The following is a 1,125,431-nucleotide window of genomic DNA, read 5'->3' as shown; positions in this document are numbered from 1 at the left end:
TTTGGTTTGAAGTGTGCCAGAGACTCCCTTTAGGATAACAAGCCTAGTACATATCAATTTCTTTGTTAAATTGATGAACTCATATAAGCTTGCAGTGTCCAGCGGGCATAACTGGACACTGAAAGATGGAGGTTACGAGGGTTGTGTCTGGGACTGGAGATATTGGCTAGGATCATTCGGTTGCACAGTCCAAAGAGCAGTTTACATAGATTCATAGATATTTAGGTCAGAAGGGACCATTATGATCATCTAGTCTGACCTCCTGCACGATGCAGGCCACAGAATTTCACCCACCACTCCTGCAAAAAACCTCACACCTATATCTGTGCTATTGAAGTCCTCAAATCGTAGTTTAAAGACTTCAAGGAGCAGAGAATCCTCCAGCAAGTGAACCGTGCCCCATGCTACAGAAGAAGGCAAAAAACCTCCAGGGCCTCTTCCAATCTGCCTTGGAGGAAAATTCCTTCCCGACCCCAAATATGGTGATCAGCTAAACCCTGAGCATATGGGCAAGATTCATCAGCCAGATACTACAGAAAATTCTTTCCTGGGTAACTCGGATCCCACCCCATCTAATATCCCATCACAGGCCATTGGGCCTATTTACCATGAATATTTAATTACCAAAACCATGTTATCCCATCATACCATCTCCTCCATAAACTTATCGAGTTTAATCTTAAAGCCAGATAGATCTTTTGCCCCCACTGCTTCCCTTGGAAGGCTATTCCAAAACTTCACTCCTCTGATGGTTAGAAACCTTCATCTAATTTCTAGTCTAAATTTCCTGGTGGCCAGTTTATATCCATTTGTTCTTGTGTCCACATTGGTACTGAGCTTAAATAATTCCTCTCCCTCTCTGGTATTTATCCCTCTGATATATTTATAGAGAGCAATCATATCTCCCCTCAACCTTCTTTTAGTTAGGCTAAACAAGCCAAGCTCCTTGAGTCTACTTTCATAAGACAAGTTTTCCATTCCTCGGATCATCCTAGTAGCCCTTCTCTGTACCTGTTCCAGTTTGAATTCATCCTTCTTAAACACGGGAGACCAGAACTGCACACAGTATTCCAGGTGAGGTCTCACCAGTGCCTTATATAATGGTACTAAAACCCCCTTATCCCTGCTGGAAATACCTCTCGTGATGCATCCCAAGACCGCATTAGCTTTTTTCATGGCCATATCACATTGGCAGCTCATAGTCATCCTATGATCAACCAATACTCCGAGGTCCTTTTCCTCCTCCGTTACTTCTAATTGATGCATCCCTAGCTTATAACTAAAATTCTTCTTATTAATCCCTAAATGCATGACCTTACACTTCTCACTATTAAATTTCATCCTATTACTCCAGTTTACAACGTCATCCAGATCCTCCTGTAGAATATCCCTGTCCTTCTCTAAATTGGCAATACCTCCCAGCTTTGTATCATCCGCAAACTTTATTAGCACACTCCCACTTTTTGTGCCAAGGTCAGTAATAAAAAGATTAAATAAGATTGGTCCCAAAACCAATCCTTGAGGAACTCCACTGGTAGCCTCCCTCCAGCCTGACAGTTCACCTTTCAGTAGGACCCATTGTAGTCTCCCCTTTAACCAATTCCTTATCCACATTTCAATTTTCCTATTGATCCCCATCTTATCCAATTTAACTAAACAATTCCCCATGTGGAACGTTATTAAATGCCTTACTGAAATCTAAGTAAATTAGATCCACTGCCAGAGACTGTGCGTGAACAGCCCAGGAGTGGGTGTTCTCACAGCAGAGCAGGGTAAGGCTGGCTCCCGGAGTCAAGGATTAGAGTGACCTAGCAGATCACCAGTCCAGATAACACCAGGGGAATGTTACACCCACAATGTGGGGAAGAGAGCTTCACCCCAGGAAGGGGTGCTCTGGGAGGCATTCTGCTTCCCAGTTCTCCCGGTGGGACAGTGTGGCAGTGTACTCCTCCTCACTATGTTCCATTAATACAGTTCAGTCCTCATCGATTGATCACCACTTTGCTAATGAAAAATAAATATTCCAAGTTGTATATTCTCCTTGTAAAACACATTACTTAGATAAATGCAACCTAATGATTGAAACCACCAAGTTTCAATTTTTCACAGAGGTACAGATCTTTGGGCATTCCTGATCTCAAGGGAGTGAATTTAGTTGTTTTGCTTCTTAATTTTGTTATTTTCAAGAAGTCCAAGTGTAGATGCAGTACAATTTAGCGCTCATAAACACTGGTTCTCTTCCTGACATTTTTCTCATAACAAAATATATATAGCATTAAAGTGACATGCTACATCTTAGAAAGGAGGACCCAGAATAGCAGAGCAGCTTTGTGTGAAACTTTCACCTTTCCACCAAAAAGCCTGACAGCACTGCTTTTCCATCACAGGCAACAAGAGATTTCAAATAAGCTTATGCTTGGAGCGTCAAAGTCCTTTAATAAACTCAGTTTTAAGGTGGTGGGGTTCCTTTCATGTGGTTTCTCAGGTGACTTTGCATTTTTACATTTCAGAATGTCAGACACAGCTAGGTAGAACTCACATTTTATGCTCCAGCTGTCAAAGTAAAATGAAATAATAATTTATGAGTTTCTGCAGCTGCTCCCATGTGTCCACATTTTCAAACCAAACCAGAAGTAGTACAGTACTGTAGTTCAACAAGTCGTTTTTTTCAGGTAAAAAATCAGCAACACAAATGGTCATTGTTAGAATATAATCTAAAAATAATAACCCTGTCATCAAATATTCAGCAGGTGTATTATACCCTTGAGTATAACAGTTAATTCAAAAGAACGTGTTTTGCATAATTTTCTCTCTGATGGTTTGCATAACTTTCTGTTCTGTTCACAATTTTAGCAAATCTTCTCTATGTGAAAATATTATGGGCTAAAAGCAATTTAGTATCTTATTAGTCTCCCAGTTAACTTTTCCTAAAAATTAAACATCTACTGTATATTACATTATATAAACTCAATGAAGTCATACATACCCAACAAATTTACTGTAGGTCGGGAGGTGTATGTGTGCATGTGTGAAAAAGAGAGAGAGAGAGAGATGGAAGATGCCCATATTGTTTTATGAATATATCTGTTTGTGGTGCTGTTGGACACTGTATGATTAAAATGGGACCATGGTACCAACAGGAAAAGACAGCAGGCAGGCCAGGAAGGGATACAATAAATTTCATATAGCACCATTCCCCAATATTTAACAGGACAATACAGGTCACAATCCCTTTGAAGTTTACTTCACGCCACATTGAGTTCAACAGGTGGCTTGGTACAGGGGTGCGGGAAATCCAGGGAGGAAACTAAAACAAATGTCATGGCAGTGTTTAAAAATGGAGGTCCTGGACACAGAGGAGAAAGTAAGGCAGGGACTGCATGGGGGCAGACTGACCCCAACCAAACCCAGATGTCAGCGTATTAGGGATAAGCTAGGTCTTCCTACAGTTTAGGTGAGACACGCATGTAGACTGTTGGTTTTGTTGGTTTTCATGCTTTGAGTCCTACTTTGATATGTGACATTTGTCATTATAACTGTATCTACACTTGGACCTTCTGTGTCGGTCACCAATCACACCCTGGACTGACATAGCTGAGCTGGAAAAAAGTTGGGACCATATCATCAAATGCTACAGGAAAATCTTTCCCCCAATAATGGGGTTGTGAGGGAGGAAAATATTATTAATGATTCCTCCTATTCTTAAAGTATTACAAGATTTTCCTGTGGAGGCAAGCCAACCCTGTATCTTTCCTGTTTCTCTCGCCTCTTCCTCTCCCCTCATACCTACTCTCCTTTAAACGTGTTGGACGAAACCCTGGCCCCACTGAAGTCCATGTACCTTTAAATTAATTTCATATTTCAAACAGCAATTGAGATAACTAAATATTTCCCAAGTAGGTTTTTTTTGTTTGTTTTTGTTTTTTTACAATAAAGAGGGGAATAAATTTTTTTTAATCCCATAAACTGCATTGCAAACTTCAGGCTTTTGTGTTGGTGGATACAGGAAGAAAGAGATCAAATAAACCAGGAACCCTGTTGAAACAGGGAGAGAAAAATGTTAGAAAAACTATATAGAAAATGTATATTCACAATAGTAGTAAAAATAGGCCTATAAAATTGCCCATACTACATTCTCTATGGATTATTTTTCATGGTGCAAGGATAAATTCTTAAAAAATACTTTGAGCTATTTGTTTTTATGGTCAACATATCACCTGTATTTTCTATCTTGTGACAGGGAATACAGACCCTACACTGACCAAGAAGGGGTTAATGAGAACCTGTGGATCCAATTAGCCCTACCCCATTAAGTCTGTGCAAGGTGTCAAGTCTGGTGGGAGGAGCGGAAAAGTCCAGCTCACTTCTGGCTGATTGGGAGAGAGACTGGACCTCTTGAGCTAGTCCTGTGAAGGAAAGCCAGGCCTGGTTGAGGCCAGAATTGAGTGTAGGCCTAGTTTCCTCTACCAGCCCATTTAAGGCAGTGGTATGAAGACCCTGGAGCCAAAGGCTGGAAGACCTACAAAGCCCAAAGATGGGCTAAAAAAAGCTCTGGCAAGATGTTGCCAGGCTACTATTTTGTTGGACTTGTTTTATCCTGAAAGAGGTAGAACTAAAAGTGACCTGGCTGAAGGGCTGAGTCACAGGATAAGGCAAATCACTGCAGAGCAGGGGTGGCTGTCAGCTGGAGGCATCAAAGGAGAAAAGTCACAATGTCATACCCAGCCACAAGGAGATGTACTGGTTGTGAGTACACTCTTCTACACTTGTACATATCAGCATATTTTCATATAGCTTACTGTTGGTCTGAAAGCATCTTGGCCAGGTGAATAGGATTGTGATGAGTCTGGTCCTTCTGGTTCCATTATTTAGCAACTGCTTCAGCACATAGCAACATGCATGTTTTCAGCAAATATAAAACCCTAAGAAAACACAACACTAAACACAAAACTCTCCCCATGGAGGGAAGGTGAGAGAACAATTCCTGCAGGACAGACATTAGTCCCATCACTCAGCGCAACATGTTTTCCACTGCTCCTACCATTTCAGGTTACCTAGGTGCTGCAGAATTTTGTATTGAAAATTTGTGACTACATTATACAAATTGTCATTAGGAAGCTGGAGACTTTGATAACTGGCTAGATGGGGACAGATATATCTTTTTGGCACCTATGACAACATGGATGAAGATTAGTCATCTTCATATTTCTAATCCTGATCTACACACAATTTTTGTAACAGTATAAACTAGGGGTGTGACTTTTTTTAAACTGATACAGATACGGTTTCAACTGGTACAATCACAAATATTTTCATCAGGTGACCTTATTTCTCTTCATCTTGATCTACACCACAAAGTTTTACTGACATAACTATGTTGACTAGACAAGTGAAAAAAATTACACCTCTAAATGACATCACTATATTGGTGAAAGGACGAATATAGATGCATATGTGAGCAAAAACAGTCTCTTGCTAATATAGCTTATTCTATTTGGACAACTAATTTAAGCTATATTCCCAAAAGAACTCTTTTGTTAGTATAAGCTGTATCTCCCCTAACAGGATTTGTCAATATATGTCTAGCAACAAATGGTTTGAAGTGTAGACATGCCTAGGACTGTGTTATGCTAGTATAAACATACTTATAACTGCATCCACTCTACAGAAGCTTACAACTTTAACTTTAGTGGTATAATGAAAGTGGGAGTTCAGTTCAGACCTTTCCAATGTTTTTAGACTGTCTGGAGATTGAGGAAAATTGCACAGGCATTGATTTACACTCTTCACTTTTGGCTTTTTTGTTTGTTTTGCAAACATACCGGCTAGAAATTTGACTTTAGTTTCTTTTAACAAAAGCTTAGATTTTAATGCATTTCTATACTGTAGCAAGAGGTGGACTTTGCAGCATGATGTTAATTTTTTATTGCAACAGTATTGCATTGTTGACTCATATTTAGTTTGTGATACACTATAACCCCGCAGATCCTTTTGATTAAACCACTGCATTTTGCTCTATCACCTTATTTTATTATTTATTTATATTGATGCCCTTTGGCTATACTGAAATCAAAAAATCAGGACCCCGTTGTGGTAGGCACCCTATAGACAACAGTAAAAAGACAATCCTTGTCCTAAAAATTTTTGCAGCAATGCTGTGTCCACTTCCAACTCCACATATTAAATATGAAGGGCATTATCAAAACACACATGACTAGATAATACAAAATTAATTTAATAAGTATTCATTCAAAATAACCTCATGGAGGAATCTTAAACTTTCCTGGTACTGTTTTCTAAATAAAGGAAAATGAGCAGGATTTTAGACCCAGATTTAGCAAATCACTTAAACGTATGGGTAATTCCAAACACATGCCTAAATTCCATTGATCTAAGTGTTTTACTGAACACAGGCTGGCCCAAAGTTATTGCACCACATATAAAATTGGGATAAGGAGCCAGGGACTTCTTGGGGATAATTTCATCTGTGACTTAAATCAGGTAAAAGTTACATGTGGGGTGTAAGTAAATACAAATTGTAAAGTAGTGTAACTTTCACCACTTTGGCACTCAGTGGGTGTGCAAAACAAGTGTTTCTTTTTTATTTTTACAATCACTCCATAAAAGAGGTTGAGGCCATCCTGTATTTTACATAGCAAGGAATTAGGGTACTGTTCAAATATGAGAGTATTGACCAGGGTGGATAAAAACCGATGACTAAAAAATGTGTTTTTTTAAAATTAAATGTTTTCTTTTCAAAAATCTATTTGATTTTAATAAGTTTCATAATTTCATATCTTAAGACCTACACTTACTACAATCTCTTAATTATTTAATTTAAATAGAAATATTCAAGAAGTACATGTTTGCTGAACTTTAATGAAAGTCAAACCACTGAACAGGTGGAGGTTGCTAGCTTAGCATCTAGAATAAATTTCTTAAAGTGTTAAAACAACTTCTCACAGAAGTAGCCTCTTCTACAGGTGCAGAGAGAATACTTTCTTCATTTCAGTTTATTCATCCAATTCAGTTCAGCCACTAGTTCAGTCAAAATAATGACAAAAAGGAGTTGAAAAAGGTAGGAAAGCTATGAATGAAAACAAAGTGTTGGAAAATGAGATCATCTAGTTCTAACATCTTGAAGGACATGGTGATCAGAAACAATCTGTTCAATTAATAACAGATAATACTTTTCATAGTAAATTATTTAGTTTTAAATGCAAACATATTTTGAGAAACTTATCTTTCTCTACATCCTGCACATTTGAGGCAATTTTATTCAATTAATAAACAACTTTAAAATGCTGTTTGTTTTTAATTACAATTTCCATCTTTGTACCGTTTGATGCAAATCATGTGTTGGTTTTAAAAAAAACACCTTAATCTAGTAAATAAGTGTCATTCATAATTTTTCTAACAAAGTAAAATAAGAATTTGAATAAATGAATGTTAAGCTATAATAATTGCTTAAATGCATGTGTATAGCTTTGTTGTATCCCCCTGGTTAAGAAAAAAGTGCCAGATTATATGAATCCAAAAAGTATATAACAAAGTACAAATGCAAAACCAGATTAAATCACGATTCCTGCTTGCTGATTTTAAATCATGATTTAAATCTGTAATTTAAATCAATCTACCTTGTTGTTAACATAGGATATGCAACCACAGATGTGGTGAGGAGGACATGTTTAATGGAGTATTAATCACGATCAAAAAAGGCCAAGCTGCCTTTTGGAACTTGATGCCAATGAAGTTATACCACCGACAAAAAGGAGTAGCGGAGTAGAGAGCCAGGCCCTTTAACCTTAGTGATTGAGCCCTTATATATAAATTGTCAGCTTTATCCTTCCTAGTCACACTGGTTGTTGTTTTCTCAGGGTTTGGTAGAACTGGAATGAAGTAAAATACCAGTGAACTGTAGATCTTGCTTATATTATACACACAGACATTCTTGTTTGTGCCCATTTTGAAGTTGTGAGAGTGTGTGACAGAGTGCTAGGAGCCTAGAGCTGACCTTAATATGTCAGGTTAATATGCCCAGGTTTTAACACTCTGGTCACAAGCATATTAGCTATGGCCCCTGGAATGGATTTCACTGGTGTGGATGGGAACTGAATTGCTTAACTAGGCAGGATGCAGACAAGCTAATGAGAGCAATAAACCCATCCTCTGGAAATAGTTCACAGGCAGGAAGGAAGTGTAAGGGGAGAATCTAGCAAGGGCCAGGGGATACAGAATCTCAGGATGACGAGATCTTGTCTTCTCCTTCCCTAGAGAGGGGACCAAGGGGGGAGTTTACTTCCCATTTATGTTGGTGCACAAGGCTGTATTGGTGAACTGGTTGAGGGGACCCAATAGACAACACAGTGGTGTTTATAAACTTGGAAGCATCCAGTGGTCCAAGAGGTGGAGAAAAGAGTGCTAAACTGGCAGGGTGTGTGGAATGAGGTCTCTTTTCTTTATGCCCATGTTTTGTCACTAACAAACAATCTAACTCCCTCCCACAGGTAAACCCACCCTAGTTCAGCATCAAACAGTCTGGGAGCAAATATATTCAATGAGCATCCAATTGCCCAGGAGCTATGCCAATATACTCCTGTCATTCCTTAGACAACTGCATGGAACTTGGCAGAGATTGCACCAATTTCAATCTCCCATTTGACTAAAATAGTTTGGGACACTTCGTTGACTGAAATCCAATAAATAGAATTGGTGACTTCAGTGACTTTCACTTCTCTGAACTGGAGGCTTCACACCCAACACAACCTCCTCAAATTAATGTTGTTTTTGTAACTTGTTCTACCTAACACATTTGTAAAGGAAATTTGATTTTCAAATGGTTGACCTTTTGGTGAAGACTAATGGATGTGCTAAGTTTCAAGTGTAAGGGTGAGATTTTCAGCGAGACGAGGGTAGTTAGCCACATACTCCTTATTTCAATGGGAGCTGTGAGGCTAAATCTGAGTCAGCTTTCAAATTCTTAAACTGGGATTTCTACTCATCAACCTATACCAAAGTATACCAAATTTCAAGGTTTTAGATTAATAGCAATATGAAAATTTTCAATTATTGTTACATGTTCCAGGTTTCTGTATTATACTAATGCATATATATTCCATTAGATTTGGGTTTTTTTTTTTATGATGGAAGCTTTGTAATTAAATTGTACTTAATTGTACCCTATAAAGTATAAAGATTCTTCACAAATTTATACTAGCTGTAGATTAAAAATGGAATGAATAGTTTAACAGAGGAGTAGACAGGTTGCACATGGAGCAAAGGGTTCACACATGGAGTTTGAATAACCCTATATCAGCAAACTGAAATGCTTATGAATTATTACGTTCTAATCTCTTCCCCAAGAGAAACTAAAAAAAACAGGCAACCATTCACTGAATATAATCAGATTTTTAATTGTAAACCTACAATGTTCAGTTTTTCCTTGACTCAGAAGTTTTTTTTCTGAAATCCCTGCTTCTGTGAAATGTTTAGACAAACACGGAAGTGTCTTAATTTACTCTAATAAAGATTTTTTTTTACCCTGATGTACTTAGCATTGTTTGAAAATTACATATGGTAGAGAACTGTTCTTGAAGATTGCAAGCTGAATAAGATATTTCTTTAACCTTGTAATTTTACATTACAATGGTTCCTCATTTAAAAAAAAAATCACTTGGCAGGTCCCCAGCAATCAACAGAACAAAGATTAAAGTATTTTGCTATGTACACAAAGAATTATTTCTGTAGTTTTTTTCTCCTGCCTTTTTTTCCTTTGTGGAACCTTTAGACAGGGACCATCATTTTCAGATTTTGGGTGCTTAAAGCAAGACACTCAAATACATATCTAAACACTTAAATTACTGGCCTGAGTTTCTGAGCACCTGCAATATCTATTGAAGTAAATGGGAGTCGCAGGTATGTAGCACCTCTGGAAAACCTCACCACTTTTGTTTAGGTTCTTAAATATAGGTTTGAGGCATCTAATTTGAAAATTTTGGCCATGGGTTTTCTGATCATATTTGTAAAGACATATGTGAGCAGATCTACAGAAAATATTGAAGCTATACTATGCAGTCACAGCTGTGGGATTATATGTGAATTTGCTTTAATGTTTGCATTATGACAGATACGTAACTAGTTATGGTAATGTTTAAATGAAGAAACAAATGATGGTTGTCCCCTTTCACAGATTGCATAAACAACCCACTAGCCAATACTTGGCTAGACATATTCAAATTGCAAATTTTGAGCAGAGTGTAATATTCTAAATAATTACAACAGAACAGAAAAACACTAATGCTGGTTAACTCACCTTACTATTTTCTTCACTTCTGTTCTGTCAGTAAACATTTTCTTATTGTTTATAATGTAGTCCCCTGGGCATCCACTAAAAATGACCTTTACATAATTGTACATCCGGCAGAGAATATTAGATTTCTTATTTACTCCCCTCCCCACCCCTTCTCCTGGCATATTACCTGCTGAATTTTGTCTTCTCAAAATGCAGTAAACAAGGAATGCAGAGACAGTAAGTTCAGAATAGGCACTGCAATAATTTTAGAGATGTGCTCGGAACCACTTTTTTATACATCTTAAAGTAACAGGAAGATATTAGAAATGGATCAGGACTGAACTATCTAGAACAATGCCTTTGGCTAGAACATAGTAACATGGGATATCTCACTTAGGAGATACAACTTAGCTCAATAGCACACAAACCTGCAAATTGGCATAATATTGGAAAGCACAGTTCATCCTAAATGTGGCAATTACAATTTATAAAAAGGAGTATTATTGATGAACTGCTTGTCTTATTATACCCTTCAAATAATCAGTAAATCTCTGCACATTTTCAGTGGTATATTTCACCTTCTCCCTCCTTCAGCAGGATAAATCCTGATGTCCCGGTTCGCTTATTTTTTGCTCAGGCAAACACCTATTGACCTCAATGCATTTTACTCTATAATTTGCCTGAGGACAGTATGAAATGTGAGTAAGGACCCCCATCAGGGTTAGGTCAATGAGAACTTCTGTGCTGCCGAAAGGAAATATGTGCATTATATAATATTCCTGATTTTCTATCTTTCTAATAATGAACTGAAGTGTGTAACATAGTGCAAGGCTTTGCAAATCTTAAAACATACTTTTTTTTTTATATGTGTGATTTGCATTCTTTGTTATTCCTGTCTCTGGAATTCCCAGAACTGAGTTATGATGTGAAGAATTCATCCATAGAGAGATGAGATCTTCTTCTCCAAATACAGAAGTCTCCTGAACTGAACATACTTACTGTACATAGAGCATTGCTCCACTTCCTTGCAATGGTCTTGAACAATACAATACAGTATGCCACAATGGCTGCTTAATTTTATAACAAAGGTTTGTAGCCAAATAAATATAAGAACGGTCATACTGGGTCAGACCAAAGGTCTGTCTAGCCCAATATCCTGTCTTCTGACAGTTGCCAATGCCGGGTGCCCCAGAGGGAATGAACAGAACAGGTAATCATCACGTGATCCGTTCCCTGCTGCCTATTCCCAGCTTTTGGCAAACAGAGGCTAGGGACACTATCCCTGCACATCCTGGTTAATAGCCATTGATGGACCTATCCTCCATGAACTTATCTAGTTCTTTTTTGAACCCTGTTATAGTCTTGGTCTTCATAACATCCTCTGTCAAGGAGTTCCACAGGTTGATTGCATGTTGTGTGGGGAAAAAAAATACTGTTTGTTTTAAACCTGCTGCCTATTAATTTCATTTGGTGGCTACTAGTACTTGTGTTATGAGAAGGATAACATTTCCTTATTTAGTTTCTCCACACCAGTCATGATTTTACAGACCTCTATCATATCCCCCCTTAGTCATCTCTTTTCCAAGCTGAAAAGTCCCAGTCTTATTTATCTTGCTTCATGTGTCAGCCATTCCATACCCCTAATTATTTTTGTTGCCCTTTTCTGAACCTTTTCCAAGTCCAATATATCTTTTTTGAGATGGGGTAACCACATCTGCACACAGTATTTGAGATGTGGGCGTACAATGGATTTATATAGAGGCAATATGATATTTTCTGTCTTATTATTTTTCCCTTTCTTAATGATTTCTAACATTCTGTTGTCTTTTTTGGCTGCCACGGCACATTGAGTTGATGTCTTCCGAGAACTATCCACAATGACTCCAAGATCTTTCTTGAGTGGTAACATCTAATTTACATCCCATCATTGTATATGTATAGTTAGGATTATGTTTTGCAATGTGCATTACTTTGCATTTATCAGCATTGAATTTCATCTGCCATTTTGTTGCCCAGTCACCCAGTTTTGAGAGAATGCCTCAAATGCCTTTGAATTACAGCCATATAAGTAATTTTCTAAAATTCATAAGCACTCTAATGTTTAGAAGGATAGTGTGGTGGCTAAAGAAATGGTATTCATGAGAATGTATCATAATGTAATCATTTACATGCTAATCCTCAATTGCCTGGGCACATACCCTTTATAAGAGCCTTATTTATATTTCAGGAGCACCTGGAGGCTACAACTGACACCAGTGCCCCATTGTACTCAACACTGTACCAGTTCATGAGAGAAAATCGCTCCCGCAAAGAGATTAGCACCGAAATAGACAAGGCTGACAAAGAATTGGAGGGAAAACAGCAGTGACTTGCCCAAGGTCATTGTAAGAGCTGGGACTAAAACTCAGTGCTTTTGACTTCTAGTACATTGCCTTATCCTTTAGATCACTCTGCCTCTCTTGAGGAAGCTTCTACCATCCCACTTATAGTCAGACAATTTCCCTTTGTGGAACCACCAATAAAGGGCAGTAGTGATGTCACAGGTTTGTGTGGGTTAGGGTCCTATTGTGCTAGATATTATGTAAACATATATGATATCATGACCCAGTCACTCAGCGTCTTCTAAGAAGGTGTGTAACTTATGATGGCTGCCAGGAAAGGATACAATCAAATGTATACAATTTTATATACATTTGTTTTATTATAATTATTAAATAAAATGGCAGCTATCCCCATCTGCCCACTAGCCATTGTTAACCTATCTGTTGGCAGTTTATCAATAGTCATTGTAGCAGCATTGGGTCTCAAGGAGGGGATCTGAAGGACTAGAGGGATTTATATTTTGTTGAGTTTTAGATCTAGCCTTTTTGAAATAATAATCACAGCCCCTGTGAGCATAAATATTATCTCCCTTTTTCAAAGTGTAAGTCTGTGCCAGAAGGGTAAAGTGACTTAACCAAGGCCACAAATAGAATCAGAACCGGAATGAGACTGCAGGCATGCCTCATTCTTAGTCCATAGACTGTGTTGCCTCATGCACTGACTCACTGCTTTTGGCAAATGGTCTCATGCTTAGCAAGCAGTTGCGGGGAGGGGGGTACACACCTCACGGTGGCCATACTGCCATCAGAGGCAGTTTGCCTTCACAGCAGTGAAACAAGGTCCTCCCAAAAATCGTGGGATTTGTGGCTATGGGTTTTGAAGGGCCAGCACCGGGCAGCTATTTGGCAAGGACTGTGTGGTGTTCAGGAAAATCAGGAACAGTCTTTCATTCCTAGAGATCAGTTTGCAATGTCAAGACTATTTCTCTCAGGAAAAGGTCTCGAAACATCTTAAAGCATGTTCTGAGAATTAGCCCTGACATTGCTAGTTATCCTAAATCAGATGAGTTTTTTTTGCAGATCCCAGCCTGTCCGTGTCAACAGGAGCTGCTAGCTAGTTGCTGGAACCTACAGGGATTTGATCATTTTAAAAAAAGAATTCTAAACCTAACCAGGCTGGGGAAAGCCCTTATTTACAGAGTGATGGAAAGCTTTTTAATTCTAAAGAACAGTCTCCTGTGTTTTGCAAGACTATGAAACCAGCCCTGTTATGCTAACTGCAGGAAAGCTTTCTGGGGCCATTCATTTTTAACCTTTTAAAATAAATGTTCTTGAGCATTCATGAAAGCACTTTTTTTTCCATCTCTCTCTCTCAATGTCTGCTACCTGGATGGACTTGCTTGAAAGAGCCTGCTATCTGAAAAATGTCACATGCGGCATTGACAGGCAGCTATTCAGAGAATGGCAAACAGCCAATAAATCACTCAGTGGAGTTTCCTGTCCTTCCAGCCGTGTTGTAAAAATCTACTTGTCTTCAAACAGTATACATCAATGTCAAAGAGTTTATGTTCTGTTTAAACTTTTATACCTTCCTGTGACAAAAAAACAAAATAAAACACATTGTGTTGCTAATTGATTTCTTCTCTCTTTTTATAATTCAGGTCCACAAATCTCAGCACATGTTAACAAGTCTCTTACAGTGCTCCAAAACAGCTGGAATGCATGCAGCCAAAACAAGGTGTGTGGGTTCCCCCACCCCCCCGATCTCAGGAAAAAATCATGCTACAACCCAGGCCCCTGGATCATGCAAATTTCTAATTGAATTAATGGAAGGTTTTTATAAATCTTCAGACCTGAAACTTCCATTTCAGTGCTAGTAAGTGCTATAAAATCAATATAAAGGATTACATACCTTCTTTCTATTTATTTCAATACATATTCATAAACCCACATTGAATGGCTTTTTTAAATAAGCTTTAAGCGTCAGTCTAACCGCTCTCACTGAAATTGGTGTATATGGGTGAATCTGGTACTATGATTTATGGTAAAGCAATTCAAGGGAATTTATGACAATACTGTATACCTTAATCTTGATGGCCCAACTTTGGAAAAGTGAGCAGTGATATTTTGGGCATCAAACATGAGATGCCATAGTGGGACTTGTTTTAGAACTTGCTGAGCACCCATCCTATGAAATATCAAGCCTTTTTAAGGTGTCTCCAACTGGACACTCAAAACTGGATATATCCCAAATCGCTAGTCACTTCTGAAAATTGAAAACATTGTCTTCATGTCTTTATCACATGCCCCCCTATATACATTACACACACAGATTATATATAATATTCATAAATCAGGGATACAAAAGATGTATTTTCATAGATTTCCGATATATATCATATAGAAGTTTGAACTGCTTAGGTTTCAGGTTTGAGTCTGACATCTGTCTAATTTTCCACCTATTATCTGATTGAATCTCAATACATATTGCTTCCTATCCTTTTCCCAAACAGATTTTATGTATTTCATCAAAATACCATGTAAGGAAGATGCTTGAAGTACAACACCCCTACATTTAATTAGAATGTGTGACATTGTGCTCTCTGATAGAATTCTTCTAAACTGGTATCTAATTTTTCTGGTTTGTTTTGCCTCAATTATAGATAGCATCTTCATCTTACTGAATCCCATTGTTTTATGTGAATCCAAAATATATATAAGAATAAGGGCCAAGTTTACAAGTGCCCTTTGACTGCTCTGTGACACCTGAATAACACAAAGGAGCCATAAACTCTGTTAACTGGCTGGTTAAACCAGGTTTATAGCTTCTTTGCATCATTATAATGTACTTCTGAAGCTGGCCCTAAGACCTGTGTAACCTCTTAAATTGAAACAAATAAACAATATAAGCATTTACCAGCAACAACAATATAAGCATAGTTCAAACTCATCATAATTCTATGCAACTTTATTTTTACACTCAGCTTTCAGTGCACCAGAACTTGGAAAACAGTATTATTCTTGAGCAATGCCGGAAAAACAAAGGTCATGTTTGTGATTCTAGCCATGTTAAGCAGCTATCTGTATTCATTCAATTTGTTTATATTATTGGAAGCCCTGAAACATTTTCTTTCCTTCATTTTGTCACCTACATGAGAAGTATTGAAAGATTGTTTTCTGGAACAACTCAATGAATGTGGGGTCAATTGAGAAAGTAAGAAGGGCATGGGATTATTGGGCCCAACATGAAAGTCTTTTAGGCACAAGACAGAATATTGACTTTGAAACCTAGAGTTTTGTGTGTCTTCTGGATTCTGTACCTTAAACTGGATTCCAGGGGAGTCTGCAGTGTCTTCTACTCTCTCAAAGAGCCAGGTCCTCAGACGATGTAAATCAATGGAGATTTACAGCAACTCAGGACCTGGCCCAAAGTCCTTATTCAGTGTAATCCAGAGTTTATTTTCTATGAATTACTTGCAACATAATCTAATCACTAGAAAGTTTTAAAAGCCTTTAGCCCGGTTTTTGGAGGAGTTGAGCACCCAGCACTCCCAATGAGCTCCACAGGAGCTGTCCACCATAAAAAGTAGATTTGAAATATGTAGCCTATCAGAAAAGGCCTGTCAGACATCCACTGGGAATGGTGAAATATCTGTGAGTTCACTCAAAAAGCATTCACTCAAAAAGATCTTCTACTACAAACATGCATATTAAATTCTCCAGCTAAGCATCTGAAAAAAAACTCTTTCATTTGTTAACTGTCTGTTGTGTTTAATGAACAAGGAGATGCAAAATAAATGTCTTGCTCTCACGAGTGCATTTGACTTGACTGGAAGGATACTTGGATTCCTTAAGAATTATGAAGAACTGATCACTGTAGCTGATGTTTACTTAACCAAGGAGATTGTTGAAGAAGTTACTTGTAATCCAATCTTTATCACAGATGATATCAGTGACGGAAAGAAGTGGCAATTTCGTTCCAAGACCCAAGCAAGACATGGTGGATCATTGAGACACACGGAACTCTACCACACACTTGCATGACTTTATGAATCCTTTTTCTTATCCTGTTAACATGCAATTCAGTGATAGCTGAGGTTGCACCTTTTTTAAAATTGTAATTGATGATGACTAAATGAGAATTTGTAATAGATGTGGTTCTTTGTGTTTTGTGGATGTATATTTCACTATGAGACACCAAATTGAGGGGCATTTTAGTTTAATTTTCCCGCCTTCACTGGAATTCAACCTCTTTTTGAACAGTTGTTCTTATTATAAGGTTTTCTTTTGCTTATTTCTGTTTAAAATATTTGATTAAACAAATAAGCAGGCCAGACAGCAATATGTAGATTTACACCAGTTTAGATTCTGACTTGACAAGCTTATATTGGTAGGACAGCATTATGTATGAGTACTCATTGATTTTACTCCATATTTGAGAAATAGCATGTTTGTATATCAACTGAAGTAATTAAATCTGCAACATTTAACTATGTATATGAGACTTTGGCTTCCTAATCTAGCTTCTCTTTCATGTAACAATAGTGGTGAGTATATCAGTTGCCACCATTTGCCAAGCACGGTCATCATGGTACCCACCTAGGCATTTCTTGTATTTCCTTGGAAATTGTTCTGATCACCTCTGGAAACTACTGATCCAGATATATGTTGCATAGGCAAAATACCCCAATATGTGGGATCCTTTTGCTTCAAACACCATCAATTGGGAAATATTTTAAGATTTATTCAACAAGCTTAAGCTGTGTCTGTATAGGACTCCTGTTTAACAAAGATAGAATACGTAAAACAAATCCCTTCTAAAAAAGATACTGTAGAAATTAGAAACTACTCCATACATTTGTTTACTCTAGGCTACCTTACCACAATATAGGACCCAATCCTGCAAAGAATTAAGCACATGATTAACTTTATGTAGTGTATGCAATCTAATTGAATAGTTAATGAAACTACTCACAGACCACAAAGATAAGCAATGCCATAATTCATTCAGGATTGGGGCCATAATGAATATTTGACATACTATTTCTAGAGGCTATACATCTGCAGAAGAGAGTAATAAATACAAATGTCTGATTTTTCCCAAAATTAAGACCCAAGGCTTTTTGTATAATCTGTGTGGAACTACATGCAGTAGTTGCAAATGAAAATTAGACAATTGCACACACAATCAGAAATTTACATATGCTTATACCCAGTTATGTGACAAAATACCATCTGTTGCATAAATATCTGATTTAAGCCTATTTGTGGCAGCTCTGTGCACAACTGTGATAATTGCACAGGTGGACTGCCACACACGAGTATGCATACAATAGCATAGTATACTATTTCTGCTCCACCATAGATTTCTTGTGGGACCTTGGGCAAATCACTTAGGCCCAGAGCCTCAAAGTTTTCAGACACCTTTTTGAGAATCTGGGCCTTTTGTCTCTTTGTGCCTCAGATTTCCATCTTTAAAACTGGGATAACAGCACTTCCCCTCTTGACAGGAATACTGAGGATAAACATGTTAAAGATTATGGAGCACTCAGATACTACAGTAATGTGGGCTATATAAGTAACTAAGATAGATAATAAAAAGAATAGGGTTACAGAACTTTTATCTTCATTTAATACTATTAGATACAGTACAATTGAAATTAGAATAATATAGGAAAAAGGGCTAACATTTTAAATTGAGTATTTTACTATTCAGACAGTTGTAGCCAGTAGGCAATTTCATATTGAATTTAATTTATTACTTTCATATTCAAATCGTAGAAAGCAGATATATACCTTGGGATAAATACAGAGAATAAACACTCCTAATTAGCTTTGCCAACAATTATCGTCATAGTTATTTGAAACACCTGGTTGAGACTCAGATAAAATAATGTTGAAACAAGAGGGACTGTAATAAAGCAGATATTTAGAGATATCATTTTTTATGATGAAACTTTGTGGTAATTCAACTTATCTGAAATGTTGTTGTTGCACTTCTTTTAAGAGAACTGTTTGACTGTCTCGCTTTGAAGTTTGCTTCTGAGAAATATTATGCATGAGGTGTGTGCACGTGCACAACAAAACATAAGTAAAAATAATAATCAAATGTAATGTACATAATTTGATACCCTTCTTAATGTGAGTAGTACTTGTGTCCTGACACCAGTCCTTTTTCGTGGCAGATGGGATTAAGAGATGTTCTCCTGCCCACATAGCATGGAGGTGGAGTAATTATGCCGTCGGAAAGTACTCTCCCATCGGCATAGCGCGTCTTCACCATAGTGTGTTAGTCTATGTTAAATCTCTCTTGCTGCAATTTAAACCCATTACTTCTTGTCTTGCCCTCCATGGATAAAGAGAACAACTGATCCCCTCCTTTTTTAATATAACCTTTTATATACTTGAAGACTGTTATGTGCCCCTAACCCACATCTTCTCTTCTCCAGACTGAACAAACCCATATAAATATCCAGTCTCTTTGGAATCTTGTTAACTTCTTAGCTTCAACAATTGCCTGTGGTAAAGTACAGTCAAAGCACACACTGTATGAAAAAGTATTTCCTTTTTCAGAAACTTTGTGGTTGAGTTCCCCCAGCTGAGCCTGGGGCTAACTGGTTCAGCCCTCAGTCATGTTAATGAGTCCAGCTGAGCTGTAATAGAATCACCTGATTGGCTGGCTTGTCTGATTGGCTGAAAGTAGCCAACAGGTCTGTATGTAAGCTCAGAAACAGCATATCACTGACTGCTCAACAGTTATGCCTGCAGTTGTGATATCTCTGGCTGTAACCACTGGGTCTAGTTACTGACTTCCAGTTCTGACCACTAGCTCCAGTTACTGGCTTCTGACTCAGGCTCTGACCTCTGTCTCTGATTATTCACTCTCGCTCTGACCTTTGGTTTGATTCCTGGTTCCTGACTCTGGCTTTGACCTGTGGCTGTGGTGTCTGTCCTCTTGTTCTAACCACTAGGTAAGGACATCCACATCCTGGACCTGATATTGTCACAACCCAATGGCCCCTTCCCTCGGGGTACCCTGGGGAGGCAGATCAGCATTGTATGTAGCTAACGCTGTGGCAGGCATCGCAAAGCATTTTTGGAAGGGTTGAAGGTGTGAGTGTGGAGTGAAAGATTCCTTTGCATGGTGTGAGAGGCCGAAGGGGGAGGAGGGAGAAAGGAATGGGTTAACTTGACACTCCAGCTAGGTCTGAAGATAAGACGCTGACTCCAGACCAAGGCTTATTCAAATTCTTTTAAAAGATGCTGGATTTTCCACTATTTAATGAACAGTGCAACCCTCCCAGGTTTTAACATAAGCTTTAAATTAAAATAATGGCAATCAGTGGAATAAATCTCTAAATTATGAGAGTATTATATTTAATATTTTTTACTTTTGAGCATTATTACCCTTACGTCACAGATAATTAGATGCATATAATCCTTTGAAGACAAGGACTGAGAGTTCGGATATGGAGTGATCACTTTGTGAAAAGTATTTTCCCATGGGTGATAAAATGGTAAGACAAAAAGCACCTTATCTAACCTAGTGGTTAGAGCCAGAGGCTAGAGCCAGAGGCCATAGTTAGAGTCAGGAACCAGGAATCAAGCCCAGGGTTAGATCAGGAGTCAATAAGCAGAGACGGGCCACATCCTGAGTAAGAAGACAGTAACTGGAGCCAATGGTCAGAGCCAGAAGCTGGACAAGGGAGCAGGGCCAGGGCAGACTGGAGAAAGACCGGAATGGGGCAGGAACAGACTGGAGAAGGACAGGAGCAAGATTAGAGTAAGGCAGGACCAAGGTGGGGAACAAGGCAGCCACAAGAGTGATCGCAGCTGTGGGCATAAGTACTCAACAGGCTTATTTATGTATTGTCAATGGGGCAACCCCCCAGTTTGCCTTTCAGAATGCTTTGGTTAATTGTCTTTAAAGTTTGTTTTAATTTCAGGAAGGTTCAGACCCCAGGATTGGTATGTTTTCTTCATATTATCATTTATTATTTGAGCTGGACAAAAAATGCAGGGTAATTTTTGAAAAACAGGTGAAAATGTTCACATACATTTTTCATAAAAATTTAGAGTTTTTGACATCTTTTTACCATTCTGTAAAATGGCTGGCAAAACAAACGAAGAAACTGGATTGTACTGCAATGATTATTATTTGTATTGTGGCAGCTAAAGGGCTCTAAAGACGCATAAGGGCCCCATTGTGCTAGGCACTGTACAAACACATATCAAAAGATGGCCTCTTCCCTGAAGAACTTAAAACCTAAATATTTCAGAGAGAAATGAAATGCATGTATGGTATGTATCTGCCCCCCACCATTAATGTAGTATTTGACTTACCCCAACTAACCCCCTGTGAGGTAGGAAAGCACAGATATCCCCATTTCACAGATAGGGATCATATGCACAAAGGCCCTGATCCACAAATAAATGTAGGCAATGAGACACTGAGCCAAAACAGCTAACATTTAGGCACTTGGAAAATCGCAGGGACAACACTGAAATTCATGAAGTCTGAGTTAGGGACTTAGGCTTCCTGTACAATGAATGGGGAGAGACTGGCACCTTAGATTCACAAAAGCCAGCACAGTAGATGGGGAGGCACCTAAACTAACAAGTAGGAGTTGCAGACCAGAGGGGTGTGTGCCAAGCCATGCCCCTCTCTTGGAGATTGGCCCCTAAGTCTGGTCTGCAGAGAGGTGGACACAGGCACCACCATCACTTTCTTTTCCTACTCCTCTGGCCAGATTTTGAATAGGACCCAAATGTGTTAGGGGCCTCTGAGCACAGCTACCACAACGGTGAAGCCCCTATATTTCCCTAGTTTGTGGATCACTCTGGGGCTTGGTCAGGAGAGAGGTATCTGGATGCCTAGAGGGACAAGATAGCGTGCATGCCCGGAAGCAGAAACTTAAGCACCTAAAGAACTTTTTACTGTGAAAATGTAGCACCAAATGCATATAGGCATCTGCAGGGTTATATGGCAGCTGAGCAGGACTGGAGTTTAGGTGCCTAAATCCTTGGTGGATCTGAGTCACAGTGACTTGCCCAAGGTCACATAGGAAGTCTGTGGTCAAATAGAGAATTGCCCTGTGGCTCCTTAGTCCCAGTCTGTTGCCCTAACAAGTGGACCATCCCATTGTGATTTATCATCGAGGAACCAGTTGTGTCCCCAGTGGTAAGTTTGACTTGACAATGGGTACAGTTTTAAACAGATATGGAAAAAAACAAAGCATACCTACAAGTTCCATTGATTTCAATTGGAGCTGCAAATTCCCAGCAAGAGCATGTGCAAAGTCCACGAAGTTAATGGGAGAGTTTGTTTTTGTTTTGAGTTGGATCACGTCACAGAACATCTCAGGATTTTGCCATTTGTTCCTGTAGTCCAATGGCTTGACACTCTGGTGGTGTAAATAAGCATAGATCCATTGATTTTAATGGAGCTATGCCAATTTACCCCGGCTGAGGAACTGGTTCTAAACTTTCTTGGCAAAATGTGATTTGCAATGTTTCAAGAAGCATCTTTAATTGAATCTAAAATACATTTTGTTCATATTAACTGTAACCTTTAGACAATCAATGGCTATACAATTTCAGTAACAGTTCCTTAAAATTAGAATTATTGAAAAGCCTTATGAGTGGTGATGAACCGAATAAAGTAATATTGATCAGCCAATGAGAGACATTGACTTGGTAAACCAATCTAACGCTGGAAGAAATATATCATTGTGCTCCTTTCCGCTACTCTGTTCCTGAGTCAACTATAATTAGATTCACAGATTTTATTTTACAAAGTAAATAGTATTTTAATAACTTAAGCAAATTTATGACTGCAGAAACTTCAGGATCTCAAATACAGCTTGTCAATTGAACAAGGGGTGTAAATATACTCTTATTTTGTATTGCATATATTTTTGCTGCTTATCTTTTACTGAGCAAATATATCTACTGATATAAGTCATTGTCATTCTTGGTTTCCAATATTCCAAGCTTGTGGAAATCTGAGCTTGTTCAGTCTTAAATAAGAAAGAAGAGTAATATGTAATTTTACACTTATATAATTATTTGTCATTTTTACATTAAATTAAATCCAATTTAGAGAGGATATTTTCCCTGGAACTTATGAGGCATGTGCATTATGAACGTCTAAATAGAGATAAGATGATCTGGGAGAGGATTATGTCAGGAGATGCCAAACTGGAGGACTTCCAAATAAACTATGCCATTAGAAATATTCAGATTTTATTCAGGGAAGTATAAACTAAAATAGAGATTTACACAGTTTAGCACACTTATGGCTAGCTCATGGTCTATGGCCTGCAAATGAAACATAGGAAAGTTTCACTGCAGGTACTTCAGAGAGAGATTTATTTTCCTATTTTAAATATGCGGAATCTAATTGTATTTATGCTAGCATCCAGCACATCACCTACCAATTAAATTCTTCCCTTCTCTGGTACACCTAATCCCAGTCTCATCTGAGAGAGTATTTGGTGAACTTCATACTCTGTTACTCCTGGAATCATCCAAAAAATTAACTGGTATGAAGAGTGTTGCATTTGAGCTGGGCCCCAACTGTAACAGAACCTCATCCATGGTTAAAGGTAAGATGGGATAATGCAGAAGGAGATGGAGAATCATGGTATGTGGTAGAAAGGCCTTCTGGAAGCTGTGGGTGGGTGGAGAAGAAAACTGGCATGCAGAGAGAAAGAAGGTCAGAGGAACGTAAATTTACACGGACCAGCAACCAGCACCCCCAGATACCAAAATGTTTCAGCATTCCACTACATATTCTTCCAGTATAACTCCATTGCAGGTGCCAAGCCTTCTGCTTGAACAGTGCACACAACTGCCTTCCCCCAACTGCCAAAATCTTCATCCAGCACTATATTAACCAGCATACGCACGAAATCCAAGGCTAAGGCACAAAGATTAACACCATAATCACTACAGTTGCTTGTTGGCATATTTTATAATAATTTACTAGAAAATCTTAAAAATATGTTTTTACTATTTGACCAGCTTTACAAACCATTATGCATATTTTATAACTTAGACCTGCCAAAAATAGTGAGAGCTGAGTTAATGAAAATCTCATTGCATGAGCATAGTAAGTTCCCAGACACTCAGGCATATGCAGTACTGCACACCTCATCTCACACATGAGAACAGGTGGGATTTTCCAAAGCTAATCAGTGTTGGCCCAACTTTGCTCCCATTGAAATCAGTACCAAAGCTTCCATTGGCTTCAGTGGGAACAGAGTTAGGCCAATGCCAAGCATTTCTTGAAAATCTCAGTGTGGCTTTGGGCCTCTATTCAAATGCTGCAGCAGGAGAGTAAGAGAATGGGGAAAAAAATCCTTGCCCTTTGTGCTGGTGCCTAAAGTTAGCTCTATGTTTACTCAGAACAAAGACACTCTTAATTACAATGTTATCGTAGTCTAACCATCACATCTTCAGAAGAAATGGGTCCCAGAATTCTGTACAGTGCTGAGGCATTAGCCAGCCCTTGAAACTAACCGGTGACTCCTTCAGGACATAGACTGTACTGCCACAAGCAGGGATCACTACCCACTTAAGCCATGAACAGTGCCAAACATTGACTGAGACAGATGTCTCTGGAGAAAAGGACACAGTCCCTTGGAATCCTGCTGAGAGGAACAGGAAAATATTAAGCTTGGCTGTTAATTGAATACACGGGATTTAAGTTACCTGAGCAAACACATTAAAAGTGCATCAGAAATGCTTAGTGTCATAAAGGGGGAAAAAAGTAAATAATAGCAATAATAAAAGACTAGTACAACTGATATTTGTGCAAAATCAAATCAAATAAAAAAAAAGCAACACGTCAGCTGTTCTGTAGGCCTATCCTCATTGGCAGTGACCACACATTAATTTCTGGCCACCTGGCAGCCTAAGTAAAATTGGTTGATCTCAGCCTAGGTCCTAGTGGATAGATGTCCACATCACAAAAACTACAATCACAATTAGACATGTCCAGAGAGACAAAATCTACAATTTCTTGGACAATATTTTATTTCTTCTATGGACAGAGGGCTTTGGCTGTGTCCCTATCATCACCAATACTGTCACTTGGACTATACTTAGATTCCGCCACCCACCCATGTGCTGAAGTCCCACTTCCCTCACTACCTTCCTGCTTCTGCATTAATAGTACTTTTTAACAAGCCTCTAATGAACTGTCCTTACTATAATAATGGCCCAAATGTTCTCCCTGCTGTATTTCCATAACAACCATTGCTAGAGAGAAGATTACACGTTTAGATCTGTGGTGTGGAATGTTTCGGCTCCTTCCTCCATCAGTGCTAAAATAATTTTTTTTTCTGTGATCAACATTATGGACATCTTATCAGCATGGATCTATATTGCAAACTCTGTACTTGCTCTATGTGCAAATCTCCTATTGATGTCAGTGGAAATGTCAAGCATTAAATGAGTTCAGTGTATGCGAAAGGCCTGCACTGTGGCTCAGCAGAGATTTGTGCTCCAAGTTTGTCTGCATTTGTAAATCCTGTTATATAAAAGAGATCCAGTCTTCGTAAACTCACTTGCAAGGGTGTGTATTTGTATGTAAGTATAAGTTATGTTTACTGAGGGGTGGGAGGGGGGGAGATTCAGCTTGCACTGGTTTTAGACCAGTTAACTTCTATTGAATGAAATGTAATTACACTGGACTTGCACACTGGTTCCTGAGTGTCTATGGTTTGGCAGGAGGATATATGAAAAAGACCACATGACAGAGTTTGAGAATGCTGAAACATTTTTTATTGTTCTCAGTGGGAACTTTTAGGTGCTGAACACTTTTCAGAGTTCACTCATTTCATTTAGATGCCTAAATGGAAGCTGAGCTCTTTAGAAAATCCAGGCACTTATTTAAACTAAATGTGATATATTGGGTGTTGAGCTGTTTTGAAAATCTCACCCCAGAATATATGTATTAAATTCTGGGGTGAGATTTTCGAAACAGCTCAACACCCAATGGATCAAATATTATATGTATTCCTTTTCTGGTTTAGATTTTGTTCCCCTTAGTTACATCTACTCTGAAAGAGACAGAACCTTTTTCTTCTTCTGTGTACTTTGGATTTACACCAGTGTAATACATTGCAATTCCGTAGTATTAATCCAGGTTTATACCAGTCTGAGAAGAAAATCACACCCTCAGTATAGGATTTCCTTCCATAGTATTTTAAAAAACAGTATTGTTTGGGTTTTTAAGTTTCCCTGTAATTATTTTCCTGACCTGACAAATGTGGTGGAGAGGCTGTTGAGGTTATCGGATTAATTGAACGGGAACACATTATTGATTCTAGGCTTTTGCGCATGTGCTCAATAGGATGCTGTTGGGATCAGTTCAATGGGCCAGAAAGAAGCCACACTAGAAGGAAGGTGAGAATATCACCCTTTCATGTGACATAGTGACATGGTTTTCTCAGGCTTTGCAGGTTTCACATGAAGACTACATGCAAGTATAATTTTCAGTAAGGGCTAAAGACTATATAACCTCAGTTGTATTGTTTATTTGCAACTACCCTGAGAAAGAGAAAGAAACACAGAGAAGAATGAAAGGGGATACTAGAGAATCTGGAGAATTTGAGCTTTTTTATATTTTTTTTTTGTGGGAGGCAGGCAGACAGCAGAGGGAAGAGCAACCTTATAAAAACCTAGATAAATAAATATGCACCAAAAACATGCTAAATAATGACAGGTTTCAGAGTAGCAGCCATGTTAGCTCTAAATGTATTTGAGCATAAGCTTTCATGAGCAACAGCTCACTTCATTGGATGCTGTAGCTCACGAAAGCTTAAGCTCAAATAAATTTGTTAGTCTCTAAGGTGCCACAAGTCCTCCTTTTCTTTATGCTAAATAATAAATCACCTCTGAATTCTTTTGTTCTGATATGCACTAGTGGTCACTGGGAGATTTGTGTCATTCTCTTAAATCTAGCCCTTACTCATGTAAGCATGGGAAACAACATGCACTGAAACCACAGGCGATTAACAAATCCTGAGTTATATGAACTGAGGACAACCAAACAAATCATATGAAACCCATGCAGGTTCACCTTCAATGAATCATAGCAGTCTGGAAGTCTGAAGGCTTTAAATAACTCTATCTGAAGCTACCCCTCTCATGACTGGTTAGGCTACCAATAGAGCTATGGTTGAAAAGTATGAAAAGAGATTCTCAAATATTTTCATTCCTCCTCACCATGAATTTGTTATGCTGTTATTTCTGGCGTCAGAGCTGCCATTGTTTGGGAGGTTTAATTGTTAAAAGGTTCATGAATCCCCAAACTTTCCTAAATAGTATAATGAATGATTATGCATGTGAATATTTACACTGGAAGTACATTTTACTGTTATTCATCCATAATTATACTCCTGTTTTAAAAAATTTAAAATCCTGTCAAGGCTCAGAAGCTATACCAAGTGATTTAGGTTACCAAGCACACACTACACAGATCTGGCATCCCAGGTAGACTAATGTCTCTGTAATCAAAATAATCTTGCCCAACTCTACCACGTCATGCACAGGAACTGAAGTTGGAATTTCAGGCCAGAAACTCTGCAAAAGAATTTGAAGTTTATCTTTTTTCAACCTTTTTAAACTCAGTTTTGTGTTCAAGACCTGATGTATTCTAGTTCCAACGGCTACATTTTTTTGCCAGTGAACCCACCCCTTGCCAAAGAATGATACATCAGACTCTAACTTTTATTTAAAAACAGACTATGTCTATATTATTATTGCAGTGACACCCTAGAGACCACAGCCGATATTAGGGTCTCTTTGTGTCAGGTGCAATTATTGAGGCTGCCCCATACATCAGACCGTAAGGGTGCCTGTAGCATGCCAGGTGTACTGCGATTTGGACGCAAGCACTTCAGGTGATTCATCAACTAGGCCTTGGAGGCTCTAACCGTTGTGGATCATGATCGCCAGTCACATTCATGGCTGAGTGAGAGGGTATTTTACTAGGGCTGGCAGGAAAGGGAAAGATTCCAGATGTCCTAGGTACAAAGGCTTAAACAGTTACAGTAAAAAGTGAGCTATTGTGGTTCCATGGGGGCCATGTGAAAATGTAGGGAGTTTACATAAAATAAATGTAGTTCAACATCAAATTAAATAACTCAAGGAATGTTGTATTATTCATTTTCATATCTGACTTAATAAGAAAACCTCAATTTTTAATTTGCCGGAGGCTGCTACAGAATTTCCATGCTAAGTCTTTCATATGTGTGTCTAAAGCTGAGCTCCTAAATAAGTGGATGGCATTTCAAAAAGTGAGTGGAAGCTGCTGGATACTCAGTTCTTTTGAAAATCAAGTCATTTAGTTAGGCAACTAAATAAGGATTCAAATCTTCAGTAGTACCTAAGAGCTAGATTCACAAACGTACTTAGGCATTGCAACATTGAATGTTGAAATGCCTGACCCCTAGTCATCCTCTGCCTAGTGGACTTCTCAAGTCTGAATTAGGCATCCAGGCTCCCCATACTAGCCATTGGGAGGGTTAGGTGCCTAAGAATGAGATTCTCAGGAGTCAGCATGCTAAATGAGGAGCTGCCTATGCTAGCCAGCAGTGAAATGCAAAAGAAAGGGGAGGAGTTTAAGCCCAGATCTTCGAAAGTATTTTGACCCTATGTCCAGTGATCTGAACCTTAGCTGCCTCACTAATGGGCCAGAGAGAATCACCTCCTTCTGCTCAGAGTTCTCAGCTATGAGCCCTCTCTGAGAGTTAGGTTCCTAAATCAGGTCAGCCCTTTCTTATGAAAAAAGAGAGAGAGCCACCTCACGCCCCACCCCTGAATAGCCAGTGTCCCAGTGGTGAGGGCACTCACCTGAGATGTGGAAGACCTGTCTTTAAGCAGATGGGCCCAGAGCATGACTACAGTCTTGGGCCCCATTGGTGAGGTAAGTGGTGGAACACACAGGTTCAGAATCTCACTTTGGAGCTGCTGGATCTTTAGTTTGCTTATGGCTCCAAGCAGCTCATTAGCTCTGGGGTGGCATCAGGACTTAGGCAGCTTTGTACATGGCAAGCAGCAGAAAATTAGGCAGCAGATGAGCAGTGTATTTTGGGAATATCAGTGGTGACTAAATGTTGGACTTCATGCCTAAAGTTCAGTTAGGATCCTATGTAACTTTGTGAATCTGGACTTCTCAGGTGAGTGCCTAGCCACTTGACTATACAGTGATTCTCATTCTTTCTCTGGCCCCTAATTCAGAGAGACCCACATAAGAATACTCTTCCCTCGGCCTTCCCTCCCCTGGCCATTTTGTGTAGGTTAGGCATTCCCAGAGCACATCTTACTCCTGAGGGCATTCTGAGCCTCCCCACCCCCCAAAATATGCGCACAATATTTTAACATTCTGCAAATAGTATTTGTCAAATAAATGCGGAGGCTCCTTAATGGTCCTGGGGAGCGTAGGCTACTGGCTGCACAGAAGTAGGAGATTACTGTGCAGCTTCCTCGGGGACATGGACTCAGTAGTGAGGCTGCACTCAACCCTGACACAGCGCAAGGACCGGGCCTGCCCCACAAACACCCCAGGGTCATGTTCCTCTGTGCCAGGTACACCAGGTGTGGGCAGACAGGCTCAGAAACGCAGGATCCAAGTGTGGAGGGGCTAAGTGTGTGTGTGTGTGTGTGGGGGGGTATCCAGGTGTGGTTAGGGCAATCTGGTTGTGGGTGACTCAGTGTGGAATCTGGATGCACATGGGCTTGTTGGGGGGTTCTGGGTGTAACGGTAATGGGCTCTGAAGGGTGGGGGTCCAGGTGAAGGTGGTTGGGACTCAGCGGGGGAGTCTGGTTGTGCGGGGGATAGAGTTTGGCAAGGGGGTATGGGTGTGGGGGACCCAGATGCAGCTGGTTGGGGCATGGCGGAGTGGGGATCTGAATGCAAGTGGCTCGTTGTGGTGGTCCAGGTGCAGGTGGAGTGGGGCTCATTGCACAGGATTCTGAGTGCAGAGGATGAGGCTTGACATGAGGGTCTAGGTATGAGGGGATCTGGATGTACAGGGTTGGGCAGATGGGGGAGCAGCTCCCTGAGCAGGGATCCCTCCCCCTGCAGCTGAGGAGCAATGCATGCCAGAGGCCGGGGAGACTGCAGGGCTTCTTTCAGCCAGGGGAGAAATCTGGGGCTGGGTCTGACCCGGCCCTGGATGGAGTGCAAGGGAAGAGGAAGCCCTGTCCTCCTCAGCCCAACCAGGACTAGCAGCTGAGTCTGGTGCAGGGTAGGAGCCACCAGCTAGGTCTTCCCCAGTCCCGCCTCCCTGCCCCATAGTGATTTACCTCTCTGACGGCTGCCCTTGCCCCCTTACCCCCGCCAAAAACATACTGCTGGGTAGGGTTACATGAATGCTCTTGTGGCTTCCCTTTGCTTCCCCATCAGAAAGTAATTTTTCTGCAGGGAAGCAAAGAAATATGCATGGGACATAAATTCTGTGCATGTACAGTGGCACAGAATTCCCGAAGGAGTAACACCTATCAGATTGGGACCTGCAGACAAGATAGATTGAGGAATGCCCACCTTCCCATGGTTTGTGGATCACATTGAAGCTTAGGTAGATGTCTAGATGCCTAGAGTGAGGTAGCAGTGAGCATGGCCAGAAGAAGAAACATAGACACCCAGAGATTTTTTTCAGTGAGAATTTAAGGTGTTGAGTAAATTTAAGTACCTACACCACTATATGGCAGCGAAGAAGAGTTTTATGGATTGCAGTGGTGCCTTAAAATGGGACTTAGGTGCCTAAATCTGGGCTTTAGGCACCTAAATCATTTTTTTGCATATGGGCCTAAGTCTCATTGACTTGCACTAGTAATCACTGTTCAGTGTGGTGTTTGTCTCACCTTTGGGGGAAACTTGGTCCCAGTCCATTGATGTGGAATGCTGCAGAATTTAGGGGCATGGATGGAGAATTTAGTTCATGATTTCAGTAGAGTAAATGGGGGCCTTGTATATGTTTAATATATCGGTTAGGGGTATTTTAACATTATGTGGGTTAACCAGAATGCAATTTTGTTTGTTTTTTAATTCAAGTGTTTTAAATATTACCTACAGATTTATTCTTGCTCATTAGGAATTTAAGACTTCACCATGTTTACAAGAAACAAACTGATAGCTGAGGCCTTATCTTTGCAATATCTTAAATGCTAAAGCTGAGCATGAGGTAATTTAACCATGTGTCACTAAAATAATAATTATAACTGATTTCCCTTGGCGTAAAACTTATTTTGAAATTATATTACAACAGTTTCATGTATGAGACATTTCAGTGTGATGATTTCCATCTTAATAGCTTAATCAAACTATTTTTGAGCTCTGTGTCATCTCACATTTGAATGCACTACCTATTGAATGTGAAATAGCTATGCAAGTTACTGTTGCTTTTGTGATTCTGGAGAAAGACGGTTGTTTTCAGGCAATGGATATTTCTTTTCATTGAAGAGGAACAGGATTCTATTTCTGGATTCTAGATACAGTAGTTAAACTTCAAAGCCTGTTCTTCTTTTTATCCTTTGGTCCTTTAATAAGAGACTATTTGTACAACTATCTGTACAAGAACAAACTTCAGAGATCACAGAAAAAGATTTTAACAGTATCTGAAGGGGAGGTAGAGTCTCCAAAAGCAATTTTTTTTTATTAGAGCAAAAGACGAGGAGGAGAGGGGAGGATTTTGATTCATCTTTGTTCCCACATTGAACTCAGGCTCATCTATCAGGGACAATAAAATGTTTCTCATCTTTCTCCTTTAACCTGCACCTCACCACACATACAAACAGGTGTGGATTCATACTCCTAATAAAATAAAAGACAGGAGATCTCAAGCCTGTCCATGAGAATTTTTTTCTCAATTAAGTAACTTAATGGTATCTGCCATTTGGAAGGGCTACCATTCCGTTGCAGAGTTCTCTGTGTCATAAACAACAGGGACCTGTGTAGGCACAGTATTCTAAACATTATTAGTATTATTTTATTATTATTTTGTAATAACACCTGCAAGTCCAAAACAAGATCAGGAGCCTATTGGACTAAGTGCTGCACATAGTGAGAGGCAATCTTTGCACCAAATGGGACTGATCACAAAATTAAAGTTATGCACATTCATAAGTATTTGCAAGTTTAGCGCCTAAACAGACAGAGTATTATTATTATCTTCATTTTACAGATGGAGAACTGAAATTCAAAGGCACCATTCAGTAAAGTGTTTAAGCACCTGAATAGTCCCATTGATTTGAATAGAATTACTCAGATGATAAATTTAGGCCCATTGCTAAGTACCTTGCTGAATCAAGAGATTTGTATGGGATAGTCTATGTGGGGCTCTCCTTTTGAAGCTCTTCCCCTACAGGTGTTGAATCTGTACCACTTCCCAGGTGGGTGCCTTAACCATTGAACTACAGACTCCTTCTCTCTTGTACCCTCTCTCCAGCCTAATGAGTATTTAAGTATTTGTCCAAAATGTAACAGTCTTTGGGTGAGAGAGAGACTGTAATCCAGTGTTTGGGACACCCACCTGGGAGATAGAAGACCCCAGGACCACTCCTCTTGCTCCAATCACTCTTTCATTATTTATCCACAGGGGAACAGCTTCAATGGCAGACACTGCACATAATCAGAATATTCCATAACTCAGTGGTTAGACCATGCTCCTGAGTAAGTGGGAGCTCCTTGTTTAAGTCTTTTCTTAAGGGGAGAACTGGTACCACCATTTCCTCCTTCTCCTTCTGGATTTTGAATGGGACCTGATCTGATAGAGAGCCTCTGAACAAGCCTACTGGATCAGGTCCTGCACAGGACTTAAGCAGCCAAGTGCCTATCTTCTCCCAGTTGTGAATCACTCTGGTGAATTTAGGCAGGAGATAAGTGTCTGGGCTCCTAGAGGGTGGTAGCAGTGTGCATGTTCAGAAGCTGAAACGTTGGTGCCTAGGGAACTTTTACCCTGAAAATTTAGGCCCTGAATGAGTTTAGGCACTTACCAGGTTTAGCAGGGATTTTGTGGATTGCAGTGAAACTAAAACTGGGACTTGGGTGCTTAAATCTGAGACTTAGGTTCCTAAGTCTGGGGTTTGGGCACATAAGTACCTTTGTGGAGGTTGGCCCAGGTGGTTGCTCCGATGTAGCAAAGGAGAGACAGTGAATGTGCCTGAATGTAGCAGAGAAGGGACAGAGATGAGTTTATACTGTTTCTACCATACTAAGACAAAGCTAATACTACCAAGTTGTTTTTGAGGACCCCTCTGTTAGAAAAACGCCATTACAGCTGCTGGCTCAGACAGAGCAGGTTGAAATCTTTTTGTCAAACATATGGGGTTTGATTTATCAAAATGAAAATATTTGTGAATGGTTTTCATTTTGGATGAAATTTGTTTGACAAATAATTAGAAAAAAAAAATTTAAATCAAAGTGTCTCATGTTTTGCTAGGGAAAAAGTCTACTCACCTTTTTTACTCTCTCCTTCTTTATTCCCACTGGAAAAGAAGGGGAGAGAGAGAGAGGGAATGAAAGACAGTGTTGGTTTTTTCCCTGCTCAAAAATTAAATTGTCCAGAATAAGAAACACTTTTAAATTTTTTTTTTAAAAAATACCTGAAAAACTATGGATGACAAATTTTGTTTCTTTTAAAAGTTTCCATAATACCTTTATTTGTTTTTAACCAACCCTACTCATAGAAATTTCATGGGCTTCCTGAATATCTGCAGCTAATGATGCTAATACCCTGTTTGGCAGGGGGAGTACTTCCTAGCTGGGTCATTCATATGTTCATATTTTTATGCTTCCTGGGCAATCCCTAGATACTGAACTTGATTATTTGATGGGACAGGTGAAATAAGAAGGAGGTGCATGCTGTGTCAAGCCATGTTTTTCCTTGATGAGTTCAGTCTCTTATGGAACTCTTAGAGAGCTTATTCCTTCACTCTCCCACTTCCCTGGTCTTTCTCGCATGAACAGAGAGCAACAATACCTGAAGTCCGAAGGTGCAAACAATTTGATGTTTATTGGGGTTACCTTCCAGCAAGCTTAAATCCAAGTTCCTTTTTCCTTATTTTCAAATCCCTACTTACTTCCTGTTTGCCCCTAATTTATATAGTAGTAATCTTAGCTATACCTTAACCAATCATTCTACTGAATTTTACCTAACCAATCCTAACATATTGTAACATGATTAGCTAACCAATTATATCCCACCACCTTAATTAGTTTACACCCAGCAAAATTAATTATACAGCAGACAGAAACAACCACAGAACCAGACAGAGACCATGCAAATAAATAATAGCAGAGGGGGAACTATGATGACAAAACAATAAAGAAGTGAGGATTTCACAACTACATCTATAAAGACATATGGGTTTCCCAGCTATGACTATTGATAAGTGAGTTTTTACCAAACAGAAAACTATCAAACTAAATTTCCTTTTACATCTTCTAGGCTCTTCCCTTTCTTTGGAGGTGATAAATCAGATCACCTTCCTAACAGCCCCAGATTGCCTTATTTCAATGTGACTGGTTTGGAATGTGAGGATGTGACCGTTCGCTTCCCAGCTATGGCTGCCTCTGCTGCTTAGCCAAAGGCCTTAGCCTAAGAACAGGGCCTCAGACTGTCACAGTGAGAGAAAGCCCTTACACAAATTCTTTCTTTTATACCTCTATAACTAGCTAAATGATAAACATATACCTAAATTCTTAAAGTATAGGCCTTTACAGACAGGCCTGAATATTTATATCCTAACAGGAACTATCATGCATGGTTTTCCATTGCTAAATGATTTGGAAAAGCATAGACCTCTTCAACTGAATCAGGCACCACATTTTCCTATCCATCATGTTTAGTTTGGTTCAATTTCTATGAAGTCGGAAATATGAGTGAGGTGTATATATGTATTTTACTCAAAAATAAACCAAGTATAACCCAGGGTGAAGTCCTAAATTCACTTTGCCACTGACTGTGCTAATGCAACAATTCTCATCTTTGCCAACATGGAGGGACCTCAGGGAGTTAAATACACAAGTCTCTACAGATTTTTCTAAAAAGCTAGGCCAGGGTGGTACTAGATCCACAAAGGGATTTAGGCATTGCAATGCTCAGTGTTGCAGTGTTTAGTTACCCAATTGAGTCCAAAGGTGTGAGTTAGGCACCCAGGCTCCCTACACAATGCAGATGGAGACTCAGGTGCCTAAGAACAAGTTCCACAAAAAACAGTATGCTGAGCAAGGAGATGCCTAAATTAAGCAGTAAGAAATGCCAAGGAAAGGGGTGTATCCTAAGCCCAGCATCTGAGAAAGAGTTCAGTGAATAAGTCTGGGCCAGAGGGAGACCCTTCCCTCTGCTTGGAATTCACAGCTAGTCCTCTTTCTCTCTCTAAGAAAAGACACCCTCCCCCTTTACTTTTGACTTAGTGGTTAGAAAAATCATCCACGCTGTAGGAGACCTAAGTTCATTTCTTCCCTGCTGTGGAGAAAGGAATTGAGTTTCCCACATGAGTGCCCTAATCACTGGATTCATTTGCTGTCTGGCTAGCCTAGTGAATATTTAATTAGTTATACAGTGGAACAGCTACAACAGGTGAGACTGAAAGCCCTGTGCCAGAATGTCCCAGAGCCCAGTGCACTCTCCTGTGAGGTAGGAGGCTCAAATACAAATCCTTTTTCCACATCAGACAGAGCAGAGGATTGAATCTGCCTCTTCTACATCCCAGGTGAGTGCACTAATCAGGACGCTACAAGTTGGTCTTCTTGGCTGCAGGGTTAGGTGTGTGCTGAGAATGCCTATTGGCTTTGACCCCACAGTCAAGGTAGGCAGGGAATGCCTAATGTGAGGATCCTGCTAAGGTTTGGGCACCTGGGTTGTAGCAACAGTGCACATCCACACTGATAGATTTTTAGGTGCCTAGGGGACTTTACCAGCAGAAATGTTGGGATCTCTAGAGTTGGGCAGCAGGTGAACCAGGGTTTTAAGAATCTCAAAGGTGCCTAAATGTTGAATTTAAATGCCAAAAATTGCAATTAGGCTAAATCCCGCATGTGAATCTAGCCCTTTGTAATCAGAGACTATAACTCACCCATCCGCACAGAGGAGAAGACATAGAACATACTATGCAGTGTGTTATAATATAATAATACTTTACACAACACAGAAGTGGCCTTTTCTTTACCAGTTTCTTAGTTCCTATTAACTCTTTTTAGAACCTTCTTTTAAAGGGGTTTCCTTTTATACTTGTTTTCCCAGCACACCTTGCTGCACTAGCCCTTTAAATTGGATGGAGCCAAGCAACTTTAGCCCTAAAGGAGCCATTTCGTACCTGAAAGATGCCTCTCTACTTTTCTTGTTTGTAAGTACTCAATTAATGTTTTGTACTTAAGGGTGATACACTTACACTAGGATCAACAAATACTGTTCTAAGTGACATAAAATGGAATAAATATGAACTCCCATCTGGCAAACACTGATCGTGTGTTATCTGTGAGTGTTCCTATTGAAATCAATGGGGTATGAATGGTAGCAAAACCTATGGGTTAGTGTTTACAGTACAAGAGCTTTGGTTTCTTCTCTCTGTTCTTTATTTGCTGATGTAAGAATCAGGAGAGTGTCCTCAGCATATTTTGGGTGGCAATTCCATAACAAAGGATATAATCCTATATTTAATGGTCTTTTCTGCTAGAACTGATTAAACTGTGTGTGTACCAATGTGTTAGAAGGGAGCCACCACCCTATCACTGAGAGAAATTATTGGAAGAATCAAAAGTTTTGAAGCCTCACCTTTGCAATTATGTCTCTAAGCTGCAGTCTTAATTAAGGCAAAATGCCCACTGAAGTCAATGGGAGCTTTGCAGGATTGGTCATTATTTAAAAGTTTTCAAAGAGGAAAGACAATGGTACTAATTCATTACCCTTCTGTATTAACTCATTAAAGGGAATATCCCTAAGTGATAGGGAGTCCATATAAATATTTTAGTAATGAAAATCTTTGAAAGACCATCCCTCCTGTCCATGAAGTTACATATGCATTATTTATTTCTTTGATCTAAACATTATCTTCATCTGGAAACCTGCTATCAAATCCTAGAGAAAAGAAGGAAACAAACGTTTATTCATTTTAGGCAATGAGCTCTCCATGAGGGCACCTCATTGATTTCAATAGGGATCTACATAAAAACAGGAATCTGCATATATGGGGCTCCTTGTAGGATCAAGAATTTAGGGTGTAAATGTAGATTACATCATGCAAACATTTAGGCATGCACTTAACTTTTAATTAGACTTCATGGTAGTCAAGTTTAGCACATGTGTAAGTGTTTGCAAGATTGGATTATATTAATTAGGGTATTGCAAAAAAAAATGTCCAGAGTACAACACACTTCTGAGGGATACAAAAGTATTAGTCATCAATTTGAATATTGGGGGGGGGGGGAAGAGCCATAAACAGTTATTAATTAAGACATTTCCAATTGTGATTTGTAATAAACTTCCCTTAACTAAAAAAAGACTTTAAACCCTGATCCTGTAATAATTTATGCACAAGCTTATCTTTGCACACTGTTAATTCCACTGAAGTTAATGGACTACTCACTGTGTGTGTAAAGTTAAACATATACATAGGTGTTTGCAGTGTTGGAGCCTTAGAAAACAAAATTATTGTTTATTTTTCTTTTCTTTTCTTTTTCTTAATTGTAGTTTACTTCACTTTCAGTAATCCATATCCCCGCCCCCCCCCCCCCCCACTGGCTTAAATATTAGAAGTGACATATCAAGTGCATGCTATTGAAAAAAGACAACATCTACTTTAAAAATGACTTGTTAAAGTAGTAATGGTCTCTGTTAAAACTGGATTTCTCCTTTTTGAAATAATATATTTTTTACTCTGGCAATGTAGGAGCACTCATTAGCTATGAAAAGAACAGGGCACCCTCATTTCTTGTATTACCAGCAAGTTGTCAAGTCTCTTTCTTTGGAGTTTGTACCTGAATCTTTTTAGGGATAATTTGGCTTATCATACTATATCTTCATTTATGATGATGCTTACTGCACAGATGATAGAATAAAGTGCATTGGAAGCTATGTTCCACTAGAAGAATTCCTATCTTAGCTTCCAAATTACTCTTCAAAATATTTTATAGCACATTCCAGTATTGCTGTTACAAGCCTTTACCTGATCATTTTAAAGTGCTTTATAGATTCTTGGTAGTACAAAACATTAATAAATTCCTTCCTTGCATATAAAAGGGAAAACAAAGCTTTGTGTTAAAGGATGATGGGAAGCTACTGCAGTTCAGCTCCCAATTAAGGATAAATTCATTCTAAACATCCCTCTCTCTGCTTCAGTGATACTTCCTGACAAAAGACGCTCTTGGGTACATCGTGTTTGAAAATGTAGCAGTGGTAAATTAAGACATGCGAAGCAGTACCAAGGAAAACTATCTGTCCAAGGACACATCTTTTATTTTTCACCTTCTATCAAACCATGAAAACATACAGGCCAGCAATAGATAACTTCTCTTGAAAATACAAAAATAATTGGTCCTATCCTGAGTGTCAGTACAGTAGACAGAGTTTCTCTGGCTGCAGTCTTGATTGTCTTCCTTATTTATAGTGGAAGCTTTAAGGAGGCTTTGAATTTATTGTCAGAAAAGAAAATAATTTGTAAAGTTCACCTTTTTAGACACATAAAAATGAATCTTTAACTATAGCTCATCCACTGTACTCTACAGTTAAAGTTGATTTCACTATTTCTATTATAACCACCTGTTTCCTGGAATTTTTAACAGGCTTACAAATTGGCTGAACTTCAGCACACAGAAGTCTCAGGCTGGAAAGGAATGTTGTTGTGTTTAGGAGTTATAAAACTCAAATTACATTTCAAGAATAGAAAATAATATGGATAAGACTTCATTAATATTTTCTTGGTTTGGACATCCAAGATGTTATCAAAAAGACTCAATTCTTCCAACCTTATGTTGAGTGGTATCCAACTTAGTGAACGGTTCCATGGACCCATATGTTGAATATGATACTAATCGGTAGAGTGTGTCAAAAATAATTTAGTGAAATTATTTTCCATTGAAAAATGCTGTGTCATTGAAACTGAAATGTTTCACAGAAATGTGTCATGTCCATGGAAATATATTCTCAGGCCAAGGGTGGAATTTCACAGAGAAATATGGGGACATTCACCACCCCAGAATAGCTAATAGCATGATGGTAAGGGTACTAGCCTGCTTAATTCAGAACAGGAACTTGAATTGGGGTCTTCCAAATCCTATGTGAGGGCCTTAACCACTGGACCATTGGTTATTCTAAGATGGGTTTCTTGTCTTTTTTTCATGAATAAAATTTCCAAAGTTCTTATTTGTGTTCTGCATCAGAAAGAAAACAAATTTTGAAACCTCAATATTATTCATTGAATGGGATTGTTGCTTTTTGGACAGCTCTGCTAGTTAATGTGAGTAAGATGACAAAATTAGACTGTAGATTAACACATCTACCTTTCAAATATATTAATAAACATATCTTAATCACACTTTCTGTTAAGTTTCGATTTGTATTTTCATTAAAATTTCATTTATAAATCAGTTAGATTAATAGCATTTTAATGAACAGTTCATCAGTTGTTATAGATTGATGCAGAATCCAGCTGTTCAATTGGCTACTTATATATGGGCCGCAATTATCTACACCTTCCACTGATGTGCCTATAAGCATCCATAACACATTACTCAAGTCTGTAACATATTTATAACATATTTTAATAATTTATAAATGCTTTATAACCCATTTACAAATGTAATTTTACTATAAAGTATGGCCCTCTTTCTATTAATGATTAATTTGAGGCTGATTATTAATTGATATACTTTGCAATGTGCATTTATAGTTTATCAGAAGAAGCTTTTTCACTAGCTTCACTAACTCGGACATCCAATTGTCTCTCCTGTTATCCCCAGCTGGCCAATGGGAGGCATAGAAAATCCCACCACTACCTCTATGCACATTCCTAAGTGCATTAGAGATATGAGAAGAGGCCTGGCTCTGGAATTTCTGGGCAGAGAGTATCCCCCTCTTTGGGGAGTTTGGATATTGTTCCTGCTAGTCCAACCCCAAACATCCCCCCCACTGATAAGGCATTTAGTAATCATTTTTAAACAAGACCCAGTTGATGGAAGTCTTGTTCCTTTGATCTTAGAATTGACTTGCATGTAATGTACTCCACAAGTTCTGTCTTGATTCTTTTACAGATAAAAAACAAACCCAGTAACCCAGCTGCACTTCTTGTTACGATAACATTTTAGGTGTATTATATCTAAACTTCAAAACATAATATTTTTAAAATATATGTCCCCCTATTTCAGCCCCTGGGGTGAATTCTGGGAATTCTGCCTTCCTTAGTAGCAGAATCTCAAAGAAATCTCTCTATTTATCTGATAGCCTGGACGTCAGAGCTAACAGCAGTTGCAATATTCAGTCTGACTAGCAATACCATGAAATCCATTCCAACCCTTTAACAGGTGAAGTAATGACAATAGTATTCATATAGCTCTGAAGGTGTTAGTGAGAACTTATGCACTGATCAGTTGTCCCTGAGTCCCAATGTGTGGCTCTTTAATTTGAGAGATGTGCTTATTCTGAGATGTCATTTTCAGAAAAACTCAGTTTCTAGACATGAAGGGGAACTGATATTACTTAATTAAAACTTAGAACTAAAGCTGTCATAACTTAGTATATACTCTAGTGGAAATGAGGTCCTCAAAATTTACTAAGAATATGAACTTTAAAATTTTGATATATACATTTATATACTGAAATATATCTTATACGCATGCTTCGGCTATGGTTCATAATGTGATTTAGAGTACTTTTAGAGGCAAAGTAGTATGAAACAGTTACATAATTTTGGTGAAAAAATATAAAATAATTCAATTATTATTTGTATTACCCAACCACCAGTTTCCACATACAGGTGTTGGATGAGTAGAGTTGTTAAAAAAATAGCAGTTACAAAAATCATTTTATCTCCTTTTTTAACCTTTGAAATAAAATTGTTTACAATTGTAAAGAGTTTTCTAAAAAAAATAAATGTTTAAACTCTATAGGCGGCTAAAAGAGTGAAATACAAATTTGTGACAAAGTTAATCAAAATACTTAAATTGTATCCAGCTCTCATAAAACAAAAAAAAATATGATGGACTATGTCTGGGTTACCAGTTGTTCAAAGACAAAGGCCCCAAACTTGCAATTACTTATTCATTTGTTTAACTTTACTGCTGTGGGTTGTCTCATTGAAATCAACGGGGCTACTCACAATGGTAATGATGAGCACATACATGAATATTTTCAGGATCTGTGACCAAAGTTTGTAAATCTGCAAATGAGATCTTCCTTCTAAAGCACTGCTGCTTTAATTCAGTGCACAGAGTCTTATTGACACAAATGAGCTCCACACAGGTGCAAGTGAATTAAAAGATCAAGGCCTGAGATCGAAAAAGAGCTAAGTACCCATTTTTCTTATTTTATTTCATGTACATTTTAACACAAATGTAATGCAGGACAGAGATTTTGCTTTTTAACTGGAACATAAATTGGTTTACCTTGAAAAACTTTGCTTATGTTTTGCACCCATGTTTTTAATGATTTATAGCACAGTACAACCTCAGAGTTATGAACATCTTGGGTATGGAGGTTATTCATAACTCTGAAATGTTCGTAACTGAACAAAACATTATGGTTGTTCTTTCAAAAGTTTACAGCTGAACATTGACTTAATACAGCTTTGAAACTTTACTGTGCAGACAAAAATGCTGCTTTCCCTTTCTTTTTATTTGTTGGTAGTTTGTTTAACACAGTACAGTACTGTATTTGCTATTTTTCTTTTGTCTCTGCTGCTGCCTGACTGCATACTTGCAGTTCCAAAAGAGGTGTGGGTTGGTTGATTGGTCCGTTTGTCATTCCAGTGCTCATGACTCTGAGATTCGACTGTAAAGAGATATTTCTCATTTTAATAATTGAAAATGGGATGCACTGTGCCATTTTTGTCCTTTCAATATTAAGATATACTGACTAATGCGTTACAAAATATCTTTCTGATATTATTGCTAAAAAATTGGTTTAGAGCACTGCTTTGTATTAACAAATGCTTGGATAAAATCAGGATCCTTTTAAATCAGTTTTGTTTGAATTTTGACAATTTTGTTTTTAAAGAGTCACAAGTGAAGGAGAAACATAGTGGGTTGATATATTTAGTTTTAAATACCAAATAATGACATGCATGTGCTAATTATTAATAATGTGTGTGATTACCAAATATGTTACGAGGTTAGAGGGAAACAACTTAAATGTTGACCATACGTTTTGGCGTAAAACTGAATTTTGTACAAGCCTGGCCACACCAAATTAATATAGAAAGGAAGTTCTTCAACACAGAACAAATAAAAATCTTCAGGAAGTTGGAAATAGATACGCTTAAAGAATTAAAAATTATATAAGATGGTGATATATGAAGAACTTCATGCAGCTTTAATGGTAATAAAGTTATTTTTAAAGATATATTAGGAAAATATTAGGCAACAAGATTCCTGAGCTACCAGCATTGTTTGAACAAAGGCCACCTATTGGAAAACTTGATAAACATCTGTTTCATAATACAATTAATCAAAGTCTTATCAACTTTATTTTTATATGAGATGTTTCAAAAAGTGTGCAGGCAAAAGATGCAGGTATTCTTCAAGTAACTCAATCTAAAAGAGCTTATTTACAGTTTTAATAGAAATCAGTGAAAGGCAGATGTAATACAAAAGGACTATTTTGCATCTGCACACTGAGTTCCAGTTAACATCAGAAACCTCCCACTATGGAAGAAGAAGAATCTTGAGGAATAGTGAAAGAATTCTCCATGTGGAAAACATCATACCACAGCTTCAGCAGTTGAGACACTGGGACAAGTTTGTGGGTGAGACCAAATGTGGACAAAGTAGTTATCTATTGTTATCTGTAAGTCAGCCACCTATATAGATAGCAGGCATTCTGATACGATGGAAATAAGAAATAGTATTAATTATAATTTCTAGTCACAGAATTATTCCTCAAGTGAGTTTGGTGGGCCTAGAGATACCTATATTGGACTTAAAGTGTACAGATACTTTAGTAATTTCCTTTGCTGAACATTTACAAATATGTACTTTGGGATCTAACTGCAAAAAAAAGGAATTTGTTTGTGTCTGGTATAAAGGACTGCAATTTAAAGGAACAGAAGTTTAGTCTAAGCATTCAGTTATGAATAGGGTAGACTAAAACACACAGACAAGGTTTACTGAAACTTCTGTTGAACATTGAATTGTGAAGGAGAAATATATGTGTTGTATTAGAGATCATGTATTGGTAGTTATTATTGAAGTTCATTTTGTTTGTGTGATAATGATTAGGTAATTAATTTAGGATCAAAGAATTCACATAAATCAGCTTCTGAACGTGCAGAAATGACCATGGGAACGAGTTAAGACTATGGTGGATGTTTTTTATTGGTAATAATTAATTGTTAATGTTTTCTGAGTATTAAACTCTGTCAAGGGCAAGCCAGAAAACATAGTTGTTTTGATCAATTGTCTGTGAGGTGCTTCTTGAATTGTACTTGAATATAATTGATATCTGAAGGGACTCATCCCTATTTTCTCTGTTTTGTTTTGTTTTTCATGTAAAGTCACAACTGTTCAATTAATAGCTCAGAAAATTTATTCTCCCTAAAATACCTTTCCAGGAAGAGTTTATTCTCATTAATTACCCCAGTTAGAAAGTTTAAAATGGAGAGAGGGGGATAATAAGAGCAAGAGAGCTGAAACTTAAATACATTACGAAGTCTTGATTTTTATATTATGTCCTGATATCCTGGAGAGCGTCTTTCAGGAATCTTTTTCATTTTAATCAATCAAACCATTTTTTTATATAACTACAAAATCTGTGTTCAAAAAGTATTGCTGTACCAAGTAGAATTTTCTCTGTGTTTACCAAGAATTTACAATCCCAGGGAATGAGCACTCTGTGATTAACAGTGTTTGCCAGGGTCAGCACTCATTTAACGTTTCTTTCCATTCCAGTGCTGCTGTTTGGCTCAAAGCGAAGTTAACCCTGGCTCAGTGTTTCATAAGACACTAATTCAAAACTCTCTGTTACTGAAAAATATCCTGCACCCAAAGACATAAGGACATGCTGCTTCTGTGTCAATAGATGGTCGTAGCTACAACAGCATACACTTTAAAAAGTATAATTTTGTATTGTATACTACTATTTCACAACCCCCAAAATTTGCTACAATTTTCCCAGCTTCTGACTTTGAAAATATAATTATCTAATCCTTAAAACAGGTTTTTAATAACTCACTATATTTATAAGATTATAAACAAATAGGCCTTACTTAATGTAAGTCTAAACTCTTAAGTGATCTAGATGGGAAACATTATAATTGCATTTTCAAGTATAAATTGCATTAGGTTAAAGTTGCACGTCAGTATATGGCACAAAAACATTGTTATGAACCCATGGTAACCAAACAGTGTTGACAAAAACAACATCCAAAGACATGCTAAAAAGAAATCTCTACCAGATCATAATTTATTAGATCATTAAAACATAGCAATGGTTAAAAAATAAAATGTGTTTTGTTAAGTGCACCAACTGCACAATTAAGGGAATATACTTTTAAAAATGAAAATAGTTGTAATTTCAAATATTAAGTTAATCTTTCTAGAAGTTGTGTTCCCCAAAGTATGCTGCAAACAAATTTAGTTTGATTAGTGTTAACATACCAGTAGCAATAGTGTTTAACTTTTATATGGTTAGGTAGCAGCTTGTACCTCAGAGCATTCTGAAGGGCTGTAGATACTATTTTGGCCCATGATCCAAAGTAGCTCTGCTGAAATGAGTCCTGGTGTAACTGAGACAAAATATCAGGTTTCAGAGTAACAGCCGTGTTAGTCTGTATTCGCAAAAAGAAAAGGAGTACTTGTGGCACCTTAGAGACTAACCAATTTATTTGAGCATGAGACAAAATATAACCCTCTGTCTTTGAATGTGAACTAATGACTCCCACTGACTTAAGTGGAAACTGCAAATGTATCACAGAGTAGAATATAGTCCATAGTTAGTAAAGTGACTTGGAGACATGATTTTTATTCATGAGTATATTCTTCGTCCTGTGCTATCTGTGACTACTTTTCTGTGTTAAAATAGAACATAATGTGAAAATTCCTTTTTGTTCAGTTAACATTTAACTTGGCCTGCTTCATTACTTCTGTCTTCAAAATATTATGTCCTTCAGACTATAATATGACTCAAGAAAGTAGAGCTTGTTCTGTTAACTATATTTCTGTCACATTGTATTATTTTATGATTTCTTATCCTATACTAATCTATAACTGTATTCTTGAGTATGAGCATTGTTCTTGTATTTGATAAGTTTTCCCATGAATTTCTTGTGTTGAGCTTTCACTTGTATCAAATTCCATTTGAAAAGCTGATTTAAAAAAAATGAAATGGCTTGTGCCATTTAATGGCTCTGTTAAAAAAAAATAGTCTTCATACTTACCTTGATCAGGAACATACAAAGGTCATGCAAGTACTATAATGGTTTGTATAAAATAATCTAGTTCATTATACTCATTCCTTTTATTGTGAGTAAGTCTCTCTACTTGTGTGTGGATTTCATTTCCTACTGATGCCATCATCACCCTAACACAGTTTAGCAGCATCTTTAAATAACTGTGTACATCAAAGCTGATTTGACTGAAATCTGTCCCCTTTATAGTGCTCAGCATTCATACCTACTACATTAATGAATGGTTCATGCAAAGGTTATGCACAGTGACATTGCAAGCACCCTTAAACATCATTATTCCCACAGCAATAAATATTCCACTTGCAATTGAAGAGGATAATTAAAACCATTTCTGTGACTAGAATTTTGGTGCTTAGTGGAGTCCAAGAACAACATTGCTGAAGGATTTATGAATTAAATTTGCCTGATGAGCTGCAACAAAGGTGACAGCAACTCCAGTTTACAGCCCGGTTTTTAATTTCAACATGTTATGCATGGCCAGAAACAACAACAGTGATTTCCTTTTAACAAGCATTATTATTTATAAATCATGTCAGTGGGATAACTGCATTAATGTGAATGTATGAACAGATAGCGGTGCTGTAACTGCTTGATCTGTTTTCTAGTCTTCATCCACAAAAAAACCCAAGACAGTCATAGGGTGGGACTTCGGATTTAATTGCTTTTATGCATTAAAAAGTAGCTACTCCTGAGGTGTAGGTTTACAGGGAAGGATAAAGGTCTAAGGCTCTGATTCAGGAAAGAACAAACTAATGCCTCTCTGAATTAAAACCTAAGTCACCCACCTCACAAATACAGTGTCAGAGTACTACCTGTGAGGAAAAATTAGAACCATATCAGAAAAAGGTGGAGTTTCCAAACTGCCATTTTTTTGGTAATATATTATTAGAACTTCGTTTTAATGGGTAAAGTTCAGTCCTTAACTTTATTAATTTTTATTTTAATATTAAATCTTCTCAGTTGGATTCTTACTGGGACTCTTCCCTGAGTAGTATCCTGGTGATTGAAATGTGATTAGGAATTTTTTGATTAAACTGTTTTTTGTCAGAAAATGCCAATTTATTGAAACTGAAACTTTGCAAGAAAATATTGGTTTTGACAAAAGTTTTGTCAGAAAGGCTTCTCAGCTCCAGCTTGGGAGGAAAGGGAAGAGTGAGAGAATGAGAGAGACAACTGCACACATGTGCCCCAGAATTTGGAAGCAGGGATTACATAAAAACACTGATAGCAAATTCCTGTATTTTAATGGAGGGCTCAAAAGATAATATTCATATTATTGGCAATATTGTCACCTCTGTTGAGTAATAGTGGGTGTCAGGCACTTGCAGATTGGCTTCTTGTTAGAGGAGAGATCTAGTCTATGTATTCTTAGGGTGATTTGTTTCATTAACATACATGCACCAGTCCTGGAACAGTGGTGGTCTCAAGTAGTAGCCTGGTAATCACCTCTTTCACAAATCTCAACCAAGTACTAGTTACTATAATCCAAAAATTAGCAGTTCTAGCTGAGATTGTGACACTAGAATGCTACGAATGGCAAAACTGGCTTTAATTACCTCCACAACTGAGTAATGCACACCTATTTGGAAAAGAAACTCACACACGGACCTTGTTAATACCCAGCTAAATTTGGCTAAGAGAATTATGCTGCCTTACGCTGCCTCACAAACATCCCTCTTTCAACCATCAGGAGAGAGTTGCTTCATTACTTAAAGAATTGGAAAGCTCTTTGTAACCAAAAGCTCCATCTGTGTGACAATTTTGTTCACCCTCCTTACAATCACCTTAAGTCCCACTGACCATTCTGGGTGGCTGGAGAAGCTCTTTGGTTATCCAGCTTCAACGCAGAAGACAGCTGGAGCATGCAATGGGCAGACTCTGATGTAAAAATAGCAAGCACCTCATAAATGATCCCACCACCAAACCACCTGGTTTCTTGCTCTGACAAACATAGTGAACAATCATTAACCACATCAGGACATCACATGGAACATGAGTACACCTGATACACAAACAGAGAACCAAGGATTTTCCATAATATGAATGCGGAGACCTACAAACCATTGACCATAGTGTGAACAAGTGTCCCATTTTTTTCATTTCCAGGAGGCATAGCAAAGATGCATTCTGAATCTCCTGAAGCTCTCAAATGGATTTCAAACCTTTCTATTAATTTGTAAATGTTGCTATTTTCATATGAAAGGAGTGTCAATAGCCAGTTCTTAGGGAGCATCTCTGTCTCAAGAATGGACCCCTCATAGAGAGATTATGACAAAATCCAAATTCCCTTGCTACCTGCAACAGTTCCAGCAAAGAAATGATAACAGAAAACTAAAAACAACACGTTTCTTCCAAAGTTAAAGTTTTATCACAATCAAAGAAAAAAAAATGTAAGAGTATGTATAATAGCACCATCTGATTATCCCTTGCCATAATAATATTTAATATTTATATTTTGGTAATATCTGGAGGACTCAACAGATTAGTGGGTCCCATTGTATGAAACACTATACAACCATTGTAAATGATAGTTCTTGCTCCCAAAAGCTTACCATCATGATAGATTAGGTGGATAAACAATTAAATTGTAAATACTGCCTTTAATGATTTTAAGGATCATTAGCCAACAAGGGTATCAAATAGACACAGCAGCTAATGAGGGGGGGAAATGATTGTTAAACAGAGGTGCTTAAGACACAGACAGATGCAAGGGTCAGATCCTATCTTCCCTGGGTGTAGCTTTGCCATCATGCTCTGAGCATTTGCAGAAACATGATTGTGAGTTCTTAAATTCCACATCATGTGACCATTTTTGCAAATCAAACACAGCTGCTCAAATGTTAACTAACTCTTCAGACAAAACTGAAAAGAGAGAAGTCTGAGCAAATATTTGGGTAAATACTTTTTGCAGTATTCTCCTGACTCTACTTCAGAGTAAACTGATAAATGCACTGTAGTATATTTTGCAAAAATAATTAAATCCTGAAATGAGAAGTCTTTGCAGCAGCTGTTATGAAATCTTTACTGATACATGGGGAGAGATGGATTTTTTTTTTCCTGAAGATTATAAAGTATGTGGTTTAGCAAAGCAATGATTGGAATACAGTTGTAGATTTTAATTCAATAGCTACATATTAAAATGTGTACATTTGACTGACCCCATCCAATATCCTGATTTGATTGGAAAGACAACAATGAAATATGCACAGTGGTGGGAGTTCTAACACTCACTAGTTTCATAGTATTGTTCTGATAGCTTTTCCTAGCACAAAACAAAGGGGTAGGTGAAATACTAAAGGGACAGTATGGACATGGTGCCTGTCACGAAAAAATTGTATTTGTGGCTCATTGTCAGAAAATATAGCACAGTGCTCCTAGTCCCCAAACATTATCTCATGATGATCTCCCTTTCTGTTGTTGCCTTACAAGTTATGAAAAGTCTATATTCTGAAGGGAAGTGAATGTATGCATGTTCTGCTACCCCTCATCTTGAAGATGGAATTGACAGTTTAGAATATCAGAGTCATGTGACTCTGATTAACTTGAAATGGCTCATATTCATAGCATATTCAGTAATTAATGCTGTTTTTTTCCACCAATCTTTTGTACCAGTGTTTAATTGCCCATATTAAATCAGAACAATTAAGCCTCAAACCATTCTCTGTCTAAAGTGTCAGTACAGTGAAATTGAAGACATTTCAACATGCACACAACTTGAAAGGTGAAAAGATTATCTTGGTAAATGATTAAGATTATAAACTTTAGACTCTAACATGCAGCTCCACAGAACCATGAGTTTTTCATAGAACCCTATGGAAAGACAAAGTAGAGACTGTACGGCTAATGATGAGACAGGAATGGAAAGTACTGTGAGGGGATGAGAGAAATAACCATATGGGCCAAATTTTCAAAGGGAGATTCAATTTGGTCTCAATTTGTGCATATGGAAACTAACAGCTCTGTTCAGTAAGTAACTTACAGAATTTACATATATAAAATCAATCTGGCCAAAAGGGACAGACATACAGAGATCTTCCTTTAGAGCTTCCATGGAAGTCAATAGCAGTCCATTGTGGCATGCATGTAGAATCAGTACTTTCAATGCGAGCCAAAGTGCTGACCTGTCGACCAGATCAGAAGCTGCTGTGATGTCGATATGTGCTGTGGGAAGCAGGTCATTATATTCCTGGTGCAGTTCAGCCAGAAGCCAAAGGATGAGGACAGTGTTTATTGTTGATAGTGGAATCTGAATGCTATGGATGACAATGTCTGTTAAGGAGTGGCTGCATCTTGCAGAATGTGACTGAAGACTTTTTTCCAGGAACTGATAACAATGAGACAAACTGCTGAGAAATAGGGCAGACACACCCTAAAACTGGTGGTTGTTCTTCAATAAGATATACCCAACCAGCAATAAAGGTAAACTTCTGTCTCACCACACTGGCTAACCAGAAGTCAGAAATGTTGTCTCCTTAGGGTACATCTACAGTATGAAATTATTTTGAAATTATTCTATTTGAATTTTCGGAAGCTATTTTATACATTCGGTCTTCTGTGTCTCCACTGAAGCATGTGAATTTGGCGGATTGCGTCCACAGTACCAAGGCTAGCATCGGATGTTGGAAAGGTGCACTCTGGGTAGCTATACGGTGTCCATTGGAATTCTGGGTTAAGCTCCCAGTGCAAAATGGGACAAAAACATTCTCGCGGGTGTTTCTGGGTGTGTGTCGTCAGAAAGCTATGGCAGACAGTCGTTTCATGCCTTTTTGGTGTGCAGACACCATACTGCTTTCAGCAGATGGGTGCACCACTGCTCTCCTGCTACTATGAATCCACCTCTCCAACTCAACCCTGCTCGGCCATCGTGAACCAAGCAGCACAGCTTCTGCTGCCAACTCTGCTCTCCCAGTATTACCACGCTTCTGAGCTTCTCCATGTTGTCTGTCCCGGGCTCCCACCTCTGTGAAAGCCACAGAAGACAACCATTTTCAGCCTTTGTTTGGCTAGCGTGAATCAAACAGCACAGCTTCCACTGCCACTCTGATCTCCTACGTTTCACGCCCTTTTTCCAGGATTACCCATGCAGGCGCCATAGCCATGGAGCCTGATCAGATCTCCACTGCAGTTTTGACCATTGTAAATACCTCGCATATTATCCAGCAGTATGTGCAGTACCTGCAAAACCGGGTGAGGAAGCGACAACAGCACAATTACTATACTGATGAGGACATGTACACAGATGGCACAGCATGTGGCAATTAGGAGATCATGGTGCTTTTGGGCCAGGTTCATGCCATGGAATGCCGATTCTGGGCCTGGGAAACAAGTACAGAATGGTGGGACCACATAGTGTTGCAGGTATGGATGATTCCCAGCGGCTGAGAAACTTTCGTAAGCATAGGGCCACTTTCTTGGAACTTTGTGACTTGCTGTCCCATGCCCTGAAGCACAAAGACACCAAAATGAGAGCAGGCCTCACAGTTGAGAAGCGAGTGGCCATAGCCCTGTGGAAGCTTGCAACGCCTGACAGCTATTGGTCAGTCAGGAATCAGTTTGGAGTGGGGAAATCTACTGTGGGGGATGCTGTGCTGCAAGTAGCCAATGCAATCATTGACCAGCTGCTATCAAGGGTAGTGACTTTGGGAAATGTGCAGACCATTGTGGATGGCTTTAATGCACTGGTTCCGTAACTGCGGTGGGGCGATAGACGGAACGCATATCCCTATCTTGGCCCTGGAACACCGGGGCGGCCAGTACATAAACTGCAAGGGGTACTTTTCCATGGTGCTGCAAGCACTGGTGGATCACAAGGGACGTTTCACCTACATCAACGTGGGATGGCCGGGAAAGGTGCATGACACTCTCATCTTCAAGAACTCTGGTCTGTTTGAACAGCTGCAGGAAGGAACTTACTTCCCAGACCAGAAAATTACTGTTGAGGATGTTGAAATGCCTATAGTTATCCTCAGGGACCCGGCCTACCCCTTAATGCCATGGCTCATGAAGCCATACACAGGCACCCTGGACAGTAGTAAGAAGCAGTTCAACTACAGGCTGAGCAAGTGCAGAATGGTGGTAGAATGTGCGTTTTGACGTTTGAAAGCATGCTGGTGCAGTTTACTGACTCGGTTACATCTCAGCACAACCAATATTGTAATTGCTGCTTGTTGTGTGCTCCAAAATATCTGTGAGAGTAAGGGGGCGCTGTTCATGGTGGGTTGGGAGGTTGAGGCAACTCATCTGGGGGCCAGTTTCACACTGCCAGACAACAGGGTGATTAGAAGAGTGCAGCATGGTGCGCTGCACATCAGAGAAGCTTTGAAAGCCAGTTTCATGACTGGCCAGGTTACGGTGTGAGAGTTGTTTGTTTCTCTTAAAGTTACCTTCCCCCATATGTAGATATGAAAGGAAATAAAGTCACAATTGTTTAAAAACTATTCTTTTTTATTTGTTGCACAAACATTGAGAGAAATCAGAAGCTAGATGGGGGAGGGTGGGTATTTGGTTGCGGGGGAGGAGGAGGGAAGGACAAGTCCAGAAACCAAATCAAAATTTAGGATATGCCAGCTTTCTGCTGCTTGTGCAATCCTCTGGGTTGACTGCGTGGGTCCCCGTAGCCTCTCCCTCCCTTCCCTCCCCGTGTTCTTGGGCATCTGGGTGAGGAGGCTATGGAAGTTGGGGAGGAAGGAGGGCAGTTATTTAGGGGCTGCAGCAGCAGTCTGTGGTCTTGCTGTCTTCTCTGCATTAGATCCACCATACAGCAGAGCATGTCAGTTTGCTCCCCCATATGAGCTTGACCATAGCATCCTGCCTTCTCTCATCGTGCACGTCCCTCCTCTCTTAGTATTCACGTAACGCTTTATGCGACTCTGCAATTGTTTGCCTCCACACATTCAACTGGGCCCTATCAGTGTGGGAGGACTGCATGAACTTGGCAAACATGTCATCCCAAGTTTGTTTTTTCCACTTCTAATCTGGACCAGCCTCTGGGACGGAGTAGATAGGGGCCACATTGAAACATTTGCACCTGCTGCAGGAGGAGAAAAAGGGAGGGTAGTACTTTAAAAGATACATTTTAGAGAACAATAGGGACACGATTTCTCAGTGAAACAGGTTTCAGAGTAACAGCCGTGTTAGTCTGTATTCGCAAAAAGAAAAGGAGTACTTGTGGCACCTTAGAGACTAACCAATTTATTTGAGCATGAGCTTTCGTGAGCTACAGCGAGTACTTGTGGCACCTTAGAGACTAACCAATTTATTTGAGCATGAGCTTTCGCGAGCTACAGCTCAGTGAGCTGTAGCTCGCGAAAGCTCATGCTCAAATAAATTGGTTAGTCTCTAAGGTGCCACAAGTACTCCTTTTCTTTCAGTGAAACAGGCAATTCATAGTACACAGCACATGTTCTTTCTGTACAAGGTCTCATTTTGCCTCTTATACTGAAGTGCCTGCCACTTTGGTGTGAGTAAGCCATCACATGCAGCCAGGCAACAGAATTCAGCTTGCAGGCCGCGGCCAGGCAACAGAATTCAGCTTGCAGGCAGCCTGCGGGCTCTCTTGGATGATCACTTCACACAACATCCTCCCATCCACCCACACACATACACACACCGCGGGGCTCTGATGAGGCTCTGAGCAGGGGTGAGCCCTTTAAACTAAACACGAACAGCCCAGCGATGCTCGGTTTCTCCCCACCCCCCACCGCGTGGCTCCAATCAAGCTCTCACTCACCAGAAGTGCCTTCTCCAGGGTCATGGTCCGGGAGTATGCTTTGGGAGTAGGTGGAGGCTATTGGCTCCAGCGTTAAGAATAGTTTCTGGCTAGGGGGGGAAACAGATTCCCCACTTGCGACCTGTGCACTGTCCTTCTCCTCCTCTTCGTCCTCCAAAAACTCATCCTCCTCACTCCATGCTACTCCCTCCTTGCAGGTGTCCGTGGACAGTGGTGGGGTAGTGGTGTTGTCACCCACCCATAATTGCATGCAGCTCACGGTAGAAGCGGCATGTATGGGGCTGTGACCTAGAACGCCCATTCTCCTCCCTGGCTTTTTGGTATGCTTGCCTGAGCTCCTTGATTTTTGTACGACACCATTCTGTGTTCCTGGAGTAGCCTCTTTCTGTCATGGTCCTGGAGACTTTAGCATTCCTTTATTTGGAACATAGTTCTGCCATAACAGATTTGTCTCCCCAACATGCAATGAGATCCAGTACCTCCCATTTGGACGATGCTGGAGCTGGTCTGTGAATCCGGTACTGTGTGGTCTCTTGTGATAGGGACTCTTCATGGTCAGCTGTGCTGATGGACTCTGCATGGTCACCTGTGCTGATGGTGACCAAACAGGAAATTCAAAAGTTCCCGGGGCTTTTACTGCCTACCTAGCTAGTGCATCGGAGTTCAGAGTGTTGCCCAGAGCCGTTACAAGGGATCATTCTGGGATAGCTCCCGGAGGCCAATATTGTTGAATTGCATCCACAGTACCTGTAACCTGGAACGGCGATCTCGATTTTAGCACTACTCCACTTGCCAAGGTGGAATACAGAAATCAGAGTAAAGAGCCCTTTAAATCGGAAAAAAAAACTGGTTTGGTCATGTGGACAGAGCCAGTTTTATTTCGACATAACTCGGCTAATTCTGAAATAACTGCGTACTGTAGACCAGGCCTTAGGTATTCCAGCTCTTGTTCCAGCACCCAGACACTAGACTTAATGGTGAATGGTTATTTAAAACCAGTTTAATCAAACAAAGGTTTCTTCTGATTCCCAAGGACTAGCCAAATACCCAGGTCAATATACAACTCAGATCTCCTCCCTATGATCACATTGTTGTTAATCTTTTAGTATCTAATATCTTAAGGTCCAGAGATCAGAGCAGGAAAGAGGCAAAATGGAGATGTTTCCATGGCCTTGTATAGCTTCTGCCATGTGAAGGGAACTTCATTGTCCCAAACAAAGCCCTCAGCACAGTCTGAGGAAAAGTACAGGCACAAAATGTAGTTCAGTACCACATGACCTAGTCACATGCCCTTGCCTACTTCAGTGAGTCATAGCAGGGGCCATCACCCATATTCTAGCTAGAACATCCACAGTAAAGTCCATTAGGTGGGAATGGCTTCTTCTATGACCTGTTGTTTTTGTTGATGGGCCATCAACTTGAATACTCCATTCACAATATGCTAGCTAGTCTGGATGTAAATTACTATGTGGGTGTTACCACAGGAGCAAACATACTTGAAATGCAGGTACATAGTAAATATTCATAACTTCACATACAAAAATGATATACACATAAAAAGAAGATAATCATAGTCAGCAAATCATAACTTTTCCATTGATACCTTACATGACATACTTTGCGCAAGCTTTGTTGCAATTTTATAACAGTAGTAGCAACAATTATCTGCATGGCCATACTTTAATCATATAATTCACAACTTGTAGTTGCCACACACCATGCAAAATCCTTTACATTGTATAGGGACTCTTTCCATTCTGCTGGTACTTTGCCTGATGGCCACACTTCTAAGAACAGCTGAAGCAACCTGATGCCCACTGGTTCGAAGGCATCTTTGAGCAGCTTAGGTGGAATACAATCAGGTCAAACACTATGTCCATTCCTTAACTTTTGGATGTCCTTTCATACTTCCTCAAGTGACAGAGGATCAGTGTTTGTCCCTGGGTCTTTAGCCCTGTGGTTTGCCCAGTTACTTAGTTCTGGACAGTCACCAGCAGGTGCATAGTTCAGCACCTTTTCATAATGTGTTTTATATCTATCCAGAATCTCTTCCATTCATGAGCAGGGAGAGCCATCTGGTTTCATGATGGGGATGTTAGAAGGCTGTTTATGGCTGCCAACCAGGTGAGTGATGGCTCTGGCGACAGGATTCAGATTATTGTACTTTAGACCATCCTCTGCTTCATTGGCCAGGGAGTTGATGAGGATCTCATGGTCACATTTTGCCATGGCCTGGAAAATGCCTTTCAGCCATTTATGCCACATTTTTACACAATCTCAGATGTGCATCAGGGATGCGTTTTTGCCTTGGCACTATTCTCTCAAGCTATTGACTGCGTATTAGGACTTATCATGGCATATGTCTGAATCAAGCTTGGTCAAGAAGTGTTCGTCGACCAAGACTACACCAACGACACTGCCTTGCTTTTGGAGAAGTCAGAGAAGTGCCCTCCAGTGTCTCCAAGATGCTGCCCACACTATGGGGATGAATGTTTCCATGACGGACGACCAGAGTTTGGAACCTGAGAGCTGGCCCACTGACCCCTCCAGTGCAGGTGGGGGCAAGTCCTATAGAGAACATTGATAAGCTGATCTTTGTAGGCTGCAATCAAAGTTAAAACGTCGCAGCAAATTGGGCATTTGTCGATGACTGTGTCTTGCTGCCTCCTGGATAATATCCATGTCTCATTTGTGGATGCAAAAATATCTTTTTGAACTGAGACAAAGATCGTCGTCTATCAAACCTATGTACAACCTGCATTGGTATGGGTCAGAAACCTGGTCCTTTTTACAGGCAGATTTGGAACAGCTAGAGGCATTCTACGTGCGCTGTCAGCCCCAAATCCTAAGGATTAAGTGCAAAGTGCAAAATTTCATAATCTTGCAGAGATCTGGCCTTTCTTCAATCACTCCTTATATTAAAAAGCAACATTGCGTGCTCTTTGACCATGTCATCAAGATGGACAAAAATGCCCAAGTAGGTCATGTTCTCAAACTGTCTATTGACTTTTGAAGGAGTATATGCCATGGCCCTACCAGGAGCCACAGATCTGCAGGATTGAGCCAGATCTGGAAACTTCACTATATGATGCTTGGTGTGATGCCATCAACCATGGTCACTCAGCTGGTGGAATGATCTTCAGAAGAATATAGAATATCAGGATTGGAAGGGACCTCAGGAGTCATCTAGTCCAACCCCCTCGTCAAAGAAGGACCAATCCCCAACTAAATCAACTATGTGATTTGGTAATACATACACTCTGCCCTTCCACAGACTCCATTTTAACATAGTTTTTGTCTGGGAATTTTACTTTTATGATTCATTCAAACAGAGCTGGATCTTGCAAATCTTTGTTCATGGAAGCAGTTACTAATCATCTGTTCCCCTGACTAGCCATTTGAGTAAGGTTAAGGTTTGCATGATTTACCCCATATTAACAAATTTACATAAAGTAGTTTGATATTTGTTGTTATATGAATATATTATGAGAGTGTCAAAGATTCTTATGTAACTATGAAAATACACACATCAGATAAAACTCTTGTATGCTCTTAACCTAGCCTTTCTAAAGGAGATTTTCAGAAAAGATGTATGAATTTAACACATTATGTTGATCTTAATGCTGTCTTGAAAAGAGGGATTGGCAGTGGGCACTTGTTGATGAATAGCATATTTAAAATATGTTTACATTTTTAACTACCTATTACACTCCTTGATAGCTACATTCATGCACTGTTACATTGTATAACTGCATTTATAAGAATTACAGGTACTCTCTGTTAAGGAAGGACTACAAGTATCATGAATCTGCATAATAATATGGCCTCCAAATACAAAAGCCAGATTAGTGCTAGCTGGAGTTATGTTTTGAAAGAAGTATATATGTTTAGAAGGCTCTATTTTAAAGTGGACTTCGCGGCTTGTGACTATCTTAGATTTTAGGTGAACATAATGAATATGATGCATAAGGACTTTCTAAATATCTGGAATATCTGAATTCCTATTCACTGTGTGCCACTGTGACTAAACTGCATCATTCTAGCAAGTAATTTTCTGCTTCATAATTGATTGCTCCCTATTACTTTGGATACATACTTTGCTGGGTCTAACCTTCCTCTTGATGTTGCTATAGGAGTCAGGGGTTTTTTTCCCACTTATGCAGAACTGCAGCAACCTTTCTACATGTAGTGTGACAGTGACATCTACAGTAGTAACCTGTTAAGCTCATATTGCAGGTGACTATGGTCTCTTTAGACTGTCAGGACAGATCACTTCAGAAATATGTTTGGTTATCAATTCTTGGGGCCAGCTCTTCACCCTATTAATTTGCTTGTGTGTTATATCACCGTCCTTTATCCTTCTTCTATTTTATGTCTATTAAATAGTGAACCATCCGGAGCAGGAATTGTCTTTTTATCTATATTTGTATAGCTCCCAGCACATTAAGGGCCCATTCTTGGGGCTCTTGGTTGCTACTACAATAACATAAATATTTATTAGTAGTGATGTTGTCTCTTGATCTCTTAGGGTCCTGCAGATTTACTGATGAAAAGCACTACATAAGAGCTAGGTGGTGGTATTATTATTTCAGGTCAGCTTCCCATTACAGCAGAAATCACTGACTTGATATCTGGGTGTAATCTTAGTATGACTTGTTTTATTTACACACATATCCCAATCCTTAAATAGAGGTGGTGACAGACAGTACCCAGGCAATCTCCCCTTTCAGGAATCTCAGCACAAACAGTAATGTCTGGTTCCCAGGGAATAGCTCTGCAACAAGAACTGATTTTGGTTAAAGAGATTTAGGCAGTGAACATAAACTCTCTTACTATTTGTATTATTTTTGTCAAAGAACCTGCATAAGAAAACCCACAACCGTATCATATTTACTTCCGAGACTGAAAACTTGCTCACATGCTAAGAAAAAGGACTTGTAAGACTATGTGTAACAGTGCAATCTGGTGACCCTGCTGTAACAATAACTAACTCAGCTACACTGAGGGACAGTTACTTCATGTCGAATGCATCACTCCTGTGCTGTATGGAGGAGATGGCTGATCCATTTATTGGAGAGGTGATCCAAAATTTTAGGCTGTCTTTGTCTCACTTTTTACTTACTGGCCTTTTTTAATTTGGAGCAGATTGATAGACTACTTCCCAATCCAACAATGTTAGAACAAGTTTTGCACATACACGTACATATGCACTCATATCTAAACTGAATTAGTGACTCTCATCATTAGCTGAAAATGGCATTTGGTTTGATACCCAAAGAGGCTGCTCACAGCTTGAACCATGAGCAAAAGAAGAGTGCACAACTACAGTGAAGAGGAGCTCATTGATTGAATAATGTAATTGGTTTTTAGTGAACATATATGCACAATATAGTTAGAGAGAACTATATCAAGAACACATCTTTCTTTCTATCTTGTGATTTTGTTCAGGTTTGCAAAAGGAATCAGAACATTTAAGTGCTGATGCTCTTTGTGGCCTTATGGTTTTATTATGGATTCACATGATTATATAGTACACCCATAATACCAAAGATAGTATAAATGAGCTGCTCATGTTTAGTCACCTTAAGGGAGCAGTTTAATAGATTAAAATCCTTGTTGCATTTTCATATCAAACATTGTACTTACTGAAAATTTGTTTAACTATGTGCAATGAAAGACCATCTTACCATCTAACTTCTAGACACTAGCATCATCCTAGGCATCTGGAGGTCTGAATTTGTTCATATTTAGTCCAGTTCACTACACCATACACAAGTTGCACAGTGCATGGACCTTACTGGAACAGCCATTCACAGCTCCCCATTTGGGTCCAATTCACCCTACCCACTCTGAGGGCATTTGACTGGTTATGATGTTGCCAGATGCCAGACTGGTAGATGTGCTGCATGTATATGGCACAGGAGCCTCCCTGACTGTGGTGTATAGTAGGATGCAGAGGGAGCAATCACCTTGTCCTTAGGGACCTGGTTTCTGTCCACCATGGAATGTCTTTTTACTTGAGGTCTATTCCTTGGAAATATATTTTAAGATATTTCCTATTTTGGAATGAGATAGAAAGGACAAGAACTTGTCACAAACCAGCAACACACATCTAATTTCTTTGTTTCACAGCACAGACCATTACAAATAGTGGTGAAAAAAGGTCTAATTCAAAGCCTGTTGAAGTCAATAGGAATCTTTCCTTTGGCAGCAATGAGCTTTGGATAAGGCCTATAAGGGGTGTAAAATTAATGGGGGGGAGAGGAGGAAGGGAAATCAGATGCTTGCATAAATCTTAGAGAAAAAGCTCTGTTTGCCTATTCCTTTTCCGGTTATTTCTTATTATTGTTTCCTTTTCTCTTCTGTTCTATGTAGATTCTTATACTCTGCTCATCACCATACTCTCTGAGCACCTTCCAGTAGTGCATTAAGCAATGAGACTAATATTCGTAACATCTTGTTTGTTCTCTCTTCTTCTCCAGAAGGGAAGAAGTATGTACCCTGGAGTGTATTGTTTTGTAGGGTGGTTTTAGGGCTTGAAGATGTTGGGTTTTGTTTTTTGTTATGTTTTTGTTATCTTTTTTTAAAATTCACATGTTATGTATTTATGCTAGATAAAACAAAATCAAAGAAATGCACCTAGCACTTGGAGTGGAAGATGGTGATGTCTGTGTTGGTCCCTAGATCCTGTGGGAGATCATTCCAAAGTCTCCGCCCCCAAGAATGTTCTGTCTCCTGCACAGATGAGCTTTACTCTTACTTCAGAGAGATTTGTTGTGCCAGAGGAGTGGAGTTGATTACTATTGTCTTCATTCCCAGTGAGTTAGGCAGACTTTTAGATATCGCCAGGCCATAGAATGTTTGAAGATAGGGACTGAGACCTTGAACTTGTGGGGGTGATGATGAGGAGGGGGCCGTCTGGGGGAAGTATGTCAATGGTTGAAGTAATGGACAATAATGGCAATTCACCAGGTCCTTGACTATCAGCCTGTGGGTGGAGTGCTGTTGTCCTTTTAGCAGGCTCTGGAATTTGTTGGAGTTCTTAAATCTTCACTGTGAAATCAGGTTCACTGGTCTGTTTTGTTTCCTGGTGGAGGAAAGATCTCGGACTACTGCCTTAATGAAGTGATGGTCTGTCCAAGATAGTGGCTGTGTTGTGAAGTCCTCCATACTGTTATTTAAGCCAAAGGTCAGCTGAGGGTTGGACCAGGGATGACCTGCAAAAGTCCTTGGAAGGAGATGAATTTTAGACTTTAGCATCTGTGTTGAAATCTCCCAGGGTGACAAGTCTAGAATATTTCATCACCTTCACCAATAGGTATCATGATCTTCTTTTTTTAATTCTTTAGTCTGTGCTAGTTAGAGTATAAAATCTGTTAGGTTTGGCTCCTGTATATCTCTTTCATTTGATGTTTGCAGAGAAGCTTAATGCAGTTCTGCTTGCCTTCTAATCCTGTCTGGGTTTGTGATGTACCGAGCCACACAGGGTTCACTGCGTCATTCCACCAGGTCCTGGAGATGCGGGCTATTTTGGGTGCTTCATCACTGATGAGGTTGCATACTCTTTGTGTGTTTGTGCTGTCTGCTCCTGGCCTGTGTTGAGGTAGAGTTCCTTTGCAGTAAATAAGTGCTAGATGACTGGAATATGGATCCTTATCTGTTTTTTCTGTTTCCTTGGACACGTCCTCACAATCTGAACTGTGATGGATGATGACACTGATTGTACCATGGGATAATCCAAGCAGAGGAATGTTTCTCTGATGTGCCAGATGCCCTGGGAAAGGCAGGTCTGTTGGCTACCTTTTGGCATGGTAATATGGTTGAGTCCTGGGAATGGGTGGAGCTGAAGCAGTGTGTTCCTGGAGTATTGCTGTGTGTGCTGGAAGTGCATGGCAGCATAACTGCAATGGAAATAGAAATAATAATTGAGATATAACAGGTAGGATCAAGCCCAACAGAAGGAGTAAGCATGCATGGCATCAGATATCCATTTCTTGAAATAAGCTGTCTGTGTTGTCATGACACCCCTGGATACTCTTACGCTGCTTTGGCAGAGGTGGAGGGGAGAGAGGAAGGGAAATTGCCTTTACCATTTAGTGCTGTGAAGATAGGAAGTGAAGAAGCCAGGCCAGGAGATGGCAGTGAAGCCAAGACTTGTCTGCAATGAATGTAAACGAAGTACAGAGGGAGGCTTTGGGCACAGAAGTGGATGATCTGGAGTGGCAGACTTGCAGTTTCTTTGCTTAGAAATCCCCCAGCTGTCGTTTGTTTCTCTGGTGGTCAGGGACACGGGAATTTCTCTACATTTTTTTTTGTAAATAAATAAGAATACACCAAAGAATTGACCTGACTTGAATCATCGATTTTTCATCATAATGGAAACAACCTGAATATCAAGCTGAATATCAGCTGACTGCTCAGGACAGAGGCAACAATTTAAATATTTAACAGGGCAAGAATGTGAATTCATTTGGAGCTGCATACTAGAGAAGGAAAGGAAAGTAATCCGATGCTACTGCTCCCTTAGTGGATGATTTGTATAATAAATGTCTGGGAGTGAGAAGTCAGAAATCCCTTATGAAGAGAAAATGGCATAAAGCTCTACAAAATGATGTGAGGCAGGGTCTGTTACATGCTGAGTCTGTAGCCTTCATCTTGGAGAGCAATGCTCATGGTATGAGTGGCTTCCCTTCTGTGCAGGGAATTGATAAATCCTTTCAATGGAAACAGTGATTATGCCCTTTAATAAAAGTGCATTAATAATAAGCAATAGTGAAGTCATATAATTACTAAAATGGATTTCATCTGAATGCTGTAGGATGTGGAGATTAAAAGAGAGAGAATGTTCCTGTCGTGTTGCTGAGTAAGGAATAAGTATTAGCAGAATCCATGATTAAAGGGAAATGATTGCATCAGGCTTCTTAGAAGGAGATATCTGCTCAATAAGAAGCAATGAAAGTTCACTGTCTTATTTCACCCCTGCTTTATCAGTGTCCTCAAAAATATACTGCTGTAGAGGGAAGTTAACTCATTGATCTGAATGGAGATTACTCCAAGTTGCGTATAAACAAAACCAGTTGGTGGCTTCAGACTTGTTGCCATTTTTACAAACCAAAAGATCAAACCAGAGTTTAGCACAAGTTTGTTTCCATTCAAAAGAGATCCAGGACTGGAACAGCAAGGATGCGACGGGTCAGAAATAAGATGCCCATTGGTAGTTTGTGGGGAAGGCTGCACAATGCTGTAGCATTTCTGGTTCTAACCAGTGCTACTAGTTCCTTACTTTTACCATGCAGTAAATAAGAGTAAATATTTTAATTTGAATGATGGCGAAGTGATGATGGGCCAAACTCCATCTCAGGACTACATCTTTCATGATGCACCATGGCCTCTTCTCTGATGAAGCCTTGCGCTCCATCATGGCAGTCTCATAATTGCAGATGCAACGTCAGATATATAGTCTGGTCAGGTAGCCTTTCCAAATAGGCAAAGAATGAGGACAAAAAGCACCTGAAATACAACTCTCATGACTCACATAGGCAGATGCAGTTTAATGCTGAACTGGCACAAATAGAAACCTTTTGACATTTGGAAATGGATTTTTATATGCAAAAAAATGAGATATTTTAACAAATATCTCAATTTCCCACAGGACGGTAAAATTTTCAAAAGCAACTAAGTCCCTAAACCAAAGAATATACAAGAAGTCTGGGCCAGCTGGAATTGAACCCAGATCTTCTAAATCGAGTCCAGTGCCTTAACCGCAAGATCTTCCTTGTTGTCAATAATACTTACTTCACAGTCATGGTCCCAGGACTCCATTGTGCTAGTTGCACCACAAATACAGAACAAAATAAGAGTCCCTACCCCAAAGAGCTTACAATTCAAGTAAAACAAGAGACAACTGATGGATATAGACAGACCATGGGGGAGTATAAGGAAATACGGAGACAGAATTGGTCAGCATGAGAGCTTGTGGTCTCAGCACACCAGCATCCTAACTGTTGTTGAGATTTTTGTAAGCATCGCAACAAAGGAAGGATTAGGGAAGCTTTAAGGAAGGATTTGAAGGAGGGTAAGGAGTTCGTTTTGCAGATGTTTGCTGGGAGCATCTCCCAAAAGTGAAGGGGAACATGGGAGGAAGCATGAAAGTGCTTGTTTGAAAGTTTAACAATGCTTGAATCTTCAATATTATTTTCTAGTGCAGCTCTAATGTTATCTGGTATGCTTTATGTATGTGCCACCTACATTTACACACTATGGCTCTCTGTTCCCTCTAATGGCTGGACCGTATAGGGGTTTGAGTCTGCTACAGCCCTTGTCCTAACAGAACTATGATTTCTAGTCCAGGCACTAGAGGATTGTGCTTTTAGATCAAGAGGTACCACATATAATCCTCATTGTTGGCAGCCCACCAGGGATGTCGTGCTATATATTCATTCAGATATGGGCAAATTCTGCAGCCTGCTAGAACTTTGGGCAGTCGCACCCTGTGAGGTTTTGCTGCATGGGGACAGGACAGGATTTAGAAAGAACTCCCTTTATGGCAAAGCATGGAGTTAGATAGTGTATACAGGCAAGGGAGAGGGCTGGACTTTTTGCTGCTATGCGGTTCCTTCCGTCCTCCACCACTTTAGCCTGGGATGGTGGGAGGGATGGTTACTTGTCCCTCCTTTTCCCTATTTGTCTGCACAGTGTGGTTACTTGGGCTGGACACTGAGCTCTAGATTTCACCTAAAACTACTTAATAATTATATTTCTATAGAGTTTTCTTCCATGCTGAACATTAGTACTGTGCATTAGTCAGATGGGTATACGGTTTTGGTAAATGGCCTCTTTAAATGTAAGGTGAGAGAACTGACACAGCAAACTAATTCTCAATTAGTCCCTTAATTGCTTACAGCTAATAAGATCAGGATAGGTCAGCAATGAAATGGTCCTGGCAAATTAATGGCCAAGAAGATTTGGAAAGAAAGTCTGCTAACACAGTGGATAGTGAAGTAGTTTGCTCAGTTAAACTCCTCTTCAGAATTACAAGGTGGATTTTTTGTCTTGTAGGTTTAATAGGTTATTTCATCAGAATTTTGTTATGCAAAAGAGCAATGACTTACAATATACAAGGGCTCAAATATCTGTCTGGGTCTGTCATAAATATAAAGGGAAGGGTAAACCCCTTTAAAATCCTTCCTGGCCAGAGGAAAAATCCTCTCACCTGTAAAGGGTTAAGAAGCTAAAGGTAACCTCGCTGGCACCTGACCAAAATGACCAATGAGGACACAAGATACTTTCAAAAGCTGGGAGGAGGGAGAGAAACAAAGGGTCTGTGTCTGTCGGTACGCTGCTTTTGCCAGGGATAGACCAGGAATGGAGTCTTAGAACTTTTAGTAAGTAATCTAGCTAGAGATGTGTTAGATTATGATTTCTTTAAATGGCTGAGAAAAGAATTGTGCTGAATAGAATAACTATTTCTGTCTGTGTATCTTTTTTGTAACCTAAGGTTTTGCCTAGAGGGATTCTCTATGTTTTGAATCTAATTACCCTGTAAGGTATCTACCATCCTGATTTTACAAAGGTGATTCCTTTACTTCTACTTACTTCTATTTCTATTAAAAGTCTTCTTGTAAGAAAACGGAATGCTTTTTCATTCTCAGATCCAAGGGTTTGGGTCTGTGGACACCTATGCAAATTGGTGAGGATTTTTACCAAACCTTTCCCAGGAAGTGGGGTGCAAGGGTTGGGAGGATTTTGGGGGGAAAGACGTGTCCAAACTACGTTTCCCAGTAAGCCCAGTTAGAGTTTGGTGGTGGCAGTGGATATTCCAAGGACAAAGGATAAAATTAATTTGTACCTTGGGGAAGTTTTAACCTAAGCTGGTAAAAGTAAGCTTAGGAGGTTTTCATGCAGGTCCCCACATCTGTACCCTAGAGTTCAGAGTCGGGGAGGAACCTTGACATTAGACGCAAAGTCATCTCAGACAGAGCCCAGATTCTCTGCTATGTCAAGATCCACACAATGTAGCTGAGAAGGGGGATTCACTAAACTCTGCCAGCCCCCAATGGATTGTATGCCAGATGGGGGTTGGTGGAGCACAACATTCTCTGCTCCTGCACTGCCTTTGACACACACAGTGTGAGGCTGATTCAGGAGCTGGGTATGTTAGTTTTAGCATTTCCTCACGAGGGGAATTATAAAATGGCCAGATCCAGCTGCTTTCTGGCATCCTTACTCTGCCTGAGTGGCACAAAGGGGCAGAATGCACAAAAGGATCAGTCTAACACTCTGTATTGCTTTTTAAAATAAGCAGGGATGAAATCTATTTAAGCATGAGGAAACTGGTTCTGGAAAGATGAAAAAAGGACCAGATTTCTGACCAAATGTTGACACAAGTCAACAGGAAACTTTTGTTAAGTTTGAGCTATTTGAAAAGTTTCCATCAATGCTGTTTGAGCAAATAGAAAATGTGTTTGCCTTATTTCATTTATTTATTGTCCTAAACATTGCTTTAGGCAATGTCCATTTTTTATTAAACTTTTCAGTATTAATCAAAACACTTATTTTTTCCACGTGTATAATTTCAACAACAAGAAAAAAGAATTCCCCGGGAGCTCTAAGAAATGATTCCTTTCCTTCTCCACATGATCCAAAATTGGGATTACTGTAATGGGAAGCTGTCAATGGGTCTCAGAAGGGTCTGACAATCTCTTGCTACTGTCTTCAGATCTTATGAGCTATGGAGCTACCTAATCTTGGGTATTTGACAAGAGTCTTGGACTTTTTGATGGAACCTCCAGAGCTTTAAGGACTGTTCCCTAAATTTCAGGTTTTTAGGCTTTGCTCTGGTTGTATCTATTGGCATGAATGCAAGAGCTACAGCTGTGAAAATGAAAGCTGAATTCATTGTTTCATGGTTCTCAACCAGGGGTACATGTACCCTGAGGGGTATGCAGAGGTCTTCCGGGGGTACATCAACTCATCTAGATATTTGCCTAGCTTTACAATAGGCTACGTAAAAATCGCTAGCAAAGTCAGCACAAATTAAAATTTAATAGACTGGTTCATACTGCTCTATATACTATACACTGAAATATAAATACAGTATTTATACTCCAATTGATTTATAATTATATGGTAAAAATGAGAAAGTGAGCAATTTTTCGGTGCTGTGATACTTTTTTATTTTTATATGTGATTTTGTGAGAAAGTAGTTTTCAAGTAGTTTTTAAGTGAGGTGAAACTTGGGGGTATGCAAGACAAATCAAGCTCCTAAAAGGGGTACAGTAGTCTGGAAAGGTTGAGCGCCGCTGCTTTAGACCATGTCACAGCAATGTGTCCTTACAGTCACCGACCATTATGAGAATATTGCTTTTAGTGCAAGATTACAATAAAAATTGAACCCTAGAACTTTTCAGAGTACAATAAAGTTCTAGGGAATATTTATATGAGAACAGTAGATCCCTACATCAGAGTGGGAAAAGATTTAGGACATTAAGCATAATAAATGCACTTCACAAACCAAAAGGTTCAAGCATAATGATCATACTAATTGGATTATCACACTAAATTAGAGAAACAGTGCAGTGTGTTTGGAAATGTTGCCTAAATGGAAGAAGTGTTGATCTTGTTTGTGTTTATAAGAAACTTTTTTAACAATGAGTAATATCTTACTCAATAAGCAGTCCCATTGACTTCAATGGAACTGCTTGTAGGGTAAGATAATACACAGCATTAGTAAGGGTGGCAAAATCTGCCCCAAAGACATTATGCATAAAACTCTAACTTGATGGCTTTGACAGGTCATGGATGGTTTAGCCTGGGATTTTAAAACAAGGCTAATGGAATTAGATGTTCAACTCCTGTTCAATTTCTTTGCGAGAGGAGCATCTAACTCCATCAGGATTCTGAAAATCCCACCCTTCCACAAAAGCAGGATTTTCTATTAAACTTAGTTAGTGCCTGGAGGGAGGAAGAGGTTTAATGGTAAAATAAACTAGTATAATAATCAGCATCATTATTAAAGATCTTCCCTAAAAGAAAAATAGACCAAATGATAACAGGCAAATGTAGGTTACTTCAAAAAGACCCAGAACATTGTTTTTAACAATAACATTCTGATGTATATTCTTTGACTGAACTGTGTTTAGGAAAGGTTGACCATGGTTTTAGTGGACATGCAGTAATACAATACTAGAAAAAATATTGATATTTAAATATAGGTATTGATACATATAAGAACTTTAAGATCCCTTTAATGCTATTGCCTTACAGACAAAATAGAAAACACATTAAACTCAAACCAGTTTGAATCTTGTATAAAACATTAAAGTACTGAAATCAACATGCTCTCTGGCTGTCTTTACAACTGAGATAAAATAATATGAATATAAAGGTATATTGCAGACATAAAAAGTAAAAAAAAAAAAAAAAAAACTAAATTGGACAAGAATGAACATAATGTTAAAAAGGTATTATGCATTCAAAATGAAATGTCACTGTCGAAAAGTCACAGTGATTGTAAAATATATCAATTAATTCATGTGCACAGTAAGGAATCAACACAGAAACAAAAGCAATAAGGAGTGGACAGAATATTGAACTTGGCAAGGAAAAGTAAATAAACTTTTACATCAAAAGCTTTTGTCAAGGCTGAATCCCAACTCTGTCACTCTGAGTGCAGAAGTTTGGCCCGCAAGGATTTTAAAAATTAATACTTGCCACTCCAGGCTTGTATTAAACCGCCAAGGTTACAGCTTTTCTCTGACCATGGCTTGGTAAATGCTGCCACCACTTAAATGCAAAATAAACCCCTTAGAACCCAGGAAGGAGTACTGGGGGTACTCCTTCCTGTAGGGTACCCTCAAGCCTTTTCACCCCCCTCCCCCTCTCCGGGGAAGAGCTGAGAAAGAAAACAAAGGAAATGAACTGTGGCTACCAGCTAATCAAACAACATGCACAAATCTCTTAGGACACCAAAAGTCCAATCCTGTTCTTTAAAAAAGTTAAATTTCATTAAAAACAAAAAGAAAGAAAATACATCTGGAACTTTTGCTAGATTTCAAAAGAGCAATTCCAAAAGTCAAGCACCCAAAATAGCGTTCTTGGGGGTTCAGCTTAAAGGTTACAAGCAAACAAAAGCACCTGGGATTAGCACAGAGAAGATCCACAAGCCTTGAAAAATAAACAGAAATATACCTGATCATGTCTAGCTAAACATTCTGATCTACTTACACCTTTGGGCTGTTAAAAGTAGGTCTAGATATGATCTGATGATTTTCATATCTGGTTCAAACTTTACACAGCATTCCTGCTGCCCTGTCTCTTCAGCCCAGAGAGCAACAGACAAAAGGAAAGTTTATTTCCCAATTTTAAAAAGTTCTACCTTCCCAATGGCTTTCGGTCAGGTGCCCACTTAATTTTCTTTACCCCGGGGGACTTTTTAACTCTTTACAGGTAAAGCAAGTAAAGAACAGTTACCAAGAGGGATTTGACAGCTAACTGGCTGGCTGGGTGTCCATCAAAGGGAGCTATCCCCCCACCCTTTATTTATCGCAGCTTTATATGCAATTTAATAGTTTTAAAATGTGCCAGATAGTTAGGGCAAAATGTACCTCTAGCAGTGCCCAATGTACAAGGCATGTCATCGTGTGATTAAGCATTGTGTTCAAAGCTAGTTCTTGGGGAAGGTGAGTGGGGCAGTTGCCCTGGACGCCAACTTTTTCTCAATTCCACAGCTAGCAATGTCTTTATTCAGTGCCTTGAGTTATTCAGTGCCACTGTGTTATTCAGTGCCTTGGGTTAAATGTTCAGTACATTTCATTGAGAAATACACATACCCATCTCATTAACAATAATTCCCTTCATATATTTGAAACAAAGAAATTGTCGTACACTGGATGAGAACATTTGTCAAGTTAGAATAGCATCCTGTTCAGGGCAAATGTCTGATGCTTTATAGTAATAGGAACTACACATAGCGAACACCTTGTGAGATTTTTATTCAATTGTCTTGGAGGAATTATTCTTGGGAGGAAACATTTTTCTTGATACAGATAGATGATCTCTTTGCAAGCTCTAGAATGAGATTTGATTGCCCATATCATTAATCTCACTTGCATAATGTTATGAATATTGATAAAAATATCCAATCTTTCTTTTTTTTTTTTCTTTTTTAGTCCAGCCATAGTGTTGGAGTCAATGAATCCTCTGCAGGAAAGCTAACCCAAGTATGTTGAAGTGAAACCAGTTGTAACTTTACAGACACAGAGGTGAAAAGACTGAATCAAAGCTATGTTTATTTGGTCAAATGATAAAATTAAAATAGTACTAATCCTAGCTAAAGGGTTTGAAAAATCCACTCAGTAAAATTAGGCTTACATACATACTAGATGGCTTAATTCTTCACCCCCTGTTCAGTTTTCTACTCACCAATAATAATTGTGTGGATTTTTGAAGCCCTTCAGATGGGATTAACTCTATTTTAATTTGTCACATATAGAGTCATTATTGTAGTGAAAAAAAACTTCCAAATGTGAATCTGTGCAGCTCTGTGACTGAGTCTGCAGACAGACAGCTCCTGTGTCTCTCATATGGTTCATAGATTTCCCAGAGTGAAATTAACTAGTCCCAAATCAGATACATTGACTAAACTAAATCTGAAACTGACAGGGCCTGTACTTTTTTATTTGCTGATGACCAAAGCAGCATCCCAGGCAGGCACTTGGGGTAGTCACAAGGAGGAAGTGTCTAAAAATAGATTCTTGGGGAGAAGAGGTATAGTAGTTGCTTAACTCAGAGGTTCCCATCAGGAGGCTCTGGGTCAGGAGGGCTCAAAGAGAGAAAGAGACCTCCTTTTTCCTTCTAGTAAGCCAGAAGCAAATGGAGAACAGCTTGAGATTTCAAACACCTAGTAACCAGGAGCTGACCTGAACTATGAAACCCTGAAGAAATTATTGTGTGAAGCACTTACTGTTGCTGTTATTTTCCTCTTTTTTTCAGAATTTTATTTTAAAGCTGGATGAATACTGAAGAATTTCTCATTAGTGTTCATTTAAATTTCAAAATGAATTTGCTAGGCTGTGCTTGCAACCTTTGTGTTCATTGTCTGAGGACATTTGAGTAATCAAATTTTATATGTGTGTGTATGTATATTCATACAATATAAATTTACAGCCACACACTTGAGTCAGTGTACTTGAAGTGATACGTTTTATTTTATATTAAGAGCAAGTGCTGTAATTTTGGGAAGGTTACATAATGAAATAGCTGAAACATCTGCTTTAAATGAAAAAGTCAGCTCAATCTTAACTATGGAAGTGAGGCTGGAGCTTTCAAATTATTCAAGGGTTTGATATTTTGCTTGACCCCACCACTGGCAAAGGTACAAATTACTTGATTTCTTAACTTTCTGGTGGTGAAGACATGCACAACAAGAAACATGTATACAATATCTGTATTTTGGATTGAAAAACTGAAAAATCTCTTTTGGCAAATATAAAAGTTTAATTCATTCTAGAAAGCTAATTGATATCGTGAGCCAAAAGGAACTGAGATCACAGAATGCCAAATACAGATTAGGACTGTCCCCAGATTTTTTCCTATTCTCATTAAAACAACAACAGCTAATTCAGTTCTGAAAAAGACTTAGTTTGCCTATTATGTACCACTTACTCAGCTATTGTTCTTTCTGGTGCCTGACAATTGGCATCATGCTCTGTGCACAGCAAGGGTTCAAGTGGGAGGTAAAGAGAATATTTTTTTTTCTTCCCAAATTGCCTGTGCTATTTAGAATTAACACTAGTATATCTAGCTTCTTTAAGGTGACAGATGTGTTTCCATGTTCAAAAAATACAAACGTGACACCATTGTTAGGAATGCATGTTCACTATTTACACGAAAACTTTGAGAAGGAAACTATATTTTTATTTTCATCCACAAGAATTAACTTGAGGTTTATTTTTTAATCTAACTCATTTAGCTGTGGTAGGTTTTTATACTGTGGATGTCATTATGTTACCTAACAAACTCAGAATGAAACCCAGTAAAATCACAAGGCTCTATGTGGTTTCCCATAAAAGTGAGACCAAGCTGCAAATTTCACATTATTTTGGGTAAAGATAGGCTAAAACAAGGAAACTTTTGTTTAACCCCTCCACCCCATGCCCCCAGACCTTGTGGTATTCAGATAGAATGGGACTAGAGAGTGCATCACTTGTACTTTTGATTTTCAGTTCATAAAACTAAAACCTGAGAGCCTTTGCAGAATTGAAATAATCCCTCTTCTCCCCCCTCCCCCCCTTCATTTTTGTGCACATTTAATTTTGGAGTGAAATCATAAACTCCCCATATTGACTTGAAAGATTTGTGAAAGCCTGGTTTGAATGTGTGACAAAAGCTAAAACCGGGTGAAAGTCAAAATTTTGCACATCTCTAATCATTATGAAAAGAAATATCATTGCCTGTGGAAAAGTACTGGAGAGTGCCTACATAATTCAGAATGAGATTCACACAGATTTTCAGCAGACATAGCTCTCTGCAAAATGGTCTTGGTTTTGATCTCGTATGTAAATACTTTATTAGTAAGTATTTGTTTTTCCAATAGCACACAAATGTCCTGAGTGCAGGGTGCTGTACAAACACAGAAAAGACACACCTTGCACCCAGATTCTATAATAATCACTACAAAATTACTTTTCACCACATTGTTCATTTGCTAATTCACTTTCTCCAAGGTGATTAATATCCTTTTGATTGCACATTAGAATATCTTGCTTACGCTGTTTTATGAGAAGTTTAGTTTTTCATGTTTTGAATACTAACCATGTAGAATAACATTCTAGGCCATTTAATTGTGCAGTACAAATACAATGTAACATAATCTCAGTGTTCTTTTTATGCATGAGAAATCAATTTTCCCCCTCTCCTTTTCTGAAACAGAAATGCTACATTTTTTCACCTCCTGCTGACCCTGATTTTCTTATTGATCTATTTTATAACAATTACTATAATAATGGAAATGATCTGCAGTAATCTTTTATTAGGGTTCACTTTCTAATTAACCATAGCATGGACAAGTTTTTATGAGAAAATGGGGCGAGATGTTTTCCAAATATTCTTCCATGCAAATGGGCAAAAGAAACACTTAAAACCTCTGAATTATTTATTGCTGATGTATTAAAATAAAATATTCAATTTTTGCAGGACAGTTGTTAGGTGCTGCATAATTTTCCAGTAGCACCAGCAAATGTTCCTTTGTCTTATTTCATACGTTCTCCAGCTTCTCAGTGAGCAAAAATATTCATTAAGTGAGATTTGTGTCCTAGGCCAGTTCAGGCTTCAGCAAGCAGAACTTGTTGCATCTTTACACATGTACAGCTTGTTCAGTCACCTTGTAGCCAGGGGTGTGTGCAGGAATTTAAATCTGACCACTTTTGGCTTGGCATCTTAGAGCAGTGACCAGGGGCTGGGTCAGTGGCCAAGGGCTGGGTGAGCCGCTGGGGCTGGAGCAGTGGCCAGGGTTGGATCTGGGGCTGAAGAAGCAGCTGGGGCTGGGTGCAGGACTGGAGCAGAAATACATATTTTTAAATGAATATTGGGGGGCGAGGGATGTCCCTGCTTGATCCCCCTTTGTGCACTCCCCTGCTTCTGCCAAAACAGTGAAAGGCTAATAATGGAATGGAATGTAGAGCCAACATTACTTTCTGGTTTCAGAGTAGCAGCCGTGTTAGTCTGTATTCGCAAAAAGAAAAGGAAGACTTGTGGCACCTTAGAGACTAAACAAATTTATTTGAGCATAAGCTTTCGTGAGCTACAGCTCACAAAAGCTTATGCTCAAATAAATTTGTTAGTCTCTAAGGTGCCACAAGTCCTCCTTTTCTTATTACTTTCTGGGTAACTTTATACTACTTACATAATCAAATACCCTATTTATACATTTAGTTTCATCCTATGTAACCTCTGTGTTCCTCTTTGGTCATTCTTTATCATTAGGGCTATTTAAAGTTAAGCAATATATTTTATTTCTTAAGGATTCAGTTGAACCCAGGCCCTACACAGTTGCACAATGCAGGGGGAAGGAGAGGGCAAAAGATGTCTTCTCCCCATCCCTTGTCTCATTCCCAGGTGCAGGGCAAGGCATCATTCAATTCTTTACTCTCAAGTTACAGAAGGGCTACAGAAGTCCAGAGCAACTAATGGTATAATGACTTGTCATCTCTGTTATTACCAGGGATTGAAACCAGGACCCTCCAGAATTAAACTACAGGTGTCTATGGCTTCAGTATAAAGGATTTAGGGCCAAGATTTTCCAAATCTGGTGCTTAAATTGAGGCTGCTAAATAAGGGACCTGAGTTTTCAAAAGTGCTGAGCCACCCTATAGCTCTTTCTGACTGATGCTGAGTTTTTCAGGTGCAAATTCTGGCTCTTGTATGTAGGTGTTAAATTGCTTGTACCTGCAAAGTTCTGGGTGCATGTATGTGAGTATGCAATTTTGCACTCATTTTAAAGCTGGGGGACTGATCATTTACACCATAGAGTCAACCGAAGCAACACAACTCTCATAGATGCTCACACCTAGGTAATGCACGTGCAAAATGTTCTCAAAAACTAGCACAATCAGAACAAGAACAGAAATGACTCTTGTATGTCTCAATTTCTTGATGATTGAGTATAATTGCCCAGGAAGCTATACAATTTCATAGTTGCAGAACAAAAAATGTGTCTGAAGGTTCTGCAGTGAAAGGGATCACTGCTAAATTTTGCTGCCTTTATCTACAAGGAATCCTTCAAAGCATCTTCCAAAGTCCTTAACCAGTTCATCAAAGTTCTGTAACACTGTGTTTTTAGGCTAGGCACTTTTTAAGGGATTTTGCTAGATAGCAAGTAGTGTCATTAATCAAGTCATTCAATGAAGAGAAAAATAGATAGAGCTTGTCATTGTCTAAGTGACTGTGAAGTAGCAAAGGCTTTATTTCAAAGACAGATATGGAACCAAACATCTGTTACGTGTTTCTCACAGATAACAGGTTCAACATGTCCAGTGATCTGTGGTGTGTCACAGGACAGTCAAGTCTAACACCTTTCAGGACTAATAGGTTCTGGGGAAAAAAATAATTCTTTTTCTTTAGGAATATCACCAGAGCTGAAGAGATTTGGGAAGGGGGGGCATGGAGAGAGAAGCACAAACCCTGCTTCTGCTTAGTCTTGTGATATATGAATATCACAAGGAGGGAATATCACAAGGACATCACAAGGAGGGGGGAGGGATAGGTCAGTGGTTTGAGCATTGGCCTGCTAACCCCAGGGTTGTGAGTCCAATCCTTGATGGGGCCATTTAGGGATCTGGGGAAAAAAAAGGCGGTGGGGGGGGGGATTGGTCCTGCTTTGAGCAGGGGGTGGACTAGATGATCTCCTGAGGTTCCTGCAAACTCTGATATTCTATGAATACCAGGTCCTGATTTTACATAGCAATAAGTTTATTTTGTGTGTGTTAATACTTGTGGATGTGGTGCCCTGAAGTCTCAATTCTTGGGCCAGATATTCAGCTGGTATAACTTGTTGTAACTGCATTAATTGGCATAGCTCCATGAAGTCTACACTGGTTGAACATCTTGGCTTTCTCTGTTTAGCCACTCCTTCCACATAGTGCATGCAGTGGCAATGCCAATCTTCCCCACCAATGTCTCACCATTAACTGGAAGGCACATTTCTAAGAGTGAGTAAATAATCCAATGTCAGTCAGTACTGACAAACTCAAACATCCAAAAAATCATGAGTCAAACCTAAAAAATCAAATTGCTAATAGAACATGATTATAAAAAATCCCCATGCATATATTTTGGGTTCTTTTTATTTGCCTGCTGATTTCTGAGTCTTTTGGGGTTCATGTTTTCAAACTGTTCTCTACAACCATGAGGACTAGAAACTTGTTTTTTCTCTCTCCTATAATCACATGACTCCAAGAGTTGAGGGCTTTAAGAAAATCATCCAACATCTCTAGACTTCTGACAGTTGGCATTACTGATTCATAATAACATTCCCCAGTCTCTTGACTGAGGGACCCACTCCAGAAATCCTTAATCATTCAAGCACTGACATTGTCATCTGTATCCTGCTGGTGACGGAAGGCTTTCTGGAATGAAGCAGAATACCCCTGTGCTCCGGTTTGTGTGATTTAATTAAGCTTGTTGATGTTATAGCTTAGTTTTTTCTAATTCACCTCCAAAATTTTTAATGTTACAGCGTTGCAAATGGCGATATTGTAGTTCTTGTGAACATTTGGTATTTTTCTTAAAGGCCCAGATCCTGGAGCTATGTGAGAATCCTATCTTTCATTTAAAAAAAAAAAAGTTTCCAGCTCTTCCATTTGTGGAGGAAAGCTTGAAAATATGAACTTAAAAGGCTCAAAAGTCAGAAGGCAAATAAAGAACCCAGCATTTATTATAGATTTAAAATATCATGGCTTTTTTAAGTCAATCTGATGATTTTCTTGCACACCTGACATGATTTTTGAGCACTTACTATTAGCAATACTGATGCTATTGCTGCAAATGAAACAGTATGGACACATGTCTGCTAGTAACTGAACTGAAGTGACCAAACTCATTTTCTATAAGCCACTAAATTGTACCTCTTTTCAGTTATGTGGGTGGGATTTGAACTGTTGTTTTTAGACCCTGATCCTGCAATTCACTGTGCACAGGAATACCACCTGCCTCTGCACAGAGTCTCACTGAAGTTAATGGGGCTCCGGGAAAGCCCTGGGATCCCATTATTGCCAACCCCCAATGTTCATCGCAAATGGTAATAGGACACATGGTGCAATCACAAATGTGATCCCAGTGACAAGATGTTAGTGTTGAAAACGTATAATTAGATTTTACATTAAAATTATGGGCAGCTCATTTGTAAATGAAAGGGATTTTCACCTAAAAAATGAATCATTCATCTTATCAGTTGTGTCAGAAGTGTCATACAAGTTGAGCAACCTTTTTTTCAAAAAGGAAGACCCTAAAGTTGGCCTTCTAAATCAATGGCCTGACTTTCAAAACTTCTGAGCACCCAGCAGCTCCCACTGATTTCTAGTGAGAAGGAGTTACAAAGGTGCAGAAGTTAATCAGATACAACACTGACAAAATCAGCTCTTACTTCAGAGTACCACATGCAGCTCTTCCTGCATGGGATTTATTGCCAAGAAGGTGATTTTTCTGTGGTGTACGCTACACCTGCATTTGTTAAAAGGGAAAAAAATACAGTCCCCACAGTAACTAGAAAGTTATCTTCATTATATCTCCACCTGAGAAAGCTTTGTTGTTGTTTTTTCTCAGAGAAAAAAGGAAAATAAGGAAGGATGATGATATATGATTCACTACTTTACTGAAGGCCTTTGAAGAAATGTCTGCTGATGGAACAAAAAATTCATCTCTTTCTGTGTTTGTCTACACAGATCATTATCGTTTGTAATGCCAGCGGGCAGGATTTTTTTTTTTTTTTTTTTTTTACAAAGATGTGTTTCTATGTTCCAGGTGGTAAAGATGGAGGTAGCACCAAGCACAATCAGAAGGAAGTTGGTGATTAAGGCCCTGGGCTGGGACTCAGGAAATATGGGTTCAATTCCTGCTCTGCTGCAGACTGCCTGTGCCATCCAAACAAGTCACTTAGGCTACATTTGCAGACACATTATTGGCAGTGGCATGTAGTGTACATGTAGCTACACATTGTGCTGAAAATTTTGCTACATGTGTCAGTGAAAGGCTCTGGCGGGGGGAGACAACTGGGAAAGGCTGAGCCTTTATCAAAAGCCATGTTGACTCTTTCCCAGCATATCATGTTCATCTATGTTTCCGATAATTCTGTTCTTGACTATAGTTTCAACCAGTCTGGCTAGTACTGAAGCTAGGCTTACTGGTCTGTAATTGGCAGGATTGCCACTGGAGCCTTTTTTAAAAAAAAATCAGCATCACATTAGCTATCCTCCAGTCATCTGGTTCAGAGGCTGATTTAAGTGATTGTTACATACCACAGTAAGTAGTTCTTCAATTTCATACTTGAGTTCCTTCAGAACTCTTGGGCGAATGCCATCTAGTCTTAGTGTCTTATTATTGTTTAATTACCAATTTGTTCTAAAACCCCTTCTGTTGACACATCAGTGTGGAACAGTACTTCACATTTGACACTGAAAGAGAATAGCTCTGATGTGGGTATCTCTCCTACATCCTCTGCAGTGAAGACCAATGCAAAACATTCATTTTGCTTCTCTGTTATGGCCTTGTCTTCCTTGTATGCTCCTTTAGCACCTTAAACGTCCAGTGGCCTCTCTGATTTGACAAACTTCCTGCTTCTGATGTACTTCAAAAAAGTATTGTTAATTTTTATGTCTTTTACTAGTTTGCATTTCAAATGATTTTTTGTCTTCCTAATTATACTCTTACGTTTGACGTGACCGAGTTTATGCTCCTTTCTATTTTCAAAAGTAGGATTTTTAAAGGATGCCTTTTTGCCTCTAACTTCCTCTTTTACTCTGCTGTTCAGACAAGGTGATGTTTTTGGCCTTGTCATAAATATAAAGGGAAGGGTAAACACCTTTAAATCCCCCCTGGCCAGAGGAAAAACCCTTTTACCTGTAAAGGGTTAAGAAGCTAGGATAACCTCACTGGCACCTGACCAAAATGACCAATGAGGAGACAAGATACTTTCAAAGCTGGGGGGAGGGAGAAACAAAGGTTCTCTCTGTCTGTGTGATGCTTTTGCCAGGAACAGAAAAGGAATGGAGTCTTAGAACTTATTAAGTAATCTAGCTGGATATGTGTTAGATTCTGTTTTGTTTAAATGGCTGAGAAAATAAGCTGTGCTGAATGGAATGTATATTCCTGTTTTTGTGTCTTTTTGTAACTTAAGGTTTTGCCTAGGGGGATTCTCTATGTTTTGAATCTGATTACCCTGTAAGGTATTTACCATCCTGATTTTACAGAGGTGATTCTTTTACTTTTTCTTCTATTAAAATTCTTCTTTTAAGAACCTGATTGCTTTTTCATTGTTCTTAAGATCCAAGGGTTTGGGTCTGTGTTCACATATGCAAATTGGTGAGGATTTTTATCAAGCCTTCCCCAGGAAAGGGGGTGTAGGGTTTGGGGAGGATTTTGGGGGGAAAGACATTTCCAAGCGGTCTCTTTCCCTGTTATATATCTGTTAGATGCTTGGTGGTGGCAGCAATAAAGTCCAAGGACAAAAGGTGAAATAGTTTTTACCTTGGGGAAGTTTTAACCTAAGCTGGTAAAAATAAGTTTAGGGGGTTTTCATGCAGGTCCCCACATCTGTACGCTAGAGTTCAGAGTGGGGAAGGAACCTTGACAGGCCTCTTACTTTTTTTTTTTTTTTTATTTGGGGTCTACATTTTGTCTTATAAAAATGAAGAAGTTGAAATCTATACATAATCTGTCAGTTTTGTCAGAAATTAAACATTGGACCATCCCAAAATGAGATTTAAAAAAAAAAAAAATTGTCACAGGGAATTTTGAAAATTCGAGGTTTGATTTCTAAGCAGAATGAAAACTAATTCTGAAATCTCAAAGTGCTCTGCAGAATGAAATTACCATTCTCTGAACAGCTCTAGTAATATATTTGTAATCAGGGTAATAAATAGGTGTCACTGTGTATTGTCATATTCTTGCACTTTGTTTGAAACTCTTTATATTCATGTGCTAATAATTACTAGGTCCTCCTTCAATATGTTCATGGCCCATGAAAAAATGTTTTGAATATGGGAATACCAAGACAGTATTTCTGATCAGCTTCCTCCAACCCCTGTAGTTTCACCACCCAGCCCTACAAACTACGACCCTTACCCACTGCACTCAACCCCCATCACCATGCATTTTAGCTAGCCTGAAGTGTGGCACTCATTGTGCGGCATTCCAGACAGGAAGGCTGAATATGACAACAGGACATATGCAAATCTGTGATTGTCCCATTCCCCACCCCACCCCCTTCCCTCCTCCCTCATAGCACAGATGTGTCATGCCCTTTCTGTTTCCCCAGCAGTTATGTTTCTTTTCAATAAATCTAATTTTTGGCTTTGAAAACACTTTATTGCATTAAGTTAAAGATACCGTAGCCCAGGAAAGCAACAGGCACCGCAAGTCAGTGCATCGTACGTAGCAAACACAGATGCCTACTAGCATTGGAGCCACTGCACTTCACCTCCTGTGTAGGGTACCAAACATTACTGGTGGCTTTCAGAATTGAATTGCTCCCTCAAGGCATCCTTAATTCTTACACACCTGTGCTGGGCCTCTCTAATAGCCCTGGTCTCTGACTGTTCAAATTCAGCCTCCAGGTGTTGAACCTCTGTGGTCCATGCCTGAGTGAAGCTTTCACCCTTCCCTTCACAAATGTTACGGAGGGTACAGCACGCAGCTATAAACATGGGGATGTTGTCATTGGCCAGGTCCAGCTTCCCATACAGACAGCTCCAGCGCCCCTTTAAACGGCCAAAAGCACACTCAACAGTATTTCTGCACTGACTCAGCCTTTTGTTGAACCACTCGCTGCTGCTGTCAAGGCTCCCTGTGTATGGTTTCATGAGCCATGGCATTAAAGGGTAATCAGGGTCTCCAAGGATCACAGTGGACATTTTGACTTCCCCATCAGTGATCTTCTGGTCTGGCTTGCAGCTTCCTAAACAGGCCTGTGCTCTGAAAGATGTGTGCGTCATGCATCTTTCCAGACCAACCTGCGTTAATGTCTATGAAATGCCCACTGTAATCCAAAAGCGCTAGGAGAACCATAGAGAAATACCCCTTCTGATTTATGTACTTGGAGGCTAGGTGGGCTGGTGACAGAATTGGAATATGCGTCCCATCTATTGCCCTCCGTAGTTAGGGGAACCCATTTGTGAAAAACCAGCCACAATGTCATTCACGTTGCCCAGAGTCACAGTTCTTCTGAGCAGACTGCGATTAATGGCCCTGCAAACTTGCATCAACACTATTCCAATGGTCGATTTTCCCACTCCAAACTTGTTAGCAACTGATCAGTAGCTGTCTGGACTGCCAGCTTCCAGATTGCAATAGCCACCCACTTCTCCACCGGCAGGGCAGCTCTCAATCTCGTGTCCTTGCACCGCAGGGTGGGGGTGAGCTCAGCACACAGTCCCATGAAAGTGGCTTTCCTCATCCGAAAGTTCTGCAGCCACTGCTCATCATGACTTGCATGACGATATGATCCCTCCACTCAGTGCTTGTTTCCCGAGCCCAAAAGCGGTGTTCCACTCTGGGGAGCATGTCCGTGAATGCCACAAGCAATCGCATGTCGTATGCATTATGCAGTCAACATCATTGTCGGACTCCTCACTGTCAGTTTCTAGGTTAAGGAGTAACTCGACTGCAATTCGTGACGTGTTGGTGAGACCCATCAGAATATTCTTCATAAGTTCAGGATCCATTCCCATAGACTGAAAGGGAAGACAGAGCACGTAGTACAAAAAACGTTGAAAGATGGCGCCAAATGTGGACAGAATCACAGGGATTGCTGGGATGCGAAGCATTGCATCACGGGGTATTGGGACAGGACCCAGAATGCCCGGCCCCCTCCTGCCCCCTTCCCACAAGCCACAGCACCAGAATGGGTAGAGGTGATCTGTGGGATAGCTGCCCATAATGCACTGAACCCAATCCCGCTGCAAGTGCTGCAAATGTGGTCACGCCACTGTGCTTGCAGCTGACAGGGTGAACACATGGCAACGCTTTCCCTGAGGTCTTCGAGGGCTGGTTTAACTCAAAGCGCTCTACATCTGCAAGTGTAGCCATGCCCTTAGATTCAGCTACTTGTGCCTGATGAAGTGAAGCTGTCCTTGTTTTTATAAAATGATAGGGTATTTTCAAGAGAGGTTTGCTTCCTGTTGTCTGTCAACTTGGGAGTTTAATATATATTGCTGCCATTGACTCCATGTGTGTCTCAAACTGGTAGAGTAAGCAGCTCTGCCACTCATGTCTGATTCAATGAAATCAATAATCCTGTCTTTGTTTGTCTTAAGCAAGGTACTCATGCCAAGCTTTCCGCTACACTAATTAGTCTGAACCTCTTTCTTTGTTTTGGTATACTGTAGCAACTTTATACTACCAGAATCTGGATTTTTCTGGTCTCATACAGTGTAGCTGCAGGTTTGTATTCTTCCCTCAAGAAAGTATGATTAAATAATTGTTATGCAGATAACCAGTGGGAGATCATGTTTTATTATGTGATACATTGACTGTATCATTAAAAGAAACAGATTGTTTTAGATATATTCACATGTGATGATGATATTCATGTGATAAATTGCAGAGCTATAATGTTATTGGTGTGTGTACAAGTTTTGTTTAACTGAGTGCACAGGCAGTTATATTTCAGGGAAATGTTAGTTGTGGAATAGTGCCATTTTAGAAGTTGTTAACTATACATTAGACAAGTTGATTCACGATGTGCATCGCTGACAGAACCATTTTTTTTTTCGTGGCAGAGCTGCTATCTGCAGGATATATACACTGTTATATATGTTACACTATGTGTAAACCTTGTAGAAAAACTTGGGACCCACCATTAGTTGACACCATCAACCCTTCTGTATGAGAAAGCACCTTGCCAGCAGTTTATAGATGGGCAATTTATGGTCCTTGGACAAGAAATCATCTCTTGATGAGCCTTACTAATACCACCTTCTCCCATTTTGGGGAAAAAGATTATTGAGAGGGTTATGGCAAAGTAGTTCTGACAATATCTGTATCCCAAAGATTTTCTAGGTCTTTTAATCTGATTTTTGTCCAGATACCAGTTGGCCTAATTGGGCAGTCATCTTTCCCCACAAGGAGCTGTACCCTTTGCTAATCTCCCCTTTTGGTTTCCTTTATATTATTACTTTATTGCACACTCATATTTACTTTAATACTCTCAAGGATTGAGTTAAGTGAAACATTTCAGTGGCAAAGAGTTATTTTTTTCTGGCACTGCCAAACTGCTTCAGTATCCTGATACCCGTAAAGCTCAGAGATAAAAAGTGATCAAATTCTCATAATAAGAAAAACAAACAAAAATCAATTCAAGCCTGTATATGAAATACCTTGTCACAGTTAATCAGAATCAATTTATCAAACCACATATTTGTTTACTTTCTGGAAAATAAGTTCTGATGATCTATAGCTTGAGGCAGTTAATTTTAAATTGGAAAATAGGTAACATTGCATACAGAACTTCTGAATTCTCTGTACACTAAGTGCAAAAGCAAATATTCTAATCCAGTGAGCTATGGTTTCACTCTTATGCTGGATCTTCTAAAAGGTTCTCTTTAGAGTTCTCTCATGCTGGCATCTAGTGACTATTAACTAAGTATGAGCATTTGAGGAAGGATGCGGATGACACAGAACACAGATTGCTCCGGAGCCGCAGGGAAGTGTGGGTATTTTGTTTCTTGCTCTGTTATTTTGTTATTTATTCCTGAATTATCCCCCCTCCCTCCCGCCGCCAAAACAAACAAACTGTTAGAGAAAAGCAAACAAAAATTAGAAATAATGATGGACTGATTCTTTCTGCAATCTTATTCACAGATTCTGATACTTCCAGGGACACAATGAGAATTCAAATTCATCTTTACTGCAATTCAGCTGATGTCAGTAGAGTTACTAGGAGTGAGTTTTGCTCCATGATGTCTCTGAATAATGTTTTAAAAGAGATGCAAGGGTTCTGGATATCTCTGATCAGTGGTGCTGGAATGTTTATAGTGGGGGTGCTGTAGTAGGAAACCATGTATTCGGATGATTATCACTTCAAGCCAGGGGGTGTGGCAGCACCCCCAGCATGCCTAGTTCCAGCACCTATGTCTTTGATTCTAATTATCTCTCATATTCAAAACACAAGGCTGAATTCTACACTCATTTGCTCACTTTGTATACCACCATCATTGGTCCTGTTGTGGCTGCTTCAAACCTAGTACACTCTGGGCTGAGATGTTGATTTTTGTGAGCCATGGTATATTGTTATATCTTCTGCTAGAGAGATGCTTAACAGTGCTCCTTATTGGGGTCTACAGAACAATTATTCAAATTGCATGAATAGTGGCTGTAATTATTCAGATATACTAAGATATCCACATATAGTCAATATTTATTCTATTCAGGATGCTAGTTATTCATTTCATCTACCTACAAAACTATACAATGTATTTTACAAACTATTTAGAGTACCTTTGAAGTATTAGTAATATATCATATCTCCATAATTAGTCAATGAAAATTAGTTGTTCTATGCCAAGGCTTTTCTCATGGCAGCTTAAATTTGTTTGTTTCTAATAAAACTACTGAAAATCATTAATATTGTTGTGAATGAAAACAGTTAATTCAGTTGACTGTTGTTCATGCCAGCCATGTGAATAGGCAATAATCAGAGAAGTATTTTTTTTTCTGAACCCAGGCAAATTTACAAATGGTAGCATGAATAATTATGCATCTTAATATTCATATTAGACGTGTATTATGTATTATTTGCTATCCATTATTCATCATTCTCTGTTCATTCTTCTTCTCTCTCTCTTTTTTTTTTCTATCTTATAAACAGGGAGCAGAAACAATAACCTGTGACTTAGGTAGCTAATCATTCTCCAGGAATAATGAGTAGTTAATAGACAAATTGGTCAGTTCATGAAAAACACGTTGGATGAAAATTGTTCAGCAGATTAGTTAGATATTCACAAATAAAATAAATTTGCTGAAATCAGGATTAGTTTACAAATAATTAGGGACCATAAAATGGACTAAATTGGTAATGAATATTGTACTCAGCACATAATTCAGTCATCTCTAGGCCAAATTCTCTGTTGGTGTAAATGAGTGAAATTGCATTGAGGTCATGTGAGCTGGGCCCATTTACAGCAGGAGAGAATTTGGCCTGTGGTCTCCACATTCATAATGAATTGCTGTTAACTGCTTGATTATTACCATCAGATATTGCATTGTCCTTAAAATCAATTAGAATCTGAGTTATTCACAGGCACTGTATTTAAATACCATCAGTGTGTTACTAAAGGGGGAAAAGACACATTTTTATTAAAAAAGAATTCACTCACAAAATCACATACAATTGCACTTTAAACTTAATAGTTATTAGGATTTATTACTACCCTGATGACTTGAATATCTTGCAGGGGTCAGTACAATTTACCTTTGTATAATAATCTATTGAGTGATCAAGCCCTTTCATTAAGTAGTTTAAAACCAACAAAGTAAATCTGAAAAAGCAATTCAGTGGAAATGTGCTATGTCACATGCTAGAAAAATGGTACTGAATCTATGGATGCTTCTTTACCTGCATGTTACACAGCACACCTGCCTTCCTCTCCTTCATCCACAATGGAATGATAATGACAAAAACATTGAAAAGACTGAGAGAAAGGGAGGAGGCTGGGACACACACAAAGTACAAAATATGCACTCTCCTCCCCAGTCTTACTGAACAGGATATTTGTAATTTGGACCTATGCTGTTTGGCTAATTTAGGTTCATCGTAAAACCTGAAGGCAGATGCTTATCTAGTGTAAACCAACCTAACTTCACTGAAGTCAATGAATTAGGCTTCAAACACTTAACCGGTGCTTAGGTGTCTGTTCATTATGGTATTTCTAGATTAACCATCACTCTAGTGTCTGGTGGCAGAATATTTTCAGTAAAGAGTTATTGAACTGGAACTAACGGGCTGTCAAAACTTACAAGCTTTGCTGGATTTGCCCACAGTTTGTTCTTGAAGCATTTATCAGCTGTCTCCAAAGGAAAAGAAATCTGTGAAGGTGACACACTCCAGAAAAACATCCTCACTTACAGAGCTGTGTACGGCTTCATGAGACACAGGAGCAAGGGGTAGGCTGGGTCACCAAGGATAACTATTGGCATTTCAACGTTACCAACAGTAATTTTCCATTCTGGGAAGAAAGTTTCTTCTTGCAACTTTCTGAAAAGACCGGAGTTCCTAAAAGATGCACGCGTCATGTACCTTTCCCGACCATCCCACATTGATGTTCGTGAAACGACCCCTGTGATCCACTAGTGCTTGCAACACCATTGAGAAGTAGCCCTTCCAGTTTTTGTACTCTTTGGCAAGGTGGTTTGGTGCCAAGATAGAGATGTGCATTCCATCTATCGCCCCAGTTAGGGAACCCCATCACAGCAAAGCCATCCACTATGTCCTGCATGATTCCAAGAGTCACTACCCTTCTTAGCAGAAGTGAATTGATTGCCCTGGCTACTTAGATCACATAATCCCCCACTGTAGATTTACCGACTCCAAACTGATTCCCGACTGACCGGTAGCTGTCTGGCATTGCAAGCTTCCACAGGGCAATCACCACTTGCTTCTCAACTGTCAGAGCAGGTCTCATTTTGGTATTTCTGCACTTCATGGCTGGGGAAAGCAATTTGCAAAGTTCCATAAAAGTGGCCTTACACATTCGAAAGGTATGCAGCCACTGCTCCTCATCCCATACCTTCATCACGATACAGTCAGTGCTTGTTTCCCTGGCCCAGAAGTGGCATTCCACTGTGTCAACAAGCCCGGCTGCCGCTGCCAGTATGTGTGAATTGCTCCGTTCCATGGCTTCCAGCACAACTGTTTGGTGGCATCACATTCTTCCGTGCAGCTGCTCCTGGCTAGGCTCTGCAAATACCGCAGGATGATGTGCGAGGTGTTTGTGACGCTCACAACAACAGCGTACAGCTGAGCGGGGTCCATGCTTACTGTGCTATGGCGTCTGCACAAGTAACCCAGGCTTAGGCGCACTGTTGCTTTCAAGGAGGGAAGAGCCAAGTGCATCATGGGAGGCTGACAATATGTACCCAAAACACCTCACAAAAATGTTTTTGTCCCCTCGGGCATTGGGAGACTAACCCAGAATTCCAGTCGGCAGCAGAAACTGTGGGAGCTGACCACAGTGCATCGCTCTGTGAGTCGATGCTACCCATCGTAGTGGAAATGCGCTCCGCCAACGGAATTTACATAGTGGAGACATACACCATTGATTTTGTAAAATTGGAGGCTACAGGTTGACTTTAATAAATTCAAACTAATTTTGTAGTGTAGACAAGCCCTGGGTCATGCCTGGGAGTTCTGGGAGGCATTGTCCCTCTTAAGGCTAAAGTAACCATGGATAATGTTTTCTAAATGATTTATGAACCCGAAGTCCCATTTGACTTTCAGTGAAACTAGCCACCCGAGTCTAAGGCTGCTTGAGCCTCTGGATCAGAATTCAGATGGTAGCCTGAGCTGCCATTAGTGCCACAATGTCCACGCTGCTGTTTTTCGTGCACTAGCTCAAGCTGATCTAGTGTGAGTCTGTCTGTCTATGCTGGGAATCGCAGCTCCCATCTAGAAAAGGAGTACTTGTGGCACCTTAGAGACTAACCAATTTATTTGAGCATGAGCTTTCGTGAGCTACAGCTCACTTCATCGGATGCATACCGTGGAAACTGCAGCAGACTTTATATATACACAGAGAATATGAAACAATACCTCCTCCCACCCCACTGTCCTGCTGGTAATAGCTTATCTGTTACATAGACATAGCCTTAGGGTTCTAGTGGCTCAGTTACTTCTGAAAATAATATTTAGGTTCCTAAGTCATTTAGGTACTTTTGGAAATGTTGCCTATGTCATGGATTTTTATATGATATTTTGGTGTCCTGCAAATAACTGTCAGGACATGTGAAATGTCCATTTTTTTGTTTTAGTAGTAAAAATATTTAGATATTTTATGATTGAAAAATGCTTGTTCTAGATGGATTACTATAGTGAGTCAAATTTGTTCTGGATTTGCCAGAAACAAACAGTCCAACGCAACGAGTGTTCAGGGTGATGAACAGCATGGCATGAAGGACATTATCATGAAGAACAGACAAAGTGAAGAATCCAGTTAGGAATGTTCTGAGTTGGGGGTGGGGAGATTATTAAAATGAGAAAAAATGTATTTTGTTCAGCATTACAAACTACAGAAGTATCTGAAAGGATTTTATTCAATCATCCCATTACATGAAGACCAAACAGTATTACAATTAACTGTGCCAATAAGTATTCACATTTAGGAGCCTAACTTTTGATTACACAAAAAATCCAATAGCTTTGGGTCTAAACAGGCATTTGTCCACACTTAATTTGTGCATACAATTTGTGGCCACACTATTGAGGCTCAGGTAAGAACCAGGTCATCTATGCATCTGATTTGCATGTGAAATCTAGTATTTTAACTTCAAAATGACCTGAAGTGCAGTAACCAGACTGCAAACCCCAGAACAGAAGCCACTTCTACTGGTATTCCTCAGTTTAAATACAGGGAATCTCTCTAAAACTGGTAGAATATTTAAAAATAGAAGAAACCTTTTAAATTGTCTGTGTGTGACTTTCAGTTATTGCTTTGCACATGCTCCTCTCTATCTCTTGAATAAATTTGTGTAATAAATTAACAAAAAAAAATGACTAGTGTTACTTGTCTTTGTCCATGCCCACAGGCCAAACCCATTCTGAAAAATGCATGGACATATATATCAAAACATATGTTGAGAGATCACAATACCTTATTTTTCAATAGCTCTACTAGCTCCTTTGCTTGGACATTTTTGGGATTTCTATTGGATTGAATTTAGTGAGTTTAAGATTTGGACTTTGTACATCCATTGGACACATTCTGACTTGAGCTGAGAGAATCAACCAGGAGGTACCTTGCATGCTCCAAGCAGCTTGTTTAGTAGTGTTTGTCAGACTGGTGAACAGTTCACTAAAGCTTTACTCTGTGTCATCACTAAGTGACAGGCACAGCTCAGTTTAGCAAACAAAGCACTTTACTTCCAAGATTTTGCATTGTGATTAATCCAATTATCTCCCCTTCTGTAGGAGAACAGTGATTATATTGGATGGTTTTGTTTCCTGCAGCAGAATAATTTTCTGCATGATCAGCAATAACGTAATATGGGAGATTTTAATAAATGGCAATTATTTTTTTTAAATTAAACTTTTAACAGAATGCAGATTGTAATTATATGGCAGATATGTGCACAAAATTATGAGCCACTCTTAAAACTGTTAACCGTGAACTGTGTTCCAATACAGGATAGCTATGACAAAAGGAACAGATTTTACCCTGCCCACAAAAAAACAAAACAAAACAAAAACAACTTAATACAAGCAGAGGGGTTGCATCCTGCTCCTATTGGAGTTTGGCTATTGGCATCAATGACAAGACAGTCTATGCATTATTACACCCAAAGACCTGTGTTAAAAAGATTGTTTTTAAGGTTGCAAAGTCAAGCGCTCAAAAATTAGGAAATGCCAGAATTAAAGTTGCCCATGCAATTCTGGTATTTCCAAACTTTTGAGTGCTTGATCTTGCAACATTTAAAGAACATTATTAATACAGTTTGTGGGTAATTTCCTAGGTTTTTTAAACACCAGACTGGGGGGTCAGAGAGCAGGGAAGGGAAAGAAATTATGTCACGTGACATCTTGTTGAAATGCATATTATTCAGCAGCAAGGTTGGAACCTTTAGATGCACATCATAGACCTCTGCCGCTCGAGCTAATGGAGTAACTGATAGTAGTAACTTGTCTGTCTCTGTGTCTCGACAGTAGAGGGGGATGAGACATGCCTTTGCCAGTGGATTTTACATTGCTGACATTAGAGGAATGTGCTCTAGTGTGTAGATGCATACTCTTCTACCTGTTCTCCACAATCTTGACCCCTTCTGTCCTGTTTCAGTTCAGTCTCTTCTCTGCTCTTGCTCATTGTCCCAATCCCATGTTCCTTGCCAACCTAGTCCCATGGTCTACTCAGGGTTTGTCTTCACTACTGTACTACATCTGCACAACTGTATCAATGCAGCTGAGCTGATATAGCATGTGTAGTGAAGACATGCTAGGCCAACTGGAGAGCACTCTCACATTGATATAATTACTCCACCTCAATGAGAGGCAGAAGCTATGTTGTCAAGAGAGCATCACCTGCCGACATAGTGCAGTGTAAACACCCTTTTAAATCGATGTAACTTACATTGATTTTCAAACCCCTAAGTGACGTAAGATACATCGACATAAGCAGTACTGTAGTATATACAAGCCCTCAGACTTCTCATCCCAGTCCTAGACTCTTTGACCAGCTGGTTCTCATCTCTTCCTGGGAGCTTTCTATCACAGTCCTAGTCTGTACTCCCAATCTCTACCTGTCCCCACACCACAGTCCTAGTCTCCTTGCCCAGCCAGTCCCATTTTTCCCCAGCTCATCATCCAATCAGTCTCTCCCCTGCCCCCCTCTCCCCAGCTCTGAGTCCTGGTACCCTTCCCAGGATAACAGTCCAATCTAAGTCTCTCCAGGCACCCCATTCCTGGTCCCTTGCCCTACACACTGCTCACATTCCCTCTACAGTGGTTCTTAACAGAGCTGACTGGAGGATGAAAATTCTGTTTCCCAGCATCATCTTCAAAGGCTTCAAAATTTTCCCAGTGAGGAACAAATCCAAAACTTTTTCAAATGTTTTTGCTAAAATGGAATTGTCAAAATGTCTAGTTTTGAATAAAAAAACCTGGAGGAATCCACCTTTATGTCACAGTCCTCACCAGGAATAGTTGAAATTTCAGAAGAAATTGCAGTGCACTGGGTTTAAAAAAAAGTGTTAATTAGCAAGATTTGACATTAGAAAGCCATTAAGTCCCTCCATTAGACTCCTTTTACTGATCTTTATAGTTTTGACTGGTTTCTACTGGTCTCCATTGTTTCTACTCGTGGGTCAGTAACTCCAGGAAACAATAGATCAGAGGATCCATTGTTCTGTTCCAAAACCCATGTGAGAACTGAAACCAGCTGAAAATGTATCTGTACAAGGAGCAGCAAAAGGAAAACTTATCAGAACGTTTTTTTCCTGACTGAAGTAGATAAGGACAGACAATAATGAACAGAACATTAGCAGATGAGGAAGGTTCCTTAACCCTTGAGTATCTCAGCAGAAGTCTAAGGAGTGTACAGGCTTTCTGGCAGTGGAAATTTAAGTTGTACATGATGGCCAATTGGAGAGAGGGGAATGTCTGCATCTTCAAAGCTGATATTACCTCAATATGGTAATATCTCTGTTAGATCATTATCTTTATCACTGCAGAAGGTTGCAGAAACCAGATTCAATTCAGCTTACTTTATGTGGAGTACAAGCTAAAGTTTTAAATGTGCAAAAATATTTTACAGTTTTACTTGAAAAGGAGGAGGAAACCTGAGGTTTGCTTCGTTTTATGGAATCACAATTTGAGTCATTAATTCCAGACAATGTATCTTCAAAGAATGGAAAACATGTAGAAGTTTTACAAATATTCAAAACATACTACTTGTAAACTCTCTGATTTATGGACCTGATCCAAAGCCCACTGAAGTCATTTGAAAGACTCCCATTGAAGTTGAGGGACTTCATATCAGCCTCTATATCGCCAGGGAATTCTAATAACCAGTTGCCTCTTCAGGTTTTTAAAATAGTTCTCAAATAGGTGCTTGAAATTAAAAAGTAATGTGTCCCTCCAATAAACAAAGCCCTTTTTAGTCAGCTTACTCTCTTCACCAACATCAAATAGTCTCGGAGGGGGAGATTTTCAAAGACCCAAATGATAATGAGGCACCTAATTCCCACTGAAAGCCAATATGCACCTAACTGCCGGTTGTGCTGTTGAAAATCTCTCACAGTACCCCTATTGCTGACCCTGGTTTTGCTCAACCACCTGATGTCTTCCCAAGGAACACCTCTATTGTGACATTTGTCTTTACGGTGTATCAAACTGGGAATGGATTTTATGACGAGTGAGATGGTATAATGGAAATATTATTCAGTGATTAGACAGATTTTTTTCTTTCCTGGCATGATGGGAAGAAAAAGAATGTTAACCTTTTTTTGACAGAGATTAAACATGAACTATGAAGAGAAATTTTAAACTCAGATTCCCCTGTTGTTGCTAGATGAGATGAAATGGCAAAGTGCGTTTGTTTTATGATCCTAACTAGAGGCCAGATTTGTGTTTCTTAAGAATAAAGCTTTCAACAACCAAAAAAAGTCTCTCCTCAACCCTAGATACTCAAACATTCAATCCAAGAGAGGAAAGATTTTTGAGGAAATTGTAACAATAACATTTCTGTCCCTTATAATTATTTTTAGTGTTTTCTTTCTTCTTCTTGAATGTAGAAATATATATCTTCAGTCTGAGACTGACAGTTTTATCATACAGAATTAAAAGTTGAGCTACAGCATGAGTGGAAGATTGTATATTTATAGCTTTGCTTTATTCCAACTTTTTAAGTTTCTGTACTATTAGCCACAGTTCATGAAACTACATAAGCCCGGGTCTTGCAAAGAGTTATACACATGCTTAACTTTACATCCTGTAAGCAGACCTTCCATGAGAATATTCACAGTGCTGAAAGTTAAGTGCTTTCAAGTCTCTGCAGGATTTGTGTCCTTTTTTGTTAACATTTTTGCTATTATATATTTCTGCTGGTGCATTTTAGGGAGATTTTAAGTATTGTGAATGGCTATGAAAGATTCTTGTATAAGAAAACAATGAGGGGAAAGAATGTTTTGTGTAAGACTTTCAAAAGTGCCTAAGTCCCGTTGAAAGTCATTGAAACTTAGATGTGCTTGAAAATTTTAAGGTACAGGACTGGGAGGCTGGAATCCTTGTCCAAATCTTAAAAAGCCAAAGATCTTCAGAATATCTGAAGTAGCACTTACTGAGTGTAATTATTCAAATTTGGCCAGACAAGATCATGCAGTTTTACTATTATGAAGAATTACAATGGTGAGTCCAGGTTACTTATATTCATTTTTGCAATGTTTACCGTGAGATTTTGTATGTTTTTGTATGCAGTTTTCCAATGATGATGATTTTTTTTGCAAGCACTTATGTGTATTTTCCCAATATTAGGGACAGATATGCCCATTTTGTTTACACTCCTGTTTTATAGCCATAGAAGCAGGGGAAGAAATATTTAAAGGGGAGAGGAGATATTAGTTCAGTTATCACGTCAAAAGTGCACAGTGGAAACCTGAAAGGTGTAAAATAGTGCAGATTCCAACTGGCAGAGAATGCAAAGATTGGAATAGTTTGAGGCTAGCAAAACTACTAAAGCACAATAACTGGGCTTTCACTTAAGTATCATGCCTGGCAAATAAAGAAACATACTTTATTATCAGTATAATCAAGATCTTGTGCCTGGTCTAAGTAATGTTTGCAGCAATTTTGCAAGGCCATACTACATACATTAGATAGTCTTTATGTCAGTCAAGAATGTATCACCTCTAAAAATCCTTCTAACTTCCTTGCTTAAATATAGTCTCATATTCCCGAAAAAGTGGTGTTTTCGCTTATCCATTTTTATGTCTGTTTCTGGAGATGCCCACGGAATGCAAAAACAATGTTCATGAATATTTGTTTGCTTTTCCAAACAACAGCTCAGTTCAATCATATTGTGAGCACCTTTTTCCTGCTTTATGCAATCATTCATGTGAGTACATTTTGTGATGTAACAATATTTGCAAAATGGCTGTTCTAAGAACAAATAATTTACCAATATTGACATGCATTCAAAGGTATATGCACATGAACAAGACTCTTCTGTTCACTTTTCATTATTCACAAATGCTATTCATTATTTGCCACTTGTTATTATTCTCCTATTTAAAATATTTCCGACAATCAGGGAATCAGCAACATTTCCACACGACTTAAGGGGCTCTACAAGTAAAGAATAGCCAATAATGAATAGTTGAAGTGAACCCTTTGCAAATAATGTGAATATTATTTGTCAGAGTTACTCAGTAAAATCTTATTAAGGACAAATAAATTTACATAAATACAGTAATTGCAGCACTGGATCAGACTTGAGCTCCAGTTAGCCCAGTATCTTCTCCCTGACCATGTCCAGCACCAGCTGCTTCAGAGGAAGATGTAAAAACCCCACAGAAGGCAGTTGTGGGATAATCTATCCTCCACATTAGATCTCATTTTGATATCTAATAGTTAAAGATTAAGCCCTGGAGCATGAGGTTTAATATGCCTTCCAATATTTTTAGTAGCAATAAGAATTGCAACTCCAGAGCATCTTTTTATCCACATAAATATACATGAAATTAACGTGGATACACAAACAATTAATGAACTGAGAATGGGCTTAAATTGGTCATATAGTTTATTTGCAATAAATAAGGCCACGTTTTTCTCTTATGATTATTTTATTTATTTGTGTTTCAGTAGGGCCAAGAAACCGATGCCCATTGTACTGGGCACTGTAGAAACATAAAAACAGAGGACTGCTTCTGCACTCAAAAATTTACAGTCTAAGTATCAGCCTGGAGACAAAGGATGTAACCAACATCCACAGTGAGATTATTTGTTTTACTTTGATGTTCTCTACACATGCAGAAAGTCTATTTGAAAGTTTAATGGAAGTGTTAGTGCTTAAGTGATAACTTGCAGCAGCAATATGCAGAAAGGAAATGTGGAAATCACTTAAGTGTCAAAAATATAATTTGTTCCTTCCCCTAATACACTGCACATAGTTTATCTACTCCACTGCTGTTATGTAGCATACTGAACTAAAGTTCAGGATGATAATAGATTAATGAGACATTTCTCACAATATAAATGAGGAAGTTAGCAGATTTACATTACTGTAAGCCAGAAGATGGATGAATGTAATTTCTATTTTGGTGCCTTGAATTTAATTAATCAGTGTTGCCAGGAGAAAACGCATTATTGGGAACATGCTTCAAGGGAATTTGGATTATGGTTGTACTAGGGCCGTGTAACTGGAGGTGTTATTTACTATGGATCATCGCAACAAAAAATGAGGGCCCAATTCTGTGATATGCTAGGTACTTTGACAGGATCAAGCTCTTACTTTGTAGGAAGATGGAATAATTTCTGTTATATTTCCATGTGCTGAAAAGCAGGTATAGGAAAAGTATGAAGTTATGGGGAAAAAACTGCATTTTGTTTCTTTGGTCTTAAATTTCTTTAATTTTTTGTTTTGTTAAAAAAATGTAAAAACTTTGTTTTTATTTAGACTTTAAAAATACAGTCATAATCTTAGAATACTGATAATTCCCTAATTCAGGAAAATAAACTTGATTGCTTTCATGGGTAGGACGGAACTTAAACACGTGGTAAACTGCTTTTCTCAATAGAGGCCATTCTTTTTGTCCATAGATCTTTTTGTTTATAAGAATAGAGTAATATTCCTTTAACTAGTCTCTGAGCCTTCTAGTGGCGCTCACTGTGTTCTGTGGTTAGAACTGGACAGAAGCAAGCCAGGGCAGCAATATGTACTTGTATCTAAGCCTTGCATGTTGTGATTATTTAGTAAACACATTTATTTGAACATCACTGTGCCCACATGAGTCCTCTATATTATGTTCATTTTGTTAAGAGCAAAAGATACAACAGAGCGTGAAATGCTTTACAAAGGTATTATCCCCATTTTAGATGTAACCCTCCTGGGGATATGTCTTAATTCTGAAAGAGGCCTTGAGCACAGCCTTGTCTAAGACCTTGTCTACAGCTGATATTATACCACTTTGGCTACACTAGTATAGTTAAAGCAGTGCAATTACCCCTAGTGTGAACACAGTTACACCAGTATAAAAGTCAGGAAGGGGAATAAATGATACCAGTATAAACAATTGTACACTGTTATAACTGTATCTACACTAGGGGTTGTAATGATATATTTGGGTTTTTAAAAGAATCACTCCCCTAACCAACAAGTTTACTGGTACAATACCTGTGTGTAGACCAGGGCAAAGAACTTACATCCTGTGTACCTGAACAGTGTTCAATAAAAGTGGCAATATTTGATCTTGCAGCCTGTTGCCACTTCTGTTTTCCCAGGCAAAGTAATGAGGAGTGAGAGAGAGGGAGGGGTGAATAAGACTTTAAAAATAAAAGCATAATAAAACACTTTGTGAAGGGATAGAGAAAGACAGAGCCCTGGTCTACAATACAAATTAGGTCGATGCAAAGCAGCTTATGTCAACCTAACTCTGTAAGTGTCTACACTAAAATGTCGCTCCCGTGGATGTAGTTGCCCGCTACACTGACTGACTAACTCCACCTCCACAAGAGGCATAGTGCCTGGGTCAACTTAGTTAACTCAACGCAGTGGCAAAGTAGACACTGTATTGCTTACATCGACTGTTGCTGCCTTTCAGATGTTGGCCCACAATGCCCCCCCACTAACAGTTGAATTGGTGCAAGTGCTCCTGGTAAGGACGTGCACCACAAATACAAGGAGCGTAGTGTGGATGTCCAAAATCAATTTAATTACTGCTGTGGCTGTATGTCAACGTAACATAGGTTGCCATAATTTTTTAATGTTGACATACCCAGAGTTCTTTGCAACTCCTCGCTTCATCCAGTTGTTCTTCCAGTCAGCAGAGAGAAGGAAAATAAATGAGAAAATTTGTTCTTTGTGTTACCGTGAATTTCAAATGAACCAACAGTGAGTGTTCCCTAATTTCGAGGTGGATGTATATTGACTTCTGGAAGTAGGAACAGACTTTTACTGAGCAATCCAAATGAATCCATCTGTTCCAGTTAGCCTTTCAAAAATGCCAAGAAACAACCTTTCAGGTATTCTAAGTATCCTTCATCACTTTCTGACATGTAAAAAATTGTTTGGGTCAAGAGCAAAGCACCATATGAGATTTATAGATAGATAGATATAATATAGATATATACTATATACTAGAAAAAAAGATCACTAGTTCTAATGTTCATGAAAATGCTGCACCATGATTACTCTTTGATTGTCTTACTAGTTGGATGATTAAAATATTTTCTTTAAAGATCACCCTCAAAGAAACCTAACTAAAATGCTTTTAGTTTATTATATTTTACATTCTTACAATCTTTTTGTTTGTTGTATTTGTTTCCACCCCCCATTTCCTCCTCACTTGGTTACTAAAGCAAAAATGCAATTGTGCGAACATAGTGATTTCCCTATTCTAGTGCTATGTTGCAGGTCAAGAAATGTCTAAATCAAAGATGTACTTACTGAAATGTTCTTTGTGGATTATTTTTATTCCATTTATTTCAACTGAATAGGGAACTGTGCAATCCGAAATGTCTGTTTTATAGCTTGCTACCATAGAGAAGGGAAAAACACACACACAGTTGTAATCAGAGATAGTTGAACAATGGAAATATAGTGAGTTAAAATTCTGCTGGCCCTTGTAGAGACAGAAAAATGGAATCTCACAAAAAGAGTGGTAGGGGTGAAGCATAAGTTACAATAAGAATGAGTTTCCAAAGAAGCAGAGTGAAGGAGCTCAGACCCTATTATATACCTTAAATACCTTCCCAAAGGTTATCCCAACAATGGTTAAAAAATTCTTTAAAGAGTGAAAGGCTCAAGGACATCATAATTCTTGAAGGGAGACAGCCTCTTTGATTATAAATTCTTCAAAAGGAACAGGTTTCAGAGTAGCAGCCGTGCTAGTGTGTATCTGCAAAAAGAAAAGGAGTGAGGTTCCATTTTTCTGTCTCTCCAAAGGCCAGCAGAATTTTAACTCACTATATTTCCATTGTTCAACTATCTCTGATTACAACTGTGTGTGTGTTTTCCCCTTCTCTATGGTAACAAGCTATAAAACAGACATTTCAGATTGCACAGTTCCCCATCCCATTAAAATAAATGGAATAAAAATAATCCACAAAGAACATTTCGGTAAGTCTCTAAAGTGCCACAAGTACTCCTTTTCTTTCTTCAAAAGGAACAGTTCATTATCACTACAGAAATCTTCCTTCACTTCTCTTACCTTTCACTTTCAAAATGAACATAAATAGGTATTGGTAATGTCTTTGACAGGTGTTGTGTTTTACTATTTCTGCAATATTCATTCCAGCTGTGATTGAACCCTCTGCTTACATAAGGGCTACTGACTGAAAGGGAGAAAGAGAAATGATTGACTGAAATTCTTGAATCCCACAACAAGCATAACTAATCAGGCATTATGAGGCTGTCTGGTGTGAGAACTGAGGGAAAGAAATCCAACTCCCAACCTTGCACAGATCTTGGGTCTGCAGCTGCTGTGTCCCTCAATATCCCTTTTCCAGCCATGGGATAATTGTAAGGACAGATCCAGTGGTCCTCCTCCAGCCCATCCGCAGTGTCCCTCTCTGCACTGGCAAATTCAGAATTAACATGGAGCTCTCTTCAACAGCACACAGGGAGTATGGAATTCCCCCAGCACAACTGCTCCACCCGTCCTGCCTTCCCCATTGCAGGGGTGCTATAGGTATTCTATGGAGAGAAGAGGCTCCAAACAATGGGCAAATTTCATCAGTTAAAAATAAAGTGAAGCTCTTTCAGCATTAAAATCCTTCAACTGAATTGTGCTCAGCTCCAATTCAAGGGACACAGACTCCTGGTTACTCACAGCCACCTTCATCTTTCTGGATTATGTATGCATTTCTGTAAGGTGCTCCATTAAAAAAATATATTTATTTTCATGCAGTCACGAGAACACCACTTTTCACTGCTTTTGCTAGCAGTCATATCCCCCGCCCCGCAGAAAACCCAACTCCCCAGCAAAAAAACAAAGCCATATTAGCTGTATCTCGTCTGGTGTTACATCTTGGAGACCTTTTTAAAAATAAATAAATAAATGAAAATGTATTTAGGGATTTCATCAGCACTCCTGGGACCCTGTAAATAGTTATTAATCATCATCTAAAGCAGTGGAGTTTTTGCAGTTATGCTTGATCTTTCTTTTTATAGAAAAGGAGCTTGTGTTATAATAGGGCTTTACAGCTTTTTGCAGCGTACCATTAAATTTACCTTAAGCAATGTTCGTATCTATAAGTGGTGTACAGAATGAAATATCTTTTTAATTACATGTTGAATGATCTGACATAAGAAGAGATTTGAATGAGCTATGTGACTCTAATTATATTCACAGCATAAAATTATACTGTAAACCCTCTGTATTACTTTGCAGTGGTGCTACCCATCTCTATAAGATATTTTAGTAATGTATTCTATCATAGTGGCCCCAAATGCTATGGAGACGATTTTTGGATCTGCTCCTGTCCTTTTCAGACACTCAGACAGCATAGAGAGAGAAGAGACTGCTACTAACTTTTCTGCCAGGGAATTTCTAGCAATCATAGAGCTGGTGCATTGGACCTGGACAAGTATAATAGGTGGAAAGAAGGGTGAGCAGAGGTAGTGGATGGTACACTATATTCTGGCAATCACCAGCAGGCATGTGGTGGTTTGAAGACAATAGCTAGCTGGCTCAGTGCACAGTAACCAGCTGTTTGGTAGTCTCCTCATCTCTGTTGTGCCCAGCGGAATCAGGATACAGCAGGGGGGGTTTCACCATTTCCTTTTCTCCCCCCTCTCACCCCGTGCTGCATTTTTCCTCTTTGCAACTTTTCCAAATGGAGAAACTGCTGAAATGTTGCAGTAGGGGGGGAAAAGAAAAATAGAAGCCTGTTCTTTCTATTTCAGATAGTGGCAAAAACAGGAAAAAAAAGGGAGGAAAAGAGAGAAACCAAAATAAAAAATGTAATTTAAAAAAAATCAAAAGAAAATATTCACTTTGAAATGAAGATGCTCTTTTCTCCAGTTTTCAAAATTTTCAAAAGAAAATTTACATCAAACAAAATTTTCCTGGGGGAAAAAATTAGTTTTCACTCGGGTTGAGTGACCATGTGGGAAATTTTCCTGGCCTATGGAAAAGTGCATTATTTCAGTATTTGGTTTTGACTCGGTCTGGACAAAACTGCATTGTGAAAACTTTGAGCAGAATGAAAAGTTAAAAAAAAAGATTAGAAATATTGAAATGTTTCATTTTACTTTTTTGATTAAAACAATGTTTCAACAATCACGAATTGAAACATTTTGTATTGGTGTGTTGAATCAAATTGAAACATTTCACTTAGACTCATTTCAATATTAAATTTCATCTGCCAATGAAGTTCGGATGGAATTTGAAACAGATGAGGCTTGTCTACACTACTGCTTAAGTCGATGTAACTCACGTCGCTCAGGGGTGTAAAAAGCAACCTACTGAGCAATGTAAGTTACATTGATTTAAAGCGGCATTTACACCGTGCTATGTTGACAGGAGATGCTCTCCTGCTGACGTAGCTTTCGCCTCTCATTGAGGTGGAGTAATGCCAATGGGCGAACACACTCCTGTCGGCATAGTGCATCTTCCCCAGACTGTAGCATGGTAGTGTAGACTACCCCTTAGACTAAATCAAAATTTTCCATAGTGTTTTGTAGCAATTGCATTTTATCAATTCTCACCTAGCTTTCATTTTGACTAAACCTGTTTTTGCTAGATAAGATATTCAGTTGAAAAACTTCAGCTTAAAAACTAATGATAAAAGACTTGATTTAAAGTTGATCCCTCCCAGTAAGTCTCTGCTGCTTTGTGGTTGTTGGATTGTAAGCTCTTAGCATTGATTGTATGCCTCTCCCACCAAAACAACAACAATAAAACCATTTCTTCACTTGTGTCCATTTTGTCTACACTTGAGGCTCCACCTTGACTATGGAATCAGCATAGTCATTATATCTTTTTAGGCAAAGCAATTGATAAATATATTTTAAAAGGAACTTCAGTGACAAGTATGCTAATACTTCCAAAGGGCCTTTTTTCTTTTGTATATCTCAGCCATTTACACTAATGGGCATAATGAAGCATGTTTCTTTAAGATTTTTGTGTGTCCTAAGCCACTTAAGCAAAGCTAATTATATCTAAGTGAGCCTGCATATTTTGTCTGGACACAGTCACTGCCTTCCCAGCCAGTGTGACACTTTGATCAATTATTAATTATACACAAAGTAGAGTTTGCTGGCATCCAGTAAAGATTGGCCTGCCTGTTTTCTTTTCAGCTCTGATTGAGCTCCAACGCTTTTGCTGGCATTTATATAATTTGATTGCTTAATGAGATTGCTAGTTTTTTAAAATTCTTTTCTTTCTTTGTTTCTAAATTATTTCCACTTTTATTTTCTTCCAAAAGATCCCTTTGGCTGGAATTTTATTTTGCTGAATGATGGTGCACATCTTTTGAAATCCAACTGGCTATCTTGACGAGAAAGATGACGACAATGATGATAAAAATCAGTCATACATTTGGCAAGATCTAGAGCTGTTTGACATTTCTCAAATGAATAGAGCTAGGCAGTATTTTTTTTTCCATTCTATGGACAAAAATTAAAATTTCAAATAATTTTCCCATCCTGAATCAGGATAAAAAGACAAAATATCAAAAATGTTCACAAACTGAAAATAAATAAACAAATAATTTCAGGCCAATAATTAAAAATAATTATTTCATTTCAATAATTCCAAAATGTTTCTTTTTTCTTTTTACATTTTATTTATTTGTCATAATTAGTTTAATTTCAAAACAACAAAAATATTTCCAAACTAGAAAACTGGAATTTTTAATTTTCAAATTGTCGTTTTTTAAAATTTTGTCTTATAACTCTTATTTTTTCAAGACATTTCTCTAAGAAGACCCTTTCCAGACCAAAAAAAAAAATATTAAACCGATATTTTCCAACATTTTGTCAAAAAATTCCTACCCAGCTTTACAAATGAAAAGATTTTTGTATTGAAACATGATTTTTTTCAATGAAAAAGATTGGCTACAACTGTTCTTTTTTCCCCTCAATATTTTGTCCCTCTTTTGAGGTTTTGAATAAAGATTTTATTGAAACCACAATTGATATATCAAATTTTCAATTTCCAGCAGTCAATATATAAAAGGTCTGGCAGTTATGAAAAGTCAAAAAAGAAATGTATTGGTCTAAGCAAAGCCAACATGTTTCAGAACTTTCATTAAATTGAATAAGTTGTGAAAATTGTATTTCAGGTCAAACCAGACATTTCATTCAACACAGAATGAAATTTGTTGGGAGTATTTTTAATAAAACTAAAGGAAATGAATGATCATAAATGTCTAGAAAAAGGGGTAAATAGTGAGGTGGCAAAATTTTCAGATGATACAAAATTCCTAAAAAAGAGTTAAGACCCAGGCAGCCTGTGAAGAGCTACAAAAGGATCTCTCAAAACTGGGTGACTGGGCAACAAAATGGCAGATGAAATTTAATGCTGATAAATGCAAAGTAATGCACAAACATATAAAATGAGGGGGTCTAAATTAGGGTCTAATGAGGGGGTCTAAATCACTCAAGAAAGAGATCTTGGAGTCATTGTGGATAGTTCTCTGAAAACATTCACTCAATGTGCAATGGCAGTCAAATGTAAACAGAATGCTGGGAATAATTAAGAAAGAAATAGATAATAGGACAGAAAATATCATGTTGCCGCTATATAAATCCATGGTACACCCACATCTTGAATACTGTGTGCAGATGTGGTTGCACCGTCTTAAAAAAGATATATTGGAATTGGAAAAGGTTCAGAAAAGGGGGAAAAATTATTCAAGGTAGAGAAAGTAGATAAGGAAGTGTTGTTTACTAGTTCTCATAACACAAGAACTAGGGGTTGTCAAATGAAGTTAATAGGCAGGTTTAAAACAAATAAAAGGAATTATTTCTTCACACAATGCACAGTCAATGTGAAGGACTATGAGAAGGAGAAGGACAAGTCCCCAGATGCAGGGGAAGCCACCCTAATACTGAATGGCTCCTGCCCTCTCAATTATCTGAACTCTGGATTATCAGAATAAAATCTGTGTCCCCCATGCTATTTGAATAATCAGGAGTACACTATATTCCTAAAGAGATGGGCTAGGTAATGTAATAGGTCTGTATTCCACAGGACAAATTAATACTTGCATAGCTTGCAGGGCTGTGAAGAGAAGATGGAGGTGCTGTGTGAGATCCTTCCCTTCCTTTGCACTAAGGGAACAAAGTTCTGCCTATCTCCTGTAAGGGAGGGAATGTTTTTGAGAAGAAGTTCTCTCCATCCTCTCCCCAGCACACTTTAATTAGGCCAGCCATAAGCTGGCTCTAAACATCTAGGATATAGATGTTGGAAGGTAATGCCTTTGAACCTGGTGCTCTGATAAGGCAATTAGAGCCACTGAAGTTTATCTACTCCAGTGCAATGAGAAAATCTTTTAAAACTTTGAGCCTGTCCCTGAGAAAAAGGCAAGTAAACCTCTCCAATGTTACCTTTCATTTATTTTATGAAAGTTCAAAATGAAGAAATCATAAAGCTATTTCTCTGTATATGAAGGCTTGTTAGCAACCACCAAGTTTAATCAAAGCTGAAAAGTAAATAACTCAACTAAGTTGACTCTATAAATTGTAGCAAATTATCTGTTATGGGTCTGATGTTGATTTCACTTTTGTGGGTTTTAAATAAGTGTAACCACAATGACTTCATTAAAGCTACTCCTGATTTAGACTCTTGGATTTGAGGTCAGATCTATCATATATAGGTTCCTAAAATGTCTGCATCACTGTAGAATGTGAGTGCCTTCTAGTAGTGCATTAAATGACATAACTAACATCTGTCACATTTGGTTTATTCTCTCTCTGATTCTTTCTACAGGAGGAGAATTGTGTGTGCAGTGTTCAGTTTTGGTTTTTTTTTTTAATTAATATGTATATGCTGTCATGTGTTTATATTACAGAAGGCAAGGTCAAAGAAATGTGCCTTGTGCTTGGAGCAGGAGGTGGTGAGGTTTGTGATGGTCCTTAGTTCCTGTGAGGGAGTTCATTCCACAGTCTTGGACAGGCACCAAGAAAAGCCCACACAGAGCTTTACCCTTATGATGTAAATTTCCATTTTGCCTGAGGAGTAGAGTTCACCACCACTGTATTCATCCCAAAGCTTTAGGAGATATTTTAGGTATCCTGGGCCATGGCCATTGATGCTAAGGACTAAGACCTTGAATTTAACTCAATATTCTATGGGAAGCCAAATTCAAGAGCAGCAGATGGGTTTGATGTGTTTGTGGTAGCCCCAGCAGGAGAGTGCTGCACTCAAGAATTGCTGGAATGCATGCACTGTAAAATGCAGTTCTGGCTCCCTAAAAAAAAATGTTGAACCAATGTCCTACAGCATCCTGGCACGACTCAATCATCTGGTAGCCAGATTTTTGAGAAGCATTCAGTGCTAGCTGGAGTTTAAGTGTTAATGTCTTCATGCCCAGGTATCTTACATTGCTGTGGTAGGTGAAGAGGTCATGGTCATTGTCTGTCAGCTTGAGATGGAGTATCCTATTAGTCTCTGAGTCAACTCTACTGTGTCCACTTATTTTCTCCCACATATGGAATTATGGGTACAAATCAGAGCATTTGTTCTTCCAATTACATAGAGCACACTCACTGTCAGATACTTTGAGGCACAAGCCTGCTTGCAACAGAACAGTTAGTGGTCCCAGAATACCAGTATACTGGCAAGTTCGCCCAGAAAGTAAGCTCTGCCTAGCTGAGACACTAGGATTAAGTGGTACTCCCAGATTGTGCAGATCTTCATAATAGGATTCTTCTTCTCCTTTCTTAGATGTTATGATTAGCGGTCTAACAAGCTAAAAATGTTGACATTTAAATTATCACGATTGGCCAGTTGAGTTAACAGCTCACTGAGATGAATGGATAGTTAATGGATTGCAGAGCAATTCTTAATTGCTGTCTGCTAGACCGGGCCCAGAATATCTAAAAAAGCTCCTAAAGATCTGGTAGGAATACATGGTGGTGAACTCAGGCAGAAGTCACTGCACTAGTTGCGCTCACTTCAGGTTTTGAAGGTTAGCTTTGCATCCATAAATGCTAGAGACTATTTTTAAAAAAATGAAAACTATTATTATGGCGCACTGGACACTTTGGAGGAGCCGAGAAAATACAATGTCCCCACACAGTCCCAATTAAAACCGCACTCACAATTCAATTGTGGATGCAAAATCTCAGCCATACATTTTGTGGGCATAAGTTGTTTCAGAAAAAGGCAGGTTGTATTTTGAATATTTGTCCGAGTCTGTATTTTACAGTGAATTAATACTTAAATAATTAAACTTTGTATGGCACAATAAGTGTCCACCAGGCCTGAGTCACCACTGATTTATTTCAGTTTTATGGCAGTGACATAGGATATTATCCATTCTGTGCTGCACTTGGCATTGTACAGAACCAGCATTTAACAGTGTAATGATTGTGTCCATAAAACTTCTTATTCAACTGTGCAACAAAGAACTACAAAACTGCAGACTATAATTTCCAGAACAGATTCATGCAGTTTACTTATGTGTAATATTGAGTTTCTCCCAAACAAATATGGTTATGCTGTCCCTTCACAACTGCATGTGCAGACTGGTTAGGTAGACATATAACTGGATGTTTGTATGCCCAATTGCTACACTTACATACAAATGATGTGTGTAACCACACCTGAACTTTTCTGAAAATCTGGCCCTTTATGTCTAATTGTAAACTGCACAGACTTTGAATTAAAATTGTGAGCCAATTTTCACAACATGATCTGTCCCTGGTTGTCTAATTTACATATGTAAGTAAATCATATTTTTACTGTAGTAATATCAACACCGACAATGGATTTGAACAATGCAAAGAGGGTAGGATGGGTGGGAACTGGTTGATTAAATGTGTCAACCATAACTTTTAAAAAAGATAAGTCAATTCATTAGACACTACAGTATTTATCATCAGATAAATTTGGGAGATAACTGTTTAATAACACATAACTGTTTTACACTGAAATGATCAGTCATGTGAACTAATTAACACTCTTAGTACCACCCACTTTCAGAGCATGACCAAGAGAATTATATCCACTTGCTAATCTGTATTCATGCTATTACTGTGCATATAAATAAGAGCCTTGTACGTTCAGTTCTCAAATTAATATCTAGAAATCCTTCATGGTCAATAGGTGGACAGAGGTACAGAACAATACTTACACCTTGTCCACACTACACAGTTTTGTCAACAAAAGTTAGGTTTCATTGACAAAACAGTGGATGTCTACACACAACAATGGTCCTTCCACTGATTTAACTCTCCTGCTACACCGACGTAATAAACCCACTTTAATGTGTGGCATAGAGCTGTTGGTGACGCAGTTAGAGTGAGGCAGTGTCAGTGTAGACATGGCACTAGCTTATGTTGTCCTATGTGGCCTCAAGGAGGAGTCCCACAATGCTGATCATGACCACTCTGGTAAGCAGTTTCTACTCCACTGCCCTGCAGCCAGGTACACAGGCATGGACCCCGCCCCCCTGAAAGCCCTGAGAATTTTTGAAATTCCATTTCCTGTTTTCTCAGCGTGGACAGCTCACACTGCATCTTCCCAGATGACCATGCTTGCTTTCCACAGCAAACAGGTTCCCACATGGCGTACAGCAGAGTTGTTGGATCTGTTGGGTCTGTGGGGAGGGTAAGCTGTGCAGCCACAGCTCTTATCCAGACATAGAAACTTTGACACCTATGAGTAGATTACTTGTGGCATGGATGAGAAGGGGCAAAAAATGACATGCAGCAGTGCCGTGCTAAGATCAAGGAACTAAAGCAGGCGTACCAGAAGGCAAGGGAGGTCAACCATCATTCTGGTGCAGTGCTAAAAACATGCTGCTTCTACAAGGAGCACTACGCCATCCTCAGCGCCGACCCCACCTCCACTGCCAAGAACCCCATGGATACTTTGGGAAGAATGGAAGCAGCAGCCGGTGGAGTCAACCCCGAGAATGAAGTGGTGGATGAGGACGTTGAGTAGGAAGAGGTTGTAGGACAGGCAACAAGTTCATCCAGTGGCGTGGTGAGCCATGACTTCTTTTTCGGAGGAGATTAGCCAGTCCCAGCAGTCTGGCTCTGGCATGCCTGAAGCAGGGACCGGAAGCTCTCGTAAGGACTCATTTTTCTTTTATAGTGCATGGTTACATGCGGTAGAGGAGTCCTTTATTTTGTTACATGGTGCACATGGGGTAAGGGATCAAAATTAATCCCAATTGTAGGAACTTCGGCCTGGTAAAATGACAATTTATGTTCTCCACCACCCTCCTTCACCCCCTGCCAGCCTTCTGCTTCTAGCATCTCCATTATTTGACAAAATATAAGTACTGTTATTGCAGCAATCCTGTCCTGATGCAATGCTGTGCTCATATGTGCTTCCTTGTGTATCAGGTAGATTGAGTTACTATACAAATGTGAGAGAAAAAATCTACTTCTTTTTCCCTATCAAACTGCTATACTTTGCCCTGTCTCCTTGGAAACATAACCACTGCTTTATGTGTATTATATATTATATGTTTAAAGCTCTGGACTGGCAAATTTAATATCTTTCTATCACTGTTTTTATACTGTGCTCGTCACTATGGTACCTGAGTGCCTATGAAATAAGAGTAGAAAATAAAAAGCACTTTCTTTAACATGTTTTAATGTAATGTTTCCCTTATTTGTCTCCATAGATTATCCACATCCAAGTCTCTTCACAAGATATAATTGAAAGCAAGGATTATATACATCTTTTTGTTAAGTCTTTACTGTCTTCATTTTAAGATTTTCCATTTCAATACATTCTGGTTTTAAATTTGCTACAATAATTACTTGGGGCTGTGTTGGAATCAATTAAGTTGTTCCCTGGGATCAAGGAAAAAACTGTTATGCAAAAAGAAAAGACATAATAATATGTAGCTGGTATGCATTTTTCAATCTCTCTTTTGTCAGTGTACAGGACTAGGCCCCAAAACTGCAAGGAGTTGTGCATGTTTAATTTTATGGGACTCCTCATGTGTAAGTTAAGCAAGAGACTTAAAATGTAATCACCAGTTCCACCTTACAGTTAAGGCTAGGTGAATAATGAATTGTTTGGTTTGCTGGCAATTCTGAAAAAAATAAATAGTTTTGGCTCTAACTGAAAACAACATTTTTTTTTTTTAATGTTTTGGTAAAGTGGAAAGTTACAAAAAGTGAGTCAAAACAAATCAAAATGTTTCAATATTACTGTAAATAAAAATTTTGAGTGGAAACATTTTAATGTCAAAACAAAATGTTTTGTTTCAACTTGAAATATTTCATTTTGATTTTCAGGCATTTTGACAAAAATAATGGAAAGAGAGACAGGGTGGATGAGAATCTTTTATTGGACCAGCTTATGTTGGTGAGAGAGACCAGTTTTCAAGTAGTGGAAGTGATTCACAAAATGGCTGGAGGAGAAGGAGATGATAATGGATAGTGATTAGGCCAGGGAAAGAGTGAGATGACTCTAAAGTCTGGTACTTGGGTCTACCATGTCCTAGATGAGTGTCCTAAATTCAAATTTATGCCCCAATGACTAGTTATTTATAAAACATAAAACAGTTTCAAGAAGAAAGATTGAGAAACTAGAATATTCGATAGCCACAATCCTCCTCTACATCAGGCAGAAGGTGGGGCTGAGCTTCGGTCTCCCACATATCAGGAGAGTACCCTAATCACTGGGATAAAGTTTATAAAGGAGGCATTACCACCGCCACCTTGTCTTCCTACTCCTCCTGTTTTGTAAATGCTTTCCTTTGCTTTTGTCAAAATGCTTGAAAATTGAAACAAAACTTTTCATTTAGCTGCACTCACTTTCCATCCACTAAAAACATTGTTACCCTGTGGATAGCCACTGTGTGTCTTATCTGGCATTAAAAGTAATAGCATTGCCTTAAAGTAATACAGGAGTGCTTAAATAGCCAAACATGATTGCCTGAACTACTCTGCTCCTCAGCTGCTGCCAGAAAAAAAACTGCTGTTTAAGTGCTCATGTGTTTTCAGACAGCTGATGGTATGGTTCCTTGAAGTGAGGGTGAGGGATTACAAAGCACAAAAATGCCTGCAGCCAGCACCAAGAAGTCATCTTAGATTTCCCATGAGAAGAAATCATGACCTGTAAATTCTCTTGTGTCTCATTAATTTTACCTGCAGGAGGTACAGAGGCACTCATGTTGAAAAGGTTTTTGACTTCACTGCAATAAAGGAAACAAATTCTAAAATTGCATTATTGGCCCAGATTACCCTCTCCCCTATTAAAAGTCACAGGAGGGAGATTTTCGGAATACCGCTGTGAGTGTGGGTTTTTCACTGGAGTTATTTTTTATGGTAGTTAAATAATTTCCTGTTGAGATAAAGTGATATAAATGACTATAAAGCATTGAGAAATTAATATAGACAAAGTTGGGTTTTTTTGAAGGACTTATAGTAAGAAAGTGCTCCTTATTAAGATTTCCTTTCTAGTCTATCCAGATTCTTATACTGTGCCCATCACCATGATATCTGAGTGCATTAGGAATCTCTTTGGGGATGCTCAGATTTTAGTCAGATTGGAGAAGAAGCCAACTGCTGTGTATTTGAGTATTTGACAACTTGTAGGCCTTGGTCATCTCAGAACTTCTGGAGACCTAAGTGATATTTGGGATGAGGACCTCCAATCAGGCATCAAAAAGAAACGGTGCTCTCAGCACTCATTTCTGAAACTTTCCCTCCTTTACAAGTCACCAGTGGTTAGTGCTCTGACCGTGCAGATACCAGAAGGGACATTATCATGAGGGCTGGGTAAATAATCAATTTTTTTTTTTGGTTCAGTGGTTGAAATGAAAAATAAAATAAAAGAAATAATAATTTCCGGTCAAACTGAAACAAAAAAAAATATTTTTCTTGGTAAAATGAAAAACAAAAAAAATTGGTTTAGGTTAAAGAAAAAAATCAGTTTATTTTGGGTTTTTTAACTGGTTTTAATGGTTTTTAATTAAATTTAGGTAAATTCTGAAAACAAGTCTTCCTGTAATGAAAAGCCATTTTTAAAATGGCAAAATGAAATGTTTTGATATTTCTGAAATTAAAAAAACAGTCAAAACGATTTGCTGATTTGCTGAATTCTACCCCAAATCATAAATGCTTTTGGTCTGCCTGAATCTCTATTTTTTTTGCAACCCCCGCCCCCATTTGCATGAAAAAAATCATCCAGCTGTACTTACCATTGTGGATGCCTTTTAGCTCTGCTTAGAATGACGATAGGTTATTACTGCCTATATGTGGCAGTAAGGCAGAGTACTGTTCTGGGATTGTGTGTTGTATGAAGTGGAAGATGGAGATGTCCTGTAAGATATGTCACATGTGTGAAATTTGTAAATGTGTGTGATTAAAAAAAAGCCCAAAATGGGGGGTGGGGGGTCTTGGTTCCATGTGCTGTGTTGCAATGAGCAATGTTGCTATTTGTACATGTTCCCCAAAGTTTGTGCACAGCACTGACCCCGGCTTTAGGCACAATGACCTCTTCGTTACCTGACTTTCCGTGATCAGTTTTTGCATTCCAACTTTCACAGAATCTTTGGATTCCAACATTCCATTTGGTTCTCACAGGCACAGTGATCTCTGAACCTGGTCGTATTAGAAACAAATAGATCTCTCAGCTATGCTTGCAGCTGTTTTCATCACTTTACACTGACTCAACGCATATTCTGGGTTTCAAAGTGACAAGCAGAAAGGCAATCCTGGAAGATTTGTGTTGACTTGTGCATGTGGCAAATGAGGAGAGTGTGCTGCAGTGAGGGACTATGTTTGTTTGGGATGATTGTGTATGCTGGTTGTGTTGTTGTTTGGGTGGTTGTGTTAGTTTGTGTCTAGGCAGGATTGTGATGGGAGATTTGTGCTGATTTGTGTGGGTGGCAGTTGGACCAAATAATCCACCATCCATGCAGTCTTACTGTTACAACCCAGGAACTGTTGCATGTAAATTAGCTGTAGAATAAGGATGGTGATTGGTTGAGTTACCTCTGATATCACAAAAGTCTCAGATTCTTGGTGTGGCATAGAAACATGCCTTACTGTGTCTGTTTACATCACTTCATGCTGATTCAGTGGACATAACTGTCTTCAGAGTGACATACAGCTTATTATCCTTGAAGCTTATTATTTAGATATCAGTGGTCCCTGTCAGGTTTCAGGTCCTAAGGCAGGAAAGGTATTTGCTTCTTTAATGGTCCATGCTGTTAAGATAAACTATTTGAAGTTTGATAATATACAGCGACTTAGGGTATCAAACACTGTTATCCCTTTGAGAAAGATTTGACCACATGACTGAACATATGAGGAAGGGTATGCTAATTTTAATTAACTGAGTTGTCCCTGTTGTTTTTTTAATGAACAACATACATTAGTGAAGAGTTTAACATTAATTTAAGATTAAACCATAATGTTCAGGGAACTTTTGATTTGCTAAGTGATGTACAATTGACTTTTAGGATAATGACTCTTAAATTAATGAATGTATGCTAATTTGCTCTCACTAACTTTGAGATTGACCAAAAGAGCTCAACATCTGGAATCTGCAATAAACAGAAGTAATACTTTTTTTGTTTCAGTTACTTCCTCTGTATTTATTGACTGGTGATTCCCTACCACATGTGTATCAGCTCCCCTGTGTACTTTTCTTCTCCTCAAACCCTTTTATTTCTTTTTTTGTAACTTAACTGCCATTTGTTCTGTGTGTGTTTCTGATCAGTATGGTGACCTTGTCCTTGTGAATCTTAGTAATCTTGATGTTACTTGGAGAGGGGGAGAGGAGGTGGTGTGTGTGTGTGCACTAGAGAGAGAGATGGAAGTAGAGATGGTATACAAGATGGCAAGCTCCTTCTCCCATTAACATTTTTTTTAAACCAGAAGCAATGGGAAGATTTGATCTGTCATACTGACCTAAATGCACACACTTCAAGCATTGGATACAGAAAACTGGGACCAAACATACAAATTATGCAGAGAATCCTGAAAATAGTCATTGTGTTTCATATGGCTTAAAAAAATTCCCTTCACTTGTAAAGAGTATGTTCTGTGTTTCATTGCACCATCCAGCCAATTCCATTCCTAAATATTTAAGGACAAAAGGAACTAGAACTGGGCAATTTTTTTTTTGACAAATAATAAAACTGCAAAAAAGGCATTTTCTGGGGTAACAGAACTATTCATCAATTTGGGTTGAATTCAGCAAATAGTTTTTGCAGAAAAAAAATCCCTGGGGGAAAAAACAATATTTCATAAATGTTGAAATGTTTAATTTTGAGATTTTCAAAAGGACCATTTTGACATTTTGTTTTGAAACAATGTTTTTCTAAAAGAAGATGTCAATTCAAAATTAACACCTTTGAAAAATGTGTTTCAAATCAACATTTTGTTTAGAAAATGTTGTTTCAAATCAACCCAAACAAAACTCTTTGGTTTTTCATTTCCATGAGAAAAACTGCGGCGGGGGGGGGGGAGAGTTTCTATTAGAAACTTTTCTTTTTGTTTTTTTTTGTTTTTGTTTGATCACCAAGGTGAAAAAACAGGTTATTCACTTAGCTTGAAAAGCAACTGTTATGATCATCTAATATTTATCCTCCTGCATAGGGCATAGAATTCACCCACCTTATATGTTAATTTTTGTGAATTGTACATCTCTGCATCTCCAGCAAATTTCAACTTAGGGTATGTATATACTACGGAATAAGGTCGAATTTATAGCAGTCGTTTTTTTAGAAATCGGTTTTATATATTCAAGTGTGTGTGTCCCCACAGAAAATGCTGTAAGTGCATTAAGTGCATTAACTCGGCGGAGTGCTTTCACAATACCGAGGCTAGAGTCGACTTCCAGAGCGTTGTACTGTGGGTAGCTATCCCACAGTTCCCGCAGTCTCCGCTGCCCATTGGAATTCTGGGTTGAGATCCCAATGCCTGATGGGTCTAAAACATTGTCGCAGGTGGTTCTGGGTACATATTGTCAGGCCCCCATTCCCTCCCTCCCTCCTTCTGTGAAAGCAACGGCAAACAATCGTTTTGCGCCTTTTTTCCTGAGTTACCTGTGCAGATGCCATACCACAGCAAGCATGGAGCCCGCTCAGGTAACCGTCACCGTATGTCTCCTGGGTGCTGGCAGACGTGGTACGGCATTGCTACACAGTAGCAGCAACCCATTGCCTTCTAGCAGCAGACGGTACAATACGACTGGTAGCCGTCATCGTCATGTCCGAGGTGCTCCTGGCCACGTTGGCTGGGAGCGCCTGGGCAGACATGGACACAGGGACTAAATTTGGAGTGACTTGACCAGGTCATTCTCTTTAGTCCTGCAGTCAGTCCTATTGAACCATCTTATGGTGAGCAGGCAGGCAATACGGATTCCTAGCAATCGTACTGTACCATCTTCTGCCGGGCAGGCAAGAGATGAGGATGGCTAGCAGTCGTACTGTACCATCTTCTGCCGAGCAGCCATGAGATGTGGATGGCATGCAGTCCTTCTGCACCGTCTGCTGCCAGCCAAAGATGTAAAAGATAGATGGAGTGGATCTAAACAAGAAATAGACCAGATTTGTTTTGTACTCATTTGCTTCCCCCCTCCTCTATCTAGGGGACTCATTCCTCTAGGTCACACTGCAGTCACTCACAGAGAAGGTGCAGCGAGGTAAATCTAGCCATGTATCAATCAGAGGCCAGGCTAACCTCCTTGTTACAATAAGAACAATAACTTAGGTGCACCATTTCTTATTGGAACTCTCCGTGAAGTCCTGCCTGAAATACTCCTTGATATAAAGCCACCCCCTTTGTTGATTTTAGCTCCCTGAAGCCAACCCTCTAAGCCATGTCATCAGTTGCCCCTCCCTCCGTCAGAGCAACGGCAGACAATCGTTCCGCACCTTTTTTCTGTGCGGACGCCATACCAAGGCAAGCATGGAGGCCGCTCAGCTCACTTTGGCAATTAGGAGCTCATTAAACACCACACGCATTATCCAGCAGTATATGCATCACCAGAACCTGGCAAAGCGATACCGGGCGAGGAGGTGACGTCAGCGCGGTCATGTGAGTGATCAGGACATGGACACAGATTTCTCTGAAAGCATGGGCCCTGCCAATGCGTGCATCATGGTGCTAATGGGGCAGGTTCATACTGTGGAACGCCGATTCTGGGCTTGGGAAACAAGCACAGACTGGTGGGACCGCATAGTGTTGCAGGTCTGGGACGATTCCCAGTGGCTGCGAAACTTTCGCATGCGTAAGGGCACTTTCATGGAACTTTGTGACTTGCTTTCCCCTGCCCTGAAGCGCATGAATACCAAGATGAGAGCAGCCCTCACAGTTGAGAAGCGAGTGGCGATAGCCCTGTGGAAGCTTGCAACGCCAGACAGCTACCGGTCAGTTGGGAATCAATTTGGAGTGGGCAAATCTACTGTTGGGGCTGCTGTGATGCAAGTAGCCCACGCAATCAAAGATCTGCTGATATCAAGGATAGTGACCCTGGGAAATGTGCAGGTCATAGTGGATGGCTTTGCTGAAATGGGATTCCCTAACTGTGGTGGGGCCATAGACGGAACCCATATTCCTATCTTGGCACCGGAGCACCAAGCCGCCGAGTACATAAACCGCGAGGGGTACTTTTCAATAGTGCTGCAAGCTCTGGTGGATCACAAGGGACGTTTCACCAACATGAACGTGGGATGGCCGGGAAAGGTACATGACGCTCGCATCTTCAGGAACTCTGGTCTGTTTCAAAAGCTGCAGGAAGGGACTTTATTCCCAGACCAGAAAATAACTGTTGGGGATGTTGAAATGCCTATATGTATCCTTGGGGACCCAGCCTACCCCTTAATGCCATGGCTCATGAAGCCGTACACAGGCAGCCTGGACAGTAGTCAGGAGCTGTTCAACTACAGGCTGAGCAAGTGCAGAATGGTGGTAGAATGTGCATTTGGACGTTTAAAGGCGCGCTGGCGCAGTTTACTGACTCGCTTAGACCCCAGCGAAACCAATATTCCCACTGTTATTACTGCTTGCTGTGTGCTCCACAATATCTGTGAGAGTAAGGGGGAGATGTTTATGGTGGGGTGGGAGGTTGAGGCAAATCACCTGGCTGCTGGTTACGCGCAGCCAGATACCAGAGCGGTTAGAAGAGCACAGGAGGGCGCGGTACACATCAGAGAAGCTTTGAAAACGAGTTTCATGACTGGCCAGGCTACGGTGTGAAAGTTCTGTTTGTTTCTCCTTGATGAAACCCCCCGCCCCTTGGTTCACTCTACTTCCCTGTAAGCTAACTACCCACCCCTCCTCCCTTCGATCACCGCTTGCAGAGGCAATAAAGTCCTTGTTGCTTCACATTCATGCATTCTTTATTCATTCATCACACAAATAGGGGGATGACTACCAAGGTAGCCCAGGAGGGGTGGTGGAGGAGGGAAGGAAAATGCCACACAGCACTTTAAAAGTTTACAACTTTAAAATTTATTGAATGCCAGCCTTCTTTTTTTTTGGGCAATCCTCTGTGGCGGAGTGGCTGGTTGGCCGGTGCCCCCCCCCCCCACCGCGTTCTTGGGCGTCTGGGTGTGGAGGCTATGGAACTTGGGGAGGAGGGTGGTTGGTTACACAGGGGCTGTAGTGGCAGTCTGTGCTCCAGCTGCCTTTGCTGCAGCTCAACCATACACTGGAGCATACTGGTTTGGTCCTCCAGCAGCCTCAGCATTGAATCCTGCCTCCTCTCATCACGCTTCCGCCACATTTGAGCTTCAGCCCTCTCTTCAGCCCACCACTTACTCTCTTCAGCCCTCCACTTACTCTCTTCAGCCCGCCACCTCTCCTCCCGGTCGTTTTGTGCTTTCCTGCATTCTGACATTATTTGCCTCCACGCATTCGTCTGTACTCTGTCAGTGTGGGAGGACAGCATGAGCTCGGAGAACATTTCATCTTGAGTGCGTTTTTTTTTTCTTTCTAATCTTCACTAGCCTCTGGGAAGGAGAAGACCCTGTGATCATTGAAACACATGCAGCTGGTGGAGAAAAAAAAAGGGACAGCGGTATTTAAAAGGACACATTTTATAAAACAGTGGCTACAATCTTTCAGGGTAAACCTTGCTGTTAACATTACATACATAGCACATGTGCTTTCGTTACAAGGTTGCATTTTGCCTCCCCCCACCGCGTGGATACCCCCTCAACCCTCCCCCCTCCCTGTGGCTAACAGCGGGGAACATTTCTGTTTAGCCACAGGCAAACAGCCCAGCAGGAATGGGCTCCTCTGAGTGTCCCCTGAAGAAAAGCACTCTATTTCAACCAGGTGACCATGAATTATATCTCAGTCTCCTGAGGATAACACAGAGAGATAAAGAACAGATATTGTTTGAACGCCAGCAAACATACACTGCAATGCTTTGTTGTACAATGATTCCTGAGTACGTGTTACTGGCCTGGCAAAGTGTCCTCCCATGAATGAGGCAATAAGGCTGCCCTCCCCCGAAACCTTTTGCAAAGTCTTTGGGAGTATATCCAGGAGAGCCGCGAATGCCAGGGCAAAGTAATCCTTTCACATGCTTGCTTTTAAACCATGTATAGTATTTTAAAAGGTACACTCACCGGAGGTCCCTTCTCCGCCTGCTGGGTCCAGGAGGCAGCCTTGGGTGGTTCGGGGGGTACTGGCTCCAGGTCCAGGGTGAGAAACAGTTCCTGGCTGTCAGGAAAACCGGTTTCTCCGCTTGCTTGCTGTGAGCTATCTACAACCTCCTCCTCATCATCATCTTCTTCATCCCCAAAACCTGCTTCCATATTGCCTCCATCTCCATTGAGGGAGTCAAACAACACGCCTGGGGTAGTGGTGGCTGAACCCCCTAAAATGGCATGCAGCTCATCATAGAAGCGGCGTGTTTGGGGCTCTGACCCGGAGCGGCTCTCTGGTTTTCTGGTAGGCTTGCCTCAGCTCCTTCAGTTTCACGCGGCACTGCTTCGGGTCCCTGTTATGGCCTCTGTCCTTCATGCCCTGGGAGATTTTGACAAAGGTTTTGGCATTTCGAAAACTGGAACGGAGTTCTGATAGCACAGATTCCTCTCCCCATACAGTGATCAGATCTCGTACCTCCCGTTTGGTCCATGCTGGAGCTCTTTTGTGATTCTGGGACTCCGTCATGGTCACCTGTGCTGATGAGCTCTGCATGGTCACCTGCAGCTTGCCACGCTGGCCAAACAGGAAATGAGATTCAAAAGTTCGCGGTTCTTTTCCTGTCTACCTGGCCAGTGCATCTGAGTTGAGAGCGCTGTCCAGAGCGGTCAAAATGGAGCACTCTGGGATAGCTCCCAGAGGCCAATACCATAGAATTGTGTCCACAGTACCCCAAATTCGAGCCGGCAACGTCGATTTAAGCGCTAATCCACTTGTCAGGGGTGGAGTAAGGAAATTGATTTTAAGAGCCCTTTAAGTCAAAATAAAGGGCTTCATCGTGTGGACGGGTGCAGGTTTACATCGATTTAATGCTGCTAAATTCGACCTAAAGTCCTAGTGTAGATCAGGGGTTAATGTGTCATCATTCCTCCCAAGCCACCCACTCTGCTGGCAACTTAACTACTCTCTTTGCCCCTCAAGCTTCCAATCTCATTTCTCTCCACCTCCTTCCACAATGATGCCCTCACTAAGTCCAGTGTGTATTTCCTTTGACATCTTCTCCAAAATCCATCCACTCCTTTCCTTTCTCACTCTGAAAATCTTTTTAAAGGCTGTGATCATTTCTCATCTTGACTATTCTGAAATTGTTCATTCACTGTTATGGTTCTGTCATTTGGGGTACAATGGGGTTCCATCTTATCACCCCTCTTGCTCCCAGTATATATGAAGCTTTAATGGGTTAAGGAGGAGGCATACTTTGAAGTGCTCTCAGTATGTTGACTGCACACAGATTAATATTTCTATCTCAGTTAGTCCAGTGGGAGTGGTTAAGCACACTACCCTGTCTGGTAGAGATTGGGGCATGGGTGAGAGCCTGCTTGTTGAAGTTTAATTCAGATTTGAGGGAAGTGATTATTGTAGGTTGTGTAAAAAAAATCAAAAGATATGGTCCAGATAATATCTGCACTTTTGATTGTGGGTATACATCTGCCACTCACTGCCTGATTTCATAATCTGGGGTGTGGTTAGAAGGGCAACCGGTTTTATACAAGTAAGAAGCAACAGCAGATATATAATTTTTCCATTTATAATCGGTCCAAAGAGTCCAGTTTTTTCTTTTAGCTGTAGAATTTAGTACTGTAATCCATTTTGTTATTACTGAGATTAGACTGTTCTTTATACCTTAATTCTCATCAGAAACGTAAACTGGTGAGGAATACAGCCACCAATTTATGAGATGAAGTATCACACTGGGAGTCTGTAGCATCTTTGCTCTGTGAGCTGCACTGGCTTTCAGGTAAAATTTAAAGTGTTGACTTTGACCCATATAGCCTGAGACCCCCTTTTTGATATAGTGCATCTCTCTCCTTACATCACTGCCACAGCTCCATTCAGCAGATATGTTTGAGTTGAACATACCTTGGTTTTACCTTTAGAGCATGCTACAAGGACCATCTATTGTCACAGGCATTTGTGAAGGGGATACAGAGAGGATGAGGTGGAGCTTTGAGGTGGATTGTTTTGTTTATTTTGTTACTTTGATAATGGATCAATTTCGTTAAAGGGTCAGGATGATTGATTTGGCTTTTCAGTATTACATAAATAGGTATGTGATACTTTAATGTAAGTGTAACCCACACACCTTCTGGCTGTGGTGTTCTGTCCCATCTAGTGGCACCGAGACCACTGAGAGAGAGTTAAATGAGTCTGTTCTACAGCCTTTGATTAGAGCCAACCGTTTTTTAGCTCATGCAGTAGAGGCTCATGCAGTAAGCTCCAGGAGGTCCCCAGTTTGATCCCGTCCACCGCCGACTGGGGTCTGTTGGTGTCACATGTGGATAGGTCCTTTTTTAGATATCAGAAGAAAGTCACTTTAAAAATTAAAAAATACTGCAACCTACTCATTTCTGATCTTCTAGATTTAACCTTGCTCCCCTCATCCCATCCAAAATGCAGCCACGTAGATTATCTACCTTCTTAGATATGCTGTTGTATCCAGCCTTTTTTTCATTTCCTTTCATTGGCTTCCCATCTTCTCTTCATCAACTTTCGATTCCCTCTCTTTGCCTTCAAAGGCCCTCCTTAACCTGCTTCCTTTGCCTACCTCTTTGCTGTCATTTCTTTCTGGTGCCTTCCTTGCCCCAAACTCCCTGATGAATCGCCATTCTTAATCTTGTCTCCTCAGGACTTTTTTCCACATGCTCTTCTTGTATTCAGAATCTTCTTCCTTAACCAGGTCACTCTGTCTCAGGCAAAGGAGAAGGGGAGTAGGCACAATATATATGTTTATCTCCTTATTTCCCTGGATGTGTTTCCTATACATTTTTACTTAATGACTAGGGCTAGGTAAATAACAGATTTTTTTTGGGGGGGGGGGTGTTTTTTGGTTCACTGGCAGTTCTGAATAAATTTGGGAAAAAATCCTTTTAGGTCAAACTAAATCCAAACATTCTAAACAATCTCAGTGTTTTAGGTCAAATGAAAAAATGTCATAAAATAGTGGCTTTGAATAGCCATTGGGCCAAGATAATGAAAATGACTTTACAGGTTGGTGGTTAAGGCACTTTCCTGATATCAAGAAGACGTAGTTTCAAATCCTTTCTCTGAAGAATTTTTATTTATTCAAATATAGCTTCAACTGGAGATATTGATAGAGACCCATGCCAGAATAACCAACAGCCTGGTAATTACAGAACTCATGGGGGTGGCAAGGCACCTAGCTTTAAGTCCTTGGTCCAGAATGTGAATTTGAACCAGGGACTGCCATATTCCAGAGTGCCCTAAACACTGGGCTAAAAGCTATACAGTGGCCACCACCACCACCTCCTCTGCCCTCTTTGTGAATCTACCCTGAAAAACAAATATGGACAAAACTATTTGGTGAATAGGTCAGGTTGACCAAAACTGCATTTTTCAGAAAATAAACCACTTGTTTGAAATATTTCACGCAGCTCTAATTATGACCCTTTTCCGCATCTATTTCCCAACACCTCTTCCCAACAGTCAAGTCATCTCCTTATTCCATATAGACCCTCTTTCCTTGGCAGATATGGACAGTTCCCTAACCTAGGTCTGGCTGATGCCAGAGGGTGGAGTGAGCTTCTGGAGTTTTGAAGATGAGTCTCTGAGGGTCCTTTTATAGGCTGGCCCATGGGAAGTGCTGGTGAAGGTTGTTGGGTCTGGGAAGAAGGCCTCAAGGGGGCTAGGTGGCCTAGCATCCAGGTATCAAGGGGGAGTCAACTAGCTCGCTCCCTCCCCTTGCCTTGGTCTTTCCCTACTGCTCTCTGTTATGATCCTCCTCAAAGAACCTTTGTACAGTTTCTACCCCACTTGGAATGTGTGGGTGGGTGTGGGTGTGTGCTTTGAACAGCACCAGTAGACCAATATCTCTACAATATAAATTCTTTGGGGTGGGGATATTGTCTTTATACCTGTCTGTAAAGCCCCTAACACACTGCTGTTGATATACTCAGATATACTAGTATTTTAAATCATTGTCCTAGTATTTGTAGTAAGGGCTTGTTCCCTGATGGGCAGCAGCACTGTTGGCACCACTGTATGTGCTTCCTCGGTTGTAGCAAGCAGAGAAGTAGCCCCCTCCCCATCCCGACCCTTGTAAAAGGCAGAGTACCAATAGGGTAGTACCACTACAGGGCCCTGTGACAGAGGTTCTGAGAGACTCTGTGGGAGCCAAGGCTGTGAGAGCAAGATATAGAAACTGTCACTCAATTGGGAGTGACTGGATCTGATCATGAGGTGAGACAGCTGACATCAGAAGCTTCAGAAGAGAGTATTTGGATATAATTGCCTCCCTATAGCTTAGCTGTCCTACTGGTAGCACTTTTCAAGATGACCTCGGGCATCCAGCTGTAGCCCCAAAGCCCCAAAGTGCTTGTTGCAGCCTTTTTTTTTCCACGTAAGGGCCCTCAGAGCCATTAACTCCTGTTAGAGCCAGGTTAATGATAGAGGGGAAAGTTGTGAGGAAGTAAATAAGGAAATCCTGTTGAGAAATACAGATCCATTCTCTCTCATGCCAGTGTCTGTTGCTTGTTTAAATAGAAGGCTAAAATTGAAGGCCTGCAAGTCAGTTTACTCAGCAGTGTCTGGATAGACTAAAATGGACACTGTAGCCTTTATTGCCGAGCTGGAATTTTAGGAAGAGGCTGACAAAAGCCAGAATAATTCTTGCTGCTGGTTGTAAAAGAGTGAACAGTTCTGATGTTGGTCTATGTTGGTGTGTTATTTATAGAACTAACTAGTGTGAGCTGTTGTGCATTTGCAAATCTCAGGGTTTGGCCTATAGAGATTTTCGCCTTCAAAATACTGTATATGTATCAATGAATTAATCATTACAACACCCCTGTGAGAGAGGTAATGATAATTACTCACTTGTACTTCTGCTTCTCTTAAGGAACCATTTGACTGGATCCTACTCATAGGTCTCAGATATCTAATGTGAGCTAGAACCTCCATTCCCCCCCCCCCACACCCTGCAAATTCATAAAGTAATGGGGTCAAAATTAGCTGTTACCACTCAAGAAAGAGATCTTGGAGTCATTGTGGATAGTTCTCTGAAAACATCCACTCAATGTGCAGCAGCAGTCAAAAAAGCAAACAGAATGTTGGGAATCATTAAGAAAGGGATAGATAATAAGACAGAAAATATCATATTGCCTCTATATAAATGCATGGTACGCCCACATTTTGAATACTGCATGCAGATGTGGTTGCCCCATCTTAAAAAAGATATATTGGAATTGGAAAAGGTTCAGAAAAGGGCAACAAAAATTATTCAGGGTACAGAACGGCTTCTGTATGAGGCGAGATTAATAAGACTGGGACTTTTCAGCCTGGAAAAGAGACTACAAAAGGGGGAAATGATAGAGGTCTGTAAAATCATGACTGGTGTGGAGAAAGTAAATAAGAAAGTGTTATTTACACCTTCTCATAACACAAGAACTAGGGGTCACCAAATGAAATTAATAGGCAGCAGGTTTAAAACAAACAAAAGAAAGTATTTCTTTGCACAATGCACAGTCAACCTGTGAAACTCCTTTCCAGAGGATGTTGTGAAGGCCAAGACTGTAACATGGTTCAAGAAAGAACTAGATAATTTCATGGAGGATAGGCCCATCAATGTCTATTAGCCAGGATGTGCAGGGATGATGTCCCTAGCCTCTGTTTGCCAAAGGCTGGGAATGGGCAACAGGGGATTGGTCACTGGGTGGTTACCTGTTCTGTTCATTCTCTCTGGGGCACCTGGCATTGGCCACTGTTGGAAGACAGGATACTGGGCTATATTGACCTTTGTTCTGACACAGTATGGCCATTCTTATGTTCTTTAAGAACTGTTAGCCCTGCATGAAACACTAGTTGTGAGATCCATTCTGAGACCAGCTGCAAGCACCGCAGTGTGTATTTCTTTACCGTCACAAAAAATCGAGGATTGGATCTCAGTCTTGCAAAGTGAAGTCTTGACTATACCAGAGATTAAAAAAACAGTCATCTTGATGATGCGTCTGTAATAACATTCTCCCTCAAAAATGTTAATGGAAAAAATTTCTCCAGTAGGACAATCAACTTCATCTAGCATGTACCATTGAAATTCCTTCTTCCTCAGCTTCTGCTATGGTCATTTGACCATGTCTGTTTGTCTCTCTCTCTCTCTCTCTCTCTCTCTCTCTCTATCTATCTATCTAGATATTACACAATACACACATTTCATCTTTAAGTGAACTGGAGGAGCTTACCCTCTAATTGAAATGTGAGGCTCTGTACATGCCTTCAGACATCTAACCATTCCCTGAACAATGAAAGCAATCATAAATAAGGCTGTGAGTCTGTTATGGAGGTCACAGAATCATGGATTCCATGACTTTCCATGACCTCCATGACGTTTTCAGCGGCTGGTGCTGCCTGAACTTATTGGTGCAGAGCTGCAGAGTTTTAAAGATTACAAAACAAAAATGGGTTGGTAATATAAACTTATGACTAAGTCTACATTTTAGTCACAAGTATTTTTAGTAAAAGTCATGGACAGGTCATAGGCAGTAAACAAAAACTCACAGCCTGTGACCTGTCCATAATTTTACTAAAAATACCTGCGACTAAAACCTGGGCAGGGGTCCATGAGTGATCTGGAGGGAGGAAGTCCGGGGGCACTACAGGTGCTGGAGGAGGGAGCCGGGGGGGTGAGGGGGGCAGGCTATGGTGCATGTCCCAGGACCCCTGCTGGTGCGGGGAGGGAGGGGTCGTGTCACAGTTGGTGGGGGTGCGGGGAGGGAGGGGTCGTGTCACGGTTGGTGGGGCTGGCAGGGGCTCCCTACCTGGCTCTGCATCCCTGCAGCTCCTGGGCAGAGGAGGGCACAAGCACCAGCTGCCACAGCTTCTATTGGCCGGGAACCGCAGGGCCTCCGGGCGCGGGCAGCACATGGCGCGGAGCTCCTGCCCCCGGCCCCTCCACAACTGCCAGTGGAAGACACCACCCTGTGGCAAGCACCCCCACAAACCCTTCGACCCCCTGCCCCTAGCCCTGAGTCCCCTCCCACACACCCAAATGTCCATGGCTTTTACTAAAAATACCCGTGACTAAAATGTAGCCTTAGTCATAAGTTTATATTACCAACCCAATTTGTGTGGGGGCGTGGAGGGCGAGAAAACCTGGATTTGTGCTGGAAATGGCCCAACTTGATGATCACTTTAGATAAGCTATTACCAGCAGGACAGTGGGGTGGGAGGAGGTATTGTTTCATATTCTCTGTGTGTATATAAAGTCTGCTGCAGTTTCCACGGTATGCATCCGATGAAGTGAGCTGTAGCTCACGAAAGCTCATGCTCAAATAAATTGGTTAGTCTCTAAGGTGCCACAAGTACTCCTTTTCTTTTTGCGAATACAGACTAACACGGCTGTTACTCTGAAACCATTTTTGTTGTGTAATCTTTAACACTCTGCAGCTCTGCACCAATAAAACCTATTAACTTTTCTGATTATCTAATGCATGTAAATATTGTCCTCTGATATCAGGCTTGGGGGAAAATGCATGGTTATCAGCTCCAGTATAGTAAATTTCAGTGTTTTCTCTTAGGTTTTATCTGGGATCATGTTAGTTCGTAGAGGAAATTAACTTCAGCCATTGCATATCATAGCATTTCCTTCTTAGAAATACTAAATCCTTTGAAATGTACCGAATGGTATTGCTTCAAAAAGTTGCAAAGCAGTATTTGAAATGATAAAAAGTATCTACAGACTCTACACAGACAACTTGTCAATCCATTTATCAAATTGTGTGTGATTCCTGTCTTTAGGCAGATTGACACAGCACTAAATATTGAGCTAAGAAAGTTCATCTTTCTCCAGAGCTTCCTAATAAACATGTTGTTTTAAAAAATCAGTACAGAACCATTGATTTTTACAAACTGTTTGGATTTGTGTTTTGTTTTAATCTCCCAGTAGAATAGATAAATTTATTCTTAATACTGAAGTGGCGGGCAATCCAAAGCAAGGTTTTGTCAAATTATATGTAACCCTTTGAGGGAAATCCTGGCAGCTACACCGATAAAGATAAGCTTTATCAACCATATGTCAGGCTGTAGTACAACTGTCCATGGGGCTATGGAATGCATTAATTGAACTACATTTTACATCCAGAGGAACCCGAAGGGATCAAAAGGTTTATGCCATTGTAAGAGATTTTTCTTTTTATTCTAGATTAGAGATGAGTCAGACTGCTTCAGCAATGTGGAGTATCCCCAAACTCTGGGCATTTGGAACCCAACGATAACTTAAATAATTGCCTGCTGCTACTGGTCCACTTGAACTCAGATTTTTTGTCCAGACTATTGGAAATGTACAAGGCATGGAAGATTTAACCAGAAAGAGGGAGCTCTGCTACTATATCTAAGTGTTCTCCAAAACCTTTTTGTTATTTCAAAATGAGTTCAGATCATCCTTGACTGTAAGGCAATTTCTAGCTTTAAATTATAAATTTCTGGTCAGCTGAAAAAATACAAAGTTAAACAATCTACCCCTATTGCCCCTATTACTGAGTATTTCCCAAATGTTTAAAAATAGAAATAGGTTTCTCTCTCTTTCTTTCTTCCCAGCCTTATTGGAGAAGTGGTTTGATTATTTACTTGTGTATGTATATGTATGAATAGAGCTGACTGAGGGAAAGGCAGGTCAAAGAGATGAATTTTGCATTAAGTTCTGAACATGGCACAGCCTGTCGTCTAGATGGAGTAATGCATATGACAGTCTTTCTGATCAGTCTGTAATGTACATCCCACACTGCTTGGTATCTTCATACTTGTGATAAAAATTATCTTAACTTATCACTGAGCTGTAAAGTTAGTCTCTCTGTCTGTCCCTTCCCCTTCCTCCAACTGAAAAATTTCAAAATGTCTGTTTGACCCTAATTTAAAATGGGACAAATTTATGAACTCTTGAAAATATTTGTGGAATGTGAAAACTGTTTCCTGCTCAGCTCTACTTCATACCTCTGTAATGTTTCTCCTTTTATAACAGCAACAAAGATTAATCCATAAGGGCCATATCAAGTATCAGAGAGGTAGCCGTGTTAGTCTATATCAACAAAAACAACAAGGAGTCTGGTGGCACCTAAAAGACTAACAGATTTATTTGGGCATCAGCTTTTGTGGGTAAAAAACCCACTTCTTCAGATGCATGGATTGAAATTGAAGATATAAGCATAAATATGTATTGACACATGAAGAGAAGGGAGTTACCTTACAAGTGGAGAACCAATGTTGAAGGCCAATTTGGGACATATCAGTTCCCTAACCCCAGCAAGTCCTTAAAAGTAATTATTCAGGGTAAAAATGGGTCCTTAAATAGGGCCTTTCATTGGTGCAAAAGTCTGTGTTAGCACTCTATTCAAAGTGGGAGGTTTCACTTATAATGAATACTTAGCTTAAAACTTTGTTTTTGTTTTTGTCATAACATGAAACTCTGTAACCTGCAGACTTTACGGATGCTTTGTGTGCTTGGGGCCTGATCATAATAGTTGCTGAGCACCAACAATGCTCAATAGGTTAGCTGGATATTCTACATGCCCAAAAAGTATGTAGCAACTCTTAGGGGCAGGCCAAAGGCCCCAGTACTGCTTTAACTGTGATCCAGGGCAGTTTTTTCCATTTACTTTATTAAGACTAAGTTTAGGCCTTATTCTGTGCTCGTTTAAGTCAGTGGGAGCTTTGCCACTGATTTCAATAAGTGCAGGATAAAACATTGTATGAGCAGAAGGTTTTCTAACATCTGTGTCCCTGTTGTTGTTTTATACTCTCTGTGGGAGTACAGTTATGATTTTTATTTGAAAAGATAACTGCATCTATTTTCCACAGTTCAGCTATCTGAAAGTTGAAAAGTTCACATGGGGGCAAAACACTTGTCACCATGAATAAACTGTTAAGTATATTTGAAAATATTTATTTTAAATTACAACTGACATTTCTAAGCCTTCTGCTAGTTGAGGCCATCTCATTATAGTCACCTGATTTGTGACACTGGCAGCGTGGGAGAAGATAGGATGCTTACGATATTATTTTTTTAAAAACAATCTGTTAAACAGGAATAAATTACCTTTTGAATTCTCTCTCCTGCTATTATTCCCAAAGCTTAAAACAAATATCATCTGGTGTGAACTGTAGAGAGTGACCAGCTATCATGGCAATTGAAGTAAAAGATCAATGAAGAAGCCAAAAGCCTTTTGTTCATAAATCAGGGCAAATTTTTTCATCCAAAACTTCTTTCACCAAAACTTTGCAGATTTGGGTCAACCAAAACATTTTGTGAACTTATTGAATTCATCATATTATTATGGTAGAAAAAAACCCACCCAAATTCCAAATGAAATCAAAATGTTTTGTTTTGAACTTTCCAAATGAAATATATATCAATTTTTCAATTCAAAACTACTTCATTTCCAATTTTCATTCAATTTTATTTCACAATATAGAAGGGGACAAAAGCCCTTAAAATAAAAATAAAATTCTGTTTGACTAAAACCAATTTTGTATGATGTTTTGGTATGCTCAGCAAACTGAAAAATCAGTTATTCTTGCTGCTCTATTTCTTATGATTTGACATATTGTTGCACTAAAGTACGGTACATTACCATATCAAACATGAGGTCATTGGGCAATGAATTAAGAGACGTTATCAAATTGTATAGTGATTGTGGATAACCTGGTAGATACAAGCAGAGTAAAACTTGAGTGCTTGTGGTATCTGGGAATTAGTGAAAAAACACTAATTATTTTTGGTGGCATGAAGAAACACATTTAAGAGAAACTGTACATACTTTTTTTCTCAGGGCACACAATGCTGTACTCAGTCATTTTGAGATAAATATGCAAAATAAAGGACAAATAGAAAGCACACAGTTTTGAATGATGCCTTCTAATCTGGGTTGCTTTGCAGCTCTCCATTTATGGAGCTTTCTGTAAACCCCAAAAGTGTGGGTATATATTGCCCACTCACCAAGTCAAACTATTCTGGGGAGGGTCTCTCTGATGTGGTAAGTGGGAGAAAGTGATATTTACCCACAATAGTCACATTACTCATAAGATGCCAAGTTATTCCATTATTTGGTTCCACCCTGATTATTGTTTTAAAGATTTAATTTCCAATTCAGCAAAACATTTAATCACATGCATAAATCCTATTGAAGTCAATGGAACAGATGCATGTGGTTAAATATAAGTACATGCTTAAGTACTTGGCAGGACTTAACCTTGTGCTTTCATAGATTAATAGAATTTTTAAGATAGAAGGAGTTGTCATGATCATCTAATCTGACCTCCTGCATAACACAGACACAGTAATCTTCATTAAGGTGATAGACTATAGCTCATACAGAAGTTATCTTTTAGAGAGACCTCCAATCCTGATTTAAAGATTTGAAGTGCTGGAAAACCCACCACATCCTTCGGTAAGTTTGTCCAATTGTTAATTGCCCTCACTGTTAAAAATATTACATTTTATTTCTTGTCTGAATTTGTCTGTATTCAGCTTTCAGCTATTGGAGCTGATCATGCTTTTTTCCTGCTATATTAAAAATTCATGTACTATTAGATCCTTTCTTGTGTTAGGTACTTGTAGACTGTGACCAAGTCAACTCTTAACCATCTATTGGATAAACTAAATACATTGAGCTGCTTAAATCGCTGGCTATGAAGTATGTTTTCCAGACCTTGAATATTCATATGTGTCTTCTCTGAACCCGTTTCTGTTCTCGAATATCATTTTTGAAGCATTGACACCACAGTTGGAAACTGTATTACAATAACAGTTGTGCCTTTAAGCTAAGCCCATGCTTCAGTGGTTTGATAAAATTGCTGCCTCTGTGGGTGTTGAGGGAAAATCATCCAAAAACAAACTTTTAAAAACAACAAAGTTATCAGTGGGTTCCAAATGCCCAGAGTTTGGGGATACTCCACATTGCTGAAGCAGTCTGACTCATCTCTAATCTAGAATAAAAAGAAAAATCTCTTACAATGGCATAAACCTTTTGATCCCTTCGGGTTCCTCTGGATGTAAAATGTAGTTCAATTAATGCATTCCATAGCCCCATGGACAGTTGTACTGCAGCCTGACATATGGTTGATAAAGCTTATCTTTATCGGTGTAGCTGCCAGGATTTCCCTCAAGGGGTTACATATAATTTGACAAAATCTTGCTTTGGATTGCCCGCCACTTCAGTATTAAGAATAATTTTATTTATTCTACTGGGAGATTAAAACAAAACACAAATCCAAACAGTGGTTCTGCACTGATTTTTTAAAACAACATATTTATTAGGAAGCTCTGGAGAAAGATGAACTTCCTTATCTTAATATTTAGTGCTGTGTCAATCTGCCTAAAGACAGGAATCACACACAATTTGATAAATGGATTGACAAGTTGTCTGTGTAGAGTCTTTAGGTACTTTTTATCATTTCAAATACTGCTTTGCAACTTTTTGAAGCAATACCATTCGGTACATTTCAAAGGATTTAGTATTTCTAAGAAGGAAATGTTATGATTATGCAATGGCTGAAGTTAATCTCCTAAACGAACTAACATGCTTCCAGATAAAACCTGAGAGAAAACATTGAAATTTACTATACTGGAGCTGATAACCATGTATTTTCCCCCAAGCCTGATATCAGAGGACAATATTTACATATATTAGACTATTTAAAAATAGTACTTCTTTCCACCGAAAAAGGTGTGTGTGAGTTATTGTGTCTAGTTCAGAAAGTCAAGCATACTAATCCTAAATGGTAGAGATTCAGAACAGACTTAAAGAACTAACTCTGGTATTAGTTACAGCTAGAGAACTGTTTCAGAGTGGTAGCTGTGTTAGTCTGTATTAGCAAAAAAAAAAACCGAGAAGTACTTGTGGCACCTTAGAGACTAACACATTTATTTGGGCATAAGCTTTCGTGGACTAAAACCCACTTCATCGGATGCATCCACTGAAGTGGGTTTTAGCCCACTAAAGCTTATGCCCAAATAAATATGTGAGTCTCTAAGGTGCCACAAGTACTCCTCGTTTTTTTTAGCTAGTGAACTGTGATTTGACTTAAATTGTGAAGTATACATAGTTATATGAATATATGATAGAATTATAAATGATATGTAGAGAGATCTTTTGATGAATGACTTGGTAAGAATTTGAGGTCTAAACTGATTAATTGTATCTACCTGCCAATCATTATACCTACAGAAACCTCTTATTTACACTCGTCACACTCACCAGTCACAGTAACTGAATTCTGATTTTCCTGTCCATTGTTCTTGGCTATAAGTATTAAATATGGCCTTCCTTCAGTTTGGTTGTATTCCATTTGTACAGTGGTCTCGTAAGTAGAGAAAACAGATTTTTCCTGAGTATGAATCCCTTTTATAATCATCTTCCCTGGTTATGCAATATAAATTATTGAAAGCCCTCTGTCCTTTTGGCACAATGGCAATTAATATTGATTGATTGATTTTACAGTTCACAGAAATGTGTTATGTGCCATATAGAACAAATTTGTAATTTAATTTAGTCCATATTACTTCATTTTTACTTTATATACAAGTTCTCTACCGTTATAGCAATAGGTTAGATTGATTTATGGTAATAGCTGATTAAAAGTCTTCAGCTGGAAGATTCTCTTTACTTGTCAGAAGTCTGAAATCCTAAAGAAAGGTGAAATCTATGGAACAGATCACTGGCTCATGTAAATCAGCATAGCTCTGTTAATTTCAATGGAACTATGCTGATGTACACCTGCTGAGAATCTGGCTTTGCATATTTATAGCTGGATAAAGAATTACTACTTTGAGCCATGTTTAATGGCTAATATAACATGTAAATTTATTTAGCACCTCTCATCTTCAGATGCCAAACAATTATTAGGCAGTGATAACACCTCTGTGTAGGGAAGGCATTATTTCCTTTTTACAGCTGAATAAATTGGGGGCACAGAGGGGTTGTATAATTTGCCCATTTGCTACAGAGTGAGTCAGAGAGACACTTGAGAACAGAAACCTTGCATCCTGACTCCCAGTCTTATTCTCTAACTACTAAAAAATGCTTCAAATGGAAATAGAAAAGTGTCATGGGAGGCCCACCGATATATTGGAACAAATATTTCTTGCACTAGTCATGACATTTGGAAAGGTTACTTTCACAATGGATGATGATAGTATGTCGATCAGTGAAGGGGAAATTTGGGGTATACATTGTGGATAGTGAAGGTTGCAACCAGCCAAGAGTGAGACAGCTTTCAATACCATCAACAGCTGTTGACAAACAATATCACTCTGCCCTAATCCTACACCAACCACTTTAATGCAGATTTTTTAAAAATCGAATATTCAACTGCTTTGAGGTGGTAAAAGAATCCAAGTTCTTCACGTGTTAATGACCATGGAAATTAATACATAGCAGTGAGTAAAAATTACTTCATATCAAGGTCTTTTTTCCCCTTAGGATCATTTTGCCAGTCTTTGAAATAATGAGTGAGCTATTAATAATAGTGATACATTCCACTACAATAATAGGAAAATGTAGGGGTACATACTGTAGCCACCAGAGTCCTTTCACAGTGATAAGAACAAAGAGTGGCATATACATTATTAAAACGTATTACCAGGAATGAGGGTGGGAAAGGGGGGCTGCGGGAAGCAGATGAAATATTGAAAATGAAAGCAAGGGTTGAAAAAGAAATGAAACTGAACTATGTATATAAAATGGAGACCAAAGTCCATGCAAGGAAAAAGAGTTTGAATGACTCTCATTAAATATAACATGTACAAGAAAGTGAATGCTGGTAGGTTTTAGAAGGTCTTAGAAGCACACACCAGAGAAAATTTCCCATGAGTAAGAGGTATGAGCTATGGGAGCAGGCTAGTGAACTATGGGAGCGCTATTGTCTTAATTAAGAAAAATGGGATAAACTAATGTTTAACCATAAGGAAATGTTCACCAGGGTTTTCAGAACCCAAAACAGTGGTAACTTAACTGTTTCACTCCAGGCAGTGTCAGGAATAAATCAATGGAAACACAGCACTCCGGCTGATAAAAGATTAATACAAGTAAGTGTGCTCTTATCTAAAACTACAATTTATTAGATTTAAGCACACACAAGTGAGAGGTTTAGAATATCCCAAATATTTACTTAAAATCTGGGATAGTATTGGGTAAGTTGTGGCAGTTCAGCAATGGTTGGTTTTCCTGAGTTTTCCTGCCAGGGAATAAGGTGTCAGGAAAAAACTTCAGAGGACTACCCCAAAGTATACATTATTATCTAGTCCTTTTTTATAACTAACTTTTACAAAATACATAGATCATAGCATAGGCACTGACTTTTAGTTTTGCTGGTGAGTGCCTCACCCTGGCCCCAGCCCCTCCTGAGGTCCTGCCCCCACTCCACCTATCTCTGCTCCCCACCTCCTGGTGGCTCTGTCTAGTGACTGTCCCCACCGATGCACTCAAAGTGGCACGGAAGGTTCCCCTCCTCACGGTAGGAAGGGTTTCCTAGTGGTTAAAGGACAGGCCTGAGACTCAGGTGTTCTGGGTTTGATTCTCTGTTATGCCACAGACTCCATGCTTATCCCTCAGGAAAGTCACTTCACCTCTGTGTGCCCTAGATCCTCCCTTACAAATGGGGCTAATACTTCCCTGCCTCCTAGGCTAAATCCATTCATGCCTGTGTGGTGATGGAGGCAATGGAGGTTTTGGCCTTCGCAGCATCTCCTGGTAATGAATTGACAGGTTGACTGACTGTGATTTGTGTGAAGAAATACTTCTTTTTGTTTGTTTCCGATAAGCTCTAAGATATCTGAAGGTGTATTTCCAGTAGATGCAAATGTTATCACCTTTTTCCAATGGCAATATATTTTCTTTTCCTTTTAAGATACTCAGTAATTAGAAATAGAGTCTTAAACATTGTAATCTACTTATACAATGCATTTGATATTTCTCCAGCACAAATGAAAACACACTCCTGTTCAAGGTACTAAGGGTGTAAAGATTCAAAACATAAAAACAAATTAAAAAATTGAACTTGCATTTCCAAATGACTGATCTAAAAGCCCCTGGAAACAGTTCATCCTGAGCATGTATCTACAGTGACCCAACTAGATGATTTTTAACCATGCCTTAATAAAAATATAATATTGCACTATACGTCTTAAATGTTATTAAGAAAATTTGCCCTCTAAACAATGTCATTTTCAAGGGCATACTCAAATATTAAGGAATTAATAAAGAGACCTGTTCTAAGGTTGTAACACCTGGTAGAATAAAGAGCACTCCATGAGTTGTTAAAAAAAGAAGAAAAAAGACCCTGGTGCTGATTTGTGGCTGCCCACAGCTGATCATCCCAGTGGGTGATCTTTTCCATGAGTGCTTCAGCCCCGGAGCACCCACGGAGTCAGCACCTACAGATTATAGTGACCCCTACTGGGTCCTAACATCGATAAACAATTTCTCAGCAAACATTCCTAAAAAGCTTAGTCCTAATAAGCTTCTATATCAAAGGTGCCCAAAACTCAAGGTTCCCATTTGCTTATTTTCTTTCAGTCTCAAATTGTTGATTCTTTTTCTCCCCTCCTCCCATTCTGATTAGCAGAAACTACAGATAGTTTTGGCCTTGTGGCGAGAAGCCATGCTTGTTCAAATTAACCCTTAATTAGGTGGTCCTCTATTTTATACAATCATGGTGGCTGAATGAACATAATATAGTTGCAATTGATCAAAATCTGGGGTGCACACATCCCCCAATTCCAGGCAAGAGCAGAGCTAAACTCTAAAGGTAAGTCTACCCAGCAAGAGCTGTGAACCAGCTAGCCTACCTGAGCTAGATTGAATCCAGCTAGGGTGCGTAACAACAGCAGTGTGAGCTTCAGTAAAATCCTGACATGGACCCTGGGTATATATTCAACTCACTAGCCCACACTGCATTGTCTTCACTGCTGTTGTTACCTACCGTAGCTGGATTCAAGCTAGCAAGCGTACAGCTTCTGCTGTATAGGTATACCCTTAGGGAAGTCATTGTGCATATATGCATAAGCTTCCTTTAAAGAACAGATGAAACCTTGACCCTAATTTTGTTTAAAAGTGAGTGTCAGTGATAGACTGTCAAGATATTTTAATGATTTAAGCATGTGAATAGTTATTAACAGGGTCAGCGTCTGTATTATGAAGAAAAGGAATTAAGGAAGAATCACTGTAAGTTTCTATGAACACCAGTTTGATGGGAATCGAAAGATTAATACCACACAGTTACTTAAGCAGGTATCAAGAGAGCATATCTGAATTTACAGTCAAGGACTAAGAGAATATAGATGATTTTTTTATCTTAGATTACCAACATTAGTAAGAGGAAGAACTAATGAAAACACTTTTTAAAAGAAGTTAAATCTGTGAACATAACTTTTTTTAAAAAGACATTTTTAATTAATTTATAATATTATACAAGTGTACAGAAAAAAGCGGACTGGACAATGACTAAACAAACAACAATGACAAAACCCCTCTCTATGGGCTTGATGCAACACTGATTAAAATCAGCAGGGTTTTTTCATGGGCTTGGATCAGATCCCATATGAGCAAACAAAAATAGGTGGAGATTAACATCACAGTTAAGTGCAACTGCATCTGTATTCCCTCTCTGTAGTCCAGTAAGGCACCCGCTCTCAGGCTTCTGGGTCTTCAGCCTCTCTTTGGCAGAGGCATACAACATCTCTTTCCTTCCTGACTGGGGTAATTCCCGGCTGCACAGTTCCCTGCTTACACTGTGAATTCCCCAGCAAGTCATACTGCCTCAGCAGGCCTGCTTTGCCTTTCTTCCTCAGATGCTATAAAAAGCATAATTGCCAGAATTAAGTTACCACATAGCTCTTTCTAAGCAGACACATTCTTTTTAAGGTGAAAACATTAAGGAGAAAACATTAAAAACAATGAAAGAACCTAGCTGCATGCTAATAAATGTACCAGAGATCACTCCAGCTCCATCAAGGGCTCTGTTAATCAAGTTCATCACAAGTGTTAGCTCAGAAAAAGCACCCCAAGAATGAGAGTCACTTCTTTATATCATTTGGGTCTTTGAGCTGTCCTCATGTAACAGGTGATCAGCAGACAAAAGGTCCTCTCCTCCAGGTGAAGCTTCAAAAGGCTGAGTCTGGGGCTGGGAAATTAGTATTCCCTCCCACCAGGTAGTTCCTAGAAAACTCACTTTACTTTAAAAATTCACATTATTTCAAATCTTCCTTTGAAGCTCATAACACTTCCAAGGATTTGCATTAGTCAGGTCTCTTCCTTAGAGATGTTACATACAATCACAGCATGATACATAAACATTTGAATTTTAATACATGGAGCTCCTAAGATACTTTAACTTAACTCAATAAAGTTTCACTTAATTCAATCAGCTTTTGTCCAGAATACTGCAGGAAATTGCCATGTCTGTCACAATTAGAGCTGGTTGGAAATTAGTCTTCACACTCAAAATATTTTGTGAAAACATTCACTGCCAAGAAATTGTTATTGAATCGCAGGCATGGTTCTAATGGGTTCCACTGTGAATGACTACAAATGACAACATATAGTCACAGAAAGAAAATGAGTGATTCTATAGCCTGCACCCCATTAGGGCACTCACATAGGATGTTTCACGTTCTCGTTTGCCTATTTGAATATCTATTTATGCAGAATGGGAACAGTTTCAACAGGAGAGAGTGGGAAAAACCTGCCTTCGAATACTGTAGAGCCCTGTGTTTGGGGCACCCACCTACAATGTTAGAAGGCCCAGATTCAAATCCCTTTTCTATATCAAGCAGAGGGGATAATTGAACCTGAGTCTCTGACCTCTCCAGTGAATGCTCTGATCATTGGCCTAAAAGTTATAAGGGAGATCCACTAATGAGAAAATACATTTCAGATTGATTCATTAGACCCAACATGGATTGTTTCAGTTCACCAAAAGCTTTCACAATTTCTGGACTTTGGGTCAAATCAATTTTTTTTTGAACTGCCAGTGAACCCCCTAAAAATCAGTTAGTTGTAACAAATATCCAGGGACTAGAATGGTGGGAGGCAGATGCTTACAACAGTTAACTAGTGTGGTGGGTACGATTATTTGTGGGATCATTTTGAAAGAAACAATTTCAGATAATGTTACTTTGAAGGGAAGGCACTGTTTAGTAGGGTTCGCAGGAGATGTTTTAAAGAGTGGCTTGAAAGTATGGTGGATTCAGACAGTAAAAGAGATCCGGACGCATGGAGGGAGGAACTGAGAGGGAATTAGAAGAAGGAAACAAAGAGGCTGGTTAACTTGTGCAGTTTGCGGCAGAAGGAGAGATGAACAGTGTAACTGTAGTACATTATTGCTGTAATATTGTGGAGCAGAACTAGTAAATGGAAGGAGGTGATGGAAATACTGTGGATGGGCTTTCAAACCTGCTCGTCCCCTAGATCTTTATGTATCTAACATGATGTCCCTCTGATGCTGAATCATGAAAAAGCTGTATAATAATAATAAAAATATTGTGTTATGCACTGATGCAGGGAGATACTAGTTAGGGGTAATTAATTAAAATATATAACTACTTTAATTACTAAGAAAATAAATGTATGAATCAAATGATTGATTTCCATGGAAACTGCCTGGAAGTTGCAAGTACTAAATTAAAATCAGAAATGCAGTTTTTTGGTTGTTGTTGTTTTAATCCAAGTTAATGGACCAGTTACTCAAAGCCATTAACAGATACTGTATCTTTTCTCTGAGTCACTCCCCCTTGTAAGTAATACTCATTTACACCTTAATGTTCTTAAAATTACATGCTTTAGGTTGATATTGTAATATACTCCTTATTATTTACTAAAGGTCTATTTCTGACACACAAAAAAGCAGCCATCTGTGAAACAATTGCCGTAGCACTTTTGCCTGTTAGGGGACATAAACCCCAGCTTGTGTCTCAGAAGGAGACCAAACCACTGCTGATAAAAAGGTAGCCATAAGCCGTTCTGCTTATTTACTTGTTTAGTTATAGTTAAGATATGGTGTCAACCCTGAAAATGGAATCAGAAACAGTTTAATTAAATCTATTCTGTAAGTGTTGTCAAGTTACGCAGCTCTCCTCTACTCTCCCAAATGATAATTAAAAACACAGCTGAGTTCCAAACATGCTAAAAGCCCCCCCTGCTGGCAAAGACCATTACGAGAAGAATCAGTCTTCATTTTTTGTTTTGTAATGGAAAGCAAAACTTCAGAGCTATAAACCTGCTAGTAACTAGAAAAACACTCCTTTAAGTAAGGGCATCTGCAACCGATGAAAATAGGAAGGAAATATGCTTGGTGGAGATTTTAAATTACTGTAAGAATCATAGGATAAGAAAGAATTGCAAGGAGGGAAAAAAAACCTACTCTAATTAAACAAATAACAAGAGGAAAACAAAGCTACTGTATAATTCTGCAACAGCACTATTATTTTAGACTTGTGGAATTAATGTATACTGTGAATAAATCAAGTTTTTGCCAATGTATATTTCACAGTTATGCTCTAGTTTGAGATACTTTGTTCAAAGGAATTCTGTGATAGGCTAGTATTAACTTCTGAGCCTGATTTACAAACGTGCTGCCACTTACAACTCTAGTTAGTCTGTGGCATATAAAGGTGAATCATCACCTCTGAAAATCAGTCCCTTCATTATTATTCATAATAACTCAAATTACTTTATAATAAGGTTAATAGATTAGTAGATTATAAGGCCAGACAGAACTACTTTGATCACCTCCTGAAAAACACAGATCGTAAGACTTTCCTGAATTAATTCCTGTCTAAACAGGTAGTGCAATATATGGTGTTCAGTACTCCCAAGTGCAACTGTGGCCAAAGGGCCTATGAATCATAGAATCATAGAATATCAGGGTTGGAAGGGACCTCAGGAGATCATCTAGTCCAACCCCCTGCTCAAAAGCAGGACCATCCCCAATTAAATCATCCCAGCCAGGGCTTTGTCAAGCCTGACCTTAAAAACTTCTAAGGAAGGAGATTCCACCACCTCCCTAGGCAACGCATTCCAGTGTTTCACCACCCTCCTAGTGAAAAAGTTTTTCCTAATATCCAACCTAAACCTCCCCCACTGCAACTTGAGACCATTACTCCTTGTCCTGTCCTCTTCCACCACTGAGAATAGTCTAGAACCATCCTCTCTGGAACCACCTCTCAGGTAGTTGAAAGCAGCTATCAAATCCCCCCTCATTCTTCTCTTCCGCAGACTAAACAATCCCAGTTCCCTTAGCCTGTGGCAGTGAATTAGCCTCATAAGTCATGTGTTCCAGACCCCTAATCATTTTTGTTGCCCTTTGCTGGACTCTTTCCAATTTATCCACATCCTTCTTGTAGTGTGGGGCCCAAAACTGGACACAGTACTCCAGATGAGGCCTCACCAATGTCGAATAGAGAGGGACGATCACGTCCCTCGATCTGCTCGCTGTGCCCCTACTTATACATCCCAAAATGCCATTGGCCTTCTTGGCAACAAGGGCACACTGCTGACTCATATCCAGCGTCTCGTCCACTGTCACCCCTAGGTCCTTTTCCGCAGAACTGCTGCCGAGCCATTCGGTCCCTAGACTGTAGCTGTGCATTGGGTTCTTCCGTCCTAAGTGCAGGACCCTGCACTTATCCTCATTGAACCTCATCAGATTTCTTTTGGCCCAATCCTCCAAATTGTCTAGGTCCCTCTGTATCCTATCCCTGCCCTCCAGCGTATCTACCACTCCTCCCAGTTTAGTATCATCCGCAAATTTGCTGAGAGTGCAATCCACACCATCCTCCAGATCATTTATGAAGATATTGAACAAAACCAGCCCCAGGACCGACCCCTGGGGCACTCCACTTGACACCGGCTGCCAACTAGACATGGAGCCATTGATCACTACCCGTTGAGCCCGACAATCTAGCCAACTTTCTACCCACCTTATAGTGCATTCATCCAGCCCGTACTTCTTTAACTTGCTGACAAGAATACTGTGGGAGACAGTGTCAAAAGCTTTGCTAAAGTCAAGATACAATACATCCACTGCTTTCCCTTCATCCACAGAACCAGTAATCTCATCATAGAAGGCGATTAGATTAGTCAGGCATGACCTTCCCTTGGTGAATCCATGCTGACTGTTCCTAATCACTTTCCTCTCATGTAAGTGCTTCAGGATTGATTCTTTGAGGACCTGCTCCATGATTTTTCCGAGGACTGAGTATGTATACTAAGGAGTGCATGCTGGTGAATAGAATGCACCATGCCTTGACAATAATAATGAATTATGTTGGCGTAAAGGAAATAAGCAGATATGAAGAGGCCCAGAATGCTTAGGATACTGAAATAAATGGGCTCTTTGGTAAATGGACTGATTTGTTTGCCTGTCCTGACCAGATAGCCTCTTCTGTTTCCTCAAAGAAGTGCCTTCCTGCCAGCAGCATAAAAAGCAGACTTTTAGGGATGCCCCGAATGCAGGTCTAGCATTGGGAAACCCACTAGAATCATAACCAGCCAGGCACCAGCATTAAGATGGCAGTGAAGACAGATGTCTGTCACTACAGGTGAGGTGTGCCGGGGTTGGGGGGGGGAGCTGTACTGGTGAGGGTTGTGGAATGATGGGATGAGAAGGAACCACAAACATATAAAATATTGTGGTAGCTCATGAACCAAATAAGAGAACAAGGAAAATTGATCTGGAGTAGAAAGATCTCAATGGGGGATGCATGTGTGCTGCATCCTATGTCTATAGCACAGCATCTTGGCCTGTGATCCAACTTGTCTGCTTCAGGCTGTAAAACTGAATATCATTCACAGCTGGATCGGTGACAGCTAAGCTGTACTCTAGGGTATAGCCCAGCTCTGCCACTGAGTTTCTGGGTGACGCTGACCAAATCAATTCAGCTCTCTCTGCTTCCCCTCAGTTTATTCATGTATAAAATGGGTTGATGATGCTTTCCTTCTTTGAGATTGAAAGATGAAAATTGTTATATAAGGGCTAAGTATAGAAAAGAGGTTATTGTATAAACTGGTCTGGAATTTTTCATCAAAATGGGTTTTAGTGGAAAATGCAGCCTTTGGCAAAAAAAAAAAAAATCTATCTGGGGACAATCTGAACAAAATATTTCATGAAAAAAAATCAGTCTGTCAAACCAAATCAAAACTTGAATTTTGGGTCAGTGTTCGTCTGTCCTGTGGCAGTGCATTGGGGGTGTAATTTGGGTGCCTCATGCCTAAAATGGGCTTCCTGGCTGGACTACATCTCCGATCATGCTACATTGCAGTTTAAGTTGACGTAACTTATGTCACTCAGAGGTGTGAATTAGCCACCCTCCTGAGTGATATAACTTATGCCAACTTAAGCCCTGCTGTGGCCAGCACTATTTTGGCAGGAGAGCTGCTCCCGCTGACATAGCTACCACTGCTTGCGGGGAGCTGGAGTAATTAAGCCAACAGGAGAGCTCTCTCCTATCCGCTTAGAGCAGCTACACTGCACCACTGAAAGCTCTCTAGTGTAGCCAGAACCTCTAGCTAGATCTTCCGTTGGTTGAATTGATACGGTGTATCATGGGAGATGTAGTCCAGCTGAGGCGCAGGGAAAACAGGCTCTTAAAAATGCAGAGTGTTTTTTGTATTGAAAGGAAACAAACTCTCTGCACATGCAGTATATTACTTTATACCACTAATACGTTTTCTCTATCAAGCTGGAATGCTGAAGCAAATTGTCTAGCAATAGTCAGTTGGAAGGATTCATGCAACTCAATATTTTAAAAGGGTCAAATAAAGTATTATGCAGAGTGTGCAGCATAAGACCAAATTCTCAGTTAAATCCATGCAATACCATTAGAATTAATGTGGGGGTACAGATATAGCTGAAGGGAGAACTAGGTCTCTAGTGTTCAGCTGGAAAAACTAAATGGAGGCCCCATTTCACTGTCATAATTTTTTGTGAACAGAAACACAGCATGTCTTGTTTTCCAGGATGGCAAGCATAAAACCAGGTATTAATTGCCACTAAAGTTGTTGTGAGATCAGTTGGCATAAAAGCAAAACTGAGTTCAGTGATTCAAAAGAGTTCTTTGGTATACAGTTCTCATCTGCATGATTATCTAGACATCTGTCTGTTTCTGAACCAATTGTCCACTCACTTCTTATCTGGGCAGCCTCTGTAACTCTGAGATCAAACGGCATATTTTAAAACTGGCTGGGGTAGTAGCCTTATGTAAACATCTACCTATAAAGCATCTCATCATCAAGATATCTGGAGTTTCACACACATCTTTACTTGCATTCCTTTCCAGTGTGACTGGGTGATCAGGGAACATGTGACAGTGGTTTCTCTTTTCATGGTTATTTCTCAATATTTTAACTGGCAATACCCATTTTATGTATTAGACTTCTGTTACCCTTTTCATATTGGGCAGCATCATGGTGCTAGCTTTTTACCCTTTTTCTTAGAGAACTTGTAGCACTTTATACTGTTTTTTTTATATATACCAACCACATATCTGACAGTACATTTGTGTACTAGTTTATTCCCAAACTATAGATTATACAAGTGTCTATGTCTGTGTCTTATTTATGGTAAGAGCTCCAAAGCATCCAGTATATTTTACTGCTCATCTATGTCACTTGATTCTGGATCAATTCCATTGGTGAAACCTTTCCTGTTGTGACAGCCTTTATCAGTGTTTATGATCTAGTTGGGGTTGGTCCTACTTTGAGCAGGGGGGTTGACTAGATGACCTCCTGAGGTCTCTTCCAACCCTAATCTTCTATGATTGTATGATCATCTTAGTGTGTGAGTAGCACAGCGGATTTACAGATTTGTTACGCGAGGGTGCTATAAGAGGCCTTTACTGACTTTAATGATGAGAAATAATCTTCCAAAAATCTAGCTTTTCTCTTTGATCTGATACTTCTTCATTCCTTTGATCCTCAAGTTCTGCTTCCCCATACATCAAGAAAGGAAGCTGTTTTCATTCCACCAGCATTATCGTCAACAGCTGTTCGGTTTATATAAATAATACCGATTAAGTTCTTCCCTTTCTGCATGTGCATTGTTGCAAATTAAGGGACTTAATTAACAAGGTGCTGAGCACCTCTTGCAAAGTGATCTTGAGATACACTGACTAGGAGTTGAATGTCAGCACTTCAGAGTTGGTGCACAGTACCTTATAGAATTGGGTCTTAGATCTGTAACATCTTTCTAAAGCAAAAATATTACTTTGGCTCTTATGGTTCACCTGTCAGCACATTGCATTTGATTTCAACACTTTATTAGATGACAGCTGTCACCTTAGAACATCAAATTTGTATATGCAGAGTAATTTTTTCTTTTCTTTTGCTATTTGTTCTGAAAATGCTGCTGCATTCTTTTGAGAATGTGTCAAATATTCCTAAATGAGTCAGCCTAGGAATCAGCAGTTGGTTCTTTTGTATAAAGCAAAATTGAATTGAGCTGAACCAGATTTGCGTGTAAAATATTTTCCTTTATGCACATCTGACAAATACAGAACCCAGAACCCAGTGACAAACAAATTCGGCCCAGTTTTTTGTATCCCACAGGCACAATACCTTTCTCAGCACCCTGTAGAGCAGTGCTTCTTCAGACTATCCCCATTCTTATTTGACTTTACAACGATTGGTATAAGAATGCTGAAATATCTTGAATTCCTGATTTTTTCCCGTACTGTTTACAGTCCTTATTCATGCTGCTGAGCATTTAGACATTGTCTACTTTTGGATTTTTACTACAGTGTAGCTGCATTGATGCAAAAACCTAGTGTAGATGCAATGTGGTGATAAAATCCATTACTTGTCTTGGTGCACCATTTCTATGGTATGGCTTTGCACTGGTGCAGGTAAGCTGGTGTAGAAATGTTAGTGTCTGAAAGCCCAATGTAGACAAGGCCTTACACAAATGTCAGTGGAAACTCCTTGTGTGAGTAAATACTCATTATCCTGAGTAAAGGCTGTACAATCTAGTTATATACCTATATAGCCCTCATCACCATAGCATCTAAGCACCTCATAATCATCAATGGATATTATCCTCACAACACCCCCATAAGATAGGGAAGTGTTATTGTCACTTTATAGATGGGGAGCTGAGGCACAGAGTAGATTAAGGGGGAGATTTTCAGGAGCAGATATGACAACTGCTTAACTCCCAGGTAGTATCAATGGAAGTAAAACATTTAACTGCCATTTATGCCTTTGAAAATTTCCCAGTAAGTGACTTGTCCAAGGTCACACAGGAAATCTGTGACTGAAACAGGAATGGAACCCAGCTTTCCTGAGTTCCAGTCCAGTGCATGATCCACGAGACAATCCTTCCTATTTCAATTTGAGTAAGGTTGAAAAAAGTCAGTACTATTATACTATAAAGTAGTCCTTTTGTTTATAAAAAATCATATAAATTGCAAATTATATAACATTAGTGTTTAAATTAAATGTGTAAAAAAATTAGATTTAGCCTAATAGATACTGATGGTATAATAAACTGTTGAAAAGAGTTTACTTTCCTTCATGATGAATGAAATCAAAAGCAATGAATGTAAATGAATACATTAATTCAAATTTTAGGGAAGTACAATATTCCACAATATATAGTACTCTCTAATGCTTTTATTGGTAGTGGTGATCATAGTTTAACACCCAGGGCTCATAATAACAACCTTTCACATGGTGGGAATGTGGCAATAGGAAACACAGGAAGAGGAGAGAAAACACAATAAAAGGACCGTAGGATTTTCAGCACTCGGATAGTTTGTTAAATGTTTCTATGCTAGATGTCATTTGGCTTTCTTATTAAGCTGTAACTTATGGAAAGATGATTTGTTGGTAAGAACACTTTTTTTATAAAGATCCCTTGATTGTACATTACAACATAAGTATAAACATATGAGAAGCAGTGACCTATGCAGTGAAAAGATGCCATACCGTGAGCAATTGGTCTTGGATGAAGACATTTGAAATCTGTTAGTGAACACAGTTGTTGGCAATAAGAGAAAGATTAAAGGAACCCACGAATCTGCATTACTAAGTGTTTCCTCCAACTTTGGATAGCTGTCTTAATTTCCCCCTACTTTGTTTAGCTGCTGTTAGATAAAATGTAAAGTTTCAGTTATTTATGTATCTATTCACTTGGCCATTATGCACTGCCAATGTAGCAAGTGGGTCTGCATTGGGAGTGAGGTCAAAGCTCTTTGGTTACTTGAGATATTCACTAGACATTATCTAGTATGTCACAAGTATTTTGGAGTTGTTCTTTTAAACTCAGTTTGGATTTCCTTGACATTTCCTTGAGATTATGGGCTGGGGTGAGAAATAATCAGAGAAGTTTGTGAAATTGCCGACAATTACTGTGGTACATAAAGAATTATTAGAGATACTCAGCCAACAGGCAAGCATGAAGTGATGACAGATGCCTTAGGAAGCTGAGAAAAAAGATGTTGATGTTGATGAGAGGGAGAATTATAGAAGGAGAGCCGCAATGACTAAGAATGAGTATGGGGATGCTAATTCTGAATTCCTGTGGGGAAAAGAGCTGAAAAAGTTCCATTAGTGGCATAGAGAGAGCAGGGACATGGTGTGGAAGAGGCCTGGAAGAATTATGGAAGTTAATGACTTCCATAATGACTGAAGTGGTACAATAAAGAGCAAGCAAGATTTAAAGGACCTGATGACAGCTGCAGCGGCACAGGAGCTAGCAAACAGAGCTGTAAACAGGGGAGTTTGAGTGGGAGTTCTGTTGGAGGAGAAGGTATTTGTGTTTGTTTGGTTTTGTATTGGTAGTATCTGTATGTGTAGAGGCTTGTAGGGGCTTTGTGCTGGGAGAGAAGCTGAGCCCTGATTAGGGGGCGGGGCTTCACTGACTAGGGGTCCTATAAAGGCAGCAGCCAGTCAGGCAGCGGCACAGGAGCTAGCAAACAGAGCTGTAAACAGGGGAGTTTGAGTGGGAGTTCTGTTGGAGGAGAAGGTATTTGTGTTTGTTTGGTTTTGTATTGGTAGTATCTGTATGTGTAGAGGCTTGTAGGGGCTTTGTGCTGGGAGAGAAGCTGAGCCCTGATTAGGGGGCGGGGCTTCACTGACTAGGGGTCCTATAAAGGCAGCAGCCAGTCAGGCAGCGGCACAGGAGCTAGCAAACAGAGCTGTAAACAGGGGAGTTTGAGTGGGAGTTCTGTTGGAGGAGAAGGTATTTGTGTTTGTTTGGTTTTGTATTGGTAGTATCTGTATGTGTAGAGGCTTGTAGGGGCTTTGTGCTGGGAGAGAAGCTGAGCCCTGATTAGGGGGCGGGGCTTCACTGACTAGGGGTCCTATAAAGGCAGCAGCCAGTCAGGCAGCGGCACAGGAGCTAGCAAACAGAGCTGTAAACAGGGGAGTTTGAGTGGGAGTTTGACAGGGGAGTTTATCTTGTGGTGCTTGTGTGGGGTTTGTTTTTGCTGTGGGTGGTGGTGTTTGGGTGTGGTTTGTGTTTCCCTGATTAACAGGATTTAGGTGGAAAGGCTATGACAGATTCAGAGGTGGCAGTGGGAGTGACCCATGTAGCAGATGACACAATGAAGATGACTGGATGTGGAAGCTGTGGTATGTACATGATCCTGGAGGGGGCACCTGGTAAGAGTTTTGTCTGCATGAAATGCCGTCTGATAGAGCTGATGGAGGAAAAGATCAGAGGTTTGGAGATGCAGGTGGAAAGTCTGGTAGAGTTTAGGAAGGGGTTTGAGCAGATTATGGAGCAAAGACATGAGGTATCTGAAGGGAAAAGCTCAGACTTGCAGATGGAAGCAGGACTAGGGAATTCTGAGGGGAGACTGGGTGAGGAAAGTGGTCAGTGGAAGCATGTGACTAAAAGAACTAGGCAGAGGAAAAGACGGGCTAGTGAAGGAGAAATAGAGCTTCAGAATAGGTTTGCAGAGTTGGAAAATGACGAAGGGGCTCAGCAGGTAGTCACTGAAGGTGACAGGGCAAGGAAGAAGAGAAGAGCGGTTAGTCCTATAGGAAAAGGGGAAGAGTTAATGGAGATTACACCAAATATGAGCCCTAGGAGGATACAGGATGGGTTAAAAAGGATTACAAGGGAGAATGGGAATGGAAAGAACTTGCAGCCAGAGGGAACAGGGGATAGACTGGAGAATAGCACCGTCACTAGGAAAAGGCAGGTCTATGTGATTGGGGACTCTTTACTGAGAAGAATAGATAGGCCTGTAACCAGAGCTGATCCAGAAAATAGGAGGGTGTGCTGTCTTCCAGGTGCTAAGATACGGGATGTAGACCTGAGGTTGAAAAGGATTCTAAAGGGAGCGGGAAAGAATCCCCTAATTATCCTTCATGTGGGAACAAATGATACGGCTAGATTCTCGCTGGAAAGTATTAAGGGAGACTATGCTAGGTTGGGGAGGACGCTTAAGGAAATTGAGGCTCAGGTGATCTTTAGTGGGATTCTGCCTGTTCCTAGAGAAGGGCAACAAAGGTGTGACAAGATTATGACTATCAATAGATGGCTTAGGCAGTGGTGCTATAAGGAGGGCTTTGGGATGTATGGTCATTGGGAGGCATTCATGGATAGAGGACAGTTCTCTCGGGATGGACTTCATCTGAGTAGGGAAGGAAATAGACTTCTAGGATGGAGGTTGGCACAACTGATTAAGAGAGCTTTAAACTAGGAATTTGGGGGAGATGGTTGGGAGATGTCCAGGTAATCTCCACGCCAGAATTTAGCATAGAGTGGAAAGAAAATGAAGTAAGAGTGGATACAGCTGTAGGTAGGAGGAAGGGCAGTGTAGATACAAGTCTAATAGGTTATACTGGTAGTAAAATAACCGTGCCTAATAGGGTACAGAATGTGAGTGAGGCCAAACAGCAAAAATTAAGATGTTTGTACACCAATGCAAGGAGCCTAGGTAATAAAATGGAGGAACTAGAGTTACTGGTGCAGGAAGTGAAACCAGATATTATAGGTATAACAGAGACCTGGTGGAATAGTAGTCATGACTGGGCTACAGGTATTGAAGGGTATGTGCTGTTTAGGAAAGACCGAAATAAAGGTAAAGGTGGTGGAGTAGCACTGTATATCAATGATGAGATAGAATGTAAAGAAATAAGAAGTGATGAAATGGATATGACCGAGTCTGTCTGGGCAACAATTAAATTGGGGAAGAAAACTATTAGAGCCTCCCCTGGGATAGTGCTTGGGGTGTGCTATAGACCGCCGGGATCTAATTTGGATATGGATAGAGCCCTTTTTAATGTTTTTAATAAAGTAAATACTAATGGAAACTGTGTGATCATGGGAGACTTTAACTTCCCAGATATAGACTGGAGGACGAGTGCTAGTAATAATAATAGGGCTCAGATTTTCCTAGATGCGATAGCTGATGGATTCCTTCAGCAAGTAGTTGCTGAACCGACTAGAGGGGATGCCATTTTAGATTTGGTCTTGGTGAGTAATGAGGACCTCATAGAGGAAATGGTTGTAGGGGATAATCTTGGCTCAAGTGATCATGAGCTAATTCAGTTCAAACTGAATGGAAGGATTAACAAAAATAAATCTGCAACTAGGGTTTTTGATTTCAAAAGGGCTGACTTTCAAAAATTAAGGAAATTAGTTAGGGAAGTGGATTGGACTGAAGAATTTATGGGTTTAAAGGTAGAGGAGGCCTGGGATTATTTTAAATTAAAGCTGCAGAAGCTATCGGAAGCCTGCATCCCAAGAAAGGGGAAAAAATTCATAGGCAGGAGTTGTAGACCAAGCTGGATGAGCAAGCATCTTAGAGAGGTAATTAAGAAAAAGCAGAAAGCATATAGGGAGTGGAAGAAGGGAGGGATCAGTAAGGAAAGCTACCTTATTGAGGTCAGAATATGTAGGGATAAAGTGAGACAGGCTAAAAGTCAAGTAGAGTTGGACCTTGCAAAGGGAATTAAAACTAATAGTAAAAGGTTCTATAGTCATATAAATAGGAAGAAAACAAAGAAAGAAGAAGTGGGACCGCTAAAAACTGAGGATGGAGTGGAGGTCAAGGATAATCTAGGCATGGCCCAATATCTAAACAAATACTTTGCCTCAGTCTTTAATAAGACTAAAGAGGATCTTAGGGATAATGGTAGCATGATAAATGGGAATGAGGATATGGAGGTAGACATCACCATATCTGAGGTAGAAGCGAAACTCAAACAGCTTAATGGGACTAAATCGGGGGGCCCAGATAATCTTCATCCAAGAATATTAAAAGAATTGGCACAAGAAATTGCAAGCCCATTAGCAAGAATTTTTAATGAATCTGTAAACTCAGGGGTTGTACCGTATGATTGGAGAATTGCTAACATAGTTCCTATTTTTAAGAAAGGGAAAAAAAGTGATCCAAGTAATTATAGGCCTGTTAGTTTGACATCTGTAGTATGCAAGGTCTTGGAAAAAATTTTGAAGGAGAAGGTAGTTAAGGACATTGAAGTCAATGGTAAATGGGACAAATTACAACATGGTTTTACAAAAGGTAGATCGTGCCAAACCAACCTGATCTCCTTCTTTGAGAGAGTAACAGATTTTTTAGATAAAGGAAACGCAGTGGATCTAATTTACTTAGATTTTAGTAAGGCGTTTGATACTGTGCCACATGGGGAATTATTAGTTAAATTGGATAAGATGGGCATCAATAGGAAAATTGAAAGGTGGATAGGGAATTGGTTAAAGGGGAGACTACAACGGGTCCTACTGAAAGGTGAACTGTCAAGTTGGAGGGAGGTTACCAGTGGAGTTCCTCAAGGATCGGTTTTGGGACCAATCTTATTTAATCTTTTTATTACTGACCTGGGCATAAAAAGTGGGAATGTGCTAATAAAGTTTGCAGATGATACAAAGCTGGGAGGTATTGCTAATTTAGAGAAGGACAGGGATACCCTACAGGAGGATCTGGATGACCTTGTAAACTGGAGTAATAGGAATAGGATGAAATTTAATAGTGAGAAGTGTAAGGTCATGCATTTAGGGATTAATAACAAGAATTTTAGTTATAAGCTAGGGACGCATCAACTAGAAGTAACGGAGGAGGAAAAGGACCTTGGAGTATTGGTTGATCATAGGATGACTATGAGCTGCCAATGTGATATGGCTGTGAAAAAAGCTAATGTCATCTTGGGATGCATCAGGAGAGGTATTTCCAGTAGGGATAAGGAGGTTTTAGTACCATTATATAAGGCACTGGTGAGACCTCACCTGGAATACTGTGTGCAGTTCTGGTCTCCCATGTTTAAGAAGGATGAATTCAAACTGGAACAGGTACAGAGAAGGGCTACTAGGATGATCCGAGGAATGGAAAACTTGTCTTATGAAAGGAGACTCAGGGAGCTTGGCTTGTTTAGCCTAACTAAAAGAAGGTTGAGGGGAGATATGATTGCTCTCTATAAATATATCAGAGGGATAAATACCAGAGAGGGAGAGGAATTATTTAAACTCAGTACCAATGTGGACACAAGAACAAATGGATATAAACTGGCCACTAGGAAATTTAGATTAGAAATTAGACGAAGGTTTCTAACCATCAGAGGAGTGAAGTTTTGGAATAGCCTTCCGAGGGAAGTAGTGGGGACAAAAGATCTATCTTGCTTTAAGATTAAACTCGATAAGTTTATGGAGGAGATGGTATGATGGGATAACATGGTTTTGGTAATTAAATATTCATGGTAAATAGGCCCAATGGCCTGTGATGGGTTTTTAGATGGGGTAAGATCCAAGTTACCCGGGAAGGAATTTTCTGTAGTATCTGGCTGATGAATCTTGCCCATATGCTCAGGGTTTAGCTGATCGCCATATTTGGGGTCGGGAAGGAATTTTCCTCCAGGGCAGATTGGAAGGCCCTGGAGGTTTTTCGCCTTCCTCTGTAGCATGGGGCACGGGTCACTTGCTGGAGGATTCTCTGCTCCTTGAGGTCTTCAAACTACAATTTGGGGACTTCAATAGCACAGATATAGATGTGAGGTCTTTTTTAGGAGTGGTGGGTGAAATTCTGTGGCCTGCATTGTGCAGGAGGTCAGACTAGATGATCATAATGGTCCCTTCTGGCCTAAATATCTATGAATCTATGAATCTATGAATGAAGTACCATTGAAATTAATGGGAGAGAACTGGCATCTGCATGATATCCCAGGTATCTTTTGGATGAAGCTGAATGGTTTCTAAACTTCATTTTGGAGCTGGAAACCATAATGGAATGGGTATGACTTGGTGAGATGGTGATACAAGAGAAATGGAAATGATAATATAACCATGAGTTACCTAAAGCAGAGTGGAGACTTCAGTTAACACATTCTAAATATACCTGAGACTAAAGGGGTAAGCATTTTCCTAAGTAACTGTCTCCCTGAGCAAGCTGGGTTCTGGGGGCTGCTCCAACACCCACTGAAGTAAATGGAAATACATCAGTGGCAATTGCATCAGGCTTCTGGTAATATTCCACTTAGCAATAAGTACAGATAAAGATTAATAATTGTTTTTATATATATCTGACTTATTTGAACACCTATTTGTTATAGCTCAACATGGCAATTAACCCCTTCGCCGCAAATTGTATGCCACCACATGCAAAACTTGTCACTTATATGGCTTTTAAGATCTGAGTGACACTGATCAGAGAAGGGGGCAAATAGAGGGTCAGATCATGATTGGTCTTTGTGTGCATGCACAAGGGAGAAAAGAACAAGGAGACTTATTTCCCACCAAATGACTTAAACCAGGAACCACTGCAGTCCATATGTTTTGTTCAGCACAGGAACTGCTTCCTGCTAGCAATCCCTGGAGTGCAAAGACTGGGTAGAGAGAATATGACCCCAGGCCCCTTGTGTCTGCAGAGGAAGTAATATTCTGCACTATCTTGGTGGGACATTCAGCAACCATGTTTCCTCCATGCTCTATGGAGATCTGGAAGGCACTGAGTTCTTTGCATACTGGGTGGTGTGAAGCTGCACTACACCAAAACTAACCTGTGCTTTCATAGCACAATTTGGCTCTCAGGAATTTATAAAAGCCATTTGAAACCAGCATAGCTGGGGGAGCTGAGTACTTATTGTAAATGTTTGGTGTTCCTTAGCACCTCAAAGGCAAAAATCAGTGAAGGAGGAAATAAGATAATTACAAAATACGATACAAAATGAAGCACTATAAAATGGGGGAAATAGTTTAATTAATATCTATATGTATAAGAGAGGGTGCTTAAATATACCATCTGACAGCTGGAATGCACATCATTACCTTTGATTTCTTGATCAATAGGAAGTGATACTAGAATAACTAGAGCATATCTTAATCAGTTCAGATTCAGAACTAATTAGTGTTGCCTTCAAGTTTTGAAAGGTAAACAGGGCAACTACCAGTAAGATGCTAACAAAAATCTCTGAAATCATATGGAGTTGCCAAATAGACACAGAATTTTAAAGACAATGGATTAAATCTGCATGGATCCACTCATGTCATTGAAACTAAGTTGATTTTCATCATCTGAGGTTCTGGCCTTATGTATGTTTCAACAGCGCATTTATATTCAAAGTCAGAAAGCTTTTTAAGGAGATTGGGCCCAGTTTGTCTGATAGAACCCTGTTCAAGTCAATGGAAATAGATCAGGGATACATTTGGGCCACTTAGTTTAAATTAATGTCTTCCTGACCAAGACGTAGTGCTATTGTATGTTCCATCATTATGCAGAATGAATATCTGAAGAGAAGGGCAAAAGTGGAAGTTGTAATGGTTTTTGCAAGACCTCATTGGTCATGTGGTCACAAAACCAATACAAGGATTTCAGTCCCATTCTCGCTTTAAGCAGCTGAGTTAATTAAAACTTGCCCAAAGCCACTGATGTTGTTAGAAGTGGTATGGGGACTCAGGAAGAATTAGTTCGTCCTCTGCTCAGAACTCTGAACCACCGATTAGTCCAGAATGCCAGACCTTACATGAAAATATATGGGAAGTAGTGTGGCATAGTGGACAGGGTGCATTGGGATTCAGGAACTCGGGGTTCTGTTCCAGGTCTGCCACTGACCAGCTGTGTGACCTTGGACATTGATCTGCTTCTATTTCCACTCCCACACTTTTTCTTGCCTATCTAGACTATAAGTACTTTGGGTGTTTGTGGCAGGAACTCTCTCTCACTAAGTGTTCGTATGGCACCTAGAACAGTGGGGCCCCAATCAGTTGAAGTCTCTAGGAGCTATTGTAATACAAATAATAAGCAGAGAAACCCCACATATATTTTATGATAATAAGCACAAACTGAATATTGTTTAAGATCCCATTGACATTTTGTGGAACAATTTGGAGGAAGGAAGCATTTTGTTTAGCAAATTGTCATTCCCTAGCAAACCTAAAACTGAGGTCCGAAAACATATTTCATGCAGTGCGAACATCACTGGGAAAAAAAATTACCCTCCCTCCCATCATTTAGAGTTAAATACAGGAAAGGGTCTTTTTTGGTTGGTGTTTTTCTTTCTTCTGCATAATCAACTATACCAAGATTCAAGGAAGAAAATGCAGTTACCCTGGATGCCAATGGTAACTGGAGGTAGTGATTATTCATTAATTTACTCTTTTACTCTTTATTTCAGTTATGTATGAGTTATTCTCACTCACATGTACAAGTTGAGCTGATCAACAGATCATAGAGGTCAGATATTTTCCTCCAGGACATGTTGTCAAGGCTCTTAAAGGGTTTTCCCCCTTCATCTGTAGCACTGAGCACGGCTTATCTGTTAGGATCAGTTAAGGCCCTATCCTACCCAATTAATATGCTGATATTGCAAGGGGACAGGAATTGGTGGCTCTCAGGCTTTCTGTCTTACTTTTCCATAGAGGTGGTCATTGAAGCTGTGTGAATATTGATTGCAAAACCCAAGGACTTTCTACTTTCTGATTTTGTAGCAAACTGAGATCACATTTGTTTCGAAATATTTGCTAAGTTTTGCAGATCCTCTTAGCAAACCTGTACCTGGGTCAAAGTGAAACGGAGACATTTTATAGTTTGTGAGAGATTTATGATTTTGCATCTGACAGGTGAAATGCAGTAGTTTTAACTTTTGATTTCTGTTTTGGGGTTCATTCATTTCAAAACAAAACATGGGACTTGCAAACCAGCACAGATGGAAAGCAAAGAAAATTCTAACTTTCCCCTGTGAAGTGACCCTAGATGTGTGCTGGCTTTATTGCAAGATGGTAAATATATTCTAATCAACAAAAATTCCCCATACAAATTTGGCTAAGCAGAGTATTAACAATTCCATCCAAAAATCTTTTCTCTATTGTTGCTGGTTCAGAGTGGTTCACTAACAGTTCATGGTCAACCTTATTTTACCTCAGATCCTTCATCTGCTGAAGCTGCTTTGCACTACAATGGTTGGTCTCTCACATACCTGACTATAGTAGCCCCTCAGGCTCAGAGAGAGGACAGTCTGTCTTGTTGTGTCAGGCAACAAACAATTATCAATCTCGGGTAAGATCAAACCTCCTGGTTAGGGCAGACAGCAGACACAGTTTGGGATCTGACCCTCTGGGTGGGACAGAGCAATAAGCAAGATCACAGGCCTTCAGACCTAAGGAAAGTGTGCAGCGCATCCCCATCTGTGGGATTGGCAGCGAAGGGGGTAGGAGGACCCAGGGCCACCCTACTCCAGCAGGTCCCACCCAGGGCCCAGCTAGTGGTGGATGGTCCTGCCACTTGGTCAGTGGGAAAGGCAAACTCCACTGCCCTGCTTCCCAGCAGCACAACTTGACCAAAGTCTAGTTCCTGTGGACTACCTCCTATCGCCTTCCATCAGCAGGGCTACATCATCAGCGAGTACTCAGTCACTTCGGTCTAGACTGCTGATGGCAGTCCCAGTAACTCCTCTACTCTTGGTCTCCTTAGTGGCAGGGCGTGGTAGAGTTCAGTGACTGGCCAGAGTCCATGTGGAGGGCTCAAGATATCTGTCTCCTTCCGCAGCATAATCCCAGTTGAGCTGTAGGGCTCTCTCTTTATACTTCCTGTCCTGCCCCTGCACTTCCAGGATGGGGGGGGCTAGTTCGGCTCAGCCCACGAGGGGAAGTGATGTGGTCCCTCAATCTCAGGCTTGGAGGGAGGCTACTCTGCCTTACTACACTGACCATAGGAGGATAATCAAAGTACCAGTGGATCCTCTTTTACAAAAAAGAGCATACTAACTCATGCACGATTCTGCTCTCTGTGGCAAGTGTGGAGTGAAGGTGGCTGGGGGGGGGAAAGACTGTGTCCACAGCTTCACTACAATCCTCAGCTACTATATCTGCTTTTTGGCAACATTAGCAGCTGATGTAAGCCCTCACACTATATTTACTTATGGTTGGGGAGTTGCACAATGAACAGCTGGCCCAGGGGTATAGGAGAGCATGGGAATGCACATACCATAAGCTTACCCACTTCATAGAGAATGGACAGATTGGACAAAAAGTGAAGAGTCTGAGTTGTAAAGTTAATTACACATCTTGTTAGTTCCATACATTTTGCCTGAATTTCAGCTATAATATATAATTTCTTCTACACTACCAAAACTTTCTCTGAAGGGTAAAGTGCCAGTTGGGCTGACATATGTTGTAATTGAATCTCTGTTCAGGAAACTCTCTTGACATTGAGGAACTAGCCTTCTATTTAGAGAAAAATAATCAAGAAACTTGTGACTAAGTGGCTCCAGGGCTTTCTGGACAATGTATGATTTTATCACATCTTTCAACTTGGTGTGGGTTTTTAATTCTTGTTATCGTTGTCAGTTGCTCCATATTAAGTAGAAGGCAGGGATCAGAAATTAGGATATTCAAAGCAGAACCCACTAACCACCTCTATCAGCACTGGTTTAGGTTTGGTGGCTTTCTTTGGTGGTATCGACATATTAGAATGGAAGACCAAGAAATTCTGAAGCATGTTTACCAAGAAATGCTGCTACATGGCCACCAATCACATGGATGAGAAAAATAAGATTGCCAATGTCAAACATAACTGAATACGAACGTAACAGCTAGACTACCTTAAAGATCTAGCCAGAGATAAGTCTGGGTGGTGGTCAATTTTCAAAGAGACTACATCCTTCTGGGTTTTGCCATGATGATGTTGATGGTAAGGAGGAGGACGACGAGGAGGATCCTGGTGTGGGGATGTGGCATGTTTTGTCATTCGTGTGCATTATGGATATTGGGGTGAATGCCAGACAGCTTTCCAATGTTATTTTCAACCAACTGTTTTTAATAAAATTGATTGCAAGTTGTTCCTCAGTCAACTGCATGATCTAACAAAAGTGAATGGGACCGATCACCTCAGTGATTAATTTCTCATATATATATATGAGAAAATATATATGTTTCAGAGAGTGGTAATGAATAATACTCACCTAGTCCAATGACCATTGCATATGGTGTCCTACAGGGTTCTGTTTAGTCATCATACTGTTCAATGTGTATATGAAGCCACCTCAAGAATTGGCACCAAGGTCTATGCAGTGAGAATAACCAGGTCTTATATAGCCACCATGTCCAATCTGGGCAATTCTGTCTTGGCCAGAATTGCAGGGTGGTGGTGAGTAATTTGTTTGAAACTCCTAATGGACAAGATGTAGGTATTTTTATGATGTACAGAAAACATATTGAGCATTCTTTCTGTGCAGTGGAGGCCCTAGAAATAATTAAACTTATTCCAAACAGATTAATAAAGTTTAAAGTTTGGTGAGGATCTATTTTTGACTTGGAATTAAACATGAAAGTTAATATTTCACCAGTAGTCAAGAATGCCTATTTTAATGACCAGAAATCACAGTATTTTCTTCCTGCTGCATGCACCTTGTCAGAGAGTGATCATTGTGTTTGTGATTTCTAGGTTAGTTTGTAGTGTGAACTTTTGTTGGACTACATTTCAAAAGCACTCTTAGATTGTAGCTAATTCTCTTGAGAAGCAGAGACGAATGATCTCAGCTCTATGTCTTCTAAAATGTCTGTGTAGAGTGAAAAACTTGATGTGAAACTATGGAGCTGCTATGGCACTTCCATAGTAGAATTCACAAGCTGTCTTATCCACTAAGTTTTCAAAATCTGTATTGCCTTTGAGTCCTTTCATAAGTCATTTTGGACTCCAGTAGGCCGGGGTCTTTTTAAGCAAATGTGTTGAATTTTTTTCTAGATACTTCATCCTTGCATCACTCACTCTGAGTGGTACAATATGTAGCTTCTTTTAATACTTAATTCACAAGGTATTAACTTCCTGTTTTCACAAGCAAAGCAGAAAAGTAACCTGATCTGTTGCTTTCCATGTCCTTGTAATTTACACTTCAGCTGCAGCATTGTTTATTGTGCTGAATTTTCTGACTGATTATTGTGACATGTTCCAATCTCATATTTGCTATCATGGACATTGTAACTTATAATACAATGGGAAATGTTTTCTTTGCTTACAAAAGATGTTTCCATTAACACTGTCCGTGTAGTTTGATTTCTTTTAAATATAATCGTAGCAACTATTCAGATAGATGAAACTGTGGACTCATGTAGCCCTGAAGTATGAGTAGTTCTATTTAAGTCAATGGGAGTTGAAGGTGCTTACACCCAGGGGCTGAATTTGATTCTTTGTATGATGTCTTGCTATACAACATGGTTGGGTACAGTGCCTTTACTTTTGTTCAGGACTCATTGGAAAATGTGTAACTGGAAATGTGATGAATCAAAGTATTGTGCTGAAAAGCTTTTAGTTCTAGTGCCATATTTAAAATGTTGGGAAGTGCCTAATAGTCACCAAAGAAATAAAAAATAACAATAGACATTGTCTATTAGTCAGCACTTTAAAAACAAGGTAAATTACATTCCTCCCTGTTGAGCACGCTCAATTAGGTATTGTATCTTTCCGATAGTGTCAGTTATCAGCTTTCAGATCCCATCACACAGACAATATGCAATGTGAAACTGCAGCTTCAGTGATAAGGTGAAAGACTTTGGTGCTGATAGTACTAATACCATTACAGAACTGTTCAACAGAAGGAAATTAATGTTCTGCAAGATACAGGAGAGGCAATTAACATGGTTTTTCACTCTGTACTGAATATAACAGACATAATGGCATTGAAATGGCTGACTGCTTGTCAATATCTGTACAAGTCATTGTGAATAAGATACATAGTTGATGAATTGTTATAGAAGAGCAATGGAAGAGTTAAAGATATCTCTCTCTCTCTATAGATATAGATATATTTAAAGTTTAGCACCAACTTGCATTGTAGTACATCTTTAGTTTCCATCCTTATGGTTGGGTTTTGCATTTTTGATAAGCATTTAATTCACATTCCTGTTGGAAACAAAACATCCCATAATAGTCACTGGGTTGTTGTGCTGTGTTTTGTTTTGTTGTTTTTATTTCCCATGGTTCTCTTGCCAAGCTCAAACATTGCAGTTTACACGGCTGACTAACTTCAGCCATTTAGTCAGTCACCCTGAAGGTAAAGAGAGTCTTCCTGCCAGAAGAGAAATAGAAAGTTAGTTAAAAAGAACTGATGAAATAGCAATTATATTGAACAGAAAACAGACCAGGTAGATAAACTTTAACAATCTGTAGTCACATACACACATAGATACCACAAGCATCAGCTAAATGGCGAATATGCAGCATGGAGGAAAAAAAAACGCTTGGCCTTGTATTTCAAACATGAGCTCTGGAGATAGGCCTGGATCAAAACCCTGGATCCAAATACTCCTGAATTTGGGGCAAGTTTGGCTCTAGACTGACAATCCTGACCTGAGTTTCTTCTTAGTTGGCCCACATTTAGGTCAGTGTAACACCACTAACCTCAGAAGTTACTCCTGATTTACACTGGTGATAACAGAATTAAGCCTAAACTCGGTGGCCTGTCCCTATTTAGTGCAACTACCTACCTTGATGTGCTTTTAAGGGCGAGATCTTGCTTCCCAGCATCATCTATATTGTTTGGCATTTGTAACAATCTTTAGGTTTGAGGAAATAATGTGGCCACTGAAATAAATCCGTAAATTAGCCAAATCACAAATACGAAAAATTTCTTGCAAAGAGGAATGGAACAGGACTGCATTATCATTATCCCTCGCTCTCAAGTCCAGAGGGAGGCCGCTCCATCTCACTAAACTTGCGCTTAGGCTAGTTCTCATCAGAATTTGTTGTTTTATCTCCCATAGTATTTATGAAGAAACTGACTTGGAATTCCCCACTTTAGTTATTAAGTGCAGATGCCAAAAGCAACTGCTAAAAATGGGCAATCCATTAACACCAGTGTGATTAAAAAGCAAAGCTAAAAGCATATGGGGCATTATGGAGAAAATTATTTCCATTATCTTTTTGTTCCTTTGCAAACCCTGTTTTATTACACCCCCTCCTTTACTGCTTCTGGACCTTTAAGTTTGGGGTGTCGTTTTTCTTCTCTGAGGATTGGCACATTCTTTTCTAGGCCTTCTTGCTAGAGCTGGGTGGAAAGTTTTGGCCAATACTCTTTTATGATGAAAAATGTAGATTCAGGTTGATCGCAACATTTTGCAAATGCGTATTAAATTCATCAGATTGTTTTTGTTAAAAACAATCTAAAAATTTGAAATATTTTGAGATGAAATGTTTTGATTTTTTATTAGAAATGTCTTTTCATTTCAAAATATATTTAAATATTATTTTTTTTAAATAAGCAATTTAAAAACCTCAAAAATGAAATAAAATATTTAGTTCAACTTGAGAAAAGCTTTTTTCTCCTTTTTTTTTACTACAGCCAGTGAACTGAAAAATCAGTTCTTCACACAGCTCTATTCCTCACTGCAGCTGCTTTGCTATAGAGCCAGAGGATCTTTTCTCTGTAGATTCTTCCTAATGGAGTTTATTTTTTCTTTGCCCCTATGCTGGTCTAGGGCTTTTCTTGTCCTCTCAGCCCTTCTCTCCTTTCTATGGATTCCTCTTTTGGGGCCTTCTCCAGGGCTTGGGATGAAGAAAACAATTCCTCCTCTGTGAAGGTGGAATCCAGTCACTTCTAACATCGTGTTTGTCATAAATATAAAGGGAAGGGTAAACCCCTTTGAAATCCCTCCTGGCCAGAGGAAAAATCCTCTCACCTGTAAAGGGTTAAGAAGCTAAAGGTAACCTCACTGGCACCTGACCAAAATGACCAATGAGGAGACAAGATACTTAAAAAAGCTGGGAGGAGGGAGAGAAACAAGGGGTCTGTGTCTGTCTGTATGCTGCTTTTGCCGGGGATAGACCAGGAATGGAGTCTTAGAATTTTAGTAAGTAATCTAGCTAGGTATGTGTTAGATTATGATTTCTTTAAATGGCTGAGAAAAGAATTGTGCTGAATAGAATGACTATTCCTGTCTGTGTGTCTTTTTTGTAACTTAAGGTTTTGCCTAGAGGGATTCTCTATGTTTTGAATCTAATTACCCTGTAAGGTATCTACCATCCTGATTTTACAGAGGTGATTCCTTTATTTCTATTTACTTCTATCAAAAGTCTTTTTGTAAGAAAACTGAATACTTTTCATTGTTCTCAGATCCAAGGGTTTGGGTCTGTGGTCACCTATGCAAATTGGTGAGGATTTTTACCAAACCTTTCCCAGGAAGTGGGGTGCAAGGGTTGGGAGGATTTTGGGGGGAAAGACGTGTCCAAACTACATTTCCCAATAAACCCAGTTAGAGTTTGGTGGTGGCAGTGGAGATCCAGGGACCAAGGATGAAATTGATTTGTACCTTGGGGAAGTTTTAACCTAAGCTGGTGAAAGTAAGCTTAGGAGGTTTTCATGCAGGTCCCCACGTCTGTACCCTAGAGTTCAGAGTGGGGGAGGAACCTTGACAGTGTTGTATTGTGATGCATGTAAGAGCAAGGAGTGTATGTGTTTCCAACATAGGTAAGAGCTTTATTCCAAACAAGTGAGTGAACATTATTTTCAGGTATAATGAGGCCATCTAAATTAACCCCTTAAGTACCTACCTCTAAAGCGAGGCTGGCGAAGTAGGTGGCCCTATGTGTGATGTTTAATAAGCAAGCAGGAGTCAAGTTTTTTTCAGGAAAGATGGCTCAGTACTACTTCTTGTATTAGGATTTCATTATGATTGAATCTGTTCAGGTTTCTAGAAAATCAAATTGGTTTTGCATTTCTCTAGTATGGAGGGGAGAATATAGTATTTAGTTCTAGGTGGTGGAATGGAGGGTACGTGATGTTACTCAGTGACAACTTTTCTAGCAAATGAAGTACTCTTCGAAGAACTGTAATAGGGTGAGACACATTCAGTATTGTCAACCTGGGGCATTAAAAAATGTCAGTCAGTTCTATCATGACTTAAAAATCATTACAGAAAGGTCTGTGTGTCATGGGGGAAGAGGAGCATTCTTTATTTCCCTTTTGCTTTTTGAGCCTTCAGGGGACACTGAGGTTTTTCCCTGCAAGTATGAGGGCTAAAAACTTGCTTTAATTTGAAAAATGAAAGCTGATATAATATCTAGTGCTTATATGTCACTTTTCATCAGTAGAGCTCAAAGCTATTTACAAAGGGAAGTGAGTATCATACTCTCCATTTTACAGATGGGGAAACTGAGGCACGGATAGGTGAAATGACTTTCCCAAGGTTACCCAGCAGGCCAGTTGCAGAAGCAGGAATAGAACCCAGATTTCCTAAGTTCCAGTTCAGTGCCCTATCCTCTAGGCAATATTGACTCCATTGATTTAAGGTGCAGCATCTTTAAGAAAATCACCAAATACCATGAGATTTATAATAAAATTGTGAGTTGGCAACACTAATTACCACTTTCCTTTAGAGAAGCCACTTTCACTTTCGTGCAGCTGTTTCTGATTTAGAGATGGATTGGAGCCAAACTTCTTCAAAGTTGCTGGGGTTTCAGTGCTGATGCTCCAGTTCACATGCTTCTTATGGAAGGAACGGGTCATAAAGTTTGGATTGGATCCAATCTAACTTCCAGAAAGTTCAAAGGGGTCCAGATTAAGTGTCCTGATTTGGGTCCATCTGTAATCTAATTCTAGGCATAAGTGCATCTGTTGTGAATATATTTATAAAGAAAGAGGACATCTGGATGGTGAACAAAGCCAAGTTTGAGTTTCACGAATTAGAGCACAATACAGTAGTATTAATTCAGGACAAATAAAGTGAGCTTTAATGAGCAACTGGGCACAGAAAAATAGATTCTTCGAAATGTATTTATCTCAAAAATGCTTACAAACAGATTAAACATTTGTAGGGAAACTACACACATTTTTAAGATGACAATAAACTTTGAATATGCTCGTTAACATTGTTTTGAACTCTTTTAATCTGTAGGGAAAATAGCTACTCAGGAAGCCATTTTTGGATTTATTTGGGATAACTGATCAAAATATTGTGCAGGTAGGAAAAAAAGATGGAAAAGGAACTGTTAATTTCTTTAAAGATTAGATCCAAATTGTGCTCTCTTATTCTACCATGAATAATTATTGTCTTTAGTGTAGTTATTCCAGATTTCCTCCAGGGTAACTACAACCAGAATTTGGTTCAAAATATTTATTTAAATATGCCTCATTTGAAGGAAGTCTTCTATATAGTCAAATTAAGAAAGTAAATTAGAATGTACTTGTTTCCCTTTCTAGGGCTAATAAACCCATAAAGCAGCTCTGAAATGGAGACAGGCAAGATGCCATCTAATGCTGCTTTCCTACTTGACTGTAGTACACTACTGAGACAGTTATTCAGTTACATTGTTGTAAACCTGTAGTGACACAAGGGTAGTGAAGTAACACCTATGTAACTGAGATCAGATTCTCCCTACCCAAAGCATCTATATTTGCAGTGTGCAACTCTCAGTAACACCAATGACTACCACCTAGCCTCAGGTACCACTTTGAAAATGTAAGCCCTTTTCAGAATCAGAGTTACAAACATGGTGTAAGTAAAAACATTTCTCACACCAGATTACATGTAGGTGCCAGATACCGCAGTAGTTACATGTACCACAATATTTTTCACTCTGTGTATCAAGAATACTGTGAAGACAATGGTAAAGATAAATACCATGGTGGGGTAAACTTCCAGATTTAATATTGCCCACTGTACTTGTAGTTACATGCCTATATTTACCCTGCAGGTATCATGCTATTTTTAAAACAGGACACATGGGGAATACAGAATCAACATAAAGTAGCAAAAAGAACATGCATTAATGGTACCTACTGTACATCATTGTTCTGTACACCACAGTGTAGAATTGTAGTTTCTCCTGTTGACATATACATCAATAAGGATGTTTTTAAATCTTTTGTCTCAAGTAGGATTTAAATGATTTCCCATTCGTTCTTTCCAAATGCTTACACATCCAGGAGATGGAAGGAGATGGAACATCTTTAGTTATCATCTACATAATTAAAACTCATGTAAAATGTCTTTTTGTATTTACAGAATGAGGGCTATGGATCCTTGCTGTGGCAAGCAGAGCAGTGATTCATGAAAAGAGGCTGAATTTTGCTGGCCTTTGCTAAACAAAATTATCCCATTCTTCAGAATGCACACTCTTGGGGGGGGGGGGGGGGGGAAAGCCTAAGGGAATATTTGTTTGTTGATGTACTTTGGGCTCATAACATCACTCACTTTATTAGACAGCTGACTCTGCATGGTGCATAAATAAGCTCTGTGCAAGGCACAAAATCTTCCTTGTAATCATTTTAGCTTAAAGTTCAAGGGCTACACATAATGGATCACATTAAATCTGTATAGAAACTGGTATTGGCATTTTGAGGAAGCATGAACTTTTTGAGGCTTGGTGCTCAAAGAGAAGTTCAATGTGATTGGGTTCAAAATGAGACACAGTGTATGGTGAAAAAATATCTGGATGTGTGGCTTGAAGATTGACGTATGTTGGAATGTGAGTTATTCTTTCCAATTTAACCAGACTCCATCAGAAACTTCACTGTTGACCACACACACTTCATCTGGAATAAAAATAACACATTTCTTCTTTAAGTGATGCCCATGTGCATGCCATTCTTGGTGTCTGTGCACCCAGAGTATGATGGTCAGAAGCTTTTCCCTTCAGCAGTACCTGTTGGGTGACCCGAGTACCCTCTGCTGCTTCACACCACAGCATGCGGGTATAAAAGGTAGAGCTGCCTCTAGCCCCCCTCAGTTTCTTCTTACCTACCGTGATGGTCACTGGAAAGCTTGTTCATTGCCAGAACAGTTTCTTTTGGCTCTTCATATAATATAGGTAGTTTAGTAGTTTATTACAGTTAGTACGTTTTAGTTGTTCGGTTTAAAAGAATTGATTTTTCCGTTTTTTCCCATTTTGGGGTTCTGCTGCTTACACTGAGGCATGCCCTGTCACTGAGCTTTAAGCCGTGTGTTTCTTGCTCAAAGCCTGTGCTGGTGAGCAACCCTTACAATAGTTGTCTTAAGTGCCTGGGTGAAGTGTATGTGAAACCAGGATTTGCCTGGAACTCAAGTCTAGATCAAAGAAGGAGAAGCAGGAGAGGTTGAAATTCCTGCTGATGGAGGCAGCACTGAGATCCCCATTAGGACCAACTCTCTGACTGCTGCAACTTCAGGGAGAAGCCCATGCCTCCAGCATTGTCAGAGTCCCAGCACCGATCTCCTTCACCCGTCCCAAGGAAGAAATGAGGCTCTGACCAGGGGAATATCTCCACCTTCCACGTCTGGTAAGAGGGTGAGAAGTAGTCAAGTAGAGTGCATCTGAAATCTAAACACTCCTCCTCCAAATCAGTGCCTCAGTTGGCTCCAGTACCAGAGAGGGCACCATTATGCCTGGTGCCAGAAGTGGCACTGTCAACATCATTGGCACAGCAGCAAGATAAAATCTTCATGCTGAGGATCCTGAAGGTGTTTACAGCAACAAGGAATTTCTCGTCTTTTTGGTGCTAATGTCACCAGCAGAGCAGGGTTCAGATTCCTCGGCACCATTTCCCCACCCGGCATCAACACTAACAGTGGAACTAGTGGTACCACTCCAGCTGCCTTCTTCCCGGACGGTCAGTCTGATGGTACCGCCTGAGGGGAAGCCAGCAATGATGGCGACACACCACGCATCACCAGGTTCTTGGTGCTGGCCCCAACACCAACTGGAGCATTTCCTCCATAGTTGGAGGAAGGGGAACCTTCATCATCAGACTTGGAGGTGGGATCTTATATCTCAACCCCAGACCAGAATCAGCCAGTCCCTTTGCAGAGTTTTCTTCTCCACTTACCATCACAAACTCACAATGGGAGCTGCCATTGGAATGTAGCCAGGAATTACTGGGATCCAGCCACATATCTCTGGCCTTTTTGGAACTTGTGGAGTTTTTCCCCAGCTTCTATATTTTCCCTTTGCCATGACTGCTAAGCACAGTATTCTAGGTGGGGGTGGGGGGAATCTACACACCAAGCTGCCGTGTCTCTTGTGTCCAGTACTAGGCCCAGTGCCAAGCATCAAGAACAGGTTCTGGAAGCAGAGGAATAGCCTGTGACAGAGAGTCAACCATTTCCAGTCTTGGCTTCCTCCTTTTCCTTTTAGGATGAGGTGTTTTCCTTTCAGGCAACTTCACTATCTCCTGCTGATTGTAAAGCTTATCAGGAATTGTTAAAGAGGGTGGATTCAGACATGGGCATTCAGGTCCAGGAGGCCAGGGAGTGCTAACATTGCCCAATTGACATTTATTAATGGAAAGTCCCTCTAGCATGGCACTACCAATTACTGAGGCAATATAAGAGCCTACAGAGACACTATGGCAGACGCCGTTTTCATTGCCTCACATCTCAAAGCAAACAGAGGGAAAGTACTATGGGCCCTCCCAGGGCTTTGAATATCTTTACTCCCATCCACCTCCAAGGTTGTTAGTTGTTCCATCAGCTAATGAGAGATAGTGAGAGGGCATCAGGCTGCCACTCCCAAATCAGAAGACAAAAAGAGATTGGAGATTGGCAGAAAGATTTATTCAGTTGAGGGACTGCAACTTTGAATTGCCACCATCAGGCTCTGCTGGGACAGTATGATTTTAAATTATGGGAGTCCATAGAAAAGTTCAAAGAACTACTTCCTGAGAATCCTAGGCAAGAGTTCTCTTCTCTGATGAACAAGGGCAGACAAGTAGCAAGAACATCACTGCATGCTGTGCTGAATGTAGAAGACTCAGCAGCTAGAGCCATGGCTTCCACTATGGCCATGCACAGATCCTCATGGTTACAGTCTTCTGGTTTCCCCTATGAAGTCCAGAATACTATACAGAACTTTCCTTTTTGAGTGTCCTTCTCTGTTCTCAGACCAGAAGGACAGTAAGTGTGATGTGCTTAATGATACAAGAGCCACTTTAAAGTCCTTGGGTTTGCACATGCCTGCCCCAGTCAGAAAGCACTATTGACCTCAGAAGATGCACCATTTTCTGCTCTACCTCTTTGTCATAACATTTCAGTAAAGAAGTCAATGCATTGTAGGCTCAGGACTTCCCCTTCTGCTACTTCAGTTCCAACTTTGGGACCTTCAAGACACCTAGGAAGTGCCAAACAGTCACTCTGATGGGCCTGTTGAGGACACCATACCAGTGTCTCTCTCTCCAGACACAAATTCCCCCATCTTTACAAAGAGTCTGTCCCATTTCCCTGGTGCTGGGTCACGAATTACTTCAGACCAAGGGCCCTGAGCACTCTGGTGTAGGGATAAACTCTACAGTTTGTTTCTACACCTTCCTCCCACTCTTCCTTTCCATCCCTTTCAGGGACCACTCTTAAAGGGAGCTCCTCATCCAAAAGGTACAGTCTCTCTTCTCTTTACAGGAGGGTCCATGCTGTCTCAGAGAGAAAGGGTTTTATTTCCACTATTTCCTAATTCCAAAAGCAAAGGGGGGGTTCAGACCAATTTTAGACTTGTGTCAACTCAACAACTTCTTAAAAAAAGATAGTTTTGAATGGTCACCCTAGTTTCCACTATCCCTCTTTGGATCCTGGGGGATTGGGATGCTGCCCTTGATATAAAATATGCCTACTTCCATGTGGTAATCAACCAAGCTCACAGGAAGTAGCTCAGATTTCTGGGTAAGTCAAAATCAGTACCAATTCAATATACTACCATTTAGCCTGCCAGCGATTCTCGGGGGTTTTCCAAAAGTTGTGGCAGTAGTAGGTCAATTCCTCAGAAGATCAGAGGTTCAAGGTTACCTCTATCTGTACAACTGGCTTGTCGAGGGCTGATGCAAGAGGCAGGTACTCTGGATTGGGTATCCCTAAAGTAGTCAACATTCAATGCTTTGGGACTGCTAGACAGTGCAGAGACGTCTCTCCTCTCCCTGGTCCAGAAGATAGAGTTTATTGGGGCTTACTCGACTCAACTCAAGCTAGAGCTTTGCTTCTGGACTTGAGATTTTAGGCAATTCAATCAATTGGGAGATAGGAAAGCTCACCCAGCACAACAGTATGAAAGTATTTGAGGCTCTTTGGATGTATGCCTACTGCACTTATGTGGTTCAAGTTGCCAAACTGTGCCTTAGGGTTCTAAAGGATTGGCTGGCATCAGTTTACTCACCAAGCTGGCATCATCTAGACGTGGTGGGGCATGCCTTCTTGTGTCCATGACTCCCTAGAATGATGGATAATGTATGTATGGGAGTTCCCTTTGCCCACACGCAACAGATGCTCATGTTAGTGATGGACGCATCTGCCTTTAGCTGTGGGGCCCATCTGGGTTCTCTACAGACTCAGATCTAAGTCCTTGGAGGACTTAGCTTTATACATCAGTGTCAGAGAGCTGAAATCCATTTGACATGCCAAGTGTTTCTAGTGCAAATCAAATTCTATCTCAACAAGCAGGGAGGACCCTGATTTTTTCTACTCAGTCCAAACACAAGTCTGCTCTGGGAGCTCTGCATTGCCAACTTATATCTAGAAGCTTCTTACCTACTTAGATTCCAAAATGATCTAGCAGAAGTACCAGATTCACAATGACACCAATGGTACCATGCACCGGGCCCACACTCAGAAGGGGCCCCAGTGCCTGGACTGTGGCTCCATCCCCAGTGCCCAGACTGACTCCGCCCTGAGGCCCTACCCCCACTTGGCCTCTTCCCCCCCCAAGGCCACACACACTACTCACTCCTTTCCATCCCCTTTCCCTGTGAGAGAGATGGGAGGGTCCTCGGGGGGAAGATGCTGGGTGGGGCAGGGAATTGGGGAGCAGTGAGAATGAGGCCATAGTGGGAAGAGGCTGAGTGGGGATGGGACCCCAGAGTGGAGCAGGGTACAGGGCCATGGTCTGGGCACTGGGGCCCACAAAAGATGTCCCTGTCTAGCAGACCACCTGAGCAAATCATTTACAAGTTACCAGGAGTGGTCTTTTTTCCAGATATGGATAGATACAGCCACCACAGGTGGGGGTTTCCCCAAGTAGGCCTATTTGTGACAAGGACCAACAGAAAGTATCAGTAGTTCTGTTCCCTACGAGGTCACATCCTGAGTTCTCTGACAGATGGTCAGGCAGTCTCCTCTAAGCTTTTCCCCCAGTTCTTTTCATTCACAAAGTATTATTAAAGATAAGATGGCACTAGACCAGAGTCATAATATTAGTCCCTGTGTAGGCCCATCAGCACTGGTTGTTCACATTCCTGGCACAGTCAGTGAAACCTCCAATCTCACTTCTGCTGAACTTGGACCTAATCTTGCAAGATCATGGTTGCCTACTCCACCCAAGCCTACAATCACTTCACTTAACTGCATGGATGCTCCATGGCTAGATAATAGAGAGTGGTCTTGCTCAAAAGAAGTTAACAGGGGTTAAATAGTAGAAAGCTTCCTACAAGAGCTACTTACGTCTCAAAGTGGAGATGTTTTTCCATCTGGTCTAGCCAGTATGGAGTATCACCAACCTGTTCTTCAATTCAGCATATCCTGGACTACTTGTTGCCCCTGAAACATTAAGGTTTGGCTGTTAGCTGTCAGAATATGTGATTAAACTATTTCAGTGTTCCATCCTAAAGTCGATAATCACTCTATTTTTTCTCACAAGTCCATAAGGTTTTTGAAAGGTCTATTCAAATTGTATTCTCAGGTGCAAGACCACATTCCCCTGTTGAATCTAAACTCAGTGTTATCATGACTTAAGGGTTCTACATTTGACCTTTTGGCTACTTACTGTCTGCTGCATCTGTCAATGAAAGCAGCACTTTTAGGTGGCCATCACCTCAGCAAGAAGGGTAGGAATGCTGGGGCTCCCTATATGATATTCTTTAAGGACAAAGTTTACTTGTGCCTTCCTCCAAGGTTTGTTCCAAAGAAAAGTGGTTTTCTCTTTCCATATTAACCAGCCAATTTATTTGCCTGCATTCTACCAGAAGCCACATTTGAGGAGAGAAGAAAAGTGTTTACATACCCAGTACATGAGAAGATCTCTGGCATTCCACATGGACAGAATCAGGCACTCCTGTAAGTCCTCCCACCTCTTTGTAGTGGTGGCAGACAGAATAGGACAATCAGTCTCCACCCCAAAAAAATCATCCTGGATAGCCTCCTATATATGCATACACTAGGGCCTGACTAATGTCATCCTGCCAAGCAGAGTCACAGCTCATTCAATGTGATGGCATTGGCCTCAATGCCTTTTTTGGCACGTGCACCAACTGTGGATATTTGTAGAGCAGCAGCCTGGTTTTCAATCCATACATTTACCTCCCATTATACTGTTGCTCAAGATTCCAGAGTTGAGGCTGGAGTTGGACAAGTTGATCTTCAATCTTTATTTAAATGGACTGATCCCACCTCCTGTTTTCATGGCTTGTGAGTCACCAAGACTGGGATGCATGTGTACAATTACTCAAAGAAGAACAAACGGTGACTAACCTGTTCTGTAACTGTTGTTCTTTGAAATGTGTTGCACATGTCCTTTCTACAAGCTGCCCTTCTACATCAGAGTTCTGGAAAGAAGGAATTGAGGGTGGCTATGGGGGGCTCTGCCCTTTATATCTGCATGCAGTGGCACGCAGCAGCAGAGGGCGCGTGAGCCTCCCAACAGGTACTTCTGAGGGAATAATTTTCTGACTGCTGTGTACTGGGTGTACAGACACCATGAGTGGAGCGGACATGTGCAAGACATCTTGAAGAACAACAGTTACTAAATAGGTTAGTAACTTTTTTCCTACTAATGGTGTGAAATTCATGCCAGAGCACAGTGCACCATAAAAGCGCCACTTTCATGACAAGGTTCTGGGTCTATTACAAGTAAAGGGTAAAGATTCCTTAAATACCTGTGTAGAATCACTGCACTGGACTGCATATCATCAAAAATAATAACCTATTAGCTAATATAAGGATATTAAGAGTAAGTTTGTAATTTTTAATTTAATTACAATTTCAAAGGAGCATATGTATTAAGTCCATTCCGTTAGCCAAGTAAAACACTTTAACATATCGTTTTCTAAAAGACTACAAGGCTGAAAAGGTTCTGTTTATATTTGTAATACATTAAATATATTTGTGGCATGCTATTACTTCTGTGATTTTTCAATATTTTTGTCAGGATCTAACCCTGCAAATTCTTATCACCATGAGTAGTCCCATTGATTACTCACTATAGTAAGCAGTATCTTTGGTAATAAATGAATGTATGACTGGACACTAATTTTTCATCAAGCACTTTTATGGACCCATGTAGTATGTTGGGTCCAGCCCAGTACAGTACAGTGAGAAAGCTTTTGTTTTGGGGCCCAACAATTAAACTGTATTTATTTCTTCCTCCCATACACAAAAAAGAGAAAAATAATTCCTTTCAATGAATTCAGGTTTTGTAAATGATCACAGCTGAAGGCAGTCGTAATTTGTACTCTATAGATAACACAGGTTTTAGACTCTTAATTAAATAATAATTAAAATTAATGTATTCAGTAAAAAGGTAGATAATGGCTATAGTAATCCCTATAATATACGTTTCTATTAGAATTTTAAAGAGCCAAATTGCTGTTTCAAAATACAAGGAGCCATATGATTTCTCACTGTGAAAACCATTTCAGTTTAATGGAAAGGCACAGAATATTGTGTTCAGTGGTTTCCACAATGGGAAACCTGTGCTTGTTCACAAAAAGGCCCAACATTTGTAGACAGATGGAATGATTCCTAAGGGACCACACTAAAGGGGGAGAGTGTTTTGGAAAATATTTTTTTTTTCCTTTGCCAGTTTCCTCATAGGAGTTTATCTTAGATTCCTTTTGGTCTTTTAATTCTTAATCCATGGTAGAAAAAAGAGCAAATTACTGGATAAACTCAAGGAATTTTGCTCCAGACAAGCACAAATGGCGTAAACTTTAATTTTTAGTTTTGCTGAAAGAATTATGGCAAATTGCAGACTTCTACAGATAATTGAAAAAAGCCATATGTCTCTTTTGTGGAAATTTTCAAATCTAATACATCTTTGCACAAGAAGCTTACTTACAGGTATTTTATCATTAAGTCAATGGGAGAGGAAGTTTGCAGCTGGGTAAATTAATTAACATTAAATATAAAGAATGCCAAATTTTGTGTCTATTTTTTTTTTTTTGCAACCCTGCTGTAAAAAATCTTAAACACATTTGGAAGCTAAGTGTGCTAGACATTGTTGGGTGAAGCTTAACACATGTGAGGCAGAGATACTCAGGTTTCTTAATTCAAACCTTTATTTGAATCAAAACCATAACTTGCACTTACAATTACTATAAACGTGATGGATAACAACAGATACACAGCAGTTACTTTCTGTTGGGGTGTAGTCAGGTCATGATAGATTTCTCCTATAATGCTCCAACTACTCCATTACATTCTAGCATATTTATACCTTTCCAAATTATAGAACCATAACTTTCCAACCATTGACATTAAGCATTATATTGTATGTAACTCACATAATATGCATGTGCAATTTTCAGTTTAAGTAACTTTTGCTGTCCATGCTATTTTCATGTTATATTTCTTTTCTAATTGTTTTTTTTTTTTCCATATTGATCATGCTGACCAGGTCATGTACCTTTTACTCAATTAAGGGACTTTCCTGTTTTTCCTTAAGTGCTTTATGTCAGTACATTCTGTATATCTGTTGTACTGACAACTTTCTTTTTTCTATACAATATCCCCCAACTTAGATACATTCCATGTTCAAAATATCACCTGTGCTCTACACAACAGCTATAAGCATTATTGAGCAAGTTTACATAGGGACAAGTCAGCAGAGTAACATCCACATCAAGTATTATCCCAGCCTGTCCAAACTTACTGAATGTACATGATCCATACTTCTGACATTCCCAACAACATATAAGTACTGCAAATGCTTTGTCATTATATAACTAGAAGACATTATTATGGCAGTGTGTTTCACCTCACTATCTATAACTAAGATTGAACAGAAATTCATCATTTTCACCAACTTATAACTAGAAATGGTAGAGTGGGAATCCTGTAAATATTAGAAGTGTTTGAAACTTTTGTATAGTACCTGAAGTTAGGTGAATCTCAAAGGTAGTGGTGTGTGTAAACGGTAAATATTTATGCACTAAATTTCACATGGAAATATTCACCATTTTATTTTGTGATACATTCTCCTGACATTGAATTTTCCCATAATACTTTGGCATCATATGGCTATTTTAGATTTACTTGCCAGGATCCATCTCTGAGACCATTATTAAGCCAAAGTTACCTGTTGGTTCATATAATCAGTGACATTGTTACCCATAAGCACTCCTCTGTCAAATTAATGGTAATTGACAACCTATATGTGAAAGCTTGCCTCCTCCACCAGGTAACACAGGTACTGAGCCCTCCTTATCTTAAGCATGTAAGTTGTCCCATTGAAATAAATTTGACTACTCATGTGCTTAAAGTTAAGCAGGTGTTTCGCTGGATCAGGGTCAGAATGCTCAGCAATTTGCAAGATTGAGTCCATAATGTCTAGATACCTAGGAATAAAAGCTCCTTTTAACTCATCCCTTGAACTTCATTCTCAAGAACGTTGAAGGAACTAGCTGGAAAATCATTAAAATATTGAATCCAGTCTTTTTTAAAGCTCCAGTTCAGATCCACATGGGCAGAGCCTTGTGCCTGGATGGAGCTCCATTGTCTACAATTGGACTCCATGTGCAGGTGGAAGACTTTGCCCTTGCAGATTCTATTGCCTAAGTGGGACCTAACTGAAAATCCCTAACATAAGAATTAACAACATTTAGAGAAACCTTTCTTTGTCACCCCTTTACAGGTATCCTAAACTGGTTATGTAATCAGAAAACTCTCATCAGCTGTTCCCATGTCATTCACACCTTTGGTGGTAGCAGTAATTGACCTATAACCAGACTGCACAGGAATTAATATACTATACAGAGTAAATATTAAGATCAGTTTAGTTGTTCAGTAAATGGCTCAGTTTGTTGAAAGGAATTCTAAAGTGTTTGCAAGAAATGAGATTTTAAATTGTACTGATAATTATTGATATCTCACAGACTGAACATAAATAAACAGTAGATATTACTTTGAAATTAAAGGCATATTGAAAAAAATATATATTAATATAAGTGCTATGGTATAATTTTTGCCTGATAGGGTCTGAGATATTAAGGCCTGATGATTTTTAGGTATCTTTTATTTTCTGTAATTTAAATATTACTTGTACTTCAAATAATCTAAAAGAAATAATAGAATTACTTTTGATTGACTTAAGTCAGCCTATTTATTTATTTGTCCTGAGTTTTGTATAGATTCATGGATGCTAAGATCAGAAGGGACCATTAGGATTTATCTAGTCTGATGTCTTGCATACCAAAGACCACAGAACAGTGGTGGGCAACCTGTGGGCCGCCTGCGGCCCATCAGGGTAATCCACTGATGGGCCATGAGACAGTTTGTTTACATTGACTGTCCTCAGGCACGGCCGCTCGCAGCTCCCAGTGGCCAGGAACAGCGAACCGTGGCCACTGGGAGCTGCGGGCGGCCGTGCCTGCAGACGGTCAATGTAAACAAACTGTCTGGAGACCTACCAGTGGAATACCGTGATGAGCCAAGTGTGGCCCATGGGCCGCAGGTTGCCCACCACTGCCATAGAATCTCATCCAGTAATTTCGGCTTCAAGTCCATAACTTCCATTTGAAAGTTATCCAGTCTGATTTCATGACTTCAAGTGATGGAGAATCCACCAAGTTGTTCCAATTGTTAGTTAACCTCACTGTCAAAAATGTGTGCCTTCTTTCTAGACAGAATCTATTCATTAGACAGCATCCAACCACTGGATCTCCTTATGCCTTTTTGTACTAGATTGTCTGCTTTCAGAAATCTCATGATCAAATCACTTATTAATCTTCTCTTGCATAAACTAAATGGATTGAGCTTCTTAAGTCTATCACTATAAATCAGATTTTCCAGACCTTGAATCATTCTTCTGGCTCTTTTCTTAAGGGATACAAACCCTACTTTTCACATTTTATGCAAGTTTCCATTCAATAAATTTCAAGTTGCTACGAGGTACATTATCAACCCTAGAAAGGTTTCAGAGTAGCAGCCATGTTAGTCTGTGTCCGCAAAAAGAAAAGGTACGTGTGGCACCTTAGAGACTAACAAATTTTTGAGCATAAGCTTTCGTGAGCTACAGCTCACTTCTAGAAAGGGGATCTAGTAGTACAATTATTACAATTATTTTTATGTAGCACCTAAAATTATGCTTACTACTTTACAGATATATCAAGAGAAGTTATTGCCCTAAGAAGTTTGTGCTCTAAGGCCCCAATTACATCAATTAGACTATTTCTGGGTGTCAAGCTAAGCATGTGCATAATTGTATGCAGGATTAAGGACTAAATAGATAAAAGTTAAGACAGGCGAAGGAATCAACACAGGATTTTTTCTCACTTTCAAAATCCATATTATACCTCTGATATGGGTTCTTCTAGCTGAATTGATGTCAGCTTTTTATTTGAAAAATGAAGTATGTTTTATTACGATGCACAGTTTTGCCTGAACTCTCTATTTCATATGACTTCTCAGTTTTCTAACTTGGAATAACAAGTGATTGTGTGCAACAGACCTGTTTTTTACACAGAGAAAGCTGTATAAGAGAGTACCCTGACTTGGCAAGATTCTCTTTGAAGAGATCACCCCAAATACACACACCTGGATTCTGTTCAGTTCTGCACCACCTTCTTTTAGAGAACAGATTTGTGTGTGTCACTTTAAAATAGGTTTCACTCTATGTATTCAGCACATTCCTGCATGCACTCTTGAAAGATCGAAATGAGACACACACCAGGTTTTATGCATGAAAATTCAAATCCCTAATAATGAGTTTCTATCACAGGCTTATTTGTGATTTATTATCTTACTGCCTCATAAGCAGTAATTACAATGTTATTTATTGTACTGTGCATAATCTCTGTTGATCTGTTAAAATTGAATTATTTTCTTTTCCCATAAATTTAGCTCTGATTTCAGGCTGTCCATGCTGCTGACTCTTGGGCTCCTTTGCTCACCAGTGCTGCAATACAGTGGGGAATAAATGTGTAGAAAAAGGACTGGGGAGACCTCTGACAATTAAAAGATAGCCACAAGGAAATTTCTCTCTCACCCCTAGTGGACTCAAATTTTGCATCCTTTTGAACAGTGGTCAGTCTAAAATACATGCAGTTTGGAAGGTACAAAATGGCTGATCAGAAACAGTTCAAACTCAGGGATTTGCTCCTTGATTGCATACTACTTTCACCAAGTAAGGTCAGATTCTTCTCTTAATCACACCAAGTCAGAAATAATTCCCCTGATGTCAGTGGTGTTACTCCAGACATGCATCACTGTAACGAGATCAGGATTTAGGCGTGTATTAAACACTTGACTTGACTTACACTGACTTGTGTAAGCAGAGTTATTCAACACTACAAGCTTCCTATTCCTGCTTCTGAAACTGGAATAGTGTGTGACCTTGGACAATGATTGTTACATGCCTCTGTTTATTCATTTGCAAAATAATGACATTCACTGGGGTGCTGTGGGTTTATTTAATTAATATTTGTGAAGCACTCTAAGACCTTAATCACTTGAATTGTCATTTTGATTTTTCCTTTTATCATTGCATTATTACTAAAACCATCTCTCTCCACTCTCCATGCCCATCTTTATACCCTGCTCCAATTCATAGAACTATGGCCATCCTACAGGAACAGCACAAGGTACCATGAACAATTGCAGGGTTGGAGTTGGGGGTGGAAAAATCAGTGAGTGAGCTGTCACATAATTTCTGACCAGAATGAAACTGAATTACAGATTCATTCTCTATGCCCATGCACCATAGAGATAAAATAAAACAGCATTCATACGTCTGCATATAAATTGTTATACTCCATGATTACACATCCAGTAAAAGATTAAAAATTGGCTTGTTGTTCTATGAAACATAAACAATAAGTAAAGCATTGTGCAATATGTCATCTGTACTGAGAGTAAAATTAGGCTTGTTTTTCATATTTACATATTTGGAAATGACTTTAGCATTGCACATGCAACACAATTAACACATTTATATGATATGATGCAAATCATATTGCCATGTTATTGATGCTCTTTGTGAGGATGCTCTTTGCAATAAATATGACATTAGCTGTGCTTGAGTATGTGTGTGTTTTTCCCTTCTTAGTGCAAATCAGTGTTTTCATAAGAATATGCCATATTGGGACAGACTAATCATCCATCTAGCCCAGTATCCTGTCTGTGACAGTGGCCAGTACCACAGCTTCAGGTGGAGTGTGCAGAACAGGGCAGTTTTGGAGAGATCCACCCCTATCTTCCCCTCCTGGCTTCTGGAAGTCATGGGTTTACAGTTGCCCCAATCAGGGAGTTGCATCCCTGACCATTTTGGCTAATAGAGATTGATGGGTCTATCCTCTGTAAACTTACCTAGTTTTTTTTTTTTTTTTTAAATCCAGTTATACTTTTGGCCATCACAACATCCCGTGGCAATGAGTTCCATGGGTTAATTGTGCATTGTGTGAAAAAAAGTATTTCCTCCTGTTTGTATTAAACCTGCTGCCTATTAATTTCAGCAGGTGACCTCTTTTTTTGTATTGTGGGAAAGAATAAATAACACTTCTCTATTCCTTTTTTTCCATACCATTCATGATTCTATAGACCTCTCTCACATCCTCCTATAATCATCTGTTTTCTAAGATGAACAACTCTAATATTTTTTCTCTCTGGTCATATGGAAGCTGTTCCATATCCTTTATCATCTTTGTTGTTCTTCTCTGGACCTTTTCCAGTTCCACTATATCATTTTTGAGATGAGGTAATCAGAACTGCACAAAGTATTCAAGTGTTGATGCACCATGGATTTATATAGTGGTGTTATATTATTTTCTGTCCTTTCACCTGGTGTTATGTTCTTTTCTGTCCCTTTCACAATAGTTTCCTATATTCTGTTAGCCTTTTTTTACTTCTTCTGTGCATTGAACTGAAGTTTTCAGAGAACTATCCATGATGACTCCAAGATCTCTTTCTTGAGTGGTAACAGCTAATTTTGATCCCATTACTTTATGAATTTGCGGGGTGTGTGGGAAAAAAACCCTTTAAGAAGCTAAAGATAACCTCACTGGCACCTGACCAAAATGACCAATGAGGAGATAAGATACTTTCAAAGCTGGGGGGAGGGAGAAACAAAGGTTCTTTCTGTCTGTGTGTTGCTTTTGCCGGGACCAGAGCAGGAATGCAGGTCAGAACTCCTGTAAAGGGTTAATAAGCAATCTAGTTAGATACGTGTTAGATTCTGTTTTGTTTAAATGGTTGATAAAATAAGCTGTGCTGAATGGAATGGATATTCCGGTTTTTGTGTCTTTTTGTAACTTAATGTTTTGCCTAGAGGGATTCTCTGTTTTGAATCTGATTACCCTGTAAGATATTTTCCATCCTGATTTTTACAGAGGTGATTCTTTTACTTTTTTCTTCAATTAAAATTCTTCTTTTAAGAACCTGATTGCTTTTTACTTGTCCTTAAGATCCAAGGGTTTGGGTCTGTGTTCACCTATGCAAATTGGTGAGGATTTTTATCAAGCCTTCCCCAGGAAAGGGGGTGTAGTTCTTGGGGGGATATTTTGAGGGGAAACGTTTCCAAGTAGGCACTTCCCCTGTTATTATTGTTAGACAATTTGGTGGTGGTAGCGTTTAACCTAAGCTGGTAAGAATAAGCTTAGGGGGTCTTTCATGCAGGTCCCCACATCTGTACCCTAGAGTTCAAAGTGGGAAAGGAAGTTTGACAAAAGAAGACATTTCTTGCCAGTATTTGCTTACATTTCTAGGAGTAGTAAAGAGTTCAGCAGGACTCTAGGATGACATATCCAAGGAAAAAGTGACTTGTAGAATGGGAAAACAATGTCCCATGTATCTCCATGAGTGTGCTCTCTCTAGTAGTATAAATTATATTTTAGTTGTACTAGACTGAGCCAGTTGTTTTGCATCCATATGCTTATTGCTTATTTTTCATTTTGACGTTGTTCATGTCTCCTTGGAAAGAAATTCCAATAATCTATTTTAATAGTCTAATCTCAGTGACCCTAATGGCTATTGGTACATGGATATCTAAGCACATATGGAAATCTAAGTCCATGTCTAGACTACAGAGTTAAGAAGACTTAAGTTTTGTTGATGATCATAAATTGCTTTAATAACATCAATGCAGCACATCCAGACAACACTCCTTGTGTTGACTGAGTCCATCCGCAGTCATTGCTCTTGCATCAACAGACAGAGCATTGCATCGTGAGTAGCCATCCCACTGTGCAACTCATCACCATATTTCATCCTCTGCTGCTGGGAGCTCTGGGAATGGATCAAAATGTATCATGGGGATGTGCTCTCTGTCCCGTGATGCAGTTAATTCCATTCCATCATTCCATGGGGTTCCTAATTCATTTTGTGCTGTTTTTCAACAGCCCTTGTAAACTGTGCTCCCACCATCTCTGCCTGACAGGTTGGATCCTGAACTGCTGACCATTCTGCTGACAAGTGTTATGAACACAACATGACTGGTCCTGCAGTATTTCATGAGCTGTGAAACTGAGTGAATCAGCGATGCCTGCCCTGCTGTCTGTCATGGGAACAAATAATTCAAGATTGCTGCTGGAATTCATGAATCAGCTCGCCACAGTGGACTGTCAGTATGGGCTTAGGAAGCCAGCACTTAGTGGTGGGATGATGAGCAGTAGCTGCAGAACTTTTGGATGCACCTTCCTGGAACTGTGTGCGGAGTTCACCCCTGCACTGCGGCGCAAGGACACCAGACTGAAAGCTGCCCTCTCCGTGGAAAAGTGAGTGGTGATCGCTGTATGGAAGCTGGCAACTCCAGACTGCTACTGGTCAGTCGTGAATCAGTTTGGAGTTGGAAACTCCACCTTGGGTGCTGCGGTGGTACAAGTGTGCAAGGCCATTAATCGCTTCCTGATACAAAGGATTGTTAATCTCAGTAATATCCAGGAAATATTTGATGGCTTTGAGGCACTGGGATTCCCTAATTGAGGTGGGGTGGTAGATGGAATTCGTATCCCAATTTTGTCCCCTGACCATTTTGAGATGGAATACATCAACCATAAGGGATACTTCTCCATGATTTTGCAGGTGCTGTGGATCACCAGGGCTGTTTCACTGACATCCATGTGGGCTGGTCAGGGAAGGTGCATGATGGTGAAGATGCATCTTTCGGAACACTGGACTGTATAGAAATCTGCACACTGGGACTTTCTTTCCAGACAAAAAGATTCCAACGGGGGATGTGCAAATGCCCATAGTGATCCTTGGAGACCTCCCATACCCCCTTGTTACTGGTGTAAGGCTGCATGAACCATGGGACTTCAACAGGCTCAGCAGGTGCCAAATGACCATTGATTGTGCCTTAAAATATTTTTAAATTTTCTCTTGGAAACTTCTCAACAAACTAGAACTAACATTTTCAATTGAAGTTTTTGTTTTATTTTTGAAAACCTACTTTAAAAAATATATCAGATTTGTTTTTTCCCTTATAATTTGTAATGCAAAGGTATGAATAATGACAAGGGGTTTATTTTCACTCCCCTCCCCCTTTCAATTTCTTTAAACTTCCTCAACTTTTGAAAAGTTTTGGAGTGGCCAAAGATAAAAATGAAACTCCATAACATTGCCACTTTGTAATTTTTGAAAAGTTTTCAGAAGCTATTGTGGCAGCATTACTTTTGCCAGTCTAACTCCTTCCAAACTGCAGAAATTTTCAAAGGTATAGTCCAATGGAAAGAAAATGGGGATGGTGGGTATGTGAGGAAATGGACATTAGCCACTTTAGTTTACACTGAGTGGAAAACCAGGAAGAAATGAAAATTCAAAATTTTCAAAAAAAAAAATCACAAATTTGAAAAAGACAAAACCATTTTTTTCCATAAAATGAGAAATAAAATATTGAAATCTTGAATTTTTTCATGGAATAGATTTTCCATTTTTCAACCAGCTCTATTTTGAATTAATCCATTTCTGGAGCAAAATTGTCAAAACTGCTTCAGGTATAATGTGTATAATCTGCACAAAATATAACCAGCTTCTTTGCCCTTTTTATTTCTTTCTTTGCATAGTTCTCCACTGCTGTGAACATTAATATCGTGCCTGATCTACTTCCAAATTTTACCAAAGCATTAGTGGCAAAAGTTATAACCAATTAAAATGTATATTTCTTATTTTAGTTATATGACACTGTTGCCTGACTCAAACAGATAATGAGCCCTTACACAGTCTCTGCCCTGAAGAGCTTTCAGTCTAAAGAAACAAGCATCTAGAAAAGGGAGGGAGAAAGAGAAACAACATACATGGGATAAAAATGGGAAACTGGGATGCACAGAGATTAAAAACCTGATCCAAAGATTAACAAAAATAGGCTTGACTTTAGTGACCTTTGAATCAGACCACAATTAACTTGCTCAAGATCCCAGCTGGAGTCTGTGGCAGAACCAGGAACTGAACCCAAATCTTCCAAGCCCCAATCTAGCAGTTGTGCAAAACAACAACCCATGCTGGAGCTAAAATGCATCTGATAAAAATCCTACACAATTAATATTTATATGATACCAACACAATACTGTGAGAGCCGTTTACTCTTTTGCTCCTTTTCTTTCTATGGCTTATCAACTCTCGATCACTTTTCAAATCCAATTTGCAAAATTTTGCTGTCCCACCTCTTTCCTATACCTATTCATTTCTCTCTTCCTTTATTTTTTTAAAAATTTTGTAGCCAAGCTATTTTAGGGCTATATTGTGGCTTTGCCAGAAGCCCTATATAATGAGATCATATTTTTTTCCTTTTCCAAGGGGTTATTCATTTGTTGCTGTTCCATGTCAGCAGCAAATTATTGCTCCCGAACACCCTCTAGGGTATCTTATGGGGGTGCTGGGGAAGTAGATCAAAGACTAGATGTCAATGGCATTTGTTGTTTAGCACCTTTCCAGATTAAGCCCTTACATAGCCATTGCACAAGGCATGTTGGCCTATTTTTTGATCTCTTTGCATATTTTAATGTCACACCACCATTACTGAAGAAGTAATGGCTCCTTGATGTAGGCCTGGTTTGACACAAGTAATTTGCCTCATTTTTTACTAGGCATGATTGGGACAGTGAATTGAAGGGTAAATTGTCATGACAAGCAGTATGCTGGAGTCAGGATGGCTAGCTAAAATTACCAGGAACATCCGGGTGTTAGTAAACAAAGATCAATGTAAGATAAATTAGCAGTCAGATTATCTATGGAAAGAGCATGCAGCACAGGAATTGTTTTCTACAAAATACCCATGCCAATCCCCAGATGTGTGATGCAATGTAATGGGTAAATATGTAGAAAGGGAAAGGTTTTCTCTAAGTTTGGTTGTGTACATGCCCTTTACCCACCCCCTATGCTCAACTCTGTGTAGATTTGCTGTATGCAGTGGTGAGCTGGAGCCGGTTCCCATCGGTTTGCTAGAACCGGTTGATAAATTTAGAAGCCCTTTTAGAACCGGTTGTTCCGTGAGGGACAACCGTTTCTAAAAGGGCTTCTAAATTTAACCAGCTAAAAGTGGCACCTTAGGTGCCGACTCCATGGGTGCTCCAGCCCTGGAGCACCCAAGGGGAAAATTTGGTGGGTGCAGAGCACCCACCGGCAGCTCCCCACCCCGTGCCCGGCCTCAGCTCACCTCCGCTCCGCCTCCACCCCTGAACGCGCCGCAATGCTCTGCTTCTCCACCCACCCCACACACACACACACACACACACAGGCTCCCTGCGAATCAGCTGTTCACGTGGGAAGCCAGGGCGGGCTGAGAAGCAGGTGGTGGCTTCACACTCAGGCCCAGGGAAGCAGAGGTGAGCTGGGGCAGGGGGGATGTGAGGAGGGCTGCCCGTGCCCGGGAGGGAGGGGGGGCGCAGGGGAACCACTCCTCACCCCAGCTCACTGCCGCCACCCTCAGCCTGAGTGTGAAGCCACCGCCTGCTTCTTAGCCCTCCCAGGCTTCCTGCTGAACAGCTGATTCGCAGGAAGCGGCGGGAGGCGGGGAGGAAAAGCAGAGCAGGGCAGCGCGTTCAGGGGAGGAGGACGAGGTGAGGTGAGCTGGGGCCGGGCGTGGGGCAGGGAGCTGTTGGTGGGTGCAGAGCACCCACCAAATTTTCCCCATGGGTATTCCAGCCCCAGAGCACCACAGAGTCGGCGCCTAAGGTGCCACTTTTGATGTGATCAGTGGGGGGAGCGGCCCCTACTCCCCTCCCCCAGCTACGCTACTCCACCCCTAGGAGTGAGAGGGACCTGCTGGATGCTCCCTGGAAGCTGCCCCAGGTAAGCACCTCCGGGACTCCCCACCTCGCCCTCCTGCAGGTCCCTCTGGCTCTTAGGGGCGGGGTGGGCACCCACTACAGTGGCCCACGAGACCCTTCTGCCCGGTTCTGGGGGCAGTCAGAGGACAGGGGAGAGGGGTGGATGGGGCAAGGGTCCTGGGGGGGGCGTCAAGGAACACGGGAGGTTGGATGGGGCAGGAGTCCCGGGGGGCGGGGGTGGGCAACGACCCCCTCGTGGGATGAGGAGGAAACCAGTTGTTAAGATTTTGGCAGCTCATCACTGGCTGTATGCCAAATAAAGGATAAACAAATGACAAAATCTGAAGTTGAACTGAGCTCTTGGGAAGCTGAGTGGAAAGAGGTCTGAGAGGGAATCCCAATAATTGATACTCTCCTTTGCATGGTTAAGTTACCCTTGCAAGTGAAGTCTTTTTAACGATCATAATAGAGGTTCTTTTTGACCATACATTAACATTTTTAATGAGCTTTTTCACTTAACCCAATCCAATATTCAAAAAGCATATGGAAAAAAAGCATCAAAGGAGACTTGTATCTTTCATTCTTTAAACTGAAACATTTTTGACTGTGATAAAAGGAAATAAAAAGATAGGGCGAAAGGAATATATGGATAATTGAATTGCTCTTAAAAAGAAAACGGTGAGTCTAAAAGCCTGCTATGACTCTATTGTACATTTTTTTTCCATTGTAAAACCTTGTTAAGAGGTGCTAAAAAGGAAATAAAAAGCAGGGAAGATCTGATGTCCCCTTTGAAGTAGGGAGTTAAAAATAAAAAAGCCAATGCTATGGTTTAGAAAGATCATATTTTATAACTACTACTAAAGCATAGTCACTCATTCTGTAGTGAAACTGGTGGAGACCCCGCAGAGTAGTAATTGTGGACTAGACAATAAAGACATTTTAGCACCTCTACCCTCTTTACGCTGTTAATTTGATTTGCCATTATTAAATTTCCAAATCATTCTTAAATGTTGCTGTTGCAAGATTGTGCTGTTGATTTTTCTTTGCCTTGTGTTCAGTCAAAAAATCATTATAAACTGATGTGTTAAGATTTTCATGATGCCTCGGGCTAAGAAGTGAGTACTTAGCAATTCAGTGCCTTTCCTTAGGGAAACTGATGTGATGGTGTTAAAGTAGCAATTTCAGTCAGTTAGAGGTTTTTCTAAAATAATAAAAAAAAAGATTCACATTACTCTTCCTTGTAGAGCTCCTATATCTTAAGGGTTTCAGGATATGTCTACACTATGGAATTAGGTCGAATTTATAGAAGTTGTTTTTTTAGAAATTGTTTTTATATAGTCGATTGTGTGTCCCCACATAAAATGCTCTAAGTGCATTAAGTGCATTAACTTGACGGAGTGCTTCCACAGTACGAAGGCTGGCGTCGACTTCCGGAGTGTCACACTGTGAGTAGCTATCCCATAGTTCCCACAGTATCCACCACCAATTGGAATTCTGGGTTGAGATCCCAATGCCTAATGGGGCAAAAACATTGTCATGGGTGGTTCTGGGTACATGTCGTCAGGCCCTCCCTCCCTCCATGAAAGCAATGGCAGACAATCGTTTCACACCTTTTTTCCTAGGATGGCTCTAGACTGTTCTCAATGGTAGCAGATGACAGAACGAGGAGTAATGGTCTCAAGTTGCAGTGGGGGAGGTTTAGATTGGATATTAGGAAAAACTTTTTCACTATGAGGGTGGTGAAACGCTGGAATGCGTTACCTAGGGAGGTGGTAAAATCTCCTTCCTTAGAGGTTTTTAAGGTCAGGCTTGACAAAGCCCTGGCTGGGATGATTTAACTGGGAATTGGTCCTGCTTCGAGCAGGGGTTGGACTAGATGACCTTCTGGGGTCCCTTCCAACCCTGATATTCTATGATTCTATGATTCTATGATTCCTGGGTTACCTGTGCAGACGCCATACCATGGTAAGCATGGAGCCCGCTCAGCTCACCGCTGCTGTTGTGAGCAGTGTAAACACCTCGCACATTATCCAGCAGTATGTGCAGAACCGGGCTAAGATGCCAGCATGAGGACAATTGTGATGAGGACATGGGCACAGATGTTCCTGAAAGCACGGTTTGTGGCAATTGGGACAGCATGGTGGCAGTGGGGCTGGTTGATACAGTGGAATGCTGATTCTGGGCCTGGCAAACAAGCACAAACTGTGGGGACCGCATAGTGTTGCAGGTATGGGATGATTCACAGTGGCTGCAAAACTTTTGCATGCATAAGGCCACTTTCCTTGAACTTTGTGAGTTGATTTCTGCCCTAACGTGAAGAAATACCAAGATGAGAGCTGCCCTGACACTTGAGAAGCGAGTGGCAATCGCCCTGTGGAAGCTTGCAATGCCTGCTACCGGTCAGTCAGGAATCAATTTGGAGTGGGCAAGTCTACTGTGGGGACTGCTGTGATCCAAGTAGCCAATGCAATCACTGACCTTCTGCTATCAAGGGTAGTGACTCTGTGAAATGTGCAGGTCATACTGGATGGCTTTTCTGCAATGGGGTTCCCTAACTGTGGTGGGGCAATAGATGGAGCACATCCCTATCTTGGCACCGGACCACCTTGCCAACCAGTTTATAAACTGAAAGGGGTAATTCTCAATGGTGCTGCAAGCACTGGTGTTTCACAAGGGACCTTTCACCAACATCAACATGGGATGGCCGGGAAAGGTTCATGATGTTTGCATCTTTAGGAACTCAGGGCTGTTCGAACAGTTGCAAGAAGGGACTTACTTCTCAGACCTGAAAATTACCTTTGGGGATGTTGAAATGCCAATAGTTATCCTTGGGGACCCAGCCTACCCCTTGCTCCCATGGCTCATGAAGCTGTACACAGGCATCCTGGACAGTAGTAAGGAGCAATTAACTATAGACTGAGCAAGTGCAGAATGGTGGAAGAATATGCCTTTGGATGTTTAAAAGCTCACTGGTGCTGTTTGCTGACTAGGTTAGACCTCAGTACAACCAACATTCCCATTGTTATGGCTGCTTGCTGTGTGTTCCATAATATCTGAGAGAGTAAGGGGGAGATATTTATGGCAGGGTGGGAGGTTGAGGCAAATCGCCTGGTGGCCGATTTTGAGCAGCCAGACACCAGCGTGATTAGAAAAGCACAGCTAGGTGTACTGCACATCAGAGAGGCTTTGAAAACCAGTTTCATGACTGTCAGGCTACGGTGTGACAGCTATATGTTTTTCTCCTTGCTGCAAACCTGCCCCCTTTGTTGATTTTAATTCCCTGTAAGCCAACCACCTACCCCCCTTCGATCACAGTTGGCAAAGGAAATAAAGTAACTGTTGTTTTGAAATCTTTCTTTCTTTCTGTCTTAATTATTTTTTTTTTAAAAGTGAGATAACTGACAAGGTAACCTGGGTGGTGTGGGGTTCAGGAGGAGGGAAGGACAAGGCCACATTGCTTATTCCAGCCACACTACAAATCAAAACTTTTTGAATGACAGCCTTCTGTTGCTTGGGCCATCCTCTAGAGTGGAGTGGTTGAGTGCCCGGAGCCTCCCGCCCTTCTGCCCCCTGCATTCTTGGGTGTCTGGATGAGGAGGATATGGAACTTGGGGAGGAGGGCAGGTGGTTATACAATGGATGTAGCGGGGTCTGTGCTCTTGTTGACTTTTCTGCAGCTCCAACAGATGCTTCATCATGTCCGGTTGCTCCCCCATTAGCCTCAGCATCACCTCCTGCCTCTGCTCTTAATGCTTAACGCTCACTTAATGCTTTCCTGGCCTTTGCCACTTAATGCCTCCATGCATTAAGCTGTGCCCTATCAGTGCGGGAGGACTGCATGAGCTCAGAAAACATGTCATCGTGAGTGCAGTTTTTTTCACCTTCTAATCTGTTACAACCTCAGGGACAGAGGTGATAGGGGAAGAATAGAAACATTTGCACTTGGGAGTAGATAAAAAGGGAGAGTAAAATTTAAGATGATACATTTCTGAGAACAAAAGGGAGACTCTTCCACAGTGAATCAAGCAATTCACAGCAGACAGCACATGTGCTTTAGGTACAAGGTCGCATTCTGCCTTTTATATTGAGCGCCTGCCAGTATGGTGACACATCACACACAGCTGGGCAACAGAATTTGGTTTCCAGGCAGCCAAGGTAAGCCTTTTGGTATGTGGGATTGGCTTCTTCTGCCTTCATAACATGTGGGAATGGTTTCAAACTGCAGTGCCATCCTTTCCCACAGCAAGCAATGCTGGCTGGGTTTCACATTTAAAAGGAGGAGCTGCAGTTTTCGGGTGGATGTGCAGCACACACCTCTCCCCACCCCACTGCATGGCTATTCTCTGGCATGATCCCTTCACCTCTTCCTCTGCCGTGTGGCTATTCTCCAGGATGATCCCTTTTAGCCAAGCACAAACAATCCAGCATGAACGGGGTCCTTTTACTGTTCCCATACAAAAATTCCCCTATTTCAACCAGGTGGCCATGAATGATATCACTCTCCTGAGGCTAACACAGAAATATAAAGACCAAATGTTGCTTGAATGCGACCAAAACCCAGGACCATTCACTGCCATGCTTTGTGCTGCAATGATTCCAGGCTACGGGCTTGGTGTGGTAAAGTGTCCTACTATGGAGAATTAAATAAGGCAGCCCTCCCCAGAAACCTTCTGCAAAGGCTTTCAGAGTACCTCCAGGAGAGCTTCATGCAGATGTCCAGGAGAGCTTCAAGGATTCCCGCTCCATCCCCAGACACGTTAATAGACTTTTCCAGTAGCTGTACTGGCCGTGAATGCACCCAATTCTTCAGGGCAATCAAACATTAAACACTATTGTTTTTAAACCCTGTACTGTAGTTACAAATGTACACTCACCAGAGCTGCCTTCTCTGGCTTCAGGGTCCGGGATCCCGCCTTGGGAGGGTATTGGCTCCAGGGTGAAGAAAAGGCCCTGGCTGCCAGGGAGAACAGATTATCCTCTTGCCTGCTGTGCATTCTCCTTCTCCTCATTCCTCATCCACAAAATCCTCCTCCCTGGTGCATGAGACTCCTCCCTTTGCAGACAGTGGTGGGGTACTTGTAGGGTCCCCTCCTAGAATGCCATGCAGCTGATCACAGAAGTGGCATGTATGGGGCTCTGACCTGGAGTGACCATTTGCCTCCTTTGTCTCTTGGTAGGCTTGCCTGAGCTCCTTAACTTTCACTCGACACTGCTGTGTGTCCCTGTTGTAGCCTCTGTCCACCATTCCCTGTGCGATTTTGGCATATATATATATATATATATTAGCATTTCTTCTTTTTTATCGGAGTTCTGCCTGCACAGATTCTTCTCCACATACAGCAATCAGATCCAGTGTCTCCCTTTTGGTCCATGCTGGAGCTTGTTTGCGATTCTGGGGGGACTGCCTGGTCACCTGTGCTGCTGAGCTCGCCACACTGACCAAACAGGAAATGAAATTCAAAATTTCCCTGGGCTTTTACTGTGTACCTGGCTAATGCATCAGAGTTCAAAGTGCTGCCCAGAGTGGTCACATTGGAGTACTCTGGGGTAGCTCCCGGAGGCCAATACCATCAAATTGTGTCTGCACTACCCCAATTTTGACCTAGCGAGGTCGATTTTAGCGCTACTCCCCTTGCCTGGGAGGAGTTCAGAGGTCGATTTTAAGAGGCCTGTAGGTTGATGGAATGGGGTTGGTTGTATAGACGCATTCATTTTAAAATCAACCTAACACAGCTAAATTCGACCTAACCCCATAGTGTATACCAGGGCTAAGACAATCTCCCTTACTTTCAAAAATAGTGCGTAAATGTAATGTTGCTATGATTTTTGGGATGTCTTTTGCTGCTGCTTCCACCATATTCCACAAACAGCATCATCTCTCTTTCAGATGGCACATTTTGAATGGCTTCATTAACGAGGAAAGCAGAAGATAATCTGGGACAATCAAAGGAATGTCCACATTGTACCTGTATACAAACAATCCTTTCTCCCTTAATTTAAACAGATTTCAGTTACAAAAGATCCTTTGTACAGATTTGATACTTGTTTGATATTTAAATGTAGGAAAAATGAAGTTTGTATTAAGACAAAGAAGAGTTCTCATGATTGATAAATTCATAGAAAAGCAGGATTAAGTGTTTTACATTTGCTGACACTGTGTTTTCCTAGGCATCTGCTTTGGAAAAAAAATCATTTAAAAAATGTCCATTTTTAATAAACATTAGCCCAAATGTTCAAAAGTGCACATGTGGAAATCCTTCAAGTGTTCGCAAAAAGAAAAGGAGTACTTGTGGCACCTTAGAGACTAACCAATTTATTTGAGCATAAGCTTTCATGAACTACAGCTCACTTCATCGGATGCAAAAAGTGGAAAATACAGTGAGGAGATTTATATATACACAGACCATGAAAAAATGGGTGTTTATCATACACATTGTAAGGAGAGTGATCACTTAAGATGAGCTATTACCAGCAGGAGCGTGGGGTGGGGGGAGAGAAAACCTTTTAAAGTGATAATCAAGGTGGGCCATTTCCAGCACATTTCCAGGAGTTAACAAGAAAGTCTGAGGAACAGTGGGGGGGAAGGAGGGGGAAGTGAACCCTTCCAAGCCACCCTGCATTTATGGGGATACAGCCCTTTCTGTTTTTGAATTCTGGTCCTGGATTGGGGGGTAGAGGAGCCAATAACAGGCACATGTGTCCCATCAATTCCCCTAAAAAAGTTTGGGAACCCTGTGTCTCCAAAGTCACCAGTAATCTCAGTATAAAGCATTACCAAGCTTTATAACATGGTGCAACAGTATACTTTATTCATGACATCACACATGTGCATGAAATGGGCCAACAATCAATTTCCCTGTAGCCAGTCAGTTTGGCATGGGATGGTGGCATTCAGGGGTGGCCAGTTTCCTTATGGCAGTGGTGACCCACTTGTCCCTGGGTATGGGACACCACATGTTGGTACATTGCAGCTCCGGGGTAGGTTCAACACCTATCTTCAAAAAGGTTGCCTTCCACTTTCTGAAATTCTCTTTCCACTGATGGTCATCCCAAGTCCGCAGAGAACTCTTTTCCCACCAATCTGTGCTGGTTTCCTTAACCCAGAAAGGATGTTGCACGCTGTGAAGCTACTCCAAGGACCAGTTTTCTGCTGTCAGTTCTTCGGCATCTTCCTTTTCTGCATCCTGGTTTAATGGTAGCTGAAGCTGCTGCTGCTTCCACCTTAACTGCTTGGTGGTACAGAAAGCAAAATCCCAAACTGACTTCATCTAGCTTTGAGTGCTGAAATACAATCAAAATCAGCCTCTGTGAATTCTTGGTTGCCACCATAGTGGCATGCAGCATTGGTGGATCCAGGCTGGCTGACAGCAATTGAAAAAGGGCACTAGCCCACCTGTAAAGGAAGTACAGCAGGATTTGTTTCAAAATTTGACTAGCCTGGCTTTTGCTATGCATCCCATAATGCACAGTGAGAAGAGTCCCAAAATACACACAGTGTAAATAACAAGATGTCTTTAAAATTCTTGCACATTGCTCCCCTTCCACTATACCTAAATTGTTTGCTGTCCATTTAGGGCTGGGATTTCAAAGGAGTCTAAGGTGCGCAGTTCCCACCCATTGAATTTCAATAGGATCTGGGTGTCTTAAGTCCTTTGACACTCAACCTAAAAAAGATGATGTTCTTTTCGGCAGATACCTTATATTTTTATCTCTATGTGACTCACCCAGCATATTATGGATGCCCATATATGATAAATATAGAAGATTCCTGGAACTATTACCTTGTGCATCAGCATCAGTGTATATCGTGAGTGAGAAATGGGGCCAATAATTCTTCATTGTTTCATGGCAGGGATTCTCTTTTCCTTCAGTGTCATGAGTTTTGGATAAATATTGAGGATTTTGCTTTCTTATCCTCCAGAAAAGCCACGTAAGGCTAGATTGTGGAGTTACCACAAGGCCGGAGGAAGCTTGGTTGAGGAGCTTGATTGTCTCATGGTGCATACCCAGGGAAAATGATCCATGAATATTAAATTCACACTTCTCTTTTTTTATAGCTTTAATCGCCATTTTGTGATTATTTTTATGGCATCTCTTGTTCATCTTTTAGTAGTGAACTTGGAAAATGTTGAAATATAAATGAAAATAATTTAAATTCACTTAAGATGTTGCAACTAGACTCTACACTCCTATTTTGAAAGCTATTCTAAGTGGAGGGATCCATTGACCTTGGGGAAAGTGAATGAAAAATCATTTCCGCACAAATTGAACTTGCATTTTCCAGGTGCCTTTACCTTATGAGCTTTTTAGAAGTTATTGGATGTACAAGGGTTTCTCAGTCTCAAGCTCTATCACCTAGTTGAAGCACTTTGAAGTAGCCCGGCAAAATTTGTGTGGCAGAGAAAAGTCAATTACAGTCTAAAATTATTAGCTGTTAGTAAGTGATAAAGTGTCTGATAAAGCAGAAGATCTCCAAATTAACTCTTTATTGAATAGCATGAGTACACAGAAGATATATATATATTAGCAGTTCGTTGTTTTCTGATGATCGATCTCATGGTATGAGCATAAAGAAAGATTATCTGAAGATGGCTCCAATGTGCACATGTTGTAGGAAAGCAGTGCAGTTTTTCAAAAGAGGTAAAGTTTTTTTTCTTTTTCTTTTATATATATATATATATATATATCAAGGCAAGTAAGGCCTGCAGGAATGACATAGCCTGAAATGGTAGAACTACCATTAACCTGAATGGGCTCTGGATCAAACCCTTTACACAAAGAGTTCTTTGTTTCTTGGCAGCACTCCCACATTATTGTTGTTGATCCCTCGGAAGGGAAAAATGGTTAATCAGGGAAAAGTTTTGCATAAAGTCAATATTTCAAGGATTTCCTCTTGAAGCTAAGAATTGATCAGATCCCCATCTGGGGAAGTCGGTGTAACTCTATTGCTTGCAATGGAGCTTTGTCTGTCTATAATGACTTGTCATTTCAAGAGTAACATGTTTCATGTGGTGCTGTTTTAAATTCAGTGTTTACAAACATTTTTCATTTTACATGACAAGAGTGAGACAGTCTTAGACACACACCAAATGAACTAATTGATCATTATTATTACGTCTTATAAACCGCAATCAGTACAAACGATAACACTGGATGAACAAAAGTCATCTATTCTATTCATTTTCAATAGAAGATTGGTACCCACTTTATTCCCATGCACACTGCAGCCATCAGTCTATCTTCCTCCCAATGGGTCCATGCCATAGCCCTGAATGTAGAGTGCATCTAACAGACTACTTTACTGTATTTTGAAGCTAAGCCTCCCTCCAAACGTCTTGTGCAGGGATGCTGTCAGACAATCAGGTGGCTAGCGTACCCACTTTCCCAGATCCAAGTTACTCCGTTACTCATCATGCCCTCTGATTTCTCTCTGCCCCAGTTTCTGTCATGATTTCCAAGGCAATAATGAGAAATTTCTATATGTTACCTTTTAAATATTATCTCTATTGGCTTTGAGAAGGTGTAACATGATTGGGACAGTACACTCCTGTTTCAGTCTCTCTCACTGAAAAGACTAGGAGTGTCACCTCCTGGGAACTCACCACCTTCTGGGGGAGTGCTCAGTGGCCTTAGACCCTGGTCCTACATTCCCCATCTGCATCAGATTCAAAGGCATTTGATCTGTAACATGCTGTTGGCTGGAAGGATCCACACCCTTTTGGCTACTGTCACTTCCCCAATTCTGCACAAAGGCATGGCTGCAAAGGGACAAACACCAAATTCTACCACAGGGGGTATGCTTTGTCCACCCCCTAAAAATTGGGCCATATGATCCATAAAATCCACAATCCCATTCTGACCTCGCAGTCCAGCTACTGGCAGTAGGTGGAGCCTACTCTACAGACTACTGCTAGTCCCTGGAAAATCCAAGGGACCAGAAAACTCCTCTAACACCCAATCCTTGGGTAAAGGATCCTCTAACTTCCTCCCTTAACAAAACCTTACAGGCACCACAGCTTCAGGCATATCACCTACATTCCTTGAGAAGAGACCTCCTAACTCCCCACCACAGATCAGTGATTTCAGCCCTGGGGAAACCCCCCAACTCAACTCCCCTTTCCTTCCAGTCCTGCTCATAGCTCTGGTGGGAAAGGCCAGGAGTTGGATTCAGCAAATGTATCCCACCATCCTGCCCCTCCAGGGCCCACTCCCACACCCCTTGTCCAAGGGCAATCCTCCCCACAAGGGCACTGTGCAGGGAACCTCTGAATCATAGATCACTGATTCCAGTCCTGGGAAACTCCCTGCCTCTCCCCCACTTCTTCTTTCCCCTATAGCTTGGTAGGGGGAAGAACATAGCCAGGATATCAACGGCCCTATGCTCACTCACCCACCGCTGGCCAAGAAAACACCTATGGTCACTGCCATCCTTCTCTGTTTCTGCTTGGGGCAAGCCAGGGTCATGCTGTCCCCATAAGGGAAAAGCCTAGTGGTGTTACTATATTATTTAAAGGGACTGGCCCCTAGGCTGCAGCTAATGGGGTTGCCCACCACTGTGCTCCTAGGGATGTTCTCCATCTGGTCCCTATGGCACCCTGCTGGTCAGCTGGAGGCTCAATCCAGTAATGGGCATGTGTGTAACAGCAGGCTCCTTGCAGCCTTTCTAAGGCAGAATGGTCACCCCAAGTACAGGGAAGGGCTTATAAACCCTTCCCTTGGGTATGCATGAGCAAAGTAGGCCTATCCTGTACCCCTCTGTCCAACCAATCAACCATAGAGCATCATTCCTCAGTTGCATGAGGAAAAAAGTATACAGCAATCCTGAAGGGTGTCAAGGGTTTTCTTTCTCCTGCTGTTCCAGACAACTGCATATGGGGCATGTTCTATGCATATGGCATCGAAGAAGGTGCAAAGATGCTCATGGGAGAATCAGACCACTGGGCCATGCAGGGTGGAAAAGAGGAGGTGGTGGGAAAAATGATAAGTTATAGTGGCAGACAAGTAGGGAGGGCATAGGGTGGGAAGGGCCTTCAAGGTGAGGACAAGAATCTTGTAGTTGATGAAGTGGAGCTAGAGGAGCCAGTGAGAGGATTCAAATTTTTGGAGGGGGAGAGGAGGATAAGATATGGACAGAACAAGAAAATAATCTTAACAGCAGTGTTTTGAATGGACTTGAGTTGGTCAAGGGAGTTGTTAGGGAGGTTGGTGAGGAGGAGGGCCTGGCTGAGAAGTTTACCTATGTGAACAGATTAAAAAGGCTAGATTTTAGGGCTTGTCTACACAGGAAAGTTAGTGTGGAGCTAGCTAGGTATAAGGCAATGAGTCATCCCTGAATGATAGCCTGATTAAGCTGCATGAGATAAGTCATTTTTATGCTAGGCTTCAGCCAATGAACAAGTGAGAAGCTGGTCTGGTGACTCTCAGGGCAGCTACATTAGCCTCACAGGATAAACAGCAGCTCAGTGTCACTTCATGGCTTGAACTCTTCCCTGCCTGACAGCAATGGGCTTAGCCTGCTCCAGCCTTATTATTGCTCCAGTCCTATTCCTAGCCCTGCTTTAGCCTTCCTTGACCTCTGACCCAGGGCTCCCACCAGTAAGTCCAACTGCCGCCAGGCCAACCCATCGGCCCAGCCACCCCCATCATGGTTTCTGATGCTAGGCTGTGAATGTACTATGCACTAGCTACTCTCCACTAACTCCCTGTGTAGACACTGTGACCTAAAAATGCATTTGTGCACTTTAGCTTAATACACTCCAAAGTCGACTAAGCTAAGCTGCCCAAAGGCATTTTTCATTCACAGGAAAGAGTGTCAAAATGGGGAGTTAGTGCAGAGCAGCTAGTGTGATGTAAATTCACTCCCTAGTTTGCTGAGCGCTAACTTCCTGCGTAGAAAAGCATTTACAATTGTTCAGGAAGAAGACAGTTTTTGGAACTATTTTGAGCACACATCTGTAATTCTTCATACACTGCCTCTACATACATCAAACAATAATATTAATGACCAGTGTGTTCCCAGTTTTCATATGACACCTTACACGACTCACTTTAGATACACTCATGTCCATGGTTCAGTGTTGTCATAACCTGTGACAATTGTGGTATGATGTGCACTCTGCCAATTTGCACTGAGGGGCTAACTGAGTCATAGCTTTGTGTGGGGTATTGCACTTGCTTCTACCTAAGGAGTGATCCTCACACATTTTGTCTCCTCAATGCTAGTGTCTGCACTCACTGATAATAACATATAATTAGTGGTTAGACCAATGGTCCATCAAGCCCAATATCCTGTATTTTGACAGTGGTCAGTGGCAGATTGTTCACAGGGAATGAACAGAACATGTCAATTGTTGAGGGATCCATCCCTTGTTGTGCAGCCCCACCTTCTGACAGTCAAAGGCTTGGGGATACCCAGATCATGGGATTGCATCCCTGACCTTCTTGGCTAAGACCCATTGATGGAGCTATCTTCCATCAATTTATCTAATTATTTTTTTAACCCAGCTATACTGTTGGCTTTCATAACATCCCTGGCAATGCATTCCACAGGTTGATTGTGCGATATGTGACAAAGTACTTCCATTTGCTTATTTTAAACCTGTGGCCTATTAATTTCATTGAAGGGGTAAATAACACTTTTTCATTCACTTTCTCTACACCATTCATGATTTTTATACATTTCTATCATATCCCCTCTTATTGATTCTTTTCCAAGCTGAACAGACCCAGTCTTTTTAATCTCTGCTCATATGGAAGCTGTTGCATATCCCTAATCATTATTTCCCTTCTCTGTAACTTTTTCCAGTTCTAATATATCTTTTTTAAGATGGGGCGACCAGAATGGCATGCAGTATTAAAGGTGTGGGAGTACCATATATGTATATAGTGGCATTATTATATATACTGTCTTATTGTCTTTTCCTTTCCTAACGGTTCCTAACATTCTCTTAGCTTTTTTTGACTAGCACAGCACAATAAGAAAATGTTTTCTGACAACTATCCATGATGACTGCAAGATATTTCTTGAGTGATATCAGCTAATTTAGACCTCATCATTTTGCAGGTATACTTGGGATTATGTTTTCCAAGTGCATTACTTTGCATTTATCAACATTGAATTTCCGCTCCCATTTTCTTGCCCAATCAGCTAGTTTTGTGAGATACCGTTGTTACTCTTTGCAGTCAGATTTGGACTTAACTAGCTTGAGTAATTTTGTATCATCTGCAAACTTTGCCACCTCACTCTTTACTCAGATAATTTATGAATATGTTGAATAGCACAGGTCCAGTGCAGTGCAGGTGACTGACTTATCTCTCTCCATTGTAAAACTTATAATTTATTCATATCCTTTGTTTCCTGTCTTTTAACCAGTTACTGATCCTTGAGAGGACCTTCCATCTTATCCCATGACTGTTTACTTTGCTAAAGAGGTTATGGTGAGGACCTAAAAATCCAAGTACACTATGTCAACTTGATCACCCTTGTCCACATGTCTGTTGACCTCCTCAAAGAATTCTAATAGACTGTTAAGGCGTGATTTACCAGTACAAAAGCCATGTTGACTCTTCCTCAATATACCTAGTTCATCTATGTGTCTGATCATTCTATTCTTTAATGTAATTCAACCAATTTACCTGATACTGAAGTTAGGATTACTAGTCTGTAATGCTGTGATTGCCTCTGGAGTTTTTTTGTGGGTTTTTTTGGTTTAAAAGAGTTACATTAGCTATCTTCCAGTCATCTAGCACACAGCCTGATTTAAGCAATAGGTTACAGACCACAGCGAGGACTTATACAATTTCATATGTGAGTTCCTTCAGATCTCTTCTGTGAATGCCATCTGGTCCTGGTGACTTATTGCCATTTAATGTATCCATTTGTTCCAAAGAAAGAATTGCTCAGTTGTGGGAATCTCCCTAACATCCTCTGCAGTAAAAAATGATGCAAAGAATTCATTTAGCTTCTCTGCAATGATCTTCTTTTCCTTGAGTGCTCTTTTAGCTTCTCAATTGTCCAGTGGTCCCACTGATTATTTGGTGGGCTTCCTGTGTACTTTTAAAAAATTATGTTAGTTATTTGTGTCTTATAGATTCATAGATACTAAGGTCAGAAGGGACCATTATGATCATCTAGTCTGACTTCCTGCACAACGCAGGCCACAGAATCTCACCCACGCACTCCTGCTAAAAACCTCACCTATGTCTGAGTTATTGAAGTCCTCAAATCATGGTTTAAAGACTTCAAGGAGCAGCGAATCCTCCAGCAAGTGACCCGTGCCCCATGCGAAAAACCTCCAGGGCCTCTTCCAATCTGCCCTGGAGGAAAATTCCTTCCTGACACCAAATATGGCGATCAGCTAAACCCTGAGCATATGGGCAAGGTTCACCAGCCAGATACTACAGAAAATTCTTTCCTGGGTAATTCAGATCCCACCCCATCTAATATCCCATCACAGGCCATTGGGCCTTGTCATAAATATAAAGGGAAGGGTAAACCCCTTTAAAATCCCTCCTGGCCAGAGGAAAAATCCTCTCACCTGTAAAGGGTTAAGAAGCTAAAGGTAACCTCGCTGGCACCTGACCAAAATGACCAATGAGGACACAAGATACTTTCAAAAGCTGGGAGGAGGGAGAGAAACAAAGGGTCTGTGGCTGTCTGTATGCTGCTTTTTGCCAAGGACAGAACAGGAATGGAGTCTTAGAACTTTTAGTAAGTAATCTAGCTAGGTATGTGTTAGATTATGATTTCTTTAAATGGCTGAGAAAAGAACTGTGCTGAATAGAATGACTATCCCTGTCTGTGTGTCTTTTAGGTAACTTAAGGTTTTGCCTAGAGAGATTCTCTATGTTTTGAATCTAATTACCCTGTAAGGTATCTACCATTCTAATTTGACAGAGATGATTCCTTTACTTCTATTAAAAGTCTTCTTGTAAGAAAACTGAATGCTTTTTCATTGTTCTAAGATCCAAGGGTTTGGGTCTGTGGTCACCTATGCAAATTGGTGAGGATTTTTACCAAACCTTCCCCAGGAAGTGGAGTGCAAGGGTTGGGAGGATGTGGGGGGGAAAGATGTGTCCAAACTACGTTTCCCAGTAAACCCAGTTAAAGTTTGGTGGTAGCAGTGGAAATTCCAAGGGCAAAGGGTAAAATTAATTTATACCTTGGGGAAGTTTTAACCTAAGCTGGTAAAAGTAAGCATAGGAGGTTTTCATGCAGGTCCCCACATCTGTACCCTAGAGTTCAGAGTGGGGGAGGAACCTTGACATGGTGACAGCGTGGTGGGATTTACCTGAAATCCTTTTGAGATCAATTTGAGATTTTTTGAACCAGAAAAACAGATTTTAAAAAGGATTATTTTTTTTTCCTTTGGGGTTGCTGGAAAGGGGGTCCAACTGAAAGCAGCTAGTTTTTTCTCTGCTTTGGGGCCAGAGCAGAGACAAAAGGGGATTATCTTTGTGAATTGCAGGTTTTCTTTGCCTAGAGGCAGACTAATTAACTCCTGCAAGGAAATTCACAGTCTTCGCAAACCAGAGGCTTTTTTCCCCCTAAAAGTAAATGGGGGGGGGGGTGTTCTACCCATTTGCCTGGAGACAAAAGTGGCAGGGTTGTTTTTTTTTTTTTAGGATTTTGATTTTTTTTTTACAAGGAGCACAGGTTTGAAAGGATTTTTTTTTTTCCTTTGGGCTGCTGGTAAGGAGGTTTCCAAGTAGTTGGAGGTTTTTTGCTTTGATTTGGGGCCAGAGCAGAGACAAAGGGAATTGTCTTTTTCTGTAGGCTGACAATCACTATCAGAGAATAGGCATCCTATTCCAGCACAGCAAAATTTTACAGCCAAGTTTTGTTTGTTTATTTCTAAACCTCGGGTGTAAAGTTAGTTAAAAACAGAGAGGTTAGGATGACAGAATCCACGGCTCAACAAAAGCTGGAATTAGCCAGATTTCAGGCTGAGGAAAAACAAAAGGAACATGAAAGACAGATAGAACTCATGCAGCTGGAGAAGGAGGTACAGGAGGCTGCCCACAGGAGGGAAATGGAGGCAAGAGCCAAAGAACTGGAGGAGAAGGAAAAAGAGAGGAAGCATGTGGAGGAGATGGAGAAGATAAAGGCTCAGCAAAATATACCAACAAACCCTAGCAATCCTTCTCCAGGTACCACTTCCCATCCCAGAAAGTTCCCCACCTACAAGGCAGGCGATGATACTGAAGCCTTCTTGGAAAACTTTGAAAGGGCCTGCCTCGGGTACAGCATCTCTACTGACCAATACATGGTAGAGCTGAGGCCGCAGCTCAGTGGACCCTTAGCTGAGGTGGCGACTGAAATGCCTAAAGAACACATGAACAAGTATGAACTGTTTAAATCCAAGGCGAGAGTCAGAATGGGGATAACACCCGAGCAGTCTCGTCAGAGGTTCAGAGCCCTAAGGTGGAAACCAGACGTGTCATTTACTCGACATGCCTACCACATTGTGAAACATTGGGATGCCTGGATATCAGGAGCAAGTGTTGAATCTCCAGTAAATTTGCCCTTCCTAATACAAATGGAACAATTCTTAGAGGGTGTTCCTGAGGAAATAGAAAGATACATCCTAGATGGGAAGCCCAAAACTGTCATTGAGGCAGGAGAGATTGGAGCCAGATGGGTGGAGGTGGCAGAGAAGAAAAAACTGGTCGCAGTTGGAGCGGAGACCAGAAGAGACAACCCCAGACCACACCCTATTACCGGGGGCCACCCAAGGCCCGACCTACCTCCCAAAGAACCCTCCAGACCTCTTATCGTCCCACCACCCCGTTCTCCAGCAACCCACCTTGCCCCAGTGACCCATCAGTTGGACGATGTTTTAAATGTAACGAGCTGGGGCATGTAAAGGCCAACTGCCCCAAGAACCCCAACAGATTACAGTTTATCGCACCGGAATCACACCAGAGGTCCTCAGGCCCAGATACCCTTGGAGCAGAGGGAAACTGTGAGTGTGGGCGGGAAGAAGGTCACCGCGTGGAGGGACACCGGAGCACAAGTGTCAGCTATCCATGCTTCCTTAGTGGACCCCAATTTAATCAATCCAGAGATCCAAGTGACGATTCAACCCTTCAAGTCCAACTCTTTCGATTTGCCTACAGCCAAGTTGCCTGTCCAGTACCAGGGCTGGTCAGGAACGTGGACTTTTGCAGTCTATGAAGATTATCCCATCCCCATACTGTTGAGGGAAGACTTGGACAATCATGTGAAGCAGGCCAAGAGGGTGGGAACGGTCACCCGCAGCCAGGCTAAACAAGCCGTGAGGCCTAGCTCTGTTCCGGAAACGTCTATCAGGACCCGGTCAGAGGTGATGGACCTGGACCCCAGGCCAATGTCTGCAACAGCAGTAGTGGATCCAGTCCCAGAGACTCAGATGGAACCAGTCCCAGAACCAGAACCAGCGGAACAACCAGCACCAGACCCATTGCCAGCACTGAATCCAGTACTTGCAACCTCAACACCAGAGGGCCCCACCGAACCTGAACCGGCAGCAGCCCATAACCCTAAACAAGAGGCTCAGCCAGAGCCTGAACCCCAACATAGTGTCCCAGCGGAAAGCGGTTCACAGTCAATGGAAACAGCCCCATCCCCTACATCGCTTCCAGAGGGACCAAGCATAGGTCCACAATCCAATGAGGAACTGATGTCTCCAGCATCAAGGGAACAGTTCCAGACTGAACAGGAAGCAGATGAAAGCCTCCAGAGAGCTTGGACGGCGGCATGGAGCAACCCACCGCCTCTCAGCTCTTCTAATCAATCCAGGTTTGTTGTAGAAAGAGGACTTTTATACAAGGAAACTCTTTCTGGTGGGCATGAGGAAGACTGGCATCCTCAGAGACAGTTGGTAGTTCCAACTAAATACCGGGCCAAGCTCTTGAGCTTAGCCCACGATCACCCTAGTGGCCATGCTGGGGTGAACAAGACCAAAGACCGTTTGGGGGGGTCATTCCACTGGGAGGGAATGGGCAAGGATGTTTCTACCTATGTCCGGTCTTGTGAAGTATGCCAAAGAGTGGGAAAACCCCAAGACCAGGTCAAAGCCCCTCTCCAGCCACTCCCCATCATTGAAGTTCCATTTCAGCGAGTAGCTGTGGATATTCTGGGTCCTTTTCCGAAAAAGACACCCAGAGGAAAGCAGTACATACTGACTTTCATGGATTTTGCCACCCGATGGCCGGAAGCAGTAGCTCTAAGCAACACCAGGGCTAAAAGTGTGTGCCAGGCACTAGCAGACATTTTTGCCACGGTAGGTTGGCCCTCCAACATCCTCACAGATGCAGGGACTAATTTCCTGGCAGGAACTATGGAAAACCTCTGGGAAGCTCATGGGGTAAATCACTTGTTTGCCACTCCTTACCACCATCAAACAAATGGCATGGTGGAGAAGTTTAATGGAACTTTGGGGGCCATGATCCGTAAATTCGTAAATGAGCACTCCAATGATTGGGACCTAGTGTTGCAGCAGTTGCTCTTTGCCTACAGAGGTGTACCACATCCCAGTTTACGGTTTTCCCCATTTGAACTTGTATATGGCTGTGAGGTTAAGGGGCCATTACAGTTGGTGAAGCAACAATGGGAGGGATTTACACCTTCTCCAGGAACTAACATTCTGGACTTTGTAACCAACCTACAAAACACCCTCCGAACCTCTTTATCCCTTGCTAAAGAAAACTTACAGGATGCTCAAAAAGAGCAAAAAGCCTGGTATGATAAACATGCCAGAGAGCGTTCCTTCAAAGTAGGGGACCAGGTCATGGTCTTAAAGGCACTCCAAGCCCATAAAATGGAAGCATTGTGGGAAGGGCCATTCACGGTCCAGGAATGCCTGGGAGCTGTTAATTATCTCATAGCATTCCCCACCTCCAACCGAGGTAGTTAGGTTCTTCCTTCCACCTTGTGCTGTGTGCATGGGGATTTAGGTTGGTTTAACTACGCTGCTCAGAGGTTTGGATTTTTCACACCCCTGACCAGCATGGTTATTTCAACTAAATTTTCTATTGTAGACCAGGGTTAACACTGCAAATGGTGCTTCCACTGTGATTGCATACCTTACCCCCAAAAACCCAAACCCAACAAGAAAAATAATTTCTGAGCAAATATTTCAGAGGCAGAAAAATCACTGGGTTATTTATTTATTTTGAATAATTAGAGAGTGAATAATTCTTTTTAATTTTGAGAAGTCCAAGCCAGTTCATATTTAAATTGGAAAGCAGACTGTTATGAGGCAGCACTTCACAGGAAGAAAGCTAAATAAACTGCAGTTTAGAAAAAAAAAAACCCACAATTTACTACAATGTCAGATTCTTCTCTCAGATAAACAGGTGTAAATCCAGAGCATTACCATCACTGAAATAAGATGATTCCAGATTCGAATTGGTAAAACTGAGACCTAAATCTGGCCCTTTGGGTTTTTTCATTATTGTGTGACCTTGGTGACAGTATTCTGTAAAATACTTTGAGAGCAGCCTTGGGCTCAGCATGTTCTGCTTGTGTTTAAGGAACCTATATATTTTCTAGAAGTGGATGTTCAGAATTCAATCGTTTGTGATTATGTGTATTTCTTTGGTCAATTTCATCTAGCAAATGTTTGACACAGCCTGTGCTTTGGCTCCATATTTTGTATCTATGTACATAAGATAAATAACTGGAGAAGAGAAGTTTGCCTTCTGTAGTTCATTAACACATGTACTGTAAGTCACGCTGTCCGGTATAGCTTACAACTCAACGTGCCAAGCTCAGGTCAGACTGTCAGAAAACAAGGAAGACACCCCAAACAGGTGGTGTGTTTTATAATTAGATTTCACCAAGCCAGTAACAAATGTGCACTCCTGGATTACTATATCAGTTTTACCATGGAGCCACACAAAGTCACGTTAGGCTCTCTAGCATGTCTTTACACCCAGAAAAACTGGACTTTGTGATGAAAGGTTATTAAAACAAAAAAACACCTTATATTAGGTTACTCCCAGCCTCAAGGGGTCAGTCACTTAGCCCAGGTCAATAGATACTCTGGATCTCACACCAAAGATCTTACAGCCAATTATTCTAGTAAACTAACTAAAGATTTATAAACTAGGAAAAATACATTTAAGTTTATTAAGTTTAAAATTAAGTTTAATAAAAGTAAGTTATTGAGAGTTTAAAACAAGTCAAATACATTAATAGGTGAGTCAAAATGTGTAAGTCCAAAATGATAGCAGAGATATAGCAATCTGCTAGTTTTCCATAAATCTCTCAGGGTTGTGCAGAATATCTTTAGAGACCTTTGTCTTTGCATCTTAAACACTCCCTGTATGTGTCCAAGACAAGTCAGAGATACAGGATTGCTCCCTGGATCCATTCTTATAGCTGTCTTCCCTGGAAAGCAATCTGCAAAGTGTCTCCATCACAGCATGGACTTTTTCTCTGTTGACTAAACACAGACTGGGTCTGTTGATTTTCCACAGTCAAACACAATGACCCATGCTTTGAAGTTAGCGTGCTTCTTCATTTACAGTTCCAAGGCTCCAAACCCATTTGATGGGCAATCCAATTATAGATACATAGATAATGCATTTAGTTACAATCAATCTTTCATTAGTTTTCATGAAGTTTAAACATCAAGAAAATACACCTTTGATATAGGATTATCTGATTACAGCGTATACATAATGTAACTACATGTAATGTAATAGACAACAAAATACAGATAGGAGAAAACAATACTGTTTACAGTATATTGTTTAAAGTTCTAAATGGCCTTAATTACTTGAAAGCCTTCCTGTGTATGTATGGGCGAGCCCATGGGGAATGGAAACTAGGGGTCTTACAGTGACCTATGACCATGTCACCTGATTATGAAATCCATCTTAAATTTGGTACTTTTCCATTTAGAAGGAGGGGTGGGGACCCAGAGAGACAAAAGATTCCTGCCTTATGCCAAAGCTATAAAGGAGCTGGAGAAGGACAAAAGGGGCTGCCAGTCCTGAGAAAACCCATGCTTACCACCTAAGATGTCTCCTGGAACTAACAAGGACTGTGCCATGGGAAAGGATTGGGCCCAGACTAGGAAGGAGTGTAGTCTGTGAAAGAAGCTTATTAGAACATCTCTGAGGGTGAGAAATTACCTGTAATCAGTTTCTTAATGTATTAGGCTTAGATTTTGCATATTTTTGTTTATTGTGCTTGGTGACTGACTTTGTTCTTTCTGTTATTAATGAAACCACTTATATCCTACTTTTTATACTTAACATCACTTTTGTTTATTAGTAAACCCAGAGTAAGTTATTGATACCTGGGGGAGCAAACAGCTGTGGATATCTCTCTATCAGTGATATAGAGGGTGAACAATTTATGAATTTACCCTGTATAAGCTTTGTACAGAGTAAAATGGATTTATTTGGGGTTTGGATCCCATTGGGAACTCTGCGTCTGGGTGCTGGAGACAGGCAACCTGCAGAGCTGTTTTAGTTAAAGTCTGCAGCTTTGGGGGCATGGACCAGACCCCGAGTCTGTGTTGCAGCAGGCTAGCATGGCAGGGTTCTGGAGTCCCAAGCTGGCAGGGAAAATGGGCTCAGAGGTAATTTCAGCACATGAGGTGACAGTCCCAAGGGGATCTCTGTGACTGAACCTGTCACAAATACTATTAACTTTTCCTTTGATCTGATCTAACAAGTGAATTGGCTTGAACATGCTATGACCTTTGAACATTTCCTTGATATTCATGCACAAGTGAATTGCCCTATTTCTCTATCCTGAGCAGGCAATCTGTTAGACAGCATCACACTATATACCAATGTTAAATGATGATAAATAGTGATTATAATAATTATCAACATAATAATTATTAATTAACTGAAGCACCAAGAGATCTAAATAAGCCCATTTCAGCCAGGGTTCATGATTAGTCCCCTTCAGCAAATCCCCTTGACTCCTACTCAGGAACAAAGTGATGTTCCCCTGCCATCACCAAGGTATACTTTATAAAAAGCCATCCCTCTAATGAGCATCTACAAACCTCTCAGCTCATGCTCCTAACTAATTCACCAATTACATAATCTCACAGTTAGATTTCACCTTCCTGCTACAGTGACAAAGCTAGAATAAACACAAACACTTAAGCATACTCTCCACTATAAAATTAATTTAGCTTCATTGTGTTGCTCAGGGATGTTAAAAATCCACACCTCTAAGTGGTGTAGTTAAGCGACCTACCCACTCCTCTCCCTGTGTAGACAGCGCTAGGCCAATGAAAGCATTGGTCAGTTGACATAACTACTGCCTCTCAGGGAAGTGGAATACCTACACCGATATGGGAGGGTGTATGTGTTCTCCAGTTGGCGTAAATAGTGTCTACACTGAAATGCTACAGCAGCACAGCTGCAACCGTGCATCTGTGCCAATGTAGTTTTTCAGCTGTAGACAAGACCTTAGTAAGTGTTGGCTCTCAAATAAAATAAAACCAAAAGGAGATGAGGGGAAAAAAATCTCAAAATCCTGCTTTTCCTCTGTCAGGATCTGGCCTTCAATCATGGTCTTGAACACAGGTGCTTGAGATGAAGTGTTGGACATCACACCGTATCAACTCCTACATATACTAGGGAATTCACAAACTAGAGTGGGAGGGAGCAGCTTCCGGAGTTCTGCAGCCTGATTCCTGATTGGTTGGTGACCCTGATTGGTTGGTTCCTGCTTCCTTTCTGCCCTTGTCTGAGACATAAGCTATTGCCTGATAGTTTGAACCCTGCTTGACCCTGCCTTGCTTCCCCTCATGATGCTGCCTTTCCTAACACTGCGTTGCTGCTCCACCCAATCCTGCCTTTCTGCTTTGCCTGACTCTTCCAGCTGCCTTGCTGTGCATTCACCTTGGATTGAATCTCCTGCCTACTGGACCTCTTGTTCAAATACTGACCACCAATCCAGATTGCCCTTCAACCTGCCTGACATTACATTGCCGGGCCTTCCATCCTCCTTAGGACAAGTCACCTTTCCCATCCCCAAACCCACTTAATCTGTGCCCTCAAACTCCACCAGAGAACAAATAGGGAGATTACCTTCCCCACCAACTTTTCTTCTTTAATAAATAAATCAAAGACAAACCATAAACCCAGACACAAATTAAGGTGTGCAGATGCGAGGAACTAATGTGAACTTGGCCCTTTAGTTAAATGGACTTAATATTTGTGTCTATTAAGAAATGATATAAATTCTCCAAAGAAAGACTCTATATACAGCTGCCAACATTAAATCCCTCCAAATAAAACAATAGCATGATGATAATCTTGAAACAGCATGTCCTTTTCTATCACACAGATTTGCTTATGAGCTCAGCTGCTTTAAAGCACAGTATGCACATTATTGAAATCACTGCCTGGGTTGAGTCATATACAGCTTTTCTGGTGTCAAAAAGCAGTTGCTAGATTCATTCATTTTCCATATTAAGCGTGGATCCTGTGATGAATGCTTTAAGAGGCTTTTCTTTGTATTTCATAGCTGGGAACTGCTTAAGGGAGAGCTATATTTTTGGTTATAGTTGACTTTCCTTTTCAATACTGTGACCCTTGCTCACCAAAACTTTTCTTTTTGTCTGACGCAGTCTAGGCTTTTATTATCATATCTTGAAGATGACACAGCACACATAAGCACAACAGTTCAGAGAGAGAGAGAGAGGAAGAGAAGTTGAAATATGTCATCCTAACGATACCTAGTGCTTTCTTTTGCTATCTGTTACCATCCATGTAGGAGGATTTTTATTTATTTTATTTTTGGATATGCTTATGTGAGAAACCCATCAGCATTTACATCTGACGCCTGTAAATATAATTTGTCAAAAACTGCTCTCCCAGACACCTCAATAGGATATCCACCAATATGACTATCTGATGTACCTTATTATGGAGTGTAGTTGTAGCCATGCCAGTCACAGGATATTAGAGAGACAAGATGGGTGAGGTAATATATTTTATCGGACCAACTTCTGTTGGTGAGGGAGGCAAGTTTGTGTCTCTGATGCACTTTAGATCTTTAATGGACAGCTCCAAGATGGATTGCATGGAGACAACTCCCTGGCTTGTCACGGAAAGAGGAAATTCCTTCCCAAGGGCCTGGGGCTGTGATTCAAAAAGGCAGTTCTGTTCAAAATGACACAATGTATCTGAAAAATACCCCTTTAAAGATGGGGGGAGGGAGGAAGTTGTGTCTTTTATTGCCTCTATCATGTATAAAGAAAGAAACACGTTGTTGAGGGTTTTTTAAAACATTTTTCTGCTTGGCTTTTTTAATACTAGAAACATTGGGTCTCAGCTTTGTTTTTGCTGAAAGTCTTTTCAGAATACTGGAGAACATGAGTCTTAAATTGTGTCCGCAAACTCCCTTCCCTTCCTCTCTCTCCTAGGCAGGGGGTTGGGAAAGCTATATTGTGTTTTCTACATGAGCCTTTACTTTCAGGGGGAATAAATTATATTTTATACTAAAAGAAAAAAACAACAAAAACAATAAAGGGAAAGAACAAGACTGTGTCACCATGAGAGAGGACAGTGTGTCTCTTCTTTAAGATGCTGCAGCAACTGAGGAGGCAGACTCAGAAATGTATCATTACAGTACATCTGCTAACAGATCATGACATTTACATAGGTGCACATATAATGAGGGGTAGGGAATGCTCAGGCAAAATTCTGTATAACTATAGACTCCCCTTCTTCCTGCACCTTAGCTTAACTCTTTGCAAAAGCACAGGCCAGTGTTGTGTGTTTTCAGGAACTTATGGAAAGCATTACGCAGAGGTAAATCTCAGGGCTATTGTATGTAAAATCCTGGTAAATGGATGTGAATAGCCCCCAGTCAAGTTCAAAGAGAGTGCACCATACACTTTCTTAGTAAAATGAACATCTATAGAACATTGTAAATAATTGGAATACTATGAATAACTTTTGAACAAAAGCTGCTATACAGTAAATTACTGGAGTTCCGTATGCAAACTTTCCTCCTTTTGTTTTAGTTACAAACATTCAAGTATAAGGTTTCAATATAACATTTTCTATACTTCAGCACACACATCAAAACACATTCCCATCTGATCTTTTCTCAGAAATTTTTCAGTCTTCATAATGTGACAGTAGTATGTAGTGGCTGTCATCTGGACTCTGCAGAACTTGATCAAATGGCCCCATTTCCATCCTTTCATAGAATATCAGGGTTGGAAGGGACCTCCGGAGGTCATCTAGTCCAACCCCCTGCTCAAAGCAGGACCAATCCCCAACTAAATCATTCCAGCCTGACCTTAAAAATCTCTAAGGAAAGAGATTCCACCACCTCCCTAGCTAACCCATTCCAGTGCTTCACTACCCTCCAAGTCAAAAAGTTTTTCCTAATATCCAACCTAAACCTCCCCCACTGCAACTTGAGACCATTATTCTTTGTTCTGTCATCTGGTACCACACAGATGAAATAATCCCAATTCCCTCAGCGTCTCCTCATAAATCATGTGCTCCAGCCCCCTAATCATTTGTGTTGCCTCTGCTGGACTCTTTCCGATTTTTCCACATCCTTCTTGTAGTGTGGGGCCCAAAACTGGACACAGTACTCCAGATGAGGCCTCACCAATGCCGAATAGAGGGGAATGATCATGTCCCTCAATCTGCTGACAATGCTCCTACTTATACAGCCCAAAATGCCATTAGCCTTCTTGACAACAAAGGCACATTGTTGACTCATATCCAGCTTCTTGTCCACTGTAACCCCTAGGTCCTTCTCTGCAGAACTGCTGCCTAGCCATTTGGTCCCTAGTCTGTAGCAGTGCATGGGATTCTTCCATCCTAAATGCAGGACTCTGCACTTGTCCTTGTTGAACCTCATCTCAAACACTTCAGAACCCCGTAAGCAAACAAACAGTCTGGAGATCTCCACAGACATCAGCATTCCAGCCCTTAGGTTAGTAACTCTCATTTGCTGGTGAAACAGAAGTCTGTAGCCTGTATTCAAAGTAGTATAGGGATTGGGATCAGCATACAAAAGCACCATTTCTTGGATTTCTATAAGACTCCCACTCTATAGAGCACCATCTTTGCCCCAGCCATCACAGCAGACACATGTCTTGGTCTTTTTCTAATCAATTGCCACATTCATACTGCTGTCTTTAACTCCTGTATTTATGACTTTCCCTCCCTTGGACTCTGATTGGCTCAGCTTTCAGAGGGTGACTAGGGAGTGCTCTGCCAGCTGGGTTGCCAACAGTGAAAACTTCCTACACAGCCCCAAAAATAGCTACTGAGCATGTCTAATTAACTGTAACACCCCTTCTGAGTCCTTCTAATTCAGTTGCCCTGCCTAGCTCCTCTATATGTGTGCAGAGACACAGAATATCCAACTAAGATCTATGTCTTCTCCCCACGGCTTCTCTCCCTCTCCTCGTGAGAAACAAAGTTAAATTCTGTGGTATAAATCATATGGGTTCCACATACAGTAGAAGATGCAACTAAGGTTTCCACCTCTTGGGATGTCATTGTTCCATTTCATTACTCTTCCAAAAGAGACCTCCAAAATTTGATATGTTTAATGGGAGGGGAAAATAGTGGGAGTAGGGAGGAATAGAACAGAAAAATAAATTCTTCTGGGAGCTAACCAGAGACTTTACACTTCAATAGTGACATTCACCTAGGTTCAGGGGGTCACAAAAAGTCAGACTTTAGTGATATTTAGGTCTTGTACTGGCCTTCAGTAAAGAAGTGAATTTAATTCCAAGAGGACAATGAAGACCATGATAGTTTCTTTTCCTTTTGCAGTGCACCTTTATATGTGATGACTCTGAAGAGAATGACATTAATGTGACTTAAGCACATCATATAAAAAATGAAAAAGCACAGCTAAAACTAAGCACTAGATGCATCAATGCTATTAGAATTTGTTACAGGGAAAAATAAAACAAAACACCCAGGCTCGGAGATCTTACTGCGTGCTCAGGCACCAAGATTTTCATGGGGGTGGCTAGCAAAAGTATGCTTAAAAAGACTGAACATTGTGTGAAAAATCAGAATAGCCCAGCACAAATAGGTACAGTAGACTGAAATCAATCAATCAATAAAAATGCCACGTGTTAGCCAATGGAGGAAGCATGGTTCAGTAGAGTTAGAGGACTGGGAATCAGGGCCTAGATTTTATTTTCAGCTTTGCCCAGGATGGCTGTGTGGCCTTGTTCAATGCAGTATTGCAGTGGCCAGGTCAGTCCCCCCAGGATATTAGAGAGAAAAAAGGGGTGAGACATTTGGGGATGATGTTTATTACCTCAGCTACCTTATCTCACAAATGACCTTGTGCAAGACATTTAGAACAAAACGTTTGTATTTGGCTACTTAAACATTAAGATCCTTAATCCATATCTAGACTCCTAAGTATATTATTTGATTTCCAGAAGTTCTGAGCACTTGCAACTCTCATTGACTTCAGGGAATTTTATTTATTGAGAAATATATTTTATTTAAAAGGTCACACTCAGATCTGAAAACCTATCTGATTTTAAAAAATTGCATATTTTCATGAGGACTATGTGGACTTGTTTCAGTAAAGCAAGAATTGACCCAAGCCTTCATCCAGTGGTTGAACTGAATTTGAATAGAATCTGTTTCAATCTTTTAAATTACTTTCCTATTAAGATAAATATAGAAGAATTAACATCTTAGAATTACTAAGCTGGAGGTGTAACCCCCCCCACCCCCGTGACTTTTGCCTACAGTAACAGAGAGAACAAACAAACTAAACCAAGACTCTAGCTGCACACTGCAGAAACAAGAATATACATTTTTGGGTACTTTAATTTCAGTTTATTTTTTTTACTTAGGTGGCACATAGGTGATAGATTTTCTACCAAGATAAGTTCATACAATACCTGGCAAGACATACTGCAGTCTCACTAGAATAACGGTGGTGAGTGATCCATCCTTAATATAGTTCATATTTTCATCAGCGCAAATGTAGAGGATGAGTTCCTGGGAAAGAATGAACTGCAGGTGCAGTTCTATAAGGACAATTTAAAGAAACCTCATTCTAGAAGAACAAAAATGTGGAGTCCAATTGCTGACAGGAGACAGATGGTAGTTGAATTTCTGGTGGGAGGAAAATATGTTACAGATCTTTGATGGTGCATATATAATGCTCAGAGTGGAGAGGGGTGCACATAAGAGCTGAATTCCTGTCACCATAGTCTTATAATGTGCCAGGTAAAACAGTTGCAGTCTTGGCAAGTGAAAACTCAAGGATTTATTATTTGTTAGGGAATAATCAGAAGTTGAATGACTGATGGAAAAAAACCCTAAGTTAGAAGGTTATTTAACAGTTTGACAGGACTACTGGTGAATTACAAACTAAAACTGTATGAAAAGGGGGGAGTCACTAAACTGTCAAGTATATGGTTAAAGTAATTGATTATCAATTTGCATTCCACAGATGTAATGTCATTAAAGTAGTGTCATGCTTATTATTACTGTGCATATGATTGTGTAATACAATAAATCAGGATTTGCTTTGCTGGGAGGACCATGAGATAGATTTAAGGCTTTTTGCCCTAAGTATCCTGGTATGGTTAATCTAAAATCACTGAAGTGATGATTTCATGAGAAGGCTGTATTATAACTAAGTCTTATTAAGAGAATTGTCTTCGTTTTATGTTGTAAACTTTGTTTGAAGTTGTGAGTGGGCAACAAAAATATTAACCAAAAGCAATCTCTGGGACAAATTACATTAACTCTACACATCAGAGGGTATTGCTGTGTTCAGATGTCCTGTACCAGAAAATGTGTGACCATATCTGTGATGTCTTCAATCAGGACTAACCATTTGGACTGGTCTCATACTCTGATGTAATATATAACAAGAAGTGTGATGTAAATTTCTATGAAGTCCTACAGTAGTTCTTGCTGCAATATTGGTCTGATGTACACAATTGAATGCTGGGGGTGAGGACTCTGTGAAAAGCCAAATGGGACAATGAGGCTTCTGAGATATAGGAATGACAAGTGTAAATAACATTAGGTGATAACATACAGTACTGAAATAACTCAAATTGAATTTTAAATAGTGGAAGTGTAAATAGAGGAGATGAAGTTCACCTCTATGAACCTTAATCCTTCCACTACCCAGAATATTCCTTGACCTCTGCATGAGTTTTTAATGATTTAATTGCTCATAGGCTTATTTGTACTTTGTTCCTTTTCCTAAAGTGCATTGAGCCTTATCAGATGAACCCTGGGAAGGGTGGAGGCGGTCAGGAGAGTGCCTATTACAGCACAGCAAAAAACATTTGTTTCTGCTCAGAATTTAGAAATGAAAGTTGAAAGAGATTCAAATGTCCTCCTAGGAAATTCTCTTTGCAGTGATTTGTGGGAAAGGTCACAAAGCAATATATTCTTACCGCAATGCTCAATAATGAGGAAAATGAAAGATGACTGCAGACATATTTAGTCCAACTGAAAGGGGAAAACAAATGTCATGTGCCCAGGAGAGTCAAGACAGAGCACTAAAAACAGTATTGGATGTACATGGATGATTCAAAGCAGCAGTGGGTTTAATGTCACAGTCATAACTATCACAGCAAAGCAATAACAAACAGGGATTTGGGGGAAGGAAAGTATCCTGAATTATTTTTAGGCGTTTGCTTCAATTTGACCAAACTCATAATAATGGACTGAATTTTGCCCTGGCCTAACTTGGCCAGATAGAGGATAGGAGGTGTAAAGACATTCCGCTATCTTTGTGCACGCAAGCAGTTTGCAAATACAGCAAGAGCTTGGGAGAACACAGAGAGAACACATCCCCTTCCTTCCTTCTAGGGGCGAATTGATGGGGGTGGGAAGGGAGAATATGGTGCCATTCCGCTGCACCAACACATGCTAACCAGCACAGCTAGCTGTTTGCACAGTAGTGTGTTTGCTGCATCTCAGACAGATCCCCCCTCCTTCCAATGGGGACTACTGGGAGGTATTGTGAAAATTCCTCCAGCATTTGCCCTATGAAGGTCTTACCTCCCTCCACACTGTCACTTAGCTTGGGTTGTGCCTAATGACCAATGAGAAGAAGAACTTTAAACATAGCCTCTGGGTATTTTGTTCATGTTTTATATACTTTATTAAAGTTTTAATGATGTAACAGCCATTAATGATGTATTCTTAATGTTCGGAAAATGTTAAAGGGTGCATCAAACTATTTCATGAAAAGCCCTTCTATTATATATTACAGTGCTCGGGGTGGGAGAGGTCTTAAACTGGCTATATTTTAAGTGTTGCGTCTCAAGTTTCCAGTGTGATAGTCTGAAACAATATATGCTGTACAATTTCACAAATGCAGCGTATGTCTACATTTGAGATGCCCAGCTCATGAAGCCATACCCACATTAGCTGAGCATGAGCTAGTGCCCGAAACTTACTGTGCCTACAGCTTCGCAGGTGACTGCTTGGTCTAGATGCACAGAGTACAATCCTGCCCGATCCCCGGCTACTTACTAAGGAGGCTAGCCTGAGCTTCCGCCTATGCTACCCCAGACACACTGCTGTTTTTAGGTGCTAGCTCCACAGATCTAGCACAGGTATGTCTACGTCACATCTCCATGTTCAAATGTATCTGTACCCTAGTAGTTATTTGACACCTACAGTTCTGCTTTTATATTCTTGTTTTTAGAGCAGGTCTCATACTTGGGATTTTTATGGCATAAAGAACACTTCATCACTGTTATATACAGCTGTGTTCCTGCCTGCATCTCAATTCTCATTTGCTCCTCCTCTTGCACCCTAATCTGTCAACTTTGTTCCAGCTTTGTTTCCTTCTAGTGGGACTACTGAGGGACTAAGGTTCTGCTCAGTCTGAATGGCAGAATCTTGTCTATTGACTATAGTGGAATAATTGTAGAGTGATATGCTAATTCTCAACATGAGTAAGAATGGCAGAATCTGGAGTGGATTTTGAGCATTTTAATGCAACTGTGTCCTGAGAATCCAATTCTGTATTATTTACGGTGAGTAGCACTTACTTGCCTGAATAGTCGCACTTAAGTCAATGGGTCGGATGTTCAGCTGGTGTAAATCTGAGTAGCTACATTTGATTTTAATAGACCTTTATCAGTTTACTCCAGCTGAAGATGTTGTGTAATGAAACTACTGGGGGAGTGAATACTACTGCATTCAAATAAAGTAAAGAATTATAGAGAAACAGTAGTTTATTAAAGTGCACTTAATTAGGCTGCACAAAGTAAAGCTGTCCTGGGCAGCAGAATCAAATAAGTGACATTATTTTCAAAATAACCTGACCAAGGCCCATGCTATGATGAACAACTGAAATGATCATTCTGAATGATTACGAAACGTGAACTAAAGATTTATACTGTTGCTCAAATGCTAGCGTTAATTCACTGTGAGAGCATATGAGAAATGTCATCCTGCCAACTTCTTTATAAAACAAAATTAAAGGTAATTCTTTTTCAGTAGTAGTGTAGTAGATTTCTGATCCAGTTATTTGTGTGTAATCCGATGATAAATGAAAAATTCAACTTGAAGCTTGAAGCACAAAGTGGGGGAAAGCCACTATATGGCTTCAGGCTGTCATCACTATAATGGCTGAAACAACAAAGTTAGAGTGATATAAATATATGTGAATATGAACCCTGTGAAGTTCTAGGCAGCAAATCGGCACAGCTGAGAAGTACTATTTGAGACAATTGACTTAAGATGCTTTCTGCACAGAGTGAACTGTGCTAACTCAAACAGTTTAAATGCTCTTGGATGTGGATAGAACACATCTGGAACCTGTGGCAAAGCATCCAAATTGCATAGTAGGCACACACAGAACAATTTATGTCTTTAATTAAATAGCAAAGAATTTGTTAGCACAGTATTAAGGTTCCCAGTGATAGCTGGTTCTCTTCCAGAATGTTGAGTTCAGCAAAACTCAGACTGCTGAAAAGCAGGCAATACAGAGTAAGTGCCCATGCAACCTTAACTCTGCTTCCCTAGTGCTCCACAGAGCACTCTCCAATTGACTCTGGTACTCCACCGAAATGAGAGCAGTAAGGTAAATCTATGGGATACTCTCTCCCATTGACTCCAGTTACGTTATTCATGTAGCTGGAGTCGCGCAACTTAGGCTGACTTACCCTGGTAGTGCAGCCAAGGCCTTCATGTGCCTAACTGGAGAAGCTGACTCTTTTTCAAATGATATTTTAATTTGATTTTCCCCACTGTCTGAGTATGAATTGATGGGGGTATGCACAGCTGCACTACCCCCAGAGCAAACTCACTACCTTCTGTTGCTTCCAACAATGCAGAGTGACTGCCAACCACTATGCAAGCTCCTCTGGCCATTGTGAACAAGAGTCAGAGCCATGACATTGTCCCTCCCCATCCCTTTTGTAGTAGCTTACAATCAATGGGGCACTAAAATGCAATAGATATTGTCTCCATATATATAATTATGAATTATAAACTGGAGCAATTTAGACTACTTTGGCACTTGGACCCATCTTCTTACATGCAATTTATACCAGATATTTAAATCACATATGAATGTAATCCAACATCTCTAATCCATCAGATGAAAACCATGCAGTGTAGAATATCTTGAAACAAAAGTTCCCCATTTTTAATTTATCAATGTCATAGTGACTAGATTATTACATTAAAAAAAAACCCCAAACAATACAACAACAACTACAAAAGCTTGCATTGGGCATGAAAGCCATGCAGATATTACATTTGTCACTGGTCAGATTTGCTTAATGCCTCTTTGTAAACTTCTTCACTGTGGAGCACCTTTTGAAATGTAGCTGTGTCATTTCTGGGACAAGGCTGATTAATCACCAATCAACAGCACAACACATCCCAGCAGTCAAATTAATAACCATTAGCTGAAGGTTAGCTTGTAAATGGCATCAGGACTTCTGTGATGAGGCTATAGATCTTGAAACCTCTGAGATGTTAGTCTTCTCAGCATCTCTTCCTTGGAAAGCCTATTTATTGCTACCAGAGGTGAATGATTTTTGCTTTTATTACCAAGAATAATTGAGTACTACATTCTCCATTTTTCTTTGGCTTAAACACTTAGTCCTGGGCTATTAGTTAAACAAACATCCGGTTATCTTCATCCTGGGTGCTAGATGTCAGGGCAGTAAATTGAATAATGATTTGCTTTAATAGAAAGCAGAAATGAGTACAAAATCTCTTTGAGGATACAAGTTTCCATCTATACACAATAAATAGTAATATCTTAGCTTTTGGTCCTTTGTATGTCTAGATTTCTTTTTAAAATGTAAATTATTTTGAGTTGATGAGTCACTGTACCTGAAAGTGAATCACCTATGTTGCACTGTGTTCACTTGGGACTATACACAGTATCCCCTTGGAATCTAGTGGCCCAATCCTGCTTTCCATGCAGCTCTCCATGACATTACGGGAACTGACTATACATTTCTGAGGACCGTGGTCTGAAAGTATGTCTGGGCTTTCAAACCTTGACTTCTAAAAAAAAAAAAGTGTATGTTCTACCAGGAAAATTATGTTTTAAAACAAACAAAACAACAGGACCAGTGACATGGTGGTTCTCAGCTGTGATTAGGATGTGCTAAATGCAGCTGTAAGGAGCGTGTGTGTGCAAAAGTAGCTTTCCAGTCTTGGACCCCTCTTGCACTAAGTCAATCTCCATCATAAATTAAAGCAACCCAAAGGCTGTTATTGTAACGCCAACAGATCCTGGTCGTCGGCAGGTGGGATCGAATCAAACCAGGGACCTCTGAAGCTTAGTACATGAGCCTCTACCGCATGCAGTAAAAGCCAACTGCCCGTTAAGTAAGGCTGTAGAACTGACTCATGTAACTCTCTCTCTAAGTGGTCTCAGTGCCACTAGAAGGGACAGAACACCACACCCAGGAGGTGTGTGGGTTACACAGTAATCTGTCATCTGCCAGATGCCTCCATGGGCTATTCAAGCAGTCATAGATTGTTGGGAAGTAGGGACAACCTGGTCACACACTCTAGGCATCTCAGAGGGAGGTTTATGAGGGAGGAACTAAGGAGGCTATACGCCAGGTGTGGCCTCACTTACTGACCGTCCAAGCCACATATGACAATCTTTGGAAGTTCAAGAGCTGGGTGCGCCTGCCAGGCCTTGGGGCTTCTGCCTCTGCAAGCATGCCCTGTGGGGCTGAAGCCCCAAGACCCCCTCCTCCCCTCTGGGAAGAAGCCAGCAGTGACACATGACGGGACATGCCACATGTCCCCCAGATATTTGCCAGCCTTTTCTGGCCCTGCTCAGTCACATGGTGGTGCCAGACCCCTTTCCTGCAGGGTAGCTCTTGGAGCCAGCAAGCTGGGAGCTGGGGCCATGGGAGGAGGCAGCAGCAAACAGCTGGGAGCTTCAGGGAGAGAGGCTGCTTTTGCTGCTGCCTCTTCCCAGGAAGCGAAGGCAGTGGCCCCTCCCTGCAGCTTCCAGCTGTTTGCCACTGCCTCTCCACGCGGAGCTAACACCTGGGAGTGGCAAGAAGAGGCTGCTGAGAGGGCGGGCATACTTGGAGATGTGTGACTCAGGTGGGGGGTGGGTTCTTCAAATTGTGCCCTTCTCCCTCTCAGGAGGTACCAGTCACCTCTGAAAGCCCTTAGCCCCCCCACCCCACTGCAGGACAGAAGCCCTGAGCTCCTCTTCCCTGCCCTCAGTCTGGTAGGTAGTCAGTTTACTTTAACTGTAAAAGAGCCGCACAGTTTGGCCACCCCTGTTATATGCAATCCTTGGATCCCTCTGTGAACGGGGACTCCTAAAGCAGCTGTATTCATGGTAAAATTCATTAAAAAGAACCCAGTAAGTAGGATAATGATAGTTCAATAATTTACCCCCCCCACAAAAAAAAAAAAAAAAAAGGAAAAACAAGTTTGCTTAATTGTGTGGTGTTTTAGTTTACAAATAGGTAAATGACAGACTATATACAGAGGATTATATTCATTCATGGTCAGAATGTGTCACCCATAAACTTTGTCTTTTTTTGTGAGTTCTCAATAACCTTATATATTAATCAATAAACACCCACTAGGAATAGTTTAATGATAATGAAATCAAGCCTACCAACATGTAGATGGACTGTTCTCATCCAAATTGTCCTAGCCTTGTTGATCCACCACTATATTTTGTCATTTCTGGTGTGGTTCTTCATCAAGTGTCATTAACAAACAATGACAAATAATCAATATTGCTTGGGCTGCAATTATTTACAGAGTGTCAAAATGAGCTGGGGCTGAGAAACTTAACTTGGATTTTTTTTTGATGCTTCCCATGTATCTGTGTAAGTACATTGTTAATTGCAGATGATCATATTTCCCCTAGCACCTGGCCTGAATTGAGGATCCCAGCCTGCTACTTACTCATAGCTAAAGGAGTTATTCCCTTAACTCAAGTGCTAGGGAGTTTTGGAGATGAAGGGCTTAGGTTCTATTCCTGCAGATGAGTGGTTGCTGTAGGTATGTGGTGATGGGTTCATTACATTTGCTTCCTTTGGCTGCTATGGAGATTACAGGGGAAAGGAGTTACAAAAAATAAAAAAAAGTTGTCCTGCAATAAGCTCCAGGCAACTGTTTATAGACTGTGTTGACCTCATCTGACATTTGTATCTACTTAGAGATGATACAGATACCTGCTGTTGGCGGTAGAGTCATTGACCCTTTGCAGAACAATAGTTGGAGCATACAGAGTCTCCTGCTGGTGCCACTACCATGGCTGCTCCTTCAAATCACTACTATTTGTTATCTTCAAAGATTCTTACCAATGAAGGAAATTCTTGAATGAAATAAAGTATTTGCAACCCTGAATTGCAATCTACAGGTAAGGACATGACAGGGATGCCTATGATGGCACTATATTTAAATGTTTGCCTGTGATTCCGTGAGAAACTAAAGTGCAGGACAGGGAATCAGGAGATCTAGGTTATGTTTCTGGCCTATCATAGGCTTCCTTGCATTGCAAACGTCATTTAGGCCCAACTTTTCCAATTTGGGTGCCTAATTAGGCACCTGATTAAGTGGCATGATTTCAGAGATACTGAGCACTTGCAGTTCTCCCCCAAGTCAATGGGAACTGCAGTTGCTCAGCACCTCTGATAAACAGGCAACTTTCCTTGAGTCTAAATATTGTAATACAATCCAGGCTGAGGGGGCTGGGAAATAACAAATAATCTGGGAATAAGAAGATCTAGTGCCTGGAATTTGGAATGAAAAAAGAATTGAAGCAGAAAATAAAACACCATTTTTCCCTCCAACAGTGAAGGAAATTAACCCTTGGACCAGGTTGCAAGCAATTGGGGTAAATTCTACATCATTTAGAGTCTTTAAATTAACATTATATGTTCTTCTAAAGGATATCCACTTCATTAAAAGTTATTTGGCATAATACAGGAAATACTGGGTAAAGTCCTATGGCCCCTATTATGCAGGAGGCTAGGTGAGATGACCAGAAATGTTTTCTTCTTACCTTAAAAGTTATTAATTTTAGATTTCCCAGCTTTGCATTTGTGACATTATTAGGGGAATCTGTTTATATACAACTTTTTAATTATGATGTTATAAAATTTTTGACTCATGGAATACCTCAGTGCATGTGAAGTCTTTCATCTGCTGTCAGGGCTGTAACATGTCCCTCCCAGGCCATGTGCAATGGTAGGTTGTTAGACCTTAACTGTTGCCTATTCAGGTGCAAATGCTTTAGGACAATAAGCTGGTTGAGGTTTGGAAAGTCAGTTTTCTCCAGCTTCTCTACAGAGGCCTGGCATTTGGAGAGCAGAAAAGCCCCAAAACACAGGACAAGGAAAGAGAAAGGTGTTTGCTAACCTTTAAAATTACAAGGACACACAGGATGCTTTAGGCCATAGAGAGGAAGAAGAGGCATGAGTTTGTGGTGGGGAGCTTAACAGAGGGTAAAGAAAGCAAGGTGTGACCTAGAATAGAGGGAGAGAGACACCATAACTTGGAAGAGAATCCATGTGCAGGAGGGGGATCCTGAACTCCGGTCTGAGCCCAAAGAACTCCCAGAGGGATGATGAAACTGAGGTATGGGAATATGGACCGGTTTATTATTTCGTCTAGATTTGTGTATCTCATGTGATATCTGAGTAGGTACGTGCTGTAAGGGTTTCTAAAAACACAATAACTATCTGTCTGTTTGCTTCACTATCATATGCCCCCCTGACAAATTACTCTGTAAACCCACATGGTTGGAGCTCAGGGAGAGTGTGTCCTTATGGTACTGAGGAGCCTGGGTGGTTAGCAGCACTGGTGTTGGGGCCTAAAGCAGTTGGGCCACAGGGACCAATTTCTGAGAAGAGATAAACAGAGCCTGGGCTCAGGCAATGTCCCAGAGAGGACAATGGGAGAGAGAGTACTGTGGCCTACTGAGACCCAGAGAAGTTAGAGCGTGAGAGTCCAGGGGATTGGGATTCAACACATCAGCCAAGTGAATGTCCAGCAGAGGGATTTTGAACAGGGCTGTGTGTGACAATCAGCAATTGAGACACTTACATATCTACACAGATAAAACCAAAAAGTAAGTATCAGAGCTTTATGGATAGTCATATTTCTTCTAAAGAAGAAATAGCCCAGTTTTGTTGCTACTGAAGTCAGTCGGATTTGTCTTGAATTCATCCACTGTTTTACAGATCAGAGGTAAAATCTTGTCAACCCTACTTGTCTGATTCATGCTGGAATTCGGTGGGATTGTGTGTCAACATTCTGACACAAGAAATGAGAGGAGGAATACTTTAACACCTGCTCACTTGAATAAAGCATGCACAATTTACTGGTTTTGAGAAGTAGTTTCATCCCAAACATTACACCATTGTTCCAGTTCATAATAACTAGAAAATTAACAATGCCCAGAAATGGAGCAGTTCCCTTTCACTTATGGAAACAGAAAAGGAAGCAAGGCTCTGTGAATAATGAAAAATAAATAGAACTGCAGCAACTTTTAAATTCCCAATCTAGAATGTTATCAGTAACATAGGTAAGGATTTATTTTAAAGTATGGTAGGTTAAGCCTGATTCACCTTTGCAACATTATTTCAATTAAGGTGCTTGTACTAGTATAACTGGAGTAGAATATGAGCCATAACATTTATTTTGATGATCCTCCCTTTAATTTCTAAAATATTATGTGTATTATATATATATATATATATATATATATATATACGTGTGTGTATGTATATGTATATATCTGCTATAGCAGGCATTTCTACACTTTTTGGCATTTTGAATAAAAGCTGCCTTTTTGGGTATTTTTAGGCTTGAAAAGAAACTGCTGAGGTGAGTCACCTTTGAGTCTACAAAATGAATTCAGCTGCAGCACTTCCTGAAGAGTGTTGGTACTAGTTTTGTTCAGTAGGGAATAACTTCAATCAAGCCTTCATTAGTTTTCTCAGTCAGAATGGCTAAATGAAATGAAGAGACATTTTACATTCTGCACAATGGTTTGTGTCTAAAGAAATAAGACTGGTTTTGAATTTTTTCCTGTCCATCTAGTTTTATTGCACTTGACTTTGACACCTTACTGAAATATTAATAGTCGTGGTAGTCATCTGAAAACATCTCTGTGCGTGAGAGAGTAGTGAAGGGAGTTTGCATTCCCAGACTCCACAAGCCGCTTTAAAATTGCGGACACAACTGCCCACTTTTAAATAAGCTTTTCTGGTCTTTTTGAAAAGAGATGAAAGAGTACCTGGCATCCATATGAGTCAGGGCCTTGCATAAATAGTCTTTCTGGCTGTGAGTGAAGGAATCATGCAGGCAGAAACTCCCATTTCCTCATGGGAAGATTTCTTGCTGTAATTATACCAGAAGAAAAGAACTCATAACCTAGGAGCATTACACTTTAGCTACCTGTGTTATTAAAGGGAAAACTTTGTGCTTTTAATCTTCCCACATTTCTGAATGACTAATCTACCACTTCTCTCTGATTACTGAGCCAACGCCTCCCATGAGCTTTGCTGCTTCTTTTTGGCTTCATAAATGCAAGGTTTTCAAAGATGTCTAGCAACTGGAGGACAATTCAAGGAGCTGATTTTTTTGAGACAATTTAAAGGCCACTTTCTGAAAATCAGGTCTGTTTAAAGTGTCTTGAGTTGGCACCCCAAAACGGAGGTATCTAAATTCACATCACTTCTGAACATTTTGGCCAAAGCACTTCATCTTTGAACTACATACTACAGTGTAAACTTTACTCACATTGGCTGAGGAGGACCACTTGTCTGACTAATGCTCACCAATGTGAGGGCTGCGAAATCAGATTTATGGCTTGATCCATGCTACAGAGTTAGGTTGATGTAAGGCGGCTTACACTGACGTTATTATGTCAGTGTACACACTACAGTCTTGTTGCTGCTAATATAAGTGCCATACTACACTTTCTAGGGCTTATGTCAGTGTTGTTAGGGCAATGCAATATCAGTGTAGACAGCACCTTTGAGTTTGCAGGTGGAATGGATTTAGAAGATGGGGTGGTAGACTGAGAAATAGGTGGGACAAAGAGTTGTTGGGGGGAAAACTAGAATATGTTTGTCTTTGGAAGGAAAGGAGCTAGAAGAGAGCGAAAGGTTAAGATTGAGAGGAAGGGAGTAAAAAGTGTGGATGGGCAACATGGAGAAAGAAGTTGCTTAATGACCCTTAACCATTGCCAGAATTTATATCCTCTGCAGTGTGGTACTGTTAAATGGTTTACTTCCCAGACAGGAAGCGTGAGGAAGGGGCTGCCATAGTCCATGTTTTGTTATGCAAAAGGCAGTAGGCGCAGCATCAGGGTCAAGGCTGATTCCCCACTCTGGCACTTCGAGTGCAGAAGGTGGAAGCCCACAAGTATTCTAAACATTAATACTGGCCAGTCCAGGCTTGTACTAAACTCCCAAGGTTACAGCTTCTCTCTGACCTGGAATGGGTAGATTCTGCCACCTCCCAAATGCAAAACCCCTTAGAACCCAGAAAGGCACACTTGGAATTCCTTCCTGTGTGGTACCCTCAAGCCCTTTCACTTCCCCTCCGGAGAAGAGCTAAGAAAGAAAACAAAGGGAATTAGCTGTTGCCTCCCGAACCCCTACCCCAGGTCAGAACCCCCTCCCACACCCTAACTCCCATCCAGCGCCTGCCTCCCTCACCCTCAACCCCTTGGTCCCATCCCGGAGCCCTCTCCCAAACCCCTCATCCCTTGCCCCAGCCCAGAGTCCACCCCCCTCAGCCAGAGACCGCCCCCCTACGACAATGCAACCCTCTGCCCCAGCCCAGAGACGCCTCCTACACCCTGAACCCCTCATGTCTGCTGCCACCCTGGAGCCAGCACCCCCTGCTGGAGCACTCACCCCCTCCCACACCCCAACCCCTTGCCCTAGCCTGGTGAAAGTGAGAGAGGGTGGAGGATAGTAAGTGACAAAGGGAGGGGGATGAAGTGAGTGGGGGCAGGACCTCGGGGAAAGGACAGGGCAGGGGGTGGAGCAAGGGTGTTCGGTTTTGTGCGATTAGAAAGTCAGCAACCCTATCCCCAAGTCATCCTAAAAAAGTAATAAGGAGAAAAAGGTTGGTTTTGAACAGTGTAGTAACACTCTGGGTTACCCAGAATATTTCTTTATTTACTACTTATGTGCATACAATATTCTCTTGGACCTGCATTTTGGCATATTGATGGGTTTTTGGTTTTTCTCTTTGGAGAGCAGCTGTCTCAGTGCTGCATTATTTCTGAAGTTAAGAGTCATAAATGTTCCATTATCATTTTTAAATGCCTACTGTGGTGCAACAAATGCAGTATGCTTCAAATACAATGTTCCTTCCCACGCAGTCATTTCTGGAGTATACAATTTGGCCTTTTTTATAATTACATGTACAACAGCAGTAATTCCACCTAGCTTGTGTAACTGAGATTTGTCTGCACTGAGAGTAGTCCCCTTTCTATTGTGCTAGAGCAACTAAACTTGGGGGAGAAGCCACTCCTGTGGCGGGCCCTCACTCGCTCTGGGTGTCTTCAGCAGCACTGAAGGTCCCGGAGCGAGTGAAGGTCCCGCTGCCGAGGTGCCGTCGAAGACCCGGAGCACCACCGGATGAGTAAAAACGCAGCAGCGGGTGGCGCCTTTTTTGGGGATCGCTCCCCTTGTTCCCCCAACAGGGGAAAATTTAAAAGGCACCAAGACATTGACAAGGCGCCGCTTGTGCTCAGTGGGGGAGCGGCCACAGCCCCGCTCCCCCCCTAGCTACGCTGGAGGGGAGGAATGGGGATTTTTCAAAAATCCTAAGGGTTAATTAGATGTTTAAATTCTCTTTCTATCTTTAACAACCTCCTCCAAATGAATAAGGAATATCATAAGCCTTCTGGGCCAAATTCACAATAATGTAAGAGGGGAAAAGATTCCAGGAAAATCAAATGAGTTTTGCAGACTTACACTAGTAGTTATTTTTGTGCTATGTCTAGATGATATAGGCCCTAATTCAGAAGGTATTGAAACATATGCCCAACTTTAAGCATATGAAAGGGTTACATCAAAATCAAAGGAACTACTAACATTAGGCACATACACTTTCTGAATCAGGACTTTACAGATGTTTTTTGTTGTTGTCACACTCCCTTGTAGTCCAGCTGCTATTATAAAGGAGGAAGCAATCATGGCTAGTTTCCTTCTTCCCCCTTTCCCCGCCATCTTTAACAAAGAAAAAGGGGTTGTGGAGGCTTTCTTTTCCATGTGGACCTAGTCCCAGCCATCTATGCACCTTGAGACTAACCTTGAATAGGTTACAGTGTGCTCTGTAGAGGACTACATCTAAAAACCATCTGGAAATTTCAATGGATGCTGAATTAATTCTTTTGATTGGTAAGAGGAGGGTTTATTAGGCCTGTGCTCTTTGACCTGTAGTTGGCTATCTAGTAGTTGCCGGGCTGATTTTAAGATGTTGGGCTTTCTAGGTCAAAAACCTAAATGACTGGGAACCTCCCTAAGAAACCTTTTTCTCCCCATAAAGCCTTGTCTGCAGTACAGAGTTAACTCAACTTAAGTTACGTTGATGACCATATGCCATTTAAATTGCATCAGTTGTGCATTTCCACACAATGCTCCTTGTGTTGGCAGAGCGCGTCCACAGTTGGTGCTCTTGCATTGAAAGAGAGAGTGTTGCATTGTGGTTAGCTATCCCACTGTGCAGCTCGCCACCTCTGTTTCTGGGAGATCTGGGAACAGATCGCACTGCATCATGGAGGTGTGCTCACCATCCCATGATGCAGTTCCTTCCATCTCATCATTACATGGGCCTCCAACTTCATTTTCGTGCAGTTTTTTTAACAGCCCCTATAAACCGTGCACCTGCCATCTCTGCCTGAAAACATGGATCCTGAACTGCTGACAGGTTTGGTGATGAGCGTTCTGAACACAACATGGTTGGTCCTGCAGTATTTCGTGAGCTGGGAAACAGAAAGTGAATCTGTGGTGCCTTCACTGCTGTGTGCAATGGAAAGAAACAATTCAAGATTGCTGCTGGCATTCATGGAGCTGCTGCACATGGTGGACCTTTGGTACTGGGCTCGGGAAACAAGCACTGAGTGGTGGGCTCACATCATGATGCATGTATGGGGTGATAAGCAGTGGCTGCATAACTTTTGGATATGCAAAGCCATCTTCCTGGAACTGTGTGCTTAAAGACACCAGACGAAGAGCTGTCCTCACTGTGGAACAGCGAGTGGTGATTGCTGTGTGGAAGCTGGCAACTCCAGACTGTTACCGGTCAGTCGCAAATCAGTTTGAAGTTGGAAACGCCACCGTGGGGCCTGTAGTGATGCAAGTGTGCAGGGCCGTTAATCACCTCCTGCTACAAAGGACTGTGACTCTCGGTAACGTGCAGGAAATAATTTATGGATTTGCAGCAATGGGCGATGGATATGCATTCCGTCTCAATTTTTGCACCAGACCATCCTGTGACATTGCATCAACAGAAAGATTTTCTTCTCCGTGGTCTTGCAAACATTGGTGGATCACTGGGGCAGTTTCACTGACATCAATGCAGGATGGTCAGGGAAAGTTCATGATGCACACACCTTTAGGAACAATGGACTGTATAGAAAGCTGCAAGCTGGGACTTTCTTTCCAGATGAGATGATTCTAATGGGGGATGTGTAAATGCCCATAGTGATCCTTGGTGACCCCACCTACCAGTTGCTCCCATGGGTCATGAAACCTTACACTGGGAACCTAGATAGCAGCAAGGAGCGCTTCAACAACAGGCTCAGTAGGTGCTGAATGACTGTTGAATGTGCCTTTGGCAGGTTAGACCTCACTGAAGAAAATATTTGATGGTCATAGCATCCTGCTGTGCTCTCCATAACATTTGTGAATCAAAGGGGAAAACGTTTCCTCAGGGTGGAGCGCTGAGGTGGATTATCTGGCTTCTGATTTTGAGCAGCCAGATATGAGAGCAATTAGAGGGGCTCAGCGGGGAGCTAATAGAATCAGGGAGGCTCTGAAGGAGCAATTTGACACCGAGCACCAGTAATGTTTCTTTATATGATGCATTTGTCAGGCAATATTTACATGCCACCTCAAATGATCCCACTAATGCTTGCTTCCTGAGCTTTAATTGTATTGAGCAAACGTTCCTGCCTATTGCCACTGTGTTTGTTTGAATTTAAGCAGCAACTACTGTGTGCATGACACACAGAGAGACATATTTTGTTTCAAATACTAGAAGTTAATTAACTAGAAGCTGGGTGAATAACGGATTTTTTCTTTTTCTTTTTTGGGGATGGAGGTAGGGGGGTTCACTGGCCATTTTGAAATGTTGTATGTGGGCAGTGGAGAAGTGGGGGTGAGAATTCCTTTTTTGCTGGACCAAACCTAAAAATTTAAAACAAGTGCTGATAAATCAAACCCTCCTCCCCCCACCACCCCAAAAGGCTTTTGTTTCAAGAGAATTTAAATGTCTTATTTTGGCTCTTACAATTTTTAAACTTTAATTTTTTTTAAAAAAAAAGAAACTCAAACTGATTTTCAATTTTTTAAAACTGCCAGTGAAACAAATGATCAGTTATTCACTTAGCTGTACTCATAACATCATCCTGCCTTACTTCTCTCATCCATTTGTGTAAAAAAAAAACCTGGGAAATAGCCTTAATTAAAATGACTTAAAATGAGTTCAGAAAACAGCCATGACCATCCTCTCTGTTGAAACCAATGACTTCTTACATTCAAAATCACTAGAAATATTGTCCTTGTTGCTCCTGGAGATATTGTGAAAACTGTGATGAAATTATTTGCAATGGTCCACTCTCTTTAATGATTTAAAAAAAAACAAAACACGGAGTTTAAAGTATGAGGTATGATATAAAATTGCTCATCCATGGAAGTTCTTTTTTATTGGCAATATTATTACTGTTAATAATCTTTCTTGTTTCTTTTGGGGCATTTTCATGTTAATCTTTCTCATCCTAGGGAAATCACAGTGTTTTCGGAATAAGTTCATCAAGAAACACACCATCTGTGCTCTGTCAATGTCCATTTCAGAGTTCAGTAAAGGGTCATTATTTGAGTGTGGCAAAGTAACAATTTGAAAACATTTTAGACTTCATACGTTCACAGGGCTTTGGCTATTTTAACAAAATATGCCGGAGGACACTTTTGCAACCACAAGACTATTTCAGGAGAGTATACCTCTAAAGTTTTTTTGTTTGTCTGTTTTTTACTCTAAATTAGGGTATGTCTACACTGCAATTAAACACACATAGTTGGCCCATGTCAGCTGACTTAGGCTCACAGGGTCAGCGTAGGCGCCAACTCCGTGGGTGCTCCTGGGCTGGAGCACCCACGGGGAAAAATTGGTGGGTGCTCTGCACCCACTGGCAGCTCCCCGCCCCAGCTCACCTCTGCCCCTGAGTGCGCCGCCACGTTCTGCTTCTCCCCCCTCACTCCCAGCGCTTGCTCCATGAAACAGCTGTTTCGTGCAGCAAGCCTGGGGAGGAGGGGGAACGTGGTGCGCTTGGGGGAGGAGGCGGGGCCAAGGCGGAGATTTGGGGAAGGGTCCAATAGGGGCAGGGAGGGGTGGAGTTAGGGTGGGGACTTTAGGCCAGGGGTGGAGTACGGGTTGGGGGAGGGGAGCACCCACAGGCACAGAAAAATGTTGGCGCCTCTGGTGGTCAGGCTAAGGGTCTGTTTTAATTGTGGTGTAGCTGTTCGAGCTTGTGGTGCAGCCCAAAATCAACACTGGGAACCTCCGGTCCCAGAGCTTGGTTCCAGCCCAAGCCTGAACATCTACACCATAATTAAACAGCTACTTAGCACAAGGCCAGTAGCCTGAGTTAACTGACAAAGGACAGCCATGGGTGTTTGTGACCAGAATCCCAGGTGAGCCAGCAGAGGTCACTCAATTAGGGCAAACTACAAAGAATGGGGCAGGCAATCCCCAACGCTGGTGGATATTCCAACACTTAGATTTACCAAGCCAGCACAAAGCATCTTCTATTATACCTCACTGGTTACTCAGAAGTCAGCAACACAGTTCACTTAAAGTGACCCAGCCTCAGCCCTCCACCTAGGCATCCAAGTCAGATATGATGAGGATTAATGAAAATGTTATTCATCATATAACAAAGGTTCTACCAATGAATATTCCAAATCTTACCCAAATACATGCTTATAACCAATTCTTATTAACTAAACTAAAATCTATTTAAAAAGAAAAGGGAGAGAGAATTGGTTAAAAGAACAGTTTACATACAGACATGAATCAATCTTGAGATTCAGATTCATTGCAGAGAAGGGGAGCTTTGCAGATGCAAAGAGTTCTTTCAGAAATAATTGAAAGGTTACAGTACAATGTTTATATTTCAGGGCGGTCCAGTCAGAATTGTGATCTCAGTCCTTGTGGCTTAGGCTTTCCCTGCATGAAACCTCAAGCAGATATGAGATGACAAGATTGGGATCCAAGGGTCATTTATACAATTCCAGGCCTTGTTTGACAGGTCAGAGTCCTTAGTCAAAAAATAGGCACTCCTATGGACTTTGAAGTGGACCCATTTCCTAAGCATAGCCGGTAATTATCCACACAGATTAAAACAAGACAATTGCCAGTTTTTCTACCATTCATAGATGATTTGCCATATACTTCAAAGAGAGATGAATACAGGGATATCCTATGTTTATAGCTCATTTAAATGTTAAGGTGTTCTTTTGATCTCTGAGTTAACAGAATTCAGCATAGGCAGGGACTGTTTGATTACGTTGTTGATTTCTACCAATATATATATGTAAATACACAAAAACACAAACATTACCTCCCCATATGCTTTTAAGGGTTGAATTTGAGTCATTTATCCTGCAGGATGCTTAACCCTTTCTGGTCATGCTTGTCACTGTTTAACTGCAGTGTAGAGAGACCCTTACTGTATTGTGCTGGTTTCAGAATTACCATAAGACTGGCTTCCCCCTTCCCACAACATAACCTATAGAGATCTTTCTTTTCAGAATGAAGCATTACAAGGCTGTCCATCAATCACATTACAGCATACCATGAAAAGCCTTTCCTACACCTCAAAGGAAAATCCATTTCAATCCAGTGCACCTCAGTTCTAGCTGATAGAATTATACATTACATCATGTGGCATGAGCAACAGAAAGCGGAAAAAATAACCCTTATATACATTTTTGTTAAATTAAGTAATGATAAACGACATGTCAGGTTAGAGTCACACACACACATCCCTCTGCAGCGTTAGAATAAGCTACAGTAAGAGCCTTTCATCTTAGTACACTTGAAGGCAGGTCTGTTTCTGGACACTTTATTATGCTGTTTTATGATGTGGCATGAAGACTCCATTGCACTAAAATCTAGTGAATGGCCAAGCTAAAGAGATCGTCATTGCTTTTATTTTATATGATGTGATCTTAGCAAAATTATGTCATCCTTCAGATATTGCATTCTTCCTCCCTTCCTATGATACCTATGAAATAATTGACTGCCTTCTTCCCCCCTGCAAACCTCCCCCCCCCCCCAAAAAAAAAGAGGGAAAGATTGCTGGCAATGATAAAGGAAAACCTCATCAACTTTATACAATACTTATTACGGAAGGACTAAAAATCTGTCTTTCTCATGAGATATTTGCTTTTATTAACAAAAGCCATGATATTAAGTTTAGCATTTTATCTGGGAGCATCATACTATGGCACCTATTAGGTGAGTTAGCAGAGATGCTCATTTATAGCCTGATCTTGCAAACTTTAATGGACATATTGTGCAAAGACGTCCGATGGAATAGTACATGTTCCAGGCTTGCAGGATTCTGCCCATTACTTGTGTAATACTACTTGTGATTGTGGTTTTAAATTTGACAGGGCACCGTGCATTCTGTTTCCTCTTTTTATTGTTATTAAAGTGTTCTTCTCCATATAAGAGCTTCCTGAGAGTCAGTAGGTTAAATTCAGCTTTGAGGTAAGCAAAAACAACTCTCACTGACTTCAAGGGATTATAACCTACCCATGTCTGGGCTGAATTTGGTCCATTGCTTTTAATTAAGTTGTGAGCATCAGATTCCCCACTTAATAGGGGTAATGTTATGCTGAAGATCTATACTGAGACAACACTATAAGTTACATGCTGTTAATTCATCACTGCAAAGTGCATAGAATCCTCCACAAGGCTAATATGCAAAGTGCCATAACACTCTCCATTAGGATTCAATTCTCTCTTGCTGCAGTCAGCAGCAATTCTGAAAACAGCAGAGAGCTGTCGGTTTCTTATGAGCAGGGATTTGATTGCCCAGCTTTCTCCCTGCTGTTTATTTGAAGTATGTTCAAACAATAAAAAAGAAAACTTTGTTTTAATAAATGTTCATGATCAGTGTTGTCAATATAACATCACAGATTAATACAATTATTGTTTTAATTCAACAAATCACGTGCCTTTTTAAAATGCTAATTTCTGACGATTACTGATGTTTTCATGGTTATAAATGCTAGAAATACCAAATATAAATGAGTGAAATAACCACTCATGAAGAGTTAATGTTGACAAAAACCTACTTGAGTAAGTGGAAACAGCTAATAGATGGGATGATTCAATGAATTGTTGTGTGGGTGTTTTTTTTAAAGTACTCACTATGCAATAGAACTCAATGCACTGAACTGTACAGCATAAGAAATTATATGTACAACTAGCTTTGTGCTATGAGCATAGCATTGGATTTTAATAGGTCAATTTCCAAACTATAAACAAGACATATACAGTGGGTGAAATTTTGACCCTATTGAACACAAAGGGAGTTTTTTGCCATTGCTGTCAACATGGGCAGGATGTCCGCCTTTAACCATACCCTGTTAACAGATAGATAGGAAGATGTGTGTGTATCTCTTACCATTTTGATGTATGATGTCTTAACACGTGTAGAGTTGATTGAGTATAGCACATGGTGAATCAAATTAATTTAGAATTAACTGAAAGCATAGGAGGTTTTTGGTAAGTGTGTGTTTTTATATTAAATGTACAGTAACAGTGAAATTAAGAAAAGGAGAAAAAAATAGGTTGAATAGGAAAAACCCTTCAACGATGAAAACTATTAGATTACATTATACCTTTCAAGAAAGTCAGTCAGCCTACAGTATTTAGGGTCTTAAGCAGTACTGATGGTGTCTGAATGTCACTGGCTAGGCAAACTGTAGAGTTTGATCCTGTGCTCTATGGTGTTAAAAGCACTGTTCAAGCAGCTAAAGGACGAAATCCCTGAAGGGGCATGTGTAGAAAACTCATAAATCTATTAGCCTTGGGAGGGGAGCAAAGACTTATGCTCTTATTGCAGGTTACAAGAGCATCTAAAAAATTCACCACTTCAGATAGCTTTAGATTTTTCTTTCTCCCTCCTATATCTATAGCTAATTAATTTGTGTGAATATGCTAGAAGCTCCATTGCTGGAGTCATTTTAAGACTACAATGCATTTTTGAGTGCTTTTCCCATGTAGAGAACAGTCTTTACAGCTTTGAGATGGATTAATTGGCCTAATAGGTGTTTAATTTCTGTGTTACTTTAACAAAGCTGTAGACTTCATGGTGGTTGTTATGGAGTACACCATGGATATTGTGATCCTGGGAGCCCCTCAATGGCAACTGTAGAGAGCACACCATACCATAACTCACATCAGGCCTAACACACTCATTGCCCCTACATACTGCTGTCAGAATCTGTGTCTATGAAGGTGTCAGGTAAGGTATGATATGCAAACTGGTAACCTGATGGTCATTAATAATATTGTGTGATGTATGTGTGGGCAGTGTATAAAGAATTATAGATGTGTCCTGCAAATGTGTACTTAAATGGTGTTTTGCAAGCAGTGCATAAGCCCAGACTGTCCAAGACAAAGGCATGTTGTTTTGCTGGTTTTCCTGTGTCTCCAATTTAAATTGAACCAGGTAATACCTGTGAAGACAATGAAAAGTACATCTGCATGGAAGCTAAACAAAGCCATCAAGCTAAACAAATGGGGGCTGGGGACACAGATGGGAAGACTGCTTAATGATCACAATGGATGATGGAGCCTCCATCTCCAGTTCCTAGCTCTTGAAACAGAGACAATAGACTTTGGGAAATATAAGCAAAGGCAGAAAGACATTTTGGCATCCACCATAGAGAAAATTGTTTGTCACTGGAAAGCATGTTTGTTTTACTTATTGTTTGCAGTGTTGTTGTAGCCAAGTGGATCTATTCTCTTTTCTTGCTTATCACTTCACTACCAGTTCTTTCTCAATAAACTTAATTTTGTTTTATTGCAAAGCTGAAGGGTGAAATCCTCAGCTGAACTACCAGGCAGGTGTATGTTCTGTCTCTTTGGAAGCAGTGAACTGAATAACACCAATGAGGGGGACTGGGGACTGGACACTGCAAGGGAGATGGTTTTGGGGAGACTTTAGACATGAACGTCTGTTGGTGTCACCTTGCAAGGAGCAGCCAAGCTGGGGGAAGCCAGATTGAGGCCATTGTGTTGTGAAAATGCTGCTGGTGTCAGGACTTTGAGCCAAAGCTGCACACTACAGAAGCACCCAGGGTTACAGGGCTGGCGGTGACACAGACCCTTCCTGGTCTGGGAGAAACCCCAAAGCATCACAGCCAATAGGAATGTCACAGTGAGAGACGGGACCACATTTACATCCTCTGTTCCCAAATTGCCTTGCAGTTGGAGAATTCTTGTAGAGGGGTTAATGTTTAAAAGTACTCATGCCAGCCAATAGAGGGCAGGGGTAGGCATTCTCTCCAGGCCATTGCAAGCTATTGAAATAAGGACTCATACTGAATAACTTAACCTCATAAGATATAATTATATGTAATGATCTATTAGCAGGGAAAAATCAGATATGCCTTTCCAGAATAACACATCCCAAATAGCAGCAGCATAAATACTAGTTTTGTAGTAACTTAGGAAAGACTCTTCATGGCTAATTGAGGGTAAATTTAAAAAAAAGATTAAACTGAGAACTTGTGATGGAAACGAACTCAAAGACAAATAAACAACAGGTATTGCCTTCAGGCGTCTCATCTTGTGCTATAACATCTCACAAACTAAGTAGAATCATAGAACTGGAAGGGACCTCAGGAGGTTATCTAGTCCAGTCCCCTACACTCATGGCAGAACAAGTATTATCTAGACCATTCCTGAAAGGTGTTTGTCTAACCTGCTCTTAAAAATATCCAATGATGGAGATTCCACAACCTCCCTAGGCAATTTATTCCAGTGTTCAACCACTCTGACAGTTACATAGTTTTTCCTAATGTCCAACCTTAACCTCCTTTGCTGCAATTTGAGCCCATTCCTTCTTGTCCTATCCTCAGAGATTAAGAAAAACAATTTTCCTTCTTCCTCCTTGTAACATCCTTTTACATAATTGAAAATTTTGTCCGCTCTCAGTCTTCTCTTCTCCAGACTAAACAAACTCAATTTTTTCAATCTTCCCTCATAGGTCATGTTTTCTAGACCTTTAATCATTTTTGTCCCTCTTCTCTGGACTCTCTCCAGTTTGTCCACATCCTTCCTGAAGTGTGGCTCCCAGAATTGGACACAATACTCCAGTTGAGGCCTAATCAGAGCAGAGTAGAGTGGAAGAATTACTTCTCATTTCTTGTTGACAACACACCTGCTAATAAATCCCAGAAGGATGGTCGCTTTTTTTGCAACCGCATTACACTGTTGATTCATATTTAGCTTGTGGTCCACTTTGACCCCCAGATCCCTTTCACAGTCCTCCTTCCTATGCAGTCATTTCCCATTTTGTATGGGTAAAATGGATTGTTCCTTCCGAAATGGAGTACTTTTGCACTTGTCCTTATTGAATTTCATCCTATTTGCTTCAGATCATTTCTCCAGTTTGTCCAGATCATTTTGAATTTTAATCCTATCCTCCAAAGCACTTGCAATCCCTCCCAGCTTGGTATCATCCACAAACTTTATAAGTGTACTCTGTATGCCATTATCTAAATCATTGATGAAGATATTGAAGAGAGCTAAACACAGAACTGATCCCTGCGGGAACCCACTCATTATGCCCTTCCAGCATGACTGTGAACCACTTATAACTACTCTCTGGGAATGGTTTTCCAACCAGTTTTGCACCAACTTTATAGTAGCTCCATCTAGGTTACATTTCCCTAGTTTGTTTATGAGAGGGTAATTGAAAACTGTATCAAAAGCTTTACTAAAGTCAAGATATACTACATATACCTCTTCCTCCCCATCCACAAGGCTTGTTACCCTGTCAAAGAAAGCTATCAGGTTGGTTTCACATGATTTGTTTTTTGACAAATCCATGCTCACTGTTATTTATCACCTTATTATCTTCTAGATGTTTGCAAATTGATTGCTTAATTATTTGCTCCATTATCTTTCCGGGTACAGAAATTCAGCTAACTGGTTTGTAATTCTCTGGCTTGTCCTAATTCCCCTTTTTATGGACTGGGACTATATTCGCCCTTTTCCAGTCATCTGGAATCTCTCCAGTCAGGACTTGTGAATTGAAGGTCAAGCTCGACTGGGCCAAATTCAGCTATAATTTCCTATACTGATTTGGCATCAGTGTCACACAGGCCTTATTAGAGATCTGATGAAATTCCTATTTCTCATGGTATGTCTCCAGGCATTTCAGGAGCTGGTACATAACCTTTGTCACTTGCTGCAACTTCCATGCTGACCAAGATGGACATTACAACAATTATTCCATGATTGAGGCAGCAGGATGTTTTCAGGAATGCAGAAATAAACTAGTTCACGTGTATATAGTAGAACATGATGCTGGGACTGAAGCCACCCTTCTGGTGCTATCATCATGGTACAGATAATTTGGCCACTAACACTTTTTTGCATGGACTTACATTGAGTGAATGGAATTATAAGGCAGAGAGATTGTCCCCTTGTATTTTCCTTACCAATATTCAGACTGTAAAAAGAAGTAGAATTCATTATGCTACTCAAGCATCCAAGATTACATGTTAAAAATCCAAAAAAACAGCACTCCCGAGTACTGTCAGAACTAGCCAATGTCATGTTAGTTCAGGACACGCTTAGTTGGTAGTTTTTACAGGAGTGATGACATCTGGCAGCGGCTGTTTGGTTCATCAGGTTTTGGTACACAAATTATCCAGTGTCTGCTACCCATAAAAGATAAAATTACTCTGAAGTGGAGGGCTTGAATAGGGTGGTGTGGCGCCCCAGAGGCTGGAGGAATGGCGGAGGAACTAAACCTGTATCCTATCCCTGAGTTCAAGGATGGATTTCACTCCTCCAAACCCTTTGAACTTCATCAAAGTCCAGTCTTTATAAAGTTATATGGAGATCAGTTTTGCTGGGAGCAGTGGAGCAGGGTGACACAAGTGGCTCATTAAGTTCCACCACAATCAAACAAAATAGACTCAAAGGGGAAGCTTTAGCTTATGATGCTGGTGAAGGCCTTTCAACAGCATGGAATGTGGTATCATAACCTTGTTCTGTCACGTTACCTTCTCTTCCCTCCTGTCCCCTTACACTGAGAAAAGCCGCTTTACACTGATTGGAGCATCCTACACATGCTGATTTAAGTTTAGTTTGCATTTTGTAAGCAGTGCAAAGTGAACTACGTAGACTATTGCTTGGTCTACGCCAAAAACGTAGGTAGACTGAGGTATATCACTCAGGGCTGTGAAAAATATTGTGCCTTGTGTGTCGTATTTAGGTCAACCTAACCTCCACTGTAGATGTGGCTTGGTGATAGATGAATTCCTCCATCTACTTAGCTACTGCTTCTCATGGGGGTTGATTTAGTTCAGTGTCAGGAAGAACCCCTTCCGTTGTGGTAGCAAGAGTCTACACTACAGCAGCATAGCTGCAGTGCCTCTGTAGTGCATGCACAGCCTGAAGAATCCGGCTCTGATCATCCTAAGCAAATTTGCTTCTGCATTGACAAAAAGGTGTAACTAACATATACAGTTAGTTACATGACTTCTTATGCTCCCTGAGATGGTTTGGATGGGGCGGGGGGAGAGAGATCTTTATTTAAAAAACAAAAACAAAAAACCCAACCCAGCCAAAATACAAACTAATTAATGGTGTTAGCCATCCCAAATCCAGATATGTTCTGATATTTCCACTATGCAATGGTTTTGTAGATAGTTGCATTTGGGGTATAGTAAATATCTAACCACAAAAGGAATAGAAAATATACCACATATAAGGGTGATAATTGAAAATAGGGCTCGGGAAAATGTGTTTTAGTCCCTGGATGTGCAGGATTTTTTTTTTTTTTAATGTTTACTGGCTTTTTCCACCAGCTATTCTTTCATTTGAAAAATGTATGTCTTTTGTTAAAGAAAATATAGCAGCAGTTTGCACTTTCATAGCTAAACTAAGCTGCATTAATATCCATTAGTTTTCATTAACTCTGCTCACTTCTGTCTAGCCTATGAACCATGGTAAACCTTTACAGTGGTGGTTTTTTTTAAGCTCTATTTGAATTTTTTTTTAAAATACCTTGTTTGTTAATGGATTACATTTCACTGCACCACAATTAAATATGTGCAGAATATCTATATTCTCTCGTAAAGGTAGAAACCTGTTTAAAAAAAAATACCCTGAAGCTTCAGGGTAATCTACCAATTGAGAATATTTGAAAATTAACCCATAATTATTTTTTTTAATTAAACTTGTTCTGTGACCTAATCCTCAGTATACTTCATGAGCATGAATACATATAGTTGAATATGTCAGCTTTGTTTCCTCTTCTTAGTTATGCCATTGTAAATCAGGAGTAACTACACTAAAGTTAATGAAGTTGCACCAATGTAAAACCCGTATGAGGAGAATCTGTTCTATACACTTTAAAAGGTCAGACTGTCACAGCAGCAAGTTTTCTATTTAACAAACAGATTTTAACAAGTTTCTACTGTAGAAAAAATAAAATAGCATTAGTGCAGTATTTATATCTATGTGGAGTAATGCTTTACATCATTAAACTGAAAAATATTACAGAGCTTTTCACTTGAACTCAATACCAATAGTTTAATGACCATGTGTATATACATGCAAAATTGTCAACAATTATGCATCTAGCACTTTCTTGGGAGACATAGCAAGTAACTATGGAAAGTCATGTAGGAAATAGGCATAAACAATAACATTGGGCTTTGTTAGTTGCAGAATGAAAATGACAGTGCAAGGGGACAGGCATGGAGCTGAGTAAATAAGAGGGAGAAATTACCCAAGAGAAAAGGGCTGAGCTTGAGAATAAATTCATTGGACAGAGTATCTCTTCTGGTAAGAAGGAAAACCTATGGAACTGATCTTTTCTTCACAAAGGATAGGCACAGTTTCTATAGCTGCAAGAGAGAGGTGCAGAATCAGGAAAGTACTTAAGCACATGCTTAAAGTTAAACATGCACTCTTTGTCTGTATTGGGGCCACTTGCCTGATACTGTAGCCCTTTTTGTATCCTTTGTGAGGAAAAGCTCAGTTCCAGAAGATGGAGATCCTCAGCTGGTATAAATTATCATAGCACCATTGAAGTCAAGCCAGCTGAGGATCTGCCTTTAGGTTTTGCTTCTGACCTGAATCACAGCCAAAAGGATGAAGAGACACTAGAATTTATTCTGATCTCATTTACCTGGAGTAAATCAGGAGTCATTCCATTAATCCCAGTGTAATTGCAGCAGTTTAAAATGGATGTGAAATGGGAATGAGGGCCACAGAAATAAACAGCTCCCCTGTAAACTTGGGCCGTTAAATGCAGTGCTGAATTCAGCAGCAGAACTAAAAAATAAAAATAAAAATATTTTTTCCCCAATAATTCCTCTCCCACTAAAAATTCAGGAATACCTACTTATCTTAATGTTAGCAGCCTTGGATTTTTTTCCATTATTTCCATTTTCCTGTGTACTACTATATTGTATTTAATGCATGTTCCACTATTTTGCATTTGTCCCATTAATTTTATTGCCAGACATTTTCAGTGTATTTTTCCATAGACAGAACATGTTATTCCAAATCTAATATTCTTGTGGGAACTAGATCTAATTAAAAAGTTTGTGAGCCTAATTTATTGTTGGTGTATATACATACTTATGCTGTTCATAAAGAGTGTGAAGGGCTCCTGAAGGGATGACCAAGGGAGCTATGACGGAGAGAAGCCTGAGGAGCAGGAGGCTCTTATTGGGAAACGGGGACAGCATTTGGACCTAGAAGTTTGAGGGCCTAGAGCTAGTGTCAGAAGGCTAAGTGCCAGCTAGCAAGAGCTGAGAGGACAGACTGGGACAGAAGAAAAACTCTTGCTGTGAGAGAATACCAGAGCTAAATATGGATGGGTGCATGGCGAGGGACTTCATTTAGGGATCCTGAGGATTTTTTTTTAAGTTTGTTATTTAAACAAACCCAAGGCAAGAGTGTTCATTATCCACGTGAAAGGCTGTATGCAGTTCATATGGGGCCCTCAAGAGGGGGCTAGAAGAGGCAGCGTGCATGCAAAGTGACCCGTGGCCATGAGGAGGCTCTCTGTAAATGGCCACCCTGCTGCACACCAACATACACAGAACACTGAAGACCATACAGAATAAATTACTCTCTCACACACAAAATCTATAAGCCTAACAGACAGGCAGGAAGGAAAGCAAATATATGACCTACACAGCAATGAAAAAAGTCAGAATGTTGAAAGTGTTCACCGTTTGACCCAACTCTGCTCCCAACTGAAGTCTCTTGTAAAACTCTTACTGATGTCAGTAGAAGTAGAGTTAGGCCAATTCTAACAGCTTTTCAAAATCCCCTTCTAAGTAAATAAACCAACTGTACAATTTCTCTCTGCAGATGTGCTTTGTGCAGTGCTTTGTTTCCACAGTGAAAATTTAGCTGTAATCAAATTTCCAGCCAGCACCAAAGGTGGACTACACGGGGGGATAGAATCAGACTTCAAAGTGATCTGGAAAGAGGAGAGAAGTGAGAGCTAAAGGCAGCAAGGTCATTTTGAGTACAATTAAATGTATAGTCTGACACCCACTGATAGAAAATAAACATCACAGATAGAAAATGTGGGTGCATAACCAGAGGGTAGAAAGCATTCTATTAAGGCAAATTTATTGTTACTCTCCTCTAATATAATTTTTTATTTTCATGAAATTTAGCACTCTGTTATCTGCCCGTGAAGGATTGGGAATCTGAAGCTAGAATGGGAGGTCTCTAAAGAGAGATGCTCTGTATTTGAAGACTGTGCACTTATATGTTTTAGAACTACAGTTCTAAGACACAAACAATGCCTGTTGCAAAATAACTTGTATCTAGTGCAGCAGTATTCTCAGTCATAGCAACATCCTGAGTTCAGGACTGACACAGTGGTGGGGCTTCTCTTAGAACATTACTAGAGAGGTGACTCCTATTTCCCCTTGACCTCCTCAATATATTCTTAGGCAAGAGAGGAATAACCAGAGCAGCTGTTTACCCTTTTCCCCCATAATAAAATAATCGATAAAATAGAGACTAAGCAAAACCCAACATCACTAGTCCATAGCCACCTGTGTATTTTCCATGTTAAGGACAAAATAGTATAGATACAATGTAAAGATATTCATACCCATAGGGTGTATGTCACATTTTATGATTCAAGGGAAATCACAAATTATGTACATGCACATGTATACGAACAATCAAAATGGGCCTAAGACAATGGATCTAACTGCTGATATTGCACCATGATATGGGGAGGAGTGTTGCAACAAGTAATTTGAAAAATCAATGAAATTCATATCTAGGGATCATGAATAAGTTGTATTCTGGATCTGTGAAACACACACACACACACACACTTTTGACCTTCAGACTGATATGACTGGGACTTCACAAGGTAATGTGTGCTTGCGGGTTGTGAAAAGGAACTCCCGCAAGAGCACTTTAGCTTTATAATAATTATAAAATCAAGATAGCAGAGTCTTCTGCAACTCAAGTAGAAAGGACACCCAAATAATTTCCCTCTGCAAAAAGAACACGCCTAGCTTTAAAGATGAAAGTGGATTGGGAACACATCCATTTTTGCAAAGGATTCACACCATCAATTGTGCTGTCATCAAAAAGTGGTGCTTCTCACTTTCATGGATTATTAATGCTCATTTTATAAATGGTTGTTTCTCACATTAATTACTTGATTCACATTTCTTCCTCTACAGGTCTAGTAGCAGAAAAGCTAGCAATAAGCGCTTGTTACACATGAGGGTTGCAAGTGACAGTGCATGGAAACTCAGTTTTGATCTCAACCTCCCCTTACACCCAACTTCATCAAGAAATTATCTCATGTTCTTAGAAAAGATGTCAGTTATACATTGTACTTTCTTTTGAGACACTCAAAGCACTTTATCATGAATTAAGGCTAACAAAAACCATGTGAGGTAGAGAAATATTACTGTACCTCTCTGTGTATATGTATGTTGGGGAGCGTGCTAGCTGCCCTACATTCAGGATAAATATAAGAACCAGTTAAGCCCATTTACAGAGTAAGATAGATGGAACAGTAGGAGTCACCATCCAAAACACATGCCACACCAGTCAGGCACTGATCTATGTAAGTGACAAGATTTGGCTGGGGCGGGGGTGATTGCAAAATCAGGGGCTGTGTCAGCAGGAGTCAGTAGCAATCAAGAAGAAGAAAAAGAGGACCAGAAAAGGGATGGGACAGCCAGAGATGCACTTGGAGAATGGCCTAGGAGGAAATCAAGCTTGAGCATTTTGGGCAGAGTGCTGGCTGGAAAAAGGCTTGGAATTGTGAGAGAAGAAACTGTCTCCTGTTTGATTCCTACTATGTTCAGAGAAGCAAGACTTCATTTACAAAGAATGTATATGAACAAGATTGCTTTGAGGAAACACCTGACTCTGTCGTCAGTTTCTCCTCCTAATGGAAACAACCTGGAAGACCTCGAATATTGGCAACCCACTTGGGAAAAAAAGGGGTAACACTGGTGTCATTGGTGTGATCCAGTTTCCAAGGTGAGAAATTGTGAGCTGGTATTCCTGTTGAATTGTAATGGAGAAAATGAGATAAGTTCTTGAAGAAGTCAAAGATGGCCAAAATAATTTTAGAAAAAGAGCTAAACACTTTGATAAAAGGAATGACAACAACATCTGGAAGTGTCCCAGAAACGATTGAGACATGAAATGCAGGAAGAGATGAAAATTTTGTTATGACAGCAGCTACAAAGTGCCTGGGTGGATTGGGAAGCCCAGATGCAACACTCTTAATCTGGAATGGCAAAATTAATTGAAGAGGTGGCCAGCAACCTGATTGCCATGGATCAGAAGGTTTTCCATGACCTACGGAAGATGAGGAAAGCCTGGCAAACTTGGAATTCACTAACAGAGAAGCTGTCACATGGACTGAAAGACTGAAAAATCATGTGGAGAAGTATATCAAATCTTGGAGGATCAACCCCACAGATGTTGTTAAGGTCTCAGCAGTTGAACAACAATGATGGCTACTGAATGGGTAATAGGATCTGTGAAATGTGTGGGGATAATGGGCACTGGATCAAACGAAACAGTTATTGATCAAATATTGTAAACAGGCTGGAGAATAGGGTATCTAAAGTGAACCATCTAATTGGTCCAGGATGAAAACAGAGACTGGGGAATGTGGACCAGTCCAAAAAAGGGAAAAATGGATTTGAAAATTGGACCTAGGAAATTCAAGAAAGAAATCCAGATTGCTGAGGCAATGGACAGGATTTTGGTTTGGTTTTGGTTTTATAATTGGTTTGGATTTCATTATAGCTAACTGTAATAAATGCAGGGAGAGGGGTCCTACAAATTCATTTTGTGGGAATGCCCTCTAAAAATATGACCCAGGTGAGAGAAATTATTTATATACAAATCGTTTGCGGTGAACAAGTTGTCCTGCCTCCTCAGGCAGAAACCATAGTAATAGCTATCTGCTGAGGTAGCTTTCTAGCAAAGGACAGTGCAAGAGTAAGAGCAGCTTTGCAACCCAGGGTATTGGAGAAATTTTAGCTGCTAAAATTCGTGTGGATCTGAAGCAGGAATGCATTCCTATTTCTTTGATGAATGTTGCTGACAAGCAGCAAATAGTAAAAAGGGACTTACAGCTTCAAAATGTGAACCAGTGGATCTAGTAAATGGTCGGGTAGAAGAAAACTGAAAGGAGTAAAAGTGAGCTCCCAGAGTTTCTACTGGACTTGTTCCAGTACAGTGCTGTTCATTTAAATAAGCAACAGAACGGTCAGACTTTCTGATTAGGAATTGGAAGTAGTTCTTCCGTTCCAACAAAGATATATGTTGCATAGGCTATGTTGGGTAGGTCTAGCACAACAGTGATAATGGGGGATGCCAGCCCATTAAACAGTCACCTCAGTGTGTATCGGTAGCAAAGAAGGAAGAGGTTTTAAAGGCTATTCATGACACCTATCAGGAAGGCATAATTGAGTTTTCATCCTGTCCTTGGGTTCATCAATAGTGCTGGTTAAGAAAAAGGATGGCAGTGCCAGATTGTGTAGGGTCTATAGAAAACTACATGAAGTCACTTTAAATTAGGGTGACCAGATATCAAGTGTGAAAAATCGGGACAGGGCGTGGGGGGTAATAGGTGCCTATGTAAGAAAAAGCTCCAAAATCAGGACTGTCCCTCTAAAATCAGGACATCTGGTCACCCTACTTTAAATGATTCACATTCATTATGGTGAATAGATAATGTAGCAGGTTCAGTCCGGCTTCCCACACTGGATCTTAAAAATGGGTGTTCACAGCATGGTAAAGGCTGTGGCAATTTAAAGTGATGGTTTTTGGCTTGTATAATGCACCAGCCACATTGAAGAGGTTATTACAAGGCAGGACTTGTTTGTTAGACCTAGATGTGGTCCTGAGGCATACTAAAAACATTGAATAGGAAATGAAACATTTACAAGTGGTCTATGATAAGTTAAACGCTGCCAATCTGAAACTGAACCCAAAGAAATGTAAGTTGTTTCAAGAAGAGGTAAAAGACCCTGAGTACACAACCAGCGAAAGGGGGGTTTCCAGTGAGAACTATAAAAATAAGTCTGTTCAGATTGGGCCAGCTCCCCAGATACTTGCAGATGTGCAGAGTTTTGTAGGACTTTACAGAAGGTTTATTTAAATGTTTTCCAGTATTGCAAAAACACTGTCTCAGCTGGGAGAGGAAGGGGAATCACTTCAGTGGTCAGCAGAGTTTTAAAAGGTCTCTAGTGACTGCTTCTGTCTTAACTTACCTGTGTTTCAAAACCCCTTTCTAACTGGACACAGATACTAGTGTCTACAGCATGGGATCAGTATTGATCCAAGGACACAACTGGTACTGACTTATTACAGTAAAAATCTAAGCTGTTGAGAGAGAAATGATTGCACCATCCAAAAAGAATGCATCGCTCTGGTTACATCTATAGAACATTCTCACCACTATAGAATGGGAAGAAGTTTGTAGTCAGTAGAGACCATGCATCTCTGCGGTGGGTCTTTAGATTCACGAATCCTCAGAGACAACTTGCCAGGTGGCTGGAAAAACTGCAGGGTTGTTTTAGTCACATGCTGCCCACAAGTACAGTTGAGCAATTATTTTTTAATAGTAAATTCACCAAAAATGCTCCTTTTTTTTTTCTCCCTCAGGACACCAAAATTATTTGAGAACATGGGTCAAACTTGGTGAATAGTTGCAGACACAATGCCCTGAAAATTAAAATTTTTGACATGTCAAAATGCTTTATTTTTGAAAAATAATTGAAACAAACCATTTGAAATAAAAAAAAATCAAATCAGTATTTTCAAAATGCTTCATTTTGACCCTAACAATTTTCTTTTGCTTTCATTTTGGCAAGAAGAACAAAAATCAACTCCGTTCTGATTCTAATTTTATTAGTAAGTATTATTATTTTTTAGTTTGGCTGCTGAACTGAAAAAATGAATTATTCATTCTACTCACAAGCTTGTCCAAACAGCCTTGTAGTGAGGCTAATTGCAAACAATGTCCTTCTGACTCTACAGAAAAAAAATAGATACTCTCCGGGGGCCTTTGGAAAGATCACCATCCAAGATTGAAAGGAAATTAGGCAGGGGGAGAGAGAAGCTCCAGGTACACATGGACGGATGTGAAATTGTTTTGGATTAGTGATGTGTGAATATCCCCCCAGAAAGACACTTTGTAAATAGCTAAGATTGTGTAGTTTACAATTTTTGTTTTTTTTTTCTTTCTTTCTGGGATAGGTGGTTAGAGTGTCAGTATGTTAAGCTGCATTGGGGACAAAGGGCAAAACTAAGATGGGGTGTTAGACTAGCGGGCACGCTAGCTGCCCTTCATTAAGCATAAATGTAAGAAGCAATTAAGCCCCTTTCATGAAGTAAGATAGTTGTAATAATGGGAGTCACCTTCCAAAACAGAGGCAACATGCAAAGCTGGCCAGAAGCTGGACTATGTGGGTAGAGGGGGTTGCCTGGAGATTGGTTGCACATGCAGGGACTGTGTGCTGTGTTGTAGGTGCATCAGAAGCAGCCAAAATGTAGGCAGAGAGGACCAGAAAATGGAAGAAACAGCCGGAGAAGTGTTTGGCATGTGGGCCTGAGAGAAAGAGACCTTTTTGAGCACAGTGATGGCTGGAAAAGTAGGCTTTGAATTATGAGCAAGAAAACTTTCCCCAATGTTTGATGTTTGATTCCTATTGCCTTCAGGGAAACAGAACAGTGTACATTCTTTGTAAATAAACAGGATTTCTTCAACTAAATATCTTATTCCATCATCAGTTTTTCCCTCCTAATAGAAACAACCCAAAAGGCTCTGAATATCAGCTACCTACTTTGCTCAAAAAGGAGTAATATATACCCATTTTACACATGAAAAAGTGAGGGCACCGAGAGGCAAAATAGCTTTCCCAAGGTCACACAGTGGATTGGTGGCAGGAATAGAATCCAGGAATCTTGACTCAGAGACCCTAGCTGTGACCATTTGAAAATGACCCCTCACTAAAACAGTCTCTGTCTCAATCTCAATGTACAAACTGTAAAAGCATTTTTTCTCCTATGAGGCCCATTCAACCTTTTATTTAGTTGAAAGAATGAAGCCCCATGAGACATCTCACATCAGTCTTGGTGTCTTTTTGTGGTTGAAAGAGACATAGTACTGGTATTGTTTGGTCAAAACTCAAAATTTCCATCTTGTGTAAAATTTTGAAATTTTTTTTTGGTCTGAGTCAGAATCAAATGCAGTCTCTTAGAAGAGAGAGATCCATTATAACAGAAAGTTACATAGGTTTTGCATTGCTATTGTTTTGTTTAGATAATTTATTCTGTTCTTGATTTAAATAAAAATGAACTAGGCTATTATTGAACCTGATTTTGCATTAGCAGAAGGCTAGGTAATGGTGTAATGCATTTTGATTTTTCAGGCACACTTAAATGTCACCCCCATTAGGGTTATGATTAAGGGTCATTTCATTATTTGTTTTCATCAGTGTTCTATATCTCAAAACACTCTCACTATTCAGGAGATGTGGAGTGGAATAGCTTTGCTAATGGCATTTTAAAAAAAAATAATTGCAAGGAACTTACACAAACAGAAGTTACCAAACTAAAACCAGACATACCATGTGAAGAAATGATGAACTATACTTTAATGGATTAGTAGACCCTCTTTCTTTAGCTCTATTGTATACAGGGTCACAGTTTACCATGCTATGTCAGACACAGTTTTAAGAACTCCTTTATCTTCATAGATGCAATCAATGCTAACATAAATACAATGCTTGCAGCGCTGTGGGATAAGGCTTTGATAAGCCTTCAAAGACAGGTTTTTTTTCTTCCACTTTTAGATGTGGATACTCTTAACATAAGAATATTTTCAATGAGGCCTCTGTAGCATAATAACTCAGTCAGTTGTCCTTGGATGCAGTTAAATACCCTCTGGTCTATAATATACTCTGAGAGACAAAGGCTTGGTCTACACTGCATAAGTACTTCAGTATAACTGCGTTGCTCAGGAGTGTGAAAAATCCACGCTCTTCCGCCGACATAGCTACAGCCTCTCGTGGAGGAGGATTTATGAACCCGACGGGAGAGCTGTCTCCCATCGGCTTAAGGTGTCTTCACCACATGTGCTAGAACAGAGCAGCTGCATCAGTGCGGCTGTGCCAATGTAAATTTGCAATGTCGACCTGTCCAAAATCTGCTCTCAGGTTCTCCAGTGTAAACCCAAACTAATTCCGTTGTCTTCAGGGGAGAGTAACCCTGGATTTGTACTGAGTAGCACAGAACAATTTAGGCCAGAGTTCATTTGCATCCTATGCAAACTGATCTCTGTGTGTGAATAGCCTTTTTCCATCTCTCCCCAAATTCTTGCAGTTTGAATTTTTGGCTTTGTTGCAAATTTACATTTTAAGAGCCATGTTCAAGGATCTCAGGTTTACAAAGGAGAATGTTCTTGAGTCTAGATTTCAATGCATATTTTAATTCTGATAATGTAGTTAAGCCATCTGAACTTTTCTTACTACTAACCTTTTCAGTACAGAGACATTTTTTTAAAAGTCCTCTTTTTCTATACTATAAAACTCCCTCTTCAGGCTATGACACAAAAAGGTCTGTAGTCTTATATAGTCATAATTTGAACCCATCAATTTTATTTTTTTTGTTCTAACTCAGATCTCCTTACACCTCTATCTTTATAGGAATTTCTTATCTGTAGCACTTCCTTTCTCTAGCACTGATGTAACAGGGTGGCCAGGTGAGCAGCACTGTACCAATACACACAAGTGCTGATTGCAAAAAACAGATGCATGCAGATGGCCCCCTGTGCCAATATGGAGGAATCTTATTGAAGTCAGTGGGGTTCCTCCACAGCACAGAGATCTTTACATGCACATGACTATGCAGGTGTCATAAATATAAAGGGAAGAGTAAACCCCTTTAAAATCCCTCCTGGCCAGAGGAAAAATCCTCTCACCTGTAAAGGGTTAAGAAGCTAAAGGTAACCTCGCTGGCACCTGACCAAAATGACCAATGAGGAGACAAGATACTTTCAAAAGCTGGGAGGAGGGAGAAAAAAAAGGGTCTGTGTCTGTTTGCTGTTTTTGCCAGGGACAGAACAGGAATGGAGTCCTAGAACTTTTAGTAAGTAATCTATCTAGGTATGTGTTAGATTATGATTTCTTTAAATGGCTGAGAAAAGAACTGTGCTGAATAGAATGACTATTCCTGTCTGTGTGTCTTTTTTGTAACTTAAGGTTTTGCCTAGAGAGATTCTCTATGTTTTGAATCTAATTACCCTGTAAGGTATCTACCATCCTGATTTTACAGAGGTGATTCCTTTACTTCTATTAAAAGTCTTCTTGTAAGAAAACTGAATGCTTTTTCATTGCCCTAAGATCCAAGGGTTTGGGTCTGTGGTCACCTATGCAAATTGGTGAGGATTTTTACCAAACCTTCCCCAGGAAGTGGGGTGCAAAGGTTGGGAGGATTTGGGGGGGAAAGACGTGTCCAAACTACGTTTCCCAGTAAACCCAGTTAAAGTTTGGTGGTGGCAGTGGAAATTCCAAGGGCAAAGGGTAAAATTAATTTATACCTTGGGGAAGTTTTAACCTAAGCTGGTAAAAGTAAGCATAGGAGGTTTTCATGCAGGTCCCCACATCTGTACCCTAGAGTTCAGAGTGGGCAAGGAACCTTGACAGCAGGATTGGAGCCTTTTAAAAAAAATAAATAAATAACTACTGGGTGTTTTGGATGTCCAGTTTGTGACCCCTAAATAGGGCCTGTTTTTGAAAAGTGTCAGACACCCAAAATCATCAGTCATGCTCGGATCTGTAGACCTAGATATCTATCTATATTCTTTCATGGCCCTCATCATCATCATGATATCCAACATCCTCATACCAATCAATGTCTTTACCCGCAAGACACCACTGAGAAGCAGGAAGGACGGAGAATTGAAGCACAGAGCAATTAGGGGCCTGATCCATCTCCCTATCCAATGGAAAGACTCCGTGGACTTCAATGAGAGCTGGATTTGACACTAAGGGCCTGATTTTCAAAGGTATTTAGGTGCCTAAAGACACAAATAGGCAATGCATAAATGATCTTCAAAAAGTGTGTGTGTGTGAGGGGTGGGGTTTCCTATCCTAATCTGGAAGCAGCAGCTTTGGTACAGCTGTGCTTACAGGGCACCCTGCAACCACCTCGCCTTTTTTTTTTTCTGTGCCTGTGACCTATTGTACCTCCCCACTCCCCGCGTGTGTGTGTGTGAGTGCACATATTTTTTAATCACTGCAGATAGGCACCTAGCACAATCTTCAGAAGCACTTAGGTACCAAATGCCACTGATTTCAATGGGAGTTCAGCACCAAGGCACTTCTCAAAATAACACCTGCTGCCTAGCTGCATCTTCAAGCATCTAAATACTTTTGAAAATCTGGCTCTAGAAAGTCACAAAACGTCCCACAACAGGTGTGTGGTAAAGACATGAATTGAATGGAGTGCCCAAACACACATTAACTACAACCCTGTCTTTCTCCCTTGTTCCAGATATCCATGTCCAACAGTAACTTCAGCAGGCTGAACTAAAACTGTTTGATTGCTCTTCAGATTAGGTGGCTGAAAGAAAAGATTTTAATTGAGATTGACAATTAAATTAATAATTGCATATCAATTCATTTCAGAAACAAAATCTTGCTGGAAGTTGATTAGCTAGATGATAGGAACATCTCAATTGGAAACCTCTTAAATGTCAAAAATATGCATCAATTTTGTATTTATTTAGCATACAATAACTCTCTTGTTAAATATGTATTGTGAGCAATGACATGGCAAGGATCATATTATCTGGCTACTCACCTTTGGAGTCCAGGCTGCACTATCCAGAGTAAATGCCAGTCTGCTCCAGAGCCCTACTATCCTGTTCTCCAGCCCCAGGATCCAGTGGAATTAGAACTTTTAGTGACATTCATGCTTTGTAAAGTCAGACGGTCAGAATCTGCTCTCTGTTACACTACTGTAGGAATTATTAGTGAAATATATGTAAAGAACTTGGAGTAATGTTACCAGGAACTGAATCTAGCCCTGTGACTTCAGTGGTGGGAATGGACAGTGTGGGATTCCTAATTTAGCATTTTGCTGTTGCAGAAGAGGAGTGATGAAATTCCTGTCTACAACAGAGATGAATCATCACATATACAACACGCAGAAAAGGGTGCCTCCACAAATGTGAATTTTGGCTGGATTAAGCCTCTCTAGCAAATGCTAGCAAATCATTCACATGAAGTTTTGTTTTACAACTGCACAATTTTCATTTATGCTACAGTCCCGTTACACCTCTTTAGCAGTGTAATTTACACCTACTATAAGAGCAGTGTAAAGTGACCTTCATGTAAACAATCATCAAGCCCTAAATTTGATTAAATTGTGTTAAGTGTGCTTGACATTTACAAGTTCTTTAGATGGCAAAGGATAAGATATTGTCCTTTGGTGAATGAAAGACTGTGATTCACGCAAGGCTCACACTCACCCTGCCAATGCCATAAACCTCAAGTGCAGCGCAAGCAGATTATGGAGCACTGTAGAAGTCTGAGAGAGAAAAAATAATTGTATATTCACTTTGGGCCATAACTGCTGCTTCTAGAAAAAAAAATTACCATACTTTAGATCAGCAGACAATTCAACATTAATATTAATACTGATGTGGCATCATCCAGGCCAATCAGTATCAGAATGGTCAATACTTGCATGGATTGGTTGGTTGGTTGTTTTTTGAAAGTGTAAGAAAAAATGCAATAAAAAAATCAGATGGAAAAAAAAAACGTCAAAAATGTAATACAAGGAAATGCCAGCTGGAGCTTCCAGTTTCTTGAACTTTGTTTATGTCACAATAAATCTTCAGTGGAATGATGTCTGGGTACCACATGATTTGAAATGATATCCACACTTCTAAGTATATGAGTATGTATATATAACATTTTACATGTATAATTTAATCTGACGCTGAATATTTTCTTGAAGACTACTGTAGGCTTAATTTTCAGAGTGCTCTAAGACATTTGAAACATCTGACACCATAGTGGCACTGATACCAAAGTATGACATATCCTGAATTTTAGAGTATGACCAGTTCCGCAGGTTCCAGCAGGAGTTTAACATATATGTCCTCTCTGTCATGTATGTCTACAATATTGACAGAATGACAAACTAATTTCAAAGAAAAGCAATGTGAGGTCCTTTATATATATTTCATTATTCATACTTACACTGAAAAAAAAACAACACTGATACTAAAAAATACATTAGCCCTCTAAAAACCACCACTGATGTACCAATAACTTGTCTGTACATGATGAGTTGGAGTCAAGGGAAGTTTCCTTCCTATAAAGGAATAGATGTTTTTTATAATTTTCTCTTTCATCCTGGAAAAAGTGTAACTGATTATTTTTTTTAAATATTCCTTTGTGTATGTGAAGATCAGTGTGTGGTATGTTTTTAATTTTGGGCTTTACATCTTGAAATTGAGTAATAGCACTTTTTATTCAATTTGTCAGTGAAATGCGGACAGAAGAAATGTGATATCTTGGCATACAATTATTATTATTATTCCTTAAAATAAAATAAAAATCCAAAACAATACCCCTTGAGTTTTAGTCACTGGATATATTCCAGAAAGTTATCTTCATTTTTGTTTTATAAGAACTAGAAGTCAGCATGTTGCTATTGCTTCTTGACATAAAGATAAAGTCCTTTATGTCCAGTTTACAGCTCAGTTCTGTAACACCATCATAGCAGAGTCTTTACCACTTTAAATGATAAAAGTTTCAATAGGCACTTTAGTGGAATTAAGAAAAATCTACCACTCTTCCACCGTGATGCCAGAAAGCTAGCTTCTGTCTAAGTTGTCATATCAGTACATTGTAGCTAATAGGCCTGAGCTTGTCTCAGTGTTATTCCCAAGTAACAAAAAACAACAAAAAAAAAGTATATCTTACAGGGTTTATCCTCCCTTTGCAGACCAAATCAAAACTGACAGTATGATAAATATAGTAACTTGCTGGAGACAGGTGCTGTCTTTAATAATCAAAGGAATCTTGTCCTATAAAGCTCGGGTTTTATTTTTAATTTGTTGTTGTTCTAGTTTTCTTATTCTTGCCTTTTGGGTTTCCCTCCCTTAAGTGACTTTAGCAGTGTTATAATTTTCTTCCTCTCCGAACATCTCTGCCAAGACTTTAAAGCGGGGTCCCCAGTCACTCAGGTAATCATAATCCTGGTCTGTCTCTGTAGTAAGTGAATCTATAGAGCTCAGAGACTCTGCTACAGATCCATTTCCTTCATAGGCATAGGTTGCCAGTGAATCATAAGGGGGTGCAGTGGGATCCACATCGTTTTCCTGCAGCCTTTGATTAATGAAATCTCTTATGTCTGTGTTGTCTTCCACTGGTGGTCTCTGACGTGGTAAACATAGAGTGTCCGGTTTTATATCCCTGCGTATTTTGTTATCTTCAATCACTTTTGGATTCCTCAGGGCACCAATGTCAAAAGCCTGGGTGTCTTCCTCCCCACCTCCTTCATCATCATAATGGATGACATTGTCTCTGATGTCTTCTTTAGAGGTCATCAGGGTGTCTTTTTTCTTCTGCCTTCGCAGTGCTACGTACAGCACAACAATGACTGGAACAAGGGAAGAATTGTAAATTAAGACAAGTATGGAAATACCTTGGCTGTCTGCAGACACACTAATATATCCTTCTATGATAGCTAAGGGCAATCAAAAGGATCTTTTCTTTAGAAGACATGTTCCTGCTACCTTTTTTTTTTTTTTAAAACAGTGCTGTAACCAGTAAGATAATATTTGCGGCTTGATGCACCTAACTCCCATCATGCTAGCTATGCACTGAATAATGAATAAGCCCCAAAGGGCTTGCCTTTACTAGTAAATAGAGCCATGTAGGAATCAGATTTTTTTGTTTTGAGGGTAGTTTCACAATGTGAAAATTTCTTCCATTCTAGAATGGCTGGAAGAACATTGAAAAATGTTAACATTTCCTGCAAGCTGAAATTATGTGTGTGTGTGGGGGGTCATTTTGGATTGATCAAAACTTTTCATTCACATTTTGCCTTTTTTATTTCATATTGTATTTTATAAAACACATTTTAAAATAACAAACAAAAATAATTTTGAAACAGAAAACCAATGTTCTGTATCAAAGAGGTCAAAATGTTCCTTATCACTTTTTTTTCCTCCAGTTTGGAAATTAATTTTCATCAATGGTGACATATTTCTGCTATATGTTTTGCTTTTTAAACAAACCAGCATATTCTGATGAAAAAATAATTCATAATATTCCTGACAATGTCAAATAGAAAATTACATTTGAACATGACCTTGAGTAGTTACACTAACTGACATGATGCTGATAGTGACTTTGCAGTCAGGGACAAATCATGTCAATATGGTATCAATTAGTTGGGGTTAAACACTGGTCCTAATAATTTACCAAGGAACCAGTGACACAGTACTGAACATGACTTCTCCCTGTCTATACTGACTGCAGGATCATGGCCAATAATATTGTGTTAATTAACATGGCTCTTCAAGGTGGTGTTCTAACTCAGTGTAACTTTCTAGTGAAAATTAACCTTTAGGGTACAGCAGGCTGACTTTTGAAATATCTGATTTTAAAATCTCTGTATCAGGTAGGTTTCTTAGATAACAATTATGGGGGAGGCTTCTAAGTTACAAGTACAACAATAAGTAGTAGGAAGTGGGTTTGAGAGATAGAAGATCACCTTAAGCCACAGGGAGTACTGAAGATTGTCATTGACAAATTAATGACAGGTTTCAGAGGAACAGCCGTGTTAGTCTGTATTCGCAAAAAGAAAAGGAGTACTTGTGGCACCTTAGAGACTAACCAATTTATTTGAGCATGAGCTTTCGTGAGCCACAGCTCACTTCATCAGATGTGTACCGTGGAAACTGCAGCAGACTTTATATACACACAGAGAATATGAAACAATACCTCCTCCCACCCCACTGTCCTGCTGGTAATAGCTTATCTAAAGTGATCAGCAGGTGGGCCATTTCCAGCACAAATCCAGGTTTTCTCACCCTCCACCCCCCCACACAAATTCACTCTCCTGCTGGTGCTAGCCCATCCAAAGTGACAACTCTTTACATAATCAAGTCGGGCTATTTCCTGCATAGATCCAGGTTTTCTCACTTCCCCCCCACCCCCAAACACACACAAACTCACTCTCCTGCTGGTAATAGCTCATCTAAACTGACCACTCTCCAAGTTTAAATCCAAGTTAAACCAGAATATCTGGGGGGGGGGGGTAGGAAAAAACAAGAGGAAACAGGCTACCTTGCATAATGACTTAGCCACTCCCAGTCTCTATTTAAGCCTAAATTAATAGTATCCAATTTGCAAATGAATTCCAATTCAGCAGTTTCTCGCTGGAGTCTGGATTTGAAGTTTTTTTGTTTTAAGATAGCGACCTTCATGTCTGTGATTGCGTGACCAGAGAGATTGAAGTGTTCTCCGACTGGTTTATGAATGTTATAATTCTTGACATCTGATTTGTGTCCATTTATTCTTTTACGTAGAGACTGTCCAGTTTGACCAATGTACATGGCAGAGGGGCATTGCTGGCACATGATGGCATATATCACATTGGTGGATGTGCAGGTGAACGAGCCTCTGATAGTGTGGCTGATGTTATTAGGCCCTGTGATGGTGTCCCCTGAATAGATATGTGGGCACAATTGGCTTATCCTTGCAACAAAGCCCGTTGCCAATTGTGCCCACATATCTATTCAGGGGACACCATCACAGGGCCTAATAACATCAGCCACACTATCAGAGGCTCGTTCACCTGCACATCCACCAATGTGATATATGCCATCATGTGCCAGCAATGCCCCTCTGCCATGTACATTGGTCAAACTGGACAGTCTCTACGTAAAAGAATAAATGGACACAAATCAGATGTCAAGAATTATAACATTCATAAACCAGTCGGAGAACACTTCAATCTCTCTGGTCACGCAATCACAGACATGAAGGTCGCTATCTTAAAACAAAAAAACTTCAAATCCAGACTCCAGCGAGAAACTGCTGAATTGGAATTCATTTGCAAATTGGATACTATTAATTTAGGCTTAAATAGAGACTGGGAGTGGCTAAGTCATTATGCAAGGTAGCCTGTTTCCTCTTGTTTTTTCCTACCCCCCCCCCCCCCCCAGATATTCTGGTTTAACTTGGATTTAAACTTGGAGAGTGGTCAGTTTAGATGAGCTATTACCAGCAGGAGAGTGAGTTTGTGTGTGTTTGGGGGTGGGGGGGGAAGTGAGAAAACCTGGATCTATGCAGGAAATAGCCCGACTTGATTATGTAAAGAGTTGTCACTTTGGATGGGCTAGCACCAGCAGGAGAGTGAATTTGTGTGGGGGGGTGGAGGGTGAGAAAACCTGGATTTGTGCTGGAAATGGCCCACCTGCTGATCACTTTAGATAAGCTATTACCAGCAGGACAGTGGGGTGGGAGGAGGTATTGTTTCATATTCTCTGTGTGTATATAAAGTCTGCTGCAGTTTCCACGGTACACATCTGATGAAGTGAGCTGTGGCTCACGAAAGCTCATGCTCAAATAAATTGGTTAGTCTCTAAGGTGCCACAAGTACTCCTTTTCTTTTTATTGACAAATTAATGTTCCTTGGTTAAGTGTAACATAGCACACTGTTACCACACTGAATGGAATACAGAGAACCACTAATAGTCCCAAATCCTCTACTCTGAACAAAACCAAAGTAAATGGGCCTCGGAGTTCTGTGGGAATCAGTGATGGAACCGACGCCTCAGACTCCAGAGTCACGTAGCAGCTGTTGCTATAGCTCACACTCTTCAGTAATTTATTCAGTTGCTCTGTCACATCATAGAATCATAGACATGCAAGACTGGAGGGGACCTTGATAGGTCATCTGTCTAGTGTTTCTCAATCTTGTTGGGCTCAGGACCCATTTGTAAAAGTTTACGACCTGTCTCAACCCAGTAAATAGTCTGAGGGTGGAGGCCGTGGGGTGGTTTTGGTCAGGACCCATGCCCCACAGGGGACAAGATCTGTCAGGCACTCGCCCCTCAGTGGCATCTCCTGCAGCTCTGTATTGTGGGGTTTGTTAGGCTTGGCTCTCCCCTCTGGTCATTGCAACCTCTAGGGTTGAAGCATCGCTCAGGTTTGGCCCATCCCCCTGACTGGGCTAAACTTTTGTGAGTGAAGTTGTTACCTGGCTCATTGGGCTTCAGTGCCACCCACTCTCTCACATTTGGCCTATCCACACTCCCATCATTAGGGCAGCCCATCAAGCCCCGTGTGACAGGAACCATTAGAGCTGCCAAGCGACCCTTTGAAACAGTCTTGCAACCCAATTTGACGTCCCGACCCTGGGGTTGAGAAACCCCAACCTCACCAGTCCCCTGCACTGAGGCAGGACTATTAGTAGTAGTCGTATCTAGAACCTGGGTTTTCAACCTGTGGTCCCCAGATCTTTGGGGGTCCACAGGCCATGTCTAAGATTTCCAAGGGGGTCCACACCTCCATTTGAAATTTTTTAGGGTTTGCAAATGAAAAAATATTGTAAATCAGTGATCTAGGCCATTCCTGACAGGATTTTGCCTAACCTGTTCTTAAAAACATCCAAGGACAGAGATTCCACAATCTCCCTAGGTAATTTGTCCCAGTCCATAACTATCTTATATGCAGGGATTGAGTGTGTTCATTTGTGTGTCCTCCACCAGTAGTTCTGTGTAAGGAGCACAGATCTGGTCTGAAAAGCTTGGATTCAGGGCATTTAATACTTTGAAGTGCTATTTTAGGCATAGGCTAACACCTATCAGAATCTGAGTTACCTAGTCTACTGTGTAAGCAATAAAGCAGGTTTGATTACACTACTAGTGTAGTGGGGCTTTATTTTGGGGAAGATAGGCAGTAGCATGGGCTGCCAATGACACTGTATAAGTAAGACCTCATGTAAAGAGCACTTGTGCTCAAACAGCAATGTCATGCTATGGAATCCATTTCTGTACAAATATTGTATTATTTTTCAATGGTCCAGTCAGCCACAGGCTACATTATAATTAGGTCTTCCTGTCTCATTTCTTCATTCTTCTTACTTAATCCCTCATAATAATTGAAGAAAGGTCCTTACCAGGTAGCTGCTGGTGCGGATTTAGTAATTTTATATATATATGGAAATCAGTTCCTCATGAAAGGTATTTAATCAACACTGTTTCAGAGCAAAATTTGCATTTCAAACCAAACTGTAAGATATTTTTCCCCACTCCATAAGAAATATGTAGTAGTTAGCAGATTGCATGCTCGGATTCAAATTAATGGTCAGTGCTTTGGGATATTTTTCTACAAAGGTAGAAGCATAAAAGTTCTCTTTGTAAACAGCTGTACATTTTCAATGGCCTTTGTTAAACAATAAATGGAATTATGGTGACTCAAATTAATTCACAAGTAGAATCAGAGACATACTTTGTTACAGGATGAAAACTAACCTAGAAGTATAACAATACACAGCAATATTGCGATCAAAGCCCCTGTGCTGAGTCCAACTGGTAGGAAGATTGCTTCAACATTGCAGGATAGAATGGTACCATCGGAATCGCATCTACAAACGTGGATAGTCATTGTGTTTGTGCTGCTCTGTACAGGATAGCTGCTGTCTTCTATCACAACTGGGAGGAAATACAAGTCTTGCTGCCTACGGCTGTAGCCACTTCTCCTGGTTTCAATTCCAGCTGTGTTGTCTGCAAAACATGACAGCCCTCATAGGATTGTTTCTATGGTGCTTCACTTAACATTTAAAAGTTTGTATTTTGTTGAACAGCAGAAAGATAATCTGGCTTCCTGAATCAGTAGATTATATATGCTCTGTAAATCCCTTGGTTCATTAATACTGAAGCTGTCAAATTCAAATCAGATGCAGCCAAGGTTTTTTATCAAGGCAACAACTAATCTTTGTTGTTTGTATTCATTTATCCTGCTGAGCTTGACAGCTAACATTTCAAAGCAGAAATGAAAAGAATATATATTTTCCTTTTTTTTTTTTTCCTGTTACAGGTATTCCATTAGCAGGGGATTTCAATCTTTCCTTTCCTTTTCTTGCCATGGAGTTTGGATCAGGTCCCCATTATGAATGTGTCTCACTTTAACCCTTTGGATTTGATAATGAGGCAGCTGGAGGAAGCACAATAGCCCCTCGACTTCTCCACCCCACTGAAAACAGACAATTAAAAAAAAATTACAGGAATCAACTGAGCCCTTCGTGCCGTTAGTACATTTGCCACTAATCAGTGCCGAAACTGCACAGAGCTCCCGGGAGCTGAGTTTTGCTACTTCTTCCCAGCAGAAGCTGACTTACCACTGCTTTACGTGAATCAAACAAACTTGAGTAGAAAGGCAATGATGTGAAGATTAAAAGGATTAAATAGAGGCGAAAGGAAAAGCATGATTGGAAAGCAATTTACTATCAGGTCTGATTGGGGATAGCCTGCAGTGCTTATTCCCCTTTACCATCTCTCCCATGTGAATTACTGTCTAGTTCAGATCATTTGCTGCAACATTACAAGAGTTCACTTACTGGATGTTTTTTCCCTTCCCCCTTTGAATCCTGCCACTGAATATAAAGATTAAGAGCCACATCCAGCTCTCAGATACCTATGTTCAACAATCATTAAAGCTGGTAGGAGTTGAGTGCAAGTATCTATAGACCGGTTTCAGAGGAACAGCCGTGTTAGTCTGTATTCGCAAAAAGAAAAGGAGTACTTGTGGCACCTTAGAGACTAACCAATTTATTTGAGCATGAGCGAGCTGTAGCTCACGAAAGCTCATGCTCAAATAAATTGGTTAGTCTCTAAGGTGCCACAAGTACTCCTTTTCTTTTATCTATAGACCAGATTTCTTAAGCACCTAGATACTATTCTGATTAAAGCTGGTTGAACATTTTCCAACTGAACATCTTTCTGTCAGACAATGGTGTTTCATTGAAACTGAAACTTCCCACAGGAATGTGTCAGTTTGGACAACATTTTGTCATGGGGCGGTGGGGGGCAGGAGCTTTTTTGATAAGGTTTAAAAATTCCATTTTTTGACCAGAACATTTTGATTTCCTTAGTATCAACATGACAATCCATTAAGAAAATAATTTTATGTTGTATAGTAATGTCAAAATTGAAAAAAAAAAATTCAATACTCCCAAAATACTTCCCGTCCCCCCTCAAAAAAAATAATCTTCATGGGTAATTTTTGAAGTTTTTTTTTTTTTTTCTAAATCAGAATGAAGACAAAGAATATAAAAATTCCGGAATTTACCACAAAACAGAAACTGTGGTTCCCACACAGATCGAATTCTGATGAGGTGCCTTGCAGCTGGTCTGCACTTAAAAATGCCACAGCTGCACCACTGCAGTCGCGCTGCTGTAGCACTTCTGTGTAGAAACTACATACCCTGATGGGAGGGATTCTCCTGTCAGTGTAGGTAATCCACCTCCAAGGGGTGATAGCTAGGTCAACGGAAGAATTCTTACATTGACTTAGCGCTGTCTACAAGGGGACTTAAGTTGGCTCAACTATGTTGCTCAGGGGGTGTGGATTTTTCCCCCTACTAACCCCCGACTAACGTCATTAAACCAAATAATTTTTTTAATTGCAGACCAGGCCTTGTAAGAACAATAACAGACAGGTAGGATTTGGTCCTAAATTCAAATACCAATAGTTATGGGAAATTAGCATTAAAATGGGCCTGAAAAGGCTCTTTGGATGCATATGTATGCCTCTGGCACAGTGTTGACTATTCTAGTAACTTTTATTTTACTGTGAGTCCTGCAGTGCTTGGTGTTTGTTTGTTTGTTTGTTTGTTTGTTTTCCTTTCTTTTAAACCCAAACTCCTGGAATCAGGAGAATCCCAGCTTTCATTTTAAAATGTTTTAAAATCTCATAGTTGCAGAGAGAAGCTTAAAAACATGAAGTCACTTAAAATATTGGGTTTTTGTTTCTTTTAAAGTCTCATGATTTTATGCTATTTGTGATTTTTGGGAGCCTTAACTCCTAAGGTTTGAATGGTTGGGGCTGGCAAAACTGCTGCCATTGCAGTTGCTAGGAGCAGTACACGTCTTTAAGAGCAGAATCTTGTAGACTACTTTGGTGTGGTTTTTCCTCAGCCTCTGGTCCCCCTGATTTCTTCCCCCAGCCCCCCAAAGGAGAAAATCAATGTTATGAAACAAACTCTTTCATGCTTCCTTTCCCTTCTGTGCCTTCCTTTTTCTTGTCATGGCTGAACTTGAGGTAGAACTGGATGCAGTTTTTTTTCATGACAAAGTGCTGATTTCTTGAAAGCAAAGCTTCTTGTGGGAATGTAACAGTATTAATAAAATAGGTTTCTCAAACCCAGGATGGAATTTCTGGAGAGAGAGAGAGAGAGAGCCATCCCAGAACAGCCAATAGCCCAGTGGTAAAGGCACTCACCTGGGATGTGAGAGATACTGATTCAGGCTATTTTGGGGTACCTCCCTCTTTTTTTTTTTGTATGGAAAAAAATTTAAAGGTCTCAGTTTTGTCATGATGTACAATGGGAAAAATTCTGACATCTTGAAAAAATGTTCAGGGCAGTAAATAGAGCTGGTAAATAGAATAAATTAACTTGAGGTATTCCTCCTACATTCTACTTCACCTCATTCCTTCAACCCCCTACCTTCCTATTTCTGGGCTTCTCTCACTCTATCATCAGCTTCTTATTTTTCACCTTCTATCAGCAAAAAGAACTCACTGGCCAACTATGTAGGGGAAACAGTGAACGTGATTGTGTAACAAGTACTATCAAATGCACTAAGTAAATTAAATGAAAAAAGAAGAAATGTGAAAATCTTTGTGTAAAACTTCACTGTGCATGAGTCATTAATCATAATACACTCATAAAAATGGGCTATTGCATGTAAACGCTGATTCTGTGTAGTTCTCTTTGGCTTTGACAACAAAATACAAACCCTGGTACAGATTAGTTGGCCCTTTTTTGATTCATTGATTGTTCGTGAACAATCAAGGCAATAGATTATGTAAATATAAAACTGTCAGGGATTATTTACATACTGTATTACATTTAAGTATTCAATAATATTAAAATATTCCGTTTACAAAATATGTAAATTATTTACACAGATTAACAAATTTTAAGGCCTAAAGGGACTATTAGATCATCTAGTCTGACCTCCTGTATACCACAGATCCTTACATTTCACCCAGTCACCTCATTGAGCTCAGTAGCTCATATTTGGCTAAAGTATATCTTCTGGAAAGGCACCCAGTCTTGATCTGAAGTCATCAAGAGCTGATGTATCTACCACTTCCCTTGGTAATGTGAGTAAACAACTTACTCCTGTAGTCTTGGACTGTGAAATTTGGTTTGGTGGACGCCTCAGGTGACAGTCTAAAGGAAAACCTTTGCCCAGCAGGGGACAAATCTTTGTCCGCAGCACTGACAGTCTGAATTACCTGAAATGAGATTGAAATAGAATTTGAGGTCAGTTCACTCTTTTAAAAGAAACAGCTTTGCAAGAACCTTAATGTAGTCATCAAATGAAACAACAGAAATGGACATTTAAGCAATAAGACACAACAGAGTCTGTTTCCTGCTGGAATAAAGTGCCATTCCTCTGTGCTGTAAGGTAAGAGGATGAACGCAGAATGCCACATTCTCTTGTGTAGTGGTGTATCCAAGCAACTCACACTGTGAACTGTCTGAATGAGATTATAAAATCATCCCATGAAAATACTAATGGAAACAAATAAATATTTTGTAACTTGTACCTAAAAAGCATCGTGATGGGCACAGGAGAGATATAGATATTCTCTTGCCAAGTAGTAACACCATACTATATAGTTCACATTAAGGAAAAAACATGTGATAATTAGGATGAAATAAATAAGAATTTAAAAATAGAGACAGGTTTAAATCAAAACTCCAGATCTAAATGCCTTTCACAAACTCTGTGGAACTTTGGCTCCCCATAGGCTCTTGCTATAATTGGTTTAGAAGGAATGGTCAAGAGTCTGTCTCAGAAGACCTCTTTTGTATACAAATGGAGAAAGGGAAGCATCAGAGCAAAAGCGCAGTTCAAAAGCCAGAGATGCAATAGTTTGGGAGTATGTGTGGGACTCTGACTTTATCTACATGTACATCTTGCACTGTTTTTAAAGCTGATTTAGTAAAACTGGTACAAACCCCTTTGTGGATGCTCTTAAGTCAGTTTGCACCAGCTTCGTTGATTACCAACTTAATACCAAACTTATGTAAAATGCTTTTTATCAGCAGCTTTTGTAGCTCTTTACAAAGGAGGTTAGTACCATGGCCCCATTTTAAATATGGGGAAATTGGGGCACGGACAGGTGACATGACCTGCCCAAGGTCACAAAGCAGGCCAGTGGAAGGAGCCGAGACTAGAACCTAGGTCTCCTGAGTCCCTGGTCCAGTGCTTTATCCACTAAGCTCCATAAAAGCATCATGTACACTGATGTATGTATGCCTTTATAGGGGATTCCGTTGGTTTTAAAAAAGAAAACTCTTTAGTGAAAGAACTACAATTTTCATATGTAGACACTGTCTTAATATTGGTACCTGTTCAAGCTTTGCAATGCTCACCTGAACCAAAATTTGTAAGATTTTCCCATCCCTAGTATCACTGATTAGATAACACACTGATAGGTGCTTTATAAATATCATATATTAATTATATCAGTAAAATAAGACAGATTAGTAGACAGAGGTACATGCAGACCATAGATGGACACTGATTACTACAGCACCTCACTGAATCTGGTTGATGCACAATACTCCTTTAGTGGTAAATTTTGAGCCCTCCCAGCTTTCCTCCCAAAATAAAAACAAATGGTCTGGCACTGAAGTTGAGATGAAGTAGTACAACTGAAAAACTGCCACCACCTAAATATAGATGTGGGTTAGCTCCCTGCCTTCTCAATGGAGCCAACAATTTTTTGTCAATCAATTTTTATATATTCATGTGTTTTGAAATCGCAGGCAAAACTGTCACTTAAAAAAATGAGTATGATGCTTACATAGACAGGTGTGTTTTGCTTTTCGTTAGTCACTGATTATAGAGCAGGCAAAATCATTCTAATTCTATAGCTGATAATCAATGTTCCCTCTAATTTTTTCCACCCATGTGCGGAATTAATTTTGTTATGTGCACCAGTATGGAGGTAATGTGTGGATGTGTGCCACCAGTAGAAACAAAAAACCTAGATACAATATATATTTTTTAAAAGTTAACATAGGGATAATTACTCCAGCCAGGACAGGTTAGGCATTTTTGAACTCACTACTCAAAGAATTAAATTTAAGCATAAGAGAGAAATCAAAATTATGAAATGCGTAGACCAGCCAAAAAATAAAATAGCATTTTGAAAGAATAAAATTACAGAGACTATATGACAGGTTTCAGAGTATCAGCCGTGTTAGTCTTTATCTGCAAAAAGAAAAGGAGGACTTGTGGCACCTTAGAGACTAACAAATTTATTTGAGCATAAGCTTTTGTGAGCTACAGCTATATGTGCATTGCAGGAAGTATCAAGAAGTAACAACAAGTTATAATAATACAAGTATGTGTTGGGAGGTGAGTGTGAAAGTGTGTGAGAGAGAGAGAGAGACATACACACACACACACATACCTCTCTCCCCTCCGCAGCCCCCAGGCTGGGGGAGAGGAGTCTCTCCCCGGCCGCCACAGCCCCAGGACTGGGACCGGGGGAGAGAGGTGTCTCTCCTGTCCCAGCCACAGCCCCGGCCAGGCCTGGGGAGAGCTCCATGTCTCCCATCCCTGTCGCAGCCCCGGCTAGAACTGGGGCTGCAGGAGAGAGGCGTCCTCCCTCCCCCTAGCCCAGCATGCCCCAAGCTCATCCAAACTCCCATCACCTCACCCCACTGCCCCCACCCTCCACATTCTTCATGCTCACCTCTGTGTGTGCCTGCGCGGCTGGTTTGCAGCCCTTGATGGGCTCATGTGCGGTCACAAAGGTGCACACCATAGAGGGAACACAGCTGATAACTGAAGTAATCAAACTGTTATAGCTGCAAGCCCTGTTTCCTTGAGGCAAAATTTTGCTACAGTACAAAAGATGTTATGGCCTAGGGTTTTGCAGACCTTTGACCATTCAGCACTTAAACAGGATCACATAGCAAAGAATTGTGGACCAAATTCTGATGCTTCAGTCAGTTGAGAAACATCTTACCCTGTGTATTCTACTATTGACTTAAATGGATCACTTGTGGAGTAAGGTGCTGTTCAGCTGTGTGAGGGTATCACAATTGGATCCTGAGTGTAAAGTATATATTTCAGCCTGCTGATTTGGGGTGAAAATATCTCTGCTTTGTTGAGACTTCTTCCCAGGGAAGGAACATATGGATAAAGACACCTGACCAAGTATCATCTAATTGTTTCCTTGAGCCCACCTCCTCTGTTTTATCCACCTGTTGTCTATAGTCTTATGCTTAACCCTAAGCTCCTTGGTGTAGGAACGGTCTCTGTTATATGCTTGTACAGTGCCTACAATGAGGCACTGGCCCCTTGGTGCTACCATACAACAAATAAATAGTACCAGTAACGGAAAATGTGATGGGCAATAATAAGAATTTTCAAAGGCCATTGCTTGTTTTCATTGGGAACACATAGCTAATTTTCATAAGGATTCCAAGCTGATACTATCAACGCTTTCTAGGGGATTTGGATGCTGAATCTTTGGTGCTCAAATCCTTTATGCAGCTTTGAAAAATCTCATCCACAATTTTTTATTTTTAAGTGTGTCCCATGAACAATACATTTTTGTTTTTCGAAACTGGCTTTTACTTTTATAAAATAATAATAACGTTAAAAGGAAATCAAAATATCAAAATACCTGTCCTGGTTTTGCGTTTTCACATACAGATGTCTCATATGGCACTGAAATTTCTGGAGGAAATTCGTTGACATCTAAGACATTTATTATAACATTGACCTTGCTGGTTAGTAATGGATTACCTATTAAAAAAAATTGACAGGAAAAATTAGGAAATACTATTTCTGTATGTCCCCCACAACAACACTCATTATCTTCCAGATACACAGCTTTTACACTCGTACAACTCCTTGACTTCAATGGACTTAGTTTTCATTCTCACCAGTGTGAGTTCAGACTCGATTCAAGGGCTTTATTGTTTTGGGCCAGATCCTGATTACCTTATTTACACTGAGTAGCATCTTCCTATTCATGGAGTAAGGTAACTACTCAATACAAGTAAGGGTATCTAAAATTGACCCTTCAGATGGAAATTATAAGTGCATACTTTTCTTAGATCACTTTAAAAGAATTCTCCTGCTAATCCTTTCCCATGATTTAAAACTGTATTCATTTTTTCTAATGATGAAACATAAAAAATCCATAAACTTAATACTTACAATCCGCTATACATCTTCAAGATGCTGTACAAATGGTAATTAATTAGGAAAGTAAATAGATACACGCATAGTATGGATGGGGAATATGAGCGAGAAGGGTTCAGTGACTTGCTAAAAAGCTACAGAGTGAGCCCGTGACAGAGTCAGTAGTGGAACGCAGGTGTCTCTGGATTATAACATTGGTTAGTCCACTAAACTATGCTGCAACAATTATCCATTTTCTGTACAGGTAACACATACATATGTGCACAAAATAAATATTTAAAAAGAGTATGCTTAATGTTAATAGGCAAGGACCTTCCAGCTCTCCCAAATTGCTGTGTTATAGAGATATTACTGGTATGTTGTTTATAGAATTATGTGCAAATTCAGCAGGAACAATTCCACTATGCAAAATTCTCCACATTGGGCTAACCCTAGGGATTTAAAAGCAATTGTGTTAGAAAATCAAAGGATAATTTCATCCCTCAGGATTGAAAATATGTGGGCTTCTATGCAGTTATAGTTAACCATAAAAAAAAAAAAAAAAAGGTTATGCGCTGTGAGTCATGCCTGGCAGAGCCACAACAACGTGGGATAAGAAATATAAGAACTGTCCTAAGCCTTCACCCATTTTTAGAACCAAGTTTACACGGAACCTTTCAGAAGTGCTGAATTGTTTGGATTTCTTGCTTATTTTATATTTTTTGCACAAGCCACTGCAAGCCTGGGATCTGTGACCAGCACGGCCAACAGTGGGGGTGGAGAATATAATAATTTGCTGTGTGTATAGGCTAGCAATATACAAGTCCCCACCTCCAGACCAACATAGAAGCATGGTGGGAATTATACCTCTGAGAGGCACAATTTTTTTCCTGTCCAGTGGCACATCTGGATGCTACCTCTTACAAAGCCACAATCTAGACTTGAATGATTTCCAAATCAAATTTGTTAAGTTGCAAAACCAAGCAACAAAAGAATATAAACTGTGTTATTTCTTCTTGTGAATCAACACTAATACAAATATTTTATCAAGTCAAATTCTGTTCCTTTGCAACCCCATTTCCTTCAAATTCATCCTCAGCTACACCTGTGCAACCTCGCTGAAGCCAAATGGGTTTAACAGAGGACAGAATTTGGCCCTGCAGTTGGAAATTAAGTGACAATTCTGTTGATAGACAATCTAAAATAAATTCTACACCACTCTCTCAAGGTTGAATTGTCTCTGTAGTGCTAAAAAAGTAAAAATGTAGCAAAAGTTTATTTTAGTCACTAAAGAAAGTAACAGTGATTCTGAATACACAGCAGCAAAGAGTCCTGTGGCACCTTATAGACTAACAGATGTATTGGAGCATAAGCTTTCGTGGGTGAATACCCACTTCGTCGGATGCATGTAGTGGAAATTTCCAGAGGCAGGTATAAATATGCAAGCAAGAATCAGGCTAGGGATAACAAGGTTAGTTCAATCAGGGAGCATGAGGCCCTCTTCTAGCAGTTGAGGTATGAACACCAAGGGAGGAGAAACTGCTTTTGTGGTTGGCTAGCCGTTCACAGTCTTTCTTTAATCCTGAGCTGATGGTGTCAAATTTGCAAATGAACTGAAGCTCAGCAGTTTCTCTTTGAAGTCTGGTCCTGAAGTTTTTTTGCTGCAGGATGGCTACCTTTAAATCTGCTAGTGTGTGTCCAGGGAGGTTGAAGTGTTCTCCTACAGGTTTTTGTATATTGCCATTCCTAATATCTGATTTGTGTCCATTTATCTTTTTACGTAGGGACTGTCCAGTTTGGCCGATGTACACAGCAGAGGGGCATTGCTGGCAGATGATGGCGTACATTACATTGGTGGACATGCAGGTGAATGAACCGGTGACGGTGGTCAAGTAAGGAGGTGTTGTTTTCACAGCTTCTCTTTCAACAGCACCTCATTTTAAAAATCTTGCCCATGCAGCAGTCCTGTCTGGAAGGAAAATTGTATATTCATACAGAATAACTCAGTCATACATGATTCTTTGAGTCTATTATTAGTTCATTTTAGGGAAAGCAATGAAGATCATTCTGGATTGTATTAGCAGGAGTGTTATAAGCAAGACATGAGAAGTAATTCTTCTGCTCTACTCCACACTGATTAGGCCTCAACTGGAGTATTGTGTCCAGTTCTGTGAGCTACTTTTCAGGAAGGACGTGGAGAAATTGGAGAGAGTCCAGGGAAGAGCAACAAAAATGATTAAAGGTCTAGAAAACATGACCTATGAGGGAAGATTGAAAAAATTGGGTTTCTTTAGTCTGGAAAAGAGAAGACTGGGGAGGGACATAACAGTTTTCAAGTATGTAAAAGGTTGTTACAAGGAGGAGAGAGAAAATTTGTTTTTTCTTAACCTCTAAGGATAGGACAAGAAGCAATGGGCTTAAATTGCAGCAAGGGAGGTTTAGGTTGGACATAAGGAATAAGTTCCTGTAAGGGTGGTTAAGCACTGGAATAAATTGCCTAGGGAGGTTGTGGAATCTCCATCATTGGATATTTTTAAGAGCAGGTTAAACAAGCACCTATCAGGAATGATCTAGATAATACTTAGTCTTGCCATGAGTACAGGGGACTGGACTAGATGACCTCTCAAGGTTCCTTCCAGTTGTCTGATTCTATGAAAGACAGCTGCAGAAGAAGTTCTGAACCTAAATTGTAGATGAAGATGACAGTATGAGGGCACAGTCATCACTGTCAGTTCCTTTGTATCATTAAAAAATATAATAAAATATTTTGCTAATAATACATTAGTTGTGAATGATGTATGTTCTTGCAAGTGTCTTGTAAATGAAAGCAGCTGACTAGTTAAATTGTTTAAAATCTTGGTAGTTCCTATTAAAGTAGTAATCTCTCTATATATCATATCGATTTGAATTTTCTTTTGGAAGTGTTTCATATGAAAGCTTATTTTCGTTTTGTTTTCAGCTTCTGTAGCACAGTGTAGAAATTACGGGGGGGAAATTTTTAAAAAAGAAAAGTTAAGAAGGGATTCAAGTGACTGCCATAAAAATCAATGGGAGTGGTCTGGTTGTGGTTTTTTATTAATTCCTGTGCACCACTTTGAAAACATACCCATTTTGGCCTGTCACTGATAATCATGAAAGATAATACAAGGGGCCAGATTCCTCTATCCTTACTCATGTAGGCTAATACCTTACAATAGCGCTGCCTCAACCTAGCTATAATCATAAGAATAATAGTGGGGCTCCCAGACTTTGTTACTATAAACAATAATAATAAATAGAAATTTCTCTAGAATTTTCTCTTGCTCTGGTCTTTCAATCTATTTCCTTTTAAAAATTATAACCTGAGGTGTTCTTGTGCTAATAATAGAATTATATGAGTCATAGCCAGCATTATCAACTTGTAAGGAAAGTCTGCATTATTCATCCATATCTGCATTTGGGTTTATATATTGCTTGCCACTATCTTTAGCAATTTGAGTTGCATTGTACTTGTGCTATTACTAGAAAGTAACTTGATCTCTTGAGGCCTACACCATCACTCCTAGTCAAGCTTAGTTGTGGTGGAAGAAAGGTAAGATAAGCATCATCACTGATTTTAAATACAGCCCTTCTTGAAGCCACAGATGCGCAATGGAAAACAATAAGGACTGTGTCCCAGGGATGAGACAGGCGTAGTTGATCCACAGAAACTTGTTCATGACTTGACATTATTTTCCATGCAAAGTAGCATGGTGGCAAAGCTCTTTGAGCTGCTGGGGGCTAAGATGGTGGGCAGTATTTAAGTGGTAAACACAAGAAGCACATCACTTAGTCAATTGAAAAAAGGCCTTAGGAGCCAGCCAGAAGTGGGATTTTCTCTAAATTGAGGGGAACAATCTTAATATTTGTTTTTGTTCATTTCACAAATGTAGATTATTGTACGAGAGGAGAAAACTCTAGACAGCAGAGAAAAGTATTAACTTTTGTGATCCATTGTGCCTATGCTGATTTGGGGACCTAAATATAAGTGATGTGACGTTTTCTGAAGAGCTGAGCACAATCAAATCCCAGTGAAGTCAGTAGGAACTGCAGGTGTTTGGACAATGGTGGTACAAACCCCTGGATCTTGTCTATAATCTCTACTCTTGGAGCTGCACTTATTGGGTAACTATGGGTTGGAAACTTCCTAATGAAGACAAGAGAAGGATGGTTTGTGCTTACGGCACTGGGTGGGGAGCTGGGACATCTGAGTTTACTTCCTGGCTATAGAACTCTTCTGTGACCTTGGGCAATTCACTTCACCTGTGCCTTAGACCATAATCTGTAAAATAAAACGTGGAGAATTGGGGCCCTAGAGATTGCTTTTGGAAATTCGGGCCGTTAGCTATTAAATTCATACCTTGTATACTCGAATTGTATGTATATTACTTCATAAATACACACATGGTTAGGCTTTTTTTTTTAATAGGCTAGAACTGAGGGCTATATACAATTACTTGAATGGATGAGACAGTTAACCAAATCATTCTCCCTCATCTTGGGAGAATTAAAATTAAAATGTCAATTTTTGTATGTGCTAATTTTCAAAAGTTATTTAAATTTTGTTTTGCTGGGGTGGCTTGGAATGGGGAACATATGAGATTATTTCATCGAAATTGCAAAAGGCAATTGGAAAAAAAAGATAAGTGAACATTTTTTGCTCATGGCTATGATAATTCACAAGGAATATAAAACCTCATGCTTCAGGACATAGGACAACCTCCAATTGACAGGGTTAAGAAAGAAACTTTCTTGATGGGCTGGTTATTCTATAATTGTCCATTATGAGGTATTTTTCACCTTCCTCTGAAGCAGCTGGTAATGGCTACTTTCAAAGACAGGACACTGGGTTAAATGGACCATTAATCTGATCAGGTGTAGCCATTCCACTGTTCCTACATCAGTACTGAGTAACTGCCATAATGTTCAGTTTTAAAGCAGGAACTCGTCTAAATAATTAAATTATCTTTCTCTGTCTTTTTCAATGGTCCCCTCACTCCTTCTCCCTGACAAAGGCAATGAATATGATAAAGTATTTAAAATGTTTCCATGGCAGGGAAATTCAGAAATTTGCCCTTTTCCCCTCCTCTACTACTACTTAGCATTTCTGAAATCCCAGCATTTCCCTCTGTTACCTCTGAGTCAGACAGACCTGTATGAAGCTTTGACAGGTAATATGTCTTCATTCTCCAAAGTATCGCCAACTATAGGTGTATTGTATGTATAACATTTATTTTTTATGAGATGAATAACATTTAAATCACAAATATTAAGGTATATGGGAATATGAATTTCAAGTGTATGGGAGGTATAGGTTTACTAAGTTGGCTAATGGTCAGAATTGGGAATTTCATAATGTGGGCTACATGCAACAACTCTACCATAAGCACAATGTTACTATAACTGTATTTCCCTTTATATTTTTTTTGGCTTGTTTTTTTTAATTACTCTGGAGTCTGGGAGAATAATAAATGGATTCACAATGAGTTTGCTAGACCAAATGCCTTATTTCAGGACAAGTTTGCAAATCGAATATGCTCATTACTTACCAATACATCTAAATATTTAAGCTTTGCTTAAGCACAGCCTATTAAGAGACCTCCATTTCTTCAACACCATTTCTTTAAAATTATCTGAAATCAGATTACAATTCTGCTGGCCTATTTCTTCTAAGTCACTCAAGAAAATGTGCTTCCCCCCTACAAAGGTAAGGTCAGAAGTCACAGGTTTAGTGTATACACATAATGAGATGACTCCTTCAGTTTAAGTGCATAGGCACTTTATTTTATTTACTGTTCTATCTTCAGCCTTTAGGGATATTCCTCTGGCTCAGTTTGGGATAACTACAACTGAGATTTTTTTTTCAGGTGGAGTAAGTTTTCATAATATATGTATTTCTCTCTAAAGTCCTCCCTTCTACGTTATTAGTATGTATTGTTTATTGAGAACTAATTGCTGAATAATGCATAAGGGAAAACATGGTCCCTGCCTCCATAACTTACATTCTAAAACAGATAAATGATACAGTACTATCATAAAGTGCACCAGGAGTCCAGATCCACAGCCTATTGAAGTCAATGGAAAGACTTCTGTGGATCAGATGCGGATGATTGAACAACAGGTTTTTTTCCAAAGGATGAAACAAACCTAGGAGAATTAACTTTGACAGGGAAAGATGTGTGCTATACAGAAGGATGTAAATGAAGAGGGGGATGATTGCTTGATGCCCCATGAGAAGGAGGGATTTCCCAACATGGGGGCAGACTGAAAGAAGGCACAGAGAGGAGCAGGGGAGAAGACAACCAGGGAAGTGACAAGGCAGGGGGGCTTGGGCAGATTGAGAGGAGAGATGGATCAGGCAGGTGAATTCATACAGAGCCTTCCATTACTGGTATCACCTCAACCTTAACTCCATTCTAATATAGTTTTTGTCTGGGAATTAAAATAACCATTATACTCTTCCACACAAAGAGGAAAGGTATGCTTTCTCCTTGACCGTCCTCAACTCAATCTTATTAAGTAAACAACAAAACAAAGAACAAGACAAAGGTCTCCAAGTGAGAACACCAACTCTCTCTCTCCGCTGTAGCGCCCAAAGACAAAATGTTAGCTATCTCTGCATCAAGGAGGTACTTTTCTCCATTTAAAAGTTCAGTACACATACGAGACACAAACTACAGTAGTTACAGCACAGTTATCAATCGTTTAATCAGAGTAGTCCCAGTAAAATGGAGGTTCTAATATCATCCTTTAAACCCAACCACTTTCTGATAACAGAATTTCCATTGAATTCAGTGGGAACTGTGCTTACATAAGGAGTACAGGATCAAACCTGATTATATGTGAGTATTTGAATACGATACTTAGCCTTGCCAAACCGATACATGGTATGCATCCTTAAATCATTTCATTCTAATAAACATTTTATTTTTGATCATTGTATTCTGAGAGACACTACTTTAGCATCTTAATTCAATTCATGCCATACTTACTAACTTTACTTGCAATTATAGAGAAATTGTACTGTGCGGTGCTTTCTCTGTCCAGTATTTCATTAGTTGCAATGGTTCCTTCAGATCTATCTATTGTAAAGTAGCTGTCTGCATCACTCTTCCGATCTATGAAGTACCTGCATATGAAAAAAGTAGATGCAAATGTGCAGTGATCATACATATATCATACTGGCATCCAGGCTAGCTTGACATATTTTGTTTTTTTTCCCTCTCTCTCTCTGTAAACAATGATTTATTTATTTCAAAGTAAAGGGGAAATGGGAAATAATGAAAGATTTAGTTCTACTAAAGTTCATATCATTTTAAGCCCTTGATACCTACAAACTTATCACATGCTACCCAGCTTCAATGACCATTGATCACTACCACAAATCACCTGAAAGTACTAGAGAGACTTGTAGGGGAAAAGAAAGAAGGGATGCGAAACAGCATCAAAAGGCTGGATTCTCTAATCAGATATTGTCACTTTGCATCATCTGGAGGCACAAAAATGCCAGAAACGGGCAGCAACTGGCCTGGAGTGAACTCCCCTGCTGGAGGTGAACTCCTTGAAGGCATGAGTGTACTGACTCCAGACTTGGTGCCTATCAGTACCCTCGTTCCTGGCTTAGTTGGCATGTCAGGGGCAGAAGGGGGTTATGTTGGGGGGAGACAGTGGTGAGAAGTGGGTGTGATATAACTCTACTGCACTACATCTGTCCTCCACTGGTGTAGAGCCCATCATGGACCCCGTATCAATATATCAAATTAGAGTGGCCCATAAGCAGCCCTGACTTTTGTCAGGTCTGTGGGAATCAGGGAGCTGTAACTGTCTCCCTGTCACTTGCTTTGGGCCCTTCTGTGCCAAGCAAAGCTCTGGCACAGCAGAGAATCGAGCTCTGTGTGTTTTTGTTCTAGGAAGGACTTAATAGAAGAAGGAGATGTTCTTGTAAACAGAGCAGTTCACAGACAATCTGATAATTTGTTCCAAAACCATTTCCCTTGAATGCAAATTAATTTCTAGTCTAATTTCTCATCTGATGGTACTGTTTGCAATCATAACAGAATAATAATTTTTCCGATGCCGTGCCCTGAGCTACTAATTCCTTTTTTCTTTTTCATTATCAGACAACAACAGATGCACACCTAGCTTCCATTGCTTGAATAGTAGGCAGGGTAGAATGGACACAGTCATTTGCGAAAAGTAGACAATAAGGATAAAACTGATTGTCGGTGAATTTAATAGAATGTAAATATTGGAGGACTGCGGACTTCACACATCTTGTGATTTTCACGCTCCCTCTACTCTCTTATGAACCAGTGAGAGTAAATGTAAAGTAGCATCCCATTTGCTAAGGCTCTCACTCATTGTGTGTGATTTATAGGAAGAAAATATATGTACTGTAAAGGCAAGCAGTAGAATACCAGACTTTTCCTCACTGCTGACTGAAGTGATGAGTAAAAGCGGTATTTGACATATCCCAGAGTAATCCAATTTGAGCTAAAACTCAAGAACTTCAATTGGAGAAGAGTTAAATTAAAGTTCATGACTGAGATGAAGTATTCCTTGGGGAACATTTGCTTTCATTAAAAATGCACATGCCCTCCGAGAAAATTCTATATATAGATGAAATATATTATTGATTTTCAGTCAGCTTTGCCAGTCCTCATTTTAATTGTAAAAAGGCATGGTGTATAGTTGTATACAACAGGACTACAATGGTCTGATGTAGGCCAACCATTTTTGAAAATGTGGGTGTCAGTGTTCAAAGTAGGTTGTTACATAAAATTTATTAGAAAGAAACACTGATAAAGTTTATGTGCTGTTTGCAGTGTTGTTGGTCCCAGGATATGAGAGACAAAAGGAGGATGAGGTAATATCTTTTATTAGACTAACGAATGGTAGTGAAAGAGACAAACTTTCAAGCTTCACAGTGACTTGAAGATGAGCTCTGTGGAGTTCCAACACTTATTTCACTCTCAAACAGAAGTTGGTCTAGTAAAAAGTCACCCACCTTGTCTTTCTCATAGGTAAAATATGGCAATATGCTTTCAGAAGTGTCTTGTTTAATAAAGTGTGTCTGCTACATGTTTTAATTTGCGATCAATGCTGAAATATACTGGAGACAACCATGAGATGGCAGTTTCATTTATCTTCCCCTCTTTGGTGCCTATGTAAGTTATGTTTGGTGAAATATCTTTGCATGAACCAGAGAAGATGACTCAGGATCTGACTCATAGCCCTTTGAAATCAGTGGGAGTTTTCTATTGATTTCAGGTCCTTGGACCCAGGAGGCTATAGTTTAAGGCAAGGGTTCTCAAAGCCGGTCTGCCGCTTGTTCAGGGAAAGCCCCTGGCATGCCAGACCGGTTTGTTTACCTGCCGCGTCTGCATGTTCGGCCGATTGTGGGTCCCACTGGCCGCGGTTCGCCACTCCAGGCCAATGGGGGCTGCGGGAAGTGACGCGGGCCAAGGGACGTGCTAGCTGCCCTTCCCATAGTCCACATTGGCCTGGAGCAGCAAACCGCAGCCAGTGGGACCCATGATCGGCGAACCTGCGGATGTGGCAGGTAAACAAACTGGTCTGGTGCACCAGGGGCTTTCCCTGAACAAGTGGTGGACTGGTTTTGAAAACCACTGGTTTAAGGTACCAATCCTACAAACACTTATGCGTGTGATTAATTTTAAGCAAGTGAATTTGTTCTGCTGAAGTCAATCGGATTAATCTTTTGTTTATAGTTAAGCACATGCATAAATGTTTGCAGGCCTTGGGACTCTAGCCTGCAAACCCTAATGCATGTCATTAACTTGATGAATGTGAGTCCAATAACACTACTCATGTGCATATGTGATTACAGGATCCAGACTTAAATTAAGCATTTTATGTCCCACACAGTGGACCTAACACTGTTCCCTCTGAGACCATGACAAAACTGCTACTGACTTCACTGGGATTGGGATGGGATGAGAACAATTGGCCATACTTATGAAAACAGCATGGGCTATTTATGCTGGTAGCACTTGCAATGGTCTGAGAAAGGGGTGGAATCACCATCATCAAATTCAATGAACAATTGTGTCCAGTGGTTGCAGCATTTAATCACTTTCTCTATTGCTGTTACTTTACTAACAGCATATTGAACCATACTTATAAGGAAGAAAAATATTCCAATACCTTTTAGATTTAATTCAGCCTAGTCCTACATCATCCATTTCATTGATCAATCCCAGTGTTATTTTCTGCATTTCATTTTTTAACTGTGGCTTAAACAGACCCAGATGTTACAATAATTCTTAATCTAGGAGAACAGATTTTGTATGTGCAACTGATGCATCTGGCTAACATGCTCAATTTGGAACCAGTCTGCTTATTTAGAGTTACATGTGCAAAACCTAAGCACCTGATAAAGCATTTTGTACATAAGTAAATTCCTGGTGTGATTGGATATTAATGAAGCATAATTTCTATGAAACTTAGTCTTGCTTTCAAAGCCAAGGTAAGATGACATTTTTCTACATCAGCATCTTTCTTAATCACCTGTCAACCTGCAATCTTATTTTACAGCTGTGCCATGCTGGAAGAAACCAAAATCCTGCTCTTTCATTTTCCTGTGGGACTTTGAGTTGTGACTTGTCTTTGGAGTTGCTGCAGAGCTTTGTGACTGATTGTCCTATTTTGCTGCATTGAAGGCATAGTGTTTTTGATCTGCCAGTCTTGTTGGTTTCTGTGGCCTTCTCCACCTAGAACTGAGTTGCATGACTTGGCGTCCACTAGAAACCCCAGGATGTTTCAGAACAATCTGAACCATAGCTCCTGCTTGGAGCCTGGGTAGTGTTCTGGGGCTACTTTCATCTGCTCTTTTTAAAATCTGTCTTAAACTAGAAAAAAAAAAGAAATATTTTGCCACTTGGTTAGGAGGAAATACCTATTGGAATTACTGTTGACGAGGAACATATACAAATTAGCCAGTCTGAATAATTAATTCTAAGGTACTAGGCGAATTAACAAAAAGACTGACTGAAACCCTGATAACTTACTTTTGAAAAATCAACTGGGAAAGGAATCAGAAGACTAAAGAGTAACCAATGTAATATTCATTTAGAAGGGAAGAAATGTGATCCTGGCAGTTATGTAACTGAATCCTAACTTCTATGTCTAGAAAAAAATATAGATGGCTAGTAATTGTTTTTTCTTTTCATATTCATTCAAAGACCTGATTTCTCAGGGAGAATCCACAACTACAATAGAAGTCAATAAGAGCTCCATGAGCTCAGCACCTCTGAAAATTAGGCATTGAATTATCCTGGATTTGCAAATGATAATTCTTGCCAGAAAACTTGATGATTGTTGATGTGGGGAGTTGGGGGGAGAAGAGGAGGGTTAGAGAAATGTGGATTACAGAAACAGAGTAGATATAAAATATATTTTTAAAATATAGAATATGATAACATCTCTCTCAAACTCTGCATTGAAAAATTAACTCAAATGTGCTTGGAGAAACACATATCCCCTGCTCCTGCTCCCACTAGCTGCACTGGGAGCAGTTCAGGTACACTGACCAGTGGAACAAAAATACTGAAAAAATGGGAAATGATAGACAACATTGTATTAATATGTGGAGAGGGGATATTAATGAGGTGTGTCTGGTCTCATTGTCGGGAGTGGTCTTATATAAAGCCTTCATTTATTATATAGTAAACAGCAAGCTAATGACTTCTGAAATTATACTGAATTAGGATGGGTAATTCACCCAAGAGTTGGTATTCACCAGATGGTATTCACCCAAGAGGTCTGAAGGAACTCAAATGTGAAATTGCAGAACTACTAACTGTGGTATGTAACCTATAATTTAATCAGCTTCTATACCAAATGACTGGAGGATAGCTAATGTGACACCAATTTTTAAAAAGGGCTCCAGAGGTGATCCTGGCAATTACAGGCTGGTAAGCCTGATTTCAGTACTGGGCAAACTGATTGAAATTATAGTAAAGAAGAAAATTGTCAGACACATAGATTAACATAATTTGTTGGGGAAGAGCCAACACGGTTTTTGTAAAGGGAAATCATGCCTCACCAATCTACTAGAATTCTTTGAGGGGGGTCAACATGCATGTGGACAAGAAGTATCCAGTGAATATAGTCTACTTAGATTTTCAGAAAGCCTTTGACAAGGTTCCTCACCAAAGGCTCTTAAACAAAGTAAGCTGTCATGGGATAAGAGGGAAGGTGCTTTCGTGGATTGGTAACTGGTTAAAAGACAGGAAGCAAAGGATAGGAATAAATTATTAGTTTTTAGAATTGAGAGAGGTAAATAATGGTGTCCCCTAGGGGTCTGTTCTGGGACCAGTCCTATTCAACATATTCCATAAATGACCTGGAAAAAGCAGTAAACAGTGAGGTGGCAAAATTTGCAGCTGATACAAAATTACTTAAGATAGTTGAGTCCCAAGCAGACTGTGAAGAGCTACAAAAGGATCTCACCAAACTGGGTGATTGGGCAACAAAATGGCAGAAGAAATTCAATGTTGATAAATGCAAAACAATGTTCATTGGAAAACATAATCCCAACTATACATATAAAATGATGGGGTCTAAATTAGCTGTTACCACTCAAGAAAGATCTTGGAGTTAGTTTTCTTAAAACATCCACTCAATGTGCAGTGGCAGTCAAAAAAGCAAACAGAACATTGGGAATCATTAAGAAAGGGATAGATAATAAATCCGTGGTATGCCCACATCTTGAATACTACATGCAGATGTGGTCACCCCATCTCTAAAAAGATATATTGGAATTGGAAAAGGTTCAGAAAAGGGCAACAAAAATTATTAGGGGTCTGGAACAGCTGCCATATGAGTAGAGATTAATAAGACCGGGACTTTTCAGCTTAGATAAGAGATGACTAAGAGGGAATATGATAAATATCTATAAAATCATGTCTGGTGTGGAGAAAGTAAATAAGGAAGTGTTATTTACTCCTTCTCATAACACAAGAACTAGGGGTCGTCAAATGAAATTAATAGGCAGCAGGTTTAAAACAAACAAAAGGAAGTATTTTTTTCACATAGCAGACAGTCAATATGAGGAACTCCTTGCCAGAGGATGCTGTGAAGGCCAAGACTATAACAGGATTCTAAAAAGAAGTAGAAAAGTTCATGGAGGATAGGTCCATCAATGGCTATTAGCCAGGATGGGCAGGGATGGTGTCCCTACTCTCTATTGGCCAGAAGCTGGGAATGGGCAACAGTGGATGGATCACTTGATGATTACTTGTTCTGTTCATTCCCTCTGGGGTACCTGGCACTGTCCACTGTCAGAAGACAGAATACTGGGCTAGATGGACCTTTGGTCTGACCCAGTATGGCAGTTCTTATGTTCTAATGAACACCATTCAGGTTAGGGAAATAATACAGAGGGACCTAAAGAGCCTGGAAGATGATAAAATGAGATTGAATTTTTAAATATGCCAACTAAGGACACTATATTTTTATACATGCAGTTCCCAGGGGGGATGAACCAGGGAAGCAACAATGAGAACAGGTGGTGTAGACTGGAAGAAAGCAAATTAGTCTAGAGTTTGAGATATGGTTGCACAAAAGTGTGCAAAAAGGCATTATGTAATGTAGTAGGGAGATAATAGACCCTGTTTCTGGTAAACGATAACAAAAAAAACTGAAGTTTCTCTTGGGCACCACATGACAAATAAGATATCAGCAAATTGGAGGGAGTTCAGAGAACAGCATTAAAAATAATTCTGGGTCTTGAAACAGTCAATTATGAGGAGAGATTAAAAGAGCTAAAATATGTTTAGCTTGTATATGAGATGACAGGAGAGACATGATAATGGTCTACAAATAGTGGAAGGGTTTAAATACCAAAAAGGGACGAGTATTATTTAGTATTACACAGGGAGATATAACAAGAGTATGGGATGAAATTAAGAAAGAAATTTAGGTTGATGAACAAAATCTTCCTGGCAGTGATACATATTAAGCTGCAGAGTAGTTTCCTGAGAGAAATGACAAAAGTCCTATCACTGGACATTTTAAAAAATAATTTGGGCAAAATCATAATACATTTATTGTATGGAAGAATACTGCATTGGCAGGAAGATGTATTGGGTGATCTCATAGGTCTTTACCATCTCTAATGTCTGATTATAAACAGATATTTCATGCTAAGAATCTAATTACATATAGTAATACTCACAGACAAAGTTTTCATTAAAATGGAATTAAAGTTGAGTATATAACAACAAATTAAAGATTAAAAGCTTAGAAAAATGTTGCAGTTATTTAAAAAAACAAAAACACAAGAAGAAATTGACATTTGGCTCTAAAGTTATGCCCAAAAGAAAACCAATATTTTAAAGTAATGAAGTTGAAATGTCTGTCCTCTTAGCCTCCTATCTCAATTTCTTGTTTCTTTTATATCTGCTTTATAGGATGAGTTATTCTTGGATTACAAATTTTTTAAAAGGCATAAAGAACATAAATTTTGGGGAAAACACCTTGTGTCTAGAGCATCAAAAATGTGCACCACAGAGCACTGGTTCATATGTACATATCTTACTCAGTGAGATGCTTTGTTATCATACTAACCTTTGTCCTTCTTGTAGGAATTGCATAATTTCTTGATGCGGACATAGGAGATTTATACAGGTAGGTAAACTAGGGTCTGTGCCTAATAACATCTGGATAATTGGCAACACATGGAATTCTATCTAATCAAGAGTGATGAATGATTGCCTTCAGTTTGCTATTTATTCAATCACAAGCTTGTATTACAAGTATGTCTTCCACAGAGAGCTCTTCATGGCTGTTAAGGGCAGCTGGGACTAGTACAACCAACACTGATCAGAAATAAGGGGTTTTGTTTTGTGTGGTCAGTGATGCTGTTAAACTTCTTATTATTGCTAGACAGGGTAGTCAGAGAGTGGGTTCTTTTTCTCAGGGACTTCATATTTGAGACAACGTTAAGATTATTTGGGTTCCTTAACTACTTACAAAGGTTTGGGTTTAGTTGAATCTTCTTTTGTGTTCTAAGGTCTTGCGGGAGGATGGATTCTAATAGGCCATTTCTGTTTTTTAACTAATATGATCCTATGAAATAGCTGTATTAAAGATGGAATATGTTTTCATAAGCACAGAAGACCACATAAAATTCAAGTTGTTCTATGTTAACAGTCCACAAATCCTTTCTGCAGGATTTTTCAACTCCTCAGTACTCTGTACTATCCAGTGCCCATAGCATTGTGTACATCCATTGGGCTGACTATCCTGTATCAGGTAACTTTCCATAAAATCAAACAACACTACTATTTAGTTAGATAAATCATATTTATTTTGAAGTTAGGTGAAGATTAACATATTTGAAACTATTAAAAACCTATAGGGAAAATCACACCACTGATTTATTCCAGTTCTAATATTGGGATATTTTCATAATGAAGCATTCCTACTTAAATGATAAATATCCTGTCAATATCAACAGAAATCACGTTAGTAGGTTTAACCACCACAATGCAGGAAATGTGGTCTGATATAGCAATGTCTAATAATGGGTTATTGGGGGGAGAGATTTAATACTGTTTCCCATAATATCCAGCCAACATTGATTTTTCTCTCTATCTTTTATTTATTCTGAGCCAAGAAACAGGAAGGACTGGTAATAGAGCTAAAAAAGGCTAATATATCCCCACACGTTTTTTTCCTCTTTAAATAATTTAGTAAGGCTAGCTCATCTTCTCTTAATGGGGGCATGAACTCCCTATACCTATGCTGAGGATTTTCAAAGCCTTGTTATTTCATTAAAGGTCAAACCAAATAAAATCCTAATGGAGTTGCAATCAGCTCTTATCTTACCCTCCATGTAACCCTATGGGTACCAGCTTGATCCCAAAAGAAGCCAATCTATGCAAATATGTCCCAAACAATTTATAACATCAGTGAATAAATACTTGCAGGAAGATATTAACCGAAGCAAAATACAAACAAGATGGCAGAAATGTCAAAAATAACAGAGACTTCTTAGGCAGTGTGGCTTACGAACTCACTTTACTAAACCCTTACTTATCATCCAGTATTTTCCCCATATGCTACCTTAAATGTCTCTACTAGCACACAAAGCATACAATATGTGTACAAGAACAGTGAGGTATGGTATGATCTAGAGGACTTATTAGCATGAATTTGGAATGGTTGCATTATTCACCAGTAGCAAAGTCAAGAGTGAGTTGGGTAGGTCATGTCTAACAAATGACCAAAAAAACCCTTTCATTTTGCACTTCACTGGATAAGCATTATAAATGTGCCATATATTTTCCATAAAATCCATTTTTACAGATATTGTAAAGTGTTTATAAGATGTTCAGTAGCATTACTTTTTTTTGTACCCTTCCACCTATAAAACCAAGTATCTTTGTTAGTGTGAGGTTTCCAGAAGTATTGGCCTAACTCTTCTCCTACGCAAGTCAACTCTCATTGACTTCACAGTCATAGTTGTGACTTCACAGTCACAAAAATCCCACCTATAAATGAAACTGTATAAACACCTGCGAGAGAGTAACACTAACATACCTAACCCCCCTATATAAATGACCTGCAATGGCTTTTCTAGTTTTAGAAATGTTTTGACTTTAAAGTGTTATAAAGCTTTGATGTTTTGTGAGACCGCAGACCCTAAACTTTTCACTGGTGCTAGACAGAATTTTGCACATTGTGGGCATTTAACCCCTTTAATACAAGCTTACCATACACAACATCTCTCCAGGGCTGGTACAACGCCCACAATGTGCAAGTTGTGACTTCAGGAGGGTGGAGGGAGAACTCTACATTTGGAGAGAAGAAGAAGAAAACATTCTATTCACCGTATCATATGGCCAGCTCTTTCACGTGAGAATTAGATATAAAACATATGTAGAAATTCAACACCTCCACTGACTAGAATTCTTTGCACTCTATAAATACATGACTTGCAGTCTTTTCACAGTGAGCTACAATCTCACTCCATTTCTAAATAATGAAGGTGAAAGATTAATGTTTTTCACCAGCTAGCAGGCCACCTGATGTGGTACGGATAATGTCAATACAAACAAATAACACTTTGCTCTTAGCTTCTGATGAGAACAGTGAATGTTTATTTGGCATGATGCAGAACTAATTTACATGAAGGCAATGGCTGTGGGAACACTCACTGATTCTGATGACTACATCAGATTTGACTGAAAGAAGCTGTTGAACTTTTCATAAGACCTATAAATTTGACATACGCATTTTAGTAAAACACACTAGACAAAATGGGGAATAAAATCTGCTTCACTTCAATTATCAACGGTTCCAAACTGCCAATTGTTCCTGTCTACAAATTTCATCACTTCCTCACCCTCCCCATCTAAAATGCTGTTCAGATGCTCATCAAAATCTTCAGTCAGCTCTGTTGTCTGCTTTGCATTTCTCATGATGGGATGTATATCTTAGCAAAAGCTGTTGTCATTTGGAAAATGCATTGTTTTTATTTTTACTAGTGCACTGAGAAGGCAGTGCTGCAAGACCCAGAGAGAATGAAAAGCTGTAACTTGTATTGCCGGCTTAGACGTATGGGGTAAAATGTATGTATTCAGAAATCTTGCATTTAACCCCTTTAATACAAGCTTACCATACACAACATCTCTCCAGGGCTGGTACAACTGTGGTGCACCTACAGGACAAAATTAGGTTAAGGACAAAGCCTCAGAACCCCATTCTCTTTGCTGCTGTAATGGATCTTTAGGTATTGCTGAGGTTTGGGGCAGACTTGAACAGTGGAGGCCATTCTGCATGTGCACTCTCTCTCTCTCTCTAACCTGTCCATAATGAGGGAAGGATGGTACCATCTGAGTCTACTGGTCCAGCATTAGTAGGAGATCTGTTTGCTACCAGCTGATTTATTTCCATTGCCTGCAGATGGGAGATCAGACTATGTGAAAGTGTTCCTACTCTGCCAGCTTTCCACGGGGGGAGGCCATGATGGCGTGGACATTAAAGAGCATCCTAGAATCTCTGGTGATGGGAGGGGCATTTGAGGATGGTTTGGGGTGGACTGTGGGCAGACAGAGAGCTGGTTGTGGCTCCCTCGTTCTCAGCTGCCTGTCTCTAGGCAGCTTTAACTTACACTCTGGCATAATGTCCTCAGGGTCTTAACACCAACCAAGAATCAGGGGGAGCAGAGCCTCACTATACCACACCCTTTTCAATTTCCATCCATCTCCTGACACACCCAGCCCCTCTCCTTAAACCAGGAAGCAAATTTCCAGTTCAGGAAATGGTGGTGTAAGCATATGTGACAGCAGATCTGGTAGAGGAGGCCACAGAGCTTCAAACTATTAATGTTTCTCTCACCCAGCGGGAATTGGCTGCTTTGAGTCCACTTTTCAGTGTGCAAATATTTGGCGTTCAGTATCCTATCTTAGTCTTTGAGATGCGTTAACTCAGTACCTATTCTCATTGCATAAATCAAAACCGTAATGAAGCTGAGGAAGCCCAAGAGAGAAAAGATGTCACACTGAAGACCAGTGGTGCCAAAATTACACTAGTGGGAGCTGTGGACACATAGTGGGATGATTCTGTCACCTACTCTGGCCTGTACGGGGGCCTCACAAACCCTGCAGCGAGGGGTTTGGTACAGGTAGATTTGGGGATTTGAAAGGGAATGGCTATAGTGTTAAGCACTTTGGGGAATACTGTGGTGCTGGGCAGCCCATAGCCAGCCTTGAGAAGGTGGCCATAAATTAGAATAGTCCCAAGGCTGCTCCAGTTTACATTGAAGGTTGTTCAAACCCCAGAGAAACCCAGAATCCAGAAGGTGGTCGTTGGTACCCCTTGACTTCCTCTTGGGCTGTGACCTATCAGGAAATATCTTTGGAGATTAAGGCCTAAATGAGTTCATTAATATCAAACTGCAGATTGTTAATGTGAGATCCATATGGATGCCATCAGCGCCATCCCATTTTATGTCTGCTTTTTCAGTTCATCCACATACAAAGATGTGGCCCCAGCCATGTATTTGCTACTCTCCTGTGTGTTGATCCATTTCTCTTAGAGGTCTAAGGACGCCCCAGGCTGAAATTGTACTCCAAGCATGTGACCATCCCCTACCCCAAATATATGTGACTGTCAATAAATCCTAGCTTAAAATTACATTAATGATGCTGCAAGGAAACAATGGCTCAAAATATAAGAACCTCTCTAGATGAAATGCAACAACTGTTTAGACATATACAACAACAAACTATACAACAGGTTAAGAGAGGAAGTTAGCACTAACATATCCAATTTAATTAAAAGGGACATTTAGATCAAATATATTTGGAGTTTAGCCAGAATACAAGAGCTAACGCCACTATTCTTGTGAAAAGTGCAGTAGACTCTTTAATTACCACCAGTCCTCAGGGCTGTAGTTTTATGTGGTGGGGAGCTATTTCAATTTTGACTAAGGGAAGAGAACCACTTTAAAGAATGACCAACACTGTTCCTTATAGCACCTAGGTTTCTTTAGAGGTTCGTCCAAGTAATGACCTAAGCAAGATTAAGATGGGTTTTGAGCCATGACAAGATCACTGTTTGAGATGATATGGCTGTAGCACACAAAATCACTGCTTTTAATCCAGTGATTGCATTTCATAGTGTTTGAGGAATCCATTGCTGCAGAGACTTGGAGTGAGGACCTTTCATGCAAAAGCAGCAGTTCTACTACATGAGCTAAAGTACAATTGCAACAGAATGCATATTTTTGCAGAATCTAGCCATTAGGGGGCAAAAGCATAATATGCTGCTGCTCCATTAAACTACAAGTGGGTGGTTAGATCATTATGTACTGCCGAGCGCTTACCTCCCTCATTCCTGCTTCCTGACTGGTCCTAATCAAATGGAGGAGCCTTCTATGACAATTCTTCCTCTCTCCCTCAGTGCTAAACACTGTCCTGAGCTACCAGCACACACTTTCTGACCAAACTGTTCATTCAGACTGAGCTTGATAAGCTGATGGAGGGGCTGGTATGATGAGGTTGCCTACAATGGTATATGGCCCATCCATGACTGCTATTAGCAATATGGTCAATGGCTGGAGGTAGGATACTTGATGGGAGAGCTCTGAGTTTCTATAGAGAATCCTTTTACAGGTGTCTGGAGGGTGGGTCTCTCCCCTTGGCTCAGGGCCTAACTGATCATATTTGGAGTTGGGAAGGAATCTTCCCTAGGGTAGATTGGCCAATCCCCTTGGGGTCTTTCACTTTCCTCTGCAGCATGGGACACAGGTCACTTATTGGTTTGAACTCGAGTAAATGGTGGATTCTCTGTAACTTGAAATCTTTAAATCAAGATTTGAGGACTTCAGTAACTCAGCCAGAGGTTAAGGGCATATTACAGGATGAGTGGGTGAGGTTCTGTGGCCTGTGATATGTAGGAGGTCAGACAAGATGATCACAATGGTCTCTTCTGGCCTTAAAGAGTGAATCTAAGAGTTATGGATCTACAGCCCACCTACTGAGAGAAGTGTACAAATACTTTGTTTTCTTCAAGTAAAATATCAAAAGTAGTATTTGACATTCTAGCAGTCAATTTTTATAACCTAGTGGATAGATCACTGGACTGGAACTAAGGAGTTCTGAGTTCTTTACCAAATTCTGCCATTGACCTGCTGAGTGACCTTGGGCAAGTCACTTCACCTCCGTTTCCCTATCTGTAAAATAGAGAGAATGATACTGACTTCCTTTTAGAGCACTTAGAGATCTACTGTGGAAAAATGCTATGTAAGAACTAGGTATTGCTATTAAAGATTGAGGGTCCTCTCCTTCCTGCTTGAGCTGTGAATTCTAAACAATCTCAACAGCTGTGTGGTGAATGCCCATTGCCCACACATCTTAAAACAAAGGATCTGACCGTTGTACATGGATGTTCAGAAATCCATCTTTTCTCCATGTTCACCATTAGAACAAAGACATTTTTGCCAGAGTAGGGTGTCCCTCCAACATCCTTACAGATGCAGGAACTAATTTCCTGGCAGGAACTATGGAAAGCCTTTGGGAAGTTCATGAGGTAAATCACTTGGTTGCCACCCCTTATCACCATCAAACAAATGGCCTGGTGGAGAAGTTTAATGAAACTTTGGGGGCCATGATACGTAAATTCGTAAATGAGCACTGCAATGATTGGTCTTTGCCTACAGAGCTGTACCACATCCCAGTTTAGGGTTTTCACCATTTGAACTTGTATATGGCCGCGAGGTTAAGGGGCCATTACAGTTGCTGAAGCAGCAATGGGAGGGGTTTACACCTTCTCCAGGAACTAACATTCTGGACTTTGTAACCAACCTACAAAACACCCTCTGAAACTCTTTAGCCCTTGCTAAAGAAAACCTAAAAGATGCTCAAAAAGACAAAAAAGCCTGGTATGATAAACATGCCAGAGAGCGGCCCTTCAAAGTAGGGGACCAGGTCATGGTCTTAAAGGAGCTCCAGGCCCATTAAAATGGAAGCATCGTGGGAAGGGCCATTCACGGTCCAAGAGCACCTGGCAGCTGTCAATTATCTCATAGCATTCCCCACCTCCAACTGAAAGCCTAAGGTGTACCATATTAATTCTCTAAAGCCCTTTTCTTCCAGAGAATTAAAGGTTTGTCAGTTTACAGCCCAGGGAGAAGATAACACTGAGTGGCCTGAAGGTGTCTACTGCGAAGGGAAAAGTGCTGGTGGTGTGGAAGAGATGAACCTCTCCATGACTCTTGGGCGTATGCAGAGACAGCAGATCAAGGAGCTGTGCGCTAGGTACATGCCAACGTTCTCAGCCACCCCAGGACTGACTGAACGGGCATACCACTCCATTGACGCAGGTAATGCTCACCCAATTAGGGTCCAACCTTACCGGGTGTCTCCTCAAGCTAAAACTGCTATAGAAAAGGAGATTCAAGATATGCTACAGATGGGTGTAATCCACCCCTCCGGCAGTGCACAGGCATCTCCAGTGGTTCTAGTTCCCAAACCAGATGGGGAGATACGTTTTTGCGTGGACTACCATAAGCTAAAGGCTGTAACTCGCCCAGACAACTATCCAATGCCACGCACAGATGAACTACTGGAGAAACTGGGACAGACCCAGTTTATCTCTACCTTGGACTTAACCAAGAGGTACTGGCAAGTATCGCTAGATGAATCCGCTAAGGATAGGTCAGTCTTCATCACACATGTCGGGCCGTATGAATTTAATGTGCTCCCTTTCAGGCTGCGAAATGCACCCGCCACCTTCCAAAGACTTGTAGATGGTCTCCTAGTGGGATTAGGAGAATATGCAGTCGCCTACCTTGACGATGTGGCCATATTTTCGGATTCCTGGGCAGAAGAACTGGAACATCTACAAAAAGTCTTTGAGTGCATCAGGGAGGCAGGACTAACTGTTAAGGCTAAGAAGTGTCAAATAGGCTAAACAGAGTAATTTACCTTGGACACCAGGTGGGTCAAGGAACTATCAATCCCTTACAGGCCAAAGTGGATGCTATCCAAAAGTGGCCTGTCCCAAAGTCAAAGAAACAGGTTCAATCCTTCTTAGGCTTGGCCGGATATTACAGGTGATTTGTACCTCAATACAGCAAATTGCCGCTCCACTGACAGACCTAACCAACAAGAAACAGCCAAATGCCGTTCAGTGGACCAAAGAGTGTCAGAAGGCCTTTAACCAGCTTAAAGCAACACTCATGTCTGACCCTGTGCTAAGGGCCCCAGACTTTGACAAACCGTTCCTAGTAACCACAGATGCGTCCAAGCGTGGTGTGGGAGCAGTCTAAATGCAGAAAGGACCGAATCAAGAATTCCATCCTGTGTTTCTCAGCAAGAAGCTGTCTGAGAGGGAAAGCCACTGTTCAATCAGTGAAAAGGAATGTTATGCCATTGTCTAGGCTCTGGAAAAGCTATGCCTATACATTTGGGGATGGCGTTTCCACCTGCAAACAGACCATGCTGCACTACAGTGGCTTCATACTGCCAAGGGAAATAACAAAAAACGTATTTGGTGGAGTCTCCAATATTTTGATTTCGACATACAGCACATTTCAGGAGCTTCTAAGCAAGTGGCTGATTCACTCTCCCGTGAAAGTTTCCCAGAATGTAGAAAATATTGTTAGTCTTTTCCTTAAGATGTGGAAAATATTGTCAGTCTTTATACAGTTAGTTGTATATTTAAAGATGCATGTGTCTTATTAACTCTGTTTTCTCCTAGATCTCCAGGAAGAAGTCACAACAAGTGTTTCACCCTATCTGTCATTTGAGTGGCATATCATAAACATAAAGGGAAGGGTAACCACCTTTCTGTATACAATGCTATAAAATCCCTCCTGGCCAGAGGCAAAATCCTTTCACCTGTAAAGGGTTTAGAAGCTAAGGTAACCCTGCTGGAACCTGACCCAAAATGGCCAATGAGGGGACAAGAGTCTTTCAGATCTGGAGAGGAGGGAATAAAGGGTTTGGTCTGACTGTGTGATGCTTTTGCCGGGAACGGATCAGGAATGCAGCCTTATAACCCCTGTAAAGTTAGTAAGTAATCTAGCTAGAAAATGTGTCAGATTTTCTTTTGTTTAATGGCTTGTAAAATAAGCTGTGCTGGAGGGAATGTGTATTGCTGTTTTTGTGTCTTTTTGTAACTTAAGGTTTTACCTGGAGGGATTCTCTATGTTTTGAATCTGATTACCTGTAAAGTGTTTACCATCCTGATTTTACAGAGGTGATTCTTTTACCTTTTCTTTAATTATAATTCTTCTTTTAAGAACCTGATTGATTTTTCATTGTTCTTAAGATCCAAGAGTTTGGGTCTGTGTTCACCTGTACCAATTGGTGAGGATTATTATCAAACCTTCCCCAGGAAAGGGGGTGTAGGTCTTGGGGGGGATATTTTTGGGGAAGACATCTCCAAGTGGTCTCTTTCGCTGTTCTTTGTTTAAAAGGCTTGGTGGTAGCAGCATACTATTCAAGGACAAGGCAAAGTTTGTACTGTGGGGAAGTTTTAATCTAAGCTGGTAAGAATAAGTTTAGGAGGTCTTTCATGCAGGTCCCCACATCTGTACCCTAGAGTTCAGAGTTGGGAAAGAACCTTGACAGGGTTGAATCAGCAACCCTTTTCCCAGCACCCTGTTGCATATGGAAAAACGGTCTGACCCAGTATGGCCATTCTTTTGTTCATAACAGTACAAAAGGATGTAAGTAGGGGGCGTTATATTCTAGTTCTGGAATTCTGGAACTGAGCAGGATGGGGCCTTTTTGCTTTAAATGGTTCTGAGGCTCACGAGGTACGGCACGTGAGTCAAGCAAGGAGGTTCTGCGGGACAATGTCATGGAGGAGAATATCAAACTCATTTTAATCAGTCACATCTGTAGTTCAGACCAAAGGTAAAAAGCCTTTATCCACTAAGATACATCATCTCCTAGGAAATTTGACATCTTCAAAGATGCCACTTGAAATGTGGCTTAATCTCACATAGAGATTAGAGAAATATCTATACTCCAGATATCATTGTATGTAATGGTGATTTCCCAACCATCTACTTATGCTGGCATTTTTGATTATTACTTAGCTTTGTCCCTAAGATGTCACATTGGTCTCAACCTTTATAGAGTATGTGCATATGTAAGCATGATTTTAATAAAAAACCTGATGCTATCTCTAAAGGAAATTAGATTTGATGAACACCAACATTTTCTGATTTATAAATGATATAAATACTCAGTGTTTATTTGAGTACAGATGCTTGTCTGTCCTGGAGGGCTTGTAACTGTCGTGGGCTAGGAATCTGAGAAGAACATGTGAGAATATTTCCTTTCTTTTTCTTTGAGAAGTGCTTTGGGATCTTTAATGGCCACAAAGTACACAGGACTTCAGCTTAACATTTATGCCAAGCATTTCTTGCTGCGGTATGAAGGAAATCGAAATGGACAGAATATCTCTCCCGCAAGTACTGAAATCTAAATTTAACACAGTTTGAAAATCAGGTGCACTAGGGCAATGTTCCAAAACAGTGTCACATAGAGTCATATTTGCAGGTGCTGACTACCTAAGGCACCTTCTTTTCTTTGTGTCTTCCTATTTCTCTTTCTCTGAATATGTGTTCTGAGCCTCTTCATTTCCATATTTCTGTCAACTTCCATCCCCACAATCCATACTTATTCAAACTCTAAACTTCTCAGAAACCTCAACAGCCCTAATTTCATCTACTGGAGAAAAATAAACCTCAGCATTTTCAGTGATTTTCAGCAACACAGTATCTCCTTCTTCTTTCCCCCACGCAAAAAATAACCCACCCAAATTCAACCTCCACTATTATTTAGCTACTATTCCCCCCCCCATACATTTAAAACAGATTTAGACATTTTTGCCTGATAAAGTGGATTAAGATGCTGTGACTAGTGTTGCATCCTTTAATGTGAGCTATTTTAGACTGCTTTGTTCTGTTGAGTTATAACTTCTGCTGCATACACTGCAGATTTTTTGTTTATTCTAGTCTCCATTGTTTTGCAGATTGTTGTTGTAATAGGCACCATAATGGCTAAACTGCTCTAGGAAAACATCTCTGGGAACATGAATTAATTTGTAAAGAAACCGTACTATCCAGCACATTATATTGCCTATTACCTCAGAGAACATTTCTTGCCATTCTGTGTCTACTTAGAGGGCCTATTTACTTGGAAGCAGTGTTGCACTACTTAAGCTCCTTCTTTAAAATATTGTAAAACTGACAGACCATTATTTACCCCTACAAGGTAATCTAGATTTTAAATAGCTAAGAGACCATAATTGCTATAAGACCCATTTGAAAGTTGTAATCACATGCAGCTCTTTGTAACTAAATTATGCTTTTGCTAACTTTTCTTTATTGACTCTTACTTTCAATTAGAGGATATAAATCTTATGGAGTATTGGATTCTAATACATAAGTAATTAACAATTATGTCTATGTTCTTTCACTTGAACTAACTAATATGTGAACACAGACAGGTTAAATAGTAAACAATGACCATCTTACCGCCACCCCCAAATATGGGAGTTCTTTAATTGGCAGTTTCCACAGTTATAAGGGACTGATCCAAAGCTTAATGAAGCAAATAGGAGTTTTTCTATTGACTTAAGGAGCTTTGTATGAGGCACCAAGGCCCAAAGGTATTTGGATGGGAAGTTATAAGGGGAGAAGAGATAAGTATGTGTTTTCAGGACCAAAATCATGATGGTTTGGCTGAAAGAAATTATCTTTCAGAGTCAAACTGAGGGAGATGTACTGCCTCTACAGTACCCAGTAGTCATTTGTCTTTTGTTGTTCCAGTGTGTCTATTGATCTTCTGGCACCGCCTCACTTATCTGTAGTATCAGAGTATCTAATCCCTCATTTGGATTCTCAGACTGGCACTTGGACACCTAAGGGCATAGACAACTTGTGCCTCCCCATACGGGGCTGGGAGGTGCGGGTGGGGCCAGTGCACAATCTAAAGGGGAGGACATGTGACCTCCCAGCCAGGGAGAAGTGGCTCTCAGGCAGAAGTGGTTCCATCCGGCTCCCTATCCAGCTGCCAGGGAGAGCAGTTGAATGTGCTGGGTGGGGAGGTGCAGGGAGAGAAGGACAGAACCCTTCTCCTTCCCAGCCCCCGGCAGGTCAATCTGGGGGGATACTTCTACACCCCCCCATACCTTCCCTACAAGTCACCTCTTGACTGGGCAAATGTGGAAATGAGCACCTCAGCCTAACATAGACCCCAGTACTGCAATGAGCTCTGCATGGGTGGGCTTTGAAGGATGGTTAAATCAATTATTTTGTTTGCCATAGTTTTAGTTTAATGTTTTAACTAAGTCAGGAAGCTCAGAAAGGGATCAAAAAAAGGGAAGATGCACGATAGAGTAAATCCTCCAGGAAACTAAGAGATGCCATTCTTCATGCAGTCTTTAGTTTCCTGGGGCACACTTCCTTCTGGAGCAGAAACAAAGCAACCCAGGAAAGGGCAGTCAAGGACTACAGCTACACAGAGTAGTAGAAAGTTTGTTACCTCATTTCTGTACACAGCTTCTATTCACAATAAAGGGTTTATCTTGACACTGTTCTATAAAAATATCACAGGCTACTGCACCCACAAGAAGTCCCACAGACTTAACCAGCGGTTCCTTCAGGCAGATCCAGTTGCAGGATCAGGGTCTAGGCACTTAAGCATGAAAACTGGTCTCTCTTAGAGCCAGATTATCAGCCAGTTACTCTCACTGGAGAGCAGTTACTTATTCAAGAGATTAACACTGGGCCATTTGAATGAGAAACTTCTCAGAAACATGAGTAAGGGGCTCACTATCTGGCCCTAAGAGAGAGTCCAACTTTCAAGATAACACTGGTTTTGATGGGACTACTTTTGTAAGCTCACTGCTAGGGGAAGGGGTTCACAATCTGGCCCTTTGTTAGGGGCGGCGGGGGAGGGAGAGGCGGGAATGTAATCTATGTCCCCCAGTCTATATGAAACTACACCATCTTGTGGTGGAAAGGAATGCAGGATGGGCAGGTACAAGAGCTACCTGTGGGAATGCAATCACCCTTCCCATTGCTGTCAGCTGTCTTACATCCTGAACTCCAGCAATATTTGCATTCTAGTCCTGGGTGCCTCCGAAAACACTGGCATTTTTGTTGAATTGTGTTGTTGTTTTGGAGATGTGCTTGGCAATGGTTACTAAGGACAATTACAAGATTAACAATTTATTTTCACATGTTAAATGTAATCTCCACCAACATGTGCACTCAAGTGTCTAGAGTAGAGTAAATTTTTTTAAAGTATTAGCTACATGAGGTATTTTAGGAGAATCTAATTTCATGCAATTATTAATGTGCCTTTTCTAAATCAGAACCATTAATTCTGTTTACATAAAATATATGTATCATTAGCATCAGACTTTTTTTCTGGAAGTCCGAGGCAGTTTTAGAAAGAGTGAGACTTGTCACGCTTTATAGTGAAGTTCCATTTTTTTCATAAAGGTTTAATAAATTATTCCTGTTATAGACATGAATACCATGCATAATAAATGGTTGTGAGCACATCATTAGAAGGAGGTAACGATGGATTGTTATATGCAGCCTATTTACCTTTTTGACACTAATAATCTATAACAATTTATTAATCATGTATTACTCTTTATAAACTATTTATGAATGGAACCTTAATATAAAGAGTGACAAAAAGACTATTACTTGGAAAAGGTGCAGCACTGATATCCCTCAATTTATGCATAATATAAGTGTGGTATGTCCAAAGCATTGCCAATTCCCCGACCCTGCCTTTCCACATTTGCTCCCAATGTACTTCTAAACAGTTTTTGATGGACTCCCTCTGGGTATGACAAAAGTCTGCATATCTATTCAGTACCCAGAACCTCTGCTGAGGTCAAGTGTGTTAGTTAATGCCAACTAGTATGGTGCTTTTTGTGATATGGACTCCTGTTATCTAGTATCTACTATATATCGATTGACTCATTTCATGTATGCCACCCAATGCAGCATGTACTTTTTTGATAATTACTTTCAGTAACAATTACCTGTGATTTTGACTTTCATGTGAAATGGTTCATATATCATTACCACTCTCCTGATCCATTCAGTCTCATTCTCAGCACGAATTTAGAAAATAAGAACATAAGAACGGCCATACTGGGTCAGAACAATGTTTCATCTAGCCCAGGATCCTGACTTCTGACAGTGGCTAGTGCCAGATGCTATGAACAGAACAGTGCAATTGCTAAGTGATCCATCCCTTGTCATCCAGTCCCAGCTTCTGGCAGGCAGAAGCTTATGGAAACCCAGAGCATGGGGCTGCGTCATGGACCATCTCAACTAATAATCATTGATGAACCTATCCTCTGCAAACTTTACATAATTCTCTTTTTGAACTTTTCTGAGTTTAATTTATATGAAAGGTATGTAAGAAGGAAAATGTTTCCTTACCTAACAGAGCTGCTGCCAACATCAAGATCCTGTGCAGTTACAGCACCTATTATGGTCCCAACAGGAGTATCCTCATAAACCTCCATGGTGTACATAGGCTTGCTGAAAACTGGAGGTTCAGCCACATCCAACACATTGATCTTCACAGTGGCTGTATCTTTGAATGGACCCACAGAGTGGAATCGATGATCAAGATGCACATTGGAGGCCTCTACTTTAAAGGTATATGCCTTTTTTGTTTCAAAGTCTAACGGCTGTGGTAAGGACAGACAAAAAACATCATCAGATCTGGCAAAATAGCTTTGTAAAAGTCTCTGCAGACTGTACAGTTTAACCTGCTATTGATGTATCAGAGATTGGCAAACTTAATTCCCATGTGTTCTCAGCAGATTAGAGATCCGTCCAAATAGTTGGATTATATTATTTATTATTAGCATTATGGTGGCTTCCAACTAAGCCCAAGTTCACACAGGAAACTTGGGGTAGAGCTGGGAATTGAACCAGAATCTTCTGTATGCCACTCTAGTATTTTAAACCCAAGCCCCATTTTTCCTTTCACCACAAAGATCTACAGAAAGAACAATTATGGTGGAAATGGGTCCAAACCAAAATCCTGCTGTGTAGAGATGGGTGCAAACCAAACTTTAGTGTTTGGCTTGGAATCTGAACCCAGACCTGAATTCTTCTTTTTATTCTGAAGAAAAAGCCAGGAACACCCAACAAACCTGAAGAATTTGAGTAGGGGATGTAGTCAAAATCCAGATTTTAATTTTTCAAATTGGCAACAGCTCTAACCTATAGTGGACTGAATGCAACATGGCAGTTTGGGTACAGTAAGCTATAGTTGCTTGACAGAGCTACATACTAAAACGGGACTACTTTGATTTGAATTTATTTCATTATAAAATAATCTAGTGTTCTTGGTTTTAGTAGAGTGACCACAGATATCTCTTCTGTGCATTATTGCAGTGATATTCTGTGCATTATTGTACTCATATCTAGTCAGAAAGATACAGAAGCTTTACTATCAATACAGAATTTGGCGGGATTGCCTCTCAAGCTTCTAGCATTTTACTGAAACAGTCTTTTCCTGATGTTTAGATAATACTGGCATCTAGTGGCTTTTAGTTATAATAGCCAAGTTAGAAAATTTCAGTTTAGAGGGATATGGTATTTGAAGAAAAACACTAGGTTACAACTGTAGGATTGAAGTAAGAATTGTTTGTTTATTTCATTTCCATCATCATAACCATCACTACATTGTCTCCCAATCAGTTTTCATTTCTAGCATGGGTTTAAATGAGTCTGCCATTTTCTGCCCTTGTCACAACAAGACTATAATTGGCCAGAGGCTGGGCTGGCATAAATAGGAGTAGTTCCGTTAAAGTTAATGGAGTTATGCTAATTTACACCAGCTAAACACATTGAATAATGGTTTTAAATCCTTGTGAAAGTCTCTATATTTTAAACATACTATATGGGCAAGCTTTTCAAAGCTGGGGACTTAATGTTAAGTCTATATATGGCATGTAAATAATCAAGCTTGAAAACTCTGACTATGGTATGCTGCTCATATCAAACTGGGCTGTCTTCATTCAGGAAAAAATGCCATAGGAGTCAGTGTGAATTTCGCCTGGTTAAGGACTGCAGAATTGGTCTGACAGGGACCACTTGTAAAGCATGGGCCTAAAATAAATATTCAGAAGTTTTACTTTCGTTCCCCTCCAGTGCCACCTCAACAACCCCATATTCCAGGTTGAATGAAACATTTTTCTCAAACCCAAATGAAACATTTACATTTCATTTTGAGCATTTTATATAATGTCTCTAACTTTTTAAAATAAATTTGAAAGAAAATTGAAAACAAAAATTGTTTTGAACCAAAAAATCAAAAGTTTTTTTTATTTTTATAAAATGTCAAAATGAATGTCTTGATCAAGATATTTTTTTATTACTCCAATGAGTTAGCAACAGCAATGTGAATTTGCAAAAATGTTTGTGTTACTGAATCTGCATTTTTCACCTAGCTCTAGGCAGGAATAATGTTGGGACCCAAAGAAGTTATTTGTGTTGCAGATGGCCCTGACTGGATGTCTGCTTCACCTTTTATCTGTGGCATAGTGAGTCTGTACTATGGACTGCCCAGAAACATAAACTGTACTGAGTTGAAAGAGTCAAAATAATACATTTTATAGTACTAATAAATACACTAGTGATGAATGCACCATTTCAGACAAAATACAAATGGCCCAAATGGTAGCATCTTCCACTATCTAATCATGGAAACACTGCATTTCAAAGACTGCCTGCCAAATAAATGTAAATGGGATTTATATAGGCCAAAGTATGTCTGCAGATGCCAACTGACTCAGATTTTAGGTTTTGTTTTTGTTTTTGTTTTGTTTTTTTGTAAATATCATTTTGGACAAGAAAGAAACAAGTGCAATAAGGTGTGGAAGCTTTTAAGCATCATTAGTTGTTCCCTGGCCTCATTCCTCCTCATCTAGCTTCTTACATACCCAAAGTGCTCTCAGAAAACTCTAGAACGGGCATTGGAAAGATTTGCTTTACAACCTGTAGCTCTATGTAAATGATATTGCTTGCAGACCTCAACCATGCAGATAATTAGTGCAAGTCTTACTATACACCTCAAATCCTGACATCCAGTTGACGTATTGGGCGTCTGTCAGAAAAGTTGATGGCTGAATATCCTGGAGCTGCCTAGTTCCCAGACTAGATTTCTATAAACTTTTCAAGTTTTATAAGGTCTGGAATGTAGTTCCTTGGTATTGTTTTTGTGGTTGCTTCTCACATCACAAAAGAAGGTGTATATAGTGCCCTACTCCTGACAGTCAACTGTAGTTTGTTAAGGTATTCTAGCTGCCAAAAAAATTTCACATCTGTGCTGCCACCTGGTGTCTGATCTATGTAACTAAACCCTATTACACACATAAAGTTCTTAGTGTTAGTAAACTAGTAACTTTGATGTTAAAGGGCTCCGAGCACAGCAGAATTTGCACTTGATAAATATTTAGTTCCTCAGCTAGTTTTTCCTAAACGATTCCCCAGTCAAATCTCTATTTCTAATGTGATGATTAAAATGCTTTAAAATTCATGAAAGAAGTTAATAGAGACAAAAAATGAGGTTGTATTAAAAAGCCAGGGTCTATGGAAGTTTTGCTAAAAATCTGTAGAGTTGAATATGTAATGAGCTCCTTTCTACAGTTTTTTTTAAACCTATTGAAAATTCTTATCTGTACCATAGACGTCTATTAACTTCAAACAGACCGTTACAAAAAACCTGCCATAAAGAAAGGCAATCATTTTGCTTCATTTCATAGGATTTTTCCCATAAGGGAATGACAGTTCTGCTAGCACCAGTGTGGCTATTTTTTCAACCATGTAGCTGTAGAGTTATTATGGGAGCATTTTGTAATGATCTCCTGTCAGTCTCATAACAAAGGAGTTTGGCTCTCTTGGCAGGCCCTGTCTCTCTTCTCTCTGTTTCGGCTATTAGCTACTGTATACAGACTCTTAGTAAAGCACTATCAGTGTATGCAGAGCTGTGTATAGCAATATCACTTTGTAAATACTAAAATAAAATAACACATAATGACAAACCACACTATTTAGCTTCATAGGAGGTACCAGGAACTGGTTTAATTAGTGTGAACGGGAAAGCACATCAACCCCTCTGATTTGAAAGTAGAGGTATTTTGAAATATTACTGCTTCCCTTACCCCACATGGAAGTGAAGGAATACTGACAAATAATACTTTAATGTAAATTGTGTAAGGAAAATGCAACAGAGATTTTTTTCCTCCCCAACTAGAAGGTTGTCCAAAATTCTAAAGTTGCAAAACATGCTTACTGAGTTGTCTTGATAAGGATGACATAGGTGGGAAAATAACTGTATGTATTCATCTCATTCTCAGAATGAGAAAAATAAGAGCTCACAAAAAGTGCTGGACAGGCAGCCTCATGACCTCCAATATTTATCCATAGAACAAGTACAGCATGACACAGGCAGAACAAGCTTCCCCCAAACTGCCACATCCATATTTCACAGTTCTGTCATGGAGGGGTTTGGGGATGGGATGGTGGGCCAAGGTTTGAATGAACATAAAATGTGATCTGTTGAGACTGCCAACAAGGAAGTCAATGCGCTCTCATTGGGATGATGTGTTTTTGTAATGTCTCAACAACTGATCCACAAAAATGGGCTGAGACCACCAACTTTAACACAGACTTCCAAAATATCTGTCGGATGTTAACTGTTTTTTTTTTTATTTTGTTTTCTTTTTTTTTCAGTAACTACTGACTTGCGCTGGATTTGAAATAGTAAAAATAAAAATAAAAGTAATAGGGCATGCTGGTCTGTTAAGGAAGATTCCAGCTCCAGCACTGTCCTATGTTTCTGATGAGTGTGCAGAACGAGCAGTATGCTAGGAACTCTCGTCCAAGGGACAGCTAGGAAATGTTAGCAGTTACCTCCAGGACTGATGAAAAGGAACAAGATGTACATATGAGCTCCATTCCCTCACAACAGGGAGAGAAGAAGCAGCAGAAGGAGTTCTTGGTCTTGGGTGGCAGCTTGAGAAGGATCTGAAGCCACATGGCCAGGGTAAAGCAGCCTGGAGATGGTTTGCTTTCAGTCACCCACAGGAAGCCAGGAAAAAGAAGGGGTTGGGGCTTATTGTTTATGATGCACTTTTGTGGTTTTGATCTTTTTGTTAAGACCCCAGAAAATGTCAAGGACTTTAGACAGAGGTGAAGGAAGTGACCTTGAGCAGAAGAAACAGTTTAATATCTGGACTAGATGTCAGCTTCCTTTTAGGGACTTCCAGATGGAATCGGACAGAAGCTCTGCTTCACTCAGTTCACCAAGGTGGACACAGATGCTCAGTATTTGAAAGACTGTGGCCCGGGCAAAGAATGAGACAGGAAAGGGGTGTTGATTTTGTTCTTTGATATATTTGGACTGTCATTATTCCAGAAAGGTGTGGCCTAGTTAAAATGGAGTGTTAATCCAACTTCCCAGTGAGAGCAAGTGAGGAAATGGTTACATTTCCATGACTATAAGGAATGGCACATCAATGTTTGTTTTTGCATGCAGTGTGATAAGAATGTAGTTAATCAGCCTTGTAATAATGAATTATGAGCAAAATTTATACAGAGGGTATACAGTAACAACTAGAATGTTTAAAGTGAACTGGTGGTGATAGATGTCTAACCAAAGGATAAATTTCCCACTCATCTATACGGAACTCAAAAAATGTCACTAACCCATACAAACTCCTGCAGTAAGAGTTTCAATTCTTGAACTGCTACCAAACCCAACCCCCCCGCTCCCTCTCCAACCAACCAACCAAAAAAACCTGGCAACACTGGCTGATTTGGTCTTTGGAGACTCAGGAGCTCCACTTCCTGTTTTTGATCACTTCATTAGCTTTGTATCTTTTTGATGACCACCATCATCTTTCTGATAGCATTCTTTGCTTTATTGTGGCATATCTACCTATGCCAAAGGCTTGGCATGTCTACTCCTCCTTGTTAAAATATGAAGTCTCCCCATATTACACACACATGGACAATCCTCTCTTACAATTGACTGTCTGTGCTGTGCTGGGTATCAGTGTTTGCAAAAACCCTTGACATTCCCTTGGGTCACATATGTTTACATGTTTTAGCTCTCTTGTAATATATCCTGGGGCATGTACAAGTGTCCTGTTATTAACAGGCAGCACAGCTTATTGGTTAATGAAGGCTTTTGCTTTTTAGTTACTGTGAGAATTTTTAAAAAGGGAAATACACCTTTGAAGTGCAGGGAAGTAGTGTATTCCAGAAATGGCCTTACAGTAATCATATCTGTGCTAGCGAAATAATGGCTGATTTGGTAGTTCAGAATTTCTGGTTGTTTTATAATCACTTTGTAAGTGCCCATTTTTTTTGTAGATGGTCTTGTTTCATATACTCAGTGGTATGTTTCAGAGTAACAGCCATGTTAGTCTGTCTTTGCAAAAAGAAAAGGAGTACTTGTGGCACCTTAGAGACTAACCAATTTATTTGAGCATGAGCTTTCGTGAGCTACAGCTCACTTCATCGGATGCATATGCTCACGAAAGCTCATGCTCAAATAAATTGGTTAGTCTCTAAGGTGCCACAAGTACTCCTTTTCTTTCAGTGGTATGTGATGCTTACTGGAAGAAGTTTTAGATACTCTGGGAGCTCAGGTGCAAATTCCATAGGTCTGACTCAATATTGCACCTTCTGAGGTAAATAAACGTAGTGCTGTACAGCTTTGGTTCTTTCAAGTGTCTCTCGCTACTTGCTGTAGTGATTAAGGATCCCCTATCAGTTCTGGTAAGATTAGGGGTTTGTCTTGATGTCGCAGGGAAATATATATTAGAGAGACAAGATGGCTGAGTTAACATTTTTTTATTCGGCCAACTTCTGTTCATGGACCTTGGTCCTCCAGGCTGGGGGTTAGGCACAGGGCTAACAACCCTCTCCCGTAAAAAAACAAATATGTTACGGGAACAGCAACAGAGAAATCTACCATTACTGTGTGTGATGGCCTTCAGGAGTCAACGACCCGTATGACTGCCAGTGGTGAAAGACGAAAGGAAGCTACTGGCAGGAAGACTGAAGTGCTCAACACCAAGACAAAAACCAAACTTGTTTTTTGTAATGTACGGACAATGTATGAAACAGAGAAGCTAACTCAGGTCACAGCAGAGATGAGACGCTACAGCTTACACATCCTGGGTGTCCGCGAGATGGATGGGATCAGGAAGATTAACAACTGCCTTGGGAGAAACTTTGCTGTATTCTGGATGAGATGATGGACAACACCATAAGGGTGTTGCCAATCTTTTGAAGAAGGAAGTAGAGCATTTCCTGCTTGAATGGAAGTCCATCAGCAGAAGACTTATGAGAGCCAGACTGAAAGGGAAACATAATAACACCCTGATTCAGTGCTCTGCTCCAACAAATGACAATGATGGAGAAGTAAAGGACAAATTCTAACTTACATTACAAGCGGAGTTAGAGAGAGTACCATGCCACAACCTAACTATTGTCATGGGACACCTGAATGCCAAGGTCCGTAAGGACAACACAAAGACGGAGCAATTGGAAGACATGGGTGTGGCATCATGAATGAAAACAGAAAGAGGCTTTTTGATTTCTGTAATATGAATGACCTAGTCACCCGTGGAACCCTATTTCAACATCGTGAAATTGACAAGCTGACATGATGTTCTCCAAATGGCAGAGATAAGAACCAGATTGATCATATAATGATCAATGGCAAATGGCGATGCTCACTGACAGATGTGAAAGTGAGAAAGGGTGCAGATGTTGGCAATGACCACCACCTTGTGACCTAAAACTGAGATGTGTGGTCCACCAAACAAGGGGCATAGACGTTAAGACATTCACAAGCTAAAGTTCCCTGAAATACAGAAAGCCTTCATTCTGCAGCTAAAGAACAGGTTTCAAGCACTTGCAAACGTTGATAAAGAGGAGGGGAATGAAGATGAGGCGATCAACAAGAAGTCAGACAAAGTAATAGCAATTTATACACAAAGCAGTGAAGCCTGTCTAGTCTACAGGCAGAAGAGAAGGAAGGAGTGGATTACACCCAGCACATGGAATGCCATAAAAACCAGACTAAGCCTGAAGAAAAAAGTTTTAGACACAAAATCCCAGAAGCTGAAGGACAAATACTGTGAGCAGTATAGAAAAGTGCACCATGAAGTCAAATGCCTTGTGAGAGCACACAGACAACATTATATTGATAATGTGGCAACACAAGCAAAGGATGCAGCTGCTCTTGGTGAACAAGAAACAGTCTACAAAATGACATGGCTTATCAGTGGTAAACAGCAGACACCAAGAACACTCTCATCAGGGACAAACTAGGCCACCTAATAACAGAAAAAGAACAAGAAATGCGCTGGACAGATCATTTCAAAGAATTGTTGAATGGGGAGCCACCTAAAGAGGAAACAAACATCCAGGAGGTAGAAGAAGATCTTGATATCAACACAGACACCCCAACTAAGGAAGAGATCATTCAAGCCATCAAATCCTTAAAAAATGGGAAAGCTCCTGGCAAGAATAACTTGCAGAATGCAGAATTATTCAAGTTAAATCCTGAGTTAGCAGCATTTATCCTGGCCCCTCTATTTACATCAGTCTGGGAAAGGGAAAAAAGCGCCGGATGAGTGGACCATTGGGGTTATAGTGAGGATACCAAAGAAAGGAACTCCCTGTGATTGTAATAACTGAGGTGGTATCACACTTTTATCTGTGCCAATCAAAGTATTGTGTAAGATCATAGTCCAGCATATATCAGAGGCAGTCGATAGCATTCGCAGAAAACAGCAAGCTGGTTTTCAAAAACAGCATAGATGCACAGAGCAGACTTTCACTCTAAGAAACATAATAGAAGAATACTTAGGATGGCAACGGAAACTCTACATACATTGCATAGACTCTTAGAAGGCTTTTGATAGCATTCACAGGACCAGCTTTTATTTCAACTTTATATGCAGTATTGATCACAGTGAGCTCAATTTTGAAGTGAAAACAGGAGTATGTCAGGATTGTGTCATGTTTGCAATCCTCTTCAGCATTGCCATTGGCTGGGTAATGCAGCGTACAACAGAAGACATGTCAAGAGGCATTAAATGGACACCCTTCTCATCCCTTGAAGACCTAAACTTTGCAGATGATCTCACTCTCCTATCACATACCCAATGCCACTGTGCTGGCTGTACAACAATGTAAGTTAGGTAGACTTAATTTTGTAATGTATACTTGCCCTCAGTACATTTCCCAGACCTGAAGAAGTGCTCTGTGTAAGTTTGAAAGCTTGTCTCTCTCACCAACAGCAGTTGGTCCATAAAACATATTAACTCACCCACCTTATGTCTCTATAAAATGATAGTCACTATCTATGAAACAGACACATTTACGTGCATAGAAATGAATAATTGTATGTCTAACTACTAATATTTATGAATTGTTTAAAAAGCTGATTGATTAGGATGTTGTTTTTAAGCCATAAGGAATTCCCCCCTACACACACTTTTTAGGTTCATTGCTTTCATTTTCCTTGGAGCTATTCCTATACCAACCACACAGTGGTGCTAAATGCCAATAGAAGCCTCTGACTTGCAGAATGTAACATAATCTGTTTCTTGTTTATAGAATGATCACTGTAATAACTAAGCTTATACACCAGATCATATCTTAAAGCTAAATGGTCAGCAACTCCATTCCGAAATTTAAGATGTGCACCTATTCCATATAAAAAGCATTGACTTACAAAATCCAGCTAGTGCCAGAGAAGCACAAAACTCCCTCTCCTTGTCAATTCACTTGGAATACTGAAGAGAAAAACCTGGCATGTGTCCTTTCCACCAGCAAATACAGCCTTTCACCCAAACAAATTTACAAAGACTTGTTCAGCAAGACATTTTTCATTTACATATAGAAATTGCACCATTTAAGAGAAAAAGCTGTATGTGGTGAAGGAGAACTTCTACCATGGCAAATTTTTCATGACAAAAACAAGTTTTACAAATAGCATGACTGTGTTTTGATACAGCTCAGTGCTGAACTACAGCAGTGGCCCAGAGATGTTAATAGACTGTGATACAAGAAGCAGAGAGGGGAAAGCAAACTGGCTTTTTAAGGAGACAATAATTGTTTTGGTTAAGTGGTGGTACTGAGCAGCTGCTTCAGCAAATTGTGATTTTTTTAGTCAAATAGTTACTGGAGTCCTAAAGATGAGCCTGAATGTTAATAGGTCCCAATTTAGCAAAGTACTGAAGCATATGCCTAACTTTAAGCATTTTAAGTAGTCCTGTTGAGTCTGAGAATGTACTTTGAAGTTTTAATGTTGAGCTTCACAACAACTAGGCCCATGTGCGTAGTCCCATTGACTATATGAGTAGTGAGCGTAACACACATTGTGTCAGATCTCTAAGGGCATTGTGAATGCTCAGCACCTCTGAAAATCAGGACCTAGATCAGAATCCAGGAAAACAGTTGAGATTGTGCTTAATTTTAAGTCTCCAGGTATTCCATGGAAGTCCACTAAATAAGTGTCCTGATTTAAAATACATAAATAGATAAAGTTGCTGATAAAATTCATGAATAATTTTACAGGCTATGTGATGGTCCTTTAAAAAATATGTTCCTTAGTGTAAAGACTAACTAGTATGAAAGGCTAGTGTGTTTGCAAGGGATTTCATTGTGCATATAACAATACAGTAACTACTAGTATCCCAGACAGAGGAAATGCAGATTTGTTGCTTGGCTTGTACTGAGAATGCTCAGTAACATCTGCTGCACTCTTTGTCTCCCCTCTCCCACTATCAGCAGGTAGGAGTCTGCATAAAAAAATGCAGATGAAGAGCCTAATTGCTATATTTCATAGGAACAATGCTAAGCCAAACTTCAACATGGAATATATTAGCACCCTTTTACTGGGACAATATTCCAGTTAAAATACTCATTCCTGAACATAAATAGAGAGTGTGTCTCACTCCCTGGTCACAACATATGTGTGCACTCCTTATAACAAACAACTAAGGGAGCAGCAAGTTTTCCGCACATCTGAAAATCCATGTTGCTCTTATTTATGACCCCTCCAGTAAAGCACCTAAATCAATGCACAACTTTAAGCTTGTGAATCTTTAAGCACCCGAGCCACTGAAGTCTGAAGGGATAAATCAATGGGAATTTTACCTGAGCAAAGTCATACAAAGGGCAAAATGCAGGATCAGGGCCTATGTAAAGGCATCCTTCAATGGAGGGCCCTGCAGTCTGGAATTATTCCTTTTGCATTACTTCATACTACAGAGCCAGAATTCTTGATCTTCAAAGCCTATCTCTAAGTTCAGGCTCTTTCTGATGGGGAAGATTGAGAGGGGATAGGGTGGTTTTTTGTTGTTTTTGTTTGTTTGTTTTTGTTTTCCTATTCAGTGCCAAAGTTCTGTTGCTTGCATTAGGTAATGTTGATTGGCCAATGTATTACAGTGGGGATGTTTTTTATTGTTGTAAATGCATTCAGAAGATAACAGGTAACAGGTTGACAATGCAAAGGATAAAATAAGTAAATACAGCAAAAATAGTGTGGAGACCAACAAATAATCAGATTGAGGATTTACCTGTGTCCATGATTTTTTTTATGAGACATTAACCTTTTCCTCACAAGCCAGTCTTGAAGTAAAGTTGGTTAAAATGTGGGATTTCCAGTTTGTGGGAAATTCTTTATTTTTGAAATTTGTCTTTGTTTCATATTAGAATGAATACATTTAAAAAAAAAAAAATCCCATGAACCAGAAATCCCCCAACACACAATTCTGTTTTGGAAACACCAACAGATGGTGTTTCCGGAATGAAATCTGCTCCCTGGGAAGCTGAGAGCTGCTGAATGAAATTGACATTCTTGTTAATTTCACAGCTGCCCCAGACCCCTAGGCTCTGGGCTCTAATAGCTCCAAGAGCTCTGGCTAGAGCTAGGGTTCTCAGGGCTTTCAGCATCCCTGCTGTGGAGCTGGGAGCCAACCCCCAGTTACAGCTTGGGCTGCTATGACTTTCAGGAGTGATGGTAGCAACATGGGAGGCCTCTCTGTCCCAGAGCCGGGGGAGGGGGGGGGGGTTGAGTGGCCAGGCTCTTTGCCTTTGCAGTCTTCAAGGAAACCTTTTGTCAATTTCACTGTGGAAGTGAAATACACAAGAACCTTACAGAAAAGCAGTCAGGGAGCCTTTCTTCTTGACACCCCTCCTCCCCCCAATAAAATAAAATAAACAGAAAATTAAAATTTGTTGGCCAAACTGAAATTCTCTCAGAGAAAAAAAAAATAGTTTTGTGAAAAGGGGACATTTTTCATCAGAAAATCATAGATTCATAGATTCATAGATATTAAGGCCAGAAGGGACCATTATGATCATCTAGTCTGACCTCCTGCACAATGCAGGCCACAGAATTTCACCCACCACTCCTAAAAAAGACCTCACACCTATATCTGTGCTATTGAAGTCCTCAAATTGTAGTTTGAAGACCTCAAGGAGCAGAGAATCCTCCAGCAAGTGACCCGTGCCCCATGCTACAGAGGAAGGCGAAAAACCTCCAGGGCCTTCCAATCTGCCCTGGAGGAAAATTCCTTCCCGACCCCAAATATGGCGATCAGCTAAACCCTGAGCATATGGGCAAGATTCATCAGCCAGATACTACAGAAAATTCTTTCCCGGGTAACTTGGATCTTACCCCATCTAAAAACCCATCACAGGCCATTGGGCCTATTTACCATGAATATTTAATTACCAAAACCATGTTATCCCATCATACCATCTCCTCCATAAACTTATCGAGTTTAATCTTAAAGCAAGATAGATCTTTTGCCCCCACTACTTCCCTCGGAAGGCTATTCCAAAACTTCACTCCTCTGATGGTTAGAAACCTTCGTCTAATTTCTAATCTAAATTTCCTAGTGGCCAGTTTATATCCATTTGTTCTTGTGTCCACATTGGTACTGAGTTTAAATAATTCCTCTCCCTCTCTGGTATTTATCCCTCTGATATATTTATAGAGAGCAATCATATCTCCCCTCAACCTTCTTTTAGTTAGGCTAAACAAGCCAAGCTCCCTGAGTCTCCTTTCATAAGACAAGTTTTCCATTCCTCGGATCATCCCAGTAGCCCTTCTCTGTACCTGTTCCAGTTTGAATTCATCCTTCTTAAACATGGGAGACCAGAACTGCACACAGTATTCCAGGTGAGGTCTCACCAGTGCCTTATATAACGGTACTAAAACCTCCTTATCCCTACTGGAAATACCTCTCCTGATGCATCCCAAGATGACATTAGCTTTTTTCACAGCCATATCACATTGGCAGCTCATAGTCATCCTATGATCAACCAATACTCCAAGGTCCTTTTCCTCCTCCGTTACTTCTAGTTGATGCGTCCCTAGCTTATAACTAAAATTCTTGTTATTAATCCCTGTATTAATCATTGTAAAAGAAACAAAAAATTGACCACCTCTACATGGAAGCAATTTAAGATGTTATCTACACTGGACTTTATGTATGTATGTGTTTATTTGCACTAGTGCAGTTGTATCAGTGCAAACCCTTCTGTGTATGTGTTGCTCCAGTGCGGGGGGGGGGGGGGGGGGGAAATCAAATAGTGTAGCCTATCCCCACTTCAAATGTCTTTGCACAAGTGCAGTGTGTATACACTGCAGTGCATCTGCATTGCTGAAGCTACAACTTTGTGCAAACTACTCTTCCTTCCCTCACACACAGCATAGTAGAGGCTTAAAAGCAAACCCAGGGCCAGGGAGAATTTAATCTTATCTAAAGCCTACTATGCCTGCTCAATTTTTTTTCCCAGTCAATCGTTTATACTCATTATTGGTTCAAACTTGGCATCTGGTGGCCCTCACTGTGTTTTCACAAGTGTGACCGTTCAAAATGTAGCTGTTTTTGAAGTATCTGCTGAGGCAAAAGGGTAATCAGAATTTTCCTAAAGAGAGAGATATAATTTTTCCAATAATTCATCAGTTAAAAATGACAAAAGAGATTATATCCAAACTTTTGCAAATGAAGAAGGAAAAAAAGGGTGTCCTGGAAATGACTAGGTATGGAAATGAAAGCTTGAATGTAATGCCACGGTGGCCAGTAAGAGAGGAAGTCCCACAAGGTGGAATGGCCCTTTAAGTTATGTAGTCTTAGCCCCAGCTGTGGCTGATTATCTACCTCCCAGGTGATGGCTTGAAGCCAGGTACGGGTTTTAAACTGCAGATGACCTGCTTCTTCCATTAAAGGTCAACAAAAGATTATAGTGGAAGAGAGACCAGCAGAGAACAAAACACCATGGTTGAAGAACCTGGAAGGGGGTTCTCTACGCCAGCTAGGTGGAAGACCTGGTTGGAGAAACCTGTGGCATAGGCAGAAGCAGAAGCCTTATTGGGAAGAGGCTATAAAACTCATCTTGTATAAATTAATAAAGTAAAACAATGTCAAAATCATAGCAAAATGTTTTGATTGACCTGGAATTCCATATTTTCCAAAATTTCATATTGTGGGAAATTTTCATTTTTTGTTGTGAATTGGAAGTATTTTTTTTAAATGTCAAAATGAAGTATGGAAATGTTGGTTCCTGATCAGCTCTAATAATTAGTACATAAACAAAACTCATTCATCACAGGTCATTGTTGATTGAGTGTGACATAAGAGGTGAAATTCTGGCTCCACTGATGTCCATGGAGTCTTTGCCACTGATTTCAATGGGACTAAGATTTCACCCTATATGTCACGTATCATGTTTAGTTGTATGATTCATTTTCAAATTTCAGCCACTAGATTTTTAGTAAATGAATACCTTTTTCAGTTTGATGACCCCTTCCTGGGTGTTCTCATCTGTGGTGATGTCAAATAAATTCCCTCCATCTCCTGGGACGATGTTGTATTCAATTTCTGCGTTTTTCCCAAAGTCAGGATCCACAGCTCTGATTCTTCCAATGGCTGAACCAACAAGTGAGGACTCGGGTACTTTCAAATGGAAGATACCTGAGAGAAAGTGTTAAACAATAATTTGGGGGAGTTTACACAATACACCTGATCAGGAAAAAGCATCCTGTATCAAAATAAACCAGCCTTTGTAAAGATGGTGTGTTCACAACAAGATCAGGTTAGAAAAAAACATGGAGCATGACAAGTTAAACATGGCACAGTTAAGTTCCAAGAGCCCCAAATATGGGTTTACAAACCCTGGAGAGCTTAATTGTATGTTTTAATCGTATGGCTACATCATTGACTCTTTTCAATTTGTAGTTAGTGCATGTTTATGAGCATTACTACATAGTCTATTGAAGATGTTTTAATTAATGCAAGCCCTGTGGCCTGAAGACTTAGACTGAAAGGACTTCACTGTAAGCATCTGTTGGTGAAATGGGAGTGTCCCAGAGGTGCTTAAGAGCTGGGACTTCACTGGCCAGGGAGCTGGAGAGCTGGCATCAGTTGGAGAGCAAAGCGAGTAGACGGAAAGGGTCAGGCCTCCTTTTACATTTCAGTTTTGTGATGGTTTGGGGCATTGTGGTTAAAATTCAGTTACATTTTGACTATGGGGGATAACCAAATGGAACTGACATAGTTGGGAAATGCAAGGCCAAGACACTGACAATAAATATGCCTGGGCCCACCCTAACTGACACTGCTGTCAGGCACTACTGGGTCAGGGAGCCTGGATAGAGCAGAAGAAGAGACAGAGAGAGAGGAAAAAGACTGTTGTCTGCTTTTGGGAGAGCCTGTCTAGTGGTAAGGGCGCTGTCAAAGTCCTAGATCTCAATGATGTCTCTTTAAGAGCTGAGCCAAGCCTGCTGTATTTGCGGAGTGTGCAGACACTGGTGGCAACTTCAAGGCAGTAGCGGCAGCATGGTGGCAACAGATAGTACAGGGCAGCAGTGGCAGTAAATGGTGCCAAGTGGCAGCAGCAGCAGCAATTGTTCTGTGGCGACAGATGGCTCAGAGTGTTGGTGGCCCCTTTATCCATCCATTTCACAATGATGGCTAATGGAAAAATATAGATGCACTAAGATTTAACCCTGTCACCTTAAATACCAGTGGAGTACCGTATTCAATAAATAGGGCAGCAGATTTGTTACAGTGGGGAAAAAAAAGTCAGATAGTGTGATTTTTTTTTCTATTTGTCCATGACATTTTTTTCTGTCCGTGACTCACCGCATAGCAACATATGCTTTTCCGCCCCTGTCCCATGATGCTCAGCCTAGCTTCCCACTCTGGGCATTGTGACTTGATGCACCAGGTCACACCACCACTCAGGTTTGGTCAGACCTCCCTCTGTCATGACAGGGAGGGATGAGTGGCAGATCAAATCTGAGCCCGCACTCCTGTTAGATTACAATGTCTGGAGCGAAGACCTGTGCCCAGCCCCACAGGAGGTAGGAGTGACTCGCCAATTGTCCCCTATCATCATGTCCAGGCTGGGATTAGGGTTGTGGTGCCAGGAGCGGAGAGTGCTGAGTAGCGTGGTTGGTGTCCCCATGGTGAGATGAGGAGGAGGACATTCCTTATCAAAATCAGGCAGCAGTCCCAGCACATGTATGACTCTTACTCAACTTACTGTGACTGCTCTGGGATTTTTGCTAAAAATCAGCTCTACCAATAAGTTATGCAATTTCTAGAGCAACACACACACAGCTTTCAGGTATCAAAATATTAGCCCCCAGAGAGTGTTCTTTCTAAAATGTTAAGGCCAGACTTATAAAGCTCCAATTGTACACACCAGGGTTTTTTATTTTGTTTTTCATTTGAAAAACCAGACAACCATGAATCAAACTTCAATAGTCATTCATAATCACACCCACTTGTCTATGCCTATGCAAATTTTGCTCTCACAGAAAAAGGTGGCTTGGAACGGAGGCCAAAAATCTTAATTAATATACCTTTCATAAAAGGGCTTCTGAATGCATTAATTCCACCCTAACAAATGGCCTAATCCTGCTTCCCTTGAAAGCAATGGGAGTTTGGACATTGATTTCAGCAGGAGTAGGCCAGTAATCAGGACAATAAGGCTTAACTTGAGGCATTGCTGCTTGACTGAAGAGGAAGACATATGTCTATAACATTAAGCTTTAGCTTGTCTGCAGCATTATTATTATTTCTGACCTTTCAACAAAACCAAAAGAAGTTTTGGCTTTTGTGTTTTTTTATGAGAGTGCTTGAAGCATGAAAATGGCCACAGCCTAAGGGCCACTATAGCTATAGTAGGCACTGCACAAACACAGAGTAGTAGATGGTCCCTGCCCTGAGGAACTTACAATCTATACATACCATCCAAACCCAGAGTTGCGGACGGGATATAACACAGAGAGTGAACTATGAGAGCGTGACAAATATCATATTAGTGAAATGATTTTTTGGGGGGAGGAGTTAAGTTAGGAGGGAGACCAGCTAAAGGAAAAGGAAAAGGAGAGGGAAGAGAAGGGTGAGGGAATGGTCAGGGGAGAAGAGGGGAAGGTAAGGAGTGAAGCTCAGGTGTAGAGAGACCATTGGGGAGGGGAAGGAAGAAGGTTGGAGCAAACAGCCGATCAGCACAGGGCAGATAAAGACCACTTAAAACTGTTGAAAGTTCTCTGAATAATGTCTAAAGGTCCCTGTTCTGGATGCCTGTGATCCTACCAGTTGCAGTCTCTGGGTGGCTCCTCTCTGCAATTTTTCCCCATAGATGCATGGCTGGGGCATTGCTTCTAGCCTGGGGCTATGGTGGAGGGTTCCCCTGCATGGTTCTCGGTCCAGGAGAGTGCTGGAGAGGCAGGGATCCTAGTATTAATACATTTTAGTGAAGCCAAGCGCCTCTCTATGCATTAAGAATAGGGTCTCAGAGCTCTTTTGAGTTGGTGGCACTAAGAGTCAATCATAGCATGATACTACAATATGTCTGCTGAAACTAATTTGCAACTTTAGGAGTTCAGTTCAGCAGACCCATATTACTCTGGTTCACTTTATCACTACCCTGACACTCAACAGAACTGGGAAGTTGCTGGAGTCTAGTTGCACTGGATCACCCTCTTGCAACTCCCCCACTGTTTTTCTTTTGGCTTATCAGTGTTTTGCGTATGGCTCTTTACATATGCAGATAAATCAGACCAAACCTACAAACCTTTAAGTAAAAAAAGAAAGGGGCCAACCTAGGCAGCTTTGACTACATATGATAGAGGCCTATGGAACACTTCCCCAAGGCAGTAGTTCAGTCACTCTTGACTGGAAAGGGCTGGGTCAATTCATAGCCCACCTAAAGGCAGGCTAGGAGACATTCACAGCATTGAGAGAAGCTGGAGGGCTCCCTGCAGGAGAGCCACCTCCTTATTGGTTTTTAAATGCACAGTACACTTGGTGTCAACTTCTTCAGGTTTGCAAAATTTTGCAAAGAGAAACATTCTCAAGGGAGTCCACCAGCGCTACTAGATTAGGAACAAACCTTTTCTCTCTTGTGAGTTAGGAACACACCAGTAATTATTCATATCTGTATTGTGGTAGATACATTATTTGCTGGCCTACTTGAGGGGGTACTGTGTAATTACGCACTGCCTGCCTTCTCCCTGCCTTTCAGGAGGCATGGGTGTGAGGACACAGGCTGGCTTTCGTGATTAAGAGAGAATCCCCAAGTGTAAATATTAGTTGGGTCAGCATCCCCATTTGGTTGCATTAACGAAGTTGTAAAAGGTTGCTCCGATACGTTTCCCCTATTTTTTCCCCTTTTGATGTAACATGCTGAGCTCTGTTTTTCAGCAGGAAAAAAATAATGAGGCAAATAACAAGAAATGTCAAGTCAGACTTGGCTCAGCTATTTCTTAGTGGTACCTCACTGATTTAGATTCAGGAGTAAATTTTTTTAAAGTAATGTACAGGAGGTACAATCACAAATCTTATTATTAGTTAATGAGATTTGAGCTCCATGTGGACAGGTATTGCTAAAAGAAAAGGGAAACTTGACATCGACCAACAGGGTTTTATTTATTGCGCCCCCCACTCAGCTTTAACTCTGTTACCTGAGTTTTCCCCAAATATTTATGGGGAATATCACAAAAATCATTGTTGCAGCATTGCTCTGTACAGCCACAGTTTTAACAACCATAAAGCAAAGAAACACAAGAGACTGAATTTCCTCCCTCTTTCCCGAGTAGATATATTCTTAGTGAGCTGAAAAGCACCCAGATTCACTAAGAACAAAACATTTCTCGATCAAATATTGTGCCTGGTTGTAAAGTGCATGGGACTTATATAGAGCCAAAGAAACTCTACATTACTCGTTTCAGATTGTTTAGGCTAAATCCATTTATTTTCAGTGACCTGGCATTTTATCAGTTCCAGAAGTATAACAGCAGTAAAGCTAGGGTCATTCAGATTAATTTGAAATCTGAAGCGATCTTCAACTCTACCAGAGTCAGATCCCTGCAAATGTACTACGTAACTACGCTTCCATCATGCTCCCATAACAGTTCCTTTGTAGCATGTGGAAGCGCTTAATGGTACTACCTTGAGAACATACTTCTAAAGTAATAACAATGAATACAAATAATGTAGATTTCTGCCAACACAGGAAAAAAAGCGTTGACAGAGTATAACTTATGAAAACAAAACTTCCTATTTTTTCTCAATTTTTTTCTTCTTTGTAAAGAAAAATTGTGAATTAATATTGGATAATAAGGACTTCTTGTGAAAAAGACTAGAATGACCATTCAGAGGGAGATCTGGTCTCTCTTTAGTCTATAATGTTCCACTGTAATGGATTTGCTGTGACACCTTTCTTTTGGTAAATTGTTATTTTCGGTTCTGCCTGTATACAGTCCTGCATGTATTCACTGCACAACTATATTGAAATCAACCTGGATTAGCAGTATGTTCTGCCTATTCCCTAACACTCTGGAGACCTTCTGTGGTCCTCCAGAGCCAAAATGAAACATGGGACAAGCAGGACAAACAAGCTTATGCAGAAACTAGTTACACTGCAAAAGCATTTGTCACAAATGGGCAGTCCCCCAGGGCCATGGAGAATAGGGACTGACAAGAGAAACATGCTGATTTCTGAGCAATCTGATTTCCTGGGCATTTTACCAGTAGCAGTGGGGGTGGGGAGAGGCAGAGGTGAAAGTAAGCCCGTCCAGTCCGGAGTACCAGTAAAAAAAGATGCAGTAGTATACTGGCAAATAAGTGGAGCATTCAGTACCGGCTTACTTTCACCTCTTTTGGCTGCAGAACAAAAAGTTCAGCTAAAAGCTAATAAAAGCTTGGAAAGGGAAAACTCACTGTCACATTTGTTTGTTGTTTCTCTCACTCTCCTCCTCCAGACAGGCTGCTGATGGGCTAGGCTCCACCTTCCCCGGACCCCCGCACTCAGCAGGGGCTGCAGGGGCTCCCCTCTAGCTTGGAGCAGGGAACAGGAGGACTGGCTGAGGGAGAAGCCTCCCCAGGTAGCCTGCTACCTGCATAAGAACAGTTTAAATTTAACTGTTCACTCCCTGGTTCAGACCCCAGATTCGGGCTATTTCTGGCTTCCTTGTTCATTTCACTCAGGGTTGTTGCTGGGAGCAGGGGAGAGGGGGTTGTGTGAGATCAAGGTGGGGCATTTGGCTGCCCAGCTTAAATCCAGAGATAGTAAAAGCCAGTGGAAGGGGAAAACTCACTATCACATTGGTTTATCTCCTCCCTCCTCCTCCAGCCAGGCTGCCCAACACGGCTAGCCTCAGTGCTTCCCTGACCCCCTGCACTCAGCAAGGGCTGCAAGGGCTCCCCTCTAGCTTGGAGTAGGAAGCAGGGGGACTGGCTGAGGGAGAAGCCTCCCCAGGATGCCTGCTGTCTGCATAAGAACAGTTTAAACTTGCTGCTCCCTCCCTGGTTCAGACTGGGATTCAGGGCTCTTTCTGGCATCCTTGTTAATTTCATTCACAGTTGGGGGTGGGGTGGGGTGGGGATGGGAAGTGAGACCAAGGCAGGGGCAGAATATAATAGGCATTTTACTGCACAGCTTACATCCAGCTTAAATCCAGAGCTAATAAAAGCCAGTGGAAGGCTCAGTGCTTCCCCAACCCCTGCACTCAGCAGGGGCTGCAACGGCTCCCCTCTAGCTTGGAGCAGGGAGCAAGGAGACTGGCTGAGGGAGAAGCCTCCCCAGGATGCCTGCTGTCTGCATAAGAACCGTTTAAATTTAGCTGTTCACTCAGTGGTCTGAACCCTGGAATTAGGGGCTATTTCTGGCTTCCTTGTTAATTTCACTCAAGGTTGTTGGGGCGGGGTACCAAAGCATGGGCAGTTTTCTGCCCCCTGGATGAGGCGATCTTCAATAATATAATACACAAAAAATACAACCAAAAATCAGGAACCATTTCCAAGTTCAAATCTATCCCATTTCCTCCCCAGCAGAGGATTATGGTTGTGATGCCCAAACTGCTTGCAGATCCTCTTTGAAATGTTAGTGTTTAAAAAATAAAAACATGGAGAACATGGTGGGACGATGTGTTCTGATGATCGGGGTTTATTTTGGGCAAAGCAATTTTGGTAAAACATCTAAAGATTCACAGGGAAAGCAAATAGCCCCATAGACAAAACCACAAAGGACTGGAGGGGAAAACTGGATATTCAGGGAAATTATTGTGCCTCCTTTGAAAGAAATAGTAGTTTTCATTCCACCCTCTTTATATATTGAATTAAACACCTGAAATGTCCTTAGGACATAGGGGCTCAGATCTCTTTTTGTTTTGTGGGTGTCGGTGTCCTGCAGAGTGCGGAGGCTGAAATTGATAAAACTTTTTCTAAGTATTTTGCATATTTCATGGCAGCTATTCTAGTTGTCCTGCATTCACCCCGGTGTTCCCCTACTAATAGCCACCCATTGGTGTGCCCCCTGCACCCTTGAACCTAATACCTCAGGAACTTCTGCTTAACGTGTGCTGCTTAATGGCATCTTGCCCCTGGGGGGAGAGGGGGGTCTGGTGGTCCGATTCCTACACTGAAGAGCTATCTTTTCTGAGATCCATCCATACTGGACATATACATTTGGAACATACCTGGAATAAGAGTAGATTTAGATCTAGCAAGTCAGATATCAAGGATTGTTTAATCTCCCTCCCAGGCACATAAAAGTGTGCAGGGGGCACACCAATGAGTGAAATTAACAAGGAAGCCAGAAATAGCCCCGAATCCACGGTTCAGACCATGGCGTGAACAGCTAAATTTAAACTGCTCTTATGCAGGCAGCAGGCTACCTGGGGAGGCTTCTCCCTCAGCCAGTCCCCCTGCTCCAAGCTAGAGGAGAGCATCTGCAGGCCCTACTGAGTGCGGGGCTTGGGGGAATGGGGAGCCTAGCCCCGTCGGCAGCCTGGCTGGAGGAGGAGGAGGGAGGACAAGGAGAAAAATGTGACAGTGAGTTTTCAGGCTTATTCCAATAGTAAAGTTTTATTACTGACAGTACTGGTAGTAGTAATAGTAGCTTTATTTTCTGTAAGCTAAGTCACGCAATGCGAGGGATCCATGAAGTATGTAGGAGAGGTGGGTTGCTTGTGTTTGGACTGTCCGGGTAAGAAATGTAACTTACTTCCACCCCTGACCTCGCCCCTTCCGCCTGAGGCTCCGCCCCTTCCGGGGGAGAATGAGTGGGACCCGTACTGGTAAGAGCTGTATTTTACTTTCACCCCTGGGGAGAGGTGAATGGCTGGGTCTTGTGAGGAGAGCGGCAGTGCAGAAATTCAGCACATGCCTGTTCTGTAAAGTGGCTAAAGATACAGATTTAACAAGAAATGCTTTTGTATAAGACTTGGTACATGTAATCAGAGATAGGTGCTGACTTTTGTAAAGGGAAGATGATTATGGGGGACTACCAGAGGTACAGCAGATCAATCCGTTTCTGTTCTCAATCAGCTCTGGGTCAGTCTTTAGCTATTTCTCCATTTGGTCACATTTAGCCAAGTATAGCCATGAAGTGGTATGATTTAACCACAGTACAAGCCATGTGTAGTAAGGCCAGTGAGAGTCCAGACTTCCCCATAGCACCCTATCAACATCCCTCAACCCTATCCTGGCTGAAACTTGTAAGATTGTTGTGAGATCCATTAAATTCAATGCTGGTGGACCTTGCAAATCAAAGTTAGTGTGTCTAATCTCAGGTCTATATAAACTGTCAATCTCAGCTGAGTTTGCGTGAAACTCAGAAGTACATAGCCAGACACTGCTTCCCAAAACCAGTGATTCTCTAGTTACGATGCAAGGAGTTCAGGAATGTCTCAGGCTGCAGGCACAAAAGAGAGGCAAAATGGTTTTCTATGCCACAGCTGACAATAGCACAAATTGACAACCTACCCAGTTCTTATACTATGTTGTGAGTATGCAGGAGAATGGCAGACTGAGGAGGTATTTGCAGAGTTCATGGAAAAAGGGGGGGAGGGTCGGAGCAACTTTGTTACCACTGAAGATCTTAGGCCTAAAGACTAATGAAGAATCTTGGCTGGCCCCCAAAGACACTGACAAGGCCAAGGCGAGGGATGGGAATACAACCACCTGCTACATCCCACCCAGAACACTTCAAAAGCAAGGGATGGGATCCCAGATGTTTTCGGGAGAGGGGCAGGGTTGTGTGAGTGAGGAGAGAACAGTGATGTTTCACTGAAACTCAGTCCAGGTGTGCAACACTTTTGGCTCAGTTGGGTTAAGCTTCACTTTCTGAGGCCTGAAGCTAGGTGAGTTCTGATGTGTTTTGGTTTTCCTCACAAATATTTTTCTATACCTGGAGTTAGTGGCTGTGTCTCCACTGATTTCTAGTCTGGATTTGGATCAGAGCCTTTATGTCCAGTCAACCCGTGGTATGCCTGCCAGAAAAGTTGTCACCTATGATAAGAACAATGGCCTGAGATCACCATTTCATTTCACAAAGACCAGCAAACAGCCATTAGATGGTATTATAGCCAAGTCACCTACAACAGGGGCAGGATCCATACTGTCTTTCAGCAAAATGGCTATAAATCTCATTAACAAAGCTTTAGTCATCCACAAAAGTGCTTTTATGTGTAAAAAATATCCTTTCCTGCTGTTTCTTTAGCTATGTTTATTTTAGTTTTTCTTTTAAAAAGTAACATCTAAAGCACTGTTTGCTCACTATTAATGCCATGTAATAGACAACCTACAAGAAATAATTCCTACTGTAGCTTTCTGTTTGGTCAAGATCTCATTTGTTGTTGTGGGAGGGAGGCTGTGTTTTTATTTGGCAGAATTTTCAATTTATTATGAACCTTGAAAAGCTAATGTTCAAAAGCAACCTCATTGAAAAGAGAACCATCCCTCGAAAAATAAAATGAAAACAAATATTGTGCTTCTTGTTAGCTTAACCCACCAAGACATCTCAATTATTCAACCCAGAATGGCATCGGAAATGTTTGGGCACGTTTTTTGAGGTGCTATTTGCCTGATTTAAGGAGAATCCAAGAAGGATGGTTACTTGCCTATAGTCTAATATAATTTGTTGTTGTACTGACAAATGTAAAAGGTAAAATAAGATAATTACTTGGCACTTACATAATTCACATTTTTTAATCAGTTGTGATAATATTGTTTAAGTAGCTATTCCTGGTACTAGTACTGGGAAAACATAATGATGTCTTCCATTCACATAGTTTACACCAGAGATTTTGAAACATGCATATGGATGTTAAGCATAAAATGGGAACAATACAGTTAGATTTGTTTTATATTAATTCTGAAGATTTTAACCAAACATTTCTATTTCAATATTTCTACAATATTTATAAAGATATATGGTGCTTCATAGATACAAAAAAGATTATGCTCAAAAGTAACCAACCTTGTTTCAAACACTTACAAGAAAAAATGGCATTTTTGAATCAGCTTTGCTGCTGGGGAGTCCACTATACTACCATGGGGGGAAAACACAACAATTTTGTTTATTCCTTCTATAGAATTTAAACAGAATGGTTTATGAGACCACCAAAGTGATAAAAATATATTGTCTGGGAGAGGACATGGAGTTTGTGATGCTCTGATTAATATTTCAATACATTGCTTCTTAACATCTTGTGGAAGCATTTTTCATACTTTCTCCACCACTACAGAACCTCAAATAACAACATTTTATTAATCATCAACTCTTAATATCCCACACTTATATTGCTCACAAGAATGTTTATTATGGAACCATAACTTGCACATCCCCATTACGTACAATTCTACAGTCAGTTTCTGCTATGGAGAAATGTCCACTTCTTTTCAGCAAACTGTGTGCACAGGGTCTGAAACAGAAAATAAGATTTAAGATGTATCTAGATGCAATTATCCATATATATGTGATTACAAATACAAAATGTAGTTCACCCTGCTTCAGTTATGACTTTTCTGTATGCAGTTTCTTTTGGGCTAATTTTCTCTGCAGATTTTCACTTTAAAAGTGAGATGTATTCAGAAAAATAACATCTAAATTTGGGATGGTGTGCCTAAAAGGTGAGTTTCTGCAACTCCCATCAAAGCCAATGAGAGCTGTAGGGGCTCAGCCCTTTTGAAAGTCAAAGCACCTATTTAGGTGCCTAAATATGGATTTAAACACCTGCCTTTGAAAATATTGACCATTACCTTTTGTATACTGTACAAACTTGCTGTGTAAGTCACTGAAAGAGGAAAAAAAAGTTACCAACTTTACTGTCGTTCTTTGAGGTGTGTTGCAGATATCCATTCCTCTGTAGGAATACAGTTGTTGGAGAAATGTTTCCATCAGTGGTACCTGTCAGGGCGGCTTCAATACCCTTTGCTGTTGCATGCCACCACATGCAGGTGTGAGAGGATGGAGCTGCACTCATCCCCCTCTGTTCCTTCTGACCAGAAGGGAAGGATTGCAGGTCATGGATTGGACATGTGCAACACATCTCAAAGAACAACAATCAAGGAAAGGTAGGTAGCTGTTTTTTCTTCAGTGATTGAACATATTCATTCCACTGTAGGTGACTCTCAAGTAGATTACTGTGGAGGTGGGCTCGTAATCTATCTGAACAGCAATTGTAGAACAACCCATCCAAGACTGGCAGTGTTCCTGAATTGATGTGAAATGGAATAATGAACAGCAAAAGTGTAAACTGATGACCAAGTCACAGCTTGGCAAATATCTCAAATAGGTACTTGTTCCAGGAAAGATGCTAAAGCTGCTTGTGCTCGAGTTGAATGGACCAACACTCTAGGTGACATGACATGAATTAACTGTAGCTCAAATGCAAGAAATCCAGGAGGAAACCTTCTGAGTAGAAACTGGTTGGCCTTTCACCCTGCCCCAACTGCAACAAATAACTGAGAGGAGGGTCTAAAAAAGACCTGGTGTGGTCCAAGTAGAAGACTAAAGCTCATCTCACAGGCAGTGAATGTGTGTGAATATCCAGGAAGAAAGTTGGCAAATACATTGCCTCGTTAATGTGGAAACTAAAAGCCATCTTTGTCAAGAAAGTTGGGTGAGGGCAGAGGTAAACATTATCATTATGGAAACTGTAGAAGGAGGGTCTGAGACCAAAGCTCTCAACTCACTCACTTCAAATACTGAGAGGTGCAGTGGGGAGCAAGCACCAAGAGATTCAAATGGTGGCCCCATTAATTTTGCTAGTACCAGGCTGAGATCACATGGAGAAACAGGTTTTGCATCTGTGGGTATAACAAGTCTAACACTTTTAAAAAATCTGATAGCTATGGGATTGGGGGAAAAAGGGTGGAAGGGTGGAAAGCTGAGATAGCTGTCAAATGTACTTTAATAGAACTAACTGTCAGACCTTGATGTTTTACCTGCAACAGATAGTCCAAAACATGGTTGATGGAAGCTTGCACTAGAAAGGCACATTTTTGTTGAGACCAGCTAGAAAAAAAATGTTTCCATTTGGCCAGGTAAGTATGCTTTGTTGAAGGGTTTCTGTTATTCCAGAAGCACTTCCTGAATGCTTTTAGAGTACACCTTTTCAAAAAATGTTAGCCATGAGGCATCCATGATGTCAAGTGGAAGGTGTGACACCCTGGGACCCCAGTATTCACCACTGCCATGTAATTAGGATATGTTTTGTACAAAGTATGCCTTGTGAGCAGTGTTCCCTCTCATTTTTCACATCCATGTGCGGAATTAATTTTGTTATGTGCACCGATATGGAGGTGATGTGTGGCGGGGCTGGGGATGAGGGACTCGGAGTGTGGGAGGGGGCTGAGGACAGGGGCAGAGGGTTGTGGTGTGAGGGGATGAGGGCTCTTGCTGAGGGTGAGGGCTCTGGGGTGGGGGTGGGGATGAGGGGTTTGGGATGCAGTCTGCCCCGGGGCTGCTGTGAGGAGAGAGGACTCCCCACAGCCCTCACTCACCACAGCTGCTGGGACACCTACGCATGGCCATGGCAGCTATGGCGGGGATGGGCTGGGGCTGGGGTAGAGATGCCTCTCCACAGCCACAGCAGCTCCGGCAGGGCGGGGCTGGGGAGGGGTGCCTCTGCCCAGAGGTGCGGCCCTTAATAGAACTGCTGCGCAGCTGCATGGCCAGCAGCTTAGACAGAACTTAGCTTGTGAGGTATCATTCGAAAAGTCTTCTTCTGCTGTACATTCATATCTCATTGGATTGTATGTGCTATCGTTGTATGTGAAGTTAGGCTACGTATGTGTCACTGAAACATGTTAGGTGATTGAAAACACTCACAAGCAGACTTTGAGGTACAACAGTAAAAAAGGCCAAACAATGTTAATGGCATATTGAGGAAATGCACACAGGCACAAGAATTACCCCAGGAACCGTGTACAATAGAAACCTCTCAGAGACTGCACTACACAATGGGAACTGTTTGACCCAGGTCACAGAAAAAGAGCTTTCCAGCAAGTGGAAAGAAGATATAAAAGGGGGACAGTGACATAATGATGGGACCTCACTCTCCCTACAAAAAACACACCTAGAAACACCTGAGGAATAAAGACTGAAGAAGGAGAAGTGATGGTCCCAGGCTAAGGGATTTCTAACCTGTGTATGAAAACCTGGTATAGTCAAGCTGAAAAGGAAAGGCAGTTTGTGCCTTAAGAACCTGCCAGCCTGTTTATCAATCAGGGTGAGAATTTGCTAATTCATATCTACCTATCTAGTGTGTTAAGCTCAGTTTTAGGATTTGTTTATTTATTAAGGTAATCTTCTTTGATCTGTTTGATATCACTTATAACCACTTAAAATCTATCCTTTTTTAGTTAATTAATTTCCATTTGTTTTGTCTAAAACCAGTGTGTGGAAATCATAATTTGGGGGCAAAAAGCTGTTGCATATCTTCCTCCATATTGAGGAAGGGAGCGAATTTCATGAGCTTACGCTGTACAGTTCTCTGTGCAGTGCAAGATGGTATAATTTTGTGTTTATCCTGCAGAGAGGGGTGTGTACCTTAGCAACTGGGAGGTGCCTTAGCTGAGCCTTCTCATGCAGAGCTGATCTCAGCATCTGTGTGTAGCTGCAGCTGGGTGTGTCCCTACCTGTGTGTTGGTGAAAGTGTGAGACTTGGAACGTGTCTTCAGCTTGTCACAGCATTACAGGGTGGAAAGGGAACCCAGGCTGGTGGGTCAGGTGGGCTCAGTGGTATCCCAGTTCTAGATGGCACCCCGAGGGGAGGACCTGTCACAGAGGGCTTGCAAGTTGGGATGGAGCAGATGGCCATGGTCCTGAGAAATCATATCTGGGTCCAACATGAAAGGCAGAGGAGGTCTCACTGACCAAATGATCAGTGTTGCCAAGGCCAGGCTGGTACTATTTATATGAGACAAGCATGGTCCAGATTGCCCAGAGTCTTAGTCTAGACAATGAACAGTATCAAAGGAAAGGCATACAGCAGGGAGTTCTTGCACTGTAGCAGGAAAGCGTCAGTCAATAAAGCTGAGTTGTGACACGCCTCCCCCACCACTCCCCGGGGCAGAACCGATCATGTTTTCTGTTGGCCTATGTTGCAAAATGTGTCCTCTTGGGGAGTCCCCCACAGCTGAAAGATAGATTTGGCCATGTCGGGATGTAGTGACCTTTCATGGTGAGTGGAGAAAGATCTGCTCAGATGACCTCTCAATGTGTTCTGCTTTCCTGGGAGGTAAGCAGCTTTCAGGTGAATGTAATTGGGTATGCAGAACTCACAGTAGAACTGCGTCCTTGCACAGTTGCAATGAATGTGCTCCTTCCTATCTATTTATATAGCACATAGTTGCTGTGTTGTCCCTTAACACTAGCAGATTTTTTCCCCACAATATGTGGACAGCAGTGGTGCTGGAACAATTTTTATATTGGGGGTTCTGAAGACATATTTGGATTGTTATTACTACTTCAAGCCAGGGGGTGTTGCAACACCCCCAGCACTCCTGATGGACAAAAGGCTGAACAGACTAGATGGATAGCATGTGACTTCCTGATATCTGGGAGTCCTCAGATCCTGGGAAGATTATAAACCTGAGTTTTCAGGGCTCTCACAAGTGCCCCCCAACCCAATGACAAGGCATCTGTGACTAACATAAGTATTGGCTGCAGCAAAATGAAGGGAACTCTGGTATAGACTTTATGAGGAGGGTCTTCCACTAGCCTAGAGAGGACAAAATTTACCTTGGGTATGTGAACCAGTCTATCTAGATTATGTCAACTGGGAACATGCACAGACGCTTGCTATCCCCCAAAGCCTTCTAAGGTGTAGTCTGGCGTGTTGTGCTAGATAGGTACCTGCTCCATGTGCCCCAGGAGTCTGAGGCAACTGTGCACTGTGGTAACGGGATGTGCTTTTCGTTCCATGGCCAGGCCCTGGAGTGTTTGGAATGCTGACTGAGAAAGGAATGTTTTGGATTGCATAGGCTCCAGGAGTGCTCCAATAAATTCTATTCTTTGAGTTGTTCAACTGAGTAATAGCCGAAATACATTGAAGATGGACTGGACAATGATCATGATAGACAATACCTGAGACTTGGACTGGCCAGACAGTCAAACAGGAAGGGGAACATGTGGCTCTCCAGCTGCTGAAGATATGCCCCTACCACCACCATGCAGTTTGTGAAAATGTAAGGGGCTTCTGACAGACCAAATGGAAGTACTGTGAATTGGTAGTGGTTTCCATTCATAATAAATCTGAGAAACTTCCAGTGCTCTGCACACATCACTATATGAAAGTAAGTGTCTTTTAAGTTGAGGGCAGTCCCCTCGTTCCAGGAAAGGAATAATTTTATTTTCTTCAGATATTTATTAAACTATCAAATCTAAAATAGTCCTGAGACCACCTTTTAGTTTGGGAATAAGGAAATAGTGAGAATAAAACCCCTTCCCCCAAAGACCTCTATGGTGCCCTGTGATGAAGTAGAGAAACTGTCAGTCAGCACAGCAGTGGTTAAAGAGAGCCTTTGGGCCCAGCTCGCCCTGCCCTGTTATATCTGCAGCCAATGCCAAGCCTGGAGTGGGGGGAGAAAAGAAGAGAGCCTGGCCCAGTTCAGGGCTGACTGGCAAAGAAGCAGGAGCTAGCTGTCCCCATACCTGAGGGAAAGGATTACTAGCCTGCCAGCCAGGACAGCCATTTGGGAGCAAGCACTGTCTCCCCAGCCAAGGGAGACTGTAAAGAAACCTCCAGCACTGGAGGCAAGTGAATGAGTGAATTCCAGAGACATTGTGGGGCTTGTCCGCACCAACTGGTGGCTGCCCCACCTGAAGGAGCCTGGGACCATGACAAGGTGCCACACAAGATTGGCACCCAAGCTACCCTACAGGAAGCAAGCCGCCCAGAAATCTGGACTAGAGAGACCCCATAGTGCTCGAAATAGGGGTGTTGCCACACCCCCTGGCTTGAAGTAGTAATAACAAACACCAAATACATGGTTTCCATCATTAGCACCCCCACTATAAAAATTGTTCCAGCACCCATGGAGGGGCCACACCCCAAACTGAAAATACTGGTAGGGAGTAGCCCAGGGCAGCAGATTCTGACTCCTTGATGGGAGTCCCTGCTGTTCAGGTGTTGATGTACACAGGACCCTCAGCTGGGACATAATGGAGAGGGAGGGCCTGGGTCTCAATATACCCCTGGACTTAAAAACTGAGTCTCCTCAATCATGCAAGGGCTGAGAGCAAAGCGCTCTAATCACAATGCCACCCAGCCCTCCAAACCACCTATTATACTCCCTCTAGAAGACAAGATTGGACCGACCACTGAAGAATGGTATCACGAGAGTGGTCCCTGAAGAGGGACACGGAAGGGGATGGGAAGGGAAGAGAGAAGCAAATATAGGGCCTATCCCAGATCCACTGCGGTTACGATCCATTGATCCAATGTGATGTGAGTCCAAGCACAGAGGAACTGAGATAGACAAGTGGAAAACATTTGGGTAGGAACATATGGGCCTGTAGGAATTGGTATATTTCCCTTGACAGACATGTTTAGTCTGGGCTGCTGGTTGGGAGGAACCTTTTTGTTGCAGAGGAGGAAGAGATGGGAGGTGGTCACCTCCTATCATTCTTGCCCCTTTTTCTCAATGAAGTATAGGCCAAGGTATAAAGTTCTGATATCTTACAGGCTAGTAGCCAATCATCCATCTTTTCCAGAAAGGAGGGACCTTTAAAGGACAGATCTTGGGTGGTCTGCTGTACGTCAGAAGTGAGATTGGAAGACTACAGCTACGAACATCTCCCCATAGATATGGCAGACAACATGGATTGAGCTCCTGAGTCTGCCATGTCCAAACTGTCCTGACCACTAGCTAGCCCTCTTCCACCATCACACTAAATTCCTGCCAGAGACCTCCAGTAACCTGTCTTTAAACTTCATTATGTTTTCACACAAAGTGGAGTCATAATGAGTAAGAGTTTACTGGTTAGCAATTCTAAGTTGCAGCCCTCCAGCTGAATAAAGTTTACAACCAAACAAGTGCAATCTCTTTGACTCCTTCCCCTTCAGTATCGATGCTTGGCACCCCTGCCTCTCCCGCTCGTTAGCTGCTGCCACCACCAAAGAGCCTGGGGGATGGTGAGAACAGATGATGAAAACCCTTGGAAGTGACATAGTATCTCCTCTCTGACCATTTTGCTGTAGGAAGGAGGAATCTGCCAGGGTGTCAACTCCAGAATTGCTTCATTAATCAGAAGTGCTACACTGGAGGGCGCTGTTGAAACTAATATGCCGATTAGCATGTGGGATTTCTTGCAGATCTCTTCCACCCAAATTTGTAATACTGAGGCCACCCTTTTAGGCAGCTCTTGGTGAGACTTGTAATCCTCTGGTGGCAGTGAATCACTCACCATCTCTACAGTCTCATCTGGATGAAGACACACCAAGATGTTGAGGCAGTATTTGGTCTCTTTCTTGCGGTGGACGAGCTGACTGAACAACTTCCAGCTGCTCAGTAGTGGGCATCAGATAATGTTGTCTGTGGTGCTGATGATCTTGGTACATCCTCAAGGAAGTCAACTCAAGCAGATGAGGGCAAGTTCTAGCATGGGGAGGGTCACTCCACAGTGTCCACAATGGCCACTGACATGGTGGTGGTGGGTCCCATGCTTGTGCAGACCATTGCCTCTTATTTATCTATCTAGTGTTTGCATATTCACTGAGCCAAGCAATAGTGTTTTTAGTGGTCAAATGGAGCTCTCAGAGGCCACATTTGAATTTGGTTAGTGGGCACTCCTTGACAATGTGTATCATTATTTGATCTGCGCCATAGCTGCTGCTTGGATTGTCTCACAGACCCCAATGGTGCTCGTTGGCTGCACCAAGGCCTGGCCCACTCTGGAATTGGTTAAGAATGTCCCACTGATGACATGGCAGGTTGAAACTGGGCGATACTGAGATATGCCCACTCCTGGGACTGACCCCAAGGCTGTGATGGAGGGTATACATCCCATCTCACATGGAACACACAAGACCTCATCTCCAAGTCCAAAGGAGATGACTCAGAGTAATGTGATAATAGTGGAGCAGATCCTGTGTGGACAGGAGAGAGCTGAGCCTGGGGTTGGCAGTACCAGGGATATTAACGATGTTTTGCCTCTGGATTTTACCATCCTCTTTGATACCAGAAGTGTAGAGGGTATTGATACCATATGCTGGTGAGGAGCTGGTGTAGGAAACACAGTCACTGGTATTGGCTGAAACACGTCCTCCTCCAATGGGGACACTGGTACCAAAAATGTGAGTAATCCTCCAGCAGCTGAATGTGCTTCAATCGTTGTCAGGACCCAGAATTGGGTTTTGAGTTTGATGTGTTTGCATAGGAACTTCAAGTGTCGGCCTCAATGCCCTGGCACAGGTTCTGGAGTCACGGATTCTGCCCCCCCCTTTCTCTCCCTGACTCTTTACTGCTAGATTGCCTTGGTACCCATGATCTTGCTAAATGGGGGACCAACTCCTTGGAAGATCCACATCTTTCTTCCGTACTGGAGCCATACAATACAGTGCCAAAGGAAGTACGCTTTGAACTTGACGGCTCTGATGGAGGGCGGGATGCTGCCTCCGTAAGGAGACACTTAAATCTCACTGCTCTATCTTTTTTAGAGCAAGGCTTAAATCCTTTACAACTTGTCACTGATGTGGGACTCCCCCAAACATTCTAGGCAGCTGAGTTGTGAGTTGCTGATTGACATCAGCTGTCAAACAATTGGCAGGACTTAAGCCCCAGAGTGAGGCATGGCTCCAGTCCCAGCACCAAGATTCAAATTTGGTCCAAAATCTGAAATCTAATATTCACTATACTTTCTACTTAACTAGCTACTGTGAGAACAAATAATCTATAAGCAAAGAGTGCAGGGAAAACTTGCAGTAGCAAGATGGGAAGCACTCCAACAATAATCACTGGTGGTAAGAAGGAACTGAGGAGTTCGGGGAAGGTGTCCAGTGGCAGAAGGCACTTGAGATATCCCAACAGGTACTACTGAAGGGAAAAAGTTCTCTGACAACTGTGCACTTGTCAGGCACATCCCTACAGTGGAATGGACATGTGCAATCACTCAAAGAACAAATAACAATTTGGAGAGAATTCAATGGAAAACTCTGAAGGGATCCCTTGCAGTGTTTTTCTGCCCTCTGGTCTTCTCCTGTGGCTTTCTTTGAGACGTAACCTGACACAATATATTTGGAGCCAGATTTCCATAACTGCTTAGTTCTCATGTAGACAAATAAATAAGTGGCCAGATTTTCAAAAGTGCTCAGTAGAACTGGTTGAAAAAAAAACCAAAACAAAACTTGCATTACACTTTTTTCCACTGAGAAATGCCATTTTGTCAGCACCCTGAATTTTTTGAGTAAATGTATCAGCTTTGAAGAACATTTCTCAGATCAGGTCAAGATGGAGGATGTACCAACAAGCATTCCAGAACACCCAAGTGGCTTGGGCATTCAGCTGGTATGTAGGAGACCTGGGTTCAAGTTCCTATTGTTCCTGCTTCAAAGCAAAGCCAATATCCCAGCAGTTAGGGAATTCACTTTGGTTTCTGATATGTGTAATCTTGGGTAATTTTCATTCTGTCTCCCTAAATACCCCCAGAATAATGTCTTCATATCTCCTCACAGAAAGCAAGCTGGGTGGAATGACTGGTATGTTTCCACCCAGAGGTTGCTGAACTTCTATGAAGCACTTTTGTATACACCTTTCATCCAGAAAACAACTGATATAAGATATGATTATTAATGAAGACAGTCTCCTGCAATGATAAAACATTTCAAAATTAACCTACACATTTTGCTGTTAATGGCCAGCCAGCACTTAAAGCTGATGGTAGGGGAAAATAACCCCATTTCACGAACTGAATAAGAATAGACTAATAACACAATCTTTATAAGATACAGATAATATTTATCTTCTAACCACTATTCAGTAAATAAGTGCCATTTATATTCTGGGAATACAGTGCGTACTGTACCACAGTACTATATTTTTTTCTATTGACAAATTATCTAAATACTATAGTTATTCATTGCATAATGCCGAGGAACATTCCTTTTTGTTTGTTTGTTTACCTGCTTTGATGTTGTTGATGGCTCAGTCTATCTTGTTTGAGTACTGTAACAGAGGCTTTTATTTCATTCAGTCAATATTCCAAACAGCCTTTCAGAAAGCTTCATCTGACTTGCGTATTTTTGTGAGAGCTGAAAACAAAATCAACTCAGTAAGAGTATGGCAGACAAAAAAAGCAGTAAATGTTAAACATTTTGAGATGATGTATTACCTGAAAGTTTCTCTCTCCAGATTTCTGAAAGTATTCCTCACTTTTTATTTCAGTTTATGTTTTAAAGGTGTCCTTGCATTCTTCAGTTTAAATAGAACTTTTCATTCTTCCAGATTCTTCATGATCAGGAACATACAATGTTGATAGCTGACTATCAAAGACAAACAACTATCTAAGGAGTTTTCGGCAAAGACGGAATCGACTGTTGAAGAACTAAGCTGATCTCAGTGGAAGCTTGGGAGAAGTTCTGCTATGATAGGGTGGGTATTCCATTAAAAATAATTGGCTTAAATGGAAACTGAATAGAGATGTAGCTACTTTTATTTATTTATATATTCTGGATTAGAGGATTTTTTAAATGTTATTTTTTTAAACAAGTAGGTACATCCATAACTGTGAAATCATAGTGCTGCATTTGACTGATAGACAATGTGGCATTGTTTACTTGCCACAGGACTGAGGCAGGAGACCGAGGTTCTAGTCTCAATGTTGCCACTGACTGGACATACTGTACAGTCTTGGGAAAAATCACATAACTGAGCTGGGTCTCAATTAGTCTCATTTTACACATGGGGAAAAAACTATAATACTGTTGTTACCTATCCCAAGTTGTGCTGGGAATGCTAATTTGTTAGTTTGTAATACACATTAAAATCAGTAAGTGCATCCTTCTGCTACAGCACCCAAGAGCATGCTCAGTCAAATGCTTTATACGGATTTGCAAATTATGTGACAAAACTCTTTATCTGAATAGGGTTTTTTTCAGTAAAAGGTGAATTAAGAGGGTGTCAGGATTTAAAGAAATAACTAATCTGACCTCCAAGAGAGCCATTTTATGGTGGTCTCATGTTTGCTAGCATTGGAATGAAAATAATATACTTTTAAAATATTGATTGATTCTTTTTCTGTATGGGGTGGGGGATGTTATCTTCTAAAAGGATATTTATCTTATTAAAATAATAAAAAAGAGTGTTTCCTTGAACCAGACTGTTTCTATGAGCATTTATTGTTCTATAAATACTATTTTATTTCTCTGAATTGCTTTCACGTTCACTCTGTCATCATTGAGCAGAAGAAAGAGGCAGGGCAGCTGAAGCACAACAACATTGCAAAATATGAATTAACCACTTCACTTAATTGGTTTGATTCCATAATGTATAATTTATACCAGCTAATTATACAGCTTTTGTCATTTAAATGTTGAAGTAAATGCATCCCATCAACTTCTTCTGAAGCTTATTTTAACAATTGGAAGCCAGCCACAATCATCCTGGAGGCTAGCTGAGAATAGTCTGACACCAGCATGTTAAGGCTTAGTACATTAGCTTCATGAAAGAATGTGCTGAATTGTCTTTTTACTTAAACAGTTCTCCCTATGCATTACTAGCTGAAGAGTGAGAATACCCGTTAGCTGAAACACATCTGAATGTGAATTGCTTTCATCCAGACCCGGCCTACACTAGAAAATTAGGTCAACATAACTACTTCCCTCAGGGGTATGAAAAATAGTCACCCTTGAGCAGTGTAGTTAAAACAGCCTTAATCCCCATCAACTAAGCTACCACATCTCAGGTAGGTGGATTACCTACACTGACGAGAGAACCCCTCCAATTGACATAGGTAGTGTCTATGCTGAAGCACTACAGAGGCTCAGCTGTGCAACCGTACCATTTTTAAGCGTGGACATACCCCCAATCTTCTCCATCCAAAGTCTCCTTTCTTTCCCCGAAGATGTATTACCGCACATTCTTGATTAAATTGTTCCTGACATCAGCTTTATTCTACAGACCACATTTTCACTCCCTCACCTCTTTGGTAATATAAAGGACCTTTGGATATGAGAAGATGGTCTCCGTGTTTACAAATGTATTCTGTCTTTATCTAGGAATCATGCTCCATAATTTAGAATGGAAGAATAATCAGAAGAGTTAGTCATAATAGACATGAGAAACCCCTATGGAAACATATTCCTACTAATGAAAACTTTAAAACCATTCATCCTTCCAGTTATATGAAAGTCCATGGAAGCAGGTTATCTTGCTTTACAAAATGTGGGTCAAGAGTTACCTGCAGAACAAACAGCTCAATCACAGATTTATAATGCTTCAAGGTTTTCCTGTTTTCTCACTGGTCCACCTTCATTACTTAAAAATACACAAGAAGGAACTTCTCTGTTGAATACTTTCAAAAGCGTATTTCCTAAATAAAAATGCCGTGTTCAGCAGGACAGTCAATAATCTTTCATCTCTAGAATCTGCTATCCTGTCTAAACCCACCTAGCTCTTTAAAGGAGCCTCAGTGAAAGAAAAGTGGTGTGTGCTTGAAATTTTTTTGGCAAGCTTAAAATCCATTATTTATCAGTGTATAGTTCCTTCCTACTATTAATAATATATGCTATCTCACTTTTGTTGGGAAAAAAAGTCCTAACTGAATTCAGAAAATAAGCCTAAACCTTATTCTATTGTAATGAATAGTTTCTCACTCTGTAGGATAATGTGGTGTGCAGCATCTTTGGCAACAAGAGTAGTTGCCCTATTAATGGACCCAATTTTGTATGGTCCTGAGCAACTTTGGTGAGATGCCAAATGCCTCAATTGCCCTGGGTCATGGACTCCATAAAGACATTAGTTTTGTGTCTCATTACAACAATCTGTAACCCACTAACCCTCCTTTGTCCTACCTATGACAGCAAAGGTGTTAATTGCCCACTTCATCTTGAATGGTTTCTTGCAATGTGTTAACTCCTTATGTTTACTAATCTGTTCCAGCTTGTTTTAGTTGTGACATTCTGATTACCTTTGCCAGACTTGAAGAGCTGTGTGGAGCTCAAAATCTTGTCTCTTTCACCAACAGAAGTTGGTCCAATAAAAGATACTATGTCACTCACCTTCTATCTCTCAATTCCTACTGAAATAGATGAAGGCATTCAGGGCCTGGCCCGCCTGGGCCTAATATGGAGGCTTAACACCAAACAAAAAATATGCACTAGAAACGCATTAATTGTGACAAGCCAGGGTGGGATTCACAAAGGTACCTAGGTGCCTAACTCATTGATTTCAATAGGAGTGATGCATCTAAGTACTTTGTGAATCGCACGTCTCAAGTGGGTGTCCAGATTAAGGGGAGGTCCACACTACAAAATTACTCTGGTATAACTACATCATTCAGGGATGTGAAAAATGCACACTGATGCTAATCCACCTCTGTGAGAGGCCATAGCTATTATGCCAATGGGAGAGTCCCCATTAAGCAGCGCCTTTGCTATTACTGTTCTGAAAAAGCCGTAATCATTACTTTTCATTAAGCTAAACCTGTTCCCTCTGTGACACACCCAATAAAGACTGTTTCAGTGACATGGTTACCCTGATTATGCAAGTTCTTACTGAAAGGAATACCCAATATCATTCTCTCACATTTTAGCCTTTGGCCATACTAAATGTATGTTACTTCCATTACACACTGTGCACCTCAGATATTATTCCCATCTGTTTCATCAAGAGCTATAGCTATTAATTGACTTCTGACATTTGATATAATAAGAGAGAAAAGGTTTACAACTCTCAGTATGCAGAGAAGAGCAGAAACTTGATCTGTTGATATTTTAACCACTGCATAAAGCCTTGACTGGACTAAAAAGTCATCACTACAGACATACATGAAATAAGACCTTTAAAGCTGTCTTTTTGGAAGTGTAAAAAATAATCTCCTGGTGTCTCTATTTTTGTTAAAAAGTATATTTTGTTCCTTTGCACTTTGAAATGTTTCAGTCTATTAAGACAGATGGTCACATAAAGTAATTTCGGGGGCTGATTAAAGCCCATAGTAGCAGAGAGAGTAAAAGGTACAACTGAAAATCTGCTGGAAGAAGAGCTTTGTGAACCTTGCTACACTGGAAATCTCTGTTTGATATTCTGAGGGAGGTTCTTGAATCTCTCCAGAAATGCAGTGAATTCCATTCCGGAAGATGGGAAGAATAAATGTTGGAAAGAAAACAATAGTCTCACGAAGACATAGGTGTAATCTGAAGCCTCTGTCACCAAAGAGCCAGTTATATGTACTGCAATTACAGTGTGGAATGTAAGGAATGTAGGAATGTAATCAAAACCATGTAGGAATGTAATCAAAACAAGGTAGAACCATATAAATAGTGGCAAAAACAAGACTCCTGTGCCATCACTAAATTGTTCATTCAAATATTCTAATCTAATAATAGAAGTTTGTCTTGTTGACTGTCATTTAGCAACTAAGGGTGGGATTCACCAAGGTATTTAGATTCCTAACTCCCATTGAAACCAGTAAGAGTTAGGTGCCTAAATACGTTTGTGAATCCCACCCTAATAGTTTGGCATAACTACCCAAGTTTACAAGCTCGATTTTCAGACTTCATGAGCACTCACAATTCCAATAGTCTTCAAAAAGATCTGCACGTGCTTCTGAAAATCACCACCCTATCAAACAACCTTTTAAAATGAGTACATTTCTGAAAAGCTTGATTTCAACTAATTTATATAAAGATCTTTAGTACATGATCTCTATTCCGATTCTATGAATATTTTCCAGTACAGACTTAACCTCGATGGGCCCAGATGGCACAACAGTGTTGAACCTGCTAATGACAACAATTATTCTGACTAGTAGTACTTCTACCAAATATTGCTTCTTAGTTGTTTCTTTGAACAATGCCAGCTTATACCTTTAATAAAAGGGCCAGGAATGTGTGACCCACCCTCGAATGCAAAACGTTTATAATCAGGAGACATTTGAAGAGTAACATCACCTTTCCCTGGATAAAATATATGTCCCGAACTGATGTTATAAAAAAATATAACTGCTACCAGCTATGGGCCTGATCTTGCAAAATGCTGCATACCCTCATTTCCCACTGGATGTTTGGCAACTTGCAAGATTGGGCCTTGTGTTCTTTAAAACAGTTCTTGTCTTAGCAAAGATCCAGTCCATAATTTTCCGTCATGCATTAGAGTTCCCTTCTGTCTGGCCTCCAACCCAAGCAATTCTGTAAGGGAGTCTTCACACTGATGTTATAAACTACACTCCTTTCGAAATTAGTGTATGTAAAATCAAACATACTCTTGGGAAATCTGGGTGGGTTGTCATTGACATCGGTGAGAGTTATGTTTACAGTGGTAGTTCCAGCTAATCCTCCCAGCTGTCCTCCCATATCCTTGGCTTGGATGAGGACTTGATATTGTTCTTTGACCTCTCTGTCCATGTTTGGCAAAGCTGTTCTTATTACACCTTGGAGGGAAAAAAGAAAAGAGAAACACAATATATATAAAACAAAGCCTTGGCAAAGGTTTTGTTTACAGAATAATATTCTTTCCTATGTACGCTGATGGTCAGATTCCGCAAAGAGTTCATCAACTGGCAGTTCCCATTTAGATACCTGAATGAAGTGCTCAGATTTCTAAAAGAGCCCAGTAGTCAGCAGCTCCCATAGAGAGACTCACATTGATTTCAGTGGGTGACCAGAAGGAAGCTTGATTACACAGTAGTATTTCAGGGGCTGTCTCCCCCGCCCCACTTTAATCCACCATCCAAAATGTGGGTTTGTTTGTTTTTTTGGATGGTGGATTAAGACTGACAAGTGTATTTTCACTAGGGATGTGAATGAGAAGAGAGTGAATGGAAAAGTCATAAGGGGCAGTGTGGCTAAAAGCACAGGGACATGAGTGGGAGAAGAAGGGGTGAGGTGTAGACCAAAAAAAAAAAAAAAAGGTAGAAAGTGGTGAGTAGTCATCACTACTTCTCAGACTGTCTCTGTCATCACTACTTCTCAGACTGTCTCTCCTGTATTTGAAACAAAATATCCACTATCACCACCAATGTAGTGAGGTTCCATTGGTCAAGATAACATCCTTCTGTACAAAAAGTGGGGTTTGGTCACAAAAGTATCGATGTTCACCTGCTACAGACATTGCCGAAAATGCTCAGACACTTTTTGAATAGAGTATGGTAAATATCCTACCTGCAGTTGCAAACACAAAATTAGTCATTAATCAATTGTGTTTTAATCTTGAGTGACTCTGAACAGTTGGCATCTAACTATACCTTCTGTAGCATTCTTTCTGTTATGTTAAACATTTTTATAATAATTATAAAGGTTTTATATAAACATTGATGTAATAACGTTTTTATGTTAAAAATGTAGGCTCTTGTGACCAAATTCATGGGAAAAGGTATGTTACCTTGTCATAAGCCAACACTGTATAATGCAATATAATTAAACAATATTTCTCAGAAATGGTTCGATACAGGCAGTTTAATGCAGACAACCTGTGTGGTTACAAAATAAGCCAGTTGGAGAAGGATTATTATTATTTCAGAAATTATTATCTATGAACATTAGGCTGGTTGGTTTTAAAATCTGTCTTTTTCCCTTTTGTTACAATGTACACAGAGTGATAAGAAAAAAATCTCTCTTGGGATGCTTGTTATTTCTTTGGCAATTAACTCGTGTGTCAACCAGTAAGAATGGAATCAATTAGTTTATAACTCTTGCTAGGAGTCTAAAAATAACTTTGGCTTCGATTCACCACTGGTTCAACTGATCAAAAATTCCTAATAAAATTGATTGTATAAGGATGAAGATTCCTTTCATTTGCAACATTGATGATAATAGGAACAATTATTGAAAATAATGTACTGCCTTCTTCCTCAGCATGGCAGTTAGGGCACTAAATAATAACTAACGTCTGAAACAATTAAGCATATGTGTGCATAGTTTTGAAACAAGGGTTGTGATTCTTTTCTTTTCAAAAACTCAATGCTATTCAAAAGGCTCCACTTTTCACGGTAGAGTTTAAAGCTCCAGGATTATAAAAATAACTGAAAATACATATTTAAAAAATGAATAAAATACTAAAAAGCCCTACTAGCATCATTAAAAATGGGAGTCATTGGAGACTGAAAACAGAAAGGGAAGTATTTTAAATCTTTGGGGGTTTTTTAGTGGCAAAAGTCCTTTTGTAAATTGAGACAACACTATCAGGCTTCCACTGAAACCTCTTCCCCTTTCCATGATTTTACCTCCTGAAATGTTTTACAACATATTTCTTATACTCAAGTCCAAGGAGTAAACAACGATGGAAATCAATTTTTCCCCTTGTTATACTAGTAGAAGAGAGCAAAATAATAATAATTAAATAAATAAAATTGATGTGTTCAGCAATCAAAGAAACAAGCAGAGAATATTTCATGAACACGAGGTGCAGTTCACCTTGATTTTTACATTATGTTTTAAGATAGCATTGGTTAGCTTTAAATCTGTTAAAAATCTTCCTAATGGATTACAGTACATAAACAATTGGTTGTCACTCTAGCAGTGAACTTCCTAATCACCCACTGCTTTTCCTGTCTGGAAGTTGGAAGCATTCTGTAGCTTTTCCAATAAGAGATCTCTGTCTCCAATAAAAAATCAGTAAGAATAATGTAAATGTCAAAAATAGTCCAATGGCAATATTTTCCTTCACTTTGCACTCTATATTAAAAGACTAAATAAAGATGAAAAACAACATTTTCTATAAAAAAGCATGTGTTTATATGGATGTTTCAGAGAGCACATTTAAGAATCTCACTAGAGCAAATCATTATATGGAATAATGATTAACAGGAAAGAACCCATTGCATTTCTTCTTCCTCTTCACAAAAAATTAGAATTTTGAAATCAAGGCTTATTGTAATGCTAGATCTACATGGATTCAGTACTGCACTGAATGTTCCCAGCTTTTACCATTTTAAATTTTTTAGCGTTAACCAAGAGGGCTGCAGAATTGAATAATATTTAAAGGGTTTGTTTGTTTCTTTGTTTGTTTGTTTCTTTGTTTGTTTGTTTGCAAGGAATACAGATAGTGAATGTGAACCGACATACAACGTCCCTGGGGTTGCCAAAAGACCAACAAGTATAAGCTCAGGACCCAATCCTATCATGAGTTCTATGCAGATAGGCCCTGCACCTGGATGATCTCCAGTGATCTTAATGGAGAGTCGAGGATCTGTCCACATGGAACAACTTTGAGTATGTGAGCCTCTGCGCCTGATCTTGTAACGAAGTTCATGAGTTAATACTAATGTGAGCAGTTCTCTTGGTGTGAATATAACCCCTCTAATGGCTTTCATGTACCCTTGTATATTGCAAGTTAATGTTGCTCAGAGTAGCATTAATCTATATGCTCATTTCTGATATTAGTTCCACTTGAGTAGCATGTTCAGAGGGGTTGATAGGGGATGTGTGATATATGGGGTTTCCCCTCTGCATGACTTTCCTGGGCTCTTCTTATGTAAGCTTTCCCCATCTGCTCCACTCAATACTGAGTAACAAAAGGCAGCATATACCCCCAAAGATCTAAAACAATGCAGGGAATGCTGGTGGGGATATAATCAGGTGTTACATGAGAAATATAGATACCTGAATTCAGCTTGTGGCTGGTTAAAGCTTTTCAGTTCACTTTTAAATTCCTCTCCATTTCCCACAAGATTTAATCCAAAAAGAAGCATTAAGATTAAGATTTTTTTTCAGGTGTCTGAAAAAGTCAGATTTTGATTTTCAAAGTAGAGTCGTCGAGCCAGCCTGCAATATGATCTACTGCTAAATGGAGCATGTGACAGAGGAACGTGCCCTTTGGAGATTCTGCACTAACAGTGTTGTGCATCTCCCATCTCCAATTATTGATTCATCTGTGAGAAAGTCTTTAACATGCCATCTGACATTCAAGTACAGCTTCACTGGGAGAAGAAATTCCATTTGTTGAAAAGGGCATATGGGTGACTATTCCTGTGCAAGTTCAAGATATAGTTTGTAGCATTTAGTGTGTACATTCTAGGTTCACTGAATTATTAAATATAGAAACAGGAATGGCATTTAAAAAAGTAGGGCACGATAAAATATTTCTTCTCTGACAACACATCTAACAACCTCAGACCAACATCCTGTGCCCCAGCAAAAGAAGAGGGCAGGGACCAATCAGCTGTCCACATTCTCAAGTTAAAAAACATGCAACACAAGAATTACTGCTAGAGTATTCAGAGTAACAGCCGTGTTAGTCTGTATTCACAAAAAGAAAACGAGTCCTTGTGGCACCTTAGAGACTAACCAATTTATTTGAGCATAAGCTTTCGTGAGCTACAGCATCCGATGAAGTGAGCTGTAGCTCACAAAAGCTTATGCTCAAATAAATTGGTTAGTCTCTAAGGTGCCACAAGGACTCCTTTTCTTTTTGCTAGAGTATTCTTCATTCTAGGCAATCAGACTGCAAATTGAGTCAACAGGATGAAGACTTGAGATTTGGAGTCAAAACATCCAGGAAAAAAAAAGAGAGAACACACAACTGAACAGCACTTAAAGACAAAAGTAATCTTAACAACATGGAAGTAACAGTGCACCAGGAAAGACCTCTTCAACACATACATACTTTAGGCATTCCAAACTATATGGCAGGTTGCAATTTATTCAAAACCCAGTCTGCGCACAAAGCAAATGTATGATGATGTATTGGCCTTTGGGTGTATCGGAGCATTAGGTATTTATTTCTAAACATGCCAATAATAATGCCCACTTCGATGTTTAATCAAAGTTTAAATGTTTGAAAGGGCAATATAATATTGTTGCTGATGAAACATTTACCTGTCTTAGGATCAATGGAGAAGTATGGTTGCCCCTGAAGAATACTATAAACCACTCTGGCACTGTTTCCATATGTAGGATCATCAGCATCTGTAGCTTTAACCTGAAGTACATATGCACCTAGAAAAAAATGCAGATGTTTTAATTTCCAAAAGAAAACAAAGATCAGGAATATTGCTAACATATTGTATAGCTTAGCCCCTTTTGATGAAGGCATTTGCTGTAACTCCTGCTTCTTTGGAAACAGGGAGAGAACAATGTAATGTTTCAGCCCCACACTGACATAAATGTAAGTAGCAGTTGCAGCAGACGGGGAAGGGAAGAGAAGGTGGGCAGGCACCCATGCTTCAGAATACACTTACCAGCAAGTTGGAGAGGAGGGGTGTTGTGAGGGAAAGTAGGCCAGTTGCCCACCCTTGGATATGTAAATATGTGTGGGAGTAATAGGATAATCAATTTCCCCTTCAAGAGATGCCTAAAGGCAAGGGGAGCCCACCTATGCCCTTTTGGAGGGAGGGTATTTCTTGTGTGTTCTGACAGTTTTACAACACTCACTGGGGACCATGCAGTTTACCAGTCTGGCTTTGAGGGTTTGAATCTGCATAAACACCAAACTCCAAGTGCAGCCTGGGAGTCCCAACACTTTGCAAACCAAAATCATCAGCAGAGTTTGCTGACATTCATGTGAGGGAATTATTAGGTAAATTGGAAAAAGATGGGGATCAATATGAAATTTGAATATGAAAACTGAAAGGTGGATAAGGAACTGGTTAAAGGGGAATCTACAACGGATCCTACTGAATGGTGAACTGTCAGGCTGGAGGGAGGTTACTAGTGGAGTTCCTCAGAGATCGGTTTTGGGACCAATCTTATTTAATCTTTTTATTACTGACCTTGGCAAAAAAAATGGGAATGTGCAAATGAAGTTTGTGGATGACACAAAGCTGGGAGGTATTGCCAATACATAGAAGGACTGGGATATCATTCAGGAAGATCTGGATGAACTTGTAAACTGGAGTAATAGTAATAGGATGAAATTTAATAGTGAAAAGTGCAAGGTCATGCATTTAGGGATTAATAACAAGAATTTTTGTTATAAACTGGGGATGCATCAGTTGGAAGTAACAGAGTATTGGTTGATCACAGGATGACAATGAGATGCCAATGTGATAGGGCCGTGGAAAAAGCTAATGCGGTCTTGGGATGCATCAGGCAAGGTATTTCCAGAAGAGATAAGGAGGTGTTAGTACCATTATACAAGGCACTGGTGAGACCTCATCTGGAATACTGTGTGCAGTTCTGGTCTCCCCTGTTTAAGAAAGATGAATTCAAACTGGAACAGGTGCACAGAAGGGCTACTAGGATGATCCAAGGAATGGAACCTGTCTTATGAAAGGAGACTCAAAGAGCTTGGCTTGTTTAGCCTAACCAAAAGAAGGCTGAGATGATTGCGCTCTATAAATATATCAGAGGGATAAATACCAGGGAGGGAGAGGAATTATTTAAGCTCAGTACCAATGTGGAGACAAGAACAAATGGATATAAACTGGCCATCAGGAAGTTTAGACTTGAAATTAGACGAAAGTTTCTAACCATCAGAGGAGTGAAGTTCTGGAACAGCCTTCCAACGGGAGCAGTGGGGGCAAAAGACCTATCTGGCTTCAAGACTAAGCATGATAAGTTTATGGAAGGGATGATATGATGGGATAGCCTAATTTTGGCAATTAATTGATCTTCAATTATTAGCGGTAGATCTTCCTGATGGGATGTTAGATGGGGTGGGATCTGAGGTCCTACAGAGAATTCTTTCCTGGGTGTCTGGCTGGTGAGTCTTGCCCACATGCTCTGGGTTTAGCTGATCGCCCATATTTGGGGGCGGGAAGGAATTTTCCTCCAGGGCAGATTGGCAGTGGCCCTTGGGGTTTTTCACCTTCCTCTGTAGTATGGGGCACAGGTCACTTGCTGGAGGATTCTCTGCACCCTGAAGTCTTTAAACCACGATTTGAGGACTTCAATAGCTCAGACATAGGTTAGGAGTTTGTTACAGGAGTGGGTGGGTGAGATTCTGTGGCCTGTGTTGTGCAGGAGGTCAGACTAGACAATCATAATGGTCCCTTCGTACTTTAAAGTACATGATTCTATGAAAAAAACAGGCCACATATTTAGGTGTCTACATTTGGATATAGGCGCTTAATTTTAGACAAGATTGAGTATTTGGACCTCTTCCTTTTTGTCCATAGGTTTAGTAACACAGCCACAAATATTGCTTACTTTTGTATATCGGCTCACCAGCGAAACTCTGATTTCCAACTTAGTGGGGTATCAAGCACTTTAGTGTCATCTGTCATCCTTGTTTCTAGTAACAGGGATTCTACAGTGATGTTTATGAATAATATTGGGTCTAAAGACCTCACTTACAATAATAAGAACATTTCTCCAAACCTGAAAAGACATATTAAAAGGGCTGGGGGCCTAATCCTGCTCCTGCCATTGGAATTTTGCCATTACCAGTAGCATCAGACCTTTGAAGAGGCTTATTTATTTATTTACAAAAATCTTCCCGAAACACATTAAATGGACACTGGTGAAAATATAGTGCCAGATCTAGAAAGTGGGTGCCTAAAGTGCATGTTGAAAGCTAGATACGGCTCATGGCATGTGCAAAACCAACATTTCTGCACACAACTGGCATTTGCAAAGTAAAATGTATAAACTGGCCTTGAAACCAGTACGTAGGCAAGCAGCCACCTGATCTGCCTGCAGACAGACCACGAACTACCATGGGAATTATACTACGGCCTCCTAGAAGAAAACTTTCTAGTGCTAGAATACAAGTCCAAAAAGGAGTCTGTACATTTTAGAATGAAAACATATTTTATTCACTAAGTTGGTTTTGAAATCAAGGCTTGAGTTTTGTTTCATCTACCTGCCTTGGTCAGCTTCAGGTAGGAACACTTCAGAAATAAAGTACTTGTTTTTATATAGATCTATCTGACACTTGTACCAGGTGTGTTGATAGAAACTTTACAGTAAGATAGTCTGCCTTATATCCATACATATAGGGGTATTCATAGAGTAGGTTTACTCCATTTCCCCTCTGTGTCACATTGAGAAGTAGTACATGGTGGTCCATCAGGCAGTCTTTCTGTTAGAATGGGGTGCATACTACAGCAAGTTTGAGAACATCTGGCATTCCCTTGACAATACCCAGGGAATACTGCAAAATTATTAGCTATAAAGGCAATTGGAAAGTTTTTAAGCATCATCATTGTACTAGCATTAACAGTGATGTGCATGTCAATGTTTATTTTTTTAAAAAATAAGCAGATGATCTGATAGTGAAAGATACTCCAATACAGTCAAAGAAAAAGTTTGAGGTGATTTTTTTTTAAACTCTCCTACACATCTCTGCTTTCTATTCCCAGCACCACTGGAGGAATTGGAATGGATAGTGAAAATAAATTGACTGCTTGTTGGATAGTATTGTAGAGTTTCTCCAGTTACAGATGGTCATTGGCCAAAGCAAAATGTTAAGGTGCCACTGGAGATTTCTTGTACTACACTGATGACCATGGGGAAACGTGAGAGTTCATGAAAAGCTATTTGATTAGCAAGACCAGTTTTAAAATAATGCGGGTCAGGTTTACAAGGTGAGGGCACATTTAGTTAGAGTCAACTTTTAAATGAAAAGAAAGATTAGGGATGCGGGAAATAAAATATTACTGCAGAGGTCATCTGGACTCATTTCAGAAGTAGCTTGAGGTTAGTCTTTGATTTCCTGAAGGATGGGGAATGTCACATTTTAGAGGCCACGAGGTGCCACAGAAGATCAAAGTCATAGTTCAATATAACAATTATGGAAGCACTGCATACTCAGACATTTATGCCTAAACTTCTCATCTAATACAAAATCAAGATAACAGAATGTGTGCTATGTAGCTCTATTGGGGGGTAGGGGAGTGGCATTGAGTATGGAAGTTCTCTCTCTTTGCCAGGATAACGGGAGCATGTTTTTCAATACATACAAAACCTTCCATGGACTCTCACTACAAGAGGGTGAAAATAGAAGGGTCTATGTAGCAGGGGATCTGCCAGTCCCAACCCTGTCAGCACTTGCTGGAATGCAGGGAACCCCAACAAAGCTGAATTCTGTACTACGGAAGGGGAAAGCATAGGGATTTCATAGTATATCCTTCATGGTGCCTCTTGAATCATGCTCCTCAACGCCCACCTTGAAAAGTAGAACTTCACTGGTTCTTCTGCCAAGCACTGCAGAGGAAAAGGCAAGATTTTCCCCATACTGCTTAATTATACTAACAGGAGCGCCAAAAAAACATAACACAACCCAGGTTACCCACAATACACGAGAACATTAATTCACATCCTCAATCCAGCCACAGTCATAAATCTTGATACCAAACCAGGGCATAACCTATGGGATAAATATATACTATGTATTAAGTTGTACTGGTTGAGGACTTGATGGCTCAGGGGATTGGGTAAAAAGGCTGTGCATTTGGGTCCCATAGGAACCCGACTAAACACAAATATTTAGATAAGCTTGGGATGTGTCAGTATTTCAATTAGAGTTTACAGTTTCTATGGACTTTTTTGTGGGGAGATGTTCAGGAATTAATTTACAGGGCTAGTAAAAGTGTGATCTGTATGACTTTAAGTATTCTCTGACCCATTAAAGAAGCTAGTAAAAAACAAACCCCAACTACTTATACAAATAAACACAAATACAAGTAACTACAACCCACATACAGCCCTAATTGCCAAAGGAATATGGAAGCTTTTATCTTGAAAAATGCCCTTATGTCTATCCATCTTACCTATCCATCCACATATCCTCCCCACCTCACAGTATCTTACTATCTTTCCACCATAAAAGTCCAGTTTATTGCATTCTTTGCCTGAGGGAATGTTTCTTTGTGTCATTGTCATTTTCCCCCTTGTCCTGTCCTGAACACTCTCATTCTTCTGCTACTTTCTTTTCCCATACAGCTGTTTTTTGTTCCTATCTCAAACACTAAACCCAATCATCTGATTCTTTGAATCCTGAGGTTTGAATGAGAGTTGGGTGCTTTAGAGTTTTGATTTAAATAAACATCCCAAAATTTGTATTCTTACTAAAAGCTTGGCTGGTCCTCCAGGCTCTTTCTCCCCAAACAGATCTCGTCCTTTAAACCCATTCCCTCCACACTGTCCCCTACATTTCAGGTTGGCTGCTGTTGTGAGGAGAAGAGAAAAGGAGTTGGGAAGCCCATGTCAGACGTCAATAGCATGTTTTAAGAGAAGTAGGAGACTATCTACCCCTTGTAGGCAGCAAGAGTATCTGAAGTAACAGAACAAAGCTCTTTTCTGACATTAACAAAACAGTAGGGGCCTACCTTGAATTTGTACCCCAGAGTGAACAGCATTCTCCTCATACCCCAGCTGGAGAGGTACATCCAATTTTTCAAAAGTGGTGAATTACATTGGGCTTCTGACTGCATATCAGCTGATTTTCAAAAGTGTTGGGCACTAAGCAGGTCCCGCTGAAATCAACCAATACTTTTAGCTTACCTTTAGGCTCTTGTTTTTGAAAATCTTGGCCATAACGGCCCCCTCATATGTATTATCAGAATGGTTTGAACTCAGGGGGCCTTCAAGCACTACAGCATAGCCCTCTAATAGTTGAGCTAAATGAATAACTCCTTTAGCTGGTAGTAGTAATAGATTGTTATCATCTAGTTGGCTGGCTACCAGAGCAGGCACATTTTGCCAGTGTATTACATAGATAAAATTTCTGGATTGCTTCGTGCACTCTGGAGCTCAAAATACCAGAAATGTAATCTCTTGCATTTGAAAATACACCTGATGCTCTATTTCCAGGTTAATATTTAGAAACTCTGGTTCAATACAGCTCATATACACCTTGAAAATAGCACATAACATTGATCCATTCCCCAGGATTTTTTTCCCCTTTAGCTGAAATTCTAACACCTAATATTGTATTGAGCTTGAAATTTAAAATCAATACTAGCTGATACACTCTAGCTGCAAAGAAGAAAAATAAATCATAAATCTGATTTTACTTCAAGACATTTCATCAAAAAAAATTACTGGTGCTGATTTAGTTAATCAGTAACACTTCATTTCTAGCCTTTACAACTATAGCACAACATCTATAATTATCACCATCATTGGTATTATTTTTAATCATTAGGTGCTCAGTTCATAAGATAGATTTAATTATACTGTACTTTATAGTACAGCTTCAGATATGCTAGTTTTCCTTAGTTTATACTCATAAAAATCAAGGCACACTGTGATCAGGTACATTCATAGAATCAAAGAATGTAGGGCTGAAAGGGACCTCAAAAGGTCATCTACTTCATCTACTACTGCACTGAGGCAGGACCAAATATACCTAGACTGTCCCTGGCAGATGTTTGTCCAACCTGTTTTTTAAAAACCTCCAGTGACCAGGATTCCACAATCTCCCTTGGAAGCCTATTCCAGAGCTTAATTACCCTTATAGTTAGAATATTTTTTTCCTAATACCTAACCTAAATCTCCCATACTGCAGATTAAGTTCATTACATCACATCATAGCTTCAGTGGACATGGAGAAAAAATGATCCTCTTTATAACAGTCTGTCATAAATATAAAGGGAAGGGTAAACCCCTTTGAAATCCCTCCTGGTCAGGGGAAAGCTCCTCTCACCTGTAAAGGGTTAAGAAGCTAAAGGTAACCTCGCTGGCACCTGACCAAAATGACCAATGAGGAGACAAGATACTTTCAAAAGCTGGGAGGAGGGAGAGAAACAAAGGGTCTGTCTATAGTCTGTCTATATGCTGGTTTCTGCCGGGGATAGACCAGGAATGGAGTCTTAGAACTTTTAGTAAGTAATCTAGCTAGGTATGTGTTAGATTATGATTTCTTTAAATGGCTGAGAAAAGAATTGTGCTGAATAGAATAACTATTTCTGTCTGTGTATCTTTTTTGTAACTTAAGGTTTTGCCTAGAGGGGTTCTCTATGTTTTTGAATCTAATTACCCTGTAAGATATCTACCATCCTGATTTTACAGGGGGGATTTCTTTATTTCTATTTACTTCTATTTTTATTAAAAGTCTTCATGTAAGAAAACTGAATGCTTTTTCATTGTTCTCAGATCCAAGGGTTTGGGTCTGTAGTCTCCTAGGCAAATTGGTGATGCTTTTTACCCAACCTTGTCCAGGAAGTGGGGTGCAAGGTTTTGGGAAGTATTTTGGGGGGAAAGACGCGTCCAAACAACTCTTCCCCAGTAACCAGTATTAGTTTGGTGGTGGTAGCAGCCAATCCAAGGACAACGGGTGGAATATTTTGTACCTTGGGGAAGTTTTGACCTAAGCTGGTAAAGATAAGCTTAGGAGGTTTTTCATGCAGGTCCCCACATCTGTACCCTAGAGTTCAGAGTGGGGGAGGAACCTTGACACAGTCCTTAACGTATTTGAAGATTGTTATCAGATCCTCCCTCTGTCCTCTTTTCTGAAGACTAAAAATAGCCAGGGTTTTTTTAACCTTCCCTCTTAGGTCAGGTTTTCTAAATCTTTTATCATTTTTGTTGTTCTCCCCTGGACTCTCTCCATTTTGTCCACATCTTTCTTAAGGTGTGGTCTTCAAAACTGGACAAAATACTCCGACTAAGGGCTCACCAATGTCTAGTAGAGTGGGACAATTACCTCCTGTGTCTTATGTATGACACTCCTGTTAATGCTGAATGACGTTGGACCTTTTCACTGTTGCATCACATTGTTGGCTCATCTTCAGTTTGTAATCCACTATAACCCACAGATCCGTCTCTGCAGCATTACTGCCTAGCCAGCTATTCCCCAATTTATATTTGTACATTTGATTTTTCCTTCCCACTTGTCTTTATTGAATTTTACCTTGTTGATTGCAGACCAATTCTCTGATTTGTCAAGGTAATTTTGAATTATAATGCTATCCTCCAAAGTGCCAGCAACCCCTCCCAGTTTGATGTTATTCTCATCATGTATTTGATGTATTATTTATACACATATTGTCCACTACATTAGCTAAGTCATTAATGAAAATGTTGAATAGTTCCAGACCCAGGACAGACCTCTGTGGGACCCCACTATTACATGGGACAAGTCTTGCAGTCTTTACATTGTTCTTACTTAGGCAAAATTTGTGTAGACTTCATGAGCCTTTTGCCTGAGTAAGAATTTGGTCTTGTATTTGTTGGATTACACACAAAATGTTGTCTCACATTCATATTCCATGTCTGTAAGTTAATCGAGTGACACCAAGGATGATTAGGACCTATTGTCCTTATACAACATTACACTTGAGATACAAACTCATAAAAAATAAAGAAATTTGGAGTTAATAGAGTGCAAACTCTGCCTTTAACTCAACCCATTATGCCTAGCTATTACAGTACATGCAGAATAGTATTTAATTTAATAGTGATCTGAAAGAAAAGAAAGTCCAGCAAAAAAGAGTCATAAGATTCACTAGGATACCACAGGTTTCAGAGTAGCAGCCGTGTTAGTCTGTATTCGCAAAAAGAAAAGGAGGACTTCTGGCAGTACTCCTTTTCATTTTTTTAGGATACAACAGCATAACATTGTTTAAGGGCTCAATCCAATGCCTACTGAAGAAAATGGGAATCAGATTGGAACCTAACTATATATTCCCAGACAAACAAACAAACAAACAAAAACAATTCCCCCAAAAACCTATGATATGGTGGATTGAAGGTTGAATGTATGTATGAGTAACACTGAAGGATAAAAACAATTCAGTGATGTTGCAATTGTCAACAAACCAAGCAGTAAAAACCCAAGAAATTTAGCAGTTGCTATTAAACGTACTTTGGAGTGAAGGAGGGTTAAATTTATACTTTGGTAAGAAATGCCCTATTAAGACACCAAACAACCTTAACTTTGTCCTGCAGTGATGTCATGAGTTAACCATACAATTATGATTGCATTTCAGTGTTTGCAGTCCTAAATTAGATTAAACAGATTTTATTGGACACAGTTGGTTATTTTCATATTTTTTCCTTCGACTATCACTACAGATAAAAAAAGGTGGCCATGCCACTTCACCTGCTCATTTATCTTTGCCACATGAACGAGGCTTTATACACATAAGTATTAAATAAAAAGAGACCAGAGTGAACCCAGCTGAAATTAGATGCAATCCCTGGAGGTCCTAAACTTTAACATTGCTAAAAGTTGTATCATGTTAAACAAAAGCTTTCTGCTGGAAAAAAATATTTGAGACTGTTAGAAAACTGGCCAGGGCTGTGAAATATTGATAGGACTGCTGATAAAGGAAGCACCAATAAAAATGGTTTCCCCTGAAAAAGAACCTGTTGCTGAAACCTGTTCTCTCTTGAAGGGATTAAGGCCAACATTTTCAAAGATGGGTGCTCAAAGTTAGGACTCTAAATTCATACCCATATTTAGGAATCTAAATAAAAGTACCGTGAGTTTCAAAGGAAATGGAAGTTGCAGGTAGTCATAACCTCTGAAAAATCATGCAGCTTAATTTGGTGCCCAAGTATTAATTTTAGATGCCTAAATATGTTACCTTAAATTCTTTCTCACATACTCTCTCCATACACACACCAGCTAAATTATTCAAAATAAGGTAAAACTGGTGAATAATAAACTGTTTTATTAAGGCAAACACTTAGTCGTGTTTTTCCCAGGCAATTAGATGCAGGTAGGCCTGGGAATCCCAACAGTAGTGTGTGTTGGTTTTGAAAAATAATATCTAGACATTATTAATTCACCTGCCAACTCCCCAAAAAACAAACTTGAGAACATGTATAGTGTGTGTTTTTCAGAGAGGTCATTTCTGGCTTATTTTGTTCTTATGTGGCTTCACTGGTTCTTCAACTACACACATACATGTTCAGTATTATGAACAGGTTTTTTTGAAACTAGTTTCTCATCTTTTCTCATGTTATTGAGAATTGCCTATTCTGCCTAACTAATAAATGTACTGTTTTATAGTAAAGCATAAAAAAAATTATAAAAGCAGCCTTTATAACTTAGTTATTTCTCCACTAAATAATACAGTGCAATATAGCAGCAAATATTCATTGTCTACTAAGCAGTGATGGAGAGTTAAATTTATTACATCCCCAGGCATTTTAATAAAAATATAATTTTATTTTTATGTCTTTATTAATACACAAACATAATAAAAGGGCCAAAATAAACAAACTATAATTTCTTCCACTGTATCTATGTCAGACTATATTCAGAATAAAATGAAGTTTTATATCATTAATATTTGATCTGTAATTTGGAAATCTTTGTTTTAGAGATTGTAAAATACAGGGAAACAGACTGATATGCCTAAGCCCTTGTTTTGTTTTGTTTTTTTCTTTTTAAGGGTGGAAAAAGGCTAAAGGCTATGAAATGCTAAATAACTTTAAAGGCTTAAGAAAATTGACATTCTAATGGTTCATCAGGAGTATTTTTATTTTAAAGTGACAGCAAATGACATTGGAGGACTAGTGTATTTCAGATGGTTGCTTCAGACATAAAACCCATTGGCCTAGATCTTGCTCCCATTGGAGTTAACCAGAATTTTGCTGTTGATTCCAAATGAAACAGGATCATGACCCATGACTTAAGCCATCCTGACCAAAGATAGAGAAAAGTACTGTAAAAGTTCGTGAGGGTGATATTAGGATGGCTAGGAGAACTTCTACATAGAAAGCCCAGGGTTGTGTATTGTAAAGTGGATGCTCATGGAAATAAGGACCTTGAAACAGAAGCTAAAATCAAGATTAATGCAAATAAAGTAGGTGCTCGGAGAAGTATCTCACACAGTTTGACTCTGCAGCATTTCTAGCCCTTGGCCCACCCAGGGAGCAGAATGCTGATACTGTCTGATACTATGGCCACAAATAATTCTAAAAATTAAATGTTCAGTGCTACAAGTACTAGGGGACTACTCATATGCTTAAAGTGAGGTATGTTTTAAAGTGATTCACTAGATCAGGCCAGACTGCTCAACACCTATAAGTATTGAGCCATAAACACACAGAAACTTTTGCCCTAAATCACAATTGAACCAAAGTCTCCAGAAGTGAAAGACTAGTGCACTAACTCTTGGTACAATCTAGTCCACTACAGTACTAATGTAGCCATGTGTGTCACAAAGCTCATTGTGGAAATAGCATGGGCATTTGTGCATCTGGAAAAGCATTACATTGTAGCAAATACTTGTACACAATAATGAGAAGCATTTACATCATAGCACAAAACTGGGGTGGTTTACCTTGCATGTGATTTTTTTTTAAACATACTGCTAACCACCTGAAAATAGCTGTTGATCTCTTTATTTGCTGGGCGTTATTCCAGAAAAATGAAAAGGTATCTGAAAATTGTAAGGCCACAGCATTGAGAAGTAAGTTCACTGGGATCAGAAAAAAAAATTATTTCTTTTAGGGAAGAAAATGAGGACACAGGACTAATAAAGTGTTCAAATCTCCTATTATTTAAAGTTACTCAGTTACCACAGAAATAAGTCTCTAAAAATAAAAAAAATAACAACTGCATAAAAAAGGGCTAATTTCCAAGCCTTTTCTCACCAGTAGTTTCTACCTGAGCCCATAGCACATCTCAGGTTGCTTCTCTCCATATGGCTTTGTTTACACAGCTCACGTTTAACGCATTGAAGGCCACATGACTTTAAGGGCCACAATTACTGAGGTGGGCCAAACTCTCTATGCCTTGCAGCGCAAAAGGGTCCATGTAAGGGCTTTGACAGTATTCACTTATAAGAGAAGGGGTTCCTCTACAAGACATATCTTATAGGAATCTTCCATTCCTCCTTCAAAAATGGATTAGTCTGACCAATGCTGAAAAAAACACCCTAGGTACATTGGTTCTAGCCAGCTACCACCCAGTGTCAAATCTTCCATTCCTGATGGAAGCTAGCCAAAGCTCATCTAATTTAAGATAATATTCTAGATCAAGCAGTGTCTGGATTCTGGCCAGGATACAGAACTGAAACTGCTTTAGTGGCACTGATAGATGATCTCCTCTCCTCTCAATGATCATAAGATAGACATCCACTCTTATCCTGTTGGTCCTTTCTGAAACATCTGACATGGCTGACCAAAAGATACTGCTGTCTCACTTGAGAGAGGTGGAAAGGGTTCACAGTAATCCACTAAAATGGCTTAAGTCCATTCTGGAGAGATGCATCCAACAACCAGTGATGTGAAAATACTTCTCCACCATGAGACCCCTCAATTGTGGTGTTCCAGAAGCATCGATTCTCTGTCCAGTCCCTTTCAACATCTATATGCAACCACTAGATTAACTGATCAGACAACATGGACTCAAGTGCCCTGAGCATGCAGATGGCACATAGCTCTACCAACCCTTTACTACAAACAACCATACCACTAGCACAAAGATGGCCAACTGTTTAGATGAGGTCAGCTTATGGATGAAAAACAGCTGGCTGAAGCTGGTCCTGAGCAAGTCAGGGGTGATACTGATGGGAAAGCATTTTGAAGAGTTTGCAGCAACAGTGCAGTCTCCTTTGGTTGACTGTACACATCCACAACTGATCAATTCAGTCTGCAGTCTAGGAGTAGTCTTAGGTTCTTCACAGACACTAAACTCTCACATAGCAGCATCCATGAGTAATGCTTTCTATCATCTCCAGTTATCTAGAACAGTGGTTCTCAAAGCCGGTCCACCGTTTGTTCAGGGCTAGCCCCTCGCAGGCCATGCCAGTTTGTTTACCTGCCATGTCCGCAGGATGGGCTGATCGCTGCTCCCACTGGCCACGGTTTGGTGCTCCAGGCCAATGGGAGCTGCGGGAAGCAGCGTGGGCCAATGGATGTGCTGGCCACCCTTCCTGCAGCCCCCATTGGGCTAGAGCGGAGAACCACGGTCAGTGGGAGCTGCGATCAGCCGAACCTGCAGACGCGGCAGGTAAACAAACTGGCCCGGCCCGCCAGAGGCTTTCCCTGAACAAGCGGCAGACCAGCTTTGAGAATCACTGGTCTAGAAGACTTCATCCTGTTCTACAGGATGAGGATATGGCCTCAGTTAATCATGACTTCATCACTTAACTGGACTAGAACAATGTGATATACTTGGGCATGAAGTCTTCAGCACTTAGGAAATTCTGGCTAGTACAGAATGCTGTAATGCATCTCCTTAGTAACAGAGGCTACCATGAGCACATCAGACTTGTCCTTCACTCTCTGCACGGGCTTCACATATAATTTTGAATGAGGTTCAGGGTCTCAGACCTTATGCTCAAAGTGTTCCATGGCCTGGGCTCAGGGTATCTGAAAGGTTGCTTAAAAATTTTGGACGAAGACCATGCTCGACAACTTTGCTCCTTTAGCACAATGGACCTCTCTAGAATAAGGGTAAAGTTAATCTGTGCAGGAGACAGAATTTTCTTGGGGGCTGCTCTAAGATAGTGAAATGAATCCCCCAGGATCTATGGACCACCACAAACTTCAGTACCTTCCACTGAAAGTTCATGGCACATTTATTTTACTTGCCCTTCTCCTAATATAAATGCATAGCAACATATATACAAACAAACCTAAAACCCCAAGAAAACAAGACTCTCCACTGCACATGCTTCTTCCTTGGGGAGAGAATGATCTAACAAACACTATGTAGCAGATGTGAGGTCGCGTTGTTTAATACACTTCTGGAAGGTGCTCACATAATAAGGTGGTAATTATACCTCTAGTTTCTTAAGGCATGTTTCTGCAACCTTAACTCATGGGGTAATGATTACTGTTAGCCAATATATGTTAGGTCTAGTATACTTAGGTATTATGTGCATAGTATTAATACAACATCCATTTTTAATTTTTGTAATCGCTTGACAGCCCTAGTGTATCTGTGTGTGTGTGTGTGTATATATAGATATGTATACAAACACACACACACACACAGAGATACACTAGGGCTCTCAAGCAATTAAAATATTAATCATGATTAATAGTGCTGTTATACAATAATAGAATACCATTTATTTAAATATTTTTGATGTTTTCTACATTTTCAAATATATTGATTTCAATTACATCACAGAATAAAAAGTGTACTGTGCTCAATTTATATTTATTTTTACAAATATTTTGCACTGTAAAAATAAAAGAAATAGTATTTTTCAATTCACTTAATACAAGTACTCTAGTGCAATCTCTATCATGAAAGTTGAACTTACAAATGTAGAGTTATGTATAAAAAATAACTGCATTCAAAAATAAAATAATGTAAAACTTTAGAGCCTACGAGTCCACTCAGTCCTACTTCTTGTTCAGCCAATCACTCAGACAAGCAAGTTTGTTTACATTCACAGGAGATAATGCTGCCCGCATCTTGTTTACAATGTAATCTGAAAGTGACAACATGCGTTCGCATGGCACTGTTGTAGCTGGTGTTGCAAGATATTTCTGTGCCAGATGTGCTAAAGATTCATATGTCCTATCATGCTTCAACCACCATTCCAGAGGACATGCATCCATGCTGATGATGGGTTCTGCTTGATAATGATCCAAAGCAGAGCAGACTGACACATGTTCATTTTCATCATCTGAGTCAGATGTCACCAGCAGCAGGTTGATTTTCTTTTTTGGTGGTTTGGGTTCTGTAATTTCCGCATTGGAGTGTTGCTATTTAAGACTTCGGAAAGCATGCTCCACACCCCGTCCCTCTCAGACTTTGGAAGGGACTTCAGATTTTTAATCTTGTGTTGAGTGCTGTAGCTCTATTTAGAAAGCTCTCATTGGTACCTTCTTTGCGTTTTATCAAATCTGCAGTGAAAGTGTTCTTAAAAAAACCCAACATGCTGGGTCATCATACAAAACTGCTATAACATGAACTATATGGCAGAATGCAGGCAAAAAACAGTGGAGGAGACATACAATTCTTCCCCAAGGAGTTCAGTCCCAAATTTAATTCACACATTATTTTGTAATGAGTGTCATCAGAATGGAAGCATGTCCTCTGGAATGGTGGCCAAAGCATGAAAGAGGAATACTAATGTTTAGCATACGTGGCACGTAAATACCTTGCAATGTTGGATGCAAAAGTGCCATGTGAACATCTGTTCTCACTGTTAGGTGACATTGTAAAAAAGAATCAGGCAGCATTATCTCCCGTAAATGTAAACAAACTTCTTTCTCTTAGCGATTGGCTGCACAAGAAGTAGGACTGAGTGGACTTGTAGGCACTAAAGTTTTACATTGCTTTGGTTTTGAGTGCAATTATGTAACAAAAAAAATCTACGTTTGTAAACTGCACTTTCACAATGAAGAGATTGCACTAAGGCATGTGTATGAGGTGAACTGAAAAAAATACTATTTCTTTTGTCATTTTTACAGTGCAAATATTTGTAAAAAAAATTAAGTGAGTACTGTATACTTTGTATTTTGTGTTGTAATTGAAATCAATATATTTGAAAATATAGAAAAATATCCATAATATTTAAAAAAATTCAATTGGCTTCCTATTGTTTATCAGTGCAATTAAAAACTGCAATTAATTGTGATTTTTTTAAATTAATTGCATGAGTTAACTGGGATTAATTGACAGCCCTACACACACACACACATAGGGAAGGTATATTAACTGAATGTGTTATGCTATCCCCAATTCTGTTCACCCATGTCAAGTATCTGACAATACTTTGCAAGGCTGAAGTCAGTTTTGGCATTAGAAACTAGGAAGCCTGTCAAAGCCAAGATGGATGAATGGTGTGTTCCTGTATACCAGCTGGTTTGGAATGTAGCATCCAAAACAGATATAAGAACAAGTTAAGCAACAGGTACAAACTCATGGGTTGGATTTTAGTGAAACATAAAGAGTTTTCGCAAAAAGAAAAGGAGGACTTGTGGCACCTTAGAGACTAACCAATTTATTTGAGCATGAGCTTTCGTGAGCTACAGCTCACTTCATCACTTCACTAATGAAGTGAGCTGTAGCTCACGAAAGCTCATGCTCAAATAAATTGGTTAGTCTCTAAGGTGCCACAAGTCCTCCTTTTCTTTTTGCGAATACAGACTAACACGGCTGTTCCTCTGAAACCTGTCATAAAGAGTTTTGTAACTTATAAAGTCATACTATAAATACTACTCACTGACATGTATATCTTCAAAGCATACTTTCTGTGTAAGGTGAACATGCAGCAAAAATATGCTTCACCCCCAAAGGAAGGTATGTTTGTCTTCTTTTCATATGGTACTGTTTTATATTCAGACAATAAATTTGACTAAGTTTGGTTAATTGGTCTCTTGAACATTTTTAAGAATGAACTGTGAGTGTAGTCAAACAATTAGCAACACCTTTTAGTAAATATTATGCTCATGACCAGTCCCAACAAATCACTGTGAATAAGGACTGTACTATTGGACCTTCTGTTGTCAGCTATTTACATATGTTTTTTTTTTTGTTTGTTTTTGGCGGGGGTGATGGGTTCAGCTGCAACTGGCTCTACTGAAGGTTTAAAAGATATGCCATCACCTCATTTGTAAAAACTGTTCCTCAAATAAATTTGTTAGTCTCTAAGATGCCACAAGTCCTTCTTTTCTTTTTTCTACATGTATACATTTTGTGTGTTTGCCACAGTGCTGGGAACTGAAGGTGCTCAGCACCTTTGAAAATCAGGCCAGTTGTACATTAGTTTTTAAGTTTTTATATTTTTCATAAGGGCAGTGTGGGAGAAGGGAAATGGTAGCCCAGAAACCTCACACTTGCAACAATATTCCTCATCAATATTTCCTCAAATAGCTGCCTGACATCCAAAACAATGTTCTTCTTTGTTTCTGAACTAAGGCAAAACGTAATCAACATCTGCCTACCTTGGTTTTTTTTTCTCTTTAGAAAACCTGGAGAGTAGATTTATGACTCACTGCAGTACTACATTGCAATTCAGATCAGGAAGACCCCAGTCTCAAAACACATTTCCCCTGACCTGTCATTGACAGTTTTAGCAAAGCTCCAGCATCGTGTGAGCGTGTGCATCTGTAAAGAGAGATGCTGACATTGCCCTTGTGGGGTTTGTCTTTTATAGGAAAAAATTACCAATAATAAGTTCTGAAGATATACTCTGGAAACTGACTCCTACATAAGTAATATGAGGAAGAAATATTTTACCTATAGAGGCCTGTTTCTACCTTATGCATTCATGGCTGTGCCACCCTGATAATAACACAACCTTGCTGGCTCCATCAATATCTTGAATACTAGACAATTGGGAAGGCATACTCTTGTCCTGTTTTGCATTCCAGACAGCACACTGAATATAATATTTTTTTCACTCTTAGCTGTCAGAAGTAGCCATGTCCACAAAAGCAATGCTGCCATTCCCCATTATAATTGATGAAGAATGGCAGCTTTTTGCTAATACCTTCAGTGCACCCGCAGCTAGCGGCAATTGGCGCAAGTCTCAGTGTTTAGTGCACAACCAAATCTATTTCTGATATCTCCAGAGTAACACAAGTTGATTTATACTGCCTACAGAGCAGGGAATGTGAAGGCTGGAGTTCACAACAGGTTTTGTTAGGCTGTAGCACAAGTACACTCTGATTGCATTTACAAAACACTCAGTTTTGGATTTCTTGCACGCTGGTTGTACACACAAACCAACATTTCAAGGCAAAACGTGAAGAATATGCCCCACGTAATTTAAAGGGTAAATCAATGAAGTCTGAACACTTAAGAGTCAACCCATTACCTCACTGACAGAAATATAAATTTATAACACTACCTTTGAATTGCAAATTGTTGAGGCCAGTTCCCATTTCCCCCTTGGATGCTGGTAGCTCGGAGGGAGGTCTGAGTGGAGGGTGGAAAAATAGAACACTAGGATTTTCTTTTTCAGACAATTGTATTGTTTAGAGACCAGTTAGGCATTTATTTTTTCTCTTCCATTGTGATCAGTCAAATATAAGCCACTAAAAATATGTCTAAGCTATTGGTGACTTTGTCTGCTTGAGTAATTATTTAATTTAATTATTTTTTTATTAATCTAGATTATTTATTTATTTATTTATTTATAAAGCAATCTAGCTGTATATACAGTCCCAGGGCTGCCATAATGTTTACATCAATTGCACATCTGAAGAAAGCAAGGAGCTCAAAATAGCAGTTAATAAGCAGTACCCAAAAATGCACATGAAGAAGCAGCTTGGTATAAATAACTGCTAGAAATAATGCACTGGGAGAGAAGCACAAGACCCAATTAGGAAATACTAGGTTTGTTACCCAGCCATTTAAAAGATATGCCTTTTTAGAGTGATTTGTCCCCTCTATTCTCAACCCTGTGGACTACAGCAATGTCACTCATGTAATTTAAATGTGTGAAAGGCAAAACTACCCCAACTGCAACTCAGACTGGAGTTTCAAAAAGAACAGAATTTAAGGAATAGAGAAACCTATATTTGACATTTTGTTTGTTTTTATCATCATGACCAGAATGGCACTGAATTAAGCCCTGATTTCACAAGTGGCTTAACTACATGCCTAGTTTTAAACAGGAGTTGTCCCATTAATTTCAGTGGAGCTACATACATGCTAAGAGGTTGGAGAATTGTAGTGTTTGAACCATAAAGGGGACTTGGACTCATGATTGCAATGCCTAATTTAGGCACCCTGCTGCATAATGGCAGCCACAAACTCTTGTTAGAAGCCCAGGCTCCCTGTACAATGCACAGAGAGAGATGGGTACCTAAAAAAAGGTGCTGGCCATACCCCATCACCCAATAGATGTGTGGTTACAGGACTGTGATGGTCTACATTATTATGTTCACCTCTTTTAGAAAACTATGATAAATCTTGTACAAAGTATGCCTTGTGAGATATCATTTGAAAATTCATAATCTGTTGAACATTATTGTCCTGATAAAATATGTGTATCAACCCTGAATGTAAAGTTACAAGATTCTGCTATAGCGTATTGTTGTAACAAGATCCAAATTTAAGAAAAGCAGGCCCAAAACAGTTTTTCAGAGACAGACACACTAGCACCCCAGCCAGGTATGAAAGAGCTATCGCCTATGCCATTCTCCAGCAAGGGGAGGATGTAGACAAAAAATGACATTCATCACAAGGATGCGCAAATCTCACATCCACAATTGACTGTGTGTCACCATGACTCAGCAAAGATGTTTCTAGCACAAGACATTGAATTATGAAGATGGGAGGAAAATGCTTGATTGCATTCCTCTATGTTCCTTCTGCTCCTTCTCCTCATGACATCAATGACTCTCAAAGAACTGAGCTAAGGGGGAGGGGTCCCAGGCTGAAAGGAGACCCAGCCTGTGATATTTACTGCAATGTATGGTGAGACAAAAAGCTTTTGCTTTTAAGGTCACTTAGCTTGTTAAGTTCGGTATTGTTATTTACTCTTATTTTCTTTTGTAACCAATCCTGACTTTTATGTATCATTCTTTGTAATCACTTAAATTTATATTAATGTTTTATTTTAATCAGTGTGTCTGAATTAGAGTGTGTGGAAAACTCCATTTGGGATAACAAGGCTGGTGCATATATTGTTTTCCTTTGATGAAAGGACAGACTTTCTATAAGCTTGCATTGTTCAGTAATGCGCTAGACAGTACAAGATGCACATTTTGGGGGGAACAAGGCTGGGATTAAGAATTTGTGAGTGTTCTCCTACATGTAATTCATGAGTCACTGGTCAGAGTGCTCATGTATTTAGCTGGAAATGAATTTGCATGCTGAAGGTATGTAAACTGAAGGGTGTGTAAGCAGGCCAGGAGTGAATGATCTGACAGAAAAGCAGTGTAAAATGCACCCCACGCTCAGTGTTCCCTCTAACTTTTTTATGTCCATGTGTGGAATTAATTTTCTTATGTGCACCAATATGGGGGTGATGTGTGGCACATAACAAAATTAATGTGGTGGGGGTGGGGGGCAAAGGTTTGGAGTGTGAGAGGGGGCTCAGAGCTGGGGCAGAGGGTTGGGGTATGGGGGGGTGCAGGCTCTGGTGTGGGGCTGGGGATGAGGGCTTCGGGGTGTGGAACCGGGATCAGGGCTGGGGCAGAGGATTGGAGTGCGGGGGGTGCAGGCTCTGGGGTTAGGTCGGGGATGAGGGGTTTGGTGTGCAGGCTGCCCAGGGAGAGAGGACTCCCCCCAGCCCTCTCTCCCCTCAGCAGCTCAGGGCCAGGGGAGAAGCGCCTTCCCCCGGCTGCGGCAGCTCTGGCGGGACTGGACTGCGTTGAGGGAGGGGCTCCTCTTCTCTGGCCATGACAAGTCCAGAGAAGGTCCATGCTGGGCGAGAGGTGCCTCTTCCCTGGCCACGGCAGCTTCCGCGCTGGGACCAATGGGGAGGGGCACCTCTCCCCGGCGTGGCAGCTCCGTGCTGGGGTTGAGGGAGGGTCGCCTCTTCCCCAATTGTGGCAAATCTGGGGCAGTTCCGTGCTGGAGCCGGGGGGAGGGGTGCATCTGCCCCAGATGGGGCCGGGCACTGGTCCCCACCGTGGCAGGTCTGCCTTGGGTCCCTGAGCCCCTGCGTGGGGCTTAATTGCTAGCTGTGCAGCTGCACAGCTTAGAGGGAACTTAGCCCACGCTACAGAATTCAGTGGACACAGTTTTCAGGAGTCCAGATTTTACCCTGGGTAATGTCACAAATACTCAGCCAGGATATGGGATACCCAGGTTCAAATCTCTACTCTGACTGATTCAAAGCAGTGTCTGGGCTCCCAACCGACTGCTCTAACCAATGGACCATGGGATAGCATAGGGTTGGCTTCTCATGATGTCTCCTGCTGAAGCTTTTCAACTATAAAATATTTAAATAGTCATTGGACCAGTGAGAGAAAAAATATCACTATAGTCCTGTGGTAAGTACACTGCCTGGGGAGAAGGAGGGTCCAGTCCCTGCTCCAAAGAATATTTAAATATAAGGGAGGGGTACCACCTCCTCCTGAGCAGTGGTTTGTGCGAGTGCCCTAAGAGTGTCTACCAGACTGGGCCCTGCAGGTTAGATAGCTCATGAGGGAGACTCTGAGTTTGAGAAACTTGCTGGGATTTAGGCACTGAGCTGCTTGGTACCAGCAGAAACTTATGTGCCTACACCAGTGGTGGGCAACCTGCAGCCTGTCAGGGTAATCAACTGGTGGGCTGCGAGGCATTTTGTTTACATTGACCGTCCACAGGCACGGCCACCCACAGGTCCCAGTGGCCGCAGTTTGCCGTTCCGAGCCAATGAGAGCTGCGGGAAGTGGTGGCCAGCACGTCCCTGAGGTCTGTGCTGGTTCCCGCAGCTCCCATTGGCAAACCACAGTCACTGGGAGCTACGGCCAGCCGTGCCTGTGGACAGTCAATATAAACAAATGGTCTCGTGGCCCGCCAGCGTATTACCCTGATGGGCTATGTGTGGCCTGCAGGTTGCCCACCACTGGCCTAGAGGGTTAAACAGCAACTCAGCAGGGGTTTTGAGAATCTAAATTTTGGACTTAAGGCACCTGAAGTTGCAGTTAGGTTCCTAAATCCTTTGGTGGATTTAGTATTTTGGGGTGAAAATGTGTAGCACAGAATAAAACCAACGGCATAATCCACCTCCATAAAGCAGCATCAGCCTCACCATGATCAAAACATGCTTCTCAGCAAGCTTGAACAGAGATTGTGTAATTATCACACTCAGTCTGTTCAGTGCGGACCACAATATACTGGAATTGATGCCTGGCATTTGAAAATTAATGTGACTAGATGGTTGTAATGATGTTCAGATGCACAACATTCATTATTATATGCTGAATGCCTTTCCAAATCCATGCCATCCTCCAAGTATCAGCTGAAACAGTACCAATGGATGAAATATTTTAAAACCATTTAGGCACCAGCATACACTTTTCCCATCTAGTAGCTCCCTGGAGACCTTGAAGGTGTGAAAAAAGGTCTTTAAATTGTTATAAACAGACACAAAATGATGGACATAACACAGAGCACAGGAGAAAGCTTAGCATAATGTTCATTTCTTTAATGTGTAAAGTTTTTCATGAGCTGAGTTTCACACCCAAGCATATCAAGTGTCAAATCATTTGCACAGTACTTAATAGTGAGATAACTGCAGGTTTACACAATACAGAAAGAAATATGGGTCTGAAATAAATATCATCCACACTGTGTAGCAGTTCAGAAGACTTTGCCTTTATTTGTGATTTGCATTAGATACAAGCATTGTGCATGAAGGCTTGATTGTTTTAACTGTTTAGTCCAGATTTTGAAAGTGATTACAAATAAATGCATGTGTCAGCCACTCAGGAGCCCCAGATAAATAAAGCTTGCAATTCTGAGGTAGAGTTGAAAAATAGAACTTATTTGTTCCACATCACAGGGGCTTGCCATACCCTTTTTGCTACTTTTGTTTCCGTGCGTTCACCCACTTAGACCAACATTTCCTAGCTCATGATTTTGGGTGCCCAATCAGGATGCCTTAAGGGAGCCAGCTTTTAAGAGGATGGGGGCTTAGCACATTCTGAAAATCAGATCAAGGGGCTTTTGCCTGCTTTGGGTTTCCTTATGAAAGCTTCATATGTCTTTAGTCTGGGGCTCACACAGTTTCATGGCCAGGCAGAAGAGATTCATATGCAGATTTGTTGCTAAATACAAGTCAACTAGCTACTTGTTTCTTAAAAATTACATAGTATATTCTCCCCCCCCCCCGTTGTTATGTTTATGCCAAAATACTATGCACAACCACACCTGAGATCAAAATCTTTTAGCCCATAGCAAGTGCTCAAATGCCATCTGTCCCAGGGTGCTCCACTCACCCCTGGTCTAGCACCTCTTCCTGGTCACTCTGGGGATTAGCTCTTGAGGCTAATGCCTCCGTCTGCAATTTGCATGCCATCACTCTGACCCTGGTCTGCAGCCCCTTTTGCTCCAAGACCTGCAGTGCCCTCTTTGTGAGTTAGCCCTCCAGCTAGGTCACTCAGTGTTCCCCTTCCAGGGTTCAGTCAATCAACAGTTCTAGGCAGTTTTCCCATTTACTGCAATACCATTCCCTCAATGGTTGATAGGGGAACTCAGGCTCAGAGTCTTCTCCAGGTTCCAGTCCAGGGACCCTAGGTCAGCAGTTATAGGCCTCTTCCCTCTAACTTCACTGATCCTTCCCTGGACTGCTTCCTACTCTCTGGATCCTGTTCTCTCTCTGGGTGTGCCAACTCCAAGAACTCTCTTCCCAGGAAATGATGGCCCTTTCTCAGCAGCTATCCCAATCTGAACCCAGCTTCCTGGCTTTATGAGCCCCACCTGTTCCTGCACAGGTGAGTCTGTTCCTAATTAGCTGCCTACAGCGAAAAGCTCCCATTTGAAGCCTAGTTAGCTGATTGGGCACACCTGGATGAATTCTACTCTTGCAGGGCTAGTGTGGGGATCTCACCACATCACACTACCATACAAATGATGCTTGATATTTAGATGACTCAGGAATGGATTTCTTATAGAATGGCACATATTCACTTCTGGTCCAACACTGGCTTCTCCTGCTATAAACACTTGGTGGCTTTAAATCTGCCAGGCATGAGACTTCTGCAGAATATAAGAAGATGAAATCTCCCCTCCTATGGTGGGAGGTCTTTAAGCAGCCAGACTACCCCAAGTGGTGCTGGTTGGGAAGGGGTCTTAGATGAGGTAGCCTTAGAATGGAATGCATCACCTCTGCAGTTTCTGTTGAGACACAACAGCAATTTAAAGTCACACCTCCTTGGTAGAAACCCAAGCAAAGAGCAGATGGCAAGACCCTCAGACAGAGAAGAAATCAGCTGGTTCAGAGAGGTATAATTGACTCTTCCCTCTGCCAGTATGCTTGAATCAAAACCTATCTATTCACTTTGAAATTTGCTTTTTCCTCACAAAAAACTTCTTTCCATGTGCCAGAAATTCTCATTTCCATCTTTCATTTGCTCCCCCTTCCATCACTCTCCAAGTTAAATATTAATGTATAGAAGATCTCAAGACATGTAAAGCAATATTATTCATGGACTGATACCCAGAAGCAAGTACCTCAGGGATATTGATTCCAAACCTGCTAGTTGTCTTGTTATCAGCTACTTAACGATTTTAAGCTAAATCCTTCATAAAAGATACAGCATGAGTTTCCATTTGAGATTGAAATATGTTCTGATTCTGCTTTTGGGTTGTTGGGTGTCTCTCTCCCCTCCTCAGCTGCAAATTGCCAAGCTTTCTAAGAGGCAAACTTAGGCATGATGTTCACGTGGTAACAAGCAAACTTATATTTAGAAAGCAATGCTGAGGATTACATTATATAGTGCACAGGACAGCATATACCACTGGTGGAAGATGTTGATTTTGTTTTAATTTAATGCTAACATTTCTTTGATGGCTTACTTACCACTTTAAGTCCAAAGTAATAAAGGAGCAATAGGATTTTACTGTACAAATCTGTTTGTACTAAAATTGAAAATTCTTTGGAAATGTCATCTTGTGTAGATTGACTAAATTGATCATTTTCTATTCAGTTCCATGGGAATTTTTCATAGCCTCCTGCTTCTTCTGCTCTCCAACCAGACAGCAGCTGGGAAATAATAATAATAATAAAAGCCAGAACCTTGTTACTGCAGGCTGAACTGCTGGGAGCATCATGAAAATCAGTGGGGTCTCACCCAAGGGTCCTCTCCAGTGGAGCAGCTTCTGAGATCAAGGCTTGATTGTAAACAACCTATGTTTTAATATTTTAGTCTTCAGTGGAAGTGCAGACGTGCATTTTAAGACATTTTTTCATCCTTGAAGACCATTCTTAGCTTTGAGATGTACATGAAGCTCTGAAGGAGTTTGTTTTAAATGAATCTCTTCCTCTATCCCTCTTTAATAGCTCTTAAACAAACAAACAAACAGAAGCATTGTTTGCTGTGACAATTATCCTAAATGCCTATGGTGCAACTTTCAAAATCATTGATGTTGAAAGTTTTAACATTGACTTCAATGGGAGCCAGCTTTGGCTAACATTGGGGCTTTTGAAAATCGTTGGAAATCTTTAGGGAATCATTTGAATAATGTTGCTATTTCAAATCTAAAGAAAAGTTCTTTGATAACCATTTTTTTTTCTCAAGAGTTACAATTTCACTTTCCAACTTAACTGATCCCCTCAATTGAGAATCATACAATAGTAAGCTAAATTTGGTAACAGGCCTTGGGCATAATGCAACATTTTATTTATTATTTGTTTTTTAACTGCCAAAGATTTGGGGACAAACAAATACAGGCTGAATATCACATAAAAGCGATGTACACTGTAGTACAATAGAACATTTACCAGTAATTCTGCAGCAGAACTTCTTCCTCTTTACTTACAACTGTGGGACTTCTCAGAACAGATAGGCTGTGTGTACACACATGCTCACGGAATGGTGGGAGGAGTTGTTATATTGTCTGATGTACGAATGCAGTCATACCTCAATTTCCCCACCCTTTCAGTCGTTAGTTTTATCCTCAGTCAAACCAAAATGTCCCCCTATTTAGTGGTAAAAAGCCCAAACAAAATGAAAACCCAAATCTTCCACCCAACTTCCTGTCCATCTTCTCTCCTCTTTGAGGTGGAATGGTACTTCACTCAGTCTCTCCCTTGGAATGCAAGCATTTACAAAGTTCTTTCCCTTGGTTGCAGGGGTATAACATGTCTGGGTGGTACCCTGGTGCTCAGTGTGCCATACCTCCTGCTACCACGGATTCTGTCCTGAGACCCTCAACAGTGAAGTGGCTGGCTGAGCCAAACTCAACCATTCCTGTTTTACTTTTCCCCATATTCATTTTCTACACTTACCTATTTTCCTCTTAGACCTCCTACCAGACTCTTTCCTCGGGATTATTCAGCCAATCTCTTTCCCTGACTCTCTCTCCTCTGGGAGCCCTACTGCTGGCCTTGGCTCAGACCCTAGTCAATGGAAAGTCTCACCATCAATCTGTTGCTTTCCCCAAGTCTCTCTGAAGTAAACAGAAGGGAGCTCCTTTATATCCTTGTCCCCTTCCCCAGCATGCAGTGCTTTGACTCTTTAACATTCCCCTCCTCTGTTCCAAAATACCTTGCTTCCTCTCTTTGCCTCCTCCCCTTGGTTTTATTTTTTATGGTGAAATTTGAGAAATTTCTATTGATAAATTTAATTTTTTTCAATACAGTTGCAAACCTGAAAAGATTATATCAAGTTTCCTGGGAGTGTATTGTGTGCAAAATGATTGGCATAGCTCTACCAGTTAGTCTTTCTATGGTTATAGTCCCATGACATCCATTGCCAACAACAGACTTCATGCCAAGATACTAGGAAAAACTAGCATTACTGTGACACTTGAAACAAGATGGAATTTTAAGAGAAATCTAAATATCGTCAGGTCACTTCTAATGGTTTGACACTTAATTTGTGCATTTTGAATTTCTGTAAAGGTGCACCATGCTCTTCCTAACATCAAAAGCAAAAAAGGAAAGTAACGATCACTTCAAGGAGAAGCGTATAAGCAGATAATGGAGAAAATTGTCTCATTCATTCCTTAGATAAAGATTCTAAATATGAGATGTAGAATAAAGTCTGGTTTCCATGAAATTTGGTATGCATACGGAGGTTGTTGTGAATGAGGGAATACACTCTTCGGCCATTATGTAAAAATGTTTAATTAATTTTCTTAGTCAGTTTCAATGTGTTTCTTTGGTCTGTTGGGAATCTCACAGGTGACTGATTTTGCACCTGAAATTACAATTCTGTTTACCTGAAGCCACTTTGTAGCCTCATTAGTACAGCATGCCATAATTTGGTTCTGATTCTGTAATCTAAATCTTGTTAAGACTGGAATTTTTCTATTAAACTACCAATATTAGTATCTGGGGTTTTTGTTTGTTTTTATCCACTCACATCTGACATGGGTGATGAAATCTTTCTCCATTGGATTATTTTCTTAAACAATGTTCATACTTGAGATAAAAAGTGATTAAAAAGTTTGAAACACAGAAGTTATTTTTAAAAAAGTCACAAAGTCCTTGGGGGTAAACAGTGTAAAAGGCAACGCATATCTAAGCAGTTGTGCTTCTGATTTTCTTCTGATTTTCTGTCTCTTCTTTGTTGGCCATGATGAATATTGAGATCAGACAAAACTAAGCACTTTACTCCTTTATTATTTATTAAGAGAATTGTATAGATGGCTTAAGGAAATGCCTGAGAAATTATTTTACTTTTATTAGATTTATTTGCCATCTGAAATATTTCCTAAGTGACATTTATTGCACAGACAATACTCATGTTACCACCACACAACACCCACTCAAAATGTGGTGATTCTCTTGTCACCTACTCTGAGTTTCTTCCTCCTATGAGTTAATTCCTACCTCTTCCAATAAAACATTCTAGTTCAGTGCAACAATAAGGTATTCATTATAATTTTCAACAGTTCCTTTTGCAAGATGATTTTCATACCATGAGATGGCACCATTTTTCTAGCAGGATACAGAACATATGCAAACTCTTCAATTCTTACTCATTTAATAATCAATATCTGCCAATTTGCTATTTAATCTGTGTCTTGTATATTTATGAGTTCTGTGTCAATGTTTATTCAAAGGTAGTAACCAATCACAGAACATATTTCACAAGGAAGAGATGACCCAGCATAACTCTAATTGTCAGATGTGCTTGTTGTCATTTTCTTATTTTCATCATTTGCTAACTACTTTCCTTACTTTTATTCACTTAGGGCAAATTCTTCCCTACCATCTGCACTGCAGAACTGCTGTGCTCTATACTGCATACTGTACATTGACATGAATGGACGTTCAGCACACGGACCTAGTTCAGAATACATGAGAGATCATAGTGGCAGGTCAGAGAAAGGAATGTTACCCTGAGATGATCACTTATGTTTCTACACTTGAGGTTAAAAGAGTGAATATTTTCTTAATAAAAAAATAAAGATAAAAACATTTAGATAGTATTTTGTGTTATATTCCCCTCTGCTGATCACCGGCATATCTGTGTGATGGGCTGAAGCAAAGGTATTTTGCTGCTCATCTGAAGTGGCAATGAGCCACTACTTTTGTGTCACTCTGTATTTCCCCTATAAAAAAAAATATATATACACAGAGATGTAGTCCCTTCACATAACGTACTGTCTTCAAAACTGACACCCTAAAATCTGCATGCAGTCAAGGAAAAATATGGCCAAAAAAACCCTCCACCAATTCAAGTTTTTCATTTATTTATTAGCTAGAAATGTCTTTTTCTTTGCCCACTGATATGTCTAAAAGATACTTTTTTAAATGTTTCCCTTTTTGCTTATCAAATTTAGCTCTGCCATGAGATGTATCTAAACATTAGAAAGAAAAACTGCACACTTTTTGCTGATTTGTTATTTTAAATCACTTTTTAAAAATATATGTAACTGCATAATTGAGGAGAAAGATTATATGGAACTTTTTGCACCAACTGTGCTCTCTCTCTCTTTCATGTGCATGCACACACGCACATGTACACACAGCTAAAATAGCAAATAAAAGCCTTAAAGAAAGTGCAGAGGGCCCAATTCTCATTTTCATTAAGGTCCTTTTACACCACTCTGGTAGCATAAAGGACCTTAAAAATAGCATAAATATAATTTACACCCATTTTAAGGCCCTTTTACACTGCAAGAGTGGCATAAGGGGGCCTTAATATAAACGAGCATTGGATGCTTGGAGTAAACAATCCAGTGAGATAATGTGACTTTGAAAATGCACTCGTTACTAGACACAAAACTTGATGCACAAGTGACCTCTTTAACAGGTTTCAGAGTAACAGCCGTGTTAGTCTGTATTCGCAAAAAGAAAAGGAGTACTTGTGGCACCTTAGAGACTAACCAATTTATTTGAGCATGAGCTTTCGTGAGCTACAGCTCACTTCATCGGATGCATACCGTGGAAACTGCAGCAGACTTTATATATACACAGAGAATATGAAACAATACCTCCTCCCACCCCACTGTCCTGCTGGTAATAGCTTATCTAAAGTGATCATCAGGTGGGCCATTTCCAGCACAAATCCAGGTTTTCTCACCCTCCACCCCCCCACACAAATTCACTCTCCTGCTGGTGCTAGCCCATCCAAAGTGACAACTCTTTACATAATCAAGTCAGGCTATTTCCTGCACAAATCCAGGTTCTCTCACATCCCCCCCACCCCCATACACACACTAAAGGCCATTAAGACTCTTTACATGAAAACATGTTGTGGTAAAGGATGAATAAGGGACTTTTATCATTAGCAGTGTTTTTCAGACCTTATTCTCAAACTGATAAAAACTGGAAATGACTTAGAATCAAAGATCAGCTCAAGCAAAATTAACCAAGACCCCACAGAAGTCCCCATCCAGACCCTGAATTCTGTTTACACCTATTCTCCAAAATCTGACCATTGTAGGAGGGTGATCCAATTGTATTTGATCCAGGATATACTGTACACACACACACATACACACACACAAATGGATTTGTCATTCGAAACTCCCATTGATTTTGATTGGAGCAAGATCAGGTCAATCTTTAACAATGGCCAAAAGCATTAACTAGATGTTTTTTAAAGAGAAGCCTAAGGATTTGTATTGTTTAAAAAGCTTTTGCGATTGAGCTTGGGAAGCTCAACCATGTAATAACTTAACTTCTGTGGAACTTCAGACTATGCCTGTCTTATTTTAAATTGGTTGTGGTTATGACAAGGTTTTTTATGTACTGGCAACACAGCTCCAAAAAGTATTACATTTGTAAGCATGTTATACAGCTACAAGAGGAATAGTCTGGACCAGTGTTTCTCAACATTTTCAGGATTGCATCCCTTTATTCAAAGTCAGTTTTTTTCCCCAACAGCCTTACTATAAAAGAAAGAGTAAAAGTGTATCAGTGATAAGTCTATATAATTTATTTGATTTTGTCTGTGTGCATGCATGCATGTTTCAAATTGTGGATAGAGAATACCTGACCTTGAAGGGTAAGGGAGTGAGATTTCCTTTGCTTTAGGCTGTAATATAATTTTCAATGCCACATGACACCCTTCCCACCGCCCTTATTTCTTTTCATGACCCACATTCCCTTGGGGATTGTAACCCCCGGGTCAAGAAGCAGGGGTTCGTTGCATGATTTCTGCTTGCATAAATATTTCAAAATATCTCTGTCCACACTAGAAACTGAAATCATGCTAACACTATGATCGCTACAACAATGCCGAAAATGGATGTAGATAGCATACTTCTACTGCCAGCTCAGACAGAATCTAAATGATTTCCACCTCTGATACTTCTGTTACCACCTGTGGCCCCATGCAGAAATGTTTCCTTCTCCCATATCTAGATCAGTACAGAAGAAATAAAAAGGGCCCACAGCATAATTAGTTGCAACTCAGGCTGTGGTACAGGCTGACTCCCAGGTCATTCACTATTTGTCTTCCTTAACAAGATGATGTTTTCAATTAACATCACAGGAACTGGGTGGGACAAGAAAAATTAAGCTTTGTGAGACCTTGGGGCAAGATATCTGGCTCAAAAAAGGAGGAATGAAGGAGGGCAGGTGACCTGGCTTACTATTTTTTTATTGTAGCGGGAAAAATATAAGATTTAGGCAAATGTTGATGATCTGGCTGTATATATATCCATAGATTAGAAGACCAGAAGGGACCACTGTGATCATCTAGTCCAGTAGTTCCCAAACTTGTTCTGCCACTTGTGCAGGGGAAGCCTCTGGTGGGTCGGGTCGGTTTGTTTACCTGCCGCATCCGCAGGTTCAGCCAATCGTGGCTCCCAGTGGCCGCAGTTCGCTGCTCCAGGCCAATGGGAGCTGCTGGAAGCAGCGGCCAGTATGTCCCTCAGCCCGGTGGAACAAGTTTGGGAACCACTGATCTAGTCAGACCTCTTATACAAGTTAGAACTTCCCTGAATTAATTCCTGTTTGAACTAGAGAATATTTTTTAGAAAGACTTTGAATCTTGATTTAAAAATTGGCCATGATTAAGAATCCTCCTCAAACCTTGGTAAATTTGTCCAATGATTAATAACCCTCTCTGTTAAAAACGTTCATCTTATTTCTAGCCTCAATTTGCCTAGCTTCAGCTTCTAGCCATTGGATCTTGCTATGTAACATTGTCCCTGAAATTTGCTAACTTGTATTGTTTTAAACAAGAAAAAGTAAAGCTCTGATGACTGTAGAGTACAATAAAGGTACATATTTTTTGCCTTTTTTATCAACATGAATGCATTTGAGTGTGATTAATGCATGACATTTATAGGGATTGTGGTGTGAAAGACTCAGGAATTCTTCTGACAACATGCCACATGTACTATGTGTTGAATGTAGAAGTCACAGAGGACCTGAGGCAGCTCTCAATTAAAGGGATACAGTCAAGATAGAGTTCAGAGTAACAGCCGTGTTAGTCTGTATTCGCAAAAAGAAAAGGAGTACTTGTGGCACCTTAGAGACTAACCAATTTATTTGAGCATAAGCTTTCGTGAGCTACAGCGCACTTCATCGGATGCATACTGTGGAAAGAGTAGAAGATCTTTTTATACACACAAAGCATGAAAAAATACCTCCCCCCACCCCACTCTCCTGCTGGTAATAGCTTATCTAAATTGATCACTCTCCTTACAATGTGTATGATAATCAAGGTGGGCCATTTCCAGCACAAATCCAGGTTTTCTCACCCCCCCCCCCCAACACACACACACAAACCCACTCTCCTGCTCGCAATAGCTTATCTAAAGTGACCGCTCTTCTTACAATGTGCATGATAATCAAGGTGGGCCATTTCCAGCACAAATCCAGGGTTTAACAAGAGCGACGGGGGGGGGGGGGGGAGTAGGAAAAAACAAGGGGAAATAGGTTACCTTGCATAATGACTTAGCCACTCCCAGTCTCTATTCAAGCCTAAGTTAATTGTATCCAATTTGCAAATGAATTCCAATTCAACAGTTTCTCACTGGAGTCTGGATTTGAAGTTTTTTTGTTGTAATATTGCAACTTTCATGTCTTTAATTGCATGACCAGAGAGATTGAAGTGTTCTCCGACTGGTTTATGAATGTTATAATTCTTGATATCTGATTTGTGTCCATTTATTCTTTTATGTAGAGACTGTCCAGTTTGACCAATGTACATGGCAGAGGGGCATTGCTGGCACATAATGGCATATATCACATTGGTGGATGTGCAGGTGAACGAGCCTCTGATAGTGTGGCTGATGTTATTAGGCCCTGTGATGGTGTCCCCTGAATAGATATATGGGCACAGTTGGCAACGAGCTTTGTTGCAAGGATAGGTTCCGGGGTTAGTGGTTCTGTTGTGTGATATGTGGTTGCTGGTGAGTATTTGCTTCAGGTTGCGGGGCTGTCTGTAGGCAAGGGCTGGCCTGTCTCCCAAGATTTGTGAGAGTGTTGGGTCATCCTTCAGGATAGGTTGTCGATCCTTAATATTGCATTGGAGGGGTTTTAGTTGGGGGCTGAATGTGATGGCTAGTGGTGTTCTGTTATTTTCTTTGTTAGGCCTGTCCTGTAGTAGGTGACTTCTGGGAACTCTTCTGGCTCTATCAATCTGTTTCTTCACTTCCGCAGGTGGGTATTGTAGTTGTAAGAATGCTTGATAGAGATCTTGTAGGTGTTTGTCTCTGTCTGAGGGGTTGGAGCAAATGCGGTTGTATCGCAGAGCTTGGCTGTAGACGATGGATCGTATGGTGTGGTCAGGGTGAAAGCTGGAGGCATGTAGCTAGGAATAGCGGTCAGTAGGTTTCCGGTATAGGGTGGTGTTTATGTGACCATGGTTTATTAGCACTGTAGTGTCCAGGAAGTGGATCTCTTGTGTGGACTGGACCAGGCTGAGGTTGATGGTGGGATGGAAATTATTGAAATCATGGTGGAATTCCTCAAGGGCTTCTTTTCCATGGGTCCAGATGATGAAGATGTCATCAGTATAGCGCAAGTAGAGTAGGGGAATTAGGGGACGAGAGCTGAGGAAGCGTTGTTCTAAGTCAGCCATAAAAATGTTGGCATACTGTGGGGCCATGCGGGTACTCATAGCAGTGCCGCTGATCTGAAGGTATACATTGTCCCCAAATGTAAAATAGTTACGGGTAAGGACAAAGTCACAATGTTCAGCCACCAGGTTAGCCGTGACATTATCGGGCATAGTGTTCTTGACGGTTTGTAGTCCATCTTTGTGTGGAATGTTGGTGTAGAAGGCTTCTACATCCATAGTGGCCAGGATGGTGTTATCAGGAAGATCACCGATGGATTGTAGTTTCCTCAGGAAGTCAGTGGTGTCTCGAAGGTAGCTGGGAGTGTTGGTAGCGTAGGGCCTGAGGAAAGAGTCTACATAGCCAGACAATCCTGCTGTCAGGATGCCAATGCCTGAGATGATGGGGCGCCCAGGATTTCCAGGTCCATAAACCTGGAAATCCTGGGCGCCCCATCATCTCAGGCATTGGCATCCTGACAGCAGGATTGTCTGGCTATGTAGACTCCCTCCTCAGGCCCTACGCTACCAACACTCCCAGCTACCTTCAAGACACCACTGACTTCCTGAGGAAACTACAATCAAGCATTCTTACAACTACAATACCCACCTGCGGAAGTGAAGAAACAGATTGATAGAGCCAGAAGAGTTCCCAGAAGTCACCTACTACAGGACAGGCCTAACAAAGAAAATAACAGAACGCCACTAGCCGTCACCTTCAGCCCCCAACTAAAACCCCTCCAACACATTATTAAGGATCTACAACCTATCCTGAAGGATGACCCAACACTCTCACAAATCTTGGGAGACAGGCCAGTCCTTGCCTACAGACAGCCCCCCAACCTGAAGCAAATACTCACCAGCAACCACATATCACACAACAGAACCACTAACCCAGGAACCTATCCTGGCAACAAAGCCCGTTGCCAACTGTGCCCACATATCTATTCAGGGGACACCATCACAGGGCCTAATAACATCAGCCACACTATCAGAGGCTCGTTCACCTATACATCCACCAATGTGATATATGCCATCATGTGCCAGCAATGCCCCTCTGCCATGTACATTGGTCAAACTGGACAGTCTCTACATAAAAGAATAAATGGACACAAATCAGATATCAAGAATTATAACTTTCATAAACCAGTCGGAGAACACTTCAATCTCTCTGGTCATGTGATTAAAGACATGAAAGTTGCAATATTACAACAAAAAAACTTCAAATCCAGACTCCAGTGAGAAACTGTTGAATTGAAATTCATTTGCAAATTGGATACAATTAACTTAAGCTTGAATAGAGACTGGGAGTGGCTAAGTCATTATGCAAGGTAACCTATATCCCCTTGTTTTTTCCTACTCCCCCCCCTCCCCCCCCCCCCCGGCGCTCTTGTTAAACCCTGGATTTGTGCTGGAAATGGCCCACCTTGATTATCATACACATTGTAAGGAGAGTGATCACTTTAGATAAGCTATTACCAGCAGGAGAGTGGGGTGGGGGGAGGCATTTTTTCATGCTTTGTGTGTATAAAAAGATCTTCTACACTTTCCACAGTATGCATCCGATGAAGTGCACTGTAGCTCACGAAAGCTTATGCTCAAATAAATTGGTTAGTCTCTAAGGTGCCACAAGTACTCCTTTTCTTTTAGTCAAGATAGAGCATATTGAAAACAAATACTCCCCACCAATATTGCTAATAGAACGTTAGTCCACTGAAAGGAAATATTTTATTTAAAAAAAATCTAAATTGACTTTTCATTATTTTTAAACAACTTGTGCACTTGTCCTGCTTCACTCAAGCTTGGCTGCTGGACCTCGGCTAGTCAGGTTCTCTCATCAGTTTCACCGTCTGATTTTTTTATACCAGTACAATGTCGCAGTGTTTGGGCTTCCAACCCCAGAAGGAAATGTTCACTGGGCCCAGAGACAGGGGCAGAATATACAATACTACCATTTTTTTTAAATTGTATAGGAACAATCACCACCAGCAGCAATGTTATTTATGGCATGCATTATAAATACTACCCAGAGATAGCTGCATCGTGGTAAATGAAGTAATACCTGAGCTAGCACACAGTTTGTATAGCACATCCAGAGCTTTCTGAATGCGAGACACTACAGACCTGCAGGTTGCTAATTAAACTGTGTCCTCGGTATAACAAACAATTTGGGGAATTTACGTTGCCTTAACTTGGTACGATAATGTATTTCCTATGGCGACACTCCCTCTTTGCTGAACATGGAGCCTGGGGTCCTCTCCTAGCTGATGTACTGAGGATTGTCTGTGCTATGGGGTTTGTCAAAGACGGAATAGGCGTAACTGGCTTCACAATTACTTGCTTCATTTTTAGCATGGCAGATAGGAGAGGAAGGCTGTTGGGTGACACCATATTGGAACTGAAGAAGAACCACCTAATTGTGAACTAATGTAGTCACATTTAGCATGATACATTGCACTCTCATCCCTTACCATGAAGGACAGTATAAAGCTTCAATAAGGAGCATCAAATGTGCTGAAATGCTGAAACTTCTTTCATCCCTATTCCTCTTCAATATGGGCCCAAATTCAACTTCCTATTAAGTCAATGGAGAGACACACCTGACCCCATTGACTTCAGAGCAAGCTGGATGAAACCCTGTGACAGCAGACAACAGCACAACAGACCGGACACCATTATTGTAATCACCTGTTTATGGGGAGGGGTGGGGAGTAACTTTTTTTGTTCACTGCAATTGGGAAGAATTCCCTTTATAATGAGATTATATGGAATTATTCTACGAGATATAGGTGAAATCATCACCCAGCTGTTCTCACATGTGGCGGGTACTCCAGTCTCCATGGGCTGAAATAGCAGCCACAATCGCAATTGAACGTGGTGTATGGGTGACTGGATATGGGAAACACACATCCCAGGACCCTTCCCTGTTGAATCTCTTTTGACGGCTTACAACACAAGCCTATGCACAGACTCGTTCCATGGCACCTAGAAGGTGCATAGGCACCCCATACAGCCACTCTACCTGCAATTTGCCCTCTTGGTGCCTCTGTACATGACTTTCTGTAAGCTTTACCCGCTGTACCATGTGTGAATTCCACTGTCAGTGCATACAGGTAAGTCTGTTGCTAGAAAAAGCTAAACAAAAGCAAATCCCTAATATTTTATTTAGGATTCACACATGCCATTTCCTCTTCAAAGCCGTTTACACTCATTAACTATTGAAACAAGTACATCACAATACACCACACACACCTTAAATAACTGTGTTTAAAATTATAAAATTATGAGTGTATTTAAAGTTTTAATTTAAAAAGAACAAAGCAACTGCAGGACAGATTTCATAATTAAATTCACAGAGGAACTTCAATCCACACCTGTACTTACTTTATTTTTATTTTCTTTTTAATTTTCATATATTTGTATTGAATCAAATTAAATTTAAATTTGAAGTGACACCCTACCAGCATAACTTCAGCCCTTGGCTTTTCTTTCCTTATGTGCTGATGGAGAAACTGTGATTCCTGAAAGCGTGCTCAGATTTTTAGGTTATTATATTAAAAGCTGTACACTATTTTGGTTTTCTTTTCTTATTATATATTTGACTAATTAAAAATTCCTTGGGCGATATTCTGTTCTCAGTTTCATGCATGCAACCCCACTGAAGTCACTAATTAACATTTAATCAGATACCCAATAACGTCTTCTTAGGAAAAGAAGGTGAGGAAGGGAGCAAGAAGAGGGAATGAAAGGGCTGGAAACCTCAAAGGAAAGGAGGATTAACTAATGCAAATAAATTACATAGGTGTAACTGATGGCTGAATCTGAGCTCTTTTTTCTTTTCCTAACTTTTGATGACTTTTCATTCATAATAAGATTGGAGTTTCTTTTTAAAGGGCAAAATAAAAATGAGAAACTGCTTAGTTATGATCCCACTTGAATAGCCAACTGCTGCTATTATTGTGGGGTAGGATACTAGGCACTATCAGAGAAGGGAGCTGGAATGTCTGTTTGTCAGAGGGTGGAGCTGGATGACAGGAGAGAGATCATTTGATCGTTACCTGTTAGGTTCACTCCCTCTGGGGCACCTGACATTGGCCACTGTCAGCAGACAGGATACTGGGCTGTATGGACCTTTGGTCTGACCCCGTATGGCCATTCTTATGTTCTTATTCTTATGTTAAGTACCTACCCTAGTAAAAAAAATGGATCCATAATTCCTTACCATTTGTAACAGTGGAACTGTAATGTAGGTGGGGTGCAGGCATTTTTATCTCTGTCCCACCTATCCCTAAAACAAGGTGGTTAAAAATATTTACCCCATCTTACACTACGGATACCACCATTGCTATCACAAGCAAAGCTGTTTTAGCAGAGCATTGCAGATCTGAATTTTGCTAGTATAGTCATAGCTTAACAGAATTGTACATTCACTATGCAGACTATGGCTACACTGCAATCCGAGATGTGAAGCGCAGTTTGGGTAGCCATACCCGGACTAGTTTTTATCTATTTACCATGCTAAAAATAGCAGTGAAGATGCAGTGACATGGGCTTCAATGTATGCTGTAAAAGCCCAGGCAGTCTACATGGGTTTGTACTTGTGATACTAGTCCATGCTGCTGCTTCTTCACTGTTATTCTTAGTGAACTTGCTAAGTTAAAGCTAGTGCTGGCATATCCACCCAACTTATAGTTGTACCTTTGCAGTATAGACATAGCCTGACATTATAAGCCCCATGCAAAATGGCTGCCATCAAGCTGAGTCCTTCCACGAACTTCAGTGGCCTTTGGATCAGGGCCTGTAAGAGCTTTTTGCTGTACATGCAGGATAAGTATTTTTCACATTTTTACTAGTGTTAGGAGTACCTCAGAAGGTTCAGAGTTTGGGTTTGGATCAGATAAGGCCTCAGGAGTCTGAAAGCTAATCCAAACCTTATCTGAATCTGTTGACTCTTCAGAATTGAGTTTGAAACTCATGAGAAAAGGCTCTTTCAAGAAGGTTTCCAATACTCTGCTTCCAGTCAGGCTGGGAATACTGGAAAACACCCTCTATTGATGATTTTTTAGCTTTTTTTTTTTTTGGCACCAGTCTCAGCTGGAAAGCTAGAAATACAGAAGAATGTGCAAATATCAGAGAATAAAACTTACCAAATATTTCAGAAGTTTCCAAATAGTTTGGATTTGGTTCTAGAATTTATTTAGAGGGCCATTTGCTTCTTGTTTCCCCATGACCTTGTCTTCCTCTACCTAATTTTTACTGAATATTTAAGTATCTCTTTATTTTGTACTAAGATTGACTTTACATTAGTTGTATACTTACATCCTGTCACTGGGACTCAACAACCCTGTATTGGCAGTATAGGTGATGGGTGTGTTCCATCTTTAGCTTTTATAATTTAATAACAATGACAAATTAATTCTGATATATCCTTTAAAGTATGAGACAGAACTAAATTCCCACACTATAATGGGTTAGCAATTGGCCCTCCCCCTTTGGCTCAGTGGGAGGTCACCCTACCTCACTGCATCACTGGGGCACTGTCCAGTATCAGGGAATTAGCAAATCAAGTGCCAGGGCTTGAGGCCCCTTTGGCAGGGTAGGGCAGAGCAGCAAAGCACTCTAGGGAGCTCAAACCCTCAGGCAGGGCAGAGCAGCAAACAGTCTAAGGAAGTCAGGCCCTGAGGCAGGGAATAGTCATAGGCAGTTTTTTCCAGGCGTCCTGGCTAAGGCAGATGGCATACACAGGCCTCTTGTCCTCAAGGGGTAGGTGGCCACCCCAGACTCAGGGGGTAGGAGAACTAAGCCCACCCTACTTCACCAGGTCCCAGCCCAGGGCTCTGCCACTGGGTATCCCACCAAAACATGCTGACTTGGGTTCTGACAGTGAAACTGGACCATAGTCAGGTTTCTCTAGGTGCTCCTTGGTTCGGGAGCAGAGCCCAGGGTCTGCAGCGGGCTTGGGACATATGTCTCCTTCCCAGGTTCTGGCTCAACTGGGCTGGAGATCCTGTCTCTTATACTTCCGGCCCCCACTCTTAGCTTCTGGCATGAGGGGCAGGCCTAGCCTGGCTCCACCCACCATGGAACAGAGAGTGGTCCCTCCCCCTGTGGCTCAGTGCAAGGCCACTCCCCCTCACTATACACACTTAACTCTGCTGTCCATGTGCTTTTCCTATGGGTGTGATATGGATAAACACAGGTTTGCCAAACATTCTACACTTCCATCTCTTAATAATTAGCTCATGTATACTACTGTCTATCACACAGTGCTCTTAAAACTAGCCCACAGCTTACTGCTAGAAAACTAAATTACTGCATGCTCAAAAACACACAGAAATATCAAAATATGGAACCCAGTGAAATATATCTCTGTAGTCTGGGATGCACTAAACCGCATGTGGCTTGCAAATACCTATTATCATTCAATCTGTCACAGCTGTTGGCACTTATAAGTTATAGATGCATCCATTTTAGCTGCTAGGATCCTATGGTATGTTCACTGATTCCACATAAAATCATATTCACTTACTTTCACTATGTTTGCTTTGAATGTTTGATTGTGACTTACATGGCAAAGCTGAAATGTAACTTTCATTTGCAATTGTTTTACAGTTTTATAAAATCTCACTGAATTATCTATGACACCTGTAATAAAGCACTATTGTAAAATTATGTTTAATTAGTGTAATAATTATATTCAACAGTAAAATGACAGCATCACTTGAAGACGATATATGGTCTGCTTTATTTTCTAACAATCTGGAAATATGGATCAGAAAATAATGTTGCACTAAAAATCCGAGATATGTTAAGTGAGTTTTCTACTTTAAAGCTTATTCCCCCAGAAAAGAGGTGATAATGTTTGGGAGTGGGGAACTGTGTGGGCACTTTGTTATGAAAACAGTCATCACCTTGGATGTTGAGTGAAACATTTCAACATTTGCAGTAAATGAAGCATAGAACACATATTCTAAGGCATGACAGCCAAATTACTGGGTAGGTAAATATTCTGTCTTGGTGCCCTTTCACTGTCATATACTGTTAAGCATTGAAACTATGGTTCTACAGTGAAAAGTAACTGTGAAAAATGGCAGCTCCCTACTTCCTATGTTTTCAGCGTCGCACTTGGTCACGTTACTGACTAGAGTTCACTCCTGCTCGTTACCTTCATTCGTTCTGTACAGCTTACATAGCTATGGGAGTGTGAGCAGGAGCTTTACTTCTCATAGACAGAATTGTTCACTAAGAGTCAGAAACAGAATCTTAATGGTTGTTGCATCATGAAGAATAAAGATGATGGTGCTGAAACTTAATTCACAATTCCGTTCATGGTAATAATATCTCAGAAACAATAAATCAATAGTATCTTCTTGCTTCTTATACCTTGCCTAACATGGCAGTATTTTAGCATTTTAGATTAATCTGCCCTTGATATTACAATGGTTCTTTTAATAATTTAGAGTTTATGAATAAATATTCAAAGAACAGCTAGAATAGATCAAAGTCTGTGCCAAATGTGAGGAAAAATGGAAACAACATAAGAAGGAAGAGCTATAGGGTTTTGGAAGGAAACTTTTCTCCAAATACACACCAAACTGGCAGTGCAGCTGCTTAGTTCCTGCCCTCTGGGTGTGTCTAATTAGACACTACCTAGAATAGGCTTTCACAGAGCTATAAAGGAGAAGTTCCACAGCAGATGCTGCTTTGAATCCCTGAGGGCTCAAAGATAAGGCTTCAAGAACCTGTGGATCACTGAGCATTGGGAATATCATATCACCTATCATGGGGCTGTTGTACAATGCAATGTTCCTAAAAGAACCAAATATCACTTGTGTTTAGAATCTACATGAAACCCTACAGGGAGGGAGTGATGATTACAGAACAGTGACTATAAAGAAAGTGAAACAACATACATACAGCTTCATGCTGCTAATGCAGACGCACCACAGTTTAGGCTGAAGTGGGTTTTTTTTCCTTCCTTTGAAACCTAATTTTCAGCTTTTAATATCTTAATTTCACATCAGATTTAGCTAACACTGAATTTGTGTACTTAATTTCAAACAGTTATTCAAAAAACCCCACCCTAACATAATTTGCAAAGGTTAAATAATGTTTATTTCAGCATCAGGAGAAAAAATGTTATTTTTTCCCATTCTCTAGCTAAAGATGGGCTATTTTTTATTAAATGTGCCAAGCTAGTTAGGAGTAGTACTTTCATAGTTATTTTGATATGATGAGTAAGTACTTAGGGTCCCAGGCAGGATTATTCGCAGGGCAGCTACCCCGTTCCACAGCCCATGCCACCATGGCTATGTTTCTATTTTTAGCATGACAGCTTCATCAAAGCTGTGGCCTATATGTCTACCTGAGCTGGAAATTACACCTCCAGCTTCAAGTGTAGACATACCCTAAAACTAGGTCTATCCTTGCAGCAGCATGTAGAGTACAAACATTGTATGCCCAGTTAGCACAGATACAAATAGCAGTGTAGACGGTGAGGCACTGCTTAGAAGAGTAGAATACAGACACACAGGCACCCTAGGTTCTCTACATGTCAGAACCCTGCAGGGCTTTCTACACATCGAAGCAGTGTCTCTCATGTCAACACGGTTATTTTTAGAAGTGTAGTGTCCCACTGCCTCCCTACTGCCAGAACCTTTCCCTGGCAGATGGGAAACGCTATGGCCAGGAGGTGACAGTGGGGAACTGCTGCTGCCTCCTCCCAGCTACAGCCTTTCTCTGTCATATGAAGCTTGCTTCAGACCCACTGGTGACGCTCCAAATGGTGCAGACCAAGAGTATTTGTATTCTCTATTTCTGAATCCTCCAAATAAATTTATATATAATTCATAGTTAAAAGGTGGTCTTAGTGTGCTTTTTACAGTAGTCTTAGAGAGGCATCCTCAATAATGAGTAATATTATATGACTCTCTCAGAAAAGCAATATACTTTCTTTCACCAGTCTGGCCTGTTTCTCTTAAAATCCAATACAAGAACTTTTCAATACCACCAGCAGCCATTTACAGGCTCCAGTTATTCAGTGGGAATTTCAGACACCCAAAAGTTTAATTGACAGGCCTTTTGACCAGTGGCATAGTTAACTGTCATTTCTTAAAAGACCGCAAATTAGCATAATCCACTGTTATGGGTAAATTTGGAGATGAAATGAGTTTAGTGGCCTCAGCTTAATCTAATGAGGAAAAGTGTCCATAATCACAAATTTGATCAGGTTTCAAAGTAGCAGCCGTGTTCGTCTGTATTCGCAAAAAGAAAAGGAGTACTTGTGGCACCTTAGAGACTAACCAATTTATTTGAGCATAAGCTTTCGTGAGCTACAGCTCACTTCATCGGATGCATCCAATGAAGTGAGCTGTAGCTCACGAAAGCTTATGCTCAAATAAATTTGATCAGAGTTTGTTATGATTTTATTAGAGTTCAGCATGATGGAGAGCTTATGTTTAGGATATGCGCAAGATTGAAATAGCACGCTTGTTGCAGGAGGGAACCAGAGATGTGCTGGCAAACCAGTGTGGGAGAGATTGCAATGCACCTGTCTTTTGTAATGCCTGTCCCTTCCAAATACTGTCAGTTTGGGTAGAGTAGAGCTTTCAGGAGCCAGGCAATTTTCTACCTTTTACTAAAGAAATAAAACTTCCCTCCACGCCGCTGCCTTATTCTGTCATTGAAAGGATTAATAATGGTGGGAAATTTTAAGGGAATAACAACACTGTTAATAGTATTTGCATGCCAAATACATGTTAACATTAAAAGGTTATACATATTATAGTGTGATCAGCAATAGCACAATCCAGTAATGATACGCCCCTACATTGATGGCTGGGAATCCTACACTTGAAAACATTCTGATGCACGGCACATTGTACATGGTCTCTTGCCTCCTTACTCTCATCTCTGTTCTTTAGAACAATATTGTGCCTGCAGAAAGTTTGTCCAACCTTTGTTCTGTGTTATAAGGGAGAAGTAACCATGGGTTTAGATTGGTACTACCTATAAATACCCCAAGTACCCTCTCTCTGGAAGTCTCAGTTTCCTATGACACTGCTGAAGTGGTATTAGTACCACATGCCTGGTTACATCTCAGCACAGTGATTCATATCTTTGTGCTGCCAAAAGGAGGATTGAAAGAAAGATAAATAGAGTTTATGGGCATTTTTGAATGCCAACAAGCTAATGCCTTGGAAACATCTCAAGACAATCTAGAGGTGTCAGAATGCATATGCTGCAGCATGAAAAAAAGAAATACAGTGGCAGAAATTGGCACCAGAAGGAAAAGTGAACACGGGTGAATGTGAGAAAATTCAGTTAATAAGTTATGCAGTTGCTCCAGGAAACAGGCCAACAGGCAAAGGGGAATTATACAAACTGGTCACTGCCAGGGTATGAGATGACACTGTATGTGGTGAAAGAACAATGAAAAGTTACCATAAACTTCTGCCTGAGAAACACTGGTGAATCAGCAAGGCACCCTCAAGGATCCTCTACCAATAAACAGCCAATGGACAGAAGCAGTTTGGCATAGAAGATTGCATGTTACCATGATTTATAACTTTTAATTGCCTAGTAAAAAAGCAAAGGTGTGAGGCATGTTTCACTCTAAAGACAGTGAGATCTGGCAACGTACTTCTGACACAGCTTCCACTATTTCAGTAAAGGGATATGGAAGGATTGAGGTTGAACTGGTGTAGCTGAGGGCAGAATTTGGTTCAACATTATTAGTTTAATCAATGTGTCATCAGTTTGGGTTCCTTTTATTTTACATGTATAATGGACATGCAGAAGGTGTGAGTATTGTCAGTGCTTAAAATCTGAGGTCTTGATTCAGCACAGCACTTACACAGATGCTTAACTCCCACTGCCTTTAGGAGGACTTAGGCATGTGATTAAAATTGAAATTAAACATGCTTAATTTCTATTCTGAATAGCAATCAACTTAAATATGTTCTTAAAATTAATATATGTTTAATTTATTTGCTGAATTGGGTCAGAGACCTGTAGGAATATTTGGGAAAGATTGAAAGTGTGCAAAAGAAGGAATATTCAGTAATGTTTTCAGACATGCTAAGTGACTTCGGCAACTAAATCCCAGTGAAACTCAGACACTCAAGTAATTTAGGTGCTTTTCAAAATTTTGCCTATTGTCCAGTTAGTGCATGGAAGATCTGTGTGTACAACTCCTACTGACTTTACAATAGCTACCCACATGAAATCACCAAAAATAAATGGAAGAATACTCCCTTTATGCAAATATAGAGCTGAGAAATTCTGAAATTTCCCAACCCCCATGGAAAATTTCAACAGCATTTTCAGTTAAATCTTCCATGGAAAATGTCAACTTTCTGACAAAAAAATGAACACTGAAAATGTTCAGCTGAAAATTCGTGATCTGGAAATGCCACTGTAGTGCCTCATGGGAGTTATTATTCAGCTGCCTCATTCCTCCATTCTTATCTATGGGCTGGGGTCCCTGGTTGGACTATGTCTCCCATGATCCACCACTGTGTCCTCTCTTCCAAAGCTACCATGGTACATAATGGAAGTGTAACTCTAGTGCAGGGATAGGCAACCTATGGCATGAGTGCCAAAGGCAGCATGTGAGCTGATTTTCAGTGGCACTCACACCGCCCGGGTCCTGGCCACCGGTCCGGAGGGCTCTGCATTTTAATTTAATTTTAAATGAAGCTTCTTAAACATTTTTTAAAACCTTATTTACTTTACATACAACAATAGTTTAGTTATATATTATAGACTTATGGAAAGTGACCTTCTAAAAACTTTAAAATGTATTACTGGCACGTGAAATCTTAAATTAGAGTGAATTAATGAAGACTAGGCTCACCACTTCTGAAAGGTTGCCGACCCCTGCTCTAGTGCATCATGGGGGATTTAGTCCCCAGAAGAGAATGAGATCATGAGGTTCCAAAACTATGACTCTCATGGGTGACCATGGCTGAATTTCCTAATCAAAACTGTGTTGGTCAAAAACTGAAAACTTTTTGCTTTTCAGCTGTTCTTTTTTTTTTTTTTTTTTTTTTTACAAAAAGTCAGAATGAATTTTCTGCAGAAATCATACATTTTCCTTGAAAAATTTAATTTAGCTGAAACCCCACTTTTCTGTCACAAATAAATTTTTATGGAAATATTTGACTAGCCCTATGCAAATAGCAGTGGAATATCAGAAGCCCAAATACTAAGATGGGGAAATAAAATATAACTCGGGATACCTGAAGAAAAAAAGATATAAGCTATGGAGTGAAGCCAGAAGCCACATACGTGGTATGAGCACATCACATAAAGAAATCTCAAATCCAGGCATCAAAAATTTAAAGTTGCTACCAACAATACTAATGAACAAGAGCATTTTAGTTTCTATAGCCTATATGATAATAATGTGATTTTAAAAGCATTCCTATAACTTGTCCACCCTTCTTCTTGATGATAGAAATACATATATAAAATGTTATGTTTGCTGATCTCCATTAAAGAAATCTCATGACAGGGAATCAGTATCTTGATGACATAGCCCGAGAAGAAGAAAAAAGAAAGTGTGACCCCTGAAGCCCCATGACAGTCAAAAAGAAGTGCTGTCACAGACTTTTACATGTGTCTGCCTCTTATCATAGGAGAGAGAGCTGAAATATACTGTGGTGCTGACAGAGACTGCTGTTGCTGCAATACAGAAGAACTCTGGAGCACAGCAACTGTAGGTAATGCTGAAAAACAACCATGATAAGGTGAGATCCTCCAATCCTGCTATCAAGTTACTTATATAGTCCTCATCAGATCTGAGCCATTCAGCATCTTTAATGGATTTTATTCTCACAACTCTTGTTAGGTAGGGAAGTGTAATGCCCACATTACAGAGACGTGACTGATTTCCAGGGTAGATTATGTGATTTCCCCAAGGTCACACAGGAAGTATGTGGCTGAACCCAGACATCCTTCCTACCATTCTCCAAATAAATTCTATATATACTATATAAAGTCAAACTTATCTAGCCATGGTGTTTGCCTTTATTGGTAGCTCAAATAATAACTAAAGCTGATCAAATACAGACATTTCTGTTCCATAGATAATTCTAATATTTTGTCATTTGTTTTCACTGAATGAAAAGTTCCTGAAACATTTTGATTTAAAATGTCTAAATGTTTCATTGTGAGTCAGTCCAATTTTGAACTGAATCTACCTGAATTACCATGCCTCATGGGGGTTGTAGCTCAGATGTCTCATGTCATCATTGTATCCTAAGGGCCAGACTCTCTGGCCAGACTACATTTCCCATGATAAACTGCACTCATAGGACTCCCAGGATGCACTTTGACAGCTCAGTTAGAAGAGATACTGCAGTGAATAATGGAAAATATAGTCCTGCCAGGGAATCCATCTCATAGGACATGAGATGACTGATCTACAACTCCTAAGGCTATGAGATGTCACAGCAGCTCAGGGGGACACAGATTAACATCAACCCAATCTGAAACAAAACATTTTGTTTTAATTTTCCCAAATAAAAAAAATAATTCAGAAAATTTGCATTTTACATGGAAAATTCTGAATCAGTGCAAACTAAATTTTCTGCCAAAAACATTTTGATGGAAAAATTCTTACCAGCCCTAATAACAACAGAACATGAAGTTCAGCCTAAACTTACTTTTTAAGCCTGGCTGTTCCTGAAGTTTTCTACAGGACTTCTCTATCTTTGTCCTTTGTTCCTTTTGACCACAGAACCACACCCAACTCTTCTGCTGGTGTGAACAGGCTTGCACTGGATACAAGTCAGCAGAATTTTTTTTCTATCTTTATGCTCGATTCTAACTAGCTAAAAGGGAGGGTTAACAGAAGAGATTAGCATCCCCATAAAATAACCATTTGTTTTGGGTAACCATACCCTTGTAGCCACATAAAATAAGAATGAATACATATTTGGCCTCAAGCAAAATATTTAAGTACACTCCTATTCAGCAAATCATTAAGCACATTCTTAAACCCACTGAAATCAATGGGATTTAAAGGATGGACTGTTGAATCAGGGTCTTAAAGATTAAATGTGAACAAAAGTCATCAGAGTTTATTGTTAGAATGATTTAAAGATGCATGGTTATGTAAGAGGTAGTTCCGTCCCCTTTACACTGCTTTTGCCTGTCTTACTTCTGCCTCTTTCTGGCTCTGCTTCCTACTCTCCCTCTACTGACTAAGGACAGAACAGGAAGCTGGGAACTTCTGAGATCAAATCCCAACTCTGGCATTGACTTCCCCTCTGTAGAATTGGGTAAGTCACATATCGGCTTCAGTTTCCCCATCTATGAAATGGAGGCAAAAATACGTACCTACCTCTCAGGGTCATCGTTGTGCTACAGAAGAACAGAGTATTTTTTTATATTAACAACAATTATTCAGATTTCAGAATTCTATAGTGCCTTTCCTCCTAGGATCTCAAAGTACTTTACAAATGTTGATGATTGGATAAGCATCATAACACCTCCATAAGGTTAGCCAGGATACACATTGGTATGCATTTTTTTTAAATACTGGACTCTTTATTTAAATTTTGTATATAGATATAGGAAAGATAAGCATTTTTAATATATGCCCTTTGAAAAAGGAATAAGAAAAGACATGGAATACCAAAATCAGTTGGATTCAAAGGGACATAGAGATGAACTGTAGATGCCTAACTGTCTGTGTTTGCCCACTGGTTAAGCCTGCAGCACTCCTCATTCATTATTATTTTAGTCTCTTTCAGGTTACAGGTTACTTTTTGCAGTAACCCCAAACTTACTGAAAACCATTATTAACTTCTCATAGAAAAAGAAAAGGCTCACAGCAAACAAAAGAATGGCAGTATAGGGCATGTTAATAACTCCTACTCACTCTGCAGGCATGAACATTTAAATACTTGCACTACATACCTCCATTCTTGAAGAGTTATAACTCTGATGAACAGACAATATCTAGATTTGTGTTTTGCATTGTAGAAATGATAATGATAGATAAAAAACCCTCATTCTTGAAAACTCTCACTGTTGTTAGAGCTATACTGTGTGTACTCTGGATAGTTTTGCCCCCTACTTTGCACTTTTTCCTGTTTTGATGATCAAAATTATTCTCCTCTGGAGACCAGATAAAACATTGCTTTAGTTTGCACAGTGGCAAAGAAAAGAAAAGAAAAGAAAAGAAAAGAAAAGAAAAGAAAAGAAAAGAAAAACTAACGAAAAATAAAGCTCAAATTGTAAATATATATATATATATACTTTTCCCAGAGTCTTTGGATGTCATCCTGGTTGGAGTGTGATTTTACCCTCCTTTAACTTTAGTGATAATTTGATTCTAGTAATTTGTCTATGTAAGCCAAAAAAGGTCCTTTTAATTTGTTTGCGTATACTCACAAATTCTAAAATACATATCATCATCACATGTATTAGTGAGCCTTGATATAAACAAAATATTCAAGTACTGAAATACTGAAGGTGAAAAAAGTACTTTTCTATCCATTCAATAACTAACGTTTTTTCTACATACCTGTGACTATTCCTTAGGTCAGTGTTTCCCAAACTTGAGACGCTGCTTGTTCAGGGAAAGCCCCTGGTGGGCCAGGCCAGTTTGTTTACCTGCTGCGTCCGCAAGTTCGGCCGATCACGGCTCCCACTGGCCGCGGTTTGCCACTCCAGGCCAATGGGGGCTGCGGGAAGCGGCGACTGGTATGTCCGTCAGCCCGCGCCACTTCCCGCAGCCCCCATTGGCCTGCAGCGGCGAACCATGATCAGTAGCAGCTGCGATCGGCCAAACCTGCGGACGCGGCAAGTAAACAAATGGGCCCGGCCCGCCAGGGGCTTTCCCTGAACAAGCAGCGTCCCAAGTTTGGGAAATACTGCCTTGGGTCATACAAACAAATGTCTTTACTTCTTCACTAAATAGTTTCTTAACATGTTTTTGCATGTTTCAAATAAAGATGGGCCCAAACTGCTAACTTCCAGATCCTGATTTCAAAAGAAAACAAACAAACAAACAAAAACCCAGCATCACTACCAACAATAAAACAATTTGGGTGTGTGCAGATCACAGGTTTTGTGTTAACTCATTACTGAACTATGGGGCAGCTGATAAATTGAGATATGGGGCCAGACTCTGATCTTCCACTCCCAAGGTTGAAGGGTGCTTAGATGCAGGAGTTATATGAGCTGATCCATAACCCAGAGAAAATCACAGCTATGTGTGCTGGAACCTACCCTTAATGTCTGATCCAGGCCCCAGTAAAATCAATGGAAGTCTTTACACTGATTTCAGTGAGAGCTGGATCAGTCCCCAGTGCAGGCCTGTCTTTAGTATCTATCAAATCCATGCATTTAGGACCATCTATAAATACGTTGATAAAATTCCACTTACTGATTGTCCAAACTGTATCTCTTTCAACTCCTTTCCCAGATTAAAAGAAAAAGAAAATGCTGGCAGATCCCATGTTACTGTCTACTACAAATTGGTAATCTCTTGACTGATTACTCAGAACACAGCTATAGGAAACTAAAATCTCATTCTGCTTGTGAAATGCCAATACAAGGATAATAAAGTAAAATAAAATATAAACAACCAGGCACTTCTGGCATAGATACTTAGTAATAAGAGTTGATTTTTCCAAACTAAGCTTTCTGCCTGCCCGCCCACCTCCCAGTCCTTTCGGCACTGTATCAATCAAAGAGTGGATACAAGTTTTTTCTAAAGAAAAGAAAATGACAGTGATGCTGAACTGTTTTTCAGACACTACAATTTAAGTGTAAGATCAGATAGCAAAAGAACAGCCACACAACCAAGATGGGAACTAAAAATGCTATGGAGTGGATGTTAATGGTTAAGAATGTGCTTTATGCTCAGGAAATGATTGGTTATGACGTTTATGCTCAGGTCAATCATTATTTGACTGTATAACGGCCATAACACCTTTCCTTGGGTGTTCAACTATGGGCTGTTGCCTACCTCTTCATCCTACAATTCCTTTCCTTCACATTTAATTTCCTGATTGACTCCTGCACCACATACACACAACTTATTTTCTCTCGTATGGATCTCCCCCCATTTCCCTTCCCCACCCATACATTGCCATCTTTGCTGCATCATTTCGGATTTATGGATTCAATGAGTGATAAGTGCACACAAGCATTGTAATGCATACCCCCTCCCGACACCTTAGGTATTTATATGGACCCGATTATTGTTGTATCTAAGCTCTTTTCTGTCTCCAATGTATCAACAACACCCCTGTGAGGCAGAGAAGTACTATCATCCCAGTTTTACAGACGGGGAACTAACATGCAGGAAACTGAGGGTTCTGGCTGCCTAACTCCTGCCTAAGCCCCAGAGCAATCTACATACAGGAGGCAGATAAATGTTCAGCTGCCTGAATTGTGTGCAGGGCTCAATCCAATAGGCATGCTCAGAAGCCACCTACCAGCTTGGGTCCCATTCAAAATCTGGACAGAGGAAGAGTGGTGGTGGTGTCTGCCTCATAACTTTTAGCCCAGTGAAAAGAATGTTCACGCAGAATGTGGGAAAGCCAGGTTTAATTTCCTCCTCTGCCTAGAGAGAACAAAGGATTTGAACAGGGCTCCCCCATAACTCTTAGGAGATGTCTCTAACCATGTCTCTATTCTGATGTGGAGATAACCTCAAACTCTCCTGTTGAAGCTGTTTCTCTGTAGATAAATAATGAAAGAGTGATTGAAGCAGGGGGACTGGATTCAGGGTCTTCCATCTTTCAGGTGAATATCCTAACCCAGGGGTTGGCAACCTATGGCACGCGTGCCCAAGATGACACACGAGCTGATTTTTAATGGCACGCTGCTGGCTGCCGGATCCCAGCTGCCGGCCCCGCTCAGCCCGCAGCCGAACCCAGGCCAGCAGTGGGCTGAGCGGGGCAGGGGCCGGGACCCTGGCAGGCAGCAGCATGCCATTAAAAATCCTGCCTGCCCTGGCCCGCTCTTCTCTGCCCCCCGCCCCCTCCCGCGGCGGCAGGGTGAAGAAAAAGTCCTGCAGGCTGCTGCTGCAGGGCAGACAAGCTCCCCCTCCCCCAGTCTCTTCCCCCAGCGTGCTGGGTTCCTGCCCCTCCTCCTCTCCCTCCCTGCCGCTGATCAGCTGATGGGCCTTGCGAGGGAGAGGGAGAAGAGGAGCCGCAGTGTGCTCGCTGGTCCGGGGAGGAGGTGGAGACGAGGTGGAGACGAGGCTTTGGGGAAGAGGGTCGAAATCAGGGCATATCCCCTCCAGGCCCCTGCCATGAGCCGCTCTAGCCCACACCCCCAGCCCTCTGCCCTGACTCCTGCATCCCCCCCACACATACCCAGCCCCCCCCACCGCATGCCCTGCCTCCTGCACCCTCCTCACACACCCCCAGCCCTCTGCCCTGCCTCCTGCACACCCCATTCCCGGACTCTTGCACCCCCCACATTCCCACCCCCACCCTGAGCACCAAACGGGAGTTCCTGCACCCCTCACACCAAATGGAAGCTGCCCAGGTAAGCACTCCACACCCAAACCTCCTGCCCCAACCCTGAGCCCTTTCCTTCATTCTAGCTCCTGGCCAGACCCTGCACCCCAACCCCCAGCCTGCTCCTTCACCCCCAGCCCTGTGCTCAGTGCACTCCCACCCTCAGCTCAGTGCAGAGAAAGAGGAAAAGAATGGGCTAGAACCAGGGAGAAGGTAGGCACCCACTCTATGTGGGCAGGGCTGGGATCCCAGACCAGCAGCGGGCTGAGTGGAGCCGGCAGCAAGGACCCTGGCTGGCAGGAGCCAGCGGATGGAACCCCAGGCTGGCAGCGTGCTGAGTGGCAGCAGGCCGAGCTGCTCAGCCCACTGCCAGTCTGGGGTCCCGGCCGCCAGACCCACTCAGCCCGCTCCCGGCCTGGGGTTCTGGCTGCCGGCCCCTTGCCAGCCAGGGTCCCGGCCGCAGGCCCCACGCAGCCTGCCGCCGGCCTAGATGAACGGAACCCCAGGATTGCAGCAGGCTGGCGGCATAAGATCAGCATTTTAATTTAATTTTAAATGAAGCTTCTTAAAGATTTAGAAAACCTTGTTTACTTTACATACAACAATAGTTTAGTTATATAATATACAAACTTATAGAGAGAGACCTTCTAAAAATGTCAAAATGCATTACTGACACGCGAAACCTTAAATTAAAGTGAATAAATGAAGACTCGTCACACCACTTCTGAAAGGTTGCCGACCCCTATCCTAACCATTGGACTACAGAGTCAACTCCTACTTTCTTTTGCCCAACGACTGCAATATAATCTGCTATGCAATGATTCTAGGTTCACAGAATCATTTAGCCTTTCTCTAGATTGTAAAATTAACCTACTTGGATATAGATTTTAAAGAAAGCTGTCTAAAAAATGGCTTCTGTTAACATGATTTGCCTTGAGTGCGTATGGAGCATATTTTAAAAGTGGTGATTGAGGACAGTTTTCAAAACGATTAAAACAAATTGCTGTTCCTTCTGCCTTAATTGCAAACTTCATTATAAGAAACTACTTTTAATATATAGTTTTTTAGAAAAGATTTCTGAACAAAGCTAATTGTGAAGTCTCAGCAACTATTACACAATGTACAAAGTACCCAGAAGCTCTACTTCATTATACATTTTTAGGTCAAAACATTCTAATTTGTGTTTCTAAAGTCAGGCATCCAAATAAAATGTGCCTAATATTCACATAGGCATAGTAGATGCCACTTTTGAATAGCTGGTGCTAAGGGCCAGATATTTTAAGGTATTTAAACACCTAAAGTTGATCCTAGTGGTATTTTCAAAACTGAAGGCCAGATTTTTAAAGGTCTGTAGGTATTGTTGTGCTCAGCATTGTCATGCCTAACAGATTTAGGAGTCTACATCTCATTTTCAGAAGGGATTTAGGCACTTAGAAGCCTGAATCTCATTGACAGCCAATAGGATTTGGACTCCTAAATGCCTAAATCCCTTTGGAAAATGAGCTTTAGGCTTCTAAATCAATTAGTTATTGTGACACTGAGAACAGAAATGCCTAAATACTTTTAAAAATCTGAGCCTAAGTGCTTGACTCTCATTGAAATCAATGGGAGTTAGAAACCTTTGAAAATCCTAGTTAGGCATCTTTCTGCATCCTTAGGCACCTAAATCCCTTTAAAAATCTGCCCCTGGCGGGATATCTATGAAGTATTTTGGAGTAAGCAGGACCTAGCACCCAGCCTGGATTGACAGATATGGGTTAGTGGTGCTCGTGCTATAGCACTCTAAAAATTGCTGTCTAAACAGAGCTTTGAAATTGAGGGTCAGGCTGGAGCTCTGGCTCTGAAGCCCAAGGAGGAGGGCGCGCATCAGAGCCTGAGTCTCAACTTCAAATTTCTGTCTATACAGCTATTGTTAGAGCAGTAGCATGAGCCCAACTAACCCCAGTCTGTCAACCTAGGCTGGAAGGTTCACTCCACCTCACCTAGACGTAAGTGAGGATGTCACGGTGTGGGTGTCAGCATGGGCTGCACAACCCTGCCTGACACCCTGCAGTACATACTCACTTGCAGAGTCTACATCGCAATGTCCTCACTTCTATTTTTAGCAAACTAGCTAGGCTGCAACTAGAGCGAGTACATCTACATGAGCTACAAATCACACCAGTGGCTACAGCATGTAGAGGTACCCTATGCTGCCTTATTTGCACTAGTGTTTTAGAGTGTCGGTTAGAACATGTTAGCTAACACATTCAGTCCTAGTCAAACACACAAAACTCCATGCATGCAGTGGCCTGGAAGAAAGGATCCTTGTCCCACAATCTTGCAACTACTCCCCCCATACACAATCAGCTTCCTGAGCTGTGTTTTGTGGCCAGAATCTGGGCCATAAGTAGTTCAACACCTCTGTTATTTTAAGCTGCCCACCTGACGATTCAGAAACATCCCTGCATTCAGGTAACATTCAGTTCACAGTAATAATGGCAAGAATTTTAGCTTACTTATTGATTTGATTTAAATAAAAGACTAACTGATGTAGAAACCGATCAGCTCACAGGGCAGCGACTGTCTTTTATTCTATGTCTCTACAGTGCCTATCACCATGGGGTCTCCAGCTTGGATGAGGTACTTAGGTGCTACTGTAATAAATAATAATAAGAATAATCACCATCATCACAACAAGTAAGAATATCTGTCATTCTCCACACAGACTTTCTATATGCAAATGGATATGTGGAGCACTGCTCAGGCTTTATCAGTATATTATATCAAAAATCCCCACCCGCCACTTGCTTTTAGAGGAAAGCCGGGTTTTCCTTCAGCAATAGCAGCTGGAAAAGCTCTGGAAGACATGTGAGATCATCCATTATTTGAACAGCAAGGTGTTTTGTCTCACTGGATTATGTTCAGTGATTATTGTTGGTTTAGATCTAAAAACCTGTGAATAGAGGCTTTTGTAAGCATTAGATGTGAGCACTATGGAAAAGACTGTCAAATATCTGGAAAAAGCTATCTGACAGAATTTGGTTTTTGTTAGGGATGTGGGACATGGAGTGGAAGTAGCAGGAAAAACTGGATGAGTTTGGAGTTATTGAACCAACAAAGTATCAAGAGGAGCTGCTAATTTGACCACCTGTGTCTGTATCATCTCTCACAGGAGTATAAACTGCAATAGTGAGCATTTGAACCGCCCTTCCAACATGTTTTTTTTTTTCCCTTCTGAATGCTTTCAAGTCTGTTGAAAATATTAGTTACCTTATTGCTAAAAAGATGGAGCAGAAATATAGCAGGTTCAGCAGCAAGTGATGAAAATAATCAGAGGTGTGGAAAGACTTTCATATTAAAAGAGTTTTAAAAGATCATTACTGTTTAGTTTTGAAATGAGACAAAGTGTATAAAATAATCAGTATTACAGAGAAGGTAAACTTGCTGTTTCTTCATAACTTTTCTCATAGTATAAGAACAAAGGGACATTCAATTAAATTGAAAGGTAGCAAATTTAAAAATGATAAAAGGAAATACTCTTTAGATAACACATAATTAACCTATAGAACTCTCTCTCACTAGAGATCACAAGGCCAAGACTTACGGGATATTTTAAAAAGTATGAGACATTTATAACAATAAGTTACACTCCGTAGGGTTAAAAAAAAGGGGATATAAATCCTTAAGGGATAAATCAGTAATGTTTTTTTTGGATGAAACTCCCTTATTGGCAGATTATTGCAAAACTATCTGCTTCAGGGTTTTTCTACCTTCCTCTGATGTACTGGCCTCTGGCAGAAAGAGCATACTGCACCACCAATCTGATGTTCCCATGTCATATGAATACCGGGTAGCATATTATGAGGTATTTCAAGTTATTTTGGATACTCTTTTATATCAGATTAAGCAATGAAAGCCTCTTTTTTAAATGTTCTAACATAAATAAACCTGTACTGGCAGATGAACTACATGATTCACCAGATCTTTTCCAGTTGTAGAATCCAGTATCACATTGTTACCATATCAATATTTGACTTTGTATTTGGATTTACAACTGGATTGCCACCAAATTTGCATCCCAGAATTGGTACACCCACCTCATTCGCTCAATTGCCAGGGAAGAGAGTGACTCCAATGAACACCATAAACTCTGAAGAATAGTGTAATGGTGTTGTGAATTCAGTTGTGAATGGTCAGTTTCAATGGTATGCCTAAGGTTGCTTGAAACCTTATTATCTGTCAATAACATGTGTGAACTGATGTTTGTGTGTCAGATATTTCCCACTGCATGTCCCTTATACTACATGCTTTTACCCTTCTCCCTGATGGTTGCTATTTCAGTTACCTTGGTTGTTGTTTATGCTTAAAGCAGACTATAAAATAAAAGTAAATATCTCCCAGCAATGGGGCCTGGGTGACCCTGAGGACTGGTAATGAGATCTATAGCCATTCCTTTCCTGATTGCCAGTTTGAATCCAACACAGATCATTAGTTACTGAAAGTTACTATTGAGAGCTGTTCAATGGCTTCTGTGAAGAGAGTTTTGTGTGCCCCATTTATCTCTACCTCAATACAGCTATCACCCTTGTTCCTCTCTGACCTCAACACTTGTTTCTCCTCTTTCTCTACTCCCAACACCCTGTCCTTATCCTCCGGGACATCAACCATCTTTCTGATGACCTGTCTCACTGCTGCTTCCTGCTTGCTCTTCTAAATTTTCACTTTCAATGTGCAACTCTGAACCAAGACCCCTGCTGGCCTCACCAAGTATTCCTTTTGCTCTCTCAACCTCAGCATTCCCTTTCTCTGATCTGTTTTCATACCGCTCATGAAGGGAGAGTTCTGTCCCCATTATATGTCTATATCCTCTTTTTTTCCTCCTTCCATGACACTGGATGTGGAGATTTTTAAAAGAAAAACCTTCCTGAGTGACAGCTGCTTTATATTTGGTTGATAGAATGTTACTATCATTGAGGACCCATTGATTACTAAGTAGCCTAGACAGGAGGGGATGAATGCTGGGGGCCAGCAAAGAAGAGAAGGATGATCCTTATGCCTTGTGATACTTTCTTGGGGGTACCCAGGACTCTTGTTACAAACACACATACACAGAAAGAGCTTCTTATATGGTATGAGCATATACATTTCACAACAATATTAATTATCAGTGTCACTTCAGCTTTTACTGAAGACCTCACATGACATTCTTTATTGATATGTACAATGAAAGTCGTGTGCTAAGTGTAGTGAGTTTGTCAGGCCAGTTAGGAGTTGCTATTACAGAACAGTGAAGCCTTTGTCAGCTTGTAAAAATCGGTCTCAGTGTCACACACGTATTGCATATTTGAGAAGAGCCACCTCAAGTAAGACACAGAGACAGACTTTGATAGCAGCAGCTGCAGAGAGGATAAGGGAAGAATATCGAAGTCTGCCTCTAGGTACAACTTTTACAAAACCCTTATATATCAAATAATTAGCTAATTAATGGCATTATAACATACACTTGTCTTGTTTAGTTCCTTTAATTCTTACCCATAGCTGGGAGAAGAGCCACTTCTTAGTCTGAAAATCTTAATAGCGGTGGCTCAAATAATAAAACACTATTTGTGTAAATAAATGGTTGCTTTATTTAATCCTAGAAGTTTGAGATTCTTTCTTAAGGACCTTGGGTTGATGAGTTATTTAAACATTTCTGTTGGGTGCACTCTACCCAAGCATAAATTTCAGATCTCATTTTCTTGTATTGTACATCCCTATACTTACAGTATTCCCAAAATATCCATTTACATATCTCTCCTGTACATTTTCGCACCCATCTTCCACTTCCTTCCAAACTATGCCTTATGCCTGAAACACTTTTCCGATTTGGGTTTGCTCAACAACTACCACTTAATTCCAATCCCTCTTTAAAACATGCTTCCTCTATCAACATCAATCCCCTAAATACAAGTCAGATGCTTCACTATCTTGCACCTTGTGCAGTCATTTAGAATACGGAACAAGGAGTGCAAATTGGATCTAAACTGTTACCATTTTGTCTTGGTATTGTTTCAAACCCACTTTTTACTGATCTGAATGACTAGATATGGTGCAGAGCAACAGAGAACCAAGCCTTAAGTCTTAATATTCCACTGAAGAAAATATGACATTCACACCACTCAGCGACTGTACCTTCTCCTTGAAATACAGAGTATTGTATGTCTGAACTGCATTACCTGTTTCACTTTGATTATAAACTTCTTGGTGCAGTGATTGTGTTTTCTTGCAATCAGTAGGTGGGACTGCACCCCATGTAGACAGATCTGAGCTTGCTTTGATCTAGCTAAGCAGCATAGGTGGTGGCACAGGCAAGCCACATCCATCCAGAACCATACATACATACTCAAGGGGCTAGCCGTGCTGTTCTGACTTCACTGCTATTGTTACTCAAGATAGCATTGTATGTCTACACATGCTGCAATAACAGCTCCCAAATGCTGTATAGATATACCCTATGTTGGGCACAGTGCTAAGAACAGCAGTGCTCAATAAACGACAAATAACGATGGTCTCAAGCCATTTCCTAGTGGGATGATGCGCACGTAACAAAAACCACAGCCATCATTGGCAATCTGAGCTGGCCAGAAAGTGGAATTTCCATTTTGCAGGAAATTCAGGATTGTTGATGTTTTGTTTTCTATCGGAACAAAACATCAACATTATGGAATTTCCATCAAAATGGAATTATCCTTCTTGGTGCTCCCCAAACTGCCTGACGGGCAGCGGGGCAGCTGGCTGGTTTACCGACTGGCTATCTGCCTGGCTGCCCAGCCAGCCTACCCTTCCACCAGCCAATCAGTTCGGCAACAGGCAAACCAGCCAGTTCCCCAGCTGGGTGAACTGTCTGGCTTTCTGGCTTCTCAGACAACTGGCTGGTGGGTGGATGGGGTGCCCAGTTCCTCTGCCAGCTTGTCAGGCAGCTGGCAAGCTAGCCAGCCAGATAGGGTACTAGCCAGCCTGTCTGGTTTCCTGCCAGCTCAACTGCTCACTAGCTGGCTAGACAGATGGCTGGCTGGCAGGAAACCAGACAGGTTGTCCAACCAGTCTTCCTTCCTGGTTTCCATCAAAAGTTTACACAGAACTGACTGTTCCTGCCGAAAATTTGGTTTAGTTGAAACTGCATTTTCCATTACATTTTCCAGTTGTTCTCTTGGAAATGTTTTGATCAGCTCTATTGTCAGCATTATTGGCCAAAGACTGAAGGGGCACAGAGTTTAAACTTTCATCACTTCTCTCTCAAGATCAGGGCTAAGGTGCCTGGTCAGGGCAGTATGAAGGGAATCTTCATTGCTTCGCCCATGTGGTATTTGATCTGTGGCTCAACAGAGGACTCACAAGCATTGTAGTTCACAGACAGGCATGCTTAGGCATGCCATTTAAACAGATTGTACTGTATTCTGTCCCTCCTTTTTATAATATTTTTATGGATTTTAAGATTTTATTTTACATATACTTTTTTTCTAAAAGATTACCTTTATCTCCAACACATGGACTGTATATTGTAACCCTCTTATACCCCATAAACAAAAGAGAATTTGTCATTTTCACCATGTTTGTGATCAGAGATTTTCCTCTTTAAACTCTTATTAATCCAACTTCTTGTCACTCTGAGTCTTCCTGGGATTGTAGCTAGTTTGCCACATGGAGTTATTTCTACACCTAGAATTAAAGTCATTAATCATGTTTGGTTTGATGATTCCCATTTGCTTAGAAATCTTGAGAACATTTTGCCTTCTGCTTTGTCCTATTCTAGGGCTGCGTATGACTCGATTGATTCATGCAATCCATCAGTGTCTGGTCTTTTGGACCAGCTTGCCCTAATACTGCAGATGGTTCATGCCTGCTTACTCTTTGGTGTTCACTGCAGAATTATACACTCAAATAGTAGGGGGGGAGGGGGATGAAGATGCGCCTGGTGCCTGTGCTGTACATCTATTATAATCAGTTTAAATCTCAGCTTGTTCTCATTATCCACAATGTCTTTATGAGAGTACAATGACGGGGATATAATTGCTTGTCATAAACTAAGAGCTGAGTTGTGACAATGAAGTCTTGTGCTTGCTTTCTTGTGTGAGAAATATAAATAGAAGGCAGCTAATAGGAAAAAATAGCTCAGTAGCTGGAAAGCAACTTTAAAGAAAAATGATGTCCATAGCCACTCAGCCAGTAACTGGAAAAGCAGGTTTTATAAACCATCTTTAATGTTTACAGGCACTCAGTGGCTGAGAAAAGTAATACCTTTAAAATATGTTTAATGTTTTGAACCGTTTGGTGGCCAAGAGAGCAGTTCCTGCTAAAAAGATATTTAATGTTTAGAGTTGTTTTGTGGTAAGTAAAAAGAAACGTCTTGTTAATTTTTAACATTTACTGTTGATTAGTGGCTACTAAAGCAACTATTGAGATATGTTTTATGTTTAGAGATGCTCTGTGCCTGTACAAAAATAATTCCTATGCATCTCAAGCCAATACCAAAGCATTGCAGTATCTTTACCTCAAAAATAGCTTCACTGACAAAAGCAACACATACCCGTAACTATCTAATACAACCTCAGATGATTATGCATACCAGTACTCACTACTTGGCAAGCAACTGATATTCAGCGTATCAAAAGTGCCTAACATATCCATTCAGTGTAAAAACAATAGTAGAATCTAAGAGCCAAAATGCTAGCTGGTTAAGTGTACAGATGTGTTTCAAGGTCTGGGTCTGAAGATCTCTGAATTTTGGAGGTGATGCGATCCAGTGTATGGGCTGAGCTATTAAACTGAGAAGAGCCAGGAGCAAAGATTGGATCTAGGTTTGGATCTGAACTTCTCCAATGCTGAGGAGGTCTTCCAAGATGAGATTTTGGCTTGCCAGATCTCTAGTTAAACATACCAAAAGTCTGTGTCCAAATATAGACGAGAGGGCTCACATACCCAGAGGAAAGGTATATTTCATAGTGCCAACTTGGCAACTATTTGGACATGTGTTTTTACTACATATTGCTTTTTGAGTTTTCACATCCTTCAAAATGTTGAGGTTGTGAATTAGCAAGAACTGTTTAATCAGTTTTCACCTAGCTTTAGTTTTAGCAATTTCTCAGTTACAATCATTGTGCTCCAAGGGGTTTGCAGGACTCAGCCCAGTATGACTTTCATTTCAGATGGGCTCACAGAAGTCAGTATTATTTATCATATTTCATTGTTTTGCTGACAATATTCAAACACTTAACTCTGTCACATTGATCATACCAAGCCCATCTTTGAAACTCTCCATTGGTTACCCCTTCATCTCTGCATCAAATACAAGCTCCTTGTCTTATCTTTAAGGCCTTTCATAACTTTTAACACTGTATCTATGTATTTTGCTAATCTATCATGATATCAAGCCTCACTTAGTTCCACCAGCATTCCTAGCCTTTGCTCCCTACCTGTCTTCTTCTTCCTTAAACACCTCTATGCTTTCTTCTAGCTGCTTCTTATGCATTGGAAAAACTCCCTGATAAAATCCAAGCAGCCGTGACCTCATCTTCCCTCAACTCCCTCCTCTGCTATGAAGTTTATAAATCCCACCCTGATGCTCATGGCTAGACAGTTGACAGACAGTGACTACTGCTTTTCCTGCCTTTCTTTTCCCTGCTCCTTTCCTCTCTACCTCCACTCCCAATTAAAAAAAAAAAAGAAATATAATACAAGTATCTAAAATAACTGTGGCAATTCTATATCAGGTTTATGTCCTGTATGTTGTATCCTCACCCCCTACCCTTAATCTGTTTGTGTTTTTAACCTGTAAGCCCTTAAGGACAGGAACTTTCTCATTTGTATTTGCAGAGCACACAGCACAATGGGGCCTGAGTCTGACTGGGATTTTGGGCTGCTACCAGAAACAATAATATGGGCAGCTGGACTGATGTTTCCTTGTTAAATACTATTTTGGCTCCCCAGATTGGACACACTGTACTAAGTGATCTGACCTTTGATATTTAAAAAGGGATTACTTGTTATTATGGTGATACTATGGTGAGGCGGTTCATATAAATGAGAATAAGCAAAAGATAAAGACAGAGGGATAACTTTCCTGGGGCAGCAATATGGTGAAGAGGTTTTACCTTAATTTAATATGAATGTATGGAATGTCTAATATATGCCCCCGTAATGTTATCTGTTGATCCTAACTGAAAAATGTGCATGTTTTCTCACATTCACCTTACTTCCATATATAAACATAGAATCCTCTGTGTTTTTACTAACACTTCACTAATTAGTTTGCTTATTGATCACTGTAATTCATCTGGATGGCCTCTATGTCTATTCTTGGTAGGCAATTAAAACACTACACCATGGGATCAAGGTTAAATGCAAGAAATGAGTTCATAGGCACTAACCATCATACAAAATAGCTGGGAAGCACAGAAAAGGGAGAGATAGATACCATGTCATCCCACCTGCCCTATTGTATAGTATGGACACTTTATCCATACATGGCAAATAGAATCAAATTATAATTATTCTTTTGAACAACATACAACACATTCAATTATTTATGTATTTAGTTCTAAATAATAATCTTTAAAAATGCCGATCCAAGTCTCTAGATGCCCTAACACACCATTCATAAAACAATCAAATTGCAGCAGCATTGAACTAATCATTTCAACGGGCATGCTACTAGCCAGCCACTTACAGAAACTCCTTTGCACCCCTCCTTCGTTGTGGGCAACATACCCTCAGACTTCTCCAAAAATCTTATCAAACAGATGTTTGTTACAGCAAGCTTAGGAGGATGCCAAATTTAAAATATTTATATAGATAACTTCAGTATCATTGTGGTGGGGCAGCTGCCCCACAAAGGGAGAAGAAGAGGTTAAAAGCAGCACCAGGGAGGCTGCACAGAACCAACGAATCAGGAAACGGTTTATTGAGCCCACCAATAGGGAGAAGGCTTGCTGAAGCAGTCGATCAGGGCTGGCAAGGACCATATATAAAGGGCTGCTCAGCAGAACAGAAGGAAGTCTCCCCCTGGAAGGCAAGGGAGGAGGACTGGCTGCCTGCCTGAAGAAGTGCCATAGATAGCACAGTGCTTAGCAGGGGCAGCAGAGTGCGAGGGTGAGCCGCTGGCTGACCTCTGCCAGGCTGGGGCCTTGCTACAAGGGCTGAGAGGGTGCTAGGGCTATGGGGGAAGTGGCCCAGGGAAAATAGACATCAGGTTGGAGGAGCTGTAGGGTCCCTCGGTAGGGACCTAGAGTAGTGGGCGGGCCTGGGTCCCCCCCTTGCACCCCACTTGCCAATGAGGTGAGTGGCCAGGATCCAGACTGCAGTTTGCCCCTGAGGTGAGGGGATGGACCTTGGACTGCAGTTGGCCGCGGAGGCAAGTGGCGGGACTAATGACTGCCAGTCCCCTGCAAGGGGGGAGATACCGGAGTGGGGCACTGCCGGATGATTGTGCCCAGAAGAGGATGCTGCAGTCAAGAGAGCAATGTGGGTCCAAAGAGTAGAGATAGCAGTGACAGCACGTGTGACACCATTAGCTGAAGGTGGACTGGAAAGGCCGAGAACTAATTCCCAGGATGGGCAGCAGGAGGCACCATGGTGGTGAGTTCTACTTTATCACAATCATGATACAGAGTCAGTACTAAATCTATACCAAATAGAATTTTCAAGTAAAACAAAATATAAATATTTTAGGGCACCCATTTTTAGATACTTATTAATTAAAAGCTGTGGAGGCAGAATAATTCCCACTATCACCAATAGTTAATTAAAAAAAAATACAAAGTACAATACTGGCAATATTTTCTTATAAACAGGCTCAATTACACACACACACACACACACACACAGGTTCAGCCGATGGCGGTTCCCAGAGGATGCGGTTCGCTGCTCCAGGCCAATGGGAGCTCCTGGAAGTGGTGGCCAGTACATCCCTTGGCCCGCGCCACTTCCAGCAGCTTCCATTGGCTTGGAGCAGCAAACAGTGGCCACTGGGAGCCGCCATCTGCCGAACCTGCGGATGCGGCAGGTAAACAAACTAGCCCGGCCTGTCAGGGGCTTTACCTGCACAAGCGACAGAACAAGTTTGGGAACCACTGTTCTAGAGGCAGAGAAAACAACTGGAGAACAAGGAGTCCTGATACGAGGATACCAGTAGAGAATGCGTCTTTATAGGCAGAGTGGAAATTCAAACCTATGACTCTGATATCCCAGATGAATGCCCTAACTACTGGGCTATTGGGTGTTCTGCTGACACATCCATGGACCAGCCTCAAAAATTCAAGATCTGCTTGCCCCCAGCTGTCTTTTAGGAGGGTTAGGCATGCTCAGTGCATGCCTATTGGATCAGACCCCACAGACAAGATAGGTAGGGGAACACCTAGTTTGAGAATCCTGTTGGGGCTTACGCATATCCCAGAACTGCAAGCAGCTCAAATTAGCTGTAGGACCATTGTGAGAACTTCAGCAGCTTTGGGCAGGCATACCAGTGGAAATTTAGGCACGTATGAGGATTTAGGTGCCTACTGGGTTAGGCAGCAGCAGAGCAGTGGATATTTGAATGTCAGTAGTGCTTACTTTTTGGACTTGGGCATCTATGAGGGCAGTTAGGCACCTAAGCCCCTTTGTGAATCTAGCTCACAGTGCTTAGTGCAGTGTATTAGACATACTATACAGCAGAATCTGAAGGCAGCTCCTCATGCAATGAGACACCTGGTTCTATTTTGTTAGTTTCTATACATACATATCCACAATAGAGGGAAAAAAGAAAAGAATTCCCTGATCATGCAAACCGTGTTATTGGTCATCATTTCTTTTTGTCTTTTGGTATAAGGTCATATCCTATTAGCATTCATTTACTATCTGATATATCCACTCATGGGAACTATATTTTGAACTCAAATCTAACCAGTCCTTTTCATTATTAACTAATTGAACTGCATGTGCATTTTTATAACTTACTGAACTTCTCTGAACCTACTTGTTAGGTCAGGATGATAACATGATCTGACTGCCTGATCATATTACATATACAAATTTCATACACATCCCAGTTAATTCCATAGGACAATTTAGGTAACTGGCTAACCTTTTTTTGCCCCCACAATAGTCTATCCAGTCTCCATTATATGTGTTGTTTGGTTAGAGGGCCAGGAAAAGCTGTCTCTACAGTTTCAGAGTTAGAAAGCCTTAGCAATTGTTCATACTTGGAGTTTTAAATTATAGCCTAGGAGGTGATGAGCAACTCTGATTTGTGAATGTGCCAGGAAAAGGGAAAGCAGTTTTGGAGTCAGTAAAGAGGGTAATAAACAGCAGCAACCAGGCACCCTAGACATGGATATGTGAAAGCTTCTGCCCCCTGTCCCATAAATCAGAACTAAGCAAAATGGTTGTTGGTCAAGTAGTACTACCTTGGGAGAGAAATTGGTTCTTGTTGTTTGTTTGAACTGAAATCCTTGTTTCTATCCCCAGGTTGTGTGGATAGCTGATCTTGATGTGAGCACAGTTTGTAACCATTTAAGAGCCAGATTGTGGCTGTTCTAATGGATGCACAAAGTAGTGGGGACCAGGCACCAAGAGTCTTTTCCCCATTGTACCAATGCCCAGGCACCTCTCATAATCACCTGAGTGCAAAAATTGTGTGAATCTAGCACCACCGTGTAGAGCAGATAGGCTAGTGCCATGGTTCTGTGCTAAGCCTCTGCCCTGGACAGCTGAGCTGGTGCAAGAAGAGAGCACACCACAATGTGCAAACATCCTTCCTGTTTGCATTCCTCCCAAAGCCCATGGACCCATTTTGTTTGAGTTATCCTGGCTCCTACTGCAGTACAGCCCTAAACATACTTACCCCCAATCCTTCCCAGTGCAGGCTTTAACTTAAATCCCTTGGTAGCCATTTATACATTAACAGTGGGGAAGAGAAGAGACTTGAATGTAAGAAGATAATGCTAAAATAAAATTGAAATATGTATAACCCTAAGAACAAACCCAGCAATTTTCGGTGTTCTAACCATTAATTTTAGGAGTTAAATTTCCCCTGCAGCTTCCTCTGTAGGAAATTAACATTGAAAACCAGTAAGTAGGATCTAGTTAGTTATCAAGGGGTATATATTCCTTACTCACCCACTGGAGACATTTCCGGGACACTGGCAACATACGGCCCATCTAGGAACTTTGGCTCATTATCATTAATGTCCTGCACTTTGATGATGAACTCTGATTCAGGCTCCAGTGGTTTCCTGGTGTCTATGTCCACAGCCTGAGCACGGAGTGTGTAGAAAGGCTTTTCTTCTCGATCAAGGCTCCTTATGGCATGTATGTCCCCTGTGGTCTCGTCAATGGTAAATACCATGCCAGCTCCATCTCCTGAGAGGGTGTATTTAACAGTGCCCGCTCCCTTGTCCAAGTCAGAATGAAGCTTAACAGAAAAAAGAAGGGGAGGGGAATGGAGAGAAAAATATTAATGGGTCATTCTGTGCTGGAAGACAGCTAGATTATTTTGTGCCCTCTTAATGTCTTCAAGGTATAAGAGGAAATGGCTGGCAATATACCAAAGATAATTTTTATCAGTTACTAATATCTAGGAAGGAAGCATTTCAAAATCCTAACTAATTCGAGCCATGCAAATTCCTTGCCATAAAAGCTCCAATGCACCAGGTTTTGAATTTGACAACAAATTTAAACCTAAGCCCAAGTTCATCAGAAGGTTGCTACCACTTTAAGCAAACCTCAGCCAAGTTTAGAGCAAACGTGAGCTGATTTGTGATTTTGTGTCAAACACATAACATTCATTTGGCTTTTACACACATGCAGATGGTTTGACTGAGTTTTGCTTTTAGATGATAGGTTTGTTTTAAACTCCAAACTTGGTTTAAAAGGCATAATGAATTCCATTTTGAATTTGGTATTATAACTTGGTTCTAAGCAAGCCAGGAAGCTGAAATTAGAACTCATTCAAGGTCAGATTCTGCCTTCACTTACACCCATGCCACCCCATTGATTTCAATGTTCAAATATTAATCATTTAGTACACTCCCTATTGTGAACTACAGTAGTTTCATTATACCCTGTGACACAGCAACCCCGTGGCAAAGGGCCCCCTGCTCTTTGCAAACATCTCTCACCTCAGACCTGACAATCTCACTACACCAAACACCTATCTTACAGGATATTTACCCATAAAGTATCTACGGAAAGCTTGTAACTTGTCCAGATTCAGAATCATTGCAAGATGTATGTATGGGTAATATTTTTAGGAATAAAATAAAATATGCTTTGTGGACTTGGAGTAAAAATTAGTCACTAGTGGATAACTAGCCTCGGTGATGGCCCTTTTGGGCAGGGAGAAGTTGTCCCCCTGCCCTATTTAGCTAGTGACGCAACGCAAAGCTCAATTGTTTAGCCTTGTGTGATACTAGGACTTTGCCTCTGGCGGTTTCCCAGTAAATGGCAAACAATCAAAACAACTTGCAGATAAAAAGAACTTTAGAACAAGAGAGAGATTCACCCTGTCTGTGACTGTAAACAAAAGACTCTTTTCAGTATAACACAGGGAGGGAGAAGCACTACGGACCCATTTGCTGGAATGGGGAAGCCCCCTGTGGAGCATTGGGCGGGAAGAGAATCATGAATATTTGTATTCTTGTTCCCGTGAAACCAGCCAACTCTGCAATAGACTGAACTTTGAGGGGAAACCTACTTTATTAGATAGTAAAGGTAACTATTGATACATGTAGATCCAGTTTGCTTTATTTTATTTTGCTTTGTATTGTAACCATGTATTTCCATCATTTTCTCTCATTTCTAGTTAAATCTGTACACTTTCTTTAAAAAAACAAACAAAAAAAACCCACCTACTTTTGTTTTATTGTAAGTGCTCAAATGTGCTGGTGATTTACAGAAGCGATGGTTTAAGGAGAAACTAGTAAACTCACCTCAATGAGCAGCGGTTGTTATGTTGGCGGAAGAAGCTCTCCTGCCGACACAGCTCTGTGCATACTGTGCATACATTATGCCGACGAAACTTATGTTGCTCTGGGGGCGGTGAGGGATGCGGGTTTCACACCCCTGAACAACATAAGTTTTGCCAGGATAAGTGGTGGTAGTGCAGACCTTATCTAAGTGATTTTCCCCACAGAGCCCTGGTCTACAATACAAAATTAATTCGGTATAACTATGTCTCTCAGATGTGAATAATCCACACCCTGGCAACACAGTTATATTTTCCTAACCACTGGTGTGGACAGCGCTATGTTGGTGGGAGAGCTTCTCCCACTGACATAACTACCATCTCTCGTGGAGGAGGAGTTAATAAGCTGTGACGAAGTGGGACTGTTCTTAATGTTTCCTCTGAATATTGTAGGGGTGCCTCAATTTCCCCTATGCCTTTCTTAAGTCTCTAGGTGGTGGCATAAGGGGGTGTAATTGTTGCAGAAAAAAGGGCCAATGTACATAAATAGCCAACACTCTGTCTCCTGGCAACTGATGGCCTGGGCCCTTCCCCCCTGCAAGGTGATAGCTAAAGGGTTGGAGAACAAAGGAATCAGGTGACCTCCTGTCCCGGGAAAGGGACAAAGCCCAGAGGAGGAGGGGCTGGAGGGTGAGTTGCGTTTGGACTGGCTGGGGACGTGGAGTGAAGTGCAGACATGGTTGTCTGGCTCACTGCCCCGCAAAATGGACCCGGCTGAGGGGTCCTGTTCTCTATACCTAAAAACTCTGTTTTAGACCGTGTTCTTGTCATCTAATAAACCTCTGTTTTACTGGCTGGCTAAGAGTCACATCTGACTGCGAAGTTGGGGTGCAGGGCCCTCTGGCTTCCCCAGGACCCCGCCTGGGCGGACTTGCTGTGGGAAGTGCACGGAGGGGCAGAGGATGCTGAATGCTCTGAGGTCAGACCCAGGAAGGTGGAAGCGGTGTGAGCTTTTTGCTCTGAAGACAGTCTGCTCACAGAGAGCAGACTTCACCTGGGGAAGTCCGTGCCTGGGGACTCCATGACATAAGCCTACAGAAGAACTCTCTCCTATCGACTTAGAGCATCTTCACTACAAGTGCTACAGCAGTGCAGCTGCATCAGTGCAGTCATGCCACTGTAAATCTGTAGTATAGACCTGCCCTCAGAGGGAAAATTGGGGAAAACTCAGTAGTTTCTGCCTCACATTTCCACACATCTGCTAGCCCATTGGAATGGTAATTGTTTGTTCTTAATGGGAGAAAAACCCAAACTGCAAGATTTCTGGGTCAAGGACCATCTTTTTTGGTGTTTGTTTGAATTGTGCCAAATAGAATGGGGCTTTAATTCCTGTTTGTGGGGACAGGAACTACCACAATAGTAACAATAAATAATATCATCAGGTTTCTTTTCTACATGCTGACAGCGGATTCACACTCATATTTAAGATGAAGCTAGAAAACTTTAACAGATGCCCAAAGTTATGTCACAGTAGTATGAACTCCCAGGTTTGCCATAGACTTAAACACGGGGGGACATTTTAGATGCTCCTAGTCCCATCTAATAAGGGGTAAGCAGATCTGCTGTAATGGACATAGCCTGGAAAAGAGCTTTCAAGATGCCTCAGAGTGCATTTCCTTAAACGGTGCACTCAGGAGATTATGGCTATCGGCTTTATTTATATTATGCATTGTAGAAGGCAAAACACAATAGAGAAAACATGGAAAGTGAAAGTAAATTATACCAAAAATGCATTACTGAGAACTAGCTAAATGGTTTCAGTAATGGAGCAAGAAGCTGAGTTACAAAGGAAGCGGTAAAGACATTTATTAACATTTATAGCCCATTCTTCTCTTGAAATTGAATCTAGGTCCTTGTGACTCAGAAGGAGGTCATGGTTTGTGGGATAGAAAGAGCACTCACACACAGTTTTCCCTTCCTAAGCTTTTTTAGCCCATCCCTGCTCTTCTCTGAGGTAATGGGTACCTGACCCTGCATCTAGCTACCCTATAGGTGGGGTTTAAATTACCTCACCACTTTAGCACAGTGTTCCTCCCATTGTGTGCTAGGTATAGACATGTTATTAAAGCTAATGTTAAAAAAACATTATGTAATACACAGGTTGAGAAAAGTGTCTGTACATCTGGGTATAGTGCTTAGATTATCCATAAATACAGAGTTTGTTTGTAAAAGTCATATGCTAGAGTACATAATCAGCAATAACCCAAATTTAGGTGAATACATTTAACAATACAGTTTAGGTATTAGTTTCAAAGGCAGCTTATCCATCCACTGCTAGGAGTCAAACATCCCCTTTGTTTGTGAAATGACAAGATAATAGCTCCAGCCTTGAGATAATTAATGTCTCTCTCTCATCACTTTAATTTAAGTGGTTAGTTCACATGCAACCTGCTGCACCATTATACTTTGGTCAGTTACAGCTTCTTTCAAATGTAGGTTTAAAGTCATTTGAGGAGTACAAGAAGAGAAATCCAAAATGAAAATGAATAAAACAGAAAAATCTTAGTATGGTACACAGTGAGAATTGAAACACTTTCTGACATGTATGTAACTGAAATTAAGGCTTTTTTTTTTTTTTTTGGTATGTGTACCATGTGATCTAGGCTGGTCTGGTAGCTATGATAGAGGGAATGACACAAGCCAAATGTTTATGGTTGGGAAACAGGAATTTGCCAACAGGGAGAGCCACACCAACCATAATTTCTCTTCCCCTTCCTCTGGCTTTAGATCAGGGATGGCTGACTGTGATTCCTATTTGCCAGTTGGAGAATCCATGACAGGCTAATAATGGATCAGACATCACAGTACATGGTAGCTATGAGTCTCCATTCTACCAGAGAGGAATGAAAAAATTGCTGAGCAGAAAACTGGCCATGGGAGAAAAATATAAAGTATGGCGGCCAGGGGGGTGTGTGTGTGTGGGGGGGGGGGAATAAAGGTTTCTGAGAGAATGGTCGAGTGAAAAGAAGCTTATATTGGAAGAGAAGCACAACCGCAAATTAATGTGGTTCGTTCACATGCAATAGGCCTTGCAAGCATTATACTTGGCAGCATTACAAGTTCAGTTGTCAAAAATATGTTCACTGCATTCCATACTAGCAATGGGCTAGATCACCAGTCGGTGTAGCTCCATCAATTTCAATAGAGTGATGCTGTTTTACACTAGCTGAGGATCAGGCCCATTACATTTATTTCATCAAGCTGTTTTATAATTTGATTTTGCTGATGAAATCCAACATTGGGCAACGGGCAGACCTAGCACTTACTTTCAGTCTATTTTGAGCTATGCAAATTATGGGGTGATTTGTAGATACACAGCATCTCCCTAAATATGATAAACAATCACTAATCTCAACTGAACCAAATTCTCCAGCAGTAAAAGAGAAAGCACATTAACGAGCAGCATCACCTAGCCTTAATACCACTATCTGAGTTCCAATTCACTTAGATTTCAAATAACAAGCTATTTAAAAAAAACAAAAACACAGTTGTGTAGGTGATGGAGCTATAGATCTGCAGCATCCAGACAGCTGTTTGCTATTGGTGGTGGTGTTATTGTTGATGCTCCCCAAGTCAGCTCAGATGGTGCGTGAAAATCAGATGCCGAGAGAGAGAGAAAACTAGGATCTGCAGGGTTTGCACAAGAGTACAGGCTGATCTTGACTTTCATTGCTTTAAACTTTACAGAAAGCAATTTAGTCTACAGAATAAGTGCTTGCTATTCTGTATCTGATTTATATGTTTCAAAGTGTACTGCACTGAAAGATATTTATCCTTGTCTTGTCAGAGTTGAAAAGTGCACATAAAATTTGAGAGCGTGCTTTTTCTATCACTGTGTGCAACAGTAATTTTGTTTCATTCCATTTTTTTCTTGTGGCTTTTACTTATTTTCTATCTCCTGCTTTTCTGCTCTTTGAGCAAAGCTAAAGGGAAGGAGAATAGACCCCTCCCCCCAAATCTTAACTCAAAGCATCAGCTTTGTTTAAATATTAGAGTGACCTGAATTTACTATACAGTGACTATACATCCATGCCAATTTCCTTTGCTATCATGTTTTCTTTGCAATTTTTAAGTATTAAAAAAGCCATGAAGCTTTGAACACATGAAGGATTCATACCCAGCATTATTCATTCAAATTAGCTCTCTTGCTCTGTGTATCCCAGTAACATAGAGATAAATTTTAATGTCACATTGTTGTTTAGGCAAATCTTTCCCATATGTAAAATTAAAGATTTCTTACAACAAACACTGTTAGTGCAGAAAATCATGAATATTGCTCTGTATGACAGCAAATAAAGACAATGCTTAATAAAAGGAACTCTAGAATCTATCAATCACTTATCATAACACACACATCATACCATAATCTACTGATATATGCAACAAAAGGACATGTACCACTGGTGAACTGGCTGTTAAAAATATCAGCTGTATACAGTTGCTATCATGGAGACACTTGTTAAGTGCCTTTGCTAAACGTACTTGGAAATAAATGGATTATCCTTTGTCAATTTATTATTTTATAATAAACCCCATTAAACAGAGTGAATATCTTCCATAGAGGATTTGCCAAACCAGATCAGGATTTTCTTCAACCACTCTAGCATCCCACCTTAGGCTGCTATCTTGTAGCTAATACTTTGCTTCAGAGGAAGTGAAAATCACCACATTACACAGTCACCCATGTAATGCATATGTACATTGAGTTTATCTGGGAGAATTTATTTTTCTGAGCCTCACAGGCAATTAGCTCATGACCTTAAAAATGAGAGAAGATTACTACTATCTTAGCAGTAAATGTAATGGCTGGTCATACAACTACTCACTCCCTTTGAAAACAGAGTCATGGCATTTGACTTCATGACTGCTAGAACAGTGAATCCACAGTCATATGCACCATACAGTCATCCGATGAAATTAATTGCGGCAGGAGATCAAGTTCTTCTACAATATCTCCTAGCTTCAGTAGAACATTGTCAAGGCTTGACTGGTGAAAAACGTCTCTGGCTGCTGCCTCTGTTAATGAATTTGTGCTATCCTTCTAAAGAAGGAATCTCCAATCTAGAAGGGTCAGGATTTTGTCTTTGGTATTCCATATCCTTTAACCCCATGTGAATACATATCCTTTGTTATACCTCATGTGATTGCTACCAAACAAGCAACATGAATACCTGGAAGCAAGCTCAGTCCCAAACAACCTAATGAAGGAGCAATCCCTTCTTTTGCAAAATGCAAGCGGTTTAACTTTTAGAAATACCTTTTATGCCCTTACTGGAAAACAGTTACATGTTTCCTCCATACGCAGTGATTTTTGGCAAGACTGAACTTTAAAAGAGCAAGAACACTCATAACATCTGAGAAAAAGTAGATGTGCTGGAGTATTATGTTCTGGAATAGGAACTTAAGAACAAACAGTTGGCATCTTATGGATCTCTCAGGAGTATCATGGACTATTAGGTCCCAGTAAAGCACATGCTGAAGTCTCACTGACTTCAGTAAAACAAGTACATGCTTATGTGTTTTACTGAGCAAGGACGGACTTCAGCTTTCTTAAAGTGTTTAAGTACTTTGCTGAACGAGAACCTTATTGCTTCAGAAACTTAACAAATGTGTCACAGCCTTACAAAGTCCATACCTGTTCATAGACAACTTAATAATTCAGCATGTTAATTATTCCTGCACACTTTATGGGACATATTACACTGGAAAGCACATAAAACTTCAGCAAGTGTGTCAGCCCTACATACTTCATAAGGTGCACAGGAGTTGTGGCAGAATTGCCAAATAGTCTTCAGGCAGTAATGTGGATTACCCGTGTTTGTTCCTCGGAGATGTAGTCTTGCTCCATTCATGACATCTGAATAGTTTATATTAATCCTCTCAGAAAGTCAACACGACTTCAAATCTGCATGGATCAGTACACATTTCTTGAGGTAGGCAAAAGGCCAAATGCACTTCATAAAAAGCAAAGGAACTGTGATACAGATGCTGAATAATTAAGTTGTCCATAGACTCCTACACATTTTGTAAGGTGTGCAAGGCCTGTGATGCTCTTGCCAAGATTATATGTAGTTTACAAAATGCTCAGGAGCTGCAATATGGATGCTGAATAATTAAGTTCCTCATGGATTTGTGTGCCTACTGAATTCAGTAACAGTTCTGAAAAGGAAAGGAAAAGAAAAGAAAGCTCTAAATGCAGAAAAAAAAAACACCTAAATCAGTCTCCAAACTAACAGATGCAGTTTTTGTTATAGTCTGATATGCAAGGTTATATTAGCCAATTTCATAAGGTTATCTAAGGATACAGAGAAAAATTCCTATAGCAGAATAACTCTTTTTGATGCTATATTACAGTGCAGGTTTGGGATCCAAAATAGTATGTTAGGTGTATCCTCTTCATTGTTAACCTTTGCACGTGAGTGCAGACCTCCTCTTTATATAGCCCATGCCTAAATCTTCTCAGTCTTTGCCCCTTGTTGCTAGGTTTTTTTTTTATTATTACACAATCCGTTCTGCTGGATCCTCCTTTCCCCACTCTCTTTTATTTATATATATATATATATATATATATATAGATAGATAGATAGATAGATATAGATATAGATATATATCATATGTGAGATAGATATAGATATAGATATAGATATATCATATGTGATATAGATATAGATATATATATCATATGTGATATAGATATAGATATATAGATATATCACACACACACACACACACACACACACACACACACACAAAGGTATTTTCCTCCTTGCTCTATATCTCCATTGTCCCACTTCTTTAATAAGCTGTGGAACCATGCCAGTCCAAGTAACCAAAGCAACGTAACTGAAGCTTAGTGACGAAAATAAGGAATGGTGGCTTGAGTAGAAGCATGAAATAGTTAGCTGTGTAAGTCAAGGAATGGGGAAATTAATGGTTGTGTAATGACGGGTAAAATGATGAAGTAGATGGCTATGTGAGCGACGGCCATTGCAGAAATTGGAAATATATTATATATTTATATATTTTAATATATATCTATGATATATATAATTAAATTATAGCAATTATAAATTATATAAATTAATATAATATATATTAATTTATATATTATATATAATTATATATAATTTAAGTATACCAATTCATCCCCATTTTTTCCATTAAGGACTGCAGTTGCCTTTTAATAACAGTATTGATTACAAAAAAAAGACATTAGGAAGAGACAGCACTATACCTGATCTGACCTGGCCCTGATACTGCACAGGTATCAGCTACCATGGACCTTTATGGGCCCATGAACCCACTGTGGAGTCTCATTGATTTCAGCATTAGAGCCTATGTTTTCCATAATCACAAGTATGTTACATTCTGTTGCATTATTGAGCATGCAGCAATAATGCATGTCATAGCACATTCTAAAAATACATATTTTACTTGTTCTACATAAAACAAGATTGGATGTTTTTCTAAAAGCTCTGCTCTAGCAATTCTTTTGGGGAAGTTCTATGGCCTGTCTTATGCAGGAGGTCAGACTAGATGATCACAGTGGTCTCTTCTGGCTTTAGAATCTATGAAAATATAATTACCCACAGACATGAAAAATGTACCTCTAAATGAAAAAATGCAGCACTAGTGAAATATATAAAGAGTAAAAAACAAACAAACAAGATAAGAAACCATACCAAACTCTAGCCAACTCTACTCTGGTTTTGTAACTAGATTTCCTCATTTATTTCAAATTGGAACACACACACACACATTTATACATACACACAGAGACAATGATCTGGCCTTAGTTCTTACTAATACTATTTTAATAAAGTATGTAATTACTTTTGGTAGTAAATTATTTTTACTGTACTCAAGTAATACAGCCGTGACACATTCATTTATTGCTTGATTTATCTGAATCCATACCAACATTCATCTCTAGTTGAAAAAATAAGATTTGTTAGGGGTACTTTCATCTCAGCTCAAATCCAGTAGATGTGAGTAGTGATGGAGAGATTTGACCATGAGATGGAGTAGTTGGTAATTACCATGAAAATGAGTGTGGTAGTCTTACCAACCAAAGTGTTCAAAAATCATGTGATAGACTTACAATTCATATGGCTTCAAAAAGAATAAGCTTTGGATTATTTTTATTTCTAATAAGCTTTGAATTCTTTTTGTCATCTTGGTTTTCAGCCTTTTGAGTTCATGTTCCCAAGATTTCCTCTGCAGTCGTAAAGGCTAGAATTTTTATATAGTTTATAATTAAAGCCAGAAGTCCCATAACTTAATCTCATGACTCCAGGAGCTGAGCCTTTAAGAAAAAAATTACCAAAGATCTCAAGAGTTTGCAATACTGCCTCAGTCTATTTCTGGTTAGTCAGGTAGCAAGCTGTGCTTACTGATCCTAAGATTTGTGTACTTTTGTCATTCCCATCTCCCTTGCTGTCACCCTGACTCCCTTTGTTTTTCTCATCCACCTCTTATGTCTTGTCTTTCAGAATGTAAGTGTTTAGGAACAGGGATTAATTTTCTATGTGTTTGTAGAGCACTTACCCCAATGGGGTCCTGACATGGCTGAGGCCTCTAGACACTACGACAATATAAATATTTAACAACAACAACAATGACACATTTCAATGGAAAATTCCAATATGGTTTGCTAGTCACTAAAATAAGCACCAGTTCAGGAAATACCTCTGTTCAGGACAGCACTTGGCCACATGCTTATTTTTCAGTACATGCTAAAAGGTAAGAATGTAATTAAGTATTGTGCTGCATATGGATGGACTTACACATATTTCAATGCTTTCCTGAATCAGGGCCACAAGGACTGCACTATAATATGTGTAATGCAGTATTCTTTGTAAGATGCAGCTGCAAGTGGAAGACTATCGCACGTGTTTAGCAACATCTTCCCATCAGCACAAACCTAATTTATTTGAAAATCTTTACAGTCGGACAAGATAACTTTATAAATAGATTTGTTGCCCACAAGATAAGGTACCTTTACGAGCTCTGAAGTTTTACTTGCTAAATTTAACTATCTTGAGATAAAAGAGGAGGCAGCACCATGTGGGCGTTGAGTGCAGGACAAAGGCCTGATTCTGATCGCAACAATGCAATTCCACTGACTTCACTGAATCAATGCACATTTCTGTACAGTGGTGTACAGCAAGATCAGAGTCAAGCCTCATGCTTCAGTTTCCAATAATTCTCTTTTAAACTTGGGGTTGGTTTTAAATGAAACACGTGAAACAATCTTAAAACCTATTTTTGTTTTGTTTTAAATTTTTCCCACCAGGTCAGGTGCAGTCTGACCTAGGCTGTTTGCTTCTGATGCTGTACAAATAACCAATCATCAACTCAAGCTTTCAGTGCTGGCTTACAACCAGCTTGAAAAGGGTCTGATACCACTGAAGTCAGTGGGAAATGGCAGGTGCTTATCTCTTCTTGAGATTAGGTTTGGGGGGGAGGGGAGGAACCTTCAAAAGGCCATTGTACATTCACTGCAACCACTAACAGCAAAGAGATACTTGCACTCCCCACGCCTCCTCCCCCACCACCCGTTTAAGTATACGCTCTGTTAACTAGTTCACTTTTGATGATCTCAGCAGAACATCGAGCATTTGTGCTCATCTTGCAATGATCTCCCTGACTTCTCCAAGTGGGGATGTAATGGCAATAATTTACACAGGGGCTCCTAATTTCATTGCATTAATGAGTTTCATAATTATTTATTTAAAAAAAAACCCTCTTTTTTTTTCCATTAATATGAAATAGCCACCAAAATTAGCAGTCAGCCACACAAAAGTGCTACAGAAAACAGGGACATAATAAAGAATTAAGTACAGCATGCTGTGGAGCACATGGGGCCTTGTCCAAAATTCTCACTGGCATGGGCCTGCAATTTATGATACACTGCCTTGTGGCTGAAAAGTCAGGACCAGATCCTCACCTTATATAAATCAGTACCTTCAATGACATCAGACTATTTGATTTACACCTATGGAGGATCAGGCCTCATTCAGCTCTGTCATAGTATTTAGCCAGATTTCAAGTGGGTAGGGAAGAACTCAACTCTGATGGTTAAAGCTGAGAAATAGAGGAATGGCTACTATACTCAAAAGGGGCTGGGGGTGGGGGTGAGGGAAGTCACAGCTGTGACCAGAAAATATCACCCTGCAAAGAATTTTTATTTCTTATTTGAAAAAAGTGCATGTAATAAATCAGAATTTAAAATTGAATTCCATGTTTATGTTGTTTGTTATGGCCTGGGTCTACAGAAAACCTGTTGACCTTGCCATAATTAAAATGGCAAGTGTAGAGCTGCAGTACAATTGTTTATTTAGTAATAATGCGCTTAGTTCTTTCCTTATTGTAACAGAATTCACTGTATGAATATCAGAACTAGGTCAGACTGCACCTGGCCTGGTGGGAAAAATTAAAACAAAACAAAAATAGGTTTTAAGATTGTTTCATGTGTTTTATTTAAAACCAACCCCAAGTTTAAAAGTGAATTATTGGAAACTGAAGCATGGCTTGAATCCACACAGGAAGTCTGTGGCAGAGTAGGGAATTGAACCTGGGTCTTCCTCTGCACTTTTTTGTGTCCCAAATACTAGCAATATATATAATTTTACAGCATGCCTCCTGCTGTAACACATACATAAATTATGAAGACATTAAAATATTATGTATGTAAATATAAGGCACGAGTAAATATAATAGAAATATATAGGAGCTACTTCCAAAGCTCTTATATGAAACATGTTAAATCTATAATGAAAACTTAAAATACACATGTTTAGAAGACAGATTTCAATTGATTGATATTTATGATGATTTTCTTTGTGAAAAGAGATTGCAGTTGCTCACGAAGATAGGAACAAGGAGGAATACAGTAGTGTAAGTTGCTACTGAAAGTAAATTGCTGGCCAAGTTAGGTTTCTTCACTGTAAAATGATGTCTTTTTGATCATGTACTGAAATTACAAAATCCGATTTCTTTCAAAGTTGTGTGAAGGAGACCCATTTTCTGCAGAATGATATTGTATGGATGCCTTAAGCTATAAGATATAAAATCATGTCAGCGTATGTTCTTTTCCTCATTCCTAATCAATTAACTATGTAGGTTTTACAAAGAAAATATCATTAACAACAATGGGCAGGTACATAGATTTCAAATTATGTGTAATTATAGATTGTGTGAGATTTTGCACATCATCTCATAATGGGTCATGATCAGAAACAATTATTTCCATTAGATATAACTGCTTAGGCCACCTTAAAAGTTGCCCAATCCTGTATCCTTTACTTTCTCACATGAATTGTACTGTTGACTTCAGTGGGAATACTTCTGTTAAAGCTGCAGGATTAGGCCACTAAAATATGCTGCTAATATTATTTTGGAATAACATCATGTGTCCAGTGTATGAAGTATTGACAAATAATAAATTCAGCTGATAAAGTAATATTCATGAGACCTCCACTCTGATCTAGAATTTTTTTTTACATCTATTAACATAAATAAAAAATATGAAATGTTCATGATCACATGTAAACCAACGAAGAACTGGGATTATTACAACCAAAGGGTGAAAATTCCTTAATGGACCAAATTCTGAGTTCTAAGAGAGAAAGTATAGTCCAGAGGTTAGGGAACTAGCCTAGAGGAAGACCCAGGTTCAATTCCCTACTCTGCCACAGACGTCCTTTGTGGACTCGAGTCAGCAGACCCATGCTAGGGAACCCTGAGCTTGAGCATCTACATTGTATTTTAACCCTATGTCACGACTTTTCAACCCTGCACTCGAACCTAGGGCTCTGGTGTATATATTGCAGTGTGCAGACCTGAGTCAAACTAACCATACCGCAGAGTTCCTAGTTCCCGCCCCTCTTCCCCCCCCCCCCCCCCCATGTGGCTGCTCTAGCCCTAGGAGTATGGTGCACTATGGGAAAACTTTACTGCCCACCCTGCATGTTACCAGGAAACAGCTCACTTGGCAAAAGGCTTGATTGGTTCACTCTCCATTGCAAACCCAGGAGGCTCTCTGATGGTGTGCTTACAGATCGGTGATCAGAAGAGAATGGGTTAACACTCACCTGCTCTACTGCCATTTGCCAGGGGGGATGGGCAAGTGAGAGGGGGCTTTCATTTTCAATAGAGTGTCTCAGATTGTTGGGATAGAGAGGACGAAGGAAGTTGTACTATGGAATTATGGAACACTTCCAGATAATTCCCAGACACAAGTCAAGTGGGGCTTCATCTATGCTGCAAAGCAATAGAGCTTGGACCCTCCAGCCCTGCAGGGTCCTGAGGCCCTGGATCAGAGCATCAGGTTAGCACAATTGCAGTGTAGATGAGTCTGGGCTCAAGCACAGGCTTACATTGAAGTGTAGGAATACTCTTAACCTCTTTGTGCCTCAGTTTCCCATCTGTAAAAAGGGCAGAGGGAATAATACTTCCTTACCATGGTTGTGGTGAGGATAAATACATTAAAGACTGAAGGCTTTGAGATCTACTGATGAAACAGCACTATATAAGAGCTAGGTAGTATTACACAGATCTAGATTTAAGCAGGAGAGGTAAATAAATGACCTTGAAATTCAAGGCTTGCATACTTGTAGCTATGTAGGTGCCTGAAGAGAAATGATGTTATGACTCTCCAGAAGTACCCAGATTTGTGAGGCACCTCAGCCCTACCTCCCCTTACTGCAAAGCAGTCTTGTTTGCTTCTGCTGTAGCTCAGCTCCCTGAAACCAACAGCCTCTGGCCACACAAACACTGTCTTCCAGGCCTCTACAGACCTCATTCTCTATGTTCAGCTTAGTAATAGGCACACAAGCCCCCCGAGTCGCCAAAGCATTCCCTCAGTAGGATTCAGCCCTGTCATTGGACACTCATAGAAATTACCAGGTAAGCGGTCACTGATGAAAGAGTGTATACACAGTTTGACTAGTACAATTTAGGACAGATCATTTTTATAACAAGACAGCACTGGAATGTACTTATAGTGGAAATGAACATAAGTTTATTAACAATGGATAAGATTGAAGAGCTAGTAAGCAAGAACAAGAGCAACAGGTTACATATAAAGAAAACTTGTAACATGCAATCCCAGGTCTACACTTAGCAATAGTTACCTTTCCCATGTAATAAAGTATATTTTCTCTCAAGGATTCAGCCTTTGACAGAGCTGCTGGTTTTCAGTCACAACCAGGATCCAAGTTTTCATGAATACCCCAGACACTTCAAGGGCTTTCCTCTGTGAATGGATGACAAAATGTTTGTGTGTGTGTCTCCTTATATTTTCCAATAATCATTGTTTTTTCCTCCTAAAACAGGTTGACCCCCATGGTTTTCTTCCTGGGTGTTGGCTCCAAGGTGTCCTCCCATACTCCTGTTTGTTTCACAACCTCCCTCCCCACACACACAATCAACCTGTTTGTCCTGTTTAATTTCACATGTAATTGGAGACTCCACTGTGTTGGCTTTGTAATGCTTAATTTACAGCAGAGATAGGGATAGGTGAATAGACATGCTTTGTCAGGCAGAAAACCTGTTGCCAGCTTTGCCTTGTTACAGACTTTAAAGCATAGTTTCAGTGTGTATGCACAACTCCTTATACAGTATTTTACAATGATATTAACCACCCGTGTGTCATTGGCTTTTGTTTGATACCTTACCACACGCTTTTTGGATAAATAATATGAAAGCAGCATGTTGGGTGCAATGAGTTTGTCAGGCCTGAGAGGAGTTGCTGTTACAGAACAGTGGACCCTGTGCCAGTTGGCACTGAGGGAGTCTTAGGGTTCCAAACGTCATACTGTTGTGTGTGCACTGCACCTTTAAATGTACAGGAGTCTCCCTGCCTCAGGTAGGGGGCCATTTAAGGCAACTACATTTTGTGTTTCAGTTCAGATTAAGGAATACGACAAAGAGATTTATAGAGAAAAAATATAATACTCGAGAGAGAGAGAAAGAACAAAGCGATCTGCTCTGTGCCATTCTGCATCTGAAGAGAAAACAAAATGACAGCTGCCTCACAGCTACCACTCTGGATGACAGGGAGACTCCTACATATTTAAAGGTGTGGTACTCACAAAAACCATCATCTCCTTTTAATCTCTGAAGTCCCAGTTTCCCCTATGATAAGTAAGGTTTCAGAGCAACAGACGTGTTAGTCTGTATTCACAAAAGGAAAAGGAGTACTTGTGGCACCTTAGAAACTAACCAATTTATTTGAGCATAAGCTTTCGTGAGCTACAGCTCACCTCATCGGATACATACTGTGATAAGCTATTACCAACAGGAGAGTGGGTTTGTTGGGGAGGGTGGGGAGAAAACCTGGATTTGTGCTGGAAATGGCCCACCTTGATTATCATACACACTGTAAGGAGAGTGATCACTTTAGATAAGCTATTACCAGCAGGAGAGTGGGGTGGGGGGAGAGAAAACCTTTTGTAGTGATAAACACCCATTTTTCATGCTTTGTGTATATATAATAAGATCTTCTAAACTTTCCACAGTATGCATCCAATGAAGTGAGCTGTAGCTCACGAAAGCTTATGCTCAAATAAATTGGTTAGTCTCTAAGGTGCCACAAGTACTCCTTTTCTTTTTATGATAAGTAGGGACACAGATTACCGGAGAGAATTCTCCTGTATTTCCACAGATATACCTTTGTTGAAAACTGTGGCTTGCCTGGCAGAATGCAAGCATGTTACTTGACTATATTTCAGGAGAAAGTTCCAGCAGAATCTCCATGACAAAATATTCAACCCATACTAATGTGAATGGGAGCCTTGCTTCCCACATCAAGGGAAGAAAAGATCCCTTTAACTTGAAGATGGAGAGAGAGACTTGCACTGAATTGTGCGGTCCCTTGACTCCCTTTCAGTAAACACACTCTTGGCAGCATTAGGGTGACCAGATGAAATGGACAAAATATTGGGACACATGGGGGAAGCAAAAAAAAAAAGGCTGGAGCGGCCAAAGCTGCAGTATCTGGACAAATGGCGTCCCGACCATGCATCGGTTGGGACACGGGACAAAGAACTAAAAATCGGGACGTCTAGTCACCCATGGCAGCACGCACTGAAACAACATTGATTTAAACCCACTGCATTTGTAGAAGTCAAAGATTTTAAAGGGATTATAAAAAAGTATGCTTAATTTGACATTGATTGAGACTAAGTAGCAAATAAATCTTTTATTGGTTTGTTTGTTATTTCTGTTTGTTAAATTCTACTAAGATAGTATGGTGTTCTGTAGCAAAAGTCTTTTAATTTGGGCCGGCGTAGATTAAGAGTCCTTGATTTTGATATTTGAATTATGTGGAGTTATGCAATTTTTCTCTTATTTTTTTTAATTACTCTTTTCACTAATTACATTCCAAATAGATACAATATCTCTTTTCCTCCCGTACCACTGAATTTAAAAACATGTTATGCAAATCATTCATTTTAAAGTGCTGTCATTTAAAGCATCTCATTTTTTTTAGATAATGACATATCAGAACATGTAGGGAACAGAAAAATTCTGCTTCAATCTGCCTGTCACAGTTTGACAAGGACTGGAACTGTAAATAATTCGACCAGGTCTCATTCTTTTTGACCCAGGAACAAAATATCAGTTTATATTCTATCACAAAGTTGAAAAATTAATTTTACTCAATATAATAATGAGAAATTGTCAAGTACTTTAGTAAGGCCAAAATAGGATCTGCCGCCCAACAACATAGTGCATTCTAAATCTCTCACACGCTATCTCAGCTTTTTTAATCCAATACTTGGTAAAAAATTAAAACAAAATAGCCTACCAGCCAAGATCCTCTAGATCTTAACTCTGCATGGTGGTGCAAGGATAAAACCTCCCTTGTGCCTCTCTGTGTAGGATTAGACATAATTACAGCTCCTATACTTCAGGAGGGCACAGTCCACATGACTCTAGCAGCCCTACTGACACTAGACTCTCCAGAGGGGGCAAAAATGGGCTTTGGTCTTAATCCCCCACCTCCATTTCCACAGGCAAGAAGAACTGACACTTTACATGATGAAGCTTTTCCTGTCCCCTGTCAAAGGGTGGTAAAAGCACTGCTGAGCTTTGAGAGTTGTGCCGTGAGAGTCATTGCGCCTAACTCCAAGAGTTCCCACATAATAGCGTGCTTCCACACAAATAGACAATAGTCTTGCCTAAGCAAGCTTCGGCAATAGCCTAAGACACTGGGCTGTGACTCAGGTGATATGGATCCAATTTCCCACCATGTCAAAGATTTCACTGTATGGCCCTGGGCAAGCTGCAGAATCTCTGTGCCTTGGCTTATAATCAACAACATGGGTATAAATGTTTCCTTTCTGCCACCCTTTGCCCATCTTGTCTAATTCAAGAAGAACTTTGCTTGTATATAATCAGAGAAAAATATGACACCCAAATCCCATAATAAATAGGGAGGCTTTGTTAGTTCCTTGGATTGTTGTTTTAAGCAGACTTCATTGTACCAGAGGAAACGATAGACCTCCGCTGAAGCACTTCAATGTTGATACTACCTATGCCAGTGGGAAGGGTTCTCCATCAGTATAGCTAATCCACCTTCCTGAGAGACAGTAGCTAGATCAACAGAAGAATTCTTCCTTCGACCCAGCGCTGTCTACTCCAGGGATTAGGTCAGTATAACTCCATCTCAGGAGTACGGATTTTTCACATTTTGGAGAGACACAGCTATGTTGATGTAAGTTCCCAGTGTAGACAAACCCTAAGGTATCTCACTTATTATTTGCAATTACATCCTTCTTAACTGAAGCCTGGTCTTCACTAGAAAATTAGGTCAGTTTAACTACATCAGTTAGGGGTGTGAAAAATCTAGAGTTAAGACAACCTAAGTCCCCATGTAGACAGGGCTGCCCAGAGGATTCAAGGTGTCTGGGGCAAAGCAATTTTGGGGGCCCTTTAATTAATTAAGCGCCTTTTTAATTTTTAGTCATGGAGAGAATGTTGTGAAGGCCAAGACTATAACAGGGTTCAAAAAAGAATTTATGGAGGATAGGTCCATCAATGGCTATTAGCCAGGATCGGCAGGGATGGTTCTCTAGCCTTTGTTTGCCAGAAGCAGGGAATGGGTAACTTGATGACTACCTGTTCTGTTCATTCCTTCTGAAGTATCTGTCAGCAGTCACTGTTGGAAGAGAGGATCCTGGGCTAGATAGACCTTTGGTCTGACCCAGTATGGCCATTTTTATGTTCTTCTATTCAGTATAGTGTCTAAACTGAAGCTCTACAGTGGGGTGGCTGCAGGGGTAGAGTTATTTCATTGTAGCATTTTAAGTGTAGTCAGGCCCTAAGATATTGGTCATGTTTTTGGTACTATCTAGCCCAAGATTTAAATTCTTACATTTATTATTAGTATTCACTAATAGTATATTTTGTTCCATGTTTTCAGTGTTGTGGTAGCCGTGTTAGTCCCAGGACATTAGAGAGACAAGATCAAAAGCTTATCTCTCTCACCAACAGAAGTTGGTCCAGCAAAAGATATTACCTCACCCACTTCGCGTCTCTACTTTTTTCCACACATTTATTCTGTACTCAGGAAAACCTCAGCTTGGCATCTGTCTGTAGCTCAAGCACATTAATTGGCTGCAAAATTGTATTTAACTACACATCAGTGAATGATGCAATATCTGAATGGTCTTTGGCAAAGATGGGTCCAAAATACAAAGTTCAGATCTAAATCTAGATCTTCACTTCTCTGAAGTTTGTAGAATACAGATCTGGGATTTGGTTCATGCATATCTCTAGTTTGATTGAGCCAGATTACACTATTTGGAGCACAGAGTTATCATACTACAGGAGAAGATCTGGTAACTCCATTTTACTAGTTCCCCATTTTACTAGTTCTGCACTGCAGGTGAGCTTCCAAGTGTGAATCTCGATCCCACTGATATCAGTGAATAAATTCCCATTGACTTCAACAGGGCCAGAACTTCTCTTCAAAATTTTTTCTTGGGATTGAATTTCTATAGAGCCATGTTAATGGTACAAGTCACAACAAAATGTAACATTATCCTTTCATTAATATCAGCCTCTTGTTCTGTTTAAAACAGCAAAAATTCAAATATTTCCTTCCCTTATAAGTTCAGTTATTCCCTCACTAGCCACGATGTCTGATGCTCATTGGTGCCACGGGGATAGGCTGCTATGGAGGCAGCAATGACAGCTGGAGTGGATGGAACTGAGCTCTAATGGCCTCCTGGATGATGATGCAGGCACTGGAGGTGGAAGGGAGCAGTAGTTGGGTAGTTCTAGCCGCAGAGGCTGGATCATGACTCAAGTTCTCCTACTGCTATGAAGATATTGCCCTTTGGGGGTTATAATAGAGAAGTTGCTTTGGAGGCAGCATCAGTGGCTAGAGCTGAGGAGAGCAGGGTTTCCCCTGACTCAATAAAATAAGCAACTGGTAACAGCTGTGAGAAGGACAGTTTGAGAGAATGAACTCCTCAGGGCAGAAATAGTGTCCTACTATGTACCTGTACAGTGCCTAACACTTTTAGATCAGAAATTGAGTGACCAGAGATGGACACAAATCAGATGTCAAGAATTATAACATTCATAAACCAGTTGGAGAACACTTCAATCTCTCTGATCTAAAAGTGACTATTCTTCAACAAAAAAACTTCGAAAACAGACTCCAACGAGAGACTGCTGAATTGGAATTAATTTGCAAATTGGATACAATTAACTTAGGTTTGAATAGAGACTGGTAGTGGTTGAGTCATTATACAAAGTAAAACTATTTCTCCTTGTTTATTCCTCTCCCCCCCCCCCCCCACTGTTCCTCAGACGTTCTTGTTAACTCCTGGAAATGGCCCACCTTGATTATCACTTCCAAAGGTTCTCTCTCCCCACCCAACTCTCCTGCTGGTAATAGCTCATCTTAAGTGATCACTCTCCTTACAATGTGTAAGGTAAACATCCATTTTTGCATGGTCTGTGTGTATATAAATCTCCTCACTGTATTTTCCACTTTATGCAGCCGATGAAGTGAGCTGTAGCTCACGAAAGCTTATGCTCAAATAAATTGGTTAGTCTCTAAGGTGCCACAAGTACTCCTTTCCTCTAGATAGATGCTCTTCATGCCTGTCTGAATCCAAAAATTAGAATTGGCTATTAGATAATAAGAGTTCATGAGCTGGACCCCTTCTAGACAGCATAGGAACCTACTTCCATTGCTGTCTGAGTTTTCATTTTCATGGATTTACAACACCGTCCCCGTGTTAGTTGTCTTAAGAGTCTTACTCCACATAAGGAAATGTAGATTAATAAATATGCCTGCTATAAGCAAGTACTTTTATGTGCAAAAAGCCTCACCTCTGGACACACTAATGTGTTAAACTTCACAAACAAAATAGTGCAGGGATATTAGAATACAAACTGTGGATTCTAGTTTTGGGGATATTGTGATTGCTCTTTAAAAATAATCAGTCTAAATGCTCAAGATCTATGATAAAAATAAATCTCTGCATTCTTCTTATAGAGAAAATAATATATTTCACTCACTGAGGAATAGAGAGCCTGCGCTACAAATTAGCTTGGCTAAGCTAACATATTACACCAACCTTGCTGAAAGATAATGAATCTTAACCATACTTGAAAAGACAGCTACAAAGAAACGACATGTTCACTAATGAAATCACAGAGCACTGATAGTCATTTGAAATCAGATTAGTTAATCCTAAATTAATTAGCATATGTTTGTTTATTACTTTAGCAATATTAGCACCATAAAATGAGCCTTATTTAACAATGGGAAATAATGAAATCTAATTTACAGAGGACAAGTCAATTACTGTAAGGACCCAATTTCTTCATGGAACTTATTACGTAAACTAACTTTGGTTTTATTTCATGCAAATTAAATGAGAGACAGGTGGTTGCATTGATTGGCTAATGAGTTTGGAGAAAATTAGTTTGTAAGAAAATGCAAATCCAGGTTTTTAGGGGAAATATTCTAGTTAAATATTAAAATGTGAAAAGTTACTGCTTGTAACTCCATTAACATAGGAAATAAAACTTTTCTTTAGATGTGATAAAGAAGATTTATGATCATGTATTTGAAGAAATTCTATATAATGAAAGTTCTCATCAGAGCAATCTCACATTAAGGGCCAAATCCAACGCAAGGGGTTGGAGCTAGGTCTGAATGCTCATGTTATCTAAGAGGCAAGGCTTGTATCTGACTCCAAAAGTCCACACTGCACATCCACTGTGGAATCTCCTGCTAGGCTGTGCTCCATAGCTTTATCACCATTTATATTGTGATAACATCTGAAAACCACAAGCCAGGCTCAGGGGGCGGGCGTGGGGGAGGGGCATTGTTCACTAATCATGTACATTACAAAGTTGCCTTCCCCACAGAGCTTACGTTCTAAGGACTTGATCCTTCACCATTGAAATCAATGGTAGTTTTGTTACCTGTTTCAGTGAGAACAAGGGCAGACCTTGAGTACCTGCCCACCATTCCTCTCCTGCCAAAATCCCCCCACCTTTCCAGGCCCGTCTGTCTCTGTACAATAGAACTACCATCTTTATTATGGAGGGCCACTTGCAGATCTCAGTTAGAGTAGAGGATGTAGCCCAAATGCTAGGTTTTCCAGCAGGTTGGCTGAAAGCATGAAAAAGTAACGCACTCACTTAAAGTACATTTTGAAACATTTGGCAAAGGGTCATCACTCATTGACATCCAGTTGGCCTTGTTTTGAGCACTGTAAAATATGCTTTGAAAAAAAAGTATACAACATAGCCGAAGAAAAATATTTAAGCAAAAATGAGCTTTTGATTTACTATACCTGAGCCTTAAAAGTGCATATTTTTCATTATAATAATACATCTACAGGAAGCAGATATTGCTGTTATGGGATCTCAAGCACTGGTCACAACATGAAATTTTGTGCTATTAAAGTACAAATAAGTTGTGCCCCTGCACAACATCAACCTTATGAGGGTGATGCTTTTGTTATAATAGAAAGCAATTAAACTCTGGAAAGCAGAAAGAAGATGTTAGGGCTTCTGTTTAGAATTTGGAGGTTCATAAATACAGTAAGCTTTCTTTGCTAATTTATTACTTAACTTCCTCACCTGCCCACACTAGCTAATGCTGATTAATACATTTGTTCTGTATCTTAACTTATCCACTGTACATTAAGAAGGCAGAATTAGACAGACCACAGTAAGGTAAAGGAAGGATATTAAGATGAAAATCTGGTTGAAATACTATTTTTGAGAGCAATGTTTTCACTACTGGTGCAATGGGGACCTCAGGAAAAATGAAAGCAAAATAAAATAAATTTTCCTCCCTCCTAATGCTATGTACTAGTCACAGCTGACACTCTAACATCATAGCATTTCCATCTTCCTGATGAAAGATCTACATGGGAGCAGCTGTGTGAATGCCCCAAACCACTGATGATCCATATAGGGCTTGCATCAGCCACTTATTAACAAAACCAGAGTTTGGTTCATACAAAGTAGAATTCCAGCTTTCATTAAAGTCTCTAACCTTTTTATAGAGCTTCATAGCTTTTAAGGCCAGAAGGGAGCACCAGCTTATCTAGTCTGACCTCCTATATATCACAGGTCATTAAATTTCACCCAGATACCTCTATATTAAGCCATAAGATTTTAGTTAGACCAAAATATTTCAAACCTCAGAAAACTAAGCTGCCTGACACAGACAAAGAACAAGAGAAACTAAGATGCCACCAAATCCTGAAACGCATTCAGGTGGTCCCAGCAGGAAAACCATACCCCATGCGTCAGAGGAAGGTGAGAATCCTTCTGATCCCTGCCAAACTGATATGGGAAGGAAGTTATCACCCAACCCCAAATCTGACAATCAGTAAGATTCTGAGCATATGAGAAAGACCCACCAGCCAAACATCAATCAAAAAACAGCCATCCAACCAAAAAAGGATTCTCTGTACCACTTCAGAGCACTGGTCTGCTCTGTCCTATGTCCCATCTCAAGCTGTGGCCAGACTCTGCTGCTTTAGATAAAGTTGTAAAAAAATAATAATTGCATCTTGTTTCAAGGTTGAATTTGTCTAACTTCAACTTCCAGCCACTGGATCTTATGTCTTTGCCAACAAGGTTGAAGCCTCCCCCCATTTTTAGTGATCAACTCTCAACCTTCTTTTTGATAAGCTGAATAAGTTGAACCTCTTAAGCCTCACATTGTAAGGTTTGTTTTCCAGCCCCGGTCCACTTTTGGGTCCGTCCTTTGAACTCTCTCCCATAATTCCACATCCTTCTTGAAATGGGGACACCAGAACTGGACACAATATTCTGGTAGTGATCTTGGAATTCATTTGCAAATTGGATACTATTAATTTAGGCTTAAATAGAGACTGGGAGTGGCTAAGTCATTATGCAAGGTAGCCTATTTCCCCTTGTTTTTTCCTACCCCCCTCCCCAGATGTTCTGGTTTAACTTGGATTTAAACTTGGAGAGTGGTCAGTTTGGATGAGCTATTACCAGCAGGAGAGTGAGTTTGTGTGTGTGGTTTTTGGGAGGGGGGTGAGGGGGTGAGAGAACCTGGATTTGTGCAGGAAATGGCCCAACTTGATTATCATGCACATTGTGTAAAGAGTTGTCACTTTGGATGGGCTATCGCCAGCAGGAGAGTGAATTTGTGTGGGGGGGTGGAGGGTGAGAAAACCTGGATTTGTGCTGGAAATGGCCCAACCTGATGATCACTTTAGATAAGCTATTACCAGCAGGACAGTGGGGTGGGAGGAGGTATTGTTTCATATTCTCTGTGTGTATATAAAGTCTGCTGCAGTTTCCACAGTATGCATCCGATGAAGTGAGCTGTAGCTCACGAAAGCTCATGCTCAAATAAATTGGTTAGTCTCTAAGGTGCCACAAGTACTCCTTTTCTTTTTGCGAATACAGACTAACACGGCTGTTACTCTGAAACCTTACCAATGCTGTGTACAAAGGCAAGATCATTTTTCTACTTCTACTTGATAATCCTCTCTTGATACATCCAAGGATCACATTAGCCCTTTTTGCCACAGAATTTCACAGACAGCTGGGGTTGAGACAACTATCTATGATAACCCCTAAATCTTTTCCCTTGTAATGATCACCTGGAAATGATAAACAGAGATAAACCAATTGTAAGATTGAGAAGAATAAGAAGCCAGTCGCCATGTCAACAGAAAGAGGCTGATGGGATGAAGAGACTCACCCAGTGCCATACAACAGGGTAATGGCAGAAGTTTGGTACAGAACCTAGGTTTCCTGATTCCCACTCCAGTGCTCTATCCATCGGCTGCTTTCCAAAACCAGACAGAACTTGGCAGCTTTGGGTGAATGTCAGTTTGAGTTTGTTGTTTATTCAAACACAAAACACAATGTGAAGATCAGAAGTGTGAACTTGTTTGAATCAGAGCCACCTAACTTCACAGAGCTATCATTGGAAGCATCTAAGAAGGGAATATGCCACATAAGTCTTAGTCACTACTCTAGCTAATTCAGGAGAAGAGGAACAGGGTCAACTAGATCTACAGGAAGCCCCTTATCCTTCCTCAGTATGAAAGTAGGTCAACCCAATGAAGGCTTGAGGATGGGAATAGTAAAGAGCAAGAAATATCAAGGCTCCAAGGGGACTCAGAGGGAAATGTGGAGGATTAATCCTTGGGGAAAAAACTGGATGAAGTGGTTATTAAAACTTGCCCATCACTAACAGTTACATAGATGAATAGATGGCGGGAGGGATGACTGTGTTTCTGATTCATTCTTTTCCCTGTAAGGGAAAAATCAGAATGTGATCAAACACACATAAATCACATCTCCTAGATTCTGCATTACTAATAGAGGTTACAAAACAGCTAGTAAATGTTTCCAGACAAAGGGTCAAATGGATTTTACATGTGGAAAATGGTAAGTATTTCAAAAATACACATTTGAAAAGGAACATGGAACATAAACCAGATGGAATTTTAACCTGGATTCTAAATACAAGAATTCTCTATTAAGGTTTGTGAATAATATATGCATCCCTCTTTCTGTCTCTCATATATATATATATATATATATAAACTTTTCAAGATTTACTGTTGTATTTTAGATACAATTATAATGAATAATTTCATTAACATTTTTCAGGAGGAAACTATTGCCTTTAGGAATCAGTATGCATTAAGATCTTTCAAGCTATTTTTTTTAAGACTGATTTCCATAGCCCTTTTTATATTTTTTTTCATGTGGAAAATAATTCTCTTGACAAATTCATTATCAAGTTGAGCTCCTTTTAACTGAACTTTGTCTTGCATTTCTTTCATTACTTCAACACAAGTCCATCACTTCATTGTTTCCTAAATTAAGTTTATCAGCATATTATTTTTTCATTTCTCATTTGTACTGCAGTAACCTACTCACATTGATTTTGTACACTTACTAGCCTCTAATTGCTTACTGCATTAAGGTATTGTCTTTACATTGTTGTCTTTCTTGGGGCAAAGCCCTTTCCTTTACCTCATGTACTTTTCTCATCATCTCAAAACAGTTATACCAAGCACAGTTGCCAACATTTACATGATAAATAAGCACCCTGACTTTCACAATAAGTCAAAAATCAAGCTCATCCCATTTCAAAACAAGGCCAAAATAAGCCAATCCCTAAGAACCCCAACACTATGTGACTAGATCCCTCTGGTGTGTAGTCTGGGACTGTGGTGGGCCCACTGTGCACCCGACTCTCTCCCCGCCTTGCCCCTGCTTTCCCCTTGCCTCTGCTTGCCCCCCTCTTGCCCCTGCTTGCCTGTAGCTGATAAAAAAAAAAAAAAAACAGCAACAAGCTACAAGCCAAACAAGCCAAAAACTAGCCAACAAGCAACTCACAAGCCAATTAAGTCAAAAACAAGCCCAATTTGTGCATTCCCCCCCCCCCCACAAGTTTGGCATGTCTGATACCAAGCTAGAAGATATAAGTCCTACACTCAACCATGTCCAAGTTTCACTCAGCTGTAGTGGAGAGTGGCAGCTAGAGAGAGCCCATTTACAGTTCTCTGATTCACGGCTGTCTGGCTGTGGTGCAAATTATGGCTCTATGTGGACAGCCCTAACTTACACCGGTAGTGTAAGTTGTCTCACAGACTTCAGCAGAGGATAGAACATGGCAGAGTCCCCTCCCTATCCCCACTAGACATGGTCCTTCTCCTTTTCCATATTCTGGGTGTTGTTTTAAAATTTGCAAATTTAAAGGACACTGGTGACTTTAAAAAATTACAGATGTGTCTGAGGGCCCAGCCAGTAAAGATTTATGCATGTAAGTAGTTCTGTTAAATTCAGTGGGATTACCTATGTGCTTAAAGTTAACTACTGGTATGTACATAAGTCTTTGCACAATCAGAACCTATATTTTAACCCATTATTGTTAAAAGTGTGCATGTTTACTTAGATTTATCCAGTTGTTTACTTTGTGATTGGCAATACTTTGCATTTGCAATTTCACTCTTTCCCCTCAATAATCCATTAGTTAGGGCCAAATCAAATGTTCATGGAAGAATATGGAAAGAATAACATTGACTTCAACAGGTGTTAGATCTGGCCCTTTATTTCCAGTGTTCTTTGAGGGGGCCTTTCACACAGCAACAGGAAACAGAAAAACATGTTTTAAATGGAGGAAAATGTTACTGTAATACCATCAAACAAACAAAAACAAAATGGCAGAATGGCTCATGTTATAAATGTAAAGGGAAGGGTAACCACCTTTCTGGATACAGAACTATAAAATCCCTCCTGGCCAGAGGCAAAACCCTTTCACCTGTAAAGGGTTAAGAAGCTAAGAACCGCGCTGGCACCTGACCAAAATGACCAATGAGGAGCCAAGTTACTTTCAAAGCTGGAGGGGGGAGGGCAAAGAGTCTGTCTCTGTGATGCTTTTGACGGGAACAGATCAGGAATGCTCTTCAGAATTCCTGTAAAAAGTTAGTAAGCAATCTAGCTAGAAATGTGTTAGATTTCCTTTTGTTAAATGGCTGGTAAAATATCTGTGCTGAATGGAATGTATATTCCTGTTTGTGTCTTTTTGTAACTTAAGGTTTTGCCTAGAGGGATTCTCTATGTTTTGAATCTGATTACCCTGTAAGGTAGTTACCACCCTGATTTTACAGAGGTGATTCTTTTACTTTCTTTAATTAAAATTCTTCTTTTAAGATCCTGATTGCTTTTTCATTGTTCTTAAGATCCAAGGGTTTGGGTCTGTGTTCACCTATGCAAATTGGTGAGGATTTTTATCAAGCCTTCCCCAGGAAAGGGGGTGGAGGGCTTGGGGGGAAGACGTCTCCAAGTGGGCTCTTTCCCTGTTCTTTGTTTAACATGCTTGGTGGTGGCAGCATAGGGTTCAAGGACAAGGCAAAGTTTGTACCTTGAGGAAGTTTTTAACCTAAGCTGGTAAAAATAAGTTTGGGGGTCTTTTATGCAGGTCCCCACATCTGTACCCTAGAGTTCAGAGTGGGGAAGGATCCTTGACAGCTCACGAACTCAAATTAATTTTAACTCTTTTTTTAAATTGACTAGATTAAAAATGGCAGTGTCTTTAACTCTTCCATATAAGTAACTTAAATATATACATTCATTCAACAATATTCTCAATAAAATATTAATTGCAAAGGACTAAAAAAAGACTCCACAATTGTAATCATATAAATTACTCTATAGTGAAGTTCTATATAGTTTCTCCGCTTTCTAATGATATTTGGCTATATAAGGGAGTTTTGTATAGCCAAATATCATTTCTTTCTTGTAGCATTAGCTCTATAGAGTAGTTTGGTACATCTATCATCAATTCTTTCTTGTAGCATTAGCTCTATAGAGTAGTTTGGTACAACTAACAAACATGTGAGATACAAAATATTGAAAAGATTGGAGGGTTTGGTTAAACCTTAAGCAAAGAGGAACTGAATCTGAACATGACAATGTTCATTTAGCCCTAAAGTCAATCTGTTTAATGCCTTCATACTTGATTTTGATTAACTGGGAGAAAGTATTAGCTAGCTCTTGAATGCTAGGTCCTTGAAAAAGAAAATACTTTTCTATTATCCTGACCATATTTCACTCTTTTAAAGGAAAATAAAAGGAAAGACTCAGTTTATTCAGTCCAGCATACAACTAAGTGTATTGGTGATTATTCCTTTAGTTTACGTCTAAATTTCAATTTATGATATCTTCTCCTTAAGTAAGAATATATATTTATTATTGACTGCTTATAAAATTAGTGCTAGCAGATCATGAAGTGAAGTGGAATTCCATGGGGGGATGAAAATGTATATCCTTATCGCTAACTGAACACAGATTCTGTAAAATGCATTTGCATTAATAAAATCTGTCAAAACGTGTAGGATATTGGCAACATTTTGACAAATTTCACCATTATCTCTTGCACAGGCATGGTTTTAGGCCCTTGTTCATCCTGTCCTTTAGTTTATATCACCCATGCACATTAAGACTGTAAGTGACTTCAGCTATTTAAATATATATATTCATGATATAATATCAATGGTTTAGCAAAGTCCTTGCATAATTTTGCATGTATTTCTTTTTAAAAAAACTTACTTTCTTCCTGCAGTGTGAGCTACTTTAGTTACACTGGAGACTAACTATTGAAGCAAATAACTTGTGCATATTAATCTGGCTTACACTAACATATGGATTTCTCCATTGGTAATAGTAATAAAAATGGAGCTGACATCCATAAACAGAATGAATAAGTTCTTATTTCTAGTTTTGTGGATTATGTGCCGCTAGTTAGTAATGACTTCTTTTATATAAAACAACTGACTTGTGGCATTTGCATAAAGTACTCATACTGAGTATACAACTATTTTTCTCCCATTATACAGGACAATAAAAATATGAAATAAAGACTATTTTCAAAAACTATACAACCGTAGCCTGATCTACACTAGGAAAGTAGGTCAGTATAACTACGTCTCTCAGAAGTGTGAAAAATCCACCCCCCCTGAGTGACACCCCTGAATGACACAGTTAATTCATCCTAACCCCTGGTGTAGACAGTGCTAAATTGTTGGAAGATCTCTCCCATCGACCTAGTTACCACCTATGGGGAGAACCCTTCCTGCTGGCATAGCTAGTGTCTTCACTGAAGCAGTGCAGTGGTGCTGCTGCAATGGTTTAAGTGTAGACAAGCCCATAGTTTGTTGAAAAGGTAATATCATTGATCAAATAATGATTGGATGGCTCATTACATATGTGATTGTTTCCAGAAGTTGCTATTATTAACACTTGAAGATTATTTAACAAAATGATCAGTTGTGCCAGAATCATTTTAACATATTTTTAGTGAACAATTACTGTAAATACTGTAGAATCAAATTTTGGAGATTGACACCTCTTACAGGAGGTAAATAAAAGACAACTTATCCAAGCCCTCAAAGGTTAACACGTTGTTAATGTAGCCTCACACTCTACAAGGCAGCAGGAATGGAGGGAGGACACCCAATAGACACACGGCAGTGGCTGCAAATATTCCCTGTGGAAACTGAACCTGATGATGAACCAACGCTATTCCAATGGAGTGCCCACTCCTTCCACTTTCCAAAGTGATGGGGAGTGCGTGTGTGTGTGTGTGTGTGTGTGTGTGTGTGTGAGAGAGAGAGAGAGAGACACATATTACCCCTTTAAGTACACTGACCCCACTTTACATTTCCTTTTTACATAGATCAGCAGCTGCTGCCAGCAAGCTCCCTCCATCCTGGGCCCTGTCATGTCCCGTCCCCCCTCAGTGGAGATTGGGGTACAAGAGTGGGGGGCAGGAGTGGGGGGGCACCCTGACATCAGCACCCCTCTTCTCCCCCACCTCCTGCACAGCAGGCAGGAGGCTCCCAGGAGCAGCTCCAAGGCAGAGGGCAGGAGTAGCACACGGCAGTGTGAGGAGGGACACCTGAACTGCCGGGCAAATCATAGCCTGCTGGGCGGCTGCCGCACAGGGAACTTAGGGGAGCTGATAGGGGGGCTGCCCGTCCACCCTAGTTCCAAGCCCCCACCAGCTAGCTCCAACAGGCTGCTCTTCCTGCAAGCAGTGGACAAAGCAGGCAGCTGGCAAACAATGTTATATGGGAGCATTGTGCAACTTTAAACTCGCATGTTCTCTAATCGATCAGCAGTGAAACAACGATAACCTGGGACGATGTGAAGTGACGAGTCACTGTAATGGAAAAATTGAGTAGAATATTATGAATTTAACAGCACAGTCCTTTTTCACTGCATATTTTTCTCTTGTTCTTTTAATACCAGTGTAGTTTTGCATGATAGTGCATGCATGTAAACTTGTTGGAGATGACAGCTTCCCACTCTTCCCTCTCCCTTCACTCTCTGGAGCTTAGTTCACCTTGCAGTTGTAAATTTGGAAATGTTAATATCAAGTTGCCTGACTTAGAGGTGCACACTGATTCTAATAAGAACCTGAATTACTGGATTTAGAGAAACCTCATCAATAAGCCTTTTATTTCATTTTCAACAGGGCATATCTCCTCACCAGAATAGTTGCCAGTGCTATGTCACTCAGTGTAGCCAGAATTCATGGCTCATGAGCCCAGCAACCACCAAATTATAGGCCGTCATTCACATAACACACTATTTTTGGTAAGACAATTAATAAAATAAAGCATTAAATGTGAATGAGAAACACTAGGTCAAATTCTGCACTGATGTATATATCCCAGGCCACTCCACTGACTTTGACTCTCTAACTATAATATAGATAGGAGGTAGGAAGGATGGTCTATATAGAGCACTGGACTATGACTCAGGAGACCTGGACCTGGTTCTGACACAGACTTCCTGTATGACCTTGGGTAAGTTCATGAATCTACCCTCTTCCTCAGCTCCTCATCTGGGAAAGTGAAGACAATGACTGAGATATTCAGAGACGATAGTGACAAGGCCCATATATATACCTATATGGATGATTACATTTTAGAGAGAGAGGAATAAGTGCAATATGTAGGGAATTTTCATGTGATACATACTCAAATATATATAAAATAGTTGTACAAAATCTTATCATAATGTTTGTGTCTTTTTATTTTAATGAACCAATAAAATATTTACGGGTCTGATTCTCCACTGCCTTGAACCCATAATTCATACCTGTGCAAAATGAGTGGAAAGTGTCACAGCATATAAGTAGCAGCAATTTATATCCAGTTTGCACAGATATAAATTATTCTTTAGGACACAAAGCAGTCAAGAATCAGGCCCTATAAATCTCCCATTGTATTTGCAATTGGAATACTGTAATATTATGTGAGCAAATCAAATCAGTCTAGCTTCACTGTATATTTTGTGTAAAATAAAAACAAGTTTTTAAAAATCCCCCTACCCCTTTAAAAAACATAGGTAAGGATTTTTTTTTTGTTGATTTAATTTTTAAGGTATATGAAACTAGTCTGTACAGCACAAGAGCTATTCATGAAAAAGTAAGCATTTTAAGTTAGTTTTATGACTTTCTATTTCTTGACAAAACTGCAATGATTTTATATATATATATTACTGAAAGGAAACTGGTCATTGTTTCATCTTTGCAACCTATTTATGACAGCTGTTAAGCTGCTCGAATGCCAGCTGCCAGAATTAATTAGGATTATGTGTGAATCTTCTTCTGAATCCAGACATTCATCGATTTATTCAAGGTCTCTACCACTGGCATCAATTAGGGTTAAACTAGAAGCAGTTACCTGCTGTCAGATTGATACAGCTGGTGTTGACAACTAAGGGCTATTAACTGGATTTTATTGTTGTCTCAAAAATGTGTTCAAGATTTTACAAATGGTTCATTGCCCTAATCATTGAAATGAGATTTTTTTTTCCTGGCTTTCACTTAACTGATATGCTTTTGTTCTCAGAGGGAGGAAAACTTATTGCAAGAACAAACAGACTGTTCCTCACAATACAAACGGTGATTATGATAATTGATCAGACTGCACAGAGAGGAAGGCTCACTACACCTCCCTAATGGATTACTGCTCATGCAAGTTAGAAATATGTATGTATATATACACTCCCACACACCCCTCAATATTTTCAGATTTGGTGATTAAAATCCATATTTAGGCACCAAAAGAAAAAAAATGGCCTAATTTTAAAATGTGCTGAGCACCCACAAACCCCACTGTCTTTGGCGGCATTATACTCCATATTTACATTAAAATGATCAGAATATGGCCTCCAAGTTGGTTAACAACTTGCTAGTTCATCACTGCTGAGGAGCAACATGACTAGCAGGATCTTAATAGAACACTGGCATCTTCTCAACTCAGTGATTTTACATATTTTCCAGGGATTATCTTTTGCTTATGGCCATAGACAGAGTTCAAAAGGGTTTCCTTTACTAATTAAAACAAGTTTATTGACATGCTCTACTTGAACCATCTTAACACAAAAAAAATCATTATGCTTAAGCCTCCCCTCAAGTTTCTTAAAAGAGCACCTGGGAATTGGGCATCAGAGTACATTTTTAAACAGCCATAGGAGTACAGAAATTCAGAAGTCTAGTATAAACATCCCTCATAGATAAGAATGTTTACTCAATCTATACATCCAGCACATACTATCGGCAAAATTCTCTGGTGTTTACATTGTGTTTTGGAGTTTTCCCTCAAAGATTTTCTATAAAGATTCACAAAACATTGATGTTATTTACGTAAATTAGATGTATTTATTTTTAACTGCACGTGAGTTTCAAAGGGGGATTTGTTTAACATACATCAAATCTAAGGGCCTGTGGTATGAAAAGTGCTCAGTACCTCCAAAGAGGTGCTCAGTAACCTACAAGATTGGGCCTTTAGTGAACATCCATTATCATGTACTACACAGTGCTTCAAGTAACAGAAGGGAAAGGAGTTGGGAGAACATCACCATCAAATGAGCCTAAAAAAAAATAATTTAAAAGGATGATCCATGGAATGTTGTGGGAAACTCCAACACCTCTTATGGACTCTTTGAACTTACCAGATGAACAAAAAGTTCTTCCACAGAAGCAAATAGGAGACAGGTGTGCCTTATGTTCATTTCCTCTTACTTATTGCTATTTATTGTATCAAGAACAGACACAAGGGGCCAGAGTTTGATCCTTACTCCTGTTGAGTAGGCCTTTTTTCATGAGTTGTCCCATTGGCATCATGAATAAGACTACACCATCTAAGAGTGCAGAATCTATCATAAAAGATGTAGGATATTTCAGAGCTGGATTTGATATAAAATTGAAATATTTAAATGGATAAGAAGAATAGAAACATTGTAATCAAGATAGCAGTATGGAGACATGACATCCACCTTGGGCCCAACCCTGCAAAGTCTTAAACACCTTCAACTCTCACAGATTTCAGAGGGAATTGGAAGATGTTCTTGTCACAAATCCTAGTGAGTTCCCCTTCCTGACCACCCATAGGACAGCTGTGAGGGGAACCCAAGCCTCTGTGCTCTTGATCCCCTGGGGTGTATTAAGCTTCTGGAGCCTGAACAGAGTCCAGCCACTATCCCAATCTCAGGGTATTTAGGGGGAAGACCTTCTATCTGGTACCTCCTTTCTGAGTGTTAGAACCTGCTGTCCAACCACCTAGCCCTCTGGGCACAGCCCTAACCCCTCTGACTCACCAGTACTTAAACACACCCCGAACTCCATCCAAAAGGTGGGAAGCTTCTGATCTGCAGTTTAATTCCCTCAGGGACAATCAATAGTTGTGAAGCAGTCAACATACATACACTTTGTTCAGTCTATCAACTTTAAGCTCTTTATACTTAATCACGTAAAGCACAGGCTTGTACAGATCACAAAAAACAATACAACATTCTAAATCCACAAAAAGAAAAGGTGTACTTGTGGCACCTTAGAGACTAACAAATGTATTTGAGCATAAGCTGTTGTGAGCTACAGCTCACTACATGCATCCGATGAAGTTTGCTGTAGCTCACAAAAGCTTATGCTCAAATACATTTGTTAGTCTCTAAGATGCCACAAGTCCTCCTTTTCTTTTTGCGGATACAGACTAACACGGCTGCTACTCTGAAACCATTCTAAATCTGATGTCCCTCACTAGCTCATCCTTCCTTCAGAGAGCATCTGTGTTCCATCAGCCAGGTAAGCAGGAAGGGTCTTCACCACACTGCATATCCTGCCCATGCAGCTGCCTTTATCCCATCTTATTCTGGTATAAGATAGCTCTCACTCCCAGTTCCTTTCTCCCCCCTGCCCCCGTGAGTCCCTGTATAGACTTCTGCTGGGGTCTCTTGCTCCTTTCTTTTTCGTCCTGGTAACTTGCCATTAATTCCAAACCCCCTTCCTTTCAGACATGAGGAGGTATCTTCTGCCAGCTAGAAAAGACCCATTGTCCCAAGGGGTGTGTGTGTGTGTTGGGGGGGGGGGTGTTTTAATAAATGTTCACCATTGTCTCTGGCTAATTTAAGGGTTGCTTCACATACATATAGGCTTTCTATGACAATAATTTCATGATACAATCTCATAAAATACAGATAGAACCCCCCCAATTCATCACAGTTCTCTGACAGGAAGTACTCAGGACCTTATAGAATATGGCCCATCGTCTCTTGACAAAGCAAATACCATTCATATGACACTCAGGCCTGGTCTACACCTAAAGCTTTGATTGACCTATGTCACTCAGGCATTTACAAAATGCATATCCTTGATGCATGTAAGTAAAACGACCCGAGCCCTGGCATAGACACCACTAGGTTAACAGAATAATCCTTCTGTTGATCTTCCTACCGTGTCTCAAGGGGGTGGTTTTAATACAGTGACAGAAAACCAATTTCCATCACTGTATCAATTGTCTATGCTACCAGTGCTGCAGCAGCATAAATGCAGCACTGCAGCTGTAGTGCTGGTAGTGAAGACACTTAACACCTCATTAAGCTGCACAGTGTACTTCAGTGCTCACTATTAAAGATTCAGCATTTACCAAACAGTTGCCACGTTGTGTTATCCGAGATACTGCAGTTATTTACATTCTAAGTATAGGAAAAATTCCTATTCTAAGTATATGGAAATACTGTGGAATCCATAATGATAGTTAAGAATTTTGATTACGTAGGATACTTTTGGGGTAAAAAATGTTCAATCCAAAACTTAAATGACTCCTATCTGTCTTGTTCATACTTCTATATAAAATCCTGAGGCCAGCTCTATGTAAAGTCAACCACATGATTGGGGGGGGGGGCACATTGCCAAACTTATCTGCCTTTTTTTTTTTCTTAACAGAGATGACCATCAGACATCTAGTGGAGGATAAGCAGAGCCAACTTACTATTATTACTATTACTATTATAATATTATTACTATTATTATTATTACTATTATTACTATTACTATTATTACTTTGGTGTGGGGCCACTAAGCTACTCGTCACAGGAGGGTAGTATGGGCCATATTGCCAACTCTCATGATTTTATCACTACTCTAGAAATTTTGTGTGTGTTTTTTTTTTTTAAATTAGTCTCATGAAAACATGATGAAAGACTGCCAACTCATGAAATTTCTCTTTTTCAAAATGGTCACCATTTCCTATGACTAGCAATAAGTCTGAAGCCATCAAGATGCCTGCCATTTCCCTATAGACTATCTTCTTGTGGGAGCAAGGCTAACCTTAAAATTGGCTGTCACATCCCACTGTTTTCAATTAAATTTGAAGCAGCCCACATACAAAATGGCTTATGGCTTCTACTCTGTTGTTCAGAGGACTGGAGAAGATATAGGGACTTTGGGGAGCAGCAGAGATGGGACTCTGAAAGGTGTATGGGGAGAGTGAAGAGGAACAGGGCACTGTGGGAGCAGAAGGCAGATGTAAAGGTTGCAGAGGAATGTGGGGGAAGGAGAGAGGCTAAGAGGGATGCAGAGGACAGTGGTGGGGATGGGAGATGGCAGCTCCACCAGCCAGGGGGTAGTGGTGGATAAGGGGAATCTCCTCTAAGCAGCAAAGATAGGGCAGTGATGCAGTTTTGCCTGCTCTCACAAACTGATTACAAGTCATGGGATTTCCATGCCTGCAGGAGGAGTGTTGCAATAAGAGAAGCTCCACTGTTCACAAAATGTTCAGGGCTAGGCATGTGAGATCCTCAGGATTAAAGACTCAGATCTGCCCTGCCACTGAGTTCTGACTTCATGTATAACTCTATAGGAGAGATTCCTGGGGAAGCAGGGGGCAGAAAAGAGGGGAATCTTAGAACACATGGTGGTGGGATCTGGTGTATTGATATTGGAATGTTTCTGCACAATAGACTCATATACTCATAGACTTTAAGGCCAGAAGGGACTATCTTGATCATTTAGTCTGACCTCCTGCACATTGCAGGCCTCAGAACCTTGTCCACCCACTTATTTAATAGATCCATAACCTCTGGATGAGTTACAGAAGTCCTCAAGTCAAGGTTTAAAGACTTCAGGTTACAGAAAAACCATCCTTTACACTAGTTTAAATCTGCAAGTGACCTGTGCCTCAGGTTGCAGAAGGAAGGCAAACCTCCCCTCCCCCCGAGTGTCTGCCAATCTGACCCAGTGGAAAATTCCTTTCCGACTGCAAATACGGTGGTCAGTTGGACCCCGAGCATTTTGGCAAGACCAATCATCCAGACACCTAGGAAGGAATTCTCTGTCATAATTTAGAGCCCTCCATCTTTTGTTCCATCACTGTCCAGGGGGATATCTGTAACTAGCAGTCGCCGAATGGCTACATGTCATTTAAGGCAGTTTCAACATACCATTTCCTCCACAAACTTATCAAGCTCAGTCTTGAAACCAGTTAAGTTTTTTGTCCCCCTTGTTTCCCTTAGAAGGCTTCCAGAACTTTACTTCTCTGATGGGTAGAACTTTCATTTAATTTCAAGCCTAAACTTGTTGAGTGCCAGTTTATGTCCACTGGAGTTTAACTTAAATAATTCCTCTCCTTCCCTGATATTAACCCCTCTGATATATTTATCAAGAGCAATCATATCTTCCCCCAGCCTTTGTTTGGTTAGACTAAACAAGCTAAGCTTTTAAGGATCTCCTCTCATAAGATAGTTTTCACACTCCTCTGATGAGGAGGAAGCACTTCTCTGCACCTGTTCCATTTTGAATTAATCTTTCTTACACATGGGAGACCAGGAATACTGTGTGCAATTCTGATGAGGTCTCACCAGTGCCTTGTATAATGGTATTAACATTTCCCTATCTCTACTTAAAATACCTAGCCTGATGCTTCATAAAATTGCTTTAACCTTTTTTGCAGCCACACCACATTGGTAGGTCATACCACCAATGAACCAATACACCCACCCACGTCTTTCTTATCCTCTGTCACTTCCAACTGATAAGTCTCCATCTTATAGCAAAATGTATAGTTAGTTCCACAGTGCGTGACTGTGCACTATTAAACTTCGTCCCATTTCTATTACTCCTGTTTTCAAGGTCATCCAGATCTTCTTGTATGAAATTCCAGTCCTCCATATTGGCAATACCTCCAAACTTTGTGTCATGCACAAATTTTATTAGCACACTCCCACTTTTTGTACCAAGGTCATTAATAAAAATGATATAAGATTTGTCCCAAGACCAGTCCCTGAAGAACTCCACTAGCAACCTCTCTCCATTCTGACAGTTCATCTTTCATCATGACCCACTGTAGTCACCCCTTTAACTAGTTCCTTATCCATTTAAAATTTTCATCTAAATCCCCATCTTCTCCAATTTAACTAATAATTTCCTACATGGAATTATATCAAATGCCTTACTGAAATCCAGATAGATTAGATCTACTGCATTTCTTTTGTCTAAAAAAATCAATTATCTTTTCAAAGAAAGCAATTAGATTGGTCTGGCATGATCTAGCTTTTGTAAAACAATATTTCATTTTATCCCAATTACCATTTACCTCTATGTCCTTAACTATTTTCTCTTTCAAAATTTGTTCTAAGATCTTGCATATATTAGGACCAAACTAACAAATCTGTAGTTTCCCAGATCACTTCCCCCCTGCCCATTTCTTAAAAATAGGTTCTATATTAGCAATTCTCCAGTCATAGGATACAATCCTCCAAATGTACAGATTAATTAAAAATCCTTGCTATTGGGTGTGCAATTTCATGTGCCAGTTCCTTTAATATTCTTGGATGGAGATTATCTGGGCCCCTCAATTTAGTCCCATTAAACTGTTTGAGTTTGACTTCCACCTCAGAAGTGGTAATTTGTCCTTCCATATCCTCATTTCCATTAGCCATCCAGCCACTACCCCTAAACTCTTCATTGTTCTTATTTAAAATATAGGCAAAGTACTAGTTTAGGTGTTTGGCCATGCCTAGATTATCTTTAATCTCCACCAATCCTCAGTGTTTAGTGGTACTATTTCTTCTTTCCTTGTTTCAATATATGAATTCTGTGTAAGATTATGAACTCTATGGGACTGTGTCAGGCTGAAAACTCTATTTTGAATGTGGACCCTTTTGTCTTATCTATGGTCTATTTGTATCCATGTTGGGTTGTGTCATAAATATAAAGGGAAGGGTAATCACCTTTAAAATCCTTCCTGGCCAGAGGAAAAATCCTCTCACCTGTAAAGGGTTAAGAAGCTAAAGGTAACCTCGCTGGCACCTGACCAAAATGACCAATGAGGAGACAAGATACTTTCTAAAGCTGTGAGGAGGGAGAAAAACAAAGGGTCTGTGTCTGTGTGATGCTTTTGCCGGGGACAGAACAGGAATGGAGTCTTAGAATTTAGTAAGTAATCTAGCTAGAGATGTGTTAGATTATGATTTCTTTAAATGGCTGAGAAAAGAGCTGTGCTGAATAGAATGAATATTCCTGTCTGTGTGGTTTTTTTGTAACTTAAGGTTTTCCCGAGAGGGATTCTCTATGTTTTGAAGCTAATTCCCCTGTAAGGTATTTACCATCCTGATTTTACAGAGGTGATTCTTTTTTACTTCTATTAAAAGTCTTCTTGTAAGGAAACTGAATGCTTTTTCATTGTTCTAAGATCCAAGGGTTTGGGTCTGTGGTCACCTATGCAAATTGTTGAGAATTTTTACCAAACCTTCCCCAGGAAGTGGGGTGCAAGGGTTGGGAGGATTTTGGGGGGAAAGACGTTTCCAAACAATGTTTTCTCAGGAACCCAGATAAAGTTTGGTGGTGGCAGTGGAAGTCCAAGGGCAAAGGGTAAAATAGTTTGTACCGTGGGGAAGTTTTAACCTAAGCTGGTAAAAGTAAGCTTAGGAGATTTTCATGCAGGTCCCCACATCTGTACTCTAGAGTTCAGAGTGGGGAAGGAACCTTGACAGGTTGAGACTCCAAAGGCTGGTGAAAAAACAATAGAGGGCAACTGACCAAGTCCCCAAACATTAGAGATCTATGCACTATAGACAAAAAACTGGTCCCTACTCAGGGGAATTGTTTTAATAATGGGGGAGGTCACCTTGGCAATGATGTCACCTGAAAGGGGTTTGTGCTCATGTGATGAAGCTGGCAAGGGTATCATCTGACAGAGGGGGACTAAAAAGATTTAAAAGGGCAGAAGCTGTTCTACTCAAGGGACATTTCCCCCAATCAATGAGGAAGATTCAGCGACGCATATCACAGCCCACAAGCCATGCACTGAAGTAGGAGTCTGGACAAACCAAGGGACTCTGACCCCAGCCCAAAGAATGCCCTGGAGTGATGAAGGAAGTGAAGCAGGAACATGTATAGTATTTGTTGTTTTATATGATCTGTACTCTTCTGTGCTTTACATGATTAAGTAAAAGAGCATCAACATGTTAGATTCTTTCCCAAGGGTGTGAACATGAGTTATCTGCTTCACAACTGCTGTGTGCCCCTGAGAGCACTAAACTGTAAAGTGGAAGCTTCACACCTTTCAGTGGAGTTCTGGGAAGGGTATGTTTAAGTACAAGGGAGTCTGAAAGGTCACCACAGTATTCAGAGGTGTTAGGCACTTGGGCACCAGGTCCAGCTCTCAGAAGGGGATGCCAAATAGGAGGTCTGGGTCCTGTGAGAGTGCCTATGCATCACAGGGTTGGGGTAGTGGCTGGACTTTGTTCAGGATCCAGGGGCTTAAAACATGTGAGAGACTTTGATCCCCTTGCAGGAGTCATAGTGAGTGGTTGCAAGGGGTCACATGCAGTGATAAGCTGCCAAATCTTAACAACGGGTTGCCCATCCCCACCCCCAGGACTCCGGCCCCATCCAACCCCCCCATGCGTTTCTTGATGCCCCCCCAACCCCATCCACTGTCCTCTGACTGCCCCCAGAACTGGGCAGGAGGGTCTCGTGGGCCACCGAAGTGGGTGCCCACCCCACCCCTAAGAGCCAGAGGCACCTGCAGGGGGGTGAGGTGGGGAGTCCCGGAGGTGCTTACCTGGGGCAGCTCCCAGGAAGCATCCAGCAGGTCCCTCTGGCTCCTAGGGGCAAGGGAGCGTAGCTGGGGGAGGGGGGAGCAGGAGGAGTGACCACTCCCCCACTGATCACATCAAAAGTGGCACCTTAGGCGCTGACTCCCTGGGTGCTCCGGGGTTAGAGCACCCACGGGGAGAATTTGGTGGGTGCAGAGCACCCACCGGCAGCTCCCCGCCCCACACCCGGCCTCAGCTCACCTCATCTCCTCCTGCTCCCCTGAACACACCACCCCTCTCTGCTTCTCCGCCCCCTCCCCCGGGTTCCCACGAATCAGCTGTTCAGCGGGAAGCCTGGGAGGGCTGAGAAGCAGGCGGCGGCTTCCCGCTCAGGCCGAAGGTGGTGGAGATGAACTGGGGCGGGGAGTGTTCCCCCTGCCCCCCCCCCCAGGTTACCTGCTGCGGCGCGGGCAGCCCTATTTGCCCCCCCCTCCCGCTCATCTCCGCCTCCCTGGGCCTGAGCGGGAAGCCGCGTCCTGATTCTCAGCCTGCCCCAGCTGATTTGCGAGAAGCCTGAGGTGGGGGGCGGAGAAGCAGAATGGGGCAGCGCATTCAGGGGAGGAGGCGGAGGCAAAGCGGAGGTGAGCTGGGGCTGGGGTGGGGCTGGGGGTGGGGGGGAGCTGCCGTGGGTGCTCCCGTGGGTGCTCCAGGGCTTCTAAATTTAACAACCAGTTCTAGCAAACTGGTGGGAACTGGCTCCAGCTCACCACTGGGTACATGTTAGGATCTGTGTCAGCGAGGCAGAAGAGAAGTACTGGGACAGAGGGAGGCAGGGATGGGAAAGCTGGGGAAGAGGTGCTCCTGGATCCATGGTACAAAAGTTCTCTGGGATATCAGAAGACAAAATGTTGCTGCTGGGTAAAGACAGCAATAGGAAATGGATGGCAGTTACTCTCTTCTCACCGCTAAGAAAGGGGAAAATGCTTACAATGGCATGTGGCCCATCGGCAAATGCCAGTAGCAAAAATCCCCAGCAGCCAGAGATGGGAAACTAGACGTGGAGGGCTGTGAGATATTACAGAGAATTATTTCCCAGGTATCTGCCTGCTGGGTTTTGCCCACCTACTCAGGATCTAACTGACCACCATGCTTGGGGTCAGGAAGGAATTGTCTTTTGGGGTCAAAAGCGCAGAGACCCTGGATTTCCTCCCCCCCCCATCTTCCTCTGCAGCATGGGATATGGATCGCTTGCAGGTTTAAACTAGTGTAAATGGTGGATTCTCTGTAACTTGATGTCTTTAAACCATGATTTGAAGACTTCAGTAAGTCATCCAGTGATTAGGGGTCTATTACAGGAGTGGATGGGTGAGGTTCTGTGGCCTGCAATGTGCAGGAGGTCAGACTAGAGGATCAGGATTGTCCCTTCTGACCTTAAAGTCTGTGTCTATGGAGTCTCCATCTGACCAGTGAAAGAGAGAGAGGTGTGCATTAAAACCTGAAATAGTCACACACACACAGGCAGAGGGGGTTAAAAAGTCAAAAGTTCAAATAATGCTTTAGGCTATTTTTTTTTTTTAAAAATCTTTTCTGGTCCAATCTTGATTTTTGAAATTCTGATTCATCATTTTTGATCTTTCAGGTTGGCAATAGTGTGTATGCATCCTTGAGAATGCAACAATTCTCTACAAACATTAACTAATGTATCACAACTCCCGATTCAGAATCATTACATTAGATCTTCAATTTACATGTGATGAAATTGAGATAGAAAAGCTGTCGGTCGCCTGAAAAAGGCCAGCATGGAAATTAGTATTAGATTTAGGATTAGAATATAGGAGTCCCTTTCTCTCAATTCTGTACTTTCTCCATTAGACCAGACTAGATCTGCTATTGAGCTACTGCTCCTTGTAGCCAGAAGCAGCAGTGACTGCTCAGCAGGCAGTTGTCCGAGAATGAACTGATGGTGGTTCTTATGCCCTCAGTGGCTCTGTGGGTAGCACTAACACACCTCGAGTCATTAGTTGATTATGACGATCACTGGGCAAACACCACAGAAACACCCTGGGCATCCACTAATCGCATACGTTGCCCTGTATCATTGAGACACCATTAAGACTTCAGCCTACAGAAGCTAAGGGCTCCATAGCAACTCCATACAATAAACTAGTAGAGAGAACTATTTTACCGAATACATGATTAAACCAAACAATAATACAGCATGGAGCATGTGGAGATATCACGTATTGTGTGAGAGGCCAGTTCTGCCTCTTTCTACTTCGAATGTCCTCAGAAAAATAAATGTTTTTATTTATTTTGAGTCAAAGCAATCCATATAATTAAAACCAATAAACTAAGCAGAATCAAAACCACAGTAAGTAGCAAACTAACAGTAAGTGCTGACGACAGATGAATCCAAACTGTCATTCAAAATTATGCTTGCTGTATTAGTTAGAAACTATCACTACTAGCAATGGCATCAGTAAATAGCTGAAGGAATGTAAGAAATTAAGATAGATTGCAAATTATAAATCCCATGGCAAGTGGTATGCAGTAAAGGAAGCCAGGGAGGTTTGGTAGCATAGTGTTTCTGTTGGAATCCTGGCTCTATTGAAGTCAATGGCAAAACTCCTATTGACTTCAACAAGGTCAGGATTTCACCCCCTTATTTCCACTTATGCCATTTCTGTAACTCCTGCTGCACCTTTTTACTGCCACAATTTCTGCTTCTGCTTATCATCATTATCTTTTATTCTTTTGGGTTTTTCAAAATCTTATTCTGTTTTCATCCTGTTCTTTCACTGCTCTGTTCACATTTTCTAGTACAGCCACACAATAAAAAAGATCCTTTTATTAGTGTGTTTGTGAAATTAGTTTGCTGTACCTTAGTCCAGAGGAAATTAAAATTTAAACTAGAAACTAACAATTAAAACTACATGTAATTTTATTTCAAGTTCAAACATGTCCATTTTCTTCTGATTCTCTCATCTATCCTCTTGTACCTCACCTATCTCTTACAAAGAATATCACAATCCGACAATGGACTAATTGCCTTCCTAGTAGCACTGAAGCAATCAGGTCAACTTTTGTTTTGACAGTTTTCTTTCCCCACTTCTGTCTCTGCTTCTCACACATTTCATCCTTAAGGTCAACAGTTTTGTTGAACCTGATGAACATAGTTGACGAGACAGGCCCTCACCATGGAAAGAAAAGTAGTCTACGAAGTATCTTGGGCAATTCCAAAAAGGGTGTTGGAGATTAAAACAGAGACTTTGAATGTGACTTGATGTTCTATGGGAGCCAGTTTACTGAGTGAGGTATTGAGAGAAGATGTTGTGAGCAGTTGGTATGCCAACCCAAGGACCCTCACGCTTCAAACACTCTTATGTAACAGTGAGAGTTGTTGATCTCCAAGTTGAGATTAAAGTTAAGACATGAAGCTGAACTTTACCACTGAACTTCAATAAAATGTGATGTTTGAGTTATGGCTCCAATGTGACTCCACAACATTGGGCACTCAATACTATAGCAAAGCAAAGACTCACTGGCATGGCGCCTCCTGCTGGTCTTCTGGGAATTAGCTCTTTTCCAGCCCCAGAGCACCCTCTGTTGGCCAGTGTCTCACCTGCCTCAACCCCCATGTTCCCCCCGGACCCTTTACCTCAGTGTTCTGCCCCAGAAGTACCCTCACACTCTGGGTCTCCCCACCCAGGGGAACCCCCTTCCCCTATGCCCACTTTGCCTCAGTGGCTACTGCCAGTCATCATCTAGCCCCCTCTCACTGGGGCAAACTGCAGTCTGTAAGGGCCACTCATCATTGGCAAGGGGGTAGGACCTCCTCCTATCCCTGGGCTACACCTCTGTAGCCCCAGTATCTCCTTTAGGCCTTTACCAAGGCCTCAGCCTGAGCAATTGCCAGGCTGGAGCTCCCCAGCCCCTCTTGCCCTTCCCAGCACCGCTCTGCTTCAGGTACCCTGCTCTCAGGCAGCTAGGCCATTCCCACTCCAGGGCTAGAGTGAGAATCATTCAGCTCCTGGCTCACAGCCCTTTTATAAGGCCAGCTGTGGCCTGATTGGGTGTGGCACCATCTGTGGCTGCTTCCCCAATCAGCCTAGCCTTTTCCACCAGAGCCGGGTAACTGCCCCGCTACAAGTACCCTTTGGTGATACCGAGGCCAGCAGAATAATTTATTACTTTGGATTTATATCTATAAAAATTCTACTGTATGGTCTATTCTGAACTGTAGCTCACTAGATTCTTTTAAACCTTTTAGGTACAGTATATAGGGCAGTATTATGGTATCCCATTGATTTGTATCATCTCACCATGTTTCAGTAAAGCCTATTATTTTATGACCACCTTCTATTTCAAGAAACCTTAGTTTTTACTTATAAGATTCTTGCACTGATATAGGTAGGGACTGTGGGACATTTATTCATTTTTATTTTTAGCTGTCTGACTATTTTTAACTCCATAGCCTGACACTCTTCTAGTTTTCTAGAACTTAATTCTGTGATCTCAACCTGTTCCTCCTTCAGTTCTGATAGAATTTCTGTTTTAACCCTTCACTGGGTACAGAGTGGTTTTTGGATTACCAGATGTCTATGTCTAACCTGAGTGTTCCCCAGTATAAGAACGTAAGAATGGCCATACTGGGTCAGACCAAATGTCCATCCAGTATCCTGTCTACTGACAGTGGCCAATGCCAGGTGCCCCAGAGGGAGTGAACCTAACAGGTAACGATCTAGTGATCTCTCTCCTGCCATCCATCTCCACCCTCTGACAAAACAGAGGCTAGGGACACCATTCCTTACCCATGTCTAATAGCCATTAATGGACTTAACCTCCATGAATTTATTCAGTTCTCTTTTAAACCCTGTTATAGTCCTAGCCTTCACAACCTCCTCAGGCAAGGCGTTCCACAGGTTGACTGTGCGCTGTGTGAAGAAGAACTTCCTTTTATTTGTTTTAAACCTGCTACTCATTAATTTCATTTGGTGGCCCCTAGTTCTTATATTATGGGAACAAGTAAATAACTTTTGCTTATTCACTTTCTCCACACCACTCATGATTTTATATACCTCTATCATATCCCCCTTTAGTCTCCTCTTTTCCAAGCTGAAAAGTCCTAGCTTCCTTAATCTCTCCTCATATAGGACCCATTCCAAACCCCTAATCATTTTAGTTGCCCTTTTCTGAACCTTTCCTAATGCCAATATATCTTTTTTGAGATGAGGGGACCACATCTGCACGCAGTATTCAGGATGTGGGCGTACCATGGATTTATATAAGGTCAATAAGATATTCTCCATCTTATTCTCTATCCCTTTTTTAACGATTCCTAACATCCCGTTTGCTTTTTTGACTGCCACTGCATACTGCATGGACATCTTCAGAGAACTAGCCACGATGAATCCAAGATCTTTCTCCTGATTAGTTGTAGCTAAATTAGCCCCCCATCATATTGTATGTATAATTGGGGTTATTTTTTCCTTTGTGCATTACTTTAAATTTATCCACGTTAAATTTCATTTGCCATTTTGTTGCCCAATCACTTAGTTTGGTGAGATCTTTTTGAAGTTCTTCACAATCTGCTTTGGTCTTAACTATCTTCAGCAGTTCAGTATCATCTGCAAACTTTGCCACCTCGCTATTTACCCCTTTCTCCAGATCACTTATGAATAGGTTGAATAGGATTGGTCCTAGAACTGACGCTGGGGAACACCACTAGTTACCCCCCTCCATTCTGAAAATTTACCATTTATTCCTACCCTTTGTTCCCTGTCTTTTAACCAGTTCTCAATCCACGAAAGGATCTTCCCTCTTATCCCATGACAACTTAATTTATGTAAGAACCTTTGGCGAGGGACCTTGTCAAAGGCTTTCTGGAAATCTAAGTATGCTATGTCCATTGGATCCCCCTTGTCCACATTTGTTGACTCCCTCAAAGAACTCTAATAGATTAGTAAAACATGATCTCAGAAACCATGTTGACTTTTGCACAACTATTTATGTTCTTCTATGTGTCTGACAATTTTATTCTTTACTATTGTTTCAGCTAATTTGCCCGGTACTGACATTAGGTTGACTGTTCTCTAATTGCCAGGATCACCTCTAGAGCCCTTCTTAAATATTGGTGTTACATTTGCTATCTTCCAGTCATTGGGTACAGTAGCTGATTTAAAGGACAGGTTACAAACCATAGTTAATAGTTCCACAATTTCACATTTGAGTTTTTTCAGAACTCTTGGGTGAATGCCATCTGGTCCCAATGACTTGTAACTGTTAAGTTTCGCAATTAATTCCAAAACCTCCTCTAGTGTCACTTCAATCTGTGACAATTCCTCAAATTTGTCACCTACAAAAGACGACTCAGGTTTGGGAATCTCCCTAACATCCTCAGCCGCGAAGATTGAAGCAAAGAATTCATCTAGTTTCTCCATGATGACTTTATCATCTTTAAGTGGTCCTTTTGTACCTTGATCGTCCAGGGGCCCCACTGGTTGTTTAGGAGATTTTCTGTTTCTGATGTACTTAAAAATATTTTGTTATTACCATTTGAGTTTTTGGCTAGCTGTTCTTCAAACTCCTTTTTGGCTTTTCTTATTACATTTTTACATTTAATTTGGCAGTGTTTATGGTCCTTTCTATTTACCTCACTAGGATTTGACTTCCACTTTTTAAAAGATGCCTTTTTATCTCTCACTGCTTCTTTTACAGGTTTCAGAGGAACAGCCGTGTTAGTCTGTATTCGCAAAAAGAAAAGGAGTACTTGTGGCACCTTAGAGACTAACCAATTTATTTGAGCATGAGCTTTCGTGAGCTACAGCTCACTTCATCAGATGTTTACCGTGGAAACTGCAGCAGACTTTATATACACACAGAGAATATGAAACAATACCTCCTCCCACCCCACTGTCCTGCTGGTAATAGCTTATCTAAAGTGATCAACAGGTGGGCCATTTCCAGCACAAATCCAGGTTTTCTCACCCTCCACCCCCCACACAAATTCACTCTCCTGCTGGTGCTAGCCCATCCAAAGTGACAACTCTTTACATAATCAAGTAGGGCTATTTCCTGCATAGATCAAGGTTTTCTCACATCCCCCCCACCCCCATACACACACAAACTCACTCTCCTGCTGGTAATAGCTCATCTAAATTGACCACTCTCCAAGTTTAAATCCAAGTTAAACCAGAACATCGGGGGGGGGGGGTAGGAAAAAACAAGAAGAAACAGGCTACCTTGCATAATGACTTAGCCACTCCCAGTCTCTATTTAAGCCTAAATTAATAGTATCCAATTTGCAAATGAATTCCAATTCAGCAGTTTCTCGCTGGAGTCTGGATTTGAAGTTTTTTTGTTTTAAGATAGCGACCTTCATGTCTGTGATTGCGTGACCAGAGAGATTGAAGTGTTCTCCGACTGGTTTATGAATGTTATAATTCTTGACATCTGATTTGTGTCCATTTATTCTTTTACGTAGAGACTGTCCAGTTTGACCAATGTACATGGCAGAGGGGCATTGCTGGCACATGATGGCATATATCACATTGGTGGATGTGCAGGTGAACGAGCCTCTGATAGCGTGGCTGATGTTATTAGGCCCTGTGATGGTGTCCCCTGAATAGATATGTGGGCACAATTGGCAACGGGCTTTGTTGCAAGGATAAGTTCCTGGGTTAGTGGTTCTGTTGTGTGGTATGTGGTTGTTGGTGAGTATTTGCTTCAGGTTGCGGGGCTGTCTGTAGGCAAGGACTGGCCTGTCTCCCAAGACTTGTGAGAGTGTTGGGTCATCCTTTAGGATAGGTTGTAGATCCTTAATAATGCGTTGGAGGGGTTTTAGTTGGGGGCTGAAGGTGACCGCTAGTGGCGTTCTGTTATTTTCTTTGTTAGGCCTGTCCTGTAGTAGGTAACTTCTGGGAACTCTTCTGGCTCTATCAATCTGTTTCTTTACTTCTGCAGGTGGGTATTGTAGTTGTAAGAAAGCTTGACAGAGATCTTGTAGGTGTTTGTCTCTGTCTGAGGGGTTGGAGCAAATGCGGTTGTATCGCAGAGCTTGGCTGTAGACGATGGATCGTGTGGTGTGGTCAGGGTGAAAGCTGGAGGCATGCAGGTAGGAATAGCGGTCAGTAGGTTTCCGGTATAGGGTGGTGTTTATGTGGCCATTGTTTATTAGCACTGTAGTGTCCAGGAAGTGGATCTCTTGCGTGGACTGGACCAGGCTGAGGTTGGTGGTGGGATGGAAATTGTTGAAATCGTGGTGGAATTCCTCAAGGGCTTCTTTTCCATGGGTCCAGATGATGAAGATGTCATCAATATAGCGCAAGTAGAGTAGGGGCTTTAGGGGACGAGAGCTGAGGAAGCGTTGTTCTAAATCAGCCATAAAAATGTTGGCATACTGTGGGGCCATGCGGGTACCCATAGCAGTGCCGCTGATCTGAAGGTATACATTGTCCCCAAATGTGAAATAGTTATGGGTAAGGACAAAGTCACAAAGTTCAGCCACCAGGTTAGCCGTGACATTATCGGGGATAGTGTTCTTGACGGCTTGTAGTCCATCTTTGTGTGGAATGTTGGTGTAGAGGGCTTCTACATCCATAGTAGCCAGGATGGTGTTATCAGGAAGATCACCGATGGATTGAAGTTTCCTCAGGAAGTCAGTGGTGTCTCGAAGGTAGCTGGGAGTGCTGGTAGCGTAGGGCCTGAGGAGGGAGTCTACATAGCCAGACAATCCTGCTGTCAGGGTGCCAATGCCTGAGATGATGGGGCGCCCAGGATTTCCAGGTTTATGGATCTTGGGTAGTAGATAGAATATCCCAGGTCGGAGTTCCAGGGGTGTGTCTGTGCGGATTTGATCTTGTGCTTTTTCAGGAAGTTTCTTGAGCAAATGCTGTAGTTAAGTCATTATGCAAGGTAGCCTGTTTCTTCTTGTTTTTTCCTACCCCCCCCCCCCCAGATGTTCTGGTTTAACTTGGATTTAAACTTGGAGAGTGGTCAGTTTAGATGAGCTATTACCAGCAGGAGAGTGAGTTTGTGTGTGTATGGGGGTGGGGGGGATGTGAGAAAACCTTGATCTATGCAGGAAATAGCCCTACTTGATTATGTAAAGAGTTGTCACTTTGGATGGGCTAGCACCAGCAGGAGAGTGAATTTGTGTGGGGGGTGGAGGGTGAGAAAACCTGGATTTGTGCTGGAAATGGCCCACCTGTTGATCACTTTAGATAAGCTATTACCAGCAGGACAGTGGGGTGGGAGGAGGTATTGTTTCATATTCTCTGTGTGTATATAAAGTCTGCTGCAGTTTCCACGGTAAACATCTGATGAAGTGAGCTGTAGCTCACGAAAGCTCATGCTCAAATAAATTGGTTAGTCTCTAAGGTGCCACAAGTACTCCTTTTCTTTTTGCTTCTTTTACATGGTTGTTAAGCCACGGTGGCTCTTTTTTTAGTTCTTTTACTGTGATCTTTAATTTGGGGTATACATTTGGAGTATATCTGTCATCTTTTCCTCAGCATCTAGATTAAAATCCCCTTCAGACCTTGCAAATAATCTCTGCCAGCAGTCAGGTTCCACTTTGGTTAAATTAGAGCCCATCCTTTCTGCATACACTCTTACTGATCCACAAAGTTCCCAAGTGCTCATAAATCCTCCTCCTTCATACCAACTTTTCATCCATTCATTGTGCTTCTGACAATCCCACATCTGTCTGAACCTGCATATACAACAGAAGCATTTTAGGGAAACCTACTACAGACACAAGCAGCCTTTTTTCTAGTCATCTAAATTTAGCTTCCATGAACTCTCTCCTACACATCCTTAGGTCACAACCACAGGCTCATCCTCAGCACCATCTTCTGTCTAAATGATTCATTAAGTCTGTTGCCACCAAGAAAGGAAACCACCGAATTGTCCTCACAGTTACAACACAGTCTTCTACCTGTGACTGAATTCCATACCACCATCAATTGATGAGGTCTCACAACTGTAACCCCTCTGTTGTGTGACCTCCTTAGTGTGCAAAGAATTATCATTAATCAGCCCCCTTACCTCTATCAGAAAGTGTGTCACAACTCAAGGAGTCTGTCCTCCCATTCCACCTGGGTCTCCCTTTCATCATAAGTCCACTTTTTTGTCCTTTCATGAAACAAATTAAAATGAAGGTTTCATCTGGTTTGTTTGATCACCACATATTTTATGTAATTCTTCGCAATATAAAAACCACAGACAGAAGCTGTTGCTGTGATAGATACCTAGCTTTCTAATTTTCCACATTAAAGCTTGACATCAGCCAGTTTAAGAAGCAAATCCACGAGATGAAAAATAGCAACACGTGTGTTATATTTAACTCTCAATCCTTTACAACATGTTTCAGTGATACTGCGTCTTTCTGAACCTCATACAAAAGATAAACTTACAAAAGGAAACATTAAAAGCAAATGTAAGTTGCTACTGGGAGTTTATTTATTTCTACAGCTTCACTTAAAATTCCATCCCACAATTTCATGTTCATCTGTCAAATATATTGTGTGTCTTGTGTACTTTATGCAGTGAACCAGATGCAAAACTTTCAAAATCCTCCATTTTTCACTACTTAATATTAAAGGAGAGAGGTGAGGGCAAATGGTCTGAGCATAGTCGTGTGAGCTGGGAGCTCCTGAGTTCTAATCCCAGTGCTGATTCCCTCTGTGATCTTGAGCAAGCCACCTAATCTCTCTTCCTCAATGTTCCCATCTGTAAACCTGGGATATTGCTGTTCTGCTCGTGAACTTCACAGGGACATTGTGAGAATTACCTGCTTTTTTTAAAGCCCTTTGAAGATTAAAAGTGCTAAGTATTACTAATGTCTCATATATTCTTAAAAGAAAATATACATGTTAGGAACAAAGCAATCACCACAAAAATACCCACAAGAGGCATGTAGCTAAGAAAGAACATCACTGATTAAGTGTTTATCTAAACTGTAATTGGAGGTGTGATTTGCAGCTTCTGTAGACATACCTGTGCTGACCTCTAGCTAGCTCATTAAAAATAGCAGTGGGGTTGTGGTGTCATTGACTTCAGTGTGGGCTGCACAATTCCTCCTGGCCCCCTGGGTAAGTACTTGCTTGTGCAGCCCTTGTTGTCATGACCTCACCTCTATTTTTCACAATCTAGCTAGATTTCAGTGAGCATGGGTAAGTGTACATGAGATGTAAATCACAGCCTGCCTGCTGTGTAGACATACACTAATTGAACAGAAGCATCTAAACTACCAAACAAGGGTCCCAATTTTAACGTCCAGTACATTGGTTCATCTCCCATTGAAATTAGTGGGACGTTTCATCCATGGGGTTGAAGTGGGTGTGAGAGTTTCTGGTGGGGTCAGAAAACATGTGAATAGCTTATTAATAGAACTACTGCTGTTCTGAAACTGTTCATTTAACTTTAAATGCAATTTGCCCACGATCTGTTATATCCAACAAGTGAGTAACTGGGATGTCCTTCTCAAGGGACTGAATTAACATATGTCATAAGCAGTAGTCCATGAAACATCATCTCTTTTATCTCCTTGAAAGTGACATCAGAGGAATGACTAATGGGAATGATACAGAGAGCTCTTCCTATTTCTCTTTGCAGTAGCCTGGTCTCATTTGTGAGTTTTGAATCAGATGTGCTAGCACAAAAGCTGGGTGACAGCTGGCAAATGAAATGTTACCATGGTATTACTCAACAATAGAAATCTATTAAATATATAATTTAAAAGAAAATCAGATTAGCCAAGGCACATGCCTCAATAAAGATTAAGGGCATGGCTACACTTGCAGATGTAGAGGGCTGTGAGTTAAACCCGCCTTCGGAGAGCGCAGTAGGAAAAGCACTGCAGTCTCTCCACACTGACAACTGACAGCGCACTGGCGTGGCCACATTTGCAGCAGCATTGGGAGCGGTGCATTATGGGCAGCTATCCCAGCATGCAAGTGACTGCAACATGCTTTTCAAATGGGGGGTGGAGTGTGACAGGGAGTGTGTTGTGTGTATGTGGGGGGAGAGAGAGTGGGTTTTTGGGGTGCTGAGAGTGTGTCAGCATGCTGTCTTGTAAGTTCAGACCCACCCCCACCCCCCCTGCCTCTCTCTCACTCACTCAAAGCAAACAGTAAATGGTTGCTTTTTCTCGGAGCTGATAAGCAGCCGGCTTCTCCGAAATGGAGCTTTGAAAGGGCATTTCTGCATTCCTGCAGCCAGTTTCACAACAATGACAAGAGTGGCCACTTGACCTAAGGGGATTAGGCGACATTTCCGGAGGCTGATCAGAGAGCAGTAAAGCAACACCTCGTTCATACTGGTGCTGCGGTGCTCCAACGGGGGCGCAGCAAACGTTATTCCACTCGCCGAGGTGGAGTACCAGCAGCGCTGTAGCTGCGGAGTCAGAGCGCTCTACGTGCCTTGCCAGTGTGGACGGGTAGTGAGCTAGGGCACCCGGGGCTCCTTTATTGTGCTGTAACTTGCAAGTGTAACCAAGCCCTTACACTAATTTTTTTGTGTAAAGGGCAATATGGTTTCAAAATACATGTATGGACTTTTCTTCCTTTTAATTGTATTGTTTTATATCCTTCAAGTGAATGTAGTGTTTGTGAACAGTGTCAGATTAAGTGCCCCAGAACCGGAAGTCTTCTGTTTATCTAGAGGAGGATTACAGCACATGCTGTTCAAGATTTCTTCCCTATGCGTCCCCATCATCCAATTTTGTTTTGGAGGCATCAGCCTGTGAGAGAGAGGACAGCTCATTCTCCTGGAACATTCAGTCCTTGGAATCACTTCTGGGTCTGTCAACACAGGCACCAAACATGCCGGTGATTTTTGTAATATTGATATCTCTCCATCATGAAATGGGCTGATGCCAGCAACTCCTTTCCCATCAAGTGTGTGTGTGTGTGGTCCAGTGTTCATATTTCAAGTTTGTTGGCCAGATTATCAGGCACCATAAAGAGAATTTCCCTGCTGGCTGGCTCCCTGGTGTGGACATCTGCCTTCCCATACTGGTGTAAGTGGAACATCAGGAGCATGACTGAATGTGGAGAGGGCATAGCGTAGTAACACTGGGTTACACCTATCCTGCAGTGGCATAAGGACCATTAAGAACCTTATGTCTTAGTCCTTCTAGCAGCTTTAAATTGTGTTGGGGCTAGAGCTAGTCCTGAGGATCAGGATCATACCGTACCCTTCTGTGCCAAACAGAGGTCTGAGGAGAGAATTTTGCCCTTTGTGGGTTTTTTATATATAAATCCATTTAATTTGCTGTGCTTGATGTCATTTTCCCGGCATCTTGAGGCATTAAAAATCATAAACATAAATAATGTGTGTGTGTGTGTTTGTGTGTGTGTGTGTCTACACACACACACACACACACACAATGTTTCTGCAATTTTTAATGCCTCAAGATGCCAGGAAAGTGATATCAAACACAACAAATGAAATGGATTTATTTCTAGAATCAAATAAGCATACAAAAATCCTCCTGATTTGCCCAAATAGAACGCAGGGCAGTATTGGGCACAATATTTGCATTTTATTCTAGAACTGCTATAGAGACTTCCCTGAGTCTCTTGCCTGTAAATCTGGCAGATTCTTACTGTGCTCCCACCCTACTGTCCAATATGCAGGCAAAGGATTTCTGAAACCTTGATTTACTGTTCCATTTACAATGGCCAAAGTGTGTTGTCAAGAGAATTCTTTACGGCGAGCTTTGAATGTGTCAACCTTAAGCACTATTTCAGGTTCTCTAACTGTGAACTAGCCTAATCCCCATCAGTTTCTACAACTATCATTTGAAATGCAACCTGACACTTTTTAAGATAGTCTCCTGAAAACCAACATAAACTGGATTGAGAGTTTTGGCTGATAATATCTGACATTGCTGCTGTAAATCTCTTCCGTTCTGTTCCAGGTGGCTTCCAAAATTAAGTAGTCATCTCTAAATGTTTAGTTAAAATGGTAGCTGATTTAATAAGCACATTAAACCTTTATTTATAAATTACAGAGATATTGTTAGTGCTGCAGTTCTAAAATAAGCATATAACCCACAGTGCACCTATCAGAGAATTGTCCTGTTACCTGACTGGAAGAAAAAGATACAAAAGTTGTAATTCCAAGCACAAAATAGTCTTACATGCCACATGAAAAATCCTGGATATTCCAATACTTCAAGAAATAATAAAATAGTGCTAAGTCAAGAATTGCTTCCCAAATGTATGGCTTTAACTTGATGCTAAAGAATCATTACAAATAAAGCAAACATTGGATTTTCAAAAATATGTAGGAACTCATTTGTGCACCGCATGGAAAACCTGAGATATATCACCACCGCTACAATGATCAACGGCCTCCCCTGCCCAACACACTTTTCAAGATTCATGGATCCTACACATGCCTATCACAACAAACAGTGTACCTCATCTTGTGCTCCAAATGCCCCAACAACAACTATGTGGGTGAAACTAGAGAATGACTATGTTCTTGAATGAACTCACACAGGAAAATGATAAAAGACAAAAACACCCCATCATCTGTGGGCAAACACTTTTCACAAAGCCATCACTCTCTGTCTGATCTAAGAGTCCTCATCCTCAAATGAAACCTGCACAACACTTTCAAAAGATGAGCCTGAGAGCTTAAACTCATTACTCTGCTAGACACATAAAATCATGGACTGAACAGTGACACTGAATTTATGGCACATTACAACAATCTGTAATTCACTAACCACCTCTTTTTGTCTTATTATTGCAGAGGTGTTATCGGGCCACTCTAACTTGAATGGTCCCTTATACTTATATATAGTATAGTTAAGTATTTATACTAAAAATCTGTTGCATTTTGCTGTGATGCTGAAAGTACCTTTCCCAGACTTGAAGAAGAGCTTTGTGGCTTAAAAGCTTGTCTCTCTCCAACAGAAAGTTGGGCCAATAAAAGATACTCACCCACCTGGTCTCTCTAATAGAGGTTTCATATCATGCAATGGGGGAATGTCTGTGAATATCCTCTTCCCAGTTGGGTGTGCATCCCTTGCTAGTATTCAAAAGGTTAAATAACAGCTCTATCCTAGATATACAGCTATTTACTATACTTTCCGTTGGAGATTATATGTATCTCCAACTGAAAGTACAGTAAATAGCTGTATATCTAGGATAGAGCTGTTAATTATTATATATATATTCGGGAAATCAAGCAAAGAAGCAGCCACGTAAAATAATGTATTCAATGATCTCTGGTGGATTGTTGGAGATAAATGCTTATGACAGATACAATTCTGCCTCACCGAGGAAATTGATAATAAACATAAAGTAGAACCATACATTGTTTCAATACACAATCAGCTTAAACAGTTTTCATGTCCCAGAAACAGATCTGTGTTTTCTGCCTTAATGTTAATGAGGCATTCATTACCCTTTCACAATTATTGTGTGTTCCACAAGCAGATCCTTCACATTTTATTTTTATCTTCTAGGTAGAAGTGGCACACTAGGGGCACATTTCCTTAAAATGTACACTAAGTACTCAAGATGCATCAATATTACTTATCTTAAAGTGCAATTATATCCATACCCCTATGTGTGATAAAGAACTCCTCTTTTCAGCAATATGAATCAGTTTAAAAAAAAGACTTCAGAATGAAAGACAAGCCTGGTTAATCTGTAAATCCTACTCGTGACTAAAATTGCTCCTTACCATAATGATTCTTTTAGTTTGTAAAGATGTACAAATGTTACCCACTGTTCATGCAAGGCTAATATGACCCAGTTATCCTTTGTCAGTCTAGAAGACCATTGTCTTCCCAGAATGATTAGCAAATCATCTTACATAAGATCACAAAAACCTGTGAGCCATGGTGCTGCTATGGTAGCATCTCTGTGTGCTGAGACAGAGTAAAGCTTAGCAATCCTGTACCACAGGAGAAGATGTGATTTAAAACCTTGCAATAGGATTTCCTCTCTAGCATTTTCTGTATAGGACAGAGGAAGGGGTGAGTTAAGAGAAAATATAATGTACAATCATAGCAAATTTGATGATCACTTTTATTATTTACTTACATTTTAAAAAGTGAGAGGAGATGCAGGGTTTCCTATGTCCGTGTGCTCAAAAGGTCAGGCTTGTGTCAGATCAGCAATGCTGTAGTGTATCAGGATTTTTCAACTACTTTGACTAAGATGGGATTTGTCAAACAAACACTCAATCTCAAATAAACAATCCTAAGGTAATTTGAAAAACCCAATACAGAAGACAAAAAGATATAAAACTACATTGTCTATCTATCCATGTCTATATAACACTCATCACTACCGTACGTGAGCACCTACTCCTGATGTCACCAAATACTGCATGACTCCAGGAACTACAGGTACAATAAATCTTAGACAGAGCATCAAGGACCAAATTTTATCATTATATTAGTTTGCTTTTGCGGGGGGTGGGATGGTAAACAGGTTCACCGTGTTACCTTTTGTGTTTTGTTCTCAATATATATATTTTGCATTTCAAAATTTTATCTCTCTCTATTTTAGGATTTTATTAATGTCTAAAGCTATAATATTTGAACACATTCCACTTTAGATTGGCAAAGCAAAGTCCCTAGCAGATATTATGGAGTCTTCTACTCTTCTTTCCCTGGTTCTGAGGGGTTTCTTGGGGCAGGAATGGTAGAGAGGTGACATTGTTGTAGATATCATTCAGGTTACAGTTAGAATATGGTATTCATTCCCCACACAGAGAGAACCATTTACATTTGAAACAAAGATGGAAAAAATATCTCTGTGATAATAAGCAAAGTCAATGCATGATGTTGCATTTCTATTGCAAGCAAAACTCCAACACTCATTTCAGTGGCAGTTTTGAGTACCCAAGGAATGAATCATTGGCCTCTGACTTCCAGTGAGTAAAGTCCTATGGTCAAACTAGAATTTATGCGTAACAGAGTAAAGGAGAAATATGAATTAGGTAAAACATCACTGGGTCAATTTCCAATGCATCATTCAGATTTTGACATATCCTACTAAAACTTAATTGGAGCTGTTAACTACTCCTCCAACCTCTGTGCAACTCTGCACATTGGCTGCCTGACAGTTTAGGTTGCATCTTATCTTTCATTTCTGAAGACTCTTTTCCTACTGTTGCCTGCACCCCACCCAACTGGTTGCCAACTTAGACATGCACCACAGAAGAAATGATTGTTACAGATCACTGTAACACACACACACACACACGAAGTCATGGTTCAAACAAACATTATCTTGTAATGCAGCCCATATATATATGTGTGTGTGTGTTACACGCGCACACACACACACAGAGTACAAGAGCTGCATCAGATTTGTATATTTGTTTGAAATATGTGATATGAGGCAACCTGTCCACCTGTCAGGCATACATGGAAACAGTCGGAATGATCAGAAAGTGAAGCATATGGTACCACAATATGATTTGTCCTTAACAGACCAAAAGCAAGTATTTGCCAAAAAGTAATGTGAGTAATAGTACCTAACTACAGAAATGACAGTTTACACATGCAGTACCTCAGTATGGATCAAGTGGCAGTATGCTTGCCCCTGGGCCCAAGAGTGGCAGGTCTAAATCCGACCCCTGAAATTGATCTTACATCTAATTCTAACAATGATGAACAGCCCTATAATAGATCCTACTATATCTATTACTACACAAAAATGTTTCAGAATTCCCAGATTTATGTTATCTCCAAAGCAAGGGTAATGTGAACATAGTCAGATAGTAAGGGTTATAAATTTGTGGATAAAAAATATTGATATCTACATTAGTCATATGCTGGGGTGGGGAGTTGTTTGTACCCTAGTATTCTAAGAGAAACAAATAGGGTCTAATTTTCAGCTGATATAAATCAACATAATTGCACAGAAACAAATGGAGCTATGATAATTTACACCAGCTGAGGATCTGATTCCCATGTAGTATGCAAACTGCATTTATTAATAGCTTTATTGTTCTCTTTGCTTACCTGGCAACATGTATGAAACACCAAAATATGGGTTACTTATTTATTTATTTATAAACTGCAGGAAAAGTGAGGGACTTTCTGAATTTAAATTTAATTTAAGCACAGTTTTCCATTCATATTTTGTATGATCCACCAGATAGATACACAAAATATAACACCAGAAGACTCAGTTTAACTTTATGGGAGGTGGGGGGGGAAGGATGGAGAAAATTCATCCTGCCTAAAAAGTACACATTTATAGCTTATATTACTGTCTGTCTGTCATTTCAGCATTTAAAGAAAAAAATAAAAATTTACCTTTCCCACATACTGGGGTTCAGAGCCCATATATTCCTCCAGCACAAAAAACTGATTCCATACCCAGCCTCGTTTGACCCGCTGGGCGGATGACCTCCTCCCTGGCATTGTGACAACATTTTCTCTCGGCTGTGCTTCTAAAGTCTGTTGTAGTTGTGGATGCAGTGGTGTTAGGAGACCTCCATCAAACAGGACCCAGAGAAGCAGGGATAAACAGTTCCTTGTAAGCATTGGCAAAGGTTTCCCTACAGCAAGTAATAAAAACTCCAGCACTTAATGTAGAGCTGTAGAATCCAGCTTTGAGGTGGCTGTGGCCTGCACCACTTAGCTTCAGATTTTATTGCAGAAATGCTAATGCAGACATTAATCCTTCTGATGACAAGGTTTTTGCCGCATTAAATTCCATCTAAAGGGACCTATAAAAGAGATTTACATGGCAACATTAAATTACGTAAAATTACATTGAAGTGTTCATCAAAATTCTCACACCTAGTTAGTTTCTTGAGACAGAGAGAGAGGATCAAGAAGCAGAGTTTAAAAAACTAGTACTATTTTGCTGATAGCATTGAGTTGCTGTAGGATACTGCACAGTGACTGTAGGAATGGTTCATTCTTACTTTGTTTAGTATTACTTTTGCGTCTGTCTGAAGACAAGTGCTCTTTTTGGCCTAGTTATCAAATAAAATTGTTACACCTCATTGATTTCTAATATGTTTACTCTTGGTTCACGCAGAAAATATTGAAGTATAGTGGACCAAATTATCAAGAGGCGGGATGCTGTGTACCATTTTTAATCTCTGCCACAAAACATAAGCCTTGGAAACATTTCCCCTTTCTTATCATAACTGGAGCTATACACAAACAGCTTTGCATTAAACCTTATTCTCAGAATGATATGTGTGAATTCCACAGGAACTAAAAAGGATGAAAAGGAAACTATACCAATATAGAAGAATAAAATAAAACCACTGATTCAGAATGCATGTGTCATGACTGGTGGTCTCTTCTCAGAACAGGCCCAGTGTTAAATGGCAGGGATGTTGCAGTTCAGGAGTGGGCTGGGTCCTTAGCTGCTACCATAGTAAAATAAAATAATAATAATAAATAATACAGTAATAGGGGGAAAATAGCAAAAGAACAGCCAATGGGGAAAATTGCAAAGCTGCGCACACGCACACACACACACACACAAAATCGGTAATGCAAGACATTGATACGCATTTACACTGACATATACCAAACCTACAGATTAAAAAATAAATCAGCACAGTAACTATGTGGCTGAGACAGAACTATCATAGCAAGGGAACTATTACAATTGTAGTGACCCTTGTAGCAGCCAGATGCCAACAATGTAAAGTCATATTTTCTGACTGTGTGCTTGTCTCAGTGAGTCCTATTAACACATTAAACTATGAACCCCAGTGCAGAATATTTCATATGACTGATGAAAAAATGTTGTTTTCCAGCCAGTGTAATTACAGCGATGTTCTCTCTCCCTCTCTATTATTTTTGTATTTATGATAGCCTTTGATTCATTGACAGTAGTTAGTAAAATGGCAATGGTAGAAGGATGCAAAATAAGCAGTTCCAATATTTAAAAAAAAATATGGATCAAATTCAGACCAACGAAAGTCTGAGCACAGCTACCACAGGAGTCTTTGCACCAAATTCAGTGGGATAGAAATGGTGAAAATTAGCACCCACATCACCTACATGTGGCCTGATGCAAAGCCTATTAAAGTCCATCTAAAGATTCCTATTTACTTGGTTTGGCTTTGGATCAAACCCATACATTTTAACTCATGCCATACCATCCCCAACAAAAGCTAGCTCTCTTGTAAGTGAACTCAGGTCTCAACAGATGAAATGTTGTTTTCAGTTTCACTGGTGAAAATCCACCAAATCTGTACTGGAGTCAATGCAGTAACTTGGGATTTTAGAATTAGGTAAATATCACAACCTGTCTGCGCACAGCCCCATTGTGTTGGATTTCCACTAACATTCAAGCAACTAAAGTATGCTCATGGAAAGTGAATTTTAAGCTTGCACAGCTAAGGATTCATAGGCAGCAAATGTTTCTTGCTATGATGATGATGCTATTCTGGTGCAATTGTCAGCACTAGTCCCTTGGCATTTTCATGGGGCCCAAGTATGTCTATTTGGCATCTCTCCATCCTGGGCTGATATGACTGCTCCTTCTTCATTGCATGCTGCTGATGGCCAGCAAAGGCAATCATTCTATTTTATATGGGACACTGCTTATTTTCATGGCAGGGAAGCAGACTTGTTTTCTGCCTAACTTACACCTGCAACCATCATGTACAGTATTTACAATACCAGCAAGACTGAGATTCCGATGGAGATCTTGTGGACAGCAAAGGTAGGTTGTTCAACAGTTCTATGTATAATGTTCTCAGACAAAATGCAGTTTCTCAAGCATCCTGTAAATTTCTTCCAGGATTTAAGACAGGTGAATTTTAAATCTTAAAAAACAAAATGCAATTTATATCATCATGGAATTTACCACTTTGTTAGAGCCATAGTATGCCATTGATTTTTAAGCAGAAGTCGTCACTGATTTCAGTGAAGACTTCTGCTTTAAAAATAAAAATAAATATGCTGCAACATGGCCTTTAGTAAAGAAGACACTGCAAGCTACCTTACTGGATCTATTTTCTCATGTTCAAACAATGTCTACAGTTATTTTTCCTTGTGCATAATGTTATTCTTTTCAGTAATCATTATGCAGTTATTATTTCTTAGATATAGGCTCAATTCTCAATATAAAAGACACATAACTGGGAGGTTAAGGAAATGTAACAACCTTGAGAACAAAAGAAAGTAGAAAAAACCTACATATCCTAATCATAAAGGGTATTTTCTCTTCTTCCCTCCCCCCAAAATCACCACCACACCTAACTCATTGCAAGACTTAAAGAGCAAACAAAGACATGCACAGATATTAATAAAATGGGATATTAAAGTGCAATGAAAAGGTATTTAGTTAAAGTGACAGCTTGATCTTTATTTTCAGAAAGGATTAAAGTTTGATATTTGCAGTACGGGGAAAAAGGGCACAAGCCTGACCCAAACAATTGGTTCTAATAAAGATACTTTCAAAATTTATGAAAGACATTTCCTTTTTGGTCTCTAGAACTGAATATTCTACGGTAACAAAGGAAAATTATTGATTGTCAAACTTTAGTACTCTCTCAAACATCCAACTTACTTTTTATTTGTTGCCTTTTATTGACACCAGCCATAAGAAAGGATTCCATCGTACTATAGCTCTACATATGCTCTCAATATTGCTACACACAAAATTCATTTCTTTTAACAGCTTTATTTAACTAACAGTTCAGATGACTTTTTGTGCTTCCATTTTTAATGAACATATAGTATACAGCATAGTGTTAATCAATAATTCAGTTCCAGGGCTGCCAGCTCCACGTGCCTCTTTTGCTCTACAGTTGCTGAGTTTTTGCCTAGTTTGGATGACAAAAATCTCAACAACCATGGATCATCCAAACAGAAATCCACATGTCCTCTCCAAATCCCCAGTCCCAGATTAGAGCTGAAAATAAATAGTGATAGAAAAAAGCTCCAGGACAGCTAAAAATCATTCCATATTCCATTTAACAGCTATACCATTGTCCTTTACTGAGGAGGCTCTACTCAATACATTATGGTTCTCCCAGCAGATCTCAGCCTCTGGCCACATCCATCAGCCAGGGAGCTTTTAAAGTGTTATATGGCACCAAAAGTAATGCAAAGAGACAGAAGGACTCTAGTGAAAGGGGAACAGTTCCCCCGTGGCTGGAAGGTTGGTATCCAATACAAATATATTACTTTAACCCCTTCTCTGTTGGTCTGTTCACCTGCTTTCCAGCATCTCAGCTGCAGTAGAATGTTATGACATTAGTTTGAAGCCCCAGTGTTGCTGACATCATTTACCTGAAAGATCTAAGTTGCTGTGTGTGCGGGGAAGGAAGGTGATGACAGGGGTGATATGTGGAAATAAGGAACAGCCTCCACATCAGCTGCAGCAGAGTTCACCATGAGAAAAAAAATCTGTATCTGGACAGGCCCAGAGCTTAAAAAATGTCTCTTTAGCAGACACACTCCCTACTCTTTTGCATGAATCTTCTGCTAGATTACACTTGAGCAGTGTGAGATTGAGGCAGAGGGTCAGAGGAAAGGACAAAATAACTCTTTGAAAAATAAAACTTTTTGCTGACAGCACCAGAGGAAGACTGGCAGAACTGACAAACAGCTAGTAAATTTAGCAACGCACTGGACACCCACATTGCAATTCAGAAGCTGATGTTGTACTTAGAGCTGACAGAGGTTTTTCAGACAAATTTTTGTTTGTCACCAAAAACACCCCCCAAAAAACAAAAAAAAAAAAACCAACAGCCCTGCAGATTCAAATAAACCAAAACATGTTGTGAATTTGAGTTGATTTTGGCTAAATGTTTCAGTTGAAACAAAACAGGAAATTACTTTTTGGAAATGTCCAAATGAATCCTTTTGATTTTTCAGACTAGATTCACAAGAGGATGTAGGTGCTATTCACAAAAGAAGAGGAACAAGAGCCAGGACACTTGCCTGGATATGGAAGACGCAAGTTCAAAACCCTGCCCTGGAGCAGGGACATGAACCCAGGTTTCCACCCTCCAGGCAAGTGCCCTAACCACAAGGCTACTGGCTATTCTGGGACTGAGCTCTCTCAAACTGTTCTGATCACACCTAGATTCAAGTCTCTCCTCCAGAGTGACGATTCAGACTTAGGTCGCTCACAGGAGTACCCCTAGCCACTGAGCTATTGGGAGCACTATCTCTTGAGCCTACTTATTTTTAATTTATCCCTTCTTTTCCTTTGCTTTTGTTTAAAATTCTCAAAAAAGAAACAAAAAAAAATCATCTGTGATTTTTTTTTATTTGCCAAAAAATCTGTTTTTGTACAAACACAAATGATTATTTCTTGATTTTTCTGAAAAGTCAGTTATTCATAGATTCCAAGGCCAGAAGGGACCATTGTGCTTATCCAGTCTGACCTCCTGTATAACACAGGCCATAGAACTTCCCCAATATAATTCCTAGAGCAGAGCTTTTAGAAAAACATCCAATCTTGCTTTAAAAACGGTCAGTGATGGAGAATCCACCACCGTTGGTAAATTGTTCCGAACGGGTAATTACTCTCACCATTAAAATGTACGCCTTACCTCCCGTCTAAATTTGTCTAGATTCAACTTCCAGCCATTGAATCATGTTACACTTTTCTCTGCTAGATTGAAGAGACCTTTATTAAATATTTGTTCCCTTTGTAGATACTTCTAGACCATAATCAAGTTACTCCTTAACCTTCTCTTTTTTAAGCTAAAGAACCTCAAGGAGCTCAGTCTACCACTACAACGCATGTATGACACTCTGTACCCCAAAGCAACACCCTGGCACCCCCATATTCACCATGGTTGTATAATTATGTGTTTTGTACACAGTATGCCTTGTAAGGTATCATTTTAGAAGTCTTGCTTTGTTGAATATTGTGCTATCATTGTATGGGAAATTATGAAGTTTTTCAATGTGTGTGTTACTGAAATATGTTGTAAAGTTGGAACCACCCCCAACTAACCTTTCAGGTACAACAATGGAGAAGCCAGACAGTGTTGATGATCCATTAAGGGGAATCCACACTACTAAGAACTATCACAGGATCTATACAATGAAGGCTTCTCATAGGGAGCATATAAACAATAGTCACAAGCATAGATGTTTCCAGCAAGCTGGAAGGAACTATAAAAGAGGGGAAGTGACATCATCATTTGGCCCCTCTCCCCTGCACAACTCAACACCTGGAAACACGTCTGGAGAACAAAGACTGAACTGGGGAGGTGGTCCCAGGCTGGAAAGGAGAATCCCAGCTTGTGTATTAAGGAACACCATCAGAGTGAGACACTGCTTGATTTGAATCCTGTCTAGTTTATAGAACTCAGATTGCAATTTTACTTTTTATTTCTTAGGTAACCAACTTTGATCTGTAAGCTTACTACTTATAATCACTGAAAATCTAGCTTTCTGTAGTTAATAAATCTGTTTTATATTTTTACCTAAAACAATGGGTTTTGCTTGAAGTGCTTGGGAAATCTGCTCAGGAACAAGAGCTGGTGCCTGTCCTCTCCACATTGAGAGAGGGGTGGACTGGGCAATCAACTTATACGGGTCAGGCTTCTGACCAGCTGGTACAGCTCTATGATCCTAGGTTGGGGAGCTGTGGGGAACTGGCTGGCGCCTCTCTATAGTTGGTTCATGAGTGGATGGCAAAAACATTCATGTAACTCATTTGAGTGTGTCCCTGCCTGTGGATGTCTGTGTAAGTGCGGTACTGGGAGGGATTTGCAGCTTGTCACAGCATCAGTGTGAGAGGGAACCCAGGTTGGTAAGAGAGGGCTCAGCAGTACCCCAGTTCCAGGTTGCACCCCGGGGAACCTGTCACAACATGTTTTCTACGTATCAACATTTTATGTTTATTGAATCGTGGTTTTGTTTTTTTTCCAACTGTGTCCTGGGCCCAATTTTTAAACCTGGATGCCCAAGTTTGGTGCCTAAATCCTAACATTAAATGTTTAAAAGTGGTATCCAGATCTCTATATGCCTGATAAATATGCAAGGTATTTGGGCAACCAATTTATGTTCCTTAGATTGGAAATTGTGCCTAGCACACCTGTGTCAAACTTTGTGCTCTGTTTGCAAGTCTGGTGCTCGTCTAGCCACCAAGCCACATGTCAAAGTGTGCTGTCTGATATTTAGCTTCCTATACAGTAGATATTAGTGCAGAAGGTTAGATTTTTATCTTGTTGAAAACCAGTTTCTCCTCACTGTCCTATTTTGACTTAAATATTGTTACTTAAGTCTTTATCCTACAGAGGAATCTACAGGGAGAGACCCTTTTCAGAAGACTGGAACCCTAAAGAAGTCAAAAGGGACATCATTCGCATGTACTCCTTTGCAGGACTAGGGCTGTCATAAATATAAAGGGAAGGGTAAACCCCTTTGAAATCCCTCCTGGCCAGGGGAAAGCTCCTCTCACCTGTAAAGGATTAAGAAGCTAAAGGTAACCTCGCTGGCACCTGACCAAAATGACCAATGAGGAGACAAGATACTTTCAAAAGCTGGGAGGAGGGAGAGAAACAAAGGGTCTGTAGGTCTGTCTATAGTCTGTCTATATGCTGGTTTCTGCTGGGGATAGACCAGGAATGGAGTCGTAGAACTTTTAGTAAGTAATCTAGCTAGGTATGTGTTAGATTATGATTTCTTTAAATGGCTGAGAAAAGAATTGTGCTGAATAGAATAACTATTTCTGTCTGTGTATCTTTTTTGTAACTTAAGGTTTTGCCTAGAGGGGTTCTCTATGTTTTTGAATCTAATTACCCTGTAAGATATCTACCATCCTGATTTTACAGGGGGGATTTCTTCATTTCTATTTACTTCTATTTTTATTAAAAGTCTTCTTGTAAGAAACTGAATGCTTTTTCATTGTTCTCAGATCCAAGGGTTTGGGTCTGTGGTCACCTATGCAAATTGGTGAGGCTTTTTATCCAACATTTCCCAGGAAAGGGGGGGTGCAAGTGTTGGGAGGATTGTTCATTGTTCTTAAGATCCAAGGGTCTGGGTCTGTAGTCACCTAGGCAAATTGGTGAGGCTTTTTACCAAACCTTGTCCAGGAAGTGGGGTGCAAGGTTTTGGGAAGTATTTTGGGGGGAAGGACGCGTCCAAAGGACGCATCCAAAGGACAACAGGTGGAATATTTTGTACCTTGGGGAAGTTTTGACCTAAGCTGGTAAAGATAAGCTTAGGAGGTTTTTCATGCAGGTCCCCACATCTGTACCCTAGAGTTCAGAGTGGGGGAGGAACCTTGACAAGGGCCTTATCCTTTTTCCATTTTGTTACTTTCCCTGACCCAACTTCTCTAGTAATGGTGCACCTGGCTGACTGCAAATGGAGATGTTCCAAAGAAACATGACATGTAAGAAATCTTGTTCCTATTTATCCTAGTCAAACTGCGGGGAAAGTAGTTCAAGACTAGAGCCAGGCATAAAATAGTTTTTCTATCCTATGACAAGTTTTGAAATTTGGGAAATTTCTCTCTTCCTGGATCAGAACAAAACATCATTTTTGCTTCAGTTTGGGTCAATTAAAATGTTTAGATTGGATTATTTTGAAACTTTTCATTTTGATGTTAATTTTTTTTATTGTACTACGTCTTAAATTTCAAGATTATTTCAACAGTTTTCCAAGTAGAGAAATTCATTGAAATTGATACTTCACTGTGGAAAATTTCAGTTTTGACAAATTAGCATTTTTGATGAAAAAAATTGTTAAAAATTGAATATAATAATTTATTAATAATAGCAATTAAATACAGTATTATTGTTACTACTTGAAACACTCTAATACTAGCATTAAATTAAGCTGACAAACAATGAACAGCTTGAATGAAGGATTGCTCTAAGAGTGGAAGCATCTGCATGCTACAACACTGCCTTTAGTGAAACATATTCTGGTACAGCACAAGAGGATATCCTCGCTGATCTTGACAGTGGCTACACCTTTTTATGGAAAGGACAATCATACGTCCTTTATGACCACTAATCTGCCCATAATAGTCAAATCTACAGAGAACTTTGAAACACAGACCTAACTGAGCTTTGTTGTGTATAACTGGTGGGGTAAAAGACAGCAGATGAGCTATAGTCCCATGTCGACTAACAAGAAACACTAAAGTTCCATGAAGCACTCAAAACTGTCTTCAGTCCAGCAAAAATGATAATTGCACCACTGTGAATGGAAGTGAATTGCTTACCGACAAATTATCCATTATGTGCTGATGGTGGAAACATTTCAACAGCCACCTTAATCATAAATCAGTCATTGCAAAGAACACTTTTTGCTTATGTGAAACACCAGCTAATGCAGAACAGCCGTCTTCCTACTCATAAAGAAGTTGGAAAAGTCTTGGCAATAGTGAAAAATGGTAGATCTGTGCCAGATGGAAAACCTACTAAGATGTAAGAATGTGTAATGGTTGACCATCTAACTTAATTTCTCTGCAATATCTGGAAAATAGAAATAGTATTGCAAAAGCTAAGAGATGCCCACACTATTAAAAAATAGATTTTGAAAATATTAGAATAGAAGGATGAGCCTGGGACTCACAAGGTCTGGGTTCAACTCCCACTTTTGCTATAGACACAATCTGTGACCATGGGAAAGTCACTTAATCTCTGTGTGCATCAGTTCCCTATCTGTAAATACTGGGATAATCATATTCCTACAACCATTTGCCTGTCTCTTCTATTTAGATTAGCTCTTTGGGGCAGGCAAGGTCTTTTAATTCAAGCAAAGGGCAGGGTCGGGGGGTTCTGATTTTGTTGCGGGCTGGTCGGTGCTTCTGTATTACAAATTATAATAAACAGAAGCCTTCTACAGTAAAGCACTTTAGCACATGTGGAACTTTAGGCATATGAGTAGTCTTATCCCTGTTCATCAAAGCATTTCAGTATGTGCTTAACTTTAAGACTACCCACCTGCTTAAAGTCAAATGTATGCTGAAGTATTTTGCTTACAAGGGTTGGGATTACTCAGGTGCTTAAAGTTAAGTAGATGATTAAGAACTTTGCTGAAGTGGAGCCAATGTTAGAAAAGTTCTTGTCAAGAGACTAATGAATAACATTATATGGACAGAATCAGTACAGACAACATACCAGAATCACAGTGCAATTGTCAGTTAGAACACAGCACTATTAAAATGATCTTGTTTGCTCGGCAAATGCAATTGGAAAAATGGAGGGAACAAGAAAGTCTTTACTGACCTAACAAAAACCTTTAAAACAGTAAGGCCATATGGATTTTGGAGGCTTCTGAGAGGGAAAAAAATGCCTGCATGGCTTGGTCAGCACTGTCTGTTGGCATAATGAGGATGACGGACATGATTGGATAAATCTATTTAGACAGAATTGTATCTTGCAGATAAAATAATATCTTATTATTCTGACAATACACATTTTTGTACACAGGGTGGAGGACTTGCTGTCCTGTGGTTATGTTGAATGAAGTCTCCTTTTGTTGATCTCTGTGTATGAAGATTAGCTTCTGTTCAGGCAACAATTTCATGTGTGACAAACCATAAACGCAGTGGGAATTCCTAATACCGAATTAGGGCCGGATTCTGACCTCAGTTACACTGGTAGAAATCAGCAGTAATGTAGGTGCAAATCTGGATTAGCCTACTGAGTTAGAACTGTTATAAAATGAGGCTTTTAATCTTTGTGCATGAGTGTTCTTGTAGCACATTCAGTGCAAGACCAACAGATAATTAAATAATGTTCTGGAACCCACTCTGTAAATGTTGACTTGATCATTAACATTAAAAAATAAGTGATATACTAAACCAGCATCCAACAAATAAGGCAGATACCATCTTTTTGTTTGGGGTCTGTTCACAGTGGGGCCCTGGTCCATGACTGGGACACTTAAGAGATACTGCAATGCCAATAAATAATAATGATACACTCATCATGCTTCAACAAATGGTTCTGAAGTCTAATAGGAAAAAGAGGGATAAAGCTATTGTTTTGAAGAGTCTCAAAAAGTTAAAACAAACAAACCTCTGTCTGTGTACTATTGACTTAGAGTAATAGTAAATTATAGCTGCCAAATAAACCAATTAGTGACAAAAAATAAATGATGGAAAGAGACTGTTTGGAAATAGTCAATGTGATTACACAACGATATACCACCTCTATCTACAACTAATTTTCAACATCCAGTGTATCAACCTCATCAGCACCACCAACACATATCTATGTAACCCACAGCAGAACATTTAAGTCACAAATGTAAGACCTAAAACCTGCATTTTTCAAATGTGAAGAGATAATCAATTTTAATCTACAAATATGCATGAGAATATCTGAGCAGGAGGAGTGGAATCAAAAGAACAGGGTGAAGCTTTCATTACAAACCTGAAACAACACTCAATACAATTGGTTCCTGGTTTCATTACCAAGTTGACACAGCCCACTAAGGATCACAAATAAACCTTGATCACTCAGAATTCAAGTCAAAGCCTGAATTTCTCTCAAACTCTTATGACAGGTTTCAGAGGAACAGCCGTGTTAGTCTGTATTCGCAAAAAGAAAAGGAGTACTTGTGGCACCTTAGAGACTAACCAATTTATTTGAGCATGAAGTGAGCTGTAGCTCACGAAAGCTCATGCTCAAATAAATTGGTTAGTCTCTAAGGTGCCACAAGTACTCCTTTTCAAACTCTTATGTAACTCTACAGCTTAACTGCCAGTTCATTATGTGTTTTTTTTAAAAAATGCCTAATAGTAATGTATACTTTTGTCTATTTTCTGAAGATGGTCAAGTGATACACTGAAATCACCAGTCTTACTTCTGTTCTGTTTTACATCAATGTCCATGCAATGTTGGCCTCCTCACAAAAGTACTAACTCTCAGAAGAGAATCTACAGCCACTTGGTCAATGATATAGAATCTTAAATTTTTGATAAATTACAAACATTTTCATTTCTGGTAGGAATCTATCAAAGTCAAAATGTGCACACTTGTGAAACCATCTTTCATTTGATTCTGTCAGCAATGTTTTAAGATTGAGGGGGGAAAATCAAGCTCTTTCAGCACACTAATAATGTCTATAAATAGCAACTTGAAGACAGCAGGCTATGACTGAAAGGTGTGTTTAATTTTACAAATAATATGTGAGACTGAAATGAATCAGAGCCTATTGTAGCCAGTTATTCTGATACATGCAATATTGTAATTTTTTAGAGGTTTTGTATCAGGTTGTCACATATTCTAGTAAAAGCTTGTGAGTACACACATTTTCAGTTTAGTTCCTCTTTTACTAAATGATTCTCTGATATAAATGAGTCTCCAATTACATTAGATTCCTTCATAATTCCCTTTGCTAGGAAAATTATTTTATATTATCAAAATACCCAAAGCCAAAATGTTCAAAAGGAGGTGCTTAAAGTTAGGCATCTCAATCCACATTCAAGCACGTCAGTATAAGGGGACTGATTTTCAGAGGTGCTGCACAGCTCCCAGCAACTTCTATGTGGCTAAGCATGGACTGAAGTATGTAACCCTAGACACTCATGTGTGGAAATATTGGCATCATCTTCTAAGGGTGTATTAAAATTAGGGGCGGGGCAATGTAAATAAGGCATTTTGATGACCCCATAGTCCTTAATTTAAGAGATTTTTAACCCTTTCATCTCTTTCTATATCGGATACTTGGTGGCACAGCTAGATTTTTACCTCACTTACAGTTTGGGTTTCCTGAATAATCTAACACTATTGGAACAAATCTGTTATCTATTTAATTCCATAGGCTAATACTCTCTCCAGGGTAAATTGACAGCCTATTTTCACAAAGAGCTAGAAGCAAACACTATTTATCCTGTGAACATTACAACTGAGTAAGCATTGTGTTGAAGAGAAGGCACAGCTCTTTCACTAACTTTGAGAACACTCCTATCAGGGTTCTGAACTAATTTAGCTCACATGGGGAATGCTCAGAAGCTTAACACAAACATTAGCATAGACACACCCATGCTATCCACATGTCATCTGTTCTCACAGGGTTTAGATTTGGTCACATCTGTAGATCTATCAGGCCAGATACTCAGCTGGTGCTAAGTCTCTGGTCTACGTCCCTTCTTTGAAGATTGATACATCAAAATAGAACTTTTGTGTTTTGAAAGTGTCAAAAATGCCACTGTTTTCTGCAGCTTATACTTTTATTCTTTAAAACTGACAGTACTTTTCTTTGGCCTGGCAGCCATTACAACATGAATATTGAAGGATAATGTGTTAATAAATAAGGCATATACTTAGTGACTGGCTCACTGCTATGACCAAAGATGACTCCAGCCACTGAAACTGGCAACACTGGTCCTAACTAGAGATTCCTGCCAATTATAAATAACTCTAATCAACACAAATCTCTGTGTTTTGGTTGTCCAATTTTTCAAAGCAAGAACCAGATGTGTTTCAGAGGTAACCTAAACATCATGAAGGCCTGTGAATCACCACAGCAATCTCATTTCTCTTTACAGAATTTCCACTACTATCCTTGTAGGAGATTTCCAGATTTGTAGAACTAAGTTAGCTACTAAACTGCTAGACACACTTAAAATAACTATTTTACATTAACTCTCTGAGTAAGGTAGAACAGGAATCTTGTTTGACCTACATCATCAGAAACTCTTAAATGTCTCTGGTGTACATACTGCACATTTCCCAGTCTCATGACTAATGAATTGAGTAATTTCACAACAGATGCTTGCTTTGGATTTCAGCACTTAGGAACCAATGCAGACAGCATATGGTGTGATAGAAAGAAGAAATAAAAAGACACATTTTTGACAGCTTCTAATACAGTATCATTCTGCATCTTGTCTGAAGAAACAGTCCGGATTTTTACAAACACACACCCCATTTACTCCTCACCTTTATTGCTTTCATTCTATTCCAATGTATTTCCCTCCAAATATTTGAAATATAAAGGGGAAAATGAAAGTATTATAAAAAGACACGGGGCACACTAATCCAACAACAAAACTGAGAGAAAAGTATTGCAGGCTATTTATTTATGTTTTGCAGTCTCTCATTGTCTGACACTTCCTTTCTCCATATGGTAAAAGAGCTGTCCTGTAATTTTTTTTGGTATGAACATATGTTCACACTTCCACTCATGCAGGTAGCTCCTTTAATTTCAGAAATGAATACCTCTTAATGCATCATCTCTCTCACTCATTCTGTTTGTCTTCTGTCATATATACACATCCTCTCATAGTATTATACAATGAATACAAGAAATAGGCATTTTACAGTGAACTGAAAAAAAATAACCTTCTTTAGAAGCATTGCTACAACTAAAGGATATTTTTTCCAGCACTGAACTGTGTGTCCTGCCAATAGGGCAGAGATAAAATAACTTTGGTTCAAAAATGGATATTATAAAGCTAACCTACAGTGATGGCCATAAAAAGTCAACATTTGCAGTTAGAAGTTTTACCTTATACTAAGAATAGGAAACACAGACACCAGTAAATTGTAACTGATGGCAAATACTGACCATTGTAATGGCAACCACTGCATCATCCAGGGGAGTTCTGAGGCTTAATGCATTATGTTGGTTATACAGAAGGTCAGATTAAAGGATCTAATGGTTCCTTCTGCCCTTAACTTCTATGCATCTATGTACATAAAGATCCTTGAGATCTTCAGGATGACTTTTAACCATTAAAACGGTTTTCTTCCAAATCATTCCTTTTGGATTCAAATCTAATATAAATACAGCTATATGGTTATGTATGTGTTTATGTTATATATAAACTAATTCAATGTAAGTAATGGGAAGTCATGTCTGCTTATTGTGTTTTTTTTGTAATAAGCATAAATTTGTTTAGTTATTGTATTTTGCAAAACTGCAGTTTAGAAATGAAATCAATAACGCACTTGGACGGTTAAGACTCAGTGAAACAAAGCACAGAAACAGTCCCTGGTGAAACTATAACTTAGCTGAACTGACAAACAACAGCATTATGGGGAGTGGGGAGAGGATAATGTCATACCTTCAGTATTATAGATTGTATCCAATCAATCAAATATTCTGTAATAACTAAGGTACAATCCTCCAATTATGCTAAAAAAAAAAAACCCTGTGTTTTAGTTTCAAGATATGTGGAAAGATAGGCAGATCTGTTTGGGAGCAACTTAGATTGGATCCCCTGTAAAGAGGGGTAGCCAAACCTCACCACCGGATATAGCAAATAAATAAATAAAAGCCTTCTACAAAGAAGCATGGGTATCAGAGCAGAAGCCAGGGTGAGAGTGATAATGATTTTAGCAGCGGCAAAGCACATAAAAAGACAGGTCATGACAGCCAGATCATGTATCAGTTTTTAAGCAACGTCTGGGTCCCAGTTTATGCCCATTCTCCCACTGGCTCCTCTTCAGAGTCCCTATGTCCTGCCACTCACCATTACACAGACCTCTTTTCTCTTGGCCCTTTGTTCTCCTGAGGTTGACTACTGGTGTGGAAGAGGCGGGCAGAGGACTAGCAGAAGAGAGCAGCTCCTACCTGTGCCCTATTTATGGTAGGGAAAAGAAAATGCTGCAGCTGGGCTCTGTATAGCCATTGTCTCCTTTCTTGGGATGCCATCATTTCAAGCTCATAGTTTTCTATGTTTCATACAGATTTGGTATCCCTTCATTTTTATTGTTGAATCTTAATTGCAGAAGCAATCAAGAAGCATGAACATGATTTTTTTTTAAAATAAAAAGTTATGTACACTAAAGGAAGGAATTGCATCGTATTTTAAGCTTTGTGCATGAATAATTTGTTTTGTGTTCCTCCTTTTGTGCTTGCGTTACGCTTTATGTTCCACATTTGGGCTTTGGCTGGTCTCGAGATATGCTGCTCAGAAACCAGTCAGAGTGTTAAAGGAGTGCTCTGCAAATGAGTGATGTCTATATACGTAAATATTTAGTAAATAAAGGGCCAGTAAATGGTGCTCAAGAACACAAAGCATAGATCCTGAGTTTTAAAAGATCAATGGAACTTCATGTTGTGCACTGCAAATGGATTCCACTGGCAGCCCTTTACATAGAGCACTTAACACACACAAAGCTCATATAAGCTATTGATGGAAAATCTTTTGAAAATTTTAGTGGCATATTTTAATGTTGTTACCTCAAATTGAAAATTAGGAGGCACATTCCCTGCCTGCCAAACTGCTTCTGAGCAGAAACTTGTCAGATATAAGCTTCAGGTAGTAGAAAGGGTGAACTCTCACATGTGAAAAGTAAGGTGGCTTTCATCACAATTTATATTTTCAAAAAATGTTTCCTTTCATTTCAGGAGCATGTAAACCTTTTTATTTGGTAGAAATAAAGACACGAGTTTTTCTCTGAACACTTATGTATATGAAAACCTTCTGCCAGGAGCTGTCATCCTCACCAGGGGCTGGTCAACAATAGCTAAGGGTCTGTCTTAAACTAATACACCCCAGTCTTGAGTTCACAGCCTGAATTTCTGAGATCATTAAAACCCTTTCTTTCCAGGGAACCCTTATATTCCCCCCACTTGAAAACACTGAGCCAGAGTTTGAAGAAAGGAGAACTTTATCAGTGGAAAATGGAAGTCAAAATCAACATGGGAAAACAAAGCAACAATATATCTATATGAATGATAAATAAGACCCTCCCCCATGATAATGATGGCAGTATATTAACTCTGTTCTCCAACCACATGACCAACAGACTAATGTCCTGTTACACCATCAAGTCCCCTTTCTGCATGCCCCATCTGTTAAACCGCACTCATGCTTTGTGGGTAGCATAATTCCAGAGGGTAGCATTCAGTGGGTAGCATAAATCCAGAGTTCTGCAGTGGACTCAGGCAAGCCTGTCTCCAGTCCCTTGGGAAGCACTGCTTGGTCCTTTCCTGAGACCCCACCACTTAACTCAGTGATAGTAATTTCAACTAAGTAGGAACAGCCTCTCAGGAATTCACTCAGCTCTGCTGTGGCTTCAGTAAAGAGCCACATCCAGTCAAAGAGTCCTCCCAGTGCCACTAGATCCTCAATGAAGGTGAACCAGCAACATACAAGACCCTTAACCACACTCCTTATCACAAGGTAGGTATCTTTTCCCTCGTTCTCTTAGTTCAGTTACACTACTCAACCCAACCAATTCTGAATTTGTGTGCAGTTATACTGACATGGCCAAAGAACACACACAAACTATGACAGCTATGTCCCACCTTCCTAGAGGATCTGATCCAGAGACCTGAACAAGGGTAGGAAAGCAGGTTCTTCCCCCCCTCCCTTCTTTACAACTGCCACTGGAAAAATTCTGGGTAGAAAGGTTATGCAAATGAAGCTCTCTCAGTAGCTGTAATCCCCACTGTCCATTAATACTTGAGTTTCTTGCCCTCTGGAGCTTCTGTGCATCTGGAATTCTGGATAAATAGTTAGAGCTGTTCCATATGCATGTGGCCATTCATCCCTCTGTTCATCAGCATATGGGGTGTGACGGGTTCGGTCACAGGGATCCGCTTAGGACTGTCAATTGATGTGCTGAGATTACCTTTGAGCCAGTTTTCCCTGCCAGCTTGGGACTCCAGAACCATGTCCTGTTGAGCCAGACATGCTAGCCTGCTGAAACAAAGACTCAGGGTCTGGGCTACACCCCCAAAGCTGCAGACTTTAACCAAAAACAGCTCAGCAGGTAACCTCCAGCATCCAGACACCCAGTTCCCAATGGGATCCAAACCCCAAATAAATCCGTTTTACTCTGTATAAAGCTTATACAGGGTAAGTTCATAAATTGTCCACCCTCTATAACACTGATAGAGAGATATACACAGCTCTTTGCTCCCCCAGGTATTAATCACTTACTCTGGGTTTATTAATAAACAACAAGTCATTTTATTAAGTATAAAAGGTAGTATTTAAGCGGTTTCAAGTAATAACAGACAGAACAAAGCAAGTCATCAAGCAAAATAGCGCAAAAAGACACAAGTCTAAGCCTAATACATTAAGAAACTGATTACAGGTAATATCTCACCCTCAGAAATGTTCCAATAAGCTTCTTTCAGAGACTGGACTCCTGCCTAGTCTGGGCCCAATCATTTCCCCTGGTAGAGTCCTTATTAGTTCCAGCAGACATCTTAGGTGTTAAGCAGGGGCTCTCTCATGACTGGCCAACTTTGTCCTGCTCCACCCCCTTTTATAGCTTTGGCACAAGGTGGGAATCTTTTGTCTCTCTGGGTCCCCACTCCTCCTTCTAAATGGAAAAGTACAAGATTTAAGATGAATTTCATTATCAGATGACATGGTCACATGTCACTGTAAGACCCCTAGTCTCCATTCCCCATGGGTTGGCCCACAGAGGAAGGCTTTCAAGTATCTAAGGCCATTTACAACCCTCCACTTACTATGTTTACATCAGTGATACAAGTTTATATCTTATTCTTTTAACTCCAGATATAGAAATAATACATGCAAATAAATAGGATGAACATACTTAGTAGATTGCAAGCCTTCTAATGACACCATACAAGGGGTATTTAGTGTAAGCATATTCCAGTTATGTCATATTCATAACGTATTTCCATAAAGCATATGGAGTGCAACATCACAGGGGAAAGCAAGCTTCTTACTATTGAGAGCTTCAGGCCACAGCATTCACATTTACACACATTTACACACACTGGGCCAAAATCATTCCCACACACATTCTGAAGTAAGAACCTAAGTGGTTTAAATTCTCTCTTTTTACTTCCCCATTAATTTTCTCTTTTTTTTCCTGTTACACAAAGAGTAAGGACTCAAAGAATTATGTCCCATAGCAATAGCTGAAGCAAGATAAAAGTCCTTCATTTATTAACTCCCCAAATGTGCCTTCTGAGATTTTTCTCTTTTCCCAGTAGAACTCCTTGAGTGACTTCACTTCCTTTGATGCTTAATTCATTATTTTAATTCCTGGGGTTTGGGAATTGTATGTCTGGGTTTATTTCTTTTTTTTTTTTAACGCCCTCTCTGGTTCACAAGAACATTTTAGTTTTGAGTGACATAAGCATATATACATACACACAGACTTTGGGTATCCACCTTTTTATATCTATATTGATTGATAGATATAAAAATGTGGATACCCAAAATATAGGTTCCTAATTTAAGCTTCTAAATAAAAGTGGCTTGATTTTCAAAGATTTGAGTACTCACATCCCATGCTGACTTCAGGTGCTTAATTTAGGCACCAAGGTATTAATATTTTAGATGTGATTTAAGTACATAAAAACTGAAATTCTTTGTGAGGAATGGTGCTATGTATGTGTAACTAATAAAATAATAATATAGATTTTTTTGAATAAATATTAAATGTGATTTTATTTAGGAATGCAACATTGGCATTTAGTTAAAAAAGAATAATTTGCATACTGTGCATATAATATTTCCATCCAATATATTATTATGCTGTATATTAAAATGTTTTGAGCTATATTTTTGCCATATATGCAGTTAGCAGAACTTGGCTGGTGACACAGATGCTATATGGATAATTTTCAAACTTTACAGTTAATATTGTTTGGAGGTTTTCTTTAAGCATGTTAAGCACATTCAGGTCCACCAATAGTCTTAAACAAATTATTTAGCTGCTCACCTCACTGGAGATGCTAAAATAATTTGTCAACATTTAGATTATTCAAGAATATCAGGTGGATAATTCATCCTCCATAGAACCAAGTATTTCCTTTTCTGCAGTGTCAATAAGATGTTGAAAACAATCAAGAATAAGAAAGATAATAAAAGTTTCTCTCTTAAAGAGATTCCAGCTAGACTGCTTTTATTTCTATGCCTCGCTTTAGCTAAAAGTTCCTCTGACGTTTGAGCTTTTGATATTCCTGGGAGGACTTTCTCCCCAGGAGGACTCTTGCTTTCCATTACAAAAAGAACTAAAACAATTCTTTGTTTTGTACCCCATTCTGATGCACATACACTTTTGTGTATGGGTTGTTGCATTAAAGGGTATTAAAAACTAAACGTTGCAATTTAGAAATTGAATAAAGTTTTACTTTTGAGATTATACCTACAATTATTGGCTTTACTATCCCTCTGATGGGGCAATGAGAATATAATACAATAATCTTATGTGATTAACAAGATCTTTTTATTGATTCATCATCTGCAACATTGTTTGCCACATGTAATCATCTGCTAACTGGTCAGATGCTTTTCTTTTCTATTTACTTGCTACTCTAACTGAAATTCCAGTTCAGAATATGTTCAACTTGGAACAGGGATGGACTTAAACATGTGCTTAATACTGTACAGACAACATGACCCCATCAGAGGCCCTGATTTAGCAAAGCACTTAAACACATGCCTAATTTTAAACACATGCTTAGCTCCCATGAAAGTACCTGTGTAAGAACTTTGCTGAATCAGGATCTTAGTTAACTGCATTCACTTCCCTATTTCAAGGGGTTATTGAAGAAATCACAAGTTTACAACACTGCTACACAAGACACAGCAACTCTACAAGTAGCCCCACACAACATTTGTCTATCCATCAAAGAGTGAAAGCTGGAGAGGACTCCTGTAAGAGACTAAGAGAGAAAAAAATCAATACTAATCACTAAAACGAAAAGGAAGTGTTCAAATCAGTAGTAGTAGAAAGAGTAGCAGCAACTCCATACTCTATTCATTCTTTGTTTCATGATTGAACTTCTGAATGAACCTGAGAAGTTTGTGGGATTTGTAGAAGGGATGAGAAAACTAGTATGTATAAAAGAAAAACAACAGGAAATTTTGTCCATTTTTAGAATCTTTGCTAAGGTTCTGAAATGGGCAGATAAGAGTTTTACATCTTCACATTCTGGCTGGAACAGAAAGCAGAAGCCTAAATACCATTAAAAACATTTTTCTCACAGTGTATCCATCTGGGAGTGGCAGCAATGGAAGTACAAGAAGCAAGCGTGTTCTCTCCAAATAAAAGCCCAGTTTTGCAGATGCAGTAGTTTCGCTTTAGCACTAGAGTTTTGGATAAGTAGCCACACTTTAGGATGCATATCCAAAAGCAATTTGAACTCTAAATCATTTGAAATTTGACTATATTTAATCCATAGAAGCATTTTGTAACCAACAATTTTGTTTGCACTATGTCTTTATGTTTAAGGATGACATTCCAGTCCAGAGGTAATTATAAGGCAGTATGTTCCCTAGTTACATTATTTTGAAACATTTATAACTTTCCAATATATTTACTAGATTAGCAATACTGCAGTATCTTTTTTTAAAAATAATGCTAATTGCAAAGTCACACTAAATGACCAGTTATTGTAAAATGTTAAATTGAAATAACTAAGAGGCATGATCTAGTTATCATTTGTTTGCAAACTATCTGTATCAAGGGCAAAATAAATCTTAGCTTGAAAGTTTGATTGGTGGAGGGGATAAATAAAAATGTCACCAGACTTGTCCTATTTAATATATCTCAGTTCTCCTCCTCATCCCTTGAGAAAGTGAGCAGAGGGGAAATAAAACCTATCTGCCTTTGGTATTAGTACTGCATCCATGACTAATATCTAAACAGTACTAAAATAATTCAGTGTTTAATTAGTGTATTTAGTATCTGGAACAATATACTGGGGAAGGGTCAGAAGCTATGGTGTCCATGTTTGAGCTGGACAGTAGGTTGGAGAGCTCTATGGGAGAAGACAACTGGGACAGAAAGAATGACTGCATGATTATTTCTTACTAAAATGTATGACAGGTTTCAGAGTAACAGCCGTGTTAGTCTGTATTCGCAAAAAGAAAAGGAGTACTTGTGGCACCTTAGAGACTAACCAATTTATTTGAGCATGAGCTTTCGTGAGCTACAGCTCACTTCATCGGCTGCATACCGTGGAAACTGCAGCAGACTGTTTAAGTCTGCTGCAGTTTCCACGATACAGTCTGCTGCAGTTTCCACGGTATGCATCCGATGAAGTGAGCTGTAGCTCACGAAAGCTCATGCTCAAATAAATTGGTTAGTCTCTAAGGTGCCACAAGTACTCCTTTTCTTTTTTAAAATGTATGAAACGTCTCCCAGCCAATCAATGGAAAATGATTTCCGTACTGGACAATTATTCAGAAATAACTTGAACAGTGATTATGCAAATCAGGAACTTTCAGCCAGATGACAGAGATTTACGTATTTTATTGTTACTGAAAGAAAGCTATTCCATAATTATGCAAGTGAACCTCTCAGATAGGGTGCAGAGAATTGCTTAATTGCAAGATAAATGCATCAATAGCTGTACAACATCCCTGGACTTTGACTGGCTGAGGTTATCCTATTTAAAATGTTGTCCAATTCTATGCAAGAGAGTCCTCCTAATGTGTCAATAAGGTAGGCACAGACACACACACACACACAAAATATGCCACTATGGTTAGAATTTTACATGCGGCATTTTGGGGAGGAAAAGGGAAATATCAGTAAATTAATAGATTAAATGTGCTATGATCCACATTTTCAAAAAGCATTTCATCTATATTTAGGCACTTGACTAAAGGTGACCTGATTTTCAAAGGTGTTGTTGGCCCACAACTTCTGTTCACTTCAGTGGGAGTTATGGATGCTCAGCCCATGTGAAAATCAAGCCACTTATATAGATACACATAGGTGTATGATCCAGACATACAAATGGATCATCCAGTCTGACTGAATGATGCTGAGTGCAGGACTAGACACCACATCCAATCCCTGAGCTGGCCTCGGACTTGCACAAACCCTGAAGGAATTTAGAGCAGCCTCAGGGATGCTTTTAAGTTTTGTCCGGACATCTACTGCCCCATTCTGGGGATCACTAGAACACAGCAAAACGCAGATCACAGCTCTTTGTATCAGATATACCATCTATGCCAGAGGATCTCAGGGGTGGCGGAATAGATTTGATGAAGCAGTCACTAGCTGAGGGAACTGCCACGTAAAGCTTGTTTTATGGCCTGTATGCCCTGCTCATAGTGAGGGTCCTGATGTGGCCCACACACTGCATGCATGTACGGTACCAAGCCAGCACATATTTAACTATAAAAATAATTAGGAGTCCTTGTGGCACCTTAAAGACTAACAAATTTATTTGGGCATAAGCTTCTCATAACTATGAGCTTTATGATCCCCTTTGTAGTGAAAAGGTGAAGAAAGTGCAAAAATCTTCAAAAATGTATTACAAAAGTGAGTTGAGTAAATAAAAACATAGCTTGAGATTTGAAAGTTTTGTTTGTTTTTAACTAATTGAAATGGGTGTGGCTAGAAACATTTAGAAATTTTAAAACCTCAGATGCTTTACTGAAAAATATATGTAGAACTATAGTAAGGAGCAAAGTAGTCTGCAAATGTCAATCAAACTTTTCCAAGCATCTTGAACTCTGAGATGAAGCAAGTATGCTCCCACCATGTGCAGCTTTTTCCTTCATGCTTCAACATCCACAGAAACGGAGCCTCACCAGGCACCAGATTTTTGTATTTCACGGTAATTACTATTCATTTTCTATGTAACTTATTTTGATTTTACAAGGCAGAATCCATTAGTATTTTGACTACTCCCTGATTCCTCTCCACTCTCTGGGCCGCATTTCAGTTTCTGGAGTTTTCAGGTATTCTGTGAGGCCATTTTTGTTATGAAAGTTGGTATGATAGCAGGCCAAGCAGAAAGTTATAGCTTTGTACAGGTTTTGGAGGCAGGTTGTGTAGTAAAAGTGCTTCACATTTCAGCATACAAGCCCCAGACACATTTGGTCCTATATTAGCTACTGATATACCAGCAGCTTATATCCTGCTTTCGAATCAATTACAGTGCATACAGGATATATAAAGATTGACATACCCTTCGATCAGTGTGTCTACAGTATTTGGAGCTGATTTAGAATTAGAAACTGCAGACTCTTTCCTACCGAGGAGCTAAGCTTGATACGCTTCATTATCATAAATTCTTTCATGGTAGGTCTCACCCAAGATCATCATCTCCTGCAAAGTCCTGAATTAAATGTTGGCCAAAAGTTTGAAAACTGCTTACTGGTCCAATATTTTCACCCATGGCAACCTTAAACCTGTACCTGAAGGGTGACCTGATTTTTAAAACAAATCAAAAACAAATAAATAGAAAAGAGGAACCGCTCTGAGGGAAGCCTGAGAGAGTAAGGAGAGAAGTAGGAACTGAGTTCTAGAAGTCCAGCTGGACAAACTAATGGATATTTTGGTTTTCTGGTAATTGTGAAAAAGCGGGGGGGGGGGGGGGGGAATGTTGGGATCAAACTGAAAATATTTTTTCCGAGGATTTCATTTAGATTTTTAGCATTTAATATTTTTATATTTTAAAAAAAATTGTAAGCAAAATTTTGTGACAAAATGTCAAAATAAAACATGTTGACTTTATGTTTGCTCTCCTCTTCCCCCCTCCCCCCCAAAAAAAGACAAAACAAAACACAATCTGGCAAAATCAACACAAATGCATTTTTCACCAAATAAAGTTTTGGACAAAGTTTTTAAAATCTCTCTTCAGTATCCCCATTCCACTATGGCTGGAAAGGGTGCAGGGGGTGGGAGGAGGAGAGAGAAACATACAGAAAGCTGTGGGGCTCCCCAACCAAACTGTGTGTGTGGGGGGGGAAGTGATACTGTTAGCCCCCTAAAAAAAGTACTATTGTAGGAAGTGTGCTCCAAAATGCTATTTCAGGGGTTCTCTCCCTCCAAAATATTGTTGCCAGGGGAATGGTATTGCTGCTGAGCACCCCTCTCACTAGATCCTTCTACCACACTATCTAATAGCAATACAATGAAACAACACCTTTACTCATACTCACCTCTCTAATTCATACATCATCATCATCAACAATAATTATTTGACAGGTTTCAGAGTAGCAGCTGTGTTAGTCTGTATTCACAAAAAGAAAAGGAGTACTTTGGGCACCTTATAGACTAACCAATTATGAAGTGAGCTGTAGCTCACAAAAGCTTATGCTCAAATAAATTGGTTAGTCTCTAAGGTGCCACAAGTACTCCTTTTCTTTTTAATAATTATTTGTATTACCATGGAACCTAGGGGCCCTAGTCATGAACCAGGACCCCGTTGTGCTAGGTTCTGTACAAGCAGAACAAAAAGACAATCCCTTGCCCAAACACCTTACAATAAGCATAAAATAAGAAACAACAGATGGATATAGACAGATGGGAAAGCGAAAGGAAACAATGAGACAACATTGGCCAGCATGATAGGCTGCGGTCTCTGCACACAAGCAGCATAATTGCTGTCAAGTTTTGTGTAGGCACAATGGCAAAGGAGAGTTTTAAGGAGGGACATGAAGAACAATGACAAAGCTTTGCAGGTGCTTAGAGGATTCCTCCCAAACATCAGGTGCAGCACAGGAGAAAGCATGAAGATACTGTTTTTGAAAATTTAGCAGGTGGGCATTGGAGACTGGCTTCATGTACTGGTCAGAAGTGGGAGTCGATCTTTCGATAATGAATGAGAAATGATAGGAAGATGTGCCATGAAGGGGCTTGAAAGATGGGAGAAGTTGTTCTGTTCACACACTACAGAGTGAATTGTGGAGAGTGCCCAGGGCTTCCAGAGTTCTTTATGAGGCTGACTGAATCAGGGTGCTGGCTCATGAAATCAGCAAGAACCCAAGACAGATAAATAAACCCTCTTCACCCAGCACAAAAATTAGTACGGGTAAACAAGGTGTGAAAACAGAGAACAATAGATCTGATTTTAAAATATACTTCACTGTGAGGGTTATAAGGTGTTAATAACATAAGTAAGGGAAAAGCCTGATTTAAAAAAAAATATTTTTAGATTTACAAAAAGAAAAGGAGTACTTGTGGCACCTTAGAGACTAACCAATTTATTTGAGCATGAGCTTTCGTGAGCTACAGCTCACTTCATCGGATGCATACCGTGGAAACTGCAGCAGACTTTATATACACACAGAGAATATGAAACAATACCTCCTCCCACCCCACTGTCCTGCTGGTAATAGCTTATCTAAAGTGATCATCAGGTTGGGCCATTTCCAGCACAAATCCAGGTTTTCTCACCCTCCACCCCCCCACACAAATTCACTCTCCTGCTGGTGATAGCCCATCCAAAGTGACAACTCTTTACACAATGTGCATGATAATCAAGTTGGGCCATTTCCTGCACAAATCCAGGTTCTCTCACCCCCTCACCCCCCTCCCAAAAACCACACACACAAACTCACTCTCCTCTTACCCCCCTCCCAAAAACCACACACACAAACTCACTCTCCTGCTGGTAAGAGGAGAGTGAGTTTGTGTGTGTGGTTTTTGGGAGGGGGGTGAGGGGGTGAGAGAACCTGGATTTGTGCAGGAAATGGCCCAACTTGATTATCATGCACATTGTGTAAAGAGTTGTCACTTTGGATGGGCTATCACCAGCAGGAGAGTGAATTTGTGGGGGGGGGTGGAGGGTGAGAAAACCTGGATTTGTGCTGGAAATGGCCCAACCTGATGATCACTTTAGATAAGCTATTACCAGCAGGACAGTGGGGTGGGAGGAGGTATTGTTTCATATTCTCTGTGTGTATATAAAGTCTGCTGCAGTTTCCACGGTATGCATCCGATGAAGTGAGCTGTAGCTCACGAAAGCTCATGCTCAAATAAATTGGTTAGTCTCTAAGGTGCCACAAGTACTCCTTTTCTTTTTGCGAATACAGACTAACACGGCTGTTACTTTGAAACCTTTTAGATTTGGTGTCTCTTGTAGTCTAAGTGGAATGGCAAAGTTTTATCTACAAGCATTAAGATTAGTGTTAGGACATGAGCATTCTTTCTCCCAGAGAAAAGTGTTGATTTTTCTGAGAGAAAAGCCCAAGTTAAGTATTACAAATTCTCCTTCCTGTCTCTTATTGATTATTCTGCACTCTTAGGCAGTCAAGCAGAAAGCTGAAGGTCCCTTAATTTCTTCAATTTTGTTCAGAATTGCATCATTCACTGCAATTCATCTGACACAATCCTCTCCCTTTAGTGGAATTGGATTCTTCTGTCACAACTGTTGCTGCTTAAACTAGAATTTTCAAACTGTTGGAAATATTTTTTTCTCTCTAGCTTTTTTTGGGGGGGGGGGAAAGGGGGTTAATAGGTTATGTGTGTGTGTTTTGGAAAGTGGACCTTTTGGATTAGGGCTTTGGTAGTGAGAATGCCTTACAGCTGAGCAGAGAAAAATATCAGTAATATTAACTGCTGATGTTGAGGGCAATGGACTGTAAGAATAAAGTGTAATCGCCCATCTTTAACTTGATACTAAAACGAAGAAGTTCTGGGGAATAAGAAGCCAATTCTTGACAATTCCAGCCTGACAATAAGAAGCTAATTCAAGTTCTTAGTCAGATGGAAGTTGTTCCGCAGCCCCCAGATTCACACGCTGACGAGACCATATATTGGTCTCCCTACTCCTGCACAGAAGGGAGAGGTAACTGCCATCCCAACACTGTTCCCCTCTAGACACCATAGAGGGCATATTGTGGGTCCAATATCTGTGCAGACTGATGGAGACTTTGGACATATCCTTCCGCTATAAAAAATAGTGCATAATAGAAAAATATAGCATGAAAAAGTATACACACACTTATTTTCTACTGTTTTGCTGTTATTCAGTTTATTCCATAACTTGGTGCACTGGTACCCTCTCAGTAACACCTTATGTCCCAAAGATTATTTTCAGTTCTTACTTTTCCATTGTAAAAGCTAAATCTGGGCTTCCAGTTAACTTCTGGCAACTAAGGGGAGGGGGAAGACTTAAATGGCCAAAGGGCTACAAACAAAGGGCTGCTGAAAAGACATACAGGTTCACGCAGGAAAGGCAGAAAGGGTAACATAGATTAAAATCCTGGAGGGAACACGGGCAGTTTAAGCTGAACCGGCAGCTTTAAAACCACTCGTGATTCAGCTGTGTAAAAAAAATGTGTTTACTCCAAAAATATAACATTAAAGATGAAACAGTCACTTCCTATCCGAGCCAAACCATATTGCTCAGCACCACAGCATAATTGAGGTGGCTGAGCTGCATTGAAGCTTTAAGTAGCTGAACTGGGAGCAATTTCAAGCCTCCTTGTTCAGCTGAAGATGAAATGAGATGTTTAAATGAAGAAATCCAGCAGCACAAACGCGTTGGGTGAAGAAGACAGTCACAGTTTAAAATCAACATGACTTTCTTTTCACATGATCAGCCATGTTTTTTCCTCCCTCCCCCTATTAATATTTTCACAAGGCAATAACTGAAATAAGAAACTAAAGTGGACATATTTTCTGCTCTATTCTGACCCCTTTGCACCAGCAACACAGAAGATATTAAATCTGGCCCTAGATCTTCTAAAGGAGACAAAAGTCATGCAAGGGTAGCGAGGATGAATGGTCAAAACACATTAGGCTCTGGCTATCCCCAGATGGTCACCTGTGTACCATTCCCTACTAGTACATGTTAGACCCATTCCAATGTGTTGGGCCTGGCTGGTGAATCAGTCTCACAACCAGTCCTCATCCACCTGCAATACCAAATGGATCTTGCCTGTTGCAGAGAATCTGGCCTATCTTACACAACACATTGGGAATTTACCACTTCTTCTGTGCTTATGGAACATGGCCTTTGCCTTCAGGCCAGACAGCACACCTAAAGCATGGTGACATCTTATGACACATGCCATCTCACATAACCTTGCTTCATTAAGCTATTACCACAAAGTGTGGGTGGTTCCCCACATCACAGGGCTATTAGGTCCCTGGTTATTTATGTAAGTTAAGCTAAGAACAACTTTGGAAGACAGTACAGTCAGGGATGCTGAAGTACCAAGGGTGCATACTTTGAGCATCCAAAACACTCCAAATCAATGTATTTTGGAGGACTAGAGGATAAATTTCCAGGGCCGCCAATGCAGAAATTTGTACTAGCACTAAATTCACTTTAATAAAAATAAAACCAAGCCCCAAATAATGAAAAATACTTTCGAGATCTTGGCTTCTGTGTTATCTTTGCGTAATGAAGCAGATAATTTGTTGAGCAAAACACTCTATCTGGTGAAAATTATCTTGGAAATCTCAACTTGATTTTCTGCATTTTCTAGAATAGAAACATATCCTTCCATATTGGCATAAATGCCATGATTATTTTATGTGACCCCAGAAATAACTTTTAAATCAGTTCTCATAATGGAGTCATCGTCATTATTCCTCTGATTCTTGGCATACTAATAGCCCCACATAGGCTGAGGCACTATTTTAATCTACAAGTGTCTGAAATAATAAGACATTACTACTTAGTGCATCAGGACCAATGTGTATAATATGCTGTCCTAACTGTGGAATTTTATTGAAGCAATAGGTTGTGACCTAATGTTCATTACATTTAGTTTCTGAGGTGCTGAAGATTGATGCACGAGCCAAAGTGCATTACTGTTGTCAATGAACCTTGACAGTTATTAGTCACAACTTTGAGGCTAATGGAACTAGTCTGTTAGTGGGATTGATGTCCAAGGTTAGATGAGTGGATGAGCTCCCGTTCTTGACCAGAAATTATTTGTCTGCTAACAGTTAGAAAAGGAAATTAAAAAAAGGGTAAAATGGAAGTTGAAGTTAGAGCTAACAAGAACCGATATTAGACATACACTATAAAGAGCTATCAATTCAAATTCTCAATTTTATGAATTTACATTTTGCTACAGGTTAGATTACATTTGTATGGTACTGAAATAAAAAATAATGGCATAAGAAATCTTTTTCATTCGCCTGTTTACACCTATTTTTTGTGGAACTATCTTAGGTGAAGCAGACTATAACATCATCAGAGGTGACGCAATGAAAGTTAATAAAAATGACTGCAAGGTTTCTCATGAAACATGATCAAATGAGATTTGCAAAAAGTAAATCTGTAAGCCATCTCTGGGGAATCTGAACAGCTCCCTATTGTTAGAAAGCCACAAGCTACTTATCACCTTTCCTCGACTGCACATTGTGATGCTTTAACAACCTGTCACTACACAATACATAAAAGCACTGTATGTAATAGCATAATGCAACAGTCTTCCCCTTCAGGACACACATTTTCCACCTCCTCCACATACATGTGTTTTTTTCTTCATTTTACTGACTCAGTTCAAAGATTCAGTTCTCCCTAGAATTTATTTCATTTGTGTTTCTTTACATCACAGAAGGATTTAGGATTGAATAGATTTACTGCTCTGAACAATATACAATGGATTTTTTTGTTTGTTTTGTTTTTGTTTCCCTTTATTTTCCAGTAGACTATTGGGATATTAATTGCATACTCTTACAAAAAATATTTTTACAGCACCTTTCAAATCCTTTACATTATGCAATCCTTTTCTTGTTATTCTTTAGTTCCCATTCTTCTTCACAGAAAAATTCATGCAGAAATACAGCAGAGAAAATATCTATAGTAAATGCATATAATCAAAAAACAAGGTCATTCACTGAATCAAAATTCCTGAGATATGCATGCTTGTTAAAAGATTTACCTATAAATTTAATTATTTTTCAATTTTTCCTTTGTAATTACTGGTATTAGAATTGTCCCTCAGCTCTCTGTACTGGAAATCGTACAAAAGGAAGAACATAGTATGTCTCATATTTCTGAGAGAACACAAAGAATTCTTTTCTCATAATGTTTTAATTGGAAGTTCCTAAAAACAAGGCAGTTCCCCATTTTATTTCTGGAAAGGTGGTGTGGAATGAGATACAGGAGAAATGAGACAGGGACATATTCCCACAGAAGTCTGAGGAATCCCCTTTTGAGCAACATGTTCTCTGGTAGGAAAAAGTGATGTAAAAGACTAAGAAGTGAAAACTTCTTTTTCTACTTGGGACATTTTTATGTGATCTCTTATTTTTGGGAGGCATGCTGACAATCAGAAGTAGTTGGAAAAAAACTGTTGAAATGGTTGTGTCAGAAAATGCTGTTTCAAATAAACCTATTTTTTCAGGAAATCATATCAATTTTGACAAAGTTTCGCTCTGCAAAATTGGAAGAGAATTTTCAATATTTTTGGAACAGAAAGTTTCATTTTATTCAGAACAACTTTTCATGTTGTTTATTATATATAAAAATAAAAGTTGCCAATATTGAAACAAAATGTTTCAACTGAAGTAAAAATAAAGTTTTTTGGTAGTTCATTTTGTTTTTAAAAAAATGGGAATTTTGCCATCTTGTCATAATTTGGGCCTGATTCTTTTTCTCAAAGTCTCAATTTTTTTCATAGGATGGAAAAATCTGTTTTCCAATTAGCTCTATTGAGAACTGCTCAAAATTAAAAAGGTGGAAGTGGTCTGAAAATTATTTTTTTATCTTGAATAAGCTTTTGATTGGGGAAGAGGATGCCTTTAGTTTTTGCTAAAAAAATTTCCATGAAATATTTGGATTAGTTGCTGAAAAATCCAAAAAATGAAATATTCTGGGCAAAAATCAGAATTTGCTCCTCCTGTCCCCATTCTCCTCAATGGGCTGGGCTCCCCGGTTGGACAATATCTCCTTTCTTTTGGTGAGGGGAAGCAACACATCATGGATATGGTGACTGTGGTATATAGTGGGAGATGTAGTCCAGAAGGGATCCCAACACATAGAAGGAAATGAGAGCACAAGAAGTAAACTACAAATCCTATGAGGTACTCCATCTCCCACTATGTACCACAGCCACCATATCCATGATGTGTTGCTTCCCCTCACCAAAAGAGAGGAGATGTTGTCCAACTGGGGAGCCCAGCCCATTGAGGAGAATGGGGACAGGAGGAGCAAATTACAACTCCATGAGACACACATTCCCACTTTGGGCTGAAATATTCTGGCTTTCTAAATCTTCCTGTGGAAAGCAGACATGTTTTGTGGTGCAGAAGCAGTTAAGAGAATGCCAATCTAAACAGGCAGCTCACTACAACAAAAGAGCCACAGACCAGAGGCCACTATGCACAAGTAAGTAGGTCTGAGTCCAACCATCAGATAGTCACACAAAGAAACATCAAAAAGCAACAGGCCAAGCTGCAGTGGGACACAGGGCAATTGAGGTAGCTACAGACTCAGGGTCAGGACAGCACTGGAAATGAAACTGAAGAGAAGTGTAGAGTAGTGGCAGATAGCTGATGCATCTGGGCAGATGGGGCCATAGCCAGGACCTGGATGACATAGAAAGAGCCTCAGCCATCAGCTGGTCTGATGTGGGAAAGTCAGAAGAAACAAGGTACATGAGAACCACAGAAGACCATCAGAACACCAACCTTCAGACTGAAGGGAGCAACAGCGTAGAAACTGATCTCCCACAAAACAAACAAAAAGTGGCACATTCATTTGAAGACCAGCACACTTGAAGGACTATGAGTCCGAAGAGGCTGCAATGAGATGGTATTAAAGCAATGTCCCTAGAGTGGGCAATGTACTAGTAACATTTGACCCCCATAAGGCAACAAATATTTTCACCAAAGACATAACAAAATTGTTAAAAGGAAACTTGCGGGGGGGAGGGAAAGGGGGAAGAGCACAGATTACAGGAGGTGCCAGGACTTCGGTCTATGTCATATCACTAGCTGCAGATGCAGCATCTCTGTAAATAGTTGTCTTAATCAATGGCCAATTTAATTTTACAAACATGGAATCCTTTCATATTATTACCCAGAATGCAGTACATGAAACACCCACCTTCCTCTGAGCGGATAAGCACTAAGCTTTCTCCAGTTGCATGCTGACCATCACAGCTACAGCATCCCTCTTGGCAAGTTGCACCTGCTAACAACATGGAGGCCAGTAGCCATCTCAGAGAGTCCATCAGCTCAGCTTCTGCTTTCCCACATTGTCTTCCTACACATGCACACTTCTCTTCTTACTCCTCAGTACTACTTGAAGTAACAGAACAAACTTAATGTGAGCCAAACACCACGGAAGTAAATGAAATTTCTTTCATTGACTTCAGTGCATCCTATCAATATCTGATCCACAGGAAGCTGCTCTACCAAGTAAGGTAAAAAGAATGATTTTAAAAATGTGCTAATAATGTAGCATGCCTTTGGAAAGATATGAAAAATGGTTTTATAAGATTACAATTTCAACAGGATTTAACCTCAGTCCTTTTGAAAAAATAGCAGATCCTTTATCCATTACATTTCAATTAAATTAAATTTTAAAAATGAACAGAAGTATTATAGAGACAGATTCTGAGGATAGTTACAGATATGTCAAAATCAACTAGCCACATTGACTTCAGCGGAGTTACTCCAGTTTAACATGAGTCTAAGTGAGATCAGAACCTAGCCCTGTAACACTTGTTTTTTTTTTCTTCAAAAAATAATTCTCTATTCATTCACAATAGTTTTGAACCTAAAACAATACCTGCACATTCCCAAAGATGCTAACCAACAACTTTGAAGTGTAATGAATAAAGTGTCTGCTCCATATGTTCAAAGTACTTAGAATCCTGTTTAAAAAAAAACACACAACTCAAAGTAATTCTAGATTTACATGGGAATAGCTATCAGACTCTCACCCGCAAGTGTTTTTCACCAGCCTTCACAAAGATCTAAATGGATATAGATTTTTCTGAAAAAAACAGAATTAATATTTTTGCCTTTCCTCTCCAACAAAAAGCAAGGAGGAGGAGAATTTTTTTAAAACATTTTAGCTACATGACCAATAGGAATTAGTGATGGAAAAGATCTTGAAGGTAATTATATTCACCCACTATCTGTTCAGGGTTGTTCCCTAAAGTATAGTATCTAGTACATTGTCCTGTGAAGATTTACATCTCTCAACCAATGGCCACATCACTTGAGAGACTAGTCCACAAATTAATAGATCTTGTTACCAGGGATTTTGTCTAAATTTCTATTCCATTTCTTTTAAATTTTTGAAAAAAAAATAGGGTACCTATTAAAATATATTTTTTTTTATTTTAGATTCATAGCTTTTAAGTCAAGAAGAGACCATTCTGATCCTGATCTCCTGCATAACACAGATCATCAATGTGATTCTGAGACTTGGTGTTTAGTCTTTGTTCCTGAAAGTTAGGCTTGTATGGTAAGATCATGGACTTTTTGCAAAAAATCACAAAACTCAAAGTTTAAGTGGTTGGTCAAGATCATGCCATAGACTCTTTATCAAGGTCTTTATCCTGAAGTTATTGTGTACTCAAAATTCTCATTGTCTGGAAAAATAATACAGGTTAATGCTCCAAATTTTTGAGCCTTTGCAGAACAGAAGTTTGAGTTCTTAGGGCTTGTTTTGCTTTTTCCTGGGGGCAGGGGAGGAGAGGGTTCAATTTTTTTCTGTATGACTACTGTGAATATCGTTATGTTGTGCATACAGATGTTTTTAAACAGTCTGAAATGCATATAACAATGCATACAATTTTCACCATTTTAGGATGACAAAATAATTACTGCATTCTATTATTGAAGTCATTTTGAATGATGTAAGTCAATCAGTCAGAAGTGTATTAAGAGGTGATCTTTTCAAAAATAATAAGGCATCCTTTACTTCATTGTGACTTGGTTCTTTGCCTCTGTCTGTCTGTTGGGATTCAGAAATCATTTGTAAGATCATTTTCCTACCAAAAAGATTCACACAGATAGAAGCAACCTTCCACAGAACTGACAGGAGACTTTTCATCATTCAACATTTTTTATCCCTGTCCTTTTTGGAAGTTAAAATTCAGTCATTTTGTGGGTTGTGAAAGACTGAATGCAGCGTTAATATCTGCTGAGGCCCTGTCTTAGCTAATCAGTTCTACCCTTTTTGAGGAGAGTATCTGCAATTATCATATGCCAATCCACACAGCCAGTTTGAAAAGCCTGACCTCATGCTCATTCTGAACTGAAAGCTGACAGGATACTTGCACGTCATCTTTAACAATCAGAGAAAGCAAGGCTCCTAGTGCACTGACTTGGATGAAGAGCAAGATTAAAAATGGTTACAGAGTTCCGCATGAGTTATTAGCTGTTAGCTTGCTGTAAACATGACTAATGGATAATGGAATTAGTTTGGCTGAGCAGAAGTCACTCAGAAGAGCCAAAACACATCTCTTCCATCATTAAATATTTCTTAGGAGTGGGGAAAGAACATCTGTGTGTGTCACTTTGGGAGACCGGGTGGGTTGTAACACGGTTTGAAATAGAATTCTCTCAGGGAATGCACCTTTGATCTTTACACAAGCAGTTGGAGGATGGGGGGGCGGGGGGATAAATAGTATGGAGGATGGGACATCATAAAAAGAAGTGTCTCTGTCCTCACTCACTTCATTTTCATAATGTCCTCTCAGAAGCTTTAGTTGTTTTTGTCACTGATTCCCCCCATTCTCTGAGACCTTTGCACTTATTATCCTATTAAATGCTTGTCCCTTAAAAGTAAAAAACATGTTTATTTCTCTATAATACTCCTTACTCTCCTTATAAGCAGTAGCAGACCTGATACTTCATTATTTAGAGTTGACTTTCAGAGACTGGGAAACTTTCCTCCACACGCTTGTAGGTTTACAGCTATTTGCCCACTGTATTTTAAAAATAAGCAAGCCTTACAAAAATCCTCACCTCAGTTACACAGATATAAATGAAAATGATCTCCATTGATTAAAGTGTAGTTACTCTAGATTTACACCAGCATAACTGAGATCAGAATCTAGCAACTGATATTTAACATTCAAATTATATATACACCTGTGAAAAGTGCAAAATCTATGTCCACACACATGACAGCATGGAAGACAGGAGAAAGAAGGAAGCATAAAATAGACACTCATGAACCATTTTACTTTTCTGTAATAGTGAATGGGAAAGACAGACAGACACAAAGCAGACACAAACGGAGGAAAGAGGAAGAGAGGTAGGTACAGTGAGGACTGAATCCTAAAGCAATTGATGGTCCTGATCCTGGTCCCATGTACACCAGTATAAATCAGGAGGAATGCCACTGAAGTCAGTAGAGTTGTATCAGTCTACAACTGATCTCAGAGATCAGAATCAGGCCCCTTTTGTCTGGTATCGTCGGTCAGAAAAAAAGAAGAGGGGGGGAAAACATTTGTGAAAATATTCACCAGAAAGTCTTTTGCCTTTTTTCACTGAAAGCATTATCCGATGAGGATCTTGAATGACAACCCTGATCTTGAAAGCTCATGCTCAAATAAATTGGTTAGTCTCTAAGGTGCCACAAGTACTCCTTTTCTTTTTGCGAACCCTGATCTTTGTGGATCATAAGGACTAGAAACACTGTTTTTACCTGAAACTTAGATTCCCAAGCAAAAGATAGCAACATCAAGTAAAAAGTACTATTATATAAAACCACTGTGAAGCACTCTATTCACTTCTTGGGCAACACCCCAAGTCCCCAAAATCAGCATGGAACTGCCATTATGTTACATGCTGTACAAACACACAGGGAGACATGATATCCACTCAGTGCTGCAAATTGAACTAACTTTTCCCATACAATTTTCAAATTTTGCATAATTTCAATGAAAAATTAATACATCAGCCAAGTTTGTTTGTGGACAATTGGTCACCTGAAGAGACCTATGAACACTGGCAAATCTTTTGGAGAATCTGGCATGAGATTTGCATTTGTCCTAAATACTCAGTGACTTCCATGAAGGCCCCTGGATAAACACTGTGGTTTCTGCATCCTTCCACTCTATACACGTTGCACTATTCTATCTACTGTAAACAATGGTTCTCAACTAGACGCACAACCTAAAGTGGTCACAAAGAGTGTCTCAATGAGTTACAGCTACTGGCTGAGAACTGCAAAATCCCTGAGTCACTAGGTAGCTGATTTCCCACTTGTTCTTCTGCTGCGGCTTTCACCCACCCCTCAATTCAAGAGCAGCTCCTCACTCCTTCTCTGCACACTTATCCAGCACTCAGCTGTGGAGCCAGCCTCACTGTCTCATGAAGCAGCATTTTCCAGTAATTTTCCTGGAGCCAAGTGTTCTTCAGATCGGTGTAGAGATTGAAGGTGAGGGAGAAGCCTCTTCCACATACCCACTTTTTTATATATACAAACCATAAAACAGCTGAAAAATTATCCAGTGACTCTAATCCTACAACTTTTTGCACCCACAAAGAATGCACCCACAAAGAATGTGTATCTCTTCAGTACACTAGTCATCAGAAGCAGAGCTCATCTCCTACTCAACTAGGATATAAACTAAAAAAGTTAAAATTGCAATAGTGTGTTTGTGTCCATCTCTACACTCATCCTTACAGTCATAGGTTCTGCAGATTCTAGAACATCAGATAAAATCCTACAAAAGCTCTAAAGCCATGATGTTAATAAGTTCTCTGTTGCTGTTAGTATTAGGGAACTGTCCAGCAACAAACAAACAAACAAAACAAACAAAACAAAAATGGTCCCTGACAAACATATCTGTTCTGAATACTAAATACAGGAAAAAAAATATTACTAGTAAACATCACCTGCAGCCATTTAACTCATCCTTCTCCTGCCCCGGGGAAAGAAAAAAAAAAAAACCTGTTAATGTAGAAACAACAAGAACTTTACAATTCATTATTACAGTTACTTACAAAGTAGTTTGAGGAGTATTTGTGCAGTATATTAAATAGAGAAACATATAAATAGCTAAAAAGTTGTTTATAAAGATACAATTATTAGCCATTCCATGAATAACTCAATTCATTATAAAAAGAAAAGGAGTACTTGTGGCACCTTAGAGACTAACCAATTTATTTGAGCATAAGCTTTCATGAGCTACAGCTCACTTCATCGGATGCATACTATGGAAAGTGTAAATCTTTTTATATACACACAAAGCATGAAAAAATACCTCCTCCCACCCCACTCTCCTGCTGGCCCAACTTGATTATCATGCACATTGTAAGGAGAGTGATCACTTTAGATAAGCTATTACCAGCAGGAGAGTGGGGTGGGGGGAGGTATTTTTCATGCTTTGTGTGTATACAAAAAGATCTTCTACACTTTCCACAGTATGCATCCGATGAAGTGAGCTGTAGCTCACGAAAGCTTATGCTCAAATAAATTGGTTAGTCTCTAAGGTGCCACAAGTACTCCTTTTCTTTTTGTGAATACAGACTAACACGGCTGTTACTCTGAAACCTGTCAATTCATTATGTAAGCAGGGTCTGAATGAACTGTCCCCTGACAGCTAGCTGGGGAGGAGAAAAGGCTTCAGGACCAGACTGTTTTTACATGAACACACCCACTCTGCCTAGGTATACAGCAAACTGAGCTGTGTTGCCAAAATGATCAACTTTGGTTGGCGCTGAATAACAAATCACTTTAGTATTGAATGCAGCGGTAATGAAATGTTGTTGTCCTTATTGTATGAGTAACGGGCAGCAGAACTGTGCTTAGCCTGTCCTTTTTGAGGGGGTCACCCTCAACTGAAATGAACTCTTTAAGCAAAGGGCTTGGATGCCAGACCACTGTGAAGGGTAAGAGGATGTGTCCCTACATGGAGGTTGGGCTCTGCCTAAGAATCCTAGGCATGGTTTAACCTACCCCTCCCTGCTGTTCAAAGATAGATCTAATTAAGGCTCCATCAGGAGTCTTTTGTTCAGTGACAACTAGAGCTGAAATCACTACTTGTGGGACAGTGTTTTTACCCAGCCTGCTTCAGCAATGAAGTTTCCCCAATGAGAGCTGAAAATCACTAAGAGCTGGATGGAACCCAAAGAGACTGACCCACAGAGGTCACTGTAGAGAAGCATGTGGCAGCAGAAGGTAACAGTGTGCAACAGAGGAGCTGGCCAGTGGAGCAGTGGCTGGCTGGCAATGCTAGAGCAAGCAAGGTTCTTTCTACCCCCTCATCCCAGTGGGAGGTGAACTCACACAGATGCAACTCTAACCTCAGTCTTCACTGACCAAGGACAAACATTGTGATCGGGGTATGGTGAGGGAGCAGAGAGGGGCACCTTAAAGGAGCTTTTGGTTGTAGAACTCATGAAGCTGAAGCAAAAGACACTGCCCAACATATTCTGGGGTGGATGTTTTGCTCACGGTTTTATGTTTATGAATCCTGCTTACTGCATTTTCCCTGATTAATGCCAGGTGACTTCCCTCCTTTCATTAAAAGTTTATTTTCTACACTCAGACTCTGTGCTTGTGAGAGGCACCCAGGGTGGTCAGTAATTTTCCAGGTTACTGGGTGGAGGCTCGAGCCAGTTCTACACTGGAATTTTGTATAGAAACCCGTAGATATTGAATCCAGCCCTGGTTGCTACTGACTCCACCTGGCAGAAGGGTTACAACTTATAATATGGTAAAATTCAATGGCCATAAAAGTATTTCTAGCCAATGTATATAGTGCTATCTGTCTGTACATCCATGCACCCATATATTTTCATGAATAACGGTTTATCTGAAGATCTCATAGCACTTCATAAGAAAACATTCATGAATAAAAACATCACACCAGGGCTATCAGGAACATTAATATCAGGAGCTTCATTTTATAGAAAGAGAAACTGACACAGATGATATATAATTTAAGTCTGTCTGGGCCAGTATGATTAGAACAGAGCTGGGATTAGCACTCATGTGCTGAATTCCAGTCCAATATTTTAACCACTTGGCAGTCTTTCCCTCTTCTTGGAAATACAGATGAAAAGAATGAGTTTAGAAACCATTTTAAAAGCAATGTGACTTTCTAATCTGGTAGGTACAAAATTGCATTCATAGTTGCTAGCATTTACAGCCATGTGATCTGTAGGTGTAAATGTTGCATTTAGACTTTTGAGGCAGAATTACTGAAACGGAATTATCTGTCATGTTAACTGCTTGCATGCTGCAAGACTTGCCAGGCACATAGAGCAAAATGAACAGCATGTACGGTCATCTATCAGGAATGTAACTTTGAGGCACCAATATTTCTGTGGAACAAGGGCATCTTAGAAGTAACAGCACCACATTGCATGACAGCATAGAAGCTATACCAGAACTAGAACCAGCACTGAGGATTTTAAGATTTATAGGGAGAATTTCTTTTTCTAAACAAGGTAAACTTTGTGTTTGAACTTACTGGACTAATAACAATGTCAAAGATATAACTATTTCACTGGAAATGCAGTAAGTTATACATAGATTTGTGCTTTATGCTGTTCATAATTGTGTTACGTCTTGGAGGAGGGGGGAGTTATATCTGTTAGATGGCATTAAGCTTTGTGGGTTGTGCAGATGAATTTTGACAAAAAATATTGCTGAACTCCTCTCTTTCCTGAAAGTAGTGAGTGATTCGCTCCCGCAACACCTCTGCTTACAACAGTTAAGGTTTAATAGCACTTGAAGAGTTACTGGATATAGCCTGTCATTACTGAACTATATAATCATCCTGTACCTTCACTTTTGTTTTTAAGAGATGTTATAATTTAGTGAACATTATTCATTTGTCTCTTTTAGCAACTGTATTAATCATTGTAAGGATGAACTGGTTAAATTAAGTTATTGAATGGTATGGTATTACCATTAATAGGAGCACTACATGCTGATCAAAGAAATAATAAAACAATCTGTCTTAAGTATTTCTAAATTGCTTTGTGGTATCCAAATACCACACCTATTTTAAATGCCAATAAAAGCTATAAGCAGAAATAATAAAAATAGCATTTAGCAAAAATGTTTGTTAAACTTTATTCCTTCAGTTGTGCAGTAAGTAAGTGGTTTTCATTGCAGCTATACAAACTTTTTGCATTTAAATCCCTAATCAGATTAAACTCTCAGGATGACCAAGAAAATCTCAAAGAAAATCTTGGCTAGCCCAAACCATTCCTCCCAATAATAAATCCCTCTTAGATAATCTTTCTTAGTTCCCATCTGTTCTTTGAGAGATCTTCTTGTTGGGAGCGAGACGGGCTGTAACTTTTCATCCCATCTGAACTCACTGGACAAACTGGTTGGCCCCTCCCTCCTAACTCCTGAGGATTCAAAAGACAGTTGTTTGACTGACTCTGCATTAGGGGAGGTAGCCAATATGTCTGTTCTCCATCAACATCTAGTTTGTATTTTTTGATGAAGTGTGTTCATTATTTTTTCTTGCAGCTGTGAGACCAAGAAATGTTTCTCTTGTCCCACTGCTGCCAGGTATCTAGAACATTTACATCACTCTGGAGCAGACACCCCTAAACATGCTTTGGGACTGTCCAGAAGGGGGACCCTTTATTTACATGGCACATTTTGGGGGAAGAGGTAATCCAGCTCTCCACTGATGATACCAGGAAGAGGCCACCAGTGCCTTCCCAGAATGTCAGAAACCCTGATGGGGACAGTCAGGCTTCAAGTAATCCTAATGTTAATTAAATTGTGTAGTCCACTTAGATTTAATAGAATTATGTAAGAATAGCAGAGATCACTAATGAGAAAGATTTATTCGATTATTCAGTCCATCTCCCCTTTTGAATACAAAATTCTTGACAATATATATTTTCTCTCTTAGTACACCTTCAGGTTCTCTCTAGATATGGTCATATGGTTTTTAAAAAACCCTTGCGCACAGTCAGGCCTCTGAATTAGAAACAGGTTTTCTATTCAGACCTTTTACATCCTTTACTATGTGCAGTTTTCAAATATCCCTATCTGAGCAAGGTTTTATTGGAATGTTTGCTGAAAAGTGCATTTTGGGTCCATCTCAGGGATCAGAATTCATTTTGGGCATGTATGGAGGAAGTTCATAAAGTTAAATAATCCTGTTGGGGAATAGAAACAATGCTGTGCAATTTAGATGACCATGAATTCCAAATCAATGGAATACTAGCTATTATAATAACAGCTCACATGAGGCTTTCAAAAATGGATAAGCATTATTTTCCCCATTTTTCAGCTGAAGTAATGGAAGCACAGTAAGATTAATTGACTTGCACACGGTCATACAGGAAGTCAGCTATAGAGCCAGAAATATAACCAAAGTCTCCTGACTCAGCTCCAGCCGTATACAACGACTTCAGGAACTCTCATAAGAAAGCCCATTCTTCCAATTTCTCTCCCACTCAGAATGAATTTGGACAAGATCAGGAAAGCTTCAAGTATTCACCCAAACATTTAGCAACTCATCCAAACCAAACCTCCAAATTGACTGCTAACGATTCCATGTATGACAGTAAGTGGTTACTTGGCAAGGTTCCCCATCCTCATCATTATGGGATGATTTGTTATATAAATATATAATTTTATAAATAGTACCTCACAATTCATCTCACATCTAATGCTTTTTTAAGCCTGTTTTATCCTCAAAGGCTTGCAAATGGTCTTCAACAAGGTGCAAATGTCTGCTTTTGACAGAAGCTCAAGAAGAAACAAAAATGAGTTAAAAGATTTCTGTGTGGCACAAATTGGGAGAAAAAATACTCACACTAAAGAACTGCAACAGCCAATCCTGCAATATCCCCTGGAAATCTGTAACATTCTGTTATATGGTGTAATTCTGTTCTCCTAGGAAATGGTGGAAATAGTGGATTCCAGTGCTTAATTTGAGCCCTAGCCCCTCTTTCATTACAAATTAAAGCATTGGTGGATTCTTTGCAACTTGAAATCTTTAAACCATGATTTGAGGACTTCAGAAACGAAACCAGAGGTTAGGGGTTGTTATAGGAGTGGGTGGGTGAGGTTCTGTGGCTTGCAATGTACAGGAGGTCAGACTACATGATCATGATGGTCCCTTCTGACCTTAAAGTATATGAGTAAGTCTGTGAAGTCTGTGTGTGTGTGTGTGTGTGTGTGTATATTACACACACACACACACCTACCTACCTACCTACCGCAACTGTTCCATTTATTCAGTTTTTACTGTTCGTTTTCCTTTCACACATAAAAAAGGACCCTACAATTTGTAATAATTAAAAATTAACTAAACTGAGAATTTCTTGGACTTGTGGGGGGAGGGGAGTGCTGCCAATGAAGGGGCAGAAGATCTGCTTGAGTCACATGGACATTTATTTTGGTTTGTGCTATGAGAAAGGTTGGAGATGTTGTGGAGGAGTCTGGGAATAGTAAAAGACATTCTGGAAGGCCAGTGATATTTGTGTCTTAAATTACTGGTCCAGTGTCTTTAAATGAGCAGTGATGTTTTGCAGAGTTTAAACCTTTTGAGACTTTTTTCACTAAAGGTCCCCTTGGGATAGAGAGAGAAATGTGGCTGTGCAGGGCCTGGTCTCAAAGGCTCCTGGCCCCTGGAGGATGTCTCTAAGTATGTGTACACTGCCGCTAAACACCCATGACTGGCCCATGTAAGCTGACTTGGATTCATGGTATTGGGCTAAGGGGCTATTTAATTGTGGTGTAGATATTTGAGCTTGGGCTAGAGTCAGAGCTCTGGTACCCTGTGATGGGGGAGGATACCAGAGCACAGGCTCCAGCCTGAGCCATAATGTCTACATCACAATTAAACAACCCCTGATGCCAAGCCCCACAAGCCCAAATCAGCTGACACGGGCCAATCATGCATGTTTAGCTGAAGTGTAGATATACCCTCTGAGACAGGATGAGAACAAAACAGATCATTTGCAGTTGATAGTGAACTCACCTAGCAAGTAATTTCATTTCATTTCAGCTTTGAAGAAATATGTGAGTACAAGCAAATACCATAATGACATGATTTAAAAAAAAAAAGTTTGGAAATAGCTAAATTGAGAATTCTTTGTGAAAATGTAACCAGTTGGTCTGTGTATCCTACACATCCCTTCCTGTGCCTGATCCAAAGAGTACAAGAATCTGTTACATCCCAGGTTGTGAATCTTTAATTCAAGTTTAAGTCTTTCATGCTTTTGGACCCCAGTTCAATCCATTACATATTGGCCAAGTGGGGGGTTCAGCTAAGTTTCAAATTCCCTTGAGCCTCAAATGCTTGGGATGAACTTCCTCTGTTCAGAGGAACACTGCAACTCACTGACAGTGTGTGTTATGGATTTCCCCCCTGTGCTCCATCCACAGAAAGGAGGTGGACCTGCTACAGCAGCCAGCTAGATAACCTGGTTCTTAAACTCAAAATGCAGAGACTCATGCTTTGGTTCTATGGTTCAGTCTCCAGTGCCAGTGAAAATGGCAGCCATCACAAAAACACCAGCAGCCTGGTCTGCGAAGAAGGAACAAATGCTGGGAATATGTTCTTCAATTCACTATGCCTTTACCCAAATCCATTTCTTCATTATAAAGACTGTTTGGGCATAGGGATTTACTTATGTCTGGGTAGTCTGGGTAGTCTCCTAGAGTCTTCCCTGTTATTTTCTCTGTGAGCGTGTGTGCGTGCGCACACTTGCATTATCTCATTTTACTGGGCATTAACCCTTCTCAACTCTACTTTGGCTAACAAGTCACAACTCTAACCATAGAACTAAAGGTGATTTTCTTTGACCTGTTTGAGTTGGATGACATTAAACAGATAGAATAACTGTATCTTTTTCAGGATAGTGCTTTTCTACGTCACAAGGTAAGCTGTTGGGAGGCTGTTCACTAAGTGTTTATAAAAACCTTTGAAATCTTCAGATGGGAGTTGCTACGGAAACCCAAAGCAGTACTGTTGCTTTTTAAAAATCTCCCGACAGAAATTTGTTTTGGTCACAAAAAACTTTAATGCCTTCATTTTTAAACTTCTAGCACACACAGGTTTGTTTCATGTTTGCCACAAAGCTAACAGATCTCCCCTTGTATGTTTGGTCCCAGGAAGTGTACAGGAGGCATAGAGTTAGATTAGTGACACTGTTTGTTAAGTAAAGTAACCACCTAGAAATAGCATGAAAACTGCCTTAAAACCCATTTGAAAATGATTTTGTGGCCTCAGCCTATTGCACAGTAGATTTGTGCCCCATCACAAAGCCACCATTCTGTTTAATAGAAAACAGCGAACTTCCTGAGCCCCAAAGCCAAATGTAGGTGGCCTCAAGTTGGAGTCCTAAAATCTTTTTTTAGAAACCTAAATAAATAATTTCATTTTCAGAGGTCCTATTGACGTTAGGATAGAGTTGTAGGTGTCAGACATTGAGAAGCAGGTGAGCTTTATTTAGATTTCTTTCCAGGCAAGGATTTCCGCAAGATGCTTGTGCTGAGGCACACAACTTTGGGGGAAAGTGGATAAAATATGTAGCAACAGGGGGGAAAAAGTATAGCTGATATTTTGTAGCAAAAATTCCCCATAGCAAAATAGACACTGAATTATCTCTAATGTTTCTCTGAGACATATGTTTGAAGTACCCATTCTCCCACTCTCCTCTATAGGCTGGGCTCCCAAGCTAGACTTTATCTCTTGTGATGCAGCATAGCCATGCAATTGCCATGATGAACCACCTACCCTCACCCAGAGAGAAAACCATTGTGAAGTGTGATCAGGGAGTCAGACTACAGGGAAGAATGGGAACACAAGGCACTCAAACTGCAACTTATGTGAGGCACCATAGCAGTATTTCTGATTCAAATTACTTCAGTTTTCAGCCACAATATTTTCAGGTTTGATCTCCCACCCCCGCCGAAAAAACTCTACATTTTCCATGGGGAAAGAGACCCCATTTCCCAACCAGCTCTAATCCCATCGTGTGAGGCGTTTTACAAACACAGCAAAAGATTGTACTGCTTCTCTCACTTATATCTCTTTGTAATAAAGGTCCATATCATGCTTCCAAAGAAAACACTATTACAGATCACATCCCTAAAACTCTTCTCTTTCAATCTGTAGCCTATAGTCCACAATGCTGATATGTTCCAGTGCATAGACACTTAAAATCATCCACTTTTGTGTCAGTCCATAATCTTAATTATAGAATATAACTGAGTTTGTTACAAACACTCACGGAAACAGTAGGCTCTTTAAAGTGTGTGTGATTGCATATGTACAAGCAGGGTGATGTTCTAACATAGTGGAAGGGTCCCTTGTCTGATTTGTATTTTGTCAAGCAATTGTAAACCAGACAACCTGAAACAACTGCAAACTGCTGAAACTACATTAAGAGTCAGACCTGGACAAAAGCCAGGAAATTCAAAGTTGCAGCTCAAGGAGTTTCCTGAGTATTTGGCTTATCCTATATACCTTGCTCAGCTATACAGTCCTCCCGAGTGCTGTCCTTTTACCCTCCATTTCCACGTCTGTTTCTGTATTAGACTGACCTACCTTCTTCCACACCTTTAGGTCTGTACTCCACAGCTCCCTATGCTAGTCGGTCCCAAAACATGCAACAAGGAGGTGGAGGTAAGTGTAACACAGGCAGTAAGAGAGTGTAAGAACTTAAGCAGTTCAAAAAATTTAAATGAAATGTCATCCACTGGACTGCTTTCACATTTTCTGAAGCAGTTAAGAGGTGTAAGGCTTTAGAATATGCCAGAATACTACTGTAAATGGCACAGCTAGTTGAAAACTGATATATATTTTCTACAAAAAGTTTCAAATGGAAAAAAAAAGTTGTGTTTCAATGTTTTAGTGGAATTTTCCAGCCCATACACCTTCCTCCAACCCCCCGCCCTTAATTTCTTTCCATCTTCCAGTGGAAGAGAAGAAAAGTAAAAAAAAAAAAAAAAAGAGGGGGACACCAGGGGAAATTAAAAAAAAAAACACACACACACACACACACACACACAGGAAAAAAGTTACTTTAAACAAAAACAAAAAAAACAAAAATCACAAAAAATTCTTTTAAGTCAAAAAGCCATTTCCATCCCTCCCAACCCTCCCAAAAAAATTGTGAAAACATTTTTGGCCAGCTGTAGTTACAATGTTTTATTAAAAATGCCACCTAAAAGTTTGATTTTGGTAACTGTTGTATAATACACATCATTCTAGGAGCAACATCTTCTATGTGTTCTTATATATCAGTCCAACTACATCTCACCTTATGTTCTTGACATCACCCAGCCCAAGAACAGGTCATATCTGTCCATCTGTAAGTTCAATACTGAAGTATGGCAGCTCATCTGGCTAAGATGCAATGAGGAGCCAGGCCTTATCTCTTGACTACAATCATAAGGGTCTTGATTTGCTCTGGAATTTTCCTGCTGAGCAGCAAGGATGAGACTCATTTTGGCAGGCGAAGAGGAATTCCTGATAGAGACACCCATCCCAATACAGGTGGGCTTCACCTATGTTTCACTTTCCTGTAACGCATCTCCAGATGAAAGTCTAGATGAATTTTTTGACTATTACAAGATAGTAAGCCTGTGGAGCAATTAAGTGAAGGGGTGATTTTTCCCAGTAGGTACTTGATCTTCAGTGATCAAAATTGGTCCTGGAAGACCTCTCATAGGATCATGTACTGTGGTCAAGTATGAATTAAAAAAAAGTCAATATTTGCCATATATTAAAATACATGTCAGTTCTCCCCACTACTGTAGCTGTATTATTGTGCATGCTTTGTTATGTTTGTTTATAATGGGTTACTTGCTATGGATTTAGATTTGAAAAAGAAGGATAAAGGAACCAAGCAGGAAAGGTGAAACAATGACCTAGATGAGACACGTTCTAGCAAACATAGCAACCATGTTTATAGCTGAGCTGAGACAACTCCTTGGATCCAGCCCTCATGACAGCTGTTTTGCCAAGGCTGAGAATCTGTAGAGCCAAAGACACCCATCTGTTAAAGGACCTGCCCTACAGAGAGAGAGTTGGGAAGTTGTCAGCTGCTGCAGGCTGACACAGACTGACTAAGAGCCAGGGGTCTCCCACAAGCAGGCTGTAAATTAGTCTCCAAGAGATTAAAGGGTACAAAGGCTAAGTCATACCTACAAGAACTGGAGGGGCATGCCAAATGTAGGCAACACATGTATAGGTCTTGGTTGTTTTAAATCCATTTCTCTGAGTGCTGTGAACCATTTAGCAAAACAAATCATACTTTGGGTTAAAGAAGCTGCTTCTCTGACACTGCATAGTGTTACTGTCCAGAAGCTTCCAATGGAAAGCTCTTCCTATTAGGCCTGCTAGCTATCACAGTTGGCAACCATGAGGGAGCAACCCAGAGACCCAGTCAGAGAGTGGTTGGATCCTGGGGTCCCATACCAAAAAGAAGTACAAGCTCAGTCCTGTCACTGAAGAGAGTTGCATGCAGGGAACTGGAAAAGGGCTGTGGAAGGAGCAACCTATCTATGGACCATACATGACTAGTAGCATCTGAGATACCAATGATTTCCCTCATACTTGGGGAAAAAAAGTTACTATGTTAACTATTGGTTATTATTGTATTTATAATGGTGACCACTATAGTAACTACTAGTACACAAGAGCAGAAATTGTCATATTCCACTTTTGATATCAATGACTTATATTAAGAAGCTAAATACAATGGGTCAAATCCTGACCTTACTTAAGTCAACGGGAATTTTACCACTGGCTTCAATGGAGCCAGGATTTACATCCCAAAAGTTAGTGCATATTAGAAAAGAGGTAACAATGCTCCATTAAAAGATACTGAAGCCTTAGAAAAAACCTCAAACAGCAAAAAAACAAACAAAAGGAAAAGGAAGACCTGGAATGAGAACAGCAGTATGAGAAGGAACTTGAAAAAGAGAACTATTGAACAGCTATACCAGCTAGAACGAGATGAAAATTACATATGCATGAAGATGTCCAAATCATGATGAGAAAGTTTATTTTATTTAATTCCCTGTACTTGCTGAAGCAGACTCTGTTCAATTAACCTGCTGAAGCTGAATATTCTAGTTAGTCCGTTTTACAAATTCCACAACACTTTTAGCCAGCCGGAGAGCTGACACTTCTCCTTTTCAGCCACACAGGATTCCTTCTTTTCCAATGCTGTGCAGTTTGATAGTGCTATAAAGCAAATTATTTTTGAATAATTACAGAAAACTAAACACTACAACTTTAATTACAAAACCCAAAGCTATCAAACCCACCAATCCATTTAGCATAATTGGCAATGTCCATTTAGGCCTTAATAGAAAGACATTCAGCTCTGCCAACAGCTGTTTGAAATATACTTTGCTTCAGCTAGTGTCATCACTTCTACCCTTTCTGGTGGTATAAAATTCACACACAAGAAGTATACAAAACTGTCTAGTTGGTCTTAAAAATCTAAAGTTAACTGTCACTCATTGTTCCCTAGAGCCATGGATTGCTGGATCCTACTCGACACATAGTTCTGTACTGAGATTGTCATTATTGATAAGAAATTGCTGACAACCAGTGGGACTCTCAGCTCTTATCAGAGAATGCTATCCTGAAGGAACACCCACTCCACTTTGGCACCTCATAACAAAGACCTTCAGAGAGAAAGAGAAGGTTTTATTAATGCATAGCACACTCTCAGATATGAACACTTCACAATAATAACCAATGGGATAATAGGGGCACATATGAAAATCCACATGGTTTATAGCTTACTTTACAGAAGAGCTTTTGAAATATATGCATTGCAAGTTGTAATATATAAAAATATTGTACACTTTTGTGCCTGCCATCTGAGGATCTCCAAATGCAGATTTCTTTTATTAGAATCTTGCACTCAAATTACTTACCCTCCCTTTCCTAAAAATGAGGGTCTCACTTTAGATTTGTTGGTGCAATAACCATAATCTGAAATCCTAAGTGCCTTTTCTAAAGCAGAGAGATCAAAAATAAATGAAAACCTTTTGTCTTAAAAACTTCTGCACTCTGACAAAGCAAAGTCATTTAAAAGGGGATTACATTTAAACTTGTATACTATATTGTCATTTGAACAGTATGACTTGAAATCCTCCTGGACTATTTGGAGTTGCAGGTAGTGCCATAAGTCATTCAAAACTTAATTTCCTCTAGATTTCCAATGAAGTCCTAGATTTGATCTATGACATCTACGTCACAACAAACTGGCCATTCTTAATGTAACTGTGCCTCAAACACATGGTTCCATGAAAGAAAAGTATGGTATGAAGGATATTTGGCCTGGTGTTATGTGGCCACAATAATGAATAAATAAACTGAAAGTGACAAAAAGAGCACTATGAAAAATAGGAACATGTTAAACAAATATAAACCATTGCACTAAGCAAGATTCGGCAAGATACTTAAGCACATGTCTAACTTTTAGCCTGTAGTAGATCTGTGCCTGTGCTCTCACCCATCTGGTGAAAAGGGGGCATCGGGGACAAGAAGGGAGTGTGACTGAGCTCTGGTCCACTACTTCTCTCCTCCACTGGCATGGGGCCAAGTGGAGGTCCAATTTAGAACTGCCTGGCAGCAGCAATACATATCACTGGGGCTGAGGCTGGCCCTGAGGGCCAGGGAGCCATAACCAGCTCCCTGATGCCCTCTGCATATAGCTCAGACGGAGGAGCAAATCTGCCTCTCTGTGGATAGAATCACTTCCCCAAATCCCCAGTTTACCACTTTTACCACCCCTCCTTGTTCAAAGACATCCAAAATTTCACTTCTTCCACAGAGTCCATAAAAATTAATTTAGATTATGCTGGAGTTTGGAGGGGGGGAAATAAAAAAACTGCACTGTTCTCATTTTCCCAGTGCCCTTATCTTCTACGTGTATTTTTAAAATCATACGTGTTCTGAGGCACAACTGTCTTCATTTTTTTATAGTATCCAATACCAAGCATAGGGTAACTGCCAGATAAATAATATCCACGTGATAGAGAAGATCTATACTGATATTACTCCATTGCCAGTTAGCGGATTGAGAGAAGCAGATCACACAGACACAGTGAGGAGGCAAAGACTATGGAATTGAAACTGGGGTTGCCTCCTTCATCAGAGACACACAATCAACCTGTAGGGGCCAGACCAGGACACTGATGGATAAGCTAGGCAACCAAATAGAGAGCTCTGAAGCGTACACATGGCTGGGAACACCCTGACATGCATGTTCAGCCCAGGCAAGGGCATTTCTTGTGGGAGAGAGGTGACTACTGGGGGTTGGGTCACACCAGGCAGAGGAGAAGCAGCCTTGGAATTGCTCCCTGCAGCTAAAGGGAAGGTTCTGTTTGTTTCTTGGCCAGAGGGCTTGAGACTGACTGGCTGCTTCAGTTCCAACAAAGAATGAGCCACAAGACTTGTTTTGCCTTCGAGGACTAACTGCCATCTGAGCCCAGTAGGTCTCCCCTGCACTGGGAGCTAGTGAACTTCTAGGGCTTGCAGGCACTATGGACTAACTCAATCCACAATGAAGAACTATCGGTTTCTCAATGAGGAATGACACCCATTTTTGTCAAGCTCCAACTATGCCAATTATCTAAGGCTTTGTCATAAATATAAAGGGAAGGGTAAACACCTTTAAATCCCTCCTGGCCAGAGGAAAAAACCCTTTCACCTGTAAGGGGTTAAGAAGCTGAGATAACCTCACTGGCACCTGACCAAAATGACCAATGAGGAGACAAGCTACTTTCAAAGCTGGGGGGGACGGGACAAAGGGTCTGTCTGTCTGTGTGTTGTTTTTGCCGGGACCAGAGCAGGAATGCAGGTCAGAACTCCTGTAAAAAGTCAGTATAGTTAGATATGTGCTATTCTGTTTTGTTTAAATGATAAAATAAGTTGTGCTGAATGGAATGTATATTCCTGTTTTTGTACATTTTTGTAACTTAAGGTTTTGCCTAGAGGGATTCTCTATGTTTTGACTCTGATTACCCTGTAAGGTATTTACCCTCCTGATTTTACAGAGGTGATTCTTTTACTTTTTCTTCAATTAAAATTCTTTTAAGAACCTGATTGCTTTTCATTGTTCTTAAGATCCAAGGGTATCGGTCCGTGTTCATCAATGCAAATTGGTGAGAATTTTTATCAAGCCTTCCCCAGGAAAGGGGGTGTAGTGCTTGGGGGGATTTTGGAGGGGGGAGACGTTTCCAAGTGGGCACTTCCCCTGTTATTATTGTTAGATACTTTGGTGGTGGCAGCATTTAACCTAAGCTGGTAAGAATAGGCTTAGGGGGTCTTTCATGCAGGTCCCCACATCTGTACCCAACAGTTCAGAGTGGGGAAGGAACCTTGTAGAGAGATTTTTGGGGAAAGTCCCACCAAGAACACCCTATTTCCCAGGGATTGGGGCCCTCACCTAAAATATGAGTGCCCAAGGTCAAATCCCTCCTCCACATCAGGCAGAAGAGGAAATTGAACCTAGATCTTCCACATTCTGGATAAAGTTGCTAACCACTGGGCTATTGAGGTGGCGGGGGCGCGGGAGGGCAGGGAGACCACCACTACCTCTGGTGTTGTGAATGGCATTTCCTTTGGTTATAATAAAAGAAGCCCACAATCTTATTGAAATATTTAATTCAACCTGAAACAAACTTCGTTTGGGCTTGTCTACACTGGCAAGTTTCTGTGCAGTAAAGCAGCTTTTTATGCACAAACTGCAGACGCGTACACACTGCCAAGCCACTTTGTGTGCAGAAACTCCTCAGTTGCAGCAGTGCAAAAAACCCAGAAAAACCCCAAACAAACAAAAAACCACCCTCTACGAGAATCGTAAGTCTATTTGTTCAGTGGCTCCAGCGCTCTATTGCCAGTGTAGACACTTGATTGCTTTCTTCACTGTAAATCGGCCTCTGGAGCTGTCCATTAATGCCTCAAGTGACCACTCTGCTCATTGTTTTGAACTTGGCTGCCCTGGAGACATGCACCCCTTCCCTTTCAAAGCACAGTTTCTGACAGCCATTAGGTGCTGTGCTGATCTGCTCTGGGACACAAAGCAAACCATTAATGTTGAATGCTCATGCTGTTAAACACAGAGTCAGAGAGAGAGATTGATTGCTGCACAGACAGCCCAGGGAGGGAGGCGGGGGCTGATGTGGGGGTTTTTCCCTCCCCCAGGACTGGTTGCTTCCTGCCACTGTCTGAACTTATACGACAGCATGCTGACACACTCTGTCCCACAAAACACACTGTTTCTCTCCATCACCTCCATACACACACACTCTCCCCCGCTCCCCACTTCAGTTGAAAAGCAGCTGGCAATGTAGTAGGATGCCCATGGAACAATGGAATTGGGAAACCTGCATCATGTGACATTGTGCATGCCCCATGAGGCATTGCAAACTCTTCCAAATCACCCTGTGGCCAGTAGCACAGTGGGAGAGCTACCACAATGCACTGCTGTCTTTGCCGTTGCAAGAACTGCTAATGTGGATGTGCTCCAGCATCACAAGGAGCACAGTGTGGACACGCAACAGTGATTTAATTCCATTGTCAGATGGAGAAACTGAAGCAGACAGAATTAGCCATAAATTTTCAGAAGAAGCCTCTCATATTGGGTGACTAATTTTAAACATCTACCTCAATCTACCAAAACAAGGGGCCGTTTTAAGGGGGAAAAAATGGCCTATATCTATATCTATATATATATAGGCCAAGTGATTTACCCAAGCTCACAAGGAAGTCTGTGGTAGGGCTAGGAATAGAACACAGATTTCCCAACTCCCAGTCCAGTGCATCAACACAAGTTTGTCATTCCTTTTTAGTGTTCCTGCTAAATTTGTGTTGACAGGCTACCTATTTTAGAGTTAATGGAATAATACCAATTGAAGAAGCAGTATTTAGGCAGGTCTCAATATATAAATAGCACTAAATAGCATCATGCAGGTTCTGTCATGGCATAGCCGGGTTAAGATATTTCCCAGCCCCCATTCTCCTCGACATGAAACATCCCAAGATAAACAACAAAAAGCATAGTCTTGAATTATCTAAATGCTCCATCAATAGGACGGGAAATTGCATGTTTAATACACCATTTAGAAAAGTTAAACATTTAAAATAAATTAAAAACATATATGTGTGGGGTGTATATTCTTACACATTAATAACTATAGCCATAGCCGGAGGGAGACAATTTAAGACATGGTGCAACACATAACTGTTCAAACAGGCATTTTAGTTAAGCAAACATTTATTACTTGTGGATTGGCAGGACCCAGTAGAAGAGTGGACAGGTTTTTGGTTTTTTTAAGAGTTAATTTTTCAGCGTTTATTTTTAAGTTTTGTCACCTCAACTAGATATGGATTCAGTATGTTCATTGTAAATTATTGCATAAATCGAAAATAAGTCCTGCTGACGTAAACACTCAGTGATAAATAATGCCAGAAAAAGGCAATATCATTTTAGTTCCATTGTTGATCAATATTTATTATTGAAGTGTTCAGATTATAATTGGGAACAGCTTTTAAGTATGGTTTTAATGGTTGCTGTACACCGAGTAGTCCGTCTATAGAGTACTTGAATCTTTTACACTGCAAATGCTTATTAGGTTATTTTACATACCAAACTAAGGCCTCAGTATTGCAAACATGTATGTGCTTAACTTTACTATAATGAGTAGCACTATCACATTAGTAAAGTTAAGCATATGCATACATGTTTTGCAAAACTGGGGCCCAAATTCTCCAGTTGATTGCATGCTGGTCATGAGGTGTGCTTACATGCTGTCTGTTGCAGGCTCGGCATCAAAGATTCATATTATTCTATAGGAAGCTATGAGTGGAACTTACGTGAGTTTGCTTTCCACGATTCCGCTGAAAGTGTCCACTCAGCCCATCTCCATTGTGAAAGTAGCAGAGAACTCAGATTACAAAATCAGTTCTCTGAGATATGTTTGGATACCTGGGAGTCAACACAGTCCATTTCCCTCAGTATTCCCTCCAAACTCCCATTTGTCCCTTGGCAGTAGGTCTTCTTTGGACTCAAAGATTTGTTTAGTCTAACCTAACAACACTTAAAGGGCAAAGTGGACACTCATATGTCTTTACCCCCTGAGTTACAGAATGGTATTAAAATTAAAGGACACAATCCTACAATTGAGTGTGCATGACCAGATCCTTACACCTGCATGGAGTCTGAATGAAGTTAGCGTGGCTCATATGGGCACAAGGATCCATCGGGTTGGCTCTGATTTCAGGATTAGTGTCAAAGGTTAGATTGGGATGAGAAAATGGTGTCAAAGAATATGAATCTAAACCAATAAAGATAAATGTCATATGGTTCTGAACCTTTTTCAGCTCAGGACCCATTTGTAAAACTTGATGGCCTATCACAACCCAGAGACTTCTTTGAGGCACCCCAGACCTGATCCCTGTCATGCACAAGGGTTCGGGAGGTGAGGCTGGAGAAGGGTTGGTGAGGAACTTGGAGCTAAGATTCCAGATGCTCCAGGCAGATGTTAACAGCTGGGGACCATCCCCCAACAACTGGGAGGAGGCATAGTGAGCCAAGACACCCCCCAAAAATACACAGCCCTCCACCTCACAGGCCATGGAGGACAGAGGGTAAAGGGTGGGGAGACTTGGGGGTTCTGAAAGTGAAATAGGGCGGTTGAGATGTGTGTGCACAATTAATGAGGAAGGACTGGGAATTCTGGGGGTGCTGGAGAAGGAATTGGGGGACAGACTAGTATGGGGGAGCAGTGGGAGACTATGGAAAAGGATATGGGGCAGAGGGATCTGTGAAGGGGCTGTGAGCCAGATCATCTCCCAAAAAAAACACTCAGCCTCTCACACAGCCCATGGGGGTGGGAGACAAAGCGTAAAGGGATAGGGGCTTGGGGTCCTGAGGGTAAAGTGGGGGAGGACTGGGGAAGTCAAGGAATGGTGGTATGACACAGGAGAAGCCACCTGCAACGGGGGAGGTATACATTGGGGCGCCCATTCTATGGAAGCTTGGGGGCTGGACAGGGGACATGGAAGATAGAGTGTTATCTGGTTGTGGGGAGGGAGGTACATTGGGGGGCTGGTACTTACCAGAGAAGATTATCTGCAACCTGAAGTAGGAGGCTGGTCTTCCTCTGTAGGAAGAAGGGACAGGTAAGGGGAAGCAAACCCCCCCCCCCCGACCGCCCCAGGTTACCCTCCTTTGTGTATCCCGCAGCAACCTGCTGTGTCCAATGTAAGCATACTCCAAGCACTCCCTCCTGACTCCTGCCTTGCAGGGCTGGCTGGGCTGGGCTTCTCGCTCCAGGCATGGTTTTCTCAGGGGTTGCAGCATCATTCAGGCTTGGCCCAGCCCCCTTGAGGTGCACCAGACAGGCCAAACTTGTGTGAGTAGTGCACAGGGCCAAAACACCTCTTCCTCAAATTTGGCCTGGCTAGTTCCCCATCATCATGGTAGAAAGATGGTTGGGCCAAACTTGAATGGCACTGTGACCCTTCGCAACAGGTTCAAATGCCTGAAGCAGGGAGCTGAACCCAGCCAGCCCCACAATCTTTTCAATCATTCTGGCATCTCACTGTTGGGTCATAACCCATCTGTAGAGAAACCCTGCTCGAGAGAAAATTCCCCGTCATTCCCCCCTTCTGTATTCAGGATTGGAATAACTTGCAAAATAATCTATCCGAGTACTAATTCTGTTGAGTTTCTATATACCACTCTATATGTCCATCATTACTTTATCATGCCCAACAGCATTAAATATCACATCCTCCCATGACATATCCATCTGAATCCATGAATATCAATAATCTTGCCCTGTCATATTACTTGCACCACCCACTCTACTCCTCCACCCACCTCTACATTATTACCAACAGAAATGACAAGTACTAAAAAGAATGACTATAGAATATTCTGTAACTCATCTTGTTAGCAGCTGTCTTCTTTGTACCAATAGAAATACCCAGAAGAGCCAGCCCTGAACAATGCAAACCTTGCACAGCATCTCAAAAATCAATGTATGATCTCCTGCATAAATCTGTCTCACTCCTTCGTTTGTCCTCTCTCCTTATTAAAGGAAAATTGTGAAAGCTAAATTCTCCTCTCTGATTTGTAGTAGTCAATTAGAGACGTGTTCACATTTGCTTTATTTAGCTTCAAAGATAAGATTGCTATCTGAGTTGAGTTATATTCTTTGAGTATCTGGATGTGAATTGGAATTCTTCTCCTCAATTTACAATACCTGCACAATTTGGCCTGACCCAAATTCATGGGCAAAGCCATGTTTCTGCAATATATTTGTTTGTATCTAATTGTTTGAGGGCAGAGTTGCAATAAGTGACACAAACTGTACAATGACAACTAATTTTTACAGAAAAAGATTGTAATCATTATCCTCAAACTATAGTGGCTTGCTTTGCACCCAGGTAGAGGCAGCAGAAACCAGCATGCTTCTTTAGAGTTGTTGTTGTCTTTAAAAACGGTCCAAACAACCTGGATGTAGGCACACATGCAAATATACATAAGTTGGCTACACAGAGCCCTCAGGAATACATTAGCACAAGGCCAGAACTAGCTTAACCTGGACCTAACGTAGGCAGAGTAATGAGCCGCTGACATACCACCATGGCATTTATGTTTAATCAGATTAAAATGCTCCTGAGATGTCCAAAGGGCAGCATGAGTCATTGCATATGCCTGAAAACTTTGAAGCACAGAACATCTCTTGTTCACAAAACAAATGTAAGTGCCTCATCTTCCTTCTCTGTCATAAATAATTTCTGCAAATGCCCGTTCTATTTACTCCTTTTGCTTTGATTGCTTTGGCATTCTCTTTCAAAAAGAAAGTCAGTCATATTGGTTTACCTCTTTGAGCTGTCTGTTATATTTCAAAACCATGTCACTCTATATTTAACAGCTTCATTCCAATTTTTGGAGTAATTTAGCCAATGTAATGGTCTCTGGTCCAGTTTGAAACCAACAGCCACCAAAGAGGACATGTATCTGTCAAGAATCTGTGAATCTCATCTGCTTTATTTATGTATATTCTTTTGGCTTTCATTAGAAAAATTATCTTCCCCAACATCGGATCATGTCATCATGTGAGTAGCCATCCAAAGTGCTTGGCCTCCTAACAAGCTCCATTTTGCTAAAGTTTTTAACTAAAGAACTGTTTATTGATAGCTTTGTCACTTAACCTATTAACCAGACAAAATATTTTTGACTGAAATTCCTTTTGTCTACCTTAGTTAACAGGAAAATTGTGCCCTATTTTTTGTGTAAATAATAATTCCACATGCACTTTCTGTGCACACCCATTTTAAAAAAAAGAGCACTGACTCTTTGGCCATCTTAATGTGAAAATTGATGTTTGATTATGTTAGTCAGAAAGTGACTATGTAACAAATATCTGCTCACTGCACAGATATACTCCCTCGATGAATTTCCAACTACCTCTGTTTTCTTTAGTGAGAAAAATGAGCTTTCCCTATTTCTAGCTGGCAAAGCAGACTCGAAACAGCTGTGGAAGAGTGATCTGGATTCTTTTTTGGCTCAGGCAACAAGAGAACTGTTAACTAGGTTCCAAATACAGACTGTTTACCTCGTGATGTGCAGCCATACACCTTAACTGTACTGATAATACACTTCAGGTGGGATAGCGTTCCTGGCAATAGTGCATGAAAGAAAACCGCTTGACCTTCAGACTTCAGTGTTAGTTTGCATGGCTGGCCAGGTTAAGTACAGCATCATCATTTTACTTTCTAAATGAAAAAGGTTGATACTGAAGCTGCTGAGTGACCAGAACTGCATTTTAAGGGCTCTGTTCTCACCCTGGCGAGCCTGAATTACTACTATTAACTTTAACATATATTTCTCATTTGTGAGCCAAATGCAAGATTGCTAACACCACCGGCATTTTCCTCAGCCTAATCTTAAATGAAGCAATGAAGTTTCCCTACATTACCATCACTGTCCAGATGATTTGAATGGTCCTGTATAGTACAGGTTACTCTTAAGTTACGTGCTAGACCACAAGTCAGAGAAGGCAAGGGAGATTTAATGGGTCACCATATATCCTCTAACCAGAGATGCAGAAGATACCTCACCCCAAAGGCATATTCATCAGCATGAGTTTAGATGAGATGCAAATCCAGGACCCACATGAGAATCCTAGTACCCTGCACTTATACTGGCTTTGTATCAGAACTAGCAGAGCTACTATCAAACTCAGCACTCGAATTGCCAAAGTACATCATCTTGGAAGGTTTCAATAAAAATGACGATTACATCTTTTAGATGTCCACAGGAGTCTGACATACTAACCCAGTCAGGACCTCCTCTCCACCAGGGGACTCTCTGAAGTAGGCCCGAGACCCACTCATGCTTTGGTACTGCTGTGGACCTGAACTTTAGCCATAGTACAATTAGTGGAAGCACACTAACTAGAGCTGGCTGAGAAATGTTCTCCTACCCACTTCAGAAAAAAAATTGATTTTTTTGTTAACACTACCTACATCCCTGGGGGAAAAAAGAAAAGAACAGATTAAAAAAGGAAGCTTTTTATTCTTCAGATGATAATGGAAAAGAAGATATTTTTAAAGACAAATTCGTTTCATCAAAAACAAATCAGCCTTAACAGTAGAATTATAAAAACAAAACAGTGAAATTATTTTAAAAGGAATATATAAAGGAATGTGCCTAAAACTACTGTTAGTAAAAAGACAGCTAGTAGAAAAAAAATGTTTTCTGAAAATCTGGAAAAAGAAAGCGTTTTCATTCTATTTGACATTTTTTCAGGATTTTTTGTTTGTTTTTTAATAAAAAGTTTTAAAACTGTTTTATTTGGAAATGGTTAGGGAAATACTATGGGGAACATGTTTTATATTTTTTATACTATTTCACTTTTCCCCATTTTGGGAGGTGGGGGAAGCACAAAAAAAATGGAGAGAAAATGAAATTTTTCTGCCACAATTTCAAAACATTTTTAAAAATGTCCAGGGCGGGGGGAAATTGTGTGATGGAAATTCAAAATATTTTTCCCCCATGAAGAACTGTTTTCAATGAAAAATGAGGTTTCACTGATTTTTAAAAACCAACTCTATCCTAAACCCTTATTTATTACCTAAATAAATTTCCTGGATTTTAAAAAGTGCTGGGTATCCAGTTGCTCCCACTGAGCTCAATTTAAGGTAAATACATTGAAAGCTTTTTGGAAGATAATATTAGGGCTGTTCAAAAAAAAATCAAAACTGTTTTTCAATGGTTTGACGAAACTCAATATTTTGCAAAAAGTGGTTGGTTTCAATTAAAAATATATATTTTATTTTTTTAAAATGGCCAACCTTTTTGGTTTGTTTTTTCCAATAAAAATAATCTGAATTTTCCATGAAAAAATTTAACCAAGAATAAAATTTGAAATAAAATTAAAAAACTTATTTTCTGACCAGCTCTATTGATTACTTCACCATTTTTATCAGCACTTATGGTGTATAGATTTTATTTCAAACGTTCACAACTCTTCTGTATTCAGGGGTGGAGGCAGTCAACTACAAAGCTAATTTAGGTGAGAATTTAGGCAGCCTACATATACCCACAAATAATATTATTAATCATTATTACACACTCAGTATGTAGTCTGTTTTATAAGAAGGCATTCATATGGTAAAAAACAGAGGAAAACTCTGTACTAGTAGATGCTGCACAGGTATAGAATAATGTAATTTTTAAACATCTAAACAAAACATTTTCATTGCAGTCTAAGTAATCCATGTAAACAAATTACTTTCAGAAGAGTCCAAAAATTATTTTGTAAGAAGTCAAAAGGATCAAAATAAATACAGAATGTTGGAGGGCAGAGGGAAAGAATTATTTTAACCCTTACTAGAACTGTAAATTTGATGCAAGTTCAAGTTTTTTGACTATGGGTAACACCACGGCCATAGAGCAAAACTAAACATTTTAGTCCAAAAAAGATTGGAAAGGGGAACAGCTACACCAGATACTACCTATGGACAATAAATACATTTATCTCTAAATAAGTTTAAAACCAGGTTTTCCAATATAATAAATTTTCAGGGCAAAATTATTCTTTCCCTTACGTGGGTGCAATACCAAGGGAAAGGTGAGGTCCCAGGATAACCTGACACCCAGCAATCCATAATGCAAGGGGGAACACCTGTGCTGCCAGAGGCATGACATTACTGCCACCGTCCTGATCCCTCTGTATGTCAGAATGCAGCCAGTGCTCTTCCCAGTGCATTCAACAATTTAAATGATCAGGAGACCTCTCCCACAAGGATCCCCCAGTCCCAGAATAAATTATGCTTTTTAAAAACACAAAAAGAAAAGGAGTACTTGTGGCACCTTAGAGACTAACCAATTTATTTGAGCATGAGCTTTCGTGAGCTTGAGCTGTAGCTCACGAAAGCTCATGCTCAAATAAATTGGTTAGTCTCTAAGATGCCACAAGTACTCCTTTTCTTTTTGTGAATACAGACTAACACGGCTGTTCCTCTGAAACCTTTAAAAACACAGTATTTGCAGAAACATATTCCCCATGACACCACCGCTTGTGTGGTGCACTTCCCTCCTTTTCCCAGCATGGTTCAGGCTGTTAGGAACCCTAATGGAGCCCACACGATCAGATATCATATACACCACACTATTTTTATAGTTTTATACAAATACTTAAAATGTTTTGACAGATTGTGTTCTAAGAACATTTAACTGAATTTCAAGTACCTAAAATCACACAAGTTTTTCTGATGCCATTCCAGTTGATTAGCTAGAGTACAGACACATGTCCAAACAAAGTACATGGATATTTATAGTTTGTAAAATTATAAAGATGACATTAAGAGATTCAATATAAAACATTTTTTTTTATTTTATTGAAAGTCTGAAACAGACTAGCATTCAGTCTTGGGTGTTTTCTTTTTTTCTTGCGCAAAACACAGGAAAATAAATCTGAATTCATTAATGGACTCCATAAAAAGCCAATTTCAACTAAAATGTGCTACTAGCCTTCTAGCTCAATAGAAATAGGATTTATATCCTGCTTATTTGTTTACTACTGTAACACAGAAGAAATATTACAATATTGACCCTTTCCATTTTGAGCTTTCTCCAAACTGATAAAACACTTAACAAGGGATGTTTTGTTGCTATTCTTGGAAATAAACCAAACTACAACGGAACAGTCAATGTCTCTGAGAGGTCTGTTCTCCCATCCATGTATACACATGCCTTCTATTAACACTAATGAGAATTACCCCATGAATTACAGATGAGAGATCAGGCCCCTTAATTTGTTTAGATGAGACCAATTTTAATCAGTGTAGGCCACATATAATATTGTGCCATGCTTGTGCGGCTGGTGAGTCAACCCATTTGAGGTTATCACTTTATATTGTAAGGGCTGCTAGCCAGGCCAATAATTTTAAAAAGAAGTATGTCAGAATGTTTAGTCAAGGGTAACAGTCTCAGGGTATTTATCCCCTGGTGAAGGAAAAAAAGCCTCAGGGACTTGGAATGACTTTGTAACAGTAAACTACCAGGGACTGAGCACTGAATGCGGTAAGCAAGATTCAACCCTGAGCCCATGGGTGTCTTGCAGCTGCCACTGTTTCTATTATATTGGAGACTTTGATTTTATTAAATACAGTCAGCAAACATCTAGTTCTGGTGACGCTTCAAAATTTTCATCACCTTTTACCCTCTCAGTAACCTGAGGTTAAGCTCAGTAAAGACATTTGTTCACAGAACAGCCATCCAAGGACATCATTTAGAAGTGCTACATAAATAGCACCCAAACACAGTATACAGAGTGAGATAAAAGAACTCAATGGAGGAGAGATTTCTTTATGCTACTGACCTTCATTTGAGAATTACTATCAGTCTCAACGAGTGGAGGAGAAAACACCTCCATGCCAAAATGTCCATATGCCACTACTTCTCCCTTGTAATGGAGATCATTCTACTGAACCCACTTCATACAGCTCAGATTTTCCCTCAGATGCAGGGGGGATATCCCTCCAAATGACAACAAATACTGACATGTATTATGTTTTCTATAATATAGAGAGAATATGTTAATCAGTGGAAGCATTCTAGAGATCACTTAAGTCTCTAATGTTATGGGCCAGGTTTTCAGAAAGGATGTGTGAATTTGGACACACCATTTACATGTGCATTTGAAGTCCACAGGACTTTGCTCAAGTGTGTGTCCGCTCATGCAGATCCAACTGCAGGATTAGGACCATGTATTTTTCCCTAATGCCCCCTTCAACATTTCTCCTCCCAACCCTAGTATGATGTTAAGAGGTTACTCCTGATACCATGGGATGGCTATCTTCAGAGCACCCATTTGTGGCCCATCCTGGCCCTGCAAGTGTGCTGCTCACTTTACCCACTCATGCTCTTCCAGTCAATCACCTAGGCCAGATTAATTCAAAGCACATAACCTCTTTGTCAGGGTCGAGTTCATTAACTCTGTTGAGAATAACTCACTTATTTAGTGATTCAAGGTCACATCCATTCTGAATCCATGTAACTCTGTCTAGGACTCTCTGGTAGATTTCTCTTACTTCTTTTCAAGAAGTCCCAGTAATGGAGTTGTTGGTGTAAGGGAACTCAGATTGTATTTAACGGAGATGAAGTTGTGCTTTAAAACAATCAGTTGGTCAAGACATGAGAGTCCCCAGCTCTTCTCCTTGAAGCTGTGGACTATTATTTAGACAGTCCCTGTATCTCTCCTGAAGAGGAGTCTTGAATGTTTGCTTATAGAATCATAGGTATTTAATGGAACATTGCAAGAAACAACTCCAGCACACAGAGTCAGGGCTGAATTTTCTGCTAATTCCCTGGATCAGATACAACACCACAAGGACACACAAAACAACAAGGTAACACTAAGCTAAAGGTACAACACAATCTCTTGGTAGGTCTCCACTGATTACACAGTATTGTCATATTCAAGAGATCAGAAATCATGAGTCAGACCCCCAAAAATCATGAGATATTTCATAAAAGATTATATTATGGGTTTTTTTTAGGTCAGTCTCTTGATTTTTGAACACCCTCTGCCCATCCCCAGGGTGTGAGCAAGTGACAATTCGTGTTGGCCACTCTCCCGCATGTACTGGATAAGGTGATTTTGGCCCCTGCAGCTGGAGTTCTCACCCCCACATCTGTCAGTCTCCTTTCCAGCAATTAATCCTTTCCTCCAGTCCCCCATTAGTTCTGTCCCCACGCAACCCTACCTCAGTTCAGCCCCCCCTCAGTTCAGTCCCCCGACCCCATCAACCCCCACCACTCTCAGTTCACCCTCCCAGCACTGATCCTATCTACTCAGAACCCACCATCCATACAGTCCTCCATCCCATCAGGCCCCACCCTCCTCATTTCAGCCCCCTTGCAGCCCCAAGGCCACAATTCAGCCCTCCAGGCCTCACCTCTGCTCATCTTAGGGTTCTTCACCCACAAAGGTCTGGGGGGGCTCCAGTGTGGTCTGGTCTCTCACTTCTAAGGCTGAAAGCTGAAGCCTGACTGCCCAGGGCTGGCAGCCAGAGCCCATGAAGAGGGGCTCCCGCTTTCAGCCCGCAAAGAAGGGACAGCAGAGGCTGACAGCGAGACCACCAGCCAACTGGGGCTGACAGCAGGAACACCAGCCAGCCAGGGCTGACAGCGATTTCTAAGTAAAAGTAAGCCTCATTCATGATCTCAGGATAGAACTCTCAAATGTCAGGATACCCCCCTCCCCTCACGGCTGGGGAAAAAAAAAATCTTGACATTCAAGAGTTCTATCATGAGATCATGAATGAGGCTTACTTTTACTTAGGAATCATGTGTCTGACAATAAATTTGTGAGAGTTGGCATGTCTGATTATAAGTTCCCCTTCTCCTTGGAGCTTGGGGTGGAACTTAGGCCAGCTGTAGAGCCTTAGCCAACTTCTCTGTCAGCTGGCTTCTTTTTCACCAATTATTCTTCAGGCTCAGAGGATTCAGCAGGCCAGCCTTCTCCTACTGGTGTCTCTCATGCTATGAGGTAGGAGGCAGCATGTATACTGGTCGCCTTCCTAAAGCTCATCCCAGTTAGCTGGGAGACAGGTGAGCCTTGTCCCACCCACTCTGCACACTTCTTGGTCCTGGACCTTTAAAGAAACCGTAAGAGGACTTCTTCCCAAATACTACTTATTCCCAGGAGAACTTCGTCTCTACCAACATTTCCTAAGTCTGTGATATAAAAGATCTGCTGGAATCTTAAAGGGCAATGAATTCCAGAATACCAGGCTGATTCCAGGCACCATTCCCCTTAAGGGGGCAGACTACTTTGCCACACTTACTGTTAACAAATCCAACTCACAACACTTTCAGGCTATTCTATTGTAACTTCAGGATCCTGTGAGGCCATAAGCTAGGGTGAAGCCAGGAGTAAGTTATGCATGTCTTTCCTAACAAATGTCCATATAATCTGCGTACTACACCATGCCATTAGATATACTTGTATATGCCACAGGCATAAGAAAATTCTTTATAAGTGGCTTAGAGAGATTTAAAAATACCTACTTATTATTATTTTTGTATAATAATCCTTCCCCACATAGTGCCAACTGCATTTGCTACCAAGTTCAACTTTATAGGGCTCAGAAGAAACCATAAACAATTCCAAAAAGACCTAAAATGTACAGTGCTTCAATTTTAAGGGTTGATATTCTGGACCCTCCTATCATTAGAAAAAAAAGCCATCCTATTGGAAAGGTGGGGATTTTCCCTTTCAATGATATACAAAGCTCCCGTTTCCAGGCTTCATTACACATGAGATGTCAGAAGTGTATCCTGCCAATAGTGCATGAGTAAGCATTGCTCTGCACCCCTCCCCACCCAGTCATATTTGGGGCATAATCAACAGTTGTGTGTCGTGGTGAAGGAAGAATCTCTCTTGTGCTCCCCCCTGCTGCTTCTTCTTTTTTTTTTTTAAATAATAATGGCACGTATTTAAAGCGGCTCAGAGAGCTACAAGATGTAGCCCCAGCAGATCTGGATTCATGAGCAGAGTCCAGCTGAAGTGGCCAAAGGTGCATGATTAACACAATTTATCACATGGCTCTCACAGGAAGATACATTTCCTTTCTCTCACACAGCCCTAATTGCTTTCTTTGCCTTCAACACCATTTTCCCCTTGGACCATAAATGGTGCAATGAGCAAGAGAAGCGCAGTATACAAGTTTCTTTTTCAGTCTGGTGAAGATTAAGTATTTTTTAAATAAGACAACATATTACACGACTGACTTCTTTATGTGATAATATTTATATAAAAGTCAATGCTGAGATTCATATTGCACCTGGTGTAGAGTAATAAAAGAATTTACTTTTGAGCTATTTATTCATGCTAGCATGTTTAACAAATTTTGCAGAAGTTATTGCAGGATGGCAGTAAATAAGAGAAAACTGGATTGTGGAGCTATGCAATTTAACACTGGTAATATTCAGAAAATAACTAGCAATTAAAATGTTAACATTACATACAGTTTCCTTGATTTATGAAGGCATTAAAATGAGAAATTGTGAAAAAACATTTTGAAGGGAACCACATTTTAGTTTACTTTAACCTAAACATATGCGAAGAGCCTAGAGATATGGAAGCAAACACTTTATTCACATTAGACTGAGGAATAAATAAGCTTGAATGTAAACAAACAGTGCCCTCACATTAAGTTTATCTTAATTACAGTCAAAGGACTCATTCTGATACATTTTAACAAGATGATCCCAGGAGATATCAGATTGCATGTTTAGTAAATACAGTCATCTTTCATCTCTGATTATCCAAATTCAAGTCTACCAAAGAAATGAACCCAAAGGTTACAGTCTACATTCTAGTAGGAGTTTGTCCACATCTCAGAACCAGTATGCATTTTTAAGCAAACTCTGCACATCTGTCAATTTCTGCTCAGGACCGTGCTATTCTATCCAAACTGGGTTTTCATACTGTACCCACCCACCATAGTATCTGAGCACCTGAACTGGTTGACAAAGAACTGCCTACTTTCTGCCATGCTATTAGTCTTTTGCTTGCCTAACTGGTAAATTCTTCATCCAATTTAAAATTAATCAACTGTAGCCCAGAAAAGCTCTAAAAATTCACATAGAAATAAAGGCTTCCCTGGCGACAAGCCATTTAATTAATCTGCTTGGTTTGTCATAATCTTTTCAAATAAATATTGGAAGATGCAAGGGTACTGAGAATTAAGAGAATGTCAGGTCCTTATTCTGCTCTGAAAAATGTTGTAAAACCGTCTGAGATTTACTGATCTGGCTTCCACTCACATAACTACTCAGCAGAAAAGTATACCAAGCCATGTACGTATTTCGGTGATGATGTACAGTAACTTCCCACAGAGAGCTGTTAGGAAGTAGAGCTGATGCTAAAAACCTGCTCTGCTGAAATTTCTGACTCAGAAGATTAAAAAATAAAAGAAGGTGTTTTGCTCCAGCAGAAGCAATTTTTGGGAGCTTTTGGGAGCTTTGGGAGTCAGTCTTGCCAAAAGATGCCTTGGCTGGCAAGCTGTTCTGATTTGTTTTTAAAATATCTAGTTTCCTGACAAGTGGGATGGGGGGGGGGTCATACTCTATAGCCTCAAACATATATATATATATATATATATATATATATATATATATATATATATTTCCTCTCTAATTCTTTGGAAGGATGCTGTTAAGAATGCCTATATCTAGACAGGGATGAGTTACCTTTTTTGGATGAAGCTTTTGAAGACCCTCTGTGGCATAGTGTAGCAGTGTGGTCACCCTCTCCTGCCCAGAAGGGCTTAAAACAGCCCTGGGAGAGGGCTGGGGCAGGAGGAAAGCTGGGCTGATTGGCAGCCTCAGCTGTGGCCGTGCCCCAGACAGACCCAGCTGGCCCTATAAAAGCCAGTGAAGCCAGGAGCAGAAAGAACTCTCACTCGCTGAGGGAGAAGGGCCTGGCTGCCTGGAAGCTGAGAAAGCACCTGAGGTGGAGCAGGGGAGCTCTGGCCTGGAAACCCCCCCAGGCTGCAGGCCTAGAGTAAGGCCAAATAGGTACTGGGATTGCAGGGGGCAGCCAAAGGTAGGCAAAGGCAGCAGGTCCAAACCCCCCTTGCCTATGATGAGTGGCTCTTACACTGCAGTTGGCCCCAGGGAAGGGGGGCTAGGTGATGACCGGCAGTGGCCATAGACTGAAGCGAGGTGGGGATAGAGGGTGGGGGTTCCCTGGGGAGGGAAACTGTGCAGGGTACTTCAGGGGGCAGCACCCTGGGTAAAGGGGCACGGTGGTCCGGGAAGGACACGGGGGCCCAGCGGGACACTGGCCTGCAGAGGGTGCTCCAGATGCTGAAATGCTAATTCCCTGGATGACCAGCAGGAGGCGCCACAGGGCTGAGTCAACACCCCGCTACACATAGACATTAGCAAGCTTTGTGAAATCCACCTACAACTTCGAAGATGGGTTTGAAGCATATTTTTATATCTATATTGGGGAGCTGTGGTAGGGGAGCTACTTTCTCTCTCTTCCCCATCCTTTTTTCCCTTTCAAAAATGAATGAAGCTGATAGGTTGCCTAAGAAAATAATGCAAGCACAATAAAAAAAGTCAGCCTAACCCAGAGGTTTCCCACCAACTAGGTGGTGGGACATCATACTCAGGCACATGGCCAGTGTCAAGGGTCCTTCCCCACTCTGAACTCTAGGGTACTGATGTGGGGACCTGCATGAAAGACCCCCTAAGCTTATTCTTACCAGCTTAGGTTAAAAAATTCCTCAAGGTACAAACTTTGCCTTGTCCTTGAACCCTATGCTGCCACTACCAAGTGTGTTAAACAAAGAACAGGGAAAGAGCCCACTTGGAGTCATTTTCCCCCCAAAAACACCTCCCCAAGTCCTACACCCCCTTTCCTGGGGAAGGCTTGATCAAAATCCTCACCAATTTGAATAGGTGAACACAGACCCAAACCCTTGGATCTTAAGAACAATGAAAAAGCAGTCAGGTTCTTAAAAAGAATTTTAATTGAAGAAAAAGTAAAAGAATCACTCTGTAAAATCAGGATAGTAAATACCTTACAGGGTAGTCAGATTCAAAACATAGAGAATCCTCTAGGCAAAACCTTAAGTTACAAAAAGACACAAAAACATGAATATACATTCCATTCAGAACAACCTATTTTACCAGCCATTTAAACAAAAGGAAATCTAACACATTTCTAGCTAGATTGCTTACTAACTTTTTACAGGAGTTCTGAAGAGCATTCCTGATCTGGTCCCGGCAAAAGCATCACACAGACAGACCCTCTGTTTTCTCCCCCCTCCAGCTTTGAAAGTATCTTGTCTCCTCATTGGTCATTTTGGTCAGGTGCCAGTGAGGTTATCTTAGCTTCTTAACCCTTTACAGGTGAAAGGGTTTTTGCCTCTGGCCAGGAGGGATTTTATAGTTCCGTATACAGAAAGGTGGTTACCCTTCCCTTTATATTTATGACAGCCAGCTTGTGCTTAATGGAGGAACAAGCATGGTTGGGAATGAATGGTGATTCTGTATTACTCCCCATGACTGCCAAGATGCCCTGGGATGAAAGAAAATTTTACGTCAAGTTCCCACCCTATTTATTCACACAGAGATAAATTTTGTGAGGAAAGACTATAAGCTCTCTAAGGCAGGGGACATCTTTTGTGTTTGAATTGTGGGGCTGCAGCCTTCAGGAACTACCATGGCTAATACAAAAAATAAGTATTTGTAGAAAATAATCAAGTCCATTGACCAAATTCAAGGAATCAGAAAATGAAAATGGAACTCTTTGGGGGCAAGAGTGGTAGTAGTTTGTATTGGCTATGTCGTCCAATGAGAGAAAGAAAACAAACCACTAACAATGTGACAACTGGAGAATCGTATCGGCTGCCACTGTATGTGGTGCGAGGAATGCCAGGAGCTGGGATCCCTGGTGCCACAGATGAAGAATACAGATCATGCTACCATCACTCCAAGAGCTAGAACCATGCTGGAGAGGACCCTGAAGGATTCCATCTGCTGTCAAGACATGGAAAACCTGAAACAGAAGCTGGACCAGGGCAAAGTCTTCTAGGTGACGTGCAAGTGGGATGCGAGCAACGACTTCCTCCCTGGGGTCAACTTCACCTGATTTGCCAATTGGAGGTTCATTCATGGGGCCAGGCTCAACTGTGTCTCACTGAATGGGGCTGTCTGCCACGGGAATCGGGACAAGCGCTGCAGGAAGTGCAGCTACACCAACAAGATGCTACCCCACATCCTGTGTAGCTGCAAGCCCCATTCGAGAGCTTGGCAGCTGTGACACAATGCCATCCAAGATTGCCTGGCCAGAGTCATCCCACCACCCGTGGGGAAGGTTGCCGTAAACTCCGCCATCCCTGGAACCGACAGCCGACTGGGACCGGATACAGTCATCACCAACGAAGACCGAAAGAAGAAGATCATCATGGTGGACATCACAGTACTGTTTGAGAACAGGACCCTGGCCTTCCACAATGCCCGAGCTCGAAAGGTAGAGAAATATGCCCCTCTGGCCAAAACCTTGAAATCTAAGGGTTACCAGGTCCAGACACATGCACTGATTGTTGGAGCCTTAGAGGCATGGGACCCCAGTAACAAATAAGTGCTGAGAGAATGCAGAATCGGTCAACGGTATGCTTGGCTGATGTGGCAACTTATGGTGTCGGATGCCATCAGGTGGTCAAGAGACATCTACATAGAATACATCACTGGACATTGGCAATACCAGGAGGGATGAGCTGGAGCGCCAATGAGAAGCGCAGTCAGGAAACAAATACTTTCCTCATGGATTGTGTTTTCTAAATGGACAACCAACCTAATTCTCAATTACTGAGGGACAATCTCCACTCATTGATATATTTTGCTTTCCACAATAAAATCTCTGCACAACCTTTCATGAGTGATGTATCCGAGTATTCGGATTCTTATATCTAAACTGTATTGTTAAATCTATTCACCTAAATTTGGGTTATTGTTGCTTATGTACTCTATGTATCATATGACTTCTAAAAACTAACTTTATATTTGTGGATAATCTAAGCACTATACCCATATGTACAGACACTCTTTTCCCAACCTACATATTATTTTTTTTTAACATTAACTGTATTGGCTATGCCATCCGATAAGAGAGAGAAAAACAAACCACTAACACAACCAATCACACAGTTTGACTAGTGAATTGCAATTATTGTATAAAAAAAGGGGATATTCACATTTAAACACAATTCACAAGCAACCCATCAGCTGGCATTTACTGACCAAAAACATTTAGTGAACAATTTATAATACTGAACAAAATCATAAAAGAAATACAGTTTGTCCATGGACAATTCGTAAACAGGAGGAGGACTAAATTTGCTGAGTAAACTGTTCTTAATCCTTTGACCAGATCTAGTCCATTCTTTTCCCTGTTAGGGGGATGCTTAATGGTAAAGGATTAACCACATTATCTAAGCGAGGTTCAAATGTTAGGTGCGTTCTCTCAGAGTTTTGTGTTTCTGAGGTAGAATAAATGAGTTCAACACAGTTTTGTGTGTGGAGGTAGGTCTTGTGAACAAAATCTTTATTAAAAGAAATCAAAGTCTTGACTGATTTTTCTAATGTGTATGGAGGTTAAAGGCCACATTAGTTAGAAGCACTTACATCCACAATTGATGGGCTACTGTGCCAAAAAAAGTTACCACAAATGTAAATGCAAATACCCAATCTGCATGTGCAATATAGCAGTAATTGCTCACACAATCTAGGTACATTACTGTGCATGAATGTTTGCAGATGGCCCTCAGATCACTACCTTTTGTACAGTTGCACTTTTTGCAAGATTAAGTATCTGCCCCAGTGTCTTGATCAAAATTTCACTTTATACGTTTGCATACATTGTCAAAATAAGGACTCTTCCCTGATTGATATGGCAATATCACCCCAAGAATTCCCCATTTTAAGGCAGAAAGAATGTCTGGGTGTGGTCTGAGTTGAGAACACCAAATCAGAAACTAATAATTTTTTTTACAAACTCTTTCCATAGTATATAGCCTCAAACCAGAAAATCACTTAAGAATTAATTTAAATTGAAGTATGTCAGTGGTCTCATTAAATTAAATGTGATTGCTTGTGTGTGCTTAACTATAAGCACATACTTAAAAGCTGTGCTAGATTAAGGGGCATTCAATCTCTAATCTTAAATTTCTCCATTTTACTATCTTCACAGTGATCATTCAAGGACTGATCGCATAACATTTGTAAACTTCTATATAAATGTTACCTTTATAATTATTGAAAAACTCTGTTACAGATGTGGAAAACGTTCTGGCAGTTTCAGATGAAATAACAGATACTCATAGACTTTAAGGCCAGAACGGACTATCAGAGTCATCCTGTCTGACCTCCTGCACATCTCAGACCATAGAAACTCACTCACCCCAACATGTAATAGGCCCATAACCTCTCACTGAGTTACTGAAGTCCTCAAATGTTGATTTAAAGACTTCAAGTTACAGAGAATCCACCATTTACTCTAGTTCAAACCAGCATGCTGAAGAGGAAGGCACAAACAAAAAACAAAACAGGATCTCTGCCAATCTGCTTGGAAGGAAAATTCCTTCCCAACCTCATATATAATGACCAGTTAGACCTTGAGTATGTGGGCAAGACCCACCAGACAGACACTTGGAAAGAATTGTCTGCACTAGCTCAGAGCCCTCCCATGTAGCATGTCATTGGAGACAGTCCCTAATAGCAGTCACAGATGGGCCATATGCCATTGGAAGTGACCTCATTATTCCATCCCCTCCATAAACTTATCAAGCTTAAAACAAGCTAGGTTTTTTTGCCTCCACTACCGCCCTGGGAAGGTTGGATCAGAACATCACTCTTCTGATGTTTAGAAACCTGTGTCTAATTTCAAGCCTAAACCTATTGATGGCCAGTTTATATCCATTTGTCCTTTTACACTGTTCTTTTAACAATGGTCCTCAACTTAAAGAACTCCTGTCACTCCTTGGCATTTATCCCTCTGAGATATTTATAGAGAGCAATTATATTTTGCCTCAGCCTTAATTTTGTAAGTCTAAACAAGCAAAGCTCCTTAAGTATCCTCTCATCAGGTAGGTTCTCCAGTCCTCTGATCATCCTCATTGCCATTCTCTGCATCTGTTCCAGTTTGAATTAATCTTTCTTAAACATGGGAGACCAGAATTGCACACAAGCATTCCAGATAATGATAATAACACTTCCCTCTCTCTACTGGAAATGCGTTGCCTGTTGCATCCTTGGATTGCATTAACCTTTTTCATGGCCTATCTCACTGGCAGTTCTTATTCATCCTATGATTAACCAATACACCTCAGGCATTTCTTCTCCTCTATTGCTTCCAACTGATACATTCCTAAGTTATAGTGAAAATTCTTCTGGCTAGTCCCTAGCTGAATGACATTGCACTTTACATTATTGAATTTCATTCCATTTCTATTACTCCAGTTTTCAAGGTTGCCCAAATCTTTGTGTATGATTTTCCTATCATCTTGCATAACAGCAATACCTCCAGCTTTGTGTCATACACAGATTTTATTAACACACTCCCACTTTTTTATTCCAAGTCATTAATGAAAATGTTAAATAAGATTGGTACCAAGGCTGATCCCTGAGGAACTCTACTAGTAACCTCCCTCCAGCCTGACAGTTCACCTTTCAGCATGATCTGTTGTAGTTTCCCCTTTAACCAGTTCTTTTTGATTCTCATTAATTGCCATCTTCTTCAATTTAACTAATAATTTCCCATTGGGAACTGTAAGCTAAGCTTCAGCCCTCAATGCTACAATGCTGTCTCAGTTAGTGTCTGCACAGCATGTTGATAATGTAAAATAAGATGTAAATGCTAACTATTGTTATTAAAAGACTCAGACTGCCTGTAAAAATATCATTTCATTCCTCTGTCCCTAGAATACAGTCTAAAGAGCTTTATCAAAGGCTCACCTTAAACATTAAGGCTCTATTTCTGATTGATATTGTTTGAGAGAGAGAGCCAGTGAACTCTCCCTCAAATGGAATTCCCTAAAATTAGATGGTTCTGGGTACTGTTCCTTGTTTGTGCTATCCCATTTTTAAGGCAAATATCATTGTCATTAACTGCATGCTAGCAGTTCTCACTGGTGCTAGCACAGAACTCTTATGCCAGTGGAGCAGGCCTGATGCTGCCAAAACTAACCTCGTCTCTCATTCATCTCCTTTCCCCTATTCCCTTGGTCTGTGTACTCCGGACAGACTTTTCAAGTCACTTCAACTGTCTTGTTTCAATGGCAATGATATTCTCACTAGCTCGCACCCTGCTGCAGGTATTGGGGGACAGGAGAAAGCAGAGAGGGGACTAAGAGGTTGCACTCCATCTGTTTTATGAAAATATGTTTATGAATATGACATAAGTGCAATATGCTTTATGCTAAATACTCCTTGTATGGTGTCATTAGAAAGCTTGTAATCTATGTGTGTTCATCCTATTTGTTTGCATGTATTATTTCTATATCTGGAGTTTGGCAAATAAAATATAAACTTGATCACTGATGTAAACATATTAAGTGGAGGCCATTAAGAGTGCTCCAGAAAGAATCAGTTGTAAATGCCCTTAGTTACTTGAAAACACTCCTGTGTACCTGTGGGCCAGCCCATGGAGAATGGGGACTAAGGGTCTTACAGTGACATGTGACCATGTCACCTGATAATGAAATCCATCTTAAATCTTGTACTTTTCCATTTAGAAGGAGGGGTGGAGACCCAGAGAGATAAAAGATTCCCGCCTTGTGCCAAAAGGGGGTGGAACAGGACAAAGTTGGCCAGTCATGAGAGATCCCCTGCTTAACACCTAAGATGTCTGCTGGAACTAACAAGGACTGTACCAGGGGAAATGATTGGGCCCAGACGAGGAAGGAGTCTAGTCTGTGAAAGAAGCTTATTGGAACATCCAGGGTCAGATAGTACCTGTAATCAGTTTCTTAATGTATTGGGCTTAGACTTGCATGTTTTTTGCTTTATTCTGCTTGGTGACTTACTTTGTTCTCTCTGTTATTACCTGAAACCACTTAAATACTACTTTTCATACTTAATAAAATCACTGTTGTTTATTAGTAAACCCAGAATAAGTGATTAATACCTGAGGGAGCAAACAGCTGTGCATCTCTCTTTCAATGTTATAGACGGCAGACAAATTATGAGTTTACAATGTATAAGCTTTATAGAAAGTAAAACAGATTTATTTGGGTTTTGGATCCCATTGGGAACTGGGTGTCTGGAGATAGGTGACCTGCTGCTTTTGGGTTTTGGTGAGCTGTTTTTGGTTAAAGTCTGCAGATTTGGGGGCATGGCCCAGATCCTGAGTCTTTGTTTCAGCAGGCTAGTGTGTCTGGCTCAACAAGGCAGGGTTCTGGAATCCCAAGCTGGCAGGGAAAATGGGCTCAGAGGTAATCTCAACACATCAATTGACAGTCCCAAGGGGATCTCTGTGACCGAACCCTGTCACAAGGACATATGAACATTTCACTAAGAAACTGTACTCCCCTCTTTTTTTTTTTTTTGTCTCTCAGTCTAATGAAGCAGAGAGACAGCTTCACTGTCAAAAGAGATTACGAGGATGACACTGAGTTTTTATCATAACAGAACCAGAGAATTTTGTGTAGGTCAACAGCTGTTTATGCAGCATGAGGCTTCTAGAAAGAGATTTAAAGCTGAATATTAAAAGCACTGATCTGTACCTTGATTACTTATGTTTGATAAATACCCTGATAGCTGATTGAATTTGTGTAAAGTATTATTCTGGCACTAATTTTATATGCACTTCTGTATTACTAGTTTACTCACATAAAATACATTTGGTATTCACTTTTGGAGTGGGAGCCATACCTTGTATTAATTATTCCCTCCATCTTTAATGACATACCTGCAATTTCACTCCCTACTTCTGATAAATGGCTAACAATTGAATTGAGTTTTTTTCTTAATGCTTACACCAGCAGCTGTTAGTCCTTTTTACCCATGTTCTCTATCTAAAGGTTCAACCCAACTTTCCTTGAAGGCCCTGGTTCTATCAATGGGTGTTGAATTACACACTAAATTCACACCAGAAAAATCCAGCTGCTACTTTAGTTTCCCTGCCTGTTCAGTTTATGACATGAACAGAAGTTCAATCAGTGTGGAATAATTAGAACCAGTATCATTTGCAGCTAAATATTCTCTTTTCAGCATTTTTTACAATCAATGCCACTCCACCATATAGAAAGGGAAACAGGGAGAGCAGCTAAGAGTAGTTAGCAATTTGTGCTAATACCAACATGGAGTAGACAAGAGAAACATTCTAAAGGAAGCATGATATGGAGCGTTTCATTTGCAGTACCAATGATCTCTGTCAATACTGGAATTAACTGCAGGCCAGCTTTATAAAATCCTGAGATAAAAAGATCAATTCTCAGTGATGTGTTAATTTTAGGAAAAGAATTATTTGAGAGAAAAAAAGACAGACAAGATTTCACAATTTTCATACAACTCTACATAACTAAAACAAACTAGTTCAATTATACATGAATGTTATAACAGTACTGTAGATATAGGGATGTTTGATCTCAGGGTCATTTATGTGGGGTCATGGGAGCATACAAGGGGCATTCAATCCTCCCCCTACCCTCCCTTCTTGGAACAATTGTGGATCCTTTATCAAGAGGAGCATAGTGTCTGTTCCCTTCACTGTGCCCTGGTACCACGATCCGCCTCAGAGGGAGACACTTTACCTCATCACCCTGTGAAACTGGGTTGGGGTGGAAAGGGGAAAAAACTGTAACATCCCAAGGGTGCATATTCCACTGTGCATAGACCGCTAGGGAAAAGGTTGAGAGTGTGACTCCTTGAGGCATAATCCCTCATTGAATTACTAGTGTGGTGGGATGGCTCTGCATGGCTTCCAATGTAGGCCAGTGAAATGCCATGATCTGACTCATACTGTGTTACATCCACCCCCAAATTTTAATGCATGGTTTATTTTCTTTTAAGAATTATGTTCTTGCTGAACTTCAAAACAAAATTGTGAAACAAATTGGTTTCTTCTTAGTGATTATACATTGCAAAGTTTCAAATTAATTGACTTTAAAAGAGTTTACAGTGATTAACTCAGGAGCATATTGCTCTGTCATGGTCAACTTCACTTTGTTTTCTCCCTTGAAATTGATATTTCATGTTAAGAGCTGCATGCTGTCTTAACACTCTGCTCCAGTGTGCCGGTAACTCAAGGTCTTTGCTGGGAAATTCAGACTCATAGCAACAAAGTCAAACAATTGTCATGAAATTGGGAGCAGATTCAGCCTCCCAATGTTGACTAAATGAGTCACATCAGTGTGTCAATAATCCATAGCTGTACATTCTTTTTTGAAAATTTGTAATTTTTCGGGTTGCTTGTTGTTGAAAGTAGTAATAACATTGAATTTGTGCAAGGAGGAGACAAGATGCGTTTCAAGGCCAGCTCTTCTCAAGTTTTAAAGACTTGCTCTGTCATCTTTCTGCCTTGAAAAACTCCACTGAAGTCAGAGGGATAGATCTGCAGCTGATAGAAAATTGGCATAGCTATTCTGAAGTCAATGGAGCTAAATTCATTTACACCAGCTATGGGTCTGGCCCAGGAAGTGTTTTGCCATTGACCTGAATGGGAACTGGACCAGGCTCTTAATGGCCTTCCCCAGCCCTGCTTCACCTCAGGTACCCTGGTACACTCCTCAGCAGCCAGGCCCATCTCTCTCAACAGCTAGAGGAGACTCTGTGCATTCCTGGCCCACTGCCCTCTTATAAGGGCCAGCTGGGCCCTGATTAAGCCAGCTGTGGCCTGATTGGGGCATGGCCCCCAGCTGAGGCTGCTTCTCCCAATTAGCCTCACTTTTCCTTCCCTGCCACAGCCCTCTCCCCAGGCTGTTTTAAGCCTTTTAAGGCAGGAGTGGGTGACCACCCTGCTACAATGAGATATAAATAATGATAAAGGTTTTTGATTAGGTTTCAAATACATATTGCACGTTTTTATGTGCACTACCACTAGCAATTTCACCTCAAATACCAAAGCACAAAAACCAAATCTGAATCTGTTGTGTCATAATTGGGCTGAACAGGCACAGATGGGCTAGATTCTGATCTCTGTTACACCAACGTCAGTCTGAAATAACATTGCTGAAATCATTGTGGTTAAGCTGATAAAACAGAGATCAGAGTCTGTCCCAATGTGTCAACTGCTGAGAGCAGTCTACAAGCTGCATAAAGTTTTAATGTGTGTTTTCAAACTGCAAGCGTTAATTGTGACTTTGGTCTTCCTCAAGGAGAAGCCCTTGGAAGGACTGATAATTTGAACATGTGGAGTAAAGAGGGGAGCTAGCAACTAGGGGGAAGGATAGCTCAGTTGTTTGAGCATTGGCCTGCTAAACCCAGAGTTCTGTGTTCAATCCTTAAGGGGGCCATTTAGGGATCTGGGGCAAAAATTGGGGATTGGTCCTGCTGTGAGCAAGGGATTGTCCTCCTGAGGTCCTTTCCAACCCTGATATTCTATAATCCTTCAGAACAAAGGAAGTAGCATCAATTACCTGAAATGTTTAACTTAAATGTGCCATCTACTCCACTTTCCCTCATCAGTTGAAGCTGAAACATGGATTTTAAAAGATTTTCAAAAGTCTCAGTAAAATGGAAATGTAAGGGGTCTGATTTAGAGATTCAAGCTCCAATTTTGCCTGCACAGCTTTCTGATCACAGATCAGGTAGTCAAATGTGTAAACTAAGTTGTTTTCAGCAGAAAAATTGAGGAAAATTTAAGGTCAGGTTTAGGTATTTTAAGAAACAGACCTATCTATAAAAAGAAAAGGAATACTTGTGGCACCTTAGAGACTAACAAATTTATTTGAGCATGAGTTGTCGTGAGCTACAGCTCACTTCATCGGATGCATACCGTGGAAACTGCAGCAGACATTATATACACACAGAGAACATGAAACAATACCTCCTCCCACCCCACTATCCTGCTGGTAATAGCTATTAAAAAGCTATTAAAAAGCTATTACCAGCAGGACAGTGGGGTGGGAGGAGGTATTGTTTCATGATCTCTGTGTGTATATAATGTCTGCTGCAATTTCCACGGTATGCATCCGATGAAGTGAGCTGTAGCTCACGAAAGCTCATGCTCAAATAAATTGGTTAGTCTCTAAGGTGCCACAAGTACTCCTTTTCTTTTTTGCGAATACAGACTAACACGGCTGTTACTCTGAGACCTATCTATGACATGCAAGAGCAGATATAATCTAGCAGCTCTGCAGAACAGGAGATCTGGGTTCAGCTGCCAAACAAAGAGATCTTGCAGTCCTCATGCAACCAAAACTATGACCCTCTTCAAAAGAAGTTTTTGGTGCACAATGAGGGCATGATGCCATGCTCTGTGCACCCATGTGCACTGTGCCAACCAGGTTGATTGGTACTAGAGCTGCTCAAAGGACAAATACCTATTTTTGAGTTGGGGGGGGGGAATTAAGCTTTTATTTTAAAAGCATTTTTTTTTTAAATTGACTCAATTTTCTGCAGGAGTTTTTAATGTTTTCTTTTTTTAAAAAAATTACATTGAAAACTTTTGAAGGGATCAACATTTCCTGAAAAATGTTCACAAATAATAAAAGAAAAGGAAAAAAAAAACCTGAATTTTCCCTCCAAATATTTCAGTTTGGGGGCAAAAACCCATTTTATCTATGAAAACTTTTCACTCCCCCAAAATTCCAACTCACTCCAGTTGGTGCTAAGAGGGTGAGATTAAGGAGGAATCACTGGAGTCCTACTTACACAGAGGGGGAGCCCAGAGAGGGAAGTCCAGATGGAAGGTGAGGGGGGACCAGAGAGTCTGCCCAACTTTAGTAGGGAGGCTCTTGCACAGGAGGAGGGTGAAAAGTCTGCATTTAAAATGCCAGACCCCGCTCCTGTAAATCAGGGTTTAAGGGAAAACTGGGGGTCAGATCTCCCAGAGGGGAGAGCCCCACCAGCTAATCTTTTGGGAACAGAAAATGGGGTGTCCAAAGGGATTTTGCCAATCCAAAACACCCCATTAAAAGATGTTCTTGCTACGCTTTGAAGAAATAAAACAGTCTCTTCAAGGCAGGAGGGAAAAAATCTCTGCATGGGTGACACTTCACAGGGGAGTGGGGTCCAGCCCAGAGAAATTCCAGAGAGAGGGGCCAAGGGCAGGCCTGGCTGAGGTACACCCTTTCCTTGTCAAAGCCTTGAACACATGCCTGAATTAAAAGCCTTCCCCAAAGAGGCAGAAGAATCTGCATCAGAGTGCCTACCAAGAGTGCCTACCCAGAGTGAAATCTGTGAACTATGAACTGCAATATCCAGTGGGGTGAAAAAAACTGCTTCATCTAGATACTGCCTAGTTTAATAGGGGTAAGAAGTTAGACTTCATGCTTATATTTGATTTTAGTAACTAAGTCTGACTTTTTGCCTATCACTTAAAATCTATCTTTTGTAGTCAAATTTGTTTTACTGTTTATCTTTACCAGTGAGTTTGTATTAAGTGTGTGGCAAAACTGCTCAGGTTTGCAAAGGCTGGTGTATGTCCACTTTCCATTGATGAAGTGGTGAACCAATTAATAAATTTGCACTGCTCATCTTGAGCAGTTCTATTACTTGCTTTCCTGACCATACACACTTAGTGTTATAAATTATTTTAGGAAAGGTAAATCTACTTGGCATATTGGTGATAGCACTCTTGGCAAGGGGGTGGGAATGCGGGAAAGAAATGTATTTCAAATTGCAAATGCCTAAACATATCTGCCACTTTATAGTGGTTGTGTAACCCAATAAATGAGAAACACTGGTAGTGGCTGTAGAGTAACAGCTCCTATCTGTGTTCAACTAATTCCATGTGGTCAAGGAAATAAAGAGCGATTTCCTTCATTTATTAAAACAATTGGAAACTTTACTTTCAAGATCATGCATAATCAGTACTATCTCAGGACTCCCGTTTGCACCCTAAACAACTGAACTTTGACCACCATTCCCCTTTAATGGGTGGTGTCAGTACCATCTCTCAGGGAAATAGGCTTCCCCATTTGAGAGTCCATTTTGACCCCAAAAGTATTAACTCACCCTGCTCACATTTCTTCCTGTGCTGTCATATAAGATGTACTCCACATGAAATAAGGAACATCGACCTTGAAAGGAAAGGGAAGGGGAAAAAAAAAAACAACCACACATTCAGCAGCCCAGACCGAGATCTAGGCTCTGTCAAAATGATTTCTTATTCCATTTTACTGAAGCAGTGCCATGCTTTATCACTTCTGAGTTCATGTCTTACAGCTGAGGCAGCCCACTTGAATTGGTAAGTTGTTTAGTTAAAGTATACATGTGCTATTCACATTGTCAGTATGATTTAAAAGGACAGAGGCATTTTGCAGGTGAAATACAGCTGCAACAGTCATAGGAAACCGGAACCCAAAACATTAAACCATCTATAATTAACTGCTGTGTGTCTCACTAAACTTTTTTCCTCCATTTATGGGCAGTTTACAGTTAGACTTGTGGTTTGAGATGCTGGTGGTCAGTGGTGATGGTACCAGCTTCAGATCATTTGGGAGCTTTTGCTAAAGTCTTTCACATAGACAGAAGTAAAATGGGTCTGGTAATTTTAGCTAAATCTGATGAACTGTCACCTGCATCATTAAATCATCACACAAATACATGCACATACACTATGGCATAACTTGCAGCAGTGCTGAAGTTGCTTTCTGAGTATAAACTGGATAGTTGCTGGACATTTCAAAATGAAACAAAAAACAAGTCACTGAAATCCTTAGTTTTCAGCCATGAAAGTTAACACTTCATTACACCTTGCTCAGAAGCAGTTGCATGTATTTATATATATTTTATAGAGGCGGTCTGGGATGCTTAACTTCAGCAAAACAGGCAGGGTGCTGCTTTAATATGAAGTGTGAGTGGCAGTAATAGTGCTGAGTAATTCTGCTGGAGTAGAAATGTCCAGTTGAGGAGGGTGATTTGCCCAAACAGCAGAGAAATCAAAAGCCTTCTTACTGTGATTTGCAAATAAGTAAACCCAGATCTGGAATGCTAGAAGTGCTCCCTTAACTAAATTTTAATTTTGTTTTAATGTAATTGAAAAATCTGTGACGCCAGTGTTGAAAGTTGTGCTCACTTTCCATTACTTTAAAGTACAACACCAAACAGTCTACGCATTTCATATAAATTAAAAACCCTAATCAGACTACAATGGATATAAACACTCCTCCATCTGTAAGTTCTGAAATGTGAATAAATAAAAACTTGAAAGTAATGCAGATTAAGGTGCTGACAAAAGATCTGCACAAATTCAGAACTAGGTCAGAAGTGAATGCATTAGTGCTCGATATAATTCCATGTGAGATTTTAATGTTCTGTCTCCTTTTGTTCTTGCTGCCAATTGATTACCTTTCAGTAAAGTTTACATGCTATCATTAAATGTTAATAATGCATAAATATTAAGCACGTCATTGTAAACTTAGCAACACTATTAATAACTTCTAATATTGCCTACCAAGATCCAGGGTACCAAGATCAGTGTCAATTGTCAGAATCATAAAACCCCCGTCATTCTGAAATTCATAGCTATAAACAATAGTTATAGTGCAATTCATAATTAATAGTCATCTCTTTCTCTGAGGAACTGCATAGAAGGAAGAAAGCAGTGTTAGAAAATCATAAATAATTCCATTTAAAATTCTTTGTTTTGTTTTTATAACATACCCCCTTTTAAACCTTTCACTATTTTCCATCCTTTTGTCTGTCTCTCTATGGTATTTCTAAGGTATCTGTCACCACCTTAGTACCTTGGCATATTCTGCTCTGCAGTTTGTTCAACAAAAAGCAAAATCAACCTTCTGAAGCACAGATGTTACTGTCAGCTTCCCCACCACAGATCCTTGTCAGGCAGGGCATTGTTAGAGAAGCAGGCAAAGACTTAAATATGCATTGCTGCTCTAGATATTCAATCCCACAAGGTGACAACTGCTAGTTAAAGTATACATGTGCAGTAAGCTTTACAACCCCCTAAGTGTGCTAAATCATTGTGTTGGCTCAAATTTGTTTTTTAAGAGCTTTGCTGACTTCACAGCTGGTGAGTTGACACTTTCTATCACTCCACCGCTTGGCAACAGATGCCTCTCATTTATGCACAGATGCTGAGTATCCACCCAACCCTAACATTAGCCTTGTGTTCTGAACTAAGTGGGCCAACACAGTTGTAATTAAGATTTGAATAATTAGAAAACTAACATGATTACTTTCACACTTAATCCTCAGATTGTATCATTATACTCTTTCTCTGGAATTACGGTTGTTGATCCCTTCTTATTTCTTTGTGACCTGTACCCTCATCAGCCTTCTAATCAGTGGAGTACTAAATTATTTTGAGGATGATAATTACAATAAAATGTTTTTAAAGGGGATTGGTGGATGGCAATCTTACAGTGGTACAATAAGCAGTTTTGATTGAGTTTGTCTTCCAATCAGTTTGCCTTTTATATGGGTTGTCCCTGAACAATTTAATAGAAAGAAAAATCACAGAGTGAAAAGTCTAATACTAAGCATTTCAATGCACATGGGTGCATGATACAAAGGAAGCTGGTTAACATGGACTAATATGGCAAATCCTGTTTTATCCATCTGACATGATGTCTGTTCTAAGTTGGTGGACAGTGGGAAGTTACTTTCCAGCAAGGGAAAACAGCTGAGGGGAGAAGAGACAGAGACCTACTTGGGAAGTCTGTCCTCCATAAAATAATGATTTCAGTATTACAGATAATAGCAAGGAGTCTTATCTGGAGGACAAATCGGGGAAGAGAGTAGGTGATGTAAGGGAAATCTTTAGAGAACTGAATTAAGTAGGGAAAATGTCCATCCAATACATGAGAGGTGTAGATGCCATTCCAAACCTCGTATAGGTTTGGATGATGGATTTACATGAATGAACTCTTTAAGGTTCATCAGTCACTCAGATACATGGTATGTGTGTGTGTGCACACATGTCCCAAATCTGTCTGAGATATGATTCTAAACACATCCTCAGAGCCCAGATCAGCTCCTGAACTCAGATATTTCCATCTGAAAATGTTAAATCCACAGCAGTTGAGCTATTTTAACCTTTTAATGTTTATCATGATGCATTATAACTACAGCAGCTAGTTTCTGATTGCTAATGTTTGTGGTTTCTAATGCATGTTTCTGGTAGGGTTGCTAATGTATGTTTCTGGCTAGTGCAGCATTTTATTTTAAAACTTTCTTCTGGATAAGTAAAAAAAAAATATGGTACATTTATATAAGAGATACACACTTCACACAATCTACACCCTGGTTTTATGAAGCACAGGGTATTAGAATAAGGTTGTGTGGTATGTGCCCTTTCTGATGGCTGACTTTGGGACTCCAGACCTTTGGTTGCCTGTCACCATATAGGACGTCTGGTCTATTTTATTTAAGCAGTGATTAGCTCTTAAAGTGTGGACAAGGGCAGACATGTCATCCATAGTATTGGATTGAAAATCAAATTTAATTTAATGGAAGTTTTGTTTGAATAAGGAATACAGTATCAGGCCCTAACAGAGTTGGTTGTTTTTTTCTGGAACTAGTTCAGATCTTGGCATTCAGCATCACTCAAGAAGTATTAAGAAACCTGCCAGACTGCCACACGTGAAGATCCCTTCAGCAATATAGACCTAAAGAAATCTTGGGTGAAAATCTGGTACCATTAGAGTCACCCTTTTTTACAACTTCTATTATCATGGCACAATATATTCTATTTAACTGCTTTAACACACCTTGGCATATATCATAAATATTTATAGATGTGTTATATGATGGCCAGAACTGTTTATTTCTTATGGTTTAACCTCAACTTTAACTTAAGTTGGAAAATTTAAAATATATCATCTGCAGCTGAGAATGTCTTCAAGTTCCCCCCTACCCTCCTATACCCTGAAAATGTCAAGGTAAAGAGCCGCTTTTAATAATGATGCATGTAAGCTAGGCCATTCCAGTAGTCCAAAAAAAAAATGTTGTCTGCTTAGATACATAAACTATTAACATGGAGTACTATACAATATTTTGTCAGAGACTGCAGGGCAATAAGAATAGCTGAGGGCATGTTAAAAGGCAATGCAGGAATTCCTAAGGAACAGAAACTATTTATAATTTTAAATATTTCCCATGAAAACCATGCAAAATTTTTACTTTTCCTGTTCTGCTTATGCATCTTCCCCTTTCATTTCTCCCACTAATGGAGTACACTAAAACTTGGAAGGATTTGATGCTGATAAACACAGATTTTATCATACACACACACACACAAATTTCCATCAATAATAACAAATTTACAGATAGGCAAAGTCGGAAAAATGCTACTTGAGAACTGATTAGCATTTGATTTAAGCATATTTATGTTGTGTAGTTTGACATGTGACCTTGCCAATTTGTGTTTTAGCAGTTACAAAACTATAACTTTTTGAATCTGCACATCTATTGTTGTTAAATACATATTGTCTCATCCTCTTACTTTCTGCCCATATCCATAATTTCCTGCAACTCTTTGAAATCAGTAAAAATATAGAATGCTTAAAAATAAATATTGACATTATCTGTCCAAATTATTTAAAAATATAAATTACATTCTGCCAAGGTTCTAAGTATATAATATTTGATATATAGAGATAGGCCCAAGATAAAATCCCAGATCTCAAGAGGCTTAAACTTTATGGAAATACAGACGTGGAAACACAGACATATTTTGCATCTTGAAGTTATCTCTAAAAATATCATGGTAGAGATTCCAAGAACTCCAAAAATTATGTCAAATAAATAAGGAAGTATGGTCAACTTTTTTCTACATAAACGGAACAACAATTTTAAGAAAAAAAAATGCTTCTTTGGCTAAAAAACCTTACCAGTGTCAGGCCTGGACTGGCTCAGGATGCCTGGCATGCTGAAAACATCATGGTATATGTGGGAAATGACTTGTGATTTTTTTCCCCTGGTCTAGTAAATAGGTGATACTTCAAAGCGTGGTATCTCCTGAATCACTAGGGATTATAAACTGATGCTACTCTAACACAGTTGATCCACCGCTGACTGTTACTGCTCCCCACTTAAAGTTCCTTTAGCTTGTGCTCTATTCTTTGGAGCTATAAGTCCCAGGCAGAGCTGTATAATTAACTGAGTTGTCTAAAAAAAAAAAAAAATTATCCAGCTTCAGTCCCAGCTGCCGACCCAAACAAAAGGGTTAGTAAGCTGTATGCCATTGGACAACTGGGAATCTCACCCAATTCATGATAATTGTTCCCAGTCTTGGTAGTTTGTGACATATCAGATTTCTGGTCCTTCTGCTCCTACTTACTTTCCAACTTGATTTTAAACACCCTGTACCTTGAGAGCTGTTAGAGCTGGAACTAATGCTGAATACTCTCGGATAGCTTTCAAGTAGCATAAAGCATTTAATATCCAGCTCTAGGAGTTGGCAAAAAATATTGGCTGCAAAAGTAATACTGGAATTGAAGTGTGAGGAGAAAGCAACATAGTAATTATAATTATCCTATTTTAAATAATGAGTGGGTGTCCATCTATTATTTCGCCCCAACATTTTTTATTATTTTTCAGTAGCAATTATTTAAAACCAGAGTAATTTCACAAACAAAATTAAAGATGTGTTAATGTTTGCTCCAAGAAGCGGCAATTCACTCCTGCTGCAAAGTCTAAGAGGCTGTTTAAATAGCTATAGGACCTGGTCCTTTAGCTCAAGCTGTAGAGGTTCATGTTTTTAGTTATGGCCACACCACTTTCAATACCTGGTGTTGGACAAGTTAGTGGTCCTCACACAACCACATTAAAAATGTTGGGATGGATGTCCCCAGGAGCGAGAATGGATCATTCCAGCATAGTCATCTTAAGAAAAATATAAATAGAATAGTAAAAAGCTGGGGAAGGGAACAAGTTCTCCTTCTCTCCATCAATTGTTGTACCAATGTGCTACACCTGGTCAACAAAGTAGAGAAAATATTGGATGGGGATGGAAATAATGACATCCACTGAACTCCAGGTGGCGCTGTTGCAGCACTTCTTGGATGTGGAAACAGGAATTGCTTGTGATGTCATGATATCAGCCTCATGGGAGTCAAACAGCCACTCAGACTTTGCCAGGAGAAGGAACCAGCCACAGCCAAGGGATAAATATGAAACAACTGAAGTTCTGGGTAATTAACTTTAATGACAACAAACCTATTGGACTAAAATAGCTTAATAAAACAAGGAGGGGACTTACACTTTCAGATCTAAGATTTTGTGACTTCCCAGGACAGAGGAACACTTGGACAGATCACTGAAATTATTTCAGTACCAGTAAACTTTTCTAAACATTGACCCTGGGACAATGACCCAGATTGAGTATAGGTCAAACGAGTCACAATTGCACTGCCCTGTAAGCAGCAATGTCACTCAGCTGTATGTAGCAGTCTCATCTCTCAGTACCGTCTACGCAGCATATAAGGTGGGTTTCTGCCTGCAGTAATGTTGGGAACAAACAGAGTAGCTGATGTGCGCACCAAGGAGGAAGCATGCCCGTACCATAGCATCCTGGACTGTGACCCATCATCCCACCCCAGGCAGAAGCATACACTAGCAATGAAAAGCTATCCACTGCAGTTATAAAATATCATTTTAAAGGTTAATAAGAAAGTAGCTTAGTTGCTGTGGATATGTTTAGATACAACTATGTGAATCTCAGGAGCTTTGAGTCTCTGTGGGTATCTATCAAATTTATCTGCGGAGCTGAGTTTTTATAGTCTATTCATCATCATCTTATAATGCCTTGCATTAAGGGCCTATTGCTGAAGACAACAGGACTCTTTCTATTGACTTCAGTGGGGGTTTCATTGCATCTTAACTCAGGTTTGATTGCTCCCAAATGACTTCTTTTGCCTCTATGGTTTGAACTTTAGCCTTCTGACTGCCATCTTCTGACCAAGATTTCCCCGAGTTTCATCTGCTGCCTTAAGGATCTCTTTAGGAACATGACATTGGGCAATCAAAAATACTTGGTAACTTCTTTCCAACTTCTCATTGGTGGACACAACATCTATTTTCATTAAATGGACAGATCCCTCTTTGCCTAGGTGAGAGCGCTGGACAACAACCCTACTGCAGTATGGTTCCCTGTATACCTGCACAGAAGAGTATATATTGTAACAAAGAGGCATCAATAAATCTCAAACTCATTGTCAAAGAACATTTAATTCCTGGACACTTTGGAAAGTTTTAGAACTTAAACAAGTAAAACCCAACTTTTTTATAGCTATATAACTCCAAAGCATAATATGCTGATGCATCAAATGGTTGTTTTGCCTTTATTTCCTTTTCTGTATATTTATGTTTTAGTCCACTTTGGTTTTTGTTATTATAATTTCATATCTTCTAAAACATATTGCTGGTTATTTATTAATATATCTTACTGCTTATCCTTGCATCTGTGATCCTGGTCCTTGTCAGGATAAAAATAATTGTATAGCTCTGTACTTGTTTTTGTAAAATATTTTTTTTTAAAGAAGAGGATATAATGTAATAAAAGAAAAGCACGAGGTCTAATTAGACTTCTGAAAGGACACAGACTCCTAGAACAATAAACATGCTTACTCCCCCTCCCCTTCTGACAAGAGACATTCCTCTATTATCTTTGTATTATGTTTCTTCTTAGATCCTAGTCACAACATTTATCTTAGTGTTATGGTTCTCTCTCCCTTTTCAGATGTTTGCCTCCAGGGGCACTGAAACTACTAAAATACATTGTATTTGGTGGATCTGCATTAAAAATCACTTCTTTCTCCTGACAAACAATTTAAACCATCACATTTTTGCCTTGCAAATTGATCTTCTTAAATATATAGAGAGAGACCTAGAGCCATCTGACCCAAGTTTATTTTTCTCCAATGATTGCAATTTCCACTTGGGGATATTATTGTTAAATATCTGTGATGGAGATACTTTCAAAAAAGTTATTTTTTACTTTTTTATTGATTTTTTAAAAACATGCCATAAGAGAAAATGTATAAGAACAAGTCATAAAAATGGACAACTTAATTGTAGATATATCAGAGATAATGGTATAATTATTTCTCAAAATGCATGTTAGGAAAAGAAGAATGATCAAAAGGCCATCCCTCATACAGATGCAGCCTACATGTATACAATATTTTGTATTTTTAGGCAGTATGCAGAATGTATTGTTTTTATGTTATTGCACTAATTTTATTTATATACATATATATAAAGGGGAGAGACTCTTTGGATTTGCAATTAACTTATCCTTTCTCTAATACAGCATCTGTCCCAATAAAATGTCAAAGATTCAAAATAGATGTCTGGTAAAGAGGGGAGAAGCTGAGATACTCAGTTACTGTGATGATGGAGACAATATAAGGACCTAGATAGATAGAATAGACATAAACATTGTGTTGTGCCTTGTATACCATGTGTGACTCTGCACTGAAAGTGGAAACTGAAGTAAGCTACACCGGACCAGTTCTGTCTGTTACTTATCAGAGGAAGAATTACATTAAAATGAATGTGTTACACCTTGGATCTTAGTTTAAATTATAGTATATTACTATCTGGGCATGATAACCCCAGTTTTGACTCCCCCCCCCCCCCAATACACACACACAGTGACTGATTTCTGTATTCAAGAAAAATCCAAGCATACTGAATTTAATCATCTAGTTGCATCTGGTACACTGTAATCCCAGCTAATACACATGGGAATCTAATTCTGAAAAGATCTGAACACCAGTAAAGCCCTGTGCAATTAATGGCAGTTCTGGACATTCAGCACCCCCAGAGGATCAAGCCCTCTGTTAGCCCAACAGATAATTTCTGAAAGATACTAAAGTGCATGAATTTCTGATTTAAAATATGCATGCACATTGATCACAAATAGGGCAAAAATGTCATACAGTTATTACAGAGAAAAGTGAGTTGATTAAAATAGGTGACCTTTAGAAAGCATTTGCAAAAAATGTCTACTGTTTGTTAGAAGATAGCGCCCGAGGGAGTTCCAGACTGGGTTCAATTGAATAGTTTAAATAACAAGCTTAGAAAAAAAATGTGGGATTCTATGTTTGGGAGTTTTTTACGGGAAAATATATTTCTTTGGGAGTACTTTCTTAGTCTTTTTTAAATTGACCTATTAAAATGTTCAGATGGTTGGTCTGATGGCTATGCTTTATTCTGCCAAACATGGGAACTCATTTGAACCCAACCTAAGGTTGCTCACTTTATGGGCTGGTGCAGCTTAGATGTGTCATTGACTTGACATACTTGGGCTCTCAGGGTTAGAGAGAGTGACAGGTAATTGCTACATCAATGCAGCGTGTGATGGCTAATTCAAAGTGGCACTGGTGATGGTATTGAAAGCTCACCCATTCTGTAAACTAGATAAAGGGTACCACAACTCTCTAAAAGAAAGAAGTCATGTTACATAAGAAAATGGTTGTCCCTCAAAACAAAGTGCAAGATTCTTAATGCCAGATCTGCACAGATATGCAGTGAGTGCTAACAACCACAATGGAAAAGTTTACCTGAGATGACTGGTAAGGACTGAACACAGAAAAAGCACAAAGTTAGTTATATACGAGCCGCAGCAAACATTTAATTTGCAGATATAGATGAGTTGCTATAAGAGATCAGCAAATCTTTTTTGACATTAACCATGTAATATTTTAGTTAACAAGTTTAGTTAACTACATCTCCCTCTCCTTACCCAAATTCCTTTTTGTACATAGCTTCTCTTTTTTGTACATAGCTACTCTTCAAGGTAGCACCCAGTTTTAAAGGCAGAAGGACCAAAATACTGAAAGAAAAAATGTTCTCATATAAAATCCTGCCCAATTTTGTAGGCCTAGGAGGTCTGACTAATCATTCAGCTTCCGGGTGGGAATCTGATGCAAAGCTGAACTTTTTGAGACATGCGTATTGTTAGTCGGTACAATGATGAGTGTCCAGTTAAAGGCAGAGGGTCTGCTTCTGATCATAAGAGTAATTCAGAATTAACTCCAGCAAAGTCAATAGGCTTGCACTGAGGTAACTTCACACTGAATAGGTCCATTATGTGTTCTAGGGAAAACATGTTTTATTAAGCAATGGAGTAAGAAATGCTATTTTCGAAAGAGAGTGCAATGAGTTCTTGTTATATTTACCAAGTTAGTTAAAGATTTAAAATTAGATTTAATGTAACCAAGTAGTAAAAGAACTTAATATTTTATTAGCATTTTAGTTATAAATGCAATAACCATTAACAAGCAAAACATTCACATATTCCTTTGAATGGCTATGAAAAGGCTTTTAGCTTTTCCTGGATAATGAGCACCTCAGTTAATGACTAAAATGCTGCTTTAAACAAAAGAGCTTTTCCAACAAACTTGTTAAAAATATAATCTGTGAAATGCTTTGGTCATAGAAATCCTTAACATGCATACTAAATTAAAGAATTATATTCCGGCTATTCAGACCAATGGAAACCCAGTCAAATGTATTAGTTTTATTCTCCCTCCACTCCAGTTGCTACAAATATTCTTAGACCACCACCATTAAATTGTCCTACTTGATACATGCATTCCATTCACCAATATTATTTTTTGTTTGCTTTATTTTCAAAAATGGGAAAAGTGAAACTTGCGACCAAGCCACATTAATTCTACATTTGAAGGACTCAGTCCCGTGAGGTTCTGGGCACTTCCTGAAAGGTGCTAGGCAATCTTCATTCTGAGTGAAGTTAATGTGAACTGAGAATATCCAGTATATCAGAGGCAGAAACCAGCACCTTTCACGATCAGGCCCACAAGTAACATGATCAGAGTGTTGGAGAGTATGTGTCTTGTTAGTTCCAATACTGGGTTATGTTTTATTTTTTGGAGAATCCATTTTTCATGGGGAGGACACTAACAGAGTAGTGATGGGGCAAGTAGAATGGTAAGGAAGTGGTGTATTTAAAGAAGCCAAGGAGCGGGGGAGAGGATGGATAGGAGGAAATGGGGACAGATGGAGTAGAAAAATATGGGAGTTGGAGGAAAGGGAAAGAAATGGGATACAGAGGGGATACTGTGAGCGGAAGGATGAGAAAGAGCATGGTCAGCATGGGGAATGAGGTGCTATATCAGAGGGAATTTGGTAGCCACAAAGAGACAAGAATGCACATCCAGGAAACAAAACATGAAAGTGACATGAGTTCAGTTTCAAAGATTTAGTGACAGTGGGAAACTGCTGGCCAAGTGAAGCCCTGCTGGTGATGGTGCTGCTGCTCCTGTAAGGAGTTCTAGGGCTGGAGCTTCAAAGATGCCCTGAGAGCCGTTCTCTCATTAGTCCTGAGCCTTGACATGGTCTGTGGGCTCAGAGAAGAGAAGCTGCTGGAACTCAGTGCCCCATAGCATCTCCAACATAGTCTTATTTCTCTTTTCTCATGTCCATCTAAAATTATATAGTTACCCTTTTCTCTTTTCCTTCCCTGGCAAGAAATTGTTAACTTTAGCCATTAACAAGGATTTCCTTTTTTTCACACTATCATCACAATTGGATCAGAAGTGTGCCTTGTTGCTCTATGATAGGTATTGTTATGTCTGTCTGTGGATAGATCTCATTGCTTTTACCTCTGTGTTATTTTAACTTCACTGGTTGTCAAGCTTCCTTTAAAGAAGCCCCAGATATGAAAGTGTTAGTATCATATACTAATTTCAACAGAGATGAGCTAGATAGCAAGCTCTATCTTATGTCAGTAGTAATGAAAATCGGCTTGAGGCAAAGATTTGAATACTGGCCTCATTCAAAGACCTAGAAAGAACTGAAATAGAGCTGAAATCTATATATAACACTTAACGTTACTTGCTATGGTCTTATGGTCACAACAAAGGCCCCAAAGGCAGGAGACCTGGGCTCTATTCCCAGCTTCGCCACTGGCTTCTTGCATGAGTATATCACACAACAGACGTGTTTCAGTTTCTCTATGTACTGTGTTTAATGGGAATAATTATACTCTCCTTCATCCCTGATATAACATTGAAAGATTAATGCTTATAAATTGCTTTGAAATCCTCAGATAGATGGCTGCTCAAAACAATTAGTATTGTCTTTTATTTTTTCATAATGTGAAGAAGATTGTATGGGTGGAATCTGCAGGTGTTTGGAGAAACATCCTTATATATGATCCCTAAGCCAGCATATTAAAAAGGGCTCTTCACTTAAAAACAGAAGGTGCATCTGGATTTGGTTTGGTTTCTAAATACTCTAATAACTGAACTACAAGGGCATATGGGTTTAGAAAGCCACAGACGTGATGAAACAAAATGTGATGCTTTTTTTTAAAATCTATTTCAATGTCTTTGATGGAAATAGAACAAAATCCATCATGTCAAACACTGTTTATAGTTAGCCCTTGCGAAAGACCAGACGGGAAGTTGTTGCTGTTTGCATGTGAACACACAAATCAGCAGCTATGTAAGGAATGCTTATTCTCAAAGCTAGGGAACTTTTCCCTGTAGAGTAATAGGGTGTTTTCTTTTGATTACATTTTTGGATGGATGTTTTGACTCATGTATATTAATACTAATTATATTGAGGAGCTATTGATTATTCATGAAACATAGTTCAGTGCAGATAGCTAGAGTAAGAGCTAGACTTATCCTAATAAATCTCCTCCCAGCCCTGATCAAGACAAAGTATCCTCTCCGGGGAGAAGTAGCACATGCTTGAGTAAATATCTTTTCACTACTACAAGGGCTGAGAAATGGCCCAATGTGGCAAACCAAACTAGTTGTCAATGCCTGTACCTACCTCCGAAGGCAACTTCATTCCCAAGAATACAACAGTTACATAGTGACACCAGTCTCAGATACACTGCCTATGGAAATTAGTATTTTCAAGAATGAGACCATATTAACAGTCAATTAAGATTTGCAGGGCTTTCAGTACCTTCCCCAAAACCATACGTCAATTTCACATATGCTTGCATTTATGAAGGTGGGATGGAAGAAAATAAACTTTTCACCAGCTCCAGCCATGAAAATCTGATGGGATAAGCAGTAAACTTGCAGATAACTGAAATTTTCCTGAACTCCTTTTGTTTCAGGGGGTGGGAAGGTTAAGAAAATCTCTCCAAAATTGTGTCTACTTATTAATGTATGACAAAAAGCTATTAATGATATTGAAAATAATGGTAGCTGATAAATTATATATGAATATTTGATGCCTGCTGAAATGATTTTAATGATATTTACAACACTATTGGCTGAAAATAAGGAAATGTAATCACACTTTTAAAAACTGTCTAGGGGATATACATATGAAAGCAAGATATGCAATCAATTAACTTTCAATTGCTCTCACAGGGATTTTCTCTGTATTATGACAGATTTTTAAATGAACATTTTCTGTTCACTTTTTCTTCTTTTTATTGCCCTCCCAAGTAACATGCTCAATACAACAGAACTTACTTTGGGTCTCTTGCCCTGTTACAAAGTTTGGACAGTTTAACCAGCTCCTCACACCTAGCTCCTGACTTCATGGACATTAAGTATGGACTGAGCTGAGGTGATCAAATTCAATTCACTTTAGACACATTAGACTGGCAGGCTAACAGCAGTCACTGTAAACATCCCTGACTTTTTCTTAATAATACATTTAATCTTTCAAGACATCCTCTTTCACCTGTTCTCTGTCCTTTTTCAAATAAACATCTTAATCATCAGTTTATTTCTTTCTTTTAACATGGCATGCTGCTTCCATCACCCCATGAAAGATCAGTCCCCATCCTTTGAATCAAAACAATGATTCATGTCAGACTACTTTTTTTGCTGAAAGCTATAGATTTAATTATCTGACCACTCACATAAGAAATAGCCTACCTCCCCAGCCTAGCTGCTAGTCCTACATTGGAAACTGTTCAAAAACATGTCAGATGCTTAGTATAATATCTCAGACTCCTCAATGGCATTGCTAACCTGGGAAGCTGCACACATATTCTCAACTCACATTTGAAATACCCCTTTCTCATTTAAATACTGGGAAACTTGGAAGGCTTTAGACCATGAGTTTCCACTTGAGCATGAACAAACCTCTTTAATCAAAATTAAGTTATCTGTGCCTTGCAGACTCCTTTAAATATATTAAGGGCAAAGAAGAAAGATAGTGTGTTTGCCCCCTTCTCTTCCCCACCTCTTCTTACGTCTAATTGTTTTTGCAAGATTCAGAAGACCATCTGATCAGAAATATTTCCAACAGTTCAAATCTAAAAATCTTATTCTCTTAAGACAATAGTTCCATTATGGGACACTTATCTCTAAACTAAGGCTTTTACTGACATAATAAATGGACTGTCTTGCTGCAGTGCAGAATGTCAGTTTACTCAGAACTTTCAATGCAGAAATTCAGCATGATGCAGTCCCCCAGATAAAGCAGCACTTACCTTAATTGAAATTCTTTTTCTGATAGAGCTGAGGCATCAGTCAAATCAGCAGTGATTTGGGGGCAATCTAAGTTTTCAATCAACACCCTCCAGGTAGCTGCATACTGTACTGCCTTTTTCCGTTTGTGTTCAACTCCTCACTGTCTAAAAGAGAGAGAGATAGATAAGCTGAAATCCTCAGAGGTTCCCAGTGAGTGAGAGAAAGAGTACCAAAGCAATGTTTCTTAACATGAGATTCTCAGCAAACGTGCTCAGGTCTGGAAGATCCTGTAACTGCTGTGACAGGCTCCTGTCATGTCCCGGGAGCCGTGGGATGATCATTGACCTGATTAGCTCTGAACACTCCCCACACGCACAGAAAGCACAGAGAGGATTGGCGAGTTGCAAGGGAATTGGGAAAGGCACTAGGGCCACTTGGGAATCTTTTCTCTTTCAGACTAATGGATATGCTGCAGCTGAGGCTGTAATTTATGAGGAGGTTATGCACAATGTTAACTATCTAAGGACTTAAACAAATGTGCTTTTGCATGCTGTTTCTGAAGGTGCATCATCGTTCAACATAAGGTACGTCTGAGTAATTAGAGACTGATGTAACTGTTTTGTAATATGAGGCTCACTGTATATAATGTTCTGTAATCTTGGCGATAAAGTAGATTCATACACTTGCCTATGACCCGGGAAAACAGAGCTCAGTTCCAGCCTAGCATAAATTAAATGAGTTTGATGGACTTGTATTAGCCCTCAGATTTGCCTATGTTGAAAAAAAAAAAGCAGACTAGACATAGTAAATAATCATATTTGACAGCTTAAAAAAAAAAGGTTAAGAATGCTGAATTATCCTTTCATTACAGAAGGGCCCCTTCAAGGAAGTAAAGTGCAGAAAGGCACGTTCACTTCCACTAGAATAGTATAAGAAGCAAACATAATATAAAACAACTAAACTTTACAGGGCTTGATTTGCATCCCACACCACTGTAAATCAGGAAAAAGTCCTTGGACTTTAGTTAGTATTGGTTAAAAACAACCTGGTTTAGAGAGGAAGTGAGGGCAGCTATACAAAATATATATCTCTATATAACAAATGGAACAAAGAGGAGGATGATAGCAATGAATATAAATCAGAAGCTACGAATGATAGGAAATTGATAAGGGAAACAAAGGGACAGGAGAAATCTATGGCTAGCAGAGTAAAGGACACACACACATTAAAAAAAAAAGTTTTTAAAGTGTATTAGAAACAAAAAGAATCCTAACAGTGGAATCTGTCTATTACTAGATGGAAATGGTAGAATTATCAGTAATAATGCAGAAAAGGCAGAAGTGGTCAATAAATATGTCTGGTTTGCATTTGGGGGGAAAAAACAGATTATGCAGTCATGCATTATGCAGTTATGATGATAACACTTTCATCATTTCACTAGTACCAAAGGAGGATACTAAAGAGCAGCTACAAAAGTCAGACTTTTTAAAATCAGCAAATCCAAATACCTTGAATCCAAGAGTTTTAGAAGAACTGGCTGACAAGCTCATAGACCACTAATAATGTTTTTCAATACATCTTGGAACACTGAGGATGTTCCAAGAAAGCTAATGTTGTTCCAATATTCAAAAAGGGTCAACGGGATGACCTGGGTAAGTATAACCATGTCAGTCTGACATCAGTCCTGGGAAAGACAATGCAACAGCTCACGTGGGACTAGATTAATAAAGAATTAAAGAAGGGTAATACAAGTAATACCAATCAACATGGGTTTATGGAAATTAGATCCTGTCAAACTAACTAGATATCTTTTTTTGATGAGATTAGAAATTTGGTTGATAAAGGTAATAGTGTTGATATAATATACTTAGAGTTATGTAAGGTACTTGACTTAGTACCCCACAACATTTTGACTAAAAAACTAATCACATTAAATGGATTAAAATCTGTCTAACTGATAGGTCTCAAAATATAATTGTAAATTACACTATACTATTTAACATTTTTATCAATTACCTAGAAGAGAACATAAAATCATCACTGATAAAGTTTGCAGGTGACACAAGAATTCAGGGAGCGGTAAATAATGAAGAGGACAGGTCACTGACATAGAGCAATCTGGATAATACAATTTTTAATGTGGCTAATTGTAAATGTATGTAACTAGGAATAATGAATATAGGCTATAGTTACAGGATGGGGAATTATATCCTAAGAAGCAGTGATTCTGAAAAAGATTTTGGGATTGTAAGGGATAATCAGCGGAACATGTGGCCAAAAGGGCTAATGCAATCCTTGGATGCATAAATAGGGGAATCTTGATTTGGAGTAGACAGGTTATTTTACTTCTGTATTTGGCACTAGTGTGACTGCTTCTGGGATACTGTGTTCAGTTCTGGTGTCCAAAATTCAAGAAGGATGTTGATAAACAGGAGACAGTTCAGAGAAGAGCCACGGAAATGATTAAACAATTAGATGACAGACCTTATAGTGATAGACTCAAAGAGCTTAATCTATATAGCTGAACAAAGTGATGATTATGGAAAGACTTGATTACAGTCTATAAGTACCTGCATGGGGAATAAATATGTAATACTGGGCTCTCTGCATACAAAGGTATAATATGGTCTAATGTCTGGAAGTTGAAGCTAGACAAATTCTGACAGTAAATAATACAAACATTTTTAACAATGAAGCTAATTAACCACTGGAACAATTTACCAGTGGTCATGGTGGATTATCCATCATTGGCAATTTTAAAATCAAGATTGGATGGAATCATTTTCTGGAAGTTCTATGGCCTGTGTTATACAAGTGGTCAGAGTAGATGATCCCATTCATCTTCTGGCCTTGGAAATCTATGTATCTGTGAACATTTATGTTTTTTAATAGGTGGAAAACCAGTGTAAGGTGAATCAGGGCCATTATTGTATTGTTCTTAATACACAAAACTCGACTGGTATATTTAATAACACCAATTAAACAAAACTAGAATGCTGGACAGAAATTGCACAGATCGTGGTGGTCAGTCACTTTGTTTCAGATACGAGAACTTTCATGACCACAGTCACCTGCTATGTGCCTGACCCTCGGATGCCCTATGTGGCACTAGTCAACTAACACAATTTCCCCCTGGGTGTTATCTTTGGAAGCCCTTGCTCACTAAAAAGAGAGGAGTTCAAAGAACATCTTCATTGGCACTGGCTGCCTGTTGAGGGAACACCATGTGGAAATAACTCTATGGATAAAGGAGGTCAGTATCATTATCTGGTAAATGTAAGCCTGGAATAGGAATTAAGTGTTCTGGAAAACGGGTGCCCAGTGAAATGTTAAAATTTGAAACCACTAAAATATTTAAGTTAGTCATAATTAAAGACTGTGAGAAACTCCACTGGGACTTATTGTTAAGTTGGACAATTGGGCAGCCTAAATGTCATATGAAATTCATTGCTGACAAATGGAAAGCAATGCATATTAGAAGGGATAAATCTGAACCACTCATACAAATGGCTGAGATCTAATTTTTTTAGGGAGTCAGAGTACAGGTCACAAGACTGGAAGCCAGGAGATTTGGGTTCTATTCCTGCATCTGCCATTAACCTGGTATGTGGATAAGCTACTTCACCTTTCTCTGCCTCAGCCTCTGGTTTCTCATCTGTATTAAGGGAAGTGTAATGTATCCTTCTTTGTACTAACTTTGAGATTTATGCATGACAAGTACTGAAGAAATGCTAAGTAGTAGTAGCAGTAAACTAACTATAACCACTCAAAAAAAAGGTCCAATGGCAGCATTGTGAACAGCTCAATAAATTCATCTACTCGGTGCAGTTTTGTTCAAAAGAACAGACAATGTATTTGGATGTATAAAGAATGGTATGAAAAATAATAGTGAACATTTTCTAATGTCATTATATAAAACCTGTGGCACACCTTCACCTGAAACACAGGGTTCAGTTCTGGTCACCCATCACAAAAAAAACAAAAAAACAAAACCAACAACAGTAGAAATAGAGCCTGGGGACAAAAATAATCAGAAGAGAGGAAAGACTTCCACAGAAGCAGAGCGTATAAATATATAGCATAATAAATGGTATAGATTAAAAAAAAAGGGTATTCCTTTTTACCCTTCTTTGTACTACAAAAACAATGGGACATTCAATGAAATTAAAGGCAACAATTATAGAAAGAGAAAAGGATTTTTTTTTTTACAGAATCCATAATTAATCTTTGGAACTCATTGCCAAAAGGTATAATTGAGGCCAAGAATTTAGCAGAACTCAAAAAAAGGATTAGACATGTATATGACTAGTGAAAAATATTGATATTAGCATTAAAATATATGAAGGATATAAGACCATAACGTAAGAATGGCCATACTGAGTCAGACCAGTAGTCCATCTAGCCTGTTACCTGAAATTGGACCACCTAGTATGTTTAGGCAGGACTAATGACCCACAAGTTTGGCAGAAAGCAGCACCTTTATTATACTGATAGCTAAGCTCAAAAGAAGTAGGGGATCACTCTCACACTCCAATACTCATGCTTCTAAGACAGGCACGGCACTGGAGATGTCAGGATCCTTCAAGGTAAGTGTCCCGCAGTGCAGCCATGGATGGTGTGATGAAGGTAAGTCTTCCCAAGGCATGATAGAATGCAACGCGGTGAACCACTGGCCAGGCTGTCCAGGCAAAGGGCCTTCACGGGAGGTACAAGCTTGTGAGTGCACTCCTGAGCACATGGCCCCTTCCCCTTTTAAGGACCTGTGACTAGAGATGACTTGGCCGAGTCTGGCTGGTCACACTCCACCTCAGGCAGTGTCCATGCATTGGGTGTGTGATCGCTGCCTATTTAGAGTCCCAGACACCTTGTCTGCCTGGGAGCTCTTCTGATCTTCCAGCTGTTCAACCAGCCCATTCATTCCACAAGCATTCCAGGAGGGAGCTGGAGGGAGGGAAAGCCACTTCACTGGTATTCAAAGAGGGAGAGGAGACAAAATGGGGTGGGGGGAAGTGTAGCAGACCTTTTGAGCATACCCGTTATACAGACCATAGTCATATAGAGCATACAGATCACTGCTGCTCCTACAACATAGCCCAATATCCTGTCTTCCAACAGTGCTAGAGCCAGCTGCTTCAGAGGGAATGAACAGAGAAGGGCAATTATTGAGCAACCATCCCCTGCTGTACAATCCCCACTTCTGGCCATCAGAGGCTTAGGAACACTCGGAGCATTGCGTTGCATCCCTGACCATCTCAGCTACTAGCCGTTGCGGGACCTATTCTCCATGAAGTTATTTAATTCTTTTTTTAATCCAGTTATACTTTAGTCCTTCACAACATCCTGTGGTAACAACTTCCACAGTTTAACAGTGCACTGTGTGAAGAAGTACTTCCTTATATTTGTTTAAAACCTGCTGCCTATAAATTTCATGGGGTGACCCCTAGTTCTTGTGTTATGTGAAGTTAAATACCCTCATGCTTAAGGGTATAAGCCAATTATTAACAAAGAGGAGTTAGGGAAAAACAAATCCCCCTTTGGGCAAGTGATTCCATAATTCCTGATTACAAGATTTATTGCACTTTTTTCTGAAACATCTGATATTGGCCATAGTCAGAGGCAGAACGCCAGAGTGGCTGAACCACTGGTCTGGCTCAGTACGATAATTCCCTAATTCCCATTTCAGATACCCCATTGTTGACTTTTAGTAGCAACCAGGGCCAGCTCCAGGCACCAGCGAAGGAAGCAGGTGCCTGGGGTGACCACTAGGAAGGGGCGGTACTCCGTGCATTACTGGGGCGGCACGTCCGGGTCCTCAGCAGCAATTCAGCAGCGGGTCCTTCGTTCCCTCTCTTCCTTTTTCAGTGACACTTCGGTGGCAGCTCAATTGGGTTTTTCTTTTCTTTTTTTTTTCTTTGCCGCTTGGGGCGGCAAAAAAGCTGGAGTCGGCCCTGGTAGACACCATTATTGTCTTGGAAAATACCTTGGCCTGCTACTATGCTTTAGTACTTTGATTTATTAATAGTAAAGTTTCAAAGCAACCCAATATATCACTGTTCAGGTTACAGAACTCACAGTCAGAGGCTATTAGGTACTCATGTTTCATTAATAATTACTTTGATTATTATGGCTACAACATTTCATCAGATAAGTGGTAAATTTTGATGAATATCCTTAAGACAGACATTTGTTTGGATGGGAAGAGCAAATGTGATGTCAAAATAAATACAGCAATGATGGGCTGGCGTGGTGGGAGTGTACTGCACTTCCATTTGGGAAACCTATTTTTAATTTGCAGATGTCTCCTTCCTCCTCAGCTAAGAGGGGTGAGGAGTATGATGGAGGGGGCATACTAAACACTTGACAGGATACTGAAGGCCTCAGGCCATGCTTTCAGATGTTTAAGGAGCAACACAGATGGATTCCAAAGTGGGTATTGTCTAGTCCATCTTAGTAGAAGGATGGTGACCACGTGTCACCTAAAGGCGTGACCCAAGATAAAAGTAAAACAAACAAAACAAAACAATTTTAGTCAACAAGAGCTTTTCCTAAAGGGTTAATGTTAATCAGAAAATAAAAAGAAAATATGCTCTGGCTTGTACTTCAAGCCAGTCCTGTAACCCGTGGATGTGGAGCCCTCCCTTTTCAAGGTTATTCCTCTCATTTTATCTTCCAAGCAGCCATTCTTTTAGCCTTTCCCTGTGAAGGAGAGGGCAACTGTAAACTGGGATTAACATCTTGTTCACTTGGGCCTGCAACACCATGCTAAAGTGAAGTAACCTCAGGGCTTAATAGGAGAAATGGGGAGGGGGGACGGGGACTTTCACCTCCCCAGAGGAAAACATAACCATAACAAACCTATTTGATTTGTTGAAAATACTACCCAATAAACTGCCCAAGCATTACTGAAGACAAACAATCTTCATACTCTTAGGGAATTCAGCACCCAAACTTTTCCAGGAGAGTTGGGAGCAGCCTGGCTGGCTACCTGTCAGCAACACCTGAAAACTCCTCTTGCTGGTACTTTGGACTCAGGGACGAAGTGCCTAATCCTATTCATATTAACATCAACACAAAGCTCCAGTTGACTTCAATAGTACCGGATTAAGCCCCACAACCTCAGTGAGCATAAAACCACATAGCTGCATTGACATCAGTGGAGCTACACATTTTACTCTAGGTGAGGATCTGACCTTAGGACTGCGGCAACTTCTTATGAGATAGTACCATATATTCTGCTGGACTCCATATATCAGCACCCCTTACGTCCAAGCAAAGTTTTCTAGTTTTTGATGTAGCCCATTTTACAGCTCCTTTTCAAACTTCCTGGATTTCATGATGTACAACAACCATGGGAAGCTTCTTTTGTATCTAGCAGCACTGTCAGCATGAACATTCAGCACTTTAATTCATCTCCTTGTCCAACAAGCTGTTGAGGTTAAGTTAAAGTTGCCGAGTTGGAAGGGACCATCTGGCTTCTAGCCACACTCAGTTGAAACTGTTTGACTCATCCACTTTTCCCTGCTGGTAGCTATAGGAATCTTGTTAACTCCAAAACACACTTGTCTTTATCTGCCTACTGCCCCTGAACACAATCCAGGAACAATACTCACTAACATCCTTCTTTACCTCGGCCAGGCTTCTAAAGATAAGGGTAGTAGTACAAGCAATTGCTCCAAGACATATAAACGTATTTTATTTCATGAAATGCAGGACTTGAATTGAGCTGGCACATGTTTGCTAAGCAGGGTGATGTACTGAACCATACCAGTTCTGATGCCCTTGCTTTAATTCCCTGGGGGCTGGCCCACAATGTTGGAGACCTCCAGAGGGAAGAGACAGGCCAGGGGTTTTAGAAAAGTTCCAGGAGCTGCATGGAGAGAACACTTTGCAGATGCTAAAGCGTAAAACCTCAGGGTGGGACAGATCTCGAAGTGAAGCTGATGTTGGAAGGCAAATCGTGGCTGCAACATCCAGTGCTCCAGGTTGAGTCAGGTTTTGGAGCACAGTCAATGAGAGGACACTCAAGAGAAAAAGGGAAGCATTTAAGCAATAGGGAGTGAGGGGAAAAGAAGGATGGAGGGACTGGAGCAGGGGGAGCTGGAATAATTTGTATAGTCTGGGTGCTGAGAGCCATTGAACCAACTTGTAAACCCTGAAAACGATGGAAACCAGTTCAAAAAGTAGAAATGGGGAGAGAAGGACCCAATAAGAGAAAGAAAGGAGAGGGAGAGAAGGCGTCATCAGGAAAGGAAGGAGGAAAAAAAGACTGATGGGCAGAAGTATTGGGAGGCTGTAAAAGAGGAAAAGATGGAAGGAGAAGAGATAAGAATGGGACAGAAAAATATAGTAAGAAGGAGATACCCAAAAACGTCATCCCTGAAGAAAGAGAAAATGATGAAGATAAAAGTGGGAAACAAAACTTGAAAAAGAAAAACACACACTGTTATGAGTAGAAAGTATTGTGGGTGCGTGGGAAGGAGATTAATTATTCATGTAGTTACATTGCTTTTATGGTATTTCCTTGGCAGAAAATCAGGAGTAGAAAGGAGGAAGGGCTGGTGAATGTAGGAAACCTTTTGGTCAACTGAAGCTGGGAAGGAGCGCTGAGAACCTAAAGGCAGCAAATATTTTGTGTGGGGGATGGGGGAAGTGTATTACCAACATTCTTATTTCTCCAGGTCAGTCACAGAGGGTTTGGACAAACAACAATGGATACAATATAAACAAAAATAAAAATGAAGATCTCCCTATTGGGCTAGGGATAAAACCCTCCCTGGCTAATAGCACTTACTCCTTTTCAGACTAAAGTGGTTGCTATTGCCTTAGGTTCAATTTTATTTTTGTTATGGAAAACTCATCCACTGTGCATCATAAAAGATTTTTACAGTTCTGGTTCAAAGCATCAATTAAATGCCAGATAGTGACAAAACCAATACGAACAATGGATAATTATTTGACTATGTTACAAGCCTAGAGTACTACTTACAGCAGGATATTATAGAAGGCAGCTTTGGTGAAACATAGTATCCTCTTTTCTAGGGAGAGAAAGCCTTTTATACAGGAACTCACTGTTTGCCAGTGGAATGCACCCTCTGCAGGACAGGTGGATTGTTGTGTCTTATGAAGGGGCGGAGAGGAGGGAAATTTCTGGCAGGTAACTCACGTAAGAGAGATTTCTTGCTCCCTTGCATGAATGTGAAGTCCAAGTTGCAATTTACTCCTAGGATTCTCCTAGGCATTTTTATCGGTAAAGCCAGCTCTGCTACTTTCTGAGAATAATACATTAAATCAAACACATTTTAAGGGCCACATTTTCAGTCATAAACTATAATGCCAGTACATTTTTTCAGAGGATCATGTCTGGGGAAGGGAGAGCACCTCTCCCTGACTTAAGGGCAGGAATATTTCAGATATTGTTTGGTTTGTGTAAAGATTCAAACCACTACTGGATAACAGATTCAAAACCTCAAGTACAGCAAACTTCCAAACAAATAAATATTGTACAGTGGTGCTCCGTGGCAGTAGGTATTTTTCATCCTTCCAACCTTTTCTCACTTCCAACCCTCAACAATTTTCTTTTGTATCGTAAGGTGTCTTTTCTTCCCTCAGACTCATTTTATATAATCTCTCATCATTTATTTATTTTTTCCTCTAAAACCCTCGGCTGTCTTTTTTCAAGACACTTTTTTTTATCATTCTGGTATTTTCTTTTCCCATCTTGTTCACCTGTCTAATCTGCTTTCTGTCCGAATCTCTCCTCATCCCTTTTTTCTCCACCATTCTCCCTTCCTGCAATTTCCTCTGCCCCCATAAACACCCCTTAGTCTTTTACTCCCAAGGATTCTTTCCCCTGGTCTTTCTCTGTCTTGGGTGGAAGCTGTGTGGAGGAGAGGCAGGGGAGAGAACTGTGCAGCACTCATTCCACGGGTATGCAGCACCCCTTACTGAGGAAGAGGAGGAAGTTTGGCAAGATGCGTTCTCACTCCCTTGGCTCCTTTTCAGCACTCACTCAGCTCCTCTTCAGCAGGACCTAACCAACAGAAACTGGTAAATTTGTCCGTTGCTGAAATGGGCTGGACTTTTCTCTGTTAGTCTGACTGTAAAGCTCTATGCACCTGTATCTCTGTCTCCCCATTCAACCCATTAAAATTGATTTCTCTCTGAGAGCGACAATAGCTCTCCAGCTAGAAAGAGCAGCTTACTTCTGTATAGCAAGTAAACAGAGGAGACAGTATATCCTGTTGTGTTATTTTGTTTTGAATTACAGGGGACAAGGCAGATGAACTGATGGGTTGATGGGAACATTGGCCACAAGCTGAGTTGTCCATTAGCTTCTACACACCCTCTTAAAGCTTTGCAGTGGCTGGCCAGTATCTAGCTCACTTCCAGCTGTCAGAATACTCAATTGTAACATTGAGGGTGGTGCTGGAAAAGGAGATAAGGCAGAGATCTCCTTCTAAGCGGCCTAATAGTGCAGAATTTTCAGAGCCTTTAAGGAGACAGAATCCAGATGATTACAATATGATGGCCTCTGTGAGCCCCCATGCAAGCCATTACTTCTACAATGGCTACACCCCCTTCAAGAATGTAATAGGCTGTGGGACTCTCATCTTGGATTTTACAGCTCCCTTATGGTATCCTCTGATGTCAAGAAACCATGAAGTTATCAATCTGGGTAACTAAAGACAGCAACTGTTCAGTGATGCCTGAGTCTGTGTAGTTTTATTTTTGTTAATCTTGCTTATCTTCATCTCCCACATTAATCCCCCTAAATCTGTCCTGTTTCAAAAAGTGTCATCTAGAAGCACCCCACTAGGTAGCTGTTTATGCTGCTTTGATTAGGTTGTCTGTCCTCTCTCATCCTCCTGCATAAATCCCCAATCTGTTCCTGTAACTGATGCCTACCCCCATTATCCCCTACACTGGAAGGAGGGTCTTATACTGGAGGCACCAAGTGATCTTCAACAGAAGTAAATTCCAACCCAAACCCAGGTAGCTAAGCATTTGCCATCATTTGGTAATTAGACTAAGGGGTAAGAAGGTACCTAGAGATGAAAAATCTTTTTCCAATTTCTCCTCTCCACAAACATGGTTTCCAGTAGGACCTATACATTTATTAATAGACATGCCACATTGTGACAGGCCATTGCGTGGGTGCGAGCTAAGGGAGGCAGGGAATAGGCATGGAGTTTCCTTCACTTGTGAAGCCCATCAAAGGCCCTTAATTATAGGCAGCAGGTTTAAAAGAAACATAAGGAAGTGCTTCTTCACACAATGCATGGTTAACCTGTGGAACTCATTGCCATAGGGTGTTGTGAAGGCCAAACAAGTTAGGATAAGTTCATGGAGGATAGGTCCATTAATGGCTATTCGCCACAATGGTCAGGAATGCAACCCCAGTCTCTTAGTGTCCATAAACTTCTGACTGCCAGAAGCTAGGACTAGAAGGGAGGGGGTCGATCACTTGATAATTGACCTGTTCTGTTCATTCCCTTTGAAGCATCTGGCCACTGCCAACAGACAGGATACTGGCCTGGATGAACCATTGGTCTAACCCATTATGGGTGTTCTTATGTTCTGAAGGCCCTGTCACAGTTGCAGTCCCTTCACAGACTGCTTACCCTCAGTGTGCCTTTAAGGAGTGTACACAGAGGAAGCTGGCAAGGTATGTAGGACTTCAATCTCTGTCCACAATGGCCTGAGGAACAAGCTGCATCACCATAAGAGATGGTACAGGGCGTGCAGCCCTTCTTCATGTTGGGACTGCGTTTCCATGAGGCACAATCCCTCCCCAGTCTTCCTTCAGAGTGACATGGTTTCACTTCACCCAAGACCAGGGTGAGTAGATAAATACCACAATTTGGTTGTGCCTTATGGAATGCTCCAGCTGCAAAAAACAAATTATAATAATGATACCTTCTTCTGAACAAGCATTATCATTAAGTGATGATATCCAAATTGGGCCATTAGCCTCTCTTTCCCCTTGTCCTGGCCACTGAAGAATGAAAGATGCTTTAATTATAGCACTATGGAATTACCTCCAACGGGGGAGGGGGGGGGGGATAGAACATAGTCAGAATACAATGTACAGACTCAAGAATATTATTTTTAAATATGTATTCCCAGTATCTCTCACAGTTCCACTTGCATTTGGAATGAAGCACTACATTTAAAATACATATATGGGGACCAGATTAAAAACAAAAACTTTTACTCAAAGCCACATTTTAGAATGTATTGGCCTTGTTCCCCCCTTCACTGGGCCACATTTTTTCTCTCTTTGCTTTATAGATACTGCGTGGTATGAAATGAAATCTTCTAAGGACAGGATTCATATTATATTAAAAATTACAGATCAGGAATATAAGCTGTAATGTGTATATTAGCCTGAATAAACAATGTCACCCATACCATATAAGTACTGGTAGTGGTGCCTAGTGGCTGCACCGAGACTCAGATGACTTGGATTCTGTTCCCAGTTCAGTTACTCGCTACTGGATGGCATTGGGAAAGTCATTTCCTGCTCCATGCCTCAGTTTCCCCATCTGTAAAATGAGGATAATGATGCTGACCTCCTTTGTAAAATGCTTTAATATTTACTGATAAAAGCACTACGTAAAAGCTAGGTATTATTATTACTCATATTTTCCCATCTCCCAATGCGAGTATATTGTGCAGAGCTGCATTTAGCTAACATCCTGTGAAAATCACAGGGGTTTTTTTTTTGTTTGTTTTGTTTTTTTCTATTTTATTTTTAAAGAAAATTCACAGCAGTTTCATGGGTAAACTAGCACATTTCACTGAATAGGCACGGAATACAGTCAGTGAAAAGTCAAGGCTGAATTTCTTTGTATAAAACTCACCTCTGAATCCCACCTGAACTGCTGAGATTTTTCAAACAGCAGAGAGGCTGAAGCAGGCTTCCCCACGCCCGGTCACATACTCAGTGTGTTTCATTGTGCACAACAGCATCATACTGGAGGAGCAGTTTGAGGTTTCACATAAAACCGACAAGAAGCCCTCATGAACTGCTATCGTGTGCTTCAAGGTGCACTGTGCATGAGCCCAGTCTGTGTGGATGCCTGCTTCTGCCACCCTGTTGCAGGAAAAATTGAAGTATTGAAGAATTTCACAACTTCCATTCAGTCTGCAAAATTGCGATTTTCACAGGGCCCTAATCAGTCTGAATCAGTAGAAACCCCAGTATCACTTATTTCCCCCTCCTATTTAAGAGGACACTTTTGAGAATAATAATTACACTACTTGGCCTTTATCTAGTGTTTTTAATCTTTAAAGTGCTTTTCAAATACTAACTCACTAATTAATCTTCACAACCCCTCTTATTCCCATTTTACAGATGGGAAAGCTTTAGCAGAGAGGTTAAGTGACTTGCCTGAGGCCAAAAAGGGAATGGTGAAGGAAAGTAACAAAGGAAAATATGGATATAACTAATAAGAAGTGAAGGCAGATGGGACAATTATGGTGGTTTTTGGCCAATAGTCCTGCATCTCCAGTGAGGAGTTTAATTTATCACTGGAGGCCAGGCAGTGGCAACTGTACTATGTATTATGAAGTTGCTCAGTATTCCAAAGCCTGAACAAATAAAAAAAATGGAACTGACAAATTAAATGTATATTTAAAAAAAAGCACACTTCTGCAACATTTGTAAACAAAATGCTATCTGTTCTTAGGTATCAGCAGAATCTTAAAATACATCCTGAGCACAAAATTTAGGTCAGGAAGTTGGAAAAGTCCTTCTAATTTATTTGACATTCCATGTGACGTTGGGCTTCATTTCCTAGACATTGAATTAATTGAACACAAAAAGTACATAATATACTATGAAGACAACTTGTGCTATATGACTAGAACTTTTGTACCCAGATCCTGTCCCTCTTCAAGGGGTTCATCCAAAGTCACTGGGCTTTGGGTCAGATCTCAAGGCAGGTTGTGTGAAACCAAAGGCCTACAAAACAGTTTTCCAGAGGCAGAACCTCAAATAATAACCATTTAAAATTGCAGCTATTCCACTCAGATATTTTTTTCACAATCCACATTTCCCTTTAATTTAGACCATAGTGGGGTCTCCCTGCCTCCTAACTGATTGCCTCAAAAATCACTGGCTGCTCTACTAGAGAAACCCCAATTTAATAAGATGATTTTGAACTTATACCCCCAACACAGTTTGGATAAATGGGGTTGGATTATTGTATGAGAATGTAAGTTGAGCCAGTCAGAACATTTGTGGTCACTAGGGCACTGGCCTGAGGTGTGCGAGACACAGGTTCGAATTCCTGCTCTGCCTGGTTTGGCGTGCTATGGTGTGAAAATCTCCATTTGCTGATTCAGGCAGAGAAGGGATTTGAACCTCTGTCTCTCCAGGGCCCTAACCACCAAGACACATGAATCTTCTTGAAAAGTTCAGCTTCCAAAGATTTTGTTTTCATTCCAATGCAGAATGATAATACATTTTGAAATCTCAAAATTGGCCATGAAATTCAATTGTTGTCCTCTAGACAGCTCTAAGAGCAGGTAGCCATACCATGTTTATAGGATCTATTCATGTAGAGACCAGTTCTGCCACCCTCACTCATGTGATTTAGTACCTTGCTCTAGGAGAAGCCATATTAAAATGAATTGATTGTTCAATCTCTTTATCATGAAAGTTGAACGTACAAATGTAGAATTATGTTAAAAAAAACTGCATTAAAAACAAAACAATGTAAAATTTTAGATCCTGCAAGTCCACTTAGTCCTACTTCTTATTCAGCCGATCACTCAGACAAACAAGTTTGTTTACATTAGCAGGAGATAATGCTGCCCGCTTCTTGTTTACAATGTCATCTGAAAGTGAGAACAGGCGTTCTCGTGGCACTGTTGTAGCTGACAGCACAAGATGTTTATATACCAGATGCACTAAAGATTTGTATGTCCCTTCATGCTTCAACCACCATTCCAGGGAACATGCGACCATGCTGATGATGGGTTCTGCTTGATAACAATCCAAAGCAGTGCGGATCAGTGCATGTTCATTTTCATTATCTGAGTCAGATGCAATCAGCAGAAGGTTGGTTTTTGTTTTTTGGTGGTTCAGGTTCTGTAGTTTCCACATTGGAGTGTTGCTCTTTTAAGATTTCCGAAAGCATGTTCCACACCTCATCCCTCTCAGATTTTGGAAGGCACTTCAGATTCTTAAATCTTGGGTCAAGTGCTGTAACTATCTTTAGAAATCTCACATTGGTACCTTCTTTGCATTTTGTGAAATCTTCAGTGGAAGTGTTGCATTTTGTGAAATCTGCAGTGAAAGTGTTCTTAAAATGAACAACATGTGCTGCGTCATCATCCGACACTGCTATAACATGAAATACATGGCAGAATGCGGATCAAACAGAGCAGGGGACATACAATTCTCCCCCAAGGAGTTCAGTCACAAATATAATTAACACATTATTTTTTTAATGAGCGTCATCAGCATGGAAGCATGTCCTCTGGAATGGTGGTTAAAGCATGAAGGGGCATACAAACATAAATACCTTGCAATGCTGGCTACAAAAGTGACATGAAAATGCCTATTCTCACTTTCTGTTGACATTGCAAATAAGAAGAGGGCAGCATTATCTCCTGTAAATGTAAACAAACTTTTTTGTCTTAGCGATTGGCTGAACAAGAAGTAGGATTGAGTGCACTTGTTGGTGCTGAAGTTTTACATTGTTTTGTTTTTCAGTGCAGTTATGTAAAAAAAAAAATCTAAATTTGTAAGTTGTACTTTCATGACAAAGAGATTGCTCTACAGTACTTGTATGAGGTGGATTGAAAAATACTATTTCTTTTGTTTATCATTTTTACAGTGCAAATATTTGTAATTAAATAATATGCACTTTGATTTCAATTACAACACAGAATACAATATATATGAAAATGCAGAAAAAACATCCAAAATATTTATTAAATTTTAATTGGAATTCTATTGTTTAACAGTGCAATTAAAACTGCGATTAATCACGATTAATTTTTTGGAGTTAATCGTGTGAATTAACTGAAATTAATTGACAGCCCTAGTTATAATTTTTAGCCCAGTGGTTAAGGCACTGGAGAAATAAGGTCTATCTCAGCCCCTATGCCTTTAATATAATAAAAACTACTTATATGATAAGGTATTTTACAGTGTCATTTTAGCAGTATTTGCATTAACAAAACAATATCAGCACAAAAAGCTGTTTAGAAATATGAACTATCAATATGAAGTAACTGGAAAGAGTTTTGTTCTCTTGTGAAATTAGCTTTATGTTTTATGCATAGATTTATGAAATTTTGGAATGATTTCTCTCACAAGGTTGGTACTGACAACTTAATTGAGCTTCAGATCTACACCCAAAAAATCAGAATGTCATGCACTACAATGTGATTTATCTAGAGCTCAGTGGATAGCCTTTTATACAGGTGTTGGCTGGTTCTCAGACTTTGGTACCTGCAATTAAACAACCATATCAGCACATATTTAATTAAAATTTGTTAATATGATCTGAATGTTGCTGATGCCAACATTTTCAAGTACTGAAGGTTATTTTGAGCTAGGCATGGAAGTGTCACTGTTATTTTTAGCATTCTTTATGTTTCCGTATGGTTTGGCTTTATCCTCTTCTTCCAGAATATAGTACATCATTATTTTGGATGCCTTTTTTATTACAGAATTAAAACTACACAAATGGAATAGAGTAAACTAGTGCTATCACAGCTGGCATTTGCACAGCAGCACGTTTGCAATCAGCAGAAAGTATATGTGTCCAATGTCATTAATGACATACAAGATACAAATTACTTATTTATGATGAATATTAATAATACAATATTAATTTCTTCAAGAAAATGCAGTATAAATAATAAATAATCCTGGTCTGTTCATGACCAGAACACGAGGATTAGGTTTCTCTAAAATCTAGAAAATATTTCTACATATAATCACATATGTGAAAAAGGATTCTCTGTCCTTGTAATCAGTGGTGAAATACAAATCTCTGAACATTGCTTTCAGAACAACCTCTAAGTAAATATCTGCATTGGAGCTTTATGTTAATTTTGAATTAACATACTGTACTGCACCTTAAAACCGAGGTGCACCTTCAAAAGGAAAGTGTCACCATTTTTCACAGACAAAATTCGTGATTGACAAAAGAACCTCAAAGTCTAAAATCAGCAATAAAAGACAGGAAAGAGAACCTGAAAGAAGAAAGTCCAACAATACAAACACACATTAATCCTTGTATTATTACAGGCTCCAATTCAGGAAAACATTCCTTGACAGGTGTCAGAGTAACAGCCATGTTAGTCTGTATTCGCAAAAAGAAAAGGAGTACTTGTGGCACCTTAGAGACTAACCAATTTATTTGAGCATGAGCTTTCGTGAGCTACAGCTCACTTCATCGGATGCATACCGTGGAAACTGCAGAAGACATTATATACACACAGAGACCATGAAACAATACCTCCTCCAACCCCACTGTCCTGCTGGTAATAGTTTATCTAAAGTGATCATCAAGTTGGGCCATTTCCAGCACAAATCCAGGTTTTCTCACCCTCCCCCCCCCACAAACTCACTCTCCTGCTGGTAATAGCCCATCCAAAGTCACCACTCTCTTCACAATGTGTATGATAATCAAGGTGTGCTGGAAATGGCCCACCTTGATTACCATGCACATTGTAAGGAGAGTGGTCACTTTGGATGAGCTATTACCAGCAGGAGAGTGAGTTTGTGTGTGTATGGGGGTGGGGGTGGATGAGAAAACCTGGATTTGTGCTGGAAATGGCCCACCTTGATTATCATGCACATTGTAGGGAGAGTGGTCATTTTGGATAAGCTATTACCAGCAGGAGAGAGAGTTTGTGTGTGTGGTTTTTGGTGAGGGGGTGAGAGAACCTGGATTTGTGCAGGAAATGGCCCACCTTGATTATCATACACATTGTGAAGAGAGTGGTCACTTTGGATGGGCTATTACCAGCAGGAGAGTGAGTTTGTGTGTGTATGGGGGGGGGTGAGAAAACCTGGTTTGTGCTGGAAATGGCCCAACTTGATGATCACTTTAGATAAGCTATTACCAGCAGGAGAGTGAGTTTGTGTGTGTATGGGGGTGGGGGGGTGAGAAAACCTGGATTTGTGCTGGAAATGGCCCACCTTGATTATAATGCACATTGTAGGGAGAGTGGTCACTTTGGATAAGCTATTACCAGCAGGAGAGTGAGTTTGTGTGTGTGGTTTTTTGGATGGGGGTGAGGGAATTAGAGAATCTGGATTTGTGCAGGAAATGGCCCACCTTGATTATCATACACATTGTGAAGAGAGTGGTCACTTTGGATGGGCTATTACCAGCAGGAGAGTGAGTTTGTGTGTGCGAGGGGGGGGGCGGGGGCGGAGGGTGAGAAAACCTGGATTTGTGCTGGAAATGGCCCAACTTAATGATCACTTTAGATAAGCTATTACCAGCAGGACAGTGGGGTGGGAGGAGGTATTGTTTCATGGTCTCTGTGTGTATATAATGTCTTCTGCAGTTTCCACGGCATGCATCCGATGAAGTGAGCTGTAGCTCACGAAAGCTCATGCTCTAATAAATTGGTTAGTCTCTAAGGTGCCACAAGTACTCCTTTTCTTATTCCTTGACAGGAAAGCATTTAAGCATGCGCTCAACATTCAGCCTCTGCTTAAACCCAGTTGAAGTCAATACTTTCTTTAATTGGAGCCATTATTAGCAAAAATGTTGTTAAGAAAATTAGCTAGAGATGAATCAGAACAAAACCCTGGATCTGAATATCGGTACAGATCCAGAGCTAGAGTTCTCAGGTTGAACACAACTCTAACATTATCTCAAATGTGCATATTCCAGAGAATCCCAATGAGCTCTACAACAGGCCCTGCTTCAGTTACTTGTGCATGTGGCCTTAAACTGATCTACTTACTTTGTATTCTTCTGCTTGCTTCTTTTTCTTCCCCTATGTCTTCATCCAACCCATACTCTTTGCAACTTTCTTCCACTCTTGAATTAGTACCTTCTCCTAGGCTCCCCCAAAAGATAAACCACCTTTCTCTTCTCATGTCCCCCAAAATACCTCTCTCCTCCTTCAAATACCTTTTTTCAAAATATATTTGTTCCATATAGCTTTCCAATTATGACACCTGCACCCTTCAAACTCGTAATGTCATTTGCTTTATTACGTGCCTGAGCCATTTTGCCTGGTTCTTCAAATTAGAGGCTGATCCTCCAAACACTTAATACTAGGCATAGTTGCAATGACTTCAGTGGAATTATGACTGGTAATAAGACACTACACCTGACAGTAAGTGTTTGCAAAGTCAAGCACACAGAACACTGGATTCTTAGAACCAAGATTATATCCCATTTGTGTACAATGCAAAGCACAGTGTCCATACTCAATCCATTATAAACAATTTAAACTCACATGTGGCAGGTTCTATCCTCAGTGCAACTCTACTGAAATTAAGACAGGTGCGAGCTGGATTTCGTTCTGTATATTCAGAGAACACTTCACTCACACTTTACAGATGCTGTAAAGCATCTACTTCTCGGTGAAACCATGACAACTGTCTGAGGTGTTGTCTACCCTGAAAAAATAGGTACATTCTTAACTCAGGTTAGTTAACCTACATTAGTTAATTTGGGTTAAAATAGCAGTGAAGACATGGCAACTCAGCTTTTAACTTAGGTGAGCAGCTCGCGTTCAACCTCAGGCTCCCCAAGAGGCTTTAACTCAAATTGATCACCTAACTAAAAGCTGAGTTGCCATGTCTTCATTTCTATTTTAACTTGAGTTAACTAGCCGAGTTAAGAACACACATTCTTCCCCCCCTCCATGTAAAAATATACTCCCTGCATAAACACCAATCAACAATTTGGGCCACTACCTGAAGATATACAAATGACAAGTTAACAAAAATCTTCAAAACAAACAAAGGTGCCATATCATCAAGCATGTAACCAATAAGAAAAAAAATTAGGCTAATTTGTATTCAGCATATTCTTTCACAGGTTGTTCCAGAAAAGACAATGGGACTAGTCACAGGAGTAAGGGAGTTAACAGAAAAAAAAAATGTAGGGCCTGACCCTGAAAAACATATGCAAGCGAATATTGAATGTGAGCAGCAGCAAAGATATTAATGAAACTATTAATGTGTACTCAAATTGTGGCACACAATTTGCTTGAATTCTTCTTAAAGTATAGCATTTTATTAGGTTAAAATCTGCAAGAAATCAAAAATAATGTTTGAATCTGAAAATTACTATTTTCCTCTTGATAAAACATCTATACACACCTGGGCACAGATTCTTCATAAAACTACATCTTGCATAGCTTTCTACATCAGCATAAAGTGAAAGGAAAATGTTACCATTCTACTGCAGTAGGCTTTTATTTCCGCTTTTCACTGCTGTAAATGACTACACACATTTACATTAGCTGGGCAACTAAGAATCAGATTCTGTGTGTGCAACAATGACTTAACCTGTGACTACTCATGGGAGCAAAGATTTTGACTGAATTAAGCTCTCAACATGAAACCAACACATTTTTGAGTTTTTTGAAAGTGCTACTTTGGGTACAAAATGTATGGAACTGCACTTACGATTCTCACAGAAGTGTTCACAATTAAAAATATTTTTACACCAATGAATACTTCATATTGTTACTAAAACTACATTGACTCAGTCTCTGTAGGCTTCCTCTGACTGTGTAGACACAAAAATAAAACATTTATAATAAAATAAAATTAACAAAAAACAACAACCTGCTTTCTAGTGTTCTTTCTTCTCCTTGCTTGTCACGGTTGTACAACTCTAGCTGCCTGGCTGATTCCCTGGGCATTCTGCAGTGTCCTTTTACTTGGTGTTATGCCAGATGTTAAACTGAAGTGTATTACACTACAATGCCCATCATCCATTGCTGTTCTAGCTTGAACCAACTTTGGCTGAAGAACCAACAGTTAATAAATAATGAAAATACTATCCACAGCTGTGCTCACTCAGGACCCCAAAACTCTGCACAAACATTACTGAATTGAGATTCACACAACAACCTTTGAGTAACATAAATTTTACGCCCATTATATAGACGGGGAACCTTGGCTCAAATAGACTAAGGTCAACATGTCCTAACTTGTTTTCCTATGATTAGACACCTAAATCCATATTTAGGCATCTAAATAAATGGTCTCATTTTCAGAGGTGTTGAGTACTTTTATGTCCCACCATAGGTGCTGTACCTAGAGGTGCTGGGGGTGTTACCACCTTGCTTGAAGTGGATTCCATTATATACAGTCTCATTTTAGATAAGCTATTACCAGCAGGACAGTGGGGTGGGAGGAGGTATTGTTTCATATTCTCTGTGTGTATATAAAGTCTGCTGCAGTTTCCACGGTAAACATCTGATGAAGTGAGCTGTAGCTCACGAAAGCTCATGCTCAAATAAATTGGTTAGTCTCTAAGGTGCCACAAGTCCTCCTTTTCTTTTTGCGAATACAGACTAACACGGCTGTTCCTCTGAAACCTGTCATTATATACAGGGTTTACAGTTTTGTTTAATGGCTCCCAGCACCCACACTATAAAAGTTGTTTCAGCACCCCTGTGTTCCACTGAAGTCTATAGGATTTGTAGATGTCAGCAGCTCTGAAAATACAATTACTTTTATTTAGATGCCTAAATGTTGCTTTAGGTCACCACCCTTAGGCAAACAGGTCTGGAATTGGTGGCTGAAGCGACTTGCCCAAGCTCATGCAGTTAGTCAGTGTCATACCCAAATGATGTGTGGTGTTCCAATGAGTGGCTTTAATTTATTTTGTTTTAGTTTTAATCTTCTATGAGTTTGTGCTCGCATGTCAATACATTGTAAGATCTTTCTGCCATGCTAGTGGAAATTAGGTTGTATGCCCAATTTGACCATTTTTATCCTTTGTAAAATTACACAAATATTTTATAATTTGCAAAAACAATCGCTACAGTTTTGCCCAGGTCTGACATTTTAATGTGTGTTTAAAAACTCTCAGTCTGTGCTCTGGATCAGGAAGAATATGGAAACTGATTTTATCTTAAATCAAAGATGCCATTTTGCTACTCCTTAGCTCTTCCTCCATGGATATTGTTTTATTATGAGGTAAATTTTCAGTACAATACTATAGAAATTAGCCACTCAACTCCCACTGTAAAGGGAGTTCGGGCTCTAATTAGCCATGAAGCACACTGCCAATGTACTGACACCCTGCTGTCAGTCAAAGGTAAGTGAAAACTGAATGGTATGGGTACAGCCAGCAGGAAGAGAACATGCACAAATTAAGAAAACAAGTGAGGGGTTTTTTGTTCCCAATATCAGGCTGATTTTGATATCAGGCTGATTTTGACATTGGTGAGGCCTCATCTGGAGTACTGTGTCCAGTTTTGGGCCCCACACTTCAAGAAGGATGTGGATAAATTGGAGAGAGTCCAGCGAAGGGCAACAAAAATGATTAGGGGTCTGGAACACATGAGTTATGAGGAGAGGCTGAGGGAGCTGGGATTGTTTAGCCTGCAGAAGAGAAGAATGAGGGGGGATTTGATAGCTGCTTTCAACTACCTGAAAGGGGGTTCCAAAGAGGATGGCTCTAGACTGTTCTCAATGGTAGCAGATGACAGAACGAGGAGTAATGGTCTCAAGCTGCAGTGGGGGAGGTTTAGATTGGATATTAGGAAAAACTTTTTCACTAAGAGGGTGGTGAAACACTGGAATGCGTTACCTAGGGAGGTGGTAGAATCTCCTTCCTTAGAGGTTTTTAAGGTCAGGCTTGACAAAGCCCTGGCTGGGATGATTTAACTGGGAATTGGTCCTGCTTCGAGCAGGGGGTTGGACTAGATGACCTTCTGGGGTCCCTTCCAACCCTTATATTCTATGATTCTATGATTCTATGATTTTGAAGTTTTGTCACAGGATAAATCTGTCATTTTTGAGAATGATGTGGGGGGGGGGAAGAAACAATTATAGGTAAGGCTGTAAGAAAATCATGATTTTTTGGTTCAAAAGTTGCAGATACAGTTTTTTCAAGTTGCAGTTTTGGTGCGGTCAGACATCAGCAGGTCAGCGTAGCACTAGGCGGACACTCCCCAGGCGGTCTAGTCTCAGGTTTCCTTTCAACTCGTTTCCTGATGAGAAATTAAGACCTCTCTCCTTTCAATACTCCCCACAAGGATCAGGAGCCCTGGGCACACTCCCACACATAGGTACTAAAGCACCTTCCTCCAAGGCATTCAGTCCTACCTTCCATAGTAGAGCAGCAGCACAGAAGAGAAGCCATATGTCCTACTTGGCTCTCAAAGTCAAGAATAATGGAGGGGTGGCCTGGTGAAATTTGAATGGCTTTGTGACTCCGTGTACCAGGTCACAATGTCACTCACTCAAATTTTGTCCAGCCACCCTTCCATCATGACAGAGGAGCAGCTAGGCCAAATGTGAGTGGGGTTGTGACATGACACATAAAATCGCAACACTATTCAAATTTGCGGCAACTTTAAAATGTTTCAGTGTGTGTTAAAAGTTGAAGTTTCCATAACAAAACCATGGACCACAATTTTCTGACAGCCTTAGTTATAAGTAGGTATTGTTACTTCACTCATAAGAGATCCATGTGAATTGCAGGTGTAAATATAGCATCTCTGCTCTTTGGGGCAACAAAAGAACATTTCCATTCTCATATTTAATTTTATTCTGTAAATGCCTTGCCTTCAAATTTGTGTAACCATACTCAGTACAGCCTTTCCCCAAACTGGGTACAACACAAGGCTGTGCTGTAACAAAGAGCTTGTGAGGAAGTTGATAGTGGCCAGCTGGAGACAGTAGGTGAACATAACTAGAGGTCCATTCCTTCATCTATAATGGAGTGTTACAGAAATTACACTTTCACATGAAATAGATTAGCTCTTTTCACCGAAGAACTGACAGCCACACTCCATATAATAAGCAGACCTCCTAATGTGAAGCACATGTCAGGAGTGCTCCTATAAAGCTAATAGGACAGACATTCCTCTGCGCTGGAGATGCTGAGACATGCCACATAAAATGCTATAACCTATTTAAGCAACCTTGGTCTCATCATTATACATCAATGAATCCGATTGAGACTACAACTTCCCACTCCCAGAAGACCAACTTCTACTCTCACTCACACACTCCCCAAACACCACTTGAGTGTATTCCTCCTTTCAGGCACTAGGGAATGTCCAAGTAAACCTTCGCTATGAGATGGGCTTTTAAAAAACTTCATAGCCTAGTTTTGAATTGAAATAACTTACATTAAAGAAAGAAAAAAAGATTATGACTACAACTGTTGGAAAAACTCAGAGAATGCAGTTCCATCAAAATTGAAACGCTGTGAAATTGTGTTGCTTTCACTGAAATGTTGTTCTTTGGGGAGTGGAGAAGTCCAATGATTAAGAAACATCTCGTATCAATATTTTCAGACGATGTTTTGATTTTTCATTTTGAAACAACTTTTAACTTCAAAATTGTTTTATTTTGTCAAAATTGAAATGAAACATTTGATTTCACAGAAACATTCTGATCAATCCAAAATGATTTTTTCCCCCAAGAATTTTCCATCATGGAGATTTTTGAAATGTTCACGTTGTTTTCCAATTCAGAATAAAGCCAAATTAAATGTTTCAGTGTTGTTGAAATAAAATATTTCAGTGGATCTCAGGGCTTTTTTATTGTTGTTTTTCATAATTTTCTTTCACAGAGAATTTTGAAGTGTTTGCATTTTGTTCCTAACTGGAACCAAAACAAATTTTGAAATTTGAAAATTCTCCGTGAAACAGTATTTCCATTCTTTGCACAGTTGAGATTATAGTGATTTTAACTCTGCCCATTCTTATTATCATGAGAAATTCATATTATCGTGAAATACTGGCACAAGTGACATCAATGGCAAAAATCCCATTGACTTCAACAGGGGCAAGGTTTAACCCCTACAACTTATACCTTAAGCCATTTTCTTTCTCTCTTTTTTACTTTTCTTTTTTTTAAAACCATCATAAAAATGAGACATTGGATCAATTAAATCAATGGAGTTACATGAGAAATAGAATTGTCATATTAGATATATCTTATGCCTACAAAATGCATGAAAAATAGAAGTATGCAATGCTACTGTGCATCCATTTAAATGTTTTCTACTTTGGCTGGCAGCTAAAGTTGTAAAAGCTGTGAAGGCAACAATGAATTTTTAGTCACATGGCAAAGGACAGATTAGCATAGTTTACTGTTGTTTGTCACAGGTGTATAGCATTGTTCTGTGTAAAAAAATTGTAATGAGAACAGAATATGTAACTACATGAATCCACTCTCATGATAATGATTGTAATGATAATTGGAAATTGTACAAACAGAACCAATCCTATTACAATTTAAAGATATTAATCTCATGGCCATGCCCAGTTTCAATCTTCTTGTTTTCAGACTGAATAAAATGCACGTAGAGTTTATGTACAAATTTAAAATAGGAAATAGCTCACCTCATAACAATCATTACATCTAATCTAACCATCTGTCATAATGCACGCATATTAGACAGACAGGTATGTATTAGAGAAGTATGAAATAATCTCAGAACGCTGTTGCTATTGTTTTAACAAAGCATGTTGTGCTATATTTCTGCAGCATTAATAAACACCAATAAGTTACAAGTTATGAAAGGGCAATTCCATTTGACTTATTCGAATGAATCTTTCTTTTTAATTTAATGGGTGTGCACCACCATGTTCCAACATTCGTTTCAGAATAGTGTGATGAATAATAGTTATTAAATTAAATTTTAAAAGATACTGAGCATTGATACAATGCCACATAGAGTACATGATATTTGTGTTTCTCCTATTTTAAAACACTGTGTGTGTGTATTGTAATAGACTCAGGCCAGTTGGGTACAGCAGAGTAGCCTTATTGAGATCCATGAATTGGGCGGGCAAAGCCCGCCCACTGCTAAAGGATCCCCCCCTCCCAGCCTCAGAGGGGGTCCACAGGACCTGGAAACCAAATAATTATGGAGGACAACTAATGAAAGAACAGGGACAGGAGTGCGGTCAAAGGGTCAAACGAAGGGAACCAGATGGGGACATCGAGCAGAGAACCTCACACAGTGCCCACTGCTCCTCGAAGGCATCAAGAGAGTTAGTGGACGTCGCCCAGAGGAACTCTGCCCGGTGACGTGAATGGACGGAGGATCAGAAATAGGCCCCACAGTCACAGGAGTCACAGGAGCCTCCATTGGCCAACCTCCTCACCCTCCTCATCGGTGGAGCGAAGATAGCAGCCCCTGGTGAGTCGGGACAGGGAAATACAGAGGCCGCTCCCTGGGGGCCATCCTCTAGAAACGAGGAGGTAATGGCCCCAGTCGCGGCAATGGCATCCAGAGTTCTCCCCGCCAGCTCACAGGGGCTCCAGACGTTAAAGGGGTAGGAGGGGCTCCATTGGGGGCCTCTGAGGGAACGGACTCCAGCGGAGGGGCGATACTGCCTTCTGGTGCTGCCACGTCTTCCCCAGCAGGTACCGGTGGATGGAACGCACCCTTGGGCAAGGCAGAGGGCTCGGCATTGGTGCCCCCCTTCCTGGTTTTCCGTGGGGCTTCCGCATCGGTGGAAAGGAGCAGAACTCGAGCCTTCCACTTGCCATGCTTCCCCTGTACTAAGGCCCAGCCCTCCATGGCATCATCTGGGGTCTAGCTAACAGGGGTCGGGTAGGGGGGCAGGGGCGATGGCTCAGAGACTTCGGAAGGCAGAGGTGTCAAAAGCAGATATACTGGCCACTGGATAAACAGGTTTCTGTTCCCTGACTGACCAGAGCAGGGGATGCTCCAGGCTAAAGAGAATACCTGACTCCAATTAACCTGCAAAGAGTCAGGTGAGGCCATTAAGCTAATGTGACCACCTGTCTATAATTAAGGCCACTCTGATACTATAAAAGGACTCACTCCAGTCAAGCAGAAGAGAGCTAGAGGAGAGTAAGTGTGGCTGAAGGGCTGGTTAATGAAGACACCCTCAAGTCATTGGTAAGGGAGAAGCAGGAGAGCTGTGGGGAAGTGGTCCAGGGAAATATAGCACTCTGGCAGTGAAAGGTTGGCTGCCAACAGCTGCTACCATTAGGGTCCCTGGGCCGGAACCTGGAATAGAGGGCGGGCCCCGGTTCCCCCCAACCCACCACTACAGAAACACCTCCTGGGAGGGGGAAAACAGGCCTCTGTCAGGACAGGAGGCTAAATTGTTTTGGCATGAGGCCGTAGGAGCAACTGAGACTGGGAATTCTCTCACCAACCTCCATTGCTGGCTTATGATGAAAAGGGCTCAGTAGACTGTATCCCTGGCCCTAGAGAGAGAAGGGCTACGTGGAGTGTTGCAGTGAGCCTCTGAAGCTAGCATAAACCACCTGGAAGCGCGGGACCCACGGGGACAAGGTCGGAGCTCTGCCACAATACATATATACACACACACAATTGAAAAGTAAAATGTAATCCTAGAACCTACATTTTCATTTATTTTTCCTAGAGAGGTAAACAAACAGTTGATTTTCTTTTCACTTTCAACTGTGTAAATTGGGATGAACTGTAATCAATCAGCCTATATCAGTGTAATATTAGAGTAAGTGATCTCAGGAGCAGGACCAAAACCATGTATGATATTTATGGAAGATCCTTTTCACAATGTTACCCCATTAAATTAAAAACAACAAAAAGATACAAATTCCTAACACTCTGGTGTACAGAGAGGAAATAAGATAATAGCTTTGTCTTTGAATTGCTTTAGAAATGTAACTGTGACATGGAAACATGAAGTTCATCACTCAGCATTATAATGAGAGGTGCTGAGTCTCTCCAATAAAATCCAAAATGTTCTCAACTCCTCCAAAATCAAATGAAGCAGGGTAAAATTTTCACCTGATTTTTTTTCCAGTAAAAAATTCAGACTTGGCAACATGAAAATGTTTTTGTGAAATCATGTTAGTTTCACTGAATTGTTTATTTTAAGGGGGCGGGGGGAGGATATATTGATTTTTTTTTTTAGCCTGAAACAAATTTTTGTTTTAAAAGTGCCTTTCACTTTATTTTTAAAAATTCAAAACCATTACAATATATTTATTTTGGTTCAAGCAAAACGTTTCATTTAATCCAATAATGCAATTTTTAAACATTTTTCAATTTGCCAAAAATTTCAATTTTTGTTGTTTTCAGTTTGACCCAAGATTTTTCTTATTATTTTTATTATACTTTATGACATTATAAATGAACCAAAACATCACCAGTTCTACTCCCAAGTCCTACTGACTGAGTGGACAGAAGTTAACGACATTCATCTCTTCACCAGAGTGGCTCAGCATGTTGTAGTGAGAAAAAATCCTGTAATTTTATTTAGCCCTTGCTCAGACAAAGATCCTATTGAGTTCATCTGGTTCAGTGAGATTTTTGTTTGTGCAAGGACCACAGATTTTGGACCAATGAAAACGATGCACACTAAATGTGTTTCTCATATTTGCATTTCTATCAAAGTAGTAAAATAATTACAAAAAAAAATTCTAGGGAAGATTGACCAAAAGGTATACAATAGATGTACACTTTAAAATACTGCCATGTGTAATAGTATGAAACTATGGAATTTAGTTTCCATATACCCATAAAACTTAGGCTATGTCACAAAGTTAAAACACCAAATTTTCAGCACATAATATCTGTGTGAATGATGAAATTTAAAGATACTTCCAATTAATGCCAAGGATCAGTAAATGAAGTACATCATTCAATATTGTTGGTTTTCTGCATCAGCAAGAAATGGCAGTGTGACATTTTCAATAACATTGCAAAAATGGCAAGCACACTAGCACTTGAATATAGAAGGTTTTGAGGTTTGTAACAGCTACATAAGTAAAGACAAAGACAGGATGCAGTTTGGACACTCTTTTGATGTACTCTGAAAGTCATTAGTTCTAAGAGGAAACAGAAAATCTGTAGCAGCTTCCTTGAATTTTGTTCTGTGTTATCTTGCTGTCACTTCCGCAGCATCAAAAAGCTTGTGGGATATGGTAATTTTACAAAATAACAGAAGTGTCCATAGCGACAAAATTGTTTGTTCCATTAATAGCACTGCAAAATGGTCTTTGGTTTTAATTATATAGTTTTAATTTTCTACCAGGGTCATAGATCTGTGGGCTAATTAGCATACACTTTTGTTTGTTTGTTTTCACTTCCTTACTTAGCCCCTATATTTCAGATGGATCAATTCCCCCATTCCCTTTTAGGTGATCTTCAGGAACACACAATGACCTATGCTTCATTAGGCATCATTAATTGCAAAAGACCTTGTATTTCACCTTCAGTAAAATCAAGAGAGAGAAACCAGAACTTCATGAGGGGGATGATCTGGTTGGTTGGGGAAAGCATTTCATGGAGCTACAGAAAACCACCGTACAATTCCATTGCATCAGAGCTTCCTGGATCAGGAATAAGGAGTGTCTGGAAGGGAGATGCCAGAAGCAGCTGAAACCCAAAGCAAGCTGCTTGCAAAGCCTCACAAAATAGCCTAATGATGATCAGTACAAAAATTAATGCTATTTGAAACATTAATATTTACTACTGTAACTAAGCATTAATTTTGCAATTGGCGTTATGTTGGCACACTATTATTTATTACCCACAGTGCGGTAGGTGCTTTACATGAAATGGTCATTCACACCTTTTGGCAGTCTCAGCAAAGAGACTAAGGACTGAATATGCATGAAGACTTAACCATCTTTTTTACTTCTCGAGGTGCTTCTGTCAGATCGGGGTTTGGGTTATAGGCAAGGCAGTGTGGAAAAGCTGCACTGACACAAACTCCACAGTATCAGTTCTGTGGATAACACAGAGAGCTTTGGTTTCCATGGCTCACAATTTGGTACCTTTCAGAAGCCCTAAGATTGTTCATAAAGCATAAAGAAAGAGAGAGAGGAAACAAGAATATCCTTGAAACCTTGTACACATCGCTGGTGGCTCAATAAACAGAGAAGCAGACACATTATTCTTGAATACTAATTGCCTGTAATAAGTTACAAACTTGCATTAAGTACCTGCTAAATGTAAGGCCTGCACCAAATCAATGGACGCTCCACACTTAAAGTAATGGAGAAATAAAAGCTTTGGAGATAATCTCACATTGTGTCTCATAAACATTTCCTCAGACCATCAGTGACTAAGCTTGTCTGAAGAACTTTTTACATTATTCAGAGGACCTTCTAGGTCTCTGATCCCCTTTACATCTGAGTGCTACCCAGTCTATGCAGGATGTGTTCTGCGCCATTTTAAATTAGCTGGAAATTCATCCTCTTCAACTTCATAATTTTAATATTCAAATGCAAACTCATTTGAGCCAGACTATGAATGACCCATACAAAGGGTTGCAGGAAGAGAGGACTCAAGTAGTATCCACACTTGCATTGTCTGAGCATGACCCACACAACTGTAGTCCTTATGTTGTCCTCCTGAAAGTCCAGCCTATAGGAGAGAATAGGAACCTACAGTGGAAAATGCTATTTAATTTTTTGTTGAACTAACTCGAAACTGTTTTGAGTCAGTTAAAACATCCAAAATATTCCAAATCAGGTCTAGCAGACCATAAATGAAATATTTTATATAGATTTTCCTGACAGAAAATTGAACATTTTTGGCAAAATCAGAATTTTGATTTTTCCATAGAGACTGCATTTTCTGTCAGAAAATCATCCCCGTGAGAAATTCCTGAACAGCTCTACTCAGAATGAATGTCTCCTACCATCATTTCAGTTAATAAATGGAAAACCAAATTGTGTGATGTGTTGTCTATGGAAAAAATATGATTTGTGCACTGGACTAGGGGGCTCAGGAAATCTGGATTCTATTCCTGGCTCTGCAATATGCCTTATGGGAGACCTTGGGCAAGTCACTTCACCTCTTAAATCCTCAGTTTCCCCATCTGTAAAATGGGGATAACAAAACTGGCCTCTTTTGTAAAATGCTTTGAAATCTACTGATATACAGAGAGCTAATATGAGAGCCAGATATTATTTGTTGCTATTTATAGAAAGGCATGGCTACTTTTTGTCACCTATATGGATAATATTCAGAGTGTGAAGAAATCTGTAAGCCTCACTATCTTTTCTCTTTATTGATAATATCTCTCTCTTATGTCTCTCTATGTCATGGAGACATAAGGCCCTTCACCACTGCCTCCCTTCTTTGCCAGTCTCCCTAGAAGGCATTACACTCCCACCTACATAGCTCTTAGTGTCATGGGGGCATGAACACATTCCTGCTACCTCAAGGTGAAGTCCATGGGGAATGCTTAATTAATAATATATTTTTTATTAATAAGAGTTCTCACGTAGAAATGTTTGCAAATGAAATATTAACTGCTTGAAGTAAATGCATTGCAAGACTTTGCAAACTAACAACAATCTTGGTTAAAGAAAAAATATATTAAGTAAGAAAATGTATAAGAAATGATACCTGGATATTATGCATGGGATCATACAGACAAAGTTTTGTCCCATTATGTTAAAATGCAATCTGTTCCTTTGGACTCCGGAGTTTAATTTTTTAAATGCTAACTTCCTTTTCAAGTTAATTGCATAGGAAAATAGCCAATATTCTGTCAGACAGACTATCAAAACCTTGTTGATTAGTTTCAGGAAATTCATGGAAGTATCGTCTTAACAATTTCTGAATAAGTACCTCCTCCTATGCCCCCAGGGACATGTGTATCTAGTAGAATTTCAATAACAAACTGCTTTATTTCCAGACCACATCATCACCCAATTTTTTTGCCAGAGTGATCTACTGATTTTTCAGGTATCTGGTTCTATAGTAACTGTCAAAATTCCAGGGTAACTGCACCTTTATTCTCTCTCCCGGGTCCCTTGAGGGCAACCATTTAAAGGTTTCCGACTTCTAACCATCTCCTCTCTTGGGCGGACACCACTATTTCTTTCCCTCTTGACTGTGGGTTTTAAGGCTGCATACCTTACACTATGATACACCCAGCAAGCCAGAGTGTGTAAACAGGCCAGTGCCTGTGTTTTGCCTTCTCTCCAAGGGCTACAACCAGTGAACTGCAAGAAGTTACAAGTTAACACACTCAAGCACATTTATTCTTAAGGTAAAATTGTAAAAAAGAAAATTTATTAAAACAATAAAAGAACCTAAACATGTGCTAAAAATGCTTACCAGAGATCACCCCCAACTGCAACATACTACTCTGGTAGGTTTTCATAGAATCATAGAATATCAGGGTTGGAAGGGACCCCAGAAGGTCATCTAGTCCAACCCCCTGCTCGAAGCAGGACCAATTCCCAGTTAAATCATCCCAGCCAGGGCTTTGTCAAGCCTGACCTTAAAAACCTCTAACGAAGGAGATTCTACCACCTCCCTAGGTAACGCATTCCAGTGTTTCACCACCCTCATAGTGAAAAAGTTTTTCCTAATATCCAATCTAAACCTCCCCCACTGCAACTTGAGACCATTACTCCTCGTTCTGTCATCTGCTACCATTGAGAACAGTCTAGAGCCATCCTCTTTGGAACCCCCTTTCAGGTAGTTGAAAGCAGCTATCAAATCCCCCCTCATTCTTCTCTTCTGCAGGCTAAACAATCCCAGCTCCCTCAGCCTCTCCTCATAAGTCATGTGTTCTAGACCCCTAATCATTTTTGTTGCCCTTCGCTGGACTCTCTCCAATTTATCCACATCCTTCTTGTAGTGTGGGGCCCAAAACTGGACACAGTACTCCAGATGAGGCCTCACCAATGTCGAATAGAGGGGAACGATCACGTCCCTCGATCTGCTCACTATGCCCCTACTTATACATCCCAAAATGCCATTGGCCTTCTTGGCAACAAGGGCACACTGCTGACTCATATCCAGCTTCTCATCCACTGTCACCCCTAGGTCCTTTTCCACAGAACTGCTGCCTAGCCATTCGGCCCCTAGTCTGTAGCGGTACATTGGATTTTTCCGTCCTAAGTGCAGGACCCTGCACTTATCCTCATTGAACCTCATCAGATTTCTTTTGGCCCAATCCTCCAATTTGTCTAGGTCCTTCTGTATCCTATCCCTCCCCTCCAGCGTATCTACCACTCCTCCCAGTTTAGTATCATCCGCAAATTTGCTGAGAGTGCAATCTACACCATCCTCCAGATCATTTATGAAGATATTGAACAAAACCAGCCCCAGGACCGACCCCTGGGGCACTCCACTTGACACCGGCTGCCAACTAAACATGGAGCCATTGATCACTACCCGTTGAGCCCGACAATCTAGCCAGCTTTCTACCCACCTTATAGTGCATTCATCCAGCCCATACTTCCTTAACTTGCTGACAAGAATACCGTGTTTTAGTACTTCAAAATTCACAACTGGGTTTTCCTCGTGGTTAGAAGTTCACCTCCATCTTAGATCCACAACCAGAATAAAGACTGGACAAGAGCAACCATTTCTTCATTCAGCTTCAGCCTTTGATATTGGCCTTCTATAAAAGGTTATCAGAAGACAGTGACCCCTTTCCTCAGGGAATAGATTCAAAAGGCTGGGTTTGGGCATAACTGGAGTTGGGTAATTTGCATGAACCTCTCCCTAGGGAATTGCCAGAAAATCTATCTCACATTTTTTGTTCCAAAGTCCATACTTGGCAGGAACTTTTTCAATATAGTGTATTGAACTGCCAGGTCTTACATCCGTCACATCACCTCCCAGAAAAGTTGCATATAATCCCAGCTCAAAATAATATATAAAAAAATACAATAAGGTCTTTCAAGGATATTGCAGGAAGCTGCCATATCTGTCACAGTGGCCTTTCCAACTTATTGATGGCTTTGTTTAAGTTATTTATGAAGTACTAGGCAGAGTATTATTTTAAGAGTGAAACTCTAATGTAGCTACACAAACAGTAATCTTAAAAGGGGTACAATCTTTTATATAATTGCAATAGAATTCCCCTTCTGGCTAATTAACATTTCAAGAGTTAAGTGCCTCTCAAATTTCTTTATACTGTGATTTTTCCATTAAAATGACTCCACAGAGTCAGCTGTATTTCGAGAGAGACTAGAATAATTACAAAATTAACATATATTTGTTCCTCACAGGCCCACACATGGATGCGAAACCACCTCTGACCACCCCTTTTCCCAGGATCTACAGTAATGGGTCTTCATACAGTCCAGGACCCATCTGTGTGGAGATGATGAGGATGTTTTGTTCTCCTACTGCACATACACACACAAACACACATCAATGCCAGGGAAAAGGGAAAATTAATCAAACACCGGCAACCCAACAAAGAGCTTCTCTGGGACAGCCACAGGCAATGGGGGGTCTGCCATGAATCCAGTTGATACAGGGAGCTCTGGAGCTTCCAGTAGAGTTTGGGGAATCTGGATGTTATAAGTGTCAAACGCTCTGCTTCTTTATGGGAGTATGGTGAGGGGTAAAGCCCTCTTCACAACAATAGCATTTAGAAGACAATCCACACAGGGAACTTTGCTGATATTTCCTCTTCTCTTGGCCATCTCCCATCGGTTTTCCAGTGGGATGGGAGTATCTGAATCACAAAAGTTGTAAGTACAGATTAAATTTGTGAGAGTTTTAGTGACATTCACACTTTGCACATATAGTGTTCACATAGTATTAGAAACAAATAAATAAATCTTTGTCAGCAAGGGTAAAATGTTTGCTTCTAAAATCTTGGGGGAAAACTCAGAACTACAAGTATTAATAGTAACAGCTCCTCAAACTTAGACCACATTCAGGGTGTATCTACACTATAATGAAACATCTGCAACTGGCCCGTGTCAGTTGACTCAAGCTCATGGGTCCCAGGCTCTGGGGCTTTAAAACTGCAGTGTAGGCATTCAGGCTTGGGCTGAAGCCTGAGCTCTGGGACACTCCCTCTATGCAGAGTCCCAGAGCTTGGACTCCATCCCAAACCCAAACCTCTACCTGCAATTAAACACCAGCAGTGAGTCCAGGTGAGCAGACATGGGCCAGCCGAAGGTGTTTAATTGTAGTGTAGACACACCCTTATAAGCCTAAAATTGTTATGGGGTTCTTTTTTTTTTTTTTTTTAAAGAAATGACCAGTGATTTAAGGTACCCATCTTGAGATTAGAGCTGGGAGGGACACAATTTTTCCATCTAAGAATATTTGACATTTGAAAAAAAAATTCATCCAGAGACAGATGGAAAAGTTGAAATCCCAAAAAATTCACAAATCAAGTGTGTGAGGGGAAAAAATCAGTTCTGGCCAATCAAAATGTTTTATCTCATTTTTGACCTTTTTCCCATTTTTTTTTAAGCTTTTTACTGTAAATGTTCTGAAATTTTGAAATGAAAAGTCATTTTGACTCTACAATCTCAAAACTTTTTTTAACACCAAATATTTTTGAGTTTGATGGTTTGTCAAACTTGACGCTGTTTCATAAACAGTTTTGGGTTGATGAATTTGCATTTTGGGGGGGAGGGGAAGTGGTGTTGAAAAATTCCCAAGTGACTTTACTTGAGAGTCTTTGAAGGAGCCTGATTTTCACAAAAAGTGTTGGGAACCTTCCTTCTGAAAATAGGTCTCCTTTACAATGTCTCAATTTGGAAACCCAAAAACTGAGGCAACTACAAAAATTAATGCCTTTAAAATGAGTGCATTGTAGTCACAAGCTGCGGATTTCTCTTTGGTGATGTCAGGTACAAATCTGAGTGAGACATTGCATTCAAAGCCTTGCTCAATTAGACACAGCTAATCTGATTTTACCCAGGCAGTCACGATTTGTATCTGAAGACATACTCTGAACAGAGACCATGCCCAGATTATTGGATCACACTAATATTTTCAATGTAATAGCCAGGTTGGTATTTTGTTTTTCTTTCCTCCTGCATGCTCATATGAACTTTGAAAATAGTCAATTCAATCAAACCCATCTCTTACAAACTGTGATACCAACAGCATCAGTTGGAGGTTTTACAAGAATATTAACATGGAGAGGTGAGTTATGACAGCAAAGAGCTGGAAGACTTATAATTTTGGTCATGTACATTTGCCAAAATAAAAAAACGAGAAAGTCTTTTCCAATGACTCATAGCAACTTGAAAGGCAATGGCAAAATAGTGGCAAAAACAACATTTGGAAAATGGAGCTGTTGAAAAACTGAGGGCAAGCAAAGCCAAAGGCAATGTGTGGGGGGAGTCATGGGGAGCCACTTTCTCCCCCACTTCCAGATTCACTGTTTGGCTTGTACTGAGCATGCTCACAGGGACTGAGTGAGCTCAGTCACACTGCTGAAGCAGGCTGCCCTCACTCTGCCTCCCCTCCCCCGACCACTATAGTCAGGCATGGATCGTCTCTGGGCAAAGCCCTTAATACAACATTTCTTTTTGCTCTGATTCTGCATCTTTTTGTACAGTGGAGTGCCAGGTTGTTGCATTACAGTACAGGTGCAAGCAAAAACTATATGTGGCCACACATCCGCTCAAGTACTAGGAATGCAAGGAGCTGAGCAGCCTCAACTTTAAATGACTTCAGGGAGAGTTAAGTATGCTGAGCACCTCAAAGGAGCTGTCCCTGTGTATGGTGAGCAGAAATCAATCTCAATTCTCAACTCTTAAGAGCACAAGGTAAAAATTGACAAGCTGTGGGGAGAGAATGGGCATGTCTGAAGGCACAGCCTAAGTGTGATTCTCAGCATACAGATGAGGTGCTTAGATGTGTATGTGTCTATACCTGCTTATAGGCAGGAATTACTTGATGTGGGCTCTTTAATGAAAGATTGGGGTCTCTTCCTGGTCCTGCATTTTTCACCCTGGGTTTTACATATACAAATGAAACATTCTGCACCTGCTCAGTGCAGACTCAAACTCTTAACTGCGATGCCCAGACATGATGGGAGGACGTTGAGATTCTAATTTATCAAAATGTATTCATAACAAAATATAAATTTTAGGGCTTCTAGTTTATTAAAATGTATTAATATGTCAGAGAAGGATACAAATGTATTCACTTTGTGATATTAACTGGAAAAGGGAATTCTGGTTTAGAGATAAAGGGCTACAGTCAGAGGTGAGTGTAAGTAAAAAGGGAGTCGAAGCAGATTTACACCTTCTGCTGTCCCCACAGCGTACATACACTACATCAATATCACATTCTTTAGACTCCCTCGGACAAACACTGACTTCACAACATGTAACTTACACTTTTGTGCCCACTTACCAACTCTGAATTGGTCAGAATATGAGGTGGTATTACTCAGGAGTCCAGAATGGGAAGGGGTGGGGCAATCACACGAAAAGCAACTAACAGGCAGGTGCAAGAAAGTGTCTGCCAAATTAGGCCAACCCATATTTTAACTTGCACCGTCTTCTGACTCCTTGGCGTGTCATTTACGCTAACTTTGACCCCTTATGTTCACTTACGCATGGAATCTCGTTGACTGTAAGGGAGTCTGAGTACATGTAAGGGAGTATCAGTAATCAGTTTATACATCTTCTCTGAATTTGGCATGAAATGTGCAATATCGGTCCTGTACAAGGCTGTTATGAGGTTTGTTATTTGTACTATTAAAACCTTTCAGGATTCTTGAGTTGAGATAAATATTAGACAGTCAGGTAGGAGACAAGGGAACACTCTGGTGAGTTTTACCATGTAATTCAAAAGTCCCAAAGGGACATGTCCTGCATTTATATTGAATATTGGTTAATTATGAGATAAAATTTTCTTCCAGTGAGAATTTGTGGAACACTTCAATCAAGTATGGTCAGTACACCCCAGACATAAACTACTTGTATTTGAATTACCAAAGATGTGAAACTTAAATATGCACCAAAATAATATACTGAATGCCTGCCTATAACAACATAATTTTATGGATAATACAGATTTTCAACTGGTGTAAACTGGCATAGTCCCGTTGACTTCAATAGACATCCACCAATTTATACCAGCTGAAAATCTGGCCTGTTGTGATTTCAGGGTGGGTGCCCGGATGAACTATTTTTGACCCATTCAATAATACTGAATATATGCAGAACATGAATGTTTGCCAGAGAATGCCCCTCTCCGTCTCAGCGGGAAGGAAGTTTGGTCTGACTAGAAGGGGGATGGCCAACCCTTGGGAGGTGGAGGGGAGAGCTTGTATCCAGATATACTCTAGCTGAGCCCCTCTTTGTTCTTCAAAGTGCAACATGTGGGAGTATGCCTGGAGGGGGAGAGGTTCTGCCTCCCATTGGCCAGTTTGGGGGGATAATAGAAGCTGATTGGTTCTCGCAGACCCCTCCCCTCAATTTAAAGCTTTCCCAAGCAACTGAGTGCCATCTTGCTGTGTTGCTGTCCTATCCTCTCTCTGTGTAGTTGAGTCATCTTTTTTGATAAGGAAGGATTTTTTTTCCCATTGGGCCAAACTGGCAGGGGTCTTGTGCATGGGGGTGGGGTTATCTTCTTCACAGAATTGTTGAGACAGAGTTTAGGTTAAAAGGACTAAGAATAGGAATCTTAGTGCTAGAAGGAATGTAGTTATATTCAGTTCATCACAACTTGTTGCTGGTGTACAGGGTGGATAAAGGCTAAAAGGGTCACCACCCAGATTATAAGTGAGACCTGTGATTTGGCTGAGGGACCTTTTGCCTGTAAGACAAATGGGATACCTCAAGTTTTTGCAGTCTGAGGTTCCTCTTAGTATCTTCTATCCTCTTGCCAGTACGAGGGCAAGATGAATCAGAAGTGAGCTGACTCCTATGTATTAGGCTGTAGGTCTGCCCTGAGTTATTGGTTGTATGGTGGGAGCCTTGGAACCCTGCACTTCACCCAATTAAATACCTGGTATATGTGAGAGGGGGTTGGATAGTGTCCCTCGCTATTGTTAATATAGTTGTAGCCTGTTGGCACTTAAATCCATCCGTCTTCCTTTCTTTCATTCACCTGTGTGTCCTGATCAAAGTTAATGCCTGTCATAATGATCTGTTAAAATCTGGATGGAATCATTCTAAGTATTTTCTGAATGCATGACTAAATCTCACAGTACTGTTCTATTTTCCAGTTGAAATTTATTTTAACAATATAAAACAATCTTAAATAATGCTGCTCTTCGCCTTCACAGACTACAAGAAATATCATATTGTAATTATCATAGGAGGAACATTCAAGTTGAATGAATAAATTATTACAGTTCTTATTGATTGCCTCTTGTAGGGCAAACAAGACTTTGGCAACGGAAGACCAGATTCTGCTATCTTTTCTCATCCTAAACAGTACTTTTTTTTTTTGAGTGTTCCTAATGAAAACAATGAGACTACTCAAGAAGAAAGGTACTATGTAAAGTGAGTAAGGGAAGCACAATCTGGCCCCAAGTGGGCAACATGCCGGTTTATATGCATTCACATCCTGGAGTTTTGTTACTGTTAGATAGCTCTGGCTTGATAAATGTATTTTGAATGCTGTAATATGCCATGCAAGAGCAATCCAAATTCTCAGTTAATAAAGTCAGCACTACCTCAGACAAATACACTAAAACCCTCTGAAAACAGTAAAGAAAAAAAAAAACAACCTGAAGTGGAACTATACCTTACTACTGAAAATGTGTTGTTTAAATGGAGCTTAATGCTCATCAGAGCACTTAAAAGAAAAAAAAACAGATTGTAGAAAATAGAAAGAAAATAAGTCAATAAAGATGTTTAAAGTTGTGGTTAACTGACCCCAAGATTTTTTTTTTAAGGGCAGAGATATGGTGTTTTAGGAATGAGCAAATCTCACCCAAGTGTACATAAGAATACAGTATCTTTCTGTCAAGACAAAATAGAGCAGTTTATTTAGATTGAAACATCTACTTTTTGAACTGTAGGTCATTTCACTATAAGGTGTCACACACAGTTTAAATTTTGGATTAAGTTTTTAATGACAACAGTTTTATTTCATAACCCAAGTACCAAGAGATTTTCACAAGCAGAGATGGACTTCTTAAAATAGTTTCAACGGGGAAAGGAATGTTCTTCATTCCAGTGGTAATGAAACAAAAGATGGTGCAGCTGTCATTTTACTTTCCCTTGCTCAGAGGGTATCATTGCATAAGTGAAGCTAAGCAAACCTTAGTCCATTTGATTAGATTGAAGCTGTCATCTCCAGGGTCACCAATGTTTGGAAATAATCCATAGTGAATGAAATATAAAATCAGAGAAAAAAAATCCAGTGAATCAAGAGAAGGGCATTAGAATGCTTACTGTGGAGACTTCTGCTATCAGTGTCCTGTTAGCTACATGGTTAAGACTGTATCTATGTTTCCATTAATAAATCCCCATTTATAAATACAATTAGTGCATGTAATTACTAGTTTTAGGCTAATCCTGAAAAATGCTGAGCAATCTCAGTCCCGATTAACATCAACAGGAATCAAGGTTGCCCAACAGATCACAAAGGTGACCACCACCTTGTAGGCTTGGGTTCTATCTTCTGTAATTTTAATAGAGAACATAACTTACCCACCAAATACAGTATATACACACCATTAAAAAGTCATCCTTTGCCAATCAGGATATCCAGGGATGAAGCCCTTGCCTGTTTTGGAAGGGCAGAAGCCAACCATCTCCAATGGAACAGTTGGTCAGCATCTACATAAGCCAACATGAATGGAGCTTCCTGCTCCCTTCATGGGAAAAACCTGCAAAGGGGCAAACTAGGCCCTTAATTTATCTAATCTCTTTATTCCCATACATAAAGGGAGCTCATCCAGTGCTCTGAGCACTGCCTACAAGAATCTCACTAACTCTCCCACTGACATGTTGGCTCTGCCATGTGAACAGGAATAACTAGAAGTTAAATCCTGTTCCAGTCAATAGTGTATGCAGATGGGACTCAGATCTGTTGACTACAGTTAGACTATTTTCTGCCCCAAACTGCCCTTTAAGATTCAGAAAGGGTATTTCAAAAGGAATGTCTTCTTTGTTAATCTGGAAACAGATACTGTTAACAAGAAAAGGCACCCATGAGACACTGCCACATGGCTTCTGGCTTAGATGGAAAAAACAATTCTGTACATGACACCAATTCAAATAGTAAATTTGTACTGCAGGATACATTTGCAGAATGACTAATTTGTGTTTCAAATAAAGATTAAATCAGATTCCCCATTTCATAATTTCACATATGCTGCTGATGCCTATATATTCTCCTTTCAAAATAGGGACATAGCCTGAGGAACTAATTGTCCTCTAACTGTCTTTAAATAAGGCTGTCCCTGTTTCCTCTGAAGGGAACTTTGTTATTCAGTGATGTCGTGGGCTTGTGTTATATGGTGAAGGTGGGAAAAAAAGAAGAGTTACAGGATGTGAATGTGTATATGAAATTTATTTCATTAGGTAGTCTCAATAATTCATTAGTGCTGGACCCTCCAAGATTATTCATAATATTTGCACATCTCAAATATAAGAAAAAGGCTGATTTAACTGTTTGCTTTATAATTTCACTTGTTTCATTCCAGCTCCATACTCCAGATTTATATAAAACAAAATTCATTCTTTATCCAACCAGGCTCTCTCAACCAGAAACATCAAATTTAAAGAACTTATGAACCATGAGTCCTTTTGTAATAACATGTAAACATACTATCATTTACTGTGTTAACTAACATAAAATGTTTCATAAATTAATTTAAAATAACTAAAACTACTGCTGTAATGGAATCTGTTAGAAACCTGGTATGTGATATGTTTTGAATGATTTAATTATATCAGTTTCTTTTATCTTTCTGATACTGGTCTTTCTGGTCCATTTTTGTTCAAACACTTACATTGTCATCTTTTATTCATAACCTCATTTCAAACAAGCTTAATTGTAATCAATTTCCAATACATTAACTCTGACTTCTGGATCATTTCTTGCTCTTTTTCTCTTGTCCTTCCTGTGTAGGTATGATCTCTGTTCCTCTCCTCATTCTGGAAGTTGTGTCTGAGTAAGGACTGTATTACTAAGCCAACTATTTGAGAAATTATCAAAAAAGAGTCTGATTCATAAATACTAAGGTCAGAAGGGACCATTATGATCATCTAGTCCGACCTCCTGCACAACACAGGCCACAGAATCTCACCCACCCACTCCTGCAGAAAACCTCTCACCTATGTCTGAGCTATTGAAGTCCTCAAATCATGGTTTAAAGACTTCAAGGAGCAGAGAATCCTCCAGCAAGTGACCCATGCCCCATGCTACAGAGGAAGGCGAAAAACCTCCAGGGCCTCTTCCAATCTGCCCTGAAAGAACATTCCTTCCCGACCCCAAATATGGCGATCAGCTAAACCCAGTGCATATGGGCAAGATTCACCAACCAGATACTACAGAAAATTCTTTCCTGGGTAACTCAGATCCCACCCCATCCAACATCCTGTCACAGGCCATTAGGCCTATTTACCATGAATATTTAAAGATCAATTAGTTACCAAAATCATGTTATCCCATCATACCATCTCCTCCATAAACGTATCGAGTTTAATCTTAAAGACAGATAGATATTTTGCCCCCACTGCTTCCCTTGGAAGGCTATTCCAAAACTTCACTCCTCTGATGCTTAGAAACCTTCATCTAATTTCAAGTCTAAATGACCAGTTTATATCCATTTGTTTTTGTGTCCACATTGGTACTGAGCTTAAATAATTCCTCTCCCTCTCTGGTATTTATCCCTCTGATATATTTATAGAGAGCAATCATATCTCCCCTCAACCTTCTTTTAGTTAGGCTAAACAAGCCAAGCTCCTTGAGTCTCCTTTCATGAGACAAGTTTTCCATTCCTCGGATCATCCTAGTACATGCCAGAATCCTAGCTCTTGTCTGCTCTTCACATTAATTAACCGTGGCTGCATACACATACAAACACAATGATTATCAGATGGGACTGAACTCAGAACTTTCAAAACCAAAAGCACAGGCCCCTTCCAACTGAGGTAAAGGGGAAATCCGTTAGTTGTGAGATAGTAGTAGGCTATGTAGTCATTGGGACCAGCCACAAGACACCATGGTCATATACATTAGCCCAATGTACTACACACTGATGGGGGAAGTACATCCACATTCATCCAGCTGACCCTCTATGTGGTACTTGACATGGTGGCACACAAATTACTCCTATCCTGCTCCTAGGATGCTTCAGAGGTGTGAATGTAAATACCCTGAATAGTCCCAAATCCTTCCTCTTAAGGAGTCGGTCTATGATTGTTATGGTAACAGTTCATCCACCTCCAAAACCCTTACCTACAAAGAAAGTCCCACAAGGCTCAATCCTCTCTACCTGGCACCTAGTTGAAGTTATTAGGAAAACTTGTGAAATACAGGCCAAAGTGCCAGCTGTATGCAAACAATATCCTTCTCTACATCTCCTTGAATTCAAATGCAAACAGCCCCAAACTCCTGATTTCTCAATGTCCAACCAAAATCAGAACCTTTATGACGAGCAGTTAGGTAATGCTGAACCAAGACTGAGGTGATGCTAGTGAGGAAGAAGCAGCAGTTTGTAGAACTGCATCATCTATAACCCCATCCAAGGGTGCCTTCTGCTAATCTGTTAAGTAGGTTCATATACTTGGGGACTTTTTGGGTTCCACAACACTACTAGATATCCAGGGCACCAAAATTACTGTTACTGGCCAAGATATTGCATCTCTTCTTATCAGACAGTGATCTAGCACTTTGGAGGAAGACAGAATTTGACCCATCCATGAAGAATCACCACAAAATTACCACACAGCATAAGACTGGAAGGAAACTCTAGGGTCATCAAGTCCAGTCACCTGGTGTTATAGGCAACCCCATCATATAATCCTATTAATAAAATGTATCAAGCTCCATCTTAAAAGTAGTGTTTGCTCCCACTACTCCTATTGGGAGGCTGTTCTAGAATACCACTGCTCTGATGGTAAGAAACTTCTTCTAATTTCCAGCCTAAGTTTATTCATGGCAAGTTTATATCCATTTGTTCTTGTGTCAACATTGTCTTTTAGCTTCCCCGCCCACAATATATTTATAGTCAGAACTCACATCTCCTCTCAGCTTTTGTTTTGCTAGGCTAAGGAAGTCAAGCTCTCTTAGGCTCTCTATTCCCCTAAACTTTCTTTCTTGAAATGAGTGACTAGAATTGAACACAGTATTCCAAATGAGGTTTTACCAGTACTTTGTACACAACATTAATACTTCCTTATCTCTGCTGGAATTCTCGCCTGATACATCATGGGATTGAATTTGTCTTTTTCATGACCACATCACACTGGTGGCTCAGACTCATCCTGTGATCAACAAATATACCCAGATCTTTCCCCTTCTCTGTCATTTCTAACTGGTGAACCCTCAACTTATATACAAGGGAACAGCTAATTGAGCAATGTACTTAAACATTATTGTATTATGATCCAATTTGAACTTTCCCTCTCCATGACAGCAATTTAGTTTTTTGATTCAAATAAGTGCAAATATATAATTTGGTCAGAGATCAGTTCCTTAAATTACCTGATCATTTATAAATAACATAAATAAGTGAGAATAAATTTTAAATTTAAGAAGGGGTTCCTATGGATTTTTTCTTCCAAATATTTATTTCAAATGCACACAAGCCATCATACATTTTTTAATAAATGATAGTGTACTTAGAACTCCCTTCAGGTAAATAACATACATGTTATTGATTTATTTTAAAGGGCTCAAAGGAGAGTAATCAGCTACCCTGAATATGTTTGTTGCATAAGTGTACTTTCCTGAAGTCCTGGCGTGTGTCTTCTCTGTAGTTGCTTTTATAAGCTTTTTTATTAATTAAATCATGGCTACTCCACTGTTCACTTCCGTTGTCCTATCAGCCAGGGGTTTTGTGCAGCCCCACTAGCTAACACAATGAATACTCCTAGCCTGTTGGTTTTTTTTTTTCTCATCTACAGCATGTACAGTTCCAGCATCTGACTGTTACCCATGAGGAGTTGTATCATCACTTGTCCTTCAACCCTGGGTACCTTACAATGCTTTGGTACTGTAGCTTTCTGCCTGGGATGCCTACAAGCACACAGGTCACACCCTAAGTGTCTGTGTGCTAGACCACCTGGGTTCACCAGCTCTGACCCCAGCAGCCTGTCCACAGCCCCACAACCCCATTCTGGCTTCTACCACCCTTGGTCACAACCAGCCAGATGACTCCAACACTCTCCTAGTCCTGAATTTTCCCAAAACCTTGTGCTCTGCAATGTCCAACGCTCTCCTGGACAGTTTAGGGGAATAATAAGGTCTGTCTGTTTAAAGAGATGAAAGCACATAATAGCTTATTAACTGAACTGGAGTAAATACACCCTTTCTTTTGAACACAATATGAGTTGGTTTATAGTAAAAAAATAAAACAAATTTATTAACAATAGGAGATAGGTTAAGTGATGCCAATTAAAAAAAATAAAGTTAGAAAGGGTCACAAGGACATACAAATGAAAACACTTAATGTAGCCAAGCAAAGGCTTTGTTCAGAGATGGTTTCTTTCACCCATAATAATTCTTTCCAACAATGACTGACTTTCTCTCAGTCAGAACCTTTCACAGAAGTGCAAGATGCTGGCTTCCCTTGTCTTTCTAGGTGATTTTTTTTTTTTGCCTAAGCAGGTTTCTCACCTACATTCAGTTCCCAGAGACCCCCCTCTCCTTCCCCCCCGGGTTGAAGAACCCATCTTTCTCAGGTTGCAGTAACTCAGTTCCCTTGTGGCTGTCTAATGAAGGATAACTTAGGGGTTCTCTGCCCCTCCCTTTATAGTTTAGTAAACATTTGAAAAGCATCTCTATCAAAGTTCATTGACTTTGCTTCAAGAGGCAGGATGATCTCATGCTATTCTTCCCTTCCTGTGGTTTTCTCATCCCTCTGCTGATTTCTGTGTAAATGGAGTGTCCATCATTTTTGATGACACCTTAATTTCTCTGGGGACAAATAGATAGATGTGACATTCCCTCTTGTCTGAGAGAGATCTGTTTCTCCCTTTGTTTGGGTCACAGCTACTAAAGCATAATATGAATGTGTATTCATAATTCCTTATGTTGTGTTAATACATACAATTCGCAATATTAATCACCAGTGTGATTTCATAAATGACATCGCTCCATACACTTTTATAATACAGTAATATTGTATACAATCAGTTGATTCAATTGCTTATCATGGGAGGTTCAGCCTCCCTATCTTTTTAGACCAGTAAACTTTTGTAATGTATTCCTTGAAAAGTAAAACCAAAACCAAGCTGTCTCCTTCCTCCCCCACCTGTTAGCTTGATAGCTTTGTTTCCCTAGTATGTAAATGTACCTTCACTGTCTCTACCAGATGATTGGTCTGGTCAAAGGATCAAATACACAATCCTTTGTCTAAGGAAGACTGTCCTTATGCATTGCTTGCCAAACACGTTTTAAGAATGTACTTCTTAGCTCATATTTATAACTTTTTGAACACACCCTGTGCATACATCATATAAGAATATTAATGATCAGTGAGTTATTAGTTTTGCAATGATATAGCACATGACACCTTTTAGATATAGATTAAAACCATAGTGATGTGGGGTATGCTGAATTGGTCAGGCCAACTGAAATTCATTACCTGATATCTCACGATCCTTGCTATCTGGAACTGGGATGCTCTTAAGGTCACACCTCCCCTGTAACAGGGCAGCATTCACCTCTTGCGAGTGTCCCTTTGGCAGAGTGCGTGTGCCTGAACTTTCTCTCCCTGAAGCCTTGCCTATATGCAGTCTATAAATGGTCTTGGCCCTGGTATCAAGCTATACTCCAGCACTTCCCCCATGGAGGCAATTTCGTCATACTCTCTAGGTCTTTCAGGCCCCAGATCTCCTGCTTACCCTAAAAGAGTTCAGTTCCCCTTCTGGGATGTATCAAAGTCCAGGTCACTTCCCCAGTGGCCAGTGTGGGGGACCCAGGCCCATCCACTACTCCACATCCTAGCCCAGGGACCCTATAAATAGCAGCTGTTTGCCAGGTCCCTTTATCTATGCTGTGTCACTGTTCTAAGTCCCTGGGCCACTTGTGCACAGCCCCAGCACATTCTTCACCCTTTACCTCAGGGTCTTGTCCTGGTTGAGGCCAGCAGCAAGCCAGCAGCTCCTTCTCACTACTCCAGATATCTGTCAGCACTGCTCTGCCCCAGGGCCTGTAGCTCACTCAGCCAGCCAGGCACACCATCCGCGCTCCTCCAGTTCCAATAAGGAACTGAACACACTCTGCCTCTGCAGCTCTTTTTATATAGCCTTCTGGGCCCTGGCTGACTGCCTCTGCTGCATTCTCTCTAGGCCGCTTGGAAGACCCCACTCTATTGCCTTTTTCACAAAACGGCACACAAATAAGCAAGCATAGGATAGAGAAAGGAAGCACAGCTGAAAAACCTTTGCACTAAGAAAACATACATTTTACACATTCCTAAACATTTACTTTTTTCATGTAGATATTTGTCCAGCTGTCTTAGGACCAAATGAGAAATTTTTACTGGACAATTTCTGAAACCTTGTAATGGAGAAAAATATCTTGGCTCAAATCCTGCCATAGAGAAATAACGTTCTAATCTAATCTAATCTAATCTAATCTAATCTAATGGACTATGACAGTGTAATATTGGCATGAAGTCAGAATCAGGCCCCAAAAGCAGGATTTGTTTTTTGTTTTTGTTTTTTAACATTCACCTTCCTCCAGTGTCCTACTGAAATGTGTTGTAAGTACCAAGTGTCCCATGTAAAACTCCTTTTCATAGGCTGTAAAAATCCATGTTCCGTAGAATTCATGCAGTGTGAAATCATACAGTATTCCCTACACACATTGATTCACCTGTTTTGGAACATTTCTATAGCACTCCTCACACTAGCTCCTGAATGTCTTGAGTGCACATGAGGTGTGGCATTGGCACTCAAGGGGGTTACAGATATGAGTGTAAAAAGAAAAGGAGTACTTGTGGCACCTTAGAGACTAACCAATTTATTTGAGCATGAGCTTTCGTGAGCTACAGCTCACTTCATCGGATGCATACCGTGGAAACTGCAGCAGACTTTATATACACACAGAGAATATGAAACAATACCTCCTCCCACCCCACTGTCCTGCTGGTAATAGCTTATCTAAAGTGATCATCAGGTTGGGCCATTTCCAGCACAAATCCAGGTTTTCTCACCCTCCACACCCCCTGGATTTGTGCTGGAAATGGCCCAACCTGATGATCACTTTAGATAAGCGATTACCAGCAGGACAGTGGGGTGGGAGGAGGTATTGTTTCATATTCTCTGTGTGTATATAAAGTCTGCTGCAGTTTCCACAGTATGCATCCGATGAAGTGAGCTGTAGCTTGCGAAAGCTCATGCTCAAATAAATTGGTTAGTCTCTAAGGTGCCACAAGTACTCCTTTTCTTTTTGCGAATACAGACTAACACGGCTGTTACTCTGAAACCTGAGATATGAGCGTAGTACTCAATTATCTTATCAGAGATTGACAACAGCAAAGGAGAGAGACCTTGTGAACTCAGAACAAATATAGAACACTTAAGTGCTCATGGTCTTGTCTTGGAGAGTTCTCTATTGACTTTAAGCTCCTCTTAGGAAAGAGAGGTAGGTGTAAAAGGTGCCATTATGCATGTATTGGGAGCCTAAAGCACTCATTCATTGAAGTCATGTGCAGGCGGTGTTCTCCTTGGGTGCCTGCTGGTTGTAATGAACGGTTGCAGGATATAATACAAAAAAAAACCCTGCTATTTGTCTTTAAAACACAAATCCACTTATTTATTTCTTCTTTACATACTTAAAAAGTACATTTGTTTGACTTCATTTCCAATCCCTCACATCACTCATAAGATAATAAATTAAAATATTTTATTCTGCTTTTATTTACATTCTTTTAAGATCTTGTATATCACATTTTGATTGCATTAGAGTTTATCCTGTAAACATCAAACAAACATACTTTTTGTGGAGTCCTGCTGTGGAACACTGACAACATCTGCCATATTAGCTTCAATGTTTCAAGTTCAAAATTCCACCTGTCCCCTGAGGGGTTTCCTAAGGGTGAATTCCACTGAACAATGTTGAATTCCTAAAGAAAATGACACTTGGCCAATCCTTCATCTGCTGTAAAACTGCTAATGATTTCATCATTAGAGCTACATCAGTATGCCTCAGCTGAGGATCTGTCCCTGCCTGCATTACCTGTAGTAGGACAGACAGAATAAGGTTTCAAGACTGAAGGCATCATTTCACAGAAAATGAGTCCAGCTGAGATTTCTGAAGACTTCATTGTGTTCCAATAGGTATTCAACAGGAATAAATCTCTCCAACAGTTTCTTTTTTGTCAGGTCTTTATTTTTCTTACATAACCAACAGATTTGAAAATTAGAGCAGATGAGTAGTAAACAGGATGGCATGAAAAGGTGATAAATGTTTGAAGGAAGAAGAGAAAATAAGCTAAATACCTGTTTTGCGGGAAGCTGGAGGGGACCTGACATGGCATGATGTTAATCATTTATAAAAACAGTTACCTCCTCGAATATGAGTGGTGATTGATTTTGCTTAATTGACAATTAAGAGAAGTAAAGAAACAATAAAAAAGAACACGGAGAGTGAAGCTGAATGGCAGGTAAAGAGCTAGCCAGGATGTGTACATGTGTAGCAGTTATTGTCATGAGGCAGCCACTCTGAGGTCTTTGAATTTCTGTTTTCATGGATTTTTCTGATCTTTTCAAATAAATAGTGCACAGAAAGGATGACTCTGTACACACACGCTGCATTCAAACAATATTTTAACTGTTAATGTAGAAGTTCAGGTCAAAAATGGATGAATAACACGTTTAGAAATCTATGCCTAAAATCAGGAGTAGAGCTGACCAAACATGGAATTTCAATCTTGTGCAAAGTTCCAAATGTGACAGATGAGATAATTTCCTGCAATATCCAGGACAAAGCTTATTGAATTAAGTTCCAGTGTCTTCAGAGTACATTGTATTAAAAATGCAAGTATTTATTTAGTATTGTGTGAGTGTATGTAAGTTCTTCAAAGGGAGACAGGACTAAAGTAACCCCTGGGAAATGCTATCTTCAAAGGCCTCTTTTAAAACAATGGGACAGACAACACTGAGTTTTTAGTCGAGTGAGGGTACGTCTACATTATGAAATCATTTCAAAATTATGCTATTTGAATTTTCAGAAGCTGTTTTATACATTCGATCTTCTGTGTCCCCACTAAAGCGTGTGAATTCAGCAGATTGCGTCCACAGAACCAAGGCTAGCATCGAATGTCGGAGCGGTGCACTGTGGGTAACTATCTCATAGTTCCTGCAGTCCCCGCTGCCCATTGGAATTCTGGGTTAAGCTCCCAGTGCATGATGGGACAAAAACATTCTCGCGGGTGTTTCTGGGTGTGTGTCATCAGAAAGCTATGGCAGGCAATCGTTTCACGCCTTTTTGGCATGCAGATGCCATACTGCATTCAGCAGATGGTGCACCACTGCTCTCCTGCTGCTATGAATCCACCTCTCCAACTCAACTCTGCTCGGCCATCGTAAACAGAGCAGCACAGCTTCTGCCGCCAACTCTGCTCTCCCGCTATTGTCGTGCTTCCGAGCTTCTCCATGTTGTCTGTCCTGGGCTCCCACCTCCGTGAAAGCCACAGAAGACAACCATTTTCAGCCATTGTTTGGCTACCATGAACCAAACAGCACAGCTTCCGCCACCAACTCTGCTCTCCTACATTTCGCGCCCTTTTTCCAGGATTACCTATGCAGGCACCATAGCCATGGAGCCCGATCACATCTCTGCTGCAGCTTTAACCATTGTAAATACCTCGCGCATTATCCAGCAGTATGTGCAGTACCTGCAAAACCAGCTAAGGAAGCAACGACAGCGCGATTACTATAGTGATGAGGACATGGATACAGATGGCACGGCATGTGGTGACTGGGAGATCATGGTGCTGTTGGGCCAGGTTCATGCTGTGGAACGCCGATTCTGGGCCCAGGAAACAAGCACAGACTAGTGGGACCACATAGTATTGCGGGTATGGGATGATTCCCAGTGGCTGAGAAACTTTCGTAAGCATAGGGCCACTTTCATGGAACTTTGTGACTTGCTGTCCCATGCCCTGAAGTGCAAAGACACCAAAATGAGAGCAGGCCTCACAGTTGAGAAGCGAGTGGCCATAGCCCTGTGGAAGCTTGCAACTCCCGACAGCTACCAGTCATTTGGGAATCAGTTTGGAATGGGCAGATCTACTGTGGGCGCTGCTGTGCTGCAAGTAGCCAATGCAATCATTGACCAGCTGCTTTCAAGGGTAGTGACTTTGGGAAATGTGCAGACCATTGTGGATGGCTTTAATATGCTGGGGTTCCCTAACTGCGGTGGGGCGATAGACGGAACGCATATCCCTATCTTGGCCCCGGAATACCGGGACGGCCAGTACATAAACCACAAAGGGTACTTTTCCATGGTGCTGCAAGCACTGGTGGATCACAAGGGACGTTTCACCTACATCAACGTGGGATGGCCGGGAAAGGTATATGATGCTCGCGTCTTCAGGAACTCTGGTCTGTTTGAACAGCTGCAGGAAGGAACTTAATTCCCAGATCAGAAAATTACTGTTGGGGATGTTGAAATGCCTATAGTTATCCTTGGGGACCCAGCCTACCCTTTAATGCCATGGCTCATGAAGCCGTACACAGGCACCCAGGACAGTAGTAAGGAGCAGTTCAACTATAGGCTAAGCAAGTGCAGAATGGTGGTAGAATGTGCATTTGGATGTTTGAAAGCACGCTGGTGCAGTTTACTGACTCGGTTAGATCTCAGCACAACTAATATTCCAATCGTAATGGCTGCTTCTTGCGTGCTCCACAATTCCTGTGAAAGTAAGCGGGAGACTTTATGGCGGGGTGGGAGGTTGAGACAACTCGCCTGGCAGCCAGTTTCACACAGCCACACAACAGGGCGATTAGAAGAGCACAGCAGGGTGCGCTGCACATCAGAGAAGCTTTGAAAGCCAATTTCATGACTGGCCAGGGTACGGTGTAAGAGTTGTGTTTGTTTCTCATAAAGTTACCTGCCCCCTATATATATATGAAAGGAAATAAAGTCACAATTGTTTAAAAAACATTCTTTATTATTTGTTGCACAAAACATTGAGAGAAATCAGAAGCTAGACGGGGGCAGGGGGGTATTGGGTTAGGCGGGTGGAGGAGGAGGGAAGGACAAGTCCAGAAATCAAATCAAAATTTAGGATATGCCAGCTTTCTCCTGCTTGTGCAATCCTCTGGGATTGACTGTGTGGGTCCCTGAAGCCTCCCCTCTCCTCCCGCCCCCCGTGTTCTTGGCCATCTGGGTGAGGAGGCTATGAAACTTGGGGAGGAGGGAGAATGGTTATTCAGGGGCTGCAGCAGCAGTCTGTGGTCTTTCTGCCTTTCCCGCATTAGATGCACCATACAGCGGAGCATGTCAGTTTGTTCCCGCATGAGCTTGACCATAGCATCCTGCCTGCTCTCATCTCGCATGTCCCTCCTCTCTTCGTATTCATGTAACGCTTTACGTGACTCCGCAGTTGTTTGCCTCCACACATTCAACTGGGCCCTATCAGTGTGGGAGGACTGCATGAGCTTGTCAAACATGTCATCCCAAGTTCATTTTTTTCACCTTCTAATCTGGACCAGCCTCTGGGACGGAGTAGATGGGGGCCACACTGAAACATTTGCACCTACTGCAGGAGAAGAAAAAGGGAGGTAGTATTTTAAAAAATATATTTTAGAGAACAAAGGGGACATGTTTCTCAGTGAAACAGGCAATTCATAGTACACAGCACATGTTCTTTCTCTACAAGGTCTCATTTTGCCCCTTATACTGAAGTGCCTGCCACTTTGGTGTGAGTAAGCCATCACATGCGGCCAGGCAACAGAATTCAGCTTGCAGGCAGCCTGTGGGCTCTCTGGGATGATCGCTTCACACAACACCCTCCCCCCCACACACACACACACCGCAGGGCTCCAATGAGGCTCTGAGCAGGGATGAACCCTTTAAACTAAATGTGAACAGCCCAGTGTGGCTCTGTTGAGGCTCTGAGAAGGGATGAGCTCTTTAAACTAAACGCGAACAGCCCAGCACGGCTGGGTTTCCCCCCCACTGCGTGGCTCCGATCAAGCTCTCACTCACCAGAAGTGCCTTCTCCAGGGTCCTGGTCCTGAAGCATGCTTTGGGAGTAGGGGGAGGCTATTGGCTCCAGTGTTAAGAATAGCTCCTGGCTAGGGGGGAAAACAGATTCCCCACTTGCCGCCTGTGCACTGTTGTCCTCCTCCTCCTCTTCGTCCCCCAAAAAACTCATCCTCCTCGCTCCGTGCTACTTCTCCCTTGCAGGTGTCCACAGACAGTGATGGGTAGTGTTTTCGTCATCCCCCATAATTGCATGCAGCTCACGGTAGAAGCGGCATGTATTGGGCTGTGACCCAGAGCGCTCATTCACCTCCCTGGCTTTTTGGTACACTTGCCTGAGCTCCTTGATTTTTGTAGGACACTGGTCTGTGTTCTTGGAGTAGCCTCTTTCCGTCATGGCCCTGGAGACTTTAGCATACGTATTTTCATTCCTTTTTTTGGAACATAGTTCTGCCATAACAGATTTGTCTCCCCAGCATGCAATGAGATCCAGAACCTCCCATTCGGACCATGTTGGAGCTCATCTACAAATCCAGGACTGCGTGGTCTCTTGAGATGGTGGACTCTGCATGATCGCCCGTGATGGTGGACTCTGCATGGTCACCTGTGCTGATGGTGACCAAACAGGAAATTCAAAAGTTCCCGGGGCTTTTACTGCCTACCTGGCTAGTGCATCAGAATTCAGAGTGTTGTCCAGAGTGGTCACAAGGGAGCATTCTGGGATAGCTCCCGGAGGCCAATACCGTTGAGTTGCATCCACAGTACCTGTAACCCAGAACTGCAATCTCAATTTTAGCGCTACTCCACTTGCTCAGGTAATGTACAGAAATCGGAGTAAAGAGCACTTTAAATAAAAAAAACTGGTTTGGTCAAGTGGACATAACCAGTTTTATTTCGAGGTAACGGCTAATTCTGAAATAACCGTGCACTGTAGACCAGGCCTGAGATTCCTAGGAAATACCTGAGAGGAGGGGAATGCAAATTACCACCACTGGACCCATCCTTTTGAAGTTAGGAGGAGAAATTCATTGTCTGCCTGATTACATGTTTATGGTCTCTGCAGAACAAAGGCAGAAAACTACATAACACAGGGACTTGCAGATTGATGGGAGTACTTGTTCTCAACTTGTATCTACAGAAAAACTCTTTGGTGGATTATGAAGGACTGTTCACCAATCAGAGCTCATGTTGGAATCAGGGCATGATCTCTTATAAGCTTATTAGTATGCATGCAGGTTCTTTTGTTGCTTTAATATGTTTTCTTTGTAATGCTTCTACATTAAGAATAAATGTGCTTGCTTAGAAAGAGCTGTGTGGTAACCTATAATAGTGACAATTACTTTGTTCATAGCTTTCAAAGAGAAAGCAGAGCAGGTCTGCTTGGGCTGTCTGATTTTGCTTGGGAATTCACAGTGGAGGCAGGGGACAGTGCAGCTTGAAATACTCTGGTCAAGAGGGAGAGAGATGCGGGTTTCCACCTAATAGCAGTGACAGCTGGGTGCGAGGCTCCTCAGAGTGGAAGCTCTTGCTGAGCCATGGGGGGAGTGGAATTCAGGTGCAGTTGCCCTGAACTGACACAAATGTTTCATTTTTTTGTCCCAAATCAGGATGAAAAGCCAAAATATCACAGGTTTTGTCAAATGGAAAGTTTTAAAAGAATTAGATACAGCAATGTCAACCCTTTTCTTGTTCTGCCTGAGCTGCTGTAGTGCCTCATGGGAATTGTAGCTGAGGTCCCCTTGTGTTCCCATTCCCACCCTGAGAACTCCATAGAAAATTCTCTCAAAATCAGTCTTTTCCAAGGAAAAAATAAATGTTGACAGAACCCAATTTTCTGACATATTTAATTCAAAGTTTTTCAACAGCCCCACTAACAAATACTTGCAGACCACAGCACAGGTGGATATTCTATGGTTTGGGCCCCATTTGGAATTTGTACTGCAGTACTGCCAGGGTTATGGCAGAATTTTCAAGCGTAACACTTAGTATATGAGTCAGTGTCTTTCCCACCAGTACCATAAGAAGTTATATTTCAAAAAAGCACCTTGATTTTGTTACAAAGTAACCTCACCCCACAATGTTGGATTTGCTAAAGGATGTATTTGTTAATAATTGAATGTTGAGATGCTAAGATAACTCTAAAACGGTGCCATTTTCTTTCAAACTGCGGTGAATTATTCAGTGGAGTCAAAATGAGGTGAACAAGCCCCTGAGTGCTCTTGAGTTTACTGCCATTAATCCCCCATTAAATTTGCACTGAAAAGCAAGTCAAACAATTGTAGCCAAACATGGCCCCCACGCACCCTGCTGAACGCGCCCCCATTTCCCCCTCCATCTACTCCCTCCCTTTGCTCTTTCAAATGCTGTCTTTGTCTGTGTAGGTTTCCTATCATGTCATTACCTTGCTCTTAAAGTGCAGTTTGCACAGTTTCCTGTCACAGCCACGAGCAGCGGAAAATAATCCCCAGTAATGTTCCCTGCTTCCTTAAAGCTATATTACCAATTGTATTCATACTTATGAATATGTAACCAAACCAATTAAAGCAAGGAATGACTGAGATAGTGTGAGTGTAAGAAACCAATCTCAAGGCTTGAACCAAAATATCACAGTGTAAGAATAATTAAGGTGTATATGGGGCTGTATATAAACCTATGGCAGTAGCGGCCAGAGAGAGATGTAACAGCACGCTAAACTCAGGACCGGACCAGAAGCAGAAGAGCCCTCGCGGAGATCCGAAGGGACTCTGGGGACTCTTGTTGCCTAACAGTTCGATCTCTGGGCAGCTGGAGCCTGATCACCCCCAGTCACCTAAAATCGAAAGCAACATCCACGCCTCCAGCCTGTCAGTAAAATGAATGCAATATGTGTGTGAGTATAATTGTGCAGATAAGAGAAGCAAGTAATAAATCAACCCTCAGTACTGCTCTAGTTCGACCTTTCTGGTTATTGGCTGGTTCCAAGAACAGGTAACAACAGTATGTTGATGAGCTGACAGAATATTTCAGACTGTCTCAAACACAGAACCCAGTGAAGCTGATGAAACTCTAAGGTAGCAGTTAAATGCTGTAGGATACTCACTTCTCATACCAATGGGTGATGAAAACTAACTGCAAAGATTTGTTAATTTGTATGTATTACTAGCATAGGGTCTTGGGAAGCAATTCCAATTCTAGGACTAACCTTTTTTTGCACATTCAGTGGTCTTTAGAGACAGAACAAGTTAAGAGGTGTGGGAATGTCCTGCTGTACAAAGCTGACATGAAGGCCAGAAGACTCAGAGGAACATTGAAGGGAGCCAGGAGAACCACTAAAAGAGAATGGAAGCATATGGATGAAAAAGCTGCCAGTGAGGCTTGGAAACAAGAACACTGTGGATTTATTGCAAGGATCCACAGAGATAAGTAGTATTGGAAATGACATAAGTATAGCCACCCAGGTAGGCTAGAGGAGCATATGAAGGGAACATGGTTATCCACAAGGCCATGAAGAAGGACCTGGTGTGCAAAAAGGGGATCAATGAATTACAATACATGTAGACATTGTTCCAAATGTCAAGGAGCTTACAAAAAGAAAAGGAGTACTTGTGGCACCTTAGAGACTAACCAATTTATTTGAGCATGAGCTTTCGTGGGCTACAGCTACAGCTCACGAAAGCTTATGCTCAAATAAATTGGTTAGTCTCGAAGGTGCCACAAGTACTCCTTTTCTTTTTGCGAATACAGACTAACACGGCTGCTACTCTGAAAGGAGCTTACAGAAAACATCACACACACACACACATCACAAACACTCCTGAACTTTATAAAAAAGGAATGAGAGTGTTAACCAGCTTTTCAGAAGGTTCAAGTTGTAGGAATGGACACAGTTCCAGTGACTAAAGGAATGTAGTTTTTTTCCCAACCATTCCTGTTCTCAGTCAACAGTATATTTTCTTAAAGGCAGCTACAATGTGTTTTGTTTTTCAGTTGATCTCACTCCTGACATCCGCTTGTTGTTTGTATATTTTAGGATTCACAAAGGTGTTCCTCCCATATGCTGCCAGCTCACGATATCCTCCATATTTTTATATCTATATTTAAAATTTGCCCAGAAGTACCAGTTATTCAAGTGTGATTAATATAGCTTCAGATTGCTGTAATTAGTCTTTCAGGTTGACCTGGTTGTAGAACCTCAGATCTGAATTCAGGAAAATTACTAATACAAAATACATAATGGTTAGTAGTTGAAGATCCTACCTGGACCAGAACTCTGGTTTGACAGATTGTTGGAACAGAGCAAAAGTGCCATAATCTTATTACAGTAGAGATAGAAATAGCTAAACTAAGTGTTAATGTGATTTTTTCCCCTAAATCTGCCTTGAAATGAAGAAAAGTGTAAATTAGGCTGGTTGTAAAATGTGTCACACTGTCTAGTATTGCACAAAAGGAAAGATTTGAAGTTCATGGGGGAAGTCCTGGCCCCACTGAACAAGAGTGTTGCCACTGACTTCAGTGGGGACAGGATTTTACCCCCATTTAAGATATTATTTTCAGTTCATGCAAAAGCCAAATAAATTGGGAGACTGTAGCTATATGTTCTTTTCTCCTAGAGCTATGAGATCTTAGTCAATGCAACAGGCTGGCAAAGTTTTAAAAAGTAATCAAGCTTAACTTTGTATGCACCCTTACAGGCATTTGACCTATGGATATCAAAGTGATACATGTATTTTTCTCTGGGTATACTCTGAACTAACTGATTTTTTCTTTAATGATAACTATAACCACAGTGTCAACGTGCCTCCATGAGTCATAGCTGAGAATACCAGATTCTGGAAAACTGCTAAGAAATGGGACAGACTGACTCCAACTAGTGGTTATTCTTCCATAAGATATAACAACCCAGTAACAAAAAGTAAACTTCAGTCTCACCACACTGGTTAACAAGAAATCAGAAATGCAGCCTCTTTAGGTATCTCAGCCCTTGTTTCACCACCCAGACACTAGACTTTATGATGAGTGGTTACTTAAAACCAATTTCATCACACAATCATCTTCTAATCCCAAGAGATCAGCCATGTAGCCGGGCCAATATATAACTCAGATCTTACCCAATTATCATGTTTTTGCCAATCCTTTATATCTAATATCTAAAGGTGTATTTGTAAGAGAACAGAAAGAGGAGGAAGTTAAAATGGTCAAAGGAATCCAATACATACACTCATGACAAAGTTCCTGTATCAGGTGTGAAGAAGTAATGGAATAAACTACTGGCTTATAATGTCTCTGGTAACTTCCAAAAATTGGAAGGTCCACAGTCCATTGGTTGTAATGCTCCTGTTGTAAATCCATAGTCCAGAGATCAGAACAGGAAAGAGGTAAAATGGAGATGCTTCCATGGCCTTTTATATTTTCTCCCATGTGGAGGGAAAGCTCTTAGTCTTAGTTTTTGGAAAAGTACAGGTACAAGATGGAATCCAGGGTCACATGAGCGAGTCACATGCCCTTGCATGTTTTGATGAGTCATAGGAGGAGCCATTACCCATATTCTGGCTGAACTGTCCTCAGGAAGACTCATGGGGTGGGAATATGCTTCTTCTATCTTCTACTGTGCAAGCTTAGTGTCCTTCAATGGGTCATCAACTTGAATAGTCCATTTACAATGTGCCGGACAGACTGGATGTAAACTAACTACCTTGTGGTAGTAAACACTTTTGAAATACAGATATATAGTCAATATTAATAACTTCAGACACAAAAATGATATATGCATGCAAACAGGATAATCATATTCAGCAAATCATAACTTTTCGATTGACACCTTACATGACATACTTTGTACGAGATTTGTTGCATTTGTAGAACAGTAGTAGCAACAGTGATATACATGCTCATATTTAAATCATATAATGTCACACCATGTAATTCATGGCCCTTGAATATTCACCAGCTCTGACACCCATGGAGTTGATCAAAGTCAGGTGAGACAGAGAGCTCAGTCCAAATTTGTGTGTCTGTTGGACAGAGAGCAATATTTAAATGTCCCTAATCCCTTTTTAATTCAACTTGAAGAAGGACAAAGTGCAAACCCACTTATGTCAGAAGTAGACCTGGTATTTACAGCTGTGCATGTGTGTATACATCTGGTTTACTGATAATTCATTTGATTGACACATTTAATTGATACAACTGATGGGAGTGAGCCTCACAGCCCAGGTTGACAAATTCTTGCTAGTGGGGCTCAGGCTGGTGTGCTAAAAATAACTGTGTAGACATTTGCTCTGCAACCCAAACCCCTCCCTAGATTTCAAAGTCTGAGCTCCAGCCTGAGCAGGAATATTCACATCGCTACTTTTAGTGTGCTAGCTTGAACCTTGCTAACAAATTTTATCCATCAGGGCTGCAAGACTTGCTTCCATCAGCCTGGGCTGCTGGGACAATTTGGATAGTGAGGGTCCTGCGAGCCATTGAAACAAACTATAAACCATGTATATGATGGAAACCACTTCAAGCCAGGGGGTGTGGCAGCACCCCCAGCACCCATAGTTCCAACACAGTCATCAGCTGTGGAGACATACCCATTGAAGCATCTCTCTACCAGATAAAACACATCTTAAGCATCTACAACAAAGTATGAATTATTAGCCAACAGCTTACAATAATTAGTGTTTGCTTTTTAATAAATTAATTTTGAGAGGGAGAGAAATACAAAAAATTCTTATTGGCCTATTTCTGAAGCCTTTATTAGTCCAAAAGTCCCACTGAAATCAATTGTCTAAATTCTGCTCTGAGTTATACCCATGCAAGCCCTCTTTTCTTGGCAGAAATTGGGCAGAATGTAGCCTAATGGGAGTTTTGCCTAAGAATAGAATTTAGGATCTGACCCATTGTGAATAGCTTTATGTCTTAGTCAAATAATTTCTATTTCAGTTCCCTGCCCATGTAAATTGTTCCTCCAGTTTCCACCCCTGCTGACAAAAAAAGACAGAACAAGTTTAGTCAAGTGGAGAAATAGTGTACTGCACAATAAAGTAATGCTCAAGTTCTGCTTTAAGTCAGGTCAGAGGTAACTATAATAAATGCCTCTAATGCCTTCTGGAAAAATTGAATTGTGTATTACAAAGTTAGAATAATGTGATGTGTCACTTCTTGACGGAACTGAGACAGCCTTGTAATACACAGTTTCCACAGAACATTTAGACATGCATATATCTCTGCATATTAATCTGGTTTGCATTATTTTCTTGTGCAAACACACATGCACCTCTTCTGTATCCAGTATGTTCCAATCAACTGATTTAATAACTGATAAAATTGTTTCTCCTTCACCTTTCATCAGCTGCTGCTAAATTCCCTTCTATTAGTTCTGAGCATTAATTACTTACTTACAGCTCTTCACCACTGCACTTTTGTCTTCAACTTTTCTTTGTTCAGCATTTACTATTCAAGATATATTAGCTGTTAACAGCCACAGATACCCATATCTACTGTTTAACGAAATTATAGGTGCACCATTCACACCACTTGAGTTAAGGCTGTGTCAGCACTTCTGTAATAAAAACTGCTCTTCAGAGGTTTATAATTCAACCATAAACATTTGGTCTGGGCTGAATCTTGGCATATAAGGTCATAGCCCAAGGCAAATTTGTTTTACCAGTTTTTAGACAAATTGATTCTGCCATTTTGAGTGGTGCAAGTATCAATCTAAATAGAGATTTACCAATCTGAAACTAAAAACTGTGGGCAAGATTCATCCCTGGTTCAACATCACTGATTTTCATGGAGTGAAATTTAGTCTCGTCAGCCTAAACTCTGGATTACTGCTCGTGTACTTTCAAATAAAACAGAGGATTTGGGGATCCAAATGGATTATTACTTCTCCCTTATGCAGTCCTTGGGCCAAATTCACCACTGCTCCACCTCCACTGACTTAAGCAGCTTTGCACTCACCTATTTGAATCTCAAATTTGATGCATAAGGTCCAGTCTTACTTAGTCTACCCCCAAGCCGGGTCTAGTCTACAAAGTTTTCTCAGCTTTGTCAGTGAGGAGAGTCGGGCGGGGAGGGGGGAGGGGGGAAAACCTGCACAGCCCACGTAGCTATGCTGGCAAAAATTTCTATGCAGATACACCTTCAATGACATAAAAGAGTTTCTGTGACTTAGATAAAGTCACTCCGGGTGGGCGGGGCGGGGGGGGGCGTTAACCCTGTTAGCGGAAGAACTTCTATTGGCATATACCTCATCTACATTTGGGGCTCTGCTGCCATAGCTATGTTGACATAGGCACTGTAGTGTGGACATGGCCACAGTTGTACCTATTTAATTAAATTAGTTTATAAACCATGTTTACAAAGCAAGTGTTTATATCGGTATGGCTTAATTCTGTAAATTCATGGCTATACTGATATAAGCACCTTTATGCAGACAGAACTGCATCCACCTTAAGCGTTTGCCCCAATTTAACTGTTTCTGTTTCTAATCTGATACATTTACATCAGGACAAAAACGGTGTGAACACAAGCTCTCAGATGACCGCAAACGAGTTTAATGATAATCTTATCATTACATGCATAATACAATTAGGCAGTCTTTGCTGATGGCAAGCCTAAGACTGGTTCTTATTTTTTATATTAATTGGACAGAGGTTTCTTGTCTTGACAACAGAGCTGGCCCATGTTAGAACTTAATGTCAAGAACTCAAATGAGTTCCTTGAGGGGTTTCCTTTACTCTAGCTGGGAATTTGTGTGGGATGATTTACTAGTAACTGCATGCCTTCAGAGGAATTTGTGTATCAGACTGAGTAAGAACTGGTGTTCTTGCAGACAATGTAACTTTGCTGTACTTCTGGGAAGGTAAATCACATTTGTCTGGAGTGCAGTAGTGAGTTACTTTAATGGTGTCAAGTTATATGATGCTGGTGATGTTTGTGTGTGTGACCAATGCAGTTGAAAATATAACAAGCATAGTAAATTACAATTCTATCAAGTTAGCATTGTTTTAGAACTTTGGACCTTGGCTAGACAAACAGAGAGATCTTCTCCTGAGCATTAATTTGTCTAGCTCATCCAGGTAAGATACTCCAATGTCTTCTCAGTCTTGTTTCATTTTACCAGGTTTCATCTGCTTATATTATACTTTCATGTTTGTTTGTTTTCAGGGAGGACATTTTGAAAAATAATTTTTCCTCAAAATGTTGTACAATTTTTTTTCAAAATTTCAAGGGAAAAATTGAATCATCCTTCCTCTCTAATGGTGTGGACTCAGGCATTAAGAGGTACAATAGTATCCACATCCTGTAGGACCAAACTGCATATGCAAAAGGAGACATAAAAGGCAGGGAGGCACCCAACTCCCATTTGCACCTCTGAAAATCTCAAGCTACACAAATACGTATTGGAAATTATATTTTGTACATAAACATTGGCCGACATCATGGTATTGTTAATATTAGTGTACAATAGACTCTGTTGATAGTGACATAGTCAAGCTCCATTTATAATGATGGTGAATGGAAATCCCAGATTAGCTGTGCATGGAAACAATCACACTACTGGTTTTAGGATCTCTCCATTGAAACCCATGGGAGTCTTTACATTGACTTCAGGGGGCAGTGCATCAAAGCCATAGTGATAGCCTTCCTCAGGTGAAATTTGAGGGAGGAGGAGGGAATATACTCCAAAATACAAGGTTTCCAGAAAATTGTATTTATTCACTGTCAAATGCATTTAAACATGGAGTATGTACAATACATCTTGTATAATACACAGTACATTCAGGGAGAAAGTATTGTTTTTCCATATGGGCAATAGAGCTCAGAATTTTATTCAATCAGTAATTCACTCTGGCATACACAAATGAATAATGCTGCACTGATGGTTTCTGGCAAATTTGTGCTCTACATGGAGTGGCACAGGTGGCTTTGAGAATGACTTGACCTGAGTTGTGCTGGAATAAGGGAGATAATATCAACATTTCTCTAACCTGCCTCTTAAATAATTGGGATAACTACTACACTTATCATAATACTTAGCCAAGGATAATCATTTTAACTCTATTGTAACAGAGGCACAGAGAGGTTAAGTGACTTGCCCAAGGTCACAGAGCAAGTCAGTTGTAGAAAGGGAGAGACTCAAAATACATGCCTTAACTCCCAGCCCTGTGTGCTCAGTTCAATACACGATAGCTGCCAGCTAATTATATTACTTGTTATAATGAAAACCAGAGTGACCAAGGATTCGAAAAAAGAAACAATATAGGCTACCGTTAGGATGAAACTCTTTCTTCACTTCATTTCTGCATGAATTGTACTCTGCAAGATTGCTGCCCAGTTCATACAGTGCTGAGAGAAGGAGCCCAGTGAGTTAGGGAGACTCTTTGATGGTAAGCAGAGCAGGTTTTGCCTAAACTGTTTTGAAAAAGAGACCTGTATGATCTTTATCTGCTGCTGCAAATTGCTTCTGTATGTACATTTTTGTGTGTTCATGTTGTCTGCTGTGATTCAGTCTTCATTCCGTGCAGATGCTGATGAGGCCTTCATTGCCATATATCTGAGCACCTCACAAACATTAAGGAATATATTCTTATTGAACTCCTGTGAAGCAGGAAAATATTATCTTCCCCATTCTACAGATGGGGACCTGGGGGAGGGGGATAGATTAAGTAACTTGCCCAAGGTCACATAGGAAGTCTGTGGTAGGCCTAGGAACCAAAACTAGGTCTCCCAAATCCCAGGCCAGGGTCTTAACTGGGGTTGCCAGGCATCCGGTTTCGACCGGAACGCCCAGTCGAAAATGGACCCTGGCGGCACCAGTCCGGTTGGCCACCTGCAGCGGGGTAGACAGGGTGCCTGCCTGGCTCCTCACAGTTCCCGGGGAGCTGCCAGCATCTCCTTCTGGCTCCTAGGCATAGGGGCAGCCATAGGGGCTCCATGAGCTGTTCCTTCCCTGAGCACCAGATCTGCAGCTCCCATTGGCCGGGAAACACAGCCAATGGGAGCTACAGGGGTGGTGCCTGCAGGCAAGGGTGGCACCTGCAGCAAATAAAGTCACCTGGTCACACCTCTGCCTAGGAGCTGGAGGGAGATGTTGCGACTTCCAGGAGCCACCTGAGGTGAGCGCTGCCTGGAGCCCACACCCCAAACCCCTAAACTCTGTGCCCCAGCCCTGAGCTCCCTCCCACACTGAAACTCCCTCCCCTCCCACACCCCACACCCCTGTCCCAGCCTGGTGCCCCCTCCTGCACCCCAAACCCCTCATCTCCGGCCCCACACCAGAGCCTGCACCTCCAGCCAGAGCCCTCACCCCCTCCTACACTGCCTGCCCCAGCCCAGAGCCCCCTCCTACATCCCAAACCCCTCATCCCCAACCCCAGCCAGAGCCCTCATCCCCTCCTGAATCTCAACCCCCTGCCCCATCCTGGAACCACCTCCCACACTCTTGAACCACTCATTTCTGGCCCCACTCCAGAGCTTGCACCCCCAGCCCAGAGCCCATACCTCCTCCTACATCCCAACCCCCTGCCCCAGCCTGGAACTCTGAACCTTCAGCCTGGAACCCCATCCTGGACCCCCCAAACCCCTCATCTCCAGCTCCCCCCAGAGCCTGCACCCCCAGCCAGAGCCATCACCCCCTCTCACACCCCAAAGCCCTGCCCCAACCTAATGAAAATGAGTGAGGGAGGGGGAGTGGAGTGAGCAGGAGGCGGGGCCTCAGAGAAGGGGTGGGGCAAGGGCATGACCTTGGGAAGGGGCAGGGTAGGGCAAGGCTGTCCAGTTTTCTGCAAATAGAAAGTTGGCAACTATAGTCTTAACCACAAGATCAGCCTTTTCTGTTATTAATTGTTTGGATTTAAATTCCTTTTTAAATGCTCTGAAAATCTAGGAGGAATGACCAGTGTGACTCTGCAGTGGAAGCCTGGAATAACCATACCTTCTATCAAAGAAAAATTAAAATCCAGGCCACATGCCAGTCAAAGGGTTATGGCAGATCCTGTCAAGAAATTCCAAAGCTGAGAAAGACTACAGCCTCAATATAAATAAAATTACCTTCAGAGAAAACATATATCCAAGCGGGTTCTTGGAATAAAGTCAATCATCGGGCATCAGGGTGACTGGTCAATTAGTAGTAATTTTCTTAAGATGCTTTTTTTAGTTATGTTACTAATTAATAAATCATGGGGAGCAGAAATGGGTTCCAAAGCCTATTCTGGATTTTGTGCATAAACAAGCTACTTATCTGTGTTGACGCTTTGAGACTGCAGCAAAATCTACAGCCTGTCAAAACACTACATAGAAGTGGCTCTTGAATAAGATGGGAAACAGAGATAGACAATTGCTTCCCAGTACTTTAAATACATGCATTGACTGTATGCGAGTTTAATTGCCTCTGAGACACTTTTTCTGTATTTATTAGGTGGGCAGAGACAGTGTCACTAAATGGCTTTTATTTTAAGCTGGTATATTTGTGAGGTTACTTTTCCATAATCTGGTGGGACTTTTTTTTTTTAAATCAAATTCTGCACAGTTAACCACTCTTATATATAAACTAAACCAAAAACAAACACAAGATGTTCAGTTTTTCACTGTTTTACAATTTGGATAACTGACACAGAAAGGCAGGGGTGGGGAGAGAATGGTTCTATTCTGATAATATAAGTTTTACCCTAGGGTACCTGTGAGCCTAACAGCACTCCTATGCCAGACAAGGGATCTCTGATAGGAGCAGTGACTTTCAGCTGACCTGACCAGTTCAGTATCCCAACTTACTACTGTTATAATCTGTATCTAAAAAGGTTTCATGTAATAATAATCATTGGAAAACTAATAACATACTGATCATTAATATTTTTGCATGATGTATCTATGGTCAATTTATAAAGGATTATGAAGGTATGGTAAAAACTTGGTAAGACTAGGCAGTCAGGGGCGTTGATTAATAGGTTTTCTTAAGACAAGGAGGCCAACACTTCAAACCAGGTATGGCCAAATTCAAGGAGCTATTCATTTGTACTAGAGGCTGCAGGAAGAGATCATGTGCATTATGAAAATCCCCAATGGGGGAGAAGACAGAATGGATTCTACATTAGACAGTGTGATGTCCGCACCCAGCAGTGAAAAGGAACTTCATTTGGTGATACGTTTCAGAATAATACATTTCAAAGGTGTACTGGACTATAAAGAGAGGGGGAGAGAACATTTAAGTTATCCTTCACCCGAGGAGACAAGGAAAACCAGCATCTTGGACTCTGTGGGGATCCTAACTAAAAGCTAGTCAGCCATTGCTGGGAAAGGAAGATTAGTGAGGCAACTACACTGAATAAAGACTGTAGCTTGTTAAATTAAATCTTAGTGTCATGCTGTCCGGAGGGGCTCACAACTGTGAGTATGAATCTTAGGTCAGACTGTCAGAAAACAGGGCAGACTCCCCAAACTGGTGGTATATTCTATAATTAGATTTAACCAAACCAGATAACAAATGTGAGCTCCTGGATCACAATACCAGTCTTACCATGGAGTCACAGATGTCCCCTTAGCATCTCCAGCATATCTTGCCATCCAGACAAACTGAACTTGGTGATAAAAGGTTATTAAAACTAAAAATCACAGCACATCAGGTTGCTCCCAGTCCCAAAGGACTAGTCACTTACCCTACATCAATTAATACTCCAGACCTTACACCAAAGACAATGCTGGCAGCCTGTTCTATAGTAAACTAACTAATGGTTTATTAGTCAAGAAAAAGAAATGAGAGTTACTGAGAGGTTGAAGCAGGTAAAATACATTAACAGGTGAATCATAGTTTGTAAGTCCAAAATAAATGCAGAGATGTAGCAATCTGCCAGTTTCCCAAAATTCTTTTCAAGGCTACCTATCCAACTATACTCTCAGCCCAGCAGAAGCAGCTGTTCTATCTCGGGGCCTCTCCTTCTGCCCCTCCACCCCCACGAACATGATACAGTTCTGTGGTGACCTAGAATCCTATTTTCGACGTCTCCGTCTCAAGGAATATTTCCAAAATACCTCTGAACAACATACTAATCCACAGAGGTCTCCCTGCGAACACTACAGAAAGAGGGATTCTAGATGGACTCCTCCTGAAGGTCGAAACAGCAGACTGGACTTCTACATAGAGTGCTTCCGCCGACGTGCACGGGCTGAAATTGTGGAAAAGCAGCATCACTTGCCCCATAACCTCAGCCATGCGGAACGCAATGCCATCCACAGCCTCAGAAACAACTCTGACATCATAATCAAAAAGGCTGACAAAGGAGGTGCTGTTGTCATCATGAATAGGTCGGAATATGAACAAGAGGCTGCTCGGCAGCTCTCCAACACGAGTTTCTACAAGCCATTACCCTATGATCCCACTGAGAGTTACCAAAAGCAACTACAGCATTTGCTCAAGAAACTTCCTGAAAAAGCACAAGATCAAATCCGCACAGACACACCCCTGGAACCCCGACCTGGGATATTCTATCTACTCCCCAAGATCCATAAACCTGGAAATCCTGGGCGCCCCATCATCTCAGGCATTGGCACCCTGACAGCAGGATTGTCTGGCTATGTAGACTCCCTCCTCAGGCCCTACGCTACCAGCACTCCCAGCTACCTTCAAGACACCACTGACTTCCTGAGGAAACTTCAATCCATCGGTGATCTTCCTGATAACACCATCCTGGCTACTATGGATGTAGAAGCCCTCTACACCAACATTCCACACAAAGATGGACTACAAGCCGTCAAGAACACTATCCCCGATAATGTCACGGCTAACCTGGTGGCTGAACTTTGTGACTTTGTCCTTACCCATAACTATTTCACATTTGGGGACAATGTATACCTTCAGATCAGCGGCACTGCTATGAGTACCCGCATGGCCCCACAGTATGCCAACATTTTTATGGCTGATTTAGAACAACGCTTCCTCAGCTCTCGTCCCCTAAAGCCCCTACTCTACTTGCGCTATATTGATGACATCTTCATCATCTGGACCCATGGAAAAGAAGCCCTTGAGGAATTCCACCATGATTTCAACAATTTCCATCCCACCACCAACCTCAGCCTGGTCCAGTCCACACAAGAGATCCACTTCCTGGACACTACAGTGCTAATAAACAATGGCCACATAAACACCACCCTATACCGGAAACCTACTGACCGCTATTCCTACCTACATGCCTCCAGCTTTCACCCTGACCACACCACACGATCCATCGTCTACAGCCAAGCTCTGCGATACAACCGCATTTGCTCCAACCCCTCAGACAGAGACAAACACCTACAAGATCTCTGTCAAGCTTTCTTACAACTACAATACCCACCTGCAGAAGTAAAGAAACAGATTGATAGAGCCAGAAGAGTTCCCAGAAGTTACCTACTACAGGACAGGCCTAACAAAGAAAATAACAGAACGCCACTAGCGGTCACCTTCAGCCCCCGACTAAAACCTCTCCAACGCATTATTAAGGATCTACAACCTATCCTAAAGGATGACCCAACACTCTCACAAGTCTTGGGAGACAGGCCAGTCCTTGCCTACAGACAGCCCCGCAACCTGAAGCAAATACTCACCAACAACCACATACCACACAACAGAACCACTAACCCAGGAACTTATCCTTGCAACAAAGCCCGTTGCCAATTGTGCCCACATATCTATTCAGGGGACACCATCACAGGGCCTAATAACATCAGCCACACTATCAGAGGCTCGTTCACCTGCACATCCGCCAATGTGATATATGCCATCATGTGCCAGCAATGCCCCTCTGCCATGTACATTGGTCAAACTGGACAGTCTCTACGTAAAAGAATAAATGGACACAAATCAGATGTCAAGAATTATAACATTCATAAACCAGTCGGAGAACACTTCAATCTCTCTGGTCACGCAATCACAGACATGAAGGTCGCTATCTTAAAACAAAAAAACTTCAAATCCAGACTCCAGCGAGAAACTGCTGAATTGGAATTCATTTGCAAATTGGATACTATTAATTTAGGCGTAAATAGAGACTGGGAGTGGCTAAGTCATTATGCAAGGTAGCCTGTTTCCTCTTGTTTTTTCCTACCCCCCCCCCCCAGATGTTCTGGTTTAACTTGGATTTAAACTTGGAGAGTGGTCAGTTTAGATGAACTATTACCAGCAGGAGAGTGAGTTTGTGTGTGTATGGGGGTGGGGGGGATGTGAGAAAACCTGGATCTATGCAGGAAATAGCTCGACTTGATTATGTAAAGAGTTGTCACTTTGGATGGGCTAGCACCAGCAGGAGAGTGAATTTGTGTGGGGGGGTGGAGGGTGAGAAAACCTGGCTTTGTGCTGGAAATGGCCCACCTGTTGATCACTTTAGATAAGCTATTACCAGCAGGACAGTGGGGTGGGAGGAGGTATTGTTTCATATTCTCTGTGTGTATATAAAGTCTGCTGCAGTTTCCACGGTATACATCTGATGAAGTGAGCTGTAGCTCACGAAAGCTCATGCTCAAATAAATTGGTTAGTCTCTAAGGTGCCACAAGTACTCCTTTTCTTTTTGCGAATACAGACTAACACGGCTGTTCCTCTGAAACCAGAATAACTCTGGGGATCTCCATCTTCTTGTTCAGTTATTCTAATCTGTTAGCATCCAAACAGTCTAGAGATACAGCATCTCTTTGAATCAGTATTGATAGCTTCTTTTCATGGACAACAATCTGACAAGTGCCTGTACCCACACAATGGCCAGTTGCTTTGAATATAGCACTCTTCTTCATTTGCATTTGCATTCCAGGGATGTACATAATGCAAATGTCTGCCGTTACATTATAATGTGGATAGAAAAGTGAAAACAATACAAGCGATATCCCACCCATTTTCATGAAGTTCTAACACCTGAATACACTCTTACATTAACACATTTTGATCTAGGGTTATTCAATTACTGGGCATGCATAACTAACTTTATCCCTTATGCTTGAACTCACTTAACTCTCTTTGATAAAATAAACTTGTTTTAATTTTTATTTAAATCAACCCAGTGCTTTTGATTGAATTGAAATGATTGTTAATCCAGTCAAGATAACAATCTGTTGTTTCTATCTCTTTAAAGGAGCCACAAATTTCTGCAAATATCTTCTGTGAATGTGCAGTGGTAGAGGTTGTGCACTGCAGAGAGGAATCACTGAGGAGCTCAGGGAGTTCACTGATGGCTTTTGGCAAGGCAGACAAGTTGGTGTGTCAGGGAGCTGTCACAGAAGTTAGCTGCAGCAAATCTCCCACTTGCTGAGAGAGATAGCACAATGTCTCACAGCTCTAGATAGCCCCAGCAGATTGTCACAGCACCTCTATTGACTTTGATGGAGTTAATATTGATTTTCACTGTGATAAAGTGTGAGTAAAATAAGGTCTTCCTCCACGCCCCCCATGCAGCTGCACTCACTTTTATCACCAATCTTAGATTTGGGGCTAGCTATTGGTGCAGAACACACCACAACATGGAGCCAACGGGGCTCCATGTGGGCTCAGGGGTTTGCCCATGCTAAGCTCATTGCAGAACTGGGGTCTCAGAGAGAGAGTATGTCTGGCCAAAAGCTGGAGTCTCCTGTGTTGCAGCAGCTTAGGTATTAACTGCCTATCAAGCTGTTTTGGTCCAATGTGCAGAGTTGTAACAGTGGTTGTCAGAGGGAAAGGAACAGAAGCCAAGGCAAACAAAGTGATGAGAAAATGTAGTACAATAGCTGGGATGCAGCCCTGGCAATCAGTCTCCATGGACATTCAGTACCAAGATACATAAGATCTGTGGGCCCTGTTTCTACAGTGTACATGTTGCCTTCAAGCCCCAGATGAAAAACAGTCACTTGGAAGAGGAATTTGGGGCATAAAAAATAAACGAAGCATATAATGAAACATTAATTAGAGAATATGATATTTAATTTTAATAAAACATTTTGAGACGATTGGGAAAACTAAACTCAGATTTGTCCATCTAAGAGTTTGCAACAGTTAAAATAAAACACTGCCTAGCCTTTCTCTTTCTTGAAACAAGCTTTCCATTATTTCTGTAGACAAGCTACATACTCCATGTAAAACTGTTTAAACAATAGTTGTAGTTTATAGTCTCCTGGAGAGGCAGCTGTGGCAACAGGTTTAGCGGGAGGCACTTATCAAAACACTAACCCATGTTGGCAGAAAATGTGTTTCTATTTTCTATTACAACGGAAAATTAGTTTTAAAAACTGGAAACACATTAATAGGGTTTACCTGGGTCACTCTTTGCTACTGAATCTCAGCCATTCTTCAAAGGTAGCAGTTGTGCCTGAATACATGAAAAATTTGAAAGAATGGAAGACTGTGTCGAGAGGAAAATCAAGTGTAATAAATAAATAAATAAAAAAGTAAGCACTGCTGGGGTGGGAAAGTAATTTGAGTTCTGCCCTTCACGTAAAATAAGATCTGACAGACTCAATCTTGTTTCCAGGGCACTTAAATCCAGAATGAAATTACTTCAGATTCATCACTACGGGACTTGGGGCTTGCTGGGTTCCATGGGAACATTAGAGGGTTGAATGCAATACAAGCTGCTTATGATAACTGTAGTTAAAGGCCAACTTTCAGATTTGTGTAAAAACTCCTGCATACTCCAATTAACATATATTGCTGTAAATTATTATTATCCTATAAGATGCAATTATAACTGTTGTCATACACTTCTATTTAAATAAGCCAGTGCAGCATGCATTTTCTTGACATCCTTCTGTTTCCTTTAAGATTAAATTTGATCGATTTGTAGCCAGGTGATTTTTTTTTTAAAAAAAAGCATACACAGAACTTTGTATATTTATTTATAGGAAACAGATGACTTTCTCCCTCTTTTTTTCCCCAATTCATTCCACAAAATGACATCCAGCGTGCAGCATGCATTTTGATCAGCAGTGCCACTTCAGGAGGTCAGAAAGCCAAGCAACCAGTTAATTAAAAACAAAACAGAACCGTTGCTTAGAACCAGCATGTGGTTGGGAAGCTGGAGTAACCTCAGAGATGAATACTGCTTCTACTGAAGTGTACTGGAGTAACTCTGGAGAAATCAAGTACAGGACTGAAAATGGAATTCATACCTCTGGTATTGAAAATATAAAAGCATGAGGAAACATTTCTTGTACTATTGCAATTTGTGGGCCAGATACTTCTCCAAGACTGGGGTAAATCTGGAGTGACTGCTCTGAAGTCAGTGGAGATTCTCTGGCCAGTATCAATAGAAGTCATGTGTTTTAGTCATTCAGAGTAAGGAGAGAGGCATATGGAGCTGGCTGCTGAGAGGGTTAGAATGCTTGCTATCACTCCAAAGCAGTTGTATTCAGAACAGGCCAAGTCAGGAAATGAAACAAATGTCAAATTCAAGTAAGTGCAATCAGAATCTGAGGCAAGAAGAGAACAGACTGAAAACTTTCTTCAGAGACAGAGAAGCCTGTTGCCCTTAGGGAGTAGAGAGAGAGAGATAAGAGAGTCTGGAGATGTTTACATAATGTAATCCAGCACTAAACAGGGACAGGTTGCTAATTAAACAATCTTCTGTCAGCAGGCAGACACTGCAGAAAAGACAGAGTTCTCTGAGCCTTGCCCTTCCTGCAGGTAGCATTCATTTAGAAGCAAAAATACAAACATCAATGTAAGGAAATGGACAGTCACTGGCCATAAATTCCACCTATTCAGGCACCTGAGGAGTGAATTTTGACAATCTTGCTTGAGGGAATAGAAAATGAGATGTATTTTAGTGGCCTTAAGACTGAATGTGGATTTTAACATTTAGTTCCCATGAGCACTAGCAACGCCAATCTTCCAACAATAGGCAATGCAACAAAGCCAGCAAAGTCCCTCTTTTCTAAAAGCTTCCTGTGTCTTTCAGCTGACAGCTAATTTTAAGGAAGAAATATATTGGCCACTGTTCCTTTTGGAAAGTTAGCCACAGAGAGGAGGGATAGAATCATAGATTCATAGAAGAACAGGATTGGAAGAGACCTCAGGAGGTCATCTAGTCCAACCCCCTGCTCAAAGCAGGGCCAACCCCAACTAACTCATCCCAGCCAGGGCTTTGTCAAGCCAGACCTTAAAAACCTCTAAGAATGGAGATTCCACCACCTCCCTAGGTAACCCATTCCAATACTTCACCTCACTCCGAGTGAAAAAAAAAAGTTTTTCCTAATATCCAACCTAGACCTCCCACACTGCAACTTGAGACCATTACTCCTTGTTCTGTCATCTGCCACCACTGAGATCAGCCTAGCTCCATCCTCTTTGGAACCCCCTGTCAGGTAATTGAAGGCTGCTATCAAATCCTCCCTTTTGCAGACTAAATAATCCCAGTTCCCTCATCCTCTCCTCATAAGGCATGTGCCCATTTGCCCTAATCATTTCCCGTTGCCCTCTGCTGGACTCTTTCCAATTTGTCCAGAACCTTCTGTAGTGGGGGGCCCAAAACTGGACACAATACTCCAAATGTGGCCTCATCAGTGCCGAATAGAGGAGAATAATCACTTCACTCTATCTGCTGGCAATGCTCCTACTAATGCAGCCCAATATGCCTTTAGCCTTCTTGGCTACAAGGGCACACCGTTGACTCATATCCAGCTTCTCATCCACTGCAATCCCAGGTCCTTTTCTGCAGAACTGCCACTTAGTCAGTCTGTCCCCAGCCTGTAGCGGTGCATGGGATTAGCATAGGTTAGAAGTTAAACCACAGGACTGGGACTGTGGATACTGGGGTTCCATTCCTGACTCTGTGTAGACTTCCTGTGTGACCTAGGGAAAGTCACCAACTCTTTGCCCCTCAGCTCCCCATCTAAAAATGCAGATAATATCACTCCTTTTTATCCTGATCCTTGTCTGCCTCATGCATATACATCATAAGCTCTTTGGGGGCAGGCTCTCTTCACCTATGTTTATACAGCTCCTAGCATAATGGGGCCCTGATCTCATTTGGGGCATCTAAGGCTATGTCTACAGTACAACTAAAAATGGCAGAGAGTCCATGTCAGCTGACTTAGGCTCCCAGGGTTTGGGCTAAGGGGCTGGTTAATTGTGGTATAGATATTCGGACTCAGGCTGGAGCCTGAACTCTGAGACCCTCCGCACTTCCCTAAGGGTATGTCTACACTACATTGTAAACCCAGGTCAGTGGGATCCAAGCTTGTGGACTCAGTATTTCCAAAACCATGGAGCATTCAACACTGCACTGTAAAACTGGGCTTACAGTTGCTGGACCTCAGTCTCATAGCCATGCTAATACATCAATACGGCATTCTGCATAGTTCTGAGCCCTGAGCTGAGCCCACACTGCAAAATGACAAGGCATGGGCCCAAGTCACAGGGAGACTTAGGCTATTACCCTCCCCCCCCACTCCACAGCAGGGTCCTCGGCCTTGAGTCCTTGGTATTTGCTGGCCTGAGTGTGACTGATTTGTGTGAGGCTGAATGGGGGTCTTGAACTCCAAACTGAGTCAGAGCCCCGACTTAGTGTGCAGTATAGACATACCCGAAGTGCTATAATAAGAGTTCACCACTTAAACTCAAGCTTATAATTTGCTTATAAACAGTTAAGTCCCTGATTCATCAAAACAAGTAATCAAATTCTTAACTTCACGCATGTGCTTGAGTGAATGAGACTTACGTAATGCATTTAATTGCTTTGCTGAATGGGGATGGAATTGCTCACATGCTTGAACGCTTTGTTGACTCATGTAAGAATTCTGCCCATACAGCCTTGTACCTAAAAAAAAAATTTTTTTTCCCTACAAACATTCAGCAGATTTGTAGCTACAGTCTTAACATGAAAAAAGCCCTTTAATTATAAATGCCTAGCACAGATGTATAATTGATATCATAATATACTATAGGTAGAGATTCATTTCAGATGAACGATGGTGAGCAGTGAATTTTTCGACTGCTAACTAGCTCGCTGGCTTCCTGTACACCAAGGCCAAAGCATTCAATCACCAGACCCCACCTCTTCCTTCATGGTTTGATAGTTTTGCATTAGTTTGCAACTATTGTAAATGACTCTGACATGCAATAATTTGGGGTGAATTATAAGTATTCTGTTGAAAGTTAAAACCAAAGTGAATATCCAGACTGAATTTTGAAAGTCACAAGTGAGGTATTTCAAGAGATATTATTCAGGTGCCATATAACATAATTTATAATGCTGTTCCTTGAAAACAATACATAGTAATCCACCCTGTAAACTGAATCCCAGCACTGCAAAGGGAGGGAACAGAGGTGTATCTGAGGGTAGTATATGTTCCCCAGAGCCATCCTACCACCAAGGGACAACACATGATAAGGCACATGCTGCAGCTTTAAAAGAAAACAATGCATGCCTCTAACTAGGATTTGCTGCAGACTTCAGGAAAATAACTGGAACTTCAGCACATCCCTTTGTAACTGTGGGGAGGTTAGTGTGTGGTGTGTGAGTGCGTGCTTGTGTGTAAGTGTAATAGCTAATTCAATAGAGGGAGAAAGAAGCTTCCAACAGCCCATTCCCTTTAGCTCAAGGCAGGGCAAGATTCGGCTGGTCTAAATTTTCCACTCAATCCACAATTTTTCCACTCAATTTCCACAATCCACTCAAGCAGCACAATGTGCATGGATTTCAGACTAACTGGCTGGGAGGACCCTTTGTGAGGGGAACTCCACATTGGCATAAAGCTGTCAGAACTAGGTATAGTGTCAGCCATCTGTCTGTGCCCTGGTGCAGAGGATCATGTGAAGGAGAAAGGAGGTGCTGCAGAGAGGGACAGGGAACATAATATTCAAAAATGCTGATTCTCTCATTGGCTGCTTTAACTTATAGCAGGGCCAGGCTGACACTGAATCAGGGAGACGTAACCCTTTCCCTGATGCTCCCCACCAGTCATCAACTTGTGACAAGCGAAGCTCAGGTGGAGGGAACAATTGAGCCCTATGTGTTCAAATCAGTGTGATGATCCAAACCTCACTTATCTTTCCAGTAGATAATTGAAAATCATAAAGAGAAATATTATGGTAATACATTTTTAAGCATACTCTGCATATTTTGCCATGGATGCCTCTCATGGGTGCCAGATCTATTGGTAAGAAGGGGCGGGTTATGCTCATTGCCAAGACCCCTGAGATGAAAAATCAAAATTTCAAACCGGGTTGACCTTTTAATGAAGTGTCATTTGAAAGCAGCTTTAGCATATTTTTTCAAACACTGCAGAAATATTCCCCTTTGCCTTCAGAGTAAGTATTCCATTTTTTCAGGTCAAATGGACTTCTGAAGTCAAAGTTCCAGGGGTGCTAAAACCGATAAATTAATCTATCTGAAATAGATAAATTAAGGTGCTACAAATACTCATAAATAGTTATAGGGCCATAAAAGGTTTGTAGTGGAAGCTTGTTGCCACATTAATCACTGAAACACAGCCACAACTGGAGAAGAATATGGTAGTTTTTGGGAGAAAAAAAACAAAAATACATAGCATTCTCTAAAGCACTTTAGGACAGTGTGATGGGGATATTTCCCCCACACTAGCCTTGAAAGGGTTAATGAGGTTGAAAGGGGGGCATGTTAACTTGAGAGGCTACATTTGAAGGAAATGAGGCTGGATAAGCAACCCTGGACTGAGAATAGAACCCATATGAGAAGGAAAAGTTAGGGCTATGATAAAGCCATCAGAAAGGGGCTGCAGTGTAGAGTCCTGCAGTCACGTTCTAGCTGTAGAAAGAGAAAGGAGGAAACCAGAGGGAGAACAGAACTCTTGGAATCATGGCCCTGAGGGAAGGGTGTGCTCAGAGATGGGTGAGGAAAGAGCCTGATAGAGGCTAAGCAGGAGCAGCAGAGGGAAGCATTAGCAAGGTTTAGGACTGTGCACACCTTGGCTGCTGATTGTAGGGTCTCTGGGCCGGAACCTAGAGTAGTGGGCAGGCCTGGGTTCTCCTACCAGCAACTGGGGAAGTGGCACAGAGCAGGCTATGGAGTAGAAGACTGCCTAGGGCTGTCATCCAATTGGACTTCGTTACACTGGAGAAGAAGATTATAGGGACCTGGCTGGAGGGCCAAGCCATGGAGAAAGAGCAAGCCATGAAGGGAGAGCACCTGAGTTGCAAACAGAGAAGCAGCAGGATGTGTGAAAGAGCAACAGAACGGGGTGCTGGACCTGTAAAGAACTAATCCCCAGAGCAGCCAGGAGGAGGTGCCATAGCAGTGAGTGGACCCTGTTACAGACAGGAAATCAAAAATGGAGATCACTTACTGTAACTGGAAGTTATTAGAGATGTGTGGTTCCTATCTGTATTCCACACATGGGTATGCATGTGCACCATGAGCCTGAGTATGGAGATTTTAAAAAGCAATGTCTGTTGGCCCACACATATGCAGTCGATCTCCGCATGCTCCTGACCGAGGGTATAAGAGGAAGTGCAGGTTGACCTCTGCTCAGTTCCTCTTCTTACTGCAAATTCAATCAGATCTGAAGCAGAGGGGATGGAGGACAGATAGTGGAATATAGTAAGTAATCTTCACTTCTTTTTCAAATGCTGACCTTTATATGTGTTCCACATGTGAGAGATTGACAAGCAGTACTTTGATTGAAGGTGGGTGTAAGGAAGCTGGCAACAAAGATGCATGTAGTACCCCAGATCCCACTGCTGCATCTGCAGTAGATGTCTGGACTAGTGCATAATGATTAGCAAATGTGTGTATGGTGCTCCGGGTGTCTGCTCTGCATATGTCCTGTATCGGGATCTCCTGCAGAGATGCCACTGTGGCAGCCTGTGTTCCTATAGAGTGGGCCGTTATACAGGCGGAATGCAAGCAAGTCTATAGCATTTCATAATGCAGCCAGAAACACACTTAGACATCCTATGAGTGGATTTAGCTTGATGACAGAATCTCTCTGCTATTGCAATGCAGAGTCTTGCAGACTTCCTGATAGCCTTGGTTCTTTGCAGGTAAAAAGCCAGTGCCCGCCTGACATTGAGGGAGTGAAGTCTCTTGTCTTCAGGAGAAGCATGGTGTTTCAGAAAAAGAATGGGTATGTGAATATAGTGGTTAAGATGGAATTCAGAGACAACCTCATGTAGAAATTTAGGGTGAAGGCAAAGGGATACTTAGTCCCGGTGAAACACAATAAAAGGCAGGACATGCAGTTCTTGAAGACTGGGACTCTGGTTATAGTCTCTGACCATGGGGAGGGAGTCCCCAGTCCAGGGAAACAAACTTCACTAACTATACTAAAAACAAACTGAACTAAGCTAAAATAATAACTATTTACAATCTTATTTACAGGTTTTCTGAAAGGCTGAAGCAAGAGAGGACACTGGATTTCAACGCAGGCCATTCAGCTGTAAGGAGGAACTGAGGAAGCTTCTACCTTCACTGCCCTTATACCCTCACTTGGGAGTATCAGAAGATCTACTGCATGTGCAAGCCAAATTGTTAAAATCTCTGGAATTGGGTGCACGGGGTGCATGCATACATACCCACATGTGGAATGCACATATGGACCAGCACTTGAAGAAGAATAGCTAGTTATTATTTATATAGGCTGGTTAAAAATGTGAATTTGATTAGCCGAGGGTGGAAATAGGAAAAGTACAATGGAATCTTTAATGACCACAAGTGCTCTCTCACCTGAAAGCTGGAATCTCAATAGGGCTGTAATATGTTGCTATTCAGAATATAGGCTATATATCAGTGGTGGGCAACCTGTGGCTGGTGGGCCACAAGACAGTTTGTTTACATTTGCACGGCTGCCCGCAGCTCCCAGGGGCCACAGTTCGCCATCCCCAGCCAATGGGAGCTACACGGGCCTCAGGCATGTGCTGGCTGCCGCTTCCCACAGATCCCATTAGCTGGGAATGGTGAACCGTGGTCACTGGGAGATGCGGGTGGCTGTGCAAATATAAACAAACTGTCTGGCGGCCCGCCAGTGGATTACCCTGATGTGCCGCGTGCGGCCCGCAGGCTGCAGATTGCCCACCACTGCTGTGTATCCATTGAGGTATGTGAGGTCTTGCATTACCTGATATTAATCTTTCTTTAAAATAAGCAGCATATAAAAATAAAAACCTCCACTGTGTTAGAATATTTATATTAATGGTTACTCTCTCCCTAAGTTACCCATTGTGTCTATTTCTTATAGAAGATATGACTGATCTACAATGTTATATGGGCAGAGTACTTGTATACAAATGTATGGTGAAGTGGAATGGCAGTTTTCACATTATGGGCCTAATTCTACATTAATAATTCTTACTGATGAAGGTACTTTCATTAGCTTCAGTGGGACTATTTACAGGGGGAAAGAATTGCTCACGTGAGTAAAAGTTCCAGAATTGATATCCGTCAAGGTCAGGAGGGCCCTGGGACCAGAGCGGGTACAGGGGAGGGGATGACCTTGCCTGATATCAATTCTGGAACTTTTACTCACGTGAGCAATTCATCGGTAAGAATTATTAATGTGAAATTAATGAGTCTCATAATGAGGTTCTATTGAACTTCCGACACTACCACTGACATCCTCAAAGGAAACCCAATGTGGGGAGACTACAAATGGATATATAAAATTGCTTTAGGCTGTTACACTTTCTTGCACAGTTCTCCAGGACTTGAGAGGAGGCAACATGAGCCCCCCCACTCCACACATTCAACCTATTCATTTGTCTTTGCCCCTCTTACTGGTCCAGCCTTTACACTCTCCACCGGCACAGGCACCAGAACCCTGCAGCACCCTCTGTGAAGCAAAGATGTAGAAGGGGAGGGAGCTGTGAAAACATCTGAGCCTCACATGCAGCAGGATCATTCAGGGGGAATGATCCAGGTTATTAATATAAGTGGTATTTAAATCTATTTGTTTAGAGCTAAACTTATTTAAAGAAATAGCATAAAGCAATTCACTATAAAAGTAATGTTTGACACTTAAATATTCTTTGGGCTTCTTGCAACTAGTACATGATAGACTAAAATTCCTCCAAGATGTCAGATTTTAAAGTGAAGGAATGTCAAAAAAAATACATCTAGAACAAGCCAACTTATTAAAAAAAAAAGATTTAAATCTTTGAGCCTTTTTATCAGGGAAAATAAATCACAATTCTAAGACGACAATGTGCTACTTGACAACATTAAACCTGATGTGATGCACAATAACCTGCTCAAAATCAGAGTTTATAATGCAGCAACAGAGCCTTTTCATTATTAGTGACAAGAAATTGTTTTCAGTGAGTAATGTACAATATTAAAGTTTAATATAAAATTCCTGTACAAAAACACGTGCTTAAGAAGATACATTTCAGGATGAGACTCTATGGCCCTTTAACATTACCCTCTAGGTTACAAACAATACCTACAGACTAGAATAGTAGCATCCTCCTCTGTGGCTCAGTTACAGAGTGGGGATACATAGCACACACTGAACAGCGGGTTACACGATCAATGCTTATGTGTCCAAGTGCAAGCCTGTAAGCAACAAGGGTCAGGGAAATATTTACTCCCATAGTATTGCAAAATTAGTTGCATCACAGAGGTGTTATGCCTTCCTTTATAGCACCTGATAGTGACCACTATGCCAGACAAGATGAACTAATGGTCTCTTTAAATTTAGCACTTCCTAAAAACGTCCCAACCCAAAATTACTCCTGGATAAGAGACATCAGGTAAGCAATAGAGCTAGTTATTTAAGATGAAGAAAAACTTATTTTAACTATGTTATTTCATGCTATTCAGTTTTTAGCTACTTGAACAGAAAATCTCTATTCATAGAGATGTACATATATTATTATGATTTCTTTTTCCCCAATAAAAAGGGGAATCTTACTGTATTGTGTCTCTTGTTTGCTTAGTTGACAAACTAAGGTTAAAACTGATAATGTGCACTATTACAGTGAACCATATAATTGCTTCACATCCAGCCTTTATGTACTCTTGCTTTTTGGAAGAGGGCTCTGGCACAATGGCCTTTCCTATCAAAGACTGGAATCTGAAGTCTTTGAAAACGAAAGATAAATTTGCTCTTGAAGAACAGCTACAAACCAAATATAGTATCCTTCCTAAGAAATTTAAGAGGACAGGTGATCATAAACATTGACTGAGAGACATAATTTGTGTCCATTTTTACATAACTTAAAGCTAATTTTGGGCGCTGCTCTAGTCCCTAGACATTCAGTGTTCTGAAGTTTCAGGGCTTCAGTGCAGCGAACAGGCAGATTGGGAAAGGCTGTTCTGGAGGCTGTTTTGGCCCCACAGTAACCCAGAATCTAGGCAACCCAAAAATGATGAAGGAGAGGAGCTACTTGTAATGTAACATGAGTGTGATATGTGGAGAAAGTCTTTATTCTCCTCCAGAGGCAGAGATATTAAGTTTTGGAACCAGAAGACAGAATCATATAAATGTAGGTCTGGAAGAGACCTCAAGAAGTCATCTAGTCCATTCCCTTAGGCTGAGGAAGGATCAAGTATACCTAGACCATCCCTGACAGTTGTTTGTTTAACCTGTTCTTAAAAACCTCCAATGATGGGCATTCTACAATCTCCCTCAGTAACCTGTTCCCGTGCTTAATTATCCTTATAGTGAGAAAGTTTTTCCCAATATCTAACCTGAATCTCCCTTGCTGAAAATTAAGATGATGCCATTTTGTTCTACCCTTGGTAGACATGGCGAACAACTGATGACCAGTCTCTTGTAACAACCTTTATATATTTTAAGACTTATGTCTCCCTCAGCCTTCTCCTCTCTTGGCGGAAAAATGCCCAGTTCTTTCAACCTTTCCCGGTAGGCATGTTTTGAAACCTTTTATTTTTGTTGCTCTCTCTGGACTCTCTGCAATTTGTTCACATCTTTCTTAAAGTGCAGAGCCCCAAACTGACCTCTGCATTCCATCTGAGGCCTCACCAGTGCTGTGTATAGAAGAAAATTACCTCCTGTGTCTGACATATAACACTGCTGTTAATGCGCCCTAGAATGACATTCGCCTTTTTCATGCTAACATCACACGGTTGACTTATATTAAATTTGTGATCCTCTATAACTCCCACAAAATCTTGTTCTGCTGTTACCTGGTCAGTTATTCCCATTTCTATTGATGCATTTGATTTGTCCTCCCTGAAGTGTAATACTTTGTACTTGACTGTAGTAAATTTCATCTTATTGATGTCAGATTAATTTTCCAATTTATCAAGATAATTCTGACACAGTTTGCCCACTAAACAAAGATTTAGAGCATAGATAGGGGACATTTCCTAGAATGCAAGGGGTTTTGGAGGCAAGGCAACTCACCCCCACAGAGATTTAGGTTACTCTACAAGTAAACTTTCAAGCCCCCACTAATCCATCCATGCTCATATTATTTCTGGCATTCCAAATAATTTAGCATCTTCAAAACCTGCAATATTTTTGGCAGCCTGCCAGAGAAACAGTTTCCTTCTTCCCTTCAAATGTGGAGTTTCTCCTTAGTATTGGAATAATCTGAGGATAGGGTAATGAGGCTAAACACTAACAGCCCAAAGAAGTCCACATCTAGCTGGAAAGTCAGGAGGTGATCCAAATTTCCCAGCTTCTTAGTCATTGCAACACACTTTACTCCCTTCTCAGTTGCCCCCTAATTTGAGAAGACTTCCAGCTAGAAAGGCAAAAAAGTGTCTGAAGAAACTCAACATCAGTTCCATAGCAGAGGCAGCAGCGCAACTAACAAGCCACATAACTACTGCTCCATTCCCTATTGTCTGAACCTGTCACAACCTTCTTGGTACTAGTGGACTATTTATTTAATTGTGCTAGATATATGATCATGAAAGTGATCAGATACATTCCTGTATTTCACATGAAAGGTTATACATTTCAAATCAGCATATTAAAACATTATAGAATCCTATGTTATGATTCAAGCTGGTTGAAATTTCATGAGTCTTTGATTAAACTGTTTTTGCTGAAAAAATTGAATTTTCAATTAAAAAGTGTCGAACATTTCTGGATTTCTTCAAAGAGCTATAGACCTTGTCACTTTTTTGATCATTGAAAAACTTTCAACTTTTTGTATATATTTTTTGAACCACCAGTAAATATTTTCAAAAAATTCTTTGTTTTTCAGCCAATTCTAATCATATTCTCTATATTGATTGCTCTTTCCTCAGCATGCCGCCTGATGGTAGATTACAATGGTATTGGCAGGTAGCTAGACAAAGGATCTAGGCCAGAGTATGCATGTCTTTGTTTCTGCTTATGTTGCTAAACCACTTCTCATGATAGACCTTTGTTGTTCAAGATAAAGTGCATCTAGGGGGTCTACATTAGGTAGTTGTTTATACCCCTTTAATTTGTTTGATTGATGTCATTCATCTTTTTGCAAAACCCCAAGCATTTTCTGTAATTTGATAAGAGTTTAATTATATTAGCCCAGTGATACCTAGCTTTGTAAGGTTGTCTCAACTAGACTAGAGATGAGTGAAGGAGGTAGAGAGTTTGGACTCAGTAGATTTAGCCTGGGGTTGAATTTAGAACACAGTCGGGTTTAGAGCTAGATTTAGCTGTGCTTAATTTTTATCTACTGCTCAGTGAGGTGACATATAAGAAGTACTGCTACTTCTGACAACAGATAATTTGTAAATTAATGTGTACAACTGTAACTTATATTTGAAAAAAATAATAATATTTCTAAAATGAAATATACATTTTTTAAATAACTCTTAATTTCCTATTCCCAGGGTTTTTCCAACTTGTGTTTCCACGATGATGACATTTTACAGAAAAAAGAAAAAAGACTACAATGGAAAAACTTCAAATGAGACAACCAAGAAAGAGGAAGATTCCCAAGCTACATAATAAAAGAGCACTAGCCACACAAACACTGGTAAATGGCCTAGAAACAGCACTGAAATATTTTGAACTTAAGCTTTAATGTAATAATTATACATGAAACTACAAATAGTGTAGGAATTTGGGTGACTTTTGCAGAGTTTTCCCAAACAATTAAATCTGAACAGGTAATGCAGTATTTACTCTATGTGAGGTGTCAATTTCTTTCTTTTCATATATTGTTCAAAATATGTTTACCATGGAAGCATTTTCTTGCCAGATAGTACATTATAAACAAGAAACTTAAACCAGACACTTTTCTTTAATAAATAAATCCCAGTTCCACACACATAGAGGAGGAAAGCCCCTAATTTATGTTATCACACAACTGAAATCCTATATATATATATTTTGCTTCTTTTTCCCAGATCTCAAACATGCTGTATTATTGAAGGCTTTCAGGAGCTCACGCCACATTAAATTTTCAGCAATGACAAATAAATCTTTTAATGCATTTTTTAAACAGTGCTCGCTCTGTGATTATCTGGCATGCCCTGGGATCTTTCACTGTAGATCGAAAAATAAAGATGCCAATCACATATGCAATGGCAACTGAAAAAAGATGTGTGTCAGTAAAAAGTCATTTGTGTTAACTCCGATGCCTGGACTATTGGTTAGTTTTAGACTCTCTTCATATTTGGAAGAGATGTTGTTGTTGTTTATTAATAATCTGAATTATTTTAGAACTACACAGCCTAAACTGTGTATCTGACTATTGATTAACCATTTATTTTGCTTACATCCCCTGAAGATTAAGTCTTAAGCTTTCAAAGCCACCTCCAGTCATCGCTGTGCATGTGGGTGGAAGGAGTAACAAACAAGAGTGTCTGCACCTCCTATAAAAAGAAAAGGAGTACTTGTGGCACCTTAGAGACTCACGAAAGCTTATGCTCAAATAAATTTGTTAGTCTCTAAGGTGCCACAAGTACTCCTTTTCTTTTTGCGAATACAGACTAACATGGCTGCTATTCTGAAACCTGCACCTCCTATGTAAGTCTATGACCACATTCATCTACGCTGTGCTAATGTGACCCATTAGCTAGGCCACTGGTACTCACACACAAACACACCACACGGTCAAATTTGTGATCTGCTGCAAAGGTCTCTTAGTGGGGTTTCAACTGCTTTAGCTTCTCCTGCAGCAGATATGCAGCTTTTAAGCTGTTTTTGGCCCTTCTGCTCACCAATACAGAGGTTATATTAAAAAGCCAGCCTTCACTGATAGTTGACATGTGGTGGTATTTGTAACTATGACAGTACTGCTCTCTACTTAGAACTGGATATACTCTTTAACAGTTTCTACTCTACAGCGGTTGCCATTAAAAATCAACATTCATCAATAGTTGCCACAATATGGTACATGAGACAATGCTTTGTATACTGAGAATGGGAAACAGTTGTGACTAGGTTCTGTATCATGGTGACTGGTGCATGGGAGAGACAGAGACAAAGAAAAAAGAGAAAATAAATCTCAAGATGCCACACTGAGGTAACTGTAAATGACTTTTTAATGGTAACCATTGTAAGTATCCTGGGATTGGACCCTAACCCTTTTAAAGCAGGCCTTCAGTATATATTTCAGCTATGTTTGTTACTAGCTTATTTTATTTTCTAAGAACCTTTGATACCTGTGCAATCCACTAGGATTAAGCTGCTCTTGCTAGAGACTGAGAAGACAGAGAGAAGAGCAAGACTTGCGTAGTAATAGAGTGTAAAGTATTCAACTGAAATCTAAACCTACCTGAAATCAAACTTGGTTCAAATTCCACCTACAGTTCTAAATCTGTAGGAGTTCATTTGTGTTTTGCCCAGGCCCACAAACTTTCAATCAAAGCTTATTGCAAATTTGATGGCTTTATTTTGGAATCCAAAAACATTTTTAGCCTTCTCTGTCAGTGCAATTCAAGTGCAAATTATATTCATTTGGAAAGATCACATGGGGTAACGTGTATGGTATTTTCCAATATGGCAACTGATCCCACTCCCGGTGAACCCGTGAACCTCTGATAGTCTGTGTGAACTGATGCAAACTCATACAAATGTAAGCAAAGTTATCAAAAATAATCATTGCCTATGGCATCATAATGGGATGTGACATGGAAAAAAGTACTGTTTTTTTTAAATGAAGTAGAGCCTCTGAAACTTCAGAGCCTGTGAACTCATGCAGACCAAAAACACACAAAAAAATGCATGAATACATTCTATACTGAATTTTAAATGGGGTGCATGACTGTACAGCAAAACATGTTCTTTTTGTGTATCACTAGGTAATTAAAGAAAAGAAACACAGATGCAACATTTATTAAGCAAGTTATAAAACTCAGAGATTCAAATTCTTCAGAACGTTATATTTTCTAATGAAGGTTTATTTGCCACACATATTTTGGAAAGTCAACCCTATGCCAAAGTGGAAGACAAAGAAAATGAAAAGTAAATGCAATCAGGAAAACAACATTAAACCACAAATTATCTATTTCAGCTACACACTATACTGGCAGACTCTTCCAAACCCTTTTGGAACTCAAGTCTAATGAACAAACAGAACAGTTGTAAATATTTGTTTGTGAATAACTTGGAGAAAATAGTGAGGCCACCATCCAACCTGGGGGTTGCTTTCTTCTTCTCTAATTAGAAATCCAGGGGGGGGAATTGGTGGGATAGGTACTGAGAACTTCTTGATTACTGAATAGGATGGGCATGATTGTGCGCCTGACCACTATGTGGGTGCACAAAACGGTGAGGAATAAAAGGGCTTTCCTTGACACTTTTCAGCCCCTAGCAGGATGTGGGTATACTGGCAGTGTTTGTGTGTGCTTAGGAGGTGAAGCATACTGCACCTATATAAAGCCAACACATTTAAGCATTATGTGGGTGGAATGAGGAGTAGTTGGGGAAGTGATAACCAGCCCCAACCCAGCCAGGGTCAGGCTATCGAGCTACTGTGCAGGCACCCTCTCACCAACCCACCTCCACTTGTTATTATTAGCCTCTAGTCTGCAATAGAGGCTACAGAAGCTCTATGTGAGTTGCGTGGAGTATTGGGGCTACTACAACCACAGCTTAGCATGTCCTTATCCACAATGTGGCCTTCTGTATTAGTCTGTGTGGGCCCAGCATGGAAACTTTTTACTTAATGCATAGAGGGTATAAAGGCATGCCTTTCTGACCATTGAGGTACACAACAGTTGTAAATATTTGTTTGTGAATAACTTGGAGTTATTGACATGAACTGGGACCGTACAGATCATTGTTGCAACCAAGGTCCTGTAGTGGCACCAAATCTTGTATAAAGGGGGTCAAATTAAGTGTCTAAGCCAAGGTTATGGTTTGCTGGTTATGATTATGCTATCCGTGTGCATCTGTCATTTTTTGTATTTAAAGTTATAAGTATTGGCTCTATATTGTCTCTAATTCAAACTTATGCTATGCTTCTGGGTGACACCCCAGACAAGTTGGTGTCAGCTCTGCCTAGCTTGCTTGATGGCCCATTAAGGACCATCAGCTGTACAATTGATCCACTGAGAGAAGGCAGACACACCTTATGACTCAGTAAGGTATGCAGGGACCTACCTATGGACAGAACTCTGAGGTTTTTCCATGCCATGTGATGGACAGCTTGTCTTTGGGACAAAGAAAGCAGAGACCACATGGCAAGAAACTATAAAAAGCTGCTGCAGCTCCTCCATCTTGTCTTCAATCCTGCTTCTTACCTCTGGAGGGACTTTGCTACAAACGGAAGTTCTACACAAAGGACTGATGACCCATCCCAGTTGTGGATGTACTCCAGAGACTTGATTTGAACCTGCACTTTATTCTTTCACTGCGACATACCTGAGCCAAGAACTTTGCCATCACTGTTGTAATTGATTCCATTTAACCAGTTCTAGCTCTCATCTATATCTTTATCCTTTTATGAATAAACCTTTAGATTTTAGATTTTAAAGGATTGGCAACAGCGTGATTTGTGAGTAAGATCTGATTTGTATATTGACCTGGATCTGGGGCTTGGTCCTTTGGAATCGAGAGAATCTTTTTTTCTTTTACTGGGGTATTGGTTTTCATAACCATTCATCCCCATAACGAGTGGCACTGGTGGTGATACTGGGAAACTGGAGTGTTTAAGTGAATTGCTTGTGTGACTTGTGGTTAGCCAGTGGGGTAATACCAAAGTTCTCTCTGTCTGGCTGGTTTGGTTCGCCTTAGAGATTGAAAAAACCCATCCTTGGCCTGTAACTGCCCTGCTTGAAGCAATTTGTCCTGAACTGGCACTCTCAGTTGGGTCCCACCAGAACCAGCATTGTTACACCCCCGCACACATAATATCAGTGCTGAGCTTATGTCGTGATGGTAGCTGCCACAAGGTCCTTTGTACCTGGGTGAAAGCTCAGAGAGTTCCATTGCTCTTCAAAGGAGGCAGGAAGAAGGAGGTCAATGGTTATACACAAAGGGGAATTCATGTTGCACACTCTTCCAAGCTAATACAATACATTGCTCCCCTGTGCAACTTACAGTTAGAGCAGGCATTGTATCTGCTTCCAACCCTATTCCTCTTGCAGTTCTAGCATCATCTTATCCCCAACACTGGATAGCTCTCCCTCACTCTCCAGAACCATTTCACACCTCTAGTTTTGCTTTCACAACTTAGGCCATGCAGGGTAACAAATATAAGGACTAGATCCTCAGCTGGTTTTAATCAGAAGAGATTCATCATAGTCAATAGACCTATGCCATTTTACCCCAGCTGAGAATCTGAGTCCATTAGGTGGTCTCTAGTAGTGCTTGTCTTTGGAAAAAAAAGAAAAGAAGAAGAATAGAAAGGATGTCTTGTATATAGTTGTCTTTCTAGATTATGATTTTCCTAGGATCCTGGGCCCAGTCTTGAATGTGCTCCATGCATTACATTCCAGTTCAGCATGCAGAGCACTTGTAGGGTGAGGCCTCCTTACTGACCTAATATCCTTTTGTATGAATGTGGAGGAAAAGTTAACACTTCATGTATTTAATACATTCTGCCACACATACTTGAATTCCTATGAGATAGGGCAAAGAATCTAATCATCATAATACTTAGAATTGTCAACATTATAATCTTTACAATTTTGCTTTTGCAAGTACCGTGAGTAGTGTTACATGGTACTGTTAACATTCCTAATACCATGGCAATTTTAATGATTTACAAAGATAAAGACTGTTATGGTGACCACTACAGCACTTATATACACACAATTTTGCATTTTTGAAGGACTATGCAGCTAATTAATCCTCAGAGATCCTCAAACAGATTTTACAGATTGGGAGTAAATGAGAAACAGAGGGACATATTAAGTCAGTGTATGAGTCTCACACCGCTGATTTGCCTCCAGGGCTGAATTTGACACACAGACACATTTAAGTGGCCTAATTTTTAGAAGAGATGAACACCTAGAATTCCTATTGAAGTCAATAGGAGCTGGAGTTGTTCGGCACCTCTGAAAAACAGGTCATAAGTAACTAGTCCCAGGCCCACTGAATTTAGCGGGACCATGCATACAGTCAAGTACTTTTCCGGATTGGGGACAGAATGCTGAGCACTTTCAGAATCAAACCCAGAGTCAGTAGTCAAGCCAGAATTAGAACACATGAGCTCCTGGTTCCTAAGCACATGCTCAATCCTCTAGATATTGCTTCCCTCATAAATCATCCAGAAAAGACCTTGGTAATCCATTTTCTTTCCTTGCTCCCCTCTTCTGTACTACTATGCATCACACAAATATCTGAGACTGTGCATAGAACTACAGCAATACACTTTACTTTATACACTGTATGCACCAGCAGCTACTCACCCTTGACAGTGCTGAAACACCTTGACAATAGTTATCTGCTAACGCTCTGGTCACTGCAGTTCTGTCTGAAGGTTTGTCTACTCCATCTTTACAGATAACACAGAAGCACAAAGTGAATCCTATCTTTTACACATTAGCTGGCCCAATGAATCAATATGTAAGTGAGACTTGTTTCTTAGGCTGCAATGCAAAGAATTCCTCCCTCTTAGTATCTGAAAAAAAACTGGCTTTGGATGATCTGGAAAAAAAAAAATCTCTGCAGAGAGATGGAGGACAGCTTCCAGGTTCTGTTGGGACCAGAACAAGAAATTAATACCCACCCCACATCACAAATAGCATTCTCCACTGCAGAAGCCCTGTCCACCAACAGGAAACAGTCTTATATTATCCTTTGCCCCCTGTCCTCCCCACTAAGGGACTCCTCTAGGTTTAGCTCAAGCTCATGATGTTGCCTTCCCTACCACTGCCCCCACACTGCTGGAGATGTACCAACTCTACTGTTATGACATGCAACATGTGCATGTCTATATGTCACAATGCTGCATGTGCACACCCTGCTGGACACTCATGTGGCTGTTGGGTCCATGTGCTTTAAGCTCCCCTACACCTGAGTAAGCTGTTTCTTTCTTTGGCCTTAAGGGTCATCCCTGGCCATAAACTCTCTAGATAGTACCCCTGCTCTGAAGTAAGACCCCTCAGTCCAATTGCCCTAGGTCCCAAACTAGTGCCCCCAAGTAGCTTAAGCATACCTTCTCCACAGTCCCACCCTAGGAGGAACAACTATTTATAGTTTAACCCTTTGGGGACATGAAGAAGTTGGATCTAATAAGACAAAGTATTTGCAGTGGGATTTCTAAACCAATCACTCTTTATTTCTACTTTTACACAGCATGAGAGATATACAGATATGTGGGGAAATAAGAAAAACCTGTACACCATTTCCTGACTTGGTTTCCTCAACAATACCAAGCATTCTTTAGGATTTAGTAAGTGTCAATTCAGGGTTCTAGGTCCCCTTTCCTAGACTTTACTTCTCCAGCACAGGATTCTCTTTTCATTTTCATAGAATCATAGAACTGGAAGGGACCTCAAGAGAAGCCGTGCCACTGCTTCCTGGAGCTCCCATTGGCTGGGAATGGCAAACCGTAGCCTCTGGGAGCTGGGAGCGGTTGTAGTTGCGGAAGCTCAGGAAAACAAAGTGTCTCGTGGCCCACCAGGGGCTTATCCTGAACAAGCTGTGAACCGAGTTTGGGAACCCCTGATCTAGACCACCCCTGACAGTAGTTTCTCCAATCTGCTCTTAAAAATCCCCATTGATGGAGATTCCATAACCTCCCTAGGCAATTTATTCCAGTGCTTAACTACTCTGACAGTTAGGAAATTTTTCCTAATGTCCAACCAATTTAAGCCCATTGCCTATCATCAGAGGTTAAGAAGAACAATTCTTCTCCCTCCTCCCTGTAACAACCTTTTATGTACTTGAAAACTGTTAGCATGTCCCCTCTCAGTCTTCTATTCTCCAGACTAAACAAACCCAATTTTTTCAATCTTCCGTCATAGGTTGTGTTTTCTAGATATTTAATCATTTTTCTCACTTTTTTCTGGACTACCTCTAATTTGTCCACATCTTTCCTGAAATGTGGTGCCCAGAACTCGATATAATACTACAGTTGAAGCCTAATCAGCGTGGAGTAGAGCAGAAGAATTACTTCTCGTGTCTTGCTTACAATACTCCTGCTAATACATCCCAGGATGATGTTTGCTTTTTTTGCATCAGCATTACACTGTTGACTCATATTTAGCTTGTGATCCACTATGACCCCCAGATCCCTTTCCCTAGTACTCTTCCTAGGTAGTGATTTCCCGTTTTGTATGTGTGCAATGGATTGTTCCTTCATAAGTGGAGTACTTTGCATTTGTTCTTATTCAATTTGATCCTATTTACTTCAGACCATTTCTCCAGCTTCTCCAGATCATTTTGAATTTTAATCCTATCCTCCAAAGCACTTGCAACCATAGGCACCGACTCCGGGGTGCTCCCGGGCTGAGGCACCCACAGGGAAAAATTGGTGGTTGCTCTGCACACATCGGCAGCTCCCTGTCCCCCCGCCCCCAGCTCACCTCCAACTCTGTCTCCTCCCCTGAGCATGTCATGTCCTGCTTATCCCCCTGGATCCCAAAGCACTTGCACCACAAAACAGCTGTTTCGCGGCAGCAAGTGCAGGGAGGGAGGGCAGAGGAGGGGGAACACAACACACTCAGGGGAGGAGGCAGGGCCAGGGTGGGGATTTGGGGAGGGGTCCAGTTGGGGCATGGAAGGTGTGGAATTGGGGCGGGGACTTTTGGGAAGGGGTTGGCATGGGGGCAGGGCAGGGGTGGAGTCGGGAGGGTGGGCTGGGGGGCTCGAGCAAAGTTGGTGCCTGTGCTTGCAACCCCTCCCAGCTTGGAATCGTCTTCAAACTTTATAAGTGTACTCTCTATGCCATTATCTAAATCATTGATGAAGAAATTGAACAGAACTGGACCCAAAACCATCCCTGCGGGACCCCACTCATTATGCCCTTCCACCATGACTGTGAACCACTGATAATTACTCTCTGGGGATGATTTTGCAACCAGTTATGCACCCACCTTACAGTTGCTCCATCTAGGTTGTATTTCCCTAGTTTGTTTATGAGAACGTTATGTGAGACAGTATCAAAAGCCTTACTAAAGTCAAGATATGCCACATCTACCACTTCCTCCCTATCCACAAGGCTTGTTACCCTGTCAAAGAAAGCTGTTAGGTTGGTTTGACATGATTTGTTCTTGACAAATCCATCCTGACTGTTATTTATCACCTTATTATCTTCCAGGTCTTTGCAAATTGATTGCTTAATTATTTGCTCCATTATCTTTCTGGGTACAGAAGTTAAGCTGACTGGTCTGTAATTCCCTGGGTTGTCCTTATTTCCCTTTTTATAGATGGGCACTATATTTGCCCTTTTCCAGTCTTCTGGAATGTCTCCCATCTCCCATGACTTTTCAGAGATAATTGCTAATGGCTCAGATATCTCCTTAGTCAGCTCCTTGAGTATTCTACAATGCATTTAATCAGACCATGGTGACTTGAAGACATCTAACTTATCCAAGTAATTTTTGACTTGTTTTTTCCCTATTTTAGACTCTGATTCTACCTCATTTTCACTGGCATTCACTATGTTAGACATCCAATCACCACCAATCTTCTTGGTGAAAACCGAAATAAAGAAGTCATTGAGCACCTATGCCATTTCCACATTTTCTGTTATTGTCTTTCCCCCCCTTATTGAATAATGAGCCTACTCTGTCCTTGGTCTTCCTCTTGCTTCTAGTGTATTTGTAGAGTGTTTTCTTTTTACCCTTTATGTCCCTAGCTAGTTTGATCTCATTTTGTGTCTTGGCTTTTCTAATTTTGTCTCTACATACTTGTATTATTTGTTTATATTCATCCTTTGTAATTTGACCAAGTTTCTACTTTTTGTAGGACTCTTTTTGAGTTTTAGATCATTGAAGATCTCCTAGTTAAGGCAGGGTGGTATCTTGCCATATTTCCTATCTTTCCTACGCAGTGGGATAGTTTGCTCTTGTGCCCTTAGTAATATCTCTTTGAAAAACTGCCAACTGTCTTCAATTGGGTTTCCCGTTAGATTTGCTTCCCATGGGATTTTACTTACCAACTCCCTGAGTATGCTAAAGTCTGCCTTCTTGAAATCCATTGTCTTCATTGTGCTGTTCTCCCTCCTACCATTCCTTAGAGTCATGAACTCTATCATTTCATGATCACTTTCACCCAAGTTGCCTTCCACTTTCAAATTCTTAATCAGTTCCTCCCTATTTGTCAAAATCAAATCTAGAACGGCCTCCCCTCTAGTAGCTTTCTCCACCTTCTGGAATAAAAAATTGTCTCCAATACATTCCAAGAACTTGTTGGATAATTTGTGCCCTGCTGTGTTATTTTCCCAGAAGATGTCTGGGTAGTTGATGCCCCCTATCACCACCAAGTCCTAAGTTTTGGATGATTTTGTTAGTTGTTTAAAAAAAAAAACCTCTTCCACCCCTTCTTCCTGGTTTGGTGGTCTGTAGTAGACCCCTACCATGACATCACCCTTGTTTTTACGCCTTTTATCCTTACTGTAGTGGGATGGTTACCCGCTCCTGCCCTGTGGGGCTTAAGAGCCAGCCCTGGGAGAGAGCCAGGGCTGAGGGCAAGAGAAGCTAGGCTGATTGGGGAAATGGCCGCAGCTGGGCTATGCTCCAGTCAGGCCGCAGCTGGGCCTATAAAGCGGCTGCTAGGCGGAAGCTTAGCCAGAATCTCTCTCTGCGTTCAGAGAAGGAAGGGCCTGGCTGCAGCAACCTGAGGGAATACCCAGATTGGGGTAGGGCTGAGGGGGAAAGCCCAGGGGAGCTCTGGCCTTGAAACCCCCAGGCTGTGAGGCCTAGATTAGAGCCTATTAGGTACTGTGGTTGCAAGGGGGTAGCCCACAGGTAGACAGAGGCAGCAGGTCCAAACTCCTTCACCTGTGATGAGTGGCTGATACACTGCAGTATGCCCAGGGAGTGGGGCTAAGCGATGACTGGCAGTAGCCAAGACTGAGGTGAGGTGGGGGTAGTGGATGGGGGTTCCCTGGGGATAGGAGACCCTCAGGGATTGTTGGGGTTTACTGCCAGGGTGCTGCACCCCAGTGGAAGGAGGCACTGGGTTGTGGGAGGGACTGGGACCAGCAGTACGGCAGATCACCAGATGGCAGAGAGCACTCCAGAGGCTGATGAGCTAATTCCCAAGGACAGTCAGCAGGAGGCGCTGCTGGGTGAGTCTGGCTCTATTACACTTACCCAGAGACTTTTAACAAGTCTCTCTCTTATTTCTATTTCAACCTCAGTCCAAGTGTATATATTTTTAATATATAAGGCAACACCTCCTACCTTTTTTTCCCTGCCTGTCATTCCTGAGCAAGCCTTCCTGTATCCTTCTATACCAATATTCCAGTAATGCTTATTATCCCACCAAGTCTCTGTGATGCCAACTATGTCATAGTTGTGTTTATTTACTAGCATTTCAAGTTCTTCCTGCTTATTCCCCATACTTCTCACATTAGTATGCAGACACCTAAGATACTGATTTTAATCCCCCCCCCCCCCGTTCTGTCTTCTCTCCAGGCCGGCCTACAACATTTTGGCACCTGAGGTGGGGAGCTCAAATGACGCCCCCATATCCCCTTGCTTGGGCCAACACTTTGAAAGGTCTCAATTCTGCCTTCTTCCTGTTCTATTTCTCTCATGGTACTGCTCTGCTACCTATCCCAATAAAGGAGAACTAACAACTTAAAATGCCTTGTTCAAAAATTTTAAGTAACACTTTCAAATGCCTGAAGAGCAAATGTAACTTTTCTTGTCTGCATAGTAAACACTGGCATTTTTATCTCTTTGAATAATCAAAGTGGTGCTTTCCGTGCCTTCTTGGTTGCAAAGATTTGAACTGCTTCCTGCTGAAGGTCCACAATCTGGGCCAGCTCATGATCTATTGAGATGGCTGCAAGGCCCACCAGCCTCTCCTGGTCATTGTGGAGTGTAGATATATTTTTATTAACTTCGTCTTGGAGAAGCCGTGTTCTCCACTGGCAACTGTCACAGGAAGTGTTAGAAGTATGTGCAGAGCAACAAAAGCATTTGGAAAGAGGGTGGTCATCTTATTTGTGCACATATATTCCAGAACAGCCTTTGGAGTTGATCCTGCTGAAATGTATCAGTTCATCACCTAAATCACTCGCATCAACACTGTGCATGTCATCATGTGTCAACACTGTCACTAGTGCCCTGCATTGCTGGGGTAGCTATTCTTCAGCAAGTTTTGGAGGAGTTTTGGAATATCATAGAACATCCCAAATATACTGCTGTGTTCTTTGAGCTGCGTGAAATGTTCTTCAACTGATTTTATTGCACAATCTAGCACTTGGTTGAAGAATTCAACTTTGAATTGTTGTTTGGGGTCTCTTATGGGATTATCACATGCCTCATAATCAAAATGTCTTCTTCTTCGGTGACTCTCATATTCTTGAATGGGTGGGAAAATAGCTTCAGTGTGAAGTTCCTCTGCCAACTTCTTTGCACGCTTCAGAATGTTTTGAAATCCCTCATCTGACCAGTAAGACTGCAGATATGACTTTGCTTTGTCCAGTTGTTCCACTGCTTCAGATATATCAAGGTCAACACCTTGGAGTCTCTTGCTTATAACATTTATTTCAAACAGTATGTCATGCCACAACACTAAGCCACACAGAAATTTGCAGTTATGTATGTTTCTGGTGATTCCATTTCCCTCTGCCACTCTTCTCCCATGAACAGTTCCTGTCACAGCATTATCTTCCATAATGGCAACTATGGGATCATCTATTTTCCCAATTTGGTGTTTGATAGGCTTTATCGCCTCCACTCGACTTTCCCATCATGTGGCACTCAGTGGTTTCAGTGTCAGAGGATGTTCCCAGATGTTGCTTCAAAATTTGCTATCAATGAGTTGATGCCCAGAGAAAAATACATAGATGCTTTGAATTACATGAAAACATTAAGCAGTCTCACTAGAAGCAGATGCTGCATCACTGACCACCAAGTTCAATGAATGAGAACTGCATGGGACAAAAAAAGCTTGAGGGTTTAACTCTCGGATCCATGTCTACACTCTGTTCTTTCCTCTCATGTGGGCACCATTATCGTAGCACTGACCTCTCATGTCAGCTATCGCAATTCCCATATCTTCCAGCTTTTTAAGAGGCACATTTGTCATACCAGCTCCTGTAGTATCATCAATGTCAATACATTCTAGAAAATGCTCTCTGACAGTCACCATTGCAGGGACATTTTCACTAGGTTCTGTTGTTGTTGCAAAATGCACCATTAAAGTCATTTGTTCCGCATGGCTCATGTCAGGTGTGCAGTCCAGAATAACAGAGTAATATCTTGCTGACTTCAGATCTGCCACAATCTTCTATTTGACTTTTCTTGCCAGTAACTGTATGATCTCATTTTGAATTGTTTTTCCAAGGTAGTGGTGTGTGTACATTTCTTTGGTGGTGGCTCTTCTTTGATGCTGTACTCCAGGAGCATGTAACTCAGCCATGAGCACCACAATTTTAAGGAAATTTCCATTGTTTGGCACATACAACTGATCTGAAGTGCCATACAGTACTAGGTTTTGGGTAGCAAGCATTTGCACAATTGCAATGAGCCTTTTCAGAACATTTTGCCAGTAAAGAGACTCCGATGCAACCTTCTCTTGTGCTGATCATCTATGGTGGCCTTTAACCTTAGTCTCATCTCAATCTCTTTCCACCTATGGAATGCTCTCTGGTGATTTGCTGCCTTCTCATGGCATGCCAGATTTCTAGCCAGATTTTTCCAGTCCTTTTGTTCCTGTAGAAAGCAATGTGGCTGGAACATTAGACTGGAAGAATTTGCAACAAAAACAGTATGCAGCTGTCAAGGTTCCTCCCCCACTCTGAACTCTAGGGTACAGATGTGGGGACCTGCATGAAAAACCTCCTAAGCTTATCTTTACCAGCTTAGGTCAAAACTTCCCCAAGGTACAAAGTATTCCACCCGTTATCCTTGGACTGGCCGCTACCACCACCAAACTAATACTGGTTACTGGGGAAGAGCTGTTTGGATGCGTCCTTCCCCCCAAAATACTTCCCAAAACCTTGCACCCCACTTCCTGTACAAGGTTTGGTAAAAGCCTTACCAATTTGCCTAGGTGACTACAGACCCAGACCCTTGGATCTTAAGAACAATGAACAATCCTCCCAACACTTGCACCCCCCCTTTCCTGGGAAATGTTGGATAAAAAGCCTCACTAATTTGCATAGGTGACCACAGACCCAAACCCTTGGATCTGAGAACAATGAAAAAGCATTCAGTTTTCTTACAAGAAGACTTTTAATAAAAATAGAAGTAAATAGAAATAAAGAAATCCCCCCGTAAAATCAGGATGGTAGATATCTTACAGGGTAATTAGATTCAAAAACATAGAGAACCCCTCTAGGCAAAACCTTAAGTTACAAAAAAGATACACAGACAGAAATAGTTATTCTATTCAGCACAATCCTTTTCTCAGCCATTTAAAGAAAACATAATCTAACACATACCTAGCTAGATTACTTACTAAAAGTTCTAAGACTCCATTCCTGGTCTATCCCTGGCAGAAACCAGCATACCGACAGACACAGACCCTTTGTTTCTCTCCCTCCTCCCAGCTTTTGAAAGTATCTTGTCTCCTCATTGGTCATTTTGGTCAGGTGCCAGCGAGGTTACCTTTAGCTTCTTAACCCTTTACAGGTGAGAGGATTTTTCCTCTGGCCAGGAGGGATTTCAAAGGGGTTTACCCTTCCCTTTATATTTATGACAGCAGCATTCTGGGTTTTTGAGTACATAAGCCATGGCCTCTCCACTTTGTCACCATTGGGGATTTCACGCCAGTAATGTGTTGGATGGAAACTTCTATTTTCATTGTCTTTGGGGACCATGAAGCTTTTCACTTGCTGTGGCCCATGCAGTACAAGGAAGTCCCTCAGGCTACTGCTCAAGTGGGTCCATAGTCCTGGATCATCTCGACTTAAGGAACTAAACTCAACAGCAGCTGTTTCTTGCACCTCCACCACACTCTTCTCTGATCTACACTTTTCTTCAGGAATGTGCATGGTTACATCCATTTGAGATGCAGATATGGATGCTGCAGTAGCTGCCAGGTCAGCTGCACTCTGAGTAACTGGAAGATCAGGCATCTCCTCACCACTCACATCCTCACTGGGGCCAGAAGGCTCAATGTGAACATTTGTGTCTATGTATCTCAGGAGAGCTCCTTCCTGCTTAGATAGAAAAGCTTCCTTTGCTTGCTTGCTTTTTCTGAATGCTGCCCCAGAGGGGCATTTTCTTCTTTCTCTCATGACTGCTGTTCTGTGCCAGCTATAGTGGCTCTCAACACTCAATTGATGGAGACAAATAAGCAGGCTGGTAGCAGGGCCTGAGTGAGGGAAGATATCAGCATCTTAAGGGCCTAACAGTCTCCTACTACTTCAGTTGACTGCCTGTTCTCCTCAAGTGGGTTCAGAGAAGCAGCAGAAAACAGGAAGCTCCTGAGAAGCTGGTGTTAATCAGTCCAGGCTCCTGGGGGTGGTAGAGAGGTAAATAAGAGGCTCCTCCTCTCTCTCCCTGCTTTCTGTTATTCCCTCTCACCTTTTCTCCTGCCTGCCTGTTATGTCTTTTGTGCCCTCCTTCCTCCAGCACAGCACTCCACCAACTCTGTGCATCTAGAGCAGAGAGAATATATATGCACCAGCAGCAGACACAATTTTCTACACTCTGGGTCCTAGTGCCCCCCCCATACAGTCTGGCACCTGAGGTGTCTGCCTCAGTTCGCCTCATGGTAATACCAGCCCTGCTTGTCTCTCCCTTATTTCTGCTATAACAGCCCAGGCTTTCCCCAGATTCCAACCCTTCTCCTAGATTTCCATGTTTTTGATGTACCTGTGGGCTTTGGTCACCTGCCCCCATCAAACCTAGTTTAAAGCCCTCCTCACTAGGTTAGTCAGTCTGTAGTCAAATATGCTCTTCCCCTTCCTCAATAGGTGGACCCCATCTCTGCTTAGCAGTCCTTCTTCCTGGAACAGCATCCCGTGGTCAAGGAAGCTAAAGCCCTCCTAGCAACACCATTCTCACAGCCAGGCATTCACCTCCAGGATGCATCTGTCTCTGCCAAGGATTCTAGACTGGAAGGACTGAGGAGAACACCACCTGCGCTCCCAACTCCCTCAGCCTTACTCGCAGAGCCCTGTAGTCAATTCTGATCTGCTGAGGGTCATACCTTGCAGTATCATTCGTGCTCACATGGATGAGTACCATAGGGTAGAAGTCAGAAAGCTGGATGATCCTCAACAAACCCTCCATAACATCTCAGATACGAGCCTCTGGCAGGCAGCATACCTCCTGGGATGTCATGTCGGGGCGACAAATGGGTGCCTCTGTCCCCTGCAGAAGAGAGTCTCCAACCACCACTATGCTACATTTCCTCCATTTCCTGGCTGTGATCCTCCCGGCGTTGGGGGTACATGGCTTCTCCTCTTCAACCTTTGGGGGTGATTCCTCATCACTCATTGCCAGGGCAGCATAACTGTTCTCCATCACCATGGTGGGTGGGTTGGGAGTAGGGGCAGAGCACTGCCTGCTCCCAGAGGTAACCAGCAGCCAGTGTCCTCCCTGTACCAACACCTTATCCTCCTCCCCCAGTGCCATGACAGCAGTCCTCTCTTGCTGGATGGTGTCCTCAGCCTTGGAAGTCTCCATATGAATGCTGTCAATGAATTCCTCATCTGCACAGATGCTCCTCAGCCTAGCCCCCTCCTCCTGTAACTCTCCCACCTGCTTCCTGAGAGATTTCACAGGCAGGCACCTCTCACACTGGGTGGTCTCCCCCAGCCTGGCTTTCTGTGAGTGGGAAATGCAGGCTACAGTCTCTGCAAATCCACACCAGGATCTGGGTAGAGGCATCCATGGTTAGTTTCTCTGTCTGGATACAGGCGCAGGTGGAGGAGACAGGAGCAGTGTTGGCACTGGCAATATGGCCCTTCCTAAGCATAATGATTATATTATGACTCCCTCTCACAAACTCCGCTGTTCGCTAGCTCTCCTTGGTCACTTAGCCTCTGGCTTTTAAGGCCTTCCCTCCTAGATCAGCCCTACCCCCTCATAGATCACAAGGCTGATCAAGGATGATCAAGGGAACAAAGGCTCAAACTATCCCCAAACACACAATCCCAATTGACCCTGTAACTGAAATAACCTGAAAGAAAAAGAAAAACACGAACAGACAAACTCACTCCCCACAAGGTTAGTACTCACACCTTGTTCGTTCAGCAGGGGGATTTCCTTTGCCCTATCTCAAACTTCCGTGTTTGCGGTCCCCTGTTCGCTAGTTAGTGAGAGCACACTGCTCCAAGAAGACTTAACCCTCCTGGTCAACCTCAAATTCCCTGTCACCCTTTTCCTCTCCCTGCCTCCTCACCCAGGTGATCAAGGTCCTATCTTAGGTAGTTGTGTGGTTACTACCTACCTGGACTCCAGACTTGAAAAACTGGTTAACCATTGTTCTGCTAGGGTAGGGCCTATTGAGTTGTTGATGGTCCTTAATGACCATCTCATACAGAGACAAACCCAGGCACTATTTCCCCACCCCTCTTCTTAATTCACGAAATGTGATTCAAGACTTCAGGAAATGACAACCAAGAGGTATAAACATACACAGACTTCAGAAAAATCAAACTGGAATTCATAATTTGTACAAAAACAGATCCCCCAAGTCATCACACTAAGCACTCCGAAAGAAAGAAACAGGGTGATAAGAGGAAATGTAAAAGGGAAAGATAAATGAAGAACCAGTGATTTTGCTTATGGGCCTGATTCACTCTTGACATAAACACCATACCACTGACTTCAGTATAGTTGCACCCTCTAACACACTCTAGACTAGTTGTGAATTGGTCTTTATGTGCCTAAAATAACCTGTTATTTTAAAACAATCAATATATCAGACAGAAACAGTGACCACAATATATTGGGCCTTGAAGAAAGCAGGTTAGCTTAATGGTCTACAGCCCTGGGGAAGGACAGAAGATATTTATGTTGCTCTCTGCATATGAATAAGAATGGGAAAAAGGTGAGGAGGTTATTCTATTAACCAGATCCATCACTGGACAGCATGAAAATTGTATTGTATTTCCCAACATAGTCTGGGGGGAATTGTAATGGGTCCATTGACGTTATTTTTTGATTCTGCCTAAATTAAGTGAAGGTTTTACATTTATAAGTTTTCTATTTAGCCAAAGATCAATATCCAATTGCATGTTTCAACTTACTTTGTCCTGTAAAAAGTTTTTGCCGTGATTTATGGAGGCATTTTAATTACAGAGTGCTGCATAAGTAATTGAATTATGAAAAATATGTCCTGTAAAAGACAGCCACAAGTCATGCCTAAATAGAACAGCTTAATAAAACCGTGGACTTAAAATATAGATTCATAGATATTAAGGTCAGAAGGGACAATTATGATCATCTAGTCTGACCTCCTGTACAATGCAGGCCACAGAATCTCACCCACCCCCTCCTGCGATAAACCTCTCACCTGTGTCTGAGCTATTGAAGTCCTCAAATCATGGTTTAAAGACTTCAAGGTGCAGAGAATCCTCCAGCAAGTGATCCATGCCCCATGCTACAGAGGAAGGCGAAAAACTTCCAGGGCCTCTTCCAATCTGCCCTGGAGAAAAATTCCTTCCCGACCCTAAATATGGCGATCAGCTGAACCCTGAGCATATGGGCAAGATTCACCAACCAGATACCCAGGAAAGAATTCTCTGTAGTAACTCAGATCCGACCCCGTCTAATATATCATCGCAGGCCATTGGGCCTATTCATCGTGAATATTTAAAGATCAATTAATTGCCAAAATCATGTTATCCCATCATACCATCTCCTCCATAAACTTACCGAATTTAATTTTGAAGCCAGATATGCAGGTCTCAACTATAACCTCTAGTTTGGTGAAAAGTTGTCCTTTTTAGGAGACTCAGACTCATAGACTTTAAGGTCAGAAGGGACCATCATGATCATCTAGTCTGACCTCCTGCACATTGCAAGCCACAGAATCACACCAACCCACTCCTGTAATAAACCCCTAACTTCTGCATGAGTTACTGTAGTCCTCAAATCATGGTTTAAAGATTTCAAGTTACAAAGAATTCACCATTTACACTAGTTTAAACCTGCAAGTGACCCGTGCCCATACTTCAGAGGAAGACAAAAAAACCCCTGGGTCTCTGCTAATCTGACCTGGGGGGAAATTCCTTTCCGACCCCAAATATGACAATCAGTTAGACTCTGAACATGACAAGGGGTCAAACCAAAATTCAGAATTTGAACAGCTTTGTACACAGAGGAAGGATAGTCTTGTAGATAAGATAATGGGATGGACTCCTGAGAACTGATTCTGATTCTCATCTATCCCACAGACATCTGGTATGATCCCGATACTTCTCTGCCTCTGTTCCTCATTTGCAAAACAGGGATGGTTATTGTTTCTTTCACCTCCTTTTTTCCTCATCTGTATAGTATGTAATCTCTTTAGGGAGGGACTGTTTATTATTGTGTATTTGTACAGCATCCAGGACAATGGGGCCTTGGCATCAGGTGGGACCACTAAATGGTACAGTAATGTAAATAATAATACATTAAAATCTGAAAGAGTACAGAACCAGATCAAGATCTGAATTTATAGCTGGCCTCTATAGCCCTCATTTTCAGTCTGAAGAATGATTTTGACCATCTGACGTAGGGCTTCCAATTTCCCAACATGTGCAAGCAAGTCACATTGTATGTATGCATATAGACATGTATGCATGCAAATCCAAGTCATGTACAAACACAAGGGATCTGTATGCCCAAGCTGGGAGCACAACACACACACACACACACACTTGGGTCCTATTCCAAAGTCCATTTAAGTCAATAGAAATATTTCTGTAGATTTCAATGGGATTGGCTCAGACCCAGAGCTGACTGGAAGATAATTCCTTTTTGTAGTAATTTATGTGGTTTCAGTTTGTTTTTGTTCTGCACTGGAATGAAAACAAAATCTATTCAATGCTTCTGCAAAAACACATGCATATGTCTTTCTCCGGGTTGTTAGGAGACTGGTCTGGGATGTGGGAGACCCAAGTTCTCCACAGGGATTTAAATCTGGTCTCCCACATCCCAGATCAGTATCAGTCATAGAGTGAGTAAGTCAGTAGTCTCTCTCCCAAAAGCCTGACAGAAGTTTAGTGAAAACTGGTATGTTTTCATGAAATATTTCAGTGAAAATGTTCTAAAATCAGTTCTAAAATGCACACCTGTTTCAAAATCTGGTTAATCTCTGTGAGGACTAAATCCAAACCTAGATCCAGGGCACTCCCAATGTTTGGGAAAAGTCAGAACCAGATCCAAGCTTTGAAAGAAATTGATAAGATAGATTCTAATAAAGAAAGATGAGGGAAGGGAGATGAACAGGACCATGTACAAAAATTTGATCCTATCTTCTAACTGAAATAAGCTATTCTTTTATTATTAGGATGAATAGTTCCTTTTAAATATCAAGCACTAAATGTTCTAAAACACAGGAAGGATTCTTAGCTGTATATCGACAGCCCACATACTGATCCACACGCTGATTATTACCCAAGAAGAAAGCAAATCATATTTAGAGGATGACAAGTAATATTTGTATGCTCCATGGCATATGCAAGGTCACTGTTTGAAATTCAGAATCACTACCAAAAACCAAATTTGTAAAAAAAAGAAAACATAAGAATTAGCAGCCTTGCCTTCCTGGGTGGTGTGAGGGAAAGGTGTGTTGTTAACTTATACAGGGTAAAATTCTAGTGAAGACAAGGCAATTTGAATTTTTCATACAAATTAGAAGTTTGAGGTAAACCCTAGGCATCCTCATAGTCTTTAACTTGACCTGATGACTCATGGGAAAAATGCAAACTGCCTTGTCTTAGCTGGGATTTTAACTTGTATTAGTAAACTGGAATTAAGATCATTTTCCTAGTGAAGACACTGCTTGAGTGTCTTCACTTTTTACTTCCACACATAACATTGGCTATAAATTCTACATAAGCTGTATGAATGATTCACAAAGCTCAAAATAACTTAGAGATTTAGCATACACCACCAGTAAATAGATTCAAAGACTTATATTTGGTCCCTCTTAAAAAAGACGTACAGCTGCCTTAAAGCAGCTGATGATTCCCAAAGCACAGGGGAATCCTGAGCTGCTGGAACCATATGTGTACCTGCCTGTTCTGACCCCTTACTTGCATCCAGTACAGGGGTTACTTGTTGATCACAGCCTATGCGGCAACCCCCGGAGGACTGTTATCTGCTGGTACAAGGTAAAGCAGCACCTATGTGGCTTTTTAAATTGTGCCAGGAGCCATTTTGGCTCCTTGGAGACCCGTTTATAAAGAAGTGGCGAGGAAAGTTCATGCACTGTAATAATGCTGAATAGCCATATCTGGGCATATGGATTCTCCTTTCCCCACATTTCATCACATAAAGTATGTTCTAGTTTCCCTAAATTCAGAAAAGCCATGATCTCATATCCATAAATATTTTAATCTGCTGGTTGCCACTGAACAGCAAATATAATGTTCACAGGACACTGGAACACAAATTACAGTTAAAATTAATGGCAGGCTAACATTTTTGCAATAATTTTCTGTCTCCAATTGACAGACATTCAATGGGGAAGAACAAAATGTATATTTTCTTCAGCACACTATCCATTTAATCTGGCAGCTGAAGTAGAAAGAACATATTTCATTACATAGTACTAAAGATTTTAAAAGATAAAAGGGAAAGCATACAGCAAAAACCCTTCAAATACAAAGGTTGGTAGGTGTCCTAATAAACACGGTTCCTAGTTATAATCCTCTCTCTTGCAGCATTTCAATTCAAATGAGATATAAATCACTGGACGAAAAAAAGCCAAAAAACAGGAAACAGTGTTGTCAGAAATATGCCTAATCATGCTAAGTAGTATCTGCAATCATTGGGTTCCCTTGTGGAGTAAAATGCTACTCAATAAGGGTTAGAAGCATCTGGTCAGAGAGCTTTCATTTTAACCGTAGATACGGTGAGCATTGCACATCACTTGCTGAAGAAGACTCAGCTGCTAGTTTTTCTGAGGAATAGTGGGGAATTTCAGGGCTTCATTTTGTATCCCCATGTTCTGTGACTGTTGTGGAGTTAGACATTTATATGTTATTATGGAAAACATATATTATTTCTCTTCTCTCGAGCTGGTGCGAGAGGATTATCTGGAAGATGCAGTTAAGAGGGGAACAGCAGCAGTTTACCTGCTTTTCTCCAAAATAAAGTCCCAGTAGAAAAAGTAATTGAGACATCTAAGGTGCAGTTTCATATTATATTAGCGTACTCATTGATAAGAAGGGAACATGCAGATTATGAAGCAATATAGTATTAAATATGTCATTGTCGAGCCAAGAAAGATTTGGATATCTTACATGGGACACTTACTTTGTCATCAATATTTTGGATATTTTACCATTTCCTTTCCCACTACTTACACACAGTGAGCTAGATCTCAATCTCATTAACATCCATATAAATCAAGAGTGAATATACTAACATCAATTTAAAGTGAGATTAGAATCAGATCAGAATCTTCTTTTATGTCCTGTCATTATCTTAGTTTTAGTGTGTGTGCAAATTACAATACAGTCTCTGACTAGATGGTCATATTATTTCTCCAGCGGTGCAATACAACATTATGCTTTTTAATTTCTGAAATGTATCAGTGTTTGAAACCAGGAGGGTAGAATGGCAATGATTATGCAACCTTTACTAAAGCAATGTCCCAAATACATGCTCAGTGTTGTAACACATATTATCTACTTTCTTTAGCTTTTATGATTCAAAAAAAAAAAATCTGAAACACTATTTCAAAGCTAGTGGCAGGCATTTAATACATTCTAGGGAAATTATTTATGCCTATTATTTTCTTTAACTAGGACTCAGAAAATGTGGATTTGAAGGACAGCTGTCAGTCACTGAGAATCATAATACACCTCTGTCAAGGTTCCTCCCCGACTCTGAACTCTAAGGTACGAGATGTGGGGACCTGCATGAAAACCTCCTAAGCTTACTTTCACCAGCTTAGGTTAAAACTTCCCCAAGGTACACATTCATTTTATCGTTTGACCCTGGATTTCCACTGCCACCACCAAACTTTATCTGGGTTTACTGGGAAACGTAGTTTGGACACGTCTTTCCCCCCAAAATCCTCCCAACCCTTGCACCCCACTTCCTGAGGAAGGTTTGGTAAAAATCCTCACCAATTTGCATAGGTGACCACAGACCCAAACCCTTGGATCTGAGAACAATGAAAAAGCATTCAGTTTCCTTACAAGAAGACTTTTAATAGAAGGAATCACCTCTGTAAAATCAGGATGGTAGATACCTTACAGGGTAATTAGATTCAAAACATAGAGAATCCCTCTAGGCAAAACCTTAAGTTACAAAAAAGGTACACAGACAGGAACAGTCATTCTATTCAGCACAGTTCTTTTCTCAGCCATTTAAAGAAATCATAATCTAACACATACCTAGCTAGATTACTTATTAAAGTTCTAAGACTCCATTCCTGTTCTATCCCTGGCAAAAGCAGCATACCGACAGACACAGACCCTTTGTTTCTCTCCCTCCTCCCAGCTTTTGAAAGTATCTCGTCTCCTCATTGGTCATTTTGGTCAGGTGCCAGCGAGGTTACCTTTAGCTTCTTAACCCTTTACAGGTGACAGGATTTTTCCTCTGGCCAGGAGGGATTTTAAAGGGGTTTACCCTTCCCTTTATATTTATGACAACCTCACTGTTGGCAAGGCAATCATAACATCAGTAGTACCCAGTCCCTTCCTGAACTTATGTTCTGTTTTGTGGTTGTTTTTAAAGGGCGTATTCCCTTTGGATGAATCTTCCCGTTAACAGACCATATTTTAATCAACCAAAGACCATATTCAGGACACTGACTAACCTTTAAAATATAGCAAAAAGAAAAGGAGTACTTGTGGCACCTTAGAGACTAACCAATTTATTTGAGCATAAGCTCACGAAAGCTTATGCTCAAATAAATTGGTTAGTCTCTAAGGTGCCACAAGTACTCCTTTTCTTTTTGCGAATACAGACTAACACGGCTGTTACTCTGAAACCTTTAAAATATAGAAGCATCTCAGACAAGGGACCTGAGAAAAGGCAGTTGAGCAGGTAAAGCCAAAATGATTTGTGTTGTGGAATCAGTTTTAACCTTACTTTCTTGACTGAATACAGATGAATCCCATTATTAAAAAGTGAACAAGATTAGGAAAATCTCCGTAGAATTTAAACATGTGTTAAACTTTAAGCAGGTGCTTAAGACCCTTTACAGTCATGTGCTTAAATGCTGTGCTGACTAGGAAAGGACTTAATTACGTGCTTAAGTTCTTTCTTCAATTGAGCTCTTGGATCTTAATGGAGAGGGAAAGGAAAACCAAAAATGGATATAGGATTGCAATGCTATGTAATGAATAGCCCAGGGATCTGCCTGTTCAGGAAAAATGTCATGCAATTGAATTATAAGATTGTAACTAGCAGCAAAAAGAGGAATAAAATAGTGCATTTTAAAAGCAAATATGCTCAAACCAATTTGTTTAAATGGACACACACACACACAGAGTGGACAAAATTTAACACCACTATAAAGTTAATCTGAATGACTACTGTGAGAGGTTTTAATTAACCACTGATCACACTAAATGTTTTAACAATCATGTAACTATCCTGGTGTAGAATGGACAGAACTGCATTAGGCAGCAGGAGAGCATTGAGAAACCATAAAATATCAAAGTTTCCCCTTTCAGTAGCAATCTCCCCTTCACAAAAAGTGTATCATTCAGTGGGTAATTATTTCATTGTATTTATAATTTCAACATGAATACTCCAGTTGCAGGTTTGAAGCACTCCGATGGCTTCAAACTGTGAACATAAAATGATGGCTTTCAATGGTGGAACATGCAGGAGAATACTCTTTCTGTAGGGAAAAGACAGAGAAGAAAATCAATAGTACTTTATTTATGCAAACTAGTTAGTCCCCCTTGCCCAAAACTGAAAGAATATTCTCAGTGTGATAAGAACATATTGACTGTTGAGGGTAACCTAAAAGTGGTTCCCTGACTCAGATTTCCAGAACTTGTACACTAATGATATAAGAGATTGGTTCACAATCCTGAGAAGCAGATAGGTTATTAGCTCACACGATCAGATTCCTGCCATATCTAGAAAGGTACAGACACAAAATTGCCTTCTAGACTCATTCACCCTGTGGTACTACCAGACTGCTGATCTACAGTAATGAATCATTATTATCCAGATAGACCCCCTTTCAACAGAAAAGCAATGTTTCCATCGTGCACCGACTCCATAGTTTGTCCTTACCATTGTAATAGATGATGATGGGAACTGTATGAGTGAAAAGTTAAGGATGCGCTGCGAGCACAAGTCTCTACTTAAAGTGCCTTACCTGGCAGCAGCAGCAGATTCATTAACCTCTTATGTGGACCAGCCATTAGTGGAGGGCAAAAAACCCAATTCCCTTAGTTTGAGTTACACATGCAACGACCAGCTTTGGCATCTCCTAACTTTTGAATGCATGCTAAGCCCTGCATACTAAACTGTATTTTTTTCTTAAAGCAAATATTGTTTGTTTGTTTGTATTTTGCATGTCAGATTCAGCACTGATGGAAGAAAGCACAACTCTCATTTAATTTGATTCAGCAACTTTAAAATACTCTATCATTGTCTGAAATTAAGCCGGGAAATGTGAGTTATTATTTATTTCTATTACTGTAGCAACTAGGAACATCAGTCATGGACCAGGACCCACTGGGCTAGGCCCTGTGCAAACACAGAACAAAAAGACAGTCCCTGCCCCAAAGGAGCTCACAATCTAAGTATAAGACAAGAGACAACAGATGGATATAGACGGACAAATAGGGGAGTATAAGGTAATAATAAGACAATACCGGTCAGCATGATTGACAGCGGTCTCTGCACACCATCAGCCTATCTGTTATGCTGAGTGGAAAGCCACTCCCAGAACCATTAACAATGATTAGTGTAACAAGTTAGAGTTACTAAACTGAATGGACTTTTATTTTATTTTGAATGCTTAATCAGGTGGTTACAAAGTTCTAAATATGGCTTGATGAATTGAAACTATAAATGAATAATAAAGGTGTTTGCACACATGCAATGCTGCTGCTTCAGAACCAACCTGACTGTTCTGAGGTGTGGTAGATAGATAGATAGATAGACATTGTGTTCCTAGACGTAAACCTTGAGGAGAATCAAGGTATTTGGTTGCTGAAAAAAGGCTCACTTGCTCTAAAGTTGAGCTTCTTTGTCCAGATACTGAGCTGATGTAAGCAGGCTATAGTTCCATTGAAGAAAATGAAACTACCGCAATTTACATCAGCCCATTATTTTTCTTTCTAAGACTTCAGAAACTCTCACTCTCTCTATCACAAGGGCAATACCTACCTTTTTTTTGTTTTTCCCTACCCTAAGATTGTTTTACTTGGGTCCTGAGCCTTCATAACAACAGGAAGACCACTAATCATGTTGGCAGTCTCAGCTGAGAGGCAAGAATTTAATTAGCATGGATTCAATCTCAACTACCCCATTCACCTCTAGATCTGGTCTCCCCCCCGATTCAAAACATATAGAAAGGGGAATGAGGATACTTTGGATGATGTATTCTCTGCATGTACATGGGTAAACTAAGGAATTTGGTATCCTGAGTTAAGAATCCACCATCTTTCATCAACTCAAAATTTTACTACAGATTTAAAAGAAATGTGAACAGAACTAGAATGATAGAGTCACACTTTTCATAACATTTTCCCTGCTTTCCTATTTTGTGGGTAAAGTTCAATTTTCCTAGATAATCACTGCTAAAATGTACCCTGCTGTAAAACAGTATGATTGCCTCTAAATTGACAGGTGTGTTTCCCCCAAACATCTTGCAATTTTATTTTAGATATTTTCACTTCCAAATTCATAATTTATCACCTAAATAAAGATTATTTTGTCCAAAGAGTGGTTTGTTAAAAGGAAATATCGTATGTCTGCAGCAGTGGCATCCTTCTACAGGATGTGGTTCTGGGCTAGATGCAAGGTCGGGTGAGGCTCCATTGTAGATCAATGCTATGTCTCTCTCCATTTGTCCTGGGGAAAACAAATCCAAATTGGACTCCTGTTTCATTTATTCATTTAATTTTCTTAGAGCTTTTCCAACCTGTCCCTAAGAAATAATCAGAAAAAATACATATAGAAACTAAGTAAAAAGTCCTTACCGTCATGAAAGGAGCTCCCAGAGGGTCTAGCAATCTTTCCAGCTGGCATGAGGTATAACATACATATAGTATATAGCAACCCAGCTCTGTCCCTTACACTAGGGAAAGATTAGCTGCTCCTCACATACTATAAATCACAATTGGCAACCTATACAACAAGAATAGGCAGCCACAATCCACTGAGCCTGGGTCTATGATAAATGCCTTCAACCATTGTCACAGCCCAGGGACCAAACTGTAATTCTCTGGGTAAATACATTCACGGAAATCACTCCTTTAATTCCAGGCAAGTGAAGTGGAGCAAATGAGAGCACTAGAGACAGAAACTGGAATTAACTAACACAATTAGTAGTTGTTTTGGGACAACAAAGTAAAACAGACAAAGCTCTTTGCTTTCAGAGTTAATTCCATAGGCCAGACCATGGCATGGGGCTACAAAGGCATAAATAGGAATGAGAGGGATGCTATGTGACTGATACTTTCCATCCTCCTGGGTGAACAGGGAGTGGGCGGAGAGGAGCAGGGAATGTGTGGCATCTTGAGTCTACCCTCCAGTGTGCTGGCCAACACGTTCAACTGTCATGGGGAGTGGTAATTTGATACTGGTGCCCTTTCCCTCTGTGCAGAGGGAAAGCAGATGGGATATTGTGCCACCAAGATGTATAGTTCCTTGCCTGTCAACTCTTGAGACAGTACAGCTCCTCCCCTTAACATAGGGCTAGTTTTAAATTCTTAAAGGCCCAATTCTGTGAGGTGCAGCACATCTCAGGAATGTGAGGCACTCAATATCCCTTTGACCATGTCCAGTACCTTGCTGAATTGGGCTCTTCATGTTTTGTCAGCCAACGTGTCATGTGCAGCATTTCTCCTTGATTGAAAGGTCACCAAAATTACATGTTTTTCATCTGTTTGTGTAGCAACATTTACTAAACAATAGAAACAAAGTAAATATTCCAATAAATAATTTCACAGATCCCAGTCTGTGAAGCAAACCTTGTTTCCACCATGGGATTGCAGGTCACATTCATTGTTGATTATTTTTGAAACTCAACCTATCAGGTCTTTATATTTGGGCAGAAAATGAAAGAGATGATCTCAGATGGGCACAGAGGTGGATTCCAGTGCTCAGCAAACACATTTAGAAAATAAATAGGAATTCACTTTGAAGTACAAATCTGTCTGTTTGTGGATGTTTCATTCTGCAGAATTATCATCTATTCTTATTTCAAAATACAGGTTATCTTGGACACCCATTACAGAGCTGGTTTACATATACACAAAAGTTAAAAAGACAGCTAAATTGTTCAGTATTAAGTCCTTATTAGCATTATTATTATTAATAGATTTCAAAGCCAAACAGGATTTTGTGATCATATAGTCTGATCTCCTGTATAACACATGTTAATTTATTATTTGTATTACAGAAGCTCCTGAATGCCCCCTTAGTCAGGAATCAGAGTCCCATTGTGATAGGTGCTATCTAGCAGTCACAGCTATTATCTTATCTTCATTGTCATTGGTAAATTAAAAATTGTGAGGTGCTCAGATAGTATTGTAAAGGGGGTCATACCAGTAGCTAGTCATGACATTATCTATTTTAATCTAATTTGGGGTTGAAATCCAATTTTGGGTTTATTGTGAGCATAAACCCACTCACTTGCTCACACGAGGTTTATTTCAAACAAGCACACAGAGAACCACATTTCAGCCAGCCTATAAATCTGTGCGCACACATTCTGCATTTGTGCACATAAATCATGTATTTGGTTGTGTAGTTACCTGAGCTCTGTATACAAACAGGTGTGTAGAGGTTATTGCCAGTATAAGACTAGAGGTGGTGACTGAAGAGCTGGCCCCAGATATAAAGTCTGTGCCCCTGGTTCAGTGTGTACACTACCCATATTTAAAAAGCAAACACAAGACCCTAGTTATTACGGTTTTGTGAACAAATAAAGATGAAACATCATAGGAGCTACTTAGTGTGATGGAGAGTTTCATAAATATTCATGCACAGAAGGTAATAAAACCACGTGTAAACCAGCACTTGAATCATCATCCACGATGTCTGGATTCTTTCAATATAGGGAGCAGAAAGTGACAATGGCTTATTGTTATTCTCTCCAAAGCAAGAAATGGAAACTCAAGTCCCTTACAGCCTCCATTGAATGAGCTGGGCTGGAGAAGCAAGCATCTTGCCCATCTGTAAAATCTAAAACAATACAACATTACTCGCCAATAACTGAAACAAGACTGGAAATAAACTACTAGCCACTCCCCTGAATTCAAAAGGCTCTATAAAACCTATAAAGCTCAGCATCGCACCATCTGCTGTGGTGAACTGTGTTTTCCAACACATGCAGAGCTGAGAAGATACTGCTGCAGTTTCCCAGAAATCCTGCATAGGCACAAGGAATATCCAACAAACTGGCAGTGGCCTTGCCATAAATATAAAGGGAAGAGTAATCACCTTTCTGTGTACAGTGCTATAAAATCCCCCCTGGCCAGAGGCAACTTCCTATTACCTGTAAAGGGTTAAGAAGCTCAGCTAAGCTGGCTGTCACCTGACCCAAAGGACCAATAAGGGGACAAGATACTTTCAAATCTTGGGGGAAGGAAGGCTTTTGTTTTGTGCTCTTTGTTCATGTGGTTGTTCTCTCTTGGGACTGAGTGAGGCCAGACAGAAATCCATCTTCTCCAACCCATCCTAATCCAAGTCTCCAATATTGCAACCAGTATAGGTAAGCCAGGCAAGGAGGATTCGTTTATCTTTTGTTTCATGTGAATTTTCCCTGTGTTAAGAGGGAGGTTTATTCCTGTTTTCTGTAACTTTAAGGTTTTGCCAAGAGGAGGATCCACTGTGTTTTGAATCTGAATACCCTGTAAAGTATTTTCCATCCTGATTTTACAGAGATGATTTTTACCTTTCTTTTTTTTTAATAAAATCCTTCTTTTAAGAACCTGACTGATTTTTCCATTGTTCCAAGATCCAGGGGTTTGGGTATTCGATGATTTTGTAACCAATTGGTTAGGATATTATTCTCAAGCCTCCCCAGGAAAGGGGGTATGTAGGGTTTGGGGGGATATTTTCGGGGGGAAGACATCTCCAAGTCGTGTCTTTCCCTGGTCTTTGTTTAAAACGCTTGGTGGTGGCAGCATACGGTTCAAGGACAAGGCAAAGTTTGTACCTTGAGGAAGTTTTTAACCTAAGCTGGTAAGAATAAGCTTAGGGGGTCTTTCATGAGGGTCCCCACATCCGTACTCTAGAGTTCAGAGTGGGGAAGGAACCCTGACAGACCTAAATGGTGATGAAGAAGATCCTGAATGTAGTCTTGTGATTAGAAAGAGCCTAAGGGGAAAGAGCAGTGCAAAATGACAGAGAACTGGTGATACCACTGGGGGAAATCCTCTCCCTCCCATCCACCCCCACCACCCCCGCAAAAAAAGGAAAAAAAAAAGAAAAAGAAAGGACAGTTCTCATTTCAAGTTAACATAGAGTATGCCTTCATCTAATTCAGTGTTTCCCAAACTTGAGACGCCGCTTGTTCAGGGAAAGCCCCTGGCAGGCCAGGCCGGTTTGTTTACCTGCCGCGTCTGCAGGTTCGGCCGATTGCTGCTCCCACTGGCCACGGTTCGCTGCTGCAGGCCAATGGGGGCTGTGGGAAGCGGCTCGGGCTAAGGGACATACCAGCCTCCGCTTCCCACAGCCCCCATTGGCCTGCAGCGGCGAACCGAGGCCAGTGGGAGCAGCGATTGGCCGAACCTGCAGACGCGGCAGGTAAACAAATCAGCCCAGCCCGCCAGGGGCTTTCCCTGAACAAGCGGCGTCCCAAGTTTGGGAAACACTGACCTAATGTAATGCAAAGTCCTCTGATCCTTTTTTCTATAACAGTATTTCTCAACTACTAGCTCACAGTTCCCGCCCTCCCCTGTTCCCAGGGGGCTGTCACAAAAGACATCTGGGAGGTTGCAAGCTGTTGACAGTTTTATTACAATCAAAGCAAAGAAAATCTTACTCCCCTATTCACTGCACACCCTTACCTCTGAAGGTCAAGTATTCTCAACCAACCTCTCGAAGTATACACAAAAATTATATAAGCTTATCACAGATACCTTTACTCTCAAAGTAAAAGTAAAAAAATGTTAGGCTATTTTGAAAATTCTTGACTTCAAATAAGGGGATGCCCACCTGAAAAGGTTGAGATACACTGATGTGTAACAGCCACCAGTATTCATAGAAGCAGGAAAGGGACACACAAATCATTCAATGAGCCAAACTTGGTAGGTTTGTATTTGGGAAGGTGAAAGGTATAGGAGGAAACCAGATAGATTACAACCCTGGCTACTGTTCCATGAAGGGGAATTGGGAGATGTGAGGAGGGTATAATTACCTGCCTGCACCAGTTACCCATGTTGCAGCTTGCAGCAGTGAGATGGAGAGCAGTCACAACCCAGCTACTGCTTCCCAGCGTGGTGAGTGGACAACTCTGGCTTCGACCCCATGTGCTAGCCAGTGTCACAATAGAAAAACCTGCTGTTTCATCTGCTGTACTTTTTGGAGTTACTTGAGCAAGGCAAGTTAAATGTTACATTCCATTCCATTCCAGCTGCTACACTGGTCTAGTGAAATCTATACTTTGCTATTTACACCATGCACATGGGTTATATTCTTGTGGGACCTGTGCATGTGACAGAGGCCCAATCATGTCATCTTTTATTCACTTTACTCTTGTGAATAATCCCATGGAGGAAGGTCCATTCACATGAGTTTTTGTAGGATCAGACCTCAGGTTACAAAACTAATGATTCTGAAGATAACCATTCTGCATTTTGAGCAATGGGATCCAGCAGCACTACAAACTCAATTAGAACTCATATTAATATGTTATACATTACATTTTATAAGTTATACTTGGGTGAACAGAGCAACTGAATTAAACTTTGATTTATAATTAAAAACTTATCAATCATCTCAAGAGAACAAGTACAACCATGCTATATACTTGGCACTTCCCTCTCACTGAAAATTGCGAGGTAACCTGTCAGGTAACAAGAGTCATTAGTTCCATGCAGGAGACAATTGTTTGTGGTGATACACTGAGTATTTACAGCTGATCAGCAATGGCATAATGATTTATTACACTCATGAGATGTATACTATGCCAGAAAACTGCAGATACACAGTGATGCATAAAACGGCAAAGTTAAATAGTTTTCAAATTTTAAATAGCTCTGCACTGTGGAAGCCTGGTTTGGTTTTCCTTCATAGTTAAATATATAAATGGGGTGGGAGGATGAGAGAAAAGTCTTTTTTATGATCATGTCTGTAGATGATCTTTATCATTCTTTATCACCAGCTTCAGTCATTGTGGGCTTGATCCGAAGCCCAGTGAAGTCACTGGAAGTCTTCTCATAGACTTCAACAGGCTCTGGATCAGGCCCTATATGTGGATACAAATTGAGGTGTCAAAAGGTGTATCATTATTTCCCTTTCAATCATCATTTTTAAAAATTACAGCTAAATTAAGTTGATATAGTTTTGTGTTTAGCATTTTGAAGTTGATATGGCTATATGATCATATCATTACAGTTAAGATGACATATAGGGCTGTATGAGCGGACTACCAGAACAGTGTGGGGTTATTTTTCATATTCTATCTAAGTTGTTAAAGGAGCCAATCCTGCTAGGGACTGAGGATGCTGGCCTCAATTCATCAGCCTTTCCAATAAACTTTGACTTCAGTAGGATTACTCATGTGTTGAAAGTTAAGCATGTGCTTAAGGGCTTTTCTGGATCCAAGCCAGAGTATTCAGCACCTCATTGGTTTGATTTCAACCAAAATAGGTAAATCCACTGAGCTTTATCCAACAGTATTTAAATAACTGTAGTATGACTTTCCCATAGACAGCGCTAGTACACAATAAACTGAATGAAACTCCTGAACTGACAGAACTTGTGTAAGGCTCACTTCATTGATCTTTACTGTTTCCAAATGGACTGATAATCTTAAATAATAAAGGGTGACTTGATTAAAGCCATTCCTTTTTCTATTAAATAAAATCCAGGAAAAACCTTGAATGTGTAAGTAATAATAAATGAAAACTCATTTTGTAAAATATAGTTCAGGAAATTGCATTGTTTCAATCTAACATATTGCAAATGGGTTAAGTAAAAAAAAAAAAGGAGGCCAATGCCAGATACAATTTTTCTCTCTCATTTATTTCCTTTGAGTTCTTTGTTCTGATTTCTTTTTCTTTTACCCTACATCATTTAGCTCGGAAAATAAAATAAAAAAATAATTCAGGAACATTTACATCAACAATTGTTTAGCCTGGATGGTAGTTTGTAGGTAGCCCATTGAAGACTTGGCACACAACTGCTGAGCTGTGTTACTCAACGATTTCTAGCATCTTCCATAAGACTATTTCTCTTACATGCTACTCTGCCTCTCATCCATTACCATCTCTCTTTTTCTCTTTAATGAGAAAACTGTAGGTTGTATCAGCAGTAGAGGACTTCAGGCCTCCAAGCACATCATATAATGTGCAAATCCCATATGTTCATTTATATGAAGGCATTTAAGTCTGCCGAAGCAAGTTATTTTCTGGTATTATAGCTAGAGGTACAAATAAACCAACCACCAGGTTTCAAACTCTGTCCTCCATTAGTAATCCCAAGCTTAAAGTGACTACTTATTGACTACAGTATGTGAGGATGGTGGAAAGATGTATGAATCACTCAGTAGATTTGTTATTCAAAATGCCTGCCTTCCTCCACAATGTCTTTTTTCATCTGCTCCTCATCTAATCACCTGAGAGTAACATTTTATATTTATTCTGAAACTAGGACAATAGAGCTATTTCTCAATGCCTCTGTGCCATATTATGAAGTTGGATCAGGAAAACAAAGGTCACATACACTTTCTTGTGTAAAACAGGCACAATTCTTTTGGTGCTTGGCTGAGATTTTCAAAAGTGCTTATGAGAATTTGCCACTAGCTGGTTTTCAATAAGAGATGGACATCTAACTGCCCTTTTGGCCATTGACAATCCCAGTCAAACTATCCCATTCTGTCCACAAACACACACATGACCACCATTGATATAGCATCTGAGCACCTCACAAAGTTTAATTTATCTCACAACACCCCTTTGAGGTGGGGAAGTGCTATTATCCCCATCTTACAGATGGGGCACAGAGGCACAAGAGTCTAAGTGACCTGCTTAAGCTCACACAAAGTCTGTGGTAGAACAGGGACTTAAACCCTGGTCTCCCAAATCCTTGGCTCATGCCCGCACCAGTGAACCATCCTTCCTCTCTAATTAATTTATTTTGCATTCAGCTGCAGGTTGGATGGATGGATGGATGTCTTCCTCTTCTGTGACCCAACATACTCCAAGGGTAACCTGCACTGAAAATGCCAAGGTCAGGGCAGGCTGCAAAAAGGAGAGCAGATTCTACCAAATCTGGGGGTTAAACACTGTAGATAGATTCACCAAGCAGTCGCAAACTGTGCCCTGATCCCCCACACTGGTTATCAAAAAGCTGAAAAGAAGAAATCACACTGCTCCCTATATTGCATTCCAGTCTCAGACTCCCAATCCACAGATAGGTCCAGTAAAGTGAGAAGATTTTTAAAACTCTACTCACTATATAAAATGTTATTCTGATCCCCAAAGGGCCAGCCAGATTACCAGAGCAATACTAATTTGGATCTTACCCAAAATACTATGCTTCCAGCCAATCCTTTAGTATCTAAAACCAACGTTTATTAGAAAAGAAAAGAAAAGAAAAGAAAAGAAAAGAAAAGAAAAGAAAAGAAAAGAAAAGAAAAGGAAGAGAGTTGTTAAATGGTCAAAGCAATCAGATACATACATATGACTTCATAGCCCATATATCAGGTTCTTAGCAGCATTGGTGTGTTTGCTAGCTTGTAAAGTCTCCCTGGAACACATCTAAAGCAGGGATCAGTCTATCAGTCCTTTGTTCAAAGCTTCAGTTAGTAGAGAAACTACTCCACAAGTGAGAAGCAGGATTGAAGACAAAATGGAGAAGATGTGGTTGCCTTTTTATATTCTTTGCCGTGTGACTTGTACATCCTTTGTCACATACACAAGCTCACAGCAAATGGGCATGGAAAAGTATTTGGAGTCCCCTGTCCATAGGCATGTCCCTGCATGTCCTGCTGACTCATAGGCATAGCCCCTGTCTTCTCTCAATGGCTTCATTGTACAGCTGATTGCCCTTGATGGATCATCAAGCGGGCTGGATAGTGTCAATGTCAATCTTTCTGGAGGTGTCACCAAGATACATACAGCACAAGGTTGAGATATTAATATACCACACATATTTATAACTCACAATACAAAAATGATACATACATATAAACAAGGTTATCATACACTTTTTCACTCATACCTTACATGGCATATCTTGTATGATTCACTGCAATTTTGTAATATTGGTATCCATAATATTATAAATAGTCACTCATATTCCAAACAGCATCATAGTCTCCCTCCCCACCAGAGAGCTACATACTAGATAAGGGTAACTGAACCCAGGACTTTCAGGTCCTAAGCTAGTGCCCACCACTGCTGCGTAGAAAGTGCCAATCTCCAGGGGACCTGAAACTGAATCAGGATGCTGGGATGGAATCCAAAGGTGTGCAATAAACTGAGAAGAGAAGGTTCCACTTCATGATATCAGACATCTCCCTAATATGCAGGAAGCAAGACATGAGTAAAACACAGGTTCCTCTGACCATGATCCTACTAGCTTTCACACCTTGGATCCCTGTGCTACCAGGAGGATAAAGGCAGGCATAAATACAACCTAAAACAGTTCAACGAAATAGAGCAGTAGATAGAAAAAAATGCTAGAGAGATAGTATTAACCAAATAACTGCTGCTCTGTTCGAGATGCAATAGAATAGTGTGTTTTCTCAACTACAGATTGTTTGGGGTAACTTCACGCATCTCTTTTTATGAACATGAGGCCAATGAGTGCATCATTGTACAATGTCTTCCAAGCAAAGAAAGAAAAATGTGTGTCTGATGCCAATGTGATTCTTTTATTAGGGTCAACTGGTATTATACTGGCACGAAGTCACAGAAAGACAAAGAACAACACAAGGACGTAGAACACAAGGAAGTAGTAAAGATAAAGTAGCGAGAGAAGCTAAAAGAAATCAATTGAAAAAGAGATGAGCCCAAGTTACGCAGTTTGGATCTGGATCCAAGCATCCACTGTGTTCAAGGATGTTGGGATACAAAGATTTGGTATGGACTCATGTCTACATAAAAATAAGAAAATCATCAAGAGAACCTTATTCTTCAGATTACAGGGGAAAGAAGGATTAAAGAACTCCAACTAGAAAAGAGGAAAATGAAAATAAATAAATAAATAAGAAAGAGAAAACGTCATCCTCCTACTTAACACTGATCAAGATAGAACTGTTAGAAATCAAAGGATTTATGGGGGGAATGTCTGGCATTTAAGTTGGTAGAATTTCAGTATAAGATGGCACATAAATAGAGAGAGCTGGTCCCATAGCGCACTGTTGAATCTAGCACAGAAGGGCCCACGCAACAGTTTATAGATCACTTACAATTATACATTTTATACATTTCAAAATTTCAACCACAAATTGTCAAAATTGTGACTAAATAAGGGAATTTTTAAATGGAATTTTCATAAATCCCCTCCTCCCATTTTTACACCATCTGATTGGATCTTTTTGTATTTCTATAGCATTTGAAATTTTCACAAAAACGGAAAAAAACTATTTTAAAATTGTTTTCCCAACAAGCTCTGATTAAATAATATTTTTCCTCTGCCAACCCCACTGTAAAAGTGACTTTATGAGGTTACATGGTTATTGTTTTTCAAATATTTTCAATTTAAAATAGTTTCAGGTTACAGATCAAAGCTCAGACTAGGGTCTCAGTCAAACCGGGTTCTTTTCCTTTCACACATTCACCAGTAAAGACTCTGCAGACCAGATTAGATCCTTGGCTATAGATGTGCAACCTCATTGTCCTCAAATTATGTCATCAATAGGCATGGACGGTGGGTGAACCACAGACTCGGGGAAGCTAGCTCCTGGCCTGGCACACCCCTTCTGCCTCACGCCCTGCCCCTCCCATGTCTCTTCCCCTGTGGAAGCCCAACTCCCCCCCCCACACACACACACGGCTGCCAGGTCCCGCCCAGCCCTGGGCCGCCTGAGTCCCAAAGCACTATGCAGGAGGTATGCACCCCCTTGGCTCCAGAGCACCGAGTTGTGTGTGGAACTCCACAGACCTGGAGTGCTGGGCAGCATGGCCCCAGCACTGGGTGCCCACCCCCACAGCGCTGGGTGGCCCCAGCCACCCCTAATCTCAGCTGCCCTGGCCCCTGCCGGCTTCCTGGAAGAAAAGCAGCCTGCCTGGGCTGGGGCCAACTAGCGGCAAGCAGGAGGGGACCTCGGGGTAGATCATGGACAGGACCACACAGGGCTGTTTCGGGAAGCACAGCCTTCCATTGCTTATGTTACTCACTGCCCATGTCAACAGGGCTGATTTAAATATTTTTGGTGGAACAGTTTTCTACTGAAAATCAAAGTGTTTTGTTGAAATCAAAAGTGTTTCACAGGCGCATGATGATTTAGACTAAAATTTTGGTGGAACATTTTTGAAGCAATTCAAAATCCAAATGGAATATTTTCCTCTGACTTTCACTTTTCATTATGACTTTCTTGTTTTCTTGTGACTTTCTTGCTTCATTTCAACTTTTACATCAAATTATAAAATAGTAATGTTCTATTTTGTATCCATAGGAATTATATTTAATATTTTGTTTTATATTTTGAAATTCTCCAAACATTTCAGTATGGTTATTTTGATGTTTCTAAATCTTTTTTTTTTCCAGAATTTCCCTTTTGTGGAAAAAAAAAATGAAATTTTGACTTTTCACCCTGATTTGGGGGATGGAAATTCAATCAGCTCTAGTCCTCACTGACACTTGTGGAAAAATACCCATTATATTCAATAGGTTTGGACATATGGACCTGATCAGAACTTAGTAAATAGTTGTACTGATGATAGACAAGCAGGAACAGAATCCTGTTCACTGTGTCATAGCTGTGTTGACTACGCAGGCTAAAAGACAGAAAAGGGGAGGTGGGGTTGCTTTTTTTAAAATCAATTATCTTGAATACATCAGAAAAAAAGATCTGTGGGACAAGGAGATTCCATTTCCATAACCACCTTTTAGAGCAGATCCACTCTAATGTGCTTAAATAGTGCTGTACAGCCCACCTGCAGGTGGTTGGATTTCACTCTAAGACCTGCTGTCAGTGCTGGCCTAGGAATGGCCTCCAGAGCACTGTTCCAAATGAAGAAAAATCCTTGATCCTTAATGTTTAATTAACACTTGTAGACAGTAGCACAGAGCAGCAGCACTGAGACAAAAGGACCTGAGGAAAGTTTATCCGAAACAAGCCATTTCTTGGTAATTATTGCATTTCATGGCAGTTATTTCTCATTTCATTAACAACAACATCACTCTCTTTTTTAGACCATAAGGAACCTTGCAAGAAAAGGACTTGCTTGGTTGACATTAAGAATTTATTCGAGCATAAGCTTTTGTGAGCTACAGCTCACTTCATCGGATTCTGTAGCTCACGAAAGCTTATGCTCAAATAAATTGGTTAGTCTCTAAGGTGCCACAAGTACTCCTTTTCTTTTTGCAAATACAGACTAACATGGCTGTTACTCTGAAATCTGTCATTAAGAATTTACTGCAGCGGAAGCCACTAATTAGTGCCACGTCAGGTCAAGTTGCTTTGTCACTGCACTTACACTGGAGGTAGAGGAAGAGGGGCCAATGTAATAGCTCATGAAACCTGGCTAGGGATAATGAGCGCCATGTCAACATGATGCATCAAAAATTGATTCCTGGTCTTTGCAATTAAAGCAGAAACTGTATCACTTCTTATGGGCTGATAGAATTTTTAATTAAATAGACAATGGACCATAGACAATGGACCATAGACATAGACATAGACAGTGGACCATAGTCTATTCTGATTTGGGGAGATGAGGCTGCTTTCTCCAAGCAAAAACAGAGCCCATTTTCAAAGTATAGCACAAAGAGAAAGGGGAGGGCTCAATTACAAAGCGTAGCAGCAGCAAAAGGGGAGTTAATGCTCACACTTAGCTACCGTTGTACTGTGACAGCTAACAAATAAGCTTTGTCTTTTTCAGGCAGGCATCAACATATGTGCATCTTAATTACTGATGATGGAAAAGAGAGGGATGGTATCTCCTTCGGGAGATCGTGCCCATGCTGCCTTGGGGATATTCACTGATGAAGAGTTCCAGCCAAGACATACAGTAGTTGAGACTCTCCCCTCAGGGAACTAAATGGTTCACTTTAATCACATTCATCCTCTGTGTGCCCAGACCTGATGTAAGCTCTCCCTTCTGGCACAGCAGTGTCAGGAGTGTGACACAAGGGAGTTGAGCATGTTGAGCTATTAGCAAACGTGCCTCAGCATTGACTAGGTTCCAACTGTTGCCTGTGAAATCCTGCATAATACACGCTGAACACCTGATGCACTAAAAAAAAAAAGGTGCATCATATCCTATTATTGTAATATGCAAAAGAATGCCAGGAACTTACCTAGTATGGTACCAATAGAATATAATGCATAATGTAGTGGGTAGTGTGCATTTCAGCTGCCTTGCAAGATTTTTGTAGGATTTTACCTATAAAGACTTGGGATTTTTAAAAAAAAATGTTTTATGTATTCTATGCTCTATTCCACTGCATAATCTCACAATTTTAATTAATTGGGATGAGTTTTATATGAAAATGATAATGCTTTTATTTTAAAAAAATCCCCTTTTTTGAGTTATGTATATTACATACAAAAAACAAAGGCCCCCACCATTGACAGCATCCTTCAAAAGCAATATAGGCTTCACTTGCAGGAAATAAATTGACTCTGAGGGCTGGCACTGTAATACACATCCTTTTTTCTTTTCTTTCTTTCTTTTTCTTTTTTTTTTTTTTTGTATGGCAGCATATGGTAGTTGTAAATGGAATACATTTAGTACTTCCTACTCTATTTCAGTCTTGGATCAATGACTTCAAAGCATTCCAAGCACTTCACAATCTAGAGTTGTTAAATAAATAAAATAAAATAAACTCAATAATAATAAAAAAGAGAATACATTTTTTCCTGAATTCAAACATATGTAACACATTTTAAAGGTACTTACCTTATTTGAAATGATTGTTGAAGAAAAAATAATTTAAAAGAAACAGCTAAACTAAAAAGATAATGATAATCCACATGCTGTAAGTATTGGGTCTCATACGTAAAGGGGCCACACCATCCAGCCTCTAATCTTGCACATGCAAGCTCAAATTTACCCTATGCAGAAGGTCCACACAAGGCCTAAAATTCCAGTTAAGACCTCAAATAAGTTTAAGCAGGACACATATACCTTGTAGCACATATACCTTGTGTAAAGCCCTCTATGTAAGAGTGATTTTCACCAGCAATGAAATGCATGCATAATTAATTCCAGGGGCATAGGATAATATTCAGCAATCTACCTGATTTCTGGATGCAAACTGGTAGGTAGCAGATGACTGTGGGAGCAAAAATATAGTCCACCATGCATATGTATTCAATAAAAAAACAGACACAGATGTCAAGTATCAATGCATTATTAATAGCACTGGATGAAGTATACTAGTAAAATAGATATCCTTTTGGCCCATCTCAGTCAATCATTTTGTAAGTATGGATGTGTCTGGCTATGAACCCCCACACTTTTCATTTAATCAGGCAGCATAGTGCTTAGAGTAGTACAATTACTTCACCAGATGCTCCCAGAAGAGGATTCCTGAATAGATTAGGGTGGGAGATAAGACACCTACCTTCTTTTCAAGAGGAAAAAAATAATAAAAAGGAAAAAAAGGAGAGCATAACATACTGATTGCCCTGTGGATAAGTACAAAGTGACTTTATCAATTCCCGCTTTAAGAACTTTGAGTATGCCCAGTGGGGAACAGACATTTTCAGATGCCTGAGACAACTTGAATTGAGCTGGGTGATCATGAAAGTCAGAAAAAGTGCTGTGCCTTTTCTCTTGAGGAAACTGACTCTTGAGTGCCCTCCAAACACTCTAGGAGATGGTGTCATATCCTGTATATAAGACTGAACATTAGGATATGGGGAATCAGGTTGCTGTGCTTCCCTCTTAACCAGGAAGACCTTTGGACATAGCATACAAATCTAAATTACACCATATGTTTTAAAAGTGGATTTTTAATCGGACAGACTGTAACAAAGGAGCCATTTTGCAAATCCTTCTTATTCTATGCACTATTGATTTGAGTCAATTGAGCCAAGCATGTGAAATGAAGTCCATGTGCCAAAAATAATCCTCATGAAATACTTATTGGGGAAAAATACTTCATATTTGGACTAGTGACATCTACAGTTTTGTATCTCGGGGATTTTAAATCTATTTTTTATTTCTCCAAATTACCAAAACCAAATTACCAAAACCAGACTATGTAATAGAACAATCATTCACCATCAAAGATATATTTTAGCTCTCTGAAGCAAGAAAACCACGTTAAATAGATCACATTCACATGTTCCTTTCTACTGCTCAGTTGTGTAACTTTAAAACGATCACATTTCAAGTGTCAACCGAAATCCAATTTTCATAGCCCACTGCAACCTCCTAACCAAAGTTTATAATCAAACAGCAGACAGAATGTATATAGATAAGAGTGCATCATATAATGAAAGCTATGCTGTATATTCAGGGAAGTGAGTGTGTGATATCTGTCTAAACTTTTAAGAAATTTAGAAAGGGCTTGTGACTTTTGATTTGAGGCTTTTGCCAGACTCATCTTGCTCACTTGTATATAATAATTATTTATTCTGATATAACAACCATCATATGACAGGTTTCAGAGTAGCAGCCGTGTTAGTCTGTATTTGCAAAAAGAAAAGGAGTACTTGTGGCACCTTAGAGACTAACAGATTTATTTGAGCATAAGCTGAGGTGAGCTGTAGCTCACGAAAGCTTATGCTCAAATAAATTGGTTAGTCTCTAAGGTGCCACAAGTACTCCTTTTCTTTTAACCATCATATGAGTTTCTCAAAGCACTTTGCCGCATGATGATAGTAACTGACAAGTTATGGTCCAAGTCCGGCTGCCCTTTGTGAGACAAGCCTCCCACCAAATCCAACGTATAGCACTATTGTTGAAGCTCAGCACAAATGGGGTTTTCCCTGAGCAAGAACTGCATGATTTCACTTTGTACATGGCATAGGCTCCTTTGAGTAGCTTTGAAACATGTTTGTTCTGGAAGAATCCTTGGATTACCTCCCTCCCTACCCCCGCATCAGTCCTATGTAGACATCTAGGAAATGGTAACAGAACTTCAGACTGTATGACCTTTCCAATTAACCTCCTCCATGCAGGGAAATTATGCAGGAGATCTTCACTTAGGGCCACATCCTCAGCCGGCATTGAATGCATAACTCCATTAACTTCAGTAGAGGGCAGCTGATTGACACTAGCTGAGGCTCTGGCTGAGAGTTTTCCTCCTTGCAAACCTCATCCCACAGGTATCCCCATAGGAGGGGAAGCTCTAGGTCCGGGACCATACCTCCCTCCCTCCTTTTCTCCTCCATGAGCCTGCTGCTGTTGCTGCTGGTATCCTATCACCTTATTGTAGGATGTTTATTATTATTTTACAAATGACTCCTTTTAAAGATTTCCCTTAGATACTTTTTATTTTCCAAAATATTCCGATTTGTTTCCCAGGATTTATTTTCTTTCCCTTCCCCACTTTTATTTTTTTCCTGCAGTAATGGGATCATCATTTTCATACCACCATTGCTGCTGTAACTGCTACAGTTCAATTTACTTCATGAAGACTCAATCACATTTGTTTCCTAATTGTATCATGGCTATATTTTTCTTTTATGGCTATAGCATAGTATGTCTTTCAAACCTCCTGCTTCTTGATTCAGTGACATTTCTAATGTGCTTTGTTGTCTTATTTTGGAATATGTGATTCATTTCACATTAGGGCTAGTGGACTCAAGATAGTACTGAGCTCTGCAATGTCACAGTGCTGCATTTATACTTGACAGCATAGAGCAAGTTGCATATGCCTAAATACTCTTCCCTTTTCTAATGTGCTTTCATTCCTGAATCTCATTCTCAAGAGACACTCTGTTTCATTTCCCACTGTTTGCATTAATCTAGAATTTGTCTTATTCTCAGCTTGATTTAGTGTTGTCTGATTTCTGAGTATCTTATCCCCATGTGTTCATTTTCTACATGTCTTTTTTCCTCCATTTACTCACAATCTACATAAATGATTCAACTTTGTTAATGCAGTGTTGTGGTGGAGATTTTATAGTCACAAAAGCTGGACACTGCAAAAGTCTGGGGACTAATCCCTTTGCAGGAAGTACTCAAACAGAAACTAGGAAATTCAGTAAGTTGAAACATGGAGAATTTCCATTCTATTGTTCTGTGTGGGAGGGAGAGAAGGAGAAGTGGGGAGGGGGAGAGATGCCCTCACGTTGAATGGACAGAGGCAAGATCCATCAAATTTGCATATTACCTGAGTTAGGCAGGAAAATGTTGCCATGCTTGGCAATAGGGATTGGCATTTTTTTTTTTTGAGTGAACAGTAAATTTAACAAAAAGTGAGCTTTTTAGCACACACAACTATTTGCAAATTGGGGTAGAATGCTGTGAGTAGTTGCATCTGAAAAAAATGGAAAACAATTAAATTATCAATTCAAAACAAGATTTTTGAAACAAAATGTCAATTTGAATCCACATTTCATTTAGAAAATATCATTTTGATTTACACTGAATACATTTTATTCAACCCACACAATTTTTTTCAGTTTTGCATTTTGAAACAAAAAAATCAATTATTCACTCATCATTATTCTCTACTTGATAGACACAGACACCCAGGATAGGGCACTCCAACTGAAGCTCATGCCTCCAATTTGCTACTTGAGCACTGTACTTCTCTGAGACAACATGCTCCTTCCTGATCTGTGTTGTTATGTTATTCCCACTGGCTACTTCTCTGAAGCCACCCTTTGGGAGGGGTGATGTGCAGGATTCACAGCACAAGGCGTGGGGGGGGGGGGGGAAATAGGTTCTCATTACCTTCTTGAGAAAATTCTACTGGGTGTTGTGGTACGGGATCCATTCTGATACCGTCAATCAGTACCTTACTCCTTAAGTAGTTGCACTAAAGTTAATGGAACTATTTGTGGTGTAACATACTCCTCAACTTAAGCGTAACAGAATTTGTCCTTAGCCAGCAGCCATCCCCAGGCCCAATATACCATGGTGGAGAGTACTGACGGAAAACCACATCTTCAAAAACAGGTGCCTAAAGTTAGGCTCTTATGTCTACACCTGAGCACCTAAATAAAGGAAAAATTTCCAAAATTGCTGAGCACTCAGTAATTGCATTGCTCAGCAATTTTGAAAATCAGCCTGCTTGCACTGGTGCCCAACTATGGCTTTAGGAGCCAAATTTCAAACACCCATTTTTGAGAAAATTGCCATTGACAGAAAATAATAAATACTTTCTGCATGAAACAGTATCAAAAATTCAGCATACGCAGAATCTGTTAGAAAAAGAGCCTCCTTCTTACATAAAGCACAGTCAGTCATTTCTGCTTAAGATTGCCAGTTGGCATTGACAGTCACTTAATCAAGCACTTGACCAAAGGTCACCATGCTTTCCGGGGGAAATATTATAAAATCAGATTGAATATCATCAAATTCTGAACTATTTGTCACATAACCTATTATTTAATGGTAGACCCTGCTTTACGATTGTCAACTGCTTTCTGTTTACGAAAAGTACCAGGAGGTTTTCATTTGTTCTGAGCTTGTGAAAATGTCAAAAGGAGACTTCTGTTGTGTTCGACACCAACATCACTTCTTGTGATATTTAGAAAAATCCCACCTATTTGATTAATACTGAATCAAAAAGATATTTGATGATGGGGAAAACACCACTCCAAACAATAACAAAAACAAGCATAGCACTAGCCCAGTTAAGCTTGGCAAAATATTTTTGGCATAACTTCTCCAAACTACATTGCAAAGTGTATAATGCAAAAAATAATGTTATACTAAGCAGGTATTTCAGGTAAAGTCAAGAGTACAAACGCTCTCAGTTAAAGACATATTGCCTCCTTCATGTATGCTTATTCCGCTTTCTCCCATGCACAACTTTTCCCCAAGTATCCCTCTTAATATTTTGGCTCCTAAATCAACCTAAGTTTTTTTTCTCTCTGATCATCTCAAGAATACGGTTTTTGAACTCAATTCTTGGATGCTATTAGCTCCCTCTTCACTGAACAGCCAGTCGTATATTTTTATTCCAGTTGTGAAAAGTTTTAGGACCCTTCCTTCCAGTTCCCCAGACCCTATATTATGCCATAGTGTTGGGAAATAAACTAGGAAAAACAGACTTTACCCCTACACAGCCCTGCAGCTTAAAATATGTAGAAGTTGTGTAACAAGTACTCTATGCCTTGTCCAGCTGCTGGCAGAGAAACTGGCTCTGATCTTACCTCACAGAGCCTCCTTCAGCTCAGCAACTTTGGTTGGGTAGTTGTTTATTTCTCTTTTCCTTTTATCTCTCTGACCTTTTTTTCCAATATGTTGAACAGTGTTTGGAATCAGTGATGAATGAGATGTGATGATAAAAATCATACTAAGTATGCAATGTATAGGCTTCTTTCTCGGGCAGCACAAATATCAGACAGGCGGGGGGAGGGGGGGGAGTAGAAATCTGACAAGTTTAGCCTGCTGACAGCCCATGTTTATGGGCTCTGTAAAGAATACAGATGAGAGAGAAAAGAGGAAGAGCTGACTATGGCATAATAAATCTTAGCCATAGTGTTTTCCACCAAAAAACTGAAGAAATAAAATCAAATTTTGGATGCTGTTAATGGTTAGGCTGTCACAGGATAGAACCTTTTCACTGTTTGCTTCTCTGGATGAGAAGATTCATTTGACTTCTCTGTATAATACTTATGTGAGCTGCAGCCAAAAAATACAGAATTTATTTCCCTTTTGACCACAAGGCACTTTGGATAGTAAATAAGTTGGGTATTCTGGTTCAAATCCATAAGGTGGTGTGTCTGTCTCCTATGTACCAATAGGTTACTAAAATATTCAATGGGAAACCTATGGTGTATAACATATTTTTAATTAATTAATGTTATAAAGTGCTTGGCAGATTAAAAAAAATAGATTAATTGGCCAAATCCTGAAGCCCTCATACATAGCCAGTTTCTCAGCTGCTGTAAATCAGTGTATCTCCGTTAACTTCAATGAAGCTATACCAGTTTACACCAGATGAGACTCCGGCCCTCAGTTCAGACTTCACGATTTGGCCTATTATGCACTTTGTAAATATTTAGAGTATTGATGCCTGGGATTTTTTCCACTAATCCCTAGCCTCTAGACACAATGAATATTTCCTCCCGTCTTACTAACGTATCTCACATAAACATGGCTCAGATTTCCTTTGCATTCAACTTTAGATTGCCTTTTTTATTAAACTGTAGTCTCAGTCAATTTCCCCATGGCAAAAATGTACCACAAGGACAAAGAACCCTGAAATCACCATTCACTGAAAAAGAAAATATTTTAAAGACAGGAGAGGGACCAGTGTCCCATTCTCCAGTGACTTGTTCCATGTATATTATAATTGACATCTGGGGTCATAATTATTTTATTATACATTTCAGGGACAGCTAAGTATGACAGCCAAACTGTAATTTATACATGCATTTATACAATGCAATTTATCCCACACATCTTTACAGTTAATATATTCTTCAAAGCCCCTCTAAAAATACTGTGTATGTAGTTTATTGTGCTTAAATTAACGGAGTAAATGGGGAATTTGGCTAATATTAAGTCAGAATCAATTCTGTAATGGTATTAATTACATGAGGCCTTCCATGTTTGTAATCCTGACTGATCCGGTTATCAAACATTGTGTGAGACCAACATAATAGAATGGTGACTTAGGCCTTTGTGAATATCCTTTGTGTGGAACATGTCTTCAGTGCTTGTGGAAGGCTCAATGCAACTCCCACTGAAGTCAGTGCAAGTCTTTCCATGGTTTTAAAGGGAGTTGAACGGGACAGTGAGGAAGGCTCCCCATAGTGGTTATATTACATGAGAAGGTTCCACCAATATCAGTAATGACTTACTGGAATTGAAGACAATGAAAAGAGAGCTGCGTGAACAACACTGAAATGGAAACCCATGTTGTCCAAAAAGATAAGTACATGGGTAGAGTAATGAAAGCAAAGATACTATAAGTAAACAATGTTTTTTCTTTTCTTTTCTTTTTAAGGCAGGAACCTTAATTATGATTAAGGAATGGTTTCTTTTGGAGTTACAGTTGGATTCATTTTAATTAAAATAAAAACAACACGCAGCTCTTACACAGCACTTTTCATCTGATGTCTCAAAGAGGTTTGAGGAAGGCATTATATCCTTTATTTCCATTATATCCTCATTTTATACATAGCAAAGCAGAGGCACAAAAAGGTGAAGTGATTTGAACAAGGTCACACAACATGTCAGTGGCAGAGCCACGAATGGCATTCTGACTTGCTGAGTCCAAGTGCAGTTATCACTGGACAACACTGCCTCTGAGTTAAAATATATCAAACCTTTAAGGTAAGAATCAATGTTAATAGTAGAACCAATTTAAAAAGTTCTAAAAGTGTGAGAAATCTTTGTGAGAATAACTTTTGTGAAAATAAGGTTGTCCAAAGATGGCCACCTACAGTCTTTCTTGGAATTCTTCAAAATCTGTTTCACATCTTTAAGCAGATATATGCTAAATATTGTCAAACATATGCTAAACATTACCATTACCATAATCTACTGTAACACTTACTAACAGTAAATGTACACTTCACCTCCATGGCGACATTCATTCCCCCAACAACACTTAATATTATACCCCACGGATGTTTTGGCTACTGGTTAGTCATTCCCTGCCAAAAGTAAACCATGTACAGGGAAATAAAAGGGTAATCCACTGTTTCTTTTATTATGTGGCCTCAATTCACAGAGGATACAAATATGATACATGTTCCAGCCCAGGTACAGGATCTTACACTTTATCTCAAGCTGTAGAGGCTCATTCTTTTAGTTCTTGAGGTCCTCTGTTCAATCCCAGGTGTCAGCCAAGATGGCGGTCATCACATCATCAGAATCCAAACCCAGGTCTCCCACATAAACTGCAGACTTGCACCAATAAGCTAGCAGACAAGACATAAATGGCCTGATTTACAGATGTGCTGACACTTCACAGGTCCTGCTGCTCAGCACTTCTGAAAATCAGGACACACATATAAATAAGTATAACATTTGAAAAAAAAGATTTGGAATATTTGAAAAAAATATTAACATACAACCATTAAGAACAACCATTGATAGGTCAAAGAAACATAATATATTCTGAGCAACAGAAGTCACCCTTCCAGCTACTAACAGTGGTAGAACATCTTCCTAATGTCCTGGATAGTAATTCAAAAATGTTGCTCCCTTCCCCCCCAATCCCTTGACCTCCATCCCAGCCCATTGACTAAAATACACCTCAGAGCAGGGAGTATAAAATGTGTCCATGCTCTACGTAGTCTATCTAATGTTTGAATCTGGTAAACAGAATCTGGTAAACTTTGAGTATGTGCAAAATTGAACTGGGAATAGTGTCCAAGTGATCATAGAATACTCACTGGGTTATAATTCAACATAGAATCAAATCAAAACTATAGGAAAGAGTGTCTGTTTTCTCCCTCTCATCATTTGACTGTTACCCGTCATTTACTATTGTCTCAGCTTTGGCCCACAGGTAAACAGCACTGTTAACAAATGCAAAACTGGTTTTGCTTCTAAAATCATGCAAATCATATTCTATATATAATACAAATGTTGCAAATGTTGCAAATGTTGACCTGTCCATTTTCAAGCACGCAGTCAGTGTGAACCTCCACTTTAATGATGGAGTAACAAATGGATGAGGAAAAAAATCCTGTTGTGTTAATACACTACTGGAATTCTGAAATTCAGGGGTCAGGGTCACATCACTGAGAATTAAAAAGACAGAGCCCAACAAGGTAAATATAGCCAAACAAACAAAACACACAGACTGAGGTTTTCATCTAATAAGGAAAAGGTATTGGCCAAGTTTTCAAACATAACTTGCAGTTTTTGGATGCCTCAATTTGATACTTCAAAAGAGCCTGATTTTCAGAAAGTGCTTGACACCTGCCCTTTGAAAATTAGGTCTCTTTTAAGGAGTTTCAATTTGGGTACTCAAACTCACTAGCCACTTTTGAAAATTGTGACCATTGTCTCCTGGGTTAAAATAAAATACCTTCAGTAGATAACATGATCACTCTGTGACTTTGTACGTAACAACAACATGTTATGGTTATATAATAGCTTTAATCTAAAGATCTCAAATAACTTTACAAACATTAATTAGGTAAGCTTCTTGATACCCAATAAATTACTCAAATATTATATTAGTTCTACAAATTAGTAAACATATGTAGGGAGAAATCAAGTGATTTGCCCAACATCATCCATAAAGTCAAGAGTGAAACCTAGAAATTCGAATTTACAGCAGCTAATCTAATTATGAAACAGACCTGAATTACAGCTTGTTATCAGTTACTTTATCAACGCCTACCATGGTCACTATGTGCAGTATAATATAGCACATATTTATCATCAACTCTATTACATTTACTCTGGCTAATGGGATTCCTTCAGTCCCTGCAGAGAAAAGATTTTTACTGAAGGGGAATTATTTACTGGCAATTATGTTACTTGTAATTATTTTCTTCGAAAGTCTATTAAAATGCTTCTAGCTCTTCTCCAACAGAAAATAGGGAGGCAGTGGAACAGAGACTAATATACAAATTATAGCAGATATATAAACAACAAAAATAATGGAGAACAAAGGAGAAAAATAACTGGAATAACCAAGTAGTAAGAGAGCCATTATTCTCTAGAGAGCCAATCCTATACGTGCCCTATTGCAGCTACTGCCAATTAAACAAGATTACTTGTGTTAGTTATATTTTAGTATTTTTATGAACAGTCATACTTGACAACTGTTTGAATATTGACAAGTTGACAGTTAAAATTTTCACTGCCTCTAAATTATGCTTATTTAATTAAGCAAGAATTGGAGACACCAGGGATGATGGGTCTGATTCTGTGCTTAGTTCAGGACCAGAGGAAAAAAAGGGAGCAAAGGCTGTAACCCACCCTTGTGCCTCCCTAATTCTGGCCCTGGCTTCTCTCACTTGTGCCAGCATTGTGCCCCAGACATGCCCACGCTTTCTCTCTCCCCATCCACTCCTAACCTGACCCTGTGTCATAAATATAAAGGGAAGGGTAAACCCCTTTGAAATCCCTCCTGGCCAGGGGAAAGCTCCTCTCACCTGTAAAGGATTAAGAAGCTAAAGGTAACCTCGCTGGCACCTGACCAAAATGACCAATGAGGAGACAAGATACTTTCAAAAGCTGGGAGGAGGGAGAGAAACAAAGGGTCTGTGTGTCTGTCTATAGTCTGTCTTTGTCGGGGATAGACCAGGAATGGAGTCTTAGAACTTTTAGTAAGTAATTTAGCTAGGTATGTGTTAGATTATGATTTCTTTAAATGGCTGAGAAAAGAACTGTGCTGAATAGAATAACTATTTCTGTCTGTGTACCTTTTTTGTAACTTAAGGTTTTGCCTAGAGGGGTTCTCTATGTTTTTGAATCTAATTACCCTGTAAGATATCTACCATCCTGATTTTACAGGGGGGATTTCTTTATTTCTATTTACTTCTATTTTTATTAAAAGTCTTCTTGTAAGAAAACTGAATGCTTTTTCATTGTTCTCAGATCCAAGGGTTTGGGACTGTGGTCACCTATGCAAATTGGTGAGGCTTTTTATCCAACATTTCCCAGGAAAGGGGGGGTGCAAGTGTTGGGAGGATTGTTCATTGTTCTTAAGATCCAAGGGTCTGGGTCTGTAGTCACCTAGGCAAATTGGTGAGGCTTTTTACCAAACCTTGTCCAGGAAGTGGGGTGCAAGGTTTTGGGAAGTATTTTGGGGGGAAGGACGCATCCAAACAGCTCTTCCCCAGTAACCAGTATTAGTTTGGTGGTGGTAGCGGCCAGTCCAAGGACAACGGGTGGAATACTTTGTACCTTGGGGAAGTTTTGACCTAAGCTGGTAAAGATAAGCTTAGGAGGTTTTTCGTGCAGGTCCCCACATCTGTACCCTAGAGTTCAGAGTGGGGGAGGAACCTTGACACCCTGATACACCTCTTTGATCAGGGCCGAGGTAGATGGCAGGGAAAGAATGGTGTATATCTGCACATGTTAGGTAACCTCCTTCTCTGTTTGCAGGTATAGGAAGGTGCAAAACCTGAAACCATAGAAACTGTTTTAAACCTACTTCATGTTATATTTTTATTAGAAACCATTTTAAAAAGTACCATTGGTCAACCAATCTAAAAGAAATGTAAAGAAAATAACTGGGATTCAATTAATTAAAAGTGCCTCTGGAGAATGTCCCATGCTATATGGGGCCATCCATCATAACATGCCAGAACACCACACACATCACACGTGCAGAAGGGATGAGACCATACTAAGAGAGGTGGCTGCATTTTAAGACTATTTGTTATTTTGAAAAGACATGTGACTCTCTTGTGCTATAGTCAGAGTAAAAGTGCCTGTGATTAAGTATTTCTTTTGCTCTGAGAGTGTTCCTTGCTTGCCTGCCATGTTATCCCTGACGGTGTTAACTGAGACAATCAGAGTACCCATAATGAGATAGAACTCTGAGGGAGCAAGTATAAGCAACTATACTTGAGCTCAGGAAGCTCAGGAAGGCTAAGGCACTGTGTTTGGGAGTTTCAGGGAGCCAGTTATGGAGTCCCACATCCGAAGGAAGGGTGGCAGACATGGGGTCTGCCCCAGGAGTTTACCTTAGAGGACTAGAGCTAAGAACAGAGACCCAGCTCTACCCAGACACATGGGCATATGTAGCGGTGTTATGAGGATACATACATTAGAGATTGTGAGCTGCTCAGATACCATGATAGTGGGGGTTAAATGTAAATACCTATGGATAGATTGAATCATTGAGCTATGAATATGGTGGGAGATACACAGCTGTCCTCTCATTGCATTTCATTTGCTGCAAAATATCTTAAGACTTAAAAACAGCAAGAATTGATTTATTTTTAACGGGAAAATTGGACAGCAGCTAGGAGAAGGATTAAACAGCAGTGCTCTCAACATTTCTGTCATTGTTCTGAGATTAAGCATTTCATGTGATGGGGAAAATCTCCATGTCACAAAAAGATATTTTTCTTATACCACAGCTGGAGGTGTGTGCTAAAGAACAGTGCTTTCGCAAATTCAACATTGGGTTTGACCCAACCCCCACTGAAACAAAAATGTTCGGAAAGTTCTCCACAAACCACAGATCCATCTGTTCCTCCATGCTGGCATCAGGAAAAGAAGCCTATTGACTTGGAAACTAGACTGGGATTTTTGTCATTATTTCCAAATGGAAAATTAATAATGACCCATCAAAAACACACCAACTAATTAAAACATAAACAAGTTTTTATTTTTAGGTAGGATGATGTAGTGGCTTATTAAATATGGAGATCAGAATGCAAGATCAATATTATCATACTGGTCAAACTGCTCCCAGCTTCAGAGGGGCATGTTGCAGTGAAATCAATGGGAGTTGCAGATATGTCACTAAGGGCCAGATCCAAAGCCATCATTCAAATAGCAAGTTTTGGAAGAATCAATAGGTCAGTGTGTCTGGTGACCTTGCCACATTACACTGCAGATGGCATACAAGAAATGGATACTGCCTGTACTTGGGAAGCTCAAATTTTCCCTGGTCAGGGAAGGAGCTCTCAGCTGGCATAAAGTTGGTGTAGCTGGCTCTTATGCTACCCTCCATCCCAGATCCTGGTGTGAAGGGTGTGATGGGTGGTTCAGGAGGTACATATTATGAATGTTCATAAATAGATTGGTAGTCGATAAGGTGCCGGTAGATGTCCGTAGTGAGGTGAAGTGGCCTCCTTCTAGATTTGAGAGCAAGGGACCACTACACTCCCTCTGGTGGGCAGAGCCAAACCTGACCCGCCCCCCTCGCTGGAAGTACTGGGGTGGGCTGGGACTTGGTGGAATAGGGTGGGCCTGGTCCCCCTACCCCTTGCCACCAACCCTATCCCTGGGATAATGGCCTATTCACACCTAAGCCAGAAAGCCTGTGCGTTGCTTGTGGTCTTCCCCAGCCAGGAGATTATAGGTCGCACACTGTTTGCTTGCAATCTGCTTTAGCCAGGAGGCTTAGGCAAAAGCCTACTCCCTGCTCTGCCCTGCCCAGAGGGACGGAGCTTCCCTTATTTGCTGGCTGCCCTAGCCAGGAGGCTATGGGCTAAAGACTGCTTGTGCTCTGTACTGCCTAGAGCAGCGGTGGGCAACCTGTGGCCCGCGGGCCACAAGTGGCCCATCAGGGTAATCTGCTGGCAGGCCGCCAGACAGTTTGTTTACATTTGCATCCCTGTGGCCCATGCCGCTTCTCGCAGCTCCCATTGTCCGGGAACGGTGAACCGCGGCCACTGGGAGCTGCGGGCAGCCTGCAAATGTAAACAAACTGCCTCACAGGCCGCCGGTGGATTAGCCTGACCGGCTGCAGGTTGCCCACCACTGACCTAGAGGGAACTAGAACTCCAGACTGTTAATGCTTTTTGCCCCTGCTAAGAGGCTATGAGCTACAGACTGCTTATTGCTCTGCCCCACCAGCAGGACCTGAGCTGAGTGCTGCTGCCTGACGCAAGTGAGGCAGAGTGGCCTCCCTCCCCACTTGAGAATGAGGAACCATTACAATGACACTCAGAATAGAATATTTAGCTCAATTCTTGGGTTTTCTACGATCAATAAAATGTGTTGCATTGTACAGTGCAAATGGCTTCCTGGTGCACTGGGAAGCAGAAGGGTGCATGTGGCTGGATCGTCAATCCTCCATGCCAGTTCTCGGTTGGTGGATGGTGCAGATGGTCCAGGAATGGGGCTGGTGTTGAGCAGGGAAGGGAATCAGGGAGCTGAAGTTAGCACCCTGATGTCTCATTCCCTTCTCCTGTGCTGAGCCAGTGGCAGATTAGCCACTGGGCCAATGGGGCTGATGCTTGGGGCCCCCCGGAAAAATGGCACCTCTGTCCCTACCCGTTCCTTCTGCCAGGGAGCGACAGAAGGCTTGCCCTGTTCCACCTTCCTGGCACTCCTGCCAGGAGCAGGGGAAGCCATTGTGCCCCAACCCTGCTCCCCGACAGGAGCAAGGGATGGGGAGAGGCCCCTATTGCTCTGGCCAGGGTCCCTCAAACCCCTAACCTACCTCTGCACTGAGCACATATAGGCCTAAGAAAAAATCTGGCTCAATGTATACTCAAGGAAGTTTCATTTCTGTTGAAAGGGAAGGTTCTAGAATATGAACCTGTGACTAAACATGACCTGGGAAACATACAGGTTTGTATGTATGGTTAAATACATGGTTAAATACATCATGGTTAAATACATCATCTCTAGATGGCAGCATGTAAAATTAATGCAATTTTTCAAATTACCATCCTTATAAATATATTTATGTCCATTTTCATATTGATAAATACACATGGTCCCAAAAGTGACCTCCATTTCTCCAAACTGGAGGCCTTATACCCAGCATAACCAACTTCTTAAAAGAAATTAAAAGCATTTCTGTAAACAGTGGCCTCTGAGATGCCTGTAAGTGCATTTAAATGGTTGAAATCAAATAAAAACAACTGTTGACCTTTTGGTGTCCTCTCATGTAAAGCTGGGGGACATGTCAGAGCTTTCACGTTGGTGTCCTCTATTAACCCTACAGGATGGGCGGAAATAAACTTGACAACGTGGCCATTGGCACTCTAAGAATCTTACAGCAGAATGCAGAGATTTCTGCCCCTAAGATGTTCTTCAGTAGCTAGCCGCTAATGTGATAATGCTTCAAGAAACCCATTCCACCAAGGAATCTCAATTACAAATTAGGGTTTATCTGATTGTAGCTGCCACTCATCATCAACAATTCAGAATCTGCACCTGTGTGAAATTTGGACTTAAGTTTCAAGTACTTGGAGAATCTGAGGAAGGCAACAACATCACCTGGCACTTTATACTTGAAAATGGAATAAATATGCTGAATATTTATCACCCCCACCACTTTGGAACAGTGGCGGCATCCTTCCCTGCCTCTTGTTCCATATACTGCAGTGATATGCAGAGACTTCATTTCACCTCTACACAATTGCCAGCCACCTGATGCTCATTGATTGGGCAACTGCTGCCAAACTATCCTGCCTTTATGAGCTAAAGCAGTCTCATACTTTCCACTCAGCTTTTTGGGATACCAGAGCTCATTTTTACCTCTGTAGATACTCCATTTTCAATCTCATAGCATACATTTGGAAACTTTCCACACTCGTAGCATCGTCCCCTTTTAACAGTGATAGCAAGTCTAGAGATTGTACCGGCTCAAGTCAACACATAAAAGAGATGGAACTTTTGATGTGCTAGTTGGGAACACTTCAGATAAGAAATATACAGAGACTCCCCGTAGTCAGGGAATTATGGCATATGGCTGATGATATGAACTTGGCATACAAGGTCTTCTGTGAGACTATTAAGTGTGGCTAGAAAGTTGACATGTTTTCATAGGGCATATATCCCCTGCTGTGATGATGTCAGTGACAACCTCTATCAAAAAGAGATACAGTTTGCTTCACCGGACACACACACACAAAGCCACTAATATATTAATGGAATATCTTAGTGTTAAGAGGCAAGAAAGGTAGCATGAATGTTTTGAATATCTAGACTTCATGCACTCAGGACATAGGGTTTGGGGCCTTCTTTGTCACTTTTGGGCAAAGGAAACCCCCAGATGCCCTACACATCTCAACAAATGCTGCAGCAGCCCACCCTGTGGCCAACAGCTGACCATTAACTACAAATAGAGAATATGATTATAAGGTATTGCCTGTGTTCAGAAAGTTTTGGTCAATCCCCTCAGCCAACTCTAGATTCTCCCAGATATTCACTAGGCAGGAACTGTGATTTCATTCTTAAAATCGTAGAAGGTTCTTGGGCTAGACAACATCCATGGGGAGTTCCTGCATCATATGAACTCATCCTGTTGCAACCTTCTGTTAAGACTCTATAATACTCCTATAATAGAATGAGTACTGTTCCAAAAGATCTTGCAGAAGTCACACTTAGTGGCACTTCTAAAGCCTGGAAGGAAGATGGATGACCAAAGAACTATAGCCTAATCACTCTGATCAGTGTCACTTTTAAGCAGCTTAAAAAAACTGGTAATTAAATGACTCTTGCCTTGATGATGAGTTGGACAGGTTTTAGTTGGGGGCTGAAGGTGATGGCTAGTGGTGTTCTATTATTTTCTTTGTTGGCCTGTCCTGTAGTAGGTGACTTCTGGGTACTCTTCTGGCTCTGTCAATCTGTTTGAAGAGTATCCAACTAAAGCCTCTCCAACCCATCATCAAGGATCTACAACCTATCCTGAAGGACGACCCATCACTCTCACAGATCTTGGGAGACAGGCCAGTCCTTGCTTACAGACAGCCCACCAACCTGAAGCAAATACTCACCAGCAATCACACAACAGAACCACTAACCCAAGAACCTTTCCTTGCAACAAAGCCCGTTGCCAACTGTGTCCACATATCTATTCGGGGACACCATCATAGGGCCTAAAAACATCAGTCACACTATCAGAGGCTCATTCACCTGCACATCCACCAATGTGATATATGCCATCATGTGCCAGCAATGCCCCTCTGCCATGTACATTGGTCAAACCGGACAGTCTCTACGTAAAAGAATAAATGGACACAAATCAGATGTCAAGAATTATAACATTCAAAAACCAGTCGGAAAACACTTCAATCTCTCTGGTCACTTTTTAGAGACCTAAAAGTGACAATTCTTCAACAAAAAATCTTCAAAAACAGACTCCAACGAGAGACTGCTGAATTGGAATTAATTTGCAAACTGGATACAATTAACTTAGGCTTGAATAGAGGTTGGGAGTGGATGGGTCATTACACAAAGAAAACTATTTCCCCATGTTTATTTTCCCACCCCTCACTGTTCCTCACATGTTCTTGTCAACTGCTGGAAATGGCCCACCTTGATTAACACTACAAAAGATTCCACGCCCCCCCCCCCCCGCCACTCTCCTGCTGGTATTAGCTCATCTTAAGTGATCACTCTCCTTACAGTGTGTATGGTAACACCCATTGTTTCACATTCTCTGTGTATATAAATCTCCCCACTGTATTTTCCACTGAATGCATCCGATGAAGTGAGCTGTAGCTCACGAAAGCTTATGCTCAAATAAATCTGTTATTCTCTAAGATGCCACAAGAATTACTTTTCTTTTTGCAAATACAGACTAACACGGCTGCTACTCTGAAACCTGTCATACTCCGAAAGAAGAAAAGGTCAAATTTCAAACGTGGGGTTTTCTTCTGTACTCTGTAGCCCATAATGAATGAATACACCACATTTCAAGATAACAGTTCAGTGGGAGCATGAATGCTGTGTCAGTCAGTTACTCGTTGCAAGACTGTTTTGTGTACACACATTATTGTGCATATTGTATATTTTCACACTCTGTAAGACAGATATCTAAGTCTTCATCACCCATGCACACAGAATATTATTCTTGTAGCTGTCTAGGTCTTTTGGAAGAGACGGGGATCATAAGACTCTTACTTAGCAGCAAGAATAGTATCAAACAAGCGTGGCTTTGCAGCACTGACTGGTCTCCACCTGTGGTGTCGGAAGGGAATTCCACTGCACTGAAGAGCAGTTCCCCAGAGCTTAAGGGGCAGTTCAGCTGTGGCTCAAGGCATTGCTAAACCCATTAGGCATAATGTATCACTCACTCTTTACATTGATCCTGTAACCTATGATTGCAGCACAAAGGGGCATATCCAGCCACCTACTCTGGATGGCCTCTTCGCAGTGAAAATGATGTGGCTCCACTGTGCTACAGGGGACCTTGATGCATGAGTGGCACAGAAAGGGTGTTCACTTGGTCTGTATGAGATATGCTTGGCAGCTTGTAGGTTTCAGGAGAGGTCAGACTTGGGAGGGTTGAGGAAGAGAAGGCTGGGATATTCACCACTGTGCAGATCCTCTCTTTGTCCCAGGAGAGTGTGGCACACATATTGGGGGACGCAGAGCATGTAAGGAACTGTAAAGGCTATCCCAGTCATTTCACAGCCTGTGGGGGTGTATTCCTCCTGGCTACAATCCCATCTGCCTTGCTATGCATACTGGCAACTGGACTCAGGATTTATTACTCAATGAAGAAATATTGGGATGTGTTATCACACAGGAAAACCCGTTGCTTGCTACACACTGTATTTGCCCTACTTTTGTTTGTTACTGTTGAATCACTTTTCTCTAATTCTTAAAGAGCAACGGATCATGTATTGGAAGCTAGTGGTGAAAGTTCAGAAAAAAAAATCATTAACATTCCAATTTCATTGTAAAAGGGAAGATGAAATTCCCTTCAGCCTCTCTCACATATCTACTAAGTTTGATTTACAAAACTTTAGAGTGTATATACAGTGCCAGAAAAAAAGCTACTTCAAAAGTTAAGCTGAAAGGCTTTGTATCAGCTAAGATCTGAGCTACTGGTGCTTTTCCCTAGTACTACATTTGACACCACCACCACCTAATACAGAGCAACAGGCTGTATTATTTACATTGAATTAGTTGTTAGTGGAGTTCTCAGCAGTCAAAGGTGAAACACAGAATCCTGAACTCAAGCCTTTGCTAGAAAAATAGATTTTCTATTACTACTCATTAAATCAACTTGAATAACATAACATAGTACTTTCACTGCTAAAAGGGCTGAAGGGGTGTCATCTTTCTTAAAATAAAGTTAAAGTGTTAATGGGTTCTTCTTATGAACTTCTAACATATGAAGTTAACCCAAACTGTTACACTTTGAGAACTAAAGACAAGCAATTCAAATATACAAAAAGCAACAGGGCTAAGTCAAACAACAACTGTTGCAGCCAACCACTGAAAAATTTGACTTTCCATCCTATGAGTAAAACATCTTTTGGTCTGTTAGTTCTGTTACTGAGCAACAATATAGAAGTCTCAGTGCAGGCACAGAACCCAAGGCTTTGCAGATAGAAGAGAAAAAGAATTGAATTTTTAATGGTTTTCTTTTAAGTTTCATTTACATGTCATTTTAAAAGTCTCCTTAGATAGGATTATTTCATAGATTCATGGATTTTAAGGCCAGAAGGGACCATTAGATCAGCTAGTCCCATGGTTCTAAACTTTTGTATTGGTGACCCCTTTCACATAGCAAGCCTCTGAGTGCAAACCCCACAAATTAAAAACACTGTTTTTTAATATTTAGCACTATTATAAATGTTGGAGGTGAAGCAGGGTTTGGGGTGGAGGCTGACAGCTCATGCCCCCCCACGCATAATGGCCTTGCAACCCCCTGAAGGGTCACAACCAGTGTTCCCTCTAATTTTTTATGTCCATGTGCGGAATGAATTTTGTTATGTGCACCAATATGGGGGTGATGTGTGGCACCAAACAAAACAAAACAAAATTCATGTGGTTGGGGTGGGGCCAAGGGGTTCAGAGTGCAAGAGGGGGCTCAGGGTTGGGGCAGAAGGTTGGGGTGCAGGAGGTGAGGGCTCCGGCTTGGGGTGAAGGCTCTGCGGTGGAGCTGGGGATGAGGGATTTGGTGTACAAGATGGGGCTCAGGGCTGGGGCAGAGGGTAGGAGTGTGTGTGTGTGTGGGGGGGGTGAAGGCTCTGGGGTGGGACCGGGGATGTGGGGTTTGGAGTGCAGGCTTCCCCGGCGCTGAAGTGGGGAGAGAGGACTCTCCCAAGCCCTCTGTTGCTGCAGCAGCTTAGGGCCAGGTGAAAAGCACTTCTCCCCGGCCACGGCAGCTCCGGCGGTGCTGGGCTGGGCCGGGCCGAGGGAGGGGCTCCTCTACCCATCAGCTCTGGGCTGGGCTGAGAGAGGGGATCTTCTCTCTGGCAGCTCTGAAGGGCCTGAGCCTTTGCTGGGGGAGGGGTACCTCTCCCCACCTGCCTGCGTGGCCCAAGAAAGTCTGCTGTGCAGCTGCACAGCTTACAGGGAACGTAGGTCACAACCCCCAGTTTAAAAAAACCCTGATCTAGTCTAGCCTGCTACATAACATAGGCCATGGAATTTCATTCATCTACTCCTGCATTGACCCCACTAACTTGTATTTTGCTAATAACTTGGGTATTTATGTGGACTGTTTCCAACAGAGCAGACTGCAGGGTAGTTTCTTCTTTTTGAAAATCAGAGAGGTGGCAAACAATGGCAGATGGCACCACTCATTTGCTCCAGTAAAACACACCAAGGGAAAAATAGGGGAGAGGGGCAGGCTAACAAATACCAGGGAACTAAAGAGTCAGAGAGTAGAGGAATCAGTGCAGAAAGGCATCAGAGGGTTTTGAAAGAACAGCTGCATTCTGGTAGGGAATATAAACATAGCCAGAAGCCACAGCCATGCTGTGTTTAAGATTGGAAGCTATAAACAAATGCAGATTGGACCAACCTTCCTCAAGTCAGTTTGGGAATCCACAGGCTCAGGATGTGGGTGTCCCCAGTTCCACTCTAGTGAGACCCTATCACAGCTATGGAGACCTGAGATTCATTTGGTCCTCTCTACATGCCTCCTCTCAATATCAGGCTCCAGCATTGCTCACTGTGAGGTATCATTAGCTGCCAGTCCTGTTCAGAGAAAATCTGGGACCCAGTTTCTTGAATCCTTAAAACAGAGACTATGCACAGGTCCACTAACATGTCACCCTTCTCAGTCAACAAGTAGTTTTGGAGACAGTGAACGAAAGAGAACCATCAGATGCCATTTGGATCTATACTCTGGTAAAAGATATTTATAAGCCCTCTGTAAATAAATAATATACTCAATAACTTTTGAAGACAGTAATCTTCCAACCACTCTAAAATACACAATATCCCTACCAGTGATCCAGAAACCATCACTCAGTGCAAGCGATCTCACTGTCACCTAGAGTCTATGTCATAAAAATAAAGGGAAGGGTAAACCCCTTTGAAATCCCTCCTGGCCAGGGGAAAGCTCCTCTCACCTGTAAAGGGTTAAGAAGCTAAAGGTAACCTCGCTGGCACCTGATCAAAATGACCAATGAGGAGACAAGATACTTTCAAAAGCTGGGAGGAGGGAGAGAAACAAAGGGTCTGTGTGTCTGTCTATATGCTGGTCTTTGTCGGGGATAGACCAGGAATGGAGTCTTAGAACTTTTAGTAAGTAATCTAGCTAGGTAGGTGTTAGATTATGATTTCTTTAAATGGCTGAGAAAAGAATTGTGCTGAATAGAATAACTATTTCTGTCTGTGTATCTTTTTTGTAACTTAAGGTTTTGCCTAGAGGGGTTCTCTATGTTTTTGAATCTAAATTACCCTGCAAGATATCTACCATCCTGATTTTACAGGGGGGATTTCTTTATTTCTATTTACTTCTATTTTTATTAAAAGTCTTCTTGTAAGAAAACTGAATATTTTTTTCATTGTTCTCGGATCCAAGGATTTGGGTCTGTGGTCACCTATGCAAATTGGTGAGGCTTTTAATCCAACATTTCCCAGGAAAGGGGGGGTGCAAGTGTTGGGAGGATTGTTCATTGTTCTTAAGATCCAAGGGTCTGGGTCTGTAGTCACCTAGGCAAATTGGTGAGGCTTTTTACCAAACCTTGTCCAGGAAGTGGGGTGCAAGGTTTTGGGAAGTATTTTGGGGGGGAAGGACGCATCCAAACAGCTCTTCCCCAGTAACCAGTATTAGTTTGGTGGTGGTAGTGGCCAGTCCAAGGACAACGGGTGGAATATTTTGTACCTTGGGGAAGTTTTGACCTAAGCTGGTAAAGATAAGCTTAGGAGGTTTTTCATGCAGGTCCCCACATCTGTACCCTAGAGTTCAGAGTGGGGGAGGAACCTTGACATGGTGGGAGCGGTGGGATTAACCTGAAATCATTTTGAGATCCAGTTGAGATTTTTTTGAACTAGAAATACAGATTTTAAAAAGGAAATTTTTTTTTCCTTTGGAAAGGAAGTCCAGAAAGCAGCTGAAACTGAAAGCAGCTTGTTTTTTCTCTGCTTTGTGGCCAAGCAGAGAGAAAAGGGGATTATCTTTGTGAATTGCAGGTTTTCTTTGCCTGGAGGCAGGGTACTTAACTCCTGCAGGGAAATTCACAGTCTTCCAACCCAGAGTTTTTTTTTTCTTTTCTTCCTAAAAGTAAATAGGGGGTGTGTGTTCTACCCATTTGCTTTTTCTTCGGGCTGGGTAAGCAGGTTTCCAAGTAGTTGGAGGTTTTTTGCTTTAATTTGGGCCCAGAGCAGAGACAAGGGAATTGTCTTTTTCTGTAGGCTGACAATCACTATCAGAGAATAAGTATTCTATTCCAGCACAGCAAAATTTTACAGCCAAGTTTTGTTTGTTTATTTCTAAACCTCGGGTGTAAAGTTAGTTAAAAACAGAGAGGTTAGAATGACCAAATCCGCAGCTCGACTACAGCTGGAATTAGCCAAATTTCAGGCTGAGGAAAAACAAAGGGAACATGAAAGACAGATAGAACTCATGCGGCTGAAGAAGGAGGAGAAGGAAGAAGAGAGGAAGCATGTGAAGGAGGAGAAGGAAAAAGAGAGGAAGCATGTGGAGGAGGTGGAGAGGATAAAGGCCTGGCAGAATATACCAACAAACCCTAGCAATCCTTCTCCAGATACCACTTTCCATCCCAGAAAGTTCCCCACCTACAAGGCAGGTGATGATACTGAGGCCTTCTTAGAAAACTTCGAAAGGGCCTGCCTTGGGTACAACATCTCTACTGACCAATACATGGTAGACCTGAGGCTGCAGCTCAGTGGACCCTTAGCTGAGGTGGCAGCTGAAATGCCTAAAGAACACATGAACAAGTATGAACTGTTTAAATCCAAGGCGAGAGTCAGAATGGGGATAACACCCGAGCAGTCTCGTCGGAGGTTCAGAGCCCTAAGGTGGAAACCAGACATGTCATTTACCCAACATGCCTACCACATTGTGAAACATTGGGATGCCTGGATATCAGGAGCAAGTGTTGAATCTCCAGAAAATTTGCCCTTCCTAATGCAAATGGAACAATTCTTAGAGGGTGTTCCTGAGGAAATAGAAAAATACATCCTAGATGGGAAACCCAAAACTGTAATCGAGGCAGGAGAGATTGGAGCCAGATGGGTGGAGGTGGCAGAGAAGAAGAAAACTGGTCGCAGTTGGAGCGGAGACCAGAAGGGACCACCCCAGACCACACCCTATTACCGGGGGCCGCCCAAGGCCCGACCTACCTCCCAAAGAACCCTCCAGACCCCTTATCGTCCCGCCACCCCGTTCTCCAGCAACCCTGCTCGCCCCAGTGACCCGTCAGCTGGACGATGTTTTAAATGTAACGAGCTGGGGCATGTAAAGGCCAACTGCCCCAAGAACCCCAACAGATTACAGTTCATTGCACCGGAATCACACCAGAGGTCCACAGGCCCAGATACCTCCCAGATACCCTTGGAGAGGAGGGAAACTGTGAGTGTGGGTGGGAAGGTCACCGCGTGGAGGGACACCGGAGCACAAGTGTCAGCTATCCATGCTTCCTTAGTGGACCCCAATTTAATCAACCCAGAGATCCAAGTGACGATTCAACCCTTCAAGTCCAACTCTTTCAATTTGCCTACAGCCAAGTTGCCTGTCCAGTACAAGGGCTGGTCAGGAATGTGGACTTTTGCAGTCTATGATGATTATCCCATCCCCATGCTGTTGGGGGAAGACTTGGCCAATCATGTGAAGCGGGCCAAGAGGGTGGGAACGGTCACCCCAGCCAGGCTAAACAAGCTGTGAGGCCTAGCTCTGTTCCGGAAAATTCTATCAGGACCCGGTCAGAGGTGATGGACCCGGACCCCAGGCCAATGTCTGCAACAGCAGTAGTGGATCCAGTCTCAGAGACCCAGACGGAACCAGTCCCAGAACCGGAACCAGCCGAACAACCAACACCAGACCCCGTGTCAGCACTGAATCCAGTACTTGCAACCTCAACACCAGAGGGCCCCACCGAACCTGAACTGGCAGCAGCCGATAACCCTACACAAGAGGCTCAGCCGGAGCCTGAATCCCAACACCAGCGGAGAGCGGTTCACAGTCAACAGAAACAGCTCCATCCCCTATATCGCTTCCAGAGGGACCAAGCCTAGGTCCACAATCCAATGAGGGACTGATGTCTCCAGCATCAAGGGAACAGTTCCAGACCGAACAGGAAGCAGATGAAAGCCTCCAGAGAGCTTGGACGGCGGCACGGAGCAACCCACCGCCTCTCAGCTCTTCTAATCGATCCAGGTTTGTTGTAGAAAGAGGACTTTTATACAAGGAAACTCTTTCTGGTGGACACCAGGAAGACTGGCATCCTCAGAGACAGTTGGTAGTCCCAAATAAATACCGGGCCAAGCTCTTGAGCTTAGCCCACGATCACCCTAGTGGCCACGCTGGGGTGAACAGGACCAAAGACCGTTTGGGGGGGGTCATTCCACTGGGAGGGAATGGGCAAGGATGTTTCTACCTATGTCCAGTCTTGTGAGGTGTGCCAAAGAGTGGGAAAACCCCAAGACCAGGTCAAAGCCCCTCTCCAGCCACTCCCCATCATTGAAGTTCCATTTCAGCGAGTAGCTTTGGATATTCTGGGTCCTTTTCCGAAAAAGACAGCCAGAGGAAAGCAGTACATACTGACTTTCATGGATTTTGCCACCCGATGGCCGGAAGCAGTAGCTCTAAGCAACACCAGGGCTAAAAGTGTGTGCCAGGCACTAGCAGACATTTTTGCCACGGTAGGTTGGCCCTCCGACATCCTCACAGATGCAGGGACTAATTTCCTGGCAGGAACTATGAAAAACCTTTGGGAAGCTCATGGGATAAATCACTTGGTCGCCACTCCTTACCACCATCAAACAAATGGCATGGTGGAGAAGTTTAATGGAACTTTGGGGGCCATGATACGTAAATTCGTAAATGAGCACTCCAATGATTGGGACCTAGTGTTGCAGCAGTTGCTCTTTGCCTACAGAGCTGTACCACATCCCAGTTTAGGGTTTTCCCCATTTGAACTTGTATATGGCCGTGAGGTTAAGGGGCCATTGCAGTTGGTGAAGCAGCAATGGGAGGGATTTATACCTTCTCCAGGAACTAACATTCTGGACTTTGTAACCAACCTACAAAACACCCTCTGAACCTCTTTAGCCCTTGCTAGAGAAAACTTACAGGATGCTCAAAAAGAGCAAAAAGCCTGGTATGATAAACATGCCAGAGAGCGTTCCTTCAAAGTAGGAGACCAGGTCATGGTCTTAAAGGCGCTCCAGGCCCATAAAATGGAAGCATCGTGGGAAGGGCCATTCATGGTCCAGGAGCGCCTGGGAGCTGTTAATTTTCTCATAGCATTCCCCACCTCCAACCGAAAGCCTAAGGTGTACCATATTAATTCTCTAAAGCCCTTTTATTCCAGAGAATTAAAGGTTTGTCAGTTTACAGCCCAGGGAGGAGACGACGCTGAGTGGCCTGAAGGTGTCTACTACGAAGGGAAATGTGCTGGTGGTGTGGAAGAGGTGAACCTCTCCATGACCCTTGGGCGTATGCAGCGACAGCAGATCCAGGAGCTGTGCACTAGCTACGCGCCAACGTTCTCAGCCACCCCAGGACTGACTGAACGGGCATACCACTCCATTGACACAGGTAATGCTCACCCAATTAGGGTCCAACCTTACCGGGTGTCTCCTCAAGCTAAAACTGCTATAGAACGGGAGATCCAGGATATGTTACAGATGGGGGTAATCCGCCCCTCTGAAAGTGCATGGGCATCTCCAGTGGTTCTAGTTCCCAAACCAGATGGGGAAATACGTTTTTGCGTGGACTACTGTAAGCTAAATGCTGTAACTCGCCCAGACAACTATCCAATGCCACGCACAGATGAACTATTAGAGAAACTGGGACGGGCCCAGTTCATCTCTACCTTGGACTTAACCAAGGGGTACTGGCAGGTACCGCTAGATGAATCTGCCAAGGAAAAGTCAGCCTTCATCACACATCTCGGGCTGTATGAATTTAATGTACTCCCTTTCGGGCTGCGAAATGCACCCGCCACTTTCCAAAGACTTGTAGATGGTCTCCTAGTGGGATTAGGAGAATATGCAGTCGCCTATCTTGACGATGTGGTCATATTTTCGGATTCCTGGGCAGACCACCTGGAACATCTACACAAAGTCCTTGAGCGCATAAGGGAGGCAGGACTAACTGTTAAGGCTAAGAAGTGTCAAATAGGCCTAAACAGAATGACTTACCTTGGACACCAGGTGGGTCAAGGAACTATCAGCCCCCTACAGGCCAAAGTGGATGCTATCCAAAAGTGGCCTGTCCCAAAGTCAAAGAAACAGGTTCAATCCTTCTTAGGCTTAGCCGGTTATTACAGACGATTTGTACCGCACTACAGCCAAATCGCTGCCCCACTGACAGACCTAACCAAAAAGAAACAGCCAAATGCTGTTCAGTGGACCGGAAAGTGTCAGAAGGCCTTTAACAAGCTTAAAGCGACACTCATGTCTGACCCTGTACTAAGGGCCCCAGACTTTGACAAACCGTTCCTAGTAACCACAGATGCATCTGAGCGTGGTGTGGGAGCAGTTTTAATGCAGAAAGGACCTGATCAAGAATTCCACCCTGTAGTGTTTCTCGGCAAAAAACTGTCTGAGAGGGAAAGCAACTGGTCAGTCACTGAAAAAGAATGTTACGCCATTGTCTACGCTCTGGAAAAGCTACGCCCATATGTTTGGGGACGGCGTTTCCACCTGCAAACTGACCATGCTGCACTGAAGTGGCTTCACACCGTCAAGGAAACTAACAAAAAACTTCTTCGGTGGAGTTTAGCTCTCCAAGATTTTGATTTCGACATCCAACACATCTCAGGAGCTTCTAACAAAGTGGCTGATGCACTCTCCCATGAAAGTTTCCCAGAATCAACTGGTTAAAATCGTCCTTGAGATGTGGAAAATATTGTTAGTCTTTATGTACTTGGTAGTATATTTAGAGATGCATGTGTCTTATTAACTCTGTTTTTCCTAGAGCTCCAGGAAGAAATCCCAGCCAGTGTTTCACCCTAGCTGAGATTTGGGGGGCGTGTCATAAAAATAAAGGGAAGGGTAAACCCCTTTGAAATCCCTCCTGGCCAGGGGAAAGCTCCTCTCACCTGTAAAGGGTTAAGAAGCTAAAGGTAACCTCGCTGGCACCTGACCAAAATGACCAATGAGGAGACAAGATACTTTCAAAAGCTGGGAGGAGGGAGAGAAACAAAGGGGTCTGTGTGTCTGTCTATAGTCTATCTATATGCTGGTTTCTGCCGGGGATAGACCAGGAATGGAGTCTTAGAACTTTTAGTAAGTAATCTAGCTAGGTATGTGTTAGATTATGATTTCTTTAAATGGCTGAGAAAAGAATTGTGCTGAATAGAATAACTATTTCTGTCTGTGTATCTTTTTTGTAACTTAAGGTTTTGCCTAGAGGGGTTCTCTATGTTTTTGAATCTAATTACCCTGTAAGATATCTACCATCCTGATTTTACAGGGGGGATTTCTTTATTTCTATTTACTTCTATTTTTATTAAAAGTCTTCTTGTAAAAAAACTGAATGCTTTTTTTCATTCTTCTCAGATCCAAGGATTTGGGTCTGTGGTCACCTATGCAAATTGGTGAGGCTTTTTATCCAACATTTCCCAGGAAAGGGGGGGTGCAAGTGTTGGGAGGATTGTTCATTGTTCTTAAGATCCAAGGGTCTGGGTCTGTAGTCACCTAGGCAAATTGGTGAGGCTTTTTACCAAACCTTGTCCAGGAAGTGGGGTGCAAGGTTTTGGGAAGTATTTTGGGGGGAAGGACGCGTCCAAAGGACGCATCCAAAGGACAACAGGTGGAATATTTTGTACCTTGGGGAAGTTTTGACCTAAGCTGGTAAAGATAAGCTTAGGAGGTTTTTCATGCAGGTCCCCACATCTGTACCCTAGAGTTCAGAGTGGGGGAGGAACCTTGACAGTCTAATATTGTCTTCCTGAGCAAAGTGATTGAGAAGGTGATAGAGAATCATCCCCATCTACAGCTGATTTCACCCAATATCCTAACTGTTTCATATCAGACTTAGAACTAAGATATGACACAGAAATGGTGCTGCTCATGCTAGTAGATTATCTTCTCCTGGCAATAGACAATGGGCAAATATTTATTGTCTTACTGATGAACCTCTCGGATGCTTTTAACACAGTAGACCATGAAAGGTCGGTGGCATGCCTTGAAGATCTGGCAGTAATGAGGTGCCTTAATAATTAGAAATAGCAAATAGATATTTGTACATACATTTATTTATCTACTTAAAACATTTCAGTTTACTTCAATAATATACCATTTTGACAGTTTGGAATATTTGCATATGAAAAAATCTCTACCTTTATTAAATGACGCTTTCCTTTCCCATTTCTTTTATTTTCTCTCTCTCTCCCCTCTCCACCCCGACTCCTTTCTCTTCACTGTGTATGCCTGATGCATAGCAATTGGAGATCCATAATGTACAGCAATTTAATAAGATGCAGCATCAAATTACCTAGAACTCCAGTTGTTAAACAACTTAATGTTGCTCAGAGTCTCGTCTCACCCTTGTGAACGCTTTTCTTGAGGCACCACTTTTCTTACAGTTGAGGAGACTCGACAGTCAAGATTAATGCAATTTGGTTTTTGATTTTTCTAGGACAGTCATACACCAAACGTGATTTAATTTTGAATTATTGTATCATGAGGATTGCTGTTAAACCATCCCATCCCTTGACTTACTATATGAGTTTCAGTGGACAACATTAAACCCACAGAATTTTCAAAATGAACGTGTTGCTGTTCAAGAAGTTATTAAAATTCAGGACAAAATGCATTAATGTACTGGGAAGGAGGAAGCTGAAGGACCTTTTCTCATTCCTAAAATTCATATATTTTCCCTTGCAGAGATATATCAAACATATTACTTCAGCCTGCCTAGCAACTATTCCATTCCTAATATTTATGCAGTATTGTTTGGTTTGGTTAATGATGAATGTCTTTTGATGCTTCCATTAACTGAAGAAGTTGTGTGATAACTCAACTACAGCAGACATAAATAGGAAAAACAGTTTTGATAAGTAAAACCATGTTCGTTATGTAGCTGCAAAAAATGTTGTGTACATTTCGTGTACAGCAGTTTTGTATATTCTCATTGGTGATTCATTCATTAAACCTTTAAATAGCAATTACATTTGGTACTCACTATTTTTAATGTGGTGACTTATGATTAAAAACAAATTATTTTAAAATCATTGCTCTTCTTGTGTGTTCCCTCCTTTGAGCATCTCAATGACATTCTGTGAAAGTGAATGTTTTTTTCTGAAGGTTATTATTAAAAAAAGCTATAGTAGTATTTCATTTTATTAGTATTTATTATTTATTGATATATTTTATAATCTGGCTCCTGTACCAAGCTCTGGGCACCTAACGTTATTTAAAATACATTACCACATTTTTTAATCTACAAAGCAAAATTTAAAATGTTCAGTTATTCAATTATCCAGTAACCTCAATGACCAATAAAGATGATAAAACCACCCACCAAACTCCCAAGACTCCAGCTAAACCAACACGCTGTCTGCAGGCCCGTCTACATCTCTCCCAAATGCCGGAGGATTAAGAACCCTGAGGTCTGGCAGAGGGGAGCAAATTCTAGAGCCAAAGAAACCTCACAGAAAACATCATAATAACAGCTCCCATTTAAACCAGGGGAATCCACTTTACTGTGGGGGTATCGCACAGGGAGACATTCGAGATATTAAGGAAAATAAATTTTCCTTTCTTTAAAATGTCTGACAACCTTTGGGTGGGGTGAAGGCAAAATTTTGGAATAATAATGTGCAGTAAAGAAAGTGAAAGTTCTAAAAGCCCTTTTCATGCACAAATTTGATCATGAGGAACAAAGTCATGGTGGTGCTTCCCTCCAGATCACACAGCCCAGATGAGCTCTGAGCTTTATTCCCACTTTTGTTACTGCCTGGTTTTATAGCACTTGACAGTCTTTTCTTTAGTTAGATGACAAGGAAAAATTCATTTCCCCTATTTTATGCACCAGGAATAGTGTCAGGGAAACTGAGGCTCAGAAACGTTAGTGCTATATCCAAAATTGTGAACCAAGTCAGTGTCACTACCCGGATTAGTGCCTGAGACTCTTGTCTGGTAAGGCCCATGTTTAATTCACTCACAAACACTACCTTTTAGGACAACCACTATGTCTTGGTTTCCGCACCTGTAAAGCTGGAATAACACATGTGACTATGGGTAAAAAACTGAAAAAAAGAGTAAATATTTCATGTAAAGTTTCCAACACAATTTTCAAAAACTATTTTTTTTGAAGTTTTGATTTTTGTTTTTGTTTAGTCAAAAGTTTTCAGTTTAATTATTTTTTTCTCTTTTTTTTTTCATTTCCCCAATATAATAAAGGGTGGATGAACAGAAAAGGAGGAGAAAAGTAACAAAAATGAAACCCAAAAGCTGAAAAAGGAAAATAATGTTTGAGTTTTTTGGGGGAAAAAACAAACTATTTTTTTAGAAGTGAATTCTTCCAGCACAGGAGCGGAGACAGACAGCTGCTGGCTGTTTTCTAATTACAGTGATGTAGCTGGAGTTGAAATTTTGGAGGGTCCTGACTTATAGTGGACAAGAAATGCCTAGAGGAAATAGGAGATCCTGCAGACTCAGGGGCAAGTACTGGTTGACCTGGGCGGAGGAGTGGTCAGCAGCTGCATGGGACCTGGCTCTCATTGAAGTTGACATAGGCCAGGAGAAGTTTGTGGCACTTGGAATTCACACAAGCTCAGATTTGAGTGTGCCAGGTGCTAATGGGATGGGCCATGGCCCATCCAGGCTCACCCATGTTAATCCCCCGTCACACACCCTGGCATACGGGATTTGCCAGAGGCAGGACTCAGAAAGAAAGGTTGAAGGAGGTGGAGATGAAGCATATATTGCTGCTGAGATTCTGGGCAGAGCTGCTGCTCATTGGCAGCTAGGGACAGGCTACCATAACTCAGGCATCCTCCAGATACAGCACAGCATGTCATCCTCATTTTGCAGGTACTTAGCTGTACAACCAGGTCTTGAATAATGTCATTATTCAAGAATCCACCTCTTTAAGTAACAGTTACAGGAATGATATCACCACCTCACAGAACCTTCACTGACTAACAAATGGCAACACTATTCTTGAGTGTACCATATCCTGTGGCAATATATCATGTCAGAGAGTGGTTCTGATTACATACACAAATAGATGGTCATTTGTGGGTTACACATGCATTCTTAAGAGGGTCAAGCATCCTACTGTTTGTTCATCTGTTGTACATAACAAAGAGAAAAAAATAGCACTTACTTGGAGCAATATTTAAATAAAATACTCTGACAGTGGCAGTTACTTAGAGGTCAGTGAACCTCAAATTAATCAAAATGTTGGAGAGTTGTAATGTTTAAACCATCTTCACTTAAGAAAGCATCACCTGCATTATATGCATTACAGGCAGTGTCCAATCTGATAAATAACCATCACTGCCAGCTTACTAAAACGTGCTACCACAAACTGCAGTTAAAGTTATGGAACTGCAACAAGCAAGTGTAATGAACTAAAGAAAAAAAAACTCCTTTGATTGTATATTATGAAGGATAATAAGCAGTGGCTGGATATCTATTGTATATTACATGTGGTAAAAACATACCTATATTTTTTCATGATAAAAGTAATCATTAAGTAGACATACAATATTTTAAAAACTCTCCAAATAATGTTATATCTAACAATTTGTTATGGCTTCACTATCTCATATGCCTAGTTTTATGATATGTGAAAAATGATGTAACTGTGACTTGTTAAATTAAATTACGTACCACATATAGCTTTAGCAATTGGTGTAATTACTCTATAATTTCTAAAATATGTATAATAGGAACGCACAAATGATATAAAGCCCATTATTCTGTAAACAGAGTAATTAATACAGAAATCTCAAACTCTCCTGACTGTCAAAAGAAATATGCTTGCAAACTTTGAGAAGGTCTGGCTTAGTGCCTTGAAAGACTTAGAAGAAACAGTGTAAGCAGCTTTCAGCACAATAAATATATTCATAAAGTAGGCAAATGAAATTCAATAGGTATTATATAACAAACGCCCTAGGATGTGAAGCTATGATTCACCATTTGTTTTTTCTCTGGATAATAAAGACTAATTGTGACTGTGCTCATCTGAATAGGAAAAAAAAACGTCAATCTTTGTATCAGAATACAGAATGTGATTTGGTAGTTCGCATCACATCTATCCTCATTGCTTTGCATCGGGCTCTACTCCACTCACGTTTATGCTGGAGTTGGGCAGACTCTGAACAAAAAAGCAGTACAGGACACCTCTTTTCAAATGACTCGAAGACTGTATTCTCCTTCTGACAACTCAGGGCCCAATTCACCTTTGGGTTACTCTGCTTTTACCCTGATGTAATGCCATTGATTTCAACAGAATTACACTAGTTTAAAACCAGAACACTTCAAGGGTGAATAAGGTCCTTAGCGATAGCAGTTGAGAGTGGAATCATTTAAAGGGCACACTGTATACGTCTGTAAGAATTCAGAGGATTTACAGTGAGGATGAAGAGGCCTAAAGAAGCAATTTACAGTCTCTGCTCTATTTTTAATCTATTAAGTATTGGATTAATAAACAACTACCAGTAATTTCAATGTGTATAACTCCAAACTATTTTTATTATTCCAAGTTCTGTCCCACTCAAAGAGTTCAGTAGTGCCAGCAGTAAAAACTCTGGAGACTAAAGCTTTCCAAGAGTCAGAAGTAGCTGTTTAAAGAGCATTCAGTAGGAGTCTTTTGAGGCAGTTCTACCATCCAATTCCTGTTATCACAACTAGTTCATGCCCATTAGCCACTTGTGAATGGTGCATGCTTATGAAGAAAATTCCTTGGAGCTGAATACTATGTAAAGCACACAGCACAAAGCAAACTTCCATTGTCTTTTAAAAAGTGCCTACATTCTCCATCCATGTTCAGATTAGCCATGGGTGAAATGGCATGGCTGAAATAAGAGCCAACCTGCTCCAAAGTCAGACTGAACCAGATAACCAAACTTTTCTGAGGTTTGAAAAACATGTTACTAAGTTGTTGTAGTTTTCATTTTCACACCCTCCAATCTATGTAGTTGAGGCAAATTTCTGAAAAACTAAGATAAAATATTATTATTATAATTATTTATGGCAGCATTCAAAGACCCCAAACATGATGAAGGCCCATTGTACTAGGTACTGAACCAACAACAACAAAAAAAAAAAGAATAAGACACAGTCCCTGCAACAAAAAGCTTACAATCTAAATAGAAAAGACAGAATAAAAAGGCAGAGAGTAAATACCACTATTGCCATTTTATAGATGGGGAACTGAGGCAAGGAACGATCAAGTAACTTGCCAAAGTCACCCAGAAACAGTGTTGTGCACATAACAGATTTCTCATTTGACTGACAATTCCAAAAAAAATAATTTCAGGTTAACCTCAAAATGATTTTCTTTTAATGGTCAGTGAATCAAAAATGTATAAAACATGGCTTGGGTTGGGGAAAACAATGCTTCATTTCAATTCTGAGCATTTTAAACATTTTTAAACAAAACTGAAAGAAATTTCTAAACAAAAAGTCATTTTCAATAAAAAAATTGATTACTCCATTTAAAAAATGTCCAACAAAATTGACTTTTTTGAGACTTCTTGTTAGGTGTTTTTTACATGAATATTTCAGTGACATGGAAACAATTCATGAAATGCTCTGGTGTCACAGAATCTGCATTTTTCACCGAAAAAAGTTTCAGCCAAAAAAATTTGCCCAGTTCTACAAGGAAATCCTGTGGCAGAGTCAAGAATCAAACCCAGATCTTTTGAGTACCATTCCAATGCCTTACACACAAGATAAGAAAATTTCAATAATCCTTCCATCTCTGTATTTTAAGTTAGAAGTATTTAAGTAAATAAGTATTCCTGTTTAACCATTTGTTTTAGCAGAATTTAAATATTGCCTGCACTTGACTTCGTATTTTATTTCCACAAATCAATTTATTTTTTTCAACATTGTTCTGTACCTATACTGCAGATGTATCTATTTATAGTACCTGATAACTGCAAGCACACACAGATGCACACACACAAAATTGGCCTGTCCAGGTCATCTCCGTATACCTCAAACTACCAAACACAATGCAATTTTGTAGGGCTGGGAAAACTGCATGATGGGGCTCTAACAAATGTATCATAATTAGGTCCCCAATGTTTTTAGTAAGCACACTTATAATGATCCTAATTAACCACCTCTAATATTAAAATGCTGTCCTATTTTCCAAAATTCAGTACTTCAAAGCCACATAGTTGTTTCCAGGGTAGTGTGCATATTAGAATCTAAAAATAATAATACTAAGAATCTATATAGTGCTTTTCATACACTGGTCCCAGCAAAGAAGGTTAAGTGAAAATATCCATGTAGTAGAGAACAGAGGATAAGTGACTTGCCCAAGGCCACAGAGGAAGTCAGTGGAAGAAATTGCCTCTCCTGTGCGCTATCCATTTCGCTATGATGCCTCCCTGTAAAAATACAAAAGATCCAATCTGACAAGTAAGTGATAGTTAGTTGAATAGTAACACTAAGTTCACCTGCAATTCCCATCGATTCTGCGTTAATATACCATCTGACTTATTTGTCAGCAGAAATTGCTTCTGATGTGTTTCTAACAGAAGATAAAGATGCACTGAAAGTTGTCAGAAAAAGAACTAGGAAAATGGCAAATTCGAGGAAGCGGTGTCATGGAGAGGATTATGCTTTCCATGTGGATTGTTTGTTCCTGTAAACTCAGTCCACATTATTATCAAACAATAGCTAACCTTAAGCAAAAAGCTTGGTAATGCTTTTAACTACTCATGAGTTATGAAAACAACAAAACCCAAAATAAACAAACAAACAGAAAACCCCAACACAGAAACCCCACCCCCACCATCCAAATCATCACCACACCAAAATACCTTCATTCTACTTTCTCCTGCTTTCCTGTTTTCAAAAACAGACAACTAAATTAGACTGTTTAGAACTTGCTTTATCCTATTTACCATCCACAATTGGAACATCTTATTTCAGCCTTATTGTACACAGCCTAGCCAGCCTTAAAAAGCTGGCTGTCTTCGAACCATGGGAAGTGCAGCATAGCAGACACAGATGTTAGAGGAATAATGAAACAACCAAAAAGTTATGTTATTTTTGGCAAAGGTTTTGTATGTTTGTTTATTGGCATCTCTTTAAAAGAATTGTTCTGGTAACAGTTTTATGCAAATTGGTCAATACTGGGGATTTCAGAAGCATGGTTGACTTGCTATGAAAGTCTATTGCCAGCAGGCTTATATTTATCTTTTATGCCAGGACCATGAAAAGTATGTATACAAAACACAGTACCACAGCTGGAGTTTAAACAAATGGCAATCCATTAATTGTTTTTTTTCCCCAAAAAACATTTTAAAAATCTCTTTTCATATCAGACAGCTCAAGGGCAAACAAGGTTGCTTGTCAATTTATAGGCAAGTTTATACCTGCAAAGGTCCCATGAGGATGTTCTAAGCCTCAAACAAATGTCCATTTCCTTTACAATGCATTTGGGCTTTTGAGACCAATATTCTCTATGTGCATTATCTTTGTCTGAGACTCATTAACATGGTAAGATAAAAATTGTAAATGACAGGCTGTGAGATGGAATCTCATTTTAGACATTTTAAGGGCTAGATTTACTAGAATTTTGTGTGACCTTAAATATTTGGTACTGTTAAAATATGAATGAGACAAAAACAATGTTTCAATATAGGCAAGCTAATGTTAAAAAGTGTGGACAATTCCAAATAAGAGGATATCCATCTACACATGCCTATTTTGCTAAACTGTGTAGACATTACTCAGCAGAGATCAGTAAAGAAGAAAAATCCAGTTGGATCGTGAAAGAGTTCAGTATTAATATTTCAGGATGGCTCACTATCCATTCATACCTCTCGTACAATATTCATCACTATTATTCATTTGTACTTACAACTCATAGTTACTTACTAATGTTTCCTCTTTAATCTTTTTTTTTATTTTATTTTTATGAATATGGTACTTTTCCTGCTCCCAAATATCACAAATTGTAAATCTCTTTTGTCCTGTCATTCCCCCTTCCCATTTAATTAAATATCTTGAGATCTTTCCCCAAACACCTTTCATGATAATAAAATCAGCTAGACAGAACAGGACTGGTGTTGAAAAAACACACACAGAGAACACAGACAATTTGTCAGCTAAATAGCTTTTTTAAAAGGATATTTAAGCCCCTCAGCGAGAATATTATTTCTTAGGGGGACAACCCTGTTTTCTCAATATTTCCTTCTTCCTTTCACCCGGTCTGCTCATTTTCTCCTGTTTCCTCTTCTCTCATCTCCTTTACTTTAATGACCATCTCCCCTTATGATGCTTAGGGGTGCAGAGAAAAAAAAAAAGGAAATTTAAGAGCTCCACAAGGAGTTTTAAACTGTACAAAAGCACAATCTAGCAAAGCACTTAGGGCCTGATTCAAAGTCCTTTGAAATCAATTGAAAGACTCCCACTGACTTCACTGGGCTTTGGATCAGGCCCTTAAATGAGTACTTAACTTTAAGCAGGCCAATGGGTCTACTCTCTCGTAGGAAGGTGAGCACATACTTAAGAGCTTTGTTAAATCAGGGCCAATGCTAAAATAGATTTAGACATAGGAACAAAATATACACTTGCAAGTTCTGAGATACCACATATATTTACCTGTTTAAATATCTCCAAGCCCACTGGAAAAAGCTCTTATCTATTAATAAAAGCTATTAATCAGTTGATAATTTATAAACTAATCCAGACAGTTTTCTCAGTACCTAGATTTATTTCTTACAAGACTACATACAGACATTACAAGGTGCACTACACCTTGGAGTAACACATTATTAACACAGAGATGAGATCCCCCATCCACTTTACAGTTATATTTTAATTTGGTCTGTTAGCAATTCCTTTGATTTCAGCACTGCACAGGTCTGGGTGATGTACATATCCTTTTATCTTTGTTCTCATATATATATATTTCAATCATCTATTCCATGGCTTCGGTGTGCTCTTACAGGTATTTCAATAGCATCTATAACAATATGCAGTAAATCCCAAAAGTAAGAAATACACATAATAGCTTTCATGGTAATAGTGTCAATAAAGTACTTATGGATTCTTAACCTTTATGCTCCTAATCAGGTTTGTATTCGCAGCAGGTTCTCATTTAATCACATACATATATGTTTATTGACCTACTTGTGTTTTAGCTCATTGCTCGCAGGTACTCTTAATAATCAGGGGAGTATAAGATGAAAGCAGCGTGAAGGAGGACCTGATTGAACCAAAAAGTGGAATTGCTGTTTTCAACCATGATGTGCTGTTTATCTGCAATAGCTTCAGAAAAGCTGCCAAAAACAAACAAACAAAAAAAACAAACAAACAAAAGAAAACCTCCAACAAATGTCCTTCACTAAGGAAGTAGAGAAAGCAGTTTTTATTTTATTGGTAATAGAGAAAAGCATCCCTCTTAGTTATCCACAAATCAGGATGTCACTTTGTAGCTTTATAATACAGCTGGTTGGAAAACAGAATTTCCATTCCATGGAAAATGTTGAGCTTTCAATACATAAATAAATAAATAAAAATGTTCCCCATGAAAAGATTTTTGCAGAATGGAAATTCCAAAAAATATTCAGTTAGGAAACATCTAAATATTTTGTGTTCATAAAGTTGAGCCATTTTATTTCAATTATGTCAAACATTATACAATCGTGCACATATATTTAGTATTAAATGATTTGTATTACATGAAAATATTACTATTAGTCTCAACAAAAATTAAATTAAACAGACGGAACAAAAGGTGTTTACCTTTTCTCAACAAAATGTTTAAACATTATTGAAATTAAATGAGCAAGTCAAAACTAATTTGTTTGGACTTTTTCCTGTTGAAAATTTCATCAAAATCAATGTGTTCCCATGAAAATATTTCCATTTTGAAACAAATGCATTATCCGACAGAAAATTGTTCCATCATTTTTTTCCATCTATCTCTACATTTTGAAGCTCACATTTTGTCTTTTACTCCCATACTAATGAACCTTTTCAACATTGTCACTCTGTTCTGCTCGTGCTGCCTGTAATCACAAGAGACCACAAACTAAGCCCCTAATTTTCTTGTGCACAGTTTGCATTGAACATAGCAGAGAAAGGTGGGTGAAGTAGAGTCTGCACTAATTTCAACAGAGAAATTCCATTGGCATATAATGGGCATTTTATACACAGAGCAAGCGTAGAATATGCAAGGAAGGTGCAGCTCAAAGAAGGAAATTTTCTGTATTGAGAGTAAAACTGTGACTGAAAAGATGCCCTTGTATGTAGCCTACTGGAGAGTTCTGTAATTTACTGGGGGAAAAAATGATAACATTTTTGTTCTACTTTCTATCATGCATTGCACGTTTAGTGACTGTATTCAAGAACACAGACAAATTGCCATAGGATAACATTAATGTATTTTTTTTAAAATGTCCTTTTATGTTCTTGCCTAAAATCTGCATTTGATTCATGCCACTGTAGCAGCCACACCATTTGCAACCACTCAAATGAATCTCATGTATCAAGGTAATGACTAGGCCTTTAGCTTGATATATTATATGCTACAGTATCTTGAGAAATGAGTAAGTAACACATCGTTGTGCAAAAAACCAACAACCCCAAAACACATATTTAGCAGGAAGAAGCGTCTATGTATAAAATACCAGGAGTCTAATGTTTAAATTGTGCTTGTGGGCGGTTCTTGCTGATGCTAGAAAACTGCATGAAATTTCCTTCAAAAAAACCCATGACATTAACAAATAACGTGACTAGTTATTTATTTATTTACATCTTTATAACCTAAAAAGAACCCAACGGATATTTTTTCCTATATCTGATACAAATTGACTTTATCCTTGGATGAGATATTTGTTTATACTAGAAACAGTCTTTCTCAGCAATAAGATGCAGATCGCTTAGATTGCAACCTCCTCAGGGTATGGATCATTTCTTATTATGTTACCTGACACAACGGAGCCCTGACCCAGGACAGGGTTTCTCGGGGTTATCACAACACAGATAACAACATACCATAAAAGCATTTAAATGCTGTGTTAAAGTACAAAGTGGCATTAATATTAAGATTACAAGTTTAAAGGCATGAAAGTCAGGAAATATGGAAGTTACGGTTGAAGGAACCTCTGCTCCATTATGTGTATGCATTTTTATTTAATTATTTATTTGTATTACTATAGTATCTAGGAGTCATGGACCAGAACCCCATTGTGCTATGAAACAATTTTCAAAAGCACGTAAGGGCTTTTGGACATGGGAATTATTCCAGTATATCTATTCCTGGTTAAATTCCAGTGTGGATGCTCGTCTTCTAGAATAAGAGTGCCATATTAGTTTAATCCACTTCCAAAATGGAGTGAGCTAATTCAGAAGAAGGCTTGTCTACACTGACATTTAGTTCACAGCAAGTTGGGGTGTGAATCTAGCCTGATGCACACTAAGTGTCATTGTGGACCCTGCTGAGGCACACCAGTTATTCCTTAGTGCTCTTTGATCTATTCCTGTTTCAAAGTGGGGCAGATCAAAGCACACTAGGGAACCATTAGTGTGCATCAGCAGGGTCTGTCGTGATAATTTAGCCTACAAATTCACCCTTATTGTGAGCTCAACTGTGAAAAAGTGAATGAAAGTTCATAAAAGTCACAATAACCTATAAAAACAAATGTTGAAGAGAAAAAGGGAGACAGGAAGACTGTATTAGTCTGAACAAAAATGCTTAATGTTGTAATCCTCAGGCCGAGTTCAGGTCATGTCTGGTAAACAAGTACAGCAGTGGACTGGAATTAACCAGAATTGGTGTGGAGGAAATTAGGCCTAATTCGTGGGCAAAATAATGAAAGGCTGGGCTATTCCATCTGCCACTTCCCTTTTGGGGTCCTCAAAAAAACTCTGGAGGGAAATTTGGCAAGTAGACGCAGGGATGCGAAAGCTGGCTGACTGAAGGAAGGAAGAAGCAAGCTTCACGATCATTGTTGCCAGCCCCACAGTCCTTTGGGACCCAGGGATCCAGCATTACACCCCTGTACCTTTGTTGTCCTGATCCTGAGAGATGTCCTGACCAGACCGGGCCAGAGAAAGGAAGCCAGATGACAATATCACCACCACCTCCACCAGCAAAATCTTGAACACTGGGGATGTCAGACTTTGCACATATGTGCACGCACACTCACTTTATTCCTTCTCTTTCCTATCCTTCTGCCTGATAAGAATCTGTCGCAGGCAGCCAAGACTGCATATTCTGCAACACTGCTGTGAACCTCTCACCAGAAAGATGCCGCTCAAAAGCAATGCCCTAAACAGCCTGACACGGGTACACATTTGTCAGGTCCTGGATTGTGTGCTGTGCCTATGTTTTGTTCCCAGCAGTGAGGACGAGAATCCTATTGAGAATCTGGGAAAGGGCAGGCATGAGTCCTGTCTACATCTAAAAGCCCCTCCCCTCAGAAGAAGGGGAGGAGCTACCGGACCCATATCCCAAGTAAATACGTGTGACAACAAATGATAAAAAACAAGAGCAGTGAGGTTGCAAGTAAATGTGAACACCAGAACAGAAGCTGGCTTTTCTATCTTTGCTCTTATTTTCTCTTCCCTTGTGTGTGTGTGTGTGTTTGTCTTGTTTAATCTTCTAGAAAACAGGACGGAACTTCAACAGCAAAAGCCATAAGATCTCCAGCGCATCTCAGCTAACTTCCTCTTTTTTCCCAATAAATGACAGTTACCACCATCTTTAATAGCACCAATAAGACTCTCAAACAAGGAGAGTCTCATATCAACTTTCTGTGCAGCAAAAGGGAAAGGGAACAAAACGTTGCTAAAATGAAAGCCTTACTTAATTCTTAATCCTTTACATTAACAAAGGTTTAAAATAAGTTTAGTGTGTTTAATATGTTTGGTGTGTTTTCCATGACACTAAGCAGGTGAAGGTTTCTGTATCAGGTTTCCAAACCTTGCTTAAAACTGTTTAATGTTGGACAGTTATAGGATCGTGTTAACACCTTTGACTTTTTGGGGTCCATATAGACAATCTAAATTAATTCAACAGATCCACATGGAGTGGCAGGCTAATGTGGGATACATTTACATCCCCAGCTTGCCACAAACTAAATGTTGCTGTACATAAGCCCTAATATGCTTTTATTCCATTATAAAAGCATTTACCCAGAGACGTAATCAGGAAGAGCAAGTCTATTAATTAGCTGTTATTCCAAATTAGCTTCCCTGTGTAGACAAGCCCTAAGTGACTGAGGAGCCTAAGTTCAATTCACAAAAGTGGCTCCTAAGTCACCTTTGAAAACTTTACTCAGTCTTTAACAATAATTTCTACTTTTGCTCAAATAATAGAGTGCCATATATACATATTTAATTTATTTTCACATGGACACTGAACAGAGAAACAGACTTTTTGAGAAAAAGTGGCCCTTGTGGGCAAGGTATCCACATATCCCACCTTCCTTAACAAAATGAAGTAAAACCTGCTTAGACAGTAGAAAACTAGGAACCAGGGAGTTCCTGCTGTTGCTTCAGGAAATGGAGACAGGACAGCTGTATTTAATTACCAATATAGATGCATAAAGAGGGAAGTTTCTTGAAGGGAGGCTTTGTTAGGAGGTGTCCTGCTATTCTGATGTACATCTGAGGGTAATGTCTACACTGCATCTGGTAGCAAGCTTCCCAGCCTGGGTCCACAAACTTGTGTTAGCGAACATTGCAAGCACTAAAAATTGGATGTGTAGATATTGTGGCTCAGGCTCTTGAGCCTGAACGTCAAAGCAATATCAACCCAGCTATTTTAGCAGGCTAGCATGAGCCACATTAACACAAGGCTGTGGACCCAGGATTGGACACCCACCTACAGATGCAGAGCACACATACACTCAGGGTCTTTATTTAGCTCAGTTCACAACTGTAGAGAAACATCATTGCTCCTGAGTCAGTAAATGGTAATACAATAATTTTGTCTTCTTAAGCAACCAGCTTGATTAGCGTATCTTTCATTCAACACTTTTTTCCTCCTTTCTTTTTGAGATATATATATATTAGTTTCTCAGATATTTTTTATTTGAAATATTTACCTTCAATTAAAGTTTTTCTCCTGTTTCCACTGGTTAGATTTAATCAAAATGGTATGGCTAACATGTAGTCCGAGGTCATTCAGAAAGTCTCCTTAGCTTTTTTGATTGTCTGCAACACCTTCCAAGAGAAGGTTTAATTATCAGTCAAATGGAAACAGCCCCTTTGTTCAGACAGGCTAATTGTTACATAGCATAATTTATAGATCACTGAATATTCAACTCATCAAAATGTAAAGAGTTGATGAAATCCACATCACACCAACTAAACATTGCCTGTTACTCACACCCAGGGTGAGGAGCGAAAGAGAAAGATAATGGGTAGTTACCTCTGTGCTATGAAGTTGTTTTGTGTTTTTGTTTTCAGTATTCATCCCAAATGCAACCAGGAAAGCCATTCAACCTTAGGGCAACGCACAAAAGAGAAAAATAAACTTAAAACTGCTCTTTCAAAACCAATTTTCTTAACATGCCTTTTCCTTTCTCTAGGAAAGATTTGTCACAGCAACCAACCATTAAACAACCATATCATTAAAACACTTGTGAGACATAGAGCTCTTTTCCATACATTTTGCAACGAAATGGGCCGAAGCCATAAAGTTTGCATCATGATCTGAATGAGAATTCCCCCATAGGTCCAGTATATTCCGATTCCGTGTTCAAGTTCAGCCTATTTGAGAGAATTTGGAGCTTTCAATCTATGAAAGAGTTGTAGCATCTGGATCCAAATTTAACCATCCCCATATTTTGGGATGGTGAAAGACAGCTTCAGGCCTGTATTCCACAACAAGAAAAAAAATTCACACAGAGTCAGAGAGAAAGATTGGAAGAAAAACAGCCTATTGGGAGGTATGCAATCTGAGGCTATCTGAAAAAGCTTCTGATTGTGCCAACCAGTCAGAGAGAGATCACCATAGAAGCATTTATTTAGCCTCCTCTCCTCTCATGCTACTCCTCCAGGGCCAAATTGAGTTGTAAGTTCAATCTTCCTGAATCACCAGCAGTGGATAGGTTGTGCACTACTATTGACAGATCCTCTGGTCCTGTTCCAGCCACTATGTGCCATCTGAGCAGGGCAACAGGGGCAGAAACTGGACAGCTGAGAATTTACCAGCATAGAGGAGCTCACAAAAGATGTAAAGTGATGTAGCTAACTCCGACATGAAATGCCCCCACTCCTGGCAGGGGGGCATTATGAGGTGGTATTGGGGTTAAGCAAATGTGTTCCTGCACTGTACCAGTTCACAACCACCATATAGTCCCACAGAGTCTGCAACCACCTGGCATATGTTAGAGCAGTTAAGGAACCTCACTGACTTATACCAAGGGGCTTGGGCCAGCATAGAGGCATCACAAGAATCAGGGACATGTAACATGTTTCCTGATGGGTCCCTCCCTCTCTTATGCCAAGTGAATCTCAGCACAGGAGAGAAACTGGCTCAAATTCCCTGTTTTTAGATTAAATATTATGAGAACTTTAACAGGAAATAAAAACACAAATTGAAAATGGACAACCTAAGTAAATGTTAATGTCCGTCTGGTAGATTGGAGTATATATGGACATTTCCAGTCAATAGGCAGCTGTGAAGGTTTAGGAATAAAATCTTTTTAGACTATGTGGCTATTAAACTGAACAATCAATGCTGATATCCTCTATTGAATAAAGTGGACAGCCACCCAAGCAGTTTAGTCAGTCATTCCATTCTGTACTTATTTGATTATTAGAAAGATGCAGAGTGATCTTTTAGACACACAACATTGACCTTCAATCAATAAACACTTTAATGGCAGATGGACCTCTCTTTCTTCAGTCTCTTCCAGCTGCATTATTGTGACACCACCATTTGGATAATGATTAACATGCTCGATATGTCAAAGTTTAATTCCTGTTTACACTGAAAGATGCTGCATTACACATTCTACATTTCCATACAATATTCAAGGTCCTCCGGTAGTGGATTCTGACAAAAATAAGCTGTTGATTGCTTTCAGAATGGCCTCTGCTGAAGAACAGAAGTGCTGTCCCTTTTTCAACACTGCAAATCAATAGGTGAAAGTATGTGAAATGCTACTATTTTTGGGAGTTTTAAACTATGGGGGAATATATGTACACTCTAAACTCTAATTTGCTGAAAACAAACAGGAAGAAAAGCAGAACCACGGATGGTATTTTTTCTGCTCTTCTGATTTTCTAGTGCAGACAAAATGTAAAGGGTAATCTAAAAGGGTAATTTGCTGAGTAGAAAGCTAAAACCAAGTTTATCTTTTCTTTGCTGACATAAACTGGAGCATGTATATTCAAGGGATAGCCATCTGCATCATCTGGTAAACAAATGCTGAAAAGTTTAAAAATACAGACACCCTTTACAATGATGATTAATTCTTTTATTTGTCTATTACAATGGAATTCCTATAAATAATATGAATAATACTCAGCAGTCAGTGTTTGCAAATCAGAGAAAACGTGTCAAAACAAGCAAAACCTATTTCAAAATCAAAACTTGTAGAGCTCGGAGATTGTTTGACTTTCTCTCCAAACTTCTCATTTGCCCCCATGATGAGAAAAATCACAACTCTGAGCTGATAAGAAAATTTTCAATTATTTTTAAAGAAAAGGAAGATCAGAATCCATTTGTTATACAAGTATTTATTGTATGTAAAGTACCTACTATCTGTAGGTTTTCTGCCTATTCATAAATAAGCAAGTATCTTATGTTAGGAAAGATTTGCCCTCCTTTGTGCAACATTTTTAAGTAATTATCTATTAACCAGCCAAATGCTCTAGGCTCATGTACCAATTACTAATCACTCAAAAATAATAGGAAACTATAGATTCTTCATTGTCCTATTAACCCAAGAGAATGCTATATCAAAATGATCAGTACCCTCTCCCGTTTAGCACTCTCAGATCATGCCCATCTCAAAAGCAGCATTGCTCTTGTGTATTCAGTGTATCCTGAAGCTCAGCAGACTCAAGCTCCCATTGACTAGAAGGGAACTGAATTCCACAGTCAGAAGCCACTCACTGAAAATGCCCTGCTCCCTCCCCCAATTTAAACCAGCTGGATGCAACCCTGATTGTCTCAGCTGACCCCAAGTGCTATGCTCCACCCTTTGAGAGAGAGGTAGCTGCAAAGCAGACAAGACCTTAAACTTTTATGGGTCCCAAACCAACACTTCAAAGTACATGTGGAGATGAACTGGAAACTGGTGCAGATGATGGAGCACAGGTCTGTGGTGTTCACTGCTTGGCACCTGTTGGGTTCTGGGAAGCAGGTGGGTGTAAGCCCGCCCATGGCTAAAGGACCCTCTCCCAGACTAAGAGGAGGAGCCACTGAGCGCGGGACTCAGTGAAATACGGAGAACAACAGAAGAAAAAAACAGGATAGGTGTGAGGGTGAAAAAGGTCAAAAGTAGGAACATGAAGGGGACACAAAGCAGAGAACCCCGGACAGCATCCACTGTTCCTTGAAAGTGGTAAGGGAGCCAGCGGACGTGGCCCCAGATACTTGAATGGAGAGAGGAACAGAAATAGGCTACACGGTTGCAGAGAACCCCCCCGGCCAACATTTTCTCCCTGGTGTTATAGAGGTCTCATGACTTCTTGAGGCCAAGAATGGGGTATGCATAAACAAGAAGGCGGGGGGAGAAAAAGAAAAAGCAGGTCCGGGAGGAGCCTGAAAAGGGGCTACAACCTGGTGCACTCAAGGTAAGCATGTGCCACGATCTCCCTCACACCACAAAAGGAAAAGGCATGGGGGAATGTGGTGAACTGTGCCAAGTACATACCTTTGCTCATGGTTCCAGGAAGGAGCTGCCAACTAATATCCCCGGTGGACTGTGGGACCAGGGTGGAATACAGGCTGGCCCACAGGGCTCACTGCTTGGCTAGCAGGCGGACACATTCCACACTAGCTGAAGTTTCGAAGTGGTTTACAGGTGTAGTTCACACATACAACATTCCCACTATCAAAAAATCCAGTGAAATTAATGAAACTATGACCACTTGCACCAACTGAAGATCCACCCTGGGGATGAAATTCTCCCTCCATTGGGGTCAGTGGGAGTTTTGCCATTGATTTTGCTAGTACCAGGATTTAACCCCAGGTGAGGAAGGCGTGGCTAGCCCTAGTGAGGTCCACATCCAAAAGCAATAGGTCCTAATGTTACCTTCTAGATTAGCCTAGATGGGGAAAAAATGGCCACTGTTGCCACATGGATATCCAAAAGCAGCTGGTGATCTAACAAGCTCTACACATTATGAACCTGCCTGACTCAAAGTTGGTCCAAATTTTGATTGTTTTTTTGAGGAGGGGGGTTATGAAATATTTCATCTAAGTTTTGAATTTCAACAGGAAGAGGAAATATATTTTTGCCAAAAAAAAAAGTGAAAAAAATCCTCATTTTCCAACCAGTCCCGTAATCAAAGGAGATTACATAACTACCACTATTCCTTCTGTAAGAAAAGAAAGAAACTAGCTAAGCAAAGAGGAGAGGCAAGCCAGAAGAAATGAAGGAAAGATGGCACTCAGAACCTCATGTGAAAAGGGTTGCCCTCTCATGCTGGCTTAAGCTGGCTTATCCCTGGATCTACTAGAGAATGGTAGGTTGAAAAAATATCTTTAGACTGAGAAGAGCGGATTGTACACAATATTTCTCTGTTCTGCAAGAGAGATTAGATACAGAAGATGGATCACATTATGCCGTCCTCACTAAGGGAAAATTACTCTGAAGATCATAAGAGTGACATAAAACTGAGTAAGGTCTGCATGATCTGATCCTTTTTAAAAAAAATACAAATAATCCTGCTTTTCTGTTCCTACAATGAACAACCAAAAACAAATGTACGAGAGATTGGTTTCCATGGTGTATCTTCCAGTTTTTTCTTACATTTTCACTTAGATGATATTCTTGTTCACTTCCGGTCTTAAAATGTTGGGTAGTGTTACAGCACACACTGTTTAACACCTTCCAGGTATCATCCCAGAAGTAGCTGCACTTTGATGGTAGGGAATGTAATGCATGTACAGATCCTACAATAAAAAGCACTATGTCCATGCGAGAAAAAAATAAATAATAATAATTACTATAATCAAGGCTTGATTTAGACCTGCACTTAAAAAAGTGCTATTCATAGCCATAAAAATGGGTTTTAGTTAAGACTAAGGGCTTGTCTGCTGCAGCTGTGCTGCTGTAGCACTTCAGGGTAGACACTACCTATGCTGAGGGGAAGGGTTCACCAAGTGGAGTAGCTAATCCACTTCCATGACAGGCAGTAGCTAGGTCAACAAAAGAATTCCTCCACAACCTCGCACTGCCTACGCTGGAGGTTAGGTAGGCTTAACTGTGCCCCTCGGGGTTATGAATTTTTCAGACTCCTGAGCAACATAGCTGGGTCAACCTCATTGTTTAGACCTAAATGGAAACCTCCATTAAATATATTGATAAGGTGAACAATCTACTCTGTTTAGTATCCATCAGACAACAGGGCTATAGGATCAATTTCTGCATCTTTACATATCAGATGTGTTTAAAAAGACACCATTTTAATACATTGAATCCACATAGCCCAGTTAGAGAAGCAGTTGTTTTCTACTATAGTTCAATTAGTTTTGTAGTGCATCTTCTGAGGCTGTTTATGTTGCAAAAGAACAATCAAAAACATTATCACAGCAAGTCAGCAGGATCAGAATAGCATGTAAACAGCAGTCCAGTGGTATCGGGCAAGAGTAGAAAGGCGAAATTGAGAGCAAAAAGGGCAGGCTGACAGTGATGGCTGGACAGCTCAGAATTCAGCCATAGATAAGGAATTCTGGGGATTGCTGCAAGCCATAACCATTTTAATTTCTCAACATTTCTGCCCCTTGGTGTGTTTCCAAAAATAGACAACAATCTCCTTCCCCTCCTGGATAATACAATATTACAACATAGTTATTGTTATCTATTATACTTACTAATTACCTGATCCTGCAACCTGTACGTGTGCCAAATTCCCACTGAAATCAATGGAGAGTTATACTTGAATGAAGACGGCAGGGGTGAGTTCTAAATTTAAAGTGTCGGAGCAGACAGCAAACTATGGGTGTTTATCCACTCTGATTAAAAACATGAAGTCTGCAAGTGTTTGATGGCCAGTGGGTAATATCAAGGCATCTTTAGTCTTTTTAATTTGCTAAACTGTACATCCAGAGTACTTTGTTAGCAAAAGTGTGCTATATTTTACATTCAAGACTCTGTCTTAATTGCATAATGTTGTGCCTCGTAGGAATTACACAGGAGTGTAGAACTGCAGTCAGTAATAGATTTGTGGGCAAGAGGCCAACAGTTGTGAGACTGTGACTGACAGTTGGGTTTTCATTTTAAAGTCTTCTTCCCTGCTCTAATTACTGACATTATAAGCAAAGGGATATTTGACTTACTTAAAACAGGCTACTTCTAATTAGCTGGCTTTTTGCAAGCATATACAAATTCTCTGTGAGGTCAGCTATACTTTCAGACAATCGCTGCTGAATTTAGAGGCCAGTATACAGTTAACTGCAATGGTTATTTTCAGCTTTAGTCACCACTTGGAGCTTGTCAAATTTACGTGTTTTGATCTCTCCTAAGCCCTTTTCACCTGCATCATGTAAGGGCCACTGGTGATCTAAAAACATTAGGGCACTGGAAGAGCTCACTTTAGATTAGCAAACAGCTTATGATGCCAGCTGTACAAAGGAGTCTTAAACTGCAGTGCAGCATTCTTTTCCCATTGTCAGCTTGCAGCCAATAACTTAATGAGACAAGAGAGGGCTGACGGAGACTGATGAGCCCTGAGTTTGATGACAGCAGTTAGAGGGTAGCTTAGCCAAACTAATTTGGTGCTGTGACTAACTAGCCAATATTATGATCAACAACACCTCTTAATCTTTCATATTTCATTGTATATATTATTGTGGCCCCTCCCCCCCTTCCCCACCCAGTAATTACAAAATGGTCCTGACAACTCTGGTGGGGGTGTTCAATTTTCTGCTAAATTAGCCCAGGGTTGGTAATTCCAGCTTCTATCCTGAGGCAGCTGTGTGCATGCTCCAGAAATTTAACAGTAAAGGACGCCATTCAAGGTGTTAACCTGATAATGGGGATCACTGGAGCCTTATGGCACAAACAAACAGATAATAAAACCTCTCATGACTCTTACTTTCTTGTAAGGAGTGTGGTGAGGAGAGAGGACTTGTTCAAATAAGAGAAAAAAGTATTGGTGTAAGGCTAGCAGTTTAAAGTGAAGCAACTAGGCCAGACCCTCAGCTGGGGTAAATTGAAGTAGGTACTTTAGCTTCCATGGAACAACATGGAATTACTGCACCAGATCTCAGATGGTGAGCGTGGAAAGGACAATAATAGTGCTATATCCTTGTTCCACCTTTGAAAACTGTAACACCTTGTGATAAGGTGATTTGAAGAACACCTATTTTCTTTACCTACTAGCGACACCTATTATATTCTCTTGACGACAGAAAAGTGGGAGTGTTGGTGTGAGTGTGGGTTGGTGGGAAAACCATCATCAACATTTTCTCTATAATTTTTTTGTAGCTCAGATCTTCAGCACCAGCATGTGTAGAATGCTAGTAACCCACATTTTCACATATAGAAAAAAATATATATACTATTTGTCTGAGCTTCACTAAAGTACCAAGTACCGTTGTATCTAGCTGCTGAATACAAAAGTAAAGATCACCTTATTTGGCAAAGTTTACTGTCTCTGGACCATTTTTTAATATTTGACAAGGCTAGGTGTTTCCAGTGGAGTTCCATAGGGATTTGCTCAATGCTATTCAATATCTTTATCAATGATCTTTATGAAAATATAAATTATTGTTGATGAAGTTTGCAAATGACACAAAAATGGATGGATTAGTAAATACTTATAAGAAGAGGTAAGTTTACTGAGTGATCTGGGTCACTGATATGCTGAGCTCATTTGAACAAGTGTTTTAATACTGCCAAATTTGAGGCCATACATGTAGGAACCAAGAATGTAGGTCACACACAAAAGATTGTATCCTGGACAGTAGTGATTCTGAAAAGGATTTAATGGGAGTCATGGCAGACAATCAACTGAACATGAGTGCCCAGTGCAATGTGGTGACTAAAAGGGCTAACACAATCCTTAGTGTTATAAGTAGGAGAATATTGAGAAAAAGTAAGGAGGTGACATTACTTCTGTGTTCAGGAGTAGTGAGATCATTACAACAATGCTGCATTCAGATTTTGGGTCCACATCTAAAAAGGGATCCTTAAAAATTACAAAGACTCAAAAAAAGAGCTACAAGAATGACTCCAGGTCTGGTAACCCTACCATGTAGTGAGAGGCTAAAGAAGCTCTATATATTTACCTCATCCAAGAGATGGTTCAGTCTAAAAGTACCTACTTGAGGAGAATATTTCTGACAGTACAGGGCTCTTTTATTCAGCTAACAAAGTCATCACAAGATCCAGTGGCAAGAAGCTGAAGCTAGTCAAATGCATACTAGAAATATGGTACTTAAAAAAACCAACAGTGTGTGTTGGGGGTAATTAACCTTTGGAACACCACATGTAGAGATGTGGTACATTCTTCCATCATCTTAAGTTTTTAACTCAAAATTAGACATTTTTCTAAAATATATGTTCTACCATACCCAAAAGTTACAGTATTGCTGCACGCATTACACAGTGAAGTTCTATGGCCTGTTTTGCAGGAGATCAGACTAGATGATCACAATGGGCCCTTCTGGCCTTTGAAAATCTGTCCATTTATAAGTTCCAATTGAGTTATTTCCTCAGAAGCCTTTTTGAAAGTGTAAACAAACTCTCATTTTCTTTGTTTTTACTACACATTATTTTAACTAGTTCAAAAAATTCCAATACATTAGCAAGGAATAATGTGTACTCTTACAAATGTCATGTTGCTTTGCTACTATCGCTGAATAGCTGTTATATTTGTAACAGCTAATTATTTTCTCACCTAGCATTTTTTTCCTGTTGATGAGTTAAGCATCATTAGATTATAATTTCTGTGATCACTCGTTTCCCTCTCTCTTTTTTTTTCTTCTTCTTTTCTTTAATCGACTGGTAGCACATTCACTACCTAGGCTGCAAAGAGAGCAGCTGGCCCTGTAGAAGCTGCCAGGCCTTTTTAAGACCTAGACTTCGGTTTCAAACATGAAATTTGGATCTGGCTCCAAACTTTGCTAAAATTCTGAGATGTTTGATGAGGGCTTTCGTTTGGGTCCATCAATATCAAGTTCCCACTATGGATATCGCATACAATCAGTAAACATGGGGAAAGGAGTCTGACATTTATGTGATAGAAGATACTTTGGAATGGGGAAGGAGGTGAGCTGATGAGACAATCCCAACTTTGAAAAAGTTCTGGGTTTATATCAGTGTTGAAAGTTTAGTACATCTTCCCCTAAGTGGCCAGTCCATAACCAGTACTGATCACATTCTGAAAGAAAATTAATGCACTTCTTTTGTGTTTTCTTCTTAGCCAAAAGAAACATTGGAGTGAAAAGAAACCAGCATCCCAACCTAGGCAGCTCAGCTTTTCATCGAATACAAACAGCTAACTAGACAATAAAACACACTAAATTCCCAACAGGACAAACATTTTAGTAAGTGAATGGCAAAGACATAAATGCATACCCCTCCCAAGAGTCATCATGAAGTCTAAGCTTAATGGATCAATTATGAAACAGTTGATATTAAATAGTCTCTGGTGGTGGTTGTCAAACACATGACGTATACCTCAACTTAACATTGTTTTACAACCAGAAAGCCTTTAAAACTGCAAATATTCTATCATCTTTATGGGATTCCATCCATATTCAACAGACACAGATAATTATAATGAGGGGAAAAATCTATATTCTACTATTTTCCATTAACGATAATCACTCTGTAATGTCTGTAGAGAAAGGTTTACCGACAAAAAATATGAGACTAACTCTGGTGACCAGACATTTGTCTTATGTGATCTGGTTGGTGGGATATTAGTCTCACAGTCTGGTAACAACAGTTACTGTATTTCACCAGCTAAAGGATGCAGAAAAATGTCATGACACAATCTGTCCCGTTCTTTGAGAACAAAATATTGACAGCTTAGTGGTTCTAAAACGAAGATCCACAAGAGCTAATGAGACTTTTTTTTGTGGGCCACAGAACCTCAAGAGAAAGACAGAGAATGATGTGTGGAAAGTGGGTTGAAGAAAGGACTATTAGAAGATCTTTTCTTACAAAATCATCCAGAGAGAGGAAATGATGAAGAACCCCTGGACAAATGGGGCAAAGCAAGCAATCCTTATTGAAGAAGACAGCAGTTGATAGGGGTAACAGTGTGTGATACAGGCATATAATTTCAGGATAGAACCCGAAAGCAAACTGACATTTTTCTCATATTTACTATAGACAAAAACTAGCCTTTTGTCTAAGTACATGGTACAAATGATTGGATGTAAAAATGTGTTTGAGAAACCTGGTCAGCAAGGTCCCACTGTGATGATATTTACTTGTAGTTGTACGCTTCAGCCACTAGATGTCTCCATGGCATATTGTAAATTCCAGGAACAGGTGCGTGGTCTTTGGATGCAAAGATGGAAGCCAGCCTGTTTTACTAGTACCTTGTTACTGTTCTCCCTAATAAAGATGTATTTTTAAAAGAGGTTTGTTGCTGCATATAGTATGACACTCACAAAGTGTATAATCCAGACCTCCCATCTCCAATACTTCACCTCTCCCAACCGCCGTATTGACAACCCTAAGCATTCAAAACACAGGAGTCAGTCTCCAAAAAAATCATAAAATGGGCTTAAAAAATCATGGGATTTTAAAAGTAATCAATTTCAGGGTGTATATATTTGGCTTGTGCTGTTGGAGCATTTAGGGTTCAGGATTTCAAGCCTTTATCCACAACTGTGAGGGATAGAAACATACATTATTTAAAGGAAAGATGAGATTCTCAGGTAATAACCTGAAGGGGTTTTCAGAAAAATACCATGAGACTTGTAATAAAATCATGAGGCAGCTACACTGCAACCCCAGTCATTAACCTTCTGCATCACTTCACCGGCACACAAGGAAAACACAACTTGTCTGCTACAGCAGCAGCTAGAAGACTTTAAGCTGCAAACCCTTATGAAGAAAGAGTGTGGTACAAGAGAAAGATTTTTCCAATACCCAACTTGTACACTCAGCATGCAGAGCAAAAAGATGCTCCCTCACTTTTCCTTTGCAGTTTTATTTGTTTGCTTGCTTTCTGTTTAGTGGGCATTTAATTCCTCAACATGGAGGCAAGCTTATTTTTTTTACATAAAATGTAACATCATAACATTTTGATATGATCAGAAGAGAAGGGTTTGCCCTATCAATAGTAGCACCTTCTATCTGAGAGTCTTGCAGCATTTTACAAGCCTTATATTTAAATCTTACTCTTATGAGTAACTGTTATTACACCTTTCAGAGTAGCAGCCATGTTAGTCTGTATTTGCAAAAAGAAAAGGAGCACTTGTGGCACCTTAGAGACTAACAAATTTATTTGAGCATAAGCTTTCGTGAGCTACAGCTCACTTCATCGGATGCATTACACCTATTTTACAGATGGGAAAATGGAGGTACAAAGAGATTAACTGATCTGCAGAACATCATAGAGAGTCAGGAACAAAACTCAGGATTCCTGATGTTTGCAGTACTCCATACACAAAGATCAGACAGACATTCTCACTCTGAAGGACTTGTTTAGAATTAGTAATAAATCAAGAAAGGACAAGGACCCTTCATGAGAAAGGGTAATGTGTTTCTCCTCTGCAGAGGCTGTAGCAAATATGAGAGGAAAAATGGTCACTGATCTTCACAATTCATTTATAGAAATGTAAAAGGCACAGTATACACAACACAAAGGTAATCCAGTTTCATAGTTACATGCGCCACACTAGACTATCTCCTACTCTAACTGCTTGAGAATTTGGAGATAGTATGATTAGGGCAAGTCCCTCCTTAAATCATAGGATCTTTTGTTTCTAAATGTTCTATAGACACTTCGTGTATTTTACATAAACACACATTCTATATCATTTCAGTAAAATGAAGGAGAAATGTACTCTAAATATATTTCATACAGTTTGTCTTTTTTTTTCTTTACAACTCCTATGGCTTTTTGAAGATTTCATGAAGCACAGGGTCAGCTAAGCATATAAATCATGTTTGCTTTGCTACTTCCTGTGAAATAACTTTAATTCTTCTAATCTTGCCTCTGACGGTGGACAGGTTCACAGGTGTAATGGATAACACCGCAATAGCACTTCAATAGCTTTCATCCCAGAGAGTTTTAGCCCTGTCATTACATTCTAGTGCAGGGGTTGATTTAAGAGTATTTAAAGGTTAGATCACAACTGATAATAGGCTGGTGCTTGGGCCTTTTTGTTTGTGTTTTTAATTTGGTTAACTATCCTGTTGCCCTGAAGAAAACTGAGTTGCTTGACTTTATCATTCCACACTCACCTTTCATTCTGTGTCCAAGGGTTAAAAGGATACATTGCTCTTTGGAAGAGGTAGTTTGAAAAGCAGCCAGGATTGCTTGAAGAAAGATTCAGGCAGAGATGTGTGAATAAACTGATGGAAAATGTACAACTGGAAATGACTCAAGGAAAGTTAAGCTCTAAGTAATCTGAAAGTAAAACTTGATATGGTACAAAAAGAGAAGTCTTTCATTTTGGGTACTTATGAACACCTCATATAGTGAGCTCTGACATTCTGCTGAGACAAATGAAAATGCCTTTAAAGGCACAGCTTAGATCAGAGGGTCTCAAATGTGGTATGTAGAAGGCTTGCTGGTGATCTAGGCAGAGCCGGCTGCCTGCTTGCTAGTTCTAGTTCCTTGTTTCTGCTAAATCAGCTACAACTCATCAGTACTTTCCTAATATTACTGTTCCATGTAAGCAATTGGTTTAGTTGCCAAAAGGATGTTATATAATTGCTAATGGGAAAGCAGGATGGTCCAATAAGACGGCCTGCAGTATGGAAGAGTTGGAGAACCTCTAAGTCAAAATGTAAATAACAGATTTCATGAGGGATTGTTGCTTAGAGCAATATGGTATGGCATGAATACAACAATCAGTGACCCTTCATAATCAGTGATTACATACCAAAACATTGGTTTAGGCCGCTAAATCTCTTTGGAGATGTTAAAGCCAAGAAAAAGTTATAGAAAAAACACAGAGAACAGGGCCTGGTGCTAGTGATCACAAAAAATAACCACTTGATAACTTTTGTTTAAAAAAGAACAAACACTGATAACATGAATTAATAAAAGAGATAAAGGAAAAGGAGGCAGACATTATGTATTAATGAGAACAAAGAAAAAATCTAAACACATTATTTCTGCAAAGATGTTACAAGCACATTATTTTTCCCTGTCTTATATAAAAGGCAGAAATATAGTGCATTCACTGACCACTGCTAGGTGCTGTCAGAAGGAGAATGTCAATCATTTGAGTGTGATCAAACTTTTTTTTTTTTAGGAAGTAAGTGGTATTTAAAAAATAATAATATGGTGGAATAGTCTCATTTTGTGCTGGATTCTGTTGAATGACAATCCTGAACCTGCATAACACAGCAAAGTCTTTTAAACATTATTTTAATAGTAGCTAAAATTCCTTCGAGTAGTGAAATACCAGTGCTGCTATTGTAACCCATGCCTGCTTGGTGTCACTTTGTCCCCATTTAGTGGCACCTAGGCCAGCTAGAGTTCAGTGCGTCTGCTACAAGCCTTGGCTAATAGAGATGTGTCTTTTAGTTCATGCAGTAGAAGCTCATGCATTAAGTTCCAAAAGTCCCAGATTTGATCCCCGCCACTGCTAACAATGGTCTGTCGCCATTATACTATGGCTATAACTTTGCAGACTTAGCTCTGAGGGGCAGCATGGCCAGGGCACTGTACTGGGAGACAATACTTAGGTTCCATTCCCAGCTCTGCTGCTGATTGTCTGTGTTTCCTTGGACAGGCCACTTCAGCTCCTCACACTTCTGTTTCCCCTCTGCTCCTTTATTTTGTCTATTTAGATTATAAAACTCTTCACGTCAGGGACAGTCTTTCTGTTTGTACAGTACCTAATACAATGGGACCACAATATTGGTTGGAGCCTCTAAACACTACTTTTAATTAATTATGCAAATAAATAACATGCTTTCTGGTCTGCATTACTAGTTTGATCTATTTGTTCAAGATAAAATGTTGCTTTGATTGAAAAGGACTGGCATGATGACAGGAAGCTTTCAGAAATCTGTCTTTTGTGAGGGCTTATTTTTTTTATATAAAGCATTTGGTTAATGGAAATCACCCTTTTGGCTTTCTCTCTCACAGGCTGGCTTGATGGCTGATGCCCTTATTTAGTGACTAAATCTGACTGATATATACTTTCTCATTCACATAGCTACTTAACTACCTTTTTCAAATCTTTCCCCTGGGCAAGAGTGATAACAGTAAAACTCCATCTACTAGTTTGAAGGATATCCCCATCTAAAACCAGCTGATTTATTCATTATGGGGGGGGGGGGGGAAACCAAACCTGTTAAACTGAATTTCACTTTCCTTCCTGTTCCTAAGTTTTTGGTGAACAAATCACAACTCCTATAAATGTATTAGTCACATAGATATGTGTGCAAGCATATTTCAATGAATGTAATATCTGAGCAATGTTTGTGGTGATCTTTAATTCAAGCATTTGGAATTTGCTATTCAAGCTAGTTGGTCACCTAATTCACATGGCATTATTTCTCCTCCCTTATTATATGAGGAGCACTTTACAAATGGCAGGACTGACTGAAGTAACCGCTGGTTCTTTGATTATCCCAACAAATGGCGGAGTCGGGAGCAAACACGTAGGGGGTGGGATGAGAATGTGTAGAGAACTTTAGGAAATTCTAAATCTTTTTTCTGTTTCCTTGTGCACAAGATCATAATATTTGTTTTTTTTTTCATGAACCCAGGGTTAACGACACTTAGAGTCCATTCTGGAAAGAGTGCGTGTGAGAGTGAGAGAGAGAGAGGTCATATTTACCAGCTGTTTCGCAGACTTCAATTTTGCCTTATCGCATTTACATAAATGTGAATGTGCTCTTACCACAGTGCATGTGTTCACTTGTTTTCGCCTCTCCCATTTGAGCAGTCACCGAGTGCCAGGGATCTGGCCAGAGGGACTTGAGGAGCTGCTATGTATTGTCATATTCCACATGCAACACATTGGGATAGATCCTCAGCTAGTGTAAATGGACACAGCTCCCTTAACATCGATGGAGCTGCACCTCTGTACACCAGCAGAGAAAATGGCCCACTATTTTGTACATCAACCAAGTTAATGAATTGAATCTAAGAGGCTTAATTTTACATCTAAGGCATAAGTGCTGACTTTCTCTCTACCCAGGGGGTGCTCGACCCCCACCCCATCCCAGGCTTTGCCCGCACTCCACCCCTTCCCCCAAGCCTCCACCCCGCCCCACCTCTTCCTGCCCGGCTCCACCCCCGCTCCCGCTCCCACTCTACGCATTCCCTTAAGGGCCCACATCGATTCTTCCCATCCCACCTCTTCCCCACCTCTTTCCACCCCCTCCTGCATACTGCGGAACAGCTGATCCATGGCAGGCGGGAGGCGCTGCGAGGGATGGGGAGGAGTTGATCAGCGGGACTGGGGGGGGCAGGAGGCGATGAGGGGAGGAGGGAAGGTGGGTTCTTGGGTGCTGGTGGGTGCCAAGCACCTGCTAATTTTTTTCCATGGATGCTCCAGTCCTGGAGCACCCACAGAGTGGGCACCTATGATCTTAGCTTTCATAGAATCATAGAATATCAGGGTTGAAGGGACCTGAGGAGGTCATCTAGTCCAACCCCCTGCTCAAAGCAGGACCAATCCCCAATTAAATCATCCAGACAGGGCTTTGTCAAGCCTGACCTTAAAAACTTCTAAGGAACGAGATTCCACCACCTCCCTAGGTAACACATTCCAGTGTTTCACCACCCTCCTAGTGAAAAAGTTTTTCCTAATATCCATCCTAAACCTCCCCCACTGCAACTTGAGACCATTACTCCTCGTTCTGTCATCTGCTACCATTGAGAAGAGTCTACATCCATCCTCTTTGGAACCCCCTTTCAGGTAGTTGAAAGCAGCTGTCAAATCCCCCCTCGTTCTTCTCTTCCACAGACTAAACAATCCCAGTTCCCTCAGCCTCTCCTCATAAGTCAGGTGTTCCAGTCCCCTAATCATTTTTGTTGCCCTCTGCTGGACATTTTCCAATTTTTCCACATCCTTCTTGTAGTGTGGGGCCCAAAACTAGATACAGTACTCCAAATGAGGCCTCACCAATGTCGAATAGAGGGGAATGATCACATCCCTCAATCTGCTGGCAATGCCCTTACATATACATCCCAAAATGCCATTGGCCTTCTTGGCAACAACGGCACACTGTTGACTCATATCCAGCTTCTCGTCCACTGTAACCCCTAAGTCCTTTTCTGCAGAACTGCTGCCTAGCCATTCGGTCCCTATCTGTAGCAGTGCATGGGATTCTTCCATCCTGAGTGCAGGACTCTGCACTTGTCCTTGTTGAACCTCATCAGGTTTCTTTTGGCCCAGTCCTCTAATTTGTCTAGGGCCCTCTGTGTCCTATCCCTACCCTCCAGCGTATCTACTGCTCCTCCCAGTTTAGTGTCATCTGCAAACTTGCTGAGGGTGCAATCCACACCATCCTCCAGATCATTAATGAAGATATTGAACAAAACCGGCCCCAGGACCAACCCTTGATACTCCACTTGATACCAGCTTCCAACTAGATATGGAGCCATTGATCACTACCCGTTGAGCCCGACAATCTAGCCATCTTTAGAATCATAGAATCATAGAATATAAGGGTTGGAAGGGACCCCAGAAGGTCATCTAGTCCAACCCCTGCTCGAAGCAGGACCAATTCCCAGTTAAATCATCCCAGCCAGGGCTTTGTCAAGCCTGACCTTAAAAACCTCTAAGGAAGGAGATTCTACCACCTCCCTAGGTAACGCATTCCAGTGTTTCACCACCCTCTTAGTGAAAAAGTTTTTCCTAATATCCAATCTAAACCTCCCCCACTGCAGCTTGAGACCATTACTCCTCGTTCTGTCATCTGATACCATTGAGAACAGTCTAGAGCCATCCTCTTTGGAACCCCCTTTCAGATAGTTGAAAGCAGCTATCAAATCCCCCCTCATTCTTCTCTTCTGCAGGCTAAACAATCCCAGCTCCCTCAGCCTCTCCTCATAACTCATGTGTTCCAGACCCCTAATCATTTTTGTTGCCCTTCGCTGGACTCTCTCCAATTTATCCACATCCTTCTTGAAGTGTGGGGCCCAAAACTGGACACAGTACTCCAGATGAGGCCTCACCAATGTCGAATAGAGGGGAACGATCACGTCCCTCGATCTGCTCGCTATGCCCCTACTTATACATCCCAAAATGCCATTGGCCTTCTTGGCAACAAGGGCACACTGCTGACTCATATCCAGCTTCTCGTCCACTGTCACCCCTAGGTCCTTTTCCGCAGAACTGCTGCCTAGCCATTCGGTCCCTAGTCTGTAGCTGTGCATTGGGTTCTTCCGTCCTAAGTGCAGGACCCTGCACTTATCCTTATTGAACCTCATCAGATTTCTTTTGGCCCAATCCTCCAATTTGTCTAGGTCCTTCTGTATCCTATCCCTCCCCTCCAGCGTATCTACCACTCCTCCCAGTTTAGTATCATCCGCAAATTTGCTGAGAGTGCAATCCACACCATCCTCCAGATCATTTATGAAGATATTGAACAAAACCGGCCCCAGGACCGACCCTTGGGGCACTCCACTTGATACCGGCTGCCAACTAGACATGGAGCCATTGATCACTACCCGTTGAGCCCGACAATCTAGCCAGCTTTCTACCCACCTTGTAGTGCATTCATCCAGCCCATACTTCCTTAACTTGCTGACAAGAATACTGTGGGAGACCGTGTCAAAAGCTTTGCTAAAGTCAAGAAACAATACATCCACTGCTTTCCCTTCATCCACAGAACCAGTAATCTCATCATAGAAGGCGATTAGATTAGTCAGGCATGACCTTCCCTTGGTGAATCCATGCTGGCTGTTCCTGATCACTTTCCTCTCATGCAAGTGCTTCAGGATTGATTCTTTGAGGACCTGCTCCATGATTTTTCCAGGGACTGAAGTGAGGCTGACTGGCCTGTAGTTCCCAGGATCCTCCTTCTTCCCTTTTTTAAAGATTGGCACTACATTAGCCTTTTTCCAGTCATCCGGGACTTCCCCGATTCGCCACGAGTTTTCAAAGATAATGGCCAATGGCTCTGCAATCACAGCCGCCAGTTCCTTCAGCACTCTCGGATGCAACTCGTCCGGCCCCATGGACTTGTGCACGTCCAGCTTTTCTAAATAGTCCCTAACCACCTCTATCTCCACAGAGGGCTGGCCATCTCTTCCCCATTTTGTGATGCCCAGTGTAGCAGTCTGGGAGCTGACCTTGTTAGTGAAAACAGAGGCAAAAAAAGCATTGAGTACATTAGCTTTTTCCACATCCTCTGTCACTAGTTTGCCTCCCTCATTCAGTAAGGGGCCCACACATTCCTTGGCTTTCTTCTTGTTGCCAACATACCTGAAGAAACCCTTCTTGTTACTCTTGACATCTCTGGCTAGCTGCAGCTCCAGGTGCGATTTGGCCCTCCTGATAACATTCCTACATGCCCGAGCAATATTTTTATACTCTTCCCTGGTCATATGTCCAACCTTCCACTTCTTGTAAGCTTCTTTTTTATGTTTAAGATCCGCTAAGATTTCACCATTAAGCCAAGCTGGTCGCCTGCCATATTTACTATTCTTTCGACTCATCGGGATGGTTTGTCCCTGTAACCTCAACAGGGATTCCTTGAAATACAGCCAGCTCTCCTGGACTCCTTTCCCCTTCAAGTTAGTCCCCCAGGGGATCCTGGCCATCCGTTCCCTGAGGGAGTCGAAGTCTGCTTTCCTGAAGTCCAGGGTCCGTATCGTGCTGCTTACCTTTCTTCCCTGCGTCAGGATCCTGAACTCAACCAACTCATGGTCACTGCCTCCCAGATTCCCATCCACTTTTGCTTCCCCCACTAATTCTACCCGGTTTGTGAGCAGCAGGTCAAGAAAAGCGCCCCCCCTAGTTGGCTCCTCTAGCACTTGCGCCAGGAAATTGTCCCCTACGCTTTCCAAAAACTTCCTGGATTGTCTATGCACCGCTGTATTGCTCTCCCAGCAGATATCAGGAAAATTAAAGTCACCCATGAGAATCAGGGCATGCGATCCAGTAGCTTCCGTGAGCTGCCGGAAGAAAGCCTCATCTACCTCATCCCCCTGGTCCGGTGGTCTATAGCAGACTCCCACCACTACATCGCTCTTGTTGCACACACTTCTAAACTTAATCCAGAGACACTCAGGTTTTTCTGCAGTTTCGTACCGGAGCTCTGAGCAGTCATACTGCTCCCTTACATACAGTGCTACTCCCCCACCTTTTCTGCCCTGCCTGTCCTTCCTGAACAGTTTATAACCATCCATGACAGTACTCCAGTCATGTGAGTTATCCCACCAAGTCTCTGTTATTCCAATCACGTCATAGTTCCTTGACATCACCAGGACCTCCAGTTCTCCCTGCTTGTTTCCAAGGCTTTGTGCATTTGTATATAAGCACTTGAGATAACCTGTTGATCGCCCCTCATTCCCAGTATGAGGCAGGAGCCCTCCCCTCACAGACATTCCTGCCTGTGCTTCCTCCCGGTATCCCGCTTTCCCACTTACCTCAGGGCTTTGGTCTCCTTCCCCCGGTGAACCTAGTTTAAAGCCCTCCTCACTAGGTTAGCCAGCCTGCTCGCGAAGATGCTCTTCCCTCTCTTCGTTAAGTGGAGCCCGTCTCTGCCTAGCACTCCTTCTTGGAACACCATCCCATGGTCGAAGAATCCAAAGCCTTCTCTCCGACACCACCTGCGTAGCCATTCGTTGACTTCCACGATTTGACGGTCCCTACCCAGGCCTTTTCCTTCCACGGGGAGGATGGACGAGAACACCACTTGCGCCTCCAACTCCTTTATCCTTCTTCCTAGAGCCACATAGTCCGCAGTGATCCGCTCAAGGTCATTCTTGGCAGTATCATTGGTGCCCACGTGGAGAAGCAGGAAGGGGTAGCGATCCGAGGGCTTGATGAGTCTCGGCAGTCTCTCCGTCACATCGCGAATCTTAGCCCCCGGCAAGCAGCAGACTTCTCGGTTTTCCCGGTCAGGGCGGCAGATAGATGACTCAGTCCCCCGGAGGAGAGAGTCCCCGACCAACACCATCCGCCTTCTCCTCTTGGGAGTGGTGGTCGTGGAACTCCCAACCTCAGGACAGCGCATCTCATGCCTTCCAACCAGCGGAGTCTCCTTCTGCTTTCTCGCCCCAGACATATCATCTGGTCCACTCTCCGCAACGATACCTGTGGAGAGAACATAAGCTTTCTATCCACCTTATTGTCCATTCATCCAGCCCATACTTCTTTAACTTACTGGCAAGAATACTGTGGAGACCGTGTCAAAAGCTTTGCTAAAGTCAAGGAACAACATGTTCACTGCTTTCCCCTCATCCACAGAGCCAGTTATTTTGTTGTAGAAGTCAATTAGATTAGTGAGGAATGACTTGCCCTTGATGAATCCATGCTGACTGTTCCTGATCACTTTCCTCTCCTCTAAGTGCTTCAGAATTGATTCCTTGAGGACCTGCTCCATGATTTTTCCAGGGACTGAGGTGAGGCTGACTGGCCTGTTCCCAGGATCCTCCTTCTTCTCTTTTTTCTCCAAGTTCTAAGATGTTAAAGTTCCTTCTCCACTCTGAACTCTATGGTACAGATGTGGGGACCTGCATGAAAGAGCCCCCTAAGCTTATTCTCACCAGCTTAGCTTAAAAAATTCCTCAAGGAACAAACTTTGCCTTGTCCTTGAACCCTATGCTGCCACCACCAAGCAGCTTACACAAAGACCAGGGAAAGAGACCACTTGGAGACGTCTTGCCCGCAAAACATCCCCCCCAAGCCCTACATCCCCTTTCCTGGGGAAGGCTTGATAAGAATCCTCACCAATCTGTATAGGTGAACATAGACCCAAACCCTTGGATCTTAAGAACAATGAAAAATCAATCAGGTTCTTAAAAGAAGAATTTTAATTGAAGAAAAAGTAAAAGAATCACCTCTGTAAAATCAGGATGGTAAATACCTTACAGGGTAATCAGATTCAAAAGATAGAGAGCTTATGCTCAAATAAATTGGTTAGTCTCTAAGGTGCCACAAGTACTCCTTTTCTTTTTGAAAACATAGAGAATCCCTCTAGGCAAAACCGTAAGTTACAAAAAGACACAAAAACAGGAATATACATTCCCTCCAGCACAGCTTATTTTACCAGCCACTAAACAAACGGAAATCCAATGCATTTCTAGCTAGATGACTTACTAACTAACAGTTGTAAGGCTGCATTCCTGATCTGTTCCCAGCAAAAGCATCACACAGACAGAGGAACCCTTTGTTCCCCCCCACCTCCAGATTTGAAAGTATTTTGTCTCCTCATTGGTCATTTTGGTCAGGTGCCAGCCAGGTTATTTTAGCTGCTTAACCCTTTACAGGTAACAGGATGTTGCCTCTGGCCAGGGGGGATTTTATAGCACTGTATACAAAAGGTGGTTACCCTTCCCTTTATATTTATAACATAAGCACTCCAGTCAAGGGATCTTTCATTCAGTCTTCCCCTCTATTGCTCCCCGCTGCTCATGCAGATTTTTTTTTTTTGAGAAACCAGTGATCTTAAAAATATTCCCTCTGCCTCCTAACATCCTCGTTGACAAACAGACAAAATCAGTATGGACTGGGGTTAATGCATATATAGTTATGCCAGCACAGATATTCACATTTGCATGTAAATATTCTCATATCCACTAGAATACACATATGTATCCTTAATATAAGCACCTGCTCACACATTTATGCAAAGAAGAAATACTTCACAGTAATGTTATAGGAAAAGCAAAGAAAAAAGGGTTGCAGACAGGGAAGAATCATAAAGAAATCCAGAATTTGCAATAAAATGTGACAAATAGTTTAGATTTTAAAGCACACTCAGCTGATTTTGGATTTTCCCTGACATATTATTTTTATTTTTTGTTTAACATGCAATCATTCCTTTTGTTTAGTTACGTACACCACACTTTGGTCTGTCAATACTTTTGTTGCAGAAGAAGTTGGCAAACTCCATGCTGTTTAGAGCTCATTTGCAATTAAAAAAAAATGACAGAAAGCTGGTAAAATATGGATGATCTGGATGGCATTCAATCTGCAAGGAGATTTCATCCCTTTGTGATTTGCTTTGATAATGGTGATGGTGAAATAAGCAGTCATTAAAGTACAGCATCTCCTCAGATGTGGGATTCAACTGACATAACTATAGACACACATACATGTGTGCTTAATTGAGTGTCAGCCTAACTGAGTTTTGTCTCTGTAATTTCATTTTTCTTGCCAGAATCATTTAATAAATTTAACATTGCTTAGGGTAGCTGGATGTACATACATAAGCACACATATGCATATAAGTTTTAAGTCCCAGCATTTCTTGGGCTGTGCACTGGATCTCATGAAAGAATAAGAGAGTTATGTTTTCAAACTATGTATAGCTTTAATTCTATTTTAAAATGTAGATACACACAATATGTAATTTCTTTGACAGCTGTCACCTGAGACTATTAAACGTCAACTGTTGCATAATTAATCTATTACACTTGGACTTCATGAAGATTCTGGGACTGATCAATTTTCTCTGGACTCATTTTGCATAAAGCAGCAACTTGAACTTGAGGCCAGATACTAGACTAAAAAGTTCTGTAATTAATGCACTAAAGCCCACCTTATACCTTGAACAAGATAATTCTTAACTCTGCGAAGCACAGTTAGGATGTTCGCTATGCAGAACAAGTGTTTCATATAACAAATCATTTATCACCCATGAACTTATCACATTTATTAACAAGTGTCCTAATGAGGATCTCACCCAAAGAGAAAACACATTTTCTAATAAACCATTGTGACAGAACAGTATGTTTATCTTTGAGCTATTCAGTTTCTCAACTTTTCATCCAGTAACCTTGAGAGAAAATTGCTCTTTCTTTACAATTTTGATGATTTCCATCAATAAAGCCATGATGAAATTAAACATTAGACCTCATTTAAATTAATGGAAATATCCTCTATATCCCATATCTTCTAGGAGAAGACTCTGTTGCCCCATGCCAGAAAGAGACCTATGTACCAGTCTGTACTGTAGTGGGAAGAACAGATTGTACTTTAAAGAGCAAGAATCTTTTTGTCCTTGTGTTTAAAAGTTTTCTTTCCTATTTTTGTGACATTGAAAGATTTTTAAAACTTAAAAAAATCTATCATTTTTTGATCAAATGTGTAGTCCCTTCTCGGTTGTTGTATTTTCTCTTAGCTTTTGCCAGTTTCATCTTAGTTTATGATTGCTCACAAATTTACTTTCTGGTTCTCCTGCACTACCAAAATGCTGAAATGTTTGGGTTTTAAACACTTCAGGGAAATGTTTGTGTGGGGTATTTTGTTTGTTTTTAAGTGTTGATAAATATAACTTAATTTCCTGAAAGCAACTTGTTGGTATTCAATTCTGTGTTTGTTTTTGTGGATTCCTTTAAAGTTGTCAGACATATGAGACACAAACAGAGCTTTAGTGACCCTTTCAAAGAAATACCATCAATGTGATTACCCTAAGCCTGCATTAAAAACATATGAAAATTTGATTTGTACAAATGAGACAAATATGGTAGGAGGGTTTACCAACAGATGTAGTACATGGGATTTTTTTTTTATGTGCTTACTTCCAAATATCTTTTAAAAACAGAATTAGTAAATACACACACACACACACTTTTCCATGTCTTCTATTCTGGTGGGTCTCAACCTTTCCAGACTATTGTATCCCTTACAGGGGTCTGATTTCTCTTGAGTACTTCCAAGTTTCACCTCACTTAAAAACTACTTGCTTACAAAAGGAATCATAAAAATACAAGTGTGTCACAACACATTACTACAGAAAAAAGTCTTACTTTCTCATTTTTAACATTATAAAATAAATCAATTGGAATATAAAAATTGTACTTACATTTCAGTGTACGGTATATAGAGCAGTATAGGCAAGTCATTGTCTGAATTAAATTTTAATTTGTAGTGACTTCTCTAGAGCTTTTTATGTAGCTAGTTGTAAGACTAGGCAAATATCTAGACAAGCTGATGTAGCCCCTGGAACACCTCTGTGTACCCTCAGGGGCACATGTACCCCTGGTTGAGAACCACTATTCTATTCTATTTAGTATCTTCTCTATTAAGAATATCTAGATAGACATCATGAATAAATATAAGACACTTTCAATGGATACAATTGAACAGTTACTCTCAAAACGCCATTCTTGGGACTGTATAATGAAGAGGAACTTCAGGTAAACATACTAGGACCTCATCAGCCTGGTTTAAAATTCAAGCAGTCCTCAAAAAGACAGGAGTAAGGAGTATATTTGGAAGCTGACAACAGCATGGTGTCATGTGAGAAGTTATTGTTCTGCTTTGTCTTCTTGCTGTTTGGAGTGAATGATTTAAAACATCTTTTCAAAAAATATCAAGAAACACAAACCATGTAAATGCCACTTGGACATCTGTCACATTATACGATTAAAATCTGACCATGTATATAATTTTTGCTACCGCTGTTAAATAATTGCAACAAATCTTGTACAATGTACGTCATGTAAGGTGTCAATGGAAAAAATATTATTTGCTGAATATGATTATCCTTTTTTATGCATGTATCATTTTCGTATCTAAAGTTATGAATATTTCTCTTACAAATAAACCTTTAGATATTAGATACTAAAAGATTGTCAGCAACTTGATTACTGGGTAATATCTGAGTTATATATTGGCCTGGCTACATGGCTGATCTCTTGGGATTAGAAGAACCCTTTGTTTGATGAAATTGGTTTTAAATAACCACTCATGATAAGATGTAGTATGTCAGTGGTGAAAAAAGGTTGGGATGACCAAGGAGATTGCATTCTGACTTCTTGTTAGCCAGTGTGTGAGACAGAAGTATATTTTTTTGTTATTGGCTTGGTATATCTTATGGAAGAATAAGCACCTGTCTGGGGTGGGTCTGCCCTATTTCTCAGCAGTTGGTTCTGAATCTGGTATGCTCAGCTGTGACCAACTCTAGCACATTGACAACATTTCAATAAAACTGGCAATATCTGGAAGTGTAAATACTGCAACACAGCTGGGCAAAAATCTAACAGGAAAAAAAAAATCTAAGGGAAAAAGGAGTTCAGGAAAGCTGGCATGTTCTCAAGGACATAATATTAAAGGCACAACTGCAAACTATCCTGATGCGAAGAAAAGATAAGAGGATTAGTAAAAGGCCAATACGCTTCCATCAGGAGCTCTTTGATGACCTGAAAATGAAAAAGGAATCCTAGAAAAAGTGGAAGCATGGACAAACTGCCAAGGAGTACAAAAAATAAAGGAACAAAAATCAGAAAGGCTAAGGTACAAAATTAGTTACACATAGCAAGGGACATAAAAAGGCAATAAGAAGAGGTTTTTTTAAATACATTCGAAGCAAGAGAAATACAACAGAATGTGTATGATCTCTACTTAGCACAGGAGAGCTAATAACTGATGACACCAAGAAAGGTAAGGTGTTTAATATCTATTTTGCTTCAGTCTTTGCTGAAGCATTAAAAAAGTTAATGGTGACCAGACACTCAAACAAACAAGGAGGATGAAATGGAAGCCAAAGAATGGAGGAAAAAAACAGGTTAAAGAATATTTAGATATGTTAGAGACAGTGCTCCCTCTAACATTTCCCAGATATGTGTGGAATTAATTTTGTTATGTGCACCAATATGGAGGTGACTATATGTAGGTGATGTGTGTCACACATCACCTCCATATTGGTGCACATAACAAAATTCATGTGGCAGGGTGGGGCTGAGGGGTTCAGAGTGTGGGAGGGGGCTCAAGGCTAGGGCAGAGGATTGGGGTGTGGACTCCATCTGGGGGTGTGGGCTCTGGGGTCGGGCCGAGGATGAGGGGTTTGGGGTGCAGGCTGCCCGAGGGCTACAACTGGGAGAGAGGACTCCCCCTCAACTCTCTCTCCCTGCAACAGCACCTGGGCTGGGCGGGGATAGGCACCTCTCCCCCTGCCACGGCAGGTCTAGGTTGGAGCTGTGTTGGAGCCGGGAGAGGGGCGCCTCTCCCCCCAGGCATGGCAGGTCCAGCCCAGGCCCGTGTTGGGGCTGGGGGAGGGGCCCTCTTCCCGCTGCCGTGGCAGGTCTGGGGCTGGCTGGGTTGGGGCCAGCAGAGGGGCGCCTCTCCCTGTCGCAGTGGGTCTGGGGCTGAAGGAGAGGCATCTCTCTCCACTGCAGCCCCGAGTGCCTGCACGGCGCATAATAGGCTGTTGCGCAGCCATGCCCCTTGGAGGGAACTTTTGTTGTATATATTCAAGTCAGAAGGGCCTGATGAAATTCATCCTTAGGAACTTAAGGAACTAGTTAAGCAATCTCAAAACCATTAGCAATTATCTTCGAGAAATCATGGAAAATGAGCAAGGTCACAAAAGATTAGAGAAGCGCAAATGTAACACCCATCTTTAAAAAGGGAAACAAAGAGGACCTAGGGAATTATAGACAAGTCAGCCTAACATCAATACCTGGAAAAAATATTGGAACAAATTATTGAACAATTAATTTGTAAGTATCTGGAAACTAGTAGTGTTATAAGGAGTAGTGAGCATGGATTTGTCAAGAACAAATCATGCCAAACCAACCTAGTTTCCTTTTTTGGTAAGGTTACTGGTCTAGTGGATAGGAACGAAGCAGTAGATGTGATATATCTTAATTTCAGTAACAATTTTGGCACAGACCCAGATGATATTCTCATGAAGAATTTAGGGAAATGTGGTCCAGATTAAATCTATAAGGTAGATGCAGAACTAGTTGAAAGACTGTACTCAAAAAGTCAGGTTTCAGGTTTATAACATTCATAAACCAGTCGGAGAACACTTCAATCTCTCTGGTCACGCAATCACAGACATGAAGGTCGCTATCTTAAAACAAAAAAACTTCAAATCCAGACTCCAGCGAGAAACTGCTGAATTGGAATTCATTTGCAAATTGGATACTATTAATTTAGGCTTAAATAGAGACTGGGAGTGGCTAAGTCATTATGCAAGGTAGCCTGTTTCCTCTTGTTTTTTCCTACCCCCCCCCCCCCAGATGTTCTGGTTTAACTTGGATTTAAACCTGGAGAGTGGTCAGTTTAGATGAGCTATTACCAGCAGGAGAGTGAGTTTGTGTGTGTATGGGGGTGGGGGGGATGTGAGAAAACCTTGATCTATGCAGGAAATAGCCCGACTTGATTATGTAAAGAGTTGTCACTTTGGATGGGCTAGCACCAGCAGGAGAGTGAATTTGTGTGGGGGGGTGGAGGGTGAGAAAACCTGGATTTGTGCTGGAAATGGCCCACCTGTTGATCACTTTAGATAAGCTATTACCAGCAGGACAGTGGGGTGGGAGGAGGTATTGTTTCATGATTTCTGTGTGTATATAAAGTCTGCTGCAGTTTCCACGGTAAACATCTGATGAAGTGAGCTGTAGCTCACGAAAGCTCATGCTCAAATAAATTGGTTAGTCTCTAAGGTGCCACAAGTACTCCTTTTCTTTTTACTCAAAAAGTAGTTCTCAATGGTATGCTGTGAAACTGGGAGTATCTACTGGTGTCCCACAGGGGACCAGTCCTGGGTCCAGTTCCAGTCAATATTTTAATTAATAACTTGAATAATGTAGTGAAGAGTATCTTTATAAAATTTGCAGATGACACCTCAATGGGAGGGGTTGCAAGCACTTTAGAAGACAGCATTAGAATTCAGAATGACCTTGACAAATTGGAGAATTGGTCTGAAGTCAACAAGATGAAATTCAGTTAAGACGAGTTTAAATTACTTCACTTAGGAAGAAAGAATCAAATGTACAACTACAAAATGGGGAATAACTGGCTAGGTGGTAGTACTGCTGAAAGGATCTGGAGGTTTTAATGAATTAGAAATTGAATAAATATCAACAATGTGATGTAGCAGTAAAAAAGGCTAATATCATCCTGTGGTATTAACAGGAGTGTCGTATGTAAAACACAGGAGGTAATTTTCCTGCTCTACTAGGAACTGGTGAGGATTCAGCTGGAATATTGTGTCCAGTTCTGGGCACCACATTTTAAGAAATATGTGGACAGCTTAGAGAGAGTCCAGAAGAGAACAACAAAAATGATAAAAGGTCTAGAAAACCTGAGGAGGAAAGGTTAAAAAAATGTTTAGTCTTGACAAATGAAGACTAGTCTTGAAGGGGGGACCTGATGACAATCTTCAACTATGTTAAGGGCTGTTCCAAAGAGGACAGTGATCAATTGTTCTCCATGGCCACTGAAAGTAGGACAAGAAGCAATCATCTTAGTTTGCAGTAAGAGATATTTAGGTTAGATTTAAGGAAACAATATCTAACTGTAAGGATAGTTAAGCTTTGGAACAGGCTTCCCAGGGAGATTGTAGAATCCCAAGCATTAGAAGTTTTTAAAAAGTGTTTGGACATAAGCATAAGCTTTTGTGGAATAGAGACTGGGAGTGGCTGGGTCATTACACAAATTGAATCTATTTCCCTAAGTTAAGTATCCTCACACTTTCTTGTCAACTGTCTAAATGGGCCATCTTGATTATCACTACAAAAGTTTTTTTCTCCTGCTCATAACTTATCTTAATTAATTAGCCTCTTACTCCACCTTTTCATGTTCTCTGTATGTATGAATATATATATTCTTACTATATGTTCCATTCTATGCATCTGATGAAGTGGGCTGTAGCCCAGTAAAGCTTATGCTCTAATAAATTTGTTAGTCTCTAAGGGGCCACAAGTACTCCTGTTCTTTTTTCAATTAAATAATGTTTTCATCGAGCACTGTGACAAACAGAAATTGATTGCTCAAAGACATGATGCTGCCAGTGCAATATTTGTAGAGTTTGGCTGGATCCAAAGGTAAGGGACAGAAACCCAAATATACATTAGGTTTGTTGTTAATATGCCCACCAATTAAACATAAACATGGAGCAAGCAATCTGTAAAATATTGCAAGGGAGAATTTTCTTTGACTTTGCAGCCTTCTTTACACACTCTCCAAAAAGGACTGAAGATCCAAATGCCATAGTGGCTAGAAGGCTCCAGAAAGGGGTTGCAATGTGATGGAGCTTTATTATTTAGACACTTAATGTCATCTCTCAGTACGAAGAGAATCTTCTTGAATATTTTAAGACAATCAAACTTTTTGATGATTTCAAGTCCATTGTGATTCAGTTGTTCAGGGGATTTCTTAGAATGCTGGAAATCAGGGAGTTCCTTCCCCCCCCCGCAATAGAATGTGCTATGTTGATGTGTTGTACAGCCAGCTGCAAAAACAGGACACTGACACAGTATATCTTGAGAGAGTTACTACTGAGTCTGTGAGCAGTATCAACAAAACGTGGGAATTCATTGAGGGTCTGGGACGTCAAGTTGCTCAACAAGCAGCGGCACTGAATTTCTAATCTCTGCCTCAGGCCCCTGGTGCACCGCAACCCCTAAGCCCCCACTCCCACCTTGCCTCTTCCCGCCCCACCCCTGCTCCAATCCTGCCCTGCCTCTTCCCTCCCCTGAGCTTGCCCCATCCTTGCTCCTCCTTCCCCCGACCCCAGTGCCTCCTGAACACTGTGGAACATTTTATCATGGTGGCGAGTGGTGCTGGGAGGAAGGGGCAGGTGCTGATCAGCGGAGCTGCTAGCAGGCAGGAGGCACTGGGGAGGGAGGGAAAGGAGCTGGCTGCTGGTGGGTGATCAGCACCCACTATTTTTTCCCTGTGGGTGCTCCAGGGCTGTCGGTGCCTATGTCAAGAAGTTTGAGTTTCCCAGATGTAAAACTGAAGTGAAGACAATGAAGCAAGAGGCACAAGATATCTGTGACAATATAATTGTTCACGTATATGAAAGCTTGGTATTCACAAAACATCTGGTGAGTGCAAAGCTATTGCAGAATGACCTGTTTGAATACCATAACCATTGTTTTCCACTGTAAGCATTAACCAACACAGTAGAAGCATATCTAAGACTGAACAAAGAAAAATTGTACACTGAGATTTCAGTTATACACAGGAATCCAGAGTTTAGTGGTGTTGTGGCACTATTCTGCTTATTCCTGAGAACAATCTGAAGGACACATTTTCAGAGACTGAATTATTATTCTCATTACAACACACATCACAATGGTGGAATTCTAGAGATCCTTTTCTACTCTAAAAAGGATAAAAGGTTTAAGAAATGTGATTAACCAGGACTATCATAGAATCACAGGTAAGGCTACGATTATGTCACAGAGGTCACGGAATCCCTGACGTCCAAGACCTCTGTGACATTTTCTGCCCCAGGGCTGGAGCTCCCAGACGGCCCTCTGCAGCTCCCAGACCCCACCCTGCAGCTCCGATGCAGTTGACCAGACATGTCGGCTGGTGAGGGTACCCCACGTAGCTCCCAGGTGCAGCGGGAGGCAGGAAACCCCCTGCCGCTGCCCAGCCCCAGAGGATGGCAGGGGACCCCCCACAGCTGCCCAGCCCCGGTGGGGGAAACCTGCAGCTGCCTAGCCATGGTGGGTGGCAGGGGGACCCTCCGCAGCTGCCGAGCTAAGGGGTGTGTGTGAGGGGAACTCGCAGCAGCCCAGCTCCCATGGGCAGTGGGGGATCCTGGAGCTCCCACTCGCTGCAGGTGGTGGGGAACCCCCTGGAGCTCCCTCTTGCCATGGGGGGAGGGGCCTGTTGCTCCCTGCCACAGCGGACCTCCCCCCCCCAGAGCTGCTTAGCCACCATGAGGGGTGGGAACCAGGAGCTCCCACTCATCACAGTGGCAGGAGACCCCAGAGCAACAGCAGCAGTGGGTGCTGAACCTACCTCCCTTCCCATTTTGTTAGGGATATTTTTAGTGAAAGTCAGGGACTGGTCACGGGTTTCTGTGAATTTTTGTTTATTGCCCGTGACCTGTCCATGTCTTTTACTAAAAATATCCCTGACAAAATCTAAGCATTAATCATAAGACCATAGGGTTAGAAGAAACAGCAAGGGTCATTTAGCCACCCCTCACCAAATGCAGGATTTGTTTTGTCTAAACCATCCAAGACAGATGGCTATCCAGATGCTTTTTGTGTCAAGGAGATTCCATGACTTCCCTAGGCAGTTCTGTGCCAGTGTCCTACTGTTTTTATAATTAGGAAGTTTTTTCCTGAGATTTAATCTAAATTGGCTATGCTGCAGTTTGAACCCACTGCTTCTTATCCTGCCTTATGTGGCAAGAAAGGACACTTTTTCTCCATCTTTCTTATGGCAGCCTTTCAAGTATTTGAAGACCACTACCATGTCCCCCCTTAATCTCCTCTTTTCCAAACAAAACAGTCCCTTCAGCCTTTGCTCACATGGCTTGCATTCCATCCCTTTGATCATCTTTGTCACTCGCCTCTGGATCCTTTCCAATTTCTCTACATCCTTTTAATACAGCACTGACCAAAATTGGACACTATTGTAGCTGAGTCCTAACCAATACCAAGTCGAGTGGTACTATTACTTCCTATGACTTGCGTGCTATGGCTCTGCTAATGCAACCCAAAATTGCATTTGCCTTTTTTTGCAACCATCACATTGTTGATTCATGTTGAGGTTGTGATCCACCACAATTCCCAGATCCTTGCCAGCAGTGCTGCTGCCAAGACAGTTATCCCACATTCTGTATTTGCACATTTGGGTTTTCTTCCCCAAGTGTAGTACCTTACATTTGAATTTGCTGAATTTAATTTTGCTGTCTATAGCCTAGTTCTCCAATTTATCAAGATCCCTTTGAAATTCAGTTCTATCCTCTAAAGTGTTGGCAACCCCCGCACACACACAACAACTTTGTGCCATCTGCAAATTTGATGAATATGCTCTCTCTTCCTACATCCAGGTCATTAATAAAGATGTTAAATAACACCAGACCCAGAACAGATCCCTGTAGAACTCCACTTGAGACCTCCTTCCAATCTGAGTACACTAGTGATGCTGTCAATGGAGAAACAGATGATCGAAGAGATAGCAGATTTCAACAAGACAACTATTGAGAAGTTTTCTGCTCTCAAAGATCACCTGGGAAAAATCACTTATAAGTAGCTGAGTATGTTTTACTTAATGACTGCTTTACATTATATAAATATCTATCTTTTTTTGGTTAAAAAAATATTTTGCAGTGACATACATTTTACTTTGGGCACATCAATACATAGTCATCTGATTAAATTGCACAGTGAACAAAAATATTTACATTGGCCCTGTATGAATATATGTCACTTTACATAATACGGATGCTAGTTAATCATTATATAATTTCAATGTTAAGAAAAAATTGGTGTGAAACATTTTTTTAATCAATATGATTTCATGATTCCCCACCCCATGTTCCATGTGCCCAAGGCTCATAAGCTGCCACTTACCATACAGTACAATAAAATTACTCTAGTCAAGCCATGGAATCTAAACATGAGGTTCCCCCACAAGTCAGAACATCATTCAGTTCTCAAAAGGAGACAGAAACCCTTTAGAAGCAATACACTTTCACTGTATTTTCCTCCTTTCTCTATTCATTCCTTGAACTGCTTTTTCATACAAAGACAATAGTCACAAGCTCAACTGCAATGTTTATCCACAGCTTGTACAAGTGAGATGTATTTCCATTCTTTGATGAACCTTCTCCTCCTTTATTCACAAGAGGAGTTGTCGTTTAAACACTTGACTGTCATTGTTAGACTACAGGCATAATATTAACAATAATTTTGTACATATATAGAGTGACTTTCATCCTGAAGAATCCTAGATATTATAGGGATTACAGAAACATGGTGGAATAGCACTCATGCTTGGAATACAGGCATTGAAGGGTAGGTGCTGTTTAGCAGAGATAGGAATGAAGGTAAATGTGGTGTAGTGTCCAACAACAATAAAGTAGTAAACCTTAAAGAAATAAGAAGTGATAATATGGACAAAACAGAATCTCTATATGATTCAAAATCACTTTGGGGAAGAATTATAAAAAGGTTCTGTTGGGATAGTGTTAGGGGACAGCGAGAGATCCCCATGGTCAGACCTGGATATGAACAGAGGTGTCTAATATTGTTAGAATGATAAACTCTTTTGGGAATTGTCTCATAATGGAAGACTAACTTCCCAGATATAGATTAGAGAATAAATGCTACTAATACTAGTTATTCCTCAGTGTGATAGATGACAGTTTTCTTTATCAAATTGTCACTGAACCAACAAGAGGTGATGTAATTTTAGACTTGGTATTGGTAAGTAGTGAAGGCATCATAGAAGAGATGGTCATAGGAAATAACCTTGGATCAAGTGATGAGTTAATTCAGTTTAAATTAAATGGAAGGATAATCAAAACCAAGCTGTCAACTATGCTTTTTTATTTCAAAAAGGGGCAGACTTTGGAAAATTAGTTAAAGAAGTCAGCTGCACTGAAGAATTCAAGGACGAAATGTGGAGGAGGCCTGGAATTTCTTCAAAGCAACTGTTCAAAAAACTGTATTCCAAACGAGGGGTATAACATTTGTAGAGAAAGGCTCCAGATTTTGCTGGATGAATAATCACCAGAAACGCTACTTCATGGAGGTTAGAATATGTGGGAATAAAGTGAGACTTGCTAAAAGCCAAATTGTATTAGCTCTTGCCTGCAAAAGTACAATAAACAGACGTATGAGTTATATCAGTAAAAAGAGAATAAGGAAAGATGAGGTAGGGCTACTATGCAGTGTGGCTTGGAAACAGATGAAATAACCTAGGTATGGACCCAAAACTAAATAAATACTTTGCCTTGGTTTTCAATAAGGATGATAATATGGAGCATGTGCATGAAGGCAGTTCAGCAAATGGAAATGAGCATCTAGAAATGGATATTACCACATCTGAGGTGGAAGAAAAACTTAATGCACTCAAATCAGGAGGAATGGGCCATCCCAGAATATTGAAAGAACTGATACATAGAAATAATAGAATCATAGGACTGGAAGGGACCTGGAGAGGTCATCTAGTCCAGTCCCCTGCACTCAAGGCAGGACTAAGTATTATCTAGAGCATCCTTGACAGGTGTTTGTCCAACCTGCTCTTAAAAATCCCCAATGATGGAGATTCCACAACCTCCCTAGTTTATTCCAGTGCTTAACCACTCTGACAGTTAGGAAGTTTTTTCCTAATGTCAAACCTAAACCGCCATTGCTGAAATTTAAGGCCATTCCTTCTTGTCCTATCCTCAGAGGTTAAGAAGAACAATTCTTCTCCCTCCTCCTTGTAACAATCTTTTATGTACTTGAAAACTGTTATCATGTTCCCTCTCAGTCTTCTCTTCTCCAGACTAAACAAACCCAATTTTTTCAATCTTCCCTCATAGGTCATGTTTTCTAGACCTTTAATCATTTTTGTTGCTCTTCTCTGGACTTTCTCCAAAGTATCCACATCCTTCCTGAAACGTGGCACCCAGAACTGTACACAATACTCCAGTTGAGGCCTAATCAGCATTGAGTAGAGTGAAAGAATTACTTCTCGTGTCTTGCTTACAATACTCCTGCTAATACATCCCAGAATGTTGTTTGCTTTTTTTTGTAACAGCGTTACACTGTTGACTCATAATTAGCTTGTGGTTCACTATGACCCAGAGATACCTTTCCGCAGTACTCCATCCTAGGCAGTCATTTCCCATTTTGTATCTATGCAACTGATTGATCCTTCCGAAGTGGAGTACTTTGCATTTGTCCTTATTGAATTTCATCCTATTTACTTCAGACCATTTCTCCAGTTTGTCCAGATAGCCTCCAAAGCACTTGCAACCCCTCCCAGCTTGGTGTTGTCTGCAAACTTTATAAGTGTACTCTATTCCATTATCTAAACCATTGATAAAGATATTAAATAGAACCAGACCCAGAACCGATCCCTGCGGGACCCCATTCATTGTGGCCTTCCAGCATGATTGTGAACCACTGATAACTTCTCTCTGTAAACGGTTTTCCAAACAGTTATGTACCCACTTTATAGTAGCTCCATCTCGGTTGTATTTCCCTAGTTTGTTTATGAGAAGGTCATGTGAGACTGTATCAAGTGCCTTTCTAAAGTCAAGATATACCACATCTACCACTTCCCCCCACCCACAAGACTTGTTACCCTGTCAAAGAAAGCTATCAGGTTGGTTTGACATGATTTGTTCTTGACAAATCCATGCTGACTGTTATTTAACACCTTATTATCTTCCAGGTGTTTGCAAATTGTTTGCTTAATTATTTGCTCCATTATCTTTCTGGGTACAGAAGTTAAGCTGACTGGTCTGTAATTCCCCGGGTTGTCCTTATTTCCCTTTTTATTCACTATATTTGCCCTTTTCCAGTCTTCTGGAATGTCTCTCGTATTCTATGACTTTTAAAAGATAATCGCTAATGACTCAGATATCTCCTCAGTCAGCTCCTTGAATATTCTAGAATGCATTTAATCAGGCCATGGTGACTTGAAGACATCTAACTTGTCTAAGTAATTTGACTGGGAAACATAGTCAAAGTGTCAGTTAAACACAATATGAAGTATGTGTTAAATACTTATGCTAAAAAAATCTGTTCAAACCTTGTATTTAATTGAATTAGTCAGGGAGACCAGAAGAAGAATTCTGTGTTAGCTTGAAAGCTTGTCTCTCTCAGCAACAGAAGTTAGTCCAATAAAAGATATTACCTCACCCACCTTGTCTCTCTGAAGGCTGGACTAACAGAAATGGGATGAAATTCAATAGTACAAAGGGTGAGGTCATGCACATAGGGTCTAATAATAAGAATTTCTGTTACAAGCTGGGAGCTCATCAGGTAGAAGTGACAGAGAAGGCAAGAAAGACTTGGGTGTATGGTCAATCAGAGGATGACTATGAGCCACCAATGTGATGCGTTTGGGAAAGAGGCAAATGGAACCCCAAGATGCATCATGCAAGGCACTTACAGTAGAGAGACAGAAGTATTAATGCCATTGTACAAGGTAAGACCTCATTTGGAATACTTGTTCAAGAAAGATTAATTTAAACTGGAACAGGTCCAGAGAAGAGCTGCTATGATGATGAGAGGAATGGAGGGCCTATCTTATGAGAGAAGACTGAAAGAGCTTGGATTTCTTAGACCAGTTAAAAAAAAATTGCTAAGAGGAAATATAATTGCTCTCTATAAATTGAGGGGTAAATACCAGGAAGGGATAAGAGTTATTTAAGTTAAAGGACAGCACTGGCCCAAGAACAAATGTATTTAAACTGGTCTTGAACAAATTCGGCCTAGAAATTTGAAGGTTTCTAACCTTCTGAGGTCCTGGAACAGCCTCCCTATAGGAGTTGTTGGGACACACAACTTAAGTAGTTTTGAGAGAGAACTGGACAAATTGATTAGTACAATTGTATGACAGGGTTGCATCTGATGGGAGCAGGTCTCAACAGCCATAGGGCTGAGTTCTGTTTGATGTCTTATGTTCCTAATAAGGATTTATTAGGTTTATTATTAATAATCCTGCTTAGGGTTTCAGATGATCAGGAAAGGATTCTTCCCTGCAGGGATCAGGAAGGGATTCTTCCCTCACCGAGAATACATCACTTTTTCCCCCCAGTTCCTTCCTCTGAATCATCAGAGGTGGCCATGGCTGGAGATGGGACACTGGACAGGGAGGGCCAGTGCTCTGAGGTGGCACTGAACTTCTCTCTGTCTCAGGTGCTTGCTTGACTTTCTCTGTCACATGCTCAAGATCTAAATGATTTTCTTCCCACATTTGGCATTTTCCGCAAGTTCAGATTGGCAGTGACCTTGGGTTTTTTCCACCTTCCTCTTAAGTGTGTGGGTGGGGGTCACTTGCCAGGATTATTTGGGTATATCTCAATTATTTCTCTGCCATTGCAGGGTCCTTGGTGCACCTCAGTCCCTCCTATTCTCTGTCTCTGGCACATATTCTAGTCTAATCTAGCAGGTGCTGGGTGGTGTTGGTGGCCTGTTATATAGAGGAGGTCAGATTAGATTATCTGGTGGTCCCTTCTAGCCTTAAACTGTATGACAATATTTGAAAACCATAAACAAGAATGCTAAGTAACCTATTTCCTCCTCAGTGGAGGAACACGTACATTGAGGAAGCTGGGAACAGGACAGAGTCTGCTATCCCCCATTCACTCCTACATCAAGTGCAGTTGCTGCGGGACTGCTCCATGGTTCTGGGCCTAGCAACCTCTTTCCCCTTAGGCTTCACATTTTCCCCCTTCATGCACTGCTCTGTGAAAAGCAGCAGCTCCTCAGACACTCCAGCAAACTATAACCATTAGTCAGATCAGAAAGCCAGGGCCTCCACAGAGTCAGCAGTAGAGCTGTGTGAATAATGGATTTTTTTTGGGGGGGGTGGAGGGTGGCAAAGGCACCAACTTCCCCTGTTCACGGTGGGTGCTCGACCACGTCCCCGCCCCTGGCACTGCTCCTGCACCCCCTCACCCTGCCTCCATTCCACCCCTTCCCCAAAGTCCTGGCCACTGCCCCGCCTCCTCCCCTGAGTGTGCTGCATCCCCGCTCCTTCCCCCTCCCTCCTGGAAAGACCTAAGTGCCGCAAAACAGCTGTTTGGTGGCGGGAAGCACTGGGAGGTAGGAGGAGAAGCAGGGACATGGCACACTCGGGGGGGGGAGGGTGAGGAAGAAGAGGTGGGGTGGGAGGGTGAGGGTAGCTTGGCTGCCAGTGGGTGCAGAGCACCCACTAATTTTTCCCCATGGGTTCTCCAGCCCCAGAGCACCCAAGTACTCAGTGCCTATGGTGAGGGGGGTTGGCAATTCAGTAAAAAAAAAAATAATTAGGTTCGGAATGATCAACAATTAAAAAAAGGGTTGTCAGTCAGAATAAATCTATTTAATATGTGCCATGGTAATTTTGTGTTGTTCTAGTTTTTTTAATCAAAATATTGTGTGGTATCAAGTCAGGGTGTTACATCAACACTATTACCTTTATGAACCAAATTTATAATCTCATTTAAAAAAAAAAGTTAGGTTGACAGGATATGTTATAAACAGATGGTAGTTTACACACACACACATACACACACACACACCCTTTGTAACTATTGTTTAGGAAGTTCATTTGCCCTGATAATTGTCAAAAATAGAATATTTCTTCAAAGTAAGGAGAACATTTGTCATACTGTTTATGAGTTACAGGTCATTAACAATTACCCTACTTTGTAATTTTCACTTACATAATCTTTCCTTCTAGTTCAGATAGAGCTTGCTACAGTCCTTAAATCCTGCTAAATACTGCCCATGTTCTCTAACGAATATATATAAGCAGTTCTGCCAATTGTCATGATATTTTGTAGTTTTCTTAAATTCTCTGAGTCATGATTACATGAGAATTTCAGCTTTCATTGGAAAAAAAAGTCTCCAGTCCTTATCATTTGCTTGAAAATATTAATCCTCAAAGTTCCAAAGCAAGGCAAATAAATAGAACCCAAATTTTATTAAAATTTTAAATAATAATATTTTAGCTAGTCTCTTGATATTTTAGAGTGTTTGACTCATAATTTTTTTATTTTTGAATATGAAAACTTTCTTCTCAAATACAAACCTTTGAATATTGTATCATAACACACAAATCTTGACTGACCCAAAGCTAAATATGGTTCTTCCATCAGTAATGTAAGTGCAACACAAAACTCTTCCAGAAGAAACAGAGCTTATATATGTACTTACAACATTGACCAGCTTCAAATGCCAGGCTGCATGCATACATGATTTCACCACAAACTGATAGTGGCATACATCTTTCATATTAAATTACGATTAGAAAAAACAGTTACAAGAAATTTACCACCAAAAATATTAGTGTCAGTTGATAATATATTTACCGATATTTCCAATTTAAAGAAAAAATTTAAATACTGAAATCAAGGGAAATAACAACACATTAAAGAAACTAACAATCCATCAATTGGTTGGATGGAACATTGTTATGTTACGATGGAATATACATTCATCTATACTTGATAAGAATAATGTGTTTATTCTGTGGGAGTGTAAAGATTTATGAGCTCCTTAACTATTAATTTCCTTGTTTTTGAGTGCTCGGGCTGTGTAAATAATGAATCAGTTAAGTACATTTTTGTCACTTAGGAACCTTAACTGCTTTCCGCCCCACCTCCCCCAGGAGGCCTATTATCACTGAATTGTTTTTATTTCCTCATCTTGGAGTCTGTGAATATAACTGTCATTTATTTCTACATTATAGACAATGTCTCAGCTGCCTTACCTCGGTCTTCAGTGTCTGTGATGCCTCACAACCTCCTTATCTTCTCTACTACCTCCACTCTCATCCCCTTATTTTTTGATCCCTCAAGTCCCTTGTGATAAATAGGGCAATTTCCTGCCATAAGCTTGGGACACCTTATTGAATTAAGTTTAAGTAGCTTTGTAATCCACTATATTACATGAATGGTTTATGTATTATTGTGGGCCAGAATTGCATGTAACTCTCGAGGGGGAGGTGAATGTAAATTCCCCGCCTCCAGTTATGCAAAAATCCAGTTTTTAGAAGCTATGCCCAGAGGATCATTGTCTGCTCATCACCCTTCCCCAGAAGCTGAAGATCAAAGACTGAAGCTGTATAAAAGAAAGACTGAACTATTCATGGTTACGCTTGTTCTGACCTAAGGCTGTTATGAACTTGTAACCATAAGAAAATCCTACATTTATTCTTAATGTGACAGCATTACAGAGAAAAAAATAAAACAATAAATGTATTTGTATGCATGCTAATAAGTTTACCAGAGATCACCCCCCCACCCAACTCCAAAAAGGGCTCTGTTAACAAGCAGTGTTTCAAACCCCACCAACAGGTTCTCCTGTGGGTACATGTTCATAACAGTCTTAGCTCAAAACAATCACACACATTAATAGTTCAGTCATTCCTTTATACAGTTTAAGCATTTGATTTTCAGATTCTGGGAACAGGATATCAGCAGACAATGGTCCTCTCCTCAGAACGTAGCTTCAACTGGGTTTTTGCATATCAGGAGGTGGGGAATTTGCATTCACCTTTTCCTCCAGAGATTACATGCAATTCTGACCCACAATAATAAACCATTCATTTAATAAATGGACCACAAAGCTACTTAAACTGTTTCATTCATACACCATGTCAAGGTTCCTTCCCCACTCTGAACTCTAGGGTACAGATGTGGGGACCTGCATGAAAACCTCCTAAGCTTACTTTTACCAGCTTAGGTTAAAACTTCCCCAAGGTACAAATTAATTTTACCCTTTGCCCTTGGATTTCCACTGCCACCACCAAACTTTATCTGGTTTGGACACGTCTTTCCCTGCAAAATCCTCCCAACCCTTGCACCCCACTTCCTGGGGAAGGTTTGGTAAAAATCCTCACCAATTTGCATAGGTGGCCACAGACCCAAACCCTTGGATCTTAGAACAATGAAAAAGCATTCAGTTTTCTTACAAGAAGACTTTTAATAGAAGTAAAGGAATCACCTCTGTAAAATCAGAATGGTAGGTATTTACCTTACAGGGTAAATAGATTCAAAACATAGAGAATCCCTCTAGGCAAAACCTTAAGTTACAAAAAAGACACACAGACAGGAATAGTCATTCTATTCAGCACAGTTCTTTTCTCAGCCATTTAAAGAAATCATAATCTAACACATACCTAGCTAGATTACTTACTAAAAGTTCTAAGACTCCATTCCTGTTCTGTCCCCGGCAAAACCAGCATACAGACAGACACAGATCCTCTGTTTTTTTTCCTCCTCCCAGCTTTTGAAAGTATCTTGTCTCCTCATTGGTCATGTGCCAGCGAGGTTACCTTTAGCTTCTTAACTCTTTACAGGTGAGAGGATTTTTCCTCTGGCCAGGAGGGATTTTAAAGGGGTTTACCCTTCCCTTTATATTTATGACACACCACGAAAGAACCTCAGAAGAAAATGAATTAATAAATATTTCAGTGTGTTACTGAACTCAAATTCTATTCTTAAAAGTGTTAACTATCAAGACACATATACCATTTACCAATGTAATTAACAATCTATTGTTTCTCTTGTCTTCCCATCCCCATGTTTAAGCCACATGTAGGTAAATGAGTGTTAGTCAATAGGAGTCTAAGTTAGTATAGTTTTGTGTGCTAATTGAACCAGGAGGTGCTGTAAATTACACAAACTTTATGGCTTGTCTACACTGTCAAGTTTCTGTGCAGTAAAGCAGCTTTCTGTGGTGTATCTCCTGATGTGTACACATGGCCAAGCCACTTAGTGCACAGAAACTGTGCAGTTGCAGTGCTGTAAAAAAACACCCCGATGAGAGGTGTACAGCTTCCTGCGCCAGGGCTAATGACCCACTGTGCCGGTGTAGACACCCTGGTTGATTATAGCGCTGCGACTGGCCTCTGGTACTTGTCCCACAATGCCTGTTCTCACCTCTCTGGTCATCAATTTGAACTCTACTTCCCTGCCCTCAGGTGACCAACTGTGAGCCCCACCCCTTAAATTCCTTGGGAATTTTGAAAGTCCCCTTCCTGTTTGCTCGGTGGTCTGTGCAGTGGTCTCAGTGCATCTTTCCAGGTGGCCATGCCTGCTCCACGCACCAGGCAATCCCCCACTTGGAGCAATGCCGAGTTGCTGGACCTCATCAGCATTTGGGGAGAGGAGACTGTCCAGTCCCAGCTGCGCTCCAGCCGTAGGAATTATGATACCTATGCACAGATTTCATAATGCATAATAGAAAGGGGTCATGCCCGGGACACACTGCAGGATCAAAGTGAAGGAGCTGCAGAACACCTTCCACAAGAGACAGGAGGCAAATCACCACTCTGGTGCTGTGCCCACGAGCTGCTGGCTCTATACAGAGCTGAACGCGATACTTGGTGGCGACCCCACCTCCACTGAGAAGGTCACTGTGGACACTTCAGTGGCTTGCATACCAGTTGAGAGTGGACCGAGCCAGGAGGAGGAAATCTTGGACACAGGATGTGGAGGCAGAGGACGACTCGGAGGTCAGAGATACATGCAGCCAGGAGCTCTTCTCTACCCCAGAGGAGGCTAGCCAGTCACAGCTATCGGAACTTGGTGAAGCGCAAACAGGAGAGGAGGCCTCTGGTAAGTGGCTTTGATGTTGGGAATCACTGAAGTGAGTTGTTGGGGGCAGGAGGGTTGCAGGAAGCAGACTTGTGTCTTTATGATGCGTGTACTACAACATGCCTCATCTGAGTGGCAGAACAGGCTGTTGATTGACTCCCTCACTTCACGGGAATCTGCCTCAGAGATCTCCATGAAACTCTCATGGGGATACTGGGCAATCCACTGAAACACGTTCTTTGGCAGAGCTGCTTTTTTTATTGCCCCATTAAGAGTAACTTTCCCGCACCACTCTGCCATCACTGGAGGGGGGACCATTGCTGCACACAGGCAGGCTGCATAAGGGCCAGGGTGGAAGCCGCAGTCTTGGAGAAGACCCTCCCTTGATTCCCTGCTCACCCTCAGCAGCAAGATATCTTCCATAATGAACACAGCCTAAGGAAAATGTGGGGACAGGAATGCTTATAAGCCCGCCCCACCCCGGCCCCCAGTGCTGGCTGTCCCCAAGAGCCACATGCCCAGTGTACAGTATGGTCCTGGAATACTGATTTCCCCTGCCCCTGCGGTTACTCACCATTTGGTGGTGGGGGGGGGGTCTTGGGGCTCATGTGTGCTTGCCTGGGTTTAACCAGTTAGTGACATGGTATGTGAATAGTGGCTGTGTTTTAAATCACTGAATCAGTGGTCTGTGTGTTTCAAACAATACTGCTTCTGTAAAATGTTGCATTTTGGCTTCACAGATATGACCTTGCGAGCCCAGACTCCCTCCTTGTTATCGTCAGCTGAACAGCTGCACAGAATTAGAAAGCAGCCACGAAGAACTAAAGAGGACCTTCTGCGCGATGTCATGATGCACTCTGTGGCTGAAAAACAAGAACTGAAGGAGTGGCAGGACAGCGAGAAGAGGAACCAAAAGGAGAACATGACGGGCCAGAATTAAGCCACGGAAGAGCTTTTAAAGGTTATGGAGCACCAAGCGGACATGCTCAATGCCCGAGCAGCTCAATGCCTGCCCTCCCCTGCAACTGCTGTTGCAAAACTCTTTCCCATGTGCCCCTCCAGACACTACCAACACACTCTTATCAACCTCCTGGCTCCAATCTATACCTGCTGCATTCCACTCCTGCCCAGTCATAGTCCAGCCCTGTGGACTCCCAGGACCCACTGCACTCAACACCTGTCCCTCTGCAGTTTATCCCTGTTGAAGTACAGTACCCACTGCACTGTACTCCAAAGGACAAGGTTGCATATGATACCTGGACCCTCCCTTCCCCCATCCCCCACAGTGCTGATGTGGTTTTTTTTGTTTGTCTCTCTCCTCTGGTTGTGTTTTTTTTTTAATAAAACAATTGTGTTGGTTTGAAAGCAAACAGAGCCCTGCAAAGCAACAGGTAGTTTTCTTAAACCTTCACAGTGCATCGTCTGAACCAATCACAATCACCTCCTAGCACTACAAGCACTGCACTCTCAAGGCAACCCCGATCCTTATGGCCCCGCGCTGCGCCCCTCTAATAGCCCTGGTCTCCGCCTGTTCAAACTCAGCCTCCAGGTGCTGAGCCTCAGCGGTGCAGCCCTGAATGAAGCTTTCACCCTTCCCTTCACAAATATTATGGAGTTTACAGCACGTGACTATAAGCATAGGAATATTGTCATCGGCCATGTCCAGCTTCCCATATAGGCAGTGCCAGCGGGCCTTTAAACAGCCAAAAGAACACTCAACAGTCGTTCTGCACTTGCTCAGCTGAACTGCTCCTTGCTGCTGTCAAGATTCCCTGTGTATGGCTTCATAAGCCATGGTATTAATGGGTAGGCAGCGTCTCCCAGGATCACAATGGGCATCTCGACTTCCCCTACGGTGATCTTCTGGTCCGGGAAGAAAGTCCCTGCTTGCAGCTTCTTGACCAGGCCAGTGTTCCAAAAGATGCGTGCATTAATGTCTGTGAAACGCTCACAGTGATCCACAAGCACCTGGAGAACCATAGAGAAATACCTCTTCCGATTAATGTACTTGGTGGCTAGGTGATCTGGTGCCAGAACTGGAATGTGCATGCCAGCTATCACCCCTTCACAGTTAAGGAAGCCCATTTGTGCAAAGCCATCCACAGTGTCACACACGTTGCCCAGAGTCACCGTCTTTCAGAGCAGGATGTGATTAATGGCCCCGCACACTTCCGTCAACATGTGTCCAATGGTTGACTTTCCCACTCCAAGCTGGTTAGTGACCAATCAGTAGCAGTCTGGAATAGCCAGCTTCCATATTGAAATCACCATGTGCTTCTCCAATGACAGGGCAGCTCTCATTCTCATGTCCTTGAGCCACAGGGCTAGGGTGAGCTCATCACATGGTCCCATGAATGTGGCTTTCCTCATCCGAAAGTTCTGCAGCCACTATTCGTCTTCTCAGACATTCATGATGATGTTATCCCACCACTCAGTGCTTGTTTCCCGAGCCCAAAAGCGGCATTCCACTGTGGTCAGCACTTCCATGAATGCCATCAGCAATCTTGTGTCATAGGTACTGTGTGTGGCAAGATGAATGTCGAACTCCTCTTGCCTTTGTAGTTTAAGGAATAATTCCACTGCCACTCGTGACATGTTACTGAGAGCGAGCAGCATACTTGTCAACAGTTCGGGTTCCATTCCTGCAGATTGAAGAGGCAGGACATGCAGTACACAACCCGTTGAAAGATGGCACCAAATGCAGACCCTAAACACAGGGATTGCTGGGATACGAAGCAATGCATCATGAGCATTGCGACAGGACCCAGGATGCCCCGCAACCCCCTCTGCCTTCCTACAACTCTTAGCAGCAGAAGAGGAAGAGATGCTCTGTGGGGTAGCTGCTCAGAGTGCACCGTTCTGAATACCGATGCAAGTGCCACAAGTGTGAACACGCTATTGTGCAGGCAGCTGACAGTGTGAACACACAACAGTGGTTTCCCTTCAGTGCTTTCTGAGCGGCTCTGTAACTGCCAGTGCTGTAACTCTGCCAATGTAGACATACATCCGACTTCTGTATTTACCCTCCATCTTTTAAGTGTCTGTGAAGAATCACATATCTGGTGTCTCCAGGTCAGGGCATAGACATAGTGAAGCTTGCAGTGGCATTGTCCATGCTATATGAATGATGTGGATAAACAGGTTTCAGAGTAACAGCCGTGTTAGTCTGTATTCGCAAAAAGAAAAGGAGTACTTGTGGCACCTTAGAGACTAACCAATTTATTTGAGCATAAGCTTTCGTGAGCTACATCGGATGCATCCGATGAAGTGAGCTGTAGCTCATGAAAGCTCATGCTCAAATAAATTGGTTAGTCTCTAAGGTGCCACAAGTACTCCTTTTCTTTTTGTGGATAAACAGAAGACTTTAGTCAGCAGGGCCATCAATCTGACAGATGTTACTTTTATTTTAAGGGCAGAGTATGTGAGATTTACATACCTTGTATTCTAGCCAAGATTATCTAAAAGTATTTTTTAATACAGCGTATAAATGTTCAGCATGTCTGATGATTTATGACATACCTGCCCTGCTTCCTTCTCATTACTATTCTTGACAAAATTTGCATGAGGTTATAGAGTAATTTTAAATCCTCATTTTGAAACATTCTGATGTGCCAAACCGAGATGGTAGGAGTATCATGTTGTGTCAAGATTGAATTAGAATAGATTGTTTCCCATCAGTTCCATGTTTTCAGTCATCTTTAAAAATGAGTCAACAGACTCTCCATGTGGCATAAAGATATTGTTCATGAACACCGTTTTTTTTCAGTGAGATCAATTCTAAGTTCCTTTCTTTTTTCCTTTTATTTTAAAAATACAAACACTTTACATAAACATAAAATATCTAGAATCTTCCAAAAGCTGTATGCAAAGCACAAACAGGAGGAAAAAAAATAATCTCTAGGCATAGGACATTTAAAATATCCAGTATGAAAACAAAGACAATAAAAATTAAGGCTTTGATTATAGATTCTAGTCTCATCTTCTCCATGGATTTTCCTACAGCACATCTGCATGCCTTCCTGGTTTTTTTGTTTTTTTGTTTCTAATTCTGCACCAGTACCACACACCTATTCTTCAAATATATTTTGATAGACCCTGACTTGCGCAGAGCCCCTTCCCCTCACTCCTCCCCCATCATGGTATCCCCATGTGAAGTTAGCGCTGGTTTAAAAAAAGTGACTTCATCTCAATTTTTGTTCAAATTTTTTGACCAGCTCTTTACTTGGCTGAAAAAAATTAATGATTTTTAAAAAATGCAAAAAGTTCATCTTTGTTTTGGTTGAAATTTTGAGTTTTAACCAAAAAAAAAAAAAAGTGGAAAAATTCAACAAGCTTTAATGCAAACACATATAGCTGGTTTAAAATGACTTAATCCAGTTGGAAAATTTTGGAAAGTTTTCATGAACACACACACCTCTCCCCCATTTTTCTAAAAGATCCATTACAGACAATAGACAGATTGTCTTTCCAGATAGATTATAGTAAATACAATACAATACAATAGTATTGTAATAGATACAATAGTCTAGAATAGATCATTTTTTTTAGGCAGCATAACCTAGTGGACTGAGATTTAGAAGACCTGGTTACTATTCCTGATTCTGCCACTAGCCAGATGGGTGATCTTGGGCAAGTCACTTCACCTCCCCTGTTCCTCAGTTTCTCCATCTGTAAAATGGAGATAACAATACTGATCTCTTTAGTAAAGAGGTTTGAGATCAACTGATGAAAAGTGTTATGTAAGGGATAGGTTTTATTATTAATAATTATATGTGCAAATAAAGTACATAGCCTTTTAGGGCAAAGCGACAGGTCTGAATTTCAACCAGAATAGCATTGGCAAAATATTATCTCTTGGCTGTTTAGTAAACTACACAAATAAATACAAATTGGTGACACTAGACTACTTCCTAGTAATAGATGTCTATTATTTATAGAGCATCATACATGTCAGTTTCTGGGTCCTCCTAGACATTTGGTCAAATAATTGAAAAAGGGAATGAAGCATTTGATTAAATGCCTAGAATTACTCACTGAATTAAACAACCAAAGAGATAAATGCTTCATTTGGTAACAGACTAGAACAGACTAGGAGCAGGGTGGGGAAACATAGCTCAGTGGTTTGAGCATTGGCCTGCTAAACTCAGGGTTGTGAGTTCAATCCTTGAGGGTGCCATTTAGGGATAGGGGGCAAAAATCAGTTGGATGATTTAACTGGGGATTGGTCCTGCTTTGAGAAGGGGGTTGGACTAGATGATCTCCTGAGGTCCCTGATATTCTATGACTATCAAGTGTCATTTATTTTTCAGCACTATGGAGAAAATTTTCTTCCTTTTCCCTGATGGAGGAGTGCCTTGTGTAGCTGTGCATCCGATGAAGTGAGCTGTAACTCACGAAAGCTTATGCTCAAATAAATTGGTTAGTCTCTAAGGTGTCACAAGTACTCCTTTTCTTTTTGTGTAGCTGAGTTGCCCCCAGAGTCTTTTGGTTCTCCAGTTACCATATCAGTTGACCAGGATGGGCTGTATGAAGAATTTAATACAGGGGAGGAGTGCCAGCTAAGAGATCATTCTCTATTTCTCTACTTAAGCACATGAAGTCTGTTGTCTCTCTGCTCACATTATAGGCTCTAGCCCATTGTAGTCAACACTATTCAGCTGTACTATGAGAGAACTTAATTTGTAGTCTCCACAGGTGGTGCATATGCCTGATGGCCACTCAGTTCCCTGCACTTCAGGATCGGAGTTTGCAGAGATGAGTGCATCAACTGAGGCCGAAAGGTTAACAAGATCCAAAAGAGGATTGGACATTTACATAAGTAACAAAAATGTGTCCATTTATTCTTTTGTGTAGAGACTGTCCAGTTTGGCCAATGTGATATGTACCATCATGTGCCAGCAATGCCCCTCTGCCATGTACATTGGCCAAACCGGACAGTGTGTATGCAAAAGAATAAATGGACACAAATCAGACATCATGAATTGTAACATTCAAAAACCAGTAGGAGAGCACTTCAATCTCCCTAAACACTCAATAACAGACTTAAAAGTGCCAATTCTTCTACCAAAAAACTTCAAAAACAGACTCCAATGAGAAACTGCAGAACTGGAATTAGTTGGCAAACTGGACACCATCAAATTAGCCTTGAATAAAGACTGGGTGTGGATGGGTCACTACAAAAAGTAATTTTCCCTCTGCTGATACTCACATCTTTTTGTCAACTGTTGGAAATGGGCAATGTCCACCTTGATTGCACTGGCCTCGTTAGCACTACAAAAGTACTTTTCCCTCTCTTGATATTCACCCCTTTTTGTTAACTGTTCAGTATAGGCCACTTCCACCTTAATGGAATTGGCCTCATTAGCACTGACTCCCCCACCCAGTAAGGCAACTCCCATCTTTTCATGTGTTGTAATATTTATACTGCTTACTGTATTTTTCACTGCATGCATATGATGAAGTGGGTTTTAGCCCACAAAATCCTATTCCCAAATATATGTGCCACAAGTACTCCACCTTGTTTTTTATGAAATAACAGGAGGCTCAATAAAATCATGGAGAGTTGTCAGCACTGATCAGCTACATACTTCAGGGCATAATCCAACCTCTAACTAAAAAGGGAATAGGAGGAAACTTTCCCTGCAGCAGGTTACCCCGTAGCTGCCTAATATAGGGTTTCTTGCACCTTCCTCTAAAGCACCCATTGCTGGCTTCCATTACTGACAGACTATTGATCTAATCCACCACAGCAATTCCTGTGAGAAAGGGTTAATGATGGAATATTATGTTGGAGAAATTAAACTCACATATCTGTCAGTTGATTTGATTTATGAACATTCACTTGGTTATTTATGCTTGATTGAAGCTAGTCGGACTTAATATAAACACACTCTCATTCCTTGTGAGATACCGCTGCATCCTACACAGCAAGCCTGAACCTGCTTGCCATCATTGAGCTTAGTGCAGCCCTAGCAAATGGGACAATAAGGGGTTATCCTACCTCTTATTGCCAAATTGTCCCACAATTGGCAGTTCTAATGTAGATACAATAAAAAGATTTGATGAGCGCGAACCCACAGGCCTACATCAAAAATCCAAATTTAGCTTTCCTTATTGCAGCCTATATAATTTTACTCATAGCAGTATTTGTCAATTACTATATAAATGGATTCCCCCAGAAAATATACAGAGCAGGGCAAACTCAATCAAATTTGCAGAGTGTTATTACAGAAGTGACTGCTTGATTGTTATTATACTTCCCCTCAAGGTTAGCATGACAAAGTGACCCAAGGGATTTTCTCGTGGATCTTTCAAGAACGAGCTCTAGTAATATAATTTCAACAGGATATTCTGGTTCCATGATAATTTATGCCATGGTTTCTTGAAGACACTGCACAGACACCCAGCTTTACCCTGGAAGATTGCAATACAACATTGAGAGAGAGAGGGTTTTGGCCTTCTCCTTTGTTCCTATATTGAGAAAAGGTAATGGATGAAGAGTGAAGCAGTGCAGAAAAAAATAGTGTGTTATGGCAGTGTTCTCAAACTATTATTATTCGTACTACCACACCACCTAGGAGTATTAATCAAGGACCAGCTTCCCTTTATTCTAGATACTGTACAAATAAAAGAAAAAGGTGGTCCCTGCCTTAAGGAGCTTACAATAGCCTGCAGACCACCAAAGGACTGTGGGGCCCTTTCTACTGATCCACCAGACCATTGGAGAAAACAGGGAAGGCAGTGGGGAAGGCAGCAGAGCTGAGAAGTTGGGAGTAGCAGATGATTCATCTCTTAAAATGTTCTACAGAGTAAAGAAGTGTGACAAGTATTGTGTCTGAGGTTATAAACCTGAGCAACTAATCAAAGTTCTCCTTAGCCAATGGTTCACTGGGTTGGTGGGGTTCAGGTGCATCAGTTTCATGGCCAACAGTACACAAGGGAGTGATGTGGCCAGCATCATGGTTGAGTGTCCTGACCCAATGGGTCAGGTGGCTCAATGGTTAAGTTGCTCAACTGCAATCACGAACATCAAGGATTTGAATCTCAGTCGATCTCATACTGAAAGTCAACCTCTAATTCACCTACCTAATCTACTAGGAACATGGGCAATTGTGGAGTAGAAAGAGATGACAAGGGAAGCTGTATCTGTGCATAATAAATGCTACAAAAATAAGACAACTTCCCTGTGGGCAAAATTCAAGTGTCCTGTCTTTGAGTGTGAGTACAAGGATAACCTAGTAATGCAGCTGTTTATTCAGGTTCAGTTGGTTTGGTATCATAATATTCTGTCACAATCACCAGGTGATGTAGTAACATAACCATAATACACAAGAGTTTTTTTCTTTATTCAGCACAATTATTTTAATTCCAAAATGCCTCAAAACAGAAGTAAGAGTTCATCTGGCATTTAATGTGTTGTATTTAATTAGTTCTGAGGATTTTTAACACAATGAAAAAGAAATAAGAACAAGTTAAGTACTTCTTGTGATTTCAGTAAAATTCACTATGAATAATCCCCTTTTGTGTCTGTATCTGTTATTTTATTGATTTTATTTTTAACCTTTGTTACAGATTGTTTCAATGCTTAGAAGTCTCTGCATTACTGTATTTCAAATCCAATTACAATTGAAGGCTGTTATAACAAACATTTCCCTTTAAAAATAGATGACAAAAAGCAGGGCTTGTACTGAAAGTAAGGTAGCATTGTGTCGTGTTTTGTTTATATTCTTTATCTCAACACAATATGTTCAGCCTTCACAATTCAGAGGTATATGTTGCTGGTACATTCAGTTGCCTTACTCAAGTCATTGTAATTTAGAGACTATACCCAGGCATCTCTGATCTTGCCAGAGAGGGTTGAAATGTTTCTAGCTAAATGTTTTTCTGATAGGATAGGGGTTTTTTTGGACAAAATGTTTGTTTCTTTTGAAATGTTATTGTTTGTCATATTTTTGTTTTGTTTTCATAAAGAATGTTGAACCAAAGTTTTTCTGAAAATAATAATAATAAAAAATCATGTCAACATTTTTTATAGGGAAAAAATAATAATCTTCTGACTAATTCTACTCAGAACTGCAGGTTGCTGAAGTATAACTCTAATAATGCTAATACCTGATTATCTAAAACTGGAAGAATCGAAATCCAGTGATGTTCCGTTAAAAAAAAAAAAAAAGAATGTGGACAGAGTAGAAGTGAATCAAATTTCTGGTGGGCGCCTGCAACTACAAAATAGAAAATGTAAGTGTTAAACATTTGCTATCCAGATTCCCAGATTCATACTTTTAGTAATGAAAATGCTGAAATTGCCTTACATGTAAATATTTTTTAATGAATTATACATCTGGAGAGGTTTTGTGCCTATCAAATAGTATGCCAGACCCCAAATCCTACAGTCATTGAGTGAAGTCTCCTTTGCAATGTTTGCTTTTGCTATTTGTACATCTTTTACATTCCTGGAATCAGGGCTCAAATTGTGACTCCTGTGGGGTCATTCAATGGGATTGCTCATGGCACGAAGGTCTCACCCAATAGTAAACATGTGTAGGGTTGGGCCTGTGGTCTCTAGCAACAATTCCGTCAAGTAAATAAAAAAGGTGACCAAGTCAGTAGAAGCTTTGCTGAACTTGTCTCATCTGGAAATTGCTCTTGGCAAGTTTATAGTATGATCCCTTGAATTATAAAAATCCGATACTTCATATACACTAATTGTTAAAATAGACCAGCAGGTCAATAGAGCAGTTTTAATTACTTTTTATGGATTTAAATTGGCTTTACTGTTGGTGATTGTAGCTTCTGTTATCAAAGACAAACTTATGTGAACTTAGTTACTATGCTAGAATCTTGCTAATGTCAAAAAAAATACAGTTGTGAAAATGTATAGTTGAGGGATACCTTCACGATTTTGTAAATAAGAAATGATGAAAAGCACAGGAGGAGATGAGAGAAGCAATAATTAAACACTGTAAATTTCTTCAATATATGAAAGGGTTAGTACTCTGCAAAAAATAGAATATTTATCGAGTAAACTAGACATCACTTGTAATAATCAGAACATTCTTTGTAGACATTTTGACAACAGAGTACAAGAAACAGCACATGTATGTCTACCATCCAATCCCAAATTGTTTACATATTGCTTCTGTAATTTTTTCCATAACCTATCTATGGTTTATTCTTTGCCACCAAATATGGTCTTGTTCAGGGTAGTAATGGAACTTATGTATACAAGCTTTTCTACCATTTATTTAGCAATGGATTTATCTTTACAGTTGGTAAAGCCTGGAATGAATGTCTACAATCAACTAGCAGCTACCCCCACTATGGAACAGCTTGCTTTTTTGAGTGAGATTGCCCTCAGTCACGAATATCATCAAATAATGGCTACCAGCCATAACCATAGGCTTCTATTGCAGTGAAACCAATTAAGCTGGGCCTACATTTTTTTGGCAAAGTCCATGGACGCTGCATCATTCTGGTGTTGCAAACTAGAAATGCTGTTGCAGTTTCTTGTAAGTTAAAAAAATGAGGTTTTAAATAAATTGAATATGAAAGTAAATGATTCTGTTGCTACAATTGTAAATTATCTTCATGCTGTCTCTATGTTTTTAATTTTCAGTATGCATCTGATTTTTGTATTGATGATGTGTAAGTGCAGTAGTTATGGAGGAAGCTGGATACGTTGGCAACTTGACGAAGGACAGTTGAGAGTGTTAGCACCTGAGAAGGCCTGGGAAGCACTTCAGAATTGTGGAACAAGCACATTAGTTGGGTGTGTCTTCTAAAATGATCACATTAAATAGTTGACAATGTTGACATTTGCATTATTATTCTTAGGTTTCAGAGTCAACAAGTCAACAAAATAAATAGGGCAGTGTGCACCGCTCAGAGCTGTTTCAGGCTGTCTGTAGACTCAGGAAGCAAACATTGTACTGGCTTACACTTACTTTAGATTCTCAAAGTTGTCTTTGTAGCCTGGAGGGCTAGAAATGGATATTAATGAAAATTTAGATTTTGAACACAATTCTGTGGCAAGTGTTGAGCAAGGGGTGGATTTTATTTCAAATAGTGCACTATGCAATTGCAGAACACACAGAGTCCAAATTACATTCTACCTTTCACTCAGAATGGACATCTCTTTTCTGCTTGTCTGCACTCACCTGTGGCAATGTACAAATAGTAATAAATGCTGTATTTGAAATCCAATGGATTGGCACCACCAGGTACCAATGCCTAAATCATTTATATTTATAAGCTTTTTGGGGTCTTTTTATATAGGTATGTACACTCAGTGCCTAGCACAATGGCATCTGATTCCCCATCAGGACCTAAAGGGATGATTCCAATACAAAAGTATCTTGCTGCAGAACAAAGTTGAACCTTAATATCGTGTAACTTCTCCTACAAACAGAATGGTCTTAGAGCATTCCCATCAGTAAGACTACTCAAGTGGATAAAGGTGCTTTTGCTATATGATATTAATGAATACCTCTGATATGTGGCTCTGTGATTGCTTTAACCGTGTAAAGATGGAACACACAGTTGTATTGTCCAAGCAGGAGACTACGAGGGAGATTTTGACTCCAAGAGCCATCTAACATCAAAATACCCACACTATTAATATAATAAATGGTCCATACACCTCAAACATTTACCGCCAAATAATAATCACCTCAAATCTCTATTGAGACAACCTCAGATCCCCCCAAATCCCAAGTCTCTATCCAAGCCTCTGAAAGCAGAAGACAAATAAAGACAACTCCATGTTATTTATTATTATGTTAATGTCCTGATTTGTAAGCCAATCTCATGATCTTGGCAGTCCTCGAGAGTTCTGTAAGTTTGTTGTTGTCAATACTGGTACAATGTTTAGCTGACTGTGCCCCTGATCTTGTTCAGAACATCTGCACATTATTATAATACAAATATTTGTATTAAACTAGCAAGAGTACAATCCACAGACTATGGGATCTGTGCCAACAAATACTGATGCAGGACAAAGTTCAAAAGAGTGCTGAATTTGATCACAGGCTAGATGGTTGCTCATTTAGGACTGAATTTCCTGACAGATAATGCTGTAAAATTGATCTCACTGCTCTTCCCAAACAACTTGTTAATTATATTTCATCTCCTCTTTCAGTAACACTACCTCTTAAATATAAAGATTATTTACATTTGTATATAGCACCCCCTGAATACAAATGCATTTTGCTTTCCATATGGATTTGATACAACATGATACTATGCAGGGACAGATGTCATTTGTCAAGATTGAGGGCAGGATGGAGGTTTACCCAAAATAAGGTTATGAGTTTTCTCCTCTACAGTGAGAGGGTGGCACGTTAGTTCATTTTAAAAAACATAAAGTTTAGTGTTTGATTGGCATGGGAGGGTTACTCTTTGCAGGAAAGATTATGGAAATGTGTGGGTCTTGATGGGAATTTAAGGAAGAGATGATGAAAGCTCTCTGGGGTGGATCAGGGAGGGTAGTCCAGACACAGGTGGCAGTGCAGAAGCAAATGCAGAGGCACTTGTTGAAGGAGAGATAAAAATGGAATTAGCAGAATTTAAGTCACAGGGGTGACACCAGAGATTAGACATTAGCAGGGACAGAGCTGTGTACAGCTTTCGAGGTGAGGATGGGGAGTATGTATTTGAGGTGGGAAGATTAAAGAGAAACTCTAGAGAATCAGTGTGGTCTATCAGCACTGGATTAAGAGCCTAGACTGATGAGTTTTAATCCTGGTTCTACCTCTCCCTTGTGAAATATTGGACACACCACACAGACCCTGATCCTGGAAAGATTTATGCATGTGCTTAACTTTAAGCACATGGGTAGTTCCACTGCTTCAAAAGGTCTACTCATATGCTTAAATCTAAGCACCTGTGTAAATCTTTGCAAAATCAGGGCACCCAACATAATTTTTCAAAAGTGACCTTTAATTTTGGGAGCCTCAGACTGTGGGTACGCCATTTTAGAAAATCAAGGTCTCTGAAGTCAGGAAAATCGAAGAACTAGGGCACCCAAATTTAGAGATCACTTTTTAAAATTTTCTCCTATATTTCTCTGCCTCAGATACCTATCTGCATTGTGAGACTCACAGTACTTCTCCAGATGATGTGAAGAATAGCTAGTTAATGTTTGAAAAGCACTGTATGAATGCTGAGAGTTAGAATTATTATATGCAATGTAATTAAAAAGGTCAGTAGGCACCTATAAAAAAGACATCTTTTTAATGAAAATATGGACTTCCGCATAGTGTTTTCTTTCTTATGGTTAAAATAATAGATGTTTACATTGAAATTTTAATTTTATTTTCAGATTTCCCTTTCTTTCACTACCAGTCTCAGGCTCAAGGAAATTCCATTACTGGCTATCTGGTGTACCCAGGTAACAGTTACCAGCACTTTACAATGTCTTAGCCTGAATACAATGAGATTATTTACTTTAGTGCTATAATTATTACCTGAGGTTAAACTGTATCCTCAGCACTAAAATTAAATTCTTATCTATTCCAGGTTCTGCATCTCAAAATGTAGAAGGTCCCCAATGGAGAATTGTGCTTTCTGTAGAGGCAGAAGTGTTCTCTATAATTCAGTTCCTTTCCATGCTTTTATCTCATTAGTACTGTAAAATGATTTTTCAGCAATCAATCATATGACATGGCCAAGTCACAGCTATTGAGAAGGTCTTTATCCTTTCATAAATTTACAAATGATAACCCCAGCGTGTCCCATTGTTCAGAACAGCAGAATGTCATAATACCTTACAACACTATGTCGTGGCTTACATATCAAATTACTTTACAGATCCTGTACTAATTTCAGCTCATGATTCAGAATCTTCAGGTCACTCCAGGCACACTTTTACAATAGAAGGCACCTCCAGAAGAGTATTGCCCCCAATAGCAAGTTGGAGAACTGGTTAAATACAGATTGAGAAGGGAGAGTGCCACCAACTGAATTGACAACACCATTTCACCTTGGCCACCTGGACTTTCCTTGGAGATTTACCATGAAAGTACTGGTCAGACCAGACTCTGCTTAGCTTAAGGGATCTGGACATCACAGATTATTATTGAATCCTGTATTTAAACTAGGGATAGTCAAAATGATCTGCATATCTATTTTTGATGAACATTTTCATTGAAATATTGAAAGTCAATAAAAATGGAACATATTTTCCCCCTAAAATATCTTATTTTTCAACCACTTCTAATTTAAATTCAGGCAGAGCTAGCTATTGTTGTTGTCTTTTCCCCCCAACACGTATAGTTTTCAGACTGTGATCAGAGGACCACTGGAGATCCACAGAGACTCTGCAAGTGGTTCAAGGAGAGTTCCAGCTGCACATGATGCTGTTGACTTCCCCTTATGCATCCTGGAGGTGATGTGCCTATAGAAGCTGAGGGGAAGCCAGCTTCACAGCACTTATTAAGGGTCTGCAAAAGGATCCTAAGACCGAAACATCTACAAGAGAACCTAAGATCTACCCCAGGGGCTGCAACACTATGTTCTGAGGCCTTAAGCCAGGAACTACCAGCCAATGCAGGAGGAATATATGTCAAGTGTCCTCCTTGACCATGAGCAAACTTCTCTCCTTTTCTCCTGTCCCCATTACCCTGAAACAAATCCTGGCCCAGTGCCTTATTCAAGAGACCTAGCTCTTGTACTACTCCTTTCCTCCCCATCAACTCCAATAATCCTCCTGCTACCTTGCTTTAAACGCTGCCCACTGGTACCTTTCTCCACTGCTATTTTGACCTTTTAGTTTCTGCAGCAGATTGGGTATCATGTTCACCCTGGATGCAGCTGTATTTTAATGGGAAGTGACTGATTCTTCTGAGTGCAGTCTGTAAGGCACTCTGGGATCCTTCTGGATATAAAGGACTGTATAAATATGACATTTTGCTGTTATAAATAAATGGGTAAGTAGAAGATATAGCACAGAAGATCTACACAAGGTAGGATGACCATTCGCTTATGTTAAGGGTCATCCCTTGTTTGATGTCTCATATCCCAGATAAAGTCAATATAAAGAACACAGTTTGTCCTCTATTTCAGTGATAATCATGCACAGAATGACACAATGGCATACATTGTAACACGAATGCAATTTTAGGTTGCAGTCCTATAAAAATAAGCTCTGTAGAGTAGTTTTCATACAGCTGTCCTTTATTTCTTTGAAACATAGGCAGTCAGCCAAATAATACATATTGGGGGTATTGTATTTAGAGTTCCCCACCAACAAATACGTAGATAGACCTTTCCTGAAGGTTTCTATCTTGTGTTATGTATGTCTTCTCCCAACAGACACTACATCTACTTCCTTCACTGCAAGCACATTCATTTTCTGTGGAAGCCCATATTTTAGGACGTCTGTTGGCAGAGACATGACATATTGCATTTTTGCTGAATCGAGACTTTGGAAAAGGATGGAAAGCTCAAGGAAGAACAATTGATCAATGAGATAATCTTGTGGACACCGGGCCGGATCCTCAGCTAATGTATCTTGGTGTAGCCCCTTTGACATCAATGGAGCTATGCCGATTTATATCAGCTCTCTTTTTGTCACCTACCGTCTTTTTTTTTAAAGATAGATGTTTAACTTTGTACAGTACAATTATTTTATTAAAAGTTGAAAAGAACTCTTGGCAGGTTAAGGCATATATAAATATTTCTATGTTAATGTCTACCAATCTCAGTCTGTCAGGTTCCCATCTCCCATCAACACAACAACAACATTATTTTCCAAACCTCTAAGATTTTTCTCTGCTAGAATTTTAAAAGGTGGACACACACATTGTATCACTGAAGAGGGAAACTTATGGTCATATAATACAAATCTGAACAAGAAATAAATACAGTGTGAATACATGTATAAGTTTATACATGTATAAGTTTGATGCACAAAACATAAAACATAATTATAGATAATTAAATAAAAGAACATGAGGCATCTCTGTTAATGTCAGCATAACAAGCTATCCTACAGAAGTAAAACATTGTCTTTGAGATGGGAGTAAAGAAAGTCAAAGTAGCTATTTCTGTAATTTAATTGCTAGATTCTGAGTATTTAGTAAAAGAAGACCAAACTGCAAAATACAATACAGTAATGAATATTTTAATTGTTTTTCAGGCTTGTAATTTCATACATTGAAAGAACAATCATAACCTTATTAAACTAAATATTTGAAGTGTGAATGTATATTCCAGCCTGAGGCAAAAGAAAGAGATGAACTGCAATCAAAAGAAATTTAAGAAGAGAGTCTACTTTCCCTTCAATGATTTTCATTATTCAAATCCAGGAGATTGATGGACATATTTAAATTAAATCACATAATCATCTTTTTTTAATACATTGAGAAATTAATTTCCCAAATATTTTAACTCTGAGTCAGCATACTTTCTGAAGGTATTGATCACATCACTACCAAAATGTCTCTTTGGTGAATTCATTTTATATCATCCTTGTGATGTAAGATATGCAAAATTTGATCGTTTCTATTTAAATACAGTCCAATCTTGCAAACACTTGCACAAGCAATTTCAATGAGACTAAACACAGTTCACTCAATTAATCATGGGTATACAAATTGATAGGATCAGAGCCATGGTTTGTACATATGTAAGCAGATTTCCATAGCTTTTCCTAAAATGTGTTGACTGTGCCCATGTGATTAAGATATGTTGCTTCTATCTTTTGATAGATTGTCTAGAAGGGGCTGTATTTTTCCACACTTCCACACTTACTTATGTGAAAGGTCTAATTCGGGTCAATGGAACTGCTCACGTAAATTACAACTCAACTCCAGTAAAGGACATGGAATTAGGCCCTCAATCAATAAAGTTAATTGGGCAGTTCATGAGCACTACTTAGTTTGTGCAAAGGGTTGAATAATTTAGCTTTTGTGTGGGTTTGTAGCTTTTAATAGTATTGCCTAGATTTTGAAATATCTTCCTTTGTATAATAGTGAAATGGTTGGCTGAATTTCTAAGTCTGTTATTGGTCTTAATGAGAATTCTTTGTAATTATGCACATATAACAGTTTTGAAACTATTGAAATAAATCTAAGTTAATATTGTGATGGGTTTTTTAAAGTGATAAAAATTGGACAACTAAGCATTTGTTCAATATCGATTATTTGTATAAAGACTCCAACCAAAATCAGGATTCATTGTGAGAGGCACCATTTTCAGGCTATTAGAGTATATTTCTTGTATGAGAAATGTTACTTAGTGTTCTGTCTTGTACACAACTTGTTCAAATAACTGCTCAGTGAAATGTCAGTGTGATGGGCTGTACAAACCCCACAGTGAGGAACAAGGGGTTAAAGAACTACTCTGGGCTCAGCCAGCCCCACCACACCACACCTGTAAGTGAATGCACTAACTTGAGAAGGAGCTAAAAGACAGGAGAGTAGCTCATTTGGGGGCAAACCAGGAAGGAGAGCAGATCTGCTGCTGGCAGCTCCAGCGAGAAGAGCTGAGGGAAGGCAGAATGTCTCTCAAAACAACTGCCAAAAGGCCCCCCCAGGGGGAAAGGAAGGCCAGCTGCAGAGACCAATTGAGAGGGAAGCATTGCTCTCTCATATGAACTCTGGACTGGATTGGTCCCCTTGATTTTTGTTTGAATTACCCCTGCAGAGGGAAGTCTTGGACTGAGATGGTCCAGGAGGCTGGGCCATACCCCAGGAGGACACATTGCCCTCATGCCCCAGACAGTGACTTTCGGACAATTGCAAGGAGGTGGTAGGAAGTGGCTCAGGGAGGGCTGCCTTAAGCCTCCCTGGCTGTCAGAGCACTTATAGCCCTCAAAGGGCCCTTGGTCAGAGCCTTGGGTCAGAGCCTGGTGGAATGGAAGGACCTGGGCTCCCCTTCCAACAAGTCCTCTTTGTGTCACTGTCTAAGCCCTAACCATTACGCTGTGCTCCCCTACCAACCAGCCCTGTGTGAGGGCAGTCACAGTCAGCAACAGCATCCTTTTGTATGCTTTTTAACAGCAAAATCTTTTAGGAGTACATTATACCGTGAACAAAAAACCCAAACTTTGGCACTAAGCCACTGGCCCAGGTAAGGAGTGGTGTGAAGTTGCACCACCCCAACAGGATCTTGAGAGGGAAGAAAGCGCCAAGCAATAAAACCCCTCGCTGCGTGGTACACTGCACAGGGGAACTATGAAGTCTGCACTATCATTGACAACAGTGCAGCTTGATTCCCTCTGTGCAGCCAACTTGCTCTTGTTGGGCAACAGACAGGGTTAGGTGGGGCCATTGCCTTGCCTTTCTTTGCTTCGTTTAGGGCTCTGTATGACCCTGGAGATGTCCTGATGGATGAGTCCCTGCTTAGCACGTAAATTATACAATCTTATCACAGCAGTTCATGCCATGTCTGAATATGACCCATAGACTAGGTTTGTTTGCTTGTGGGTGTGATGCCTGTGTTAGCCTATGTGTTTCAGAATTAAGCAGTGAAACCACAACAATCACAATGGGAAAAAAAACTAGGTCTGTCCCAGCTCCACGGCTGCTAAAGTTTCCTGGGTTCATTATACCATCTCATCATCATGGATATAACTGATTGCATAGCAGGTAAGATTCAGTGATTTTCCATGATGCCTCTAAGTCCTATATCCAGTATCATCAGAAGCTGACTTAAACTAAAGGAACCAAAAGGCAGCACGCAAAATTCATTTAAATTGTTGGGTCTCATATGGAGTTTCACCAGTGTTCTATTGTCCTGAACTAAACAGAAATGTTAAGGGAAACTGAAGGGATGTGAAACCACATCAACGACAAACAAAAGGTCTAATATAGAATTCCCCCAAGTTGGATGCAAACACTTCCTGAGTTAGGAAATTGTCATCTATAATAGTTAGTAATTCCACGGATATTTTAGTACCAGCAGCATGAAACCTCCAGCATATGTGACTTAACTTGAAGTCTCCCTTGATCACACAGATTTTTTTCCTACACATTATCGTTAGGTGTGTAGGAAACTGGTCATCCTGTTCCCTAGTTTGATGTGATGGTCTATAGCAGACATCAACCTAATACCCCATCTTTTGCTTTATTTGTTAGGATACTGATTCATGAGCATTCAAGATAATTTTCCTCTCCGTTATCACTGACTCAGAAGCAGGTAGTGCAATTTTTGACAGAGCGCCACTCTCCTTCCCTTTTAGCCCATCGAATGCTTCCAAAATAGGTTATAACCATTGGCTTTTACATTCCAATCAAGTGAATAATCCCAACAGGTTCCAGTAAAACCCTCCATGAGTTTTCTTGCCTCAAGGATCCTAATTTGAGGGAAGAGAAATTAGCATATTTGACACATTTATTGTCTCTGGTTTTCCCAATTCCAGAGAGTCCCACCTCTCTCCTGTTTCCTCCCTTGAACCTAATGTGAACCATACCACCTTCCTAGCCCTCGTCTGATCCCCTGAGGAATTACAAATGTGGATTCCCCCACCATGCAAACTGATGAGTTTGCCCCATTGTCAGCTTCCCCTACCAGAACTTCATCCCTTGCTGCCACAAACTGCCCCTAACGGCCCCTGTTCCCTCTATACCTTTCCCATACAAATGCCCTCTCTCCATGTTTTTTGCTCTGAAGGAATATTTGACATCAAAATACAGCAAGAAAGCAGCCTGGGAGAGGAAAACAATTCAAGAATCATTGCAGACAAGACTCCTGACCCAGCCCTATCTTTTAGCAGTCAAACTCTCTACCCTCTCAGCACAGTAAACTACAGTTTGCTACTCCTTAAGCCCAGGGAAGTGGCTGACCCTTAAGATATAACACACCCAAAGATTATCTTGTCACCAAGGCTTAATGCAATTCTGAACTACTTTTTTCAGGTTTCTATTTTAACACTTCTTTATTTATAATATTGTCCTCAGAAGTTTGAAAATATTTATTTCCTTATGGGTTTTATCTTCTTTTCATTTAGCAGTCATTGATGTCTCACCCCCTCCCCATGTTTCTTACACAGCAAAGTCAACACAGTTATGTTTTATTTACATTCTTATTTATGTATCAACATCAATGTAACCCTTCTGCCAGGCCAAGTTGATAGCAGCAAGGGCCGGGTTCAGTACACAGGGGTTCCCTCTCATCAAAGCAAATGCAAAACTGGCTCGAGCCCCCACCCAGTGACCTGGGAAAATCTTACACACCCCCTGGGCGCCTCAAAGAGGCAATACTTCCCCTCTCGCAAGCACAGAGTCTCGGTGTAGCAGAGAATCTTTAATAACATGAAGTAAACGACATCAGCATTAAATTGGGGAAACACCACAACTAGTGTTCATTAACCAAACCATGAGCAAAGACCCACCCCAGAAAATCGGGCCACATCCTTTCCCTCGAATTCTTGAGTCCCAGAACCCAAATGTCTCTTGAGTCCAGCAATCCACAAATCACCCAAAGTTCAAAAAGTCCAGCCCCAGAGTTCAAAAGTTCATCTGCAGAGTGTTGCTCCCCAGTCTGGCTAAAATGTGCCTACGTGTGAGGGGAAAGAGGTAAGGGGCACCTTACGTGTCCTGAAGCTGACTGCCCCACATGGCTCTGCTCTGCTCCGCTGTCTCACGAACGGCTCCGCTCCACCACGACTGGCTCCGCTCTGCACAGCTTGCCGTCTCACGAACAGCTCTGCTCAGCTCGCTGTCTCATGAACGGCTCTGCCCTGCACAGTTCGCCTCGCCGTCTCACGAACAATCTGCCAGCATATCCACGAACAGCACCACTGCACTCTAGTTCTTCCGGCTCCTCACTACTTGACACAGTGCTCAGTGATTCCAGCTCTCAGTGATTCCAGCTCATAGTAGTGGGAGCCTTAGTGCTGGTGCACCATAAGGCCAAAGTGAATTCAGCACAGTACCTGTAGCAAGACTCTTAATAGACCCAAAATTAGCTCTGACATTCTACAGTGGAGAGAGACAGAGGTGCAATTGGTGTTTCAGGCCCTCAAAAAGGGGCCCACGCCACCAGGTAGAAATACCTGTCTCAAGCCTCTCTCAATTCACAGAGTTTTGGAACCCAGGTCCCTTGCCTAGCGAGTACTACTTAGTTGATGGTGAGTCCCTCCATCATAACAAAAGGCCAAGTACAGTTCCAAGCACAGTTCCCATAATCAGGGTAATAACAATTTATTCTTCCCGCCCCAATAACAGAGACACTGGGGATCCCACAACAGCCAAAGTGACCATTTGGGCAGTTATGGCCTCATTCTAGGGGGTGGGTGGGTGGGTGTGCCTATGCAAATGAGATCAGCCCCTGAAGTTCTTTTCCACAACTTGCCACACCTCACCACCAGATGTCAGGGTGGAGCTCATCCTGACTCTGCTTACATCAATGACATCAGAATAGTTCTTGACACGTTTTGGGTTTTTTTCTCGTTAACTTTTACTCCATAGCAAATCACAAAATATTGTAGCCCTCCCCCATAAAGTGACTATTTAATTTCTATGCAGCAGTGATAACTAAACATACATAGATATTCGTATACACACGTATAGTGCAATTTTAAAAAAAAATGTTAACATGAGGTTAAGGTTGAGAGTATGTATCAGTAATTTAAGAATCAGAACACATTACAGGGATGTTGTAATTATCCCCAAAACAAATTTTAACTATAAAAGTTCAGCTAGTGTTAGGGACCACAGTTCCCAAGGAATCATGGATACATGCACAGTTTAGCAAAACTGGCGCCCACAAGAGATTTGACATTCTCAAGAAAGACAGCACCTAGGAGCCCTGCTAGTTGACAATACACTACTTTAGCAACAATGGAAATCTCCATCCACTTTTAAAACACAAGTGACTAGGTAAGTGCCATTGTATCTACACTAGAGCTGGGTGAATTTTTTCAGCTGAAACTTTTAAAAGCAAAAAATGCAGAAGTTGGTGGGTTTCTCAATCTCTCCCTTGAAGCTGTTCCAGTTTGTATAAATATTCATTGGAACAGGGACTGAAACCCTGGTATTCTCTCTCTCAAATGAGTACCCTAACCACCTGGCTGTGGATTCAGTTTCACTCTCTCTCTGGCCCAATAGCAATTTAAGTATAAAGGTGAGTGCTTTAACCATTATACTAAAGGTTATAAGGGCAGCAATGGTGCCATTCCCACCACCTTTCACTTTCTTTATTTAAAAAAAAATGTCCAAGAAGAAATTAAAAGATTTGTTTTCCATAAAATTATTTTTTTCTTGATTTTTGCGTTGCCAAAATGAAACAATAAAAAGAGGTTTTTAACCCAACCCCTCAAATTTTGTAAAAAATTCAGAACTGCCAGGAAACTGAAAAAAAACCCCAAAAAACAAAATCAAATCAGTTATTTACACAATTCTAATCTGCATTGAACAAGATTTCAATTACTACTAGCACCATCAAAACTGATGTTCAGAGATTCATTGAATTTAAGACAAGAAAAGACCATTACACCATATAGTTCTGTGTATCACAGGCCATTTCACCTATTTATCCCTGTATGATCTTTATTGTTCATATACAAATGGGTCTGATCCAGCATACCCTCCAAGTGTACAAGTCCAATTCAAGTCAATGGGAGTTCTGCATGAAGAGACCTTATCATATCAATCCTTACATTATTAATCTTCTCTGTTAAATCTACTAAGATACTTTATACTTATCATCCAGGCTCCAACCCTACTTCCATTAAAATCAAGGGGAATTCTGCTAACTGAATTTTTTCATACTTTCCATTTTTAGCAGTTAGCATTAATATTGGTTGTATAAAGTGTAATTCCATATAACTATCAAAATATCATCTTGTGTTTCCATGCTTACCATCTTTCAATGATGTCCTGATCAGATCTTCCTAGTTTACAAGTGCAAAAATGAGTTTCCTAACTGCCAGCACTATCAACGTGTGGGATCTAAAAGCTAAGCTGAGTTCTTTTTATGCCTTACATCACCAAAACAATTGGAATTTAGGTAAAAACCCAGCTAATTTTGTGAGAAATGAATCCCGCTCACTATCCCAGAGCTGTATTGCTTTGTAGTGTTATCAGGAAGCAGTAAAAAGTGTAATAAATACCATCCAAGAAGTCAGCTCTCATCTGGATGAACACAGAAAACAGATCTGTTGAGTAAAACGAAGCCATTTTTACATTGCTGTTTTTCGTGGTAGAACTTCACTTTAAATGAATGTGCAGAAGCATGCAGTTGGCCTCAGGAGAGTTGCTGTCTGTTTCAATGGGCAACTGCATTTTCAGCATAATTTGTGATATAATTGCGCATTTAGCTTTAGTCAATTCATTCGTTTGTTCACATAACTAATTCTGATTTATTTTCAAGCTCTCTTTTTGCAATTCTTCATTTTCATTTCCTTCTTATCAACTTGCTGAAGGATAGATTAGATTCTGAAATCCTTTGGAAACTGTTTTTATCTTCTATATTGAAAAAAATCAGAAGTGAGGAGTCCTTTTCTCCTCCCCGATAATAAGGCAATAAGTTGTCATTTTTATTTTTAACATTCTCAAAACAACAAACATTCCAGAAGAATCCAGAGGTCTTTACTCATTCTTTATTCAGCATATTTCTTTACAAGTTGCAAGGTCGAACTGTGGGTAAAAGCTAAAAGTGAGCTACAAATTTGGTTCCCTATTGTTGCTCTATCTTACACTGGAGGTATTAAGTCCTGCATTCAGTGGTCCCATGATGAATTCCATGCCACATTTGCACTCTACCAATCCATGTTGTGTGCAGCTCAGCATACGAGCTAACCACATATTCCAGGTGTTAGATTTATGAACTGCTTTTAGAACAGTTGGTCTTGAGCTGTCGATTAGAATGGAATCCTAGTGGAAATAGATGTGGCTGCCCTTTCATGGCCCCATTTCTATTTGTTGTGTTCAGTGCAGTTTTGGCTAGTTGCTTGTCTGCCCCAAGAGCTCTCTCATATAAGGTTTGACAAGATTCCATCCTGTCTTCCTCTCTTGTTCCATATGTACATGAGGTAGAGCTGTCAACATTGTATTTCAAAAATATGGGACTGTGTTACTAGCACCCTTACCCAGGGGCAGCATTTGTTTGGAGGTGTGGGGGGAGGAGAGTCATGCAGGATGCATGCAGGATCACTTGCTCCCCCAAGATTTGCAGAATGGCTTGTAGTGAGCATGCTCACACCAACTGAGCATGTTCAGTAGCATCTGCTGAAACCACTGTGCTCACTTTGCCACCCCCCCCCCACTATCACTAGGTACAAGTCATCTCTGCCCCTCCTAATATTCATTATTATTATCATCCTCATCCAGTAGTATTCACCTACATTCACCTATTTCTTGATGCTTTTTTTTTTTTGCAGCACTCAGCAACTCCCAGTCTTGTTGTACAGAGATGAAGAAATCTTTGTAGGATAACTGAAAGATTATGCAAATTTGGAGGTTGCTTTTAATTAAATCTGTGTGGCATGTATTCCATACATCAGACCATTTATTCCCCATTAATGAAAAAATCCTCACTACAGATTTGATCCTGGTATACTGAGAACAAACATAACTTGAAACAAGTTTTTCAAGTTGTCTCTTCCACACTTCTGAAATTCATACACCCATTTTTTTACTGATAGATTTGGAAATCTTGATGTTTTGATCACATCTCGACTGGTGCAAAATTCCTCATAGAGATGGTCCATGTTTATGATTTCCCTCATTATGAGTGTATCTGTTACATCCTCAAGATCTGAGAAACTACGCTTCTCATAAGGACCAATGGGTTTCAAGTTCATCAATTGTCAGTAGAGAAATCAAACCATTTATTGATGTACAAAAGCAGAGAGTAATAAAACATAATGAAGAGTCTTGTTTTACCTTTGCTTTAGTTGTTAGGCTTGGAGTTTTTTTTTTTTTTTTAATCCTCTTTCCGTTTTAACATCCTCATCTTAAAATGGCACATCTCTACATACACATCAGTAATGTATAGTTTTGATTCCTCCAACTTTCTAACCAGTGCATCAAAGATACAAGCCACATTGTAAAAAACATGTACATTTCCACAATGCACGCATACTCACCATCTTCTGTGAAAATGTTCTTTAAAGCTACTGGACAAGACTCCCTTAGTCACTTGAAGTAGGCTGAAATTGCTTGCCAGTTTCTCAGAACTCGATTGATTGCTGAGTTAAAGCATTGCCATCTTGTACTCAAGGATCGCAGTACTACTTTCCATACAATGTCAACAAACTCAAAACACTTCAGAGTTGTTCTCCACATATTGCAGACACAGAAAAATGGCTGTAAATTTTCAACACAAATGTTTCGATGTGAACCAGCAACAGATCACTCACATGTTTGCAAGTATAATGAGCTATGTGTGCAGGGTAATTCACCTTCAAAATGGGGTCATTTTCAGGACATAATTGATATACCAAATTGTGTTTGCCATAGTTCACATTTGCATCAGAAGTAGAGTATGCAGTAATGCAATTAACATTAAGCTGGTGTTTCTCTAGGCAGTTCATTACAGCATGATGAATGCCGTTTACAGATTCATCACTGTCTTCATAAAAATTGAGCCACTTGCACTTAACACAGTTTGATAACGGTGAAATATCATAGGCACATCGGAAACATCTTCCAGTTCCCCTTATTTGAGGCATCTGTTGCTACAGAGAAATACAAGTGCTGTTTTGTGGGTGATGGTAATAAATCCCATACACAATCCCCCACAGACTTTGCGGCCAAAATATTGGTCACTAATAGCTCTGCTTTGAAAGAAGAAAAGGAGTACTTGTGGCACCTTAGAGACTAACCAATTTATTTGAGCATGAGCTTTCGTGAGCCACAGCTCACTTCATCAGATGTGTACCGTGGAAACTGCAGCAGACTTTATATACACACAGAGAATATGAAACAATACCTCCTCCCACCCCACTGTCCTGCTGGTAATAGCTTATCTAAAGTGATCAGCAGGTGGGCCATTTCCAGCACAAATCCAGGTGAGAAAACCTGGATTTGTGCTGGAAATGGCCCACCTGCTGATCACTTTAGATAAGCTATTACCAGCAGGACAGTGGGGTGGGAGGAGGTATTGTTTCATATTCTCTGTGTGTATATAAAGTCTGCTGCAGTTTCCACGGTACACATCTGATGAAGTGAGCTGTGGCTCACGAAAGCTCATGCTCAAATAAATTGGTTAGTCTCTAAGGTGCCACAAGTACTCCTTTTCTTTTTGCGAATACAGACTAACACGGCTGTTCCTCTGAGCTCTGCTTTGGTTCTTCCACAACACAGTTTGTCCACAATATTTGAATCACGAAACATTTCACTGGAAGCTTATTACCACAATCCATATTGTTGTAACTTGGGTTGTGTTTAAGTGTATGGAAAAGAGTTGGAATTTCTCATGCTGCAATTCTGTCACTTTCAGTGTTTGAAGAGACAAAGAATTTGCTAATATTTATCATAGTTTTAGCCTGTGTGTTTTTCTTATGTCCATCAGTTGCTGTGTGCTTCTTCAGGTCAGTTTTGCCTCCGTGCCTGATAGTGAATTCACACTGGCACAAAGTACAAAAGACTTTTCCAGAATCAAAACTGAAAGGTTTTACCCAGTTGTATTTTTCTTCCCATTGACTTTTATATCTTAATTTTTTTCTGTTTAGGTTCAGGAGGACTGTCTGGTGTTCCCAATGCTTCACTCTTAATTGCATTGAACATTTTCCTGACCATGTGGTAAAAGTTTGCTTTCAGCTAATGTTAGCCACTAATAATGTGATTTCCAAATATTAGTTCCGCTATATTGGTTCAGTAAATCATGGGACCGATTCTGCATTACTACATTGCCTAATTTGAAAAACTTTATATCATTGGAAGGTAAGGTAATAATAAAACTGCCTTTGCATGATATTTTTAATATGTTGAAATATGGGATAAAAGGTGTCCTGTACTGATTTAGTATGGGATAGGCAATGTTCTATTTAAATAAGGGACATCCCTTGAAAAATGGGACTGTGGGCAAACCTGCCAAGGGCCATTAGGAGGGATGATGAGGAAGCATGAGTTATGGTGTTTTCAATAGGTTGATGACACCCAGTTCCATGGCTCCACTACTCCAAGTCAAAGCCACTGAATTCCTCACCCAGTGTTTGGTAAACAGTAAGACATGGAAGAGGTCTAGCTGGTTGAGCTTCAATTTGAATAAGATTGAAGTATTGCAGGTAGGTTGAGGAAGTAACTAGAAGAGTTGGGAGATTATGTCAGTTACTTTCCTTGAGGGTATGTTACAGTCATTGGTTACAAATATTATTTAGGGGGCATGGCTGGATCCCTCAACTACTAGTAAATGGCCACACTGCAGCAATAACTAGGATGACTTTTTTCAGTCTACATCTCTGGCCAGGAAGTTGCAGGTAAAGACTTTGCTACCATGATCCATGTCTTGAGACTAGACCGTATGAATACTCAATCTGCAGGGAAATCGAAGGCAGCTCTGAATGCACTGGCTTATATCTTATGTTTTGTTTTGTTTTTAATCACAAGCACATAGCAACAGTTATCCATGATCTGTACTGCCTCCCTATCAGTTTCCATGAGAAATTTAAGATGATATTCTCAACCTATGAAGCTTTTGATGGATGTGTAACATTTGGATGAGCAGCTCCCCACTGTACCCTAGTGCTTTGATATCAGCAGAACTGCTACAACTGAGGCTTCCTCAGTTCAAAAAATAGGCATTTTCTATAAGGGGCCCTCATTTTTGGAATTCACTTCTCTTCTTTGGTCTAGAATAATCCACTTCTATGGACTATAGGGACATCATGTAAAACACACTTCTTCAACCAAGCTTTTGGACACGGAAGGACAGATTGGGTGAATTATTATTATTATGTTGATAGGGAGGTTGTTTTTATTTTATTTTTGGCTATTTTTACACTGCTTTTGGGAAAGCTGCCAGGCTAATTTGTGTTTGAACCTGGATTGTCCTTTTAGCAGATTTCAAAATAGCACAGAGAACAGGACCAGTACTTTTAAATTGTATCATACAAATCAAAATAAAATAAATATGCAAAATTATGGGAGAGGGGAGTGCAGATCTGAATGGAATCATATTTAAATTAAGCTAGAGTTTTAAAATCCAACTTGCTCACCCTCTTGCATAACTCTAATAAATTTGTTAGTCTCTATGGTGCCACAAGTACTCCTGTTCTTTTTGCGGATACTAACGCTGAAACCATTTATTTGTAATATAATTCTTTTTTTTCCCTCATTGTCATTTTTTACATTTTGGTAAAGGTGGATCAGCAGCTTTACCAGCCTTCGTTAAATTCCACCCTAGGCTGGATCTTTATGTTGGCATCAGGCCAGATAACAGGCCTCTTGAGGGAAATGGAAGAATACACCTGAGCCCTTTCAGACTTGCAGTGCTACTGTGCTGATTGTGTATTGGACTGATTTTGTTTGCCTTTATTTGTTTTTAATGAAAATACTGGAAGAAAGAAAGTGACTTCTATGGAATTCTAGAAAGGACAAAGGGAGATTGCTTGGCTCTTTCATGACAATCGTATATGGAAGTGCATGCTAAAATATATGTTTTCAAAATGTAATCTTGTTTAGTCCTATTTCTCGTAGAAAATTATTCAGTGAGTGATATAAATCAAAGTTGAAAATAACATAGTGAACATTAATACATAGAGAAATAATTTCTTGCAAAGGGAAACTGCAGAGATTAATCAAAGTAACAGAGATAGCTAAACATACATACACCCACGTGGTAGTATGTATATATAAAACAGAGTTACTGAGAATAAAACGTACAATTTGTCCTTTGTAGCTCTGCCCCTGTGGACCATAATTAAAACTGCAGTTAAGCCCTCTTGCTGGATTGACTTTCTTGTTCTACCGTGTACATTTGTTAATTATTATTCCAATGCCCTTTTTTCTTTATTTGAATTCATACTGTTGGATTTGTGACTTCACAATTATTTCCATCACAACAGACAATGATGCCATAAGCAAGTTTTATGATTTCTCCGCAAGATAACACAGATGAGGACATTGAGATGGGTAGGATACAAATAGACTCAATAATAGCAAAGGCAGCAGAAAAATATTGGCCAAATAAATTTCATTTTGGTTTGTATTTCCAAAGCGTTTTCCCCAGTGACACTATATAAAGACTATATTGTCATTGATTAAACTACCAATTTAACCCCTTAGTTCTTCATAAGGATCTTCACAAATTGGCATGTTATTGATACATTTCTGCACTAATAAGTCCCTTGGCATATTCTCTGGGCTTCTGATTAAAAAAAAAATAGAAGCCCATCTGCCTTTTAAACCTCTCCCCCCCAATCCAAAACTAAAACAATATTTCCTTTCTTTCTGGAGGTTTGAATAGCAGAGAACCTGGAGCACATTTTCTTTCCTTCTTTGTTTCTTCAGGAAGACATGGAAATTCTCTGAAACACCAGCTAATGGATTCCTTGCCTGACCCATCTTCTCTCTTTTTGCCACTGGATGAAAGGTACACAATGATTTTCAATGCAGACGACTTGCCTTTGAAGATTCTGTACCTGTTATATTCCATTTACAGTATTTATTAAAGGGTGATTTTATGCTAGAGGTCAGTGATGTGGAACCTTTCCAAATGTGAATGTGAAAAATGACATTTTGATGTCAGGTACCCCTTTACTCCTCTGTCTCTGCCTTGTTTGTGCGCTCTCTCTCTCATTCTCTCCCACTCTCATCCCTTCCTCTTATTGTGCCTCATTTTGCCCATTATGCTCCTTTAACTCCTGTTTCTTCTCTCATACCCTTTTTTATCTATATATCTAAGATATATACATGGTCCCCATCACCATAGTATCTGAGCATCTCACAATCGAAAGTATTTATCTTCACAACACTTTTGTGAGATAAGGAAGTGCTATTATCCCAGCTTTACATATGGGGAACTGAGGAACAGAGAGGCTAGGTGACTTGTGCATTGTCACTCAGGAAGTCTGTGGCAGAGCAGGCCATTAAGCATGTCTTCCAACTGCCAATCTAGTGCCCTAACCACTGGATTACTATTAGAATCATAGAATATTAGGGTTGGAAGAGACCTCACAAGGTCATCTAGTCCAACCCCCTGCTCAAAGCAAGACCAACACCAACTGAATCATCCCAACCAAGGCTTTGTCAAGCCAGGCCTTAAAAACCTCTAAGGATAGAGATTCCACCACCTCCCTAGGTAACCCATTCCAGTGCTTCACCACCCTCCTAGAGAAATAGTGTTTCCTAATATCCAACCTAGACTTCCCCCACTGCAACTTGAGACCATTGCTTCTTGTTCTGTCATCTGCCACCACTAGTTCCATCCTCTTTGGAACCCCTCTTCAGGTAATTGAAGGCTGCTATCAAAATTGAAGGCTGCTAATGGAAGGGGTTCTTCCATTGCTTTAGTAAATCCATCTCTCTGAGAGGCAGTAGCTAGGTTGACAGAAAAATTCTTCCATTGACCTAGCGGTGTCTACACTAAGGGGTTTAAATCAGCTTAATTGCATTGCACAGGGTGTGTGTTTTTCTGAGCTATGCAGTTAACTCAACCTAACTTTGCAGCATAGACCAGCCCAAAACTTTGTTGAATTCAACACAATTTCTTGAAGTGTTTATATTTAGACAGAACTACATTTTCCGGCAGAAAAATATATCACGGAAATTTTTCCAGCCAGCTCTAATTCACAATTTGTGCTGGTCCTCTTGCTCAACTTCTAGTGCAGTTTCATTGTACACGTTAAAGAGAGGGAATGGAGGACACATTGCATAAACCATTAGGTGACTGAGCTACCACCAGCCATCTTCATTTGAGCTTCCCACATCACACACTTGGGAATTTAGCCACCCACCACACAGACTGCCTCATTTAAAGTTCAGAACATCATTCCATTTGGGTTATCTGCTCCATATGGTCTTCATTACCTCTACAGACTGAGGAATACATCAAATGTAAACATTTTCCCTTACTTCCAAAAGGAATCTGTTTATACATCCAAGCACATATGTGGTCATGTCGCACTTTAACTGTATTTTGGTCTAGTTTTAACAGCTATGTTGTTAGTCTCTAGCCACATGTGTTTCGTTTACTCTCCTTACATCACAAACAAATGAATTAGCAAAACCCACCTGAAAATGAAGAATTTCAGTTTGTCTATATGATAATTTTGGACAGTTAATACTACAAGCCATTTGACTCTTTTTATTTTAATACATAAGAACATATGAATGTAATTCCCCTTTCTGAAATTAAATGCTAGTGTTGGGCCACTGTGGTGTTTTTCCTGCCACAAGGATATTAAATTTAATTATATTATGGTCACTAACACCAAGCGGTCAAGCTATATTCACCTCTTGGACCAGATCCTGTCCTTCACTTAGGGCTAAATCAAGAATTGCCTCTCCTCTGGTGGGTTCCAGGACCAGTTGCTCCAAAAAGCAGTCATTTAAGGTGTCAAGAAACTTTATCTCTGCATCCCGTCCTACGGTGACATGTACCCAGTCAATATGGGGATAACTGAAATCCCCCATTATTAATATTGAGGGTTGTTTTTTTTTTATTTTAATAGCCTCTCTAATCTCCCTGAGTATTTCACAGTCACTATCACCATCCTGTTCAGATGGTCAGTAATATATCCCTATTGCTGTATTCTTATTATTAGAGCATGGAATTTCTATCCATAGAAATTCTGTGGTACAGTTTGATTCATTTATGATTTTTACTTCATTTGATTCTACGCTTTCTTTCACATATAGTGCCACTCCCCCACCAGCACAACCTGTTCTGTCCTTCCAATATATTTTGCACCCTGGTATTATTGCATCCCATTGTATATCCTCATTCCACCAAGTTTCTGTGATGCCTATTATATCAATATCCTTATTTAATATGAGGCACTCTAGTTCACCCATTTTATTATTTAGACTTCTAGCACTGGTATATAAACACTTAATATACCTGTTCTGAAAATGTATTTTTAGGCAAATACTGAACAAAAGTTTAATTTAAAATTGTCTTACCAATTAACAATGTAATTTTACTTTCAGAGGGTCATTAACCTACTCCTGTACTCTCTTTATATCTATTCTTGCTCACAGTACTGCAGGATTATTTTCTTTGAAGTCAGATTTTGAAAACTTACAAGCTCCCTATGTATTCTCAAATCATTTAATAATATAAAGGATTACCACCTTCTCTTCTCCGCCCAGCTCCCCCTCCCCCATATATCTTATACATATAAAATGGGTGCAAGGGTTTAGAAAAAAATCTTTGTAACATTTGTGTCCTTACAGTAAGCAATCAGATTTCAAATCTGAGTATAGAGATCCCCATTATATTTTCCCGTCACCCCACAGACTACACTTACATTGTGGTAGGTCTTTAAGCACTTGAGAGTGGGTTTTCCTATGTCTTTGGCCAAGACACATATAAAGGTTATGATCAACTCTGAGCTAAGGCAAGAATCAGGAATGGTCTGAATAAGCATCACAGGTTTTTAATCCACCCCACTCTTTCTCTCGAACAGCTATAACACAGCATATAGATAGTCCCGTTGTGAAGAAAAGGTGACATGTTTCCTGTCAGTGCATAGGTAATTACTAACAGTGGATGTTGGTTAGCAATATAGCGACCTATTGAAAGATTGAGAGAACCTATCATCTCCGCAGCATTTTGAACACTTTACTGACCCAGTGGGCGAAAGCCCAAACTGAGTCTGAAACTAGGGTCTCCCATGTGACAGTGAAATGCATTAATGTCTTTCTTGGTTGTACTTTATACTTCCTGTACAATAGATAAATGTATTAATGAGTTCACAGTTAATGTAAACCTCTAGAATAATTGGATGCTATCACTGTACATATGTGTACATTTCATTTTCCAGGGATATTTTCATGCCCCCTTAATTAACCAGTGGCTATGAGCCCCTTGGGCCCCACTGCATTGAGGTATGTAGTGTATGCATTCCCACAACATAGACTTTATAAAGGTGAGTCTTGAATAGCAACAATTTTGGTTTGCACAAACAATTATTCCCATTCTGATGGAAACTTCTGGGGTTTTTATATGAGTTTCAGGCCCATACAAACTCCCCAATTAAAAAAAAAAAAAACCCTAAGCCAGTACAGATGGTATACCAAATATTGATACTGTGTGTGTCACAAAGTTATATGAATAGTTTCCACCCAGCCCCATAAATCCCTCAAAAATTTAGCACAGATTCATAAAACGGTATGCAAACTTTTGGTAAAGCTGGCTTGAGCTTCACATTTGAAATGAAAACTGAAACCACGAAAAAGTGTCACAACAGTACAAAAATCTCACTAAGACAGTTTATATCATTTCTGACAAAGATGAGAAATGGTTGCAAACACACACTTTGCTCAGCATGATGCAGCTGTTAAGCTTTCAGTAGGAAACAAATGATTCCAGTCATGGCAAAACAGCAAAGAGAACCAAGATACCCTGTGCTGCAGAAGTCAGCTCCCAGCCCAGTACTGCAAAGAGGAGCTTATGAAAATCACCATATGTCAGGGAAAGCCGACTAAGCTACAGCTAATGATATTTCACTGCATTTCACTTGTCTAGCACATGAAGGTCCAGAAGGCACATTTGATGGTTGTTTGGTGAACTATAGTATGTGAAATTAATTAGTGGTCACATGTGCAAAAGCTGCATGAGACTGACTCTGTAGCTCGGTGGTTAGAGCACCCACTTGGTAGGTGGGTAACCCAGACTCTGTCTTCCCTGCTCTAATTACTTCTAGAAGTTATTTTTCCACAGTGGAACAGCCCAGTGGCTAGGCACTCATGTGAGAGGTGGCAGATACCAGATGAATTCTGTTTTCCTGCTCAGGCAGAGGGAGAACTTGAACTCAGGTAGACAAACAAAGGATAAGAATAAATGGTCAGTTTTCACAATGGAAAGAGGGAAATAGCGGGGTCCCTGAAGAATCTGTACTGGTAGCATTGTTGTTCACCATATTCATAAATGATCTGGAAAAAGGGTAAACAGAGAGGTGGCAAAGTTTGCAGACAATATAAAATTATTCAGGATAGTTAAGTCCAAAGTTGACTGTGAATCCCTCAAAATTGGGTGACTGGGCAAAAAAATGGCAGATAAAATACAGTTTTGATAAATTCAAAGTAATGAACATTGGAAAACATAGGAACAATGAACATTGGAAAACTGAATAGGGAAGTTTTATTTACTCCTTCATATAACACAAGAACTAGGAGTTGCCCAATGAAATTAATAGGCAGCTGATTTAAAACAAACATAGGAAGTACTTCTTTACATGACACACAGTCAAACTGTGGAACTCATTGGCTTCTGTGAAGGCCAAAAGTATAACTATATTAAAAAAAAGTAGATAAGTTCAGAGAGGATAAGTCCATCAGTGGCTATTAGCCATGCAACCCCTTGCTTCAGGTATCCCTAAATCTCTGATTGCCAGAAGATGCATGACAGGTAGGGTTGCCAAGCCTCTCAGATTGGCTGGGAGTTTCCCAGAATCAGACTCAATCTCCCAGTTGCTACTGAAAGCAATCTGGGGGATTTTAATAGGCCAAAAATCCGGTCGGTGTGGGTGGCGCAGCAGGACTGAGGCATGCTCCCTACCTGCCCTGGCTCCACGCAGCTCCTGGAAGTGGCAGCATGTCCCTATGGCTCCTAGGCAAGAACTGAGGCCAATGGGAGCTGCAGGGGCAGTGCCTGCAGATGGGGCAGCACGCAGAGCCACCTGGCCACCTCTGCTTGTGACAAGGAGCCAATGGACATGTCACCATTGCGGGAGCTGCCGGAGGCAAGTGCCTCCCGGGCAGAGCCCACACCCGCTCCCGCACCCCAATCCCCTGCTCCAGCCCTGAGCCCCCTCCTGCACCCAAACTCCCTCCCAAAGCCTGCACCTCACACCCCAACCCCCTTCCCCAGCCCTGAGAGACCTCCTGCATCCCAAACCCCTCATACCCAGTCCCAGACAAAGCCTGCACCCCCTCCCACATCCCAATCATCTGTCCCAGCCCTGAGCCTCATCCTGCATCCAAACTCCCTCCCAAAGTCTGCACCCCACACCCAACCCTCTGCCCCAGCCCTTAGACACCTCCTGCACCCCAAACTGTTCATCCCCAGCCCCAGACAGAGCCTGCACCCCCTCCTACACCCCAACTCTCTGACCATTCCTTGAGCCCCATCCTGCACCCAAACTCCCTCCCAAAGCCCACATTCCACAGTGCATACGCCACACTCTGCACCCCTTCCTGCAATGAGGGGGTAGGGTGGGGTGGAGCAAGCAGGGGATGGGGCCTCAGAAAAGGGGTGGGGTGTGGCCTTGGGACAGGGGGTGGGACAAGCTTGTTTGGGTTTGTGCAATTATACAGTCGGCAACCTTAATGACAGGGGATGGATCACTCGGATAAACAAACACTCTAAATACATCAGACAAGATAAACCATATAATAATATCTAACAATGTGCACTGAAGCTTAAACTTGGGTTCTGGCACCACACACACACACAAAGAGAATGAATTACAAAGGAAGAGGGGACTGTCGACAAAGAAGGACATTTCACCAACAAAGATGCTGAATATGTCAAAGCGGCGGAACAGGAGTCTTGTTGCCATTAAAATTAATGGTGGTTGGGCGTTAAAATCTTCTCAGACCTCTCTCTAGGTCCTCATATCCAGGCAATGTCTAAGTCTCAAAGATTCTTTCTGAATAATATCTCTAAGATATAGATTGTCCTATTCACAGCTAAAACTCTTGTCAAGCTTCACATCACCTTGTGTCTTGATTACTTCAGCATCCTTTTCTTTGGCTTTGACAAATTCAATCTCACATCATTTCAGAATCTCAATGACTACTGTCATTAAATAATTATCTGACCCTCCCAAATCTTTTCTGCAACTGTGAACATGTAAAAGTCAATAAAAATAAATGTTGGAAACCCATAATTTTGCACAACTACGAACCTTTACATCAATAAAAATCTAAAAATTGCTTAAAATAAACAGATATTAGCTAACAAAATTATTTTAAAAATAAAAATTGAATTGTGCCAAGCCTATAAATGCCATATAGGGTCTGTGGTGAGATGCAGTCTCTCAAATATCTGGATCCCAAGTGAGTCGATAATAGGCCCAGTATCAATCTGATAGCTTTTGTCAGCCATTAATGACATAGAACCATTCCACAACTAGCTGGCCCACAGCATGGATGTTCTCAAGCTTTCTTCATGGCATAGATTTGCATATTCATAAAAAAAGATTGTCTTTGGGACACCTATCCCAAGCACAATTCTACTTGTGCTATGCACCTGTGACTACTAACAGTAAACATGCTGTAAGTATTTTAGTCTTCTGACTGTCACGGTTTGCCATTGCCCCCTGACCTGGATCACAGAAGCAAGGTAAGACCAGTGGGACAGAAAAAATTGTTGGTTACATGGTCTATGCCTAAAAAATGCCCCAAAACATCTTTTGCTCCTTCATCAGCTTGTACCAGTCACAACATGGTCTGTGGAATGGGATCACAGAAAGGGTATAGCTTCAAGATTGTGAACCGAAGACACATGCCACAAACCAAGGTGCAGAGGGAATAACTGAGCAAAATGATACTGCCCAGTTGCTGCTACTTCATTCACAAGTCTATGTCCTCTGGGTAAGCAGAAATCTTTCCTGACTGTCCTGGGAGTTACTGAGGCTCTACATGACTGGAGTTTGGTTTCTATTAGCTCTATGCCCCAGGGTCCCAATCATCCATGGAGAGGGCTCTGCTGGCTTTGTCTTCCATCCCGCCCTATTCCCAGTCTGTCTGATACCAGTACATACCATTGCCTCCTGGGGAAGAAAATAAAGCTTTTATGGGCTTCTCTCTAAGAGATACTGTGGCTCTCCCTTCTCCCTGTGCACAGCTGAAAGGAAGTAGCCTATGGGAAGAAGACAGGGAGGATGGAATCATCCCCACAACCTGCAGGGCGGGGTGTGTGTGTGAGGCTTTCTTCACTGATGGGCTGAGGTTATTACTACAACATATGACCCTGGATATAGGGAGACAATAACAGACATAGCCTTCTCTTCTCTCCTCACTGGTTTGTAGCCCCACTGATCCAATCTCTGCATAGCCTGACTAGTCGTACCTCAAAAACGGCCTCTTTCCAATCACTCCAAAATCCAGCACAATGCTGTCAGAGACATCTGCTATGACATAGGAGTTGAGGCTCCCTTGTTCAGACACTTCACTGCCTGGCCTCCCAAACAGTGGAAATGTGGTAGTTATGATGTGGTCAGGGCCACACACACACTCATGAGCTGGCCTATGACCCTGTCTGTAGAGAAGAGGGGACCTGAGAAATCCACTTAATCCCCAATGCAAGCTACCGGTACCACATCACAATGTGGGTGAAGAGCAGCTAATACAAGCTGTTCTTCTCCTCACTGCACAGACACATAGGCAAGAAGTGGGTGCATCCTTGACTGCAATCCCCTCTTCCCAATAAAGCAGCCAACATAGCTGGGCTGGCATAGAGGAGGCAGGCAGCTGCACAGTGAAAAGGGATATCACAGAGCACTGGGAAAACAGAGAATATGTTGTGACTGAGTTACAATTCTTTCCCTGCTATGCTCCTTGGACAGTGAAATTATATGTTACCCCCCACTGATGGCAGATTGCTAGGGGCCAAATCCAACAGATAGGGAACAGCAGTATTTGCTTCTTAACTGGGGGTGGGGGTGAAAACTGTATTAAAACATAGCGTAGGCAATATCCTACAGGGAGGGAGTGAACCCTTTTAAAATGACTTTTATTATTATTTCATTTTTGAAATGTCTTATAAATGTTTAAACTTCTCCCATCACTTTTGAATAACTATTGTGAAGGAGTGCCCATCACGCCAGTGTTTTACTGGCAGCATCTAAAGACGTGTGTTATGAACGTTAGAGTTGTGGCTGATGTAATTCAAGCAAAATTACCTTATAACAAAGAAGTATGTAAAACCATGGTGTTAAATTTTAACATGATTTGACATAACTCTAATACAGAAAAGTAGTGAAATCGACAGCTAAGTAAGTCTTCAAACAAATCTTGACACTCCTCGCTGTCTGCCTCCTCCTCCCTGCCCATTACCTTTCAGTTAGGGAGCAAACAATAGAGGCTTGAAGTCAGGAAAGCTTTAAATTGTTTATGCATCATCTGTAAAAGATTGTACTTTACATGCTCACAAGTTCTCTATCCCTCGCCCAGCAAGAAACCACCATGGAAACTAATTTTAAAACAGGCCATGAGCTCTGAATAGCACAGTTATAGAGTCCAGTTCTCAAGTTGGATAAAATTTCCTATCAATAAATAATCAACATTAAAGGATACGATATTTCTAGATGAAGGGAACATTAAGGTTACATCTTAAAATTACAAAAGCTAGGACATTAAGAGCCAACACAATACCCATGAAAGAGATTGGATAACTGCAGAGATCAATACACAATCAATCAGTGTCCCAAACTGGTATCATGTAGGGGGAATGCCATTTTGAAGTGTGTGTCACTCTTCCTCCACCAGCATGACCTCATGCACACGGTGTGTGTGAAATCACACTGGCAGGAGTAGGGTGGTGCACTCTTCAAAATGGTGTTCTCCATAATGTGTAATCTTGCACATACAATGCATGTGAGGTCACACCAGCTAGGCGAGGAGCTCTTCAGCATGGTGCCTGCAAGGTCATGCCAGCAGGGGTATGCCCACACCATTCCCAGAAGTACAAGAATATCCAATATTCTGGGGATGCGTGAGTAGCCACCCTAACACACAATTCTGAAGCTGCAAATATGTATCCATGCCCACAATTCACTAGCCCTTCATTCCGAACTCATCCTGCTGTGCATTTCCATTGCAGAACTTCAACTTCTTTGGCCCTAATTTCATATTTCAGTATTTTATCAAAATGTCACAGAATAGGTGAATTGTCAGCAGAGATAAAAGCTTAGTATAACAATGAATTCTGTTATTACATATGTGTCAGACTATAATGAGTATCTCTTTCTTTAATCGGCCTTTATCACATGAACATATGCAGCCAGGTGAACTGATTTTTCAGATGAATCCCAAATAAGGATACTGTAACTGTAATCAACCAAGATTTTCAGAAATTACTAGTGATTTTGGATACCTCAATTTTCATGTGCTCAATGTGACACACTTTGAAGGAGCCTAATTTCCAGAGGGTGGGTGCTCAGCGCTTACCAGCAATTCAAGCTCTGTAATGTGTCTCAAGCTGGGAACTCCAAAAAATTGAAACACCCCAAATCAGTAGTTGCTTTTAAAAATCTTGGCCATCATTTTTCCTTTGAATTTTTATGCACTTAAACATTTTATTTTGAACAAATATATAGTCCATATAGTGCTGGACAGTGATGTAAGCCATCCACTATAACCTTAAACAGCTTAATTCTAGAAAGGAGTTTCAGTAAGTTCAACCAATGCTTCTGTATTTGGATGCCTTATTCAGCTAGCTAGATCCTCAACCAGTGTAATGCAGAGACTTACACCAGCTGAAGATCTTACAGCAGGTTTAGACACCCAGGTATTTGAAAGTGAATATAGCACAATGTTTTTGCAGCCATTGATTTCCAATTCGGAATGTCCTTGGTTTTTGGCACGTACACAATATCACCTTATTATAGTCTGTATGTATTTAATTTCCTCTTTTGGTTTACGGTCTTTCAGAGACGAAAATACATTTTACTTAGAAATATAATAGAGATGACAGATAGCCCATATCTTCTACAATAATCATTTGCCAATTTTATACGTCTATTTTTCTTCCATAAAGTTTTATTACTATTTTTATAGCACATACTATGTACCCAATGAACCACAGACGTCTGAATCCTCGTAATAGTTCATCTTGGTAATGCATATTTAAATAACTCTTAAAAGCATATAATGTACAGTAATTGAAAAGCTAGGTCCTGACCTTGCAAACAAATATATTTTTGGTGAGTAGTCCCATTGATCCCAATGGGGGCTCAGCAAGCATGAATCAAGATTACTCATATGAGTAATGGTATGAAGTCTCAGGCTCTAAAAGGGCTCCTTCACCTATTGTACCAACCGTCAATATCAGTTAAAATAAGTGCAGTCTTGGTAAATTCTCATGTGCAAGGCTATTTCAGGGAATACAAAGTGGTAAAACTACAGGAGCACCACTGATGCTTTCAGACACCCCAAAAGGGAATAGGCTATTTGTGCTACACTTAGAATGCTGCGGGTGAAGCAAGTTTACATTATTTTGTACATGAAATGCAACATAGCAAATTACCTTATTTATATGGCACCAGTGTGCAAGAGCACTTAACAAACATGCAAGAAGACAAGGATCTTGCCCCAAAGAGCTTACAATTGATATCACCCAGGCAGACGGGGCGCTTTCAATGGATCACTATCTTGCAGGACCAAAGTCTAAAGAACATATACAACGTTTTTTTTTTTGTTTGTTTTTTTTTAAGCATACAAAGAACTGTGGCAAGGGATAATGCATGCTTCAGAAACAAGTTTTAAAAGGGTCAATGTTGGGAGACCATGATCCATCATTCCTCTTCCACTGGTTTGAATCCTGTCCAACCCTGGACTGTCACTAGCTAATTATTCTTCCACAGCATGTATGAAACAAGATTCTGTCAGTATAGACCTTAATTAACTGGACTAATTGGCAATGACAGCAGAGAGATCAAGAATGGATATTGAACTATCCTCTCATCCCTAAGCCATTTCCTTCAAATCAGGACTGAGGCACATTGTTAAGAGGAGTTTGCACTACCCCTGACTGCACTGTCTGTGTTCAGTAACAGGATACTCTATATTCCAAGGCAGTCAGAGTTTTGCTGGTCCACTGACCCCTTGGACTCCTCCTCAAGGCAGTGGGCAACATCCGGGTCCTTGTGACTTGCACCCCCATTCTTGTTTTTTCATGTTTTGTCCATCTGTACTTAGTTAAGTCTTGGTACTGTGGTCGCTTCCTCCTCTAATGAGACAGCCTTCAATGCGGGGGGGCTCTGTCCATCAATCCCAGAATGTAAATAGGCTTTTAAATGCACTAAGGAATAAAAAAGGGTCACAAACAGAGGCATTGTTTCCTATGAATAGAGCAGTGAACTGAGACTCAAGACACATGGGTTCTGTTCCTGGCTCTGTCACTGGCCTGCTGTGATCATAGGCAAGTCATTTTACCCCCATGTGCCTCAGTTTCTCCTTCTATAAAATAGGAATGATTTTGACCTCCTTTGTAAATTTCTTTGTAATTTAATTATGAAAAAAATTAAGAGCTAAGTATTATTAATTATTATTATTAATAATAATCAAATCAGTTGAAAATTTTCACACAAAAATCTTTTCCCTATGAAAAATTGCCATTTAAAAAAATCCCCTGAACTTTCACCCCAGAATTGCCAATATCTTCAAAATTTTCAATTTTCCCATAAATATTCATCAATTTCTTTAATTGATTTTTTAATTAAAAATGGGTTATTAAACATTTTTATTTACTGAAAACATTGTTTGGGTAAATGAAAATGTTTACTTAGAATTTCAAAGTTTTCATTTACTGAAAATATTGTTTTTTTTTCAGTAAATGAAAAGGTTCATTAATAGTTTCAAACTATTTCAATACAATTTTGTTAAAATAGATACAAATGTTACAAATTTTCATGAAACATGGGTCCAATTCAGCCCTGGGAAACAGACATATTTGAAATTTTCTGCAAAACTGGTTTACTATTTTCTGCCCATCTTTAGGGAGTAGATAGAGAAGTTTTGGCAAAAAGTGTCAATTTTTGGAAACTACAACCTAAAATGGAAATATTTTCAAAAACTGGAAATGGAGTGGTCTAAATTTTCAGAAACAACTAGAAATTTTAAGACATTTTAAGGGGCTCATTTTCAAAAAGTGTGAGCACCCACATTCTGTAAACGGCTTCTTTAAAGTGACTGAAGTTGGGTTTTCATGTTTTGAAGTACTCCAACCCATTAGCCACTTTTGAAACGTACATATTTGTTTTTGTGCGTGCGTATGTGCACAAATCAAACTCAATCTTAGCCATGGATATGTAACCAGTACCCCAGTGTTACACGTGCATAGATACATATATAATCACTCTTACATTCATGTTTTGAATCCATCAAAGTGTTAAAGTTACTGTTTGCATATACCTATAGAAAAAGAAACCACTGAAAAGGAAAAATAAACCAGCAGAGAGAGCACAAGTTAACTAACAATCTGACTTGAAGATGAGCTCTGTGTGGCTCAAAACGTTGTCTCTCTCACCAACAGAAGTTGGTCCAATAAAAGATATTACCTCTCTCACCTTGTCTCTCTAATCTATTTAATGAATTATGCAGTCATAACTGATTACATGATCCATAATAGCACTATCAAACAAGGTAACAAAGGAGTCACAGACACCTTGGTCTGTATTCTATATGAGTGAGAGAGAAATCATTTGCCATGCTTTCCAATAAGAAAGGAGAATATTGGTAGGGGAAAAAAAAATCAAGTTTGTAAGAAAGCATTTCCAAGCATATAATTGAAAAAGAAATGTAAATAAAAAAGGTATAAAAGCGTTTTAGCATCTCATTAACTACATCATTGTTGTCTAACGTACCAGATACACAAAGAAACTTCCACATCCATTGTCTCCATTATCGAGCAGATACCCAGTGAAATATCAATATCCTAGGGGAACACTGGCAATTAAATTAACACCTGTGTATTCAGAGAAAGCAAAGGAATGGTCATCTTTTTTTAAAAAAACAAGTATTCCATTATAGGAGAAAAAAGTGAAGTCAAACACAATCTGTTTGGATCATCAAAGAATATAATTACTCATGAATGAGGTAAAAATGGTTTTATGTGAAGCCTTTAAAGCCTTGTATTATTTTATTTTTGGGGAGGGGGAGAGAGCAAGGTTCAAACTGAGCTGGCTTGTAGCATTTCAGCAAACCAACACTCTGATGACTGTTATCTTCTGTTTCAAACCCTAGGATTTCTTTCTTTGCCTTCCCCTCCGCCCATTAAGTCTTTGCAAAAAATAACCAGCAAATGTTAACTAAGTGTAAAGCGATGCGGAGATGTCTGCCTGAGTCTGACGAGAGCGTAAACAATAGCTCAGAAAGTTTTGAACGGCCCCTTATTCATTTCAATGCATTGTTAATTCTGAAGCTGAATGATGATGACACTTTAAATGTCAGCACTGGCCTATTTCACTGCTGATCAAAGTACCCAAGAAAGAAGAGAGAGAATGTGATTTTAAAGATATACAGTGAGCAGAGTTGTTTTCTAGGTGGAGCTTAGGAAAACACCCCTGCTCTCCCCCCCCGCCCCGCCCCCCTCAAAAATGTTGCTGCTTTTAGCACTTTACATTATTCTCTTTCAGTGAAGCTCAGCAGTTTATTCAGAATCATCAAGCTGTGCACACAACTAGCTTATACTACCACTAATCCACATTACCCGTGTCTTGACTCACCGATCCCTTCTATTATTCATCACACATTTGTTATCCATTGTCTTAAATTAGTCTGCAAGCTCTTTAAGGCCAGGACTGGAACGAGTGAAATCTTTTGGAATTGCACACATATCTGTTTTCCCCTCAAAAATGAAAATGTTAGAGAGCCCATTTTATGTGTTGATTTATTTACTGCAGCTTTATAGGCCCGTTGTTCGATTTAGTTGTTTGTTAAAAGAAAACTCCAAAGTAAGGAGAGGGAGGATTTTTTTTTCTTTTCTTTCCAAATATCTCTCACTTCTTGAGGGACAAAATGAAAAAAAAAAGAAGTGATGAAGGGAAAAAAGGAAAAGGAGAATGGGGAAGAATAAAGGGGAGAGAATAAGGAGAAAAACAACTGGCATGTCTACTGTAATTGGTTTGTGTGATTTCTGCCCACGTAGGCACACCTGCGCCATCTTTAATCTAGCTAGAGTGAGTACCAAAAGCAATGGAGCTGTCGGATTACAAGATTCAGCCTGGGCTGCCCACCTGAGACCCCAAGTGCACATGCAGTGAGCGAGCCTCTTCTGAAGCCCATCGTGCTGCAGCTTCACAGCTATTAGTGCCCTAGGGAGATTAAAGCTCGCTTGGGTATGCAGCATGTGCAGACAATCACACCTCGGACTGCAGTGTAGCCAGAGGGACAATAATTAAAGTGCTCACTAATTTTCTGGAACAAACAAAACATACATTTCTGACCAGCTCTAATAGGGACCCCATCTTTTTATGTGTTTATATGGAGTCCAACATAACAGGGTCCCCATCCTCAGGGGAACACCTGAGAGTGCTACCACAATACAAATGCTAAATAAACCTGCAGTTAATGTAATGATCATCAACAGGTAAAGTATTTTGTGGATTGATTCTTTGAAGTAAAGAGTGAACTGGAGAATCAAGGTCTCAAACCCTCCTACCAGAGAAGTGGTGCTGTGGTAGCCAGTTCCTTTTCAATATGACCTTTTAATCCTTTTACTCATTTTATTGGAAGCCAGTTACCAAATTACAAAAACACAGACAGTGAAATAAACAATAATAGCAATGAATTAAGTTTCAGGATAGACTGAGATCTGGAGAAGGGGGAAAGAAGATGACTCAATATACATAAATCCACAATGGTAAAAAAATAAAACCCTGAAAAAAAAGCTGAACCAATCACATGAACTACAACAGAAAATACTGACCTTTATGCTCAGATTCAAAATGCTAACTCAGATACAACCATTTTTTATATATTTGCCCGATAGATAGACCCATGGGACAAGATTTGCACAACTGGATGCCTAAAGTTGGGCTATGGAGTCCATATTTAGACTCTTTAAGTGGCCAGATTTTCACAAGTGCAGAGCACTAACAAGCTCCCAGTGAAGTCAATGGAGATACACCAGGAACTAAGATGGCCATGGTATTAGCCCAAACATTGGGCTCAAACTGCTTGAGGTCTTTCAAGTTCTGCATGATTATTTTTAAGGTTATGGAGAGAAGATTATCCATGACTGTTTTCAAAGATTTATCCCTCCTACTCTCAAAGTGGCCTTTCATTTCTTTTAAAGCTCTGGCTCATGGTTTCCAGGAGAACATTATTTATGGTGGGCCCAATCATTCTTTTCCAAAAGAAAAGCTGATTCATAATTTCAGATTTTGAAATCACAGGTCATGAACTAGTATCCCTTGAATTCCAGAAAGTTGCATTGAAGGCAATGGGCCTTAAACAACAATATCAAGCAGTATGAATGACACGGATGTGCAACCCAAATGATAAATGACCTCACAAATAACCTCAATATTTGCTTATTCCCATACCCAACCTTTCTTATACACAGACAAGGGCTCCCAGAGCCAGTGTTGGCACCATAAGACTTCCCTTAGGACTCTAATGACCTTAAAAGGCAACCCCCAAAAGCACCCAGGTCATGGAAAGCCTTCTTAAAGGTCTTGAGGGAAAGAGGAGGAGGAAATACAGTCCCAGGAGACATCTGATAAGACATAGAGGTGAAGGTTGTTTATTTCCCCAGGCAAAAGATATCTAAGATCTTGGAGGAAGAGTTAAGTTGTTTGGGTAGAGGAAATGCAACATAGGGTAAGGGGTTCTGTGATCTGAGGGGATAGGTGGAGGTGAGTGTTATACTCTGTTTTAAAGGTCCGAATATTAGCCACTATTAAAACCTCAGAACCTAACTACTGCATTATTCACATGTGCCTGCTTATCTAATACTTAATACTCCCAAATACTTGGGGAAGAAGCCCAGCTGTGATCACACTGGAAGGAAATATCTGCATCTTAGACCGGGGGTACCTCTCAGGGAATAGAGCAGACACACATATCTAGCTGCAGTGACATCATTAGAAGCCTGAGAAAAAAATCAATAAATAGTAACTTCAAAGCTGAGGAAACTGTGGTGGAAGGGGAAGCAAGAATGAGACTAAGTAGTGTCAGACTTCTTTACGATTTGACATCAAATTTCTCAAGTGGCTAAAAGTTTTAAAATGCGAAGGGACACGGACAACTTAAAAAAAGAAATCACATTTGTTTTGACCATTCAGAAAACAGGATGGATGAAAACAAAATAATTTGAGGCTATGTACAGTTGTGGGCCAATATTTGCAAAAGATATGCCCACATTTACATTTTAAATCCATATTTAAGCACCTAAATGTATGACTTGATTTTCAAAAGAGCCAAGCACCAACTGCACAATGACTTCAATGGGCACTCTTGAAATCAGTGGGTGATGTTGGGTGTTCAGCACTTTTGAAAATGAGGCCAACTTAACTTAGGTGGCTAAATAGGGAATTAAGAGACTAACTAGGTATTATAAATCTTGGCCTTGAAGCCTTAAAACTCCACCTTTCCTGTGAACGATTTCCTGCTTACCGCATGAAAGCCATTGAATAACACAGAGTTCCTGTGAAGAGGAGAGACAAATCCTGCAGGAGAAGAAGTGGTTTAGGACTCCAGGACTACAATGTGTGAATTCTAGTTTTGCTTAAGTTCTTGTGTATTAAATCTAGCTTCCACAGAAGGAAATAAAACAGAAAACACCAGTATAGCTTAATGGGAAACAAGCTACCATCAGACCCAGACTTCCCTTATATATTTTTTTCTTGATAGAAAGTGCTCTTATTAAGTGTTCTTTTAATAGATAGGAACTCTTATTAAATCAACTTAAAAACTATTTTTCCTGCTCTCTTTCCAGAAGGCACATGCCACTGCTAATTGAGAGAAGCTTTTAAAAAAATTGACACCCTTTATCCCTGAACAAAGATTACATGCACACTAAGTTGTAATCCTTAGCTTTGCAGTATTGCTTTACGAGGTTAAGAAGATGAATGTTCATTGCTTTTAATCCCCACCATGATTTATGAGGCTCTGGGTATCCTTTCCCCAGAGCATCTACAACGGTGTGGTTGTTCTGCCTGCTGCTTAAATTACAGAGACATCTGCAAAGTAAATTATGGATTGTTGTCTTACAGCCGAGCTGCCTCTTCATCTCTCCTGCAGTATTTCTTTGATTGTAACAAGAGGATTTTACATTTTTACTTGTTTGTTTACTCTGTTTGTTTCTCCCAGAGTGTGTGATATTATGATGACCTGGATTACTGCCTGTCATGCTAACTTTCAAATAACATTACTACAGCTGTAAAAGCCTGGGAGGGTGGTAAGTGGGTGGGAGCTGAAATCACCCTGCCTTTTTTTTTAAAGCTCTTCAGCGTTCACAAATCTGGAATTGATTTTCCTAAACTTAACTGAGAATTCTGTGACCAAAAGAAACACTTGAATGTTCTGCATCTATAATGAATACACAACAGTGTTCTGTTGCCCTGACTGATCTCAACTATTATTTCAAGATTAGAATTGCACACACACCCCTTATACCCCCACAAATAAATGTAGTCCTATATCAATGCATATGCAAATCTTATATGCTTGTGTATGTTTATATGAGTATATACATATATAAATGAATCTATACCACACAGTGAACATTTGAAACCTAGCTGTCTAAATTTAGGCATCTAAAAGCTACATTTGTACACCTAAATAAGTGACTTAATTTGCAAAGATGCTGAGCACCTGTACGCCTTTGATATGACAGTTGTGGGTGCTCAATAACTGACAAATAGACACCTTGTTTCAATGGCTCAATATTGATTTATAGGCTAATTGTAAGAATAAACGTGTTGGAAATTTGTTATGGTGAATATACAAATTTGATGAGCTTCTCCTAGTATGCTTAAGGGGACTGAGGTACACAAGCATTCAAATCTCTAGTGAAAAGATTACTTCAATTTTGCTTGCAAATAAAGTGCTGGCAATCTCCATGCTGAAACAGCCAATCACACTTCCCCCCTCTTATTTGTTCTTTATATTTGTTATCCTTTGTGGATGATGAATCATGATTCCTGATGATAAACATGCACTGTCAAGTCTTGACACAAACAGCACTAGAAAAACGTCTAGTGCCATGTTGTCTGCCAACGTTTCCTAAAAGGCATTATTTGTAATTCCAACTCGAATCCCACTGTCAAAAAATTAAGCAAGCAAAGTGAAAGACACACAGTAATAGGTTATCTAGGGCATTCTCATGAGGCAGGAAATGTATTTTCAACAGCTGATAGCACAACATGCTCCTGGAACACAACTACCAAAGAAACTAATCAAGATGTTGATATCACTAAAAATCAGAATCTTAAATTATGCATCAGGAAAGAGAACCATCAAGTTATGAGACCTCGGTATTATATCACCAGGTCTGTTTTGATTTGACATACACAACACTGTCCCATGAGGAGACACACATAGTAGGGACATGTGCCACTTTTATTATATTGCTCTTCACAAAGGATTCTAAATGGAGATAGGGCTGAACCAAAATCAGGGTTCCAGACAGTCCCAAATTTGCAGTGTTTGAGATTTTTCATCAGAATGTTGTGGCCCAGACTCACCTGTGAATTCAAAGTATTTTACATACTACATACTGTGCATACAGAAGAATTACTGAAATACAGCTGCCTCAGTGGCAGAATGTGGCATCTGTAACCCCATTACCACTCAACTCTTTAGGCCAGAATGTGAAGTACATCCTATTGAATGGCAACTATGAGAGTTTTAGGCGTACAGAATGGCATTACAGAAGATGGAGTTTGGGCAGGCCAGCAGGACGAATATCTTACTGTGAAGTCAAATACAAGGATTATTTAATTACCAAAACCATCAGGACCTTGGTTTTGCATCCCATCCAAATGATGGCACATCCAACATCACATTGTCCCCAGCGCTATGCTCGGACTGTGATCTAGTACTGCTTCAGAGGGAATATGGACACCTATTGAATCACCAACACTACTGCCCTCTTCATGTAGGCATTCCTTGAAGTAATCCATCCAATGCTGACTTGGTTCAATCTTACTTTCCTCATTACATTGAACAGAAGCACAAACAAGGTGGTATGATTGCATATATTCCACATTATAAATGTAACTCAACTCCCCCGCCCACTTTGCAGAATGAATTGTTCACTAGACCAAATGGCTCATCTAAATTGATTGTCATCTCCTGCGGATTGAGATGCAGACTCCAAATTTATTTTGATTTCACCTTCAGAGTGTATAATATAACTGCCATCACACATATGACAGCAGTGCTTAAAACCAGCTACCTCCATCTGGTCTAAACTTTAAATAAGCATGGAATATTATCAATGGTTCTTGTTCCCCAGCATTAGATTCCTGACATCAATAAAGGAAAAGAAGCTTGGAGTTTGATTCCACAATTGATCTAGACAGTAGCATATTAATATTAATAAACATGAGGGAGCCTGTGACATTGTCTTCCTTTCCTCTCTAAAAGAGCTTTTACTGAGGTATGACTTTGAAATGAGACATATCTCATTTGACAAAAGTAATACCCTGCAATTATGAGAAAAAAAAAACATTATAAAAGTGAAGCTCAAAAAGAGAAAATGGATTTCTGTCCTTTAAGAGGCACTGAGTAGGCTGCAAAAGGACTTTCATTTCCTCCAATCTGCATGTAAATTGAAACAGTCTGAAATGCATGACATACAGTACAGGCATCTGTAAATATAATTCCATGAGCAGAACTGGTCACTTGTACAAGACTCTGGTTTGGACAGAATATTTCTTTTGAGACCTGCACCAAACACTCTATAATTTCTGGATTCTTCTTCCTTGATTTTATGTGGCAAAAACTGGTTCAAGTTTATATACAAACAAAATTGAAAAAGACACTGTATTTTAAACTACAAATTAAATGGATTTGTTTTAGAAAGGATAATTTCATTTAGCACTGGTTTCCAGCAGATGATGCAGAGATCTATAAAATAGAAAGATCTACCTGTGATTATGGCGCCACATCATCCAAGATCTTAGAGAAGTACAGTTAAGTCCTTAGCTGGCCTCATTCTCCAAAGTCATCACTTGATTCGTCACTAGAATCTGCCAAAGCAAACATACAAAAGTAAAATATTTAACGTCAACAGTTTAGGTTTATGATTTGAATGCATGAAGAAACATAAAAAGTATCTGATTAAAAAACTCAGTCCTATGGAGGGGGCAAACAAAAAAAATTACAACAGCATTTTTTCTCTGGATCTTGATGTATAATGTACAGTAAGTGTGAGGGGGAGTGGCTCCTTGAGGTATATGAACCTCCAACTGAGAAAACATGCAGAAACACTGAAGTGCCCATTTTTCTAGCAAGCTGCCTAAAAACCTGTTGGATTTCTGTTGCCAGTGCCCATTAATGAAAATCATGATGCTAGGAAACCTGTCATAATTTGGATTCACTGTTATGGCTGTATTTCCTTCATGCCAACGATTATTCATCTCAGCATGAAAATAAACGTACAATGATTTCTCCAATGGATGACACAGTGATGGCATGAGTTAATAGCATATTTAGTGTGAAATGCTGTGTTACATTCTGATTGTTTTGAAGTTAAACTGTGTAACCACCATGGTTTACTTCAGAATCACATACTGACTTAACAAGTGCACCACTGGACTGAAGATGTTATTAAAAAAGCCTATAATGGGGGTAAGTAACACAGCAAGGCCATGTGACTGACTCTCATTTTTTGGAGCTTTGGCTTCAAAGCTGAAAGAATGAATAGGTCACGAGTGAAATACTTCAGATAGTGTCTTATGATTACTATAGGATTGACAATGTGCTTAGTATTGTAAAAAATAGTGCCCACCCCTGAGATTTTGATGATCTAGAGGACAGAGAAAGACAGACAAGTTACATTGGTAAATGTAGAAGAAGTTACCCAAGATATCTGTGGATAACGTTTTTAAGTAACGTACACACTGGCCACTTCTGCATAGGCGTATTCCAATACCAGAAAAAAAAAAAAGATGGTCATCAAGGATAAGGCTTAAGTGGCTTAGCTGAGTTGTGGGACATTCATAGCCCCATCCCAAACTGTGCCGATTGCTAAGCAAGGATATCAGTTTCTCACTTCTATGACCACCACCTTCTTAAAAGTCACAGAGTCACACCCCCAAGAAGTTAGAGTTATTTCACTCTATAAATCAATAAACAGTGCAGTGATGACCAAATAGCATACGCACCAAAATGGGGGAGTTGACATCGTTTTCTTGTGGGGAAAAAAAAAAGAAACCAGCATAACCATTGGAACTTCTTGAAGGCACTGGCAACGGAACAACTCTACTACTGTTCCGCTCCTGCGCTGTCGTTTATCCTTATGTGACATTTGATGTGACGCTAATCACTTTCACTACATTACCAATACAACAAGAAAGCTCTGGGGTAAAATCATGGTACGGCTGAAGTCAATACTATTGATTTGATCCGAGTAGGATCCTTCATCAATTGTTTGTTCAGTTGTTAGTGCACTGGAGTCTCTGAAGGAAAATGAAATGAAAAACAAACAAAAAAAGAGAAACGGAGAACAGAAAGGAGTAGAAGAGAAAAAGAAAATGAAACAAACAAACAGAATCAACAAGAAATAAGGCTGAGAGGAAAATAAGGAAAGACTATGAATGCCCAGATGAAAAGGGGAAAGATACAAAGAGACAGAAGTAGAGTTGAGCTGACAAGCAACTTTTCAACCTCTACCTTTGGTATCCCATGTAATTTTCATGTTAGATAATGTGGGTTACTAGATTACACTGTCCATCAATGCATGTACAATACTGGCCTAAACATGAACACAGCAAAAATAGCTAATTTCTGCATACGGATATATACAGCAGTGGTTTTCAACCTGTGGTCTGTGGACCCCTTGGGAGTTCACAGACTATGTGTAAAATTTCCAAAGGGGTACACACCTCCATTCACAATTTTTTAGGAGTCTGCAAATGAAAAAAGGTTGAAAACCACAGATCTATAGTATAGGCAGAAAAGAGAAGTAAACTATCACAAACCTATCTATATTTAAAAACATGCATTTTATTACATAGCTGTCTAAGACAGTAGAACGTTAATTATGAATTTATAAATCCAAAGCCTAATTTTGCAGTCCTTACTCAGGCTATATTCCCATTGGTTTAATCAATGAGCCCATGATAGTCAATCCATCTTCTGTGTATGGGTTATCAATACCATGCCTTTTAAACAAAAGCTAGCACCAAAATGTCCACTGGCTTCATTGGAAGCAGGATTGGGTCCCAAATGACTTGTTTGTAATTTTGTATGCCGTGTTATTGTTGTTGTCATGTTGGTCTCAGTATATATATCAAGCTTAGACGGAGGTCTTCAGGGAAATGTACTGGGAAATGTACTCAGAGTATCACAGCTAAATATGAGATGGAACAGATTTAGCTGTGAGTATGTTTCCCAGACCTGAAGAAGAGTTCTGTATAAGGTTGAAAGCTTGTCTTTCTCACCAACAGACATTGTTCCAATAAAAGATATTACCTCACCCACCTTGTTTGTAATTTTGGCATTAACTTATAACTTCTAATGAAACTTCACTTTATTTGGCCTGGTAGTGTTCACCTAAGAGAATAAATTCCCTTCACTGCAGGAAGTGCTGGGTGAAATTCTATGAACTGTGTTATGAAGGATGTCAGACTAGATGACCAGAGATCCCTCCTTCTTTCAAAAATCTCTGAATCTAACGTAAAAAATGTAATAGGAGAGCCAAATCTAGAACTAGTCAGAAAATACCAATTTGTGGAACCCAAAATGTTCTCATGGAAACACAAGTGCTTGGAAACCATGAGAATCTTGGCTCTAACCTAGGTTTGACTCCCAGCCCTGCAGCTGATCTCAGGGTTCATCAGGCCGAGCTCTCAGGGTAGCTGGCTTCTCAGGTTCCACAAGTTGGGCAGTCCTAGTGAGCCCACTGGTCCAGGAGTTTGGAAGCCATGGGATCTATGGCCCTGGGGCAATGTGCATGACTGGGCTGCCCCAGAGTCATGGACCCTGGGGTCCACAAGAGCTGATTGAAATGATTCTTGTGAGATTCAGTGCTTCCCAGTAGCAAATAGCAGCAGTGAACCTGACATGAATCATGTCAATTTCACTGAGCAGCTCCTTTCAGAATCATTGTTTCTGTGTTTCCAAAAGAAAAATATTTTTGAATGTCCTCTTCATGGAACATTTCAAAATGACAATTTTTCTTGAAAACTGGAAGTTCCAAATTTCAAGCACCTCTCGCCAAGTCCTGCTCATTTTGCTCATGAGACATCCTATTGACTTCAATGTTAAAGCAAGAAGGATTTGTATATCAAGTTTTTACTCCCAGAAAAAAGAAAAAAACGCAATTTGGCTTTTCCTTTTAACAATTTACTGGTGACCCTGCAGAATTCTCTAACTCATATTAAAACATGAACATGTTTAGGAGAAAGTAAAAAAGAAACCTTCAGAATCTCTTTGTTTCTCAGAATCTGCCTGATAGAAAGCGTGACAAAAAAATCCTTTGATCTGTCTACTGTAGTTTTGCCTTTGCCGGGTTTACATCCAATCTGCTGCAACATGCACGCGTGTGCACACCCACACGTCCAATTTTCACTTTCACCTTTCTTCTGCAGTCAGAAGTCATCAAAAGTTCTCCTAACAAATTTATACGGTAATATTATAAACTTTTTTCTCATCATGTCACTGTCATGTGCTATTGATCTGGGCTTTGTATCAGCAATATTAACTTCCTGAATCAATAACTCTTGATATCAGTTAAAAACAGAAGTCAAAAATTTTGCTTAGGGTTACACACACTGCACTGTTCTTAAGAGATACTATGGATGCTGATGTGGAAGATGGATATGTGTATTAATATACAAATGAATATTATAATACTGGAATTTTGAAAGCCAGAAATATCTAGATTTTTAGCATTAACATTGATAACCTCTATTGGTTTAAATTATTTTTAACATACAGTGAGAGCATGGTCCCATTTGTTTTCTGCTTAGCAGTTTCTACTGAAAAATACTGACAACTGGAAAGAGATGAGAGTGATTTATATTGCCAAACAAATACTTCTTTGGTATTGTAGTACTGATATTGTTATTAGTTACATTGATTTAATTTAAAAAATCTTGTCTCCAACTATTCAGTTTGCCTAGCTGGAGGAAAAGACGAGCACATACAATATGATGTATGGTTTGGTTTTATCATCTAGTCTAGACTGTGACTTAGAACTATGCTGCTTGAATACACCAGAAAATACTCATGACCACAGGGAAGTTTAGAAAAACATTTACAAAACAAAGTTAATGCTGTCAAGATTGTTATCCCCCAGGAATTTGAAGGAGAAATCCTGTTGAACTAAATGATATAGAGCCTGCATACTTGGAAGAATAGTATGCTATTTGAATTTGAAATATTTTTTAAAACAAGACAATTAACTGGAGGTCATCTACCTTAGACTAGATTAAATTACAGTTCTCTACTCCATCCTTTTTGCCTGACGTATCTGGAACTCTACTAAAGCTTCTAACAATTAATGAGAGCTGGAATACATATTCAGGATATACACTACAACAGAATAAACGGCTAGAGATTAGGGATGAGCAAAAATGAGGACCTCCAATCAGTACCTTTTTGGTTGAATTCCTTGACACATACCACCTACAATGGTTGCAGATTGGAAATGAAATTGCAAGATGACTGTTTCCTTGTTTGAATGAAAATCAAATATTACATAAACTACTATTATTTAAAATATTATACTCCAGAATGGTGTAAAACACATTCAAACTCATGATCTTGTATGTCTGCCAACAGCACTGGGGAGATGGATGTCCCAGACAACGGCCTGTGACTGTTGGCAGGTATCTACTCCACAGTTTCTGTTGTCTCCTCCTTTCCAAGATAAAACAAAAAAACTAGAGCCACCAGCTTTTGTATTCTAATGTTTGGTCCTGAACAGCCACAGCATGGTGCATTAATTAAGACAATCTCCATACATGAACAGCCTGCCAGGTGTTATGGGAAGTGAAGTGGCCATATGTTCCAGACACTTGAGGACAAACCAAAATAGGCTTCAGCAATGGGTGTTTAGAATGATCCTCCGAAGGGAGTTACAGTACACAGGAACAGAATGAGCGGACAGAGAAAGTTTATGTTGATTCACATATATAAAAGCTATCCAAGAGAGAAAGGAAGAAGGTAGATTATTACTTTTAGCCTTAATCTTGCTGTTTTTGAAGTCACATAGACCTGGCTGCATTCTTAAAGTTAAAGTCAAATCTGACAAACAACAGTATCCTGTGCTTCAGATCAGGGACTTCAGAACTGGAAAATAAGACTAGATAAGTGAGGTATGAATAATCCAAAAGAATGATCAACACATACTGGGATATCGTCAGTCTTACTGTAATCAAACAAAGGGAAAAATACATACACAGAGGACCTATCATAATACTCCCGCAAGTTTAGGAGACCAGGCACATTACTGTTGTAAATTCAAATAAATCAAATAAAAAATCATTATTGGTGAATGAGTGACTAGGAAATACAATCTCATAAAAGATATGGACCTATGAATAATGTAGATTAAAATGACCTTGCATTGTTTGATTATAGGTACATATAAATATATTGCACTCTGGTTGGATTAATTATTTATCGAGCAATTCACTTGTCTACCTCTTAGATGCATTCAGTTCTGCTCTATTATTTGTGGGACTTGCATTCCAGCTTTCTTTCTTTGTCAAGTCCATTGTGCACCAGCATGTATTCTTCATAAAGGAAAGACTTTCAACTAAGATAAAGATGGTCGTTTTGTACCCATCACACTTATGTGCCAAATCAGTTGAGGACAGACTATGATCATAGACTGAAAGGCTTTTCCCTCCCTTACTTTACTAAAGCACCATCTTGAGACCGATCTTATCTAACACTGCCATTTAATGACTTTGGCATAAAAAGTGGTAGTGTACTAACAAAATTTGCAGGTGACCCAAAGTTGGGAGGTAGTGTGCCAATATGGAGGAGGACTGGTATTTCAAACAAGAATATTTGGATGACCTTGAGAACTGAAGTAATAGAAATAGGATGAAATTTAATAGTGCAAAATGCAAGGTCATGCACTTGGGGACTAACAACAAGATTTTTGACTATAAGTTGTGAACATATCAAATGGAAGCAACAAAGTGGGTGCATTGGTCAAATCACAAAACAACTATCACCTGCTAATCTGATGTGGCTGTGAAAAAGACTAATCCAATCCTAGGATGCATCCGGTGAGGTATTTCCAGCAGAGATAGGGAAGTGTTATTGACATTTGAGAAGGAACTGGTGAGGCCTCATCTGGAATACTGTGTGCAGTTCTGGGCTCTAGTGTTTAGGAAAGATTAATTCAAACTGGAACGGGTGCAGAGAAGGGCTACTAGGCTGATCAGAGGAATGGAAAACCTACCTTATGAGAGGAGGCTCATGGAGTTTAGCTTGTTTAGCCTAACCAAAGGAAGGTGGAGGGGAGATATGGTTGGTCTCTATAAATACATTATAGGAAGAAACCCCAGGGAGGGAGAGGAATTTTTAAGTTAAGGGCCAATGCTGGCATAAGAACAAATAGATATAAACTGGCCAAAAATAAGTTTAAGCCTGATATTAAAGGAGAGAAGGAGAGTAGTGGGGGAAAAATACCTAACTTGTTTCAAGACTGAGTTTACTAAGTTTATGGAGAGGATGGTATGATGAGATTGCCCACAATGGCACAGGGCCCATCTGAAACTGCTATTAAGAAATATCTCCAGCAGCCAGAAATCGGACAGTAGATGGGGAGGGCTCTGAGTTACTACAGAAAATTCTTTCTCAGATGTCTGACTGGTGCATCTTGCCCACATGCTCAGGGTCTAACTGATTGCCATATTTGGGATTGGGAAGGAATTTTCCGCCAGGTCAGATTGGCAGGTTAGACTTGGGGAAGTGGGATTCATCTTCCTCTGCAGTCTGGGGCACAAGTCACTTGCTGGTTTGAACTAAAGCAGTGTAGAGCAAAATGACTTGAGAGGTCACACTAGTGGGATTGTTCCCACACGGGCAGGGGCATTCTGTTAGCTCTCAAAAAGAAAAGGGTCTGAGACAGTTGGTAAGATGACAAAAAGGTCCTTGGGGGAAAACTTTTGAGGACCACTGAACTAGAGTAAATGATGGATTCTCTGTAACTTGAAGTCTTTAAATCAAGATCTGAGGACTTCATTAACTCAGCCAGAGCTTATGGGCCTACTATAACAGTGGATGGGTGAGTTTCTGTGACCTGTGATGTGCAGGAGATGAAACTAGATGATCACGATGCTCCCTTCTGGCCTTAAAGTCTATGACATTTTACTGTGCTTGCATATTTACAAAATTTGACTGTTGAATGTATTGAGGACAAATAATAATTGAAAAGGACAGCATGTACATTTTGACCATTCAGAATAATAGCAAATGATACTGCAAAGAAATGGACTTCCATTGGGGGCTTATTTTATAACTATAAACTCACATAAAGATGTGGTGAGGAACAGTTAAATATGTTGTCACACTTGCTCCTCCACAAATCAATACATAAATCACACTTACTCCTCTGCCAGGGCCTCATTCTCTTCCCAGTGAAATTAATAGCAAAGCTCCCAGTAGCTTCAAACGTACAAAATCAGGCTTTGGAAGCCCTGCCCCACACTGGTCCTATCAACACAATCCCGCCTCCCCCCGCAACACACACACACACACTTTTTTTTTGGCTATTTCTTCTGTGAGCAGTAGGTGGCAACAGTGCTTCCTGTTATTGTTCGCAGTCCTGTGCAGAGAAGCTAAATTAGACCTTGGTTACTAAAGCAACATGTTTTGTATAACATAGAACAGCCATTGCTGTTGATGTTTTCATGCTTGGCCATGTAAAAAGGCATATCTCCAAAAGATATGATTTTATTCACAAAATTCTGTAGAATTCTTAGCAGAAAAAGGTTTTTAAAAGTATCTTTCTGCCTGTGGATAAGTATTGCAGTTGCAGTAATGTCTGGTCCACACTGTCCATTGGTTTCTAAGGAACTTCTATAATAGTAAGTGCTGTTTCATTAAACTTTTTTTTAAACTTTCATCATAGGTGAAAACTTTTATCACTTTTGTTGCTCTCCTCTGGACTATCTCCAGTTTATCCACATCTTTCCTAAAATGTGGTGCCCAAAACTGGACACTCCAGTACTCCAGCTGAGGCCACACCAGAACTGAGTAGAGTGAGACAGTTACCTCCCATGTCTTACAAATAACACTCCTGAATGATATTAGCCTTTCTAAAAACTGCATCACATTGCTGGCTAATATTCACTTTATGTTCCACTATAACCCTCAGATCCTTTCAGCTGTACTACTACCTAGCCAGTTATTCCCAATTTTATAGTTCTGAATTTGATTTTTCCTTCCTATGTGAAGTTTTTTGGACTTCATTGAATTCCAGCTCATTGATTTCAGACCAATTCTCCAATTTGTCAAGGTCATGTTAAATTCTTATCCTGTCCTCCAAATTGCTTGCAACCCCTCCCAGCTGAGTGTCATCTGCAAATTTTACAAGCATACTCTCCACTCCATAATTTAATTTATAACATTTCAGGGGTAATGTAATACCCACAGGCCTGCTGACACTCATAGAACCACAGCTGGCTGTGTTTAAATGACTGAGGACTATGTTCGTCCCTTTCCTTTTGCTCCTTTCTGAATGAAACTTGGCTTCAGTTCCTACCTCCTTATCTGGGTTATCTCTTTCTATCCTTTTCACTTCTGTTTGAATGCAACTTGGCTATTTTGGACACATTCATTCCTCCTAAGCTGCATTTAGATCTTTTCATTTACACTCTCACTTTCAAAATGGTCTGCTGACCAATGGCAACTGGGGAGAACATTTAGTAAGGCCTCTTTGAAACATGGGCTGCACTATTGCTCAAACTAGCTGATATTTCAGTCACTGTATGAATTGTATCTGACGTGCACAGAACCTTCATGCAAAATTATTTGGAATCCATTGTCAAATTCACTGTTTTTCCCTGGTGATGAGACGCCTGCCCCACACTGTGCAGGAGGAAGCCAATCAGAGAGGGGGTGTGATGAGCAGCCAGTCAGAGCCAGGCGGCCCCATATAAAAAGGGCTGCAGAGCAGAGCAGCTTCAGTCACTCCCTGGAGCTTGAGAGGGAGGAGGACTGGTTGCCTTGCAGACTGAAGGCAGCAAGCACCCTGGACAGAGCAGTAGTGCAGACAGAGACCCAGGGAGTTAAAAGCAGCTCCTGGCGAGCTGCAGGGATCTGCAGGCTGAAGCCCTGAGGCAAGGGCAAAGAGAGTGCTGGGACCACAGGGAGGTGGCCCAGGGAGATCTACAGAGTTGTTGGAGGGGACACAGCAAGTGGTGGACATCTACAGGATCCCTGGGCCTGGAGACCCAGAGTAGGGGGTGGGCCTGGGTCTCTCCCCACCCCCTCACCACTGAAGAAGTAGCCAGGCAATTGGCTGAGTTGCCACTGAAGAAAATGGCTGGACAGTGGACTGCAGTTCCCCTGGGAGGGAGTAGAACCAAGTGTAACACTGCTGGAGGGCTGTGTCCTGAAGCGGATGCAGTGGTCTGTGGGGTGATATAGGTCTTGGAGCAGAAGTGACGGTGGCAAGACATCACCAAAAGAGGGTGCACTGGTGAACGGAGCTAATCCCCAGGACAGCCAGCAGGAGGCGCTGCGGTGGTGAGTGAACCCCATCACATCCCCCTTATGTGCTGCTTTACAAGGTGGCATTTACTTTGCTGGCTAAGCATTATGGGGCTTTATTACAGGTGGGGACTTGTTTCCTTATCTTCAGAAAAATAAAGTGAACATAAGCTTCCCACCATTTTGTTAGTTTTGTCCATGCTCATGTGGAAAACCATTCATGAAATACTTCTTTCTGGCACTTAGTTAGTAGTAGCACTTCTTGTTGTGGTTTGTAGGCCTCTGCCAAGGACTGGTCAATATACTGAAGGGAATAAGAACAATATTGAGTTACTGTAAAAAACAGCCTAATGACAGCTTTTGAATATGTTAAGGGCTGTTATAAAGAAGACACGATCAATTGTTCTCCCAGTTCTCTGAAGGTAGGAGAAGAAATAATGGACTTAATGTGCATCAAGGGAGATTTAGGTTAGATATTAGGAAAAACTTTTTAACTATAAGGATAGATAAGCACTGGAATAGGCTTCACAAGGGAGGTTGTGAAATCCCCATCATTGGAAGTTTTAAAGAACAGGTTGAACAAACAACCGTCAGGGCTGGTCTAGGTTTACTTGGTCCTGCCTTAGCACAGGGAATGGGACTTGATGAACTCTCGTTGTTCCTTCCAGCCCTACAGTTCTATGATTTTCATATACATGTTTTAATTCATTTTAGCGCTAATAGAATATGCCAAAGGTGCAAGCCCAGTCTCATTTTTTTCTAAAGAACAGCAATCTGGGTAACAGTTGCATCAGCATCTGTAAACTAACCTGTCAGATACCTCAACCCTGTTTTGGAGGGACTGCTTCCGATGATGAGAAGGTGATTAAGGCTCCATTACCTGCACAATACTTAAATCTCCTATAACACTGACAATGGTGGTAGTTATTTTTCCTTGCGGACATCAGGTCACTAGGAACTGCAGTGAGACCAATCATACATTCTGCATAGCAACTGCAGCGCTTTCAGACAGTAATGATTTTCAGTCACCACTGACTTGGCTTGAATTTGAACTACTGACCGAAAGGGCAAAAGTGCTCTAGCCAATTATCAATCTCCTGAGCCATCCAGCCCCTTCTATTATCTTGATTTCTTTTACAAGATTAACGCTGTTACCACAATTTAATCAAATAAACTTTTGGGTCTGATACTTACTTCATCCCATATCTGCTTCCTATAAAAGATAAGATGGGACAAGAGGGCCTTAACAAAACAGCTACCACGAATACCTCTTAAGAAATTAAATGCTGACTGCTCAGGCTATATATGAAGCATTAAGACTGAGAATTCTGTCGATTCACTATATGGTGCTCTGTCTTCTTGAAGATGGCAAAACATTTTGCCCGAAGCTTTCAGAAGGGAACAGAAATTTGGGGTTGTTTCAATGATTGGGTGCCCAACATGGAACATCAAAAGGGAGCTGATTTTCAGTGAGTAGCTACTCACCACTTTCTAAAAACTAGGCCCTTTTAAAATGTACCTAACTCAGCACCAGAATACCGACAGATCAAAATAATCACTATCTCTTTTAGAAAATTTAGCCCACCACATTACTATGGTACTCAACGTATGTATAAAACTATCAGATACAGGTGAAGTTTCCTTCATCTGATATGGGAAGTTGATTCTAGACTGGTTCACAAACACCTGATGGTAGTTTATTATGACATCTTCAGATCAAGATTACTATGGATTTCTCAGATAAGTCTGCATTCATCTCCATCCACTTTTATGCATATGCTAGAGGGGGAAGGAGAGGGCTCTTTTTAAAAATTCCACAACCAAAAGGAAGTATTCAGAGTGAATCCTTCCAAGTTACCTTTCATAAGTGTGATTTATCTCTGGGTCTGAAAATATTTTAGACTTTCATCTTTGGAATTGACTACATTGCACCAAGTATAAGGTACATTAACAATAATAAAATAAATAACAGAACAGGATTGTCTACAAGGCTCCCCCGGCCTGGTCTTCACCCCCCACTCAATTTGAAGTTACAAAAGTTGAACTCTGTACTACACATAACACGTTTTTCAGGAACAGCAAAAACAACAACTTTACAGTGAACATACTTTAGACACATTCCTTTGTAAGATGGGTTCACTTTCCTTCTTGGCTAATGGCTATGAGAACGTGGTTTTATTTAAATGGGAAACCAAATTATTGAATTCTCCAGTCTCTCACCTCTCCCTCCACAACTGTGCACACATACCACTGGGACACAGGTTTACCCCAGGTTAAGTAGGGGGTGGAGGATTTTTGTGAGAGGTGATTCTTCAAATCTGGCATGTTCCTGTTGCCAGTTTTCCTATCATTACATTTTATTAGTTTGAATTGAGATTGTTTGTCAATGAATTACAGAATAAAGCAGCATGTCAAAATAAGTAAACAGGTAACTTTAACAGAATTCCCACCAACCTCATTTATTGCAATAAGAAGAAAATACATAATATAACATACCAGAATCATCTGCTATGATTCCATACCCGAGCTGGCCATTACATCGGATTCTGTACTCCAGCTTCCCTTATACAATGTATTCATGCTGAATTCATTTATTAGAAAAAAACATTATCTATCATTTTCCAACAATCCAAAGAACTCCCTCAACACCCCCCCTCCCAAAAAAAAACCCTACCTCTTTTATAAGGACATTTAACAGCATTGAACATTGGGTTTGAAAATAGTACCAACTGAAACCTATTAGCCAGTTTAATTCATAACTATAAAATGATTGAACTGCTCTCTTCTTGGTAAGGATCCATTTGAAAATCGTGAGGGAGGGGAAGGAAATGTTGTGAACCTAGGCGCTATTGTGAAATCATAATTTGATTAATCTGTAGGTCTCATTTCTGCAAGAAAAAATATTTACATGGATACCTTTAAATAAATCATTTTGCTTTTGCGTACAACTGGACAAGCTATTTGGTAAAAATATTAGAGTATTATCTTCTGTATCTCTCAGGCTTACTTCATAATTAATTTGCTAACCAATAAAATGTAAACCTAGACACACACACAACTGTTTTAGCAGTTAGTAAATTAATCATTGCTTCAACTACATATTATACAGAGTATGTGACTAGACATGTGATATTTTCTCATGTATTGGATGATAAATGGTTTAAACAGAACAAAAAGAATGCACATCCTATATGAATTTTCAGGCAATGATATTTGTGTTAAATTTGTGCAACTGTCAAGGTTTGAGAATTTTCATTATCCCGTAGTGATTGACAGAGAACTAGTACTGGCTCTTTTATTTCTGAAATATTTACACAGCTTTTTTTTCTTCAAAAGTATTCAACAGCTTTTACTTCATATTAGTTTCAGGATTTAAATTTATTAGAGTACTTGTAGATCATCTCTTTTTTCATCTAAATGAAACACGGGATTTTTTTTCTTCAGAACATGGAACTTGCAATAATTCTGGTAAATTATATGTGAGCGTTGAGATTGCATGATTAAATCTTCATTAAATTCAAAATTATGGATCCCACAGCAATAAAATAAATAGAAAGTTCAAAGAGTTAAATTTACCCACTAAAGACTTCACTGTGTCAACATAAGGAATGTGGAATGGGCTCCAAAACTATGGTGGCAGGTCACAGTATAAAACTTTCAGATCATATATCCACTGAAAGTACATCAAGGGCTTTGAGATGTATTTGTTGAGACATGTAACCTATGTCTGGGAGAGACTACATGAGATAACATTCAAATAATACACTATTGGCTTGATTTTGTGAGTGCCCACCCATCCTGCTAGAATCAAAAGGAGCTGGAGGTGACAATCACCTTTAAAAATCAGACCATGTGTATTTAGTTGCATCTAATGAATTAAAGGTGTTTGTTGCAATAGATGAGATGTACATTTCTGGTTGTTCATAAGTGGGCTTGGATATCCACAGTTAGTATACACTGAAGTCAGTACAGAAAACAATGTATGAGGTATGCATATGATACAGTAGTCACCATGAAAAGTCAGCATTTGCCATCCGATTTCTCACAACTCACAGCGATAACCTATTTGAAATAGGATAACACTATCATATAACATCTACCGCTGCAGAGCAGTGATAGCACAAACACTGACTCTTTAAAAATAACCATTCAATTTTCATTTGTTTATAACATTCTCAAGCATCTCCTTTGCAAACTTGGCAAAGATTGAATGAATTGTCTTCAGTGAGGAATGCAAGTGACACTATATTTGTGTTAGCTGAATGTAAACAAGTAGGAATATTTATTTTAAATGGTGAAAAATACTGGTTAAAAGTGTTTGGTTAGTCTGTATATGACTGAATTTGATTCAATTTTTTTGCAAAACAAATCACAACCGAGCTAAGGACTGACAACATAATTTCTGCTGAAACATAACTATGGTGTTACAAATTCTATTCTAAAAATATACAGCTTCCTTAGCTATCATTTTTCTAAGAATTGATATTAAGCTGCTACAAATGTTTGTTTTTATAAGCATTCCCCTCCTAGTGGTATTTGCAGATGAAAATATTCAAATAGTTCCAGCTAGGAAGTAGTTTTTGGAACAAAAGCAATAAATGTTTTGGTAGCCTGGTTCCTGGAGCGACAGATCCTCTAGTAGAAAACAAGCGTAATCAGCTGACAGCTTTTAACCAAGTCTACTGGAATGCCTATTTGGGCTACCCATGGCTATGTTCTACAGTAAAAAAACAACATTTTGTTTTTGCTGACATAAAGCTGAACAGGGCATGGTATTTTAGGTGGTCTCCTGCCTAAATACATGTAAATCAAAGTGTAGTTAATGCTCTTATTCTACAATACAAGAACTGCAATTTCTTAGAAGAGCGGTCTTTGCATTGTTAGGGTGGCTCCTTCTTAAACAATGTAGTTAAGGCTGTAGTGCACAACAGTTATTTTCAATCACAACAGAAAAGACAACTCTACGGGCTTTACTGACTGTCCAAAGAATGTGAATTATAGTTTCAGAGATTCCATTGTTCTGCTCAGAAGTTTATGAAGTCATACATGTTTTAAGCAAAGAGTATCTCATGAGACCTTAATTTTGACAACTAATGTGTTGGAGTCAAAATAAAATAGTCACTACATGGCATCGTTTTAAAGAATTGAATTATTTTTCAAAATTCATAGCCTGAAATCACATACTCTCCTGTATAATCTACCTTCGATATTGAGTGCCAGTCACTCATTACCAAGATGTGAAAAATGCCACGTATGTTTATGTAGCACCAACAAGCTGTTCCCTTATTGTCTACAAAGCACCTAAGTTATTATGAAGTAAAAATAACATAGCATGCAAATAAAATTTAAGACTATGATAGCTGTGTACTGTAAAAATAATTAGCATATATTTTTACATTAAAAATCACTGACATAGATTTGGAACAGCTTAACAATATCTGCTGTCAACCAATGCATATAATGTACAAAGGGCACTTTTCACACAGGACCTCCTTTTGAAAAGAGTGTGCATATCATTATGTAGTGGAGCTGTGCTCCTTGAAAAATAGTACAGAAGGATGGGTTAGAAGGTAGGCCCGGTATGGGGTGGCAACATTGTCATTAGGACCATAATTATGCAGATTCAGTGCCCAAAGGTTGATTCATAGGAGGGGTAGCCCCTAGGGACTGAAGTAGCTGCTGCAGACAGGACGGAGGGTTGCCCCAGCGGCAGGACTGGATTGTATACTCTCAATCATCGCACAAAACCAGATTTTTCTCAACAAGAGTGTCAGTGCGTGTGTGTGTGACAGAGAGAGACTGCATCCTAAATTAAATTGCATGGCTGTGAAAATTGAGCATATAAGTGTCGTGATATTTTTATTTTTCATTTTCAAAAGTGTACATGCAATTGTGAGAGACTTACCAGGTACTAGAATTGCCTATTCAAAGGGCCAGCTATGAATCTACTTGGAAACTTCTGGCAAAAGTGCCAGGCTTGTGAATGTGTGCAAAGGTGGTAAATGCACATGCATACTTGCCAACAGTTTCATTGTCATTTTTTAACTCTGACCTCTAAACAGAATTCATACATTGATTTCCGTTAAATAAAAGTTCTTCTCAGATGGACTTTCAAGAACGTAATCTCTTTTGTGTAAATAAGAATGAGGGGTGAAATTCAGATATGGCCATAGCTAAACAGAGCTCCAGAAAAGTCTTTTGAGATGGAAATATGTGCTGGTGGAGCCCCCTACAAGGTATCTTATAGGTACTGAATATGGAACTGACTATAATAGCTATATAATTGTGGAGCCAATGGCTACAATCTTGGCCCTCCTTCTTTCACTCTCTTGCACAAAGCCCAACCTTGCTATGAACATTAGGTACTCAGCTCCCCTTGCCTGCCTGCCCTCCTCCAACAAACCAGCAGTGATTATAGGGTCTTCCAAGGCCCTTCCTATACGAGGTAAAGTTCACCCTCTACCTCACCTTCTACCTTTTTAGCAGTTACACACTTTGTCAGCATCAAGAAAACGCACGTAGGGTGGATATCACTTTGTCAGAAACCAATCCCCTCCCTTCTGATATGGGCAATGGAATGCCACTTATTGAGAACTTTTTTTGGAAGAAAGGCACTGGCTGCAGGCAGGTTTGTGGGGCTGCAGTTAGGGAAGGAAACACTAGAAGGTGCTGAAGCCCCACAAAATCTGCCTTTTCCTGGGGACTGCACAGGAGGTAATGGGCTGGAGCATCTGCATCCCTGTCCAATGGGGGAGGCCCTGCCAGAGTCCCAGCACTGTGAACAGGGAGGGAAGGCTTTGGGGAGGGGAGCTGCAGCTCAGATCCCAGGGCTTTCCACAAGCAGTAGGGGCTCTGGGGGCCCATGGAGCTGCACAGTACTTCCCCCTGCTGCTGCCCTGCCCAGTCCCCTCCCAGATCCCCTCGTGCAGCCCTGCAGGTCCCACTCCTTGCTGCAGGCCCCCTCCCCATGAAAAACCCCAGCATCCTGGCTGCAGCACCCCTTCCCATTGTTGCCCTCCCCACATACAGGTTTTCAGAGCTGCAGCCTGGTATGTCCCAGCACTTCCTTCCCTGGCTGCAGCCCCATAAACCTGTCTTCCACGTGCTAGCAGCTGCCAAACAATGGCAGATTTTAGCCATCAACCAAGGGATAGCTAATAAGCAGAATCTACAGCATATCATTCGTCACTGTGGAAAAGTTTTTCAATCCTCCCTTTATTTAAAAAATAGAACCTGAAGGTCTTGATCACAGGCTGACATTATTTATATTCAGAGGGAAATAACTGTAACCAACCAGGAATTATTGTTCAACCATATGAATGCTTTGCTTAGGATGTTAGAGATTTTTTTTTTCATTATTTCAACTATGAAAGATCTCACGACCAGCTTGTGAATTTATCATTTTTATCCCTATAGTTCACAGGGCCTTATTTATCATCTTTGTTGCTTATGCATAATACATATTCACATGAAACTGACTAACATGATCAAAAGGACTAGGAAAATTTATGTATGTTTACCCCAAAAAAACAATGTCCTTTCTCCAAGTAGTGAGATTAACTGACCCTCTAATGCATTTTCAGTCTTTGGGCATAGAACTCAGACCTCTTTATCCCTGGCTCAGTGACACTACTGAAGAGCTTGCCGGTTGTGAAAGTTTTGTCCTGTTAATCAAATGCATTCTTATGACAAAACTATGAATAACTGTCAATATGCCCACTGCACAGCATGAAAACTTTGATTGACGTAGCTAACACAAAAGGTTAGGTTAACGTAGATCAGATATGTGGACCGTACTTGGAGAAAAAATATGGGGAAAGCAGAAATAAATGTTCTGTTCTGCAGCATGGTAAAACCCATAGATCCTACAATGGGATTGTGTCAGCGGGGAGCAACTAGTGTGTGAACAATTTAACCTTGTATAACTGAAATTGAAATAACTACGCGCATAAATTGATTACTAATTTACTGAAGAAAACACCATCCAAGTACAAACGGCATCAGAAGAGCCTAGCAGGCCAATTTGGGAGTGTTTTATGAAGGGATGCATGGACGATAGGGTGCATGCCTTCAGATGTCTTTAAAAATGTATATGTCAATCCAAGATTCTGTTCCTGCTCTTAGGGAGTGGGGCCTGAGTGCAGAAAGGGAAGACGAGTTATTTGTCATTTTCAGCTGGGATCTACCCAAACATAGGCACCAACTCTGTGGGGCTCTAGAGCTGGAGGAAAAATTAGCAGGTGCTTAGTACCCACCAGCAGTCAAGCTCTCCCCCCTCCCCCTTCCCCTCAGCACCTCCTGGCCCCCAGCAGTCTCACTGATCTCTCCTCTCCCATCCTCCCAGCGACTTCCGCCCGCTGAGGATCAGCTGTTCTGAAGCATGCAGGAGGCCCTGGGAGGGAAGGGGAGAAGCGGGGATGGGGCATGCTCGGGGGAGGGGATGGGAAGAGACAGGGCAGGAAGAAGCAGGGTGGGGCCTTGGGGGAAAGGGTTGAGTGGTAGGAGGGCCGGGGGTGGAGCGGGTGCAGGGAGAGGCAGGGCAGGGGTGGGGGTTTGGGGGAAAGGGTGGGGTGGGGGCAGGGCCTGGGGCGGGGGGTGTGGAGAGTCGAGCACCCCCCAGATAGAAAAGAAGTCAGTGTCTATATACCAAAATATCGATGACAAAGCATTATTGAGCTTGAGCCTCTAGTTTTCTCTAACTATACTGTTGGTGCTGTGTGTGGACATCCAGGCTGCACCACAGGTTTCTCTTGGGCGTGATGGCTTGGGACAGAAGGGTAGTAGTGCTCTCTCCCATGATTTACGGATATGAAGTTGACTTCAGGGATAAATACTTGAGTCACTCAAAAAGCCCTTTGTCAGCATGAAAATACTCTATGGACAGAGCTTCTAAATCCAATGCTTGTCTGCTTACTGGGATTTTTATTTATGTGTATGTGTGTGTATATGCAGGAATACTTCAGAGAAACTCCTACAATTTTCCTCTGGTATATTATGATTTTTCCAAGAGCTACTTTGCTTTGGGAAAAATCATTAAAAAAAAATTCAATGTTAAAATATCAGTGCTTATTTTAAACTTTGTTCTGTTTAAATTCACTGTTTTAGGAAAGCATGGGGAAGAGTCGGACAACAGGCAGATCAGACAATAGTTCTTTAATGACAGACAGATTCAAAAAGTAAAAACTTTAAGTGTTAACCCCACAAATTGTCAACATCACATGTTAAAATATACCAAGTAAGTATCCATAAATCAAACTCACTTGAGCAGCATTTTTCTTACTTTGTCTATCTATAAGTTTTTTTTATTTTTAAAGATGGATTTTTGTTTTCTGTGAAATTTCAGTGAAATTAATGTTTACCAACACTTACTGATCAAAATCCAGTCTGATTTATGTCTTTTCTTCCAGGAATACAGCCACTTTTACCTACATTGGTGGCCAGAATCCTGCCTGAGAAATGCAAACCAAGTAAAGGGTAATCTGAAAAGAAATAATACTGCTAGGGATAACTACCAAAGGCTTGCTCTCAGCCTGACATTTTTTACCTTTCCAGGAAGGAAACTCATCAGCGACCATTCCAATGCCAGGATTACTGATGTGGATCAATGCCACGGCGGCCCCTAGCGTTGCTGAAGCTTCCTTGTAGCTCCTTAGAGATTATTTCACACACCTCTGTCAGTTAGTTTATGGATATAATTCCACAAACTTTGAATTACAAATCCAAACTCCTTATCAGGGCAACAATTTGGGATATAAGGGCCTAATCTTGATCTTGAGGGGAAGTCTCTCATTTTGTTGCTTCTGGGTGGGATTTTCAAAAGTGTCTAAATGATTTAAGAACACAAGTATCAGTGATTTACAGTCTCTTGAAAATTCCACCCTGTATCGTATTTATTGTATTTAATAAAAGGTTCATCCAGCTTAAGGCTGATTGCTTCAATGGCTCTCCTTAGTCTCAAAGTATCCCTGAGGGAACAATCTTTCCTTCCAATAATTCTGCTGAGGACAGCAGTATACTTCTCTTGCCTGTTCTTCTTGTAATTTAGACAATGCTTTGGATCTAAATCCTAGAACACTCTTGGTCAGAATCTTAATGATAAATCCGACACACTCTAAAAATAGACAGCCTTTCTTTCATTCTGTGTTTTTTTTTTTCATGCTGTGCAGCAGATAAAGCTATAGCTGTGTGAAAAATAAATCTCCCTGACACCAAACAACCCAAGAAACCCATGTTCTTTCACAGGTCTGAAATCCTACAGCAATGCTCACCAACAGAAAATATTTGTTGTCTGCACATTAATCCTTACCATATTAAAACTGGCTGTTCCACAAATCCGTAGCAAACATATAAAGAAAAGGCCATTCCAGATCAGCTTGTGTATTATTATTCGTTGGTCTAATAGCATGATATCATTTTTATCTACCCAGACCACACAGTTGTCACAGGAAGACGGGTGAATTGATTCTTCTTGGCATTTTTGTGACATTCAAATTTAAGAGACGTATAATGCCTGATATTTCATCTGCTAGAGGACTATACTGCATTGGTAAGGAGCTAAACCTGAGGCTCTAAAAATGTTAGAGATAGCAAAGATCTATGCTTCTCTTCAAATACCTCCTTTACTTTGGGGAACTTATCAGGGAATACCCCATTAACATCCGATGAAGTGAGCTGTAGCTTTCGAAAGCTTATGCTCAAATAAATTGGTTAGTCGCTAAGGTGCCACAAGTCCTCCTTTTCTTTTTGTGAATACAGACTAACACGGCTGTTACTCTGAAACCAGACATGAACTGTCACCTACCGGTATGGCTTACCCGGAGGAGGCTGGGAAAACATTTATGCTAGTTGAAGTCTCTGAAGTTGCACTCATGGAAACACTGGTGTCCCAGAAGTGAGAATCAGGCCCTCAAGGTTTTTATGACTAAGGTTTTGCATTCATAAATGTTGAGAATTGTGTGTACTCAACTGCAGTTTTAATGTTGCGTGATTCTTCAAAGCTACTGTCTGATTCTACGTGCACAGCTCTGAGGCTGTGAAAAGCCTAGGTGTAGTTTTAGAATCTGATTTGGGAAGCTTGAGTCTCTCTTCCCTCACTCAAGTTTTTAATTCACTCCAGTTCTGTATTATTCAGGTATCTCACATCTCTGAGATGGAATACATACTGCTAGCTTCCTTTGAGTTAAGGGTATATGTAAATTAAGCTCCAGTTTAGGAGATGCAAATAAAAATTTTAACTACAAAAAGGGGCTCCAATGGATTGGCCAAGGAGCAGCACAGCAATTGGCTTCATTTGAATTATTTATAAATTACCACTTCCATCCTCCAGAGATTCATTTCCCTCTTTAAATTTTAAAGTATATGTCTAAAAATGACAAATGGTACCCAGTGTTCTGTTTTACCCCAAAGTCCATTCCGATATAGGATGTAGCTACCAGGAAAAAAAAACACACCTTAATTTTTATTTTGACAATTGAGTATTAAATATTTCAGCTTTAAATTCCCCTGTTTCTTAGATCCCCAGATTAGAGAGACAACACAAACCAATTCAATTACACTACAGACTATGATGTCAAGCCCCATTATCTGCAATGGTGTAATTCATGTACCTTAAAATGAGCTGGATGTGGCCCTTAACTATAAAAAAAAAAAAGAGAGAAACCAAACTAAAAAGCAAAGACCACAATCACAAGCCAACTCAGGACATTTCTTTACCACCCTCAGATCAATTATTTCATGCAGAAGAACCTCCAGCAGAGAGCTGGAGCATAGGAACAGATACACACAATAACCTGAAAGCATCTGAATTAGGGCTGGGGATTGGAATTTCCTTTTGCTTATTCTGGTTTTTAGAAGTAAAAGACAAATGCATGAAAATAAGATGTGCTGGCAAACTGCCAAAGCCCTGTACCAGCTGCACTGCCAGGTGGGACATTATGTTGTTTGACAGAAACTGTCACTCAAGTGCCTAACACCATTGTTTGCTTGCAGCAGGAGATGTGATTTTTGAAGTGTTAGTGGGTAAGTTTACAGCAATTAATCCTTGTGTCAGGCAAGGCTTTAGTTACAAGCCTTGTTAATAGCTGCTAAAAATACTTACCTGAGTACCACAAAAAAGAAAAAAAGACACCCTTGGATTTCTGAAAGGTGATTCTTGATAATGCACTTTTCTGCTCCATTACTAAAATTCTCTGTCTGGCAAAAGCCAACTAATTCTTGAGATCCATACTGAGACGTGTATAAAGTATGGCTATAAAAGAGTATTAAACAGATGTGCATAATAAACTAGTTATCCTGAAAACAGTGACTGCTCTGATTGTATGTTTACCTGAGATGCAGCACATCCATAGAATAGAATTTACTTCACAAAACTTAAAGTGGGCTTTTGCTTAATCATTTACCACTTTACTGGCTGAGCCAGCACCCACATGAGTCTGAGTAGGCATATTTTAGTCAGGTATACCTGTTTGTGAAAAAGAGTTCTTCTTTAAAGGGCTATTTGATGGGGCAGATCTTAAACTGGCTTCTTAGTTTTAATGGGTGTCACAGAAGAGAATGAGAAAGCATAAAATTAGTCACTTTGCTTCTGTCTCTGGCAAGGTTTCTGATTTCAGTTCATTACTAATAAAATAAAGATCATCTGCCAATTTACCTTTTCTTGTTCTGTTAAAAATTCTGCTATGCAGTTTTCAAGGCAAACCTGAATTATTGTAAGAGGTGTTTTGCTACAATTGAGTGGCCTTTTGCTGTTTGGGGTCGAGGGGTGGGGGTGTTTTCAAATAAAGCAACATGGTTAAAGATCAGAAGCTCACACTGTAGGTCTTTGTTTCTCATCACCTGGATGTATCTTCCTCATTTAAAGGATTTTGCTGCCTCCGAACAGTATTGATTCATTCCCTGGAAAGGATTACTACAATGTTTTAATGTATAAGGCTTCATATTTTAAAAGAAAAAGAAATGGATTCTAGCACTAATGGTACAGAGGTAGATAGATGAGACAAATACATATATAGATAATGCTTAGGATGGGTGTGTAAGTCTTTGTCCACTAAAACCTCATCATTTGTACTTCAGCTGGCAAGTTTAAAAAAAAGAAACCACACTGGAATCTCATTGGTATTCAAAAGGAAATCATTACTAGTAGAATGTTACAGGAACTATAGTACATACAGGCCAAGAGAGTAAATTAAAAACACTATGATAGCATTCTTTGCATTTTACAAGCCAAGGAACATGATCAATTGCTGAGCTGACATCATAATATGAAACTTGAGATTGGGTTCTGTTTTGGCTATACGTTTTTATAAGCCTGATACGTCAATGAAACTGAGAAGCTCTTAAACTCTAGCAACTGGAAGGGGGCAGACAGCACAAATTACACACACACAGTTTAGTCCCAGAGGACTTCTAGTTTTAAAGAGAGCCTATTAAGATTTCCAGCATTAGAAGGAATTCCTCTGAAGCAGTTTAATGGATATTTTTATGACAGTTCTTCCAAGAGTTTCTTCCACTGATTTTTCCCTTGGATGGATAGGGTGCTTTAAAATTCCATCAGTCTTCTTCCCTTGCAATAGTTGATATATGAATGACTTCTCAATTCACCTCTTACAAGGAGGAAGATGGTGGCACAGTAACAGCTAGTACAGGATATTATGCAGTGGGATATAAAGAGAACTTTAAAACCAAGAAGATCTGGATGTTAAGATACAAATACAACACATATCATAGAGTGACATACCTATTTAAAGGAGAGGGAAGTACTTTTTTTTTCCATTTAAATGGATCTGATCTGTTTCTGAGGACTAGTGAACTTGACCTGCATGATCTCACTAACAGTGAGAATATTTTTTCATATACTACATTTTTTGTTAGCAATTATTTGAAACATTACTGTCTTAGATAGTCACAACGTTGCATAGTGAAAGGTGCAAAGTTTCGCTATAACTCCTTGAAAAGATAAGCTACACAGGAGCTGCAGATAAATATCCAGTTCCACATATGTGTATAATTCATGTGTATCAGACTACATTGTACCATTAATAAGAAATGTATAGGACTAAAAGTCAAACCAATCTTGCATTATTTAGAGGCCAGGTATGGTAGCCTTTAGGACAGTGCAAAACCCATGTTCTCCTATGCTGGAGTATGATGGGAAATATTATGATTGTCAAGTACATATTCTGACAGAGACAATATCTTGCTGTATCCTGGACAAGGCTAATTAGAATTAAGATAATATTTATTGAACAAGGCTGGCCTTACCATGAGGTGAACTGAGGCGGGTGAATACAGGTGCCAGACTGTGGAGGGGCACAGGGTGTAAAAAATTGTGTCTGCTGCTGGTGCATATGTATTCACTCTGCTCCAGATGCAGAGATGGAGTGCTGTGCTGGAGGAAGGAGAGCACAAGAGACATAACAGGCAGGCACGAGAAAAGGTGAGAGGGAATAACAGAGAGCTGCAGGGAGAGAGAGGATGCCGAGCCTCTTATGTACCTCTCTAGCACCCCCAGGAGCCTGCACTGATTAACACCAGCTTCTCAGGGAGCTTCCTGTTTCCTGCTGCTTCCCTGAACCCACTTGAGGAGAACAGGCAGTCAACTGAAGTAGTAGGAGCCAGGTAGGCTCTTAAGATGCTGATATCTTCCCTCACTCAGGCCCTGCTACCAGGCTGCTTATTTGTCCCCTTCAATTGAGTGTTGAGAGCCACTATAGCTGGCACAGAACAGCAGTCATGAGTGAAAAAAGAAAACTCCCCTCTGGGGCAGCATTCAGAAAAAGAAAGAAAGCAAAGGAAGCTTTTTTTATCTAAGCAGGAAGGAGCTCTCCTGAGATACATAGACACAAATGTTCACAGTGGACCTTCCAGCCCCAGTGAGGATGTGAGTGGTGAGGAGGTGTCTGATCTTCCAGTTAGTCAGAGTGCAGCTGACCTGGCAGCTACTGCAGCATCCATCTCAAATGGATGTAACCATGCACATTCCTGAAGAAAAGTGTAGATCAGAGAAGAGTGTGGTGGAGGCGCAAGAAACAGCTGCTGCTGAGTTTAGTTCCTTAAGTCAAGATGATCCAGGACTGTGGACCCACTTGAGCAGTAGCCTGAGGGACTTCCTTGTACTGCATGGGCCACAGCAAGTGAAAAACTTTATGGTCCCCAAAGACAATAAAAATAAAAGTTTCCATCCAACACATTACTGGTGTGACATCCCCAATGGTGACAAAGTGGAGAGGCCAGACGTATGTACTCATCTTCCAGTCTAATATTCCAGCCACATTTGGTTCTACAGGAACAAAGGGCTGGAAAAATCTGGCTAGAAATCTGGCATGCCGTGAGAAGGCAGCAGATCACCAGAGAGCATTCCAAAGTGGAAATAGCTTGAGATGAAACCAAGGTTTAAGGCCACCATAGATGATCAGCGCAAGAGAAGATTGCATCAGAGTCTGTTTACTGGTAAATGCTCTGAAAAGGCTCATTGCCTTTGTGAGAATGCTTGCTACCCAAAACCTAGCACTGTGTGGCACTTCAGATCAGCTGTATGTGCCAAACAATGGAAACTTCCTTAAAATTGTGGTACTGATGGCTGAGTTTGATGCTGTACTCCAGGAGCATCTAAGAAGAGTCACCACCTAAGAAATGTACACAAACCACTACCTCGGAAAAACAATTCAAAATGAGATCATACAGTTACTGGCAACAAAAGTCAAACAGAAGATTATGGCAGATCTGAAGTCAGCAAGATGTTATTCTGGACTGCACACCTGACATCAGTCATGCGGAACAAATGACTTTAATGGTGCATTTTGTAACAACAACAGAACCTAGTGAAAATGTCCCTGCAATGGTGACTGTCAGAGAGCATTTTCTAGAATGTATTGACATTGATGATACTACAGGAGCTGGTATGACAAATGTGCTTCTTAAAAAGCTGGAAGATATGGGAATTGCAATAGCTGACATGAGAGGTCAGGGCTAAGATAATGGCGCCAACATGAGAGGAAAGAACAGAGCAGTGCAGACACGGATCCGAGAGTTAAACCCTTGAGCTTTTTTTGTCCCATGCAGTTCTCATTCATTGAACTTGGTGGTCAGTGATGCAGCATCTGCTTCTAGTGAGGCTGCTGAATTTTTTAATGTAATTCAGAGCATCTATGTATTTTTCTCTGCATCAACTCATCGATGGCAAATTTTGAAGCAACATCTGGGAACATCCTCTCTGACACTGAAACCACTAAGTGCCACATGATGGGAAAGTTGAGTGGAGGTGATAAAGCCTATCAAACACCAAATTGGGAAGATAGATGATGCTGTTGGGGACACTGGGCACTACACTAGGTAACTCAGGAGAGTGGAAGACCACGAGTGTCGAGGAAGCCCCCCTGTTCTAGGCTCGGATAAACCAAGGCCCCTTTGCTCCTTGAACCCTCCGTGATCCGGCATAACACTGAAGAAGCTAGCACACAAACAGACAGGTTTGTACACAGCTCGCCAGCCAAGGCCAGCTTTGGCCTAGAAACCAAATAAATAAGGCAAAAATGTTTAGCAAAAAACAGTAACAAATAAAACCAAATAAGGCAAGGCTCGGGCAATGCTACTAAGAAAAAACACAACTTGCTGCTTTAGCTGATTGGCTACGGTATTGTACGGGGCAACAGGTAATTGGTTGCATAAGCTTATGTAATAAAATAGGCAAAAGTATAAAATGTATACTGAAATTTGCTGCGCTGTGGCAGGATTTGAGACAGCTCAGTCTCCTTGCACCCTATTTGGAGCTCCAAATAAATCTCTCTGCTTCTCCACCCCATTGTGGTCATTGGTGCGACGCACACCGGGCAATGAACCCAGCTGTTGCTTGCCTCGGGAACTCTGTGCCAGCAACAGTTCTTGGCATCCCTGGGTGGGCTCGAGGCTGCTATTTAGCCTTGCCTGGATCCCTCCTGGCGACCGATGGATTGCGGCGACAACCAACACCTAACGCGCACCAGTGAGTTCATCGGGAGGCCTCGGAGGAGACTTGATTTGCTCGACCCCGGAGGGCACAACGGTGGAACACGCCCCTATAGTGGAGAAGCAACTGCAGGCGACGGTGAGGAACCGGTCCTGTGGAAAAGGTAGGAACAGTCCAGTGGTCTGGACTTTCTCTGTTAAGACCTAGGGACGCCTAGAGTCATCCAGGAATATGGGACAGAGTACTACAGGCAGGGCACAGTGTACACTCCTAGAATGCATTCTAGCAAACTGGTAAGCGTTTAAATCAAATCCAATAACTAAAAGCAAATTGAAAAGATTTTGTACAGTAGACTGGCCTCAATATCAGCTAAAGGACCAGGAATGGTAGCCACCGGGAAGGTCAATCAATTATAATACAATCCTCCAATTTAGTTTTTTGTCAGCGAACAGGTAAATGGAATAAACATCTGTCTGCACAAGCATTTATAGCTTTAAAAAATAAAACAGACATTCTACAAAGCTGTAATTTGACTCCAATAGGATCGGTAGTAGCTAATGTTAGCCCCACGACCGCCCCCCAGTGTTGTAATGGCAGATTTGGTGTCCCCTTCGGCCCCCACACCCCCACGTTATAAGGATAGGATGCCTCAGGTTACAGAGATTGCCCCCTCAGTGGGACTCTATCCTTTAATTACCGAGACTGTTGTGGCTCGCCCAGGGGCAGACGGACGCCAGGCCACCACCATGCAAGTTAACACCCATGTGCCATTCAATCCAATAGACTTAGCAGCTTTTAAAACACAGGCTGGGGAAATCTCCACAAACCCAAGCTGGTTTATTTCAGTCTTTAAGGGGTGCCTCAGTAGTCACAAGCCGGATTGGGACGACTGTAATATCCTCCTGAGAACCTTGTTGTCTGAGGTGAAGCGGAATCAGGTTACAGCTAAGGCAAAAAGAAAGGCATGGCAAAAACATGAAAGGAAGCTATCTGTCAAGTCCCTACCCTAAGCACTTGTAAACGGCTCAGGGCTTTTCTGGGTATGGCGGGCTTTTGCAGGATCTGGATCCCAGAGTTTGGATGATGGGCTAAACCGTTATATAACTGTGTCAAGGAAACGGATCACAACCCCTTTCACTTGTCCCCAGAAGCCGACAGGGCATTTAAAATCCTAAAAAAAAAGCTAATATAAGCTCCAGCCCTGGGTCTGCCGGATCTCTCTAAGCCATTTCAATTGTATATACACGAACAAAAAGGGGTGGCCCTGGGAGTGCTAACCCAGTTGTTGGGGACCTGGAAACGCCCCGTGGCTTATTTTTCCAAGCAGCTGGATCAGGTTGCAAAGGGTTGGCCGGCATGTTTACGGGCGGTTGCAGTTACTGCCCTAGTGCTTAAGGAAGCCAAGAAGCTAACATTAAAAAAAGTTATGCAAATCTGTACTCCTCATATGGTCTGAGCCCTGGTAGACACCAAGGGTGGGCTCTGGCTCACCCAGGCTCGGATTGTTCGGTATCAGGCTAAACTGTTAGAGAACCCCGAGGTCACCCTGCAGTCTAGCCCCTCCCTTAACCCAGCCACCCTCTTGCCAAAAACAGAGGAACAGGAACACGACTGTTTAAAGATCACAGATGCCCAGTACTCCAGCCACCAGGACTTAAGGGATCAGCCGCTCCCAAATGCAAATTATGAGTGGTACACTAATGGTAGCAGCATTGTCATGAAGGGGCAAAGGAGGGCAGGTTATGCTGTCGTGACCCTCCATGATACCATAGAGGTTTCCCACCGGGACCTCTGCCCAGCTGGCTGAGCTAGTAACCCTGACCCGTGCGCTCGAACTGTCAAAGGGAAAGCGGGTCAACATTTTCACCAATTCAAAGTATGCTTTTGGGGTGCTGCATGCTCATGCTGGCCTATAAAAGCAAAGTGGAATGCTAACAGCCCAAGGCTCCCCAGTCAAGTATGGGCCCCAAATTCTCCGGCTCCTGGAAGCTGTACAACTCCCTTCAGAAGTAGCTGTGATGCACTGTAAAGCCCATCAAAGAAAAAATCAGGACGTGACCAAGGGCAATGCCAGGGCGGACAGAGAAGCCAAGCATGCCGCCACTTTGACTCCACCGGAAGCTGAGGATGCCCACATGCATACCCGCATCCCATCAGTGGGGGAGCTTCCAACCCCTCAGTACTCTAAAAAAAAAAAAAAGGAAACTAGCTGACAAACTCAGTCTTCAAAAAAAAAAAAAGAGGAATGGCTTCATTCTCCAAAAGGGAAGATCTTCCTACCGAAGGGCCTGATCCAGCCAGTACTGCAGCAGCTACACGAAACCACTCATGCCGGCAGAGAGGCCCTTATCCAGCTAATGGGAAAATACTTCTTGACTTCAGGACTCCAACCCCTGGCTACCCAGATACAAGCTGACTGTTTAGTCTGCCAAAAAAATAACCCTCGGCCAGAACATCCAGTAACACCAGCTACCCTGGAACCCATTCCAGGCCCCGGACTGGTGTGGCAAATAGATTTCACTGAGTTTCCCCGAACTCAAGGGTTCAGGTATCTCCTTGTCTTGGTGGACCAATTCAGCGGATGGCCTGAAACCTTCCCATGCCATAATTGCACTGCCAAAATAGTGGCCCTCAAGTTCGTTAAGGAAATTATTCCCCGCTTCGGACTCCCCCAATAAATAGAATCTGACAATGGAACGCACTTCACATCAAAAATCATTCAAAACATCTCAGACGCCTTACAGATCTCTTGGAAACTCCATACGCCCTGGAGACCGCAGGCCAGTGGTGTAGTGAAACGCACCAATCAAACCCTTAAGCGCCATCTCTCAAAAGTGTGCCAAGAAGCCTCCCTGCGATGGCCCGATGCTTTACCCCTTGTCCTGCTCCGCGTCCATGCTCTCCCAAAGGGTAAATTAGGGCTTAGTCCCTTTAAAATTATGTTTAAAAGGGCATGGCCTATAAATGGAACACCGGTTCTGGCAAAAAAGTAAAAAATGGAGTATGTTTTTTTGTCTCAGTACATGTGCTCTCTGTCTGCTGTTCTCTCTTCTTTCCACAAGTATACCAAAGACTTCCAGCCTCTTCCATTGGATACCCCTGTCCACTCTCTGCAGCCAGGTGACTCCGTGCTTCTTCGTACCTGGAAGGACGAGCCTCTCCAAGAGAAGTGGAAGGGACCCCACACCATCCTGCTGATTTCCCACACGGCGGCAAAAATCAAGGGACACAAAAACTGGATCCATTACTCTTGCCTGAAGGCAGTGCCTACTCCTCCACCAGCGGAACAGTGGACCATCCAACCCATCACCACATCACCCTCCGACAATCTTGGACTCAAATTATTGTTTAAAAAAACATAAGCACAAAAAAAGGGCGGGGCTACAAAGGCATATACACCATGCGGTCCCTCATAGTGGGTGTCTCTGCCTGGTATTCCCCATCTCTCTCTCTCTAAAAAAAAAAATAAATAAAACTGTTAATTTAAATGTAAATACCTATAAGGCACTCAAAATCGCCTTTGCCTGGGAATTTAATCTTTCCAACTGCTGGATATGTTCCCAGATCCCTTACCATGCAGCCAGCTTCCCTTGGAGGGCAACCCCCCACAACTGGTCAAACCTCTGTAACAGGTAAATAAAAACAAACGCCACTCCCTTTGTGTCATGGCCCACCTTCCATCGGGCCGGTCCTGACACCAGCAGTCCCTGTATGCCACCCCCAAACCCATTAGCAAAAAAAATAAATAGATTCAATATAATCCTCCTCCCAGCATATGGGGTAAGTAGATTGGCCAAGCTCTATTGCCAGCTCTCTGTATTTCTCACCAAGTTCACCAATAATACCTTGGCCATTAAAGTTCCTCAACATGGAACTTTATCAACTCCGGTTGTTGTCCCTGCAAAACCGCCAAGCCCTAGATTACCTTTTGGCTGCACAGGGCAGAGTGTATGCCCTAATTAGAAATAAATGCTGTACGTATGTCCCCAAAAATTCACAGAATATTAACAAGCACATCCTGTCAGCCGAACAGGCCCTTGACCAATAAACAGCCCAGGAAAGAGAGCCCACTATCTTTGCCTCATTCTGGGGATGGCTGCCCGACCTGGGGGGAGGCATTGTTCGTCTCCTGGTCACAGGTGCCGTGTTGTGTATTATCATTCTCCTCTTGCTTGCCTGTTGTAAAGCACTCATATACAAAATATGTGCCTCCCACTACACAGAAACCCCATTATATCCTCTTGTTGAAAATTCTAACTCCTCAGCGCTGAATCACTTATTGTCCAAAAAATATAAAAAAACTCAGTTGCAAGCTTGTTAAATATTCTCAAAGGAAAAAGTTGTTGGGGACACTGGGCACTACACTAGGTAACTCAGGAGGGTGGAAGACCATGAGTGTCGAGGAAGCCCTCCTGTTCTAGGCCCGGATAAACCAAGGCCCCTTTGCTCCTTGAACCCTCCGTGATCCGGCATAACACTGAAGAAGCTAGCACACAAACAGACAGGTTTGCACACGGCTCACCAGCCAAGGCCAGCTTCAGCCTAAAAAACAAATAAATAAGGCAAAAATGTTTAGCAAAAACCAGTAACAAATAAAACCAAATAAGGCAAGGCTCGGGCAATACTACTAAAAAAAACCACAACTGGCTGCTTTAGCTAATTGGCTATGGTATTGTACGAGGCAACAGGTAATTGGTTGCATAAGCTTATATAATAAAATAAGCAAAAATATAAAATGTATACTAAAATTTGCTGCGCTGCGGCAAAATTTAAAACAGCTCAGTCTCCCTGCGCCCTATTTAAAGCTCCAAATAAATCTCTCTGCTTCTCCACCCCATTGTGGTCATTGGCGCGACGCACACCGGGCAACGAACCCAGCTGTTGCTTGCCTTGGGCACTCTGTGCCGGCAACAATGCCATAGTTGCTATTGCAGAGGATAATGCTATGATAGGAACTGTTCATGGGAGAAGAGTGGCAGAGGGAAATGGAATCACCGGAAACATATATAACTTCAAATTTCTGTGTGGCTTAGTGTTGTGGCATGACATACTGTTTGAAATAAATGTTGTAAGCAAGAGACTCCAAGGTGTTGACCTTGATATATCTGGAGCACTGGAACAACTGAACAAAGCAACGTCATACCTACAGTCCTACCAGTCAGATGAGGGATTTCAAAATGTTCTGAAGAGTGCACAGAAGTTGGCAGAGGAACTTCACACTGAAGCTATTTTCCCACCCATTCAAGAATACAAGAGTCACCGAAGAAGAAGATATTTTGATTACGAGACACAGGATAATCCCATAAGAAACCCCAAACAAAGTTGAATTCTTTAACCAAGTGCTAGATTGTGCAATACAATCAGTTGAAGAACATTTCATGCAGCTCAAGGTGCATTGCTGGTGTAGGTCTTCCTGAAGAAGACCTACACCAGCAATGCAGGGCACTAGAGACAGTGTTGACACATGATGACATGTGCAATATTGATGTAAGTGATTTAGGTGATGAACTGAAAGCCCTTTCAAGATACATTTCAGCAGCATCAACTCCAAAGGCTGTTCTGGAATATATGTGCACAAATAAGATGACCACCCTCTTTCCAAACGTTTTTGTTATTCTGCGCATACTTCTAACATTTCCTGTAACAGTTGCCGGTGGAGAACACAGCTTCTCCAAGCTGAAGTTTAATAAAAACACATTACGCTCCACAATGACACAGGAGAGGCTGGTCGGCCTTGCAACCATCTCAATAGAGCATGAGTTGGCCCAGATTGTGGACCTTCAGCAGGAAGCAGTTCAAATCTTTGCAACCAAGAAGGCACAGAAAGCACCACTTTGATCACTCAAACAGATAAAAATGTCAGTGTTTACTATGCAGACAAGAAAAGTTACATTTGCTGTTCAGGCGTTTGAAAGTTAAGTGTTACTTAAAAATTTTGAACAAGGCATTTTAAGTTGTTAGTTCTCCTTTATTGGGATAGGTAGCAGAGCAGTACCATGAGAGGAGCAGAACAGGAAGAAGACAGAATTGAGACCTTTCAAAGTTTTGGCCCAAGCGAGGAGGTATGGGGGCATCATTTGAGCTCCCCGCCTCAGGTGCCAAAATGTTGTGAGCCGTCCCTGTTATTGAATAAAATTAAATCCTATTGAATTAGGTTTAATGACTTTGGGGTCCATCATATGAAAAAAATGCAATCGTGTATGTGTTATTGGGAAATTGTATGTAACTCCTTCCTCCGTTAGCAGCCCTTTGAAGACACTCCTCTCAAGACGTGTGCATGTACTAGTTCACATTAGATTATTCATGGATCGCCAGAAAAACAAAGGATTTTTGAATAAATAGTCTTGTTTTATACAGACTCAGGGCCTTCTTCCTGATCTGGCAGATGGACAAGGCCATGGTCTCCAGAGGACCCCACTACTTAGCAAAGGGTTAGAAGAACTGGGGCTTACTGAGGCCCTATAAGACTGGGTGATTGGTCTGAGCTTAAGCTGTGATTAACTTGAAACCACAACAAAACCCTTGGGGTGGGGTGTTGAAGGATTGCCATGCCTCACGTTAAGTTTGGAGTCAACCTTAGTAAACATATTAGCATGCAGGTAGGTTCATTAATTGTTTTACTATGTTTTCTCTGTAGTGTTTTTTGCCTTAAGAATAAAATAGGCTTGTATAAAAAAAAGAGGTGTATGATAACTATAATGGTGGGCAATCACACTGTAAACCATCACTGAAGAGAAAGCAAGCTGGTGGGAATAACACAGTTATGGCAGGGAACTGTGCAGCCTGGAAATACCCTGGTGAGAAGGGAGTGAGAGGCAGATCCACCCAATACAGGCAACAGCCAGAGAGCTGGAAACCTGAGAGTTGGTACCCTTTCTGGACCACTGAGGGGAAACACAAGTGTAGTTGCCCTGAACTGTGACACACATCTTTTTTCTATATTGTTGTAAGATGTGAGAATAACCAGTAGGGAGATATCTGTGTTTTTTCACCTACTGAATTTTACTGTTACTTTCTGGTTCAGTCCAAAACACTAGATAGGCACTTTTTATATATATTATCAAAGTTCTGTAGCTTTTCATTACTGATACTAGTTTTGTGAAAGAGAGAAAGAAAGAAACCTCTCTAAATTCATTTCCTTTGCAGATTGTAGACTATAGGATGGTTTGAGTTAAGAAATAAGTAGAAGACAGGTTTGGGGCCTAAGCTAGCCTAAGCGTAGGAGTTTGAAAAATTGAAGTTGTTAGTGTGAGACAAAGTGTTATGGGAAAGTAAGAATTAGAAAGGATGTGACCCATGGCCACATTACCATTACATTTGGATATAACTGGTTTTCACAAGGTTTTTAATGGATGTTTTTGAGAATTATGAATGCTTTATTAAAATCCTATCTATATTGACAGTGTGGAAAAGGCATTGGTGCAGATGTTAATTTAAATAATGTGTAATGTAGAGAGACAATAAGAAAGGGCAGAAATATAATTATAGTAAAGGAGTTTAATGTTAATTAGTATTATAATGGCGCATAAAAGTAGTTTTACTAAATTGTAGAATGCTCCTACACTTAAATTTCAGGATTATAAATCTGTACTTCACTCTGTTCAGTGGACTTATCGCCCATACATCATTTCATCTTTAAGCATGACTATAACTTTGGCATATGTATAAGCAGTAATTGCATGACTGCTTGCTTAACTAATCATTTTTCTTTTTAATAAAGTTTGGTTGTATCATTCAGTGTGTAACCTGGAGATCCTCTATTAAATAGATTTTTTGTAACTGACCTAGAGGCTCGAACCTGAAAACTAAGTTGGTTTTATTGCACCCTTATCTTTAACAACATAATATTAATTAAAAACATTTCAAGAAAAAGGTTACAAAAGGTTACATGATGTATAGTTTAGGAGTGTGCCTTGTAAGTCCCAGAACCGTTCACAAGCATTAACTCATTGTGATTATGCTCATCCACCAACTATCGTTCTACATAAGGTTATAAAAGACTTACCACCCCAACTATTCTCAAAATGTAAAGAGGGAGAGAAGGAAGATGTTACAATATGGATGCTTTCTAGCTTATTACTGACGCCTCACGGTATGTCTGGTGAGGCCAGGCCACAGAAATCAAATGTGAATTAAGCAACTTGTTTCTACTATGTAAGGCCAAATCCTTTGAGAAATCAACCTAGCTATTCACAGCATTAAAGAAGACCAAAGGGGTGATTAAGCTATCTGTTTACAAAATGTTTCCAAACCTGCTACTAGCAGAGAACTCTATTTACTAGCAAGTAAATTTAGCTCTTTCTTCATGGATTGTTCACCCTAAGAGATTAAGTCGGCAATTGCAATGCCCAGTTGGAGGGTGGAGGAATGTATAAATCAGAGTGACATAGTACACTCCCAAAATAAGCATCTGATCTGATCCTAGAATCAAAGGAACAGTGTAGAATTCTGTCATTAAGTGACCTGCATATCACATCTATGACTTGCACTTCTCCCCAAATGCATAAAGCAAGTTGAAGTATTTACAAATATCTCATTCTATATTTTTGTAGCTTAACATCAAGATTGACCACAAAGCTTCATGAAGAAAATTATGGGTGATTGTCAGATAGAAATGGAATTCAGACACCTCCCGGAGCAGTAATTTGGTGATTATCACCACCTTATGCCTTTGTGAATATGTAAAGGGAAGAGGAGTCAAAATGCATGGATTTTGATTTCCCATTGCTTGCTATAATTGCAATGAAAAAGGCAACCTTTAGAGAGAAATGGTGAAAAGAAAGGAAGACCCAATCTTTGTGATAAATACCAGATTAAAATCCCACAAGCCACATTAAGAACACTGGTTGCAAGCTTGTGGGTACTACTTCTTAAAAATGATTAAAAGGAAGGTGAATGAAAACAGATGCCCCTTCCATGAGAGCAGGAATGAACGTGGAGAAACAGAAGCTACATTTCACCAAGATTAGCAGTTATTCTGAAATAACAGCAACCGGACAAAGCTCTTTTGTCTCATCTGAAACTTGGAATACCAGGGGAAAACCAATAGTAGATGCTGCCCCCAGTGAAGAAGTAATTCATCTGTCAGAGAGCCTGTATCTGTGTTCATAAGGCTTTCACTTTCATCTCCAACCAATTACCACAAAGTAATACATACCCCTACTGCAACAAATGAGGCACTCTAATGAATCCCTCAACAGCGCCTTCAGTGGTGCTTTGGCAAACTAACCTCTCAAATGCATGGCATATGTGATGAATCAGATAGGCTGATCTTTTTGGATCTAATTGATATTGGTGCATAGGAGGTCAATAATATTTAATATGTGTATTCTCTGTTTTGTTTTTTTCCTTGTCAATGAGAGTTTACAAAATAAAGTTTTAAAACTCTTGTTAAACTGAGATCTGTAACACATTATCTATGGTGTAGATACTACTGCATGATTTCTGACAATGCACCAGTTTTACAACGCTAGATGTTGAATTTACTTCATTCCATTTTTAGTCTTCATCTGAAAATCATATTCAGTGCTTATAAGGCTGAGAAGCTAAGTACTTATAAACAAGGAATAAATGATTAAGGTAAGTGCCCCAATTCCTGAATACATGCTGCTCTCTTTGTTTAAAATAATAAACGGAAATGATGGCCCAACTTTGAGAAGCTGGAGTTTGCCAAGGATAACCATCTCCGTCACATACACTGGCATTAACAGTCCCATGCACCCCAGAGGCAGACTGCTGTTAACGACGTACAACATTTTACATTCCCATACACCTACCAACTCAAAGAATCCCAAAATGACAATAGTCACTTCAGAGAGTAGTGCTGCACTGGAACTGTTGTGTTGCCCCTAAACTCTAGTGCATTATTTGAAGCTGTAGAGAAGATTAGATAGAGCAGAATGTAATTTGGCCATGCCACAGAGGTTATCTACATCCTTACTATCATGCAAGGTGTTACTGAGCACAAGAAAACAGAACTTCTATACATCCAGCTGCTCAGTGTCTCATAACACCACCATATTGTGGCATTGTTTTAATCCTGCTGCTAACTGAACACCACAAATTCCCTGAGTAACCTAGATTTTTCTCTGGAGGGGATGGGAGTGGGTGTGGGGAGGGAGCTGTAAGTTGCTAATGAGGCCCAGCTCTGCTTTGGAACAAATTCTCATGAGATCCTTACAGACCTAACAGCAGAATTTAGTCCTAAAATACTGAAACCAAAGAAATTCATGCTCTAAGGTGGTATTTAAAAGGTATTTACAGGTGTTAATTGATTTTCAATAAGTCAGGCCTGGAATCGCACATATAATTGTGCACTTAGTCCACATATGCAATTACCATGATGGTATGCACAACTCAAATATTTGGGTACATATATGCTCTGTTACTAATCTAGATGCTTCCCTAGAATGTGAAAACCCTCAATATTAATGCACAACAGCAATTTGCATACACAAATTAAGTCCCCAATTATGCCTTTTTTTTACATGCAATCACATGCCTGAATGGCTATCAAGTTCTTATTTTCTTTTCCTGAATCTTTGCAGATATGTGTATTTTCAGAACCCTCGAACACACAATTCACAACAGACTAACTTCAAAACGTATTTAATCCAATCACTTTGTGCACGTGGTTTCCTTTAATCCACTGGATACAAAGCTGAATGAAGCATTAAAAAACAGCAGCAGAAAGTTCATGCAATTAACCTCTTTACAAAAAAAAAGAGTTGATTTCTTACTGCCCCAATAAAAAAAGACTAATCACAAGCCTCCCTACACACAAACAAAACACACCTGTGTATACTGCACACCTCTCCTCTTTGTGACTGTTACCGCATCAGAGCCTACATTTTAAGCAGCACCGAGGCTAATCGATATGAGGATGGGAAACCTGCAAGGAAGAAAACCTGGGTGCTCAGAAATGGTGCTAGCTAGCACTTTCTCTGGGTGTGTCAACACTAACATTTTTCTTAGAATTTTCCACCTTTCCTGTAGTGCCAGCGGTAGTGGAAGCTGTATTATAGACAAGGTGTGCATGATTTTACCCTGCAACGACTAGCCTGCTCAGAGCAGATCTTGACAACCCATCGCTTACAGCACCAGTGGTTGGGCAGCTCTAGCACTCCCACCATTGTTCAGGCCAACGGAGTGGCACTGACGGTAGTGTAAATGTGGAACATCAAGAAAAATGTCAGTATAGGGAAGGGCTCTAAATCATCGCTGAACCAATACACTATGTGGTGATATAGAAAGTTATTGATGAAGATGCCTTCTTCCAGGAAAGAAAAGTGAAGTCTGGCCCGCATCTATCTTAGATATTTATATAGACAAGATATATATATATATATATATATATATATATATATATATATATATATATATATATATAACCATAATATCTGAGCACTTCACAATTTAATGTATTTATTGCCACAACAACCCCACTGAAGTAGGGAAGTACTAAGAGCTCTCAGTTACATATAGGAAACCGAGGCACAGAGGCTAAGTGACTTTCAAAAGGTCACACAGGCAATCAGTAGAACAGGCACTGGAAGGCAGGTCTCCACAGTACCAGGCTAGCATCCTAACTTCTGGATCATCCTTCCTCTTATTGGTTAGAGAAGGGATGTTAAGGCTGGTTTCCTGGACATGTTCCACCTTAACTCCATCCATTCTGCCTAATGCAGCTTGAATTCCTCTTACATTTATCTAAGACATTCTTCACTTTCTGTGCAATACTCTCATGCAGTGTTTCTCACAGTATTTTGTGCTGTCCAAGAAAACATTAGAGGTTGGAGACAGCTCTTGGACTTCCCCTCCCACACCAAAAAACATAACATTAAACAGGAGAAGCCAAGACTAGCTGTCTGTAGGCAGTTTTGTGAAGATGTAAAGGGTCATGACATCTTTTCAGGAACTTTCTGAAGTGAACTGGAACTGTAAACCTTTGGAGATTTGTCCATAATGCACACACATTGTACAGTACAATCCCCTACTTTATTCACAAATTGGGGATTGAGGAGTGCATAATAATTGAGAAGTTCATAAAACTGAACATCTCAAAATTATAGATGGCACAGTGCATAAGTTAATGTATGAATCCTTTAATGATAGCATACCTAAATGACTGGTAACAAAAGGAATACAGTGAGACTATTGCACTTGTGAAAATGGATTGCACTACATCATATAGTGATTGTCATAAATGTAAAGGGAAGGGTAAACCCCTTTAAAAATCCCTCCTGGCCAGAGGAAAAATCCTCTCACCTGTATAGGGTTAAGAAGCTAAAGGTAACCTCGCTGGCACCTGACCAAAATGACCAGTGAGGAGACAAGATACTTTCAAAAGCTGGGAGGAGGGACAGAAACAAAGGGTCTGTGTCTGTTGGTATGCTGCTTTGCTGGGGATAGAACAGGAATGGAGTGTTAGAACTTTTAGTAAGTAATCTAGCTAGGTATGCGTTAGATTATGATTTCTTTAAATGGCTGAGAAAAGAATGGTGCTGAATAGAATGACTATTTCTGTCTGTGTGTCTTTTTTTGTAACTTAAGGTTTTGCCTAGAGGGATTCTCTATGTTTTGAATTTAATTACCCTGTAAGGTACCTACCATCCTGATTTTACAGGGGTGATTCCTTTACTTCTATTTCTATTAAAAGTCTTCTTGTAAGAAAACTGGATGCTTTTTCATTGTTCTCAGATCCAAGGGTTTGGGTCTGTGGTCACCTATGCAAATTGGTGAGCATTTTTACCAAACCTTTCCCAGGAAGTGGGGTGCAAGGGTTGGGAGGATTTTGGGGGGAAAGACGTGTCTAAACTACGTTTCCCAGTAAACCCAGTTAGAGTTTGGTGGTGGCAGTGGTTATTCCAAGGACAAAGGATAAAATTAATTTGTACCTTGGGGCAGTTTTAACCTAAGCGGGTAAAAGTAAGCTTAGGAGGTTTTCATGCAGGTCCCCACATCTGTACCCTAGAGTTCAGAGTGGGGGAGGAACCTTGACAGTGATGTACATGCATACCATACTGTAGGCTCCTACAGACACTGGGGAAATTGCAGAATTTTCCTTGTTTCTAAAACATGGTACTAAAGCATTTTCACCAGTGCATAAGAAGGCCAATACACCCTGCTCAGACTGTGTGTGAACTTTGCTCCCAGCTGAAGTACATACACGTGTACTTTATTGATTGAGGGATAAAAATGGTTCATATGACTAGTCGTTCATAAGATCTGTGTTCAGTGTTCATCAGGGTACCACTGCAGAAGAAATCACTATTGGATAAAATGCAGACCTCTGTGATCAACTGCATTTTTTGTGAACCTCTTTCACCTGCATTCTGCCTACTAATCCATCTACACTAGCATTACTTCTAACACTGCAAGTGAAAGGTAAATGCAGATGGTTCTGCAGTTTATGACATGGGTGTCTGGTAACATTTGGATCCAGGTTAAGACTAGATATATAAAGGCACTATGGATTATTTGTGAAAAGCTATATAAAAAGCACTATCATTATTTGCTAAAGAGAAAAACTTGTTTGGGAGTGTATTAAGTGACTCAAGTTTTTCCCCTTTATACAGTCCGAGTTCTCAAAAAAAGGAGCAAACTATATAGAATACTGATTTCTGGGTACACAGGAATTTCATGGAAGACCCAGGTATAGCATGAATAGTGTCAGTGTAAATTTCCCAACATACCACAACAACGTGACTCAACAACAATAGTATTGCCAACACAAGGGTTAAAAATAATGAGGTTGTCATTAAGAAAAACCAATAGATTAGCTTTCAAAAATCTCAATTTTAAGATAGTTTGAGGTGAGGGGGGAGTGTCGTTTTTCTTTGCACTCAGGTTCCTGAGCATTCTGGAGACCACATTTTCAAGATTTTTGCCTCAACTATGAGTAGGATGGCGAGGTGTCCAGTTTTCAACAGGAACACCCGGTTGAAAAGAGACCCTAGCGGCTCTGGTCAGCACTGCTGACTGGGCTATTGACTATCTGGGGCCAGCAGGTTCCCAGCCCCACCCCAGAGCCCAAATCCTCACTTCCCTCCCAAACCCCAAACCCCTGCCCCAGCCCTGATCCCCCTTCGACCCTCTGAACCCCTGAGTCCAGCCCAGAGCACCCTCCTGCACCCTAACCCCCTCATCCTAAACCACACCCCCAGTCAGAGCCCTCACCCCCCCACACCCTAACCCACCACCCCAGCCCAGAGCCCCCTCCCACACTCCAAACCCTCAGCCCCAGTCCAGAGCCCCTCCTCCACCACAAACCCTTCATCCCTGGCCCCACTCCAAAGCCCACATCCCCAGCAAGAGCCCTCACCCACTCTCGCATCCCAACCCACTGCCTCAGCCTAGAGCCCCCTCCCACACTCTGAACTTCTCATTTCTGGCCCTACCCCAGAGCCTGCACCCCAGTAGGAGCCCTCACCCCCTCCCACACCCCAACCCCCCGAGACAGCCTGGTGAAAATGAGTGAGTGAGTGAGGGTGGGGAGAGTGAGTGACAAAGGGGGTGGGTGGAGTGAGTGGTGGGGAGTTGGAGAAGGGGCGGGGCCTTGGAGGAGGGTTGGGACAGGGAGCAGGGAAGGATATTCGGTTTTGTGGAAATAGAAAGTTGGTAACTCTAATTATGAGAGTTAGAAATGTACTTTTCTGTAGTGAAAACAGATTCCTACATCACCATTTGGCTCCAGGAGATGGAACTTTTAGAAAAAAAAACTAAATATTGTGACCCTAGAAATAGAATTGTGTGAGCTGATAACATAACAATACTAATCTAAAACATCCACCTCTGAGAACGTAGAAGTCTATCCTTTTGCCTAGTTTTTAAACTCTCTACTGACAGTTTCAACCAGAGTGCTAATTAGAGCCAATTATGGTGATTACCTTTGTGATGTGGTTCCTTTTCCATTAGGAATAGCTTGAAATCAACAAACTATCTTATGTTACACAATTGTACAGAGATTAGAAGGGAACAGGCTTAATCTGAAGAACTACCTTGAGATGAATAGCTCTAAGATCTCTTGAGATTTCTGGTACCTTGTCATTTTGGATGAGTTAAAGTTTCCAGAAGAAAAGCTTTTTGTCCTTATGTTTCTATTTGGAATGAAGATGTGCAGGATGTGAAAATGAAATATAAATGTTAAGAGCATCTTGAAGTTCAGAAAAAAAAAAGACTGAGGTAGAGTTTGTTTCATGTTTAGGTTAAAGTGTTCTAAAAGTTTTCAAGATACGCAAGCATCTTTTCAACTTCTTTGCAAAGACTTTGTAGCCAACCATTTATAAATTACACTTAATTTGTATGCCAGTAGTAAAAGATTTGAAGTCTCTGACACGTGATTAGAAGAAGCCTTTATTTTTACATATAAAAACCTGATTTGTAAATAAAACTGCAAAGGATTAGTATCCTTTTTATACATCCTATCAACCAGGATTATAGATCTAAGTGCCTTGTAAAAAAACCTGTTACAAGCTATGGAGTTTATGTGTGTTCTCACAATGCCACAATTCCCGCTTCACCCTCACTATGAAATATGGGAACAGCCTTTCATTCTCTCCCTGCCCTTGAAAACACATGCTTATTAAAGGCCTTCTGGAAACCTTCATTCTAGAAGGAAGGCCAGATGTTGTTCCCTCTAGCATTTGACAGTGTCACTACAGCTCGGTTAGGGTGGGAGTCTGGCTGGAGAACACCACACAAGACACCTGTCTCACAAACACCCAAGAGACTCTGTGATGACTTCACAGTCCTCCTATAACAGGCTATTTAGCAGAAATTATGAAATCACTAGAGCACTTCCCAGCCTTAAAACAGAAAATTAAGCAAAATACACATAATAATCAGTTCTGAAAGATTCAACTCTCATATAGCTATTCATTTTACTTCATTTTTACACCTCCAAGCATTGTCAATAACTCACTGTCAAGTCAATTACTACTGATAATTTACAAATACCCTACAGTTCATAAGCTCAAGCAGTATTCAGACCCTCACAATATATATGCACAACATTCAAAGCCAAAGACAGGCAGAGTTAACATTTTAATTTCCTTTCACTAATAGGTGCTGGAAATATTACTTATATTTTTCAGTGTTTGCTTTTTATTTTTTTAATTTTTGGTTGGCTCTTGTATGCATCATTAATAAAAGGAGATATACATTTTATGTGCATTCTTGGATATGGAAAGATTAACAACACTGCTAACTTCCCAGATAAAGGGTGATAAACACAGCTGTCATAACAGTCATTCCTCTAAGGAATCCCTGAGCAATGGGTCATTGCTGAGGTTGGTAACTACTAATCCAAACCAATCATTAATTTCAGGATCAATGCTGAGGACATTGCTTACTATTGTATTACTTAAAATAGTTTATAGCTCTAATAATGTCCTTTAGAATAAGTTACTATAAATCACAGCTGAATGGCTGCATTGAAAAAAAATCAGTCATTTTCTGTTAACCTACTGATTTTCTACCAATTACAGTGCAGGAAACACTCTATTAAATTATAGTGATATTCTGCACTTCTATTAATATTTTGCAGCTTCAATTTTTCCTTTTATAGTAAAGTATTAGATGCATTAAAGATTAAATAAAACATAGAAGAAGAGGTACATTACAAAAACATAACACAGTACAAATTAGAAAATAAGATAATGGTAAGGTAAACAGCCAGGACAAATGAGGCGTCAGGTACAGGCCTTCACACAAGTAAGGGTATCATTTACCCGTCAATGAAAAGAACCCATGAAAATGAACCAAGGCTGGCTTACAAAAATGGTGACTGCATGGTATAGAACAAAATGAGGAAGCATAAGAAAACAGATGTTTAGGGATTAGTTTATGTCATAACCATACAGCTAAGGGTAGCTTAGAATTCCTCCTTACCTGTAAGGGGTTAAGAAGCTCAGATAACCTGGTTGGCACTGGACCAAAAGGACCAATGGGGAAAGAAGATACTTTCAAATCTGGGGTGTGAGGGGGAAGGCTTTGTTTGTGTTCTTTGTTTTGTGTGTTCTCTGGGGAAGCAGAGAAGCATCAGGTCGGAAAACTCCTCCTAAAAATCATCCTAAAATGAGGCTCAATGTTGCAAAAAGAGTAAGTACATAAGGCAAGGCGCGTTAGATTATCTTTTGTTTTTAGCTGGTGGATATTCCCTGTGCTAAGAGGGAGGTTTATCCCTAGTTTTTTGTAACTTTAAAGTTTTGCCTAGAGGGGAATCTTCTGTGTTTTGAGTCTGATTACCCTGTAAAGTTACCTTTCATCCTGATTTTACGGAGGTGCTTCTTTTACTTTTTCTCTTTATAATAAAGTTCTGTTTTTTAAGAACCTGGTTTACCTATTTGGTTGGTAGATTATTCTCAAGCCTCCCCAGGAAAGGGGGTGAAAGAGCTTGGGGGATATTTTGGGGAAACAGGAACTCCAAGTGGTCCTTTTCCTGAATCTTCGTCTAACTCACTTGGTGGTGGCAGCAGTACCCATCCAAGGACAAGGAAGGATTTGTGCCTTGGGGAAGTTTTTAATGTAAGCTGGTAGAAATAAGCTTACGGGGTCTTTCATGCTGGTCCCCGCATCTGTACCCTAGAGTTCAGAGTGGGGAGGGAACCCTGACAGTTTGAATGTAAAACTCAAAGAAAAACTCAAGAGGGAGATGGTTGGAAAGCCAGATGTTTTGAGACCAGGGGGAATGTGTGTGTACCCAACAAGTGAAACAAAACCATTAATAGTAACACAATTTTTATTAGGGAAAAATCTAGTAAATCTATACTCATATTATTCTGCATAGTATTCCACTTTAGTTAACTATGCATTGCATTTAGGTGTTGTATGAGTGTATAACCTCCCATTCAATATCTGTTAGTTATCAGACAATAAAAGTGCAAAAAGAGAAAGTTGTTTAGTCACTTTGTAAAACTTGCATTTCATCTTTTCTCTTTTACCTAGAAATCTAGCTCGTAAGTCATTAAAATAAATATGCAATTTGTGAAGGAAGTACCTACCCGATTTAACTTAAATTTCCCAGAGAGACCATTATAATCTTTCACAATAACATAACTGCTGTACATGCACGCTTAAGGCAAAATCTTGCCCCTTCTGGTATGCAGGTGCCCTAGTAGAGGAAGAGTGATGGAATTTTATTTTCACTCATGAATAGCTCAAGAAAGTGCCTCTTTGGGAGATGGGTTACTGAGTTGGCCAATGAATCACAATTCCAAGAATGTATGTACATTTGTTGCACTATGTGACAGTTACGGCAATTTTCTACAACATTATGGACAAACCTTAATGAATTAAATCGTATTAAATTAAGTACCTTTGGAGTCCATTGCTTTAAAAATGAGACAATTTTCGTATTATTGTGGGGGTTGTATGTAAGTTTTCTAAGGGGGAGATGTGGCCAATGTAAACCTGGGGAAGTGCTATGAGCTTCAAAGGACTATTTTAAATAAACAATGTGCCGGACAAAGTTAAGTGAGGTTCCTGGTGAGGTGAATGCAAATTAGCACCCCCAGTTATGCAAAGAACCTACATTTTGAAGCTTGGCCCTGAGGAGGGGACTCTTGCCATGGCCTCTGCAGATCAAAGATCCAAACTGGATAAAAGTGACTCTCGGATACATGGGTGTACTTGTCATGAGCTAACTGTTGTTCTGAACTTGTGACAACAGAAAAAAAAAACATTGATCTGCTGCCAGAGAACTTGTTGGAGTTGGGGTGAACTCTGGTAAGCTTTTAGCATGCATGTAGGTTCTTTATTGCTTAAACAGGTTTTCTCTGTAATATTTTCAGCTTAAGAATAAATGTGCTTGCTTAGAAAGGTCTGAGTGGTAACTTAGACCGGTTTATAGCCTCTGTGGAGAAAAACAAAGCAGGCCTGCTGAGGCACTCTGACTTGCTGAGGAATTCACAATGTCGACAGAGAACCATGTAGGCCAGAAATATTCCTCCCAAGAGAGGTGATGGCTGGAAAGCTGAAAGCCTTAGAGCGTTCCCTCCCTGGACGATGGAGGGAGACTAGAGGTGCAGCTGTCCGGAACTGTGACACGTTGCACTGCCTCTGGGACACACTGAAGATAGCACTACACCATGTCTACCACTTCCTTGTGTGAATCAGTCCCATCTGCAGGGAAAAAATGAGTCTGGGAAATAATAGTGTGTTTGGGGACAGAGCTGGAGCGATCATACAATCTACTTCAAACATGAGATTTATTTTTTTGTTAGTTAGTCGGCACCTAATGTTATTCCTTCTATCCATATCAAATATGGATGTAACTAGAAACAATAAGGAATTGAGTGATGGCTGGATTTTTCTTCCCAAGTAGGACATCTGACTAACATGGTAAAACAATAAATGTATGTATTTTTCAGCAAATAAATATCTCAAATTAAGAAATTCTGGAGGCAACGAACTAGAGTCACCTCCCATAACAACTGTATTTGCCTCTCATTTCCTGTCTGTTTCATTGAGGTGTTGAATCAGAAACATAAATGGCTTCTGCACTCAGCAGATGTACCGTATCACTGCTTACAATTATAAAAAAGATTCTAGAAGCCTATATTTTAGAGAGGGTGGACGGGTAACTGCACAAGTCAATATTTTGCTTTAAAAATTTAGTTGGACTGTTGTCTACTAGAAGTTGCTTTTATTTTATAACCAAAGTATACAAGATAAAAGAATCAATCCAGCATTAAGCGTATGGAAGACATTTTTGTTAGTGAGTAATGGTGTTTGAGGATTTTTTAAAATACATTTTCTTATTGAATAATAATACTTTGATTTATGTACAGCTTTATACACATTTGTTTTGTTTGCTTGGGTTTGGGGGGGTGAAGAAGGGGGGCTAAATTTACTGTTTGCTTTGTACACTGTTATAGATACATGGCAAATGAGATTTATGTTTGCTGTAATGTAAATTGTAAAACCATTGGTGATAAATACAAATGTTAGAAACTAGAGATTTGTGAATAGCATGTTGCATTCACAAACCATTTCCGTGTAGACTGTGCTTCACAAATAAAAATTAATCACCCTCCATGCCACATGGCTACCCATTGTCTATTAGGTAAAAATAAATAAAGGTGCCCATAGGAATATTTGTGAGCTCTTCATAGTTTACTTGGGGTCTGTATTGTGCCTTTAGTGTCAATTTTAGGGCACAGAATGTCAAAAGTCATAGAGTTAGAGTAACGTTCTGAAATCTCCCTATCGCCCCACTTTAGTAAATGGCACTTTGCTCGGCTTCAAGTGACAGTGTGTCCTATATCCTCATCGCAGAGATAAAAACAGACACTGAAAGCCTTTTACATAGTCTGCCTAAGCAAATTTACTTTTTACTTTCTAGCTTATAATTTCCACTATTTTTTAGCATCATTATTTTGCAATTTTACAGGAGGCAGTCCTATTTATCTTATTCTTATCTCAAGCACTTGTGAAACAAATTAGCTAATATATCCAGTGTTTCATCTGCCATACAGACAGCAAAGCACAGATTCAGCTACCTGCTGCTGATGGGAATGCGTCAGAACCCTACCATCGCAGAATAAATCTTTCTAAATCATTTTAGAAGTGGATTGTTTGTCATCTACAGATTGTATTAAATAAACCAGAACATGGCATCACATTTTATTTTAAAAACATGTTAATATCAGGGAATTATTTCATCTCGTACAGTCATCAGCAAACACAGTAAACAATAAGAACAACAAATCAATACTAACCCTATTTTATAATGCCTGTTGACACTGCAACAGAAGACAACCAAAAACCTTCTTTATGGAACAATCCTACACAATTTAGATGATGCCAATAATATTCTATTGAAATGTATCAGGAATTCTATAAATTAGTGTAAAAGCCTATGGAATTTAATACAGAATAAGATCCTCTCTATAGGGTTTTCAAGCCATTATTTCAAAGTAAACATTATTATGGGCAGTATCCACAACATATGGCTAACATTTGCAAAAGTGAATATTGATTTTTGGTGTTTAATCTGAATTACTGAAAGGGACCTCATGTTCAGGGGGTTACTGCTCAGAGCTTGTGTGTCTGATATTAGGCACAGCATTTGTGGCAACTAAAGACCACTAGTCACTTGGAAATCTTGGTCCATATGCGTGAAGTACACATTCTCTAGGTTGATTTCTGATGGTGCAACTGAAAGATAAAGCCTCTGACAAGAACTGGGAAGGAAAGAGGTTTCCTGTCCCACAAAGTTGAATATTTCAAAACAAAGTACCATCCAAAATTGGGATGAACAATATTTTGAAATCTTTGCAAATTAATAAATTGTGTGTGGGGGGGGAATCAGTTTGGATCAATCCAAATGTTCAATTTTTAAACAGTTTGTTTCGACATTGACTTTTTTTTTCTTTACTCTGATTGGCTCAAATTTCTATACTAAAAGTTGTTTTGAGCCAAAGAATTGGGAATTTTTAGCTTTGACCATCTCAAAACAAAATGTTGACAATATTTTTTTTTAAATCAGAATTCAGAGAAATGTGTCGAAACTGACCCCTTCCTGAAAAAAGCTTCTGTTTTGATGAATCAGCCTGTTTCAATGAAGAAGGAAATGTGTAGAAAAATTCCCAGCCATCCCTACCTCTGACCAATATCAATAATTTGAATGGGTTACAATGGGGCCCCCAGGTCAAAGCAGAATAGTAGATGCTGGCAGAGTGATGTGGGTCTTATATGTGGAGTTCCAGATTTGAGATATTGTAGTCCATTGGCCTATATCAAGGGAACAACTGAGGTTGGGCTTTGTGGCCCATTAGTTTGCTTGCAATTGGGAGAACAGTCAGTAAAAACTCAGACTTGAGTCATGATTGTGTACGTTCTGACCTTTAAAATGGAAGTTGTGATGGTCAGTCCATGCAAAGGATACAATCTCCACTTCCCAAACATCTAATCCCCTCCCAAACACCAGCTGCAAAGGCAGCAAAATGCATTAGTCCAAATGTCATTGTTACATTATCTCTAATTGTAGCTTGCATGCCGAAGTCCAAAGGCCAAATCCTGTATTTTGTTACACACAGGGACTATTGGCATCTACACACAGGCCCATAGATTTCTGAGTGGCTCCACAAGGGCACTCAATTAATTCCAGAACTGGGAATCAAGTTTGCAAAGACAAAAAGAAGTTCCAGACACTACATTTGGAAAACTACACCTGAGAGATCAGAGTTTATTTTTGGGTCTTGAATCATAAATATGTCTCAATGTTCTTTTATACTTATTCTTAGGGGCCTAACTGAGGCCAGTACTGCATACTGGCACCTTCCACAGACCATCAGGTTGTTGGTCAGAATCTCAGCTTTTTTTTTTTAAAGTAAGTAAACCTTTACCCCTTAGAGCTACAAAGAAAACAAAGAGAGTGTGATACTAGTGTAAAGTGATGCAGTGATGCCTGCCTCCATCAACAGACAACCTGTGGAAAAAAGAAAGAAAGAAAAAAGTTTCTGCTACTTTTAAACACTTGTCAGCACTCCAGAACCAATTCAGTTTATATGTCAATGAGGAAGAATCCCTTTTGAGTTGGGCATGATCAACAGAATTGTTCACTATGTTCCAAAAGCAGGACCAGATTCCATCATCTTCCTTTACTCCCATGCAACGTTACTAAAGAAAAGGAGATTGTACAGACATAAGTGAGGACAGAATCCTTGAGCGAGGTCATTAGAAAGAATTCTGATTCTTTTGACATATGGTGCTGATCAGTTAGACTCTGAGCACGTGGGCAAGACCCACCAGCCAGAAGCCTGGGGAAAAAATTCTCTGCAGTAACTCTGAGCCTTCTCCATCTAGCATCACATCACTTGCTGTTGAAGATACTTGCTACTAGCAGTTGGTTTTCCCTCACCTGCTGTCAAGGTTCCTTCCCCACTCTGAACTCTAGGGTACAGATGTGGGGACCTACATGAAAACCTCCTAAGCTTATATTTACCAGCTTAGGTTAAAACTTCCCCAAGGTACAAATATTTTCCTTTTTCCCTTGGACTTTATTGCTGCCACCACCAAGCGTCTAACAGATATATAACCAGGAAAGAGCCCGCTTGGAAATGTCTTTCCCCCCAAAATCCTCCCAAACACTACAGCCCTTTTCCTGGGGAAGGCTTGATAAAAATCCTCACCAATTTGCATAGGTGAGCACAGACCCAAACCCTTGGATCTTAAGAACAATGAAAAAGCAATCAGGTTCTTAAAAGAATAATTTTAATAGAAGAAAAAGTAAAAGAATCACCTCTGTAAAATCAGGATGGTAAATACCTTACAGGGTAATCAGATTCAAAACATAGAGAATCCCTCTAGGCAAAACCTTAAGTTACAAAAAGACACAAAAACAGGAATATACATTCCATTCAGCACAGCTATTTTATCAGCCATTTAAACAAAACAGAATCTAACGCCTATCTAGCTAGATTACCTACTAAGTTCTAAGACTCTATTCCTGTTCTGTTCCCAGCAAAATCATCACACAGACAGAGAGAACCTTTGTTTCCCCCGCCCCCTTCAGCTTTGAAAGTATCTTGTCTCCTCATTGGTCATTTTGGTCAGGTGCCAGCGAGGTTATTCTAGCTTCTTAACCCTTTACAGGTGAAAGGGTTTTTCCTCTGGCCAGAAGGGATTTAAAGGTGTTTACCCTTCCCTTTATATTTATGACACCCCCTAGTTTAAATACCTCTTCTACCAACTTTTTAATGTTACATGCCAGCAGCATGATTCTGTTTTGGTTAAGGTAGAGCCCATATTTCCTGTGTAGGGTCCTCCTTTCCCAAAAGGTTCCCCAGTTCCTAAAAACAAACCCTTTAACCATCCTCCCTACACCATCATCTCATCCATTAATTGAGTCCCTGCAGTTCTTCCTGTCTTCCTGGCCCTGCAAATGGAATTGGAAGCCTTTCAGAGAATGCTACCATGGAGTTCCTGGACTTTAATCTCTTATCTAGCAGCCTAAATTTGGCTTCTATTCAGTTATATTGCAAGTGGTTAGTGTCTTGCACTTTAGCTAAAGAATCTCCTCTGCTAAATAGCACTATTAGAACTTACACACTCTCTTTGCCACACAAGTTTTAGCATGCGTGATGATCAGAGACTCTAAAGCAGGTTCACTTCTATCTTAAGAAGACAGCTCTTTATGAATCAACCCGTACTCAGGGAGAAAGCAGGGATACAATTAGGCAGGAAGTGTCCTTCCCATCCTCCCCCCTGGGAGCCAGGACTTAAAACCCTCCTGAGAGCTGGAGCAATTCGGAGACAGGGCCGGCTCTAGGATTTTTGCTGCCCCAAGTAAAAAAAATTTTGGCCACCCCCACTTTTTTCGTGCCCCCCACCCCCAGCTCCGCCCCTTCCCAACCCCTTTTCCAAATCCCTGGCCCTGCCTCCTCCCCCAGGGATGCTGCATTCCCCCCCACATTGCTTCCTGCGGCTCCCCCCGCAACCCCCCACCCTAGATCACCTCCACTCCGCCTGCTCCCCTGAACATGACGCCACTCCGCTTCTCCCCCCTCCCTCTCAGGCAAGGGAGAGGCAGCACGTTCAGGGGAGCAGGCGGAGCAGAGGTGAGCAAGGGTGGGGGGAAGTGCAGAAAGTAACAGGGGGGTAGAGAAACCACTCCCCGCCCCAGCTCACCTCCGCTCCACCACCGCCGCCTCAGCCGAGCGTGCCGCCGCTCAGCTTCTCCTCCCTCCCTCCCATGCTTGCCCCATGCAAAACAACTGTTTTGCATGCGGCAAGCCTGGGGTGGGGGGGGAGAAGCAGAGCAGTGGCGGCACGCTCAGGGGAGCAGGTGGAGGTGGCGGCAGAGCGGAGGAGAGCTGGGGCAGCAGGGGCACATTTAGGGGCGGCATGGCCAGTGCCAGAATGTCGCCCCTAGAAATGTGCCACCCCAAGCACCTTCTTGTTTTGCTGGTGCCTAGAGCCAGCCTGTTTGGAGAGCACAGCAGATCCTTGGATGGCCTGGGCCCGGACAGCACTCCCGTCCACCCTTTCCCCCTCCCCCGTCTTCTGACATTACTCAGACTTGGCCAGTCTGGGTCACGCGCATGTGATTATGAAAGTGGGTTAGGGCTTGGGACATTAACGCTTTCTTTCTTCCCCTGAGTGACATGGGAGCATTCCCAGCACTCTCTGCTGTTATTTTATTATTTTATCAATAAAGCTTTAAAATTTAGACACTTGGTGTGTCTCGTCATCTCCTCCCCCCAAAAAAAATCCTGTGGCCCCAGGATTGGTCAATTGTGGCCCAGGCAGATTGGTAACGAAAATCTGTCACACCTTTTCTGAGTCCCTACCCCACTTACTCCATCCCCCTTCCCTCCCTCGCTCGCTCTCCCCCACCCTCACTCACTTTCACTGGGCTAGGGCAGGGGGTTGGAGTGTGGGAGGGAGCATGAGCTCTGGGCTGGTGCAGAGGGATTCAGAATGCAGGAGGGGGGTCTGGGCTGAGCCTGGGGCAGGGGGTTGGGCTGCAGGAGGGAGTGCGGGATGCAAGCTCTGGGAGGGAGTTTGGGTGCAGGAGGGAGCTCCAGGCTGGGGTAGCGGGGTGGGATGCAGGAGGGGGTTTGGGGTGCTGGCTCTGAGAGGGGACTCAGGGCTAGGACATGGGGGTAGGTGCAGGCTCCAGCCATTAGGCGCTTACCTCGGAAGGCTCCCAGTTGGCAGCACAGTGAGGCTAAGGCAGGCTTTCTGCCTGGCCTGGCCCTGTGCTGCTCCCAGAAGCGGCTGGCATGTCACTGTGGCCCTTGGGGGAGAGGGCTCCACACACTGCCCATGCCCACAAGCGCAGCCTCCGCAGCTCCCATTGGCTGCAGTTCCAAGCCAATGGAAGCTGCGGAGTTGGCACTGAGGGGGGGAAATGTACGGAGGCACCTGCCGCCCCAAGGGCCTCAGGGACGTGCCAGCTGCTTTTGGAGTGGCACAGAAGCAGGACAGGCAGGGAGCCTGCCTTAGCCCTGCTGTGCTGATGGACTTTCAGCACCTAAAATCTCCCAGTTTGGCTTCAGTAGCCTCCAGGATATATGGAGTGATACCGAGAGCGTTGACAACCCTTTGTGCTCACATGAACCAAGCTGGGAGTGCAGAACAGCTGATGCATGCAGATTAGGACTGAAAACATGCAGAATTACATACACATACAAATTCATGACTTTTGCACATGTACTAGGCATTTTCCTTGTGCATTTCCACTTGCACCTTTGGACTGCACTTTTAAACACATGGTTCTGTATTTCAGGACCACAGCCTTAGAGGTGGGAGGAAGGATATTCAGTAGAAATGAAATAACGTATAGTGCAATAGAATCGGGGGGAGGAAGTCAGTTTCAGACAAAGAATATTCACAGATTAGATTATTCTGCAGTTGATTTCTGCTTACTTACATCAGTGAAACAAAAAAATCTGCCGAATACTGCAAGCATTCTTGGGGAGCTGATTGCTTGTATGTTTCTATATTTTTTGTCTGATTCTACTGAGCAGCTACAGTTTCTACTTCTGGCAGAAGTACTAATAAGTGTATCCCTGATAGCAACACAAGTCATGTACAATTACACTGAGAAGATTTATTTTGTAAAGTTGAGGCTATGCACATCCATTAATAATTGAATTCCAGGACTATAATGGCCATCACATAATAACTGAAATTAGGAAGTCAGAAATTTCAAGGATTCAGCAGATTCTGTGGAAGCAGCACTCAGAAGAAGACAGTCATTTTTCCTTTTCAATGTTATGTCTCCCCAGACTTAACAAATTAAGTGTAATGGTGACAGATATAAGGGTCATAGCCTGGCTTCATGGTACTTGATATGTGAATGGCTAACTTGAACTGACTGTGGAAAGGTCCTATCTGATTATATTAAGTTTTAACTGGTGTATCAACTGCTGGCCAATTATGATCAGAGTAGCATTCATGAAAGTTTATGCCCAAATAAATCTGTTAATCTTTAAGGTGCCACCGGACTCCTTGTTGTTTTTGTGGATACAGACTAATACAGCTACCCCTGAGATACTTGGATCTATAGTACCAAATGCTTGACCTACTCATTTTCAGAAAATTAGCTCGAGAACACCCAGCTCACTCCTTTCCACTCTGTGGGTGAAGGGGAGAAGACAATTTAGACAGACATGATTTTCAGAAAAGAATGCCCTATGACTCTCAACAAGAAACCAAGAGCACAGAGGCATTCCATCATAATACAGTCTGACAAGAGATGGTGAATGGTACAAATTATCCAATGACTGTTTCTATCTGAGCTATGGAGAAAAACTGACTTTAAACCAGTACTTATAATGGGGATGAGGCAGGAAGGGGCTGAGCACCAGCAACCTCCACATGCTCTGGCCACATCCCTTTTCTTGTGAACCTGGAACAGCTGGTTGGTGTGGAAGCAGGGTCCTGGTTGGTGTGGCTCTGCCCTTTTGCCACAATGCCCAGGGAGTCTAATGTCTTTGTTGGGGATGCAACATGGTCTAGCTGGTAAAGCACTGGACTAGAAGACAGGACCACTCTGTTCTATTCTCAGCTCTATCACGGGCATGCTGTGTGACTTCAGGCAAGACACTTCATCCCTCTGTGCCTCAGTTTTTCCTCCCACCCACTGTCAATCTTGAGTACTGGATTTTCAGAGCCAGGACTCTCTTTCATACGTGTTTGTATACTACCTTGCACAATAAGGCCTGATATTGGCATACCCTCTAAATGCTTCTGCAATGCAAATAGATAAGTGATGTCAGACATTCCCAGGCCTTGTGCACTTGCATCAAGTATTGAGATTTTATGCCGGACCACTCCAAGGGAGCAGGAGAGAGAAGACTAACTTTCCCCTCCTGTATATACCTCTGCGGAAACAGGCACAATCTAAACCACAATCTGTAATTTCATGTTTCATCAGAAATGCCATAATAATTTATATCATATCAATAATTCCCGCTTCCTTAGAAGCAAAATCTGATAAAGCACCGTGTCTCCCATAGCATCAATGCGTATTATAATATGTCATTTGTATACTTTCTCTTATTCTGTACATAGAACATCTGTTAACCCTGTCATCCCCATCTGGTCCCCTTACCACCAGATGTTATTCTCCAAGCTGCATTCAGAATCTCTAGAATTTGGCTTTACCATGTGTTTATAGGAAAAAAAACCAGGAATCTCTACAAATAACTGAGGGCTAAGTTGGTATTCTCAAAAATGAGAAGCTTTCATATATAATTAGGTCTTCCTCATTAGTATTGAAAGTAGGGCTGGTAGAAAATTTTCTGTCAGAAAACTGTTCCATCGGAATATGCTGACTGGACAAATCTGAAACATTTCACTGGCGTGTATTGATTTTGTTCAAATTTTTGAAAGGAAATTGCTGAAACATTTTTTGATAAAGTCAAAATGTTGTGTAACAACTTTCTATAGTATACATGTAAAAATGTTAGTATGTAATATAATAGAAAAGTCTAAGTGATAAAGTTGGAATGGAAAACAGTTATGTCATTATTACCAAAATAGAATATTTTAGAAGTTTCATTCTGAGGTAACTGAAACACATGCACCACCCCACACCACCAAATAACAAAAAAAAAAACCTTTTTGTTCTGATTTGGGATGATAGATTTTTTTTTCCAGAGAAAAGAAATTCTGAATTTCAAGCAGCTCCAATGGAGCCCCCTAAACACAAATGCTTAGTGAAAACCAGAAGTTGTGACTAATCCACATAATGCTCTCTAAAACAGATAGCTTTGAAGGGATATCTCAAGTTAAGTGGGATCTTAGCTGGAATGTCTTACTTATCTTATTGTGTTCTCAGCAATATCATTAATAGGGAATTGTCTGGTTATGTATAATTTCATAAATCTGTCATCCAAATCAGAGACCCAAAGGCAAAGTGTAGCACCCAGTGACTTCATGCCAATTTTGGAAATTCCCTGAAAGATTTTGGCTTCATAAAAGCTAGTGAGCAGATGATGAGACCAGTCTGAGTGAAACTTTGGTCCTAGTTATACCCTTTGCAACTCCATTACAACCTGTGGCTGGTATTATTTTGAAAGATAAAGGGCAATAGCAAATTGAGAAATCACTGCTAACCTAGTATTCTCTTTTGAAATTGCAGACTTCTGGAATGAAGAAAATTGGAAGAATTTTAACCTGCTGCACTTTATGTGAGCAAACAATACAGAACAGAAATTGCATTTACAAAATGACAGGGAGTGTTGTGTGTGACTGGCACACCAGTGAAAGAAGAGACAAGTCAGCCAACAGCTTTATGTGGCATGGTATGAGACAGAAATCTCAAGGCAGTTTAGGCAATATGCCATTACCAAAAAAGTAGGTGTATTACATGCCTTTAACTCATTGATATGTATTATGCAATCCTATACAGCACAATGATGTGATGCATAAAGATCAGAAGCATTATATTGATGGGCCATATAGAACAGCATTCAGAAAAATCTAATTTATACAGCACTGAAATTAATGACAAAGATTGATGAACCAGTGTCTAGGACACGCCTGCACTATGGACAAAAGGGTGGATTATAATTAAGATTGAGGCTGAACTACGTGAAGAAGCAACCAGGATATTCTTACAGTAAAAATAAAATAAGATCTGTGACAGGGTCAGGCCAGATGGCTACAGGAGAGTGATAGAAGACAGATATATTAGCCCCAGGTTAGTAGGTCCCTTTTGCCTCGGTAAGGTAACACGGAAGGTTCCATAACAATCAGTAACTTTCTGGAAACAATTAAGACAGAAAAGCTGATTAGAACACCTGCAGCCAATCAAGAAGCTGCTAGAATCAATTAAGACAGGCTAATCAGGGCACCTGGGTTTAAAAAGGAGCTCACTTCAGTTTGTGGCGTGTATGTGAGGAGCTGGGAGCAAGAGGCACTAGGAGCTGAGAGTGAGAATGCATACTGCTGGAGGACTGAGGAGTACAAGCATTATCAGACACCAGGAGGAAGGTCCAATGGTGAGGATAAAGAAGGTGTTGGGAGGAGGCCATGGGGAAGTAGCCCAGGGAGTTGTAGCTGTCGCACAGCTGTTCCAGGAGGCACTCTAGATAGCCGCATTCCACAGGGCCCTGGGCTGGAACCTGGAGTAAAGGGCGGGCCTGGGTTCCCCCCAAACCTCCAAACTCCTGATCAGACACAGGAGGAGCTGACCTGGACTGTGGGTTCATGAAAACGGCCAAACTGAGGGCTGCCGTGAATCTCTGAGGTAAGAAAGTCCACCAATAAGTGCAAGACCCATCAAGGTAGAGGAAGAACTTTGTCATAGATCTTACAGTCCTTTATTATGTACCCACCAGCTACTCACTTTCCCCCTACTCTTCCAAGAGGGTTCTAGTTCTTTCAATGGATTTCTGGGCCAGGATTCTTTCCTCTGCTCAAAGTGCTTCAGTAGCCCTCAAAAAAATCATCCAACAGATCACAAATCACAAGATTTATCCTACTTCCAACCAATGAGGATGCAGTGTCTGGGGACGTGTTACCTAGCAGCTCTGTGTTCTTGGGGAACCCAGGGCACAGAACCCAACCTATCTGACTCACAAAAGACCTTTTCCCCCCACCCCCTGCCTCTGCTTGAACCAAATCTGCATCAGTTGAAAGACTTATAAAAAGCAATGAAAAGGCAGTGGAGGAGACACTTAAACTGCTATTCCTACCTACATGCCTCCAGCTTTCACCCAGACCACACCACACAATCCATCGTCTACAGCCAAGCTTTCAATACAACCGCACTTGCTCCAACCTCTCAGACAGAGACAAACACCTACAAGATCTCTATCAAGCATTCTTACAACTACAATACCCACCTGCTGAAGTGAAGAAACAAATTGACAGAGCCAGAAGAGTACCCAGAAGTCACCTACTACAGGACAGGCCCAACAAAGAAAATAGAACGTCACTAGCCATCACCTTCAGCCCCCAATTAAAACCTCTCCAACGCATCATCAAGGATCTACAACCTATCCTGAAGGATGACCCATCACTCTCACAAATCTTGGGAGACAGGCCAGTCCTTGCCTACAGACAGCCCCCCAACCTGAAGCAAATACTCACCAGCAACCACACACCACACAACAGAACCACTAACCCAGAAACCTATCCTTGTAACAAAGCCTGTTGCCAACTGTGTCCACATATCTATTCAGGGGACACCATCACATCAGCCACACTATCAGAGGCTCGTTCACCTGCACATTTACCAATGTGATATATGCCATCATGTGCCAGCAATGCCCCTCTGCCATGTGCATTGGTCAAACTGGACAGTCTCTACATAAAGAATAAATGGACACAAATCAGATGTCAAGAATTATAACATTCATAAACCAGTCGGAGAACACTTCAGTCTCTCTGGTCACTCGATTACAAACCTAAAGGTCACAATATTACAAGAAAAAGACTTCAAAAACAGACTCCAACGAGAGACTGCTGTATTGGAATTAATTTGTAAACTGGATACAATTAACTTAGGCTTGAATAGAGACTGGGAGTGGATGGGTCATTACACAAAGTAAAACTATTTCCCCATGTTTATTTCCCCCCCACACACCCCCCACTGTTCCTCAGACATTCCTGTTAACTGCTGGAAATGGCCCAGCTTGATTATCACTACAAAAGGTTTTCTGCCCCCCACTCTCCTGCTGGTAATAGCTCATCTTAAGTGATCACTCTCCTTACAGTGTGTATGATAACACCCATTTTTTCATGTTCTGTGTGTATATAAATCTCCTCACTGTATTTTCCACTGAATGCATGCGACAAAGTGAGCTGTAGCTCACGAAAGCTTATGCTCAAATAAATTGGTTAGTCTCTAAGGTGCCACAAGTACTCCTTTTCTTTAAACCTCTGGGATAAGGATGACAGGATTAAGGAAACTCACCTAGCCTCACTTGCATCAAAGATGGGACAGGGAGGCATCTCTATTAGCATACAGAATGGAGAACACAGATTCCAAGAACAAAATGGAACTCTGGGACCAGAAAAGCAGGGAAGCACTGCATGATGGGGGATCTCTGCTCCAGATGTTAATGAACCCACACCTGCACAGACCCAGCTCAGCAGTTATCTGACCAATTCTAATAAAATCCTTTATCAGTATCCAAAACAGTGAAGCTCCCTAATTGCATTGTGAGCGCCCTCCAAGGAAGACCGCCCAAAGCCAGGAATGATCAGCTCCCATGGTCAAGCCTAAACAAAACAACTTTGGTATACTCCCTTGTTTACACATAAACAAATCTAGTGTTCTCCCTTGAACCATTGTTGTTTCTCTACAAAAACCCTTACCCATGCTCAAGTTAAGTGTTCTGATGCCTGGATCCAAAATCTGTATCAGTTCCACTGGGATTTCATCTTCTCCTGAATGATCATGCTGGGAGCTCTGCTACCAGCTAGCCTCAGCTACCACCACCACCTGGGATTCCCGATCGATTCAAGCTTCATGGAGTGGTGAGAACCCAGCTCTCTCTCTAAGTATAGTGCCCTCGTGGGTCTTTTTTTGTTTCCTCATTCACTTTGCAGCATAGTAAAAGATCCCTTCAGTGCCCAAATATCCTGTGGGGTTTGCTCATCAAGTGGGTTACTACCAGAACAATTGTAATGTGAAAGTGGGGATAGAGACGTGCTGAACCTGGGACATATGAGGGTGGCAGCTTGAGAGTGCTGCTCGACCCAGCCTGCTCAGGTGTGCTCTATTCCGGTGCAATATCCATGGCATATGAGGGTGACAGCTTGGAGGTGCTGTTCAACCCAGCCTGCTGAGTCCAGGGACATACAAGGGGTCAGCTTGAGAGTGCTGATTAACCCAGACCTCTCAGATGCGCTCTGTTAGTGTGTGTGTGTGTGTTCGTTCATGTTCATCTGATTCTGGGGCTGGAAGAACCCAGCCCTGGGGAACCTAGGTCCTACTGGATAGCTCTGTTGGAAGGGGACTTACAGCAGGGAGAAGTAGAGCTCCATATGAGAACACAAGTGACACAAGCAGTACATTGATAAAAGGTACAGAAACTCCCCCCTCCCCGAAGAGTAACCCTAATAAATGAGCATACCCAAAAGTTAGGGGCAAAGCTGGTAACAGATGTGAGGAGGGGAAGTCTGGCTGTTGAACTCAAGTTCAGCACATGAGAGACTCCTTTTCCTCTCCAAGGCAGGGCTCTTGTGCTGCTTCCACAGCCCAAGCATAATATGAGAGTGGCCAAATGGCTTTGTTGAGGAACCCCAATAAGCAACAGGTGCTTTGGTACTGGCACCTCTAGTTACTCTGACAGCTTTACCAATGAAGGGGAAATGTCAATAGCATTATGAAGCTGTCAGGGACATGCTCCCTGTACTATAAGTTTGTTTCTGTCTTTTTTTCACCTGTTCTGTAAACATTTACCAGCTGGCCCTTTAACATAGTCTTTCCCATTGCTGTCCTCTTACCGTTAGAGCAGTGCAAATAATCAAGTTTTATATTTAGTGGCCTCAGGGTTAGGGGGAAGGAAGTATTTTTTGTGGACAGAAAAAGTCAAAAGAAATTTTTGGGATTAAAAAAAAAAAAGTTTATTTAAATAAAATTGAGGGAAATTCTGAAGTGAAACATCCTTCTGAAATAAGCAGTCCAAACACCCTCCCCACAAAATGACTAAAACAATCAAAATTGACCCAAATTTGTGCATCTTTTAAGTGGGAAAATTTCATCCAGCTCTATTTACCACTGATAGTACCTCCTGGCAAGGAGAGAGTGGACGTATCACAGACGCTGCAAAACAGTTCCCTCAAATGGTGCAATTTTGTTCTATACCCAGTGTTACCTTTAACTCAAAGCATAATTAAGCATGTACTAAACATCCATTGAGCGTATGAACATAACAATCATTATTTGTATTGAGGTAGCACCTACTTTTCCAGTTATAGCGCAGGATGCCATTTTGCTAATCACTGTACAAAAAAACATGTCAAAGAAGGATAAAGAATGAACAATCCACATATGAGACAAGACAATACAAAATACAGGAATGCAAAGAAACAATGAGACAATACTGCTCATAACATGAAAAGAAGTGTCATGGCACACCAGTAGGCTCACCACTGCTAAGTTTTTCATAAGCATCATGGTGGAGGTGAATTTTAAGGTGGGATTTAAGGGGGGGCAATGAAGTGGCTTTGTGGATGAGTAGAGGGAGATCTTTCCATGCTTAGGGGTGGAATGGGAGAATGTGCAAAGGTGTTTGTTGGAAAGTTAAGTGATTGGGTGATGAAGGCAGGCATCCATGGCAATACATCCATAAACTGTGCTTGGAATAGGATATCTTTATTTCAGGGTCTTATACAAGCTTCTTATGGGCTTGGTCCAGAATGTGCTGCTTCTAATTTTGTGCTGCAATATGTGGCTTCTATATCACACCCCTTTGTCTTATATTTGGGATATACAGCATGTTTGTTACTTACTGTCCAGAATAATCCTTCGTGGTACAGTCTTCGGTTATCTGTTGGGGCCCTCATTGGTCACTATTTAAAACATAGCATTTTCCAACTTGTTGCTGAACAGAAGACCCTGACTTACCACTGCTGTTTCCTACTGAAAGTTTAGGGGAAACTGTGGCATCTCATTTCTCAAAGTATGGAACTATTGGCAGATGATGACCTTTTTTTTTAAGCTAGGTGTCTATGGTGGCCCTTAAGAATAAATATAAATGTGTTTCATATACGGCTATTCAGTTAGGAGAAGCCAGTGAACTTACAGAGGAAACTGTGACCAGTGAGCCCATTCTCCATGATGACAGCTGAATGAACTAAATGTATCGGTTGAACATCTATGTGTTCCTCAAGCACAGATCTGTGAATCTTTCTCACTTACTACACTAGCACATCTGTTAACACAAGTTCACAAAACTCAAACATGAGTAAGTTAGAGGTTCTTCTTCCCTCACAGCAGATTTGTAAAATTTTACTCACTCAAGATAATTGTTTTTACTAGTTTACCATGGTATTAATCATGGGCGGGGGCGGAGGGGCAAGGAACCTATCAAAGGGATGATGAGAAGACTTTGTGCTTGGGCTGGTGTATTTCATGACAATTTTCCAAGACAATTTTTCAAGACTGTCATGAACTTGACAGTCCACATGATCCACTGAAAATGTCAGTTGAAGGGTTTTTTCCCCTACTTTCCAAAGTGTAGCATATGGCATTTGGTTTATACCTACTGCACATCTTCAAACAAGCATTTAAACTCATGGGCATATGTGTGCATTACATTATAAGTATAAATAGACTCTCTTCAGAAGTATTTATGTTCTTATGCATATTACCATAAGCACCTGTAAACAAGCCACATAGGTGAAGACCAAGAAACTTAGCTGAATTCCCTTGCTAAATTGAGATATAACTTAGCCCTCATTGCTATGCAGGAAGGAGGATATTTAAAAATCTGTCATTAAAGTGATTAATTATTTTCTAATTATGTATGCTCATTTCACCACCATGCCCAATGTTTTCTGCTACTAAATTACTTTTTAAGCAAGCAATTCAACATATTTGTATCAATTATTCCTATTATGATTAATTATTCTTACTTACTGTTACACTTAATGGAGCTATGCTTTTGGCTCTGGTTACTTATCACCACTGTGAATATAATTGCATAATTACTATTAACCATGAATAAGACAATTTAATTCCTTTTTATTTTCTCTGCCAGTATTGTCTTGCAGGGGGTAGAATCCCATGTCTTAAAGTATCAACTGAATAATATTTGCCACATCTGTAAACAAGTGCTCTGTTGAACTCTTGGCTTTCATGTTACCCCCAGAACAGCAGAACTTCATAGTGAGAGATCAGGCATATTATTTAGCGCAGAGGCTAATAGAACAAGCAACCTTGCGTAGAAACAATTTACTCATACACTTTGCCATCTGGCATCTTCTCTGTTATTGCATTCCTATGGGATGTTTTCTATATTGTCAGTAGATACCTTTTCATCAAAGGCAAAACACAATCATAAGGATTACAGCTTTTGCATTATCAATACGCATGACATAGTGCAGTATTGTACTATTTTTGGAATTGTACAAGGCAGGCTCAATGGATTTCAGTTATACCATACAGCTACCCTCACCACCACAAACATACAAAGTAGTTATTGTAAGCTAAAACAAGTAAATACTAACCTGGTAGTTTCATGGATGTTAGAGAAGGAGAAAATAGAAAGGTTTGATTCTTCTCTGCCTTGCCCATTTTGTAGTCACTCACACCTGTACAAAGTCATTATCAGAATCAGATTGTTTTGTGCTCTGCATAGCAGTGTATATTTATTACTTCTGTGTGTCCAGTGTGCAAATCAGCACTGATTTTTGGTCCTGTGTGCCAGTTACATCAGCCACCAGTGACAACTCACAGACTGTTTCCTCCTGGCGGAGGAACATGGGGTGGGTTCTCCTTCCCTTACTTTATTCTTGAGAGCTTGCAGAAACCTATCAGCAGAAGCCAAATATTGGATCCTGAAACCTTTATTCTGCAAGGATTCCTTATTCATACATGTAATCCCATTGAACTCATGAAGGTTGCATGATCTGTCCCCGGCTCCTGCTGTCGCTCAGCAGTTCAGACTTTGGGAGCAGCACTATATTTAGGTTGATCTATCTGCCAACATTTTAATGTTCTGCTGCTGCCAGGAAGAATAAAGAATGATTCTATGGTCTACCACACAGTCTTTGTATCCTGAAGTAGACTCACTTATGCCAGACTCCTGTTGGCTATATATAGCATGTGTTGTGAGAGATAAAGCCTGTTTTCTTGCTGATACTGAGCCTTGGTCTACACTAGGAGTTGAGGTTGAATTTAGCAGTGTTAAATTGATTTAACCCTGCGCCCATCCACACGATGAGGCCCTTTATTTCGACTTAAAGGGCTCTTAAAATCGATTTCCTTACTCCACACCTGACAAGTGAATTAGCGCTTAAATCGGCCTTGCCGGCTCGAATTTGGGGTACTGTGGACACAATTCGACGGTATTGGCCTCCGGGAGCTATCCCAGAGTGGTCCATTGTGACCGCTCTGGACAGCACTCTCAACTCAGATGCACTGGCCAGGTAGACAGGAAAAGAACCGCACACTTTTGAATCTCATTTCCTGTTTGGCCAGCGTGGCAAGCTGCAGGTGACCATGCAGAGCTCATCAGCAGAGGTGACCATGATGGAGTCCCAGAATCGCAAAAGACCTCCAGCATGGGCCGAACGGGAGATACGGGATCTGATCACTGTTTGGGGAGAGGAATCCGTGCTATCAGAAATACATTCCAGTTTTCGAAATGCCAAAACATTTGTAAAAATCTTCCAGGGCATGAAGGACAGAGGCCATAACAGGGACCCAAAGCAGTGCCATGTGAAACTTAAGGAGCTGAGGCAAACCTACCAGAAAACCAGAGAGGCAAACGGCTGCTCCGGGTCAGAGCCCCAAACATGCCGCTTCTATGATGAGCTGCATGCCATTTTAGGGGGTTCAGTCACCACTACCCCATCCGTATTGTTTGACTCCTTCAATGGAGATGGAGGCAACACGGATGCAGGTTTTGGGGACGAGGAAGATGATTATGATGAGGTTGTAGATAGCTCAAAGCAAGCAAGCGGAGAAATCAGTTTTCCCAACAGCCAGGAACTCACCCTGTACCTGGAGCCAGTACCCCCCGAACCCACCCAAGGCTGCCTCCCGGAACCACCAGGAGGAGAAGGACCTCTGGTGAGTGTACCTTTTAAAATACTATACATGGTTTAAAATCAAGGATGTTTAATGATCAATTTGCCTGGCATTCGCCGCTCTCCTGGATGTACTCCCAAAGCCTTTGCAAAAGGTTTCTGGGGAGGGCAGCCTTATTCCATCCACCATGGTAGGACACTTTATCACTCCAGGCCAGTAGCACATACTTGGGAATCACTTTAGAACAAAGCATTGCAGTGTATGTTTGCTGATGTTCTTTATCTCTCTGTGTTATCCTCAGGAGAGTGATATCATTCATGGTCACCTGGTAGAAATAGGGTGCTTTTCTTAACGGGACATTCAGAGGTGCCCGTTCCTGCTGGGCTGTTTGCCTGTGACTAAACAGAAATGTTCCCCGCTGTTAGCCATGGGGAGGGGGGAGGGATGAGGGGCTAGCCACGTGGTGGGGGGAGGCAAAATGCGACCTTGGAACGAAAGCACATGTGCTATGTATGTAATGTTAACAGCAAGGTTTACTGTGAAAGAATGTACTCATTGTTCTATAAAATGTGTCTTTTTAAATACCACTATCCCTTTTTGTTCCCTCCACCAGCTGCATGTGTTTCAAGGATCACAGGATCTTCTCCTTCCCAGAGGCTAGCAAAGATTAGAAGGTGAAAAAAATGCACTCGTGATGAAATATTCTCTGAGCTCATGCTATCCTCCCACACTGACAGAGTACAGACGAATGCATGGAGGCAGACAATGTCAGAGTGCAGAAAAGCACAAAATGACCAGGAGGCGAGGTGGCGGGCTGAAGAGAAGGCTGAAGCTGAAAGGTGGCGGCAGTGTGATGAGAGGAGGCAGGATTCAATGCTGAGGCTGCTGGAGGATCAAACTAATATGCTCCATCATATGGTTGGCTGCAGGAAAGGCAGCTGGAGCACAGACCACCGCTACAGCCCCTGTGTAACCAACCGCCCTCCTCCCCAAGTTCCATAGCTTCCTCACCCAGACACCCAAAAATTCAGTGGGGGGCCTCCAGCCACCCAGCCACTCCACCCCAGAGGATTGCCCAAGCAACAGAAGGCTGGCATTCAATAAGTTTTAAAGTTTTAAACTTTTAAAGTGCTGTGTGGCCTTGTCCTTCCCTCCTCCACCGCCCCTCCTGGTGTTTCTCTCCTCCACCACCCTTCCTGGGCTACCTTGGTAGTTATCCCCTTATTTGTGTGATGAATTAAAAAAGAATGCATGAATGTGAAGCAACAATGACTTTATTGCCTCTGCAAGCAGTGATCGAAGGGAGGAGGGGAGGGTGGTTAGCTTGCAGGGAAGTAGAGTGAACCAAGGGGCGGGGGGGTTCATCAAGGAGAAACAAACAGAACTTTCACACCGTAGCCTGGCCAGTCTTGAAACTGGTTTTCAAAGCTTCTCTGATGTGCACCGCACCCTCGTGTGTTCTTCTAACCGCCCTGGTGTCTGGCTCCGCATGACCAGCAGCCAGGCGATTTGCCTCAACCTCCCACCCCGCCATAAACGTCTCCCCCTTACTCTCACAGATATTGTGGAACGCACAGCAAGCAGTAATAACAGTGGGAATATTGGTTTTGCTGAGGTCTAAGTGAGTCAGTAAACTGCACCAGTGCACCTTTAAACGTCCAAATGCACATTCTACCGCCATTCTGCACTTGCTCAGCCTGTAGTTGAACAGCTCCTGACTACTGTCCAGGCTGCCTGTGTACGGCTTCATGAGCCATGGCATTAAGGGGTAGGCTGGGTCCCCAAGGATAACTATAGGCATTGCAACATCTCCAACGGTTATTTTCTGGTCTGGGAATAAAGTCCCTTCCTGCAGTTTTTGGAACAGACCAGAGTTCCTGAAGATGCGAGTGTCATGTACCTTTCCCGGCCATCCCATGTTGATGATGGTGAAACGTCCCTTGTGATCCACCAGTGCTTGCAGCACTATTGAAAAGTACCCCTTGCGGTTTATGTACTCGCCGGCTTTGTGCTCCAGTGCCAAGATAGGGATATGGGTTCTGTCTATGGCCCCACCACAGTTAGGGAATCCCATTGCAGCAAAGCATCCACTGTGAACTGCACATTTCCCAGACTCACTACCCTTGATATCAGCAAATCTTTGATTGCATTGGCTAACCGTGAGTGCCGGGATGCCAAAATATAAGTTCACCCAGGACACCATTTTCCCTAAGGCCAGCCCTGAGAATTACTATCTGTTGCTCTATTTCTTTATTCAATATATAAGCACTCTAATACACACCCTGATTATTATCCCTAAATCTACATACCAAAAGTCCTTTCCAAACTGGACATCTACCACTTAAAGGATTTAAGTGTACAGTGGTATATTCCATTTATAATTATAGAGAACCTTGAAAATATGCCACAGTCCAATAAACATTTTTGTAAATGGTAGTGCCAATAGGTTAAAAAGTTTTTTTGTTAACTTTTAATGGACAAATATCTAGGTTTAAATGCTCTGCTGATGCACCATGGGCACAGTTCTATTGACGTCAATAGCAGGTACTTCACCCGTTTATTGCAGAAGAAAGTCTGGTATTTAAGCTTCAAATTTAAATGAAATCATAACAATAAAACCTTTATCAGGAGACATCATATAAAAAGACGTAGAAAAACTACTCCACCTCCTTTAAAATGGTGACCTTATAAATGAAAACGCTGGAAAAAGAGCAGCAATAAACCCTCCATATCTCAGAGTTTCAGGTGCATGGAAGAGACTGGTAAAGGAGAGATCGGCATGGGAGCCACATCTAACCTGAGTGAGTGTGCTAGAGCAAAATGTAAGTCATGTTGATATATCATTCATAAATATGCATGTCATCGGTTCAAAAAATCCTTCTGATATAAACACTAGATAAGTGGTGGGCAACTGATATGAGAGTCTTCATTGCTAACTGAAATGAGGAGCGAACCACCCAGTTAAGGCTTTTAGTCACATGATTTCTCAGCCCAGTTCTTGATTTTTGAACACTTAAGTCTTTGCAAGAATTGCCAACCCAAAGTGCTTTGCTGAATCAGGATCTGAAGTTCCATCAGTTAGTGTTTGTGGGCCTTGTGAAAGTCACTGAGTTTCTTTAAAGAGGAAGTTGAATGAAGGCATGGGAAACTTACCTGGTACAAAGAAAAGGAGTACTTGTGGCACCTTAGAGACGAACCAATTTATTTGAGCATGAGCTTTCGTGAGCTACAGCTCACTTCACCGATGAAGTGAGCTGTAGCTCACGAAAGCTCATGCTCAAATAAATTGGTTCGTCTCTAAGGTGCCACAAGTACTCCTTTTCTTTTTGCGAATACAGACTAACACGGCTGTTACTCTGTTACCTAGTACACTGGCAAAATGATAGAGTTTCAGGAAGGGAGTTCCTTTATGCACAAGGTACACTTGCATACAGAAAACAGACAGGTTTTTATTCTAGATTTCATAAAGTTGTTTAAAATGTCCATGAAACCATGGTATTTTGCTATTATTTATTACTATATAATAAGCTGGGTAGGGTTTGGACTTCTTAAGGACACTGTTTTAATGGATTTCAGAGTAGCAGCCATGTTAGTTTGTATTCACAAAAAGAAAAGGAGTACTTGTGGCACCTTAGAGACTAACAAATTTATTTGAGCATAAGCTTTTGTGAGCTACAGCTCACTTCATCGGATGCATTCAGTGGAAAATACAGTGGGGAGATTTATATACATAGAGAACATGAAACAGTGGGTGTTACCATACACACTGTAACAAGAGAGTGATCACTTAAGACAGGCTATTGCCAGCAGGAGAGCGGGGGGGGGGGGGGCTTTTGTAGTGATAATCAAGGTGGGCCATTTCCAGCAGTTGACAAGAACGTCTGAGGAACAGTGGGGGGTGGAGGTGGGGAATAAACATGGGGAAATAGTTTTACTTTGTGTAATGGCCCATCCACTCCCAGTCTATATTCAAGCCTAAGTTAATTGTATCCAGTTTGCAAATTAATTCCAATTCAGCAGTCTCTCAGTTGGAGTCTGTTTTTGAAGGTTTTTTTGTTAAGGAATTACAACTTTTATGTCTGTAATCGAGTGACCAAAGAGATTGAAGTGTTCTCCAACTATTTCCCCATGTTTATTTCCCCCCTCCACCTCCCACTGTTCCTCAGACGTTCTTGTCAACTGGTGGAAATGGCCCACCTTGATTATCACTACAAAAGATTCCTCCCCTCCCCCCGCTCTCCAACACCCATTGTTTCATGTTCTCTATGTATATATATCTCCCCACTGTATTTTCCACTGAATGCATCCGAAGAAGTGAGCTGTAGCTCACAAAAGCTTATGCTCAAATAATTTTTTTTAGTCTCTAAGGTGCCATAAGTATTCCTTTTCTTTTTGTTTTGATGGAGTGAGGGGAAAGGAAAACAAATAAACTATGCACATACAGAACACTGCAGATATAAACAATATATTTTGCCTTTTCCCCCTTTCCCTTGAAACTCGTTTGCATCTTACCTGCATTAGAATTTTTAAGACAGAAGCACTAAAATCATTGCAGAGTTTCAAACTTGGCATCTGTGAAAAGCAAAGCATCCTAAGAAATCCATGAGGATTAAAGGTTTATTTATTTCTATCTGGCTATTAACAGCATGTCAGACGTACAGTGCAAACACAGCTAAAATGTATTTCTTGAGCAATAAGATAAAGAAGTTCAGAAGTCAGATTCAGTGTGAGTAAATCACTAGTTAGTAGGGTATTTTTAAGCCCTTCTCTAACCAAGTCCAGTCCACTGAATAACCAGGACTGTATGCAATTCTTGTTAAAAATGAAAATCCATTAAAAAGTTTTGTGGGTTAGAATGCAGAAGAGAGAAGGTTATGCTGGATCTTGTGTCACTTTCTAATGAATTAAAACTATGTAGTGAGAAGAAATAAAAAGTCGCAAAATGAAGTATGAGTAAAGAAATAGAGACTTGTAAGAATAGTTGTAGAGGGATGATGGAGAAAGAAGGCAGTGTAGGAGCGACCATAAGTCGCACAGGCCCATGCACAGAAACTGAATCCAAAGACGGATGTTGTTTCACAACTAGATTTAACAATTGTTTTTATAATTGATGCAAACCTGGATAAGAAAATTCTTGGCTTGATCATCACTAATGGGGTTTCTGGACAACAGTTTGAATATCCAGAAAACAGCTCTTTATACATATGTTCATGATGACTGGGTTCAAACTAGAGGACCACACAGGTGAACCAAACTTTAATCTTTCTTTTAAGCTGACCCACACTTTAGACTTTTTCAAGCCCAACTGTACAAAACCTCCCATATTTTACTGAACCCCTTAGTTTGAGCTGAAAAAGTTCTGCAAGAAAGTCTATTGTCTTGCTTTGTGATGTGGCTGATAGTTCAAAATACTGCTAACATTTCATAGGTCTCTTTTGCAAACCATTTTCCTTTCTACTTTTGGGTGAGTTGCTCTGGCCTTTCACGGTAACAGAAGAGGGAGGAAAAGTGTGTTATCAGTCCCACTCCAAAAACAGGTCAATCAGCCACAACAGGTCAATCAGCAACAACAGTTCCTCCCCCCACACCCTAAAAAAACGTAACTAGAACAAACTAAAGACTTCTAGCTCCTCCATATCACCACCACCATCATGGACAAGTCCTATGAAATATTGGGAATTTTCTACAAATGTTTGGTTTTTGTTTTCAACATCCTACAGATTTTAAAAGAAAATAATCTCTATGTTGTAGAATTCAGGGACTTGAACATGGCTTTCCCCACATCCCCAGTGAGTGCTCTGTCCATTAGGATATTGACTATTCTGGTTTGACTCGCTTCTTTCCTCCCCACTTGTCTCCCCAGAAATTTCATCGTGGACCCAAGAAACCCACCCAGAGACAGTTTCATTGATAGCACAATGGTTTGGTGAAAAGTTTCAGTTCTGACTGATTTTTCTGGGTGGGGCCAGAAAATGCCATTTTATCAAAAACATTCCCAACCAACTCCACTCTTACCATATCCCATATTTAAGATATAAAGCAGTGATCTCCCACAAGAAAGTGTCACATTCATCACAACAGGCAAATACTAAGACTGCAAATCTATATCTTCCCCCTTCACCTTGTCATTGGCAAAATACTGCCTCTGAGAAAAAGCAAAGCTAAAAAAACATAGCTAAGGGAGTTGTCTGTTTATAGAGCACTGTGAGTATTACTACTAACTGGCTTATTACATCTGCGCCTTCGCTAGTGAGCTGATCACCAGAGGAATCAGGATGGAATCCTGACACTCTCTCCATCTCAATATATGCCATCACTCCTTTGACTCATTGCATTATAGCTTTTTCACTTTCATCTCATCTATCATGTACTGCCCACTGACCACAGAAAGAAACTGGACTTGATGGACCAATATCTATGATGGAAATAGTCTGGAAAACTCTACATTCATTCCTAAGAGACTAAGAAGAAAACATTTACACACTGGCATAGGTGAAATAGTACAAATATCTATTTTACTTTAAGGATATTATACAGTTATGTTTTTTTAAATTTATTTCAATGGGTATTGTAAGGAAGTGAAACAGTCATTAGGTGAACTTATTGACCCCTTAAGCAATCTATACACTTTCACATCAGATAAATAAGGCATGAAGAGCACAATACCTGTCCTAACAAACAGCCCCTTTACAAGAAGTGGTTTTTATCTTGGGGTGTGCTATACAATCCCCCCTGACACAAATACACACAAATGTTACTGTTGAAAGCTATGTAAGTGTGTAGTGTCTGTTAGCGTCAAAGAGGAAGCAATGCAGATGGTTAATCACGGGAGTAAGATGTTGTAAAGATTATAATCTAAATTATTTTAATAATGTTTTTCATCCTAAAAGCACTTCATGAACAATCCTAATAACACATCTGAAGTTAGTGGATATGGGGATAGTATTCTCCTTTTACAGGTAGGGAAACTGAGACAGAAGGAGTAAGTGACTTTTCCAAGGTCACACAGCAAATCAGTGGCATATACAGTTCGGGAATCTAGATTTTCTGGCTCCTAGTCCAGTGCTCTGACCACTCTGACCTGTGCTGAGCTAATATTAAAGCATTTTTGTTAGCAATTTCATTCAGATGTACATATGCATCTGTGTACATCTGTTTATATTTTTATTTTAAATTTTAATACATTTTATTTGCCAATTCAGATCCAAAAAACAGGTATCAGTCCCTGCCACATACAATGCTCCCACTCTATTTTACAAGCAGTTCTGTATTAAGGCTTTTCTTACGGCTCTTCTATACGTAGCATATTTTTTTCCTGTGGCATGTACAAATCCCAGCAACATCTGGGAGAGCTCACGTTTAATTTGATAATACAGCCAAAGAATTGTTCCATTGCTGTTGGTGCTGAGTTCACAGGTGAATCTGTCAGTTCAGAAGATAGCATCTGCCTGTTTCAACTAAGTCCTAGTTTTTCATCTGTTCTATGGAGAAATGCACTTGAGCCTTAAAGTTCAGATCTGGAATTCTGAATCAGTCCACAATAGAGAGAGGCCACTCAGAATTTGGATTTAGATTCATACTTCCTTCAAGCTCAGGTGCGTTCATATCCTGGCTTTTGGTTTGGGCGCCTTTCTAACGTCTCGTTATGGCATGCATTCCTGTGTGCATCTGAGATACTATGTGATCCTTTCTACAAGTAGTGCTTTCAGCTCAGTATATAATCATTAACAAACCAGTCAAGGCTTTTATTTAGAACTATGCTTTAAGTGCAGAACTCACTCAACTACAGAAGGTACCTCCATAATTTCGTAGACATGTATTTTTAGTTGTAAATTCTGCACTGTAATAATCAGAAATTTGAATCAACTCTCCCTTAACCCCCTAACCCTTCAAAAAAAAAAAAAAGGCCTTTCACTCTCCACAGATTCAGACCACAGTAATGCTGAATATGGTATCATCCGTGAATTTACTGATAACATCATAGGAATGTATGCCATCTCCTCAAACAATAAGAGGGAAATTAAGGGAAAATATTACAGGTGCTTATCAGCTGGAAGAGAAAACGATTAAGCAAGCTGCTGCCAGTTAAACTGGGCACAGCCACATAGCTGCAGCCCAGGAAAACAATCCAGGAAAAGAAGTCCCTATTAGAGAGCAGCTCCATATAGAGGAGAATGAATAAGGACCAGAAAGTCACTAAAAATGTAACCCTGGGAAAGGTGCTGATATCATGTGGTATATCTCAGTACTATATTACACATCCATAGAATCTACATAGGTGGGCATCATCCTCCAAGTTTGACTGTTTTTGAATGCAGGGGATCAGTGTCAGATTTTACTTAGTCTATCTAAGAAATAAATCAAAATCTACTTTCTGGCATTTTCCATTGTGGGGGTCGAGATAGAAGAGGAAATACCTTATACCTCACCCTTATAATCAGAACAAAATATTGGGAGCAAGTTGCATGTAAAAAAAACAGATGACAATAAATCTCCCTAAAGCTCCATCTAGTACCTCATTCTGACACTAACTAGACAGCCGTGTCATATAGTTTTCTGCAACTAAACAACAAAATAGAATTGTGTGAAGAAGCACTGATTTGTCAGAAAGTCAAACTCATCCATCCTGGATGACTTGAATCTATATTATAAAAATCCCCCAATATATCCAAAGAAAAACTGAACAAATCTCAGTGTTATATCAAGCACAGAACAAATGCAGAGACTCACTTCTCTATCTTTAAAAGAAATTACCATTTCATGGCTTTTCATTCAAATTTTTCCTTAGCAAAGCATTCTGTAACCTTACACCTATCTTCAGTACATTTCTGCACTTCATCATCTTCTATTAACTCTTTTCTCTATCCAAGCTTCTTATCAGCTTGTTTCCTTTGTATGCTTCCTCTATATCCTTCTTCCATTCCTCACTTTATACCTTCTATACTTCATGCTTGGAACAGCCTCCCAATTATTGCATGGCAATCCCCTTCCCTTTATCGAAAAAAGAAAACACTAGTAACTACCAATTACTACCAGTATAGACATGTGGTGCCACTACACAGGTCTGTATTGCACCAATTTTTAATCACCTTGTAACTTTAGATGTAATCTCTTTGGATGATAGCTTCGTATGTATGCATAGTTTACCTGCTATACTGTGCTAAGTACACTTGCAGAAACAAATAAATGACAAAAGCATTAATTTGAAACAGTCATTCTAGCTTGTCTCTGATCATTCCATGAAGGGCCATCTCTGTCAGGCTTATTACTGTCTAGCTAGCATTTGTTAACTGTTCTCTTTTCAGTGGACAGCACACTTTCTTCCTGCAATACTTACTAGGCAGTAGGAAGCAAGTTACACATAAAGGGCTCTATTTTTTAAAGGACTTTTGGGGTGGGTTATTTCTTTCTGGGGAAGAGAAAATAAATAATAGGTTGACTCAATCTAAACTGAGTTTCCTTATTCATCTATATGATCAATGAGATGGGAAATTGCTACTTAAATCTGGGTGTTCTCTATGCATTCTGGCTCTACCAGAAGAGCAGGCAGAAGTTTAGGGCTAACTGAAGGTGTAGGCAGGAATACTAATGTGATCATTTATCCATTTTCAATGACAAAAATAGAAAACAAATTGTTTTCAGTTTTTCAAATTAAAAAAAAAAATCCAAGAAAAATTGGCAAAACACAAAACTTGTGAGAAAGAATAATTTGCCGGATAGCTCAGAAGTCTCCTGTGTCCCAGTCCAGTGCCTTATCAAAGCTATTCTTCCTCTCACTGGTTTCAGAGTAACAGCCGTGTTAGTCTGTATTCGCAAAAAGAAAAGGAGTACTTGTGGCACCTTAGAGACTAACCAATTTATTTGAGGATGCAATGCATCCGATGAAGTGAGCTGTAGCTCACGAAAGCTCGTGCTCAAATAAATTGGTTAGTCTCTAAGGTGCCACAAGTATTCCTTTTCTTCTTCCTCTCACTGACACTCTTCCACACCCTTCAAATGGATGAGTGTTACTGGACCATTTGCTGCTTTGACTAACCGAGAGAAGTATTCCCCAAAAGGTAGCTATACAAATAGGACAATGTTACCTGCCTGCAGGTAAAAATAATACCCTTGCCTGATTTCTAAATCCCATCCAAGATCATAGGAAAACTAAAGACTTGGTGACTCAGATATATGCACCACTGAAGAGGTTTGCATCTCTTAAATCCCCTCTCCTTGTTAGAATAAGAACTCAATTCCTAAACAGTGCAGCCCCATCAAATTAGACTCTTTAAATCTTTTTTTTTCTTTTGCCCCTAAGCATACAAAATGTATTTGCATTGCCACTGGCGTGATTCAGTTCAGAAATCCTTTCTATTGCTTCATAAGGACTTTTACTTCCTTGCCTGTTCCTTTGGAATCTGGTTTTCCTGGTCTCCATAAAACTTTGTTCGTATTTATTTTTCCAGATAACAAAACTGAGTTTTTTATCCCATCTGCTGCTTGTCCTGAGAATTGTAGAATCTGTCTATTTCAAGTTGTGAAGGATTGTCTATAGATTCTTTGGTGTATATTCACTTCTGCCATTAATGCACATAACTGCCATGATTGTAGCTCATTTAAAATTGATGTGTTGCCCCTCTCTTTCCCTGAAGTAGTTTCAGCTAAGTTTTGCTAACTTTTTCTCAATGCTCTCCAAAATCTGCTAAAACTCTGTGTATCCTGTGAGTACTTTTCACACCAGACGTTTATTAAAAGAGGAACCTATACATTATTTTATATACCTACTTTTTCAAAGAAACCTCAGAAATCACACCTTTAAAAAAAAAGAGAGAGAGAGAGAGAGAGAGAGAGAGAGAGAATACTTCAGCCAAGGGCCAAATTGTGTAAAAATTGTATCTGGATTTGCACTGGGGTAACCAAGCAGAATTTGGCCTGTAATATCTATGGCTTCAGCTGTGGCTGTGTCATAAATTCAGAGTGTCACAATTTGATCCCTGGATCCCCAGAGGCAAAAAATTAATCTCTACCAGCAATATATGGTACTGGCACAGATTGCTTTCATTCCACAATAGCTAAACTGCTAACTCATTGGCGGTGGAGACAAGGATCTATCCATTCCCTACCCCTATCTGCTTATACGGTAGTCACCATCTCGGCTGACACACTGGGAACTGAATTGGGGATGTCTAGGCTAAATGCATGAGCTGCAGATCTAAAGAGCCATGGGTCTCTAGCTAAGGCTGTAACAGATACTTATCCTCAGTGGATCAGACGCAGAAGGGGACCTGTCACAAACTCTAACTAGTGGTTATATCCATTCCTCATGCATCTGTGTGGGAGGAGCAGTAGCAGCACATTCCCCCCCCCCCCCCCCCCGCCCCATGCATGTATCTTCCTCTAGTCCTGAGACAAAAGGGAGAACATTTTAAGGCCCCTGATTCCTACTGATGTCAGTGGGAGTTGCAGGCAAATTAATCCCTGATTAAGCAACATAAACTTCCATAAACTGAACAAAAGTCGTAATAATAAAATCATTTTAATGATGTGGAAAAAGATAATAAAATTGTGATTAAAGTACAACCTCAACAGGTTTCTCACTCACTTCATTTGAAATATGTCAAACACTTAATCCATTAAATTAAATATGCCTTGTCTAACCAGCATGGGAATACAGAGACACTGTTTTGACCAGCACAAGGTTTCCTTATTTTTCTATTAATGCAGAAGAAACCTAATATAAATGAAGAATTTTTTTACTGAAACACTCACTAAGGATTATCAAGTTCTTTCAGCACTGCAGACTGATTTGGAAGGAAAATTTGTTATTTTGGATTCATTGATAGACAAATTTTGAAGTATCTGCCTCTTGTGTGCAAGTATTTTGCCATGTGTTTGAGTGACATCTTTACATTTAATATTCACATTTTTTAAAAGATGTCTCTCATTCAAATAGTTCAATATGACAAACTTAGAGTTCTCATTAGGATGCACTGGCAGTCTCTGTGTATGCAACGTTCTTGATAATTAAATTTAATTTACTTTGGCCAAATTTTGCTGTTGGACAAATGTTTACAACTTTAAATGAAATATGTTGGCCAGATTGTGCTCTTGTTCACATCAGTGTATATTTGGAGTAATTTGGAGTAATTCCTTTTACTTCATCCACTTGAACTAAAGGAGATGTCCCTCAGCTAGCAGTTAACAGTCATATCCTTTATCCTCTTTCGACCAGCCTCTAGAAGGTGACACACAACCAACATATTAGACAATGCTTTGTAAGGCCTTAAACTCCCCCTAGTTTCACTCAGATTGAATTAATATGTAGAAATATGACATCGTTGAGATGAGTTAGTCAGACAATGCCTCTTACCTGAAGGTGCCCATTAACTACATTCAAACTATTCAACTGCTCCTATCTTCAGAAGCTGAGCCTGCAGTGGGATGATAATTCTGCAGCTGATGCTAAGGCAACATCAGCTCATTAGCATTTCTGCTGACTTGTACCTCTTCTAAAGGGAATCTTTCTGGGAATGATGGCAAAAAAATTGGTTGTATCCAAGGCAGGAAGATACAGAGTCAATTGGCAAAAAGGCATGCTACCTATACATCACAAAACACCCTGAGATTCTGATCTCAGTTACATTAATGTATATCCTTGTCAAGGTTCCTCCCCCACTCTGAACTCTAGGGTACAGATGTGGGGACCTGCATGAAAAAAAACCCTAAGCTTATCTTTACCAGCTTAGGTCAAAACTTCCCCAAGGTACAAAATATTACACCCGTTATCCTTGGAATGGCCACTACCACCACCAAACTAATACTGGTTACTGGGGAAGAGCTGTTTGGACGCGTCTTTCCCCCCAAAATACTTCCCAAAACCTTGCACCCCACTTCCTGGACAAGGTTTGGTAAAAAGCCTCACCAATTTGCCTAGGTGACTACAGACCCAGACCCTTGGATCTTAAGAACAATGAACAATCCTCCCAACACTTGCACCCCCCCTTTCCTGGGAAATGTTGGATAAAAAGCCTCACCAATTTGCATAGGTGACCGCAGACCCAAACCCTTGGATCTGAGAACAATGAAAAGCATTCAGTTTTTACAAGAAGACTTTTAATAAAAAATAGAAGTAAATAGAAATAAAGAAATCCCCCCTGTAAAATCAGGATGGTAGATATCTTACAGGGTAATTAGATTCAAAAACATAGAGAACCCCTCTAGGCAAAACCTTAAGTTACAAAAAAGATGTACAGACAGAAATAGTTATTCTATTCAGCACAATGCTTTTCTCAGCCATTTAAAGGAATCATAATCTAACACTTACCTAGCTAGATTACTTACTAAAAGTTCTAGGACTCCATTCCTGTTCTGTCTCTGGCAAGAGCAGCATACAGACAGACACAGACCCCTTTGTTTCTCTCCCTCCTCCCAGCTTTTGAAAGTATCTTGTCTCCTCATTGGTCATTTTGGTCAGGTGCCAGCGAGGTTACCTTTAGCTTCTTAACCCTTTACAGGTGAGAGGAGCTTTCCCCTGGCCAGGAGGGATTTCAAAGGGGTTTACCCTTCCCTTTATATTTATGACAATCCTAAATAAGGGTATGTCTACAGTATGGGCTTGACAGTGGCATAGCTAAAGAACCAGCATGGGAATACAGAGACACTGTTTTGACCAGCACAAGGTTTCCTTATTTTTCTAAAGTTCTTTAGCTATGCCACTATAGCACCATAGTGTAGACTAGGGGTCGGCAACCTTTTAGAAGTGGTGTGCCGAGTCTTCATTTATTCACTTTAATTTAAGGTTTTGCGTGCCAATAATACATTTTAACGTTTTTTAGAAGGTCTCTCTCTATAAGTCTATATATTATATAACTAAACTATTGTTGTATGTCAACAAGGTTTTCAAAATGTTTAAGAAGCTTCATTTAAAATTAAATTAAAATCCTGATCTTACACCGTCGACCCGCTCAGCCCGTTGCCGGCCTGGGGTTCCGTTCACCTTGGCCGGCATCGGGCTGAGCATGGCCTGCTGCCGGGACCCTGGCTGGCAAAGGCCGGCAGCCAAAACCCTAGACCGGCAGTGGGCTGAGCGAGGCTGATGGCCGGGACCCCAAACCAGTAGTGGCCTGAGTGGCTCAGCCTGCTGCCACTCAGCATGCTCCCAGTTTGGGGTTCTGTCCGCTGGCTCCTGCCAGCCAGGGTCCCGGCTGCTGGCCCCGCTCAGCCCGCTGCCGGTCTGGAGTCCCGGCCCTGTCCATATAGAGTAGGTACCTAACTTCTCCCTGGTTCTAGCCATTCTCTTCCTCTCTCTGCACTGAGATGAGGGTGGGAGTATGCTGAGAACAGGGCTGGGGGTGAAGGAGCAGGCTCGGGGTTGGGGTGCAGGGTCTGGCCAGGAGCTAGAATGGGGGAGGGGGCTGAGGGTTGGGGCAGGAGGTTTGGGTGTGGAGTGCTTACCTGGACAGCTCCCATTTGGTGCGAGGGGTGCAGGTGGGAATGTGTGGGGGGTGAAGGAGCTCCTGTTTGGTGCTCAGGATGGGAGTGGGGATGTGGGGGATGCAAGAGTCAGGGCATGGGGGGACTGGGTATGTGTGTGGGGTGCAGGAGTCAGGGCAGGGGGCTGGGGGGGTATGTATGGGGGTGCTGGAGTCAGGGCACGGGGCTGGGGTGTGTGGGGAGTGCAGAGGTGAGGGCAGAGGGCTGGGTGTGTGTGAGGAGGGTTCAGGGGTCAGGGCAGAGAGCTGGGGGTGTGGGCTGGAGTCGTGGGGGTGCTCCCAGCCCCTTGCCCAGAGTGGCTCACGGCAGGGGGCTGGAGGGGATATGCCCTGATTCCACCCCTTTCCTCAAGGTTCCCAGAGCAAAGTGCACACTGCGGCTCCGCTTTTACCTCTCCCCCGCCCCGTAGCAAGCGCCATCAGCTGATCGGCAGCAGGGAGGGAGAGGAGGAGGGGCAGGAACCCAGCACGCTGGGGGAAGAGGCGGTTGGGGGGGAAGCTTGCCTGCCCTGCAAGGAGAGAGTGGTGGGCGGGGGCGGAAAAGAGTGGGCCAGGCCGGGCCGGGCAGAATTTTTAGTGGCACGCTGCCGTCTGCCCAGGTCCGGCAGTCAGCAGCGTGCCATTAAAAATTGGGCTTGCATGCTGTGTTTGGCACGCGTGCCATAGGTTGCCGACCCCTGGTGTAGACACTTTGTACAATGATGGAAGGGGTTTTCCTTCTATGCAGGTGTAATCCATCTCCTCAATCAGTGATAGCTAGGTCAAAGGAACAATTTTTCTGGTGACTTACCCATGTCTACACTGTGAGTTAAGTTGTCTTATCTATGATTTTTTCACAACTCTGAGCACCACAGAAAAATTATGTTGACATAGATAAGTTTAGAGCAAGCCTAAGTAGTTACTTCACATTTATATCAGTGTAACAGATAAGAATCTACCCAAGCTCTTTTGGGTGACATAAGCCTCTTTGAGACTTTCCAACTCATCTCTATCAATAACTTTGTCTAACGTCATCAATGTAAGTAAATGAGCTTAGTATGGGAGCTCATCAAACACGAGAGCTGGTTCAACACAGATGGACAGTGGATTTCACTACACGTTAGATGTCTCACGTGATTACTTTGCTTCAGGTTTCAAGAATAGCTTTGCTACTCTGGTCTTTTTATTTACACTTGGAACCTGTGAATGGTTATGTCTCCTTTTAAAGCTTATTATAAGTGGTAAACTATGGATTCAAAATCAGCAGTTTGTAGCTCAGCTGTAAACACACTCACACACGGCTGATACAGGACATATTCAAGGTTATAAGCCCCAAAACACATGGAAACAAAATATAAGAATGTTTAAAAATACGGTTAGCTGTATTTGTGGCCTAGGAGTGGGGAAAAAACAAAACACAGTAAAAAGGGTCAAATTCACAAATTGCACAGAAAAAAAAAAGTATATACTGGAGATCAAGTGGCAAAAAACTCAGCAGAAACACAAGGCTCAATATTGTGCATACATTATGGCCTGTAGGTACAAGAAGCCAGGGTTATGCGGAACGCAGTGGATTTTCTAGACTTGAATTCACTTAGTCCATAGATATGGGTCATTCTGCTCCCCAATGTGTGTTACATAGACAATCCACAGAGATATGCCCAAGGTTGTCTCCTGACACTTGCTTTGACTCAGGAAAGACCATTCCAGAGAGATGTAGCAAGCACTTCCTGCTCTTCCCACTCTGAATCCTGACATGTCTCCCTGTGACAATCAGGTTCCAGACACCCCAGGATTGAACAGGGGGTCTGTACCCCAAAGACGCAGCAACTGAACCGATTGAATACAATATTATTTTACTAAAAAAGAAAGTGAATCAGCTTTATGAAAGCTGACGACATACTGGTGATTAATAGCATTATACAGAAATGTATGTATTAGCATTATATAGCATGTATAATGTATAGCAATAGAAATGTATACATTAGCACTATATGAGGAATTATATGATATTATGCTTTTAAGGAATGGTATTATGCTTTTAAGTCTGTGACAAACATTGGGAGAAACAGGTTCTCTCCCAGTCAGGAAGGAAGATACCTGTATACTCATCTCTAATGTAAATTAAGCATTGTGAACCAACACAACGGAAGGCCCATTTTCATATGAGTCAACAGGGCGATGGGAAGTCAACAGGAAGAGAAGAACAGGAAGGGAATCATATTGACTCTGGGGAAGAAACAATGAGTTTGGGGAAATACAAAGGGAAGCAAAAAGCCATTTTGACACCTATCACTTAGGGGACAAAGGGAATAGCATCTTCTGATTCTGTGAATGGTGAATCCTCCTGCCTGAGGTGCTGGGGATGCTAACAGCCTGAAGTAAGTGAGAAAGCTTTTTAGGCAAAGATTGTAGCTCACTAAAATTTAGACACTTTGTAACCACACATGCCTTTTTTGTCTTGCTTAGTATCACTTAAATCAAGGTTCTTTATTAATAAGCTTATGCTGAGTTTTACTATAAATCATGTCAGTCCTGTATATTACACTGAAGTGTGGGTCCCCAGCTCATCTACTAGGCTGGTGTGTGTGCTGTCTCTTTGGAGGCAGTGGACTAGATAATTTCTGTGAGTCTCCAGTGAGAGGGACTGGACACTGCAGAAAGACATCTCTGGAGAACTCAGGAACTGGCATTCACTGAACGTTACTTGGATTTAGACAGACAGACATAGTTTAAACTACAGCAAAGCTTTCTTTTGCTGAGGCACATAGTTAATACAGTGGCTTAAGATCCTGGGCACACTAAGGAGAGAGCCACACTCCCCTTGTTGCTTCTTCCTACCATGTCCATTACATTATTCCAGTTTTGTGCTGAAATAAGCTGTCTGTTTATTTCCTGCACTGTTCTGGGAACTCTGTGCGTACAGAAATTAACTGTTGATATGGCATGCTCTCATTGGCTCTATATTATACATTCATCTAACACAACATAGGATATTTTATGTATAGATCAAGTGTTCTATTTTATAATCGTGTTCTATTTTTATACAGCTAAAATAGAGGACTGATTTGCACAACAGAATGACATACTTTAGAGGCATAGTAGGCCAGTGAGTAAATAACATATGTAGAAAGCTGTCTCTAGTTTTTAAACAGGAAATATTCCATATTTGAAAAAGAAAAACTATAGGTCAAGTCCTACCATTTCCTGAGAAGTGACTCAGAAATACAGCTGTACAAAACACACAAAAACAATGAAACTCCAAACCAGACAGAACGTTTGTTTTCAAATTTCATTAGCAACCCCAAATTCAGGTGATGTTCGCTGAAAGGCTCACTGGAGCTAGTGAACCTTTCCAGTAAGTTACCAAGGCTATGCATGTGCTGCCCTTCAGTTCAGACTATGGGGGCATGAATCGCAGTGCGCACCAAAGTGCTGCTCTATAACTCCTCTGAGTGGATGTAGCAGGTGCAAAGTAATTCCCATAAATGTAGTCCTGTTCGACGAGGACTATGTTAACACAATCTACAAACATTTTAGTTCGGGCCTGCAGCATCCAGATGTGGGACTTACAAAGCAGCACTTTGGTGTGCCTGAAATTCAGGCCCCCATAGTCTGAACTGCAGGGCAGTGTAAGCATAGCCTTAGATTCTAAGATCTTTGGGGCAGGGGCAGTCTTTTTGTTCTCTGTTTGTACAGTGCCTTTTGCAATGGGGTCCTGGTCCATGAATGGAGCTCCTGGGCACTACAATAATACAAATACATTAATACGTTCTGAAGGAACCCAGGCTAAGTTATGGCTTTGAATGGCAACCATATCAAAGGTACCATTTGGGCTGTTTCAAAAAAAAAAAAAAAAAAAAAAAAAAAGTGGGGTGGAGTGGATGCAGGATGTTCAAACCTGAAAGGTAAAGTGATACACAGCGGATGAGAAACCAATGAGAAACAATGAACCAAAGCTTGGTACTGCACACACACAAAAATAAAACTGTCCCTGCCCTAGAAGGTTTGTAATCAAAATATAAGACTAGAGACAATCATGCAAAACTGTATGGAGGGCCTGGTGAGGAAGGCTGGGCCCCCCAAGCAGCCTGGCCTCCACCCCCTATCCACCCTCTCCCACTTCCCGCCCCCTGACTTCCCCCCTCAGAAACCCCGACCCATCCAACGCCCCCTGCTCCTTGTCACCTGACCGCCCCCTCCCACGACCCCCCACCCCAAAACACCCCCCCCAGATCCCACCCACATCTAACCTCCCCGTTCCCTGTCCCCTGACTACCCCTGCCCCATGACAGGCCCCCCAGGACTCCCACGCCCTATCCAAATCCCCCTGTTCCCCGACCCCTGACTGCCCTGCTCCAGAACCTCCGCCCCATCCAACCGCTCCCTGTCCCCTGACTGCCCCCCCAGGACCCTCTACCCAACTCTGTCACCGCCACACATGCACCACCGCTGCCACCCCCTTACCATGCTGCTCGGAGCGGCAGGAGCATGCAGGCCCACTGCCTGTCTGGCAGCGCAGCTGTGGGGGAAGGGGGACAGCAGGGGAGGGGCTGGGGTAGCCTCCCTGGTGGGGAGCTCAGAGGCCGGGCAGGACCGTCCCGTGGGCCAGATGTGGCCCACGGGGGGTAGTTTGCCCACCTCTGGTTTAGTCTGACCTCCTTCACAACGCAGGCCCCAGATTCTCACCCACCCACTCCTGTAACAAACCCCTAACCTATGTCTGAGCTACTGAAGTCCTCAAATCGTGTTTAAAGACTTGAAGGTACAGAGAATCCTCCAGCAAGTGACCCATGCCCCACGCTGCAGAGGAAGGCGAAACCCCCCCAGGGTCTCTGTCAATCTGCCATGGAGGAAAATTCCTTCCTGACCCCAAATATGGCGATCAGCTAAACCCTGAGCACGTGGGCAAGACTCAGCAGCCAGACACCCAGGAAAAAATTCTCTGTAGTAACTCAGATCCCACCCCATCTAACATCCCATCGCAGACCATTGGGCATATCTACCGCTAATAGTTGAAGATCAGTTAATTGCCATATTAAGGCTATATCATCATATCATCCTTCCATAAACTTATCAAGCTTAGTCTTGAAGCCAGATATGTCTTTTGCTCCCACTGCTTCCCTGGGAAGGCTGTTCCAGAACTTCACTCCTCTGATGGTAAGAAACCTTTATCTAATTTCAAGTCTAAACTTCCTGATGGCCAGTTTATATCCATTTGTTCTTGTGTCCACATTGGTACTGAGCTTAAATAATTCCTCTCCCTCCCTGGTATTTATCCCTCTGATATATTTATAGAGAGCAATCATATCTCCTCTCAGCCTCCTTTTGGTTAGGCTAAACAAGCCAAGCTCTTTGAGTCTCCTTTCATAAGACAGGTTTTCCATTCCTCAGATCATCCTAGTAGCCCTTCTCTGCACCTGTTCCAGTTTGAATTCATCTTTCTTAAACATGGGAGACCAGAACTGCACACAGTATTCCAGATGAGGTCTCACCAGTGCGTTGTATAACGGTACTAACACCTCCTTATCTCTACCGGAAATACCTCGCCTGATGCATCCCGAGACCGCATTAGCTTTTTTTACGGCCATATCACATTGGCCGCTCATAGTCATCCTGTGATCAACCAATACTACGAGGTCATCAGTCACAACACACTAGCTACCTAGCCACTGTCAAATATTCTTAATTTAAATTGTTCAGTTAGCACAGCTCCCGAGACTATTATGCTTAGGCTAACTGGCTATTTATCTCCTTATTTGTCACTGAGCCTTACAGCTGGTCAAAAGCAGTAAAACAAGAAAACACCTATCACCACAATTCAGCTGCATTGCCCACTGTTTACATCTCCCTAATCAGTTCTCACGATTATGAGGAGTTGCATTCTCTCTCAGACTCTCCAGAAGAGCAACACCTATCCTCCCTGTCATAAATATAAAGGGAAGGGTAAACCCCTTTGAAATCCCTCCTGGCCAGGGGAAAGCTCCTCTCACCTGTAAAGGGTTAAGAAGCTAAAGGTAACCTCGCTGGCACCTGACCAAAATGACCAATGAGGAGACAAGATACTTTCAAAAGCTGGGAGGAGGGAGAGAAACAAAGGGTCTGTGTCTGTCTGTATGCTGCTCTTGCCAGGGACAGAACAGGAATGGAGTCTTAGAACTTTTAGTAAGTAATCTAGCTAGGTATGTGTTAGATTATGATTTCTTTAAATGGCTGAGAAAAGCATTGTGCTGAATAGAATAACTATTTCTGTCTGTGTATCTTTTTTGTAACTTAAGGTTTTGCCTAGAGGGGTTCTCTATGTTTTTGAATCTAATTACCCTGTAAGATATCTACCATCCTGATTTTACAGGGGGGATTTCTTTATTTCTATTTACTTCTATTTTTTATTAAAAGTCTTCTTGTAAAAAACTGAATGCTTTTTCATTGTTCTCAGATCCAAGGGTTTGGGTCTGTGGTCACCTATGCAAATTGGTGAGGCTTTTTTATCCAACATTTCCCAGGAATGGGGGGGTGCAAGTGTTGGGAGGATTGTTCATTGTTCTTAAGATCCAAGGGTCTGGGTCTGTAGTCACCTAGGCAAATTGGTGAGGCTTTTTACCAAACCTTGTCCAGGAAGTGGGGTGCAGGGTTTTGGGAAGTATTTTGGGGGGAAAGACGCGTCCAAACAGCTCTTCCCCAGTAACCAGTATTAGTTTGGTGGTGGTAGCGGCCAGTCCAAGGACAACGGGGGGAATATTTTGTACCTTGGGGAAGTTTTGACCTAAGCTGGTAAAGATAAGCTTAGGAGGGTTTTTTCATGCAGGTCCCCACATCTGTACCCTAGAGTTCAGAGTGGGGGAGGAACCTTGACACTCCCTCTTCAGCCTATTCAGCTTCCTCCAGTTCAGGCAACAACAGGCGGGTGTTTTCATTGCAGAACTCAGTGACTACTGAATCACTGGCCTGCCTAACCCAGCTATCCTATCAAGAGTGTCCCAGGCACGGTTTCTCCATCACACAATACTGTTTTGTCAGAATAACTCAGCAATTAGGTGAACACAGCATGACCTTGTAAATAACCAAAGTGACAGATGGACAGGAAGAAATAGAAATAATAGCAAAGTAACTCTTATTCCTCTTTTCAACACTTGTCCTTTGTGTTCCAAGACATCTTGTCAGCCATTTCATGTGTGCTTGAAGCAATTGCTGAGTCTCCAGAAGAATGAAACTTTAAAAAACACAAGAGAACATGATCAGCCACGAAATGTAGTTAAGAGCTGGGAGAAGGAGAGAGTGACAAAATATGTTCAAGTGAGAATGATACAGTTTGGCAATAACCTGCTTATTTTGAATCAGAACACCTTACTCTATAGGGGATAGTATGCAATGCATTCAGCTGTCAATTATACATGATAACTAATGGCTGGTAAACACAATTGTCAGTCATAAGACATTACATTGCATTTATCATCTCTCAGACAGACTCCCGCTGGGATTGCAATATACCTCATTAACAGAGTGCTAAGCATTAGGATGCCATGCCAAAGTTGGTCATGTCTGGCAATCAAAGAGGAAAGTGCTCTATTGATCGTAACACAGATCCTGTGCAGAGATAATCGACCGAGGATCTTTCGCTGACATGAACCCACCCTCCACTGAAGTTATGAAATAAAGATTAGACCTATGATGTTAATCTGAGGAATTTCCAGAAGTAACAAGATTGCTCAGTATATTGCACATCAACTGGAGGGGGGTTAGATAGTAGCATGTAGTTTTAATTTTGTTTCAGTCAGCATTTTTAATTATAATGTGCCGTAGCTGTTAGCAATTATTTCTTCAACACCAAATAACCCTGCAAACACATTTAGAAACGCTTCTGACAGGCAGTAACTCAGCAAACTACTAGCTTGGCTTCAATTAGACTAGAAGACCATTGTATGTTTTATTTAAAGATAATTACTGCTAACTAAATAGATTTTTCATTATATAATATAGGAGCAAGTAATAAGTGTGTTCATTAGGTCAAAGAAACTTGAATCAATGTACAGAACTTATGGAAAGTCCTGTGTTATTTAACATTCTGGAGTAATATAGTATTTACAAGAGGAAATCTGTTCTAATATGATTGAATAGTAGCAAGGATAGAAAATTACATTGATTAAGGTCTGGGATTTGCTCTTGTATATTCATTTCAGGACCAATGACAAAAAAGCACTTTACCTTGAAGAACTAAAGGCAGTTTTAAGCTCTAATATCCCATGAATCACAAACACTAGGAATACAGGCTTTACATCACTGGAAAGATGAAATATGTTTGCCAACTTTTCCTTGCTTTTAAGTCTTCAGTCTCAGTCATCTGGGGAGGCAGGGAGGACTAGTGGACAGAGCACTGGTCTGAGACTCAGGAGAGCTGGGTTATATTCCTAGCTCTGCTACTGGCCTCCTGGATGACCTTAGGCTAATCATTTCATTGCTCTTTGCCTCAGTTTCCCCAATCTGAGAATAATGATACTGACCTCCTTCATAAAGCACTTTGAGGACTATTAATAAAAAAGCATCATATAAGAGCTAAGTTTCATTATTATTTACCTGCTATCTGAGTGGGGGGCGGGGGAGGGGAAATCACTTCACTTCTGTGCCTTTGTTTCCATTCCCCTGCCTGTTTCGTCAACTTAGATTAAAAACTAAACCAGGGCAGAAATTCTCTCTTTTGTGTGTATACCAGTATTCAGCATAATGGAGTTCTGATTTTGGTTCAGGCCTCTGGGTGCTCCTGTAATAACAACAACAACAATAATAATCCTGTCAGACTTAGTGACTGGCAGTCTGGTTACTTACCAAGAAACAGAATTCAGCCCTACCTAACCTTGGCATTGGAAAAAGGAGATGATGGTAATAATACTTGAGGATGCTCCATATCTCACAAGCTAAATAAATATTTTTTTATCCATAGATCTCAAAGTGATTTCCAAAGGTAGCTGCAAAAGGGTGCACTGTTACAAAATATACAGTAAATGATAAATTAATTGTTATGAAATGTATTGTAGATGAGAATAGTGAAAACATATGCTATGTTGCAGATCTGAGGACTCATTATACTTGATACATCAAACAGTATAAATCACCAGGATCAAAGGGTATTTACCCAAGAGATCTGAAAGAACTCAAATATAAAATTGCAAAAGTAACAACTTTGATATGTAACCTATTCCCTAAATCAGCCTCTGTACCAAATGACAGAAGGGTAGCCAATGTAACACCTATTTAAAAAAAAAAAGTTGCAGAGGCAATCCTGGCAATTACAGGATTACAATTACAATTGCAATTACAGTAAACCTAAATTCAGTACCAGGAAAACTGGTTGAAACTATGGTAAAGACTAGAATTATCAGACACAAACACAATATGTTGGGGGAAGAGTCAACATGGTTTTTTTAAAGGAAAATCATGCCTCATCACCTTATAAAAAATATTTGAGGGAGTCAACAAGCATTTGAACACGGGTGATCCAGTCAATATAGTGTACATGGACTTTCAGAATGCCCTTGTCAATGTCCCACACCAAAGGGTCTTAAGGAAACTAAACAGTCATGGAATAAGTGGGAAGACTCTCTTGTGGATCAATAACTGGTTGACAGATAGGAAAAAAGGTTAGGAATAAATGGTCAGATTTCACAAACAAGAGAGATTAATAGCCCCACCCCCAAGTACATATAATGGGATGTGTGCTGTTCAACATATTCATAAATGATCTGCAAAAGGGGGTTAATACTGAGGTGGAAAAAATGGAAGATGAAACAAAATTACTCAAGATAGCTTTGGACTTAACTGACTGTGAAGAGTTACAAAGGTATTTCACTAAATTGGGTGATTGTATGACAAAATGGCAATAATGATAAATGCAAAATAATGCACACGAGAAAACAATCCCAACTATATATACAAAATGACGGGTTCTAAATTAACTGTTAGCACTCAAGAAAGAGATCTTGGAGTCGTGGATAGTTCTCTGAAAAAATCCACTCAACGTGCTGCAGCAGTCAAAAAAAGCTAACAGAATTTTAGGAAGCATTAGGAGAGGAATAAACAATAAGACTGCAAATATCATAATCTCACTATATAAATCCACACCCACACCTTGAATACTGTGTTGCCCCATCTCAGTATAGATCAGAATTGGAAAAGATAGAGAGAAGGAAAACAAAAAGGATTAGCGGTATGTAACAGCATGAATATGGGGAGAGATTAAGATGACTGTTCATCTTAAAAAAGAGATGACTAACGGGGTTTATGAAATCATGAATTGTGTGGAGAAAGTGAATAGGGAAATGTTATTTACTCCTTCACATAACACAAGATTTAGGGATCATCCAATGAAACTAATAGACAGCAGGTTTAAAATAAATAAAAGGAAGTACTTCTTCCACACAATACAGTCACCCTGTGCAACTTGCTGCCAGGGGATATTGTGAAGGACAAAGTTATATGTGGGTTCAAAAAATAATTAGATAAGTTGATGGACCTATCCTCAACAAATGACTATTAGCCAAGATGGCCGGGGTACAACCCCATGCTCTCAATGTCCCTAAACCTCTGATTGCCAAAAGCTGGGACTAGATAACAGGGGATGATCGCTACAAATTGCTTTATTGTGTTCATTCCTTCTGAAGCACCTGACAGTGGCCACTGTGGAAAGACAGGATAATGGGCTAGATGGACCCTTGGTCTGACCCAGTGTATCTATCATTCATCCCAGCTGAAATGTCACACAGAGTTAGGATTACAGGGAAAACTTGATCACTCCTTGCAGTTTCTACTCCTGGCTCCAAGCCAAACCTGCATGCAGAATAAATAGGGGTATGGGAAGACACGAGAGACTAAATCACAGGGGATTGTCTGGTCTTGGGGGGCAGTGAAGAACTTTGAAGAATATAAACAGAATGCAAAGAGCCTTTTAAAAAATCTATTCACCAAGGAAACACTTTGAAGAGAAGGGTGTGTTCACAAATGATTGGATGAAAACTAGCAACTCTGCAAAAGACTAAATCCTGGTTGTGGGAAAGACTATTTTATTAAATAGAAAAGCTAATCATTGATAAAACACAAACCTAGGCCTATGCTTATGTTTGTTGTATCTGTAACCATTTCAGTTTCCATTACACTTCTTCACTATTGAATTTTAGCCTTGAGAATAAATGTATGATTGTTTGCACTATAAATCTGTCTCAGTGCTGTGATGTTATAAAAGGACCTGTGCTCCTGAGTTGGACCAAACTAGCTAGTGTGTTTTCACGCTGCTCCTTTAGGGATATTTTGTCTCAGAGTTTTTGTGAGCATCTAGTTGAAAAGGGCTGAATACTGCAGTGAATGCTCCAAGGATTTGGTGGTTGATGTGTGCCTACCACTAACCAGCACAGAGAGGGCAAGGTCTTCCAAGACCTGGAAAGCTGTGCTTCTGTGGTCCAGAGGCCATTAATTTCAGGGAGCTGAACTACAGACACAGACAAGAATCCATCATACTACGGGCAAGTAGTATGAGATACCTCTGTGACATTCTCCTCTGGTGTTATCTGGAGAGGTGATCTGCTAGGCCTCTCCAATCCTTGACTCTGGGAGCCAGCCTTACCCTGCTCTGCTGTGAGAACCCCCACTCCTGGGGTGTTCAAGCACAGCCCCTGGCATGTAAGCTATTCACAGCTACATGCAAGCGAATGACACTAGCCAATATCCCCGGTCCCAGACACAACCCTGGGAACCTCCGTCTTTCCATGTCCAGTTATGCCCGCTGGACACTGCAAGCTTATATAAGTTTGTCAATTTAACAAAGAAATTGATATGCACCAGGATTGTTCTCCCAGGGGGAGTCTATGACACACTGCAAACCAAATGCACGCTTCAGGTAGAATAAACAATCAGATTTATTAGCTATAAAGGAAGGTTTAAGTGATTATAAGTCAAAGCATAACAAGTCAGATTTGGTCAAATGAAATAAAAGCAAAACGCATTCTAAGTTGATCTTAACATTTTCAATGTCATTAAAAACTTAGATCTTCTCACCACAGGCTGTCTGGTTACTTTGCAGTCAGGCTTTCCCCTTTGATCAGCGTTTCAGTTTCTTGGTAGTGGTGGTGTCTGTAGGTGTAGGTGGAAAAGAGAGAGCATGGCAAAATGTCTATCCCTTTTAGCACGTCCTTTCCTTCCTCTTGGCTTTGCCCAACCCCCACCCCTACCCCACTTCAGAGTCAGGTGAGCATTACATCATCACAGTCCCAAACTGCCCAAAGGAAGGGGGTGACTCCCTAGGGGGTCTAACAGATTCTTTTGTTGCTGCCTAGGCCAGTGTCCATTGTTCCTGTGAGGCTGGGCTGGGTTTGTCCCATCCATGCGCTGATGAGGTGTGAACTGCCCCTCTGTTCTTGGAGAGTTTTTGGATGGGCTTGCTTTAAGCCACGAGGACACATTTTCAGCCTCATAACTATATACATGAAATTATAACCTATAACCTTACTGTAACATTACTTTAACAATTACCATAACATAACAACCATGCTCAGTGCACCATGAGCCATCCAAAGATACCCAACATGACAAACTTGGCATTGGATACCACACAATCATTTTATAAAGAACATGGGGTAGTAGGGTGTTCCCCCAAGGTACAGAGTATCAGAGCCTCCCAATGCTGGGTCCTCCAGGGAGCATCACAGATGTCCTGTCCCTGACTAGATGTTGCATATTATGTTTAAGGCTAAGATATAGTCACGGGTAGTTTTGGTAAAAGTCATGGACAATAATTAAAAATTCACAGCCCAGGACCTGTCCATGACTTTTACCAAAAATACCTGTGACTAAATATCTACTTCTGAACCCCACTGCTCTGGGAACGCCTGTTTGGGGGGCCCTGATCCAGTGCTGGAAGTTGACCGCTCCCCCAGCCTCTGCCCGGGGACCGCTGCTGCTTGGGCAGTCTCCAGGGCACCGCTGGACCACTGCTTGGGCACTCCCCGGAGTCAGCCACACTGACCGCTGTTCCAGCAGTCCCCGGAGCCAGCTGACTGGGGCCACCTGAGTAGCAGCTGGAGTGGCTGACCCCAGGGCCACTCCAGGGACCGCTGCTCAGATGCTCCCTGGGGCCGCCCCCAGGACTGCTGCTTGGGTGGTCCCCAGGACCAGCTGGGCTGCACCAACTGCTGCTGCTCAGGGCTTCCCAAGCAGCAGCTGGCTCCATGGACTGCCCGAGCAGCTTGCCCCGGGTCGCTCCAGCAATGGCTGGTGCAGCTGGCCATGAGGCGCCCGAGCAGCAGGCCCTGGATCCAGCTGCTCAGGCGATCCTGGTGTCATCCGCACCAGCCGCTGCAGAAGTCATGGAGGTTGCGGAAAGTCACAGAATCTGACTTCTGTAACCTCCGTTAAAGAATCGCAGCCTTAATTACGTTATCACTAGGGTGTAGGGCCAGCAGCCAGAGCAGGCAGCACAGGCTGCCTGTAGACAAGGCTCTTGTACTTTCTGCTGCATACAAGATTCAAGCTCCTGCTGCTGCTTCCAGTGCTGCTAGATGTGACAATTTCCTGTTTTGCTGCAGGTAATTACAGTGCAGCTCCGTGATACTGAAAGCCAGAGAAGTGGCTCTCTCCATTATCTGGAGCTCAGTCTTAGCCCCTGCTGCCTACGCACACCTCTGGAATGGGGATTTATCCAAACACCCATACAGCTGAAATCACAGAATCATAGAAATGTAGGATGGGAAGTAGCCTCAATAGGTCATCTAGTCCAGTCCCCTGCACTGAGGCAGGACTAAGTATTATCTAGACCAACCCTGACAGGTATTTGTCCAACCTGTTCTTAAAAAAACCTCCAATGACCAATATTCCACAGCTTCCATACGTAATTTGTTCCAGTGCTTAACTACCCTTACAGTTAGGAAGTTTTTTTTTCTAATGTCTAACCTAATTTTCCCTTGCTGCAATGTAAGCCCACTACTTCTTGTTTTAGTTGTACCCAAAATCTTCAGAGAAAAGGCCTTTTCTATATATCTTTCTAAGAGGATGCCTGTAGTTTTACTGATAGATTTCCTATTATTTTTCTTTTAATTAAATCATCCTTCCTAATAAATCGGCTTGTATATTTTTTGGGGGGTGGGGAGGAGGCGGGGGAAAGAAGAAATCAGGAGGGAGCTGTGGATTTAATTCCTTGTATCTATATAGTATCTTGAGAAAAGCATGAAGAAGAGGATAATCCTCTGTCACTGTCATTTTCTGAAAAACCACATCATCCTTAACAAAACAAAGAATATTTGGACTTTTTTCCTTATTACAAAATCCGGTCAATCTACAACAGTACATGGTGTTATCACACATAGAACTAATAACAGCTAGAGTTCAGTTTGCCCAAAGGTTTTCATAGCTGAACCTTCCATTTTAAAACCATTCATAATGTTCTAAAACTTTCACCTTTTGGACTGAAGTTTTCCTTGCTTCAGTTCCGCCCAAGAGTCAATATTTATGGTTAGGATTACTATTTACAGCCAATAAATAGGGTTATTTTAATTAACTGAAAAGGGGATTGTAAGCGGTGGCACTCACCACTGTGGCACCTCCTGACATCAGATCAGGGTTTTGCAGGGGTCATTATCTCAAGCACCCCCTGTTGGTCAACTCTTTGGCCCTGCAATGGACAGGTTCTGTCACAGGTCAGCATTCTGGCTAAATCCCCTCTAGTCTAGACTCCTTTCTGAGTGACAACAGTACAACCAAAAGTCATAAAGGGTAGGGATAGCTCAGTGGTTTGAGCATTGGCCTGCTAAACCCTGGGTTGTGAGTTCTCTCCTTGAGAGGGCCATTTAGGGATCTGGAGCAAAAATTGGGGATTGGTTCTGGTTTGAGCAGGGGATTGGACTAGATGACCTCCTGAGATCCCTTCCAACTCTCATATTCTATTCTATAAGAAAAGAAAACGTCCCAACAAAAGAGATCCCTCTGTCTCCTTCGAGGCTGCCTATTCCTTGGCCTCAGTTTTCAGCCACACCATGGGCTCAATCTTTACATCAGGTTTGTATGCCCCTTCCTCAGGGCTGGAAGCCATTTCCATGCTCTGTATAGTTCCAGTCTAATAAGCAGATAGGTCTCCTTCAGATATGATGCTTTTTCCCCTGACCCACTTCCTACCTCCAAGTCCTTTTTGCAGCTTCACTGTAGTCTGTGCTTAAGATGGCCTTTGATCTGATTCTCAGGCCTCCGGCTTCTTCATAGGTCCCCCCTGCTCCTTCTTTCTTTTCTGAACACCAACCTCCCCCTCCCCCCCCGCCTTCTAGGGCCCACCACAGGAATTAATTCTTTCCCTGTGACTTGTTCAATTTGCCTTCTCCAAGCCCTTCTCAGACAGAGGGAACTCCCTACTCCTCTTACCTGGGTCTGCCTTACTTTTTAGATAATCTTTCCTGACCCTTTCATAGTTGGGATCATAGTGGCCAGATCAGAACCAGGTAGGAGATAGCAGCTAGGTCATAGGCAAGGGTGAGCCTGACTCCCCTTAAAAGTCTAGCCAGCCAGTCGGTAACAGGGATTAACTAATTTTTTACTCCCCACCCCACCCCCCCGCACTCTCCGATATAAGGAGGGACATATGGCCATGGGGTAAAGGCACTGATTGGATGCAGGAGATCCAGGTTCAATTCCACTCTTTTATAACCTTCCTATGTGAACTGAGGCAAAGATGTCAATTTTCCCCATCTGTAAATTGGGGACAATAATACTTCCCTACCTGTCTTAGATACTTAAATGGCCTCATGTTACTGTAGTATCTGAGCACCTCAAAATCTTTAACGTATTTATCTTCACAATACCCCTGTGGGGTAGTGAAGCTCTATTATCCCCGTTTTCCAGATGGAGAACTGAGGCACAGAAAGGTGAGATTCATTATGGTTCTTAGGTAGCTAAGTCCCGTTTTTAGGCACCAATGTGATCCACAAAACTGCCACTCGACTGTTGCCTAACCCTGTAGGTAACTAAACTCACTTGGCAACTACAAATTTTTCTTCTGTGCATGCACACTGCAGCCTAAGCCCCAGAGTGATTCACAAACCACAGAAGATAGGTGAACGGCCACCTAAGTTGTGTGCTGGGCCCAAGCTGATAGGCATGCTCAGCGACTGCCTACTGGATCAGGAACCTAAGGCATGTTCACAAAAAACAGCCATGGGTGAGGACTTTCCCTATAACCTTTAGCCTAGTGTATTGCATACATCTAGGATTTGGGAGACCAAAGTTCAAGTCGCCACATTTCCTAGGGAGCAAATGGATTTGAACAAGGATCCGCACCTCTCAGGTAAATGCTGTATCCACTAATCTATAGAGCCACTCTAACTTTCAGACCCCCAATTAATATTTAATTATTCAATTGTTTAATTGAAGCAGAACATCTTCAACAGGCAAGACTGAGGGAAAGCCACATTAGAATATTATATAGTCTAGTGATCAGGGTACAGTTGTATTAATACTCATGTAATAAAGGGGCCAAAGATGTTAACATAACCAGTCACTGTCCACTATTAAATAGTGTTAGACAAGGTCAGGGGTTTGGTACACAGAGATCTCAGCCTGTTTAGTATAATGGCAGACACATCTTTGAAAATTATTTTAACCTTTTATTAAAGATAAAGAAAAGAAGGAAAAACACTTAAAGCCTTTGAAATGTAGAGCATTAAGTGAGGCTTTCATTTTACCAACATCCCTAGTTTCTTTTCCATTCAGCCAGAGAGTTTTTAGAAGGAACCCTGTGTTCCCTCTTGTTTGACCATCTATTCCACGGTATTAAAAATGGTAATAACTGTCCTGTTGGGCTAACAAGAAGAAGTTAGTTGAGATGGGCTGGAGCTGTTGTTGAGCTGTTGTCATTAAAGTCTAATCCCAGGTGATGTTTGGGATTCAGTTAGAGCTGGTAATGTCATCGGAGTCCGTCGTGCTGGCCCAGCTGGGCCAGGACATCTCTCAGGATCAGGCTGACGAAGGCCTGTGGTCCCAGGAGATGGTGGAGGTGGCACCCATGATAGTGATACTCACTCCGGTAGCCAATTTTTCTCCCTAAAGTCTCTTTCTTTAAATGACTCACAAAGGGAACAGTGGGTGGAATAACCCAACACATTGTTATTTTGTCTGCCAATTAGACCTAGCTTCTGACACACCAATTTTGGTTCACTGATTTCTAGTTCCACACTTCTCTTGTTTACCAGGTAGCAGTAAGCCTTTTTCTTTGGACTAATTCACTTTGTCTCCCTGTCATACTTTGTCCCAACAACATTTGTTAGTATAGGTTATTGTGACATTTTATGAACTTTCATGTACTTTTTACAATTGAGCTCACAATTTGAGTACATTTGCAGGCCCAATTATCACAAAAGTACTCACCTGAGAGGTGGGAGTTCCCTATTCAAATCCTGTCTTATCCTCAGGAGGGGGTAGCCTAAAAGTTATGGGAAGGCACTCTTTCCTACTCCTCTGGCCATTTTGTTCTGGGCCCCACCTGCAATTTAGGTGGCCAAATGTCTATCTTCCTCTGGTTTGTGGATCATTTGCAGAGCTAGATGCCAAACTCCATGAGAGGGGTGGGGTTAGCATACACCCCTGTGGTCAGCATCTCTCATTGGCTAGCTAAGACAGGCCCTGACCTAGCATGCTGGTTTTGTGGATCACACTCTAAGATGTCTCTCTCCCCATTCACTGTATAGGAGCCTGGGCACCTAACTCAAGGCCTGTGGATCACAGTGTTGTTCTTGTGGTTTTCTGGGTACCTATAGGCCAGGTGCCATTATACTCAGAATTGCAACACCTAAGTCCCTTCTTGGATCCCATCCTAAGTGACTTGGCCAGGGTCACACAGGAAGTATGTGGCAGAGCAGGGAGTTGAACCTGGATTTCTCGCAAGTGCCCTAACCTCTGGACCATCCTTTCTCTACATCTCAGAGAGTCATTGTGAGGATTAAGTAATTTTTATAACATGCCCATGTACTGATGAGGCCACATACAAACCTAGACATATAAACCATGGGACACAAATGGATCTTGTATTTTATTTCCATAACAACTACTAATGAATCTCATTAACAGGTGTTAGTCAGACACCTTACCTGCCAAATCTAGCTACGAGGTATTTTTTATCTCTGGGGTCTAAGCATTGCAGAATAGGCAGTGATGGTAGAAATATTGGCAGGTCCTTAACTCCAGTGGCCCTAGCAGGCCCTGCTGAAATGACTTCAAACACATATTCATTGCTGTTAAGTCCCAAGTGGACCCTCAAGAGAAAATAGTGATAATATCAAAATAAAGTAAATGTAAACATCTGTCTGCTTTAATCTCCCCTTATTGATTTTTTCATGATTTTAGCATGTATACTTCCCAGCTTTATCGCAGTGTCACTGAAAGCTATGCACAGTCATTACACTGAGACTACATATATGCTTTCAGCAAGTACTCAGAAAAGTGAAACACACAAACACTCTGCAAAGAACATGATGACTTATCACATACAGATCTTTATTTAAGTAAGAAGTGAAAAATATGGATCGCTTACCTATAGTAGTTTAATAGTTTTCAGATAAGGTAGTTTGTGATTGTAGTGAAAAAGTCTAAAAATTTTAAAAAAATATTTCAATATTTCAACCCAGGGCACTGGGTTCTTCTACCACTACATCTTTTATCCCTGCTCTGAGAAAAAATCATGTATGCAAATATTTCTGACTGCACCCACAAACAAGTTATTTGCACGCACATTGGCTGGTTATGCACCTAACCGGTGGTGTGTGAGCACAAAGTCCTGTTTTTCTCTAAGCAAATGACATTTGAGTATACAAATAGAGCCCACCTCTGAAAATCCAGTCCTCAGATGGATGGCTGTCATGGTCTGAAAATTCTCTTCCATAGAGTTTCAGTCTGGAAAACCTCAGCCCATCCTCAGATGCAGTGATGAAACGTTTTCCTTCAGTCTTTTTTTGTTTTTTTTTAAGTTAATAGTTTTCTTGTCCTGTAACCATCTTTTTGATTATTTCCCACAATTAGCATTGTCATTATTTGTACTGCAGTACCACCCACACCTCCCCAGTCAGAGTCAGAGTTTTACTATGCCAGGCATTGTACAAACATAAAAGAAAGAACAGGCCTTGCCCCAAAGAGTTTACAATCAGAACTGTTGGTGAGAAACGTTTTTGCTTTGGGCACCCAGCTCTGAAGGCAGCACCCCGCCAGCAGCAGTGTAGAAGTAAGGGTGGCAATACCATACCATGCCATCCTTCCTTCCGCGCTGCTGCTGATGGTGGCTCTTCCTTAAGAGCTAGGCTCCCAGCACAGCAGTCACCACTCCCTGGCCAACCAACTTGAATGGCAGCAGCAGCACAAGAAGCAAGGGTAGAAGTACCGCAACGCCCTACAACTCCTTTTTTGGGTCAGGACCGCTACAATTAGAACATCGTGAAGTTTCCAATTTAAATATCTGAAATAATTAAATTTCCAATTTTTAAAATCTTATGACCATGAAATTGACTGAGAATTTGGTAAGGCCCTAGTTATATTCAATATGCAGAGTTGTACTCTGGTCTTATCCCAGTAGTTGGCACAATCAGACATCCATGACCAAGGGCAAAGATCAACAAACACCCTCAGTATAGGAGATGACAACACCTTACTACCATATCTGGATAACGATAGATACATGATACCATGCAAGGACTACAGTGTCAACGATTTTGGCAAAGCCACAAAGAGTTACATGCAAGAATAATAAAGCATCATGAGAAATGAAAATGCAACATTACAGGCTGTAACACAGACACCAAAATCAAAACCTACTGTCTACAAGTGAAAAGAAAGGCAATTACAATATGGAAGAGCAAGATAAAGATAAAGCAAGGAAATGTTTACACCGGCACAATGGAAAAATCCATCATCACGCACCACCAATCTACTTCATCACAACAAGGACTGATACTGCTACTAAATGTTTTCCAGCAATGGAAATGCATGTACATCTCCCATCGAGTTCTGACAAGTCATCTGACATGAAAGAGAAAATTAAACAGGATAATTAAAAACAATGATAATCCACTGAGCAAGGTTTTGATAACATGCATTTTACTCCACCAAAGCCATTCAATTACAAGCATTATTCCATTCACTTTAGAATGACACCCTAATAAAGACATAGGCACCGTAGCGTACCAGCAAAAGTATGACAGGCCACTCGGTGGGCTGTACAAGGTGGACAAGTGCCAGCACCAGTGTGGTGTCATAAACTTCTGCCAGTACTAGACTCCACTGAAGGTCTGGAGGTAGAGGTGCCATGAATCTGTCCCCTCCCTCTTTATGCTGGAAAATGGAGTTGACCCCACACAGAACGTGTCATTCAGTCTGAAGTGGTACAGTTCCTCTGCTCTTGAAAATCCAGAAGCACCATATGAGATGGTGCAAATTCTGCAATACTAACCAGAACCTGGAACAATTTTGCCCTTTAATCAAATTATTTCAATGAAATATAAATTGACACACAGGAAAATGAAAACAGCAACCTCATTCATGGTACAAGAGAACAATGGAATGCTTTATCAATTAATATCAGTGTCATAACTGGGAATGACTAACCTGAACCAGATTTTTCTTACTAGTATTCAGTGATAGCATTATTTTAATATTAAATTGTGCACATTATGGCAAACAGAATAAACCATTATTTATTGTTTGAATATGCAACAGAAGTATAGTGTATAAGCTTTATGTCTCAAGTGTATTTTATAACTCCAAGGGCAAAGTCTGTCACAGACTGCCGATCCCTACTAAACAGGGAAGGAAATGACTACCAATCAGCCACTCCCAGAGATGCAGCAATCAGGATTCTGAATATGAGTTGTTATAAAACATACCAAGGCCATGTCCAAAGTCAGAACTGCTAAAAATTAGCTGGACTAGTTTGAGACTGAGGTACTCAGCTTCCTGGAGATAGGTATGAGACAAAGAATATGCCTATAGAGATTGTAACTCAGGGCAGTGGGAAGGGATTTCTCTTCAGGAATACCTCTTAAGCACACAACGCTCATTGTAGGTTTGTTAATACTTCTGACCAAAAATTCGAAGGAAAGCAGAAAAGATGAGCACTTTTTTAAAGGTCTGAGTGAAACAAAAGAGTCAGTCAGGAACAGCTCTCTGCAGGCTGTCAGTCTGACTAAGGCAGGGGTCCTCAAACAGGGGGTCGGGAACCCTCAGGGGGTCACAAGGTTATTACATGGGGGTCATGACCTCTCAGCCTCCACCCCGAACCCTGCTTTGCCTCCAGCATTAATAATGGTGTTAAATATGTAAAAAAGTGTTTTTAATTTATAAGGGGGGATTGCACACAGAGGCTTGCTATGTGAAAGGAGTCACCTACAAAAGTTTGAGAACCACTGGACTAAGGGCTGGTTTACATACAAAAGTCGTATTGCTTTAACCATACTGGTATAAAGTGATACAACCCCCCTTAGTGTGGATGCAATTACACCATTACAAAAGTACTTATTCTGATATCACTTATACCCAGGAAGGAAGGAAATAAGTTATACCAGAAGTTTATAGTAGTATAAGGGCAGTCTTCACTACCTGCTGGATCGGCAGGTAGTGATTGATCTATTGGGGATCGATTTATCATGTCTCATCTAGACACGATAAATCGATCCCCAAACGTACCCCCCCATCGACTCCGGAACTCCAGCTCGCGAGAGGCGAAAGCGGAGTCGACAGGAGAGCGGCCGCAGTTAACTTGCTGTCGTTCTCATGGACAGGTAAGTCGACCTAAGATATGCCAACTTTAGCTACGCCATTCACATAGCTGAAGTTGCATATCTAAGGTCGACCCCCCCCCAGTGTAGACCAGGGCTAACTGTGTGTACACTAAGGGTTACACCCAGCATAACTATATTGGTAAGAAACCACAGCCTTAACCTAGTTATATCAATACAAAAATCTATGCATAGACTAAGTGTATGTGAAATAAATAGGTGTATTTTCTTCTGTAATTTAAGATGAAACAGCCGATCCAGTTTAGCTTGTAGTGAAGCATAAACTTAGGGTATGTCTACACAAACTGCTCTAGCGCTTCACTGTTGACATTACCTATGCCAATGGGAAGGGTTCTCCCATCGGGGTAGTTAATCCATCTCCTCGAGAAGCAGAAGCTAGGTGGGTGGAAGAATACTTCCTTCAACCTAGTTCTTTCTACACTGGGGGGTTAGGCTGGCATAGCTCCATCTCTCCTGGGTGTGGATTTTTCACACCTCTGACATACAAAACTATGCAGATGTAAGTGCCCAGTGTAGACCAGCTCTTAGTCATAACAAGAGATGCCTTTATTTTTCTTTTATCCATTTTTTCCTCTGTGCTTTTAATCTTAAAATAAACCTTGTTTTACTAAGGAACCTGTTATCTGTTTGGAAAGCCTGTCTCAGGACTTCAGTCTCACAAGAGAGACAGAGACACGGATAGGGTCCTTATGGATGAGGCTGTCAGGTAAAGGAGACTGGGAAGTCAAGGCACCCACCTTAGTTTCAGTGCAGAAAGGCAAAGATCGCAGTGTCCACACCACAGAAGGGTGAGTTGGAAAAGGCAAAAGAAGGCAACTCTCCATGGGGCAGGTGGAAGACCAAAATGAAACAAGAGGTACCCGTGGTTTAATGTTCTCTCACACATATTGTAATGTAAGGTTGAAACAGATCTACATGTAAGCTCAGCAGCCTTGTTGCTAGCTGCTCAACACTTATTCCTGCAGTTGTGATGGTGTCTGTCTTGCTCTTGCCCTGTTCTGGTCTTGCTTCAATCTACCCCAGCTGTACTTGGTTGCCCAGTTTCTAAGTCTGGCTCTGATCTCTGGCTCCAGTAATTTGAACCTATTCAAAGAGAGTACAAAATGCTTCTAAGGGTTAATGTCTACATGGAGATTTGCCTAGCTCACTATGCACTGTCTCCATGCAGGCAAGCACTAGGACACTTCCAATGTGATTTGTCAGCATTTCATATCCATTTTGTGCAAGGGTAAATGGGTCCATCAGATGCAAGGCAGCAGGGAACCAGCCCATTGACTGCAATGGGCTAGCATCTGTGACTAAAACAAGCACAATTCCATTCTAAGTGTAAATTAGACTTTTTCATCAAGGCACTAGAGGCCCAGGTTGTATGCACACAAGTCACTTCAATGGGTCTCTTGTCTCCTAAAGGACTTCTGGCACAGTATTTTAGTATCAAAGGTTATAGAGGGAAGTCTACTCCCCAGTACTTAGGAAGAAATCCAGCTTTGTCTTAAGTTCACCCATTTCAGTGTTTAGAACTTTTTTATTTCTTTAACAAATAAGCCTGAATAAGTGATTCTCTGTAGAAAAAAGTGCTTACAAAAATGTACCCTTGCAGTAATCCTCTCTCTAAACCACATCCACCAACCCCTATGGGGTACTTCATATTAGCACTACAAAACATATGTTCTTCATTTATTCCATTTGGGATGAGCACTCAGAAAGAAAGACTTCTCTGACTGTGGTAGGCTCCATATGCTTCAAATTGCTGTGTGGGCTTGGCATGCAGACTATTCAGTTTCACAGCAAGAAAATAAAATACAGTAAATTACCTTTGCAGGACATCAAAGTGGCATAGATTGCTGCTTTTCTCCCATGATCATCAGATGATTGAAGATCATTTTCTCATTAAAGACTCTTGCAATAGCTCACCCCTCCCCTGCCCTTTGCTTGCTTATTAGATGACATAAAGGTTTTTACCTTCCTAATTGCAACTGGATACAAGCTCTGCAGCACTGAAGGGGTTTTGAGAGAGAGGGAAGGAATCTGTTTCCTACTGTGTAAAAATGGTTTTAATTTAAAATACCGAGAGACCAAAAATGTATATGCAAGGTGGTCTTCTTTTACCTTGCATCAGCAAATCCCAGGACACTGAGCACCCGCCGGTGGAGAAGCTGCTGGCAGGAGCCATAAGGTTAAGTTTCCTCAACTGAGCCTGGAGTTAGCTTCAAAGGAAGGTTAATGACCCCAATTGGATTGTGGTCACATCACCTGAATGACCAGCTGGCCTGCCTGACAGGCTGCAAGCAACCAACAGGTCTGCATGTAAGCTCAGCAGCCTGGTTACTAGTTGCTTACCACTTATTCCTGCAGTTGTGATTGTGTCTGTCTTGCTCCTGTCCTGTCCTGGTCCTGCTCCAATCTACCCCAGCTATACTTGGTTGCTTAGCTTCGAAGTCTGGTTCGGATCTCTGGCTCCAGTTATTGGCTTCCGATTCTGGCTCTGACCCCTGATTCCAAATTTGGCCTGTGGTGCTGGTTCCTAACTCTAACCGTTAGGTCAGACTGCCCATGTCTTTGTCCTGACAGCCACTCACAAGGGGCCTGAGGCCATGCCAGGCAGCCATAAGTCTGCTCCATGGATGGCACACAGTCAGCAAACCCAGCCTTAGAAGTGGGTAGTGCTGCCAGGAGAGAGTTTATTGATTGATTGGCCTTTTTCCTCACTGATGTATATGAGCACCTCCCTAAATTAATGATGAGTTTAGCCCTGTGAGGTAATGAAGAACCGTTATGTGCCTTTTATGGAGGGAAATTGTGACTGAGTGACTTGCCCAAGGTCACACTGGTAGCACGTGGCAGAGCCATGAATTTAATCCAGCTCTGGTGAGACCCAGTCCAGGGCTCCAACCACAAGACCCTCTTGCTCCCCAGAACTATGACTAGGAAGCTGAATGTGCTGATTTAGTGTATTTCCTATGCAACTTCCATCATTAGCATTCAGAGCAGCTCTCCTCTGGTGATTCAAACACAACCTTTCCTCCATCAAGACTGAATCCCCCTATTGATATAGAGGACTGTGATTTGCAATATATGGGGTTAATCAAATGCTTTCTCTCAGTAAGAAGAAATCAGATTGTCTATTTCCCACCCCCTCTCCCCCCCCCACCACACAAGTAGTCCACCTGAAGCTGTTTAGCTACAGCAAAAGAACACTTACATTCAGGGAGTCTTATATTTAAAAGTAACTGATGGCATGACGCTGTGGATTCTGAAATCAAAATAACTGCTTAAGATACACTAAAACATGCGTTGTCCTTATATGTTTCTCTCCTTTTACCTTCCCTATATTTACAATATCCATAACATTGCTAAGAGGGAGCAGGGGGAGAGTATGGTAAGCAAGTATCTGAAGGCTGTGAACATCAAGCAGGGAGAGAAATTAGAGTATTATTAATAATAATACCTAGTTCTTAAGTAGCAATTTCACTGTAGATCTCAAACCACTTTATAAAGAGGGTCAGTTTCATTTTCTTAATTTTACAAGTGGAGAATCTGAGGTACAGGAAGTGACTTTCCTAAGGTTACTAAGCAGAACACGAGCTGAACTCAAGTATCCTGAGACTAAGTCCAGTGCCTATCTACCAGGCCACATGTTGTAGGAGGAACAGGGATAGAATTTGAGTGAAAAAAATCACAAGGCTAAGCTAGTATTTATCCAAGAGTCAGCAGGCAATACAGTGTTAAACACGATAGCAGAAACAGTAACCCAGATAAGTAGAACATCCTAACAAAGATGCTCATAATGCTATTGAACACTAGAAAGTCAATATTGTGGTGCCTATTTTTAAATAAAACTGCTGAGATTTACAGCCTGCTGAGACTCATCCCATTACTGAGTAAACTGATGGAGAGTCCAATTAAAGATGGACTAACAGAATAGTTGGATATGTATAATTTGATAGGCTCAAACCCAGTGTGATTCCTGTATGGAAAATCTCGATCCTTTAACCTCATAGAGGCTTGTTGGGGGGTTGTTTTTCAAGTTAGGGGAAAAGTAGATAAAGTTGGCCATAATTAGCTTGTGTTTTTTAAATCATATCATTAGGTCTTTTCCAAAAGGACATTAATAGGATTTAAAAAAAAAAACAAAAACAAAAAAATAAAAACCTATAGTAAATTATTATTTATTTGTATGGCTGGGTACTTTACTAAGGAACAAAAATCTTTCTATGATTTAGAAACTAATTAAGCAATAGAAAATTAAAGCTGAAGAGCTGCTCCTAGGAATGGACCTGTAGTAAGTTTTGAGTGAGGAGTCTCAAGTGTCTTTATCATTATTAATGATTTGGAGAAGGAAGTGGACAGCAAGTTGATGACATTTCCTGATGATACTAAGTTGTTTCAGTTAGCAAAAGCCATAGTGTTTTGTGAGAAACACCAGATGGAGTTGGAACACATGAGGGGATTGAACAGCATGATCAGGGCAAGCTCTAGTCACCAGCTCGTGCCTGGGGCGGCAAATCAGAAGGGGTGGTACTTTGGCCGTTCTTGGGGCAGCACTCCGGCTTTTTTAATTTTTTTTTCCTTCCTCAGGGGCACTTCGGCAGCTGCTTTTTTTTTTTTTTTTTTGCTTCGCTGCTTGAGGCGGCAAAAAAGGTAGAGCTGGCCCTGTGCGTGATGGCAGATAAACTGTAATTTAGCTAAGTCTAAGGTAATACACATTGGCATTATTAATCTACACTTCTCAGACTTGCTCTTGGGCTTTGACTTGTAGGGTCTCTGAGAAAAGAAATTTGGGAGTCATCACCAATGGTTTAATAGAGATATATCTCTCCCATATGCAAAGAAATTTAGAAAAGCAAACAGGATGCTTATATTCATTCTATAAAGGAACAAAATAAGTGATAAGGAAGATCAACCTGGAAAAAGCTCCAAATGTATCACAACTTTTGAGCTAAATAAATCATCATGACTTTCTGGCTGATATGTTCCAAATTGTCTAGGGCAGTGGTTCCCAAACTTGTTCCGCTGCTTGTGCTGGGAAAGCTCCTGGCTGGCCGGGCCAGTTTGTTTACCTGCCGCGTCCGCAGGTTCGGACGATCACGGCTCCCAGTGGCCATGGTTCACTGTTCCAGGCCAATGGGAGCTGCTGGAAGTGGCGGCCAGTACATCCCTCGGCTCATGCCGCTTCCAGCAGCTCCCATTGGCCTGGGGCAGCGAACCATGGCCACTGGGAGCCGCGATCGGCCGAACCTGCGGATGCGGCAGGTAAACAAGCTGGCCCGGCCCGCCAGGGGCTTTCCCTGAACAAGTGGAGGAACAAGCTTGGGAACCACTGATGTAGTGAATACAGATACCCAATTTTATTCAATTAATTGAAACAGTGCATCCAAATCCAAAGGCAGCTTTGAAAATATCAGTCTTTATGTCCCATCACTGTAGACCAGTAGGTTTGATTACCTCTAATCTAGTCTCTGCTTTAAATTATATTCTGCTTTATTATATTCAGCAGTAATGCAAGGAACCAACAGGCTTGTATCCTGTAAGACACTGGCTTCAGCAGTTAACATGAGGCTTGAGGTCACGAACTTTGACATAGATAAACTTAGGTAACTCGTAAGTTTTGGGGAACTGGAAGTAGAGTGTAGGGGGGAATTTTGTCCATAATGACATCGGCCAACCACAGAACATGAACTGACACCACCTTCTGGAAGGTTTTGGATGGAACATCCAACCGCAAGAGTGCCATGGCAACGAAGTGACATATATGATAATGGGGTAAAATCACAAATACAGTAACCTATAGAAGAAGGACATCTTAACATTGGTAAGGGGAGGAAATACAAATAAGGAAGAGGGGAGAAACCCCTATTGAATATGAGTTAGACATGGTAACGTCAGCGTAATATATTATAAAAGTGGCATCCCGGCCTGGGGACAGTAGGAGAGAGAGATGTAGCCTTTGGGAGGGGCCAGGATGATGGCCACTGGTGAAGATGAGGAAAGAGACAGTGATGAGGAAGATGATGGCTAACATTTCAGGTTGTTCTGAAAGGGATGGTATAAGTATGGATGCTCAGATGGACTTTCTGTATTATCTCTATCTACCTTACTGAGTTGGAGTGTGTGTGACTTTGCTAAATGTATTAATAAATTATTTATTTGTAAATATAAAATAGTTCCTATAGTGTGAGTGTTGCACCTGTGCCCATTGGGGTTCCCAAATATATAATAACTTTTAATAATACTGGGCCTGATCTTGGGACAAGAACCTGTCATCCCGCAAAGTGAAAACAGGGAATTTTTATTATAGTCTATAGATCAGGCTACTGTACTCAAATCAAATACATTTCTTTACCTTTTTTTTCTTCACCTTCACTCCTCTTCCCCTCCTACCCCTCAGCCTCCCACATACTTTCTTAGATCAGCATATTGGAGAAGACAGCAAGCTCAACATGAAATTTAAGGTGACATAAAATTCCTTCTGAACTCCTAAGGAAAAGACACAGATGGCATGCATATTGCCAGTGTGTGAAGATGAGATGACCTGTAGAAACCATTAAATGCATGCACTGTCTTCTCAGATCACCAATACATTAAGAATCTCTCAGATCAAACAAAATGTGGGCTAAAAGAATGGAAAATCCTATCATAGAATAACTGCAAATAAAAATTCACAGTAAGCATGAAATACACTGGAACCTGCTAGGAATTAATCAATTGTGAGGAGTCTCCCTATGAACAGATTCTGAGCCTAATCCAAACCCTGGAAAATAAATGGGATCATTCCACTGATTTCAGTGGACTTTGGATTAGGTTCTCGTTGCTCAAATGCCCAGTTTTCCAGATATATATTTGGTGACAGACAAGAGGTTCAGATAATCAGGAGTCTAATCATGTATGTTCAAATGTGTCACCTTTCAAGCTATTCTAACTGTTGATGAATCGAAGAGCTTACAAAAGTATTTCCAGCACCGGTGTCTCATTCTAACACCATCATTACGCCACTGCTGAGCAATAGCAGAATTTCAGGGCCTTGCAGTTCTACTTCACGGAGTGGCTATATTTTAAATGTCACTTTTTTTTTTAAATTAATGTATCGGTACAAAAAGTGGTCAAATATCACTCAAGAATCAATTCTTTGAGAAATCTGAGATCAGTGTGAATGCCCTGTTCCCAAGGACCAACTCTGCCTCAAGCATTGACTGTAATCAAAGACTAAGGCACAGATCAAATTCTTCTGCCACTTACATGGGTCCCTCTGCAAGAAACACTGCCTCTACACAAACCTTGCATAACAATAACCCCACAGTGCGTAACCCAAAAACTAAAGATTTGCATACACTCTAAGAAAAAAAAATGGAAAAATATGCCACTTATAACAAGATAGTTATTCAGTTGAGTGATGTTTTGTACATGCACAGTACCTTTTCATCCAAAATTTTCCAAATAATTTTCCAAACATTAATCAACCCTCACAACACCCCTTTTAGGTAGAAAGCATTACCTCCACTGTACAAATAGGTAAACTGAGTTAAGGCAAGGTTAAGTGAATTGTCTCAGACCACCATGTGAGGTAAAGGCTGAGCTCAGAGAAGGAATCAGTCTTCTTGTTTCCCAGTCACTTACTCTAAATTGGATAAAATTGAAGATATAGAAGGTTAGTTATTTCATTATTATAAATATAGGACCAAATTCTGCTCCCTATATTCATACAACCTCATGGGGTTCACTGGGCAATAAGAATTGCACTATCTAGTTTTGCTTTGATGTTTGGATTTGAATTACTGAGTTTCACCTGATTTCATGACAAAAACATTCATGGTTTCAACATACCACCATAAACTAACCTAGGATGAAATAAAGAAGATTCACAAACCATAGCAATCTTTGGATGAGTTGTTAGATTGTAAAGAAAAAAAATGCATGTTATGTATATTGAGTTTTGTATCCAAAATTTACTCTAAATCTATTCCAATTTGGGACAGTACACAATAAAATAAAGTAAAATTGTACATCCTAAAAAACTAGATAAAATAAATTGTTACTGGTTGCCTTCTCTTTCCTTATTATTTGTTTTTAGATCCAATATCTTTTAACACTCATCAGTATCCAACATGGTTATAAAAATATTACGAATAATACTGTAACAATAAACATGTTCCCTGTTTCCTTCCTTTGCAACTCAATGTTGTGATCTGGCTCGCCCTCTTATTTGCTAGAGGGGGAAGAAGTGACAAATGCCACCCATTTACAAAGGCAAATAACAACAACAAAGGAATAAAAGTATTTCAGTTTAGAGTTTTTACTAAAGCTCAAAACCTAAAGTAAACGCAAAGGAGTTAGTGGGTAGAGAGATTTCATATGTCTCTCATCTGATGTAGCATTTCGGACCTGTGTTAATAAAAAAACACCACTCACAGAGCCCACTAATATTGCATCCAACAGGAAAAAAAAATCAATAGCAATAACAGCTAATAACACACAAAATATCATAATGCCACTATATAAATCCAAGGCATGCCCACACCTTGAATACTGGGTGCAGTTCTGATCACTCCTTTTCAAAAATATATATTAGAACTGGAAAAGATACAAAGAAGGATAACAAAAAAGATTAGGGATATGGAACAGATTCCATATGAGGAGAGAATAAAAAGGTTGGGCTGTTCATCTTAGAGAAGAGAAGACTATGGGGGAATATGATAGATGTCTATAACGTTATGAATGGTGTGGAGGAAGTGAATAAGAAAGTGCTATTTACCCTGTCATATAACAAAATGGGGGGAGGGATAGCTCAGTGGTTTGAGCATTGGCCTGCTAAACCCAGGGTTGTGAGTTCAATCCTTGAGGGGGCCATTTAGGGATCTGGGGCAAAAATTTGGGATTGGTCCTGCTTTGAGCAGGGGGTTGGACTAGATGACCTCCTGAGGTCCCTTCCAACCCTGATAGTCTATGATTCTATGAAAAGAACTAGGGGTCACCCAATTAAATTAACAGGCAGCAGGTATAAAACAAACGTAAGGAAGTACTTCTTCACACAATGCACAGTCAACCTGTGGAACTCGTTGCCAGGGGATGTTGTGAAGGCCAAAAATATAACTGTTTTGACTGGGTGCCTAGGGTAGACCACAATGAGAATGCCACACTCAGGGTATACTGCAAAAAACAGGGCAGACAATCCCCAAAGCTGCTGGTTTACTCTATAGATTCACCAAACCAGTAACAAAAGATCATCCACAGTAACACATTGGTTAACCAGATTCCAAACACAGTCCCCTTTAGGCATTCCAGCCCTTGACTCCCATCTATCCATTTCACATATGTGAGGTTCTTTCTAATCCCAGAGGCTCAATCATATATCCCCCTGTCAATATGAAGCTCAGATCTTACCCAAATATCACACTGTCAGTCAATTCTTAGAAAATGAATGAAACATTTAATAATTAAAGTAAAGAGAGTTATAAATGGTTAATACATCATATACGTAGAAATTATTGCAAAGTCCTTATATCAGCAGTGATGGAATGGACTCTCTGATAACTTCCAGAAGATTGGAAGGTCCTCAGTCCATAATTCAAGATGCTCCTTTTAGTTGTAAATCCACAGTTCAGAGAATCAGAGCAGGAAAGAGGTAACATGGAGGTGTTTCAGGTGTCTTTTTATATCCTTTGCCATGTGCATGTAAATTTACTGGCCCAAACAAAATCCACAGCCCCTGTCTGTGGAAAGTTACTGGCCGAAATGGAATCCAGGGTCACATAAGCATATCACATTCCCCTACACATTTCGATGAATCACAGGGGGTGGCTGTTGGCTCCTTGCTAGCTGAGGCATCCTCAGGAAGAGTTATTTGGATAGGATGCGTTTCTTTAATGGTGTATTGTGACAGTGGAGTGTCCTTGATAGGCCATCAACACATAGCTGTCTTTCCCTAATGTAAATTCTATCCTGGGGGTGTCACCCAGGAATACAACACAAGTTTAGATACAAATACATAGTCAACATTCATAATTTCAGATACAAAGATGATACATGCATATAAACGGGATAATTATACTTTGCAAATCATTTTCATTTTCCAATTTCCATTGACATCTTATGCGACATACTTTGTACAAGATTTGTTGCAAGTGTGTAACAATGGTAATGATACAAATTTCAGAGTAGCAGCCATGTTAGTCTGTATTCACAAAAAGAAAAGGAGTACTTGTGGCACTTTAGAGACTAACAAATTTATTTGAGCATAAGCTTTCATGAGCTACAGCTCACTTCATCGGATGCATTCAGTGGAAAATACAGTGGGGAGATGTATATACACAGAGAACATGAAACAATGGGTGTTACCACACACACTGTAACGAGAGTGATCACTTAAGGTGAGCTATTACTAGCAGGAGAGCCGGGGGGGAAAAAACCTTTTGTAGTGATAATCAAGGTGGGCCATTTCCAGCAGTTGACAAGAACGTCTGAGGAACAGTGGGGGGTGCAGGGGGGGGGGGAATAAACATGGGGAAATAGTTGGAGAACACTTCAATCTCTTTGGTCACTCTATTACAGACCTAAAAGTTGCAATTCTTCAACAAAAAATCTTTAAAAACAGACTCCAACGAGAGACTGCTGAATTGGAATTAATTTGCAAACTGATACAATTAACTTAGGCTTGAATAGAGACTGGGAGTGGATGGGTCATTACACAAAGTAAAACTATTTCCCCATGTTTATTCCCCACTTCCACCCCGCACTGTTCCTCAGATGTTCTTGTCAACTGCTGGAAATGGCCCACCTTGATTATCACTACAAAAGGTTTCCCACCCCCGCTTTCCTGCTGGTAAATAGCTCACCTTAAGTGATCACTCTCTTGTTACAGTGTGTATGGTAACATCCATTGTTTCATGTTCTCTATGTATATAAATCTCCCCACTGTATTTTCCACTGAATGCATCCGATGAAGTGAGCTGTAGCTCACGAAAGCTCATGCTCAAATAAATTGGTTAGTCTCTAAGGTGCCACAAGTACTCCTTTTCTTTTTGCGAATACAGACTAACACGGCTGTTACTCTGAAACCTTTTCTTAATGATACAAATCGTCATCTTTCTAATGCACAGCATCACAACTGGTTTCAATATAGGATTAGATAAATTCATGGACGATAAGTCCATTAATGGCTAGTAGCCAAGATGGTCAGGGATGCAACTTCATGCTCTAGGTGTCCTTAAACCTTCAACTGTCAGAAGCTAGGACTGGATGAGATGGGATGGATTACTTGAGAATTGCCCTGTTCCCAGGATGGGCAGGGATGGTGTCCCTAACCTCTGTTTGCCGGAAGCTGGGAATGGGTGGGGATTGGATCACTTGATGATTACCTGTTCTGTTCATTCCCCTGGCATTGGCCACTGTCAAAAGACAGGATACTGATCTGACGCCGTATGGCTGTTCTTACGTTCTGTTAATTCTGTCTGAAGCATCTGGCTCTGACCACTGTTGGAAGACAGGATACTGGCTGGATGGACCATTGGTCTGATCCAGTATGGTCATTCTTATGTTTTTATGTTCTTATTCCATGATGAGGAAAGATATTCAAACACGGTCCCCAACTCATTCTTTGGAGACTTCTGTCCTTCCCCATAAGGCCTTGCCGTTGCTGCAGAATTCCTCAGTTTCAGGGTCCCTTGGACTGGCAAGAGAAGAAAACACCAGAAGAGGATCCTCCAGTGAACATATCCTGCCCCCTCCTGTCTCTTGAACTATCAAGAGAAGCCCTTCACAGGAAGCAGGGTGGTCTCAGGCCCACAACAGTCTGCTCACATGGAACATCTTGTAGGAATTAAGAGCTTTGCTTAAAGAGCAAAGACTGAGCGTACGTCTACACTTAAACTGCTACAGTAGCAGAGCTGCAGCTGCACTGCTGTAGCTATTTAGTGTAGACACTACCTACACTAACAGCAGGTAATCCACCTCCCCAAGAATTCTTCCTTCAACCTAGTACTGTCTACACAGCAGGTTAGGTTGTCATAGCTACATCTTTCAGGGGTGAGGATTTTTCACACCTCTGAGAGACATAGCTATTCTGATGTATGTTCCCAATGTGGCCCAGCCCTCAGACTATTCATTTCATGTGCCAGAATTACAGCTCAAAACACATAGAATGTGATCCTAAAAACTGATTTTTACAGTCTACAAATAAGTACAGTTTTGAATAACTAATATCAAAACTGACATAGTCCCCTTTGAAGAGTTTTCATATGGGAGAGATATGAATCATATTACTTACATGGTTAAGTAATAGAATAAAAGAAGCTCACTGAGAAGGGGTCATTGCAACAAAGGGATAAGTTATTTGTAACTAATTAAAAGATTTTATTATGGAAGAAATACAGCAAAATTCATTCATCTTTCATTTACTTTTATTCTTGGAAATCAAGAATGATAACCCAAGAGACTTGAACTCTCTCAGAAAGGTGACATTCCTCACAAAAGAAAGGAAAATGTAATATCTCCAGAATGCTGTTGATTCCTCTCTATCCCCACTCCTACTTTCTATAAAACTCCTCCACTCTTCTGTGAATTTCTCATCCATGTGTCAACAATAAATAAAAAATCCATCAATGTAGCAGGAGAAAACTCCATTTTTCCATAAATTAAATACATGCAACAGAAGATGGGTTTCTTTGTTTCATACATCTTTGAGGCAGTAGTTAGTGAGAGACTGGAAGACTCAGGGAACTGGTAATGGAGTATTGGAGCCTTTCTTCTCTAGGCCACAGATTGAAATTTAGTCCAGGTCAGAAGAGAACACAAGTCATTCACACCCGATGTCTAGTGGATGGCCAACTATACGGGAAGTGGGTCTGTGGTCTCAGTCCAGTCCATAATGGACAAGTTTACACAACACACAGCAATCACCGAAATCATTACTAACGGGCTCCTCATGGCTGACATTCTCAGCAGATCCAAAGATTGAATACACATGGTGTAGGAGCAGGATTTTGTAATTGTGCTATGAGAATTAATGTATGATTTGATTCCATCCTGCCAGACACCCTTTTTGAATAAGGAGAAAGGAATGACCCTCTGGGACTATAGGATCCTGTTCCCCATATGCATTACAAATTAGGCCCTTTTAGTTTTGTTGTAAGGTTTAGTTAGTATGAGACAGGATTCTGTATTGTGTCTATGTTAAGTAGATTAGAGGAACGTTGATGGCCTGGGCCTCAATGTGAATTGTTTTGGTTATAACATTTAGCAAGGTTTAATGTAATGTTTTCTCACTCTATAAAAAAATACTGCTGTTTGTATTCTCAAAGGTCTCTATAAAAGACTGTGTGAATGAGGAATGTATGTATCTGGAAAAGATAAGGTGTGAAGGCCATTGTTAACCAGATGGTCAAGAAAGGAGGACTGAAGATACTTTATGAGACTTATCGATGCCAGAGAATCATCAACATGCATCCATGATTGAGGAAGGGCAGATTGACGACCCTGAGGTGGAGGCTGGCACCCCTAAAGCGATTGATTAAATCAAATCCGGGACAGGATGACCCTCTCAGAGGTGTTTTGGAATGTTAACATCAAAAGATAACACCAATTAAGGAGTAACTGGTCATAAACTGACACAGGAAAATCCATAGACTTCAACAGAGAAAAAAGACTATAAGAACAGGGTGCTTTGCCATGGGACTTTGGGTTCGTCTTGCCATTACTCCAGGAGTATCGGATCAAAACCGACAGAGCCCAGCTCCCCTCTGTGAGCAATCTGGCTGGCCACTAGATTGATCCAGACTCTGGACTGGTAACTATAAACATCGACTGGCGGGACTGTGTGCATGGTGTGTGTGTGACTGAAAAGATATGTTAACTGCTGTATTCTCAATAAATGTGGTTTGTTGCCTTCTCCTCTGTAAAAAGATCTAATTTGCTTTGTTTAAGAATAACAATGGTAGCCTCTTACTCCTGGACTTATTCCTTCCTGGTAGTTGTTTGAGGTGTACACAGAGGGCAGGGTGTGGAATATACTTTTAAAAGATTTTCCAACACATCAGCTTAAACAATATTTAAATGATTTCTGGAAGGTAACATTAGAGTCACAGTAAACAATTATGAAATTCCAGCTATACTTACTGTCAGAGGAAGAGTAAATAAATCAAATTCCTCCTCAGAGTTGATCTAGTACATATACTTATTTGTTCTTGATTCAACATTATTATTATCATTCTTTATTCATATATATCACCAATTAATACACACTGAAGAGAAAACAGATTCCAATGTTTTTAATGGGGCAGCACTGTTTATGGAAAGCATGTTTGCACTGTTCCCTGGAATGATTTTCAGAATATTGAACAGAGTGACTCATAGCAGCTACAGGGAGGACTGCAGCTGTGGCAGCATCACATTCTCATTATGCAGCATCACACTCTACAACAACCACAGTTAAGGGAAGCAGCTGATTTAACTACATGCTGACACACTGTAAAAATTCACAGCCTTCAGAAGCTCCCCGTTTTTCTTACTTTATACATATGATTTATATTCCTACCACCAAATTGCCAAAATATGTATAGAATAGACCTTTTTAAAGGACTTTGCTGTCAAGATACACTTGTTCTCCTCCATGTTTATTTCTTTCTGCCTCTACCTGGATCACATTCGATAAACAAGTCCAACAGACATTGTTTTGAAAACTGTAAAGAAATTATAGTGATCAGGATGGAAGCTCCCCTTTGCCAGTACAAGGACCTGGTGCCACAGAACACCTGATGCAGTGTGCACAAATATTTCCAGACGGAATAAGTGATCCAGAAATATATATTCCAAGCACAAAGTTATGTATGTCAATTCTGAGAAGCTTTTTGTCATAAAAAACTTTGTGTGGCCTGAACATATAACTTTCTATATATAACAAACTACGTGTATGGTGTTTTATTGTTGCTGTTTCCCTTTAAACTGCTTATATTCCAGTACCATAGTAGGATAAGCACTGGAGAACCCCTCAATTGATTTATCTGCATGGATCCTCTTGTAGTATCTGGGTCTCAGAAGGTAGGTTGACTAAGAGGTATAGAAAAGCACACTAAATATGAGAAAGTGGGGTGAATATTTTCAATGGCACAACGGTGAGGTAGCATCCAGGGCCAGACTGTTAAAGGTTCTTAGGTGCCTAAAGAACCTAAGATAGGTATCTAGTGGAACTCCTATGGGACTACTGCACCCACGCATATTTGAAATCCCATTAGGTGCCTATCTTCAGGCACCCAAATCATTAGGTAGATAAATACCTTTAAAATATGTCTCCTAGCTCCTACTGAAAGTCAAAAACAGCTGGGTGTGTAACTGCCCTTTGTACCTTTGAAAATCTCTCTGTTGTATGCAAGGTTTAAAACGCCCCAAGACATATTATATATGATAATGTTATTCAGGGGTCCTCTTTCTCTTCTTCACTATTATCTCCATTAATTCACCTGCAAGGCAAGGGAAAGGACCTAATTATTCATGCTCTGCACTGGAGGTTTGGGGGCGGGAGTAACTAACTGCCTCCAGGACAGAGGAGGCATAGCTAAGCCTTATAAGTAGACTGAAGGCGCTAAGTTGGGGGAGAGACAGCAGAGGAGACAGGTCTCTCTGATTATCGCTCAGACCAGATGGCTGTAAAATAATCCTCTCCTCAACAAGGGTGTTGGGCTGCATGATGCAGCAGCGAGGATGAGTGAGGAGTCAAAGGACTGGGTGGAGCTAGTCAAGAGAGTCAAAGAGAAGATGTCAAGTCAGTTACAAACCCCAGAGACACAGTTACACAAAGCAAGCTGGGAGCTGGAGGAGGTGAAAGCTTCATGACAGAAAATAAAAGAAGAGGCAGCAAAGCAAGAGCAAGAATTTGTTCAGACAAGACAAGATCTGGCACATGAGAAGAACTGTTGTCAGCAACTTGAACAGCTGCTAGCTGCATTGCAAATCAGAAAACCATGTGATAAGTTGACCTCAGTCTCTAGAAGTCCACAGCATGTCCTTGCAGGAGAAGAAGCTTCTAAGGCAAATTTGTGGGAGGTGGACATCCTGAATGAGGAGATGAGAGAAGCTGCCTTGATCATGGATGCTGACCTGTCACCCCAAAAGCAATTGCAGGAGGCAGGACCAACAGCAGAGAGTACATGATCCTGGGACTTTGGGATAGGTTAGCTGCTGCAGAGGAGGCCTTGCAAATAGACATGCAAGATACATAATATTGGAAAGAATGTTTGAATACCTGCTAATTGAGAAAAAACAGTTTGTTCACTTGTGTGCATGACTTAGAAAAAGAGCTGAAATAACTGTAGGGCACAATACAGTAACTCTGAAAGAGTACCCTGACTGGTACTTGTTTGAGAGGGGAGTATGTGATGGGGCTTAATTCCTATCACCAAGACAAGGGACAGAACCAAGTAGTAATACTCTGCATCTGGGGCAGGGGTGGAAAGTGCCTAACTGCCTTATGGACAGAGGAGGCAGAACTAATCTGTATAAGTAGATTGAAGGAGCTAAGTTGGGAGACAGACTGCAGAGGAGATAGGTCTCCCTGATGGAGAGAAGCCCTGGTCTATGGCTTAACAGGCAAGATACAGTAAGTAAACCATAATGAAGCCTGAGAGGTGTGGAAGGCTATTAATTTGAAAACTTGTTTGAGTTTTTATTTGGACTTCTTTGTACCATGCTGGAAGAGGCTCAGACTTTTACATGACTTGGCTGCAGGGCCAAGCCACAGAATACCCTGAGGGGAAGTTGGGGGAAGACACAGGCTGAGAAAAGCCATAACAGGCCAGAGAGAGAGCCCACTGGGAGTGCCAAAGCCGAGGACCACACACAATACTGCAACCAGAGATGGGGCGGGCGGGGAGGGTGTACCCACAAAGTGAGGATGCAGTTCCACAAGGTGGTAGTTAGTAGGTAAGCAATACCCCTATGGAGGCGTGGGTTCATATGCCAGTGCTACACCACCTCTTTATGGCATGGGGGTATAGCTCAGTGGTAGAGTGTCTGATTGCAGATCAAATGGTCCTTGGTTTAAATCCAAGTGCCCCCTTAAAACCCTCTTCCTTAGGAGGAGGGGATAGCTCAGTGGTTTGAGCATTGGTCTGCTAAACCCAGGGTTGTGAGTTCAATCCTTGAGGGGGCCATTTAGGGATCTGGGGCAACAACTGGGTATTGGTCCTGCTTTGAGCAGGGGGTTAGACTAGATGACCTCCTGAGGTCCCTTCCAACAGTGATATTCTATGAATACAAAAAAAAAAAAAATACATGACACAACATTGACACTTATGGAAACAACAACCATGTTTAGAGGTGCCTGTCATTTAGAGGTGTCTAGTCCCCAGATCCTTATCTAAATGGAGAAAAAAACTGCAAAGACAGGATACATTTAAACAAACAAAACCAGGGTGACAAGAGATTCTCATTCTGTGGCTATAAACAAGGCAAGGATTTCTTGTTATGTCAATTATAGAAGAAAAAAGGTCTCATCTCTAGGGTTGCCAACTGTCTAATCACACAAACCCAAACATCCTTTCCCTCTCCTTGCCCCGCCCCTTCCCTGGGGTCCCACCCACTCACTCCATCCCCGCTTCTTCCATTGCTCATTCTCCCCCACCATGACTCACTTTTCACTGGGCTGGGGTGGAGGGTTTTGGAGTGTGGGAGGGGCCTCCAGGCTGAGCTTGGAGCAGGGGGTTGGGCTGCAGGAGGGGATGCGGGGTGCAGACTCTGGGAGGGAGTTGGAGTGTGGGAGGGGGCTCAGGTCTGGGGCAGAGGGTTGGGGTGAGTGGTGTGGGCTCCAGCTGGACAGAACTTACCTCAAGCAGCTCCCGGTCGGTGATGCAGTAGGGCTTAGGCAGGCTCTCTGCCTGCCCTGGCCCCATGCTGCTCTCAGAAGTAGCTGGCTTGTCCCTGTGGCCCCTGAGGAGGAGGCCGGGGTTTCTGTGTGCTGCCCCTGCCTGCAGGAACTTCCCCCACAGCTCCCATTGGTTGCAGTTCCAGGCCAATGGGAGCTGTGGAGTCGGAGCTCCAGGCGGGGGCAGCATGTGGAGACCTCCCCCGGCAGGAGCCACTGGGATGTGCTGGCCGCTTCTGGGAGCAGTGCAGAGCCAGGGCAGGCAATGAGCCTGCCTTAGCCCCACCAGACTTTTAGCGGCCTAAAATCTCCCGGTTTGGCTCCAGTAGCCTTCGGGACATAGAGCCTGATTCTGGGAGACTCCCGGCGAAACTGGGAGGGTTCACAACTCTACTCATCTCCAGCAGGAGAAAGTGAGAATCCTGTTGAGGATTCAGTCTTACCTGCAAATGGTTGATTTAATAGTTCTTTGGATATGTACTTTGAGGGAAAAAGTTCATTATAATTCCTTTTTTAAAATTAAAAGCTTATTTGCCAAAGTGTCAGGATTTTAGTAACTAATCCCCCCGCCACACACACACCTTTCTGGGGAAAGGAAAAGGAACTGATAATCATCTTTCCTTTCCGACATTTATGGGTACCCTCAGGGCCTTGGAATTTTTGTACAAGGTCACAACACACACATATTGATTGGATAGCATCTTTTTAAACCTTGCTTACCCTGCAAATTCCAATACACAGATGGGCTCATGCACTCAGTCAGAGCCCCATTAAAGTCAATGAGGCTCCATATAGACACAGGGATCTATATGGAGCCATGAATTTGCAGGACCTTATGTGAACATCAGTCCTGAAACTGGATGCACTTGGGCAAAGCCCCACTGATTTCAGTGAATTCTGCACTGGGTGCAATAGTCTGTCTGCATGGATCCAGTTGGTGGATCTCAGCTATATTTTGTATATTTACACATAAATTGTAAAAAGCATAATTAACCATCAAAATAAAACAAACCTTCTGCCAATGAAAATAGTTTATAATGCCATGATGATGCAAAGCCCATTTAATCTATTTAATTATTAGTGAGCCTTAGAAGAGTTTTGACTTCAGACATAGTCAGTTGTTGCCCAGAGAATGGGTTTCCTAGTAAACCATCCCATCCAATTTTGCTGGGGATAGCATTTGGATTTGGTGCTATGTGCTCATAGGGCTCTGGATGAAAAGGGGCTCTGAAAAGTGACAATATTGGTGGAATTATAACAGAGACTAACTCGTGTTTTCCATGACAGCAAGAACATCCAGTAGAGAAAAAGGATTCATAAGCCCAGAACATGATTAGCGCATTTATTTACTTAATTTTGTTGTTTCTTAATAATTTCACATTTGACTTTAAAAAGAGAGAAGTTGTTAAGCAGAGTATATCCAAAATGTGACTGACTTTTGTGACAGGGTCGGGCCAGTTGGCTATAGGAGAGTAACAGAAGGCAGATATATAAGCCCCAGGCTAGGTAGGTCCCTTTTTCCTGGGTAAGGTAACAGGGAAGGTTCCAGAACAATCAGGAACCTTCTGGAGACAATTAAGACAGGCTGATTAGAACACCTGCAGCCAATCAAGAAGCTGCTAGAATCAATTAAGGCAGGCTAATCAGGGCACCTGGGTTTTAAAAAGAAGTTCACTTCAGTTTGTGGTGTGCGTGTGAGGAGCTGGGAGCAAGAGGCACGAGTAGCTGACAGTGAGAACGCAGACTGTTGGAGGACTGAGGTGTACAAGCATTATCAGACACCAGGAGGAAGGTCCTATGGTGAGGATAAAGAAGGTGTTGGGAAGAGGCCATGGGGAAGTAGCCCAGGGAGTTGTAGCTGTCGCACAGCTGTTCCAAGAGACACTCTAGACAGCTGCATTCCACAGGGCCCTGGGCTGGAACCCGGAGTAGAGGGCGGCCTAGGTTCCCCCCAAATCCTCCCAACTCCTGGTCAGACATAGGAGTCGTCGACCTGGACTGTGGATTCAGAAAAACGGCCAAGCTGAGGGCTGCCGTGAAGCTCCAAGGCGAGCAAATCCGCCAATAAGCGCAAGACCCACCAAGGTAGAGCAGGAACTTTGTCACACTTTATTATTTGGCTTGGAATGTCTTCCAAATTCTATACAATAAGGACAGATTCCTTCACTATCAACAAGATACTAATGCAATGTTCATGTAGACCATACTGTATTTTGAACTGCCCTTTCAGATGTCCATAGGAAACCAATCGAGGGACCACACGTTAACTAATATAAGTTAACTACCAGGCACTCTAGGCTTTACAAAACATGAAGCAGAAAACAAATGCAAAGCTACTGAAAAAAAAAATTAATGATGTCCCTTTAATTATGCACTCCATAGATCCGCACTGTTGGAGAACTCACTTTTTCCAAAGTGTCAGAGCTCTAATTTTGACATTTTAAAATGACAGATTCATGTCTCGGATTTTATATACAACACAAAGCTGGGTTGCCACAATTTTCTAGTCTAATAAACAAGACATTTCAGAGTGTAAAGGCTCACCAAAATTCAACAAGCATTTCTGACTGCAGTAGAAACACCTGAATAAACAAGTGAACCTTCATAGGAACGTAAACTAGAATCAGGGATCAAAACAGCAAATGGCAAATATGTGCCTTATAAAATGATAATAAAACACCATGCAGTCTCTCCCAGGAATAACAAGGCAACACTAACATTGTAAACACTTCTTTTTTCCTACGGCCTGTTTCAGTGAGGCATTTAAGCATGTGCTTATCTTTTGTGTCAATGAGCTTAAGTGTTTTGTTGAATTGAGGGGGTAGAGGAGGAATATGTTGTAGGCTGCTGCGAGACAAGTAGAGCCAAAATTCCTTTTGCTTAGAAATCTGCATTTGCTCAGCACTTGTACAGGGAAGCATCTGTGTAGTGCAGAGGGGTGTTCATAGCACTCAGGAACATTGAGCAATCCTCTGTTTGCCTGAGTGGAATGGTACCAGGGTTAGGGCAAGAAGTGGAAGGGGTGGAGACAGGGAATTTCTGAGACATAGGTACTTAGATGCAAATGACATTTTAAATTTTTTCAGGTAGCCCCAATTGCAAGCCCACACTAGAAGTTCAGACAAGTGTAATACTTAGAAGAAACAGAGAGAAGGGCAGCCAGGAAGGCCAACCACTGACAGAAAAAATAATCAAAGGATTCTAAAAATGTATGCCGTGCAGCCACCTGCTTACTGCCTCATGATGTATGCTGATCATAGTGTTCCTGCAAACCTACCAGTCTGTGGCCCTACATCCCATCACAGAGTAAATTCCCATGGTCAGCAACCTTACCAGTTACTCAGCGCTGTTCCCTCACAACCCTCACATGCAAGCCTCCAAGTTCAAGTCCTAAAAGAAATGCTTGTTACCTTCTGCTGTAAAATTGTAATATGAAATTTAGTCACTTCAAAATTTTTCAGTCATACTATAGTAGTAGCCATTAAAAATCTTTAACCTTCCATAACTGGGTCTTTAACCTCGTTCCACAAGAAACAAATAGCCTGCTGCCAGTGGTAGTTATGACTGTTCATCTTTGAAAATCAGCACGTAAAATATTTGCACTATAACTACAGGAATTAGAGGGTATGGTGTTGGAGCTGCAAAAACTGCACAGAAAAGAGGCATTCTGGGAAACGGAACATTTTGGAAGTTCCATTACAGCTGTGAGTGGAGGGAGTTAACAAACAAATCATTTTTTTCCTGCTTATTCATGAAAATGCATTTACCTATCACTGTTTCCATGCTTAATGATTTACTATGATTAATTGCCTGTTTCTTCCCGGAATTATGAAATGCTCTTAATTCAGTATTTGAGCAATTCTGAGACTTGTTCACTTGCAATTCAAAGTACTAGTTAGTAAGCAAACAGCTCATAAAATTAACTCAAGAAAAGGACAACAAGGGCATCCATTAAAATTTTGTCCCTGTTCTATCTAAAGCACCCACAAATATACAAAACCAACATTTAATATGTCATGGAAAATGCAATTCAAATATTAAATGTTTAAAACTGGCTAACACATACAACCTATATGTTTAAAGGCAAATAGTGTATTTTTATGAGTTTTGGAGACATATGCTCTGCAGATGCTATGGCACTCAGAAAGCAGGAGAAACCACTGGATTGGGGTAGCGGTTGTCAGGAGGGACCACAGAATCCCACAGAAGCCATTCTGTGTACTTAGCTCCTGGATTCTGGTGCATGTCCGAAGTTTTACATGGATTTCAGGACCACCACAGTCTTGTGGAGAGGAGTGAATGAGGATGGATTGTGGGGCACAGGGTAGGATTAATAAAATACTCTAGGCTATTACATTGTGTTCTCTTTTACACTTCTCCACTTGTGCAGTGTGGCAACAAACCAAACAGTTCTAATCACTGTGGAATAGGAAGGGAATTTCTTGGGAGGTATTGAGACAATGTAATGGCTATACACCTGCGCCATTCCTGCCATACTCAAAGCCCCCAGCTTAGGGGTAATGGTCAGAGAAAGCACTGGGAGAAGAGCACCACTGAACTCTGACTACTTACAGACATCAGAATGCCCCCTTAGGACCACAGCCTGTCAAGTGAATGTTACAGCAGCCCTGAGGCTGCACCAGGAATCAAACAGGTTCTCAGCCAGCCCCAGAATGTGCAAAGATACTTTAAAGCCATCTTTCCTCCACTCCAGTTCCTGTGTTGAGCAGAGCTGATATTCAAGCCCACTGAGTCCAAACTGGTGGAGTTTCCTTCTTCTTACATGGGAATAATCCACAACAGGGGCAGCCTGGCCTTTCATTTGCAATTTAGTACACTGTTTGTTTTCAGAACTTTAAAGTAGAAAGAATGTATGTCAAAACAAAAACAAACAAACAAACAAACAAAAAACCACAGAGAAAAAGCTAAATTACACTCTATTTTTGGAAAAAGCTAAATAAGGAGCTGGTTTGATTTACTTGCATATTCTCCCTACCCCAGTACTAAAACTGGTTCACTTCACAACATTATCTTGCAGCTTAAAAGTGGCAAGTGCTATCACTTGCAGAAAATAGAAATCTGCCTGAATCGCACATGGTAAATGGGTTGGCAGATCATGTATTGAGAACATATTTTTCTGTTTGAAAAAAAAAAAGTTGAAAGTTGTTAGACTTGGAGTTACTCTCCCTTAACTAGTGATGATGTCATCTTCTCTAGTTTGTAACACAGTATAAATGATGGAGTGGCACAACTAATAAAATGAGTGTGTTATAAAAGAACTACAGGAAAGTGGTGTAATTTTCAAATTATATGCCCACATCAAAGGCAGTGAAACAGAAACAATTCTATTTATTGTCTTCAGATTGCAATCTGATTACCAAGCATTTTTGGTTTTACTACCTTTTGATTGCTGTATGTATTTTATACATCTCTATTTTTAGACTTTTTTCTTTGTTGTGGATGGGTATTACGGTATTATGTGGTGCTGCCAGGGTTAGGTCTCTTAGTCATTAGGAAGCACAAGTAACTCTGTGCTAATTAGAATTTACAAAGGTTCCTCCACTCCATAATGTTCTGTAATAATCATTACCCAACCAATTAGAATCCCCTGTTAATGACCAATCAGCCACTCTAATCAAGAAAATTCTGAATGATTTCTCTCAAGAACTGTAGTTAAATCTGCTGAAAGTGGAACTGGGTTTGATTAATTTTGCCTACTCTTCACACAGACAGTTGAGAAAGCATTTGGAATTTAATGGTTTTATTCATAGATCAGAGACCAGCAAAGGACAAGAAATGTGCCCTCTTGACATGTGATTTGAAATGGGACTATTCATGTACATAAAATTACAAAGCTTGCATGATTAGGGATTTAGCAGATTCCTTCACACTCATTCACCTACATTCAAAAATCTTCAAATACCCAACCATCACTCCATTTGGCAGCTATTACCTTGTATATAATAGGAAGTTTAGATGCCACATTTTTTTCTTTCATTTTACTCTGGAATACATGCTACACAGTCCCAGAACCTTCCCTTTCTCTCTCCCTCTCTCTTAACTTGTTCCATTGATTAAAGGTACACATTTGTGACGTATTTCCCCTCTTTGACAACAATAGTGTTGCACTCAGATTCCAGATCTTCCAGCTCTTTTCACATTCACTTATCACAGTACAACTATGGATCTGATGCTTGTAATTTAATCTACCACTGCCATTTGCCATCCTTGGTTTGTGACACTGGTTTCTAAGATAAGGTGCTGGAGGTATGTTCTGACAGATCTCCATACCACAAATCTCCATCACAAGCACTGGGATGCAAGCTCAGCCTGGTGTCAGAAAGGTGTGCTTGCAATTGCTTCTGCTTCTCAATTTAGGGATTTAAAATGACCGACACAAAGCCCACTGAACTCTGCCCATGGCAATACGGTAGCCCCAGATTTGTGAGAGAGCTGAGGGTACAAAAACTGCAAGAAGTAAAATAAAACATCACCATTGTAATCTACTTTATAAGGATAAATGCTTGCTCTCAGCCAAAATCCCAAAGGGATATCAGCTAGCTAGCAGGTAAGATTAAAAAAAAAGTCCTCCTTTTCAGTGAAACAGCACACGTTTCAGAGAATGCTATTTAAATCCTACAATACATAATGAAGCCACCCAGCGCCTTTGAAGGCAGGAATGTATCTTAATAGGAAAACTTTTACAGCCTGATCCACCAGAAGTGCTCGCCCACCCTAAAGAGACAGAAACCCTGCTGGTTACCATAAAAGAGAAATCGAGAAAGAATTTCATAACCCTGATGGAGCCAGAGTTTAGAAAGCTTAACATACAGGATGCTTCAGACTACCTTAGGGCAATGATATGACTAGTGAGCTAAATCTGGGTAAATCTCTTGTATATGCTGTGTGTGTGGCTCACTTTTAAAAAGTTGTAATTATACAGTAATTCCCGATTGTTTAGTTGTGCTGAGATAGTCCCATTGATCATTCAAAGGAAATATAAAAGCAACTAATGAGCAGGACATACCTATATCACCTATTATGTTCCGTTGTGGCAGTTAAGACTTGCTAGAGCTGTGTCAGTTACCAGCATTGTTATTTATTAAGCACTAACAATGTACTCAGGACTGTACAGGGCAAAAAATGAAGAGTTTACAGTGCTTTGAACCTAAAATTGCCCTCTCCAGGGCAAGTAGCAAGACATGTTACCAGAAAAAAATCTTTGCCTCTGGAGCTTGCTGCTTCCGGTATTGATTCAGCTTGAGGTAAACCTTCATACTCTGACTTTCAAATAAAAAAGGGCAAGAACAACAAAGCTGGCATCTGGATCCCAATATGAGCCTTTTCCATGTTTGAGGCTGTTTCAGATTTTCCTAAATATATAATATTTAGTGATTTTTATTTAGTTACATTGAATGTGAGGTATTCAGAAATTATAGCTAGAAAGAACAGCCAGGATCTACATCAGTGGTGGGCAATCTGTGGCCCATCAGGGTAATCCACTGGAGGGCCAAGAGACACTTTGTTGACATTGGCATGGATGCCTGCAGCTCCCAGTGGCCACGGTTCACCATTTGCAGCCAATGGGAGGTGCGGGAAGCGGCACGGGCCACAGATTGACCACCACTTATCTACACCTCCATTCCCCACCCACCCCCAAAAAATGTAATAAAGAAAAACTGGAGTGGGGGTGACAAATTAAAACAATTTACCAACTGGAGAGAAAAATGTTCAGCCTGCAGAAACCATATGCAAACAGATCATTTTAGGACTGGTGTTACTTGTCTCTCCCAGATTTATAACAGCTACCAGAATCCCCACCATGTTCTTCTAACACTGAGAATGGTAATGCCTAAATACCTTTACAAATCTTACTCAAAAGACTTAACTTTATGACAAACTCCAACCAAAGTGAAAGCATAAACAGATGAGAGAGGAAAAACTGAAGCTTATAATGTGAACTCTTGGGTCCCAAAAGGTATGTGTCTAAAAAGAAATGATTTTATGAGATTTCTGCTGTTGTGGGCTGTATGTTAGGATATCTCATGATGTTTCAGAATCATTAAATCCAAACGCAGTCCTAACCCTAATACAGATGCAAATACCAATCTACTAATTTCATCCCTAATAAACAGTGGTGGAAAAATCTCTGTACATTTTCAGGGTAAAAGGTAATTGAAAGTGACCTGTCTTGATTTCTTGAACCTTTTCTTCATTTCAATTTACTGAATTTGTTCTTCGACTCTAAAAGATCTGATGTTGATACATACATAACGTGAGTGACAAAGGGAAAACAATCAAATAAGATTAGTCAATTAACATTTGTAGGGAAAGATAGGGGTAGTAGAAAAGCACGTAAATGTAGTCAAAAGGCTGGAGGGAATTTGATATGATTCACACATATGTCAGCAATTAGAGTAGTACTACAGGGAACGTAGGCTCTGCGACACTGGTAAACCAAATGCCAGCTCTGGCCAAGGCCATAGGCATTAGTTAAGAACTGAAAAATTCATAGCTGGAAACAAACCAGCTCACCTGTATGTAAGTTTTGTTCAAAATAGGTATTAGTATTATAAGAATGTATTTAGCGTTTCATCACTCTGTGTTCATCACTCTATAAAATATTTGTATGTTGTTGCATGCATTAATCTCACTTACAAAGTCTGTATTCCATACTCTTGGAATTATGCAAATTTTGCTTTATAACTTTGAAAATGTAGGCTCTGAACTTGTGAACACAGGCATGGGAATCATCCTGGCCCACCCATTCAGGATGATTATAAAAAATTAAGTTGGCCATCATAAAACAAAAGCTTTGTTAATTTCCCCATCCACCCAGGAGAAGTATGTGCAGAAAGCCTCATTTCATCAAGTTGAATGCTCGAAGAGGGAAATAAAAATAGTAGACATTAAGATTTTTCATCTTTTTGCTATTTGAACTCTGACAGGACCAAAGACATTAAATGAAGGCAGAGATCCCCAGTGGTTACCTCTGGGTCCACCCTGAAAGATATTTTGAATTGACAGATTATCACATCTCTGTCATTTTATGGAATTGTAGATGATAACTCGTGTGTGTATATGTTTGCTTGCTTTAACCTGTAAATAATGCTGTTATTTCATTTTCTCCTAGTTAATAAACCTTTTGATAATTTATTACAGGATTGGCTACAGGAGTTGCCTTTGATGTAAGATCTAAGGTGCCAGTTGGTCTGGGGTAAGTCACTGGTCTCTTGGGACTGGAAGGAACCTGAATTTTGTGATTTTTGGTGTAAGGGACCATTTATCACTTATTCCAGCTTGACTGGATGGCGAGATAGATTGGAGAGTCTAACTCCATGGTAAGACTGTTATAGTGATCCAGGAGTTCACATTTGTTACTGGCCTGGTGAAATCTAATTTTAGAACATACCAACAGACTGGAGTGTCTGCCCTGTTTTGACAGTCTGCCCTTAGGTAGACAGTCATGATCGTCAGCCACTCCAGACAACATAAAAGGCTCATTACCAAATCAAGGGGCAGGGGCTAATCGCTGCACAAATCCAAGCATAGCTAGTTAGATTGTATTATACTGGAGTTACAAGAAGAACTTGAATATTACCAGTCTTGAATATTTCTTCAGTCTAACAGGTTTATCAACTATCATTTGGGTTCTAAGAGGTCTCCCTGAAAAATTAAGAGTCTTGACCCAGATTGTTCTTCCTCAACCTGAACAGTCTTTTTCTACATTACTGTATGAATATTTTACCACGTTCAACACACCAGTGAACAGTAAAGTGTTGTTTTTTCCCTGTTGTTGTATAATAAAGGTTTCTCTCCTATTCTCTATAGACACTTTTTGCTTCCTTCCCTTACCCAGCATTGTAGGGAGCCAGGGTGGCTTCCCTCCGAACCCGAGGGTAAAGAGCCACCCTCTCAGCCTGAGTGGGCGGGGCCAGATCAAGCTTCCGCCAATCCCCGGAAGGGGAGGGGTGGGACAGGAAGTACAAAGGGCGGGGCCCTTTGTCCAGTGAGGAGAGCACCAGGGAGGGAGACAGACACAGGCTGCTCCCTCGCGATCCTGCTGCTGACCCAGGGGAGGCCCTGGGCCAGGAGGAACCTGACTGGGAGGACGGCCTGTGGCAACCAGGACTGCCAGCCGCTGAGTACCCGGAAGACCTGGAGGGGCCTGACTGCAGCCCGGGCCAGCGTGAGTCCGACACAGAGGGGGAGCTGGAGCTGCCAGCAGCGGAATACCCGGACGAGCTGGAGGGACCGGAGAGACCCGCCTGAGAGACCGGGTAGGAAGTAGCCCAGGGGCAGAACTGCACCGGGGGGTGGGTGTGTTTGGTCAGCGGGCGCGGATGACCCCCCACTGATCCAGCGGCGGGACCTTCACCTCCCGCCACTGTCAGGGCCTGGGCTGGAATGCAGTGGAGTTGGGTGGGCCTGCGTTCCCCTACCCTGGCCGACCTGTCATGGGTAGCAGAACTGTGGGCTACAAACCCGTGCCAGCGCTCCCCTGCCTGAGGGGCGTGCTACGGCCTCATACTGGTGCTCCCCGGCCTGAGGGGCACGCCAGAGACTCGTGCCGGCGCCCCCCCCCCCCCGCCTGAGGGGCGCGCCGCCGACTCGTGTCGGCCCTTCCCCGCCTGTGGGGTGCGCCGCCGACTCCGGCTGGCACACCTTCCCCGCTAATTCCCCAGCACCCGAAAGGTGTGACTGAGGCCTGCCAGTGGGACCATAGCTCTCCATTGCCCCCTAGAGGCTCGGAGGACCGACTGAAACCTTTCACAAGCATTAGTACTGAATTCTATTTAATAAAAATCTTTCAGCAGAGATGACTGAAGATTTTCCATCAACTTTTTACATACAGATATTGGCTTTTTGATTAGATGGATTTTTTTTATTTTTTTAAATGGCTTTAATTGAAATTTGCTATCATTTTAATAAAACCCAAAATATTTCAAAAGAAAAATTGGTGAAATCAAGAGAGATAATCCCTGATGTAGATTAATTATCAAACAAACCATAGACTCTTACTGTAATTTAAAACCCAGTTCAGCAAAGCTTTTATGATGGCATTAAGCCATATTAAAGTATATGCTTCTGAACTGGAGCCATACTGAACACTACAAATTAAATGATCTCTATAGCAGAAACCATTCATATTGAGACAGACTGTCACAAAAGAGCTGTGGGAACATGTCTACAGTTTGCTTCATGGATCAGGGTTAAGTCTAGTCTTATGTAACATTTTCATTAATGATCAGGATAAAGGAGTAAAGAGCTCCTTGCTAAAATTCACAGGAATGGACCCTATTTTTGCAAGGTGGATCTCCTCTTTTATTTAGCAATGCTCATCCTGAAAAGCACAGAGTTTCCCCCAAAAGATTTATGGCTCCACTCCCTACCATCCATCATCCTCCCACTCTAGGTACATCTGCAATAAACATCCCTTCTCTTGAGTTTGATTTTTACACGCACTGCTGAAGCAATTGTGAAAGAACTTGTGCAGTGGATGCAGATTACACAGACTGACAGCTAATTACAGGCATTCAGTTACACTCCCTTGGTGAAGGTGAGAAGATTGCTCTGTGTTCATGTACATTCAGTTCATAGCATCTGAGATTGTCAATAGACATGCCAATTGTGATATGTGCACATATCACTATTCCTGTTGAGCTTGTTCAGCTTTCATAGAATCATAGAATATCAGGGTTGGAAGGGACCCCTGAAGGTCATCTAGTCCAACCCCCTGCTCGAAGCAGGACCAATTCCCAGTTAAATCATCCCAGGCAGGGCTTTGTCAAGCCTGACCTTAAAAACCTCTAAGGAAGGAGATTCTACCACCTCCCTAGGTAACGCATTCCAGTGTTTCACCACCCTCATAGTGAAAAAGTTTTTCCTAATATCCAATCTAAACCTCCCCCACTGCAACTTGAGACCATTACTCCTCGTTCTGTCATCTGCTACCATTGAGAACAGTCTAGAACCATCCTCTTTGGAACCCCCTTTCAGGTAGTTGAAAGCAGCTATCAAATCCCCCCTCATTCTTCTCTCCTGCAGGCTAAACAATCCCAGCTCCCTCAGCCTCTCCTCATAAGTCATGTGTTCTAGACCCCTAATCATTTTTGTTGCCCTTCGCTGGACTCTCTCCAATTTATCCACATCCTTCTTATAGTGTGGGGCCCAAAACTGGACACAGTACTCCAGATGAGGCCTCACCAATGTCGAATAGAGGGGAACAATCATGTCCCTCGATCTGCTCGCTATGCCCCTACTTATACATCCCAAAATGCCATTGGCCTTCTTGGCAACAAGGGCACACTGCTGACTCATATCCAGCTTCTCGTCCACTGTCACCCCTAGGTCCTTTTCCGCAGAACTGCTGCCTAGCCATTCGGTCCCTAGTCTGTAGCTGTGCATTGGATTCTTCCATCCTAAGTGCAGGATCCTGCACTTATCCTTATTGAACCTCATCAGATTTCTTTTGGCCCAATCCTCCAATTTGTCTAGATCCTTCTGTATCCTATCCCTCCCCTCCAGCGTATCTACCACTCCTCCCAGTTTAGTATCATCCGCAAATTTGCTGAGAGTGCAATCCACACCATCCTCCAGATCATTTATGAAGATATTGAACAAAACCGGCCCCAGGACCGACCCTTGGGGCACTCCACTTGATACCGGCTGCCAACTAGACATGGAGCCATTGATCACTACCCGTTGACCCCGACAATCTAGCCAGCTTTCTACCCACCTTATAGTGCATTCATCCAGCCCATACTTCCTTAACTTGCTGACAAGAATACTGTGGGAGACCGTGTCAAAAGCTTTGCTAAAGTCAAGAAACAATACATCCACTGCTTTCCCTTCATCCACAGAACCAGTAATCTCATCATAAAAGGCGATTAGATTAGTCAGGCATGACCTTCCCTTGGTGAATCCATGCTGGCTGTTCCTGATCACTTTCCTCTCATGCAAGTGCTTCAGGATTGATTCTTTGAGGACCTGCTCCATGATTTTTCCAGGGACTGAGGTGAGGCTGACTGGCCTGTAGTTCCCAGGATCCTCCTTCTTCCCTTTTTTAAAGATTGGCACTACATTAGCCTTTTTCCAGTCATCCGGGACTTCCCCCATTCGCCATGAGTTTTCAAAGATAATGGCCAATGGCTCTGCAATCACAGCCGCCAATTCCTTCAGCACTCTCGGATGCAACTCGTCCGGCCCCATGGACTTGTGCACGTCCAGCTTTTCTAAATAGTCCCTAATCACCTCTATCTCCACAGAGGGCTGGCCATCTCTTCCCCATTTTGTGATGCCCAGCGCAGCAGTCTGGGAGCTGAACTTGTTAGTGAAAACAGAGGCAAAAAAAGCATTGAGTACATGAGCTTTTTCCACATCCTCTGTCACTAGGTTGCCTCCCTCATTCAGTAAGCTTTGATCCAGAGGCTCCAAATTCAGCCATTAATTACTTGAAAGCCCCAAACCCTGATCCCTGATGAAGATTTCAGCTACTCAAAATAAATTTAATCTGTGATGGAACCACTGTAATTTGAAAGATCCATGTCAGAATGTCACTTATTAGAATTGGTCAAAAACTGGTCTGTTTTGTGATAAAAAAAGTTTTCTTTATGTTTCAAACATTTCAGATTTTTCAATGAAAAACAATACAAATATTATTTGAAACCACATAATGATTTCTTTTCAGTTTACAGTTTTTCCCTTTTCTCCTTTCGTCCTCCTTATTCCTGTTTCCCCTCTTTTGGCCACTAAAAAGGGAGGGAGGGAAAGACACAGAAGAGGAGAAAACTCAAAAAAATATTTTCTCATAAAAAAATTAGAAACTTTCAAAACAATGATTTTTTTTAATCTCAACAAATATTTTTGACTAGCTTTACTTGTTATTCACACTCAGAGTCACTGAGGTATTTATTTGCTTCTTTAACTCCCTGAACAAAAGTAAAAACAAAACTGAATGAAAAACTTTATACAGCATATAACTTGAGTTACATTTTTTTTTTTTTAGGAATCGATGAGGTTTTTATTTTTTTTTATTTTCCAGATTTAGATTACTACAATTACTTATCATAAGAAAGCTAGAATAAATGTAACTTGCAAGACTGCAGAATGCTGCAATTAGATTATCTATGCACACCTCCATCTGCAATCAGCATACAGTACTCCACTAATGACGAGCTCCTTTAACTCACTTCCAGTTGCCCACCATGCAGACTGAAAGACAGCACTTGTGACCAGTAAGAACTGAAAATGGCTCAGGGTCTAGGAATTTTTATGTTGGTTCCTTATTACAATATACTTGTTTGGAGTAATCTGTACTAATTGTTCTAAGATAAATGTCTTTGAGAAAATGTTACCCCTACTTATGGTGGGAAGCACTTACTTATGCAAGTGGTCTTCCTGGCTTCAATGAGAGTATTTGTGTAAGAAAGTGCTTGCCAATGTGAGCGAGGGCTGCATGAAAGTAGCCCTCTACGATGAAACATTTTTGGCCAGGACTTTGAGATGCCTTTGAAATGTAAGACGTTAGAGATGAACTTGATTCAAATATTAATTTACCTTCCACACATTATTGTGAATTCTGAGCATCACTTTTTGTCAATATTCATCTAAGGTTTTAGTAAAAGAACATGACATATAGACACACTAAGTGCTTCTGTAGTATATTATACAAAGTATGTGATGATCTAATGCTGCGGCGGTACATGCTTGTTATGTTTTGACTTGAAATAAGGTGCACCAGAATGCAAGAAGTTAAATAGACTCCTCTGTGCAATTACTTAGAGAGTGTGGAATTCTCTATACACATTATACTACACAGACTATAGTTAGCTTGCTATAATATCACTGTTTAGTATTGAGCAAGAAGCAGCAAAGTTCATTTTAATTTGGTGACATCTCTTCCTAACCTAACAAAGATGAAACCATAAATGTAAAAATTATTTTGGTATTTTGAGCACCTGACTTACATCTTTTTAGATAATTAGCAGTGATCATTTCATACTGGGAGAAGCAGGTGCAGAAAAGCCATGATTTTTTGTCAAATAGCTACATGTATAACAGATTTGGGACTCAACCATTTCCCTAAGGTTCTCTAGTTCCCTTCTAGAACCATTTGAACTGTCCCTTTATTCCAGTGCTCCATTCCATCCCTTGAAAATTCCACTTCACTGTAACCATTCTTGTTGTTCAGTGGGACTCTGAGAGCCAGCTGAGGCTTCTCTTCTAAAGGGTGAAGGGTAGGGAAGGTCACACTTGAGAGACACAAGGAACTCCTGGTGTCAGAGTGTGCTGCTTCTACTGTACATCCAGTTGTGCTGGACCAGAAATCAAACCCAGTTCTTCTTTATGGCAGGGCAGTGTACTACCACTAACAGTAAATGTCCAAACCAGCCACAAGGCAGCAATAGGCCAGTGACCATCAGCACTTACTGAATAAAGACAGAGCGTCTGAGTGGATCAGATTGTCTAGATCCCATATTCTGAAAGGGCTCCCAATTTTTTTGTAATACATAGAACACATGGAACAGATTTGGAGTAACAAATTCAGAATCTCAAAAGTTTTGAAGGTTCAAATAAGCATTTTAAACTGAAAGAATGTCTCCAAACTTATTGGGCCTGCAAAACTGTGCAAGAATTAATTTGAGAACAGACTGTCTAATCAAGAATTCTACTTCTGGTTGGGCCAGAAGTACAAGAGCATCCTTTCTTGTGATACTTCCCCTTTAACTTTGTGTCCTTATCTGGAAGTATGAAGGAGCACAAACTGTGTTGGTAGGGAGAACAATTCATTTTTTTCATACTATAAAAATGTTTATTTTGGATGTAAGCAGGGTCTGAATGTGCTCTTTCCTTACATCAAATGAATAAATGGGGAAACAATTTTATTATATTTTTGAGAAACTATAATTTGTATAATGAATGTATACACGTTAGAGGATTGGTGCAAGGCAATGAATACTGACCCTAAGAACTGCCTTCCAGTAACAGGGATACCTGAGACATTCGATGATGGCTAATTGAATCCACTGTCCAGGCAGCCTCCAAATGCATGAGCAACTGCAGAATGTTTATGAGAGAGGATGGTACCTTTACAACACTGTGTAAGCTGCCAGTGGGACCCCCACAAGTTCCACATGAGATAGCAGTGGCTGGCCACATGTGGAAGCTGGTAGGCTCTGGAAGCCAGTCACCACCACCCCGTCTCAGATGCAGAGTTGTTAGAGAATATGTCAGCCTTCTTAGAGAAAAAAAGAAGGACCCAGCTGATATGTTGGGTTTGTTGGGCCTTGACCCAACAGCCCCAAGCCTGGGATTGCAACCTCATCCAATGTGTGAGCAAAGGCACTGAGACAAGCATAAGAAGCAAGGTTGTGCTGTCCCATCTTAAGTGAAACTCCTATCTTAAGGTTATTCACTAGGATAACTGTGATAGTAATATCTGGGGAAGAGGCATTTGAACCCTGATTGGAACATACAACTGAAATGTTGCAGGAGTGAGCAGTACCAGATACAGAAAAGTGAGGGTGTTTAGTAGACAGATTTGAGCATAAGCATCCGATGAAGTGAGCTGTAGCTCATGAAAGCTTATACTCAAATAAATTGGTTAGTCTCTAAGGTGCCACAAGTACTCCTTTTCTTTTTGCGAATACAGACTAACACGGCTGTTACTCTGAAACCTGTCAGCATTAGATGTGATTCACACTCTGAAGCTCAGAAACCATGGGATCAGTGTGAAGAACTGCCCAGAAGCCCTCAGTTACACCTCTGGGAGCACAGAGGGTTCTTAGGACATTATTGTAAGTTTCTCAATGCTCAGCAGCAAAGGGGCAAGAAAGTTTCAACTTATATATAGAGGCTGGAGAAACTAGTACAGAGAGCAGCCAAGAGTGGAGCACTGAAGAACACATGTTTCCCATTGTGGTGCCTGCAATGATTGAGAGAGAAGTGCTTATCATGAGTACCTGCCTAAAAGGCAGTACAGGAACACTAGCAATGGTAGAGCAGCTGGCTGAAGGAGGGCTCCCTGAAGGAGTGCTGATCCCAAGTGGAGTCATAATCTTACCTGTCAAAGCACAAGAAAAGGTGACTATACTATTGCTAATGAAACAAGCTTTGATGTGGTTATGAAACAAGGGCAGAATGTAACAGACCTCTTTGAGCCTGAAACCATTGTGAAACTCCAGTGTGAAGCCAAGGATCCACCAATAGATCCTGCAAAGTTTGATTTTTAGATATTAACCATTGTCTGAGGAGCAGAAGGTTCACTTGAGAAAGCAACTTGGTGAAAGATCCAAGGTATTCTCACTGCATGAATGGGAAGTGTGAAAGGAATGGAGTACATCATGAGACTACAAGACTCACAACTCTTCAGAGAGAAATCTAGAACAATTGCTCTCTCTCTCATGCAGGCCATGCAGCATCATCTTCAGGAGCTGATTGTGAATGGCATCACTTCAGAATCCTCCAGCCCATACTCCTCCCACATTTTGGTAGTCTGTAAAAAGAGTGGAAAAAATCTGGATGTGTATTGACTACTGCATCCTAAATAGACACACTGTAGTTGATCAGTAGACCATAGCATGAGTACAAGATGCCTGGCACTTTTTTTCTGGGGAGCCAGTGGTTCTCAGTGTTGGATTTTCAAAGTGCATACTACCAGATTCCTCTGAGAGAAGATAAGAAGACAGCATTCTTCTGTTCTTTAGGTTTCCAACAGTTTGAACGCATGCCCCAAGGAATTTCTGGAGTACCTGTCACATTTCAGCATCTTATGGAGAAAGTTATGGTAAACATGAACTTACTGCAATTCTTAGGTTTTTTGGATGACCAGACTATATTTGGAAGAAACTTGGAGAAACACGAAGAACGATTTTTTAAAGTACTAGACCAGGTAGAACCCTATCGACTGAAGCTTTCAACTGATAAATGCCAGTTCTGCAGAACATCAGTCAAATACCTGAGTCACATTTTGCCCCAAGAGGGTGTGAGTACTGATCCAGATAAAATAGAAGCACTCACCACTACATGTCTGCACACACATAATTACAGAGAACTCAAAACCTTTCTAGGATTTAGCAGCTACTGTCGCAGGTTTGTGAAGAATTATGTTACTACCATAAAGCCACTAAATGACCTCACCAGCAGATACCAGTCCAGTAAGAGCCAATCTAAGACCAAGGGCAAGGGGAGGTCTCCAAAGCCTCCCGAACAGAGACATTATGGCCCCTTAGAACCTTTGGGACTCTGATGGGATGGGATAAGATACATGAAAAGGTTTTTGAAGAAATTATTAGCTGCCTAACTTATACTCCAGTCCTTGTCTTTGCTGATCTAAGCAAACCTTTTATCCTATATATGGATGTCAGTTTGGACAGTTTGGGAGTAGTCCTATACCAGGAAGCTGAAGGCAAATGGAAACCTGTGGCCTTTGCCAGCTGAGGACTTTCTAATAGCAAGACTCACTACTCCATTCACAAGCTGGGCTTCTTGGCCTTGAAGGGCAACTTACGATGGAAGGCAGTACAAGTGCTAGAGACCCTCCAGTACTAGAACTGGAGATGCAGTGACCTATGTCAGTGTCCGAGGGACCCTCAAGGGAGCTCTCACCCTCTCTAGACCAAGGACAAGTCTCCCGTCACCCCTGCAATACCCACTCTCAATAGGCATGACAGAGTTATAAGGCCAGTAAATAGGTTAACTTAGGATGCATCTGGGGTAATTAGTGAACAACCAATATACTTAGCTCACAGGCTATCGGGACAATTGCTGGACCTGGTATAATATGCTGTGAGATTTTCCCAAAAGACAAACTCTGGCTGTGGGGAGGATGTCAGCAGGCTCTGAATTAGCTCTCCCCTGACATCTAGTGATGCACTGGGAGAAAAGACTTCAGGTGCAAACCATATTTGCATAGACACATCTACTCTGCCTAGGTGTTCAACAGACAGAATTGCTTTACCAAAGTGATCAATTTTGGCTAGTTTTCGGTAACAATTGATGTTTAATATTGAATGCAGTGGTAGTGAAGTGGTGTTATCCATATTGTACGAATAAAGGGCAGAAGAACTGTACTTAGCATACGCTGATTGAGGGTGTCCCTAAACTGAACATCCTTTGCTATTTCGGGTGTAGGGATGTCAAATACCATCAAAGATAAGAGGGGGTGGGGACAGGTGTGGGATGGACTCTGCCTAAAATATCCTAGACACCATTTGATCCTCCCCTCTCCAGTCTTAAAGACAGAGTTGATTGGACTCAACTGAGAGTCCTTGTTTCTGTTCAGTGATTACTGGAGCTGAAATTATTGATGAGCAGGTTTAGGAGATAAGCTTTAGACCTGATGTGAGACAGTGTTGCAATGAAGAGACAGCAGCACAGAGGTTGCCTGTTAGCCAGAGAAACCACTAAGGATCTGACACCACTAACAGCTGGGCTAAGTGGGGGATCCTCAGAATGTGACATCGCAGACATGGCAGTGAGTCGCAAACAGCAGCAATCGTAACAGTGGCAGAGATGAGTGGCTGAAGATGTAACAGAGGCAGAGGTGGCAGTGAGAAGCCAGCAGTGGCAGAGTTAACAACAGCACTGAGCTAGCTGCAGAGGCGGCAGCAGCATGAAAGTATTGCTTGATGTGCCCCCTCACCCCCACCCCACTACACACACACACACTTTTTTTTTCAGGAGTGGGAAGTGGATCCGTATAAATGTGCCTCTGCATTTTGGGTTTTGGATGACCAAGGACAATCACTGTGAGTGGGGTGCAACAGATGGAAACAGGGATGGTGTGTTACATGGACATTTGTTTGCAGACGTTCACACCGTAAGGTGGGAAACTGAGGCAGGAGACCCTGCCCAATATAGTATGGTGTGGGTGTTTGCTTATAGTGACATGCTTTTGAATTGTGTTTGTGGTGTTTTCCCAAATTAATGCTGAGTTCCATTTCTGTTTTACTGAATGTTTTCTTTTGTTATGCACAGACTCAGTGAGTGCGAGTGGAGAAGTATTGTCTCTTACAGGCACCCAGAAGTACTGTTTAGTTTTTCTAGATCACTGGTTGGTTGCTCAAGCTGGTTATGCTTTATGATATGAAGAGGAACCTCTAGATATTGAATCCAGCCCTTGTTGCTGCTGAGTCTACCTGGCAGAAGAGTTACATGGGTGTAGATTGAATTTTGGATGTGGGGTTAGACAGTTCTTATTTTAGCTAAACAGACATACCCATATTACTTGCGGTCCTGCATTTTTTGCCGATCTGACACGATTTATTCTTAAACCAGTATGTGTGTCCCTGACTGCCACAAGAGCTATGGGTCTGACCCATCACATTCTTTATTTAGATCTGTATCTGACAATCTGACTTCAGATCTATCAATCTGAAAAATAGAAAAAACCTTCAAGTGTGTACATTCATGAGAAATATAAATCATACCACAAAACCTACAGGATTAAAAACATATTAATCTCTTTACACTATAATGGAATCACATTGGATTCCATAAATCAATACTTGAGTGAACTTGAAGAATAGTCTTCAGCCTCTGGCACATACATAACCCAGTCTTTAGAATATATGTAATAATGAAAAAAAATTCTAAAAGTATATATATAAAAAAAAGCATTTGAACACATATACAATAAAAGCTTTGTTATCCAGCATGTGAGGAGAATGGGATGTAGGGTGGGGGTGGGGGGTTGCCGGTTAATCAAAAATTCCGGTTAACTAAGACTTATATTTTTTTACCAATGGAATACCATAATTAGAATACAATAAAACAAAGTATAAAATAGTATACACGTACTCACCAATCCAGTAGCAGTGCTGCACTGCAGAGTGGTTGGTTTCTTGAAGCACTTAGGTGTATACAGGTAAAGTTTTCTATACAGTAGGTTATCTTATGACACTATATATCACTATGGGCAGTGCATAACGTACACCCAGATCACTAAAACTACACTTAACACTAAAACTATACTGAACATAATTTAATCTTTCTTTGATGATTCAGAAGGCACTTCAGTATCTTGCAGAGTCATCATTATCAACATCAATTATCATTGTAGATGTAGAAAGTGTAGGAGATTGGGCTGAATCTGTAATGACCCTATGACATACCCTAGAAGCTGCTTTTTTGAATAAATCCCTGGTATCAGCTTGCTTACTTGTCTTCTGCCTCTTTTGCATAAAAATAGAGTTCAGAATGTGCAATTGCATGACCTCGTGGGCAGTGTACGAGTCCTGGTTACGAGATTGAAGATTTGTATTGGGAGATATCAGAAATGCCGGTTAATAGAGCTTCCCGGTTGATAAAGTGCCAAATAACACAGCTTTTACTGTACTTTGAATGTACTAGATTCACCAACATTAAAAACAGGCTGTGAGCTTATCTATATGGGGATTTCAGAGTAGCAGCCATGTTAGTCTGTATCCGCAAAAAGAAAAGGAGTACTTGTGGCACCTTAGAGACTAACAAATTTATTTGAGCATAAACTTTCGTTACAGCTCACGAAAGCTTATGCTCAAATAAATTTGTTAGCCTCTAAGGTGCCACAAGTCCTCCTTTTCTATATGGGGATGTTATTCCAGAATACAGTAGAGTCTGAATTTAAATGCTACAGCTAATGCAGAATATCTCTGTGTGGACACTTATTTTGGAATAAGAGTACTTCATTCTGGTTTAGCTTAATTCACATCCAAAAGGGATTAAGCTAGACCAGAAAAAAGACACTCATTCTGGAATAGGAGGGTCCATACAGGCAGCTAGTCTGTAATAATTTATTTTGTAAAAACTATTCTGGTCAGTTTTCCCAGGTTGACAAGCCCAAAATCCCAGCAACCTTTGCTGATAGCACTGAAAGACTCATTGATCTGTTGTGTAAAATGGCACAGCCAGTCATTAACAAATGGTGAGAACAGCACTTGCAATCAAAGTCTATAGCAGCTATAAAAAAAGTTTTAATCTCTCCATCACAAACCCCCCAACATTTAGGGATGGAGAAAGGTAGTAAACTGCATTTTGCAAGCAATCCAACACACACAAATGCCTTCACAATTTCAAATCCAGTTGTGAGTCTTTCGAATGCTTCTAGTAATTTAGTTTTCTTTTTAAAAAAATCTGAACCAGAGCTGGGCTGAATATTTCAAACATACCATACTGTGCATAGAGCTCAGAATATCTCCCTGGAATTCCTTCATGAGGATTCTAATTGTATTTAAATGTAGACATTTTACTTTACAAGTTTCAAACCAGAGATTTATAGGGATAAAAACATTTAAGAAGTTGTTCCAGCAACATGGATCCCCGCTTCCCACAATACTCCCCAATGTGATCTATAATCAACTTAGACCAAGTGGATCCTTTTATACCCAGATTTGGGGATGTACATAGAAGGGCAAAACCTTAGCTGGTGTACATTGGTGTAGCGCCATAAACATCAACAGAGCTATGCTCACTTGAACCAAATAAAGGTCTGGCCCATAATCAATATGCTGAAGCACACCTTCCTCCTTCCATTTCTTTGCCCACCTACATACATATAAATACATGGATGATAACAAAGAACCAGAAATTATTGTTGGAACCAGTATTGGAAATTGAGAAGATTCATGTCTTATCTGCAGGTTAAAAAAAACAAAACAAAACACCATCATGCTTTCTTGTTGATTAATTAAGGGAAATGTTTTGTAAACAGAGTTTTGTTTACAAAACTACAGCTGGGAAAGTTGTGGGGATGTTTTGTTCCAGTTTTCAAACTGTAATGAATTTTTTATTATCTTTCTTTTAATTCCATGTAGGTTTGTTCTTGCTGATAACATGATCTATTGTTCTCTGAGTCATGGCGAGATTGCCATCTCTTAAACAGACAGCACTTACTGGAAATTAAACTTCTACTAATGTATTATAATTATTACTTCAGGGTAATTTGCTGCTCCAGCAGGGAGTCAAAGCTAATCTGATGGTAACATTTCTTCCATGGAGCCGTTAATATTTCTTCTATGCTGAAATTCCACATAATGGATCTAGCCTAAGGCTGATTAATGATCTCCATGCTGGAACAGTGATTTGTAGCTAAATCATCCCTCACTGGAGGAGAGTCAGGGTTGTTCCAATCCATACTGTTAAATAAGTGTAAACAGTGATGTCTGTTAATAGAAATGCAACCTAGTAAGGTGAGAGAGAGAGAGAGGGGGGCTATAAACTGAAGTAAATAAGGGAAATTCTGCTATCCATGAATTCCATTTGCACTTGTAACAGATATCAGGAAACAATACACACTGCAGAACAATCAGAACCTGTGGTGCTATTTCCCACGAAAAGCAATTTGTCAGCATTGAAATACTGTTTCCTTAACAATGTAAAGGTAAAAAAGAGAAAAATATATAAAACAAATCAGCATTTCTTTTCCCCTGGTGGTTATGACTGGGCTTGAGTGACATTATAAGGATAATAGGGTGTTATTTTAAGTAATTCAAATGTAGGATGGGCTCAGGAATAATTTTTAATGGATTTTACATTTTACCTCTAGAGAGGCTACTTTGTTTGCATTGAATTTTAAGAGAAAAATCAGGCTACTGTATATTTTATAAATTTATTAAAAGAATAAATAGCCATTTATAGAACAAATATGAGTATAGGCAAAATATTTCACTAGCCAATTTAACTTATCGTTTTCCTAACCTAATTTACAATAACACAGTGTAATAATCAAATCAAGGGTAGAAAGGAAGTATAATCAATATGTTAATAGTTCAATTTATCTGGCTCAGCAATTAGTAATTAAATTAACAATTGAAGTTGTTAAAGGAAACAATTATTTTAATATTTCACAGGAAGGTTAAGGGAGAAGCAGTTTCTTTTGATTTAGGCAATTTAGCCAAGAGTCTGTTAGAGGCTAGTCCACTGAATGCATCCGATGAAGTAAGCTGTAACTCACGAAAGCTTATGCTCAAATAAATTTGTTAGTCTCTAAGGTGCCACAAGTACTCCTTTTCTTTTTTGTGAATACAGACTAACATGGCTGCTACTCTGAAACTAGTCCTTGACGTAGTTTTAAGCTCTTTGACTGTTTTCCCAGTAACTTCCTCCTTCAGATCTTTTCTCCTGTTAAGCTTCACTGTTGGCAGAAGCTACATCAAACTGTTGTTTACTTAATCTATCTCCTGTCCCCACTTTAACACAATGTCTGCAGCTTCCTTTCTGGCAGTGTTGCACAGATATTAAATGATTTTTAGAATTTCACATTTCTAGCCACTTTAGAATCACTTATTTAACCCAGAGAGCTCTTACTAGTTAAAAACAGACATACTTTGGGAACAGTTAGTGACACACAAAGACCCACAAGCACACACACACGTACCCCCTCATTATAATGAGCATTGGAGACATCTGAGCATACCCAATTGCTTTACAGAAGGATTTTCACAACTTCTTCTTAAAGCCTTAACTCACATGATTGGTCATAGTTTTGGAACTAAGCCGTTATTTATCAGTATCTTTATTGACGATACAATGAAACGTGAAGCTTTTCTGCATCCAAGATGTGGGGGGAAATTTGGTCTCTTCAGACGTCAGGCTTTGCTTAAGCAACGGGTGGAGTCTTTCTCCTCTCTTTCTTTGGATGGCTGGTCCAGGGAAGAAAGCAGGATACAACTTGGGGTATTGTTGTTGTGAAAGAGCCCTCCACCCCTTTTCTTTTGCTTGGATATGATCTTTTATAGGCATCAGTGTCCCCTTACTCTGCTTTAGGTGACATCCTGATATGCTCAAGGGCCAATGAGATATTACAGCCTGATAGCAGTAATAATACATGATCCTAGAATGGCCTAGAAACTTCATCTTGAATTCACATTGAAGATTCCAGGGCATTTAGGGTTGCCAACTTTCTAATCGCACAAAACCGAACACCCTTGCCCCACCCCCTACCCCGCCCCTCATCTCAGTCCCCACTCCCACTCACTCCATCACCCCTCCCTCTGTTGCTCACTCTCCCCACCCTCACTCACTTGCTCATTTCCACCAGGCTGGCTCAGGGGGTTGGAAGGGGGTGAAGGCTCTGGCTGGGGGTGCAGGCTCTGGGGTGGTGTCAGCAATGAGGGGTTTGGGGTGAGGAGGGGGCTCTGGGCTGGGGGGTGGAACTGAGGGGTTCGGAGTATGGGAGGGGGCTCCGGGCTGAGACAGAAGGTTGGGGTGTTTTGGGGGTATGGGCTCTGGGATAGGGATGTGGGTTCCAGGGTGGGGCCAGAAATGAGGGGTTCAGGGTGCGGGAGGGGGCTCCAGGCTGGGGAAGGGGGTTGGGGTGTGGGGGAGGGATGAGGGTTCCAGCTGCGGGGGCCAGCTCTGGGGTGGAACTGGGGATGAGGGGTTTGGAGTGCAGGAGGGGGCTCCAGGCTGGGGCTGAGGGATTCAGAGTGCAGCAGGGGGATCAGGGCTTGGAGGGTGGGTTGGAGTGTGAGGGTCTGTGAGGGCTCTGGCTGGGTGTGCAGACTCTGGGGTGGAGCTGGGGGTGAGGGGTTTGGGGTGAAGGAGGGTGCTCTGGGCTGGGACCGAGTGGTTTGGAGGGTGGGAGGGGGATCAGGGCTGGGACAGGGTGTGGGAGGGGGTCGGGGTGCAGGATCTGGGTGACACATCAAGCAGCTCCTGGAAGCAGTGACATGTCCCCTGTCCCACTCCTACATGGAGGCATGGCCAGGCGGCTCTGCACACTGCCCTGTCTGCAGGCACTGCCTCCACAACTGAAATTGGCCACAATTCCTGGCCAATGGGAGCTGCAGAGCTGGCGCTTGGGGTGGGGGAAGCATGCGAAAGCCCCCGCCTGTCCCTATACATAGGAGTCGGAGGGGGGCATGGCGCTGCTTCTGGGAGCTGAGTGGAGCCATGGCAGGCAGAGAGCCTGCCTTAGCCCCACTGCACCGCTGACCAGACGTTTAACAGTCCAGTCATTGGCGCTGATCAAAGCCGCCAGTGTCCCTTTTCGACCAGGCCTTCTGGTCAAAAACCGGACACATGGCAACCCTAAGTTTAGTGTGTATATGTCTTGCAACAATTCATTCATAAACTCAAGGAGATAAATCTTGAAAACTGGACACAGGAAAATGCAATGTGATAAGGAGCTGGTTGGCAGACTTCCGTTAGATCCAAGACATAGATGTCATTAATTATATTTAAACAATTAAGACTAGTCAGCATTCACACGTCCACTTATTCTCACACATTCTCATGACAATGAGTAGATTATGACACTGGGAAATTAATGCTGAGAAGCGGGGAAAGAGTCTAGAACAAGTGAATGACTTTACCCCAATAACCTTTTGCCTAAAAAGCAGAAAGCTGGGACATCGCCTAATAATGCTCACTTTCATTAAACATTTGGCCAACTAAAGCTACTCAGGCCTAAATCTCAATATAGCCTATGGTCCCTACACTCAGTTAAGCAAACATTATCATCTGATACTATCCAAGCAGGTTATCAACAAAATAAAAACAAAACACTGCACTCTTGAACCAATGGCATTATTGGGTCATGCTGTGATGTACTTATATCTCCATATGATGATATTTGCAATGTGATATTGTCACATTCCGGGGTGCAATCCAGACCAGTGAGGGGCTGTGTCATCAGCTGCCCTGCAACCTTGGGTACCTCACAATGTTTTGCTATTGTATCTCCCAACCTGGGTTGCTCACAAATAGCCTTACAGCATGTAGCTCACACCTTGAGTGTCTGTGTATATTTGCAGCCCTGGTCCAACAATTCTGACCTCAGCAGCCTGTTAGCAACACACCAGCCTTGGGCTATTTTTGTCCTTGACCTCTGTAGTCCAGTCACCCTTTGAAGTGGATTCTTTTGAGAATTACCCCTCAAAGCAAAGTTTATTCAAATAGTAAACAAGGAGTCTGGTGGTGAAGATGACTATATTCTCTTTCTCCTCCCCTGTGTGTGCTGAAATGCAGATTTGCCTTGTCTCCTGCTATTTCCTTCTCTTGCTGTCTCAAGGACCCTTTTTAATAGAATCATAGCCCTGGCTGGAATGATTTACTTGGTGTTGGTCCTGCTTTGAGTAGGGGATTGGACTAAATGATCTCCTGAGGTCTCTTCCAACCCTGATATTCTATGATTCTATGATATGCATAGAGCTGACTAGTTGACAATAATTCTGTTCTCTAGCAATTTTTGAGATTTGTTTCCATTTTGCATCGGAGAGTGAGAGTGTGCATGGGTACGTCAGTGTCATGCCCTATAGCCGCTTGATTAGCATAGTGAGCTAGGATGTAGGAAACTCAGGTTCAAGTCCCTGATTTGGAGTGATCAGTGATGAAATGTTCTGCTATGAATCAAGAGGAGCAAGGATTTGAACTTGGGTTGCCCACACCTGAAGACCCAAAAACCTTCCTACTAAAGTTTTTGTGGAAACTGATAGGTCTCTGTGCAACATTCTGGCTTTACCAAAACAGCATATTTTACCAAAAGTGTTCTGGCCACCTCTAAACACACATGCTTTCACCTACTGGTTCAAACAGGGCCGTCCTTACCCATATGCAAAGCATGGAGCTGCGTAGGGCACCTGTCCCCCATGGAGGCCTGGGACCATCCCCACCCCTGCTCTTCCCACGGAGGTCTGGGGCCCCACACAGTCCGCTCATGGGTGGCTGCGTAGGGCACCAAAATAGCTAGGGACGGCCTTGGGTTCAAATTCAGTTCAGTTTGCTAGTGAGCAAAAGTTATTGCCATCTCATGCCTGTTTGGTAGTCTCAGTTCAGTTCCTAATGGAAACACCACCACCGCTGCTGGCACACTTACTAGTAGTTTCAATGTGAAGGATGAACTACTCCCTCAGACTTAGAGATGGTACATCCAGGACAGGGCAGAGGCACATTTGTGAACAAAGCTTGGCATTCTTCTTCCTGTGTTTGTTGTTCTTTTGTGAAACAGAACTTCAGATTCTGGGCTATCAATCCAGGAACTTCCATAAGCACTAAAGCACTTTAGCATATACCTAACTTCCATTGACTTCAGTGGGATTTAAGAATATGTTTTAAGTTAAGTATGTGCTCAAGTGCTTTGCTGACTCAGAACTTCAATTCAAACACATACTAAAGCAAACTAGGATGTTTAACGGTGAACAGCAAGCGGATGAAATGGGAAGAGAAGTCAAGTTTTCAAAAGATAGAAAAAAAGGGAATATTCCAAAATTCAGAAGGATGCCTTCCGAGTATTTTACAATTAAATTAGTTGGCATTGAGTTTCTACATAGAATAAATTAAATTTCCAACATACCAAGAAAAAATATTTCAAATATCGAGGGATGAATTTTGGAAATGTGGCAATAAAAAGACACGCGTACTGTGTGGCAATATACAATACTCCACATATTTTGGACAAATCTTGGGAGAAAAATGTTGCCTTGGACCTGGCTTATTGGAAATATAAAGCCTTAAATTCTGTAGAGATTTACACAAAACTAAAAAAGAAAATTTGATTTTTGTTTTATTTAAAGCAAGCTACTGGAAATGCCCAGCAGCTCTTCCCCCACAAACAGAATGCTAGTGAATGCACTGGATAGGGAAAGATTAACATCAGAGAATGAATGACAACAAATAGGAACAAGAAAAACCCTCATGTTACTATTTAACCATATCACAAATCACTAAAACATTTCCAGAACATAGGTTGCAAAGCTTCATGGACAGTAGAAAAGGCATAACACTGTCAGGGATTTTATGATTAATCTTTTTTAAAACGTTTAAAAAAAACCTGACTGTGTTCATTTAACTTGCTCTGCTTTTCCATTTCTTGATCTGTTTCCCCAAGTAGAGACTGGCAATTATGCACAGCAGTGTGCAGTACTTGTATGATGAGAACAAAAATCTTCTGAGATCTAAGGTGAGACCAGCAAATGTTTTTATTAAGCTAAAATATAGCCCAAATGGTGGTTTGTGATGAAAAACACAAAATTGCCCTTAACTGGGAGAGTGGGGTGGGAGGAGGTATTGTTTCATGGTCTCTGTGTATATAATGTCTTCTGCAGTTTCCACAGTATGCATCCGATGAAGTGAGCTGTAGCTCACGAAAGCTTATGCTCAAATAAATTGGTTAGTCTCTAAGATGCCACAAGTACTCCTTTTCTTTTTGCGAATACAGACTAACACGGCTGTTACTCTGAAACCTGTCATGGGTGTTGCTATAATACTTACATGGGTCATAGTGTGACTCCCTTGATCACAATGGTACATAATTATTGACCCGACTAGTTCCATTCACACAATGAGACTGTGTGGGTGAGTAAGAGTTTAGCAGTGTCTTTAGAGAAAGTGAGGGGCCAAATGTTTATGTACATACAGGCAGTCCTCGACTTTACAATGTTTGAGTTCCGACAAACGACACTTACAATTGTTTTATAAATTGTCATCAAATTTCAACTTTAAGATGTTGGTTTCGACTTTATGATGCTTGATCTGACATTGTGCCTATGGGAAATTCGAGCTATGATATTTTTGACTTAAGACATGATTGTGTCATAAGTCTGAGGACTGCCTGTACTATGCAAAATTGGTAAAGGAGTTAAAATACATTATATTTCTGATATGGAGCAAAATCGTCTAAAAAGGGGACAGGAAGGTGTTAACTGTTGGATACTATCCCAGGCGAAAAAGTATCTCAGATGGTGGGCAATTAAGACTTTTGACACCTTATTGTTTTATGGGAAAAATATCATTGAAATGAAAAATACTAAAATAGGTCCAAGATCAGTTAAAGTGGTGGTTATTAATAGGATTGCTCTGAAATGTAACTGAGTTGCTCTGTTTTTCAAACAGAGAATATGAGATAATAATAAATGGATTGACTAAGTATCATCTTATTTTATGAGTAGGTCCACTGGAATCTATAAATGTACTCATGATATAAGTTATGTAAGTGTGGAAGATTCTGGCCTTTGGTCATAAAACAGAGGGCCAGATCATCAGCCCTATCATCTTGTCTTCACTAGCAATTTTTACTATGGCATTAGTTGATTGCCAATTATCTCAATGTAGTTAACATGTTTGTAGAGACTAGTTGGACATTTCCTAGGTTTACTATAGGCTGATACCCAGAGTAAAGAACAAAAGTTGTTGTTTTTTTAATCTCTGAAGCAAGTGATTGGGGAATATCCAGACTAGCCTTTACAAGGGAGTTAGCTACTTGGATTTAATGATCATCTGCTAATTTGACGTAAACAAAACAAAACACAACCTTGTGTGTATTTTATGTCAGTTAATCCCATAACTCGATGTTATTTCCCATTATGCTGGGGAGAGGGAAGCAGGACCTGACCTACATGGATTGGGAGCATTTGTAATCGGGCCCCACATGGATCTGTTCTTGGCCCAATGCTATTCAATATTTTATCAGTGATCTGGGAAAAATATAAAAAAAAATACTGTTAAAATTTGCAGATTACAAATCGGAGGAGTGGTAAATAATGATGGAGATTGCTTGGTAGGGTAGGATCATTTGAGCAGCCTGAGTTTTAATATAGCCAAATCAATGTCATGCATGGAGAAACAAACAATGTAGGTCACACTTATAAAACAGGAGACAGCATCCTGGATTGGGGCAAATGATTTAATGGTAGATAACCAACTGAGTATTACCTACAGTGTGAAGATGCAGCTAAGAGGGCAAATGAAAATCTTAGATGTATAAGCAGAGGCCTATCCAGTAGAAGTTGGAAGGAGGTATTACCTCTCTTTACAGCATGAGTTTGATGATTACTGGATTATGTCTAACTCTGGTGTCCGCACTTCAAAAAGAATGGTTAAAACTTGGAAAGGATTAAATAGAGAGTTACAAGAATGATGTGAGGTCTGGAAAACATGCATTATATATTGAGAGGCTTAAGAAGCTCAGTCTATTTAGTTTATCTAAGAGAAGTTTAAGAGATTTATAGATTATGATCTATAAATATATATATGGGAAAGATTTCTGATAGTAGACAGCTCTTTAATTTAGCAGAAAAAGACATATTGTGATCCTATAGTTGGAAGCAGAAGCAGGGAAAATTCAGACAGAAATAGGGCACATGTTTTTAAGACAGATTAATAACCATTGGAACATCTTATTTAGGAATGTGCTGGATTCTCCAGGACTTGAAGTAAAATGAAAACTTAATATCTTCCTAAAATATGTGCTATAGCTATAACAGAAGTTATGGACTTGAGGCAGAAATTACTGGGTGAGGTTCTCTGACCTTTATATTTCCTTCTTCTGACCTCTCAACCTGCAGAGCTCACTTAATTCAAGCTGCCATCCATTCCCTTACAGTGGAGCTTGCTGGAAATGTTGAAAATGAATTGCTTAAGAAGTATGAAATTATCAGCCACAATCCCCTTTTAACCTGCCTGTGTAGCCTACTGTCATGAAGTCAGACAAAATGTAAGCTTGAATGCTTTCCAGAACAGAACATTTTTTATGGATTGAAATAAAGAGCACCGGGTGTAGCAAGCAAATATATTTTCTCCACTATACTTAGACTGTAAGCTCTTTGGGGCAGGGACAGTCTTTTTGTTCTGTGTTTGTTCAGCGCCTACACAATGGGATCCTGGTCCATGACTAGGGCTCCTAGGTGTTACCATAATACAAATAGTAAATAATATCTGGGACAACCTTGCACACCTCACAACTTGGTTTCTTTATGGTATATTTATTTAAATCTGAGAGGAAGGCCAGTTTTGTGGTTGACACACAGCAGTGGGATGCAGATCTGGGCTCAATTCCTGACACTACCACATACTTTCTGTTTGAGATTGGCCTAGTCACTTGGGTAAAGTTTTCAAAAGTTACTAATAGACTTAGGCCCCCATATGCCATTGACTTTCAGAAAATCTTATCCTTAATCTGGCTCAGTTCCAATCTGTAAATTTGGGGTAATACTTCCTTATCTACACTCTTCATTTATCATATCTGTTTGGATTGTAAACTCTTCAGGGCGGGGATTTTCTTTCCCTATGTATTTGTACAGAGTGACACTGGCTGACGACATGCTAGAGTGTATTCAGGTCTATTCATTTGTGTATTAGTATAGATCGAAATAATTGTTAAATATATAAGAGTGTATTTGGTTTTTAAACTTCATAGAAACTAATGGGATGTTACATGCATTATTTTTACTTATCTGTGTCCTGCTATAATATAATAAAAAAACATTTACATTGCAAATACCCCATAACTAAATAACCCATCAGACAGGAAAGAAGCCTCATGAAATGCAAATGAGGAACTTTAACAGAAAATGCTAATTTCAAAGCAATGGGCCATCATGTGTGATGACCAGAGGCCAAGCTCTCAAAGTGCATTCCTCACTCACCATCATCAAAAGAAAAGTCCATGTGGTTGGAAATAGTCAGCTTGTCTTCTTTCAGAAAAAGCTATAAGTATGGATTAAAGGAAAAAAATCCTTCATCTCTGGACTATTTGGACTCTTACAGGGAAGTGTACCCGATGCAAAATAGAGATTCCCCAAATCAATCTGGGAAACCTGAAAAGACTTTTGGGAAACTGGCAGTTTATTACATCACTGACACCATCTGGAGTTACAAACTGTACGTATATTTTACCTGCTTTAACTTCTCAATAACTCTCATTCTTTTTTCTTAGTTGTTAAACCATTAGTTAATGTACTATAGAACTGCCTGCCAGTATTATCTTTGGTGTAAGATCTGGAGTAACAATTAATTTGGGGTAAGTGACTGGTTGCTTGGGACTGGGAGCAACCTGATGTGGTGTGATTTTTTTATTTATTTATTTTTTGGTTTAAGTGACCATTATCACAAAGTCTAGTTTTTCTGGATGGCAAGATATTCCCCCTTAGCTTCTCCAGCCTATCTGAGGCTCCATGGTAAGTCTGGTATTGTAATCCAGGAACTCACATTTGTTCCTGAGTTGGTGAAATATAATTATAGAACACACCACCAGTTTGCGGTGTCTGCCCTGTTTCCAACAGTTTGCCCTGATGTAGGCACTCACAGCTGTGAGCTACTCTAGACAGCACGACATACAGCACTTAGCACCGTGGGACCCTGATCTCAAATAAACCCTCCAGGCACTATATATTATAAATAATAGATAATTATTATCTTTGCTATACCAAATATACATTTCAGGTTTATGCATACATTTTCATCCCTATCTATAAAAAGGGATATAAAATGTACACAAACATTAAAGCTATCTTTGACATTTATGGACTCTAGGAATGTAGGCAATTGTTATTGTGCTAAAAAATATAAAACTGTTGTATATATATATAAATTGCACAAACAAATCCAAGGAAAAATACAGAAATGAAAGTCACTGAGATACAGAAAGCTTAAGTGACTTGCTCCAGGTTGTACAGTGAGTGATGGAATACTCAGGAATAGCCAGGAGCACTAGATCCTATTGATTCCTGTTGTTATGTGGAAATGAATTAAAAGCGCTGTTTGTAACTCTTTTAATTACATTACTTTCCTCTCTCTTCCTTACAAACCCCTCTAAGGAACACTCCTCTCAGATTATTCTCTTTAAAGTACAGAATAATATAGAGATTCTTGTATAATTTAAGGCACCTTTCCCAGAGTTCTACTAACACAGAAATATAAAGTTTGTACAGGTCTCTTATGGATGTTTTCTGTTTATCGTTGAAGTAAATGCTTTATTCTTAGTGTTTTTAACAAAGACCAAACCTCACATGAACAGGTCAAAAATTTGACCTTCCATGACAGTCTTCCTTCCTTTCTCCCGCTCCAAAATTATCCAAGGTATTCCATTAATGTGTCCACAGCAATAAACAAGTACAAAAGTTTAGCATTAAATCTACTGTTTACATTCTTTTCCTTTTTGCATATGCCATCTACTTCCTGTAAGTGTGCAAATAAATATCTCTGTAAGAGAAATGCTTGTGTCAAGTTCTAAGATCTTGAGCAGTAAACACAACTGTCAAGGTTCCTCCCCCACTCTGAACTCTAGGGTACAGATGTGGGGACCTGCATGAAAAACCTCCTAAGCTTATCTTTACCAGCTTAGGTCAAAACTTCCCCAAGGTACAAAGTATTCCACCCGTTATCCTTGGACTGGCCGCTACCACCACCAAACTAATACTGGTTACTGGGGAAGAGCTGTTTGGACGCGTCTTTCCCCCCAAAATACTTCCCAAAACCTTGCACCCCACTTCCTGGACAAGGTTTGGTAAAAAGCCTCACCAATTTGCCTAGGTGACTACAGACCCAGACCCTTGGATCTTAAGAACAATGAACAATCCTCCCAACACTTGCACCCCCCCCTCTCCTGGGAAATGTTGGATAAAAAGCCTCACCAATTTGCATAGGTGACCACAGACCCAAACCCTTGGATCTGAGAACAATGAAAAAGCATTCAGTTTTTTAAAAGAAGACTTTTAATAAAAAATAGCAGTAAATAGAAATAAAGAAATCCCCCCTGTAAAATCAGGATGGTAGATATCTTACAGGGTAATTAGATTCAAAACATAGAGAACCCCTCTAGGCAAAACCTTAAGTTACAAAAAAAGTACACAGACAGAAATAGTTATTCTATTCAGCACAATTCTTTTCTCAGCCATTTAAAGAAATCATAATCTAACACATACCTAGCTAGATTACTTACTAAAAGTTCTAAGACTCCATTCCTGTTCTGTCCCTGGCAAGAGCAGCACACAGACCGACACAGACCCTTTGTCCCTCTCCCTCCTCCCAGCTTTTGAAAGTATCTTGTCTCCTCATTGGTCATTTTGGTCAGGTGCCAGCGAGGTTACCTTTAGCTTCTTAACCCTTTACAGGTGAGAGAAGCTTTCCCCTGGCCAGGAGGGATTTCAAAGGGGTTTACCCTTCCCTTTATATTTATGACAACAACAGATTTTCATTTTCATTTTTTCAGATTTCATTTTCCAGACTATGAACCCTTTTCTCACACTGGTGAGCTGCTCCTCAGAGGAGTTGTCCTATTCATAGATATTAAGGTAAGGAAGGGACCATTATGATCATCTAGTCTGACCTCCTGCACAATGCAGGCCACAGAATCTCACCCACCCACTCCTGCAATAAACCTCTCACCTATGTCTGACCTACTGAAGTCCTCATATCATGGTTTAAAGACTTCAAGGTGCAGAGAATCCTCCAGCAAGTGACCCATCCCCTATGCCACAGAGGAAGGGGAAAAAAACCCAGGGCCTCTTCCAATCTGCCCTGGAGGAAAATTGCTTCCTGACCCCCAATATGGCGATCACCGGAACCCTGAGCATGTGGACAAGACTCACCAGCCAGATACCAAGGAAAAAATTCTCTGTAGTAACTCAGATCCCATCCCATCTAATATCCCACCACAGGCCATTGGGCCTATTTACCATGAAAGGTCAATTAATTGCCAAAATCATGTTATCCCATCATACCATCTCCTCCATAAACTTATTGAGTTTAATCTTGAAGCCAGATTTGCCCCCACTGCTTCCCTCGGAAGGCGATTCCAGAACTTCACTCCTCCGATGGTTAGAAATCTCTAATTTCAAGTCTAAACTTCCCGATGGCCAGTTTATATCCATTTGTTCTTGTGTCTACATTGGTACTGAGCTTAAATAATTCCTCTCCCTCTCCTGTATGCTTTCTGCTTTTTCTTAATCACCTCTCTGAGATCCTTGCTCATCCAGCTTGATCTACAACTCCTGCCTATGATTTTTTTTCCCTTTCTTGGGATGCAGGCTTCTGATAACTTCTGCAGCTTTGACTTGAAGTAATCCCAGGCCTCCTCTGCCTTTAGATCCATAAGTTCTTCAGTCCAATCTACTTTCCAGCAACTACTTGATGAAGGAATCCATCAGCTATATTGCATCTAGGAAAATCTGAGTCCTATTATTATTACTAGCACTTGTCCTCCAGTCTATATCTGGGAAGTTAAAGTCTGCCATGATCACGCAGTTTCCATTAGTATTTACTTCATTAAAAACATTAAAGAGGGCTCTATCCATATCCAAATTAGACCCCGGCGGTCTATAGCCCACCCCAAGCACTATGACAGGGGAGGCTGTAGCAGTTTTCTTCCCCAGTGCGATTTTTGCCCAGATGGATTGTGTCTTATCCATTCCATTGCTTCTTATTTCTTTACATTCTACCTTATCATTGATATACAATGCTGCTCCACCACCTTTACCTTTATTTCTGTCTTTCCTAAGCAGCACATACCCTTCAATATCTGCAGTCCAGTCATGACTGCTATTCCACCATGTTTCTGTTATCCCTATAATATCTGGTTTCACTTCTTGCACCAGTAGCTCTCGTTCCTCCATTTTGTTACCTAGGCTCCTCGCATTGGTGTACAAACATCTTAATTTTTGCTGTTTGGCCTCTCTCACATTCTTCATCCGATTAGACACAGACATTCTACAACCAGTATGACCTATTAGACTGGTATCCACACTGCCCTTCCTCCTTATGTCCTTCTCTTCACTCTCAATGCTAAAATCCGGTGTGGAGATTACCTGGACATCTCCCAACCATCTCCCCCAAATTTCAAGTTTAAAGCTTTCTTAATCAGTTGTGCCAGCCTCCATCCTAGAAGTCTATTTCCTTCCCTACTCAGATGAAGTCCATCCCGAGAGAACTGTCCTCTGTCCATGAATGCCTCCCAGTGGCAATACATCCCAAAGCCCTCTTTATGGCACCACTGCCTGAGCCATCTGTTGATAGTCATAATTTTGTCACACCTTTGTGGCCTTTCTCTAGGAACAGGCAGAATCCCACTGAAGATCACCTGAGCCTCAGTTTCCTTAAGTGTCTTCCCCAGCCTGGCATAGTCTCCCTTGGTATGTTCCAGCGAGAATCTACCGGTATCATTTGTTCCCACATGAAGGATGATCAGTGGATTCTTTCCCGCTCCCTTTAGGATTCTCTTCAACCTTAGGTCCACATCCCGTATCTTAGCACCTGGAAGACAGCACACCCTTCTATTCTCTGGATCAGCTCTGGTTACAGGCCTGTCCATTCTTCTCAGTAAGGAGTCCCCAACCGCATAGACCTGCCTTTTCCTGGTGACGGTGCGATTCTCCGGTCTATCCCCTGTTCCCTCTGGCTGCAAGTTCTTTCCATACCTATTCTCCCTTGTAATCCTCTTCAACCCATCCTGTATCCTCCAGGGGCTCATATTAGGTGTAATCTCCATTGACTCTTCCCCTTTTCCTATAGGACTAGCCGCTCTTCTCTTCTTCCTTGCCCTTCCACCTTCAGTGACCACCTGCTGAGCCCCTTCTTCATTTTCCAACTCTGCAAACCTGTTCTTGAGCTCTATTTCTCCTTCACTAGCCTGTATTTTCCTCTGCCTGGTTCTTAGTCACATGCTTTCACTGTCCATTTTCTTCACCCAGCAGTCTCCCCTCAGAATTCTTCAGTCCTGCTTCCATCTGCAAATCTGACTTTTCTCTTCAGCCTCCTCCTGTCTTTGCTCCATAATCCACTTGAACCCCTTTCTAAACTCAGCCAGAGTTTCCACCTGCATCTCTAATCCTCGGATATTTTCTTCCATCAGCTCTATCAGGCGGCACTTCATGCAGAAGAAACTCTTTCCAGGTACCCCCTCCAGGACCATGTACATACCGCAGCTTCCACATCCAGTCATCCTCATTGTGTCTTCCACTACATGGGTCACTCCCATGTATCTGCCTCTGTATCTCTCATTGCCTTCCCACCTAAATCCTGTTAATCTGGAAAACATAAACCACACCAAAACACCACCACCCACAGCAAAAACAAACCCCAAACAAGCACCACAATACAAACTCCCCTGTTTACAGCTCTGTTTGCTGGCTCCTGTGCCACTACAGCTGTCTATGCCACTGCCTGACTGACTGGCTACCTTTATAGGACCCCTAGTCAGAGAAGCCCCGCCCCCTAATCAGGGCTCAGCTTCTCTCCCAGCACAAAGCCCCTACAAGCCTCTATTGGTTCCAGTCATTTCTCACCAAGGTGAGTAAGGCCATCACAATCTGGCTAAGAACCTTAACATAAAGTTTTAGAGTGAATTAATAATCAGAGATAAATTAGATCACAGAGGGATAAAGTAAGAAATCTGGGTGAAGAAGAAAATTTCAGCTAATACTGGAAATGAAATGGAAAGCTGATGAAGATGTGAGATATAGGAGGGTTATTCCAGACAGCAGGAGTCGCAGAGGAAAAGGATTTTGCTCCAACAGTGGTGAAATTATGAAGAAGAGCACAGTGAGGATGACAGGAGAATGAGGAGAGATACAAAGGAGGGTGCAGCTAGGCCATAGTGGGTTGTAGAAATAAGTAAGGGAATTTGTAACTGGATCTTGAATTGAATGGGTAGGCAATGAAGATATCTGATGTCAGGATAATGTGGTTGTAGTTCTTATATTTGGGAGATGGTGGCAGCAGCACTTTGGGATCCAATACATAGAGAACTGTGATTTGAAGTGGCTATGCAATGTGAAATGCAAGAACCCTATTCAATATTTCATATGTGGATATATCATACTTCACACAGTGCCATATTCAACTCCTGAATAATCAGAGTTGGAGACTACATGGGGATCTGTCTGATGCTTATAAATATCTCTTCTTCCACTATAGATCTGTAATTAAGCACTGATACATGTAGAGTGCCAACTCGGTGATTTTATTATCTTTGGGGATGTAATTCTAGAAAGCAACACGCAAAAATAGAGAGAGAGCTCTCCATTGTGACATTTAGACATGAGGCTCTTGTAGGGGGCAGTTTGGAGCCTGACCAACACAAGAGGAGCTGCAGGAGAGATTGTGCCTTAAGGAACTGCATTCCTTCACAGTTCCCAAATGGAAATCTGTATTACCCCAAAGAGGGTGTAAAACACTCCCCATCACTCCGTGCATCAGCCCCACTCCACTGACAACGCAGAAAGGAACAGGGCTATAGACTCCACCTTTTCCCATACTCTTTGTGAGTGGCTTATGCCCACAGGAGTATTAGGAGGACACAGTTCTAATGCACAGGAGAGTCAAGGAGCTTCAATTGTGCCTGTCACTTTTATGGGTCATTACAATCAGGACCTAGGGTCAGATTTGGTCTCACACCAGGGTTAATTCAGGCTAACACCAAACAAATTAATGGCCTATGTTCTACTGTATTAAGTCACTTCCTATACAACTCAGGTGGTCCAGGAACAGGAAGAGGTTAAACAAGCATAGCGCTTCAGAGGGAGCATTCCTTCTAGGTGAATATTACAATAAAAACTGTCAAAGAATGATACATTTTTGTATTGCAGTCTTTTCTGGTATGAAACTGCAAAGCAGATTATATTATACTGTCAGGAAGAAAAGATTCAAGGTGACATAATGTAAATGGATTCAATGCATAATGTTTCTGGTTGGTTTGAAGCTAGACACAGGGTTTTTAAGTGTAGACAAAATAATATTCCTCATAGGATGCAGGTTTCACCGACTGTACTAACCAGCAGCACTGCCTTTGAATTCAAAGTAATACCGTACTTGTATAACACCGCATCCTTAATGCACATTACTATGTTAATCCCCACACCAAGAGACACTGGCTTTAAATTGTGCTCCTTTTAAAATTAACAAAACACCTTTAGAATGGCCAATATGTTTGTTGTAGGACTTCTGGGCCTGAATTTGTGTATCTGTTATAAATACCAGGATGACCTGCTCAAATGTGTGTAGCACATGGAATATATCATTTGCATCTATAATTTAAAGAGAAACAATCCCAAGCATACAGCTCAGCTGAGAGTATGGATGGATGACTGACAGCGAGAATACTTACTTTCAGTATCTCTGCCTCAATTTGTCATTCTCTGTGAAAACTTTCTGTAATCGATGTCATCCACTCCTACAGAATATGCTAGCATCAATTTATCTGTGCACCATCTCCTGCACACTTGTTACCAGCTGATGGACAGATGGCAGGTTTTTTGATGACAGTGGGGAAGGCAAAAAGTCACAGAAACTTCCAATGCACAAGTAGCTTTCTCAGTGAGAAGAACACTCTTGTTTTCACACACACAGATGTGCTTTCTCCACCCATGAGGAGAGGGCAGAAAAAGAGAACGTAAGATGATAGGAAAAAAGCAACAATAATGACCTATGATGTCTGTCTAGTACTGGCCGATGTGTGATTTTTCTTTGATGTGCTCTTCTTCTTGAGAGAGTGGGAGAGAATTGTTTATTCTACTGAAGAAATATATGAGATGTGTACTGATCTGAAAGATAATACAATGAATTGACTTATGAAGTAGTGATGTGGTTATGAAAAGAGTGTGAGATCCTGCATATCCCTTTGTGAATGAAGAGTCATTATAGAAAGCAAAAGGAAAGGATGGTTCAAGGGTGGTCTTTTCTCTTAAATGTTGAACACAGGCAGAGCAGCTCTCTTATTCACAATTCATATCCCATAATGCCCAAATTTGCACTATACTTGGCCAGCATTAAAAATAGAAGGAATTTGACTAAAATCACCATAATTTGTGAATATATTTATATACTGCATTACAAAAACATTAAAAGAACATTAATGTTGCAAAGGCAAGCACTCACACTTTAGGAACTGCTAGACTTAAGGTTGCCTGTGCAACCTTAATTAGGACCCCTTGTACATATGCATTATGATCAAGGCTACAAGACTTTCATAGAGATCACGGAAGTCACGGATTCCGTGAATTTCTGGGATCTCAGGGACTTCCACAGCTACACTGGCTGCTGCTTCAGGGGCCTCAGGCAATTGGTCCTGGGAGCTGCCTTGGAGCAGTGGTCTTGGAGCAGCAGTGATGTGCTGGGCTGCCCCCCGCCTGGAAGAGCAGTGGTGGCAGCAGGGCCCAGGGCCACCCCCCGCACAGAGGAACAGCAGCAGTGGCAGGACCATGGGCTGCTCCACGCCTGGAGCAGCAGTGGTGGGGCCCTGGGCCGCACATCCTCCCCCGCCCCCGGAGTAGCAGTGATTGCTGGAGGAGCCCCCAACCTCCGGCACCTAAGATTTAGTTATGGGCATTTTTAGTAAAAGTCACGGATAGGTCACTGGTCACGACTTTTTGTTTATTGCCTGTGGCTTTTACTAAAAATACCCATGACTAAATCATAGCCTTAATTATGATACAGTTTTTATTACATGGCTACATGTTATTTTGCCACAGGATGCCTGCCTCATCCAGTGGATAGGTACTTATTCTCTTTATCCTTCTCATTCAATGGATGGCCCCAGGCCTTATTTATTGCACTTCATCCAATCTGCGCACTGAATATAGAATTAATTATTTATATTTACAGCACATCTATGAAGCAAAGTGGTATTATTCGCATTTTACAGCTGGGGAACTAAGGCACAGAGACATTAAAGCCAAAATTTACAGAAGTGTCCACTAATTTTGGGTGCCCAGTTACTGATTAATGATAGCTAGGGCCTCATTTTCCACAATATTTAGCATTTTAATACAACTTTATATGTTCAAATTCTTATGAATTCTTATGTAGAGTGTCTTATGAATCTGTGAATTCTGTTACCACCTTGTTACTAACAATTTCAAATGAATAACATGCAAACCTCCAGTCTGAAACAGTGTCACAACCATGGGCCCTTTAGAGGGCCCACACTGACGATCATCTCTGAAAATACTGAAGGACTCACAGGAGTCAAACAGGACATCTGTGCTGGGATGTGCACCCTCTATAAATGTCATATGACACACAGACACACAGAGGGCCAAATAACAACAGGCCCTGGATTCCTCAGAGGAGATTAACCATCAAAAGGCAGCACGAGAAATATGGCAGCACTATCTTCATGAAACCGAGCTCAGCGTCAACACACCATCTATGACAGAGCAAAATGACATTGAAGTCTTGACCATTGATACAGATAACATCTCCATAACATACATCTGTTTACAAGCTCCAAGGGGAGCAGTTTGCCTTTATGAGTCCAGGAAACCTAAATGACAACAATGCACATGTGATCATTGGTGACTTTGATAGTCACAGCATCACATAGGGTTATAACAAAAATTATACCAGTGGTGACTTTGCCAAGATGTGGGCGAAGCATAACACCTAAGCCTGATCCATAACTCAAAACTGCCTGGGTCTTTTAACAGCTCCTGATAGAGGGGAAGCTATAATCCAGACCTTGCCTTCATTGACTGCAACATAGAAGCTATGTTCAAAAAAGATGTGTTGGAACCACTCCCGTTTATACAAAACAAACTAATCACACACAGTGCTATAGCAGCCATAACTCCAAATTTGGTATCAATGCACAGACACTTTAATTTTAAGAACGCGGCTTGGAGAAGCTTCTTTGAAGACCTTGACAAAAAATTGACTCATATCGATGCAACCCCAGAGAATTACAACCACTTTGTGAATGCACTGTGCAATATCTCTAAGAGGTATGTAGCTTGAGGATACAGAACAGAGCACATTTTAGGGCTTACTCCTGTGCTAGCAGTTGGATACAAAAAACCAACAAGTGTTCCAAAGAGACCCTTTCTTGGAAGACAATATTGCAGCAGAGACAGCCCTAGTTAACAAGCTTCAAGAAGAAAGGCAATGAAAATTGAAAGAATTGATCAAAGGAATAGATATGACCCACACTAGTAGGAAAGCATGGTTGACCATTTTCAAGTTGAATAATGATCCAAAGAAAGTAAAGAAATACTACAACATCACAGCCAGCCAGGTGGCACACCTTCTCCTTCCATCTTCGCTTAACGGGAGCTCTGAACAAGTAGCCTAAAATATTAATTAGACGACAAACTGATCTAAAAGAAAAGGAGTACTTGTGGCACCTTAGAGACTAACCAATTCATTTGAGCATGAGCTTTCGTGAGCTACAGCTCACTTCATCGGATGCATACCGTGTGAGCTGTAGCTCACGAAAGCTCATGCTCAAATAAATTGGTTAGTCTCTAAGGTGCCACAAATACTCCTTTTCTTTTTGCGAATACAGACTAACATGGCTGTTACTCTGAAACCTGATCTAAAAGAAAATCATTTCAGTGTGCCATACACGATAGATGAACTCAGTGCTGGAATAAGTCACTTGAAGAACGGCAAAGCAGCTGGACTCAAAGACATATGCAAGGAGCATATTAAGCACTTCGGTCCTGCAACCAATTTATGGGTATTACTCCTTTTTAACAATTGGTCATCAACTCTTAGAATACCTAGATTTATGGTGATGAGGCCGTGTAAGAGCTCTATTGAAGCCAGGGAAGGTGGCCTCTGACCCAAAGAACTTCAGGCCAATATCACTCCTATGCCAACTTTATAAACTTTACAAATGCCGTATTCTCAATCACCTCTGACCTCATATTGAACAGTATCTAATAGTATCCAGAACAACCCAGATTTAGACCAGGAAAGTCCTGCACTGGCCAAATACTAAATATCACCCAGCATATAGAAGATGGATTTGAGAGAGGGATGATAACAGGCTCTGTGTTCATAGACTTCCCAGTGGCATACAATACAGTCCGCAACTAAAATCTGCTTGCCAGAGTCTATGATACGGTGAATGACTGCAGCTCATCTGATCTCTTCTGGAGAACTGACGTTTTTATGTAGAACCTCAAGAAACAGAGCCACTGAAGACAACAATGAAATGGCTTCACACAGGGCAGTGTGCTAGCACCAATCCTCTTCAACCAATAACCAGCCTATACAAAGCAATACAAGGAGTTTCATATATGTCGATGATCTATGCATCACATCACAGGAGAAAGACTTTGCCACTGTTGAGAACATATTGACATTTATATTGAGCAACCTCTCAGCTTATTACAATAAGAACCAGCTTTGTGCCAACCCAACCAAGACATAAGTGATGGCCTTCCACCTATGACATTGAGAAGCTAAGCAGACAATAAACATCACCTGGGATGGAATTCTACTGGCTAATCACCCAAACCCCCTGTCTACTTGATGGTTACATTGGACAGAACACTTTCCTTCAAATCACATGTAAATATGATGAAAGGGAAAGTTAGTGCCTGCAACAATATCCTCAAAAAATTGGTCACCTCTAAGTGGAGAGCCAATCCAGCTACTTTGCAAACCATTGCTATTGCCTTGTGCTACTCTACAGCACAGTATGCATGTCCAGTGTGGGAACGATCGCTCCATGCCAAGAAACTAGACCCTGTTTTAAATGACAGCTGTCAAGAAATAACAGGCTTTTTAACGCCAACACCAAAGGATAGCCTATACTTACTGGTTGGCATTGCACCATAAGACATCAGGAGGAAGGTGGCAAGCCAAAGGGAAAGATCATAACATAAGGCATCAATTTTATGGTTACACAGAAGTAACTAAATGCCTTAAATTGTGAAAGAGTTTTATAACCAGTGTTGAGCCTTTGGATATGACAACTGGCAAGGCATGACTGAGATTATGGAATGAAAGACCACATGCAGTCAGATGCACTCAAATATACATGGAACCCCAGGAGCCCTCCCCGGAGGTGCCAATAGAGACTGGCAACATGATGATGCCTGAAGCACCTGCACACGCAAACTGGCAGATCAAAAGACTAACATGATCAAATGGGGCTACTCTAATGACATGAATACACATGAGTGCAGTGAAGTGCAGACCATGGAGCATCTGGTCTTTTGCCAACTCCTTAGGAAGACCCGTGTGACAGACTTCCCCAGGGTACAACCTGGAACTGGGGTACTGTGAGCCCTATGGCATACCAGCCTGGGCTCCCTCACTCACTGTGATGCTGTGACAAGCTGCACACTGCTCCTGGTCCTTCACTTCCACAAGCATTCACACAGGTAGGGATACAACCAGCTTCAGTTACATGAAGGCTTCTCCTCAGCCACTCATGAACTAACAATAGAAAGGCTTCAGCCAGCTTCCCCTGCTCCCTCCCCCCCGCCCCGCAGATTCACAGCCTAGAACCCCAGAGCTGTACCATCTTGACCTGGTCAAAATCTGACCAATGTAAGTTTATTACCCTATCTGCCCGTCCCTCCATGTGGAGAGGACAATGCACCAGTTTTTGTTCCTGAGCAGATTCCCCAAGTAATTCTAGCAAAACACACTGTTTATATATAACAAATTTATTAACTACAGAAAGATAGATTCTAAGTGATTCTAAGTTGTGAGCATACATATCAAAGCAGATGACCTAAGAAATAAAACAAAAATGCAATCTAAGCCTTAAAACTAGATAGGATTTGAATTAAGCAGTGTTTCATCCTGTTAGACAGTACAAACAGGTCACAGCTTTAGCATACACAGGTTGGAATTATTCTCTCCCGCCTGGGACCCTCTTCCCCAGTTCAGTCTTTGTTCTTAAGGTATTTCCAGGTGTTGTGTTATAGCGGGAGTGAGGCCCCAGGATGACATCACTTCCCCCTTTTATAGCTTCTTCCACATGGAGGGAACTTCATTGTCCCAAACAAAGACCCCAGTACAGTTTGTGGGAAAGTACAGGCACCAAAATGGAGTCCAATATCACATGATTTAGTCACAAGCCCTTTCATGCTTCAATGAGTCATGGCACTATTACCATATATCGGCTGAAGCATCCACAGGAAAGCCCTTCAGATGAGGATAAGCTTTTCCCATAGCCCATTTTTCTTGTTGATGAGCCATTTCCTAGAATTACCCATTCACAGTGTGCAGCTAGACTGGATGTAGACTACCTGGTAGGAGCCCATGAGCAAGCACATTTGAAATACAGATGTATAATCAATATTTATAACTCCAGATACAAAAATGATACATGCATACAATTAGGATAATCATATTCAGCAAACAATAACTTTTCCATTGACACCTCACATGACCTATTTTGTACAAGATCCATCATAATTATATTTTAACCATATCATAATCATATCACTATGGTGAATATAGCATGCAGAGTGTCACAACCTGTATGAAGGAGAACCTCGCTGCAGCAATGGAAAGAGCCAGTGCTTGTGCATGGTTTTGAAAAAAATTCTAGTTGCAACGACACGAGAAGAAGAAGAAGAAGGAGAAGAAATGTTCAAAGCCCTGCTCCAATCAACTTCAGTTGCAGTTATGAGAGTTCTGCACTCACGCAACTCAAGCCTCGGGTGTCTCAAGTTGGGCACCCAGAAAATAAGGAACACACCATCAGTTGCCAACTATGACAGTTTGATTTAAGTGACTTGCCTAGCATCACATAGGATCTCAATGGCAGAGGCAGATATAAAATGTATTTCTCCAGGGAGGCGTTCAACTGTATTAGCAATAGGACCTTCCTTTCTGTTCCTGGAATCCCTGCCTAATTCACTACACAATGTTCAGCTTCTGCAACAAATGGGCCAGGAGTCCTATAGACAACAGTCTTATTCACTACACAGCCCTGATTTATCCTCAAAGCAGGTTCATCCTGTGCACTGAATAAGGCATGATCCTGTGGAAAAAATAGTATGTGATCATGTAATTGAAGACTATCATAGTGCATATACACAAGGAGGCTTAATGAAAGTTGCTGGGGAAACCTTAATATTTGTGTTTCCTAATATTTCACTGCATGACTTTGCAATTTTTTCTATTTTTTAAAGACAAATTGAAAAAAAGAAAAACAGAAATTCCAACAATATATATGTTAAGGCAATCTGAATTTTAGCTAGTGCTACCAGTTTCTACTATAATAATGAACATTTTATTTTATATACACTAAATGGTCAAAGGTGATGTGTTCATGACTTTCAATTCTAATTCCAAGTTATTCTGAACATATATTGGCCAAATTTCCTGTCATTTACAACTGTGTAAATCTTGTGTAACTCCACTGACTTAAAAGGAGTTTGGATTTATAAAAGAGCAAGAGCGGTACTTGATCCTGCACATTCGATGAGCAGATGGTGGTACTGTCCTTATGTATTCAACATGCTTCATGAAGGCCCCAATTCAGGAAAACATCTAAACATTGACTTGAGTTCCATTGATGTCAATGAGAAAAGGAGTACTTGTGGCACCTTAGAGACTAACCAATTTATTTGAGCATAAGCTTTCATGAGCTACAGCTCACTTCATCGGATGCATCCGATGTAGCTCACGAAAGCTTATGCTCAAATAAATTGGTTAGTCTCTAAGGTGCCACAAGTACTCCTTTTCTTTTTGGGAATACAGACTAACACGGCTGTTACTCTGAAACCTGTCATTGATGTCAGTGGGATTTGTTCACGTGCTTAAGTGCTCTCCTGAATAGAGGAGGTCCCACAGATTCCATTCAGTGTCAGGGCACTATTGTTCTGGTTGCTATACAACCATAAATTGAGACAGTCCTTGTCCCAAAGAGCTTACAATGTAAATAAGGACAAGATGCAATGGAGGTGTAGAAAACAACTGTGTGTGAATGGGGGAATGAGGTGGGAAACATTCAATACAAGGATAATAGAGGAGGATGAGGTTGTATGTAATAGCTAAATGTATTACAGTTTGAAGGCTTCAAAGGTTTTGTTAACAAGTGGAAAAGAGATATTTATGAATTGCTAACAGGCTTCCTGATTAAGCTATTATTAGCACTAATTGATAGCCTTGTAGGCAATATCAATGGAGAAGCCAAGGACTGAACCAATACAGGAGCTGGACTAACTTCTCATGCCTAAAGGTGGCCAGTCTCTTTGTGAGGGCTGGGAAAGACTGTACGCCTGCTTCTTGTGCTATGCTGTACTTAATTTAAATAGAGGATTTCAACCTACAGGTCTGTCAATGTGGCACCTTTCATGAAGACTAAGCTGATTTAAAAAAAGAAGTGAGGAGGAAGATTAAGTTACTGATGATTCAGTAGTGGCTGCGCTATTGAGCTGCTTTTTAAATCTATCTTTAATAAGAAAAATAAGGGGAAGTGTTACGGACAATTAGGAAGTAACGAAGATCATGTCAATGCAGCTAATGACAAAGGTTCTTGAAGGACACAGTGTTTGTCCAGTGGAATGCTGCAATTTTCAGTGTTCAGCTTTATTTTATGTAACAACTTCATTAATAATCTGTGTCAAGGTTCCTCCCCCACTCTGAACTCTAGGGTACAGATGTGGGGACCTGCATGAAAAACCTCCTAAGCTTATCTTTACCAGTTTAGGTCAAAACTTCCCCAAGGTACAAAATATTACACCCGTTATCCTTGGAATGGCCGCTACCACCACCAAACTAATACTGGTTACTGGGGAAGAGCTGTTTGGACGCGTCTTTCCCCCCAAAATACTTCCCAAAACCTTGCACCCCACTTCCTGGACAAGGTTTGGTAAAAAGCCTCACCAATTTGCCTAGGTGACTACAGACCCAGACCCTTGGATCTTAAGAACAATGAACAATCCTTCCAACACTTGCACCCCCCCTTTCCTGGGAAATGTTGGATAAAAAGCCTCACCAATTTGCATAGGTGACCACAGACCCAAACCCTTGGATCTGAGAACAATGAAAAAGCATTCAGTTTTTTACAAGAAGACTTTTAATAAAAAATAGAAGTAAATAGAAATAAAGAAATCCCCCCTGTAAAATCAGGATGGTAGATATCTTACAGGGTAATTAGATTCAAAAACATAGAGAACCCCTCTAGGCAAAACCTTAAGTTACAAAAAAGATACACAGACAGAAATAGTTATTCTATTCAGCACAATTCTTTTCTCAGCCATTTAAAGAAATCATAATCTAACACATACCTAGCTAGATTACTTACTAAAAGTTCTAAGACTCCATTCCTGTTCTGTCCCTGGCAAGAGCAGCACACAGACAGATACAGACCCTTTGTTCCTCTCCCTCCTCCCAGCTTTTGAAAGTATCTTGTCTCCTCATTGGTCATTTTGGTCAGGTGCCAGCGAGGTTACCTTTAGCTTCTTAACCCTTTACAGGTGAGAGGAGCTTTCCCCTGGCCAGGAGGGATTTCAAAGGGGTTTACCCTTCCCTTTATATTTATGACAATCTGTGAGAAGGTATAAACAGTTCATTAATTAGAGGAGGTGTTCCCATGGCTGGAGAGAACAGACACATAATGAGAAAGGGTCTAGAAAGGATAGAAACCAGGAGAGGAAATAAAATGAGATTCAGCCTGGAAAAATGCAAACTTGGGAGCTTGCCTCTGGTGTGGGCTGCCTCTTCTTTCCCCCAGTGGAGTGAGCAGCACACTCCTCAAACTGATAAATGCCTCAATCTTCAGATGTGCCAGAACTTAGCTCAGCCCACCTGAGGGTTGAAAGGCCAAAGGTGATGTTATGCCTGCAATTTTGGGGAGACTAATATGGCCGTTGGAGTAAATTAGCCTCAAGACTTCTGTAAATTAACACAGTTAAATATGCTTCCCAGACACTTAACCCTATCTTGTACTATCCCCATGCAAACCAGAAAGGGAAGTTGGAGGTTTGAGACTTCAGTGTATCTGTGGAGCCCTCAACTGCCAGGGGTGAAACCTGATGGAGTAACTACCCTGTGATAGGCCTTATCCTACAAGCAGTTACTCAAAATTAGCCCCAGTGAAGGGAATGGTACCCTGCATCAGAATACGTGTAAATAAGCAAGTGTAAATAAGGAGCTTGAGCAAATATAATCCCCCTTACCCTGTGATTAACTGTGTTTGCCATGTACTTGCAGAGTGTAGAGGTGTTAGCTTGTTTGCAGAACTAGGGAATCTATTGCTTTGTCTTCCTATTTTTAAAAAGAGCATGGCTTCAAAATCATAACCAAGGCTCTGGTCCTGCACAGAGATCCATTACTACCGCTCATGTGGAATTCCATTTGCTTCAGTCAGACTCAATACGGGCCCTGAGGATAGCAGCTAGTGGATCCCATACATTCACTGCAAGATGGATTCAGTTTTGTTCCTGAAACAAAACGTACTGAGAGTATGGTAATTATAGCATAGTAAAGTGAAGAGAATAGTTGGAATGGAGATCTTGTAAAGGGGTCAAGATGTAATCTCTCCTAGGACATTGTTTTTTACATCTCCCATTTGGTTGCAATATGCCTCGTGTTCTAAAGGCAAAAGTTTTGTTCTTCAGCAAAGCTCTTCAGTTTTGTAAGTCATCTCTGACAGGGGTGAGCCAGCAGTTTCCAGAGGGAGGCTGAACTCCATTGGCAGGAGGGAACTATCCCAGCTTTCCCTTTAATTGGACAGCAGAATTTTATTATGCAGCTCCTCAATGCTGCCTCCTGTTCATCAGGGAACAATCCTTCAGTTGCAGGGAGATGGACATATTGAAACTTCTGTCTTTAACATCTCTGATTCTATCCTTTTACCCATCGAGAGAATACTTATATAATGTTATCAAATAGCTACCCCTGTGTCATAAATATAAAGGGAAGGGTAAACCCCTTTAAAACCCCTCCTGGCCAGAGGAAAAATCCTCTCACCTGTAAAGGGTTAAGAAGCTAAAGGTAACCTCGCTGGCACCTGACCAAAATGACCAATGAGGAGACAAGATACTTTCAAAAGCTGGGAGGAGGAAAAAAAACAAAGGGTCTGTGGCTGTCTGTGTGATGCTTTTGCCAGAGACAGAACAGGAATGTAGTCTTAGAACTTAGTAAGTAATCTAGCTAGGTATGCATTAGATTATGCTTTCTTTAAATGGCTAAGAAAATAGCTGTGCTGAATAGAATGAATATTCCTGTCTGTGTGTCTTTTTTGTAACTTAAGGTTTTACCTAGAGGGATTCTCTGTGTTTTGAATCTGATTCCCCTGTAAGGTATTTACCATCCTGATTTTCCAGAGATGATTCTTTTTTTTTACTTCTATTAAAAGTCTTCTTGTAAGGAAACGGAATGCTTTTTCATTGTTCTAAGATCCAAGGGTTTGGGTCTGTGGTCTCCTATGCAAATTGGTGAGGATTTTTACCAAACCTTCCCCAGGAAGTGGGGTGCAAGGGTTGGGAGGATTTTGGGGGGAAAGACATGTCCAAACTCCGTTTTTTCAGGAACCCAGATAAAGTTTGGTGGTGGCAGTGGAAATCCAAGGACAAAGGATAAAATTAATTTGTACCTTGGGGAAGTTTTAACCTAAACTGGTAAAAGTAAGCTTAGGAGGCTTTCATGCAGGTCCCCACATCTGTACCCTAGAGTTCAGAGTGGGGAAGGAAACTTGACACCCTGGAACAATTATTACAAAGGTCAGCCTCTATCCCCAAGTCCTACTATGGTATAAAAGAAGGCAGGAATTGCAGAAGTCTCTAGAGAAACTAAGCCCTGGTCTACACTGGGGATGGGGGGGTGTCAATCTAAGTTAAGCAACTTCAGCTACGTGAATAACGTAGCTGAAGTCGACGTACTTCGATCGACTTACCGTGGTGTCTCCACCACGGTGAGTCAACTGCTGCCACTCCCCTGTTGACTCTGCCTGTGCCTCTTGCAGCGCTGAAGTATAGGAGTCGACGGGAGAGCGCTTGGGGGTTGATTTACCGCATCTAGACTAGATGCGATAAATCAATCCCTGCTGGATCGATCGCTGCCCGGCGGGTAATGAAGACATACTCTAAGATTCATCTTGAAATTTATTGTAGAAAATCATGGAATTTGAAACCCATTTGGCAATGGGGGCTTACTTTGGCATACCCCTAGTAATCGCGGAGACAAGCTCTGATGACAGGGAGAGTATGTGGAGGAGCTCTGCAAGCCTGGTGACAGAAGTTCTTACTGAATGCAAGAGACTCTAGAAACCACGAGGATGTAGGGAGATAAATACATGAAACAGAAAGACAGGTGAAATCTGAAAGCATAGACCATCAAGGGAGAGGCACTGGACCAGTTCCTCAGCAGGTGTAAATCAGCATTGCTCCCCTGCACCAAATGAGGATATGGCTGGTTATACATAGGAACGTACTCTTACATTGGTTGAACTATTTAATTATTCTCCATGTTTGTTAATAGAATCAAAGAGCCAAAGAGGTTCCAAGCAAGATTTCCCATTTTATCCTAATCTTTCAGCATTCTTCATTCAGTAGAGTACAAAAAGTCCTCTATTATGGTATCATCTTTAGTGCAGAAAATCTTTAATGAGAAAAGTAATAAAAAGAATGATTCATATTTATTTTAACACGTGAATATTTTGAAAAGTGATTTGACATTCATTATGTAATAGTTTGCAGAGATTGCTGAGCGCTAATAAGTGTAACTTACTGTTTTTCCAACCTAACTTTATCAGCCAGGGTTTCAAAAATGAATGTGTGTGTGTGGGGGGGGGATCATTTAGTTATTACCAGATTAGCTGACAAAGAGGCATACAGTGATATTACAATAGGCTATGGTTGTTTCTGATTAAATGACCTCAATTAAATTAGCAGGCAGCCTTAACTAGGGAAGAACAGACTATTTTGCTTAATCTAAACCCTTCTGAATGTCAGAACTCATTCTAAATGAGTTTGAGCTACAAATTTGTTAGTCTCTACGGTGCCACAAGTACTCCTTTTCTTTTTGCAAATACAGACCAACACGGCTGCTACTCTGAAAACAATACATTGTGCGTCTCACTTCAATTAGTAAAATGTTTTCTCAGCTAAAGAATAAAATTTAGTGTGTCATACTGTATCCACTGGAAATACATGAAAACGCTGTTCCCAGTTGAAGTGCCAGATGGCAGCACGAAAAGGAAAAACAATATGAGCACGAGGCAAAGTGAAGACCTGAACAGGGGAGGTGAGAAAAAATGATGGGGATTGTAAAATGGGAAATATAAAGATAGATGTAAGGACTTCAAGAGTGTGTGTAATTCTCACCCACTCAATGTGATGCCCTGAAGTTGATTAGCCTCTTTCAGCCTTGGCTAAGAGAACTGTGTTTTTAGCTCAGTCATCAGAGGCTCTTGCTTTTAGAACCAGAGATCTCAGGGTCAATCCTCGTTGCTGATGATATACCCAAGGAGCTGATGTTACAGTTGATTGAGCTGGAGGGGAAAAGGATCTTTAAAGAATGAGGGGTAAACAAAGTATGTACTATAAAGGGTACACACCACCACAAAATTACTGTTCAGGTAAATATAAATGAGTGATATGTGAACCTCAAAAAGTTCAAAGATCAGTTCCAATAAGTCCCTAAAAGGGGGATGTTCTCCCCAAACAGTACTCAAATCTCTAGTGTCTGCAACATTGTTTCTTGCATTGCAAACAGAAGTAACTTAGAGTCTAAGTTCTTTGGGACAGGGACTGTCTTTATTATATGTTTGTACAGTGGCTAGCACAATGGGGCCCTGATCTCCACTGCAATGCAAATTGCAATACAATTTGCCACTGCAATACAAATAATAAATACTCCCCAGTACTTCTACTAAAGAGGCAGTCTTGTCATAGTTCAGTAGTGCCATCTCCAGTGCTGGCTAGAAGCTAAATTTGAAGAGCTGACCCAATGTAATTGACACACACTATAATTCCTACTTATTAACGCCTTGTAAAGTCAATAGAGAATTTGACCCCAGCCTATTAAAGAACCACTGGAAAATAATAAAGGCCTCAGTATGATTTGAGGTATGATTTGAGATTTGAAGATATAATTTTGATATTTGATATGAGATTTGATTTGATATGAGATTTGAAGATATGATTTTGAGTGGTTTTGAGATAACAGTGGGAGTTATTTTAATGTAACTCTGCAGTATCAAGTGTGTCTTGCTTTGAGTTTTGGATGCCAGACAAAGAATGTTCTTGTAATTAAAGCACTGAAATTAATTCAGCTCCCAGGTCTGCCACAGACTTTGTAATACAATGGGAAAAAATAACTCAGACCATGACACCACAGTGAGTTCTGTGTACGCAGTACCCTGAGCCCCCACAGTCTATTAACTTCAGGGCTTGCATCTCTCTGTGCATCAGTTCTTCATCTGGATAATGAAGATAATAATTCCTTTCCTCCCACTTGTTGTCTGTCTAATTTCATTGTAAAATCTTTGGGGGCAGGGATTATATTTTATTAATACAGGCAGATCTGGTAGCATGGCAAATAGTTAAGCTTGCCCAACATTCTCCATTATAAGACCCATTTTCAGTTGCTTAAAACTCTGGCAAATTTTAACCACATGGGCTGAAATTTTTCATGCAGGGTGTCCTTTTCAGGCTGTTTTTTTTGGGGGGGGGGGCGCGACGGGGGCGGGCTTTCAGCAAAAATGTGTTTATCTTTTTCAGAGAGCTTGATTAGAGGAAAATACATTGTTTGTCCATATTAATATATTTCAAATATTTAATTGAGAAACTTGTGTGTTTTCTTGCATAGGAACAGAGACTTAAAATATACTGGGGGGGGGGGCAGTGTTCCTGATGTCAGGGATGTGCTATTCCCTGTTCCTCTTGGCACCCAGGCATCACAGAGGAAGAAATGAGGTGAGGATTGCAGGTAGAGGTGGTTGGAATTTTATGTTATTGTTTTTTGGTTGCAAAATGCTCATTGATTGAAACTGAAACTTTCCGCAGAAACATACAGATTTCAACAAAACATTCATCATGAAAGAATTCATAGGTCCAGGATGAAATCTCAGCAAGAATAGGTGCCAGTAACTCAGTAGTTAGGGCATTTACCTAAAATGTAGAAGACCTAAAGTTCAAGGACCTGTTTTGCCTTAATCAAGCCAGAAACCTGCAGAAACTTGTGTGTATGCATTACAATTGCGTCGTTAATTTCATGATCACATATAGAGTTGGATGATTTTTTTGGATACATACTTTATTCACTGAAAAACGCAGTTTCAACTCAACTGACATTATTCACCAATTTGGATCAAATACAGCAAGTAGTTTCAGATGAAAAAAAGATTCAAAACAGTCACATATTTTATTTTGACATTTGCACAACAAAACGTTTTGCTTTGTTTCAAAACAACATTTCATTTAAAAATCAGCTAGAGGTCATTATTTTAAAAAGGGTATAAAAAACCCATCTGAAAACAAAACTTTTTATTTTGTTTTGTTTTTGGTGTGAACAAAAAAAAAACAAACAAAATAAAACAATTTGCATTTAAGGTCCACCAAAATGTTGTTGTTTTTTTTTCTTCTTATTTTTCAATTTGGCCACCAAACAAAAAACAAACCAAAAACCAAAGAATTATTCAAGCAGCTCTAATGACAAACTGTTGTTTCCCTAGGATCCCATCAAGTGCATAAGATGGAATATGCTCTGAGGCTGAATCAGGGCTCTATACTGAATGAGACTATTACCTGTAAGATCCCTGCAGAAGTTGGGTTTATCACAAAGGAAGCAAGGGACTGCTGGAAGAGAAAGGATGCTCTCATGTTTAACACAGATGAACGTTGCCCTGGAGTCTTGGATTTTATCCCTGTTTCTGCCTCAGTTCCTATATGATGCAGGGCAAGTCACTTACACCAAACATTTCACAATTGGCCACTAGTTGTGTGTTCCTCATTTTCTGGGTGCCTCACTTGAGATCCTGGGGTCTGATTTACAGAAGTGCTGAGTGGCTGTGCTTTGTGTTTTGTCTACATTGATACCTCTCCTACTACTGTGGGCATGCTGCTTTTGAAGGCACACATTATATTTTGATTAGGCTGTGAATTATACATTCCCTCCAGTGTTCGTGTCTCTGCATTGTCATTGACCTTCCCACACTCAAACCTAGTTTGGGATGATTATTATTGTGAGCATGATTCAGGAAATGTTAAGGAAAATAATCTTGGCTTCCTAATTCCTGCTACTTTTGTGATGGGGGAGGGAGGGTAAGGGTGCTATCCCTCATTCTAGTTCTTTATCCCACATGTAGTCACTAGCAGGCTGAGTGATGAAGTAGTGACTCTATGAGAAAAGTAATACAGAAAGAAGGTGAGGATAGCTGCTTATTAAAAACTAAGAAGAGGAGGTCTCATTCTTTGGGACTAAGAATTGTCTCGTGGATGAATCATGGGACTGGGAATAAGAAGATCTGAATTCAGGCTATGATGCTAACTAAACTGCTGTGTGACCTTAGGCCAGACATTTGAGTCTCAATTTCCACATCTGTGATATGAGACTATTACCAACTTCAGAGGGGACAATGTGAAGATTAATTCCTTACTGTTTATAAAACATTCTGATATCTATAAAAGCATGGTGCTTTGGAAATGCTTTTTTTCCCCCCAGAATGGTAGTACATGTTTGTGTGAGAGAGCGCACATGTACACAGAAAAAAACAACAACAACAACCGAAAATATTTCCCTGACTGCAGGAATGTCTCCCCCACAATTATGGTGGAAATGGTTGGAAAATATTTTTAGTACTAGTAAACTATCTATTTTCCTCTAACCTCATTCTCTGAAATGGCTGAATCATTTTTATTGAAACATACACAAAAATAAACCTGAGAAAGACAACAAATGAACAATTTGTTATTGAGTGGTTAAAATTAGGCGGAGAAGCAATTGAAAACAGAGACTTATAATGGAATGGGTGATGCAGAATTAAGTATATGATAACTCTAGTAGCTCTGCTTATGATTAAATAACCAATTGGTACTATAACAAAGTACATACAAATAATTTGGAACAATACCCGTGGAATGAGATTGCAGTTAAGAACACATGTATAAAACAACTACAGTACTGGAAGCAAACGACCAGGAAGAATCTAAACCTCAAGAGGATAAATAGATGTTACAGAATGGTGACGTAGTAGTACTTTCTTTAGATAGCAGTCACTCTACTCACCTTTTGGAACGTGAATTAGTAAAAGTTATTAGTTTTGATCTTGGAGACTTAGGATCAAATCTGGCCTAAGCATAAGCAGGTGCGACTCCTTGGCTTCCATTTGAGATGTGCACACTAACCAGGGCTGAATTTGGTCCATAGAGTAGTTTAAGAATCACACATGGCTTTTTACTCTCTTGAAATTAAATGAAAAGCCATCTAGGACATCAAAAAGAAAGGTGGCTAAGATCCATAGTTTAATTTAGAGTCTATTTAGGGTAGAATATATCTGTACTTCCAAGTGAAGGATCCATATTAACCCTGTGCCACTTCCCTACTTCTCAAGTTTTCTCTGATATGAAATAAAGAAGCTTTTTCTCACAGATAGTTCTGGAGGGAAGTTCTTCACTACTTTATTTTCAGAGGGCTGGATCTAGTGTGGTGCTGAGTATGCCCTGTAGCACAGCCTGCCCTTACCCCAAGGTGGTTCTCAGCATCTTGCAAGATTGAGCCCATACTGTGGAATTTTGAAAGCAACTTCTACTGTCACTTTTCATTTATTATATTTGTGAATGTCCTGGCATTTGTGTGCAACTCCAATTTCCAGTGTCTATTTTCAGTGCAGAAGACAATGGCAGCAGCAGCAGATGTTAAAGTAATGATGGGCTGACAAGTGATGTCCAGACTAATTTTGGAAAGCACTTTCTTTCAGGACAAAATCAGGTTGTTTTGAAGAATTGCATCATAATGAGTTATCCATTTTCAACCTCTGGGAAGGGAAAAGTTTCTCTTTACCTGCAAACCAATTAAATCTAGGGGTGTGAGAGAAAATAAGCAATACAGGAAAAATATCATTAGATTAATGTAACTGAAAGGAAAAGGCAACAAAGAAAGGAGGAGTAAACACACGGAAAAGAAAATGAAAAGGTAGACAGAGAGAGTAAAAAGGAAAGAACAAGAAAAAAATTATCGGTGATTAAGGTGTGGAACTGGGATTAATGAGACCTGGATTCAATTCTTGACTCTGCCATATATATATATATATATATATATATATTCGAGTATGTGTGTCCCCACAGAAAATGCTCTAAGTGCATTAACTCGGCAGAGTACTTCCACAGTACCGAGGCAAGCGTCAGCTTCTGGAGTGCTGCACTGTGGGTTGCTATCCCACAGTTCCCGCAGTCTCCACTGCCCATTGGAATTCTGGGTTGAGATCCCAATGCCTGATGGGGCTAAAACATTGTTGCGGGTGGTTCTGGGTACATATCGTCAGGCCCCCGTTCCCTCCCTCCCTCCGTGAAAGCAGCAGCAGACAATCGTTTTGCGCCTTTTTTCTTGAGTTACCTGTGCAGACGCCATACCACAGCAAGCATGGAGCCTGCTCAGGTTACCATCACCGTATGTCTCCTGGGTGCTGGCAGACATGGTACTCCATTGCTACACAGAAGCAGCAACCCATTGCCTTGTGGCAGCAGACAGTACAATAGGACTGGTAGCCGTCATCGTCATGTCCGAGGTGCTCCTAGCCACATCAGCCAGGAGTGTCTGGGCAGACATGCGCGCAGGGACTCCATCAGAAGTGACTTGACCAGGTCATTCTCTATAGTCCTGCAGTCAGTCCTACTGAACCATCTTATGGTGAGCAGGCAGGTGATACAGATTGCTAGCAGTCCTATTGTACCATCCTCTGCTGAGCAGTCATGAGATGTGGATGGCTTGCAGTCTTTCTGCACCGTCTGCTGCCAGCCAAAGATGTAAAAGATAGATGGAGTGGATCAAAACAAGAAATAGACCAGATTTGTTTTGTACTCATTTGCTCCCCCCCCCCATCTAGGGGACTCATTCCTCTAGGTCACACTGCCGTCACTCACAGAGAAGGTGCAGCAAGGTAAATCTAGCCATTTATCAATCAGAGGCCACACCAACCTGCTTGTTCCAATAAGAACAATTACTTAGGTGCACCATTTCTTATTGGAACTCTCCGTGAAGTCCTGCCTGAAATACTCCTTGATGTAAAGCCACCCCCTTTGTTGATTTTAATTCCCTGTAAGCCAACCCTGTGAGCCATGTCGTCAGTCACCCCTCCCTCCGTCAGAGCAACAGCAGACAATCGTTCCACATCTTTATTCTGTGTGGACGCCATACCAAGGCAAGCATGGAGGCTGCTCAGCTCACTTTGGCAATTAGGAGCACATTAAACACCACACACATTATCCAGCAGTATATGTAGCACCAGAACCTGGCACAGCGATACCGGGCGAGGAGGCGACGTCAGCGTGGTCACGGGAGTGATCAGAACATGGACACAGATTTCTCTGAAAGCATGGGCCCTGCCAATGCATGCACCATGGTGATAATGGGGCAGGTTCATGCGGTGCAATGCCGATTCTGGGCTCGGGAAACAAGCACAGACTGGTGGGACCGCATAGTGTTGCAGGTCTGGGACGATTCCCAGTGGCTGCGAAACTTTCGCATGTGTAAGGGCACTTTCATGGAACTTTGTGACTTGCTTTCCCCTGCCCTGAAGCGCATGAATACCAAGATGAGAGCAGCCCTCGCAGTTGAGAAGGGAGTTGCAATAGCCCCGTGGAAGCTTGCAACGCCAGACAGCTACCGGTCAGTTGGGAATCAATTTGGAGTGGGAAAATCTACTGTAGGGGCTGCTGTGATGCAAGTATTCCACACAATCAAAGATCTGCTGATATTAAGGGTAGTGACCCTGGGAAATGTGCAGGTCATAGTGGATGGCTTTGCTGCAATGGGATTCCCTAACTGTGGTGGGGCCATAGATGGAACTCATATACCTATCTTGGCACCGGAGCACCAAAACAAGAGTACATAAACTTCAAGGGGTACTTTTCTATAGTGCTGCAAGCTCTGGTGGATCACAAGAGACGTTTCACCAACATCAACGTGGGATGGCCGGGGAAGGTACATGACGCTCTCATCTTCATGAACTCTGGTCTGTTTCAAAAGCTGCAGGAAGGGACTTTATTCCCAGACCAGAAAATAACTGTTGGGGATGTTGAAATGCCTATAGTTATCCTTGGGGACCCAGCCTACCCCTTAATGCCATGGCTCATGAAGCCATACACAGGCAGCCTGGACAGTAGTCAGGAGCTGTTCAACTACGGGCTGAGCAAGTGCAGAATGGTGGTAGAATGTGCATTTGGATGTTTAAAGGCACGCTGGCGCAGTTTACTGACTCGCTTAGACCTCAGCGAAACCACTATTCCTACTGTTGTTACTGCTTGCTGTGCGTTCCACAATATCTGTGAGAGTAAGGGGGAGACGTTTATAGCAGGGTGGGAGGTTGAGGCAAATTGCCTGGCTGCTGGTTATGCGCAGCCAGACACCGGGGCGGTTAGAAGAGCACAGGAGGGCGCGCTGCACATCAGAGAAGCTTTGAAAACCAGTTTCATGACTGGCCAGGCTACGGTGTGAAAGTTCTGTTTGTTTCTCCTTGAGGAACCCACCCCCCCACCACTCCTTGGTTCACTCTACTTCCCTGTAAGCTAACCACCCTCCTCTCCCCCCTTCAATCACCGCTTGCAGCTGCAATTACGTCACTGTTGCTTCACATTCATGCATTCTTTATTCATTCATCACACAAATAGGGGGATGACTACCAAGGTAGCCCAGGAGAGGTGGTGGTGGAGGGAAGGAAAATGCTACACAGCACTTTAAAAGTTTACATCTTTAAAATTTATTGAATGCCAGCCTTCTGTTTTTTGGGCAATACTCTGTGGTGGAGTGGCTGGTTGGCCAGAGGCCCCCCCACCGCGTTCTTGTGCATCTGGGTGAGGAGGCTATGGAACTTGGGGAGGAGGGTGGTTGGTTACACAGGGGCTGTAGCGACAATCTGTGCTCCAGCTGCCTTTGCTACAGCTCAACCATACACTGGAGCATATTGGTTTGATCCTCCAGCAGCCTCAGCATTGAATCCTGCCTCCTCTCATCACGCTGCCTCCACATTTGAGCTTCAGCCCTCTCTTCAGCCCGCCACCTCTCCTCCCGGTCATTTTGTGCTTTACTGTACTCTGACATTATTTGCCTCCACGCATTCTTCTGCGCTCTGTCAGTGTGGGAGGACAGGATGAGCTCAGAGAACATTTCATCATGAGTGTGTTTTTTTTTCTTTCTAATCTTCACTAGCCTCTGGGAAGGAGAAGATCCTGTGATCATTGAAACACATGCAGCTGGTGGAGAAAAAAAAAAGGGACAGCGGTATTTAAAAAGACACATTTTATAAAACAATGGCTACACTATTTCAGGGTAAACCTTGCTGTTAACATTACATACATAGCACATGTGCTTTTGTTACAAGGTCACATTTTGCCTCCCCCCACCACGTGGCTACCCCCTCATCTCTCCCCCCTCCCCATGGCTAACAGCAGGAAACATTTCTGTTCAGCCACAGGCAAACAGCCCAGCAGGAACGGGCACCTCTGAGTGTCCCCTGAAGAAAAGCACCCTATTTCAACCAGGTGACCATGAATGATATCACTCTCCTGAGGATAACACAGAGAGACAAAGAACAGATGTTGTTTGAATGCCAGCAAACATACACTGCAATGCTTTGTTGTACAATGATTCCCGAGTACGTGCTACTGGCCTGGAGTGGTAATGTGTCCTACCATGGAGGACGCAGTAAGGCTGCACTCCCCAGAAACCTTTTGGAAAGGCTTTGGGAGTACATCCAGGAGAGCCGCGAATGCCAGGGCAAATTAATCCTTTCGCATGCTTGCTTTTAAACCATGTATAGTATTTAAAAGGTACACTCACCGGAGGTCCCTTCTGCACCTGCCAGGTCCAGGAGGCAGCTTTGGGTGGGTTCGGGGGGTACTGGCTCCAGGTACAGGGTGAGAAACAGTTCCTGGCTGTCGGGAAAACCGGTTTCTCTGCTTGCTTCCTGTGAGCTATCTACCACCTCATCATCATCATCATCATGTTCTTCGTCCCCAAAACCTGTTTCCGTGTTGCCTCCATCTCCATTGAAGGAGTCAAACAACACGGCTGGGGTAGTGGTGGCTGAACCCCCTAAAATGGCATGCAGCTCATCACAGAAGCGGCATGTTTGGGGCTCTGACCCGGAGCAGCCGTTCGCCTCTCTGGTTTTCTGGTAGGCTTGCCTCAGCTCCTTAAGTTTCACGCGGCGCTGCTTCGGGTCCCTGTTATGGCCTCTGTCCTTCGTGCCCTGGGAGATTTTGACAAAAGTTTTGGCATTTTGAAAACTGGAACGGAGTTCTGATAGCACGGATTCCTCTCCGCACACAGCGATCAGATCCCGTATCTCCCGTTCAGTCCATGCTGGAGCTCTTTTGCGATTCTGGGACTCCATCAAGGTCACCTCTGCTGATGAGCTCTGTATGGTCACCTCTGCTGATGAGCTCTGCATGGTCACCTGCAGCTTGCCACGCTGGCCAAACAGGAAATGAGATTCAAAAGTTCGCGGTTCTTTTCCTGTCTACCTGGCCAGTGCATCTGAGTTGAGAGTGCTGTCCAGAGGGGTCACAATGGAACACTCTGGGATAGCTCCCGGAGGCCAATACTGTCGAATTGTGTCCAAAGTACCCCAAATGCGACCCGGCAAGGCCGATTTAAGCGCTAATGCACTTGTCAGGGATGGAGTAAGAAAATCGATTTTAAGAGCTCTTTAAGTCGAAATAAAGGGCTTCATCATGTGGACGGGTGCAGGTTTACATCGATATAACGCTGCTAAATTTGACCTAAAGTCCTAGTGTAAGAAGCATGGGCCCTGGATGGGCAGTTGATTTTCTGTTGTACTCCCTGGGCTTGAAGGAGCTTCAAAAGAAGGATGATCAGCCCCAGGAGTACCTCATGACATTGTCCAGAGACTATTCTGGACAAAGTAGAAGTTGTGCTCAGGGAAGGATCTAACCAGCTGTCTTCTCAGCCAAAGAAGGGCAGCAAACCACAGAACTTGAAGGTGGCAGGTGCAAAATCAAGAGGAAGTCTTTTGTACACAAGAAACTACGCAGTGCTATTCAGCCATGTTGAATCACACTGCTTCCTCAGTACTTAGACCAGGAGTAGGAATGGTTCACCACATCACCATCAGTTATTTGCCATGTTTGCTTACTCTGTCAAGTTAGCTGGTAGCATATATGAATCTAAATATCCCATTAAAGATAATGCATATGCTTAGATATACTGCAGGTTAAATCTCTTTTATACACATATTTTAAAGTATTATTACATTGGACCCTTCACATGGATCCTAAACACAATTAATTTGGCAGACTGAGTCTAAGGACTTTTGCCATCCCACATGGTTAAACTGTTTTAAAGAAATTAATTGCTTTTCAAGTTTTCTAACCTCTTATTTTCAAGCTGTGTATGATATCTCCATAAAATCTAGGGCTGCCACATCTAATAGAAAAGTATCAAGTCTTAAGTAAAATTCATACATGGCTCCTGTTGCAGTTGATTACCTAGAGCCCAGCTGTCTCCACTAACACGTTCAGGACATCTTCCCACTGCTGCGCTAGCATCAGTAGAACACCAGCAATGATAGGAGCACTAGTGTAGTCCAACTGCTTGCAGATTTAACCAACCGGTGTTGCCTACAGCTGCTCTGAGCAGGGTTTGGTACAAGCATCAGCTCCCAGTCTACACTATTGATTCCAGTATTACTAACACTGGTGGGACGGTATCAACCTGAGTGCAGAGGTGGGAGATTTAAAAAAAACAAACAAACAAAACTTCAGTGTAGATGCAGCATAAAGGAAATACTACTACCACTACTAAAATCATCCAGGAGTTAAATGACAGAAATAAATAGGTCTGGCCAGGAAACAATTCCACTTTGCAAAATGTTTCAAAATTTGGTTTCATTCCAATATGGAACCAAAACAAAAATGAGAGAGAAACACTCTCTGATGCATAGCAGATTGGCCTGGGCAGTGGGAAACTCAGGTTCAATCTCTGGCTCCAAATCAGGCAGCACAGGGATTTCAACCTGGGTTTTTCCCAGGCCAGTGCCCTATGATTCACATTAATTATTTGTATCACCACAGCACTTTGAAGCCCTAGTCATGGACCAGGACTGCTTTGTACAAGGTATTTTACAAAAATAAAATATTTCTCTCTTCCCTTCCTCCCTTAAATACATCCTGGACCTGAAAAACATTCCTGACCATATTGTCATCAGAACCAATATTTTGGCTTTGACAAAACAGCATGTTTCAAGAGAAAAAAAGTTTGTTTACAAAATATTTTGACCAGCTTTAGAAATAAGCCTTTTGCTCAAACATTGTACCTCACAAAATTTGGATGGTTCGTTCGTATCTGACTTTTCAGCTGTTCTAACAGCAGTGTAAATTATCTGGTTTTGTATCTATCTAAATCTCTCTCAATGAGGTCCAAAATGGAATTAAAGCTGTATCACTTTGCTCCCTATGGGATGTAGCTTTGTGACATTTTATCGTTGTTCCAAACGCCCACAGATTTTTCAGCAGCTAAATTGTACAAATAGAATCTTTGCTTTAATTTATAGAATACACTGTAAAATCAAATATTGAAAAAACATTGTAAATTCGGTTTCAATTTGCCTGCCAATAATAAAAGCTGTCCCAACAATTCTCTATTGAAATCTAAAAATACTATTATAGTCACTTTACCCACTCAAGTCTCCAGTGTTTCTTTGTGTGACACAGAACTAATAGCATTCATTTGAAACGCAAACTGTTCCCTTATGGAAAATCCTTAAGAATTTAATGGAGAATGATTACGCATCAAATTTTTAAATCAACCTACAGAATTGTTGTGTAACTTTATATTAAATTCTGCTGGTTGCCTTAAAACTTTTATAGAATGGATACAATTCTTTATTAAACCCTATAAAGTTTTTTAACTGATTCCTACAACTTCCTCCTGGTTAACTTGCATAGAACACTTTATTTCCTCCTTATTACATTTTATAAGACTTTTACACAGGGGTTTACCCGCTTAAAATACAGTATTAATGCATGAGTAATTCTGTGCATGTGCCAGTGTATGCTCATTCTGTAATTCGTTTACACATACTCAAGATCTTGGAAATAAAGTCAAACATCACCAAATTCATTAAACTTATCCAGATCTTGGGACTTGACTATTGCAGAAGTTATTATTAATAATAATTATTAATATGTTAAGTACTTTAAGTAAATTGAGAGATGCAAGGTGTCGGAAATACAATATGGAGATCATCATGTACAAGAGTTTAGTACTAAACAAGAAGTCTTATCTCCTTAGGCATTCAAGTGCTAGTTAATCCCCTTAGAAAGAATTCCGAATCAGACTACCTGATACATGTTATTGTTTTAGTTATTGGCAACATAAGAGCAGAATCATGACACTTCCTACCTTCCAGGCCTCTTTCAAGGTTTAGAGATAGAAGCAGGGTTTCATGTTAAACACAGAAAGAATTCCATTAATTTTTGCAAAGGTACAGTCTGACCTCTACATATACACATTTCCTGGTAAACAGGAGTTGAGTTCATTCATTGCAGAATAAAACAGGAGAGAAATGGTGTCATCCCCCATTACACCTACTTGTGATTTATCTGATACAAGCCACATGGACGTGGTGACACTTTTGCCCCAAAACTTTGGGTTGCACTGATCTTGCACTGTATTTGAGCCTCAGGAACTCTAAACCTTTATTTACTTGTTTTTGTCTGGGATCAGCACTTTCTGGTTTAATTATAATTTCTATTATCAAAGTGCCTAGCAGCCATAGTCATGGGATACAATACCACTGTGGCAGGCAGACAGTGGGAATTCAGTCATAGTTTCAGACCCAGAAATCTGTGTAACTGCCACCTTGGATTCATCCTTATGCCCTCCACTACTGCTGAACTGCTATCTTGTAATGATTTAGACACCACTGTTCAATGGCGCAAAAAATACAGATAGGCTTAAATGTCAGCTGTCTTTTCAACTGCGCTTTTAACAGGTCCCTGATCCATTGCCACTGAGTTAGCCCTGGTCTATACTATGACTTTAGGTCGAATTTAGCAGGGTTAAATCAATGTAAACCTGCACCCGTCCACATGATGAAGCCCTTTATTTCGACTTAAAGGGCTCTTAAAATCGATTTCGCTACTCCACCCCTGACAAGTGGATTAGCGCTTAAATCGGCCTTGCCGGGTTGAATTTGGGGTACTATGGACACAATTCGACAGTATTGGCCTCCGGAAGCTATCCCAGAGTACTCCATTGTGACTGCTTTGGACAGCACTCTCAACTCAGATGCACTGGCCAGGTAGACAGGAAAAGAACCGCGAACTTTTGAATCTCATTTCCTGTTTGGCCAGCGTGGCAAGCTGCAGGTGACCATGCAGAGCTCATCAGCAGAGGTGACCATACAGAGCTCATCAGCAGAGGTGACCTTGATGGAGTCCCAGAATCGCAAAAGAGCTCCAGCATGGACTGAACGGGAGATACGGGATCTGATCGCTGTATGCGGAGAGGAATCCGTGCTATCAGAACTCCGTTCCAGTTTTCAAAATGCCAAAACTTTTGTCAAAATCTCCCAGGGCACGAAGGACAGAGGCCATAACAGGGACCCGAAGCAGCGTCGCATGAAACTTAAGGAGCTGAGGCAAGCCTACCAGAAAACCAGAGAGGCGAACGGCTGCTCCGGGTCAGAGCCCCAAACATGCCGCTTCTGTGATGAGCTGCATGCCATTTTAGGGGGTTCAGCCACCACTACCCCAGCCGTGTTGTTTGACTCCTTCAATGGAGATGGAGGCAACACGGAAACAGGTTTTGGGGACGAAGAACATGATGATGATGATGATGAGGTGGTAGATAGCTCACAGGAAGCAAGCAGAGAAACCGGTTTTCCCGACAGCCAGGAACTGTTTCTCACCCTGTACCTGGAGCCAGTACCCCCCGAACCCACCCAAAGCTGCCTCCTGGACCTGGCAGGTGCAGAAGGGACCTCCGGTGAGTGTACCTTTTAAATACTATACATGGTTTAAAAGCAAGCATGTGAAAGGATTAATTTGCCCTGGCATTCGCGGCTCTCCTGGATGAACTCCCAAAGCCTTTGCAAAAGGTTTCTGGGGAGGGCAGCCTTATTGCTTCCTCCATGGTAGGACACTTTACCACTCCAGGCCAGTAGCATGTACTGGGGAATCATTGTACAACAAAGCATTGCAGTGCATGTTTGCTGGCGTTCAAATAACATCCATTCTTTATCTCTCTGTGTTATCCTCAGGAGAGTGAGATATCATTCATGGTCACCTGTTTGAAATAGGGTGCTTTTCTTCAGGGGACACTCAGAGGAGTGCGTTCCTGCTGGGCTGCTTACCTGTGGCTGAACAGAAATGATCCCCGCTGTTAGCCACGGGGAGGAAGGCGGGTTGAGGGGGTAGCCACGCGGTAGGGGGAGGCAAAATTCGAAAGCACATGTGCTATGTATGTAATGTTAACAGCAAGGTTTACCCTGAAAGAGTGTAGCCACTGTTTTATAAAATGTGTCTTTTTAAATACCGCTGTCCCTTTTTTTTTCTCCACCAGCTGCATGTGTTTCAATGATCACAGGATCTTCTCCTTCCCAGAGGCTAGTGAAGATTAGAAAGAAAAAAAATGCACTCGTGATAAAATGTTCTCTGAGCTCATGCTTTCCTCCCACACTGACAGAGCACAGAAGAATGAGTGGAGGCAAATAATGTCAGAGTGCAGGAAAGCACAAAATGACCGGGAGGAGAGGTGGCGGGCTGAAGAGAGTAAGTGGCGGGCTGAAGACAGGGCTGAAGCTCAAATGTGGCGGCAGCGTGATGAGAGGAGGCAGGATTCAATGCTCAGGCTGCTTGAGGACCAAACCAGTATGCTCCAGTGTATGGCTGAGCTGCAGCAAAGGCAGCTGGAGCACAGACTGTCGCTACAGCCCCTGTGTAACCAACCACCCTCCTCCCCAAGTTCCATAGCCTCCACATCCAGATGCCCAAGAACGCGGTGGGGGGGGGCACCGGCCAACCAGCCACTCCACCACAGAGGATTGCCCAAAAAAAAAAGAAGGCTGGCATTCAATAAATTTTTAAAGTTGTAAACTTTTAAAGTGCTATGTGGCATTTTCCTTCCCTCCTGAACCACCCCTCCTGGGCTACCTTGGTAGTCATCCCCCTATTTGTGTGATGAATGAATAAAGAATGCATGAATGTGAAGCAACAGTGACTTTATTGCCTCTGCAAGCGGTGATTGAAGGGAGGAGGGGCGGGTGGTTAGCTTACAGGGAAGTAGAGTGAACCAAGGGGCGGGGGGATTCATCAAGGAGAAACAAACAGAACTTTCACACCGTAGCCTGGCCAGTCATGAAACTGGATTTTCAAAGCTTCTCTGATGCGTACCGCGCCCTCCTGTGCTCTTCTAACCGCCCTGGTGTCTGGCTGCGCGTAACCAGCAGCCAGGCGATTTGCCTCTACCTCCCACCCCGCCATAAACGTCTCCCCCTTACTCTCACAGATATTGTGGAGCACACAGCAAGCAGTAATAACAGTGGGAATATTGGTTTCGCTGAGGTCTAAGCGAGTCAGTAAACTGCGCCAGCACGCCTTTAAACGTCCAAATGCACATTCTACCAACATTCTGCACTTGCTCAGCCTGTAGTTGAACAGCTCCTGACCACTGTCCAGGCTGCCTGTGTACGGCTTCATGAGCCATGGCATTAAGGGGTAGGCTGGGTCCCCAAGGATAACTATAGGCATTTCAACGTCCCCAACAGTTATTTTCTGGTCTGGGAATAAAGTCCCTTCCTGCAGCTTTTGAAACAGACCAGAGTTCCTGAAGATGCGAGCATCATGTACCTTTCCCAGCCATCCCACGTTGATGTTGGTGAAACGTCCCTTGTGATCCACCAGAGCTTGCAGCACTATTGAAAAGTACCCATTGCGGTTTATGTACTCTTGGTTTGGTGCTCTGGTGCCAAGATAGGGATATGGGTTCCGTCTATGGCCCCACACAGTTAGGGAATCCCATTGCAGCAAAGCCATCCACTATGACCTGCACATTTCCCAGGGTCACTACCCTTGATATCAGCAGATCTTTGATTGCGTGGGATACTTGCATCACAGCAGCTCCAACAGTAGATTTGCTCACTCCAAATTGATTCCCAACTGACCAGTAGCTGTCTGGCGTTGCAAGCTTCCACAGGGCTATCACCACTCGCTTCTCAACTGTGAGGGCTGCTCTCATCTTGTTATTCATGCGCTTCAGGGCAGGGGAAAGCAAGTCACAAAGTTCCATGAAAGTGCCCTTACACATGCAAAAGTTTCGCAGCCACTGGGAATCGTCCCAGACCTGCAACACTATGCAGTCCCACCAGTCTGGGCTCATTTCCCGAGCCCAGAATCAGCATTCCACAGCATGAACCTGCCCCATTAGCACCATGATGCATGCATTGACAGGGCCCATGCTTTCAGAGAAATCTGTGTCCATGTCCTGATCACTCCCATGACCACGCTGACGTCGCCTCCTCGCCCGGTATCGCTTTGCCAGGTTCTGGTGCTGCATATACTGCTGGATAATGTGTGTGGTGTTTAATGTGCTCCTAATTGCCAAAGTGAGCTGAGCGGCCTCCATGCTTGCCTTGGTATGGCGTCCGCACAGAAAAAGGCACGGAACGATTGTCTGCCGTTGCTCTGATGGAGGGAGGGGTGACTGACGACATGGCTTACAGGGTTGGCTTCAGGGAGCTAAAATCAACAAAGGGGGTGGCTTTACATCAAGGAGTATTTCAGGCAGGACTTCACGGAGGGTTCCAATAAGAAATGGTGCACCTAAGTTATTGTTCTTATTGGAACAATGAGGTTAGTCTGGCCTCTGATTGATACATGGCTAGATTCACCTTGCTGCACCTTCTCTGTGAGTGACTGCAGTGTGACCTAGAGGAATAAGTCCCCTAGAGAGGAGAGGGGGGGAAGCAAATGAGTACAAAACAAATCTGGTCTATTTCTTGTTTTTATCCACTCCATCTATCTTTTACATCTTTGGCTGGCAGCAGACGGTGCAGAAGGCGTGCAAGCCATCCACATCTCGTGGCTGCTCGGCAGAAGACTGTGCAATACGACTGCTAGCCATCCCCATCTCTTGCCTGCCCGGCAGAAGATGGTACAGTACGACTGCTAGCAATCCATATTGCCTGCCTGCTCACCATAAGATGGTTCAGTAGGACTGACTGCAGGACTAAAGAGAATGACCTGGTCAAGTCACTCCAAACTTAGTCCCTGCACCCATGTCTGTTCAGGCGCTCCCGGCCGACGCGGCCAGGAGCACCTCGGACATGACGATGATTGCTACCAGTCATATTGTACCGTCTGCTGCCAGAAGGCAATGGGTTGCTGCTACTGTGTAGCAATGCAGTACCGTGTCTGCCAGCACACAGGAGACATACTGTGACGGTTACCTGAGCGGGCTCCATGCTTGCCGTGGTATGGCGTCTGCACAGGTAACTCAAGAAAAAAAGCGCAAAACGATTGTCTGCCCTTGCTTTCACGGAGGGAGGGAGGGAACGGGGGCCTGACGATATGTACCCAGAACCACCCGCGACAATGTTTTAGCCCCATCAGGCATTGGGATCTCAACCCAGAATTCCAATGAGCAGCGGAGACTGCGGGAACTGTGGGATAGCTACCCACAGTGCAACACTCCGGAAGTCGACGCTAGCCTCGGTACTGTGGAAGCACTCTGCCGAGTTAATGCTCTTAATGCACTTAGAGCATTTTCTGTGGGGACACACACACTTGAATATATAAAACCGATTTCTAAAAAAATGACTTCTATAAATTCGACCTGATTTCATAGTGTAGACATACCCTTAGTACCTCTAGGGGTCCCTGTCAGATCTACACTGCTACTTCCAATGTCTCATGTGGCTGTACAGATATTTCATTGCCTCAGGTCCAAATTTCGAGAAGATGTCTGCAGAACCACAGATTGATGGGCAATAGACCTGAATGAAGGCAGAGAGATAGTGGGAGATGTGACATCAGCATCAGCTTTTCAGGAAAATTAATGATAAAGAAGGTGGGCTGAATCAGGCTCAGCTAGACTCTGCTAAGCCTAACCTCAGGTAGGGGAGTTCAGACAAATCCAGGCTACAGTCAAGTCCAAGAGTGGTGAAGAGAGCTGAAGCAAACCAGACCAGGAAGGATCAGAGCAGGAACAGTGTGCAGGAAGGTCAATGTATGTGTCTCACAGAATATACAAAAACATCTCTTGCTCTCATATGAGGAACAGGAGGAAATCACAAGCACGGAAAATAATCACGGATCCTGCAATTTTAGCATGATATTCTAGCTGTATTATTTGGTTGTCAAGTTCATTCAGTGGATAAGGATGAATTCCAGTTTTAATCGTGAGCAAGGGTATATGTTTATGACTGAATGCGACCTGTATCCACAGTGGATTAGTCACTGATGTCAAAGGGAGATTTGTAGATACATCAAAGATGGAATCTGGTCTTTGTATAGTAAACTCATAAGAGTTATTATTTGTGCAGTACATAACTGACACTTTCTGTATGGCTCAGTTAGTCAATATTTTCGTCTTTTAATAATTACACTGTTTCTTTGTGTCTCCTTATGTTTTTCCCCCCTTTCCTGAAGCATCTCCCAATACCCATCCGTATGTGCTTCACTCCCTTCCACATTCCATCAGCTAAAAGATCAAGAATTAATTTTTACTTTAAAGGAGTATTTGGCTTTAAAATTAACATTCCAAATAGATTAAAGGAGGCGAGGGAGTCCAGAATTGTTTCAGGGTGCTGCAGACTCACGCAGACTGAGAGATCTACAACAGTTACACTTGCTACACATTATGAAGGTTCTCTAAAAACAAGAAAACTAGAAAAAATGGTTAAATACTTTTCTTAACTGTTGTTCTTCGAGGTGTGTTGCTCATGTCCATTCCATTCTAGGTGTGTGCACACCCACATATACAGTCTTCAGATTTCAGAGTAGCAGCCGAGTTAGTCTGTATCTGCAAAAAGAAAAGGAGTACTTGTGGCACTTAGAGACTAACACATTTATTTGAGCATAAGCTTTCGTGAGCTACAGCTCACTTCATCGGATGCATTCAGTGGAAAATACAGTGGGGAGATGTATATATATAGAGAACATGAAACAATGGGTGTTACCATACACACTGTAATGAGAATGATCAGGTAAGGTGAGCTAATACCAGCAGGAGAGCGGGGGTGAAAAAAAAACTTGTGTAGTGATAATCCAGCAGTTGACAAGAACATCTGAGGAACAGTGGGGAGGGAGAAGGAATAAACATGGGGAAATAGTTTTACTTTGTGTAATGACCCATCCACTCCCAGTCTCTATTCAAGCCTAAATTAATTGTATCCAGTTTGCAAATTAAATCCAATTCAACAGTCTCTCATTGAAGTGTTCTACAACTGGTTTTTGAATGTTATAATTCTTGATGTCTGATTTGTGTCCATTTATTCTTTTACGTAGAGACTTTTCAGTTTGACCAATGTACATGGCAGAGGGGCATTGCTGGCACATGATGGCATATATCACATTGGTAGATGTGCGGGTGAACGAGCCTCTGATAGTGTGGCTGATGTGATTAGCTCTATGATGGTGTCCCCTGAATAGATATGTGGACACAGTTGGCATCGGGCTTTGTTGCAAGAATAGGTTCCTGGGTTAGTGGTTCTGTTGTGTGGTGTGTGGTTGCTGGTGAGTATTTGCTTCAGGTTGGGGGGCTGTCTGTAAGCAAGGACTAGCCTGTCTCCCAAGATCTGTGAGAGTGATGGGTCGTCCTTCAGGATAGGTTGTAGATCCTTGATGATGCACTAGAGAGGTTTTAGTTGGGGGCTGAAGGTGATAGCTAGTGGCGTTCTATTATTTTCTTTGTTGGGCCTGTCCTGTAATAGGTAACTTCTGGGTACTCTTCTGGCTCTGTCAATCTGTTTCTTCACTTCAGCAGGTGAGTATTATAGTTGTAAGAATGCTTGATAGACGTCAAGAATTATAACATTCAAAAACCAGTCGGAGAACACTTCAATCTCTTTGGTCACTCCATTACAGACCTAAAAGTTGCAATTCTTCAACAAAAAAACGTCAAAAACAGACTCCACGGAGAGACTGCTGAATTGTAATTAATTTGCAAACTGGATACAATTAACTTAGGCTTGAATAAAGACTGGGAGTGGATGGGTCATTACACAAAGTAAAACTATTTCCCCATGTTTATTTCCCCCCCACCACCACTGTTCCTGAGACATTCTTGTCAACTGCTGGAAATGGCCCACCTTGATTATCACTACAAAAGGTCTCCCCCCGACCCTCCCGCTCTCCTGCTGGTAATAGCTCAAATTACCTGATCACTCTTGTTACAGTGTGTATGGTAACACCCATTGTTTCATGTTCTCTATGTATATACATCTCCCCACTGTATTTTCCACTGAATGCATCCAATGAAGTGAGCTGTAGCTCATAAAAGCTTATACTTAAATAAATTTGTTAGTCTCTAAGGTGCCACAAGCACTCCTTTTCTTTTTACAGTCTTCAGAGACTTTTTCCTTAGCAGTATCCGTAGGGTCAGCTGTGATGCCCCCTAGAGTGCTGCGCTCATGCATCGGCATATCAGGAGCCACCGACCCTACGCCCTCTCAGTTCCTTCTTGCCAGCAGCTCCAACAGAGGGGCAGAAGAGCGGGTAGTGGAATGGGCATGAGTAATACATCCTGAAGAACAACAGTTACGAAAGGTAGGTAACTGTTTTTTTTTATTCGAGTGCTTGCTCATGTCAATTCCATTCTAGGTGACTCACAAGCAGTATCCTTAGAGGTGGGCTCAGAGTTCACAGCCTAGTGGATTGCAGTACTGCTCTACCGAAGCCAGCATTGTTCCATGCCTGCTGGGTAAGCACCTAATGGGACATGAACGTGTAGACAGACGACCAGGTGGCTTCCCTACAGAGGTCCTGGATTGCCACTTGGGCTAGGAAAGCTGCCGAAGAGATTTGTGCCCTGGTTGAGTGGGCAGTGACAATCGCTGGAGGTGGCACCTTCACCTCGTCGTAGCAGTAGGTAATGCAGGCAGTGATCCAAAAAGAAATTATTTGAGCACCGGATGACCTTTCATTCTGTCGGGCACTGCAATGAACAGATGCATAGATTTGCGGAATGGCTTGGTCTGTTCAATGTAGAAGACTAGTAAGACAATGTAGAAGACATGTAGGGAATGCAGCCGATGCTCCTCCTCTGACTTATGGGTCTTTGGAAAAAAGATGGGCAGATACATTTCCTGACCCATATGAAGCTGGGAGTCCACGTTGGGCAGGAAGACTGGGTGTGGATGCAGTTGGAACTTGTCCTTGTAAAAGACTGTATAGGGCGGTTCCAAGGTAAGTGTTCTAATCTCAGAGACCCTGTGAGCTGAAGTTATTGCGACCAAAAATGCGACCTTCCAAGAAAGGAGGAGGAGAGAACAGGAAGCCAGAGGCTTGAAAGGAAGTGCCAGGAACTGGGATAATACAACAATTAGGTCCCACGGAGGGACTGCGTCCCTGACGTGTGGGTAGAGGCACTCAAGGCTCTTGAGGAAGCTGGCACTTATGCTGTGGGCAAAAATCAACCTGCCCTCTAGTGGCAGATGGAAAGCCAAAATAGCAGCAGATGGACCTTAATGGATGACAGGGACAGGCCTCAGAGCTTGAGCTGCAGAAGGTAGTCCAGGATTAAGTGCAGCGAAGCCTGCTTGGGTCAAATGCCTTAATTCAAACTGCAGGGTGAAGCCTCAAGAATCTGTGTCGAGCACCCAATGGTCAGAGGTCAGCCACAACCAGGCCAATTGGAAGGGACATAGACGGTTGAGGAAAAAGCAGGGGGGAGGATCCTGGGCAGTGGCTGGGGCGCCATCCTTGGGCGCATCCTCAAATACCTGCTTCTGGTTGCCCTCATCTCAAGAGGGCCAAGCTGGGCAGAGGAGCAGGAAGATGAAGGGTGCCATTACTTAAATCCCTTGACTTTCTCCTTCCTTCTGTAGGATATGGACTGGGGGATGCCCCACGACCTGGATGGAGGCAGAGGAGAGAGTGGCTGGAATGGCTTTCTAGTCTGTTGAGGGGTGTGCAGGCCTAAGGACCAAAGGGTGGCACGGGAGTCTTTAAGGCAGTGGAGCTGTGCATCGGTCAGCTCCAAGAGCCCTTCTCCCTCAAACGGGAGATCCTGGAGAGTAGTCTGCATCTCCTGGGACAGCCTGGAGCACTGTAACCAGGAGCTCCACCTCATGACCACTGCAGAGATGACCATCCTGGCTGCTGAGACTGTAGCGTCCCAGGCCATCTGGAGGGTGCCTCTTGTTACCTCTTTGCCCGCATCCATGAAGGTGGCAAACTCCTGGGCTTGGTCCTGTGGAAGGCCCTCCTTGAACTTGCTGATGGAGTCCCACAAGTTGAAGTTGAACCTGCCTAGCAGAGCCTGATGGTTAGACACCCAAACTTGCAGGCTGGCCACTGAATAAACTTTTCTGCCAAATAAGTCTAGTCTTTTGGCATCTTTATTTTTGGGGGTGCCACTGGCCTGGAGCTGCCTGTCTCTTTCTTTGATGGTAGACACTACCAGGGACCCTGCAGGAGGGTGGGTATACAGGTATTCAGATCTCTTTGCCGGAACATAATATTTGTTTTCCGCTTTCTTGGAAGTAGGTGGAATGTAAGATGGGGTCTGTCACACTGAGTTGGCAATTTTCAGGACCCCTGGGTGTACGGGCAATGCGACCCTGGCCAGGGTTGAGGAGGGTATGCCGTTGAAGAGGTTGTTGAACTCCTCTTCTAGTTCCTCGATCTCCTCTGCTAGCTCCTCGACCCTTTTGAGCAGTGCCATGCTCCTTGAAATCATCAAGGGGACTACTTGCTTGCGAGGGGCCCTTCACCGCCTCATCCGGAGATGAAGAAGATGATTGTACAACAGTGGGAGGGGAGGCTTCCCCTTGCCTGTCTGGAGATGGCTGCTTGGGCGTCAAGTCCTGCTGCGCTGCTCCCTCGTCAGACTCGGCACTGTGCTCCGTTGCCGGCTGGGCTGGAGGCAGTTTGTCTGATGCAGCCTGAGAGGAACGGTTGGAGTACAGGACTGGCATGACGGGTACACCTCATGGGCTCCAGTATTGACACTGGGTGGGTCACTGCCCTTGCTGCCACGTCGCCACCACTAGGGCCGCGCCCATTTCATGGGCTGTTGTGGCTGTCCTAGGTGAGGGGCTGAACTCTCCCTCCGGCTTGGACCACTGCCCTTCCGGTGACCAGGGCGGAGCCATAGATGCCTGAGTCTGTTGGCTGACTCTTGTCAGCGATCGGTGAGGAAAGGGTGAGAAAGCGCCCAAAGAGCGGTACTGGAGAGTCAGAGACCAATGCTGTGACTGGGAACAATCCTGCACCAAGCGGTATCAACACCAGGGGGGAAAGCCTAGGTGATGGGGATCTGTGCCTCAGTGATCTCTGGCGGGAGGCCCAGCAGTACTGTGGGTATGGGATCGGTATCATGGCTTGGGCGTCCCATGCCTCGTAAGTGACAACCTTGGCATTAGAGACCTGGGTCTCCTACATGGAGATAAAGGCTGTGGTGCCTGGGTTCTAGGCCGTGATGACACAGATCAATGCCTGCAGTCTGGGGACTGGGGAGGCTCCATCACTTTAGAGGAAGGTCCCATAACCTGCTTCCACTTAGACGTCGGGGCCTTAACCAGGTCCATCGCCTGGTTTGGCATCTGTAGTGCTGGACAGCCTACTTGATCCTTGGCCGCCAGGGCACCTTGGGCACAGGTGGCCCTACAAGGGGCCAGAATCCCCTGCCACTCCCGGGAATTGGAGGCAGATCTCTGGCTGGGCTTGGGGGTCTGACTACAGCAGTACCCCCAGTGTAGCTCCATAGCAGGCACGTGGCCCTTTGCCCGAAGCCCCCTTGTCCTGCGATGCCGACAGGCTCTTAGGCTTCAGCCACTTCTTGGGCACCGGCAAAGGGGAAGGCGTGTTCCGGTGCCAGCAGTGTGCTGCACGCCGACTCCAAAGTACTAGGCGTGGAGTCTGACTAGGAGGGATCCAAGGCAGGATGATGAAGAGCAGCCTCCATGAGGAGGGCCCTCAAGTGGATATCTCACTCCTGAGTTTGAGGGTGAAAGTTCTTGCAGATCCTGCACTTATCTTTTCTGTGTGATTCCTCCAGACACTTCAGACAGCTATCGTGGGGTCACTAATGGGCTTTGACTGGGTACATGATGAACATGGCTTAAAGCCTGAGGAATGGAGCATGCCCCACTCCACAACAAAGTTTCAGCTGGGACTTTAACTACTAAAACTATCTAACACTAAACTTAATGGTCAAACTAAGTACCTAAAACTAAGGAGACAGAACAATTGGCTGAAAGAACCGCTAATGCTCTTGCAGTGCAAGAAAAGGCACTCTGACCAATCATCACAGGGGGTAAGAAGGAACTGAGAGAGTGTAGGATCAGCGTTGTGTGATATACCAACGCATAAGCATAGCACTCAAGGGGGTGCCGCAGCCGACCCTATGGATACCGCTAGGGCAAAAGTCTCTGACGAATGTGCACGTGGATGTGCATGCACCTGGAATGAAATTGACATGAGCAAGCACTCAAAGAACTCTCTTTTTAAATGAGAGCTTAGAATCTGCAGAATTTGAATATATCAACTGAGACTCATAAAAACATTCATTCAACTGGATTCCTCTGTGGGCTGTTTGATACCTTGCCATTATTCAATATTCTTCAAATTCTAATTCTTTTTTGTTGCTCTTTTTATCCCACAAAACAGTCATACAATGTAATAAAATAAGGTGCCTCTCAGCTAAACCGATCTTGGAGAAAAGAGAAAACTGTTCAGCAAAACAACTGCAACTGTGTTAGGACTAACTAAGCAATAAAATAATCAAATTTAGGCATTCTTTCTCTGCTTTTACGTTTTATGCAGTTAGATTTTGGAGAAATGTTTATTGTTAGTTGTGATGCAGTTGTTTGTTTAGAAGCTTATTTAGATGTCATCACCACTATAAGTTGGTTCTTTCTGTCTTATTCTCTCTCTCCAGTGGAATAATTTCTTAAATGCAGAGCTACTGACCCAAGGATACCATGCAAGAATATATATATATTTCATTATATCAGTGATAGAATCTGATCAGGAAGTGTAACACAGATAATTAATTATAGTTCTGGACCCTTAGTATTTGTGACACTGCCTTTTTTGTTATATTAACTGTATACAATTTTAATGTGGAATTATTATTTATGCAATATTTTTGTTTCATATAGGACCCAATTCAAAGTCTTTAGTCAGTCTTTACTCAGGCAAACTTCCCAGTTACTTCAATGGGAAATTTTCCTGTGTCAGGAGTGAATAAGGACTTCAAAATTAGATTCTATATTGTGAAAAAAATATATAGCTCAGGATTTAGGATTACAAAAAGTAGAAAATCATAAATGAATGATTGAGTCACATTGGTATTCCCAAGGGCCATCTAATTTTAAATAGACATACTTTTTATCTACTCTGAGCACAAGTACACAGGTATTTAAACATTTATTTTTTTATTAATACAAAGACATCTTGGTTTTAGTTTGCATATTTCTTTAAGCCAAAACTACTCATGTATTTTTTTAGAAAGTTTAAACAAGTTAAAATAAGTTCATGCTCATAGAAAAGATTCTCTCAACAGGAAAGACAATATTTTTAATTAGTGTCATCCTAATTTAAGGTTAATCCTGGCTAACTGATTTGCATATATTTTCCCTATGGGCAGGGGAAAAAGAAGCTAACATTAAATTCAAAACAGAGAAGTACTCCACACTAAACTGCTAAAGTGAATAAAAAGCAGCATAAACATTCAAAAACTCGATTAGAATATTATAATTAAACTGTTTGCTGCATAGTTAAGATGAAATTAACCCTACCATAGAGGTTTCTTAAAAAGCGCTTAGAAATGAGCTGAACTCTTGTGGTAGACTTGTCTAGGGGATGGTTATAAATAGGTCACGTGTGTGGGGGGACATCACCTGTGTTCATGGTAGGTATTCTTCATGCTAGTCCTGGCTTAGCTGGTTCAAGGAAGAAAGTGAGTATTACTGGATCTGTGCTTATGCAATTTCCATGTGGAGTCACTGAGCAAGGAAGGTGCTGTATTGTAGCCCATTGTTGGGAACACTGGGCATGGCCACTAGGTAACTCGAGGGGATGGAAGATCACGAGTGTCGATGAAGCCCCCTCGCACTAGGCCCAAGTGTCCTTGGCCCCCCAGCCTGGAGGCACTGACGCACAACGGGCAACAAACCTTGCTGTTGCTTGCCTCTGGCAATGGGTGCCGGCAACACCATGGGGTCCTTCACTTCAGTCGATTCCTCCTCCCTCACCCCACAGAGGTCACTAAACAAAACACATTTACTCATGCCTGTGCACATGTTCTGAATTTCACCTACAAATAGAGCTGGGTGAAACTTTTCAGATGAATAATGTACTCACTAAAAAATGCGGTTCCAAGTTGACCAAAACTATTCACAATTTGGCATCAATATTTGGTGAATAGACTCAGCTGAAAAAAAAATCCTTTTTTTTTCCAAAAGTCTACAAATTTAATTTCAATTTCTGAAATGCAGCATTCTACTTTTTGTTTTGAAACTAGATTTGAACAAGATTCATTTTTTTCATAAAAGGGTTAAAAAACACTTGAAAAGCAAAGTATTTCAGGTTGGATGTTTCATTTGACCTAGGGAAAAAATGGTTTTCAATTCAAGCCATCAAACCAAAAAATTAATTATTTGCCCAGCTCTACCAACAATGAATAATAATGAGAAAATAACACTAGACAGCTGTGTACTCAGAACCAAAGTCAGCTCTCATTTCCCTTGGTGTAAATTCAGAGCAATGTTAACAGAACTACTCCAATGAAAATTCTGAGCAACTGAGTACTCCTAGGCGCGGGAAGTGGGGTGTGGGGGGTGCTGCAGCACTCCCAGGTTTTGTGCACAGTGTCCCGGCCACTGGCTCCATGCCCCTGCTGCCCAGGGTCCCGGCCACCAGTCCCGCTGCTGCCCGGGGCTCCGCCACCATCCCTGGGTCCTGCCTGGCTGCCAGCAACGGGGGCTCCGCTGCCAGCCCCAGGGTCCTGCCCGGCTGCCATTCCTGCACTTGGGGGCTCCGCTTTTGGCCCCACGGACCCGGCCACTGGCCATGAATGCAGGGTCTCGGCTGCTGGCCCCAAGGTCCTGGCCGCCAGCCCCGCATGTGGGGTCCTGCCCAGCCATTGGCCCCACATGCGAAGTCTTGGCAGCTCGCCCTATGCCCTGGGCTTCACACCTGCCCCCAGCTGTGGCCGCAGCCTCTGCCACCTTATCCCTGTCAGCATCCCCACTCCTGGAGCCACGACCATGCTCCCAGCCCCAGCTCCATGGGGCAGTGAGGGGCATGGACAAAGGTAAGGGGGCGCAGCTCCACACCCCCACTCCAAAAACTGTTCCAGCACCACTGGTGGCCCTGTATCTTTTCCCTCAACCCCAGTCCCTTTCCCCTCAACCTCAGCCCCTTTCCCCTACCACACTGTTTTAAATCTACTTATTGTGGTATAGGAAATAAGCAAATGAAGAATTTAATAGTGCAAAGAGGAAAAAGCTAGAGGGCAGTTTTATGTTCTTATTAGGCTAATCTACACTATAAGCACTACAGTGGCACCGCTTCCCTATCGGCATAATAAAACCACCTCCGAGAATGGTGGTAGCTATGCCGGCCAGAGAAACTCTACCAACCATACCAGCCATACCAACACTTAGGTTGGTGTTATTGACATTGCTCAGGGGGTGACTTATTCAACTGATTTAACTTGAGATTCTAGACTACAGAAAATACTAGAATTTGTACTAGGAAAATTTTTGTCTGCAGCTACTCCCTCCAAAACTCTCCTGTTAGCTGCCTTCTCTTTGTGTCAATGAGTTACTTTCACCATCATTACATAGGAACTGATGAAAGACAAAAATTCATCACAATCTCCCCCCCCCCCCCAAAAAAAAAATCATTTATTCTTAAGTTAAATAAAAGTAATTTTTGGACCAAATGTAATGGGAAATATTTTTGTCATGATTGTTTGAGGGCAAACTCTAAGCCATTCATTAGAAAATTCTTGTGAGTTTTTAAAAATCTCTCAAAGGAGAAAAAGGATTAGCTATGGATTTATTTTTCAAAAGACACAGACCCCAGTACTGCAAACTCTTACCTATCTACTTAACTTTACTCTTAGGAATTACTATCTAAGGGTTTGTCTACACTACCAGCTGGATCCACAGGCAGCGATCGATCCAGTGGGGGTCGATTTATCGCGTCTAGTATAAATCGACCACCAATCGCTCTAGTGTCAACTCCTCCTCAATGAGAAGCGCAAGGGGAATTGACAGGAGAGCATCTCCCTGTCAACACACTGCAGTGAAAACACCAAGGTAAGTAGATCTAAATACGTTGACTTCAGCTACGTTATTCACCAGGCTGGACCCATCCTACTGTGCTAGGCCCTGTACAAACATATAATACAAGTAATTTCTACCACAAAACTGTATACTCGCTTAAGTGTTTTCAAGAGTGGGATTTTAATCTTGACTCTCCCACTAATTTGCTATGGGACTATAGTTATATTTTCAATCATCATAATAACCGAGTTTTTTGAGAATACTGTATACATTTAAAGGGTAATGTTTTCAAAAGTGCCTAAATGCCGTAGGAGTTTCAGTCTCATTTTCATAATGACTTAAGAAACCAACTTCCATTGACATTCAATGAGACTTAGGCTCCTAAATGCCTAAATCACGTTCAAAATGGCACTGAAGCTCCTAAGTCATTTAGGAGCCTTTGAAAATTTTACACCATATTAATGTAACACAGTGACAGCTGTTAGAATAGAACACAGGACCCTTGCTCTTAGCACAATCCCTATACCATCCACAGGAGTGTTCCTTCTCCTTGAATTTTTGCAGTCTCTTTAAAAATGTGCACCACATGTATTGGCTGAAACGTCATACAAATGATGTGTTCTCACATGCTTCACTTTGTTTCTGGGCATTTTTAAAATGTCATTGTAAAATTTCTTAATAATATTGAATCGACATAAACGGTATTTTTTGGCAAATAAATTATTTGTCCAAAAATATTCACTCACCTCTAGTCATGAGCTTTCCAACTGATACTAAAAATATCCAGATAAAAGGGATTTCCTCTGATATTTGCTTCCAGGTGCTTGGGGGCAATCAGTATGTCCTAAAATGTGAGAACTAAGGCACTACGTACACCTATTCTTTGTCTTTTATTGCAAGATCTTTTCACGTAGAACACTTACAACTGAAATATTTAAAAGTTCACAGAAAATGCAGGAGCACTGATAAGCACAGTAGTTAAAAGAACAGGAGTACTTGTGGCACCTTAGAGACTAACAAATTTATTAGAGCATAAGCTTTCGTGGGCTTATGTCAGGGTTCCCTCCCCACTCTGAACTCAAGGGTACAGATGTGGGGACCCACATGAAAGACCCCCTAAGTTTATTTCTACCAGCTTAGGTTAAAACTTCCCCAAATTCTTTGTCCTTGGAGGGTACGCTGTCACCACCAAGTGATTTAACAAAGAATCAGGGAAAGGACCACTTGGAGTTCCTAATCCCCCAAAATATCCCACCCACGCCCCAAGCTCTTACACCCCCTTTGCTGGGGAGGCTTGAGAATAATATTCTAATCAATTGGTTACAAAGTGATAACAGACCCAAACCCCTGGGTCTTAGGACAATAGAGAAATCAGTCAGGTTCTTAAAAGAAAGGATTTTATTTTAAAAAAAAGGTAAAAATCACCTCTATAAAATCAGGATGGAAAATAACTTTACAGGGTAACAAAAGATTCAAAAACACAGCAGAACTTCCTCTAGGCTTAGTTTCAAAGTTACAAAAAAACAGCAATAAACCTCCCTCCAGAAAAGGAAAAATTCACAAGCAGAACAAAAGATAATCTAACACGCCTTGCCTGGCGTTAAGTTAAATTGCTAAAGCCTCTTCATTCTCTAACTGTTTTCAGTCAGCTATAGTTTTCTAAATCATTATGACATTTTTCAGGTTACGCCCAACTGCAAACAAACAAACCAAACTTGTGCAAAAGTTGTCAACTCTTTTAGATTGAGGACTCTCAAAAAAAAAAAAAAAACAAACAACCCTTTACTTTCCTATGTAATATTCTAGAGACTTTTTTTGACTAGAGTAGAAAGCTGGAATTTTGTACAGAAGAAGCCCATATAAAGGAGGAAATGCCTTTGAGGGTCCTGTGAAGTGCTTTTGATAGTACTGAGTTCTAAGGCTGAGAATTGTATTTTATATATGAATAGTGCAAGTGACATGATTTTAGCAGCTTTTAGCAATGGTTAGAGGAAAGGTAGAGTATGCTGCATGTAAATTCTTAGATTACTTCATGGCTAAATGAAAGATTAATACAAATGAACAATAAACGAGGCAAGGCTTTTCAGGAGCTCTTATGTCTGTTCAATGTTTGCACAGTACCTAGAATGATGGGGTCCTAGTCCATGACTTGGGATTCTAGGTGCCACAGTAATACAAATAATTAATAATAAAACTTATTTCCTGCACCTTATAAGAACATATAACCTTAATTTTTGTCTCCTTGTGCTTATGCATGGTGGGGATATGGTCATATACTGCCATATGAATAATACAATCTACCACATATAGTTTATAAAACATTTTTTCTTCACCTCACTGTGGGGTAGATTGTGCCTTTCGGCATAGCTCTGAGCACCAACCCAGAAGTACCCTCTGGAGGCAGAGTGACTTTCACACACTTCTCTGAACAACAGTTCTCCTCTTGCTTCCTCCTTGCTCTGGAGAATGTAAATATTTGCTACCCACCTACCAACATCAGATTACAACCTGTACTGGCTAAACTGTGCTGATCAGTAAGGGGATGAGGTGAAGCCAAGTCTCGGTCTTTTCCCTGACACTCTTCAAACACCTACTTGGGGTGCGGAGAATAAAAGGGCATGCAGCACTTTCTTACTCCATGGGTTTTGTGGCCATGGCTTGAACCTCATGCTAGCAGAAAGTCTTTGAAAAGCTGCTAAGTAAAGCCTGAGCTATTAAACTGTTTTATACAATAAAGGCAAGTGCTGGGAAATCACCCTCAGGACATACTTTGCATGTGTGGGATGTAGGAGAGAGGTGGCTGGGACCGCTAGCTGTTTTTATTGTTTATTTTCAAGTTGCTTTCCCATTGAGGGAAATTTTGGAGCCTTTTAATTGCTCTCTTAGCGGAGCACTTGGACTGGCCATGCACTCCCTTTATAAGACTAGCTGAGGGAAGAGATTGGGGGTGAGGGTGGTAGGGTCTTTGGGATACTCCTTGTTCTACCCAGAACGGAAGAGGGGATTTAAAACAGAGCCTGCATGACACAGATGCTGAGTGTGGGTCTTAGCAGCATGAGTAGGGTGCACTTGTTTAAAAAAAAAAATCATGGCCGTCTGAGAGGATCTTACTATTCACAGTAGAAAGGAGAGGCTAGGAGCGTAGCTAAGAGAGACACTTTTATAGAAATAAGGGAGCAAACCAAAATGTGTTGCTTCTTAACCTGGAGAACTCTTTGAATACTCTAAGGGCCAGATGGGGGTTCTTGTTTTATAACTAGGCTGGGCCAGACCTTCATATGCAGCAACAACCTTGGGAATTAAACTGCCCCCCAAGTAGAGCAGCTCTATGTCAATCCTGCAGCCATCCTTTTCACCACACCGCTACCTCCTGGGAAATGGCATAGCACATTCCAGGGATAGGTTGGGTGGCATAGTGGGCAAGGGGAATCCCTACCTGCATAGGACTAGGTGTGTCTAAAGACTTAGCCATCCCACAGCCTGGACAAGAGTAGAGCCTGTATCCTTATGGTGCTAGCTAGATAATGAACATATAAACTGAGTATGTACAATGTTCTATTTCCAGAGTCATCTGAGTTAGAGATGGAAAAGACTCTATCACAGGGGAGTGGTCCCTACAGCACATTTGCAAGTATTTAGTTAAGTCTCTTTAAACATAGCAAAGTATGGGCTTTTCACCTCTCATCTTGAGAGAAAAATCTTTTGTTTAAAACCTGTCTGTAAAAGAAGTTTTCCCTGATATCCAGACTACATTTTCCCCTCTTACCTCTTGTCCTTTACTCCTAGTTGTGACACTGTAAATTACTTCTCTCTGCCCAAATATGGTCTATAATAGCAAGATGTGATCACACCAGGACCATCTACAGAGGAACTATTATTTCCATGTTAACTGGTGATGCTATGTACATAGTTCAACATTGCATTCACCTTTCTATTGCTTTGTCACATTGTAAATTAATGTATAGTTTGGTATTCTCTATAATGGCCAGCTCTTTACAGTATAAGCAGTTTCCAGGTTCCTCCCTCCCACTGAAAACCTGCATGCTGGATTATTTTCCACAAATATATTAGCTGCATATTTGTCCAAGTTAAATCTCATTCTGTTTTCTATACAGGTTTCTAATGTCATTAGGTCACTATTTCCCTCTCCTGTCTGGTGGTGGCAACTCTACCCAGTTGAGTATAATCTGTAAATGTGACTGATATGATAATTATTCCTTTTTCCAGATATCTAGTGAATATATTAAATAACAGTTCTTGCAGTACACTACTAGACACTTCCTCTCCCCAGTTACACAGCACATTATTTATAATTCCCCTTTCTCTAAAGTGCTTCAGACAGTTTTTTGGCCCATATGACAGTGGTATTCCAAGCAACAGGACATGTTCAAGTGAGCTTTCATGAAGCAGTATCAAATTTTGATGATTATTCTATGCTAAAAGGCCTAGCTAAAAGGCTAAAAGGTACAGTAATATTCTCAAACAACTAAAAAGATATGACTATTTTAACTGGTTAACCCAGCAGGACTGTCAAATACCTCTCCTCTCCTTCAAGACTACTTACGGCCTCCTTACCTTCCCCCATTTTTGGAAGCCTGGGGAAACAGAGAAATTGTGCTGCATAACTTGAAATCCAGCCAGACTGTCAACCCAGAACTGAGGATCACTCTTTAAGAGTTCATAGAATCATAGAATAGCAGGGTTGGAAGGGACCTCAGGAGGTCATCTAGTCCAACCCTCTGCTCAAAGCAGGACTAATCCACAACGAAATCAGACCAATCCGCAACTAAATTATCCACTTCATAACTGGACAAGAAGACTGTCAGATGAAGCCCCTTACCTGGCCTCAGCTGCCACACAGGGAGAGAGGTAGCCTCCTGGGTAATTAGATCTCAACACATTTAGGGCCATCTAAGCAAAAATCAAGATGTTGGAAATACACTGGGAAATGAATTGGAAGCCAGTGAAGATCTTGGAGCACTGGTGCAATGCAGAACACTTTTTAAGCACCAATAAGAATTTAGGCCATTACATTTGCACTCGTTGAGATTTTCTGAATTATCTCCAGGAATAGCAGCACTTAGAACAAGTTAGAATTGTCTAATCAATACATGACAAAAGCGTGAATAATTTAAGTGAGTTCTGCTTACAAAGAAAGGGCCCAAGCTTCTAGCCTAGCACAGATGGGGAAAAAAAGTGTTGTCCACACAGCAGCAGTGGTCATTCAGAAACCACTGAGGAATCTAACATGAGTGCACAGTTATTAGCTTCTGTTACTTGATCTCTCAAGTGAACGGAGGTAATCAACAATTCTTCATAAGCTTTTAGAAATGTTCCACTTATTGTGTTCCCTTCCTCTAATAATTGTCAAAAGTTAATTAAAAACAGAAAGTTTGTTTGGAAAGATCTGTGCTTTAGAAATCCACTATTCTCAGTGTTTCTGGTTCCTTATCTTCTAGATATGTAATGGTGTTCACAAATTGCCAGGATAATTTTTGAGTCAGTGTATTTTCTTTACACCAGTCATTTGGTACTGCCCTCAGTTGTGAATTAATTACAAAAAATGATTCACCACCTTACTGTGGACTAGCTTTCTGAGGCTGCCACAGGAAAAATGGTGTGCAGGGACTCGAACAATAAAGATTCCAACAGCAGCCCCATCTCATGAAACCCCAACCCCACTTCTGGGGCCTATTCCAGCAGACACTGAGGCACATTGGCACATTTACTTCTCAGTCCCACAGTGCACAAAGTTAAGCAAGTACGATTTTAGAGGACAGAGTTTGCAAGATTAAGCCCGTCAGGGTACAGCAGTCCTATACCAGGATCCATCCCATACTATGGACCAGATCCTCAGATGGTGTAAAACAGCATAGCATCATCTAAATCAATGGAGCAGTGCCAATTTAACACCAGCTGAGGGTCTGACCCTTGATGTATTAATGCAAACTAGAGTTCAAAGAACAGAACGGAGTTTCATGAAAATGTCATCCACTTTGTTGAGATTTTGACCAGCTCTACAGCAAATAATCCTAATGTCTTTTTTTTTAAAATCAGGAATATATGGAAATGTTTCCATTAATGTCATGAATTATCAATGTACTCATTTATGAAGACTCACATTCTAAAGGGGCAATTAAGCTAGAGGGCAATACAAATGTGGCATGAGCTTTAATTTCCCACTTGTATTAAACTGTAATGATCTGTTTCAATTGTAAAATCAAACTGAGTAACTGGATAAGTTTATAATACTTACACAGAACTAGGTGAGAAGTGAGGATCAACTATTTTTTGTTCCTTTTCATTGGAATTTTGCTGAAGTGAACCTGTCAAAATAACTACAGTTATTGCAAGAATAATGAGTTTACAAAATGTGAAGACATTTGAGCCAATCTTCATACTGAAATGCCTCTTCACCTTTTTTTAAAATAAAAGATGCCAACATTCACAGTGCAGTTAGTGGACCTGATGATTCTGATCCCACTTCAGTGAACACCAGAAGTAGCCCCAAGAAAGTCAGTGGAGTTGCACTGGTGTAAAACCAGCATGTGAGATCAGAATCAGTTTGAATGGGAGTGTCCCTTAGTAAGATCGAAATAAAAACTGACCAGAAAGTTCTTAAGAACCTTACGACTTAGCTAATATTTATTTTCATTTTACTTCTTACTGAGCAAAAGACTTAAGTAATTAAACATGAAGTTGGGAGGATGCTTTAGAAATAATGATGGTAAAACGAGGCCCATTCTCCTCTCCCTACATTCAGGAACTCCTATTAGTGTCAGTGAGAATGATGTACATGTAGGGGCTGACAAATAGGCTCCCAACAGTGTTCACATTTAATTCCAGCCTTCTGGTTTGGAAAGCAGAAGCTGTCATCTAATTGTCCTCTTGTTACTGGCTCTAGTAATTAACTATTTAGACAAATGATTGATAGTTACCAGATAATTACATGGTTACAACACAGTGGTTATATGTGCTTTGTAGTAAAAGAAATAACCAAGCAACAGTAAAAGTAAAGAGTTGGATATTTTACTGTCTATTCATCTCGTGCATCCTGCGATATGAAACTTTAAAATAGTCTACTAGGGCTTTAAGCAAGACACTGCATCTTTCTTTCTTTCTTTCTTTCTTTCTTTCTTTCTTTCTTTCTTTCTTTCTTTCTTTCTTTCTTTCTTTTTAAGAGATTGCATGGAACATTGCCTTTCCCTACCCCTTCCTTCTTATATACTGTATGGTGTTTTACTTGCTTAAAAGAGATCCTCCGTATCCTTTATATTATGATTAATAAGATTCCACTGTCGGCACAGAGCCCTTTGGGAATTGGTTATTTATTCAACAGAAAAATACATTTCTGAGAAAAGAGGTTTCAAATCTGGGAGAATAAATAACTCAAGCTAGTTCTCTTCCTTTTTGTTTCAATCCTCAGGTGTTCATGCCTTATGCATAAGAAATTTCACACAGTCCTCTCCAACCATCTGCACAGCCTGCACTAGTGCATTTAACACTTTCACCCTTTCTCCAGGAAGGAAAGCAGGTAGGTACTCCATTCAGATGGGGTAACCACTAATTAGCATACTAGTTTACTTTACTTATGGTGAGAGGAGGAAAGGAAATTCTACTTCTACTAGAAGTAAATCTGATAGTATCAGCTATTCCCTTTTGGAAAAGAGGTATACAATTTAATATAGATGAAATGGTTCCATAGAAATTACTCAAATGTACTGAATTAAATAATTATCCTTTTTTTGTGTAGGTTTTTGAACCGTCCTTTACAAATAGTAAGGAGGGATACTTTTCTATTACATTGTATAGAGTATTTTGAAAAATTTAAAGCATATTTTTTCTAATAAATTTTATGAGACTTTTCTACAAGGGAGAAAAGGAAAAGTCTTCAGTCATTTCTTTTAACCTAGTAGGACAGATTTTCCCATGCTGAAAATATTGCAGCAACAGGTAGACGCTAATGCCCAAGAACTTAATCTTTGCCCTAGAGGTTCTGGTGAGTAGCCTAAGAATTTGCTGATAATAACTGTTAAGGAAAGTCCCCTGGAACATTTCAATTATAATTTATCTGTACGCTGCAACACCTCCCAGTGAAACACAGTGTCACACATAATTATACAGAACCCAGAGATAACACAAAAGACCATCTGTAAGCTTTGAACAAATGTAGCTTTTGAATATTTGAGCTTATATTAGGCTTGAAATTTTTAAAGCTCAAAACAAGTGTGGCTTAACAAAATGATATGAGAGTAGTAACATTTTAAAAAACAGGGCTCTTCAGATTTCTCTACTGTTCTGTAGTCTGCTCAGTACTGTTTAGAAACTAATATCTGTTTGTCCCACAGTAATATTTTGTAAGTAAACTTATATCTGTTTTTGACACACACTTTGTTACTCAACTATCAGTGACCTCTATACGTGAAATGTCCTCTGAAATGGTCTGAAACTTAGTACAGAAACATAAGATCTGATTAAAGGTTGGCAGGGAGTGATGCACTCCATCTGGAGTTGCACTCAGTTTTGGATGGCATTCCTGCTTTAGGTATCAACCATTTAACTCCCCTTCAGACCTAAAAACACACATGGGGCTTGTCTAGATGAAGCATTAGTGCATGGCAAGCTGGGGTATAAATCTACAGCATAATAGTGTGCCACCTGCTAACAGTCCATATGGACCCTGCTGCTGCGCTCTACAAGTTTCCAAATATGGACACACAAACCCATACAAAACTCCCAGGCACCACAAAACCACCATGAGAACTTGCCATTTTGGATAGAAGTCTGAGAACAGGATACATGTCTTGAACAGGCTTTAAACATGGACCTCTCTGTCCTGCAGATATAATACATCCAGGTGAAAGGGGAAGCTTATTGGTGGGGCACGATAGGAAATTTTCACTTAACATGCCTGTGCCATAATTGTTCCCTGGATTAGTGGTTGTCAACCAATTTATCATGATGGGCCGCATATGCAGCTCTCTATGTGTTATGTGGTCCGCATCCGCACTCCTGTATGGCCCTGAGGTTGTCCCCGGGTCTGCAGCTGTGTACTGATTGGACTGCAAATGGTGTGCGGGACATGGGTTTGAGAACCAAAGCACTTCAGACTCTAGTGCTGTTAATCTGATATCTTTGACTAACAGTATATTTATTTAGTATATAGTAGAAACTGACTACTTCAATTCAGTAATCACGAAGGGTAAAGAATGGATGAAGAGTAAAACAGTTGGATTTCCCACTGCCCATAAAGTAACCATTATGAAAGATAAAAGTAAAGTCAAGGACAATTGAGCCCAAGATGACAAGTAACTTTATAGAAAGTAGATGACAGACTTACAGGTGAACAAGGTAATCTCTGGAGGTTAATAGAAACTGTACACAAAGACAATTTGAAAGACAAACTCTAAAAATTTGTTCCCATTTACAGACACCTTATCTAAGTGTGCTGAAGGGCAAAACAGAGATTAACTGAGTCAGAAAAGCTCTGTTAATGGAGGCAACCTGGGAGAATCAGAAAGGTGCTTTAAATAAGTGAAAAAGCTACGCATATGGGATAAGACTATATTGATGATATCCAAAAATACCAGCTTAGTGGCATGACAGATATGGCAATCGTAGGCATATCTTGAGGCTATTGTGTTTAACATTATGAATGTCATCTGTGGGGGAGAGCCAGCCTTGAAAGCATGAAAAACTTCAAGACTATTACACTACAATGGGCCAGATGATAATTGGCCCTTATTCATAGACCTTAGTGTCATTTGTTATATGTATCTTTGAGTTCCTTACTGACTGAGTGGGTTCATTGTAAAATCTGGAATCATTAGGAGGTGATTAGTGCAAAATACAAATCTGGTTATGCAGATGCCCAGCCATTGAACTCTTAACCCCTGGGGAAACAGCAATGACTAGCTTCACCTGTTTCAGGTAGCTGGGTAAAAAGGGGGATTGAGGTATGAAGGCTGAGTTTGAAATGACTTAAGAGGCTGCTTCTTTGGCTACAAACTAACTTGATGAAAGCAAGAGAGACAACCCCTTAGAGAAGGGTTTGAAAGGCTTTGGAACCTTTCAGGGACTCCCATGATGACTGATGGGGTGGCACTCTGGTAAACTTAAATATGAGTTTAGATCCTTTTATTATTTTATGGGTTTTCTCTATAAATCTTTTTATCCTAAACTAAACTGCTTTGAAAGTGCTGTGTAGTTACTTGTAGCCACTGGCATACAGAGCACATAGCCTTTGGAGAGAAAGCAAAGCACGGGGCAGGATTTTAGTCAGACCTCCCGGGATAAAACAGTGAAGTGCAAGGGGGCAGCAAGCCTAATCCCCTCATCTAGAAGCAGAGAGAAACAAAGTCCCAGCTCAGACAGATGACAGCTAAAGGCCTGAGACCCGGGAGGGCATTCTTTGAGCAGACCACAGAGTGGGACAAAGTTTGGCCCACTCTGTGGTCTGCTCAAGGACAAAGCTGCAGTTACCCCAGACCCTGTGGCAAATGGACCTCTTTAGAAAAGGAGACATTAAAGAGAAACATTTGTCAAGGAGAGAAAAACGTATAGATTTAAGGGGTCCCCTGGATGATGAGTTTGAGGAGGATGAACCACCCTCACTCACTTACAATACATCTCATTTTTCTAACTGCAGACACAAATTTCAGAGCATTCTCTCTGATGGCTCAGCCTGCAACTGGTCATGCTTAAAATTTGCCAGCAACCATATTGAGGAAGATTCCTAGTAGTCTTTTGATCTTAGTCGAGTTTCCATTACTAATTTTGAATGGACCTGACAGGCAACCAGAGAGGTGAGAGGGCCCAATATATGTCTGTGGAACAGACTGTACTTACTTCAACCATCCTATAAAACTTTCTCTAGATTTTTTTCAATCCCATGGTTTTCCAGGTGTTCAAGGGCATGATCCAGCAAGATAGTGAGCACCCTCCACTTTTCTTGCAATCAGTGGGACTGAGTACTCAGGACTTTGCACTATCAGGCCCCAATTGGTCAAATTATAATAGATGTTCAGATCATCAAAACATAGGGCTGGAAGGCACCTCAAGCTGTCATCAAGTCCAGCTTCCTGTGCTGAGGCTGGACCAAGTAAACCTAGACCAACCCTGACAGGTGCTTGTCCAAGCTGTTCTTAAAAACGTCCAGTGGTGAGGATTCCACAGACTCCCTTGGAACCTATTCCAGAACTTACCTACCCATAGTTAGAAATGTTTTACTAATATTTAAACTAATCTCCCTTGCTTCAGATTAAGCCCATTACTTCTTGTATTAAGACCATAACTTCATGTCATCTTTCAAATTTTCTTTAGAGCTTCCTGAATGGACGTTTGCATCCAGTCCTTTCTGATGTTTCCCATTCCCAGTCTAAACTTTTTTGCTGTTTTTGCAAGATCAGGCAATGATCTCTCCCCTTCTCCTCCTCCCAAAGAAGGACTGCAGAAGTGTGTGTGTGTGGGGGGAAAGCAACCAAAATGGGACAAATTCCAGCAGTGTTACAAACCTGTGTGCCAGGTTGCAATGCCACACACTGAAATTTGGCCTAGTCATGACTCCATCATGTCAGTACAGATGGGGCTCTGCTATTATGCTACACAATTCCAGTCAAGGGCCAAGAGGTGGCACGTTGCTCCCTGGCCAAGGTCAAGTTCTCAGAAGTTGATGTCATGCCCCCCACCTCTTTAAAAAGTGGGAGGAGCAAGGCAATGCCGTCCTCCCCCGTTCTCTGGCACCTATGAGAACCAGCTTTGTCTGGAGAATTCTCACCAGATTTTTTATGTGTATAGATAAGTTTCTGGTGAAATGGAGGTTGGAGGAAAAAAGAGACCAAAGATTTCAAGTACAATATATGCAGGAAGTGTTGGCTTGATGAAAATCTGTTAGAACAACAGTCCATAAATTTAATCTTAGAAAACAGCTGAGAAATTTCTAAGTGAGATCAATTATACTAGGAGAGTGCAAAGTCAGTTTATAATAACCACAGTTTACATCAGTGATTGTCTAATCTGGCTCAACTGTGTGAAGCATCATTCTCACTCTTTCTTTTTGTTTTGTTTTTAAAGCAAGGCAACAAGAGAGACATAATGTTAGCCAGATTAATTAAGGGTATTACAGGCATTCTCTTCCATCTATGATCTGCACAGTGAATAATGTTTAGCTAATATAAGCAATGCTAATTATATCAATTCTACAAATTCAAGACATTTTCCAGGATGTGCTACATTGAGGTCATATTAAATGTACTTTGCTTCCTACTGAGTTGCTTCAGAAGCACATTTGAACCGTTAGTTAAAAAGAAACTTTTTCAATAATGTCACCATTGAAAACAGCTATAATCCAAGTTTTCATGAATGTTTGTCAGCTAATCCGGCACTTCCTTGTTGATTACGCACAAAAGAGTTTTTAAACTGGAGAATCCTCACACTCGTCTATTGTACTGGTAAATCACTAACAGTTTAAAAAGTTATGGTATTGAGACAATTATATTTGACAGGTCAATTTCATTATTAAATGTTGATATAAAATATATTCCAAAATTGATGCATGGCTATATATTTTTTATTATACAGAGATCAGATTTATTCATTTTTAATAATACATGTCACCTATTTTGTTTTTCATGTTGATTTCAAGTTAAAACTTGGGGAAATTGATATTAACATCTTCCTGCATACAGATAAAGCACCTGCTTCTCCACTGCATTGCAACTTGTACACTCATTTTTATATTTGTGTAAAGAAGATGTAAAATGCTACCAAATACGAATGAACTCACATAGAAATTTGATAAAAGACAAAAACAACACATCTCCCATGGGATCCCATCTCACAAAATGGTCACTCTATATCCGACCTTTCAGTCCTCACCTTCAAATGAAACCTACATGACACCTTCAAAAAGACAAGCCTGGGATCTTAAATTCATAGCTTTGTTAGACAATAAAAAATATGTACTGAATCAGGGCTGTCCTTACCCATACGCAAAACACGCAGCTGCGCAGGGCACCAGGAAATTTGTCCCCAAATTTCCTGGCGCCCTACGCAGCTGCGTGCTACTCCAGTCCCTGCTCCGGCTCTTCCCCAGGCTCCTGCCCCTGCTCTGCCCCACCCCGCCTCTTCCCGACCCTGCTCCGCCCCAGCCCCACCCCCACTCCGCTGAAGACTGCAGCCAGGCCCGACCCTGCACTCACCGCGTGGTAAGCGGAGCGACCTGGTCCCAGCCTGCTCCGCTCCCCTGGTTCCCAGCCACGCTGCCGGTGAGTGCTGGGGGGCAGTTCCCTCCTCCCCCCAAGCCTGGGAGCCAGGGGAGCAGAGCAGCCTGGGGCCCCAGGCCTCTGCGGGGCCTCAGGCCTCCATGGGATGGGGTGGGGCTGGCCTCAGGCCTCCATGGGGGACGGGAGGGGGCCTAGCCACTTCCTGTGGGAAGTGGAGTGACTCAGCCTCAGCCTGCTCTGCTCCCCTGGCTCCCAGGCTTGGGGGGGTGGGGGGAATCACCCCCCCAGCACTCCCCGGTGGCACAGCTGGGAGCCAGGGGAGCGGAGCAGGCTGAGGCTGGGTCACTCCACTTCCCACAGGAAGTGGCCACCCCCTGTCCCCCATGGAAACCTGGGGCCAGCCCCCCTCCCCCTGCTCTTCCCGCGGAGGTCTGGGGCCCCACACAGTCCGCTCGTGGGGGACTGTATAGGGCCCCACAATAGCTAGGGTCGGCCCTGTAGTGAATAGAGACCCTGGATTTATGGCTTATTACAACAATCTATAACCCACTAACCCCTTCTCCCTTTTTTTTCTGCTTTTCCCTGGTGACTTGAGAGGCATTAACTGGCTACTTCTGCTTGAATGGCCCCTTGACATGTGTGTTAGCCACTTATGCTGAACAATCTGTTCCACCTTGTATTTAGCTGTGATTCACTGAGTCCATTTCCGAGACATGAAGAACAATTCTGTGTAAGCTTAAAATTTTGTCTCTCTCACCAACAGAAATTGGTCCAACAAAAGAAATTACCTAAGCCACCTTGGTTTATTCACCAAATAAGAAGGCAGAGAAAGGTTATTCCATTTCACAGAGGATTTCGATATTTTCAGTTTTGCTTTTGTTCTGATTTTGATCAAAAATAAAAATCTGGAAATTCTCCATGAAAAGAAATGGAGTACTGGCTCTGAAACAGACCACCCCCAGGGGATGTCCTGGACCACAGAACTGAGAAGCCTTGGAGTCCCTGAATCTGAGATGGTCTGCCAGGCAGACTGCTTCAGAACTGTGGATTCTGGGAGCCCTGAAAGCTTGGGCTGCTCAGGAGCCATAAGGCTGGAAGCCAGGACTCTTAGGACTGGCAGGGATTCAGGTAGATTTATGGTGGAAACGTGCCTGGGTTCTGCTGGAACTTTATCAAAATCAAACCGCCTTCATGGCACATTTCAATTTCGATGAATCAGAAAATTTCAACGAACAAATATTTCTTTTGATTTTTTTTCTGACCTGCTCCCCCTGAAATCTTTGGGTCACATTCAGTCCTATACCCCCTTATAGAGAGTTGAATTTAATCCTCTAGCAAGGCTGCATGATTTAACATGTCCAAGACTTTTCACACATATAGGAATCAGTATTATCTTGATCTGCAAGAGCAGGGTGCTTTAGAAATGTGTGTAATACAAAATAATGACCTTAATTAATATTTTGTGGCACAATACCTAGAATTATAGTATTTTGTGACTCTCACTTCACTGTTTCTAGTCATTCATGTGTCTCACTGTAGTAATCCAGTGTCAAGAATATATTAGCAAACTCTGATATTAATGGAGTTAATTTAAACTAATTTAAAGCTTTGATGTTAACAAATGACACAAAAGGCACTGGAAAGGGATTTTAGGTTTATCATTAATGATCTTGAAATACAAATGTCTGCTTAAAAATATCTGACAACATTTCTGTTGTCCATAAATAGCAGAAATTGTATTTATAATTTTGACTGTTTCATGGCATTCCATGTTTCAGATGAGTTTGCAATTTGGATGGCATAACTTTGGATATAATTTGAAAAAAAGGTTATGTTATATTAACCATAGATTAAAATGTTGTATGTAATCTATGTAAAATGAAAGGCAATGGTCAATTGGTTCTATATTTTGCTTTACTTAGAAAAAAGAATGAATAATTCTGGTCTGAGAGGGCAAAGGAGATCAACCAAAATTCCAAAATAAGGTGTCTAAAATGAAGCATTTAGAGGGAGATTTTAAAAGGCACAAATATAAATCGGGCACCTAATTCCCATGACATTTCAGTGAGAGTTAAGTGTCTAATTGCCATGAGTGCCTTCTAACACTCTCTTATACATTTGTAGACACAAGTGCTGGCTTCTTCCTTTCCCTGAGGGCGCTCAACTCCCGCTCAGCCCCAGGCACCTCCCCCACTCAACTCCTTCCCTCTAGGCCCCCCCGCCCGTGCTCTGCCTCTTCCTGCCCTGACACCACCCCTGCCCTGCCTCTTCCTTCCCTGTTCTGCCTCCTCCCGCAAATGCGCCCCGGCCCTGCTCCTCCCCCTCCCCCCCCAGTACCTGCTGCACACTGCGGAACAGCTGATTGTAGCAGAGGGGAGGCGCTGGGAGGAAGGGGGAGGAATTGATTGGTGGGGCCACCAGTGGGCGGGAGGCGCTCGGGGGGAGGAGAGGAGCTGGCTGCCAGTGGATACTAATCATCCCCTATTTTTTTCCGTGGGTGCTCCAGCCTTGGAGAACCCACAGAGTTGGCACCTATGTTTGTAGATATTTAAAGAAGAGCTCAGATTTTTGACAGATGCTGAGCACATTTCCCATTAGACTTGTAGGTTTTCCTCATCTTAGAGAATCAAACAACTTCTTCTATTGGGAGCCTAAAAATAAAATGTAGTTCAGGAATCCAGGTTAGAACATTTTGACCAGAATACAGTGTGTCAAACTTGACCATTGGCTTCTGGAAGAGGTATATTCTGTTCATAACAATTTCTTATTTTCATTTGGTATGAATGACTTTTCTGGAAGAAGATAAAGTAGTCACCCAAATCAAATGGGGAGCTGGAAGAGGCAAATTTACAAATGTCTTGATTTGGCCAATGTACAACTTTTGTAACAATGATATTTAATGACAATGTTATGTGGAGTCCATTTTCCTTAATTATTACTAATTTTATGAGGGTTAAACAACTGTTGCATGTTATATTTTTTGCAGATACATTGGAACTTCGCAAGGAGGTATTTTCAGCATTATCTCATATTTATGCTAGATTTTTCCTAGATAGATAGATAGATAGATAGAAAGAGATCCTAGAAATGTAGCAATAACAATACAAAATTAAGTGACTTTTATGTAATCTTGCACCTTGGCCTTGAATATTAATTACTGTTATTAATTAACTAATTTATTTTTTATTGAGTTAGCACGTAGGAGCCTCTGCCATGGGTCAAGATCTCACAGTGGTAGGCACCTTGCAAACATCTGACAAAAAGACAACCCTTACTCCAGAAAGTTCATAATCTACATAATATCACTGCTTCCCTAGTTGATTGAACATGGCCACGCCACATGATCTAGTAATGTGTAAATTTAATATTTTAACATAATGTCTTTACATAAAATCCTGATGTAGATTCCTTACGTGTAAAAAGATAAGATACAAATGTAAATGTTGCCTTCAAACTTTCCTTTCTGCCTAATGAAGTTCATCCCTACTAATCCAGTCAGAGAAATGTAAAAGGTCAGAGAGATTTAAAAAGTCATGAAAATATATTAATTGCTGGTGCATTAGTCCATCTGTCATGAAGCAAGAGCCTTGGTCCTCCACAGTGCACTCAGCTGTATCAATAATGTTAACTGGTGTTCAAAGGCTATACTTCAGTTTAGCTCCTCCTGGAGCAGACATTTAATTGAAACACAGGCTGACTCAGTGCATGGCTCCCTGTTGTTAATTGGTCTTTGGAGACCCTTAGTAAGTGTGCCAATTATCTCCAGTCCCACAACAAGAACAACAAACATAAAAATGAAGAAAAATAATAAGGTCACCTTTCCACTTTGTTAATGAACAACACTAAAAAGTTTCAATTTAAAGGACATGTAAGTCTAGGCGGTGTGGTCTTTGGACCTGAAGTTGAACACAAGTATGGCACAGCAGTTGTTCATGCTAAGGCAGGTGGCCTAAAAAGAGTCTGATCAATGACAGCACGGCAACCTTTTTTCCTTCAGTTAAAATTGTTCTCCCTGGGAAAAAAAAAAAAATTAAAAGAATCTTCAAGAAAGATACATGAAAAAAAGAATAAACTATAAAATGTTTATAAAATGTAAAATGTATATAAAATCTGATGAGGTTCAATAAGGATAAGTGCAGGGTCCTGCACTTAGGACGGAAGAACCCAATGCACAGCTACAGACTAGGGACCGAATGGCTAGGCAGCAGTTCTGCGGAAAAGGACCTAGGGGTGACAGTGGACGAGAAGCTGGATATGAGTCAGCAGTGTGCCCTTGTTGCCAAGAAGGCCAATGGCATTTTGGGATGTATAAGTAGGGGCATAGCGAGCAGATCGAGGGACGTGATCGTTCCCCTCTATTCGACATTGGTGAGGCCTCATCTGGAGTACTGTGTCCAGTTTTGGGCCCCACACTGCAAGAAGGATGTGGATAAATTGGAGAGAGTCCAGCAAAGGGCAACAAAAATGATTAGGGGTCTGGAACACATGACTTATGAGGAGAGGCTGAGGGAGCTGGGATTGTTTAGCCTGCAGAAGAGAAGAATGAGGGGGGATTTGATAGCTGCTTTCAACTACCTGAAAGGGGATTCCAAAGAGGATGGATCTAGATTGTTCTCAATGGTAGCAGATGACAGAACGAGGAGTAATGGTCTCACGTTGCAGTGGGGGAGGTTTAGATTGGATATTAGGAAAAACTTTTTCACTAAGAGGGTGGTGAAACACTGGAATGCGTTACCTAGGGAGGTGGTAGAATCTCCTTCCTTAGAGGTTTTTAAGGTCAGGCTTGACAAAGCCCTGGCTGGGATGATTTAACTGGGAATTGGTCCTGCTTCAAGCAGGGGGTTGGACTAGATGACCTTCTGGGGTCCCTTCCAACCCTGATATTCTATGATTCTATGAAATGTCATGTTGCTTTACAAGACTGGGTGGTGGAACTAGAGCAACCACTGATATATAAGAGACAGTGCAAATATGGGTTATAAATCTGCTATAGTGAGGGAGACTTTATAAACTCTATATACACCAATTTGGATTTGAGCAATAAACTGTGTGTCGTAGGCAAGTCACTTAACCTTCATGAAAACAGAGATAATAACACTGAGCCACCACTCTAAAACAAACAATGAGATATATGTGTGAAATATGTAACACATATTATTGTTGTCCTGTAAAATAGCACTTGTGTGAACCTACAGTCTTCATACATTCTCCATCAATTTCTTTGCCACACTACAGAAAACAATGGTCTGGGCATATGACTTGCACTGTGTTTTGCTCTATTTTTATGAAACCAACAGTCACTATCTCAACAGTATAAAGAAAGTGACACCTATTTTGAATTTTTAAAAAGCCCAAGTTGGGGACAATCAGCAAATATGGATCAGGATCTGAACTCTCTTAAAGTTTAAAAGTGTTTGGATGTGAGATTTTAATTTCAGCACCTCTAGCACAAAACAATTTGTACAATGCAACCTCATATGCAATATCATTTGAACTTACAAACCAGGAAAATTAAATATCTATATTCAGTCATCTGAGTCTGTAATTAGTTATATCTGAAAAATGAGGATGTTTTTGAAGATTTGTCCCTAAATTACCATAAACTATTTGTATCTCTTCCTGTCCTGGATCATTACCTGGATAATTTGCTAAAAGTATTCAGTAGACAGAAGCTTTCTTCTTTTTAACCGCTATAATAATTTATTCATTGACAAAAGAAGAATGTGTGTGTGCAAATATTTATGTTCCAATCCTGAAAACTCAGAATCATGTAAGTAACTTTACACAGATGAGGACTTACCATTCTGTTGATCATAGGTTATTAAAAGCTTATGTTTACACAATGTAAATGCTGGGTTAAATTCGGGTTGACATCGTCTCTTTAAATTATTCACCAAAATTCACTCAGTGAGTGGTAGACCTAAAAACTGAACCCATGATCCCAGGTCTCTTGGCTCCCCATCTACTGTTGTATCCAATAAATCAGCGGTTCTCAAACTGGGGTCCGTGGAACACTGGGGGTCCGCGAAGATAATCCAAGGGGTCCATGAGTCATGTCCAGGGCCGCCAGCTCTGCTGATCAACTCCTCCCCCTCCCTCCCAGTGCCTCCTACATGTTGTGGAACAGCTGTTCACTGGCGTGCAGGAAGCGCTGGGAGGGTGGGGCGGAAATGGGGAAGCGGTGCACTCAGGAGAGGAGGTGAAAAGAGGCAGGGATGAGGTGGGGCAGGTGTGGAGTTGGGGTGGGAGGAGGTGGGGCAGTGGTGGGGCCTTGGGGGGAAGGGGGGAAGTGCGAGTTGGCCTGGGGCTGAGCAGAGGTTGAGCATCCCTGGGGAAAATTAAAAGCCGGCTTGGGGGTCCGTGAAAAAAATTAAATCAAAATGGGTTTCCTCAGGGTGCTAAAGTTTGAGAATGGCTGCATTAAATCATACTCCTTGCTAATATCTCAAAAGCTGTTTATTGTTCTAAAAAAAGCAATAAGTTAGAAAATTAAACTCATGTACCTATAAGGTAATTTAGTTTAGAGAAAACAGAAATCTTTTCAAAGGTATCTAGAGGAGATAGTTGCCTTTGAAAACCTCACCCACAATGCTTAATACCTTTTCACTCTCATTTGGGATGAAAACAAATGTTGACATATCAGAATTTCTCATGGGACAGAAATTCCATTTTTTTCTCAGCTATACATCTAACATAATAACTTTCTGATACTACTGCTATGTGAATAGAATGATTTTACACCGATATGGAATTAAATTATGTTAACATAGCTGTTACGCATATAAAAACCCATCTGAGTACAAAAATATTAATATTAATGTGGGAATTAATTAATTATCTGAAAATGGTTAAGCAAATTCTGCATCAAAATCAGAAAGACAAGATCCATTTCTCTGGTGGTGATATACGCTAATCTTGGTGAACAAAGAGAAACAGTAGATTTATTTTGAATTTAAGATTCTTATTATTCATTAGTGTGCCTGTCTCAAAGATTGTTCATTGAAGTGAGTTGGTGGGTTATAGAAACTGCTATTTCAACTGCAGAGATCTTGAATGACTTCTTTTAAGTAACTGAGAAATATTTTCAGCAGTTTCATGGGACCTAGTACAATCCCTTATCTTTGCCCCATTTATAAACTGTTTTGCTTATTTATGATACATTAACACAGGCTGACTGCTGATTTGGGAAATAATATAATTTGGTCTTCATATACCTGCAGAAGTTTGAACCCACCATGGTGGAGCCATCCTCCAACATATAATCTCTATTGAAAACTCTTTACAGAAAGCCATACCGAAGAGATTGTAACTGAAGTAACCACTGTTTACTGCTTGTGTTTTGTTTTGTTTTTCATTCCCTTTCTTTATTAATAAAATGTTCATGGTTAATAACTATGAATATTGTTGCCCCTTTTTGACTCATGTGTCTAGTAAATGTTTGGGGTCCTAGGGATATTCTAGTTAGGAGGAGAAATTGGCGAGAGTTAGGTATTCCTTTGATAAAATCTAATTAATTTACAAGGAATGTACAAAGTCCTGCTTCTCTGAACTCAGAAGGAACCAAGAACAAATGGAGCAGTTTCATAGCATACAGCCCCAGATCTCTGTAGCCAACAGAGCCAAAAGATCCTTCTAGTTTTTCCCAGGGTCACACTGTGCTCACTAGCGAAAATTTGGCTTTATTACTTTGTGCCTCTGCCTCTCTGTGTTTTGTCTGTTCTCCCCTCTTCTTCCCTTCCCCTCCCCACCCCTCCCCTCACACACACACAACTTAGCAAAAGCCCTTTGCGCACTGACTCCAAACACCTGGGAAGGTTCACAACCCCTTTTGTCTTAGGTGGGAGCTTGTGATTAATATACCCTTACAGTTACATTAATTGAAGGGTGCATTCACACCCAACAATCTCAGCGAGGTTTTAACTTGACCCATAACAAGGTTTCACCCAGCTCATTTCTTTGCTTCACAATTCTTTGCTTGTATTTAATTCTGAAGTCCCCTAAACACATGGTGAGAAGAAAATTATGTGACTAATATAATTGGAATCATATTTTATTGGCATTAAAGAGAGAATCCTTATGATTTGGCCTGCCATTTCTTGTTCTACATTGTACATTGGTAGTAGTTTTGGGGATAAAATTACTTGTTGCTCAACACCTTAAAAATCCTATTCTCTCCTACATGATCCAGCCTCTAGAATGGGCAGTCATGTTGAAAAGCTATGGGTTACACAAGGATCCTCTGAAGAACCTAAATTTAGTATAGAGACTTTATTATTTATATTACAATAGTTCTTTGAGATCCAACTTCTATCCTAGTCACTGTACAAACAGATTGTAACAGACAATCCATGCCCTAAAGCAAAATAGAAGCAAAACCTTAATCAAAATAGAAAAGGAAAGGAAAGTGTAGGAGAAAATTAATATTATTATCCTCATTCTACAGAGGGAACTGAGGCATAGAAAGAGTGACTTGCCCAAGGACACTCAGCAGATCGGTAGCTGAGATGGCAATGGAATCCAAAATTCCAGAATCCCAGTCTAGGTCTTAAACCACTAAACTGTTGATACTCAACTTTCTGGAGATCGAAAGGATATGAGTTGGGAAAATGTTTCTCTGTGTTACAGAATATATACATAAGAGCGGGTTTCTGAAGCTAATCTAGTTGAGAGGGTAGCTGTAAAACTGCTGTTAAACATATAGCTGTAGTTAAAGAGAGATAATAGTTTTAATTTACTAAAAGCACTTTAACTGTATTTATATAGAGTTTTATACAGTTTACATCAGTTGGGGGAACTGGCCCAAAGTGTTTACTGCATTTTTTTAATTGTGTAGACAGTTCTGTTCTCGGTTTGCTAGCCAAATCCCCTCCTCTTTCAGGGTCCTGTCGGTTCACATTAGAGTTAATGAAAAATATTGTTTTTTTTCTTTCCTTATTCTTATCTTGTATCTTCTGATTCTAACTCTCAACAGAAGTACTTAAAGGGACACACATCAACTTGAAAATCACCTTTCTCTGTAAATTTTGTACTTATTATTTACAAGAAACACCTATTTATTACTCTAAATGAAAGATTAGAGAAAAATATTTTCTCTGTTTTTTTAGTTTGTGCATTTGGCAGCACTTTTGTATAGGCATTTTTGCTGCTTCTCCTGTACAGTGAGTCAATTTCTCCCTTGCTGAAAAATGCTTTTAAACATCAAAAGTTGAACAAGAAACCTTCATGTTTTATTAACGTTTTTTTAAACAAATAAAAAAGGCCAAGGTATACTATTTAAAGTGTGCTGTATCAGTAACTGGAAACGCAGGCAACCTTGCACAGCTCATGTCCATTTAAAATGCTGCTACTAAAAACCTCTTCCTGGATCATCTATCTCACCGCCTCACCCTTCTCTGGCCCTCTGTTGAATTCCCCTGTTCCACCACATCAGAAAAAAAAATTCTCCATAATTTAGCCCTGCCCTAACTATCCATCTTATTATTTTATTGTAGTGTCTTCATAGGTGAATGATAGGGAGTTACAGAGCAATGTCAACCAATCACATCATATATGCAAATTAAGGTATGCTAATTAGTTGTACTTTTATTCAGTGTATACTACTCCAGTTCATCCAAGAAGGGAATAGTTTCTCCCCAACCCCAACCTCTTACTCCTGGACTGATAAATTCTTCTCCCTCTCAGAAGGTAACTTTTACTGGAAAAGCAGTTACGCTTCTGAAATTAATGGTCATAATGATGAAATTCCCAATTATTTCTGAGGATAACATTCAGAAGGTATGTAACTATAGAAATATGGATTTCATATGTCAATAAACATCCATAGTTTCTATCCTTCATGTTATTAAATATTCTCTGTAATTTTGCCTCTACGAAGAGTCACTTCCTCGGAAAATACATCTCAATATTTACCTCAAGTGGAGACAAAATTGACTAATTATTAATTTTTATGTAAGTACCATTGTTTTACAGTTGGTTTAATAGAATTAATGTTTTTCCAGCTGAACACAAAAGCCCATATGCCCAAAATGAAATACCTACAGCACATTATATAACTTTTCATTAAGATTTACAGAAATATAAATATTTAAGGTTAGAATGGAATGATTTTGATCATCTAGTCTGACCTCCTGCATAACACAGCACAAAGATTACCCAGTAATTTCTGCATCAAAGCCCATAACTTCTATTTGTGCTATATCATAACTTTGATAAAGACATTCAATACTGATTTTAAGACTTCAAGTGATGGAGAATCCACACATTCCTACGTAAATTGTTCCAATGTTTACTTACCCTCACTTTAATAATGTGCACCTTATTTCTATTCTGAATTTGTCTATCTTCAACTTCCAATTATTGGTTCTCATTATGTCTTTTTTCTGCTAAATTAAAGAGCCGCCTATCAGAAATCTCTTTCCCGTGTTTAAGTAACTTTCTTTTGGATGAACTAAACAGAATGAGCTTCGTTGTCTGTCTCTATAAGGCAGGCTTTCATTTCAAATAGTTGTTAAACCTTTTTACTGAACCCTTTCCAATTGATCAAATTCTTCTTGAATTGTGGACATCAGAATTAGACACAATTATCTGAGTAATATTCTCACTAATGCAGTATACAGAGGTAATACCCCCTCCCTACTTCTACCTGAAAAGCCCCTGCTTATCAATTCCAAGGATCATGTTCACTCTCTTAGCTACAACATTGCACTAGCAGCACATGTTCAATTGCTTATCAACCAAATCCTTTCCAGAGTCACTGCTTTCCCCACCTTATAAGTGTGACCTGCATTCTTTGTTCCTAGATATATTACTTTGTACTTGGCCATGTAAAAACACGTCGTATAAAACACATATTGTGCAAATTGGTCCACCTTAACAAGAGATCGTGGCTCATCCTTATAACTGATCCATTCCTATCATTAGTTACCATTCTGCTAATTTATGTGTCATTTACAAATTGAATGTTTGACAGAGTGGAGACCATTGGCCTACCTCCCTTGTCCCTTTCCACTCCCTATAATGTGTCTTAGCTCTTCACAATGGTATAATGGTACTGTCAGGTAACAGATTTGTCTTGTAAGAAATATTTAGGTTTCTGTTCATCATTGCCTTGTGCCATCATTTACATCTATACAAAATGGGTGGGAAATGCTGCCAAATCAGAATGATATACCCTCTCTGTTCTGGTGTATATAAATAAGCAATGAGCATGATAATGGCAAATTAGATCCTGACCTGTGAAGAGAAGACTTTGCTGTCTGCATTTGGGTTTTCTGCAGAGTCACAAAGGTACCTGAGCTATTTCACAAACTGCATCCAGTTTTATATCTCAAAAGTACCCTAAGTGCACCACTTTTTTCTATTTGCATCTAACACTATTTGTTTGGCTATAGTGTGAGCCACCATAAAGACCTCATTGTGAACATCACAGCTAGTACCTGACTGTTCAACTACAGTCAGACAGTTCTTTGGGGATTTTGAGCAGATCTTCATATTTATGTTGTTAAAAAAACCAGGTACTGGTTTGAAGGGGAAAGGAGAGTAGCCTTTGGTTTTAAATGCTTTTGCTTGTTGGTCATTCAGTTGTACTGCCACTAGCTAAGTGTGTGATTCTGGGTCAGTGAATGGATCTCGTGGCAGCAGCAGAAACTTTGTGCTCGCCCTCTCCCCCCCAATCTCCTCCTCCAGTAACAAAGTTTTAAGCACACTAGACATTTCAGATTTACCGAGGTGAAGATTCAAGGGAATAGTTCTTAAGCCAATAGTGCTTAAGCCAAATATAAGTAATTTTATTTGATAATTGTTTGAGAATCAAATTGGTAGATAGCATGGTTTCAACATGGTTTCACTATCTAACGTGGACAGGCATTGGTATAGACCAGCGTTTCCCAAACTGTGTTCGGGGGAACACTGGTGTTCCGCATGACGTGAATGGGTGTTCCGTGAAAGAATCATAATTTTAAAAAGGGGTCTTGCACTTGATTTATGTACTACTTTATACGCACTTTCCAGTTAGATATTGTTAGTTCAAGTTGTTTTAAATTTGTATTTTTGCTTTGTTTTATAAAATAAAATATATTTGAGCATAAATAACGCATTTTTTTATTTGAAAACCAAACGACTACAGAATAATATTAGAAGCGTTCTGTAAATATATACCAGGTGTTCCGTGGCCAAAAAAGTTTGGGAAACGCTGGTATAGACAATCATGCTGAGTCTGGTATATACTTTCCCCAACACTTTCACAGATGTTTTTATCCTATTTAAAAAGATGCACCTAATACCCACTGGCAGTGACATGTCCACTGGCAGTGACAGATTTCTCATCTTCATAAGGAACTTACTTCTGTCTCTAATAGTTAAATGCCCAACATGCCACAAACTACCCTCCTTCACAGTATTACACATAACCTTAATTATGACCCCACAAACACATAACTAGAGCTGAGGGAATAATGGAGTTTTGGTTTGAGGACCAAACTGAAAAAGTCAGTTCAACGATAACAAAAAACTTTTTTTTTTCAAAATTTTCATCAAATCAAAAAACTAAAAAAAGAAAAAAAAGGTTTATCTTTTGGTGTTTTGATTGATTTTGAGTTTAAAAAAACAGTTTGAGCAACTTGAAACATTTTTGTTTGTTTTTAGTTTTGATTTGGCTGTGTCTGGTGTTTTTAACCCTTTTGTGTGTTTTCCCTCCTAAATTGGCCATGTTTGAAATTGAAACATCAATTCAAATAGAAAAGTCAAAACAAAACTTTCGACATCAAAACATAACTAAGGTGACCGGATGTCCCGATTTTATAGGGACATTCCCAATTTTGGGGGCTTTTTCTTATATAGTAGGTTCCGATTACGTCCCACCCCCATCCCAATTTTTCACATGTGCTGCCTGGTCACCCGAAACATAATAGTCTAAACAAAATGTTTCAAAATGGTCAAAACAAGACTTTTAAACTCTTTTTAAAAAAAAACCTGCAAAACTGTTTATTGAATTCAGGTTGAATTTGGCAAATAGTTTTGTACTATAGAATTGGGCTATCATTCTGATTTGACAAAAAATAAAATAAAATAAAATATTTCACCCAGCTCTATATATAACAAATGGCACACTTAACCTATGCCTCTGTGTCAACCTTGTATATTTGCTAAAGTTGCTGAGTTGATCATTTAGATTTTGTAAAAAGAAAAGGAGTACTTGTGGCACCTTAGAGACTAACCAATTTATTTGAGCATGAGCTTTCGTGAGCTACAGCTCACTTCATCGGATGCATACCGTGGAAACTGCAGCAGACTTTATATACACACAGAGATCATGAAACAATACCTCCTCCCACCCCACTGTCCTGCTGGTAATAGCTTATCTAAAGTGATAATCAAGTTGGAACATTTCCAGCAAAAATCCAGGTTTTCTCACCCTCCACCCCCCCACACACAAACTCACTCTCCTGCTGGTAATAGCCCATCCAAAGTGACAACTCTCTACACAATGTGCATGGTAATCAAGGTGGGCCATGTCCAGCACAAATCCAGGCTTTCTCACCCCCCCCCCTTTTTTTTTTCCGGGGACACACACAAACTCACTCTCCTGCTGGCAATAGCTCATCCAAACTGACCACTCTCCAAGTTTAAATCCAAGTTTAACCAGAACGTCTGGGGAGGGGGAGGGGGTAGGAAATAACAAGGGGAAATAGGCTACCTTGCATAATGACTTAGCCACTCCCAGTCTCTATTTAAGCCTAAATTAATAGTATCCAATTTGCAAATGAATTCCAATTCAGCAGTTTCTTGCTGGAGTCTGGATTTGAAGTTTTTTTGTTTTAAGATAGCGACCTTCATGTCTGTGATTGCGTGACCAGAGAGATTGAAGTGTTCTCCGACTGGTTTATGAATGTTGTAATTCTTGACATCTGATTTGTGTCCATTTATTCTTTTACGTAGAGATTGTCCAGTTTGACCAATGTAAATGGCAGAGGGGCATTGCTGGCACACGATGGCATATATCACATTGGTGGATGTGCAGGTGAACGAGCCTCTGATAGTGTGGCTGATGTTATTAGGCCCTGTGATGGTGTTCCCTGAATAGATATGTGGGCACAGTTGGCAACGGGCTTTGTTGCAAGGATAAGTTCCTGGGTTAGTGGTTCTGTTGTGTGGTATGTGGTTGTTGGTGAGTATTTGCTTCAGGTTGCGGGGCTGTCTGTAGGCAAGGACTGGCCTGTCTCCCAAGATTTGTGAGAGTGTTGGGTCATCCTTTAGGATAGGTTGTAGATCCTTAATAATGCGTTGGAGGGGTTTTAGTTGGGGGCTGAAGGTGACGGCTAGTGGCGTTCTGTTATTTTCTTTGTTAGGCCTGTCCTGTAGTAGGTAACTTCTGCGAACTCTTCTGGCTCTATCAATCTGTTTCTTCACTTCTGCAGGTGGGTATTGTTGTTGTAAGAAAGCTTGACAGAGATCTTGTAGGTGTTTGTCTCTGTCTGAGGGATTCTAGGTGGACTCCTCCTGAAGGTCGAAACAGCAGACTGGACTTCTACATAGAGTGCTTCCACCGACGTGCACGGGCTGAAATTGTGGAAAAGCAGCATCACTTGCCCCATAACCTCAGCCATGCGGAACGCAATGCCATCCACAGCCTCAGAAACAACTCTGACATCATAATCGAAAAGGCTGACAAAGGAGGTGCTGTTGTCATCATGAATAGGTCGGAATATGAACAAGAGGCTGCTCGGCAGCTCTCCAACACCAGTTTCTACAAGCCATTACCCTATGATCCCACTGAGAGTTACCAAAAGCAACTACAGCATTTGCTCAAGAACTTCCTGAAAAAGCACAAGATCAAATCCGCACAGACACACCCCTGGAACCCCGACCTAGGATATTCTATCTACTACCCAAGATCCATAAACCTGGAAATCCTGGGCACCCCATCATCTCAGGCATTGGCACCCTGACAGCAGGATTGTCTGGCTATGTAGACTCCCTCCTCAGGCCCTACGCTACCAGCACTCCCAGCTACCTTCGAGACACCACTGACTTCCTGAGGAAACTTCAATCCATCGGTGATCTTCCTGATAACACCATCCTGGCCACTATGGATGTAGAAGCCCTCTACGCCAACATTCCTCACAAAGATGGACTACAAGCCATCAAGAACACTATCCCCGATAATGTCACGGCTAACCTGGTGGCTGAACTTTGTGACTTTGTCCTTACCCATAACTATTTTACATTTGGGGACAATGTATACCTTCAGATCAGCGGCACTGCTATGGGTACCCGCATGGCCCCACAGTACACCAACATTTTTATGGCTGATTTAGAACAACGCTTCCTCAGCTCTCATCCCCTAAAGCCCATACTCTACTTGCGCTATATTGATGACATCTTCATCGTCTGGACCCATGGAAAAGAAGCCCTTGAGGAATTCCACCATGATTTCAACAACTTCCATCCCACCATCAACCTCAGCCTGGTCCAGTCCACACAAGAGATCCACTTCCTGGACACTACAGTGCTAATAAACAATGGTCACATAAACACCACCCTATACCAGAAACCTACTGACCGCTATTCCTACCTACATGCCTCCAGCTTTCACCGTGACCACACCACACGATCCATCGTCTACAGCCAAGCTCTGCGATACAACCACATTTGCTCCAACCCCTCAGACAGAGACAAAAACCTACAAGATCTCTGTCAAGCTTTCTTACAACTACAATACCAACCTGCGGAAGTGAAGAAACAGATTGATAGAGCCAGAAGAGTTCCCAGAAGTTACCTACTACAGGACAAGCCTAACAAAGAAAATAACAGAATGCTACTAGCCGTCACCTTCAGCCCCCAACTAAAACCCCTCCAACGCATTATTAAGGATCTACAACCTATCCTAAAGGATGACCCAACACTCTCACAAATCTTGGGAGACAGGCCAGTCCTTGCCTACAGACAGCCCCGCAACCTGAAGCAAATACTCACCAACAACCACATACCACACAACAGAACCACTAACCCAGGAACTTATCCTTGCAACAAAGCCCGTTGCCAACTGTGCCCACATATCTATTCAGGGAACACCATCACAGGGCCTAATAACATCAGCCACACTATCAGAGGCTCGTTCACCTGCACATCCACCAATGTGATATATGCCATCGTGTGCCAGCAATGCCCCTCTGCCATTTACATTGGTCAAACTGGACAGTCTCTACGTAAAAGAATAAATGGACACAAATCAGATGTCAAGAATTACAACATTCATAAACCAGTCGGAGAACACTTCAATCTCTCTGATCACGCAATCACAGACATGAAGGTCGCTATCTTAAAACAAAAAAACTTCAAATCCAGACTCCAGCAAGAAACTGCTGAATTGGAATTCATTTGCAAATTGGATACTATTAATTTAGGCTTAAATAGAGACTGGGAGTGGCTAAGTCATTATGCAAGGTAGCCTATTTCCCCTTGTTATTTCCTACCCCCTCCCCCTCCCCAGACGTTCTGGTTAAACTTGGATTTAAACTTGGAGAGTGGTCAGTTTGGATGAGCTATTGCCAGCAGGAGAGTGAGTTTGTGTGTGTGTGTGTGTCCCCGGAAAAAAAAAGGGGGAGGGGGGTGAGAAAACCTGGATTTGTGCTGGAAATGGCCCACCTTGATTATCATGCACATTGTAGGGAGAGTGGTCACTTTGGATGAGCTATTACCAGCAGGATAGTGAGTTTGTGTGTGTGTTTTTTGGAGGGGGGTGAGAGAACCTGGATTTGTGCTGGAAATGGCCCACCTTGATTATCATGCACATTGTGTAGAGAGTTGTCACTTTGGATGGGCTATTACCAGCAGGAGAGTGAGTTTGTGTGTGGGGGGGGTGGAGGGTGAGAAAACCTGGATTTGTGCTGGAAATGGCCCAACTTGATGATCACTTTAGATAAGCTATTACCAGCAGGACAGTGGGGTGGGAGGAGGTATTGTTTCATGGTCTCTGTGTGTATATAAAGTCTGCTGCAGTTTCCACGGTATGCATCCGATGAAGTGAGCTGTAGCTCACAAAAGCTCATGCTCAAATAAATTGGTTAGTCTCTAAGGTGCCACAAGTACTCCTTTTCTTTTTGCGAATACAGACTAACACGGCTGTTACTCTGAAACCTTTAGATTTTGTGTTATAACATGAGAGAGTTTTGTGTTTTCTGTAGCACGTTTCCTCTTGGGACACAGAAGGAAGTTCCTTGTGAATGGGTGAAATCTGCTACTGTCATTGGGAATGTCTGAGTGTTTATGGGAAAGAGGTGTCCTGTGTCTTCGACTTTGCTTATTTTTAATTGGAGGGATGTCACAATCAACATTATTTCCTTTTAAATGTATTTTTTTTTGTGCATGGAATGTATATAAGAACAAACACACACACAGTATTATTGTTAATAATAAATTAGAAGAACACTAGCATCATGTGGGTTGGAGAAAAATTTGGGTCTGAAATGAGAGGTGTCCTTCACAATGAATGACATTTTGAATGTAAATTCAGCAGATTATATTTAAGCTATTCTTTTTTCTGTGATTTTTTAGGGTTTTATATTTCCAAATGCAGCTGAAAGAAAAAGAAAGAAAATGTTAGATAATTCATATGACACATTGAAAAAGAGAGCGCAAGAAATGATCAGAACACAAAAATAGTTTTGGAGCAGCTAGTAGTTAATATTTTTTCTTATGGGTCCTGATGAACACTTCCTTTACTGCAATTACAGCATTATTTTAGTCAAGAAAAGCAGCAAGTATAAAAAAAGGAAAAAGGAAGGAGAGATGGAGACATTACATAAATGACTAAGCATGAGCTTAACAATAAGAAAAGATTTTTTAATATTATTATTAATTACTTTCCTCTTCCACAAGCATACTAATAAGAGGCGGAAGGTAGAGATCTATAATAGGGAAACCTCCAATAGATATGTCTCAAAAGTGTATGAGACAAAATTTAGCCCTTCCTTTCATGCATGAAACTCCACTGACTGGGATCACATAAGTGCATTTTACCACTGGTGTTTTTGCTTGCAATGGGCATCAGATGAGAGTGCTGAGTAGTTTGTGGATAAATTCCTTGGTATGTTTATAATAATAATAATAATAATAATACTCCACAATTCTATAGTGTTTCCCACCTTCTATATGCTGTACAAACATTAACTAACATACATTACCCTCATTCTAGAGATGGGGTAACTAATGCTAAATGAATTACTAAAAACAACATACTCGGTGTGTAACAGCTATGGTTAGAACTCAGGAGTTCCTGTGTCACTATCCCACATTCAAATCAGTAAACCATACTCCTTTCACTTTAGGAGATGCTGCCATTTTGAATGCCACACCTTAAGTACCTGACAGTACCAAAAAGCCGAGCCAAGATATAAAGTGCCTCAAGATCTCCTTGTCTCACTACTGTCGGTAAGAGCTGGGCCCTACAGCTTGCCCAGAATGTCAATAAAGTCCATCTATTTACATGCGAGTTTGCTGGAGGCAATATAAAAAGGTGATTTATGGATCTTTTTATTTTTAATAGGGGTAGCATTTAAAGATCTGACTCTCTACTACATGATGCATACGTGCAAAGCAGTAGAGGATCAAACACTGAGTATTCTGTTACCAGAGAACAAATATTATATCTAATGTGTGTGTATATATATATATATATATATATATATATATATAATTTTAGATGCTCTAGGGAAAGGAGATAATTTGATAAGTAAATTTAAAAAATCTTCCAGAAACACCACTGCCCCTCTGTCTCAAACTTTCATAAAATCTCTTAAACTACCATAAAAGAAAATATGGTATTTTTGGTGTCACTTTTAGTCCTTAAACAATGTGGACTGATCTGCCAGTACATCGTACCTTGCTGAACAGTTTGTACCTAAACATGAACAGAGGGTGCAGCAGGCTAGCATTCTTATTGTAGGCATTTTATAGCCACTCAGAGAAGGTGTAAGGTAGTGGAGAATCAGGCCCAATATTCCTGAATTACTATATCTATGGCCTGATTCTGTTCTCTGGTAAAGATGTACAGCTCCCATTGAAGTGAAAGTGTACCAAATGGGAGAATTTAGCTTCTGGGGCTGAATCCTGCCTGAGGAAATTGCACTGGGAAAAGTGGGGAACAATCCTGTTATTAGAATGAGGAAGAGAGGTAGCTGTAGCAGTGAATAGAATGAGATGAAGCTGGCCAGCAAAATCACTATGCAAATGTATTTAATTCATCATTCTCAAGGTGAGTATTTTGCCTAATACAGTTTTTTCTGACACCTGGTATCTTAACAGTTGCTATTTCAGCTTTGACTACTGTGGGCACTTCATTTTTAAAATGAATTTTTCAGCTTAAGCAATGTGGTGCCACATGAAAGTAACTTTGTGTCTAGTATGCTCCATGTCCAAATTCTCATTTTAAACACAAATTATAATCCCTCTTCAAAATTAGATCAACAATATCAATATCTGAGTTCTGAGTTACAACCTCAGCACCCGAGACACAAGCATGAGAAAGATCCAAGGAGAGCTAGCCAGACTAAAAAAAGATTAATAAGAGGATTTCTTATAAAGGAAAACTAAGATATGTCATTTAAAAATTAACTCCCTAATGCATTCGATTTTACCCTATGACCTTACAGTTCAAATATATTTCTTTTTAAATGTTTCACTCTTTATAAAGACATAGAGTGTTCCTTAGGGAAAACAGGGTGTCTATAGTCAAGGGAAATTTGTTTCCATATTAATGTGTTTTAATTTTATTCATATATAAAATATCATATTTCTACTTATAAAAAGCTTCTAGAGATGTTTGCAACATGTGATTATATAGGAACATAAGTAAGATTTTCAAAAGTGACCAGTGATTGTAGGTGCTAAACCTGAGACTCTAAAAGAGCTCAGGACTTCCTGAAAATCAGGCACCTTGAGTTAGACATCCAAAAAATCATCAGGCACTTACAGAAATCTTGGCCTAGTTTGTCACAGATTAATCCAACCACTGACGTCTTCCAGAGTGGTTTCAGCTGACCATCTCCAGTATAGGCAGACAACTACAAGCAGTGGGGTTGACTAATGGAGCTCAATGCCTTGTGGAAAGTATTCCTTGCTCATGAAAGTCATAGATAGATGACAATAGTTCGTTTTCTTATTTGGTTCGTCTGCAACTCTCTGTACATTTTCCCTTTTATTCTGCTCTTTCTCCTAACCTCTTTTTATTCTAGTTAAAATGAACACTTACAACCATATACTTTTTCAAGTGTGAAATCAAAGTATGACCTTAGTGGCATATTTATAACCTTGGAGGTTGCTTTCTAGTCCCCTTTCTCTCCAATCCTAGAAGTTGGAAGAAAGAGCTATTCCCCCTGGATACTGCACAAATGAACTAAATTCTGATGGCTTTTCATGTGTTGAACAGCCTATCACAACAGACAAATCCCATTCAAGCATCATAATTAGTATTCCAAGGTTAGGATCCTACCTATTCCATGTATTACAACAACATGAAGCAGAGAGGGGAGGGTGTGGGGGGCAAAGTCTCCCAGTAGATCTCAACATGACAGACTGCACGAATCAATTTTAATTAATTCTGCCTCTTTAAATCTGTCTGCTCTTTTGGAAAGATTGCTATCTGCATCAGACGCTATGGCAAGATAATTAACAAAACCACTGCAGGATGCTGATAGCACAAGCGGCCAATTTACTTGGCAGCATCTCAGTTTTATGAGAGTGCCAGGTTAGAAGGTCTATGGTATTAGGAGGGGGATTTGCAGTATAATATCATGTATAAAATATACATATTTTACCAGAGAACACCTTGCGAGGTTTTAATGATGTGGCTTCGAGCAAGGATTAATGAGGCGCAGAGCTTCTGAAAAACAACTTTAGTGTTACAAAGCAAAAAACTGTTTCAGCACAAGATTGCTGAGAACCAAAACTCAATGCGCCACTCCTTTAAAGTTAATTCTGAGAAACATACGCTTATAAACAGCTCTCATTTTTTATGCTATTTGGCATTCATTTCAGGCCACCTACTGTAAAACACTGACTTCTCCGAAGCAACAATGTCTCTGCTAAATCATATTATTCCATTTCCCACTAAGGGGCTTTGGTGAGGTGACACGATTCAGCACAACACTATGTCACCATCAGTGTCAATCAGCTGGCATTTGTTTGACATGTTTCATTAGTGTAAGCAGTTAACACTTGTTGCAAGCATATGTAGCATGCACCAGGAACACACAGCTGCTCTCTTACAATTCACAGGCCTAAAATCATTACTACCAATTTTTTTTTAATCACTTCACATTTGTAAAAGAAACAAACCAACAAATCTCTTCTCTAAGACAGTGCCTCCCAGGGCATATTGTATGTCCACTTGTGCGGTCCATTACAGCTGTTTAAAAACACCCCCAAAATCATGAAACCTCTTTTTTGTCAAAATATTAAATTTTGTCCAAAAATCTCATTTAAGACAAATCTAATTTCAGCCATCTCTACAGTGTATAAGGGCCCTAATCCCACTGTGAGCACCATGCAAAGCCACACTGCATCAGTAGAACTCTATGTAGATAGAGTGCTCTGTTTGCACAGATCTTCTTGAAGGATCAGAGTGTTAGAAAGCAAGCTCCTTGAAACAGGGGCTGTGTCCCTGTTTGTGTTCCCATATAGCACTGTTAAGAAATACTAATGCCATCTTTGAGGTTAGGTCTCCTCTCAGAGCTTTTGTCCTGATTCAGCAAGGTGCTTAAGCATGTGAGGAGTCTGAGTGATATGAAAGGGTATTGCTCATGTACCTCGGTACTTTGCTAAATTAGGGTCTTTATTACCAAAATATTATGGTGACAGTTATTTTTCTCCGTATTTCATGGTATCTGATAGAAGCAGGTAGGCCTTGTCCCCCCACAAGCAGCCAGTGGATTTTAATTTGATGGTCCTCAGAACTAATTGTTGTGCTGTCAGATCATTTAACTCTGACTTTCATTGTGGCTGATAACTGAACTAGAGGAATAGATGATCTCAGCACATTTTCAATTCAGCAACAAAACTTTAATTTTTTACCGAGACAAGGTGGTGTTCAGGCCAACTCCTGAATTCTGCCATATGAAAAATCTCTTAAATCCATTTCAAACAGTGCTTTACTTTACCATCATTTTGTCCAAAATGCAAATATTTAACTGAATAAAACCATGACATTGGACACTTACAAATCAGTGAAGCATTATGGAGGGGAAAAATAAATATTCAATCTGTGTGAGGGCCAAAGTTTGTAAATCCTCCCTCTCCAGGCGAATCAACCATACCAGCAGGCAGACCTATATACTGGTTGACAAGGTTCCTTCTTGAAGTGTCAAAGCTCAGTGAATCACATTCTTGGCCAATTAACAGCAAAATGGAACAGAGACTCTTACAAAAACAAACAAACTTACCTTTTAAAACAAATCTATGGCCAAATCTATTGCAGTCATTCTTAAACACTATGGGTAACATTTCAAAAGAACCTATGTGATTTTGGAGTCTAAGTTCCATAGACTTTTAACGGGATTTAGACACTTGAAATATTTGTCCATTCCATGTACAGAAATCAAAGCAAAAAACTTTCTTCACCCTTGGGTGCTTGTTCCTTAACTGTTTTTACATTCTCAATAGTGTCATTCAGATTAGTGAATTTCTGAATGTAGGAGAAAGGTGAACTTTGTTTTCAATGTTGGTGGCTCACAAGGAAACCCACAAATCTAGAAGAATCCCCACTCCACCAAAAGCAAACAAAAATCGGGATTGAAGCACCCCGATTTCATTAGGGCTTCTCTACGCCAAAATCCTTCTGCATGCTCCCTCCATAGGTAGCTCAGGTAGCACAGGTTGCTCGGCCCACTTACATCCACCACACTGGAGATGTCATTATTAGAAAGTCCATTGAAATCAGTGAGAGTTTTTCCATCAACATCAATGGTTTTTAGATCCAGTCCTAAGAGATCAAGTGCCTCTCCCATTGTTCCCATACATGATGGATCAAAAATGGTTTATTATGAAAGTTTTTATATTATTTTACATCCCAACCATTGCATACAAAACCCTGATGAAAAGCGCTATGTAAGAGCTAGGTACAATTAATATCATTTCAAGGACATAATTATATTTCTAATGAGAGTGGATCATAATTATTAAACACAAAACAATAATTCTCCAGATAGACCAGATGTCTGGAAGTCACTAGGACTCCATCCATCACTGTAATTTATGTGCATTCTGGTGAATTTGAGAATGTTATTAATGGGAGAGATCCATAACTGTGCACAGACTAAGCACAAGTCCTATAAGCACCATTTAAGTCCTGTTAAGTTGGACATTTTCCAACTGGCTCTATTAATGACAAACTCCTCTTTGCTCAGGTTGAAGTGGCAGATGGTGTTTAGCCTGCCCAATATAAAATGGATCAGCTACAATGGGTTGCTCTGGTGGTTTTAATACTTTATGGCCTGCAAAAGGGCCTACCTCTATTTGTACATTAATTAATGCTTCTTTTCTAAAGGTCCTGAAGGTAATGAATGAGCTAATGAGACATTTTTGAAAACCACTTAAGATCACACACTGGTCTTACCCATTTAGATCAAAAATATACAGTGAAAGAAGGGAAAAGCTGATATGTAAGTACACACTAATAATCAGGTAAATATTAAAATAAGATATAAGAACTTTGCATAAACCAATTGAGGGGAGGAATAGTGCCAACCCCAGAACTCAAAAAATCATGAGTCAGTCCCAAAATACAGTGAGATTGAAAACAATCAATTCGGTTTTTGGTGGTGGTTTTCTTTCTTTCTCTTTCTTTCTTTCTTTTTTTTTTCCCCACTTGTTTTCTGGCTTTGAACCTTTTTCTCTGCAGTCATGAGGTTAGAAACCTTATCTATGGTTAATTATGAAAACTGAGATTTTCATGACCTCAGGAGCTTGAGCTTTAAGCAAATTCCAAATATTACAAGATTTATAATAAAGCGTTGAGAACTAGCAACAGTGGAAGAGAAATCAGTTTTGCAGAAAAGCAAAGGACTGAACCAATGTGGTAGTTTCTCATAGACACTGCCGCAGGAATTCCACACCATCACACTCTACCAGGGGCCCCCACTTTCTGGGCTTGATCTAGGTCCATTGAAATCAATTGAAGTTTTCTCTTGACTCCAAAGGGGTTTGGATTAGACCCTCTGGGAATGGCCTACTAAAAGTCCTTCCCTGTTCCCTGAATACCTGCATCAGAAGCAGGAGCCAGGGGACAGACCAACAACTTTGTAGTATTTATGGGCTCATTACTGAACCATTCACCTTGTGAGTGGTATTAATTATTGTCTTCCTGCCATGCTCTTAACTTAGGGGTGCCAACCCTCCAGGAGTGACCTGGAGTCTCAAGGAATTAAAGATTAATCTTTAATTAAATATTATGTCACGTAATTAAATCTTCAGAAATAGGTCCAACCAAAACTGGCAACTTTACCTTAATCTCCTTGTCCCCTCCACTGCCCAGATTTATTCACACCTCCCACTCTACATCTCACTTTACTTATCTGCCTAGCTTCATCCATTTTAATGTTCCTCTTCTCCTCCTTCTACGCACAACTTCCTCTCTCACCAATACCACAGTTTCTTCCTCCCTTCTTTCTACAACTCAGTCTCCTAAATCATAATCACTGTCAACAATGTTAGTTATTAACAATGTGTGAGTTTAAAACAAAACAAATTCATCTGGAACCCTTTGGAAATGTGCACAGTCAAAACACAACACCACATAGTCTTATTATCTAACCCAAGTCCTTTCTTCCTCTACTCTTTATCCTTCTGCTAATTCTGGTTTTGTGTGTGTGTGTGTGTTTTCTGTGTAATTTTAGACTAAGCTTTTCAGAGAAAGAACTACACATTTTTCTCAAATACTTAGCACACTGAGCTCTAATTAAATAAATATAGCAATCTAAAATTAAAAATTATTAATAATTACAGTGGTTATGTTACAGGAAGAAATGAACTGTATGACTAACTACTCTCTCAAGAATGATGGGCAAGATTTTCCAAAAGGACTTAATGATGTTGGTTGCCAAACTTGACATACTTATTAGGGGCTTGACTTTAAGGAAGTGCTGTTGCACTTTTAAGGTGTCTCAGGTTTGGCTCCCAACATCACAAGTTACTTTTCAACATTTTTGTTGATGTCTTCTCACAGTACTTAAACAGGCTATGTATACATGTAAGACATAAAGCCTAGACATTTATCTTGCTTATGCTAAAGAACTCCCATGAAGCTTTGCAAAACGTAATGCTAAAAGAGTTTATACAGAATTATTATCAAATAGAAGCAAATCTGCTTGTTAAGTGGAAATACGTTTAAGAGAATTATATTTTTCATAGTTGTTTGCAGTGCTGTTGTAGCCATGTTGGTCCCAGGATATTAGAGAGACAAGATGGGGGAGGTAATATATTTTATGAGACCAACTTCTGTTGGTGAAAAAGACAAGGTTTCAAGCAACACAGAGATCTTCTTTAGGTCTGGCAAAGGCATTCAGAGTATCACAGCTAAATACAAGGAGGAACAGATTGTTTGGCCTACACAGTTAACAAAAAGTGTTAGAGACCACTCAAGGTGAAGTGGTCTCTCCAGTCATTGGACAAAAAAGAGGGGCTATTGTATTACAGATTGCTGTAATAAATCATAAATCCAGTGCATTTATTAAGACCATCATTTTCAGCATCTAGCAAAGTTATGAATTTAAGTTCCTACACTCCACTTTAGAAGGTGTTATGCAGGTTTCCTTGGAGAACGAGGATTGAGAAGTCAGTGATCTTTTTGTGAAAAGTGTCCATCCATGGGTGATACAGTGTTTTTGTCTCTTATGATTTTCCTGTGTGAGCTCATTGAAGAGCAGAGTGATTATCTGGTTGCACCCATATAGTTCTTACTGGGGCATTTAGTACACTGGATGAGGTACATCACATGTGATAGCCACAAATTGTAATATGGGATAAAGATGTTGTGTATAAAAGTCCATTAAAACTGTTGTCATGTGGCCCACTGCATGCAGATAGCCTGGTGTTCCCAGCGGTTGGCAAGCTGTTGGCTCTCTGCAATGTGCTGTCATTTTCTCTGGTCAGGGAAACCTGATTTAATAAACTTGGTTGAGCTTACTGTTTAATGTCTCATTAATTAATACTTTAATAGAACCCATTATTTACAGCAAAATAAACTCTTATCCAAATCAAAGGAAGAGGACTATTTTTACAGATTTCCTCCTTGTCACATGGATTCTGAGAGAAAATAGCTACTAGAGACCTTTTGGGACAGGAAACAGGGATTTCCTGACTTGTGGAAGATCAATATATTAGAAGATGATGTTCATTGCTAATTATAGCATGGACTACTTGCTTATCAACTTTGTGTTTGAGTTTGCATTGTTATTACCAAAAGGGTGTTAATTAGGCCCTGGCAGAGATAGGAACTTTTCTAGCAGAGATAGGAACTTTCACATTTAAAATGCCTAATCGAAAAAAAAAAATACTATGAAATTCTACTAACATAAAGGAAACAAAAATAAAACTTCCACCATAGCAAAATTAGGACTATAAAAGGATAAAAGAACTAGAAACACGTAAATAAAAAAAAATCTGGTTTAAAGACATAAATAAATACTGCATTGGTATTTAATTAGTTTTTAAAATCAGGACATTTATTTATCCAGTTCTAGAAGTGACAATAGGAACTCTGAGCAGACTGGTGGGAGCAGGGTAAAGAGAAATGACCTGAAAGGTGCTCAGTCCAATTACAGCTGATGATTCAGAATATCCTACAGAATTTGTAGAAAAGGAAGCATTGGGAGACTGACTAAGGCTAAGATCTTCTTAGAATTTGGGTACCCAGTTCCTGAGTTTTTGAGAGATGTAGCAGTGGGATTAAGACCCACGTATGAATATCAGGAAAATCTCCTACTATGGGGCAGGTTCTGATCTCTTATTTAGATAAGAATCCAGGATAACTCAATTGAAGTTAATGGCATACTCCAGATTTCACCAATGCATTTGAGATTAGAATCTGCCCTAGTGACATTATTAGCCCTGAAATAGTACCCCAAAATAAGTGGTGGACACTTTTCAGCATGTTCAAAAGTGTTCTGGATAAAACATGCAGAAGATGGACTAGATGACCTAATACATCTTTTCCATGTTTAGATTCTGTGCTTGCCAATGGGGTATCTGATAGTGTAAATAAGGGGGAAAGGAAATGGGGAAACGAGACAGTTTCCTTATTTTCTCTCTTTCTTATTTTCAATTATTTTTTTTAAAAATTACACAACTAAAAGTATGTTATATTCCCTCTCCCATAAGTGCCTCCTGTTCAGCTTCTCTTCATGTGGAGAAGCTGCTGTGAAACATGAACTTAACAATTTTTATATAAATCAAAAACATCTATTTTTTTCTTAAGTGAAACTCCAGAAATAGGCTAGCTGCCTCTCAAATGTTATTGAGTACAGAAGCCAAAAAGGGAGAGAGACAATATTTCTCTTTGAAGTTCAGCTGTTTGAGAATGCTAGTGGCTAAACTTCAAAAAGAAACTGCCCTGCATACCTGGCTGTAGAACTTCAGAGAAAACTAATTTAACTTCTCTGGTGAAAGTCAAACCTTCCTGCACCCTAGCTGCCTAGGAAATGCTGCAGCTGGTGGACTCTTGAATAAGGTGGCTATTTTCTTTGAAGTTCAGATACTCGACTCATTAGCAATTCAGAAGTGGTGAAGATACTTTTTTTAAATTTTAATATCACTTAAAAAGCTAAATCGGGAGTTCCTGATTTATTTCTTAAAGTCATAGTCACACTTTAAAGGGCAACTCTTCTAAAAACAGCCTCTAATTTTCTGGAATTAAAATGGCATCATCATGTTTTGTTTTCGCTTGTTCATTTCATGCATTCAGGCTGGGACCCTCAACTTTCTGCATTTTCCTAAAGAATGTATTTCAATGCACAAGTGGTACTTACACTTAAAATGTAAATGATCTAACTACAGTAACTTATTTGGGCACAATAGTATCAATCCATGAATATTTTGTGGATTCACAACTTGGTTGCTCACATTTGCATCCCTCAAACTAGCAGGAGTTTGGGCACACAAACAATTATCCTGATGCAGTAAATACTTATGTAAATGAATAGTTTCATTGAACTCTATGAGCTTAATCACCTGTGTAAAATTCCTTGTGTAGAATTGGATTGGAATTCAGGATTGGAACCTACGAAACCAGATTCAGATTACTTTGAAAACTCAACATTAAAATCAGCCCAGCAATTTACCAAGCAATGATGCATATAGAGGATGGGCAAGTTCTCAAAGGGGGGGAAATGCACTAAATAAAGAACTTTTGCTAAGTGTGAATGAGAGGGAATATGTAGAGAATTGGAAGGAGAGAGGAAATGAAGAAATGGAACAAAGGATGTAGAGAGGAGAAAAGAAAAGACTTCTATTCAGTGAAAAACAGAATAGGGGATTCAAATGAAGAGATCTTTAAAATAAGAAATTATAAAGAGCCGAAAAAAAGCTACGGCAAAGAAGACTTTTTCTAGTCCATCCTCTTACTACTAAGACTTGTTTTCCTTTTTACATAGTGGAAAGTTATGTTAAAAAAAAAGATTTTCTTTTTCCAAAAAGATAGTTTAAATAAATTAATTGAAGCTTAAAGAGCCATATTGTAATAGAATTAAGGCACTCCAGGGCATGTTTTATTGGTCCATTAATACACACCTCAGGTGGTTAAAAAGCACTCAACCACACAATGCACCTGAAATGTGCATTAATTGATCAATAAAACACACTCTGTCCAGTTTCAGTGCTATAGTGTTGTTACAAATGTAATAAGCACACTTTTGTTTACAAAATATCCCTAGATGCTATCTGTACCTACAGTGACATTGTATTCAAGCAGACAGGATGTTAGATAAAATAACCAAGTATATTTATAAATGCAGGAGGAGCAAGTTGTCCCTGTCCCCTCTGAGGATGAGGATGCCTGGAGCATTCCCTCCATTTTGTGCACCCTGCACAATGGCTAAAGGGAGCACAGGAGTAGCCCATTCTGTTCTCCTAAAGGGGATGCATATGGTCTCAAAGGGATTAGGGAGAGGACGATCTGAGGAAGACCCTTGGCCCCAGCCACCCTTCCACACCAATTCAGTTAACAGGCTAGGACATCCTAAAGGATGACTATCTTTATGCTTTTAGAAGCTCAGAGATAGATTTTGGCTCCCCGAAGCACACTCGTTCCTCAAGCTCCCCATGGGGTGGTGAAGTTCCTCATGGCCCCTTACTGAAGGGCTGTTCCGTGTTCTAGTTGAAAATAAGAAAGTTCAGAAATTGTGATAGGTTGTGTTTACAATTCAGTCAAATTCTTGATACAGAGATGTATCTACACTTTTGTGGCATATCATCACTATTAAGTACGTGTAATTACATCTGAAAAGTAAGCACTTATATGGTGAGTGTTTGCAGTGTACTTACATTATGTGCAATGTACTAAGGGCACATCTACATTTGCAAAGTTACAGCGCCGGCAGTTACAGCGCCACTCAGAGAGCGCCAAAGGAAATCCTGTCAGTGTGAACAGTGTGTGTTCACACTGACAGCTGCCTGCACAACAGCGTGTTCACACTTGCGGCACTATTCGGAGTGGTGCACTCTGGGCAGCTATCCCACAGATCACCTCTTTCCTTTTTTGCCACTAAGACTTATGGGAAGGCGGAAGGAGTCACACGGCACCCTGGGTCCTGTCCCAATGCCCCGTGATGCATTGCTTCGCATTCCCACAATCCTTGTGCTTCCATCCACATTTGGTGCCATCTTTCAACGGCGTGTATACTGAGTGCCCTGCTCTGCCTCTTTCAGGCTGCAGGAATGGATCCCGAGCTGTTGACCAGTACGCTGCTCACACTGACCAACATGTCACAAGTGGCAGTGGAGTTATTCCTTCAACTACAAAGGCAAGAGGAGTGCAACATTGATCTCACCACACATACTAGCTACGACATGAGATTGCTTGTGGCATGCACGGAGCGGGGAGGAGGGAAGTGCATGGGAAAGAGTTTTGCGACAGTGGCTGCAGGGGAGGGTGGGCGCGGAGCTGCTCGGTTTGAAAAGCTAGTATCGTCTGGAGCATATCCACTTGGTGCTCCATAACTGTTTCTGGTGTGCCGTGTTCTCCTTTTGGTCCCTCTTCTCGCTGTCCCGCCACTCCTTCAATTCTTTTTTCTCGGCAGCAGAGTGCATCATAATCTCATGCATAAAGTTCTCCTTAGTTCTTCTTGGACACTTTCTAATTCTGCACAGCCGTTCTGCTGTCAATAACAAAGAGGGAGGCTGTGCTCCCAAGGTCATCTCTGTGAAGTTTAAATGCAACATTTTACAGAAACAGTATTGTTTGCAACACAGACACCACTGTTCCAGTGCTTTAAAACACAGCCAGTACTCACACACCTGTCACTAATTGGCTGACCCCAGGCAAGCACACATGAGCCACAAGACCCCCAAAATGGTGAGTAGCCGCAGGGGCAGGGTAAATCACTGTTCCCGGAACCTGCTGGGCACGTGGCTCTTGGGCACTTGGGGAGAGCCAGCACTGTATGATGGGACTGATAATCATTCCTGTCCCCACACTTTCCACAGGAGGTGATCATTATGGAAGATATCTCGCTATTGAGGGTGAGCAGGGAATCAAGGGTGGGTCTTCTCTAAGCCTGCAGCTTCCCCCCGGCACCTATGCGGCTAGCCTGTGTGCAGCAATTGTCCCCCAAACCCCTCACAGCAAACTGGTGTGGGAAAGTTACCATTAATGGGGCAAGAAACAAAGCAGCTCTGATGAGGAACCTGCAGCAATGGATTGCCCAGTATCTCCACGAGAGTTTCCTGGAGATCTCTGAGGCAGATTCCCGTGAAGTGAGGGAGTCAATCAACAGCCTATTCTGCCGCTCAGACTAGGCATGAGGTGGGAGACAAGCCTGCTTTCTGCAACCCTCCTGCCCCCAACAACTGGCTTCAGCGATTCCCAAAATCAGATCCACTTCCCAGGGGCCTCCTCTCCTGTTTGCACTTCGCCAAGATCCGACTGCTGTGACTGGCTAGGCTCCTCCGGGGTAGAAAAGAGCTTCTGACTGCATGCAGCTTTGGCCTTTGAGTCATCCTCTCCATCTGGGTCTCCCTCCCCCTCTCCGTCCAAGATTGCCTCCTCCTGGCTCGGTCGACTCTCGACTGGCACGCAAGCCAACGAAGTATCCACAGGGTCCTTCGCAGTGGAGGTGGGGTCGCCACCGACTATCGCATCCAGCTCTTTGTAGAACTGGCAGCTCGTGGGGGCAGCACCGGAGTGGCTGTTTGCCTCCTGCACCTTGTGGTAGGTGTTCCACAGCTCCTTCACTTTGACCCTGCACTGCAATGTGTCCCGGGTCATGGCCACTTTCTATGATGCATCTAGAAATCTGTCTGTAGGGATCATAATTCTGACAGCTGGAGCGCAGCTGTGACTGCTCTGCCTCCTCTGCCCAAATGCTGATGAGGTCCAGCAGCTCGGTGTTGCTCCAAGCGGGGGATCTCCTGGTACATGGACCAGGCATGACCACCTGGAAAGACGCGCTGAGATCACTGTATGCCTCACTGAGCAAACAGGAAGAGGATTTTGAAGTTTTCAAAGAATGTACGGGGTGGGGCTGATGGTTGGTCACCTGATGGCAGGGCAGTAGAGTTCAAACCGATGGCCAGAGAGGTGAGAACAGGCATTGTGGGACACCTCCCGGAGGCCAATTGCAGTGCTCTAATTGCCACGGTGTCTACACTGGCACTGCAGCACTGTAGCCCCGACGCAGAAAGCTCTCCGCCTCTCATCGGGGTGGTTTTTTTAGAGCACTGCATCTGCGAAGTTTCTGCGCACTAAGTGGCTTGGCAATGTGTACACCTCGGGAGTTACAGTGTTCAAAGTTGCTTTACTGCACACAAACTTGCCAGTGTAGACAGGGCCTAAGACAGGTCTGACCAGGTTTTAATGCCGGAGTGTGGAACTATAAACTATCCTACCCAGTGTGCCTCAAAAACTCTCATGTGTGTTCAAGCAGCCACAAATATACAAATCAGGTCACCACATGTAAATAGGAGGCAGGAAGACAATTACCCAACATGCACACAGTAAATAACCAGTTGCACATACAAAGATAGGGGACAGCAGGCATGGATATAGTTTTTTGTAGGTACACACATTGCACACACATTAAAATATATATATTTATTTAAAATGTCACTTCATTTTCTCTGACTTCTGTACAGGTGGACCTGGTAGTGCCTGCAATAGCTAAGTGAGCTGAGGAAGGAGTGGGACTGGGAGCCAGTGATAGGGAGGCAAGGTGGTGGGGAGTAAAAGACTGAGATCGGATGAGTAGAAGGATGGGGAGAACTGGGCTTGGCTGGACAAGGAGATTTAGATGAGGGATGCAGGGAGGGGGCATGGTATTCTGTAATCAGAAGCCCAAGGTGAGGAGACTGGAACTGGGATGACAAGCTTGAGGCAAAAGTGATGCTGGCAGGGGGACAGAGCACTGGCTCAGGCAGTAGGGGTCAGGTCTGAGTGAATGAGGGGTGCAAGGGTCTGTGACCATTAGCGTCACCTTTCCTTTGCTGTCAGCAAACAAGTGTGATACCCACTGGCAAAGATTGTATCATCCCCCTCTTCTGGCTGGAACCTATGAATGATAAGAACATAGGAACGGCCCTACTGGGTCAGACTAGAGGTCCATCTAGCCCAGTATCCTGTCTTCCGACAGTGGCCAATGCCAGGTGCCCCAGAGGGATCGAACAGAACAGGAAATCATCAAATGATCCAACCCCTGTCGCCCATTCTCAGCTTCTGGCAAACAGAGGCCAGGGACACCTTCCCTCCCCATCCTGGCTAATAGCCATTGATCCTACTATTGCTATCAGTTACTCTGTTATCTCAAATAGCAGAAGTCTGGGCTGAGATCTAAAGGTTCCAACGCTACTGTGACCCATATGGGTATCAATATGACCCCACATGATGGAATTTCTGTTTTAGTTTTATTTAAAACCTAGGAAAAATAGTATGTAGGCATGAAATTAAAGATTGTATTATAATGCATACACACAAAGGGGGCTGAATTAAGGTTTCCCTGGCAGTCTATATTGTGTGTGTTTGTAATTTTATATACACTGTAGTATTATGGATAAGGTAACATAATAGCATTTAATGACTTATATAGTGGCTGATATTTAACTTTTAAAAATAGTATTAGACTTTGCATCTCCTGAAGTAATTTTAAAAAGAGTTCAAGGTAAAGATTGTTTAATTTTGTGAGGAAGTCAGACAGTAGATCAGCCTCATGTTCTAGGATATAGAATGTTCTTATCTGACTATAAAATATAGCGATAAAGAAGTTGCAGATTAAGAATGCCAGTCTAACTGTGATTTGTGTCATTACTGTGTACAATAGATCACTGTCACATTCCATACTATCGCCACCAATTCATAAGAATATCGAAAATATATGTAGTAATTGTGGAGGTAGGACAGAAAAGGAACCTCCTGCCCTGAGAGTAGCCTCTTTCCCTAATCCAAGCAGTAGAGGCCACTGCCCAGCTCAGAAAAGGCAAAGGAGGCAGGGGCCCAGCCCCATAATCCCTTCCTCTCAGTGACATATCAAAAGGTCACCAGAATGGGCTTGCAGATCACAGTTCTGCAGGGGCAAATAGAGGAGCAGGAAGCGCAGCATGTAGGAACTGTTTCGATAACTGCCTTCTCCCCTGCAGGATCATGAGATATTTCAATCCTTAAACCTGTCACTTGTGTGAATAGTGTCCATCCTTGGGCCTTGGGTAAACATAATTAATGGGATAAACTGACATGTGGAGAAAGAAGGGGTTAATGTTGTTAGATTTGGAACCTAAGAATAAATCCTGGCAGAGATGGTGGGCACAATGCAAATGATGGGGTCAAAAATCCATGATACACAGTTTTAGGGAAAATGGCGCCCTGGGCAAACTTTCTCTGCTCTCCGAGCAGCGGGTGGGTGCTTAGCAGGCAGAGCAGCAGCACGTGGAGCAGACTGCAGGTGTCATACTGCCGGAAGTGCAGAGAGGGGTCGTGTGTGAGCACCTGGCTCCCACATTGCAGCTCCCTTTATCCCTTCCTCCCACATCCCTGGTTGGCAAGGACCTTCTGCAGTCTCTTGACCACAGAGCCCCTCCCCTCCTGACCACAGCATCCTGGGCAGTCGCACACATTGCCCACCCATAAGGCCAGTCCTGATGATACATGCTCCTTAATCACATGGCTCTACAAGTCTCACATTATTATTGCTACCACATTTGCACTGTAGCAGGTGAAAATACATAAATATTATACATTGAGATCTATTTATATGTGTACAAACGTAGATATGGCTATAGATAGTCCTGCTTTAACTGGATCTAACTGGCATTCTCACAAGCTGCAATGTTTCTTATCTGTAGCCAAGAGAAACTCAAGTGAAATCTCTTCACACTGAGAACAAAGAAAAGCAACAAAATTATTTCTTTGCAATCAAATGCCTCTTGATAAGTGAACACAAATGGCGAACATCAGCACAGAAGGAAATTATTTGGAATGCTATTTTTTGATCCATAAACTGCATGATTTGAATGACCACTATGCGTGCTAATCACTAAAGCTGAATTTCACAGCATATTTACTAATAATTTAAGTGATTTATTTGGCATGTGTTACATGCAATGACAAACTTCTCCTGAAATAACACGTAACTTTCAAAATTATTTCTGGAGTTCTGTTTTGCTTTCTATCTATTTTGGTCCATAGCCATACCTCCTTGCGTTAGTTAAGATGGGGAAGTATTTACATGGCAAAAATCCCAGGTTTTACTAGGAAATGGTGTTGGTGATTCAGTAGGTGGCACAATTTGTTGTAAACTAGTAATTAACTAGTCCCACAGCATTGAGCATCCACTAAATGCCCTCAGGGCACTTTTTGTAAGAATGTCAACCACAGTGTTCTAGGCTAAATCCCAACAGGGGTACTTGCATCCTTCCTCACTAAATTATTTTATGTCAAAGGAAGAAAGTGTTTTTCCTTTCCTGTCATAATTGTTGTGTTGTGTGCTGGTAAGTAGTGTCTGTGTTTTTTTCCCAAGAGGTGGCTTTCAGTGGTAGATAAAATGATTTCTTTGTAGAGTAGTCTGTAAAGCTCTTTGAGGTCCTCTGAATTGAACAGTGATATCCAAATGTAAGATTATTACAGCTTTGGTTCTTTAAATACAATAAAGGTTATTTTGATGTATGCAAAGTCTTTTCAGTAATCTCATTTTAGGACTAAGACAGGTAGGTTACTTCACATTTGGTATCCCCATGCAGCCAGCAAAGCCCAAAAAAGTCAGAACTATAAAGTTCTTGAACCCAATAAAATTCAATACCATTTAGAGTTGGATTAACTGTTACTGAAGCTGATGACAGTCACCAAGAGTAATGATTTTTATGAGCAATACTATCCTGCATTTATTATCTGCTTGCTACAGAACTCATCATGTTGAAGTGCTCATGTACTCATTAAATTTACAGTATGGCTGTAGTCAATCAGCCTTTTGGGGAGCCTCCTGTGGATAGACATCTAGGAAAATTCCGGGAATTAAGCCCATCAGATGAGTGAATTACATTTTTATGGTTAAATGTTTAAACAACGGGGAGTGTGGGGCAAATTCTCTAGTATTGTAAATTAATACAACTCCACGTGGCCCAGGGACAACTGTATTTCCAGTTTGCCCTCTGCACATCTATATTAAACTAATGGACTGATGTTTCTTTTAAAAATGAGAGTTGTGTTTGAGCCCCATTAACTGGAGCTTTTATGGGGATCAAGGCAAGCCTCTTGGCTCTGCTCTGCCGAACGGAATGTCAATTAAACCTTGAGTCAGAACTTCGTAATAGCAGTGGTCTTTGGGAAATATTTTAGTAATAGAATCAGTCTGCTTCCATACACTTTTTGAAAGATCAGTGGAAATTTCTGTAAAAAGGTTTTTACTCTTTTTAGGAGAAAGTTGTGAGTGAAGGCTTCAGTGATATATAAATAAGCACTGCTCACTGTCAAGAGATCCAGCAAAACATGGACTCACCTGTGGACTCTTTTCTTGCCAGTTTGAATAGCTATACAGTTGACATGAATAGAACATCACCATGAACCTAGTACACTATACAGCAATTCAAGGGTGAATTTTAATGCTAAGAAACCCCTTGTTGACTTAAATGGGGCCAAAAGATTTCCCATGTAGGTCTCATTCTTTAGCTCAATTAAAAACTATGCTGTGTACGTGTTTGTGTGTGCACACATGATCATGTGCACACACACACACATATATATGTACATACACAATTTTAAATGGCACTTTACACATTTTCACATACTTGTACCCCTATAAATTGTACTGCCTCTCAGGAGTAAATCTACACAAGTTCATGTTTTAGCAACCATACACCTGGGTAACTAGCATCAGACTAACCACTGCAACCGCTAGGGTTTTCAGACTATAATTTTATGGTGTCCTTAAAAAGAAAAATCATTATAGCTCTTCCTAATGCTTTCGAACCCCAGTAAGTGTAGATAAACAAACCTCTCTCAAGTGTCGCTCTCATACAAAGCACTGTTACTATTACTGTCCTAAAGGCTTTTTTCACCGATCGTTGTGTTCTCACCATGGTCACATTTAAAATGCTTTTCTATTTATAGTTGTAATTGTATTAGGGAGTCTGCTTTTCAAAATTTTCTAACTGATGGCTGTGATTTGGAGTCATTTTACCATCAGTCTTCCAGGATTATTTGTGAGACAAGGTAATATCTTTTATATGACCAACTTCAGTTGGTAAAAGAAAGCAACTTTCAAGCTACACAGAGCTCTTCTTCAGGTCTTCTTCAGGATAATCTGTGGCTTTGTTTCTGAAAGAACTTGCTTATTTTCCTTTCTTGTCTCTATCTAAATTACCTGGAATGGAAGGCAAGATGTATTTGTCTTCCTAGTTCTACCTGTTGTCTATTGAACTTTCAATGCACATTCAGAGTTCCTCCTGGAGCAGTTTAATTTTTTCCTTTGTCTATGTCTGCCACCAGATTTCACGGACACTCTGAATATGTGCATGTTTTAACAATGCTTTACTTTTTTGGAAACCCGTTAATTTATTCCTGTTCTTTCCGAAGGTCCTTTTCAAGCACTTACTTTTCAGTCCACAAGTGTTTGACATCTTGATTCTGCTCTGTCAATGTGTCTTCCAGCTTCTTTGCTTTGGCTTCTAATTTCCTCTTCACAGTATCAGTTTTTGTATGGCTTTTGTTTTCCACAAGTTTATGCAAAGGAATGCTGTTGGTAAACTTTGATAGATTGCTTTTTCTCTTACAGTTTTGCTCTCAGTGCACTGCATTTCTGATTTGCTGTGAGCTGTTCTTCACTTATTGTAAATGTGTTCAGCATCCTCTGATTCAACATCAGCTTCTTCTATCGCCATTATTGGACCAATCCATATTTCTTGCACCTGGGCTTTATGTTTCCCTTGCCTATGAAGGATGGTTTTCCCTTTCTCTGGCCTAGGGTCTGCTGGTGCCACAGGCTTGTGTGCTTTTGGCATGCACACATACATTACTTTCCATTCTCAAGGCTTATTACTCTGCCATTTCCACAGCTCATCCAATACCCACATCAAAGCTGGCTACCACACATTTCCTATTGGCGTCTTTTGCCCTCAGCAAAGATCATGACTACAGACATGCAGCAGTTCCACAACTATATATATATATATATGAGTCAGCTTGTCGTCTTGAATATGGTACAGTTTGAAGATGCAGTCCAGCAAAGCACTTAAACACATGCTTAATTTGAAATCAATGGGACTACTCACATGATTACAGTTAAGTGTTTTGCTGGAATGGGTTCTGAGTGCATATTTGTGTGCCTCTTGCTAGTGGGTTTCTTTCTTTCTTTCTTTCTTTCTTTTTCTTTCTTTCCTTCCTTCCTTTTTGGTGAAGAGAGGGTGTTCCCCCCATTTTCTCAACACAGATTCAGTATCCTCACCAGTTGCAATGTCTTGTGGTCATAAATCCAGAGGTGCACAATGACCAGGGTTAATGCTCTTTTATTAGCAGAGCTCCAGGCATTCTAGCAAGTCATGCACAAGACTCACCTCTAGCCATCCTGGAGTTCTCCTATTACAGTACCACAGTAGTCTTTAAAGACACATACCATTATGGAAAGTAGAAGCAGAAGTACATCGTTTCCTGCACATGCGGCAGTATGGAACAAAGCTGAATTACAGAAGATATTCTGATGTGTTCCACTTGTGTTAAATCCCCTGGGCATGAGTAGGGCATTGAACTGGTTCATGTTCTCTTATTTTAAAGACACCCATGTTAAATGAGCCTTTCCTCCTTCCCTCAGCAATCCAGCTAATTTCTTTTATTGTGCGTAAAGAAGACCTTATGTGGCCATAAACACGCATTTCTCAAATATAGTAAAACTTAATCCAGTGAAGAGGTGGATTAATGGCTAAGGAAGGTGCATATATCGCTGGGAAGGTGAATGATATTCCATGTATATAAAGGTTATATTAGAAGTTATAATCTATACTTTACATTTTGTTGTGTTATCTGATATTTTAAGGGATACCATGTTTAATAGCACATCACAAGTAGGAAGGATTATGCTTGAGCATTCAACCTAAATTTTGAGGATTTTCTTACTTTGATGTGTTAATTCAATGATAAGATTGCAAAATGGAATACTAGGGCTTTTTTAACTTTAAATTTTTGTGATGGCTAAAAATACAAAAGTGATAGAGATGCTTAGCAAAGAGTATGGAAAGTATGGAAGAGTAGGAAAGAGTATGCACCCCATAAATGGATGCAGTGAGCTTCCTTCGATGATTTCTGAAGAAATTCTCTCTTGCTTCTCTCCCTTGGGCCATATGACTCTGCACCATCCCTTACACTTGGTTCTTCCTGAGTAGCACAATCTATGCCTCATGGTCAGCCAAGTTTGGCTGAACCACTGTGATTGTGGCCCAGAGCCCATTTGGAAAATATACTCAATCAGGTCCCTAAAGAAAATCAGTTTCACATTATAATAATAAACATGCACATAGTGTATTAGTACAGTTATGTAGGGACAAAATCAGAAGGCTAAGGCACAAAATGAATTACACCTAGTAAGGGACTTAAAAGGCAATAGGAAGAGGTTCTACACATATATGAGGAGCAAGAGAAAGATAAAGGAAATTGTGGGTTCTTACTTAGCAAGGAAGCTAATAACAGATGACATCAAGAAGGCAGAGGTGTTTAACGCCTATTTTGCTTCAGTTTTCACTAAATAGGTTAATTGTGACACAATTCATAACAACTTGTGGAGGAAACACAAGTAAAATATGGAAAGAATAGGTTAAAGAGTATTTAGATAAGTTAGATGTATCCAATTCAGCATGGTCTGATGAAATTCACCTTAAAGTATATAAGGAACTAGCTGAAGTGATCTCTGAACAGTTAGCAATTATCTTTGAGAACTCATGAAGAATGTGTGAGGTCCCAGAAGGCTAGAGAAGGACAGACATAGAACCTATCTTTAAAAAGGGGAACAAAGGGAACTAGGAGAATTATAGACAAGTCAGACTAACTTTGATACCTGGAAAGATACTGAAACAAATGATTAAACCATTAATTTTTAAGCATCTAGAGGAAAATAGGTTATAAAGAATAGCCAACATGGATTTGTCAAGAACAAATCATGCCATTCCAAACTAATTTCTATCTTTGACAGGGTTACTGGTTAAGTGCATATGGGGGAATCAGTAAATGTGATATATCTTGATTTTAGTAAGGCAGTTCTATATGACATTCTCATAAGAAAACGAGGGAAAAGTGGTCTAGACAAAATTAGTGTAAGGTGGGTGCATAACTGTTGAAAGACTGTACCAAAAAAGTAGTTGATCAATGTTTCACTGTCAAACTGTGGGACTTCCCTGTGGGGTCCAGCAGGTATCTGTCCTGGATCTGATATTATTCAATATTTTAATTAATTATTTGGATAATGGTGTTGAGAGTACACTTATGACATTTGTAGATGATACAAGCTGGAAAGGGTTGTAGGCACTTTGGAAGGCAGGAATAGAATTCAAAATTATTTTAAGAAATTGAAGAATTGGTCTTAAACCACAAGATGAAATTCAATAAAGAAAAGTGAAAAGTACTACATTTAAGAATGAAAAATTAGATGCACAGCTACAAAATGGAGATATAATTGGCTAAGCAGTAATACTACAGAAAAAGATCTGGGAGTATATTGGATCATAAACTGAATATGAGAATATATTAGCTGCAGAAAAGGCTAATATAATTCTGGGGCATATTGCCAGAAATATCATATGTAAGATAGTTCCACTCTACTCAGGACTGGTGAGGCCTCAGCTGGAGTACTGTGTCCCGTTCTGTGTGCCACACTATGAGAAAGATCTGGACAAACTGGAGATATTCCAGAAGAAAGCAGCAAAAATGATAAAATGTTTAGAAAACCTAACTTAGGAGAGAAGGTTAAAAATATTGGGCAAGTTTAGAAAAGAAGACTAAGGGGGAACCTGATAACAGTCTTCAAATATGTTAAGGGCTTTCATAAAGAAGATGGCGATCTCTGTTTCTCCATGCCCTCTGAAGACAGAAAAAGTAGTAATAGGTTTAATCTACAGCATGGGAGATTCAGGTTAGATGCTAGGAAAAACTTTCTACCTACAAGTATTGTCATGTTCTGAAATAGGCTTCCAAGAGACGTGGATTCCCTGTCACTGGAGGGTTTTAAGGTGGTTAAACAAACATCTATCAGAGATGGTCAATGGTCTCAATATACATGTTCCTGTCTCAGCACACAGGGCTGGATGATAGATAGATAGATAGATAGATAGATAGATAGATAGATAGATAGATAGATGGATTGGCTCAATCGATACATAAATAGATAGTTAGATCTCAAAACTTTTTTGTAAATTTGTAAAAGAGAGGGGGAAATTACTTACCTTTTGTGATGCTTTGCATAAAAAAGATGACCATTTGTATCATTGTTGCTACCAATGTTACACAATTGCATCAAATCTTGTATAAAGTGTGTCATATAAGGTGTCAAGGAAAATGTTATGATGTGCTAAATATGATTATCCTGTTCATATTCATGTATCATATTTGTATCTGAAGCTATGAATATTGGCTATGTACTTGTATCTTACATGCGTGTTGTATTCCCCAGTAACACTCCTCCAGATAGGATTTACATCAAGGTTACACAGCTATGTGCTGATGGCCCATTAAGGTCACTCTGCTCTAACAATAGGCTATAGAAGAAACTCATCCTATCCAGATAGCTCTTCCTGAGAGTGCCTCCAACAAAAAGGGGCCAATGGCCATCCCCTATGATTCAGCAAAATGTAAGTGTATGTGACGTGCTCATGAGACCCTGGAATCCAGCTTGGGCTAATAACTTTCCACAAACAAGGGCTGTGGACCTTGTTTGGGACAATAAAACTCAATGCACATGGCAGAGGATATAAAACGGCACCTGAAACAAGACATTTAATTTCTGAGTGCTTCAGTTCCCCATTCTCATTACAGAGGATATGTCCAGTGATGATACTGAAGTTCTCATTTACCACAGTGGTGGAAGTCATATAAGTACCCAGGGAGGATTCTCAAGCATGGATGCACAGAGAGGATGGTCAAGTGGTTAGGGGACTAGCCTGGCATTTGGAGACCTGGATTCAATTCCCTGCTCTGCCACAAGTTTCCTGTCAGATTTTGGGCAGTCTGTGCCTCAGTTCTCCATCTGTAAAACAGGAAGATAATACCACTTCTCTGTCTAACAGGGTATTATGAGGATGTATACATTAAAAGTGAGGGGATCAGATACTATAGTAACTGGGGCCATTATAAGTACTCCAGATGGATAGATAGGTACCATAGGTGGTTTACAATTGGCTGTTAAGCTAGAAAAAAAAATATTAGAAACTATGTAAAACATTAAAAAAAATCAATGAACGATACATTTTATTGTTCATTTAAAGTCAGCCTCAGACTATGAATATAAACTAGAATGCTTATATTTGACTGAAGGAAATTAAATATAATCATAAGAATTTTAGTTAATACTGCATCTGGGGTTTTGTTGCTGGAAAACGTTTTAGTGTTAACATATTCTCAAAAAGAGCCTCAAATGTGTTAATTTCATGGATGACACAACATTTCATGGGGTTCATGGTTTTATAATATCCCAGATTTCTGTGCTGCTATAGTAGCATCGGATGATAAAACAAAACATTGAAGATATTTTAAATGCTAAAAGAAGATTTCTGCTTATGAAGTAACTAAACAGTTTGGCTGGTTCATTGTGTAACATGAAAGCTGATTAAGCCCCTAACTATCAGAGTCAATTTTTAGGGCACTTAGGTCTGTGCTTTTTAAAAAAAGAAAAAAAAGAGAGAGAGAGATTCCAATCTACCAGCCAAAAGTCTTCCTCTAGGATCAATTTGCATAAGAAAGTGCCATTACTGAGAAGGTTGTAGTTTTTTTGGTTGGTTTTGGGTTTTTTTTTTTTGTTCTGGGTTGGAATTTTTTGGCTGGCACATTGCTTGGTGTGACCTGATTGTGGGAACAAAGGATGGGAGGATACTATAATGACATGCCCCACATACAAGAAAAAAATAAATGTCAGTATTGGTTTTCCATTTGCTCTTCAGCTGTTTTGCACAGTGATACAAGCCTTCTCAGAGGGCATTTTAATCATCTGCTTTATTACTGGACTTTACATGGTTGCAATGAAAAGAAACTAAACTATTGTGTCCCGAGGGGCAAGAAGTACCTGGAGGGGGAAATTATCCCTTTAAACTTGCATTACTGTATTCAGTGCTGTGTTTATTGGCCAGATTTCATTTTAACTCTTGTCACTGTGATTCTTTCTTCTCCATCCACCTTCACTGAAGAGCAGTGATGATCAATGAAAGAAACCAAGGATGCCAAATCAGATGGCTTATGAAGAAAAGCACAAGCAGGAACACTGCAGCTTGAGACCAAGCATGTGACTGAAGAAAAAGTTATAGTTACTGAAGAGGGAAACACATAAAGGAATAAGGTACCCAGGAAGAGTAGTAACGCAGAGAAACAATGTCTATGGAGCCTTCAAATCTTGTCATTAACAAAACATAATCTACCCTGGAGAAGGAGAGAGAAAAGACACCAAAGATAGATATTAGCCTGGCCTATGACCAACAAGCAAGTGCTAACAGGGAGCTTCCACAAACAAAGAAGTAATATCAATGAGTGAATCCATAGGAAGTAATCCAGCACAAGATGTCTGTAAGCCAGATAAAGAGCAAATAACAAAATGCTGCCTCTTAGGAGTTTTGACATAAAGAGAAGATCATATCTCATGTGTGAACAAATGAGAAGTACCTACTGAGAACCTGCTGCAGGGAACAACCTTTCACAGGTCGCGTTTCCACCTGCAACCCTAGTAGAATTGCAGGGAAGGGGAGATGGTCCCATGTTGGTTCTATTTCTTTCCCTCCAGCAGTTTTGGTCCCAATGAAGTAAAATTTCACTGCTTTGGTTCTTTTGGTACCACACAGCAGAGGGGACAGAACAAAACAGAAGAGTCCTCTGATTTCAAAGTAAAACAAGCAGCATTAGCCTACTTACCTAACCTTCCTGAAGGATCACTAAAGTTTTACATGTTTAGAGTTACATGCTCCAGACTAACTTGTTCAGCTCACTCATGTTGGAAACAACAATATGTTCAAACCAACATGTTGTTAAGTTAGGTAGCACATATTTTTGCCAAAATGCAATACAGAATGGTACAACACCAAATCTGTCTAGGTATTTATATGGCCTCATCATCACAGTATCAAACCACCTATGTACAATACCAATTTATTGCAAATACAGGGGGAAAAATCGTGGAGCAGAGAAGATCTCTCTGGATTAAAATTCAGGATGATTTTTTTTCCAATCTTCAATCTAAAATGACTTCACTTAGGTGCTAGAAGGTTAATGAATAGTTCAGTGACAAGAATCAAAGTGGACAGCTTAATGACACCTTGTTCTCTTGATCTTAGGAGGAGACACCTCTGTCCATAGATGATTTTCAACACTTTAATCAATGTTACGGTTCAGGTATCTTTGACCTTTGATGCCATATGCCCTGGTGCAACTACTTGCTTTAAAGGAACAATCATAATTGGTATATTAATCATAGAACTAAACATGGACCTGGGTCTTGTAAGAAAGAGGCTGCAAGAGGAGTTAGAATTAAGATCACAATATTAATAACAAATTAGCTAACTGATGCATTACACTTTAACTGATGGGTATAGAAAAGGAAAGGATGAAGGTAAAAAAGGAACCTAAGATAAAACAAAGGCTTTGCTTATAAAACAGGAAAACCTGTTGAGAGATTTTAGCCAGATCTTTGCATTGGAGCAAAGCATGATTTATTATCTCTGAATGCCAGGGGGAAAATGTGGGTTACCCTTCTTTTTATTCAAGGGTGATTTAGCTATGTTACAGTGTGCTATAAAGAAGCCCCTTGATAACAGGCTCTATTTAAAGTAAAAATTTCCCTTACTTCAAACACCTTCAACATTCTTTTTAGAGTCAATTGGAATGAGTTTGGTATTTGGGTAAATCAGGAGATGTGTACAGCATACTAAATGCAGCTATTTAATTGCAACAAATTTTCCATTGATTTTTCATGCAGATACGTAGCATATTCTGCATTTTTTTTTGGTCTTTTATTCGGTGCTTTGGAAACTTCACATTGCATGTCAGCTTTCTTTTGAAACTATTTCATGTCCAGCATGTTCTCTGGTATTAATTAAGGGCTGTTGGTTATATTTTGTTTTTATTTAAAAATTAAAACTCTTAGAAAAAACTCACTAACTGATGTATTTTTTCCCTTAGCTTTGACTCAGTGCAGGTGGCTGTAAAGATTAGCAGTCCTGTTAAATCTAGCATAGTTCCAGATGAACAATTCCGTGTACTAAGTCCAAGGTGACATTCTCAGTAAAGGCTTCTGCATCGGATTCACTTTGTGTGCAGTATCATACAAAATTCAAAATTTGTATGGTAAATAATCTCTGCTTCAATAAGCATTGCAAAACAACGATACTACAAGTTTTTACAGTGAATGGAATGGCCTCAGGAATGCCTCCTTTACATACATATGTGGATCTCTCTAATGGTACACATTTTACTGACTCCAGAGCTAGTCCTGCAACAATATATACCCTATTAATATGTTATTCAGCCAGTACAAAATGGTCTGTCAAGGAATGAAATGTATTTTTTTCTGATGTCCAGTATATATTGTAACCTATCAAATGGTTGCCTTTAGGTTTGCCAGCATAGTTTTTTTTTTTTTCATTTCAGTATTCCAGATCATCAGCTGGTGTAAATCAGCATAATTTCATTCACTTCATGTATATAAGGATGATTTAGGAATACAGAGCTGACTCAAACCCATTAATTTCAATAGGCTTTGGTTCAGGTGCACAGAGGCTACATGAGTTCCTGTCTGACTAAGTTTCATAGTGGGAGCTATTGCTTATCCGCATATCTCAACCAAAACCATCTATATATTTGACTGTCCTACATTGTTCCCTGATTTGTTCAGGCAGTAAAATCTCACCTTTGGCCCATCTCCTTTGTATTTGACATGGAGCTCAGCAGAGGTAGGTGGAAGGTTTGTAATTGGATATCTATCCAAATGTGGGAGGTTTAATAAGCAACAGCATCCTTCTACACTTCAGCATTACTCCAAGCAGACCTGTTCAGTTGTGGTGTCACCAAGACACAGAGACAGATAAGGCAGGATGAAAAGGAGAAGCAGAAAAGCAAGAGAAGAAAAAAAACACTTTCATATCCTTCCTCTCATAATAATTCTGATGAATCTTCAACCACAATAAAAGTTTTGACCCCTCCAGAATCGTTGGGCAACCCAAAATCCATTACTCTAGTTACCAATGGACATCTCAAAAGGTTGTGTTGGTTTGGATTGAATAGAAACCAAAAATTCAGATGCTTACATGAACTTATGGAAAACAATCAAGTTCTCAAGAAATCATGGTAGAAATCTCTGAAGAACAAGTTCTAGTGATATATGCATTAATTCCTGGTTGCAGTCAAGTCAAAAATACCGTGTGCCAGAGTCTGATCTCAGTTACATTACAATATTTCCACTTGAGGCTCTACTCAAAGTCACAAGCAATAGAGGTGCACAACTTATAATGACATGACATGTTTTGAATCTCCAAAATGTTTGTAGTTTTGTGTGAAGATCTGGCCAGTTTTTCTTTCATATTTTATCCAAAAGGGTGTTATTCCTGAGTCTACGACATTGCCAACCCCTATGATTTTATCACAATTCCAGAAATTTTAAGGATTTTTTAACCTGTCTCATGAAAATACAATAACAGGCCACAAATATGTTAATTTCCCCTTACTCAGAATGGCCATCATTTCCTATTACTGTCAACAGGTCTGAAGCCAGCAAGATGGCTGCCATTTCCTTAAATCAATCCACAAGCAATGCTTCCTTTAATAAAGATGGCAGCCACCTCCCACTGCTTTCAATTAGACTGAAGCCATGCCAAGAAGCAAAAGAGATGGTTCAAGGTACAGACAGGACACTATTAGGACACAGGGATGGTGAGGAACAGCAAAGACAATGTAAAAGGAGCATCAGGAGACTCAGGGAGGGCAGAATGCAGATTTAAGGGTTGCAGGAGGATGTGAGGGCAGGAAGGAGGCTGAGGGGGGCAAGAGGAGACTAAGGGGAAAAGGATTAATATAACAAGCAGGTAGGAGAGTGAAGAGACGGAGGAAGAGACTGAGGAGGGTACAAAGGATAGCAATGGGGTGGTAAATGGAGTGAGGTAAAATGACAGCTCCTGTACTCTGGTAGTAGTAGAAATTAAGAGCAATCCCTTTTGAGCAGCAAGTGAGAAGAACACAGTTTTGCTTGTGAATTTAAGGTTGGATTTTGATGCTTAAAAGGTCTCACATAAGAAGTGGGCAGCATTATCTAACGCAAATGTGAACACACTTGTTTGTCAGAGCGATTGCTGAACAAGAAGTCGGACTGAGTAGACTTGTAGGCTCTACAGTTTTACATTGTTTTGGTTTTTAATGCAGTTATTTTTGTACATAGTTCTAAATTTGTAAGTTCAACTTTCATGATCAAGAGATTTCACTACAGTACTTGTAATGAGGGAATTAAAAAATAGTATTACTTTAGTTTTTTACAGTGCAAATATTTGTAATAAAAATAAATATAAAATGAGCACTGTACACTTTGTATTCTGTGTTGTATTTGAAATAAAAATATTTGAAAATGTAGAAAACATCCAAAATATTTAAATAAATGGTATTCTATTATTGTTTAACAGCACAATTAATTGTGCAATTAATCGTAATTTATTTTCTAATCACGAGATATTGCACAATTAATCATGATTACTTTTTTAATCGCTTGACAGCCCTAATTTAAACTGAAAGCATCAGCTCTTACTTAACTGTTCTGTCGTAACAGAAGAAACAAGTATTACTATTTGTAATACAACATTCTACTGTTCTATTGCTGTTTAGCATTGAAGTTGATCTGAAAGTTAAATTTTTATTCTTATGATTCTCCTTTCAATGTAAGGAAAACAATCATTTTTGATTGGGGGGCGGGCAGGGGAGAAGAATCTTTAGTTGCCCTTCAGCTGCAAGGCATGTACGTTCTCTAACGTAGTCAACAGTTGTATCTGCTTCATCTTTTACTCTGCCGATGTTCAGATCTTTCAAACAACCAATGAATTGCCAGCCACTTCCATTTCAAATCTGTCCACCTCCACTCCAACAATGTATTGCTGTTTTCACTGAAATTAGAAAAACTGTACTTATTAAGCAGTAAGTGCCTTTTAAATATCATTCCTTTTAGTACTGTGGCTCCATGTGAAAAGTTTAATTGTTTTTTGAACAACAAATCCTTCAAAATGGCCTTGCAAACTGCCAATTGGCCTTTTGAAAAGTACATAAATAATAGGCCCAGTTTTGAAACTTTGGTGCCTAGTTAGGCACTTAAATACCTATTTTAGAGCCTGGCCCTAGGTATTGAATCAAGCATTTAGGATCAAGCTCTCCACTGGTGACTTAAGTGGACCTTTGTTCAATTACACTCGCACAGAATTTTGCTTCTAAAATGGATTAAAACACTTAACTATTGGGCCCAATAGTGTCAAAGAAATGTTGTAACTTTATATTCAAGTTCAGCATGTGTGCCCAGGAAGAGTCATTTGAATAAGTTTGTACAGTTGGGAAAATTATCTAGCTAGTTGTTGGTGTTGTTTTTCTTTTGTGGCTTTCCTACCCACTGCTGGTTAAGCTATCTCATCTGTTTATGTTTGCCAAAGGTTCTGCCAAGTGGCTGGGTTCCAGTCCTATGTGTGATGTGAGAGACTTGCTGCCTGTTCTTATAGAGATATAAAGAGGGAGTACACTGAGCGTGTTAAAGGATAAGCCAGCACATAAGGGGAGTTCTCTGGAAGAGACAGTTTATGGTGCCAAAAAGAAAAATAAAGAACTCCAAAATAAAGGGGTGGACTACCCTTAGCAACTATCTGCATAAGTCTTTAGTTGAGCTGAAGTCTGGCAATGAACAAACCAAAGCCTGAATGCCATAAACAAACAACTGGGGTACCAAAATAAAAAATATGTTGTAGAGGGTTCAGCCCAGAACAGGGAGTCAATAATTCTAATGTTAAGTCTGACATTTACTCCTTCTGTGGTCTTGGATCAGCCACTTATCCTCTCTGCCTCAGCTTCCCCAGCAGTAAAATAAAGATAAGACTATTTGCAACCACAGGAGCATTGTGGAGATTAATTACTGCTTGTAAAGTGCTTTGAAGCTGAAAAAGTACCACAGTGCTAAGTATCATAAAAACAAGTGTTATCAAGTAAGCCTCTTCTTCTCACTCCAGTGTATTCAACAGGAGAAAAGAAGGCATTCTGTTGAATCTGTATATACTGTAATTCTTTGTAAATATCTGCAGTTACATGATAATAGCAGCAGAGAGATTAGACAGACATTTTTTTTTTCTTTGCTGCCCTTTTATATTCATTGAAATATGAGGACTAAATATAAAGCATACAGGTGGTATATTACTTTGCTTGGCTTTACAAAGTTTGTTCTGTAGTTTTCTTTTGGGTTGTTAGTATTACTCCATGGAGTGCAGAAGCATTAGTAACTGTAGGTTAGATCGTACCCTAGTCCTAGGTGGACAAGTAGGGGAGAAAGTACCTCCCTTCCTCCCATCTTCCTGCACAGCTACCTACCAGAGGACCTACCAAGGTCTTGGGTCCAGGCCGGGGGGAAAGGGCATGGGCTATGTTCCTCACATACTTCTCTATCTGAGGAAATAAGGATAGAGAGGCAGGAAATAGGCACAGCCATGGCTCTGCACATGACACACCAGCCAGTAAAAAGAAAAGGAGTACTTGTGGCACCTTAGAGACTAACCAATTTATTTGAGCATAAGCTTTCGTGAGCTACAGCTCACTACACCAGCCAGTGGAGCTTGACCAAACTCACAGGGAAAGTAAGTTAAGTCTTTGGAAGAGCTTATGCTGCACACTCCCCATTCCAATATAAAAGGACTGCATGGGAGTAATTGTGCTTCAAAGAGCTGTACCAAAAGCACAGTTTCTTCCTAGAGTTTCTCCTGCAGTGGCACAGCTATATGCTGGGCCCACATTAAGGACCTAACCTAAAGGCTTAATCTAGCCATATGTGGGACTGGGTAGAGAGCTCCAGCCCCCTTCTTCCTCCCTCCTTTTCCCCACTCCTTGCTACTGCGTAAATCCAGTTGGCTTGGAGGAGAGAGATGGAGAGTGCCACTCCAAAACACGGACATGGTAATAACTATGGACCCACCTGGGAGGGTCTGAGCCAAAGAATAGATGAGGCGGGACAGGGGAGAATCCCGGAATGTTTTGGGGAGAGAACAAAGAGCTGGGCAGCAACAGAAGCAACAGCATTGGTTGAGCTGGGGCAGAGTTTGAACTAGGAGCTGCTTGGAGGAGAGCCAGCTAGTTCTCGCAGAAGGGGATGCTTACAGCCACATAGCCTGGACCTGACAGGAGAGCAAGACCTCTCAGTCTGAGTTCACAGTGCATGCCAGGCTTAAAGTGCTTGGACAGGCTGAACTCTGGGGATTGCATTGCTGTGGGGCTGTTTTGCTGCATGCTGTGCCAGGGTGAGCATGCCTGTGTAATTCCTGCCAGAGATTCTGACCTGGATCTACTCTTGGCTTTGCCTGGGTTAGATAATAGTGCTGTCCTATTGTTAAGTGTGGTGCTTGTTTCAGGTCTTAACTCTGATCTCCTGGGAAGGAGGGCTGGTGTTTGTGCAGAGATGCATGGCTAGGGCCTGGAATCCCTTCTTCCATCCTGGGAATCTCCCCCACCTGGTACACAAATAAACACATCTCTCAGGCTCAAGGATAGATGTGTCCCCAGGGGTATGTTTTCACTGACACCCTCCTTTGGGTTTTCTATGAGGAGGGCAGCTTTAAACTGTTGTCGGAGTGTAGCTGGGCAAAATTTCAGCCAAAACTTTTTTTCCAATGAAAAATGGAGATTCGGCATCAAGCGAATTCATGTCAGTTTTACCAAAGTTTTCATTTTGGAAAACACAACAAAACAAAAACAGATCTGAAAGACGTCTAAACATTTCACTTCAACATTTTCAACATTTTGATTTTTTTGAAACATTTTGACTCTTTGTTTCAAGATTTCCTTTCCTTTTTTAAAAGAAATGCAAAAATGTAAAAACGTTTAAAACTGAAATGAAACATTTCATTTTTGATCAAACAAAACATTTCAGTTGGTCGAAAAAAAATTTTTTTTTCAATTTTTCAATTCACTGAAAACATTGAAAGAAAACATTTTCAGATTAAGCCAAAACAATTTTTCCCCCTACATTTTTTTGGAACTGTCAATGAACTGAAAAATCCTTTGTTTGCAGAGCTCTAGCCAAGGATCCCTCTTCATGCTGCATCCCCATCAAAGACCATTGATTTCTGGGGTTTCTCTGATTGTTTATAGGTTTTGCCTGAGGGAAAGTTTATGACTTTCCATCGTTTAGACTCTCCGCCTGGGTTAGGATGGCAGAAGCAAACGCGTGCCTGTGTGTGTTGATAGACACATGGTATAAACTGAAATGAAACAAATCTATATTGAAAATGTGGAAAAGCGGGGGGGGACAGGGACCATGCACTGAGGTAATGATAGTGTTGGGATTCCAGAGAGAACTGTCAGTGTCTGCAAATAGAGCATCAAAGCACATTAATGACACTCTAGGTTCCTAGGGCATGTCTACACAGCATTTTGGAGTGAGCCTCCTAGCCTAGGTTGACAAACTCAGGCTAGGAGGGCTCATACTAGTGGTTTTAAAACAGTTTTACAGACAGTGTTTTGAAATTGTGGCTAGTGCAGGACCTCTGGTTCTGAAGCCTGGGGGTGGAGAAGGAAGGGGGCTTGAGAGCCCAAGTTTCAGCCTGAACCTCAACTTCAAAGTGTTGCCTACACAGCTATTTTTCCAGCACTAGTGTGAGCCCTGTTAGCCCGAGTCTGTTGACATGGGCTGGGATGCTCACTGCCATGGGCTGTATAGACATACCCTTAGTGACGTGTCTAGTCAGAGATAGTCAAAACAAAAATGAAAATTTCCTCTCAGGAGCCTGGTGCTGATCTCACTTACGTTGGCTTAAACCAGAAATTTCAATCAACAGAGTGGTACTGTTGTAAAACTAAGGTAAGGAAGGACAGCATCAGACCCTACATTTTGAAGTCTCTTAGTCTTTCAGAACTGTGATTTCAATTAAGTTAAATAGTATGTGGTGATTTTATAGACAGTATGTCCACTCAGGACAAATGAGATCCAAGTAATTTCATTTACTCCTCCAGACATTAACAACCCTTACAGTAGCCTCATGATATCACTTAAAAAAATTAAACACCCCAGGCTCTTAATGAATGAGCAAATTTATTTACTTTTGTTGTTGGAATGAACCTCGCCCTAATGGTAATTTCCCTGATGTGGTGCCAGTGGTACCCTGATTTTTTCATGCCAAGTAAGGGTACAGTAAACTGCATGTTGAATTCTACATCAAAGATTAAATTTAAAAACCCACAATTTTTAAACTGTGAGATTCCAAATACCCACGTATGCACACATTATCACTACGGGCCCTGGCAAATAACTGGATGTTTACCCTCCAAATTAATTACATTTTAAGTACTCCTAAAATGGGGAAAAAGCAAATCTTAGTTATGTAAATCCATTAAACAAATTTCATCTGCTTCTAAAGGTGTATAGTAGCTAATTCTATAGTGAAATAAAAAAGTTTTTATTTCAGGTATTTATGCCCACTGGGTGTGCAACAATTACAAGTTTCATTTTCATGTGGCTCTTCTTAGTGACCTGATAATTTTCAGAAAGCATTGTAAGAGAAATAGGTGGAACTGTTATTAATTCTGCAGTAAATTGCCAAAAGATTTATTCATAATGGTCACTGTATTGTTAGTCATTACTAGAACTGATCATTTTTACCAGAGCCAACATTAAACAAATCTGTTGGGAGAATGGTGCAGAAGTTACTGTATACAGGAAAAAATAATATGTAATTACCCTTTGACAGCCATACAAAATCCAGTCGATCCAAGCTATGGCATGAAAGCCTGATAAGCTATCACTCATTTAACTGTACAGATGGTCAGGAAAAAAAAGACTGAAAAACAGACACGCTTTTTGCAGGAATTTTTTTACAATTTTTTTTACCAGCCCTATTCAATAAAAATCACATATTCTGTATCAGCCAATTGAACGAAACATTATTGTTGGTGTTCTATTTTGCCTCTTTATGTGTGCAACCACTTCCTCCACGTTTCATTTTTTTAAAATTAGTTCATGGTTATTGTCATGCTGTCTTCAGTGGCTCATGACTATGAATGCCAACCTCAAGGCAGACTGTCAAGAATCAGGGCAAAAAACGCAAACTTGTTGCATGTTCTATAATTCGATTTTACCAACTCAGTAACAAGTGTGAACTCCACAAGCACTATAACAGACTTACCATGGAGTCACAGACAGTACCCTTTGGCATTCCAGTATATCTTGCCAACCAAGCAAGCTGGACTGTGTGATAGAGGGTCACTTTACACCAAAAATTACAATAATATTCAGGTAACTTTCAGAGCCAAAGAACCAATCACTTAACCCAGGACAATTGTACTCAGATCTCAAACCAAAGACAATGCTTGCATCCAATTCTGTAACAAATTAACTAAAGGTTTATTAACAAAGAAAAAGAAACAAAGAGATATTTACAGAGTTAAAGCAGGTAAGCATACACATACAATTGAGTTACAGTCAAGTTTCAAAAGGTAATACAAACTTTTATAGTAAGCATTTAGGCCTAAGTCAGGCAAACCACCTGGGGATTCCTTGCTTATGCTTAGAAATCCTTGCCCCTCAGAGTTCAACCAGCACTGGAATACGTTTTTTTTTTTTAAATAGGCATTTTTATTCCCTTCCCCCCAGCATTCACGCTGTGATGGGACGAGGGCTTGGGCATATACCTTCTTCAGAGCCAAAGAGGAAGCAATCAACAAAGTATTTTGTTCACAATGGCTTATCTGATGTCTGTAGATCTTCTTTTGTTGGGGAGGAGACAACATCTCTTGTGGTAAACTAGTATTTTGTACTTGATAAAGCTTCTCCCATGACTGTGGGGGATTTACAGTTCCAGGCTATGTCTACACTACCACTTATGTTGGCAAAATGTATGTCGCTCAGGGGTGTGAATATTCCACCCCTCTGAGCGACATAAATTACGCTGGCGTAAGTGCTAGTCTGCTGCTCGCGGGGGTGGGGTTTTATGCTGATGGGAGAGCTCTCTCCCGTTGGCATACAGTGTCTTCAGCACACATGGTACAGCTGCGCTGCTGCAGCGCAGTAGGTGCAGACGTGCCCTTAGCAAACACTTTTATAGTCACAGAGCAAACATTTAAATATTAACGTATCACATTAATATTATAAATAGGATTAACATATGTTTCCTCCTACAAGCTATTCGAAAGGTTTAAAATCATCAAGTTCTCATCTATTTTAACAATACTAACACAGAGATGAACCAGACTGGTTTCCAGCTATGCATTTGTCAGTGTTCAACGAGGCCCAGGGCCTTGGCATGAGCTGGCACCTGGTCTGCCAGCATCGCAGTCATCTCTCCCCCTCTTTACTGCTGTCGTTTCAGATGTGGGACTTCAGGGGGCCACTACAGTCAGACTCAGATTTTAGTGTTCAGATGCTCTATACTGTTTTTCCACAGTGATTCAAAGAAAGCTTTATGGATGCAGGAGCAGATTCTGAGAAATAGCCGATGCACCACTAGCTGCCATGCCTCAGTTCTGTCCCTCTTTGTCCTCAGCGTACCCATCATTTCCCAAAGGACGAGATGCCATTACACCCAAAAAGACCAGTAACACATGGGGTGGAGTTAGAGAAAACTACCCATGAGTTAATAAAAATATTGATGAAGAAACAATCTTTGGCAGTTGCCATAAGAGAATTTGTATGCCATGGGGTAAATTCAACTACTCACATATCTGCAGGGTAACATATAAAAGCCAAAAAGGCATAATCGAAAAAGCTCCTCTCTTATTACACAGAAGACAACTTTATCATCTATAAAATAACCAACTGGAATGAACCTGTCCTGGATGGATTCCTTAATGACAGAGAGGAACTGACTAAGAAGCTTGGTAGGAGTCACTATGAGCTACTCAACTTCACCTTAGTAAGGAAAGGGCTCAGTGTACAACAAAACCATAAATGTATTAGGTTTCAAGAAGGTACTTTTTGCAGGAATTAAGAACTCTAGTGATTAAGGTGCAATACAAATAATTATTATAATAGGAGGGGGCTGAGGGGATAGATTATAATAAGGCTATAGGATAAGAAAATCCAGATGACATTTCCTTTGAAAATGATAGAAGGAAAAATGTGGATTCATGAGAGACTACTCAGAGACCTGAGGGTAAAAATAATACCCTTTACTAGAAAGACTGAAGTGGGGAAGCAATCAAAAAGATGTGAGTTTATAGCACAGAGCTAAACACATCACTCTTCCTCTCATGTCTAAAGTAATTTGCGTCTGTTATTTGAATAGCCAAAAGATTGGCTGCCTTGTTGCTCTGTGGAGAGTGCATCACATTTCCACCTGAGATACCAAGTTTCTATTTCCAGATCCAATTATTTACTCCCTTAGTGCGGCAAGTGTTAGGAGCACTGAAGAGATAAAACAATCTGGGCTTCCGAAAGAGAGCAGAAAATATTTTGTTTTGAAGTACCCCTTGTAGCAGAGCAAGGTTCAGGTTTACTGGAAAAAAAGAATCCCACCCAACCCTCCAAGGCCAATGAGAGTTGCCAGAAGGGCGTGGGGGACTTCTGAGAGTTCTGTAAACTGAACTGTTGGGTTGGGGAGAACACAAGAAGATGCAAGGGTTACAAAAGCATTTTTTTCTTAAGAAAAAAAATCAACCCACATATCTGATGGAACATTCATTTGCTTCTTTAAAACTTAGAGCCTTATTTCTGTGGAACACCCATGCAAACAAATGAAATATTCCAGTGGATCTCAACTTTTTCCATCCCAGAACATTCCTTCCCATCTATCCAGAACTCTTAACCCATTTAGCAATATGGGAAGGACAGTGTGTTTGTGGTGCCAACATGTGTTCTCATCCTCCCTAGGCTGAGAAACCATGAAATATTCAACCACGCTGGATACACATTTTAGTCAAGAATGATGATCCGTAGTTTACAGTATTATGAGTACACTTGATGTGAATATGTTCAGCAATGAAATAGTTAATTTGACATTTTAATGTCATCATTATGTTTCAAAGATAACACCTCATTTGGATGAATGCAGAGAAATGGCACCACTTGGAGAGCTATTGTTTCAGTTTCTCAGAAGACAGTCTTGCATTTGCATCACATTCAGAAGGTTTATGTTGAAATTGGATTGGTTGGAAACCTTGTTGTTCAACATAGAAAGCTTAAGTTCTATGAAAAACAGAATATCAGAAATAGCAAAACTTGTGGGAAAAACCCTAAATGTGTGCAGAAATTTTACACACACACACACAGGTTTCCTTGAAAATAGCTTGTAAAGTTATTTGCTGTAGGTAACGAGTTGGCCACAGTCAGACAGGATGTGGCTTCAACTCTTGAAAATAATAATAAAAATAATTCTGCTCCCTTAAAAATGCAGGAACAGTCTAGACCACAGGCTCCCTGACTTCTTCTGTTCTGGCTGCCTAAGCATTCAAGTGGTTCTCCACTAAAGTAATTTTTTTGCTAAGTATTACTACCACAGTAAAGGAGTCATCATAATGTGTAATGCTTTACTAGTCATCCAAATTAAATTAAGATACAGCTTGGCACAATAAAATCTTATCAGCACCTCTCCAGAAATCCAATTATTATATTGATTACACATATCCAGGAGTTTCCTTGCTTTTATAAAAATAATAATTTCCTCATAGATCAGACCTCACTACACAAAGCTTTTGTTGTATTTACGGACATATAAAAAAGAGATTGTACTTGTCTGTCTGTCTTCTGCTGTCCAGCACAAGTGCTGCACATGAATAGCACTTATACATGCAGCAATTAAATAATCCTCCAGAACCCTTCCTTGATTAAAAGTTGGAAACCATCTTTGCCAAGGTGGAAACATGCTGCAAATGTAGCTTCACCAAAATATTTTCTTTCCTTGACTGGGGACAAGATCTCTGGCTACTTCCTCAGAGTACCTTGTGTTTGAGAGCCACTGTTCACTATGGACTTGATCCAGCTCTCACGGAAATCAGTGGAAGTCTCCCTAACACGAGTAACACATAAGTATGTGTTAGTCATTTACTTAGATTTTTTTTCAGTTCTGCACATGCCATACTCCAGGTCCATAGCAAAAATTAAAATACAAACATTTATCAAATATCCATTACAGAACTCTTTAAAAATACTCCCCAACCACCAAATTGCCTCCATCCTATCTCCCATTCATGGCCACTCCCTATTCTCACCCCAATCCAGGAAAACCTTGGGCAGGGAAGCAGGGGATGCACAGAGGAGAGAATGACTCTTGCAGCATTCCATGAAGGTAACCAAAATCCAGGGTTTGACAAACCAAGTGGGAAGGGGAAGTTAACCCCAGAACCCAAGATCTCTGAGGGTCATCCTCCTGCCATTGGCCCCTCCCTAGCAAACCGGGGGCTGGTAGCTCAAGCATCTCAGATTACAGCAACTGCCACAGTATTTCACTGATTGCCTGTCAATCAAAACTTACACCTTAACTTCACCCAGAAGTTAAACAAGTGCAGATGACAGAGCACACATCCAATGCACTCTGTACATGAAAGCATCATTCAGAAAATGGGCAGTCATGCTCTGTACTAATCGCAATTTCTGAAAAGCTTTAAATAAACAGTGCATTGCAATAATCTAACCTCAAAATGACAAAGGCATAATCTACTTTTATGGGGTCTGCATCAGAGGGTCCAGGGCACACAACCTTGTCAGCAAGTGTAGATGGTAAACAGAGTATGCTTGGCAACCTCTGTTGTCTGTGCCTCAAAGAGCAACTGAGGATCTAACTGGTCCCTAGTGTAATTTACAGCATCATTTAGACTGTTCTACATTATTTTGGCTAGTCCTTTTAAAAGCTGGTGTGCTGGCCTGTGATCACCCCTTCATGACTATAGGAACACCCCCTATACCTGTGGAGGGGAAGGGGGTGCAGAGTTGAGAATGGGTGGCATGGAGCTTCACAGCACCTGGAAATTCCCCTCTATAGCATGAAGCTGTCCTACTGGGACAACTCGTGATTCCCTTTGCACTGCCAGAGTTTCTCTGGCACCAAGTCCTATTACTGGGGAAGGGAGAGGGGGAGGACGAGCAGGGTTGAGAGTGGGATGGGATGGAACTGGCTATGCTGGCTTTACAACACTCAAATACTCCTTCCTTCATCAGGAGGAGGCCTGGCCCCTTGTTAGGACAACTCTTCAACTCCTTTGTAGTGCCAGAGTTTCTCTGGCACCTTCCCTTCTCCCTCAGGATGGCACTGAAAATTACCTCAGAACCATGGCCCCAGCACTTCCTTGCTGTGCAATTTTGTCCACCTTCAGCAATGAAGTGTCAAAGAAAGTTGCTGCCAGGGCAATGGGGAAAGAAATGGCTTTTATAGCTCCGGTTCTTCCTGGCAGGCTGCAGAAGGAGCACAGTGATATCTTTGCCTCTGCCCTTAGCAACTGTGGGAAGAGAAACGAAAAAGTAAAAGTAAAAATTAAGCTTTAGCTACAGTGAAATTTGATGTGGGACAAAGTACTTCACTGATTGTTTTCTGCAGGTAAAAGTAGAGAACAAGTTGGTGAAATTTCCTGATGATGCTAATCTATTTAGTTACTGAAACCTATTAGTATAAGTATAGTTTACTATTACTGTAGTGCCGAGGAACCTGACGATCTTAGCCTGAGGACCTCATTGTGCTGAGTGCTGCACAAACACAGAACAAACCTCTAGTGGATTATGAGAAAGTGAAAAAGGATCTAACTAAACTAGCTGATTTTATAACATCATTGTAAAAAGAAATTTAAAATACGTAAATTCAAGGCAATCCAGACTAAACAATATAATGTAAGTGTAAGCGGGGGAATAGTCCCGCTATTGTGGGGATCTTTCCTGGCTTCTGCAATACCCCAGTGAAGTGGGCTAGCGAAAGGATCATAGAATCACAGAATATCAGGGTTGGAAGGGACCTCAGGAGGTCATCTAGTCCAACCCCCTGCTCAAAGCAGGACCGATCCCCAATTAAATCATCCCAGCCAGGGCTTTGTCAAGCCTGACCTTAAAAACTTCTAAGGAAGGAGATTCCAGTGTTTCACCACCCTCCTTGTGAAAAAGTTTTTCCTAATATCCAACCTAAATCTCCCACACTGCAACTTGAGACCATTACTCCTTGTTCTGTCATCTGCTACCACTGAGAACAGTCTAGAGCCATCCTCTTTGGAACCCCCTTTCAGGTAGTTGAAAGCATCCGAGTCCTCACTCCCACTTCCTTTAGCCAGTGGCCTCCCTGCCCTTGAGGACTCCCCTTCCACTCTCCTGTCTGGCAGAGTCCTCGTAACCCCAACAAGGCTGGGCGCAGGATTCCTGGGGGGCTCGACCACCAACCCTGCTGCGGTCACCTAGGACAGGGGCTAGGGTGTCCCCACTCCGGGGTACTCTCTCTGCAATGGGCACCTCTCTGACCCACTGATTATTACATACAATTTGAAGCAAATGCAAGTTATTTAATCAACAATTAATTTTAAAAAGAATAAGGGGAAATGGGAAAGGTGAAAGGAAACACATCAACCCGCTCTGTGGCGGGGAACATCACAAACGGCGTCTCTGGAATGTCAGGGCAGTTCACAGTCTGTTTCTTGTAAGTCCCAGGCCTCCTTCTCAGGCCCTGGCTGTGCTACAGGGATGCTGTGGCTTGGACACTTGCTCTGGTGGTGGCCACAGACTCTAGGTGGCAGGGCACTTCTTCCCAGCATTGCCCCCGCCATGTCGGGGTTACCAATCCCCCTTCAAATCTGACCTGCAGAGCCTCCTGGCTGAGGCATCTCCCTGTGCTGGGCCCACTGCCCAAGGTCCCCCTCGGTCTCCCCAGCTGCTCACGACACCCAGCTCCGGACTGCTCCAGCCCCAGCTCCACCACTCTGCTCTGCCTCCAGCTCCCTGGGCTGCTTCTCTGGCCCCTGTGGCTCTGGTTGCTGCAGCTCTGCTCCCAGGGCAAGTCTGCTCTCTCTGGGCTATGCCTCTGGTTTTGGGGCTGCAGCTCTGCTCTCAGAATAGGGTCTGCTCTCTCTGGGCTGCTTTTCTGGTCCCTGTGGATCTGGCACAGCTCTGCTTCCCAGCTCAGCTCGGGCCCCTACTTTCTCCTTAGCTCGGCCCCACTCTGTCTGATCCAAACAAATCCAGCTCACACCGAGGACGGGACCTCCCTGGCCTCCTGACTCCCTGATTAGCCTGCGTGCCCTGTCATTCAAGCTGACCTGGAGCATTGGCCTCTCCCCATTGTTCCTGGGAGCTGTCAGTCTCAGGATCCTGATTCCCCATTGACCCTTCCCCTTTTTGGTATTGGGAGCTAGCAACTAAAACACCCCCACTGAATGTTAGTAAGGGGGCAACAGCTTCACATGTACATGGATAGGGAGTGAAATAAATACTTTAGATTCACTCATTGAGATAATAACATGGCATAGGTTGAAAAAAATCACAACAGTAATGGCTTTTAGGAGAAGTGATGATTGTTAGCACTAGCTAAATTGTTAAAAGATGCACCACGCACAACTCAGGAGCTTCAGAGTTTACCAGCAGTAAAACAACAGTCAACTGCCACCTGCTGGCCACTGATTGAAACAGGAAGTTCTATATAGTTCTAATTCAAAGATCCAAACATGCAAATTCTATTATTATTGTTACTACTACTCGCATTAGGGATGGATTCATGCATAATGAGAGACTACAAAGTGTGGTATTATTTATCTTAGAAGGCGAGGAGTCAGAGGAAATTTAAACGAGGTACCCAAAATTGTCAAAAGCATAGGGTGCAATTCACCCTTTCACAAGTCAGCGCACAGCCCAACCACCACTTAGATGCTCCAAGTAGGGCTTACGTGGCATTCAAGAGGTGTTTAGGCCTTGTGCTGGCCCTCTGTACAGGGGTTAATTTCACTTATATTGAATAATGTATCTGATGCTCCTTTTTATCATGTCCCATACAACACGAATAAAGGGAGAGTCCATGAAATTAAAAGACAACCAGTTTAAGGATACAGAATACTTCATCATGCAGCATATAATCAACTGGTAGAATTCACTGCCCCGGGAGAGCATTGAGACAAATCATGTATCCTTGTACATATTTTTGAAAGGATGAGATGTTTCTCTGTGCTGTTAAAATTTGCAGCTGTACAATCTAAAAAACAGTAGATATAAGGGAAATGGATTTCATGCTTCAAGACATAAACTGATCAGCTGAGAAGTTTAGGGAGGAATTTTTCTCTCACACACTGTATTGTACTGTTGGCTAGCTGCAATAAGGAAGTTCTTCACTTTCATTCAAAGCAGTGTTTCCCAACTTTGATGGGAGGAGGCAGGCTTGACCTTGGTGGGAAGGGGGCATTTAGGGCACAGAACAGTAACACTAAAGAAAGCTGCATGATCCTGGATTTGTCCCTCACTACCCATCCTCCGACCCAAATTCAAATATGCTCATGTGGCTGCAGGTAAAGTAGCATGTGGCTCCATGAAAGATCCACCTTCCATCCCTGCTCACACAGAAATTCCTGTTGCAGTCTGTGACAGGAGCTAACTGTACAGTCTGTGATAGGACTGCTGGATTATGCCACAGTTTAGCAACCCATGTTTCTCTCCTCTGTTCCCATAGCACCCAGTTACACTACAAATGCATGTATGACTTGTTACCATAAAGCCAGACAACAGCAGATGCTGCCACCTAACGGACCAGGCAGTCTTGTGCCTGCTGGGGAACAGGGAGCTTGACTGACGAAACAAGAGAACAAAAAGGTATAACCTTGAAAAAGCAAAAAGAAATACAGAGTAAAGGGAAAGAAAGAAAGAAAGAAAGAAAGAAAGAAAGAAAGAAAGAAAGAAAGAAAGAAAGAAAGAAACGCAACAGTCACCAGGTGGACTTCACCAGAAAAGGTTTGTAATAAAGCATCAAGGATAAGCCACCAACCCAGACAGTCAGCTCAAATATGGCAATTTCACTTAGCTCAGAAATAGACTGTGGTCTAGAACAGACTTTTCCAGTCATTTTTAGTGGAGCCCCATTTAAAATAGATTGGCAGATGGACGATCTTTGTATGTGCAGTGATGGCTCCATGAGCCTAAGTCATATATTTTCTTTCACTTTAGCTGGTGCCATCGGAAGAAACTGGGGCCTGTGGCTTACTGATTTAGCCTTCAGTCCTACACACAGGACCTGCTTCTGTGTCCAGCAGTAAAATGTGCTTTCAAAGTACTAACCTCCTGTTTTGCCCACAGTCTCAGGAGCTCATTTGCACTAGAGGGTGAGGATGGAAAGATCCAGGATTATATAGCTTTCTTCATCATTACCGTTCTTCCCTGTACTGCACTTGTCCTCAACTAGTCTGGTGCCAGTCACAGAATGTGAAACACTGGGATAGAGCCACTGAAAGAACAACAAGCAGCTAGAACAATGAGCACGAACTATGGGATGTTGTTGTTTGTCACATGTATTGTAGCTATTTATCTGTTAATGCTTACTTACACACCATGTGCAATGCATATTTTTGTGCAACGCATCAGCTAAATGGTATATGCATGAACATACATCCTTTGTTTGCACATATTACCTGATTCATATGTGCAAATGAATACTCCGAGGGCATGAAAATGGGGGTGCATTTTCTCTTGCATTTGTTGTGTATGTGAGACTCCACTAAACAAACTTCATCAGGCCTTCAACTAAATTACATGAGTGAATAGTGCATACCTATGTATTCAGAACCACTCTCCTCTATAGCAGCAATATCTGGACTATTTTAAAGTGCCACATAAAATGTTTGGACCAATTCCACTTACAATGTCTAGGGCAGATAGCTGGAATTAAGTAGCAAGATTTGGTTCCAAACACCAATGTCTTTGACTGCATCTCAGACATTAAAACTTTTATAGTGAGAGTGCAGCTAAGATGGTGTGGTCATGTGGTCAGTATGCCTGAAAGCAGAACACCAAAGGCCATGCTTTACAGAGAACTGCAAATGGGAACTTGTTTTAGAAGCAGACCAAGAAAACATTACAATGACACTCTTAAGGCCAGTCTTGCAATGTTGACCTCAACACCTGGGAGCTCTTAGCCCATGACATGATCTGACAGCGGCAGCTCTGGCACCTCAGTTGGAAAGGTTTCAAGAGTTTGCAAGATTGCTGCAATCCAGGAGAGACATGAGAGGCAGAAAGCAAAAAGCAGAGCACATTCATCCATTGTTTTCTCCTGTGGCACTTGTGGACAGGACTGCAGGTCTGAAATTGATCTTTGGTCTCATCTCAAGACCCACAATAACTGACTGTCGCTCATCCATTGAACTCAATAGAAGACTCCATCATGTATTTAGAAACCGGCAGAATTTCTTCTTTTTTCCTCTTAAAATTAAACAGATTAGCTTTTCACTGAACATAAGCATACAGCAGGTACCACAGCACAACCAGACTGGTAAGATGTAATCGATTTATATAAAAAAAATTAAGTCTAAATTAAATTTTGTACTCAGCGTTTAGACTCCACAATTAAGCTGCCATGACTTCAGAGATGTGTTATCATCATCATCCATTTGGCCCCCTGGATGTCTTTTGATGTTAAGCAAAGTATGCAAAATGTATTTTATACAAGCCAAAACCAAGATAAATGCACTGCTTTCAGGTGCAGTATTGATCCACTCCAGTACTCAGAAATAGAATATGAATAAATATTACATATTGAAAAAATGTACTCTGTCATTCTACAAGAGAAGCATTTAATTTACTGTAATAAATTACTTAGCTGACAGATTGCAGACACAGTAATGTTTACTGTACTTTAAGGTCTATCTTGTCTCTTTGTTCTTTGTGATATTTGGCCCTCAGAGATAATTCATGATTTACTCTTTATCTTCTCACAATGGCAAGTGCAGTAAATAATATCTGGAGTTATTTTAGCCAATCAGGAATCCTGATTAGTTGTAGTCTAATTAAGGAATAATGAATGGGGAAGTGAAAAAATTTCCCCTTCCTCATTTATTCTTCTAATTAAATTACATCAATCGAATCTATGTTACTAGGAATTGCAAACTTTTTCAGGGGTTCACATGTTGTTTCATTGGCAGGGAAATTCATCAGGTTTTAAGGCCACCTGTCAGATAATCACAAAGCACAAACTTTAAGCTAACTAGCTAATTGTGACCTCAAGGACAGATGGAAAACAATTAACCAAAGCTGTTACAAGAACTTCATGGTCTTACTTCTTCCCAATCAGTCTGCCATCATGGAATTATGCAATGCTCTCACAGGGCACTGAAGAGAGTCAGGGCACTGATGATCAAGTAATTATTTAGTATGCCAGCCAAAGATTGAGGTGCAATACTTACCCCTGGATCTTTAAGTCATGCACCAATTTAACACAGCCTAGGCTGCCTATTGTCCGCACACAGTGTCCCCCCTAAGACTTGGCATGGATTGAACAGTAATGGACTGGACTGCAATGCTGACTAAACTAAAAGCAAATCCTCCATAGAAACAAAGCCAGACAGCACCCTACATCCCATCACATTTATCAGTAACACATATAATGTATCCAGGAGGCAGCATAGTCTAAAGAAATAAGCACAGAGTTTGGACTCAGGAATTCCTCAGTACTAAAACTTCGAGCTGGTCAGTAAAAAATAATTTTCCAGTGCAAAACTTTAATTTTTCAGAGGAAAAAAATAAAATGGAGATATTTTAGCCAAAATCAAAAATTCACAACTGCAACTCCAGTGCATCCTGAGAGTTGTAGTTTAAGTGCCTCATGGTCCCTTTCTCCTGTACAGACTTGTGCCCTGGTCAGAGTATGTTTCCATGATGCACCATAATGAGATGAGGCAGTGCATCATGGGAAATGAAGTCCAGCTGGTAAGCCTGGCCCACAGAGGAGAAAGGGGACATGAGACAACTGAACTACAATTTCCACTATGCATCACGGTGACATTTCCCATGAGAACCACTTTCTTTCAGGCATTTGGGATTTTGATTTTCAAAGAGTGGAAATTTTCCACGGAAAGAGGACACTTTTCACAAAACATTTTGTTTAGTGAAAATCCTAGTTTTCCATCTAAAAATAGTTTTTAATAAATTGTGATTAGCCCCATTACAACTGCTGCTAATTCTGACAGTGCTGTCTGACTCTGTGTAACTCACTTTGCTTCCTGTTATAAATTTCCCCATCTGTAAAATGGGGAGAATAACACATGATTACCTAATAACCGTACAGGAGTGTCATTAATCAACATTTTAACAGTGCTTTCAATATGCACACTGGCATGCAAGTACTAAATATTGTTATCTTCATGAGAGTCTGTTCTCAAAATTCCCCTCCAAAACAGGATCCAGTCTCTTGCATATGGATCAGATTGTTTTAGCTGCCCTTTTTAATGTGGAATACCTGCTATATTCCTCTTTTTATGGTTTGATGCTTTCATTCCCTTTTGTTATTTCATATTCCACCATGCCAACTCTGATTGCTGCAATTGGGTGACTTAACCAGAACTGTGGGATACAAAATAACAGTAATAAAAGACCAGAATGCAGAAATTGCCAGGTGAAATATTTATGCATAGAACATAAGCACCAGCTGTGTTATGCCAGTGTCAACAGCCAATTGATCCATGCTAAGTTCATCTATCTATGGCACTTGTGACTTTTGTTCATTAACCGAGTATAAAATGAAGTTGCACTGAAATGTTGGAGTTGAAGTAGACACCCACAAGTTAAGAGTGGAACTGAAGTAAGTTCAATTTTGCCCCACTCCTGTATTCCAAAATACACCAGAAAAAAGGTCACACTGGCCTTAAAATTGGTAAATAAGAGCGCAGGCAGAGGTATACCTTTTCTATAAAAGTTGAAGTGAAATGGACAAGAGGTTCCTGAATTATTATACACTTCGAATAGAGGTGTTTACCAAAGTTCAAAAAGCCTCTCTCTTTTCCTTGTATTTAGCTGTGACGCTCTGAGTATCTTTCCTAGACCTGAAGAATAGCTCTGTGTACCTCGAAAGCTTGTCCTTCTCCAGCGGAAGTTGGTCCAATAAAAGATATTTCACCCAACTTGTCTCTCTAATATTTATTTTCTGCACAGAGTTTTCAAAATGGAAACCAATCACTAGGAAAGTTGTGAGTAGAAAAATAATTATTTCCACCAAATGTTTCCACCAAATTTCCACCAAATGTTACATTTGAGCCAATGAGCATCCTAAGACTCAAGAATTTGTGGGCAACAAACATTCTAATGCTCAGTGGAGATATTCCATTCCTGCTGACAGCAGGGAGATCCACAGGAAGGATGGGTGGAAATCTCATCCCAGATTGCTTCCCTCCAACCACCTCATCTCTCCAGCACACTACCCTCCAAAGGCTGTGTGTGCATCTCAAAAAAGACACTGACTCTCATTCAAATAACAATCATAACCTTAATTCTAACCCAGAAAAGACAACATCAGGGTAGTGATATCTAAAGTATATAATCACACACAATATACACATTAAAACGCCACAAATCATTCTGTAGATCTTAGATCTTTCTATAGACTCACTCCCCTTACAGGGTCTTGTAGCCCAGGCTCCAGCCCGAGCCGGAATATGTACACTGCAATATTTAGCCCCAAATCCTGCAGCCCAAGTCAGCTGACCAGGCCCAGTTGCGGTCGTTCTCTGGGTCTTTTATTGCAATGTAAACATACACTTACAGGATGTCTACACAGCACACTAAGCCTGGGCTCTGACTCAGGTTTGAGGCCAAGCCCCCTTCCATCCTCACACCAATCAGTCCAGCTTGGGTCAGCAAGCACTCAGGACTCAAGTCCTAGGTCCCTGCTAGGGGAGTGAGTCAGAGCCTGAGTCCCACTGTGACTCAGGTCCAAGCTCTTTAATTTTATAGTGTGGATGCAGCTCAAGCCGCAGACATGAGTCAGAAGGTCTGTGTAGTGCTGTACAGACGTGTTAGCACAGCTGTGAGACCCGGTCCAGCAACTGTAAGTGAGGTTTACAATGCAGTGTCAACATTCAGGAGTGGGCTTGGAAAAACCAGGTCCACAAACCCAAGTGCCACAGACCCGGAAATACAATTCAGTGTAGACATAGTTTTCGTCTCTTGGTCCCTCAGTTCCCCATATGTAAAATGACATTAATGGTTCTTCCCTACCTCACAGAGTCTCCATTATCTATAATGCAATTTCACTTTATGTTCATCAACATTAATAAAAACTTCCAAAACACAGAGTTATGAAACATACTTAAATAGCAAGAAGTACAATGCTATAAAACTATTGGGCAGAATTAAGGCTGTGGTTATTCACTGAGAAAAATCTATGCTTTGCTTGCAAAATGGCTCTTTGTACCCTCAAGCCATTTTTAAATAGCCTTGGAAATGTTGTAAAATGCTAGTAATCATAATGTGAACTGAGTCTGAAAACTTTCCAAATTATCTCTATCACGTTTGAAAACCTGAATGTTCTTGGAGACAGTAATTAACAGTGAGATAGAAATTGGGAGTGGGGATTTTGGCCTGCACAAAGTGGCATGTACAACCTCTGTTTGAATATCGTATTAAAGTTTAAGTAATCCATTTAGGATAGAGCTTACGTATCAACAGTACTTAAGAGACTAAACTAGCATGGGCTGTAAACTTCAAAATGAATGAATACTTATTGATCTGTGAAAATGATTATGCTGCTGATGTAGGGGGAAGAAAAATCTCTTTCTATTAAAGTTCAGAGATAAACATCGTGAGGGACTTTCAGGAAGTGAATGAGCTGCAACTATTACCAAATTAGAATATGCAAAACTTCCCAGAATTTTGATGTGGTACACATTTCAAAAACCATTTTCTCTTCTTTCACTGTAAATATGTAGCACTAAGCAGCTGGGAAATCTAGTTTAGTTTGAAAATCCGCTTAAAATTTTGATATTTTAATATTTCTAGGGAGAGTCCAGCATAATGCATTTAGATTAGAATAAAAACATACCATAATGAGAGATGAATGCATTATAAAGGAATAAAATGATTTCATTCATTGTTGCACATCCGCAACTTTTCCTCGTATTCCCCATACATCAGGGGAACATGATTTTGATCACATGGAATTATGTTTCCAGTTTTTGATGTAGATAGCTGGGAAAAGCAGGCACATTTCCAAGGTTTATGAAACTGGTGGGGGGGGGGGAGAGGAGCGTGTGGGTGTCTGTGTGTAGGCGGAAAGGGGTATTACCAGGTTTAAATGAATTTAGAAAAATTGGCTACTAGTCCTGCCACTAATGAACACTTGTTGTCTCTCTGCAGTTACATTTATCATTGTCTAGCAACAAGGAAAGCTGAACAACATTTACAGGGGTTTTTCCATTTGGATTTTACAAAATCAGTTGTTTTTCTCAGGAAAACATTCTTGTACCATATAATACTTCTCTCCCTGTCTCTCTCTCTGTCCTCCCAGTGACAGAAACTGATTGAGCTTCTTTAAAAACAACAACAAAACTAATTCACTTGGAGATAGAGCATCGTCTCTAACAACAATCACTCCTTTATCAAGGTTACTTATGGAGCTGGTAACAAAGATATTTGGTGTTCTGATCCCTCACCCTTGATCATAAAATTTAAGGTAAGAAAACATAATGAACCTACTTCTCTGGCCATTCATATTTTAGCTGCAGTCTGTATTAACCAGTAGTGTTTTATGGTTAGCCGATGAGGTTTATGGCACTTTTATTGGAAGCATTTAACAAGGTTCAGTCCTGGAGCAGCCTGACGGTCACTTTGTGTGACTGCAGTGGTTGGTAAGAATAGCCAGACTATTTACAAACAAGAGAGAAGGGGAGGTAAACCTTAAGAACGCTCATACACTTCTACAAATTTTCACTTGTCCATTCCTGTCACCAAGAGTGCTTCAGGTTACTGTTCCTCTGTGAGGAGTGTCCTGCAGAGTAAAAGACAATGTGACCGTATCGAAAAAAGACACTCTCGTGTTGGCACTGCTGCAGTGTCTTCACGGTTAGAAAACTTTCCTCTCAGTGCTTGTGCCCGTTCAAGACTGTTCGACCTGACACCAATAAATCAATAAAAAGCCTTGGGAAAGTATGAACATGCTCTCTCTCCTCATCAAAAGCTGCTGCACAAGCACAAAGGAAATAATACTACATATATATGAGCAGCTTTCATTGTAAATAATCTGCCACAGAAGGTCAGGATCAGCTAACCTTCCCCACCAGATGAAGAAAACAGGGAGCAAAAGACAGAGTGAGGCAGAGATCTGATTTCTGCTAATGTCCAGCCCGTCTGTTCAGCCAGATGGCCCAATGGAACCACAAGAGGCAGGTGTCACAGTCAGAGAGAAGCCTGACCCTTGCCTGGTTTCTCATCTCTGGAGAAAAATAATAATTCACCAGCAGCTAGCAGAACCCTCAAGGCTTCATAGACTAGCATAGTGAGCTTTCCTGTAATCACTGGGATATCTCCAGGAACAAAGGGTGGCATGACTCATTATTTGGCTGTGATAACATGACCCACACAAACACTAGGGGATAATGGGCAAGTCTGCACTCTGCAAATCAAATCGCACCATGATCCATCATTAACCTAAGTGATCCATTGTTTTACTGAAGTAGCCCTCTAAATGAACAAGTCACAATCCAGTTTAAAAACTCAGAGATTTGTCAATGCTCCAAGGATTTATGTTCTTTTAGAACATACAGTCTGAGCATAAGTTAAATTGTAAGCATTCCAAGAGTGGGGGAAAGGAGGAGGAGGGATGGGAAACACATGATTTATTTAACTTCTGAGCTATTTTTAAAACATGTCTCTGTTATATTTGGATATATAAGTATATGGACAGATATTTTTATGTATAATAGTAAATTAGGGATTTGTATAGAAAAAAAACCGAGAAAGAAATTCACCATTTGGAAAAAAGTTTCCACTCCTTGCAGGATTTCACAGAGCAAGGAGTTCAGAAGAGACTCTGATATGGTGTGGAAATTAAAGCACTGCCAGTTAATATGAAGCAGCAATTCATGCAGAATTAACATTGCCCTTCAGAACAGATCTACTGAATTGAACCTAGGAGGAGTTTAAGATTAAGCCATTTAATTGCTACTTTAGGAACTCTGGATATTGCAAAGACATGAGTCCAGGTGTTAAATCTGATTCTTCTCTGTTCAGTTCAGATAACAGGACTGAGCCTCAGAACCAACTAAGACAAATCTTTCAAAGATTTCCTCTTCTTTTCAGTCCATCTTGGGAGTTTATTTTAATTGTGGACACCACAGGGAATTGGGACCATTACACTCAGAGTGTTGAGTCTTGAAAGAAGAGAGAGTTCTTTCTCTTCTAAATTATTCTGAACTAACATTTATAACAATAATTATTAATTTGGCCTTGTGATAAATATAAAGGGAAGGGTAACAACCTTCCTGTATACAGTACTATAAAATCCCTCCTGGCCAGAGGCTCAAAATCCTTTTACCTGTAAAGGGTTAAGAAGCTCAGGTAACCTGGTTGGCACCTGACCAAAAGGACCAAAAAGGGGACAAGATACTTTCAAATCTTCAGGGGAGGGTTGGTCTGTCTGTTCTGTGTGCGTGTCGGACACAGATCAAGGAAGCAAGCAATCCAACTCCATTTGAATTAGTAAGTACTAGCAAGGGAATGTGTTATCTTATTTTTGTTTTGGCTTGTGATTTTCTCTGTGCTGAGAGGAAGGTGTATGCCTGGTTTTCTTTTTGTAACTTTAAAGTTTGACCCAGAGAGAAATCCTCTGTGTTTTGAATCTGATTGCCCTGTGTCATAAATATAAAGGGAAGGCTAACCACCTTTAAATGCCTCGTGGCCAGAGGAAAAAACCCTTTCACTTGTAAAGGGTTAAGAAGCTAAAGATAACCTCGCTGGCACCTGATCAAAATGACCAATGAGGAGACAAGATACTTTCAAAGCTGGGGGGGGGGTGGAGAAACAAAGGATTCTCTCTGTCTGTGTGTTTTTTGTTTGTTTGTTTTTTGCTGGGACCAGAGCAGGAATGCAGGTCAGAACTCCTGTAAAGGGTTAATAATCAATCAATCTAGTTAGATATGCGTTAGATTCTGTTTTGTTTAAATGGCTGATAAAATAAGTTATGCTGAATGGAATGTATATTCCTGTTTGTGTGTCTTTTTGTAACTTAAGGTTTTGCCTAGAGGGATTCTCTATGTTTTGAATCTGATTACCCTGTAAGGTATTTACCATCCTGATTTTACAGAGGTGATTCTTTTACTTTTTCTTTAATTAAAATTCTTTTAAGAACCTGATTGCTTTTTCATTGTTCTTAAGATCCAAGGGTTTGGGTCGGGGTTCACCTATGCAAACTCATGAGGATTTTTATCAAGCCTTCCCCAGGAAAGAGGGTGTAGAGCTTGGGGGAATTTTTTGGGGGAAAGACGTTTCCAAGAGGGCTCTTTCCCAGTTATATTTGTTAGACGCTTGGTGGCGGCAGCAATAAAATCCAGGGACAAAAGGTAAAATAGTTTGAACCCTGGGGAAGTTTTAACTGGTAAAAATAAGCTTAGGGGGTTTTTCATGCAGGTCCCCACATCTGTACCCTAGAGTTCAGAGTGGGGAAGGAACCTTGACACCCTGTAAGATTATTTTCCATTCTAATTTTACAGAGGTGCTTATTTTACCTTTTTTCTTTCTAAAAAAACTTCTGTTTCTTTTAGAATCTGATTGGGGTTTTTTTTGTGTGTGTCCTAAAATAACCAAAGGTTGGTCTGTGCTCATCTTGTTTATTCTCAAGCCTCCCAAGGAAAGAGGGTGCGGGGACTTGGGGGGATATTAGGGGGGAGTAGGAACTCTAAGTGGTCCTTTCCCTGAGTTTGGCTAAATCACTTGGTGGTGGCAGTGTTACCTAATCCAAGGTACAAGGGAGAATTTGTGCTTTGGGTAGTTTTTAACCTAAGCTGGTAGAAATAAGCTTAGGGGGTCTTTCATGCAGGTCCCCACGTCTGTACCCTAGAGTTCAGAGTGGGGAGGGAACCCTGACAGGCCTTGCAATCCAATTTGTATTCTTTGTTTTCATCTTGATGACACCTAAGCTCACTCAAGTTGTTTACATGTTGGATGCTAAATGAATGAGTATGACTGGCAACAGTTACACACCCAGCTGTCTCAACAGAGACAGAGTTGCGTGGGAGTCAGCAAGGTGCACTGACCACATGCTGTGGCCTAAAGGGAACATGCTGGGCTACAGGACAAGAGACATCCTCCCCCACGTAGGAAATGCTGGTGGGAGGATGCTGGGCAGCATAAATTCCTACATAACAATGGTAATCCATGTTCCTTCCTATCCTGCTGCTTTGTTTTTTTGCTTGCACACACCCAAACTCCCCCCACCCCCAACCCCCTGGGCCTGCTAGTGGTGGCAGACCCCTTCTACTCTCCCCATCACAGTCAACTCCATTATGACTGTCCTTGAGTAGATGGGCAGGGAGGTAAGGGGCTTCTTGAACACTCTCCTGCTTCCACGGCATCAATGAAGGGGCAGACTTTATTTGGCTGTATGTTTCTAAGGCAACATCAAATAAATACATACATACATACTTCTGTACAAGCCGTTTTGTTAGTTCCTCATCAAATGTATTTCTTCTATTCACCATGTACTTCTTTCCCTTTATTCTTCCTCAAGCTCCTCTTGGAATTTTACCTACTGGATTGAAATTCACTATGCCAGGCTGCTTTTATCAACTAGGGTGAACAATTTTCTTCTCCACCTGTAGCTTCAAGAACATAATAAAACATGCATGCTTAGGGGACTGGATTCACTCTTTCAACCATTCTCCAGTTGGCACCCACAGCCAGATGAGCCAAAAACAATGAACTAGCTTGCATGTGGATGATAATGAAATCCCTGTGAACCACTCACAGCTTCTGCATGGATCTCGGAAACCTGAGTATGTACTTGTGCCTGCCTCTCCTCTGACTTCAAAACCTAGCTTATACTCATATTGAGTTAACCTAACTGAAATAATAATGATGATAATAATGAGACAACTAAGCCAGATTGTTAACTTTTATTTATAGAGTTTATTTACCTTTGAACATTTAGGTTTCAATATGTGTGGTGAGATGGGCCAAATTCTCCCGTCTGCTAAGACTACTTTGCACAGTTTACGAAATAGACTTAAAACAGCCAGCAATATCTAATGGAGAATTCACTGTCCCTTCTCAATCAGCTCCCCCACCGCCTGCACTAGCTGATCCTGACACCACCCCTTCACCTTCAGGGCACATCTGCACTGCAATCAAAGGGAGCGTGTGCAGCTCCAGTAGAAATACCCAAGCTAGCTATTATAGATCTAGCTCAGGTCCTGGAGTAGTGAAGTAGTCACAGCACATGCTTCAGTGTAGGCTATCGCGGCGAGTAGTAAAAGTGTCTTTGGTAAGCTAGTACAGCCTGTGCTGATGCCCGTGTTGTCATGGTTTCACTGCTCTGGGACTCAAATTTGCTAGATTAAAGCTGGCCTGGGTATGTTTACTGGAGATGCACACACTCCCTCTGATTATAGACATAACCTCAATGCAGAGAAAGTGGGGAAGATAAAGATACTCCCCTGCTGCTCTATCTTGCACCAGGATAAAATGGTTCAGGATCAAGAAGCTGTAACCTGCCCCCGATGGCTTCCTGCACCAAAGCCTCTCAGTGGGATATAGAATCTGCCTCATTAGCTTAAAGCCACTTCATGCTTTGGATGGGGCATAGAACTAAAGCATGGCATCCACTTTGAGAGGACTGAGGGAGCACACATGGCAATGGGATTTCATTTTATTGGTTGTGCATGGCCCAATCCCTGAATCCATCCTCTATGGCATTTCTAGTGCCATTGTTGACACTACGGACCTGATTCAGCAGGGTACATGAGTAGTCTCATTGAAGCCAATGAAACCATTCAAGTGCTTACAGTTAAGCATGAGCTTCAGCACCTTGAAGAACTGGGACCTGTGTGAGCTCAGTATAGTTTGGAGGCTCATGGGGATTCATACAGACCTCTTCTTTGGTTTTAATCAATGTTGTTTCACTCTTGTGTTTTGCTTTGAGTTGGGAGGTTATTCATCAAAGCCACCAATTTTCAACTGTTCTGACAGTGCAAGAACTGGAAACCAAGAATTGGCCCAAGGCCAGGCTCAGGTTCATTTGAAAAATTTACATTATCTTCTTAAGAGCCTGGATAAGTTCTAAGTTAGTAACAAAACCTGACATGAGGACAATTTTGCTACAAAGATTTTTATAGTTCCATACTGATAGCAGTTTATTAATAGATATTATTAGAGAAAAGATTTGTTCCTAATACTCATCAGACACAGATATGATGTATGTCATTTGCAGAAATTGCTCCAGAATACAGAATTTTTTTAGGAATGGGATCATAGGTAGGGCTAACCAGAAATCAAGAATTCTTTTTTTTCCCCAAGAAATAAATAAACAAAATTGATGTTTTAGAATTTCTTTTTGTTCTGTACTGGGGTCTTTTGAAATATTTTGCAAAAAAAGAGAGACATCCACCACTCCAGAATAGCCACCAACCCACTGGTTAGATACTTTACTTGGGATGTGGGAGACCCTTGTCCCAGTCCCTGTTTTCTCTCTCTCTCTCTCTCTGTCCTAATCACTGGGTTGTTGGCTATTCTGGGATGATGGGTTGGTGTGTTTCTCTCTCAGTTTGACCTATATTCCATCCTGGACCTGAGAAACCTTTCCAACCAAAGTTCATTGAAACATACATTTTTGTGAAAGCTTTGGGTTTCACATTTACAGAAAAGCGTTTCATCCAAAAAAATCCTGACCAACTCCAATCATAGAACCAACATTTTTGATGCATTAAGGCACAAAGTTTCTATAGGTCTCTTTTTTATTTGCACACAGACACACAGACACACACACACACTTATTTACACATGCAACAACTCCAACACCACATGCAGACATTCCATTTAACTAACTGCATACATGACCATAGTACCCAGTTTTTACATACAAACAGCAGTCTGCACAATGTAAATGTGGGTTTTCAGTATGTGTGCACACCTGTTTACAATCTGAAAGACCTTTAAAGGTCCACATTTTCAACATATCCCCACAGGAAAGATGTGTGGGAAAAACATGTGCAAATTCATGCAAAAGACTAGTACTTTCACCTGGGAAGAGCTAGCTAAGCACCTAACCCGCTTTGCATTTACAATTGTCCAGTTGGCACATTTGACTGCAAGTAACTTTGCACTTCAGCAAGGTGCATGCTTTAAAAAAAAATTGGTCCTTGAATCTCCATGTCCTGAAGGTTCGTTTCAAAGGACTTCCATTTAGTCCACACACAAAATGTGTGCGCTGTCATTCCTGTGTGAAGTCCTGCACTGCCTATGAAAATATGCCTCCCAATTTCCCAAAGGTACAGCTTTAGGCCACAATATGGCACCTAACGATTATTTGTGATCAAAGAGAAAGAATGCATGATAGGACACCTGGGGCTTGATCTAAAATGTATTTTTTTAAGTGAAACTAACAGAGAGAAAGCGAGAGAGGGCGGGGGCTAAGTAGACTGGATAAAGTACTGGTACAGATCCTTGCCCAACACTTAACTGAATCTTCTCTTACCACTTCAAACGTTATTTTTCCTCCCTTGGTATCCTGCTGTTAATTGATTTATCTTGTTAGACTGACCTCACACTTGGTAAAGCAATCCCCCTCCTTTCATGTATTTATACCTGCTCCTGTATTTTCACTCCATGCATCTGATGAAGTGGGTTCTAACCCACGAAAGCTTCTCCCCAAATAAATGTGTTAGTTTCTAAGGTTCCACAAGGAATCCTCGTTATTTTTTTTTTTAATCTTCTCTGAAGTTCATAAATTTTGGCTAAGTTTTAGAATTACTTTTCATTTTCATACATCAATCCAGCTAAGCCCAGAAGAAGGAAGCAGCAGAAATTTCAAAAGAGGGCAGTCTCATGGCTATCCTAAGTTTCAGGAGTTACAACAATTCTACGAGGGGCTGTTCCGGCAGGCAGGGATTATCAGGGCACAACAGCAACATTCTAGCCATGTTTTCTTTCCCTTGACAAATACCTACCATGTGCCCAAAACACAGCTGGATATATTGCTTTAGGATTCCCCAATGCAAAGAAAATACCCAGCAAGTTGGTTCAATCACCTTTCTGCCTGCTCTTTATTTCCAGAATGGTCCAAAGTAAATGAATCAGGGCTCAGGATGTGGTCCAGTTTGCATAGGTGTAAATGACTACTCCTGGAACGCAAAGTGTGAGGTCTCCATCAGTTCCAGGAATATTTAGATGACCAGGTTGAATTTAATCAGATTGAATTAACTTCTCCAGCCAGAGTCTTTATACTAAGAAGGTATATTAGAACTGTCCCTTCCCCAACTCGCACCTCTGCTTTTTCTCCCCCTAATCCATGTGCCCAACTCAGCAACCCACTCAATCCAGGCCATTTTTATTTTCTTTCAGAAATGTGTCTCTCCTTCTGCTCAGTCATGTGCAGGGACATCTTCAGTTCTGAACACATTGCATAACCCTTCACATTGACTGCAGTGACACCAAGATTCCACAGTGCATAGGAGACCCAGAGGTGCCCACCTACACAAAAATGAGCAGAAACAGAGTGTACATCCTTTTGAGAGTGAAAAGGGATCACAGGTTAAAACACTGCAGTCAGAAGAGACTAGACTGGGAGAAGCCTACTGGTGAGTTACTAGCCCTGAGGTGCCCCCTTGGAGGTCATGCGCTAGGCAGCTGAATACTTAACTGATGCTGAAGGCAGACTTTGCAGGTGGAAGGAATTTTTCCATACAGGGAAAGCAGATAAAAATATAGAAAAATTCAACAGACAGTGAAATAGTAGATGTAAAGTTTATAGGGACTAAAAGTGTTTTATAACTACAAACAACTGATATACAAATTGTCATATGAGGCATCACTGGACACATCAGTGAAATGCAGCCACAGTAGGTGGTTAAGAGTGTCCAGCAATAGCTTTGGCTAGGAAGAGAAGAATATCTTCTCCCACTGAAACAAATTAAAACATTGGCCAGAATTACTCAAGCAGACATTTTGCCAGGACCCCAGATCTTACACTACTATTATTTCAAAGAGTACTATGGAATCCTTAGTGATCACAAGTGGTTAAGGTTTGCATCTCATTGAAATAATATCACTTTTTGCAGCTCAGAGTCCCTTAACACTATGCTAGGGACCGGGAACCCAAATTCAGGAAAGCATCCCTATTCAAGACTTAAACACACATTTTCTCAATCCACATTTAAATGACGTACTGAATAAGGATCAGTTTAAAAACATGCTTTCTTGAGGTGGAACCTGCATTAAAAAACTGCTCACATGTAAGAGGGATACTGACTGTGTCCCCACTACCTCATCTTAAAATATCTAGCTTTTCCTTAGATGCTTCCCATCTAACCCAGGAGCCAACATTATTTTCTGAGAGCTGATAGAATCACAACACACGACAGTGTGAATGTATATGTGCACACACATCAGTTGTCCTACATTTTGGACACAGCTACTTCTATAACATGATGATATTTTAAAATACCATATAGTTTTCAAATGTAGGCCAGTCTGACTAAGTTTATGGTGGCAAGTTGTTGTCACAACAGGGCCTGGACTCCTATACAATACATTTAAGGCAACGTAACATGGACGTGCACGGAAAGAAGGGGGCATGGCTGTGCTGCTGGAGGTGTCATTCTTCATATAACATGTTAAACCCAAAATGGTCTGCCTCTGATTTACTTATCTAGCTGACAAAGCTGAAGATCATGTGACATTTTTCAAAGCGTACAGTGCCTTACACCACATGCCTTCTTAACATCATTTGTCTATTCAGCCTCTATGACCAGCATGCTTTGTGATACTTTGAGTATGATAGGTGCTCTATAAAACCAAATTCTATTCTACTTTAAAAAATGACTCATAAAGAAGTCTCCACTTAAAGAGTATGTGTGTCCACTTTAATTGTAGGTATACACACACACACTTCTTTATACACACCAATGCTTTAAGTCGGGGGGTGGGCAAACTTTTTGGCCCGAGGGCCACATCTGAGTATGGAAATTGTATGGCGGACCATGAATGTTCACAAAATTGGGGGTTGGGGTGCGGGAGGGGGTGAGGGCTCTGGCTGGCAGTGCGGGCTCTGGGCTGGGGAGAAGGGGTTGGGGATGCAGGAGGGTGCTCTGGGCTGGTACTGAGGGGTTTGGAGGGCAGGAGGGAGAATCAGGGCTGGGGCAGGGGGCTGGGGCACGGGAGGGGGTCAGGGGTGCAGGCTCCAGGCGGCGCTTACCTCAAGCAGCTCCCAGAACCAGCAGCCTATCCCCTCTCTGGCTCCTACATGGAGCTGGAGCCAGGCAGTGCACGCTGCCCCATCGCTTGGTGTGGGGGCAATGTGCGGAGACCCCTGACTGCCCCTACGCATAGGAGCCCAAGAGGGGACATAACACTACTTCCAGGCATTGTGCAGAGCGGGGCAATCCCTGCTCCCCAGCGGGAGCTCGAGGGCCAGATTAAAAATGTCTGCAGGGCCGGATGCGGCCCCCGGGACATAGTTTGCCCACCCCTGCTTTAAGTGGACACATTTTCTAAGTCATTTTTCAAGTAGAATAGAATTTGGCTTTATAGAGCACCTATCATACACAAGCACTTTACAAAACAATGGTTTAGAAACTGGTAATGCAGTGATTCTGTGGATACATACACATAATTTAAGAGCAGCAGATATGTGTATGAGTATTACAATTTTCTTCATTTACCCATGAGCAGAAAAGCCACAATTAAATTATGAAAAATCCAGATGCTACTGGATCTACATTAATTTATTCTCTCTTTCCACCTTCCACCCATCTCTGAATTTTAAGTTTGCACTTTGTACATTCAAATATTTCACCTGTCATAAATGAATGACATAATGTGGAAATTAAATTAACATGTGCCTGATTAGGTGAGTAGAAAAATTAAAATTTACCAATGTATTTAATTAAAAAACACATTTTAGTTCTCATAGAAATATTTTTCTTCCCACTTGTTTGGATTGTAATTTAATTAATGATGTTTAATGTAGATTTTGATGAACTGATGAGGAGATCTACACTGCAGGTATTTCACTTTTTTTTTTTTTAATTATAATCACATTCTGGCTATAATCACCTTGTTAACAAAGAGAGTAAGAAAACAATTTTCTGTTCATGACAGAGAAACAATATGATTTCCTAACAGAAACAGCCCTAAAGGTAAAAGTTGTGATTCTTTAAAAAAAACCATGTAAAGTGCAAATTTGACAACTGTGTTGTATTACCAAAGTCAGAAATGAAGTTCCAAGCACAAAATTGTTTCATACCCTGCTTGATATCTGGTATTGCCAATGCTATTTACATATAATTATATAATATATTCACAGAGATAGCACTTAACTTTAATCAAACTTGGAATTATCAGGCAGTGCACACAGAATTTTGCTGTTAATGTCAGCAGTTAGCATATGTTGTTAGGACCACTAGGAAAAACAAAAGACACAAAAATAGCTTTCAGAGCAAATCTATTTTATTGTAAGAGAACTTTTGTTTTTAATTATGGCAGTTTCAAATTATTGTGGTACATGACATCTGTCCAAGAAATAGATATGTATAGTGTATATGCACACACCACACCAAAATATTCAAGAACAAAGTGGGATATTTTGTTTGAGCAGATATTGTCATCTTCAAGATTATGCAAATCTAAGAAATTCTATTCTTATATACATCCTTCTCAAAGAAAGTTAGTGTCCATGGCCAGTTATCCTTAGCATGATAAAATATTGCCTTCCATATATTCATATTTTTTCATATTGTCAGATTTAATTACTTCTTATGTACATTGGGCCTGATCCATGCCCACTAAAGTTAGCAAGAGTCTCTGAATTGACATTTATGGACTTTGAATCAGGCCCATAAATGACATTTATGTGTGTGTACACACACACAACTACTAATCATACAGTTGGCTACATGTGTTAATGTATAACAGATGCAGATATGTGCACATATATCTTTGCCTAACTATGCTTAATCAGCACATGAGAGTTGTGTGAAGACAGTTAACATAATTCCAACTCTTTTGTTCTAATATTAGAGTTATTGAATGTTTATTTCAATAATGCATTTCTGAATATATCATGTAGGTTATATTGGTCACACTTTATATTAAAGGTATATTTATGAACAATTTATAAAGGTTTAACATATGATTAATATTTGTGTTAAGCGTGTTACAAACATGAGTTATGTGTTATAGATTGTTATAAGCCATTGTTACATGCAGCCTATTGTGCTGTTCAATTCTATAATAATTATTTATTAAAACATCTATTAATCATTTATTAACTCTTTATAAAATATTTATAAAATGTACCCTTAATGTAAAGTGTGAACATAATACCTACAGTTTCTGGAGGGAGGTAATGAGTGTTGAAATTTAGAACCCTCTCACACACACACTCTCTTCTCTAAACACACACACACACACACACTCTTTCTCTCAACATGCCAAAGTATATTCGAGAACACATGGACATATCAGGTCATTAAAATCATTTAAATATTGGGGAGAATAAAAGAGTATATACCTAAAGATTATTTGGGGATAGTTTAGGTTCTTTGTAGTCCATAAACTTTTGGAATTCACTCCCATTTCCAGCACCATCATTGAAGTGATGAGTTATTTAAGGCTTGAAAAAACTGTTAAATGAATGGATATGTGTTTTCCTACCTAAAAACTGGTTTCTAACCACTGAATATTTATGGCTGTTAGTAGGATTTGTTTGGAAAGAGAAGAGCCCCAGAGATGGTTCCAGAATATAAAGCTGAATACAGTAGTGCAACACTGTCATATTGATTTGGCACATCTTACAGATACTATTTTTTCTTACATGGCTCTAAAAGTGGTGGGCTAGTAGGATCTGAACATTCTTAGTGGGCAAACTTCCTTCTACTGTTTGTGAATATAACATAAATGGTGGGAGACTGTACTATCTCCAGCTGCAATGCTATCCACCAGAAGCCATAGGTTTAGCCATAAATACGGATTTCTTTTTTTTAGCAAACGTATCCAGATAAAGTAAAGTTTAGGCAGCAAAATATGTAATTTAATGATAGCTATGAGAAAGGCAAATGAGCTATTTTCCAAGGAAGCTTTTCACATTAAAGCATTTTGTTTCTTATCAGAAGAGAGAGTATATGTTTTCCATACCTTCTCCAGAATGGACACTTTCATCTCACCACAGTACATCACAAGGCAACTAGTTTGATTAGTTAAGATGTAAGCCTCTAGTTTATGTGCTGATACTGTATGTACCTGAGCACTCCAAATCAATTTCAGCAATTAACTGCTTATGACTTTGTAGTGTAACCATCTGGCTCTCAGTTCTGAGGAGAAATTTTGTAAGAATCCTGGAAACTGCTCAACAGTAAAATGTGATAAATGAAATGGCTAATAAAGGTGTTGGCAGGAATGAAATGAAGACTTCTTGACCAGTTCATGAATCTCAAAGCTTGAATTCTAAACCCCTTGTTTCAGTGAAATATTTTACTTCTGACATCATTTGTATCTGAAATCTGATGAGCCTCTGCATTATTACACCTGCTCAGTATGCTTGAATTGTTATGCTTTTGTAATACACAGTGCAATTTAAATGTTGGGGTGGGGGGAACAAACAAAAATTGCTTTTGGGTGTTATCCAGCACTGAAATAGTGCCTTTTTTTATTTAGCTCCCTGTACATATGTTTCACACTATATGAAAAACTGTGAATCATCACAGAAGATCATAGAATTAGCGCAAACGTCCAACAGTACCTATCCCTGCAGTGAAAGTCATGTTCCAAATAGGAGAGACATGTATATTTCATAATGTAATCTAGAAAACATCTTAGAACTAAGATACCAAAGTCACTAAACTCATCACATTTCTACTTTTCATTTAAAAAACAATTATTCAAGAAATATTTATCAAGAAAGAAAGATACAGAAAAAACATGTTAATTTACCTGAAAGGCATGCTTGTATCTAAAAGGCATGAATTGCAATTTAGTGCTAAACTGTTAATTTAAATGTTTATTTAAGGATTATGTATATTTTGCTTATCACCCACATGACTAATTTGTACATGATCACTTTGAAACATAGACCATAATAAATCAAAGCTTGCATTTTGATACCTTATTTACCAAGGCTGAATTAATTTCTTGCCATGAAACTAATTCTGCAATCTAGTTCTAAATAAAATAGAAAACAACAAAAGATTTATCAGGTTGTTTCAAAAGTTGTTTCAAGTCAAATTATTTTGTCTTGCCCTCTTTCTTTAATAGAACATATCTCTTTAAAGCTTCCCCATTCCTCCCCAACCCCAACCCCTAAAGAGACTGAATTTTAAAAATATATGAAATCCTGATCTACTCAAGTTTTGCAGTATACCTTATTTATATATACTTTCCAACAGATTTTGCACAGTATCTTAATATTTGGCAGAATTGCTCTACTTGCCACCAGTTATATATATGCGTGTCATACCTATGTGTTTTAAAGCCACTTAACAAACCCTTTAATAGTCAAGCACCTGCAAGATTTCAAGGGGCAGAGAAATCTCCTTCTCCCTCCCCTCCCTTTAACATCATCTCTTGGAGACCAAAGACTTATTCACTTTTTTTAGAACTTATTGAAGTTTTCTGATTCCAAATAACAAAAGCAAAGGGAAAACAACCTGCTAATTCAGACATCAGATTTCTCATGTATGCCGCTCCAGCTTCTAAACAGACTTGATATCTTTCTATGCATTGTTTATGAATCCTGTACATAATAACAGATGCAATCACAAGATGCAATCACACACAAAAAAAGGCAAAAAAGCCTTACCTACTAGATGAAACTGCAGCAGCAGCAGCAAGAGCAGCAGCAACATGCACAGTAGCTTGTACTGAGGTAATACCTTTTCTCTCTAAATCACTGTGGCAACAAACTGCCCTTTCTGGTGTCCCCCTTCATTCACAAAGGATCTCACAGGCAAGGCAGACAGGTAGAAAACACTTTCTTACTGGAAGAGGTTGTCTCCCTTCTCAGAAATGACTGTATCTCTCTCTGTGGGTCCCTACACATTTACCCTTCAGATCAATACTGCTCTTTAGCAGCAGCTTGAGCTCAACTGCAGCTGATAGAGTCTAGCCAATTGGTATTGAGGATTCCCTTTCTGTCACTCCCTCCCTCAAAAATACACAGCATGCATTTGAAATGGTATTAGTTGTGAAAAGTAATTTTAACCCATTGGTTGAAATCTAACCTGTTCTTTTGGCAATCCCCTCAGCTTGCATTTTCTTCTTGTTTTCAGAAAATCCCTGACTGAACAAAATATTCCCAGCTGGAATCTTTAAAGCTGGTCTAGTTCCACAGTGTGAAAACTAAAAGCTCTAAAAGGGCTCGTGACTGACCAAAAAGCTACTGCTGCTCTGAAATGGTTGCAATCTATTAGGGTCCAAATATCATAAAAACTGCAGACGCATCAAACTGCTATTGGCTTATCATCAATACTGAGGTATTTTCCCCCCTCCTTCCAGCATTAATAGATTTCTGACAAGGAAACTTGTCCAAAATATGATGAGATTTTTTTCAAAGATCAAGTTCCAGGACCCTATTGCTGATTCTATCAGTGCATTTTTTTATATTTATTTACTTTGATTTTTTTAGAGCACCCAACCAAAACTCTATATGCACATTTATCAATTCCATCTACTAATATAACACAGTCTAAAACTGCTGAACCAAAGTGTAGGAATTAATCATTTTGGAGCGATATAAAAAAACGTAACCTCGTATTTGTAATCCTGAAATCAAGTGTATTCCATACGAGTACACACACAGCCATAATAAGATGTGTATGAAGAGAGACTGTTTTTGGATTGTATGGAAATATATTTTATATGCAAGATTTTTTTTTAATTCAGTCGGAGATTCTGGATGCTCAGAACTTTAGAAAATCAGGCCACTTAAGTGCAAAACTTTCAGAGCCAAACTTTACATATCCATTAAAAAAATTGGCCTATATTGAAAGACAAAAGAATCCCAAGAAACCTTAATTCTGTCCAGTAGTGCCCCTATGCAATAAACCTATCCTTATGATTATAATAGTTTAGGGTTTGTGGTCCCAGATTAGTTAAACTGATTTTTACAGTCACGTTCATTTTTTTCCCTCTCAGCTAATAAGTGTGTGATGACACAATAAGTGTGTTGACACAAGTGTGCACATGACAAAATACTCAGATGATCATGACAGTGAGAGGTTAAATGACTTTAGAATGCACAACCAAAAGGACTCAGTCCGCCTCTAAATATTCTCACCTCTCCACCCATAAGGAGAAATGAGAGTACCACCATCTGCAAAACAGTTAAGGTTTCCCCTTCTCCTGATAGGCTAATAGTAGCCACAGCTGGGATCTCTCATTCATGTTTACCAGAGGAAACAGCCCTTTCAGTCTTTCAGCTGCACTAAACACCGGTCATGAGCTGCAATGAATGAGGCATTCTCAATTACTTCCTCACATTGCTGTTTACCTAAAACATGGCCTTCAGGTTGCTGCGCAAGGTAAACAACATCCCCCTCCTTCTGGATACCCTGTCAATTTGGCCCTTAGAAAAAAAATCCCTTTCTTATCCCAAAATTGTCAGTCTGGTCGGAAATGCAGCTCAGCAGTGCCTCAACTACAGGACAGAGGGCAGGTTCAGCAACAGCAATGAAATGGCCATTGGATGCCTAGGAGGGCTGTAAATGTGGCCTATGAGAGCTAATTGGTCCCCCAATGCCCCCTCCCCCTTATTTTAGCCAGTAGGGACTAATGGAAGCAAAGAAAGCTCTCCCCTCCCCATCACATTTTCCATGTGCATTCTAAGGCACAAGGAGAGGCAGGGGCCAGGGGGTACATACGTGGCTCCAGTGTGATCAGAGTGTGAGTACTCTTACTCCCCGTGTCGCCTCAGGACTAGTCATCTCCCTGTCAATTTGACCAAACTCTACACCCACCATCACGGACATGGGAGGAGGAGGGTTATTGTCTAAATTTAATATGTGTCCTATGCCTCAGTGTGCAACCTCCTCAGCAGCACTGTTCTTGTTGTATTTGACAGTGGTAATATGGCACCATGCAAAACAGGCCACCTCATGACTATGTTGACTACTAGAGCCATTAATTTGTCCTTCTGCAATGTCCAGAAATGTGTTCTTCTGAAACAAACACAAATGAAGTTGAAGTATTTGATGTGAAGAAAGCCCTGTGTGTCATGATAAACTCAAATAACTCCAGGGGACCCAACAAGCCAAACAATTTCCTTTCCCGTCCATCATGTGAATAAGGCATGAAAGTGTGTGCAGCTGACTGCACTGGAGAAGTGTAGTGAGGAGTAGAGTTTATGGTCTAGCATTTACACAGTCTGCGTGAGATCATACATAAGTATTATTTTCAGCATAATTGTCTCCATTTGATGAGGTTGGGGGAAACATGGTTATACAGTTTCACAATATTGCAAGATACCTGGGTGCCCTTCAAAAGTTCATTCCAGTTCTACAGATGGTATCAGCTCCAGGGATATTTCCTATACATAAAATGGGGAATATCACCACCAAAACTGGTATCTCTAGAACCAGTGGGAGCATTTTAAGTGCACCTACTGCATGTTGGAGCTTGTTTGAGCTATTATTTCTTTGTGGTTATATTAAAGAGTTTGGAGGTTGCAAACAAAAACAAATCTTATAAGGTAGACTAATAACACCATGTTACTGAAAATATTACCACTACTTGCCATGTAATAAAATTATATTTTTAGTTCAATCTCAACTTATGCTCCATGCATCAATCGTTGCAGTGAATGTTTATTTTTAAAATCAGATTTACACTGATTTTTAAAAATCTTTCATTGAAGTTTACTTCAATTCTCAAAAAACATGTAGCACCAACAGACAATTATTAATTATAAATTATTTGTATTATAGTAGCACCTAAAGGGTTCATTCAGGGACTGAAGTCCCATTATACAAAGTACTGTATAGTCAGTCCCTGCCCCAATGAATTTACACTACATATGAGATAAGGTGGATGCAGTAAACTGATGGGAGATCCTAAGGTAAAATGTAGATGATTATGCTAAATATAATAAACATTAGTCACAGCATACAACTGCACAGCCATTGTTGAGTGATTTGCTGGCAGGCATCACTCTTTCAGGGACATAGAGGTAGAAAGGAGGTGGAAGTGTTTTTTAAAGCCTACATCTATCTCTTCCGTTTAATTTCTCACCACAAGAATTACTTCTTATGTCTTGCTGATACATCCAGAAAACCGAACATCATTCTGGGATGTATTAGCAGGAATGTTGTAAACAAGACACAAGAAATAATTCTTCTCCTCTACTCCATGCTGATAAGGCCTCAGCTGCAGTATTGTGTCCAAGTCTGGGCACCACATTTCAGGAAAGATGTGGACAAATTGGAGAAAATCCAGAGAAGAGCAACAAAAATGATTAAAGGTCTAGAAAACATGACCTATGAGGGAAGATTGAAAAAGATGGATTTGTGTAGTCTGGAGAAGAGAAGACTGAGAGGGGACCATGATAACACTTTTCAAGTATATAAAATGTTGTTACAAGGAAGAGGGTGAAAAATTATTCTTGTTAAACTCTGAGGAGAGGACAAGAAGCAATGGGCTTAAATTGCAGTAAGGGCGGTTTAGGCACCCACTTCCCCAGATTGCCTGCCCTATTTCTGGGAAGTTAAACATGAAAAGGCTTCCCCTGAAACATGCCCCTCCTACTGCTGCTCATCTCTGTTTAATCCGAAGGACTCAACCATTTTGTCTCGCTCTCACCCAACTCCCACCATCTAACTATTGAGCCATCCCATTTAATAAAATTTAATACTTGATGTAGACATGGAAACAATGAAACACAGACAACATAACATGGTTAACCACAAAGGCCGTAACTTTATCGTCAGCTGACACCAACTGGGTAACCACCCCAAAACTGCTCAGCAGTGTTGTTCCAATGTGGATCTCAACTGGTACCAATGACCCCCAATGCACAATCAACCTGAGGGTGAGCATGAAGGTCATCCAACCTGTACACCTTCAACCTGCCTGACTGGAAACCCCTCCCTTCCTGCATGCCACAGATATGAGAGATGGCATGAGGGCAGATGCAAGATGTGCAAGACATACATGCAATCCCCTCATCATGCCATGTGACTACGTAGGACCCATATCCAAGCAGCCCAGTGGTTTATGGGACCATTCTTTACCTCCCAACTGCACTGGAACCAGCCAAAGCTTCAAAAACTATAATTTAAATATCCCCAGAGCAGTGGGTCTCCCATTCCATTCCAACTGGGTGACTCTCTTTTTGTTCTATGTACAGTGCCTTAGTCTTGGTGCATGATTAGGGCTCTAGGGTGCTACAATAATATAAATAAACAAATGCAAATAATGGTAATAATAATGAGAAAACTCAACACAGCAGCTAGACAGTTTTGGCAGACCCTCCAGACCCCAAAACTGTTGATCAGCTGAGCCCCCTAACTCACAGGAGATATAGCGACCAGCTGAAGGGTAGGACTGAAGCATGAAACTGACAATGGCTACTCTGCCCAAGAAGCAAACTGTATCACCCCGTTGCCCAACACCACCACCAGATGGGAGCCAGTCACCTGGTCTCACATCACCCCCACTACCCAATGACAGGGGAAATGGGCAGGACAAGCTGCAGAGCTGGGACCTAGATGCACCATAGGCCTCCTACCCTGCATGCCATGCAAAACAAGGAAGGGAGACTAAAAGTGAAGCAGCAGCCCCCCACATGCCGGTTGTGAAGAAGGGAAGGGAAAGGAAAAGGAGGGATCACGTAAAACATAGCATAACTTGCTCTCTGCTGGGGTCTCCCACTACATTGAGGGGTTTGCCACTCCTCTCAGCCCCAACAACCTCTTCCCCACAGTTAGTAGGAGCAGCATTTTTCTTCCTTACTTTTTTTTGGTCACAATTTCAAAATATTCATTTTTTTCTCAATCAGCTCTAGTAGTAAGCACTACATCCAGCAGTCAGTGTTTGAAGGATTGGGCCCTTAGGTACACATCAGGGAAGCAACAGATGTGATATATCTTGATTTTAGTAAAGCTTTTGACACAGTCCCACAGGACAGTCTCTAAAACAAACTAGGGAAATGTGATCTAGATGAAATTACAGGAAAGGAGGTGCACAACTGGTTGAAAACCCATATTCAGAGAGTATTCAGAGTAACAGCTGTGTTAGTCTGTATTCGCAAAAAGAAAAGGAGTACTTGTAGCACCTTAAAGACTAACCAATTTATTGGAGCATGAGCTTTCGTGAGCTACAGCTCACTTCATCAGATGTATACCGTGGAAACTGCAGCAGACTTTATATATACACAGAGAATATGAAACAATACCTCCTCCCACCCCACTGTCCTGCTGGTAATAGCTTATCTAAAGTGATCATCAGGTGGGCCATTTCCAGCACAAATCCAGGTTTTCTCACCCTCCACCCCCCCACACAAATTCACTCTCCTGCTGGTGCTAGCCCATCCAAAGTGACAACTCTTTACATAATCAAGTCGGGCTATTTCCTGCATAAATCCAGGTTTTCTCACATCCCCCCCACCCCCATACACACACAAACTCACTCTCCTGCTGGTAATAGCTCATCTAAACTGACCACTCTCCAAGTTTAAATCCAAGTTATACCAGAACATCTGGGGGGGGGGGTAGGAAAAAACAAGAGGAAACAGGCTACCTTGCCTAATGACTTAGCCACTCCCAGTCTCTATTTAAGCCTAAATTAATAGTATCCAATTTGCAAATGAATTCCAATTCAGCAGTTTCTCGCTGGAGTCTGGATTTGAAGTTTTTTTTTTGTTTTAAGATAGCGACCTTCATGTCTGTGATTGCGTGACCAGAGAGATTGAAGTGTTCTCCGACTGGTTTATGAATGTTATAATTATAATGTTATAATTCATCCACAGCCTCAGAAACAACTCTGACATCATAATCAAAAAGGCTGACAAAGGAGGTGCTGTTGTCATCATGAATAGGTCGGAATATGAACAAGAGGCTGCTCGGCAGCTCTCCAACACGAGTTTCTACAAGCCATTACCCTATGATCCCACTGAGAGTTACCAAAAGCAACTACAGCATTTGCTCAAGAAACTTCCTGAAAAAGCACAAGATCAAATCCGCACAGACACACCCCTGGAACCCCGACCTGGGATATTCTATCTACTACCCAAGATCCATAAACCTGGAAATCCTGGGCGCCCCATCATCTCAGGCATTGGCACCCTGACAGCAGGATTGTCTGGCTATGTAGACTCCCTCCTCAGGCCCTACGCTACCAGCACTCCCAGCTACCTTCGAGACACCACTGACTTCCTGAGGAAACTTCAGTCCATCGGTGATCTTCCTGATAACACCATCCTGGCTACTATGGATCTTGCTGGAGTCTGGATTTGAAGTTTTTTTGTTTTAAGATAGCGACCTTCATGTCTGTGATTGCGTGACCAGAGAGATTGAAGTGTTCTCCGACTGGTTTATGAATGTTATAATTCTTGACATCTGATTTGTGTCCATTTATTCTTTTACGTAGAGACTGTCCAGTTTGACCAATGTACATGGCAGAGGGGCATTGCTGGCACATGATGGCATATATCACATTGGTGGATGTGCAGGTGAACGAGCCTCTGATAGTGTGGCTGATGTTATTAGGCCCTGTGATGGTGTCCCCTGAATAGATATGTGGGCACAATTGGCAACGGGCTTTGTTGCAAGGATAAGTTCCTGGGTTAGTGGTTCTGTTGTGTGGTATGTGGTTGTTGGTGAGTATTTGCTTCAGGTTGCGGGGCTGTCTGTAGGCAAGGACTGGCCTGTCTCCCAAGACTTGTGAGAGTGTTGGGTCATCCTTTAGGATAGGTTGTAGATCCTTAATAATGCGTTGGAGGGGTTTTAGTTGGGGGCTGAAGGTGACCGCTAGTGGCGTTCTGTTGTTTTCTTTGTTAGGCCTGTCCTGTAGTAGGTAACTTCTGGGAACTCTTCTGGCTCTATCAATCTGTTTTTTTACTTCTGCAGGTGGGTATTGTAGTTGTAAGAAAGCTTGACAGAGATCTTGTAGGTGTTTGTCTCTGTCTGAGGGGTTGGAGCAAATGCGGTTGTATCGCAGAGCTTGGCTGTAGACGATGGATCGTGTGGTGTGGTCAGGGTGAAAGCTGGAGGCATGCAGGTAGGAATAGCGGTCAGTAGGTTTCCGGTATAGGGTGGTGTTTATGTGGCCATTGTTTATTAGCACTGTAGTGTCCAGGAAGTGGATCTCTTGTGTGGACTGGACCAGGCTGAGGTTGGTGGTGGGATGGAAATTGTTGAAATCATGGTGGAATTCCTCAAGGGCTTCTTTTCCATGGGTCCAGATGATGAAGATGTCATCAATATAGCGCAAGTAGAGTAGGGGGTTTAGGGGACGAGAGCTGAGGAAGCGTTGTTCTAAATCAGCCATAAAAATGTTGGCATACTGTGGGGCCATGCGGGTACCCATAGCAGTGCCGCTGATCTGAAGGTATACATTGTCCCCAAATGTGAAATAGTTATGGGTAAGGACAAAGTCACAAAGTTCAGCCACCAGGTTAGCCGTGACATTATCGGGGAGAGTGTTCTTGACGGCTTGTAGTCCATCTTTGTGTGGAATGTTGGTGTAGAGGGCTTCTACATCCATAGTAGCCAGGATGGTGTTATCAGGAAGATCACCGATGGATTGAAGTTTCCTCAGGAAGTCAGTGGTGTCTCGAAGGTAGCTGGGAGTGCTGGTAGCGTAGGGCCTGAGGAGGGAGTCTACATAGCCAGACAATCCTGCTGTCAGGGTGCCAATGCCTGAGATGATGGGGCGCCCAGGATTTCCAGGTTTATGGATCTTGGGTAGTAGATAGAATATCCCAGGTCGGGGTTCCAGGGGTGTGTCTGTGCGGATTTGATCTTGTGCTTTTTCAGGAAGTTTCTTGAGCAAATGCTGTAGTTGCTTTTGGTAACTCTCAGTGGGATCATAGGGTAATGGCTTGTAGAAACTCGTGTTGGAGAGCTGCCGAGCAGCCTCTTGTTCATATTCCGACCTATTCATGATGACAACAGCACCTCCTTTGTCAGCCTTTTTGATTATGATGTCAGAGTTGTTTCTGAGGCTGTGGATGAATTATAACATTATAATTATAACATTCATAAACCAGTCGGAGAACACTTCAATCTCTCTGGTCACGCAATCACAGACATGAAGGTCGCTATCTTAAAACAAAAAAAAAACTTCAAATCCAGACTCCAGCGAGAAACTGCTGAATTGGAATTCATTTGCAAATTGGATACTATTAATTTAGTCTTAAATAGAGACTGGGAGTGGCTAAGTCATTAGGCAAGGTAGCCTGTTTCCTCTTGTTTTTTCCTACCCCCCCCCCCCCCCAGATGTTCTGGTATAACTTGGATTTAAACTTGGAGAGTGGTCAGTTTAGATGAGCTATTACCAGCAGGAGAGTGAGTTTGTGTGTGTATGGGGGTGGGGGGGATGTGAGAAAACCTGGATTTATGCAGGAAATAGCCCGACTTGATTATGTAAAGAGTTGTCACTTTGGATGGGCTAGCACCAGCAGGAGAGTGAATTTGTGTGGGGGGGTGGAGGGTGAGAAAACCTGGATTTGTGCTGGAAATGGCCCACCTGATGATCACTTTAGATAAGCTATTACCAGCAGGACAGTGGGGTGGGAGGAGGTATTGTTTCATATTCTCTGTGTATATATAAAGTCTGCTGCAGTTTCCACGGTATACATCTGATGAAGTGAGCTGTAGCTCACGAAAGCTCATGCTCAAATAAATTGGTTAGTCTCTAAGGTGCTACAAGTACTCCTTTTCTTTATTCAGAGAGTAGTTATTAATGTTGCACTGTCAGGATGTATCCCCTGGGGTCTTGCAAAGACACTAATCTGGGAGGGATTGAAAGCACTTTGGTAGACATAATTAGTTCTCAAAATGGCCTTAAGAAATTGGAGAATTGAGCTGAAATCAACACGTTGAAATTCAATAAAGACAAGTGCAAAGTACTAATTAGGAAGGGAAAATCATACAAAATGGGGGATATGAGTCTGAGTTGGAATATGGTATCCCGTTTTGGACACCACACTTTAAGAAAGATGTAGACAAACTGGAGAGAGTATAGAGAAGTACAAGAAAAATGATAAATGGTTTAGAAAACCTTACTAGGAGGAAAGGTTAAAAAAATGGCTATATTTAGTCTTGAGAAAAGAAGACTGGGGAGAGGGGGGAGGGCTTATATCAGCATTCAAATATGTTATTGGCTATTAAAAAGAGTACTGTGATCACTTGTTCTCCATGTGCACTGAAGGTGGGACAAGAAGTAATCGGCTTACTCTTCAGGAAGGGAGATTTAGGTTAGATTTTAGGCGGGGGTGGGAGGGTTCTAACTGTAAGGATAGTTACTTACTGGAATAGGTTATCAAGGGAGGTTGTGGACTCCTTGTCACTGGAACTTCTTTGAAGAACATGTTAAACAAACCCCTGTCAGAGATAGTTTAGGTAAACTTGGTCCTGCCTCAGCATGGGGGGATAGATTAGATGACCTCTTGAGGTCCCTTCCAGCCCTACATTCTGTGATTCTATGTAGCATTTTCTTCTCATTCTTGTATACCTATACTAATTTCACTGTCAGAATGATCTAGTATAGCTATATTGACTTACACTTTTAATTGATAAGCACTCTGTTCTTGAAGAAATGTATTTTGATAATGTTGTCAGTACTTATATATCATTGTTTTCTTTTGAGGACAGAGAGATTTTTGTAAATTGTGATTTAATATCTCACAAGTTGTTTCTCAAAAAAGTGCCATTAGAGAAGTATTAACAGTGTCCATTTATAATCACTTCATGTTTTACTATGTCTCTAATGAGCAAGTGTATTTGTATCCTAAATAGGGAAATTTATAGTTTCCATGTTACTTATCCTCAGTCCTTCTTAGTAAAGCTCTGAGTAATGGAAATACTTCCTTTAAAACGCTGTTAATCTGTCTTTTTTTTTTTTTCTTTAATTTCATGTTAGAATCTGTCCACGGAATTTTTCTTGGCTTCCTACTGATTTGAAAGTTATCTATATATTTCCAGCTGGACAAGTAAATTGAAAACTGACTCTTTAAAAAGACATGAAGATGTGTGTGTATTTCCACATGAACAGCACTTCTTAACAGCTGTTCACAAATGTGCATCTAAAGGGGGTAAGGAGTTTATTGTGCACTTAGGGCCTTTATCTCAATAGAGTGGTTCATTCTAGTGTTTTGCACTTATATAGCACTTTTAAATATGTAGGTCTCAAATCACTTTACAGAGCATTAGTAGCACCATTTTTTCCGAAGGTGCTGAGAGATATAAAGCAATTGTTGGAGAGGCACTGTGGATAAAACATGGTTAGAGTATTGGACTGTACTCACGGGCCTGGATTCTATTCCCAGCTCTGGCAGTGGCCTGCTTGGTAAGTCATTTCATCTCCCAGTAACTCAGTTTCCCCATCTGTAAAATGGGGATAATGATACTTATCTCCTTTGCAAAGCACTTTGTGATCTACTGATACAAAGTTCTAAGTAAGAGCTAGGTATTATTATTATCACTGCATAAGAAATCAGCATTCTATTCCCAACTCTATGACAAACTTCCCAACGTTAATCACGTTACCTAATCTCTGTGGCTCATTTACCTAACTTGTAAAATGGGAGTGAATGCTATTTACCCTCATTCATGTTCTGGTCTGAGGCCACATTAAATATTGGAAACATGAGAAGATGACTGACAAAAGAAATACTGGCTGAACACGCAAAGAAATTGAACGTATCATCACTGGCCAATCAATCAGAGATTTCCCTGACAGCCCATTTTTCAGAGACCAATATGATATGTCGATATTGATTCTTAAAAACTCCCGCAATGAGTTTCAGAGTGCAGGTCTACAGACTCATGCTATGATGCTATAGACAACAGTGTAAATGTTGTGGCTTAGGCTGGAGCTTTGGCTCTGATGCCTGGGGAGAGGAGTGGGTTTCAGAGCCTGAGCTCCAGCCCAAGCTGCAATGTCTACACTGCTGTTTTTAGCACTGTAGCATGAGCCTGAGCCTGTAGACCTGGGCTTTGAGACTCCCTGCAGTGGTTTTTTTTTTTCAAATGCAGTGTAGATATATGCATAGAGAATGAGTGTATAGTCACTGGAGCCCCAAGGAAGTCAATGGGAAGTTGGCAGGACTTTGCACTATGTGTTTGTGTTTTTTACAATCTGTTCACACCCATGTCTGTGCTCCATCATAAACTATCTTTCACGTCTTTTCTTTTCCTGGAACACCTCTAAATCTCCCTGAAATACATTATCCTCTTCCTAAGATTTTTAGAAGTGGTACAGTTAATCAGCAACTGGATACCTGAATAACCGCATGTGAAATAGCAGTATTTTATTTCGCATTCTCCACAAAGATGCCTGAGGAACACCAGGGGACCTCCAGCTTACCTGCCCACAAAATGTATGTTCACAGTTCACAAAACATCTATTAATGGGGACTTATTTTTTCCACTCTGTACTGTGCTTACCGCTGATGGATAGGGGTTAGTGCATCCCTTTCTGCAGCTGAAAACACGATAATACTAATAGATGCAAAAAGAAATAGATGGGAAATAAAAGCAAAAAAAAAAAAAAAAAAAAGCACACCAAAAAAAATCTCATCCCGCCCCCTTCCAAAAACAAATTGTATTTTTCTAAGGCTTTGGAAAAGCCTATGATCATGTTGCTAACAATAGGAAAGCAAAGGATCTTCTGTGTATATCTCGCTATATCAATTCACTGCCATTGTAGGGGCCACGGGCATTGGTGCACCTAAATCCCTCCTGTTCTTTGCTTGTAGCACACAATAACAGATTCCTCTGAGGGCTGCAATACTTTGACCAAAGTCTGATTTTTAGGCTTTGGATGGGATGGGAGAAAGGGGAGGAGGTGGCTGGGTGGTGTTTAGTGGCCTGTAATATACAGGAGATAAGACAAGATGATCTGGTGGACTCTTTCTGGCCTTAAAGATATAAACTGAACACAAAATTTTGTTAAATTGTGTATTTATAATATCATAACGTATTGGAAAATATGTTTTCTTATATTTTTAGCAATATTTTAAAAAGATTTTGTAGATGCCTCAGTGTAGGCCCTTCCAGTGCTCTGGGTGCATATTTCAAACATTTAAAATACACCATCTAAACATCACAATATAACGGACTGCTCTCCCCACCTTCCAGATTCTAAGGAAGGAAGTGTTCTGGAATGGACAATAGCAGGTAAGTTCTGGCACAGGAATGCAGGCCTAGAGATGTGCTATTTGAAAAAAAAAAAAAACAACTGTATGGAAGAACCTTTGAAACACTATCACTGAATATTTAGGAGGATCTGGATTATGTGCATTCTGCTCACCATTGATATAATAAATGCCCTGCTTTAAAACATAAAATAAAACCCCCAAACCCTCTCCCTGTTATCCTGTACCTACCTACTACAGCCCTGGCCAAGGCAAGTTGCATGGCTGACGACTTTGTAGAGCCAGTTGAAATTTTCTGAATTTCAATTTATTTACCAAAAATATTGTGAAGAAATTAAATTTTCAATTAAAAAAAACCTCAAAAAGAGACTGCTTTCCCACCCTCAAAATTATTAATCTCTTTCAACTCCCTCTAATTGTGTCATGACTACAAATAGTTCCATAGGGTAGTGGACATGTTTTATCTGTATTGTGAGGAGTTAAGCACATTTTTGTGCTGTAATGTATAAGATTAATCATCCTAATAATTTTCATCACAAAGGTCGATTGGCTTTCTAACTGGGGGGAAAATGTAGGCAACTAAAGACCTGTCTCTAAGCTGTGTACGGGACCGGTCCTGTGTGCACCAGCTATATACTCTGCATAGCACTACCTCACTCTCCTACAGAGGAATGAAAATGTCTTATGGTATAAACCAAGTTCTCAGCATGCATTTTAGCTTTATAGAAATATAGGATTGTCATTCTGCATCAGAATATTGATCCTGTCTTCTAAAATTATAACAATATTCTACACTAATGGTCCTAATTACTAGAGTTTACAACTGAGATACAACGATGGGTTGTGGAGCTATTATTGTAGGATACGATAATAATTATTTTTTTTTAAAAAATGTTCCAGGTATGGTATCTGCCTCCAGCAGTGGCGAGTAATTGATGCTTCAGAGGAAAGTGAAAAGATTCTATAATGCACATGGCCAATTGTTCTATCCTGTCTATAAAGCAACATTCCTTTCTGACCTCTATAGTGATAAGCTGAGGTCCTGAAGCATGAGATTTTGACTCGATGCTTTCATTTAGAATGGTGGCATTGGCTATTTTTCTTTAAAATAAGCAATTGTTACAGTAAGTGTTTGCTCCTTAGAAACCAGTTTTTATACAGAGGAAGGCTTAGAACAGTCAAAACAATTTGTTTTCCTTCTTTCCCAGACTGTAGTTCTACGCTTCATTGACAATGCAATCACATTAAAGTCAGCATTTAAAATTACTTTTGTTGGAGTGCTCAGCCTGTTCCCCTCCTCTCCCTCAATAAAGTTAACTTTCTTCCAAAAGACAGACTTAGAGCAATGATACAAAGTGAAGGTGATGATACAGACATGCAGTATCACAAAGTATTGTTTTACCAGTGCCAGATATTGAAATATAACACAGGCACAATTGAAACCATTATCTAATAAAGACAGCTGTAATTAAGAGGGGGAAATCTGCCTGAGTGAACAAACAATTTTTTTTCTTTAGACCTTCTGTTATCTCTCAATGCTAGAGAAAGCTTGATCTAAGATAGTGAAGAATCAAAAAAAGGGAGGCTAAATTCAGGACACAAATTATGGCACATGAAAGACATTTGATTTTATGTTTGATAGCTACCCATCCTTGATTTCTTCTAGAATGGGCTTTTCAAAAACCAAAAGCACTATTTTCCCATTTACCAGTAAGCAGTTACTGTCATATTTCCTATAATTGTGTAGGAGAGAGCTTTGGTTGGAGTTAGAAGGCACGAAATATAATGTTACATATGATTGTATTCTTACAGTTTCAATAAAAAATGAGACTGAGGAAGACTTGGAGGAAAGGATAGTGGCCCTTGATAATCATCAACTGTATTCTTGTTTTACTCAGCACTGAAACCATGGTGTTCTTTAGACCAGTGGTTCTCAAAGCCAGTCCACCACTTATTCAGGGAAAGCCCCTGGTGGGCCGGGCCAGTTTGATTACCAGCCGTGTCAGCAGGTTCAGCCAATTCTGGCTCCCACTGGCTGCGGTTCGCAGCTCCAGGTCCAAGGGGGCTGCGGGAAGCAGCATGGGCCGAGAGATGTGCTAGACAGTTTCACAGTGACTCAGAATGAAGAAGTAGCTAAGTATGATATAATTATGACATAACTGGTATCACAGACTTGGTGGGACAATTCACATGACCGGAATATCGGTGCAAAAGGATACAGCTTCTTGAGGAAGGACAAGCAGGGAAAAAAGGGAGCAGATGTTGCCTAGGAGATCAAAAGATGTACACACTTGGACTGAGGTTGAGACAGAGTGGGAGGCAAACCTGTTGAAAGGCTCTGAGGAAGGATAAAAAGGTAAAAAAATAATGGTGATGTCATTGTAGGGGTCTACTGTAGATCATCTAACCAGGATGAAGAGGTGAATGAGGCATTTTTAAACGACTTAACAAAATCATTCAAAGTATAGGACTTGCTGGTGATGGGGGACTTCGACTACCCAGACATCTGTTGAAAAAATAACACAGCAGGGCACAGACTAGCCAACAAGTTCTTGGAATGCATTAGAAAAAAACTTTTTAATTGAAGAAAGTGTAGAAAGCATCTAGGGGAAAGGCTGTTATAATTTGATTCTCACAAATACAGAGGAATGGGTTGAGAATTTGAAGGCAGAAGGCAGCAAGGGTGAAAGTGATCATGAAATGATAAGAGTTCATGATTCTGAGGAATGATAGGAGGTAAAATATTAGAATAAAGACAATGGACTTCAAGAAGGCAGACTTTAGCAAACTCAGAGAATTGGTAGGTAAGATCCCATAAGAAGCATGTTAGGCCTGGTCTACACTGAGGGGGGTGGGGGGTGGGGAATCAATCTAAGATACGCGACTTCAGCTATGAGAATAGCGTAGCTGAAGTTGACGTATTTAGATCGATTTAGATTCACTTACTTTGGGTCCTCGCAGCACGGGTTCGATGGCTGCCGCTCCCCCGTTGACTCCACTTCCGCCTCTCGCCGTGATGGAGTTCCAGAGTCGATGGCAGAGTGATCGGGGATCAATTTATTGCGTCTACACTAGACACGATAAATCAATCCCGATAGATCGATCACTACCCGCC

At 40.7% G+C, this 1,125,431-nt stretch overlaps 1 protein-coding gene, 1 long non-coding RNA gene and 1 other non-coding gene across 7 annotated transcripts; 2 read left to right on the top strand and 1 right to left on the bottom strand.

Moving 5' to 3' along the window:
• The first annotated feature begins 35,245 nt into the window (after window positions 1–35,245).
• On the top strand, window positions 35,246–176,684 carry LOC142070823 (uncharacterized). The gene is made up of 3 exons (XR_012666746.1): window positions 35,246–35,340; window positions 35,871–35,973; window positions 176,324–176,684. It is a non-coding gene; the product is annotated as an uncharacterized LOC142070823 (long non-coding RNA).
• A 70,794-nt stretch (window positions 176,685–247,478) lies between these two features.
• CDH12 (cadherin 12) lies at window positions 247,479–1,110,080 on the bottom strand. 5 transcript variants are annotated; one of them, XM_075125425.1, is made up of 15 exons: window positions 1,109,807–1,110,080; window positions 1,019,848–1,019,917; window positions 814,105–814,205; window positions 555,352–555,495; window positions 460,600–461,015; window positions 401,072–401,366; window positions 335,463–335,582; window positions 330,911–331,078; window positions 305,477–305,664; window positions 291,071–291,324; window positions 269,097–269,233; window positions 261,584–261,705; window positions 258,049–258,166; window positions 254,176–254,427; window positions 247,479–249,287 (listed from the first exon to the last, which is right to left on the bottom strand). In XM_075125425.1, the coding sequence occupies exons 5-15, from the start codon at window positions 460,828–460,830 to the stop codon at window positions 248,788–248,790; spliced, it is 2,385 nt and encodes a 794-aa protein (XP_074981526.1). In that variant the 5' UTR covers window positions 460,831–461,015; window positions 555,352–555,495; window positions 814,105–814,205; window positions 1,019,848–1,019,917; window positions 1,109,807–1,110,080; the 3' UTR covers window positions 247,479–248,787. The 5 variants fall into 5 exon arrangements, with proteins under 5 accessions (XP_074981526.1, XP_074981528.1, XP_074981529.1 ...); XM_075125427.1 differs by lacking the exon at window positions 1,019,848–1,019,917 and adding an exon at window positions 949,928–950,060; XM_075125428.1 differs by lacking the exon at window positions 1,019,848–1,019,917 and adding an exon at window positions 540,960–541,024.
• Window positions 931,688–931,759, top strand: TRNAC-GCA (transfer RNA cysteine (anticodon GCA)). The gene has a single exon. It is a non-coding gene; the product is annotated as a tRNA-Cys (tRNA).
• Window positions 1,110,081–1,125,431: the final 15,351 nt, after the last annotated feature.

The sequence above is a fragment of the Caretta caretta genome, chromosome 2 (assembly GCF_965140235.1).
Source record: "Caretta caretta isolate rCarCar2 chromosome 2, rCarCar1.hap1, whole genome shotgun sequence".
Classification (NCBI taxonomy): Eukaryota; Metazoa; Chordata; order Testudines; family Cheloniidae; genus Caretta; species Caretta caretta.
This window is presented reverse-complemented; position numbering and strand designations above follow the sequence as displayed.

What these genes read in the sequence shown, in the direction of transcription:
- CDH12 (XM_075125425.1), bottom strand. Translation starts at nt 460,830, where the DNA reads ATGCTTACAAGGAACTGTTTATCCCTGCTTCTCTGGGTCCTGTTTGAT. An exon ending in AACCCCAGTATGTGGGAAAG is followed by an intron (nt 401,367 to 460,599) that starts GTAAATTTTTAT and finishes TTTTCTGTTAAG; the next exon opens with CTTCATTCTGACTTGGACAA. An exon ending in TATAATTGCAAGTAAAGTTA is followed by an intron (nt 261,706 to 269,096) that starts GTAAGTATGGCA and finishes TTTTTTTAATAG; the next exon opens with GTAATCCATTACTAACCAGC.